This window comes from Ochotona princeps, chromosome 10 (genome assembly GCF_030435755.1).
Source record: "Ochotona princeps isolate mOchPri1 chromosome 10, mOchPri1.hap1, whole genome shotgun sequence".
Classification (NCBI taxonomy): Eukaryota; Metazoa; Chordata; class Mammalia; order Lagomorpha; family Ochotonidae; genus Ochotona; species Ochotona princeps.
In genome coordinates, this window is record NC_080841.1 from 44,983,048 (window position 1) to 45,933,874 (window position 950,827).

At 39.6% G+C, this 950,827-nt stretch overlaps 2 protein-coding genes across 2 annotated transcripts; one reads left to right on the plus strand and one right to left on the minus strand.

Moving 5' to 3' along the window:
- The first annotated feature begins 130,239 nt into the window (after positions 1-130,239).
- On the plus strand, positions 130,240-794,023 carry RYR2 (ryanodine receptor 2). The gene is made up of 105 exons (XM_058669392.1): positions 130,240-130,499; positions 334,946-335,065; positions 378,741-378,849; positions 396,869-396,885; positions 408,213-408,227; positions 411,600-411,674; positions 413,662-413,740; positions 416,500-416,612; positions 420,189-420,288; positions 421,104-421,200; positions 440,968-441,042; positions 446,084-446,240; positions 456,929-457,093; positions 460,441-460,562; positions 472,170-472,353; positions 476,483-476,618; positions 494,858-494,953; positions 505,717-505,835; positions 506,729-506,862; positions 508,238-508,479; positions 511,515-511,707; positions 513,400-513,616; positions 515,326-515,430; positions 519,267-519,370; positions 525,202-525,285; positions 539,895-540,054; positions 541,939-542,086; positions 554,538-554,746; positions 558,497-558,671; positions 571,313-571,521; positions 572,301-572,653; positions 573,243-573,357; positions 574,365-574,525; positions 576,400-576,559; positions 576,907-576,993; positions 581,396-581,622; positions 586,771-587,575; positions 589,408-589,608; positions 593,660-593,765; positions 596,257-596,400; positions 598,065-598,338; positions 600,905-601,019; positions 602,349-602,481; positions 604,136-604,239; positions 608,363-608,498; positions 609,006-609,192; positions 609,908-610,013; positions 613,241-613,361; positions 615,713-615,882; positions 617,038-617,258; positions 618,513-618,603; positions 620,830-620,970; positions 621,725-621,888; positions 624,684-624,762; positions 626,574-626,663; positions 630,220-630,357; positions 643,947-644,024; positions 645,451-645,526; positions 657,659-657,782; positions 658,258-658,373; positions 660,626-660,690; positions 662,514-662,635; positions 668,754-668,803; positions 675,921-675,981; positions 680,287-680,525; positions 681,847-681,928; positions 683,452-683,582; positions 687,530-687,850; positions 689,030-689,270; positions 689,655-689,742; positions 691,360-691,452; positions 694,478-694,648; positions 695,578-695,637; positions 697,126-697,260; positions 700,741-700,775; positions 701,525-701,638; positions 703,723-703,819; positions 706,328-706,431; positions 708,004-708,055; positions 712,190-712,243; positions 726,490-726,589; positions 728,505-728,584; positions 731,775-731,851; positions 733,954-734,027; positions 743,208-743,288; positions 744,084-744,172; positions 745,421-745,549; positions 749,681-749,785; positions 752,348-752,429; positions 753,382-754,679; positions 755,753-755,820; positions 757,685-757,832; positions 761,386-761,472; positions 761,954-762,175; positions 763,541-763,671; positions 765,280-765,322; positions 767,515-767,648; positions 770,070-770,130; positions 772,453-772,599; positions 775,425-775,559; positions 785,784-785,940; positions 788,505-788,569; positions 790,934-791,034; positions 791,887-791,938; positions 792,621-794,023. Exons 1-105 carry the CDS (start codon positions 130,452-130,454, stop codon positions 792,714-792,716), a joined length of 14,907 nt encoding a protein of 4,968 aa, XP_058525375.1. The 5' UTR covers positions 130,240-130,451; the 3' UTR covers positions 792,717-794,023.
- A 39,666-nt stretch (positions 794,024-833,689) lies between these two features.
- On the minus strand, positions 833,690-840,527 carry ZP4 (zona pellucida glycoprotein 4). The gene is made up of 12 exons (XM_004578513.4): positions 840,338-840,527; positions 840,011-840,132; positions 839,814-839,916; positions 838,778-838,930; positions 837,980-838,167; positions 836,661-836,758; positions 835,886-836,016; positions 835,544-835,733; positions 835,319-835,469; positions 834,971-835,049; positions 833,965-834,075; positions 833,690-833,793 (listed from the first exon to the last, which is right to left on the minus strand). Exons 1-12 carry the CDS (start codon positions 840,513-840,515, stop codon positions 833,690-833,692), a joined length of 1,608 nt encoding a protein of 535 aa, XP_004578570.2. The 5' UTR covers positions 840,516-840,527.
- Positions 840,528-950,827: the final 110,300 nt, after the last annotated feature.

Consider the following 950,827-nt stretch of genomic DNA (forward strand, 5'->3'; position numbering starts at 1 on the left):
GTCACATATGTGCGTATGTACAAAGCCGTGCGGTTTACATGGAGTTGCTCCCAGCCCGGGCCCCAAGGCTGTCCTTCCCCCCACCCACGCAGTCCATTCCAGATGCCAATGGTGGGGGCCTCCACCTTGTCAGGGGACAGGCAAGGTGGGCTTCACTCTGCCAGACTTATTTTTATATCCCTCCTTGAGCTGGGGAAAGCGGGGGATGCTGGGATCTTTTTGCCAGACCCCTTTTTATGTCCTTTCACACTGCGGTTGCATTTCTGTTTTCTATGAATGCATTTAATAAAGAGGAGCAGGTGCAGTTCTGTAAAAAAAAAAAAAAAAAAAAAAATTGAGAATGGCCTAATGTGTATAACAATGAAGTTGAAGGAACTTGGGAAATAATCAAGTTTTACTCTAGAATGAATTCCATACTTGTTTATAGAGGTAGGTGTTCTGAGTGCTGGAACAAAATGAAGCCTGGAATTCAACCTGTTCTTGTGTTGACTGATATGACAGTAGCTTAGCAGCTGTGAAGACAAAGCACTAGTACAGTGGTTGTTCATTTGGAGGAAAATGGAATTCCGTTTCTCATCAGCCAATTCTAAATATATTAAGGATTTTAAGTACAAAAGAACAAAATTTGTAAATATTTACCCCCCAAAAAAGATACTTCAGGGCAGGAAAAATCTCTTGGGACACAAAACAGTGATTATAAAAAATTATTGGATCAACTTTTGAATCTAAGTACTTAGTTAAGCAATTAAACAATTTGAGAAGACCTGTTTACAAACAAATATGTAGATATATAGAACTTCTATTTTAAAAATGGATTGAAAACACTTGAATAGGTTTTCTCACATATATTGTATATTCAGGGGTTGTAAACCTGTAGAAATATGCCTCACATTTGATCACAGTGACAGTGTATTATACATCCACAAAACTTATGTATTTTGGACCTGATGGCAGAGATTTGCAGAAACTGATACAGTGTTGTAGGTGTATAAATCACGGCATTAGAAAACTACTGCACCTCAAGCTGGAGTACTTGCATACCTAATGATCTAGCTTCTGACTCCCAGTTGTATTTCCCACAGATTGGCACATTGCCTCCAGTGGGATGTGCATGAATATTGTTAGAATAGATTCATAATGGTTAATACCTGGAAAAAAGTGAAATGTATGTATATACACACGAACAGATAAACATATCAGATATATTAATCTTAAGGGATATTCTGTGTTATAAATTAATGCACTATCCTATATCTCACAAGAATAATAATTCTCTAAAAATATGGGCAAAACCCAAGCTTCAGGAGACTGCATATGGCATGATACTATTTTTATTGAGCTCAAAAACAGGCTAAACCAAAGAATATATTGTCAGTATATTTTTTGTTATAAAGCTATATTGTAAAAGAAAAAATTAATAAATCAATGCTTAGCACAGTTGACTGTGGGAAGAAGATACAGAGGGCACAGAAGAGAACATATTGGTCAATACAAATTATGAGGCATGCTCTTGTTCTTGGGAAGTAGGAATATGGGTATTTATTATGAATTGTAGGTGTTCTATAACACACAGTTTTATATGTGTTAATTGTGGTTACTGCATGTATTAAATGTATTGTAAAAAGTAAAAACAACATGGAACGATAACCTTAAACTTATTGTGACAATTTTGTATATGTGTAAGTCAGATTTTTTTTTTAAATAAATGAAGAACATTTTAGCTAGAGTGAACAGCAGGTACGAAGGCGGTGGGGTGAGAGAGTAGTGCATTTGTGTGCTTGCCAGCGTGCCCAGATACCAGGTTTTTGTGGGTAAGTAGATGGCAGTACCATTTGCCAAGACAGATTAGAGGAGGGGAGAAGAGATGACTTTGGAGAGATCTAATGTGATGGACTGGTTTGTACCTTTGGAATTTCCGTAGAATTGGGAGACTTCAATCTGGAGATGGAGGTCAGGTCATAGATGTAGCTAGGATGGCTTATGGAGCAAATAAGGAGAATTCAGGATGGAACTGTCTAACAGGCTTAGGGAACAGAGAGGAGTATGAGCTAGTGGAGGAGCAGATGTGGCTCAAAGGAAGCCAGGGATAACAACACAATGCCAGGGAAACCAAAGGATCAGACAATTTGACAGCATGTCAGCAGAGCCAAGTGCTTCAAAGAGGTTTGGGAAGGGGATTGCAGAGAGCACTTCTTCTGAGTTAGCCTTGCAAGGATCACCCATGCTTCAGAGGCTCATGGGATCACTGCAGAGTGCAGTGGGTTGAAGATGAGGAAAATCTGTGGGTTCAAGATTGGGAGGGAAGGTAGAATTGAACAGAGCTTAGGATAGGGAAAAGCTTTTAGGCCTAATATAAAGTGCCAGTATTGAGGGCTGCATATAGTGCAGAATTTTTTTAAGAAAATGTTTTTCAGGCCAACTTCTAGAGAAACTAAATTTCATCTGCAGTTACCATCACCTAAAACCTGGAGCTGCTGTTTACCCTAATGTCCTTATGCCTGGAGTAGCTTCATCATGACTGAGCTTGCTGTATAACATCACTGTGCATATCTGAATATGCACATCACTGGCCTCCCCAGAACACAATCCAGTTCCTCATTAGACTGTCAGTTTCGTAAGGGCAGCTTTGGCACCTTAGGTATGCAGTGTTTGTTGGTGGTGGTGGTGTTGTTTTGTTTTGTTTTGTGGTGTCTAAAATAGTGCTTGGTTCATGAGAAGTGCTGTTTGAAGGTTGGCTTGAATGAAGTGTGCATCATCTCAGGGACAGGGCTCAGTACCTCCAGTTTCTGCTTAGGACCTACAGTGTGGTTATTTGTACCATTAAATTTTGTTACCTGACTGGAGGGGAAGCCATGATGGTTCTCTTTGCCCAGGATACTAGGTTATCAAAGCCCTGGAAACGGCCTTGCTGATACTGTCTTGACTACTCCATGAAGATGACACTTGGATGGCCCTGCATGCAAACCACCTCACACCATTGTTGACTTGCTGTGAATCAGCAGTATGTACTGTCGGCTGACAGTACAAAAAAGGTGTATTCACATGCTTTCTGTGTATATATGTTTTTAAAGAATGAGTGCTAATAAAAGCCCTACAAGTTGGAAGGATGTACAAAATGTGAGTGGTTACCTCTGGGGGGTGCAGTTGGGGTATGGGAGTTGGAGGGACTCATAATTTGGGTAGTTCTTTCTACATTGTTTGAGATTTTTTTAAATAAGCACAAATGATTCTACTTTAAAAAAAGATTAACTTGGCAACAGATCTAGCTTGAAATGCATGCTATTTTGAGTCATCTGAGTGAAAAGTTAGGATTTAAAAGAATTAACTCCCTAAACTCAACTTGCATTTCTTAACACTTGGACTATATCTAATTCCATGTATACTCTTCATTCTACTTAATTTGTAAATCATTCTAATTGTGCATGTTATGGGGTGTGTTCAATGTGTGAAGATTTGTTTATTCTGTCTCAAACTTTAATGTTTTTGATGAACACTGAAAGAATTGTACATGTTTATGGAATACAGTGTGGCATTTAATTATATTTTTCCGTACACACAATGTGATGTATGCTGATAAAATCCCTATAATTAACACTTCCCTCTCCTTGTCACAGCTTTCTGATGGGACCTGTGAGCTTCTCTCTTGAATTTGCTCAAAAATATATACATGAGGTAATTATGAGGTACAGTCACCTCATTGCAGTGTGGAACACTAGGAACTCGCTCCTCTCTAAGTCTGTTTTGGCACTGTTATCCAACCTGCCCCTCTCTCTCTTCCCCAGACCCTTCCCATTCTCTAGTGATCTCTGTTTATTTTTTATTTGCCTTTTCACTAAAAAGTTCTTTCTGGGTTTCTTGCACATATCTGTATTGCTGACATGACTATTCTTGTACTTTGGGGACATTAAAACCTAGGTGGTTACTGTGTGACTAAAGAGCGGGTAGCAAATGCAGCCTGAGGGTGCTGGACAATGAAATGACGCAGATCCAGGGACAGCAGGAGATTGTATCATGTTTCTCAGAATGGCATCCAGTTTAAAACTTGGGGGATTCTTGCCAATTTCTGAAATCTTCCATTTAATATTTTTAGATCACAGTTGAATGTGGGTGAATAAGACCATGGAAAGTGAAACCATGGAGAAGAGGGAACTTTTATTTAGCCTACTTTTTGCCTAGGAAGGCGTCTCAGGTTAAAAGATTTTTGAGATCTTGAAGTTAGGTGTTCTTTGAAATGGAAGAAGTAGCAAACAGGATGACTTACAAATAATGTTTATCATAGTCTGTGCCTTACATAACGTGTTTGCAACCTGCTGAGTGTGACACACAACCAAGAAGGAGACTGAGGTTTGATGTAGTCCTGTGTGTTCTCTCAGAAAATCAGACTAGAGAAAATTGACATATTGTTCCAAATTATCTGGAAGAATTTCTGTGTTTACCTACCTGGTCAATTGACATTATTTAATTTATTTCTTTATTTTTGCCTGTTAAAGAGAAAAGATGTAAAATCCAGTTATTTTGGTGGCTGGTGCTTAATATCATTAATTAGAAATATTGTTACCTGATGTAATAGATTTTTGGTTTTTGAAGGTATTATGTTGAGATGAGCATATGAAGAAAAATTTAAAGTATTCCAAGGGAGGATCTTCTTGGTGTTGAGTGCTTGGTTATTTTTAAAATAATAAAGTTTTCTGGGGCTCAGCATGATGATCTAGTGGCTAAATCCTCCCCTTTCATCCACCAGGATCCCATATGGGCACCAGTTTGTGTCCTGGGTGCTCCACTTTCCATCCAACTCCCTCCTATGGTCTGGGAAAGCAGTCAAGGACGACCCAAAACCTTGCTCCCTGTACCCATGTGGGAGATCTGGAAGAAGCTCCTGGTTCCTGGCTTCTGGCTTCAGATTGGCTCAGCTCCGGTTTGCAGCTACTTGGGGAGTGACCCAGTGGATGGAAGATCTTTCTCTCTATATCTCCTTCTCTGTCTTTCCAATAAAAAATAAAATCTCTTAAAAATTAAATAAAATAATGAAACTTTACAGGAAAGGTAATAATTAACTTCAAGCTGTATTTCCTGTTGAAAGTCGGCCTTCTAGTTATCAGGTTTTTTTTCATAATGCTGCTATTGCTAAGTACAAATATGCATTTAAAAAACAATCAAGAAAGCTGACAAGCAGCAAACTTAAGTGACAGTTTGGTTGTAAGCAGAGCCCGGGACCTGTTCTTGGTCTGCAGACTCCCATTTCTCATCTTCAGAGTCATTTAATCTTGAGCAAATTTAGAGATCAAGTGTCAGCCAGTGGATACCACACACACACATACACACACACTTTGTTGAGTTATATGATAGGAATAAAAAAGTAGCTTATAAGTTTATGTAAGTTTTCAAATTTACTGACTAGCCCAACTGTGATATTTTGAGTTCATTCTCAATGTGGAATAGAGATGATTTGGAGTATACTTTTTGTTTTGTAATTAGAAAAAATTATCAGTAAACTGCAAAGAATTTAAAAACCTAATCCTGCTTCACCTATTGTGCATTATTGCCCTCTAGGTCAAATAAATCAAGAGAATGAACTTAGCATTCATTTGTACTACAGTTGTTAAAATTGATCATCAACTGGAGAAAAGAGATGAAAGCCAATTTCTACTTGAAAGTACAGTGTACCATCCTCAGGGAGGAAGGTTAAATGCCATAGTTAGTACTAAAACCAAAGAGCAAGTATTGCAGCTACTTAGTTGAAACTAAAGTATAGGCTGAAAGAGTGAAATCATAGAGGACTGAAAGTCAAGATGTCAACTAGTGCTCCTTAGGACCTCTCCAGGTGTAAAAGATTCCAAGCACTGCAAAATGCAAGGAGACAACCACTTGGAAGGAAATCTGGCCCTCCGTTGGTAGTGGCCTTTCCAAAACTTGCAGTTCAGCAATCAGAGATCTTCATAACAGTGACTCATACATATTGCACTATTCTTGCAATACCTTCTGAATCATCAAAGACTCACTAGCATTCAGTGTAGCTTCAGTACATTTTGTCAAATGAATTGCTGTATTTGAAGGTTAGCCTGCTCCAGTAGAATAAATGTGATCCCTGCCCTTTAAACAATGTGGCTTAAGCAGAATCCTTCCTGCCTCCATCTTGCCAAATAGCAGGAAATCCTTTGCTGCTATCCCCATGTAGCCAGAGAGCCAAGCCTGACATTGTTTAGAGAGAGGGGTGTTGGTTAACATGGTGAATGAAAAGCTGTTGGAGAAGAATGGTTATAAAACGAAGGAGTGTGTCATGACAAGGGTGTCACAAGCCCTGGAAACTGAAGGGGCCACTACATGGCAGGGTTGAGTCACGTAATGCCATTGGCATTTAGGGGGAAGGCAAGTGCTAATTTTGGTCGGTATGTATCAGATTAGTAGGAGTATCTGCCTTAAGACAGCAGAGTAATTACTGGGTTTTACCAAGTGAAAAGTGAGGTTTGGTTTGGGATGTCACCAGTAAGTCTTTACTTAAAAAATGTGGGGTTGATGGGCCTAGGGAAAGTTGAGATTTCTGGATGGGTGGAAGCAAGAATGAATTTTATAAAGAATTTGATAATATGAGTTAGCAAAGATTTGTGAGTATATTTAGGAGTAACAGTAGTGGAGTTGTGACTGCCCTAAAAAATGGGGAGAGAGTGGGAAGGATTGTATCCATGTATTTTCCTACCAGCAGTGTTGGGATGAAGCACAGTTTCTGGTGGGGAGAATAGTATGGGTGCTTATTGCAGTAGGATAGATGTGTTGCTGCCATTGCTTTGGCATTATGAATTACAGGCCATTTCTAAAGGTTCTTTCAGGCAAAGATCTGAAAGATACTGATTTACATATACTTATTAGGGTCACACCAAGATTTATGGCAATAGGGGAGAAATCATGTATATCTAACTTTTTAAAGATTTATTTATGTATTTATTTTGAAAGGTTTACACAGAGAAAAGACAGAGATCCTCCATCCTCTGGTTTATTCATCAAATGGCTATAACAGCTGGAGCTAGGCTGGTTCAAAGCCAGGAGCTTCCTCCACATCTCCCATGTGGGTGCAAGAGGCCCAAGGACCTGAGCCATCCTCCATTGCCTTCCCAGGCCACAAACACGGAGCTGGATTGGAAGTGGGACAGCTGGCACACAAAGTAGCACGTATGTGGGATGTGGGAGCTGCAAGTAGAGGCTTAGCCTATAATGATGCAACCCAAGCCCCTGTACCTCTGTCTTTTAAACTTGTTCTCGTGAGCTCAAGCAGTGATCATGATGCATGAGGAAAGACTGGCTGGGCAAATTGGCTTTGCTCTTGCTTTGGCTTGAGATACTCTAAAGATGAATTATTTGTCATGATGTGGAATTTTGCATTCATTCGTTCTATGGTCACCCTGTGTCAGCATTGAATACACAATGATGGCGATTTCAAATTCCCTTCCCTCTAGGAAAATAATTTCTGCAGTTTGTAGTGATTTGACTAACTTCATTCCTGTGTTGCTCATACTCAAGCCTTTTTTTTTTTTTTCTGTTTTTTTGTTTGTTGATGCATTGATTTTTTTGAGAGGCATAGATCTTTTCTCAACTGGTTCCCTCCCAAGATAGACACAGCAGGCAGAGCTAGACCAGACTGAAAGCAGGAGCAGGAACTCTGGGTCTCCCTTGTGAGTTGCAGTGGCCCAGAGACCAGGGCCATCTCTCACTGGCTTTCCAGGCACATTAACATGGAAGAGGCCCACAAGTGGAGCTGCTGAGACTTGCTCATGTGGGATGCCAGCATTGTGGTAGCTTCATCACACTGTGCCACTCTGCTGGCTCCTGTTCAAGTGTTAAAGTCATCCTCCATTGTGAATTTAAAAGCAAAAGTGACATTTCCTGCTCTCCCATGGATTGCTCTTATTTTAAATGGTATCTTTTTTGAAAGGTGGGAAGAGACCAAGACAGAGCTCCCATCCCCTGGTCCACTACCCAGATAACGGCAGCAGTCAGAATTTGGTCAGGCCAAAGCGGAGAACACACATGTGAATGGCAGTACTTGAATCATAACGTACTGTCTCCTGGAGGACATGTTAGCTGGAAGCTGGAATTGGAAATAGAGCTGAGACTGGAATCCTGACAGTTGATATGGGATGTGGGTGTCTCAAAGGTCTGCTTCCCCATGGATTATTCTGAGGAACAAAGCACTACCTGTGTGTATTTTAGGCCTACTTTCCAAGATTGCTGCTGATTCTAAGTGCAGTTACTACTGTTTAAGAAACTCAACCCTTTGTTTCACTTTATTCACTTAGCACCTCTGGGTTTAGATTTAGTCAAGTAAGCCTGTTTCCCTGTCTTCTTGTTAGCCATGCTTTTTCAGACAGTGTACTGCATGTTGCTGTTGAAAACGTCAGCACAATGTCCTGGTACAAAACTTTCTGAATGTGAATCTTGTTATGGCTCTGACTGCATCAGGTGAAATGTGTGTGTGTATACATGCATATGTGTGGGCCACAAGTACACATGTGTATGTGTGTGCACCCTTCTTTATATCAGAAAGGGACGACAGTCATGAACGTGATGCAGTGTTGCTTATGGAAGAGGTCTAGGAGCAGCTGTCAAGTTTCCTCCTTCCTTATCTCATCTTGACCTTTTTGGGAACAAATGTACCTGATAACTCTCCCTGCAGATTAACAAGCCATGTTTCTGAGCACTATTCACTGATAAACAATCAGCCTTCCAAAAAAAAAAAAAAACCATTTATTTAGCACAAGGCTCTTTTGAGATTAATAGGTATAGCTTGCCTTTCTGCCATTGTTCTAAATCATGAGTCCTTTCTTGGTTCTCCCCTAGTTTTCTTTAAAAAAAAAATTGTGAACATTGGTACAGGTTCCAAGGAATCAGTTATTTCACATGAACCTAAATGTTTAAGGAAGTTTGCAATGCACATTTTTTCAAAGTGATACCTTTTTCTAGTTGTACATATTTATGGAATTCCAATGAGATAAATCAACTCATGTATTCAGTGTGTAAAGATCAAATCAGGTTGGTTAGAATGTTTGTGCCTCTTTGAACATTGTAAAGAACTTTTTTATTTAGAAGGCAAAAGATCAGATCAGGAGACAGATACACAGAGAACTCTGGATTGCTGGTTCACTCCCCAAATACCTGAAACCGATAGGGTGGGGCCAACACCCAAGCCAGGAGTTGGGAACTTAGTCCGGCTTGCCTACGTGAGTGGCAGAAATCCAGTTACTACGGCAGTCACAGCCACCTCCCGTGGTATATATTTAAAGGAAGCTGGAATTGGAAACTGGAGCCAGGTATTGAACCCAGACATTCCAATATGGACAAAGATGTCCTAACTTAGGCTAAAGGCCCACCCAGGAACATTTTCAAAGAATGTTGGCAGATATTTGGTACAATAGTTACATAAGTCACTGCTTGGGATGCCCAATGGCATGTCAGAGTGCCTGGTTGGCATCCCAACTCCTTCTGTTATCATACAACTTCCTGCTAATGTTTTACATTCTGGGGGGGCAACAGATGAAGACTCAAATACTTGGTCCCCGTCTCCCACATGGAAAATTCAGATGGAATTCCAGGCTCCTGGCCTACCCACAGCTCTTGCAGGCATCTGGGGAGTGAAACTAGTGGACAGTCTTTCTCTCTGCCTTTCGAATAAAGCAAAGCTTTAAAAGACGTTTTTGGTTAACTGTAAGATGTATGAATTTATGGACTATAGTGTGATATTTCAGTACCTGTGTGCAACGTGTGCTGATCAAATCAGGATAATTAATGTTTGTCTCCTTGTCACTACTTTGATTGTAATCTTCTAATTCCCTTCTTGTATTTACTCAGAAAACATATAGTTGGCTATTGTGAACAACTTCAGGGCAATTACAGTTAACAGTAACCCCAACTTAATTTTTTTTATTAATTAATTTGCATTATGTGACAGTTTCATAGGCTCTGGGAATCTGGCTCATGCCTCGCTGGGTGGGACACAAAGATTAGTTACTCCTCACCATGGTGTTGAGGATTTTCCTGCACATCCCCCCCCCCCAAAAAAAAATGTTCTGCACCTTAAATGTCGACAAATGTCTTGTTAGAGTTACAAACCAGTCTAGATTATCCTAAAATCTGCCAAGATCAGCAAAATTATACTTCAACACAACAAATGGCTAAATACTAAAATGAAATAGACACGAGACAGCTGAATGGTACCTTATAGCCATTTTAAGGTATATAGCAGCCAGTGCTGTATATAAACTAAAATTGAAATGTCAATGAGCTAATCATAGGTTGTGGTTAGGACCCCAACTTAATTTGAAATACCTTTTATTCTTAGTCATTAACAGCTGTTTATGATGAATAAAATCTGTAGAATTTGATCTTACTGTACCAATCTGCTATGTCTTCCAATGCCTAGAAAAGAGAAATACTTTTAACCACCAAGTCGCTTCCTATAACTGCTATTTCAATCACCCCTTGTTTGTATATCTTGGCCTTTCTTTGGTCACTCCTTTGTTTTTAAGGGTGCTTATTTACTTAACTACTTAACCTGATAAGGAATAGGTACCCTCTCTCGTTATTTTGTAAGATAGTTAAAAGGGCAAGAAGACACTTGTACTTCTTTGTATATATATTTTTTAATTTTAGAGTTTGGAGAAAGCAGACACTTACATGCTTGTTAATTAATAATTTCTCTTAAGTGAAAGTTATATGAGGATACTTGTGGATCAGACACATCTTTTATCTTTTGGGAAAGGTGTATAATTAGCTGTAGTTTATAAGTAGCATTCTGTGTTGTTTCATCTATGCTTCCCTTTGCACCCCGCTGACAGTTACTTCCTGTGGACAGGTTACATGACTTCACCTGTAACTGTTCATGATGCTAGCACTTACCTCATGGGATAGTACAGGAACTCAAATACAACTATCTACAGAAAGCAATGATTGAAAAATCCAAAATGCCTGGCTTAAAAACAAAAAAACTAAAACTTTGTCATCAACTGAAAACCCTTAGGAAGTGCTCATTTTTTTCAGTTCTTCACCAAACCAAGGTTTTATAAAAATAAAATTTAAAAAGTGAATGTAACACCATATCAAAGGTACTTCATACTTATACAATAGTATAAGTCTAATTATGAATGCCAGTGGCACAGGGGAAGTCTAAAGACAGGACTAACTGTGGTGAGATTGGAAATCTCCCAGATGCGGCTGTAAACATTGCCAATGAACTCATCATGGGTATCATCCAGACCACTTGTGCTGCAAATTCAGAGAAGGGGTGTGGTTGGCTTGCCAGCTATCTTATTGTCACCATAGCATCACATATTTTTGTCTGCTAACGTTTTTTTTTTTTTTTTTGTAAAGGAAGCTTTATTTTGACTTTGACTTGGTTCATCCCTGAGCAAAATCTTAAGTGGGCAGCTATTTGTCCATCTATACCTATAGATAGTCCAGTTATAAAACTGACATCTTACAAATGATTTTCTTGGTCATTAGGAGAACTTTACCGGATATGCTGGAGGTTTAGTGGAACCCATTTTAAACCTGAATAAGCACAGCAAATGTGTAAGGTAAGGAAAAGACCATTCGAAAATGTTACATTTTTCAGTGCAGATTTTGTTCATTGGAAAACAAGCTTGTAAACTATATAAAAATTAGTAAAAGAATGTGATTCATAATTCTACAATCTACACTTAGCTAATATTGACATTTTATTTTGTTTCCTTCCATTTTCTTTGCATTTCCATTTAAAAAAAAAGATTAATTAACTTGAAGGGCAGAATTATAGAGAAAGTGGGAGAGAGAGAGAGAGATCTTCCATTTGCTCATTAATTCCTGAAATGACCACAGTAGCTGTGGATGGGTCAGACTGAATCCAGGAGCTTGGAAACTCACCTGGATCTCTCCAGCTGGCCAAATACTTAAGTGGCAGGTGCCCAAATACTTAAGCCATCCTCTGATACTTTCCTAGAAATGTTAACAGAGAGCTGGATCAGAAGTGAAACAGCTGGTATTCAAATCCGCACTCCAGAATGGGATACCATTGTCATAGCAGTGGCTTAACCTACCTGCACCACAACACTGACCCCTATATTTCCCTTTTTCTTTCCTTCTGCCTGCTATGTGGGTAGGTTACTGATGGCCACTGCAGGTATTCATGGCAAAATCCTCAGAACCAGGGTATGTATTATACTACAGAATTAACAGCTGCTGCCTGGAACACTCACATCCAATATCAGAGGACCTGGACTGGAGTCTTTCCTGAACTAGAAGTCCAGTTTCGGGCTATTCATACCATTTAGGCAGCAGATAATAGCTCAAGTACTTGAATCCCTGCTATCCACGTAGGAGGTCCAGATGAAATTCTGGAATACTGGCTTCCACCTGGCCCAGACCCAACTTTTGTGGCATTTTTTTTTCTCTTTATTTTTGATGTTGTTCACATAGTTGACAAGAACACAGGCCCACGAGGACCATCAAATAGGATGGGGAGGATCCTAGTATGAGTGAAGTTGGGTGGGGCAAATACTTCTAATTCTTCCTTTTCTCCTGTATGAGGTTGCAGGGGAAGGGAGGGGGAGGGAGCTGCTCCTAGCCACCAAATTACAACAATACTTGGGGGTAGGGATGTCCACTTGATGTCATCTTAGAAACCCCACTGTGAAAAAGAATATTCTGAGACTGTTACATGAGTGCTTTTGAGAGCTCTGAGATGCTGTTGGAAATCCACCCAAGATCAATTGGCTAGAGTCCACTCTAGTGCCCCACTCATGCACCAGGGAATACTGTCCACTGCACAGGCATCAGCAATCAAGAAGGCCCAATCCTAAAACATGCATTCCATGACTGGATCAAAAATTCTGTGATTCTCCCTGTGGCTGGAGTATTTAGTCCAGTGATCCTGTTGGGGATTCTCCCAAGAAACCTCACCTGGGGTGACCCCAGACATGACTTTTGTGTTTGCTAGCTAGTGCGGGGTCAAGTTTAGTACTTCACCCAGATCAGCCTACACATGTAGCAGTCAATGCAGTTGCATGATCAGTTTCACCCCCTGGCCCCAACTCCCACACAAACTAATGGGTGCTGTGGCCTAATCCAACCCAACAAAACAGAAACCCAGTCCTCATGCACACCAGCAAAAACTGCAACCTAGCCAGGTGACCCCCAATGACCCTCAACAGGCTCATTCTCCAGCCCCAGTTTCTGTGTGTGCTGACATATTCAACAATCTAGTCTGGCCTGTCCTGCTTCCCATCCATCTCTCATATACATCCGTGGGTGCTATAGCTTAGCTCAGCCCAATCCATCCCCATCTCAACCATCTTTGGTTTTAAATTTTTTTTTTTTAACTTTCTGAGAGAGAGAAAGAACAAGAGAAAGCATCTTACATCTTCTGGCTCACTCTAAATGCTCGCAGTAGCCAAAGTTGGATGAGGCAGAAGTCAGGAGCCAAGAACTCTATTGGAGTTTCCCATAAGTGTGGCAGAGGCCCAAGTCCTTGAGTCATTACTTATTGCCTCCAAGGTTTTCATCAGTGAAAAACTAGGATTGGGAGTGGAGCAGGGGCTGGAAGCCAGGCATTCTGATAATGGGATTTGGGCATCTCAAGTAATGTCTTCACTGCTAGGCCCCATCTGAACAGTTTTGTCAGTGGACAATTCTGTGATGTTAAGTATATTCCTAGTGCTGTGCAGCCATCACCACCACCCAGCTTCAGAACTTTTCATCTCTCCCAGGACATTCTCTGCCCTATGAAACACCAACTATCCGTTCTTTCCTCCAGGCTCTGACAACCTCCTTTTTACTTTCTGTTTTTATGAAATTGACCATACAAGGCACTTCATAAATATATTTTAAAAGATTTATTTATTTATTATTGGAAAAAGCAGATAAGGTGTTTCATATAAATAGAATCATACAGTATTTGTCCTTTTGTGCCTTATTTTATTTAGCTGAGTGTCTCCAAGCACCATCCATGTTGTAACATGGGTCAAAATCTTGTTCAATTTTAAGGGTGTGTAGTATATACAGTAGCACATTTTAAAAACGGTTCCTCAGGTTCATGGTATTCCCAGAACAACTAGGAGGATACTTGTGAATTTGAAGAATCACACCCACAGACTTCTTGCTTATTATTAGCAAATAGGTTCCCCCCAGCCAGTATTAGCATGTTAATAACTAAAGATAGTTAATACCTGATTTTCACTTAGATTCTCAAGAGGACGAACTTCCATATGGCAAGAGGACGAACTTCCATATGGAAAAAGGACAGTCTGTTGGAAAGAAAAAGTAATTTGCAAGACCTGGGCTCTGGTGTGTAAGCCAAGGGAGAAGCCTTGGAAGAAAGCAAACCTGCCAAAAACCTTGATCTTGGTGTCCCGTCTCCAGAACTGTGAGACACACATTTCTGTTGAGGCTTCTTAGTCTGTGACATTTCAATATTTCAGCCTCAGTAAACAAATGCACTGGTTTCAGATTGTTGAAGCATAGCTAAATCTTCTTTATCCATATCATATTATTCTGTATAGATTCCCATACATGTTGTTTCATTTATGAACTTTTGTTTTGTTTTGTTTTTTAAAGATTTATTCATTTTATTACAGCTAGATATATACACAGAGGAGGAGAGACAGAGAGGAAGATCTTCCGTCCGATGATTCACTCCCCAAGTGAGCCGCAACGGGCTGGTGCACGCCGATCCGAAGCCGGGAACCTGGAACCTCTTCCAGGTCTCCCACGCGGGTGCAGTGTCCCAATGCATTGGGCCGTCCTCAACTGCTTTCCCAGGCCACAGCAGGGAGCTGGATGGGAAGTGGAGCTGCCGGGACTAGAACCGGCGCCCATATGGGATCCTGGGGCTTTCAAAGCGAGGACTTTAGCTGCTAGGCCACACCGCCGGGCCCCATTTATGAACTTTTTAATATGGACCTCTAAAGCAAATGTAAATTTCATGTTATTACTTTTTTATTATTTTTATTTGGAAGGGAGATTTTTACAGAGAAAGAGAGACAGAGTCAGAGAGGAAGATCTTCCATCTGCTGGGTTACTCCCCCAAAAGACACAAAGACCAGAGCTGAGCCGAACTGAAGCCGGGAGCTTCCCCTGGGTCTCCCACATTGGTGCAGGGTCCCAAGGCTTTGCACTGTCTTCTGCTGCTTTCCCAGGCCACAAGCAGGGAGCTGGATGGGAAGTGGAGCAGCCAGGATATGAACTGGTGCCGATATGGGATCGTGGCACATGCAAGGTAAGGACTTAGCCACTAGGCTACTGTGCCAAGCCTGGGACTAACAGATTTAAAGAGACTTAACAGATAACAATCAGTTACAGCAAATAAATAGCCCTTATTTGCTTGCCAATTCAACACACAAACAAAAGGAAAATTAATTATTCTGTTTTGTGAATTTATCTGTTCTGTCATTTGTTTGTCCACTCTACCCCTGGTAGATTGTTTCCATTTTTCCTTCTAGTGAATATGGTGCTGTGACAGTGCATGTCTCTTGGTGTACACATACAGTGATTTCTGGTGAGTATGTATTCTAAAAATAGTAATGGGATGCATTTCACTTTAGTAGATGTTTTCAAAACCTGCATTCAGTAGTCACTGTGAGTGGTAGCGCTTGCCTCCTGTCTTGCTGTAACTTCATCCCTGTTTGTTCAACAGTTTTTTCTGAAGGCTGGAACCTGTTCTGCCTGTGCAACTGGCCAGGATGAAAATGCTGGAAAGTTACTGCCTATGGGGCTATCTCTTTAACTGTCCTGTGTACAGGGCTTGGTATAAAAATCCCTCAGCACCTGTTTCCCTTTGAAAGGACACATCTCGAGGCGTGTGTTTTACAGTGTCTCTGAGCTCCCGGAGGGAAAAAAGTTCAGTTACTTACAGTGGTCACTTGCTTGATAAGGCACACTGTAATTATTTTTAAGTGCATTTATTTTCATGTGATTGAACGTGAGAGAGTAAGAGAGCGAGAGTGAGCACTTTAATCTGTTGGTTTACTCCCCAAATGCTGGCAATAACCAGAAACCCAGAACTCCATCCAGGTCTCCCATGTGTGTGGCAGGGACCCAAGTACTTGGGCTGCCATCTGCCCTCTCCTAGGGTATAATGCACTTAACTCTTCTCCTTTCCCCTCACCTCCAGTTTTCTCCCTTCTTCACTTCTCACCAGTGTTCCTAGGAGCATATCCCAAGTAATTTACTTGTAACTTAAAACTTTGTCTAATCATCTGCTTTGGGGAAACCAAAATACTGATGTTCCCTATCCTTGACAACATTTGTATTGGTAAATGTTTAAAGGGCCGTTTTGTTGTGTGGGGGTGGTATCATAGCCTAATTTTAATTTGCATTTCCCTGGTGTCCCTTGACTTTAAAAGCCTTTTGTTTTATTATTTAACAGCATTTTCTCTATGTATACAAGTAAAATGATTCTGCAAGTGGTTTTTACTTTTTCTTCTTGCTGTAATCTTTATTGGGATGCTTTGTCATTATTATAGTTATTTTATAAAACAAATTTTGTTTCCTGTTTCATAATTTCTAAAAAGATTTATTCTTTTTAATTGAAATAGTGACAGAGAGATTGAGAGAGAGAAGGAGAAAGATTGAGAGAGAGAGAGAGACAGCAAGAGAGAGACATAAAGAGAGATATCTTCCCTTTGTTGGTTTACTCCCCAAATGGTTATGACAGTTAGATCTAGGTCAATTGGAAGCCAGGAGCCAGGAGCTTTTCTGGGTCTCCTACTTTCCCACTTGGGTTCAGGGACTGAAGGCCATGGGGCATCTTCTGCTGCTTTGCCAGGCCAGAAGCATGGAGCTGGGTTGGAAATGGAGCGGCTTGGTATGAGATGGTGCCCATACGGAATGGTTGCAGGTGAGGTTTAGCCTACTGTGCTGCTGTGCTGGCCACATGTTTTATAATTTCTAAGTCTGACTGGCAGTGTCTAAACTCTGAAGCTTTGCATATTTATGCTCAGAGAATTACTATGGGTAAAGTAGAATTCCCTTTCACCTCACAGGGCTGGGGAGGCCAAAGTTTGGACATCAGAATCCATTCAGGGAGAGGGACTCCAGGCAGTGCTTCAGAATCTCACCTGGGAAACCTGGAAGGATATACTCTGGGTGTACAAGAGGCGGGGAGGAGAGAGAGAAATCTTGAAAGAAGCTTGTGGGGTCAGCACTGTGCTACAGCAGGTCAAGCTGCCACCTGCGACATCGGGATCCCATACAGAAGCTGGGTCTCAGTTCTGCACTTCCATTCCAGCCCCCTGCTAATGGCCTGGGAAAGCTTCAGAGGATGGGCCAAGTATTTAAGTCCTTGTACCTGCATAGGAGGCCCTCATGAGGCTCCTGGCTCCTGGCTTAGGCTTTTTCCAGCCCTATTTCTTGAGGCTGTTTGTTGAGGCCATCTGGGAAGTGAACCCACAGATCAAAGACCTCTGTCGCTGAACTTCCACTTGGGAACAGAGGCCAAGCACTTGGGCCACCCTCAGCTGCTTTCCCAGGCATTACTAACAGAGAACTGGATCAGAAGTGAAGCGGCCAGGGCCTGAACTAGCACAGGCAGTGATTTTGCATATTAGGTCATGATACTATCCACAATCAAAACTTTCGTGGTTGTCTTTTTTTTTTTTTAAGATTTATTTATTCCTATTGGAAAGTCAGATATACAGAGAGGAGGAGAGATAGAGAGGAAGGGCCTAGCGACTCAAGTCCTTGCCTTGCAAGCACCGGGATCCCATGTGGATGCAGGTTCTAATCTCAGTGGTCCCGCTTCCCATCCACCTCCCTGCTTGTGGCCCAGGAAGATAGTTGGGGACAGCCCAAGGCCTAGGGTCCTTGTACCCACGTGGGAGATGTGGAGGATGCTTCAGGCTCCTGGCTTCAGATCAGAGCAGCCGTGGCTATTGTGACTGCTTGGGGAGTGAATCATGGTTGTCTTTTGATGTATATGGATTTTCGCTCACATTATTCTAAGAATATATCCTTAAATGTGTAATAATTTTCAGTTTACTTTGGAGTTTCCAAAGAATGCCTTTTATACATGCTTTCCTACAGAAAGAAACAATGGTTTCAAAATAGGCACACAGAATAAAGGGAGCTCGCTGTTACAAGTGGACATAGTCCTTGGCAAGACCTGAGTTGTGCAGTGTTTCCACATTAAGCCGCTTAGCTGCATTCCTATTTCTGCAGAGCCAGAACAGATCCTGGGGAAGTAATTTTTCTCTTTTTGTAGAAACTTCTTTATCTGGCAGAAAATGATAACTCATCAAACGTGCAACAGAAGGCAACTTCTCAACGCTCAGTCGATTTGATCAACATTAAGCATCCATCAAATGCAAGATCGGGAGTGATAACCTTAAAAAACCCTGCTAGGCAGCTGGTTATTGATCCTGTGTTCCGCCTGATGGATGGAAGTCTAAAGGCTACAGCGATCACTGGGAGCACGGGCCTGGCTGCCAGCCTCCCCTTGCTGGGTTAGGTAGGACCTGTGGCCAGAAGACACTACTGTTTTTGTTTTTTTTTAAAACGAAAAACATGCTTCTTTCCAGACAATTAATCAGAAATTGATTCCAGCTGGAAATGAGCTCGTGCTCATCTTTCTTTGGGATTGTCAAAACAAACAAACACCTCAGAACTATTTACAATAAAACTTAATTACTTATAGTCAAGTTGCTTGAGATCTACTATAAGTGGAATTATTTGCGAGGCAATATTTGAGACATATGCCTAAAAACAAAATGGTTATATTCGCCGTAGGTGCTTGTAGGAAGGGTTTATTTTTAGAGATTAAATTCTTTTCAGGCGGCCTTAGAGGCATTGATTTATGTTAAAATAATAGCTGTACTAATTACCACCAAAGCATTTCAACTCATTAAGTCAGAACCACAAGACCTCTCATTAGCCCACCACATTAATGGTTAAGAACCATGATAGGTGTTGTTAGCTGGCTTACAGTTGGGCTGGCCTTGGACAGGGCCAGAAAGCAAGAGGTCTTTCTGGCAGCAACCTTCTCTCTAACCCTCCCGCACGGTAAATGTTCAGTGCCCTGAGATTTTCTGCCTCAACCCCTATGAAAAGTTCAGTTGGCTGGATGCCACTGGGAAGATCAAGTAAATGAGCTGTGGTTTACTTTGGTATTTGTAGCATCCTGTTGCTGTAATGATTATATTCTGGTTTCTTTCCATACAAAATTATGACTTGTAGTTAATACATTTTATTGACTAAATTGTGTAATTATTGAATGTCAGTGATCAACATTATTTTACCTAACTCAAAGTCATTAAAATTTAGTAAATTAGATGGTAAGAGCCACGTGGACAAAGAGTAGATGGTATTGAAACTGCATCCTGGGGAATCACATAATCTCAGGCACAGTGAATAGGTATGAATGAATGGTGACTGTCTCACAACCGTGAAGGGCACCGCTCAGGCAAGGATTCTGGCCATGGAGGAGAGCAGACTTGAAGATGGGTTTCTAGCTAGCTGCCCCCGGGATCATGTGTTCTCTCAGTGAAGGGGATAATGCTGTGTGACTCTTTGACCTGGATCTACCCCATAGTTGAGAGTTGGCTGGTGCTGGAAATGTCCCAAGGGTGCATCCAAGTTGCTGGATGGAGGTCCCGTGCATTGCATGAGCTCTGGGATTCTGGGGATTGAGTGTTTAGTTACTTTATCAGAACGACAAAAGTAAACTGCCATTATCATCAGCTACTGAGGACTCTGCATTATCAAAGAAGCAACAAGAACATTTTACAACCTGGAGTGAAAATGCTTGTCCCAGCTAGCTGGGACTCTCAAGCACATAAATCAATTCCCATCTTAATTAGTCAGTGTCTGCTCTACACCCTGAGAGTGGGGAACAGAACCGCGTAACCAAAGTTACATAACGAAGTTCCAGCTGCCTTCCAGCACCTTAAAATCCTTGCAGAAATTTTGTCCCAATGATCATTTTTTCCTGTCAGAAACTGTGAACAAACCGATTCAAATAACCAATGAACAAGAAAACATTTCACAAACTCTTCCCACTAAAGGATACAAGTTGGCTGAGTGTTGTGTGTTTACCCTACTTACTGGAAGAGGGAGAAAAACTCACCTGGTGCCATGCAGGTCAGCCAGTGAAGTGTCCATGACATGTGGTATTGTCACAAAACAGCCCAATGAGCTTACAAGGTTGTTGGTGGACAGAAAACTGTTGTCTTTGTTTCTAAGTGAAAGGCTTGCTCTGAAAACAGACAGAAACTTCTTGATCCACTCTTGTTCCTGTCTAACATTGAGAGGGAGGCAGGGAATTAAAGGGATGCCATGAGTAAATCCCCAGGCTTGTGTTAGTGATTAGAAGGGCAGGGTTGGGGAAGAGAATGAGCCTTCTGCCAATCTTTCTAGCTTCCTGTGATGTCATCAGTTGGCAGTGGGGGTGAAGTCTTCCTCAAAGCCGTGTTTAAATAAAATGCTTGAGCCTGGGACAATATAACAAGACCAGAAGATTCTAGGGAGATGGATATGGCAGAATAACTGCATTAACTCTGAGGAATTTTTTTTCGGAGATTTATTTATTTTTATTTGAAAGATAGATTTACAGAAAGGAGAGAGATCGATCTTCCATCCACTGGTGTACTCCCCAGATGGCTGGAGCAGCTGGAGCTGAGTCAGTCTGAAGCCAGGAGCTTCTTCTTGGTCTCTCATGTGGGTGCAAGAGTCCAAGGACTTGAGCCACTTCCTGCTGCTCTCCCAGGCCACAAGGAAAGAGCTGCATTGGAAGTGGAGCAGCTAAGACAGGAACTGATGCCCATGTGGGATGCTAGTGTTAGCAGGCGGGGAATTAGCCTGTTGATCCACCATGTTGGCCCAATTCAAAAGAACATTTAATTTTTAATATTTTTATTACATCAAAAGAGATTTTTTGAAAGCAGCTAGGAGGGTACTGTGGAAGAGTTAGGGGAATTGGAATAGGAACAAACTAATGAGCAAAAATGAATGATGAAGGACAACTAAGAGAAGATATGGAAGAAGACATAATCCTCTTTTCTCACTGCTCCTGGCGGCCACCACCATTTTGTTTGAGGCGTATGGCTCCCAGGCCACCTGGTCCATCAATTGAGACATATATGCAGTTACTCAGGCCCCAGTCCTGGCATTCTGCACACTTCATCCTTCAGTAAATGCAGTTTCCTCTCCCAGAAAGTAGATCCAAAACCCAACTCCATTTCATCCTCTAATGTGCCCCCAACCCCTCAACTGCTGCCACCATTGCCCAGGACCCATCTTCCTGTGTCACTATAATTATCTCCTAGTGGGACTTGCTGACTTGCTGCATCCACACAGCCTATTCTCCAGACAGCATTTAAATGATTTTGTTGCTGCCCTTTAGCTCAAAATGTCTCTGGCCAATCCTGGAGCCCTAGCCCTTTAGGCTTGGCCTCTGGGTGCTTGTTTCTTCTGCTCACATCTCTTAAAGGCTGTCAGCTCGAGCCTCCTGGACTTGCTCTTTCATTCTGCCATCTCAGCACCTTTGAATGTGCTGCTCCTTCTCCTGGATGTTTGTCTGTTAGAGTGTCCTGCAGCTTTTTTCCCAATAAGTCAGGGTTCTCAAGAGAAACAGATATATCTCTCTATATATATCTAATGATGTAGATATGAAGAGATGTAGTCTAAGGAATTGTCCCACTTGATTATGGAGTTGAGAGATCTATAATCCACCGTGTGGAAGCTGGTAGTAGAATCCAGTAGGTCCAAACGCCTAAGACCCAGGAGTACCAAGAACAATGATCAAGTCCCTGCTGGAACCACTGGGCTGAAGAGGAAAGGGGGGAATGCTTTTGCCCTTATCTTTTTGTTCCTTTTAGTCACTCAGGGAATTGGATAGTGTCCTTCATATTGGAGAGGGCAGTCTACTGAGTCCATTGATTCAAGCGTCAGCCTCATCTGCAAGTAACATCTCAGGCTCAGAAGTGCTGTTAAATTTGGGCAGCCTGTGGCATATCAAGCTGACATGTACATTTAATCATCAGGGTGTATAGGCTTAAGTATCTCAGTCTTTATTCTAAGTTCTTTTCTTGCCCCTTCCCCAAGAGATAAGAATTGATAACAGAGGTATAAAATACCATGCACAGTGAGGGAGCAGAATTTGTTCAAAAGAATATGTATTCACGTGTGAGTGGGGGCCACGTGAAGATATTACTGTCCTGAAAGGCCAGAAAGTTGCTTTTGAGCAGAGAGCACAGGAAAAGGAACCATAAACAGGATCCAAAAAGCCCAGGGCAAAAGGAGGATTCCCTGGGGCTGGTATCCTTTGCCTGTAGCACTGGCACCCCCTTATAGGTGCTGGTTCAAGTCCTGCTGCTCCACTTCTGATCCAGCTCCCTGCTAATGTATCTGGAAAAGCAGCAGAGAATGGCTCAGCTGCTTGGCGCCTTCATCTCTGCGGGAGACCCAGCAGAAGCTCTGGGCTCTCACTTTCAGACCAGTCTAGCTCAGGCCATTGCAGCCTTTCGGAGACAGACCAGTGGGTATAAGATTTGAAGATACGTCTCTCTTTCTCTGTCTATCCTTCTCCCTCTGTAACTCAGCCTTTCAAGTAAAAAAAAGTATATATATTTAAAGAAAAAAAGTATATATATTTAAAGAAGGACCATGTTTTTAGTCTCTTACAAAATGGAGTATGGTGCCATAATAGAATTTATAAATGGGATGGAGTTCAGTGTGTGTGAATCTGAGAATTTCTTGGCAACTCCACATGGAGTATAATTTCCACATGATTGGGGACTGTTTTTGTGGTACAGTGGATTAAGCTGCCACCTGCAACTCCACTGCCCGTCTGAATTCTGGTTCAAGTCCCAGTTGCTGCACTTCTGATCCAGCTCCCTGTTAATGCACCTGGGAAAGCAACAGATAATGGCCCAAGGTCCTGGTCCCTGTACTCATGTGGGAGAGCTAGATGAAGATCCAGGACCCTGGCTTCTGTCTGACCCAGGTCCAGCCATTGAAGCCATTTTAGGATTGAATTAGCATATGGAAGATCTCTCTCTTTCTGTTTGTCTCTGTAACTCTGCTTTTCAAGTAAATAAATCTTAAAAGACTAAAATGCTTTCACGTGACCATCAGGGTGTCCTCTCTGTGGTCTGAGACACAGGCACGTATGTCATGGGATCATGGGTGCATTGCATTGACAGGTGAAGGGAGGGAGCCACAATGCAGGGCTGCACAGAAATTCTGAGAAAAATGCTCCAGTTCTATTTAATCCCACCTAATTTCCTGTCTCTTCATATCAACAGCACTTGATGCAGGGCTTTTCTCAAATATCGCCTCTTTACTACCTACTGAACTTCTTTCTTCTGCACACAATCACAGCTTAGGTCTTGAATCTGCTTTCTTTATAACATCACTATCTATATTGCATACTGGTCTATTGTCTGTCTCCCCTACAAATAGAAAGGTCCATGAGCAAGGACTTTGCCTTGTTAAAGGCTATATCTTCTATGCTTAGGAAGTGACCAGCATATACAGTGTTTAGTAATGATTTGTTGAGTGCATGATGTGTGCAGGCTTGCATCCCTTTCCTCCAGTTTTTATACCTGACCCCTACATAGTGCCTAGCATTTGGGGTACTCCAATGTACAAAGAAAGAAAGGCAATTGCCCCCTTAGTGCTCCTTTCATATTCCAGTCACCAAGTTAGTCACCTTTAGCCGTATTACTCCGTGTTTGGATAATGATCATATCAACTGGATGCTTTTGTGTATGTAAAATGGGAATGAATGAGGAGCGTACATTTCTTGGTGATCTTTACAGGAGCAGGTATTTAAAAGTTGTGATTCCCAAGGATACTGAGGATGGTGATCCTTCTGTAAGTCATTTTGCTTGCTTTTGTTACGTGTTTTGAGAACTGTTCGGCTTGTTTACAGTGAGTATTTCGTAGTCAAAAACATACTTCACCTCCTCAGCCAGAAAAACTCCTGTGCTCATGACTTTTCCTCCTACTACTGTAGAAATTTTGTCATTGGACATAGAAAGTGCACCAGTCCCACCCAAGAGTGCCATGATGGAAAAGTCAGCCTTTCCCCATGCAGTGGACCATCAGCTGGCTCCTAGCTCACCCTTCATGGTCCTTCACAGCTTTGCCCACTTCAGTGTCTCTTGACAGCCTTGCACTGACAACCTAAATCATTTAGCCAGAGTTTCTAATGCAGCTGACAGACTAGGAGGTGGCCTTGTATGGTGGCAGGTTTGTCAAGCTGCTGATTTTAATTTGCCCTCCTCTGGCCTGAGAAACTTCATTACCTACAAATAATGACACCAAGAGTGTTTTGGAAATAAATCTATTTACAAAATCACTGGAAGAGTCACTGTGACCAATCAGAAGAGCTTTCTGAGTTGTTCCATTAACATAATGGGTGGAAAATGTTTCCACTTTCATTTTTCCCATGGCCCAAAGTCCTGTGACAGCAAAGCACTTTGTGTATATGCTATAACTGTTAACCATAGAATGTAACTTGGTGCTAAGGAGAAATGAACTTCTGATTGTCCAACCTGGTTTAAAGTTTAGCATGATCTGTTCATGTGCATGTGGCTGAACATGCTTGATCTCTCAGCTGGGTTTTCTTGCCCTACCATCCTCCAGGATGGCACATGGAGCTGCAATGAGGCTTTTGCACATCTCAGGCTGTACAGAAGAGTCGGGTACTCAGCTGTGCTCTGATCATTAGGGGCAATATCTCTTGGCCTGCTTACCCTGTTAGCATTTGCAGGGTCCTGCAGCTGTGTCCCTAGTCAACTGGCCCCTCTAACTCATTAGATTCCAATATGCTGGGACTATAGTCCTTCTGAAGCTACTAGTTTGGGCCTGTGCACCTATCATAGCTTTACAGAATCAATTCATCCCTGTTACTGATGCAATGTGAATAGGTAGGCAGCTAGTTAGAGCCCAGTGAGTTGGAATCCTTAAAAACTCAAAAATGTAATATAGCATTCTTTGTCAGAAACACCCATCCCTTCATGATGCCCCTGGGTCTCATCTGTGATCAAGAAGGGCAAAGTCCACATGGAAGTACAGTAAGATTTCCAACTGGCTTCATGTGTGTTAAGGTACCACCCCCTACCTCATGAAAAAGGCTGCAAATGGGGATGGGAGAGATTCCCCCTTTTTGCCCCAGATCCCATTGGGAGTGCTATTCAAGCTTTCTCTCTCTTCCCGTTTGGGCAACCTTGTGGCAGACTCCTAACTGATATTTCTCCATGGAGAATGGCTCACACTCAACATGTGACTATGTGCTTTCTCACTTTCTGTTAAATAAATTTTGTTCCCACTTGTGCACGTTAGAATGCCTCTGCTTAGAGTTCTTATCTCTGTGTGAGGCAAGAAGCAGAAGTGAAGCTACAGAGCCACACATCACTACTGTAAATGCTATGACCAATTGCCTCTCTGCAGACCCTGTCTGTCACTGGGGTGGGGAGTGGTGGTGTCTTGTGTACACCCTTCTTGAACTGAGGGACTCAGTTGAGCTAAACCACAACCTGCTCTCCTGACCACTCTGTGTGGTCACATTGATTGTGATGTGATGGTGTCCTGTGTTGGAAGCCCATTACTAAATGAAGGAACAAGTAGAGTCAGAAGGAGATTAATTTTTAAAAAATCCTCCTTTTGTCTTTGTAGCAGTTTTCTCTAGCTGCTCATAACAAACACCACAGATTAGGGAACCTGAACAGTAGACATTTATTGTCTTCCAAGTCTGGTGACTGGAAGTATGAGGTCAAGCAAGGTGTTGGCATGGTTGAGTCCAATCTGAGGGTCTTTCCTTGGCTTTGTAGATCTAAATAGAGTGCCCGGTCTGGCTCCACAGTATTGTTCTGTTTGCTTTTCATGAGGACACCAGTTGTATTGGATCATGGCCCATCCTGATGATTTCATTTTAAATTGATTGTATCTTTAAGTCCCTATCTCCAATAAGATTGCATTCTGAGATACCAGGAGTTGAAATTCGACGGATGAGTTCAATTTATATACTTCCCAGAGGCACTCAGCTTGTTGAGTCACCCCACCACACACTTGTCATTTGGGGAGCGCTCAGTAACTAGAGTCATCTACCCTTCCTCACTAATATGCCAGTGAGGAAGAGAGAAAGAGAAAGATAGATATATAGAGAGAGGTGTTTAGAAATCCTTTATTAAAGCTGTGGCCTGGTGCAAATTCTTAGTCCTAGTTGAGGTGTCAAAAGCTGCATATTAAGGAAGTCTGTTTCTTTGCATTTTCCTTGACATTCTTAGTCTTTCCCAAATGATCACCTGCATCCTATAACTGTGCCTGACCCCAGGAAAACTGAAGTTCCTGGACCAGCTAGGAAGAAAGTCATATAATTAGAAAGACAAAGTATAAAACATTGCTACCTTTTAAATTATGACCCTTATCACAATAAATGAATAGGTCAAGTAACAACCTTGGGAGGGGAGAAATAATATTGCTTCCCACTTGCCAGCTAATTTTTTGGCCAAGTATTTACTATGAAGGAGTAAGACACTATCTCAAAATATGCCAAATAGATTTATTGGTTATTTCAAGCTGAAACCCATTGAGGAACTGTAATTGGAGGGAAAGTGATGTAGCTTCTCTTTTCCCATAAGCACCAACCCATAAAGACTCCTCTCGAAGAGGGTTCTTACTACCTCTCTGTCTCTCCTCTCTGTATCTCTGACTTTGCAATGAAAATAAATAAATCTTAAAAAAAAATCATGAGCTGAACCCACAATGTTTTTGTCCTATAATCCCGTCACAAATACTTTCTTCTTTGTCTAAGAATTATAAAAACATCTTGATTGGTCATATGCTCAGACTTCACTTTTTGGTGAAGATCCCTACTTATGTGTCAAATACATAGGACTTGTGTGTTTTCTCTGGTTAGTGATGTGTTGTGATGTAGTCAAAGAGCCTTACGTTAGAGCTCAGGGGAAGGTCGATAGGAGCGCTTACTCCTCTACAGTTAAAATTAATTTACCCAGGTTTACAATCAGATGCATTGCATAGAGATTTGGTGTCCAGATCCGAGAGAGGTAGATATGATATCAGGAAAATTATGGAGTCCAAGGGAGAAAATGATTCAGGAAGAAAGAGAAGTGAGAGTAATGTAAGTCGAATGTTGGAAGCTGGAAGTCTTTACGCACCATTTTCTCCTCTGATTGCCTCTCCTTTCCCAACTGTTTTTTTTTTTTTCAGCTCTTCCTGCTCTGTCTATTAATTTTCTTTCCGCAGAGCTTGTCTTCAGGCCCCAGAACTGCAGAATGAAACTGTTAGTCCTTAATTTACTACATTTGAGTTAAAAGAGCCATTATGCATTGATTCAGAGATCTAACCAACATTTCTGTTGTTTTATGTTTTTAATTTCTTTTAAACATAAAAATGCACCATCAAAAGAAAAATTTTACTTTCTTTCTGCTCTTGAACACCAGTAATCTTTTTCTATAATGCTCTGTTGGATGCACAAAGGTATAAATATTTCTGTGAAACTACATGTGAAGAATGATCAAAATAGAAGTTCATGGAATTCCTTTACCAGCATCACTTTGCAAATGTTTTCTGTGTAACTACTTGATTGACATAATAGTCATTTTTAATATTGGCAAAATGTCACAAAACACTGATGTACTTAATTTTAACCCCCCCCCCTTTTAAAATTGTGGTATATTTAGTATCTAGTCCTTGAAGTAATAACAATTCCTTGAACATCCTAAGCTGTTGTGTGTGTGTGTGTGTGTGTATGTGTGTGTGTATGGTTTCTCCCCAGCTAAATTGATTTCTTGAGATGCCAGGGTCAACGAGTGTAAACACTTCCTGGTTTTGGGGTAGGTATCCTTAACATTGATTTCACAGGGAAATGAATTCTGAGTGCTCTAAACTTCTGCGCTAATGCCATCCATGCAGGTTTTAAAAATCTGGGACTTGACCAAATTTGGGCTGTATGAATTTGCACTTTTGAGCACAGATGCAGCAAATCCGTCGGTCTTCTTGCAACTAGCTTGTTAGCTTGCCAGAACCACTTCATGTGCTGGAGGGGTGGGAGTTCTGTTCCCTTCTGTCCCCTGGGACTTTCTCAGCCTGCAGGAGCCCTGGCCATCGCGCCCAGCTGGACTGGGCTGCACGAGGTGGAGCATGGAAGGAAGGAAGAGATGGTGTCTGTGGCATACTAATGCCTTTCTCCAGAGCGCTACTGTAGGCGGAAGGAGTAGGCCGTGTTGTCAAAGCCTGAGAAACAGCATGTAGCTGCTTCTCGTAGCTCTCCAAGGAGGAGGGAGGCTTCCCGTGGGCTGCCGTCTGTCCTCTTTCAGGTGAAGCTGCAGTTTAAATATCTTGCCAGTAAAGTTCTCGGGGTGAGCAGAGATTTCATTTTCTCACTGGATCCTATTGCCAACCCTTAAATACTTTCAACAGCTGGCAACACTGCCAACAAATGTGTCCAGGGAAATTTGAAAGAGAAGGAAGATGGAATTGCCTCACCTTTTCCTCCTTCTTTCCTTCTTTTTCACATTTCTCTTTATTTTTTTTAAGATTTATTTATTTTTTATTACAAAGTCAGATATACAGAGAGGAGGAAAGACAGAGAGGAAGATCTTCCATCTGATGATTCATTCCCCAAGTGACCGCAATGGCTGGTGCTGCGCCGATCCGAAGCCGGGAACCAGGAACCTCTTCCGGGTCTCCCACGCAGGTGCAGGGTCCCAAGGCTTTGGGTCGTCCTCGTCTGCTTTCCCAGGCCACAAGCAGGGAGCTGGCTGGGAAGTGGAGCTGCCGGGATTAGAACCGGCGCCCATATGGGATCCCGGTGTGTTCAAGGCAAGGACTTTAGCCGCTAGGCCACCACGCCGCCGGGCCCCTCTTACTTTATTTTTTAAAAGCATTTTTAAAAATCCACAACATTTTCCTTTAAGGGAAGAGCCACCTTTATGCTGCACACCCAGAACAAAACGTAAGATGCGCTGGAGAGTTGCGGCCTGCAGCCCCTTCTGCACAGCTGCGTGCTGATGCACACAGCTGCAGCTTCCACCTTGTCTGGTGAAATGAACCTGGCAGCCAGCTTGGAAGCCGGGAGCCAAGGTAGCTGGGAGCTCAGGCTCACAGTGCAAATGCCTGCTAGTTGGCTGGAGAGAGAGAGGGGTTCCTTTGCCTTGGAGTCACAGGTGATGAGGCAGAGTTTTTGTTGATGAGGTGCCCTTGCTTGACCCCAGAAGCTAGATGGGGATAGCTCAAATCCCGAGTGTGGAATATAAACCATATCGAAATGGGGCGATCTCAAGCGCTCAGGGCTGGTTCTCATCTGTGCTCGTCTGGTGTGGTGTCATGCGACTCATTAATCTCATCATCATGTCCTCACAATGAACCCTACGCACAAGCAACCCCATCTTCCCGTCTGCATCAAATCCACAGAACTCACAGGGAGTGCATTCTGAGAAGTATGACTGTGTGCTCCAAAACAGAGAGTGTGCAGTGACTTGGAAACCTGAGAAATCTCTAAGAGAAAGCATAAGGAGGCCTGAACTGCTGGACTTCACAGGACTTTATACTCCCTCCTCCTGCCCCCACTCAAACATGCATGTGTGTCTATAATGGACTAAAGGAAATTTGTCGAAATTAGAATTAAAAGCTCAGTTTATTTTGGTACAAGAAGATTTTGAAATCCATGCCCTTGACATTATTTTCCTTGATACAAATAAGTAATAGACTTGATGGGAAATGGGTACAGTAAGACATGCTTTACCAGCTGCCCAACTTATGCAAGCAGGAGATATCAATAATCAGTGATAGCACTCCCATCACATAAGAAAGCCACAACTTACTGATTGGAATTAGTATATAAACTGGCATCTATTTGTTGGCTTGCATAAAATGACCTCTAAGGCCTCCTTTTGTTTGTTTGAAATATCGGAGCGTGGAATGGGTAACCAGTAGCCCAGCTTCAGTTGCATTCAGAATTAGGAAAGTCCTACATGAAGGCAGGGAGTAATGGGTAAAAAAAAAAAATGACCTTTGTGTTTCGGCATATCTAAAATTGTGGAACAATTCAGTTCAGCTCAGCTAGTATTTGCTACCCATCTACTATGACCACAGCTGTGAAGTGACACCAGAATGCAAAGATAGATGACTTTTCCTGATCTTAAGGAATTAAAAATCAACTAGAGGGAGGAGGCAGAATGATATAAGTATAAATAGCAACAGGAGAAAGATGTGGGAGTCCACACTACTAGAAATAACTTCCTACCCTGTTCTAAATGCTTGGAGCACAAATTCTCATTTTGTCCTTTCAATTAAAGACAGTGAAGGGGGTATTTTTATTATCCTCATTTTTCAAGATGAGGAAATTGAGCCCCTGGGTGGTTGAGAAATGTGCACAAAGTTTCACAACTAATCACTAGCAAAATCAGCACTAGGATTTAGGTGCTCGGTCTCCAGGAAGGGATTCCAGGTAACCTAGGGTCAACTTCACAGTGAGTAGACATCTGACTTGGAAAATGACTGCAGTAGGCATCTAGTAGCATCCAGTACATCTGGTAGCATTGCCAGCATTAGGCTGTGGGCCTTGGGGAGCACGGACAGTATGAAACAAGCTCATGTCCTCTTTGAAATATCCCCTAGGAGGCAGCAGAGTCCCTGGTGCCAGCAGAGGCTCAGTCAATGTTGATTCTATGTGTGGTTGATTGGATGGCCAATCAGGCAAGTGATAACATTGTGGGTGATGAGGTTGGAGGGTAGATTTGGAGATAGATTTCCAGAACTTGTAAGGTGACTGCTGAGTGTCAACTCAGGATTCCCACTCATGTGGAATTCTGAGAGCTGTGATGCCACCAACCTTCCATAAGGATAACTCAAGTTCCAGTGTGAATGACGGGTTAGAGCCGGGAGGCAGGATGAAGGCAAATGTGGGGCAGGAGGCTGGTTTTCTCAGGATGCGGCAGAGACCTTGACCAAGGACAGTGTCTGTGGGAATGAATGTGTGGGTGTGTGAGCAAGCAAGCGTGGATGAGCAAACTGAAGATAGCTCCATAGTTGACAGTCATGGTGATGATGTAGACAAGATACTTAACACACACACACACACACAGAGATAACTGTGCATGCACACACTAAAGCACATGTTTGCACATGCACACATGAACCCAAATTCACACATGCCTCTCTCCTGCTCTGAAATTACTCTTAAAAAATCAGTTGGTGGCTAAAGACAATATGGTTAAAGGGGATGAGATCTGGCTGCACCATCTAGTGACTGATCAGGTTTCCAAACAGGCAGAATTGAGGTGTTCCCCATCCAGCATGAGGGTCAGTGCCTCAGGCTTCACAGCTGCTCATCTTGAGCAGGCCCCCAAAGCACTCAACAAACAACCTGAACCTGGGGTTGTTCAGGGCCAGGAGGCAGTCACCAAAATGCCTCTGTGCAGAGACATGAGTGAAGGAATGAAGTGGTAGCATCTTCCGTGTCAGGGTAGGGGAAAACCCAGTAGTGCACAGCGCAAGGCCATGATTGAGTGAAGAGCTACAGTGGGACCAGGAGCAAGTCCTCATGGGGACTGAGTCCTTCCTGAGGCACAGCCTGCCCACGGGGGTCCAGTCCTGACTCCCTCCATTATTAGCTGTAGGAACCACTTGAGCTCTACTGATTTCTTCCTACCACAGGAATGTTAATGATCATTCCTTTTAGGCTGCTGTGAAGGTCAAAGGAGGTTGTGCAACAAGGCAGTACCTAGTTAGTGCTCAGCAAATATCTGCCATGGCCATCTCGTGATTAGATGCATTCACACTTTGCATGTGTTGACATGGGATACTACTTGAAAGAGTTCCTGGGGAGAAAAAACACAGAATTTTATGTTAGTATATTAAAAAAACGAGATCCACATATAGCTGTTTCATAATGCACATTTTTCCATAAACTTTTCAAAATACCCTCACTGATGACATGCTTTATATTTCAGGCAATTGTGAGGTTGAATGATTTCCCTTCCAGCTTACCATTCCTCATAATAGAGTCTGGCAGGCTTCTTAGAGGCAACGGAGGATTAGTCCAGAAAGAATTCAGGATGTACCCAAGTGTTTCCCAATGAATTTCTTCTTGCTCAGAACAAAACCTGCACCTTGAGAGTGGACACCGGGCATGCACGAAAATGAAATGGTTAACCAGGGAGTCCTCAGGACGGGCAGAGGGACAGTTTTCAAATCACCAGTCCGTTGGAGGTATGTGGCTGTGGACAGCACTAGGGGATCAGCTCAGTGTGAGACCCAGGCCTGCTGCACCACAAGGAAATTTTGCTCATTGCTTCAGGCTGGGAGGTTCTTGATCCATGTGAAACATCGGGGAGGGAGAGGCAGAAGAGGAGGAGAGGGCGAAGAGGAAGAGGTGAGAAGGTGGGTGGGGAGGGGGAAATGGGAGAGACATAGGATACAGGGAGGAGCAGGTTTGTCTGCTCAAACCTTGAAGACCAGCCAGTTCCTGCTGAGACTCTGGGATCTTGACAAAATGGTGGAGAGGATTCAGTCAAAGCTGTGGCGAGGCTGCTGCTAACTGCCATGAGGGCACAAGGCGTTTCACCTGGGGGGCAGGGCTTACTCTGCAGGTCCCTCCTAGCCAGTTTCAGTGAGTTACACCTGGTGAGGGGATTGCTGACTCAGCAAGCCTGGACAAGCTCAAAGATCTCAGCTTCCCTGCGCACCGTCTGCTAGGATTGGCCAGGGCCCTGAGTTCCTGGCTGGCACGGAAGATCCAGCTCATAAGGGCAGCCTCACTACCACTTGGCTTCTAACTTCCTTGGGCCAGTTTTTCTCTGCCCTGACTCTTTGGAGACTGAGCCCTGCTCCTTGCTGGCCTGTGGCCCGTTGGGGCAAAACATTGTGGCTTCTGCTTCCAGCCTTCCCCTTACCTGAGGCCTCCCTGGCAGCTGCCTGCCAGACCCAACCCGATTTCTGTATTGCTGGTGGGCCAACACATGGTGTCTGATCAGGGGCACCCCTTGGATTCAGCGGATGGCAGCTGCTGACCTTGCCTGAGGAGGAGACTACTCAATCAGGTTAGTGTCCTTCCCCTAATTCTGCCTGATTCTTCCCCATCCAGCCTGAGAAATCCTGGTCTGCTCTTTTAAGTTACACACAGAGAAACAGGACGATTCCCTGCAACATACACAGTTGTCCCAACATAGGAAAGTGCTGTGGCCGTCTCACAGCCACACATGTCATTTTGTGGGACAAAAGGAGAAGGCATAGCCCCTGTTTAGAAAGTATTTCATAATTTCAAATTGGACAGAGCAGAACATGAAGGCCAGCACCAGGAGCTTCTCAGGCTGTTCACCCACCAAGGCAGCCTTGGTGGACACAGCAGAGCCAGGGGGAACATGGGCCTAGGGGGAAGACCTCGGCCAGGCCTGGACAGGAGGGAGTCAGGTTTATTCTCAAAGCGTGTTGTGGTGAGGTTATTCAGAGTGGTATGTTGTATGGGTGACTATTCACATAAGTCAGATGATTAAATCACATACTATTCTTTTCATGGTGCAGTGCCCGTCCTAATAAGTGTCTTTTGCTGTTGTCACTCTCTGTATGGGAGAAGCCCTTTAGGAAATGTTACAGTGAACTTGGCCGTCAGGTTTTTGCTGTAGAAAGCAGCTTCTTTTATTCTTAAATAATAGGAGTGAGAGTGATCAGAGGGGTGGCAGGGGACATCTGGGGAATATGGCCAGGTTAAGGGGTGGTCCTTCGGCTATAGCTGGAAGGATATTTGGAATAAATCCTTACATGTGCTTGGGGTTAATCCAGCTTACTTTTGCAGAAAATGAAAGAGAAGGATCCTATTTGTGTATTCCACAAATATTCTTTCCATCTGGACACAGCTTTGTATCAGCTGTTGTGAAGGCTGCAAGAGAACTAAGATGCAATCCTGGCCCCAGACAGTTCTCTCATGGTGGTAGCATCTTGCAGTATAAACCCTTGGGTTCAGAGAGTTAGCACTTTGCATATGGGAAGTCCATATTACAGTGAGGGGTTGATTAGTGGAGAAGCTTGAATGAGATGTACAGCATGAAGCATGGTAAATTCAGGAAGCCGACCGTGTTGTCTTCAGTGGGAGTCCAGGACATTAGGTATGGTCAAGGTTGTGGCGGTGTGACCTTGACCAGTTCACACCGCTTTATGGACACTACCATTCCTCTTTTGTATAGCAGAGACTGTACCTCCCTGAAGCACTGTGGCCAGGATAAAATGCTGTGCGGATTATGACAGACTTTTCAGCGCCTGCAATTCTGTGTGAATATCAGACCTGCCTCCTCTTCTTCTACCTCTTCCCTCCAGTCCAGAACCAATGCACCTATGTGCTCTGCTCCCACAAGGTGCTTTAGGAATCTTCTCCAGAACATTCCCTTCTTGGAAAGTGTCTAATTCCCAGTTCTGCCTTAGATCTGGACTGGTTTGGTAAATACCAGTTCATTGGATAAACTAATTTGCACTAATGAGTGTATCAAGTTTGAGGGGTTACCTACCATAAAAACATTCTAGATTGGGCAATTTGAACAATAGAAGTTGATTTTTCCACATATCCTGGGGAATATGGAAAGTGCCTCTCTTCGACCTGGAGTTGGTCATCTTCTCCCTGTATGTCTGTGTCATGTCTAATCATTTCTTCATAAGATTCTTTGCATTCTTAAAAAGGATGCTGGGAGCTGATATTTGGTGTGATGGTTGAAGATTCCCACGCCGCGTGTTGAAATGCCTGGGTTTGATTTCTGGCTCCACATCCTGACTCCAACTTCCTGCTGGCACAGATGCTGGCAGTGAGTGGTGATGGTGTACATGGTTGCCTTGCTGCCACCCACTTGGAGGCTTGGCTTCCGTTTCTTGGGTACTGTGGCTTCTGCTCCAGCAGAGCAGACCTTTGCATGCCTTTGGAGGCATGAACAAGCAGATGGTGGCATGCTCTCCCTGCTTGTCTGTCTGTCTACCTCTCAAGAAATACACCAATTTAAAAAAATTTGACAGAGAAAATGGTAAAGCAGAAGATGTCTAAATGGAGGATTTAGCATCTCACGGCCAGTTGGCTCTGTGTGTGTATGTGGAGGGGTGGTATTTTTGGCCAGGGAACTTCTTGGCATCCTTCACATACCAACATATAGGCAGCCACCTGCTCTACCCATGAATATGGCTGAGGCTGGATAGATAGAATGCATTTCCATTTTCCTTCTAGATGCTAAAGAAATCAGCCAGTCTCACTTTCCTGCCACTGAGGAGCACCCAGTATTTTTAAATCAGTGCTCAACATGATGACTGCTTTTAGTAGTGCTGGGAGAATTTTACTGTCAGCCTGGCCAACTGTTCAGTCCCCCTGGGAGAAGCATCCTATGGCTCGCAGAAAACAAGCACTCCTAAACTCACCCCACGGCAGGGCATAGCCCTGAAAGGGCTGCCACTTTGTTGAGCCAAGAAGGCTGTCTCTGTTGCAGTGGAGTCGTGGAGAGCGAAACGACTTGCTGTGTTTGTGTGGGAAGACAGAAATGGGCTTTGGAGCTGTCTGTCAACAGAACAGGGCTGCTGCTTCAAGTAACTGGGACCCATTGCTGGGATAAGGAATTTGCTATTGGCAGAAAACAGAGAGCTGATCCCGGCAGGTATCCACTGCTGTCTGGGGTGGGTGTCAGCAACTCCACCTGTCCCCTAAAGGGAGATTGGACTTCTTCAAATGGCACCCATGACTCGTTTTTTGTTCAGAAACCTCTCATCCCCTTACTTATAGGAAAAAGGTCTTGTACGCAGATAACTGGACAACATAGGCATTTGCGTTCAGGCTACCGGGGCTTTTAGAAATACAAATACAAATGTCAAAGACTTTCATCTGGGTAATTGGAGAGGGATGCCCTTTCCCATCTACACACACACATGTTGATAATTTTGTGCTTGCAAGAGATGCCGAGTTCGTGCTTTAAAGGAGGAAAATTGTATAATATTTCACTACGTGCTGTCCTCATTCATAGAAAACAATGCTCCCCATATACCCAGACCCTCATAATCGGGACCATTTTCTTCGTTTACCTCCAGCCCTGCAGCTCCGATCCAAAGGCTGCTGTTTGTTTACACAGACAGCCTGCCAGCAGCCTGCTGGGGATGGCCTGAAATCCAGATCTAGCTGCAAGCTTGCCAGTAGGATTCACTGGCTGAATTCTCCAAGAAGCTTCTCCATCTGCCTCCAGTGGGCTACAGACCACAGAGAGGTGAGGGAGCCTCGCCTCTCCCTGAGGGCAGTGCTTGTCATTCATTTGCTTGAGAAACTGTCATTGCCATGTCAAGCTATCAGCTGTCGGGATCTCTAAAAGGGGAGTTCTTTGGAATAAAGAGGGTTACCTCCATCACAGAGAGGTTAGGGAATAAGAACAGATAGGAGAAGATCCTAAAGGGAAAGTAAGATTCTGCTGCCCAAAAGCAAGATCTCCTGGAGCTGGGAGTGAACCAGGAAGTGGACAGGGAGGAGGGAAATGACGAGGCTGAACAAAGGGGCATGTATCTGCATAGGCTGTGTTATGCTGTGATGACAACCCCAATGTTTTAAAGGTTCAAACCACACAGGCTCATTTCCTGGGCACGCTGATGCACCCTCACGGGTCAGGTGGAAGCGCTGCCCATTACAATCATCCAGGATACAGCTGATGCAGGCTCATCTTCACAGTGGGGCAAGGGGTGAAGAATATATTTTCATTTATATAGAATATCTGCTTTTAAGACACATGTTACTGTTGTATTTCATTGCCAAAGCAAGACACTAAGGCACCCCTAACTTCCAGGACATGGGGAAGTACAATCCTACCGTGAAAATGAGGCCCTGGGTAGCAGTAAGGACCCTCTGCCACTCTGATCAGATTAGAAAGGAGTGGCCTTTGCACAGGGAAATAAACCTGGCAAGGAAGTTTTGTTACCAGGTTCCTACTTCAAAAATTTGGGATTGTTGCATTGGATGTGAATTTAACAGTGTACAACATGGATGCACACTGCTGCAGACACGAAAGTAACCCATTCTCCTCAAGCAATACCTCTTTAAGTATTACTTTTGCCTTGTTCTTTCTCTCATATCCATCTGGGACAGCAGTTACAGATGTTGGAACTTTTACAGCATCCTGCCTTTCTCTGATTTTTGATATTTGTCATCTTCTCTAATTACTTTATCTTGCACATTCCCCCGCCCCAGCTTCTAGTTTACTGTTTCCCTTGTCTATCATTTCTAATTACATCTAGCATATTGTTTTAAAAGATTTATTTATTTTTATTGGAAAGGCAGATATACAGAGAGGAGGAGAGACAGAGAGGATGGTCTTCCGTCCAATGATTCACTCCCCGAGTGACTGAAATGGCTGGAGCTGAGCCAGTCCAAAGTCAAGAGCCAGGAACTTCTTCTGGGTCTCCCACATGGGTGCAGGGTCTCAAGGCTTTGGGCCATCCTCAACTGCTTTGTAGACCACAAGCAGGGAGTTGGATGGGAAGTGAGGCTTCTGGGATTAGAACTGGTGCCCATATGGGATCCCGGCACGTTCAAGGCAAACTTTAGCTGTTATGCTATTGTGCTGGGCCCCATCTAACATATTCTTAATGTCCTCATAATTTTCTTTAAAGGTTTATTTACTGTTACTTGGAAGGGAAAGTTAGAGACAGTAGAAATCTTGCATTCCATGGTTCATCCCCAAATGGCTACAACAGTTGGAGCTGGGACTATCTGGAGCAGGAACTTCCTTCAGGTCTCCCACAGGGATTCAGGGACACAAGGACTTGAGCCATCCTCCGTTTCTTTCCCAGGCCATCAGCAGGGAGCTGGAGCAGAAGAGGAGCTCCCAGGATTTGAACCACTGCTTTTATGGGATACTGGCACACAGGTGGAGGCTTAGGCTGATAGGCCATGATGCTGGCCCCTCATAATGTTTTTTTATACTAGAATTTCTATTTGCTTCACTTCATGTAGTTTGTAAGCATCAATATTTATTTATTTTTATTTGAAAGGCAGAGTTACAGAAGGAACGAGAGACAGAGACAGCTTCCATCCATTAGTTACTCCCCAATTAGCTGTAGCAGTCAGAGCTGAGCAGATCAGAAGCCAGAAGCTTCCTCCAGGTCTCCCACATGGGTGCAGATAAGCCAATGAGCTATCTTCTGCTTTCCTGGGCTACAAGCAAAGAGTTGGATTGGATGTGGAGCATCTGGGACTTGAACCAGCAACAATTTGCATTAGACAGAAGCTTAGCCTACTATACCATGGTGCTTGCTCAAACATAATTCTTTAATATCCTGAAGCATGTTAATCATGGTTGGTTTAGAATTTGTATCTACAATATTGTCTGGACTTGGTGCCTCTGTTTCTGTTGTCTGTTTTTCTCTCTGTTTTTGGCCAGATCTTACATTGTTACATGCCCAAATATAGATTTGCTACATATCACACACACCCTCTCTTTCCCTTCCCTCTCTACCTCTCTCAGCAATTCCAGGTCCCATTAACTAAGTCAAGGATGGAAGTGTTCTCAGGGCAAGCTTTAGAGCCTGTGAAGGCTGGTCACTCACCAGGAACTGCCAGGAACTGCCTTCCTCAGCATCCTTGCAACCCATTGATCTGTGAAGAAATCTGTTCACCTGTTCAGGCTTTCAACTGTCACCTTTAGAATCTGCATTTGCCACTGGGGAGAAGTACTCCCAAATGCCAAGCTCATCTCTGGGATTTTTTTTCTGTCTGAGGTCCATCATTTCTCTCTCAGATTTATTTATTTTTATTGGCAAGTCAGATATACAGAGAAGAGGAGAGACAGAGAGGAAGATCTTCAGTCCCATGATTCACTCCCCAAGTAGCTGCAAAGGCCAGAGCTGGGCCAATCCAAAGCCAGGAGCCCAGAGCCTCCTCTGGGCCTCCCACATGGGTGCAGGGTCCCAAGGCTTTGGTTCATCCTCGACTGCTTTCCCAGGCCACAAGCAGGAAGCTGGATGGGAAGTGGGGCTGCTGGGATTAGAACCAGTGCCCATATGGGATCCGGCGCATGCAAGGCGATGACTTTAGCCACTAGGCTACTGTACCAGACCCTCTCTCTTTTAAAAAAGGGTTTATTTATCTATTTTTGTTGGAAAAGCAGATTTATAGGGAAAAGATTAGATAGAGAGACAGGGATTTTCCATCCATGAATTCTTTCCCCAAATGGCCATAATGGCTGGAGCTTCTTCTGGGTTTCCAATGTTGGTGCAACATCCCAAAGCTTTGTGCCATACTCTACTGATTTCCCAGACCATAAGCAGGGGGCTGGGTCAGAAGTAGAGCAGCTGGGATATGAACTGGCTCCCATATGGGATGCTGGCACTTGTATGTGGAGGATTAGCCAGTTGAGTCATCATTCAGCCCCAGAGATGATATATCTTTATGTTAAAATTCTGTTGAATGGCATTTTTAAAAAAGATTTATTTATTTTTATTGGAAAGGCGGGTATACAGAGAGGAGAGACAGAGAGGAAGATCTTCTGCCCGATGATTAACTCCCCAAGCGGCCACAATGGCTGGAGCAGAGCCAATCCGAAGCCAGGAGTCTCTTCTGGGTCTCCCACGCAGGTGCAGGGTCCCAAGGCTTTGGGTCGCCCTCGACTGCTTTCCCAGGCCACAAGCAGGGAGGTGGATGGGAACCGGGGATGCCAGGATTAGAACCGGCAGCCATATGGGATCCCGGCACGTTCAAGGCGAGGACTTTAGCCACTAGGCCACGCTGCCAGGCCTGAATGGCATTTTTAATACTTGATCCTTCAAGCATATCCCATGTATAGTGAAGACTTCCTGGGCTTCTCTTCTGTATAACATCTAGTTCATTCTATTTCGGGGAATATATGGGGATGCCTTGTGCTGCTCAGCTGTGGGTTTGGTGCCTTTGTTCGGGGCTGTTTAACTATGATGAGACTGTGTGAGCTTGCTGCTGTTTTTTTTCTGGAAAGCTGATCTGGAAGGCTCAGAACCCATCACAGAACATGCATCCCTCATTGGTTGCTTCCTGTGGCTTGTCATCCCAGTGCACCAAGAAAGTATCCCAGCCCTGAGCTCTTTAGCAAGGGAATTCGGTGGCAGAGTTAGTATGCAAGCATTTCTGGGCCCAGCAGACTCTGAACTCTGTCTGTTGGGATCACAGATGGCAGCAAAACATAGAGCTCTCCTGGGAGCCTTCTGAAAAATGAGTCTCAAATAAATGCAGTTGTAGCACAGGAAACACCTGCTACACACATCCTGGGTCCAAGGCAATGAGGTTCTACTTACTTCCTGGCCTGCTGCACGGTTACCTGAAATACCCAGTTTGGGTTCTTTGAATTAGGTTAAAAAGTATCTCATGGGAAAGAGATGGGAAATAAATGAGGTAAAGAGAATTGAAGCAAATCAACAGCAAATTCTCTTGAAACAATCTGACTTCTGATTGACCAAGCTCAAGGTGTGGGAGTCTGGAAGAACACCATCAGCTACTTGTGAGGGTCTAGGGACAAGTGTTGATTCATTCAACACCTTTTGTAGTTGGAAAGGAGGATAGTGCGGGGCTTATTGTATCACTAAGAGAAGATGTAGGTGTGGGCAAGGGTGTGGGCAAAAGTTACATACATTTTGGGTGTAGAATTGGCAGGACATATACGTGGTGGGCAGGGTCAGAGGGAGGAGGAATCAAGAATGTAAGCTGGGCTCTTGGCTTCAGCACCTCCCTGTGTTGAGAGGGAGATCATCAACTGAGGCAGGGAAAGCCAGAGAGGAGCAGGATCGCAGATTAGGAATGCTAGGAGTTCTTTCCTGCATACTTGACCCAAATGGAGAGATAAAGAGGCCTGTTGGGTATACAGATGTTCCTTGACTTACCAAGAAGTTGTATCATGAACCCATCTAAGTAGCAAACACCATAAGTAAAAAATACACTTACCATCCCTAGCCTGTCATACATGCTGTCTTAGCTCACGCTCCACACTGTGGAGTGTGGATTGTTTGATCTCATGGTTGTGGGGTTGACCAAGAGCTTCAAGCTGCTATTGTGGCCCAGCATCCTACACATTGTTAGTCTGGGAAAAGATCAAACTTCAAAATATAGGTGCTACTGAATTTATTATTTTCATAACATGGTAAAATAAAATTTAAAAAAACCTGAAGTTGAATCCTTATAGGTTAGTGACCGTCAGTGGATATCTGGCACTTAGAGGAATGCTCTGGGCTGGAGATAAAAATTAGGGAGTCAACAAGGTAAAAAGGCATTTAAAAATAAGAATTAATGAGCTCATCAGGAAGGGAAGTGAAGTTAGAACTGGAGTGAGAAAGGAGATGCTGTCTCCGGATTAAGGGCTGTGGTCCCTCAGAGTCTTAAATGGGAAGGGAAGCACACAGCAACACCCCGTAGGTCATGTTGAGTATCCCTGTAATAGCTGGGATCAGAACTGCTTTGATATTGCATTTCTTTAGATTTTGGAGTATCTGTGTATACATAATGAGAGTACAGATGTATCTTCAAACGCTGGTTTCATTTCTCTGGGAATTTAACAGTGTGTGTAGGTGTTTGCTTTTCTCCACATCCTCACCAGCACATCTTTTGTTTTTTTGATAACAGCCGGTCTAATGAGTGAGACGCTATCTCGATGTGCTCTGATTTTCATTTCCCTGACAATTAGTGATGTTGATCATTTTTTTCATGTACCTTTTGGTTACTTGGGTGTCTGAACAATGTCTATTTAGATCTACTGCCCGCTTTTAAACTGGAGTTTTTTTGCTATTGAAATGAGATTTTAATATATTCTGCTTATTAATTACTTGTCAGATGTAAACTTGAAAATATTTCCCCCTTTTCTGTAAATTAATCTATTCACGGTGGTGATTATTTCCTTTGCTGCACAAAAGCCCTTCAGTTGGATGAAATCCCATTCCCCACTTTTGCTTTTGTTTCCTGTGTTTCCAATGTGCTGAAGTGTTTTCTGTGTGCTTTGTCTTAGTAGTTTCAAAGGTTTAGGTCTTATATTGGATCTATTTTGAGTTGATTTTTACACAAAATAAATATCCAGTTTTTCCTAGCCCTATTTAATGGATCATACTGTTGTTTTCCCAATGTACTTTCCTAGTATCTTTATTACAGCTCAATCGGCTGTAGATGCCTGGATTTAATCTTAGGATCTTTATTCTATTTCTCTAATGTCTTTTTTTGGTGCCAATTCTCTGTTGTTTTATATGCTATAGCTTTGTAATGTGTTTTAAAGTTAAGTTGTGTAGTCTTCTTGCTTTGTTTTTATTGCTCAAGATTGTCTTGGAAGGCCTGGCACGATGACTCAATGACTAAATCCTTACCTTGAAAGCACAAGGATCCCATATGGGCATTGATTGCTCTCTTGACTACTCCACTTCCCATCCAGCTTTAAAGATTGCCTGGGCTACTCAGGGTGTTTTGTTTTTCCATATGAATTTTAGTAGTTTTTTCTTCTAGTTATATGAAAAATGACATTTTTTTTAGGGATTTAATATGTAAGTATTTTAGGCATTTTGGTGATACTGATTCTTTGAATCCATGAACACCAGTTTATTTCCATTTCTTGTATATTCTTCAATTTCTTTCATCAGTGGCTGATAATTTTCATTGAACAGATCTTTCATCTCTGGCTACATTTATTCCTAGGCATTTTTTGCTAATTATTAGAAATGAGATTGATTTCTTGATTTTTTTTTTCAGATAATTTTCTTCTAGTGTATAACAAACAGTGCTACTGATTTTTGTACATTGACTTTTTATTCTGTAACTTTTCTGGGCTCATTCCATTTTCTTTAAAAATTCCTAGTTTCTTCTGCCCCTTTCACATGTAGGCTAATGTCAAACCAGCTACTCTAACATTCATCTCTCAAGAGCAGTAACCCATATTTTAGAAGTGTACCTTTTATATTTTCTTTAAGTTGGCCTATGGGCATGGAGCTGCTTATGGGCATCCTTCTGTTGCTGTCTGTCCCGTGATAATTAAAGGTGGTCCTGAAAGGATTGTTGAACATAGTCAGGAAGGCTCATCACATTGTCCAGCAAGATAAGCTGCAGGCGCTGCCTCATGGGTATCTGGAGCTGATCAGCCTGTAGTGTGTTAGAGAAAACATGAGAACATTAAAGATGCATGGTCCAAAGAGAAGCAGTAGAATATGGGACTTAGAGACAACAACCAGAATTTCCATGATCCAGTGCTGGACTAGAAATTCCAAATCTGACTGGCTTGGTCCTGGACTTTCTGACCTCTTCCAAGAAATGGTAAATATGACTTTGTAGCTGCTTAGTTAGATCGCCTCCAGTTTTCATGGAGCATGGCACAGAGAACTCCTGGGAAGCAGTTACCCTGCTTTCCTGGCTGTTTGGAAGGGCTGGGCTTAACAGCACTGGTGCAGGGGCCTTAGCCGTCCTTAAATCGAGCAAACTAAGTGATCTGTTATTTTTCCCGAAAGAGGGGGTTCTGTCCATTTACACTTGATATTACTACACTTTAGAGAGTATCTTTGTCCCGTTTAAGAGATTTGTCCTACCTGGCATCATAATAGAGGACAGAGAACTGAACAAATTGATCTACCACTCCAGCCAAGTGTTGGCAGTGAATATCTGGGCAAACAGAGACTATGTCAACCAGTGGATTCTGGAGAGATTCCATCATGCTTGGAATGGCAAGATCAGCAGTAAATCAAAACTTTTGATCTGTCAAAACCTCTTGAGCAGGACCCTCGGAGCATGCCCCACAGTGGGACTCTGGGATGGTATTCAGTGGCTGTCCTCCATCCCAGAGTATGGAAGCAGTTGGGAGGCTGTGGGTGGCTCTTCCCCTTAAATCCCCCCTTCCCCCAGATACAGGAAGGAAAAAAAAAGAGAATGTGGAAATAATGGTCTCACCCACCTTCCTGTAGCTCTTGACCCTTTGTGCCCTAATCACCTATGTAAAAATCATCAAAAATAAAAATAATTATCTAAAAAACAAACAAACAAAAAAAGATTTGTCCTTTAAGTCCTCTTCAGGGGCCTGTCCTAATGGGTAGGAAGGCTGTTTTAAAAAATCCTTACGGCAGCACTGTCCCAGTTAGTTGTGGCTGTATACTTGTTTTCTACTCCATTTAAAGGCAAATATGAACTGATAGGAGACTGTCTAAAGGCTTAATATCATTGGTCAGCTTTTAAGGCCTAGACAGCTGTGTGTGAGGCCTAGAACTGTGGTTTAACCTATAGGTCTATCACTTCACACAGAATATTGGAGAAGACGTTACAGGGGACATGTGAACCTCCTTAGGGAAGGCATCCTGTTGACTCTAATTAGCTATCTGGACTGGAAAACAGTTGGCCTGAAAAGCAAGCAAGCAGAGTAATGGCCACTGTAACTAAAAGAGCATTCATGGCCTACCTGCTGTGTCAACAGGGATCCTAAGCTCTGTCCCCTCTACAGTGAGTGTGGGAGCCAGGGGAGGTGAAGGGCTGTTCCAGCTTATGGACAACAGGTTCCGTGATTCTGATTTATAAGTCCCTCATCTTTTGGGGCAATCTTGTTTCTAGCAGCCAGGTTTTTCTTTTTGCAGAATGGGCAGGGTTGGCTGTGTCATGACAGCTGTCTGCTGCATCCTCTGACCTCTCATACTGAAAACAAAGTGCTCTGTGGATGTGGGCTGGCCTTGCTGGACTCCTTAATGGCAGACAGCCACAAAAGGTGTTGATTCATTGGGCCTGTTGCCTATCCTTAGGTTGCTCCACCTGCCCAGCTCATTTCTCTTGCTCTTGATCTCTGTTAACACAGGCCATAGAGGCCAAGGGGCACTCACTCTGTCCCATCTCATTTTTTGAAGATTCTTTTTAAAAATATCAAGTGCAGCCTGAGGTAGAAATTTATTGTTTAATGTTGCTTTTCTTTTCCTATGCCTATGAGGAGAAATGTGTCCTTCCAGATAAAATCAAATGTGATGACCACCTTACACAATCTGTCTTACAAATATTGGGGTCGTCAATAAAACTTCCCATTTCCCCCCTAATTTGGATTGAAAAGGGGGTTTTGATTATGCACTGTACCCATAGTAGAATGGATCAAGCTGCAAAATCATACTAAAATTTAAGCTCTCATTTTTTTCTCTGGCCATGATTTTTGGTCTTCAGGTTTATAATAAGTCCAGGTAATGCCACAGAAAAAGATTAGTCCAGCTTTTTTAAAAGTCTGGGAATTAAGCCAAGACCAACCATTGAGAATATATCCTGGTAGAGAGTCACATAGGGTAGAACAGATTTCCCACCTGGAAGAGAATGGAGGACACATGGGCAGCAGGGCAGGCCTCCTTGATTGCTTCCCACTCAGTAATAAACCAGTGGCTTTTCCCAGGGCTCTTGGTCTTACCTCGTGCTCACCACATTGCTCAAACTCCATCATCTCTAAGACATTTCCCACAGGCCTTCCCCGCATGTGCCATGGGGAAGAGTCAGCTCTGGTACCTGGTTCCAATGGTGGTGGTTGATTCTGTCACCTCTTCAATATCTGGGAGCTGGGGAGGGTCAAATTGTGGTTAGTTTCTTGAGAATGCTAGCCATGAATCACACAGTTGATACATACTCAGACCTGGTAATGCCTGGATATTTAGTGCTTAACTTGCTTGAACCTCTCAGTCCTTGATTGAAGAATCTGGCCTGCTTGCTGATCCTGCTGGTCTGGGCAGGCAAAAACTGCCCGTTCACCCATTTATTCTTTTTTTTTAAAAAAGATTTATTTATTTTATTACAAAGTCAGATATACAGAGAGGAGGAGAGACAGAGAGGAAGATCTTCCGTCCGATGATTCACTCCCCAAGTGAGCCGCAATAGCCGGTGCTGTGCCGATCCAAAGCCGGGAACCAGGAACCTCTTCCGGGTCTCCCACGCATGGGTGCAGGGTCCCAAAGCATTAGGCCATCCTCGACTGCTTTCCCAGGTCACAAGCAGGGAGCTGGATGGGAAGTGGAGCTGCCGGGATAAGAACCGGCGCCCATATGGGATCCCGGTGCGTTCAAGGTGAGGACTTTAGCTGCTAGGCCACGCCGCCGGTCCCACCCATTTATTCTTGACTTCCTCTTTAGCTGGCAAGGCCACGTGCACATGCATTCAGCATGCCTGCTGTATCCGAATCCCTGATACAGATGTCCTGCTCAGAGATAGATTCTCTATGAGTGCATCACCCCAACTCATACATGGGTGATGATGTCCTCCCAATATCTCAGATAACCCTTAGTGCCTGACACACCAAGTACTTGCAGAGGGTTAGGGGGTTGTAAGATAGAATTGGAGTGCTGTGGGGGAGGGCAGCCAACTTCCTGTCTCAGTCCCAACCTGGTTCTGGTCTGACACTGGGGACAAGGAAGACAGCGTAGAGTCCTCCTACTTGCACCCCTGAAATCATCCAGTCAACAAAATATTCAGGACAAGCTAGCCTGGTAAAAAACCATGGTGGTTGGGTCCGCTCTGGACCCATCTCCCATTAGCAGAAGTTGACACACACACACACACACACACACACCCTTTCCCCACACACAATATCAGACATTTCTAGCAGCACAATGTGGTTTTGGTATCACTTTATACTCCAACAAGGTATCCTCCTCAATAACTCCAACAACTCTGAGCTCTCCAAATTGACAGTCCCACCCTTCAAGAGCTCCAGGATACGCCAACTCAGTTTAGAGATTTGAATCTAAAGATCTGTTCGAGGTTCAAACCATGCAGTCAAAATAAAATAATCCATTTAACTGAGCATTTTAACCAAAACTGTGTGGCCAGATCTAATCAGAGTTAAGGTGATCCATCAAACACTGAAAGCAAGCAGATAATACTAGTTTTTAAGGCTCAGTTCTCCCAAGCAACCAAAACTCAATAGTGACAATAGATAAGCAGGAGAAAGCTGCCCTAAGATGATAGCTGCAGTACACTTGTCCCCCTCCGCACCCCCAGCCCTTGCAGATTTAGTGTTACAGAATAGGGAACTATGCTGGCACACTGGTATGGTTAACACAGAGTTGGCATGAACCAGGCTCAGAATGCCAGTCAGCTGCTGGCTGCTTTTCTCCCAGCAATATAAATACTTGCCTAATACAAGGCAAACCAGGCAGTTGCCCATAGCCTGGGTGGAGAATGCTCTTTAACTGTTTCCTGAAACACATCTGACTGTGATCAATTCTCTTAGTTTCTCTTGTTTCGAAATCTCTTTATCCCTTTATCTTGAGGGATAGATTTTGCTGGATACAGTATTCTTGATTGCCAATATTTTCCTTCAGTACTGTGAATACTTCATGCTATTCCTTCCTGGACTTTAAAGTTTGTGCTGAGAAATCTGGTGAATTTGAACTCCTTTCACAGATTTGAGATTTATATTTAACCTTGGGTAACTTGATTATAATATGTCTTGGGATACACTTGGTTGAGTTAAACCTGACTACTGACCTTGGCATATCTCAATAGTTGCCTCTTTTTCTAGGCTTTGGAAGTTTTCTTTTATTATCCCTTTGAATATGTTTTCCATCCTTTTAGCATTATCAAACCCCAGTAATTTAGATATTTGTTCTTTTGATGATAAACCAAAGTTCCTAGAAGCTTCCTTCCTCATTTTGATTCCTTTTTCTCCTTTGACCATTTATTTCAAATAGCCTGCCTTTAAGCCGCCTAGATCTTTCTCCTGTTGGATGTATAGGTCTACTTATGACACTTCCATCACATTTCCACTTTGCTTATTCTTTTCAGTTAAATGACTTCTGTTTGATTTTTAAAAACTTTTTGTTGTTCGTGATACAGTTCCATAGGCTCAGGGCTTTCCCCTTCTGACCCCCATTCTTTTAAAAAAATTTTAGGATTTTATTTTTAAAATTTTATGGTACAATTGCATATGGTACAATTGCTACCTCTGCCAAATTCCCAATCCCCGACTGATTTTCCCATATTATTAAAATAGAGTAGTCCTTCATAAGCAGTCATATGTCATTTATTCTTTTAAATTTTTTATTTTTGTTTATTTAAAAGGAACAATTACAGAGCATTCACAGTTCCTGGAAGTTTTTTTTATTATTATTACTACATTTCATTTTATGACAAAGCTCATAGGCTCTGGGATTCCCCCAACCCCTCCCCGTACCCTCCTCCCATGGTGGATTTCTCCTCCATGTTGCATTATTACAGTTCAAATCCAATCATAATTCTTTCATTGCAAGCATGTACTTTGCATAGTTACCAGCATCTTATTGTCCAGATAAACTCAACAGTTTCTTGGGAGACCATCTCTGGTCTGAAGGCAAAGCTGGCAGAATATCATCCGAACCAATTAAAAGCCACAACATAACATTAACAACTGTTTACAACCTTATGGAGTTAATTGACATGGTATTGAGTGACCAATATATTAGCAAATGCAAGTTCTTAACCACATCCTGTGATTACTTTATTGACATTTCAATTTTAGTTTATATTCAACTGGCTGCTATACACCTTAAAATGGCTATAGGGTACTATTCGGCTGCCTTGTGTCCATTTTCATTTTTGTATTTAGTAGTTTATAGTGTTGAAGCATAATTTTTACTGAACTTGGTGGATTTTGGGATAGTCCATGTTGGCTAATAACTCTAACAAGGCATATGTCAACAGTTGAGGCGCAGGACAGTTTTAGGAGGGGTGTGCAGAGAAATCTTCAATACCTTAGTGAGGAGTAACTTCTGTTTGTGTCCTACATAGTGAGGTATACGTGAGTCCAGGCTAACCGTTTCTTGTTTGGTACTAAGCTTTCCTTGTTGTTATCAGTCTATCTAATCTAATCTTTTTTTTGGCGGGGGTGGGGGGGTTCCGAAGCGACCCTGATGGTCATTGCAAGAGAGGGTGGGGATCCATAGTTGGAACTAAGTAAGGACCAGAGAAAGCTCCTCTCCCGACTCCCAAAGGAAGTGTACTGTTCTTCTGTTTCTGCGGACTCAGGACTCCTGGCTGTTGTTCCAATGACATTGGCTCCTGCTGGGTAGGATTTGGGCTTCTTGCATCCCATGTGGAAGATCCAAATGGGAGTGGATGACCTCAGAGTTCTCTGCCTCCGTAGGCACTCCAATTCCCCATGGTCTCCTTGGCAGTTGGGATATAGTCCTTGGTGCCAGTACCGATAGTGCTTAGTGGGGATCCAGGAGTTTGCTCCTGGAAGTTTTTTAACTTACTGCTGTACAAGGCCATTTGCACATTGAAGGATTAGTTATTTCTGTTTCTCATGACAGGCATTGATCTGTGACTGGCCCAGAAATCCTGGATGGTCTGTGAGATTTTCCCTGAGCTTACGGACATTTCTGCTATTTCAGACCTGGCTGACTCCAAAGTTGAAGCTGAAGTTTGCCACAAGTCTGCTATTGGTCAGTTACTGTGATTTTTGTTCCAGAGGATCTCCTAGCCCAGATTTGTGTCAAGTCTGCAGGTGATATTGTTCTGAATGAGCACAAGTGTCCCAAAAGGGGTGATTCTCCTTATAAGGCTAGGTCTAGATGCATATTCCTGTGGCTACCAACTCCACTGTGCTGGTCATAGCGCTCACAGCACACTGAGATAAGCACAGTATGGAGATACTACCAGAGCTCATATAACACTTGTCAGCCTGCAGCCCAAGGCCTCTGCACCCAATCACAGGGAAAGCTGACTGGGATGTAAATAGATTCAGTGAGACCACAGAATTCTGCTTGACTCTGGGGCAGACCTGGCAGCTCTGTCTGCCGTCACTGGGCTGAGAATGGGGCCCACTATAGGATAAGCACCTTAGTTTCAACAGCTTGGAGCTGAGTTCCAAGTCACAGTGCTGTTGATCGCTACTGTTTTTCCAAGGTCACAGGAGTGGTGAAACAGGCAGCTCCTTGTCCTCGCAGTCTGTCAATGATTTTGATCCCACCTGCACTATCACCAGATCCTGCTGATTTTCAGGGGTTCCTAGTGGGCCTGCACGAAGCTGGTAGTAATAAATGTTAGGGTAAGTCTGGCTCACAGGATGAAAGTCTGTGCTTGATGCTAGAACATGTTAGGAGCTCTTGTCTGCTTTGGCTTGGAAAAAGAAGCCTTTGGGCGTTCACAGCAGAAGGCCCTGCTCTGAACTCCAAGACAGAATCACAAGCTCAAGTTCTTTTTTTACTTCCCCGTGGCTGGCGTATAACTCTACTGTGTGCTGGGAGTTGGGAGATGAGTAGAGATCATTCCCTGGCCGCCTGGTTAAGGAGAGTCCAAAGACCCGGCTATAGGCTTCTCTGTATCTTTTCTTATTGTTGATTGAAGCAAGGCACCGGTGGTTTTTCACCTGCCTTTCATAGCCCTTGCGAAGGTGCCTTGGTGCCTTGCCTGGTGTGTGGAGAGGCTTGCCAGGGCATTGTACTTGGCCACCAGTTTGCTCTTCCTCTTTGGGCCTGTAGTACATTATGAAGTGTGGACTATTTCACTTGAGGCATCCTGTTGGTGCTCAAAAAGTTTTGTATTTCAAACTACAGATTAGGGATAGTCATCCTGAGTGCTACCTTCTTATTGCACCATAATAAATGACCACAAATATAATGCTTATAGTAACAGTTACTGTCTCAGTTCTGAAGGTCAAAAATCCAAAATCAATCTCTTCGCCTTGGCAGCTGCATTCCTTGGCTCATGGTGGTCTCCTCTATATTCAAAGCCACTAGTGTGTCATCCTGCTTCATTTGTCATGTGTTCTTACCTTCTTATCTAGTCAAATCTCCCTGTGACTTCCTCTTTTAAGGTCTCATGTGATTATACTTATAGCCACCCAGATAATCCAGGATCATCCCTCTATAGCAAGACCCTTAATTTAATCACAACTGCTAAGTCTATTTTATCATGTGAAGCATTAGATTAATGTTTGCTAAAGGACCTAAAAGAAGGCAGAGACTGGTGAGGCCATGTACAAAAAGCAGTGATACCATAAGGTGCAAGGAAGGGCCTGGCGTGATGGCTCACTTGGCTAATCCTCCCCTTGCAAGTGCCACAATCCCATATGGGTTCCAGTTTGTGTCCCTGCTCCTCCTCTTCCCATCCAGCTCCCTGATTGTGGCCTGAGAAAGCAGTAAATGGCCGAAAGCCTTGGGATTCTGCATCCACTTGGGAGACCTAGCAGAGGCTCCTGGCTCCTGGCTTTAGACTGGCTTAGCTCTGGCCAATGTGGCCATTTGGGGAGTGACTTAGGGGATAGAAGATCTTTCTGTCTCTTCTCTCTATAAATCTACCTTTCCAGTAAAAATAAAGCAATCTTTAAAAAACAAAAAGATATAAGGAGTTACTTCTTCTCTGAAATATAATTCGAGTATTTCAGTAATTTCTAGCAATCATTCAGTGAGAAAAAATACTTCTCTGATGCTTAAGTTATAACTATTTTCTCCTTTGTTCATTAATAAAGTTAACTAAGTCACAAAGCATGAAAGATGGATTTAAAAAGTAAGAGCCTTCTCAGATAAATAAAAAATGATTTGGGGGTCTCAGAAACACAGAGGCAGGTGGGACTTGAGGCTGTGGGCTCTAGGACCCAGGCTGTGAGAACTCACTTGGAAGAGAGAGACTTGAGTTCAGTCCCTCACAGAATCAGAAGCTGTGTCCTGTCTTAAGTGGCCTGTACTGCAGGCTGTGTGTTGGGACAAGCTTGTGTGAGCTTCTGGATCGAGCCTCGAGCAATGTGGAGTCTGCAAAGTCACCACCGATAGGAGTTATAGTCACCCATAGAAGCCTTGTTTTGAACTAAGAGCCTGGCAAACCAACGAGGTGCAATTAAAATTCAGAAAGCACAAGAGAAGAAAATTTCTCTCTTCTATTTTTTTCTCTGTATTTTCCCTCTCTGCTCTCCCTTTGCTTCTTTCGCCTATTTTTCCTGCTGAAGATGAGTCTGTATGTTAAAATTCAAACGCACAAAAAAAAAAAAAAACAAGCTTACTGCTGTGATGAAAAATAGTCAAGATATGGCACATAGTAAAACATCTAAAATAATAGCACAATTGCTTAAAGGAACTTTGGTTAAGTGTGTTCAGTTCCTCAGATACAAGAAGTAATCACACTCAAAAAGCCAATCAAAGAAATTACTAACCGAACAGCAAGAGTCAGGAGCACCTGCTCATACCCCGAACCCCAGCCTGCTTGCCTCTGCTCGTCTCTTCCACCAGCCTCTGCCTCCCCGTTAGGAAAAGAGAGGAGGAATCCTGGAATTTGAGTGCCCCTTGAAAGCCCCCTCCCAGTCCTCTTTCCCCATGATGCTCTCCTCCTCCCTGCCAGCTCTGGAGTCCTTCATGTCTTTCCCCTGTGTTGACTGAGTCCCACGAAAGGGCCAGGCACACAGGATGCCCTTCCCTGTAGCTGCTGACACCTCTCACTCCTTGTGCCCTTGCCTTGGTTAATTTTTCACTCTGCAGCACATACCGCCAAGATCTTATGCTTTACTCTGCTTTATTCATACACTTAATGCATATTCTGATTTTACTTCAGGAGAGCAAATGCTTGTGTAGTTGTTACTGAGGAGGCCCCAGAGCCTAGAATTTTGGTTTGCATGTTACAGACACATAATAAATATGAGGGTTTTTTTTTTAAAGTTCATGGAAAATATGTTTTTAAAAAGTCTATACATTTCAAAATATCCATGTACCAGAATAAAGTCTTTTCATTCCATTTCCCCACAAATTATAAAAATAGATCAATTTCATTTATTTTAAAGGTAATGAGACAGAGGGATAGACAGACGGAAGTCGCCCATCTGCTGTTTCGTTCTCCAAATGATTGTAACAGCTATGGCTGGGCCAGTCCAAAATCAGGAGCCAAGAACTAAATCTAAATCTCTGATGCAGGTAGCAGGGATCCAGCTACTTGAGCCATCACTTGCTGTGTCTTTTTTTTAATATATTTTTTATTAAATTTATAGAAAGCTATGGTTCATCTACTCCATGGAATACTACTCAGCTATTAAAAAAAACCAAAATGCAGTTCTTTGTGGCCAAATGGGCCAAACTGGAAACCATAATGCTAAGGGAAATGAACCAATCCCAAAAGGTTAGATACCACATGTTTGCCTTAATTTAAGATGATATGATGTTAAGCATAACATGTTATGTTATGGATGTTATGTCATATGTCGTATATAAACTAAAATTGAACTGTGAATGAGGGGTCATAGAAAGTGGTTAAGAAATTGCATTTATTTTTAACATGTTGACTGCACTTGCTGTGTCTTAAGGTGCACATTGGCAGGAGGGTGAATTAAGAGCAGAGCTGAGAGCCAAACATAGGCACTATAGTAGGGAATGTTGGCATCCCCGTGAGTGTCTTAACTGCTTTGCGAAATGCCTGCAGCTTCTACAAGCTTTTTAAAGTTCTCTTATACTCTTGTTAATGAATTGCAAATGGACAAAGATTTTAAGAAAGATAACAATGAACCAATTAAGTACTACAGACAGAAAAAAATTGTTATTTAAGTGATTAAAATATATATTAGGTAAGTGATAACTGAATATTATTTAACAGAGTTTATTAATTAGGAGAAATTCCCAGAAAATGATCTAGAACACAGCTCATGGATCTTTATAGCTTCATCAACATTATGATAACTAATTTATAGGCTCTAAAATATGCACAGTGGAAGATAGAGGAGAGAATAGAAGGGAGTCAATATTTGGAAGAATTTCCCTAAATGGAAGGTTGACATTGTGTTGGTACTTTTTGTTACTACAACAAAGTACCTGAGGCTGGGTACTATATAAAGAAAAGAAATTTAGTTGGTTTTATAGTTTAAAGGTCTAAAAAAGTATATGGCAAATATGTTCCAAAGAGGGATTCAGGGGCCATGGTTTGTCAGTTACTCAGTTATTTATTGTTTTGTCTACCTTAATAGAATGGATTCCATGTATTTCATATAATACTTTGATGCACACAATGATCATGGTTGGTCTTTCAGAAAAATTTTCTCCTGTAAGAATGAACTCCATGAGACCAGCATTAATCTGTTCTAAGGATAGTGCCCACCTGCTTCTAGTCTCCAGACCCTCTCAAATTGGCACAGTGGGAACCCAGCTTCTATTGTACAGATCTTTGGGAGTCAACCGAAACTGTGTTCAAACCATAGTACACATGAATTCTCAGATCTTCACATTAAAAATATACACCAGGGCTCTAGCAAAATAAACACAAATAAGTCCATCTCTAGACACATTCTTATAAAACTGCAGAGCGTCAAGAACAAGAAAAATCTAAAGGCTACCAAAGAGGAAACACAAGTTTCTGTGAGAAACAATGACAAGGCTGACAGTCCACTTCTGTGAGCAATCAAAGGTGCCAGAAGCCAGGACGAAGGTATAATAACTTAGCAAAGTGGTGAGACAAAATAACTGCAATCTAGAAATCTATACACAATTGGATTCCCATTTAAGAATGGAAAATGTGAGACATTTTTAGAATACACAGGCTAAGACTATCATCTACAAATCTTTGCTGAAGGAGTTGTTACTGATTTTGTTTTACCAAGAAGAAAAAGTAAACTCAGAAGCAAAGTGTAAGAAGACTGGTGAACAATGCTATCAGAAAACTACTGGGGCCCAGCGGCGTGGCCTAGTGGCTAAAGTCCTCGCCTTGAAAGCCCCAGGATCCCATATGGGCGCCGGTTCTAATCCCGGCAGCTCCGCTTCCCATCCAGCTCCCTGCTTGTGGCCTGGGAAAGCAGTCGAGGACGGCCCAATGCATTGGGACACTGCACCCGCGTGGGAGACCCGGAGGAGGTTCCGGGTTCCCGGCTTCGGATCGGTGCGCACCGGCCGTTGCGGCTCACTTGGGGAGTGAATCAATGGACGGAGGATCTTCCTCTCTGTCTCTCCTCCTCTGTGTATATCTGGCTGTAATGAAATGAATAAATCTTTAAAAAAAAAAAAAGAAAACTACTGACCATTCCTAGTAAGAACTAATATTTTGTGTTAAAAGAAGAGTGGAGACAGCTTGACATGGCTATTTGGAGAATTCCTGTTGTTAAAGATATCAGAAATGGGCCAAGCAGGAGCCAGATGTGGATCAATGTTTTCTCACTTCATATCTCTTTCTTTCAGCTTTATTTTGCTTAGACCAATATTTGATGCCATTTTAATGGCATTTGACCAGTGATGGACTGCTCAGACAGTAGTGGTCCCATAAGATTAAAATGGAGTTGAAAATTTTCCATCACATTGGCACGTAATAACTGTGTTAAAGTCATTGTGTGGTGTGTTAACCATATGTCTATGGAGACACCAGTGTGAACAAACCTCCTGCCCTGGCAGTTAAATAAAAAGTGTTACTAACACTATTATATGTAGTTCATAATTCTTGATATGATAAAGACTATGTTGCTTTTCTATGTTTTTACCATGCTTTAATTCTTCATTTTAAAATGTACTCCTTCTATCATAAATGCTTTCTGTGAAGCAGAATGTCATACCGTAGTGGCTTCATGTGTCTCCTGTTTGTGTTTCTTTTTTTTTTTTTTAGAGTTTTTAAAATTATATTTTGACAATCTTTACATAGTTAATTAGGGTAAAAAGATTCAAGAGCTATAGGACAGTGGGGAAGACTATTATTTCCGTATTGTTTCCTTCATGTATCTGAGGTAATGGGGAACATTGAGGGAGAAGCCCCACCCAGGATCCCACCCACCCCAGGTCCCGGATGTGGGACATGTTCCAAGGGTCTTGCTCAAGTGGTTTTGATGAATCGCTGCCAGTCTCTCCACTCCGAGCATGATGAAGTCACTGAATAATCCACTGATTGACATAGTCCATCATAGAGTCTCCATTTGCCCAATATTTCACTGCCAACATATAGCTGAGGTGGTTAATTGATTTGTTCTGTCTTCTGTCTTTTCTTGGTTAGGGTTCTGAGTCCGGCATTTTGATTGCGGAGATCCCCAAAGAAACTTAGTCTGAGGTGTTCCCAGACCAGCTTCTTGTATATACTAGCAAGCACAGGGGCTGGCACAGTCCATTGCCCTGATCAGCTGTTGGTTGCAATTGCTGGGTTGGTTCTGTTTTCAGCCCCAACTTCTACTGGAACCAATGGGTGTTGCAGTCCAGTCTGGTTCTGCCCAGCACACACTCGGCCCTCATATAAACCAGAGGGAGCTGCAGCTTAGTCAGAGCGACCCACAATAACCCCCACCAAGCCCGCCCCCTACCATGGTCTGCCAGCATGTGTAGCAGACTAGTCCAGTCTGTCCCAAATCCCATTTGGCTCTCGTACATGTCAATGGGTAGTGAAGCTTAGTTCCATTTAACCAGCTCAACTATCCAGCCCTCATGGATGTTGTTGAGTGCCTCTCTGTCTAGCCACCCCAGCCCCTGTCCTAGTATTCATGCCCTCCCATGAGAGTGGTAACCCAAGAGGGAGGAGTCCACTATTTCCCTCCCAGGTCTCTCCCACACCTGGACTATGCATTCTCCAGGTGGTTCTGTGGCCTGACCTGACAGAATTAGCCCCTAGTGCCAGCTTCTGCCAGATGATGCTGCAGCCAAGCCCAAATAACCCTCACCCACTCTAATTTTGTTTGCATCAGCAGGAATAATCTGCCCAGCCTGTCCCCTCCCTGATCCAGTTATATGAGGCGCACAGGTGCTGTAGCCCTGCCTAGTCTGGCCTGCCCCCATCCCAGCCTGTGCTCTCCAGTGGGAGCAGCTGCCCAGCAAGGGAACCACCCCACATTCCCCTGCTGGCTCCGCCCCCTCCCTTCCTGGCTCTATCGTGTGCTGGTTGGGTGCTGCAGTCACATCCGGTACAGGTAACCTCACCTTGGCATTCCATAGTGTGCACTGGTTTTTTGTCATGACCGAACCTGGCTCGACCCACACTCTGTTCTGGTGCTCGGACTTCCCAGTGGATGGTGTGAACTGATTCAGCCTGGTCTGCCCCCGACCCATGCCGAATGTGTGCCAGTGGGAAACCTTCCATGGTCTATTCTGGGCTGTTTCCTATCATGCTTCCTGCGCCCACCTTGTGGGTCTGTGTCCTGCCAGAGGAGTTGCCCAGGCTCCTCCATCAAAACCTCTCCCAATGCCAGATTTTGCGCATACCAGGGGGTCCATGGGCCAGCCCTACTCAGTTCACCTCCTGTCCTAGCAGGGACAGTGGCTTTTCCTGACTGGCCTTCAATCCAATCTGGTTCTTGCTGTTGGATGTTTCAGCCCAAACCATGGCTCGTCCATACCCACATACAGCTCACACATGGCCCAGTAGGGGTTGAGACCTAGCCTAGTTCATCCCACATCTACCCTGGTCCTCCAGGACACCAGATGGTGTTGGGGTCTGGCCTGGCCTGGTGCATCCAGTCCCAGTCCACACTTGTACTAAGTGAGACAACCGTTTCCTGATCAGAATGCAGCCCCCATTCCAGCCCACATGCCCCTTGGTGGGAACCTCAACCCAGCTAGGGTGTCCCCTTAGCTCCCCAACTGGGCCTGTTCCCAGCCATAGATCATGAACCTGCCAGTGGTTGCTCTGACTCAGCTTGGTTCAGCCCCTCACCTGTCCCGGCCTCTGCCTTAGACACTGTGGCTTAGTGTCCCTGACTCACACAGACCAGTAGGTGCAAGAGCCTAGCTTGGCATGACCTGTGCTCCATCCTGGTTTCTAGTTTCGCTTGTAGGCTAAGGCTTGCTCAGTCCTTCCCAGCACATCCCGTTCCATTACCAATTCACACATTAGCCAGCTGTTGGAGCTACCTTGCCCAGCCTGTCTGGCCCCCAGGTCTGGACCACATGTTCACAAGTGGGAGCTATGACTCACCAGGGGAGTTTCCCAAGTTCCTCCACTTGATCCACTCCCAGACCCAGTTCTCATTATATGCCATTGGGTTTTGGGCCAGTGCCCAGTGCAGTCTGGCCTTCCATTTGGGTTTGCATGAGCTAGTGGATGTTGTAGCCCTGCCCACCCCACACCCTATTTAGGATGCACATTCAGGTGTTGCTGCCTTGACCAGCCCAGACTGTTGTGGGCTCCTTTACCTGTGGTTGATGGCAAGCTCCTTGGTCACACCTAGCTTAGTCCATCACTACCCCAACTCTTGAGCTAACCAGTGGGGCTAGAATTTCCACAAGGTTTGGTCTACACATCCCCCACAGAAAATACTCCCGGATATGGTTCTCTGGCATGCTGGTTAATGTTGTGACCCTGCCTAATGTGACCCATCTCCTGATCCATCATCATGTCAGGTAATAGGATATGCTGCTAGACAAGCCCCGAGCCTTAGCTTTTGCATGAACTGGTATTTGGTGCTCATGTTAAGTGATTCTTCAAAGGAAGAGTTACTGTCATTGGGAATCTTTAGGACTGATCCACATCCCAGAAGCACAGTGGGTTCAACCTGGAGCTATCTAAGTAGCGATTCAAGGAAACAAAACCTTAGACCTCCCGGCCTGGCGGCCAGCAGGTGGAGCCTGGTGCTAAAGGGCACACTGGCCGCCTGGAGACAGCTCACCAGATGCACGTGGTGGCTGGTGTCTGGGATCTGTGCATGAGACGCCCCGTCCTGAGACCCACCAGCAGCCGAGAGGCTGCAGAAAATTTAAACCCCCAGGCCCAAGGTTGCTCCCCTCCCCAATCCCATCTGTTTGTGTTTCTGTTTTAAGAGTTCCCATGCTATATTGTTTGTACAATAATAAAATCACCTGACATTGCATTTTTCAGAATAATTCCTCCTATTAGCAACATGTGCTAAGATGGCTGTATTACAATGATAGGATCCTTCAAATATATGCTATGTAGAGCTGAACCAGGTAGGAAATAAGACTTCATGTTTTAGAAAAGCTTTCTGTACTTTGCTATTATTCTGAGAGTGGTTGGGTTCATCTGTGTTTTTTCCCTAGAGTTTTTCAGTAATCCAATCTCATATCCCATATGTAATTGTCCAAATCTCTTAAAGGATTCACTTACAGCAGCTACTCTATTTGAACTTCTTGAGAAGTGCCTCCTATAGACATCCAGCTTTTCCAATCTGGATGAATGGATGGTTCCGTTGTCCTCCTGGGATCTCCACTTGTTGTCAGTCTGGGGATTATGTCTGCCCTCTTCTGCCTGTCTCCTGTATTCTTTACTCTGTTTCCTTTACCCTGTTTCTTGGATTACCCCTTTGTGTTTTCCTTTGTATTCTCTTTGTTGGTTTATTGCTTTTGTTTGGATTAAAACTGTCCTTCAGGGGATCTTTTCGAGAAAGACTGTATGGGAGTTTATATCACCACGGTTTAGTTGCTGGAGCTTGATAATGCCTCAACATCTTATGGGCAAACCTCCTACTCACAACCCAAACTACATGTTCAAAATTGTCAAAGATAATTTTAGTTTCCCATAATCTTCTGTTCTTTTTCACATTTCAGCCAACAAATGTGGGTGTGGTACACCTGTAGACACTGTCCCACCTCCTAGATGGAGCAAAGATGCATATTCCACTGCTTTAGTGGAGCTCATGTTTAGATGGAGGGATCAGTGAGCAAATAAAAAAAATACAAATGTAAAATGTAACAATATAAGAAGAGCAAGACTGCCTTAAAGGACTCAGAAGGCTAAGGATTAAATAATTCTATTTTACTTAGGGAGAGACTCTTGGAGGGGGATGACATTTGAGCAGAAGTCTGAAGGCAGACAAGGGATAAGGATAAAGTGAATCTCTGGGCCCGACAAGGTGGCCTAGTGGTTGGGGTCTTCACCTTGCATGTGCAGGATCCCATATGGGCACTGGTTCTTGTCCCGGCAAGCCCTGCTTCCTCCAGCTCCCTTCCTGTGGCCTGGGAAAGCAGTCAAGAATGGTCCAAAGCCTTTGGACCGCACACCCTCATGGGAGACCCGGAAGAAGCTCCTGGCTTTGGGTTGGCCGAGCTCCAGCTGCTGCAGCCACTTGGGGAATGGAACAATGATGGAGGATCTTTCTATCTTTCCTCCCCTCTGTATATCTGACTTTCCAATGAAATAAAAAAATCTTTTAAAAAAGGAATAAAGTGAATCTTCAAGACAGAGGCTCTGAGATTTTAGAAATGATTAGATAGTGTATGTGGAAAGAAGGAATGGCTTAATGCATGTATGCTGGGCAATGGTTTGTGTAAGAATTTGTTCCTGAATTCATGCATACATTCAAACCCAAAGTTATAAGTTAATGTATTAACAGGATGAAAACATAATCCAGTGATGATGTTTAGGAGGTGGGTCAAAAGGAAGATCCTTAGGTCATTTCATCCTTTGTCTCCTGCAGTCCCCATTGCCATGTGCTGTACTCATCAGATGTTAAACCAATGGAGCTGGTCAAGATTGGACATGAGCCTTTAAAGCAACAATCCAAAAGAAAATGCTGCTTGGGCTGCCTGCATCCCGTATCACTGTGCCTAGTTCAAGTCTTGGCTACTCTGCTTCTGATCCAGCTTCCTGCTCATGTGCATCCTGGAGGCAGCAAAGATTACTCAAGTACTTGGCATCCCTGCCACCCAGAGGGAGCACCTGGATGAAGTTCTTAGGCTCCTGGCTTTGGTCTGATCTAGCATCAACTGTGTGGAAGTTTGAAGAGTAAACCAGCAAAAGGAAGCTCCCTTGTCTTTTTTTTTTTTTTGATTGAAAGAAAGCCAGAAAGAAAAGGAAGGAAGGAAGAGAAGAAAGAGAAGGAAGAAAAGAAATAGGACCTGGCATGATGGCTCAGTGACTAAATCTTTGCCTCTCAAGAACCGAGATCCCATGTGGGCACCATTTCATATCCCAGCTATTCCACTTTCCATCCAGCTCCCTGCTTGTGGCCTGGGATGCTGTCAAGGATGGCCCAAAGCCTTGGGACCCTGTATCCGTGTGGGAGACCCGGAAGAAGCTCCTGGCTCCTGGCTTCAGATCAGCTCAGCTCCAACCATTGCACCCACTTGGGGAGTGATCAGATCATCCTCTCTTTCTTTATGTCTTTCTTCTTCTCTGTAAAATCTGCCTTTCCAATAAAAATATTCTTAAAAAGTGAAAATAAATAAAAATTATAAATAAACTTTATTCTTTTCTAAGCTTGTATCAGGTATTTATTGTACTAAAAACTGATTAAGGAATGCTGCTATGACAGAAAAACACAAACTCAGGTAATTTATAAACAACAGAAATGTATCACTCATGGTTCTGAGGGTCGAGAAGTCCTAGATGAAGGCACCATAAAGTTCAGCATCCAGTGAAGGCCGTTCCCTTTAGCAGCATGCCTAGATGCCGTCACATAACGGAACAGTTAGAAGGGACAAAAACGAATGAAAGTTAGTGCAGTCTACCTCTTTTACAAGGACCTGCCTTGTTCAGAAGGCTGGGACTCATCATTGAATCACTATCAGAGAGCATCCCCCAACCCCCGTTTCTTAACACCATCACAATGAAGAATTAAGTTTTCAAGTATGACTTTTTGGGAACATTCAAATCATCGCATTTCACTGTGACTCCAAAAATTCATGTTGCAAAATGCTAATTGCTTCCCAATAGCCCCAGTATCCCAACAGCTTCCAGTATTGACTTTGGGTTGAACAGGCTCTGCATCGTGCCCTATCCACTCATTCCATACTATTTCTTCCCACTTTTAATTCTAAGGGTGTTCATTTATAACAGGAAAATAATAGCAGTTTAGGTCATTTTGTAGGTCACCTGATGGAAAAAGTGACAGTTTGTCACAGAGTAGGACATGTTCTCATCAGCATGGAAGGTCCACTGGAGAGCTCCAGAGAGGGAGAAGGGCTTCTGTTCAAATGATGAATTTTCAATTTAGAAAAGAAAACAAACCAACCAACCTTGTTATCTACGAGAATGGAGAGAATAGCCACTGGGTTCAAGGGGATTAACATGAGAAATGGATTTTCAGCTGAGTTTATTGAAGCTGCTATAAAGGCTGGCCTTAGGTCTGGCTAAGTTGGCATGAAAGATCAGTATCTGGGAAAGAGAATCAGCGTATACATAGCTGGTACCAAATTCTGTGGGATCCCCAGCACCAGGTAGATCAAAGATAGATCGTCAGAATAGTAAAACTGTTTGTGGATTGTTGGACAATAATAAAAAGAGAGGAAGAAACCATAAAAGCTAGTTATAAATTCTAAGTGGTATGTATCATGCTCCCAGAGCTTGGGAAATCTGAATGTTTAAAATGTTTAGTCATCAACACTGAAGAGATCACTGGGGAGAGTGTGGGAGGGAGGGTGATAAATTAATAAACTACGATGTTTCCGCATTGCAGTCCAGGCACCTAAGCTTTTAGTACTCCCTCTGGCCTGTTTTGGAGGGGAAAATGCTAGAAGGGATTATATTGGAGGATTTGGACTCCAGATGAGATGCAGGTGATTTTCCCACATTTGCTTCTAGTCATTCCATCGAGAGCTGCTCCTTTGGGGAAGAGGAGTTGGTCCTGCCTTCTCACCAACAGGTCTTCAGAGAATCGTATCACTTCCCCAAGGACCTGGCAAGGGCAAAGAGACCATGTTCCTGTTGTTCCTACTGTTCTGCTCTCTGGGATCCCAGCAACCATGGAGGAGGACTGAGAACAGGAAGGCAGGAGAAGCTGAGTGTTGACCATCGCTTTGTAGCACCACCACATGAATGGGTATAGATGGAGCCCACAAGAATGAGGGTCTCGGAGAAGCAATGGGCCTATTTTTAAACTTTAGACTTAGTTCTAAGTCCTACTTAGCCTAATTTTCAGTAATTTGATCTCAATGATGTTTTTCGGGGCTGTGGTGGAGCAAACATGGGCTGCCATTTCCTGAAATCATCCCAGAGTTCTTAGGGGTTAAAACATACTTCCCAAGAGTTTTGAAGGAGTACTAGATTAAATTTCTGGGGCTGCTGGGGCAAGTACAAAACACTTGGTATTTAAGGCAGAAATTTCTTCTCTCACAGTTTTTGTATCCAAAAATCCTACATCAGGACCAGGGTACAGCTGCTCTCCCGAAGGCTCCTGGGAGGAATCCTTCATTGCCTCTTTCAGCTCCTGATTGCAGTTGGCAGTCTCTCGCATTTCTGGCATTGTGGCTTTCTCATCTCCTTCTAACTTCACAATGCTCTCTTTGTGTTGTCTTTTCTTTCAGGATAATGGAATAGCCATTAAGGCTTAGGAGGATAATCTTGGGTTATCCATTCATCTCAAGATCTTTAACTATAGACTCCTTTTCCCAAGTAAGGTTAAAATTCACAGATTGCAGAGGGCCTGAGCCAGGGTCCTGACCCCACGATGCCTGGCTAGGGAGGGGCCTGGACCGGGGTGTTGCTCCTGGGTGCCCCTGTGTCCCAAAGGCTGGTGACTTGAACCTTTTAGGAACCCCTACTCCTGTCTAAATTACTCTTGATCTCACTGCTGGCCTTTGGCTTTGGCAAGCAGCCCGCACCTTTTCCTGTTTGCATCACACCCACCAGGATCTCCAGTCTCAGGGACTGGAGCCCATGGGGTTGTGCCCTGGCTTTGGTGCCAGGTTGCCTGTGGTACTTCTCTTTGGGGCCTGTGTCTGCCCATCCATGCCTGGGGCCACTTCCACTCCCCTCAGTAGGGCATGAAATCCTGGAGCAGTGGTTCTGTAATTGACCTTTCAATAGAATCCACTTGAAAAGTTGCAGATTCTTGGTCCCAGGCCCTAGAGGAGGCATTGCCTATACTTGGCAGAAAGCTTTGTCACCTGCTACCTGATCCAACTGCCTGCGTGGACATGGTCCTCACGATCTTCCTGTGTGGCTTGTTTGTTTGTCACCAAGATGCCTGAGGGCAATGACTTCACTAACAAGTTCACGATCTGCACCTATTCTTGCTGCTCCAGGTCAGGGGTGGCCAGAGTACCTGAGCAAGGCTGAAGGCAGTAGAGTGTCCGCAATCTTCTAAGACAAAATCTGTCTGATTCATGCAAATGTCTCACAGAGGGAAGAGCCAGAGGAAGATGACAAGGCTTGGGTCCATACTGTCCTTCTTTTTTTGGTTCTGAGCACTTACTGGACATGTACTTCCAAATGCAGACAATGTATAATTTATAGTTTTCACTGGAGAGCTCCAGAAGTTTCAGGTATCATAGCTGCCCATCATATGTTCCTTGTGGCCTGGCTTTAACGGGTTTGATGCCTTGATTGCCCCATTCACAGATCTGATGGACCCAGTGCCGCGGAGGTGTAGCCTGTTGCCTTCCTCGCTGAGGAGGATCACGGTGGGCATGTTCTTCACCATGTGCTCCACCTTCACCCCCAGAATTCTGGAAAGTAAAAGTCCGGGTCTAGTCAAGGATAAAACTAGGAGCTCCTTTCTGGTCTCCCACTTCAGTGCAGGGACCCAGGACTTTGGGCCACTCTCTGCTGCTTTCCTATCTATAAACACAGAACTGGATTAAAAGTAGAGCAGCTGGGACTAGAACTGGTGCCTAAATGGAATGCTGGTACCACAGGTAGAGGATCAGCATGCTAGACCACCACACTGGTCCCAAGAGTAAGGATATTGTTCTTAATATAAACAAGGTGCTAGGGTCCAGCATAATGGATCAGTGGCTGAATTGTTACCTTACAAGTGCTAGGAGCTTATAAGAATCAAAACAAGAGGTCCAGCACAATAGCCTAGTGGCTAAAGTCCTCGCCTTGCAAGCGTCAGGATCCCATTTAGGCTCTGGTTCTAACCCTGGCCACCCCGTTTTACATTCAGCTCCCTGCTAGCGGTCTGGGAAAGCGATCGAGGATGGCCCAAAGCCTTGGGACCCTGCACCCGCATAGGAGACCTGAAAGAAGCTCCAGGCTCCTGGCTTTGGATCGGCTCAACTTCAGCTGTTGTGGCCACTTGGGAAGCGAACCAGCAGATGGAAGATCTTTTCTGTCTCTCCTCCTCTCTGTACATCTTGACTTTCCAGTAATAAATAAATAAATCTTTAAAAAAATCAAAACAAGACAGAGATTGGAAGTGGAGGGGGAGAAAGGGAGGAATTTGGGGAGGGAGAATATTGTTGTGTTCTTAGAATTGTATCTAGTCTGTTACATGTTAATTTAAAAAATACCAATCACAGCTTCAGGAATTTGACATTGATTGCTTTGCTGAGCTAATTTTTGCCAACCACAAGGATCCTGTGGATTCCAGTGTGCGTTGCTCTTCTAAGATGCAATTCTGTCTCAAAACATGAAAGTCTTCTTCAGAGCTATGGCATTGAGATCTTTTAGGAGGCTTCCAGTTTAGAAGTTAGTATTCTGCCATCCCGATTATTTGCCTCTCCCGAAAGCTCTGTTTCCTCTCCTCCAGTCTCAAAGAAGATCCCTCTGTAGGTCCTAGATGTCTTCATTGCAAACCTGGTGTCCATTCTCTTTCCAGTTTAGTCTTCCCCAAGGAGTGGACTCCCAAGCATGGAGATTCTTGTCTGGGCATGGTTATATGAGAGGTTTACCTGAGTCACCCAAGAAGGATGTAAATTAAGAAACAATCGATGGGGCTGGTATTATGGTGCCAGTTTGACTCCTGGCTGTTCCTCTTCACTTTTAGCTCCTTGTGAATGCGCCTGGAAATGCCGCAGAAGTTGGCCCAAGGGCTTGGGCCCCTGTCCTCGTGTGGGAGTCCCAGAAGAAGTTCTTGGCTCCTGGCTTTGAACCAGCACAGCTCCAGCCATTGTGGACATTTGAGTAAGGAACCTGTGGGTAGAACATTTCTTTCTGTGTGTCTCTAGCTCTATAATTCTGCCTTTCAAATGAAAAAATAATTTTTCATTTGAGAAAAATGAGAAAGGAAACGATAGAAAAATTCTATCATTGAAGGTGCTGGAAACCAAGGTAGCAATCAGCATAGACTAATGGGAACAACGGCAGGAAACTTTTTTTTTATTATTATTATTATTACCCCTTTTGATAAGCATTTTAAGGTCATGTTTTCAGTTTAATCATCCACGCCTCCTATTTTAGTGGACAAAACTAATCTAGAGTGATTAAGTAATTTATTCAAGGTCACCCAGCTAGGAAGTGGCAGATCAAGACTGTCACTCTGACCTGTATAATTCCAGACAGTGTGCTTCTGGACTAAAGCGAGGGAATGCTGCCTTTCTGAGAAAGCCATTTTGTTTAGGGGAAAAAAAAGACTGACCAGACCAAGTATTTTTCTTATTATCTTGATGATATTATCTTGATAAATTCCATCCTTTAATGATGTGTCATTGACACAATTATCCAACATCCCACCAAAGCTCTGGGATTTGGTCATTTGCATCCTGAGCACTTAAGCTCCTTTAGAGACTTGATTAAATCCCCTAAATCACTAGGGATGGTGGAAGCCTGCACAGATAGAGCTTCTGGAGAGAAAAATAAAAGCCAAAACATATGGCTTGGTTACTGTCATTTTTCTTCATCCGAAAGAGAGTATGAGATCCTCCTTACATAAGAATAAATGAATAAATACTAATAAAATAAATCCTAGTTCTTGGGAGATTTCTCATTGCCTTCCCATGGCTAAGGGACTGGAAGATAACTTGGTGGTCTTGTCGCTGGCTGGGACCCTGCCCATGTGCCTGTGGTGGGATATGGGGAGGAAGAAAGGACCATATGAACGCTACTGGCCTGGAGAAGCTGGCTGCTACTATTAGAATCTGTTTCTTTAAAAGTTCCTTCCTTAGTTTCTCCTTTTAGAGTTAAGCATTTTTTATGTATATCTGTGATTTAAGAAGGAATGGAAGAGGCCAAATTTGGGTGTGGTTTAAAACAAGATTCACATATAGGAAAATTACATAAAGAAAGAATCTGGGGTCTAGCTGTTATTTCAGTGGTGTGGTCTTTCTATCGTATGATTGAGTGACTTTCTTTTAAAAGTAAAGCAGAAAATGGGGCTGGCGCTGTGGCCTAGCTAGCTAATCCTCTGCTAATGGTGCTGGCATCCCCTAAGGGTTTTCAATTGTATCCTGGCTGCCCCAATTCAATTTTAGCTCTCGACTTATGTTCTGGGAAGATAGAAGAATATGGTTCAAGTCCTTGGGCCCCTGTACCCACATGATAGACCTAGAAGAAACTTCTGACTCCTGAGTTCAGATCAGCTCAGCTCAGGAAGTTGTAGCCATTTTGGAAGTGAAACAGCGGATGGAAGATGTCTCTCTGCAACTAAAAAAAAAAAAATTAATTAATTAAAAATAAGTCTTAAAAAAAGAGTAAAGCAGAAAATGAACATGATCGTATTGGCTTTATGTTTTAATCAGCAAGGGTGAAACAATTTTCCAATTCACATTTATCTGAAATTTTTTTAATAATACTTTTATACCTTTGGTTATGATTTGTGTCTCCCTCTTCCCCATCACATTTGCATGTTGAAATCCTATCCCCTGAAGTGAACCTATTTATAGACAAGGCCTTTTGGAAGATAAGGTGGAATGAAGTGATAAGAGTGTATCCCTTATATGCTAGGATGGTCTTCCTCCTTATTTATGGAGGTGGAAACACCATACCTTGCTTTGCATTGAGAAGGGCAGGGAGGGGCCTGGCGTGATGGACTAGCAGCTAAAGTCCTCACCTTGAATGTGCTAGGATCTCATATGGGCACCGGTTCTAATCCCAGTGACCCCCCCTGCTTCCCATCCAGCTCCCTGCTTGTGGCCTGGGAAAGCAGTCGAGGACGGCCTAAAGCCTTGGGACCCTGCACGCGCATGAGAGACCTGGAAGAGGCTCTGGGCTCCTGGCTTCAGATTGGCTCAGCTCTGGCCATTGCAGTCACTTGGGGAGTGAATCTTCGGACACAAGATCTTCTTCTCTGTCTCTCCTTCTGTGTGTATATCTGCCTTTCAATAAAAATAAATAAATCTTAAAAGAAAGAAAAAAAAAGAAGGATAGAGGAAAGACTCTAACCGATAGGGTGAGAAAGCAGATGTCCACAAAGCAGCAGAGGCCTTAGTAGGTGCCAGCACTGAGCACCTTGGTCTTGCATCCCACATAACTGCAAAAAGAAGACTGTGTTGGTGAAGCCCCAGTCTGTAATATTTTGTTGTTTCAGTCCAGGCAAACTAATATAGTGGGGTACAACTAAAGTGAAACAAAGCTGTAATAGCTTAATGACTAGACAAAGAGAAAAAGGAAATTAAAGGAGAATGGATAATAACATCCCAATGCTATCTTTGAAAGTGCTATCCCGAATGTGAGTATGCAAAAGTCCGAAACACTATACTGAATACACTGATATTCCTACACTGAATATCTGAAATGGTCTGCACTTGCTCAGTGGTGGGAAGATGACTTTTTTTTTTCTGTTGTTCTTTCCTTGATTAAAAAAATGGACATGTAAATAGCTGAACATTTTAAAATGGACATTTGCAATAGCAAACAAAGAAAAGAAGTAAATCCTGGGCCCGGCAGTGTGGCCTAGTGGCTAAGGTCCTCGCCTTGATCCCATATGGCCGCTGGTTCTAATCCCGGCAGCTCCACTTCCTCTCTAGCTCTCCTCCTCTCAGTATATCTGACTTTGTAATAAAAATAAAATAAATCTTAAAAAAAAAAAAAACAGATCTAAAAGAAAAAAAAAACAAGAAGTAAATCCTGCCTCTTTTTTGTGGGGAGGTGAGGGTGTTTCTTATTCCCTCTCAAAAGTTGCAGACCTGGTCAGGAGAGACCCAGCTCCCCTGTCCAGCTAAGCCCGTGGGGACTAGCTGCTCCCCCTCTCACACCTCACAGGCGGTCTGCGCGCACATCCTGGTTGTGCTCCATTCAGAGATATCACCAGCCTGATCTCTTACTTCCATCAGTGCTTCCTTGCAGTACACAACTTCCAAACCGACCTGTCTGCTTCCTTCCTTGTCCTCTGACTTCCCTGTCCAGACATAATTGGGCAGTCAAAGGGAGGCTTTAAACATGGCAATCACATTGCGTCAGTCTTTTGTTCAGTGTCCTACAATGGTCCTGACCATGACCGACAGGACCCACACATCCACTCTGACTTGATTTCCTCCTCATTCCACCTGCCTCTTCCATGTCTGACCTCCTTGTTGGTCCTTTGAAGCCCCAAGGACGTGCCTGTGTTTGCACTTGTCTTTGTCCAGATAATCACGTGGCTCTGCCCCTTTTTTTGTCTAGGGATTTTTTTTAAGGTTTATTTATTTTTATTGGGAAGGGAGATTTATGGACAGAAGGAAAGACAGAAAGATCTTCCATCCACTGGTTTATCCGCCCCCCCCATGGAGGCAACAGCCAGAGCTCAGCTGATCTGGAGCCAGGAGGTATGAGTTTCTTCCAGGTCTCCCGTGTGGGTGCTGGGTTCCAAGGCTTTGGGCCATCCTCCACTGTTTTCCTAGATATGGGATCCTGGTGCTTACAGGGGGAGAATTACCCTGTTGAGCCATTGCACTGGGCCCCCACCCCTAGGTTGACGTGAGCTACATTGTCATAGTGTAGCTTTCCCTGGACCACCCTACACCAAGCAGGACCTTTGATCTCCCTCTCCCTCTCCCTTTCTGTATTTTTCCCTTTGAAATAGTCAGTCGTCTTGCCTGTGCCTAGCCCAGTGTCTGGCACAGACTGTTGAATGAGTGAAGAACTAATACATTTGTGTTCATTATTCATGCTAAAAATCAATCCAGGTTGTACTGTTAGTTTCTTCAGAGAAATACCAGTATGCAATTATCTCCTATCGTAGGAAGCAGTGACATGAAGTAGTTACTGAGTCATTCAGTCCTGGGCACAACTTCTACCTAAATGACCTAGAAAACTGAGATCAAACTATATTTTGACCCAAATATAATAAGAACTGTTTCAATTTTCTTTCTCATTTTGTCAGTGGCTGCCACGCCCTAGTTTGCTGAGATAAATTAGATTTTCACTGAATGCAGCCATGGATCACTGGCCTAACTAATGATAAGTCAATAAAATTTCCATTGTGCTTCTTTTTTAAAATGAGACCTTAACCTTTACAATTCTACATGTTCTTCAGACCATTGGTTATGTGCACCAAATTCCTTAAACGCAAAGCCTTTGTTTTAAAAGCTAATCTAGTTTATAGAGTAAACATTTTTGCTAAATATCAAGAGTTGCTGGGAGGTTTCTTTATTCTGTGTATATGTGAATTAGCTCTGCCTTCTCCTTTTGAGGGCTTTTTCCTACATTGTGTTTGAAGAGATTGGTCTCATGAACTGAGTTACTATCTCAGTAGCTAGCTTTTTCCACCTCGTACAGTGATGTCCAAGAAAAAAAGAGTTAAAATAACACAAACAAATTGGTGATACAGTCTGTGTTCATATACTGGAAGACTCAATATTGTTGTCTATTCTTCTGAAATTAATTTATGAATCCTTTATAATCCTAAGCAAAATTCCAGTAAGTTATTTCTGTAGATATCAGCGCATGGATTCTAAAATCCATATGGAAATGGGAAAGATTTATAATAGTCAATACAATCCTGAAAAGAAGACAAAATTGTGGAGTTGACATTAACTTTAAAAGTCACTATGCAAAAAGTGTTATGTAGTTGAACAAGTGGACACCTTGGGATTTGTTTATTGTTTACAATCTCTGTATGCCTGAGGAATAGTAGTTTTGCTTTGTTTTTCCTATTTTATTTTAAAGATTTATTTATTTTTATTGAAAGGCAGATATACACACAGAAGGAGAGACAGAGAAGATCTTGCGTCCGAAGATTCACTCCCCAAGTGACTGCAATGGCCAGAGCTGAGCCAATCTGAAGCCAGGAGCCCAGAGCCTCTTCCAGGTCTCTCATGTGGTTGCAGGGTCCCAAAGCTTTGGGTCGTCCTTGACTGCTTTCCCAGGCCACAAGCAGGGAGCTGGATGGGAAGCAGGGGGGGTCACTGGGATTAGAACCGGTGCCCATATGAGATCCTAGCACATTCAAGGTGAGGACTTTAGCTGCTAGTCCATCACGCCGGGCCCTGTTTTTCCTGTTGGCTCTGTGTTGATATCTTTATTTAATGAAGTGTTAAGCCTGTGATTGCAAAGTGAGTGAAAATATGCCATTGCAGAAATTAGGATAAAAAGGAAAGGAGGAGGGAGGTTGGGAAACTGGGCAGGAGGAAGGTAGCATGGGATGAATTGCTGCACTCCTGAATCTGTGTTGTGAAGTAAGTGAAATTTGTTCACTTCTTGTACTAAAAAAGGATACTTTAAACAACAGCAAATAAAAGTTGCTATAAAATTATTCATACAATAATCAAGACAGTGGGATATTGGTGAGAGAGCAAATAGGTCAGTGGAACAGAACAGATGGCTCAGAAATACAATCACACCGATAGTCACCTGCTCTGAAACAAAGGAGCAAGCATGGGGCTGACATTGCAGTGTTAGTCTGCTTCTCATGGCACCAATATTCGAACATCAGTTACTGTCCTGGCTGCTCTCTTTCTAATCCAGTTCCCTGTCAATGCACCTGGGAAAACACTGGTTGGTGGTCCAAATGCTTAGATCTCTGCCACTCACATGGAGTTCTTGGCTCTGTAGCTTTGCCCTAGTCCCAGCCCTGGTCATTGTAGCCATATGAGGAGTGAACCAATTAGAAGGAATATAGTGTACACTCACTCTCCTCTCTTTTTCTGCCTTTCAAATAAATAACAACTTAAAAAAAAAGGAGAGATAGTATTAAAAGATAATACAATGGAGTGGGATAATCTTTTAAATAAATGGTATTGGAATAAGGTATATCTATAAAAAAAAAATTTAAAGAACCCTATACCTAAACAAATAAACCTAAATGAAAAATTGAAAATGTTTTAGCAGAAAACAAAGGAGAAAATCTAGTGATAGATTTGGTGGTGGTTTTTTAGACATATCCAGGACATGATCCAGGGAAGAAAAAAGATAAATTGTATCTATATTTTTTCCCATTTAAACGGTGCTGGGTGTCTGCCTCAGCAGTTAAGAGGCTGGTGTCTCCCAGCAGAATGCCTAGTGCTGTTTCTGTCTCTGGCTCTTGATTTCAGTTTCCTACTAATACAGAACTGGGTGGGGCAACGGTGGTCCCGAAAGTAGCTGCCAATCCACTGGGAGGCCTGGAATGAATTTCTGGCTTCTGACTTTGGCCCCCAAGCTATTACAGGCATTTGGATAGGTGAACCAGTGAATGGGAGCGCTCTCTGGCTCTCAAACAAACACCAAACAATAACACCAAACTTTTGCTCTGAAAAAGACATAGTGAAAAAGATAAAAATGAAGGCCACAGAGTAGGAGAAAATATTTACAAAATATGTTACTAATAAGCTACTATCCCTATTAGATGAATAACTTTCAAACATGATTGCTAAGAAGACATCTGAACGGACACATCCCCCCAAAAAGATACAAAGATGCAAATAGACGCATGAAAAGATGGTCATTATTTTTCCCTAGGTAAGTGCAAATTCAAATAACGACTTTTCCTACTTATTAAAATAGCCACACAAATGGCAGAGGCAAATGCTAATGAGGATGTGGAATATAGGCATCCGTGCACTTTGGAAAGCAGCTGAACAATTTCTTGCAAAGATAAAGATGCTCTTGTCATACAATCCAGAAATTATACTGGTAGGTGTTTACACAAATGATATTGGAAGTTTTGTCTACAGAACACCCCACCTATGAATATTTGCAGAATTGGATTCATAATTACCCAAACTTGGAAGCAACCAAGATGTCCTTCAATGAGTGAATGAATAAACAAACTGTGGTATCTTTATGTAATGGAACAGTACTAAAAAATTGAAACTGGCTACCTATCTAAGAAAAGACAGAGATAATTTTTAAATGTGTAGCACTGAGTGAAAGAAGCCAGCCAGAATAGGTTACATATTATATGGTTCAAATTATAGAACATTCTGGAAAAGGCAAGCTATAGATAGTACATAAAGCTTGTCAGGGTTAAAAGGAGAAGAAGGAGGGTTAAACAAGGGGAGCTCAGGACGTTTGAAGGGCAGTGAAGCTATACTGCAGAACACTAGCGCTGTATACATAAAGCTGCACATTTGTCAAAACCAACGGAACATATTTATAGCACAAAGAGTGAGTCTTACTGTAGGAACATTAAAACTATTTGGGAGGCTCAGGTGTCTCAGGAAGGAATGTGGACTGTGACAAGAGAATCTAGTGTTTTGACAGACAAATGAAAGAACCTCATTGAGAGGTAGAGCGCTGACTCGAGTAACTTTCGAAATCAGTAGCATCTTACATGACTGAGAGCAATAGGAGCTGTTTAAAAGAACTGTGCTCCAGGGGATGAAGTTAGTTCCCACAGAGGCCTTGACGAACCACTCTGATGGCGGTACTATTATATAACAGGACGAAGCGAGTAAATGGATGTCGGATTTCCCACAGTTGGAGTAGATGTGTATAAATAAGCAAAATAGAGAAGGAGAGAAGGAGAGAATGATGCATGTGGTAGAGCATTACAACTGGGGAGACTCAGCATGAGTGAATGATTAAGTTAATTTAGGTGGTTGTAGAGAATGGCATTTCTAGATATGTGCTCATATGTGGGTTAAGCATGTGTGTTTTTTCCCCTTTCAGCTGAGAAATTTCTAAAAGATAACACTCAGCAGTGAGCATACAACCACTCACATCTTGCTTTTCTTCTTTATTTTTTAAAATTTAGTTATTAGAATATTCCCATGTGCTGGTTCACTTCACAGATACCCGTCATGGCTGGTATGATGACAAGGTTGGGGACAGCAGAGCCAGAAGCCAGGAACTCAGTCTGAGTCTCTTACATAGGCAGCTGGGACCCACGAACTGGAGCCATCATGGCTGCCTTAGCAGAGTCTGAAGACAGGAGCCAGAGCTGCACATCTAACTTAGCATTCTCCTGGGGAATGCAGGCATCTTGAACCAATATCTCAATTGCTGGACCGAATCCCAGCCCTGAGATTTTGGTTTCTATTTATCATTTAACAACAACAACAACAACTACAATAATAATAAATCAGAGAACCTTGGAGGGACAACTGATTGTAGAACTGGTACAACTAATAGATGAAAGAAGTCTGGAGCATCTAACAGTTCTAGAAAATAAGGAAGTGCACTAAAGCGAGGGCATCAAAAGAACCTAGGAGCCAACCAAAAGACTTCCCAATGGCCTAATTCTAAATAATTTAATAGACAGTCTCAAGAAAAGGGGCTATAACTCCTCATTCTTTCCTTATAAGTGATGCTTTACATTTTCTCCCAAGGGGGCAGGGTTATGGAAAGTGGGGCAAAATAACTTTCAAGTAGGGAAAACTGACAAATACTTGTTGAGTCCAGTGATCAAGTTTAGCACCAAGAGCAACAAATCACATTGACAATGTGGATTACCGTGTTATGTGTTGAACTGTATTCCTCCCAAGGACATGCAGACCCCTGGCACCTCAGAGTGTGACTATAGGTACAGTTAAATGAAGAAGAAGTCATACTGGAATAAGGTGGGACCTCATGCGGCCTCACTGGTGTCATCATGGAAAGAGGATAGGGTGTGGGAACACATGAGGTGGAGGTGGAGGGTGGCCCACCTGAGGAGGAAGGCAGAAACTGGAATCATGGCACTGGAAGCCGAGGAATGCGTGGAGCTGCCGGATCCTGGAAGAGCCAAGGAAGCATCCACCCCTAGGGGCTTTGGAGAGAGCACAGCTCTGAAAAAAATTCCAATTTGGCACTTTTGGCTTCCAGAATGATGAGAGAAGAAATATGTGTTGTCTCAAGTCGTTCCTGTTTGTAGGACTCTGTTGTAGCAGCCCTAGGAAATGAGAACACCTTGCTATGATATGAAAATGGCACATTTCAAACTTACAATAATAAAAACCTGATTACGAGAAAAAAAAACACCAGACAATGGCAACACATTGTGCAAAAACACCTGAGTAGTACCCCTCACAACAGGGTCATCCAAAACAAGAAACTGAGAAATTGTCACAGCTGGGAGGAACCTAGGAAGACACGATGACTAAACCTAACGTGTTGCCTTAGGGATCCTAGAACGCAAAAAGGACATAAGGTAAAAGCTGAGGAAGTCAGAATCAACTGTGGGTTTTGGTTAATAACAATGTATCAATATTGATTAATTCTAAAAAAAAAATTAATGTTGAAAATAGGAAACTGGAGGAGGGTATGTTGGAAATCTTTGGACTATCTTCTCACATTTTCTACAAATCTGAAAGTGTTCCAAAAATTAAAGTTTCTTTAAAAATGAGCCCAAACTACAGAGAAAATCAGCTGGCTCAGAGAATAGGTTTTGTAACTGGCAGTCAGCCTTTCTTCCTAACCCTCCCGTCAGCACCCTGCTGTTCCTCCCTGCCATTGTCAGCACCCTCCCCCACTTCCATCAGGATCGGCTTCACCCTAAAATTCCATCTGCTCTTCCCAGCAGCAATTCCAGGAATAATCACTCGCCTCTGTTTCCAAAGTCTGAGTTTTTGTGGGTATGGGGTCTCTGGGGCCCTTCTCTTTTTTGTCTTTCTTGATATGTATTTTGACTGTATTGTTTCTGAGAACAATTGCATATTCTGAAAGACAGGATATTTGCACTATAATCAACTATCAAAGAAGACCCAAGAATAACTAGAGATTCTTCCACATCAGCAGGAAAAAGAAAATTTGATAAAGAAAAATGAGCAAGAAACCCCAGACAAGTTCGTTGAAGAGAACAGAAAACACATATAAATAGTAAGCACACCCTCAGGGAACTGTACAGTACACACGTAACTAAATACCACTTTATACTCATGATTAAAAGAGGAAGAAGTCTTTCAATATCAAGTATTAGATGTAAAATGATCAGTGGAATTTTCTATATATTGTCAGTAGGAAATTAAATTAGCACAATTGATTTGGAAAACAATAACAAATTGCCAGTATTCAGGAGGAGGCTTGTATCCCAACTCTGGAGACCCCTGGATCTACAAGAAGGACTATCAGTACGGGCACCAAGGACTAAATTCCAACTGCCGAAGAGACCACTGGGAATTGGAGTGCCTTCGGAGGCCGAGGACTCTGAGGTCACCCACCCCCGTTGGGGTCTACCACATGGGATGGAAGAAGCCCAAATCCTTCCACACAGAATCCAAGGGCGTCAGAACAACAGCTAGGAGTCCTGAGCAGTTCGTAGACACAGAAGAACAGCCAACTCCCTTCGGGACTCAGGAGAGGAGCTTTCTCTGGTCCTTACTTAGTTCCAACTTTGGATCCCCATCCTCTCTGGCAATGACCATCAGGATCGCTCCAGAGCCCCCTCCCCAAAAACAAATAAACAAACAAACAAACACAATCAGAATAGACAGAGAACAATAAGGAAAGCTTAGAACCAGACAGGAAACAGCCAGTGTGGATTCACATATACCTTACTAGGTAGGACACAGAGATTATTATACTCCTCACTGGGGAGTGGAAGAGTTCTCTGCACACCACTCCTAAAACTGTTCTGCACCTCAACTGTTGACATATGCCTTGCTAGAGTTATAAGCTAGTTTAGACTATCCTAAAATCAGCCAGGTTCAGCAGAATTATGTCTCAATGCTATGGACTGCTAAATACTAAAACGAGGATAGACATGAGACAGCTGAATAGTACCCTATAGCCATTTTAAGGTGTATAGAAACTGGTTATATATAAACCAAAACAAAAATGTCAATGAAGTAGTCATAGGATGAGGTTGAGAGCTTGCATCTTGTAATATATTGGTTACTCAATACCATGACAATTAATATCATAATGTTATAAATTGTCGTTGATGTTAAGTTGGGGCTTTTTATTGATCAGGATGATATTCTGCCAGCTCTACCTCCAGACCAGAGATTATCTCCCCAAGAAACCATTGAATGTATCTGGACAATTAGATGCTGGACTCTTTGCTTGGTATATGCTTGCAGTGAAAGACTCTCAACTGAATTTGATTTGTAATACTGCAACAAGGTGGAGGAATCCACCATGGGGGGAGGGGAGAGGGAGGGGTTGGGGGAATCCCAGAGCCTATGAAACTGTGTCACATAATACAATGTAATTTAAAAAACAGAAAAATTGCCAGTATTTTCTGTCCAACTGAGTGTTTGCATATTTATAATTCCATTCCTGCATAAATATTCAAGAAAATGTTTATATATATAAGAATGCTTACAGAATTCTTTAGAACAAACTGGGGAACAAGCAAAAATGGAAAGAACTCAAATGTGCTGTAACAATAGATAAAAAGTTACATATATCCATGTGTGACTAGCTTTTGGTTTCTATAACCAAAAGACCCAAGAGCTGCCACTTATCTCTCAGAGCATTTTATTTAAAAGGGTTGGTTTATTTTTATTTGGAAGGTGGAGTAATAGAAGGTGGAGACCAAGAGAGGTCTTCCATTCACTGGTTCACTCCCCAAATTGCTGCAACTTCCAGAGCTGATCTGATCTGACACCAGGAGCCAGGAATTCTTTCTGCTCTCTCATGTGGGTCCAGGGACCCAAGGATTTGGACCATCCTTATTGCCTTCCCAGGCCATAAGTAGGGAGCTGGATTAGAAGTGGAGCAGCTTGAACTTGAATCAGCACTCTTAAGGGATGCTGGTGCTGTAGGCAGAAACTTAACTTGCTATACTATGGTGCTGGCTCCTTAAGATATATATATATACATATATATATATTTAAGATTAAAAATATTTTAAAGTTAGTGACAGAGTGAGAGGAGTAGGTGATGATGGGGGTTAGGGGGCAGAGAGAGAGAGAGAAAATATGAGAGGCGGACAGATCTATCATTATCTGATCCACTCCCCAAATGGCTGCCATGGCTGGGGCTGGGTCAGGTTGAATCCCGTAGCCAGGGACTCCTCAGGGTTCCCACATGATTGCAGACACCCAAGAGTATGGATCATCTTTCACTGCCTTCCCAAGTGTATTACCAAGGAGCTTGGGGAAACAGCAGCTGGAACCGTTCCTCTGATGTATGGAGTACCCCAGTAACAGATGTGCCAAGCACCTGTCCTAAGAAGTTACTGATGAAGGAAGAGGGATTTATTTTAGTATGTGCTTATGGAGGTTCATAGTTCACGAGCCAGTGGCCCCATTGTGTGTGGTGAAGGTGGGAAATGATGGGATGTGTGCTGTGGAAGGATCACAGAGCCAGCCAGGAAGTAGAGATTAGGCTGAACTTGGCTTTGTAACTACCCTTTTATAAGAACCTTTCCATAAATACGTGCCCCTCTTACAGGCATGCTCCCAGTGACTTGAGGATCTCCCACTAGGCTCACCTCTCAGACACTGTAATTTAATTAAGCAGCTATCCTTTAATGCATCTATCACTAAAATAAATTCAATAATTACTGTCAAAGATGGAGGGCCACATCTTTAATGCATGGGTCTTTGAGGGATAGTAAAATTAATAGCAGTACACAATGGGATTACAATGGAAACAAATTCACTCAATGGAAACAAAACCACCTGTAGCAGCTTGAAAAAATTTTAGCTATGAAATGTTAAATAACAAGAAAAATTAAACAATACATTGATTAGATATGTTTGAGAAAAACCATTAGTTAGACATGTTGAATACAACAAAAAGTGAAACTAAGTGGCTGGCATTGTGGTGTAGTGGGGAAAGTCACCACCTGTAATGCTGGCATCCCAGGTGGGCTTCTGTTCATGTGTCAGCCCCTCTACTTCTAATCCAGTTATCTGTTAATAACCTGGGGAAAGCAGTGCTTGGATCTCTGCTACCGATACGGAAGCCCCGGGTGAAGCTCCTGGCTCCTGGCTTCAGTCTGGCTCAGCTTATCCATTGCACACATCTGGGGAATGAACCAGTCTATGGAAGATGCTCAATCTCTCTCTTCCTCTCCCTTCCCTGTCCCCCTTCTCTTCATTTCTTCCACTCTCCCTCTGTAACGCTGACGTTCAAATAAATACATCTTTAAAAAGACCAACAACCACAATATTGAAGGTATTAATATTCATAAATTAGGTGGGGAATGGATGATAATGAGGTTAGCTTATGCGTTTGCCATGAAATAAAGAATAAGAAAAGCCAGGGAGGGGCTGGGTGAGAAGCAATGATGGACTGAGCGTTATGTGCATTTTAGATCCAAAATTAGTCCATTCCTGCTACTATAAAATATTGTGGATGGATTAACTTATAAATAACACAACTGGTTTGTCAGGGTTTTGGAGTCTGGGAAGTTGATGATCAAGGTACAAGAGGTTCCATGTCTTCTTTGCTTCCAAGATGATCCCTTTTACAGCATCTTCAGTTGGCAGGAGGTGACCAGTGAACACAGTTCTCTGGAGGCAGAAGAAAGAGATGAAAGGGATTAAGTGTAACCTAACCATCCCCAATAGCAGTTATCACAGCAGTGATTATGCTTCAACTTAAATGAGTTATTTTAAAAGACTTACTGATTTATTTGTTGCAGAGGCAGAGAGAGAGGGACAGTTCTTCTATCTCTGTGTATATGCGTTTGTGTGAGAGAGGGAGAGAGTCATACAGAGGCAGAAAAGAGAGGGAGAGAAAGAGAGACTTTTTGATCTGTTTGTTCACTCCCCCAAAGGCTGTAATAGCCAGGATTGAAGCCAGAGGCCAGGAACTGTGTGTTGTTCTCATCCTGGGGTGGCCAGAACCAGTACTTCGACCACCTTCTGCTGCTTTCCCAGGCCAAACAGCAAGGAGTTGCTTTGGAAATGGAGCATCATGGCCTCCAGCCAGCACCCCGGTGTTGTAAGTGGTAGCTTAATATTGCAGTGCCATAGTGCTGGCCCTCAAAATAGGAACATCTGAGGGATTCAGACTGTAATAATAATTTTTGCTGTAAGAAAGACAAACTATTCCTCTGACGATTGGAGTAAGAGTTGCATTTCAAGAAAGCACCAAGGCATTGATCCAGATCACAAGAAGGGCCACAGCCTGCCAGGGACAGAAGCTTTGGGTTCCCCTTTGCTCACCTATGAGGTCCAGCTCTCTGTTCTTTCTCTTCTTCTTTGCAGAACAAGGAGCCCTCCTGGCTAAGCATCCATGATTTGCATAATCCCCACCATTCCTCATTGTTTAATTTCACTTCCCAGTAGCCATTTCTAAATTCATAGGCGATTTAGGGTTTGCCTTAGAGGTCTATTCATTTTTGTAATAATAGGAAACCATCATAAGACAAAGTAGCTGGAAACCAGAAGGCAAGGGAGTATTTCTAACCAAAACTTGTTCAGTTTGATCTTGATCAATTCTGTCACCCTATATTTCTCACTTTTCTGCCTTTAGACATTAGAGTAGCTGATGTAAGCCACAAAATCTTAATAGCAAAATGCACATAAGAGGGATCTGGAGGTTGGTCATTTCAGAGGGGTCAATGCAGTGTTCAGTCATGTTGGGGTCTTGAATCAGTGCTCTCTAATGCTCTTGGCTTTCTCTTTTGAGGTCCACAAGGTGGTTCCTTTGCAGAGCACCAGATCATCACATGAGAAGTGGGAAGAGGACTTTTCAGCATGGAGTACTTTTCCTAGTCTCTGAATAAGATCACATGCTTGCTTCAAAGTAGCACCGAGGTGATGGAAGTTCCATGACTCATTCGCCAGTCACACTCTATCCTGTACCCCTTTGCAAAGCCACCTGCCTCCCAAATGCAGGGATCAGCTAGTGTGGAGGAATAAGCAATGAAGTAGTTATTGGGGGGCACAAGCAGTGGAATCTGTCACCTCATTGCTCTCTGTGCCCTTCAGTGTTGACAGTCAAATGACAATGGCAATGATCTGTGGCTCAAAGCAATATAACAACAGCTATAATGCTGTATAGGGTACAGTTTGTAAAATGTTCACAGCTTTGTTTCATTCTATTCTCATGCAGCCAGGAGAGATGCAAGGGTAGCTATTTTTCTTGATGGAGGAGGAGTGAATGCAGGAAGTGACTCACTCCCTTATCTTGCACCTTTTCAGAGTTGAAAATAGAATGAGGGCTTTAGACATGAATGCCCATTATCTTTTCCACTATCCCTTCTCATGAGCATATTGCAGCCCATGGATGTAGTTGCACACCCTACGTGCTGTGTGAATGTCCTCTGTGGGCCGATGTTCCATGTGCTGCCAGCCATTGTGAAGTGATGGGTGCTATTTAGCTGAGTACAAGCAGCTGTGGTGGGGTGGGCGGAGAAGCAAAATCTTAACACAGACACATTTTGTGCAAACGAAACCATGCCTGAACAGAGGATGATGTCCCACAGCAGAGCAGCAGATGGAGGCTGCAGATGTGTGAAGGCTGCCTCCAGCCCACGTGGAATCCAAGAGCTTCTAACAGCGTCTTGGCTGTCCAACCTTCTGCCAAAATCAGCTCCTGGATGTGATCTGCCTACTAGCTTACTCTTAATGTTTTAAACCAAATAGCAGAAAGGTGATGGCTTTAAGGAAAACCTGGGAAAATACAAACATCAGGGAAATGCATTTAATTGCTTCTTGATGCAGAGGATTGAAGGCAGAGAGAGCTCCCAGGACTTATCAATTGTGATCCTCTTGTCATTGCTTGCCATCTGGTCCCTGAGCCTGGTCTCCACCCCTCACAGTCAGCTGGAAAACTATCTAATAATGTGCTCAGATATTGCTAGTGTTAGTCTATGTTGAAAAACTCATTTTGGGAAACTAGTTAGGAAATACATATCAAGAAGTAAAGAAATCTAGACTCCTTAAGCCTTGAGCTGTACCTTGAGACTTCGTATTTAAGTAAATGACTAAAGTGAGAGGGAACTGCTGTAGGGACAGTGTTGGGTCTTAGTAGGTTGTGCATTATGCAATATTTATTCATGTGAAAGATAGACTAATGAGACAGGGAATGAGAGAGAGAGGAAGGGAGGAAGAAAGGGAAGAAGGAAGGGAGGGAGGGAGAGAAATATCTTCCATTCACTGGTTTACTCCCCAAATGGCTGAAGCCAGCATCCTGGAACTCTAACTAGATTTCCTGCATGGATAGCAGTGACTCAAGTGCTTGAACCATCCTCTGCTGTTTCCCAGGTGTATTAATGTGCTTTAGCAGGGAACTAGATTGTGGAGTATACAGTACTATAACTCTGATATTAGATGGGGCATCCCAATTTGCAACTTAATCCTGGCCATTGCAGTCTTTAGGGGAGTGTACAAACAGATCAAAAAGTCTCTCTCTCTCTCTCTCTCTCTCTCACACACACACACACCCATAGAAGAACCCTCTATTTCCCTTTCCCTAACTCTGCTATTCTGCCTCTGGGGTGGATGTTCAGGAAACAACTTGAACAGTCAACAGCTGTAACAACACGATGTGCCTAGTAAAATCTAAACAGTTTTTTAAGTGGTAATTAGGCTATCAATCATTTAATAAATATTTATTGAATGCACACCATATACCATACCCTGTTATAGATACTGAAACAATAATTTAAATTGACTTGGTTTTAGACCTTGCTCAGTTTATGCTCTGGTATGTATGGTAAAGTAGAGTTGATGTGGCAAGGAAAAAGTTGATTCAGAATTAAGTGAAAGTGCAAAAAAAGAAAAATTGTACTTTTATGACTCTTCCCATGAATGTGCTCAATTTTATGAATAAATATTGGATAGAAATAGGAAAAAATGATGACAGTTGATGGGACGAGATGTTTCTGAGCAACTTTCTTCATGTTATCACTATTCCCATATTTTTAGTGTTCTATTTAAAAACAATGAAAATAGGGAAAATTATCTGATTTTTTAGTGTTCACTCTCCTTTTTCAAAAGAAATGTATTGTTATTCTGCCTTAGAAGCAAAAAAAAAAAAAAAAAAAAAAGCAAAAACCAATGAAAGAGTAGGGAGAAGATGGGAGGGAGGGAAGGAGCAGAGTAAGTTCAGCCTGAGTACTGTTTCCTGGCCCTTCCCTCCCTTTTTAGCCCTGTCTCTGGATTCCAAGCTCAGGAGATTAAAATGAAAGACCTAAGATATTATTTTGATTTATCTAATTTGTTATATAAATAAGAATGTTTATATCATCATCACCGTCATGGACTAGTGAAATCCTGCAAAGCCATGCTCCCTAAACTGTGTATTTGGGGGTATCTGCAGCCAAACAGCCTTGAAGATGTGAGACTAACTCAATACTGCGTCTATTTTTCTGGGTGCTTGTTCACCTACCCCTCTACCCAGACACAGATGACTCTAGGCTGACTTTACCAGTAGTATTTCTTTTTAGAATTAGTAAGAAATCTAGAAGTATTAACAGTAGGTTAGTACTGCTGCAGGTTTCAGGTACTGGGGGTCAAGTGCTGAGGCCAGAGCACTTGGGGTGAGAGATGACAGGACCAAGCCCTTTAGTGCTGTTCTGCTTCTCCCATCTGCTTCCTCTACTCTGTCTCCATAGAATCCACCTGCTGCTCTATGCTCTGCGTCATTTGTCTTTAGGCCTTGCCTGAACTTCTCAGTGGCATGGCCCTGCATTGCTGAACAGCTGCTGCTGCAGAGAAGGCTGCTTTTCTGTGAGCTACAAGATGGTTCCGGCAGGTGGCTGATCATGGATTTTAAGCATGCTGAGTGCTTTAACAAAAGAAGCTAAAAATACAAAATTGTGTGTGTGTGTGAATGATTCTTCTTCGTAATATGACAGGTTAAAAAAAAGGTAACCAATGACACATATTGTTGATTTTGCATCATCATCGTCATCATCACCATCAAAATCATCAAACCTTATTAAGCTTCCTCCATGTGGCTGAGGTTAAGGGCTTGCAGGTTCTAATGAGGTGAAGGTAGGGCTTTTGTTTTCTTCTCTTTGTATTCAGGCTCCAACCTTCCTCTGCCCTTCACCAGCTCTTGCCTACATAGTTTATTAGTTTCTGTGCTAAAGCTTGAACAGCAAATCAATTGAAGGAGAAGGAGAATGTTGTGGTCAGACATAAATGGCTTAACCTGGAAAAGTACACTCCCTTACACCATCTTAAAGACAGGACAGAGCAAGAACTTGAATCTGATCAAGAAAGCCCTTAACCTTGTGAAGTATCACCCTTTACCTTGTGAGGAGATTAAATACAAGTAGAGTGTCTGCTTCCAAAAATCTTCCAGAGACTCCTTCCAATCCAGGATTATGCTAGAGCTGAAAAACACAGCCACATCGCACTTGAAGGAGAACAGGCAGTCATATCTGCTGTAAGTGTGTAGACAGTCAGCCTCAGCAGTAGAAAGCAACCTTGGCCAAGGTCAGGCCTTTACTGAGTGACCCACATCCAGTGACTCGAACCAGACAAAGATACAAAGATACATACTGCATGAATCAATATAGCCTACGATAGTTTCAGAGCTCCCTGTGGGTCATCAAGTTCATTGCTAGCTCACAGCACATTTCAACTCCTCCCTCTGCCTGATCCTTCCTGACATAGTTGTTGATCCAAGGGTACTCCTCAACAGACTACCTAAAAGTCTACTTTCCAAAGGACTCAAGGTACAATAGTTGGTACTAAAATTGGCTCAAAAACTTCAGAGAAAACTTCAGATCACTTAGAGTTTTGAAGCTGAGCCCCTCTAGCTGGCTGAAGCAAGGATCGCATGGATGACTATAAGCAGAATACAGGTGAATAAACCAAATGTGCTTAATCCTTACAACAAATGTACTAGGGCCCTGCTCTTTGGCCTAGTGGCTAAAGTCCTCACTGTGAATGCTCCAGGATCCCATATGGACGCCCATTCTAATCCCAGCCCCCCTGCTTCCCATCCAGCTTCCTGCTTGTGGCCTGGGGAAGCGGTCAAGGATGGCCCAAAGCCTTGGGACCCTGCACCCACATGGGAGACCTGGAAGAGGCTCTGGGCTCCTGGCTTCAAATTGGCTCAGCTCTGGCCATTGTGGTCACTTGGGGAGTGAATCTTCGGATGGAAGATCTTCCTCTCTGTCTTTCCTCCTCTCTGTATATCTGCCTTTCCAATACTAATAAAATAACTCTTTTTAAAAAAGCGAATTTAGTACTAACACATGGTACAGCATAGATGATCCTCGAACAAATTATATGAAGTGAGATAATCTAGTCACAAAGGTTCAGATGTTACATGATTCCATTCATGTAAAATTCCAGGAAAGAAAATCTATAGAGGCAGAAAGATTGGTGGTTGTTGCTTAGGCTGAGGGTGGGGTGGAGTAGAAGAGAAGGGCCATGGCCTCTAACAGCTTTGAAGTTGTTTGTGAGATGTAAATATTTTTAATATGGACTGTGGTGATAGTTTCATGTAAATGTACTAAGCATGTTTGACTCACATCTTTTAAATGTGTGAACTATGTGGTATGTCAGTTCTATCTCTAAAGGTATTTAAATAACTAAAGGGGGAAAAACCTAGATGTAAATACACTATACAACTGGAAATGAAAAAGGAAAGCCTAGTCTTCTGCTAGCGATTGAGGCAAAACTATTACTTTTAGGGTGGTAAGTAGCTATGGGGTAATAGGACTTACAATTCAAAAATCCCAGTTCCAAATATGTCCAAGCAGTTCATGTTGTTCAACTGCTGTCATTGGTTTTCTCTCTTATTTTTCTATTTGTATTTCATTTTAAAAGTCTCTTTTACCTATACTTAGACTGACCTTTTTCTTTTCTTTTTTTTTTTTTTTTGACCTTTCTTAAGCTGTGTCTAACTTGCTAATAAACCCGTCATAGAAATTGGTCATGTCTGAAACTGTGTTTTCACTTCTGGTGTTTCCATTTGACTTTTAAAGAGAGTTTGCATAGTTCTGCTTAAATGTCCAGTCTGTGTATTCATTGATCTATTTTCTCCACCAAGTCATTTAACATATTGAAATGAAAGTCCCTGGTTGATAATGATGATGTCTGAGTTGTCACTGAACATGGTTCTATTGACTGTGCTGTCTCTTGACAGTGACCGTGGGTTGTGTTTTTATTCCATTTTTGTCTTCTTTGTTCTTTAATAATGACCATCTAGAGGCTCCAGAGAACAGCTTACACTTTTCCTTTTCAGTCATCAGTGTGTGAATAGGGTTGACAATGAGTCAGTCTCATCAGTAGTGGGACAAGATTGAGATTTTACCCTTGTTTAGTATTCTCAGGGAACCAGGGGTTTCACATGATTCCAATGGTGGCTGGCAGGGGGATTTTCTCTGTTTTTGCTCCACTTTTCAGCTTTCAACTGTCCGCCTGTTCAGATAGACATTCACTCTCCACACGTTCCCCTTCTCTAAACATAAAGACTTAGAGAAAGAAATCTTCCATCTGTCAGTTTAGTGTAAACGGCCACAAGCCAGGAGCCAGAAATTTCACTGGGCTGCCCAAGTGAATGGCAGGAGCCCAAGCATATGGGAGACTGGTGTCCCAGGCAGTGACATAACCTGCAGCACCACACTGCAGGCCTCCAAAACAAGCATTTAGAAAGGCTTATTACTCAAAGCATAGGTCCTTGTTCTTCCCCTTGCCATATAATCTTTTACCTGAGGGGTAGCAATTAAATTTTTATTCTTTATTTACTTTTGTATCTCTCAAGAACATGTTTTTATTGTTACCTCATGATTTCATTTTTAGTTTTAGACAGTAACAGTTTACTTTCCATTGTGGAAGGTGGGGATTTTTCTTGTTGTATCCCTTTCCTTCATCGTAGCATCTCCCTATTTGAGCTCTTCCACCCCTTAGAATACTCCCCTAATGTTTACATAATCATTTTTGGAATAGTGATGTTTATAATTTACCCTGGCTGTCTAAGCATTATTCAAAGTCAAACCAAAGGGTAGGCTGTAGTTACTTTACTGCTTTCCTTTTCTTTCTTTTCTCCTCTCCTCTCCTCTCCTCTCCTCTCCTCTCTCCTCTCTCCTCTCCCCTCTCCCCTCTCCCCTCTCCCCTCTCCCCTCTCCCCTCTCCCCTCTCCCCTCTCCCCTCTCCCCTCTCCCCTCTCCCCTCTCCTCTCCTCTCTTCCCTCTTCCTTACTTTTCTCTTCTTCAGGGTACAGCAAGGGATTCCTGAAAGTGTCCTCAGTTGGGTTAACTTGGAAAGGGGTACAAGCCTGAGGGCTGAGTGATCATGGTCATTCCAATAAGAGCAGACCAGACCCCTTGTTCTTTGTGGGTTTTTGTTTTTAGAATTTATTTTTTTTACTACTGTAATGAGAACAGATTTTATGCATTCAATAGGTGCCGTTTCAAGAGGACAATCACTTCCTTCGCTCCCTTGCATCCCGACAGTGCCCTTCCCCACCCCCTTTAAACAGTATTTGCAGGCCATAGCCTTTATCCCTCCTCAGACTGAATTGACCAAAAATCATAATATTCAACAAGAAAAAAGCAAAAAGACCACAAGATCACATTTCCACTGAAGTATAAATATGAGCTACAAATGACAGTTGTTTCCCACAGTGGCCATTTCATTCCGACACTTTCTGTGCATGCTCTATATTAGCTGCCAGCATTAACTTCCATGGGAAATTTATATTTTCTGGACAAAATCTTGGTCTTGTTTGCTTGTTTTCTATCACTGTCCAATGTGAATTATCAGTCCAATCTAAATGTGCCAATGTTCCACCTTTTCCTCATTACATTCAGATGCTGCTGGTATCCTACCAATTTTCACTTCTATTTTTTAAAAATAGATTTATTTGTATTTGAAAGGCAAATTTACAGAGAGAAAGAGAGACAGAAAGCTCTTCCATCTGCTGGTTCATTGCACAAATAGTCACAACAGCTGGAGCTGAGCTGAGCCTAAGCCAGGAGCCAGGAAATTCTTCCTGGTCTCCCATTTAGTTGCAGGGTCACAAGGCTGTGGGCTGTCCTCCACTGCTTTCCCAGGCCACAATCAAGGAGCTGCATGGGAAGTGAAGTAGCTGGGACGTGGGATCCTGGCACTTGAAGGAGGAGGATTAGCCAGTTGACCTGTTGCGCCGGCCCCTTCTTAGTGATGTATTCCAGCATGGATGGGCTCCTATTTCAGGAGTCTAATTGATATCTTCCATCTCACTTCTCTAGCAAACTGTTGAATCCCTTCTTCCAAATTGGCCCACATGTTTTCTTTTCTTTTTACATATTTCTTTGCTAGTCGTGTAGTCTAATAGCTCCCTTGGATAACTGGAGTTCCCACGGTTCATGACAGCTACACTTGTAAGACTTTGCACATTGTGATATTGAGATATTTATTTTAACCTGTCATCTGAGGTGTAATTTGACTGGATACAGTGTTCTACATGGGAAATAATAGTCCTTTCTCCATTTTAAGGCAGGTTGACATTGTTTCTTGTTTCTTTTGCCATGTTGGATTTCTGCTTCTTGGGCTTTTCTTGGTATTCTGAAAGTTTATGACAATAGTCTGGGTGCTCACTGCATCGTTTCGAAAGGAAAGTCACATCCCCCAGTTCTAGGAAATGTTGTTTGGTTGACAGCTTCTTCCCTTTTCTCACTTCTTCTGTGAACTCGTCTTTGAGTGTTGGAGCTCTGAAAATAGTTTTCTAGTTTTCTTCTAGTTTTTTTTTTCTGTAAAATTTTTCACTTTTTCATTCACTTTCTGATAGCCTGTCTCACTTTTATTGCTTCAGTTAAATGTCTTTCTATTTAATGTTTTTTAGAATTTTTTTTCTGAATGCTGTTTTTACAAAGAATCCTGTTTATATATATATATATATATATATATATATATATATATATATATATATATATGCAGTATCTTTTCTCTATAATGGTAAAGATTTTTGCGGTTTTCTTCTTTTGTAGCCTTTGTTTCTTCCAAATTTCGTTTGACTATTTGTTCTTTTAACGGACTTCTCTCAAACATCAGTACATTGTGGCTGTGCAGGCTTGAGGGTGGAGTACTAAGAAAGCTAGCAGTTGGGGAGCAAGTGTTTGGTGCAGTGGTTGACACTGCTTGGGACACTTATATTTTGTATTAGCAGAGTGCATGGCTTGAAATCGTGGCTCCTCCTGCGATTTCAGCTTTGGCTAATGCAACCCCAGTGGAGATAGCAAGCAGTGACATAAGTGGTCAGATCCCTGCTGTCCATGTGGGTGATTAGGGTGGAGTTCCTGGTTCCTAATTTTGGCATGGCCCAGCCTGACTTTTGCTGGCACTAGGGGAGTGGTCCAAAAGCTGGAAGATATTCTTTGTCTCTCTGCATTTCAAATGATAAAGCCAGAAGCAGGCTGTTGGCAGCTTCGAATTTATAAGTGGGTTTTATAGGTTTGTGGGATACTCTGCAGATTCTCTGTATTGGAAAAACCCCTATCGGTCGCTCTAAGTCTTATGTTCAAGGGTGATTAAATCCCCCAGAGAAGGAGTTCCTAATCTTTTGCCTGGAGAGATGGAACATTCCACAGTATTCTTTTCTCTTTTTGTCTTTATGATGGTGAGGCAAATTGGGGAAGAGGAAAAGGGACTTCAGCATCTACAAATAGATGTTCAGATAATCTTTTGTTTTTGTAATGATGCTTTCAACCCACCCAAGTACTGGTGCCAGCTCAAAGGCCTTACATATATGTCACACTCACTTTAACACGAGTGCTGCTATCTTCACACATAGTCTTCCTCACCTTTGGAAAAAAAAATCTCATAACGCAGAACTTCACTCGGTGAACTTGAAGCTCCTATGGTTGATGAGATGGCCTGTGCTAGGGAACAAAACGTTAGAAACATCCCAGACCATGTGAAGTGTCTGTGACCCTTCATGTCCTTTCTTGCATTCTGCCTGCTGGGTTCAGTCAAGTCAGCCACACTGGCCACATGACCCTGTGCCCAGGCTCCTTGAATAGAGTCTGAGAGCAGTGGGTGTGTGCTGCTCTGCCTCTCACGTGGGTGACATTGCCACCTGTATCCTCTCTCACCCCCATCAGCTGACAAGACTGTGATGGTGAGCTTTGAAAAGCCCAATTAGAAAGGAATAACTTCTTGTCACCCTGTCATTGAGTCTGGCCTTTGTCCCCCCCGTGCTGTTGACATGTGCTGTATCAGTGTCCTCATTTGCCCCAGGAACTCGAGGTGACTGATACGCCGTTACACTCAGTGACTTCACATCCACGGATGAAGAGACTGGGGCTAGGTGTATTGGATATCCTCTAACACTGGCGTTGACCTTTATTTTTTCCCCAGATTTATTTTATTTATTTGAAAGACTTACAGGGAGAGGGAGGGAGGGAGGGAGGGAGGGAGGGAGGGAGGGAGGGAGGGAAGGAGGGAGAGAGAGAGAGAGAGAGAGAGAGAGAGAGAGAGAGAGAGAGAGAGAGATTGCTTCCCTATCTGCTGGTTCTCTCCCAAAAGAGTCTCAACAGCTGGAGCTAGACTGGTCTGAAACTAGGAGCCAGAGGTTTCTTCTGGGTCTCCCACATGAATATAGGGGTCCAAGCACCTGGGCTATCCTCTGCTGCTTTTCTAGGCACATGAGCATGAGCTGGGTCAGAAGTGTAGCGGCTGAGACTCAAACGAGAACCCATATGGGATTCTAAATCTGAAAAGATAGCTTAACCTGCTATGCCACACTGCTGGCCCCTGGATTGACCTTTCAATCATAAGAAGGCTTTGTGGAGGGCCTGGTGCAATAGCCTAGTGGCTAAATCCTCACCTTGCATTTGCTGGGATCCCATATAGGCAGATGTTGGGATATGGGTCATATCCTAACTGCTCCATTTCCTATCTGGCTCCTTACTTATAGCCTGGGAAAGCAGTAGAGGATGGACCAAAGCCTTGGGACCCTGCACCTGTGTGGGAGACCAGAAAGAAGTTTCTGGCTCCTGGCTTCAGATCGGGTCAGCTCTGGCCTTTGTGGCCACTTGGGGAATGAACTAGTGGATGGAAGATCTTTCTTTCTGTCTTTTCTTCTCTCTGTAATTTACCTTCCCAATAGAAATAATTAATCTTAAAAAAAAGAAAAAGAATGCTTGGTGGGAAGAAATAGTTTCCCCCAAACACTTTCCCTTAAACTCACAATTCTCGAAAGGAAAAAAAAATAATACCAACAGTTAAAGGAAAAAAAATAATACCATCAGTTAAATAAAAACATCATCAATTCCCGTGCAGAAATTTTGAAAAATGGTTTTAAATGTAGGGCTGAATAAGGCTGCCTGGTTCTGGGCTGAGGAAACTCACACGTCTCAGAAGAGCTTTGTCATGATTACCTCATCTGAGAGCCAATTAACCCAGGCAGGTCCTGGATGTGCCTCACTGCCTGGAATGCACAGGAGACTACTGGCTCAGAGTAGGCCTGTAGCCGACTAGCATTCCCAATCAGTGGTTGGACATTGCATAGAATTCTCTTTCATTTTTTGGGCTGTTACAGGGCAGGGAGACATACAGTGTCAGGGCTGGGGTCAGAGGTCAGGAGTCAGGGGTCAGGGCTAAGCCACCAAGGCAATAGGTAAGACTGAACGTGCACTTCTTCTTTGTTCCTACATGCAAGTTCATGTTTAGGGAAAGGGTATTAGCGATTCTCTGCAATACAACCCTCCCTTGACCTTCCTCTACATGGTTTAGGGATGCCAGGGTGATTCCTGATTCTGATTTATGTGACAGGTATTAGCAGGCTAATCACTAAAACTCTACAGCATCAGGGATCTTCCGTGTCTTCCAAATATCCAGTAATTGTAACCACGTCTGGCTGTCCATGCGTAATGCACACTTGGGTTTTTCCTTTTGTAGGGGCAGGAGCTGAGGGCTGTATTGATTTGGTGTGGTCCAAGGAGAAAGGAAGCCCAGGCACTCATATTCTCCTAATTAATTTTTCATGTTCCATGACAGCTGTTTCTTCTCCAACCAGTGAGGCTGAGTAGCAAATTCTGGAAGGCTTTTTAGCCCCTGTTACAAGCAGACTTCTCTGCACATGGTAGCAGAGCCCCAGGGGCTGTCTCAGGAGGGGATACAGGGGATGGAGGTGAGGGGAGAAGAGGATTTGGGCAGTCAGAACTGTTGTCTTTTCCATGAAAGCTACGATTGTTCTTTCCAGTAGGGAAGCATTGGAGGCCAAGGGGGCCCAGTAGCCTCCTCTGAGGAGGAAATGACATCTGTGAACTTGAACCAGTTTCCTTCATTGAAGCAGAGCCTCCGTCTGCCATAAAGTTAACAGTCACTGAAGATAGCAGTGTGCGTCACCATCACCATTTGCTATCAAGGGCCAGTTTTTCTCTTATCAGGCTAGTCCTGAAATCTTGTACCCTCCATGGGACAACGGGGGATGTGGCTGGCATGGGACACACCCTCTTGACACTTTGTCAAAGTCCATTTCACACTTCTGTGGACTTGCTGATCTTAGGTTTCCTTGTGTGTCTTGGTTATTCAGTTTGGCCAGGATCCACAGCGAAGGATCTCAAAAAATAATTGCCTGATGAATGGGGAATAAGAGCAAATTAACAGGAGACTTTTCTTTTTCCTGGATGTCCTAACTATGGCATTGGGACTGAATCATTCCTTATACAAACTGATTGTGTAGTACTGTGGTGTGTGCACATTGACAAAGTGAGTCAGCTGCATGAATGCCTTTCAATGCAGTAAGTGCTCCATGCTTCACTCCCAGACTTCTGAATGTGGCTGAGAAGGGCTCCATTGAATCTCCAAATGATCTCCTCAGAGAGCATCTAGTATGAGTGCAGTTCCCTCATTTTCTCAAAGAAATTTAAGGAATATTAACTGATTTGTCAAGGTTGCCAGTGGAAAGTGCCAGCAGCCGCTTCCTAGGGAGCTTGCCTCCCAGACCTCTCTTCTCAACTCATTAAGCCAACTTCCTGTTTTATTGCTGCTTTTAAGAATAGAAGTGGAACAGAATTTACAGGAGAGACAGTGAAAAACAAGTGTAGCGATGGGTTGTGAAGAGAGTCTCTAGAACGTCTTGCTTCAGAAGGATTTGCATCTCTGTCTTGCCCGTTGGCGATGGAAGACTTTCAGGGCTCATTTTCCTGGACAGGACAAGAGGGGCAGAAGCTGTTTCCCAGAACCTGACCATTTTTCTCTTGTGCCTAAGCTCGGTTTCTTGGTAAGGTTTCTGTGTGTTATGTACCTTTGTTTGCAATGTCCAATTTGAAGCACAGAGGACTTACTAGTCTTTGTTTTCTCCAATCTTGCCCAGGCTGGGTCTTCAGTCTGGCCATTAAGCTGCATCCTGTGTGGCCTTCCCTTCTTCTGGCCGCCCTTGAGGACAATGAACAAGAGATGAGGTGGAGAGAGCCTACCTCCACCCACTGTAAGCAAGTGAGCATGTAGGTTGTCATGGGGCACAGCTCCAGAGAGGGCCATTGTCACTGTGGTCACCATGGCTACAGCCCTGTGGAGGTGTGTCCTAACGTGTTCACAGTACCCCTGAAATCAAGCATCCTGCAACCAAGAACATGCCTTCTTTGAACAGGACCGTAGGCCCCCTTCTGCAGACACCCACTAAATTGCCCTGCTGTTCCTTCCTGTATCAGGGGCTGAAAACATCCCTGGGGACCTGGGTTGGGTCTCCAAGGCTCCCAAATGCTCCTTTCCTCGTAGACACTTGGTGTCCACAAGAATTTGGAGGGGAGCGTCTCAGGGGAGTTGATTGTTTGGCTTGGAAGTGATTGCTCAGGTCAGGATTAAAACTGATATTTGAATCTTTATTACATCCTATTTCACACATGAGGAAAATTTCCACAGAGATGGGCAAGTGCAGATCTTCTCTTTCTATCACACCAGTTTGCTGGACACCTGTCTGGTAGCAGTTGGTCAAGTGTGTTAGTTTTAGTGGGTGCTGCTTTATGGACCCCAAACTTACGTTCTTTGCCTCCCCTAGTGTCCTGTTCCTGGGGGACTTCTCAGGTTTCTCCCACTGTCTTGAGGCTTTTCTCTGTCCCCGGACTTGACCCAGGCCCACCCATCCAGTCAGTAGTTTGGGCAACTTGGGAGAAAGGGATGGGAAGTTGTATGCATTTCTAGGGGGAGGGACCTAGGAAACTCCTGATGCTCCAAAGCGCAATAGTGTCTTTCTCAAACTATCTCGAATTGCATGCCACAGAAGACACAACACATGAGTAGCACTCAAGTGGGGCGGGGGAGCAATGTGGGGTGCCCAAAGGAGGGCTGCTGAACAGGTATTTCTCCTGTGAGCCTGTCAGCCTCTGCTTGCTTCCAGGGACAAGCTGTGTTCCCATGGAAGGGTTGCCGTGGTGGGTGGGGGAAGGTCTCTGATGCCCCTCCTGCTAGAAAAGCAAACGCGACTGAGGAGTGAACAGGGAGGCTGGTTAGCTGCAGGTTGTAAAGTGCTTAGCAGCAAAAACCCAACGACTAACCCTTGTTCTGCTTTTTAATCCCCTGGTACTTTGTAAAGATTTCTCTCTCATATGTAGCTTTGAACTACATACTGTTTTTACAGCATGTCAGGTTAAACTTGTATTCTGAAGAGTACTTCTCAGCGTTTTGAGAGAAATTCTCCTATGTAATTTTATGGCTATGCTTTTTGACAGGATTTTAAGAATACTCAGAAATGAGAAGCATAAAAGAGAGTTACTGTTATGTTATGCTAAATATGAATAAATACACTGCATGGAGCTCATGATTTTGTCAGACTCTCGGGAATCCTTGCTTGTTGTTTTTGGTTGCAGCATAGCTGAAGAACAGCCCTGGAATTATGCAGGAGTGCCTCAGTGTCCCTTGTCTGCTTTATACAATGTTTGATGTCAATTTCTATGTTAATGGAATGCATGGAGACTTTTACTTGATCTTACAATTGAATTTCTGGTAATTAGTGGTTTTTAGTTCAGATATTTGTTTTATGTCTTTTCTATTATGAACATGAATGCTAGAAAACAGAGCACCACATGCTGTATTTCAGATACAGAATACGGACTAGTTCAGCTCCAAAAGTGTTGTCCTACCCACAGCTCTATTTCTAGGCCTGCTTATGATAGATATTCAATTAAGTATTCATTGAAGGAGTAAATAAATGAATGAGTGAATGTGTACAAAGATGTTGCTATCTGAGGACACTTTGGTTTTGGGGGTAAGTGTTTATTATGAAGAAACTGTATGGGTTTCATTGCAAAACATGGGAACAACCTGGATGCCCTTGACAGAGGACTGAATAAAGAAACTGATTCATCTACTCTATGGAATACTACTCAACTATTAAAAAGAATGAAATTCTATCATTTGCAGCCAAATGGAGACTATTATGCTAAGGGAAATGAGCCAATCCCAAAAGGTCAGATATCGTATGTTTGCTTTAATGTAAGATAACTTCCATCAAAAATACACAACAACAAAAGGAGAACATACACACACATGTAATTCCACAACCAAAGGCTATAATGAAGACCAGAATACCAGGAATCAAGCAAAATAAACAGAAGACATCTCTACTAAGGAATGAAGGTAGATTCCCAATGAAATTTGTATATATCCATACAACAAAAAATTATAATCTCTACTACTCATAATGCCAATAACATCATGACCCAAATAGAGAGGAAAAAGTTGGAACAATTTCTCTTCATCTCTGATTTTAAGTGCATGTCCCCTGGTGATGCTCAATGCTAATAGGGCTAGAGATTGTTTTGCTCATCTTCTTATGGAATGTCCCTTTTTTTGTTTCAATTTGCAGTTTTGTGGTGTCAAATCTAATTATTTTTGCTGTGAATTTTACCTTTTCATATTTTCTAATTATTTGTATCTTTTTCAATAAGTTCTGTGATTCATTGATCATCTATAAAAGATGGTTTGATTGCTTGTAAACCCCTGAGATTGTAAATGTCCCTTTCAACACTGTTTTTGCTACATCTCATGGGTTCTTGCTCTAATTGTAATTTCCTCAGTTGCACATGGGTAATGCAGTAGCATCAATTTCAACAAGAAGGTTTTTGATTTTCTTTTCCATCACTGTAGGAACACATTGGTATTTTTGCAGCATGCTCATTAACTTCATGTTGATGAAAATTTGCTCTTTTTCTGCTTATTGTAGACTGTGTTCACTGGCTCTGTGTTTAAGGGGATGTATAATAGAAGTGTAGCAGAGGCTGGTAAGTTCAGAGGTGGAGACAAAGTGCAGTATGTCTCTATGCATCCAGACCAACAATGGACTCCCAGTGAAACAGTTGAAAATATCCAAACAGTAGAATGCTGGACTCCCCGACATTGTCCATGCCAACAATGAGATCAGGAAACACCTGAACAAAAGCATGATGGACTTATGACTGTTCATGAAGGACCATCCATTGTAATAATAGAGGGAAAGTCAGTGAGGGGAGGGAAGAAAATTTGGGGAGGGGGAAGGGAAATCCCAGAGCCTATGGAACTGTATCATAAACCAATAATAAAAATACTTAAAAAAAAGCAACCACCCAAACCTGTATGGATTTCAAGTGATTTTGCGTACTTATCTTTTAACTCCATTTTCCATGAACTTCCTTGTTCTTTTGATTTATTTGTCCATTTGAAAGGCATAGGTCTAGAAAGGGAGACCACAAGCCCCTTTGCTGGGAGTGTATGAGTGACAGTCTGCCATGGACATCAGCGTTTCTGTCCTAGGAACTCTCCCAGACCACCCTTGGGAAGGAGTGATAAGCTGTATTCCACAATCTCTTCATCTTTCTTTTATGCCTAAGCTTTCTCCATGGTTTTGCACTTGAAAGGACTTGGCCTTGATAGGCTCCCTCAGAGCAGCCCGCATCAAAGGGCTTCTTGGAGCTCTTAGTGCATCCCTGTGTGCTCAGCTTTTCCAAAGGCAGAAGGAATGAGAGTGCCTTTAGTACACATTCAGGGTAGGCATGCTTTGGAGGATTATTTGTGATTATTTCCACCATCCTGTAAGGGGATCAGGAAGAGACGTTGTAATTTTCTCCGAAGCTACTCTACAGATTAAAGATTCTTATAGGGCCAGATTTCCTACAGTAAAGTCGGATAATCACTGCTGCAATCACAAGAGTGAATTAGAAAGCTCCTACCCTAAATTACTACCGCTTGCCGTAGATTTGAGGGAATAGCAGTTACTGATTCTGGACTCAGATTTTGCTAGTGGTGATTTGAATAATAAAATGCAATGGAATGAAATTCCCCTTAGGTTGCATTTTTGGGAATTAAGCAACAGGATTTTTCTGTGTTGTTCTTATTTTTAAATCAAAGTAGAACTTAAAAGCAATTATACAAGAGAACGGAAAGATGGAAGCATCTCACTCCTCCCCCTGGACACTCCCAGCATCCCCTGCTGTGGACTGTCACTTTTGACTGCTTGTTCAGTTCTTCTGACATTGATGCTATGACTTTTTAATAAAATGCTCCTGGGCCCAGTACAGTAGCCTAGTGGCTAAAGTCCTTGCCTTGCATGCACCAGGATCCCATATGGGCACTGGTTCTTATCCTAGTGACCCACTTCCCATCCGGCTCCCTGCTGATGGCCTGGGAAAGCAGGAGAGCCCAAAGCCTTGGGATCCTGCATCTGTGTGGGAGACCTGGAAGAAGTTCCTGGCTTCTGGCTTTGGATCAGCGCAGCTCCAGCCATTGTTGTCACTTGGGGAGTGAACCAGCGGACTGAAGATCTTCCACTCTGTCTCCTCTTCTCTGGTTATCTGACTTTCCAATAAAAATAAAACTAAATCTTTAAAATAAAATGCTCCTATCTAGTTTTTTTTTCTATTTTTAACATTTTATTTCCACGCAGCCTCAATTTTACAAAATGAGAATTGGGAGGTAGTAACACAAAGAATCTTGATATACCCCTCAATCCACTTCCCCTATTATTTTGTTTTATGACACAGTTTAATAGGCACTTGGAGTTTCCTCTCCCCTTTCCCAAGTTTCTTCCCCTCCTTACTGATATCCCCTCCAGTTTTACAATGGGTATCTTTCGTGAACTTTCACAAGTCCATCCTGCCGCCACTGAGGTGTCTCCCAACAATACAGGTGTGGACAATGTCAGAGATTTCAACATCCAACTGTTCTAATTATTTTTTTTTAAAGATTTGTTTATTTTTATTGGAAAAGCAGATATATAGAGAGGAGGAGAGACAGAGAAGAAGATCTGTCTGATTATTCACTCCCCAAGCAGCCACAATGGCTGGAGCTGAGCCAATCCGAAGCCTGGAGCCTCTTCCGAGTCTCCCACGTGGGTGCAGGGCTTTGGGCCGTTCTTGACTGTAAAAATTAGTTGACCTTAGTCTTCATAATACATTGTGTCTTATCTTCTCTTATTTCCCACTCTGTTTCCAAATTTGTCATTATTTGGAATTCATCTACAGGTTTACCTTGATAATATTAGTACCCATAAACTTGCCCTTCATGTTTCATCAGCTTTAGACGGGCTCTGTAATCTCCTCATTGTATAATAGGAATCTATCTCCCTGGTCTGCCTCACAACTTCTGCTAGTTATATTGTTAGTTTCACAGGGTTCACTAATGTTTTCTCAGAACTTAGCAAAGTACCAACACATAGTAAGTGCATTACAAATACCGACAAAGGAAATCAAACAATTGTCAAGAGCTATAACATTTAGATATTTTTTTGCAACTGACAACTACATCTTTTGTGCTTATCTTAATTTTTAGAAAGTAAACAAATATTTGCAAAATGACAATATAAATATGATTACAGAAATGAATACTACAATTGAACCCACATATCTTAGAGTAGAATTTTCTGAATGTCAAGGTCAGCTGGGTTTTGTTTTCTTTCAAATTTCTTAGTCTAATTATCTTTCACTGTTGTACTAGCTCTCAAATTTCAGTGGTTTAGCATGAAATATATTATTTTTCACTCAGAACAATCCAGTGCAGATCTGCCAGATTGGTCAGATCTCTAGAGAAGCTCCTTCTCAAGTGGCAACTCAAGGTTCCTAGATTCTTCAGTCTGTGACAATGTCAACCTTTAGGATGAGAGCCCTTCACTTCTAGTTGTATAGAAGAAAGAAAAAGTTTAAGAATGGAATATCATGAAGGATGCTTAATGGATGAGTCTGGAACTGACACAACCAGTTGCTCCCACATTCCTTGGACAGAACTCAGTTATATAGTTCTGTCCCAGTGCAATGGCAGCTAAGGGTGATGATGGTGATCTGTGGTTAGAAAATGTGATTTAACTGTAACCCATAGGAACCCTGCTTGCTGAATGCTAACAATCTCTTCTGTCAACTCTATCATGTTCAAAAGTATAGCGGAACTTAATTCCATATGTGGTGTGTGTGTATGTGCACAAGGGGATGCTATACGGTTGCCCTTTCTATCAGTCACAATTACCGACATGTTTTCCTGTTAGCTGCTCTGCCAACCTGGATGTTAAATGGAAAACAATGCAGAGTGAGTTGTCAGCTTATGGTTGATGGAAATAAGCAATATTCCTCATGGTCAGACATTACTTTTTGAGTCTTTTAAGATTATTATTGTTATTGCTGCTTAACCACATCTATCCTTATGAAAATATTTTCCCCCTTATTTTTGTTTATCTTTTCTTTCTCTCCCCATTTCCTTTTCAGCTTGGTGCCTCTTGGAGTTCCTTATGGGCATCCTCTTCACATTTCACCAATGCAAATTCTGAATTGTAGTTTCCTCTACTCTGTTTTCTTCGGTTGCTATGTCTCTTGCATTGTTCAGTTTCATTTTGAGAAAATCTAATAAAAATTCCTTCCCCTTATGGTTAGCTAACTTTTCCCACTTGTTGCATTGTTTAGAATATTTTGTATATTTTCCCTTCATATCAATTAAATGAAATATGGAGACAGAAGAATAGTAATTGTGTATGTTTTATTTCCAAAATATCTTGAACCTAAAGCAAATAATTCACTTTTAAATGTTGTCTTCTAAAAATTCAGGCATTGATATGTTTGGGCTCTTTATTATGGGTTTTGATGAATTATTCAGCCTTACTCAGGTCCTCACTGGGCAGAGGTTGAAAAGACTCAGGGGAGCAGGAAGTATTGGAAACAATAGGTTGCAATTAATGTGCTACAGGTAAATTGTCATTTGTCTGGAGTGCATGGGACCAGAAATAGTTTAAGATTTTTGGATTCTGGAACATTTACACATATATAATGATACATCTTGGAGATAGGACCAAAATCTGGGCATGAAATTCATTTATGTTTTTATTTGTATGTGCCTGAATGTAATCATAGATAAAATTGCTAGTATTTTTGCATTTTGTCTGTGGCTCTATCTCATGCAATGTGGTATGGAATTTTCCACCTGCAGTGTCATGCTGGTACTCAGAAAATTTTTGGATGTGCAACTTATAGTAAAATAGTGTTGCATTTAGAGTAAAATCAAACACTTTTTAAACATATATTTATTTGTTTTTTTAAAGATTTATTATTATTGGAAAGCTGGATATACAGAGCGGAGGAGAGACAGAAAGGAAGATCTTCCGTCCGATGATTCACTCCCCAAGTGAGCTGCAACGGGCCGGTGCGCGCCGATCCAAAGCCGGGAACCAGGAACCTCTTCCAGGTCTCCCACGCGGGTGCAGGGTCCCAAAGCTTTGGGCCATCCTTGACTGCTTTCCCAGGCCACAAGCAGGGAGCTGGATGGGAAGTGGAGCTGCCGGGATTAGAACCAGCGCCCATATGGGATCCCGGGGCTTTCAAGGCGAGGACTTTAGCCGCTAGGCCACGCCGCCGGGCCCTAAACATATATTTATGTAATGTATGTCACACATATCTTTGAATCTCTGTATATATCTCTCTCTCTCTATATATATATCTATATATTTGCTTATGTATGAGTATTATTTTCTAGCATATTCATTTTTTGGTTTTGGTTTGTTTTGTTAGGCTATCCCCAGCATACTTGAACTAGGTATGCAATCTATAGTGGTTAAGTGAATGAATATGTGACTATCTCACACACACACACGCACGTACACAGTCATTGCCGTTTCTGGCTTACTGTGAAAGAATTACACATAGAGAAACTCTGATCTTTTAGGACTTTTAGCTTTCGATAGACTTTCCTTTTTCTGTCATTGTGTATCTTTAGATATATCTAAACTATTCCCTCCTGTTCCTTGGAAGATTGTCTTAATTTCTAACCTGTTTTATAATCTAAGTTAATTCTTTCCTATATTGTGTTGCTTATTTTCTGTTTTATGAGCAGATTGGAAGGTGAGTTTTAAGGATGTTAATAACTATATTTGGGATACAAAAAGGAATAAAGCACTGAAACTTTGTATAGGTTTTAATGCTTTTGAATCTTCATGGCAGTTTAACAATTATTGTTTAGGAAGAACACAAGCAGCTGTGGAAATTGTGTCATGTCTTTAAAACATAAGAGATCATTACTGGTGTTAGTAATAGCAGTTGGTATGTAACACCCAATATTTGTCAAGTACTACATAATGAGTTTTGTTAATTTGCTGTAAATTATTTCTCTAAGAAATATAAGATTACATCAGAAAGTCTTTCGAGAAATGAATTAAAACATAAATTCATTTTGGTACAAAATATTTGAAATCCATGAGTGGTTTTATGTAGTCTGCCTTTCCATAAACTTGTTTAAGATCTGTTGTATTTGTGACATTGCACTGTTAATCCTTGTAACATTCATGGGCACTAGACATTGTAGATCAGGGGTAACCAACTCTTCCCGTAGTAGCTGATTTGCCATAGAAGGACTAAAAGTTCAGGAAAATGAAGATTATAGTGTAAATATTTTCTATTATGAATTTCTCTGAAAATACTTGAACTTCTGCCCAGTCCATTTTATCAAGCAAATGTGAAATATGTGTTCTGTTATTTTAACTTTTCTTTCAAGATCATTTACTTGAACTGGATTTTTTTTCTTCTTCAGCCAGCAGATCTCAGCCTCTTCTAAGGCACGGCACCCACAATGTTTTTTTTTCTTTTTCTTTTAAAAATTTACTAATTTTTGGACCCAGGATGGTGGCCTAGTGGTTAAACTCCTTGCCTTGCATGTGCTGGGATCCCATATGGGCACCGATTCTAATCCCAATAGCCTTGCTTCCCATCCAGTTCCCTGCTTGTGGCCTGGGAAAGTTGTTGAGGATGGCCCAAAACCTTGGGATCCTGCACCCGCGTGGGAGACCTGCAGGAGGTTCCTGGCTCCTGGCTCCGGATCGGTGCAACTCCGACCATTATGGTTGCTTGGGGAGTAAACCAGTGGAGGGAAGATCTTCCTCTCTGTCTCTCCTCCTTTCTGTAGATCTGACATTTATTTATTTTTATTGCAAAGTCAGATCTACAGAGAGAAGCAGCAGCAGAGAGAAATATTTCCCATCCATTGGTTTACTCCGCAAGTGATTGTAATGGCCGGAGTTGAGCTGATCTGAAGGCAGGAGCCAGGAGCTTCTTTTAGGGTCTCCTACGAGAATTCAGGGTCCCAGGCTTTGGGCCATCGTCAACTGCCTTCCCAAACCACAAACAAGATGCTGAATGGGAAATGGAGCAGTCAGGGCATGAACCGGCACACATATGGGATCCTGGTGCTTGCAGGGGGAGGATTAGCCAGTTGAGCTATTGCATTAGGGCCATCCACAGTGAGTTTTACAGTTAACAGAAGCATAGGACAAACTGAATGCCAGGAGGGGAGCGTGAAAAGTGAAAAGGATAGTACAGTCCTTGAATTCATTCTTAAACTCTGTGACACCAACAGGTTAGACAAATTTCCTTTCTCAGGCTCATACAACTAGACAAAATGTAAAGCTAATTGGAACTGGTGAGGGGAGAGAGCAAAAGTTGGGTCAGTAGGAAGGAGTCAGTGCGATGTTATACCATCTCTTTAGTATTCGTAAGGCCACATGTTGGGATGACCTTTCACTTGCTTACCCACCCACCCCCTTCCCATCACTTCTCTTTATGAAGCCAATGGCAGCCAGTGAAGGCAAGGCATCTGGGAAGGGCTGTTGAGGATGGAGAGATCAGAATTCAGGAAGCAGAGGTGAGAGCGTGGATCTCCCTCCAACTGTTTTCTTTCTCCTCTAAGCTACACTTTCTGGTCCATTTCATTTTCCTAATCTGTCATCCTTTCAAATGCAATCACAGAGATTTTAAAAGATAGCATTACAAATCTACTTAGTAAAAATCAATTTGTCTGTGCAACAAAGATACACATGATAAGCAAGGTGCTTAGTTTCTAGCCATCTGAGGATCTGGGCAGGGAAGGTAGAAATGCTGTAGGAATGCATTGGTGTCTGACATCCATCATGTGGCTATCCTCATTCTGCTGGTAGGCAGTGGATTTAGACAGAACAATCTGGCCTTGCCAATTAAGGCTAGAGAGGCCCTTGTTGGGATTAGGAATCCACAAGGTGAAGAGATAACACTGGAAATAGAAAGTGCTTCCCATGCAGTGACTGTGGCCACAGCCCAGAGAACAGTCAACAACAGATAAAATCACTCCAGTGTTGGCAGTCCAGGGTGATAGTTCTGAAACTAGTATAAATTAGAGCTGGGAAATGATTGTGCATATCTGAAATGGATAATCAATAAATGAAGTTGCATCCAGAAGGACTGCAAGCTGCTAATGAACATATGAAGTAAAAAATTTCTATTTCAGATATGTATTTTAAGTGAATTAAAAGCAACTTTCACTAGAATGTCACAACATCCTTTAATATAAGAGATTGTCCCCACTCTCATGTGGCAAGTCATTAGCCAAGTGCTTCCTCAGGTTCCTGGCAGCATGGACACTCCATTCCCCCACCCACTGAAGTTGTGAACTTGTTCAACTCTGAGTCATGTGAACACTGTATCCCCAATTCCTGGGCATGATTGTCCACTTCTTCCAAGATATCACATTTCTCTTCTCCATTATACTGTTTCTTCAGTCTAGTTCTCTGAGCCCTTATTTTATGTTAGTTATCCAATGCTCCCTTACTGAGACCTTGTTCCAACCCAACTCTTTCTTTTTTCCCAATGTCATTGTCATTCCTGGTGCGCAGGCAGTTTCTGATACACAGCATGAGTGAACTAAACCTTTGGTAAACAAATCCCTCCATGCTGGGCCTCAAGCCCCTTTTGTGCTTCTCTGGTCTGTTTTGGGTGGTGGTACCAAGTGCTAACAGGCATGCTTCTGCCCTCTCACCCAGCATTGCTGTATCTCTTAACCTGAAAAATCCTGCGCGCTTCTCTCTTTTCCCTCTTTTCCCTCTTCTCCATTTTCAGTTTACCTAACAATCCAGGGCCAGCCTAATTTATGCTGTCCATACAGACTTTTCCCTTTTCCTCATTCCTTGGAAGCGTGTGCTTATAGAGGACCTCACTACAACCATCTTTCTGAGCATTGCCGAGCTCTTGGCTTTAATTTAGTGACATCAACTAGATTGTAAACCACATGAGGAATAATATATATGATATATTTATTTAACTTGAAAGGCAGAGGTAGAGAGAAACAGAGGGCGAGAGACAAGGTGAGATCTTCCATCTACTGATTCACTCCTAAAATGAATGCAATGCCCAGAGCTGAGCCATTCCGATCCAAAGCCAGGAGCCAGGAGCTTCTTCCAGGTCTCCCATACTGGGGCAGGAGCCCAAGGACATGGGGTCACTTTCCCAGGCTTTAAGCAGGGAGCAGGGAGCAGAGAGCTGGATTGGGAAGTGGAGTAGCTGGGACTTGAACCAGTACCCATATGGGATACTGGTAGTGTAGGCAGAGCTTGTTATGCTACCTCATTGACCTTGCTCAGCGTATTTTGCAACAAGTAGTTTTTCCAGAGTAACAACACAGGCCCCAAGTTTTCAAGTCTCTTTCCACAAAACCATTGTTTCAGAAGTCCAAGCACATTTGTTCTAATTCTGTAATTGTTTCTATGTTTGTCCAGACAGTATGACAGTTCCATTAGTCAAGGAAGTCACAATCGCATTTCACTGGGAATTAAATGAGTGTGTTTTTAGTTTTTTTGTAACCAATTTGACCACATTTGTAAAACGTTATTATTTGTATTCAAAATCATTTCTTACACAAAGATTTCAATTCTTTTTAAGGGTTGATATATAGAAATAATGCCCTTCTTCCCCTCACTCCCACCATCTGCCAGTTCTGTATTCAAAAACATTTCAATGTTTATACTGTCCACTTTCCAGATACAATCTGGTCTGGCTTTATTTTGTAATTCATGTTTTCATTTTAGTTCATGTGGAATATTTTTTGAATGCTTGTAGAGTTCTATACTTAGCACTTTGGTGTATAAATAGAACACTATCTTAAAAATAATTTTGATTGGGTGATTAATCTAACAGAGGGATGAAACAACTTGTTGCTCACCCATGTTGATTCTGTTGTGTGACAGAGGGAATGGCCAAGGACAGAACACACTCTTCCACACCACGTTGTGATTAGCTGCCCTGCTTATCTTCTGCCCAACTTCCCACCATTGGGTCTGGATCATCTTCTTAAAGTCCAACTAGTTCCTGGTTTCCAACCTAGCCCAACTGAGGTTGAGGCTGTATCCACAGTTGTGCCCCCTCTAAAAAGATGCTGAACTGCTACTGGGAGGTGGGACCTCAGTGAACCCAGGTCTCCTAAGGAGACATGGGCACTTCCTGGTGCGGCTACTCCCCCTGGGCTTGCCATTGCTTCTTCCAGTGCTGGGGAAATGCTATGGGGTGGGATTTGGTTGTGACCTTTTTTCTAAAGTTCTGATCCTTTCAATGCCATGGCCTTTACCTGTGATGAAAATGTCTGGGGCAACAGCAAGAACTGATTCAAGTCTCAGGCTAACAGATGAAAATCATGTACCTTATTAGATAGCCTTAGCTGACAACTGTGTGCTTAAGTTGTTTCTGCCCTTGATGGCCAGAACATGTGCCTCATCTATCCCTGAGACTTTAGTGCCCCTTGGGTGCTGTTCTTTTCCAGGGGAGTCAGGACTGAGAACTGAGCTTCCAAAGCCTCTTGCTGCTCCCAGCCATTGGGTCTCATGCCATATCCCAAGTTATGATAAAGGTGAGAGTGAATTTGTGAGTATTTGCATGACATTTGATACTTGCTTAATGAGTATCAGTGATGTGTCAGCTAATATCTTAAAACTTGTTATGCATTTTTCTCATTTGATTTTCACACCAGAGTAATGAGTAAAGAATTATTCCCTTCTTTGTATAAATGAGGAAATAGGGCCAGTAAGTAGAAGTAAATTGCAAGATATCCTACTAACAGACTAAACTTGGAATTCAAATCACGAATAAGTTGAACTTTCAATTAGTGGGACCTATTTATTGTCAGCATATTTTGGGTTTTTTTTCTGACACCCACCTCTGTCACCTTTTTTTTCCTTCTCTGTCTCTGTCTCTTTGGATGAGGAAGTAACAATGTGTGGCTCACATAAACATAAATTTATTTGTCTCATTTGTGTTTTATCCTTGCTGGGACAGGGTCCAGATCATACTTTAAAAATTTCTATGACTGTGCACATAGTCTGTCCACTGTAGGTAGAGACTGGACCATCCTTCATAAACAAACTAGAAATGATATGACCCAGCTAACATGTCCTGGAATCTAGTACCAGTGGTAAAATCAAGTCCATGGGAGCACATTTGTCATGGTGGACTTGGCAGTGAGCATAGCTGTTCTCTACAAACGGCCGTTCCACCAGCAAGTGCCCTTCATGTGCTGGCGGGATGTCTAGTCCTATATAAACATTTCTTTTTTAGAACCAACTCTTAATTCCTCCATCCCTTGGTTTATCACTAGTTTCTTGAAAAATAATCTGTCTACATTCTCTAGTACCAGAATGATGAGTCAGACCATGGATGCAGTCATTTTTTAGGGTAGTAGCTGGACTCCTGGCCCTCTCCTGTTGGCTCCAGGCCAGCACGCCACTGAGAGGAGCTCCTTCCATCTCCCAAAGCCTGATGCCAGCCCTTCTGCTCCATCCCTCCTGCCTCTCTGGTTTCCAGAGTAACCATAAAAATATTACTCCACATGCTCTAGGAACAAAATGTCAGTGCACTTTACTATTGTTTTAATTTAAAAACTAATGTGTGAAAATAACCCTAGCCTGGAAGAAATTCCCTTTCTGGTAGATGAGTTTCTTTGGAAAGCAGAGATACAGAGTCGGCAGGAAGAAGTCATGCAGGGACAGCACCAATGCCTAGATTTATTAAAAGAGCCTAAAGTCTCACATCTAGTCCAATGGCAAATATCCAATAGATGCTTGTTTAATCAAATAATAAAGAAAAGCATGACAAATTCTGCTGAAAAAATCTCTGTGTATACTTTATGTATGACATATGTACATATCTGTATTACATGTATACAGTATATATGTGTATATATGTATTTACATTAGAACCCTTGATTTTTAGACATTATTATACAGTTAGGATGATGGCAGTAGCTGATTGAATGACATTGACCTTCAAATTTGTGACTACTCAGAATGCATCCTTATTTGCCTATAGGGTCTTTGCAGGCTTACTTTAGTGCAGCTATATCTAGCTTCAGTTCATGACTTCAAGTGACCCCCTACAGGCCATGATTGAGGTCCTTGTCAGAGAAGAGAAGATGTAGAGAGACACAGAGAGGAGATAACTGTGTGATGACCAGGTGAAAAGTGACAGGGGTTAAATCTGTGCTGCCACAATGCTAAAGGACATCAGAAACCTCCAGGAGCTTGAAAAGGAGAGGATGAATCTCCTACAGGCTGTGGAGATAACACGGTCCTGTCAGCTCCTTCATTTCAGACTTCTGGTCTCCACTCGGATTGGTGAGACTAAATTTTTGTCGTTTAACACATCCAGTTTGTGCTGATTTACAGCAGCCCTTGGAAATGAACATAGAATATTGAGAATTAATGCTGATGGCTCTTCATTCAATTAATAACTAAAGGCATATTATGAATTTACAGTTTATGGAGAAGTAGACTTTTTATAAGGATAATGGTAAAAAAGATATTAGCTTTATGGGATAGTCTGAGTAAGTTTCTTTTTCAGCGGCACACTTAAAAAAAAAACACTTTCAGTTGCTCAGTGATACAGTTGTAATAAAAAAACAGTTGAAAGTTTGAACTAAGTAAGAAAGTGGAATTCTTGTTTTTTGTTGAGTTTAATAAATTATTGGTATATCTTAAATTTTTATTTACTTTGAGAGGAAAGGTGGGTGGTAGAGAAGGAGAGAAAAGAGAAGAAGGAGGGGAGAGAATAGGAGAGGAGGGGAAAGGAAGGGAGGAGAGGGGACAGGAGGGGAGGGGACAGGAGGGGAGGGGACAGGAGAGGAGGGGAGAGAAGGGGAGAGGAGGGGAGATACTGCTCCCACCTTTAGATTCATTCCCTACATCTCCTGGTGACTGTTGGCTGGGACTGAGGTTAGGAATGAGGAACTCAATCCAGATTTCTCCCATGGGTATAGGGATCCAACTACTTGAGCAAGAAGATAGAATCAGTAGGAGAGCAGTGATTCAAATACAGGCATTTCGATATGGGATACAGGTATTATAATTGGTAGCTTAAGTGCCATGCCAAATGCCTGACCTGGAATATGACTTTTACTGTGAAAAGGAGTCTTTGGGTTCATAAATTTAATGTTTTAAAAAGTTGAATTGCTCTGCATGAGAAAATGAACAAAATCAAGTTCCTTCAGATATCTTCAAAGGGGAGGTGAGAGGACATGTGCGGAAGCAGAAAATGGTGACGTTAGATTGGTAGGAAATTCTTGGTAGCAATGGATGGCAGAAGGACGTCGAAGTTTTATTGTTTGCACTGATGCTACTGTGTCATTGTTGTCCTCTCTTACTTTTATTTCCCATAAAAGCTTGTCATATTACACTGCCACAGTTGCTAGATGGCTGGGAACACTGGTAACACACCATTTTATTACCCTTGTATTACAATAAATCTTGAAATAAGCAGCCTAAGTTTTACAAATATTTTTCCAAGTTGTATTGACTAGTTTAGGTCTTTTGCGTTTCCATGTGCATTTTAGAATTGGTATGTATGTTTCTCAAATGTTTGTTGAATTTAGGGTTGCATAAAATCTGAAGGTCATTTTGAGTAGAACTGACCTTTTTCCCATTTATTATTATTTTCCATGAAAAAGTTTTATAGATACAGGGATTCCTCTCTTCCTCTCTCCTCAATTTCTCCTCCCCCATTTCCCACTATATTATCACAATGATACAGTCCTTTAGTAACAGTAACTAGTTTAGCTTTCTGCTATTTAAGTGTTTCATGGCATTGTAGGTGTAGGCAAAGATCTAGCATTTAGCATCATGCTGCCTATATGTGTGTGTGTGTGTGTGTGTGTATATATATATATATATATTTAAATATAAGCAATATATATACTGTAAAATATAAACAGTGTATTTAACTGTTTCATTGGGAGTAGAGATGTGTGCTACAGTGTAGCTTAACTTCTAGTTTTGCTAGTCTGCATTAAACAATTCACCTATGAGAATATTTTTACATACTTGATTATCTATGTATGTATTTATTTTGTCCTTTGCATGAGGATTGGCTTATATCAGAGAGAATGTAAGATATTTACCCTTATGGGATTTGCTTATTTCACTAAGCATAAAGGTCTCTAGTTGGAACCATTCAGTTGCAAATGGTAGAACTTCATTCTTTTTAATGACTGTATAATATTCCATGGAGTGCATGCACCACAGTTTCTTTCTCTCTTTTTCTTTTGATGAGTAACTGAGTTGATTCCATATCTTTGCTATTGTGGATTGTGCTGTTATAAGTATAGGGTTGCAGTTCACTTTCTTGTATGCAGATTCCAGTTGCTTCGGATATATTCCCAGGAGTGAGATTAGCAGGGTTTTATGGTAGATCAAGTCTCAGTTGTCTGAACACAATCCACATTGACTTCCCTATTGGCTGCACTAGTCTACACTTCCACCAACAGTGGAATAGAGTATCTTTGCCCCTCACAATCTTGCCAGCAGGTGTTGTTAGTTGATTTCTGTATGTAGGTAAGTCTCACTAGAATCAGGTAAAACCTCAATGTGGTTTTTTTTTTTTTAATTACATTGCATTATGTAACACAGTTTTAGAGGCACTGGGATTCCACCCACCCCTCCCCAAACCCTCCCCCCCCCATGGTGGATTCCTCCACCTTGCTGCATTGCCACAGTTCAAGTTCAGTTGAGATTCTTTCATTGTAAGCATATACCAAGCATAGAGTCTAGCATCTTATTGTCCAGATAAGTTCAACGGCTTCTTGGGGAGACCATCTCTGGTCTGAAGGTAGAGCCAGTAGAGTGTCATCCTGATCAATTAAAAGCTCCAACATAATATCAGCAACAATTTATAACGTTATGAAATTAGTGGACAGAGTATTGAGTAACCAATATGTTAAAAAAAATACAAGTTCTTAACCACATGAGGTTGAGATAATATTACATTTTACAGGTACTATTTTTCATATTGACATCATTTCATCTTAAATTAAGGCAAACATGTGGTATCTAACCTTTTGGGACTGGCTCATTTCCCTTAGCATTATGGTTTCCAGTTGGGTCCATTTGGCCACAAAGAACTGCATTTTGTTTTTTTTTTTAATAGCTGAGTAGTATTCCATGGAGTAGATGAACCACAGATTCCTTGTTTTTTTAAAAGATTTTATTATTATTGGAAAGCCGGATATACAGAGAGGAGGAGAGACAGAGAGGAAGATCTTCCGTCCCATGATTCACTCCCCAAGTGAGCCGCAACGGGCCGGTGCACGCCGATCCGAAGCCGGGAACCTGGAACCTCTTCCAGGTCTCCCACGCAGGTGCAGGGTCCCAATGCCTTGGGCCGTCCTCCACTGCTTTCCCAGGCCACAAGCAGGGAGCTGGATAGGAAGTGGAGCTGCCGGGATTAGAACCGGCGCCCATATGGGATCCCGGGGCGTTCAAGGCGAGGACTTTAGCCGCTAGGCGATGCCGCCGGGCCCAACCACAGATTTCTTATCCAGTCTTCTGCTGATGGTGTTTATTTGCAGTTCTCTAATATCCAGGAAACCTAAATATTTTTTTCATAAGTCAATTAGCTTTTAAATTTGTTCTTTTGAAAAATGTCTGCTCATTTTCCCGCCCATTTCTGAGTAGAGTTCTTTATTTTGCTATTGTTGGGTTTTTGAAGCTCTTTATAGTTTTGGGATATTAGTCTCCTATCTGTTGTGTAGAGCGCAAAATGTTTCTACCATTCCATTGATTGTCTCTTCACTTTGTTGATCATTTTCTTTGCTGTACAAAAATTTCTTAGTTTGATGTCAGACTTCCTTTTTAAGATTTATTTATTCTACTTGAAAGGCAGAATTACGGAGAAAGAGAAAAGGAGAGACTACTAGAGAGAGATCTCCCATCCACTGGTTTATTTCCCAAATGGCCTTAATGGCCAGAGTTGGGCTGATCTGAAGCCAGGAGCCAGGAAATTCTTCCATGTCTCCCATGTGGATGCAGGGTCCCAGGGCTTTGGGCCATTCTCTACTGCTTTCCCAGACAACAGGCCGGGAGCTGGGTGGGAAGTGGACATCCAGGATTCAACGCAGTGCTTATATGGGATCTTGGTGCAGTCAAGGTGAGGACTTTAGCCACTAGGCTACCATGCCAGGACCCCAAAGACTTCTTGTTTAATTGATTGTTCTTAGCCAATTTTCTCCTGCTGATAAAATCATAGACCAGACTGGGTAAATTATAAGGAAAATGGTTTAGGCTGACTTCAATGATTTGCATTTGGTGGTGTTCTTCTTGCTGGCAGGCTGAAGGAAGCATAGGGCAATTTTATGGTGGGAGACAGGGGTCACTCAGGAGACCTAGCCATTCCAACTTCATAGTAAACTCTCCCCCACCCCCCGCATCAATGCATTAATCTACTCAGCCCATGAATACATTGGTCACTTGTGAAGGGAAAGTCCTAATCACCTTTTAAAGATCTCATCTGCTGGGCCCAGCGGTGTGGCCTAGTGGCTAAAGTTCTCGCCTTCAACACCCCAGGATCCCATATGGGCGCTGGTTCTAATCCCGGCAGCTCCACTTCCCATCCAGCTCCCTGCTTGTGGCCTGGGAAAGCAGTGGAGTACGGCCCAAAGCCTTGGGATCCTGCACCTGTGTGGGAGACCCAGAAGAGGTCTTCAGATTGGTGCAACACCAGCCGTTGCGGTCACTTGGGGAGTGAATCATCAGACGGAGGATCTTCCTCTCTGTCTCTCCTCCTCTCTGTATATCTGACTTTGTAATAAAATAAATAAATCTTTAAAAAAAAAAAGATCTCATCTGCTGCCATCTCTTAATATCCCATAATGGGAATTATGTTTCAACATGCATTCCAGAGGAGACAAACCATCTCCAAACTGTAACTGTTATCTAGAAATGCACTTTGTAGTGTGCAAAGGTTTAGGAATGTTGCAGATACTAGTTCTTCTTTCCACTGTGGTCAGAGAACACACTTCATGTGAAGTTAGTACTCTTCCATCTACTACGATGTATTTTATAGCACAGAATGTGGCTCGTCTTTGGTGAATGTTCTGTACTGCACTTGGGAAAATAGTTCCACTGTTGGTGGACACAGTGTTTTGCAAATACGAGTTAGACCAAGTTGTTTGATAGTTACATTCAATTTTTCTACGCTCTTGGAAAATCCTTGCACTTCTTTTGTCAGACAGCAGTGCTGAAATCTCCAACTGTAATTGTTGACTTAATTATTTTTATTCTGTGGTTACAGTTTGCTTTGAAGTTCTGTAACTAGGTACATACACACACTTAATATTGCCTTATTCACTTGATGCAGTTACGTTATGGTATAATCATCTTTATTAGACCGCACTTTATTGTAAATATAGGCAGTTCAAGGTTTTCTAAAATTAGAATTTGCATGGCCTATCTTATTTTATCTTTTTACTTATAATATACCTGTGCTTTTTTTAGTTAAAGTAGATTTTTGAACAAATATCATATAATTAAGTCTTGCTTTAAAAAAATCTGGTGTGACACTTGCCTTTAAATTGAAATTGGTACTATATTTTAGTCAATGTAATTAGTAATGTGGGTTTATATATATGATCTTGTTTGTTTCCTATTAGTCCCATCTTTTCTGTATTCCTAGTTTCCCCTTTTGTGCTTTCTTTGGATCAGTTCTGCGGGGTCTCCCCCACAGATTCCTGTAGTACCCCGTTGCCAGAGGGGATGAGCCTGCTGCCCGCCACCCAGCCTCCCGGCCCGTGAGAGACAGACAGACAGGGGTTCTGTCTGAGCAGTTCCGATTTATTGGGGAAATTCAATTTGTTATATAGGGTAAGGGATAGCTCAAGGCCAGGAATTTTGGGAATTCCAGGAGGGGAGAAACTAGGAGCCAATTACTAAGAGCATGACTGCGGAAGCCACTTCCCATAGGCCAGGGGTAGGTGAGCGAGATGGCCCTGGCCAATCAGTATTTCCTTGGAGCTGTGACTCCTGTCCTGGTTCACGCCCAGGGCTCTGTCCTTGGCCGCCATCTTGCCCACCAGTGACCTGGACTGTTAGTTGCCATCTTGTTGACTTAGTGACCTCTTTGCCCCTGAGCCCCACACAATTCAGCATTTTTTAAATTATATATTATTTCTCTGTTTTTCTGCTTATTAGCAATAAATCTTTGAAAATTATTTTTGTGGCTACTCTAGAATTTAAGATTCATCATTAACTCATAATTTAAACCTTTGCTTTTTTAGTGTAAGGACCTTAAACAATATATTTAATTTCCCCTTCACTTCCAATCTCAAACATTTTATATAACATTATCTCATGTTAGAGACTCCAGGACACGTCATTATTTTGATTTAAATAGTCAGCTAGTATCATGTTAGGAAATTTAAAGATGATAAAAAAAAGGGGGTAGATGCTCCTTATTGCATGAAAAATCAGATCATGTTTAAACATGTTTAAACAAGGAAGCATTGTTTATAACCTTTCAGCAGTTTCCTGCTGCAGTTTGAATTAAATCCAAACTCAACATGTTCCACAGCTGTAAACAAGGGAGGGAATATGTCATCAAGTTTTCAGCACTCAGTCCTGCTGATAAAAAGCCCTCAAGAAATGTTCTCATTATTAATAATTTCCATTTTATGATATCTACTTGACATACTAAGCTGAGCAGCCAATTAATCTAAATGAATGCCTAATGGTAAAAAACTATGAGATGGCAATTTTACTTCTTCTAGGGCAGCCTTCATAACAGAGGAGCTATGTTGATTATCATCTACTGCAATATTAGGTTGATATTAGATGGCTAGAAAGCATAAGTGAATAAGGAAATGAGCAGGTGGTATGGAGCCCTCCTGAGGGTTCTGACATTTGTTTTTTCAGTTTTCTATCTCTCCCCACTTTGCAACAAACCAATACAGCAGCTAGTAAAACTCAATATAACCACATTAGTATGTGAAGTAGAGTCAACTGTATGCCACACGTTTGCCAGCAAGTCTATCCTGATGTGTTCAGCAAGATAAGCATTGAAAGACCCTTTAACAATTTATTCATCCTGAAGGATTTCAAGAAGTTTTTTGAGAGGTATTCACAGCCTGTTTATACCGTTCAAAAAGTTAAGTGACAACATAACTTATCTTCCAATATTAAAGTTTTGTAATTTTATTATTTTAGTGTTACCAAAAATCATTGAATTTTTTTTTCATTTTGTACTTTTCTCAGTTTCACTATATATTTTTTAAGAGTTACTGATCAAAATTGCAGGTACTGTTCCAGGTTAGACATTCACAGGTCAGGTGTGAAACTGGAGTAAGTAAGGAAACGTCAAGAAATAGATGAAAAATTAAGTTAAAATGTTTATTTCTATGGAAAACATTTTGAAATTCACTTATGGTTTTTTCTAAATAAACATTTTCACGTGTTTTTTTGAGGAAACTTTGGCATTTTTGTTTTGAGTCATATCCACCTAATGACAGAAATACATTCTTAGGTGATTTTGTCTCTGTGTGAGCATCATAGAGTGTGTTTACCCAAACAGAGATGGCTGCATCATCACTCGAGGTGGTCCTGTGGGAGGACCATTGTGTATGAGATCTATTGTTGGCCTAATGTTGTTGTGTGGTGTAGGACTGCATTGTAGCTCACTACTAAGTCAGGAAAATGGTAAATCCTTTCATTGAGGTATCCTACTTTTGGCAAGGACCGTTGTGACAGAGCCTCACATCTTATTAGATACTCATTTTGAAATTCACAGACCTCATTTTCCAATGTGTTTCAATTTGGACATCTTTGATTTTAGGACCTGGATTTTTACTACTGGGAAAATCTTCGTATCATGAATTAAATTTGTGAATGTGTTTATTCTGGCTTCCGAATCATGAGTATGTTTAAATGATGTAAGTAAAGTACTGAATTCTTGGAGATCTATCCATCTATCTATCTATCTATTCACATTTATTTCTGTGCCTACTTTATGTAAATATACTTGCTGTCCTAAAACATGATCAAAAGTCCTTTTAAAAATTCAGAATAAAACACATGTACAGAATCATTCTTGTTTCTACATATTTCTGTGCCCGCAAAGAACCCTAGAATGTAAGCTAAGTGTGAATTTCTAGTACAGAAGTTCATGGAAAATGTACATAATTTAAACAATGTGCATGGACTTCAACATATTTTTTTGAAGTTTTAGTTTCTTTAGATTTGAAAGGCAGAGTCACAGAGAGATGGAGACAGAGTGAGGCCGTCCATGTTCTGGTTCACTCCCCAACTGAGCTGAGCTCATCTGGAACCGGGAGCCTGAAACTTCTTCCAGGTGTCTCACATGGGCGCAGGGTTCAAAACCTGGGTCATTTTCCATTGCTTTCCCATGTGGGATGCTAATGCTGCAAGCAGAGGCTTAGAGTGATAAGTCACAGTGCCAGTCTGGGTTTCAAAATATTTTTGTACAAACATAAATCTATACCAACTTATTGTAATGTATCTGAAGACGATCTGCTTTGATATACTAAGAAGGATGAGGTTTCATTTTGAGAAAAACCTGTGTCAGAGCTGTAAGAATTCTGCTGAAATTGCTGAAGGTTAAGCATCCAGCTTGTGAAACCTGAGTGGAAGAATCAATATGAAAAGTTTCAGACTGGCTCGATGGCTCCATGGCTAAATTCTTGCCTCGCAAGTGCCAGAGCCCCATGTGGGCACCAGTTCAAGTCCAGGCTGCTCCACTTCCCATTCAGCTCCCTGCGTATGGCCTGGGAAAGCAGTGGAAGATGGCCCAAGCCTTGATCCCCTGCACCCATATTGGAGACCCAGAAGAAGCTCTTGGCTTCTGGCTCCTGGCTCCAGGTTTCAGGCTTTGGATTAGCTCAACTCCAGTCATTGTGGTCATTTGGGAGTGAACTGCAGATAAAAGATTTTTCTCTCGGTCTCTCCTCTTCTTAAATTCCTTTCCAATAAAAATAAGTAAATCTTTTTTTAAAAATAGGAAAAGTTTCTAGGGGCAAAACTGTAAATAAATCACCAGTTTACACATAGATTGCTAATTTTCAATTGGGGTGATACTGGTATTGATGAAGCCGATAGCAGCTGACCATCCCTATAGAGTGTGAACCAAAAAAAAGGAAAGAAAAATCATTTTGCTGTGCTATAATTGAAGAGGACCAACGAGTTGTAGCCAAAAAAGGCAGCACCTAGAGACATGTCAGTTCACTCAACTTACATGATTCTGGTCAAAGTAAAATTGTAGCATACATTGTGCTGTACAGATGCTAAAGCTATGGCATTCAGATCAGTTGCAGACAAGACCAGGGGTGTCAGTGGCCATTTTAAGCAAGTGCGGGCAATATCCTGAAGCATTTCTTCCAAGAATTGTGGCAAGAGGTGAAGCACGGTTTTGCTTCTACAACCCTGAGAACAAAGAATGATAGGAGAGACAGCTACCAAGAAGCTGATGTGTCCTGCCAAGGCAGAGCAGACCAGTGACGAGCAGATGTCAGGAAGGCAGTCATTTTCATTTCTATTATATTAATGATCAGGGTATTTTGGTGGTTGACTTTCTGAAAGACCCAAAACACAGAATCACCTACTCTCTGCTCGTTGAGAGTGTGAGAAAATTGGCGAATGCTTTAGCAAGAAAAACAGGTGAGGCAGCAGAAGACTCCTCCATTACCACCAGTGTTCTGATCCTTGCTCTCATCAAACAAGGGCAGCTCTAGGAGAGTTTTGGTAGGAAACCATTAGGCACCTGCCTTACAGTTCTGATTTGCCCCACTCTGATTCTTTCGGTGTCCTAGTCTTAAAGAATTATTAAAGGTTACCCATTGTTTTTCTCAGCTAATAATGTAAAAAGGACTGAATTGATGTAGTTAAATTATAATGGCCTAAATGGTTATCCCCACCTCAAAAAACTCTTGTGTTGGTAACTAAAGTTTGTATTTTTAATTTTCATCTTTTAATTCCATGTTTCACGAGTGCTGTGAAGTTTCCTCATATTTATTGAAATCCATTGCTATGGTGAGAGTGTTTATCTTATATTTGACATAGTTTACAGGTTGCAACACTAATTGCCATGGTAATGATGTTGGGGTAAGGTCTTTGGCAAGCATTAGTCTGTTTTCTGTTACTTGCATGCAATGTCTGGGCTGTGCACTTTATGAAGAAAAGAGGTTTGGCAGTTCTGGAGGCCCGAGGCTGAGGGGCTGCTCTGGCGCTGGCCTTCCAGTGCAGGTCCTGAGGGTATGCAGGGCATGCTGTGCTGACAGGCAGTGCGTGCTTCCTCTCCCCCTAACCTCGCCTTCTCCTCCTCTTCCTTTTCTTCTCCTCTGTCTCAAAGCCATCACTATTCAATCACAGGGGCTCCACCTCCACGATCTCATCCAATCTTAAAACCACACCTCTGGACACCATAGGTTAACTTTCTACTCTGTTAGTATCTCACCGCGGGGATTAAATTTCAGCACATGAACTCTTGAGGGGTGCAGTCAAACCATTTTCACATCATAGTGGGAAGTGAACATAGGTGGTGATTTGGGAAGCAGGAAGTTGCTATGAATAAAATCTCAGACACAGAATCTGACAGCATTTTGATTCTAGACTTTCCAGTTGCCAGGACAATTGTTTACAAGTCACCAGGTTAACGCTCCTTCTTTCATGATAGCAGCCTCGAATGACCAGGACATCCATGGTCCCCACCTTTTACTCCCTTTACCACCCATTCATCTGCAATGCGTACAAGTAGGATTTCCTGACTGTTTGCACGTTTGTTCTCTCTCTCCTTCCTTCTTTCTTTCACTCTTCCTTTAGTTTTTACCACCTGCTCCAGTCTTCCAGAAAAATTTGCTGCTACCTAGATACCTAGATTTTTGGTAGAGGATTTGGCCTTTTACATTTGTAATGCACCACTTATTTTTGTCTTGTATTTTCGATTAGGTGCTTTGAGATTTAGAGATTTTCTGCAAGTTACTGCTCTTTTCAAAATACTGCTTTCTTTGTTGTCGAGGCTCTACTCTCTGGCTCGTTCTCTTTCTCAGAAGGTCTCTGTTCTGTGACTACTGTTGCCCAGAGCTGCTTTGCGTCCATTGCTCTTACATGCTTCTAAAGCAGCCCACTATATTTTCTTTCCTTGCAGACTCTAAAATGGCTTGTTTTTACCCCAACCTTCAGCTACGTTTGATTTAGAGGAGGCCTTCTGCCAAACTGTGTGTGGGTTACAAAAGGTTTCCACACCTTCAATGTTAGCTGTCCTGGCTCAGGCTGGAGGCTGAGCTGCTGGGGTTGGTATTACTCCTGCAGGTGCTGTTCTGGCTTGCTCTGGTCCTTTCTCCAGCCCTTCTGACTTGCATGCTGCATAGATCAGTGCTCACACCCTCGACACGCATCGCTGCTGCTTTCTGCAAACAACACTCACCAAACCCACTACACGGCAGTGACTCACTCCTGTGAGCACACCAGGCTGTGCACCAGGCGCAAGAGCTCTAGTGGAATGCCTGGCAGAAGGACGTGCCTGCTGTTTTATAATGATGATGATGTAGCTGGGGCATTTTCAGTGCAATGAAGTAACTCCGCGCAGACTTGGCTTTTGAGGGTCAAAATTGGCCAGGGTATGCCTATTCCAATTATTAGGAGCAAATAAGAAGGTATAGGTTAGGCTTTGCCCTCTCACCCTTGTGCAGTTTCAGTTATCTGCATATGTGTAGTCGGAAACTGTTCATGGAAAATTTCAGAAATAATTCATAACTTTTTGATAGCTTTGAGTATATTGTTACATTTTATGGTTTTTTTTTTAGTAGTACCTTACTGGGCCTAATTTATAAATTAAATTTTATCATAGCTCTATGTGAAACAAATCAGTATATAAAGGACTCGATACTATCTACAATTTCAGGCTTCTCTTGGGAGTGTTGGCTAAGGGAGGCTGCTGGGAAGCTGATGCTATGTGGTAATCACATTGCTCTTCATGCTTTTACACATCTCATGCTCCTCTGGTTCTGCTATGTGATCCATGGTCTGCTTTCCCACTACTGTCTGCTGCCTGGGAGTATGGCAGCCACATCAGCACATTATTGTAAATCAGCAGGCACATCCATCTGCTAATCTTTGCTAATCTTTGGAGTTATATACTTCCTTTGGATTAACGCATTGTGTAAATTAGGAGTCAAGCTCAAGCATTCGTAAAACAGAAGCCTGCCCCACCTGTGCTATATTTTTCTAAATACAATAGAAATTTCATGGGCAGAGGGAGGTGAATGATCCTTGTCAGTGGGGCATTACTGCCAGGCCTCCTATGTGGGTGGCAGGAACATAATTGGGTTCTATGCTGGCAGGGAGCTGGAGCCGGGAGCCACGTGAAGGTACCCTGATGTGGATCATAGGAATCTTTTCTTTTGTTGTTTTGCTTTTTAATTTTTATTCTTCATGATGCAGTTCCATAGGCTCAGGGATTTCCCCTCTCCCCCTTCCCATCTTTCTGACCCCCTTGCCCAGGAACACGGAAATCTTAACTGCTAGGTCAGACGCTCACTCCTTTCTTTTGCTAACATTTATTCGTTTTTTTTAAAAAATGATTTATTTTGAAAGAGATAGGGGGAGACACACAGACACACACACACACACACACACACACAGACTCTTCTATCAGTTGGCTCATTCCCTAGGCTGATGCCAGGATCTAGAAGATTCATCCAGGTCTCTCACATGAGTAGCAGAGGTCCCAACCATTGGGCTGTCTTCTCCATCCTCCCAGACCGTTAGAACAGTGATCTGGAATATGAAGTGGAGTAGCGAGGATAGGAACTCGTACCCATTTGGGACGTCAGCATCAAAGGTGGAGACTTAACCCCTATTCCAGTGGGCTGGCTTCTGTTGTTGTTTATTTCAATGGCAGAGGACTAAAGTATATACTTTTTATTGTCATTTCTATTGGTTGCCTTCTAATGCATGGAAGCTGTCTGGAATGCCTTGAAGAATGTGCACAAGGAAGCTGAAAAAGGAATGAAAACAAGGGGCAGGAACATTGAACCTTCTTATGTATACTCTAGTAAGAAAACATTCCTCAGAAAAAGAGGGAAATGTACAGTGAAACTAATTGAGTAAGCAAAATGCTTTCTGGGACATGGAATATAAAAGGGAATGTGCAAAGAGTGAAAGTGGGGCAGTTGACTGGGAGAAACAAAGGTAGAGTTAGTAGATAAAACGAGAAAAACTAAAGCAAATTTTATAAAAGGAAATAAAAAGTCATGCATGTTTTAGTGATGAGATATTTATAAGACACTTTTCTTGCTTAGATAGACATAAAAATCTGGTTTTTAATGTTATCTTTAGGATAAAGGCGTTTAATTTTAAAAAAGCATTTTTCTATCTTTCCATCTGCCTATCTGTAATGGAACAGCAGCACATGGCTTTGTTTTGGAGATAGACATTGAATTGAAAGTAAAGGAAATACAAAGGGACTAATCAGTCCTACATGCATCCTCAAGTTTTGGTTATTTACCATTTTTAAAAATGACTTATTTGTTTTTATTGGAGAGTCAGATATGCAGAAAGGAGAAGAGACAGAGAGGAAGATCTTTGGTCCGATGATTCACTCCCCAAGAGGCCGCTGATCTGAAGCCAGGAGCCTGGGGCCTCTTCCAGGTCTCCCACACGGGTGCAGGATCCCAAGGCCTTGGGCCGTCCTCGACTGCTTTCCCAGGCCACAAGCAGGGAGCTGGATGGGAAGTGGAGCAGGTGGGATTAGAACCGGTGTCCACATGGGATCCCTGAACATGCAAAGAGAGAACTTTAGCTGTTAGGCTACGTGCCAGGCCTTATTTACCTTTTTTAAAGAAAGGATTTATTTACTCATTTTAAAGTCAGAGTTACAGAGAGAAGGAATGACAGTGAAGGAGGGGTGGTGGAGAGAGAGAGAATCTTCCATCTGTAGGTTCATTCTTCACTCTCCAAATGACTGTAGTGAGTGGGGCTAGTCCCAGCTGAAGCCAAGAGCCAGGGGCTTTTTCTAGGTCTTTCAATGGGTCAGGGGCCATCTTCCACTGCTTTACCAGACACATCAGCAGGAAGCTACATCAGGAGAGAGTAGCACCCAGTGGGATGCGAGCACTGCAGGTGGCAGCTTTATTTACTATGCTACAGCACTGGTTCCCTGTTATTTACCATTTGAAGCAATGAGCTAGGATTTTAAAATTTTCTATTTTTTTTTTTACAGCAGAGATGAAGAGTTTAATATGAGTATTTCCCAAATTCTATAGGTCTGTATTCTACCATTCGAACCCCAGGTTCCTTGTTATTCGTTTTTTTTTTTTTTTTTCATTTTTCCCTGTATCTGGGGTCAGGGAAAAAAACAAGGGAAAAGCCCCACCCAACCTCCCACCCATCCCAGATCCCCAATTAAATTTTCTATTTTAGGGAAACTTGGAGAAGTTTGGATATTATATTTATGAGAAGAACATCTTAGAAGTTTTTAGACTGATAACTTTTGCATCAGGACAGAAACTGAAAGAAAATAATTGTGATATGATTTCATAAATATCCCTGGAAGAGCTGTGGTGGACAGCATGACTTCGTAAAGAATAGGTCCTGTCAGACCATGGCGGAGAGGTCACAGGTGTTAGGTCTCATGACTTCACCAAGGTTTGGATTTCAGTTCAGGAAGCAAATAAATGAGAAAATTTCAGGAAGCAATTACTAGTTAAAAAGGAAATAAATCAAGATAGTGAAGAAGAAGTGATGTGTGGAGGGCTATTGTCTTAGAAATAGTACCGTTGGGGCCTGTTGCAATGGCCTAGCAGCTAGAGTCCTCACCTTAAATGCACTGGGATCCCATATCTAATCCCAGCTGCCCTGGTTCCCATCCAGCTCCCTGCTTATGACCTGGGAAAGCAGTCGAGGATGACCCAAAGCCTTGGGACCCTGCACCCATGCGGGCGACCCGGAAGAAGCTCCTGGCTCCTGGCTTCGGATTAGAGCAGCTCCGGCTGTTGCAGTCACTTGGGGAGTGAATCATCAGACGGAAGATCTTCCTCTCTGTCTCTCTTTCTCTCTGTATATCTGACTTTGCAAAAAAAAAAAATCTTAAAAAAAAAAAAAAGAAATCGTACCTTTGGATAGGATCATTTCAAGGAACTGATCATGTGACAGTCTTGGGAGGGTTTCCCACAGAGAAACACCTGGTGGGTGAACCTGGGGCTGTTTGCTGGATGCAGAGAAGACCACTGGCAGTGAATATTGAGTGAACCAAAGAGACAGTTATGGGAGAATGGCAGTACTTGGAGTGGGGCAAAAAATCCATTTGTATGATAAGCAGCATGGATTTTATCTAAGGCAGAGGGAAGAGGTGCCTTAGACAAAACTGCGGTGGATGAGAGCGAGCAGAGAGGCTGATGAAGCCAAGCAAAGGAGCAGGTGTGGACATGGTCTATAACTTTGGATTGCTGGATATAAACCACTAATATAAAAACCACTAATATCAAATCACAGCTTAGACATGCTGCTTGTTCAGTCTTTGGGACTTCGCTGTGTGAGAGGATTGGGAGGTTCCAGCTCAGCCCCACTCTTTAAAGTCCTCAAGCTTTAAGCTTCACTGTTGGTGTCTGGCGCTCTGTCAAGTCCCATGTGTGCTCTGGATTTTTCTCTCTGTAACATGGGAATCATTGCTTCCCATTTTGTTGCTTTGGGACTTTTGGCTCCAAGGCTGAAGCAGTAATTTTTTCTAAGAGAAAATTTGCCATTTATTGTCTTGTGATACTTATTATTTTAGCTAGAGCTCAGGGCCTGATATATACAATTTTAAAAGTGGGTTTTATCTTGGTAAATTGTTAAAAAAAAAAAAAAAGACTACAGTAAGAAAAGAAAGTTGACAATTTCTAATCAAGACAGTCTGTTAGTTTAGCCAAGGCAAAAAATTCCCATAGGCCCTGAGATCTCACATACAAGAGAGGGGGGTACTTATGGGAATTCTGGATATCTTCTAAATTTCTGGTTCCCCTAAGCACAATATGAAAAAAAAAAGTGCTTTAGTGATAGACCCCGGTAATGTTTTGACTCATCCCAGTTCAAGTGGACTTCCTGGGATGGCACCATCATTCCATGTTTCTTGGGACCATTATTGAGGTCTTTTCCTGTACTTGGGTTGTTCCTATGCTGTTTAATCATAAAGATTATTGCTCTGCCTGGCCCAAACTCCCACCAGTATGGATGATACCATTCCGCTTACAAGTTATTTGATATAACAAGCATCCTTGTTGTGGCCCTCCTCGTGCCCCAACTCTCCATTCTATGTGCTGTCTCCACTGTGTACTCCTGCAAGCTGCACGAACACGCGTTGTCTTGATCTCCCCATTTCCCAAGAAGGGAGGCAGAGACAAATGATTGAAGAATTGGATGAGTGGATGGATGGGATGGATGGATGGATGGGTGGGTGGATTGGCAGAGGGTATAAGTTGTGTAGCCTTTGCGTAAAGCTTCAGAGTTCGGGTTCTTCCCCATTTTCTGCCTCCAGCTGTCATCAGATCACATATATCAAGGAAGGGTGTTTGAGCAAATTCATCCTCTAGGAATGAATTAAGTATCCATTGGTGGCCTAGTACACCTGCTACCTAGAACATCAGTGCAGACTTCTGCCAAATATCATACTACAGGGGCTGATAAATCATAATAACCTTGAGGTTTATAGCTTTTTCCCTCAAACTCATATTCTTTAGTCCTTCACCTATGGAAATTTCATTGCGATCATGACATCCAACAGCAAATTAAAAACATAATTCTGTTGTATCATGACACTGTTACTTTGTTTATATCTTGCTAAGCACTGCAAAAGTCAGTATCAACATCATCCTTCCTGAATTTTAAGCCCTTCTCTTTATTTTAAATATAATATATTTTAAATTTTATGATACAGTTCCATAGGTTCTGGGATTTCCCTACCACCCTCCACAGATCCCCTTCCCCCACTGATTTCCCCCTACATTATTGCAATAGTATAGTTCTTCAAACACAGTCTTAAGTCCATGATTCTGCTATTTAAGTGTATCCTGGCATTGAAAGTATAGAAGCCGTTGAACTTGACTGGACAATAAGATGCTGGACTCTATGTTTGGTATACGCTTGCAATGGGGGAATCTCAACTGAACTTGAGCTGTGGTTATGCAACTAGGTGGAGGAATCCACCATGGTGGGAGGGTTTGGGGAGGGGTGGGGAGAACCCAAGTATCTATGTAATTGTGTCACATAATACAATGTAATTACTGAAGTTAAATAATAAATAATTAAAAAAAAAAGAAAGTATAGATAATGGCAGAGTCCAGCATTCTATTGTCAAGATATATTTAATAGTTTCATTGGGATTTCATCTTCACATTTGGTGTTGAGTATGTGTGCAATTGATTTATTTTCTAGTATTGCTTCTATGGCAGACAAAGGAACCTCTTATGATGAAATCAAATTGGAACTAGAATATGATATGACCTTATAGAAGAAAAACAAAGAAATTCAATATACTGTGTGGGAATACTTAATCCAATATATTGTTTGAGAGTATCCTTTTAGGGAAAAATGGAATTCAATTTTTTGTTTTGGCACAAAAGATTGAAATTCATGTGTGGTTTTTTTTTTGGCAGCATACTTGTTATGAGTTTTTGACAAAGCCTTGTATAAAGACATACGTGTGACAAGAACAGTTGACTAACCTGGAAGATGAAAACAGAGGAGGTTATTATTATCCTAAATTTATAAAAAGAGAAGCAGAAGATTATGTTTTAAGTAACTTTGTAGTAAGTAGCAAAGAAGGAATTGGAGCTGAATTTGTCTTGAAGGTCATAGTTATGACCTCTGCCTTGAACAGATTTCCAGGATATACAGGCAGATGAGGCTGGCTCCATTTGTTTTAGCAAAGGTGAAGAAATTCAAGGTATCTCAGCATCACAGTGAACACATGTAATTCACCAAGTGGGACTTTCTAGGAAGTCTTCAAAGATAAACAAGACTCAGATGGATAGTTTTTTTTTTTTAAAATATCCAGGAATGGGAGATGTAAAGAACATGCAGAATCAGGTTAGATAGATCAGGTTAGTTAGCCGGCTGGCCTAGTTTAATCTAGACTGAGCACCCTGGTCTCTGTTCCTAAAAAAGCAGTGGGTGTTCCCTCTCTGAGTGAACAGAACTGGCACTGTGCTCACTGTCTCCTTGACCTCATCGTCTCCGCTCTCCTGCCCTTTGCTCTGCCCACTGCACTGCCCTGCCCTTCACGCGGTGCTTCAGATGTGCTGTGTCCACAGTCGCCTGTGCACATACCAGTCCATCTGCAAGGAATGCTTTGGTCTCAATTGATGACGGAGTTAATTCCTTTGCTTGATTCCAGCAAATGTTGCCATGTAACTTCATCAGATGCTCTTTTTCATCATTTTACTGACACATTTGTCTCTTTTGTTGCCTTCCACCCCCTTATCTGCTTTATATTTTCTTCCTCATAGCACTCGATGCAGCTGACATATATTGATGTGTATGTCCCCTGCCCCCCGAAAATTCTACATGCGCATAGGGCCTATGTATTATTTACTTGGACAAGGTCTGGTACTTCAGTAAACATTCAGACGAAGGAACAAATAGTGAGAACCAGCTCATTGCCTATGTTATTCTCTGTAAATTTGAAAACATTAGATCACTTGGTCCCATTTTTGGGAAGACAGTATACCCAGAAATATTTTGGGCTACCTTTCTACTGTGAAGACATCAAGGTGGTTAGCACCTTGCAGTTAATGATCTCCACATAGAGGAAGCGTTAGAGAAAGTTGTTTCAAACTACAATTTTCTTAAGAAAAACTGGAAAGCTGTGTGCAAAAATGACAAACTCACAGTTTTTCACCATCAAGCAGAGAGAATCTTAATTATCACCTATGAGGAACAAATGCAGTAAAAAGTGGACATACTGTCTCTAAGTGGTTAGTATATTTGGGGATATTAATTTTAAATGCATTACAACAATCCTAGGCAATTAAGGATAAAGATCCCTGATCTGCAAGAGGGAGTTCCAATTTCTAGGAGAAAGCAAAACTCCAAAAGTGGGCTTTGGTGATGGATATTATGGCACCATGAATTGGCCTGCTGCTTGGGAGAGCTGTGTTCCAGAGTGCCTGGGACTGAACTCTCCCTGCACTCTTTCTAGCTTCTTACTGGTGAGCAGTTTGGGAGACAGCTCAAGCACATGGGTCCCTGCCACTCATATGGGAAACCCTGGCTGTTGGTGGCATTTGGGGAGTGAACCAATTGATGAGAGACATTCTCATTTCTCTTTCTTTCTCTCTCTCCCTCTTTCTCTCTTCATTCAAATAAATGAACCAAAACATCCCCCAATATCCATGTGGTAAAGGATGATTCTTTAAATCAAATAGGCTTTGAGGGATGGTGCAGATTTTGACAGGATTTTGTAGCCCTAGGATCCAAAGAAACAATAAATTTTTAAAAAGGATTGTAAACTATGCATTTTATCTATGGAGTAGAGTAGTAGTTTTCCCTGGAACCAAGATGAGAGAGAACTCAAAAATATAATACTACAAAGATCTGTTGAAGGCTGCGTCATGGGCGCCTCCCATGCCACAATGGAGGGTTTGGCTCTGATTGAAATATCATCCATCAGTGGCTGTGGTTCTTGTCAGGCTGGGAAGTGACAACATGGCAATGTTGTCATATGAGGTTATTATGGTGGGAGTTGGGAAGATGACTCATGTAGTAAAACGATGAGAAACAGGATGATCAGTTTCAATTTTAGTGACAGAATCTGAGGTACAAACATGAACATCAGTGGAATATCTTCTTGCCCTTAAAAAACATTGCTGCTTGGAGGAGAGGAAGATGATCAGCTTTCCGATCTGAACTATGGTGCAATAGAAATAACCAGACTAGCAGGAAGAGCTGTCTTTGGGGACATGCATCTATGCTGAAGACCTACTTGCTAGGCAGTTTCAGTTGAGAAGGCATACCTCCGTGGGAAACCCACATCCCCTCTCAGGAGAAAAGGTGATTGGCAGCTTTCAATCTTGTCCACTTCTCTGGGATGCCCAGGGTTCCTCCTCTGCAGGAGGTAGATGGTGTTTGCTTTTTCTGTGTGTGTAAATTCAGCCCTGATCCTTGAAACTAGAATTCTAGTTGTGGTTTGGATTTCATAATTTTACTATAATTTAAGGAACTGATTGTGAATAACCTTTAAATGTTGAAAAACTGATTTCCACCCAAGAATCTGAACTGTAACGGAAAGTATAAGTTGGGTTGTATTTCTGAGCACTGAGGAATCCCTATCTCTTTCCAGAACTCACTTGGCCTTCCAAGAGCTAGCAGGACCCTGGTTGGGCCTGAAGCCAGAGACAGATCTCTTGGGGCTGCCAGAGCCTTTTATAGTTTAAGCTAGTCTAGACTCTTGTCTGTACTCTATTCTGGGATGGGGGTAGGGAAGTGGCACAAAATAATGACAAATAACTCAAACTTTGAGTCCTCGGACCCCAGCCTCACCACTCAGCAGCTATGTAATCTTGGTTGAATGACTTAATTTTCTTAAGCTGTCATTCTTAAAATGCCCTTTTTTCTAAAATGTCATTGCTGTGAAGGGGCCTGGCACACAGTAAGTACTCAATAAATGGGGCTCATGACCATCATTGTCATTCAAAATGTTATTAATGAGCACTTTGCAACAATACAGACATCTCAGGATCACTGGGGTGAGATCCCCAGGAACTTTCTCCTAGTGCTTGCTTGCAGAACATTAGAATTCTGGTATTTTAATGTATGTTTAATAAAGATACAAAGGCCTGTGTGGTGGCTCAACAGGCCAATTCTCCACCTGTGACACTGGCATCCCATATGGGTGCCAGTTTTTGTCCCAGCTATTCCACTTCCAATCCAACTCTGCTCATGGCCTGGAAAAGGAATGGAGGATGGCCCAAGTCTTTGGGATCCTGCACCCATCTGGGAGACCTGGAAGAGGCTCCTGGCTCCCAGCTTCAGATCAGCTAAGCTCTGGCCATTGCTGCCATTTGGGGAATGAACCTGTGGATGGAAGATCTTCTCTGTCTCTCCTTCTCTATCTGTAAAATCTGCCTTTCAAATAAAAATAAACCTTACAAAAAGATCCAACTCAAATAGAAATTATCAAAAACTGGTGTGTTGAGTTCTGAAGTGTGATAAGGAGAAATGTATAAAGCATTCCGTAGAGAGTGTCTATTTACTTATTTATATTGAAAGGCAGAGGGTAAGAGAGAAGCAGAGAGAGAAGGAGAAGGAGAGATTGAAAGGGAGAAGTAGGAGGAGGAAGGGAGAGGGATCACTCTCCCAACCCACCACCAAGGTGGTGTTGAGGGAAATGAAGCCAGAAGCTGGGCCCACTCATTCCCTGGGTCTATACAGCAAGAAGCTGGAGTCAAGAGCTGCAACCGTGTATCAAGCCCAGGCACTCTGATTTGGGATGCAGGCATCTAAAACAGCATCTTCACTGCTAGGCTAAACTCATTTACCGTAGAAATTTTAAAAAATAGAAATTTGAGTTGATAAGGAATGGGCTGAATTTCAGAATTCCATCCACTGGTTCACCTTCCACATGCCTACAACAGCAGGGAGTGGGCCAGATTGTGGCTGGAAGCCAAAAGCTCCATCTGGGTCTCCATTGAATGGCAAGGACTCAAGTCCATATGTATGACAAGGCTCAAAAAGTCGAGCCACCATCTTCTGCCTACAAGGGTGTACATTAGCAGGAAGTTAGATGGGAAGAAGCCTCGGGACTGGAACCCCAGCACCCAGGGGATGCAAGCACCCTATGCTATGGATTAACTGCTACTGGGCCAAGCATCTTTCCCTTACATCTGTCTAGGATTTATACTTGGAATGTTGCCCAATTTAAGCATCATAAAGAAAGTACTGTGGAATAGGCACAAGATACAAATGCTTTCTTGTCCAACTTATCTCAGAACTCACATTTTCTTAGTGATAGTCAAAGTGGAGATTGGGTGGGTTATTGCCCGGAGAATTGGGAGACGGTTGACATCCTTGGCAAAATGTTCAAATTTCTTTTCTCAGCAAGAATAGTCGGTACCACAGTTTGAATTTAGAGCCATCCAGTGATTCAAACTTCTATTTCCTCATACTTTCTTGCAATTTCTTGTTGCATTAAGGCTTGATTTCTTTTGTGTGTAGGTATTGTAGTTTTTTTTTTTTTAAGATTTAAAAGTTACAGATTGAGGCACAGAGGTGGGAGGGGAGAGACACGAGAGAGGAAGGCGGGAGGGAGAAAAGGAGGGAAGAAGTGCGAGGGCAGGAGGGAGAGAAAAAGAGAGAGGAAGAGAGAGCGCGCTTCCATTAGCCTGGTTCGCTTCCTAATGCTCAGGAATAGGCTAGCCCAGCAGAAGCGGAAAGCCAGGAGCTTCATCTGAGACTTCCGTGTGGGTGCAGGGACCCAAGGACTTGGGCCATCTTCCGCTGCTTTCCTAGGTACGTTAACAGGGAGCTGGATCGGAAGTGGAGCAGCCAGACAGGAACCGTCATGGCCGGCAGTGTCTTAATCCCCTGCCCCAGAATGCCGTCCACAGGCATCTGCATTTCTAGTCCAGACCCAAGCCTCCTGTTTGGCACTGCTTTGTCTGACACAGACGCCCACCAAACATGCTGAATGAATTTGTTAAACTGTTATGCATCCAAACCATGCAGTTTATGTGTATTATCTCTGAAAAGCACGATACACTGAATCGAAACGTTAAAGTATTCCCACTCTGACGGCGAAAGAATTCAAGTTGAAAAGACCGTGCGCTGGATGCCCTTTTACTTGGAAATAGCGCACCAGGTGCGCCCAGTGAAAGGAAATTCTGCGTGGGATCCGAAGAGCTGCAGAAGTTAGTGCTGCAGCCCCGGTTGTTGAGGAAGGAGCTAAATGTGAATCCAAAGCCGCAGGTGCCTGGGCTGAGTGGCCCCAACAAGGCGCAGGTGGAAGGCTTTGCGCTCACCGGCTGCGCGCTGGCCCTTGATACCCAGCACAGCCAGTAAGCGGCGCTGAGCCTCGGGTTTGGCGGCCCGGAGGAGCGGGTTGCAGATTACCTGCAGCACTGGGGAGCGGGCGAGCTCCTCCCCGCCTGCCTGTCCGCCCCCACTTCCCACCCCCCTCCGCGGCACTAACCCGGCTTCACCAGCTCGGCGCACTCGCTCGGAGGTGCCGGGGCCGAGCGCATCGCTGGCTGCAGGCAGCGAGCGCGGCGGGGCTTGCGCGGTCGCCTCCCGGCGGGGCCGCCTTCCTCCCGCACGGTGCGGCGCCGGGAGGCCCCGCGCCTCGGCAGTCCCCGCGCTCCCACGCCGCCTCCTCGGCTTTGCAGGCGGGGAGCTCCTGCCGTTGGGCACCCACCAGCGCAGCCCCTTCCGCCCCCGACTCTCGGCCGCCGCGGGGCTCCGCTAGGCTCAGCAGGAGTCAGCCTCGGCGAGAAGGCGCGGAGCCATGGCTGATGGGGGTGAAGGCGAGGATGAGATCCAGTTCCTGCGAACTGTAAGCGCCGCGCTTCGCCTGTTCTTCCTGGGGAAGGGGACGCCAGGACAGTCACTTGCAGGGTCTGGGCAGAGTGATAGCGGACGGCGGGACGCGCCGGCGGGGTGGGGGTGCTGGCTGGGGGATGCGGTTGGAGCCAGCATCTCCAAGTGTGTGCAGGTGTGCGTGGTGGGCCAGGGGAGGGGAGGGGAGGGACGCGTGTCTGTGCACGCGGGTGGAAAGCCAGGGATCGGAGCGCGGCGAACCGGCGGCAGGCGCCCAGCCTGGATCCCGGGGCACTGGATCCTCGCAGCCTGCTCCGCGGAAGAGCGTGCACCTCCCGGGGGAAGGGTGTAGAGCAGGGCAGCCCTTGGGGCGCGGGGGGCTAGCGGGGACTGGTTGTCACCGGGGATGAGCCCTGCCGCGCCGTTTCTCGAAGACGTCGCTTGGGGTACTTGGCAGAGCGAGCGCGCCTGCCTGCCCAGAGCTGGGGTGGTGGTGGTGGTGGTGGCGGTGGTGGCGGTGGTGGCGGCGGCGGCGGCGGCAGCGGGTGGTGGCAGTGGTGCAGGACCCTGAGATTTCCTCTAAGTCCAGGTGGTGCAAGCGGGTCGGGAGATCGCTGCGGGACCCCCACGGGGCCCTGGTGGAACTGTGGCAGCCCGCAGAGCACGGAACCTAGGAGGAGCGAGTGTGTGTGGTGTGTGTGAGCGCATGAGCGTGCGCGGGTGGGGAGACATCGCGAACGTGTTGTTCTTTAAATACTGGCTTATTGAATTCCGAACGCAGCAAAGTGCGTGTCTGTGTATAAGGGCAGGGTGGCTGCCTGGATTTTCTACCCTGGGTAGGGCAGGGAAGGCTCTACACTAGGACAGTTCTCTCTTCCTAAGTACCTCTTGGCACCGCTTCAGCCTGCCTCTCTCTGATTCGTTCAAACACTGCAGATACTTCCCAGGCGGAGGCTCTGCTCACCTCCAAGCTGGGACTGGGGCGGAAGGAGGGGGTTGTCTCTTGGACGCAAGCAAATAGCCTCAACTTCGCTTTAGGCATAAGCCAGTTAGCCTTGTCACCACTGTCCCCTCCCGGAAGGATATTCCTTCCCGTGCAGGATTCCCACGACCCCCAGGCCCGGGAATGCGGCTCCTTCTGCTATTCTGTCTTGGGTTGCCTCCATACAAATTGGAAACACACTTGGATTTTAAAGTATTATCAGCAGGTTAACTTCTAGGTGTGAAAATAGCCTTGGTGATGTATTCGGGTTCTGACCGAGTAACAGTAATACATCCACACTTGTGAAGGCCCACTCTCTCCTTTGGCTCCTTGTCTTTTGTGTGGGAGAAATAATAATGTGTGCATAAAGAGCCGTGGAAACAAGCACTGAAAAATAAAATCCTGAGTACGCGTATCAGATGGGGCGTGCTCGGAACTGCAGTTTAGGCACTGTTGTTTATGCTGTTGGAGGGAATACTGACCCAAGACCCAGCTTTCAAGAGCTTGTTACTGAATATATTGCTCATGGGTAATATTTTAAACTTGCTAGTCATAGTTTTTTTCCCTAAAAAATTAAAGAACATTTTAGTTCGTTGCTAAATAATTTTTAAATTCAATTTTTTTATCAACCTCCAGGGGGGTTAAAATTAGCTAGGAATCTGGGAAGGCTGTGCACTCCAGGGCTTCCTGGAGGCTCCAGTGTTAAGCCCGGCTCATGGAGGTGGTGTTATCAGAATGCTTAATGGGCACTGAGGTATTGTGCTTGCTGGTGAGGTTTTGCACATATAAAGTCATGTTAACTCTGAGCCACTCGACAGCTGCCTGTCAGCTGGGGCAACACCTTTGATAAGTGGGTCCTGGGGAGAGATCTGGCAGTTCCAGACTGAGATTTTGCTTTTAATAAAACAGCCATAGGTTGTTGCGCTGATGATAAATGACCTTGAAGGAGGTAGCACAGTGAGGCAGGAGAATTTTTTTCTTGTTGTTTTAACATTAGTGTCTGAAAGGAAAACATGACGGGTCTTCAACATTTTATAATTCTACTACGGAAATTCTCAAATCCTTTCCCAGCTCCTCTGCGTGCCACCCTCCACCCTTTCCGTTTTGTTCTCTTAACCTGAGAATGTTGCTGGTTCAAAACGTTAATGGGGTAACAGAATGTAGTTCCCTTTTTACCTAGAGCATTTATTTATTGTGGGCAATCTTGTCAATTTGAGTTGTTCTTGTTTTTAAGCAAATAGTTCAAGAAATATTAAGAGTGTGTACCTCCTGATCAAACAGTCATAAATCAAGGACTTCCTGATGGTAATGAGTGAAGCTGTTGTGTAAGAAAGAGTATCACACGGTATTAAGACATGATGGTTATGAAGTTGACTGCACATTTCCTATGTTCTAATTAGGGTATCCTGATGATTGTGTTTGGTGGATCACTGTCTGCTGGATTGGTATTTAGCACTCCAGCACACTGAGGCCGATTTCTCTCCATTGATCTGAGCTTTTTTCTTTTCTCCTTTTTCTAACATGACTCTGAGATCACTGTCAAGAAAAGTTGAGAAGAAATCATTAATGGACTGTCCCCATGAGTTATGCTTGCTGCTGAAAATCTGAAAATTAACTCTTCATTGATGAAGTGGTTTTGTTACCGTTGGTTGCAGCAGCCCCCTCTTCCTCTGCTCCATCATGCCGTGGCTGCAAGCCTGCCACCTTTCCTTGCAAGTGGTTATGCTGATCAAGAATGATCATGGTTGGGTCGGTGTCTCCCCACCCCCCCGAGCTGGAGACATGCCCACTCCAGTCTGTTGTCTTTAGAGAGACTGAGGCTATGTTTGTGTAAGTACTGGGTATGCTGGGGCATTTGCTTGGTACATCCTCAGCTTATAATGGATTTGTTGACTGTCATATACATTTATGATTTGAAATGTGGTTTTTTTTTTACTTTAAAATCTTAATAACTGGCCTATGTATACTGAATTATAATTTTATATGTAAAAACTTGGGTCTTTTACTGACAGTCTCTCCTATTTCCAAGTGATTTTTGAATTCTATATAAGGTATTCCCTGACCTTAAGAAAGCCAGGATATAAGATGACCTTGGCCAAGGATTCTTTCTTCTGAGTACTTAGCCTTTCATAGATTGGTGCAAGCATGGTTGAATTCCTCTTGGGATGTACCATGTAGTTTTCTATTATGCATGGCTGCAGGCTTAAAGCTTAGTCTTTGCTGTAGAAATTATTGTGATGGGAATGCTTACAGCCTTCCTCTGTACTTCTATTGCAGAACAAACTCCCACTATAAATTTTTTCCCAGTGCTTATACATTTTGCTGTCTGGCAACAAGAAGCATCTTACAAAGTGGTTGTCAATTGAGAGTAATTATAATGAGGAACTGATGCCATCGTACAACACTGTGAGTTAGGATGAGGGGAAATGACCCTCATTTGCAGAGGTACTGGAAGGTTAATGGTACGAAATCAACAGTTCAGCAGTGCAGAATAGGATTAGAATTCCTATCTTATGGGAATAGTATCTTCTTCAGGAGAGAAAGGCTGCTTTCTCCACCTCTCAAGTATTCGTTAGGTGTTCAGAGACCAGGGATCTCAATGTTCTCAGCTGTGGGAATGTCACAGAGTGCAGAAAAGAGGCGTGAGCAGTGTGGTAATGAAGCCGTGAGGAGCTTTAGACAAGTGTACTACACCAGGGTCTTCTCTCAAGAAACTGATAGGAAACCCACCTAGGCTTACATCAGCAAGCTCTTTTCTTACTTAGAAACCTGTGTGCACACATTGGCAGAAAGGGCAAGAACTAAGACATTTGGGGCACTGATGTATTTGGCATTCCTTTCATTTGGATTTTTTGGCTATAGACAAGGGGTTTTTTGTTTGTTTATTATTATTTTTTAATCAAGGCTGAGTTGCTCATGGAAGAATTCCTCAGGGTGACTTGCTTCTGTCAATAGCTTTTGGGGTGAAGAGAAAGAGAAGCTGACACATACATCTATACCCTGAAACTCTGACATTATGAGAAATTTGTTAATTCAGCAAAACATTTGTTGAGCACCTTCTGAATACATGGTATGATATTCATGTTAAGGAAGCATTTGAAATAAGTGCAGACTTGCTTTGCAATTATAATCACACACACAAAGACCTAGAGACTGGCAAGGAACAACTAAAGGGAAAATCATTCTATCTATATCATATATGCTTTATGACTGTCAGCCTGCAGCTCTCTAATGGTGCAGTAAGGAAACTGAAACTTATAACAATAGTGCTATGTCACACTCTGGGTTGTGGCATAGTGTAATGTGAAGTATGTGAAAATCTCTGAAAATTTGCCCCAAAAAGTCATTTGTCAGCACATCATTCTTTGTAGAGTAGGTTTAAGCCCTCTTGTCCTTACTTGGGCTGTCACAAGATGCCCCTTCCAAACCTGTCCTCCTGTCCCTCTTCTTTCTGAAGATAGGGTCCCTCACATGACCTAAGTGCTGATTTAGGATGGAAATTCATCCTCTTTTGTGTTTTTTTTTTTTCCTTCTTTGCTTGTGCTTCCTGGCTTAGCTTGACGCATGCTAATTTCTCCCACCTTAAAACTTGTTTATTTGGCTCTGATACAACTCAACTCCATCACTTCTGGTCTGCACCATAATTTGTAATTACTTAGCATTCCTTCTTAGCATCACTTCCCTGGATGTTTTCAGTGATTTCTTTCCTGCCAAATGTGAGTGTCCTTCTCTGTCCCTGATTCCATAGATCCCTTCTCAAACTCTAAGACTGATTCTCTTTCTCTCTCTCTCTCTCTCTCTTTTAAAATTTCCTTTAAAGATTTTATTTTCATTTGAAAGGGAGATTTTACAGAGAGGAGAGTTAGAGAAGAAGGCTGGTTTGTACCCCAAATGGCCTCAGTTGGAGCTGAGCCAATCTAAAGCCAGGAGTCAGAAGCTTCTTCCCAATCTTCCATATGGATGTAGGGTCCTAAGACTTTGGGCCGTCCTCTGTTGCTTTCCCAGGCTATAATCAGCTGAATGGGGAGTGGAGCAGCCAGGTCATGAACCGGTGCCCATGTGGTATGCCGGTGCCACAGGGCAGAGGATTAGCAGTGCCAGCTTCCTGATCCTCGTTTGAAGCTACTCTGCTTGGCTTTGGAAGCAACCTGTCATATTCTTTCCGGGTTCTTTTTATTCTTTCCTCTCCAAGTCTGTGACTATCCCAACAGATTCTATCATACTTCCTGTTCTGACTTATCTATCCTCAAGGATTCAGCTGTCATAAAATCTGAGATCTTCTGGATAATAGAGTTGAAAACAACTTTCAACTCTGAGAGGCATAAAGGTGAATACAGCTTTATTTTTCTTTTTAAAAATTTTGTACTAATTTTTTTCCAAAAGCAGAGTTGAGAAGAGTGAGGGAGAGGTAGAAAGAGAAAAATTTCAGTTATGGGTTTATTCCTCAAATGCCTGCAGCCGCCAGGCCTTTCAGGCTGAAGCCAGGAGACTGGAACTCCATCTGGGTCTTTCCTGTGAGTGCATGGGCCCAGGGACTTCAAACCATTATCTGCTGCTTTTCCGGGTATATTAGCAAGGAGCTGGATCACAAGTGGAGCTGCTGGGGCTTGAGCTGGTGCCCATGTGGGATGCCTAAGCTTCAGACGCTGGCTTTGTCCACCGTGCCACAATACTGGCCCATGGAAAGGACTTTGCCAAGCTACTGCTTTCTGTAGGGAGACCCCCAGAAGACCCAATGGTCCAGAAACAATGGTTTGTTTGTTTGTTTGTTTCCTCCCTCCCTCCCTCCCTCCCTCCCTCCATCCCTTCCTTTCTTCCTTTCAAGATTTATTTTATTTTCATTGGAAATGCAGGTTTAGAGAGAAGGAGAAACAGAAAAAAAATCCTCTTCTCTGGTTCACTCCCCAAGTGGCACAATGGTCAGAGCTGAGCTGATCTGAAGCTAGGATCCAGGAGCCTCCTCTCTGTCCCCAATGTGGGTGCAGGGTCCCAAGGCCCTGGGCCATCCTCTACTGCCTTTCCAGGCCACAAACAGGAAGCTGGATGGGAATTGGAGCAGCTGGGACATGAACCAGTGCCCACACGGGATCCTAGCACATGCAAGGTGAGGATTCAGCCCATAGGCTATTGTGCCGGGCCCATTGAGTTTTTTAAGTGGCTCTTCTTGCTGCTGGCTGCTGGTTGTGACCTTGCCAGTTCAAGTTCTTGCTTAGAAATACCAGCATGACCCTCACCTTCAGATGACCTGTGTCTGAGGCCACATTCAGCCAGTACCTAACAATGAACTGGGCAACATTTTCATTTCCTTTGTAATATGAAATGCTGTTACACAGATCAGAAGGATTGCCGAAGGTTACATGATAGAATTATAATGAAAAATTTGTTATAATACGTAGCTCATGGTAATTTAGCTATTTATTCTTCTTGCACATTTGTCATCATTTTCCATCACTCAGACCACACCACCGCAATGCTTGTTCCAGTTAGCTTCAACAAGTCAGCAAAATCCTCCCGCCATCTTAATCCTCTTAAACCTGTACTTGCTGTACTTATTCCTGCCACAGCCAGTCTCATTTCTCTACTTGGCTTGTGACCTTCATTAGCTTCCTTTTGATGCCTTGGATAAATTTTCCACCAGCTTTCACACCAGTCAGCTTCAGCTTTGCTTTATCTGTCCCTCTTTTGAGTCATGCAGGTGTTACCACACCTTTGCTCACTTACTTGTGGTTAATGCCCTAGTGGTCCATCAGTAGGTTAGGATGAACTTTGATATCAGCTTGTCATGGCATTTAGCACAATGCTAGCCGTAAGAATCCATCTGAGAGAAGTTTTCTGGAAGGTAGAAGCTTGGGGCAGGAGAAAAGACTGACATCTTCCTCTAAATTCAATGTGAAGACCACTTGAATGCATTCAAATCTAGAGAGAAGAAAAATTTAAAGGGAGATAGGCAGACAGTAGGGACAACAGAGTGGAAGAAGATCTTTGCCTGAGACAGATTAGAAAGACTGGTGGGTGGAATTCTGTTGGCGGATAGGGCAGGAGGGGAAGTGTTGGTTGCCACTGTGGGAGGCCTCAGTGGTTCCTGGACCTGTGGGAGAGGGCATCTGGTCTTGGGCTTGAAAGGGAGATTTGGGAGAGGAAAGTTACAGTTACTGAGGTGAGTGAGCTCAGGAGAGGAAGAGAATAAGTTAAGGATTCCATGACTGAGTGATGACTGCTGCCATTGAGAGTCCTGGGCTCTGAAGAGAATGTGAACTTCATGGGAAAGGCTCCTCTCAGAGCCATGAGATGAGTTCCAGAACCTTGCAGGGACATGCCACTGTGGCACTGTATCCACTTGCTCATGAGGAGATGACTGGTGTGGGGACCCTGCCAATGGAGATTGGGGTAGATGATATTGGGGTTGATGGGGTCGTATAAAAGTTGTTTTGGGAAAGGTGGAATGGCAGCCCCATGGTTATATTGATGATCATGGGTGACTCAGGCTCAAACTCATGTTGGAATAGTGAGCAAAATCTTGCTTTTGGACTGAGGTCCTTAGGAAGTCTCATCCTGGTGGATCACAGATCAGTCAGCCAAATCCTAGTGAACTTGTTTGCCCATCCTCTATGCTGAAGTGCTTCAAAGGCTTCTTGTTACTACTTTCTGGTTGGTGAAGATGTGACCTGTGATTCTAGAGTTTCTTAAAATATCACAGTTGACCTCAGAACCTGATGGAACATGTGCATGATGTGTCACAGATTCTGTGTCCCAATGGAACTTCCATGGTGCTCCTGCTGCAATGAGATGGAAATCCGAAGCTTTCCCTGTTGGCACTCAGGAGGGTCTAGAGACCCTGCCCATGCCACTTGTCACCCAATTAGGGCTTTTCCTCTGAGGAAGGGCAGCAGCACGTGTGCCAAAATAAAACAGCCTTCTCTTTGGTTGACTGAACCAAGGGACCTATGATCTACCTGTTGATGATGAAGATCTGCCAGGTTAGCAAAAGAAAATCTTCAATCTAGTGAGGAAGCCAAGCCATCAGGGCACAGTAAGTCAAACAGTAGCAAGTATTATAGGAACTCAGAGGCTGCAAGGGTCTTGGTGAGTCTTGCTAAGTTGGGGAAGGAATGAACACGTGCTTATTCACCCCGGGCACTTGGTCTGTAGCACACAATGGAGACTCAAGTGTGATCGGTGGGCCAGGGATGCAGGCTCATTCATCCCGTCACTGAAGTGGAAAGAACAACTCCCTGTGGCCATTCAGTTTTTCTACAATGGAAACTGTTCTTGCAAAACTTTAAAATTTGGGGGACTTAAAAACTGGTTTTGCACATTTGTTACAATTCTAATACAATTTTTAATCATTTTCTTCTCAATTTAGAATCTGAATCAAGGTGTTCTTAGGAACCCATGAATTCCTTTTACATTTAATGCATAACAAAATGTAGCAATAATATAGATATTTTAAGGAGTCTGAAAATTGCATGAAATGCACATCTTTCATCTTTAGTGAATACAGTTACTATTAAAATGAATACTAAAAATCACAGGGTGTTTAGGGCCATTAATAGTTGTCCTGTTTCCACACAGATTTATGGTTATTGAACACAAAGCAATGTGACCTAAATTCTTTTAGATGTCACCAGAGTTTGTGTTTATTTGAGAGGCAACATTTTTCCTTTTTTTTTTTTTAAAGATTCACTTTTATTGCAAAGTCAGATGTATAGAGAGGAGGAGAGAGAGGAAGACCTTCCATCTGATGGTTTACTCACCAAGTGGCCACAACAGCCTGAACTGAGCTGATCCAAAGCCAGGAGCCAGGAGTTTCCTCCAGGTCTCCCATGCAGATGCAGGGTCCCAAAGCTTTGTGTTGTCCTTGACTGCTTTCCCAGGCCACAAGTAGGGAGCTGGATGGGAAGTGGGGCTGTTGGGCTTAGAACCAGCACCCATATGGGATCCTGGCACATTCAAGGTGAGGACTTTAGCTGCTTGGATACCATACCAGGCCTGAGAGGCAAAATTTTTATAGAGGGGGTATAGAAATACATGCGCGCACGCACACGCACACACACACACACACACACACACATACCATTGTCCCTTATTCCTTTTACCAAATTTTGACTCTGAGATGAAATGCTTTTCAATTCAGTCATGGTGATGTGAATTGTTGATCTCTGTCACCACGTCGAGATCTTTGGGATTTTGGAGGTAAAGCTTTTTTTTTTTTTAAATCCCTGGCTCCTGAGTTGACTGTAAGAGATGTTGCTTGAATAATGGCAGTGGCCAGAGAGAAACCAGTGGCATCTCCACGTGTAGGGCAAATAACATCCATGTGTTCTTTTGAGGTCATCTGAAGCACTGTGAGGGCACAGCTGAATCGTTCCAGAGGATGGCAGAATCTCCTCTCATCTCAGATGCCTGTCACCCCTGCATGGCGACACTGCTGTGTGGTGGCCCTTGGCCAGCACTGGTTTCTATTTTTGCCAACTGCTGCTGTTAACCATTGTTTTCTCTGGGATAATTTACATGTTTGGTCTAACATATCTTCTCTGAGTACCTTACCTGTATATTTAGTAAAAATTTTACAAATTCCTTAGAGGTAGATACCCAGAATGTATGTCACCAGCGCACTGTTAGACAGGCATGAAGCTAACCCTGGGACCCACACTTGGCCTGAAAGGCTGGCTGCTGTCGCTTTTTGCTGGAGATGGACATGCTTATCACAATGAGGAGGCTTGAGGCCCGACTCCTTTCTTCAGGAAATGTCTTTTGTACTTTCCAAAGATTAAGCTATAGTACCAGTGCCCTGTGGGTTATTCATCACGTAATGGGTCTTGTATTTGATGTTTGCAGAATTGAGTTATTCCTGTGAGAAAATAGTTTGCATAGTAAATATGGCATAGTGTGATAATGTCCTCGATTTATTATGATACTTTAATTCAGGGTGCATGAACTGGGTGGACAGAGCCCCTGTATAGACACTGGAACAAAAGGATCTTACATGTACTGGATGTATAGCAATAGAAAGTTCATGGCTTAGTGAAAACTGTGATCTATGTATATTCAGAGAATAAAGATGAAGAGGTGAAAAACAAATCCATGAGAAGGGATCGATGGCCTACCTCTGCGAGATAGACAGGTCCCATTTTATACATACTGTGAAGATGACATGAAAAGTAGTATCTGAAATCTGAAACAGCATAGACAGCACAGGAACAAAAGTTTTAATGAAATGTCACTTTATTCTCAAGTGCTATAAACTTTATTTTGCAGTTTTTGGAAATTTTGATTAATTTCTTTTTTTGGATTTATTTTTTTTTTATTGGAATGTCAGCTATACAGAGAGAAGAAGAGACAGAGAGGAAGATCTTCCATCCGGAGATTCACTTCCCAAGTGGCCGCAACGGCCAGAGCTGCGCCAATCCAAAGCCAGGAGCCTGGAGCCTCTTCCAGGTCTCCCATGTGGGTGCAGGGTCCCAAGGCTTTGGGCTGACCTCGACTGCTTTCCCAGGCCACAACCAGGAAGCTGGATGGGAAGCAGGGCAGCTGGGATTGGAACTGGTGCCCACATGGGATCCTGGTGCATGCAAGGCAGGGCTTCAGCTGCTAGGCCACCACACTGAATTCCATTTATTATTATTATTTTACGATATAGTTCCATAGGCTCTGGGTTTTCCCTTATCTCTTTCCCTAAATCCCCTCCTCCACACACTGATTTCCCCTGTATGGTAACAATAGTATAGTTCTTCATAAACAGACATAAATCCATCATTGCAGACATGGACAATGGCAGAATCCAGCATCCTATTGTCAAAGATATAGTAAACAGTTTCATTGGGAGTTCATCTTTGATCTGGAAGTAGAGATGCATACTGCATTGTATTCTCACATCTGGATATGGTAGTCTCTATTACGCAGTTACTATACATCTCCTTAAATGAAAAGCCATAAAAAATCAACAGCAGGAAGAATAGAAATTTACAATGCATGCTACTCAATAACGCATTGCTGAAGAAATGGAAAAGAAAATCAAAAACCTTTTTGAAGAAAGTGATGCTACTATATGACCTATGTGTCAGTGAAGATTTTAATATGAGACAACTATTTTGATGGAATGAAAACAAAAACAAAAACATAAAAATCTGTGAGACAGTTTCCGCTGAACTTTGTTGATGAGATGTGTCTCCTCTAAGCAACAAATTGATGGGTTTTGTTTTTTTGATGCAGTCTACTAATCTGTGATGTTCGGTTGATAAGTTCAAGCCATTTACATTCTGGGTTAATATGAATGGGTGGTTATTTGGTCCTGTCATTTTACCAATGGGTTGTTCATTGTTTGATTTAGTCTTCTGTTGTTATTTTTCTGGCATATTCTTCACATTGGCTTTGGTTTTCATGGGCGCTATTCATCTTCTCTGTCAAGAGAACATCTCTACGTGTCATTTGTAGGGTTAAGTCTGGAAGAGGCATATTCTTTGAGCTTTGCTATGGAATAATTTTATTTCATTTTCAAAGACAAAGGAAAAACTGTGCTGGGAATATTATTCTGGGCTGAAAATATCTTTGCTTTTAGAATCTGGAATATGTTGCTCCATTCTCTTCTGGCCTGTAGAATTTCCTGTGAGAGGTCAGCTATGAGTCTGATTACCATTTTTCTATAGGTCAATTAATTTTTTTCACGTGCACATTTAAGGATCTTGTCCTAATGTTCAACCGAAGAGAGTTTGATTATCATGTCGTGGTGAAGATTGCTTTTGGTCAACCCTGTTGGGAGCTCTGTGCCCCTCCTGGATATTTTTTCCCAATTTTTTCCCCAGATTAGGGAAAATTTCCTGTATTATTTCTTTAAGTACATTTTGAAGTCCTGCTTCTCTTTCTGCATCTTCTGAAACTCCCATCACTCTTCTATTTGGCCTTTTAATAGTGTCCTTTAATTCTTGAATACTGTTCTTAGTTTGACTCAGTTCCCCTTCTAGCTTGTTGATTGGTTCCCCATTATGGCAAGAAATATCTTCCAATTCTGAGATTCTTTCTTCTGCCTCATTCATTCTATTGTTGAAGTTTTCCACTGAACTTTTAGTTTGCTCCATTGTGTCCTTCATTTCTATTAATTCTGCTTCATATTGTTTCAGTGTTGCTATTTCATATGTGACATGTTCCTTAAATTCCTTGAACTCCCCTATGTGCATCTTGTTGATAAGAAGTTTTATAACAAGTGCTTTGAATTCTCTATCCCCCCATTTTCTTGATGTATTCCTCATTTAATTCTGAGGTTGGTGAAGTTTTTGCTCCTTTGCAGGGGAATCTTCAGTAATATTCATTGTACCTCTGTTTCTTCTTTTGTTCTTGGTCATTGTACTTCTGGTTATCAGAGTCTTCTCCTTAGGGCAGGTTTTTAAGCTATATCACCCACAGGTCTACGGTTTGATTTTACTTGTTGCATTTGGTACCTGGTTCTTTGTTTCCAGTCTCTTGTGCCACTCCCTCCAGTGAATTTCAGGTCTGGATTCTTGTGTTGTTAGGTTTCCAGCAAGATTTCTATAGCTCCAGCTCCTTGCTTACCATTCTTGACCCCCTGTGATTCCATGCTGTGGCTGCACTGTTGTCTGTGTAACTTTTCTCCCACTTCCGGTTGGAGCAGTTGCCAGGATTAGGGAAACACCGGGCTCCTAAATAACTAGGTTGTTGGTTGTACTGATTTTGCCAGAACCTGTTGGCCATTAGGTCTGAGGGCCACTCATACCTATTTTGACCTATAGGATGTCAATTCAGTTTTGTTTTCCCTGTGGGACCAGTGCAATGCACTGAGGTGGAAGTAAGTTTGCTCCCAGCTCAGTGCATGCACAGCTCACTCTTCTCTGTGCAGGCTTAAAGTTTTTCCACACTGTATAAAATGGCACCTGATGTGCTTCTGGCAGAGTTCGGAATCTGCTGGCTGTTAGGTCTGGGGGTTGCCTGGACCTATTTTGGTTGGAATCTGTAGGATGCCACAATGGGGCAATGCACTGAGCCAGAAATGAGTTCCCTTCCAGCTTGGTGCATGCATAGTCCTGTTCCACAGCCTTTGCCTACCTACACAAAATGTCACCCAGTGCAGCTCTGGTGGGGGTCTGGGCTGTGAAATCAACCCTGTTCCTGCACTGCCTGTTTAAGGTATACTGCTGTTTCTGCTCCTGGTTGAATCAAACACAGCATCAGAATAGAAAGTTCTTTGCCTGAGTTCGCCTCCTGAACTCCTGGTAAATTCCCGATCCCACCTGATTGCTGGTGGAGCTCAGTTTGCTGCTCGCTGACTGTCACTGGGGTATCTGGTTACTGCAACATCACAGTGTTGTCTCTGTTGTTTTACTGTGTTCATGAGTAAACTGTAAAAACAGTATTTTAAAGCTCTGTAAGAGTCATGAACCAATAGGGAAGGACAAAATTTTCTGTCATTCTTTTGGGGAACAACAGTTTATTGAAAGATGCTTGGGGCACTTGAAAAATGTAGCAGGAACACACACACACACACACACACATGCACACTGACTCATACAGGAAATTTACTTTCTGATGCCCTTCTCATTATGTTTTACACTCGCATCTCAGTGCCCTTTGATACTGGACACATTTGACAGTGATGTGTCTCCAAGGACGGTGGCCATGATTGGAAGTTTTGATCAGTGTACAAGTCTAGGCTTGTAGGCTCAGTTAAATGTTTGGAGAACATTTCTTCTTGAGTTACAGGCAGACACAAAGCTGAGAAGAAATGTTTCTGACTGATAACTGTCAGAGATGCTTTAAGGATCCATTTCCATGCCTGTCCTTTTTGTGACAGTGAAGGGGCCATCACTTCAGGAAGATAGGATACCATGAAGTGTAAGTGTTCTGCTTTGGCTATAAAGAACTGCATCACTCTAGGAAAAATCTGCAAAATTGGCCCAACTCGTGTCCTACCATGTCAGAAGAGGCTAGGTCAACTGGTGAAGGAGAGAAGTAGAATTGTGTCTTCACACCTGCCTGCAGCAACACCTCTTTTTGTCTAGCTCATTCTACAATTTTTGTTGGTTGCCTACTGTGTGCCAGGTATTGTGCTGGGGACTAGAACTGAAATATATCTGAGTGAGTTCCTGCCTTCCGAGAGTTCATTCTGTCTCGGGTGAGTGGGATGAGAAAGAAGGACAAATAAAGTATTTTACTACACAGTAGACCTAAGAAGCTGATAGCTGAAAGGACTTTGAGGAGGGATCCCATCTGACAAGCACAATTATCCAGCTTCCCAGGGAAGGCAACGTGTACAGTCATGGATTTTCCAGACTAAAAAAGCAATTTAGGAATCATGACCTAATATTTTACAGTGAAGGAAAATGAAGCAGTTCAGGCAAGATAGTCATGATTCATTTGATTTCCAGAGTAAATCTATAAAGAAGTTAATTACATTTATACAGATTAGGAAAGAGGTGAAATGGCTTGTTCAAGGGCAAGTGAAGAGTAAATGATATTGCTGGCCAGCCTGGGTGTTAAAGAGACCCATTCACTCTCTCCCTCTATCCCTTCCATCGTTCTTCTGAGAGATACAAATTATGGAAGACATGGATGAGATAATTAAGAAATTAATTTTGATTGTCCTGTCTGCCTCCTTCACCAAGTTGGATATTTCTGCCATTCATTTATCTTTGAGCTCTATTGAAACTCTGTTAAGTTGTAGAGAACTAATGGTGCATGGTCCGGGTGAATGGGGTGGTAAGAGGGGGAGAATGTGTTGTAGCGCAGCCTGTGGAGCCTCTGCCCTTGGCACCACATCTCATATGATCACTGTTTCAAGTCCAGGTTCCACTTCTGATCTAGCTGCTTGCTAATGTGCCTGGGAGAGCCTTGGAAGATAGCCCCCAAGTGCTTGGGCCCCAGAACCCATGTGGGAGATTTGAATGGAATTTTCTGCTTGAGGCGTACTCTTGGCCCTGCCCTGGCTATTGTGGCCATCTGGGGAGTGAACAAACAGATGCAAGATCTCTCTCTCTCTCTCTCTCTCTCCTGTTTCTCTCTCTGTAACTTTGCCTTTTAAATAAATAAATCTTCAAAAGAAGAAAACTCATGTAATGACTCTGAACCTCTGATTTGTGATGGCAGAGTGTAAATTGTATCTTATGCAATGCAGTTGAGGACACTGAGCCATTTTGCGCCTATCAAGTACATCCACCTCAGCATTCCCGAGAGCCTTCCATGTTCCTATTTTCTTAGAATTGTCCTTTGGACCTGCTGTGACACTATACTGTTTTTCATGAATGAATGCACTGAAATCCTGGGCATGTATTCGTTTTGTAGTATTTAAGAATCATTTTTAATCTTTTAAAAAAAACTTCTACATGACTAGTGTGCCTTGGACAGTAAACCTGGGGAGGAATTTTGATGAACTAGGGTGAGGAGGGTAGGCTAGGACAGATGAGAAGAAGAATGTTACCAGAAGATATGTTGTTTCATCTGTCTCCCCTGGCCCAGGTGCATTCCCACGCTTCCTGCCCTGCACTGTGGCTGGGAGCCTGGGGCGCTCCACGGGCGCGGCAGCAGTGTATAGTCCCCTTGTATCTCAAGCTGAGAACTGGTAGTAGCTCCCATGTGGTTGTTAGCTAGTGTCTTCCCCTCTCTGCTGGATCCGTCCTGCTTCCAGCCTACTTCTTGGCAAAATGGACTTTTCAGGAGACTTCACTGAAACCCGTGAGGGTGCTGTTTCCTTGGCAGGGTCACAAAAAAGGAGGCAGGAGACACAGAAACATGTTTGTGAGAGAAGACCCTAGAAAGGTTAGGGAGCTTTGTAATCAGTCATAGATTTGTACTTAATTTGTAAGGCAAGAGGGGCCTGTAGACTTATTTTTTCTCGTTCTCCCTCCCAAGGGAGGGAAATAGGTCAGAGCTGTCCATTAGGACGATTAATGTGGCAGCAATTTATAAGATAAATCGGGATATGGAACGATCAGAGAGAGACTGGAGCTAGGAGACGGTCGCCATGGAGTTAGTGCAAGATAATTGAGGCCTCAATTTGGGTGGTAGTTGTAGGAGTGGAAAGGAGGGAAAGAGGTTTAAGAGACACTGGGGGTCAAGTGTTTATGAGATGGTTAACTGATTAAAGATAAGGTGGAGAAGAAAGAAGTGATGAGATGAGGAAATTCAGAGAAAGATGGCGTCATCCATTTGTGAACTGGAAAGTACAGGTTTTAGAGGACAACTCCTTCTGGATATGCTGATTTTGAGAGATGGGTAAGGATTGAATTGTGTGCCCCGCTGGAAGCTATGCTGACCTCCCCACTCTTAGTCCCTGATAATGTGACTTTGTGTGAATAGGAACTCATCAAGTTAAAGCAAGGTCATGAGGATGGCACCTGAGACTGGTACCCTTCCAACAGAAAGTTAGGAAGACACACACAAGCAGGATGCGGTATAGACCTAGGCAGACCTGAGGAGATTAGCACCATGTGGTGACAAGGCCAGGTGCACCCCAGGAAGCTAGGGGAGGAACCACTGGGTCTGAGACCTTGTCCTGGGCTTCTGGTCTTCAGAACTGTGAGATACTTGGTTTCTCCTGTTGGGGGACTTTGTTACAACAGCCTAGGTCACTAACAGCAGGCACAGTGCTGGATCTGTGAGCTGAATGTTCTGGAGAGAGGATGGGTAGATTAGATGACATTGATAGGTTAGTAAAAACATGAGATTGGATGGAAGGAGGCTGTTCAGCCCTCAGAAGTAAAGGCGGAGAGGAAGGTGACCGGGAAGGCCTTGGATGTGACTGTCAGCAATGACTTTGTCTAGGAGGAAGGTGGATGTGGATGTCTGACCGCTGGGGACAGAAGAGAGGGGGCTGCTGTAAATGGAGGCAGAGGACATCTGTGCCCCTTTCTCCTCACACGGTGATGTGAGGAAGAGACAAGGCAGAAACAAGGCGGGGGTGGAGAAAATTATGAATGAGTTCCCTTTTGCCCACAAGAAAGTCCATTATCTAAGGTTGTAGGTGATGAGAGAATATTAATGTAGCAAGGTCTTAGGAAGGAGACAAGGCAGAGAGAGCTCCTCATCCCCCACCACTGCTCCCCCTTTATGGCTGTGATTGGGCACACCTAGAAGTTGATGCAGTTCCTCTCCTTACAGAAACCTTACTGTTTCCTGCTTCACCTAATTTGAGAGCACACAGTGTTTTCACTTGACTTTGGTGTAGCTCTGCATAATTTTGTTTTCTGCTGAGGAACCTTTGGTAAGTAATTAAAATCGGAGCTCTATAAAGCTTCATTGGTTAGGCTGGGTGTGTTTTGTTTGGATGTGGCTGTGCTGGTGATTAAATAATTCAGCTAGATTTGAAGCAAGCACATTTCATGAGGACAAGTGGGAGAAGTTCATAGTACTGGTAGGTTTTTTTTTCCCCTTTTCATAAATGCTGACTTAACGCCCCAACTGGGCTGCATCTCCCAGTGGTTTGTGTGAGGACCAAGTATGAAGTGGGTAGGATCAAGCTGGACTACAACACCCATTGGTTCAAGTGGATGACAGGGCTGGAAACAGAACTGACCCAGCAGTTGCAACGACCAGCATGGGCATAAGCTGATTTGGGCGGCAGACTGTGCTAGACCCTGTACTGGCAAATTCACATAAGAATCAGGTTTGGAATAATCTCAGATTAAGTTTCTTTGGAGATCCCTCCAACTAAACTGCTGATCTCAGAACCCCAACCATGAAGAAACTATGTCAGCCAGTGGATTCTGAATAGGTTTCATCATGATTGGAATGGCGAGATTGGCAGCAATTCAGACCTGTTGAACTATCAAAACTGCTTGAGAAGGACCCTTAGAGCATGCCTCACATTGGGGACCTGGGATGGGTGGGATGCTGGGTGGGGCTTCTCCCTTTATTTCTGCCCTGACCCCAGATACAGGGAAAAAAAATGATGTTAGTGTGGAAACAATGGTATTACCCACTTTCCTGTTGCCCTTGACCCTTTGTACCCTAATCAACTAAGTAAGATCATTTAAAAAATTAATTTAAAAAATTCTGACTCAAAACAGTTGTGGGATGCAAATAGGTACTTGCAAATAACTTTTTGCCAATGGTCAGTCTAGGAAAAGGTAGAAGTGACAGCTCAGATGAGGAAAAATACAAAATGGATCCCCTGATTACCACTGCCCTTGGCTGTTACATTGTGGAAAAAAAATGACTGTGTTGACCAAATTAATTTCAGTAATTTTTCAGAAATATGAAACATTTTATATTTTGAAATATTTCCCCCATTTTTAAAAATATCTTGCAGTATGCTAAGATGCAGTCTATAGCTTGCAAAAATGTGTGTGTGTGTGTGTGTGTGTGTGTATGTAGTTTGTGGGAAAAGTGGAATTAAAACCTGAGTTTATTTTGATGCTAGAAGGTTGAAGTGTGCTTATGTAAGGGATCTTCAAAAAGTTCAAGGAAAATACATGTTATTAAAAAAAAGCTGTGAGGATTTTAATTCTTTTGCAACAGAACACATTTGTCTTTTAACTCCATTTTTATGAGCTTTTCAAATGTCCACATGTAAGCAATTACCAAATATCAATCAAAGTTATATGGTTTGTGGCATATTAAGAATGTCAGCCAGTCATGTGCAGGAGGAAGTGTATTTCTTCTCTGCTTTGTCCAGTATGCCCAAAGCTGCTAGCACAATGCAGGACATGCAGACTCAAAATATGATGGTTGAAGTTGCATTTGGGAGAGGCATTTGGTACTTCAGTACGATGTTATTTGGAATACCACATTCCATCCAGAGTGCCTGTTCAGAGTTGGGCTCCTCAGCTTTTTTTTTTTTAAAGATTTATTTTATTTTTATTGGAAAGTCAGATATACATAGAGAAAGATAGAGAGGAAGATCTTCCATCCGATGATTCACTCCCCAAGTGAGCCGCAACGGCTGGTGCTGCACCAATCTGAAGCCGGGAACCAGGAACCTTTTCCGGGTCTCCCACGCGGGTGCAGAATCCCAAAGCTTTGAGCCATCCTCGACTGCTTTCCCAGGCCACAAGCAGGGAGCTAGATGGGAAGTGGAGCAGGTGGGACTAGAACCGGCGCCCATATAGGATCCTGGGGCGTTCAAGGACTTTAGCTGCTAGACCATTGCGCCGGGCCCCAGGCTCCTCAGCTTTTGCTCCATCTTCATGCTACTGGAAGTGCATCTGGGAGGTAGCAGGTAAGGGTTCAAGCATTTGGGATTTTGTTTCCCATCTGGGAGACCCAGGTTGAGTTCTAGGCTCCTGATTTTTGCCTGGCTGAACCTTGGCTGCTATGGGCATTTGGACAGTAACCAGGAGATAGAAGGTCTCTCTGCCTCTCAAATAAAAATAAAAGTGTAAAGTAAATTTAAAAAGAAAGGTTTTGCTCTTCCAGGTGCCAAAATAAATCTAAGAACAGGCCCAGACTCAAATTTTCTGAACCATGCATGTCTAGTTCTCTTTTTTTTTTTAATGAAATTATTGTTGTGCAAATGTGGTAAGCCAATTTGGGAAATCAAATAGAGGACACACAAAAACTCAGTCCAAGTGATCTGGAGCCTTCTTCCAGCCCACACGTGAGGCTCTGCCATCTTTTTAGCTCTTTATGATGTATGTAGAAACTTTCCAGGAGAAGGGGAGATGAGGTGGCTGCTGACACAAGCACAAATTAGATGGTGGGAAGACTTTGAATTATGCAGTGATGAGAAGCTGCCTATGTACCAGTGGTGGAGTGTTTTCTAGCTTTGTTCCTAGAGAACACAGTTTTGGGAATTTCACATGGCTGGCAGATCAAGAAATATGCATAACACAAGGACTTGAAAGTCACCACAGAATGGGCACCGATTTAATGCTGTCACACACGAGGGATGGAGTGGAGACAGGTTCTCTATTTCTGTCTGAAGATGGGCAGTTGAAGCCCAGAGTTTTTTCGGGGGTTGGAGGTGGGGGATTCTGTATGTAGACAATTTGGATGATGTAATAGGAGACAGAAATGGGCCTTATGAAGTCAGTGTGAATGATCATTGTTTTCTACCATGAAAAATGGAGCAAACGAAAAGTTGACCAAAACTGAACCTGATAAATAAATCTAGGAGAAGGACTCACAGATCTTTGCCTAAGAGAGAAAGTGAATAATGGCACTCGCTTTTGCGTGTTGTTTATGCCAACAGGAGTCAAGAACTCTGCATAATTTAGCAGTACAGCCTCCAAGCAGGGCTCAGATATTGTGGATAAAAGGAGTCTATTTTTAAGATTAGATAAATTCAGCCTATTTTTATGGTCAGGGAAAAGTTATTACTGACGTGTTTTTGATAAAGTTCCTCTATGCTGTATGTATACTGAAATGCAGACAGAAGGCAGTTTTTCATATGGATAAGTTGGAAAGAAGAAAGACTACTGGAGATCATAAGAGGCCAAGACTTTATTTTCATTTACATGTTAATTAGTGACTGTTTAGGCATTCCGTTTTATATAGCTACAAGCTACTGAAGACCCCTAAAAAGGAAAAGGTTGACGTTAGAATTCATTGGGCACCTGATGAGATTTCAAGATCTATATTTAATAAATTCTGCATTCCTCTAGAATCATTCTATCTAGATTTTTCTATTTTATCCAGGGGGAGATAAATGAGGACAGTCAAATACTGGCTGGAAACTGTCCTATTGGCAGAAATAAAAATAAGTTCCCTGAATTTTCATATTTTATTGTTACTACTGATTCTTATTGTGCTTTTGGCCTTTCCTAGTACCTGTACATGTAAGACTTTCTAGTAGATTCCATGGATATAATGATATGTGTAGGATACAGTCATGATTTACAAGGCTATATACATAGTAATCAAATCCAAAATGTCCACAAGATGTTTTTACCAAAGTAATTTATTTGCCCTTTTTATTAAAAAAACATTTATTTATTTTTGTTTAAAATGTAGTTACAGGAGAGAGAAAGAAAGAGATATCTTCCATCGCTGGTTCACTTCCCCAAAGGGTACAATGTCTAGAGCTGGGCTGATCTGACAAGAGCCTGGAGCTTCTTTCAGGCCTCCCACATGGTCCAGGGGTCAAGGACTTTGGTGTCTTGTGCTGCTTTCCAAGGTGATTAACAAGGAGCTGATTGGAAATGAAGCATTTGGGACTCTAACTGGCACCCGTGTCGGAGGCCAGCCCCATAGGTGGAGGCTTAACTTGGAAGAGCCCCTAATTTGCCTTTTGTAGTTTTGTTTTCTCTTAAATATCTTTAAGAGCCATTTAAAAGTTTTAAAATTTAGACCTACATATTGCATGCAGAGAGGACACAGGTCTCAGTACTGCTTGATGAGGTCTTCCAATGTGAATGAACCTGTGTAACTACTCCTCACACCAAATCCTGGAAGCCTGCCTCGTACTTCTGAGGAACAACCATCTTTGCAAAGATAGTCCTTCTGTTGGTTTAGAGAGAATAGATTTGCTCTACATGTTTTTTTAATTTCATGTAAATGAAATCCTATTTTGTGTACTCTTTTGTGTCTGGTTCCCTTAATGTTGTCTATGAGATGCATTTGTATTGTCTCTGATGGTGACTCATTGTTCAAACTCTGTGCCATAATTTATCCATTTTATTGATCAAAACTAGGTTGTTTCTAGTTTTATCTATAGGATTCAAGCTGATCTATTTGTCTTTTCTTGTTCCAGTGCAATAGGTTTTAAATTACTCTAGTTTTACATTGTTTGGCTATGCATTGGTTTTAATTCTCTGATTTTGTTCCAACTCCTCAAAATTGTCTTTGCTAATCTCGGCTCCTTTCATTTCAGTTTAAGTTTTGATATTAACTTATAAATCCCCCCCCCCCCCATTTCACTGGGTTTTAATGGACTTGCATTGATTCTATAGATCCATTAGGGGAAAATCGATATCTTTACAACATAAAATCTTCCAATCCATGAATGTGGTGCATGCTTCTGTTTTTATTTAGTATTCTTATTTTCTCTTACTCATCACTTCTTTCTGTTTGAAAGGATTTATTTTTTGAAGGAGAGAAAGAGAAAGAGGGAAAGAGAGGCAGAGAGAGAAATACTGATCTTCCATCTGCTGGCTTACTGCTTAAATGGTTGCAATAGTTCGGGGCCAGGCTGAAGGCAGGAGCCAGAAATTCCATCCTGTTCTCTCACATGGGTAACAGGAGCCCAAGTATTTAGATCATCCTCCATTGCCTTTCCAAGCACAGTAGTAGGAGGCTCGATCAGAAGCAGAGCAACCAGGACTCTAATTGACAGTCCAGTACAGGCTGCTAGGATTGCAAGGCAGGAATCCTGAACCGAGTGCATCACGATGCTGACACCCTACACTTAGTTTTTTCTGTGAGAGGTTTTGCCTATTTTATGGGTCAGATTTATTCCCAGGTACTTATTTTTTTTAATTAATTGAAGCTGTATCACTTATTTTTTTTGCTAGAATGCAAACATATAATTGGTATTGCATGTTGACCTTGTATTCACTCACTAATTGGGTATGATCTGATATTTTTGTGTATACAATCATGTTTTCTTGCATAATAAACCTTCCTTTGTTTTCCAGTTTTTATTTCTCATTCTTGCCTCTTTGTGCTGCCCAGAATTTCAATAAATGCAGATTGGAAGACATGATAACAAATCTTTAATCCTTCCCATCAGTTTCAAGGAAAACTTCATTAAAATTTCATTAAGTGTGATGTGTGCTCTGGTTGCCAAATTTTCTTTGTTTTTCTTTGTTAGCAACTGAACTCTGCTTAGTGTTGTCCTATACATGAATTAAAAACATATGAGTTTGTATCTCTTATCTTAGTATTTGTTTCATTGATGTGATGGATTAGATATTTGTGTTGATAAACATGCATTCAACACACAAGTCAAGCACATTATATTATATATTGTGTTGAAATCCTCACCCCCAGTGAGGTAGTCCTGGGACATGGGGCCCTTGGGAAACAATAGGGTCCTGAGAGTGGCATCCTCATGAATGCTCCTGCTGCTGTTGCCCAGGTATTCCTCAGAGCTCCCCTCTCCTCCTGCTGCAGTGTGAGGGTGCAGTGACTCAGTGGCCATCTGTAAGCTGGAAGGAGGCCTATGTGAGAATCCTGCCATGCTGATGCTCTGATCTTAGACTTTCCAGCCTTTGAACTCTGAGAAATCAGATTCTGCTGTTCATAAATGCTGAGTTCTGGGGTGCTAAAACAGCCAGACCTGACCAAGACAGTTAGATCTCTGCATTTATTTTGTTTATATTAAGCAAATACTTATAAATAAGCTTCATATTGGTTTGTGATGTATGCATTCCTTCATTACTCTTTAAGTGTTGATACCAGAGGTTATAACTTTCTAGTATCTATCTTAAATGAATATTTTTAATATTTTTGTAAGGCTCTTACTCTACTTTAATTCCATTTATCCTGTCTTAATTTTTTTTGCTGTTGTGGTCATGCATTTTAAATACAAATGCACACGCTCACACACACACACACACACACACACACACACACACACACGTACTTTTCCCCATTAGTTGAGGCTTATTTTACAGATAGCTCTTACTCTTAGGCTTAGCTATATTAAGGTCTTACATGAATACCTAGGGTTTTACAGACTTGTAATGGGTAGAAGAATTGTAATTCAGGATGACATTTCCCAATTTCTAAATTCCGCTTAGGGAAGTTGCATGAAACCTGCCACATCCCATGATTTGGTAGCTTTCCACTGTCTTCAAGTAATCTTGCAGTTCCATCTGGTTTTTATACCTGTACTTGAAGTACAATGGAAAGGTTGGTTCAGTATCAGTTTCTCCATCATAACCAAAACTGAAGTCTTCCAACAGAAATGAACTATTGATACTAAATAAAATTGCTGTGTGTTTTCTTATAGTTTGTTTTCAAACATTTTTATGTAGTAGTAAGTAGAGAGTCCCATGGAGGCTACTGTCTCCAATTTGTTTCCTCATTGGTTGCTCCTTATTTAACATAGCGCCTTATCAAAAACAGAAAGGCGGGCAGGCATTGGGATAGTTGGTAAGGTGCTGATCAGGATGCTCACATTTTACGTGGGAGTGTCTGGTTCTGGATGTGACTGCTCCAGATTCCATCTTCCTGGGAGGAAGCTATGGGTTGGGTACCTGAAGGAGAGAATTTTAGCCTCCAGGAGTTGGCTTGTCCCAACCCTGGGTGTGAACCAGCAGAAGAAAGAGCTCTTGTCTGTTGCTCTTTTTTTCTGTCTCTAGCCTCTCATAGTAACTTTCTTTTTTTGAAGGAGAAAGTTGGTGTTGATATAAAGCATGTGTATAGTTTTCTGTCCCTTTATCTCCTGGAGGTGTACATAATCACCAGCTCCACCAAGGCACAGGACACTTGCTTGCCATAAAGATTCCCTTGTGCTATCCCTTTACAACCACTCCCATCCTTCCCACTCCTGCCATTCCAGACCCCCCAAAATTTAGTTGGTTTTCTGTCTGTCATTTTATCGTTTGGCAATGTTATGTGACTGGAATGATGCAGCATGTGACTTTGAAGATTGGCATGTCCATTCAGCAAAATGCCCTTCCTGTGTTTATGGATGTACTTCATGTTGTTTAAACATTTCCCTACCTTGAAAATAGGATCACCATAATGTGTGTACTTATCAAGTCACAGTGGCATGCTGAGGCTGGTCCATTTCCTGGTGTCTCATTTATCAACAGGCAAAATTTATGTCTTGGCAAAAAATATTAGGTTTGTAGATAATGTACCCTTGGTATGGTGGAAGAGAAGTTGGAATTACTCCATTATGCATGCGATGTTGACACTTTTATTATGGTAGATAAGATTAGTCGTCCATTTGTTCATTACTAGTGTCATCATTTGTGTTAATATATATTGTGTTTCACTCTGAAGCTTTCCATGGTTTTATGGATGTACATTCTCCATTCTAAGACATTTCTTTAAAAAATCTATTTGTTAATTTGATTGCATATGCACTGTATTCTTACTATATTCGTCCTAATTTCCATAAAATTGCATCTGGGAATGGGGAATTTTTTTTTTAAGAAACTCCCTATCCTGTCATCATTGGAGCAAATAAGCAACTGACTTCTTGTTTATCAAAACTCCTTTGTACTTTGAAGTGTGATTTCGTAGGCTCTATTTTCCCTGATTTTAATGTAGAAAATGAAAAATCCTTTTACTGTTTCTGGATCTCCCTGAGCTTTGGCTTTTAACTGACATTTCCTTTGACCTGCTCCTAGGTAAGCTTATTGAGAAAAATATGTATGCAGACGTTGCACTAGGACAAAATTTCCTGTATCTTTTCATGTTTGTTATGATTGTAGCAGAGAAAAGGTAACTCCTTTTTCTGGAAAAAAAAAAAAGGTTACAAAAGTACGAGAAATTGAATCATGAGTGAGGGAAAATTCTCTTTGGGACAAGATGATCTCCAGAATTGCTAATTTTGAGAAATGGAATGAAGGTCTGTTCTCCCTAGGATACATTTTAGGAGCGTAGAGTTGGCGAAGGTATCCTATGCCCCAGAACAATCCATGTCATATATTGCAGTTTATCCAAATTATTCATTATCTGCTGACAAGCTGGCTGTATGTCACAGTAAGAGAAGGCAGGTAAATTAGCAGGAATTAAAGGAATCATAGGGTTAGCAATATAACTTAGAGTTTGATTTTAGTAGGATACTTTTTCAAATGTGTATATATATGTGTGTGTGTGTGTATGTGTATATATATATATATATATATATATATATATATATATATATATTCTGAAACACAGCCTAAATTGGTCAGGGATCTGAATATTTTAAATTTTATATCTAGTAAAATACATTTTATATTTAGTAGTTGATATGCATGATGTTACTAATAAATGGAAAAGTGTGTGTGTGTGTGTGTGTGTGTGTGCACGCAGGAGGATGGTTTGTATCTCTTGCTGCTTGGGAAATGTGATGTTTGCTTTTATCCCCTCTTGTCCTAGTTCTGTCCCTGCTAGCTGCTTCTGTGTTGTGTTGGTTTCTTCATTCTTCTGTAGTTTTACTGCTTAGAAATGCTGCGTTGCTTCCAGTCAGACATTTCCTGAATGTAATAGTCTCTTTTCAGTTTTCTAGAAGGAGAATTAAATTAAAAGCAAATAAGATACTCAATAGAAGGTAAAGTTAACTGCTGATTTAGGCATCTGTACTCACATAAGAAGCCTAAAGGGCCAAGACTGGAGCCCGTGGGCTCCGAGAGCCTAGGATAATCTTGTCAATAGAACTGTGCCCTTAAATGCTGAATAATGATAAAACAGCATGGGATTCATGTTCCTTTTCTAATATTTTTAATTTGAGTGGCAAATAGAGTGAGTGGGAGTATTCCTATCTGGTTCACCCCCAAAATGCCTATGATGGCTGGGAATGGCCAGGTGATGCTAGAAGCTGGAAAACAATCCAAGGTGGCCAGGTGGGTGGCATGAACCCAAAAACTGGAGCCATCACCACTGACTCCCAAGCTCTACCTTCACTGGGAACTGGAGTCAAGAACCATGGCTGGGTACTGAACCCTGATACTCTGATATGGGATGTGGGTATTTTATCCAACATCTTAACTGCTAGGTCAAATGTCTAGCCCACGTCATCTTTTTGTATTTACTGCTCTGTGTTTAAAAGTTTTGAGTTATCTTCAGTAAAAGTTACTCAAGTTTATTATTGTCATTAATGCTAATTTTTAAACACATTTTGTGAGATTTGTAGTACAACATATTGCATTTCCATTTCTCTGTAGGCTTTCATAATGGACTGATTCCTGTCAATTTAAAATAGGGAGCACTTACTGTGGATTATTTTTTTTCCAGTAAAGAATTGTGTTATAGGGCCCAGTGTGGTAGACGAGTGACTAAAGTCCCTGCCTTGCTTGTGCCAGAATCACATATGCATGCCAGTTCTAATCCCAGCTGCCCTGCTTCCCATCCAGCTTCCTGCTTGTGGCCTGGGAAAGCAGTCGAGATCAGCCCAAAGCCTTGGGAGTTTGCACCCACTTGGGAGACCTGGAAGAGGCTTCTGGCTCCTGATGCAGGTCTGGCTGTTGCTGCCACTTGGGGAGTGAATCAATGGATGGAAGATCTTCCTCTCTGTCTCTCCTCCTCTCTGTATATCTGCCTTTCCCGTAAAACTAAATAAATCTTTAAAAAACAATTGTGTTGTAAACCTTTTGACGATCTCAGTTCCACAGAAGATACTGTGGCTTGTTGAAAATAGTAAAGGCTTTGGGATCAGGGATTAATCTGGATTCAACTCTTGGTTTTCCTACTTGGAAAGTTATTTTAACCTTTCCGATTTCCTTCCCTTTTGTGTAAAGTAATATTTACTCCATTGGATAAAGTTCTTCATTTGCTAAGGGTCCATTTCCTCTCGGCTGTTTCTGGAAGATGGAGGAGTATAAAAGGAAGTGATGAGTAAAAGCGTTTAAATAAGGTCATGGGATATATCCTGTGTTTGGGAATTTGGAATGGTGCAAGTGTGTGTGTGTGTGCATATGTGTGCATGTGAATTTGACCAAATTGTTTTCCTAATATCAGTAACCAAGAGCATTTGGGGTGGAATGTCCTGTGACTTTATTTCAGTTGGGGATGAGGTATGAAGACCTGGACTTGTGGGAAGAAGACACGGGGTGGGGCAAAAGAGCTGTGCAAACAGGGGAGCAAAGTCAGTGAGACCCCTGCTGCTGACTGTTAACCTCAGACCTGCTCTGTGCCTCCCTGTAGTATTGTGCTGGAGCTTCCCTAACAAAATACCAGCGACTGGGAGGCTTACACGGCGGCTACTTCTTTTCTTGCAGTTCTGGAGACCTGAAATTAGGGTGTTGCCAAGATTGTTTCCTTGTCTTACAGATAACAATCTCCTGTTTGTCCTCTTGTGAGTTTTCCTGTGTGTGTGTGTGTGTGTGTGTGTGTGTTAATCTCTTCAAAAGACACCAGTGCTATTGGATTATGGTCCACTCTAATGGCCCCATTTTAACTTGATTACCCTTATCTTAAAATAAATCACATTCAGAAGTCCTGGCTGTTAGGGCTTCAGTGTATGGGTTGTGGGGTTTAGTCTAGAATACTTCCCTTCTTAGTCACAAAGAAGTTTTAACCCTTCCATGCTCTCAGCTGGTTCTTTGCTCCACCCAACTCTGTCTCACCTTCATCTTAGCAAAGTGGAAGAAAGGAAAGCTGTTCTCTGATCGGGACCCTGCCACTTTGCGATGTGGGGAGTGTTTGGGCTTTGGAAGGAAAGATCACAGGCATTTTTGTGGTTTGAGTGTAAAATAATCTTGGGTCTTTACTCCCCAGTTGCATGCTTGTTGATAACAGCAGTAAGAAGTATACCATGTGATTGAATAGAACTGATCATAATGGGTAGGTTAATCTACTCGGGGTAGAATTTCTAACTGGAAGAGCCTGAGTCACAGTTCTAGATTGGAGTGCTTTGGCTAGCTGAGACACGGTTTCCTTCTGCAGCTGTGTAGCACGTTGTCATTGAGACCACTGTTGCCAGCCTGCTCATGTGGAAGAGAAGATTCCCCGCAGGAGGGACTGCTTTAGGGAAAGCATTGGAGTTTCCGAATTTCCCCTTTCCCTGGCTAGTTACTATTGCTTCTATAAGGCACCTGGCCATGTTGACCCATTTGTTAAGAGAATAATGCCCTAAGTGGTCTTACCTCACTGACCTCTGTTGCTGACTGTCGTCGTTCATAGTGGCTGTCGCATTTTGTGCTGTTCGTAGATTCACTTCCAGGCCTAGGGCTCACTGTTCACACCACTTTTTCCTTACTGTTGCTTCTGCTGTTTCCTCCTACTGTCCATTTTTCTTTTTTGGTAATCTGGTCCTCTACAGTAATGGGTCATCTGATTGTACAATTTTGAAAAATCAGGGTAGAATGTAAATGATTTTGTTGTAATGGAGAAGTAGAATGCGGGAATATATAATGAGCAATGACTCAATCTTCAAGTACCATTTGTGAGGGTAGATTTATTCTTCTACTGTAGTCACCAAGATACATTTTTATTCTCTTCTTAGCCCACAGAAATGTCACTAAGCAGAAAGCATTGTCTGTATGTTTTGTTAGAAACCAAGTACATGTGAGTTGAACAGATTGGATCTTGCCACATGTTCGCACTGGAAATATTGACAGAACTGATGCCTTCTTTTAGTGTCAGGGTGGCCTGAGTTTCTCTCCCCATATTCATTCTTCCACAGTGGGCTCAGGGGTGTGTGTGTATGTGTATGTTTAATGAGCTGTATTAAAATTTTGAGAAAACTTTCCTTTGTTTTATATACTTTTCATTATTCTCATTATTTAGAATACAGAACACATTCTATACCACTTTGGAGCTGTAATGTTCGCACCTATTGTTTTTCTATACATCTGGGTTAAGTCATTAGTGTATGCTGCATTGATTTGGTCATTGTTAGCATCCACTTAGAACTCTTCCCAATAACACCTAAAATTTCAATATTAAGTTATGGCTATCTTGGCCATTTCTGCCTTTCCCAGGACATTGGAAACTAAAGGGATGGGAAATACAGCACTCTTCCCATTCCAAAGTTGCTTAGGGCTATCCAACCTTAACAATTTTTCTTGCATGCATCCATGCCTATTATGTTTGAACTCATGGATTGGTAACCTTTGGTACATGCACACAATGCATATGCTTTGTCAAGTCATGGTCACCACCATGACCCCTTTGGTGAATCTCAGTGCCTGTTCAGGACACTCAGTAGCTTCAGGGAAGCAAGCACTCATCTTCTTTTCTTCTTGTGCTTTGATTGCAACACTGGACCACACGTTCAAATTCCTTCAATAAATGTGTCAGTGTCTTGGGTGCCTACTGGTAGGCAGGAGCTACAATAAATGCATTCCATGACTTTGTCACCTCAGACTATCCTGTGACTTGGGAGACAAAAATAATAATGATTATAAGCATAAGTAAAAACCATGGTTATTGATGTTATATGTGACTTACTGGAGGTTGCTAATCTGTGACATCATTGTTTCATGATTGAATTCCATTATTTGACAAACGGTTAAATAGGGCTGGCTGGGGCTGACTTGCTGCCTTAGCAGGCTAATCTACCTGCTAGCATGGCTTTCCCATATGGATTCTGGTTCGTGTTCTGGCTACCTCATTTCTAATCCAGCTCCCTGCTTAATGCCTGGGAAAGCAGTAGAGGATGGTCCATATCCTTGGGTCTCTGCACCCATGTGGGAGGCCCAGAAGAAACTCCTGGCTCCCAATTTCAGCTCAGTTCAGCTCAGCTCAGCTCAGCTCAGCTCCTACCAGTGCAGTTGTTTGCAAAGTGAACCAGCAGATGGAAGAACTCTCTCACTGTCTCTCGTTTCTGTGTAAAATGTGCCTTTCCAATAAAAATAAGTATATCTTAAAAAGAAGGATTAAAGGATGGGCTAAAAAATTAGCCTGCATTTGTTGTATGTGATATGGAAAGATTTTTTTTTTCTGTTTTGCGAGGATTGTCTTAGTCTGTTTTGTATCTCTATACCAGAATACCCCCAGACTTTTCCACATATAATTAATAAACATTTATTTTTATAATTAAGAACATTTGTTTTTCTGAAGGCCAGGAAGTCTAAGATGGAGAGAATCTGTCTGTGGATCTTTTTAACTGACATGCCATGGTGAAAGCATTGCATAGGAGAGGGACAATTTACTCTTAGAACAATGCCTCATTCATGATCATGATGGAAATCTATGAGGGTAGAATTCATGATCATTTCTTAAAGGTCTCACTCTCCACATTGTTGCATTAGAGATTAAGGTTCCTACATGTGAACCGTAAGGAATACACTTGAACCATAACAGGGGGTAAGGTAAGTTTTCTACCTAAGAAACTCCTTCCCAGACTAGTTTGATAGTAGGTAGTACTTTCTCATAGCAGTCAGACATACTTAAACTGTCGTATGAAGGACTTAATATATGGCTCATAATATCTTGTTTACAAAAGAAACAGCAGGACAGTATTTTGATAGGCAGCATTTTATTGAATTTCAATTGAGTGCTTCTGTTACTGATAAGGCCAGAATAACCCCTTCTTGCCTGGGTTTCCCCTCTAAGGGGAGAAATATTTTCAGGTCCCAAAAGCAAAGCAAACTCAAGGGAATCCAGGGCAGCCGAGTTTCTCATCCTTAGTTTAAGAACAGCCCAGACTCCTGGAGAGGTGCTTTTTAGCTTTCTGCCCGTTGTTCAACCTTTAAGTATTTCAGACCTCTTAGGAAATCCCTGCTAATTTTATTCATGTTATCTGTTTCCAGCTTAGCCCACTGTTACCTGGGAGTAGAGGTAACTGTGTTCCTTTGTGGATCTTGGACTAGTTTTTCTTTGCTGTGAATGGAGAAGGCTGACACCTGGACAACCCCTTTCATTGTCAGGTGGTTTTTTTTTCTTTTTAAGATTCATTTCCAGCTAACACAGTGTTGTAAGAAATAATCATTTCTTTCTATATGCTGATTTTAAATGCTACATTTTTTTGAGTGCATCTATTATTGGTAATGCCTTTTTGTTCAAGCTAGTAGTAATCCAAATTTGTTCATAAGAAGTATTCAGTAAGAAATAATGAAAGCCTTGGTGATATTAAAGACATAACCAACTGAATTATGCTAAAATACATCTTGTCTGGTTTATGCATGACCTGGAATTTTGTAGCTAACACCCTTCAAGGAATGCAGTGAAATACATACTACTTTAAATAAATGTAATTGCATGTTATCTTATCAAGAAATAAAAAGAAGATGGTATATAAGAAGTAGATTAGAAAAAGAGTGTACAACCTTTTAGTTAATCCCACTGTATTCTACATGGCATTGAATGCATTGTGCAAATAATATAACTTCAGTTGGTAGGACTATATAATGGGTTTTCAAGTAATCACTAATATTTCAGAAGATTCTTCTTAATCATTCTGCAAGGTGAGTTCGTATGGTTAGTGTTGTTGAAAGAATTAGTGTCTCCCAAAGCTATTGGTGTCCTAATCCTGAGGAACTGTAACTATATAAGGCCATGTTAAAACGTGCACTTCAGCTCAGGATCTTGAGATAGGAGATGATCCTGGAATATCTGGGATTGCAAGGATCACCAGATGAGGGCGGAAGGAGGGTCAGAGTCAGAGGATGTGTGATTACGGAAACAGTTTGGCGCAGAGATCTGAGGGCAGGGAGAAAGAGAAATTGATTTGAGGAAGCCACAGTGCTGGAAGAAGGCCATGTGCCAACAGGTTTCCCATAGGGTTTCCACAAGGACTGCAGCCTGGTAATCTCATTTTTGACCTCTGGTTTCCAAACTATAAGAGAATAAAATTGTGTTGTTGTAAGTCATATGTTTGTGGTAATTTGTTATGGTTGCGATGGGAAAGTGATTTGGTTGTCTGTAGAAATACCATGTTTTGGGGCCTGGCAGTGTGGGCTAGCGGCTAAAGTCCTTGCCTTGAAAGCCCCGGGATCCCATATGGGTGCCGGTTCTAATCCCGGAAGCTCCACTTCCCATCCAGCTTCCTGCTTGTGGCCTGGGAAAGCAGTTGAGGACGGCCCAATGCACTGGGACCCTGCACCTGCGTGGGAGACCCGGAAGAGGTTCCAGGTTCCTGGCATCGGATCGGCGCCTATCGGCCCGTTGTGGCTCACTTGGGAAGTGAATCACCGGACGGAAGATCTTCCTCTCTCTCTTCTCCTCTGTGTATATCTGGCTGTAATAAAATGAATAAATCTTTAAAAAAGAAAAAAGAAATATCATGTTTTGATGGACACATGGAGTACAATCCGTTTGAATGGTTTTAAGCTTTGTGTATCTGTGGTTATAGGTGGATGATAGTCCTCCCTGATTACTAAGTGCAGTGCAGTATATCATTTGATTTTTAATCATGAAATTTTTGTTGTTGTAGAAAGCTCATGGGGATTCTTCTTTACTTAGCTAGGAGGAGAGCACAATTTTGAGAAAGAAGGCCAGTGTGAGACTTAAGGCTTCCAGAACTACCATGTCATAGCTACAGTTGACTTGAGAGTATTGTCATGTATACATTACAAAATCTAATCAAAAATCTCAGGAAAGAAACATAGGTATTAATCCCCCAAAATAAAATTTAAAAGTTGATTGTAAAAAAGTTGAAAAACTGATGGTTAATTTGAACATGTATCTTGGAAAATTGATTGAAAGAAATGTGAGATCAAACAGCTGTATTAACCATTAAGGGTCTTTATGAACATGTAGAAAAATAGTAGCTGAAATATGAGCTTCATTAGTGGGAAGGTTGCTTCTGGATTCCAGTGGAAGGATGGAGATGTTCTTTTAGTTCCTGCTCATTAAACTTTGGTCACCGTAGCAAACAAGACATCCCAAGGAGAGTGCTACTCCCAAATCCCTGATCTGAATTACAAACATAGATACATCAGGCCCTATTTTGTAAAGGTTTACTTACTTAACAAAAATTTAGAGATCAGAGGGAGAGATAAGGGTCTTCTATCCCAAAGGGAATGGTTCACCTCTCAAATGGCCATAATATCCAGAACTGGACCTGATATAATATCCAGAACAGGAGCCAGGAGCTTCTTCCAGGTCTTCCACATGAGCTCAGGGTCCAAGCACTTGTGTTATCCTCCATTGTTTTCCCAGGTACATTAGGAGGAAGCTGCGTTGGAAGAGGAGCAGCCAGGACTCCAGCCGTGCTGCGGAGGATGGCTTTACCAAGTGCACCACAGTGCTGGCTTCCCATCAGGCCTCTTTAGGAATTATTTTTCAAATCCTAAGCTATGCCAAGCCCAAACACCTACTTTTTTTTTCTGAGCCCTCATCCTTTAAATTCTTGACATACACTGTCCATTATGGAAGTCCAAGACAAAGCATCGCTAAGCCAAAACCCTGGAAACAGAAAGCACTTTGACATTGGCGTTGTTAGGTAAAAAGATTGGGATATGGGCTGAACAGCAGGCAGTTGACTGAAGATGAGTTGAAAATAGGGTTTTTTTGAAAAATTAAATTTGGCCCATTTCTTTTGCTTAACCTTCTCTCGTCTTGATCCTACATATGAATACAGTTGGAATGGCAGCCACTTGATTAACATACGTTGCAATATGAAGGAAAAGAGTCAACGGAAAAGATGCACTATCAGGTTTTGTTGTATAATATGATGCAGTCCATGCATGTCTGGGCTGATTAAACATGAGAACCATCTAGTGGGGCTGGAGTGTTGCTAAGGCCAAATACAGGAATGTAAAAACAGGTTGAAATACCCTTAGATGGAATCTAAGTGACCATTCTACTGCCTTCCAGACACTGTGTGAATTACTGCTTACTTCCATGGGAGGGAACTGTCTTCTCAGGCCTTACATTCGTCTTTGTCTTTCCATGTGATTCTGCCATTTGAAGTGTTGCTTCATTTGAAACCATGCTATTTAAAAACATATATGAAAGCTCTTTATAGATGCAAAATACTATACACATATGGTAACCTTATGGTTTCAAAATGTAGTTCAAAATTTGCTTTCGAATTTACATTCCCACTAACGGTGTCCGAATTTCTCTTCACCCACAGCCCCACCAACATTTGCTGTCTCTTGTGTTTCTGATAACTGCCACTGTCACTGGGGTGAGATGATATCTCACTGTGGTTTTAATTTGCATTCCCATGATTGTTAGTAATGTGCAGCATTTATTTCACAGTAACTATTTGTATGTCTTCTTTTCAGAAATGTCTGTTCAATATTTTGGCAGTCTTTTAACTGTTATTTTTTGTTTTGCTTTCCTCTTGAGATTTTTGAATTTGTTATATATTCTGAGCATAGATTCCTTGTTGGAGACAAATACTTTCTGTCATTCCACAGATTGTCTCTTTGCTATTTTGATTATTTTCTTAGCCATGCAGAAGCTTTTGAATTTGATATAATTCCATTTGCCTTTTTTGTTGAGGTCTTATTCCAAAAAATCCTTTCCTAGCCTGATGCCTTGAAGTATTTCTCATATTTTCTTCTAGTTTCATAGTTTCAGGTCTTCTACTAAAATCTTTACCCTATTTCGAGTTGAATTTTTTTTTTAAACTGGTGATAGATGTCATTGTAGACAATAGCATGGGAGTTATTAAAAAAAAACTAAAAATAAAGCTACCATGCAATCCAGGAATCCTACTACTGGCTATGTATCCAGCAAAAGGGAAATCATTGTATCCAGGATATGTCCAAACTGCCATGTTTATTGTGGTACTGTTTACAGTGGCCGAGTCTGGAATTGGCATAAGTGATCATCGTTGGTTGAAAGGATAAAGACAATGCAGCATGTTTCTCAGTGAAATGCTCTTTGGCCATAAAAAGTTGAAATTCTCTCAGCTGTGGTGACATCGATGATCCTTGGTGACACTGTGTTAAATGAAAGTCACTAGGCACAGAAAAGCTAATACTGTCCAATTGCATTAATTTGTGAAGTGTAAAAAATTTGTGTCATAGAAATGAAGAGTAGAATATTATCAGAGTTGCCTGAGGGTGAGTAGGGAAAGATTAGACAATAGGTACAAAGTTATAGATAGCAGGAATGAGTTCTAGTGTTGTAATGCACAGTAAGGTGACCATGGCAATAATGTGTCATGCTGGTACATGTAAAAACAGCTAAAGAGGCTATTTTCAATATTGTAACCAAAGAAATGATGATAAATGTAGGAGATAATGGAATGGCCAATTCTTAAATCTGGTCACAACACACATATATGTAGTTATTAAAATTGAAAACAAAGCCCTTGCATCCAGTATGACGTTTCCTGGGTAAATCCCACTGTTGCATGTCGCAACTTCGTCTACCCAGAGTAAGTGGATCCAGGTGTCTGTTGGGTGTTCTGTTGAGGTGCTGTCCTCTGAAAGACTCTGTGATAACTGGGACATTCCATAGGACAGCTTGTCAAGCTACAGACTTTATGCTGCGCTGAAGTCCTGGAAAAGTGGCTACTGCCACTGAGGAATGGAAATTCTAATTGTATTTAATTTTATTTCATTTTAAATTAAATAGTTGAACAAGGATGGTAGCTATGTTTGCCAACACTGTTCTGTAAGATCGTTTTTCTCAAGAGAATGGCTAGCTGATTGGATATGATGCCAAGTTCTTGGAGGAGGAGTTAGAGACTAAAATTTTACAGAAAAAAATGTCCAAATATCAGCGTGGTCTTACATGGAACTGCCTGGTCAGTCAACCAGAAAGATGATGGTGAATAGGGGAGACCAAGGACAGCTTGAGGGGTGGGGTGGAGGCACAAGGATAGGAGAAATAGCCCTGGGGCCTTCTGTAAGGGATTCCAGGCTGGCCCTAGGTTTTGCTTTGCTTCAGCAGTGCCATGAGCTTAGCCTAGTCCTGGGATCGGTGCTGGGAGTAAGGATCATAGGAGGAACAGCGAGTTTTGACAGGCGCACAATCTGAGAGGCTGGAGACATTAGTCGATTATTTTGTTGAGGGAAATTAATGAGGATGTTTTCCTGTAATTGAGATAAGCTATTTCTGGCCTGTGTTTCCTGGAGCTCACCTCACTCTACAGGATCTTGTGTCATCTTTGACAGCCCACGAGAATGGTGGTGCTGGGGTATCGGCTGGGAGCCGTTAGGGGAAGCAGTTCTGGGTATTTGGTGGACAGATCCTGAGCTCTGAACAGAGGCAGTGGGGAGGGCGTGGAAGGTCACCAAGGACAGGCAGGGCAACCTCTGTTTGAAGGGTGCTGTGTGGGCCCAACCCCAACTAGGGGACCCAACATGATTCATTCTTCTATTTCCACCTCTATGCTTTAGCCCAACCAAACCTGGCTACACAGATAAAGTGTATTAGCTAAAGAAAAATCAATGTGCAGCTTAAATGCATTAGGAGAATCTTTGCTATGTACAGAAACCTTGTGGAAAACCTTTTTGTTACTGTGAATAACTGCAACCTAAGTTGTTGGTTCTCATACTCTAGTTGTTAATTTAATTTTCTATTTATTTAATGTGTGAATGCCAGTGTATTTTTAAAAGTGTATTTCGTATGTCACCAACCTATTAAGGATTGCAAACCTGTTAAAAAAATTGCTAAGTGTCTTTGTTTTGGGGAAGAGTCTGGAGGAAAGATGCTGTTTCTTGATACAAACTTTGAACATGACGGTGCTCAATAAATATTGATTGCAGGAAGCGAATTAAGTTTTTTTTCATCAAATTTCCTATGGTTTAACAAATGCATCCTTTCCTTTGCTGTCCAGAAGTCTATTAGCAAATATTCTAAGCTGTCATGTGTCCACTACGTCCTTGTTCTGTGTTACACATGCAGTGCATGGTTTATGTCGTATAAGCTTCCAATAACCTTATGAGGCAAATGTTATCCTGATTGTATTGATGGCACTGCTGAAGTCCAGAGAGGTTAAACAACTTTGTCAGCTTTTGGCTGCAAATAAAAATGTGGAGAGTAAGTCCATTCCTGTTAGCGAGGCTTTTCTGCCGTAAGTATTTTTCTTTGAAGTGTTAGATTGTGAAAGGCAGAGAGTGTGTCAAAGCTCAGACAGATGTTCTCTCTCTCAGTTATATTTGTCTTGCAGAGAGATACAATTTGTAGGTTGTATCCATGTGCCACTTGGAATTGTGTGACACACAGTTGCTTCCTGTGTTTCTAGAACCCGACTCTGGAACTGATGACTGTACGATGGGCATGTGTCCACCAAGGCAGCAGGAGTTGGGCTGTGTGGCATCTTCTCAACAGTGTGGACGTTATGGAGCGGCTGTCCTGTGCGTTCTTCCAAGGGTGTAATTTCCCTGGGATCACGCTCAAAAGCACTCTGAAAAGTGTTACAGGCAATGAAAGGATTCTTTACAGAAAGTTAGTCAACAGCCTCACTGCTAAGCCTTTCTCTCACACACTCCAGGGAAGGGCTGATGAAGGCAACTGCAGGTGACGGTCACTGTGCACCTGTGAAGCTTTTGGAACTGCTAGAAGTTTGCTGTTGCTACAGACTGGGCAGTCCTTCTATGCAAAGGGGACCAATGAGGAAACACAGATGGCTTGTAATAGACTGTCCATGCCATGGCTCAGTGTGGTTCAGGCAGCAACTCAGTAAGACAAGTATGCAAAAAGATATGGCTGTCAGCTGGATATATATTTGTAGTTGACCTTGAAACCTGGGCATTCCAGGCAAGAGGGACAGTATGAGCCCTGAGAAAAATAGATCCATTGGAATCCTACTGGAATAGTTTTCTTTTCTCTCATTGCAGAGGTCTGAGTCTTCAAATAAATTCTTGTGAGGAACGGACTTGTAAACTATCACAAGAAAATGATGAAGTTCATGACCCCTGGGATCCTGAAAATGGTTTTTGTGTTTTCATAGCCTTTCATGTTCTTAGATTTACGAGGAGAAGGAATAAAAACTGGATTTGACAATCTTTTCCTTCAACAGAAGGGACGTGCCTTTTTGTTTATGACATGAGGCAATGCCCTGTTGCAAATACTTTCCACTGAAGAGAGAGAGCCCTTTGCTGCCCGATTGCCAGTCTGGGAAATCTCTTCCTGGGCTTGTTTTGTTTTGGGATTAAATCACATGGAATTCTTTTCTTCAGTTCTTCTCATTGTATGTAACACACTGCCACTTCTGTTCACTCTGCTTTCTTAACTGTGAACTTTTTTTCAGCTTTTTTGTTAAACCAGAAATTCACACTTTTAGTTTGTTGTTCCTATAAAAATAACTTCATTATAGCAATACATTGAGGATGAGAGGACTTGAAATAGAAAGTATGAGGGACCACATTGTTTTTAATTTTGATTTTCTGAAGCAGTATTACCTTTTCGCCAGGCATTTTTTTCCTTGGAGATCTTTTTTTTCCCCCGCAAGTAGTGGAGTCCAAGAATAGAACTGGTTTTGAGCTAATAAATCCACTTTCTGTATCTGTAGCCTGTTTTGAAGAAATAGATACTTAACTATAAAACGAAGGCCAGTCAGGATTTTGCCACTTGGATGGAAGATGAAAATTCCGGAAGAGTACAAACTGAGCTCCCTTGGCACGTATTTGTGTATTTGGAACCTGTCTTCTACGACCTTGTCACTAGAGGGCAGCATTTCATGACCCCCTTTAAATATATGGGAGCATGTTCCAGAAAACCTTTCTCCTAAATTATACTGAACTAAAGACTCCCACCCTGAAGGAATTGGAACTGACTTCCTGTCCCACAACAGGTCTTTGGTCAGTGTAAAGTTCTAAGTGAAAATTCTTCAGTTGCATTTGTGATTTTAGTCTATTTTAGTTTCATCTGTTTGTTCAAAAGCTGGCTAAAATTGGGGTTGACTAATGGCCTTCTTAAAATTGGATTCGTTTTTGCTTGGATGTATGTTTTCTTTTCTTCTCAACTTCTAGATGGCTCATATTCCAACTTGTATGATTCAAGTATTCCAGTGGAGTAAAGGATCCAAACTATGTCCCTTAGGTAGATAAATAAATAGAAAGTAGAATTCTTGAGTGTTGCCAGCCTGACCTTTTCCATCAGCGGTAAACTCTGAAAGTGGTTCAGAGATTTTTAAGGCCTTGAGTTAAAGAGGGAAAAGACTTTGATATTTGAGCGAAGGAATCCATGAGTCTGCGTCTTGTTTGGTTCTTCATTTGGTGTATTAATTTTTAATAAGGAAGTGAACCCCAGATGACAGAACTGATTTTATGTTATTGGGTGACTGTTTAAATCTGTTCCATTGGTTTAAATCAAGTTAAACAAGAAAGAATGATGCTCTGTAAGACTGGCCTTTGGGTATCTGGTATATTTGCAAAGATTTCTACTTAATACCTATTCTATTTGTCAGGCATTTTTATCACACCACCTTTTAGAATAAAGGATCAAGAAAAATAAGACCAAAAGAAAGCATAGGCTGTAATCAAAGCAACTTTTACTTATTTTTTTCAGGGGGTAGCGACAGGGAGGATAAGGATATGGGATTGGTCAGAGACCCTACGTCACCCCTCCTGGGATTTTTTCTTTTTAAAGCCAGCTATAATAATATCCATGTATGTCTACTGCCAATAAGGCATGCTGTTACAGGTCAGCGTCACCCACCAAGATGGAATGAGCTGGAGAGAGACACCAGCCATCCATTGTGTGATCTCTTGGTGAGCAAATACTCCTAATCCTGTTGCCCTTTGTGCTGCAATAGTTTCATTGTTACATATTTGTATTGTAGATAAATACATTAGGTCACAATTTGAATTGCAAATTGAATTTCTTTCTACCCTTTTCTTTATTAAATTGTATGCAGTACAATGTTTATGCTGGAAGTTAAAAAATTAGGATGGACTCTGATGACTTCTTTTACTCCCTGTTCAGTTCCCCAAGGAATGGTAAAAATTCAATTATTCAGGTATGAAAATGGCATTTAAGACCTTGAACATGGAGAGAAGTTGGAAAGTCATTTGTCTCATGAAATTCTTGAGCAAGGAAGAGGCAACAGTGAGTCAGACTGTCATGGCTGATGGATTTTAGTCTTTTTCTAAATTGCAGTTCTATTGAGGTTTAACAAAGAAAGATTGTATACATTCAAAGTGCACAATGTGATATTTTATGTCATCCTAAAATGATTACCACAATCAATTGATAAATCATCATCTCATGGTTACCTTTTGGGGGAGAGGGTTGGTGAGACGTCAGATACTAACTTCTATTGTCTTAGTGAATTGCCAGCATACCATCCAGTGTTATTAGCAAGATGCACATTATTCACAGTAGCCAAGATAGGAAACATCCTAAAGGCCCCAGGACGGGTGAATGGATATGGAAAATGTGGTATATATACACAAATGGAATACTTTCCGGCCCAACAGAGAAAGAAATGCTGTGATTGGTGACAGCGTGGATGAATCTGGAAGACATTATGCTAAGTGAAATAAGTCAGACACAAACAGATACTGCATGAGCATACTTCTGTGGTTTGTGCCTTCTGCAGTTGGCTCCCCATTTCTAAGGGTATTTAGACCCTGAAGTCTTGTGTTAAGCGTTGATCGATTAAGGGTGGAGACATGGCCTAGTCATAACCTCAGGTAAGTGGGGCTGGTGTGAAAAGTCTTTAGGTCCTGGGCACCTTGCCCTAAGCCAGTTCACCAGAGAACATTGGTTATGGAAGCCGAGTTTGGCCTAGCTTGTCTCCGCTTTCTGGTTCACCATGTGTTTGTTCCACCACCCATAACCATGCCCCCTCCCTATTGCCAGCCTCCACCAGATGCCAGCCCAATGGGGCTGACTGGTCCTCAGCTGTGAACCTCCAGAATAAACCTCTTCCAGCTCGGGCCACTCTTCCCAGGTATTTTTGTTAAAGTACAAAAAGCTGATTGAAACAAATGTGGGATCCAAAGATGTCAAACTCCCAGAGGAAAAGAGAATTATGCTTGCCTGAGGCTTACGGGAGGGACAAATGGGATGCCAGGAGGTACAAAGTCATGCAGAGTGCATGTATTCTGGAGACAGAATGGTTTAGTGTTAGGCATGACCATGAGGCTTAGAGCAGACCCTACTGAAATGGGAGAAATTCTATTGCCATGGCACATTGAAACAATCTTTGCTCCAGAGCATGTGTTGTGTGGTCCATCTACAGGTGTATGTAAGAAGCTCTTTGAAAACCATTACTCTCCCCATTGACTTGGGTACCTAACCACGTGTCCACCCCACCCCACTCGGGTAAGTTAGTGGGCTTACCAGTCATTGAACAATGAGGAAGTAGTGTGGACATTAGAAAATATACCTAGGGCCCAGTGGCATGGCCTAATGGCTAAAGTCCTCGCCTTGAACACGCCCAGGATCCCATATGGGCACCGGTTCTAATCCCACCTGCTCCACTTCCCATCCAGCTCTCTGCTTGTGGCCTGGGAAAGCAGTCGAGGATGGCCCAAAGCTTTGGGATTCTGCACCCGCATGGGAGACCTGGAAGAGGTTCCAGGTTCCCGGCATCGGATCGGCGTAGCACTGGCCGTTGCGGCTCACTTGGGAAGTGAATCATCGGATGGAAGATCTTCCTCTCTGTCTCTCCTTCTCTCTGTATATCTGGCTTTCCAATAATAATAAATAAATCTTTTTTTAAAAAAGAAAATGTACCTAAAATGTACTATCTATATCAATGTAGTATTGAGGTCAGTTCAACCCATGTGGTCAGCACAAGCTGGTATTATGCCCAGTTCCTGGGCAGTAGATAGCAAACCAGCTCTGATAGCTTTTTGTTGTTGTTGGTAATATCCTTGGCATTGGTTACAGATGGATTAAAGGAGCAGGCATAGATATGAGGACAAGTGCTTTGTAAATGAAAAAAAGCCTCAAGTAGGTATCAGCAGTGATTCTGACACTGCTTGGAATGCCCACATCTTGTACTGGTTGGAGGCCTAGCTCTGCCTGTGATCCAGCTTCCACCGAAATGTGTGCCCTGGAGGCAGACGGTGGTGGCAGGTGGGTGTCTCGGGTCCCTACCAGTAGTAGTAGTCTATTTTTTTTAAAAAAAATTTTATTTATTTTACCTTGAAAGTCAGAATTAGATAGAGGGAGAAAGACAAAGAAAGATGTTCCATCTGCTGCTTCACTCCCCAAATGGCCACTGCAGCTAGAGATGGACCTATCTGAAGCTGGGAGCCAGGAGTTTCGAGTTTCCCATGGGAATGCCAGGGCCCAAACACTCGGACCATGCTCTGCTGCTTTCCCAGGCTGTCAGCAAGGAGCTAGATCAGAAGTTCAGCAGCCAGGACACAAACCAGTATGCATATGGGATGCTAGCGCCACAGGCATAGGATTAATCTGTTATGCCATTGCGCCAGCTCTAGGTACTATATTTCTCTCTCCGTCTCATACACACACACACAAATATAAATACAAATATATGCCCCCATACATACATATACACACACACACACAGATATTCCACATTTTCTGTTTAAATCATCAGTTGATGGACATTTGGGTTGGTTCCATGTCTTAGCTATTGTGAGTTGAGTTGCTGTAAACATGAAGGTGTAGATCACTCATGTACTAATTCCATTTCATTAGTATAAAACCCCAGGAGTGTAATGTCTGGGTTATATAGTAGACCTATTTTTAGGTTTTCTGAGGACTCTCCAAACTGTCTTCCAAGGATGCTTATACTAGAATACATTCCCACTAGCAGTGAATTAGTGTAACTTTTGAAAAATTTTCTCTTCAGTGTTTGTCTTAATTGCTTGGTTTTCCTACTTTTTGCCTGTAGAATGCTTTATTTAATGGAACATCAGGTCTGTGATTATAAAGTAAATTGAAAATGTTAACACAAAAGTTAAAGTAAAGGAACAAAGTAGGGAAGAGGCAGAGAAAGAAATATTAATGTTAGGATTAGAACTATGAAGTACATGAAATCTATTCTGTTTTTATGAGTTAAAAAGTAAGGAGCCGGAAGATGCTTTGAAATTAGAAAAATGCCCATAAGAAAATATAAGGGTTAAAGAGTTTGAATTTCTTTATTTTGATTGATACTTGGGTTATTTAATCCCTGATGTCTGGGGCTGGGCCTCCAAGGAGTTGCTCATCTAGACCGTGTGTGAGCATTGACTGGGTGAGCCAAATCCAACATAAGAAAGAATGTATGTTCTTGGGAATTCCAAGACATTCTGGTCAGTCACAGATGATTACCTTTTAGATGGGTTTCTAGTGATCTCTGAAAGTATCCTGCTTGCTGTTACCATAGGTTTGTTAGAGAGTTGGTCTTTGCTGTCTGACTTCCTAAGCTCGCAGGTGCTTCTGGTTGGAGCATCAGCCCTGGAGCACATGATGCTTCCTCCCTGGGTCCAGAAGCATCCCATGTGGTCTGGTCTCCCTTTGCATAGCCCTTGCGGCCTATCTCACTGGCAGTTTTCCTTTTCAGCTTGCTGGCGCAGCTGGGATGTCGTACAGGTCCCCAGCTCCAGCCATAAGCTAGTTCACATGCTGGGCTTTCACGAATTCATCCCTTGGGTACCTCTAGGGAAATTACCTTCTAGATGCCAGCCAGTGCCTTTTACAGATTGAAAAAAAAAAAAAAAAGAAAAAACCCTGCAACAATATTTTTTGAACAGATGATGGTAAACAGTTGGATCAGTAATGAGGAGAGAGATATACCCAGGGCTGTGGAATATTACATTATTCAGAAAATATTTCTCACTTGTAAATGTTTCTGTTTTTTCTTTAGTCAAGTAATATTTGTTGGGCACATGCTAGGTTCTGTACCAGTCAATGTAAACACACACACACAAGCATACTCATGGCAAATGCTAGCATGAAAATTCTTGCTTGGAAAAATGTTTTGTTTTCATTCTGTAAGTACATGCTTTCTTAAGAAGCTGACTGATGGTATAAGGCAATATCAATTAAGTGCTAAATGGGGCAGCAGCAATTTTATAAATACCATACAAACCATCATTTGTCCAAAGGCCCAAACAGGTAACCTCCTCTTTATTAGAAAGGCATTGTACCATGACCCAGAAATGTTTTCAGAAATTGTACAGAATAGTCTACTTCTTAGTTTTCATTTACAAGTTTTGAGTCAATCAAGTACTTTATATTTAGTATTCTATCTAAACCAGCATGTTGGGGGAAGAGAAAATGATCATGCATGCAATTATGTTTTCAATCTTGTTTAAAGTATGTGTATTCATAAAAGATGAACTAATTAACATGCAAAATGAATAATGGGTTTTTGGACAGTGAGGTTTAGTGAACTGTATTGTTATTTGTTTATTTAAAAGTTAGAGAGAGAGAGAGAGAATGAATGAATGAAGGAAGGAAGGAGTGATTGAGGGCAAACATCCATCAGTTCACTTACAAGTGGCTGCATGGCTCGGTCTGGTCCAGACTGAGGCCGGGAGCCTTGAGCTACATCTGTATTTTTATGTAGCTGGATGGGTCTGCAGCCTTCCCAGGTACAGTAGCAGGGATCTGGATCAGAAGTTGAGCAGTTTGGACTTGAACCTCTGCTCAATATGGGATGCCAGCATCCAATGTCACAAGCATGAAGGGAACAGGAATGGAGCGTCTGAGTTTACCTGGGGTCAGAGTTTGTTTAGGAAAGAGGTGGTGGTGATGGTGTTCATACTGTTTAGTCTGGAGAGGCTTCCAGGAATGTAAAAATATCTTGCTTTCCCCACCTCACACACACACACACACACACACTTTCTCTCTCTCTCTCTCTCTCTAGTGAGCCTTCTCTTTTTAATACCTTTTCTTTCTAAATATGTATTTGGGAAGGTTACATTTGATGCTTGTTCTTGAAGGTAGCTAAATTACAGGAAGCTGAAAATCAACCAGAAACTGAAATAGTTTCCTTTTTCATTGTTTGAACAGGTAAAGAAAGAAAAATTCTTGCCTTCTTATTGTTATAAAATACACATGTAGAATTCACGCTCATAATGATTCAGTGTTAAGTACATTCATACTGCTGTGCAACAGATATCTAGAACTTTTTCATCTTGGAAACTAGAGCTCTTCCTTGGGAAAAAATAGATGTCTTTCAAGAAACAGGGTTACTTGGTAGAACTGGGATTTACCTTGAAAACCACAGGAGCTTATAGCTGTGACTGTGGATGTCTGGTGTCCTTAGGAGCTGAGAAGCCGTCCAATGGTTCTATCCCAACACACTGGAAATCGCCTTTGGAAACTGCTGAGATACACTGTGATTTTTTCCCCACCCTTTACCTTGGGTATTCAGCATGGGGATCCTGCTTTCCAGATGGGCCCTGTCTGTGGGAAGCAATGGAAGCTAACAACACCTACTTTCCCAGTGCGCTGCTGTGACCACAGGCATTTGACCCTGTGCTGGGAATTTGAACCTACTAGAAGGAAGTGAAGAACAGGGTCCAGGCTGAAGCTAACTCAGGTGCTGGTGCGGGACATCCTGAGTGCTCCTGTGTGTGCCCTGACATGGGGCTCATAAACACCCTTAGGTTCCTGCCCATTTTCTGGACCGCTTCCCAGTCAGTTCTGTGAGGTTCCCCAGTGTTCCAATCCAGTTGGTCTCTGTTGCTTGCTGTCCTTTGTGTGACAATCCTGTTGTTGTCGCTCATGCCTCTGTTAGGTGCCGGCATCCAGACTGCAGTTCCTTGGTAGATTCCTAGTCTCTTGTGGTGAACCCTAAGTTCACTGAGTATACGTTAGTTCAGCTCCTCAACTGAACCGAAGGGGTTCTCCTCTCTTCAGCCTCCTTCCCTCTTATTTCAAGGTACATTCCCATCACCTCCTCATCTGCTGCTTCTCTGTCTCACAAGCTTTGTCCAAATGTTCCATGCGTTTGTCCAGCTTGGTGGTTTGGGAAGTGCTGTTCCCACTTCTTCCTTTCCTTGGTTCTTGTTGTTCTTCAGCCATCCCTCCTCTCTGAGAGCCTCTGTGACTCTCTCAGCTGTTACTTGGCCCTGCTCTGTAGCTGTCCAGAATAGTTGGCCTTCTGATGCTGCATTTCCCTGGACCATGCCTGTCTTGTGGAGTGGGAAGGAGCCTTATATTGATCACATCTCTGAGTGGAATGCCTATATATATGGCAGATTTTCTACACATGTTTATTATTGTAGGACAGACATTCAAGCTGAGTCGTTTGTGCTTGGATGATGATGGCATTGAAGGTTTTGCAACACTCCTCCTTCTCTAGAGCCCGATGCAAAGGTCTTTCATTGCTGCTGGGAATTGTGGCACTCTGGCAGACTGCCTGGGGAGGAATTTCAGCACAGAGATCACTCAAATAAAGGTTGCGATTCACACTTGTGGGTCTACTCTCCTTCTTACATACGATTCTCATTAATGGCATACATGGCTGATTGATGTGGAGCTAAACTCTGAGCTAGCCAACTTCCTTCTTCCCATTGTGTCTGGGGAATGCTCTCATGTTGCATTGCAGGTGCTGTTCTAGGTCCTGAGGTTCCTTGTGGAGCACACTCTGCCCTCATGGAGCTTGGAGTCTGCTGTGGGAGATGAGATAACATAAACATGGAATGTGCATTGTGTTGTCTACTAGAAGGCCGTAAGTATGAGAGGTGGAAAAGGAAAGTGGACCAGGATCAGGGAGTGGAAAGAGGGAGCACGTTGTGACCCTAAGTGTCATCATCAAGCTGCAGCTTGTTTGGGTGATGGCATTTGAGCAGACTGGAAGGGGGCAGGGAAACAGCCACTGTGAAAGCCAAAGGGGGAGTGTGCCTAATGAGTTCCTGGAACCAAGTCAATGCAGAAGGTAAGAAACAGCGAAGGGAAGGTCAGGGGATAGGATGATGTGTACAGCAGCAGATGGAGAGGTCTGAGTGCCATCAAAGGCACTGGACTCCTTGCTGTTAGTCATGGCAGGGTTTGGAGCCAACGAGTCACTTGTGGTTTTCAATGCATTTATTTTAGTTTACACTGAATCATATGATAGAAACTGAGTGACTTCTGTCATTCTGTGATTCATTCTACAAAGGCTGGCAACAGCTGGGACTGGACCAGGCTGAGGCCAGGAGCCAGGAATTTAATCCTGGCTTCCCATGTCAATGGCAGGTACTCAAGTACTTGAGCCATTATGCCCTGACACAGGCAGGAAGCTGGAGTCAGTAGCAGAGTTGATACTTGAACCCAGGAACTGCCATATGGAAACAAGCATCCCAAGTGGCAGCTTGAGCACTGTGTAAAACACTGGCCTTCACGTTTTCTCCTCTCCCCACCATTTTTTTGCTTTAAAAGGACTTGCATGGCTGCTGTGTGGAGAATAGCAGCTGTAGGCAAAGAGTGGGCAGGGAGACTAGTCCTCACTGTGGTGCCAGTCTCTGAAAGGCTGCCAACAGGGTCTGATGTGGCTTGTACCAGGTGGAGGTGGTGTAAAGCAGCAAGGTATGGATCTGTCTTGGATTCAGAGCCAGTGGGATTTCCTCCAGGCTTGGATGTGGCCCATGTGAGAAAGTCAAAGATCTGTCCCAGATTCTGGCAGGTGCAGACCATCTCCCTCCATAAAGATGCAGCAGGCTGGACGGAGTGAGGGTCTAGAGTTCGGTGTTGGGGACACTGACACTTTGGGCATCGGTGTAATCATGTGCAGCTGCTTGGAGGTGGTTTGTGTGAGTTTTGGAGAGTGGCTGATTTGGGAATTTAAACTTGTCTAAAAAATGAAGTTCTCAGTATGACATATTTATATTATGCCTTTACAAAGCATGGTGCCTTACTCCATCTGGGTAGCTGTAACAAGCTTCACAGACTTGTGGCTTATAACTGATGGAAGTATTTGGTTCTGGAGGCTGGGAAGTTCAAGTTCAAGGTCAAGGGACTGGCAGATTCCATGTCTGGCAAGGGCCTGCTTCATGGTTCATGGCACTATCTTGCTCTGTTCTCACACAGTGAGTGGTACAGACAAGCTCTCTGAAGTTTCTTTCATTAGTGCACTCATCCCTTCTATTAAGGCCCTGCTCTCATGAACTAATCAACTCCTGAAGGCCTCACCATCACATCGAGGTTATGATTTTAACACACACATTTGGAGTACAGAAATTTAAAAAAAAAATGGACTGTAGTATATGGGAGGCTTGTTGGGAGTAAGAAATCTAAGGCCATATGGGAAAAAGGTTGAAAGAATAGAGAAGAATAATGTTTACTGCAATAAAATCATCTGAAATAATGTCTTTAACAATGAATACTTTGTCTTACCTCAGAAGTCCTGGTTGCTGTAGCATGAACACACTTATGATAACACCTTGCTGTTAGAATGTGTTACAGGATCTCACTTCCTCCCTATTTAATCAGGGTGCTTGTAGACTTGCTCTATTACAGGCAATGATAGCCAAATGTATCTAATTTTTGGCTCAAAGGTGGTGACTCCTGTTTGTGACAGCTCATCCCTCACTGAGGCCGCTTAGGCCCTTTTGTGTTTGCAGAGAGACTCGGGGCCGTCTGGGCCCTTGCGGTGGAAGATGCGTAGGGAGGCCCTTTTGTGTTTGCAGACTCGGGGCTGTCTGGGCCCTTGCGGTGGAAGATGCTAGGGAGGCCCTGCTGCATGCACAAGTGTTGCGCAGTCTTAGTTCTGCCCAGAAATACTTGATATGAACCAATGGCCCATATGAAAACGGGCCACCCACTTACACAAATGCTCCTTCCTCCTTTCCCAGAGTGATATCTGAACTCTCTTGTTTCTGGGCTTTAACCTTCCTGATCTTTATTTTTCTCTAGGCATTGCTGAAAATCTTCTACTGCTTCACCTCCTGGTAAAAATGTTCTAATATTCAGCCCATGATTTCTTTCGTTTCCTTCTATGCCGGTGATTAAATTTCTATTCTCATCTTCCTCTCCCCTGCTCCCCATCAGAGGTCTCAAATAATTTTATTTACTGACTACTTGAAAAATCTGAAGAGATACAAAAGACCTAAATTTCTTACTGGTGTTGACACTTCTGTGAAAGCTTGTTCACATGTATCTCAGTGTTGCGGGGAAAACAGACAATGCAGTACTAGAATATTCTGTAGTGCCGTGCTGCTCAAATCTAGATAAGAAGGCTTTCCTGGTCCCTTTGTCTAAGCATAAGGCTGTAATTTAAATTTGCTGAACTGGAACCTCCAAAGGTTTTAAAATCTCCACAATCAGATCATTGCTGCTAGAGGGATCTGATGAGGTCATATAAATATATATGTACAGTTCAGGTTCTTGATGAATCGGGAGAAAAACAATGACTAGGATGGATGGGCACGCACAGCGGCTTGACTTGGCTGGAGGATGTTGTGTTAAATCAGCTGGCCTCAAGGGCCTGCTAATTGAATTCCTGGACCGAGGCTGATGGACTGCAGAGGCATTGGCAGGCCCCTCCCTTGGAGCAGGGCCCTGGAGCAGCAGCAGGACCTAGCTTAACAGAGCCCACTTGCAAGCGCAGGAGAGGGCAGAGCTGGGCTGAGCTTAGAAGGGTACCTGGGATTCTCCCAAATCTATCAGAGAAGTTACTTTTCTTTTCTGATAGGCCGTGGAGAAAAAGGGCTCATGAGGCAGGGGTGTGGTTGGGGTGCTGGGGCTGGAAGAATCCTACATCCAAGCAATCAAGAGTGGAAAAGACATCTTCATTGTGTACCTTGGCAAAGCCTACACTGTTATGTGTGATTTTCCGGTGACTGCTAGGCTTCTGCATTTTAGGATATAGGCCCTAGAAGGGCTGACATGTGCATCTGGTAGTGGTTGCATGGGGATCTGCCTCCCTTGTTTATTCCCACAGTAGCCACACTAGGATGCCATAGCTTTTAGGGGTGGGGAACAGTCCACCTATTGGTCACATAAGGCCCATGAATTCATTTGGTCTGGCCCTGCTAAGTCAATCACTGGTGCAATTTGAAATTCAGTAAGTCTATGGCAGACTTATTGTTAAATTGATAATTTGTATGTCTTGCAGATAATGGTAGAAATATGCAAATGACCCTTGGCAGAAAATTGTGCCCAGTGCCTGCATAGACATGAGAAAATGGGCTTAATTCTGAAAGCAGGGCTTGTGGGGTGTGTGTGTGTGTGTGTGTGTGTGTGTGTGTGTGTGTGTATCTGTATCTGTATGTGTATTTGTATGTATTGGATACATTTAACTTCATTTTGGAGTATTTGTCATAGGAGGTTGCAATGAAATATACAGTGAAGTCCTATTGCCCCATGTAATTTATATATTTTTTAACTTGAGAAATATACTTTTAGAAGGCAGAAATAGCATCCTTTTAATAAACTGCCAAAGACTCTGCGGTTAAATTCTGTAAAGGAAAGTTTTTTGAGGGGGCATTGTTTTTTTCCCCCATGTTAGTCATGTGTTTTGGAATATCTGAATGTAATATCTGATTATCCGTGTTTCATATCCCTAAAATCACCATCATGCTGAAATCATTGATTTTTCATATAGACTACTCTGATGGGCCTGGGCAGTGGGAGGCACCTGTGGCCACAGGTCATTTGCACTCAGCATCTCTCTGCAGTGCTCAAGGGCAAGGGTGCAATGTGATTGATTTGGAAAATGTAGAAGGTATTTGCTAGGGTAGGTGAGGGAAATGCAATTAGGTGACTGCCAGCCTGGCTGCTGCTATTTTCCTCTATGAAGAAATGTTACCATGGTGGTTTTAAGCAGTACTTATTGAGTATGCGACTTGAGAGAACTGCCTGAAATAACAGATACCAGAGTTTGGATGACAGGTGCACAACCTGGAAGGAGTAGCTGGGTGTCTTTTTTTCCTTATGTTTTATTTATTTTTATTTTAAAGACAGATTTTACAGAGAGAGGTCTTTCCTCTGTTGGTTCTCACTCCAAATGGCTGCAATAGCTGGAGCTGAGCCAATCCTAAGCCAGGAACCAGGAACTTCTTCCTGGTCTCCCTTGTACTTGTAGGGGCCAGACGTGGGTTATATTCTGCTGCTTTCCCAAGTCATAAACAGGGAGCCGGATTACAATTGGAACAGTCAGGACTTGAACTGGTGCCTGTATGGCATGTTGATGCTGCAGGTAGAGGATTAATATGATATGCTACTGAGCCAACCCTGGCTGCACTCAGTTTACTAAGCTAACAAAGTTTAACTCCCTGGTCCTGCTTTCCAGCAATTGAAATGCCACTATTTCATAATTACCCTTCCAGGATGATAGGGTCTTGGAACTATGTATCTTTATTCCTGACTTTACTCACTGATAATTCTCAAATTAGTGCTTGCATCAGATTCTGCTGGTGGGATTGTTAAAATTGAAAATTTTGGGATAATTGTCAGAGTTTCTGGTTTGACAAAATTTCAAGCTATGCTGCTACTGTTCGTCTAGGGACTGTGTTTTGATAGCTGCTGTTTTAGGCAAAGCTGGGAAATTAATCTCCGGTAGGCACACACCTGCTTCCTTCCTAGGCTGTTTATTCACCTGGCGTTCTGTGTCATCACAACATCATTGCTCCCTTTTAGTGCCATTTCTCTGAAATCTGATGTGCACTACAATGTTCTGTTCAGGTAAGATGTGTTCCAATGAAGATGTCTGGCATCAGTTAACATTTGCATACGTCCAGTATACAAGCCAGTTGCTGCAAAGTGCTTGCATTTGTTGTTTAGTCTTTTTCATGATTTCATGATGTCAGTTTTGAGGTCCTCCTTTATGGAGACTAGAGAGTAAAATAGGGTGAGGCAAATATTGTGATGTAGTAGTTTCAGCTGTCACTTCAGAGCCCACATACTGTATTGGAGTGCTGGCTTCTCTTATTTTGATCCAGCTCGCTGCCAGTGCATTCTGGGAGGCAACGGTAGATGATAGCTCAAGTGCTTGAGCCCTTACCACCCTCTGCAAGACCCCATTGAAGTTCTGGGCCCCTGGCTTCAGCCTGACCCAATTCATTCTGTTTGTAGGCATGTCAGGAGTGAACCAGTGGATAGAACAATGTGCTTTCCCTGTGTGTGCCTCTTTCTCCACTCTGTCCTTTTAAGAAGCAGTTGAAAATAAGTGAATATTCGAATAAGAATAAAATTGAATCAGAAGTGCCATTATCAAGGTCAAATGTGGTTCCAATTCTCAAACATGTAACCTGGAGTGTTGGACCCCTTGGTCTCTCTACAGTTCTGCTCTAGAGTGAGATTAATTGGAGGGAAGACTAGATGTTGATGTCTACTTGGTGAAATATCTGGCACCTCTGTGTTGGGGTACCACAAGAGAAGAAAAAGCAGTTTGGTTAGGGGCTGTTCATTGCAATGTGCTGTTGGGGGTACGAAAGAGATCATTTCACACAAGTCTAGGAAGTATTAAGGAGTCTTCATTAACTAAACTTGTTGATGGTAGTGCCCACTAGAAATTAGCAAATGAAGTCACTGTGACAACCCAGTCTAAATTGGAACCATGAGAGAAACAAATGGTCATTACCATGAAACCTACCCGTTAACTTGAAGACCTATGTCCCAGCTTCACCAACAGTATCAATTATGTAATTATGCAGTGAACAACCTGGGCACACATAGCTGTAAACATTCACCTTTTCTTAGCTTCTCTGTCCATATTCCATTACTGCTAAGCCTCACCTCTCCTGGAACTCTTGAAAGCACACAAATTAGAAATACAAAGTATCTTAGCATTTGCTTCTTCACCAGCTCAACCAAGCAATGAATAGAGGGTGAGGAATACAGATATACAGGGGCTATGCTCAGGGGCTACCTGTCGTTAGAGTCTGTCTGCAGGAAGCCAGAGAACAAGCAGGTACTGGGGAGACAAAGAGTTGGAGTGCAAGTGTGATAGAGGCATGTAACCAAGAGAATGAGCCCCTCCTTACCATGGGCCTTTATGGGAGCTTGCGAGGGGGCTGGTTACACAGAAACATATTATTGCCCCTTCTCAGGTTCCAGGCAATGTTAGGTGAGCCTCATAGTTGGGAACAAAAGATCACATAGGTGAGGGAGGTGTAGTTTTCAAGCTCATGACCCTGAACTAGCTGCCTAAGACCACAACAGTACTCGTTGAGTAGTTCGTAGGGTTGCCTGTTCTGTTTTTTCTAGTATCTCTCCAAAGCAGTAGAGAATGAAGGAGGGCTCATGATGTATTTCTAAGATAAAATTACTCATTGATTTTTTTAAATTCTCCCTTCTGACACCCCAAGGTATTGGTAGACAGCAGAGCACAGGATGATCATAAAGTTGAAGATGTTTAGAATGTGGTCCTGCAGGGAGGTTGTGAAAGAAAACGAAATTGGAGCCATGAGTGTGACACATGCTTTAGAATGGGCAGTGGGGGTCCTGGCTGCTCCATTTCTAATCCAGCTTCCTGCTTGTGGCCTGGGAAAGCAGTTGAGGATAGCCCCAAACCCTGGGACCCTGCATCCATGTGGGAAACCTGGAAGAAGCTCCTGGCTCTTGGCTTTGGATCAGTTTAGTTCTGGCCAATGTGGCTACTTGGGGAATGAACCATCAGATGGAAGATCTTTCTGTCTCTCCTTCTTTCTGTAGATGTGACTTTCCAATAAAAAGAATAATAAAAATGTCTTAAAAAGGTAAGAATGGCAGTGGAAATGGATATGAGAAACAACCCTTTGATTTTTGCTCATTTTTGTCCACCCTGTGAGAATAACAAAGTCTTGAATTTAGAGCCAATTTGTCTGACTCATACTCTCTTTCTGTCCCACATTTTAGCTCCAGTGTAAGAGGTGCAAGTTGTAGTAGGGTTACATCTCTCTGACCTTATAAAATTGGAATAACAACCTGGGATTCCCCTTGTAAAACTAGTGAAACAACCCGGGATTCAGAATCGTAGTAGACTCTGTGAAGCAGGTTCCCCATCTGTGTGGCATCCCCAAGGCAGCTTGACTTCTACCCAGGACCTGTTGGTGGATAGGCACTCAGTCAGTGGGCTAGAGGTGGGTGTGGAGGACCTTAGTCAGTGGTCAGGAGAATTTGAATCTGACAGTCTGTGTACTGCAGGGAGTGAGATACCCTCCCATTGAGGTTTTTTGTCCACCTTTTAGTTCAACTGGCTGCTTTTGATTATATTTTTCATTGAATGCTTTTTTCATCTCTAGCTTAACTCACCCCTTAGGGAAAGAACTCCCCATTAGCTTTTCATTCTAAACTGGAAGATTGAAAAAGAAAAGCTTACCAAAAAAAGCAAAACCAAGCTAGCTATAATGGCTCCCCCCTTCCAGGCAACCTTGGGTTAAATGACTTTAAATGACTTAATGTTTTCTTCCTCTGATACAAGGCTCACCTTTCAAGCCCACATATAGTAATAATTATAGTTTTGTGTTTCTGGGGATTCATGTGTGTTTGATTTATCTCCCCAGGAGGATATAAGCCTCTTGGGACTAGGGACCATGATTCTTCTCTGACATGGAGCTGACTTTTAAAATAACAACTGCATTTCTGGTTCCTATTCAGTTTATACTCCATTGTGTAATTTGCTGTCATTCTTGTGTTTAGCTGATTTATCTTTAATCCTGCATCTTGGTTGTTTGCTTTTTATCCCTAAGTGCCCTACCTTGCAGAACCTCAGCATTATGTAAATATTTATTGAATAAGCTTCAGAGAATCTTACCAAGGGCTAAATTCAATGTGGCCAGCCTTTGCTCCTTGCTCCTTGTGCCATCTAGACACAATACCCAGCAGGAATCCAGGGCAAAACCTTGCTCTTAAGGCACAAATGGTTTGGAAAGTTTGGCTTTTATAAGCTGAGAAAAGAGGCTCTCCCTTTTACCTGGCATAGGATACAGTGGGTCTCCCTGTTCCAGGACTCTGCTGCAGGGGTCTTTGGAGGTCTGATTGGTTTCCACAAGGCAAAATTCTGCACTAATTTTTGCAGCCTACAGCCCCTAGCAGTCCCTGGCTTGGTGTGGGCACTTCAAGACTATGTGTGGAATGGAATTGAGACTGTTTTGAAATAGCATAGAAAATTCACTTAGTATATTCGTGAAAAGAGAGACTTAGCAGCCTCAATTTTACAGGCAAAGGGGGCTGAGAGATCTAGAAACAAGAATTTAGTGGGCTCATACCTCTGGGTGGTAGAGATAATTTGCAATCACATATATTTGAATATCTCTGAATGCATTATTTTTTTAAAAAATCACTTGAGAACAAAGCGGTAGCATTGCTACATTTGATCACTCTTTGTTAAATATTCAAGTGAGGGAAATGAAGAACGCGGTGTGAGCCCTGGCACAGGTGGGACATGTGGTCTGGGCGTGGCAGCTGCTCTGTTTCGCCACTCCAAATATGCGCACAGCATGCTGAGTCGTCTTTTAGCTGTTCTCTCAACTAGTGCTTGGTCAGCCAAGCATTTCCGTATAAAGTGGACTGATACTTTCATCTCACAATGGAGAATGTTTCAGAAATAAAGATGTCCTTTGAAAAATAATAACCCCACATATGTAAAGTAGAAAGTGTGACACTGGAAAGGTGAGAGACTTAGGAAAAATTGGTCTAGATGCTAAAAACTTTTTAATTCTAAGATTTATTTTGTTTACTTATTGAAAGAGAGAGAGAAAGAGAGATCGATCTTCCACCTGCTGGCTCACTCCCCAAATGATCACAATGGCTCAAGAATAGACCAGGCTGAAATTCAGACCCAGGCGCTCCATCTGGGTCTCCCATGTGGGTGACAGGAATCCAGGCACTTGGACCATCTCTGCTACTCTCCCAGCACATTAGGCGGGAGCTGGATTGGAGTGGAGCATCTAGAATGAAATTGGCATTCTGATATGAAATGTCAATGTCACGTGCAGTGCCTTTAGGTTTTGTGCCACAAAACGAGCCATACTAACAATTTTTCATTTTGTTCAGTTTTTCTTACTAAGAAACCCTGTTAAGGTTGATGTCTTGGGTATATATTTTTTCTATAATTTAACCATTCCAAATAGCATTGAACTTGAAGTGTTTGAGTGACAAGACATTCTAAAACATTCAAGTTTTCAAAAGTGGTAAAAGGGAAAGGACATTTTTACCCTCAGCAAGTGACAGTGAGTTGAGGATGTTCTTGTTAGAGAATAGAAAAGTAAATTCATATTATAGGATGACAGCCTTAAATTTGGACACTTCAGATTAAGATACTCTGAGAAACTTGGAAATACATTTAAAAGCTGCTACTTTTCCACTTGTATTGCTCTGGGGAAATCCTTTTAGAAATTTGACTCTTACAGGAGAAAGTCTAGACTGCATAGAACATGGCTCTAGTGAGAAAAAAATAACAGTGGAAGGAGGGGCAGTTAAGCCTAGCGAGTGAAGAAGGTCTGTGCTCTGGACCCAGACTGGCTTCACATCCCAGCTCCATGACCTTGGGGAAGTTGCTCAGCCTGTCTGAGTAGAGGCTGCTTTTCATCTGTAAAATGGGATTGGTGGTGGTCTTTGCCTTGCAGGGTTTTGGGAAGGGATTGAGGAAGTGATGGTAGGTCAAGGCACAGGGTGAGCAGAGCACAGGTGAGGTTGAGTCTGTATGCCATGGAGACACCTGTGTTGTAAGGATTATCCAGGAGAGAGGAGCGATCAGGTAGTCACCACCAGGGGACAGGACTTAGAGCAGCTTCCTGGAGTTGGAGATCCAAGTTCGAGAAGGAGAAGAATCATTTCTCTCCAACCCAAGGCTGCTGTGGTGTGCTCCGCTGCTGAGCTATTCCGGTTCTATGGGAAGCATGGATCTTTGGTGGACAGGGAGGAAAATTCCTCTTTTCTCTGGATCCACAGGAAACTGCAGAGAAAGGTCCCCCACACAAGAAAGCTAGTTCCTGGAAACACCAAAGAATCCCAGCTCAGCTTGACTCCAGAACAAAGCAGTACTCAAGGTGACTTAAAGCAAACAGTGGGAAGTGTTTTGTAAAGCCTTAAAAAAAACCTGTGATAGAAAATTTTCTTTGGGAGGAGGAATGCTGTTGGAAATGAAGCCAATTTTGTGATTATTACTACAAAAGACAAAGGTTCCTTTGCTTGGATTCAAAAAAGAGGAGTGAATTTGCCTGTGAGTCTGGATGAGAAGAAACTCATAGGCCTCAGGCACCTTGGTAGGTGTCATATGTTACTCTTGTCAAGTGTGAAGGTAACTGGTCATGGATGACTTAACTCAGTTCCTTTTTGCCAAGGGATAATGAAATACTGTTCAGAGAGATGAAAATGGGGATAGGAAAGCCAAAGGGATGAATGAGCCAGTTGATTGAGCACATGGCACCCTTTCTCTCTGGTTTTGGAGTTTTATCTCTCAAAAATGAAGAACATTGACTGGAGATGTGGATCTGATGTTCATATTGGGTATTTGTGATTGACAGCTGGAAGTTGCATGCCTTTGAACTCCATGAGCATGTGGCTATAAAGTAGGCTTTTCTAGTTTGGCCTAGTTCCCATCTTATTAGAGTACATTAACCATAAGTTAAACTGAAAAGTGGATTATCTTGGGTGAGGCCCAGCAAGGAGGAGAGTCTGGCTTCATCTCTGGATTAGGATCTAATGGCCATTCCCCAGTAGTTCATGTCTACCTGAGATAAAACTTTGCCTCAAAGTTTTTTTTTCTATTGCTTGTTTTTATTGAAAATGAAGTTTACTCAACACAAAGATTCATGTGATTTTGGTATTAACAAATTGACCTCTTTGATCTTATTGAATCACTGTGTTCCTTTGAATAGCACATTTCTGATATTTTCTCATCCATGGCTAACCAATGGAAGACTGGGAACCCATCAAAAAAAAAAAAAAAAGAAAAGAAACCTAGCAGGTGAATTTAATAGGATCATTTGATCTTAAAACTTGGAGTTATAATATCTGAATCATGTCTTCTATGTAAGAATTGTCATTCTGTTTGAGTTTGTAAGCATTTTTGGTTGATCCTTACAAAATCTTGAAAAGTGTGCAGATATGATTCCCCCCGTTCTGCAGAAGGAAGAGGAAACATAGATTGTCACTTATCCAATGTTCTATGGACTGTTGTTGCTGAAGATAGGAAAGAGAGTTATTGCTGTGCTTTCTTTGTTAGGAACCTACTCTGACAGAAACCGTGGTGAGGATGGAGAGATGCTCAGCTTCTCACAGTCCTTGGCTTCCCACCCGGGGTCACTGTGCTGATGGAGGAGACAGAGGCAGTTGGAAAAATCTGAACTAATAGGATTCTTCAGAGAATTGCCCCCTGGGCTGGGTTTGAAGCTGGGAGCTGGGAACTTAATTCAGGTCTCTCACGTGGGTAGCAAAATTAATAGGTCCAATCACTGCATCTCAGGGTCTACCTCAGCAGGAAACCTGACTTGAACCTGAGGCAGGCATTGAATCCAGTCACACCCACAGGTGACACGGGCATCTTTGTCATCTTAACTGGTGGATAAAAAGTAGGCCAAATACCTGTTCCCTGACACATGATTTTTGATGGCACTATAAAACAGCATAGTGCAATGCAGCTAAGCAGTTCTAAGTATTGGCATTTGAGAAGTTTCTGAAGTGTTCATAATGTGATGAACTTTGTTTTGTGTAGGTGTTCAAAGTTAATCTATACAAGTCAAATTAGTGGATCAATGGGATTGTATCTTTTGATTTTACTTTTCTCCTTGTTAAAAATATTAGTCAGTCAGGTAAATACTTAAAGGAGCCTGGATTATTATTTTTTTCTTTTTAAAATGCAACTTATGTGAAAAAGAATACACAATTATTTTTGTCCAAAAATAACTTGAAATAAAACTGTTGGATTGACATAAGGGTTAATCCTACTGGGGGTGGATGAGTGTGGGTTGATTCGTACTCCCCTTACTTTTTTCTGTGTTGAAACCTTAGTATTCCTATATCTCAGAATGTGAGTGTAGGAGATAGGATCTTTTTAAAGAGCTAAGGAAGGTAAAATGAGGCCATTCTGGCAGGCCCTAGTCCAGTAGGACTAGTGTCCTTATAGGAAGATGAAGAGATGCCAGCAGTGGGCACACACAGAGGATGGCCATCTGCAAGGTAAGGAGGGCCTTTGGAAGTGGCTAACCTTGCCAATACCTTGATCTCACACATGCAACCTCCAGAACCATGAAAAAATAAATTCCTGTAACTTAATTCAGCTACTCTGTAGTATTTTGTGAAGGCAGCCCTGGCGAATGACAGGGGTGGGTAATTGTTAAAAACTGTGGGTGTTTACTTTCTCATTTTGATGCACCTGTGCTAGCATCGCAACACCATGGCTGGGCATGGTTGACTGGGCTGCAGGTGTCTGGAGACAGACGTCCAGGTGCAGTGTCAGATGGGGCTGTCCATGCCCTGTGGTTCCCACCTCCTAGGATGGTCAGCATCTTTGGAAGAACCATATCTCATGAATGGAAGAAAAAGGATTGCTTGGCGTTTTCATCATGGCATGGTTCTGTGTTTGTGTTTTATGTGTGGAAGTCAGGGCCAGAGAAACAGATTGGACCAGAGTGAAGGGCCTGTCTTCTGTTGTGTTCCAGCTCCAGGAAAACCTGGGTGAAAGCTGTTCACCTGGACCATGAGGTTTCGCTATGGGTCCTTCATCTCTCTGTGTCTGACTGTCATTGAGTTCCATCTGCAGATTTACTGAATTCACAGTTTGAGATCTTATTCACAACACATATGCTTTTAACTCATTAATTATTGATCCTAAGTTTTTAGAGTTCAGGAACAGCAGAATTGCCTGTCTCTTAGGGAAAGTAAATGCTTTTTGGTGAAGAGCCTGAATTTTAATTAAGTTTGGTTTACTTGAAAGGCAGAGCAATAAAGGTGCAGGGTGGAAGAGAGACAGAGAGAAGGGCTGTAACATCTCCTAGTTCACTCCTCAAACGACCCCAGTGGTCGGGGATCAGGCTGAATCCACAAACCAGGAGCTCAGTTTTCATCTCCCGCATGCATAGCAGTGTCCCAAGCTCTTGGCCCGTCCTTTGCTGCTTTCCCAGGTGCATGAGCAGGAAGCTAGATCAGAAGCTGTGATTTCAGAACTGAAACTGACATTCCTAAGAGCTTGTTATTAGAAGCAAAAATAACATTATGCTATGTGTATTTTTGCGGTCACTTGATTTGACTCCTGTTTCCTTGCTTTAGGTGATTTATCAACTCCTCAGTTACATTAAGTAAGTGTGCGCTACGTGTTAGCTCCTACTATTACAGTGTTTAGCAATCACATCCAAACGTAGGAATAACAATGGCTGGAAAATGCACTTTGCATTCCTGTGATCCTAAACTGTTACACTCCACTGAAATTTCTGCTAGAAATGTGGTACATTCGAAGAAGCCACATTATCTTTAAAAGATAGTGTTGTTATGAGTCTGAAAAGAGTGTCTGCAGAATATGTCATATGGGCAAAGAATGCTGGATAGTAGTTAAGCAACATGCAAATGTAGGCAGGATAGTGGGTTAGATTTGGGTCTAGCTTCTCCTGTAGGTAGGTTTGCGCCTGATCTCTTAAGTTCATTCAGCTTTAGTTTCCTCACCGGTAAAATACAAGAGTGGCACCTGCTCTGATAGGCTCACTGTGAGGTTCATGACCTTTGAGCAGCCTTGTCGTACTATTGCTACTATTACTATTGTTGTTTTCCCCTCACTTGGTTCTCTAAAATGTGTGATGGCTGATGAGTGGTACGAGCTTGCTGGCCTGAAGTTCTGAGTGCTGTGAGCTCAGTCTGCCTGGTGTGTCTCTGGTCACTGATTGCCAAGCATCTGCTACAGACCTGTGTGACTTCTTTCCTCCTCGTGTCAAGTGCATCCCTCCTGGGGCTCTGGCTGTGTCCAAGAGGGTGACCATCCTAGATGGAAGAAGACATGGCTTCTGGAGGAGGGTAGGAGGAGTGCCAACATCCTGCTACCATCCACAACTGCAGGTTAGACATGTTGTGTTGTGTGTATGTGCCCATTCCAGTGCTTAGTCAAGGAAATCATGGCAGAGAATATTGGTGGTGCATAGATGGCATGGTGCTGACTCAGAAAAGAGAAATATTCCGAAATATTCCACAGAAGGAAGACTAAGCAGTTTGCAAAATGCAGACATGTCAGCCAACACCCTCATTTTTTCAGTTATTATTTAGGTCAAAGAGAAAAATGAAACAGACTTACTTTAGCTCTTAGTAACATGGGCAAGGAAAGCAAGCAAATGATTTTGAGTATCAACTTAGTGTTGAGTACCATGGCTGGAATTTTACAAAAATTATCTTATTCTTATTAGAGTAACCGAAGATAGCTGAATTACTAATTGGCTTCACTTTTCTTTATTAAGGAGAAGGTTGCTTAGAGTGAAGACGTATTGATAAAAGAAGGGAAGCTCAGGAAAAAATAAGGAAACATATGTTCCAAGTGAGTTGATTTTCTGGTCCAGACAAATTTGTTTCTGGGATTTTATTGGAATTTGAAGTGGAGATTGCTGGACCACTGTCATGTGTCCCAGTACCTTAGTGTGAAAAGGGATGTGGCAGTAAAAGAGAACCAAGTTCCTGGAGGCTGGTGTCTTTGGTGACAGCCTCAAGTGATGCTCTGTTTTTATAATCATGTTCTGTGAGAAAATGACACAGTAATCATCAGAGGCTACTATGATGTCACTCTTACACACATGGTGAGTGCCCTCCCTGGGCTTGCAGACAGCATCACACGGTGGCAAGGTTGTGTGAGGCGACAGATATGGGAGATACACACTTAATCATGGTGTATTTGAATGTCTCTCTTGGTGTCCTTGTGAAAATTAAGAAGTCAAATATAGGGAAAAGGATATAGGATGATGGTTTCTGGATATGGCTCATTAGGCTCCATGACTTTTTCATGCATTGAGATTAATACCACCTTTGCAGGAAGCCTGCCTTCCTGCTTTTGGGTTCACCATGTGTATTGGGGCCTTGAGTGAGGACAAAAATGGTGGGCTCCATCAGATGAGTTAAGTGCTGCTGCAGCACGTTGGGATTGCTGGTGGCGGTCAGCAGTGCAGGTAGGAATGCTGAGCACTGAGGGGGCGGTGACTGGGTGGCCAGGCTCACTTCAGTAAAGCACTGGCTGGTTTGAGATGACAAGCATATTCCTAAATAAGGGAAGACTTTGCAGAATTATAATGTTTCCATTTCAAAAGATGAAAAATCAAAAGGGAACATGCACAGAAATACTGGCACATGGAGGATGAATAAAGACAGCTGATGCTGTGATTTTAATTAAAAGATAGGAAAAGTGGTTAGCTGTATTCTTTCAGGCATGCTGCCTGACTTTGGTTCATTATTGTAGAATTGCTTTTTGCAACTGCAGACAAGTTTAAGATGTTTGAAAATGGGTCATCACTAATTCAAGTAAATTTTATTATAAGAATGTATTTTCTCTTAAAAATTTTAAATGAAGAATCTGAGCTAAAATAAAATTTCCATGCACTATAATATGAAGAAATATATCTTCCTTGAATTTATATAATGAACAAGTGTCAATGCTATAATAACTTACTTAATAGTTCTGTTAAGTACAGTATTACAATGTGTGTGCTTTGGCATTGAACCATGTGCTCCTAGTTTCTCCAGTACAGTGTCTTGGCTCCTAATGAGAGCAATAGGTTGCATAGTGATCTAGTGTAAACATATGTGTACACTTTACACAGAACTGAAACAAATTACCACATAGTGCTAGTGCTCTGAATGATACGTTCTGCATTATTTGCACTCTTTAATGTGGAAATACTGATGGAAACCTTCTTTGATTTACCACTCACATTTTTAAAAGTATTTCTCTGACCGACCTTTAATACCTGTTAAATGCTATAAGTGTTTCCTTTCTTCCAAGGAGAAGAAACTGCTTTATGCTGTCACTCCCTAGGTGATGTCAAATGAAATACTTCAGGACAGTGAGGGTTTCCTGTTTTACAGATGGAGCACAAAGTGACAGCAGTTTTGTAAAAATTCACACAGGCTGGTGTCTTGTCACTGGTTTATGAATTATTTTGTGATGGCTTGTGCTGGCTACTAGCCGTTGTAGTCGTCTTGTGTCTAGGAATTAGAACACTTGCTTACACCTATCTTAACCTCTCACTAAGTAAAGTGGTCTTGTCTGTGGAGTTCTCGACCTTTCAGCATCACTTATACCTGCAGAAACAGGAGACTCGATACGTGGGAAGTTTCTATTGCCTCCACCACTAACCACCGCACATTTAGTGTCTTAAAACAGCACAGACTCATTCTCTTATTTTTGTAGTTATGACATCTGAAATGAGACTTGTGGGGATACAGGTAAGGTGCCCCAGGGCTGCTTCTCATTCAGAAGGTTCTAGGAGAGAACCTTCTCTCCCATCCCTCCCAGTTTCTAGGCTGCTGGCTTTTCTGGATCCCATTGCATTGTGAAAGCCAGCCATGGCCCTTCACTTTGTCTTCCACTCTGACTCTTTAGTCTCCTGCTTCATCTGTCTACAAGAGTGTTTCTCCTTTGGCAGGTAGTGTAACACCTTCATATATTCTGGGGATTCTGATGTCGGCATTTTGGGTGTTTATTGTGTTATGTGTCTGTCACGTTCATCCCCTGGGAGCCAACTCTTGCTACTTTCTGTGTTTTTTTTTTTTTTAATTTGGATAACACACATGTATTGACCAATGACAACAGCTTCTCTTCATGCAAAAGGAAAGGTTTTGAAGCGAAATAGTGTTTTTTGAAACATAGAGATTTTCAAATTTGAAAAGACTAGTTATGAAGGCTCCAACTGGGAGAGAACTATGATGGAAGCCAATTCATAGACAGTAAGGTCTCCCCTGCTGGCTGTAGAGTTAACATATGCATTTTGCAGAGAGAAATTTCCTTGGTGTTTGCTAGAAAGAGGAAGAACCTGTGAGAGGCAGGCTGGTGATTGCCTTAGTTACCTTATGTGCTTAGTGGAAGCAGGGGGTTTTCAAGGTGGCTGTGACCAGATCATGGAGGTTTGATGGGCTGGGAGTGGATATAGTCAGGATTTTATGAGAGATTTCCTGCCTGTCACTCATAACTATGGCAGGGAAGTTACCAAATAAAATGATGCCTTCATAGAATGACTGGTTAAAGAGCAACCATGCAGATCTTGTATGTACGGTGCCATTCTTCTTATGTTGAGATTGTACCAGATGAATAACCTTTTAAGGCATTTTATAATGAGAACACTTTCATTTTGGTGAGATCAAAACTTAATTATCGACTGAAGACAAAGGGAATTATAAAGCATTCTGACAACATTGTTCCTGTATTGAATTTCTCAAGTGTGTTTAGGATACTATCAAATTGAATGAAAAATCAGTTTAGACGCTGTTATAAATTAAGGTCCTTTGTACACAGAAAAATAAGTGTGTATCACAAAGGAGTTGTAGTTTTTATTTTGTTACCTATTCTGGCTTTAATTTAGCAACAACAAGAAGACACTTTCGGTAGGGTCCTCTTATCCAAGGGGGGAGGTTCTATGATGTTCTTCAAACCCAGAAATATTGTGAAGGGACTTCAAGAAATTCATGGAAAACTTGAATTAAGATATAATGCTTTTGGCAGAACCCAAGTACCTATGAAACTGTGTCACATAATACAATGTAATTAATGAATTAAAAATAATAAATAATTTAAAAAAAGATATAATGCAAATTTGCCATGAATTTTAAATGATTTTAATTTCTTGAGAAGTGAGCAAGTAAACTCTCCAGATGTCCATAGTTCATGGGACTGGGTCAGGCTAAAGCTGGGAGCTGGGAACTCAGTCAAGGTCTCCTGTGTGTGACTGGAACTCAATTACTTGAACCATCCTCTGCCTCCTAGTGGTACACATTAGCAGGAACTTGACACTGGAGGAAACACCAGGGCTGGAGTCTAGGTAAACAAGAAGTAAATTATATGATCTCAGGTTTAAACTAAAAAAAAAAAAATGCATAAAATGAACATTTTCTAAACTTTCCAGTTAAAACAGAAGGCATGTCAGTTTGGATACATAAATAAATAAAATTCAGCTTATTTTGTTCACAAGAGAGCATTTAAAACATAAAAATGTTGAAAGTAAGAAGCTGGAAGAAATTATATCATGAAAGGAAGATAGTAAACTATATTAATGAGTAAAATAAATTCTAACAGAAATAATTAGCTAAGAGGGACATTTCATAAATGACAGAAGAATAATGGTTATAACTTCTAGAAGATTAATGGTTCAAAATGACAGACTAATGGCTCTAAACTTGTGTGCAGCTAATACAATTGACTTAAATATATAAAACAACAATTTGCAGAACCTTGAAGTAATAGCCAAATCTATAATCATAACTGAATCTAACCTACCCTCTGTTAGTGTTAAAGAAGCAGCAAATACAAGTAATGATAAATTTGAGTATGGGAGACAAATTCCTATGGTTTTTTGGTAGCTAGGCTCTGTCAGAGGGAGAATGCTCATTCTTATTTCTAGTTTAGAAAAAGTAAACTTTAAGTGAATGCTTATTGATATTTATCAAATCTGTCTTTATAATCTAAAAGGATTTTATAATTTTTAATCCTCTTCCTGTTAATATGATAGGTACCAAACTTTCATTCCTAGAATAAACCTACTTCATTTTAAATGTTATGATTTTTGTGTATTGTTGATTTGTATTCACATTCTATTGTTGATTTGTGTTCGTGTTATGTTTAGGTTCATGGATGACGTTAATTTGTAGCTTGTTAGTGTTTCTTGTGTCTGCAGAGTTTGGGGGGGAACATATATTAGGAAAAATGTGCTTATCTTTTTAAGGTTGATCATAGGGTTAGTCACCCAGCAGTCTCACTCCTTGGAAAAGCCCCAGCAGAATTGCTTGTACATGTTCCCAAGAGTCATACCTGAGATATTTATAGCTGCAACATATGGATCCATAAATTGTGGCTTATCTATGCATTAAAATAATGTGTATCAAAGAAAATGCATTGATTATAGGTACAGACAACAAAATAGAACAAAATGTTGATCAAAAGAGTCCAGGCTTAAAGATCGTCCAGTATGTGATTATATTTATTAAAAGTTTAAAAAGGATAACATTTAACTTAGGGTTTAGATGAAAACTTACATGTTAAGACTTTAATAAGTAGCAAGCAAGGAGTGAGAGTGATGATTATCCTTGTAGGAAGCTATAAGGATAAGTTGGACTGTATTTTACTTTTTCACATGGATTGTGACTTTTTTTTTGGTGCATTTCCCTATGTTTTATATTTCACAATAAAGCAAAATGGGGAATTCATTTATTTTATTCCTCTATACTGTACCTGTGCAGGCTTTCATACAGCCAGAGAAAAACATTTTTGTAAGTTCTTACGGTAGCCTGTGAAGCCTGCAAGTATCTGGTTCTCTTACTGTCTCTCTGTCTTTTCCTCTTCCTGGCCTTCCTGGGTCACTCCCCCACTCCAGCAGGCCAGACCTGGATCTGTCCCTGGGACACCCACCATCAGTGTCACCTTAACTTCACAAGGGGCCAGCGGGTGTTGACATTACTTTCTCAGAGAGGCTGCTGTTCATTGCCATGTATGGCCTTCTCCCACATTCTTTTCTGGGCTCCTTCCTCTGCTGATTCTTCTGCTAAGCATCTCGTTATCTAACACATGTTCCTTTTATCTTACTTGGTGTCTGTCTCCCTCAATATCACTACAGTTCCGGGAAAGCAGGGATTTTTTAGGATCATTTAATTCTCTGCAGTACCCCCAAGTCTCTATGCTTGGCATGAGTCCCATGCTTACGGAACGCTGTTGAATGAAAGCATGGATTAGATGGATGAGTCTGCAGTTCCGAGGAGCAGTCTGGGCTGGAGATGGATGAGAGGACAGCTTCAGTGTATTGATGGCATGGCAAGTTGTCCCTCTGAACAGGAGCTCTGAGCAAAAGAAGAGGAACAAGACCTGAGATGAGGTGGAGCTAGCAGACACAGGACTGGAGAAGAAGCAGAAGAACCTGGGATTTGAAAACCACTGCATTCTTTTTGTTGCTGTTTCTGTGAAGGGGGTGGATGTGACCTATGCAAGCCATGCTCCAGGGAGTTTATTCCTAAGCACTTTACACATTGCAACGTGTTAAATGCTACTAAAAACTGCCATGAAGTTTGGGTACAAATATTATCACCTGCATTTCCAAGATTAGCAAACTGAGATGTGGAAAACTGACTTGTCTAACAGCACCCATAAGTAGGGGACCCAGGCTTTGGTAGTCTGTTGCCAGACCTTACGCCTTACCTCTCTGCCACACTACCTCTCAGCTGGGTTCAGTGTAAGCTGATCATTGGGAATGGGTTATCCTTACAGAGCTTGTGGGTGACATTGGAATAGAGTCATGGGAGAAAGGGTGAGGGAGAACTTAAGATTGTATCAGTTTAAGAGAAAATGGAAGGAAAGGAATTCCATGTGGAATTGGAAGAATAAACGGCTTTGCATATGCTGATGAGAGGGAATTAGTTGAGAAGGAACACTGATGATCCAGTAGAGGGGGGAATGCCGTTGTGTAGGAGAAAGAAGGGACCTTGTGATTCTAGCTAGGATTTGACTTTAGCTGGAGCTGAGATAATTATTCATAGCCGCAGGAGAGAAGAGAGAGCAGATGGATACAGATGCAGTAAGGTGGTAGGACCTTGTGATGTTTTCCTCATTGCCCATATTTTCTTGGTGAAATGAGACACATGATTTTCCTCGCAAAGTAAAGATTGGGAAAATGTTGGGTTAAGGAGGTAAGGCAAATGAAATGGTGTAGTGATGATGTGAAAAGTGAACAGGAAAGGTCAAAGGATTCTAGCAGGTCCACTTGGAATTCAGGTAGAGATGGACTTTTGCCCAAGGTAGACTTTTTTGTCAGGTAAATAAATGTATGGGAGAGAAGATAGGGAACTAAGGACATATATGGGTGATGATATGATGGTGGCTATGATTTGAACTTGATAATAAAAGTAAGTGATGACTTCAGGGAAAAGGGAATCAGTTAGGTGAGGGTGGGTTGGTAACAGGATCAGGAATTATAGGACTCCTGGATCAGATAAATCCTGCATATAAGGAGCTAGTTAGAATAAGATGGGATGCTTGGAAGTGAACTTTTAGGAGGGGGTAGAGTTGGTAGGTCTGGGAAGTGACATTGGGATGAGAAGCAGAGGTGGGTTGGAGAAAAGATCACTTGAAGAGAAATGAAGACAATGATTGGCCACCTTGTTGGGTTTAGTCATCCTTGTGATTTAGAATACTGCTTCAGAATGCATTCCCCAGACTGCTTTCATTACTGCAGGTCTCATAGGGGTTTGTAAGTAGTTTGCTTAGTTTCTGATGAAGACCTGGATATTTTGCTTATATCCCATTGGATAGGGAAGTAGGATTGAATTTTCTTAGGAGAGTTGAGAAATCTAATGTCCCCACCATTCAGAAATCCTTTATTATATAAGGCACAGGACGAAAATGTGCAAAGCAGTGTATATTTGAACATTTTCAGTCCTGTGTGTTTAAGATTGGTAAGGTATGTTAAGGAGGCAGTTTGTTGTAGAGAGATGGTAGGGCGTGCAAGGGACAAGTGTTGTGTGAGTGGAGGTCATCCCTTAGGGAAGGGAGAATAAAGCCTGTGTGTCCTATGGGTTGGTTATATTTTTGTTTGCAGATATTAAAAGGAGTTTCCTTGGGTATGAAGCCCTGAGCTCAGTAAGATAGTTTCTGACTGATGATTCACCTGCTGAGCTGACTGAGTCAGCACCTTGGGTACTTGAAGGGCATTGGGCTGCTTCTGAGACTCCATGGTGCAGGAAGTCTATGTATTTCCTTGTACAGGATGTTTCTTTTAAGCCCTGCATCAAGCCATCCAACCCTGCTGCTATTGGTCCTTAAGAACTCCTTTCTAACTAGTGGCCCAAGGAACTGTCAAAGCATTGTGTTGCATAATTCAATTAATCATACAATTACAAACACATAGCTGAAAAAAGTACTGGAAACTGTGATAAGCATTCTGCATTGATTAGCTTCTTTAAGTTACCAAACACTCTGATGGTTGTTATCATCCTTCTAAACATGGAGTAACTGGATCTTAGAACAAGTGAGAGGAATTGATGTGATTCAACTTTGGCTCCTGATTATTTTCTTTTTCAAAGATTTCTTCTGGTTATTAGAAAGAGTTACAGAGAGTCACACACACACACACACAAACACGGAGAAGGTTCTGTCTGCTGGTTCACTTTCCAGATCACTGCAACTGCCCAGGTGGGGCCAGGCAAAACCCAGGAGCCTGGAACTTTGTCCACTTCTCCCATGTACTGGGCAGGATTCAAGTTCCTGTGCCATCTTCCACTGCTTCCCAAGTTGAATTAGCAGGGAGTTGAATTGGGAACAGAGTCGGCAGGACCCCAGTGCTCCTGTGGGATGATAGAATCACATTTTAACCTGCTGCGCCATGCCAGCAACTGCCTGCAGACACTCCCTCAATCACTATGTGATACTGTGGCAGGAAAAATTGAAATGGTGCAGAAACTTGCCAGAACTTGAAAGTGGAATCAGAATACAGAAAACCTAAAGCATAGGGATCACATTTAGTTAACAAATAAGCTGTTTGCAACATATTTAGTATGCAAACCCTTGGTGGTAGATGACTCATGCTTTCAATGCCTTATGTAAGGCTATTCAGTTACACAGTTTATTTTCAGGTATCAGAAAATCTTAGCAACAGCAACCAAGGATGGTGTAGCATCACTTTTCAGTTATCATTATGATATAATACCATTAGACAAGTAAAGAATGTCTCTTTAATGGGGTTTAATGGGGAACAGGGGTTTCTCATGGCTCTCTTGGCTTGCAGATTACATAGTTACACTGTCCAGCATTCCCTGGTTGGTTTTACTATGTGAATTTCAAATTGAGTTTTGATTTATGGCTCATTGAATGATTGTGTTAGATTTGTATTTTGAAGGCCTTTGCTTTTATGCATTGTATCATTATGGATGCAACTACAGTACATTTCCTAGGTTGGATGCAGTCTTTCAAGTGGTGACAGAAAGCCCTGAGACAGGGAAGAGACTGCACCTGGATGTGGGGCATGCACAAGTATTAATCTGTGGCCACTCCTCCCTTTGATTTTAGGGTCCCTGGGGAACTCCAGGATTGCCATGGCTTGATGGACTCAGGTACTGAGGACCCTCCATGTCCTATCTCTGTTGGTGTGGGAAGGACAATCCCCATCCTTTCTTCTGCAGGCTCTTGTGTATTTGCATGGAGGTTCCTCCCTGCTTCTTGGAGGGAGGGAGATAATCAAGAGAACTTATATTCAAGTGCCTGGGGACAGCTGATTATTCTAATGCATCTTTGATGTAGTAATGATGTGGAAGCAATGTTTCGCTACATGCCTAGGGTGGAGTTGCCATGTGGAGGAAAAGGAATATAGAGTATGATTGCTAAATACAGAGATTCTGGGAAAAGTATCCAGTGCAAGGCAGAGTGGCATGCAGAGCCTTTGATGGCTCCTCTGAAAATTCCAGCACCCCTTGCCTGTCATCAGCTGGGCTGGTTAAGAAACATGAATGTTAGACAAAAGGAGTTCTGAGAGCTCTGAGTGACGTGGGGCCAGACTGAATGTTTTCTTCACTTCACTTCATGTGGTATCAGAATCCCCCGAAGCCTGTGCAGAGTACACCATCCTTTTTCAGGCAGGTGCTGGGCCATCTTGGCTCTCTCATACAGTGGTGGTTGTTTAGTATTTGTGCTGAGTGCTCAATGCTTGGAATTTTCTAGGTCAGGTTGTGTGTGGGAGGGATAAATACTGGATGGGGGTAAGGAGAGGGTTTGACTGTTAACACTTCAATTTGAAAGGAAAATTGTGGTTCTTAGCATATGAAGGGTTAGAAACTGATGGTTTAAAAAGGATGCTGAAAAAGATATTCTAGATCCTTCTATCTGGTTGTCCTCCACCATAGTTCATGGGCTGTACTAGGGAACTTGAAAAAGTTTCATTTTCTTCATGAATCACCAAGTAACAAGATTTATGTATGTGTGTGATTCCCCTGTAGCCATTGCTTTTACCTCCTTGAAGGAATGTTTCTTTGCTAGTGGTAGCATTCTGAGCCATGCCTTTGTTTTTAGTAGGCTGACCCCTACTTTTCCAGCTGGAAAATTGCTAGAGAACCAGCACTTGGCTAATAACAGTGCAAATTTAAGGGCATTCAGAGGCTAGTGGGAGATTCCTTTCTGCCACTAATAATTTCCTGGTGGAGAGGAAGAACAGGTGTGACTTTGAAGACTGTGCTTAGTTGAGAATTGAGAAGGATGTTAAGGATTTTATGATATTCCAATACATTTTATTTCCAGTAAATTTGTAGCGAACAGTGTTTATGAGAGGGGAGTCACTTAGAAAATCGGGTTATCTTTGAAAGCGATGCTTTGTTTATTCGGCACAGAATAGATTAGGATATGTACTGTGTTCTCCACTTAAATAAGTATGAAGAATTAAGATAATTCTGTCCTTTTAATTGTCAGCTTTGGTTGGCTTTTAGGCAATTTCTTTTGTTAGGCAAAACCATTAATTAATAAGCAATATATTTTGGCATGGATGCAAATTGCTTTTTGTTACTGAAAAATGTAAAATCTATGCTCTGTATGTTTACACTTCAGCAATAAAGACATGAACTTGTTTAGTAGACTATTATAAGGAAATAGAATACTATAAGCATCACAGAAACCCATAATATGCTGGCTTCCTCTCTCTAATAAATAACCACCTTCCTGACATTCATTTGCTTTGCTTTCTAATTTTATCACTTTTGTATTGAACATATGTTAACATGTATCCCCAAGGTGTTCTGATTAATTTTATTCATTTAATTCTGCCACAGAGAGTTACAGCCTGGAAGACGAGACTGTTTTTGAGGGTCATTTTAAAACAGCAATTTATTTATTTATTTACAAGGCAGGGTTAGGGAAAAAGAGAAAGATAAGGAAAGGAGATTTTCCAAATCTACTGGTTTCTGTCTCAAATGACTGTAGCAGCTCGAAGTGGGCCATGTCAAATCTAGAAGCCAGGAACTTCACCGTGGCATCCCAGTTGGGTGGCAAGAGTCAGGCACTTACGGCATTTTCTGCTGCTCTCCTGGGCACATTAGCAGGGAGCTGGATTAGAAATAGAGCAGATGAGACATGAAATGGTGCTCATATAGAATGCCAGCCTAAATGATGGCGGCTTTGCCTGTGATGCCACATCTGGCTTCCATAATTATTATTTTTTAAAAGTTGGATGCAGTAGCCTAGTGGCTAAAGTCCTCTCTTTGCATGTGCTCGGATCCTATATAGGCACCAGTTCTAATCCCAATGGCCCCGCTTCCCATCTAGCTCCCTGTTTTAGTGGCATGGGAAAGCCACAAAGCCTTGGCGCCCTGCACCTGCATGAAAGACCTGGAAGAAGCTCCTGGTTCCTGCTTTCAGATCAGCTCAGCTCTGGCCATTGTTGCCACTTGAGGAATGAATCAGTACCCGGAAGATCCTCTCTGTCTCTTCTCTGTATATCTGACTTTCCAATAAAAATAAATAAATCTTTTTAAAAAGTTAGATGAGGTGTTTATGTAATTTCAGTCTTATAAAGTCAAATTAATATTTATCTCTTATGTTTGCATTTGTAAAATTTACTCACTATAAAAATCAGCACACTAGCACATTGGCAGTATTTAGTATAACAACATTTGGAGGTCCCCTAATTTGGTTTTAATTTACAGCAGAGGTATATAAATGTTGAAAGTATTAGCCAGGAAGCACATGAAAAGTTGCTCAGATTTGTTAGTTATTAGGGAATGGAAATTAGAACTACAGTGAAATATTACTTCATGTCCACTATGGTGACTCTAATAGTAAAGATAGAAATGTGTGATAGAGGCTGCAGAGAAATCGGGACTCACATACATTGGTAAGGACAGGGTAAGACCGTGCAGCTGCTGTTAAAAAGTCTAGCATTCTTTAACATGGTAAATATACTGGAATCGTACCCCAGCAATTCCACTCCACAGCTTAATGTTACTTCAAAAATTCTGTGGGGAAAGTGGAATTAAAGAATAAGTTTATATTAGTGCAAAAATATTTGAAATTATAATATTAAGTGTCTCTAAATAGTTCCTGGAAAATAAATAAATAAAGAAAGAATATATTTGACTTCTAGAAATTTTGAAAACTTCTTAGAAGTACCTTTGTATATACTCAAAAGAAGTAAGTACATATAACCAAACAAAAATTGTTTATAAGTAAATATTCAGAGAAGCAATATGCTCAATAATCCCAAAGTGGAAACAAGCCATAATGTCTGTCAGCTAAGAAGTGAGTCAGTACAATGTGGCATACCCAAATAATGGAATATTATTTGACCATGTAAAGGAACAACGGACTGATATAACCCACAATGTAGATGGGTCTTTTTTTTTTTTTGAGTAGACAAAAATCATATTTAAGGTTTTGAAGTCTTAGTCACTAGGGTAAATCATACTTAACATGTTAAGGATTAGTAAGAATATTAGAGTACAAAAAAAAGAATATTAGAGTATAATTTGCCAAGAGATAGTATGTTGAGAAGAGACTTTATTGTAGAGTGGCTTAATATTGACTTTTATTTGGATCACAAACTTGGTATGTGGTATAGCCTTTAGCATAATGAAAGCACAGTTAGTTGTAAAATTTTCCTTAAAAAGGTGTCTTTGTTAGCAGGATTGGGAAGAATTTGTGAGCTGGTAGGGTAGGGCACACTTGGGCTGGAAAGGGGCTTGCTGAATTTGGTGTGTAGTCTGTCCTGGTGGGAGTGGTTCCTTTGACCTGGAGAGAGCAGCGTGGGAATGCATTTGCAAGAATCAGTGCCACGGCTTTCCCAGGAGCCCCTGACGTTGAGTAGATAACATAACATCTGCATTCCTGCAGCCAGCAATTCCTGCTGTTGATAGGACGTGTTTCTTCTAATAGCACTTCGCTGTTCTCCCAGCTGTTTTCTTGACTAGTTCACTTGTGACAATTTAAATCCTTTTAAAATTATCTTTTACTACTTTCTTGTCTACTAATAGAATTAGGCATTTCTGAGTTGTCATTTTTGTCTGTTTTCTTCACTTAGAGAATGTGTTCAGCTAGTTCCAGTAAGCATTTCAAATATTATCTTCATCTGTTCTAGTAAGTTCCTTCTGTTACAGCTTTATAATCAATAAATAGAATGTGGACACATGCCTTTTTTCAGAGTTTGTTTTCACTTGACATCTAGAATAACTCCAATTATCATTAGTTTGCATCATAGATAGTATCTCTTAAAACTTAAATTTGGTGTTCATTTTATGCCTAGGTTAGTGGGCTGCAAATGCCCTGTATACCAGTGTGAGGGATATCAATGCCGAAATAAAAAACTTGTGTTTGAAGTCTTTGGGGCCAACCAGAGAATTTTGAAAATATGGATTTCAAATTCCAGGGAACTATGTTATACTAAAAATATTAAATGCCAGAACAGGTCAGGAGGAATTGAGAAACGTTTGTCATTGATTTTAAAAATGGGATTCGAAAGCATTTTTTAGTCTATACCAATAATCAAGTAAACAAGTGAGAATCTGGCTGGTATTGCTGATTTTTGAAAAATTCCCTTATTTCTGTTACAATAGAAGAAAAGGGGTCTGCAGTTCTTCTGGCAACACTGACAGACAGTATCCAAGGAGATAAGATATTATGAGGTTATCAGGGCAGAGGTGTGAGAGACACACAAACCATGTTGTGGACTAGTTTTTTTCATCTTTTCATTTCACTTGAGTCCCTCAAAAATCCATCTTCTCCTCTTGCTTAAATAATAACCATTTATAACTTCCTATTTGAATTTGGAATGGTGCAATTTTGGCTTTCCATTGACAGTAATGTTTTAAAATTTTGTTGAGTGGCTTTTCCAAAGAAAATGACTGCAACCCTTGCGATGAGTAAATAATCTTTGTCTTATATCCTGTATTATTGGAGAAATTAGGAAATTTAAGCAACTTGTTTTTTTATGAAACGGATCACAAACTTCTGCAGGGATGTCTTGAAATAGTGACTTCCTGGATATCCTATGGAAAAAATTAGACACCATTGTTTTTTAGTAGTAAGACACTCCTTTGATTTATACAAATGGGCCTATTTCTACCAAAGAAAGTGCTTTAGTGGGTTTTTTTGATGTGTAAAAAATATTGGTAGCTCAAGTACATACAGTAGGTGTTATTGGTATTTTTTGACGTCTGTCGTGTTGGCAAGCAGTATTTATTGAGCAATGACAGTGTTAAATATTTTCTGTATATTCTTGATCATGATAGCCCTTCTTATTTTCCTCTGTCCATTTCCTCTCCTAGGGTTTAGAAGCTTTCTGTAAGTTTGCAACAGAGATACAAGTCTCAGTAACAAAGTTGGGACAGACACAAGATCTCTCCATTTTCAAAGTCAGTCCTCTTTTTCATTGCTGTTTGCCTCCATTACTGTAAGGGCTGCTTTTTGAGCTGTTGAAATTAAAATGTGTGGTGAGAAAAATAGCATTTAATTTTACGCTGGACCACGCATGGCTTTCAAATAGCCATGTCACAAATGGGTTGAGGCCACAGAATGAAAGATTCTTCGAAGTAGAATATTTGAATTAGAGTAGCACAAGAGTTTTGATTTTTTTCTTAGCATGCTTAGTACTTAACATAATACCTGGTATGTGGGAAGTGCCTAAATATAACTGTCAGAAACTCACCTTGAATTAATTATTGAATTAGTACTTGGGAAAGGCATTAAAAAAAATCTAGCATTTACTGCAGAACTATCTTCTTTATTCTGTGAAAGAAAACATTAGAGGTACAACATTGGCTGATGAAAATACTGAGCCTATCATGGATTTTTTAGCTTCTCAATAATTGATATGAGGAATTAAAAATGCAGAAATGAAGCCTTTGAGTGTTTGATCTGCAAGGTCTTGGAAATCTTCTTGAGTTGGTATCTAAGGAATTAACAGAAAAATCCCACAAATTTTCACTTTGAAGTCTTTAGTTTTACTTTCGATTGTCAGGGATCTGCTTAACTTTGTGCTACAAGAAGAGAATGCCAGTTAACTAACATGACGTTCAAAGGCTTGATTTAGTGTTTTAGTTTTGCTTTGGTAACTTTACTTTTGCTAACTTATTTCCAAACTCAAGGTAATTGTTAAATCTTGCCTTCAATAATAGAAATTACAGGAAAAAGTAGGTTGGGTGGATTGATTTATGTCCACTTATAACTTTTTATGTCCATTTATAACTTTTGATTAATATTATATCTAGGAATAATAATGGTGCCGTTATGAAAATAGTTTTAGGGACTGTTTAATTTTGTGTTTGCATTGCACTGTGCTTGATTTTTCATTTTAAGCTTAGTATCAAGAAATTAGTATTCAGATGCAGTTGTGCAGTTGGCGGAACTGTCTAGAGAGCACATCATACTTCTCCTGAAGGGCATTATTACTTAAAAGCTGGATGTGTGCCTGCTGCAGTAATGGCTATGTCAGAGTGGAATAATTATCCTGACAGAAGCAGCCACCCCAACATTTGGTCTTTTTGACTCTAGACAAAATGACTTCTAGTAGTAACACATTAGACATCCCTCAAATGCTCTTGAACTGGTTACTGATGCTAGTTAGCAATGAATCAAGTGTTTCTTGCTGTAACTGAACTTGGAGAAAGATAGTGATATGACTGTAGAGTTTAGTCAGAAAGGCCTAAGTTCAGGAGCCTGCATTGTAGCGTATTAGGTTAAGCTGCGCTTGCCATGCCAGCATCCCACTTGGGTGCCTGTTTGAGTCTCAACTGCTCTGGTTCTGATTCAACTCTTTGTTGATGCGTCTGGGAAAACAGCAGAAGAATGGCCTAGGTTCTTTGGATATTGCACCCACGTGGGAAACCTGGATTAAGCTTCTGGCTCCTGGCTTTGGCCTGCCTGGCCCAGCCCTGCCATTGAGGCCATCGGGGGAGTAAACCAACAGATAAAAGATCTACACAACCCTATATATATGTATATAAAACTGCTTTTCAAATAAATATTTTAATGTTTAATACATTTTAAATATTTACTATTTAATAAATGAATTTATTAATATAACTGCTTTTCAAATAAATAAATAAGATAAATTAAAAATATTTATTTATTTCTTGCAAAAGAAAGACCTAAGTCCAAATTTTGCTGCTTGAAATGTATATTTTTTTTGAAGAAAAAAAGTTTCTAGTTTTCTTAGCCTAATTCTAAGTGAGATATAAATATTTTACGAGGCTTAAGGTGTATGCTAGAGGATACTTCACTCAATGTTCAAACATTCTAATGATTGCTTTTATTATGTGGAATGATGAAAATACAGATAGAACAAGAAAGTGTCCTGGTATTGTGTATCCTTTCAGAAACGGTGGTGGGTTAAAGGTAGCAGAAATGGGATGAGATGTAGTCCTGGATCTTAGAGTTTTCTTAAGGCCCATAGAACAGCTGCTGTACTGGCTGAGGGGTCAGATTTGTGTTTTAAATCTATGAGCCAGGCTATATATGTAGAGAGAGATTTGGATTGAAAGGAAATAGGAAGAGCAGAAAGCGTGCCCTTGGACGATGGTCTGGACAAGGAACCCATTGAAGTGGAGAGTGGAATTGGGAAAGTGCTGGGGGTGAGAATGACATGTATCATGTATGAGTAGAGTGTTTTTTGTTAAGTACATTATGACTTCATCAATCGCTAACAGCTTACAGAAAAAGAACAAGTTGGAATGAAGTGGGAAAGGAGACAGAATCTTCCCTATGAAATCTAAATGTTGGGCCCGGCGGCGTGGCCTAGCGGCTAAAGTCCTCCCCTTGAAAGCCCCGGGATCCCATATGGGCGCCGGTTCTAATCCCAGCAGCTCCACTTCCCATCCAGCTCCCTGCTTGTGGCCTGGGAAAGCAGTCAAGGACGGCCCAATGCACTGGGACCCTGCACCCGCGTGGGAGACCCGGAGGAGGTACCTGGTTCCTGGCTTCAGATCGGCACAGCACCAGCCGTTGCGGCTCACTTGGGGAGTGAATCATCGGATGGAAGATCTTCCTCTCTGTCTCTCCTCCTCTCTGTATATCCGGCTTTCTAATAATAATAAAAAAAATCCCTAAAAAAAAAGAAATCTAAATATTTCTGGTTGCTTTTTAAAAGTTATGTTGGGCCATTATTGCTTTTCATTCTGACAGCTCAAATGGTGTGATAATCTTTCTATGGAATAAATCTGGTGTGCCGATGCAGTGTGTTTGGAGGAATGAATTTCATGTTGAATCAGCATGGAACAGTTATGGATGGATGGTATAGGGGATGTGTATGCATACATTTTTATGGACTATTGTTTGAAAGTTATGAACCATACGTTCAAGGCCCTTGATAAATATGTTCAGGTTTTTCCAATAAGTTTTTAAATGACCTGCAAAACCATTTAGACTGTGGATAGAAAATAAACATGATACTTCTCTGAATTGTTACAAACATTTCATCTAAATCACCCCAAGGGTATATTTATATTAGAAATAAAAAAGTAGTTTTTACTACTTTTACCAATAGGAAAAGAGTTTTCTAATCTGGAAAAAAATAGTTTAAGATAATATTTCTTTAAAATACTTTTTTAATTTGAAGGGAAGATTTTACATAGAAAGAGAGACAGAGAGAGAGAGGTCTTCCATTTGCTGGTTCATTCCCCAGAAGGCCACAACAGCCTAAACTGAGCCTGTCTAAAGCCAAGAGCTAGGAGCCAGGAGCTTCCTCCAGGTCTCCCACAATGGTGCAGGGGCCGGAGGAGTTAAGCCATCCGCTGCTGCTTTCCTAGGTCATAAGCAAGGAGCTGGATGGGAAGTGGACTCAAAGCAGTGTTCTTGTGGGATGCCAGCTCTGCAGGAGGAGGATTAGCCTGCCAATGATATGTGTTCTTTTTTGTTTGTTTTACAATTTCTTGGGTTGACATCCACCACTTTGAAAAGTTTCTGTTCAAAGGTATTGTAGATTTAAAAAGTGGGTGATTTTGGGAAACAACTTGTTATAAAGTGGTAGATGCAATTTAAGAGGAAGATAAGCAGAATGTATGCAGGATAGCAGGCTCTGGGCTGCATTGTGGGCATCAGAAAGCATTGCTAACATTCCTTGGCAGCAATGAAGAGAAACAATTTCAAGAGGTGGGGATGTGGATTGTGAATTGTGCACTTTTCTATGCAAATGAAATTTCGAGCTTTTCTTCAGTTTAGATTTGTATTTCTGAACACTCCAAGTGGAGGTTGTTTGGCGCTCCATTGCAGTGCGCTGGTGACACAAGTGAGACACCTAGTGTTTGTTTGGTGATCAGAGGATGATTTGTCCTCATTCAGAACTATGGGCAAAGCCCTGGTGCAGGGGCCTTGAGGTCTGCCGACATTTGCATGGATATGGTGAAGAGATTATCTCTTGAAAGGCTCAAGAACTGTTGGTCAGTAACTAGCAGCTTGTTTCCAGTTGGGTGGTTTGTTGAAAAAAGGACTCCTAGCCTGCTTATCTAGCTTTCTTAAAATAATGTAGGGTTTACACTAAAGAATCTCTTCCTTGTTCAAGTTGCAGATGTTCCACTTTCAATACAGGTCCCTGCTAATGTGCCTGGGAAACAACTGAAGAAGTGCCCCTGTACCCACATAGGAGACCCAGATGGAGTTCCAGGTTCCTGTCCTTTGCAGCCATTTGGAAAGTGAACCAGTCCACGGAAGGTCTATCTCCCTGTCTCTTTGAATCTGTCTTTCAAATAAATATATAAAATTTAAAAAGAGAATGGAATTAAAAAGCTATTTTAGTGCAAAGGGTTTTAAATTCTTGCATAATTTAAAAAAATGTGTGTTCATGATTTTTTTGAAGACTGGGAGACACAGAAAAAGAGACAGAGCAAGAGGTATCTCCTATCTGTTCGTTCATTCCCCAGATGCCTGCAATGACTGAGGGTGTGCTCAGGCAAAGCTAAGACTGGGAGCTTGATCCTAGAATCCCTCATAATGAGTGCTGCTGCAGCCCTAATCTGCTGCCGCGCAGGGTCTGTGTTAACTGGAGGCTGGAGTCAAAAGCTGGAGTTAGGACTTGAGCCCAGGTCTTTTGAAGGGATTGAAGCTTCTTAACCAGTATTAACCACTAGGACAATGAGCTTTTGAAGGTCTCTTGTATATATTGATTACATTTTCTGCACCCAGATAACTTTATGTTTTAATTCCGTTTCCCAAGAACTTTTTGCAATACTCTCTGATGTGATGCACTTTGAGAGTTTGGGAGTGTTTTTCATAACCCTCTTGATACGCTATCTCTCTCGGTTCTGGGCCCTTGCCCCCTTGTACTTCGGCTCAACCTCACCCCAATTTTCTCTGGGTAAGTTTTACCCTTTGGGTATCTACACAGACAGGCCACTCTGTTGCAGAGGAGCCTGCAGATTTCCTTCAGGATTGTCTGGGATTTTATGTTCTACAACATCTTATGCCTCCCCTGCTGAAGCCCTGATTATAAGCTTATGAATTTCTCAAAATACATGGGACCCCAACCATATTTAGGATGCATATGGAGATTGGTACACTATAATTTAAATGTAGTTAATACCACTGAATTACACATTGAAGAGAATTAAAATAATAAATTTTATGTTTGTATGCTTTATCATACTAAACAAAGGAAATCTGGAAAATACTCCTATTATACTCTTCAGAAATCATTATACTTTAAATTTTTCAATGCATATTGGCAAATTAAAGAATCTGCAAAGTCTAAAAGAAATCTGTGTTCCCCAAACTATTTATAGATTTTTTAAAAAAGCATAATTACCTATCCATGCCAGCTAATTAATATTCTGTAAGACACTAAGCTGCAATTGTCTGCTTAATTGTGCTTCTACACTGAATGAAAGGGATGGCAGCACTTTGGTAGTTCTATGTGAGAGATCAGAATAAGTCTCCAGTAAATATGTGCTGGGTGAAACAAAGTCAATATAATAATGTGTTGAATGCTGCTGAGTATTGTTGAAGGAATGCAGACTGTGGAGATCAAGGATTAATCTCCAACACTAACACAATTAGCTGTTGGAGTGCTGGTGAGCTGGTGAGCTACTTGAATCCTAACCTTTGAGTTCTACACCTATTAAACGGAAATAAAAGCATCTTCATGAAGTTGTGAGCATTCAAGAGTTGATGTATTTTATGTATGTGGCATGGAAACTACCAAGTAAGTGGTAGTTTCTTTCTACTGCTGTAGAAAATTGAACTATCCTGAAGTACTCATAGATGAAGTTGGATCCAGTGTTGAGGATGAGAGAGCTTCCAGTTGTGGGGATTCAAATGAAATCATCTTATTGTCCTATAAGTTAAAGGACTAGAAGAATTTTCACATAAAGGGAAACACACTGAAGAGAGTATAAGATAAACACCCAGAAATAAGAAATCAGAGTCCATGTAAACTTTGAGAAAAACATAGTGCTCCCTCCTGTTCTTTATCCTTTTCATATACTCTGTCTCCCTGACTTTCAATGATGTCTTTCTTACTAAATCTACATGAATATCTATAAGGATTAGACAGTTTACCCTCTTTCCCCATTCTATTTCTTTCTCCTCCTATTCCTAAAAATGACTGCACTCTGCCTTTCCCGCCTTCAATATAGTTTTTTTTCCAAGTTATTCTGGTATATGTTGCTTTGTCTTGATGAATATTTAAGTTAATGTTCCAGTAGGGCGAGAATCACATTCAAGTTTTTTTTTTTCCTAAAGTACTCAGCATTGTGCATGAAACACAAAAGGTGTGCTGTGAATGAGTGCACAATGAATGAGTGAATGGATGGATGGATCTAGTTCCAGAAACCTGCCTGAGGTTAAGGATGCCCAGTGAGTTTGCCAAGCAGTAGCTCCTATGTTGAAGCAAATACTACCTTCAGTCCTGACGTCATCTGCTCTGACGGGGAGGAGCATGTTCTAACCACAGCACACAGTCGTCAGATGTTTGAGTGTCTGAGAAAAAGTAAGTGAAGAAATGGAAGCTGCTTCAAAGGCAGACCTCTTTGGTCTAGATTGAAGTGTAATCTCAGCAAGTATATCTGGGTGAAGAATAGGTAGGGAATGACACAAGAGAGTTCTGCTAAGTGTGTGTGCACAGTGGCTTCATATCATTTCCCTGATGAGAAATAGACGTACGTGTTTATGGCACTTCTGACTCAACTCATTAAATGATTACTTAAGTGTATCTTTAGCAGTGAAGTGGGAATCAGAGGCATACGAAAAAGTTAGTGTGGATTAACATTGTGGGAAGTTCATCTTACAGGGAAATAAGCATAGAAATCTGACTCATCTTTTAAGGCTACAATCAGTCCCCATTCCCGTGAAATCATTTCCAATGTAAACATGCCTGTTAAATTATTAATGCGAAGTTGAAGCTTAATTTTGGTTCATCTTCTATCATTTATAAATTGATCTTTATTTAGATATGAGTTTTGTTTTCTCCTCCAGTTTGGATATTTTGAAGTCACACATGATGTTTTTTTTAATGGAATAATCGATGAAACGTGTTCATAAAATAACCTTCTGTGATTCCTGAAGTCTAATGATCAGCCCTCTGCAGACACAGATAGTGTCAATAGTGGACTCTTCTGAGGGTCTGACATCGAAGAATGGTTGATGTCTTATAAGGCAGTTTAGGATATAAGAAAGGTTTATGTATATTACCAGAGTATTTTGTTAGGATCTTGTAAGAAGTAAGCAGAAATGATGTATGCTGAAAACAAAAGTTTGCACATTTGAAGACTACATGGTTTTCAATGCTATCAATACAGAAGCACAATTTTACTAGAGTCATTAAATTTTCTTCCTATTTTTTTTAATATTCCTTCTAAATTCTTCACGTGTATTGGTCAATACCAAGTAATTCTCTTTTCTATTGGATTCTCTGAATTTTTAGCATCTTGAAAAATAGTGAATATTTGGGTTTTTTTTCTGTGTCCTTGTTTGGACTTATATGGAACAAATGTCTGTTTTATTTGTTTTGGTTTTGTTTGTAGTAGAAGAGATATGTGAGTGTGTATTCCTAAGGACCTAATTGCTAAATCATTCTGTTGTTAACTGAGTTGCCCATGTTATTAATATCCATTGATGATCTTTAGTTGGTTTTTGTAGTTTGCTGGTGGTGACATTTTACAGATTTCAGGTGATTTTAAAAATTTGGATGTATTTTTCTCCTTGTAAAAACAATCCAAAAGAACCAAGAGGTTAAGAATTGATTGTAAAAATTTATGAAAGCATTATATTATTATTTAATTCTAAGGCTTCACAATATCTGCTTTATTATTTGCACATGAGGAAACATGACAAAGATCTCAAAATAGTTTAATTTACATCCCTATAAGTGAAACCCATGATGTGACTTTGCCTAGTTAGGGTTGTTTTCTTTGTAGGCCTTAGGTGGGGTACATCGAACCTACAGGCTCTATGAGGCTGTGAAATCACTTAACCTGGCTCTGCCAAGGAAAACTGATGACTGGATTCCAAATTTAGTAAATATATTTCAGGCTAATTTTTAAAATGGTAGCTTTGTATGGCCTGAAGGTTGTATTACAAAGATTTAAAAGGCCCTTGGAAGAAGAAAGTTCCCCACTCCTGTCATAAGCACTTCAGGAATCATGTAATTTAAGTCTGTTTAGGATAAAGCTGCAGAGTACATTGAGTGGCATATGCTAGCTGTGTATTCTGATATTTGTGGATCAAGAATAATTTGGGGGCTAGGTATGAAAATGCGGTGTCCAAAAAAGCCATTTGAGCATTTTGAAAATCACATGTGACAAGATGAAGCTGTGATTATAATTTGTACTTAAGACTTTTTGGTTATAGCAAACCGAATAAATTTGAATCACTTTTTTGTAATGAAAATCCCCAAAATTTCACTCACTTTTTTGATATTTAGTACTCGACACTGTGTAAAATATCTTGCTGTTGTGTTCACGGTTTACACAATTTTGATTATCAGAAGAAAAAATGTAGTATCATTAATATTATATTAAAAATAGAGCTTTTACTATTAATTTCTTAAATCAATTATAACAAATACAGTGCATATTAATATAGGTAAACTATTTTATGAAGAGAAGTAGTGAGCATACTATTTTCTGCTTTTGTAAATTTCTAATTCGGGTTTCTGGAATACAACCGATTTTTATATCTGCCTTTGAATGTTATATGCTGTGATTCGGGAAGAGGATTCTTAGCCCCTGGGAGACTCCTTGGAGTCCTTAGCTGTCATACTAAGAACTATAACTCTAATCTGTGAATTGCTGAGTTTTGAAACTCAATTTGACAAAAGTTGTGTGCTTGAAGGTTCCAGGCTCAATATGTCAGTAGAGCATATCAGATTTGATCTGTTTAATTTGATTCGTGTCCATGTAGCCTGTAGTAATATTTGGAATGCTCCTTTTATTCACTAATGTAGTAAAAAAAGGCAGTTGCTGGGTCTCTTAAGTTAGACAAGGAGAGATATAGTAAATAAAGCATAAGGAGCCTTCCTCTGTTATGTAGAGAGGCAGTGTTTCAACAGGACAGTGGTATGTTGGTTGGAAAGTTAAACTGCAACAAATATCTTCTTGTCTAAACACTGGGTTAGGGTTTTCTCCAGGAGTTTAATCTGGATTTTAGAATAGTGTGGCTCTTCAGTAGTCTTTGGAATCCCAAGGGAAAGAGGCCTAAACTCTGGCTTAGAAGGTACTTTCTACAGCTACTTGCTCAGTGGAAATGGCAGTCTCCCTATTACCTACCGGTAGATCCCCTGAGGATCCTCATTACTGAATAGAGACAGAGATTGAGGAAGAGAAGATGCTGAGTTCAGATGGCTTCCTGCTTTAGACGTTAATGTTACTTTGGGGATGCACGATGATCTTTAAATTATCTAACCCCAACCTGTCTGCAGAGTTAACTGCCACTTCTACCACCTTTTTTTAACCCACTCAAGGAATAAGCCACGCCAAATTACTATCCATGGCATTTCCTCACAAGTTCCTGAAAGGTTATAATTTGCAGCAAATCCCCAGGATTTCCGACTCAAGAGCTGTATGTAGGAACACCCTGAGGAATTCTTGCTTTAAGTAGCGATTGGTTTATCAATGTGTCCTGTGGTTGCATTTTTATTGCATTGATGCACATGTTGGTGGCCACATCCTTTTAGGTAAAAGTAATTCCCTTGAAAATGATTTCCTTTACTACTACTTTTTACAAAGTGCTGTTCACTTGAGGACACGCAGTTCTCTACAGCTAGTGGTAGTTGGTTTATTGATCTTTCCTGTAGAGAACTAGAGATGAAAGAGAGAGCAGGAACAGAATCTTTTAGTTCCTGACTCTATTCTCCCACCAAGATTTGTCTGACACTTGAAAGGTTTGGAAAGCAGATGTAAAACATAACCTTGTGAGCCCTTCCATTTGCACACAGACAAGCAACAGGAGGCAAGCTAAGAAGAGCACCTTCTCCAGGGTGCCTGAAGGCTGGCCTGGCTGCTGTGGAGGTTATAATCGACTCTGATTCTGCCTCTTGAAATATTAGAAATTTAATTTCATGAGTGTGCTGGAATTACTGAGACTACTGCTTGACAGTTGGAAAGCTCACAAAAAGCAGGAATAACATCAGAAGGCTGCTTTATTAGTGCACATTGAGAAATGCTACTGGCAGCTGGGCTGGACTTCTCCAGCTATCCAGCCATATGATTGTTGAGCCACATTATTAATTTGGTCATTACTCAGTAAGTCCAGGCTCTTGAGTTCTGGTGTGAACAAAGCAGGCTTTCTAGGATTGACTGGGAGGGATGCAGTGTGCTGGAGACAGGCAGCAGATAAATGAAGGAGGCAGCAATCTCAGATAAAGATGAGTGCTGTGCAGAGCAGAGGCAGGAAGCCTTGGTGGGGGGTAGGCAATGGCTAGATTTCTGTGCTGGTCAGAGCCGAAGGACTCCTGGTGCACTTGGAGTCTGAGACCATCCAAGCTTGATAAAATCTTGGCCATACCTTCAAGTGAGTGGCACAAGAATTGCCCGGCCATTTCCCAATTGGTTGACAGACCCACCAATGAGGAACATCTTCCATGAAGGCTCTTGCCCAGACAAGGAGGGGTCAGGGAACACTTAAAATCCCTAGACCCTTCCAAAAAAAACCTTTGCTGTTTCTCCCTCTTTCCTTTCAAGAGGAGCTCCGACTCCTGGCTCTCTCTTGGGAGGTGATTTCGCTTTTTCTCTTTTTTTCCACATTCACTTGGTCACTTTGCAAATGAAGTACTAAACTATTGTAATAATAGGGGAGAAATAAGTTGTGAGGAGGAAAAAGATGAGGGGGCAGGGAAAATCCCAGAGCCCATGGAATTGTGCTATAAAATTAAAAATAAAATAAAGAAACAAAAAAAGAGCTTCTGTGTCTGCAGTGGCTTTTTATTTCTATACTACGCTGAAGAAAGAACCCACTGAGCTCTTCTGGTATTGGTTGAGGACCCCTACCTTCCTGCCTTTTTGACCAACATAGGCTTTCTTTAGTTATGTTATAAATACAATCCCATTTAGGCTAAAGCTCTCATATCATTGTGTATCTTTGTTTTCAGTTTTGTTTCAGTGGCTTTGATGCAGTCTCCTTTGTCCCCAAATTCACTGGGACTCTCTGTGACTTCTGCCCATAAGCTGTGTACCTGTTATAGGGTAATTATGGTAAATAATCTGGCCCTGGGGTAGGAGTGTATTTTGCATCTGATATGTCGGTGATTTCAGATTTTTTTTATTATTTATTCATTTGTTTTGTTCCTGAAATGAAAGTACAAATGGAGCAGACAGATCAATGAGGTGAAATAGGGCCTGTCCCAGGAATAAATGAAAATCAGTCACATTATAGGAAAAAGATTTCTTTTTAGGGAAAAAAATTCTTAGATATTATCAACAAGTTTGGGAGTAAATTCTTTCTGAACTAATGGAGGTGAAAGTTCTTCAAGCGCATGAAAGCTGCTTCTCTTTTGGCTCACCTCTGAAAGCATTAGAGAAAGATTGGTGAATTACAAGTTGTCAGAGATGTAGAAATGAGTCCTGTCTTGCTTCAGGTGGAGTGAATTCTGAACTGATTGCCCCCCAAATTGAACAATGTTGTTGAGTGGGGTTTAAAGCCTGTAAATTTAAGCTGCTATTTAGAGTGAAAGCTTGTGTGAGACTGATCTTAATGCCCAACTCACCAGAGTGAATGTCCTCTGTCAGACCCTCATTGGTTGTTCATCACCACTCATCTTGTGTTTATAGGAGACAGGTTGCATTAGATTAAATTGAGCCTGAAAACATTTTTAAAATTTAGTTTCTTTTAATGTTATTTACATAGTTGAAAAGGATGTATGCCCATGGGGGCCACTGATTAGGATGGGAAGAGTTGAGATTTGGAAGAAGGAGGGTAGGATGTTTGACCTTTTTTCTTTTTCCTTTTTTCCTGTGTCCCAAGAGAAGGAGGGAGAAGGGGGCCGCTCCTTGCTGCCTCATCACACCAGCACTCAAGGATGGGGGACAGTCCCTTGATGTCATCTTAGAGACTCTGATGTAGGAAAGCACATTCTCAGGGTATTATTTGATTGGTTTTGATGGTTCTGAGACATTGTTGGTGCCATTGCTCCAGGGTTGAGTCCAAGGTCTATTGGTTGACTAAGTCCACCTTTGTGGATCCACACACCCAAACATTTAGTGCCAAAGTTTGGCCAAGAGAGTTGTTTTGCTTTCCATTTTCTGACATGATGTTCAACATCTTCTGCTGGCCCAGATGAGCTGGCTGTCATGACCCCATGTGCATCTGGACATGCCGTTCACTGCTTGGGCACTGGCAGCTTAGAAGGCCTAGTTCTGATACGTGCACTCCAAGGTAGGACCACATATCTTGTGAGTTGGAGACCAGTAGTCTAGTTGGGGAATCCCCCAACCTTGCCAGTGGTGACCCTGGATGTGACTATTGTGGACATCAGCTAGCGCAGTGTCAAGTTCAGTGCGTCATCCACATCAGCCTATGCACATACCTGTGAGTACAGCTGCCTCATGAATTCTGCCCCCAGCCCCATATTGTATGCAAATAGATGGGTGCTGAGGCCCAGCACAGCCTGCCAGAAACTCATCCCTTACACACACCTGTGGGAACTGCAGCCTAGTTAGGATGACCCCCAAAACTCCCCACCAGACCTTCCTCAAGTGCCAGTTTCTGTACATGTCAGCTTGTTCAGTCTACCCCATTCCACATCCCATCCAACTCTTGTACACACCCACTGAATGCTGTAGCTTCACTTAGATGGACCCACCCCCAGACCCATCCGACATGTATGCCAATGGGTGCTGCTGCCTTGACCATCCTGGACCAATCCTGGCTCTCATGTTCACCAGCAGGAGCTGCAGCCTAGCATAGGAATACTCAGTTTCTCTAGTAGTGCCACTTCCAGCCCTGGATCTTGCACTTGCCAAGAGTTACTGTGGTCCAACCCAACATGATTTGCACCCAGTCCTGGCACTTGCCAGTGGACGCTGTAGCAAAGCCTGGCCAGGCGACAATGTGTTCTGGCTCTTGGATGTGTCAGTGACTATGGTGGCCTAGTCCAGCGTGGTCCTCCTCCAAATCCAGCTCACATGTAGGCCAATGGGTGTTGCAACTCTGCCCAGCCCAGTCTGACCTCAGCCCCAGCTCTCATGCTGACCAATCAGAACAGTGACCTAGCAGAGCAGTCTACAAAACTCTCCTACCAGGCTTGCCCCCAGCTCAGGGTCTTGGAATTGCCTGGTGCTGCAGCCCTGTCTGACATGATCTGCTTCACTTTGGCATTCACTGGTGGGTGCTGTATTCTGACCATCCTTAATGTGTCCCTAGTGCCATCTCATGCTGGCAAGTGCTGCAGCCGAACCCAGCCTGGTAAGCCTTCAGCCCCAGCCCTTATGTGAACTGGTGGATGTTGAAGGCCAACTTGGCCTGACTTGTACCTCTGCACAGCTCTCACACGTTGCAGTGGGGCTGCAGACTTGCCCAGCTTGGCCCACCCCCCACACCTGACCCACACGTATGACAATGAGTACTGTCACCTGACCTGGCTCACATTTGCCAATGCAACCTGGGTCCTGACAGGGGAGTTCCCCAAGTTGCCCTGTCAAACCTACTCCCAGTTTGAAGATCTTATGCATACTGGCAGGTTTTGGCCCAGTCTGACATGGCCTGTCTCTAGTCTTGGCATTCACCAGTTGGTACTGTGGGTACTGTGACTTTGCCTGGGAAGTCTGTACCCATTCTGGCTCTCACTAATGGGTTCTATGGTCTAGCTCCACTTGGCCCACCTCCAGGTCCAGTTCCCATGTGGACCAGCTGGTGCTAGAACCTAGTCCAGGCTGTCCCACACCCACTCTGGCTTTCACAAGCACAAATTGGTACTGGAGCCTAGACCAGTCTGGCACAACCCTGGACCCAACCCATAGTCATGCCAAGGGGTGCTATGTTCATGTTTAGCCTGGTCTACCCCCAGCCATGGTTCTTGCACTCACTAGTGGGAACTGCAACTTAGCAGAAAAGTCCCCTAAGTTCCCTTACCAGGCCTGCTTTCAGCCTCAGATCTTGCTCTGAACCAGGCAGTGTCATGGCCCCTCCCCATTCTCAGAACTTGCTTTAGCATGACCTGGTCTGGCCTGCCACCAGTCCCAACTTTTGCTGGTGCTGCTACAAACCCTGCCAGCCTGCCCCCATCCCTGGCTCTCATGTGAACTGATGGATACAGTAGCCTAGCCTGGCATGGCTATACCTTGTCCTGGCTTCCGTGCATGTCAGTGGGTACTGGAGCTTGGCCCAGCCCTGCCTGCACCAATTCTTGAATATACCTGCAGGTGCTGCAACCTGGGCCAGCACATCTTGCTCCCAAACCCAGTTCCCATGAATATTAGTGAGTTCTGTGGTCATGCTAGCTCAGCCCATCACCACCACCAGCTCTTACGCTTAGCAGGGGTTACTGAGTCCCACCAGGGTGAGGCCACAAATCTCCTACAGAGTCATGAGAGACCTGGTTCTCTCATGTTGCAGTTGGTGTCATGACCCAGCCTTGCATGGCTCATCCCCTGCCCTGGCACTCCCTGGTGGGTACTGTGGCCTAGCCCTGCCAGGCAGGGCCCCCATCCCTTAGCTTCATGTGCACCGGCAGGTGGCAGGAGATGCCATCTAGCCCAATCAATGTCTCCCACATGGGCAAGTCCATTGATCTGACCCAGATATCTGCCTGTTTCACCCCTCCAAGCACCAGATCTCAGCCCGCTTGTTTACCTGTGAGTTCGGTGGCCTGGTCCTTAGAAGTTCCAAGAAGTCATTTGATACCTTTTTATGCATTCTCTTTGTGGTCCCCACTCCCACACCTCCTCAAGCCCCCTTCCCTGGGCAATGCACAGCCCCCACACTGGCGAGGCCCCTCAGTATGGTCTTGCCCCCATGTATCTTTAAAAAATCAAAAACCAAAAAAATAAAAATACAGAAGAGAGTGATGCTGGCATACTGGTGTAGTTAACAAACTTGGCCTTAACCAGGCCCAGAATGCCTGCTAGCTATTGGCTGCTTCTCTTCCAGAAGTATAATACTTGCCTAGTTACATGGCAACCCAGGCAGTTGCCTCCTGCTGGGGGAAATTTTAACTTCTTAAAGGTTGATGCCAGCCTTCTGTCCTAGAACATCAGTGGAATATCTTATCTTACCAACTTCCACCTGCTTTCTGACATTGTCAGTAGTCAAAGCACTGGCAATAAAACAGATAATCTCTGCCTAAATGTGTTTGGAGGCACAGGGAGAAGCCAATTAAGCATTTTGTTTTCTGAGGCACATGAAACTTTTGTACACATGAATGGTCCTTTTGAAATTTGTCATTTGCTGCTGTTTAAAACAAAATGTAAACTCAAGTCTGTTAGGATGGGAGCCTGGATCGTAAGTTATTTGACATCGTATGAGAACTTATACTGTAAGGGAGGAATTAATCATATATTGAGAGATGCATAATCATCAGAGTTCACTGTTGGAATGCAGGTGAAATCAAATGTACTGTCTAATTCTTTAGACATGTAATGAGCATTTAAGAAAACAGCACAGTTCTTTGGAATACCTGCATTTCCTGTTGTAGAATAGAGCATTTGCAATGCAAGTTACAAATTGTACTGCAGTGCAGAGGGTCTCATGGCGCTTAGAGCATTTGCTGCCTCGCCTATTGACTAAGCAATGAGAAAATAAAAACGTCAGAATGTCCTTGTTAGGTTCTAGGGTTTCAGGTTCCATCTCTTTACAGAAAGACATAACAGAAAAAATCAGTAGTCACCAGAGAATATGTTTGGTATTAAATTGCACAAGATGAAGTTAAATGCTTTTGTTTGGGTTTGAACAAAAATGTGCTGAAAAATGATAAAGCCACAAACAAGCTAGCAAGTAAAACCAACCTTCTCACTGCAGATTGGTCATTAACACTTAGCATTCTAAGAGCGTCCAAAAATGCGGTAACTAAAGCCTTTTAATTTGATTTCAAAAGCTATGCTTTGTTGAATATTTGATGAAACCGACTGCAGATGTCTGCAGTGGTGTGCCTGGTGAACCCCTGCTGGCAGCTCTAGGAGTCTGTCCTTTTTGGAGATTTCCAGGGGTTTATTGTCTATGGAATGGGACACAAGTATGATTATCACAGCCAGATGAGCAGGCACCAGTAGAATACGTGCACACACAGAGTTCCCTCCCCTTCAGGGAAGAGTGCAGTGATCCTCAGGTCACAGAGGAGTGGCTTCAGGTTTCCTGAAGAAGATAGGTACTGTGGAGTCCTTTGCCTCCAGTGAGGGTTCCTTTGCTGAATGACATCTCCCGCAGTGACGGTGAGGCGTCCTTTTGCCTGCAGTTAAGGTTTTCACTTGTACATCATAGTACCCTTGCCTAGTGAGCACAGAAGTAAGCAATGCAGTCATCCTACAGTGTAGTGTTCTCTAACGTAGGGAGGGATGAGAGCTCATTGATAACACTTTAGAATCTGCAGCATAAAAAAAAAGTTTGCATACAGAAGTCCATTAGGATACCAGGAAGAATCTTTTTTTTTTTTTTAATCACTTAAAATAAAAAAAACTACCCTAAAGTCCTTCTCTGGATATCCATCCAGCCATTGAGAAATGTATTGATTGGGAGACATCTCAGGAATGCTGTGACCTGGGGGTGAGAGGCTTGAGCCTGTGACTGTTGGAAAAGGTCCAGCCTTGCCCACTGTCCACCTCCTAAGGATCAGAGTGGATCGTGTGTGAGGCAGGCAGACTGGCAGCTGCAGGGCAGAGGCCGAATGTTAGTCTCATTTGGAGCCAGAAATGTCCTTCTGAGATTCCTCGGCATTCTCCCTTCAGCGTTAGGAAAGAAAGCCTTGAGCGCAAGCTGAATCTATGGATGAAAGGAGAGACAGGTTTAGGAACTTTATGTTACCGTTTTGGATGCCATATTTTGCTGTGGGTCGAGATGATGGTTGTTAACTTTGATTTATTTGTCTTCTCCTAACTCTGCCCATTAAAGGTAGAGTCTGTGGTTTCATAAGAGGCCAATAATCAAGCTGGTAGATTCCAAGCCTTCTGCTCCTCCACGGTTTTCCTGCTCCAGCCTTTCTCAGAGAGGAACGCCAGTGCTTCCTGACGATGGAGGTGAAAAATATTTGCCCTGTAACACTTGAATTATAGTTGGGCAAAAAAAAAAAAAAAAAAAAAAAGCATTTATTTGTAGGTTTGTGGGGAGGGTGTGGGATAGGGGGAGTAATGTAATTATAACATAATTGAAAATAGCTCACTTATCTCTGTTTTTGCTCGTTTTGTATGCCAGTGTAAAGGTCTCTGCTTTCAGGAGTTAGATGCTATATGCTGATTAGAGACGTAACTTGATGGTCAAAAACAGCTCTGCTATTGTAGGATGTGGATTTGAATGTACTAGGAATATTTAAGTCTGTCCAACTCTTTTCTCTGCATGGGGCTCATACTATTTGAAACAATGTAGTTTTTGGTTTTGTTTTTTTTTATTTGCTTATTTTTTTAGTGAACCCAAAGGGACAGAGTTGATGAATGGCACATTTTTTAATCTTTGGGTCTTCCCTTATCAGAATAGGAAACTTCGAATGCCTTAAATATATCGTGGTGATTTTTTGTTGATAGTGATAAAGTGAGATGTCTGTGATTGCATAAAATATTAAATTGTTATTAAATTTTAGTTAGTGTGAACATGTAGTCATCATTCTCTGAATGTCATCTAATCAGATTCTAATTGACTTTTCCCGCAGACACCATAGGATCATTTTGTTTTTATTTTGTCTTACGGTACAAACGGGCTTCTGCATGAGATTGCCTTGTTATCAGGTGGAATGTGCTGTTCATCTCTCGCTCGAATTTAAAGTTAATATGAATGAAATTTTACTTTTATATATCCAGATGCTTAATGCACTTGAAATATTTTAAGCAAAAATAAATAAATAAATAAATAATAAAACCAAGGCACCAGCACTTGTGCTGTTTGTGTCTAAATAGGGTTTAGTTGTACACCTCACTCCTATATTATCATAATCTAGTCTGTTTGGTAAAAATTTTAATGATCCATGTTATTTAAACTGCAAATTCATACCTTTTATGAACTCTTAAATTTTGTATTTAACAACTCCTCTAAAATGTGCTGTTTATTGATTTAGGTACAGTTTGGACTTTTTTTTTCTCCTTTATTCACTCAGTGCTTACTGTATGAAGTGATTCTTCTGAAGTACTGAGGAGTCACTGTTAAGTGAAATAGACAAATGCCCTTTTTATCTTAAAGCTTAGCTGGGAGGATGGAGTGATTCTGACAATAGGATAAGCACTAAGATAATTGCAGGTGGTATATTGTTTTTGAAGAAAGCACCCCAAGGTGATGATGAAGAAAGCAGCATAGAATTTGGGATTAGCAGGGAGGGTGTTTCAGGTCGGTCCTGTTGTTCTGTTCTGTCATTGTGCCCATTTGGGTTGAGTCACGAATGATGAAAAGCAGCCAACACTGGAAGGATCTACAGGAAGAGCAGGGAAGTGGCAAGTGCCAAGCTCTTAGGCAGCAAGAAGCTTGATGCATTTGACAGCACTGTGAAATAGTGTGTTCCAGTGTGCAAGGTGCAGTGAGGGAAAAGAGTCTGGGTTCAGAATGAGCACTTGGGCTATGACAGTGCTTAGACCAGTAGCTCAGTATTCTTACCCAGGCAATTCAGATAATGATGCTATTGCTAATGGATCAATGGACTCACTGTCTAAAAAAGGATTTTTAAAAATTTATTTAAGTGCCCGGCGGCGTGGCCTAGTGGCTAAAGTCCTCGCCTTGAACGCCCCGGGATCCCATATGGGTGCCAGTTCTAATCCCAGCAGCTCCACTTCCCATCCAACTTCCTGCTTGTGGCCTGGGAAAGCAGTCAAGGACGGCTCAAAGCCTTGGTCTCCCGCGTGGGAGACCCGGAAGAGGTTCCTGCTTCCCGGCTCTGGATCGGCGAAGCACTGGCTTTTGCGGCTCACTTGAGTGAATCATCGGACGGAAGATCTTCCTCTCTGTCTCTCCTCATCTCTGTATATCTGACTTTGTAATAAAAAATAAATAAATCTTTAAAAATTTATTTAAAAGAGTGATGAAGAGAGGGAGAAACAGACAGATCTTCTGTTCCCTGGTTCACCTCCAAAATGGCTGCAAAGTGTTGGGCCAAGCTGAAGCCAGGAACTTCATCTGGATTTCCAACATGGGTGGCAGGGACCCAAACACTCAAGCCATTTCTCACTTTCCCAGGCCATTAGCAAAGAGTCAGATCGAAAGTAGAACAGGTGGATACAAACCAGCACCCATGTGAAATGCCTGCATTGTAGGCGAAGGCTTTACCTGTTTTACCACAACATCAGTGCTACAGTGTATCCATTTTGCAGTGAAAGAAGACAGAAAAAAATTTTGTTATTTATAAGAAGTATGTATTCCATCGTGCCTTACTATGAAGCAAGTCATTTAAAAAAATTAAAAGGAGTATTTATTAAAGTGCTTTATGAGGTCACGAGAAGGCCATTTGGAAGCAAAAGAGGCTATCATCCTACAGATACATATCAAAGGTCTTTCAAAACAGCACTGCAGAGGTACATGTGACTTACGGTGTTGCTTGATGAAGATGAGTTTAGAAGTGATTCTGATAAGCAGACCATGTGTAGGTGTGTGATTCTGATAAGCAGACCATGTGTAGGTGTGGTAGGTTCATGTGGAGGAGTGGCCATGGGTGAAGGAATGATGCAATATTCAATTTGTATGCTAAGTAGGTTTCATTCTTGAGGGGTGCAGAATGGCAAATGAAGAGAGTGAAGTCAGATGGATGGGTATATTTTCTTGAAGACAAAATTCCCCCAGTGGGGATAAAAAGGTTTCTAGAATACTCTGAAGTGTTGATATCATTGTGAACTTTGGTACCTGGTCATGTCCAGGTGAGTGGTACAGACACTGGGTTTTAGGACAGGACTCAGGTAGAGCCCCATGGGAGAAAACACCTAGTTGCCATTAATGTCAGGATCACAACACCTAGGGTGTATTTGCTCCCATGTCCAGAGTCTCACTTTTTTGCCGTGTTAGAAGCCATTGCGCTGAGGGCCCTAGGGAAGTTTTGCCTACTGAAATTTTGGCTGTTAACCTCTTGTACTATCAAAATATTATCACGAATTATCTAGAGACAAATAAGAACCTCTACAATTCCTCTAGAACTTATTATTCAGATCCTGCTTTCATCAGCTTTCTCTAATTATTCAGTGCAGTGGTTTAGAAAAAGGCTGTAATAGATTCATCTGTACTTGCCTCATTGCTTCAGATTTTGATATCACCCAATGAATAATGTGCTTTTACTTCCCAAACAGGTTCAAGATTTTGAAACTCTAGGCAAACATAAACCATTTTGCAGTTATAGTTCCAGTGCTTTTGACTTGTGGGTGTCTATATTTTGCTCCAAAGAGGTTAAAAGTATTTTTTCTTACTGTCAACTTTGTGTTTCTGGACCATGGCCCTGGGTGTTTTCATGCCAGGGCCTGCTTAACAGCAGGTCATTTGGCCCGTGCCCTTAAAAATACACAGACCTTTGAAAAGAGAGTAGCAAATTAATTGGAGTCCCTGGCTTAAATGGTCTCTGTTCTTACTAGTACTATTTGGGCAAAATTAAATCACAATTTAATTCTTTCTATTAGGGAGATCTTATTCCTATTTAACCATAAAGAGTAAATTCAATCAGTAGGCTCTTTTACTAGCATTTTACATTTTGTTTGTTGTGCAGATAAAGCTCATTATGATTCCCAAGCCTGGGTGCAGACAGACAACTTTTTATCATTAACTTAGTTGCCATCAAAGGAACAATGTGCAAACCGATTACCACCTGTGAGAAGCATTATTTAAGGGGTCAGAAGTGAGATCTGAGAAAATTAATGTTGCCTTGCTTGCAGGCCATTGTACAGAGAAACAAAAGAGCCAGTAATTTGAGAACTATTATCTTTAACCTGAGATACAATCCTTTTATTTTACTTTAAAGGGAAAGCTAGTATTCCAATGAGTAGAACACTGCCAGGCAGAGGTGACAAAGTAGAATACTCTCATTAAAAGAGGGAAAATGTGAGGCAAAAAGCAAGAGAATCTTTGCAGAAAGTTACTAGATATTCTTTGGGCCACTATTTGCTTCTGGTGGAGATTTTGTGGGCTTCCCCCAACCCCTACTTCTTGTTAAATTTATTTGAAAAAGTTACAGAGAAAGAGGGGAAGAAGGCAAGGAAAGAGAGAGGGATAAATTCTCCCGTCCACTGGTTTACTTCCTGTAAGGGCATGATGAAGCTGAAGTCAGGAGTCAAGAACATATTCCAGGTCTGCCATGTGAGTGGCAGAGGCCCAAGCACTGGGCTATCTTCTGCTGTTTTCCCCAGACTGTTAGAAGGGAGCTGGATCAGAAGTGGAGCAGTTGAGACGTGAACTTTCACCCATATAGGATTCTGATGTTACAGGTTGGGGTAACATCAACCTGCAATTCGGGATGCTTGCCCCAAGACTTGCTTTTCCCTTCTTTTTTTTTTAAAGATTTATTTTATTTTTGGTGGAATGTCAGATATACAGGGAGGAGGACAGACAGAGAGGAAGATCTTTCATCTGATGATTCACTCCCCAAGTGAGCGCAATGCCTGGTGCTGTGCCGATCTGAAGCCAGGAGCCAAGAGCTTCTTCCAGGTGTCTCACATGGGAGCAGGGTTCCAAAGCCTTGGGCTATCCTCGACTGCTTTCCCAGGCCACAAGCAGGGAGCTGGATGGGAAGCCGGGCTGCCAGAAAACGAACCAGTGCCCATATGGGATCCCGGGGCATGCAAGGCGAGGACTTTAGGCACTAGGCTATCATGCCAGGCCCAATATTTGATTTTCTAGAGGACTCCATGTGCCTAGAATTCAGAAAACATAGAAACTGCCAGCATCACCTACTTAGGAATGTGACTGGTATCTGAAAGAGGTTCCTAAGGTTCTGGTTGTTGGTGGTCATGATTAGGACTCAGACATTCTAATTCCTGAGAGAAAAGTCTTTTACATTATGGGTGCCAGAGGTGCAGAATGCTTTTGGGTTCAAGTCCTCTGCTATGTCAGAGTACTTGGGATATCAAATGTCAAAACCTGCTAGTAGCAGGGTGATAGTGAGAAATATGAGTTACTGCATGGTTGTTGGGCATTGGGGTAAACAGACCATATAATGCCTATGATAACTGTTGTTATTTTGTTGTTGCTACTACTGCTTTTGCTGCTACTGTGGCCTTGCTGGCCTGAATTTTCAGACAAGCAAAAGCTGTGTGGAAAGACTTTTTTGATACCAGATTGTTTAAATATCATAGCTACAACCAACTTGTCTTCCACTTACTGGCTGGGCGCCTCCGTAGAGGGTTACAAACATTTTTGAAAAAGACAAAGGAAGCAGAGGCTCAGTTTCTGTTTGTGTCTTGCTTCCTGGCTAGATGCTTCTACTGGAGTTTGGAACTGAAGCCAACTGGTTTGAGTTCAGGTATATTAACTAGGTGCCTTGGGCAAATGACTTAATGTCTCCAAGCATGTTTTTGTCCATTTTCTGTTGCTATAACCAAACTCCACAGCCTGGGGAAGTTATATAGAGGGTTTTCTTTTTTTTAGCTCATATTTCTAGAAGTCCAAGAGTATGGCTCCAGCATCTGCTAGGCATCTGGTGAGAGCCTCCTGCTGAGTCATGAGGTGACACGGGGCATCCCAGGGCTGCAGAGAGCAAGAACGCTTGAGAGAAATCATTCTTAGTACAAAGCCAGGGCTGCCACAACCTGTTAACCAATGCATCTGTTCATCCACAAGGGCTTTGCCCTCATGATCCAATCATGTCTTAATGGGCCCATCTCCTAATTCCTCACAAATTGGAACTGCATTGCAATGTGAAGTTTGGTGGGACATTCAAACCATAGCACCTGAATTTCTAGTGTGTAAGCTAAAGACAGCAGCAGCATAGAGCTCTTCTCAGAGGTCTGTGGGGAGGGTTACAGGAGATGCGTGGAAAATGTGCAGAAGAGTACCTGCTTGCGCAGTCGGTGCCTGTGGTTCTTCGGCTTGCCCTGAGAAGCACACTCTCGCCTCAGACCCAGGAGAGCTGTACAGGAGGTGGTGGGGCCGCGTGACAGTCTCCCTCCCCTTGGGGTGACTGGTTCATATCTCTGTGAGCTGACTGCACATGAATAGTCTCTTGCATGATTATTTATTTTAAAAGAGAAGTGAAAGGAGAGAGATATCTTTACCATCTGTTTGTTACTTTCCAAATTGCCTGCATTAGACGGGTCAGGGCCAGGCTGGGTCACAGCCTGCTAGTTAATCTAGGTCTTCCACATAGGTGGTAGCATCCCACATGCGCAAACTGTCTCCTGTTGTTTTCTGGGTTATGAAGTAGTATAAAGCTGAGATCAGATGTAGAGTCGGTGCTGGAACCAAGGCAAGTCAGCATGGGGTGTGATATCCCCTAATTAACTCCAAGTGTCAGCTTATGTATGATTATTTTTCTTTGAAAAAAAGTGTCTATTTTCCTTTTAATTGAAAGTGAGGGAGAACTATGGGGAGAGAAGGAGGAAGGAAGGAATAGAGAGAGAGCGAGAGGCAGACACAGAGACAGATGGGGCAGAGAGATGGAGGTTTTTTGGCAGTTATTCAGTCCTCAGATGCCCACACAGCCGGAGTTGTGCCAGGCTGAAGCCAGGAGTCCAGGACTCGGTCTTCTCCCATGCAGGTGGCAGGGACCCAAGTCCGTGAGTCATCATCTGCTGTCTCTCAGGGTGCCTCTGCATGACTGTTAATTGCTCTGTAGGCGTTCGAAAATGGGACAGGAGCACTAACAGAAAATTTGACCTTTCTGGTAAAAGAGTAGCATAATTTATTTAATTTAAAATAGATGATTTCAAAGATATTTGAGTACAGGTGAAGTAGTCAGCATTAGGAAAATTTTTAAAAAAGGTTTATTTTTCTTCCATGTAGTTTAATATATAAGTGGAAGTTATTTAATGAGGCTGGAGGTTGTTGCAGTTTAGTATATCTGTGGGATGACACTTGTCAAGCGTTGTGAGTTTTAATCTTTCCTCAGATCAGTAGGAACATTAAAGAAATAACAAGAATAAATAATAATAATATAAATAATAAAAATAAAGAAATAATAAGAAGCCAGTCATAAAAAGTCAGTTATTATCAACTTGGCTGATAATATATATTTATATATTTATAAATATATATGTTTATATTTATATAATGTATGTATTTATAGATTTATTTATTTTCATTGGAAAGTCAGATTCTCAGAGAGAAGAAGAGGTGGAGACAAAGATCTTCCATCCACTGTTTTACTCCCCAAGTGTCAGCAACGGCCAGAGTTGAGCCAATCCAAAGCCAGGAGCTCCCTCGGGGTCTCCCATATGGGTACCGGGTCTCAAGACCTTGACTGTCCTTGACCGCCTTCCCAGGTCTCAAACAGGAGGCTGGTTGGAAAATGAGGCAGCTAGGACAGGAACCAATGCCTATATGGAAACCCAGCACCTGCAAGGCGAGGATCCCAACCACTAGGCTAGTGCAATGGGCCCTGTTAGTCAGGGATCCTGTTAGTCATTCTTAAACAAGACTCTCTTCACACTAAACTTTAATTTCAAATGCACTTGATGTTTGTCAATGTTGATCTTATGCTTTTAGGTCTCTTCCTTTACCTGTTACCCATCTGCCACCCCCTACCCTGGCCCTGCCCCAACCTCACTTTTTATCTGGTTATACCCTGTTGACCAATTTTACCCTGCTACGCCTTCTCCGGGTAATCTTTGTTGCCCTCACTGCCTCACTAAGGCCCACTCTCTTTTTCCTACCACACCTCCCTGTGATAACACACAGTAACTGTAGCACAGTTGTCTACGTAGTTTTCTGTTTTTCCATTGTACCTAATCTGAGATTTTTCAGTTTCATCCTCCTTTTATTACTCTTACTACTTTTTCAAATCATAGTTGATGCTGTGTAACTGCATTTTAATTCGTCCAAAATATTAAGGAGTCATTCACATTGGAGTTCTTCAGGATGATTGTACAGGATCACTATCAAGGAGTGTTTGTAAAGTATTTTGACGCTAGTGAAGAAAAAGTGATCTATTAGGTCGAATGTGTATTTAAAGAGTCAAGTCACTGAATGCCCTTGTTGTGGCTTAGTAGGTAAAGCAGCATCCCCTATGGGTGCTGTTTCATGTCTCCAGTTCCCTTCTAATTGGAAAAGTAGTGGATGATGGCCCAAGTGTTTGGGGCCCTGCCACCCATGTGGGAGACCTGGATGAAATTCCTGATCTCTAACCTGTGCCTGGTCCCGCCTGGCCATTGTGGCTGGCTGGAGAGTAAACCAGTGGACAGAAAGTGTCTCTGTCTCTAACTCTTTCAGATAAATTAATACTACTTAAAAGAAAAAACGAGTCACTGATTTTGTTTCGTAAATTGATCAGTAAAAGGCTAAAAATATGATATTCACTGAAGTTTCATGTCTGTGATTTTTTAAATGAAAACTTCTCCCCGGGTTTAAGTGTAGAATTATGAGTCATCCTTTATGATTGCAAAGCTTTAGTGTTGTTAATAATGTACAACTTCCAGATGAATCATGCACTTATAAATAGCACTTGAATGTACAAATTTTATAATACCCATAATCTGAAGGCTCATATTTTTGTTTATTTTTAAAATATTATGTCTTATTTACATCACATTTTATAGATATTATATACCATATAATCTCTACAAATCACATCCAATCTGGGTAGTGTCCTTTTAGGGCACTGTAATTACATGCTGTAGTTTCTGAATTTTTTAAATGTATTTTTAAGAAATAACTGCTGTGTCTTTTCCTATGGCATGTCTTAAAATAGCAAAAAATGGGACCTGGCAGGGTGGCTCAGTTTGCTAATTCTCTGCCTTACAAGTGCTGGGATCCTATATGGGTGCAGATTGTGTCCCATTTAACTCTCTTCCCATCCAGCTCCCTGCTTGTGCTCTGGGAAAACAGTTGAGGATGACCCAAAGCCTTGGGACCCTGCGCTTCCTGGAGGAAGCTCCTGGCTCTTAGTTTTGAATCAGCTCAGCTCCATTTGGGGGACTGAACCAGCAAATGGAAGATCTTTGTCTCCTCTTTTGTAAATCTGCCTTTGCAATAAAAATAGGTAAATCTTAAAAAATAGCAGAAATGGTTGCTTTGGAACCTGCTGTGATAGATACCAGGCTTCCGGAAATGTTTTTCCATGCTTGTCCTGCTTTAGCCTTGAGAACATTCAGTATTACTTCAGAGTAATGCTTGATACACCTAAATAATTATTTTTAACTTCTGTCTATGTGTAATCATGTAACTATTTACCCTTGCTTGTATATATAAATATGTACCACTAAGATAGGTATATTCTTAATTGGTTGAATTTCACTAGATAATAGAACAGTTGGTGCAGATTCTTTGGGGTATAAATTATCATAGTTTGAGGTTTTTTTAGGTTTAATTTCATTTACTTGAAAGAATCATGCACACACATACAAAGAGACAGATACTCCATCACTGGTTAACTCCCCAAATGGCTTCCATGGCCAGATCTGAGCTGGTCCAAAGCAAGCAGCCATTAGCTTTCTCTGGGTTTTGTACATGGTTAAAAGGTTCTAAAGACTTGAACCATTCTCGACTGCTTCCCCAGGCCATTAGCAGGGAATAAGATCAGAAGTAGAACAGCCAGGATATGAACCAGCACCCAGATGGAATGCTAGAGCCACAGGTGGAAGTTAAGCCTTCTACACCTCTGCACTGGCCATACCTATAATTTTTTTTTAAGTTTATTTATTTGAAAGGAAAAGTAACGAAGCGAGAGTGTGATAGAATGTGATAGCTCGGTCATATGGTAAATTTGTTTTCAGATCTCTGGGGAATTTCCATACTGTCTTCTATAATGGTTGTAATGGTTTATGTTCCCATCAACAGTCGATTAGGATACTTCCCCCCATATCCTCAGCAGCATTTATTACTATTGTTTTTTGATTTTCAAATAACCATTCTAACTGGAATGAAGTGAAGCCTCATTGTGATGTTTATTTGCATTTTCCTGATGGCTTGTGATCCTGACCATTTTTTCTTCTTTCTGTATTTCTTTCTTTGAAATGCCTGTTCATATCCTTTGCCCATTTGTCAGCTGGATTGTTTGTGTTGTTGCTGTTGGATTTCTTGAGCTCTTAATAGATCCTGCCTTTTAATCCTCCATTAGTTGCATAATTTGAAAAGATTTTTTCCCATTCTGTTGGTTGCATTTTCATTTTGTTGATGGTTTACTGTGCAACACAAAAGCTTCTTAGCTTGATGGCATGAACTTTGGCTTATCCTTCTGGATTTGCTACTACTGTAAAATTAAAAGTCAGCTATGCAGTTTGGGATTACAATATGATTTTACAGCATGGTGGTGACACAGCAAATTTATTCTTAATTTAAAAATTTATTACAGACACTTAAATATTGTTACATGCTAATATTAATTATTAAGCCAATAATAAATTTGAAAGTATGAGTGTAGCCTCCAATTAAAGGAACATGCCTACTTCACTTAGTTCTCTGTAAATAATTTTTGAATCAGAATTCCTTCTTCCCAATTACTAATCCTCCTCTAAATATTCTTTCACTTTTATTCTCCCAGTTTCCAAATACACATCTGAACATATATCTTGCTTTTTTCTGCAGTGTAAAATGAGTTCATATAATATATATTTTTCTGTTGGAACTTGCACTTCTTGTTACATTTCTCAGATTGTTCCACACTGGTTTTTATAGCAAAGGTAATTTATTTTCACAAGTATATACTATACCATCTTGTGAATATACAACAGTTAATGCAAACTGCTTTTCATGAATGTTAGTTTCCTTTTTAAAAATCGATGCCTGTATATGACCAATCTTGTATATGTTTTCTGACATGTGTGTGCAAAGTTTCTCCAGGATTTATACCTTGAAAGAACATCACTGGGTTAGAGGTTAGGACCATAGTCGTGTCTTCAGAGTCACTCCCCAGTGCACAATGACCAGATTTGTGTTGAGCTGCACTAAAACTAAGTGCCAGGAATTTGTACGCATGTGAATACAAGGCTCCAAGCACTTGTGCTAGCCTTTTTTTGCCTTTTCAGGTGCATTTCCAGGGAGCTTGATTGGAAGTAGAACAGCTGGAACTTGAAGTAATGCCTGTATGGGCTGCAGGTGTGGCAACAGCATGTGGAAGGAGTGTGACTAGAACTTGAACTACAGGCTGCAAGAGTGGCAGGAGAGGGCTTTACCTGCTGTGCTACTACACTTGCCCCATTTTAGCTTTCTTTATCAACAGATCATCTTTGCCTGTTGCTACCTTTTGTGTGTGTGTGTTTCTGAGCTCTCTGTGCTGTTAAATCTGCCCTCTAGTATGTCAATACTATTCTGCATATTATAACAGCTATTATGAAAATATGATATTCTCCAAAGAAATCTCCATCCTTTTCCAAGGATGGTAATCTCCATTGTTTTCCAAGAGAGTCTTCATTAGCAAATTTTATCTCCTCAGTGTGACTGGTACAAGAGAGATAGAAATAGGACAGGAATTTCTGTGCTGTTTCTGCACCTCCTTAGAGATGTTTTAAGTACTTTGAGACAGAGTTTTAGAGCTTGTTGGACAAAGATTTATTAACACTACTGTCTACTGATAAGACCAATCATATCATATTCAACCCAGTCTTTTTTCAACTTGAAAATGCAGGAGAAAATGAAGAAGCTGGAATTAGATTCTACCTGCAATTCCCACTGAAAATTGTTTCTAATACTAACAATCTCTTCTGGCGTCCTTGCAATAGTCTCCAGAAAAGCAGGTGTGGGGATAAGGAGGAAGCACAGACTTAACTTTTGTTGGAACCTATGAATACAGTTACTGTCTTATTTTATCTGTCTTTTTTTTTTTTTTTTGCTTCCTAATATCCTTGGGATGGAAGTCTTTTTGTTCCATGACTAATGTCAGATCTGACTCTCCTACCCCATCTGTCTGTGTTTGGAAGACACACTCTGCTCACTGCAGCTTGCCCAGCAACAACTGTGTGTTGCTGATGTTGCACATGACTAATCCCCAGAGGGACATACAGGTGCAGTAAGGACAACCTCTCAGATGAGCGATGACCACTGAGGGTATGTACCTGGCTGATTCCAAGGAATGCTGGCCACACCAGTCATTCTGGTTATCTTTCCAGAGCTCTCTGTAGGGATGGAATATGTTTGATTGGCCACGAAAAGCAAAGAAAGTGCCAGCATTGCAATCTTTGTGAGCTTGGAGGACAAGCAAGACACCAAGGTGACACTGATATTCTGACTAAATTTCAGACCTGTGACACAGCAAGTGATAAGTTTTGACCCTGAGTGTACTGTTGTGGGAGGTTCAGTGTACCAAGCTATGTTGCTGTCATCTACAGTAGGTCACAGACATAAGGACAGCTGAGAGTCTCTAATGGTAAAGTGTGGTTGGGATGGTGACCTGAGTGTGTACACATTAATACCCAGGCCAGGAAAGAGAGCCTCTTGTGGGATTGGCTGGGGAATAGTTTGGTAGAACCCAGTCAGTGTGATGATAAATAGAATTAGAGAGTTCTAAGCAGTTCTATCCCAGGTCTAATCCGTTCCGTTCTTCCTTCTTGGTTGTAGGTCCTGGGCTGTAACGTGTGGCCTGTGTAGCCACCTTCTCCTGATTTTTTGAGCCTTGATTTCCCTCTTGTCTATTCCCTAGTACGTGGCCCTTTGGCCCCATCATTCCCAATACACAACTTTGCTCTATTACCCTTGAAAACTTTCCTGACTGATTTTTTTCACTGGACTGTTTTTCTATGCCTCCAGTTTGGTCAGCTCAGACAATAGTAACGCCAATGAGTAAAAGAAGCCAGATACAGAAACCACAGGTACTCATGTTCTAACTTACACAAATAACCTAAAAAGTTGATTTCATAGAAGTGGAGTGTAGAATGGGCCTGTGTGGTAGCCTAGCAGCTATAAGTCTTCGCCTTAAACGTGCCGAGATCCCATAGGGCACAGGTTCATATCCTGGTGGTTCTACTTCCCATCCAGCTCCCTACTTGTGTCCTGGGAAAGCAGTCAAGGATGACCCAAAGCTTTGGGACCCTGCACCCGTGACCAGCCATTGTGGCCACTTGGGGGAGTGAATCAGCTGACAGAAGATCTTCCTCTATCTTTTCTCCTCTCTGTATAAATCTGACTTTCCAACAAAAATAAATAAATCTTAAAAAAATAAGTGGAGGATAAAAACGAGGTCACTAGGGGCTGGGACAGATGGTAGGAAGAAGGTACCAAGGCAGATTGTATAATCCGAAATGCAGTTAAGTGAGAGGAATAAGTTATAATGTTCTACAGTACAGTAGGTTGACTATGATTTGAATATGATGTGTTATTTATTTTATTAAGAACTAGGAAAGGAGAGCTCAAAGCTTCCCAACACAGAGAAAGAAATAATAACTGTTAAAGGACAGGGGAGTGCCAGATGTCCTGTTTTGGTCATTACATTTTACGTATATGCATCTAATTACATATTCTACTCTGTAAGTAATACAATTATTATATCTAAACTAAAGCAACAGTATTAATGCTAATTGCACAAATAATTCTATAATGATACTTAATTGTATAATTATACCAATATAAATTTTATATTCATATATAATAATTATATACTAATAATTATTTCTGATTAATTCAGCACTCTAAGGTACTTTAGAAAAGGCTGTTTCGGGTTGGCCATTTTGGTACAGTGGTTAAGTTGCTGCTTGGGTTGCCTGCATCCCATATCAGAGTATTTGGTTCTGGTTCTGGCTACTCCATTTGCAGTCTTCTTCCCTGCTAATGTATATCCTGCGCAGTAGCAGGTGATGGTTAGTAGATGGGCCCATGCCACCCACATGGGAGACATGGATTAGATTCTGAGCTTTGGGCTTTGGCCTGGCCTGGCCCAACCCTGGCTGTTGTGGAATTTGGGGTGTGAACTATTGCATAGAAGATCTCTCTCTCTTTCTCTTTCATTCTCTCTATATGTATCTTTTAAAAAACATTTTTATTATTTTCATTTTATTGGAAAGGCAGATAGAGATCTCCTATCCAATAATTCATTTCTCAAATGCTGGCTAAAATCAGGTCTCCTATATGGATGGCAGTGACCCAGACACTGGGCCATTATGTATTGCCTCCTAGGATATATATTAGCAGGAGGCTAAGATGGAGAGTAGAGGCCAAGCATTGGGATGTGGATCTCCCAAGCATCATCTTAACTGCTTCCTCAAAGCCTACCCCACTGTAGACTTTTTTCTACTTTCCTAATCCTTCAGGCAACCCATGAGGGGGTTTCTAATAATGATTATTCCCATTTAAAAACATGAGCAAAGTATGCATGAGTGGAACCAAGATGAGGAACTGCAGAGAGGTCTTTCACATCCAAACATGATGTGTATCATGGCTTAGGAGACAGATAGGCTGATGGTAGAATTGTTTTGGCCGTGTCAGATGAGGTGCCTTGGAAGCTGTGCAAAGCTGGGCTTGCCTTTGAAGTAGAACTGGCTTTTGTGTGACTATAAGCTAGAAAGAAAGCCAAAAAAAGATGCAAAACCAGTCTGCTATGAATTTCAGTGTTTGTGGGAATCCCACCTGTGCCATGGCTGCCAGAGGTAATGACTAATAAATACACTAAATGACTGTGAGAAATATGCAAAAATGACTGCCAAGCAGGGTGTGTGTGTCAGTGGTTAAGAAACTAGATGATACAATTTTATGCAGTTCAAAGGGAAAGATTAATGATGTAGTAATTTTGTTCAAGTCTGTAATTCCTGTAACAGCTGATTTATGTGCTGTTTAACCTAGAAGGACAGAGTCAGAATCTTGCAACAATGCATAGTGATTTACTACTGCTAGAGATCATGAGCATTTAACTGAATTGTAGCCTGATTGTAGGCAGCCATGGTTTTTATAATAAACTTGTTCTCAAAGGTCATTTTTTTAAGATTATGAAATGTTTGGCACATAAAAAGGATGCATGCTCTATACCTATGAATTATGTGGTTTAAGTATCAAATCTGGGTGCAATGTGATGGCTCAATGGCTAAATTCTCACCTGGCAAGTGCCAGGGTCCCATATGGGACCAGTTAGTGACTGGCTGCTCCATTTCTTATCTAGCTCCCCGCTAATGTGCCTGGGAAAGCAGTAAAGAATGACCCAAAATCTTGGGACCCTATCTGGATCTCCACATGACTGACAAGGGTCCAAACATGTGGCTCATCTGATGCTGCTTTGCCATGTGCATTTGCAGTGTGCTAGATAGGAAGTGGAGCAGCCGGGACTTGAACTGGTTCTCCTGTAAGATGCCTACCGACAGGTGGTAGCTTAACACACTTTGCAAGAATGTCCACTCTCATCCTAACTTCTTGAAACATTTACATGTAGCATCTATTTTTCATTAATCTGTTGAAATTATTGGTGGAATTTCAGGGCAGGCCATTTATTAAGAATTTGGTAGAGAAAGTGGAACCAGTGAACAGTGACTAGAACAGATAAGTCCGAGCCAAAGAGTTAGACCAGAAGAGCAGTGCTTAGGGCGAGGTGTATGCACAGTGCACAAAGGAGGCAGTGGCGAGCAGAATCAAATGAAGCCTTATGTAGTTTGTGAAGGACAAGCAATTATTTGAATTTACCAGTTATGAGATCATTACTGACCTTTCAGTAGTAATTTGGAGAAGATACGGGCATGAAGCCATTGAAGTTCTTTAAGAGGAAATCTGTTTGAATGTTTACATGACATGCTCCAGGCAGGAAAAAGAGAATTTCCAGGCAGTGAAGAGAAATGAGTTTAGAGGAGGATTGTTTGAAAGTCACCTTAGGAAGAAAGCAAAATGTTACAGCTGAGATTTAGATTATTCAAGAAACAGGAGAACTGGGTTGTCTTTCAGTGATTTTCCCCAATGTTGACCCCAAACCACATCTCATCCTTCATTCTGTTGACTGAGCATCCTTTGTGAAATCATCAGTGATAGCAGGGCAGGGGTTGAAGACAGGGAGGTCTTCGCTCTGTTGATCCTAGTCAGATGTTCCACAACCCCTGCAGTTCATCTGACAGCTAAAGACGGCTTCATTTGCTGCACATGAATTTCTGGGTGAGCCAGTGGACAGAACTCTGAAACTCCAGGTAGTTAAAGGATAATTCTAAATGTTGTAAGATATTTCAGTTAAATTATACAAGTCATATTTTATGACAAAAATTTCTTTTTTGTTTCTGTGAGTTTTTTCTATTCCATATTTACAGTTTTAAGAACATAATATTTCCAATACTACTCTCTCTCACCTTTCTTCATTATTTTTTATTCATTTTTTATAATGATGAATTTTGGATTGAGTTTGTACTCACAGTGTTAATCTTCCACTAAATCATGAATTCAGTAAGTGGTGGGTAGGAAAGTTACTATTCTTAGACAAGTAATATATATGTTTAGATATGTTTATATATATAGACAAACAACCAAATCTCAACATCACAATTTTATTCATGTACATCACATAATTTTTTGTACTATAAATCAAACCATATATTTGTCTTTTTGAGACTTGATTATTTCACTTAGTATAATAGTCCTCAGTAGCATCATTTTGTTAAAAAACATAGCATTTTGATCTTTTATGGCCAAATAATTTCCCAGTGTACACATATCAGATTCCTTTTTTTGAAATATTTATTTATTTTTATTGTTAAGGCAGATTTACAGAGAGGAGAGACAGAAAGATCTTCCATATGCTGATTCATTTCCTAAGTGGCTGCAAAAGCCAGAGCTGAGCCCATCTGAAGTGAGCCAGGAGCTTCCGCCAGGTCTCCCATGTGGTTGCAGGGTAGCAAGGCTTTGGTCCGTCCTTGCCTGCTTTTCCAGGCCAGAAGCAGAGAGCTGGAAGGTAAGTGGGGCAGCTGGGTCATGAAACCAGTGCCTGTAAGGGATGCTGGTGCATGCAAGGTGAGTTTGTCAGCCATTAGGCTACTGCACCAGGCCCATATACCAGGTTCTTTAATCCAGTCATCTTCTAAGGGATTTCTGGGTTGAATCCATATCATAGCAACTGTGAATTTTGACCTGCTCTAAATACTGGAGTACAGGTAATTTTTAATATGCTGATTTTATTTCATTTGAGTAAATTCCCAGGAGTAGAATGATTGTCAAATGGTAGATATAGTTTCAGATTTTTGAGAAATCCCCATATCATTTTCCGTGATGGCTGTGATAGTTAACTTTCCCACTAAAAATGTATTAGGGTATTTTCTTCCCCCACATCCTTGCCAGTGTTTGCTGCTGTTTTGATTTTTACATGATAGCCATTCAAGTTGGGATGAGGTGTAACTTTATTGTGGTTTTGATTAGCATTTCCCTGATGGTGTTGCCTGAGTGCGAGAGAGATCTCACTGGACCCAAGTGTGGTATGTTTGGAAGAGTTATTTCCCAAGCTTGGTGACAGCAGCTCCCGCCACACTCCAGGAGCCTCTGCGCCCAACTGCCAAAGTCAGGGGCTTTTAAGCTCTCATCCTGCAGTTAGATTGAGAGCCATACAGTACAAACAAGGTTTCAACTAGTCAGAAAGTTACCAGAGCCCAAAGTTTTCCCATAGTTAACTAACCTAACCTAGCACAACAGGAGGCAGGAGGGGCCAGGTGCGTGGAACCTCTGTCAGTTGTGAATGGCGCAGAAGGCAGAAGGGAGGAGTGCAGTGCGAGAGAAGGTAGGAAGGGCCGGTGCAGAAACGCGTTTTCTTTACCCTGTCTGCTGTCAATTAACCTGACAAAGTGGATTTGAGCCATCAGTGTCTGCACCCCATTTACAAGGGCTTAGTGAGCCTGAGCATCTTTTCGTGTGTCTATTGGCCATTTGTATTTCATCCTTTGAAAAATGCCTGTCTAACATTCGTTGCCCAAACTGGGTGGTTTGATTAGTTGTTGTTGAGTTTTTTGAATTGCTTATATATTCTGTATATTAGTACATAACCAGATGTATATTTTACAAACATTTACTTCCATTCTGTTGGTTGCCTTTTATTCTGTTGTGTTTCTTTTGTGTAGAAGGTTCTGGACTTGATGTAATCCCATTTGTTTATTTTTGCCTCCTTTGCTTATGTAATGAGTTTTTTGTTTGCTTGTTTGTTTGTTTTTAGATTTATTTATTTTTATTGGAAAGGTAGATATGTAGAGAGAAGGAAAGACAGAGAAAAAGATTCTCCATCCACTGGTTCATTTCCCAAGTAGCCACAATGGCCAGAGCTGAGGTGATCTGAGCCCAGGAGTCAGGGGCTGAGAGCCCCCTCTTGGTCTCTCACATGGGTGCAGGATCCTAAGTATTTGAGCTGGTTGGGAAGTGGAGCATCCAGGACACAAACCTGCATCCATAAGGAGTCCTGATGCATAGAAGGCAAGGATTTAGCCACTAGGCCATTGCACCAGGCCCATGTGATGAATTCTGATTCAAGAAGTCCTTGCCTAATGCCAATATCTTGCAGTGTTTTCCTCTAGTAATTTGATGGTTTTGGATCTTAGGTTTCGATCCCTGATTCACTGTAAGTTGATTTTTGAATAAAGTATCAAGAAAGGCTCTTGTTTCATACTTCTGCCAGTTTTCCCAGCACCATTTATCCAGATCTTCTAGTTAGTTCTGGATAAAACTTCGCTAATTTTATGGAGAGGTAATGTTGAGTGTGGGCATCTTTGTCTGGTTTCAGATTTTAGTGAAATACTTATGATTTTTTCCCCATTGCCATATATTGTTTTGTGTTTAGGTATATTCCTTCTATATCTGTTGTTCTTAAGGTTTGTAACATGAAAGGGTATTGAATACGATCAAATGCTTTTTTTGCATCTATTGGGCTTTATTTAATTTGTCAATGTGATGTGTCACATTTATTGGTTTATTTATGTTGAACTATTACTACACACCAGAGATAAATCCCACTTGGTATGGGTGAATAGTTTTTTTGATGTGTCATTGAATTTGATTAGCTAGTTTTTGTTGATGGTTTTTGCACCTATCTTCATTAGGGTTATTGGTCTATAGTTCTCTTTCCTTGTATCTTTTTCTGGCTTTGGAATGATTAGAATTTGTAATTATTCATATAGACCCTCATTTTTATAATGTTTCCTATTAACACTAATTTTGCTATATTCTATAAGTTCCAATATGTTGTACTGCCATCTTCATTCATTTCTAGAAATGTTTGGTTTCCCTTTTCATTTTTTCCATCACCCATTGTTCATTCAGAAGCATGTTTTTCAGTCTCCATGTGTTTGCAAATTGCGTTAACCAGTTTGATTCCATTGTGGCCAGAAAAGATGCATGAAGTTATTTTGATTTTTTTAAAAGCATTTTTGTTAATTTAATGGTATTCTACAAATCTCAAATATTAGCTTCAGTTTTTCTAAGATTTTTTTCGGTCTATACTGAGATATTCCTAAATATCTATCTTCAAGTGCAGATATTCTTTTGCTTCAACAAGCCTATTGTTAAGGCTTTCCACTGTATTTTTATTTGACATATTGAATTCTTCATTATTTCAGCTTGATTTTCATCTCACAGATGATTTTCTCTTCATGTTATGTATGGATTGCTTTCTGCTGCTTTGCGTTTTTAAGTAATGTTAAGATCATTCTTTTGGGTTCCTTTTCAGGAATTCATCAATGTTATTGAAATATTGTTTCTTTTTGGAAGTCATATTGCCTTCTTCATTTTTTTTTGCATTTCAGTATTTGATTTGAGGCATCTGTGTACACATTTCTTGGTTTGCTCCTATAAGAGCTTTCATTGTTGAGATATGCCTCTGTGGCTTAGTGGAGTATCAGCTCCCTCAGTGACTGCCCAGAGGTGGGTGCTGGATGTGGCTGGTGATCTCTGGTCAGTGTTTGAGGGTGGGCAAACAGTCCAGGGTGACATTCACTTTGGGTGTGGCACATCTCCTCTGTGATCAGTAGAGGGAGGGTATAGTCATACCAGCTAGTGTTTTTTCACAGCCTCAGGTCCTCTCTGTCCAGGTGAACCAGCTGCCCAGGGTGGGCCACATTGCTTTGCACCCCACCAACTCGTGGGCGTGAACTACACCAAGGATGTATGGGTTTCTTAGTACGAGTGTGGTGGTTTCTGTGATAACCCACCCCAGCACCCAAGGAACTCAGCCGCTAAAGTCAGACCCAGTGGTTGCTCAAAGACTCAGCCATCCCACACACTATTGCAAAGTCGCAGGTTTGCCACAGTCACAGGGCACAGGACTCCCACAGACATAGGGAGCAGGCCTGTGGTGTCCTTGGAGCCAGCTGCCTGCCCGACACAGGTTACTAAGTGCTTGTCCTTGGCAAGCTGAATCACGTGCCTTGGTGGAGTCAGGGAAGGAGAGCAGTGTGCCTTCCTGTCATAGACCCAAGTGTGCACCCCGTCTTCCACCAGCTTTGCAGGTCATGCTCCACATCAGTGCTGAGTGCAGACTTACTCCTTCTGTTCAGTCTCCCAGTCACGCCAGTGCCATAGCAGCCTTCACTTCCTCCCTGTTGGTCTGAGGTGTGGTGAAGGGAGGAAAGCAATTTGTTCTTCCTTTACGGGGTCAGGTAGGTAACCTGTCCCTGATAATGCCTCAGATCCGACTCAAAGTCAGTGAGGAATGTGACATTCTCCCTCAGGCAGTGCCACCCGGCATGGGCCACTGCACGTTCCTCTCGCCTCATTCTGAGAAGATGGTGTCCTCCGCAGTCACCAGCTACAACAGTGTCCAGTAGTCTTCTGCTCCCCGTTGTACGGCTGCACTGTCTCTGCTGCTCCTCGGACTCCGCTTCTCGGTAGACTTGACCTGCAAACTTCTCTCCTGTTTCCTTGGAACATGGCTTCTCCCCTATTCTTCAGGTATCTTCCCATGATCACATCAGTGTGTCTTTTCTTTATTTGGCCATGTGAGATCTGACCTAATCTTTTCTATATCCTTTCCTGCTGTAGGAGGCCTTCTGTATCTCTGTTTCCAGAAGGAACTATCTTGATGGGCAGATGTGACCCTTTGCGTGGGATAGGATGAGTCCCATGCTGTTACAGTGAGCACCTGGGCCTTTTGGTGGTCCTTATGTTCTTGGAAAAAGCCAAGCAGAACTCTGTGTGTCTGAAAGTGTTGATGTAGATATGAAAGGAGGTAGCAAGAGGAAAGAAATCATCTGAAGCATGACTGAATCTCTTCCATCTTGTGAGGTCAGTTCCCGCACATTCTCCCAATTAGGAGATGAAAAACATGTCGATTCAGCTTTATCAGGTCTGCATGCAGTGAGTTTTAAGTTTTCTCAAGTTATGCAATACAATTTGCAAGAAAAGAACTACTTTCCAGGGAGCATAAATAACATTTCTTTAAGTCTAATTAAATTAAGCTTATATGTTTTTCAGGCTTACATCATTTTTTTCTGTTAAATAATAAGCACAGTTATATGGTGCAAAAGGTTCTTGATGTAATTAATGAATAAAAAAAGGTTCTTGGCAGAAAAATGCTCTTTGACAGAAATGAAACTCATATAACCTACTTTTATTTTAAAAATTAGATACTAGTGAACTTAATCTATCACTAGAGTGCTGGTCTTAGTATGATGGTGGACTTATAAATGATCTTGGAGATCTACAGCTTCACATTTGTACCTTAATGTTTTGCATATGGTAGTCTTTATATTTTTCTCTCATGATGTGTTGGTCATTATCTATTTATTTTACTAAAAGTATGTAGATTCTGTTGTGATTGTACTGAAAGTGGAACCAGTTTTTTTCCATTGAGTTATAGGATCTTAGCCCTTTTCTGCAGAGTTTGGTATAAAAGCATCCCCAGCATCACAAGTTTATAGATTTTATTAGATCTTGGCATGAAAAATTACTTTTGTTAGGTTTTTTTTGCTCTAAGTGTGGAAAACAGAACTCTTCATCTCTTAGGATAGTCCATGCCTCCTAAGATTCTGTTTCCACTGGTCGACAGTCCTCAGTTTCCTGTATCTCAGACTCCCTATCTCTCTCTTTTTTTAAAAGGTTTATTTATTTTTATTACAAAGTCAGATATACAGAGAGGAGAGACAGAGAGGGAGATCTTCCATCCGATGATTCACTCCCCAAGCAGCCACAATGGCCAGAGCTGAGCCAATCCTAAGCCAGAAGCCAGGAGCTTCTTCCGGGTCTCCCATGCAGGTGCAGGGTCTCAAGGCTTTGGGCCATCCTCGACTGCTTTCCCAAGCCACAAGCAGGGAGCTGGATGGGAAGTGGAGCTGCCAGGATTAGAACCGGCGCCCATATGGGATCCCGGGGCGTTCAAGGCGAGGACTTTAGCTGCTAGGCCACACCGCGGGGCCCAAGACTCCCTCTCTCTTGATGCTCCTGCTGTCAAATAACAAAGAGCAAAGTTTTGGGCACTTATTGTGGTGGGGATGCAGGTCCAGAGAACACAGGAGTCATGTGCTTAGAACCTCCTGGTTGGGATGGGAAATGATGGTGCTTAGTGGCATTGCTCACTCTGGAAGTGCCGTGCTTCAGGGCTTAGATGGCCTGTGAATCAAGGCATGTGAAGGCTAAGCAAGCATCCACATGGCGGCGCTCTTATGCTGCCTTTGGGCATCTTGGCAGTTTGTGAGACAGTTTCTAGGTTGGTCTATCATGGTCTTCAGTGCATCTTCTTACAAGAGCATCAAGCTCCCTGACATCCCTGGATACAGGAAATTTTCTAGCCAGGATCAGATTGATATAAATCTGTTTCTGAGTCTTAGGCCATTATTCCTGGTTTGCCAGGGATGAAAGAGCTGCAGCTCCAGGCTCTCATGGGTCTGCAACCTAAAGCTGATTTCTCCCTTGGGACTCAAAGCCTTTTTGGAGATGAATGCTTTCAACGGATGGGCTCCTGACTTGCTGGACATTTTAGTTGCGGACTGGGGGACTGTGTTTCTCTCCTATCCCTATGTTCCATTCTCAGAATGATCATGTGCATCAAAGCTTCACTTTTCCCACAGAACTTGTGCCTTCATAAACTGTAACACACGTCTGTTGACTATATTCCCCCCTTTTATACCCTGCTGCTCTACATGGGAGATCCTTTCCAGTAACGAAAGACCTGGAGTCCACACTGGGAGAGTTGTACCAGCATCCAGCTTCAGGTTGATGAAATGAAATCACACATGCACAGCAGAGTTTGAAAGTGATTGGATTCTTTAACAAACAATTTCTAAGGTGTCAGCAGTCTCCATCATTGGGCCAGAGGCCTGCATTTACACTCACATTGTTTCAGCTTTGGTGATCAAGAGTGAGAGGTACATTCTGGATGCTTATTCTGGGCACTCTTGCTAAGTGAACAACAGAAACAGTACAAGACCCACTTGCATAACAGGCCCCAATCACTGTGCCGAAAAGTACAGGCTGTCCTTCCCTTCCTGTCCCCAGAAATCCCATCATCTTGATTTACTGCTGAAAACAGAGAGAAAGGCCTTTAAAAAATAATTATTTGCTTTTCTCTGTGGCTGTAACTGCAGCCAGAGCCTGCAGTAAGTTTTCAGCATCTGGACATATTTGTGTCAAACGGCTGCAGAGCTAATAGGCTGCAGAGGACACAGCTCACATCAAAGGCCTCCAGAGAGCCTTACTCTGCTGCTCACTCCTCCCTCCACTGCGGCATTTTGAGAAGTCACAGGCCCAGGAGATCTTTGGGGTTTTCTCTGACAGGTGACAGGATCCCATGAAAGGGAGCTGAGATCTCTGCCAGTTTCATAAGCAGTGACAGAGGTGACAGCAGCCGGCTTCTGTGCCGGGTTCACAAAGTGAATCAATGGGGTGCTTGGCAAGCCCACCTCCCAAATTCATATATGAGTTGAATAAAAACACAGCAGTAAGAATGTCACATCAACTTTTAAATGCTGACAGTACTGTCTGGACAAAGAGCAGATGACAGAGTCACAGCATTTACTGACTCAGGAAACTTTGGGGATTGTTTGAAGAACTCAAGACCCTCCTCAGATATGTGAGTCACAACAAGGATCTTGTATTCAATCTTTTTAAAGTTGCACTTGGCTGTTTTAAAGAGATTTAATTATTTTTTTTATAGGAATGGTAGAGTTATAGAGAGAAGGAGAGACAGAAGGATCTTCCATCTGCTGGCTTACTCTTCAAATGGCTGAAATGGCTGGAGCTGAGCCAATCCGGAGCCAGGAGCCAAGAGCATCTTCTGGGTCTCCCATGTGGGTGCAGGTTTTCAACATGCCATCCTTTGCTACTTTTCAGGCCATAAGCAGGAAGCTGGAGTGGAAGTGGAGCAGCTGGGACACAAACCGTTTCCGAATGGGATGCTGGTGCTTGGAAGTGGAGGATTACCCTGAATTTGGCTTTTTAGTTGTATTGTCTGCAAAAAAGTCTTCAGTCTCTTTGTTAGTTGTCATGTTGTGGATTTCTAAGTAAACTTTTTTTTTTCAGGCTTTGATTTAATTTTGCCTAAGTCACCAACATTCTGTGATGTAGCTGGCAGTGTTAACCATATTCCACGATGCTCAGTTTGTGAGCACCAAGTATGAGAAAACATGGTTGAAATTCACCTGGCTTCATTGACTGCTGTCCTTAGCAAGGGAGAGTAATGACGTGTTGGCTGTAAATCTGCACAGGAAGTTGAGGAATAAATGTGTCTCCACGGGACGTGCATTTCCCCAATGGTGGATTTCTAGCAGTTGTTTATAAATTTAGACCCAAAAGAAAGGAGAAAAGCGATGAGTTGTTCATGTTGCATAGGTATTACAGGCTGTCTGTCATAAAAGAGGGAAATTGACATAGTGTGCTGCAGTTGTTTTTCTCAAATTAAGCATCGACTTTCTGACTATTCATTTGTTTCATTTGGCCAGAAAGTGATGATATCTGGTTTGATTTCTGGTCTGAGATGTACTAGGGCTGACAACATACAGTTCAACTCTGATCAGCAAGAGCTTAGAGTTCTGTATGACCCTGATACACTTCATATTTTGTATAAAATGAGGATAATTCTTGGCCTAACTGTTGAGATTGTTCAATTAGATAATACTTGCAAATCTGTTAGCCTCAGTGCCTAGTATCTGTGAAGACTAGATGTTAGCAGTTATCACTGAAAAGGAGCTTTTAGGTGAATTCTTAGATTTTGTTTAATGAGTCCATTCACTGAATTATTCTGTAGCCACAGCAGTGACTGTTGTAGTTTTTTCTGTTTTTTTTTTTTTAAAGAGTTTTGATTTTTTAAACTGTTGCTAGAGGGGCTGATGTTGTGGCACAATGGATTGTTATTACCTGTAGCAGTAGCTTTCCATTGGAGTGCTGGTTGAAGTCTTGGCTGCTCCACTTCTTATCCAGATACTACTAATGTACCTGGGAAGGCACAGGGGATGAGCCAAGTCCTTGGGTCCTGGCAGCCACCTGGGAGATCCATAAGAAGCTCTTGGCTCTTGCCTTTGGTTTGACACTGACTATTCTGCCATTAAGGGAGTTAACCAGTGACTGGCAGGCCTCTTTGACTCTTCTTTTTCTCTGTAACTGGGCTTCATAAATTGAAAAAGATAATTGTGAATAGAAAAACACGTAGAATTGAATATGTCACCTTTATAATCTTGAAGTGGACATTTCAAAAGTGTTAATTGTATTGGCACCAGAACCTTTTTGTTTTACAATTCTGTACTCACTAAACACTAATTTCCCCTCTCTTTACTCCTCCTTTCAGCCGTTGAAAGCCACCTCTCTGTTTTCTGTGTCTGTGGTTTTGATTAACTTAGTTATTTTATGTAAGTAGAATTAGGCAATATTTATTTTTAATGGGTATTTGCATTGGATCATGTCCTTAAAGATGATGGACAGTGTAGCATATGACAGAATTTCTTCATCTTTGAGGCTGCATAATGTTTCACCACATGTCTATTTTTGGTTTTGTTGCCTGTACTTAACAGCAGTTAATGCCAAATCCAGGACTTTGAATCTCCGCCCCCCTGTTTCTTCCATTTTTAAATGATTTTATCCTTATAAACCACTTTTAGTCAATTTGAAAATATTTAATATAAGGTTCAAAATTTGTTGTGCATTGTTTTATTTGTGGAAGTTCAGTTTTCCAATAACATTTTGTTGAAGTCACTGTCTTCTCCATTGTGTAGTCTTGGCACTGTTTTTGAAGATTATTTGGTTGTATATGCAAGAGTTTGTATCTGGGCTCTCTTTTCTGTGCCATTGTTCCATGCATATTTTTACATCAGTGGTACATTATCTTGATTACTGTGACTTTGTATTATGTTTTGAAATCACAAAGAATAAAGTCTCTGGCGATGTTCCTTTTTTTAAATCTCATTTGACAATTTGGGGTCTTTTGACAATCTGTATGAATTTTTGATTTTTCAAAAAAAACCTGTCTTTGCAAAAACTATCATTGGGGGCTTGAAAGGTATTTCACTGAGTTTAGAGCACCTTAGATTTTATCAAATTGTTCACCATCTTAAGAAAAGTTATATATATATAATAAAATAATCTGTGTTTCCTAGTATGTGTTCTAATTAAGACAGATGAAAGAACAGCATAATCAAGGCTGTGGTATTTAGACAGATCATTTCTCACTCTAAAAGAATACTTCTGTAACTTTGTATTATACTTGATGGTTAAAATGGTGAGCCTTGGTGATTATTGCTGGCAGATACCTATTTTTTGCTAGTAACCTCTAGTTAACAGTTTAAGATGGCACACAACTAATGGACAGTCTTAAAGAAGAGGAATATGATAGGAATCTTCTATCACTATTCCTATTGGTGTTACTCCTTGCTGAATAATGTTCACATTTTTGACTCAGGTCTTTTGGGTAAGAATACCTGGGTTTTATGTTTTCAAGTTCCTAATTGCCATGGTGATACCTTTCTGAGTTGCTTGCAAAATGACATTGTCTGCAGTGAAGTAGATCTAAAAGGATAAAGAGGCTGACCCTGGATGAGTCAGGTGGCTTATTCAAAGCCTAATAGCTCACAGTAGTGGAACTTCGATTTAACATCATGCCTCATGATACTATATCCTGTGCTCTCTTTTGAGTAAAACCATTTCAGACAGTATTTAGCCCACTGCGCCACAATGCCAGCACATATTTCAAACTGTGTTTAGTAATTTATTAGGAATTCTAAATGCTGTGACATTATAATAAAAAACAAAAGCCATGCGTCAAATTATTGGACTGGCTGATTAGCCTGTGGGCAGTGTCTTTTCATAGGAATCGATAGATCATGGGAGCCATTAATCATCTTAAAATTCAAAAAAGGGAAGAAAGTAAGTAAAGACCATTTAATTTCAGTTAAGGAATTTATAGCATTAAATATCATTAAATGTCATTAAATATCATTAAATATCACTTAGGAAAACCTAACTTCCATGGTTTTTATTTTACTCAAAAGAGCTTCTTCAAATTAACAGCTGGACAGAAAGGCACTCGTATGTTTTATCTGTGATAAAACATTGTCATCTTGGCAATATATGTGGTTAAATTATTTTATATTATTTTAGAATGCAACCATAAGGACACAGATAAAGCAAGTATGTTGTTCAATGTTCTTCAAATCCAAAATCTGTGGGCAGGATGACACCTGTTGGGAGTTTTGTCTAAAAACTTCCTTTTTCTGTATTTTGAAGTGAACAGTGATGAATGTTTTTGACTCACCCTTCTAACTTGTCACAATGATGGTGTTTGTTGGTTACATGAGGAGCTGGGGGAGCTCACGGCAATCCACACATCCGTACCTTTACAATCCCTTGCGCTTGACACGGAGTAATGATTTTGGGGGAAGAAGTTGTTGTAAAAGAAAGATATATTTGGATCTCCTTCATTTGTAATTCCTAATTCTGGATATGAGTCGTAGGTTTCCTGTTAATGTCAAAACTGACAATCCCATATGAAGAGGCATAAATATGTTATTTATAATGTTTTAACATTAGAAAATGATATAGAATTTGGGACTTTTTTGGAGAAGAATGTGTTTATTTCATCTCTTGTCACCTTTTTTTCCCTCTCCCTGAACTCCCAACAGTTCAATAAGATGTCTCTAACGAAGATACAATTGTCTGTCTCATGAGTCAAATACATTCTTCTAACTGCCCTTTCATCTTTAACTTTTCTTTTTCTTCTCAACTTTGAGGAAGCAGAATCTTTTTATGTCTTTGAGCGTTTGCCTTTGATTGGAACAGCTGAAAAGGAATTTTGCTTGGAAATGTCTTTCCCCTGCATTCTCAAATATTTAATGTTTCTTTGAGATGACTACATTTACTTAATTTTTTCTTGACTTCAGTATAATTGCTGACAGAGAGCAGATACAAGTTTAGAGTTCCTTGACGTTTGCTGTCTCCCCTTTCTAATTTTGGACAGTAGCAAGGATGGCTTGGAGGAACCAGAAGTAGAAATCCAGAGAAGGAAAGAGATTTCGTGACCCTCACAGTTCTGTAAAGCATGGTATCAGTATTATAAATGAATTCATCATTTCTCAGTCCGTTGTTTGAACCACACTGTGTATTGTACATGAGCAGGACACTGGAGAATTAGGTCTGTTATTACTGAGTGTTGATGGCAAGTCCAGGAGAGTTTGAGGCAGATGACCAGGTACTTGGCTGGGGTAGGAGGACATCAGTTGGGAACGTCAAGCATGTAGGTGTGATATCAAAGAGCTAAGGAATTCGACACTGGCTGATTACGTAGATTATTGACCACTCGTGTCCACCCTGACCCTGATCAAGGGCAGACCCACACTGTGTTTGGTATCTAAGTAAGGATGAGTGAGCAGGGCCCACAGAACTATTCTTGTTGGAGAGAAGGAGAACAAAGCTTCTTTTAATTCCTCATTGAACCTGAAAGGAGAGCCAGGAGTTTGCAGAAATTTGAGCTGCTGTTTTCCTAGCATCATGTCTTCAATTAAGTGCTACTGAATATTTGTGGGAGGAACACTGGGCTAGAATCCCATTTCCTCTGGGATTTCTCTGAACTCCAGGTGCTGTGAAGATCTTGGTGAGCAGATGGTAAGATGACATTGATTTGAGTGCCTCGTACAGTGCTCAGCACCCAGTAGGGAGTCAGAGAATCTTTATTCACTGTTCTGAGAATAGAAATATTTAGATCTCTCTGAACTCTTTTAGATTTTGCAGTTGTTATTCAAGGTATCGCCATGTATAATGTTTTTTGTAACTATTTTGTCAGAATGTTTCCCCATACTATAAAGGTTGAGCATGCGCACTATATACTCATTGTAAATATAAAACACAGAAATCAAGAAAACCTAGAAAAGTAAATGTCAATTTTACTAAATTTTTTTAGTATAAGATGAAATTTAATTCAGTCAACATATATGTGTGTATTTGTGTATATATACATGTGTATATATGTGTGTGTATACATACATATGTATGTATATGTATCTCAAGCCATCCAAGTGTGTTAATCAAGTACTGTATGATCTAAATGGAGGCAGAAATGCCACAACAAAAGTGTGTGGGATTTCAACTTGTCGATGTACAGGTATGCAGACAAAACATCAACGATGAAATGCATGAGTTAAACTGAACTGCAGACCAGTGTTGAACACTGCTTCTAAGAGCTGAGAATATATAATGTTCTCATCAATATGTAGAACATTATCCAAAATAAACCCTGCATTTGCCACAAACATGCCTCAACAGATTTTTCAGCATTGAACTGATAGATTTTCCCAGACCACAATGAAATAAAATTAGTAATCAACCTGAGGAGCTATGGAAAATAAACCACATGGTCCTGAGAAGTCAGTGGATTCTTTTACCACTCAATACATTGCTGGGAATGCTATCCAGAATAGTTAAAGAAGAGACGGAAATAAGGGTATTTGATGAGAAAATGAGGAAGTCTAACTGTCCTTATTAACAATTCATATGATCTTATCTGTAAAAATGTGTAAATCCCTCCAAAAAATAAAACTGTTAGAAATGATAAATGCGTGGCCAGTGTGGCTGTGCAGCAGGGTAGTGCTCTGTCCTGTGATGCTGTATCCCATATGGGTGCTGGTTTGTGTCCCGGCTGCTACACTTTTGATCCAGATCTCTGTGGTCTGGGAAGACAGTGGAGAACGGCCCAACTTCTCGGGCCCCTGCCCTGACTTGGGAGACCTGGAAGAAGCTCCTGGTTCAAAGCTTCAGCTCAGCTCAGCTCTAGCCAGAGAGGTTCAATCAGCAGATGGAGGACATTCTTCCTCTGTCTCTTCTTCTCTTTCTATAGAATCAACCTTTCAAATGAAAATAAATAAAGCTTTAAAAAGATGATAAATGAATTCAGTAAAAAATGCAGAATATAAATCATCTTAGAACAATATTATTTTAATATCCTAATAAATTGGATGTATAATAAATCATGAAAGCAGTCCCATTTACAACAACAGCTGCAAAAATTGGACAATACCTTGGAATAAATTGAAACAAGAAGGTGGAAGAACTTGAAGAAATCACTAAAAAATGGAAAGCATGATTATGCTAAATATTCCAAATTTGACACCACTTGAGTTTAGTTCCTGATCCTGTTGTTGTATAATCCAGGATTACTATCCAACTCAGTTCATATCTTCACCAAAACATCAGCCAATTGTTCAGATAATGGAGCAAATGAAATATTTAAAAAGTGCTGTACGTAATACCTGGAAAACAATAAATACCCAACTAATATTAAATGCTTATCATTGTTGTGCTACAAGTTTTACAAAGCAAAAATAATCCCTTGGGAAAAGTTATTTACAGCTTATGACTTCAAAGGTCAATTTAGTATCTTTTTCCTGTCAGGTTGTTAAAGTCATTGGGTACTGAAAGGAACCCATGCGTTTCTTTTCTAATCTCAAGAATAACCTTTCGATGATATCATAGCTGTGCTTTCCTTTTTACAAGCAATTATTAATTGCAAATGTCAAATGACAGCTTAAGGAACAACTAAATATTTTATGATCCAAGAATGCTCAATAAAGTGCGCTTTTGGTAGGTTTGTAATGTTCTGATAGCAAAATAGCTTCATAAATATACGAAATATTCATATGGAGACAAAGAAAACTTAAAACATTGAGTTAGATAAGCTGGGTAGTGTAATAACAAAAGCATAAGGCTGTTCCATGGCATAATAGGTTAAGCCTCTGCCCGAGTTGCTGGAATCCCATATGGTTTACAGGGTTCCATGACGTATACTGGCTAATCCACTCTTACTCCAGTTCCATGCTGATGTGCCTGGGAAAACAACAAAAGATGGTCCAGGTCCTCAGACCTCTACCTGGGGATGGGAGACCTGGAAGAACCTGAAGAGTCCTGCTTCAGACTGTCCCAGTTCTGGCAATTATGGCCAGTTAGGGAGTGAACCAGCAGGTGGAAGATTGTTTTCTCTCTCTCTTTTTCTCTGTCTCTCCTTCTCTTTCTGTAAATCTGCCTTTCAAATAAAAAAATAAATCTTAAAAAATACTAGTAACAATAGGAAACATGTTTCTCTGACTTTATAATAATATCACTGCTTCCTTATAGTTGATATTTCTTCTGCTTTTCAAGTATTTTCATGTGCATTGTCATATTTAATTGTCTGCACTATTTTAATACCTAACTAGATTAGAAACAAAATGTATCTCTCCAATCTAAAATTTTTCTTCAAGGTCTTTTAAAAATTGCAGTTTTATTTTAAAATGCACACATATATGTGTGTGTAATATATGTATATGTATATATGAAAAAAATCATGTATTGTAAATGTACAGTTTTAAGAATATAACTTCCCTCTCTCCTTACTTTTTTGTTTTTGTTTGAATTCTTAGGATAACCTCTTCTTTAATCTTTCGCTAAATAAAGACTTCAGTAAGTAGAAAAACCGTGATTTTTTCATGTATATAGACTATGGTTACAACAGTAATCAAATCTCAAGATGTAAATTTTGGTCATATGCATTATTTTTTTTTAATACTCCGTAGATCAGGTACCATAAATCAGAGAAAAGATAATGTTTGTTTTTTTGAGACTGAATCATTTCATTAAGCATTTTGTTTCATGATTGCTTATTGAATCTACCTGGAATTTCTTTTGAGGATTGTTTTATCTTTCAGTAACAGTTTATTGGTACTCATGTTTACCCTGGTTTTTTATACCACCTCTGACATAAGTCAGATTGTCATGCCAAGGAATCTTAAATATGCTATTGGTATTTTAATTAGAATGACACTGAGTTTATGGATCAACAAGGAAATAATTCATAACTATAATATTAAGCCTTTCTTAATAAATGTAGTATATGTATTCAATTGTTGTGGTTGTCAATGATGTATACTGATGAGGTTTTATAGGTAATTATCTTCATAAAATCATAAGTATGTTTTTTATTGGATACACAGATATAGAGAAATATACAGACAGAAGGAGATGAAGAAAGAAGCATCTTCTGTTTGCTGATTCACTCCCCAAGTGGCCACAATGGCCAGAGCTGAGTCGATCTGAAGGCAGAAGCCAGGAGTTCCTATTCCAGGTCTCCCACGCAGGTGCAGGGTCCCAAGGCTTTGGGCCATATTCCATGGCTTTTCTAGGCTAGAAGCAATGAGCTGGATGGGAAGTGTAGCAGCTGGGACATGAACCAGCTCCTATGTGGGATCTCAGTGTTTGCAAGATGGAGGATTTAGACTCTGGACCATTGTGTCAGGGCCTTATAAATATCTTTTGTTACTTATATTCTTATATATACTTCATGTTTTTGTTATAAATGATGTCTTTAAAAATATATTCTGCTTCATCGTGGTATATAGTGATGTGGATTGGCCTTTTTAAAAAAATATGTTGATCTCTCCGCCACCTTTTTGAGTTCTCATCTAAATAATTTGCTCGAAAATAGTACACTAATAATATTGTAGGTAAACGATAGCCTTTCCATCCTAAAAACTTTTGTGTTTGTCTTGTTCCATTATGTTGGCTTAAGTCTTTAATATTGGGCTTAGAAAAAATGGTAAATAAGTTAGTATACGTATAATGTTTGCTATAGGGTTTTTTCCAGATTTAATTTAATTTAATTATTTGTAATTATGTTTATTTTTTGATGATTTTTACAAAGTTGATTAGGGTAATATGGGTCAAGACCTACAGGAAGGTGGGTGAGACCATTATTTTCACATTCTCTTTTTTCCTTCCTATGTCTGGGGGAAGGGGGAGAGACAAGAAGAGAAGCCACACCCAGCCTCCCAAACATCTCTGTACCCTAGGATGTAGGACAGCCTCCCCACAGCATCCCAGGGTCCCCAGTGTGGGGCATGCTCTGAAGGCACTGCTCATGATGTTTCAATAGTTCAGCAGTTCTGGATTAATGCTGATCTCGCCAATCCAAGCATGATGAAATCTCTCCAGACTACACTGGTTAATAAAATCCACCTTAGAGTATCCGTTTGCCCAGATATTCACTGCCAACACTTGGCTGGGGTAATTAATCGATTTGTTCTGTCCTCTGTCCTCTGTTGTGGTACCAGGTGTCCTCTGCAGGCTCCAATGGACTGCCATATTCTCCATGTGCACTTGGATATTGCTGTCCACTGTTCCATCTAAGCCACTGAGGAGGCCCAACCCTGATACATGCACTGCATGGTCAGACCTTGGAACCTGCAGTTTTGTCCATGGTGGTTGTTCTGAGTTCAGCAGTTCAGTTGGGAGGATCCCCAAAGAAACTCCATCTGAGGTGATCCAAGACCTGGTTCTTATGTGTGCTTGCCAATACAGGGTCCAGCAGAGTCCATTGCCCCTATCAACCTATGCATATGCTGGTGGTTGCAGCTGCTGGTTCGGTTCTGTCTCTAGCCTTGTCTTCTACACAAACCAATGGGTTTTGCAGCCCAGTCCAGTCCTGCCCACTGTACACTCGGCCCTCACGCAAACCAGTGGGAACTGCAACCTAGTCAGAGGGACCCACAATAATCCCCACCAGGCCAGCTCCCTGCCCTGGTTCCCAGGCTTACCAGTAAGTACAGCAGACTAGTCCAGTCTGTTCCACATCCCATTCAGCTCTCATGCACGTCAATGGACATTAACCAATCCCCCTATCCAACCTACACACATGCTGGTGGGTGCCACTCTCTATCTAGCCATGCCTGCCCCAGTCCTGGTTCTCATGCTCATGAGTGGAAGTGGCAACCCTGGAGGGAGGTGCCCATTGTGCCCACTCCCACTCCTGGATCTTGCACTCTCCAGGTGGTTTTGCAGTTTAACTTGTTAAAAATTGCCTCCTGTGCCAGCATCTGCCAGCCGATGCTGTGGTAAAGTCCAACCATCCCACACCTGCTCTAGCTTATGCATGCACCAGTAGAAACAGTCAGCCCAGCCTGGCTCTCTCCTGATCTAGATCACATGAGGCCAATAGCTGTTACAGCTCTGCCTGGCCTGGTCTGCCTCTATCCCAGCTCTCACGCTCACCAGTGGGAGTGGTGGTCTAGCAGGAGAGCCCCATGCAGCACCCCCTACGGGGTTCTTGCTATAGGGTTTTGATGCATTTGTTTAATGTTAAAGAAATTCCCACTCATTCCAGTATAACTAATGTGGCTTCTCTTTTCTTCACAAATTGCTGTGCTTTTTTTCTTTTATTGAATTGATCTTAATTTTGTATTTCTTGCTTAACCAAATGTTTCTGAAGTATGTAATCATATAACATTCAGATAGTGAGGCAAAGACTTTCCCAGACAAAAAGAGCTTGGTTATTTTTTATTACAGTGAGGTAAATGAGCCAATATGATTAATTAATTAAGTAAATGAAAATGCATATGTGTAGATACGATGATAGGGACAGAGCACAATGCTGATGAGGGAAGGAAGTTGATGGCATTTTTTAGGAATGAAGGTGATAGGGATTGAATAAGGAAGGAACTTGAAGAAAGGTTGAATGCCTGGCCTTGTAGCTGAGAACATAGGAAGTAAAAAGCATAGCAGTAGTGCATACCAACCTACAAGGACATTTGAAGTCAGACTTATTAGCAGAGTCTTGTTACTGTCATGCATTAGTGTCCCACATTGGAGACTGGTGAGGAGAGCACAGAAATTCAGGTGGTTATATTGCTGTAAGCAAGTGGGTTTGCAAGCTGACTGGAGCATAAAGGCATGGGAATTATGGAAATCCTAAGATAATTAGCTTAAAATTGTAGTTGATCATAAACTGGAGGGGGTTATTGCTTAACAAAAGAAATTAAATAGGAACACTTATGATACACTTGGAAAATGTTTTTGTAATGAGATAATGGGAAAGAAGGTGATTGTGGTCCGACAGAGGAAATTAGAGCATTGTGTTTCAGAGAAAAATTCATTGATGGAATGACAAGTCCAGGTTACAGTCATGCATTTTGGACTTCTTTTTCTTTCTTTCTTTTTTTTTTATAGACTGGTTTCCAAAAAGCATTGTTACTTATGTAGTTCTGTTCAAATTGCCTGGATGGGATTTGATATTCCTGTTCCATCTGTGCTAAACACACTTTTATTACTACAGGACTATCCAGTTAATGTGTTGAGCCTATACATATGTTGAGGTGGATATTGTTTCCTTATACAAGTGTACTACCATAACTTCTCGGCCCTTTGGCAAAGATCAAGTGTGAAGTGTACTACCACTTTTGCCTTTAAGAGGAATTACATTTAATTAATATTTATTAAGTATGTCTGAATATGATATTTGTTGATTTGTGAGTGTGTATGTGTGTTTTTTTACTTGCATTTCTTATTGTGTGTCTGTTTCTTTTTTTAATATTTTATTTATAAGAGAGTTATATAGAGAGGAAAGAAAAGCAGGGATGTGTAAAGGGATCTTTTATCTGCTGGTTCACTTCCCCAACAGCTACAAAGGCCAGGAGTGGGCCAAGCCAAAATCAGGAGTCAAGAGCTTCTTCTGGATCCCTTGATGGCAGGGATCCAAGAACTTGGGCTATCTTCTGCTGCTTTTCCCAGGCCATTAGCAGGTAACAGGATCAGAAGCAGAGCAGGCGCAACTCAAACCAACACCTGTAGGAGGTCTCAGTGTTACACTTGGAGGTTTAAAACACTATGCCACAATACTATCCCTATGTATCATTTCTTGTTTCCTGATTTCAGCCAAGAAGTGAAAATGACTAGATCAAGACGTTCTTGACCTATGTCTGTCATTACCTTACTTACTATAACTAAGAGAGAAATCAATCTGACTTGATGTCTATTTACCTGTTCAGTCTATTAGTGTCACTTTGAGATTCTGATACTGCCCCGCTATCATTCAAGGTTGTGTTTTACTGGCAGAACTTGGTCTTGACAGCCATTTGTGTTTCTCTCTAATGGTTCTGGACAGAGATTTGGTTGGTAGCATCAGATGGTATGCATACTTGTCAGTTTGGACTAAAACAGCACTGTGAGTCTTGCTATGAAATCTTATTTGTGTTTTTCTGGCCATCATAGAGAAAAAAACAGGACTTGGGAAGGATGTCCTTCCCCTAAAAGTTTGCTGCATTACAGATGAAATTACTTGTTCATAGATTCAGTGTTGACAGTAATTTGGGCAAGCCCCTTTCAGTAAGTCAACAGTAACTTCCTCTCTGCCTTCCATTACCTTCAGGAGCAGCATCAGTGTCACTGAGGTTTAAAAGGAGGTCCACCACTCTATGTGGAATTCTCACCAGAAGACAGCTCCTGGTGTTAGGTCAAAAAGATCCCCGAACCACGGACAGACAGGTTCCACAGGCAACAATGCAAAAGCAAAGAAACATTATTGCTAGTTTGAGCTAGGGTCTATGTCTCACCCATGGCAGTGGAGTCTTGACAAGGACCCCGCTTGTCCCTTGCATACTGTTTTAATTCCCTCCTAGTTACGTGTAACATGTCTCCAGCAAGCAGTCCTTATCTTGGTCATGTATAATTCGTACCGGTGTAGGTCACATTCCCTTGCAACCTGTCCCAGTGCAGACCACATTCCATTTGCGGACATGCGGATGCCCCTGAATGGCCCATCTCCAAGGTCGCCCCCCCCCCCCCCGCCCACTCCATCACTCTGAGGAAAATGAAACTTTGAAGTGAAGTGAGACTTAGGGCTACTCCCCAACCTTAGGCCTATCCTGGCGTCTGTCCTGTTCTTTATGCAGCAAAACCAAGCAACAATTACAGAAGCCAAATAGAGCGGTTATGCTAACAGTTAAGAAACTCCCTTATCACTACTTAGCACTCTCGTATTCCTACTACTATTATATGTTTAACTAGTCTCACCTCTAGACAGTAATTTACTATTTATCCCTAATAACGTTTTAACACTACTGTTGTTAAGAGTAAATCCCTGCCACCCAGTCTTGCACCCCCAGCTCCACACTGGAAGCTCGTGATGGCTGATGTCTTATTTTTTCTGACCTGTACGATGAACCTGGCAGCCCTGATGTAAACTAACATTGATCTGTCGGATGATGGACTGAAAGATCAAATATATCCAGAGTTAATTTGATAAGTACCATTTGGTTCTAATTTATTTCATCTTGTTTACTCATTCATTGAATTACCCACCAGAGGAGTTAAAGGTAGGCTCTCACAGATCTGTTGGATTTATTTAGAGAGGACGGTTCCAGATGAATATGTTAAAGTAAAACATTTTTAAAAGAAAAGTTGGACTGATAAGACCAGAATAAAGGAAAATGTTAATGAAGGACCCAGAAATCACTGTTGCTTATTATGAATTGTATAATATGTAAGTTTATGCCAATACCATCAAAGTATTACATTTCCTTATAAATATTGGATGAAAATTTTGAGATAGACATATGTTGAAAAAACAAATCAGACAAATGGGATTATATCGAACTAAAACTTGGTCACAGTAAAGAAAATAATCTGTCAGCTGAAGGCACAACAAACAGAATGGAAGAAAATATTTGCGAACTCTTCATTCATGATTAATATTCATTATGTATAAGCAACTAAAAAATTTAACAGCAAGAAACAATCAACTTAGGAAATGAGCAGTATTGGGCCCAGCAGCGTGGCCTAGCTAAAGTCCTCGCCTTGAACGTGCCTGCATACCATATGGGCACCAGTTCTAATCCCGGTGCTCCCTGCTTGTGGCCTGGGAAAGGCAGTCGAGGACGGCCCAGAGTACTGGGACCCTGCACCCGCATGGGAGACCCAGAAAGAGGTTCCTGGTTCCTGGCTCCGGATCTGTACGGCACCGGCCGTTGCGGCTCACTTGGGGAGTGAATCATCAGACGGAAGATCTTCCTCTGTCTCTCCTCCTCTCTGTATATCTGACTTTATAATAAAAATAAATCTTAAAAAAAAAAAAAAAGAAATGAGCAGTGTCATGTGTAGCTGTAGCTTTCCAACCTTGGCCTTCCCATTACCTGCTTGTTGTCTGGCTGCATACAGACAGACTCTGAGGACAGGAAGTCAAAATGGTAGAATAGGGTAAGGACATGTTTAAACAGAGAGAGAAACATTAGTCAATGTGAAGCAGAGGGGGCACACTCCAGGAAACAGGAGAGGACAGAATGACAGCAGAGGGGTACCTGGAGCCTGACAAACATGGGAAAGCAGCAGACACAACAGTATAGTGTGCGGTGACCAATAACCCAGCGGCATTCAGCCAGTGCTGATCTGAACTGCACCAGTCGCTGGAACTCCACCAGTAAGGTGGGAAGGGGCGTTCACTGGGAGCTCAGGAGGTGAACCCAAAGAACTGCCCATCCTGCTGGTCTGTTTGATTTGATCAGCAGCAGAAACAGAGCAGTTGTTGATTTTGTATTGTGGTTTTTTTCATTTAAGGAGATGTATGGTAACTGTGTAATGGAGAGTATCACATCCAGATTTGGGGATACAATGCAGTATGCCTCTGTACTTCCAGATCAAAGATGGACTCACATTGAAACTGTTTACTACATCTTGACGATAGGATGCTGGACTCTTTGCCATTGTCCATGCCTGCAGCGATGGACATATGACTGTTTATGAAGAACTATACTGTACTAATAATTCAGGGGAACTCAGGGGCTGGGGAGGGAGGGGTTTGGGAAAGGGGGAAGTGAAACCCCAGGGCCTATGGAACTATATCATAAAATGATAATAATATAAAAAAGTTAAAGAAATGAACAGTGGACCAATTTAAATATTTATCTCTCAAGAGAAATGCAAGTGGCCAAAAAATATATGAAAAAGTATTCAACATCACATGCCATTGGAAAAATACAAATCAAAACCACAGTGTGGTATTATTTCCCTCCAGTTAGAATGGCTGTTATTTAAATGACAAAAAGTAACAACATTGTTCATTGTAAGCTCTTCTTTTTTTGTTTTTGAATTATTCATATAAAATGAGCAAATTTTACATATTTCACAGTAGTTTTAAGATTGTAGTGATTTTACCACTCCCCCCTCCTGTGAAATATCTACTGTGTAGGACTTATTCAGTACGGTCTGGCACAATGGCTCAGTGGCTAAATTTTTGTCTTGTATACGCCAGGATCCCATATGGGTACTGGTTTATGTCATGGATTCTCCACTTCTCATATGCCTGCCTGGTTGGTGCCTGGGAAAGCAGTAGAGGATGACCCAAAGCCTTGGGACCCTGCACGCGCATGTGAAACCCAGAAGAAGCTCCTGGCACTTGGCTTCAGTTTGGCTCAGCTCTGGCTGTTGTGGCCACTGGTGGAGTGAATTAACAAGCAGAATGTCTTCCTGTCTCTCCTTTTTCTAAATCTGCCTTTCCAATAAACTAAAATAAATCTTTAAAAAATTAGATAAAGCAACATAATGTAATGTTAGCAACATAAATGCTTTCACCTAATAATTCAATTATTTTTATTTACAAGCTTAGTTGAATATGTAGTCTCCTTAGCTATAATGATAATATAGGAAGTTTTTCATGTATTGAATGATATACTCAAGTGCTGAATCATACCAGTATTCATGCCATAATTAAAATTTTGCATAATATTACTTCAAATAGACATGTATAATTTACAAACCACTTCGCTGCTATGAGGTAGTTAGGTAGTGCCCATTCGTTGGCTGTTGTAAGAAGTGCAGAATCATTTATTCAGAACATTTATTCAAAAGCCTTACCAAATGGGTCAAAGTTCTGCTGTCTGGACACAACTGCTGCTTGTAATGCCAGCATTACATGGAAGTGATGGCTCATGTCCAGGCTGCTGCAGTTTTTATTCAGCTCCCTGCTAATGGCACCTGGGAAAAGCAGCAGAAAATGGCCCAACTGTTCAAGAACCGGCCACCCATGTGGAGACCCAGGTGAGATTACTGGCTTCTGTTGTTAAAACACTTCTCTTATCAGTTTTTCCCTTATTCTCTATAACTCTGACTTCACAAATCAATCAACCAATTAACCAATTAATCTTTTTATTTAATTATTTATTTATTAATCACATTACATTATGTGACACAGTTTCATAGGCTCTGAGATTCCCCCAACCCCGCCCCGTGTCCTCCCCCATGGTGGATTCCTCCACCTTGTTGCAGTATAATAGTTCAAATTCAGTCAAGATTCTTTCATTGCAAGCATATGCCAAGCATAGAATCTAGTATCTTATTGTCCAGATAAATTCAATAGACCAAACAATCTTAAAGGCACCTTTTGATCCACTCTTAGATACTATCTTGAATGGGTATTTTTGTTTTTTGAAGAATCTAAGCGCTTCAAAACCAGTGAAAATGAATTCCATTCAACTGACTGTTATGGGAAATATTGTATTTAAGTAATAATTTCTGTCACTTTACCAGACTGCATATGATGGGTACCATTTTTCTTAAGTTCCCCCAGATGAGCTATAAAATTATCCACTTGCTATAATTTTAATGTACTCAAAATCCAGGTGTTGCAATGTGGTGATTTAGAGATGGGGGACCTGTTGGAAGTGGTTGGATTATGGCTCCTCCCTGGTGTGCAGGATTCAGGCCTTCATCCGAGGGAGCACCCAGTACTCCCCTGGAACTTCCCACCTTCAGTCCTGTGAGGGCGTAGGAAAAAGACATTCACCAGGTACTGGTGCCAGGATTTTGGATTTTCAGTTTCTGTAACTTAGAATAAGCTTCTATTCTTTATAAAATAACCCTTGACAAATATTGTGTTATAGCAGCACAAAATGCACTAAGACATCACTAGTAGGACCCCTCTAAAATTTTCCATTCCTTTCATTTAAAAATTCCATTTTCACATGATTATAACATTGTATTAGCTTATGGGTTCTTTTGTTAGCTTATGTGTTGTTTTGTTTGGTCTTAGGTGGACCCTTGAAGACAGTAGAAGAGTTTCTCATTCCAGAAAGGAAAATTAAGATTAGGATTTGCTCCACATGGTGTTCATGAGGCTCTAGACAATTGTTCTTTTCAGAATGAGGCTCATGTTAGTTTATCCAGTAATAGTTGTGGGAAAAACTCAGGCACTAGGGCACAGCTGCCATGTTGTGAGCAGCTCCAGTTTACTATATGCTAGCTTTATGGATTTCTTTTTGTCTGAGTTGATATAGAAACATGTAGAGTAGCAAATCATTCCAGATTTATCTCTGATAACCACTGAGCTAGAGATAAAAACAGGTGCTGTCCTTTTGAAGTTTGCTGATTCATGGTTTCTTCACAATAGTGACAATTTTGAGTGTACAAGATGTATGTTTCTGGGACTTGCTGAGCGATTTCTTTCTATGTGGGTATATGTGTATGTTTTGTCAGTTAAGCACTGTATGCCCTACTGTATACAATAAGATATTGAGATGCATATGTAATATGATTTCTTTTGAGAACTGCTTGAATAACATAGTAGTTGAAGTAGAAGTGCTGAACAGTTCATATTTCTTTGAATGCTTTATGCGACATTTGGTTGGGAGGACCTGAATTTGGAAATACCATCATCTCAAAGTTCTTTCCAGATTTATTGAGGGATATAATTGGCAAAAAAAATTCATATATTCAAGGAAGCAGGCATTTAGCCTAGTGGTTAATGTGTCTGTGTCTCACATTGGAGAATATCACTGTAGTTCTTGGCTCTGGATCCTAACTCCAGCTTCCTGATAATGCAGACTTTGGGAGCAGCAGTGATAGCCCAAGTAACTGAATGTCTGCCATCCATATGACAGGGTGTCCGGCACCTGCCATATCCCAACCCTGGCCTTGGCAGACAGCTGGGGTGTCAACTTGTAGATATGAATCTTTCCCCTTCCCTTCTCCCCACACCTTTCAAACTAAAAAAATATGTTATATGCATACACATATATATATACACACACATATACAGTGAAGGTGTGTAGCATGTTTTAATATATGTATGCTTACGAAATACTTTTCACAATTAAGCTATTTAACAAATCCTTTGATCATTTTTTACTTTGGGAAAGAGGAATCCAAGTCTTGTGATTATTTGGGGAATGAGTTAGGCTTCTCTCTTTCTCACTCTCTCTGTCTCTCTCTGTCTCTCTCTCTTCCCCCTGTTTTTCTACCCTCTCCATCCCCACTTTAACTTTAGTATTCAAGTAAATAAAATAATGAAAAAATGCTAACAAAGGCAATACAATAGATATGAAACATGCTTAGGACGTCAGAGAGAGTATGTTCTATTTTCTCCCCTAAACCAAACTGGTATATTTTTTTTAATTTTTAATTAATATTTAGCATTATGTGACAGTTTCATAGGCTTTGGGAATCCCCCTCCCCCTCCCCTCCCCCTCCCTCCCCTCCCCCTCCCCTCCCCTCCCCCTCCCCTCCCCTCCCCCTCCTCCCTGGTGGATTCCTCCACCTTGATGCAGCATTACAGTTCAAATTCAATCAAGATTCTTTCCTTGCAAACATATATTAAGCATGGAGTCCAGCTACTTATTGTCCAGATGGGTTGAACAGTTTCTTGGGGAGACCATTTCTGGTCCGAAGTCAGAGCTGGTATAATATCATCACAGTCAATTAAGAGTCCCAATATAACATCAACAGCAATTTGCAATATTATGGAATTGACATAGTTTTGAGTAACCAGTATGTAAAAAAAAACAAAAAAAAAGAAGAACAAAATAACAAAAAACAAGTCCTAACCACAACCTATGATTAGCTCATTGACATCTCAATTTTAGTTTATATACAGGACTGGACCGGCTGCTATATACCTTGAAAAGGCTATAGGGTACCATTCAGCTGTCTCATATCTATTTCATTTTAGTATTTAGCCATTTGTTGTGTTGAAGTATAATTTTGTTGATCTTGGCAGATTTTGGGATAATCTAGACTGGCTTGTAACTCTAACAAGATATTTGTCGACATTTAATGTGCAGAACATTTTTTTTTTGGGGGGGGTGTGCAGGAAAATCCTCAACACCATGGTGAGGAGTGACTAATCTTTGTGTCCCACCCAGCACAAACTGGTATATTTTTGAAAGAGTTATTATTATTTCTTTAATTGGAAAGGCAGATTTACAGAGAAAAGAAGTGGGAGAGAGAGAGAGAAGAGAGATACCTTCCAAACACTGGTTCACACCCACAAAAGGCTGCAATGGCTGGAGCTGAGCCTCTTCTGAGTTTCCCATGTGGGTGTAGGGTCCCAAGACGTTGGGCCATCCTCTGTGCTTCCTAGGCCACAGGAAGGTAACTGGGAGGGAAATGGATCAGCTTGTATATGACCCAGAACCCATGTGGGATGCTGCCATTTACAGGCAGAGGACTGGCCAATTGTGTCATTGTTCTGGTCCCCCAAACTTGTATTTTTAAAAGGAGTATTTAGTTATTTGAAAAGGAGAGAGTGACAGAAGGAGAAAGATCTACTGTTTTTTTGGTTTTCTCTCCAAATGTGTGCTGCAACTGGGACTGGGTTCGGCTGAAGTCATGAATTAGGTTCTAAATTCAGGCCTCTGTTTGGGGAGCTAAGGGGACACCCTAGCTGGGTTGAGGTTCCCACCAAGGAGCGCGTAGGCTGGAATGGGGGCTGCATTCTGATCAGGATACGGTTGTAGTCTCCCTTGGCACAAGTATGGACTGGGACCGGACACACTTAGCCGGGCTAGACTCCAACATCATCCCAAGTCTTTGGGTCGTCCTTAACTGCTTTCGCAGGTCATAGGCAGGGAGCTGGATGGGAAGTGGAGCAGGTGGGACACAAACCTGCGCCCATATGGGATCCTAGTGCATGCAAGGTGAGGACTTTAGCCACTAGGCTATCATGCTGTACCCTGTACAGATTTTTTAATTTGCCTTTTGTGTGTTTTTTTAAAATTTTTGTAGTAATAAATTAACTTGTAGAACATTTGAAAACACAAAATACTTACAGAAAAAAGTAGAAGCTACTTGCTCACCACCAGGAGTCAAACTTCTGTTAATACTGGTTTTTTTCTTCCACGTATATTCGTTTTCCTTTTTTTTTTTTTTTTAACAGAATTGGAATCATGTGGTGTTTGTCTTTTTCTCCAATTTTTATATATGAAGGAAAATGAAATACAAGAAATTTGTTCTCTTTATATTAAAATAAATTTTAAAAATATACTATAAACACACTTTTGACATGCTGTATCACATTCCAGTTAGAGTACATTTGCCTTCTAAAAGCTTGAGGCATCCCTCGAGGACATGAGAGGCCTTTTCTTAGATACTATGTTGCTCTGTGCACTTGTCTTTGAAGAAAAAGAGTAAGACTGCCACAGGCTCTTTGTTTAAGTATCTCTGTAAGCTTTCTTGGGGTCTGGAGCTCAAATTAAGGCTCTAAGTCCTGGCTATTTGCAGATGTCACATTTCTCTTGGTTAGCATGCCTGTCTCTGGAGTGGGCCTTAAACTGGGTTGGGATTTTCTCTTGGTTACCTGATGGAACCTACATTTGTGTTTTGCCTGTCTCTACTGTGATATTCCACCACCCCTATATTCTAAGACACTCTGACTTGCAAGTCTTTGTTTTTCCTGATGATTTTCCTTGATGGCAGGGTTGTCTTGTGTGAACCTCTGCACAGATGTTCTGGTGCTGGTAAGGTGGCTTGTGAATTGGGGAAATTTTCCTATCATTTAGATGAGATCAGGTGCATTCAGGGTGGTACGGCCGTAGACTTTCCTTTAGAAAAGCAGGTGTCAGGGGAAGAAGTTGAAGTAAGGCCAGGGGCCCTGAGGAAGGCTGGGCTGGGTCTTTGCAACTTTTACATGTAGTCATGGGTATTTTTGTTGGAAAATGTAGAAGCATTGAGTTAGAGGTCAGCACAAAAAAGAAGTCTTGTACACATTGGATTGAGGATGAAAATTGGCTTCAGTCAATATCATGTTCCATTTGTGGTTGGGCATAGATACTTACGACACTGCTAGACAGTATTACTATGTAAAGTCGATGGCAGGAATGCACTTGAATGCTTGTCCCTGCTGGAATAGAGGGTAAAATTTGCATTTTAACTATTTCATAGCATCACATGGGTTGAGGCTCAGTTGAGCCTCTGCTCCAAATAATGACATCGCATGATACCATGAGCTCAGGAAGTATCATGCCAACACTTGAATTTGATTATGTTTGCATTTTACAATGATGCGGCTAAAGGTAGTAGGAATTGGTTATGGTTTTGAAGAGAAATCCTTGTTAGCATGTGATTTTGCATTTTCTCCCTGAAGGGTCCTCCTCTTATGACTTTCAGAGTTGGTATTTTTGCTGGTGAAATGATGAAGGTTCAGAAACATAGGTTAATTGGGGTTCTTGTGAGCACAGTGGATTGAAAATTCAGTTTTCTTTAAACATCATCTAGAAGATTTTCTAGCACTGAACCAATTCTCAAAACTAAGCCCTTACATCTTTTTCAGATGGCAATTGCCCCACTGGTGATTTGCTCTTTGCTTTATCCTTTATCCATTTACACAGGCCCACGAACCATGATCACCCCACTTTTAAGAAACATCAACATAACAACAGTGGCATGCTTGATTTACCTGAGAGTCAAAATGCTTTCTTGACATATTGAATAATTGTGGTAGGTGTTTACAGATTATTGTTAGCTACTTACCTCACTCCCTTGATTTCACCCATGATCTATTACGTCAAGTATGGTTGGTAAGTAGGATGCCTATGGAAGGGAAGTGTCACCTTTTGTGCAGGACATACTTAGAATAAAATTGATGATTGCAACAAAGTTAATTAGGTGAGGGGAAATTAAAACAGATAAATAAAATACTTGAAGTCAGATTGGTCCAGAGCAACAAAGACAGTTGCAAATTTTGTGATAATGCCATCTTAAATTCTGTGGAAGATAATAAAACATTTAAACTTTTGTGATCTCTTTTATAGTATTTTGTATGTTTTACTGATACTTAAGAATGATACATTAAGAATGTTCTGTAAGAGTTCAGAAATATGGGGCCCGGCGGTGTGGCCTAGCGGTTACAGTCTTCCCCTTGAACACGCCAGGATCCCATATGGGTGCTGGTTCTAATCCCGGCACCCCTGCTCCCCATCCAGCTCCTTGCTTGTGGCCTGGGAGAGCAGTCAAGGACAGCCCAAAGGTTTGGGACCCTGCACCCCCATGGGAGACCTGGAAGAAGTTCCTGGTTCCTGGCTTCGGATTGGCACAGCACCAGCCATTGTGGTCACTTGGGGAGTGATTCCTTGGGCAGAAGATCTTCCTCTCTGTATATCTGACTTTGTAATAAAAAAAAATAAATCTTAAAAAAAAGAGTTCAGAAATATGAAATTCTGATCTCACAATAACACAAAAAATTTTAGATTACTTTAATCCTGTCATCTGAAGATAGACTCTCAAGCTTTGAGTTTGTATGTGAGCAAACCACATTAATCTTTCTCATTTAAAGCCAAATTATGGACGTGTTCCCTGGCCATCAGTAAATACAATGACCCATTGGCATTTTTAATGGCCTCATGCTGTTCTTCTTATTCCCAATTCATGAATGTTTTCTTTGCTTCCAATGTTTCACCATTATAAATCGTGGTATAGTAAATATCCTTCTATGTGTAAATTTGTGAACTTATTTTCTTAAGAACAAAAATTCTAGAAATAGCATGACTGGATCAAAAGTGAACACATTTTAAATTCTTTTGCAGTGTTTTCCACAAAGGTAATACTGCTGTGGATTCTGAGCCATGAAAATTTATGCTTGTTTCTCGCAGTGTCAGATGCCATTGTGCACTATTATTTTATTTGTATTTGCTATTCTGATAGGTGAAAGAGTATTTTATTGGTTTATTTATGTAGCTTTGTATTTTAGTAATGAAGTTGAACTTTTTCCATATTTTGTACTTCTTTTGTGAGTTTTCTGCTTAATAGCTCTTTGCCTATTTTTCTTGTGGGAACAGTTCTTTCTCTTCTTGATGTGTAAAGGCAGTTTATGTAAGATTATTTATCATTAGTGAATTATATAGTTGCTTTTCCGAGTGTTTAATGGGGCTTGTGATGTAGGACTATTACATTCCTGTGTATTTTTATATCTTTATCTCTTCCTAGCTATACTTCAATGAACTATTTTATATTTTCCACATCTTAAGGATTTAAATCTTCAAACCAACTGAAATTATTCTGGCAAAGCATAAGAGAGAACTTTATAATATCTTTTTCTAAATTGTTGCCAGCTCTTCAGTTTTAACTGCTTTAGTATAAGTGTACCACATATTAATTATTTTCATTATTATTTATTTCATATTTCTTTAATTGCTATAGCTTTATTTTTTACTTTAACACTGTATTTCTTTTTGCATTGTTTGCTTCCTCATGAAGTTTTGTTTAGATGCACTTTAAGAATATTAATTGAATATCTACGAAGTCAGTATGAGAAATAACTTGAAGTTTTATTTTTTTCTCATAACAAAGGCATCTGGGAGTCTAAAATGGAGGTTAGAAAATTTGCAAGGTTTTATGGGTCTTGAGTAAGAGACAGACCATGGTCTAGGGAATGTTTCTTGCCTCAATAAAGTCAACTCGTGGAAAGCAAGGCTTCTTTTGGTTTAAGTCCATTCTTTACCATGAAGAGAAATGGTCACTTCATTTTAATACCTACTTGAGCCACGAATATCAGAGTAAACCAATGTCCACCTGTTTTTTTCTTTCAGAATCATCTGAAAATTTTCTGAGGTGGAAAATCTGTAGTGCTTTTCCTCCTTACTACCGAGGAGTAGGCTGTGGGCCTGGTGGTTAGGGTGCCAGTTGGAATGCCCACTTCCCAGAGTGCCCAGGTTTGAGCTCCAGCTCTGTTCTGATACCAGCTTCCTGCTCGTGGACATCCCGAGAGGCAACAGTGTTGGCTTCAGGAGTTGGATCTCTGCCATCCACAGGAGGCCTAGATTGAGTTCCTTGCTCCTGTCGTCCATCTGGCCCAATCTGGGGAGTAACTGTTGATCTGTTTTGTGTAATTTCTTTGCCTCTGAGATAAAAATAAAAAAATAAGCAAGCAAGCAAGTTGTAGGTGAAAGGGCAGCTTGTCTCCTACATCATGTTTTGGTGACCCTGTTGGATTTGTAACCTCTAATTCAGTGCTTAAGAAAGAATACCACTCTTAGATATTGAATAGTAACTCATTAAAATTAAACTACTATCTCTACTTTTAAGATCTTTCAAGGTCTCCCCAACCCTCTCTCTTGGACCTAGTTTGGGTTATTGGATTTAGTGAGTCCTTTGTTAGGGAGCCTCCTCTACTTCTAATTGGTCTCTCAGAGAGGATTGAACATTTTTTAGCCTTGAAATATCTGTGGTTTTATTTCCACTAACTCCATTAAAAAGACTTCATTAGAAGACAAAGGGTTAGATAAGTCGGTAGCATGGCCTGTTGGCACTCTTTTAAGCAAGACTATGTGGTTTCCATTACAAATTTTTTTTTTTGTTTGGGGGGGGGAATGCAATTCAAACCCAAAGTGGCTTTAGATAGATAAAATAATTACAAATTTTTTTTTCAACTTAACATTTTATCTGTTATTTTTGCAATAGTATATAGTGCCAAATTCTTAATGTTCCACTAAATAAACATTTCAACAAATAAAAAATAAAATTGCCACAATCGAACAGGGAAATATGCAAGAGCACCAAGCACATAAAAAGATATTCCGCTTCACCCGTAAACTTGAAAGCCACAAAAACATGAAGGTTTTACTAGTGTATAATTCCTATCAGTTTGACAAAGATTTAAAACAGAGTTTGACACAAAACTGTATTTGCAACAAAACTGACACAGGTATTTCTTTTCTTGTCTTTCTTTCTCTCTTTCTTTCTTAAGTAATGTTAGTTCATGTAAGAGACAACATGCAATATTTTTCTGTTTCTGGCCTATTTTATTCAATATGCAATCCTCAAGTTCCAACTATTTTGCTGCAAATGACACAACTTAATTCTTTTTGAATAGTTGAATTGTACATTTTAAATTTGGAAAATCAAATAGCTGTGCCAGAGCTCAGCTGTAACCCTGCCATCATTTTGGGCAGTTCTGAAAACCCTAAGTCAGAAGCAGTTGCTATAGAGAACCTGCAGTGCATTTCAGATACAGGCACAAGCATAGAAATGTGGGTTCTGAGCCAGTTAAATATTGATGAGTGCTGGGCTGATTCACTTGATTGTCATCACTTTGTTTTTAGGGGCATACTGCATCTTCTTCTTACCTGAAACAAATTAAGATGCTGTAAATAAGGACTCTTATTCCTCATTTGCTTGTTCTTATACTGCTGAGATCATATGGAAGTATTTGTGTATTCACATTTTCTTTATTATTTCACATTTTTTGCTCTACATTGCTTCTTCCAGGTTGGATTTTTGGATCTCTTATAATCATGGCAAAATAGTAAAATGTTATTATGCACTAATATGCAAAGAATGAAGGAAAGCAAACTAGGATTTGTGAGCCAGTAGATGTAGGATTATTAGTCTTGTAATCTTAGGAAGTTAGTATATTCTCTTCTTTAAGTTGAAGTTTTTCAACAGAATCAAAGCAATTTACGATAAGTTGAAGTTTTCACAGGATGACGTATCCAAATTAATTAAGTTCTTAGAATAAAGTAAGTTAGCATGATAATTATAAAGTTTCCCTAGAAATGTCTAGCAACAAATAGTTTGGGGATTAATAGTGTTTATTGCAATCCTAAATAATGACTTTTTAATATTTTAAATGATTATTTTTTACAGATATATCTATTTTTATTGGAAAGGCAGATCCACAAAATGAGGAGATAGAATAAATTATTAATGTTTTAATAGAACTGTGTATTGAATTGTATAAATTGTCAAAAGTCCTCTATATTTTCACCATATTCTAATTGTTTTGCTATTTTATTGTTACAATGTTTAAAGAGTTAAAACATGGAGCCACTGTAATGTCATTTCATGCCATTATTACCTATACTTCAGTTTTTCCAAGTTAATAAGTCAATATTTGCAAGTGTAGGTCATTATAAATTTATTTAAAGAGAGAATGCATTGCATTAATGTAAATTCTGGGACAACATGGAATAAAAATATTACTCCAGTAAGATGAGATCACATGTCTAGGGCTTCCAACTTAAATTAATTCTGGTTTTAGGAAATATCTCTAATTTATAGGTGAATTTAGGTCCTGCATTAATTCTGAATCTCTATTTACTTAGTCTTTTCACACCTATGCACTTATTTTAAATTAAAAAATTTTAATTTAAAAATTTAGAGAAAATTATTAAAATATTTTAAGAATCGAAGATAAACCTAGAAAAATGAAGATTCTAAACCTTCGTTTTGAGGTTAAATTGATTTTATCTTTCAAAAAATACCATGTGTTCAATAGGTTTTAAATAGGATCATCTTCAATGAATGATAATACAATTGAAAACCCAGTAGGTATTCAAGAAATGTGTAAGTGAAAGGCTGTCCCTCAATCTCTCCACTGGTTCACTCCTCAAGTAGCCACAATTGTGAGAACTGAACTGAGTATAACTCAATTGATCATAGGGCTTTTTGGGAAAACCCTGAATTGTCATTCGGTCGTACCGAGGGCTTTAGGTCATAGTTCAAGGTGCTCATCTGCCCAGCTTTGAATCCTGGCTGGCCAACCACACACAACAGCCTGGGGAGCCTGGGCTTGTTCTTTCTTTGTGCCTCTGTTTTACCCTTTGTCAAATGAGAATAATAATAGCACCAAGTTCACAGTATTGTGAAATACTCCAGCAGACTTGAATGTGTAATATGAATACAGTCAATGCTGTGGCGACGCTAAGAACAGGCATGCACGTTTCAAAGGTGCAGAATAGGCAGGGCACCAAATAGTTGTGTTTCATGGCTAAATGGTAGTGATGACCACTCGACTACCTTTTCCCTGTGCCCATGAGCGAAGAGATCCCAGGCTTTGACTCATGCACATTGAGCAGTGCACTGAGAGCAGAGGTTTTTCTTAGAATTTGTGGTTTGCATCAACAGACTCTCCTGTCTTTGAGTTGCTGTGGCCTTTGGAATGTGAAATGATTGTCAATGGCGACAAGAGAATGAATAGCAAAATTTAAAATCACTTAGTGTCTAACAACCTAGTCACTTGTTAAGCCTCTACTTTGATATGCAGGGTGACTATTCCGTTAACATTCCTGAGCTGTTTAAAAGTCAGCTGGATGCTTTTCAGTGCACATTCATCTTTCAACTCTGCTCTTCCATTCGGGAAATATCAATAGAGTTTAATAATTCCCCTTCCTCTCTGGAAAGATAAATAAGATTATAGATTATTAAGGGCTATTTTTCATTTTGATGGTGGATAAACATTAAGAGGAATCCTTGCTGCAGGGAAATTGTGACTTACTGATTATGATCACAGGATTAATTTGAAACCACTCAAATATTTCAGTGCTCCTAGATGTTTTTTGAGTGCTACTGGCAGTGAGCTGAGGACTACTAATAACTGATTAGTTATTAGGCTTTGAACACCTACTGTGCACCACACAAACTGAATGACTTATATGCCTTTTCTATGATCCTATTGCTAGCTTTTCAGGTTTTTTTTTCCCCACAGTACGCAGAGACTGAACAATTGTCTGGTAATGAAATGTTCCAACTTCTCTTTCTACCATACTTTGCATTTAAGATGTTTTATACAACTCAGTCCTACTTTAACAAATAAACTTTTAGCTTTGTAGAAATCAAGCCTGCCTGGGGTGAATAGTTGACTACAGAGATTTTGGCATTTGAAGTCTGTAGTAAAATACCAGGTGTTGGAGGTCAGGTTAAATTTGGTGTACTGAGTATAGGGGAGTCCTGTGACAAGCCACTGCTTTTTCTTCATCCCAACCTCCAGTATGGAGTTGGCTCCCCTACACCTGTTGAGGTCTTGTGCAGCCAGGCGCTTCGGAGAACTAGCCTGGGAGTCAGGCATGAGGCTGGATTTGGCGCCCTCTAACGGTGAGCATTACATCCATTGGAATGCTCTAAGTGAAAGACTCCTATTTCCAATTGCCTCATGCCCAAAGCCATTTATTAACTCAAGCTTAGAGGTAGAATTGCTTCAGAGGTGGCCAATCTGAATGGTCTATCCCTCTAATCTTTCATATTTCATGTAAATCTGTCTGGTAATTTTTACTAGGGTCTTACAGGTGTCCTTTCCAGATAAGACAATGTCAAGAGAAAAAAGATCATTTCAGAAGAATCACTCTGCCAGAATCATCTTCCCCCCGGAAGACTTCTGCTGGTGTCTCATTAACCAGAGTTTGATCAGATCCCTGAAGTAACCACTAACAAAATAAAAAAAAACCACAGCGTTTATGGTGAGATGGTTTCTCTTGAGGCTCATGGCTGTGTTGGGGGAGGAATGGGCAATGCATAAAAGTGAGATTCTGTTAGAAAGTAGGAGGGAAGCCAAGGGTGTTACACCTTTCATTAATACTTAGTTGCCTGGTGAATAAATGAGGGACCATCACAGTTACATTTCACAATCATCTTGTGAGATAGGCACTCAAGGCCAGCTTCATAACAGATTATTGAGATGTGAAGGAGCAGGAGTTCAGGTGGCACAGTTCAGCCCTCTGCTGTCTTTGGGCAATGAAATTTTATGCAACTTTCGCATGTTCCTTTTCACTTATTAATGCTGTCATGTAATGGATAATATGCTAGAAACTAGATTAGCTGATGTGGCAGCTTACTGAAATTATCCTCTGCAGGCAGTGTTGACATCCCATTTGGGCACCTGTTCCTGTCATGGCTGCTCCATTTCTGATTCAGCACCCTGCTTATAACTTGGGAAAGTGGCAGAGGATGGCCCAAGTCCTTGTGGTTCTATACCCACATGGGAAACCAAGAGGGAACTCCTGGTTCCTGGCTTCAGATTGACTCAGCTCCGGCTATTGTGGCCGTTTGTACAGTGAGCCAGTGGATGGAAGATCTCAATCTCTCTGTAAGAAAAATTTATGCTTCAAATAAAAAATAAAGAACTCTTTAAAAAGAAGTAGGTGAGGAAAACTATTTCAAAACTCTTAAGTATTAGTGTTTTGAACTGTGTCCAAAAAAATCAATTCTGCTGTTGTCTTTTATTGATAAATGTTGCAATATGTTTTCAGCATTGTAACTGGATAGATAAGAGCATATAGAATTATGTTCTTTAAAACCCATTTTAAAAGTCAGATAACAGAGGGAGGAGAAATGGAGAGGAAGATCTCCTGTCCGATAATTCACTGCCCAAGTGGCAGCAACAGTTGGAGCTGAGATGATGCAAAGCCAGGAGATTCTTCTGGGTATCCCATGTGGGTACAGAGCTTTGGGCCATCCTCAACTGCTTTCCCAGGTCACAAGCGTGGAGCTAGATGGGAAGCGGTTCCCATATGGGATCCCAGTGCATTCAAGGTGAGGACTTCATCCACTAGGCTGCTGCACTGGGCCCAAATTTTCTTTTCTATGTTAGAAAATTACTGTGGACCCTGCTAGCTTGGTCCTGGCATAAGTTGTGAGTGTGAGTGTTTTTCTAGTTCGAGGAATGACATCATAATCTTCAGCGAATGTTTAGTGACTTTTTGTTTTGTTTTAGATAATACAGAAAAACTCGGAATGTTAGAGATGCTTTCTTCAAAGCATTTGGTGTGAAGGTCTGTTAACTATTGGAAAATACTATAAGCAGAAGACAGACCACTTAGTATATTCTGGGGATCTGAGCGTGCCTTTATCCTGGGAATATTTCATTTGTGGTATATTTCCTACAGTCTTTGAGAATGTATCACTGTGGAAGCCATGAGCCAATGGACATGTTAGTATGAGCTAAACTGAAGCTCTGAATGTTACAGCTTTCCCAATATGTTTCAACCTTCTGCTGGCTGACCAGCCAGAATGCTGTCTTTTTTTTTTTTTAATTATTTATTATTTAACTTCAGTAATTACATTGTATTATGTGACACAATTACATAGATACTTGGGTTCTCCCCACCCCTCCCCAAACCCTCCCACCATGGTGGATTCCTCCACCTTGTTGCATAACCACAGCTCAAGTTCAGTTGAGATTCCCCCATTGCAAGCGTATACCAAACATAGAGTCCAGCATCTTACTGTCCAGTCAAGTTCAATGGCTTCTTAGGTATACCCTCTCTGGTCTGAAGACAGAGCCAGCAGAGTATCATCCCAGTCAATTGAAAGCTCCAACATACCATCAGCAAAAATTTACATCATTATGGAATTAATTGACATATTAATGAGTAACCAATATGTTAAAAGTAAATGCGAGTTCCCAGCCACCTTCTGTGACCACCTCACCTATACTTCAATTTTAGTTTATACACAACATATAACATTCAAAACATAACATGTTATACATAACATCATATCATCTTAAATTAAGGCAAACGTGGTATTTAACCTTTTGGGATTGGCTCATTTCCCTTAGCATTATGGTTTCCAGTTTGGCCCATTTGGCCACAAAGAACTGCATTTTGTTTTTTTTAATAGCTGAGTAGTATTCCATGGAGTAGATGAACCATAGCTTTCTTATCCAATCCTCTGTTGATGGGCATTTTGGTTGCTTCCATGTTTTTGCAATTACTGATTGTGCTGCTATGAGCATAGGAGTGCATGTTGGTTTCTCATAAAACAAGTGTTCTGGATATATTCCTAGGAGTGCTATTGCTGGATCATACGGTATGTTGAATTTGAGTTGTTTGAATATTCTCCATACTGATTTCCATAGAGGCTGTACCAGCCTGCAGCCCCACCAGCAGTGGAGTAGGGATCCCTTTTCCCCGCAACCTCGCCAACAAGTGTTGTTGGTGCTTTTATTCATGTGGGCCAGTCTTACTGGCGTTAGGTGGTACCTCATTGATGTTTTAATTTGGATTTCCCTTATTGCCAGGGAACTTGAGCATTTTTTCATACGTTTATTTGCCATTTGGGTTTGTTCCTTTGTGAAGTGTTTGCCCATTTCCCGTGCCCATTTCTTGAGTGGCTTGTTTGTTTTGACATTTTGGTTGTTTTGTAGCTCTTTGTATATTCTGGAGATCACCCATTCTGTGGGTTGCCTTTTTACTTTGTTGATTGTTTCTCTAGCTGTACAGAAGCTTCTTAGTTTGATGAGGTCCCAATTGTTTATTTTGGTCTCGATTTCTACTGCATTTGGAGTCTTTTTTAGGAAGTGAGGGCCTACCCCTAAGTGTTCCAGTGTGTTTCCAACATTTTCTTCCAAAAGTTTGAAGGTTTCTGGATGTAGGTTTAGATCTGTTATCCATTTAGATCTGATCTTAGTGTATGGTGAGAGATGTGGATCTATTTTTTTGTTTCTGCAGGCTATCAACCAGTTGTCCCAACAGCATTTATTGAACAGACCTTCCCATTTGCCTGGATTGTCGTTTGTCTTTTTGTCAAAGATTATTTGGCTGTATCTGTGTGGGTTTCCTTCTGGTGTTTCTATTCTGCTCCATTGATCTTCCTCTCTATCTTTGTGCCAGTACCACGCTGTTTTGATAACCACTGCCCTGTCCAGAGAAGAGCCAAGAGACTCAATACAGAGACTGCTAGAACTTGTACGAGAGTTTGGTAGAGTGGCAGGGTACAAAATTAATGAACAAAAATCAACAGCCATAGTGTATGCGAACAGCCCCAAGATGGAAAAAGACTTAACCAGCAAGATACCATTCAAAATAACAGAGAAAAGTATGAAATATCTGGGAATAAATCTAACCAAAAATGTAGGAGACTTATTTGAAGAAAACTACAAACTACTTAAAAAAGAAATTGAACAAGACCTCAAAAGATGGAGTAACATCCCATGCTCCTGGATAGGTAAAATCAATATCATTAAAATGTTTATACTGCCAAAAGCAATATATACATTCAACGCAATCCCAATCAAATTGCCCAAAACATTCTTCATGGAACTGGAAACAATGATCCAAAGGTTCATCTGGAAGCACAAAAAACCACGGATAGCTAGAACTATCCTGAAGAACAGGAAGTTAGCAGGGGGAATCACAGAATGCTGTCTTGTTATTGCCATTCCCTCTTACTCTCTGGTAGCCCACCAGGAAAAAAAATGTCTGCCTTTCCCCACCAGGTTTTCAATTTATATGTAAGGATTTGACAACATCTGCAAGTTTACTGACACAAACTCTATTTTCAGATTTCAGGGCTATTTCCTATTAATATTCTGGAAGTGGCAACATTATCCAACCACATACTTAAATTTCCTTGCATTTTTAAAAGTATTCTGATAGGCTTTGTGATAAGTGATTGCTATTCTGGGAGCGAGTAATTTACAGAGAACAGAGATGTATTCTTACATAGTTCTACAGGAACCAGGAGCTGATAAAAATTTTCTAGCTTTGTTCTGTTATAAAGGAAAGCTAAAGGAAAAAGTTTGCTAAATGCTAGCTGAAGCCTCTATTACCAGGCCCTTAGCTTCTTCATGAAGACGCAGTTTTCATGGATATCTTCTGAACACCCCATATTTTAATACTCTCACTTTAGCAGCATCTGAATTTTGAAGAAGACGCCTTTAATCCATTCTATAAAGTTTAGGCACAAAATCAGGTTTGGTTACTCATAATAAAAAATCTCTGGCAATTTAACTTTATTCTTGAAGTTGATATTTAAGTTATAAGCATATTTAATAAATTAGAATGTAATCTCTTCTAAAAATCACAAAGTTTTCTTTCCCACAGAAATATATGCTTTTTATGTGTGTGATGGAGAGACGTGGTTAGTCCTAGACCATAAAAATACTGGATAAAGAACATGATTCTTTCTGTCAACTGGAAAATTTATAGCCAACCATAAGTTTGGTCTCTCTAATAGCAGGTAGAGTCATGCATAGCAGAAATCTGGAGAGCAGAAATGAAAAATCACTCACATGAAAACAAACTCAAAGGTCATGTTTTCTGTGTGCCGAGAACATACATTTATGGAATTTCCCGTTTTTTGCTTGTGAGGCAAAAAATATTTTCCTAGTGACAGTGTCCATATTGAAGAAACAATTTTCTTGCAAGCTTTTAATTACCATTAGTTTATTATTCTTAGGATCTTGAGGTATGCATGAATTTATAGACTGGAATATAAATTGTCATGGATGAGTTTTTTTAATTATCTGTGGGTTAAGGTAATAGTCATACAAATAACAAATTATGATATTGGTAACTAATATTGATTTAGCTATGTCCAATGTTAAGTTCTTTGTACATGTTCATAATCATGAATTTCTGCTACTATCTTCACTTTATAAGTGAGAAAACAGAGTTCCAGAAAGGTGAAGACATTTACCTTGATTTCCTGTTCAAAAGGCATTACATTGCATTTTTTCCCCCAACTCTTCTTTTTTTTTAATGATATTTACATAGCTGATTGGGTGCGAAGAGCTGAGAGTCATGAAAAAGTGGATGAGACCATTGCTTTCACATCCTCCCCTTTCTTCTGCCTGTATCCAGGCCAAGAGAGAGACGGGGAGCGGGGGTCGGGGGAGAAGACATATCAAGCCTCCCAACTGCCCCAGAACCCAGGGATGTGGAGTGGCCGCCCGGTGTCATTCCAGGGTCCTGGTGTGGAATATGTTCTGAGGGTTCTTCCCTGGTGGTTTCGATAGTTCTGAAGTGTTGTTGATGTTGCCACTCCAAGGATGAGGAAATCCTTTCAAGTTTCATTGGCTGGCACAGTCCACCCTAGAATCTCCGTTCACCCAGATATTTGCTGCCTATGCTTGACTGGGGTAGTTGATCAGTCTGCTCTGCCCTCCTCCCCTGTCATGGCACCAGATGTCCTCTGCAGGCTCCAATGGACTGCCATATCCTCCATGTGCACCTGCTCTTCCTCTACTTGTAACTACTATGCCATGTTTACAGAAGTTCTGATTATTTCAGAACATTTCTTGGTTCTCTGTTGTGTAACCATTTAAACTCAGTTGTCTTTGAGTGCTCTCCTGTGTTGTGGTGTAAAGTTTCTGCAGTAGGCTCAGTTAGCAGCCACATTTTCCTGCCTAGGCTGTGAAGAATGTGGGAAATAAAAGGGCAAGGCAGATGAGAGGTTGTAGCGTGCTGCATATAAAGAGGGTGACCTTTCCTCTTTGTGGGCACCATGCTCCCAAGGGAAAGAAGCAGCAGAGCTAAGTTGAGTGTTTACTTTATTCCCAGTTTACTTGCCAGCTATATGGAGCTTTCTCCTGGGGCTGGTTGATGTGAAGGGACAGAAAGAGGCTGAAAGTGGAGAGTTAGAAGGAATCCTTCAGAATGACTATCACAAGTAGGGAAGATGAGTCTCCTGTCTAAATCAGTGCTATGAATTGGTCAAGTCTGGAATCATTTTTAGTGTTACCATCAGAATAGGGAGAGGTAGGGTTGCTATGATGTTCAGTAATAGTTTGGAGGCATAAGGGTAAAATTGGCATAAATATAATGAGAATACTCCCTAGCATTAAATTGTCACATATTCATCTCTCATTGATTCCTGGAAAATAAAAAAATGTGTTGTTCTGGATGAAGATACTTCTATGTTTCCTTTATATGTCTTTGAAATCCCCCACTCTGTGTTGTATTAATGGAATTGGTCATTTGACCAGTTATTGTGCTTCAAAGGGCTTGTTATCTTGGGGATGCTTTAAAGTAATAATTCTGTGTATTTGGAATAATGTCTCAGTTCTGAAAAAAGTTAAAACAGCTCAGAGAGTAGTATCTGAAGAGAGATTTCTGAGAGCTTCGTATATCATCTGAATCCAACTTGTTCCTGATCGCAGGAACCATTTAAGGATGCCTAAGACCAGGCTGCTATTTTGCTGTGTAGTCAAGAAGTAGTTAGTAGTGACATTCATGGTACAGGATAGTGTAGGAGGTTAAACTTCAATTTCTGAAAGTGTTACCTGAAATGGATTCGGAGAGAGATATCACCTGGTGTTTAGTTACTATCATAGGTAGAAATGAGGAGCCAGTTCGAGAATAACAAAATTCGTATTTCATAGGAAGAATAATTTCTAATGACCTATTGTATAGAAAGGTGGTTTAGTTTAATAAGAATGCATTTTATAGTTGAAAATCAATAACAAATAGATCTTAAATGTTCTGCCTAGCTTAAAAGGGCATCTAAAGTGATCATTATGCTAATCAACTTGGGTTAATAAATTCAAAGGTATCCATATATCAACCTATCATATTGTATGATGTAAATGTAAACAGCTTTTGGCAGTTATGCCTTTGTCAGAAAGCAATCCTGGCCTTTACTAAGGGAATAGATGAGCCTTGGTCTCATAAAACTGCTTTTAAAGATGGGAATTGATACTTCACATGACCCTGTTTACTCATGCTTTAGATAAAGTGAGGTCATTAGGGTCCAGTGCTGTGGAGTAGCAAGCTAAGTCTTGTCCTGTAATGCCAGCATTCCACATGGGTGCTAGTTGGAGTCTTGGTTGCTGTATTTGCTATCCAGCTGCTTACTGGTGGCCTGGGAAAGCAGCAGAGAATGGCCTGGGGGGTTGGGCCCCTGTACCCACATGGGAGAGCTGGAGGGCTTCCAGCACTGCTCCTGGCTCTGACTGTCCCAGCTCTGGCTGTTGTGGACATTTTGTGGAGTGAAGCAGTGGATGGGAGATTTCTCTTGTCTCTGCCTCTCCTTCTTATTCTGTAACTGCCTTTCAAACAACAACAACAACAACAACAACAACAAATAATAATAATAATAATAATAATAATAATAAAATAAGATCGGTAGAATAACCAACATAGCCTCATGATTAAGAGCATGAACACTGAGCTTAGGCCCTGTACTTGCTGTCCTACCTGCACCTTCCTTCTATGCGGGTCTTGAGCCCATTATTGAACCAGTCTGTGTTTCAGCTTTCCCACCTGTAAACTGAAAATAAAAACCTCTCCTCACAGGACAAAAAAAAAAAAAAGAAGAAAAAGAGCCCAGTATAAATGGTATGTACTTATATAGTTCAACATGCAACTAAAATATTATCTGATTTATATTAGCAAATTATCTTCCTTTGAATTGCTATTAAATACCATTTGAAACAGAAGCTTTTAGTGACATGAAGAAAATATGGAAGAGTGTTAATTCCATTTCTTCATGTACATTTTTGAAGCCCCATTGTAGAAAAAAAAATTGATCACTAACACTGCATTTACAACACATTAAAGCTGTATTTATAATAACGTTTAAAAAATTTTTTTTATTACAAAATCAGATATACAGAGAGGAGAGAGGCAGAAGATCTTCTCTCTGTTGATTCACTCCCCAAGTGACCACAACAGCTGGTGCTGCACTGATCCGAAGCCAGGAGCCAGGAGCCTCTTCTGGGTCTCCCACACAGGAGCAGGGTCCCAAGGCTTTGGGCTGTCCTCAACTGCTTTCCCAGGACACAAGCAGGGAGTTGGATGGGAAGCAGGGGTGCTGGGATTAGAATTGGCGCCCATATGGGATTCTGGTACGTGCAAGGCAAGGACTTTAGCCACTAGGCCACGCCGCCGGGCCATATAATGGCTTTATTTAAGCAGGAATAGAGCGACTATTCCACAAATGAAAAATTAAAGTTTCCGTGGTTAATTTTCTCTGAATCGTAACTAATTAATTGGTGATAAGTACGTTTCACACTGTAATGTCTTCCTCAGGAATGGAAAGTTCATGGGTTGTGCTTTGCTGACCTGACTTTGATTAGATTTAATTGTTTGGACCAGAAAAAAATAACCACTCATATATGTCTAAATGAAAGATAAGCGCATTTTCAGTGAGAAATGTTCTGTGTTAGGGGCTTTTGGCATGTTGAGGATGGCGGTTTGATGTCAGTACCTTCGCGCTGTTGGGATTTTATTGTGTTCGCCGCAGTGAGAGGCATCTTCCGGTGCAGCTGGAGCAGCCGGCGCTCTGGAGCTGACTTCCGGCCACCTCAGCGTGGCTTCCGGCGAGCCGCCCGGGGCCTCTAGCCGCAGGCCTTCGGGAAGCTTAGGACGTGGCAGGGCCTGGAGCCTGCTTCCCTGTGCCACACCTCGTGCTGAGTGGAAAGTGCCTGCCTGGGACTTGCGAGAGGCCTTTTGTGCCAGGTAGGACATGTGGAGGGATTCCTGTGAAGATAGGTAGTTTTTCTCAACTCTGGGAAGCGCAGTGAACTGTGCCCTGGAGCGAAGCCTGTGGTGGCCAAAAGGAGAACCATGGCGGGCCCTAAGCACTGGCTCCCCTACCGCTCCCAGACCTCCTCAGAGCAAGGCAGGCAGTGCCCCTGGGGGAAAGCAGCCTTTCCTGCCATCGCGGTTACCTCGCTCGCAGAACAGCCTGGAGAGACAGCCTTCCCTGTCAGTTCTGGCGTTTGCCGGGACTCTGCAACCCTAGGGGTTTCGTAGTGTAAGCTATGGTTAATTTTAAAGTCGAATAAAATATGGAAGTACTGAAATTACCCTACAGGAAACAAATCATAAAATTAATAATAAAAAGAATATTGTTGTAACTTTATAAAATTAAAGAATACAAAGCATAGTAATGAAAAGATTCATAAAAAGCCGCCATCTTTTGTCTTTCAAGAATTACTCAACTGAAAACAAGCCAACAACCAGAGAACACACTGTGATTAAGACAGAGGGAAAATTTAATTGTAGCGATGCATTCAATAGCTTCTAAAATAAATATTACCAGCATTGTCTCTTATTCTTTTGATTTAAACAACGTCATCTTAAATTTCTACTTAATGTATAACCGTTATAGTAGTTTAACATTTGCTATCAAAGTACTTAATAGAAAATTGCTTTATGAAAATGACTATAGCATCTAACCGGAATTTTGAAATGACTAATCAGTTCCCTCAAAATTACACTATTTTTTCTTCAAATTTATTTTTTAGAAGTCTGACTTGCATTTAGACAGTTTTAGTAGTATTTACTTTTTGAAATGATGTTCTTTTTTTTTAGATCTATTTATTTTTTATTGGAAAGGCAGATGTAGAGAGAGGAAAAGAGACAGAGAGGAAGATCTTCTGTCCAATGGTTCACTCCCCAAGTGACCGCAATGGCCAGAGCTGAGCCAATCCGAAGCCAGGAGCCAGGAGCTCTTCCAGGTCTACCACTCGAGTGCAGGGTTCCAAGGCTTTGGGCTGTCCTTGACTGCTTTTCCAGGCCACAAGCAGGAAGCTGGATGAGAATCAGAGTGGCTGGGATTAGACCGGTGCCCATATGGGATCCTGGCGTGTGCAAGGCGAGGACCTTAACCGCTGTGCTATCACGCCAGGCCCAATGATGTTCTCTTTTAAACAAGTGTAGATTTAGTCCTGCTCTTGATAGTTGCCTTAACAGAAGTCAATTGTATACTGAGATGTTTTCATCTTTAATAAGCCCTAGAATCATGACTACTTGTAATTTGCAAAATATTTTTCTTGTATAAGTTAAATGTTGTAATTTTGAGATTTTAGTGTGAGGATTTTGACACTGTTCTGTTCATTAAATTGTTTCTCTAAACAGTTCATGTTAAAGAACTATTTTTTTAATCTTTTTTGTTTTCTGTATATACTTTTAAGATCACTGCATGCCTTTCCAAAGTTGTGGATAATAGTTATTTTTAGAAGAAATTCCTTGACATTTTGTGTTCATGTTCATTAGTAGGTTTCTGGTCTGTGATGGAGGTCTCAACATAGGTACTTTCTTGATTTTTATTTTACCCATATAAATTTCTGTCCAAACCAAAACTTTATAAGAATTTGTATTATGCAGTATGGAGTAATACTTTGTTATGTCCTCCAAAGAGAACATCTCTGTATGTAAAATTTGAAGAATCCACAACCTGCTGGTCTAGACTAGTTGGCTTGAAGGAGGTTTATGTTCACAATCTTGTAGTCATACGTAGCTAAGCACTAATGTGTTGTTTGTCCTTCTTCCCTAGTCCCTCCCACTTAGAGTCTTTCCACATTGCAGCCTGAATCCTATGCAATGAGTGAGGGTAGAGGTGGACAAATCCCTTGTGTCTGCAGGAATCCCATGGCCCTTTCCTGTGAACTGACTTAGCCCTGCAGATGCCGCATATATCTCGGTCTTCCCACCTAGTGTTCTTCCTACTCACCTAGTGTTCTTCCACTTCTTTCTAATGAATGGATTTTAGGTAGAAAATTCCTTACTTTGTGAGCAAAAGCAAGCAGAGGAGGGGAAAAGTTTGGATAATGGAATGATAACAAGTTATGCCTCAGGGTACTCCAACATAGAAGATTTTCCCACTGCATCATAGGTGGGATGTGTAGGGTAAGCCATGCATTACAGTTTCGTCAGTTTTGAGCAGGAGGGTAGGATATAGGAAGAGAGAGCCAGGGAGCCCACAGGTAGAGTCTGAGGAGTGAGGAAACACCAATTTGCAGTTAGGTGGGGCACATTTGTTGAGAAGAAATATCACAAGATAATTCCTATATTTGATGACTATGCTAAATTAGTGTTTTGTATCTATGTTCCAATTCATTTTAATGCCTAAAATGTATTTAATTATACTGAAAGAACACATTACTGAACTGGAACTTAGGTTGTTTTTGGTGGTTTCTAGATAACTTTGCTCCTTCTTTTTGTTTTAGTCTTTAATCTTTAAAAAAATTTATTTATTTTAGAATTTAATTCATTTACTTATTTGAGAGGGAGATAGAAAGAAATCTTGCTCCTGGTTGTTCACTTCCTAGATGCCTAGGAAGATGCCACAGAGAGAAGCCAGGCTGAAGCCAGGAGCAAGGAGCTTCTGGGTCTCTCCACTTGGGTGATAAGTACCCATATATTTGGGCCATCATCTGCGCTTCCCAGGTACAGTAGCAGGAAGCAAATGACAAGTGTGGACTAGCTGTCACTTGAACCTGTCTTCTAATTTTGGATGTGGGTGTCCCAAGTGGTAGCTTAACTTGCAATGCTGCTCCAGATTTTTTTTTTTTTAATTTGCAGCTTACAATTGTGTATAGGTATGGAGTACAGTGTAAGTCTTATATATTTGTATGCATACATATTGCAGTTATTAATTCAGGATATTTAAGTTATCCATTTTCTAACTTCTTTTTAAATTTAGAATATTCTTTTAAGTTCTACCTCTGTTAAGCTCAATTCTAGCAGTTGCATAAAATTGTTTTGTTGGGCCTGGCGCAGAAGTCTACTGGCTAAAGTCCTTGCCTTGCACAAGCTGGGATCTCATATGGGCACCAGCTCATGTCCTGGCAGCCACACTTCCCAGCCAGCTCCCTGCTTGTGGCCTGGGAAAGCAGTCAAGGACAGCCCAAAGCCTTGGGACCCTGCACCCATATGGGAGACTTTCCTGGCTCCTGGCTTTGGATTGGCTCAGCTCTGACCATTGCGGTTGCTTGGAGAATGAATCATTGGATGGAAGATCTTTCTTTCTGTCTCTCCTCCTCTCTGTATATCTGACTTTCAATAAAAAGAAAGAAATATTTTACAAAATTTGTTCTGTCTTTTGGGGGAGAAAAAGGAATACTCTTGAGGTGAATATCGTTTTAGATAGGTAGCTTTTCTATTCTTCATCTTATCCAGCAAGTTTATATTAATTATTGATGGACTCTTTATAGGTAGCCTTTTATACTCTGTTTTCATTGGATGAGTTTATTATGAATATTTATTACATATTTATGTATGCTACAGCACTAGAATTTAGCAGATGCATGGCTCAATATCTTTAAAAACTTTACATGTAGTTCTTCGGTGTGTTCCTTAGCAGTAGTAAATCTTGTATAATTTAATTTAGATATCTTGCAAATGCAACCATCAATTTAAATGTAACTTTCAAACCTTTTATAATGTCATATGTATGTATATGTATGCAGTTAAGAATGTTATCTTTCAAACAGGTTGTATATGCAGTTCAGCCAGAAACAATGGTGAGATCTTAAAGGCTAGTAGACTTCCGCTTTTACTACTTTGTTAGCAATATGGATCACACAGCTTGCTGATTAATTCTGTGTGGTTTTCTGCCTTTGACATAATTACCAGAAAAGTAGCATAAAGTGAAAACTTTTTAAGATGATTTAGTTAGAGGAGATAGGTAGAGAAAGAGAAAGGGAAGACTGAGAGAGAGAGAGAGAAAAAAAAAGAGAGAGACTGATTGATTTTAAGTTGCTGGTTTGCTTCCCAAATGCTCAATAGCTGGAGTTGGTCTAGGTCAGGGCCAGGAGGCAGGGTCTCCATGCAGGTCCTCTATGTGAGTGGCAGGGACCCAAGGACTTGGGCCATTATATGCAGCCTACCAAGGCACACTAACAAAATTCAGATTGGAAGCAAAGTATCTGGGACTGAACCACTCTGATAGAGGATGTAGGTGTCCCAAGTGATGGGCATCCCAAGCAGTGCCTCACCCTGCTAAAATACTTGCCTGCCCCATGAAGAACTTCTAAAAGTTTCTTTTAGAAGAATCTCTATGCCACACTGTCTGATACTTGTGGCAGTAATAGCTCTCTGTTACCACCCACAAGGTTACAGAGCCTTTTCAACCTTTAAGGGGGAGATTCTTTCGTAAAACTAAAATTTTTAACGCTTTTTGTTAACGAGCTACCTCCCATCCTTCAGTGGAAGCTGATTCTACATATTCTAAATCTGTGCTTTTGTTCCCCAATATCACATAACCCAAGCCCTGTCAGCTAGAGGGAAGAAAAATTCTCAATTAAAAACAACAACAAACATTGCTGCTCATTTGCCTATAATTGTTTGTTAGGTTGTACAACTATTTTTGTCTTTGTTATTTGTGTGCGGATATTCTAGGTCAATTGTGTATTAAAATTATTTTAAATCATTGATGAGAAGGAGTGTGTTCTTATTTGGCCAAGGACTAAATTTTTGGTCTCATAAGGTAGTGGGACTTGGTTCTGTGCTAGGGCTGTAAATGTAATACTGTGTTACTGACCTCAAGTGTCCCTCATTGAGTGCACTAGCCAAGGAATATGTTTAACTGATTATTAGAGCTGCCAAAATGTTACTTGTATAACCTGAGGCAACATTAACAAGAGTAAAACCATTTGTTCTTTAAGAATCAAGTTTCAGCGCTACCATTTTGCCTTTTTTTCTACAGAGATTGCTAGATAGTAAGGACACAGAATCATTAGAACCAGATCCAATTTTAGACATGAACCTTCAGATCTTTTCTTGTCACTTCCTAACTCTCCTTTAATGAATTGGACAGATTCACAACATTTTCCAGAAAGATATTTTGGCTGTTAGTAAGTTATGATAGTCAGTTCATTCATGAATTACTTTCCATCGAGATTTATGAAATATGGAAAGTAAGCATCTGAAATACCAGGTGGGAGCTCCTGGAACTGAACTGCTACACCGTTTGGGATGCAGATTTCATAGAGATGACTCAAAGCGCTGTGTTGCAGCTCTGTCCATACGGCTGATGAGAATTTTTGCCATGTATTTGTTGACTGTTTGTTTTTTTTTTTTTTTGGAAAATGTCTGCTTAGATACAGTTCTTTTGGATCTGGCATCTAATCTCTAAGAGCAACCCTGGAAGTGAGATCTGGAATTGGTGTTCAGGTGATGAAATCATATGGACATGTATATTACTTCTGATCTTGCCATTGCCTGTTAGAGCTATATCTTGGTTATTTTTATGGTTTTTGTAAAACAATCCGCTGTTTCTCAGAATAATATCTGCTTCCTGCATATTGCTATTGGTTAATCTGAATTTGTGGCACAGTTCTTTCTTTAGTCATAAGCCAAAATGGTAAATACAGTAAGTGAATCTTATCAGGTTTCTCAAACAACTGGAAAAGTTTGTGTTTTGCTCTTGGAATTCCAATGTTCATTGGCACTACTCAAACAGTTGAGAAAATTTGAAAGATAAGGTCGTATGATCAAAGTATGAAAGGTCTGAGGCTCCTAGTCTTCTATAGGGATTCTTTCTTTCCTCTTTAAAGCTAACAACTTGCTCAAGAAATTATTGTGCAGGCGAAAATGCAGGGCAATCTGTACCTCACGTTTTATAAATGGATGCTGTATAAATGGATGCTTGCTAACTTTTAGGAAATCATGCTTAGGTGTCTTGGGGTAAGAATTTGAAAATCCGCCTTCCTGATGACCAAAGTACATTTATCTCAGTGAGATTCTGAATTATGTAATGAAGATATTGCTCAAACTTCCAGTCTTCTGAGTATTCAGGAAATATGGCACATTCATGAATGTTAACTTCCTCGTTGTCCTCTGCTGCATTACAACATTAAATCAGTGAAAAAAATCTCAGTTAAAATTTGAGTAGCTTTTTCCGCTAAGGACAAGGTAATGGCATTCATTACCCTGATCCAATCAGAAAGAGGAAGCCTGCACCTGCCATGTTAGGGCCTCTTGCTAATTGCTATGTTTGCCTGCTTCCTCTTTGCCCAGAGTGCTGCCTGTGAGACCGTAGATGTGCATCTCTGTGACCCTTTGTTATTTTGGACCCTTTTTATTTCCAGTATTATCTTCCCCTCCCCTTGGAAAAGGCTAGGAAGAATTAGAAATTAAGGAAAAATGAAGATGGGGAAATGTGGGGAGCCATGCAGTTGGGTCGGATGGCATGGGTGTGTGATGAGCACCGCTGCTCGATTAGCAAGGAGTTTCTGGCAGCGAGGCAAGGCCTGGCAGAATGTCTCTGGTAACCTCATTGCTGCCTGACCCCATTGTATGGACACTCAGTCACCTCTCTGATGTTTCATAGAATTCTCTTGAGCGTGGTGTTACTGTTTTTGTGCTAATGTGAAGTGATCCCTGTAACTCAAATTGATCAATCATGTAATGATAAAAACATCTTTAGCGACTGTTGGCAACGCCCGCGTCGCCGCGTACCCCGAGCCGAGCGGAGGGGCTAGGGTTACAGACAGACAACACACAAGACAACACAAGACAACACGCAGTGGGTCACTCTTGTACACAGAATGCCAACTTTATTTGGGGTCCACCTGCATCTTATAGTCTGCTTAGCCCCTCCCAGTATTATCCCAATGTTCAAGCAACACCTAAGCCCCCCTGGGGCATCTTAACAAAAGGGAAGTAAGGAAGAGGGAACTTGCAGTCAAGCCAGGGGCTAAATGCATTAGGCCAAGATTTCCCACTGTGTTACCTCTTAGAAACAAGCTAAGCTGTGGAGTTAACCCTTGGGAGACCGGGGCCCACATGTCACCCTTTTTTTCTTTTTTAATGGACGCCTGTCTTAGGTTGTCCAGCAGTCAGTTGACGCCTTACCCGTCATGGGGAGCACCACCGGGGGCATGTGGGATCCCTGTCTTAGGTTGGTCATCAGCTCTGCCAGATCTTACCCGTCTCTGGCTGCCCATCACAACATGCTCAACCAAACTTGAGTGCTAGGGTTTCCCACAGCTAAAGCCATCACGGTTTGTCAAATGATGACCTGCTCCCGGGCTTGTTGCCTGAATAGGCGGCAGAGAAGAGGAAACAATACTGCAATCATGGCCAAGATCATCAGTCCCAAGGCTACGACTCCGTTCCATTCCTAAAACATCCATGCTGCCAGTCTAATGCCATTAGAACAACTTTCCCTGACATGAGGGGTACCCAGGTCTTAACAATGTACAAGTATAGTTGAAAACACTAACATTTAACAGTCTCATAGTGCTAAGATGTTACATGTATACAAGACAATTTTACCAGGAACCAGAGACCCTAAATGCCTATCATCCCATCTGGCTGTTACATTTCCAAACAGAAAAATGGACCCCAAAAGTTTTTAGGGAAAAGGGGCGGCGTCATCCGTTCTTAACTACTTCCCGCTGAGAGGGGGCGCCTTGGGGAAACAGCAGCAATAGGGGGTCCATGTAGTAGTTCCTGATAGAAGGCAGAAGTCGTCAGGTGTTTGTTGTACATCATGGCACTTGAAAGGCTTCTCTGTTGAAGTCCTGAGTAGTAAGTCCATTTGAATACATTCGAAACTATTCAGCTGAACAGGCTTTGTAGGTCCTGAGAAAACAGAAACAGACATGCCTCTCCAAAAGCTTAATTGTGTATCCATACATTATTCTCAAAAGGAGTTAGCTTAGCAATTCACATTTATGAATATTTTCATCTATAAGCCAATTAAGATAAAGACTACATAGCTTTCCACATAAACATGTACATCAGATAACACATATTATAAAACAAAACCCGCTTTTGTAACAGCCACTTGAGAATTCTTTTAAGTGTGTTAAAGTTACCAATTGTTTAGAATTACATTTTGCTCTTAATAATCTAAATAAACCATACCTATAGTTTACTATTAAACTTTAGCAATGCCCCCATTTTTTTTTTTTTTTTTTTTACAGATCGAATCAGTTGTCTGTCCTACAATTAACTTTACCAACTGAAAGATACATCCTTTGAAGCACATTCTTCTGAGTTTGAGGCTGCTAGGGGCCCATCTAGAACTCCCAAAACCAGAAGAATTAAACCTATTAAATATGCCAAGAGGCCTTAAAATATCTGATCAAAGATTCTTCATTATAATGTCCATCCTTTTAGTCAAACTGATTCGAACAGTAACATATGAAAAACTTCTGTCACTTATAAATGATCACCCAAACATTTCAAAGTAAATACCTAGCAGAAAATACCCTTGAAAACACAGCTCTATAGATCATGAGAATTAAACACAGGAATTAATAAATAAAATCATCTCATAACTTTTTAAGAATTTTAACAAATTCAAAGATTGGAACAGAATAGAGCATACTGAAGCTGGATAGACATTAGATAAAATCACCAATTAAACAGAGACTATCTAAAGTTCAATGCTTCAATTTTTTAACAGCTTTCAAAATTAGAGATATTTTTTATTTTTAGATATTTACTAGCATTTTTATGTATGTGTTGTGCCGGTTTCTGAAATCCCCAGATAATCATCAAGCCTGAAGTCCGTGCTAAGACAAAAAAGTGGTTATTCAAACTAACCTAGATCTCCCAGCCACCTCCCCCAGCCCAGCATGGCTGGGCGGGGGAGGGGCAACCTGCAGGATCCACAAGGCTAGCAAACAGGGAGTGCGCTAGCCAGAGAGAGCACCCGAGAGAAAGAGAGAGCGAGCCCCAGGGCCCAAGCCCCCCAGTTTTTATACATTTGAAGCTATAAAGTATACAGTCATGACCTAGCAGGCTTATATTGGTGGGTTTGAAACTAACAACTTTTAAAAAGTACAAATCGATGAGCTATAGGGTGGTGGATCTTATCAAACACCAGGTATCTCCTTCCTGAGGAGTGGTCTGCCTACGTGACCTGCCAGGTGTCCTGCCCGGTGTCACGTAGACTATCAGGGCTGGAGTTCACACAACCCCCACCCAAGCCATTAAGGCAGAATCACAAAAGGCAGAAAACTTCCAGGTTCTTCATATGCATACTTCAAAAACTTCAAAAACAATGGCTTTAAGCAAATTTCAACCATTTCTCCCAATTCATGGAAACACATTTTAACACAATCCCGCCTAAAAACCAGGAAAGAGAAGTTTTTTCAAGCAACCTTCTAGCTGATTTGGGAATTCACCCCTTTTCAAATGCAGGCAGATAAGAATCACTACAACAGGGACGACAAGATCAAGTTCCCAAATTCTTCAAAGGGCAGACTCCATGTATGCCCCTCCCTTGTTTTATGTATAGCTTGAGGGCCTGGAGGGTCTCCTTAGCTTTTGTTTTGTTGAAGTCAAGAGAGCTGAAAAAAAATTCAATTTGGCTGTTGTCTTGGGAGATTACCTAGGAATTTACCAAAGTTAGTTAACAATTAAAAAGAGATGTTACAACACTGTTGTTTCTCACAAGGAATCAGACTCCAACTCCATTGTCTTAAAAGCAAAATTCAGAAATTATACACATCATGACCAATTTCACTATACAATTTAAAAGAATTTGTTGTTTTCCTGTAAGGCAAAAATCCCACATACTTCCTTATAAGTAAGAACACAAATAATTAACAATCTGGATTAATTTCATGATTAGGAAACATTTTGACCAGTGAGCAAAAGTACTCATCTATTCAATAGCATATATGATGCAACAGATTTAGCATAATTTTATAATATTGAATCCAAGTTATTTTAAATGACAATTACACTATTCAAATTTTTGTCTCAATCTTTGGAAGTTCTAGGGATCCTACTGGAACCCCCAAAGTCATGAGACTAGGTTCAGAACTCTGAAGAATTTAGAGGTCTAAATGAGTAAAACAAAAAGTACTTTGGCATTTAACTGAACATGTACTGTATGTTAGACTTGATCAATGCCAGAACAACACTGTAAGCTGAAGATCAAAAAGCAAGAAAATATCATATGAACCTTTAAATTTGTTAGACCTCCCCAATAAAATTATTTACCTGGAGAGAGAAAGGGGGTCAGTCATGGTCCGTCCCATCTCGTCAGTCAGTCACACACACACCCAATTCAGAACAAAAACAACTTAACAATTCAAGACAAAGATAGAACTGGAGAAATTTTAAAACAAAATCTAGTTTTTGTCCGGACAAAAATAATAGAACACCAACAATACAACTAAACAAACATATGCACAAACACCAAACACATCAGAACAGAGACATGTAACTCTTAAACCTTTTGCTACTTCTAACCTCTTCTTCGACATGCTTTAACCTGGAGATATTTTGTAAAACAAATATATAGGTTCACTTCGTGCTTTAGGTTTAAATTAAGTTACAGAACACGTTTCTTTCTCTTTTTTTTTTCTTTCTTTCTTTCTATTTTTTTTTTTTTTTTTTAACCAACCTTGCTTGAATTGCTTAATTTTCAGGTCATCCTATTCCGACCAACAGCGTTCCCCATATGATGTAAAAGTTCTTCAAGAAAGTGACCAATTTATCCTGGGAGAAGGCTGAACCCATTTTTATCATCCTTTTTGCAGGATAAATTAAACACCAAGACCTAACTATACTTCAAAATAAATCTAAAACCTGACTATACTTCAAAATAAATCTAAACCCTAACTATATTTCAAAATAAAACTAAAACCTGACTTTATATCAAAATAAAACTCCCTCTCCTACCAGTTTAGGAGAGACTTACAATACGTCCCATTTACCTGAATCAGCTGGCCAGCCTCCCGGGACGACCCTTCACCGTATCCTCTCTTTCTCGATCTCGGTGGGAACCTCCATTTGTTGGCAACGCCCGCGTCGCCGCGTACCCCGAGCCGAGCGGAGGGGCTAGGGTTACAGACAGACAACACACAAGACAACACAAGACAACACGCAGTGGGTCACTCTTGTACACAGAATGCCAACTTTATTTGGGGTCCACCTGCATCTTATAGTCTGCTTAGCCCCTCCCAGTATTATCCCAATGTTCAAGCAACACCTAAGCCCCCCTGGGGCATCTTAACAAAAGGGAAGTAAGAAAGAGCAAACTTGCAGTCAAGCCAGGGGCTAAATGCATTAGGCCAAGATTTCCCACTGTGTTACCTCTTAGAAACAAGCTAAGCTGTGGAGTTAACCCTTGGGAGACCGGGGCCCACAAGCGACATAAGGCTATGACACACAGCTAAAAGTATACAATAGTACAATTGAGCCCACAATGTCTCCAAACATCCTGTTATGTGCCCACTTTTGTCCTGAAGTTTGCCCTAGTATAAGTAATGTTTTCCTTAAGAAATGGCTTGATAATATCTTGGAACAGATGGCAATCATGGAGGTACAAAGAGTTTGTTTACCATGCACCTCGGACTGTCACAACACATGATATGATGCATTTTAGTTTCTCACCACAGAAAGCAAAAGTATATGGGACATCTTCTAAAGGGAAACAAAATGGCTTAAAATCTCTGTCTTATATTGGCACTAATATTTAGGGAAAGAAAACAGTTTATAAAGATAAAAGGAAGTTTCTTGCAAAGGCCCTCTGTTTGTGGATTGGCTGAGTTGCCTTGATCCCTTTCACTGCCCTTTAACAAAAGAACAAAAAACAATTGAATCAGCACTACGTGAAGGTGACGGTAATTAATGCATGATTTGATTATAAGATTTAGAAAAAGAATCTATATGCTTTTATAAAATCCTTTCATTTATGATTTTTTAATTCTGCACTCAATATTTTAAGCAATATTAGTTTGTGTTTAGTGAAAATTGATTTTGAGTATAAGTAAACCACTTGTTGCTATGTAACTGCATGTAGTGCCAAACATGGAGTTCCTGGCTTCAGCCAGGTGACTGCAGGTTTCAATGAGTAATGGTTTGTTGATAATGTTTTCTTTAGGATTGTTTTTCTTATTCTCTTAACCATGAAGTAAAAATGAAACAATTGGATATTGTGCAAAAGCTTGTGATGATTTGTGTATAAATAAAGAAGGCAACTTTCTTGAGTTGTCCATTATGAGCATCAAGCCATAGTGGTCCGCGCCTTATCTCTTCTTCTTATCGTCTCGCCAATCCACGCATCCTTTGCAAGCTCTCAGTCAGCCGGAGCTGGTATTTGGCAGGGAAAAGGCAAATGTTTACTACAATTAGAACATCTAGGAAAGATACCAACCTACCATAACGAGATGAACATTGACTTAGCTTAATAAAGACCTTAGACATTTACAAATGTGTCCTGATATTTTGTTTGTAGATAAGGAAATTGAGGTATGAAAGTTCAGTGACTTACCCATGGCTACAGAAATGGTTATTGCTAGAGAAAGGCTCAGGCTCTTAGTATTCAAAATAAATATCAAAAAAGTTCTGATGATAATAGCAAGAGGAAAGAACTGGTTGCTTTAGGCAATTCAAGACAGACTTTTTGACCTGAGAAGGTCTTCATAATAACAAGCAATGTTTTGAGAAATTATGTTGAGGTCGACAATGTAAGACGTCTGAGATACATTGCTTTCCTGAAAGGTGAGAGTGAGACAACTGGTGACTCTATTTGGCTAGTCACACTAGTGTTGTATGTGGGATCTTATGGTTTTCTTTTGGTAGCCTAGCCTTGCCCCACCATGAAGAGCCATTGATAGTTTTTTTTCCACAAACCCAAGATGCCAGACACAGCAAGTGAGCCACATGAGAGGCCTTTATTTCAGTAAGCGTGGTAGCATGGGGTAGAGAGAAGGTGAGAGCAGAGCAGAGAGCAGAGAGAAAGAAGGCGCAGAGAAAGAGCAGAGCAGAGAATAAGAGCAAAGAGACAGAATAGGAGGAAGAAATCAACAGGGAGAGGAATCTTTTTATGGCCTCAGGGCAAGGAGATAGGGAATGTGGGCTTCAGGGACTGGAAGAAGCAGCTGTAGGCAGACACCAGGAATATGCCCCTCAAGGGATTGATGGTGTGCACAGTTTAAACTTGAAGGTCACTAAACTAGATTAGGTAAGTGAGCTTTGAGGGGGTTGAGAGCTAGGAAGTTTACGGTAGTGCTGGGTAACTAGGTATTCTAAAGGACCAAGACTTAGGAGATTTAAGGCAGCACTGAGTTAGCAAGGATTCATGGTGGCACTGAGTCCTAGATGTTGGGGTCAGCCCTCAGAGTCCTTCCTTACATTCCTCCATTTTGTTATATATAAAGAAAAAGGGGCATTGTTCTCCTCTATCACTTCTTCCAGCTCAAATAGGGTACTGGGTCATCTAGGCGATGGTCTCATGGTGGGTTAGGAGAGGCAGATAACCCTATAAGAGGAGCTGGTTAAAGGCTTGATTAGAAATTTTCTGCCTTTGAGCATGGACAATTTTTTGGAAGAAAGATAAGGCAAGGGGCCATGGCAAGTCCCATGAAAAGGAGTGTTAAAGGAGGGAGGAGTTACTTATCAGAAGTCCTTTTGGAAAGTAGCTTGAGTCCTTCCAGAGGCTTGCAGGGATAGGATCTCTGAGGGGGACTTGGTGAAGAGCTTTGGTCTTTGGAGTTGTCAGCGATAGCGGGTAGATCAGCGCATGTACTTGTGACATGTCACATGGCAGGTATTGTCCTTCTGTGCAGACTCAGCCTGGAACACGTTTCTGCATTGGAGTGTCTGCCTGACCTCGGCAGATGGCATTGAGGTTAGTAAGGCTGTCTTCTGTTGTTGGTGGCCAGAGGGAGGCAGGAAGGAGAGAGAGTACCAAAACTCGGCTTGGTGTTTCAAGGTTACCAGGTGTTCCTGGCTTGTGATAAGTTTCCTCATCCTCTGATGCGGTCGACTTCTTCAGGAGTTGCTTCTGCTCAGCCTAACAGCCATGGTAATGTCTTACATTTTCTTTTTGTCTGTAGCCAGTCAGTGTGTTCCTATAAATAAGAGACGTGAAACACACCTTGGGTGTGCAACAGCTTGACTTTATTTTGGATTGGATAAAGAAAAATTCTCTGGCATTATTTCCTAGTATTTGTTTTTTTTTTTTTTTTTTTTTTATGGCATCCTTATTTTTTATGACATAAATTACATAATTATGACATCATGTATAATGTTCATGTTATTTTAAAATATTTTTAGCTGTAGTTTTTAGGTATCTTGTCATTAAGCATTACTTTTTTTTTTTTTTTTTTTTTTTTTTTTTTATTGTTAATTATTTTGCATTATGTGACAGTTTCATAGGCTCTGGGAATCCCCGCCTCCCTCCCCCTCCCCTCCCCCCGGTGGATTCCTCCACCTTGATGCAGTATTACAGTTCAAATTCAATCAAGATTCTTTCATTGCAAACATATACCAAGCATAGAGTCCAGCTACTTATTGTCCAGATTGGTTGAACAGTTTCTTGGGGAGACCTTTTCTGGTCTGAAGTTTGAGCTGGCAGAATATCATCACAGTCAATTAAGAGTCCCAATATAACATCAACAGCAATTTGCAATGTTATGGAATTGACATGGTTTTGAGTAACCAGTGTATTAAAAAGAAAAAAAAAAAAAAAAAAAGGAAAACAAGTCCTAGCCACAACCTATGATTAGCTCATTGACATTTCAATTTAGTTCATATACAGGACCGGCTGCTCTATACCTTAAAATGGCCATAAGGCACCATTCAGCTGTTTCGTGTCCATTTCATCTTAGTATTTAGCCAGTTGTTGTGTTGAAGTAAAATTTTGCTGATCTTGGCAGATTTTAGGATAATCCAGACTGGCTTGTAACTCTAACAAGATATATGTCAACATTTTAGGTGCAGAACATTTTTTTTTTTTTTTTTTTTTGGGGGGGGAGTGTGCAGGAAAATCCTCAGCACCATGGTGAGGAGTAAAACTAATCTTTGTGACCCACCCAGCGAGGCATGAGCCAATCCATGCCAGCTCTTTCCTGTCAGATTTCAAGTTCTACTTTCTGTTGTTTATTTATTTTAGGTTTTTTTTTTTTTTTTTTTAGTTTGTATGATTGTTTGTTTGCTGTGAGGGGTTTTCGAAGCGATCCCGATGGTCATTGTGAGGGAGGGGGGGTCCAGAGGTGGAGCCAGTCTCGGACCAGAGAAAGCTCTCCTCCCTGGTCCGGAAGGACGTTTATTGTTCTTCTGTTTCTGCAGACCACTCAGGGCTTCTGGTTGTCTTTCCGATGACGTTGGTTTCTGCACTGTAGTGTTTGGACTTCTTCCATCCCCTGTGGAAGCTCCGGTTGGGGGTGGGTGACCTCAGAGTACTCGGCCTCCGAGGGCATCCAATTCCCTGTGGCCTCCTTGGCAGTTGGGATATAGTCCTTGTTGCTCGTATTAATAGTTTGTGGTGAAGGTCTGGGAGTCTTCACGGTTGGGATCCAGGGTTAAGCATTACTTTTGAGTTAAAGTAATAAATATATTAATAAACAAATACATTGTTTTGAAAACAAACATGGAAATTGTTTTGAAAACAAACATGGAAATTGCCTATATAGAGAAAATTTTTCAAAATCACTGACATTAAAAGAATGGCAAAGTCATAAATTTCTGGGATGGTAACCACATATGATTTTTTTTTTTTTTTGATTTTTTTTTTTTTTAATTATTTATTATTTAACTTCAGTAATTACATTGTATTATGTGACACAGTTACATAGATACTTGGATTCTCCCCACCCCTCCCCAAACCCTCCCACCATGGTGGATTCCTCCACCTTGTTGCATAACCACAGCTCAAGTTCAGTTGAGATTTCCCCATTGCAAGCGTATACCAAACATAGAGTCCAGTATCTTATTGTCCAGTCAAGTTCAACGGCTTCTTAGGTATACCCTCTCTGGTCTGAAGACAGAGCCAGCAGAGTATCCTCCCAGTCAATTGAAAGCTCCAACATACCATCAGCAAAAATTTACATCATTATGGAATTAATTGACATAGTAATGGGTAACCAATATGTTAAAAGTAAATGCGAGTTCCCAGCCACCTTCTGTGACCACCTCACCTATACTTCAATTTTAGTTTATACACAACATATAACATTCAAAACATAACATGTTATACATAACATCATATCATCTTTTTTTTTTTTTTTTTTGTTAATTATTTTGCATTATGTGACAGTTTCATAGGCTCTGGGAATCCCCCCCTCCCTCCCCCTCCCCTCCCCCCCCTCCCCTCCCCCCGGTGGATTCCTCCACCTTGATGCAGTATTACAGTTCAAATTCAATCAAGATTCTTTCATTGCAAACATATACCAAGCATAGAGTCCAGCTACTTATTGTCCAGATTGGTTGAACAGTTTCTTGGGGAGACCTTTTCTGGTCTGAAGTTTGAGCTGGCAGAATATCATCACAGTCAATTAAGAGTCCCAATATAACATCAACAGCAATTTGCAATGTTATGGAATTGACATGGTTTTGAGTAACCAGTGTATTAAAAAGAAAAAAAAAAAATAAGGAAAACAAGTCCTAGCCACAACCTATGATTAGCTCATTGACATTTCAATTTAGTTCATATACAGGACCGGCTGCTCTATACCTTAAAATGGCCATAAGGCACCATTCAGCTGTTTCGTGTCCATTTCATCTTAGTATTTAGCCAGTTGTTGTGTTGAAGTAAAATTTTGCTGATCTTGGCAGATTTTAGGATAATCCAGACTGGCTTGTAACTCTAACAAGATATATGTCAACATTTTAGGTGCAGAACATTTTTTTTTTTTTTTTTTTTTTTTTTTTTTTGGGGGGGGAGTGTGCAGGAAAATCCTCAGCACCATGGTGAGGAGTAAAACTAATCTTTGTGACCCACCCAGCGAGGCATGAGCCAATCCATGCCAGCTCTTTCCTGTCAGATTTCAAGTTCTACTTTCTGTTGTTTATTTATTTTAGGTTTTTTTTTTTTTTTTTAGTTTGTATGATTGTTTGTTTGCTGTGAGGGGTTTTCGAAGCGATCCCGATGGTCATTGCGAGGGAGGGGGTGTCCAGAGGTGGAGCCAGTCTCGGACCAGAGAAAGCTCTCCTCCCTGGTCCGGAAGGACGTTTATTGTTCTTCTGTTTCTGCAGACCACTCAGGGCTTCTGGTTGTCTTTCCGATGACGTTGGTTTCTGCACTGTAGTGTTTGGACTTCTTCCATCCCCTGTGGAAGCTCCGGTTGGGGGTGGGTGACCTCAGAGTACTCGGCCTCCGAGGGCATCCAATTCCCTGTGGCCTCCTTGGCAGTTGGGATATAGTCCTTGTTGCTCGTATTAATAGTTTGTGGTGAAGGTCTGGGAGTCTTCATGGTTGGGATCCAGGCTTTCTCCTTACCACCTGCTCCACCCTGGAGTGCTCCCCTGCTCCACGCACATGACCTCCTGTTAAGAGGTTGTCAGGATAGCACCCGATTCCCCCCTCATGCATTGGTATAGTAGTTTTATTGTTGTTTAGTGCCACTTTGAGTCTGTTATCTATGAATTACCAGATTTGATCTTGATAGGCTATATTGTACTTTTTTCTCACTCTTTTTATGGTCTTGAAAGATTTCCCTGCACTCCCCCCCATTACAGGTTAACATAGCGTATTGAGGGTATAGTAGGTTTTACAGATTTTCGATGTAGATCTTAAGTATTCTGACATTAATTGTTGGTTTATAGATTATATCGCCTTATCTTATTGCATTGGATACAGGTTATAAGAGATTGCACTAATATTACAATATACAGGTACTATTTTCCAAGTTGTTCTCTTTTCATCTCAGATTAAGGCAAACATGTGGTATTTAACCTTTTGGGATTGGTTCATTTCTCTTAGCATGATGGATTCCAGTCGGGCCCATTTGTCCACAAAGAATTGCATTTCGTTTTTCTTAATAGCTGAGTAGTATTCCATGGAGTAGATGAACCATAACTTTCTTAGCCAGTCTTCCACTGATGGGCATTTTGGCTGCTTCCAGGTTTTTGCGATCGTAGATTGTGCTGCTATGAACATAGGTGTGCATGTTGGTTTCTTGAGTAGAAGATGTTTTGGATATATCCCAAGGAGTGCTATTGCTGGATCATATGGTATGTTGATTTTCAGTTGTTTGAGTATTCGCCAAACTGATTCCCATAGAGGCTGTACAAGTCTACACTCCCACCAGCAGTGGAGAAGGGTTCCCTTTTCCCCACATCCTCGCCAGCAAGTGTTGGTGGTATTATGTATGTGTGCCATCCTTACTGGAGTTAGGTGGTACCTCATTGTTGTCTTCATTTGGATTTCCCTTATTGCCAGGGAACTTGAGCATTTTTTCATATGCTTGTTTGCCATTTGTGTTTGTTCTTTTGTGAAGTGTTTGCCCATTTCCCGTGCCCATTTCTTGAGCAGTTTGTTTGTTCTGGTGTTTTGGTTTCTCTGGAGATCTTTGTATATTCTGGAGATTAGCCCTCTATCACCTATGTCGTGTGCGAAGATCTTCTCCCATTCTGTGGGTTGCCTTTTTACTTTGTTGATTGTTTCTCTAGCTGTACAGAAGCTTTTTAGTTTGATGAGGTCCCAATTGTTTATTTTGGTCTCGATTTCTACTGCATTTGGAGTCTTTTTTAGGAAGTGAGGGCCTACCCCTAAGTGTTGCAGTGTGTTTCCAACATTTTCTTCCAAAAGTTTGAAGGTTTCTGGATGTAGGTTTAGGTCTTTTATCCATTTAGATTCGATCTTGGTGTATGGTGAGAGATGTGGGTCTATCTTTTTGTTTCTGCAGGCTATTAACCAGTTGTCCCAACAGCATTTATTGAACAGACCTTTCCATTTGCTTGGGTTGTTGTCTGTCTTTTTGTCGAAGATTAATTGACTGTATCTGTGTGGGTTTCCATCTGTTGTTTCTATTCTGCTCCACTGATCTTCCTCTCTATCTTTGTGCCAGTACCAGGCTGTTTTGATGACCACTGCCCTATAGTATGTCCATAGATCCGGTACTGTGATTCCCCCTGTTAAGTGCCTGTTCTTCAGAGTGGTTCTGGCTATTCGTGGTTTTTTGTGTTTCCAGATGAATCTGTGTATCATTTTTTCCAGTTCGATGAAGAATGCTGTGGGTAATTTGATTGGGATTGCATTGAATGTATATATTGCTTTTGGTAGTATAGACATTTTGATGATATTAATTTTGCCTATCCAGGAGCATGGGATGTTGTTCCATCTTTCGAGGTCTTGTTCTATTTGATTTTTGAGTGTTTTGTAATTTTCTTCATAAAGGTCATCTACGCTTTTGGTTAAATTTATTCCCAGATATTTCATGCTTTTCTCTGTTATTTTGAATGGTAGCTTGTTGGTTAGATCTTCTTCCATCTTGCGGCCATTTGCATACACCATGGCTGTTGATTTTTGTTCATTTATCTTGTATCCTGCCACTCTGCCAAATTCTCGTATGAGTTCTAGGAGTCTTTGTATTGAGTTTTTTGGTTCTTCTATGTAGAGAATCATGTCGTCTGCGAATAGTGAAAGCTTGACTTCTTCATTTCCAATTTGGATTCCTTTGATTTCTTTGTCTTGTCTTATGGCTTCTGCAAGTACCTCTAGGACTATATTGAATAGCAGTGGTGATAGTGGGCAGCCTTGTCTTGTTCCAGATCTCAGTGGGAAGGGATCCAGTTTTTCTCCATTTAGTATGATGCTGGCATTGGGTTTTTCATATATTGCTTTGATTATGTTGTGGATTGTTCCTTCTATCCCCACCCTGGTTAGGGTTTTTAAAATGAAGGTGTGTTGAATTTTGTCGAAGGCTTTTTCTGCATCTATTGATACTATTATATGGTTTTTGTTTTTCAGTTTTTGGATGTGATGTATCACATTTATGGATTTTCTTATGTTGAACCATCCCTGCATTCCCTGGATGAAACCTACTTGGTCTGGGTGGATGATCTGTCTGATTTTTTTTGTATTCTATTGGCTAGGATTTTGTTGAGAATCTTAGCGTCAACGTTCATCAGGGAGATCGGTCTGTAGTTTTCCTTCTCTGTTAATTCTCTATTCGGTTTGGGGATTAAGGTGATATTGGCTTCATAGAATGAGTTTGGAAGAGTTGCTTCCTTTTCTATTGTTTTGAAGAGCTTGTAAAGGATTGGGGTTAGCTCTGGTTGGAATGTTTTGTAGAATTCTGTGGTAAAACCATCTGGGCCTGGGCTTTTCTTTGTTGGGAGCTCTTTAATCACTGATTCTATCTCTGATTCAGTAATGGGTTTATTCAGGTCTTCTGTTGCTTCTGGGGTGAGTTTTGGTAAGTGGTGGGAGTCTAGGAATCTTTCCATTTCCAAGTGATTATCGAATTTGTTGGCATATAGTTCTTTGTAATAATTTCTAATTATTTCCTTAATGGTAGTAGCGTCTGTTGTTATGTTGCCTTTTTCATCTTTGATATTGCTAATTCTTGCTTTGTCTTGTTTTTTCTTTGTCAATCGGGCCAATGGGGTATCTATTTTGTTTATCCTCTCAAGGAACCAGCTTTTTGATTCATTTATTTTCTGAATGGTTTTTTTAATTTCTTTCTGGTTTAGTTCTTGTCTTGTTTTGATAATTTCTTGTTTCCTCTTGTTTGTGGGGTCTTTCTGCTGTTGCTTTTCCAGTTCCTGGAGGTGTGTCCTTAATTCTTGCATTTGTTGCCTTTCTTGGGCTTTGACGTGCGCGCTTATTGCAATAAACTTACCACGCAACACTGCTTTGGCGGTGTCCCATAAGTTTTGGACTTTTGTATCTGGGTTTTCGTTGATTTCCATAAATTTTTTGATCTCGTCTTTAATTTCTTCTCTAACCCATTGTTCGTTTAATAGCATATTGTTCAGCCTCCAGGAGTTTACATGTTTCCTGGGACATTTTGAGTTGTTGATTTCCAGTTTCACTCCGTGATGGTCTGAGAAGGTACATGGTACGATTCTGATATTTTTGTAATTAGTTAAACTTGCTTTGTGTCCTATTATGTGGTCTATCCTGGAGAAGGTGCCATGCACTGCTGAGAAGAAGGTGTAGTCTGTGGCCTTAGGATGAAATATTCTATAGACGTCTACTAGGTCCAGTTGTTCTATTGTGTGTGTGAGATCTGTGGTTTCTCTGTTGAGCTTTTGCTGCGTTGATCTATCTATTGGTGTTAGTGGGGTGTTCAGGTCTCCCAGAATTATCGTATGTTCATCTATGTCTCCCTTTAAGTCCAAAAGTAGTTGTTTCACGTAGCTGGGTGCATCCGGGCTAGGAGCATAAATGTTAAGAATGGCGATTGGTTCTTGTTGGATCCTCCCTTTCAAGAAGATGTAGCGCCCTTCCCTATCCTTTTTGACATTTGTTACTTTGAAGTCCGTATCATCTGAGAATAGGACTGCCACACCAGCCTTTTTTTCTCGTCCATTGGCATGGAATATTTGTTTCCACCCTTTCACTTTAAGTTTCCTGAAGTTCCTTCTGGTTAGATGTGTTTCTTGCAAGCAGCATATAGTTGGGTCCTGATTTTTAACCCAGTCTGCTAATCGGTGCCTTTTGAGTGATGAATTTAAGCCATTTGTATTGAGGGTTAATATTGAGAAATTATAATTTTGCCGTGACATATGCCTGTGTTTTTGAGGTTGTTGGTAATTGATTGTCGTTTCTGTGGATGGACTTTATTGAGATCTCCCTGATTGCCATCCTTGCTTATGGCTTGCTTCCTTTTTCTCTGGGAGTAGCGCATTTCTAAGGAGATTTTGTAGAGTTGGTTTTGTGTTGGCATATTCTTCTAATTTCTCTTTGCTGTGGAAGTATCTAGTTTCGTTCTCGTATACAAATGAAATCTTTGCTGGGTAGAGTATTCTTGGTTGACAGTTGTTCTCTTTCAGTACTTGAAAGATTTTGTTCCACTCTCTTCTTGCCTGGAGCGTCTGTTCTGAGAAGTCGGCAGTGATTCTGATGGTCCTGCCCCTAAATGTAAGCTTCTCTTTGGTTCGTGCTAACCTTAGGATTCTTTCTTTGTATTCATTGGAGGGTAGCTTGATTACCACGTGTCTTGGGGAGGATCGTTTTGGGTCCACCCTGTGGGGAGTCCTCTGGCCTTCCTGAATTTGGATTGGGTTCATGTTCCAGGTATTTTGGAAGTTCTCCTGCATAATTTCCTCAAGTATTTCCTAGTATTTGTAACTAGATCGCAGTAATAACCTGGACCATTCAGGGTAATTCAAGAGCATCCAGGTAAATTCTACTTCTGTGCTAATAGCACTTTGTCTTGCTTTTCTTTCAAGGAGACACTTCATGTGGTCAGGGTGAGAAGCAGATTTTCTCATAAAATCATGTATATATCATAAACTTAAAGTTGCAATGCAAAGTATCCCCATCCATGGATATGTATTTCTTTCTGTTTTTCCTTTGGAAAATGCTTCGGAACCTATGCAATGCAAATACTAAGCTGTTACGGATCAGCCAACAGTCCACATTTAACCAGGTTTTAATTTTTCCTTTTGTATATTATAATTACCATAATGGCACCAACCTGTTTTTGCAAGATTGCAAAGATATTGAACAATACTTAATATTTAAGAATTCTAAGCAGCAGTGGAGGGAGTTTGAAGAATTTGAATAAGAAACCTTCCTCCTTGAAGTTTTATTATTAGAAAAGATCATTTGGCTTGATCATTGAGATTGCCATTACTGCGTATATATGAGACACATTTTTGCCATGTATATTCTGTTATTTTACGCTGGTTTTAGTGAAAATATTTGCATCTTAGATAGTTCCCAAAGTTTAGAAGCTCTGCAGCTGTGAGGTCATCTTTGCCAATGGGAGCTAGTACTACTAGTTTTGCCAGGAAAATTATCATTATTATGGATATACAGAGTTCATCTCTTGCCAAACTTTTCAATATATGAAATTGTTGCCACAATATCTTAGTAGACTCTCTATTCTGTTTGCAGCACACAGGGTGTTGGAGTGCAGCTTTTTCTAAGCAATATGGGAAATGATATGAGGGAGGTCCAGAGTTGTTCCTGCATTTGCATTTATAGTTCCTTCTCTTCTTACTGATGACCTTGACTGGCTTTGTGTTGCCTGCCACCACAGGTCTCCTGATGTGCCTTTGTCACCATTGCACTCAGGAAACCTTAGTTTTTTAAAAACATATTTATAAGTTTTTTTGTTTTATTATTCTATGATACAGTTTCGTAGGCTCTGGAATTTCTCTTACTGCCTTGCTAAATCCCTGCCAACCCTCCCCTACCACCAATTTCCCTTATATCATTATAATAGTATAGTCCTGCACAACCATTCATAAGTCCATCATTCTGCTATTTAGTATAACCTACATTGTAGGCATGGACAGTGGCAGAGAGTCCAGCATCCTATTGTTGATAGGTTCAACAGTTTCATTGGAAGTCCATCTTTGATTTGGAAGTAGAGATGCACACTGCATTATGTCTTCACATCTCTGTATGATAGTCTCTATTACATAATTACTATATATCCCGGTAAATGAAAATCCATAAAACAAAATGAACAACAGAAAGAAAAATAGAAAATTTGCAACAACGTGAAGTGAAATAACATCTACTGAATGACCGTTTTGTCACTGAAGAAACGAAAAAGCAAGTCAGACCTTCCTGAAGCCAGTGATGCTATTGTGTGACTTATGAGTTAGTGAGGAAATTAATAAGAAAAACAAAAACTTTTTTTGAATGAATGAAAATTAAAAATATCAAAACCTATGAGATGTAGCAAAAATAATATTGAAAGGGCTATTGATCTTGTATTTTGCTTGAAGGTTGCCTTATAGCATAGAGAACATATGATATTTGTCCTTTTGGGATTGACTTGTTTCACTGAATTTAATGGTTGCTGGGACCATTTTGTTGCAAATGGCGGACCTTTTTTTTTTAAGATTTATTTTTATTGGAAAGGCAGATATACAGAGAGAAGGAGATATAGAAAGAAAAATCTTCCAGCTGCTGATACTCTCTCAAAGTGACCACAATGGCTGGAGAAAGAGAGAGGACTAGAGGTAGAAAGAAAATTTCGTATCTACTACTTCACTCCCAAAATATCCACAACAACCATGATTAGGCTGAAGCCAGGAGCCAGAACTCTCCTCTGGTGATAAGGACTCATGTACTTGGACTGTCTTCTGGTTTCCCAGGCACATACGCAGGAACCTAGATCAGGAGCAAAGCAGTCAGGACTCAAACCAGCACTCCAGAGGGGATTCCAGTTATTATCGTGTCTTAACCCATTGGGCCCTAATTCCTGCCCTAGTGTATACCATCTTAGTTGTTAGATTCAAGGATGCTGGCATTTTAGGAATTGGTAAAGTGCTCTGTTTGGAAACATGTGCTGTCTTGTATGACCAGTAACAAATAGAGAAGTCACATAGATTGTTAGACTGTTTCTGGATGTGGCTTGAACTGAGCACTCTTCTCAAGAACAGGTAGCCACCTTGTGTTAGGCTACAAGTTTATGCTAATTGTATGTCGACATCCATGATTAATCTGTGTATGAAGCATTCTTACCTTGAACAAGTGGAAATATGCAAAAAATGCATCTTAGAGCAAGTAAAATATGATATATTCTTACAATTGATTTTAGAAGCTGATGTGCAATAGCTTAGAGTTTAAAGTCCTCTATGGTGAGTCACAAATGAAATTGTATTTCATTTGAAATATAGTTGATCACTATAATTGTGTGTATCTCTAAGTCTGGAGTGAAGAATATCCAGTCAATAGGCCACATTTAAGGCTCTCAAAATCATCTGGTCTGGCCCTGACTAGACAACCACTGGTAGGATTCAAAATTCAATACATTATAGTGGGCTATTATTTGATAGTTTCATGGTGTGAGTTGATAGTTTTGTGTATCCCATGAATGGTATGCTAAACATCTAAATGGCTCTTGGCAGGAAAATGGTTTCCAACCTTTGCAGAAGAGTGTAGTACTAAAATACATCAATAATACTCAATAAGTAATTTTTAAAAATGGGTAGTATATGCAAGGCCATTGTTGTTTTGGTCTATATTTCAATGATTGAACTCTTCAGAACAACAAAAGAAGAAAAGAAAACTTTCTAATAGAAATATTGGACTTCATAGAAAGTTCCATTTCAGTGTTTTCTCATGATGGTAGAATCACAGCTTACTGGTGGTTGGGGAGATGGCTATTCCTTTTGTATGTTGAAAACTGCGTTCTTCAACCATCTGTTAAGTCCGAGTTTTATTTAATTATGCTTAAGTGCATAAGTTTGATCACCTTTCTTGTGTTTTAGAGCACACAAATACATAATCCTCCAGGGAGTTTAAGAACTGAGAAAAACTTTAGAAACATCTGAGATAATGGGTCCCAGCACAGTAGCCTGGTGATTAAAGTAGAGGAGGGCCCAAAGCCTTGGGGCTCTGCACATGGGAGACCCAGAAGAATCTCTGCTCCTGGCTCCTGGTTCTGGATTGGCTCAGCTCTGGCTCTGGGAAATGAACCAGTAGACAGACCATCTTTCCCTCTGTTTTCTTCTTTCTGTAAATCTGACTTTCCAATAATAAATAAATCTTAAAAAGAGATGATATGAGGTTATGTATAACATGTTATGTTATGAATGTTATATGTTGTGTATAAACTAAAATTGAAATGTAAGTGAGGTGGTCACAGAAGGTGGCTAGGAACTCGCATTTACTTTTAACATATTGGTTACTCATTACTATGTCAATTAATTCCATAATGATGTAAATTGTTGCAGATGGTATGTTGGAGCTTTCAATTGACTGGGATGATACTCTGCTGGCTCTGTCTTCAGACCAGAGAGGGTATACCTAAGAAGCCATTGAACTTGACTGGACAGTAAGATGCTGGACTCTATGTTTGGTATACGCTTGCAATGGGGGAATCTCAACTGAACTTGAGCTGTGGTTATGCAACAAGGTGGAGGAATCCACCATGGTGGGAGGGTTTGGGGAGGGGTGGGGAGAACCCAAGTATCTATGTAACTGTGTCACATAATACAATGTAATTAATGAAGTTAAATAATAAATAATTAAAAAAATATCTAAAACATCTTCCTCTTTTTAGCAAACAATAAATTGAGATTTGGAAATGAATGCTGTGTTCTGTGTCAAACTGCTATATTTGTATCTCCTAATTTCTAACCAGGGCAATATTACGGTGAGTGAATATGGAAATTTACAGAAAGGTTAAAGGTGATTGTTTAAAAAAAATTTGTGTCCAATTCAAATAAAATTCTGTTGACTCAGTATACATATTTGAACCATGGAGTATTATGTAATTCAAAACTTAGAAGGGATTTATACCAATTCAAAAAGTTTAATACTCAAAAAATGTATCCTTAATCATATGCATTTTTTGGAATGATACTATGAAGTTAGAAATTGCGAAAATATCTGAATATAACATGAACATTTTTGCAACTGCCAAGAATCCCCTGAATCACTTGTGTATAAAATCTCTCCAGAAATTTCCCAGGAAATTACTTCCTTTCATTGAAAAGGTTATTTGGTTTGAGGTTCTATGAATTTGACAATGTAATGTTGCTAGTGGTAGTAATTTACTTATGTTAATGATAATATTGGCACTTTTGGGGGTATCAGAGTCCTTTTGGATGTATATGCAGAAATCCAGCTAAAACCAGTGTAAGCCAAAATAAAGACCAATAGGTCTATAGGACTTGACTCTTACAAAATGTGAAGTCCAGGGTAAGTCCCAGCTGAAGCATGATTTTGCCCGACATTTCGAATTATGCCATTCCAACTGTTTGTTCATTGTGTTTGGTGTTGGCTTTGTTCCCAGACAATGTTTCCTAATGACATGGAAAGAGTGTCAACAGCACCTCAGGCCCACAGTCTTCTAGCTTTGGAACTGGCAAAGAGAGTGCCTTCTCCTTTGAGGTTCAATTGTACCAGCTTAGATCTCATCTTAGGAAGATGAAATGTGCTATCTAGAGATGCAAAAGCTGTACTGCTAGCCCTGCACAGATCAGAGTATCTCACTAGAAGGGGTGGTGCCCAGTGAGCTGTTCAAACAATAGATGGTTTCTCTTCTTCCACTTAAAAGTTGCTATTCATGTGTGTTCAGGTGCAAGATGCTATTTAGACATCTAGAAAAATAATATGCTTTCCACATTTAGTGGTTCTTGGCTTCCAATCTGATTCCACTGATCCAAATTGAGTCTCCTTGTGTAAAAGGCTCTTAAATTATTTTCCTTTTGTGAAAGCTGAAAAAGATTCATTCTTTGATGTTATTTTTTAAAAAAGATTTATTTCTTTTCTTTAAAATGCATATTTTAGAGAGAAAAAGAGATACCTAGAGAAAGTCTTTCATCCACTGTTTCACTTCCCAGATGGCTGCAATGGTCACAACTGTGTTGATTTTAGGCTGGGAGCCAGGAGACTCTGTCAAGTTTTCCACATGAGTTTGGGGCTTTGGACCATCCTCTACTGCTTTCCCAGGTGACAAGCAGAGAGCTGGATTGGAAGTGGAGCAGCACCCCTGTGCGATGCCCTCACTTACAGACAGGCAATTAGCCAGTTGAGTCATCACACCAGCACTGATTTATCAGTTATTATTAGCTTCTAAAGATTTATTTTTATTTGAAAATCAGGGAGAGGGAGGAAAACAGGGTGAGAGAGAGAGAGAGACAGAGAGACAGAGAGACAGAGAGACAGAGGTGTGGTTTTGTCTGCTTATTCATTCCCCAGGTGGCTGCCAAGGCCAATGCTGGGGCAGCTTGAAGCCAGGAATTTAATCTGAATTTCCTGTGTGGATGGTGGCAACCCAAGTAGTTGTGGCATTTTCTGCTGTCTTTCCCGGGCTATTAGTAGGGAGCTGAATTGAAAGCGGAACAGCTGGAACACAAATAGGCATTCATAGGGTCAGTGCTTTTAAAAGATAACATTTTTGTAAAATGATCAACCTCTTTAGAATGCTCTTTAGTGGTGTTTGAGTACCTCTTTGGAGCTTGGGCAAGGCTTAGTTACCAAGAAGAGCAATTGTGTGAGGCAGTTTCTTTATTGGAGGGGAAACTTCTACCTTTTCATTGGGAAATTTCATTTCCATATCAATATAGAGATGTTAGGGCTGTCTAAGGAAAACCTGGAGCAGGCTTTTGGCTAGTGGTTAATGTGCCTGTTTCTCACATTGGAGTGCTTGAGCCATTCCATTTCCCTGCTAATGCACAACCTGGGAAGCAGCAGGTGTTGGCTCAAGTGGTTGGACCACTCATGTGAGAGACCTGGATTGGGATCCTGACTCCTATTTATAGCCCAACCCAATTCCACCATTATGAATTTTCTTGAAGGGTGTGCCAACAGTGGGAGGGCACGCTCTCTCGCGCACGCTCTCTCTCTGTCTCTCTCATAAACAAATAAAAATTTTAAATGTTTAGAAAGCCATTATTACTAATTAAGACACAGGTTTGATGTAAATGTAGGTATTTTAAGCAGATTGTAAAACTGGGCAGAGAACTTTTTAAAAAATTAAAATGCCAGTGATGATTAGAGAAAATTATTAATTTTGACATAGGTAATTTTTATTCTGTCTCATGATATGACCTAAACAAACTTTTGATTAGTAATTTTTGAGTTTTTCTTCAATTGTAGAAGCAGCCTTACTCTGAAATTGCTCTGTGTTGTGTTTAAATCTGTTTTATTTCTTTCCTCTGTTGCTTTATAAACTTAATCCACAAAAATGCCAGCAGGGGGCCTGGCAGCGTGGCCTAGCGGCTAAAGTCCTCGCCTTGAAAGCCCCGGGATCCCATATGGGCACCGGTTCTAATCCCGGCAGCTCCACTTCCCATCCAGCTCCCTGCTTGTGGCCTGGGAAAGCAGTTGAGGACGGCCCAATGCTTTGGGACCCTGCACCCGCGTGGGAGACCCGGAAGAGGTTCCAGGTTCCTGGCTTCGGATCGGCGCGCACCGGCCCATTGCGGCTCACTTGGGGAGTGAAACATCGGATGGAAGATCTTCCTTTCTGTCTCTCCTCCTCTGTGTATATCTGGCTGTAATAAAATGAATAAATCTTTAAAAAAAATGCCAGCAGAATTATTGAATTATGTAGAGTTTGTTCTTGTTAGGATAGATGTGTTCTTCACCTTTCTTGGATATAGTGGTTTGTTATGAAATAAGCATTTGAATCCTGAAGTAACGTTGGTCATTTTTTAAAAACAATTTTAGTAGTAAGTGAATCTCTTCTTCCATAGTTTTGGATTCATTTGTTAATAGCTTTGGTATGCTATTATATTTGATTTGGTTGTTTTTGGTATTAGAATTTAATATCATGACTTTTTAACTTTTTAACATGGCTTTTTTCTAGTTGACAATTTTTTTTATTAATTACATTTCATTTTGTGACACAGTTTCATAGGCTCTGGGATCCGCCCCCCCAACCCCTCCCTATACCCTTCCCCCATGGTGGATTCCTCCACCTTGTTGCAGTATTACAGTTCAAGATTCTTTCATTGCAAGCATATACCAAGCATAGAGTCCAGCATCTTATTGTCCAGATAAATTCAGCAGTTTCCTGGGGAGACCATCTCTGGTCTGAAGACAGAGCTGGCAGAATATCATCCCGATCAATTAAAAGCCCCAACATAATATCAAAAACAATTTATAACATTATGGAGTTAATTGACATGGTATTGAGTAATCAATATGTTAAAAAATGCAAGTTCTTAACCACATCCTGTGACTACTTCATTGACATTTCAATTTTAGTTTATGTACAATCGGCTTCTATACCCCCTAAAATGGCTATAGGGTGCTGTTCAGCTGTCTCGTGTCTGTTTTCATTTTAGTATTTAGCAGTTTATAGTGTTGAAGCATAATTTTTACTGAACTTGGCAGATTTTAGGATAGTCTACACTGGCTTATAACTCTAACAAGGCATATGTCAGCAGTTGAGGTGCAGAACAGTTTTAGGAGGGGTGTGCAGAGAAATCTTCAATACCTTAGTGAGGAGTAACTAATCTTTGCGTCCTACCTAGTAAGGTACATGTGAATCCACGCTGATCGTTTCCTGTCTGGTTCTAAGCTTTCCTTGCTGTTCTCTGTAGTTGACTATTTTTTTTTTTATGATTACAATATTTAGTAATCACTAACTTAATGTATAAATTGTCACACAATGTTAGAAAATTTGTCAATTTTAGAGGAAGAATAACATTTTAAAAAAGTTTAATGTTTTGAAAGGCATGTATGAGAAAAATAGGAAGGGAAGAAGAGAATGAAGGAAAGAGATGGATATAGGTCTTCCATTGGTGAGCTAACTCCCTACTATCCTACAGCAGCTGAGGTGGACCATTCTGAAGCCAGGGCCTCGATGGAGCTCCGTCTGGGTCTCCCGCGTGGGTGGCAGGTGTTCAAGTACTTTCTATGTCTTCTGCTGCCTCCCAAATGGGTGGACATGGAGGTGTGTTGGAAGCCAGGTGGTGCTTGATGTCAGGCTTTCTGACATGGGATGTAGGCATCCCAAAAGGGCCTAATCAGCTGTACCGCAATGCCTACCCCTGCCCTACTTTTTGGTTCTGTGTTTTATTTTGCAAGTGATTATTGCTCTTAAATTAAAAACACCTTTTTAAATTTGATTGTGTCTGCAACTGACACCAGTATAAGTTCTGCTGTTATTTGCTTCACATTTTAACATGAAAAAGCTTTCAGTGAATCACTGCTTAGCACAAATGGTTGAATGATTTCCTTTCTTAATTATTCTGTGAGATTGCTTAAGATGGGAAACAAAATAGCCCTCCAAATTGCTAAAAAGCCTCCAAAATAAAGAGTTTGGGCCTCTAAAAATTGTTTTATTTAAAATTTGCTTTTTCATATTAACTGTACTTTTCTTATTAGGCTGTCAAGTTTTTAATTACACAGATTTCCATAGCTGGTGTGCCCACTCTTCCTTGCTCCCTGTTAGGGACAAGAGAGGTAGTTACCATAACTGTAGGGGAAGGAAGCTTTAAATACTGAGCCTACTCAGTTGTCATGGACCAGCAAGGGGCTGCTGGGTGGGAGGCTCATTATGTTCAGCTACCACAAGAGACTTTCTCTTTTCCTAGTTGACGAGGAGCAGGGGCTCAGCTGACAGCTTAATAAGCAGCCCCTTGCTGGCCATTGTGCTTCAGTCAGGGATTCAGGGCAGCATGGAAAGAACACACAAAAGAGAAACATTTCGTAGAACAAAGACCACTCCTTCAATGTTCAGGTAGAAGAAAGGTGAAATAGAAACTCTCAGTCAGGAAAGAGACATGAAGGTCACTGCTTTGAGAAGGGAGCTTGCTGCTGAATTTGTTAAAAGAAGCAGAGATCAGGTTATGTTAGCTGGACCTTACAGTTGGCAAGTTACACTGTGACTGACTACCCAGGACAGGCTGGGCAAAAATCAGAGGTTCTATTGGAGCTTATATTTCTGCCTCAAATCATGATGCTTAATGCTATTTGTGGATTCTCTTGGAAAGTAATATCACACAAATAATTTGCAAATATTTGTTAATTTCGAAGAAGAGATACTGTGAAATATTGTGTGCCACTTGCTGTTTGAGCTGTCTTTCCAACACATCTCCAATATGAAGTGTGTTGATACTTCCTTAGTTTTTACCTCTGCTTTGTAATTATTGCAGAAATTCTTAAATTGGAAATTCCTGCTTTTTGTATTGATAGAAAATTGTATTTTCTGCTTACAAAATACTTTTCATCACTAGAAAAGGGCAAAAAATATTATGAATGGGTATTTGTGGTATAGTTTGTGCATCAATGAAGTCGGGAACACAATTTCCATGATAAACAGATTTAAAAAATAGTGTTGTGGGGCCCAGCAGCGTGGCGTAGCGGCTAAAGACCTCGCCTTGAAAGCCCCGGGATCCCACATGGGCGCCGGTTCTAATCCCGGCAGCTCCACTTCCCATCCAGCTCCCTGCTTGTGGCCTGGGAAAGCAGTTGAGGACGGCCCAATGCATTGGGACCCTGCACCCGCGTGGGAGACCCGGAAGAGGTTCCAGGTTCCTGGCTTCAGATTGGCGCGCACCGGCCCATTGCGGCTCACTTGGGGAGTGAATCATCGGATGGAAGATCTTCCTCTCTGTCTCTCCTCCTCTGTGTATATCTGGCTGTAATAAAATGAATAAATCTTTAAAAAAAAAATAGTATTGTGGCTATTGTAATAGAGATTTCTAAAAATATTTGTTTTTTAAAAGATTTATTACCAAGACGGCTAGATATTGGATGTCCTCTCAGACATTTTTTAAATGAAAGATTTGAAAAAAAAAACTTGAATTGAGTGACTTTGATTGAATATTAGATATCATTCAAGCTTGTTAAAAAAAACCAGTTTCCATTTAGTGAAACTTTGATGAGAACATTTTGGAAGATTAGTAGTTTCTTTGCCCAAATCAAGTGTAGTTTTTGTATTACTCTTTTTTTTTTAAAGATTTATTCATTTTATTACAACCAGATATACAGAGAGGAGGAGAGACAGAGAGGAAGATCTTCCGTCCGATGATTCACTCCCCAAGTGAGCCGCAACGGGCCGGTGCCGATCCGAAGCCAGGAACCTGGAACCTCTTCCGGGTCTCCCACGCGAGTACAGTGTCCCAAAGCATTGGGCCGTCCTGGACTGCTTTCCCAGGCCACAAGCAGGGAGCTGGATGGGAAGTGGAGCAGGTGGGATTAGAACCGGCGCCCATATGGGATCCCGGGGCTTTCAAGGGGAGGACTTTAGCCACTAGGCCACGCTGCCGGGCCCTGTATTACTCTTAATGAATGCTTTTTTCCATTTTCCTTTAGGCTTTGTCTAGCTTAATCAGCTGTCTGCTTTTCATGCACTGTATTGATCCTGACTTAGGTCCTGATATGTGATCAGGTCTCAAGATTATTGGTTGCCATGCTGCTGAAACTGCATCTGCCTTTGTTGGTGGCCTCTGTTGCTAGCCTGTGTTATTAGCTATGTGGCATAGCAATAACTAACCATTATGTGATATAGTACATCAAATGTTTTCATGTTTTATTTGCTCTCTCTGTATAATATGGGAAAGAAGTAAGGGTAGTGGTGTGTTTGCTGTCCTGCAACAATGGACTTGGTGCCTGGAGCCTGAAATCACATGCTTGGACTACTGACTGATGGTCAATAGCTAAAGTTTATTAATAGCATCAGACTTTTAAAAGACGGTTGTCACGTATGCATCCAGGGAGGAGGGGCATGAGCCATTTTCATTTCAACAGCAAGGAGCGGTCTCCCAATATATAACTTGTTCCGCTAGCAGGAACTAGCAACTAGTTCCTTTATCTAAACCTATGTACAAGGGAGTTTCCTGTTTATTCATCTGCATATCAACTGCTCCTGGTGCCTTCTGGAGAAATTGCCACTAGCTCTGGTTTTGCATGGCAACAGATTCACAATGTCCTTCTATAGTGGTTATTTAAATGAATAATTGAATCTCATTGAAATGGATTATTTCAGGTTTGGTAAGGTAGGAAGTAACAGTATGTTTTAATTCATGTATCTTGACTTTCATTTCAGGATTATTCCACTATAATACTCGCCTCAAAATGTCCTCATATCCTAAAAAATTGTTAGTTACTTTCAGATGACTCTTGCGCCTTTTCTGAAGTTTTATTGATTTTGTTTTTCATTTGCATTTTTCACCTGACTTGGATTACCAACATTTGTTAAGTATCTGTTATATTCCAGTAATGGTGATAGTCATAGATATGTCAACAACAAGACATGATCCTTTTCCATAAAGAGTGTAGTCTAAGCAAGAAATATCCATAACTAGCACTTGTGATAAATGTGGTGAATTGTTCCTATGGGCAAATCCATCAGTCCACCCAGAATATGCAGAGTAATTTATGCTTTGACTTTGTGGAATGCTTAGATTTGGAAACTATAGTGAGCCCGATTGAATGCCAGCATGTGTAAACTGGATGACAGGTTGGTACTGCTCTAGGTAACTGTTATTTTTAAGAGTCACAGAAAGAGAGAGACAGCAGGATGGCCATGAAAATGGTCTCAGTGCAGTTCCTGCATGTTATCTCTTCTCCCAGAATTATGATCTTTTATTTGTGTAGCACTTTAATATTTTTATATTGTTATTATCAATTTTGCATTTGTTCCCACTCCTCAGTAGTCTCAAAGTACTCAGCTCAGCAACTCTAAATTGCTCACACACTAGTAGTGCATTTTTTCTTCTCTACCCAGGTATTCTTCTACCATTGTCTATCATAATGCTACAGATTTCCTAATATTTTAGAGGTTATAGGTCATCTCTCATTGGAGTAACAGTCATCTAGTGTGTGACAGCTCTAACCTGAAGTGGGTCAAGTTCCCCATTTTCTCCTTCCTCATTCTCAGTTGACAGCTTCTTACTTCACTGAGAACAAGCAACTGGGAGAGAACATCTGCATCCTCCCCCTATCAGGTCAGCCAAACTCAAAGCAGATCCACCATTGCTCCTCCCTGAGGCTACTACTTTCATCTGGGATCCAGAGTAACTTTCCTATCTGTTGCCTGAATCGCTTCTTTTGTCTGTTAGTTGTGTCTTTTCCAGATTATTTCCATCAGCTTATAAACATGTGACAGTATTTCATTATTTCTCAAACACGTTAAGAATGCTTCAGTTGAAACCTAGATATCACTGTGATTTTCTCTGTCACTTCATGTAGACACTTGCTCTTAAAGATCTTCCCTGTATATAGCCTATTTAAAATATGAGTTCCAACCAGTTCTCTGTCACACCTTGCTGTGTTTAATTTTCATTACAACAATTCACTAACAAATGTGTATGGTGGAGAGAGGAGAGAGTGAGAATCTGCCATCTGCTAATTCATTCCCCACAACATCTATGTGACCACAATATCTATGTGTGGGTCAGGCTAGACTTAACTTTACATATTCTCCCCAAATCATCAACCACTTTTCCTTAGTGTTCTCTGTGTCAGTGCCTGGCATCTAGACACTTGTTCAGCCCTAAAATATTGCAATCATTTTTTTCTTTCTGTCTGTCCCAGAGTTGAATCCTGTCAATTCTGCTTTTAAATTACATCCACATTCAGACCGCTTCCTAAAACCTTTAGGGGGAGCCACTCCTTGGTAGCTACCAGCAATTTTTGCTTGGACACTAGTACTAACTTCTCATACTTCCAATATGGCAGCTTTAGTGACACTTTTAGAGTAGGCTCAAGTCTGGCCATTGCTTTGCTCATAGTGTTCCATGGCTTCTATTATAATTGATCAAAACTGCCCTTTCTGGTTCACAGTGTATTTTGAATCTTCTCTGTTAAGTTTACCCTCACATTGCCTCACTTGCCCCACTGCTTCCTGGAGCTTACCAAGGTCTTTCTTACTTTTAGGGACTTTGTGTTTGCTTCATATTCCTCCATGGAATGTTCTGTATGGCCACTGCCAATTTTTCTTAGATCTTGACTCAGACGAATTGTTTCTGACCACACTATAATAGAATCCTTTTCATTGCTGTTGAACCTTTGATCCTGTCTTGCTTGTATTTTTTTGATCTCATTAGCTTAATCATAAATAATTTTTCACTAATTTTGCAACTATTCATTTTTTATTATTGATCTCCTCCTTGTTTGTAAAGTCCATGGGTACAAGAACTTACTGTGTCCTATTCATGTTACATGTTAAATGCATGAGTTTAGTTTTTAGAATATAGGAGTGGGGAAGGAATAATTATTCATTAGAGCTTATAGCCCTTTTCTATATATTTTATAAAAGTAATGGTTTTGATTGATTTGATTGTTTACAACAGTACTCCAATGTAGGATTTCATTTCATTTCTTAGATTAAAAAAAAATGAGTCATAATTTCAGTTGATACTAAAAAGAGAACTAGAGATCTGGGATTCCAAACTTGTGTGTGAACCCTAAAGTAAAATTCCACTTAGTTATTTATTCATTGTGAATTATTGAGTAGTTATATGGTCGATAATTTATTGCAAATTATTATTATGCAATGTATGATTTCCACCCAGTGGATGAAAAAAAAACAAGGGTGAAGTGGTGGGTGAATTGTCTGGGAGTACGCTGCTGGAACCTGTTGCTGGTGTTGGAACAAGAGCTTTGAAAATCTCATTTGCTGATTCAACTTCAATGGGCTGCTTTTGCACAACTGCAGGATTTCTATGATGTAGATTTTGTGAATCTCATTTTTTTCTGAGTAGCTTTCTTATTATATCGCTTCTCGGCCTTTTGGCTAAGATCAAGTGAGTGGGTTTCTTATCCTATGGGCCCCTTAAAAATGGCAAAGGGCCATTTGTGCATTCACTACTAAGCTCTTCAAAATCTAGGTCCTGAAAACCTATACTATGGCTTTCTTCATGTACACGTTAACCTTTGGCTGATCATTATGGCGCATGTATAAACTGAATGGAAATAGCAGTTGAGCTGAAATTTTCTATTTTATTTATACTTCCTTTCTAGTAAGCAAATTTACAGCGTTTAATGAATTTATTGCTCAGTTACAAATTGTTTTTTCAAAAAATATATAAACTCATTCATGGAGTCATTTGCAGTTTAATGAAAAGCTTTTAGCTGAAATATTTGTTGTGCAAGAAAAGTGAAAAATTTACTGAAAGCATGTAAAATCATGGGTGAGGAGTACAGTGATGAGTACATTGGACAGCAATCTTTATTTTAAAGAACTATATTTAAGATTGAGAAGCAAAAATAATTTGAATCTTCCAATTACAGGAATCGATTGGCATTTGAAATGTAATTTCACATTTTTCAAAAGTGAATGTGTGAAACCACAGATAAATGTTATGGCCATGCAAAGAGCTATAAACATTTTAAATAAACATGAAAGTGGGGAGAGATATAGCAAAACATATCCCAGGCACAAGGTTAAAATTACTTCTCGGGGTAACATTACACAATGCTCCATATTTTTATTGACTTTTTTGTGATGTTTTTTCTACTACTATTATTTTTCACATAGTCTTGAAAACTTTGCTTTGTACAGTACTTTAAAGGAAAAATACACTTGCTGAAGGTCACTGTTGCACAGCTCATGTAAAGACAGTGCTCTTAGAAGACTGAAATTACCTTATCCTCAAATAATGTGTTTTTGGATATTCAGATTTAGATCTTAAAAATTGCCTATAAAATTACTTCTCCATCTTTTCCTATATAATAGATGCAGTTTATGTAATGGACTGGTCCTTTCAATATCCTTATGAAGTCTTTTCAATAACTCTTCAGTAAGAATTGGGAGCATTAGCATACCGTGGTTCTCTTCAGAATTTTAACAAGGTTTATCCAACCTTAGTCTGGTAAAGCTCATTGAGAATTCCTGCCACTTGCTCATTGTGGCCTCTGTTACGCTTTAGAGAGGAGGAAGATGACTTTGAACATTTAAAAATATGCATGCAATCCAAACCAATATATTATATATAAAAGCATATTTTTACTTCTGTGTGGGACTTATCAACTCTACATACATACTAAATATTTCAGTATAAAATGAATAAATACATTTAACTTTCCATAGAAGCATCCTATCTTTCTAGCAGTTTGTAGAATATGTATTATTCTGTAGCGCAGTTGTCAGTATGGGCCTTAAGGGGCCAACTTGTCTGACATTTGGTTTGAAAATTTTTTTCAAAGACTTATTTATTTTTTATTGCAAAGTCTGATATACAGAGAGGAGGAGACAGAGAGCAAGATCTCCCGTCCGATGATTCACTCCCCAAGTGACCGCAACGGCCGATCCGAAGCCTGGAACCAGGAACTTCTTCCTGGTCTCCCACGCGGGTGCAGGATCCCAAAGCTTTGGGCCGTCCTTGACTGCTTTCCCAGGCCACAAGCAGGGAGCTGGATGGGAAGTGGAGCAGGTGGGTTTAGAACCAGTGCCCGTATGGGATCCTGGGTGTGCAAGGTGAGAACTTTAGCCTTTAGGCCACGCTGCCAGGCCCTGAAATTTTTAATATTCATACTTGAGCATTAACCAGATATCAGGAAGATGCTGTGGAGTATTGAGTTACTGTGCTTGTCTATCAATTTTAATCTTTTCTGTGCACATAGGAACAGTCATTTTCTTTGGGAGCCATTTGTTTGGTCCTATTCCATTTGTAGGTATAAGAAAGTCAAAAGTACTTTCTTACATGCCACATGTATTATAATGAATTTTAATAGGAATCTTGACATGTGGGACATAATTATTTGTGGGAAATTCTGAACATTCAGAGCTGATGTAGATTTTATTCATGCTGTCTTTCTGGTGGCACAGATACCTTTTGGTTGGTGTTACTGTTTTGTAAATTTAACTGTCATTGTTAATCTTTATCTCACATGAAATGAACTTGAGTTTCAATGTCTGAAATATATCCAGTATCTCTTGGTTTTTTAACTTGTATAATGACTTCTAAAGATCAAATTTAATGTCTAGTTTTCATCATCTGTTTCTGTTGTCATGGTTCCCTATAGATTATAAATCATGGAAGCCATATTAGGCTTTCATTCTCTTTATATTTTTCTTTTTTTTAAGATTTATTTATTTTTATTGCAAACTCAGATATACAGAGATGAGGAGAGACAGAGAAATATCTTCCGTCTGATGATTCACTCCCCAAGTGCCCACAACGGCAACCTGAAGCCAGGAGTTTTTTTCAGGTCTCCCACATGGGAGCAGGGTCCCAAGGCTTTGGGCCGTCCTGGACTGCTTTCCCATGCCACAAGCAGGGAGCTGGATGGGAAGTGGAGCTGCCCGGATTAGAACCGGTGCCCATATGGGATCCCGGGGTGTTCAAAAGGAAGACTTTAACCACTAGGCTATGGAACCAGGCCCCTTTATATTTTTCTAGTCCCAATTTTTCCATTTACCATTGCTTTGGAAGAATTGCAGAAACTTACTTGTTTTCAAGGATTTATAACATAGTAACAAAAAGAATGTCCTTTGCCTTATGGTTACTGGGAATCATTTGTTTTCTGCTTAGTACATATTTTCTATCACTAACTCTAATATGTATTAAAATTTGCAATTTTCTATCACTAACTTTGAGAGGTTTTCATGGTAGTAGTTTATCTCATTTTTCACATAATTTGGTATGAAATTTCACTGGAGTAAGGATGAGATATATCAGATCATGATGCTGAAATGGATTTTTTTCATGTGATCTATGGGTATTTTAGTCTGGACATACCTCAGCAATTTCTTGGTTGATACTGAACAGATAATAAGATTGTATCTGCACCGATAACTTGTTTATGATATTCTAGTTGTATTATTTCCCATACCAACCTGTGTACTGTGTATGAGTATTAATATGTTAACTTTTTCCTTGGTGATTTAGAAGTCCTAATATTCAGTAGGCCAGCATGTAGTGGGAGGGAGAAATCAACCATGTGGGTTGAAATTCATTCCCTGATAGTTTGTATCATTAAATTTTTGTGGTGGTAATATTTATCAGACTAAGTTTTCATTGGCTTTTGCTGTTTGCCAGCTCCCTGCACAGTTCCTCCCTTCTTTCGTGCACCTGGGAAGGGTCTTCCTTGGATTTTTCTGCTTCCTTGCATTTTGTGCTTATTGCTTTGTGTTTCTGACTTCTGAAGTTACATGGAAATTTGGGAAAGCAGTGTTTGAAGAAAGACACTCTCCTGAGTTCTATGTCAGCGACTGTTTTATCAAGCATTTTGATGAATTTCAAAGGGTATGCAGATAGTGATAACATTCGTTACTTCTATGATTATCCAGACAATAAAGTTTCCCTTTAGTCTTTTTCCATTTCTAAAATGCAAATTAAAAGATTGCTTTCTTGTATCCTGTCTGTGCTAACCTCTCTACTTTGGTTTTCTCTGTGCTTCTCTAAAAATCCGTTGAGTAGCATTGCTTTGCATTGGGCATTCTTGGCATAAACATTAATTATTGACTAAATTTCAGTCACCTATCAAAGATGTACCCATCCTCCTTTTCATGTCATCCACTGATAGTTACTCCTCATTTAAAAAGTTCTGCTTTCGATTTTTGTATGAGTTTGTTTTTCATTTGTTTCATTGTCATTGAACAACCAGTTTGTAATAAGTCTAAGTTAGCAGTAGTTGTACAATCAGATAAAAATAAGTTAGAATATTGTACACTATCTTTCAATTCAGTGATTTTTGTGTCATTGTAGATAGCACTTTATCCTAGGCATTTGAAGCTTTTGCAGTTCAATAGACCTAGATTCAGTTTCAATTCAACCACTCATCAACTGTGTAACGATGTATGAGTTATTTTTTCTTCATTTGAAAGTGACAGTAACAGCAACAATAATATTTAACTCATGGAACTCTGTTTTTCTTTATCCAGATTGTCCATTCTGTACATGTTTTTCCATACAGTGAGTACCTAAGGCTCTTTTTGATATTTTTTTTTTCTAGATAATTCTGAGAAGTATATTTCACGTTAAAATTTCCATTTTTAAGTTTTGCAAAAAAACCTTATACATTTACATTTTGCTAGAGAGTTAAATATGATAATGAACAGTGCATGTACCTTAAATTTAGGTTATTTTTATTTTGCATTTGTTTTAATTTCATATTCACTTAAGTCACAGAGCATGGATTATTTGGGATGCACTACTGTAATTATTACAGAAATACTGTTTGAGTGGAATGAATCAGTGAAAATAAATCCTTGCCTCAAAGATCTACTCTAAAAATTTCTATTAAAGAAGAACACATCATTTGAAGAGAAAACTCCTCACGCATATATAGGTCTATACTATTGATTTATAGTTAGAGAAGCAATCACCAGTCAGCTTAGAAGTATTAAAATGTGAATTATACGATGGCATCATTTTTCCCAAGAAACTTCTGTGTTTCCTTTTTTTTTTTTCAAAGATCTAGAGCTTGAGATTGAACACAGGTACTATGATGTGGGATGTTGGCACCTTAAGTGGTACATCAAGTGCCTGCCCCTCTTTGTGGTATTTAAGAAAGGCAATCAAGGCTTTCTTTGTTAATGTTCTAGTCTTATTTTTCACTCAGTTGGCAGGAACATAAAAATTTGAGTTTCTAAAAGATTGCTGATGGTGCATGAGGAGACCAACAGAGTCAGATTGTATGTCATTCTGTTGATGGCAGTCATACTGTTAAGGAGTGGTAAGGTGCTTACTTAGAGTTTACTGGTGCAGTAAATTTGCTCAGTGTGGATGGATTTCCTGATTTCTTGTATGAGAGAAGAAAATGTAAAGTTCCTTTCTGTTAGAAGTGTTTATTTCTACTAAACTCTAATGGAGAGGCATTGATGAAATGTTTATATATTCAAAGACAACATTCCGTCTTTACCTTATGCTTGACCAACTGCCACCTTTGACTATTAGGAATTAAGAGGCCTGATGTCTCAATACTGTCTGATATTTGGATATTTGTGTCATGTTCCTCTTCAACCTATATTATCTAGGCCCATTGTTAATGCCTATAGTCCCTTACATGTCATTTTGTGTATAAACTTTTGTGTGAGAGTCATCAGCACAGAGCAAAAGATTACTTCTGTAGATCTATTATTTTATGAGTTAAAAGATACCATTCATCAGCTTTACATAAAACTACACATACAGCGTGGACAGGTGTGTCTGGTAATTAAATATCTTCTAGTTCCTACTATTAAAACAAAATGGAGATATGAGGCAGTAAATGTGTGAAAGATAAGTTTAATTACTTTCCTTGAATATACACAGGGAAGGAATTATCTTCTCTGCCCTTTTCACAGTGTCATAAAGTATGAGTGCTGAAAAGGATCTTGGAGAATATTCAGTTCATCTATCAGGAGGGAATTGAGGGTTAGAAACTCATATCACTGCAAAAAAACATTGCTAAGCAGAACAAATTTTTGCCAAAATTTCTATTATGTAACAATGCAGTGATTCTAGATCATTCTCAGATAGCAAATGTACATTATAATTAGTGACCAGTCGTATCAGTTCTTACTCTGTTAGTGATTGACCACTGAAAACTTGCTTATTTCATCATAAATGACAAAATATACAATGCCTGAATGCATGGAACATTTTTATAAGCTGAAGAATGGAAACTGGACAACACAGAGGACAGTGGGTTAAAAGTGATAATATTGGAAATGAACATCCAGTTGAACATAAAAGGAGCAGAAAAATATCTGGATGTGGATTGTGGACAATCCAGCTCTTTGAAAAACTCCAGATATGCAGGCCGAGGAATTTAGTGAATGTGAGTGTGTCAACATAAATTAGAAAGATGGTTTTGAAAAAAGAATGAAGGTGTCATGCAAGAAGTCCTATCTTGTATAAAACTTCACAGTAAGGGAATTTTGAGAGATAGCTAGTCATCATATTGGAAGCACAGTGCTGAAGCTGGCCCAGACATAGAAGGACTGTGACTATTCACCAGGGTGTAGAACTGATATTCATTTTAAGTGTTAAATTCTATGAAATGAGGAGTCAGATATTGCACAAACTATCCTTCACAGTGTTTGAAAAAGAAAAAAAATTGCTTGAGTTTTCAACATTGGCGTTATTTTAAATTATACATAGTGTTACTATTCATTTTTTTCCTGCACCTTAATAAATTATAATAAGACTTTTTAATGTGTAGACGAAAGTGTCATGGACAAATAATAAATATAATTTTCTCAAAGATTGCCCAAACCAATCACATTGAAAGTCCTGTTGAAACTGAAGGCTGGGGCCCAGTGTGGTAACTGAGCGGCTAAAGTCCTCGCCTTGCATGCGCCAGGATCCCATATAGGCGCTAGTTGTAATCCTGGTAGCCCTGCTTCCCACCCAGCTCCCAGGTTGTGTCCTGGGAAAAGCAGTTGAGGATGGCCCAAAGCTGTGGGACCCTGCACCCACGTGAGAGACCTGGAAGAGGCTCCAGGTTCCTGGCTTCAGATCAGATCAGCTCCTGCCATTGTGGCCATTTGGGGAGTAAATCTTTGAATGGCAGCTCTTCCTTTCTGTCTCTCCTCTTCTCTGTAAATCTGACTTTCCAATAAAAATAAATAAAACTTTAAAAAATATTTGAAAAACCTGAAGGCTGTATATATTTCTAAATGAATGAATATGATTGAATGAAAGTCACAAATATAAGATTTTTAAAAAATTATCTTTTCTAATTTGGTCTCTTATTTATGGTAAGAAAGAAACATTGTAGATAAGATTTTATCTAGAGATGTGCCAGAAAAGTTGAAAATAATTATGAATATATGAAATAAACTTTTGAGTACCTATCATCGTGCTTATTAGTACTTAATAAATTACATCACAGGAGGAGTCCTTGAAAAACTTGATGGAAAATGTGTGTTATGAAGAAGCTATGCATGAATTTCAATTTTTTTTGTCCTAAACTAAATTTCCCTTTGATTTCACTTTTTCACAACTCTTTGAAGTACCCTGTGTGCCAGAATTTGGTCAGTTTTTTCCACCTCTACGGCTGTAACCATGGCCACTTTCTCTCTGAATTGGTGGACTAACCCCCGTAGGTCGCTTTACTCAGTGGCTTCTCATCTTCTCAGGTAAAAGCCGGTGGTTTTGCAGTGACTTCAAGGCTTTTCATGAGCTGGTTCCACAAAAGCAGACCTCATCCTGTACTGTCTCATTGAGTTTCAGATCCAAGGACCTTTTCTGCCAGTATCTTGGCTGTACTAAGGCATTATCTCTCCAGCCCCCTCCTACACACCTAATGGGCTTTTACTGGACTTCCTTCTTTTGCCTTGGAACTTCTCCAGTCGTGTGGCTAGTTTTCCTTTCCTTCTTCAGTTGTCACCCCCGCATGAGGCCTTGACAATTCTATTAAAAACTTCCTCCTCACTCAGTTTAGCTCTTGATCTTCTTACACTGTTGTTTTATTTTACATAGAACTTTCACTTTCCAAGATCATTTACAGACTGATTATGCTTTTGTATATTGGCACTTTCCATGCCATAATGTGAGCCTAATAAGTTCAGTGATCTTTGATTTGCCTGTTGTTTTATCTCAGTTACTTAGAACATTTCCTAGCACATGTTGCTTCCTTAGTATCTGTGAAATGATTACTGAATATTTGAAAGGAACTATTGATGCTGTTTCAGAATTATTTTCCTTGCTGTGCTGTTTAAGCAGACTTGACAGCACTTGTTAGAGAAATCATGCCTTATTTAGTTATCACAAAATTGCCTGAGTATTTTAGTTCTAGGCTTTCCCTCCACAGATATTACATAGCTGTTCTAAAAAGTTAGAAATGCTACAAGAAGTATGTAAGAGAATTCAGTAAAAAGAAATCAAACCCCATATACACACTTCATTAAACATTAATTATTTACATTGATGTAAAACAGATGATAATATGACCACTATTAATTTTAACCAAATGATTTTTTTCCAACTAAAGGATTTCTTTACGTTTGACTTGTTATTTCATGGAATTTAATGTGACTTCCTGGATAGGTTAGTCACAGCATTAGGCACATGTGGTAAGCTTTTTGAGCTGAAGCTAATTGTGAAAAATTTCAGAAACTGTAACTCTGGAAGAGGAACAATTACAGAAATTCTATGAAGACTTTGGAGCACAAACCTAGTAAGCTCTTGCATGTACCTGTCAGGATGTGAGGCATTTTCTAATGAGAGTTACTATTTCTTGAGTTTTGAAAAGTATATGATTACTTAGATTATGCATGAGAAGAATATTTTAAGAGCTTTATTATGTTTAGATGCAAATAGGGTAAATTAAGACACTGTATTATTGAGTGATCCAATTGAATTGTGTGATAATGCCACACACTCTATGGTACACAGCTATAATATAAAGGATTAGTAATTTTCCTCCTATATTGTTCTATTTCCTGGCTTCATAAAAGCAGGGAATCTGGCCCTGTGTGATGGCCCAGTAGCTTAATCCTTACCTTGTGCGCACCAGGATCCCGGCTGCTCCATTTCCCATCCAGCTCCCTGTTTGTGGCCTAGGAAGGCAGTCGAGAATGGCCAAAGCCTTGGGACCCTGTATGCATGTGGGAAACCAGTAGCAGGGAATGGGGGGAATCCTTGCTACTGGCTTTGGATTGGCTGAGCTTTGGCTATTGTGGCCACTTGGGGAGTGAACCAGCAGACAGAAGACTTTTCTCTGTATTTTCTTCTATTTGTAGATCTGCCTTTGCAATAAAAATAGAAAAAAAGATAAAAAACCAAATCACTTATTAGGGTCTTACAAACTATCTTTAGTTGGAAATTAAATACCACCTTAGCTTACCTTTTCTAAAAATGTATACCATGTATTAACATACCATCAAATATTTCTCACACTAGAAGGTGAATTGTGATGAGCAGTCGTTTAGAGTACATTCTGTTTGCCAGGAGTAATGTTAGTCATTGGAGATATTGGTGAACAGGACAGATCTCATCTGCTCACACAGCTCCTAATTACCATGGTACATATGCAAATTATAAAAGAAATTTGGGCTATTACATTGTAAAGAAGTGGTTTATACCCACAAGTAACAATAGTTTATGGAATTTTTTCCCTTGCTGTTTAATATAAATTAGGGAATGATTTGCAAATGAAGAGGGGGAAGATAAAAAATAAAATGTTTAGGGCTGTTCTGAAATGCATCAAGATGTTAGTACTGAAGGAACTGTCTTTTGTTTCATATTTATTTGTTACACTGGAAAGGCAGAAATTTCTGTAAAGTCACCTCCATGCATGAATAGAATGTGATTAGAGGTCATTTATTTATCCATGCATTCATTCAACAGATAAGCTTTGGCCTTTTTCCTGTGAGCTAACATTCTTGCTGGCCTTGATGTTATGTATTGAAAATCTTTTCCCTGATAGAACTTGTGTGAGAGAGGCTCATATCATTAAAAAAATGCTGTGGCTCTACTCTTTTACCAGCTTGTGGATATTCCACAGTATTACGCTGTAGACTTTGATTTGCTTTCTTGTCACCTCCAACAGTAATCTCCCAAGTTGTCACTTACATTCTTGTGAGGTTTTCTGTTATTGCTCCTTTATTGTTGAAACCAGCGTTTTGTCTTGGTCAGTTTATGACTCCAAGCTGGTTCTGAATGAACATCTTATGCTACCTTCTTTGCTAAGGGCTTTATCTGCATTAAAAATGAATTTTTCATTTGTCAAATTCTTTCTTTTGGTTAGGAATGTAAAATTACCTCATATTGAGTTTTTCTCTTGAACTGTAGTGTTCGAGGGGGACAATCCCATAAAATAGCAGTGCTAATTTAGCAATATTAAGTTACTATAAAACATGGTTGTTGTGTGTTTTTATTCATTCAACTGCCATTAACTGAGTGCCTCTTTTAATTTTTGACAGTTCTAAGAAATATCAGGCTCAGTTTAATAATCAAACTTTAATTATTACTCACATGTATATATAATGACAACTAAACAAACTAAAAAATGCCATGCTATAAGAACATAAAACAAGAAATAGAGGAAACCATTTGGGTCAGGTTAGATTTAGATTTAATTGAATGCAAATGTTAAAAGGGAAGGAGAAAGGGGTTTAATAAAATACAGAAGCCCTATAGGAGGTTTGTTGGGCATATATTAGTGCCAGACCATGCAGTGCAGATCATGTTGGCTTAAGAATCTTTTTGGATCATTGTTAGAACAGTAGGAAACCATTGATATGTTTTAAGTCAAGGAACATTGTAATCAATTTGATGGCGTAACCTCAAGATGGAGCACCATGGGAAAGAAATTTGTAGTATGGAAAAATATTCTGCATACTTTTAAAAAAAAAAGATTTATTTTTATGTATCTGAAAGGCAGAGTGTGAGAAAAAGAGATTACTCACTTCCTGGCTCATTTACCAAATGGCTACTACACCCAAGGCTAGACCAGGCCAAAGACAGGAGTTGGTCTCCTGTATGGGTGGGTGGTAGGCATCTGGGTAGTTTGACTATCCTCTACTGCTTTCCCAGGTACATTAACAGAGAGCTAGTTTGGAAGAGGATTCGCCAGGGAATGGAACTGGTGCTCCAGTGTGGGATACCAGTATTGTAGGGAGCAACTTAAACTATAGCCCCACCATTCTGGCCCCAACTTAAAGATATCTAAATAAAATTTGGGTTTCAAATATATCTAAATGAGAGATTATGGTAGCTTGCACTAAGCTAATAGGAATTTGATGCATTTGAGCGGAGAGCATCAACAGGGCTTGGTGATTATAAGCTGAAGACCACCCTTATTTAAGGTGTATCATTTACCTAATTGTGAGGTTTCTTCTAAGATTTCTTTTTCATGTAGCATATTTAATCCAAAATTTATATAATGAAAGATCAGTGATTTTGTTTCTGATCATCCTGTTACACAAAATGGGAAATAGTTTCCAGGAATAGCATGATATTAGCATCATGTTTTGCTCCCTCTCTATTATGGTTAATTACTTAAGGTTTAGAAAACTATAGGGGCTGGCTCAGTGGGATAAGTGGGCTAATCCTCCGCCTGCAAGCATCTGTGTCCCATTTGAACTGGGAAAACAGTGGGAAATTGCTGAAAGCCTTGGGCCCCTGCATCCATGGGGCAGCTGGAAAGAAGGTCCTGGCTCCCAGAACTGCGTCAGCTCAATTCTGGCCATGTGGGGAGTAAACCAGTGGTTGGAAGACCTCTGTCTCTGTGTCTCTCCTTTTCTCTCTGAAAAATCTGCCTTTCAACTAAAAAAACTTGTTTTTTCAAATAAAACTTATAAAAATTAAGTAACTACTTCGCCATGCAATGTTAAGGCATTCCATGAAGGGAAATTTGTGTGAGTTGATCTGATAAATTTTATAGGTTTATTTAATACTCATTGCTTTCCTTACATAATTGGAATATACTGCATATTGATTGGAATCTTCACATGAGCTCTAAGGATTGATTTGGCCATAGTTCACAGACTTCTTTTAACATTTGGCTATTGTTGACTGTCTCTGAACTCCTGGAGTATTCATGCATCCCAGAGACCCTGTCGTCTCCGAGACTCATTCTGGGTCCTAGCTCTGCAGAGAATGGCTCTTGTCCTTGACAGCTTTTTAGAAATGTAGGCTCAGCCTCTCCTAAGAAGTGTAGAAAGGAGTCTGCATTTTAGCATGATCAATGGGTGGTACTGGGATGTTTATTAATGGCTTGAGAAGTACTTTTATAGGTAGTAATCATTGAATTTCCAGAAGGTCTGTGCAATTAAGGACTTATATTCAGGTAAATTAAGCTTAATAATCAACTTCTGGAAATATGTCTGTTAAGTCTTTGTAATTTATAAGGTATTTTGTGTTCGTGCCTTGTTCATCTGAACATGTGTGAATAATCTTTTTTATAGGCATGAGGTGAATATTAGGTAAATTAGTACTGGGATAGGCATATACTACAAGGACTTCAAACAGTTTATTGGAGGTGGAATTAAAAGACAAGGTTATTTAGGTGCTTTCTTTTGGAAATTCATGTATAGATTTTCCATAATTTGTATTTTCCAAGAATTTTTTAATGCCCCACACATACTTTTGGTATAATGTATGCCTTTTCTTCTCTTCAGGCTTGCTCTTGTTTGTCCCAAAAGGTTTTGGTTTGTTTTCTGTATCTACCAAACCTTTTTGTCTTCTCTTGCTCTTGTTCCCAAAGTGTCTTTACTCTACACAGTGAGCCCTGAGTTACATGTAAATACTCTGCAGTTGTATATAAGAAACTTGAGTATACACGAATTTGGTTATCTGAGAGGAGGGAGTTCTTAGAACTACTGTGTTGTGGATAATGAGGAATGAATGTATATAAATTGTTTAATGGTATTTACATAGCCATCAGCATCCAAGAAGCCTATTTAATGACTTTTTTTAAATGAACAATTAAATGTTCATGGGAAATTATCAAGCACCTGGAGGGGCAATTGGGAAGTGGTTGTTAAAAATCAGACGTGACTCCTGCATAGTGTGGTAATCCAGCCATGAAATATTTCTACTTTTACATAGGAAGGAAAGGCAAATACATAGTGTTCTAAACATGTTAAATTTAAAGTGGTATTGTGTTTGCCAATTAATACAGCTTGAGTTAGCCAGATACTGCTTGTGTCCTGCTTTTGAAGATCAGTCACATCCAGTTACCTTTATTTCCCATTCCTCCTGCTTGCAGGACCTCTAGGATGCACCTGTTTGTACTTTTTAAAGCTGCGTCTTTTTGAAAGAGTTGTTGAATATATTCATTATTTTACCACTCTGTTTTACAATTTTCTGATGCTTTGAGACTGAAATATCTAAATATAAGTGGTTAGACTTTCGATGCATTTGAAACTTATTAAATTGAGATGCTGTATTTAAAAATGGTAACTATTATTGCTTTTAAAAATACTGATTCTACTTTTCTTTTGTATAGTACTTCCTGTAACCTTTAATTAATTGATCAGATTCCAATGCTTGATTTCATTGAACAAGCAAATGGCCTCTATAGGCATTTTAAAAATTATTTTTAAATAAATAAGTAACTTACTAAATACATAAATATTTTATTTGTAAGTAAGAGAAGGAGAAGGGTGAGAGTTTCCGTCCACTGGTTCACTCTCTAGGTGGCTGCGATGGCTAGTTTGGGGATGTGCTGAAGCCAAAAGCCAGGAGCTTCATCTGAATCTTCCAGATGGATGGCAGGAACTCGAATGTTTGCGCTATGTTCTGCTGCTTTCCTGGGACCAATAGTGGGAATTGGAAGTAGAGCAGTGAGGAAATGAACTGATACTCCTACAGGGTACCAGCGTCGCAGATGACAGCTTTGCTTGCTATCTACGATGCTGGTCCCTGTAATTAGCCAAAATGTGGTTGAATTAAAAATGATTCTGTCAGCTAATTTTAATACAGAGGTTTTGCTTTTGACCTATTTTCCTGTGTTTTGGAATCATAAGTGTGCCTGCTATCAGAATTTGTTCCACTCTTGATGCTATTTGATGTCTTTGGAATGTATTACACACTTTCTTGGTTATCTGATGATTAAAGTGGAATGTGAGAGTGCCAGCATCAGAAGCTTGTGTTTGACTGTTATTCATGCTGGTGTGCCTGGTGATCAGTAATAACTTTTAGAAACTGTTCATTGCCTTGAGTGGCCATAGCCCTTCCTGTGTCTCCCACAGGATTGTTTTTTCTTTTGCAAATGAAATGTGCTACAGAATTAATTATTTTTAGATTTCATTTTCTTTGTAGTACTGGTCCTCCTTTTGGTTCAGACTTTTAAAGTGTGGCTAAAGTCATGTTTTTCTAAATGTGATTTGACAGCAAATCTCACTTTCTTTTTCTCCCTCTTTTAGGATGATGAAGTCGTTCTGCAGTGCACTGCAACCATCCACAAAGAACAGCAGAAGTTATGCTTGGCAGCAGAAGGGTTTGGCAACAGACTTTGTTTCTTGGAGTCCACTTCCAATTCCAAGGTGGGATACTCAATATTTACTCATTATTTATTAATGCTCTGTTATTTTCTGTGGAACATATCATATAGAAACTTAATAGGGGTAGGAAAAATATTTTCACTCTTACATTAAGAAAAATTGTGATCGAGCCTTTTGGCATTCAGAGATATAGAATACCACTGTTGCAAAAATAGATAAAGCTCTTGTCCAGTGATGTTTGTAGTCTAGTGGAAAAGGAAACAAGTCAATAAGTAGGTTAATTTCTGAACTTGTAAGAAAAGCAGAGCAAACAGTTACGAGGGACAGAATTATCTTCCCTCAATACCATTTGAAAAAAGATATTTCTGAGGCAGTGATATTTCAGCAGATGCAATCAAGTGAGGGAATGTTCAGTGCTAAGTTCTTGAACATTCCGCAAAGAGGATTCAGGTGATACAAGGAGTTGAGTTAGGAATGCTTACACAGTATTTAAAAAGAGCAAGCAAGAAGGCCTCTAAAACTGCCATAACATGAATGAAGTGACTGGAAATGGGAGGTAAGTTGTTAAAGTGACCAGTAACTGTTGTTCTCTTGGTTCTGTAACAGCTGATTTACAATATTAAAAATTGATACCCCTGATTCTATCATAGGTGCTTCATGTAAAAGCCAAGCACTGAAATAAGATTTGGGCATCCATATAAATTGTTTAATTCCCACTAGGGATAATTGACTACTTAGTGACTTGAGGATCTGGTGAAATTGACATTTTATCCATTTTTGTTTTTATGCTCTCATATTTTTCTAATTAATCTGAAAATTTGCATATGAAAAGCCAAGCTTGTTTAAGCATCAGATTAGGAATAAAATTAAAGTTCAGTAGACCAATGTAAGTTGTTTTTCAGTTCTTACAATATGGTCTTTTTCTTTTTGCAACCCACATTGCTAGGGGATCCCTCATGACGTCAGTTTGACCTCTACCTCCTCTGACTTTGTTCATTCTGTCTTGCGTATGCTTCCTGTATTGTTGTGCCTGGTGATATCCTACATGGCTCAGTCAGTCTTCTTATTTTTTTCTAAATGCCCTAGGTTCTCCTTGCTGTGGTTGTTAAGTACTTTGTTTATCTGGGCTTCTGTTATGTGGCTGGATGGGATTAATTCTGGAATAAATATCTGCACTTCCTTCTCATGCTAAATGCATGTGCATATATGTCTCCAGGTACAAATGCCAACCTCTGAATGCCCTGAGGTGTAGAGGTGTCTCATTTATTTTATTTTTCAGTCTCAAAGCACAATATCTTAAACTACTAAAATTTAATGGATTGTTTTAAAAGAAAAAAATAGTCTTAGGCTAATCACATTTGAAAAGATGGATTTTTCAGTTTCCTGTAGTAATAAAGAGTTAATGCTCATGCTCTCCAGTTCTTCTTTAAAATGATAACTTCAGGTGTAGCTGGCATGATATGGGCATATCTGGATTTGACTTTCATTTGTAGAAAATAGGGTATGGTTTTTTTATTCTCAAATCGGTGTCTTCTGTGTTTATCATAAAGATAGGGAGAACAGAACCATTGCTGGCCACAAGTAGTCACACACTTTAAATTTTATATGTGCTTCTGGAAGTGATCCCAGAAGATCTTAAGCTGCAAAACCTTTTAATGAAAAGTGGGATTTGTTTTTTGAAAGGCTGTGTTTCTTATTCCTAAGAAATCTATTCAGGTGATCTCTGTGTCAAAGAGAATAGTTCATAATTTAAGCATAGATTTTGCCAGAAAATAAAAGCATTTGCATCTTGACAGCATGATTTAATCAGCGATTTCTGTTTCATAATTATCAATACTTACTGCATACTCTTAGGTGAATGGGTTTTAATTTTAGTCTCTATGTCTTACAACTGAGAAGTTGAGTTTTTGATTTTTAGGATTTTCAAGCAGATTTGCCTTGTTACAAAAATGTATTTAGGCACAAATGATATTATCAGAGAGGCGTATTCTTTTTAATTATTTGAGTTACCACAGGAAAACAGACAATATGATGATGGTGAAGCTCTAAAACCATAGAAACTGAAGTATCCAAAACAGCAAAACAGAACCAAAAATCCTAGGTGAAAGTTGATTCTACTAAGGGTAGTAAGTGTAGAGGAGAAAGTGGAATATATTGTCTTGTTTCTGAAAACTTGCAACAAGTCAGTAATCCCTGAAGGCATCATGGGCAAATGGGGAGAGATCAACCTCCCCCAGGAGGAAGTACAAGATGCAGGCGAGGATGGGATTTTACCAATGCAACTTTCCTTCTGTGCGCTTTTATAACTAATCAAATGAGGTCTCCATCCCAGACAGAGTCTTCTTTTTTTTTTATTAAAACACCTTTATTTGCTTTAAAAACATAAGACTTCTTGTTGATGATGTAGTCCAGATTGAGCAGGATCAGTAGGGGCAACTAATAGAGATGGAGCAGACAGAAGGAGAGGAAAAAGTGGAACCAGTAAATCTCCTGCAAAGAGAAGCCATACTTCCCAAGAATAGAAAAAATCCAGAGTTGACAAAGGTGTGCTTGCTTTTCTTAGAACCATAACTGCCTGTAGCATTATAATTTTAATATATAAATAATTATTTATAATCATACAATTTATTCATGTGATATAATGTTAGATGTGTATGCAAAAAAAGAGTGGGTAAGGAGCAGAATGACTTCTATAGGTAATAAAATACTACCAAATAAACAGACCCAACAAATTTTACTTTACATTTTTAAATGCACTGAGATTCAGAAAAATAGCAGACTTTTTACTTGAAAAATATATATTAGAAACTCAAATAATATGAGTGCAGAAGAGACTTCCAAAGAGAGCTGAAAGAGGATGAGAGGAAATGAAAAGTTAAAGTAATTTTAGAAATAGTGACTGAGTTAGAAGGAACCTAGAGCAAATCAACCCACAGGGCAATGTCTTCAGAGAAATAGAAGATGGAAGAATGAATTCATTGAAAAATCCAAAGAGGATTAAATAAGAGTTGAAAAATGCGTGGGAGATGTTGAATATTAGAGAAAAGAAGAAAGACAAAATACTTGTATTAGAAAGCCTCAGAAAGAAATTAAATAGAAAGCAACAGAAGGGCACATTTTCCTCTCTTCCTCCATCAGCTCTCTTCTCAAGTTTCTTCTGTACTTATTTTTGAGTTTATAATGTATACTATTCTTGTAGAGAATCTGTTATTTTTATGAAAATTTTAATTCATTTAAAAGCATTAAGTAAAGGTGTTGAGTCTGTTTATCTGGTAGATTTTACCATGTGACTCAGCTATCCCACTTCTGAAAATATATCTAGAGGAAGTGAAAGTGACAGGCAACCCAATATTCATAGCAGCATAATACACCATAGCAAAGACAAGGAAACAGCCCATTGGAAGAACAATGGGTAAAGAAACAGATACATATACTCCGTGGAATACTACTCTGCCATTGAAAAGGATTGTAGCATTTGCAACAAAATGGTCTGCACTAGAGACCTTTAAGCCCAGTGAGATAGGCTGATACAAAAAGGAAAAATATTATATGCTGTCTCTGGTTCAAGGCAAACTCAATGCAAAATATTAAGATAAATAAATATATAGCTAAACATGTTAATGCACATATTCTCACACATGAATTGTGAAATGGAGACTAGCGTACCAGGAAGTGAAGATACATTGCTTATGCATCGCTACCCCTGAATAAAAGCAGGACTATCAATAAAAAAGCTTAAATTGGGCCCAGTGTGGTAGCCTAGAGATTAAAGACCTCACCTTGTATACGCCAGAATCCCATATGGGTGCCAGTTCTAATCCTGGCAGCCCCATTTCCCATCCAGCTTCCTGCTTGTGGTCTGGGAAAGCAGTCAAGGACAGCCCAAAGCCTTGGGACCCTGCACCCATGTGGGAGACCTGGAAGAAGCTCCTGGCTTTGGATTGGCACAGCTCTGGCCATTGCAGTCACTTGGGGAGTGAATCAATGGATGGAAGATCTTATTCTCTGTTTCTCCCCCTCTCTGTAAATCTGGCTTTCCAATAAAAGTAAATCTTTAATAAAAAAACTTAAATATCCTGATAATAGGGTAATAGTCTATCTACCATGTCTATACCTAGAGTGCCGTGATACACTCAGTAGCAGAATGTTGGACTTAATGACTGTTACTGAAGTACTATCTATTGTAATAATAAGGGGGAAAACAGTAGTGGTGGTGGGAAGTGCTAGGGGGTAGAAAGGGGAATCTGTGCGTATGCAACCGAAACACACACACACACACACACACACACACACACTAAAACTATAGTTCAGTTATACTATCCGTAAACTCAATACTGGAAAGTCATCATGCATAGCTAGCCTCCTAGTACAATAAACTTCCTAATCACTTAGGAAGAAACTCTGATTGGGGTAGGAGTGACTAGACAAAACAGCACCTGCCAGTATGTGTGTGGGCTGGATAATAGGGCAGGTTGGGTTGCACTAGGCTTCAGTGCCCACTGACATGTGCAAGGGCTGAATGGGATGTGGGATAGCCTGAACAAATGTGAGGTACATACTGGCAAACATGGGAACCAGGGTAGAGGCAGGCCTGGTGGGGGTAATGGGGAGTCGTCCCAACTAGGCTGCAGCTCCTACTGGTTTACGTGAGGATTGAGTATGTACTGTTGGTTCATTTGAAGATAGGGCTGGAAACAGTACTGACCCAGCAATTGCAACCACTCTGACTGGGGTGACAGACTGTGCCGGACCCTGTACTGGCAAGCACACACAAAAATCAGGTTTGGGATTACCTCAAGTGATGTTTCTTTGAGATCCCTCCAGCTGAACTGCTGATCTCAGAACCCCAATCATGAAGAGACTATGTCAGCCAGTGGATTCTGAATAGATTTCATCATGCTTGGAGTGGCCAGATTGACAGCAATTCAGAACTGTTGAACTATCAAAACTGCTTGAGCAGGACCCTCAGAGCATGCCCCACGCCGGGGACCTGGGATGGGTGGGATGCTGGGTGGGGTTTTTCCCTTTATCTCTTCCCTTACCCTGGATACAGAAAAAAATATTAATGTGGAAACAATGGTCTCACCAACTATCCTGTAGCCCTTGACCCTTTGTGCCCTAATCAACTATGTAAAGATTGCCAAAATAAAAGAATTAAAAAAAATGTTGAGGGGAAAAATTCTTCAGATCTTGGCAAAGAGACTAAATCACTTTTAAGACAAAGTAAATAAAATTGTTGTAAGACATTACATGAACAATGCTTCCTGCAAGTAAGAGAGTGTGTGTGTGTGTGTGTGTGTGTGTGTGTAACCAAGCTCAGGGGAAGAAAATGGGAGTCACAGAATATGAATCCAGCCAAACTTACTTTTCAATGTAAAGATCCCTAAGAGTGTAGAAAAATGTAGAAAATGGAGAGCTGAGTTTTGTGAACATTTCCCTTGGGAATGTGCTGCAGACAGAGCACAGTAGATGCTGGGCAGGGCATGGTGAGCTTTCCGTGCAGATGCACTAGAGGAACTGAGACTCAGCACTGATTGCCATGGAGCTACTGGTGTGGAAGGTCTCTAGTCTCTGAAAAGGTGTCCTTAATGTGGCAGCAAATAAGTGGGAGAAGATGGTGAATGTATACAAACTATATTCAACTTTCTAATTGTCTTATAGATATTGTCTTTAAGTGGTTAATACAGCAAGCTGGGAAAGAAGGGGCAAGCAATACATTTAAATCATTTTCAATATAGATCTTCAAGACAGTTAATAAAGAATAAACAAAGGAGGAACTTAGGGGGCTAGCATTTTAGCTTGTGAAGTCAGCAACCCATATTGAGGACCATATCTCTGCTGTTCCTTGCCTGGGTGTTTCACTTCTGATCCAGTTCATTTGCTAATGGCCTGAGGAAGCTGTGAAAGATTGCTCAAATGCTTGGGAACCCTTATCACCCATGTGAGACATGAAGAAGAAATTCTTGGCTACTGGCTTCGAGGTGGTTCCACCCTGGCTATTGTAGCCACGTAGGGAGAGAAGCAGCAGATGGAAGATCCCCTCTCTCTCCCTCCCTCTCTCCCTGTGCTTCTGACTTTCAAATAAATCTTCTGCTTCTTTTTTTTAAGTACATAAGGATATAATTTACGTACGTGAGTATAAGAGTAACCCAGACTTCTTAAAGAAGACATCTATATCTGTCATATAAACACATACATATTTACCGATGAGGAATCTTCAAAAGTTCATGGAAAGTGTTTATTGTCATTTATGCCCTTGTCCAGCCTGTTTGAAATTCCCTTGTTATATGTCTGTCTTTCTGTTTGTTTTTCTTTCTTTCTGTCTTGATTTCAGATCTTGACTGCAGTTACTACAAATGCACATTCTGGCAAGTAACAGTGTTGGATTACTGCCACTCACTTTGGAGACCTAGGTTGTTTCCTGAGCTCCAAGCTCTTGTCTGCATTTGGGGAGTGAACCAGTGGAATGGACGCTGTCAGCTTTTTAAAGAATGAATGCATAAACTAAATGAATAAATGAACAAATAAATAAAATTTGTTCTTTTAAAAAATTAAAGGAATTGGCCAAACCACCGATTAATCTAATTAGCTCTAAAGACAGAAAACATAAATCATCAAATATTTTTGTGTAAATTTAAGTGGGATAATAATTATAAAATAGGAAATTTAGGCATAGTAGTTTTTTTACCTTACATATGCAGTAAACTTAAAAATCTTCACAATATATCATTTCTTAATAGATTTATGGGAAAGACACTTACAGAGAGAAGCAGAAACAGAGATATAGAGTGGCTGCAAAGGCTAGAGCTGAGCTGATTTCAATTGGCACCATATGGGATGCCAGCATTTAGTCAGAAGATTGGCCAGTTGAGTCATTGTACCGGCCCATAAATCCTTTTCTTGAAAAAGCAAACTTAGTATCTAAAAAGTCCAAACAGGCAATTAACTTGAGATAAATGAAGTAGTGAAGATATCACAATAATACATGTACTATGGTCAGTAGCTTGCTTATAAGTTTACTTATTTGAAAGTCAAAAGTTCAGAGAGGGAAAAGAGAGGAAGGAAACTAGAGAGATACAGATCTTTCATCTGCTGTTTCACTTCCCAGAGGCCATAGTGGTCAGCGCAGGCCAGCCTGAAGCCAGGATCCAGGAGCTTCATTTGGGTTCCTCAAATGGGTAACAAGGGCCGAAACAGGACATCTTCTGCTTTTCCCAGGCCACTAGTAGGGAGCTGATTTGGAAGTATAGCAGCTGAAACACAAACTGGCACTCATATAGGATGCTATGCCAAAGTGTTGATCTAAGATAATTACTTCTTAACTGTGTTATTTAAATTATTCAGAAGCATGACGAAGCAAATTTTTTAAATGAATTTTTAAATTAACTAACATGAGCCACACTATTTAGGAAACACTTGTACAGTAGAAAATTTAGTTTGTTACTAAAATCTAAAGTAAAATATTTTTTGAAAGAAACCAAAGTCTCATTAAAGCTTCATTGAAACCAGTGAGGTTTATTCCAAAAATCCAAAAGCAGTCCAGTGCCATGTATCTATTAATGTAATTCTTCATATTTGCAGAAAAAATATAAAAAATTCTCTGGATATTTCAATGCATAAGTAAAAGACACTTTAAAATGTAAATTAGAAATTGATGTCTCCTGAACATCATTTTATAACCACTTGTATTTGTGTGCATGTGCGTATTCATACACACACACACACACACACACACACACTCTCTCTCTCTCTCTCTCTCTCTCTCTCTCTCTCTCTCTCTCTCTGTGAAAATCAGTCCTAATTGAAAGGGAATAATAGCAGGTACACTGTCCTGGCCATTCCACTGCTGATTCAGCTCCTAGCTTATGGCCTGCAAAGTAGCAGAGGATGGTTTCACTCCTTGGCTCCTGGTTCAGATCAGCTCAGTGCCAGCTGGTGCCCATTTGGGGACTAAACCCGTGGATGGAAAATCTTTCTGTTCCTGCCTCTCCGTAATTCTGCCTTTCAAATAAAGTAAGTTTTTTTTAAAAAGGTTTTTTTTTCTGTCCAACACTTTACTTCGATGATTCTGTTGCTAATACTTGTCTGTGTTCACAGTATATATAATACGACATTGCTGATTTTCATCCATCTCCAGGAAGTTGAGTCTTGAATGTAGAACAATATGAAAACCTCTTTCCTTTTCTTCCAGTTTCTGTGTCATTATTTTAATTGAAAGTATTTCTTCCAATAGTGGAAAATGATAGAGTAATATTTTTTCGGTGACTTCTCATTTCAGAATATTATCTGCCACCATGAATAATGCATTAGGATATTAATGATGCATAATAGTTGTGATATTCCAGATGAATTGCTCTTATTCAAGTGAGAAATTTTGAATAATAAACCTGTCAGTATAAGATAAATGCTAGATGCTGTAAGTACAATTCACTTAATACAAAGTTTATGAAATATCTTAAACAATAGATACTCTCCCTTAACACCTTCCCTTAAAATTAATTGCAGTAACGAAGTATAATGATATGAAAACAAGTGCGGTGATGTTGTTTTGCTGATGTTTATTCCCTGAATTTACAGACTTTGCAAAACTTTGTGCAGAAGGGAAGCAAGGAAAGACCAAGGTAGTTGGGAAAGACTAGAAATGATTAGAAACCATGTTTATTTGTCAAAATCTGTGTTCTAGCAAGATACAAAGAGAAGAAAAGAGAGAAATATATGGAAAGGCATAAATGCTTGCACCTGCACACATTCACAAACACAGATTGAAAGAGAGAGCGCTCCTATCCACTGATTCACTACCTAATTGTTTCCAGTGTCTGGTGGCTGGGTGGAACCAGGGGTTGTAGGGAGCAATGTGGTCCCCAGTGTGAGGGGGAGGATTTCTTAGTATTTGGGCTGTCACCTCTGCCTCATGAGCTCTGCACTGGTGGGATGCTGGAATAAGGAGCCAGAGCCAGGAATCAAAACCCAGCACTCCAAGGTGGGACCCAGGCATCTTAACTCATAGGTTGTGACCTTCCTGTGCCAGTGTTTTAAACGTAAACAGAAGTAGATAGTAGGCATGGCAGAGATACCACAGTGAATAGCGAATGTGTAGTGTGTATAGAACAGATAAGTGTATTCTTGTGAGAAAGCATGTTTCTGTTTGTCAGGTTATTTTAAAATACAGTTTTAATTTTCATGCAGTTAATTCTTCTTAGCATTAAAATATTCAATATTGTTGCTACCCTGTTGGGAAAGGGTGGTGATACAAATGGACAAATGTGATATAATTACTGCTCTGAACATAGGGAGCAAGTTATGGAATATTTGATTAATACAAAATGAATACATTGCTTTATGAGCTAAAGATTCATTTTAGTAGTGTTTAAAAGATCTTAGAGAGTCTTTGTTGTGGCCAAAGATAAACTCCTTATTTCCATTATGTTTCTTTTGAGAAAATTAAATGAAAAAATTCCAGAAAGCAGTTAAGTCTGAGGCTTAAAATCTGATCTGTAATCTGAAGGAGAACTCTCTGAGTTACGGGGCTAATGGAAACATTTGGACAGAATCCTACCTGGAGTTTTCCTCTTGAACATACAGGTTCACCTCAAATACTGTTAGAAGATTGGCAGACACTTTGTCCACTTATCCTGACTATCTCAGGGAAGGAATGTGCGCTAACCACGGAGGGGAATTGGCATCTTTAGTCTATGATATATCCCGTTAGATGTTTTGGTTGTGAGTAAACAGGAAGTTAGTGATGATGTTTTCTGTCTGGAAAACCCTCTCACGCTCTTCACCTAAAGGAAGCCTAGTAGTAGTAGTTTAGGAAGTTGTCCTTTTCCCACCCCTTCCTTTCTTTTCTTGGATTTGTAGCTCTTCCCTCACTTCTTCCCACCCTTTCCTTCCTTTTCTTGGATTTGTAACACACTATCCTCTTTGAAAATATAACTCACTCTCTTTCCCTCCCACTTCCTCTCTCTTGCTCCCTCTTGCTTTCCCTTCTTCCTTTTTCTGTCTTGCTTTTTGTCTCTTTTGTCCTTCCTTTCCCTACCATTTTTCAATGTAAATGAATTCCTTCTTCTCATATGCTACTTGCTCTAAGTTATATTTCCTTTGTGTTTTATTTTTGTTTTTCTCTAATTGTAACCACTGATGGACAGAGGCAGCCGCTCATTAATCTGGTAGGTGAGGTACAGAACACATTTTTCTACGAAAGTAGATGCTCAATAAATGCTTGTTTAACTGTTTTTCCTTTTTTGGCTAATGGCTTAATACTGATATTTCTAGTTTTGTGGTTTACCAGTTCCTTTGGCTTTTTTTCTTTAAAGATTTTTCTTCTTTTTATTGGAAAGTCAGATATGCAAAGAGGAGGAGAAAGAGAGAGGAAAATCTTCCATTTGTTGATTTATTCCCCAGGTGGCCGCAATGGCCAGAGCTGCACCAATCTGAAGCTAGGAGCCAGGAGCCTCTTCTGGTTCTCCCACATGGTGCAGGGTCCCAAGAGTTTGTGCTATCCTTGACTGCTTTCCCAGGCCACATGCAGGGAGCTGGATGGGAAGCGAGGCTGCCGGGATTAGAACCGGTGCCCATATGGGATCCCAGCATGTGCAGGGTGAGGACTTCGGCTTCTAGGCTGCTGCACTTTGGCCGTTTAATATCCTGATGTGCTTATATGAAGACTGCATGGACTTTGTTATTATACTTGAAGAAATTAATTTAATGTTGTAAATTATGTTAGTGTAAATATTCATTTTGTAACTATAGTGCTGATTAATGATATATAGATGATTATGGATTCATCTCGTTCATTAGCAAGAATGTTTACCTTCCTAATTTATCTGAAAGTAAAGCTGCGATGATATGCTTATTCCTGATTCAGAAGTTCTAATGCTTGGCAGCAATTATTAAAATGTTTAAGTAATTGTTGACAAAGCTGATGCAAAATAAAATGTTAATTTTTTTGCTATCATAAATTCCTAGTACCGTGACATAAAAATATTTTACGTGCACACATTGTTTTCAATTAAATGATCAATAAATATAAATTAAATCTCAATGCAAAATGGTAGAGTCACTTAGGAGACATTTTGATTATTTCTTCTAGAATCAAACATATACTTATACTACCACATAACATTCTACTCTTATTTAGTAATCTAGCAGCTGTTTACCAGTTTTTTTCCCCAATATTTATGTACCTGTGAGAGTACTTCAAAACATTAATGGAAAGTAGAATTAAAAGATAAGCCTATTTTGGTGTAAAATATTTGAAATCCATGTGCAGTATTTACATAATATACATTTTTCATAACATTTTTTTAAGAATCCTCGTATGGTTGGAGGAATTTTGCTAAGTATAGCCTGAAACTAGAAATAATCCAAATTTCCACTTACTGATCATGGGTTTTAAAGAATAACAAAAAATGATGGATTGTTTAATGATAGCAGTAATGTTGGTGTCAATTCAAAATCATTAAATAAAAGTGACAAAAGCAAGATACCAAAGAATACACACTGAGTAATTCCATTTGTATGAAATTGTGAAAACACAAAGTTACAGTGACAAAAAGCAGATGAGGAGTTGATAAGGCTTGTGGAAAATAGGTGGAGATTTGCTGTAGAAATTTGAGGATGTTTTCATTTCATAGAATCGGTCACAGTGTTTCATGTTGTGATTATGCTGGTGATTCAACAATTATAGGAAACCCATCAAGTTATATATTTATATATTTATATAAGTGGTAGCTTTTATTGCATCTAAGCTGTATCTCAATAAAGCTGATTTGAAAAAATCTAAAAAGACACACATTAAAATATGTATTTTAGAACATTAAAAATTTTGCAATCAGCAAACACCACAATAAATAAGAAAACAGCCACAGAATAACTCTACCAGTGCAAATTAGTATAAATATTATGGAGGGGTTTGTGGATATTTCTTAAAGATCAGTTAGTATATGATCTAGCTATCCAATTTCTGTGTATCTATAGCTTAACAAGATAAAATAAGTATATAAAATAAATTATTCTTTACAGCACTGATAATTAAGGTATGAAATCAATCTATATGTCAAATGATGAATAAAAGAGAAAGAAAATATGGTCTATATACACACAATCATTCTGCCACAAAAAATGAAATTCTGACTTTGCAACAAAAAGTATAGAACTTGGGCCCGGCAGCGTGGCCTAACGGCTAAAGTCCTCGCCTTGAACGCGCCAGGATCCCATATGGGCGCCGGTTCTAATCCCGGCAGCTCCACTTCCCATCCAGCTCCCTGCTTGTGGCCTGGGAAAGCAGTGGAGGACGGCCCAATACCTTGGGACCCTGCACCCATGTGGGAGACCTGGAAGAGGTTCCTGGTTCCTGGCTTCGGATCGGCGCAGCACCAGCCGTTGCAGCTCACCTGGGGAGTGAATCATCGGATAGAAGATCTTCCTTTCTGTCTCTCCTCATCTCTGTATATCCGGCTTTCCAATAAAAATGAATAAAATCTTTAAAAAAAAGTATAGAACTTGAGATCATGATGTTATGTGAAATAAGGCAGGCAGAGATACCATATATTCTTCCTCATATGAGGCTTTTGAAGTTAGAATAATAATTACTGAAGGGAGTGGTTTGAGGACAGAAGAAGCTATAAAAACACAACTGATAAATGGGGAAATTCTAGGGTTCTATAGTACAGGGGAAAAAATCTATAGTTCACACTAATGTATCAGATATTCTGTGGGAAAAACTGGAAGAGAGGAAGTGGCAGGCTCCATGGCTGGAGGAAGACACACAGATATCCCCAAATACTAACTGCACGAACACCAGCAGATGCTGGTGAGGCTGGGGAGTAAAGGAGCTCTCATTCATCGCTGATGGAACATTAATGGAATGGCTGTGAGATGATAACATGACAGCTTCTTTTCTGACTCACTAGGCTTTCACCATATAATCCTGTAATCTCATTCCCTGGTGTTTACGCAGACATGTCATAAATTTAGGATTTTGTTTTGACAAAAAAGTGTACATGAATGTTTATAGCAGTTTTATTCATAACTGTGAAAACTTGGAAGCAAGCAAGATGTCCTTCAGAAGGTGAACAGACAAACTGTGGGACTTCCAGCCTGTGGACTTTTCATTCAGTGCTGAAAAGAAATGAGTCATGAAAATGAAGAATCCTTAAATGCATATTGCTAGATGAGAGAGGCTTAGGTTGCTGAGTCAAAAAATATTATAAAATGAATTCTGAAGCCAATTTTGTGTGTAGTGGGTTAAACTGCTGTCTGATATTTTGGCATCCAAAGGATCACTGATTCAAATCTTTGCTTTGGTTCCGGCTTCTTTTTAATGTGTTGGGGAGAACACAGAAGGGTCTGCCACCCATGTGGGGTACCCTGGTGGAGTTCCATCCTCCTGACTTCAGCCTGGCCTACACCTGACCTTGGAGGCATTTGGCAAGTGAACCAGGGGATGGAAGATCTCTCTGTCTCTCCCTTCCTCATTGTAGCTCTGCCTTTTACATAAACAAATAAATCTAAAAGTCTTTTTATTCGAATTGCAAGCCAACAAACAGAAGATTTCTAAATATGTTCATTAATAAAGAAATTCATAATTAAATTATCATGTGGTCAGCAATGTTATACTGCTCAAGGTAGAACTACAAGTATACATCTCAGCAGGATTCAAAACATACAGTTCAAAAATTAAAAAACAAATTGCATATGGACTGCTCTAGTATAAAACCATTTATATTATGTTAAATATGAAGTTAATTGTGCATAAACTGTTAAAATATAAAGTCATATTGCAAAACTCCACCACATTGCACAATAGTGATCAAACTAAATTCAGAATTGGTTACCATTTATTATAAGAACAGGCAGAATTAAAGTATTTTTGGATAACTAGGCGGATTCCATTGTAGATATAATATGAATATTATGGAGTGTGAATATGAATATATGGAACATGAATGTTGTAAAATTTCGCATAGTTTGTATTCATGAACGGCTCAGAAATTACTTAGTTAGAAAAATGGTGTTTGGTTTATAAGAACTTTTTTTGAAAATATACTTGTTGTACTTGAAAGATTTACACGGAAAGAGAGGACAAGAGACAGTGGAAGAGATCTGCCATCTGCTGGTTCACTCACCGAATGGCCACAGCAGCTAGAGCTGAGCCAATCCAAAGCCTGGAGCAAGTAGCTTCTTCTGGGACACCCACATGGGTGCAGGAGCCAGAGGTCTTGGGCTGTGCTCTATTGCTTTCCCTGGCCATTATGAGTTGAGTTAGATTGGAAGTGGAAGAGCTGAGACTTGAACTAGCACCCATATGGGATGCCAATGCTGGAGGCCATGGATTGCTGGCCCATAAAGTATTTTCAAATTAAGGAGTAAATACATTAATAATTAAGTTTTGATGCTGTGAATGCTATTTTTTTCTTATTAGAGTTACACTTTCAAAGTTATACACTAAAACCTGTAGAATAAATTGTCCTAGAACTATATTGTAATTCATGTTTTAGTGTTGGGGTGGAATAATCTGCTTACTGAATAGGAATGTAGAAATAGAGAGGAACTAACTTTATTTGCCTTAAAGATCAATACTGCAGTTACGGTCTGATTTCATAAACCACTAGACTTTTAGTTATCAGCTTCAATTTGCATAATATCAGTGGTCAAAGTCATGGTTCCAGTGTTCCAAAGGAGGAAAAAAAAAACAAAAACCTAAATCTTTTCTCTCTGCTGTCATATATCACTTGACACATATTTCTGATATCAGATATATGGAGTTTTTTTTCCCCCACATACTAAGCAATTCTTAAGCATACTTAATGGGTGTCTTATGATTTAAATCAGTTTGGATACTCCACCTGGCTGTAGCATTAGATTCCACCTGTTCATCATCCAGTCTGACAACTCTGCTCCCCATTTTTTTTAAAGATTTATTTATTTTTTATTACAAAGTCAGATATACAGAGAGGAGGAGAGACAGAGGGGAAGATCTTCCATCCGATGTTTCACTCCCCAAGTGACCACAATGGCCAGTGCGCTCCGATCTGAAGCTGGGAACCAGGAACCTCTTCCGGGTCTCCCACGTAGGTGCAGGGTCCCAAAGCTTTGGGCCATCCTTGACTGCTTTCCCAGGCCACAAGCAGGGAGCTGGATGGGAAATGGGGCTGCCGGGATTAGAACCGGTGCCCATATGGGATCCTGGCGCGTTCAAGGCAAGGACCTTAGCGGCTAGGCCATGGCACCAGGCCCTCTGCTCCCCATTTCAGATTCCTGTCACCCATACAGTTATCTACTGCTCATAAACTAATAGTTCATATCATTCTCCCCATTCTAGAGTGATCCAAAGTATTCAGGAATGCCACTTACCCAAAGGTACTAATTTAGTATGAAACAAAGATGCAGGTCAAAAGTATAAGGGTAGGAGAAAATTTGAAGTAGGAAGGTATAACCCTGAGTGGAGAGAGTGACAGGAGAAAAGTGGGTTCTGTGTAGAGCTGGAGCAGGAAGGTCACCAAACTAAGTGAGTAGTGCTCACAGGAGGCCTGTGGAGAGAAAGTGAAGCTGTGTGGACAAGAAGAAACTGGTAAAAATGCGCAGTGTTGCAGCTCAAATCCAGGAGGAAGGTGAGCAAAACTGAACTGCTCAAGGTACCCCAACCTACAGGCACCAGCCTTGTGGGTTTGGAGCCAGCACAAAGGGAACCAGAGCAGGCAGACTTCCACAGGATTCCCAAAGAGATGTGCATGGCAAAAAGCCAAAGGACCAAGTGCTGACCCCAACACGTGTGAAAGGAGGCAAAACTGAGTGGGATTCCATGGACTTCCAATTGCCCCCAGTTTGGCACAGTCACACATTTGGGGACCAGGTCATTGGGGCATGAGCCAACTGAGGGAGGGACTCAGGAAATGAAAGTGGAGTTTACTCTATACTCAGAAGGTCCACACGCTAAATCCCTTGGGAGATAAAAGGACCACCTGAGAGAGGGATGCTGGAACCTAGAGGGGCAGAGACTGGATCTAGATCAGCTACTTAGGGGCCCGGTGGCGTGGCCTAGCGGCTAAAGTCCTCGCCTTGAAAGCCCCGGAATCCCATATGGGCGCCGGTACCAATCCCAGCAGCTCCACTTCCCATCCAGCTCCCTGCTTGTGGCCTGGGAAAGCAGTCAAGGATGGCCCAAAGCTTTGGGACCCTGCACCCACGTGGGAGACCCGGAAGAGGTTCCTGGTTCCCGGCATCAGATTGGGGCATACCGGCCTGTTGCGGCTCACTTGGGGAGTGAATCATCGGATGGAAGATCTTCCTCTCTGTCTCTCCTCTCTCTGTATATCTGGCTTTCCAATAATAATAAAATCTTAAAAAAAAAAAAAAGATCAGCTACTTGGATCTGGGTAAGTAAGCCAGAACTAAATGCCACATGAGTTTATATAGATGGACATTGCGACCCTATTGTGTGGATTTCCACACCCAGAGCACAAGTAAGATAGGAGGGAGGAGTGAAGGCTGCCTAGGTAAAGACAAGGGAGCAAGCAACAGTGCATGAACCAGTGGTGAGTGAGGTAGAACAGTTTGAAAGCATGCTCTGTATCTTCATTGCAATGATGTCAGCCTGGAGGCACCAGTGTAACAAGTTCATAAACTGCAGAATCCTTTCTTCTTGTCCTAACTCTCCTGACTGTTTGATTCTTGAGCATTTCCCCCAGTTACTGAGGGGGTAATCCTCCCTCTGTGGACATGTTCCACAGTTTATATACATTTTATTTGTCTCTTGACCAAAATTTAAAAGATGCTGTGAATACCATTTTGAATTGTGTAAATATAAGGAAAAAAAGGTAAAAAGAAGGGTGCTCTGGTGAGGACACTAGGGGAGGGAGTCAGAGAATAGTGAGTGATGGTGGGTTGACGAGAGGTTTGGTGCACCTGCGGGAGAGGTTGGAAGGAGCAAGACCATTGACCTGCTTGAGGCTTTGCAATGCTGCAGAACATGAATGTGGTGAGACAGAGTGAAGCACATTTTATTAGGTGTGCAGTGGTTGTGCAGCAGAGGCCTTTGCCATTAGGTAGCAGTAAACAAAGGAAAGTTTGCTTTGAAGTCCAGGGAAACCCTGCCTGGAAAAAAAGGCAGAGGGACATACTGTTGCTTCTATTTTCGAATTGTCTTCCCAATCTTCTGAAGAGGACTTGAGGTAAGCCAGGCATGACTCATTTGTCTCCAAGAGCAATAGTTACACAATCACCAACTAGGGCACAGCAAGAGAAGATCAAATGGCAATACATCAGTTTAAACTTGTGGCAGTAACCTGCCTGACTGTAGGCACCAATGAAATCATGAGTGAAAGAGAAGGTAGGCAGATGAAAGAATGGATACAACCTGGAGGCACCCAGGGTTGAGGGAGACTGACTTTGGGATCTGAAGCAGGACCAAAGCATGGGAGCTTGAGGCTGAAGCCTCTTCAAGTGACCAACATAAATGCCCCAACATCATCCCAGAATGAGAATGAATAGGAAATTGGGTATAGAGTGGGAACAGTAAAATCTTCCCCCAAATCTGGAAGCAACACAATTTAAAGACAGAGTCTGGATGAAGAGAAATCCTGAAGGTCTGAAAGACAGTAGGCAGGAGGAATGGAAGAACCATAAGCAGTGCAAATGAGGAAACAGTGTTTTCCTGAAAAGTAAGCAAAAGACCATCTCAGTCTTAGAGTTGCAGGATGGAAAGATTGAGGATCTCTTGGACAGGGCATTAAAAATGATAAAATCCTTCAGAGACAGTGAGAAACAAAGGCAAGAATTTAATGAATATATAACAAAGGAGATACAAGCTGTAAAACAGAATCACATTGCAATACTTGAACTGAAGAATACAATAGAGCAAATTGAAAAATCAGCAGAATGCTCAGCAATAGAATGAGGTGAAAGAAGATTCTAGAACTAGAAAGGACTTAATTTAACAACACACAAAAGATCAGAAAGAACTGAATCAAGCTAAGAAAACTATTCAAAAGTTGAATGATACCATCTAAAGATCAAGTATAAAGGTGATGGACTAGAAAGAGAAGCAGGAAGGAATGATGTATTCAATGAAACTATAAAAGAGTTTCCCAAACATTGGGAGCATAAAGCGAAGCCAAATAGCAGGAGATCAGAGAGCCCAAACAGATTCAATCATAAACAATTCTCACCTCAGCACATCATTATTAAGCTCGTTTTGGTTGAACATAAAGAAATGTTGATAAAACAGACATATAAGAAGGATCACGTAATATAGAAGGGAACACCAATCAGACTCACTGGTAATTTCTCTGAGGAGACCATTCACGGAGAAGAGAATGGAGTGACAAATTCTGGAACCATAAACTGAAAACCAATTAAAAAAATCCCTGTCAAGAGAGAATAACGTATCAAATAGAGCTCTCCTTTATATTTGGAAATGAAAATACTCCCAAAGCAAGCAGAAGCTGAAAGATTTTTACTGCTACCAGATCAGCCCTACAGACGTCACTCAAAAATGTGCTGAAGACAGAAAAATATGAAAACAGCCACACCCAACAATGGAAAAGGGGCAGATTTACCCAGTAAGTCCACAGAAGAAACCAGAGTGAAGCAATGAGAAACCCAATACAAAAATAACAGGACTAAATTGCTACCTGAACACAAAATAGCTTGAACTCATCAATCAGAAGATACAGATTGGTGGATTGGATAAAAAACCAGGACCCATCTTTTGCCTAGAAGAGACACATCTCTCCACCAGAGATACATGAAAGTTGGAAGTGAAATGATGAAAAAGGATATATTATAATAATGTAGTGGAAAACTGAGCTGATGTGACAATTCTAGTATCAGATGATGTAAACTTCAATGTGAAAATCATTTAAAGAGATTAAGCTGGACACCATGTAATCATAAAGGGATCCATCGTGCAAGAAGAAATAATGATTATAAATGTATACACACCAAGTGCAAGGGCACCTATCTACATGAAACAACTGTTGACAGAAGTCAGGGGAGCTATAGACCCCAATACAGAAATAGTGGAGGACCTTGAAACTACATTAATATCAATGGACAGATAGATGAGACAGAAACTCAGCAAGAAAGTGAAATATGTCACTTAGACCATACAAATGGACCTAAAGTATATCTACAGAACCTTGCATCCAACAGATACTGAATGTACCCTTTTTTTTTTTACAAGTGTACATGGAACCTTCTCCAGGACTGATCACTTTATAGGTCAGAAAACAAGCCTCAGCAATTTCTTTTTAAAAATCAAAATGATGCCATGTATCTTTTCAGGCTACTATGGAGTGATACTGGAGACCAATAAGTCAAAATATTCTATAAATATGCAAAAACTTGCAGATAATATGCAAATATGTGACTAAATGAACAATGGATCAGAGAAGTCAGAGAAGAAATTAAAAAAAAAATCCTTGAAATGAATGAAGGCCTCAGTACAACATTTCAAGATCTGTGGGATGCAGCCAAAGGCAATGCTAAGAGGGAAGTTTATTGCAGTTAGTGCAGATGTTGGGAAACAAGAAAGACACCAGGTAAATGGGCTAACCATACTCTTGAACTAGTTAGAAAAAAAAAATAATTCCAAGACTAACAGAAAAATGAGATAATCAAAATAAGGGAGAAAATAAGTAAAATAGAGACCAAGGTAATAATACACAGAATCAATTATTCAGAGTTTGTTCTCTGAGAAAATAAATGGGCGAGATATCTCACTAGCCCAACTAATTGAAATAAAAGGTAAAGCCTGGTGCACTTTCTCAGCTGGCTAATCCTCCATGTCCAAGCACTAGCATCCCATATAGATGCTGGTTCATGTCCCAGCTGCTCTGGTTCCCAAACAGCTACCTACTTGTGGCCTGGGAAAGCATTGGAGGGTGGTACAAAGCCTTGGGACCCTGCACCCCTGATTGAGACCCAGAAGAAGCTCCTGGCTCCTGGCTTTCGATCAACACAGCTCAGTCTATTGCAGCCATTTGGGGAGTGAATCAGCAAATGGAAGATGTTTCCCTTTGTCTCTCCTTCTTTTTGTAAATCTGCGTTTCCAAAAAAGATAATTTTTTTTTTTAAAAAGGGAAAGGACTTGAAACAATAGAATCAGATATAAAAAAGGAAACCTAACAGCCAATACCTCAGACATACACAGAATAATCAATGCAGTAATCAGTGCAAGTAACTGTATGCCCACAAAGCAGAAAACCTTGAAGAATGGATAGATTGCTGAACACATAGCAGTTACCAAACTTGAATCATGAGGTAATGGAAAATCTAAATAAACCTCTGACCAGGATGGACATCAAATCAGTAATTAAATCCCCCCCACAATAAAGAAAAGCCCAGTACCAAATTGCTTTACTGTGGATTCTATCACACATTCCCAGAACAATGTACTCCAGTTCTCCACAATCTATTAAAAAAAAACCAAAAAAACAGAATGGAAGTCAATCATTTTAAACTCCTTCTGTGAAGCCAACATCATCAGTTACTCCAGTCAAGTGTTGAATGGAAGACCTTTATCTTTCTGTGTTTGCCTCACTTCCTGCCTCTCTGCCTTTCATTGAAATACTTAAGTAAAAATAATATAGTGGTTTTGGAAATTATTTAACAGCTGTATGGTTTTGGAAAAATTGGCATCTAAAAGGAGAAAGACAGTTGCCAATAAATGGTAAAATATTGTGTATACTATATGTAATATAGTCATTTTTTTCTGTGAAAGAAGAGGAAAGAAATAAAAGAAAAGTCTGCTAGAGAAATGCTTGAGAGGAGAAAGAATGCCTTGTAAAAGAAAAAGAGAAGAAAAAAGAAGACAAAATCATGAGACTGATCCAAGCTGGATGTAATCTTTGATAACAAACTGCAGGAGCAGATAAAACATATGTACCCATCTATGTTTAACATTGGATAACGACTTCTGTAAAAGTTAAAATCACTGCCTGCCGTTTTTCTAATATGGTTGAAGTAAAGCAGCTGCCCTCAAATAGCAACAATATGGTAGGCTTTGAAGTTTCTTAGTTTAAGAAAAGTATTCTGGAACTCAAGGGGAGAATCCCACTGTGACAACGTATCCCTAATCTCCTGTGAATGTTGAAATATAAAATCAGTGATTGGCTTCTTTTAAAAGGCCATGTTCTCTATTTAGGATTTCTTCTTCTCCTTCCTTCTTCCTCCTTCCTCCTTCTTCTTTCTTCTTTCTTCTTTCCTATTTCTCCTTCTCCTTCTTCTGTTACAGTGATCCTAGTGATGCATGGAAATCATTTGTTTCTTCAGGAACAAGTTATACTATTTCCTTAATTAGCCAGATTATTCATTGAGGCCAATTATTCATTCATTTCTTGGCCACAAGCACACATTGTAATTTACCAACTCTATAACAAGTTGGATGCAGGCACTGTACTTGGTACTGATGTGAAAAGAGGTAGAAGGTACAGTTCCTAAACTCAGAAAGGCAGAATTTCATCTAAGGGTGCTGATTTTCCAAGGAAGACCTTCAAATCCTTTCCCATCTCCATTCGTTCAGAATTATGAAATTCTAGTCTGGATCTAAATCTGATATCCCTGTGAGTTTAGTTACATTGCTGTCTAATAGAAAGGTTTACACTTTTTTTAAAAGGTTTATTTTTGTTACAAAGTCAGATATACAGAGAGGAGGAGAGACAGAGAGGAAGATCTTCCATCCAATGATCCACTCCCCAAGTGACTGCAACGGTCGGGCTGCGCCGATCTGAAGCCAGGAACCAGGAACCTCCTGTAGGTCTGCCATGCAGGTGCAGGGTCCCAAAGCTTTGGGCTGTCCTTGACTGCTCTCCCAGGCCACAAGCAGGGAGCTGGATGGGAAGTGGAGCTGCCGGGATTAGAACTGGCACCCATATGGGATCCCTGCACGCCCTAGGCGAGGGAGGACTTTAGCCACTAGGCCACGGTGCCGGGCCTGAAAGGTTTACACTTTGACAGGTTCCGCTGACTTTTTATAGTGGGTTGTGAATGTTTAATGTCTTGCTGTGGGCTTTTAGGAGAATGCATTTTCATAGCACATGTGGTGCCCATTATACTTTGAACCAAACTAATGTGTTTTAATTATGCCAAGAACTGTGGATCCCAGAGCCTGTGAGACATTCATAATGTGTTTTAAATTGCTAGGATGGAAAGCACAATTCACAGGTTTAACATGGAATGATGTTTAAGAAATAATTTCCTTTGGTAAGATTCTACTTGCCATTTTAATTTCTCAAATTGAAGAACACCGTTTAGTTATTCCTATCTACACCATAAAGGAAACAAAATGCTGAACTTGAGTTTAGGAAGTCCAAATTTGAGGCCAACATTCTTCCTTTCAGTGTAAAACTAAGTGAACTTGTGAACTTGTTCCCTGATCTTCAGCACTTCATTTGCCTTGGTTGGGATGTAGGAGAGAGTGATAATTTGGGGATTTTATTAGGGGTTATTTAAAGAATCAAACAAGATGGTTTTTGGACAAGTAATAATAATCTGAGAGAATTCTTGCGTGTTTGGAGAGACAGAAATTTACATTTTAATTGTCATAACTTGAAAGTTTGACTGCTTAGTTGGGAATCTGGTTAATTTTTTTAACTTTTTTTTAGTGTTATGGATTTCTACAATTCATATCATATTAACTTGGCTAGGTTGGGAGTAGGTTTTTTTTTTTTTTTTGGTAAAAAATTTACTTCTTTATTTGAAAAGTAGAATGACAGAGAAAAAGAGAGGAAGAGACAAAGAGATCGTTGATTTGCTGACTCAGTCCCCAGAGAGCTGCCAGAGTCAGGATTGGACCAAGCAGAAGGCTGGAACGTATTTTTGCATCAGGTTTTTCACAAATAGGTACAGGGACTCAGGTAGCTGTATCATTTGCTGCTTTCCCAGGTGGATTAGCAGGGAGCTTGATTGGAAGCAGAGCCTTGGGACTTGAAGTGACCCTAAATGGGATGTTATTTGCAGTTACTGGTTTAACCCATTGGATCCACACTGGTTTCTGTTGTGTTTCCTTTTGTCATCTAATTGCCATGGGAGTATATGTGGGCGTTTTCTGGCTCTTTATTCTAAAAATGGATAAGGAACAAACAAGGTACTAAGTAATGCTCTGCCCCACTGGTAAACTTTTCACTGATCATCTCTGTTTTCTGACTTTCATGAGTTGCTTGTGCTCCACAAAAAATAATTAATCTTCAATATTGTTAGACTAAGGGTGTTTTTCCAAATTTTGCTGTTATTACTCTACAGTTTATCATCAGATATAGCTGTTTACAGTAATAACAGGGTTTTAGTTAGGGCAAACTAGAGCACCTGTGACTTTTCCACACTGAATTTTTTTATTAACATTTGCTTTCATTTTATTTATAATAGAGAGAGAGTGTGTGTACTTTTATTCATTCTATGGTTTACTCACCAAATAGTCAAAGCAGTTTAGATTGGGCCAGGTTGAAGTCAGGAGTTAAGAACTTAACCCATGTGTCCTGTGTGGGTGGCAGAGACCTTAGTATACATCATTATCTACTGCCTTCCATGATGTACATTGAAAAGAAACTAGGTTGGAAGAAAAGAAATTAGGTTGAAAGTAGAAAGGCCAGAATTTGAATGAAACACTGTGATATAAGATGTAGCCTCTCCTGGAGTTTTAACTCTGTGCCAGATACCTAACTTTCCATGTTTTAAATAAGTCTGTCGAAGGAAACATCATGATGTCATAGGAATCTGTTAAGTTTTCCAGTAGCCAGACCAATGTGTAACCAAGTATTTGAAGTGAATTTACTGGAAGAACAGTTCCTGACTCATACTAAGCATTCCTTAATTGTGAAAGTGTACTGGTAAGACCTTCCATATCCTAAGAGCAGAGGAAAGCAATTTGCAATGCATAGTTTCACGAATTATGAACCCAAGGTTTTATGTGTATGCAAACTTTGAAGTAATGTGTCAAGTGTGATGTACCTTTAAACACTGAGAAATAAAATCTAATAATTAATTGGTAGATTTTGAAAATCATAATCTCATAATTCTACCTGAAAATGGAAAAAGTACTTACACTATTCTTTATGCTCACCTGGGATCTTCCTCAGTTATAAACACCTCAAATCTGTAGATTTCATGTTCCAAGTAATTAGTGTTAGAATATGCAACTACTTGGGACCAGCTTTGTGGTGTACTGGGCTAAACTGTCACTTGCAACAAGGGAATCTCATTTTAGAGTGTCAGTTCAGGTCTCTGCTTCCAATACAGCTCTCTACTAACTTGCCCAGAAAGGCAGCAGAAGGTGGTGCAATGGTTGGGTCATTGCTATGTAATGAGGAAAGCTGGATGGGGTTCAAGGCTCCTAGTTTCTGCTTGGTCCAACCCTGGCTGTTATGGTGCTTTGGGGAGTGAGCCAGTGGATGCAAGTTCTCTCTCTAAATCTACAACTGACTTTCAAATAAATAAAATAAATTTTAGAAAAGACTCTGTAGCGTCTGATATTTTCATGGAGGTTATAAATATTGTCTGTAGTTTACTATTTAAGGTAGTGGAGAAAGGAAAGTTGTGATGAACGTATTGCAGGAACTTCATTTGGTGTGGATGGTAAAAAGTATTATCAATCACTGTCTTAAAGAATTTACAACTCTTACAGTCAGAGATTTTTAAGAAATTGGTATATGTTTAAGCAGTTAAATAATTTACTTTCCTGAGAACAAAGCCTTCTGTTATAAGTAGAAATTTTTGTTAAAGTTTTTCTTTTGAGAGTATTGAGCAACTAGTAAAATTGATAAAACACAGGCCAGTCTGATGACCTTTTTTTCTTCTTGACGGCAGAAGAAAAAAGCAATCTAATAATTACTTTAGGTTTGTAGTCTTTCGAAAGATAAAATGTGGTGATAAAACCAGTATAAAAACTACTATTGAGGCCCATACATCTTAGTGAAGATCACAGCTATAGTATCATTTTCTAATTGTTGCTAGCTAACAGTCACAAAATTCTTTGAAGCAGCTCTCTGCACAGAAAATTCTGACTCATACCACTTGAATCGATTAACAGTTTAATTGAAATGTGACTGCGATAAACATTTTTTTGTATGTGTTTTGACTTAATTCTTGAGATTTAGAGTGATACGGTAATTACTAGTTTACCTGTAAAGATATCAAACCTCAAGTTTGTTTTCAAAACCTTTTTTATTTTATTGACTTATAAATGTATCAAACACTGGTTTAAAAATTAGAAACTTTGCTTGTCTAAATTGTCTGTACCACCAGCTTACTAGAGTAACATATTTTTAGTAAACATACCAATGTGACGTAGTTAAATTTAAAAAAGTACAAAAAGCGAAAAAATGGGTAAATTAAGAAATAAATAGTAATCTAATAAAATAATGTTTTAGCAGAACTCTAGGAAGTTGGAGCAATTGTTAAAGTTACGGATTCTGAAAGTCTTACTGTATTTACTCTTTCAAACCGTTCCTAGAATAAGTTACTTGTTTTGGTTAGCAAGTGTGTCTGTTGGTTAGCAGGTTGTTCCTGTCTTTACAGAGAGACTAACTGTAGCCTTCAGAATTTGTCTATGTTTTATTTGGATAGTTACAGGTCTATAGAAATAATAGGAAACCTGTTTGTCTCAGAGTTAAGTCTAAAATTATCAGGATTGTAAAATACAGAATACTGGCAGTTAAAAATCTCAGCTCTATCATTTATATATTTATTTGTTTTCTAAGTTTTGCTATTATAAGCAACAGTATGTACAAATATCTCTGGGCACTGCTCAGTATTCCCTTAGAATAAATGCCTAAATATGGAGTTTGTATTAAAGGCATGTACTTTTTAGGGCCCTTGATATTTATTGCTGTATTTTCTTCCAAAATGGTTTTTAGTGTTTTGAGCTGTATTGCTGTGCATCTATTTTTCCATCTATTTTTCTACACGGAGTCTTATCAGAAGAATGTTGCAAATCTGAAAAACAAACATTTGGAACAATCCTATTTCATTGCTTAATGGTGAGGCTGGCCATTTCTTACGCTTAATGTGAATTACTGTGTATATTATTTATTCATGTTTCTGTTAGAATATTCATCTTTTTGACATGTAACTATCATTTACATGCACATTCACAACCCCTTCTCCATCTACATAAATTTATCAATTAAAAATACACTTAAAAATGCAAATATATATTTAGTAAAAACTATAGATTTTTAAATTTCTGCATTTTAGAAAGATCATTCTCATTCCATAACTATAAAAATATCCACTAGCGTTTTCTTCTAGTCCTCTCAGTACTTTTTTATAATCTTAATCTTTATGGAATTATTTTTTATATAAGACATTGCATTTTTAACAAATGATGTTTTATCTAATGCAAAATTCAGAAACTGGAATGATCTTCCTCACATCTGTATTAAAGTTCTAAAGGATATAATTATTAGTAATTTATTTGAAAAATTATGCTTATGTTACCTGAAAACTTTATAAATTACAAAATTAAATATATATATGAATATACAAATCTTACAGGTTAGTTTTCTTTGCAACCCCATTGAGCCTAGGGGTTTTCTACAGTTTTAACATATGCCTCAGTGATAATTCAAAAGCATTTGTGTGTACTTATATGTTTATTATATTGCTTGAGCATGCCAACTCAAGAGGCCAAATCCAACTAAATATTCATAATTATCAGATAATTCAGTAATTTGAACCAACACAGCTGCTAAAATTTTACCCTTTTGTGTAAGTCTTCTCTGAAGGGTGAGAAATTTGTGTAAGTTAAGATGCAGTCTTAACAGTATTATGTGAAAGAGATCCAAATAACCTTATTGTGACTCCATATTCCCATCTAATGACCCAGTGTGCAAAGGAATTATATCTGGGCCTTATGATTATAAGCAGTAGGCACAAGTTGACTACATGCATAGGTCAGTCCTTTTAAAAATGTCATCTTCTCTTGCTTGATAGTATTCATTGCTTTCCTTGGAAGGCATTCATTTCTAAGGAGGACAAACTGGAGGAGATTTCAGGAAACATGGAGTTGCATCCAAGTCCATCCCATTTTGGGCAAGTCCCTTCATCTTCATGTTTGTTTTTACCTCTGGAAGGCCAATAATAATTTTGTTACCTCATATGTTGTAAAGTACATTGAATGTACATAAAGTGATTCACAAATGAACTGTTTTAAGAAAGAGGCAAACCATGGATGATTCTGAATCCCTGTGCATATCTCAGTGCCCAGAATATACACTTGTGCTGCTAATTTCAAGACAAACTTACAGATGTTGTCGTGCAGCCTTATGCTCACTTAAGTTATTATTTTACACCATTTTGCATTTCTTGATGTGTAGAGCTTCATATCAAATTTTTTAAATGAAAAGATTTATTTATTTACATATAGATATAACCAAAAGGAGAATATTTTTATCTATTAAAGATCCATGTATTTTTTGTAAATGTAATTATGAGACTGAAGCCTTTAGCATACTGTCAAAAGAGACTCAGTTTTTAAAACTGAAATGTCAATCAAGTAGTCACAGGATGTGGTTAAGAACTTGCATTTTTTTAACATTGGTTACTCAGTACCATGTCAATTAATTCCATAATGTTGTAAATCGTTGTTGATGTTGTGTTGGAGCTTTTAATTGATTGGGATGATATTCTGCCAGCTCTGCTTTTAGACAAGAGATGGTCTCCCCAAGAAACTGTTGAATTTATCTGGACAATAAGATGCTGGACTCTATGCTTGGTATATGCTTGCAATGAAAGAATCTTGACTGGATTTGAACTGTAATACTGCAACAAGGTGGAGGAATCCACCATGGGGGGAGGTGTTGGGGGAATCCCAGAGCCTATGAAACTGTGTCACATAATGCAATGTAATTAATAATAATTTAAAAAAGAGACTCAGGTTTATAATTTTTTGTGGTACATTTCAAAATATAAATTTTAATACCTAGAAATTTTCAAAACATGAAGTTTTTCTGTCAATCAATATGAAAATGAAAACCACAGAGAAAGCATGAGATGCATGTGGTATGACGTATGATCCACTGTAATATAAAAACCATTATTAGTTGGAGAATTAATTATCCATCAGATTCTAAAATGGAGAAACAAAAATATGAGCAGGATGAAGTGTCATCTTATAAATTGATATTGTCATTTTTGATGAGAACATCATGTAATAGGAATTTTAATCCACCTGGCATAGAAAAAATGGTATAATTATTTAGAAATCTTGAAGGTAAACATACACTGTAGATTTTCACTCTTAAGTATGCAATCTAACTAAATTTTTGCACATGTGTACAGGAAAACATGTAAGGATATTTGGTGAAGTATTGTTAGAAAGAAAAATAATTAAAAATGGGTATAAACTGAGAAAAGGAATTGATTTATAGACTTACCTTGGATACATCTTTAGCAGTCAAATGGATTTAACTACAGAAGTGTACCTCAGCCTAGATGAGTCTCAAAAACACAAAACTCTACCGTGAAAAATTACAGAAGAATGTATCTTTTGTGTTTCCAGTTATATCAAAATGAAATACCAAAAATATAAATGAAGTATGTTGAAGCTATACTTAAATATGTAGTATAATTCGTAAGGAAAGCAAGGATAGGTTTGGGGAAACACAGAAAACTTGGTTATTGTTCATAATGTGTTTTTCTAAACATGGTTCATGGATTCATTTTATTTGAAATGTGTATTTTTTCATATACAGGTTTTTGATAATATCTTTCTAAAGAAGGGCTAAAAAGATGTTGGGACTAAAAATATAAATGTTGACCTATCACCTAAAGAAAATGTTAGCAATAAGTGAAGAAAATTGTCTTTACTCTACTCTGCTGTACTAGTAAGCAGAACAAGTATGTGAACAAGTAAATAAATGATTCACAAAGTGAATTGAGAAAGTTAAAATATTTTCTAAGACTAGGTTAATGAGTAGTTACATGGTATCTGATAAAATCAATTTTATTACTTTTAGTCATTTGTGATTATGTTTACTATGCTAAAGATCAATCCAATGAAGTCTTGTATTTAATCCCCAAATTTTAACATGTCTTAAGTTAATTTATGACTATTGAACATCATTACATTACACAATTTTTTAAATAAAGCCTCCGATTGTTCAGTGACTTACTAATTAAAGGCAATAGTATGGCTCTGTTTTAAAATAATTGTGTATAAAAATTCTATGAACTGTTCTATTGTTTAAACATTTTGTAGTAGCAAGTTTGCATTTTATACATCCTAAAATTTTCAGGACATTTAAATGAATTGCTTTCCAAATTAATGAGAATGAAGAAAAACACTCATTGTTATTCTCTTGGTTACATGTGATATGACTGACATTTCAGTAATTTAAATAATTCTTTTGTGTAATAAACAGCTCTCCATAAAACCAGCATGAAAAAGTCATGCTGGTTTGCATAATTTAAATTGTATTTATGGTATTACACACTGCAGAAAGAGATATGTCAAAGAGGGACTAAAATGAACTGATAGAAATTTTAGAATTATTTTTACCACTTCTGCTGGTATCTTCTTGAGGAAATTGGGGCCTTGGCAATTAAATAATTGAATAAGCGTTAGTCCCTTCCATGGTGGAATCAAGCTTTATTGGACCTTCTGAGTTTTGCTACGTCATTTCTGCTCTTTCTATTCTAATAAAATGACTTATCATAATACAAATATATAGTCTAATCAGTGGAAAGATGATTAGCCCTGTGAATTACAAATTTATAGCTAAATGCTTTCAATTTGTCTGTAAGAAAATGTTAATAGTTAAATGAATCATATTTAACTTTTTTCTGTATTGTAGGTCCCTTATAAGATAGTAATTACATCTGTTTTAAAAATGGCCCAAAACATCCAAATCTATTAGGAAGTTGTATATGAATTTACATTATTTTGATTATATATCTTATCCTAGGGATCCTTGTGTCTTGAGCTATAAACTCATGTGGAAGTGAGGTCATAGAGGTTGTAAAATATTTGAGAATTAAACTTTATATGTATACACATGAGGCAGAGGGAAGCAGAGGGAGGCAGAATGTAAACTGCTATCAATTGGCTCACTACTCAGACTCCACAATGACTGGGAGGCTGAAATTAGGAGCAAGGAACTCAAGCCAGGTTTCACACATGGGTGTCAAAGACCCTAGTATTGCTTGTCTCTCAGAATCTGGATTCATAGGAAGCTGTAGCCAGAAGCCAAAACTTGGGATTCAATCAATCCAGGCACTACAGTGTGCAATGTCGGTGACCTAACCTGGTGTTTTAGCCACCAGACCAAATGCTAGTCCCCATAATAAACCTTTAAAATCTGTGTTCCATGTCATGGTTCCTAGGTTTAGCAGTCATGTAAGGAGGACTTTGATATAGTGGTTAGGCCATTGATTAGGGTGCGTGTGCATGCCCTCCGTTTAAGTGAATGAGTTCAGGTCCCCCCTCTGGCTCCTGCTTCTAGCCTCCTGTGTGGGAGGGCCTGAGATAACTAGTTGTATGTCTGCCACCCATGAGGTAGATCTGGATTGGGTTACTGACTTCTGTCCTTGACCTTGTCCAGTCCACTTTTAAGGGCATTTGTAGTGTGAACCAGCAGATGGGAGCTCGGTCTGTCATTGTCTCTGTCCTTTTTTCTCTGCCTCTCAGAAAAAATGATACATAACTTGGATTGCATTAACAATGCAAGCAAAATGTCATTTGTCCTTTTAAGAATATAAGAAAGCACAATTTATAGAAAATACTGTAATCTTAGTTTTAATGTTTTATAATATGAGTTTGCAGGTATTGAAGCACCAACCTGTGGTTATAATAATTGGTTGTTCATTTTTTGCAAATGTGCATTTGAGATATTTGCTTATGGAATATGTGTTGATTGGGTCAGTCCTAAAGATACTATGTTCTAATCCCAAGAATCTGTGAATGTTGCAGTATGTGACTAAAGGGATTTGGGAGATAATAATAAATTAAGGATTTAGAGATGATGGCATTTTCCTGAATTTTCTGAGTATACTAGAAATGTCACTGCAGGTAGTCTTGTAAGATGATAGGGAGAGGTTTGACTACAGAATAGGTGTCATATGATGGCTGAAGTAGAGATAAATGATGGGATTTCATGAAGGAGGAGTGGGCCACAAGCCAATCTGCAAGCAGCAAAAAGACAAACAGATTGTCTCCTGAGAACTTCCAAAAAGAATCAACGTTGCTCTGATCTTAACTTCAGTCCAATGAAACTGCAGTCAGACTGTAGATATCTGGAACTAATAGGCAATAAATTTTAAGTCACTGGATTCATGGTGATTTGTTATAGCAGCATTATAATACTGGATGTGTAGTGAATAAGATTTGTTGACAGTCTTTACTCCTATTTCTGACACAGAAAAACGCTCTTGTCAGACATTACTACAATTAACCTAATATATTATGTGCCACCATTTAAATATTTAGGTTGGAGAGCCTATAACATTTTTAATGACATTTGCATATATCATTTTATCACAGACCTCACTTGACTTCAAATCCCTGTTAATTTTTCCTTTTTCTTCTTTACATAGTTTATATAGTTTATATATATAGACATATATATGTTTATTCATTCATTCTTTAGCTATTTACCTTCTAATTGTCAGTTTCTATGGATGTCAAGCCCAGATAACAATATTCTAGTTAAATAAAAATTTAACAAGTTCTTTTGAAATACTGTATGAATAACTTAGTAGGAAAATTAAATTTAGAAAGATGACTACTCAACAAACATATTTTATGTTTCCCTGATCCTGGCTGAAAGAATAAAAAGTGATACATGTTTTATGTTTCATTGTGTGTTTTCAAAGGCAAAAATACTTTCATGCATCTTGATTAGTCAGCCTTGAAAATAAAGCTTTATTGAAGAAGATGATGAGGTTTTATATTCGTTAAAATTTGTCTGTTTAGGGCCCTGTGCAATAGCCAAGTGGTTAATCCTCACCTTGGATGCACTGGTATCCCATATGGGCACTGGGCTGTGTCCTGGCTGCTCAGTTTCCCATCCAGCACCCTGCTTGTGGCCTGGGAAAGCAGTCGAGGACAGCCCAAAGCCTGGGACCCTGTACCTCTGTGGGAGACCTGGAAGAAGTTCTTGACTTCCTGACTTTGAATTAGCTCAGCTCCAGCTATGGAGGCCACTTGGGGATGAATCAACAGACGGAAGATCTTTATCTCTGTTTCTCCTCCTCTCTATAAATCTGCCTTTCCAATAAAATAATAAATCTTTTTAAAAATGTGTGTATTTAAAGGTCTAAAATTACAGAGGCAGAATAGGACATTAGCCTTTCAAGTGCTCAAGTTACTAATCTGGATTTGAATATGCTGTGGCAAAGACATTTTTGGTTTTATTGAATATGTTTACATTTAGTATGAATTGTTCAAGTTAGTATTGTAGGCAAATTATAACCTGAAAAAATGCATTGATTTCATTCTTACAGAACATTAAAGTAAACAAAAATGATGTACCTATGCTGTCAAGGGCAACGCAGTGCATGCATTGAATGAGTGATGTGTTCTTGCTAAGTAGGCCTTCTGGTTGCTCTGTCTCCAACACAAAGCCATTCCCACATCCTAGTGCTAGTACAGTAGTCTGAGTGTTAACCAGGTCCTTCCTGCTAAGTTGGGTATGTTTCTGGATCAAATGTTAGTAGAAACTAGAGTTATCCTTGTAAAAGGCATAAAGAAAACCAGCAAGTCTGAGTGAAAGATTGGAAAATATGAGGGAACCATTTACTTCAGAAAAACAGAAACAAAAATGCTTTTCTGAATGGATGGTTGCTATTGCTTAAGAATCACATGTACTTTGAACAGTGTATGTGGAAAGAAAGAGTGAATGTTACCACGAAAGAGCTTGTTAAGGTCAAAGTAGGTTAGCCATCAGTGGCTAGGGATTGGTCTTTCCAACTTGGGAGTCTTTACAAAGAGATATGCCTCATGATAAAACAAGAAGGATTTAAAAAAAATTTCTTTAGTTTTTTTTTTTTCAGTGTACCTCATCCTTTTGTAAATTCTAGTAATTGATTTCTTATTAAGTATTCATGAATTTATCTTGGTTTTTTAGGATAGACCCTCTTTGTACTTTTTGTCCTATGTTGTTTCTTAATAGCTATTAAAAACAAGACAATTAGTTCCATATTGTTTCCTTAATATATCTGATGTAAAAGGGGATTTTAAGGGAGAAGCCCCACCCAGTCTCCCACCCACCCCAGGTCCCGGATGTGGGGCATGCTATTTGTCTTGCCCATCTTCCAGTAGCGCCTGAACCTTTTTACCCTAATTATGTCAAGATTATCAGAAAAAATAAAAAATTAAATTAAATTAAAAAATAGCTATTAAAACCAGCTTAGGTACTCCTTTCAGTATCTAAGCATCCCGTTTGAACAATAAAATACATGATTGTGTGAAAAACAAAGTAAAGATGAAGAGTCTTGGGAAGTCCCTGATTTCTACTGTTGCTAACACTTCACTTGTCTTTGTACTCTGGTGAAAGGGGCTGCAGTTGGTTTTTCCAGCAGATAAGGTGTGTCTCATAAAGACACATTTCAACAAACATTAGAAACTCACTAGACTGTTCATTCTTCAGCCAAACAGGGGTTCAGTATAACCTGTAGTATAATGTGGATGACATTACTATAAACTGGGACTGGCTTGGAGAAAATAAAGATGGTTATTTTATAGGGGATTCTCTAATTAAATCTTGTCATTATGATGAAAGCTATTATAGTATTTTGTGAATAAAGTGCTTGCAAGAATGTAATTTAACCGCGAAAGAATTTGGGTCCTTTTCAGACATATTGGATCTTTCAGATTAGCTAGCCACATGTGAATGGATTCTTTTCTTATATTCCTGAGTTTAATTTCTAACCAGACTTTAACTCCAAGCTCCTGTGTAGATGTGATTCTACAGTGGAATATCCTGAAATAAAACTGCACAAGAAAAATTTATCTTTAAAACTTTTAAAAAAGATTATTTATTTGAAAGGCGTAGTTAGGAGAGACAGGGAGAGATGGAGAGAGGTGGAAGAAGTGGGAAAGGGAACAGAGAGAGCACGAAAGGGGCGGGTTGGAGAGAGAGTGTGTGTGTTAGAGGTTTCCATAAGTTAGACAGGGCTGAAGCCAGGAACCAGGAGTCAGGTGTCATGAGCTTCTTCTGGTTCTTTCACATTGGTTCAGGGGCTCAAACACTTGAACTGTACTCCACTGTTTTCTTGGTGTATTAGCAGGGAGCTGGATTGGAAGGGGAGCAGCCTGGATTCCAACCAGTGCCCATATGGGATGCTGGTGCCACAGTCAATGGTTTAACCCACTGTACCACAGTAATAGTTACTAAAATTAAAAAAAAAAAAAAAAAAAAGCTTGCCTTTATTTACTAGAAAAGCAAATAAGGGTAAGGTAGAGTGAGGAGAAGAAAGAGGGAAAAGAGGATGGGAAAAAGAAAGCAGAGAGGAGAGAGTCTTTCATCTATTGACCATTCAACGAAAAGCTAGGGTTGGGCCAGACTGAACTCAGGAACCAAGAACTTAATTTGAATCTCCCATGTAGATGGCAAGGATCCAAGTACTTGGGCCACCACTTCCTTCCTTCCAGAATATACATGAACAGGAAGTTGGAATTAGAAGCATATTCATAATTGATTGCCCCTGGTAGTGTGTTCTCTGCTGTACTAAATGATCAACTCTCCTTTTGTTTGTTTTTACAAAAAAAAAAAAATATTTAGGGCCTGGTACAGTGGCCCAGTGGCTAAATCCGTACCTTGCATGTGCTGGGATTCCATATAGACAGTGGTTCAGGTTCTGCTGCTTCACTTCCCATCCAGCTCCATGCTTATGGCCTGAGAAAGCAGTAGAGGATGGCCCAAAGCCTTGGGACCCTGCACTTGTGTGGGAGACCCAGAGAAAGCTCTAGCCTCCTGGATTTGGATTGGCTCAGCTCCAGCCATTGTGGGCACTTGGGGAGTGAATCATCGGATAGAAGATCTTTCTCTCTTTCTCTTTGTAAATCTGAGTTTTCAAGAAAAATAAATTTAAAAGTATTTATTTGAAAAACAGAGTGGTTAGTTAATGAATCTTCCATTGCTGGTTCACTCCCCTAGAGGGCCACAACAGCCAGGTTCATGTAAACTTAAACTAGAAGTTTGGAACTCCATCCTGATTTCCCATGTTAGTGATATGGGCCCTAGTTTTTTAGCCATCCTCCACTATTGCCTCAGGCTCATTTGTAAGGGGTTGGTTGGGAAATAGAGCCCCCAGGACTTAAGCTGGTATTCTGCCAAGGGATTCTGGCTTTGCAAGCAGTGGCACAGACATGTCCTAAGGTTAGTCCCTCCAAAAGTCTGATTTTCTTTAAGGTTTATTTCATGAACACACTGTTTTTTCAATATCAGTTTAAATAAAAAAATTTTAGAGCATTCTCAAAATACTATAGATATTGTTATTTTAACATGTTTAAATAACATGTTAAAAAGTTAGTATTTTTAAGTAATTCTGACATCTTTAAAGTTAGCAGTGTTAAGTAATTTAAAATATTTCATAGGGAATTTTTGTAAATATTTTCTCAATGGTCATTTTGTGAAGGTGAATGTGTCGTATCACAAAAATTATGTTTGTTTAAAGAACTTTGACCATGAAGTAAAGGAATCCATGAAGGATATTCGGCAAACACAAAATGAGTAGGGTGCTGTGGAAGGTGACAAAGTTTACCTGGGTTTAAAGTATTGTGAAAGGTAGATGACGATTAAATATATGTGATGTAATGTGATTGGAATCATCAGAATGTTTTCATGGATGAGGTAGCATTTGAACTTTGAGTTCAGGGATGTGTGCAAACTGGAAAAAGGAGAAAGGTTGCAAAAGAAAATGTATAAAGTGAAATAAAATTTTTCTTAAAATCAGTACATATAGTTATAGGTGGGCAAATTAGATTGAAACCAAAATACAGGTACCGGGTAGAGATAATACTTAGGTTTGTAGACAGTGTTTTTTTTTTCCCACAAGTCTGTGATAAATCTGGGGTGATACTGTGCTTTTAATTTGGTAATCATAAGGGGAATGAACTGGATATGTAAAGACAGGGATTAGAGAGAAGTTATCCAGGAAGTTATGGGAGACATTCAGGGGGTAGGTATTATGGTATGGCTGGTTAAGTTGTTGCTTGGGACACCCATATTTTGTATTGGTGGGCTTGTTCAAGTTCTGTCTACTCTGTTTCTGGCTCAGTTCTCTGTTAATACATCTTGGAAAGCAGCGGATGATGGCTCAAGTGCCTGAGCTCCTTCCACCATGTGGGAGGGTTTGGTGGAGTTCTTGGCTCCTGGTTTGGGCTTGACGTAGCCCTTGGCATGCTGTTGTGAGCATTTGGGGAGTGAATCAGTCAGTGGAATCTATCTTTATCAAGTAGATGAAAATAAATAGACTTTACAAAAATTAGGTTCAGATGTGAGGATTAAGAATGTTCACTAGTAAAATAAAAATAACAGGTTCAAAATTGTATTTTTCCTTTGTTTCACATATGTGTATTACAGCTGAGTTTTAGGGCATCGATGATTCATTTGAAATACAAATGTGAGTAGATTGTTGATGCTTCACAACATTTCTTGCCTTACATTTCCTTTTTAACATTCACCTGTAATAGCTGCTTTCTCCATCTGTCATGATACAATAAATCTCGTCTTTTATAGGAGTTTTGAAATAAATTCTTCTCCACTTCTTTAACTAAAGGTTTTGACATGAATATCCCTGGTAATATCACCTCCAGAGGTTCTACCATTTGATTTCCCTGATAAACCAATAGCTTTGAAAACCTGGGGTCAAGTTCTCCTGTTAGGATTACTTTCCTCATTGCTTGCTGCTTCTTGCTTTCTCCTTTTCTTGTAAATACTCTCCCCCTCAATCCCACTGTCTTCACTGGTTTCTTAATGTCCAGTTTCCCCAAGGTCAGTGTGAGGCTGTCTTTTCTATCAAGTTTGTCCTTGTGATCGTTTCCTCCTCTTTCACTCAAAACAGCATCTATTTCAGAGATTTTTTTTTTTGATGAAGTGTCAATCAGTTTCTAACTGTAGACTAAAAACAGACATGTAGTAATACTTTAACTAGTAGTGGTCATTTTAATTATCTCAGGGTGTGGATGTTCAGATCTTTCCCTCATGGACATATGTGCATCTGTATGGCTCACCTGGCATATCCTATGAAGTTCAACCAATGTCCAAACTTAGGGTGCCCTTGATGAAATGTTTTACCATCTGTCTCCTTAGATCTGTTTCCTTTCCTGTGTTCCTTACCCTGGCGAATGGCAGCATTGTTTGTATGGGAGTTCAGGTGTAAAACTGTTCATCTCCAGTTTCTAGTGGTGCAGTTAGTTCTCAAATTCAGTTTTCCCTCTCCTGTATGACTGTCACTTTTGCCATGGTTTAGGTTCTCCTAGACTTGATTACATTTGATTTTTTTAAAGATTTGTTTTTATTGGAAAAGCAGATATACAGAGAGGAGGACAGACAGAGAGAAAGATCTTCTGCCTGATGATTCACTCTCCAAGTGAGCGCAACGGCCAGTACTGCCCCGATCTGAAATGATCCGAAACTGGAAGCCAGGATCTCCTCTGGGTCTCCCACGCTGGCACAGGGTCCCAAGGCGTTGGGCTGTCCTCGACTGCTTTCTCAGGCCACAGGCAGGGAGCTGGATGGGAAGAGGGGCCGCCAGGATTAGAACTGGCGCCCACATGAGATCCTGGCGTGTGCAAGGCGAGGACTTTAACCACTAGGCTATTGCACCGGGTCCATGTTTGATTTTTAAAACTACTCACTGCACCTGGCGCAGTAGCTTAGTGGCTGAAAGTCCTTCACTTGCTTGCTCTGGGAGCCCATTTGGGCACTGATTCTTATTCCAGCTGCTCCACTTCCCTTCCAGCTCCTGGCTTGTGGCCTGGGAAAGCAACATCATATAGCTTGACATTTTTGTGACTTTCAGTGTGTGTATATTTGTGTGAGTATGGGTGCTTATTCTTTCCCAGCAGGCTCATTGTCACATTTAGGTTTATTTGTCAATCATAAGCTCTAGCACAAATAATGAGGAAGACAGAAAGAAAATAGCTGAGAGCCAAACTAAGAGGACCTTGAACATGGCATTGTGGTGTTATCTTTGGGCCAAGCAGGTGTGCCTCTTAGTACTTTCTGGCTTGGGCATGGCGTTACATTTTTTTAAACTCATATTTGTAAAGTAGCTTAATAATATTTAGCTTGTAAGGTTGCGATAAGAATTAGCAATTAGCACAAAGAGGGCACATAAAAGTGACATAGCTGTTATTCACATTATTGTTTCTGTCATTTTTCTCTATATTCTTGAAACTGCATGGAATATCATTGTTAGTGTAATTGCTAGCAGGAAGTTCAAGGTATTAAAAGTCTCAGTCTGACTCCACTTGAAGTTTCTAGTTCCTTAGTTTCTAAGTGATTTTCCTGAATAGATTCTACCTTGATTTGTTCAGACTGATACTTATTAATTGATTTATCTTCTGCTTTTTAAAATTAATTTAGATGAAATTAATCTAGCACATTTTCACAAAACAAGACACCTGCAAAGAGTGACATGGTTGGTACTTGTATGGTTACACCTGAACAAACCTGTGCTCTATAGTTAACTAAAATGGAAGAAATCGTATTACTGACCAAATGATTTCCTCTGGAAACCCCAATTCTTTTCCTTTCTCAACTTTAAGTGAAACTCCAGACAGGTCACAATTTGTTGGTTATCCTCAGCCTATGTTTATGTGAGTTACTCTCGCTTCCTTAAGCAGAGTAAGAAACAAGGACTGTGGCTCTCATGACCTCTCATGACAAAGTTTATCTACAAATAATTAGGTTTATCTGATGACGGTGACTCTGTTTTAAAACCCAGATCTCCCTTTCAGACTATGAGCCTGTGAGTGGATTACACCTAAACTTCCATTTCACAAAATTCTGGAGGCAACACTCTTGATCATCAGAATTTTCAGTGGAGACACTACTGACTTCATTCAGATCTGCAATCACAGGGATCTTTTGAGAGCAAAACTGATAATCTCATTGATTCTCATACTCAGCAGATATTTGGGACACACGTTTTTGTCTTATTGTATCTTGGGATAACAGTGCTTATTACTACATATTGCGAATGCATGCATACATATACACACAAAGGTTTATCAGAATGCTTGTGAAAAATGGAATTAGGGGCTGGCATTGTGACTAAACAGGCTAATCATTCACCTGCTAGTGCTGGCATCTCATATGAGAGCCAGTTTTCATACTTGCTGTTTTACTTTCCGTACAGCTCCCTGCTATGGCCTGGGAAAGCAGTGGAGGATGAACCAATTCCTTGGGCTCTGCACCCATGTGGGAGACTCAGAGATGCTTGGCTCAGCTCTGACCATTGCGGCCGTTGGGGGAGTAAAACAGTGGTTGAAAAATCTCTCTCTCTCTCTCTCTGTCTACTCTTTTTTTTTTCTATAAATATGCCTTCCAAATAAAAGTAATATTTTTTTAAATGACATTTCCAGAAATGATTTGAGGGAGTTAGTTAAAAAAGAAAAATGAGATTAAAATGTGTTTGTTTTGGTGCAAAAATATTTTAAATCCATGAATGGGTTTTTAATAAAATACATTTTCTGTGAAGTTTTAAACTGCTCTTTTATGACTACAGTAGACCAAATATTTACATTAATTATTTTGTTTGGTTTATTTGTCCATTTATCATTATAAGTAAGTCTCCAGAAAGTTCATGAAACATATATATTAAGAAAAAAATAACTACATATAGATTCCAAACTTTTTTTGTAGTGAAACAAACTTATAAATTTCATTTTATACATGCTATTTGGAGTGTTTTCTTGTTTACTCAAATAACACCAAACTTTTAATTTACTTGTGAAGCTACAAACATTTAAGTGGATTGTTGTGACATGGAGTCCATTTCCTGGAAGATCATACATACAAACTTATAGAAAACTAGAAATTATATTTTAAATGCCACCTACATAAGCAGGCATCTACCTACCATCTGGAGAGTTAATATGAAGACCTTTTTGTAGCTATTGACGTTGATCTTTACTATCTTGAAAAATGGAGTGGAAATTGGTCTGCCCTAAAAGGTTAGCTTTACTTAATTCCAAGGGAGAAGGCTACGTCAGTTGAACTGTTAGTTTGCGTATGTGGCTTTTAAGCTACCTGTATTTTGTCACAAAGTTCAATTCACAGCAAAAGTATATTCCCCAGATTTCTTTGATTGTATTATTTTCAAGATACCATGTAACTGTATGCTCATCAGTTATGCCTCCTACTCAAAATGTGTGTGAACAAATGTGCCCTGAGCTCTTTGGCGAATCTAAGTGAGAAAGGCATGGCGTGGAGCATCAAACTAGTATACTGTTAGCTTTAAATTTGAACATTTGAATATTAGAATTTGAAATATTTGAACTATTAAATAGAATGTCATATCCACCTAATATTATGTTTGAGGACTGGTATACAAAACATGGATTCTGGAGAGCAAACTGAACACAGAAAAAACCATATGTGTATCTGTTAAGTCACAGAAGAATTTCATTGTTAGTTGCTAAATTGGCACAGCTGTGGGTCATTGAGGTGGTGATGTATTGCTAATTACCATGCATTTAAACCTGCTAATATATATTCTCCCACCTGGACCCTAATAGTGATAAGAATGCCAAGTGCAGTGGCTTGAGTTTTTCTGAAAATTCAAAGCATTTAGGCCTGGGGAAACCCAGACATAATCTTCATCTGCTTGGAATATATGGTTAGCTTGTCTTTCATAAAGCTAGTCCAAGAAAGTTAGAAAAGATATTTCTTGTTAAAGTCAACAAAGTGTGATGAAGGAAACACAACAGGGCAAGAAAAACTACCCAGAACTATGAATATCCGTGTAAAGGTGTGAAGCTCTAGGCATCACATATTTAGTCTGGGAATATGGTAAAAATTTTATGATTAGAGTTTTGAAAAAATATGAAGGGAAAAAAGAAACTAAGATTTTCCTCAACATCTTGGTTAATATCTCCTTTTCACAATATTTCACATAAGTCAACAAGATACAGTGCCATCGTTTTGTTGTCATTCGAGAATTTGTAAACATTTTGAAATGATATTATTACCATCTGGTAGGTGAAATTTTGCCTGGTTTATGTCACCAGTTGGTAGATTAACAACAAGCAACTTCATCTTTTGGAGAAGACTTTAGTTTGATGTCCCTATACTCTGGAGAGAAGTTGACCCTCAGTAGTTAACACTGCTTTGCCAAAGGTCGCTTAACGGATGGGAGGCTGAGCAGAAACAAACCTGCCTCAAATTCAGACAATCTGCTGAGTCTTCAGCTGTACTGTCTTCACATTTCTTGGTGTGAGAGTAGACTTTCTCTTAATTTATTTTTCTTTGAACCTAAGCTTTCAATCTGAGACAATTTTCATTCACTGTACAAGAATTTTCTAGTTTATGATGCATTGATTTTCTTGCTTGAATTTCAGAATAATTCTGTTACATGGGTATTTTTCCACTTCCTAAGTGGATAAGATCAGACCTGTCAGACTTGACTTCTGATTACTGTTTGGTGCTGGGCCCTATTCCATGTGATGCCAAACTATCAAAATGTAATACATTATTAATTCTCAAAATATGTGTTGCAATACTTTTGAGCAAAGTTGAAAGACAATGTTGTAAAGTTGTTAACCTTTCATCATAGAAACCAAGGAATATCAGAAGAAAACAAAAAGTTAAGAAACCTATGCCTTTAGAGCACTATCTATATCTTTATTAGTTTGCTTAATTTATCAAAACAGGTGAATCCATAGTTTGAAGTCAGGTCTTCGAACATTGAGCACTTTCCTTGTCTAACTCATTATCTTAGGTTGGTAGTGGTTGTTGGTAGTAAACTAAATGGATGTGTGTGTAGCTGAACACTTGACTCAATCTAACAGTTAAGTAACAACATGGTTGCATCTATTCTGCATAAGGAAGATACATGTTTGCTCATAGATGGTGAAATCCATGATATATTAGTAACTTAAAGATTGTAAATTGTGCAGAGTTCTATATGTTTCTGTATGAACATAGCAAAAAGACCTGACAAGATGCACACCCAAAATCCAAGAATGGATACTTCTGGGAAGAAGAGAAAATGAAAGGAGGTTTTCAGTTTTTCCATGCTGTCTGACTTCTCTTCAAGGAGAAAGCAGCCAGGGATGTCCCAAAGCCTAGGGACCCTACACCCAAATGGGAGGCCAGAAAGAGGCTCTGAGCTCCTGGCTTTGGATCAGTGTAGCTCCGGCCATTGTGGCCACTTGAGGAGTTAACCACCAGATGGAAGATCTTCCTCTCTGTCTCTCCTCCTCTGTGTATATCTGACTTTCCAATAAAAATAAAATAAATCTTTTAAAATGAGCAAAGACATAAGGATGTTAATGTGGATTTTACACAGTGATAACCAGAGGGATGGTTTAATGTGGCTTGTGTTGTATGAACTACTGGTTTTAGTTCAGTTAAGGTAATGACATGTTTCAGTGGGTTTCTAAGTGAGTTAGGTGATTAAGTGAAAGCCAAATGGTTTGATAGATACCTCAGCGGGATACCTAATTGATTTTCCATAGCCTCTCTAGTGCCAGGAATCCAGAGGCTGCTTTGTGATTGTACTTGGGGGAATTTTCCCTGCAAAGGTTATTTAGGGAGAACAGTTTGAATTTATTATTTTTTAAAGTGCACAATTAGTGCTGTTAGCTTGAAGGTTGTTACCTGTGCCAAAGTACACATATCCTGATGAAATTGATTTTGTCTCCATATTAAAGAGCATTAATGGGGCTGGTGATGTGGCTCAACTTCTTAAGCCATGGTTTGGGAATTGTGCATCCCTGGTTGTATTACCTGGTTGAAATTCTCATTAGTCTACACTTCTGATCCAGCTTTCTGGTAACGCTTCTGGGAGCAGCGAATGATGACCTAACAGGAGTGGCCAACATCAGCCCATAGGTGGGCCATAAAAAGGCTTGAGAAATTATTTGGTCTGGGTCTGCCAACGCAAGCACAATTGGCATTTGAAACTCAGTAAACCTAAAAAAGACTGATTTTTACGTTGGGAATTTTCTGTGGCCAGCGCATGATATTTTAAATATTCACATAGCCCTTGGCCAGTAAAAGCTTCCACACTCTTAGAAGTACGTAGGTCCCAGTTCAATTGTATTTGCTCAACCTCATGATTAATTTGAGGTATGTATTTGTTTTCTGTTCTTTATTTTTTTTTTAGTATGATGCTTGGTAGGTTCAAAATGTATAATTAACAGTCAGAAAGACCTAAATTTGATCTTGTTCTGAAAATTTCATACTCCTGGGAGTTGGTATAAGCAATCTAACTTCTGTATTTTCCTGTCTACACCACGACAGTAGTAATCCTTATCTGGTACAACAAGGATGTTTCCTGAAGGTACTTGGTACATTGCATCTAAGTAAGCATTTGATACATGGCAGCTTGTGTGTGTGTGTGTGTGTGTGTGTATTTGTGTGTGTGTGTATGTGTGTGTGTGAAACATGTTAAACGTGAATAGTCATGGCAGTGTTTCCTGATGATTTGGGAACTCTTAGTAGAGGGATGGCAAGTATTCTTTCTCTGTGAAAGACATTGGAGTCAGCTATAGCAAACCAGGTCTGTGTGCACTGTGCTGCTGCTCATGACTGTCCTTCTTCCCATGCAGAATGTCCCTCCAGACCTCTCCATCTGTACCTTTGTGCTGGAACAGTCTCTCTCGGTCCGGGCCCTGCAGGAGATGCTGGCTAACACAGTGGAGAAATCAGAAGGGGCAAGTACTCAGTTTTTGCTGACTTGCAGGATTTGAGGAACTGAGATGCTGTCTGTATAATTTCTTTGTCCAGTACTGGAGATGTGCTTTTTCTAAAATGTCAATGTCTTTTACTTTTGATTTTCATAGGTTTGATTTTCTGTCTGATCCAGCAGGCTGGAGTGTCTTGCATATTTTAAAGAAATCAATTGATTAATAAAAATACACAGCTCAGTGTGACTGTTTTCCTTAGCCTCATGCTTACATCAGTGGTTTCTAAAAGAAGTTTTCGTTGGACATTTGCTTGTTTCTCTCCATATTCAGAACTGCTGTCATTATTGTTTTAACCAAATGTTTTATGCATGGCTATTATCATTAACTTTTATTTCATTTTTAAATGCCTTTACCATGTGAGTGTGTCCTAAGCTTCTTATGGTTAATAGAATTTCATGGCACTGTTGCATATTTTAGGTAAGAAACTGGGATGATCCAGCTTTAGTCAGCTGTAATTTCACAAACAGCTAATCATTTCCTTTTGACAATTGAAATTCTTATTCTGTCCCTTAATGCAAATATTTTTCTTTGAAAAATCTGTTTGGCTATGTTAAATATTTTCCATGAAGCTTGCCTTGGTTGGTTTTTGAGGTATCATCCATTCTTAAATAATTTTTTTAAAGATTACAATAAGGTGTAGGCTAAGTGGTCATATGTTTTGATACTTTCTTTTTTATTCTGATAACTATAGTATAAGGTTTAATAAGCTGTATTAGTTCTAGAGGTCACACAGAAAAATTTATTTTACTATTATTAATCTATGTATTGCCGTTGCTTTTTAAATCATTGATATGATTGGAAAAAATGATAAGATTGAAAAGTGAAAACCCCTAGCTTCATAACAGTGGGTGGTCCATCATGATGTACCGTTGTTCGCCTCACCCTTGCAGTTTTTAGTTTTAGAGTTATGGAGCTTATAATTTAAATTTTTATGATTTCGTTCTAAATTGTACTGTTCTCATGGAAATTGGGGGAAGGGGAACCCCAGACTATGCAGAATGTACAATAAAATTCAAAATTTAAAGTAAAATTAAAACAGAAACAAAAACAAAAAATGGTACCATTCTCTTAAATGTATGTTGAGGAACTTTAGTGATTTTTGACATTAGACTAAATACTTAGTGTACAAAAACTGCACACATATTGTGTGTATTTAAATTTTCATGTTGACTTTGGTTACACTGAAGTTTGAAATTAGTGAACTAAAACATATGAAGTTTCCTTTAAATTTTTCTGTTCTGTCTTCATCACTTTTAGGATAGGCTTAATTTAAGGATTTAGAATTATCTCAATTCACAGGTTTCATCTTTTCTGATTTTTAACATCCCTAAAGCTTATAAAATTTGAAAAATAAGCCCCTTTTTACAAAAAGATCATTTTTATTTTGTGTAAAAATCTAGAAAAACATATATTTATTTCACTTGTTTTGCTAGTAACCAACTTAGGACTAAATCGCCATAAATTAAATTTTAATGTTACTAAGCTGCTTTGTCTAAATTTAAAAACTTTGGAAAGGTCTTTTATCTTCCCCAAATCTTCGGGTTGGTCTCAGGAAACTAAATATTTTGTGTGTAGAAGAAGGTTTTTTTTTTTTTTTTTTTTATTGGAAGGGCAGATTTTTACATACAGAAGGAGAGACAAGAGAAAGATCTTCCATTCACTCCCCAAATGGCTGCATTGACCTAAGCTGAGTTGATATGAAACTAGGAGCCAGGCACTTCCTCTAGATTTCCCACATGGGTATAGGATCCTAAGGCTTTGGCCCATATTTTGTTGCCTTCCCAGACCAAAAGCAGGAAACTGGATGAGAAGAGGATCAGGTGGGACATGAACCTGCATCCCTATGGGATGCTGATGCTAGTAAATGAAGAATTAGCCAATTCAGCTATTACACCAGCTCCAGAAGAAATAATTTAAAATACTTTTTAAAGCTGTTAAGTAGAATTTGTGGCTGTCCCTCTCACAATAATTTCATTTGAATAAAGTGATTTTTAAAAATTGTTTTCCATCTGTAAAGTTTCTGTCAAAGATGAAATGAAATTTATGTGATATGTAGATTACTGCTTTTGAAGCCCAGTGTAGTAAAATACACATTATTTGGGAAATATTTTTTTGAGAAAAATCTGCCTTATGAAAAAAATATACTTAGGAAACTGATAGTCACTTTTGGCTACAAGTGGCTTTTCTGAATAAAGTACTGAAAATTAAGGGCTCTTCTATTTTAGGGAAGTACAACCATTTCTCTCTAAACTACTGAATAGCTTTTATTATAGTTGAGAATGCTACAAAACAAATTTGATAATAGCCTGTTTGGTGTAGGTCCCAAATGATACGAGTGACTTTTAGCCATGCATGATGTTACAGAACATTCTGGTTGCTGATCCCTACAGTGTGAAAGTGAGGGGTATCCTGGTGTGCTCAGTATTAGGGAGTAACTGGGGGGGGGATAAATTGTGTTTCCTAAGGGGGAAAGATATTTTTTACTGTAACAATCATTTTAGTCTCAGAAGCGTGTTCATTGGGTGCTGCTGTCCCTTCTAGCCAAATAAGCCTTTTGGATTCCAGAGGTATCATTTCATAACTTCTGTCTTGGTGTCTTAGGATATCTCTTCTACATTCATCATGGAATTTTTAGAGTGAACTCTTTTGTCAAGCTAATTGTTATATCTAATTTAATAAATTATATTTAATAGGTTTATTTACAAAAAGATCCATGGTTGTTAATGTGGATTGTGCTATAATACCATTTGTCATGTTTTTTTTTCTCCTTGCAAATTAACAGTACATCAAAAAGAACTTTATGTATCATTTGACTGGCCCCTCCGTTTTTTTTTTTTTTTTTTTTTCATAACCAACCTTATTTACAAAGCCTTGTTTTCTTTCTGGATTCTTTTTTATTCTAAGTTAAATTGAATAATACTGATACTATTTAATGTCTAAAAGGCTGTAATAAGCACGGGGCAAGACAAACATACTGATGATGCTAGGGTACAGTTTTTTGTTTTGAACCACGCCCTAACTTTTTATGGTTAAACACCATTTTACTTGTACTCTTAGAACTGTGACTAAATGCATGGTGTTCATGAAAATAAAGAAAAACCTATTAGGAAATTCCTGTCACTTGTAATGAAGCAAATCATGGGAATATTGATAGCAGAAGGAGAGAACTGTGCCTAATTTAGAAAGTTTTGGCTGTCTAAAGAGTCAATTATTATGACTACTACTAAAACTGATACTTTAGTGGCACCAGAAGCATTCTGGAAGATCTTATCTAAATGGGTATTTCTGAAATGTCTGTTTAATCTAGAAAGTGTGATAAGACAGAGATTTGGATCATAAAAGTTACATATGTAAATTCCGTTGAATCTCATGGAGCTTTTATTCTTACCAAAATCCCATCTACAGTCACTAGGCCAAGAACTGCCCAGGCTTGCTGCAGTAGGCACTTGCAGCAGCTTTAGGACCTTGAGGAGGGAGATGATGGACTTGGAAAAAGAGGAGGAGAAGACTGTTGGCCCACTTCTGTTTGGGCTTCTCTGGATGCACACACTGCTTCTGTTGTGCCTTTGCTCCTCCCCTGGGTTCTGAGGAGGTGCTATATCTCTTACTCCTCAGCTTTATTTTACATTCTAATGATAAAGCCTTGGATTAAAAACTGGCCTTTTTTGTATTAGAAAATTGCTGGAAATTACCAGCTGTGCCATCTATTAGTTATGTTGCTTGGGGAAGGTTAGTACTTGCTTTTTAGTTTATATAAAGGGAACTAATTTAATATATTTCATACACACAATTTTAAGAGTATAATACTTCCCACGCTACCTTTTCTCCCTTCTTTACTTCACCCTCCCTTCTGCTTCATTTTTATTCTTTAAAGTCTTAGAGTGACATTGAATGTACTGTGTAATCACAAGCTGAATTCTCCACTAAGGAGTTCAACAAGTACTAAATAGGAAAACTACTGTTTGTCAAGAGTATAGACAACACTTATTAACAGTAAATCTCAGAATGTCAATTTTACTTGTATACATTTTAAAAATATTTGTTTATTATTTCTTGAAAGAGCTTACAGAGAAACATGGGGAGAGGCAGAAAAATTTTCCATCCACTGATGCACTATCTAAATGGCCACATGGGCAGAGTTGGGTCAGTCCAAAGCCAGGAGTTAGGAATTTCCTCAGCATTTCCTACGTGAGTGCAGGAATGCAAGGCCCTGGGCCATCCTCGCATGTTTTCCCAAGCCATTAAGAGGGAGCCGGCTTGAAAGTGTAGCAGCCAGACTTGAACTGACATTTAATTGGGATGCTGGTGTGGCAGGCAGAGAATTACCCTTTTATGCCATCCCTCAGATTCTTACATATTTTGTACTCTGTATATTAGGTATATATAAATCAGAGAAAAATATTTGTCTTTTTGGAACTGGCTTTCTTCACTAAGCATAGTGGTCTCTGCTTACATTGTGTGTGTGTGTTTGTGTGTGTGTGTGTAAGGCAGCATTCAGTGATGGTGTCTGTAGAGTGTTTAGCACAATGTCATTGTATCTTTCACAGTGACTTTTATTACTTTCATTATTGTTTTTCTTATTCATTTCCTTATGTTTGTGGTCTCACTTGGTGTACTGTTAGTAATTCCTGATGGTCCTGTCAGCTTCTTTCCTATGCTGAGACTTGGGTAAATCATGTCTACCTTCCTCTTGCTGCTGCCCCAATATCCCAACTGATCCTGGCACATGGGGCATGGCTCGTTTAGTGATGATTAAATTTGCTGTACTGAAGACTTAATGATAGCATTTTCAAATTGCAGATCATTGTTTCATATTTGATATTTTTAATAAATTTATACTAACCACTTTTTATATGCGTTAACTCATAGGACACTCATGAACACTTTTCTCACTCAAAAATTTTCTTTCTTTATTTACTTATTTGAGAGAGAGAGAGAAAGAACAAGTGAGTCCCATCCAAACACTGAGTCACTCCCTAAATGCATGTGAACATATAGGATCAAAGCCCAAATGCAGGATGCAATCCAGATTTTTCACATGGGTGGCAGGAATCCAATTATTTTAGCAACTGCCTCCCAGAAGGAAGTTGGTATCAGGATTGAACTGAGGTTTTCTACTATGGAACATAAATTTATTAACTATGAGGCTAACCACCTACCCCCAACTTAATTTTTTGACATCCCATTTAGGTTTTTTTTTTAAGATCCATTCATTCATTTTCATTGGAAAGGCAGAGCTACAGACAAAAGGAGTTTCAGACTCCATCTGCTGGTTCACTACCTAAATGACTGCAATGTCCAGGGCTGAGTAGATCCAAAGCCAGGAGCCAGGAGCCTTTTCCAGGTCTCCCATGTGGATGCAGGGTCCCAAGGCTTTGGGCTGTCCTATACTGCCTTCTCAGGCCACAAGCAGGAAGCTGGATGGGAAGTGGAGCAACGTGGGCGTGAACCTACACCCACATGGGATGCTGGCGCTTGCAGGTGGAGTAGTTAGCTAATTAAACCATCACACCAGCCCCTGTCAAATTTAATTTTAAGGATTCTGTTTCATATGCATTCAGATCTGTAGTGAGAGATGACGTGACATAGTGAGATGAGCTTTGTTTTTCAGGTTCATGACATTAAAATTTTCTGATAATATAAAGTTGATAGATTTTGATGATTATCATTTGTTTAAAAGGCATTGCTTTTATTTAATGCCATGCATGAGATTTATAGCTTGTAATATTCTACTTAGAAAAGTATATTCTAAAAATGCAACATTTTCCTTTCTGCATTCTGGTTTTGTTGTTTCTGGGAGAATTGTAGGACCTGGTCTCTTTTCTCCTTAACTTAGGGTCACAGAGCATTGAAACTTGAACTTGCAAAAGCAAAATTAACCAGGTTTGCCCATCATTACATTCTGTGTTTTGATGCTGAAATGAGTTGAAATTTATGCTGTGTGATGGTGACTGGTGTTATTCAATCGTTTCAACATATGATACTTCTCGTTACTATGGATATTGGTAGTTTTCTCTAAGTTATGACTGATACTTTAAAATTGGTAACAACTGAATAAATCATGTGTATTCTGAAATATTGAAAACTGCATTAATTTAGCTCCAGTTACTTCTTTGAATCAAATGTTTTGAATATATATACATTTAGTTTATATATTTATCATATGTAATTTATGAGCAGTGAAAGTTTTGTCTTTCGAAAGCTTTGTAGGTTTTGCCATCAATTACTCTGTGGCTGCAAAGATAAAGATAGTACAATCTAATTATGTGTATCCTAGAAGCAGTGATAGTATGAGAGCACATAGAAAGAATTGGGCATGTCTGACTTGTCATTCCTTTGAATTTTTTGGACTTTATAGAATAATTTACACATTAATAATAAGTATTAAAACTACTAAATATCTTTTCATCTGTTTTCTAAGTAACCACTGGATCTCATTATGGTGTTATTGAGAATTTTAATAAAAGGTAACACAGGAAAACCATGAATAACATATCTAATGTTACTGAAATGATTGTTTTGCTTCAGTTTACTAAAATGGTTTATTATTTTGTGTGAAACTGTAAGAAATTTCCTATTCTAATATGTTCTTTATTCTAATTAAAAGTATAAAAGTCTACAATAACTTAGTAATTAGTAGAGCTATACATCATACAGTTTTATGAATAAGGGAGATTTAGAATGTGCAGCATTCATACATTTGCATGATTTTTCTAAAACCCCTGCCTATTTAAGGCATGTGTTCTGTCAGTGTTAAAAATATACATTAGGAAGCAACTAACCAAATTTACTGGTGAATACAACTTCTAAAATATGGTTTTAGATATCAGCATAATGGATGAGTTTTTAAAATGTGTTTATTGAACATTGACACACCAGTATTAGACAACTATTTGCATCAGAGAGCATTTATTATGAGGTTTGAGACCTAGGATGCATCGCCTGGTTATTAAGGGCAGCGATTCTAGAGAACACACCATGAGTTCAGTTCCTGGTAATGTAAGACAAGTTTCTTAACCTTTCTGTGCCTTAGTTTTCTAATATACAAATAAGAAAAAACAGTTATACCTCCCTCATAGAGGTGTTGTGGGCAATAATTTGAGTGTACAGAATAATACCAGTGCACAGGAATCACAGTGGGTATACTGCCTTCATCTTCATGACTGCTGCACTGATTATACTTCACTATACTCGCTAATTTTACTCATGCTTCAGCAAGGTGCCTGCCTGGAATATTGTAGGAACTCAGTAAATTACATTTTAACATATCCCCATTTGTTTATTTTTTGATTAATGCTATTGTTAAAAGTAATTAGAGACTGCCAACCATGCAATCTGAAGATAAGCTTACATTTCAGTGAAACCTTAAATTCCTGTTATTTGAACATATAAAAATAAACATATAAAAATAAACATATAAAAATAAACAGTAATACAGAACAGTACAAGATAAAATACTCTCCTCATGATCTTTTCCCATAAGATAACTACAACTAAAGGCTGGTTTATGATCATCTAGATCATTATGCATAAATACGTTTTATGTAAATGTTATCATATTATATGCTGCTAGTGTGCCTGGGAGGCACAGATGATGTCCAAACACTTGAGTCCCTTCCATAGTTGTGGAAGACCCTGGTGAAGTTCCTGGCTCCTGGCTTCAGAATTGCCTTACTGTGGTATTGGGGATAACTGGGGAGTGAACCAGTAGACGGAAGCCCTCCTGTCTCTCTGTCTCTGTCTGCCACCCTCTGTTACTTTGACTTTCAAATAAACGTAATAAATTTAAAAAATATTGATACCAAACCTCAAAAAAGGAAGGGAGGATTCTGGTTCAGTTGACCATAGCTCTAGCTCACGTTTCTGGAGTCGTCTTTGTTCTCTTCCTGTCTGGCTTTGTTCATTCATAGGCTGGAAGTCTGCATTATTGCAGGATGACTGTAGCAATTTCAGGGATGGTATCTAAATTCAAGATTGTCTATAGTAGTGAAAACCAGTTAACTTTTTATGTCAGAGAGAGGCATCTCTACCACCAGAAACTCTCTGGTAAGCTTGCCCTCTTGGCATTGTCACATATCCACCCTGGCAAGAGAAAACTGGGTTAGCACAAGTAACTTTTACCATAGGGATGGGGAGAGAGAAAGATACTTCTAAAAGTTAATATCTTAATAAATGTTGAAAAAATTAATAATTTTCATGTGGAAAATAACATGAGTATATGCCTCATAGAGATTATAATGCCTTTGTTGACTGTAATAGTATGAAATGGATGCTAATGCACCGCCAAAAATGCCTAATAAATCTGCCAGTTGTCATTGTTAAAAAAAAAAAAGTTAATATCTCTCTGGGCCCGGCGGCATGGCCTAGTGGCTAAAGTCCTCATCTTGAATGCGCCGGGATCCCATATGGATGCCGATTCTAATCCCGGCAGCTCCACTTCCCATCCAGCTCCCTGCTTGTGGCCTGGGAAAGCAGTGGAGGACGACCCAAGGCTTTGGGACCCTGCACCTGCGTGGGAGACCTGGAAAAGGTTCCTGATTCCCGGCTTCGGATCAGCGCAGCACCAGCCATTGCGGCTTACTTGGGGAGTTAATCATTGGACGGAAGATCTTGCTCTCTGTCTCTCCTCCTCCATATATATTTACACAGCATTTATTCTATAAAAGTATGTAAGATTGCTTTGTGAATTCTAGGGGTGGGATACTAGGATAAGTAAGAAATACGTACTTGCACTTGAGATGCTTTGCAATCTAATAATAAAGAGAGCTGAAAATAAATAATTGTAACTAAGGGTAACACATGGTTTACTAATATTTGAATTTGTTTGAAAGGTAGAGTTACAGAGAGGGAGGGAAAGAGAGCTTTTTCATACAGTAGTTCATTCCCCAAATGGATGCAGGTGCTGTGCTGGGCTGAATCCAGGAGTCTGGGACTCCACGTCGGCCATGTGGATAGCAGGGACTCAGATATTCAAGGGACATGTCTGAAAAAGCATAAAAGTCCTGCTTCAGGAATAAGGTTATAATGCCAATAAATTGGCCGATTTAGTAATTAATATGCTGTTTCTCTAGCTTTTTTATTGAAAGCTGCTGTACATAACTATGTATCTGCCCTTATGTGAAAAACAAGTCAACATGTGTCTGATCATAATCCCCTAAAGGACTGATAGCCAAAAATGTTCACTGAGTAAATTTATCACTCCTGTGAGCATGGCAGTATGTCTGTAGTTGAAATATACATCTTCGATTTGTAGATATCTTCTATAACCATCTTTCTGTTTTTGGAATGGTAACTTTCCACTCAAAAACTGAAGAGTACTTATTTCTGTGCATTTGAGTGGTTTGGTTTCCAGGGACTGTAGCATCAAACTCAATAATCAGCACAGTGTGTTCAGCATGTAATTTAATCACAGAGGCACAGTTAAGCATTGTTTTATATTACGAATCTTAAATATATAGATTAGTCTTTGATTAGTGTCATTTAATTTGGATATCTCCCTCATTTTTTGTTTATAGTAGGAAAAATATTTTTCATGTGTAAATATTTCGTAGCAAATGGCTTATACTGTAAATGTCTGCTGATATTGTTCCATGGTTCACCGATAATTTAAAAGTTTTTCATTACCTCCTGAGTCAGTGTTTTCTAAATATTTTTTCTTTTATAAGTTTTTTTTAAAGCAAATATTTTAGTTTACTTTGATGATATACTTATTACCTCTGAAACACACTGTGTCCCTGATTTGTTTGTTCCTGTCGAGTATAAAAGCAAAGGGTATTGAGATTTTCCTCTGCTGTGCTCAGTTCCAATCTCACTTATGCTTTGAAGAGGGCATTTAATGCATAAGTATTAGATATGCAGTAAATACTGGAGGGCAATGAGCATTTACAGGCCAAATATCGAGGAGCTAACAATTTGCCAAAAATTATGTTTCTGCTAGTGTAGTAACAATTTTGGATGTATGAAGAGATTTTGACCTGCTCAATAGCTCTCTTAACTGTGCCTGTCTGTTGTTGGAGAAATACAATGTTTCTGGAAAGGGAATTAATAGATTTTTAATATGAGATCACCATGCAACTTTTGTTTATTTTGCACAGTTCATGCTAATAGCTGTTGTCACAGCATGCTGTTGTCACAGCATACTGGAAGAGAAATTGGATGGTCTTTTCCAAACATGGTGGCTTTGGGAATCCACTTTACAGATCCGCTTCATAGAAAAAAGAGACAATGTGCACATATACATAGTTCCAGATCAGAAGATTTTAAAGAAGTTCAAGCAATTTCTTTGATTTAGTTACACATTCTAGAAGCTGCCTTTTTTGCAAACAGGTAATCTTGGAACTGCTAAACAAAGAGCAGTGGAAACTTTTAAGTTGAGGTTTAGAGACCAAATGGACATATCAGATATACTGAGGGTAGTATTGATTATGCAACCAGTCTCTCTTTATGTTGCTTCCAAGATAATGGTGAGAACATGAGCTCAAAGATTGTGTAGAGATTTTCTGTAGCTTTTTGCTGAGTATGGAGGTTTTAAACTGTCCTTCAGCCATTGACAAATGTAAAGGTTGGTGTACCATCTATGTGCAGAATGGCCTTGATATTGGGATACTAGGATAAGTAAGAAATGTATATTTGGGCCCCATGCCTTGCACGCGCTGGGATCCCATATATATCTCTCCCCTCCTTTTGGTAGATTTCTCTTTCCATTAATAATAATAAAGTCATAATCCAAAAAATAATAAATCATAAAAAGAGAAATTATTGCATTATCTGGCTAAAAAGAGATAAGTATCTCAAATTTTACTTACCAATGAAATTTGTTAGTGCAAAGATAGAGCCAATTGAAAGGTAAATAGCAGCAGAGACAATAGAACTATAGGTAACTAATGAAGACCCCACGCTTCATAAACTGCAGTTAATTGCATTTGTTTACTCTGAAGATACAACATGAATAACTGTGCTCCAAGCTCTGCATAACACAAATGGTAAGAGTAAGCCTGAGGCATTAGGGATGCGTCTTCCAAGATAGGACAGAAAAGGAATGCATGTGATAATGGCAGAAAGGATTCTGTAGTCTTATGTGCTTTAAAATACCTCAGGTTGAGGCCTAGTGAATGTGTACTTTATTATCTGTAAGCATATGTAAAAGCAATAAGAAAAGAGAAATAAGTGAAAGTGAATTTTCATTAATGCAACTAGTAATTTTGGAAAGAAAAACAGCTTTGACAGTACTTAACACAAATTACAATAGTAGGTTCTCAAGAAATTTTTTTTTCCAGTTTCAATGGATTAACTCATTGATTATGAAAATATAATAAAATATAATTTAGGTGAATGTTGGTGTTCCAACAAAAGTATGTATTAAGGATTTTATATAGTTCTTTTCTAAGTAAATTACTAATACCAACAAGTCATTATGTCAGATCTACGATCGGGGGAGAAGGATACCTGTAACCGCAAAGACAGCAGGTTTAGTTAAGAATGTTTTAGTTTACTTTGTTTTTAGAATGCTTCAGAGGTGTGTGATGCTCTACTGTACTACTCACTGGACCGTTTCTGGACTATGTTCCAGTAAGAGCAGGAACATACAGCAGTATTTCACAGCTTTATATCCACCCCTCTTTTGTGCTGTTATTATTACACATTAAGTATTACTGTGATTATTTTATGTACTTGGTGTTCATTTAAAATTTAGACATGTGTTTATTGTTAGTCATCATTTCTTCCTGCAGCTATTATTTTTCTCAGTGTTTTACTTCTCTTCTTTCTAAACAATTGTTTGTTCTACTTCTACATTATTTTAAATTTTGTTTGCCTGAAAATATCTTTATTTTACCTTACTTCAATTTTTTTTTTAACAGGTTCAGTATACATTGCAGCCAAGGGCTTCAAGCTCTGGGAAATAAAGAGCCCCAACAATCAAGCAAAATGACCATAGTTTAGTAAAAATAAAGGCAGGCATTATAAACAATAACAAATGGAAAAATGAGTAATTAACACACATTCAGTAAATTGCGAAGTCATTATAGATCAGTAAAACTACAGTTATATAATATTCCTAAACATTATTTTGACAAATACGTAACACAGTGTGACAAAACTGTATTTGCAGCAGTGCTGATGCATATGAGCATATCTTTCTTACTTTGTTTTTGTTTTTCCATTTTTGTTTTAAATTTAGTTCCAGTATGTAAGGAAGAACTTGTCTCTCTCTGTATTGATTTGGTAGGGAATTCAGAGTAGGGAATTCTTATTTATCTCCACAGAATTTAAGGTTCCGCATCTTGATCTTCTGCCTGTATTCTTTCTGTTGTCTAGGCAATTGTTCATGTTACTGTAGTTTTTCATTTTCCCCCCTGAAATCCTATTTGAAAGCTGAGTGTTAAGGTGAGGATTCAGTTGTCCTCTGGGTCATTTGATTTCCTGATACGTAAAATTTTCAAGGGTTGCAGCTGAGATCCTGTTTCTGAAAAAGAGTACTGAAATGCATTTTGTTCTATCTGTAGCTCAAGATTAAACTTCACAAGATATTGGTAGTATTGTTTCATGTAATCTGAATGCAGTTATGTTTTACACTCTGAAGTCTTTCAACTGCTTCCCTGCTAAGTTACTTAGTTCATTCTCTAGTACCATGGAAGAGGAAAATAACTTGAACAGTAAACCTTCTCAGGGCATGAGACTTTCTTCTTTCTCTCCTTTACCTTTAGTTCTATCCTCAAGTTCTGGTTGAGCTATGCTTGTTTGCCCCCAGCTACCTGAGAGTAGGCAAAGTTTTGTAGGTTTTTTTTTTTTCCTTGCTTATTCTTTTGTCTAGCTCAATACCCCAAAAATGCCCCCACAGGGAAAATGTTAGGTTGAGCTAGTACCCTTCTCTTGTCTTGGGATATCAGTCTCTTCAACCTACCCACATCTAAGGTTTTTAATGATTTTGTATGTATTATCGGCACATAGTGTGGAAATAGTCTGGCGAGTAGTATAGTACACCATTACACACTTCTGAGTCATTTTAAAAAATGTGCAGGCTGTTACATAGAAAATTGAAAAGCATTTGGGGGGAATATCTCATGTTCCTATATTGGGAACACGAGAAATAAAGAAGGTCAATGTTAGCAAATGGAATGTGGAAAAGAAAAGAAGAAATGGCATATTTGCCTACTGATTATCAAAACTTGTCTTAAATTTAAAACTTAAAATAGTCCCATATTAGCACAGAATAGAAAAATTGGCCAAAATGAAATAGTTTTAGCTATGCATTTGTCTTTTTATGTATTGGTAGATGAAAATGCAAGTGTCGTGTACAAGGTATTCCCTTTTTTTTTTTTTATTTGAATGATTCTTTCCCATTGCTGGGGTGATGGAGTCAAGGGAAGGGAAAATTTTTGACTCCCTCTATTATCACACACACAAAATCAAGTTTTTTAGAAAATAATGTAGGAAAGTCTTCATAAAAAACATACCTCAACATGAAAGAAAGTTTGACAACTGTACTACAATTAAGATTTTTCATCAGGGTGCTCAAAAGGCAGGACACAGACTGGGGACAAATGGATACAGGTAGATAGGAGGTATACAGGTGTAGATATGCATTCAGATATATATGTAGATATAGATATACATACACACAAGACCTTGTTTGGAGAACTCCCATGAATCAGGTAGAAAATTGGCAGTCTTAAAGAAAAGACTGTTTAATACTTGATCAAATACTTGATGATATTACAGATTCTAATGTCCAAAAATATGTGAAAATTTGTTTCATCACATAGACATTAGAGAAATGCAGACTAATAGTGCAGTGTGGTATTATTTTATCTATACTATAATAGCTAAATTAAGAAGACTATACTCTATTAAAAATAATATACTGTTTATGTGAGGTTATAAAGCAAGTGAAATGTATGCACTGTTGAGAATGTAAATTTATATAATCATTTTGGAAACTGCTTGGCAACATGTAATACAACTAAACATGTATAAATCCCTTTAAGTTACATTCCTGTTATATGTCCCAAGGAAATATGTTCATATATTCAACAAAAAGAATAGAAGAATGCTTAATCACAGAATTGTTTGAAATAGCTCCAAATTAAAATGAACTCAAGTGTTCATGGATAAATTGTGATAGTTTCATACATTGTAATATTGTAAATTTTGAAAATGAGTTAGTTGCAAAGGCATTCACACAACATAATGAATTTACAAATTCAATGTCAGTTGTGGTGGCTAAATAAAAAAGAATGCAAACTCTTCTTTTCAAATAAAAAAAAAGCGAAAGTAATCAGTAGTGATAGCATTAATACTTACCTTGGAGAAGGGGTTATACTGCTGCTGAGTTTGTTTACCTAGTAAGGTTTTAGTAAGCTTCATATTTGTGACTTTTTAGTTTCATGTGTCTGTATTAAAGTATAATTTCTAAATTATAACTGAATGAACTTTAAAAAAATCTAAATGGTTTCAGTATATTTTGATGCCTAGAATTCAGGAAATCTTCAGGATTTTCTTCCCTGATTTTAGCAATCCATGTTTGATGGAGAATTATTTATAGGGTGGAGTTTTTTCATGTTTGTTTTTCACTGTTCTCTAATTAATTGCTTCAGAAAATTAAACAGCAGCATAATGGGCATAGATGCACATTAAATATTTTGGTAACTTGTACAATACTATTAAAATTTAAATTTGTGTTGGGGTTCTTATTGTAATGTAATTATGTAGAAGTGTGTCTATACACAAAACTAGGCATGTGGTTAAAACAACTGAAATTAAATAATGTTTGATGTTGTAATCATCTCTAGGTGTAAATTGCACTGTTTTCTTATTTTGATGTTACTTTGAGAAATTCCAAACAAAATGCAAGTTGAAAACTTGAAGCAAAAGAGAATAGGATAATGTGTGCTATATTTGTTGTGTATTAAAGAACCCAATTTCAGGTTCCAGCCACATCATTTAGTGTGATATTTTATTGTTGTGGAAGATTCATAATGTCTTTATATTATTAATTACTTCATATATAAAACACAGTCACTAAGATTTCATGGAAATGCGTGATTCAAAGCCTGACACATAGTATTTAATGGTCTTCATTTGCAGGGTTTAAATTATCCAGTCAATTGCAGTGTGAAAATATTACATGGGAAATTAAGGCAGTAAACAGTTTATGTGTTTTAAGTCGTACCTTGCTCTGAGGTAGTGTGATGAAGGCTTGCACCACCCTACTTGAAATAACCCTTTGTTCAGTGTATCCACATTGTATAAACCAATACCCCTTTAGTCATTTAATAGCCACCTTGGTTATCAAATCGATTGTATCTGTATGGTGCTTGTGTTCAAGTGATTTTTTGTTTTTACTTAACAGCTCCAATGCATAAAGTTAGTGGTGTAGAGATTTCCTGGCAATAAAATAACAGGGACTGATGAACTCTTGCAGGGCATATAGGAAATTAAAAACAAAATGCAAAACAAAATAAAACTCCAAATAAAACAGAAGGCATAGTATATCTAGGAATTGGTATTATCCACAGTTCCCAAGGGCATTTGCCTGGGGTCTTAGAATGAATTCTCCTCAATCATAAGCGAACTCTTACAACTCTTTGATATATGATATAGTTTGTATTTAATTATAATAGAACTTGCCATCTTTAGCAGTAAAATAGTATGACACAATCCAGAAAAAGCAGCCAAATTCTTTTTTCCTTAAGGTTATGGAATAGTTTGTATTTTTGTGTTCCATGTGTGTAGTTGATATATGGATACGAAAAACAGAGATAATACATGAATTGTCCACCTTTCACCAGTTACAATTTAAAGTTAATTGGCTTTGAACTGGGATCTTAATGTATGTACTCTCTGCTAAATAAAATTGACATTTAAATGACTATTTCTTCCTTTAAATGAAATCATACGTTTGAAAAAAGATTATTTTCATTCATGTTAATGTGATAGAATATTTGATATGATTTTCCATGAATATTAAAATATTTTTCTTAAAATAGTCAAATCAGTATATTTCTTAAAATTCCTATGTATTGGATAATATATTATTAAAATATTGTCATGTATTTTACAGATTTTGTGATTGTATAAATTCTAATAATGGGCAAGTTGATTGTGAATTTTTTATTCTTCTTCCTTGGTTAGTTCTATATATTATTCCCTTTTTCAGATTTCCAAGAAATGATTTGTGTTAACCTGAGAGACATGTCATGAAATCAGTCTGCATTGCTTATGCCTAAGTGCAACTTTATTGTATGTTTGTCTGTTAACACCGTGGGTCATTTGTCTTGTCCTGTGTGTCCAGCTGGTAATTCATTTCCAGTACGTGCTGTTGCTAAACCTTTCTTTGGATATTTTAATATTCCGTCTGAAACATTATTGCCACTAATTCTATTTAAGAATCTGTGCTTCTCTTATGTAATATAGCTCATTGAATAGCTTCTCTTGCTGATAATATTAACTAACGTTTGATTACAGATTCTTTCTTTTGGAAAAATCCCATCATGCTTGGTTTGTGTGTCTGTGTGGGTATTGCCAATACGATGCTGATATGATTTCTTTGATAAATTGTTATCACTAAAATATGATACATACTGTTTTCCTGATAATGAAAATGAAGCTGTTTAATATTTTTTGAATTATTTTTCTTAGAACAAAACGAATATTAAAATTTGTCCTTTGGGGGAAATAAATTATATGATAATTGTACTGTTTTGAACAAGTTGTTATTGTTTCCTTTTGTCCCAGGATCTAAAGGAATTGGATTCATTGCTGGAGTAATTTAATATATAGAATCAGGACTTTTAAAAAAGCAGAATATCCTGATAACTTATAATGAAAACCAGACAGTTCTATATGGTATTCTTTCTTAAAATAGAAATATGTTGTTTTTCAAATACAGATGCAGGGGGAGGTTTAGAAGAAGTTTTTATGAATATAAAATAATTTTTAAAAAGCCAAAGTATTCTCTATAAGTAACTTCTTCAATTTCACTATCTATGTACTACTCCCATATAAAATTCCAAATACATATTTAGACTTATTATGTTTTTAATGTCATGGTCAAATTATTATTCTGTATGCATATACTTTGTATACATTTCTTCTGAAATTATGCTTCCTAAGGAGTTATTTCCACTTATTTCACTTAAGTGTTGACCAAAATTTCCACCTCAGTAGCATTAGATTTATACTTGATTAAGGAACTTTCTAAAGAAAAAAGTACAAATACACTTAAAAGAATAAAGATCATGGGCATGCTTCAGTTATAACAGGATGAAAATCACACATGCATAGTAAAAGGGTGCAATAAATATACTGATCTTTGATACTGAGTATGTTCTTCACTATTGAGCTTTTTATTCTGATCCATTTGCTCTAAAACCTGGGATGTTGTGAAAGACAGAGTGTGTTCACATATGGTTTTCAGTTATCTTTATAGTATAATGGCAATTACAATTGTTTCTTCTTAAAGAGTCATATAATAATGAACCAACATTCATTCATCAATAAATACAACTTTATGAATAATTTAATTTCCACATAATTTCTGAATTATTTGGCAAGGCATGTCCTTTTTAAATTAGGAAACTTACTTAATGTTAGGAATATTAGGAGATGAGAAATTTTACTTTAAATATCATGAGCAAAATTAAAATTGGAATTTGTTTTTTAAAATGGACATAGCTAGAGAATTTTAAACATATTATATTTGGGAATTAGGTAAATGGTCAGTTTTAGTTTCAAAAATTTCAGATTATTCATATACCTACTGTATTTTTAGTCTAATGCCATTTGAAATGTTGATTGCTAAATTTATTTATTGTCTGATGATATTGAATTTGCTTAATTGAAATTTAAATACTTTTTTATATTTTATTATTTGAAATAATTTTGATGCAGGGACCACTTTTTAAATTAATTTAAGTGACAGAGATTGAAGCATTGGTAGTTATTTGTTTGTTTGTTTGTTATTTATTTTGGCTTTTTCTTTCCACAGCAAGTTGATGTGGAAAAATGGGTATGTGTTTCCATGCATTTACAATGAAACCTTTATCTAAAAGTGCATGTTTGCCGTTGCCTCTAATCTTTTTATTTTGCTTCCTGATGTGGCTTGTACAATTTGTATTCAAACTAACTGCTCTGTTGTAATGAAATATATTACAGGCCTCTAACTAGACTTCTATGTTTTTGTTTTTGCTTCATCTATAATTGAACATACTAAAATATTCTCCATCCATATAGTTTTAATATAATTGGCTTTGAAACGATGATATGCTTTGGATCAATGGTAACATGATGATTATGATGGTGATGGTGATGATGATGATGTTGATGTTGTATCTTTTACCACAAAGTCATGAAAGTTTAATCTCATAATCCCATTGGTTAGCCTTCAACTTTTGTTATAGAAAAAGGCAGTTAAAAAGTGAAGGTGAATCACTAGCTGTGTCATGTGGAAACATGTAATTACAAGGTGAAGTTTAAAGGCTAACCTTGTCACAAGTTGTGTACAGGTATTATTACAGCATTGAAAGTAATACTGCTACTTTTGGTTTCAGTTTCTCCATCTGTTAGGAAAAAGAAAAAACAAAGACAGAAAAAGTAGAAACAAAGAGGGAGGGATTCCTTTTTCTATTCTCAATATGCTGAGATTCTGAATGGCAATTAGTTTCTCCCCAGTATTAGTGTCTACAAAACAGTAGGGTTATCATTGTCTTACTGTTGCATTTTTACTTAATCTGTGATTTAATGTGGTAAATCTAAGTTTATGTACCTAATGGCTTCATTTTATCTTCCATATTTTTTTCTGGACTTGGAATCCAGGTGTCTAGGTACAGGCTTTTGGGAATTGTGCTTGCTTTTTTTCTGTATTTAAAAAATTATTATAATTTTATTTTGATGATCTTTACATAATTGATTCGGGCACAAAGGGTTAAGGGCTACAGGAAAGTGGGTAAGACCATTATTTCCACATTCTCTCTCTCTCTCTCTTTCTGTGTCTAGGGGAAAAGGGAAAATAAAGGGAGAAGCCCCACCCAGCCTTCCACCCATCCTAGGGTCTCTGATGTGGGGCATTCTCCGAGGGCATTGCTCAAGTGATTTCGATAGTTGAAAAATTTTGAATTGCTGCCGGTCTCACCATTCTAAGCACGATTAAATCTCTTCAGAATCCACTGACTGACATAGTCCACCTTAGAGTCTGTTTGCCCAGGTTTTCACTGCCAACATGTAACTGGTGTAGTTATTCAATTTGTTCTGTCCTCCCTCCTCTGTTGTGGTTCTAGGTATACTCTGCAGGCTCCAGTGGACTGCCATATTCTCCATGTACACCTGGATATGCTGTCCACTGCTCTGAGCCAGCCAGGAGGCTCAGCTTTTGACACGTGGACTCCGTTGTCGGACCATGGAACCTGCAATTCTCTGCGTGGTTGGGGTTCTGAGTCTGGCAGTTTGATTTGGGGGATCCCCAAAGAAACTTCATCTGAAGTGATCCAAGACCAGATTCTTACGTGTGTTTGCCAGTACAGGGTCTGGCACAGTCCATTGCCTCTATCAGCCTATGCATATGCTGGTGGTTGTAACTGCTGGGTCAGTTAGGCCTCCAATCTTGTCTTCTACACAAACCAATGGATGTTGGAGCCCATCCCAATCCTTCCAAATGCACACTCGGCCCTCACGCAAACCAGTGGGAGCTGCAGTCTCAGTGGGTGACTCCCAAAATAACCCTCATCAGGCCAGCTCCCTGCCCTGGTTCCCATTCCTGCCAGTATGTACAGCAGACTGGTCCAGTTTGTTCCACATCCCATTTAGCTCTCATACATGTCAGTGGGCATTGAAGCCTAGTTCAATCCAGCCAGCTCCACTATCCAGACCACACATGTGTGGGTGGGTGCCCTTCTGTCTAGCCATGCCAGCTGCAGTCCTGGTTCTCATGCTCACCATGGGGAGTGGTAACCCAAGAGGGAAGTGCTCAGTCTTTCTCTACTGAGCCCACTCCCACTACTGGATCATGCACTCTCCAGGTGCTTCTGCAGTTTAACTTGACATAATTTGCCCCCCATAGCAGCATCTGCTAGCTGATGCTGTGGCAAAGCCCAACCAACCCACACCCACTCTGACCTATGTTTGCACCTGTAGGAACAGTCAACCCAGCCCGGCTTTTCCCTGATATAGCTCACATGAGGACAACAGGTGTTGTAGCACTTCTCCACTTGGACTGCCTCCATCCAAACTCACAGTCACCAGTGGGAGTGGTGATCCACCAGGGGAACCCTACATTGCCCCCTTAATGGGTCACTGCTCCTTTGGTTCTCACATGTGCTAGTTGTGTTTTGCAGCCCTGTCTGACATGGCCTGCTTTGCCTCAGCATTTGCCAGTGGGTGCTCTAGCTTGGTCATGTCTGGCCCACCCACAATTCCAACTCATGTTGGTGGGGGCTACAGCCTAGCCCAGTCCAGCTGGCATCCAGTCCTGGTTCTTATATGAACTGGTTGGTATTTCAGCCTGACCCACACTCTATTCTTATGCTCATATTTGCTAGGGGGTGATGTGAACTGGCTTAGGTCTGCCCCCGACTTGCACCAAATGTATGCTGGTGGGTTCCATTCCCTGGCCTGACCTGGGCTGCTCCCTATCATGGTTCTTGCGCTCACCTGCAGGGACTGTGTCTTGCCAGAGGAGTTTCTCAGTCTCCTCCATCAGAACCTCTCCCAGTGCCAGAGCTCACACAAACCAGTAAGTCCATGGGCAGACCTATTTATTCCACCTCCTGTCCTAGCAGGAACAGTGACATTTCGTGATTGACTTGCAACCCATTCTGGTTGTTGCTCTTGGATGTTTCAGCCCAGCCAAGCCTGGTCCATACCCAGACTCAGCTTACACATGGGTCAGTAGGGGCAGAGATCTAGTCTAGCCCGACATATACCTACCCTGGTCCTCATGAGCACCAGTTGTTGCTGGAGTTTAGCCCAGTCTGATGCACCCAACCCCAGTCCACACTTGTGCCAAGGGGCATAGCAGCCATATCCATATCAGAACTCAGCTTCCACTCCGGTCCCTGCATTCACCAGTGAGAACTGCAACTCAGCCAGGGTGTCCACTTAACTTCCCAACCAGACCTGCTCCTAGCCGTAGATCCTCCATGTGCCAGTAGTTGCTCTGACCCAGCTTGGCATAATTCCTCACGTTTCATGACGTTTTCCTTTTAATGCTGAGGCCTGGCCTGACTCTGCCAACCCCCAGTCCTGACTTGGTGGTGAGTACTGGAACCTGGCCCTGTTCAGTCTGCTCCCATCCCTGGCTCATGCAAACCAGTTAGTGTAACACCCTAGCTCGGCATAATCTTTGCTCCAGCTTGGTTTCTGCTCTTGCTGGTGAGATAAAGTTTGCTCAGCCCTGCCTGGTCTGCCCCCTTTCAGAACCAATCCAACAGTTGGAACTATTTTGCTCAGCTTGCCCAATCCCAGGCCTGGACCATGTGATTACCAGCAGGAAATATGACCCACTTGGGGAATTTCCCACATTCCCCCAGTTGGCTCACTCCCAGACCCAGGTCTCGTACATGTCAGTGGGTGTTAGGCCCTTGCCCGGCATAGCTTGCCCCTCTATTTTGGCCTTGTATGAGCCAGTGAAGATTGTGATCCAGCCCACTCCATACCCTGTTTTCGGATGCATAAGCGGGTGCTGCAGCCTGAATCTGCCCAGACTGTTCTCGGTCCCTGACCTTTTTGTGTTGATCACATCATAGTGACTTTTGACATGTTCTACTTTATTTTATTCCTGGGGATAATTTACATTCTTCCTGTACCTCTTTCCAGCAAAGCCATTTCAATTTTTATACAGTAATCAATTTTGAAATTTCGTATTTTCCTCTGTGCCAGTAATTAAACTTGTGATTCCTGATTCACTTTTGTTTTTTGAGTTGGCAATGGAAGACTCTTCGTTCTGAGGAACAAGATTTTCACCTCTGTCTCCACTCCCCTAATTTCAAGATCCCCAAACATATCCCTTTGTATTCTGTCGTCTTAGCATTGTTTTGCTTCCATTGAAATGTTTCTGTGCTGTATTTAGCTTGATTCTTGACCAACCATTCAAGCTGCTTTTGATTCTTTAGGAAATAAAGAGAATACATACTTTCACTGTATGTGAAAAACATTCCCCTTTGCTGCTGTGTATATTTGGTTGCTCCTGCTCTGTTGCATTGTTACTTTTCTCATTGTTACTTTCATAATAATTACACACCTGGAACTTATTTTTTATTTATTGCAAATACTTGAAGTTTGCTCTTTAGTATTGAGTATTTTAGAAATATAATGGAGTTGAAGATCATAACCCTATTTTGCCAGTGACTAAATGTATGGATTTTTGTGCGCTCTTTATGAGCCGTAATCTCCTCGCTCATTGGGTTAAAATTTGACTGTTCCTTTACTGTTTTTAAATATTTTTCTCTGATTAATAGTAATTAAATATTTTTCTCTGAGAGGCATGAAGAGGAAAATAGAGATTGACAAGGGTAGGCAACACACACACACACACACACACAGTGTTGTCATCTGCTGGTTTAATTCTCAAGTGACCAGACTGGGTTGGACTTAGGCTAAAGCCAGGTGCTGGAACTCAGCCTGAATCTCCTACACATGTAGCAGGCACTGTGTCACCATCTCGAGTGTGGCAGGGTGAACATTTAACAGGAAGTTGTAATCAGGAGTAAAGTCAAGACACAAATCCAAGCTCTCCAATATGGGCTGTGGACATCTCAACATAGTGTTTTAGCTTCTAAAAGAAAACTCATCTTTTAGACATGATTATTCTGAATGGTAAAACATATTGATGCTGAAAATGTGTTCATTTAGATACCATATAAAGAAAAATAAATGCTGGATTTACTTTAGGACACTGATAGGTGGTACATCTTTATATCCTACTGTTATGTCTTAAAATTTTTTATTTGAAAATTTATTTTTCATATGAGTTGCAGAGACAGGGAGAAACAGAGAGGGAACCTTTTCCTCATAGACTCATTTGCCTAAATGGCTTCAACCATTCCTGCTGCAGAATGGAAGCCAGGAGCTTCTTTTGGGTCTCTCATGTTGGGCAGGGTCTGAAGGACTTGAGCCATCTTCTGATGGAGCATTAGCAGGGAGCTGGATCAGAAGTGGAGCAGCTGGGACTCAAACTTGTGCCATATGGGATGCATACATCGCCGGCAGCCAGTTTACCTGCCACACCACAATGTTGGTCATGTGAATTTTATTATTTTTTAAAATATGTTTGTTTTATTTGAAAGGCAGATTTACGAGCAGAGAGGCAAAGGTCTTCCATCTACTGGAAACAGTCCCCCAATGGCCGCAATGATCAGGGGTCAACAGATTTGAAGCCAGAAGCTAGAGAGCTGCCTCCAGATCTCCCACATGAGTGCTGGGGCTCAAGGACTTGAGCCATCTACTGGTGCTTTCCTACGCCTTAAGCAGGGACCTAAGAAGTAGAGCAGCTAGGACTAGAACCAGTGCTCATGTGGTTACTGGCACTGAAGACAGGGTTCGTTTTTTGAACCATCATTCTTACTCTAAGGCCTCATGAATTTTAAATTTGAGCTCTTTCTATTTGTTTTTGGAGACCTATACAATTAAAATTTTTTTTATGATTAGAAATCCATGTTCTGTAATATATAAATCATGAAAAGCAATACAAACTTACATAATCCTCTGCTCACTTACATAATTATTCAAACCCTTGTAAAGGGCTTATTCTCTGTCCCTTAGGTTAAATTAAAATGAATCCCATGACCTCTAATATTCAGAGTGAAGCACCCTGCAGTCACATCAAGTCATATCAAGTCTCATTTCATTAATTAAAATGCCCTATCTTGTGTAATAATATGGCACTAAGAATTTAAATCAAATTAATATCTGGGTTAGCTGAGACTGCTTCCACAAATGGACCTGGAGGGAGTGCCTGTGAGAAGAGACTTTACTTTTCACCCTGCTAGATTCTTAATGCCCATATCCATGTCTGAAGCTTTGGCATGATCAGGAGTTATTGGAAGAAGGAAAAGGGCAGAATTGGTGGGAAGTATCTTTTTTTTAAATCATAGCTTGTAAATTTTGCCACTTGTTTAAAGTTGACTTTTCTGGGCCCGGCGGCGTGGCCTAGTGGCTAAAGTCCTCGCCTTGAACGCCCCGGGATCCCATATGGGCGCCGGTTCTAATCCCGGCAGCTCCACTTCCCATCCAGCTCCCTGCTTGTGGCCTGGGAAAGCAGTTGAGGACGGCCCAATGCATTGGGACCCTGCACCTGCGTGGGAGACCCGGAAGAGGTTCCAGGTTCCCGGCATCGGATCGGCGCGCACCGGCCCGTTGCAGCTCACTTGGGGAGTGAATCATTGGACGGAAGATCTTCCTCTCTGTCTCTCCTCCTCTCTGTATATCTGGCTGTAATAAAAAAAATGAATAAATCTTAAAAAAACAATAAAGTTGACTTTTCTGGGAACATTTGACAGGTGTCTCTGTTGGGGGGCTCGTAATACCTGAAATCTCTGACCTGTGGCTCTCTTGGTGTAGCTCAGTAAATCAGTACCAGCTGATCAATGGGAGCTTCTCCAACCTGGGATCTGTTAACATTTACAGTATTCCCAGCCAGGCTGTGTCCAGTATATCCTTGTGCTTATTGATGTCACAACCCCTTCTCAGTTGCAGCCCCAGAGTATACAGCCAGCCTCTTGCCTCCCAGTCTCTGTGCATGGTCAGGCTCAAGTCTGTTCTATCCCACCTCCTGTGAACAGGTATTCCCGAAGACATTGTAGTCAGGCTTGAGGCAAGGCCCATCTTGGTGGTGGTGGTGGTGGTGGTGGTGCAGGACCCTGAGTCTACCAGCATCTCTCTGATATATTACCTCTTTGTTTCCCACCCCACCAAAAGCTGGCAAATGGGTTGTGATCTAGGGGCAGTACTTAGATTGGCAACCAGTGTTTTGGCCTAGGTGGGAAATTCTTGTGATTTCAGATTACTGTAGTACCTGCCATTGTTCTGTTCTGACACAAGTATACCATTTAGTTGTATATTTTACTTTCTTGTTTAGAGTACACCTGACTGTCCCAGATTAACACCTTCAGGGTTTAATAAAGTTAATGTTATTTTTATAATACTGGATTACATAATTCTATATAGCCTCATCAAAGGTCAGTTTTTCCCCTTTATTTTTCCCTTCCTTCAGTCATTTCTCTTAATCAGTGTCTGTTCAAGCATATGTGTGCCTTTTCAAACATAAGCCCTCTGAGTTATCAAATGCTGCTTTCTATCTTAAAAAACAAACAAATAAACAAAACCAGAACAGTATATCTGAGTCCTGGCTTTAAAAAGATAGTTAGCTTTTTTCCCATCTCCTTTACTCCCAGTCCTTTTCTAAACTGAAGTGATGATATTCAGCATGCAGGCCTAGGATAGGAGGCCATGAGTGGGGACAAGACAAGATGGAACATATTATGACATTGTATTGGAGGACTGACTGTAGACCAGATATGGCTTGAATTTACACTTCCTTTTTGTTTTTTTTTTTTGAAAAGTGTTTCAAAGGTGTTTTAACTATTAAAACACATAATAGTGTCACGTGGTCCTAACTCAATAGTCATTAAAAAAAAAGGTTTTCACACATGACTATTGTTATGTGAGGGCCTGTAAAATGGTTTCATGTTAACAAGTTTTACTCATGTCTGAAATTGTCTGAAAAATGTCTATAGAATATTTTGTATCATGCCATAGAAGATCTTTATATGTGTGTGGTGATCTGAATTCAGGGAAATCTTTATATATCTCTAGATTGTTGTTATCCATATATCCTGTGTAAAGGTCAATATGTTTTTGCTACAGAAAACTTCTTCAGTGAGTAAAGCTGGGAAGAGAAGAAAATCCGAGATAATTCATCTGCTTCCTATTTTGTATATTTATGCAACTCTTTGACTTACCCGCATGTATCACAGAGATAAAAATGTTAATAATTATTCTAGTTTTCCGAAATTATTTCCATTTATTCTTATAATGAACTGGATAAATATATGCATGCACATATATATACACACATTTATATGCCAAATTTACTGTTTCCTAAATAGTGGTTGACTGAAGAGGACAATAGTTGCTGCAGATCTTTTGAAAGTATATATTCTTTTCAAACTTTTGTAGCAATGCAGATCATCAACATGAAAGACATATGAGCTTTTGTTTCTCTGGGATACATCATTTTATAGTAACAGTTTTTCCATTGACTGAAAGTCACATTGCTTTCAGACCAAGAGTTAGCATGTATGTCATGTAAATGTGGTCCAGACATATTTTCATCAACAGAACCCTAGAAAGTTAACTATTTTTGTAGGTTATTTTCCTATAAGAGCATTAGTTGAGGTTTTTTTTCATAATTATGTATCCACATATGGTATTTGATAGCATGTATTTGACATACTCATATGTTGGGACTTGGAATTGTTAATGTTGCACTTCTTTTGTCTCCTAAAAAAATATGGAAAAAATCTTTAATGAAATGTAGGCACTGATAAATCCAAGTCTTTAGTGGTAGTGTTTCAACATAACCAAGTTCTTCCAGTATTTTCTTATTAAAAAAGGAAAAGTTTGTCAGAGAACTAGGGAGAATCCTGACTTTTTAATACATAGAACAGTTAGCCAAGAAGAAAAAACTTAAATTCGCTTGGATAGTTTGTGGTAGTGTATGACATATTTCCTCTTTACTAGTAATTTTATGCTGTAAGTGTCCTGAGCCTTAATTTTGCCCTACTTTCTCAGATTGTCATTTTTTTTTAATGACAAGTGCTGCCTGACCTCCACCCCCATGGTTGTTGCCCTGTTTCTAGTTTCTTACCTATATAATACTTTTAGGAAGATATTTCCATATAAGTTATAATATGTGCTGATATAAAAGTATTGATTTAAAATCAGTTTTCACTTTTATGAAATTTAAATATAAATAAAAAAACAGGGTCAAACTGAGTTTTAATTATGGTAGATGAGCTTTTGCTACACTGTCTGAATTGTGATTTCTCTCTGCATCAGTAACAAATGGAATACAATTATACATTCTCTTGATGTCCGGTGTTTGTTTATACATTTGAAAATTAAGTGCTACTCTTTGTTTTCTGCTTATAATGATGTGTAATTGCTAAGAAAATCTCTTTGGTCTTACAGATTTACTCTGTATCCAATGAATGATGCCTAAGGACCAAAAGCTGTTTTGCTCCCTTTGGCTCTCAAGAGTGACATATTTGTGCTGAAATTTAATCATAGTGTTTTATTTTCCTGATAATGTAACATATATATAGCTATACTCGCCAGCTCTTGTGGATGTCTGGATCTTTATCCAACATATCATTCTGAAGTAATCAAATCAAAACTGGGATTGAATTACTGCCACTTCCAGTTTTACCGAAAAGGACTGAAATTTTCCTTTGTGTTTCTTATCATCATCTCATGATGATCATTCAAAAAAAAAATAAGGCAGGTCATAATCAATGCTGTATTCTTACGCCATAATCGCCCTTATAATTATTTCTCATTCTGTTTTAGCTTATAGTTTCATGACTAAAATAATCTTTTAAAAATTTTTGTAAGCATAAATATGATTTTTCTATGCCTTCAATTTTTATCTTATGTATGCATTTATCCTTTTATAGCTTGTTATCAATTTTTAAAGGAGCAGCAGTTACTCTTTTTCTGTTTGTTGATTTTTCATCACACGTCTGCAGTGCTCCCATTTATATTAAAATTACATATCCATCATTTATTTTTTATGGAATTTGTTTTCTTCTTTGCCCTTGTATGGTCCTTTCGCAGTATCTGTTAATACAACATTGCTGGTTAATGTCTAGCGTGTAAGTCAATAAATCATTGGTACATAAAACTGATGTCAGTAATGCTGGAAATAATCTTTCGTATTCTTAATTTTTTGAAAATTATATGTGTCCATTTCATATGCAGTTCCTTCTCATTGTATAGATGAACATTTTCACCTTTGATTATTGTGCAGTTTTTAGGAATTCTGGATAAGAGGTTTTTCTATCTCTATTGATCATTTTTTTCTACCTACTACAATTTTAAAATCTTAGCTATCTCTCAGAATCAAGCTGAGAACCCTTTTTTCTTAAGTTTCCAAAGCTAGGTAACTTAGAAATAAAGTGCCATAGAAAAAGGATCTAGGCAATGTCCCATAGCAAAAGGATGTACTTTAGTGTTTCTTTGAGTTAAGGTTGAAAGTTATTTTTGTAATTCCTCATTAGCTAATATATCCATCATTAATGGACCACGTGTGGCCTTGTGCTTGGTTAGTTTCACCTCAAAAAATAGCTTCCTGATGTTGCTATTAATAAAACCTATAAGATATAATTAATTATCCAGCTATATTTTATAAAACAAGAATGACATGATTATTTCCATTACAAATTATAATCTTAAAAATAAAAATTTAGTCTAAACAAAATTTTTATTTAGTAATATGCAAATTGGTGAGTCAGTATTTTTCAGAGCAACAACTATTTTATTTAGAAATATTTATATCCAAAAACTTTTGTTGATTTCTTCAAATATGAATATGCAAATTTTTCTCTACAAAACTTAAACATGATTCTAACAAGTAAATTACTCCAGGTTAGAACTTTGGCATTATATCTCCTATTTCTTTAAAAATCTGTAATCTCTACTAAGAGTGAGAAATCAAATGAATGTTAAAGGCCTAAATAAAAATGAAGGGTAGATATCATGATTTCTAGAAGAAATAAAGCTATTCTGATGTAATTCATGAGAGGAGACTGTCATGTTAAAAGAAAATGAGCCGTGTCTTCATTATTTTTTTGAAATTTATCTCTCACAAAATTTAATGTCTTTGGAATTGTTTGTTGTTTTTTGCATGAAATATGAGTAATACTTTGCTGCATACTAGTTGGAAGTCCATTTTACCTGTTTCTAATTCACTACTTTTACTAAAATTAATCACTTTTTATAGTGTTGCATTTTAATTATAAAGATGAAAGTTTTTTGTAAGCATTATCTGCAGATAACTTTAAGATAATACCTTTTCTCTTGGCTGGATATGTTGCAGATTAATTCACACATTAAAATATAGTGGCATGTTTGCACAGAAAGAGGACAAACTAAGAATGTTTTTAAATGAGTTTTGCTTGCTACGGCCTTTCTCTAGCATGTAGTTGATACTAAGTTTGTTGGGACACAGTGAGTGTTATGTTTGTTGTTCACATATTCCATTTAGAATAATGGAGTCTAAATTTTTAAGTGTCTGAAATGATTAATGTTTAATATCTTTTTTCTCTTTTCCTTATGCTCCTACAGAAATTTATGATGAAGGTAAGACATTGGGTCCTCTGTTATAATAATGTAGTGCTCTTTTTCTTAGCTTGATTATACTTTCTTAATTTTTTTAATTCATGGAGGTTTCCTTCACTTATAAACCTTTTAGAGGTTAAACTCTGAAATTCTTAAATTTAAATATAGCAACCACATTTTAAAAATCTATCAGGATGCCATTATATTAGCCATCAGTAAGAATTTCTGCTACTAGAATATTTTTATGGATTTCTAATTTAGATTATTCACTGTAAGGATTATAGCATGTGTGTATATGTTTATGGAGTCTTGTATAAATGTAATAGGAAATTCTTACACTTGGAAATCTGAAGATCAACCTATTCTCACTTCTCAATGAAATAGAAAAATAAAATGATTGTGAAGAGAAACAAAAAATAAACATATGGTTATATCATTGTAGACATATATGCAGAAGGATTTCAAGGGTAGAAATCCTGGTTATTTTGGGATATGTGTGGTAGAAAATTTTTGCTTCATTTTTTCTTGCTTAATTTGAGAATACCATGTTTGTCACTTCATCCTTACTCCAATTCCCTAACTTATTTCATGTCCACTTCTTGGGGAATGGTAAGTTGAATATTTAACTGAAACAGATTATCCTAGGCTCTTTGGCAAGTGAATATTCATGTGAAGATCAATAAGAAAGTTAGTGTTACAGTAGATTCAATTTAAACCAGGTGATAAGCTGACAGCATTTTAATTAGGGTGTAATTTCTTCTTGCTGGGAGTCCATACTATCAGTGGTTGATTTTCACACCTACATTGGGTGGTCAGGTTGTGTTGGAATTTGATTAGGAGGAAGGCACATGCATGCAATTATAGTGATTGAAACCACTTAAAAGGAAAAGAATGGTCATTTGCTTTGAATTTAATCCCCAAAAAGGGATAAACCTTTTAGAAACAAAACTGGATACTTTCGGATTGTAGGAACATATTTCTGCTTCCCAAAAGTAAACAGTGATGAGTTACTGCTGTTTTAGTCTCATCTGTTGTTTCTCCAGAGACTTTTGTTAGGACACCATCACAAGTGAGCCCACATTTGGCGTCAGGTGGTTGTCTGGACCCGTGTTATCCTGGCTTTGCCAGGTGTCTGTATTTCGTACTGAATTCTTCTACTTGTTCTGAGACCTGCTGTGTGACTTGTTAGTTAAAGCTGGTGGAGTGCTGGAGGCTCTGCTGCTTCTTGGGACGTGCATATAGGTGGAGGCACCAGCCTCTTACCTCCTGTGCTGCTCCTGAGCATAATGTGCTGTTCACATTTCCCTTGGCAAATCATTCTCAGGAGATAATAAGGTTTGTGCACATAGGAGTTTTTTTCTCCCTGTACCAACTAACTGCAGCTTTCCAAGTATTACTACGGAAAAGATAAACTTACAAGCTTTTTGGCTGATGTATGTGAGCACTTGGGAAGAAGTTATGTTACTCTAATTATCTTGTGGTTTGTAAGTTTTAGTAGTCGGGATGTGGTTTAGTAATGCCTGAATTAGTAAGCCCCTTTTTAATATTTCATTGTATTAATATCTAAACTAGTATGTTATAGTAGGCAGAGGAAATCCTCTTGCAGAGGATGACTGATTAAAATTAAAAACAACTCAGAACAACTGTAATATCCTGTTTTGACTAGTATGCAATTTATGCATGGAAAGGTTAGAAAAAAAAGAAATGTTTAATTATTTAGATGATATGTGGTTAATAAATGCCTTCAACCAATAATAGGACTTATTAATAGGAAACTATATATTATAAACATATTTAAAGAATGCAGAGTACAAGGAAACCAAATAAGATTTAACCAGTCTGTAATTTCCTCTTTAGTTGATCTCCTTTATTGCTTTCATAAATTTATGTTTTGTAGTTTCTGCCCTAAGTCAACATAAAAATATAAATATGTATTTAAATGAAATCTTTTTCTTTTTTTTATTATTTTTATTTCATTGATTACATTGTATTATGTGACACAGTTTCATAGGTACTTGGGTTCTCCCCACCCCTCCCCAAACCCTCCCACCATGGTGGATTCCTCCACCTTGTTGCATAACCACAGCTCAAGTTCAGTTGAGATTCCCCCATTGCAAGCATGTACCAAACATAGAGTCCAGCATCTCATTGTCCAGTCAAGTTCAATGGCTTCTTAGGTATACCCTTTCTGGTCTGAAGACAGAGCCAGCAGAGTATCATCCCAGTCAATTGAAAGCTGTAATGGTGAGCACTCTGGACTCTGAAATCTTTTTCTTATAAAATAGATTCTGTAATGGGCATTTTTTTTTTCAAATCTTGGAAACCTTAGAAGTGTGGAAATTCTTACTAGTATTACCTTAAAATAATATTAAAGAATTAAAAGGAGATTTGCTTAAAATATATAGAGGAGTGTTGCTTGGATTTTGTTGGAAGATTTGATCTTTCAAAATCCACTCATATGTGTTTATTTTTACACTATTACATAATATTCTTCCTCTTGAAAAAACTACAGAAAAAAATGTATAAGTTATTCTTGGCCATAGTAAGTCAAAGAGAAAATCTGGTGGGGGTTTTTTTGTCCTTTTTTTTTTGTAATTTAATTTCTGTAAGAATTATTATTTGACAAATAGATGGCAGAAAGGGAAAGACACAAAACAGGCACACGAAAAGAGTGAGAGAGGAAATACATGAACCTTCTGCTTCACTCCCCTAAAGGCCAGGACTGCTTAGGCTGATGCCAGGAGCCCAGAATTCAGAGCAGCATCAGCAACACCTGGGAATTTCTGAAATGAGACTGGCCTTTAAATTTCTCACACGTGTTGGCACATAGTCTTAGTGCTGAGACCCACCCAGGAATCTGTGTTTCAGCAAACATGTTCTCCAGGTGATTCACAGCAATGCCACAATTTAAGAAACACTCCTCTGTTTCCTAGAAGGAAATTGTTCAGAGTGAGAAGTCTTTAAGAGATTATATATCAGGTATGTATTTTAGAAAGATTGAGTTACTGAACCATCATGAACTTAGTTGCTGTTGTTGCCTGGCATTTAGATAGACAATATAGTGGTGGCCAAGGTACCATGCTTCTTATACTTAGGGACCATTACATAACAGGAACCTAGGTAATAGCTATGTAAACTATAATAAATTACTATGGATTATGGTAATTCTTCACTGAAACCCTTCTTCAAGAATTGGATTAAATGCTAACCCTACATTTGAGTTGTTCTTGACTGGTTCTAATTTAAGTATTTCCACAGTATTTTATTCTGATGTGGCTATTAATTCATCCTTTGGCACTTAACTTTCCTTGAATGTTAAAAAGAATGATATTAACTTTGTTAAGTATTCTTTTTGTGTGTTTTTGTCCTCTTCCTCTTTCTCTTTTAATTCAGACTGCTCAAGGTGGTGGCCATCGAACACTCCTTTATGGACATGCCATACTGCTGCGTCATTCCTACAGTGGCATGGTAAATAGACATGTTTATTTATTTTATTTGATTCTGCTTGTTCATTTGGGGATGCGTAATCGAGAATTATTGGTAATATTTAAACAGTGGTATTCATGATTTTGTTGTATGTAATCTCTGAAATCTTCGTACCTGATTTATTTATATTTTTTTCATTTATAAGTACTGTGAAACAGATGATTAAGGCCCTGCAGTTCTACCATTGTATGAATGTGACCCCTATAGTTACGATTTTACTATTGGTAGAGATTTAGAAGTATAAGAAACAAATATTTCTCTTATCTGATTCTGTTTTAAATAGTTATCTTATTGGAGACTTCAAATGTCCTTATTATCATATAAGATTAAAGGAGAATCTACCTGTGAGCTCTCATGTCAATCTTATTCACTTAGTTCTTTTGTTTCCTAAGTAGGTATCTTTTTTTTTTTACAGCAATTGTTTCTTCTTTTTTTTTTTTTTTTTAAAGATTTATTTTATTTTCATTACAAAGTCAGATATACTGAGAGGAGGAGAGATAGAGAGGAAGTGGAGCTGCCGGGATTAGAACCAGCGGCCATATGGGATCAAGGCGAGAACCTTAGCCACTAGGCCACGCTGCCAAGCCCGCAATTGTTTCTTCTTATGCTTGTTACCCATTGGGTTCCTTTCTGGCTCCAATTTCTCATTTTTTATTTCCTATGTATTAAATCAACATATATCTGTGTTTTTAATAAATATTAAAAGTTAATGAAGATACACCTTTCTTTCAATTTCATTTTCCATACCCTTTGAAGTATCATATTCTGCAAATACTTTGTATTACATCTTTGTTAGACCTTTATTGAATTATAAGAGATTATTAAAAAGTATCCTTCTGAAATCAGTAATACAATTTCCATTAGTGTGCTGCATCACATGAATAGGTCAGATAACAAACATTCTGAAGAATATCTTTAATAAAGTTGAGCATCCATTCCTAATAAAAAGTAAGCATTGATGAGGATTTCCTCAATGATAAATAATATCAATATGAAATCTATAGCCAACATCATAACTGTGAAATATTAAAGTCATTCTTAATGAAATTAAAATAATAAACAAAAAATAAAGATGTATTTTACCTGCATTCTCACACTTAAGGAAACCCACCTACCTGGATGGGCCCTGTTTGTAGTAGTAATTCTTTTCAGTCTTTGCATTGATTGTTCAATAATTCTGAGGGGTTACTATGGTTTGGCTTATTAAATTCTCAGTATTGTCCCTTGTACCCCTAACAAGACTCCTGTTGTTACCAACAGTACACCTGCTTACCGTAAGTTATTAAGTGTTTTAGCTCCCATCACATTCATCTTTGTGTCCTTCTCCTTGTAACACGTAAGAATTTTGAAGCTGTTGTGAGGGTCAGGGAGTTGGCCTGAAGAATGATCTTAAACTTTAACTTGGTGAAAATACAGTTAGGGAAACCTAAGATCAGATTTCCCTTAGAAAATGGCTGTCTGAAAGTTGGGTCACTGTTAGGATAAGATACACACGGTTATGCAATAGGATAAAGTTTGTAGGGCAACATTCTGCATACCAGCATCAATTTAGGATGAGTTCAAATGAGTCAGGTTTTAAAATGCAAATAAAAGTGTAAGATAAAAGTGAATCATTTGTACAATTTTGCTTTGGAATAAAGATTCCTCCCGTTGTCCTTTTACTGATAATTGTGAATATTACATGAAATGGGAGATGTATAAACACATCCCCACTTTTTTGTTTTCTTATACTGACAGCACATTCCCTCAGTCTTTCAAGAGAGGAAATAACCCATTTCCTTTCTACTTTTGTTTGTATTGCATGCTGGGTGTAAGTACTGTTTTGTGGCACAAGTACTTAAAAGCCTAGACTTTGCATGGAATTTACAGTTTTAGAAAAGTTGACTCAACAGAGATAGAAGGTTACCAAATAACATGTCAGAGTAAGGATGATGTGCCTATACAGTCTTACTGGTTTTTTTTTTCCAAGTATTTGTGCTGCCTCTCCACTTCTCGGTCTTCCACTGACAAACTGGCTTTTGATGTTGGCTTGCAAGAGGACACTACAGGTAAGCATTGTGTGCAAATGAAGCTATGTTTAGAGACTGCTGGCCAGGGTATGGACTAGAAAAAGTCATGTGAGAATTGATGGTTCGAGATGCATCACATAATCAGGAACAAAAGAATGACTTTCTAATTAAAGTTTTTAATATCATGAGAAAGCTTGTATTATCCCTGGTTGTTCCCCCCAAATTAGTTGGATGTTGGATATTCATACTAGACTTGATAGAAAATTATCTCTTATAATTTTCTTGGCATTAATCATCTTAACACACATTGGTTAATTTATTGAATGTTATTGCATATCTTCCATATTAAAATACAGCATATTCAGTGTCAGTTTTCACAGAAAAGGATAATGAATGAAAATCTTGTGGCCTGTGTTGTGGTGCATGGGGTTAAGCTGCCACCTGTGATGCCACATGGGTGATAGTCTGAATTCCAAATGTGTTTCCAATCCAGTTCCCTGCTAATTCAGCTGGGAGAGCAGCAGAGGATGGCTCAAGTGCTTGGGCCGCTGTGCTTGGGAAACCAGGTTGGAGTTCCTGACTCCTAGCTTTGGCCTGGTCAGGCCCCAGTGTTGCCGCCATTTGGGGAGTGAAGCAGCAGATTCATGATCTGTCTCCCTATGTTTTCTCTTCTCTGTAATTCTGCCTTTCAAATAGGTAAAATAATTTTTTAAAAAAGCAAAGAATATGAGAATCTCTTCATTTTTTCAGATGACAGGGTATTATGCTACCTATTTATCCCGATAGAAATTACATTAGAATAAACTCATCTTTAGATTCTGTTTTTCCATGATATTTCATATTAGAAAATTCTTCTGGAGAGTCAAAAAAGGAAATCCTTGTATTTGGGTTACTGTTCTCAGTGATCTGAAAATTTTACATTACATTTGTTTCTTTATACCTCTGTAGTACTTGCTCATTTTTATCTTTTACAGTGAACATCTATGGACTTGTTAAAAAAAAAAAAGAAAAATAGTTTAGTAGAAAAAGCAATGGAAGCAAACAGTCCAACTGTTAAGTTGTTCTTTTCAAGGGAAAGTTCAAGTTACCACTTCATCCCTCCATCATTTCTTTAAAATACCCCCTAAAATGAATTTAAAAAAACTTATGATTTTCTCTACATTTTTCACAAATGAATCGTTAACATTAAAGCTGAATTTACCAGCCCAGCTATTTGTTTTCCCAGAAAAGCACCTCATTTTGCCTAAGAAATTCCTGGCATTCCAGGTATCATCAAAAGGAATATTTTATTTGGATTTTTATTTTATTTTAAAGAGACTATATTATTTCTCTATTTTTGGTATTGTAATTTTAGCATATTTCAACACAGTTAAATGAAAAACTTCATGTTTTTTCCTTCAAAAAAATCTGATGTCATCTAGAATTTTTTTCTTGCCTTGTAATTATGTAATAGTGAAGTCAGTCACTTTACGTTGTGATCTCCTTCTTCTCTGTTTTTCATAACTCCTTAGTTACTATGAATTACTGAATTATTAATTATGTTTATGATGCATTGTCTGCCTTCCTTAATCAGAGTTAGACTTATAGGGGAGATGCTTTTTTTCTTCTTTGTTCAGTGCCATATCCACAACTGCTGAGACATCATTAAAAAAAGTTATTATATTGCTTGAATGAAAGACTAAAAAATTTCTCCAACTCTGAAAATGTATTTTGAGTGGGTGAAGTGACACTCGAGTTAAGACAGATTGTGGTTTATGTTAGACATACCGTTCATAATAATGCTGAAGAAGTATTATTTGATAATAAGTTTACTCATTCATGCACTTGATTGAGTACTTAAAACATGCTAGAAAGATCTGTGAAAACCCCAGTAAACAAAATATATGTGTCCCTGCTGTTACGAAATTTACATTTTGGCACTGTGTAGTTAAGAGAAATGGGTTATGGAAAAAAAATAAAGCAGAGTAAAGGGAGAGAATGATAACTATTTTATAACAAATGTTATGAAAGCACTACCTTTAGTGTTTGAACTAAAAAATTATTTAGCTTTTTAAAGTAAGGGGGAACAAATTGAAATATGAGTGTGTAAGCATTTGCCATAGTTAATGGGGCTAAAGAATGAGGAATGTACTCATGCCTCATAAGAATTATGCTTGACTTGATGTAATGTATGTACAGTCTTTTCATACTCTATCCTGTGGTAAAATTTTCTTAAATTTTGCACTTAGGTTAATAGAAGCTATATATTTTGCAATAACACAACAAGGCAAATGGGACAAGATGAGTAAGATTTTTAGGTGACAGTACTTTTATGTCCTTTTTTCAATGGGAATCCCAAGTCTACTGAGATTCTCTCTCTCTCTTTTTGTTAAAAATAGATACTGTGTAGATGTCAAATCACAAAACCTCAAATGTGTTTTGAAATTAAGTGGCAACAAACTGGCTGTTTTCCCAGAGAGCAATAGTAACAGTGAAAAAAGCATGTGATTTGTATAAAGAACGCATCAAATCAGATTGGGGAATTTGATCTTTGCTAGTATAAACAAAGTAATTCTTACTGGCAGAAAAAGGTACTAGCCTTTCTGAGCACTTAGACACAAGACTATGAGGAGAAACCTTGCAGTTCATTATGTGTTATATTATGCTGACTTGGCTTAACTTTTCTGATTTTATGGTCTAAGATTAATCTGCATGAAACCTTAAGGTTTTGAAAATTATGTGAGTGGAGTTACTGCAAAGGACACTAGATTTTAAAGGAAGATGTGTTTCTCTGAGTTCCTTATCCTACCACTGTGCAGGTGAGGCTTGCTGGTGGACAATACATCCTGCTTCGAAGCAGCGCTCAGAGGGAGAGAAAGTGCGAGTTGGAGATGACCTCATTTTAGTCAGCGTGTCCTCTGAAAGGTATCTGGTAAGTGTGTAAAGTACAGTCATGGATTTGCAATATGATAAATGACAGGCCAATAAAATGATCTGTTTAGGGTTATATTACAACTGATTTAGGAAAACAGTTTATAAGCAACTGTGCATCTCTATTTGAGTTACATAAAAATAAGTCTGTGTTAGTAGGAAGTTAATGTGACAGGACAGTAAATGTAGCTTCCTGGGTCTGTGGAGTTGAGCTTTCTTAATGTCCTTGATGTGAATGTTCATGATATTGAGAGTGCTTATTGATGGTTGTATTAATAGAATGTAAATTTGATTTAATTACAAAATCAAAATTCTGTGGTTTTTATTTTGTGCCCCATGAAAAGGCTAAATTAATAATCTTGTTGATTACCTATTTTGATATTTAGGAAAGCAAATTAATGTGAGAGATAGTACCATGTTAAAAAATGCGACAAAATAAAAAATAGTTTGAGGCTGTCATTGCAGAGTTTCAAAGGATATAGGATAGAAGTGGGAGATTGAAGAAGCTCTTTCATTTGTCATTATTGATATTTTTATTTTGGTTATGAGGCCAGCTTATTTATGGGTTGTGGTTTTACTTACAGACTAGTCACATTTGGAAATTTGCAGAAAATTAAAATCTAATACTTTGTCAACTTTGAAATAAAGTATTTTAAAGTAATAAAAAAACTGGGAATTGTAATCTTTACATAAATAGCCACATAAAAATTTCTAGACATCAAAGTGAATGATCAGAAACCAACGACATAGCACATGAATCAGACACTGGAAAATATGAAGTGTTAGCATTTTATTAGGTGGAAATATGTGCATGTGTTCTTTGTTGAGCTGATGCATTTTGATCAGATGTACATTTTAAATTATTGTTGTACTTGCAAACCAATACTTAGTACACTTTTCAGTATGTAAACTGGACAAATTTTATTTTGATCTTGGTATAAGCTGTTCACTTTTTTTGTTTGTGTTGTACAACTTGTGCTTTCAACTCTGTAGCACAGTTTATTTGACAAAAGGACATCTCTGTGCACTGAAGGAGAAAACAATTTGGAACCTCACAGGAGCCCATGTTTTTAATATTGATTCTGTCACTAACTACCGAAGCAAGTCATGTAATTCTTTGGGCTTTGGTTTCCTCGTTTGTAAATCAATGTTGATGCTAATAATCAGATATAGCGTCAAGTTTGCTGTGAGGAAACAATGACATAATGAATTTTGATATGCTTTGGATTAAAAAGCACTATATATAGTATTTTCATTGCTATTAACTAAGGTTAGCAAATAATTTCCTAGGTATATTTTAGTTAAAGTTCTCTTTCTTGATAACATTAAAAATCGTAATAAAAGATTTATTTAGTGTAAAGGCAGAGTTAGAGAGGGAGAGCGAGAGAGAAAGAGATCTTCCCTCTGCTAGTTTGCTCCCTAAGTGACCACAATGACCAGGACTAGTCAGACTTACACTAGGAGCCAAGAGCTTCTTCTGAGTCTCCCCTGTGGGCGCAGGGGTCCAAGTATTTGAGCTATCTGCCACTTCTTTCCCAGGTGCATCAGCAGGGAGCTGGATTGGAAGTGGAGCAGTAGGGACCTTAGCTAGTGCCCATATGGGATGCCAGCATTGGAAGCTGAGGCTTTCTATACTGTGCCACAAGGCTAACCCCCTTGTAATCTTTTTATAAAACTGTGAAACAGCCGATGAGTTTGTTACAGTTTTACTTTACTTTGGTAATTAAATTAATGATTTTACTGTCGATCTCTGTTAACCTAGCATGTAGCAGAAACAAGAAGACCCAGAACACATTATACTTGATTTTGGTCCTTACATTAGTGAAAAAGCAAACCAAATGCATGTAGAACTGTGTGAAATATACTGTGACAAAATAAATAAATGTTACTGCGTAGGTTAGAAATGATAAAGGAGGTTCTTTTCAATGTAAAGATGGTTCATGTTTTATATTTTTATTTGAGAAGGAAGGAGTGGGAATTAAAGGGTAAAAAAGATAGATCGATATACTTATAGCTGTTGATTCATTACCCTACATGCCTGCAACAGCCAGGGCTGTGCTAAGGCAAGAACTGGGACCGCAGGCCACATCTCCAGCATGAAGGAGAGGAACATAATCCCTTAAGCCTGCTGAAGGCTGTATTAGCAGGAAGCTGAAGTCAGGAGCTGGAACTGGCAGTTAAACTCATGTTTTATATGTAGCATGTGGTATACTAATTGGCATCTAAACCACAAGGTAAGATATCTACCCAGGGATGGTTGGTTGTGGTCTCAGATTTCCACTGGAGTTTATTAGTAGTGGGGACAGAGAGTATGGTGCTGATGATCCAAGGATTTCTATGGCTGAATCAGTTAAAAAGATCTGGAGATAAAAGTAAATATAAATCTTAAAAAAACCTAGAGAAATTGAAATAGCAAGCAGTAAATTAGTAAAAGGATTTTGAAATAGAGGCAGTTAGAATATGTCATACATTATCACATACTAAATCTTGAGTAAAGTTGAGTTTCATATGTATTCATTCATTAGTATAAAACCTGGTAACTAATGGGCCTGGGTAACTCTCCTTGCCTCTGGAAACTGTTTCTTCATCTGCAGCTTGCATCAAGAAATTAATTCACATGGGTGTTTGGGGGCTTTTAATATCTTTTTCTTATTTTCAGTTCAATTAAAAGGCAGACACACAGAGAATGTGACACACACATACACCTACACACACACACACACACACACACACATCTCTTGTAGTGTTCAGTGGATTAAGCTCCTCTGGAGGACTAATTGGCACCATCTCTTCTAGAAGATGTGTCGTGGTGGAGGAGGTTGCTGTGTACAGCTTTACCTAACATCACAGCTCCTGCCTCAGCTACTTGTGCTTGATGCTGGGATATGATTTTGAAGGAATAAAGGCACTTATCTGTAAATATAATTGTGAATTATTTACCTGGAGAATACCTTTCCTCAGTTTTGCTGTTTTATGTTCTAATGTGAAAGGATACCTTTACCTTTTCAGAACTGTACAAAAGTGAAGACCCCGTATTGATGAGTAAACATGACAATTGCTGTGCTTATGATTTTATTTTTTTATTCAGATTTGGTAACTCATAGTTCAATATTCTGCAGGAAGCAAGTTGTATGATTTTAGTACATTTCTATATTTAGATGGAAAACATGAAATTTCTATCATTTCCAGAAAATTAATAGCTTACTTATAGATAACCATTAAACGCATTGCCATCTAATGCAAGTAACAGTTCCTAAAGGATTTCATAAAGTACATTGGTCAAATATATTTCCCCTGTGTCACTGTAGAAAAACTATCACAGTGATATTTATTTGTACATTTTCTGATTACTGGCTTAAATTAGTAACTCAAAATGAAGCTTCAAACCTGAAGTCAGATAGGAACTCTTACTGTTTATTGCCACCAGCCTTCAATTTTTGAGTGGCAGAGTTGTAATAGATGTTCTCTTTGCATAGACATATTCAAATCTATAGTGCAGAGCTTGAGTTGCCAGAAGCCCTTACTTATTAAAACTAACTAGAGCCTGAAGCAATGCCTCCTTTTCCTCCTGATACAGCACCTGTCTTATGGTAACGGCAGCTTGCATGTGGATGCTGCCTTCCAGCAGACACTGTGGAGTGTGGCGCCAATCAGCTCAGGAAGTGAAGCCGCCCAAGGTAAAAACTCCACTTCAATTAGAGCGCTCATCCTTGATGCATGTGGTTGTGATAATGAGCTGATTGGTCATTAGTGCTGTCTTGTGTCAAAATAGTCTGTCATGCATACACACAACACTTGAGAATCTTGTTTAAATTGCTGTTTAGAAGTGAAGATTTATTTTTATGCAGTTGCAAGCTTTAGCTTCGTTGTGGAGCTGCATGTACTAGTTTTCCAAGAGTTATTTTTTCCAATTCTGTGTCTTCAGGGTATTGCTCAGGATAATGTCAACACTGCTTTTTTTTTTCAAGGGTCGTGCCTAGATCACACTCATTTTTATTCAGCAGATTTTCCTGGGGAAATGTCTGTGTTTGTTTTGCTGCTATTGCTATTGTTATTTTTTTGATGTAGGTTCAGATCTGATAAATACATATTTATATGTTCAATGTGGCTGTGGCCATGTGTTCTAATGGGACTCTTCCTAACTGGGGCACTCTTAAAGGGCTGTTGATACCATCCATCTCTTTGACCTTAGCCAGGTTCTTAAGCCTCTCTAGCTGTTTGTCTGTGAAAGTAGAAGATTGGGGGCCGGCGGCGTGGCCTAGTGGCTAAGGTCCTCGCCTTGAATGTGCCGGGATCCCATATGGCCTCTGGTTCTAATCCCGGCAGCTCCACTTCCTGTCTATCTCTCCTCCTCTCAGTATATCTGACTTTGTAATAAAAATAAAATAAATCTTTAAAAAAAAAAAAAAGTAGAAGATTGGATCAGATAAAATGTCCAGCTCTCATCATCAGACCATGATTGTCCAAACATTAATGGCCTTTAATCCTACAGGGTATCTCATTGGTGGTGATGTCCTCAGGTTGTTGCATGGACACATGGATGAATGTCTCACTGTCCCCTCAGGAGAACATGGCGAAGAGCAACGAAGGTTGGTACTTGTGCCCATGACACCAAATGTTGCTTCTTTTGTTTTTGCCTTCATTTACTTTTTCTCAGTTGACAATATGTCTGTTTAGGCTGTTCCCATTAGCATAAGGGAAAGTGGACCACTGTCTTTCACTCTTTCACTGATCATGGTTCAGGAAAAACTGGCAGGTTTGGGAATGAACTAGATGTGTGAGGAAATATATCAAATGCAAAGCAACTTGATGTTTCTGGTGTGGGTAAGACATATAGTACTCATGATTGCAGAAGATAGAGCGTCTTTCAAGTGAAGGATGGAATTCAGCTTTGGACACAGGTGAGTACAGAGGCTCTGTGGGCCATCAAGGATGAAATTGGGCTATGTGAGTCTTTAACTTAGAAAAGCCTTGGGTTGAATGTGAATCACAAATGAATGTGGAGTAGTTGGAAGAAGGAACATCTATCATATGTTGTCTCATATGAAGAGGGGAAAGCTGTAAATAGGGAAATGGAGTATCATCTTGGGCCGTGCCTTGCTATAGGAAGGCTGGGAAAGTGTAGAAATAGACCAACCAGACAGAAAGGTGAGGATGGACCCTGGATATGTAAAGAAAGAAAAGAGTCGGGTGAATGAATGGTAGCTGGAGAACCAGGGAAGTTCATCATAGAAAAGAAAGGAGTACTGGGGAGTTGTTGTGTTAAAAATCATGATATGTCCATGGCCTGGGGTCAGGGTGTGTGTAGTAGGTTGGTTCTACTTAGGTCTCTGCATCCCATATGGAGTCTCTGAGACCAAGTCCTGTCTCAACTTAAGGTGCAGCTTACTGATAATACACCTAGGATGTAGTGGATAATGGCACAAGTTCCTGGGCTCCTGCCACCAACTTGGGAGACCTCAATGGATTTCCTGGCTCCTGGCTTCAGCATGGCCCCACCCTGGTTATCCCAAACCTTTGGGGAGCAATCTAGTGTATGGAAAATCTAGCTCTGTCTCTTTGTGGTTCTACCTTTCTGTTTATCTCTTTGTCGTTTAAAGACAAATAAATATATAAATAAATAAATAATAAAAAAATTTAAGCTATGATGTATTCTCATGGAGTTATAAGCTATTGGTTGAGGCAGCATCTGTTGGTCCCCAGCCCCTTTTTAATTATTATTTTATGCTACAGTTTCTTAGGTTCTGGGATTTCCCTTATCCACTACTTCATGTCCTCTCCCTCCCACACACACACACTGATTTCCCTTATATTATTACAATAGTATAGTTCTTCATAAACTGTATGAAGACTATCACTATAGTCATGGACAATGGCAGAGATTCCAGCATCTTATTGTCAAGATATATTTAATAGTTTTATTGGGAGTCCATCTTTTATCTGGAAATGCAGAGGCGTAATGCATTGTATCCTCACATCTGGATATGATAGTCTGCATTGCAAAGTACTGTACATCCCCTTAAAGAAAAGCCACAAAACAAAATCAACAACAGGAAAAAAACTAGAAATTTACAATGTCATGAAGTTGAATAACATTTTACTGAATGACTAAAGTGTTACTGATGAAGAAGAAAACCAAGAACCTTCTTGAAGAAAATGATGCTACTGTATGACTTACGAGTCAGTGAAGAATTTAATATGAGAAAAAAACTGTTTTGAAGAAATTAAACTAAAAGCAAAAACATCAAAATCCATGAGATAGTATTTCCCCTGATGTGTGTTGGTGAGATGTGTCTGTTGTAGGCAAAAAATAGATGGGTTTTATTTTTTAATCTAGTTTACCAGTCTATGTTTGATTGATGAGTTTAAGCCATTTACATTCAGGGTTAATATAAATAGGTGGTAATTTGGTCCTATTTATTTTAGCAATGGGTTGTTCATTGATTTAGTCTTCTGTTATTTTACTGAGATGTTCTTCGCAGTTGCCTTTGGTTTTGGTGGGCACTATTCCTTTTCTTTGTCAAGAGAACATCTTTAAGTATCATTTGTAGGGCAGGTTTGGAAGAGGCATATTCTTTTAACTTTTCTTTACTGTGGAAGAATTTTACATTTTCAAAGACAAAGAAAACTTTGCTCTGTATACGTTATTCTGAACTGACAATTTTTTTTTTTTAATTTTTGCTTGTAGGATCTGGAAATATGTTGCTCCATTCTCTTCTGGTCTGTAGAGTTTCCTGTGAGAGGTCAGCTATGAGTCTGATCGCCATTCCTGTGTATGTCAGTTGATTTTTTTCATGTGCACGTTTAAGGATCTTTTCTTAAATTCAACTGAAGAGAGCTTGATTATCATATGTCTTGGTGAAGATCACTTTTGGTCAACCCTGTTGGGGTTCTGTTCCCCTCCTGGATGTCGTTTCCCAATTCTTTCTCTAGATTAGGGAAGTTTTCCATTATTATTTCATTAAATACATTTTTAAAACCAGCTTCTCTTTCTGCACCTTCTGGAACTTCCATAACTCTTATATTTTGCCTTTTAATAGAGTCCCTGGATTCTTGAATATTGTTTTAGCTTGACTCTGCTCTGCTTCCAGGTTTTTAATTGTTTCCCCATTGTGGCAAGAAATATCTTCCAATTCTGAGATTCTTTCTTCTGCCTCATTCATTCTTTTGAGATTTTTCCACTGAATTTTCAATTTACTCCATTGTGTCCTTTGTTTCTATTAATTCTGCTTGATTTTGTTTCAGTGTTGCTATTTCCAGTGTGAGATATTCCTTGAATTCCTCTATGTGCTTCTCATTATTGCTAAGAAGCTTTATAACAAGTGTTTTGAATTGTTATCTCCCATTTCCTTGATTTATTCCTTTTTTGACTGAGATTGGCAAATGGGAGTCTTCAGTAATATTCATTGTACCTCTATTTCTTCTTTTGCTGTTGATCATTGTACTTCTGGTTAGCAAATTCTTCTCCTTGGGACAGGTTTCTGAGCTGTGTCTCCCACAGGTCTATAATTCAATTTTCTTTATCATGTTTGGTTCTTGTTTTTTTTTGTTTGTTTGTTTGTAGTCACTTATGCCACTCCCTCTAGCGAGTTTCAGGTCTGGATACATGTGTTAGGCTTCCACCATGGGTTTTGTAGTCCCTGCTCCTGGGTCACCACTCTTTACGTCCTATGACTTTGTTCTGTAGCTACTCTGTTGTTAGTACAAATTTTCTCCCACTTCCAGTTTGAGCAGTTCCCAGGATTAGGGACATACCAATTGTCTTAAATAACTAGGTTGTTGGTGGTGCTGATCTTGTTGGAATCTGTTGGCGAATAGGTGTGAAAGTGACTTGGACCTATTTACACCCTTAGGATGTTGAGGGACCCATGCAATGCACTGAGCTGGACGTGAGTTCATTCCCAGCTCAGTGCATGCATACTCACTGTTGTCCCTCCAATCTCAGCCTCTGCCATACTGTACAAACTGATGCCAGGTATGCCACTGATGGAGTTCTGGATCTGCTGGCTGTTAAGTGTGTTGGTTATTCAGATGTATTTCAGTTGGAACCTGTAGGATACCACATTAGTGCAATGCACTGAACAAGAAATGAGTTTGTTCCAAGTTCAGTACATACTTAGTCTAGTCCCACAGCCTTTTCCTTCCCATACAAAATAATGCTGAATGCAGCTTTGGGGGAGGGGTCTGTGCTGTTAAATCCACCATGTTCCTGTATCACCTGCTTGGAGTCTGCTGCTCTGTCTCTGCTCCTGGTCGAATTAAACAGATCAGCAGGATGAGCAGTTCTTTGCCTGGGTTTACCTTCTGGGCTCCCAGTGAACTCCCCTTCCAACCTGGCTTCTGTGGTAACTCCAACTGCCAGTGGAGCATAGAATGCTGCTTGCTGACTGCCACTGGGGTTATCTGGTCACTGCAACACCACACCATTGTCTCTGCTGCTTTTTCCTTCAGTCTTCAGATGCTCCTCTGCCATTATTCTGCCGTCTCTTATTTCCTGGATGTGCCTCTCTGCTTCACCCTGGCAAAAGATTCTCTATTTAAATATGTCCATATCCTATTCTGCCATCTTGATTCCAGCAGAATCTATTGTAACTATACTCCTGGATTTCCTAAATGGAGGCGTCGGATCAAGAGATTCTTAGATACCTTCTTGTTTTTTCTCACAGATTTCAGAATTTTTTGGTTAAGTAAATGGACCCCAGAGTTAGATCTGGGTAAGGGTCTTGGCTTTGTTTCTTGTGTAACTTGTGCAAGTGGCTTAACTTATTTCAGTGCAAGTTTATCCACTCTGTATAATGCAGTTTGTTTTATCTATGGGTATATGAGGCTTGCATTAGGAAATGCACAAAAATATTTAATGTGTAGTTTGTTACTGCAGAGATAAACTAGCAAAAATTTCAGAGCTATTTTATAGTGCTATGAACTCACTGTCCTACTGCATGCATGTTTAAACCTGCCCTTCTTCTCAAAATGTATTTCTGATTTCATGTTGGTAATTTTCTGTCAGTATAACCTCAGCATGTCTTTAGATCAGTAGATTATGATTCTTTCTAGGTTTTCATGGCAATATGAATAAATTGTGTGTATCCTGTTTAAAAAATAATATAGTTGTGAAGTAGAGGGACAGAGAGTAAGAAAGAGAACCCATCTGCTGGCTCAGGTCCACCATGATTATGACTGTGCCAGGCCAAAATCAGGGTCTGTTTCTCATGTGGATGGCAGGGACCCAAGTTTGTGAGCCTTCACCTGCTGCCTCCTAGGATCTATGTTAGCAGCAATCTGGAAGCAGGAGTAGAGTAGGAACTTGAACCCAGGCCAGGGTCTTAAACATAAGCCAAATTCCCACTCCTGTTTGCACCTCTTTTCATAGCATGGTTAGCATGAGTGAAGCTAAAGTCGAGGTCTCTGTGATCATGCTTTGAGGGATAAAATCCATCAGAAGTGGACAGCATGGAGCCTAGAGCTGTTGCTTAACAAAGAATTGTGTTCATCTTGATTATATAGTGGGATTGAACAACTATTTAATATGCCAATAAAAATTCCTAAATTGTAAATTTATAAGAAAGTTTACTATTCAAATTTTATTACTATCATTTTTTGAATGCTTTAACATGCTTATTTGCTCTCATTATGAGCCATTGCCAGTGTCTCAGGAACTGGGGAAGCAAAGAACAGCTTGGCCTTGAGGCAGTTTTTCTTGAATTGATATAATCTGCCCTGGGGGAGAGATGCATATTGATGTTCTAAAATGAATATGCTGATTAATTAAGATAAGAAGAAATAGTTTGACTATTGGACAGGAATTTGAAAACTGGAGAAATTCTAAGAAAAATATATGAATTTGTTTTACCGCTTATCCCATTGTTACAGTTTATTTGAAAGGAAGAATGATAGAGCAAAAGGCTCAGATGGCTGCAATAGCCAGGGCTGAGCCAGGCTGAAACCAGGAGGCAGGGATCAGTAACTCCCTCTGGGTCTCCCACATGGTTATTAGGAACATGGCTTCCCAGTCATTACCATGGAGCTGGGTTGGAAATAGTGTAGTCATCACTTGAACTGGTATTCTGATAAGGGGTGTGGGAGTCCCAGCAGCCATTTAAGCTGTTTAAGCCACTTAAGCTGTTGGACTAAAATACTTGCTACCATGAACATCTGGGACTAGAACAATTTATTTGTCTCAATTTATAAAACACATCTAACTTTCTCTAGTGACATCTCATTTGTTTGATAAATTTGTCAAAATGAATGAATCAAGACCAATTTTCCCTACTTACCCTAAGTCTATATCTTTCACCCTTGTCAGCTATAATAATCAGTATTTCTTCACTCATTCTTTTTCTTATGCTTCCATATATGAGGGAGACTATGTGGTATTTGTCTTTCTGTATCAGGGTTATTTCAGTTACAAAGTTTTACTCAAGGTCCACTCATTTTGCTACAAACAAATGATTTAATTTCTTTTTTATCACTTAATAGTGTTCTATAGAATTTATATTATACATTTTCATTATCTGTTCATCTGATGATAAATATCTTGGCTACATAATTTGGCTATTGGGAAGCAATGCTGCAATGAATGTGGTGCTATAAACATGGCACAACGACTCCAAATTTTTGAATATATACCCAATACTGGGATTCTTGGTCTGTGGGAATTTCTAGTTTTGTTAAAATTGTTATTATTTTCCATGATACAGTTTTATATGCATAGGAGTTCCTCATTCCCCTCTCTCTCTTCCTGTTTTCCCCTGTCACCATTTTCCCCCTTATTATCACAATAGTAAAACTCCTTATAAAAGTTTTAAATTTAGTTTTTTGCCATTTAAGTGTACTGTGGCATGGTGGGTATAGACAAAGATAAAAGAGCTAGTATCATTCTGTAAGGATGTATTTAAATGTTTCATTGGGAGTCCTACTTTTATTTGGAAATAGAGATGCCTACTGCAATATATCCTAACTCCCTGTTATGCTAGTCTCCATTATATAGTTTATCTGTGAGAATATATGTATATATTCAATTATCTGTATGTATTTATATATTTATCCTTTTGAGACTGGCCCGTTTCACAAGCATAGTCATCTCCAGTTAGGACCATTTTGTTGCAAATGGTATGACTTCATTCTTTTTATGGCTGAGTAATATTCCATATAGTCAATGTACTATAGTTTCTTTATCCATTCATCTGTTAATGAGCATCTGAGTTGTTTTCATGTCTTCTTTGCACACTACACAACAGATAGGGGACTAATATCCACACGAAGAGCTTCAGAAATTCAACAATATTAAAAGAATTAACCCTGGTAAGAAATGGGTGAAGGATATAAGCAGACATTTTTCAGAAGAACGAATTGAGATGGCTAACAGACACGTGAAAAAAAAAATGCTCCAGCTCCTTGCCTATTAGGGAAATACAAAAACCACACTGAGGCTCCACCTGACTGCAGTGAGAATGGTCTGCATAGAGAAAGCAATCAACAGCACCCTCTGGTGAAGATGTGGGAAAAAGACACCCTCCTCTACTGTTCGTGGGAGTGAAGTTAGTACAGCCACCATGAAGGTCAGTATAGGGTGTGCTCAGACAGCTAATAAGTGATCTACCCTATGGCTCAGCTATTCCACTCCTGGGAAAATGTCCAAATGAAATGAAATCTATATATGAAAGCAACCTACAACTTTATAGCAGCACAATTCGAAATGGCTAATTTTCTGTAATTTTTAATGATATTTCTGTACTTTTTTTCTCAGTGGTTGCAATAACGTACATTCCTACCAATACTTTGTAACAGTTCCCCTTTCTCTACATCCTTACCAGCATTTTTCATTTTATTGTCATGACAGAGAGAGAGAGAGAGAGAGAAAGGTTTTCATCCACTGGTTCACTTCCCATTTTGGCCACAATTGTCAGGCTGGGCGTGGATAGGAGCCACAAGCTTCACCTGGGTCTCTCATGTGAGTGCAAGGGTGCAAGTAGCTGGGCCATCCACTGCTTTCTTAGGTACATTAGCAGGGAATTGGATCCTATGTAGAATAGCCAGTCCTCAAACCAGCACCCTTAAGGGTTACTTGCATTGCAGGCAGCAGATCTACCTGCTATGCCAGACCACCAACCCCATAATTTGTTGCCTTTTAGGCATAGGCTTTCTATCGGGTGAAGTGATATCTTATTGTCTTTAAAAAGTGTCTCTGTATTTTTCAAGGGAAGATACATAGCTCTAGAACTAGTCATATAGTTAGTTGTGAGCAGTCAGGTGAAAGGGAGGTATGCCTTAAATGTTAACTATAATATTGTGATTTTGTCAAATAGTGAAGTAGAAGAGGCTAAAGAGAAACAGATTGTTGGCAGTAGGTTATACAGTGTGATGTGCTATTTTTATTTGAAAATACGAAGGACTCCAAAAGTTTATAGAAAAATGGAATAGAAATACGTTTATTTTGGCACCACAAATGCAAAATTCATGCATAATTTTTTTCGCAACATGTATTTTCTAAGAGCTTTTTGAATATCCTTATTTTACTCTGATTCTGGAGGCTTTAAATTTGATTACCAAATACTGTTTCATGCATGAAATATTGTATGTGGGAGAATATTTTATGTTTTAAATTGTATGTCTGGATTGTATCTCATTATTTCTGCCCATTTTTATGTGACTGTAATAAAATACTAACTAAAGAATGTTTCTTATGCATAGATATACTGATGCATGAGTTAAATCAGTACTGTGTAAATTAAAGTTATAAAGTTAATGAATTTTATAAGAACACAATATGAATTATTGGTGATTGTTTTGGTAGCCAAGATTAGGGAAAAACATTGTTTCAAAACCAATGTTTGTATTTAGAAATGGATTTAATATACAGGGTTTTCATTCATTCAATAAAAATTTTTACATGGCTATCAAGTTCTGGGAGTGAGATACATTCGACTAGAAAAACACATGAAATGCCTCCTTTCAAGACCTTTATGTTCTAATAGGAACATATGACAAACAAAAATTTATTAATAAGGGCCCGGCGGCATGGCCTAGCGGCTAAAGTCCTCGCCTTGAACGCCCCAGGATCCCATATGGGTGCTGGTTCTAATCCCGGCAGCTCCACTTCCCATCTAGCTCCCTGCTTGTGGCCTGGGAAAGCAGTCAAGGACGGCCCAAAGCCTTGGGACCCTGCACCCGTGTGGGAGACCTGGAAGAGGTTCCTGGTTCCCGGCATCGGGTCGGCGCACCGGCCCGTTGCGGCTCACTTGGGGAGTGAATCATCGGACGGAAAATCTTCCTCTCTGTCTCTCCTCCTCTCTCTGTATATCTGACTTTGTAATAAAAATAAATCTTTAAAAAAATTTATTAATAAATACACATTGGTACCATTTGCAGAAATAAAATACAGTAAGTGATAAAAGCTGCAGAGAAAATAAGACAGAATTTTCATGTTGTGAGAGAGAGGGAGAAATTGTTCTGCTTTTATCATATTAGATATCACTCTTGGAGTATAGTTGAACTATCTTGTTACTTTCAAATTAAAGACAATTAAATCATACTTTGACAGCATCTAGAAGTGACTGGATTTGCCTTCCAGAATATGATTCAGCAGAACAAAGGTCCATCATGTGCGTGCATGACAATGTTTTCTCCATGCCCCCTTAATGTTGCAACGATTAATAAAGTTTAGTTGTAAATAATTGACAAGACATCCAATGACTTTGATATAACAGTCTCTTAGTTTGGCTTTGGAAGACATGCATGCTTTGTATCCATGTACACAGCTTTATGACTAATGTCTTTTTAAGTAATTTGTGCCCTTTAGGCCTCTACTTACCAGGGATCTTTTTAGGGCTGCTCTGTTGTATTCTGAAATCATCAAAGATGAAGACTTCTATAAATGCTTTTCTTAATTTCCTCTTCCTTCATGTCCTGTGTCTTGGTATGGGATGAGTTTGCCAAACCCTTTTAATGGAGGAGTCAGTCTTAAAGGAGAGGTGTTTTCTGTTGTTTGCCTTTTCTCCCTTTAATAGGTTCACTTTTCCCCCCAAACTTGAAACTCCCCACTGTTTGGAAGGAATGCAGGGCACTTGATTCAGTACAGGAGCCTGGCTTGGTCTAGTCACACTTTCAAGGCATGACTGGGAAGAACGACCACTTTCAAAAGTAGACTTTTACCACAAAGGTTCAAAACATTCTTGAGAATTTTAGCCATGGTATTTCAATAAAAATTCAAATTATATATTTTATGCACTATTTTAAAGATTTATTTTTATTGGAAAGACAAATGTACGGAGAGAAGGAGAGGCAGAAAAATCTTTCATTTGCTGGTTCACTCACCAGATGACTCCATTGGCGGGAGCTGAGCTGATCCAAAGCAGAAACCAGCAACCTCTTCCAGATCTGCCGTGAAGGTGCTTTGGCCCATCCTCCCCTGCTTTCCCAGGCTGTAAGCAGAGAGCTGTATAGGAAGTGGAGCAGCTGGGATATGAACCAGTGCCCAGATGGAGTGCTGGCACTTGCAGGTAGGGGACTTAGCCATTGAGCAGTCATACCAGTCCCTTGATGCACTTATCTTAAGTGGCTTGGAAAAGAGACAGTAGATTAGAGATCAGGAAAAATAAGAAATGTCCCAATTTTCCAATGAAGATTTAAAAGCATTACTTATCCACATTTGGCTTATTAACTTAGCATACATAATATCTTTGTTAAAAAAAAAGCCTCTTCTCATTAATATCCAAATGGTTTTACAGTCACATTGTTTCAGTATGGGCTGAAATGTAAAAGTGAATGTATGTCTTGCATTGTTTTTCTGCACTAGTGCTGTTTACTTGATTGTTTACTTGATTGTTCATTTGGAGTGTGAGTTTATTATTTTTAAATCCCTGCTGATTCATTCTCATTCCATTTAGGTGTGTCATCTCAAAATATACCTATTTTCTCTTGTGCAGAAACTTGAATGGAACTATTGTTGTACACTCAACCTCTGTATGAATATGCAGTACTTCTTGAAATGCTGGTTAGGCGTCAGCTTTATTTCTCTTATACTGTGGGAGGACCCCAACAAGCTGCCTGATTACCTGCCTATGGTTCTGCTACTCAGCCAAACATTCCCCTACATCTGATAAATATTAGAAAGAGAAATTCAGTGATAATGTGTACATTGAGACATGTAAGATTTCACTTTAAAATAACTATAATTCTGAGCCTACTTTTTAATAACACTACCTTGATTCCTTTAATGTTTATGGAAAGGCTTGTAACCTGGAAATTTGGATATGTGTTAGGCTATTTTCAAGTTTTGTTTGTTTATTCATTCATATATTTGACAGAATCACAGAGAAAGGGAGAGACAGTTAAAGGGAGGGAGACAGAACTGGAGTTACTTTCTTTCATCTGCTGATTCACTCTCCAGGTGGCCCCCAAGGCTCAGGCCAAAAGCTGCGGCTAGGAGGAGTTTAATCCAGGTCTCCCACATGGATGGTACAGGGCCAAACCTTTAGCCAGTCATTCACTTCTTTTTCCCAGGCCATTACAGGGAACTGGATCAAAAGTGGAGCAGCTGGGACTTGGTCTGGCCATTAAATGGAATGCCGAAAGTAACTTTACCCACTATACTGCAATGCAGGCCCTGTATGCTGAGTTGAATAAAAGAAAAAGAATGTGACCTGGCCACTATCTTAAGGAACTAGGTCTTTAAGATCTCAACAATGTTGTATATTAGATAAAGTGAATATTTATCTGATTTAGAGAATGCATTTACAGCCTTTTTAAAATTTAGATTATAGAAAAATATAATTTACGATTTTACTGTTTGAAGAAAATCATGCAAAACAGGGGTCATTTTTGACCTTTGATTTTGAAATCGCAGTTGCGTTCCCATTAGTTAATTTGTTTAAACTTGCCTTTTGATCCCAACTGTACATGTGAAATTGTGGAGTCAGATTTCAAAACATTCAGAGACAGAAAATCAGTATCTGATTATACATTCAAACAGTTGATGCCAGAATTAAAGTCTTACCTTCCTTACGTAAGTGATATTTATTCCACAACATCATTTCTCCTCTGTGTTGGTGTGCTTGTTCTCCTCTATTCAATTTTTAACCATGGTTGTGCCATTCATTCGCATATCTATAAACAAATCACATGTATGTGTATGTGTAGTATTTGTGAAAGAAATGGGGATAAAAGAATCATTCACTTTACTGTGGAGTTATCTGAGGAAAATAATAGGGATCCTGAATTGAGGACTAATTGTTGACTTCGAGTTTGAAGTCTCCTGTAGATATTTCTGGCAGTTGTGAAGAATTATTATTTACTAAAGCAGCATGCCTACCTGATTGAATGAAAAACTATTTTGTGGACTATGATTTGAAATCCTCAGCTAAATTTTCTGTGTTGGAGTGGCTTCACTTTGACTCCGTAGTACCTGAACCTATGGCAGGAATTTTAACTTTGAACAAAGAGTTTTAAATAAAACAAAACATATTTTGGGCTGTGAGCATCTTTGCAGATCTGTTTTATGCTACAGACTTTTCCTATGAAATTTACATACTTGCAAACATGCCAAATTTTTTATGTTATTTTATCTCCCAATGTTTTCTATTCTCATTTAAAAAGTCCAAAAGCTCTTATATTTTGCCTCAGCGGTGTTTGGAGACTTGGTAGAAAGTTGAAGTTTTCTATAAGGCATTGCTCTCCCTGTTAGTCCTTAGAGACTAAATCCAAGGAGGTTGTTGGGTTTAAGTCTTTGACAAAAAAGGGAGGCAGATTGCCTATGGCAGAAAAAGAAAAGATGAAATTTTCCTCAGACTTTAAAGACTTGAAGCAATTGTATATCCAGATACTCCCACAAAAGAACCTTAAGCTGAATTTCACATTTTATAAAAAAAGTAATTTAAAATGGATTATGGACTTAAATATAAAACATATAAGACATGTACTTTTTGGAAAACAAACAAGAACAATTTTCAGGCAAAAAATAAATCTTTGAGATCATATAGTTCTTCAATTCAACATTAAAACCATGTTCACTGAGACTGACACCTAGTGACTAAAGTCCTTACCTTGCATGCACCCAGATCCCATATGGGTGCTGGTTGGTGTTCCAGTTGCAATACTTCCCTTCCAGCTCCCTGCTTGTGGCCTGAGAAAGCAGTCAGGAATGACTTAAAGCTTTGGAACCCTGTACCCATGTGGGTGGGAGACAGCTCAGCTTCGGCCATTGTGGCCACTATGGGAGTGAACCAGCGGACAGAAGATCTTTCTCTCTGTCTCTCCTCTCTGTAAATCTGACTTTCCAATAAAAATAACTAAATCTTTTTTTAAAAAATGTTTACTAAAGAAAACTGATGAAAAATTTTTTGATCAAAATGAGAAATTTTGCTCTTTAGGAATCCTCTTGAAAGGGATAAAAGGAACAACAGACTACACTAGGAGAAGATCTTGAAAATCATATCTGAAAAAAACTAATGTTTAAAATGTAGAAAGTATTCTCCAAGCTCAACATTAAAATACACATAATTCAACTAGAAGCTAGTGAGACATGAACAGCCATTCACCAAAGAGGACACACAAAGTGTTATGTGAGCATGTAGAAAGATGTTCAGTATCGTTGCCCATCATGTAAATGAAATTAAGACTATAATCAATATCACTACATACTTTATCACAATGACAAAATGTTGAAAACTGAATTGTGTTAATAAGGAAATGGATCACTCATTTGTTGCCCATAAAATATTAGTGACAATAGAAAACATTTTGCTACTCTTCTAAAACAAGGCATGCACTATCATGTGACCCACAAATTACTATTCTGGGCATATGATTTAAGGAGATGAAAACTATTCATACCTTAGTATGAATACAGACCATAAATAACCAGGGTAGAGTAAGATTTTTTCAAATAGCTGATACCTGGGATCTATCTAGATATCCATAGTACAGGTTTTTACTCAGCGATAACAAGGAATGGCTTCCAAAATGTAAAGAAAGCTTCATCAGGAAATATGCTGATAAACAGCATCAATCTGAAAAGGTTGCTTTTGTTAGAGTGTTGGTATAATGTTAGTATGTTAGAATGTTAAGAATGTTAGCGTTAGGCGATATTAGGCCCTTTGGGGTGAGAAGTCACTACTTCGCTAGGTCAGGAGGTGCCTGAACTGTGGGAAAACTCCACTTTAGTGATAAATCTGTCTCCTTTGTTTCTTTGTAACCTTATCTATCAACTAACCCAGGTGCAGGAAGGCAGGAGACTGGAGGATCCATAAAGATAAGGGTGCCAGGATGGGATAAGCTGTAAATAATAAGTGTGGGAACCGAAAGCAATAATTGTGGGAACGTAAATAATGAGTGTGAGAACGGAATAGACTGCTTGCACCCAGGAGCCACATAAGTCTAAATTTGTTACTTTTGAGTTGACTTTGATATATGTTACAGCCAAAATGGGGTATATAATCTCCAGCCTTATGTTAAGTCGGGGTCCGATCCACTTGGCTTGTGTGCTCCAAGTACGATCTGACCCCAGCATGCTGGCACGATAAACTCTGTTTGCTTTTTGCATTACCAGCCAGGCTCTTTGTTGTTTTCTGGGGGTTGACTAGCTCGCACCCTAACGTCCGGGTGAGGGGGCCTCTAGCCCAGACTCTAACACTTTTGCTGTATGGTTTCATTTTTACAATGTTTTTGAAATGATAAAACTTTAAAGGACAAAGTAGAGGTTGTTTAAAAGGTCAGTATTGGGGATCCTTATAGTTTAGGGTGTAGCTTGTGATGGTAAAATCAGACACTTAGCAAGATAAAATTGATGAAACTTAATACACACATGCATTTTGAAAGTTACAATTAATTTGGAAGTTATAGAAGGAGAAATCTTCCAGCCAGTGGTTTACTCCCTAAATTGGCCAAGCTTTAGCCAGGATTCCAGAGCTTCAGCCAGGTCTCTGATGTAGTGGCAGGGGCCCATGTGCCTGGGCCCTGCTCTGCTGTTCCCAGAAAGATTAGCAGGAAGTCAGGTATGAAGTGGGGCTGCCAACACTTAGTCATTGCTCTGACATGGGATGCTAGCTTAAAGGTCTGTGCAATATAACATGGACTCCCAGATTTTACTTTGTGTATGATGAAAATGAGGCATAAAGAAATCCAGCTACTTGCACAGGTAAACATGAGAAAGTGTCATCTTCAGAAAGGTGATCAAATGTGAAAATAATTGCTGACTTAGTCCCCTGGGAAGAACTGTGAGCTCATAACTTATGCACCTGGAACAGGACCCTGTGACAGGGCTCACATGAGGAAAAACATTTATTTGAAGAGGTCAGGGGTTTCTTTACAGTGTCAGATCATGCTCCAACCAGCAGAGCCAGTAATGTGGACACAGAGAGGGTCTGGGGATGAGGCCTTAACAGGAGACCAGTGATGGTGGAAGTCTCTCTGAAGCCTCCCTTTATTACTCCTTATATACTCTTTCCCCCAAGCCCTTTAACCAAACAATAAGATGCCAGTGAGTCCCATTAGACCAGGTGCTTTTAGCTGCAAGCCCATTTCCTGTAGTGCTCTGTTTAAGGAGTGCTAATCAACTCCTTAGCCCACAACAGGTCCCCCTTTTTTGTTTTAAAGCAGACTTGACTGCGCCTGTCTTAGGTTGACGCTCAGGTTATCAGCTTTACCTGTCATTGGGAATCTCCATAGCATGACGGAGCCCCTGTCTTAGGTTGGTCAGTGCCTGGTCCATCTTACCTGTCACTGGCTGCCATTCAACGCGTTGTCCGCTGCAGGTGCACAAACCATACTTGGGGAGGCTAGTAACCCTGTACCATGGCTAGGAGTATATTTAACATGGTAGCGATAAGCAGACAGCAGTTGCTGGGCTTGGGAAAACATAGCACTATACAGGTGAAACATACATAAAGGCATATGATGGGGAACAAGAGGCCCTGACCATAGGAGTATCTTTAGCTCGGTAGCAATGAGCAGACAGCGGTTCCTGGGCTTGGGAAACATTTTGCACTTGCATAGGTGTTACACACAAAAAGGCATATGATGGGGAACAAGAGGCCTAGACCAAATCTCACAGCATCTGCTGTTCCTCTGCCAGTAAGTCAACCCACAGTTACAGCATAAGCATAAGCATGCCCACCCACTCATGTTCAGGAGTGAAGTCCTGTTGTTCCATAACTCTGGCAGTCTGTTCCGCAACCTTGTTCACTGTCACCACGGTAGCTGGTGGTGGCGGTTGCTGACGTACTGGCTACAATGGTCATCGTTATGCCAAAGTCTCTTTTCAGCTTATCAGGCCAACAGAGGACTCTCTGTCAGTCCCAGCAGGCACAGGCAGGATTCAGAGCAGCTGCAGGATAACAGCAGTATCTCAATTGCCATTCTTGCACGCTGTCAGGGTACACTGGAACTCGGTGTCATTCACTTCAGAGGCATTTCCTGTATGTAAGAGAGAAACGTGGGGATAACACAGGCAGACAGGGGTTTAAAATTCAAGGAGCTAAGGTTCACCCATGTGAGCAAGTCCTAAAGTCCAGAGGAATGATTGAACTAATAATTTCCATACCTTAGCCCACAACAAGATCATTTGTTAAGAATATACCTGCGATTGTGTAGTAAATTCCATTAATAAAAAATTCCATTAATCAAAATTGTGTATCCTATAAAAATTTATTATGAATATATACTGAACTGCTAGGCCACAAAGAGCTGTCAGGATTTGTGCTTTTGTAAATGTGCTAATACTAATCTTTTTTTGAGCCTTGGACCCTGAAGATGAACCAATTTAGCTGTCAGAGTACCTACTTTTTTTTTAACCAAGAAATAAGTGATTTAACAATTGAGATACAGTTTAAATTGTGTTTTATAGCTCTCAAATGCAGAATTAGCCAACTGCACTTATTGTAATGAGCATTATTATAATAGTTATGAGTAGTGGAACTGATGATTTACTGGGATGAATTTGTACTTAGGAGAAACTTAGAGGGTCCCTTGAGGCAATTTTATGTGGTCAGTTTGAAATATGAATTTGTTAATGAAATGTGTTTTACATGAGGGGATAATGTGCTCTGCAGACATAACAGAGCTAGAAGCCTGCAGTTTTTCTAAGTGCTATTGAACAATCTCATTTTGCTAGTCACTCCATGTACATACTAGTTCTTAAATATCATAGTCAATGAAATTATAGTGAGCTTGATTTTTTCTGATTTATAAGGTAGGTTCTTTTTTTTTTTAAGAAAATGTGATTTAAATATACTATCAGTGTTCAGTTAGTTTAACTTTTTTTCCTCAGTAGCTTATAACACTCATTTAAGAAATACTCTTTGAGAGAGATTCCCGAGTGACCCAAGTTACATGTACATTTATTTATTTTCATATCCATACTTTTCCTTGAGTTTTAGTACCATTGCCTTCATTTGCATTAAAACTCCTGTGATCATTGGCTCAAAAGATATTGTTATCTTAAAGATCATCATTCAGTTATATGACTTATCTTAGATTTATTTATTCAAAAGGCAGAGAGATAGAAAGAGACATATATGCTTTTCATGTACTGATTCACTCCTCAAATGCCCAGATTATCCAGAGCTGTGCAAAACCAGGTCTCTGTGTGAGTGACAGGAATGGCAATATTAGAGCAACAATTGCTGTCTCACAGGATGTGTATTTTCAGGGTTCTGAAGTCTGTAACAGAGCTAGGGACTTGGATCGAAGTATTCTTATGTGAGATGTGTATATTCCTCGTAGTGTCAGCCTGCCTTTAGTTGTATAAATTTAAGGATAGTAGTATCATTTGGTAAACGTGTTGGACTTTAAAATAGTTGTCTTGCTGGATTCTTGAGGTGCAATATAGGAGAGCAGTGTAATTCCTTAGAAGAGTTTTATTCCTCCAAGTGAATTGGCTTCTAAATAAGTCTGAGTATGACTAGTGTCTTTTATGTGGACTGAGATTCATACTGGTAATAGATTTTGACTCTGTGTTGCCAATTTTTATTCTGAAACAGGCCACAATGATTTGATAAGTAGCCATTGTCATACTGTATATGCTATGTATTTATTTGGGAGAACCTCAAAATAATAGTGTAGATGCTGGAATCATCACCAACTAATTAAAACAAGTCATTAGATCCTGCATCTAGCGATGAAACATTGAAAAATAGTGAAAGAAAAAAATCCAAAGCATAAGTCTATTCAGGATAAAGCTAAAAATGTTATAGTTAGGAAGGAGGGGCGAACTTACTTACTGACTTTATATTTAGGTTTTAACATTTTAACTAAAAATACATTTTAAAAACTACAAGTTATGAATGAAAAATCTGAATGCTGATTTTTCATACATTGAAATATAAATATATTAAAATCTACAAATATGTTACAATTATAATGTAAGAGCCAAATACAATTTAAAAGATACATGTCATGAAACAGTAAAATAGTTAAATAATTCTTCATATACTGAATTATAAATACATAAAAATATGTAAACATTCATGATATTTATTATAAAAGCTGTTTTTTTAAAGCATGGATTGGAAATGCTGGGTTATAAACAGAGAGAGAGAGAGATCTTCCATTTGTAGATTCATTCAAAGAGCTACACCAGCCAGAGCTGGACCAGGATGAACCAGGAGCCTGGAACTCCATTCAAATCTCCCTTAGGAGCAAGGGACCCTAAGACTTCAGTCATCTGCTGATTTCCTAAGGCACGCATAAGGATCTGGATAGGAAGTTGCGCTTTGAACTGACACTCTTATTGGATGCCCACGTTGCAGGCAGCAGCTTCAACTTGTGTGTCACAACACAAGCCCCCCATTTTATTTTTAAGCTTAAATTTTCTATCATTTCTCTTTTGTAATTGATAATTTAATGTTTATTGTTCAAGAACAATCTTCATATTTAAGTACATTTCTTCCTATATTCATTTATATAAAAGACTTCTAAATGATTTATGGTACAGTAAAAGTGTATCATTTATATTCCTGCACCATATTTTAAAAAGATAATTGTTTATTTGAAAGGCATAATGACAGAGAGCGAGAGAGGCACAAAGAGATATCTTCTATCCCCTGCTTTACTCCCCAAATACATCTGCAATAGCTGGGGCTGGACCAAGCCAAGGTCAGGAGTCTAGAACTCCATCTGGGATTTTTCATGTAGGTGGCAGGAACCCAAACACTTGGGAATATCATCTCACAGGCATATTAAAATCTAACTGGATGAGGAGTACCAAAGTTTGTGTTTGAACCAGATACTCTGGCATTGAATGTGGCCGTCCCAGGTGGTGGGGTTGTATGTTCCTATGTTGATCAACATGTATGATGTTGGCTGTTTGTTTGGAGCTTGCTTTTAATATTCTACTTTTGTGTATATTTGAAAAGTTCTATAGTAATAATAGAATAAGAAGAAACATCTAAGTAATAGGAGAAAAGGAAGATGAAAGTAGTATCAGAAATCTATCAAGACAGTTTCCACAATGTTAAAAAAGGAAAGTGTGTCATTTGACATTTGACATTTGATTTGGTAACAGGAAGGTCATTTGATGACCATAACAAAATGTGATTCATTGTAGAAGTGGGTCTGGAAGCACTATTTAAGTGCTGTGAGAAGTGATGAATAGTGATAGTGAGTTAGTAAAAGGGAAAGAAGGCAGGACAGACTTGTGTATGTTCAAATGCTAAGATGGATCCACCAAGAAACAGTGAACACTCTGGAAAGAAACAGAACATGTTTGTATGCTTCAGTTTACTTAAAACATTCTCAAATCATTGAAATAAATTTGTGTGATATCTAGAAATGCATAGTAAGTTCTAATATGAAAAATTTAAAATTTGGCCTATTTAGAATATATCCAAAGAAATTCATCTGTTATGACTTTTGCGTTGATGTTTATGTTTTGGTATGTTGTAGATTTTAAACTACAAATTGCTGTACTAAAGAACTGTTCTTGTGTTTCTTTAGTATGTTATAAATATCTAAAGCAAAATCTAGAGTCACAGATAATTTTATCTGTTTTGAATTAAAAATGTATTTTATTATGCTGAAAGTTGATAACTACTTTCACAGACCTAAGTTAGGTGGGTAAGGCTGAAATCAGTTCTTTGGTAGGGAGGAGATGAGGAGAGACAGACATAGGGAGAATGAATGGGATTAGAGGGAGAAAATGGTAAGAAGAGGATAGGCATAAACCAAGTTTTATTCATGATGTACTTAAGCTTATTGTTAGTACTATTTTGGTTGTTTTGGGCTATATTGTTTCCTGCCAAAAAGGTTTGATTTACTTATCCAGAGGCTTTCCTATTTGATTTTTATCTTTTGCATAGCTTGAAATAGTCTAGAGAATGAAACAGATTAATCTCAAAACTGGCCTGTTTTGTTTGTTTGAACAGAACTGTTCATTATGAAGGTGGTGCTGTATCTGTTCACGCACGGTCACTTTGGAGACTAGAGACTCTCAGGGTTGCGTAAGTACAACTTCTAAATACAGCCTACAGCTTCTTGTGTACACATACCTGTGGCAGAGTGATCATGACCTTTGCTTCTGTGTGAGATGACTATGTTAACAACTAGGGCAAACAAATGAACATTCAATAGTCATAGTTTTTTTCCCTTTTCCTCTCCTCTGCTTAGATTTATCTTGGATCACCAGATGGTAAATCCGAGAACATGCAGCAGAGTTGTGCAGTTTCCTTTTGCCTGTAGCCTCATCTGTTTTTGTACTGTCGTTATATTCAGTATCATACAAAACCTGCTGAAGAGTGCTGTGAGAACATGGTGATGTAAGGCTTATAAACAGGACACATGTTTAAAAGCTTGTCACACATTTTAGGGTTTAACGTTGTAACGGTGACTTTAAAATGGAACTTGAATATGAAGGATAGGATAAGAAATCATTAATGGCATTCACTGTCTTCACCTACAAATAATTTGATAATGGAATAAGAAATGTAGGCTTTAATAAGAGACACTGCATGTTCATTATAACGAAAGACCATAGCACTGTATATACTTGCATTTTTTTTTTTTGGTGAAATACACAAACTGTAGAGATTGCCTTCCGATTTCCTTAGAGAAATGCAGAATTTTTTCTAACATTATTATTTTTTTTGAATTTGTATCAACCTTGGTTTTATTTGAAAAAATTATAAATGAAAAATAATATTTTGATTTGGATTTTTAAAAATTCTCTTATTTCTACTAGGTAGGTTTTTTTAAATTTTTTTTTTATTTTATTAATTACATTGTACCATGTGACACAGTCCCATAGGTACTGGGATTCTCCCCACCCCTCCCCAAACCCTCCCACCATGGTGGATTCCTCCACCTTGTTGCATAACCACAGTTCAAGTTCAGTTGAGATTCCCCCATTGCAAGCATGTACCAAACATAGAGTCCAGCATCTCATTGTCCAGTCAAGTTCAATGGCTTCTTAGGTAGACCCTCTCTGGTTTGAAGACAGAGCCAACATACCATCAGCAAAAACTTACACCATTATGGAATTAATTGACATAGTAATAATGAGTAACCAATATGTTAAAAGTAAATGCGAGTTCTTAGCCACATTCTGTGACCACCTCATTGACATTTCAATTTTAGTTTATACACAACATATATTATTTTTGAACTATTTTAACAATAATTAAAATTTCTGTCAGGGTTTTTTTCTTATTGGTAATTATCTAAAAAGCAGTATTTTCTTTTTTTTTTTTTTTTTTTTTTATTATTACTGAAAAGTCGGATATACAGAGAGGAGGAGAGACAGAGAGGAAGATCTTCCATCCGATGTTTCACTCCCCAAGTGAGCCGCAACAGGCCGGTACGCACCAAACCGAAGCCGCGACCAGGAACCTCTTCCAGGTCTCCCACGCGGGTGCAGGGTCCCAAAGCTTTGGGCCGTCCTCTCCTGCTTTCCCAGGCCACAAGCAGGGAGTTGGATGGGAAGTGGAGCTGCCGGGATTAGAACCAGCGCCCATATGGGATCCTGGGGCTTTCAAGGCGAGGACTTTAGCCGCTAGACCACGCCGCCAGGCCCAAAAAGCAGTATTTTCAATGTGTTTTTTTCCCTATTCTCTTATACTTTGAAGACATTGATTTAGGATTGTAGGCTACATGGGTTGAAGTGGAAACTGTCCTCCTGAAATAGCTGTATTTATAGACTTTTATTCAAGATGATTGCCTATATAATGAGTAAAATTAGTACCCTTGTTGGTTTTGCTAACATATCATGTGAAAATAATTTGGGAAGACTTTGTACTTCCTTATTATCAAGTTGACAGATAAATTCTTCACTGTCACTTTAAATAGATGGATAGACTATGGTTTTCAGTGCATTATAAATGAGCTGATTAAGCTTTATCTGAAACACTTAGAACCAAAATATCAGTGCTTTTAAGATTTTTTAAGTATTTGAGAAAACATGCCCAGTTTTATATCTAATTCGAAAATATGAAAACTGAAATGCTTCAGTAACAAACTTTTTGATATCGTATCATTTAATGAAATTTACTTTTGTTGCTTTTATAAAACAGATTGTGTTTTAAAGATGCGTGAATATGCCTGTCCTTCATGACTGTGGGTTTAAGAAAATGAATTCTGGGCATTTTTTAAAAGTATTTCAATTGATAGTTTTAATGTAGAGTTACATTTATTAGAAAATACTTTTCTTACTTAACCCCAGTGAGAAGTTATAAGAATACTAAAAATGGGTTATCTTGTAGTTCCTGCAATAGGAGCTTCATTATATTCTATGTCATTTAAATTCTGCTTCTTCGAATAACAAATCAACAAAATTGAAGGTTAACACATATACCACAAAGAATGACCCAGTATCCTCCATTCCATTTGAAATCATTTCAAGTAAATTTAGGCAAACAATGTGAGTCACCATTTGGAAAAATAGGTAAATAGTTCCTTCCTTACATAAAGGAAATGAATATTAATTGCATTTCATGGTTTTTACAAATAATACATTTAAGTTTATCATAGGAGAATTTTGAAAAGCTTGCTTTTTACCAAACCCAAGTGGCATTGCCATGCTGTTGTTAGCAGACATGTGTTTTAATGATAATGTGTTATTATTAGGGTTCATCATCATATTTTTCATTAATTTAGTTGGAGGATTTTTCATTAAATTTTGTTTTTAGAATTAGAGAAGGAAAGACAGAAAGATATTCCATCTACTCGTTCACTATCCAAGTTGTCTCAGTGGCCAGAGCTAAGTCAATCCAAGTCTGGGAGCCCAGGGCTTGTTTTGTGTCTCCTGTGTAAACACAGGGATCCAAGGATTTGGCCATCCTGCAGTGCTTTCCCAGGCCATTAGCAGGAAGCTGGATCGAAAGTGAAATAAACACCACATGGGATGTGATGTTTAAAGGTATATATAATTTAAAGGTATATATAATTAAAGATACTATATATATAATTAAATTAAATTAAATATATAATTAAAGATACTAATTCTAGTATCATATTAAAATCTAAGGCAAACAATACTAAAGTGATTTATTGTTTGTTAAAACCAGTATTTAAGTTTTCTTGGTTTCTATACTACAAAAAATGAGTTAATTGATAATAAAATAAATTTGGTAAATAGTAAGAACAGTTTGATTTATTACTTTTGGATAAAAATCTTCTACTTTGTCTTTAGAAGTTATACTGTGTTTCTTTGTTTTATTTTCTGTTTGCTGTTAACATGTGAAACTTTACAATATGTACTCTTTTTAGAACATATCACGTTTTCTCTGAAAAATGCTCCTCTTTCTTGACTTATTTTTTAATATCAGATTTGACATCACTGTTGTCCTTTTAAATTAATTTTCATTGCAAACTTCCCACCTATGTATTCTTATTTTTTTCTGAATGATTTTATTTTAAGCATGCAAACTAACATTGCAGAGTTCCGTTAAGGCAGCAGGTCATGCCTACTGGAATTGCCGTCATTGCACTTTGTTTGAGAACACAGTTCCTGTATGCAATACTCCCATTTAACAAAGAACTCTGTGCAACCCAAGAACAGCCTGTTTGATTTTTCTTTTCTGAAAGTCATTCTTAAGAGCAGATTTTTAATGATCATAGCTTCGGTTTTTATCCTTTCTTGGCAACCTTATTGCATAATATACTACATTTTTTTCCTGTTGACATTTAAAATTTTTTTGTTTATAGGTTTTTAATAGTATCATTGTTGTACAATTTAAAACACAGGGATAAATTTCTTTTGAGAAGTCAATGTGTTTTAAATATATATTTCAGTTACATACATGCACGTAATTTGTTGTATTAGTCATTGACCATATTACTATTTAAATCCCTACAAATATACCCAAAGTTTTTAACTAGTAAGTTCTAAATTACTGTTTCAAGTTGTACTTTTTATATCTGTAACTAATGATTACAGATTGACTTGAAACAGAATGTCCTAGTTATCTTTGCATAGATTAGTCTGTAGTGTGAATGGTATTGCATTTAAAATGAGAAGACCTTGAGTTTGATTCAGTTCTGTTTATCTTTGGTTGCGTCACATGAGGTATTATTGAATTATTCTGAATGATCATTTTTCAGATTATTCAGTGAAGTTTATATCACCAACATGATAAGGTTTTTGATGCCATCAAATAAGACCACGTGTGCACAACACCGTTTTCTTTGCCTGGCTCAGACATTTAATTGTTACTTTTAAGAGTATGTGTGTTGTTTTGACTAGGCCACTGCAACAACCAGTTCTTGTGTAGGCTAATATTGGTAATGGACTGAGTGGGAACCTGTACTGGCTGGCACAAATAGGAGTCAGGTCTAGAGTCAATTCAGATAAGGTTTCTTTGTGGAGTTCCCCCAACTGGACAGCTGAACTCAAAACTCATGGGGAAAATCACAGAATCTGTGGTCTGATCATACAGTGCATGTGTCAGAACTGGGACTCCTCAGTTGCTGAAGACTGTAGAACATCTAAGATGCATATGGGAGACACGACACATCATTAAGGCTGGAGAGAACATCTAGTATCATGGAGGGCAGAACAAATTGGGCAACTCTCCCAGTTCAGCTTTGATAGCAAGTATCTGAGTGGAGACTGTAAGGTGAATTATGTTAGCTAATGGAATTTGGAAGGATTTCCACAACCTTGGAGCAACAAAGTCAACAACATCTCAGAACTATCAAAATCACTTCATCAGTACTTCAGTACAACAGGAACCCCGCGATGATATTGAGTAGCTGTCCCCCATGCCTGGGTACTGATGTGGTTAGGCTGCTGGGAGCAGCTCTCTCCCTTTCTTTCCCCTCTTTCTCTAGATAGAGGAAGACAATCAATCAATAAAAGGAAGCAGTTGTTTCCTCTATTTTCCCCCATTTCCTTGACCCTTCCCACTCTAATCAGTGGTCAACATGAGCATATATCCTTGTTACCTATGTAAACATCATCAAAAATAAAATAGATGTAATACTATAAAAGGAATGTGCTTATTGTTAAATTAAGTCCAATTATTTTTTTCTTTTTAATTTCTTTTTTAGGTGGAGTGGAAGCCATATAAGATGGGGCCAGCCATTCCGACTACGCCATGTCACAACAGGAAAATATTTGAGTCTCATGGAAGACAAAAACCTTCTACTTATGGACAAAGAAAAAGCTGATGTAAAATCAACAGCATTTATATTCCGATCTTCCAAGGTAAGTAGTGAAACATCAGTTTGGGTTCGCTGTAATGGTATCAGTATTACATTTCCTTTGAGATTAGAAATAAACAAATGATTTCCACATGATACGGGAATTTTTGAATTCCCAGTTCACTTCCATTCATTGCTTTCTGGTGAGATGAGTTTCCTCAACCAGTGTAACCTGCCCTGGCATTTCACTTGTCCTGTGGTAGTTCTACATCCAGCTCCTCTCTGTTTTGTTAGATATTAGCAGTACTTTTGTTACAGACTTGTGATGCTGAATATAGCGTTACAGAGATAAAGCATATTTGAATCTTTTCTCGCAGACATTGTTGTACATACCCTTTCACCCACAGATTTTTCTCAGCTCCAATGAACCATTTATTATAGTTATGTATTTCTATATTTAAAAGAGTGAAGATTGTGGAACTTGGGTGTAATGATAGACATGGTGTTCAACTGCTGACTTACATCTTAGGCATACTTGTAAGCTCCAATTAAAAAAGGCATACCTTTGATGTGCTTTTCCAAGCTTAGTTGTAATAATTGGTATATACACCTTCAGAATACCTTGTAGAGCTCATTTTTTAAAAATGTGTTTTTCACTAGTGAGAACTCTAGGGATTTAATCTTTCAGTTTTATTTGAGTTCAGTCTGGATATATGACAGCAGTGTTAATTAGTGAGAAAAGGATATAATTTCTATCTATAATATTCAAAGCAAGATCAAATTTGGCTTAGGAGGTCTGTAACACCATACCTCTTTTCTATTTTTTTGTTTTTAACATTTTGGATTAGATTTTGCAGTTTGCTTTTTTCCATAAAATTGTAAAGTAGGTAAAATTTCCTGAAGTTTTATTAAAATCTGTCATTTCCTTTTAAGAAGATCAGTTTTCTATATGATTAATCGAGTTTTATTGACCTTAAAATGGTATTCTGTCACTCATTGGACTGGCAAATAATCACAGATATTTGTTGAACTTCAGCTATTTTTCACAAAACTCATATGTTCATAGGTATTAGACATTGCCAGCTATGTGGTATCTGCATAAATGCTCATGGTTCAGACTTTTGCATCAAGTGAAGCAAATAGCATCAATTATTCTAGTGATAAACATGAGTTTTTCAAACTGTTCATAATTTATTTCATATAAACTATATAGAAATAGGAAAACATGTCATTTAGACAAATAATTATAACAAACATGAGAGTTTGGTCAGCTATGGCCATTTAAAATTCTTTTAGTCTTCTAATGCCATATTATTTCTTCTGATTTTTGAAAATAGTTTATATTTTTTCAAAGAACACAGAAAAATGTGTAGGAATAAGAAATCTATTTGCAAAATATCAATATTTTGTTGGATTTTCATCAGGATCTTTTTACTATGTAAATAAAATGTATTTACATTTGTATGTTCAGTGTAGCTTTGTATCTGGCTATTTCTTTGACAATGTATAATAGATATTTTTCCATCATGTATATGATGGTGTCATGTATCACTAAAAGTGTGCAGTGTTATTTATTTGAATTTTACCCTTTATGGTGCATTTTGGTTGTTTTTATTTTTAAATGAAGAGAGAGTGAATGATGGGGGTGGGGATTTCCTCAGTCTTCTGGTTCACTTATCAAATTGCTACAGCGACCAGTGTTGGACCAGGGCAAAGCCAGGAACCAGAAGCTTCTTCTAGTCTGCCATGTAGGTGCAGGCACTAAGCACATCTTCCACTGCTTTCCCAGGTGCAATAACAAGAAGCTGGGTCAGAAGTGGAGCAGCTGGGATGTAAGCATGTCCCCATATGGGACGCTAGCATTACAAGCAGTGGCTTAACTCAACATGCTACAATGTCAGATCATAGGTTGTTCTTTAGTTATATAATTATATGTGTTAATATTTATGTATGTCTGTATACATATAAAAACAAACTATTATAAATGTTGATGAAATCAAAATAGTATGTCCTGGATGCCTTTCTCTCTCAGTGCCTGCTCTGGAGTACACAGAATAGTGAAAGAAATCCCTGACTGAATCTATGAATTAACTGGAAATGCCCAGGAAAGACAACCAGTGTAGGCTTTTAGTCTCTGTGGGGGAACCACACAAAGCTTGTGATATGCAATGTATAAGCTTGTGAGGATTTCCGTGCAGATATTTGCTCTGTGAGAGAGACTCCCCAGACGGTTGCTTTAGTGTACCTCCCAGTGGAGGTTGGTAGGGGTCACATTGGTTCTGCATCTATAGTTGGAAAGACCAGTTGATCTCATTGTGAAACTATCTATTGCCTAGAGACTTCTTCTTTAGGCCTGACTAAGCAGAAAGATGAGAATTTGCTAGTTTGTCCATCTATAGCACCTCAGTCCGGAAAAAAAAAAAACAAAACTCAATTCACAAAAGAAGCAGCGGCCATCTGCAGATAGAATCCCTTTTCAAGTAGAAAAGCCGGTGCCTATAATAATGGTGTTCAATTTTCTGACAGTGAGGTAGAAAAATGAAAAGAAACAGCTTACTACCAAAATGTTTTCTAAAATAAATCCCAAAGAAATAAAAAAAAATCTGAACATGTATTTCTCAATGGAAAGCATTGCACAGATTTTGCAAATAGTGTAATAAAAGAAGCAACTGTGTTAACCTACATCAAAGTAAGATGCTTCTGCACAGCAAGGGAAATGATCAACAAAGTAAAGAAGCAACCGACAGAATGGGAGAAAATCTTTGCACACTACACAACTGAAAGAGGACTAGCATCCAAGAGTTACAAAGAGCTTCAGAAACCAATGACAGCAAAACAAATGACCCTGTGAAGAAATGGGTAAAGGAAATGAACAAACAGTTGGGATGTAGTCCTCGGTGCTCGTACTGATAGTCCTTGATGAAGATCTGGAAGTCTTCAGGGTTGGGATACAAGCCTCCTCCTGTCCCGCTGCTCCACTCTGGGGTCCCCCTAAATGTTAAGGAACCAGAGGACAAGAGGATGTCTCCCAGCAGTCCCTTTTCTCCCCTCCCCCAACCACTGGATAATGACAGTGTAAATGGGTAAAGGGCACTTCTCTTCCCCTTGATCTTCCAGCATGTCAGAGGTTGTGTTCCTCACACAGGGCTTGAACCTGTGTCTCAGGTCTTGGGCACGTAGGCTCTAAGCCCCACGTACCAGGTAGCAGCCAGAAACCTGGGGGCGATTGCCCATATATCTGTCTACTGTTTTTTTTTTAGATTTTATTCATTTTATTACAGCCAGATATACAGAGAGGAGGAGAGACAGAGAGGAAGATCTTCCATCCGATGATTCACTCCCCAAGTGAGCTGCAACGGCCGGTGCGCCGACCCAATGCCGGGAACCTGGAACCTCTTCTGGGTCTCCCACACGTGGGTGCAGTGTCCCAATGCATTGGGCCATCCTCAACTGCTTTCCCAGGCCACAAGCAGGGAGTTGGATGGGAAGTGGAGCTGCCGGGATTAGAACTGGCGCCCATATGGGATCCTGGGGCTTTCAAGGCGAGGACTTTAGCCGCTAGGCCACGCCGCCGGGCCCATGTCTACTGTTTTTATATTTAAAAAATCAAAAATACAAAACCCTCATGTATACAGATACATACTTGTGAATAATTAGAGGATAATTAATACTACTGATTATTATGTGTAGAATAGCCCGCTATGGTTCAAACAAAGCTTGATGAAATCAAGATCTACTCATGTTGTAAGGTAGTCTTCATAGTGAAAACATTTCAAAGAAAATCATGTGCATGGCCTCATTCATCCTGTTATTAAGTATCACAGTTGGTCATGGTCCTGTGTTCTCAAACATTCGGTTCATTTAAATGTGTCTTTGTTGCTTTTTGTTTTTCTCTGAGTGTTGAAAAATGCATGCTGCACAATTATATACTTCTGTTCCAATATTTTTATTTATGAGAATGATCACAGAATCTGGAAGACAAAGACTTTTTAATGCATTTTAGGTCTAAGGTATTTTTCTCTTTTTTTAAAAAGATTTATTTATTTTTATTGCAAAGTCAGATATACAGAGAGGAGGAGAGACAGAGAGGAAGATCTTTCATCCAATGATTCACTCCCCAAGTGAGCACAACTACCGGTGCTGCGCCGACCCAATGCCGGGAACCAGGAACCTCTTCCGGGTCTCCCACGCGGGTGCAGGATCCCAAAGCCTTGGGCTGTCCTCGACTGCTTTCCCAGGCCACAAGCAGGGAGCTGGATGGGAAGTGGAGCTGCCGGGATTAGAACCGGCGCCCATATGGGATCCTGGGGCTTTCAAGGCAAGGACTTTAGCCACTAGGCCACGCCGCCAAGCCCTAAGGTATTTTTCATGTATGCAGTTAGTAAACACTATTGGTTGACCTAACTACAGTGAAGCAGATCAAGTTTTCAGTATTCACAAAATGTAATACTGTTTTAGAGAATTTAAAAATACCTGATCTCTCTGTAAGTCTGGCTTTTCAATAAAGTAGATAAATCTTCAAAAAAAAAATACTAATTTTTATATTGGTGTAGAGAGAGAGAGGGTCTTAGAAATTCTGAAGTAAAAGCCAAATCTTGTCAGCTCTTGAATTTACATATCTCTTAAGTGTGTAAGACCTCTTGAAATTCTAAGTAAAGTCTAAGCTCTGTTCAAATCCTTAAGGTAATTTTAATGTAAGATTTATGAGTAAATATGCCTTTAAAAGTCCTGTGTTGATTAAAAAGACCATTTCGCTTGAATTTTATTGGTGTATCTTTGGCAGTGATATCAGGGAATGCTTGGATGAGCAGGCTCAAGTTCAGGAGTTGATAAAAAAAATCAGTAGTTGCTGATAATCCTGTATATACTAAGATGAAACAAAACAAAAAGAAAGAAGTTTTATAAATGTAGATTTCTCAGATTGTTTTCACATTCTATGCTTCAAGACCTTCGCCCATCACTTTCTTATGTTTTGAAATCAGTTTCAACTATTAGGTTGGCCTTACCAATCCTATATTTATTATCCTTTCAAAATGTAATTTTTTGGCTTGCATTGCCTCTAAAATGTTCCCCAGTGTTTTGTTTCCTATGGTTCACTCTCTCACATGTGCAGTAACGTCTTTTGCTACTGAAACAATGGAATTACGACCTGAAATAAAGGCTCTCAGTGAGATTACAAGAGTGATGAAGTGAATGTCAAAATAGCATAAACCAATTTTACGATGAAGTTTTTTTTTTTAAAGATTTATTCATTTTATTACAGCCAGATATACAGAGAGGAGGAGAGACAGAGAGGAAGATCTTCCATCCGATGATTCACTCCCCAAGTGAGCTGCAACGGGCCGGTGCTGCGCCGATCTGAAGCCGGGAACCTGGAACCTCTTCTGGGTCTCCCATGCGGGTGCAGTGTCCCAATGCATTGGGCCGTCCTCGACTGCTTTCCCAGGCCACAAGCAGGGAGCTGGATGGGAGGTGGAGCTGCCGGGATTAGAACCGGCGCCCACATGGGATCCTGGGGCTTTCAAGGCGAGGACCTCAGCCGCTAGGCCATGCTGCCGGGCCCGATGAAGTTTTTTTTTAAAGATTTATTTATTTTTATTGGAAAGCCAGATATACAGAGAGGAAGATCTTCTGTCTGATGGTTCTCTCCCCAAGGGGCCACATCTGACTGGAGCTGATCCACGAACTCAGAGTTTCTTCTGTGTCTTCCACGCCGGTGCAGGGTCCTAAGGGCTTTGGGCTGTCCTTGACTGCTTTCTCAGGCCACAAGCAGGGAGCTGGATGGGAAGCAGGGCATCTGGGATTAGAACCAGCGCCCATATGGGAATCTGGTGCATTCAAGGCAAGGACTTTGGCCTATAGGCCACTGCACAGGCCCCTGAAGTTTTTAGCATATTATGTTTATTGGGGTTATTTACTTATTTTGTACAGAAAATGTTGAAGAATTTTAAGTTTCCTAATGAAAATAAGAGTAATAGTGTATAATTGATGATTTTGCAGATGATATCTGAGTACATCTCATGTACTATATCATTTAATACTTGTACAACCTTATCAACTTTACAGGGTATTTTTACATTTTTATTATGCAGCAGTGGAAACTGAGGATTAGAAAAGTTATTTAACAGATCCAGCCTTTGAACCTAAATAGGAAAAATAAGACCTTCTTTGGTAAGCTTCAGTTCTAATGGCAATGAAGACATATATTGCTCACCTGAGATCATCTGTTGTAGTTGTTCAGTAATTACATGATTAATATTTTAAGAAGTAAAATATTGTATCTTGCTTCCATTCAGAATTAAGTTGAAAATTAATGTTTGCAGTAAAGTTCTTTCAAAGGGTGTTGGTAACAATACAGAATGATGCATTTTATAAAAACAGAAATTAATGGTAGGAATTGCTTTTATGCTGATTTTTATAAACATTTTAGTTTAATTATTTTATTTATTTGAAAGCCAGAGAGAGAGAGATCATGATAGATAGGAAAATAGAAAGAAAGGTAGGTAAGTAGGTAAGAGGAGGGGAGGCAAGGTCAGAGATCTTTCATCTGCTATTTCATTCCTCCGATGCCTGCAGTAGCTGCTCCTGCTAAGCCTGTGTGTGTGTGTGTGTGTGTGTGTGTGTGTGTATGGAAAATTAAAAGTTTGCATTTGTTCACAGAAAAATGCAATTTGGGGAAAAATAAATTGCCTTATCACTGTAATTACATCTTTACTAGGAAATTTACCATATTTTAATTTTAATTTTCAATTAGTCTTTAAAAGACTCAACATGAATTATTAATATGATTTTAAGAACATTATGATATTTTCTTCTAATGGCAGTATGCATGAACATGACCTCAAGGGAGCAATCTGTGGTTAATAAAAGATTTCTCAGAGTTCAACCAAAAAAACCAAACCCTGTTAGAGATAGATCTGTGTTAAAGGATTTATTATAGAGGTTTGCTTTATGAATTTGGGAGGGTCAAGTGAGCCTAAAGATGTGGAGTGCCAAGGATGATTCTGAGCAGGCCAGACTTCTTGGCTTTGGGCTGCGTTTGTTATCCACAGGGAGTTAGGAAGATAAGATCACAGGCAGGAGGAAGCCCCAGGGATATCGGTAAATATGATCAATTTTCTGGTAAAATGTAACTAAAGTGATATAGATAGATTTTATGTATAAATACTTAAAAATTTTATAAATATATTTTATAAATAAAGCAGTATATATAAAAGTAATAGTCTCTTGCTCAGGGGTAACCTTAATCATTTAAAAAGGGCTCACTTGTCTGTTGCTTCCCAACCTGGGTAATATCCCAGTTGATTTAATCAAAGGCAATTAATAGGGTCTTAATTGTATTTGCAAAATCCTTGCCATATAGTAACCTAATTATACTCTTGCTGACCCTGTCCATTCTCAAGGGGAGGTGAATGTGCGGGGTGTTTAGGCTGTGCCTAAGGCTCTGGGACTTTGTTTCTCTCTTGCTAATGGGTTTCCCAAAAATGCTGCCCACGTGAGAAACTCTTTTAGAACCTTTCTCTTCACAAATTCATTCACTGCAGTGTCTGCATGTGAGATTTCTGACAACAGGAATATAGAAAGCAATTCGCTTTTTGCATCTCTGTCCTAACTGGACTAACCTTGGCTTTCTCTGTCAGCTTCAGTAATCTCTGTGGTGTTACACTGTCACTGTTTCACAATAAAGGCACTACAAAGGAGCACATGTTTGGAAAAAAATTCTTACGAATTTTTAGTTTTTCTTAACTTTATAATGTACCTTAAGTTGATTAAGCTGTTACACCATATATAAGGCCTGATGCTGTTGCATAGCAAGGTTAAAGCTCTGTCACTCTAACATCCCATATGGTCCCTGTTTGATGTCCTGGCTGTTGCACTTCTGACCCAGCTCCCCGATTACGTCCTTGGGACAGCAGCAGAATATGGCCCAGTTGTTTGTGCCCCTTTACCAATGCAGGAGCTGTGGAAGAAGCTCCTGGCGTGAGATTGACCAAGCTCTAACTATTGAGGCCATTTGGAGCATGAACTCTGAATTGGAACATCTCCTTTTCTGTTCTCTCTCTGTAATTTTGCCTTTAAAGTAAGAAAAATAAACCAGTCTTTAAAAAGAGAAAAAAGCCACAAACTATCTTCCAAGGATGAAAGCCTTTATAATCTTCCAATTAGTCATGTGAAACAATAATTTTGATAGATTTTTAAATCATTTAAATTAATGCTAGAAGAATTTATCTTAACTACTTGGTCCCTATAGTTAGAATATAATCCTGTATGTGCCAGTGCGGTGGTATGACAGGTTAATCCTTTGCTTGCCAAAACTAGCATCCTATATGGGCAGCAGTTTCTGTCCTAACTGCTCCACTTTTAAACCAGCTTCCTGCTTATGATCTGGGAAAGTAGCACCCACATGGGAGACCTGGAAGAAGCTCCTGGCTCCCATCTTTGGAACAGCGCAGCTCTGGCTATTGTAGCCATTTGGGGAATGAGCCAATGGATGGAAGATCTGTCTTTTCTTCTCTCTGTAGCTCTGACTTTCCAAATAAACTAAATATGAAAAAGAAACAAACAGAAAGGAATTCAATCCTATGGGGCTAGCTTTGCTTTCCTGATGAGTCTTATTTGTCGTATCCGATGCCTATATGGCATTTAAAAAGGCTATTTCAGATGGTTTTGTCTTCACATTGAAATCAGTTCGGTGTACTTAATATCATACTGCCACTTAAGAAGTTTTAGATCAATCTGTTTTACTTCTGGAACCATTTTAATATCTACTTGAAAATTAGATTCTTCAAGAACTAGAAAAAGAAAATTGGTTTTTGTTTAGCCTTTTTAGTGTGGCTCTTATTTACTTGTTTCTTCATATCTCCTTATTTTCAATGTTATTTGGGATATTAGAAATGACATAGGAAGTTCTGAATTTTATTTATTTTTTTCTTTGCAAGAATGACCTTGGTTTGCAGGGAGAAAACCTTTTTGGATGGAAACTTTAGTTTCAGTGCCATTGTCACTGACCCATTGCTTTAATTTCTACTCCTTTCATTTTCAGTTATACTAGGCTTCCCTTTAGTATGCCTGCTCTTGTGGGCAGCAAGAATTTGTACAAATTCTAAAAGATTTTTTGTTATCTTTTTAGTCAAGGATTTGTTGAGCCCATCTAATTTTCTGATTGCTAGTGAGTACTGAAGTATATCCTCTGATACTACAAGCACATGGGGCAGCAGCTTTCTTTAGCCTAAATTGCAGATAGGGCTTTACCTGAAGCAAAAGGTACTGAGTTAACAAGTCTGGCCAGTGTGCTATTTGCGTTTCTAGAGAAATCTATCCAATTTTTCCCAGTATATGGTCCCTTACAAGTGCTTTTAAGTTAATTTTATAAGTTTTCCCCCCAAAATTTATAATGTGAGGGTTTGTCTAATAGCTAAATTGTTCCATCATTTCTTAAAGGAGACTATCTCAAAAACAAACACAAAATTAGAAAGTGATGTCTCATCTAAAGATAACTCCTTTAGATATATGAATGTAGTTAACAGGTATTACTGCTTATCTAATCTGGGTACTTTATTTCTACTTAGGCAATTGTCTTAAATGCTTTTATTGTATGTCACTGCTGGATTGTGCTATGCTTATATTTGTTGTTTTAAAAGCTACTGCATCATTTTCATCTGAATTTTTCTAAGTTTGTGGTATAGAAAATGACAGTAAATATAAGAGGCAAAAAGTATGAATCGTTTTTGGTGTTTCAGCTACTGATCACACTACCTTTTCCCATTGCACCATGCAAGTTCCTACATGACTGAAGGAAGTATTAAACATAGTCATCTTGAAATATCACGATTAGATGTTAAATCTAGAGAATGATGTGAACCTGTTAAAAAAATAAGCAAAACACAGCTTTACAAATAATAAATATGTGACTTGTCCAGTGCAGTCCACAAGCCTATAAATGGACTACAAACCAATTTCCTTGGATTAAAAAAACTTTTAGAAGTTACTTGTTTTATTCTGAATAGATAATTACCTTGTGATATTTTCTCCAGAATTTAATTTTTCTACTGATAGGGCTTGTATAAGTAGGTTAGGAGTTTTAACTTATTTTATAGAATGAAATTATGATGGTTTATTAACTTATTTAGAGTAGCTTTTCAACATTTGCATAATGGTTATTTTAATAAGAGCTTGGTTGGTAATTGTACATTTTCTTCCATGGCCTTGACCTTTGTGTATTAAAAATTTCAGCTATTTTTAATTTAATTTTGATTGATAGAGTATTCATAATCATTGTAGGTATATTCACGAATTTTTGTATAATCATAACTAATTTCAAACAAGAGTCAATCAAAGATGAAAGAAATTTTGGGTAAATTTAACAAGGAAATGAGTGCAAGGAAGGAAATTACAAGAAATCACAAAAAGGAAATGTATAATACTTTCTTTGCTGTTGTTTTAAGGACTGTACAAAATTTGAAGATGTGAAAAGTTCCTGAAGATCAGAGTTAAACATGGGAGGAAACATACTAAAGGAGCTTATTGGAGAAGGAAGTATAAATAAATGGGAAGTGAGGGAAATATTTATTGTATTTGGGGACTCATACAGTAGATGGAGATTTGCTTAGGAATCTCTGATTTTCAGATCTCTGAAATTCAAATTGGAAATTACAGTTCCAGATGCTGAATTAAAGTTTTGGTTAAAAAGTTAAAGCTCATAGTTTGTAATATTTTTAAAATATTTGCTGACTTTTTTCTCTCTGTGCTTAGGAAAAATTGGATGTAGGAGTGAGAAAAGAAATTGATGGCATGGGAACATCTGAAATAAAATATGGTGACTCCATATGCTACATACAACATGTAGATACAGGCCTGTGGCTCACTTACCAGTCTGTGGATGTGAAATCAGTGAGAATGGGATCTATACAACGTAAGGTAAGTTTATATCAAACACAGTTTACATGACAATTTATTCGTTTTATGTGAATAAAAAATGTTATCACAAGACAAAACAAGGTAGTTAACCTGTTCAGCCACCCGCTGAAGATCTCTGTAAGGTGACCTATTTCTAGACAATAAGTCATTGATGTATAGTGTTATGGCATTCATGTATATAAATATTAATTGACTAAATGTACTTGCTTTTGGATTCTGGCTTAGTGAGCCTAGTTTACATTATCCTTTATGATACTCTAAGCCCTTTATTGACATTCCTCTGCCTAGAAGACAAGCATAAGTTCCATTCCCTCATTCCTTTGTCAGTTGTGTTTAACAGCACACCCTATCAGTCCCTCTGAATGCCATTGTACCTTTCTGTGCCTCAGTCTTGACTGCTTATTTTGTTTGAAATGCTTTTTAAAACGTTTTGCCCACCCAACTCCTTTCTTTCGGGTTAAATTTAAAGACTACCTTAGAAGTTCTTCTTGACTATCTCAGCTTATTTGCCACACCTTTCTTTGTATACTCATAAAATATGTATATAACTTCCTGAATTTTATATATACTCTGTTATTTTCTAGCGTATGTCTTTTTTTTTTTTTTAATTTCATTTTATGACACAGTTTCATAGGCTCTGGGATTCCCCCAACTCCTCCCCATGCCCTTCCCCCATGGTGGATTCCTCCACCTTGTTGCAGTGGTATAGTTCAAATGCAGTCACGATTCCTTCATTGCAAGCATGTACCATGCGTAGAGTCTAGCATCTTATTTTCCAGATAAATTCAGTGGTTTCTTGGGGAGACCATCTCTGGTCTGAAAGCAGAGTTCTAGCCTATGTCTTAATGGTGAGTTCCTAAGGGCATAAATGGCAGTAGATTGCTCATATTTTTGTATACAACTTGCAGCACAGTGCACAAAACTACATAACAAGACATTATTTCTGGAAATGTGAGACTTGGAAAGGAAGGCTTTAGTGAGGCAGAAATTGAATTTTCAAAATATGAATCAAAAAGCTTTATGCACAGCTAGTATAGATTACTCACTATTACTGTGATCTGTTTAAAATGGGTGGTGTTGATTTCAGTGACCTTGGAGACTGATGTTTGTTAATGGGGTTTGGCTGTAAGAATCGCTGTAGCATCTTCCTCAGAGAGCTGGGTGAGAATCTCAGATATTATTCTTTCCAGAGTCATATCATCTTTATAATGAGAAAATCAGTTGTAAAGGTCTTTGATATAAGTATGTAAAATTCAGTATACAATTATTCGGATGTATTCCTTAGTTTCTACAACTGAACCTGGTTGATATAAAATTATTATAGAAAAATCAAATATGAAGTAAATGAAATGAGAGAGAAAAAAACACCAGGAGCCCCTGTGTGTCCATCTTCCATTTTCAGCATTACAATTCTTTCTTACTGTTGTTTCTGTTATGTTTGTGTCCACTTATCATGCCCCAGTAGATGATTAAGATTATCATAAGAACTTGGAGATATCATTGAATTGTGGAAACTTAACCGTAGGGTTCCGCCAATAACTACACTATATTTTTATCTCCATTTTTAATTTTCCAATTCCGACAGAATATTGCCTGGTATTTCTTCCTGGGTTAATCAAGCTTCCTTTTCCCCAGGGACAATGTTCTCAATGATCTTTTCCCTCCAAAGATTAATTTTTGTGATGTCATATCTCATATTAGTGAAATCATACAGCTTGGCTTCTTTTACTCAGCAAACTGTTCGTGACCTTTGTCTCTTTTGTTTTGTGTTCAGGTTGAAATTCTGAAGCTGTTTTGTTTTCAGGTCCCCAGAGGCCAAAGATCTAGAGATAAAACAAAGTTCAGCTCAGCGCATTTGAAGGGCCAGAGATGAAAAAACCTTGTGGCTTTCTGGATTTCATTTCCTATAATCTGAGGACTGGTGTTAGTATCTAGCTTTGGCTGGAACCATTGTAGCCACTCCATGTTTCTCCGGTGGAAACTCGTTTTTTTTTTTTTTTTAAGGTCTGGAGTTGGAATTGAATTGGTGCAGTAAGCTCTTGCTAATCATTTCTCCAGCTGCATTAACATTGCACAGTTACGAGTCTTGGAGAACTACATTGACATTTGCAAAGTGAAGGGCTGATGTAGTGAACTTTGTGCCAAAATAGGTTCATTCCGTTTTTTTTTTTTTTTTTTTTAAGATTTATTTTATTTATTTCGAAAGCAGAATTATACAGAGAGGGCAGGAAAGACAGAGCACATAAATGAATATGAGAAGGATTTTCCATCTAGTGGTTCGTCACCCAGATAGTTATAAAGGCTAAAACTGGCTGATCAGAAGCGAGGAGCTAGAAGCCAGGAGTTTGTTACAGGTCTCCTACATGCGTGCAGGGGATCAAGCTCTTGGGCCCTCCTCCATTGCTTTCCCAAGCACATAACCAGTCTGCTGGATCAGAAGCTGGAGCAGCCAGGGCTCAACAAGTACCCATGAGGTTTGCAGTCATTGCAGGCACAACAGCCTTACTTGCTATGCTGTAGTGACTTAATTCACAGTGTAAACTCAGCTTCACAGTAGTATATTATTCTTTTAAAAGAATGTCATTATATTGTAGTGGTTTAAGCCACTCCCTGTGATGGTAACATCCTATATAGGTGTCTGTTGAGATACTATTGCTCCAGTTCAATCCAACTCTGTGCTGGTGTACCTGGGAAGACAGCAGAAGTTAGCCTAAGTGCAGGTCCCCTGTACCCATGTGGGAGACCTGCAGGAAGCCCCTGCCTTCAGACTTCAGCCTGGTCCAGCCCTGGCCATTGTAGCCGTGTGGTTAATAAACCAGTTGCTTTCTTTCTCTCCCTTTCAAGTAAATAAGTATGGAAATATTTATGCTTTGTTGCTTCACTTTCAAGAGAGTTAAAATACAAAGTGTGATAAAAATATAAAAAGAATTAGAATATAAAATATAATGAAAGGATAATCAATACATGCACTCTTTAGAATGTAAGCATCATTTAGAGACATTGTTTAGTGCTATGCCAGTGGTCTACCTGTGTAATGTTTGCTTTACTTCCTTTTTCACAGTTTGCTTTGATGTGTCTATACTTCAGGTTTCTGTTTTGCTAACCTCAATACAATTTATTGAATCATCTTTTAAAACTGCAACAAAATGGATATATTGAATACATGGTTTATATAGGCACTTGTGCCTATATAAAATTTTATCTAAATGCAACAAGTTTACAATCCCTTTTGCCTTTTTTTGGATTCAGTTTGCTGTTATCTCTCATCTTTAGGAATGCACTGCTTCTTTACTCTGATTTGGAAAAGAGATGTTGGAACTAATGACCTTTTTCCTGTCTCTGAACAGGCTATTATGCACCATGAAGGGCACATGGACGATGGTTTAAATTTATCTAGATCTCAGCATGAAGAATCACGCACAGCGCGAGTTATCCGGAGCACAGTCTTCCTTTTCAATAGATTTATAAGGTACTTTTGCTTTTGTTGTGGTGGTTTGAGATTTTATTTTTATTTCCTTATTTGATTTACTGACAGACATTTCTAAAATACGGCATGGTCATGAGACTTTGGTTGTTTGGCAGAACATACTAATAAAGGTATACTTAAACAATTTTATGTCTTTTAAATGAACTTCTAAAAAGAGATTGTGCTTTTAGAAATTGTGTAGCTTTTAACAGTTAAGCACAGATCAGTATTATTCTAAAGCATGTCCATGTGTCGGACCTATCTAATTTCCCTTTACAATGCAGGTAGTAGTTGTTGAAAATTGTTCATTTTCAAATTTCATTGAAGCAATAAAATGATTCTACTTTATAATGGAAATATTGATATACTGACAAACTGAATTACACTTGTTAGTATATTTTTGGTAATATAATTTCTGATGATTGCAACTTTAGCTTTTGCAGTTGTGATGGGGAAAATTTATTTTTTATTTTTTTTAATTATTCATTATTTTTAATTCATTAATTACATTGTATTCATTGTTTCCCTTTTTATTTGGTATCATTTCTGTTAGACCTTTATAAACTTGGTTATGTTACAAATATTAATTTCCTGGCATCATAAATAAATTTTAAGTATTTTTGCCAACTTAGTGGCTTTTGAAAAGAATTTTAAAGCACTTTTTATGTTAGTTATATCCTGAAACTTTTTGGTTCTCCAACATGAAAGGAGACGCTTGCCACTCATGATTATGTTATCATCCACTTCATATTTCCTGCTTCTTTTATAAACCATCCCACTGTATTGTGTATGTGATGTTACCACCATTTCCTAAACATTTATTCCATTATTTGCTCCACCTATGTTTTCTGGTATTAATACAGCCACCTAGCTATTCTTTGACACTAATCTCATTTTTCTATCTGAATTCTTTTCATTTTAGTCTATTTGTGGGCTTAGGTTATACTAGGCGATACATAGCTTCAAATAGATCATGCTAGGCAATATGTAGTGTTCTTAATTTCCATTTATGGAATATAGACTTGGATCTTGGTTTTTATTTAATTTGAGAAGTATTTGCAATTCTGTTGTTCATTTTCATGAATACAATAGGCTTAATTTCATTAATACTTAAGCTTAATTTTTTTTTGTTTTGTAGCAGAGTATTTCACAAAGTTAAAGGGAAATGGAATTGAAAGAATAATTTATTTTGATAAAAAACTTACAATCTGTATTTAGGTTTTTTTCACTATACTTGTTTTCACGAACTCTGAAAATCTTTATTATTTGACTCAGTTACTTCTTGCTCATATTCCCCCTTTCAGATTGTGTGTTTTGTATGGTTTCACAATCTCCTTTGTTGGCTTCTTAGCTCTAACTGTACATCTTTATTTCCGTGGTTGTTTGATGCTTGAAGCATCCATCTTAACTGTTTATCACTTGGTTAGTATAAGAACATTGATGTAGTCTATTTCCCTTCCAATGTTTACTGTTTTATAATGTATTTTCCTTATCTAGATTTTGTGAACTCCATTTTCCATTTTAATCATTTATATATAAACACCCAGTTGATTTGGAAAAAAATTTTAAAGTAATAAGCACATCTAAAATACCCATAATTAGCAATTTGAGTACTCACTTATTCTTTTCATGGATTCGTATTTCTTTGGGAAATCCTTTTCTTCAGCTAGAAGGATTTCTTTTAGCCTTTCTTATAAAGAAATTCCTAGTGGTAGTAATTCTCTCAGGTCTGTATGTCTGAAAAATACTACTGTTTTGCCTTCATTTGAAGTGATTTTTTCACTGGGTAGCAAATCAAGATTGATAGTTTGGAGTGTTGATGTTTCTCCTGATTGGTGATTATGTTTTATGCTTCTTTACATATATAGTTGACAACAATGTCATTTTCTTGGGCAATGGAAAAATTCTGCAGGAAAGTTAAGTTACTTTGGTATAATTCTTTTAGGGTCCAACCTTAAGCATTTTTGTTTGTTTATTTTTGATAGGCAGAACCGTGTTTAATCTGTGGCTAATTCTTGTCCACTTTTGAGGCAAGATCCTCTGTGTGTTCTAACCAATGCTAAGTGAATTATGAGATTCTCACACTGGCTAGTGGAGACAGGCACTATTTCAGTTCCTCTTCAAGGACCAATGATTATTTCTCTAATCTTAGAAGAGTTTCTTTTCCGTCCTTCTGATAGCTTTCTCATGTGATGTGTTAGCTATCCTTCGACTGCATGTTTGAGGGGATCTTGTTTAGATTTCCTGGATTCTCCATCAGGTGACTTTTTCTTTCTGGTGCTGTGTCTGTAAATTCAAGTTTCCTTGATCTGCTGATTTGTTTATCAATGTCTCTTCAACTCAGGGAGTTCTCCATATGGTATCAGCCTTGCATTCTCAGCTTCTCTCAGCTTCTCTGTGAGCTGCACATTCTTCAAGGTAGTAAACTTGGGAAGCTCCAGAGACACCTGGTGTCTCCTCTTCAGGAGTGCCGATTCTTTTCCCTTGATATTCATTATCCTGTAAGAAATGTGCTGTGTTATGTTTATGCTGTTGAAGTTGCCTGTTTTTGTTGTTGCTGTTGTCTCATAAGCAAGAGGTAGACATGTCCTTGTCAATTTATTTTGCCAAAAAGCAGCTGAAATTTAACTGAAATCTAACATATCCAGTACTTATTTAGGTGAGTGTAACATCTCTCTGCTAATTCTGTATTGAGGTATTTCTCTTTTAGATTTCATTGCACTATCAATCCATCAGACATACTCCATTTTTTTCCTGAGCTATCAAAATTCTACTTTTTAAGTGTCTTAGTTCCCTGTAACCTCCTTAGCAAAATCATGGATGAGCAACAAAAAACCCTCTTTCTTTCTCTCATATTTAACTGACCAGATCGTATTTTTTAAATTAAAATTTTAGTTTTATTTCCTTGTTTCTTTTTTGTTTTATTTCCTTTTTTCTTTTTTTGTGGTTATTAACCTTAGTTGTCTTTATAATCATATACATAAAACACGGACGTTAGTTAAATGGTCATATCCTACTAGAAGTCCTGCATTTGTGTTATTTTTTAATATATTCAGAAACTTTTTAGTGAAGCTAAAAGTTTTATTAATAATTATACATATTTACAGATTTGATTGTGGCATTTCCTTAGACATATACAGGCATATTGATCAAAACAGAGTAATCAACTTGTACCTTCTTTTGACTTTAAAAAAGCTTGTGGATTCTTTCTTCTATTTGATATATTCAGGTTATTGTGAACTTTAGTTTCCCCACAGTGCTGTGTAACACCAGAAACTCATTCCCTTCAATCAAACTCTGGTTTTAAACCTATACTCAAACTCCCTCTGTTGCCCAAACCCTCTTAATCACTATTTTGTGTCCATATAATTTTTGTTTAATTCAGAAACTTTGAACAATATTTATACTTAATAATGTGGAAAGTGTATTATTTTAAGTAAAATATTTCGTTTCTGTTATATTCTAAAAAATATCAGAAGTCTTTAAAATCTCAGTAGTTATACACGACTTGCAACGGAGTTTTTTCAGACTATAATATTAGTATCCATTTAATTTGTGCACATTTGCAAAATATGTAGACTGATTTAAAAATCCTGTATTTGTTATGATGCTGAGGTTCTGTTTTAAAAATTTATTAGAATATGTTCTTTTTTTTTTTGAGGATTTATTTATTTTCATTGGAAAGGCAGATGTACAGAGAGGAGGAGAGACAGAGAAGATCTTCCGTCCGATGATTCACTCCCCAAGTGACCACAGTGGCCAGTGTTGCGCCGATCTGAAGGCAGGAGCCAGGAACTTCTTTCCAGATCTCCCACGCGGGAGCAGGGTCCCAATGCTTTGGGCCGTCCTCAACTGCTTTACCAGGCTACAAGCAGGGAGCTGAATGGGAAGTGGGGCCACCGGGATTAGAACCAGCGCCCATATGGGATCCTGGCGCATTCAAGGCAAGGACTTTAGCTACAACTATAGCACCAGGCCCTAGAATGTATTCTTATGTGAAAAAAATAAGTAACCTGGGGCCCAGCACAGTAGCCTAGTGTTTAAAGTCCTCACCTTCAATGCCCCGGGATCCCATATGGGTGCCAGTTCTAATCATGGCAGCTCTGCTTCTCATCCAGCTCCTTGCTTGTGGCCTGGGAAAGGAGTTGAGGATGGCCCAAAGCCTTGGGACCCTGCACCCACATAGAAGACCTGCAGGAAACTTCTGCCTCCTTGCTTTGGATTGGCTCCTCTCTGGCCATTGTGGCCAGTTGAGGAGTGAATCTGTGGACGGAAGATTTTCCTCTCTGTCTCTCCTCCTTTCTGTATATTTGACTTTCCAATATAATTAATAAATAAACAAATAAAAAATAATCAGAAAAAATCTATTCAGACTTCTCTTTTTTACCTCTTAGAATATAAATCAAGATCTTTTCACTTTTTCTCATTTGTGTTTTTCTTTTGTGCTTTCACATCTGTAATTCCTCTGTTCCCTTGCTCCCAGGCAAAAGTGATGCAGGTAGAACTGGTATGCTCAGGTTTGTAAGCAAGCAGGGAGTCCTGTCCTCTTATGTGAATACATACAGGAAAATACAACAAACAGTGCACAAAAAGGTGGAAATAAAACATGAAAATGAAATGCATTTAGTCCATCTGCAAGGAGCTTAAGAGTCCTGGGAATTTAACCATGTAATGCAGTCTTTATGTCACATGATTACCTAAAAAGAAGATGAGTGCACTTTGAATATTTGTTTTTATGATTAGTAAGCAAGAAGAAGTCAAAGGGAGCCCAATCGGGACTAGAAAGTAAATGCTGAATGATTTCCCATGAAATATCTCAAACAACTTGCCATTGTTTGATGAAAATGAGCAGCTGCTTTGTTGTACAGAAGGGTTCTTTTGAAAGTCTTCCCAGGTCCTTTTTCTGCTGAGCCAGTGGCTCACTGCCTCTAACCCTTTCTTTTTTTTCCATTTTTTAATTTTATTTTTGACAAGCTTTACATAATTAATTAGGGAACAAACGTTCAAGGGCTACAGGAAAGTGGGTAAGACTATCATTTCCACATTTTTTTTCCTATTATGGGGTAAAGGGGAAGTTCAAGGGAGAAGCCCCACCCAGTCTTCCACCCATCCCAGGTCCCCGATGTGGGCCATGCTCCGAGGGTCTTGCTCAAGTGGTTTTGATAGTTGAACAGTTATGAATTGCTGCCAGTCTTGCCACTCTAAGCACGATCAGGTCGCTGCAGAATCCACTGGTTGACATTGTGTGCACTGTTTTTCACTGCCAACATATGGCTGGGATAGTTAATTGATTTGTTTTGTCCTCTGTCTTTTCATGGTTAGGAATCTGAGTCTGGCAGTTTGTTTGCGGGAATCCCTAAAAGAAACTTTGTCTGAGGTGTTCTCTGATCAGATTCTTGCATGTACTAGCAAGTATAGGGCCCGGTACAGTCCATTGCCCTGAGCTGGTGGTTGCAATTGCTGGGTTGGTTCTGTTTCCAGCCCTGTCTTCCACTGCAACCAATGGCTGTTGCAGTCCAGCCTGATTCTGCCCAGCACACACCTGGCCCTCACATAGACCAGTGGGAGCTGAAACCTAGTCAGAGCGACCCACAATAACCCCCACCAGCCCCACCCCCTTTCCTGGGTCCATGCTTGCCAATATGTGCAGCAGACTAGTACAGTCTGTCCCACATCCCATTCAGCTCTCATACATGTCAATGGGCATTGAAGCCTAATTCAACCCAACCAGCTCCACTATCCAGCCCATACACATGCTGATGGGTTCCCTTCTGTCTAGCAACCCCTGCCTCTGTCCTGGTTTTCCTGCCATCCAGTAGGAGTGGTAACCCAAGAGGGAGGAGTCCACTATTTCCCTTCTAGGCCACTCCCACTCCCGGATTATGCACTCTCCAGGTTGTTCTGCAATTTAACTTGACAGAATTAGCCCCAGCTTCTGCCAGCTGATGCTGCTACAAAGCCCGAACAACCCTCACCCACTCTATTTTATGCTTGCACCAGGAGGAACGATCATCCCAGCCTGGCTTTTCCCTGATCTAGTCCTCATGAGGCCCACAGGTGCTGTAGCCTTGCCTAGTCTGGTCTGCCCCCATCCCAGCTCATGCTCTTCAGTGGGAGTAGCTGTCCAGCAGGGGAGCCCCTCCATATTCCCCCTGCCGGCTCGACCCCCTCCCTCCCTGGTTTTCACATGTGCTGTTGGGTGCTACGGCCACATCCAGTACAGGTCACCTCACCTTGGCATTCCGTAATGTGCACTGGTTTTTGTCACAGCCGAACCTGGCTCAACTCACACTCTGCTCTGGTGCTTGGTTTCACCAGCTGCTCATGTGAACTGGTTCAGCCTGGTCTGCCCCTGACCCATGCCAATGTGTACCAGTGGGATACTTTCCATGGCCTGTCCTGGGCTGTTTCCTATCATGCTTCTTGTGCTTACCCACAGGGACTGTGTCCCACCAGAGGAGCTGCCCAGGCTCCTCCATCAGAACCTCTCCCAATTTCAGATTTTGCGCATACCATGAGCCAGTCCTACTTAGTCCACCTCCTGTCCTAGTAGGAACAATGACCTTTCCTGACTGGCCTTCAACCCAATCTGGTTCTTACTGTTGGATTTTCAGCCCAGTCATGGCTCGTCCATACTCACATACAGCTCACACATGGCTCAGTAGGAGCTGAGACCTAGCCTAGTCCGTCCCACATCTACCCTGGTCCTCCAGAGCACAAGACGATGCTGGAGTCTAGCCCAGCTAAGTGTGTCCAGTCCCAGTCCATACTTGTGCCAAGGGAGACTACAACTGTATCCTGATCAGAATGCAGCCCCCATTCCAGCCCACGCGCCCTTTGGTGGGAACTACAACCCAGCTAGAGTGTCCCATTAGCTCCCCAACTGGGCCTGTTCCCAGCCATAGATCACACGCATGCCAGTGGTTGCTCTGACTCAGCTTGGCAAAGCCCCTCACCTGTCCTGGTCTCTGCCTTAGATGCTGTGGCTTAGTGTCCCTGGCTCATGCAGACCAGTAAGTACAAGAGCCTAGCTCGGCATGACCTGTGCTCCATCCTGACCTCTAATTTTGCTTGTTAGCTAAGGTTTGCTCAGTTCTGCCCGGTCCATCCTACTCCACTACCAACTCACACATTAGCCAGCCATTGGAGCTACCTTGCCCAGCTTGTCCGACCCCCAGGTCTGGACCATGTATTCACCAGCGGGAGCTATGACCCGCCAGGGGAGTTTCCCAAGTTCCTCCACTTGACCAAACCCCAGACCCAATTTTCATACATGCCAATGGGTTTTAGGCCAGTGCCCAGCATAGTGTATCCTTCCATTTGGCCTTGTATGAGCTGGTGAACGTGGCAGCCCGTCCCACCCCACACCCTATTCAGGATCACATTCAGGTGTTGCTGCCTTGACCAGTCCAGACTGTTACAGGTTCCTTTACCCATGAGTGATGGCAGGCTCTTTGGTCCATCACTGCCCCAATTCTTGAGCTAACCAATGGGGCTGGTATTTCCACAGGGTTTGGCCCACACATCCCCCACAGAATCTTCCCACGGATATGGTTCTCACATGTGATAGTTAATGTCATGGTCCTGCCTAATGTGACCTGTCTCCTGATCCATCATTATGTCAGGTAATAGGATATGGTCCTGCTAGACAAACCCCGAGCCTTAGCTTTTGCATGGACTGGTGTTTGGTATTCAGGATTGTTCAGTGATTACAAGTTCTACACAGGATTTAAAGGAGTTCGGTATATCAGTCTTATCCAAAAAGATCACCTGGTACCTCTCCTCCAACCTACCAGGTCTCATTACTCTCACTTACCTTGAAAGAAAAAGTTACTCTGTCATTGGGACTCTATAGAATTGATTCACATCCCAGAAGCACAGTGGGCTCAACATGGAGCTACCTAAGCAGCAGTTCAAAGTCCCAGAACCCCAGAGCTCACCATTGGGCAGCCAGCAAGCAGAGCCTGGTGCCAAATGGCGAGCTGGCCCCCTGAGGACAGCTCACAGCGTGTACGTGGTGGCTGGGGAATCAGGGCTCTGAGCATGGAGACGATCCTGGCCTGGCATCCACCACCAGCCAACAGGCTTCTGGAAGTTTTAATCTCCAGACTCTAAGTTCGCCCCTTCCCCAATCCCGTCCTCCACACAATGATGGTGGCGGGTGGAATCCCCTGGGCCCACCCTGCTCTCTGAACTTCCCCCTTGAAGGGAGCAGTCTCTGGAGTTCAGGCAGGCCCAGAGACAGGTCACCTCGTGTACGCGGTGACTGGAATAGGTGCTTGGAGCATGGAGATGGCCCCAGCCTGGCACCTACCAGCAGCCAGCAGGCTGCCTGAAGTTTCAACCCCCAGACCCCAAGGTCGCCCCTCCCCAGTCCCATCCACCTTGCAATGATGGCAGTGGGTGGGACCCCGGGCCCACCCAGTTCTCCAGACTTCCCCCTTCGGTGTACTCATCAAACCCTTTCTTAATAAGCAGACGCTGTTATTCTTTTACTCTCTAGAAAATCAACTAGCAAAATGCCTGTAGCCTCCCCAAGACCTGTTGTCATGACTTTTGTTCTTGACCAGTCTACTTTCGCTATGACTGGGCCGATTCTACTTCTTGAGAGCCATTGCTTCAATGAAAGCAGCTATTTCCACTAAGCATCACAATGTTGATTATTCCTCCCAAGATTTACCGTCAATTAGATGTTTATTCTTGTTAGATGTGTGTTCGGTTTTAACAGATTTCATGTTTCTCTGGTTGAGCCTCTTTTCAAACTACTGTCTTTTTCTTTTTTTTTTTTTTCAGTGCCTCAATCTAGACTGTGATCAGATGTGCTAGAATAAACTAGTACAAGTTTATTTTCGTGCAAACATTTTTGAAACCCATGTACAATCTTTAAATAATATGCATTTTCTATGAAATCTTTTAGAATCGTGTGCTTGGGTGGAGGGAGGCGTGGGAGAGTTTTCCTCCTAGATATGCTAATAAATATATTCCTGAAGTAGATGAGAGTAAAGAGCAATCTGTTGGCTATGCAGTAATATGATTTATTTTTTAAATTATGTTTTTAAATTTTGATGAGATTTATACCTTTAGTTTTTGTTCTAAAGTATGATTATGTCACTTTTGGCATTCTGAACTTTTTTCCTAATATTTTGATCCTGTGTAAAATAACAATGCCTGTTTTTTAATATTTGACCGAAACTCTAGCATAATTAAATACTTTCAAAATTTCTGTGACGTATGTTGTGACAGCTCATCACTTAGGAAATAATTGAATTGTTACATTTCTGAAGACTAAAGTGTTTAGTTTAGCTTAATAATCTAACAGTTGCCTTCCTTGTTGTTTTTCCTTATACATTTGAAGATGTAGTTGTATTTGAATCAGTTTTGAATTATGTTCAGTTTAGTGTGATGAAAATTGAGGTTGAGTTTTTTATGCATGATTTAGCTAGATTTAACCTATGGTAATGCTTATAAAAGAATTGTATATGCATTTTATTTCATTAGTTTATTTATTGTTTAAGATTTATTTTTTATTGGAAAGTTAGATATACAGAGAGAAACAGAGAGGAAGATCTTCTGTTCATTGATTCACTCCCCAAGCAGCCACCACAGCCGGAGCTGAGCCAATCCAAAGCCAGGAGCCTGGAGCCTCTTCCGGATCTCCTACACGGGTGTAGGATCCATAGGTTTTGGTCATCCTCATCTGCTTTCCTAGGCCACAACCATAGAGCTGAATGGGAAGCAGAGCTGCTGGGATTAGAACTGAAGCCCACAGGGATCCTGGCATGTGCAAGGCATGGACTTTAGCTGCTAGGCTATCATGCTGGTCCTAATGAATTTTATTTTTAAATTAAGGTAATTTTTTTTGAAAATTCATTGTTGTATTTTTGACAGATTAATGCAGGGAATGAATGGATTTGGATATTAGTGATAAGAAGTTGGAGTTGAAAAACATAATAATTCACACGGTATTACTATTTTTTTCTGATTAAAGCTAAATATTCCAAGACTATGAATATGTTTTCTGTAAATGATAGTGTATTTTTAAACTCTTTGTAGGAAAGATTTTATTTTTATTTGAATGGCAGAATTTACAGATTGAGAACAAGAGGAGGGGAGAGACAGAGACAGAGAGAGAAGCTCCCGTTTTCTGGTTCACTCTCATTGGCCACAACTGCCAGAGCTTAGCTGACCCAGAGCTAGGTCTTCTGGCTGGTCTTCTCCCTGGTCTACCGTGTGTGTCTAAGGTCCTAAATATTTGGGCCATCCTCTGTTGCTTTCTCAAGCCATTAACAGAGAGCTGAACTGGAAGTGGAACTCACATGGTGGAGGATTAGCCTGTTGAGCCACCATAACAAACCAAAGTTAATGCATTTTTAAAATAATGTTTTAGCATTTTAAATTTCAAATTCGAGATAAATCACATTCAGTCTTTTAAAAACTTTTTTTTTTTATTCTGATCTATTTGAATATCATAGTGACATAGGAAGGGAAAGATGGACACGGAGATTCTCCATCAAATGGTTCATTCTCCAAATGCCTACAACATCTGGGTCTGGAGACTCAGTCTGCATCCCACACGTGGGTGGCAGGTGGCCCAGTATCTGCATCATCATCTTTTGCATCCTTTGTTGTGCACCAGCAGAATTGGGAAAAAAATCAAATCAGGACCCTATGACGTGGGCATTTCAAGTGGTATCTTGACCACTATGCCAAATATCCATGCTCAACTCTTTCATTATCTTTTGAAATTTAAGTTAAAATATGTCACATAATTATTTGTGGATGTAAAAAGTAGGGGTAGAACTGTAATTTCCCCATTGAATTTTTTCATAACTAATACTGTTACTATCTAAACTAGGGGAGAAGTATTTTCTGTCTGGTGTGTTTTTTTTTTTTTTTTGTAAATAAGCTTCTTGTTTTTGGAATAATTTTGATTTGTGAACATCACACACATTTTCGGACACTTTCACAAATAAGAGTTTTATTGCTGAGCATCTCAGTAAACCTAGCATGCTAGTACATTTACATCCACAATATTTTCCCTTGAAGCCTGGAAAACACATCATTATGTATTAATTTCTTAATGCATGTCTTTGAGATAATAGAACATCTTAAAATATTTTGTTGTATAGTTACTAACCAACTGTCATGGTAATATCATTGCAGGATTTGTTTTTAACTGTCAAGAGTTAAAGGGAATGGTAAGCTAGTGTCACTGATAGCAAAATTTAAGAAACCTCTTTCAGCAAGCAAACTGTAAGCAAATGTCAGATTGTAAATCTGGAAAAATGCAGCTGAAATCTGAAAATGTACATTGCTTGAGATTGAAAAGCAATTGGTTCCTAAGTAAGCTTTTGTTTGTATTGGCATTGATTCTTTTAGTCTCCTAGTTTTTTTCTACATGGATGGCTCCAGATAATGATTTTTATAGCACAACATTATATACACATCACAACATACATATGTCTGGAATAAATGTATTTTATTATTGCTTCCTGAGGAAAAGCCAGAATGTTTTATATGTTCCATTTACAGTGAAATCATCCCTAAATGTAAAAACTGATAAAATTGTGAATCATATATATAAAAGAACTGTTTCTGCTTTTTATTTAGGGGCCTTGATGCTCTCAGCAAGAAAGTAAAGGCTTCCTCAGTGGATTTGCCCATTGAGTCAGTGAGTCTGAGTTTGCAGGACCTGATCGGCTACTTCCACCCACCAGATGAGCACTTGGAGCATGAGGACAAACAGAACCGACTGAGAGCTCTGAAGAACCGACAGAACCTCTTCCAGGAAGAGGTAAGGCTGCCAGTGCTGCTTTCTTTTCTGCTGTTCTCAGGGGAAACAGCTTCTTCATGGAGCAATTTCTGCATCTATTGGACAGCCTTATGGTGTCAGGCATAGGGTAGCAGGTGTGTTACAAATAGGGGAAATACACCTTGTAGGAATATGAAGATTAGTCTTATTTCTCTGTCAATAATGATCATCTTAAAAGATAAAACATCTTCCTTTTTCATGTGTATGTCTGCTCAGCCGTCATGTGGTCATTTCTCAGTGCTAGAGTTGGCTTCTTGGTGATTACATAAATACAGAACATTAAAGTACTTAAATTAATAACAGTTTTTAAACATCAGGATTTCCAGACTACTCAGTAGGTTCTTGGAAGATTTCTGGAGATTTCTTAGGATCCTAAGGGAACTTGGTGTAGAGGGTGGAAAATGCCTTGGACAGAGCACTCTGGAAATTGCTCTAGCTGGCCTTGGTGGATGGAAAAACCCACCCGGACATGCCTGGGTGCGGGGCCTGCTTCCTTCTGGGGTGAGTACGCCGAGGGGGGAGGCCTCCGTGACTGGGCATGTCCGGGGCCCACCCGCCACCCTCATTGGGTGGTGAACGGGATTGGGGAGGGGCGCAACCTCGGGCCTGCAGGATTACACCTCCGGCTGCCAGAGGCGAGCCGAGGGCTGCGGGAGAGGACGTCTAGCTCGGATCCCGAACTCAGTCCGCCATGTGCCCATGGCTCATGGCGGGCTGGGCCCGGGCGGCCAGTGCGCCATTTGGCGCCAGGCTGTGCCTGCTGGCCGCCCTGCCGGGGATCTCTGGGGTATTGGACGTCTGAATCGCTGCTGAGATAGCTCTAGAGTGACCCCACTGTTTCTGGGATCTGAGTCAATCCTAAAGATTCCCAATACCAGCAACTCTTCCTTTGAAGAACTTCCAATCCCTTAATAATGCTGAGCTTTGAACACCTATCAAGTAAAAGATAAGCTCCGGCTTGTCTAGCAGGCTGGCACCTAATGGTCCTTGGAGCAACCACGTGCAGGTGCGTGATTTACGGCTAGGAACGGTCCCAATCTGGGATGCCACAGCTGGGATGAGGTTCCCACCAAGGGGTGTATGTGCTGGAATGGGGGCTGCGTTCTATCTAGAAAACAGTTGCAGTCACCCAAAGCACTAGTGTGGGCTGGGATTGGATGCACCAGGCCGGTTCAGATTCCAGCACCATCTGGTGTTATGGAGAAACAGGGTAGATGTGGGACTGACTAGGCTGGGTCTCAATCCCCTTATGAGCCATGTGTGAGCTGTATGTGGGTATGGACGAGCCATGGCTGGGCTGAAACATCCAACAACAAGAGTCAGAATGGGGTGAAAGCCAGCCAGGAAAAGCCACTGTTCCTGCTAGGACAGGAGGTGAACTGAGTAGGGTTGGCTCAAGAACCCCCTGGCAAGCGCAAAATCTGGCATTGGGAGGGGTTCTGATGGAGGAGCCTGGGCAACTCCTCTGGCAGGACACAGTCCCTGCAGGTAAGCGCGAGAAGCATGATTGGAAACAGCCCAGAATAGGCCATGGAAAGTTTCCCACTGGCATGCAATCGGCATGGGTCAGGAGCAGACCAGGCTGAATCAGTTCATGTCATCCTCTGGCAAATCCGATCACCAGAACAAAGTGTGGAATGGGCCGGGTTCGGTTGCGACAAAACCAGTACACATTATGGAACGCCAGGGCGTGGTTGCCTGTGCTGGATATGAATGCAGCACCCATCCAGCACACGTGAGATCCAGGAAGGGAGGGGCAGAACTGGCGGGGGGGTTAAGGGGCTGGCCCCCTCGCTGGACAGCCACTCCCACTGGAGAGCGTGGGCTGGGATAGAGACAGACACGACTAAGCAAGGCTACAACACCTGTGCGCTGCATGTGGACTAGATCAGGGCCACAGCTTCAGCTGGCAGAAGCTGGCACTGGGGACTAATTCTGTCGAGTCAAATCACAGGACCACCTAAAGAGTGCATAAACCGGGACAGAGACCTGGGAGGGAAAAAGTGGGTTCCCCCTTCTTGGGTCACTATTCCCGTGGGAGGGCATGAAAACTAGGACGGGGGCTGGGATGGCTAGATAGAGAGGCACTCAACAACATCTGTGAGGGCTGGATGGTTGAGTTGGTTAGACAGAACTAAGCTTTAATACCCACTGACAAGTACCAGAGCCAAATGGGATGGGGGACAGATTGGTCTTCTGCTACACATACTGGCAAACCAGGATAGGGGGTGGTCTGGTGGGGGTTATTGTGGGTCGCCCCAACTAGGCTGCAGCTCCCACTGGTTGATGTAAGGGCCGAACCAGACTGGACTGCAACACCCATTGGTTCCAGTGCAACTCGGGACTGAAAACAGAACCAACCCAGCAATTGCAACCACCAGCTGATCAGGGTGATGGACTGTGCCGGGCCCTGTGCTTGCTAGAACACACAAGAAACTAATCTGGGAATACCTCAAAGTTTCTTTGGAGATCTCCCCACTTGAACTGCTGGACTCAGAATTCTAACCAAGAAAAGACAGAAGACAGAATAGGACAATCATTCATCTCAGCTACATGTTGGCAGCGAAATATGGGACAAATGGAGACTTCATGATGGACCATATCAATCAGTGGACCACCTCATTGAGCGAAACTGGCAGTGAGTCATAACTGGAGAACTACTAACTCCACTCGAGCACACATCTCAGAGCATGCCCCACATCCGGGACTTGGGGTGGGCGGGAAACCAGGTGGGGCTTCTCCCTCAATATCCCCCTTTACCTCAGATACATGATGGAAACAATATGGACATAATAGCATTGCCCACCTCCCTATCCCCCTGAACCTTTTTTTTTCTTTTTCTTGTTTTTCCTTCAACTATAGTTAACTATGTAAAGATTGTCAACAACAATACAATAAAATGGATAAAAAAAAAAAAAGAAAAACCCACCCTTTCCTTTAGCTTGTGTTACATATTCATGCTTGATGTTACTTCGCTCCAGCTTTCAGTGCTAAGATGAGCTGGCATGACACACTTTTTAAATTGTATTTTTATTGGAAAGCCAGATATACCGAAAGGAAGATCTTCCGTCTGCTGGTTCATTCCTTAAGTGGCCACAATGGCTGGAGCTGAGCTAATCCGAAGCCAGGAGCCAGGGGCTTCTTCTGGGTCTCCCACACAGGTGCAGGGTCCCAAGGATTTGGACTGTCATTGACTGCTTTCGCAGGCCACAAGCAAGGAGCTGGATGGGAAGCAGGGTAGCCGGGATGAGACAGGTGCCCAGTTGGGATTCTGGTGCATGCAAGGCAAGGACTTTAGCTACAAGGTCCATGTATCACAGTTTTTAAACTGAATAAGAGAAAGACCAAATGCCATGTCTAGTGTCCGAACGCTGTTATTGGAGCTAGGTTGTGAAGTCAAGTGTTTGTGAAACTCTGCTGGTTGATGGGAAGTGTATCAGGCTAGCTCAGTGAGAGCTGCAGCTCTTTTTCAGTGTTCCTTATATGGAGAATAATGATTTTTTTTTCTGAGGGCAAGAATCTTTGTCGAAGTGTCTAAGGAAGAGATTACTGAGCATTGATGGATTCTTATAATCTCTAAATGTTTATTCTGGTGCTAAAGCTATTTTCTAATATCTTTGAAATTGACATTAATGTTTGGAAGAGATTTTTATCATGTATTTAAGATAAATGACCTTTCCAGAAACCACAGTGACATGAAAACCAAGGAACTGTCTACATAAACCAGTAATAATGACAACATGCTTGTAAGCTTAGCAATCAATGAAGGTGTGCTATTATGCTTATGTCACACAAACAGTAAATACCACACATAACTGTTTCAGTTAGTCTAGGAGGAAGTTTTGCAGATTTAAGTGTTAAGTACATGTTTTATGTTATTGTGCTGTTTGAGAATAGCACTCAGTTCTTAAAATTAATTTGAATTATTTGAAGATCACTTCATTTCACATGCATGCAAATATATTTCTTCTTGTTTTTTGAATGACTTATTTTGATTGTGATTAACAGACTTGCTTTATGTCAGATTTATTGTTCCAATCAGTCTGGTATTTGTTGCCTGTGAGTAGAAATGAAATTCTGATGGTGATTTTTTTCTTTTGAACCTTGCCAGGGAATGATCAACCTTGTGCTTGAGTGTATAGACCGATTACATGTCTACAGCAGTGCAGCTCACTTTGCTGATGTTGCTGGAAGAGAGGCGGGAGAGTCCTGGAAATCCATTCTGAACTCTCTGTATGAGTTGTTAGGTAAGAACTACGTTTGGACTTTCAAGGCATTGGAGGCTGACATATTTAATGTGATCTCATATCAGGTATAGTAATTTTAAAACATGCCTTTTAACACTTAAAATTTTAAATTTTGTTGGATTAGATTCAGTGATGTTCAGTGGCTAAGCCCATCCATAAGTGAGGAAGTTAGCCAGGACAGTGCATTTGTCTTTGGTTAAAGAGAAGCAGTAGATTTTTTTTTTGGTTGCATTTAGAGTATAGTTTTGGCATTTTGAGGGGAGTCTGTATGGAGTTGTGTTTGCTGTCTTGGAGTGATGGACTTTGTGCACCGAGCCACTACTTATACACATGGTTATTGACTATCAGTCAGTAGTTCAAAGTTTATTAACAGCAAAGGACTTTTAAAGACTGAGGTTCACATAGGCATAAAGAAGAAGGGTTTGAGGCAGGATGTGGTTTGCATGTTAACAGCAAGAGGGGTTTTACTAGTAAACAACATGTTGTAAGGGGCGCCTCTGTTGGATCTGTCATTTAAATATGAGGATTAGGGAGTACCTGGCCTGTGTGTTTCCATACCAACTGCTCCTGAGGTGTTCTCAACAGAATTGCAGCTGGCTGTGGCTTTACACTGGCAGGGCTTCCCATTGCACTCTCTTAATCAGTTGTCTTCCCATAGATGTATGTTTAGTATTTTCTTTTGAATTCTAGAGTTAATCCTACAAAGGTCTCTCTTCTTATAATCCCATCACATCAAGGACCTGCTTCTGTTTCCTTTGTTTCTAACATCTACATTTGGCAACTTCTAGATATGCCTGACATTTTAGTAAGCAATGCACAAAAATGGTTTACTCTGAATTCCTGTTGGCTCTGTGCAGATTTAGTTCTTTGATATTTTGGTCTGAACTGTTTTACTTGCCTCTCTTTGTCTCTTGTCAAGAACTGTAAAGGATATGAAGTTTTCCCAGTTGCATCCTAAGAAGTTAGACTACGGTTTGGGCAAAGTGGTACAGTTCGTTACTAATACGACGACTGTGGCCAGAGTATGAGCATTATTATAAAAATTCCATTTTCTGGTCCCGAGTTTTCACAGGACAATGTGAAAGGAATAAATAATAACTGCACAGAGTGGATTGTGTTACAGAGAAGAAATCCTGAATGTCAAGGTTCCATATTGGTTATAATGTGCTATAAGCCTGCTTGTCCTTTGCTCTCTATAGAGAACACGGTCTCTTTCCAGGGCTGCTTGCTGCATATATCTTTGAGAAGATAATCCTGAACAAATGCTTCAATGCCTTATTACAAAAGCAACCATGGGTAGGAGCCTTTTTCTCCTCTCTAGCCCTCACCTCCAAAGTCTGTTTTATCTAGTGTGTTACAGATAATTTTCACTTTCTTTTGTTTAGATAATTATCCTATTTTCTTATCTTTCTAGAAACCAAAATTCACTGTGCTTCTCCGGGTATGTGAGGCCCAACCTAACCGTTCCAGCTGTGTGTGTTTCCACTATTTACTCCTCCACTTTGAACCGTATGATAACTTCTTGAACTTCACATCTCTATTGATTTCTTAGGCTCATCTTTTCTGAAATTCATATATATCCTGCAAGATTTCATTCATATGTTTCTATCTGCTGGTTGCTCTTCAGATTCTTTCCAATTCTTAAGCACAATCTTACCTTCTTTCTCTGCTTTCTTGGCACTTAGTGTTTGCTTGCATCAGTAGCATTTATCTCCTGTCTTGTTTTTGTGGTGGATTTCAAGAAAGAGAACAGTGAGTTTCTGATTTTTATAGCTCTGTTACTTAACTTAATGTCTGGTACCCAGTAGATAATCAATGGATATGTACTGATTAAATGGCTGAATCCTGGCAGAAATTACTCATCTGCATAAAAGAGAGCATGTATTTTAATGAAGAATGAAATGTAGTCAAATATTTGATTATTTTTTGTACTATAATAGAACTTTAGTAATTTTTTACAGTCATATTATTTAGAAAATAAGCCTTTGTGTCTGCTAGTTTTTGATATGCTTCAATTAGATGAGCTATTGTGCTATTTAAATACATGCTATTTTGGTGTTTTAGCCCAAAGGTTAGCATTTCTGTAAATAGCACAAGGAATATTGAGACCAAATGGGAACCTAGACTTATTATTTTTGTCTACAACAATCGTCAGAGTAGGGATTTTGTGCTGCTAGAATTGTAAAGCTTCTGTTTCATTGTAAGTGTGGGTGCTATAGCACTGGATTTATGAACCTAGTGGAGATTGAAGTAAGAATTTTTTTAACACCACACTGTAACTGCTTCACTTGATATTTTAACATGAATTTCTTGGATAAATTATGTGACTAAAATAGGAGGGTCATCTCCATGTGTTTCAGCATAGAATGGATAATGTACAGAGAATTTTATGGTTGATGAATCTGGGTAATATGCATGTTATATTTTCCCATCATAATGTCTCCATTTGTTGTTTCCTTCCGTATGTCATGTACTCAGATATATATGGCAATAAATATTAGCAGACAGAATTATGAGCATCATCTTTTTTTACAAAAGAAGAAAAATTTCATTCCAGCAAAGTTGACATTTAAACTTTATCTTTCTGAACCACTTCTCCCTCAAGCTTGTATACTCTATGAATTCGCAGAGTTACTTGGGCATTTAATTTATTTTAGAGCTTACTGAATCAGCATTAAAGCACTTCTACAAAATGCTGGAGGCTTGGTGAATGTTAGCACAACTCCTCACCATAATTAGTTTTGTGGTTTGACTTTACTTCAGTATAGTTGGAAATGTGATTTTAAGATGGGTAACCTATTTAAATAGAAAGTTAAATCCTCATTGCAGGTGGGGAGATGTTTCCACTGGGATGTTTTCAGTTGGAGATAATGAAATACTTACATTCAAAGTGGCTTCAATAGCAAAGGGAGTTTGCAGCCTCACAGGACTGGTTGCAAGTGGTCCGATAACTTGTCCATGTTCCCAGAAACAATTTCTGTATGTCTCCACTCTTCCTTACTTAGGGTCAGCTTCTTCCAAAGCTGGCTTCCCTTTATGTCACCAGCTGGTTTCTCTCACTTTCTAGTACTGACAGAGAAGTGAAGTTATTTTGCTGCTAAAAGTTATCTTCCAGAAATAGAACATACTATTTCTCTAAATGCCCCATCAGACCACCCCTCACTTCTCATTAGCTCAAACCATGGCTAATGATATTACCAATCCAGTCATTCTGACAAGGGAAGGGAAGTTTACCTACATTGGCTTTGAATGATTGGAAGCCTGTTCCTGAAATTGGAATCAAGCCCTCACCCAAGCTGTTATCCAGAGAGTATGACAGGAGCTGTTGTGGATGAAGCTCAGGTGGCTATTACAAATGCTAATTCAGTGTCCATGAACCAGATTCTAATTGGAGTGCTTTTACCAACGGCTAGCAACATGCTTCAGCTAGCAAGGCAGTTAATATACGTTTGTTGAATCATTTAGGAAATACTTTGCAGAGACCTCCCACCAATATCTGTAGTTCACTTGTCCAAACCCAGCCTGATCACCCTTCTGTGAGGTTCTTTTTCCTGCAAAACAGAATCATAACCTTTGATCTAAAGGCCACAACCCATGAGAAAATGACACTCTCAGTGTCTGTCATGGTCTCTTTTTTTTTAAATTTTTTTTTTTTTTTAAGATTTTATTATTATTAGAAAGCCGGATATACAGAGAGGAGGAGAGAGACAGAGAGGAGGATCTTCCATCCGATGTTTCACTCCCCAAGTGAGCCGCAACGGGCCGATGCGCGCCGATCCGATGCCGGGAACCTGGAACCTCTTCCAGGTCTCCCACGCGGGTGCAGGATCCCAAAGCTTTGGGCCGTCCTCAACTGCTTTCCCAGGCCACAGGCAGGGAGCTGGATGGGAAGTGGAGCTGCCGGGATTAGAACCGGCGCCCATATGGGATCCTGGCGCGTTCAAGGCGAGGACTTTAGCCGCTAGGCCACGCCGCCGGGCCCCTGTCATGGTCTCTTAATCCCAGCTCTGTCACTAGGGTGACTTTGGCTACACAACATAATTGGTGCTATTTTCTCAGCTACCAAGTGGAAGAAGTAAAAATGCTATTTTAAGGCTATTATCCCATTGTTTGAGTTTTATCTGTGGCATTAAAAAAATTACAGGCACGGAAAAAGTGATACCTGTTTTTATCACAAATGTTATCTATAAGTTGGCAATAACTTCAGTCAGTTATGTGGCTTAAATTTGGCAATAAACATCAGGTACTTAACATGGCATTTAATTACTCTTACTTTCATTATTTCTGTTTCATTTGTGCAGTTATTGTTAATATCCTTTTCCTGTTGACAAAATAAGATTGTATTCTCTAGTTTCCGCTTCAAGTATTTTTTTTTTTCTTTTATAAAGGAGCTCCACTTAGGACCTTTTGAAATGATATGGTGCATTCTGGGAAAGCTTATTATAAAGATACAGGAACATGATTATTATAGATGCACAGTAGCTCTTGATTTCCTCATCAGAAAATAGAGGAAAAAAATTCTGTAGTTCTTTGCAGCCAGAAGATGTTGCAGCCTATTATTCTACCCATTTTCTGATTGCAGTATTACTACTTATATCTGAGTCCTTAACAGCTTGTAGGTAAGACTCGTGTTCACTTACTGCAGTTGATCCTCTGTAGCTGTCAGTTCCATATCTACAGATTATTATCACCATATATTGAAAGCATTAAAAAATGCATCTACTCTAGGCCTGGCATGATGGTCTCATGGCTGGATCCTCACCTTGCGACCACCAGGATCTCTTATGGGCACTGGTTTGTGTCCTGGTAGTTCTACTCCTCGTCTGACTTCCTGCCTGGCTCCCTTCATCCTCCCCCTGTTAGTTGAAGCATGCTGCTAGCTACTGGATAAAAGCATTACAGTTAGAATCTGTCTCATGGACTCTGAATTAGCATTTGTGACAGCCACCTGACCTTCACCTGCAGCAGCTCCTGAGATACTCTCTGGAGGACTGCCGAAGGCCCTAGGACCCTGCTCTATTGTGGGAGACCCTGCGAAGGCTTCTGGCTCTATGTATATGGGCACTGGTTTGTGTCCTGGCTGATCCACTTCTCATCTGACTCTGTACTTGTGGCCTGGGAAAGCAATGGAAGATGGCCCAAGGACCTGACCTTGCTCCATTGTGGGAGACCCCAGGGAAGTTCCTGGCTCCTGATCAGCTCAGCCCTTGCTGTTGTGGCCACTTGGGGCTTGAACAAGTGGATGGAAGATCTTTCTCTCTTTTTCTCCTTCTCTCCGTATATCAGCTTTTCCATTAAAAATAAACATATCTTTTATTAAAAAGAGATTGAATTGTAGAAGTATTTATCTGACTATAAAAGATATTTACTGTAAAATTACTTAGGAATAGCATGAAATTGGAAACAATTATCCTATCAATAGGGCATTGGTTACATGAACTAAAGAATACTCATGTAGTGTAATGTATATAACCATCATGTGTTGGAAAATTATATGAAACAAAGAGACTAGATTTCTGCTGTTTATAGTATGGTAATATGTAGTGAGATATGAAGAGAAAATAAATCAAAACATCATGTATTCAGTAAGATTACAACTGTGTAGAATTAAAATTGTGTATATAAATGTATATTTTTATACATGTATCAGGAAAGTTTTAGATGGCCACTTCTAGGAAGAGGGATGTTGAACTTTTAGTTTTCATTTCCTATGCATTCTGTTATATCCTATTCTATCAAGAAGCATTGTTTTTTTAAATTATTTTTATTATATTTTTGACAATTTTTACATAGTTAATTAGGGTAAAAAGGTTCAAGGGCTATAGGAAAGTGGGTAAGACTATTATTTCCATATTGTTTCCTTCATATATCTGAGGTAAAGGGGGATATTGAGGGAGAAACCCCACCCAGTCTCCCACCTCCTCAGTCCCCTGATGTGGGGCATGCTCTCAGATACTTGCTCAAGTGGTTTTGATAGTTCACCAGTTATGAATCGCTGCTGGTCTTGCCACTCCAGGCACGATGAGGTCATTGAAGAATCCACTGATTGACATAGTCCATCATAAAGTCTCCATTTGCCCAGTGAAGCATTGATTTTATATTTAAGTTTTTTTAGCATATTGGCCAATGTTAGACAATTGATGGTGAAGTGGGGAAAAACAATACATTAATTGTAGCTTCATAAAAAAAGATTAGAATAGTTACATACAAGTATGAAAAGGAGAATCCAGTTATATTCATATGCAATATATTTTTTTTTGTTTGTTTTTTTTTTAATTATTTATTATTTAACTTCAGTAATTACATTGTATTATGTGACACAGTTACATAGATACTTGGGTTCTCCCCACCCCTCCCCAAACCCTCCCACCATGGTGGATTCCTCCACCTTATTGCATAACCACAGCTCAAGTTCAGTTGAGATTTCCCCATTGCAAGCGTATACCAAACATAGAGTCCAGCATCTTATTGTCCCGTCAAGTTCAACGGTTTCTTAGGTATACCCTCTCTGGTCTGAAGACAGAGCCAGCAGAGTATCATCCCAGTCAATTGAAAGCTCCAACATACCATCAGCAAAAATTTACATCATTATGGAATTAATTGACATAGTAATGAGTAACCAATATGTTAAAAGTAAATGCGGGTTCCCAGCCACCTTCTGTGACCACCTCACCTATACTTCAATTTTAGTTTATACACAACATATAACATTCAAAACATAACATGTTATACATAACATGTTAAACATAACATGTTATACATAACATGTTAAACATAACATGTTATACATAACATCATATCATGAGCCAATCCCAAAAGGTTAAATACCACATGTTTGCCTTAATTTAAGATGATATGATGTTATGTATAACATGTTATGTTTTGAATGTTATATGTTGCAATATATTTTTAATTCTGTGTTGGGATTTAGATAGAATTATAATTGTTACTGCTTTAAAACATTTATTTACTTATTTAAAAAATCAGTCACAAGAGAGATAGAGATTGATTGATTGATTCATTGATTTCCCACCCCCTGGTTTATTCTTCTGATGTCTGTGATGATCAGGGCTTGGCCATGCCAAATTCAGAAGCCTCTTCTGGGTTTCTCACCTTGGTGGCACTTCAGCTGTCTTTTGTTGCTTTCTCATGCCGAGAGCAGGGAGCAGGAGTGCAAGTCCAGCCAACTGGAACTTGAACTGGCATCCATTTGGGATGCTGGCATCATGGGTGGCAGCTTTAGTTGCTATGCCACAATGCTGATCCTGCTGATCCTAAATTGTTTTTTTTTAAATATATTCATTTGATGTCTTTTAACATTCTGTTTTTATTTAAAAAAATGATCTCATAGCCAGAGAAAATTTTGTAAAATGATTTCAAGTTTTGACATGTAAAAGAAGAAATACCTGCTGAAAATAATTTTTGCTGAATTTAGTATAATCATAATGCAGGTAGCCTTGCATATAAAGATTTGAAATGAGAAATATCAGCCCTAAAGCAATACGTAGAGTCTGATGACATGCTTTTACTTCATTGTCCTGCCTTACTTAGTTGCCAAGCTTTTATCAACTCCAAATTCTTTAAGCTTCCACCTTGTGATTTTGAATCCCCTCTTGGGGTTTTCTGTAAACTAAGAGGCCCATTCTTTTGCTTTCTCTTTTTTCTATGGTGCCTCCACTTAGCATGGAGGGAAAAAGAAGAATGTGGAAATGATAATTTATAACAATTTTAGCATATGACATGGATATATGGAATATGTGCTTTAGGTGGAGATGACAAAAGCAAATTTATGAGCAACCATCTGCAAGACCTTAGGATGTTGTAGACAGTGTTGTTCCATGCATCTTTCCTGACATCCACACAGTTAACTGCGGGAGGCTTCTAAGCCAGGATGGCTTTCTAAATGTATGTGAGGAATGGAGCTTTGAGAAGCTGTGAATGCTTATTTTCTGAAGATTCAAATTATGAAAGAATGTTGCTCCTCTTTTCAGATGGCAAAAGTGGCCAGGTTCTCAATCCTTGCAGACTTGGAAAGGATATAGCAATTAGAGTTTTTTTTTTTTAATATCTGCAGATTATTGTTCCCAGTATTTCAGGGAGACTGGTTTTCCTAAATGGCATAAAACACAGGAAAGGCCAGTTACGGCAGGAAATAAGTACCTGGACTAGACACATGCCCAACTCAGATGTTATTCCATCATCTGGTCATGCAGATAGTCCTCATGTTCTTCTCCAGGAAATCTTGGGAAGGCACTTTACAGACAAGATGTTATTAGTTTCCTTTTTGGTAGTAGTCTTATCTCTATCAAATGACAGTGGCAGCCATTAACATATTTAATATGGAGATTCATTTTATAGTTTGATGAGATGCCTTTTTTCTAAATAGGAGTTTGTGCTATCAGGATTCAATCCTTGTTATTCCTTCCAGAAAGGCAATTCAAACAAGATGTGTTTGGGGAGGAGTAGCACAGTATGTATGTGAGAACAGACTTGGAAATTGAACTGATGGTCTTCCTCCAGTCGAAATTTCTCTTAAGAAGACTAGATGATCACCACCATGCTGCAGTTTCTCTTTTCCTTTACAACAAAACTTCTGTTTGTCTCTGAGTCAGGTTAAGAAGAAGGGAGAAAGTTTGTACAGTTTTTCCTTGGCTGTTTGGTTGCAGGCCCTCTGACTCTGGTCAGAAAATGAAGGTTGGCATTCCTGGATTTGGCAGGTGACTGTTGCAGTTTGAGTTCCTATTTCATATAGTTCCTGTGGCAGGGCAGTGTTTATTCTGTAAGACTCTGTTCATTGCTTTTCTTTGTGTGCAAACTCCTTTCCTGGAAGTCTTCCGACCTATTCCGATGGCTCTTTAATGGACCCCCAGTGACACTCTGACGACCACTTTCATGAGAGATATTCAAGCATCCTTAGGAAATACAGTCTTATGGGCTGAGGCAGGCAAAGCAGTCAGTTAGTCTTTGCTCTCACCTTGGAAGCTTTCTAGGCAGAAGTCATCAAACTACAAATTTATAGGGTCATCCAGCTACAGGGAGAATTCCTGTTCTGCTCCAAGAAGTTTCTATAACGTTAGTTTCTTAATTTCCTCAGCAACATTTGTGCCCATATGTATTTGAGTGTGTAGTTTTCAAGGCTAGGATCGTCTTCATTTTAATCAAGAAGTTCTAAAAAGCAATTTTGATTTCAATTTTATCACCCCCTCATGTTCCATGCTGTTTTGAGCATCATGAAAGTATTGGAAGTCTCTGAGTGTCAAGTCCAAGAGGAAAAGGCATTTGATTTCTGCTTTGACTCCAGTGCCTAGGAGAGGACCTGGCACAAAGCGGGTAATCAATATTTGTTGTGCAAATTCAAGTGAGGGAGTTTTCTTGGGAGATTTTAAACCCTCCATCCATTTATAATTGATTGTATGAGTGTTTTAGGGAAGGCCAGTCAAGCATGAAGATACAGGATATTATAATATAGATGATCCTCAATTTATAATAGGGTAATATCTGGAATCACTTATCCTAAGTTAAAGATGCAATAAGTAAAAATGCATTTAATATATCTAATATACTGAATTATACTGAATTCAGCACATTGTAGAATTTCATTGTGACTAATGGGTAGTTGTCCAACATTCAAAGCACAATTTTAACTGAATGCATATTGCTTTTGCAGTACTATAAAATGAAAATATCATTAGATCAGGTCATTATGATTCTGTGTCTATCTATGACATGAATTGCAGAATAGAGCATTTTTTTTTAAAGATTTATTTATTTTATTACAAAGTCAGATATACAGAGAGGAGAGAGAGAGAGGAAGATCTTCCATCCGATGTTTCACTCCCCAAGTGAGCCGCAACGGGCCGGTGCTGCGCCGATCCGATGCCTGGAACCAGGAACCTCTTCCAGGTCTCCCACGCGGGTGTAGGGTCCCAAGGTATTGGCCATCCTCAACTGCTTTCCCAGGCCACAAGCAAGGAGCTGAATGGGAAGTGGAGCTGCCGGGATTAGAACCGGCGCCCATATGGGATCCTGGCAGGTTCAAGGCGAGGACTTTAGCCGCTAGGCCACGCCGCCGGGCCCAGAATAGAGCATTTTTTTGCCACAATATTTTTAAAGGAATTGTTACTATTACCTACATTATATATGCTGATTGAATAGAAGTTTGGAGGTTTAGCTAATTATTGGCATTGATCAAATGAGTTCAATGTATTGGCACATCGTTTTTAAGAACTTCATTCAAAATGTTTTTATTGTACATGGAATGTACTATGATTGTTCAATTACTGATATTATTATGTAGAAGTCTGGGAGCTAAGAAGTAAGATCTCTATTTCATGTGCTGTGGAAAGGCATAACATGAGAAAACCTCAGATTCAAAAGAGCCTAAAATACAACAGAAAGACCTATAAGCCATAGTACTATATTTACATTTTTCAAGTTTTCTTCACATTAGCTATAGTGCCTGATGCATTTAAAATAAAAAAATTTAAATATACAAGGGACAGGTGATATACAGAAGAGAGGGGGGAGTGAGGATGATAGAGTATGCAAGTGAAAGTGAGAGAGAAATTGATTGATTGTCCATCCATTGATTCCACCATAATGAAGCTTGAATGTCTGACATCAGGACCCAGGAAGTAAATCTGAATCTCCCATGTGGATAGAAAGACCCCAATCACTCATGGGCTATCTTCGCTGCTTTTCTTGGCCATTGGCAAGGAGCTAAATGGGAAGTAGAGCAGCCAGAAACTAGCCAGTGCCCATGTGGGATGCCAAGATTGTAGGCTGCTGCTTAAACCACTATGGCATAATACCAAATTAATAGATTTTTTTATTTACAAAAATTACAGAAAATTGGAAAGTAGAAATGACTCTCAGACCTCACCATCCACTTTAATGAATAAAATTCTAAAAGATATTGTTTCAGAGGTATATTACATTTTGCAGATGGCAAACCTTTTGCACACTCATATGCACACATGCATGATTGATCTTTGTGTATGTTGGTGTACATGTGTGTACCTCTGAGGCATTAGCTCTATCTTTCTTGCCTTGATGATTAGTTTGGTCAAAATTATAGACTTATAAATTATGTAGTTGAAAGGTTTTCTTTACATGTCTGTATCTTTTCTAAGTTAGTTTGGATACCTGTTTTTCCCATAAGATTTTTCATTGTCATCTCTTGTTACTCAATGAGATTGTGTAATAACTTGGTTACAAATTAACTCTTCACAGATTGTATTCAAAATTATTTTATTGCATATAAACTTGTTACGAGAATTTGTGATTTTTTTAAAAAAAATAGCCCTATCTTTGGTGGGTAAATAGGGTCACTGTGATGAGTATCACAGAGCATGCCCTTTCCTTTTCTCCTGAGTTTCTTCTTTCAGTCTCTTGTGGTGGGAGAGGAAGTTCCCCACTTTGACCTAGGGAAGGCAGTTCTACATGTCGAAGTGTTCTTCAAGGGCTCACTTCTCCATGGCCTTCGGCTAGATGTATTTCTTAAAACGGTAGTGCTCATTGTCTAGTAGATATTTTAATTAAAAAAAAGGAAAGGAAGGAAAGAGAGGGGAAATATGGCCATCATCTTAAAATATTACATGTAAAATACACAAAATTTGTTGTCTCTATAATAATAAAAATTTTCAAAAATAAAGGCTTCTCAGTCAAAAGTGGTATAGAAATATAAAGTCAGAATAAGTTTCATTGCTGCAGATGGATCTCAGTCTTAAAGATGGAGATTAACATTCATTGGAAATCTCCTAACAGGAAGAAGAGATACAGAAAAATGTATTCTTCAGAGATGCTGTCCGCCTTTCCATCCTTTTTTTATGTATGTCAGTTTGTTCCTTCTAGTTGCAACAAACTGTGATAATTCCTAGTTACGTCTCTTCATGTTCCATGGGACATTTGTAGGAAAACTGATGTGCTCTTAATGTCTTCATTACGTAGGTGAAAACATTCGGTTTGAGAGATATGAAATAATTTAGTCCCATGACTAATTAAAAGTCATGAGTATTAGTACTCAAATGAACTGACTATGCATTGATACCCTTCATTCTTTTTTTAACTGCTCAGCCATATTTTATTTTATTTTTTTAACTTCTATAAAAATTTTATTTTTGATAATTTTTACATATTTGATATTTTGATAATTTTTATCTATTTGATTAGGGTGCAAAGGGGCAAGAGCTAGATGGAAAGTGTTGGGGGTAAAGCTATTGTTTTGACATTGTGTTTTTTCTTTTCTGTATCTGGAGGGGAGAGAGGAGAATAAAGGGGAGAAACCACACCCTGCCTCCCAACCATCCCAAGGTCCCCGATGTGGGGCATGCACCGAGGGCACTGCTCTAGTGGTTTTGATAGCTCAACAGTTCTGTATTGCTGCCAATCATGCCACTCTAATCACAATGAAATCTCTCCAGGTACAACTGGCTGACATAGTCCAGCTTAGAGTCTCTCTTTGCCCATGTATTCACTTCCAACTCTTTGCTGGGGGGTTGATCGATTTGTTCTGTCTTCTGTCCTCTGTTTTGGTACTAGGTGTCCTCTGCAGACTCCAGTATACTGCCATATCCCTGCAGCCCCCTACTGGGTTTGCCCACTCTCCCCAGGGTTTCACATGTGTTGGTTATATGCTGCGGCCCAGTTCAGACTGGGCTGCCTCACCTCAGCATTTGTCAGTGGGTGCTGTAGCCTGTCTCATTCCAGGCCACTCTCAGTTCCAACTCAAGCTGGTGAGGACTATAGTGTAGCCAGCCCAGCCAGCCCCCAATCCTGGCCCTAATGTGAACTGGCTGGCATTGTGCCCCAACCTAGCATGATCCACACACCATTCTGGCATTTGGGTTTGCTAGCAGGTGATATGATCTGGCCCAGTCTGGCTTGCCCCAGTCCTGAGCCAAAGGTAAGCCTATGGATACGATAACTGGGCCTGGTCTTGGCTGCTTCCTTTCTTGGTTTTTGCACTCACCTGCAGGGACTGTGCCGCAGTAGAGGAGTTGCCCAAGCTCCTCCATCAGAACCTCTCTCAGTGCCAGATCTCACGCACACTGGTAGGTCCATGGACGAGGCCTACTTATTCTACCTCCTGTTCTAGCAGAAACAATGGCCTTTCCTGACCTGCCCTCACCAATTCCAGTTCTTACTGTTAGTTGCTACAGCCCAGCCAAGCCTGATCCATACCCAGACACAGCTCACATAGCGCCGGCAGGGACAGAGACCTAGCCTAGCCCATTCTGCACCCATCCTGGTTCTCATGAGCTCCAATTGGTGCTAGAGTCTAGCCTAGTCTTGCACACCCCAGACCCAGTCCTGACTTGTGCCAAGGGACACTGCAGCCATGCCCAGACTAGACATCAGGCTTCACTCTGGCCTTCGCATCCGCCAGTGGTACCCACAACCCAGCAGGGCATTCCCTTAGCTCCCCAATGAGGCCTTATCCCAGCCATCTTGTACATGCCAGTGGTTGCTGTGACCCAGCTTGGTATAGCCCCTCCTCTGTCTTGGTCTTTGCCTTCATATGCTGCAGCCTGACCTGGCCCAGCCAGCTGCCAGTCCCAACTCCCGCTAGAGGGTGCTGTAACCTGGCACTGCTCAGTCTGCTCTCATCACTGGCACATGCAAACCAGTAGGTATAGCAGCCTCGCCTGGCGTGACCTGCACTCCATCCTGGTTTCTGCACTTGCCAGTGGGCTTTGGTTTGCTTGGCCCCTTTCAAAACCAACTCACACTTGCCGAGGGATAGGGCTACCCTGCCCAGCCTGCCCAACCTGCCCAACACCCAGGCCTGGACAATGTGCTCATCAGTGGGAGCTGTGACCCACTAGGGGAGTTTTCCAGGTTTCCCCGCTCGGGGCACTCCTTGACTCAGATCTCATGCATGCCAGCACGTGCTTGGCCCTTACCCGACATGTTCTGCCCCCTTCATCCTGGCCTTTGTATGAACTGGTGCAGCCTGGCATGCCCTGCCTCACATTCTGTCTTAGGGTGTTCGTGTAGATGCTGCATCTTGGACCTACCCCACTTATTCCAAGCCCCAGCTGTGAGCATCGGTGAGCCCCATGGTCATGCCTAGCTCAGCCCATCACTATCCCAACTCTCAAGCTAACCATCTGGACTAGTAGTTTCATTGGTTTGGGCCCACATATCCGCCATAGAATTCAACCCCAGACCTGGTTCTCTTGTGTGGTGGTTGGTGTCATGGCCCAGTCTAATGTGACCCATCCTCTGATCCAACGCTCACTGTCAGGTACAGGGATCCAGCCCTGCCAGACAGGCCCCCAGCCATAGCTTTGTGTGCAATGGCATGTGTTAGTCAGCCATGTTCCATGCTAACAAGCCCAGCCCAGGACTTCCATGTGGACTTGTACAATCTGACGCATAAAGATCTTCAGGTATGTCCCCTCCAAACCACCAAGTCTCAGTCCCCTTGCTTACCTTCAAGTCTAGTGGTCCTGTTATTGAGTGTCTCTCAGGATTCATTCCTCAACTACATGTACAGTGGCCTTATCCATGGATGTCCCTAGGCAGAAATTCCATACCCTCAAGACCTCAGAGCTCACTGCCGGTTGGCCAGCGGCAAAGCCCACAAGCCCAGGTCCCTCCCCTCACCTAGAAGTGGTGGAGGGGAGTTAGGATCCCCATCAGGCAGTTTGGGCTAGCATGGTTACCCCCAGCCACAGCCACGTGTCTGGGGGATACAGTTGCCCATGCTGCTGCTCAGACTTACCTGGACTCCCGTTACCCTTCTTCTTTCTTACTTCCCAGTGTGAAATGTCATCTTCTGAAGCTACATTCTGGTGAGCAATGTTTCTTTTCAGTTCCCACTGATAAATTTTTCTCTTTTAATGTCATGCTTTGTTTTTGTTTTTGGTGTGTGTGATTCATTGCAGGTGATTCCCTTGCATTGTGAAGATGATTTATTCTTTCGTTTATACTTTATTATTAATGTTATTTGCAGTTGAGAAGGATGTATGCCTATGTGGGCCTCTGATTAAGGTGTGGAGGGTCAAGTTATGGGGGAAGGAGTGTGGGACAGATGTTTCAATTTTTTTCTTTATCTGGTGTTATCTGGCAGGGGGAAAGGAAGGGGCGACTTTTTGTTGCCAAACTGCATCAACACCTGGGTATGGGGCATGGTCATTTGATGTCATTTTAGAGACTCTGATGTGGAGAAGAATGTTTCAAGGGGGCTACTTAAATGGTTTTGACAGTTCTGAGACATTTCTGTAATGTCTCTTGGTCGACAAGGTCCACCTTAGTGCATCCACAGACCCAGACACTTGCTGCAAAGCTTGCCCAGGAGAGTTGTCCAACCTCTTCTGCTTTCCATCCTCTGATGTAGCACTTGACATACTCTGTTGGCTTTGAAAAGCTTCCTCTCATTCCCCCATGTGTGTCTGGACATAACTCCACTGCACAGGCATCAGCAACTGAGGAGACCCAGCCCTGATATATGCACTCCAAGTTCAGACTACATATCCTGTGATTTTTTTTTTTTTTCAGTACAGCGATCTAGTTTGGTTACCCAAGAAACATGGCCTGGGGTAAGCCCAGACCTGACTATTGCATGCTCCAGCTAGTGTGGGTCTTGTTCAGTCCATCACACACATTAGTCTACATGCATACCAGTGAATGCAGTACGGTGAGTTCTACCCCCAGCTCCATTCCCATACAAACTCGTAGGTACTGCAGCCTAGCCTAACTCAGCCCACCACAAACCCAGCAAGCCCTTGCGTACACTAGTGGGACCTGCAGTGCAAATGTATGCTGATGGGTGCTGTTACCTTGTCCAGCTTGGTCCATCCCCAGCCCTGGCTGTCATGATCATCGGGGGAACTGCAGCTCAGCAGAAGAGTGCCCACAGTTCCCCTATTAGGCCAACTCCCAATCCTGGATTTTGTTTTTGCCAGGGAATACTGATGTATAACCTGACATGATTTGCACGTGGCCCCAGCACTAGCAAGCGGTTGCTATGGCAAAGCATGGCTGACCCACAATTTTTGTGGCTCTTGCGTGTGCCAGTGATGTGGTAGCTTAAGCTAGCCTGACCCTCTCCCAAACCAGTTCACGTGCAGGCCAATGGGTGTTATAGACTTACCTAGCTGGATCCACACCTGATCCCAGCTCTTAACGTCAGCAGTGAGAACAGTAACCTAGCAGGGAGTTCTTGATGTTCTCCTGCCAGGCACACCCTCAGGCCCATGTTTTGTGCATGTGTTGGTGGGTGCTGCAGCCCGATCTGACAGGGCCTACTTCACCTTGGCAATTGCCAGCAGGTGCTGTAGCCTGGCCTACCCCAAGTCCCAGCTTATACTGGCGGTTTCTGCAGCCTAATCTAGCCCCATCAATCCCCAGTCCCAGCCTTTATGTGAACTGGTGGCCACAAGCCCATTCTAGTTCTTGCATCTATCAGCAGGTGCTGTGAACTGGCGCATTCCACCCCACCTCCAGACCCTGCCCACATATATGTCCCAGCCTTGGCTCTGACACTCCCCAGCTAGAGCTGTGACCTAACAGGCGAGTTCAAGTTCCCATGTCAAATCAGCTCCCAGCCCTGGATCTCATGCACACTGGTGGGTGCCCAGTCCGGTCTGACAAGGCCTGCCTCCTGTCCCAGCATTCACTGGCAGGCATTGCATCCCTGTGCAACTGGCTCATTCTCATTCTGACTCACCAGTGAATGCTGCAGTCCAGCCCTTCCTGTACCACACCCAAACCCGGCTCTCATGTAGACAGACTTACAGGTTTCACAACCTAGCCAATCCCATCCTGTAGCCACTCTGGTGTTTGCAAGCACTGGCAGGTGCTAGGGCCTAGCCAGTATACCCTGCTCCTGGACCCAGCCCATACACATGTTGAGGGATGCTATAGCTATGTTCACTCCAGTCTGCCCCCAGTCCTGGCTCTTGCACTAACCAGTGGAAACTGCAGCCTAACCAAGGAGTCTCCTTAGTTCTTATGCCAGTCCCACTCCCAGCCCAGATCTTGATGGCTGTCTTGGCACTTGTCAACAAATGTTGCAGTGTTGCCAAGCCCAGCCCAGCCCAGCCCACCCCTAATCCCAACTCTTGCAGGCAGGTGTGGCCTAGCCCTGCCAACTTGCCTTCATCCATGCTCTCACATAAACCCAGTGATGAATTAGTCTTGCCTGGCGCAGCCCACACTTTGTCCTGGCTCCCACATGTACCAGTGGATGCTAAGGCTTGGGCTGCCTCAGCCCAGCCTACCCTATAAGCCAGCCCACAAATATGCTGACAGGTGGTACCTGGCTTGCCTCACCCCCAGCCCTGGCTCTTGTACTCACCAGTAGGAGCTTCAGCCTAGTAGGGGACTTCCCCAAGTTCTCCGACTTGAAGCACAAGATCTCACACTTACAGGTATGTTCTAGACCCCTGCCTGTTATAGTACAAACCCAGTCTTGGCCTTTGCATATGCTGTTGGGTTCTGTGGCTCTGCCTGCCCCGGGCCCAATTCTCCCATATATCTGTGGGTACTGTAACCTGGGCCAGCCTCGTCTGCTCCCAACCCTATTTCCCATGAGTGTCATTGATTTTGATTGTCACACCTAGCTTGGCCCATCAGCATCCCTGGCTCTCATGCAAACTAGTGAGTACTACAGACTCATAGGGCTGGGCTCATATATCCCATACAGAATCTGCCTCCACACCTGGTTCTCTCACATGCAGTTTCAGGCTGATATCATATCCCAGCTTTGTATGGCCCATCCACTGGCCCAGCAGCTCATTGGTGGATACTGTGGCCTATCCCTGCCAGGCAGGCCCCCCAGCTCTAGCTTTAGTGTGCACTGGTACATAACAGGTGATGCCACCTATCCTAGCCCAGATCTCCCACATGGGTAGGTACACGATCTGACATAGACATGCCGTCTGGTTTCCTCTCTCTAAACCACCTGGTCTCAACTTCCCTGGGACTCCCCAACTTCCTCCCACATATCTTCATATCTTAAGAAAAAAAAGAATGGACAAGTATACTGGCATACTGGTAGAATTAACACAAATTTAGCATTAACCAGGCCCAGAATATTGGCTGCTAGCCATTGGCTACTTGTCTCCCAGGAGTGTAACATTTATTTGCCTAAGTACAAGGCAGCCTAGGCAGTTGCCTGCAGTTGGGGAGGTGATTTGTTCTTGATGTAACATTTTAGGACTCCTTTTAGCTTACTTTGATTTTTGAAACAGAAAATGACATAAGTATGGAAATCTCTTCATCTTTTGCAGCGGCTCTAATTAGAGGGAATCGTAAAAACTGTGCTCAGTTTTCTGGCTCCCTTGACTGGCTGATCAGCAGATTGGAAAGACTGGAAGCTTCTTCAGGTATGATTCCGAGTGTTCTCCTTGATTGTGTTTACTATTGCTGTCTTCAAAACTTAAAAATTCTATGTTCACTGTAACATAAGTCATTTCCTTTTAGTATGTCCATTATTTTTATTAAGTGATAAAATTGCTGATTTTTTTTTACTTTTTTTTATTATTTATTATTTTTAATTCATTAATTACATTGTATTATGTGACACAGTTTCATAGGTACTTGGGTTCTCCCCACCCCTCCCCAAGCCCTCCCACCATGGTGGATTCCTCCACCTTGTTGCATAACCACAGTTCAAGTTCAGTTGAGATTCCCCCATTGCAAGCATATACCAAACATAGAGTCCAGCATCTTATTGTCCAGTCAAGTTCAACGGCTTCTATAGGTATACCCTCTCTGGTCTGAAGACAGAGCCAGCAGAGTATCATCCCAGTCAATTAAAAGCTCCAACATACCATCAGCAAAAATTTACACCATTGTGGAATTAATTGACATAGTAATAATGAGTAACCAGTATGTTAAAAGTAAATGCGAGTTCTTAACCACCTTCTGTGACCACCTCATTGACATTTCAATTTTAGTTTATACACAACATATAACATACATAACATGTTATACATAACATCATATCATCTTAAATTAAGGCAAACATGTGGTATTTAACCTTTTGGGATTGGCTCATTTCCCTTAGCAAATTGCTGATATTTTAAATAGCTATGTCTGAGTAGCAATTTGAGGGACAAATCCTGTCCATTTTTTTAAAAAAGCAAGTGATGTTGTGAAGTCCTGAAAGACTTTAGAGCCAGAATTCTAATTTTTTTTTTCTAATCTGTTACTTCTAATGTACAAGCAAAAGTTTGGTTTGGGATCATTTTTTTCCTTCTGTTAAACTAATATTTCAATGGGTTTAGAAAATTCATTTTCTGAATCATATGACACAATATTTTGTTAAGAGGATCTTGGTAAAAATAATAACTGATCTGTATAAAAAGAAAATAATTACGATAGTCAGCCTGATCATATATATCTCTGACAAATACTAGTATATGTAGGTTTTATTTTGGTATCCCAGGCTATCATGAATTTTTCAGCAGAATTCACTGCCTCTGTGAAGCCCATTCTGAATCTATTGCCCCTCCATCTGTTTGCACAGTATTTCTTTAACTGGTGTCCTGTAGCGCTAATATTTTCTTAGTCCCCTATGGTGATAATATACTATATGAAGGTAGGTAAGTAAGTGTGTTAATCTTTGCTATTTCTGGGTCTGTAATCCCATTTGGTATCTAGTAGGTATTTAACAGTGTTTGTTAAATCAATGAGTAAAATATTTAATTCACCTTTGAAAATACCATATACCATTCACAATTAATTCCTTAATTTTTGCCTGATAAAAATGCACACACAAGGATAGGTATGTGGAACTGAATGAAGAGAGACATGGTTATGGTTGGAGAAGGTGATTTTAAATCACTGAACAGATTTCTGGATTTCAGATAAAAAAGGAGAGAAATTGAGTCACAAAATGCTGCCATATTGTGTTGATGACAAAATTAAGGTAGATAAAAAAAATGCCAGATTATTGGGTGGCAAAGTTAAGAGATAGAAATAAAACTGTATCAAATATACAACTTATGAGATTAGAAAATTAAAGACATCACAACATGAATGTATCATTCACTCATTGCAGAATTTATCAGATAAAACATTGAATAAGTTATACTAAGAAATGATTAAATTGGCAGTAACAGATTGGTGGTATGGGTTAAGAAAGTGGATAAATTGCTGAATCAAAGTGATCAGAATCATAGCCTTGGGCAAATTAAAGGTATAGTGCTGCATTTTCATGACCCTTGTAAGTATCCAGGAAGAGGGAGATTCAGGGCTGCAATAGAAGCCAATTATGTCAAAGAGAAAAATATACATATCAGTGAAAAATTCACAGCAAAGTGGCCAAAAAAGGAAAATGAGAAAGAACAGTCAAGTACAGTCAACTATTTGTGTATCGTTGGCTGATAGGTAAATTATAGGTATAATTCCATTGGATGCAAATCATTATTTGTAATTTCCCTACCTTCTCAGCCCAATCAAGCCATGGATTTTGGGCAGTTCTACCTAAAACATTAGCGCTGTGCTGAGAGATGGCGTCATGTTTAGTAACAGGAGCTGTAAAAAGGGTTTAATCTAATATTCTCACCTGCAAGGAAAGGAAATTAAGGCACATAATATTTAAATGAGTGATTTGAGATTCTATTGTTATTATGGTTATTATTGTTATTATGGTTACCGCCAAGCTTCCTAGCATCAGGTTTAAAACATATTCACTACAACTTGTAGTCTGTTGTTCTTGAAGTATCTACATTTTGCTAAGAATTTTCTTTACTGTAATTATGTTTGTGAGGTTAATGAATTGCTTTTTCCCAAGGGGAAGGAGAGAGTCACTTAGTCTTTAGAGACAGACATTATAAACTTGCACAGGTATATGTGTATAATTTATTTCAGTCAGTGCTGTATTATTTACTGAGTGCATACCTATTTATCATTTGACTTTCTCTCCATAATAATTGGGCATTGCTGAACACAAACTCTTGAGTTTGTCAGTTTGTGAGCTGCAGATTCAAACTAGAAAATCCTTGAATGGAACAGGGAAGAGTGGAGCGAGTTTAGCTTGTTGGAACTAGAACCTTCTAATCTTTGTTACCTTGGCAGGTCTCTAGAGTTATCGTGTGTGCGTGTGCGTGTGCGTGTGTGTGTGTGTGTGTGTGTGTTTATTTATCTTTCTCTCCTTTTCTGGCAGTTTGAGTTGTAGATTAATTTGAAACAGATGGTCTGCCTTTGCTGAAAGGCAAAAACTGTCCTGAATTTTTAGAAACAAAATATTAGACAGGTAGTGATAATGTTTAAATTGTTAACTTACAACAGTATTTTCAAATGCACTATAGATAATTCACTCCACTACTTTTTACAGCCTGCCAATAAAACTGAACCATGGAGAGTGTGATAATTAAAATAATTACCTCTAAATGTAAATGGCCCTTAGATCTCTAATATTATTTCAAAGAAACAGTAGCTTGACATTTTAAAATTTATTTTCAAGCATATTTCATATATTGCATCCCAGCTCTAGTTATTTTGTTGCTCATAGTAAGCTATAAAGGAAGCCATGAATAAGGAATATAAAAATATTTGGAAACAGAAAACTGAATGACAGATCTTGGGTATGTGTTTTTACCACAAATCAGTAAGGAAGTTGAAAGATCAGGTGACATATGATTTAGTCAAACTGATCCTGAGAATTTACCCATAGTAAATGAAGTCAAGATGGAACAGAGTCCTCAGTACTGCCATATTTGTAGTAAGTCAATTCACAATATGTGTATAACATGGACTCAAACACCCATGAACAGCTGACTGGATAAAGAAAAGGTGGTTTATATACATCAAGAATTACTCAGCACTGGAAAAAAAAGAAAGAAAAAAAGCCCCAAGATCCTTTGTTTTGTATCAAAATTGATTCAGCTGGAAATCATCATGCTTAGTGAAACAAGCCCAGTTCCAAAAAGACTATCATGTTTGATGTGTGGTAACTAACGTACAAAGTATAACAAAGTTTTTTTTTAAAGATTTATTTATTTTATTACAAAGTCAGATATACAGAGAGGAGGAGAGACAGAGAGGAAGATCTTCCATCCGATGATTCACTCCCCAAGTGAGCCGCAACGGGCCATTCTTGTTGTGAAATTTTCTTAGGAATAACATTGTCAAGTAATTGCATTATGTCAGTTAAATCTACTTTAAAGTTAGGTGTGTTGTGCCCTAACCTGAGTACAGTGATCCATAGCCTGTCTGGAACTTTAGTTCAGTTCATGAGCACTTCCTTGTAGTGTGAATACTTTATTTCAGTTTCCTAACTATGGAAATCTTATGTTTGTATTATCAAGGCAAGTTGAATATATAGGCATTGACTGCAGGGTCTAAATGATGCTGTAAAAGCAATCTTGACAGATATTAATCAATACCTTTGAAATCCAATAAAGTGTCTGCTCTGGAGAAAGACAGTTACAACTCATTGTGCTTTGTGAAGTAGGTCGAGATGGCCTGTTTATGGCTGAGCCCTTCCCACGTTCTTGGCTGTCTGCATTATTTCATCATCAAAAGACCTCATCTATGTAAAGACTGACTCATTCGAAATGACAGTTTTGACAGTTGGTTTCCCAGTGATTCTCCTGTTGCTACCTTTTCTGTCTACTATATCTGGGCGATGAGAGTACTTGTAGATTACGATATGGATTCTGGAGCTGGAAAGACAGATTCCACATGCAGTTCTATGTTTTATAGTCACACAATCTTGAATGAGTCATTTAGCATTGTAGGACCTCATATTTTATATTTGAATGGGGGAGGTTGTGTTAGTACCTGCCTCAGAGGATTTTAAGTAAATACTACAGATGTTTTAATTAAATGAATAAAATATCACCGTATGAACCTAGCACCATTATATTTTTCAATTAACTGGAGTTAACTACATGATTATTGGTTTATTAAAAGCACAGCTTTCCATGTTAAAACTGTTGGAATCTTGTATGGAAAAATTCAGATGGGAAAATATAATGAAAGTAGTAGTGACCTCACCAGTTGCAAGACACTGTTCTAAGCACTTCAAATCTAGTAACTCCATTTCCATATCAACTTTGTGAAGTGAGTATTATTAGCATGTTCATTAACAGGTCACTGAGGCAAAATAAAGTTGTTTTTACATGATTACAAAGCGTTCAAACTTCTTTCACAGACTTAAACCCTGACTTGCTGGGTCTAAGTTTCATGCTCTTTCCCTTCTTAGAGTGGGAAATGAATGAGCATGTCTGTTGTATTTTTCTAATGTGTCCAGTGAGTATAATAATCCCCAAATGAAAAGACAGTTGCTGTTAACATTGCTTCATAAAATTGCAGAGAGAGTACTTGCCTTCTGGTATTACTACTTTGTGGCCTCTCATGATCTGTTTTCTTAAGGTGTAATATGCAGTGCAGGTTTAGTAGTAAATGATTTAAAGCATTACTCTTTACTACATCTTAAAGCATTTTACTAACTTCATGGTATTCTTAGCTCTGTAGTTATCTGCTTAGGTTTCTAAACTGCATCTACCTTGAAATTTATTTTCAAGTTGTTCTCTAGCCGATAAATACACTCTGTCTCAAAATCACATACTATTGTAAATGTGATTTGCCATCTAAAATGGTGGTTTTTGCTCATATGTTATATAGCTTTTGTCTGGCCCTCCATTTACATCTGCTAAGTACCAAAATTAGGTTATTCTGTATGTGTTTATTTACTCTTTGTGTGGTGAGTTGGAGTGGTACCCATGATTTGTGTCATAATTTAAGAAAGTTTTTGAAATTGATGTAAAGCTCAGACAGGTGCTAGAATCAGTTTGTGTTTCTGTCGTCAAACAGCAGTTCTCAGTGAATACAAGTGTTTGCTGTGTTGTTATGATTTTTTTGAAGAATTCATTGATCCTCATTTATCTTGCTTCAAGAGTTCATCTTAAAGTTGCTCACATGTGAGAGGATTGAGGGGGTTTGAATGTTAGTATCCAAATACACACAAGAAATGAGTTTATAATGGCTTCGAGCACATTGGGGTGACTAAAGTTCATGACAGTTTATTATGCATTTATAAAGAACTACAGTAAAGCAATTAGAAGGTTGCAAACACAAAGGAATGACAAAGGAATTCATCATTACATATTGTATACATGTACTGAATTACATTACACTGTACTAAGTAAGTGAAGATGTGTCATCATTATATGTCAATTTAAAGGAAGATTCACAAAAATACATATTTTTAAAATATTTCTTTAGTAATTTGGAAATCAATGATTTATATCCGCTAATATTATTCTTATTTTATGGATTTGTTTATTTTTATTTCAAAGTCAGAGAGAGAGAGGAAAAACAGAAAGCTTTTCCATCTATTGACCCCTACCCAAGTGTCTGCTTATACTGCTTATACCTAGTGCCTAGCACAGTGAATAGCCTGTTTCATAAAAAAATGAATACATGAATGAAAACAACAAAAATAAACATGCAAAAAAGAAATCAAGGCCCCCAAATTATGAGAGTCAGTAGCAAGATGTCTTCAAATATGTGGCTTATTGGATGTCATTCAACTCCTGGTTAGCTTTTGAAGGTTAAGTCTGTGCAGACAAGTGTTTGCATAGGGTTCAATTTCCAGCATGGTTATTTAACTGCTGTATCATGAGCTGCCTTTAACTGACATCCCCCCCCCCCTTTTTTAACTGTCCTTTAAGTTCCTGAGTGTGTCTTTCTTTCCTAGATCATGGCTCATGAAATTTAAGGCGGCAAACTTTTAGAAGCATGATTAAGCCTGAATAGTGTGATATAATTACATGGTTCATCTTATGTATTATTTTAACTTATTTACCCTCTGAAACTTTGACACATACTCATCTTGTTTTCTGTTAAAAATATTCCAGATCCATCTTTTAAAATTTATTGTGCTAATACATCCATGATTTTCATATTTTCATGTAGAGATAAGAATGTGTTACTGTTTTACATCATTATTTCTCCTTTTCCTCAATTTACAAAATTGCTAAACCCAGCCACTTTTTCTTTCCTTCTCAGCTTTATATGAGCTCAGGATTTAATGTGCTTATTTTCTTCTTGAGTCTTAAACCATCATAAAATAAAGAAAATTTGATGTATGTATAATAACGTGTTTTTCTAGTTTGACATGAGATCACTATCTGGAGATTGTTATTTTTAAGTTCTTAAGTATTTGAACGTTAATTACAAATTGATCCCTTTTTATTTATCTCTTTGTATGTGTGTGGAAAGTATAGTTAGGGTAAGCTTTGTTAATGTCACAAATTATCCCTATTTCAGAGAGAAGGCCACAGCCACCTCTTTCTTTTCTCTATCAAAAAAAAAATTGAAAAGTACTTTAGCATTTATCATATACTGATATTCAACTAGTGTTTTTATTTCAAACTCATCATCTTTTTAAGAAATTAAAAATATATTATTTCATTAGTTCAATTTATGAGAGCAAAGCTTCACTTACAACTTGGAAAAATATGGCCTGTATTTGTGCCATTATAGTACGTCCTGGGTATATCCACATTGCTTGAGTTGAACACATTTCCTCACTTTTCCTGATAGAGGTGCCTCCCCTAAAAAGGTGTTAACTTAGAAGCAAGGTACAATATACATGAGGTAGCACTCATCAACAGTTACACTTGAAGCAGCGGAGTAAAATGACAGAAACATGCCTTCATAGGATCTTCAAATGTCTAGGCCCAGCCACACATTGCTGCTCTTATGAGTAACTCAGACTCCTTTCCTTATGGTTTCACCTTTGTTATATAACTAGAACAAACTTCCAAAGTACTTTGGATCTTTTGCAAATATGGACTGGCCAGACTATGTCTTCTGTTATTTCTAATTGCAACTACTTCATTCCCATGGTTGTTTGTCCCTCATGGTGTTAATACCATGAGAGGAGTACACATATCAATATTTTTAAAATTTAATTTTATTGGAAAGCCAGATATACAGAGTAGGAGAGACTGAGAGGAAGATCTTCTGTCCGCTGATTCACTCCTCAAGTGGCCGCAATGGCCAGAGCTGAGCTGATCCAAATCCAGGAGCCAGGAGCTTCTTCTGGGTCTCCCACACAGGTGCAAGTTTCCAAGGTTTTGGGACATCCTCAACTGCTTACCCAGGCCACAAGCAGGGAGCTGGATGGGAAGCAGGACCACTGGAACACAAACCAGTGCCCATATGGGATCCTGGTGCATGCAAGGCACGGACTTTAGCTGCTAGGCTACTGCACCAAGCCCAGAATCACATATTCTTAAAATGTGTATATTATACAAAGCGATTTAAGTGGTTTACAGATGCAGTTAAGTACCTGTTAAACTTCCAATGACATTTTGAAAAACCTTGTGGAAATTCCTTTAAAAACTAAAAATAGAATACCATGTCAGCTAGTAGTCCCGCTACTGGAGACACACACAAGTGAAAACAATCAGTCTTTCAAAGAGATATTCACACTCCTTTTTTTAAAAAAAAATTGCTGCATTATTCACAATAGCCAAGAAAAGTGAAATGAACTAAGTTTGCATATGCTGTTGATTGGTAAAAGAAAATATGGTACACATAAGCAATCACAAAAAGGATTGAATTTTGTCACTTATCATTTGCAACAACATTGTGCTTACTTAAGCTGGTTAAGTACAGGAAGACACATATTACATGACTATACTCGTCTGTGTAGTCTGAACAAAAAAGATAATGTTGAAATTAAGTCTAATGGTATTTATCAGCTTCTGGGAAGAGAAGGAAAAAGAATATTGATTAATGTGTACCTTATTGAACCTTGGTGGGCATAAGAAATTCTGGATTCTATTGTAGAGTGGGGTGATTATAGATAATGATAACATATTGTCTATTTCTCTAAATAAATGACCTAGAAGATAGGATTTTGAATATTTCCACCATAAAGAAATGCTATGTGTGTTATGAAATTTATTTAACCTAATTTGACACTACTAATCTTTACATGCCTGGAAACTTCCCTTAGTTTCCCATTAATAGGCAAAAAATATTTTGTCTGCTAAAATTAAAAAAGAGAGAGAAGAAACAGGTCATCAGGCACCAGCCCTATGAATGGATTAAGGTTTATTTCTTATGACTGGGGTAGTATTCATGGTAGTAAATGAATTACTGTTGTCATGGGACTGAATTAGTTACTCTAAAATGGATTGTGGTAATTCAAGGTAAAGCTGCCCAATCTTGGACTTCCAGCCTCCAGAACACAGAACTTAAACAGCCAGTTTTCATTTACAGATGACCCAGTTTCAGGTGTTCTGATACAGCAGCAGAAAATGACCTAACCAGCATGCTTTTAATTTATGACATATCTCCATTTCTAAAACCTAGTCTCATATGTTTTCTGGTATATTCAAGTTTACATGTACTGTGAAACTTCATCAGTATTTCTTTATCAAGAGAATTATAATTTATTTTTCTTCATTTTCTACTTTTTGGACTTTTTATACTTTATTGTTTTAATTTAGTTTGATCTTATTTGAAAGGTAGGAACAAAGAGAGGGATCTTCTGTCTGTGAGTTAACTCCCCAAATGCTTGCAATAGATACGTTAGGAGCAGGAAGCCTGTAATCAGAAACTCAGTCTGGGTTTTCCATATGGTGACAGGACCAAGTCCTTGTGCTGTCATCTGTTGACTTTGCAGAGGTGCAAATCAGCGGGAGGATAGCTCAGAGACAGAGGAGCCAGGACTAGATGAAGCACTGTGACATCAAACGTGGGGTTCCCAAAGTGGCAACCAAACTCACTGTGTCACAGTGTCTGCCCCTAAACTTTGACTTTTAAATGTAATAGGTTATTGGGGAATAACAGCTTATTTTCAACACCAGTAAAAATCAACTTAAAATCTATAATACCTTTTAACTAAATGTATTTCCATATTTTTAGCATATTAAGTCATTAGTGAAGAGATTGGTATTCACAGGCTTGATATCTGTATTGGCTTGGGTGTTGATCAATTAAAGATGTAACAATCCACAATGATTTCTGTATTCTACCTTTATAAACCTAACCCTTATATTTATTACATAAGAAAGGGAATTGTATTTGAGATGTGGGAACTTTTCTACAGTGGTCCTATAGGACTATTTGCAATGCTTTCTGAGAGAGAGAGACAGACAGAGATCACATTTTCTGTAGTTGAGTCTAATCCTTATATAAGATCTACCATCTCATTATTGATGATGCTGGCTTGTTAAAAAAATGAATGCAGACATACACATTGATTATTTTGTGTATTTCTCTTGTTTGGTAAAGTAAGAAATTTTTCTATTTAATGGGAACAGAGTAGTTTCCATGGTGTAAGGCACATTTTGTAGAAGCTGTTTTCAGTACCTGTAGGGAGCGGCCGCAAGATGGCGGCTGGCCAAGTTCCAGGAGGCAGGATTTGTCCCGCCAGAGGCAGGCAGGAAGTCACAAGGATAGGCTAATCCTCCCCCGCTGCAATTGCTGGCCTATCAGATAGTGCCCCGTGGACCACAGGGAGAAGTGGTTGGTGGAGAACTGAATATAAGCAGCCTGCTTTCAGCAATTAATCTTTTTGGTTCGTCTCGCACCTTCTTGTTCTGCTCATTTCCTTGCCTCCCCTTTTCGTTGGTTCGTTTGTGTGTGTGTTCAGTGTGTGTGTGCCAGTTAAAGTGGCAGTTCCTGTTTTTTCAAGGCCCTTGAAATCCCTCGTCATTTTAGTGTCGCTGCAAGTACCAATAACTGATCTCAATCAATCCAATATAATGATCCCAGCTTACCCATTTTCTCCCCTACTCTGTGTACATTTGACCCTCCAGGTGTGCCTTTCATTTGAGACTTCTCTCTTGCGTACACTGTCCTTCCTGTCCTGGAAAGACTGACAGTGGTAGTGCATGCATTCTCCAGGGGCCCACCCTGCTGTTGCTGTCCTTTGTGCCTACCTCAGAGAGAACAAACACTGTGTCAGCTGCTTTGGCCTTTTTCTCCCTCATTTGTAATTTTATTGTTGTTGATAGTGAGGTCTTTCCTAAACAACATGCCACAGTGCTGATGACAAGTATATTGAGCACAAAATACTTATGTGTTGAACTGAATGAACGCAGCATATGGAAAAAAAGGAAGACATTGGGCACTATAGACTATTCAAATCATTTTTATGCTGTTTTGTCCTTAGGTATTCTTGAAGTTTTACATTGTGTGTTAGTGGAAAGTCCAGAAGCTCTAAATATTATTAAAGAAGGACATATAAAATCCATTATCTCACTTTTAGACAAGCATGGAAGAAACCACAAGGTAAGTGAGCAACTTTATTTCCATTAATGAATTCTGGGATCATGTATATATATGGGGGCCCAAACACCTGGGCCATCTGCTGTTTTCCCAGGATGCACAGCAGATGGGACTCAAACTAGTACCCTATTGCTGGTGGCAATATATGTGGTGTTTTCACCCATTGTGCTACAACCCTGGCTCTTAAGATATTTTTTTTTTGCACTGGAGCCCAGCGCAGTAACCTAGTGACTAAACTGCTTGCCTTGCATGTACCAGGATCCCAAATGGGCACTGGTTTGTGTTCCAGTGGTCCTGCTTCCCATCCAGCTCCCTGCTTGTGGCCTGGGTAAGCAGTTGAGGACGTCCCAAAACCTTGGAAACTTGCACCTGTGTGGGAGACCCAGAAGAAGCTCCTGGCTTCAGATCAGTGCAGCTCTGGCTGTTGCAGTCACTTGGGAAATGGATCAGTGCACGGAAGATCATCCTCTCTGTCTCCTTCTCCTCTCTGTATATCTAACTTTTCAATTAAAAAAAAAGCAAGTTTTTGTAAAAACTGTTTTGCACCAAAATAAGCTTATCTTTTAATTCTTTCTACAAGTTTTATAGTGCCCTTACATTCTTTAAATGAAATATCTTTTTTAAAAAGTGTCACATTTTTGTGTGTCTTGCATCTCTTGATTATAATTAAGTAATACTGTTTATTGTTCATTCATATTGTAAGTGGTAATGTGAACAACTCCCGACTTGTGCACAAAGGAAAGTGGGCGAGTTGGTGGTAGGACACATGCTGTAGTGTTTTAAATGCCTGGTTCAGATGTGGCTGCGGGAGATGCTCTTGCTTTGTGAGAAGTTCTCTGGAGACTTGATTATGAAATGGAAAATTAGAACCATCTGAAAGCAGCTTCTGTTTCCAGGTCCTGGATGTCTTGTGCTCCCTCTGTGTTTGCCATGGGGTTGCAGTCCGTTCTAACCAGCATCTCATTTGTGACAATCTCCTTCCAGGAAGAGATCTGTTGTTGCAGACACGTCTTGTAAACCATGTCAGCAGGTAAATTCAGAGAGTGTCAATTAGTAGGGAATGTCACAAAATAATTCACATTCTATATTTGATGCTATAACAGCACATGTTCTCTGTATCTTTTCTGTGTTTCCACAGTGAGTAAGAATAGTGTTTTTTTGCCAAGCAAACTGAGATAATAAGAAATAACTAAGCATTATGGGGATTTTATCACAAGCACTGTGTTAGAGTTTTCCCATTTAAATGTAGATTGTTGTCATTGGCTTCCTTGAGAGCAGGCTAAGGATTGTGCAGTAATATAGTTTTACATGCATGTAACTTCATACTGAGACTGATTTTCACAGTCCTCCTGAAAAGTCCAAAGGTGAGGTGACCGAGGCCCCACGGAAGACCACCAGAGAAAGGAGATGAACAGGAATCAACCAAGCTTATATACAGGTTGATAAATAGGAAAACCAGAGCATTAGTAACAGTAACCTGATTGGTAACCCCAACTCCATAGCCACCAGTCAACTTAAAGGTCAGTTTAGGTACAATCCCCTCATGATGGGATCGATCTGTAAGCCTGACCTGACCACAGTGGTCCCTAACTGGTTCCCTCATTTCTCCACTGCAAGGTGGGGACCTTCCAAGCAGAGGAAAATAGAACATGTACATCTGTTCTAGGGGCACCTGTCAGCCATCAGGTCAAAGCTGGGTCTCATTTTGCCAAGCCCCCTGCTGGTTTCCCAGGGGCACAGTGTATTGTGCCCTCCTGACCTCCAGTGTAGGCCAGGAAGGCCCAAATCACAGATAGTTATCCACAATATACATAGATTGAGTTATTTCTGATACCTTCACTATAATCTCTAGTATTACCTTAGGGTGTTAAGTTCTCCCATAAATATAAAGTTAAAACCAACTTGCTAAACATTCTGTTCACAGAGAGACATTGAGAATGACCAGCCAGATACTAACCTTGGTTCTTTTGCAAACAACATGGTTTGCTTCCATGTCATATCCCATGTGACAAAGAAACTTGAAAATTGTTACCTGTCCTGGATTAGTAATATCTTCATCAATTTCAAAGTGTCATTTTGTGATTTAAATTTGGTTTAAGATACAAAGTATGCTGTTGAACAGTCAATGGAATAAAAAACCAAGAAGCAAAAATAGCAGTTGGATCCTTAAGTGTCACTTTCAGGTTATCCAAAGGCAAACACTGTTTATTAGACAGTGTGAACTCAAGACTGATCATCATCATGTACTACCTCAGATATTGGTTTGTTAATTTGTAGTATTAAAGAAAGTATGTATTTAATATGTGATGTCTCGGAAAAGCAAGGTTAATATTCAAAGTAATGAAATATGATGGAAACAGTGAAAGGTTTGAATTTTGTCCTATGTGATTCCCATTTCTTTAAAGCATGAGACCAAATATCTTTCTGGGCGTCAGCGAAGGATCTGCTCAATATAAGAAGTGGTACTACGAACTCATGGTGGACCACACGGAGCCGTTTGTGACAGCAGAGGCCACACACCTGCGAGTGGGCTGGGCCTCCACTGAAGGGTACTCTCCCTACCCTGGAGGGGGCGAAGAATGGGGTGGAAATGGTGTTGGAGATGACCTCTTCTCCTATGGATTCGATGGCCTTCACCTCTGGTCAGGTAAGTCTTATCTGCTCTTTCACAGTGTCCTAGGAGGAGATCTTTTGCCCTCTGTGTATTTCCAAAAGTTTTTGGTGCTACTTCCATCAAGGGAATTTGTTACTTAGAAATGTAACCCAGAGATGATGAAAAAGGGGATTGAGTAAAAACAGGATTCCAACAGGGGAAAAATATACAAGTACGAGAGATTTTCCAAATGAACTGTGTTCCTGTGAACACTGAATTTTCATAGACAACAGACTCAAAGCGGCACTACACAATAGCAAAACTACTATACCAATGCATGAGGGGGGAACCGGCTGCGATCCTGACAACCTCTTAACAGGAGGTCATGTGCGTGGAGCAGGGGGGCACTCCAGGGTGGAGCAGGTGGTAAGGAGGAAGCTTGGATCCCAACCATGAAGACTCCCAGACCTTCACCACAAACTATTAATACAAGCAGCAAGGACTACATCCCAACTGCCTAGGAGACCACAGGGAATTGGATGCCCTCGGAGGCCGAGTACCCTGAGGTCACCCACCCTCAACCGGAGCTTCCACAGGGGATGGAAGAAGTCCAAACACTACCGTGCAGAGGCCAACGTCATCGGAAAGACAACCAGAAGCCCTGAGCGGTTCGCAGAAACAGAAGAACAATAAACGTCCTTCGGGACCAGGGAGGAGAGCTTTCTTTGGTCTGAACCTGGCTCCACCTCTGGACCCCCACCCTCTCTCGCAATGACCATCGGGATCGCTCTGAAAACCCCTCATAGCAAACAAACAATCATACAAACTAAAAAAACCTAAAATAAATAGACAAACAACAAAAAGTAGAGCCTGGAATCTGACAGGAAAGAGCTGGCGTGGATCTGCTCATGCCTCGCTGGGTGGGACACAAAGATTAGTCACTCCTCACCATGGTGTTGGGGATTTCCCTGCACACCCCCCAAAAAAACGAACAAACAAACAAAAAAATGTTCAACACCTTAATTGTCGACAAATGTCTTGTTAGAGTTACAAGTCAGTCTAGATTACCCTAAAATCTGCCAAGATCAGCAAAATTATACTTCAACACAACAAATGGCTAAATACTAAAATGAAATAGACACGAGACAGCTGAATGGTACCTTATAGCCATTTTAAGGTATATAGCAGTCGGTTCTGTATATAAAACTAAAACTGAAATGTCAATGGGCTAATCATAGGTTGTGGTTAAGAACTTGCTTTTTTTTGTTGTTGTTGTTTTGTTTTGTAACACACTGGTTACTCACAACCATGTCAATTCCATAACGTTGCAAATTGCTGTTGATGTTATGTCGGGACTCTTGGTTGAATGGGATGATATTCTGCCAGCTCTAACAACGGACCAGAAATGGTCTCCCCAAGAGACTGTTCAACCCATCTGGACAATAAATAGCTGGACTTTATGCTTGGTATATGTTTGCAAAGAAAGAATCTTGATTGAATTTGAACTGTAGTGCTGCATCGGGGTCAAGGAAGCTACCAGGGGGGAGGCGTGTGGGGGGGGATTCCCACAGCCTATGAAGCTGTAACATGGTGCAAAATAATTAATAAAAAAAAAAAAAGAAAGGAAGTACAATTCCAGTACATGAAAGAACTACAAAATCATTTTGTGTTTTCTACTTACTGCAATTGATTTGCCCATATGATTTAACTCCCACTGTGAAAAGAACTATAAACAGCAAAATAATCAGAAGAGACTTGAGCATCCTGCTACATACTATAATCGGCAATCTGTAATGTATGTTGTGAGTAGCCAGTTCATAATCAGCTGACACTTTAAGATCTGTAGAATGGCCTCAAAGTCGATATATACTTCGTTTCTCCCGCAACCAGTTCTTGGGTTTGATGATTACTGTGTATTAAAAAATAATTTTCTTTTCTTAAAGTGGTGTAGTTTGGTTTACTCTTTTTAAAAATTTAGCTTATGACTATGTAAATGTCCGTAAGTGTTAGAATTCTGGTTTCTTTTGACATATGCTTGTGTTCATAAAGCTGTATTTATCATAGAGTCCTAGTATTCTAAGGTATATGTTGTAAAATATTTAGTATAGAGAAATTTGCCTTGAAATTTGGATTTTGCCTCTTACAGATTGTAAGTGACATTTATGAATAACTTATAAGCAAATAAATTGTATAAAACTAATTCTAAAATAAATTGAACTAAATCTAAGAATTTATGATAATGAGCTTATAAGCTGAGTATTCATAATTATGTAAATAATGCTGATTTTTTTCTCTACCAATAGATCAATTGTTTATAAGAGAGGAAACTGTATTTTGAAGGTACCTGCTGAGTATTTTTCATTGCTGCTGGGAAATGCTGTTAGAGTTGTTGTGGTAGTGTGGAATACCTTGTACATGTGACTGTGTATTATTAGACTCTAGTCACATGTCTTGTTTCCATATAATATCCTATTGGCCGAAAGAGAAAAGCACTAACTTTAGAAGATCTATTAGTCATTACATAAGGCTAATGTCTGTTTAGTACTATGCTCTATGTATAAATGTTTGGATATTTTCATCCTTTCTCTTATTCCTATTATTTATCTTCAGGAAGTAAATCACATATGGATGAATCAAACGTTAGCTTTATTTTTAATTACGGTGACAAAAGACAAAAACAGAAATAGAGAATAGCCAAAAACAAAAAACAAATAAAAAATCCCGCAAAAAACCCTAAGAAGTACAGCTTTAAGTCAATGGCAGACCAATAAGTTATCTGTTCAATGTCTGATTTTTTCCTATAGATTTTCCTCAGTCATAAATGTATTACCTGCTGTGAAATAATTTCTTCCTCAAATACCATACGTTTACATGCAGAAATGTCTGCATATTGGAAGTCCTGTTTTTGAAAACCAAGCAAAATTTTAAACGTGAAGTTTAATATATAGTACTGATTTACATTTAAGATTAATTCTGTTCTGTTGTTTTCATTAGTTTGTCACTGCCTATTCAGTTTTGTAATGTTGGATTTGAAGGTGATTTTCTGAGATAAAAATACATGACCTTTCTTAATGTATTTTCCCCACTAGGTTGTATTGCACGTACTGTAAGCTCACCAAACCAGCATCTACTGAGAACAGATGATGTCATCAGTTGCTGTTTAGATCTAAGTGCCCCAAGCATCTCTTTCCGAATTAATGGGCAGCCTGTTCAGGGAATGTTTGAGAATTTCAACATCGATGGCCTCTTTTTCCCAGTTGTTAGTTTCTCTGCGGGAATAAAGTTAGTATGTGCATGTTTTCTGGTCTGTTTCCCTTCTCACTTACCAGACTTCTGCAGAGGACTGCTCTGCTGTCATCCCACTTCCCTAGCTTTGGATTTCCCTCCTGAGCATCTTCTGCAGGACATCTTGCCTGTACCTTCAAGACAGAGATAAGGCCCACACAGGAGAGTGATCTTGGAGGCCACAATGCTCTCCCTGCATACTCTGTCCTTAGATGTGGGCAGCCTGGTAATATTCCCTTAAACCGATGCTTTGAATTATTCACTAAGATGAAATGAGAAATATTGTTTTTAAAAATATCACTTATTTTCTTTTTTCTTGTGTTTCCTGAAATTTTTCTACCACAGTCCTCTACCTGCCTCCAGATTCCCTCATTTCTATAGAAATTACATGGTCCCTTGTTGATTGGTTCCGGTGATTCCCTTATTCCTACTATTTATTTGTTCTGACTATTTTGCTTAAAAAATGTCCTTCTAGGAGTACTTCTGAGTTATTATTTTTTAAAAAGATTTATTTATTTTTATTACAAAGTCAGATATACAGAGAGGAGGGACAGAGAGGAAGATCTTCCGTCCGATAATTCACTCCCCAAGTGACCGCAATGGCCAGTGCTCGCCAATCCGAAGCCGTGAACCTGGAACCTCTTCCAGGTCTCCCACACGGGTGCAGGGTCCCAAGGCTTTAGGCCGTCCTCAACTGCCTTCACAGGCCACAAGCAGGGAGCTGCAATGGAAGTGGAGCTGCCGGGACTAGAACCGGCGCCCACATGGGATCCTGGGACGTTCAAGGCGAGTACTTTAGCCACTAGGCCACGCCACCGGGCCCATACTTCTGAGTTGTGAAAACACCATATTGAAGAAGGGACAGAGTAATTACGAAATATTAATTATCTGTGTACTGTTACATTTTCTTGTGCATTTATACAATGTTTCTGTTTTTCTGTAAAGTTTTTAGAATGCTACTGAGAGTTTCTTTCCTCACTTTTTATTATTTTATTTTTACTTTATTTTACTTACTTATATTTAGCCTGCTGCTGAAATGTACATGAGATAAAAAATTACTAGGAAGTGACAGTTTGTTCATGTGAAGCCTAAGAAATTTAAATAGAAGTGTTTAATTGAGCTAAGAATGAACTATTTAAATAAATATTAAGTATACAATGTTTTAGTATTTTGTTTTTTATTCTTACTGAAATTGTATTGGCCCTTTTCAGCAACTGAAAGTGACACACATAACACTTTTAAGGGATTTTGTGAAGAAGTTGAGCATTGGAAAGTGCTTTTCCTCACTTCCAGTGTGTCAGTATAATTTTATGTTCGATTATAATGTACAAAGCAAGTGTTCTCTTCATCTGATAATTCCTTGAGTATCTCAGTACTTTCATAAACTGTTCCATTGGATTTATGCCTCATTCACTGAGGAATACAATCTGTGTGCCTTACATTGAAGTCCCTGCTCAGTCATTAGCATAATTCAGGTTTTCTCTTTTGATCAATATGATGTCCTCATATTTTATATTTTATAATCAGAGGGTAGTATGTTTCAAGGTGATTACATGATAAGTAATACTTAGAGGAAAATGTGGCTTCTGATAAAGCTAATTTTGTACTAATGATGTTTTCTGAATGTTTTATTGATCAGAAAATCTATGTGCATCAGAGATCATTGACTCTTACACATATCCTTTGTAGGGTGCGCTTTCTACTTGGCGGACGACATGGAGAGTTCAAATTTCTGCCTCCGCCTGGGTATGCTCCCTGTTACGAAGCGGTTCTGCCAAAAGAAAAGTTGAAAGTGGAACACAGCCGAGAATACAAGCAAGAAAGAAGTTACACACGAGATCTGCTGGGCCCCACTGTTTCTTTGACACAAGCTGCCTTCACGCCGATCCCGGTGGATACCAGCCAGGTACCAAGAGCGACTCATGGCAACTGTCCTTTTTGTGTCATCCTCACATGTAGGACTCTTGGGGTTGGACTGCTATCCCAGAGATGCAAACAGCTACTTGTGTGTGGTTGTAAGTGGAAATTAGTTTTATAAAATTATCCTCCTTTTTAATATGCCCATGGTCTGTTTCTCCATCCTGCTCCACCTTTTTAGAAGAGTCGTCCCAACTCACTAAATTGGTTACATAATACACATATGTGTTTCGACCTAAAGTTTTGAAAACACTGCTGCGTAGTGTCTTTGAAATTTTATTCAATGGTATCCTGGAATTGGCAACAAATTAAATATTTCTTTATTTTCATGGTGAATAGCTTCAGTGAAATTGGTTATGTGTTTAATCAGTTTTTGAAAATCAGAGTCTTGGGCCCAGCATAATGGCCTAGTGGCTAAAGTCCTTGCCTTGAATGTGCCAGGATCCCATGTGGGCACCGGTTCTGATCCCTGCAGCTCCACTTCCCATCCAGCTCCCTGCCTGTGGCCTGTGAAGGCAGTCGAGTATGGCCCAAAGCCTTGGGACCCTGCACCCGTGTGGGAGACCTGGAAGAGGTTCCAGGTTCCCGGCATCGGATCGGCTCAGCAGCGGCTGTTGTGGTCACTTGGGAAGTGAATTATCAGAGGGAAGATCTTCCTGTCTCTCCTCCTCTATGTATATCTGACTTTGCCATAAAAATTTTTAAAAATCTTAAAAAAAAAGAAAAAGTCTTATATCTAAAGTCTGAAATTATCAGGTTACAAAAGCCTCAGATGTTTAGCCACAAATTGTTTGGCTCCTGAAGTCATATTGCTTGTTTCTTTGTGTTGCTTTTTATTTTGCACAGTTAAAATAAACATGAAAGGTTTATTAATGGCTAACATTCAGTTTGATTTGTTGATCAAAGCTGGCAGTACCTAAGTACAGTAGGAAACATTTGTAGGATAGAAATCAACAGGTAGATTTTAGATTATGTGGTGGTAGCACATGGAGGGTTCTCTCAGATAAAGATAATATCTGCTGTGTCTTGGGAAGGAAGTCATGACAGCTACCTCTTCATGAAAACACTCCCTCATCACTTGGTGTCGTATTTGTTCTCCTGCAGTATTTGTTGAAGGACAGTTTGTAAGCTCATGTGAAAAATGTGGCCTCAAGATGTGAATAACAAGCCCCACAACTTGTAAACCAATTTGTGTTTCCTTCCTTTTAGTGGAAAAATATAATGATTATTGTATTTGTATCGTTTATTTAGTCAGCACTAAAAATAACAGAACAGTTAAGGAAAAACATAAATCCTTCCACCAGACATTTTTATGCTTCAGGAGTCAATGGATCATAATTAGACAGTGAAATGCCTTGGCCCTGCCCTGTGGATACTGGCCAGGTTGGGTCAAAGTCTCTGGGTGAATTTTCTTTTTGAATGGGGCACACTTTGCTAATCTTCCCATATCCCTGCATTATTTCCACTTGTCCCCACTAACAGTGCATTCTCTTTGTTAATAAATATACTTGGATAGGTAAGATGTCAAGAAAATGACAAAGTTTATCTAATGAATGTCATGAGATGATTGTATATTCCATTTCCATGGCTTATAAGACAAATTGTAGGTTGTTTTGATTCATAGTGAGGATAGTTGGCACCAATTTGTATTGCATTGGTTTCTGATGTGTGTTTTCTTTTTCTCTTTATAAATTTTAGATTGTGTTGCCTCCTCATCTAGAGAGGATAAGAGAAAAACTGGCAGAGAATATCCATGAACTTTGGGTCATGAATAAAATTGAACTTGGCTGGCAGTATGGTCCGGTAAATAATTTTGAAATTTGTTTTCGTATTGTGTTAATACATCTTTGTGAAGACGTAAGTTTATCTTCCCATTCCTGCTGTAGTGACATAAATCGATCAGATTGATTTTTTTTCTCTACACATTAGTTTTAATGCAGCTTTTCCTCACTTAAGTGACTGACATCATTGGCCAATCCTTTGAAGAATGGCTTAGGAGCTGAGACAATTGAAAAGGTGTGAGTCTTCATGCTGAAAGTTATATTTTCAAATTATGGTTACCATAGATAGTAGTTTACGAGCCACTTTGTACCATAAATCAGTGAAATTAAAAGTGAAGACTGAAATGAAAAGAAACATGACAGTTTACTTTTGTCTCTGTGATGTTTCTGTTAGCCCTGATTTATGTAGCGGCAACAAAATTTTAAACAGAAGTTCACATTTGGAAGACAAGCTGGGAAATAATAATTACATGTTTTCACATGATTTAATTGCTAAATGTCTCAGTTTACAATTTGTCGATAAAACTATGTTTCATAGAAACCAATATTCTATGTAATCTTAGTATATAATATCCTTACTTTTGGTAAGACTATGGTAGTACTTTATTTGTGTAATATTATTATTGTAAGTACCCCAAAAGTTTGTGGTACTTTCTTATACCTGAATGATATAAAACTTAATGTACTCATACTAGTTGTAGGTTTTGCCTTGAGCTCTGAGTCAAGGACATTGTTGTTCGTGTTTGTAGTCATATAATATGATAACCTATGCTACTTGAATGTTATATACATAATAAGCACACACACTCATACACATGCAGTAGTGTGGAATGCCACTTAGCCATAAAAGAGTATAATCCTGTCATTTACAGCAAAATGAATGGGACTAGAGAGCTTCAAGTTACGTGAAGTTAGGCACAGAAAGAAAAAACCTTGTTACCCTGTGCATGTGTGATTATTAAAAAAAAAAGCCCTCAGTCTAAACACAGATTGTTGATTGCTAGAAGCAGGTAAAGTTTGGAGGGGTAAGGAAAGGTTGCATAAAAAAACATATGGGGAAGTTTTGTATGGTTTATTAAATGTGACAAATAAGGTAATTTAAAAAGTTATAGTTTGCATTCTCATATCACTCTCATATATTGATTATTAGGTTAAATTGCAATTTTAATGCATGGAGTTATTAGTTTAGTTTAGTGTGTGGAGTTAAGGTTGTTTTCAATCTTACTGATGGTGGTAGCTGGAATTTCTGGTGATGCTGTTGTATGCCTTAACAGAGGTCAGTGGCTAGGAAGTGGCAGCTAAGGACTGGAGATGCAGGCTGCCAGCTTTTAGTTTCGAACTCCTTCTCACTGTAAAATTTGCTGAAGCATAGCCAGAAAGTAGGTTTCTTTCATTAATTAAATAGTGGTCAAACATTTACTATTATTAGAAAGCACTTATTAATAAGCAGTTTTCTGCTATGCTCTCTGACTCTTCAAAGTTGAGGAAATGTAAAGATGTTAAATAAAAGATTGACATGAAAATCAGGAAGAAAGGTGCTAGAATATGTATACAGTTAATTGCTGGATAAATTATAGACAGATTTACCATGTTCCAAGATGAAGGAAAGATGAGTGTATGCTAGGAAGATGTAAAAAGAATTTGTTTAAGTAAACAACTAACACACCAGCAAACTCCATATGCTAGCAACAGCTATTTTATTCAGATTGTGCTCAATCAAGATAATCTCTATTACAAGCAACTGAGAATCACTGAAATGCGTAGGTTTTGCAGTAAAGTCTCAGTTACACTTTGTCTGTAAGGTCTGACAAACATGTAAAATGTAATGATTAACCATTCATGGACTTAAATTCAACTCAGACTATTAGCATATATAATATTCCTGCTGTGTTAAAAGAACTATGAGTTTTCATATACTGAAAGAGAGCCCCGTACTTCCAGGCTGTCTTGGCCAGTTTCCTCAAAATGTCCTTTTCTCGTACCCCAGGACCAGGGAGGAGAGCTTTCTCTGGTCCTAGCCTGGTTCCGGCTCTGGACCCCCACTCTCCCTCGCAATGACCATCGGGATCGCTCTGAAAACCCCTCATAGCAAACAAACAATCATACAAACTAAAAAAAAAACCCTAAAATAAATAGACAAACAACAAAAAGTAGAGCTTGGAATCTGACAGGAAAGAGCTGGCGTGGATCTGCTCATGCCTCGCTGGGTGGGACACAAAGATTAGTCACTCCTCACCATGGTGTTGAGGGTTTTCCTGCACACCCCCCCAAAACAAACAAACAAGAAATGTTCTGCACCTTAATTGTCGACAAATGTCTTGTTAGAGTTACAAGCCAGTCTAGATTATCCTAAAATCTGCCAAGATCAGCAAATCATACTTCAGCACAACAAATGGCTAAATACTAAAACGAAATAGACACGAGACAGCTTAATAGTACCCTATAGCCATTTTAAGGTATATAGCAGCCGGTCCTGGATATAGACTAAAATTGAAATGTCAATGAGCTAATCATAGGATGTGGTTAAGAACTTGCATTTTTTTTAACATACTGGTTACTCAAAACCATGTCAATTCCATAATGTTGCAAATTGCTGTTGATGTTATATTGGGACTCTTAATTGACTGGGATGATATTCTACCAGCTTTAACTTCAGACCAGAAATAGTCTCCCCAAGAAACTGTTCAACCCATCTGGACAATAAGTAGCTGGACTCTATGCTTGGTATATGTTTGCAAAGAATCTTGATTGAATTTAAACTGTAATACTGCAACAAGGTGGAGGAATCCAGCAGGGGGGAAGGGTGTGGGGAGGGGTGGGGGGATTCCCAGAGCCTATGAAACTGTCACATAATGCAAAATAATTAATAAAAAAAATGTCCTTTTCTTAGACTGCTGACCTTTGTATTCCTTCATGGGAGAGACTGAGCCTTCAGTCTGCTTCTCAATAATTATTTGCTGGTAAATTGAAACAGTTCTCTTCTCAAGGCTCATCTGGGCGAGCAGAGCTCTGGCACCATATCAGCAGATTAGAAATTGGGGAGAGTCACAAAGTTACAAAAGAATAAGTTTGTTCTTCATTTGAATAGATGACTTTCATCTTGCTTCCTTTATGGAAAATATTTATATTGGGTTATCTGATTTCATGGATAATGGAGTGAGTTATAAAAGCAGAAGTTAACTCACAGGGGGGTGAGTTTTTGTCAGTCACTTAAGTCATTAATATCTTTAGCACAATGCAGAAATATGAATATACATTAAAACTGAATTTCTACCGTACACTTTTTATACAAAATTTATTTCAATTTATAAAATAACCAGATTAGATCTCATGACTTAGGTATTTGGAATCCATGCAATTAAAGAAATCCACCCCTCCCCACAGCAAAGAAAAGCAAAGCAAGAAACCCAGATCCATTTTTCTTTGATCTTTCCTTCGAGTTCAGTTGTAGACAGTAACCAAACAAAGAGATGAAATTGTCTGTAGGTATTATGGGAGCAAAATTTACTTTAAAAAAGGAAGGTGGGTAGACGGACAAACATTAGAAAGGTGGGCAAAGTGAACTTCATTGAATGAAACTCATCTACACAAGTGCTAGATGAGCTGAGTGAGCAGACATGTTGCTATGTTAGCTAGGGCTGTGACGGAGAAGGCTGAGGAGTGCCCACCAGAAGAGAACAGGGAGTATACAGATGGCAGCTTTTCCCACTGAAATCACCACAACAGCCTTGCTGGGCTCACATCCAGCTTTTCCTTCTTAGTTTCTGCCTCCATTTGCTTTGCACTGCACAATTGGCTTAAGGTTGCTGCAGTCTGATGTAGGAGAATGTTAAATGCCAATTTCTTGTTTTGGTTCAGGTTAGAGATGACAATAAGAGACAACACCCATGTCTGGTGGAGTTCTGCAAGTTACCTGAACAGGAACGCAATTATAATTTACAAATGTCGCTTGAGACCTTAAAGTAAGTTTCTTCACATTTTCTACTTGACAGTTTGTTACCTGAAATAAACTAAGACTGATGTTATACTTTAATTCAGGTGTGATATCGTTTTAATTTCATCTAAACTTTCCATAATACTAACTGTACTGATTTAGAATCTGTCTGGAATTGGATTTTGTCTCTGTGTGTACGTCAACTTTTTCAGAAAGTTATCCTATTGGCATTTATGGATATTGCAAAGTGTTAATGATCTGTGGTCCAGCATAATCCTGTTCAAGTTGAGATCTGTGGACTAGAAGCTAGGGCCAATCACAGTTGTTATTTTTTGTCATATAAAAGTCAAAGATAGCAAATGTTTAGAAACACTTGTACTGATTTTAGTATATAGATTGCTGTCTGTCAAAGTTATTAAATTTTTAAAATGTAGGCTAATCTACTTACATCTCTTCATTTTGAAAATATATCTAATAAATTTTTTAGAAAGTCATGATATTCTGGACAGTAAATGAAAATTAGACCTTTACCAATGACAGTTTGAGAAGCACTCATGTATTTATACAATTCTGAATTGAAAATTTAAAATAAGGTTGTTTTTATTGATGGACTTTTAAGAATTTATTTTGTTAATGTGTTCCACAAATCTCTAAAATTAGATGGAGTTATTTATACTTGTCCCATTTATTTAACGATTGCGCTCTGTTCAGGAAATAATGCTGTGGATCACGTATCTGAACAGTGTACTATTGAAAAGCTACTATGGACCATTTTATATAATCTTATACAGAGAAATGCTTTTCACTGGGAGTTTTTTCTGATCCTTTTATTTCTTGAATTTACCATTTTACCGTTAAAGATGAAAGACTAATACTGGGACAGAAATAAAGGAAGGAATGCATTTTCAAATTTTGGTTTAGAAAGCTTCAGAAAATATTTTTGGAAATACTGCAACTTTATGTTTGTTACTTTTCAATCCTTATATAACTGAATTTATTCAAATAGATAACTTACATTAATACAGTTTTACAGTAGGTATGAAAAAATACCTTTGTCCACTTTTTTAAGACTAGGGAGTTACTTCCCTTGAAGCCATTTTACTAAGGATCCAGATTATAAAACTTAAAAGTTGTTTCACATTTTAGTTTGATCGCAATTATCTATTCTCAAAAATGCATATTAACTATCATAGAAGTCTACAAATAGGGCAAGAAGAAGTTACGTTTTACTAATAACTGAAAAATAAGGTCATAGGCAAATGACAGATAGAAGTGATTAGGTGTATAGGTACATTCTCACTGATGAGGGGCGTAACAGAGACTAACATGCGGGAAAGTAGTTACATTGTGGTATGTGTTTCTACTCCAACCTTAAAGCAGGACTCTCACTTTGAAACATGTTAAATGTACTTATATTACATGATATTAGATTTTCTACCTTATGCCTACCTTGTCATGATAGATTTTATAGCAGAAAGTTAATCTTGTAACTGTTTTAAGGGACTATATTATGATAATTTGGGGAATAATAACAGATACTGGAAGGGAGGAAGAGGAGGTGAGGGGAAAAACACCCGTACCTACAGAACAGTATTGTGGTATAAATGAGTATATTTAAAAATAAGGTAGTATGTATAAATCAAGTAAATTTGAGGTTTGCTTGTAATAGTGTATAGTCATTGTCATGATCTGGGTACTTGCTCAAGGATACTTCAAAAATTCTATGGGAAAACTAAATTAAAAGATGTTTATTTTGCTACAAAAGTTTTGAAAATGTGCAAATTTTCCTAATTTTAATATTGCCACAAACTTTCTGAAGTATCCATAAACATGAACTTGTTTTTTTAATTCTTACTTCCTACAAACTTTTTAAAATGCCCTGGTGTTTAGTCCCATCTTTCTTTGTGATCCTGAGGCTTGTACATTTGACTTAGTAATTCAAAGCATTCATTTCCCTATCATTTATAACAGAATGCTTTATTGAAAGATTGTAGTTTAATATAACTTCATTAAATTTGTTGTATATCTCATCATTGTAGTCATTGAGAGTGAGGCCAGCTGTTGTGAAGACTACTTCCTAAACTTTAGCAACTCCTGTATGCACTTGTTATATTGATTCTTGACTGTGCATATGATCCAGGCTCATTCCTAACAGCTGCTGGTTTGACTAATCATCAGATTGCGTATATCATGTGATGAATGCTAATGACGTTTTCTGTGAGCTAATTTTGCAGGCATAGGGCTTCCTGTCTGTCCCCCTCACACCTCCCCCATTTCCTCTGTGTTCATTTGTTTTCATGGCAGGTAAGAGCACAGCCACTGAGGTTGCTTGGTCCAGTTCGGAGGATTTGTTCTACCCAAACAATTTTGCTGGGTGACCCAGCATTTCAAAACCTAGGTTTACTTCTGATTGGTAAAACGGGAATCAAAATGTGTCTACTTCATGAAATTTTGGATGGGACTAAATGGTAGAACATTGATCAAGTGTATAGCACCATATGTCTAATAGAGGAACTGTATGTAGTATTTAATGTTGTATAACTAGTATTTATTTGTATTTGTCCTTGCTACATCGAGGGGAGGAGGCAGGAGAGATGGACTACTCCCAGCCTCTGATCTGTTGAATCATACCTATAATGTTCAGGTCTTCACCAAGCTGAAGCTAAGGGTCAGGAACTAAATTTGATTCTGCAAGATAGAGGGCAGAGACGCAACTGCTTGGCTGGTTATCTGCTACCTACTGCGGTCTACAACAAAGGGAGTTATAGTTGAGCGAGGAACCAGCAGTCAAATCTGTGCAATCCAGTGTGCAGTGCAAATATCTCAGCAAGCATCTGACTTACTATACCAAATGCCCACCCCTGGTTATGTCATAATATATTCACAACTTTAGCATTATATCCTAAGAGTTGCCAACTAACAAGCAAACAAGAAATTAAACCATATTATCTCTTTTTTCATTAGTGGTGACTCATGTGAGTATGAGTTTTTGATGCTCTCTTTGTGAGTTTTCTATCACCTTATTTTAGACTTGGATTGTCATCTGTTAATTGTACAGTACTGCACAATTGTGGTACCCTCTTTGAAAACAGCACAGCTTTTGTTGGAGTATGCCTGCCAAATGGTCCCAAATACACTGATCTTGATAAATTTTCATTTCTGCTTGAATGTTCATGCCATACAATATTTTTCAAGTTCCGGATAATAATTTCTGTATACATTATATATTATAAATTAATGTTACAATGATGTTTGCTTGATGTGGAATATATTTATATATAATATTTCTATATAAATTAGCAAAAAATATAGACTTCAATCTTTTTTATTTTGGCCAAATATTTTATCTTGAAATTAGTTTTTGAAAATAATTGTGTGTTTGTATGCAGATGACAGTTTCTTAAGAACTTACTACGATATGGGTTTTACAAAAGCTATCAGGGATTGCACAGTTGTGCTGTATGAAAATATTTCTGTTTTTTCAATAAACTCTTTGAAGTCTCCTCATTCGGTGGGAGGATGGGGAGGAATAGGAGCACAGAGGTACAAAACTAAAGAGAAAAGTAATAGATAGGAAAGGCATATTTTTTTTTGTCTAAAATAGCAGTTTTTTTTCCTGCCTCAGTATTATTTTTTTGTCTCGTATTGGTGACAGTCATTTTAATTTCTACTTACTATAAATCCTGTTAAGTTCTATCCTGATCACCTTCTCATTGTGCAAACTCTTTGGAGGTATTCTCTTCATGCTCAGCACATAGGTGTGGACAGCTCTGCAATGTACACCACCCTTACAGACATCCTCTCTGAGTAATGGAAATGTATTTCCTGCCCCTCAGCTGAACACAACAGAAACGCCTGGGCTTGTCACCTCATCTGCTCTATGAATATAAGCTTACTCTGCACAAGTCAGGACTCAATGGTCCCTTTGCGTCTGTCTGCATACAGCCATTGCCAAGTCTTCTCAAGCATAGTTCCAGTTTGCCTGTTTACTCTGTTTTCACGAAGCTGTCCAGATCCATCACTTAGACTACCATAGTGGTCGCCTAGCTAATCTTCCCACTTGCTCTCTTCATTTTGCACATAGCAGCCCATATTTACACCCACACAAGCACACACACACTGACAGAAACACCAGTTCATTTGTGTGTTGCTTAAACAATTCAATACGTTCTCATTTCACTTGACTAGGATTGCACATCATCTTGAGGGACTGCAGGGACTTGAAATATCCCATTTTTCATCATGACTTATGCTATTGTTTTTGCTTGTTTCTTATATTTCGGTGTCTGTGGTCTCTGTGCTCCAATAAATAAAAGTTTGTATTGGCTCATCTGTTCTCTTTTCTTTGTCTTACTTTCAATGGATTCTTTCCTATGTATCATTCAAGTAGTCCCTATTCCTCTATAATAATTAGTACACCAGTGGTTCCTCCTCTCTTGTAATACCTTACAGATTTTTATAGTTATCACTAAAAATCATAAAAATATTCCATTGTGAGGTTATTTGATATTTATGTTTCAACTAGATAATAATGAAGGAGGGCAAGAACTTTGATTTCATTTAATGCTTTTTTTTTAGGAAAAGAGATTTAATTTTTAGAGCAGTGTTAGGTTTTCAACAAAAACTAAAAGGAAAATACAGAGATTTTAAAAAAAAAATACGCTGTTCTCACTTGTAAAGCATCATTGTTAATATCCTCTACAAGAGGGGTAACATTTGTTAAAATTGATGAACTAATGTTGATGCATCATAACCACCCAATGTCCATAACATGATTTGTTTTAACCCAACAATAGTGCTAACATGGTATCCAGTACTTGATGTTTTCTCAAATGCTAAATTGCTTGGATATTGAAAATGTACCTCAAGATTTGTAACTATAATTTGCTATGACAATAATTGTTGAACTATATAAGGATGACAGGTATTGCCAGTTTTTATAGATAATCTTGGGAAGACACACTGTAATTTGAATATTTCTGTTTCAAACAAGATTTATGTATTAATTTATTTGGAAATAAGAGAGGGAAAATGGAATTGAAAGAGGGAGATGAAGATGGAGAGGGAATAGGAGAAAAGGAACAAGAAGGAAGAAGGGAGGGAGAAAGACCGATAGAAATCTTCCCTCCCCAGATGGCTGAAATGGCTGGAGCTTCACACAAGTGTCCTGTGTTGTTAGTAGGAGCTCATGCATAGGCTGTCTTACTGCTTTGCCTAAGTGCATTAGCAGGAATCTAAATTAAAATTGGGACAGCCAGAACTCAACCTGGCATCCATATGGGATGCTGACGTTGAAAGTGGTATGATAAATCACTATGCCACAAAGCAGGCCCTGTGCTCTTTCTTGATAGATGTGCACTTAAACAACCTGAATTTAAGATAAATTTTGATGTTATCATCAGTTTTGAGTTTTACCATACCTAGATTTTACATCCCTCATTTTTTTGTATCACTGCTCTCAACACATTGTATTGTATTTATTGTATTCAGCACAGACTCTGCCACTTGGTGACACTGAACAGATTTCTGTTTTGTTTATTGATGAAGAAATGAAAGGATGGTGGAGTCTGTTTTCTCTAGATATTATGACAAGAAGTCTGTCCTGTATTCATTTTTGAGAGTCAAAATTCTGTCCTTTATTGACCAACCAATCCAAATGTAATTGGCACATTCTTCTTTAGGTAATAAAGATAGTGGATAATCTATCCAGGTAGATAGATTTGGTACATAATATATGTATTAGATATATGTAGTTATCATTTTATAACGGCCTGTAACTGACAATAACCTTGAAGACCATGAGCAGACAGTTGGTTAAAAATTGGCTTATTGCATCTTATCTTTGTTTTTTTTTTCCAGGACTTTGTTGGCCCTAGGATGTCATGTGGGTATATCAGATGAACATGCTGAAGAAAAGGTGAAAAAAATGAAGCTGCCTAAAAAGTAAGTTAAATAACTAAGCTATATTGAATAACCTGTGTACTGATTTGTTGCACCTACATGACTTGATTGATGCACAGATGCTGTGGTTATACTTAAGCTATGATATTCAGATTAAAAAACTCAGCCAATGGTTCAGATAACAGCTAACATACCCACATATCAGATCACTGTGCTTGATTTCAATGCAAGACTCCAGTTTCCTGCCAGTGTAGACCCTGGGAGTCCTTGATGTCTCCCATAATTGAATCCCTGTTGCACACACAGTATAGAAGACTGGATTGAGTTCCTGGTTCTGGGCTTCAGCGCCAGCCCAGCTACAGTAATAAGATGAATTTGTGGTAGTGAACAAGTAAAATGGAGATCTTTGTCTATTTGTCTATTGGCCTGCCTCATCTAGTCTGTCCCTGTTTATAAAATGAGAATTTTTAAACCCCGAATTAAAATTGATTGAATTAAGCTGGGGACCCCATTATGTCTCTGGTGAAACAGTAGTCTATCACTTTGCCTGAAGAATAAACAGTGTGGAATGTATTTGATAGTTCATTATAAAAAGTGTGAGGTTTTTACGTGTGTTTGTGTGTGTGTGTGTGTGTGAGCATGTACCTATGTTTCTGATTGTATATAGCTTTCCACTTTCTGCTCCCCAAAACAAAAGCAAAACTTGTAATTTTGGGGCTTTTTATAAATAAAACATATTTCAGGAATAATTATAAAATCATCTTGTTATTACCATTTTAAGATTTTAAGATGGTAGATATATGCTATATTAGTGATTTTTTCCTACTATACTATGATCTAGACCTGTGATTATCATTGCCTTCTAAAAATCTCAGTTTTCTTATTTGTTAATGGGCATTAAGAAAATAAAATGTTTCTGTACAGCAAAGGTAATAGTAAAGTAAAGAAGCAACCTGAAGAATGGGAGAAAATGTTTGCAAATTATATGCCTGGTAAGATCATTATAAGGAAATATAAGGAGCTGAAAAATATCAAAAACAACAAAAGAAGCAGTTAAGAAATTGGATCCCTTATGTACAAGTGACAGATATATGAAAAAATTCTCAGGATCATTACCCATCATGGAAGTATAAATAAAAATGACAGTAAATTTTCACCTCACTTCAGTTACAACTGGTTATCATTTAAAAATGAAAAAAAAAAGCTGGTGAGGTTATGGGGGAGAGGCAATCTAATACACTCTTGCTGGGGATGTAAACTAGTACAGCCGTAATGAAAGAGAGTGTGGAAATTCTTGAGGAGTCTACAGATAGATGTATCGTATGACCCAGCCATCCCATTCCTGGGAATTTATTCAGAAGTAATGAAATCACGATATGAAGCAGCTGCCTGTACTCACATGTTTATAGCAGCTCAACTCATAGTAACTAACATGATATCAATCTACATGTCCCTTAATAATTAGTGGATAAAGAAATTTTGGTATACATACATGGATGGAATACTACTCGGCCATAAAAGAGAATGCAAAGATCATTATGCTTAGGGAAATAATCCAGCCACAGAAAGATAAATATATAATTCTTCTGGTTCGTGGTAACTGATACACAGAGTACAAAAGCACAGTACATATGAGTGAAATTGACCTTTTGAGATTTGATTATAGTCCTTATCTGTATTCCTCAAGAACAGTGATTTATCTTCTTACTACTTGTTGAATTCTTGCTTTAGTGGTGGTGGTAGTGGTGGTGATAGTAAACCTTGTGAGTATAATGTAAATTGAAAGCATGCCATTGCATATACTAAAAATCATAAAGGGAAAAGAGGTAGGAATGAAGGTGCTAGGGAAGATCGTGTGGGAATTCTCTTCTTCAGACTGTCAAATATTTGACAGTTCCCTTTACATAAACAGAAAAAAATAGAAGAATACCTAGTTCATAGGAAAAGTTTAGGATTAAGTGTTCAATAATTTACTATTTTCCATGTTAGTATCATTTACTAATTTATTTTAATGTTAAGTATTCACATTGCTTTCCTGAAGACCATGGATTGTAAATAACAGGTTCAGAGATGTTAATGATATCATGGAGCTAAACTAAGTAGCAACCACATAATCTCTGTTACACACCTCATATTATCCCCAGTAATCATAAAACCCAAGTAGCAATCATGTGCTGGCCAGGAAAATGTGTATTTTACAAAGCCTTCTAGTTGGATAGTCTATGAACATTTTTACTTAAACGCTCCATAAGAGACTTACTAGAAGTTATGTTTTTAACTTTTATATTCTAAACTATTTTCTTTAAAATTTTAAACAGTTACAAAGGATTGTGATTTTATGTGACATTTTACAAATTGCATATTTCCCTGGAGTTGTACTGTATCTAATGAAAACAGATTCACAGCGTCCCCTGATCATCTGTTTAAAAGTAGTGGGAAAACATTGATATTGGAGAATTTTACATGATTTTTTTAATTAATTACATTGCATTATGTGACACAGTTTTATAGGTAGTGGGATTTCCCCCCATCCCTCCCCAAATCCTCCCCCCCCATGGTGGATTCCTCTACCTTGCTGCATTGCCACAGTTCAAGTTCAGTTGAGATTCTTTCATTGCAAACATATACCAAGCACATGATTTTATTGTTATCCTTTGTGTTTCTGAACTATTTCACTTACAATATATCCTGCTGGTAAACAATATTTCTGTGCTTGGCAGTTTTTGGTTAATCATCCTATCATAGTTTGTAAATCATATATTTATTTAATTATAGTCTTAAATCCTTTTATTCTGTATGATTATAGTTTAATGTAAACTTTATAGTTTAAATGTTTTCAAGTTATTTTTTTCAGTGTTTAAGTTTCAAAAAAGCTATTGAAGTGAATTTTGAAGACAATTTAAGAACACACACACACACACACACATATATATATATATATATTTATATTTAAAATTTATTTGGAAGGCAAATTTACAGAGAGAAGTGAGAGAAGTATCTCCATCCATTGAAAGCGTGTCATTGGAAATGGCCGCAGTGGCCAGAGCTGAGCTGATCCAAAGCTGGGAGCCAGGAGCTTTTTCCCGATCACCCACATAGGTGCAGGTCCCCAAGGCTTTGGGCCATTCTCTGTTGCTTTCCAAGGCCATAAGTAGGGAGCTGGGTTGGAAACGGAGCGGTTGGGATATGAATGGGCATACATGTGGGATCCAGGCAGTTAAAGTGGAGAATTAGCGTGTTGGACCTTGGCTCCTGCCCCAAATTAAAGACAATTTTAGATAAAGATTAATATAAAGAGAAAATTTTGTTAGAAAAAACTCATGGTATGGAATGTTCAGCTATTCTTTTCCCATTTGTGAAACATAATCCTGGATAGATATTATTTACTGATGGAAAAAGAAGAGTTTGTGGGATTAGTTACATTTTTTTCTACCATAAATTTTGTTTTGAAATAATCATTTGGTTTAGTGAATCAAAAGTTATACTAGTTTATCAGAAACAATGTTGTATGATATTTTAGTACACAAGTCAGTCATATTCATGTTCAATTTTTAAAATGTGTTTATTTTTTAATATATATATTTTATTAATTATATTGCATTATGTGACACAGTTTCATAGGCTCTGGAATTCCCCCAACCACCTAATTTGCAAGCAATTTTTTTCTCATTAAAACCATCTATTTTCTTGGATTTTAAACAGCTATACCAACAAAGTCATTATTAAGACTTAAAAATGAAAACTTCAAGAGTATTCCCAAGTTTTGATACTTTTTTTGTGTAAGCTAGAACTGTCTCAGAATAATAAATTCCCGATTATTGTAATGAAATTTGAAAAGAGGAGATGGCATACGTAATTTTTCATGAAGACTGGTTTCAGAATGGAATGGTTTCAAAAGGAATTTTCTATGACATGTAAGAGATGCATGGATGTGTCTGTAGAGAAGAAATTGGAGGAAATGAATTTTAAAGGAGAGAGGTGGTGATTAAAGAGCAAGATTTCCTACCACTTCTGTCTTTGTGTCCCTGTCCCCTGTCACTCTGCTTTTCAAATAAATAAAAATAACTCTAAAAAAATATATGAATGAAAAATTGTGTTAAAACAGTTGACTTTTTCTGTGAGGATGAAACAGTGTAATTGTAAAGAAAAGGCAACTTTGTACACTCTAAGTATAATGCATACCTCTCACAGCCCATATATTTTAAATGTGTCAATATGCAGTGTTCTTATTTTATCCAGTTGGCCGCCTGAATTTCACATTTAAACCCCTGGAGACCTTGTAGCCAGAAGGCATTGTGATAGTAAGAGCTCAATTTTAAACTGTTTAGTATGAACTCAATTACCAGTATTTTCTGTGTTTGCACTTACATCTAAGTCTTGGTGTCATTATCATGTTTCTGAAGCGATCCTTCCTCGTTGTCTTTAAAATTGTTGTCTCTTTGAAATTCTACTTGCTTCCATTCTGTTTTGCTGTTTTTCCACCTACTTTTAAGACCTACATCTTGTGCCATACTATTTTTTAAATTGTTCATTTTTAAGATTTATTTAATTTTTATTTGAAAGGCAGAGTTACACAGAGAGAAGGAGACACAGAGAAAGAGCTCTTCCATCTGCTGGTTCACTCCCCAAAAAAGCTACAATGGCCAGAGCTGAGCCTGTCCGAAGCCAGGAGCCAGGAATTTCCCCTTGGTTTCCTACATGGGTGCAGGGACCCAAGGACTTGAGCTATCTTCTGCTGATTCCCAGTCCATAAACAGGGACCAGAATTGGAAGTGGGTCATCTTGGACTAGAAACAGTGTCCAAATGAGGGTACCAGCACTGGGGGCTGAAGCTTAGACTATTACAGCACTGCACCAACCCCAGCTTGATTACATGTTAGTTTATTTATTACCTGATTCCTTGGTAAAACACAATTTCCATAAAATAGAAATTTTAGGAGCTGATGTGGTGATGCAGCAAGCTAATTCTCCACCCTGTGGCTCTGGCATCCTCTATGCGCTCTGGTTCAAGTCCTGGCTGTTCTACTGATGATCTAGCTATAGCTTTCTGCTTAGGGCCTGGAAGAGCAGCGGAGGATTCCCTTGTTGTCCTGCATCCATGGGAGACCCGGGGAACGCTCCTTACTCCCAGTTTCAGAACAAATCAGTTCTGGCCTTTGTGGCTGTTTGGGGAATGAACCAGCAGGTGGAAGACTTTTTCACTCCATTTCTTCTTCTCTGTAAAAGTCTGCTTTCATGTCCCGTATTATTCAGTGATACATAATGTGTTCCTAGAATAGGACCTGAAAACATTCTGCTTTTGGTGAATTTGAATTCAGGGTTTATACCCGTCTTATTTCCAGGATTGCCTCCGTTTTTCATGCTTGGTCATTTGCTTTTGCCAACCTTTTTTCGAGTTGAATTCATGCATGGCTGTGGACATCTTTTGCATGCATGCTGTCTTACTGCTGTTAGGTGATGAGTCCATATGTCAGGTGCTTTCCTCATCTGTCCTAGAGATGGATCTCCTTTGTGCCTTATCCAGAATGCCATAGGGAAGGGTGGTCACCTAGAGTGTTTCCTTTTGTTGCTCGGGGATTCCAGTCCACTACTGGAGGGAGAAGCAGTGGTTTGCTAGACTTGTTTTGCTGTCAAGTCTGTTCCCTCTAATTTTTTGATGCAAGTGTTTGGGCACATGTAATGATGGGAGTTGACCATTTTCCAGGGCACAAAACAATGCTCACCTTTGATATGGAATCTTTTACTTTGGTCCCCACTTGGATGGGCAATGGGGAATGGTTTGCTCACTTTCAATTCCTTCCTGCTCTGGGCTCTCAAATTGTTAGCCTGAGTAAGACTGGAGACCCTGGATAAATCTTTCCATCCCAAAATGTAAGACCTTAATGAATGGAGAAATTGGTTTTGTTTTGTTTGTTTGTTTTTTGTTCTATTTTTTTAAAACACAAAGCCCTTCTCTAAATATTATGGCTGCTGCACTAAGTTCCAAAAGGTATTTTTCAAAATCCAGATCAAGAAATTAATTATTTTTTGAGAAGCCCCTCTCTTGAAATGACCCTTTGTGGTGGGTATTGAAAAACCCTCATGGTATTGGTTCAAAGAAAATGACTGGGAAGAACTCAAAGTGAAAGGAAGCAGAGGGCAGAGCACAGGGCACATTGTTCTATTACCTTTCCATTGAAAAAGAAATAAGAAGTGAACTACTTAAAGGGCTAGATCTCCTGTCTATTCCTTTTATGATTTTAACATCAAAAAACATTTCCTTTGTATTTATTTTCTCGAGAATAGCTTTTGAATGTTTTATATGTACTTTGAAAATGTCAGCCCAGTATTCATTTCTTGTAGATTACTTCTGGTACAACTTGTTCTTAGTATCTCTGGTGTGCGTTCATCTGAGATTTTCCCATTTTGTTCCAAGGTACTCTAAGCGCTAATTTGGTTTTGAAATATGCAGCTGAGATCCACTAAACCTGGACAGAATTTTTTCATGTTTACCATATATATTTCATGGAATAATGACTTCCAAGCTTCATTTAATTCAATTCATGCTTAACAAGCAAGTTTTAGGTGTGAGCATGGTTAGACAAAAGAAATAACCTTGCTAAGGTGTTTTGGGTACTTTGCCATATTTTTGCTGCATCACTTTATTACCCCTTTAGTGAGATTACACTGAGTACTGATTTTGAAAGCATATTTACAATACCTGCTTAGGAAAATGTGGATCAATGAGAATGAAACAGAAAGGTGATTTTCTTCTCAGTGTGGCAGTTCATCAGTGGAATGCCAAGTGCTAATAGTTTGTTGTTGTTGTTTTTATCTTTTGTTACTGATGCAAATCAAACCGGTGGTCTGCCAGATTTTATTGCTTGGTTGGTTGTTGTTTTGTTGTTTTTCCAGGGGCATTTAAAATAAGAAATTTTACTATAGGGAAATCTAGACCATTTAGGTAATGTATTACTCTGTTTCTTTTTAAAAATTATTTTATTAGATTATGTGCTTGCCAAAAAAGATGGTAATGGCAAATATTTTTGATATTTTGAATGTGAGCAGTTAAATGCATTTAATCCCACATGTAGTTCTTATAAAGTGGTTCAATAGGATGATTGATGGCACAGAGACATTTTATATTAAAATAGAGGGGGAAAAGCTGTACATATTAATCAGATATAATGGAGTAGAAAGAGAGATCAGAAACAGTTGTCTGGCTGGCGGATTTATCCCAGGCAGTTTAAGAAGATGAAATCTTACTGTATCCTACATAATAAATGTTTTAATTTAAGCTATTAATATTTTATCTTGATACAGGAGTATCAGTCATATGTTCTCTGTTTTGAGTTGTAAAATTTTACTCTTTAAAAAAAGATGTATTTATTTGATAAGACAGGGTTATAGAGAGAGAAGAAAAGAGCTTAGTATTCCATCTGCTGGTTTGCTCTGCAAATGGCCACAGGGGCTCTGGCTGTGCCAGTCCAAAGTGAGGAGCTGGAAGCTTCTTACGGGTCTCTCAACAGGAAAGTGCCCCAGGAGAAAGATGGTGCAGTGCATGCTGGAGCCCAAAGCCTTGTCTGATTGGAAGTGAGGAAGTGAGGAAACTGAGACCTGACTCAGCACCCATATTGGGTGCCACTTCTGCAGATGGCAGCTTACCATACAATACCACAGTGCTGGACCATGAAATTTTGCTTTCCAAGAACCTTATGGGAATCTTTGCTTTATACCCTTTAAATTTCTACTAATTGGTTCAAAACTAATTTTGAATTTGCAATATTCGTGTTAGTCATGTGTTCTTCAAAGCTCTGTTTCAGGTTTTTTTTCTAAGAGCAAGAATAAAATAATTTATAATACAATTAATTCACCTTTTAGTATCTTATTTTCAAATGTATTAATGGAGTGAAATAGGTACTGTTTGCCATGGGAAATTTATTTATTTAAAAAATAATTTGTTTTCTCATAATGACTTGATTCTTATTTCCTTTGTCAAGATGTACCACAAATCAAAACATATTTTTCCAAATTGTTTTTGATATCATTAACTTATACATTCACAATGTCATCATTTTTATTGAAAACAGTTGGGCAGAGTCTAAGAATATTTTTTTTTCCTGTTAATGTTTGTTTGTATATTTATTTATTTATTGGAAAGGCAGATTTACAGAAAGAGAGATAAAGATCTCCCATTCACTGGTTCACTCCCCAAATGGTCACAGTGGTCAGAGCGGAGCTGATCTGAATGAAGCCAGGAGCCAAAGCTGCTTCTGGCTCTCCCATGTGGTGTAGGGTCCTAAGGCTTTGGGACATCCTCTACTGCTTTCCCAGCTACAAGCAAAGAGCTGGAACAGAAGTGGAGCAGCCAGGATGCTGCTGCTTGCAGGTAAAGAATTAGCTAGTTGAGCCTTCACGCTGGATATTAATTTCAAAGATACTTTTATTTATTTTACTGTATGAGATAATGTACAGTGTAGAGAGGCAGAAATAAGATTCAGCTGAAGTGGTAGTTGGCAGCTTTAATTTGGATAGGATTTTAGCCTTTTAGAACCATTTTAAGATGCAAATCCTTTCCTGCACAGAATTATACAGAGCTGCAGTGAAATAAATTCTTTAGTCTGCATTTGAAAATGAATGCCAGCTAGTTATTGTGCTACTTCAAATGAACAGATATATTCACCTTACCTTGAGTTTTCATTCAGATCACAGATTGAAAGCATTTTTTTTAATCTATTTTATTGTATTGTTGTTGACAATCTTTACATAGTTAATTACGGTTAAAGAACAAAAAAAAAAGGTTCGGGGGCATAGGGAAGTGGGTAATACTATTATGTCCATATTGTTTCCATCATGTATCTTTGGTAAAGGGGGATATTGAGGGAGAAGCTCCACCCGTTTACCCACCCACCCCAAATCCCGGATGTGGGGCATGCTCTGAGATATTTGCTCAAGTGGTTTTAATAGTTCTCCAGTTATGCATCGCTGCCAGTTTCGCTCAATGAGGTCGTCCACTGATTGATATGGTCCATCATAAAGTCTCTGTTCGCCCCATATTTCGCTGCCAACATATAGCTGAGATGAATGATTGACCTGTTCTGTCTTCTGTCTTTTCTTGGTTAGAGTTCTGAGTCCAGCAGTTCAAGTGGGGAGATCTCCAAAGAAACTTTGAGGTATTACCAGACTAGTTTCTTGTGTGTTCTAGCAAGCATAGGGCCCGGCACAGTCCATCACCCCGATCAGCTGGTGGTTGCAATTGCTGGGTTGGTTCTGGTTTTAGTCCCGAGTTGCACTGGAACCAATGGGTGTTGCAGTCTAGTCTGGTTCAGCCCTTACATCAACCAATGGGAGCTGCAACCTAGTCAGGGCGACCCACAATAACCCCCACCAAGCCCGCCCCCTACCCTGGTTTGCCAGTATGTGTAGCAGAAGACCAGTCTGTCCCCCATCCCATTTGGCTCTGGTACTTGTCAGTGGGTATTAAAGCTTAGTTCTGTCTAACCAACTCAACCATCCAGCCCTCACAGATGTTGTTGAGTGCCTCTCTATCTAGCCATCCCAGCCCCCGTCCTAGTTTTCATGCCCTCCCATGGGAATAGTGACCCAAGAAGGGGGAACCCACTTTTTCCCTCCCAGGTCTCTGTCCCAGTTTATGCACTCTTTAGGTGGTTCTGTGATTTGACTTGACAGGATTAGTCCCAAGTGCCAGCTTCTGCCAGCTGATGCTGATGCTGCCCAAACAACCCTCACCCACTCTAATTTATGCTTGCACCCACAGGAATAATCCGCCCAGCCTGGCTTTTCCCTGATCTAGTCCACATGCAGCTCACAGGTGTTGTAGCCTTGCTTAGTCTGGTCTGTCTATCCCAGCCCACACTCTCCAGTGGGAGTAGCTGTCCAGCGAGGGGACCAGCCCCTTGATCCCCCTGCCAGTTCTGCCCCTCCCTTCCTGGATCTCGCGTGTGCTGGTTGGGTGCTACATTCATATCCAGTACAGGCAACCACGCCCTGGCATTCCATACTGTGTACTGGTTTTGTCGCGACCAAACCCAGCTCATCCCACACTCTGTTCTGGTGATGGGATTTGCCAGTGGGTGACATGAACTGATTCAGCCTGGTCTGCTCCTGACCCATGCTGAATGTGTGCCAGTGGGAAACTTTCCAAGGCCTATTCTGGGCTGTTTCCTATCATGCTTCTTGCACTTACCTGCAGGGACTGTGTCCTGCCAGAGGAGTTGCCCAGGCTTCTCCATCAGAACCCCTCCCAATGCCAGATTTTGCGCATGCCAGGGGGTCCTTGAGCCAACCCTACTCAGTTCACCTCCTGTCCTAGCAGGAACAGTGGCTTTTCCTGGCTGGCTTTCACCCCATTCTGGTTGTTGTTGTTGGATGTTTCAGCCCGGCCATGGCTCGTCCATACCCACGTACAGCTCACACATTTCTCAGTGGGGGATTGAGACCCAGCCTAGTCAGTCCCACATCTACCCTGGTTCTCCATGACACCAGATAGTGTTGGGATCTGAACCGGCCTGGTGCATCCAATCCCAGCCCACACTAGTGCCTCGGGTGACTACAACTGTTTCCTAGATAGAACGCAGCCCCCATTCCAGCACAAGTGCCCCTTGGTGGGAAACTCAACCCTGTTAGGGTATCCAACTAGGGGGACTTGTATTTCCACAGGGTTGGGCCCACAGAACCCCATAGAGTCTACCCCCAGACCAAGTTCTCTCGCGTGCTGGATACAGTCTTGACCCTGCCAAATGTGACCACTCCACCACTCCACCAAACAGTTGGGTAATGGTACCCATCACTGCCAAAGAGGCCCCCATCCATAGTATTGGTGTGGGCTGATGTGTGAACGATCAGTGATGTTCTAGGCAAACAAGCCATTTCTGTATTCCGAATTGGGTTGGTGTATCTGACTAACCGTAATTGTCTCCTGGGTACTTCCCTCCAAACCACCAGGTCTCAGTCCCCACGCATGCCTAAAACTTCCATGACCCTGTCACTGGGAATCACCCAAGATTCACTACTCACCTACACTAAAATTGGACTTAGTCATGGGTGTCCCCAGGCAGCAAACATATCTTAAAAAACCCCAGAGCAGGCTGCCGGGCGGCCAGCAGGCAAAGCCTGGCACCACATGGTGCACTGGCCACCCTGGGGGAGGCCAAGGACTCGTTCACTGCCTTGCGGCAGTGTCTTTGGCGTGAGCCCCCAGCCTTGGGTCCGACCCGGCAGGGGCACCCCCCACAGCCACCACACTGTGAGGAGCGGCACTTGCCCCCAAACCCAAGGCCCGAACCCCTCCCAAACTCACCTAGCCGCAAGATATTAGCAGCTGGGCGGAGCTAGGAATTTTAACCCAGTTCCCAAGTTCCCTCATGGTGCACTTACCCTGAGGAAAGAGCTCTCTTGGGTCCTGGGGGAGGCCGAGGACTCGTTCACTGCCTTGCAGCAGTGTCTTTGGCGTGAGCCCCCAGCATTGGGTCCGACCCAGCAGGGGCACCCCCCACAGCCGCCACACTGTGAGGAGCGGCACTTGCCCCCAAACCCAAGGCCCGAACCCTGAAAGCAATTCTTAAACCATCTTCACGGGAAATAGGAAACTTGGAAAATAAAAAAATGCTTTTGACATTTCAAGGGTCACAATTTAGTGGGACTTGATTGTAATTTCCTCTTTTTAAAAGATTTACTTAGTTTTATTGGAAAGTCAGATTTACAGAGAGAAGGAAAGACAAAAATCATCCACTGGTTCACCTCCTAAGTGGAAGCAACAGCCAGAACCTAGCTAATCCAAAGCCAGAAGCTTCCTCTAGGTCTCCTAAGTGCGTGCAGGGTCCCAAGGCTTTGGGCCATCCTTGACTGCTCTCCCAGGCCACAAGCAGGGAGCTGGAAGGGAAGTGGAGCAGCATGGATGCAAATTGGCACCCATATGGGATCCAGGAAAGGACTTTAGCCATTAGGCTATTGTGCGGATTGTAATTTCTGACTTGGAAGCTCTTCCTTCACAACGTTCTCTTTGCAAATGCACCTCCTCAGACCAAGGTATTACTGGCAAATCAATCATTAGAGCCCTTTGACTGAAAGGATCTTTGTCTTTGAAATTGCTTCTATTCTACATTAAGGTGGCATTAGCTCTACACAATGATGCATCCATTAATATGAAATCCTTATCTTTTGTGACACCCAGTTGGCATGAAGGCCATGGAAGTGAATGAAGAGTGTTTTATGCTGTTATATGTTGAGTGATTCTGTTATCAGGGAGAGTGAAGAGAAGAGATGGGGAAGTGCTAAAGCCTAGGCTATTTATTCCACGGCTCCTGAGGCTGCTTCCAGCAGAATGTTTTACTTGGAAATTTACCTGCTTTAGATCACCTCCTAGTTCATATAATGTATTGCAACAGCTTTCTTGAAGACAGTATTATCAACTGAGAACATGTAAATGTGGCTCTGACTGCAGTTTAGAGATCTGTCTGTGTAACAGCAAAAGGTTACACTATATAATGATTTGTATGAGTGTGAAAAAAACTCCATGTGAGTTCTCATACAAATTAAAAAGAATATGGTAAACTATTCATTTATGCAAAGTTCTACTTTAAAATGGAACACAGTTTCATGCCTATAAATTTAGCTTGTGAATGTAAATCATGACAGCCATGATTGCCATGTTTACCAGATGTATGTAATCCAATTTTTTAAAAAAGTGTAGATAAATTATTTTTGTAATGACACAAGAGTAACTAGGTCAAAACTAACTTTATTCAACTTAAACTTTATTTCTTGCTATTTCATATACATTAACTCAGACCACACATTTTACTGAGTACCTGACAGGTACTGGAACTAGAACTAGAACTGGTTGTGGGGATCCCAGCAAACAGAGTGGAAGAACTCTAATTCTTAAGGATCTTCTGTTGTAATGGTGTCAGACACAGACCAGAATACCATTAAGAAATATGATTAGAGCTTTTTAAAGGCTATTTTCTTGAACATTCAGAGAACTAATTTGTAAACTGTATTGTTTTATTTTTTAGGAAATACTTATTTTAGAGGCAGGCAGAGAAAGAGGGCTCTTCTGTAGGCTGACTCCCTCTCCAAATGGCTGCAATAGACAGGAGTGGGCCAGACTGAAAATAGCACCCAGGAACTCTGTCCTGGTCTCTCATGTGCGTGGCAGGAACCTAAGTATTGAGGCCTTCATCCACTGTTGTCCCAGATGCGTCAGCAGGGAGCTAGATTGGGAGTGGAGCTAGAAATCGAACTGTAGTCTGAAACAGGTTACCAATACTATAAGCAGCAGTTTATCCTGCTACACTATAAACTGGCTTCTTAGCATCTTTTTATGATAAATTTTCTTCCTCTTATTTTTCCTGAAAGATGGATCTTTGAAATGAACATGTGTATTTATTTATATTAGTGAGATAAATTAATGTTTTGATTCTATATCAAAAGACTGCTGTTTGCTGGGAACTGTTTTAAATATAAGAAAAACAGATCAAAACTAATTTCATACCTCACACTGTAATTGACTGCTGGGGTTAGAGCATGGCAGAAGAATAAAATAGACCTTGTGTTGATATTAGTCGCCAGGTAGAATGAGACAGCTGTTTGTGTGTCTGTGTGAAACTGGGCAGTACTATGTACATGCATGTTGAAATTTTAGTAGTTTCAATTATATATTGAAATATAACATTTTCTATTTTATATGGTTTCCAAAAGATCAAAGCACATACCTGTTTTTGTACCTTCTTCCTCTAGCTTAGAGTGTGGAATTGGGCTCTGGTAAGAGTTCTTTGAACTCCAGAGAAATGATGTGTAATCATGTTTTAGATGATTACCTAGCTGAGATTTTTCTCTACTTCCTAGCTTTTATCTTGTTTCGAGACTCCCTAAAAATTTACCAGTAGAAGGGGGTGGTACCATGGCTCTAAATGCTGATCGTGCTCCTTGAAGTGCTAGCATTCCATATGGGTATTGGTTTGTGTCATGGCTGCTCTATATGTGATCTAGCTCTCTGTGAGTGGCTTGGGAAAGCCGTGGAGGATGGCCCAAATCCTCGGGACCCTGCACCCACATGGGAGACCTGGAGGAAGCTGCTGATTTGGATCAGCTGAGCTCTGGCAATTGAAGCCATTTGGGGAGTGAAACAGTAAATGGGGGATCTTCATCTATCCTTCTCTCTGTAAATCTGCCTTTGTAATAAAAAAATAAATCCTTAAAACACAAGAAATAGCAACAGGAAAGTGAATTATAAGTGCATTAAAATCTCCTTATAGAAAAAAGAATAGAGAATATCTGTGGGGGTACACTGATCAAAGAGTATTCTATTAATTTAACCTTTAAAAGTTGAGGATAATACAGAAAGGAATGGTTTAGTGGAAAACCAGTATTTTAAATAAACCTTAACTATTTGGAACATGCCATAATGGGTCTTTCAGAGATACGCTAATTTTTTTTTTTTTTGGTGTAAATGTGGGCACATAAAGGTCAAATGGCTTTTTCACTTAATTTAATAGTTAAAGGGAAAGGATCCCAGGCTTGCTGAGTGGTTCTCCCCCAATGTTACCACTGTGGTTTATGAACAATTGGAATCAAGTGGTGTCTTGAGTAAGGTGTCCTAGGGACTCTTAACATAAATTTGGTTTTATCTGTTTGTCTTTGCATTGTAGTTACCAGCTGACAAGTGGATATAAACCTGCCCCAATGGACTTGAGCTTTATAAAACTTACCCCATCTCAAGAAGCAATGGTGGATAAGCTGGCAGAAAATGCTCACAATGTGTGGGCCCGGGATCGAATCCGGCAAGGCTGGACGTATGGGATCCAACAGGTACATGGGATTCTCAGCACGATTGACTTAAACTGGAATTGACAAAGTGTGCATGAATGTAGATTAAATAATGACCTTTTAAATATAACATTTATATATGTTTTAACCTTGCACATTTTCTCTAAAATACCTATTTAGTACTACATTTAGTAATTAGATGACTTCTGCTCTGGGTCTTACAATGGAAGACACATATCAGATACATACAGTTATGTTACAATAGTCGTTTTTTAAAAAATACATTTATTTATTTCAAATAGTTACAGAGAGTGAGGGAGAGAAAGAGAGAGATAAAGAGAGAGAGAGATTTCCTCCACTGGATCTTTCCCATGATGACCAAAATGGCCAAGGCTGTTAGTCTGAAGCCAGGAGCCACAGTTTCATTCAGGTCTCCCATGTAGGTGGCAATGGCTTGAACACTTATGCCATCTTCTGCTGCTTCTCTCAGACCATTGGCAAAGAGCACCTGGCACCCACGTGGAATATGCTGACACTGCAGGTGAAGGTTGTGTCTGAGCTTAAAGAAGCTCTCACATGAACCATTTCTCCATCCCTTCTTTCAGTTCCCTTCTCTTCTTTCCCCATTGATACAGCACATTCGCTGTGTTATTAGAAAAGGCGTTGTCTTTGATTTTTCATCTGCTTTTCAAAAACTAAAACCGCCAAGAGCAGAAGTTTGCTTGAGTTTCATCTTCTGTGCTATCTGTGGGTGCAGAACCCACAGGAAGCTCCTATAAAACAAGTATATTGTCAGGACATCATCTCTGCAGAGTGGATGCAGGAGAGGCTTCCATTTCCACAGCGGAAACCATGAGGGACGGCAGCTATGTTGAAAGGGAGGGGGCACTGGATAGAGTATTGGGAAGCTGCTTTAGCAGTACGAGTTCTGTTTGCTTCTGCTTGTTTGTTTTGTGGTGACTTTGGAATGGAGCCACCTGAAAAGCAATCCAGTGATTTTTGACTCCAGGAGTCAGTAGATGTTCTGGTATTCAGAATAGTTGTACAGTAGAAGTGCGGGAGTGACGAAGCAATCAGACACAGAACAGTTTTCCTTGCTCCTGTCTGCCAAAGCAGCTGCTGTGACTACCGTAGCTTCTGTTTTGTTGTATGTTTGTTGAGATAGTGTGGTTATGCCTTCATTTTCCCATGGTGTACTTTTATGTTAAGAATTGATTATGCTTCTTGAGGCTTGGACACTCTAGAAGCACTGCAGAAGAGTGTCAATAAATGCATGGGGAGAAGTGGTTTCATAAGTGCTGGTACCCTAATGACGATGCAGTTATGTCCATTCCACAATTTCCTGAAAGTTTCCTACTGTATCTAAAATTAGGGATCATTTTACCCAGATTGAAAGACATTCTGTCCTTTCTCTTTGTCAACAACGTTTTAACACTATTTAAAATCAGAGCCTCTCTTACAATAGATGAGTTATGAATTTTATAACCTCACTGTTTAGGCTTCATTAGTTGAGGAAGTAAATTGAATGTGTGTTCCCAATGCTTATTCAGGGACATGTAATGACTGTCCACTGAGCTTTCTCTGAAGACAAGAAAACAACTTTATTCTGTCTGTTGACCCAAGATCATTGAGAAGTAAGCAGTACGGGCTTACCAGTGAACTATACTAGATAATAAATGTTCTCTCAATTAGCTCATTGCCTTTAGACCATAGGAGATAGAAGACAGAGCTCATTTTAGCTAGTTTTTCTGTTTGGTGAACTTTTATATTGGTAGTGTACTGGTAGCTTCTGCAACTTAAGAAGGAGGAGGACAAATGGAACAGACATCTTCATCCTTGGAAGCTTTCCATGGTGATGTCTTTGGTAGTTGCTGCATTTCCTAAGGCTGCTTGCTTTGGCAACTCCTTGCCTTTGTTCCCCCTTAGGATGTGAAGAACAGAAGAAACCCTCGCCTGGTTCCTTATGCTCTCCTAGATGACCGGACCAAAAAGTCAAACAAGGACAGTCTCCGTGAGGCTGTGCGCACGCTGCTGGGCTACGGCTACAACCTAGAGGCTCCAGATCAAGATCATGGTATTTGGTTTTACTTTGTTCTCCTACAGTTGTAAGTCATCTGATGCTGCTTTGAAGCCAAAGAAATGAGTGAAAAGGGAATGCAAGGCGAAGTCCTCTCATTTAAGTGTCTGAGTTAGACTGGTAGTTTAGAGTATGTGTTGTTGTTTTCCATGGATAGGATGCTTCAGTCTCACAGGTGTTCTACAGTAGAGCAGAAGGGGTTTCCTTCCCCAAAGGGTCTGAAATGAAGAGTTTCCTTCTTGTAGACACTAGTCTCCTTCTCCACTCTGCTGGTCCTTCTACTGAAGAATTGGTTCATCCACTAGTTTAATCAGCTAATGTTTTTCCAAACACCACCTGCATTATACTCATATAAACAATAGGTAATGAGCCAATGTGATATTTTGATCTCAGGAAAACAAATTAGAATAAACACTAAGTAATTGTTTTTAAAAGGTTTTATAAAGAATGCTTTTCTTTTAAATGATGACTTTTAGGAATATTGTTTAAATTGATTGACTCTCATCCTGTGCTCCTGCAGTGTAGTTAGTACGAACATCTGTATTTCCAAATGGATGAAAACAAACTGAGGACTATGTGTTTCATTGTGATTCTTATATCTATTTTTGAGATAAGTTTAAAAGAAACCTATTCTAAAAAAATCTATTCTAAATATCCTCTAATAAGTAGCATTTTCAGTATGGTATTTGTCATATGACAGTTGCAAATATATATTAGATTTAATATTTATGGAGTACCTATATGTGTAACAGATATTTCTAAGACCTTTATTGTTTTGTCCTCATGGTAACTTTATGAGGATGCCTGTGTTTAGGAAACAGATTCAGGGATTTCTATTTTCCTGTGTACTCAGGGGTGCATGCAGGATCCTAACCTCAGACATTCTGACAGATATTAGACTTAATGTTTGTAGTACATTTGAAAGACAGAGAAATAGATACAGAGAGTTCCTGTCCAGCAGGTCACTACCAGGTGCCCACAGCAGCTGGCGCATGGCGAGGTCAAAGCCGAGAGGCACGACACACAGTCCAGTCTCCACTGACCTGAGCCATGACCACCATGTCCCAGGATCTGCATTGGCACAAATTTGGAGTGAAACGCTAGGACTTGAACGCAGATACTATGATATGGAAGTGAGGTCTTATTTCTATGTAAAACTCACTCCCATTTATTTTTTGAGTTAAATATGTAATTATTATCTTGAAGATTCTACTTGTAACTGAATCCTTATATTTACTACAGGTAAAATTAATTAACTCAGTAGAATTTGTGATTGCAATATAGTACCTTGTTTATCTTGAAGTGAGCTTTATAACATCAGGTATGTAATTGTACTCCATTGAAGAAGGAGCTGCTAGGTTTGCGAAATATCACTGGGATTCCTGGTGCAAAGAAGGCGTCTGCACCAGGAATGATGTGGAAAATAAGGAATTTAGTCAAGAAGTAACAACACAAAAAATTTCTACCACAGTCTGGTGTAATAAAAGCCCTCAGAATTAAATGGTTCCTTTTAAAATATGTTTTCCATTTGAGTTATAATTTATATTTGATAAAATGCATGAATCTTACACATTCAGTTTTGATGACATATGGCAATTATATACACATTCACAGACACATACAAAACACCACACATAGCATCTCCAAGTTTCCTTCTGTTTCATGAAGTTTCTTTGCTGCTTCTTATTCTTTGTATAAATGTTATCATTGCAATATGTATTTTTTTATCTGGCTTTCTTTTTGCAACATATTTGCAACATAGTATTTGTGATATACATGTCTTCATGTATATAGCAAAATTTATTGCTCCATGGCATTCCTTTGTGTTATTATTTGACAATTTGTTTATCCATTTTCTTAATTCTCTTTGGTGAACATTTGGATTGTCTTTAGTGTTTCAGTATTAGCAATAAGGCTGCTATGAACATTTATATGCAAGTCTTTATGTAGACATTATTTTCATTTCCTTGGAATAAATCTCTAGGAGCATAACAGCTGGCTGTATTTAATGTTTATGTTTGTCTTTCTGTTGGATGCTGTATTTTCAGTGTACTGACTGTATTAAATGCTACAAACATTCTTCTCCCAGATTGCAAGTTGCTGTTTCATTTTTTTAACGAGGTCTCTCAAAGAGCAAATATTCTTAATTTTCCAGTCTACATGTAATTTTTTACAGTCTGTAAATTTTAAGAAATACAGTCATATGCAGAAATATGAATATATTATGAAGTCTAATTTTTACATTTGCATTTAAGTCTATGATCCAATTTGAGTTAATTTTGTTTCTATGTATGGTTAGCATTACAGCCATTTTTTTTTGGACAGTTGGCTATCCAGCTGTCCCAGCCCCATTTGTTGGAACAATCATCATTTCCAAATTAAAATGCCATAGCATCTTTGTCAATATGAGTGGGCTCACTTTTGAATATCTTTTATTACTCTTCATATCTATCCTTAAGTTGATTTCTTCCCATTTTTAATCATTTCATAATAATCTTGAAATCAGATGTGGTCGGTCTTATTTATATTTTGTTCTGTGAAGGAGCCGTTGCTTTTTCCTTTGTGTCTCCATGTAGACATTCAACATCTTCGTACATCTATACAGTGTGCATCTCTCCTGAGTTAAAGTAGGACTCTCAATGACGCTTATAAATATGCTTTTACATTATAATACTAGGTTTTCTATGTTTTTCTATACTTACCATGTCAGGATACATTTGAATATCAGAAAATTAGGCTGTGCTACACTATTATAATAACATGGAGACAAATGGTGGGATGGAAAGATATTTAAGGAGGAAGGGGGAGGGAATGAATCCCTAAGCCTATAAAACTGTATCAAGGAAAATAATTAACAAATTTTTAAAATACAGTAGATCTTTAAAAACCTTACAGATTAGCTGTCTTATGTATCATCTGATTTATCTTATGTTTTTAAAATTAGTATAAATAAAATTAATTTTCATTAATTTTTTCTAATAATTCTTTGCAAATGTTATGTAATTAATGTTTATATTAATCTTACAGTCTTTAATCTTACTCAGTCTGATTATCCATTCTGATTAGTTTTTATAAATTCCATAGGATTTTCTATGCATAATCATATCACTTTCTCTTCCACAATCGTTATGCCTGTTTCACTTCTCGATTTATTGAATTGATAATGTGTTTAGAGCAATGTGAGTGGACTGGTGAGAGAGATTGTTATCCTGCCTGTCTCTAACCTTCAAAGGTCAAATTTTTATTTTTACTTATTATGCTTTCTGTTTTACTTTCTACACTTCTTGTTTACTTGTTATACTGCTTGTTTTACTTCTTTAACTATCTTAAAAATGAAAAAAAAAGATGGAGAGAGGGAAGAAATATCATTATAGTAATAGAATTGCGCCCACAACTGTATTAAATATCTTAGCAACTAAAAATAAAAAAAAATAAAGAGGCACGATTGCTAACGTTTCACCATCAAGAATGGTGTGAGCTGCAGGGTTTCTGGTAGATGTACTTTATTGCATTCAGCTTGCTTTTTACTCCTGGTTTGATGGGAGTTCACATCATGAATTGGGTTTTGAAGCTTGACAGATATGCTTATTTTATCCTTATGTTTTATTGATATAATGAATTACATCATTTTTTTATTTAAGCTTAGTTTGCAAATAATCATAATGAATTATTTATTCGTATGCATCCCCATATTCTAGCTGATAATATTTTACCTAGGATCTTTGCATCTGTGTTGATAAGCAATTCTGCTATATAATTTTTCCCTTTCAGTAGTTCTATGAAATTTTATTATCAAGATAATTCTTGCCTCATAAGAAAAATTAGAGATTTTTCCCTCCTCTCTTTTCTGGAAGAATTTTTATTGGTTTTACATTATTTTTTTCCTTAAAGTTTTGATAGAATGTATCATCAAGATTCTATGGTCCTGTAGTTTTATCCTTAAAGAAGATGTTATTAATTCAATTTATTTAATAGCTAGAGAACGAGTTGAATTGTCTGTTTTTTCTTGTGTCAGTTTTGGTATATTGTGTTTCATAAGAAATTAATGGATTTTCAGTAAGTAGCTACATTTTTTTGGCTTTAAATCTTTCAGATATTTTCTTAAAGTGTTTTTAATGTCTGTGCGTACTGATACTCCCTTTTCATCCTGTTTTTGATTGCTTGTATTTTTGCTCAATTTATCTTAATGTATTTTCTTAAAAAACAGTTGATTTTGTAAACATTTATAGAACCAACTGATCTTTAATGTACTTTTTTGTTTAAACTTTGAAATGTTTATTTAATTTGCTGATCATGGATCATAATGAGTAAATAATATAATTATGAAATTATATTTCATACTTCCATTTCTTTGGTAAAGCGTAAGACTAATATGGCATTATAACATTTATAGTATTCTTATGTAATTCCTACTGTTATGCAACTACCCTGCTAGGTAAATGAAGGGCATAGTACTTAGAGAGTTCTTTTACTTCCCTTTGGCTTTATCAGTGTTTTTAAAAAGATTTATTTATCTTTGGGCCCAGCACAATAGTGTATGATTAAAGTCCTCTCCTTGCACACACCATATGGACGCCGCTTGTAATCCCAGTACCCCTGCTTTCCATTCAGCTCCCTGCTTGTGACCTGGGAAAGCAGTCGAGGACAGCCCAAAGCCTTGGGACCCTGCACCCATGTGGGAGACCTGGAAGAACTCCTGGCTCCTGGCTTTGGATTGGCTCAGCTCCAGCCATTGAGGCCTCTTGGGGAGTGAACCATCAGACGGAAGATCTTCATCTCTGTCTCTCCTCCTCTCTGTATATCTGACTTTGCAACAAAAATAAATAAATCTTTAAGAAAAAGATTTACTTTTCTTTGTTTGAAAGACACAGAGAGGCAGGTTTGGGCAAAGACAGAGATCTTCCATGCACTGATTCACTCCCCAGATGGTTACATTGATCAGGGCTGGGCCAGACCAAAACCCAAGGCAGGAGCTTCTTTTGGCTTTTCCATGTGGGTTCAGGGACCCAAGGACTTGGCCATCTTCTGCTGATTTGCCAGGTAGATTCCCAGAGAGTTCGATTGGAAGTTGGACAGCCAGACATGAACCAATGCCCTTATGGGATGCTGGCATTGCAGGTGACAACTTTTGCCTGCTATGTCACAATGTAGACCCCAGTTTATGTATCCCTAGAGGATATTAGTAGGTGGTGAATTTTTTTCTATAGAAAAATGTTGTAATGAAATATTGAGAAAAGGAAGCCTTCCTTGGTTTTATATTCAGATGCATTAACCAATTCATAGCTTTTATTCTTTTTTTAAATGACATTACAATTTTAGGTGTCTAGAGTTTTAATGAATATATAGTCATCTCTTCTGTCTTTATTCCCACACAGTCTCATTTCAGACATTTTGTAAATTAGTTATTTTATATTTAGGAATTTTCAAAATATTTTTCCTGGTAATCATAGAAGAAAAAATGGAGTGCTTTGTCAGTCAGTATTGCTCTGTTCTAAAGTTATTGATAAAATAAATGGTAAAATAAGAGAAATGAGGAAAGGAATCACTCAGACTAAGTATTAATGACATCTTTTATGTGAGCTCACGTCCTTAAGGAAGAAGTTAAATAAGATTAATACCCAAGAGTACACTTTATCCTTTAGATAGAAATGTGCAATATGTGCTAGGAAAACACAAATAATGGTTCTAGTTTGAAGATATTATTACTCACTTAGAGGCATAGATTATTTATTCATGTTTGGTACAATCTTTTTTTGGTTTTTTGGTTTTTTTTTAAAGATTTATTCTTTGAATGGAAAGGCAGATATACAGAGGGAAGGAGACACGGAAAGATGTTCCATCTGCTGGTTCACTCCCCAAGTGGCTGCAATGGCCATGATGGATGGAAAATTTCTGTAGCTCCTTCTTCCTCTTTAATTTTGCTTTTCGGGTAAATAAATAAATCTTTAAAATTTTTTATAAAATCCACATTACATTTCATTTTGCTTTCTTATTTGAAATACTCCTCATCTACTTGTTTATAACACATGGATATTGGACATCTATTATGACTAATTCTGGAGAATGGAAGGATGAATAAGCTGATTTTGCTCTTAACTAGATCTTGGTGAATATGGGGAAAAATAGACTAAATTGTCAACAGCACCACATGGTTCAAGTGTTATACCCGTCTCACAGCTCAAACAACTTATTTTCTGATGAGAAGGGAGTAATTGTACAAGTACTACCAGCCTCAAAGTTTTAAAGCAAGAGCTTCATGTGCGGTAACAGCTGACAATAGCAATGTAATTATGGCAACAGTGTGAAGGAACAGGTTGGAGAGGCTGGGTACTTCAACATAGACCAGTTGGGCGGCTTGGGGGAAAAGGTCATTTTGTTTTCGAGCTTGGATGGTAGAAATAGAGATTAAATAATAGATGCAAGACATTTTATTATAGAATGCAAAATTAATCTGTTACCATTAAGATGAGATTGAGAACATTAATCTAAAATGTGCTGTGATATTATTGACATTTTAAAAAAGTTATGTGTATAAAATGCTTTATAAAATTGAGTCTGTATAATTAATCAGGTTTATAATTTATTTCTCATTAGCCTAATGGCTACATATTCCAGATTAAATGTGAAATTATTTCAGTTGTAATATTTGTAGTGTTTCAACAATACTTTAAAAACATTCGTAAGATAGAATTGTAATTTTTAAAGGTTTTATTAATAGGATTAAATTTTAAAGCATTTGATAAATATGTGTAATTGATTCGAGGTAGATGCAAAATTTTAGAGACAAACCAATTTTCCTTTATAGCTTATAACAGGATTTTAATACACATTTATGACATGACTGCCCTCTAGTGGTATAGGGCTTATAGCTGTAGTTTTAAGAATAGTTGGCACTGTAGTTACAGTTTTTGTACTTACCACGTCTGCCGTCCTGTGTTTATTAGAACGATGATTTCTGGGAACACAGTCTTTTAAAATTTTTTTAAATTTATTTTTATTGGAAAGGCAGATCTACAAAAAGAAGGAAAAACGGACATCCACTGGGTTACTCCCCAAGTGGCCACAAGGGGGCCAGAGCTGAGCCAGTCTGCAGTAAGGAGTCAGGAACTTCTTCCAGGTCACCCACATTGGTGCAAGGCCCCAGAACTTTTTTTTTTTGAGGAACAATGTCCTATCAGGTTTCATGATATGTGAAGTCATTGTCTGTTAGGAAGGAACTTGTCCTCAGTGCTGCAAGCTGAAGGCATAGGAAAAAAAACACCCCTTTAAAGTTTATATTTCCTCAAAAAAACAGCTATTAACTGCTGACTATTTCCCTAAAACATGCTTATATCCTTCCCTAAACCAATCGAAGAGACACAAAGAAGAACTACAAGCTACCCTAACATTTCAAGAAAACTCTCAGGAAAAGAAAATGTTTCCGTGGAGCTGTGCTGATCTGTAAGCATGCTAATGTGTAGTTTGGGTCTCTAGTCCCTGGTGAAGTTACTATTTGAGAATATAACATCTTCTCCTCCTTATCCCCTCATTTTTACCTCCTTTGGAAAGAGCAGTTCCTCCAGGCTTCTGATTTTACTGTAAGGATAGCCACTGGACTGCTAAGTGGAGCACCTATTGGGATGCATATTCTGCCTCCCTGAGTGCCGGTTTTACCTGAATTCTAAAAGGGAAGTTCCTTTGATCTTGGAGGGCAAAATAGGGTAAAGACATGTATGAAAGATGGAGAACCATTAGCCAGTGAAGCAGAAAGCGCACATTGCAGGAAATAGGAGAGGACAAAAGGACAGCAGAGGGGTACCTAGAGATTGATGGATGCAAAAAAATAGTAGACACAACCGTGTAGTGTTGCAGTGGCTGATACCCAAAAGGCATTCAGCAAGTGACAATCTGAATTGCACCAGCAGCCGGAATTCCACCATCAACAAGGTGGGAAGGGGCGTTCACTGGGAGCTCAGGAGGTGAACCCAGAGAAAGAATTGCATGTCCTGCTGGTCTGTTTGATTTGACCAGGAGCAGAGATAGTGTGGCAGGTCCCAGAAGGGCCATGTGGGAACAGGGTGGATTTCATATCCCTGTCTGCCCCCTAGAGCTGAATCAGGTACCATTTTGTTTAAGGAGGCAAAGGCTAGGCAAAGGACTGAGCATGCACATGAGTTGGGAGTGAACTGATTCTGGCTCAGTGAACTGCAGCAAAGTGGCATTCTACAGGTTCCACCCAAGACAGGTCTGGGTAACCCTCACACCTGAGAGCCAGGAGAACTCTAGTAGTGGTACATAAGGTGCAATTTTGTATGGTGTGGCAAAGGCTTTAAGACTGCAGGGGACAACAGTGAGCTGTGAATACGCTGAGCTGAGAGTGAACTCACTGAGCTCAGTGCATTGCACTGGTGCCACATCAAAAATAATACTGAATTTGGCATTGTATGGGTTGAAATAGGTCTGTGTGTCCCTCAGACTTAACAGCCAACAGGTTCTGTCAAGATCAACTCCACCAGCAACCTCACTGTTTAGGACACCTGGTATCTCCCTAATCCTGGGACCTACTCCCACCAGAAGTAGGAGAAAGGTTGCATCCTCAGCGTGGTATTACAGCAAGTGGAGAGTGATGAGCCAGGAGCTGGGGTTACAGAGACCATGGTGGAAATCTAACATAAGAACCCAGACCTGGAACTCTCTGGAGGGAGTGGCACAAGTGACTGCAAACAAAGAGCCTTGTACCAACCACAATAAGTAAAATCAAATTGTAGACCTGTGGGTGACACAGTTTAGAAACCTGCTCCAAGGAGAAGACTCTGCTAACCAGAAGTACAATGATCAAGAGAAAAAGAAGAGCCAAAGGCACGATGAATATTACTGAAAACTCCCCTACAAAGGATCAGAAGCCTTTGCCAACCTCAGAGTTAACTGAGGAAGACCTTGAGAAAATGGAGCAAAACAGATTCAAAGCACTTGTCATAAAGTTTCTTATCAACAACAAGAAGCATGTAATGCAGTAGTTCAAGGAATTTAAGGAATATGTCACACAGGAAATGAATCAAATAAAAACTGACATCAGAAATTAAGAATACAGTGGAGCAAATTGAAGGTACAGTGGAGAGTCTCCAAAATAGAATGCAGGAGGCAAAAGAAAGAATCTCAGAATTAGAAGATATTTCCTGTCACCAGGGGAAAACAATCAAAAAACTGGAAGCAGAGCTGGGTCTAGGGTTAAAAAAAAGTATTCAAGAACTGAAAGACACTATTAAAAGGCCAAATATAAGACTTATGGGAGTCTGAGAAGGTACAGAAAGAGAAGCTAGGTTAGGATACATGTCTTCCTGAGACTCTTAGGGTTTACAGCAATTGATAAAGTATAATTGTTTTAGAAAACCTAACATATTTCTGTTCCCTTCTAGATGCAAAACTGTAGCATTTTGAAAAGTCAAACGAGTTTAATAATTATAAGTTAAAATTCTGTATGATCCCTCAAAATATTTTTTCTTGGGTCCAACATGGTAGCCTAGTGGCTAATGTCCTCATCTTGCAACTGCCAGGATCCCAAATGGGTGCCAGTTTGTGTTCCAGTGGCCCCGCTTCTCATCCAGCTTCCTACTTGTAGCCTGGGAAAGCAGTTGAGGGTGGCCTAAAGCCTTGGGACGCTGCAAAAGTGCGGGGGGACTGGAAGAGGCTCTTAGCTTTGGAACGGCTCAGCTCCCGCTGATGCAGCCACTTGGGGAATGAAAATCTTTCTCTCTTTCTCTCTGTAGATCTGCCTTTCCAATTAAAAAAAAATTCAGAATTGTCAATGTTAGTCATAGTGTAATTCCGTAGGAACTCCAAAGTCAGCTTACATTTGCCTGTCCTGTGATGGGTTTATGCCCCAATGCTACATGCTAATCCTTTCTTTGTTTCAGTTGTAATTTTTATAATTGCTACCACCATTATTAAAAAGAATTAATGATGATTTTACTGGCCTTGTTTATATCTAAACTCAAATTGTTACATGGGATGAGCTTGCTGTTTATGGTATTTATTGATAAGCTTTGCAATTCATCTGGATTATTGCTGTAGTTCTTCATATGGTTCTGCCAAATCAATGGTTAGAATGTTGTTACACTTTTATAAAAGCCTTCCCAATTCATCAGACAGAAGCAAAGGAGAACTGATAGTTAGCCAGTATCTGTTAACTCAGTGCCTGTTCCTGGAAGCAGACAGGAACGTAAGTGATGCTAGCATTACAAGAGTCCTGCTAGCTGATGCTTACTAGTGGTGTATGTTAGTGGTATGTTAGCAGGGTCACTGAAGTGTCCTCCTCTAAGTCATGCAGGTTTTTAGCTGAGATAATATATCAGTTCAGGTGGCCCTTGTCTCTGTCTCATAGTGTCTGAAGGGTTTTCCTTGTGGTCATTCTGGCTCAGGATTCCTCTAAGAAGTTTGCCCTCTAGTGCCCAATCTCAGTCACTTCAAATTTCAAATTTGCATTTTTTTTCTTTAATATTCATTTATTCATTAATTACATTGCATTACATGACTGGGATTCCCCCCCCTTCACCCCAAACCCTTCCCCCATCATGAATTCCTTCACCTTGATGCATAACCACAGCTCAAGTTCCGTTGAGATTCCCTAATTAAAAGTTTACACCATACAGAGTCCAGCATCCCACTTGTCCAGTTCAAGTTCAACGGCCTCTTAGGGAGGCCCTCTCAGGTTTGTAGGCAGAGCCAGCAGAGCGTCACCTCGATCAATGAGAAGCTCCAACATATCATCAGCAACAGTCCAGGTATGATGAGGCTGGTGCAGAGTCCACTGATTGACATAGTCCGTCTTAGGGTTTCCCCTTGTCCAGTTTTCCGCTGCAAGCATAAAGCTGAGGTGGTTGATTCATCTACTCCATTTTCCATCTTTTTTTGATTAATGCTTTGATTCCTCCATTTTGTTCAGGGGAATCCCCCTAAAAAAAACTTTGAGGCATTCCCAGTCCAGGCTCCTACATGTACTACTAGTAAGCACAGTGCCCGCCACCGTCCATCACTCCGATCAGCTGATGGTTTTAACCCCTGGGTTGGTTCTCTTCTGAGCCCCGACCTCTATTGGAACCAATGAGTATCGCATCTCTCCCCGGCTCTGCCCATCACACTCTCGTCCCTCACTTAAACCAGTGCGTGGCCTAGTGGCTAAGGTCCTCAAATTTGCATTTCTTAATTTTTTTCTTAATTTCTATTATGTTCACCCCCTTCATCAGAGATCAGAAACCCTTAAAGAATGCCTAATATTGGACCCAAACCTCTAAGACTGTGAACTAAACACATCTTTTTTGTTTGTAAGTTAGATGCCTCTTCAGTTTTTGTCAAAAATGTTTTCCTCCTTATACCCACATTGGTTTTGATTTTGAACTCTGGCCCCCGTTATTCACTCCCTGCCATTGTCCAGTTTTTTACAAACAGATTTGTAAGCATAGCAGATCACACTGAAGATGTGATAGGATTCAGAATGTCTGCGTTAGGATGATGAATGCCTTCGCCGCCCTCAGAGAAGCTGCTGTTCTTGCCATGCTCTGGTGGCTCCTCCAGCTCCCCACATAGAGCACACGCACCTGGCTGCTGCTTCCTCCTCTCTTACCCACAAGTGACTGTTCCATCTTCATGCAGAGCAGTGGAGATCTTTTTTATTGCCATCTTTTCAGCTATGCCTGCAAGCTTATCTGGTCTTCTATTGCCATATCAGGTTGTTTTGGATTTTTTTCCCCTCAGGATCGCATTTCCCCCTTGAGAAGGAGCTAACTGTGGAGACATGGCCTACACCAGCAGCATTACTGATATTTAACACCCAGGCTCTCCAGGGCAATTCTTGAGCTTTCCACCTTGCCAAGCTGATTTCTACTAACGGGTTGATCATGGATACAAAAACATATAGTGAGAAGTGAAACAAGATAAAAATGGAAGGTTATTACTATCACGAATGCAAGTTTAATTACTAAAGTTAAATGAAATCCTCCTGCTATGCTTTGAATATGATTTGGCTGTCAAACTCATGTAGGACTTTAAGCTCCAAAGTCATATGTTAATGATCCTAAGATAGTAGAAACTTAAGTCATTTATGGTGTCTAATTCATTATGGTGCCATACTTCATTTATGGTGATCAGCAGAAGGGGGTTCTCACTTCCTTGGGCCTTGCCCTCTTGGAAAGAAGAAAGGGTTGTTGGAAAAGATGGGGTTTGGTCCAGCTTCTCTCTGTTCCTGGGTCTACCATCTTCATTAGAAGTCAAACAAACCCTTAAGGGCTGCCTAATCTTGGACCCAAACCTCCAATAGTATGACCTAACTAAATCTTTTTTTTTTTTTTTTTTTTTTTTTGGTAAGCTACGTGCCTCTGGAATTTTGTTGTAGTATTTAACAAATGGCTAATATACATCCCTGATTTCTGATTTCCTATTTAGTGACTACCAGAATCTCTTTTAAAATTTACAGCTGCCAGGGCCGAGGTGTGCAGTGGTACAGGGGAACGGTTCCGCATCTTCCGTGCAGAGAAGACCTATGCAGTGAAGGCAGGGCGGTGGTATTTTGAATTTGAGGCTGTCACTGCTGGAGACATGAGAGTCGGCTGGAGCAGGCCAGGCTGTCAGCCAGATCAGGAGCTTGGCTCTGATGAACGTGCCTTTGCTTTTGATGGTTTCAAGGTGAGTCGACTTCATTGGGTCTTGCATTTTATAGTCCCTGTGTTCCAGGTGCCATGCTGCCAGCACTAGGTGTTATGTTATGTTATGTTATGTTATGTTATGTTATGTTATTTATTTATTTATTTATTTTTGGTGGTAAAATAAGCAGCACTTGAATCAGTACATGGAAACATAGTTCATAGGAAAAAATGTTCTAGAAGTTTCCAAGTCTTTTTTCTTATGCCATGAGTTCTATGAAATTTACCAAATAATCTGTTTTTCTTCTGTGCTTGTCAAAATGATTAATCAGCTTTGTCTATTAAATGTGTTAAACGTATACAAAGAAAAATGCTTAAACTTAAGGAAAACAAAGGAATTCCATATAAGGAAATTGTCCTTGGAAGTTAATTTTATGTATAAGCTTTAATAGAATAGTTAAGGGTAAGATGTTTCTAATCACAGTTTTCATTTTCAACAGCATCAGTTTCATTTTTTTTGAGCAACACTTGTCATCCATGTCATTCATTCAATTATTCATTCATGATACAGTTCCATATGCATAGGAATTCCTGCTTCCACTCCTTTTACCTGCCCCTTGGTTTCCCCCGATATTATTACATTACATAGTCTTTCAGCAACAGTAACAAGTCCAACACTCTGCTATTTAAGTGTATTATGACTATGCGTGGCTTATAACTGGCAGTTTAAGGTATTTGAAGGAATAAACCAGTGGTTGGGTACAATTTGTGTTTGTGTGTGGCTCAAACTAATTACTTGGGGTTTTAAATTTTTTAAGATTTACTGATTTTTATTGGAAAGTCAGATATATAGAGAGGAGGAGATACAGAAAGATCTTTTGTCCAATGAGTTACTCCCCAATTGGCCACAATGGCCAGAGTTGAGCTGACCTGAAGCCAGAAGCCAGGAACTTGTTCTGGATCTCCCACGCAAGTGTGAGGTCCCAAGGCTTTGGGCCATCCTCGACTGACTTCCCAGGGCACAAGCAGGGAGCTGGATGGGAAGCAGGGCTGCCGGGATACGAACCAGTACCCATATGAGATCCCAGAGTGTGCAAGGTGAGAACTTTAACCACTAGGCTACCACGCCAGGCCATAATTACTTGTTTTTAAAATGTAGCTTTAGCTTTGTTTTTCCAGAGAATCAGATTTAATGAAATACGGTAGGTGCTAGCTACCGCTAAGAAGTTAAAAATCCTCTTTGTGCGAGTCAAACTTGCAGTGTGCAAGCAAGATCACGCCAGAGAAATCTAGGATATGTTAAGGAGTCTTTATTAACCAAGCTTTATGATAACAGGGCGTGCTAGGATTAGGAAATGACAAGTACATGTGGCAGTCCAGTCTGAATCAAAGCGCTGAGAGGAACAAATGGTCATTACCCTGAAACCCACCCATTAAACTGAAGACCTATGTCCCAGCTTCCCCAGTAATGTAAGTTACCCTAAGAGTCATATAGTGACCAAACTGGGAACACTTCCAAAGCTGTAAACATTTACCTTTTCCTGGCTGCTCTGTCCATATTTCATTACTGCTAGGTCTCACTTCTCCTGGAACTCTTGAGAAGTGCACAAATTAGAAATACAAAGCATCTGAGCATTGACGTCATCACTGATTCACCTAAGCAGTGAACAGAGAATTAGGAATACAGACATACAGGGGCCATGCTCAGGAGCTAACTGTCCTCAGAGTCTGTCTACAGGAAGCCTTAGAGCAAGCAGGTACTGGGGAGGTCAAGAGTTGGAGTGCAAGAGCTGTGGAAGCATGTAACCAAGAGAGCTAGCCTCTCCCTATCAAGGACCTTTATGGGGTCTTGCAAAAGGAGTGGTAATGCAACAGTGCAATACCGCCCCCTCAGGTGATGATACATGGGCAGAACATCCATGTCGGGTGGTGTATGTGTGGTGGGGGCAGCTTCCAAGCTCGTGACTCTGAACTAGCTGCCTATCCCACAACAAGAGCTGAGGCAAGGGAGGGACCTCAATTTAGGGATAGGCGAAGGTGGGTGGTTAGTAGGTTCTGGTTTTTATGCCCTTTGATGTTTGATTTAGTTATTATTTTTTTAAAGTTACTATGGGGATGGCATGGTTGTACACAGGCTAATCTACTACCTTCACCACTGGCATCCTTCTGGCAGTCCATGTCCCCGCTGCTGATCCAGCTCCCTGCTTATGGCCTGGGAAAGCACTGTGGGAGAAGTGGAAGTGAACCAGCGATGGTAGATCTCGGTGTCTTTCCTTTCAAATCTGCCTTTCAAATAAAAAAAGTAAATCAATGAGAAGGATTCTATCATCAACTTCAGTGGTGATGATATACAATTACATACCGGTTCACAATGAAGGGGATTCTTACATATAATGTTAAAATAATTATAATTACTATGGCTACTTCTGTGTCTATAAACTACTAGAATAGGGACTAGCATTGTGGCACAATACATAAAACTGCTGCTTGCGGGCCTGGCAGCGTGGCCTAGTGGCTAAAGTCCTCGCCTTGAAAGCCCCGGGATCCCATATGGGCACTGGTTCTAGTCCTGGCGGCTCCACTTCCATTCCAGCTCCCAGCTTGTGGCCTGGGAAAGCAGTCGAGGACGGCCCAATGCATTGGGACCCTGTACCCGCGTGGGAGACCCGGAAGAGGTTCCTGGTTCCCGGCATCGGATCAGCGCGCATCGGCCCATTGCAGCTCACTTGGGGAGTGAAACATCGGACGGAGGATCTTCCTCTCTGTCTCTCCTCCTCTCTGTATATCTGACTTTGTAATAAAAAATAAATAAATCTTTAAAAAAAAACTGCTGCTTGTAATGTTGGAATCCTAAATACATGCCAATTTGAGTCTCTGCTGCTCCACTTCTGATCTAATTCCCTGCTAGAGGCCTGGGAAAAGCAGCTGAAGATGGCACAAGTAATTGGGTCTGCGCTACCCATGTAGGAGACCTATATAAAGTCCCTGGCTCCTGGATTCTGCCTGGCCCGGTCCTAGCTTGTCTAGAAACTAAATCAATGGATAGAAAATTCTCTGTCTCTATCTTTCTCTTTCTCTCCCTCTCTCTACAACTCTTTTAAGTAAATTTTAAAAAATCTTAAAATTAATTAGTAGGATATGCTATAGATCTGAAAGTTTTATCAAAATTGTATTTCAAGTATAGTTAGGAAATGTTACTAATGTATACATGTAAAAGAGTTTCTATCTATACACAATGTTGGCTTGTTATTTTAGTGTATTTCTTCAGAATATTTTTAGGTTTGGTTTGAAGCTTTTTTGGTTTTAGTACATAACTACAGTGCTAGTGGCACTGGTCTCACAGAATGGGATTTTATTTTGAAATAGATGGAACTTCAATTGTTTTTTTTAATGAGAAATTCCAAGATCATATTTCCTTGCAGTGGGAATCAAGAAAAATGACCCTGATCCTGGGAAGCATTCATTTTAGTAGGAGAAAAAAATTCTAAAATAATGTAGGTTTTCTTTTAATACAAAGAATGCGTGGGTTCAGTTTTTTGGATAGGCTCTCAAAGTTATTAAATAGCATTTGGAATTTTTCAAGAATCTGTACTTTTTGGTGTTAATATGAGATTTAGGATTCCCAGATATCTGCATACTGCCTAGCATACACCAGCGGAGTGAAATGTTAATGCGAGTTGATTCTACCATTGCTTTGATGATGAGTTGCAGTACTGAAGAGGGCAGGATAGGGGTAGCAGTGCTGTTTCCTGAGTTCCTGTGTGACCAGACACTCCTCTCCTCTCCTCTGCAGGCCCAGCGGTGGCACCAGGGCAATGAGCACTATGGGCGCTCATGGCAAGCAGGTGATGTTGTAGGGTGTATGGTTGACATGAATGAACACACCATGATGTTCACACTAAATGGAGAAATCCTTCTGGATGATTCAGGTTCTGAATTGGCCTTTAAGGACTTCGATATTGGTGATGGTGAGTATCCTGGCTTTTGTGTTGCTGTTTCATGTGCAGCCTAATGAAGCTGTTGGTTTTCTGCCATCCTGGCCAGCCATCTTTCCTTGACAATGAGTGAACTGATGGTTTATGGCCATGAAAAGCACGGGTGCCGTTTGAGTTAAGGTGCCTTAGGAATTACTGTAACAGAAATGCTAGCTGTACCACATAGCTAACATTTCAGTGACATGGAAAAGACTTTTATGAGGGAAACAACAAAATAAATAGAATCGTTTCCCCACATCATTTTTTTTTGTAGACCTTTGTTGTTTAATCAGCTGTTGATAGCCTCTTTCTGTAATTTATTTCATAAGAATGAAATGAGAATCTATTTTAAGAATTTCTGCTGGATGCAGAGAGGATAAAAATGAATAAAACAGCACCCTGTCTTTGTGGAGATGACAGTTTGCTGTTCAGTGGATAAATCCTAAAGAAATGCAGGCCCTTCCAGGAAGCACTGGGACTCTGAGATGAACCTGGAGCCAAGTTTAGAAGGAAAGGTGGAAAGTGTTGGTGAGGAAAGAGAACATGTCTGTTCTTCATAGCTGCACTTGTAAGTGTCGAGGCCGTTGGGCATGAAAGGTTATTTACATGTGAATCTGTTTAAATTATATAATGTTGAAAACTGAGTTTCTTAGTTTTACCACCGCCTTAGATGCATTTAGAAAACACTGGTGGATATGGTGGTGTCCCTGCCGGACAGCGCAGAGCCGGGAAGTTTCTACCACCACAGAAGGTTCTCTTGGACAGTGTCTCTCTGGAGAATATCGGCAAGATGGTGTTCAGTTTTTCTATAAGTATCTCAATTCAGTTTGAGCCTAACACATTTTTTCTAAATGAACTTATATCCTGTTGTATCTGTGCATATATGAATATAAAATACATATACATACTTTTGGCTTGAAAATTTACCACAATCAGTATTTTAATATTCTTAAACCCATCACCAAACTTTAAACATTAGCTCTTTATTTGCATTAAGTTATGTATTCATTCACCTAGCAAGCTTTTGAGTAAATACAAGCAGCATTTTCCAAAAGCCATATTTGTAGATATAATAGAAATTGCTCACTTTCATACTTTAATTTCTGTTTCAGAGACATAGTCCCTGAGCAGTGAGACCATCACTTTAATTCTGCAATACCCTTGTCTATCTGAGGTTGCCTTTAGTGGTAAAGAAGTATCAGGGGAAAGTGGGAAGTAGAGTTTTCCCAGTGTTACCCATCTGTTCCAGCCTCTACTGTGGAGATGATCTGGGGTTTAATTATTTAAGTTAGTTTTATTGAAAAGTATTTGAGTACCATGATTTCCTTCTTTGGTATTTAAAAAAAAACTTTTTATTTATTATTTAAAAGATTTTTGTCTGATCATGTTTAGTTCTCTATAATTAAAATAATTAATTATTTTTAATCTGTTTTTTTGTAGGTACAATTCTAAGAATAAAATAATACTCCCTTTCTCCTTCCCTTTCTTTCTTACCGTCTTTCTGTTTTTAGTTTTGGAGGTATCATATTTTAAATCTATATTCTAGTAAAAAAAACTTAATGTTTCACCGAACAAGATATTTTTCTCTAGTAAAAAACAAAAAAAATCTCAGTTTGGTGGGAACATAGGCAATGACTGTAAGCAGTCATTGGTGAGAAAATGACCATTTCATTCTTATATAGTAATTTTCAAAACTTGAGATAAGTATTTTAATACAAGGGAAAGAGAACAGTAGCATGATAAAGCTTGGTAAACAGCAAAATAATCATATTCAAAAGGTAAACCCTTCTTTTTAAAATTTTGTAATTTACGTAAAGGGAAAACATTCATGTATTTTGTATATGCAGTTTTAAGAGGGTGAAGGCATGTCCCTCTGTACAGCTCTTCCCACCCTTCCTTCTTCATTCATACATTGCCTCTCGTTTATTTTAAACATTTTCTTTTAATTTTTACGATATGTTTTCAATTTTCTTTATAATTGTAAGCTTATCTCTGTGCTAAAGAATACAACATGTAGTAAGTAGAAAAACCACCACCCCTCCAAAACATAGACAAATGTTATAGGTAATTAATCTTAAAATGACATTTAGGCTTATATTACATTCTTGTACTCTGCCTATTGCTACTACAAATCATATGGTATCTGTCTTTTGGGAACTGACTTATTTCAATAAATATAAGTTTCAGTTGTGTCCATTTTGTTCTAAAACACAGGGTTTTGTTCTTTGTTAAAGCTGAATACTATCCCATCATGTATATATTTCACAGTGTACCAAATGTCCCAGCCATTCTACTCCTGAGAATATAGTTTAAGGAAAGGAAATCAGCCCAGGGAAGAATTTCTGTACCCCCATATTTATAACAGCTCAACTCACAATAGGTAAGAAGAAATGGGAAATCAACCTAGATTTTCATCTAGCTGAGGGCTGGAAGTTAAAAACCTCTAAATGCTGCCTGCAGGAGCTGAGAACAGCCCTTGGACCACAGGGACCAGACGCTGCCAGCAAGCAGGGAGAACAGAACCTCAGATAAATGTCTGCCTTTAGCCAAAACTTCAGTCTCAGCCTCATGAGTCTGGGCAGAGAACATAGCCATGCCATATCTGGACTCCTATGAAATTATAAGTGCATATTGCTTTGAAGTATTAAGTTTATATTGGTCAGTTCCACAGCATTAGTAATGTAATACATTAACCAAGCAGCTGCTTACAGATTCAACTGAGCCTTCAGATGTGTGAGGTCAGCAGAGGCCGTCCTTGGTGCCATTCTCTACTCTGCAGGACAGAGAACAAGAACCCTGGCTTGCCAACAGAGAAGCCTCAAGAATTCCTGCTCAGCAGGAGTCCTTTTAAATGTGTGTGTAATTCTCCAAGTCCAGATGCAGAACAGTTCACCAGCCATTCCTCATCATGTTGTGTTGTGTAATAATGCAGCTGACATTGCAGCTCCACAGAGGTTTAGTATTCCATCAAGCAAGGAAAGTGCTCTGTACCAGGAGCATGGCAGAAGTCTCCTGATTTGCCCATAGTCTGGTCTGTTTTGAAAAAATCAGAGATTACTTGGCATCAAGTGCTGAGACTGTAACTATTTTTAGTAGTATTTTGTGTAGTGATAGTGATTCTCACCTCATCATGTTAGTTATGGGACAAAGTACTAGAAATGTTATCTGTATAGGACCCAGCATTGATTACTAAAAAGCAAGCAAACAAGCAAAAAGCAGTTTTGCATTCTAAATACCATTCTCTAACGCATGGATTGCTTTCTTTGGGTCTATTCTCTGCAATATGGACACAATGTATTTCTTAAAACATGTTCATATAGTAGATTTCGAGAGTCAAGATTGTTATTTCAGTAGGAAATTATTCCATGTATGTATTCTTGAGTCTTCAAATTACATTTCATATATAGTGATATTTATTGCACTAATATTATGTCAGTAAATAGTTACTAAGTTTTCCTAATTTTAAGGGATTCCCTTCTCAGCTAGTTCTTCAGTTTGTTTTCCTGCTCTGCTAAAGCTCCCTCTCTGCTGTCACTGTAAACTCCAGGTTCTTTCCTAAATAAACTGTAATCATTATTAATATAGCTTAAAATCCAGTATAAGAAAAGCCAAAGTAAACCAGAAAAATAGAACTAAAAAATAATAAAGCCAAAAAAAAAGAAAGATGAAAACATGCTGAGGCTCTCTCATTTGCTAAGCATGCTGATGTCATTGAAAAACAATACATGGAGTTTTCTTTGATAGGAAACTTCTGCTCCACACTTACCTGCAAAATGTTTTGCAATATGAGCCAACTTTTACTACTGTGGAGATGAGTGCATGTCTCACTGTGCTGGTACTTGGCATTTCCTGATGTGTACAAAATTCCTACTGTTTTTACTGAAAAAAAGAGAAGTTGGAATAATTTGAAAGGAATATTAAATAAAATTTAACATAAAATTAAATGCAAATTCTTGCTCAACTGTTGCTTGAGGGTTTCGAGGGACTCAATGCATTTTCAGGAGAGACATGTCTGCTGAAGTCCAGTCGAATGCAAAGCAGACCCATTCCACAGTTGGAGACTGAATTGTGACCCCGAATCACTAAGTTGAAACTCTAACCCTAAATATGACTGTATTTGGAATTAAGGTTTTTAAGTAGGTATTAGATTTAATTCTGTGATGTGGGTGGATTCCTAAACTGATAAGACACCAGGGATATTTGTACACACAGTGTGGATACAGCCCAAGGCTTTCACCTGTGTGCCCAGGAGACAGAGCTCAGGACTTACTGATGTTGATCTTTGGACTTCCAGCCTCTAGATCATGAGGAATAAAATGATATTTTAGCTGCCCAGTGTAGAATGTTTTTTAATAGAGTTTTTTTCTATTTTTTTTTTAATCAGAAGACTGACAAAACTTCTGCTTTGTTCGAAACCCAAAATTTGAAAGGGTACTCTTAAAAATACATTTTTTCTGCTTCATTTAAAAAATAAATAAATAACTTAATGGGTGTATAATACATACAGCACAAATATTCAATTCCTAATTAAAATCAGTACTCTACACTATTCAGAAATGAAGCACATGCCAGCATGTAGCACAGCGGGTTAAGCTATCACATGTGACACCACCAGTGTATAAAATTTTATTATGGCAACCCTGGCCAATCAATATATCACCCCTTATACACTTAACGTCCTTTGCTAATCTAATAATATTCTCAATTTACTCTTAGAGGAAGGGGTTCTTTTTACCAGTAGTTTGTATAGCTGTTTATATCCTTAATTTAAACTAAGTAAATGGGAAGTTTAAAATCTTGCCATGGGGTTGGTGTTTCGGTGTGGTACATTAAGTCACTGCATGGTTCAGTCCTGCATAGCTTGCTTCCAGTCCAGCTTCTTGGAAGTATATGGGAAAGCATCAGATGGTGCCTCAAATACTCGAATACTTGAGTACTTGAGTCCCTACAACCCCCCTGGGAGACATGAATGGAATTTTAGGGTCTGTCTTCACCCTCTCTAGATCCTAGCTATTGTAGGTTTTGGGGAAGCGAAACAGCAGATAGGACATCTCCTCCCTTCCTCCACTCCTCTTTTCTCCTCTCTCCTCCCCTCTCCTCCCCTCCTCTTCTCTGCTCTCTCCTCCCTCCCTTCTCTGTCACTCTCCTCTCTTCTCTCTCTCTCTCTCACAGACACACACAGATACACACAGACACACACCCCTCTCTGCCTTTCAGATAAACAAATATTAAAATAAAAAACCTTGCCACATGATGTATGGTAAAAAAATATCCATTTTACCGTTATGTTATGTGTACCTCTCCTGCAGTAAGTGACTCAGTCCACTGGAGTCCTGAACATCTTGTCAACTGTTCAGTGTGTCCCCAAAGATCCTATGTTCAAATCCCACCCCTATTTCTGATTACAGCTTCTTGCTAATGTGTATTAGCAAGATAGCAGTGAAACGGCAATTAATTAGGTTCCTACCATTCAAATGGGAAAGCTAGATTAAGTTCGTGACTTTTAGCTTTGGTTCCAGCTGTGGCCTGTTGCAAGTGTTGGAGGAATAAGCCAGCCGATAGAAACTATCTGTCTCTCCCTGACTCTAGAAATAAACACACACTATAACTAATTCAAAATGATCTGTTCCTGGCTCTTGCAGTTCTAAAAAATTATCCAAATCTAAGGCAATCATTTTTGGGATTGTTTTACCTTTTTAGTGCTTTTTTATTATTTGTTTTCCTAGAAAGACAAACATAAAGACTCTATCTAGTAGTTCACTCCCCAAATACCTGCAGCAGGCAGGCTGGAATGCCTAAACCTAGGATCAGGAAACTCCATCCAGCTCTGCCATGTGAATGTTTGAGAATCCAATTGCTTCAGGCAACTAACTGCCAGAGCGTGCATTGGCAGAAATCTGAAATTGTAACCAGGCATTGAATCCAGGCATTTCAGAGTGGATGGGGACATTTTAACCAGCATCTAAACTTTTAGATCAAATCCCTACTCTATCAGAATTCCTGATTCATCTAGCTGTAGACACTAGCCAAATGATTTAACACACTAGTTGCTTCCTCATCTGTAAAAATTGGAAATTTAACATTAAATAATAAATGAGAAAGTTGATATAAATTATCTGGCATCTGTTGGGTTACAGTCACACATTACTCTATCTTCTGGCCAAAATATTCCATTTACATTAGTATAATATTGACTATTATTATATGCTCTTTAGCCATTAGTTTGTATTATTCACATGGATTCCTATCTATTTTGGAAGTGTTCATGTCTGAGATAATATGTTCTTAGGAAAGGTGGTATGCTTATGGTCTACTTTACATTGTTTGTTGTATCCCCAATCACAAATTTCATGTGTGTACATTGCCCCCATACCCTTGTGACTGGCAGCTCCTTGGTTGGAGTTGGGTAGCTATCTCCTATCTTTCTGCTTGGGAGCAGAGAGGCTCATCAACAGAGAAAGTTAAAATTTACTGAAGCCATCTGTCTTGCTGGAGGAAGCAGCTAGGCCATAAGTTGTACCTACTGTTCTAGCAGATTTACAATAGTTAGAATGGATCTGGCGTAGACTCAAGTAACTGATTGGGCTCATCTGCACTAATTTAAGATTCACTGCCAGGAAGAAAACTTTGTTTAGATAGTGTCAGACTCTGTTATTTCCAGGGAGTCAATTAAGGTAACTGGGATGGAAGGTTGAGAACATAGAGAACAGGAAGGTGAAACCAAATTTTACATTTGCTAGAGGTCTGTGTGTATGTATGTTTTTTGATGGTATACATTACATATGCTGGATATATGCACATGTTTAATTTGGATAAAATAGTCATGTATTTTGCCTACCTCCTACTGGAAAATAATTTGAATTTGATTATAATATTTTACTATGGCATAATGATTAAGAATGATATATTTATCAACCCATCTTGTTCAATTTATGCCAAACTTTTTGTCATTTCTGGACATTATAGTGTATATGTTGGTCATTTGTCATTTCTGGACACCATGTCATATATGTAAAGGGAATTGCTTCTTTTTATCTGTGTTTTATGCAAAAAGACAAGCTGCAGAATGTCAGGGTCCCTCCTTTGTTCTGTTCATGGCCATATCTTCACTGTGTACCTGGCACATGGTGGGTGTTGATCAAGTATCACGGAATGAGCACATCTAACACTATAAGGGAAAGATGGAGAGCAGTAACTTAGAGCAAGCATTGACAAACTGAGACCTGAGGGCCAACTCTAGCACAACCACATGATATTTTAAATCAAGTTTTGTTGGACCACAGCCATACTCATTTGTTTAGCTGCTTTTGCATTACAAGAGTTAAGTGGTTGCACCAAGGACTACATGGTCCCCAAATCTTGAAATCCGTAATATATGGTGATTTGCCAAAAATTGCTGAAACCTGTCTTAAAGCATGGATGTTGAAATGTACCAGACTTGAGTTCCTTTCCTAGCTATGGGTGTAAGTGATTAAAGCAAGGATTTTGCTTGTGTCATATGGAAATGGGTAGTAATTATGATTCATGAATCATTGAATTGTTTTGAGAGTTTACCAAGATGAAATATGAGGTGGACACGCTGAGTATGGCATGGGAGTAACAAGTTTTATAGCACAGTCTGTTGAGCTACCATTCCATTTGGGATTGCCAAGTTTGAGTCCTGGATGTTCTGCTTCCAGTATAACCCCCCTGCTAATATGTCTGTGAAGCAGTGGCTCCAGCACTTTTAATTATGGTTCCCCATGTGGGAGACCTGAATGCAGTTTCTGGCTCCTAATGTTAGCTCTGCCCTGCCATGGCACTGAATAGAAGTTCTCCAGCTCATGAGAAGGATCCATTACATGAGACAGAGTTCTGAACCCAGAATAGGCAAGTCTGTGCCCCTATCAGTAGGACATAACTACTGAATATGTGACAGACCTGCACCTTTCAGGAGCCATTAGTTTAAAAGTTGACTATTTCTAAGTGTGGAATGAAATGGAGCAGGTGGTTAGGTAGGTTATGGTCATGAGCTGGAAACCACACTGAGCCTGCTCTTTGTAAATCCCACCTGCATTTCAATCAGATGACCAATTCCCCTAAGCTGTACTTCAGCTCCCTGGGCACCAGGAGCAGTATAATGAATCCTGTTGCCTTCCCAAAGTCAGGTAAAGAGTGGCGAACCTGAGGGACACACTCTCTTCTTGTGGACATACAATGGGAGTCAGAAATATTTCCCTTTCTCTCATATTCCCCCACCCCTGAACATACCCTGCATGTATCTATGATCTCCTCATCTTTTAAATAGACTTGGAAAGAAATGTGTATCAACATATGGGAGGCCCAGAATAAGTACCTGGCTCCTAGGAATTTGGGAATAATCAGTGAAAGAAATATGCCTGTCACTGTTTCTGTGTCTTTCAAGAAAAATAACTTATCTTAAATAATACCCATATATATTAGTTTAATAGGGACTACACCAAAAAAAGATATCATGTACCACTATAATTTTGCAGAATGAAGTGTATGTATTTGTGTATCATAAAAGTAATATTATTTTACACTTGGGAGAATACATAATGAAAATGTTAAAATTTATCTATATTAAAATTTATATACATTCTCACAGATATTCGCAGAGAGCAACTTTTCTCCCCCTTAAGGAAATAAGGTGATGTTATAAAAATAATTTTTCCTACCCACCCTTTTAAAGACTTTTACTTAGAGGCAGAGTTAGATAGATGGGGGAGGCCTTCTGTCTTCTGGTTCATTCTCCAAATGATGGCAAGGGTCAGGGCTGGGCTAGGCTGAAGCCAGATGTTCTTCCACATCTCTCACCTGGCTATAGGGGCCTAAGCACTTGGGCCATCTCCACTGCCTTCCCAAGCACTTTAGCAGGGAGCAAAATTGAAAGTGGAACAGCCAGGTTTGGAATAGGCTCCCATTTGGAATGTCAGCAGTGCAGGCAGTAGCTTAAGGAGCTAAGCCACAGCATCAGCCCTTCCCCCTTTTCATTTAGTGTTAGAAGTTTTATCTAAAGGTGTAAGAACATTTTATTCTTTGATATTATTTAATTTATTTCAAAGGTAGAGTTACATAGAGACAGGAAAGACAGAAATCTTCCAATTGCTGAATCATTCCCCACATGGCTGCAAGATCCAGGGCTAGTGTTGGTGGAAGCCAGGAACCAGAGCTTCATCCGGGCCTCCCACATGGGTGCAGGGAGCAAATACTTGTTCTGTCCTCCACTACTTTTCATGGTGTGTTAGTATGGAGCTAGATCAGAGTGGAGTAGTGAGGATATGAGTAAGTGTCCATATGGGATGGCAGTGCTGCAGGTGGAGGCTTAAACTCCTAGCCCACAACACTGACCCCAATTTTTGAATATTTTAAAAACACTTTTTGAACATTTTATTTGGACAAAATCTAGTCTTTTAGAATAGTGCAGGAATATTTCAATATCACTGTTAGGCCCTTCTCAGAATCATCTATTGTCCTCATTTTACCATGTTAGTTCTCTCTATATTATATTCTAAAAACCCCTGAAGATTATTTTTTATGGCTGCATGTATGTAATCTTGTGTGAGTGTTATAGCTAGCCTTTTTTAAAATTAAGGATGGGTTAAAATTTTTGACATTATTTATTTATTTATTTTGCATTTTTAATTTAGTCAGCATCCATTCTTGACAGTATGTAAATAGTATCTTGTGTTAAAATTTATGGGTAAGTGTTACCAAAGAAAGGGTAAAACTTTAAAGCGCTTAAATAACTTTCCGAAGGCCAAGTAGCTGGTAAATTGTAGAACTAAGACTGGAGTCAAGCTATTGGATTCCAAATTTCTGTTTGTAGTCACTTTGTTAGTATTGCATATCATCTTAGGTGGAAACTCCATTGCAAAACTGCCCCATCTCTTGCCGCTGTATCTTCTCTGTTCCTAGCTTCCCATCTGCCTAGATGGGAAACCAGTTCTCTTGGTATTGCTACTTTGTCTTTCTTCCCATTCTTAAACTATCAAGGCATGTTTGTTAAGCATGTTTTATTATTAGTTTCTGGTACATATAAATATAATATTTATATGTTATAAATATCTATAAATATTTACAGAATATTTATAGCCACTCTGTATATATTTATACGATAAACAAACAAATGGCTGAAAGTTTCTCGGTGCTTATTAATAAATTGTTCTGTATAGTTCTAATTCAGTTCAAATACTGGGATTTCCTATCCTGAACTCCCCACACACTAAATTTCAGTGTTAGGGCCTGATAAATATGCTGTTTGGGCCATTTTATATTCACATCATTCATGTGCATTTCTTGACTGAATTTTTAAATTGAATGTATTATTTTCATAATAAAACACAAAATGTGTTGAATTAAGAAAAAGAAGTGTTAAAAAAAGTACCACTTTGATTTTTTTTTTTTTTTGGTGAAAGTACAGTGTTTATTCCATCTTTGTTACATCAACTACTATTTACAGTGAAAACTTTCACATATATTAGTGAACCTTTGGAAACATTTTTAAAGCAAATAGTAACCATGTGATGGAAAATAACTATGCTTATTATAAAAAATAATATTCTGGAATTATAAGCATAGCTATAGTAAATAGCATAGAATTTTGCATGCTACTAGACTTCTACAGAAAAACTCAGATTAAGATATAAAATACTCAAAGGTTTATTGTGCAGATATAATTGTCCAGCCACGTCAGTTAAAGGCTGGGAACTACATCTACAAATATAGTGATTAGAATAATAGATGTTTCAACTGTAGTGATGTGCTTCTGTCTTGGTATCCTCCCTTGGTTATCTCAAATGAATGCTAGATTTGGCAGTTTGTGTTAATGTAGTGCAACCTGTCTCAGATCTTTTGTATTTATTCACTTTTTTTATTCCTTTGGGAACAGTTATTTAAAACAGCTTTACTTGACTGCTGTTCTAGGAGCTGGCACAGCTGCAAAAAACAGGTGCAATTTCTGTAATTTTAACTAGAAACACATCATTCGCGCTTCCATGAACACAGCTGCATGTGTTTCTTCTTCCTGGGTGGAACCATTTGAAAATATATTGATGAATACAAACTGAAATTGTTCTGAATTATGTATTATATATGTATATATATAATATATGTATATATGTATTATATATATATATAATCATTTTGTGATATATCAAGGTCACATAGTATTTTCACTTCCACTAATGCCAACATGGAAAAATGGTAGAAGTCACTGAGATTTTTGTGAAAACTGTTTTTTTATTCTTAAGTGTCACTACTTTTTTGATCTACAAATTAGGTCAGCTAATTCTGACTTGTACTCTCACATTCAAATATTTACTATGTATGTTAAGGTGTCTACTTAGTACTTACACATTTGAGTAAGGTATTATAGAAAGAAATGGAAATAGTCTGTACCATTTCTGTACCCCCCCATATCAATCAGATCATCCCTTTGTCAAGAATCATCATTTCATAACCTTGGCAACTGATTGATTACAAAGAAAACCAAGAAACAATTTACAGGATTTATACAGGAATGCTTCAGAAAAGCTTGTGGTAAATGGGATTACAAATAAATTTGTTGGACCTGGCACAATGGTCTAGTGACTAAATCCTCCCCTTGCAAGAGATGGGATCTGTTATGGTCGCCAGTTTACATCCTGGCTGCTCCACTTCTAGTCCATCACCCTACTTGTGGCCTGAGAAAACAATAGAGGATGGCCCAAAGCCTTGGGACCCTGCACTCATGTGGGTAATCTGGAAGAGGCTCCTGGTTCCTTGTTTCAGATTGGCTCAGCTCTAGCCTTTGCAGCCACTTCGGTAGCAAATCAGGATATGGAAGATCTTTCTATCTCTCCTTCTCTCTGTAAATATGCCTTTCTAATAAAAATAAATCTATCATCGATTAGATTAGCTTCTGAGATATTTTATTGATTTTTGTTGTATTGCTCGCTGTTGTCACAAAATCATGTATAGACATACATGTATACTATATATTTTGTGTGTTTATATTTTTTCCTATAGTTAAATATGTCTTATTCTATAACAAAAGGGAGGCAAAATTCTCTTCAGACAGCAGGCCTTGGATGGAAATCTTTTAAGTGTTTGCCTCCAGTTATTCTTACTTTGAGCTATGGATCAAGAAAGCCATTGCTCAACCTCTATTAATACTTGAGAGTGCCATCTATTACAGCCTTCATCTAGTGCTTGGGAGGCTCTTTAGCCAGATGGAAGAACAAGGCAGGAGCAAGCACAGTACTCAATGCTTAGTTAATCCTCACTTACCCTTTCTGAGAGAATGACCTGCAGGCCTGAGTAGAGTCTGCAAGGCCAAAGTCACCTAGCATTGGTGCTTCTAGGGTTCTTGTAGTGACCAGGGCCACTTATCAGTTACGTCATTTTACAGAAGTTCAGATAAGACATAGGAATTTCACAGAGCTTACAACTAGTAAATTATGATGCCACAATCAAATGCTGATCTTCTTGCTTTTACATTTTATTTAATGCTAGGGCTCTTTTTTTTTTTGCACTGTAGCTTTCATGTTAAGATGATGGCCTTCACATACAGTCCTGGAGCAGTAAGTTTGATAATTCTCAACAAGATTTCCTATTAGTAAGACTGAAGGCTTTGATTCTCTTTTTCTTCCCAGGATTTATACCTGTCTGTAGCCTTGGTGTGGCTCAAGTGGGCAGGATGAACTTTGGAAAGGATGTCAGTACATTGAAATATTTCACCATCTGTGGCTTACAAGAGGGCTATGAGCCATTCGCTGTTAATACAAACAGGGATATAACTATGTGGTTAAGCAAGAGACTGCCTCAATTTCTGCAAGTTCCGTCAAACCATGAACATATAGAGGTTTGTTTTTTTCTTTCAAAATTAAGCCATTTTCAAAAACCAGTAGTGTAATAACTTTATACATGAGCACACTTATTGGAAGAATTATTTGTAGTTTATTTGAAGTGGTGACCTTGATTTGATGGCAACAAAATCTCAACAAAAAATTCACTGCTTAAATTAGATGTTTGAACTGTAATGTGTTGGACTGATGGAAAGAATCCTTTCTTTTTATTGATAGGTAAAGTAGACTGAATCTGAATTTATACAAATTTAAGTTTCCCAAATCATTTTTAGCAATAGGGGAACTCCATAAAAATAATGGTTTCTGGTGTCCAGAGGGAATTAATTCCAGCATACCCCACTGCCTACTTGCCATCCAAAAATCTCTGTATGAAATTGCATAGAATTTACCAGGGCGTTTATATGTAAAATCAATGCAGCTCCTCTTTTATATTTTACATCATTTTTAGATTATCAGTAATAATTAAATCTAGGTATATATTTATTTTTCTGTGTTGTTCAGAAAGTTGTGACCCGAAAAGTGCATTGTCTGTACAGACGCTATTTTTTTTTCAATTTCGTTTTTTTTATCACTGTTGGTTGAATATGTGGATGAGGAGCCCATGCAGATAAGAGAATGACTGTGTGGGTATATCCAAGACACTCAGTATGACACAAAGTGATGTCATATGTAACCTATTTGGGGGATTCTAAAATCTGACAGGCAGTGGTCATCTGTAGAATCAGGAGATTGATAAAGGTGAGGAGAATGTGAACTGTTGTTCTCTGTTTGCTAGGTGACCAGAATAGATGGTACCATAGACAGTTCTCCATGTTTGAAGGTCACTCAGAAGTCTTTTGGTTCTCAGAACAGCAACACTGATATCATGTTTTATCGTCTGAGCATGCCCATCGAGTGTGCAGAGGTCTTCTCCAAGACGGTGCCTGGAGGGCTGCCTGGTGCTGGCCTCTTTGGGCCCAAGAATGACCTGGAAGATTATGATGCAGATTCTGACTTTGAGGTTTTGATGAAGACAGCTCATGGCCATCTGGTACCTGATCGTGTTGACAAAGACAAAGATGCTACAAAGCCGGAGTTTAATAACCACAAAGATTATGCTCAGGAAAAGCCTTCTCGTCTGAAGCAAAGGTTATTCATAGACATAGCATGTTTTAAGTATGTAATTGTTACATAAAGAGAATTACCATACAAACTAAAGGTTGATTTGTTTCTCCTTTTATTTTTTATTTGTGCAGAGGTTCTAAGAGTGAAAGTAAAGCAATCCATTGATTATCTGATTTGTTAGTGCAGCTATAATATATCCCTAATTAGTCTTTCAAATGTGTATACGCACATTTAGATTGAAACTTCAGGAGTGTTCTCTGTTAACTAGTATTTTGTATGGTCAAGAATGCACATTGTTTCATCAAATCCTTTCTGGGACTGTGTTAGGGTTTCTCATTTTTGGTAGTGTCTGTGCTTTGGGTCAGATAATTCTTTGTTGGAACTTCAAGCTTTGAAGGCTGTTTAGCCACATCCTTGATCTCTAACAGTAGGACAGCATGCACCCCTGCTTGTGACAATGAGAAAGAGTTCTGGATTTCCCACTCCTGCATCCCAAGGAGTAATGTCATCCTAGTTCAAAACAAAACAAAAAGCTTGAATGATTATGTACTAATATTTGATGTGGCCAGAACATTGTAATGTTATTTATTCCTAATCTTCTAATATATTTCAGATTTTTACTTCGAAGGACAAAGCCAGATTATAGCACGAGTCATTCAGCAAGACTCACAGAAGACGTGCTTGCTGATGACCGAGATGACTATGATTTCTTGATGCAAACATCCACGGTAGGAGGATGTAGCTTTTTCTGTTTATTTGTGCTTGCCAAAAAAAATCACGCTTTATCACATCATCACCCAAGAAATAATTACTCATATATGTTTTTAGATATGTTCTTTGGAACTGAAAGCGTGACAGAAAATATTTGTATATTAAGAGGCATATTTTGCAAAACCAGCAAATTGGCAAAAATGTTTTTAGTGAAGCCCGTGTTCTTAATTTCTTGATTTTGCTATCATGTTTCTGACAAAATTTTATTTATCTTTAATTTTATTTTTCAATACATATGATTTCCTTTGTCTTACTAAGTTATCTAAAAGAAGGTCATTTAGCATATGTAATAAGGATTAAACTTTATCCCATTTTCAAAAGTACTTCCTCACTTTAAAAACCTCTCCTCTATTTTCAGAACATTTTTAAATGTCAATTGGAACAAAAAGAGTAGTGAAATCCATAGTACAGAGCACCTGTATTCACCTGTATTTGAGTTTGACGTTCTCATGTTAAATTTAAACTATTTGGAAGTTATTTTAAAGTCTCAGAATATTTTTAGTCAGAGATAGGAAAGGCAAGCATAAGCAGAGAAGCAGATGACAGGTGTAAAACTGGAGTATAGATGTTGTCCTTACACAAACTTGAAGAAGTTGAAGTCAGCTTGCTTAAAGGATTAATAAGTTTATGCTACACATAAATTGTACATATTCACACATTAATGCGAATGTATGTGCCTATTCACTGGAGTATAAGATGCCTCAAATCATCTAGCATGTTTACCTAGAGTCTTCTATTATTTTAATTCAAAATCTCTGATACTATGTTTTTTTTTTTCATTTTAAAATGTCACTCTTGGAGTGCGTTAAATCAGCTAGATAAATTATTTCAATTCAGGCAGAGGATTTTCAAAAATAAATATTTTCTTAAAATTTTCAAAAACTCAGATAACAGTTATTGCAAATCAAAATTTTGCTTCATGTTGTTTTATGTTGCCAACATTTGGTTTCATTCTATCTGACAGTACTATTATTCAGTGAGAATATTTCCTGGACAAGAACCTGCTAATGTCTGGGTGGGCTGGATTACATCAGATTTCCATCAGTATGACACAGGCTTCGACTTGGATAGAGTTCGTACAGTAACAGTAACTCTAGGAGATGAAAAAGGAAAAGTACATGAAAGGTTGGTTTTCTTCAATTTTTTTATATGAATGACAATAAAAAAACAATTTGTAAACCTAGATATTTTTTCCATGTATTTTTTGTCCAGGCTGTTTCTGTTTATGGGAACAAAATAATCAAGTCATTATGACAGTTGCTTTTTTTATTATGATGCTTACCAGTAAAGTATCTAAATATATTAAACAGCAAACAAATAAAAACGCAAACAAGCAACAAAACAAAAACCTACCCAACTATGCAGTAAGAGCATTGTGTCCTTTTGTGGATAAAACTATAGTTCAGAAGCCAACACTCCTCACAACCTGGGTTACAGTACTTAGCCTATATTCTAAGAATGAGAACGGGGTGGTTGTGAGGTGTGATATGTATATGTGGTGTGATATGTATCTTGGGAACTGACTTGTGGTGGGGAGTCAATCCAGCATTATTTCCTGTTAGCATTTGTGTCTTCTTAAATAAACTCTGTGACTTATGCGTGAAGACAGTGTGGGTTGTCAGTTTAGACCAGGGGAACACATGTGAACTCAGACTGAGGTGCAGTGGGTTCTTTCCTCAGCTTTGCCATTGACTCGCTGTGTGACTCTGGGTAAGTCAGTTAAACTTTCTGTGCCATCCTTTTTCCATTTGTAAAATGAAACAAACTCAAACCAAGCATTCAAAACAGTGAAGAAGGCTATCTTCCTTGCAGAATAAGCCAAGAGAAGATCTGACCATTCGCTTCTCTCTTTTGTGCCCATGCATCCTCTCTGATCTGCTGTGACAGGTCTCACCTGAAGTCTTCCGTAGTGTTGCTTTTCTTCTCTACCTGCATTGTCATAGCTGGTGTCTGGGAAGCTAACTCTGCTGACCTCAGGCCAAAATACGTTTTGTTGTGATGGGCCTGATACTTGAGGCAGAGGTCTAGCAAAAATCCTGACTAGAGAACATAGCCCAAAACCACATGTCTCCAGAATGTTCTTGGGGGACAGAGTTTGATTTCCAGAGATGGCAACCAAATAAAATATAGGGATGGGATAGCAGTTGAATGATTTTGGTGTATGCAATAGAAAAGGAAGGGTTGTTGAATCTGTATAAATAATGCATAGAAATGTAGACTATAGTTTATTATTCAGAAATTGACTTTATCCAAGCCTTCTTTTTCTTGTATTTTATTTTATTTTTCCTTTTCCCCATGCTTGCCTGCCTTTGGCTTTTTTTGCTGGTCTTGTTAATGTGTTCACTATATAATGGCAGAAGAAGGGAATGGAGATGCAGCTCAGATTGCTTAAGTTTGTTACCATCTCTAGTAAAGCTTTTGGGGAAAGTGAGAATCATGTGAGGGTGGGGATTAAGATGACTGATTTTGTGCACATCCTATTGAAGTCAGTCTCCTATAACAGATCATCAGAATTGCCTGTAAAGGGGCAGAATTATACCCAAATTTTGAATGTATTGAATCACTGATGTCTCATGTGAAATTTGTCCAAAGATGTTTATAGTGTTTAGAAATAAGTGACAATTATATTAATACAAGTGGTTAAAATAAACAGGCTAAAAATGACAAATTTGATAAATAGTTAAGCTTTTTTGAACCTCAGAAAACAGTGCAGTTTGGTTTGAGTTTTTGAAGAGAAGGTGCAGGTCAGTTCTAACTTAGCTCAGAAATGTTGACCTGTCCCCAAAAGGTGTGAAATTTGGAGATATTTAAGACCTGATTCAAAATGACCACTGCAATCAAAGGAGTTTTGCTCAGAATCACAGAATTGGGCCCATTGTGCACCTATCCCATTACAGCATGAGCTTGTTGCTTGCGCAGCATAATTTAGGTTTAGTTTCACATGCCTTCTCCTCTACCTGTGGTTGTACAAAGATAAAAAATGTTCTTTTGAAATTCAGCATAAAACGCAGCAACTGCTATATGGTGTGTGCCGGCGAGAGCATGAGCCCTGGGCAAGGACGCAACAATAATGGGCTGGAAATCGGCTGTGTGGTGGACGCTGCCAGTGGGCTGCTCACATTTATTGCCAATGGGAAGGAACTGAGCACATACTATCAGGTATGGATTTGGGTGCCGATGGCTTTATGCTTCCACAGAGCAAAACCTTTTTTTATTTTTCCAATAAGGGGAAACAGCTGTTTTAAGATCAAAAGCAATTTACAAATGAATATAAAAGGTAATAAAAAGGAGCTAATTATGGTTCCCTGTTTCTGTTAAATAATGACAGTGCCATGAGCACTGTAAACAAGCAGTGCTTTCCTCCAAAAAATGTTCACACAGTAATGAGATACTCTAATTGCTGAAAGTGAATGGCTGTATGAGAAAGTCTCTGATCATTTACAAAAGAAAATCTTTCCTTTTTCTTCTTTCTTATTGATTTTACAAGTGAATGCATTTTTTTTAAGGTGGAGCCAAGCACAAAATTATTTCCTGCAGTTTTTGCACAAGCTACAAGTCCTAATGTTTTCCAGTTTGAATTGGGAAGAATAAAGGTATGAAAGATTCATTCCTGGTATTGTGTTAGTCATATCTCTGTTAGGACATAGCATCTGCCTCTTATTTAACTAATTCATGTTTTAGTACTACTCTAATGGATCAAGTGAATCATTTCTTTGCAAGAACTATAGTCAAACTTGAAAAAAGCCCCTTCATGTCATTAGGGGAACATAATTAGAACATAAATATTTTATTCAATAAAAATAGATCTGTGTAGAACAAAAGTGGCAAATTGTTTGCAGTGCAATAATCAGTAGATTCTAAAAGGAACTAGTAAATGGACTGAATTATCTGAAACCATGCCACCTAACTAGTGGCATTGGGGATGTAAATGAAAGAGCAACTGGGAGGAATCAGGCTAATCAATTATAGGTAAAGGAGATGTGACCATTATGTTGATTACTATTAAATAAGAGCTATGGGAGAAGATTTAGCAGAAGAAGACATTTGTGGTAGAGAACAAGGGGAAGCAAAAATATGCGAGAGTGGCCCGGCACAGCAGCCTTAACAGCTGAAGTCCTTGCCTTGCCTGCACCAGGATCCCATATGGGAGCCTATTCTAATCCTGGCAGCCCTACTTCCCATCCAGCTCCCTGCTTGTGGCTTGGGAAAGCAGTCAAGGATGGCCCAAAGCCCTGAGACCCTGCACCTGCTTGGGAAACCTGGAAGAAGCTCTTGCCTCCTGGCTTTGGATTGGCTGAGCTCCAGCCATTATGGCCAATTGGGGAGTGAATCAGCAGATGGAAGATCTTCCCTTCTGCCTCTTCTCCTCTCTGACTTTCCAATGAAAATAAATAAATCCTTAAAAACAAAGATGTCATAGTGAATGTCCTGAGGTGGGTAATTTAATGTGACAGTAACACAGGATGTTGTCCAGGATATGGCTGGAGATTTGTATAGATAAAAGACTTTCATAATTGTAAATTCCTTATGTATCATTCAATAAGTTAACACCTGTTATACAGACAGGGACAAGTCATTGGAAATTGGAAATGAAGGACTCAGACCCATGAAATTTGTTTTGGAAAAATATGCTGGAAATGGGGATGGAGTTAGAAAAGAGTGAGATAGGCATTGTCTATTAGGAAAAATTTGACAGTGTCTATGTGGGACAGTCTGACAACAGCTGTTAAAAATTATAATGAAGAGGAACTAATGATTACAGATGTTTTTACAGAGGAATTACTAAATTTTATTTTTTCTTTCTTTTAAAAATTTAATTCTTAATTTTTTAAAGATTTGTTTATTTTTATTGATAAGGCAGATTTATGAAGAGAAGGAAAGATAGAAAGATCTTCCATTTGCTGGTTTACTCCCCGAAAGGCTGCAGTAGCCAGAGCTTAGCCGATCTGAAGTCAGGAGCTTCTTCCAGGTCTCTTCCAGGTTCCAACACTTTGGGACATCCTCTGCTGCTTTCCCAGGCTACAGGCAGGGAACTAGATGGGAAGTGGAGAAGTCAGAATATGAACTGTTGCCCATATGGGATCCTAGTGCTTGAAAGGGGAGGATTAGCCAAGTGAATCATTGTATCAGGTCTTAGTTAATTTTATTTTTAATACTGTTTTATTAGTTGAGAGGGATACGCACTCATGTGGGTCTCCGATTAAGGAAGGGAGGAGGGTCCAGGTATGGAGGCAGGTGGGTGGGATAGACATTTTAATTTGTTTTCTCCTGTGTCCAGAGAAGGAAGGGGAGGGAGCCACTCCTTACTATCAAACTACATCTGTACCCAAGGATAACAGAGCTTTTGATGACATCTTAGAGATCCCAATATGGGGAAGAGTATGAGGATTTTTAGTGTTTTTGAGTTCTGAGATGTTGTTGGCTTTGTTGTACCATGATTGAGAAGAATCTTTCCAAGGTCTGTTGGTTGACCAAGTCCACATCAATGCATCCATAAACAGACTCTTGCTGCAAAGCTTGGCCAGGAGAGTTGTCCAAGTTGTTCTGGTTTCTATCCTCTGACGTTGTAGTTGACGTCTTCTGCTAGCATAGAACAGAGCTCAGTGTGGAGTTCCCCATGTGCATCTGGGCATCCTGTCCACTGCACAGGTCCACTCCAAGGTTGTACCACATCTCTTATGATTTTCCCTGTGACTGAGGTTTAAGTCCAGCCATCTAGTTGGGGAGGCCCCTAAGAAACATCCTGGAGTGACCTCAGACTTGATTTTTGTATGCACCAGGCAGAGTCTGGTTTGGTCTGTCACTTACACAGCCAACATGCATACCAGTCGATGTGGCTGCATGATCAGTTCTGCCCCTAGCCCCATTTCCTACAGGAACTGATGGGTGATTCAGCCCATCCAAGCCCAGACCTCCATAGGTCTCATCTTCATGCATACTAGTGGGTGCCACAGCCTAGTCAGGCTGATCCCTGATAACGTCCACTAGGCCCACCTCCATCCTTGGATCTTGCACGTGCTAGTGGCTACTGCATTACAGCCTGATGCAACTTGCAGCCAGTCCTGGCATTTGCCAGTGGGTGCTGCAGCCTACCCTGGCTGACCCATACCCATTCTGGCTCTCTTTCCTGCCAGTGGGTGTGGCAGCCTAGCTTAGCCTTGCCTTGCCTGCTCCCAGATGGGCCCACCCCCAGTGCCAACTCTCATGCTCACCAGTGGAAGCAACAGCGAGGAAGGGATTCCCTGAAGTTTCCACACTAGAACTGCTCCCATCCCCAGATCTTGTGCCTACCAGTGGATGCTTCAGCCCATTCTGAGATGATTCAACCCCAGTCTTGGTGTTTACCAACAGGTACCATAGTCTGAGTGAGCTTGGCCCACCCCCAGTCCCAGCTTTGTTGGCAGGTTCATCAGTGTAAAGCAGCCTAGTGTACCCCCAGCGCCCAGGTGAAGTGGTGAGTTGTGTGCTCCAGTGCAGCCTCGCCTGCATCCCATCCTGGCTCTTGTTCATTCCAGTGAGTGCTGTGGACTTGCCCAGACCAGCCTGTCCCAGACATGGTTCACACATATGCTGGCGGATGCTGCGACCCAGCCTGGCCTGGTCTGTCCTGCCCCCAGCCCTGGCGAAGGCTCACCAGTAGGCATTGCAGCCTAGCAGGGGAGTCCTCAGTGTTTTCTGTTAGTTCTTCTCCCAGTGCTGAATATTCTCAGTGCCCCCTAGCTCTAGCTTTTGCATGTACCATCAAGTCACAGGTGATGCTATTTTGCTCAACCCTTGTCTCCCACGTTGGGGATGCCTTGTCCTGACCCAGACTTGCCCTCCAGTTCCCCTTCTTTAAGCTGTTTCATCTCAGCTCCCTCGTCTACCTGCTAATGCAGTGGCCTAGTCCATGGAAGACCCCAAAAGTCTTTCCTCCATTGTTAAGCATGCCCTTAGTTGCTCCCACTCCAATACATCCCAGCCTCCCATCCCAGGGCATGCAGTACCCTGACTGGGAGCCTGGGTGGCGTATTCCAGTCTTATGTTCCCCACCTTCCCAACTTATTCTTTTTAAAGAAAGGATAGTAGTTGTGCTGGCACACTAGTAGTTAGCACAAAGCCAGCATTAACCAAGCCCAGAGTGCCCAGTAGTGTCATATTTACCTAGCACAGATTTACTAGTATTTTCGGTTCTTTATTTATAAGTACTCAATAAGAACGAAGAGCTAAGAACTAATTCAGAAGTCTTTATTATGGACAACTCAAAGTCACTATTCAACCCCTAGAAGAGCTTGTTGGAATTCAGAGGTGACATTTAACTTAATTTTTCAGTTGTGAAGTTGAGGTACCAGGAGCACAATAGCCTGTCTTTGTAGGTTGGCTCAGTAGACCTTGGACATACCTGTTACTTATGGTGTGTGAGCTTAGTCTTTGCCTTTATAAAATGGAACTTTAAAAAAGTGGTTTTCTTACTCTGAGATTAAACAGAAGAAATAAAAGATGGCTGGAGATGCATAAAGTGGGTGGATAATAAATGAATTATGTTACTTAATGCTTAATTGATTGTATTGGTAATTGGGCTTATCTATTTAGATATCTTTGATGTACAGGAAGTGGCTTAAGCTTGTGGGGTATGACAGAAAAAGAGCCAGTGGGTGTAAAAACATGTCCAACAGGCTCAGCAGTAGAAATTTCTAAAGATTTCCCAGGTTTTCCTGGTGCTGCAGCCTGTAAAGAAATATGAAAGATGTATGGTTTTGCTCAAATCTATTTACATTTCACATGTTCCACAGGGTATATGGAAACATCCTCAGACCAAAACTAGTTACTTACACAGAAGTTTCAGGTGTTTTTTTCTTTTAGGAGATTTTCAACCCAGTTTCTATAATCTGTTGTATTACTTTAACCCATAGAATGTCTTATTTCTGCGATCTCCGTCCATGAATTATAGACCTTAATCTATGAACCTCAAGAGATGTTACAACGTTTTGGCTTGTTTGTTTTCTCATCCCCTAGAATGTGATGCCTCTCTCAGCGGGATTATTCAAGAGTGAACACAAAAACCCCGTACCTCAGTGTCCCCCCCGTCTGCACGTGCAATTTCTGTCACATGTCCTCTGGAGCAGAATGCCCAACCAGTTTTTGAAGGTAGATGTTTCTCGAATAAGCGAACGCCAAGGTTGGCTGGTGCAGTGCTTGGATCCTCTGCAGTTCATGTCCCTTCACATCCCTGAGGAGAACAGGTCAGCCAACCCTCTGCACCCTTGAACAAATGCCTATTTGGTACAGTTACAGTTTGACTGCTCTTGTTAGGGTGCAGTGGTAGTGCTAGAGAAGCAAAATGAGGGTTAGAAAGATCTCATTTCTTTTTGCAGTGGGCTCATGATTCTATGTATTCCAAGTTTAAATTATTTATCAACCAATTTATTGTAGGAAAGAAATTATTACATTGCAGTTGAAGATGCCATGTGATATCAGATGGTATCCTTATTCACTTTTTAACGTAGAGTAACCACAGAAAATAAAAATAGTAAGGCAAGAGTAACTGCAGTCTGTGTAATGTAATATAAACCCATCAATATAAAGAATGGACTTGTAGCAATCACTTATTTCAGTGCTCTGTTTTACAGATTTGAAAACCCTGAGACTAAGAGGCATTAAGAAAGAAAACTCAAAATATCACATGTTCTTTTGGGTACAAGTATGTTTGTGCTTGAGGCAGTAATAATAATTCCCTGAAGCAAGTAAATATTCAAAGCTAACTCTACAATTTACAGATCTTCAATTTGATAGCTAATTAAGTTGTCGTTTTTCAGTTACAACACCTAGTTTAAGAAACTAAGTTTCTAAGTTTTAGGTGAAGATTTTTGACTTCAAATGCCAGAAAAAAATTATTCACAAACGTAGTGAACATGATTTTTCCAAAATATGTGGAACACGAATGAAAAAGTTTCATTTGAATGATTATAAAAATAAGGGTGGTAAAATAACCAAACCAGGGCTAAGATTGCCATCACTCTTTGCACTTGCCAGTTTGATTTCTAGCAAAGAAAACCTGATGAGTTTAAAAAACCCACAGACTAAAAGAGGAGCACAAACAATAGTTGAAATTAATTGTTTCTGCATGTTTCAATAACATAGCAAATCATTAGTACTTCAAATTTACCAGGATGCTAGATACATGCCAGTGCTTTGTTTCTTCTTAATATATATTGTGGTTTAAAATTTAATTTTCTGTATTTAACAAAGAGATAATTTCCCTCCTCAGCTGGATAATAAGCCTTCTAAAGGCAGGAATTGTGACTGTATCGCTTAGCATCTTATGAGCAGTGAACAGTACTTAATATCAGTACAGCTGAGGAATATATTAATGATACTGAAATATGGACAGAATTTCTCTGCTGGGTTGTTATTAACCTTTCATGGCAATTAAAAACAATAGCCTCAAAATGTCACAGGTTATCAAACACATGTTTACTTCTTGCTGGGGTCTTATGAATTACATATGTTTGACAGTTCTGGTCCAGGCTGGGTACAATAAGCATGTAACTTATTTGTCTTTTCAGCCTCAGGACTCAAGTTGATAGAGCAGGCCAGTCTTGGACATGAAGTCTTTTTTAAAATATTTTATTCAATTTTTTTTAAGATTTTATTATTATTGGAAAGCCGGATATACAGAGAGGAGGAGAGACAGAGAGGAAGATCTTCCATCCGATGTTTCACTCCCCAAGTGAGCCGCAACGGGCCGGTATGCGCCAATCCGAAGCCGGGACCAGGAACGTCTTCCAGGTCTCCCACACGGGTGCAGGGTCCCAAAGCTTTGGGCTGTCCTCAACTGCTTTCCCAGGCCACAAGCAGGGAGCTGGATGGGAAGTGGAGCTGCCGGGATTAGAACCGGCGCCCATATGGGATCCCGGGGCTTTCAAGGCGAGGACTTTAGCCGCTAGGCCACACTGCACCGGGCCCGTATTCAGTTTTTTTTTTATCAGAAAGTCAGATCTACAGAGAGGAGGAGAGGCAGAAAGGAAGATCTTCCCTCTGATGATTCACTTCTTAAGTGGCCACAATGGCCAGAGCTGAGCTGATCCAAAGCCAGGAGCCTGGAGCCTCTTCCAGGTCTCCCACATGGGTGCAGGGTCCCAAGGCCTTGGGCCGTCCTCGACTGCTTTCCCAGGCCACAAGCAGATTACTGCATGGGAAGAAGGGCCACTGGGATTAGAACTGGTGTCCACATGAGATCCTGGCACATGTGAGGTGAGGACTTTAGCCACTAGGCTACTGTGCTGGGCCCGACATGAAGCCTTCATAGCTGTGGAAAGATCTGCACCAGGGCCAAGAAAATTTCCAAGCCACTCAGAGTTCTGGCCAATACTATGTTCACTAATTAAATAACTAATAACTTTTTATTGGCTATAACAAGTTAATGCACAGGCCCAAATTAAGTAGGGTGAATAATGTTATTCCATCTGCAGAAAAGGAAGAGAAGAACATTTGAGAGCACTGATATATTTGACAGTGTAAGAGAGACAATGGGAGTTTTACATTGGATTGCTATTATATAAAACAGTGAGTTGTTCCTTACACTGAGTTTAAGCCATAGCAAGTATAAGCAATTCTGTAAAGAGTTAGTGCGAGAAAACAAGCTAAGTTAGTACCATAATCTACTTTGATTTTTCCTAATTTAAGTTTGAATATTGTAAGTGGTAAAGGCAGCATATCCTCCAGTCTTCTTTCCTTCATCCATCCTTCAAGTATGCAATTGTGCACCTTATTCTGATCCTGAGTTGAAAGTGCTGAACAAAGCAGCAATTACCCTTATCTATTTTGTGGTTGATAGGTAAAAGAGATATTTAAGAACAGAATATAATGTACTGAAATGTATTACAGGTAGTAGGTAGCAAGAATTAACTGATTGTACATATCAGCAACTTTCAGACTATAACATTGTTAATATGTTATTTCTAGCAAGCTATCTTGAGAGAAATTATGCAATTGATTAAATTGTTTTCTTCAGTAAGAATCTGGAGTTCTCTATTGCTGTGAAGAACAAAGTCTGTGAATTTTGATTACCATCCAAGTAGAGCAGTGGCATTAGAGTTCTCATGGGAGCTGGGCTAAGGCATGGGAATCGCCACCCACTTCAGTTTATGCGTGGGTTTATTACTTTACAAGGACTGGGTATTAGAAATTATGCCCAGTATTGAGTGATATTCTGGAGGCTCATGTGGTACATGGTGTAAATAATCTTTTGACTTTGCTTTGTAGTATTTGAAGTTTTCTGTAAGTTGGGAACTGAAGCTGGAGTGATTTGATCAAGTCATAGTGATTAGTAACAAGATGCCTATGATTAGAATGCTTATATATTATATGTAGACATGGGTAAAACTAAGGCGAGTGATACAAAATGATGTTGAATAATAAATCTTTATTCAATCCTGATGCGTATCAAGCACTGTTTCATGTGTAGGTGAAAAAGGAATAGTAGTACACAACATATTAAAATAAGCATGTGGAGTGAGTGGTTCGTATTTGTCTCTGTAAGTGACTTATTCTCACAAAAAACCACCTTAGCTAAATTGGTTAGCATAATATAGACATTTTAGTAGTAATCCATTATAACATGTATATTGATTAATTTCATGTTAATCCTTTAACATACATGGAGTGTCTTTGGATATCTAAAGTGGATTAATCTGCTCAGGATCCCAATACTAAAATGAGTGAATGCTAAAGTCCCTTGCATAAAATATCAGTAGTTTGCTTATAACCTGTGAACACCTTCTGCATATTTTAGATCATCTCTGTGTTACTCTTAATACATTGTAGAACCATGTGTTGTGTAGATAGTTATTTTATAGTATCATCTAGGGAAAAAGAAAAATTTCTGTAGATGTTCAGAACACACATTTGAAAAAAAATCATTATTTGAAAGGCAGAATTATCGAAAGAAAGAGGGAGGGAATGAGGGAGGGAAAGAGAGAAGAAAGAAGGGAGGGAAAGAAAGAGAAAAATTTTCTTATCTGCTGCCTCATTCCCTGAATGGCCACAACTGCTTGGACTTGATCAGACTGAAGCAGCTGCCCAGGACTTTATTGCAGTGTCTCACATGGAGGTGGGGACCCAAACACTCCAGCTACTTCTGCATCTTTCCCGAACACCTTGGCAGTGAACTGGATTAGAAGTGGAACAGGCTCAGCTCCAAGTGGGGTTTGTCTAGAATGCCAGCATTGTGTGAGCTTATCCCACTGCTCTGCAATGCTGCTCCAAATGTAATTTTTTAAAGAGTGTTTTCAATATGCCACTTGGAAGCTATAGATATGCAGGACTAGTTTTAGATGTAAATACTTGCTTTAGTGGAAGAAAGTATTGTCTCACCAAAGACATCAGTCCTCATAAATGATTGCCTCGTTTAATTATGCAGTTACTGAGTTTCTGCTTTTAATGCTATTGTATCATCCAGGAACAATCCTTGTAATTTTAATAGTTTTGAAAACATTACCACACCTAAAGAAACTATGTGTCCTAAAGCAAATGACTGCTTTAGCTGCTCCAGTCATGGTTCTGAGTGTGTGCGTATTTATTTTATGTATGAAAGAGACATGATAAATGGTAGAAGTATAATGATCTGAACTGCATAAATGATCTGATCACAGTATAAATTCTTACTTCAATACAAACTGAAGGGATGCTTTTCTTTTTCTGACTAGAAAATGTTATTATTAATGTTCATATGATGAGTTGCACATACTTGGTTGGAAATACAGACACCTCTGACAGGAGCTGCTGGCTCTCTGAGGGTTGCAAAAGTGGATAATATGTTAGAGGACTCAGTACTCTTTTCACTGACTTCTGATTAGTCTAATACCCCAATCATACAAGAGAGACAGGGCATCATAGCCTGAGGAAAATATTTCTGATTTCTTGGTTAGTTGCAAAATGAAATTTTAGGAGAGGAAAGAAAAAAAGCGTGGGACATGGGGTCAATATCATTATATTCATAGAACTGCAAAAATATAAAACAGATGGAAAAAAAATAGAAAGTGAAATTTATTATTTTCCAAAGAGTGTTCAAATTCTAGAAAGAGGAAAGTCCAAGGCTTAGGTTAAATTGGTCCTCTTTATTTAAAATGGTTCCCTTATCCTTGATACAATGGAGAATGACGGAACCAGTGGTTGGAAGCATTAAATATAAAATTTTGCATGGAAGAGAACTTGTGAAACATCTAGAAGTGGTTAAAACAATACAACCATTAAACACATCATAGGAAATTCAAAGAAGGTAGTATTTGTGTCCGTAATTGTTTAAAACTTATGATATACATAATTTCTCTATTATTTGGTATTTTCAATGTTCATATGTAATCTTGCTATCTCTGTCCTTCCTTATACAGATCTGTTGACATATTAGAGTTGACAGAGCAGGAGGAGTTGCTGAAATTTCATTATCACACACTCCGGCTCTATTCAGCTGTCTGTGCCCTTGGCAATCACCGGGTGGCCCATGCCCTGTGCAGCCATGTGGACGAACCTCAGCTGCTCTATGCTATCGAAAATAAGTACATGCCTGGTTTGCTGCGCACTGGCTACTATGACCTGCTCATTGACATCCACCTCAGCTCCTATGCCACTGCCAGGCTCATGATGAACAATGAGTTCATCGTTCCCATGACTGAGGAGACAAAGAGTATCACCCTTTTCCCTGATGAGAACAAAAAGCATGGCCTCCCAGGAATTGGCCTAAGCACTTCCCTCAGGCCACGGATGCAATTTTCCTCCCCTAGTTTTGTAAGCATTAATAATGAATGCTACCAGTACAGTCCAGAGTTTCCACTGGACATCTTGAAGGCCAAAACTATCCAGATGCTAACAGAAGCTGTTAAAGAGGGCAGTCTGCATGCCCGGGATCCAGTTGGGGGAACCACGGAATTCCTCTTTGTGCCTCTCATCAAGCTTTTTTATACACTGCTCATCATGGGCATCTTCCACAACGAGGACCTGAAGCACATCTTGCAGTTGATTGAGCCTAGTGTCTTTAAGGATGCTGCCACTCCAGAGGAGGAGGGTGATGCCCCGGAGGAAGAGTCCAGTGTGGAAGACTCAAAGCTAGAAGGAACAGGTGAAGAGGAAGCCAAAGGGGGTAAGAGACCCAAGGAAGGCCTGCTCCAAATGAAACTGCCAGAGCCTGTAAAATTGCAGGTAATCAGACAGAAAATGTTGCATCAGTTTCAGAATTGCTAGATATTAAGATATTGAAATGTAGCTTCCATATCCTCTTTCATTATTCCTCCTCCATCTGCTTCTCTCTTTCTCTTTCTGTCTCTTTCTCTGTGTAGCTTATTCTCTGTGTGACACCTTATTCTTTTCCTGCTCAGGTACTATCAATTTTCTTGTTTTTGCTGTTGTTTCTGTAGATGCATTTTATGTAAACTGTGCTGAGATGTTTGAAATACAACAAATACTTTTGTTCTTTATTTTTTACCTCCACTGTACCACTTGTTCAACACAGATGCCCTCATTCTCATATTTTAGTGTATCACTTCCCCATGACATGTTTCTAAGGTTGCAAAAGCAAAAGCATTGCTTGTCTTTGTGCTCATCCAAATGTTTGAAGGATCCTTTCTCAATCTCTGTGATACAGTAGATTGAATATGATGTTTGCAAATTTGTACTCTTCATTTCCACATTCATTAAACTCTTAACCATGTTTTTGTGCGAAGACAGGGAAGTAATCGTGTGGCTCCAGATGTCACAGTCTGCAGAAATGTGCACTTATTCACGTGTTTTTGTTAAAACACCTTATTGCTAATGTTATTGAATGCTAGGAAGGAAAAACAAATGAACTAGAAGAAAGAAACTTTCTCGGTAGGGGAAAGATGGAATTAAATTAATTAAGTGGAATTAAAATTTAAAATATCATAGCAAGTAGGGTACACCTTCCTTCCAAGTACCCAAGTTTGAGTTTCTGTATCCGGGTCATCTTCCTGATAATACATATCCTGGGATGCAGCAGGTGGTAGCTCATGTGCTTGGCTGGGGTGGGGGGAGCACTGTCACCCCCACAGGTGATCAGATCAGAATAATGGCTCCTGATTCCCTTCTGGCAAAGCCACAGCTGTTGAGGAATTTTGGAAATCAAACTAATTAATGGAAGAGCTCTGTCTCTTCCACATCATAGCACACCACCACACCTCAGCCTACCCCACCCTGCTTTTCAAATAAGTGAGTAAAAAATGTTTTTAAAAGAAGAAATTGATTTTATTGGTTTTTATTGATATTTATTTTGGCACAACTTTTTTGAATTCCAGTCATAGTTTTTTTTCATGCCATGTTTTGAGGACCTCACATAACGTTTTAAAAGTTCTCTTTGTTTCTACCTTGTTTTGATACCACAGTTGTTATTCAGTATGTATAAATGCTTTTAAACTTGGCAAAGCATTCTTTCATAGGCCTGTTTCTATCAAAGTATTATGTCAGTTAAAAATCCTTTTTGATTTATGATAATAATATTCTCAACTAACTGTTAAATGAATGTGTTCATCACTTATCTAACTTACATGGAGAGTCTGAACCTCTTGAATTGATGCAGTAACTCAGTGATAGCATTAAGAGTACTAGTATTTCTGTCTACATCTTGGTATTTTCTTCCTCCAGGTACCATTCTGTAATCCAGTTAAACTCATTTTGAGAAAAGAGTATTCTGGACTGTTATTAATAGCGAAATGTCTTCACACACACACACAAAAAAACCTCTCTAGCTGTATTCTCATTATATATCTTACTAGCTATGAAACTTCCTGCAAGTAAGTCCTGGGAAGTCAAGTGTCTATCGAAACAACACATGTTTGCCATTTTTGGCTTAGCCAAATTATGTTCCATCTGCTGGGATGGAATTGTCTACACAAAATCAAGATTCTGTTTATATGGGAGAATAGGCAACTAGGCACCTTTACAGCAGGTTGTGATTTGATGTGCATTAACTACCAAAGGGTTGTGGAATTAAAATCAGTATTTTAAAATCCTTTTCCTAGATGTGCCTATTGCTTCAATACCTCTGTGACTGCCAGGTCCGACACCGGATAGAAGCCATTGTAGCCTTTTCAGATGACTTTGTAGCTAAGCTCCAAGATAATCAACGCTTCCGATATAATGAAGTTATGCAAGCCTTAAACATGTCAGCTGCACTCACAGCCAGGAAAACAAAGGAATTTAGATCACCACCTCAGGAACAGGTAAGAGAATGAAATGAAAATTCTTTTTGACTTTGTTTATTCAGCATCTGTAAATCACAAAATTACATGTTACACATTTTTGTTTTATTGCATTTAGCTAATTTGATTTGGTTGATATTTTTAGTTTTATCTGAAGAGTATGTTTGCTTGATTTAAAAAAAGAGAGGGAGACTTGTTAAAATATCAAGGCTATTTCAGACTCTGTGAGAAGGCCATTGTACTGGAGTCTGGAGTTCTGCAAGAAGGAATAGTGTCCAGACAAAGATCAGTTTTCTTTGATTGTCATAATATTGCCCCCTCTATGAGGACTTCTTGAAGCCTGGGACTGAATTCTGTAGGCCTTCTCTTTGGTTCTTAGAAGGAAAAACAAAACTCTGTTACCTTGCTTGCTAAATATTGATCACACTGTGGTTCTTGGTTCCCTTGCTCACCTCCAAATCTAAGTCTTTTTAGGATATAGAAGAGGCAAGAGCACAAGTCTGAGTCACAGAACAAACTAATTTAATTAGACAGATTTTCTGGAATCTACTTTGGGATGGGACTTCTAATGTGGAAATTATCAGGATGCAGGGATGATGGTAACAGAAATTCAAAGGTGTCATCTTCAGTGTCTCACCATTTTCCTCTACTTCCAAGTTAGTTCAGAGTGAAGGCATATTAAGGACTAACAGGGGATTTACTGAAAGTACTTAGGAATGAATTGCATAATTTGTTATTTTTCACCATATTCTTTGTGGGAAGATATATGGAATTTTCTTATTGCCATAAACACCATTTGTTGAACAGAGAACAAGTCCAAATTTCACCTGATTAACTCAGTCAGTTAAGCTACTTTTGGGAGACTTCTTCTTCTAGAGGGATAGAGTGCCTGTGCTTTTCCCTATTTTTCCTTCTAAGTACAACTAAATCCCTGAAAAGTTTGCATAAGACATCAGAAGACTCTGCAAGACAGAAGAAAGGAGACTGGCATTGGAACTTGGGACCCCAGAAACAACATGGTGATGAGTTCCCTGGATTTTCTTTTTGCCTCATCTGTCACAGTCATGGAGCTACAGAAGTCGACAACTAGGAAATACCAACATTTATATACAAGAAAAAACCCAGTAAAACCCTGCTCTTTCTAGCCAAAGGACCAGGAAAAGGGCAGCTTGGCAAGACCAAAAGCTTTTAGAAAATGATGGTACTGTTTCAGCAAAAACGTATGAAACGATCCCCCAAAACAAAAAAAGCAATAGTAACAAAACACCGTGCCTTACCCTCACTAGCAAAGCCTGAGTTGGGAGCCTTGATTTCAGCATCACCAGGCTGTAAATAGTTGTATCAGCAGAGGAGGGAGCTGAGACATTGTTCCTTGCTGATCAGCACAAAGATCTGCCTCTTCTGAGTATCAGTAAAGTCCATGCAAGGAGAAGGAACTTTCAGCAAGAGTCCTATCGTTGTAAGTCTTGTGGGGAACTGAGGCTTCCAACTTTGCCCAGCAATCAGGCAGAGATTTCAGTTTAGAGCCTGGGCCCATGTCCTAAAGTCCAAACTGTTCATATCTTAATTTAAACCATTTATCAAACCAAGAAGAGGAAAAACTTCAATGAAGAAAACTAAAAAAAATGTACATCAACACTAATATCTCATTGTCAGAGATTTGAAGCATCTGTCATTAAATTGATTCAAAATGGAAAAGATACAGAACCTCTGCAAATAAGCAAAAGATGTAAAGGAGAACTTAATGAGAATTTTAGATCTGAAAATCAAATTAGCAGATTAAAATTTTAATTCACCCTGATGCAGGGTGGAGGTGGCAGAAGAAAGAATCGTGAACTGAAGAGAGAAGTGTAGGAACAACTTTGTCTAAGGAAGAAGACAAACAGGCTGAACAAAGAAGCAGAATCATAGGACCAACATGAGTATAGACAACTGTTGAACATCTCTAATGCTGAAGTCCAAAAAGATGTGAGGAAGAGGGAAACTGAAAATGTAAGTAACTGAAGAAATAATAGCTAACCAAGTTCAGCAAAAGAAAATGTGAAAGAAGATATACAAGACATATCATAGTCAAATTTCTGACCATCAAAGCCAAGAAACGTTTGAAGAGTTGTATCTTATGAATATGGGTGAAGTGATTTGAGTGACAGCCAATTTCCCATCAGAATTTCATGGAAAACAGAAGGAAATCACATTGTATTTTTCATCGAATGAAAGAAAAGAACTTCAGAGTTCTACAGGGGAAACAACTTCGGGAAAGAAGGGGAAAACAGGATGTTTTCAAATGAATGGATGTTATGGGAATTCAGCTGCAGCACACTTATCAAAATTGCTAAGAGAAGATGTATAGATTGAGAGAAAATGGAAGACAGATGGAGGAAATGTGGAAAATTAGAAGGGAATAACAGTGGGGAGTGTTAAACTGTGGGTAAATACAATGCTTTTTAATTTTTCCTCTGGAGATTTCCAAGTTATGTTTGACGGTTGAAGCAAAAATTTGCCTGATATGGGTCTTTGTGTATCAGAACTATAGAAGAAATATTTTAAAATGATATTATAAATAGAAGAATAAATAAATATAAAGGGAAGTAAAATTTACACCATGCTGGTAAAAGTCAATACTAGTAAACTCTGTGTTTGTGTGTGTGTGCGTATGTGTGTGTAGAGTATGTTTAATATGTAAGCAATTTCAGGTAATATTTAGAGCAGCCACAGAGAAAAAAAAAATAAATTGGAAAATGTCGTGGACAATCTAAATAGAATGCTCAAAATTTTCAAGTGGGAAAAAATAAATCAGAGAGCAAGTGAAAAGCAAGTAAAATGGTGATCTTAAGCAACATGAATAGTTACATTAGTATAAATTAAGATGCCAGCTAGAAGAAATTGGTAGAGTGTGCTTAAAGAACTTATCCCAACTATATGTTGTCTATAAGAAACTCACTTCAACTAAAATACTGATTGACAATGAAAGGATAATAAAAAATGTATTATGAAGAAATTGCTTAGTTGTAGTTTAGCAATATTTTGTTATTTTAAGAGAGAGAGAGAGAAGAGAGAGAGAGACTCTGTATCTTTATTTATTCCCGCCAAACCCACCAGCAGTGGGAACTGGGGCAGCCTGAAGGGAGAAGCCAGGTCCATCTGAGTCTCCTATATGGCTGACAGATCCAAAGCCTGTGAGTGTCATCTGCTGCCCCCAGGATGTGTTAGCAGGGAGCTGAATCAGAAGCAAAGGAGGAGCGATCCCAAGCACTAGCATAACACTTTGTGCCGCAGCACCCACCTAAGGAGAAATTTCGCATGAGTGACTTTGTCATATAAAGTAGACTTACAGTGGAGAAAATCACTAAAGAGACATTATGTGATGATAACTGGCCATTGATCAGAAAGACAGATACGTCTGTACTGATTAGTAGAGCATGAAAATGTGGGAAGCCCTAACTAATAGCTATGAAGGGATAAAAAAAAACACACACACACTTACCATTGGAGACTTCAACTGCCCTATAGTTCTAATTGGAAGAATATATATCTAGGCACAAAACTCAGTAAAAAATAGGAAAACTCAGCCCTATCATCAGCTTTGAGGTGAAGAAATTACTGGATATTGTTATTGTTTTGATCTTGATATGCTGGTTTTAATATTGTACAACTGTGGATTTTTCTTTTTTATTTGTAGCTGTGTCCTCACAAAGAATTTTAAAATGTAGAGTATAGGTAATTGTTAGAAGTAGAAATCTAAGAGAAGTCTAATAAAGTATTCTAAAAATAGTATTTAGATCACTTAGGTAATTCTAAAAGTGTATGAGTCTAATGTATTTTGGAATTGAGAAGGAAAAATCAATGTTACATGACTATTTTTCAGTCTGTGAAACTTGTATGGCTAGTTATTGTGTGGCAGTAGTTGTGTTAAGTGATAGACAATGCTTTGCTGCTAATTGAGCAATAAGTTATGAGTATTCAAAAGCAGATTTTGAGCATCTTTACTTTTATGATTCATGCTGTGCTATTTGTGAATTAACCTTTTCTTTCTCCCTCATTCTTCCTCTTTCTTGTTTCTTCAATTTTTCAGATAAATATGCTTCTCAATTTTAAAGATGACAAAAGTGAATGTCCATGTCCTGAAGAAATTCGTGACCAACTCTTAGATTTCCATGAAGATTTAATGACACATTGTGGTAAGGTGTTTGGCAGTTATAACTCTTATTCGATATATTTTAAAATCTACATTTACTGCTACAAAATTATATATATGCTCACAAATATACACAATATCTGCCATAAGAAATTTGTTATGGAAAAAGATTTGCCTCTGTGGTAGGTCAAGAGAAATAACAGGCAATAAAATGAAGAAGGTGACTGAAGTTCTTTCTCTATTTTGCTTAATAGTAGAGATCTGGGTAGGGTAGGGAAATGTACATGTGAGGTCACATGATTCTGGTAAAGAGGTTGAAAATTAGGTTGGCATAGCTATTGATACAAAATTTCAGCTATGCAGAGGGAATCAGTGTTAGAGATCTGCTACACCAACTGGGCCCATAATCACATTATTGTGATGTGAATCTTTAAGAGTAGATCTTATGTTAAGCATTGTTGTAACACAAAAAGAAAAGCATCAAAGAAGCACCTCTGTTTCTCAATTGAGGTGATAAATGCACTATATGCAGCATTTTTTATTTATCAATTGTACCTCAGTAGTACTTTACTGAAGGAACAAAATAATTTAGTCACAAATAGTCACAAAAAGGGACCACTTTTTAAGATTGCTGTAGAAAATTCGGCGTATATGTTTTAAAAGTAATGAATGACTAGGGAAATCTTGCACTGAAGCATGCATTAGTTACTCAAACCTAGAGACGATAATGTTCTGTCCCTTTGACCTAAGAACTTGAAAGATGAAATTAATTGAGTATTCTTGATATTAGAACTTTTTCTTTAGGGAATGTTTTAGATAAGTTCTGAGATTCAGTGAAAAAAAATAAACTAGCTCTGTTTTAAGTGGTATGTGTGAGAGTTTATGGATAATGAATTTTATGAAACAACTATTCACGGTTGTCTAAAATATTTTTGCTAAAAGCTAAAGTTTCTTGCTATGTTTAAGGAGAGTCTCATTTGAGGCATTAGGATAGATTTTTTAAAAATTGAAGAAAAGCCTTTATCACAGTAGAATGGTTCACACTAAAGCAAAAACAACAAATTCATGGTGATGTTTGAATGGAAGGTTCTTGAAATAATTTATACTCTTTGAAGTTTATGGGAACAATGCCATGAAGAAATCTCCCAGTTTGTTCCCCGCTGCTCTCCATGCAGGAAGAAAAAAAATTGAAAGCGATTGTCTCACCCACCTTCCCCCATGCCTTGGCCCTGCCCACCCAAGTCAGTAGTCCACAGGGATATACCTCCTTCTCAATTATGTAAATATCATAAAAAAATAAAATAAATTTACTATTAAGACAAAGAAGAAAAAGAAATGAATCAATGTGAGCCCAGTGCGATAGCTCAATGGTTAGATCATCACCTTGAATGTACTGGGATCCCATATGGGTGCTGGCTCATGTCCTGGCTGCTGTACTTTCTATATAGCTCCCTGCTTGTGGCCTGGGAAGCAGGGGAGGATGGCTCAAAACCTTGGGACCTCACACTTGTGTGGGAGACCTGTATGATGCTCTTGGCTCCTGGCTTTGAATCAGTTCAGCTCCGGCTGTTGTGGCCACTTGGGAAGTAAACCAGTGGATCTTTCTCTCTGTATCTCCTTCTCTCTGCAAATCCACATTTCTAATAAAGTAATAAATCTTTTAAAAAGAGAAATGGATAGATACTTTTTGGAGGGATAAGTTGATAATGAACATGAAGCCCACAGCCACCAACCATCCATATCAATTTGTAAGCGAAAAGTAATCTTTCAATGCCAGTATTGAAGACCACCAAACATTAACAGCAGAACCAATAGACAGTACCATAGACATTTCAATTGGTTCAGCACAATTCTGACTAAAAAATTAAGTGAAACAAAGTTTCTGTTCAGTGAATTCTAGAACTGTTGCAGCCAGATCAGCTACATTAAGAACAGAGTTTTAGAGTCTTTCAAACAATGGGATAAAGACGCTGGAGTATTGCTTTGGAGAGCTGTAATATGTAGATGAATGTGGCTTTAATAGTATGAGCCTGAAGACAAAGTAGTGGCTACCAAGAGGTGAAAGTAATCCACTCCAGGCAAGAGTGGACTGTTCACTTATGGACCTTTTCAGAAACATGAGAGGAGGATAAAGAGGCAGGGGTGGCCGGTTAGACAAGGCAAGGCTGCAGTTCTCGATAGATGATATGCAAGTAGAAATGCCAAAGTGTCAGGGCAAATAACAGATTTTTTTTCCTACTCTAAGAGTCTCTTTGGTCTGTGCTTGGTTTTTCTATTTTTTTTCCTGGTTGTTAATAGCACTGGAGACATTGAAACAGGGAAAAAGAAAAAGGAGAAAAAGAGGCTGAGAAGTGCATCTTACATTATTCATGGTAGTACTCACGACGTCTTGACTTAGTGCCGTGAAATGGTTTAGATGTTCCCCAAAAACAGGGATGGAAAAAGTTGCAGGACCTTAAAGTTGTTTTCCCCAATATATATATTTTTAAGATGAAATTTCTTGTTATGCTTACTCTGTCTTTATTTCACACTAGGAATTGAGTTGGATGAAGATGGGTCTCTGGATGGAAACAATGATTTAACAATTAGAGGACGTCTGCTTTCGTTGGTAGAAAAGGTGACTTACCTGAAGAAGAAACAAACGGAAAAACCAGTTGAAAGTGACTCCAAGAAGTCCTGTAAGCAGTGTGAAAGTGCACCAGCAAAATAATCCGACAGCTGCCATTTAATCACCCCTTGAACAAGAAGTGTACTTGGATGAACCTGTCAAGGATACTACTGAGTGCAAATTTCAGGAGATAGATTCTTAAGTAGATGCTGCTAACTCCCAGAAGTAAACAGCAGCATCTAGCAATGTTTTAAGTAATGTGTTGAAAAATAGCAGCAAAGAAAAGTAGATGGGCTTCCTAGAGAAATAAAAATGTAGTTATTTGACAGAAACTATACAGAGAAAAGATAAAGGAAGTGATATACCTTGTACATGAGAATATTATGTGAGCAGGTTTTAAATATGATTGAATCAAATGACTCCTTAAAATAAACAGATAATGGATCAAAGAATCTAGGTTCTAAAGTATTTTCTCAGTGTTAGGTATTTCTGGTACATCTGATCCTGTTGAACTAAGGGTATTGACTGCTATACCTTGAAATCAGATAAGCACTCTTGGGCATTCAGTCTCTTGAATAAACACACTATCTGAAGTAATCCAGAAGGGGACTGAGAGATCTAGCGTAGTTATTACCTCACTTGCACGACTTCATTGATTTTAAGAGGCATTGCTAGTATGTTAAGGGCTTTTATGACAAAAAAAAATAGTTACTAGAACTTTCACAGTCCTTTTGATATTATAACTTCCAGTGCAAAACCTTTATCTGTGCAGTTATTTCTAAATTGATTTTTGCCAAGTTGTAGTCAAATGAGTCAGTTTGTCTTGAAAGATCAGAGTTCACAGTTTATTCTGAATCACTTTCTGTTATTAAGAAGTTCATGTCTTAACCTATTAAAAGTGACAGCAGAGCATTGAGAAATATGTAGATAAATTGGTATTTTATCTACATGTTTTGTTTGGTTAAATTGGTAGCTTTGTTTTGACTTGGATGATACATAGTATAAAAATTTGCCTTGAAAGTTTCTAAAGTATTGATGATAGAAATTATATCTGTATATAGTATATCAGCCCTTCTTTGCTTTTGATAAATTTGCTATTTGGAGAGGTTTGGAAATTTATATTGCTTTTACATAAAACATTGCACATTATGTTTTAAACCACCTTCTATTTGTGAAATAACATATTATTTTAATCAAACCGTACAACTGAAATCTTTGGAGGACAGGTAGGTATATGACTATAGATACATGGATAACTCAGTGTGGTCACTGTTACAAATGTCTCAAGTCAGGAGACTATTAACTGAACAGGCCACTCTTTGAGTTTCTGTGACATAACTTCACAAGGATATGTGGAAGTAGAGCTATGGGAAGAAAAATAATGGAACAAAGGAAGTGAAAGTAGTAGAACATCTCATGTTAATTGTCATAATTTTAGGTATGTCAAGTGCAAATCTGAAATAGTTGTTACTTTGAAATAGCCAATTTAAGGTAAAATGGTTTTAGAGATGATTTATACATTTTTTTCTTACATGACCACAAGTGTTCTTTATCAAAGTATGGTTAATATTCAAATGAAGTTGATTTTCTGCCTGAAATACAGCTAACCACATCAATTCTGCTACAAATACAGAGAAGCGTTTGGGACCATGGAGTGTATAGACATGACATATTTAAGTGATGTGTCTTTTCTTTTTAATTGCCTTTTAAAAACTATCCACATTCACTTTGCAGCCACTCTTCAGCAGTTGATTTCTGAGACCATGGTTCGATGGGCTCAAGAGTCTGTCATAGAGGACCCTGAGTTGGTGAGAGCCATGTTTGTGCTACTTCATCGGCAGTATGATGGCATTGGGGGTCTGGTCCGGGCTCTTCCAAAGACCTATACTATTAATGGTGTCTCTGTGGAGGATACCATCAACCTGCTGGCATCTCTTGGTCAAATTCGCTCTCTGCTGAGTGTAAGAATGGGCAAAGAAGAAGAGAAGCTTATGATCCGTGGATTGGGGTAAATTATCTGTCTATTAGCAACCTGTGTACTATAAATTCTTTTTAGTTTTTGAGAGTGCAGTAGGTATGTTAATGCTGATATACTTTCTGGAGTATATTGCTATTAAATAGACTTTTTTCTCTAGAAATTGTTTTTAAGCTAAATAAGAAAATTGATCAATAACATAAGGTGATTTATTTCTCAGTTCATCACTATCACTAAGGTGGAATGAAACATAGCCATTATCTTAAAGAATCTTTAAATCTCTCAGTAATGTGTAGTCATACAACAGCATCAGACAATATAATCACATTAAAATCTAGTAAATGGAGGGAAAGCATCATCAGGAGAAAATGGTCAAGAACTTGCCTGTATCTGCCAAACTTTGGGAAAGGAAGGAGAAAGTGATGCCTCTTTGGAGGATCCAATGTCAAAGACTCTTTCTTCTATGTGATTTTGAATTACAGGTCATATTTCAAATGGAAGAGTGAGGACAAAGTGTTGCAGAGCATTTAATTACGTCCTCTCATTGAACAACCTTATGAAGTTTTGATTTTAAAGGATATTCTGTAAGGAATAAAGATATTCCAGAGGGAAAAGATTCCTGTATGAGTTTCACTGCATAAACTAGTGTTTTCTATATGTGTAATTCAATCATTGTTAAGTTTTTCTAGCTTGGGATTATGAAATAAAATCAAGATAGAAAAATGTAGAAGTGATGTTCACTAGAAAAATGAAGATAACTTGGTAGGTAGAGTTTACAAATTGAAGAAAAAACGTTATTAGGATTAAAAACAGCTAATGTAATTATATAAATCAGGCACGAGAGCATGTAATAAAAGTTGTTGTATTAATAACACAGCACAAATAAGCCCTAAAAGTGATCAAATAAATCCAGTTCATTGATTGAGAGTAAAACTAATGAAATTGAGGAAAACTTCCTTTTTGGACAGAGCTAAAATCCTGAGGAAAAAGGCAAGAATATAAATGTACAGTTTGTTTGCTTTGCTTATATGTTTGAACTCAGATAGTAATAGCAATCATGAACTTTTGAAGTGTGTAAAGTTATAAAATTCTGCCATATGAATAAGTTCTAAGCTTATGATAATATTTTCATTTGACCTAAAGAAAGAGAAAACAAAAGCCTATTTGAAGAAAGGAAGTATTATCTTTATTTATAAATATGTGAGCATGGGTCTTGCTGAGTACGAATACTTAACTTAAAGCAGTATATTATAAGAAATCATTATAACCAACTAGAAAATTAAAACTCATTCAGGGAATAGAGATAATTTTCTTCTTTTGTAAACTCACAATAGTAATTTTGAATCATTAACAAATGAATCACTCATTAGTGACCAGACTCAAAATGATATGAGATTTTAGTATTATAAATATTTTATACAGAGGAATTGCTTAGTACACGCCAGCCTATCTACTGAGTGGTTGAAGCATAAATACATTTTCTTTAAAAGTAAAAACAAAGTTTCCAAATTAAAGTAACTCCATTCAAAAAGATTTTTATTAAATTTAAATCTGTGAATTGCAAGTTGAAAGTTTGTTGCCAAGTCTGATACGTCCTGTTTGAAAAAGAAAAGGTGCCTTTGTTCACCCTGCAGGAAATAAGAGACTTTTGTTGGTACTTGGCTCCAAAGTTTTTTCATTTGTGCTGTTATAAAACTTTCATGTTATTAAACTTTCATGAGATAGTGCAAGTGACTAAAATTTTATGACTAAATGTGAGCGATTCAATTAGGACATCAGGTCTGAGCAGAAGATTTCCAGTTTTCTCGTAGGTTGTGTATTATTTTCTTGGTATTCCTCTGACAAAATTTCTTATACCAAAGATAGCACTGATTTGATTTATTTAAAAATAAAAGTCAGCAGGAATCTATTTGGAGTGACAAATGCATCTTACTGAATATTCTTAGAAATATTTTGATACATTACAATTATACAGTGATGATCTGAAGCATTTAAGTTACTATCCACTGTTTCCTTAAATTGAATGTACGTTTTAATGAATTGAATTATTTGAACTTGGACTTAACGCATAGTTGTTTTATGTTGGAGAATATGTATACTTTAAAGCATTTCCACAGAAGAAGAATATAATAGGAAATTCCACTACAGCACATTTTCATATATGTATTTGGCACAAGAAAAGTTTAAAAACACTATATTCATGTGTAAAAAGCAGGGAAATACTTCATACAGGAATTTGTATATAATATGATATAACACTGCTTCATATTTGTATACTAAATAATTGGAACATATGGTTTCATAGCCATAAAATTAGGACAGGTTGTCCAAAATATATTTCATATGGACAAGCTTTATATGTTTCAGTACAGCTGTTGTAACTGAAAAGAACAGATGACTTGTGTACCATTTTTGGTAGACTTATCTGTATTTATGAGGAAAACCCAATTACATTCATTAATTAACATTTGGGACTTGACTATTGGGACTTAGTCATATTTCTGTATTTGTAAAAAGAGTTGTGAAAATCTCAAGAAGACTTATGGACCTGATTATCTGAGCTGTGTGCTTACTCCTGCCCCTCCATTGTCCTTTCTAGGGACATCATGAATAATAAAGTGTTTTACCAGCACCCCAACCTCATGAGGGCACTGGGGATGCACGAGACAGTGATGGAGGTGATGGTGAATGTACTTGGTGGTGGTGAGTCCAAGGTAAAGGAACATTTTTGATTCTTGGGATCCCATGTGCTGTAACCCTCTCAGTTGTTTGGATGGCAGGCAGATGAAAGTCTCTTGAACCCTCTTATGAGGACTCTTTTTTTTAAAGCACATGTTTTGAAAGAAAGCACCTGGACCTCAAAACTTGAGAGTTTGATGCAGTACTAGTTGTGTCCTTTATTGATATTGGAATAAGTTTATATGCTATGCTATGTAAATTTTTGTCTCTAAAATTACTCTTACTTAAGGACTAGTTAGAGACTTTGAAAGTCAAGCCTTTCCTAACATTTTTAAATTTTGTTGCTATCATACTACATGTCCATAACAAAAGTGTGTTCCAGACCCATCTATCCATGTTGATTCAGATGACAATGGATTCCACCAAATTTGTGCTATTTACCAAGATTTACTTGCAGTGCTTGGAGATGTGTTTATTAGGGCTCGAGAGTGCACTTTTAAGTGACAGTAACTTAAAGTTCTTGAAAATGAAATTAGTAGAATCAAACATTCATATAAATCACCACCATTTAATAAACTGATAATGAAAATATCTTTCTGCATTTTAAGAAATATTTTTACAATGTGAAGCTATATTTCCAATGTTCAATCTGTCTACAATATATACTCCTAGAAACATTAATAATATATTCTGCTAAGGAGGGACAATTGGGAGCTCAGTGTATTGCGAGAAGATGTGGGCTCTGAGGAAGGTGTGGTCACTGGAGCACACCTAACAGTCATTCCAGTCAGGGTACCTGTCTCACCAGGCAAGAGGTGTGTGCATCAGAGACTGTGTATCCCTGGGATCTCTGTAATAATGAGGAAATTGAGGGGAAGAAGACTCTTTTATTTGGGTCCAGTTATTGAACCGTGAATTTCTCAGAAATTACCTCAATAAGTTTCCTGCCTTCTTACCTACTATAGGTACTGTTTGTTGTTCATATTATCCCCATTTTATAGGACAGAATTAAACAGGATGCACAATTTCCAAAGAAAGCCCATCTAGGAGTGTTATGAGTTGCAACTGAGTGTGCCTGCTTTATTCTTGAGGCTCATGACATTGTTTTTAGTATAAAGCTATAAAGTAATTGCAGAGTCAACTCTATTATGATAGCTAGATTTTCGAGTTAGTGCTAGACTCGATTCCTCAAGTAGATGAAAGACTAGGTGAGTGGTTTCTTACACATCTGAAAGCTGTTGAACATCTGAGATTTGGCTTGCACGGGGACACATGGACAGAAAATGTGATTGAGATTGTAACTTGTAAACTCAATTTTATAAACACTGTTTGGTATCAATATCTAACCAGAGCTTTTCACATAGGAAATCACCTTTCCAAAGATGGTAGCAAACTGTTGCCGTTTTCTGTGTTACTTCTGTCGTATAAGTAGGCAGAATCAAAAAGCCATGTTTGATCACCTGAGTTATTTACTGGAGAACAGCAGTGTTGGTCTAGGTAAGTAAACTTATGACTTGCATTTCATTGTTAAGATAAAAGTAGTGCACATTACTATATTGAACAATAAACTTTATGTTAAGTGGAAAAGGACCTGATAGGCATTCCTCAGAAGAAAATGTAAAAATGGTGGATAAATGAGAACATGTTTAATATCACTAATCCTCAGGAAAATGAAAATCAAAGCCACAATGAGATATTATGTCACTATAATTAGAATGGTAATTTTAAAAATATGTAGGGGTGAATATTTTGCCTAGTGACTAGGCTAGCAGTTGGAATATGCACAGGGACACCTACATCCCATGTCAGAGTGTTAGTTTGAATCCTAGCTTCATCCTGATTCCAGTCTCAGTAACACATCACCATAGAGACAGCAGGTAATGGCGCAAGCATGTGGGTCTCTATCACCAAAATCAGAGACTGAGGTTGGTTTTCCAATTCCTAGATTTGGTCTGCCCACCTTTCAAAGGATTAAAGATAAATGCTGGCAAGGATGTGGAGAAAAAGGAACATTTGTAAATTACTGATGATGCAAGTTATTAGATCCATATTACAAAACCAGTATACACATGCCTCAAGAAATAAAAAAAAAAAATAGGCCTTTGAGTAGTGGTGCACTGGGGTTAAGTTATTGTCTGTGATGATAACAACCCATACTAGAAGAATTGGTTCAAATTCTGTCTGCTCTGCCCCTTGCTAATGGGTTTTGAAGAATAGCAGAAGATGGCCCCAGTGCTTGGGCCCCAGTGTTTGGGCTCCAGGCCTCCAGATGGAGTTCAGTGCTCATGGTGGATCAAAGTGTCTCTGTCTCTCTCTCTCTCTGTCTCTCTCTCTTTCTCTTTCTCTCTGCCTTTGAAATAAGTCTTTAAAAACTTAAATTTAGAAATGTCATATTGCCCCTATGTTCTACTACTAGATAAATGCCGAAGAAATATTCTGTACTCCCATATTCATTTCATCTTTATTCACAGCCACTGAGATATAGAATAAGCCTAAATGTCTGTTACCAATGGTAGAGCAAATAAAGAAAATGGTGTGTATTCATGTACGGTGAAGTACTATTCACTCTTTTAGAAGAAAGAAAACACATTATTGGTGACAACATGGATGAACCTGAAGGACATAATTCTATGTGAAGAAGCCAGGCACAGAAAGACAAAAACTTGTATTTTCAGTTAAGAGTAGGATCCATAAGGTTGATCTCACAGAAACAAATATCAGATTGGTAATTATAGTGAGAGGATGCAGGAAGAGTGGTCGGGAAAAAGTTGGTCACAGTACACAAAATTTTTGTTACATGGGAGGAGTAAGTTTAAGATATCTATTATACAACATGATTATTATAGCTCACAGTAGGATATAATACTCTTAGAAATCACTGAGAGTAAGTATGTGTGATAAGGTGCGTTAAATGGCTCAATTGATCCAGGCCACAATGTATGTATATTTCCAGTGATCATGTTGTATACATATCACACCTATATTACATAAATAATTATATAAAATAAATTGTTTAAAATATGTTAAATGTTTATGCAAATAATTTAGATTAGTACAGTATTATAGCATTTAGAAATTACACTTGAATTAGCGTATTTTTAATGGTTGTAGTGTACTCCAGATTTAATTTCATCTTTATTTGGATTAACAGCCTCACCTGCCATGAGAGGTTCCACACCACTGGATGTGGCAGCAGCCTCAGTTATGGATAATAATGAGTTAGCCTTAGCTTTGCGTGAACCAGATCTGGAAAAGGTAAGTTAACTTCCTTCCCTGTTGGTTTTTATGAATTATACTGGTCATAGTTTTTTTACTCAAGATTTTAAAAAAACTAATATGTTGTAGGTATAGTATAGCATATTATAATAATTGGTTATATATCATATTGTATACTACATTATACATAATTATATGGTATATTATAATAAGAATTTATAAAGAGGAAGGCATTTGAATTAAAGTATATCTCAGTACCCAAGTATTTTTTTATATATGTAAGTAATTTTTACATATGACCAGCATGGACTCACTTCAACAATATTTAATTTTATAAATTTATATCAGGTGATCAAGTTTTATTTTATTTATATATACAGATTTAGGAGCATGTTCAAACTTCCCATACTACCCTCCTTTGGCCCATGAGCCTACCTACCCTCCTCCTTCCTTTGTTATATTTCTTTAATTTTTACATTGGCATATTTTCCATGATATTTATTGTTGCTTTTGCTTTACTCAGGCATCTTTGATTTCTTAAAATATTGCTTTAACACATGAAGCATATAATTCCTATCATAGTATTCCAGTCAGGGCATTGGCAGTATACTGAGACCTGTTACTCTCCTATGCTATGCCACACGTATGTTGGCAAGTTAACAGAGAAATGTTCCCCATAGTGTAGCAGTTTACTAATTATTCCAAGTATCCTGACTGCTGCCCTGTCCTCTGAGAGTCTGGTCTTCTTAGAAATGATCATGTTAGTTCTCTGTCCAGGATTCTTCAGAGGCTTCCTGTCTCATTCCTAGTAAATATAAAGGGATTGGCAACAGCCCCTTCAAAACCTAATCCCCCAAGTTTGATACTTCACTTTGCTTTGTGCCTCTGCCACTGGCGGTGTGCTTTGTCCCTCGGCCTTTGCACCTATTGGTCTGCAAATGCTAATCCCTGATATCCTTTAATATTCTTTGCAGAATCTGGAAAGCCATGGCTTCAGAGTGACTTTCTGGAGCAGCACTTCTCATTCCATTGCATTTAAAATTGGTTATAAAGGATTCATCCTTTTCCCAGATTCCTAAAGCTCTATGTTTTCTGATACTGCTTCATTTTCGATATTTGGAAAACTATGTATCTGTGTTATGTGCATAAATACGTTTTGACTTATATCTATAAGTGCTTGTTTAAAATATATGTGGTTTTAACTTATTTATGTTTAAAATAGTTATGTTTTACTAAAGGGTGTACATATATATTTTTAAACCTGCTCCCTGCCATAATGTGACGTGCATGAGATGAGTGTTCTGTCTCCTGTTGACTGCTCTGTCCTAGTCTTAGAGAATGGCATCAGTAGTGGCCAGACAATATAGAGCTGCTGAACACATGGAAGAGGAAGTGCTTCCCACAAAGCTTCTCACATGCCAGCCCTAAATCATGTAACTTTGTTTTCCTATCTCACAAGACTTTCTTCTCATACAATTTTAAGAATGTTTTTTATCCACATACCCATCAAAATGGCTAATATTTAAAAGGTAGGAAATACCAAATCTTGAGGAAGATGTGGGAAAAACTGGGACTCTGATCTACTACTATTGGATGAACTGTGGTAGAGTCTTTTTGGAAAATGATTTAACATTTTCTAGCAAGAGAAACTTGTACTTATCAAAAACTGTGTATCATGGATTTCTGTCCTAGGAGTTTTCTCAATAGGAAAAAGTGTCCATTAAGGCTTGAATATCAGTGTTTACAGCCCTGGTATTGGTTATAGCCAGAAACTATACATAGCAAAACTATTAATAGCAAGTCAAATATTTACCAAATATAAGTTAATTAGTTAAACTTTGGTACTCCATGTACAAGGGAATGTAAGATGACATTCACAATGAATCTCAAAATTATTATGCTGAGTGAAATATGTCAGGCACCAAAAGCTATCTGCTGTTTGATTACATGTGTATATGTTCTAGAAAGTATAAGCTAATTTGTAGAGATAAAAAGCAAATTATGTTACAGTTAGTGAGTGAGGTCACGGGGAGGTCTGACATTTGATGAGAAGTCATGTCTCGATGTGTTATGCTTTCAAACATGTCTGAATCTCTCCAAACTCATCATTTTTATACTTAATTAAATGACTTCAATATATATCAATGATATCTCAATATAGTTGGTATCAAATATGGCTATTCACACTAATTTCTTTCAAACAACTGATTTCACTTGAGTTGGATACAGTTGTTTACTAAGTTAATTCTTTTTTAATTTTTAAATTTATTTTATTTTAAAAAATAATGATTACATGGTTACTCAGGGTGGGATTGATCAAGGTTTAGGGAATATTGGGTAAATTCGTTACTTCCAAATTTGCCATTTCTTGTTGTTCCTGGGGGAAGGGGAGAAATAAAGGGGAAAATCACGCATGACTTTCCACACATCCCAGTACCCAAGGATGAGTAACCGCCACCTCATATCAACCCAGAATCTCAATGTGTACATATTCCAAGGGTTCTGTCCAAGTGGCTTGGATAGTTCTGAAGTGCTGATTTCACCGATCCAAGGATGGTGTCACCCTCCCAGTGCCCATTGGCTCCATTCACCAAGATTATTTGCTGTCTCCGTTTGTTTGCAGTTGTTGTCCAGTTGGTTCTGTTCTTCGGCTACAGCACCAAATGTGTTGCATTCATCTTGTTTTACATCAGAGCCTGTGTACATTGATCCACATTTTTCATTAAGTAGGGCATGTTCTTGCAGGTGAGCCCAAGAAGCTGGACCAGGCGTCCCAAGCATCCCAAGCATCTCAGGATCCCCTCACCCCTGGGTTTCACGAACCCAACACCCAGCTATTATGCAGGCCCTGAGACCTGGATCAGGAGGCCCAGGCCCCGCCAGATTCCCCACCCTAGGGTTCACAGAGCCAACATCCACCTAGAAGGTGAGCCCTAGGAACTGGGCCAAGTGACCCACATCCCCAGATCCCCCTGTCCCTGGGGGTCAGGAACCCATCCCCCACCACCCATGTGAACCCCATGACCTGAGACAATCTCTGGGATTCATGTACCTGGCCCCTGTTTGGCCCAGGCAGGCATGACTCCAGCTCCTGTTGGTGGGTACTGCAACCTATCTCAGCTCAGTCTAATTGCTGTCCCCATCCTGATATGAATTGGCTGGTGTTGTGGCCCGATCTGACTCCTCCTGCCCCCTGAGCTGATTCTCAGATATGCCAGTGGGTGTTATGTGCTGGCCCAGACTGGCTCATCCCCAGACCTGATCCACATGTATGCCAGCAGGTACTGTAACCTGTCATGGTCTGGGTTGCTTCTTGCCTTGCTTCTTTGGCTCTTCTGCAGGGTCTATGTCCCAATGAAGGAGCTTCCCAAGTTCCTCCATTGAGTCTTCTCCCAGTGGCAGTTCTTGTGCACACCAGTGAGTCATAGACCTGGACTGATTTTGTCCACCTCCTGTCCTGGTGAGAACAGTGGCCTTGCTCAACCTACCGTACCCATTTTGGTCCTTGTTGTTGGTTGTTGTAGCTCAGCGTTACCTGGTATGCACCCAGACACAGCTTTCATGTGGCTCAGTGGGAGTCAAGACCTGGTTTTTAACAGTCTTACTAACATTGATAATTATTTCTTTTGGGATATCTTTGAAAACTAAACTACTTATGAAATATCATAAGAAACCAATGCCCATCTAATACAAAACGGGTTAAGAGGTACAGCTAAGGAGAAAATTTTGAGTTTGGTAATAATGAAAAAAAATGGCATTTGGGTTTAGAAAGAATTGATTATCATAGATATTTGCCATAATGATTACAAAGCTGCTTGGAATGACAGCATCCCACAAGAGAATTCCTGTACTTAAGTTCCAGTTTTGCTTCTGATTCAGCTGTCTCTTAATGCACATCATCTAGAAAAACTGGGTTAAGCTCCTAGCTCTCATCTTCAACTGACAGAATGGATGTTGCAGTCATTTGGGGAGTGAACTAGCAGATTGGAGCTGTCTGTCTGTCTCTGTGTATCATTTTCTTTCAGATAAGTGAAATAAAATAAAATTTGAAAGTAACTTAAAAGTACTTTTTTAAAAGTGAGCACTTGAGAATACCATTAATAAAAGTGTCTAGCCGTTTTTCTTGTGAAGGATAACACTTTGCTTCTGATCTTGTTTCTAGGTAGTTCGTTATTTGGCTGGTTGTGGACTGCAAAGTTGTCAGATGTTGGTGTCGAAAGGTTATCCCGATATTGGGTGGAATCCAGTTGAAGGAGAAAGATATCTTGATTTTCTTAGATTTGCTGTCTTCTGTAATGGTAGGACTTGATTGAGATCTTTTCTGGTCAATAGTAAAACTGTATCAAACAGGTGCATGTCATAAGGATCTGGCCTAACATTTTCATGAAGGAAATTAATAACAGTAAAGAAATTTCATATTTTGGAAATGAGAATTTTATATAACCGTGGTCTGTTATACATTTTTGATGTTGCTTTTATTTAAAATCTCTAGATACTTAAATTGCCAGGACTTTTAACAGTTGGATTCTAATAATAGTTAAGATTGTGACATCTTTTTCCATAACAAATAATGATGAAATCACATAGGCCTACAAAATACTTTGCTTTACTTAGAAAATTATAAGTACCAGGAAAAATGACTCACTGTATCTTGTCTGCATGGTACTTACTCATGTTAAATTTTGTTCTGCTATCTTTTTGTGTTTTAAATTTTTATCTTAAATAGGAAACAATTGTGACATTATTTGCCCAGTATTTCTGTGTAGTTATTTTTTTTTTTTTTTATCTTCCCCATTTGACTTTAGGAGAAAGTGTGGAAGAAAATGCGAATGTTGTGGTTAGATTGCTCATTCGGAGACCTGAGTGTTTTGGTCCTGCTCTGAGAGGGGAAGGTGGTAATGGTCTCCTTGCAGTCATGGAAGAAGCCATCAAAATAGCCGAGGATCCTTCTCGAGATGGTCCCTCGCCAACTAGTGGCTCCAGTAAAACGCTGTAAGTCTAATCCATGTCCCCAAAAGTAATTATGCTCTCTGACTTGAAAGTCTACAGAACATACTTTCATTGTGTTAATCACAGTGTAACTTCTAGTACTAAACTTGGAAGGAATTGGTGGATGAAATTTGTTGCAGGGATAGGCCAAATGAAGCATATGAACTAAGGAAGATCATATGGTTTCATTAGAGAAACCTTCAGGTTGAGGGAGAAAAGGCGTGTTATGTTTTTCCCCAGTAAAATTGAGGCTTAATGGGTTGCCAAATGACTGTAGGTAAACCTTTGGATTGGTTGGGATTTTGAAGAGGAGGTAGTTAGAATGAATTTTGGGGAAAATAGATATAAAAGAGCTATGACAAGAGAATGGGGTACTAGATTATTGTGGTGTTAAATTCTAGAAGAGAACATGTCATGCTGAGAGGTAAAATCCTTGATAGCATAATAGAAAAATAGTCACTACCTTATGCTTCCATATTGCTTACATTGTTAATTGATTCCATTAATACACATAAGGCAAATATTTTAATCTGAGGAAATCAGTGTCATCTTTAGGACATCTTTCAGCAAAACTGCTGGCTCTGTTGGGAAGCATTTGTAATGGCTTGTTGGGAGCAAGTTTTCAAACAAATTGTCTCAGTGGTATCAGAGAAATATTTCATGAATTTGAAATGTCAATTATCATTGGTTCATGTTTCTTTTGGAAAATCTACAAAAGTGACACAGAAGAGGACGAAGATGACACCATCCACATGGGGAATGCCATCATGACCTTTTATGCTGCGTTGATTGATCTTTTAGGACGTTGTGCTCCTGAAATGCATGTGAGTGCCTGGGGAACTCAGTAGCAACAATCTTGATTTATCTGTCTCTGGTAAGACATCCAGAACTGGCAGGAATGACAATGGCACCCAAAACCAATAATCTTCATGCTCCATTAAAAATAATAGCTGCAGCCCAATTGCTGAACAAATGTTTGTTTATTTGGTTATATCTTATTGGTTGTGAAATTTGTAATAGGATTTTAGTACAAGTCATTAATAGACTACTTAGTTACTCAAATAACCATAAAACTCACATAGCCTCCTCACATTTTAATAAGAAAAGAATATATCTTCCCAACACAGTTTCTTCTTTATGGATGCAGAATGAAGCCACCCCCAGCAAGAGTCATTTCCTTGGTACAGTACGGAGCTACTTACATGCTACTTTGTGGTTTATGGGAAAATGGGAAGGTGAGGAGGTAGTGAGAAGTTAAGACCCTATAAGCTTCATGAAGTGGAATTAAGATAATGTTGATACAAAAATTGAAGTTAATGTATGTGTGTGTGTACTATCAAAAAATCAAAGGTTTTCAAATTTTACGTTTTATACCAAAATGAATATCACTTTAATTCAGTTTTATAAAAGCATTTTTGGGAAATTTATTTTTATTAGTGAGTCAGATATGGAGTTGAGGAGAGACAGAGAGGAAGATCTTCCATCCAATGAATCACTCCCCAAGTGCTTGCAAATGAACAGAGCTGTGCTGATCCTAAGATAGCAGCCAGGAACTTCTTCTGGGTTTCCTACTCAGGTGCAGGGTCCCAAGGCTTTGGACCATCCTCAGCTACTTTCCCAGGATACAGGCAAGGAGCTGGATTGGAAGTGGGACTTTCGGGACATGAACTGGCATCCATATAGAATCCTCATGTGTGCAAGGCAAGGACTTTTAAAAAGCTATCATGCTGGCCCTTCAAAAACTTTTGAAGTGCTCTATTTTCTATTTTATTTTAATCATTTCTATTTCTTTTTATTTCTTAAGTTTTAAAAATACTAACCGATAGCCTGTAAATGTGAAACATTAGCTTCGTAACCTGCTAATGTGAAACAACTTGGTGTTTAAAACTCATTGACTGATTTGGCTGACACCTGCTGGCTGTTAGATTTGTATATGTCTTGATAATAGGGTGCTGGACTGTTGGCCATTGTCTGTACCAATAGTGTCAGGACAAACTTACAGCAGAATGATGGATTTATGACTGCTTATGAAGTACTGTACTATTGTAATAATATGGGGGAAGTAAGTTGGGAAGGAGGGAATTTGGAGAGGGGGCAGAAGAAATTCCAGAGCCTATGAAACTATACCATGAAATTAAAAATCAAATAGAAGGAATAAACAAAAAAAAGAAAAACAACCAAAACCAAAAATGTTGACTAATGCTAGGATTAAGATCAGCAGGTTCAGCTTCTAACCTGGAATAAGCATCATCTGGAGGCATTTATTATAAAGCACCCTTATCCATATTCTTTCATATTTTTTATTTAAAAAATTATTTGAGGAAAGGCTGGTATTACGATATAGTGGTTTACATCACCACCTACAATACTAGCATTCCTTATGGGTACAGTTCAAGTCCTTCCTCCTGCTCTTGCAGTCCAGTTCCCTGGTAACAATCCTGGGAAAAGCAGTTGAAAATGCCCCAAGTGCTTGGGTTCCTGCTACCCATGTTAGAGACCTGGATGAAGCTCCTGGCTTCACCCTTGCTCATTCCTGACACTGCAGTGATCTAAGGAGTGAACCAGCAGATGGAAGACCTCTTGCTAACTCTCACTCATTTACTCATTCTCAATCTCTCTTCCCATCTCATGCCTTCCCTCTATAGTTCTAACATTCAAATAAACAAATTAGTCTTGAAAGTGGATTTCAGGGGGAGGGAGACAGAAACAGAGACAGAAAGATTCACAGAGACAGAAAGAGATGATTCCTATCCATTGGTTTACTCTTCTAATGCCCACGGTGGCTGGGGCCTGGGCCCTTCTTTAGCTAGAAGTTGAGAAGTCAGTCCAAGTCTATCCCATGGAGGACTGGAACGCAAGACTTGCACCATCAGCTGCTGCCTCCAGGGGTATGCGTTTGGAGGATGCTGAAGTCAGAAGCAGAGTCCACACTTGAACCTAAGTATTCCAGTATGAAATACTGAATACTAGAATTTCAACTGCCAAGCCAAATACCCACCTGTTTCTTTTCTTTTCTTTTTTTCTTCTATCTTTCTGTAACTTTTGTAGGTTAAACCTTCTTGGCATATTCTTTTGTTTGAACAGAAAGGAACCACAGGACAAAGAAATGTTAGAAAAACCCAGAGTCCAATTTTTTGTTAAAACTTGTAGTTGCTGCTAATGACATTTTTCCTCTAAATGAATGGAGACAATTTACTGAATATCTGAATAGTGAATATGATTATAAACAAAAAATGTAATGCTCACAATTATGTTATTTTTCTTCTCCATTTCAGTGAAAAGATCAAAGAAACTAAGAGAAAAAGCATGCTAATAAACAGAAGCATTTATTGCTGTTGGCATGTCTATGTTAAATATGGAAAAGAAATCTTATTTAATAAGTCATTCAGCATGGCACTTCTGGCATTTTTCATCTTTGTAACTACTGTGTGTCAGAAACCAAGCTGAGAGAAACAACGCCCATGTGGGCTCTCAGAGGCAGCAGTCTAACAGGGGGCTCCCTGGAACTCTTGCTGCTTACAGACCCATAGTCATCCTGTGTGCTTCTGTAGTCAGTGGTGACCCAAGGAACGGATAGGATCTATGTTCATGAGTTCCTACACAGTGTGCACCAATTCCTGATGATAATCCGGGCAGAGTATAAATGAATGCTTCATTCATCAACACAAAGCAACAAACGAACTAAATCAAGTACTTGTGGGTTTTCAATGTCTGGAGATAATTTTTTCCTTTGCATTACTGCTTTTGTTATGGGTACATATCTAATTGTAATTTGAAGTAGCAATTAAGCATTCATTAGCTTACATTTTCAATGGATTTAGTACCCCAGTGTCTATAAAATTTATTCTAACAGAAAGTCCAACTGGCTGAGATAGTAGTTTACATAGTTTGGCTAAGTTACTGTTGATGGAAATTTGTATATACCTGTGAATTTGTATGTGAATTTCTGAGAGATCTAGCTTAGATTCCCTGACTTCAAACTTCCTATGTAGAACTATAAAATTGATTTCACAAAATGTTCTAATATTCATTTATTTTTCTTCCTGTGTAGTTGATTCATGCTGGTAAGGGAGAAGCTATCAGAATCAGGTCTATTTTGAGATCCTTAATTCCATTGGGAGATTTGGTGGGAGTGATCAGCATTGCTTTTCAGATGCCAACGATAGCCAAAGGTAAAGTGAGCTCACGTTCTGCATGATTCATTAGAAAATTAGAAGACAACAAGTTTTAAACCCTGGTAATTGGTGTTCAATACCAACCTACTACAGAGTTAAACCACTTACGTTTCTTTAAAGAAATAACTCCAAATAAAATAAAATATTTTACATTCTTATTGTTCTTTAGAGGTTTATTTGCTTTGAAGGCAAAGAGGAAGAGAGAAATCTTTTATCTACCTATTCACTCTGCAGATGGCCTCAAAAGCCAGGTCTGGCTGAGGCCTGGATCCAGGAATTCCATCATGGTCTCCCACTTGGATGGCAGGAGCTCAAGTCCTTGGACCACTTTATACTCACTTTTCAGACAGAGTATCAAGGAGGAAGATTAATAGCCAAGCAGTCAGAACTCAAAGCCATGGTCCCAGCATGGTGTAACACTTCAAGTGGTGACTTTAACTTATTGTGCCATTTATCTACTGAGGTTTTAATATTCTATTACATGATATCTCCAGTAGTTTCTAGAGAGGAGAAAAGATTACTGCATATTCTTATCTCCTGCCCTTGCGTGTGCTTCTTGTTCTACATTCTCTTTTTTTTTCTTAAACTCTATCCTTAATTTATATATTCGATGATTTTCATTGTCTTTTTATAATAATGTTATTCTTTTCAAACTGGTGTACATGGCTTCTGACTTAAAGATTTAAATCCCATGTATGCTACAAGAAGTAATCTTTTCTAGATTAAAGAGAAAATGCAAAAGATAAAATTATTTAGGAATACTAAAGGAAGATATTACATCCCAAGTTATGCTGTTTACTCTTTTGATTCTACTTCTTTTTCAGTTTTTCTTACTTCACTGGATCTTTAATATTTAAGTCACTTTATGTAAATGTCTAACTTTAGAATAAGAGCAAATAGGAAGTATATGATATAGCCCTTGCCTGTCATTAATGATGCCTTATTTTGTTAAGGCAAGCTGTAACTCTTCACATTTAGAGTGACATGATCAGTCTCTACTTAGAGGCATTTTACGCTGTCTGCCAGCTCTGTTTTGAGACAGACAAGTCTCATGTGTGCCAACCTTGTAAATGCAAATATGGAGTGACAACAACTGCCATAGTAATTAAAGCTTCATCATAAAGCAAAATTGGAACTTAAAAAAAATCTTCTCTTTCTTTGACTTCCTTATTTGTGTCCTCCCCCCCCCCGCCCTTGTGTGTCTGCAGGTCATGTTGTCTGCCTTCTTCATGTACTTATATAAATTCTGTTTTCCTTCCCTTACCTTTTGTTTTCATAAATTCATACTCCCAGGGATCAGAGTAGTACTAGTGACATATAGATTAGGAAATGGGAAAGTCTTAAATTGTGGGAAAAGATTGGTTAAAAGAAAGAACCAAGAACATGGGCTGTAAAAATGCTCAGAATTCACATTAAAACCTTCACATCCCACCTCGTTTCCTGCTTTGTTGTGCTCTAATAATATTTTTCTATGACTTATTTCCCAAAACTAAGCAATATATTGCCTAATAGTAAGGATTATAGTCTCAACATCTCAATGATTATCACTCTGAAAAGAACAAAGTCCAGTTTTAATGTATCATTCATTTGTCCTTGGTTAATTGCTCATTTTCTCTCTTACTACTTTTCTTTCACAGATAATAGAAACCCACTTGTTTTTATTTTATGATTATTGTGCATTAACTGCAAAATTTAAATTGTCACCATTTCTTTAATCCAGTGACAAGTCAGATAATTATATAAGCCCTACTAATTAGTAGTAACAGTGGTTAATATGTGTTATTTAGCATGTGAACTTTGCCTCTATCAATTGATAGTGTTGTGTCTTCTCTCAGTATTAGTTATGGTCTTATTACATTTCTTTTATCATGTTTATTCTTGAGCTTGAGTGTACCTAGAATAATGAGAGAGGGATTTGGTAAGAAAACTAGAGGGACGATCCCATAGTCCTGCGGCTTTTGGCCAGGCAGGCTCAGATTGCCAGTCTGAGGTAGTCACACATGTGGTACCTGAATTTTATTAATGTTTAAAAAGGGACTTGCCCCAAAAAGAGGGAAAACTGTAGTTTACATTTGATATGATGCTCACTTTTAATTTAAGAGGACTAAATTTAGAATACCTTTTGGTTTCTTTCCCAGTGTCTCAGCAGCTGACACACATAGTGTGGAATCCAAATTATACTGAAGTGATTTTGGATTTAAATTGTGTGGCCATTTTTCCTGTTGAACCCAAAACACCCATTCATTGATAACTTTATGGAAAACATAAGCAAGGCTGCAGAGAAGCCATGTGATCCCTGAGCGTTAGGCCTGACTATTGACAACAGCATATCACCTTCTCTCTTTTAGATGGGAATGTGGTGGAACCTGACATGTCTGCGGGGTTTTGCCCAGATCACAAGGCAGCCATGGTTTTATTCCTTGACAGGGTCTATGGAATTGAGGTGCAAGATTTCCTCCTTCATCTTCTCGAGGTTGGCTTTTTGCCCGATCTGCGAGCTGCAGCCTCTTTAGATACGGTAGGATGTGAACAACTAACTTCCTCTTTTTTCTAGTACGATATCCTTTCACATGTGTAATGTTTTTTTGCATACGTACACTTACGATAGTCTCTAATGTATGTTCACTTGTTATCAAAATGTGTTGAGTACCTGTTAAATTTTCATGTGTAAGTAGTGGATAAGCAGAAGATGAAATAGACTATCTACTCAAGGAATTCACTGAATAATGTAACTGACAAAGCCAAGTCATGATCACATTCAAATAGGGTGCTTTAGAAATTCATTTAACACTCATTTTGGAGGTCACAGCGACTCTGGTTCATTTTTGGTTAGTGTTACACCACATATTGACCTGCATGGTTATGCTTTTCAATGAAAGGAATTAAGATTTTAAGGAAATGTAGTGGACCACGTTGAATCATGCCAACAGTATCACTCTGGTTTCATCATCTGTTAAGGTACAGATTAATTAGAATCTATCCTGCATGTTAGTCTCTCCCTATGGAGAATATTCCATTAAAACAGTGTAAAAGATTATTTTGTTTGAGAAATTGTAGAACAGACTGAAATTCTAAATGTTACTATATTAGTTACAATATTACATTTTAAACATTAAATTTTCTGATTAACTGGCTGTTTTGTTGCAGTTGACTAAAATTTTTCATGAAATTTGTGTTTTCATATGAAATGGTGAACCAGAATAATACAGTTGATAACAGTAATACGTTCAGCATTTGGTTATTAATGCTGATGAACATGAGCAAAAATACAGATAATATTACCAAATGGAATTCACAATGGATTTATGAATATGAGGTATATATGAGAATAAACCTCTGTCTCCCATGCCAGCAATGGAAAGGAGTTATATCTTTGATGTCTTTAGTATCTTCGTCTTACGTAGACCCTACCAATGATATTTCGTGATAGAACCTGAACTAATTGGGCTTCTAAAGTAAACAGCATTCTGTTTGTTTTTGTTTATTCGTGAACAATTTGTAATTATAAATGCTTTTAGTAGTGAAGATCATACTAATCACATTTAAAGATATATTTTTTCATTTTCAACCTAATGACATCTTCTAGATACTGAGATTGCATATAAACTGGCTCATTCCTTCGGATGTTTTCTGCTACCAACCACAAATGACTTTCTATTCAATTTCTTTTTAGGCTGCTTTGAGTGCTACAGACATGGCATTGGCCCTCAATCGGTACCTTTGCACAGCTGTCCTGCCTTTGTTAACAAGATGTGCTCCTCTTTTTGCTGGCACAGAGCACCATGCTTCCCTCATTGATTCACTACTTCATACTGTGTATAGACTTTCTAAGGGCTGCTCACTTACCAAAGCTCAACGGGATTCCATAGAAGTTTGTTTACTCTCTATTTGTGGGTAGGTAGACAGCTACCTCTATGCCAATATTTTTTCTTCCTTAAAAAAAAATTACTAAGTGTCCCTTGAAAATTTACCAAATTGGAAAGCAATTTCTGTAACAAAAAGATTATTTCATTTTATATAGTTTTTTGAGGTGAAGTATGAGTGAAGGACCCTTGCTCCTGGTCAAGTTCAGCACTATTCCTCCAGACCTCCCTAGGGGTTATAGGTAGTGGATGTAGTTTCTGTTGAATTAATAAAATATTATTCTAGGTGTTCTGGGGGGAATGTGTCAGAAGTACTTTTGCTACTTCAGTAAAGAATTAGAATATTATCCTCTTAGACTGAGTGTGATTGTTTTAATCTTCTTCCATAAGAAAAAAAGACCTTAAACATGTGTTTAAGCAGCTGTATTATTAAAAATTTCTTGCATATAGCAATGAAGATATTTGCTTAATTCATCCATTATCCATTACCTATGAGTAAAAGTCTAGAAATGTTTTAATATGAAAACCACTATCATATCTGCCCCTACTGAAGTCCTTACAGTGAAGGTGACCATTTTCTGGAGCCCCTGGAAATGTGATTATTCGTTTCACGTGGTCAGGTAACCCTGAGAGGTGAAGGACTGGAGCATGCAGGACTTTTCATGGGGTGAAGGAAGGTTTTCAGTGTCTGCAGTGGAGTGTATGGGTTGAGGACTGAGATAGGACTGAGCGCAGTGTGCAGAAAAGAATGTAGTTCAACGATATGCTTGACCTAAAATAATGTGAAATGGAATCAGACACCAATATCCAGATTTTCTAAGTATTAACTGAGGTGAAATGCTTGTTGTTTCCTTACATAATAGTTGTTCACTGTGTATTCTTTTTTCTGCCTTCTTCTCTAGCAAAATGATTGTCTCAATGTTTTTTCCCTGTTTCTTGTTTCTATGCACCCTCTTCTTTCTGGTTCTGATTATCTGCTAGATTGGGAAAGGAAGCATTTACTCCAATTGATGAAGAAAGCGAAGGGTCTGAAGCTTTTAGTGTTGAGAAGGGAAGGCACAAAGAGGAATATGTAGCGATTATGGGGTATCTTCACATTTCAGGGATTTGTAGGGAAATGTAACGTACCAAATCTAGTGTGGACTAACCAATCGTAGAATTAGCTAGAATCATCTGAGCAGAACCATAAGCAAGGATTCTTGGCTATGTAATTAGAATTGTCTACTAGTCAATTGTCTAGTCAACTGAGACACATATATTCATTAATAAAATGTTATTCCAACAGCCAGTTGAGGCCTTCTATGATGCAACACTTACTCAGAAGATTAGTATTTGATGTCCCTTTATTAAATGAACATGCAAAGATGCCCCTTAAGGTAAGATTAGGAAATGTTTATGGTTACTTAATTACTGTTTCTTTTGACTTTGTTTCCTGAAGCAACTTTCATATCTCTTCTATAAATTATATTTGGACTTTAATAATAGAATTTTCACAATTATTAAAATGGATATATAAGTTGTTAACATGTGTACATCAATCTGAAATAAACAAGTAATGATGATTATAAAGTTCCAAAGATCGATTTCCATGAAAATAAGTTGGAAATAAAATGGACCACTAAGTAAAGAGATTGTCGAACTAGAAAGTGTCCATAGGCCAGGCCTAAAATGTTACTAGCAACCTCAAGGGATAATGAACAAGCTGTAAAAATATTTTCTAAGTTGGTAATGAAATAGCAGTTTTCAAATACCATTTCACAGGGATAAAAACTAAACTCTTCATATATGCAGTTATAGGTTATCCCATACTATGATAAACTCACTGGTATTTTCTCTGCTTAAACTGTTAAGCCTCATTGTTTCTTTTTTTTTTGGCTAAGACTTATTTAGTGGAAAAGCAGATTTTACAGAGAGAAGGAGAGACAGAAAGAAAGATCTTTCATCCACTGGTTCACTTCCCCTGTAGCCACAATGGCCAGAGCTGAGCTGATTTGAAGCCAGAAGCCAGAAGCCAGGAGCTTCTTCTGGGTCTTTCACACAGGTGCAGGGTCCCAAGGCTTTGGGTCCCATGGCTTTCCCAGGTCACAAGCAGGTGTCTGTATGGGAATCCAGTGCATGCAAGGCAAGGATTTAGTCACTAGGCTATCACACCTGGCCCAAGTCTCATTGTTTCTTACTAAATTGGGAAAAAGTTCCTTTCATTTATTGTGTTAATCCAGATCCAGTAATCTAGCCAACACAACAAGTTTATCAGGCAAAATAATGGATTTTTTTTAATTTAAAAGACACCTGCAAAATAATGTCATCTTTTTTTAATATGTGTAGCAAAAACCTTTTAATAGTGTAAATACTTAGATGTTGAAGCAAGTTAAATCTCATATTTCATCTTTCTTTGAATTAATATATTCTGTGTATTTGTGTGTATGTTTATATGTGTCTGCATTTTGTAAATAAAAGGATGACTAAAAAGGAAGCACTGATAATAAAAGATGGCAATTAGCTTTAATAGCAATAGTCATTGGCAATTTGTCTTCTCGGTATGCAAAAGCATTCAAATAGTTGTGGTTAATCTTTATTGGTAATTGTACTAGTTTGTCAAATACAAGTAAAGGAATTATCTAACAAACTGGTGAATAAGTGAAAGATTGTATCATTTTCTTTGAACTTCTAATTTAATATTGTACAAGCAAAATATACATAGATGAAAACTTAGTAAGGTTTGAACCCATTCAGCAAAGAAATAGACAAGGCCTGGCGTGATAGTGTAGAGGTTAAAGCCCTTGCCTTGAATGCCTGGAATCCCATATGGGTGCCGGTTCTAATTCTGGCAGCCCAGCTTCCCATCCAGCTCCCTACTTGTGGCCTGGGAAGGCAGTCGAGGATGGCCCAAAGCTTTGGCACCCTGCACCCACATGGGAGACCCAGAAGAGCTCCTGGCTCCTGGCTTTGGATCGGTGCACTACTGGCCATTGTGGCCCCTTGGGGAGTGAATCATCAGACAGAAGATCTTCCTCTCTGTCTCTCCTCCTCTCTGTATATCCACCTTTCCAATAAAAATAAATACATCTTTTTTAAAAAAAGGAAATAGATACAAACAATTTATGTAAGTATAGCCGACTTGAAATTTTAAAGATAGAAGGAAAATTTTGGCAAATCATAAAAGAATGAGGGATAAAATATAGGCCAGAAGAGAGGAAAAATAATCATAGATGTTGGTTTTTTTATTGGGCCACTACATCACCTTGACATCAATCCCTTGATTTTCTATGGATTCCAGGAGGTCACAGTTCATAAAATTGTGAGTTATCAACAGTCAGGAGAGCACATCTAGTTTGTATCATATCTAAAAAATTGGTAGAGAATACTGTCCAAGATACATTTTTTAAACCTGGGTATTGACTCAAAATGTAACAATATTAAATTTTAAATGTGGGTAGTATAAAAAGGAAATAGTATTCTCTGAGATAATTTCTATGGAATTGAGCAGTTTTTTAGTTCACAGTTGACCTTATCACATAACATCTGGTGCTGGATGAGGGGAAATCTGAAAAATAGGAAAGATATCTTGCATTCCCTGCTCTGATCATTGTTTTCCCACATAGCTGCTGACAAATCATTATGAAAGATGTTGGAAATATTACTGCCTGCCTGGAGGATGGGGAAACTTTGGTGCTGCCTCAGAAGAAGAGCTGCATTTATCAAGAAAGTTGTTCTGGGGCATTTTTGATGCCCTGTCTCAAAAGGTAATTTAATGTTTTGTGGATATATTTGTTTTGACAGACCAATAAGAAACCACACATTATTGATTTCTCCTTTTTCAACTAGCAGATATTGAGAATATGGCTTATATTGATTTTTTTCTACTCATTATGGTAGCACTTATTTCAGAATTTAGCATAACTCTGTATGTCAGGAAACTGCCTCTTAGTTGACCAGATTCTGGTGCATTTGTACTTCAGATGTTGAACATTCAACTCTGTCTCTTGTTGCCTCTCCAGGCAATCTTACAAATCCAAAGAAAAAACATCAAATATTAAAATATAAAAATGTAAAACCTTATCAAATCACAGTATTCCAGTGGCCTGCTGAATTACATCTCCTGTCTTACTTGGGGATTTCCCTCCCTACTGTTCACTGATGCATTATATAGTAGACTTTTTTTTTTCTAGTCACCGTATTTATAATGAATATTTTTGGTATTTTCAGATGACTGAAAGACTGATTTCAGAGAAAATCAGAATGCATTTTGTATGCTCATTATTAATTAAAATCACTTAAAATTCTCAGACTTTGAAGATTAGAGTAATGTTATCAGTAGTTACTAAAAGATGATGGAAAGTTCACTTGTAAATGATTCCTAGAGAATTATCAGGCAGTCAGTTAGCCCAGGGTAATTCAGATTTTCTCCAACAACATTGTAGCAGCCACAGTAGTCATACTGAATATATTTGCTCTGTGATGATATGGTACTTTCTTATCCCCTATTTTGTTCCCCAGAAATATGAACAAGAACTTTTCAAACTGGCACTGCCTTGCCTGAGTGCCGTTGCGGGAGCTTTGCCTCCAGACTACATGGAATCAAATTATGTCAGTATGATGGAAAAACAGTCATCAATGGATTCTGAAGGGAACTTTAACCCACAACCTGTTGATACCTCAAAGTATGGACTCTTTCTATTGCAGCAGATTTTTATTGTAAATGATGTGTGAAGTCTGAAATTGAATAAGGTACTAAAGTGAACTTTATCTAATACATGCCCCCTTTCAATTAGTATCCTTTCAATAGGGGTCCCTTGGACTTATGAAGCAATAGCAAAGTGACAGTATCAGAACTAGATAAACTGTACCTTCTAGGGTACTCAACATAGTTAGGATTGTCTGTATAGAACTACAGTGTAATATTTGTAATAATGAGAATGAAGTAAGTATAAGTTATATTTTAGCTGAAAATTTATCCGAAAGGTTTATTAATAACTACAGTCAACCTTTGTATGGCATGTTTCTCTTAGACGAGCCCAGCAAGCAGTGCCATTCTGTCCCTGATTGGCAGGGAGTAATTTATTCATCACTGCCTCTCAGCAGGGCTCAGGGTTCACAGCTGAGGCTCAGCATCATTGAGCACAGCGTGAGACTGAAAGAACTATCCAATGAGAGTTTTTATGGAAAGTTTAGTGCACAGTTAGAATGCAGTTTGACAACCTTAACCAAACATGAACAACATTGTTTAATGTTATGGAGCTTCTGACATGTACTTAGTGCATAAATTTTTCTGTAGTAGGATGTGTGGATACTTCAGGTGTTCAAAGTCTCAGCATTTTGTTGTTGTTACTGTCTTTAAGTAGGACCATGGTTCCCTATTTGCAAGGAAAGCTGCCTCTTCATGCCACGCTTATCGATTCCAATGGAGACTCAGCCAGATGAGTTTTAGCAAGGTAGTCACTTCATAGTTATTACCCACAGCTTCTGAATTTGCTTGGGAGTTCAGATTTATGGCTTCCAGGTGGCCCCCAGCTGGTTTAGTGTGAAAAAGACAATCAAAGTTTCAGCCCAAGTGATATGCCATTAGTTTGATAATGCCTTAAATGTGCATGTTTGGTATTTGGTGACAGTCCTGTGAAAAAAGACTCTACCCCCCATTATTTGGCTTATGTGATTGATCCTTGTATCTCTTCCAAAGTAAGTAAAAAAAAATATATCACATGTTCACATTCCTACATGGGTAAGTGTATGATTCACTAACATGTACTATAATCTAAAATTTTTAAAGAGTAATGTCACAGTGTTGGTGTTCATTAATCAAATTCAATTAATTAGTAAGTATTGGGCATGTATGTTAATTTACCTATAATTGCCCCTTTTTGGGACTTCTTAGCAAATTTGGATTTTCGTGGAGATACCAAAAATCTCGTTATGACTGATTTCTCTTTTTAATTTATTGTATCTTATGTGTGTCTATGTCATATAGTTCAGTTACTAGCTGATAAGTTTGCTGGACAAGAACAGGAAATCATCACATACTAGGTTTTATTCAAAATTATAGTCTCAGGTGATTGCATTAGTGGGCTATATTAACTAATTAATAGAATCATATGTATGTTTAACATTTAATTCAGGTATGAATTTAATGCTCCTAAGTCATACATTCCTCATCAGATTTGGTCATCCTTGCCTGTACTTGACATCCATTCAAAGGACTGAATATGAATTTTAAAATGAAAGGAATCAAGAATAAATTATGTCAGAATTCTAAAGCATGGAGACCCAGCATTTAGCCTAGAGGCTGATATTCTTTTGTGCCATACCACACATACAGGTTTAGTCCTTGGCACTGGCTCCTGACTCTAGCTTCCTGTTAATGGAGACGCTGGGAAGCAGTGGTGAGGGTGCCAGTAACTGGGTTCCTGCCACCCAGTGGGAAGCTGGATTACCTTTCTGCTGCCAGCTTTGCTTAGGAACACCCACAAATGTTGCAGACATTTGAGCAGCCAATGAGAAGAGGGGAGCTGCTTATCTCTTTCGCTCTTTCTCTTTCTGTTTCCCTCTCAGACAAATATATATATATATTTTTTTTAATTTTTTTCCTAGTCCTAAGGGTGAGTGTGACTTAGTGGTTAAGATATTGCTTAATTTCTCATGTTTGAGTACATAGGTTTAAGCCCCAACTCCACTTTAAATCCAGCTTCCTGCTAAAGTACCCTCTGGGAACCAGCAGCTGGTGGTCTGAGTGCTTGGATCCCTGCCACCAGCATTGTTGTGGCCTGGCCACAGCCCTTTCAGATATTTGGGAGTAGACCAACAGATTGAAAGTCACTGTCTCTTTTTCTCTCACACTGCCTCATGTTTCTGCCTTTTAAGTAAAAACATAATTGATTACAAATCATGATTTAGTTACTTTTCTGTAAACTAGATATTTGAGGCTAAATATAGTCATTCAATATATAGGATATTGCTAAAGTTACTAACATCGCTAGTTAGATATAATTCAAGGATAGTGCATTTTAGAAATGTGACAGTTTGGAATATCAGCTGCCTTTGATTACATGTAGTTGTTGCACAGGGATTTAAGCAAAAAAGAGAATAGCTTCAAAGAACGTAGGAGAGAATTGTACTCTTATGCTTGTTGAGTCTCAGCATATCTTGATTTAAGGTTTGTTTTCTTTTGGATACAGTCTATTTTCTTCACCTTGAATATATGTTAGTTATAACTGCTACACATTTGATTGTATGTAATTTGTTATATTAACACATAATAAAATACGAATCAATGCAAGATGAACAAAAAATTTATTTGCTTTTTATGTTTCTGAAAATATCAAAAAGTTGTTATTTTGCTAATACTTTCTGTAAGTCTATGCATAGAGTGGGATATACCCATCAGTAAGCTGTGAATTCAACTTTGATTCAGTTTCTTGTAAACTGCTTGAAAATGAAGCCTTTTTTTGTTTATTTTTCCCAGTATTACAATTCCTGAGAAGTTGGAATATTTCATTAACAAATATGCAGAACATTCCCACGACAAGTGGTCAATGGATAAGGTAAAAACTAGTAGTACCTTTTAGCTCAATACTGTTAATGCAGTCATTAGTAATAACCAGTCAGATATTTTTATCATTATTTTCTTATTTTAAAATGAAAGCTATACTAAATTAAAGAGCTTTAATTACAGCTTGTTAATACGCTTATCTAGCTTTGCCATTAACACAAGTATTGTTCATATATGATTATTTGTTTTCATAAAGGGCACAACATTAGAGATTCAAAAGATCTGTTAAACTTTAAGTACAGTTTCTACACACCTACTGTTCATAGAGATGAAGTACAGCAATCAACAAAAGTTTCAGGAGGAGAAATTCAAATTTGGAATTTACATGTTAATACAACTTTTGCGTGTAGTTTTATATTAAGTCAGTATCTTTTCAATTTTTAGAATAAGCTTTTGCAACATTGTGTGTTTGTCCCTTATACTTTTACCACCAAGTCAGTCTATAGTTCCCTAAAAATAACTTGTATAGGTAAGTTGTTATATTTTATTTGTGTTTTCAAATTAAGCAACCCAAGTGAGAAAGCCAAGGCAGCTCCATCTGTGAGATAATCCCAACAAATGAGGAGATTTTATGAAAGAAACAGTATGCCTGAGTGTTGTCATTTAAGTTAAGCCTCGTTTAAACTAAGTGGAGCTGGTGCAAAAATTGAAATACACGTAGTGAATTGATGAAGTGAAAAATCAAATGGTAAAGTTTCCTATGTGTGCTTGTTCAGTTTCACATGTTGCTCTGGCCAGCCAGTTCCAAATTCCCTCTGAGAAATCCCTTTGCATTTGTGTTAGGTTCCAGTGTGATTCCAAAGGAGAGAAAGAAAGAGGCTTTAGTTTACTGGAAGGATTGTGTTAGGGAGGGGAGAGACCCTCATGGACCACTCCCTGGAGGGAGAGGGTTCGGGACCGCTTCCACATGGCAGGGGAACTGCATGAGAGAAATGGCCACCTGGGATAAAAAGCACTGGGCTTTTCTAATCTTAAGTGTGGGAAATGGGAGAAGGCAACAACTCCTTGTTTTGCACATGTTTGTGACCTGTATGTTCCTCCTGGTGGGTGCTGACCTGCACAGACAGGTTGGGGTGAGTTGGCACTGCAGAATTTCCTGGATGGGAGTGTTGGCTTAACTTCTGCCCAGTTTAACAGTTTTGGAATATGCACATGTGTCTCTTTGTTCAGTGCTTAAATGAGGGACCAGAGAACCTAGTGTGAGTTTGTTTTATATAAAGACTCCAGTAAGTACTGAGTAAGTGAAGTTGGTGATATGGAGGAATGTTACAGGGACATTACAGCTATTCCTGACTGCTTTCCTAGACACCACAGACAGACATGAAATGATATATGCAAGTTAAAATATACAGATGATCAGTTAATGTGGCACAAAGTTTTGAGAGATAATTGCATATTCTCAAGAATAGGCAAAGAAGATAACAGAGTTCACAAATTCATCGGAGATATTTATTTTAGTATCCTAATTTCATAAACACTGTCCCAGGTAGGGTCCCAAGCTATGTCAACATTAGTGTCATTGTCACCACATATTCCCCCAGCCTGCTTGTGAGGGAGAATTTATGAATATAATCACATATCTGAGTCTGTAAGGAAGACAGGGAAAATGATTTATTCTGGATAATTACTGACAGTAATATTGGCCAATATTATGGGTTTTATGTTGGCCTATGCAGAGTAGAAATTGTAACATTTCATTGTAGTTGGTTTTAAGTTTATGTAACCAAACATACACTTAAACACATGTACACCTATAACACTGTCTAAAATGAGTACGCATTAAATATTTTCATTTTTTTATAGTTGGCAAATGGGTGGATTTATGGAGAAATATATTCAGACTCTTCCAAAGTTCAACCTCTAATGAAGCCATATAAACTATTATCTGAAAAGGTGAGAGGTTGTGTTCTGTTTTGCTCTCTATGGTTTTAATACTTTAGAAGATATTTTTCTTTTTTTCTGTTTTCTAGTTAAAATATCTTGTATGTTTAATATTTTTGTTTTAGTCAAAGATCCTTTTTATTTTCCTATCTTGTTCCTATTCTGTTCAATTTTTATCAGTATTTCGTTATTCTTATCTCAGTATTTTTCTCTGCCATTTTAATTCTTAGTTGTCTCTAAGAATTTCAAAAAATGTTACTATGCTTCAATTTCTTTTTTAAAAATTTTATTACTGATAATGTTTACATAGTTGATCAAGGTGGAAAGGGTTGAGGATCACAGGGTAGTGGGTGAGACCCTTGTTTACACATTTCCTTCTTCCCGTATACGGGAAGAGAGAAATACAAGAACGGAAACCATGCCCAGCCACCCTACCAACACATTACCCTTGGAATGGGCAACTGCCACCTGATGTCATTCCAGGTTCCACATTGTGGAGCATTTCCTGAGGGTTCTGTTCAAGTGTTTTCAGTAGTTCTGAGATGTTGCTGATAGCACTGCTCCATGGATGAGGAAATGTTTCTGAGGTTGATTGATGGTCATAGTCCACCTCTGAGTCTCCATTGACCCAGAAATTTGCTGCCAAGTTTCACTGGGGTAATTGATCAGTTTTTTTCTGCCTCCATTCTCTGCAAACCAGTGGGGGCTGTGGCCCAGCCCAGCCCTGCTCAACACACGCTCAGCCCTCACGTACCACAGGGGGAGCTGCAGCCCAGTTAGAGTGACTCTTAATAACCCCACTGGACCGACTTCCCAGTTCTGGTTTCTGTGCCTGTCAACATGTGCAGTGTTGCCCCATATCCCATTGGGCTCTCATATACACCATCGGGAATTGAAGCCTAACTCAACCCCAACTGACTCCACCATACAGCATGCACTCATGCCAGTGGGTGCTACCGCCTGTCTGACCAGGCCTGCCCCAGTCCTGGTTCTCATGCTCACCAGTGAGAGTTGCAGCCCATCAGAAAGGAACCCATAACCCCTATCCTGGTCCCGTCCCCCCCCCCCCCAGATATCACACTCTGCAGGTGGTTTTACAGTCTAGCTTGGCAGGACTTGCCTCCAGGGCTAGCACTAGCCAGTGATGCTGTAGCAAATCCCAACCTGCCTGCCCTTACTCTGGCTCATGCCTGTACCAGTGGATACAATTGGCTACTCCAGCCTGGCTCTCCCCGTAACCTGGTTCACATGTTGGCCAACAGGTGTTATAACCCTGCCCAGCCGTTCTGCCCTCATTTCCAGCTCCCATGCTCGCCAGCATGAGTGGTGATCCAGCATTGAAGTCCATACTACACCCCTACCAGGTTCAACCCTCCGACCTGTTCTCATGTCTGCTGGTGGGTGCTGTGACCCATTTTGGCATAGCCCCTCTCACCTTGGCATTTGCCGGCTGGTGCTATAGTCTGGCCTGGCCTGGTCCGTTCCCATTCCAGCTTACACTGGTTGGAGCTACCATCCAACCTGGCACAGTCAGCCCCTATTCCAGTCCTAATGTGAACTGGCTGGTGATGCAGCTGGACCCAGCCTGTCCTGCACCCCATCCTGATTCTCAGATCTGTTAGTGGGTGTGATGAACTGTCCCAGCTTGACCCTCCCCCTACCTGAGCCAGACCTATGCCGACAGGTATTGTAATCTGGTCCACTCTGAGCTGCTCCTTGTTTTGGTTCCTGGACTCACCTGCAGGGACTGTGCCCTGACACAGGAATTCCCCAACATCCTCTGTTGGGTCTCCTCTCAGTGGCAGGTCTCATGTACATTGGTGGGTCTCTGGTCTGGGCTGTTAGTCCACCCCTGTCCTGTCAGGAACATTAGCCTTGCCCAACTGGCCCACACCCTATCTAATTCTTACTGTTAGGTGTTATGGCACAGCTGCACCTGGTCCATGCCCTGACACAGCTCTCATGTGGCCCAGTGGGAGCGGAATCATAGCCCAACCTGTTCCACACTCACTCTAGCTCTCAAGAGCACCAGTGGATGCTGGGATATAGCTCAGTCGGGCACATCCCAGAGCCTGTCCATGCCCATGCCGAGGGACACTGCAGCCATATCCATCCTAGAACACCCTCATCCTGGCTCTAATGCTCACCAATGGGAACCACAACCTTCCTAGTTCCTCCACCAGACCCACTCCCAGACTCATAGCTCACCCAAGCCAGTGGGTGCTAGTCTGTTACCGGTCATATGCTACCCACTCTATCCTGCATATATTTGACCGGTGGATGTTGTGGCCGAGCCCACCCCGCACCATATATTCTTGGGTGCATCTGCGGGAGTTGTCAACCCAGCCTGTACTCAATCCCAGTACCCATAAGTATTGGGGGATTCCATGGTCATACCTAATTCGGCTTGTCACCATCCCCAGCTCCAAACAAACCAGTTGAAATTACAGATCAAAGGGGTGGGCCCACATATCCACCACAGAATCTGTGTGCTGCTTAGTGCCATGGCCCAGTCTAGCTTTGCCCATCCCCCGTTTCAATTCTCATTGGCAAGTACTTTAATCTAGCCCTGCCAGGTAGGCCCCCAGCCCTAGCTTCAGTGTGCCCTAGTGAGTAGTTCTCAACATTGATCAATACTACCTACCCCAGTTCTGCTGTCCCTCTAGGCCTGCTGTGTTGGTCTGAACCTAAAGGTTCCACCTTTAAGATCCCTCCACTGCATGGCCTGGGTGTAGCCCACAGGCCACCCAGACCGAGCCCTGCTGCCATTTAGCTCAGAGCTGGGACTATTTATAATTCCTGCAGCTTCAAGCTGCCGGCAGGCCAGTCAGCTCAGACCTAAATCCAGACTCAAGCCCTGCCCCTGGGGGAAACCAGTCCACCTGGCTCTGAGCACAAGGAGAGCCAATGGGTCCTGGCCTCTCTCCAGACCCAGGCCATACCCAGGGACAGTCATACCCACCAGCTCCAAGTCTGTGGCTGGTTGAGAGGCCCGGGCCTCCTGGCAAAACTCTACAATTGAGGAGCTCAGAGCCCTGGCCAGCCAGCACCCTCTGCCTCTGAGCAACTGGCAGGCTAATAGGTTCAGTCAATTTTTATGTTTAAGTTTTGATGTATTTTACTTTTGGAGAAAGATGAATATCTTAAAAAATAAAGTTACAGGACTTTCTGAAGTGGTCCTTTTAGAGGAAGGGTTATTTTATCCTTATTCATATAATAGGAAAATATTCTAGGGTATATTATTTAATCTGTCAAAATACTAATTGTATTTCTCTTTTGTGGTTTCTACCTAAGGTATTAGAAAAAGAAAATAAGTTAATCTTTTTTTTGTAATTAGCCGAGATCTCTCTTTTAGCACTATTCATCAGATTAAATCTCAGCTTGCATTCTGCTTATTTTAGAATTCTCATTTATTTTCTGATTTTGAAATAAACTGTGCTACTAAAACTTTCAAAAGTGAAGGCAATCGTTTTCAGAACAGAGTTTTCAAGTATTTTTACTTTTCACTTTAAGTTAATAAAATCCTCATTTTTAAAATTTGTTTCTTTTGTTTGTTTTTCCTGCGTAGGAAAAAGAAATTTATCGTTGGCCAATCAAAGAATCTCTCAAAACTATGCTGGCTTGGGGTTGGAGAATTGAAAGAACCCGGGAAGGAGACAGCATGGCCCTGTATAACCGGACTCGTCGTATTTCTCAGACAAGCCAGGTTCGAATCCTGGGGATGAGATCGGCTATATATGTAAAACTTTATAGTAATCTTAATACTTAAGTATCAAAATTTTCAATATGAATACTATAAAAATTCTAAGATTAACAAAACCTGGAAAGGGAAAAAGCAACTGATTTTTTTTCTTTTTTTTTCCCTCTCTCTTTTTTTTTTTTTTTTTTTTTTGTAGTTTGAAGTGAGGTTAAATCATAATTAAGGCAGCAGAATTTGTATGTACTCTTTTAACCTTTCCTGGCTAGGAACGATAGGAATACGCAAACTGTAAGATCCTGACGTTTAACTCACGAAGGCTGTCAAATGTATTCGTGTGACACGTGGAGGTTGTGGATAGAATTTCTCTTCGTTATTTTTGGTCAGAATAGAGTGTTGGTCCTTGGGTGGTCAGACTGTGGTGATGCAGATCTGCAGCCTGTGTGGTTGTCCCACACATGTGTTGTTGCATATTTGAACAGTTGCAAAAGCAGGAAGTTCGTAGTCAGCATGTATAGTGGTGGTGGGCCATGTCAAGGATGTCAGACACTTAGTGAGACCGTTGCTTTAGGTCTTCAAACTCAAAATAGCAAGTTAAGCACACACCTGATCTGAAGCAGCTCAAGTTCAAGGTGAGAGCCAAGCACCAACTGCAAGATTATGTGAGCTGTTAATTCCTTTTCTTCTAGGAGCTAATGGTGTCATTATCCATTTTCTGATTCTTCAGACCACTGTATATTTAGTTTATACAAAGTATTGTTTATTACCATTATTTAAATAGTTTGTTTTAAAATATTTTTAAATTTGTTTGAAAGGCAGTGTGATAGAGGGAAGGGGAGGGAGAAAGAGTTGCAAGTGGCTACATCTACTAGGGCTGAGCCAAGTCAAAAGGAGCCAGGAGCTTCAGCTGTGTCTCCCACATGAATAGAAGTGGCTCACATTTTGGGGCCATCTTTTGTTGCCATTTTTGAGATACTAGCAGGGATCTGGATCAGAAATGGAATAGCCAGGATGTGAACTAGGGCATAAAATGGCCATCATGCCACAATGCCAGATCTTACATAGTTATCTCTTTATAAAAAAAATAGATGAACAAAGGTTCTCTCTCTAGCTCTGGCTTTAAAGTTATATGTATATATTATCTATATATAAATATTTATTTATGTTTTTTAATGAGAGGTGGAACAACAGAGGCAGACATACAGACAGATGCAGTTTCTCTTTGTTGGGTCACTCTCCAAATGCCAGTAATGGCCTAGTGTAGCAGAAAGCCAGAAACTTACTCCATGTCTCCCATTTGGGTAACAAAGACCCTATTAACTTGAGCTGCTGCCTTCCATGGTCTCCATCCACAGAAAACTGGAATTGGGAGCTGGAGGCAGGAACTGAACCATCACTGTAACATGAGATGCAGGCATATTCATCGGTGTCCTAAATGGTAGGCCCAATGCTTACCTTCCAGGTTTTCTTTTTGAATAAAGTAAATAAGGTACTAAAGTATGTGCTTCATTTACTTCATATATGAAATGTACTTTGTATTAATTAAGTTCTAACTTGGGTGTATTTTGCTTAATTTCTATTTGGTGTAAATCATGTGAATTGAAGGTTTAAAATGATACTTCTTGTTAGTATATGTAACATCTCTAGGTAGATTAGTTTTAGTTTAATATGTTTAAAAACATGGAGTATGAGCTGCATTCTTGGAAATAGGAATACAGGATAGCAAGATCTGATTTCAGTCCTGAAGACTCACAATATGGTTTTCCAGACGGTCAGCTTAAACCTACTAATACATAGTAAAATAAAGCTGTGAGTAGTGGTATACCCAAGGTACTACATATTATAAGCAAGTGAATAATCTTTATATTTTTCTGCTAAGTGGATAGTAAACAAGAAGGTTACCACATAATGGAGGTAACTTTGTGTCTGAACGTAAAGAATAAGGTAGATTTTCCCATCACCCTGAATATAAAAATGTTCATAATTCTTTTATGTTAAATGTCATTTCTTTTTCCCCCTCTTAATTTTCATGAAACACTAGTCTCTCAATAGATTTTGTGAACCCATGAAACTATTTGTCATGTGCTAGGGATTTTTAAAGTGACATATATGATTGCTGATAGTTTTTTTAAAAATCCTTCATGTGATTTTTAAAGGTAAGGTGATGCTCTTGCCAGAGGCAGAGTGTAGATTAAGAAGAGCTGTGTGCAGGTGTGTATCTGGGTGGGTGGGTAGGGGTATTCTGTAGTTACATGATTTTGATTTAAATCTTGGGCTGCTACTTTTCGACAAATTTGCCTGTGGGTTCCTGATCACTCTTTGTCTTAGTGAGTACTAACGCATTATTACTACTGTGAAATAAGTATTTAAGTTCCAGAGCACATTCCATTAATGGTAAATAAATAAGTATATGTACATTTTTAGTATTTTGGCCCACAAGTAGTAAGATAAAATAACTCATTCAGTTTCAAAATGATGAGTAAAGTGTAGCAAACACTACAAGTCTATTTATAACCATTAATATTATTTTCATGCAAAAGCTCTTTAAGCATAAACCAGTATTACTATATTAAAAAGATAATGACTCACCTTATAGTATTAGCTTATTTTTAAGCTATCATCTAGCTTCTTAATTTCTCATGTGATTATTAGTGACATTTTTTTCTATTATACCATAAGCTCTTCTGCTTTTTACATCAATTTGCAACGAGGAATATAAATGGGTGAGTATAAATCACCTGTGGTCAGCTGGGACTCAGTACCACCTCTGGGAGGCCAAAGTGGCTGTGTTTAACTCCTGTTCAGCAACTGACAGAGCCAGCATAGATTGAAATTCTTGTACCACCAATGACAAACTCGCAAGAAAATCATTAGGCAAACAAGTTAACAAAAGTCGCTATTAAGAGCATCTGCTTTTAAAGAACATTCTGAGGATTTTGTGTTATAATACTAATAAATTATTTAAACATATGATTGGCCGTTTTTCAATATTTTTTAAAAATGAAGAAAAAAATGTGTTTCTTACATTTTTTTAAATAATTTTTTTTTTTGATGTTGTTTATGAAGTTGAGAAGGATGCAAGCCCATGTGGACTACTGACTAGTGGGGGAGGGTCGAAGTGTGGGGTAAAGTAGGTGAGACAATTATTTCAATTTTTTTTGTTTTGTTTTGTTTTTCTTCCTGCATCTCAGACAGGAGTGGAGAAGTTGGGAGAAGGAGAAAGGGCTGCTGCCAGCAGTCCAACCACATTAGCAGCCAGGGATGGAGGATGGCTATTTTGATGTTATCCTATAATCCCCGATATGGAGCATGTTCTGAGGGGATTGCTTAAAAGTGGCTTTGGTAGTTCTGAGATGCTGCCGATTTTGTCGCTCCAAAATTGAGAAAATTCCTCCAATGTCCAATGACTGACTTAGTCCATCTTAGAGTCTCTACTTACCCAGATACTTGATGTCAAAACTTGGCCAGGAGATTGGTCCAGTGTGTTCTGTTCTCCATCCTCAAGCATGTTACTATGAGTCCCCTGCAGGCCCCAGTGGACTGTCATGTCTCCCATGTGCATCTGGGTATGCCATCTACTGCACAGACTTGAATAACTGAGAAGGTCTAGTTCCAATACAATCACCCCATTGGCAAACCACAGATCCTGCGATTTTCCGTCTGGTTGGAGTTTTGAGTCTAGTGGCCCTGCTTGACTTGGCCTACCTTCTGTCCCAGCATTCACGGACAGGTGCATTGGCCTTGCCCAACCAGCCCACCCCCATCTGGCTCTTACCAGTGGGTGTTACAGCCCAGCCCCACTTGGTCCACTCCCAGACCCAGCATTCTTGCCGTTCAGTAGATGCTGTGTATCACGGCCTAGTATAGCATGTCCTAAACCAGCAGCAGCAGCAGAGGCTGGAGCCTAGTCCAGTCTGGTATACTCCAAGTCCCAGCCCACACCCATGGCAAGGGATGCTATAGCCATGTCCAGCCCAGTTCATGGCCCCAATTCCAGCTCTCACACTCACCAGTGGAAACTACAACACTGTAATCAGGCCTGCTCCCAGCCACAGATCTTGCACATGCCAGTGGTTGCTCTGACTCAGACCAGCATGGCACTCCCCCTTTTTTGGCCATCAGATACTGCAGTGTGACCTGCCTGGTCTGCCCCTAGTTCCAACTCTTGCTGGTAGATCCTATAGCCTAGGCCTGCTCAGTCTGTCCTCAACCCTAGCTCTCATGCAAACAAGCAGGTGCAAAAGCCTAATGCAGCATGGTCTGCACCCCATCCTGGTTCCCACACGTGCCAGTCTGTGCTATGACTTGCTCTCCTAAGAGTGGTCCTCCTCCCATCTCTGGAGAGTGGTTAGCTTCACCATGCTGCATATGCCCCTGGTCCCTGAGTCCCATCCCAGACCCAAGGTACTGCACCTGAGAGTGGAGGTGCCCTAGCAGAGCATTAGAGAAGGGAAAAGGAATGGCAGGGTGACCCCAACTCCATAGAGGACAGAGATGGGAAGGAAGTCCAGCCCCCTGATGAAAACTGCTCTCCAGCTCCCCACACTGCCCCTCTTTGACCTTTTCTGGTCCCTCCTACCCCCAGCCAGCTTACATACATGCTGACAAGTAGAGCAGCCCTGCCTGGTGCTGCCCACATCCAGCTCCTACTCCTGTGCTCACCATCGGGAGTTACAGTCTACCAGGAGTGTTCCCCAAGTTCCCCAACAAGACTCACTCCCAGCCCCAGATCTCACAAGTATCAGTAGGTGCTAGGGCACTGCCTAGTATAGTCCACCCCCCTGCCAGTCTTGACTTTTGTATGAGGTGGTGCATCCTGTGTCTTGGCCCATCCCTACACCCAATTCTTGAGTGCACCTGCAGGTGCTATTGCTTGGACCAACTGGATACTTTGAACTCTATTCCCTTGAGTGTTGGTGAGCTCCGTAGTCATGCCTAACTCAGCCATCATCACCTCCAGCTCTTGTGCAAACCAGCAAGTATTGCAGCCCCATAGAATGAACCTGTAAATTCCCCACAGAATCTGCCCCAAGACCAGATTCTCTCACTTGTGGTTTAGTGCCATGGCCCAGGTTAAATAGCCCACCCCCTCCCACAACACTGTGGCCTACTCCTGCCAAGCAGACTCCCAGCCGCAGTGTTTGTGTGCCCCAGTGGGCTGTGATCAATGTCAGCTAGCCCAGCCCAGGTCTCTTGAGTGGGCAGGTGTCCTGGTTTGATCCAGACATGTCTTTCTGCTTACTCCCCTCCAAATCACCCAGTTTCAGCCCCTCTCACCCCCATTTATCTGCAATTGCAGTATCTTGGTACATTCAAGTCCTCCAGAAGTCATTCTTCACCAGTAATGTACTTTCTCAGTAGTCCCCCAACCCATATATCCCCAAACTACCCTCCCAGGACAATTCACTACTGAGCTGATCTGAAACCAGGATCCAGGTGCTTCGTCAAGTCTCCCACACAGGTGCAGGGTCCCAAGGTTTTGGGTCATCCTCTGCTGCTTTCCTAGGCCACAGGAAGGGAACTGGGAGGGAAGTGGAACAGACAGGACACAAACCAGCACACATACAGGATCCTAGGATGTGCAGTGCAGGGATTTAGTCCAGTTACAATTGTAAGAAGCCGTAATTCCTTCCCTTCTTTACTCCCTCCCTTCCTCACTTTCCCTCTTATATCCTTTTAACTCTCTTTAAGTTTTACAATAACCTAATTTTGATTTGCTTTATAATCACAGGTTTAATATAGTACTAACCATATTATTCAAAAATTAGAACATAAAAAGCCACTTTCCACAGGAGTATAAAGAACTGAAAACAGTAATCAAATCATAAAGTGTTACCTTCATTCATTTGTTTTGTTGTATTCTATTTTAATTAACACATACCAGAGAAAACATATTTCTTTTTTTAATTGACTCAGTTTCCATAAGCATAAGCATATTGTATCCAGTTGCATTCATTTTATTGCAAGAGATAGGATTATTTGATGGAAGACTAGTATCCCATTGGGTGGATATACGAAGTTTTCTTTATCAGGTCAGAAGTTGATGACATACAGGTTGATTCCATATCTTAGATATTGTATTTTGTGCTTCAGTAAACAGGAGGGCACAGATAACTCTTTCATTTGCTCTTTTCATTTACTTTGCACAAGTACCCCGGAATGGGATGTCTGGGTAGACATTTTAAAATCTGAGGAATCCCATGCTGTCTTCCATAATGATTATACCAGTCCACAGTCCTGCCACCAGTGTGTTAGGGTGCCTTTTTTCCCCCACATTCTTGCCAAAATTTATTAATCTTAATCCCTTTTCATTGTTGGATGGTCTTTATTACCTTATTCATTTCCATCCTACTTATTGGACAGTTTAATTTTTCTGTCTGAATTTTGGTAAAACATATATGTCCAAAAATCTGCCTATCCTAGATTTTCTGATTTGTTGTCAGAAGTATATTTGTAATATTACTAGTGAATATTCCATGCACTGATAAAAAGAATGTGTGTTCTCTGGTTGTAAAATAAAATGTTCTGTTGCTATCAGTTATATCATTTTTGGTAGATTGTAGGGATTAGCTCTGTGTTGTTGAGTTTTTGCCTTATTGACAAGTTTGTTGTTAAAATGGGATGTTGATTGTATTTTTTTCATATATTTGCCTTTAAATCCATCAACATTTGTTTTGGATAAATGAGTCCTTTAGCATTGGGTACATATGCATTTACTCTAGGCTCATATTCTTGTTGAATTGATCACTTAATCATTTTCTATAGAGTTTATGTGTCTCTTTTATTAACTTTTGTCTTAACTCTATATTTTCTGATATTAAGATACCTACTGGTAATTTTTTTGTTTGTATGGAATATCTTTTTCCATCATTTTTCTTTAAGTCTGTTTCTCTCTGAAGTCTGTTTTCTTATTTTCCCTTTGAATATTTTATTTTACTTGAAAGTTGGAATTACAAAGAGAGGGATGAGTGCAGAAAGAGACTGCGACATCTTCCATTTGCTTATTCACTCACCAGACAGCCACATCAAATAAAACTGGGTCTATCTGAAAATAGGAGCTTGAGCTTCTCCTGGGTGTACGCTGTAGATGCAGGAGCCCAAGAATCTGGGCCATTTTTGCTGCTTTCCCATGCCATTAGCAGGGAGCTGAATCAAAAGTGAAACAGCTAGGATGTGAAACATTTCCCATGTGGGATTTTACCACCACAAGCAGAGTATTAGCATATTGTGCCACTGTACTACTATACCAGTGTATGTATAGATGGGCATCGGTTTTTAATGCATTCAGCTTCTCCGTGACTTTTAATTAGATATTTTGGTTCATTTGCATTCAAGGTTATTACTGATAGCTAATGACTCAGTGTTTCCAGTTTTTCATAAATGTTCCTGTTTTTAAATTAGAGTTTCCATTGTACTATTTTAAGATATCTTCTGTCTTCACATTCTTTCATGGTACTAGTTGTCTTTTCTATAGCTCTTATAATAATTTTTATGTGGAAAAACAGCATTGTTAATGTTTCTTGTTTATCACAAACAGTACAGGAAGACATGAGTTCTGATTTTAGGAAGTTTCCTACTAATACAAGGTTTTAAATTTGCATTTGGAAGGTAAACATAATAGTATGATTAATGACAGTAATATATACAATTTAGCTGGAAAAAGTTAAATGGGTAAGTTCTGTCTCTGTTCTTGATGGTGATCACTAACACGAACATGAAAGTAACTTTTTCCTTTTTCTTTTCTTTTTTTTTAAATTTCAGAAACATTCCAGAGGTCTCAATGATGCTTATTTATCCTCAAATTCTAAGTTCTTAATCTTGGAACTGTTTTTCTATATTATACATGTAGGAAACAGCTGTTTAAACAATGAAAAATAAGCTGATAACATGGAAGGGAAAGGGAGATAGTCATGAAAGTTTTAGATAATGTTTCCAATTTGGAACATAATTGTGGGGTAGATTTTATTCATTCATTTCTTGAATAGGTAACTATTGAGCACCTATTATGTTTCAAGCTTTATTGTAAGCTTCTCAAACAGATCAGTGAACAAAAGAAAGAAAAAAATCTCTGCTTTCACAGAGCTCATATTCTCATGTGGGAAATGCATAAGAAGGTTAATTATGTAATTTGTTAAAATATAAATTTTATGGATAAAAAACTCAGGATGGAAATGTCAGTTGGACATATAGGCAAAAAAGGGTTAGAAGGTGAGTTTCTATTTTAGTAGGAATTCAGGGTGAATCTCCTTGAGAAGATAAATTTAATAAAGATCTCAAAAAGGGAGGAAGTTATCCAATTTGGAGGAAAAATGTTTCAGGCATTGCATGGGTGCGAAGGTGGACATGTGGCCTGATGTGTATGTGAGGGAGATTTGGGAGCCAGTGAGGTGCTATGGGAGGCCAGTGATATGGTTGGGGCCACTCCTATGGAGGTGGCTATGGTTTTTACTCTCACTATAACTTTAGCTAATACATGAGGCTAATGCTAAAGCCTCATGTATGGTGAATATTACAACCAACATGAAATTTTATCAGGTCTGGTCAATGTTCTGACTGTCCCTGAAAAAAATACTTGCTTGCATTCTACAAACTGGTTTCAAAAATTTAACCTTAACCTAAATTGTATCTATATGAAGAATTTAGGCTAACTTTATATTAAATACTGGGAAATATATTTTTAAAACAAATCCATCTCTAAATGTTGGTTCTATTTTATTCATTTATTTCTATAAATTTATGAAGACTCCAATACTGTTTTTCATGAACTTAAAGATACAAGTTTGTCCTAGTTTACTGTCTATAAGGAACCTTTTGTAATCCTAGAATTGATTAATATTTTCCTGGGAATACTAAAATTAATAGAACTCAGCCCATACAACAAAGTTTTACTGTACCATGGGAGTGAAAAGAATCAGCACTCAACTAATAAGAGAAAAATAGGGGATAACATAATTCTTTTTCCTTTTTTTGGACTTAGGTTTTTAAAAATATTTAATTATTTTTATTTTTGGTGATTTTTATATAGTTGATTAGGGCGATTAGTGTCAAGGGCTACAGGAAGGTTGGTGAGATCACAATTTCCACATTCTTTTTTCCTTCCTGTATCTGGGGGAAGGAAGGAGTCAAGGAGAAAAGTCACACCCAGCCTCCCAAATGTCTCTGCACCCTGGGATAGAGAGAAGCCACCTGACACCACCCTAGGGTCCCCTATGTGGGGCATGCTCTGACAGTCCTGCTCATGAGGTTTTGATAGTTCAACAATTCCAAATTACAGCCAGTCTCACTTATCCATGCATGATGAAGTCTATCTAAGATCCATTGATTGACACACTCTACATTAGAGTCTCTGCCCAGGTGACTCACTGCCAAATCTTGGTTGGGGTAGTTGATCGACTTGTTCTGTCCTCTGTCCCCTGGTGATAACATAATTCATAATTAGAGTGGGAAATAAGGTAGAGAATGTTGAAATGGAACCAGCAACACAGACTTTAGAGCCAGACAAAAAAATAAAAATGGAAGCATGTTATATATGTATTTGATTTAGAGACAGTAAAAATGGAAGGAAATATATGTGTTGTAGACATGTTTTTGGAATAGAAGAATTATATGACTTTTGGATACATGAGCGAGAATCAGACTCATGGAAATGCATTTTTAGACAAAGCATGCATTCATTTTGTTTAAAAATTTTTTTGTCATTGCTGTCCTTTTCCATGATGAAATTTTATAGGTGTAAGAATTCCACCATTCTTTCCCCTTTCTTTATCCCCTCCCACCATTTTACCCCGTATTACTAGTGTAATCCTTTAGGAAAGAGTTAACATGCTTATCATTCTGCTATTTCGTTGTAGCTTGTCATTGTAGGTGTAGGCAAAGGTAGAATATCTTGTATCATAATGTCAAAGTATGTTTAACTGTTTCATTGGAAGTTCTCCATTTATTTGAGAGTGTAGATGCATACTGCACTGTTTTCACTTCTTGATATGATACACTCTAATATACATTTTACCTATGAGAGTAAATGTATGTTTTTGTTTAACTGTCTTTCTATTTATCTTGTGTTTTGCATAAATGTTTGTTTATATCAGAGAGAAAATGTGATATTTGTCCATTTGTGGACCGGCTTACTTCATATTGGTCTCCAGTTGGGACCTTTTGTTGCAAATGATAGAAATTTGGTTTTTGTTTCTTTGTTTGTTTTTAAAACTTTGTTTATTTTTATTGCAAAGTCAGATTTACAGAGAGGAAAGAGAACAAGATCTTCCTTCCACTGATCACCTCCCCAAGTGGCTGCAATGGCGCAGGAAAACTGATCTGAAGCTGGGAGCCAGGAGCTTCTTCCAGGTCTCCCATGGAGGAGCAGGAACCTCAGACCTTGGTCTGTCCTAGCCCGCTTTCTCAGGCTGCAGTCAGGGAGCTGGATGGGAAGTAGAGCAGCTGGGACACGAACCAGCACCCATGTGCAATCCCGGCGCATGCAAGGAAAGGACTTTGGCTACTAGGTTACCGCATCATGCCATAATTTTGTTCTTTTTAATGGCTGTGTAATATTCAATAGAGTCAATGTCCCACAGTTTCTGTACTCATTCCTCTTTCAACAGGCTTCTGGGTTGTTTTCATGTCTTTGCTTTTGTGGATTCTGCTTGTGGTAGATATATGAAAAAGTGCTTAGCTACCTAGCTATTAGGGAAATGTGGAAGAAAAACAGATTGAGATTTCACCTAACTCCAGTGAGAGTGGACTATAAACAGAAACATCTATGGAGAAATGACTGCTGACTTGGATGTGAAGAAAAATGTACCCTATTCCGCTGTTGGTGGGAATGTAGACTAAATCCGCCATTGTGGAAGTCTATATGGAGGGTGCTCAGACAACTGAAAATGGATCTACCATATGACCCAACTATCCCACTGTTGGGAATATATCCAAATGAAGTGAAATCCACGTACAAGAAACTGGGCCCAGCACGATAGCTAGTGGTTAAAGTCCTCACCTTGCACGCCTGGGATCACATATGGGCACCAATTCTAATCCCGGCTGCCCTGCTTCCCATCCAGCTCCCTGCTTGTGGCCTGGGAAGGAAGCCAAGGATGGCCCAAAGCCTTGGGACCCTGCATCCACGTGGAAGACCCGGGAGAGCTCCGGGCTTCTGGTTTCGGATCAGCACACTATGGGCCGTTGCGGTCACTTGGGAAGTGAACCATTGGATGAAAGATCTTCCTCTCTGTCTCTCCTCCTCTCTGTATATCTGCCTTTCAATAAAAATAAATAAATCTTAAAAAAAATGAAAAATAGAAACTGACCAGGATTTTATTTGGGGGCACAAAAAATAAATTTATCTTTTAATTTCATTTTCTTAGAGACTTGGTTTAGGAAGTAACTTTGTATGAAAATGGAACAGGAGAAGTAGTCAGATATGTTTGCCATGGATTCTGCCTTGGTTAGGTGCAGTGAAGACCATGTGAGTCCTTGGGGATAGCAAAAAGAGAATAACAAACTTGATTTATGTATAGTAGTCACAACTATGACTCCCTAGCATGACCAGCCTGTAATTATGATAACTCTATATGAGGAGTGTGGTTGTGTTGGTAGTTGTGGTGATAGCATAATAGTAGCATTTTTAAGCATTTGCCAAAATGAGCCATTTGTGTATGGCAAGCACTGTTAGGCACTATACTCAGGGGTGTGTGTGTGTATGTTTTGCATCATTGCCTGTCAGCATAGATCATATTTATGGGAAGCTAAATTGTGTACTTATTTTAGCACCATTTAACAAGTAGTTCAACAATATCTTGAACATGGCAAATGACTTGCCTCAAGCCACACCAGTTGTGCGAGGTAAAGCACTAACCATCTACAACTATACCCCAGGACTTTAGCTGCCTATAGAGTAGGACAAAGGCATTAATGGAGAACTGGGGGTGTGAATAGTGTAATGAATAATTTTGGAAATAAAAAGAAATGAATTTAACTTGAGTAATGCTGATTAAACAGGTCTTCCTTTCTTTCATGTAAGTAAAAATGTGGTAATCAGCTAGAGGTGATAATAATGGGGTTTAGCTTGAAAACCAAACAGGATTAAGTGACAATGCTGCTATAGGGAGGATACAATTCAAGTAGAATTACATATATTTTTTTATGAACAGAAATGATTATATTGTGATGCTTCACTAGATAACTGAAGTTTTAGGGATTTTTAACAATTCAGGATTAGCTTTAAACTCACATTTAATGTTTACAATTGAAATTTACTGTTTTCTGTCAAATAATAAATACCACTGTGGTAAACTTACAACTGGAGTAGGAATATATTTTAAAGAAGTTCAAAGCTTGCTTAGGATAGAAAACCAAACAAGATATTAACATGATATTTGTAAGAATGTATAAAGTATATTTCATTGTTAGATGACTCGGAGCTTTGGAAAAGGCACAGAATTTGGCATTCAATCATTAGAGAGACCTCAGTTGAGTATCACTCATGGGTTCACCTTAGCCTTTCTTTTATGAGCAGAGATGGAATTTGTAGTATATACTTTTTAAAAATTTATATACCTATTTCTAATAAGAGAATATATGCAAATATAAAATGCATCAAAATATAATTTTAGATTTCTTAGAAGGAACCTAAGTTTATTCCTAAAGTCCACTTTCACATACCATATACGATGTTGAGGATAGTAGTGAAACTTTGTTAAAATTGATGAAATGACATTTCATTATGAAAAAGTCAAAATTTGAAAATTGCAACAATTGGGATCATCAGGGATTTGTTGTTTAACTCGAGGCTGTGCTTTTACAATTGAATAATTGTTTATATTTTATCCTAATATTTGGATACATTTGTGAACATCAACTATTGTGATTAATTTTGTTTAAATGAGAAAAGTAAATGTATCATTGTTGGTGGTTAGGATTTATAAGAAATTCAGAGATATCGTAGTGCAGGGGCCAATACTGTGACGTAGAGAAATTGGGTCAGTTTGGGTGAGAGTGTCAGTTTGAGTTCTGTCTACTGTATGCTTCCCATCCACCTTCTCACTAATGCTCTTGCAAACGCAGCTGGTAATGACTTACCCTGCCGTCCACGTGGGAGGCCTGTGTGGAGTTCCTGTCACCTGGCTTCATCCGCAGCCAGGTCCACCCCTGACTCGCAGCCATTTTGGGAGTGATCCAGACCTTTGATTTCTGTCTTTCTGTCTCACTCTCTCTTCCCTCCCCCAACTTCATTACTTTCTCTCCTCTCTTTCTCTGTTACTCAGCTTTTCAAACAAACAAATCTTAATTTAAAAATACAGTAGTCCTTTGCCTAAGGTTTCAGAATTTTGGATTCACTGTGCAATTTTTTTATTTTGATTAACTTAGCCTTTGGAATGTCAAATCTAAAATGGTAGGAATATATTATTGAGTTATACAATTGTCAGACACCCCAATATTGTTTAATTTGCTTGATATGTTTGCAAAAGCACTTTGTGTAGACATGAAAGTTTTGTCTGAAGAAGGATTGAGAAATTCATTTGCTTTTCATTTTTAAGCATCATTAAAGTCTTTTACCATAAGGTTTTAATGAGTCACCTTTTGTCTTTACAAAAATGTTGTAGGTATCTGTTGACGCTGCCCACGGTTATAGCCCTCGAGCCATTGATATGAGCAATGTTACACTATCAAGAGATCTGCATGTAAGTACTAGTAAGTTATAAGAATGCTCTCCAAATTTTATTTTGAAAAGCCACACCAAATACTTTCTTACATGTGTTTCTCAGCATAACTTGATTGCATGTGGTGATTGATCCATGGAACTTAAGTTTTCAGTACTATGAAAGATGATTTGTTAATTGCCATGTAACTGTAGTTAAATAAATTATTAAATGAAAAATTCCAGAAATAAACATTCTATACATTTTACATCATACATGCTTCTGAGTACATGTGATGAAATCTGTTGTTCCATTCTGTCCCAAGAGGATGTGAATCATCCCTTTGTCTAGTACACTGAGTCTGTACACACCGGTAGTCACTTAGTAGTCAGCTTGACTGTGGTAATATTTCAGTGGTTTCATTCTAGTATCCTTTATTCTAACAATTAATGGAACCCAAGTATTAATTGTGATGCAAAAAAGGCACCAGGACCTAAAAGTGGGAAGAAGAATAGATAACATCTAGTACAATGTGCAATAATTGCAGGCCATATGAGAATATCCGTCATTTATACAAGATCATGTATTTATCCAAATGTACTTAAAGGACACTGTCATTATCATTTGAAGAGTATGTATTTGAAATTGTTTATGAGGGACATAGGTGGCATTTTTCTAGCTCTCTTCTTAGTCTGCAGTGTTCTCTCAGTAAAGAACCGCCTGTGATATGACTGATTTGAATTAAAAATGCATTTCCAGGGAACATAACATAATAGGTCAATATGAAAACAAGTAATGATATCAACATTGTTAGTAGTAGTCTAAGAGAAAGCAGAGTAAAAATTTCGATTTTATGTACCATTAAAATTTTTCCTTGACCTTTGGCTGCTTTTCCCTTTGCTGTTTTTCCTGAATGAAAATGGTATAGTGAATTTGGAAAACAGAAGCATAAAGAATCCTAGTGATAATCTTGTCAAAATCCAAAGGCCACAGACAGGGTAATATGGCTTCTGAAAGGTCTTTGTTCCAATTCAGAGAGATAATGTTACCTAATTCAAATTTTTGACTACCCATCTAATTTTCTTTGCATTCAGATTTAATGAGGTCTAGGTCATCTTTTAAGACTTCAGAAACAAAAATAAGCAATCATAAACAAACACTTTTGTTAAAATCCGTAGCTATTTTGAATTTTACTATTGAATTAGTAAAGCTTGTATCTTTAAACATTATAAATATCAGTGAGTATTCATATAAGTTGTTTCTATTTTATCAGTATATATATATTCACAAAACATTAGGATTCCCTGAAATTAAGATTTCTAGTAAGACAATGAAATTTATCCTTTAAATTCATTTTATATTTAATACTATGATTTACTCATTTAAGGCATATTTTGATGTTACATACTCAAAATCAGAGTTGTCTTTTTAGATATAACTTAGCTCTTAAATATTTTGTTCATTTAAGGCTATGGCAGAAATGATGGCTGAAAACTATCATAATATATGGGCAAAGAAAAAGAAACTGGAGTTGGAGTCCAAAGGTAATGTTTTACAAGAACTTTATTTTTAAGAAAATCAAAGTTCAGTAGCATTAGTATACAATATGCACAACAGTCTTTTCCTGTTAGAACTCATTGTGCCTTTATTGGATTGCTCCAGATGTGCTTAATAGAGTCAAGATGGCAGGTATATAATTTTCTGTCAATCCTGTATCCAAGAATTTCAGGGATTCTCTTTGAGCCGTTTTTATGTATCTGTGGTGTTCTGCCAGTTGTTTAGTCCTACCTCTCTGAGTCTTCTATCCAACTTACTACTCTTGACCCTTTCTGTTTCATATTTCAGTATTTCCTTTCATTTAGTCACATTATGTGACTCATCTGTTGCTGCCTGCCTTTTGTCCTCCTTTTTTTTCCACATGCTGGATTACCTAAACATTGGTTAATTATTTCTCAACTATTTTTTATGTGTGCATCAATATTTTTCCACTTTAATGAATCCTACACTGATGATGTCTTTCATTGTTATATTTCTAGTATTAGTTCATGCACCTTTTTTTTTACATTCACATTTTTTTTGTATTAACTAATTAATTTATTTTTTTAAATTCATTAATTACATTGTATTATGTAACACAGCTTCATAGGTACTGGGATTCTCCCCACCCCTCCACAAACCCTCCCACCATGGTGGATTCCTCCACCTTGTTGCATAACCACAGTTCAAGTTCAGTTGAGATTCCCCCATTGCAAGCGTATACCAAACCTAGAGTCCAACATCTTATTGTCCAGTCAAGTTCAACGGCTTCTTAGGTATACCCTCTCTGGTCTGAAGACAGAGCCAGCAGAGTATCATCCCGATCAATTAAAAGCTCCAACATACCATCAGCAAAAATTTACATCATTATGGAATTAATTGACATAGTAATGAGTAACCAATATGTTAAAAGTAAATGCGAGTTCTTAACCACCTGCTGTGACCACCTCATTGACATTTCAATTTTAGTTTATACACAACATATAACATACATAACATAACATGTTATACATAACATCATATCATCTTAAATTAAGGCAAACATGTGGTATTTAATCTTTTGGGATTGGCTCATTTCCCTTAGCATTATGGTTTCCAGTTTGGTCCATTTGGCCACAAAGAACTGCATTTTGTTTTTTTTAATAGCTGAGTAGTATTCCATGGAGTAGATGAACCATAGCTTTCTTATCCAATCCTCTGTTGATGGGCATTTTGGCTGCTTCCATGTTTTTGCAATTACTGATTGTGCTGCTATGAACATAGGAGTGCATGTTGGTTTCTCATAAAATAAGCGTTCTGGATATATTCCTAGGAGTGCTATTGCTGGATCATACGGTATGTTGATTTTGAGTTGTTTGAATGTTCTCCATACTGATTTCCATAGAGGCTGTACCAGCCTGCAGCCCCACCAGCAGTGGAGTAGGGTTCCCTTTTCCCCACAACCTCGTCAACAAGTGTTGTTGGTGCTTTTATTCATGTGGGCCAGTCTTACTGGCATTAGGTGGTACCTCATTGATGTTTTAATTTGGATTTCCCTTATTGCCAGGGAACTTGAGCATTTTTTCATATGTTTATTTGCCATTTGGGTTTGTTCCTTTCTGAAGTGTTTGCCCATTTCCCGTGCCCATTTCTTGAGTGGCTTGTTTGTTTTGACATTTTAGTTGTTTTGTAGCTCTTTGTATATTCTGGAGATTAGCCCTCTATCACCTACATAGAGCACGAAGATCTTCTCCCATTCTGTGGGTTGCTTTTTTACTTTGTTGATTATTTCCCTTGCTGTACAGAAGCTTCTTAGTTTGATGAGGTCCCATTCGTTTATTCTGGTCTTGATTTCTATTGCCTTTGGTGTCCTTTTTAGGAAGTAGGGACCTACCCCTAAGTCTTGCAGAGTATTTCCAACATTTTCTTCCAAAAGTTTGAAGGTTTCTGGATGTAGGTTTAGATCTGTTATCCCTTTAGGTTTGATCTTAGTGTATGGTGAGAGATGTGGGTCTATCTTTTTGTTTCTGCAGGCTATTAACCAGTTGTCTCAACAGCATTTATTGAACAGACCTTCCCATTTGCCTGGATTATCGTTTGTCTTTTTGTCAAAGATTATTTGGCTGTATCTGTGTGGGTTCCCTTCTGGTGTTTCTATTCTGCTGCATCGATGTTCCTCTCTATCTTTGTGCCAGTACCAGGCAGTTTTGATAACCACTGCCCTATAGTATGTCCAGAGGTCTGGGACTGTGATTCCCCCTGCTAACTTCCTGTTCTTCAGGATGGTTCTAGCTATCCGTGGTTTTTTGTGTTTCCAGATGAACCTTTGAATCATTGTTTCCAGTTCCATGAAGAATGTTTTGGGCAATTTGATTGGGATTGCGTTGAATGTATATATTGCTTTTGGCAGTATAGACATTTTAATGATATTGATTTTACCTATCCAGCAGCATGGGATATTACTCCATCTTTTGAGGTCTTGTTCAATTTCTCTTTTAAGTAGTTTGTAGTTTTCTTCAAATAGGTCTCCTACATTTTTGGTTAGATTTATTCCCAGATATTTCATACTTTTCTCTGTTATTTTGAATGGTATCTTGCTGGTTAAATCTTTTTCCAACTTGGGGCTGTTTGCATACACTATGGCTGTTGATTTTTGTTCATTAATTTTGTATCCTGCCACTCTACCAAACTCTAGTATAAGTTCTAGCAGTCTCTGTATTGAGTCTCTTGGCTCTTCTACATAAAGAATCATATCATCTGCGTATAGTGAGAGCTTTACTTCTTCGTTTCCCATTTGGATTCCTCTGATTTCTTTTTCTTGTCTTACGGCCTCAGTGAGTACCTCTAGAACTATGTTGAATAGTAGTGGAGAAAGTGGACATCCCTGTCTTGTTCCAGATCTCAGTGGGAAGGGTTCCAGTTTTTCTCCATTCAGTATGATGCTGGCGTTGGGTTTTTCATATATGGCTTTTATTATATTGTGGATTTTTCCATCTATGCCTACCTTGGTTAGGGCTTTTAGCAGGAAGTGGTGTTGGATTTTGTCAAAAGCTTTTTCTGCATCTATTGATACTACCATGTGATTCTTGTTTTCAGTTTTTGGATGTGGTGTATCACATTTATGGATTTCTGAATGTTGAACCATCCCTGCATTCCAGGGATGAATCCTACTTGATCTGGATGAATGATCTGTCGGATGTGTTTTTGAATTCTGTTGGCTAGGATTTTGTTGAGAATCTTAGCATCAATGTTCATCAAAGAGATAGGTCTGTAGTTTTCCTTCTCTGTTGGTGCTCTGTCTGGTTTTGGGATTAAGGTAATGTTGGCTTCATAAAATGAGTTTGGAAGGGTTGCTTCTTTTTCTATTGTTTTGAAGAGTTCGTAGAGGATTGGGGTTAGTTCTGTTTGGAATGTTTTGTAGAATTCTGTAGTGAAGCCGTCTGGGCCTGAGCTTTTCTTTGTTGGGAGGTCTTTAATCACTGATTCAATCTCTGCTTCAGTTATGGGTTTGTTCAGGTTGTTTGTTGCCTGTGGGCTAAGTTTTGGCAGGTGGTAGAAGTCTAAGAACTTTTCCATTTCTTGGTGGTCTTCTCTTTTGTTGGAGTACAGTGCTTTGTAGTAATTTCTAATTATGTCCTTAATGGTTGTGGTATCTGTTGTTATGCTGCCTTTTTCATCTTTGATGCTGTTAATTCTTGCTTTCTCTTGTTTTTTCTTTGTCACTCGGGCCAGTGGGGTGTCTATTTTGTTTGTCTTCTCAAAAAACCAGCTTTTTGATTCATTGATTTTGTGTATAGTTTTTTTTATTTCTATCTGGTTGATTTCCTCCCTTGTTTTGATGATTTCTTGTTTTGTATTGTGTGGGGGGCTCTTCTGCTGTTGTTTTTCCAATTCCTGGAGGTGTGTGTTTAGTTCCTGTATTTGGCGCCTCTCTTGGGCCTTGACATGAGCTCCAATTGCGATGAGTTTACCCTGTAGCACTGCTTTGGCAGTGTCCCACAAATTTTGGAATGTTGTGTCAGAGTTGTCATTGGTTTCCATAAATTTTTTGATCTCATCTTTAATTTCTTCTCTGATCCATTGTTCGTTTAATAGCATACTGTTCAGCCTCCAAGAGTTTCTGTATTTCCTGGGGCATTTTGAATTGCTGATTTCCAATTTCATTCCGTGGTGGTCTGAGAGGGTACATGGTATGATTCCTATCTTTTTGAAGTTATTTAGATTTGCTTTGTGTCCTATCATGTGGTCGATCCTGGAGAAGGTGCCATGCACTGCTGAAAAAAATGTATAATCTGTGGCCTTAGGATAAAAAGTTCTATAAATGTCTACCAAGTCCAGTTGTTCTATTGTTTGTATGAGCTCTGTTGTTTCTTTGTAGAGTTTTTGTTTTGTTGATCTGTCTATTGTTGTTAGTGGGGTGTTAAGATCACCCACTATTATTATGTGCATATCTATGTCTCCCCTTAAGTCTGTAAGTAATTGTTTCACGTAGCTAGGTGCGTTTGAATTTGGTGCATATATGTTCACAATGGTAGTTACTTCCTGATGGATCAGTCCCTTCACCAATATGTAGTGTCCTTCCCTGTGCTTTTGATGTGTGTCAGATTGAAGTCCACATCATCTGAAATTAGGACAGGTACCCCAGCCTTTTTTTTCTCATCCATTGGCATGAAATATCTTTTTCCAACCCTTCACTTTCAGTTTATTAGAGTCTTTTCTGGTTAGATGTGTCTCTTGTAGGCAACAGATAGTTGGGTCCTATTTGATAATCCATTCTTTTAATCTGTGCCTTTTGATTGGTAAGTTCAGGCCATTTGTGTTAAGAGTTAAAATTGAGAGGTTGTGCTTTTGCCCTGCCATACTTGTTTTTTTGGTTGTTGATATCTGTGTAATTTCCCCTCCTTGTGTGGACTTTAGTGGGGAGACCTTCCTGTTTGCCATCTTTGCTTATGATTCGCCTCCTTTTTTTCTGGATTTAGTGCTTTTCTAAGGAGATTTTCTAGAGCTGATTTTGTGCTGGCATATTCTTCTAATTTCTCTTTGCTATGAAAGTATCTGATTTCGTTCTCAAATACGAATGAGATCTTTGCTGGGTACAATATTCTTGGTTGACAGTTGTTCTGATTCAGGATTTGGAAGATCTTTGTCCATTCTCTTCTTGCTTGTAAGGTCTCTTCAGAGAAGTCAGCAGTGATTCTGATTGGTTTTCCCCTATATGTGATCTTTTCTCTGCTTCGTACTTGTCTCAGAATTCTTTCTTTGTCTTCGTTGGAGTGGAATTTGAGCACCATATGTCTGGGTGAAGATCGCTTTGGGTCATATCTGCTGGGAGTCCTCTTATCATCCTGGATTTGGGCTGTGTTCATGTTCCAAGTGTTTTGGAAGTTTTCCTGTATAATTTCGTCGAGCACCATTTGCATTCCTCACTTTTCCGCTCCTTTAGGAAGGCCAATAATCCTAATATTCGATTTTCTGAAGTTGTCTTTCATTTCTTGTATGGTCTTATTGGCTTTGTTCAGACTTGTCTCCAGCTGTTTAATGAGCTGGGTATATTCATTTTGTGTGTCTTCCGTTTCAGAGATCCTCTCTTCTACTGTATTTATTCTGTTGGTTAGGCTCTCAATTTTGTGCTCTAAGTCAAGGATTTTACTTTTCATTTGTAGTATTTCTGTGACTATGTGGTTCTTGAATTCCTTGAAGTCCTCCCAATTCTTCTCATTGTCTCTGACAGATTTTAACATTATTTTTTTGAATTCCTTGTCTGGTAGATCTTCCTTGTCTTCATCTCGCATCTCCGAAATAGACATTGGCTTTCGATCCTTTATTGGTGGGGTGTTGGCACTCTCATCTGGATCATTACCTTTTCTGGTATTTCTTCCCATTTTATTAGTGTTTCTTTTTTGAGAGACCTAGGCACCAGCGTGCTGAGGGGTCTCCAAGCGCTATCCCACAGAGATCGGAGACTGCAGGCGTGGAGTAGCAGGGTGCGGGAATTTTAAAGGCACTTTTGGTGTGTTTCCAGTACACTGGACCTCAGGGCGCCACTTCCAAGGCCCAGCGGATTCAAAACACACTCTCAGCTCGTCTCCTACACATATGCAACCACAGGGCGTGGGGGAATGAAGGCACTCTCTGTGCGCGCCCCCTGTGCGCGGGATCACAGGGCATGGAGGATTCTAGGTGCTTTCTCGGTGTGTCCGCAGTGCCAGGGACTTCAGGGCGTGGAGGTTCCAGGTGCTCTCTGGGAACGCCTCCTGCACGTGGGTCCGCAGTGCCCTCCTAGTGCGTCTCCCAAGCACGGGACTGTAGGGCATGGGGTGTTCCAGGTGCTCTCTGGAAGTGCCTGCTGCGCAGGTCCGCCCACCCCAGCAGCGTGGGACCGCCCACCCCAGCGCTTGCAGGGGACTGCCCACCCCAGCACTCGCAGGGGACCGCCCAGCCCGGAGGCGCGCCTGGGTCTGCAAAGCCCAGAGGCGTGCTCGGGTTCCTGTGGGTCAGCACCGCCCAGATCTGTGCCAGTTCGCAAGGCACAGGGGAGTATTCAGTGTGCCTTTTGCCTTTCTCCTCAGTGCACAGGACCGCTGTGCGTCACCTCCAAGACACAGTTTTGGCAGTTTCAAGGCACTTGCCCTGTGTCACCAGACGCTGGAATCTCCGGGGGTGGGGGGAGAAGGGTGGGGAGATGAGCACCAAGGATGTTCAGGCTCTGTGCGTGCCCCTGGAGGGCCAACTCCAGGAGCCTCCAACCCACCGCTGACCCCAACCAGCTCACTGAAACCTCAGGTTCTTGCAGTCTGCCTCTGCCTCTGGTGAGGACCATCGCTGGGGGTGTGTCTCCTGGTGACTGTGGTGGGTGCGGGTCCTGTCGACTGTGGTGAGTGCGGGTCCTGGCAACTGGGGAGGGTGCGGGTCCTGGCGGGTGCTGGTGACTGTGGCAGGTACGGATCCTGATGACTGCGGGTCCTGGTGCTTGTGGCAGGTGTGGGTCCTGAGGACTGCAGGTTGACTGCAGCTCCCAGCGTCTGTACTCAAACATGACTCAGCAGGTCAGGAGCGGAAAGCCATCTTCCCTGTCTTTTGTTTTGTTTTGTTTTTTCCTGGTTGCTCTTCCGAGTTGTGTGGATTTTTTTGGCTCCACGCTGTCCAGGGAACTTCACGTTCTTCTCTTTGCAGCTCTGTGCTGCTCCACTTACGCTTTTGTCGTGTTCTAGCCCTCTCTGTCTGTGAGCTCCCTCACAGCCATCCTCCTATGTCGGCCATCTTGCGAGTCTCGTGCACATTTTTTATTGTGCACTGCCGGAGTCCAGCTCCAGCCGAGAGTTCGGAGCTCAGGAAGGGTGCGTGGCGTCGGCGATAAAGAAAGACACAGACACTCTTACTTGGTGGCTTCTTGCTATATGCTTTATTCTCCAAAAGAAGCTGTCCTTTTTATTTACTTAGACACATCACTAGCCTCTGCACAAACGTTTGATTTTTTATCTTTAACTTTAGAACTAAGACAGCATACACAGATGTTCAATTAATTTTTACTTCATGGTCAACCAGGTGCTCTTAAAGATAATTCTGTAAGTTACTATAATCAGTTTCTTTAAAGCAAACCATTATTCATTCTTCAGAAGTAGCCATTAGGTGACAGCCAGAACTCCAAGGCCGAGGCACATATGGTTACCTACTAATCAGTAAAACATTCCTACCTACTACATTTTATTTTCACAACTTATCTATCACATAATGGGAAAGATACATCAAAAGAAAAAGAACATAAGGATCTAAGGCAAAAAGTTCCAAACGTTAAATCCCCCTACAACTGCAAACCCTACAACCCCATAAACAATTAAACAATAATCCAAAGTATATCTCTGTGATGTTAGTAGAATTGCCCTATATTTCCTCTAGTTAAAAAATTATAAAAACGGCTAAAACAGCTGCATTTTCTGTGCTCTAAAAGTTGCAAGGACAGGCTAACCTTTAAGGTCACAGTAACTATATTTTTTTGCCCTAGCAGTTTCCACTCATACTCCCATCAATTCTGTTAGTTTGTAAAATTCTTATTAAGCCATTTCCCAGAAGGCATGCTATATGTCTGGGCCAGATTTCAGGACAATGGGTAGGTACACAACAAGGTGTCCAGAAATGGCATGGGTTTAAATTGTACTCCTGTGCGCAGTCAAAGGCCCACTCACCAAGACATTATCAGTAACATTAACTCTCAAGCTCATATTACTTGCCAAAGCCATCTCACAGGGGCAAACAATGCCTCAATAGATTACAGGATTTTTAGCGGGGTGCTTGAGTGTCCATGGCAAAGAGTGGTGAGACTGCATCAAGGTGGTCAGAGAGAAATCCGCCGGGCCCTGCCAAACAGCTGGAAGCTCCCCCGGGCCCTGCCATGCAGGGGAACTGTTCTCTTTACACCTTCGTGCCATCTACACCTACTACCCGGTCCCCTGCAGTGCACATACTTCCTTATTCATTGATGTCCTACAATGATAATTTTCCTTCTCCAAAGGAAATTTGTATGAATTTTTTTTCAAATTCAAGAATCAAACTTCATTTCTTTTGTAATCATTGTTGTATAGTTCTGGAAATAAACAAAAAAATCTTCCATTTCTTATTTATTGGAAGAGATAAAAATATAGAGGAAGAGGATCTTGAAACTTGGGGAGTATTAGTGAAAGGTAGAACTTCTGCTGTGGTAAGCATAGTACGTGACAACAGAATAGTATATTCCAGAATTCCCTATTCTCAAATGCAGCTTGGGGCTGTTTGCCTGTGGAAAACCACTCTGTAACACACTGATGAATGATCAGTGTGTTGACTGGATGATAGGTGCACACTTGTATGGATGTATAAGTGGATATATAATGAATCATTACATTCTGCTTAGTGAAATTTTTAAAGGAGTCTTGTATTTATGGTTGGTAAATAAAGTGATATTTTATATGAACAGATTATATAAAAGAATCTGTCCATTCAGTCTTCATGGCTGGGTTAAAATTTGACTTAGTCACTATCATTCTACAGCCCTTTTATTAAAGTATGGTAAGAAATCATCCTCATCCTGATTCTAAATTTCCATACAAACAATTTTTTTGTTTTAAGGCTTATCACTCATAAAAGAAGCATCCATAACTCTAAATCTAGTTTATATTGATCTGGATACATACTGTAGAGCTGGGAAACAGACACTGTTGCAGAAGACAAAATGGGTGAGATGGGTAGAATTAATCCTCACCATGTTCAAGTCTTCAAGCCTCCTTATTCTACACATCATCTCCTTTGAAAAGGAAATGAGATGCTTAGGATCTGAACTGAAGACTAGCTTGGAAGGTATTAAAATAAAAACAGTTCTGGATTCTGGATTTTAGGTTATTGAGACGAAAAAACAGGAAGTATTATAGGAAAAGAAGATAGGGTTGAGACTGTGGTCAAGTTCAGAACAGAAACTCCTTGTGTAGGATAAATTTAAAAAGTTTATGGTACTCATCTGAGTTTAAAGTATGTACCTCCCATGTCTAGTTCAATGTATGTCTTCTAAATTGAAAAGAGTCTTAGAGTTAGAAGTTACTATGTGTTCCAGATTGTAGGTCTGTCTCTTTCTCTTACTGTCTCTTGATCATTCATGTTACTCTCCATTCTTCTTTCTCTCCCCACTCTGGTTTCCAGAGTAACAATTGGTATCTGACTCCAAAATCATTTACAAGTTAAATTTCCAAATTAATTCATTTCTCTGGAAATAATGAAAAAATAGACTGCAGAACAGTTAATAACTGATTATGTGAGTGTGATGGAATTTTTTCCTATGAAGTGTTCTGCTAAATTACGTGTTTGACTGCATTCAAATTTTGATACTGTTAAACTTGTTAACATGCTGCATATCCTTCTTGCTAGTCACAAACACTTGTTCATATTCTGCTATGCCTGGTATAATACTACTATACTTGGACCATACTGTGAAAGAACTTGATATTTGTTAGTGTGGTTGTTCTTCACTATTCCCTTGTGTTTGTGGTGGGATGGTATCACCTAATGGTCATAAATTTCAGTTGATTTTCATCTTAGTATGGATGGCACTTAGTTGAAGTAAGCCTCAGGAAAGTAGCAATTTCTCCTTTATGATAGTTTTAGTACTCCCTGGCCAAACTATACTGGAAATGAATTTACTAGGTCATATGTTATTATCATAATTCAAACAAAATAATTATTCTCACTTTTTTCTTTGTGAAATTCCTTTAATACTTGTTTTATGGCAGTTTAGCATGGGATGTAGTATATTAATTTTATAATGTACTTTAGATGTGTTGTCCACTGTGCTATTCAATTGTTGCTGTGTTACTAGCATTGATTGTATTAAATCTTTACATCTGAATATAGCAGTATATCTTAAATGTTCTTGTATTTTTAACAAAATAATTGCAAAAATGTTTTACAAAATCTGTAATTTTTTAAAATTTTACTTCTTTTTATTATAATCATTTTATGAGACAGTTCCATAGGCCCTTGGATTTTCCTTATCCCCTTCCAATTCCCTCCCCCTTCACTGAGTTCCCCTATATCATTATTATAGTATAGTTTTTCATACATAGTCATATGTCCATTATTGTGGGCATGGACAATGGCAGAGAGTCCAGCATTCTATTGTCAAGATATAGTAAACAGTTTCATTGGGAGCCCATCTTTGTCTGGAAGTAGAGATGCATACTGCATTGTATCCTCACATCTGGATATGATAGTCTCCATTACACAATTACTATACATCCTCTGAAATGAAAAGCCACAAAACAGAATCAACAACAGGAAGAAAAAAAGAAATTAACAACACCATGAAGTTAAAAAACATGCCACTGAATGACTAATGTGTCGCTGAAGAAATGAAAAGGAAAGGCAACCCCCTTTTGTGTTTGTTATGTCATGATCCTCCTTAATGCTGTTGTGAAAATATTCAGTTTGTTAATTTCTCACTTACATGATACATGGTAGTGATATATTAGCAATATACTTTGTTTTCTTGAAAATAATGTAGTGTCTGGTGGTTGTTAATTTTCATTTAAGTTTTCCCTCATAGAATTGGATTTTATTTTTGTTACTTCTTCTGTATTAGATAAAATGTATCATTTTATATATGAGTTTCTTCATTAATTTTTAATTTATCTTTTTGAAGATTTATTTGTTTTTATTTGAAAGGCAGATTTTACAGAGAAAATGATAGAACATCTTCTAACCATTGTTTGACTCCTCAAGTGAAAGCAACAGCCATAGCTAAGCTGATCTGAATCTGGGAGCAGGGATTCTCTTCTGGCTCTCCCACAGGGGTGCAGGATGCAGGCTTTCCCAGGCAGTCAGCAGGGAGGTGGAACAGGACGTGGCACGGCCAGAACAGGAAGAGGGTGCCAGTGTCAGAGAGGATTACCTTACTGCACCACCACGCTGGCCCCAATGTTTTCAACTGGAATAACTTCCACAATTTTGAAATTTGTAGCTCAACTGTCCACATATTTTTTGAAAACCCCAATATTTTTCACCTGAATAGGCATACTAGAAACTTAGTATGCCTGTTTAGAGTCATTTGACAAAATGTTTTACTCAATAAACTAAGAACATGATAATAAAGACTGATGAAATTTTTACATATGTAGATCAGTTTTGCATATTCAAAAGTAACGTAAAGAATATAATCTGTGATTTGGGAACTGTAATATAAATTCCAAATTTAAAACTTTTTTCTGCTCTCTGTAAAGAAAATGAAGCATATGTAACTCCTGAAGTAATTTTACAAGACTGATTTGTGTGTTTTTAACATCTACTGCTGTACTATACATTCAGAATTCAGCTGAATAGAGAAGATAACTCCGTTAGTGTATTTTCTAGGTCATTGCAGGTGTTTTTTTTGCTGGAATTTGCAAGTACCTGTATTTTTATGCTTTAATTGCCTGTTAGAGGGCATTTACACAGCCCTTATTTGAACAGATTTCTCTGATTTTTTTGAACCTTTAAACACTGGAGAGCAAAGAATTTTATATAAGTCTTATATGTTTTATGTATTATTAAAGAATATTAGAGGCAATGGAGTTTGCTTCAATTCTTCAATTAACGAGTACTTTGTGTCCTATGAGATTTTGTTCACATCATTACACTGTATTCTTGTTTTGACATTCCCTTAGGTGGTGGAAACCATCCCCTGCTGGTGCCCTATGATACACTGACAGCCAAAGAAAAAGCCAAGGATAGGGAAAAAGCACAGGACATCCTCAAGTTCTTGCAGATCAATGGATATGCTGTTTCCAGGTAAAGGTGCACCTAAAGCTACAGATTTTTCTCAGCACAGTGATTCAGTATCCCTATCAGAGTTAAACCTGAAAATGTATTTATTGATCTTTGCTCTCTAGAGCTGCTGCTTGGTATGTTTAAAATACACACTTGTTGAAAACATTAATATTTGTAGCTATTTTCTTCATAACTGACCTGCTTTTGCTTCCATCAGTCACTTATGGAACATGCCTATACAAAAAAATCACAACCTGTTTTGTAAAGATGGCATTTTAATGAAACAGCTATGAGTTATTCATTAGGATTTTTATCAAATGCAAAATATTACTTGTACAGTAAATCTAATTTTTTGTAAGGATATTATATAGCCTGTGTGTATGTATGTATGTATATATTCACACAATACATATATGTATATAAATATATTACAGAATTTTATCTTATAAGAGACTTTGTATGAATCAATTTTCATATTTAATTTTTGGTGTTCTAGAGGCTTCAAAGACCTAGAATTGGACACGCCTTCTATTGAGAAGCGATTTGCCTATAGTTTCCTCCAACAGCTTATCCGCTATGTGGATGAAGCTCACCAGTACATCCTGGAGTTTGGTGAGTACTCAGATTAAACACCATTAGCCTAGTTCTAGTGTTGTTCTTAGTGATCACAGTGTGAATATAAAACAGAACAGACTTGCAGAGCTGTTCCCTAATGTTATAATCTGTGCATCCTGAGCCCAACAACCAACAAACAAGTTCTTAATGAATGGGTAATGTTTGACAACTCCTAAAGTAATCTAATATATGTAATTCTTTTTTTATATAATATGTTCTGGTGCTTTTTCATTTTGAGAAATATATTAGAAGGAGATCAAAATGTTGAGATAGAGTTAAGTCATTCCCATAAAATTAAATTGCATAACTTCTAAAACCTTCAAGATTCCCAAATTTCTAAACACTGTGGAAGTTTCAAAGTAGCTTTGAAAGGATTGACTTACCTGCAGTGTGGGATACTTGGTTATGCTTCTGGAGTTTCGGAGCGTAATGAAAGATTCCCTTCCCATCTATCTGATGAGTGCCTTCAACCAGGCAAAATTCTCCCACTCACGTTTCATTCTTTCCTTCAAGCAAAGTCTCATAAAGAGGATCCTGGAAAGAAAGTAGGCTACAGAGAGAAGCCTGACCACTTAGCGTTTTCTCCAGTTCCTGATTGTCTGCATGTCCCCTTTTCAAATGGCTATGACAGGGAAAAAATCTAAGAACTCTATGGAAGGAATAGGTAAAATGGGAGTTCAGTGCCTTTGTTACGTTGTTCTATCTCATTATTTTCTCAAAATTTTGATTAGCAAGTAATACTTGTACCTTTTTGAGAAGTACAGTACAATATTTCAACTCAGGTGTAAAAGGCATCAATTAAATCAAGCAGTTGGCATTTTCAGTACTTTATCTTTTATTTACATGTGGGGCATACCAACTAGATTCTTGTTCTTTTTACTGCAGAGTTAATGAAATAAAGGACAGTATAGCAGTTTTATATTTTATCCTTTATTGGCTTTGCAGAACGTGTTTTAATATCTATCTTTTAATCTTTGCTGATTGCAGTAGTAAGAATGTATGTGTCTTTGCCTATTTTCTGGTCATACCACATCGTTTTGCCAGTTTGCATCTGAACATGCTTGTTAAACTATATAGAGAAATAAGGATAGTTCCTAATTCCTTGACATGCTGTCAGATTTGGTTTTTACAAAATTTTATGCTGAAGTACTTTATATGAAAAAGTCAATTCTGTGGATCCAGCTGTTTTATATAATGTGCTTGAAAGAAATTTAATCCCAAAGAAAAATGAAATCTGCAGTCTTAAAAAGCTATCATTTTCCCTTAATTGTTTACAAAGACTGTGTTGTTCTGGTATTATAAAAGATTACTCAGCTCCCCTCCCCCGACGTTATTCTGAATTTGTCAATAACTTGAAGATACCTATTCCCAATTATTTTAATTTATATTTCCAAAACACATTGCTAAAGAAAGTCAGATTCATTTGAGTAAAATAAGGAAGCTGTGCTTACAATATATTTTACCAAAATCTTTGACCAGTTCTGAATGTTTTAGTTGTCCAATATGTAACGCCTATCATCGTGGTTATTATAGTTTATTATAACCTACCCTGACTAGATGGAGCCTCTTATATAATTTATGAAAGGCTCTCTCCTGCGCGTAATGTATTAGGTCAGTCTGTTCTTAACCTTGAATCGATTTCTAAAAAAAAGGTTTTTTTTCATTGCTATGGAAATTTTCTTTGATATAGGTTAAATACTATTTTTTTAATGTGATGCTAATTTTCTAACCTAATATTCAAATTGTTTTGTTCGTCCGTGTTGCATTCCCTGGATTTCTGTACTTTTTCAGATGCTTCATTAAAAACAGAAAGCTTTTCTTTTCAGCCGCACCAAGAAATAACCATTTTGTTAGAGCACAGAGTTAAAAATCCAGTCAGTAATGTTTCTTCAGTTTACACTGAGTTTTCACTCTGGTGAATTTCTTTTCTGAAAGACTATAGAATAGCAGGCTTTTTGCTTTTTTGTTGTTGTTGTTGTTTTTTGCACATTTCAATTAGGAGACAGGTTTCAAATTTTGTTTTTACTCATAACTACAGACATGGACTAATATAGCTTTTTAATTTGGGTTTGAGTATTTTTTAACATTGTAAAAATTTGGGTGAATTTAGCCTTTATAATTTTGAGTAGCTATTATATTCAGGTAAATGGGATAATTCATTTCGCAGTGCATTCTAACTTTGCATTTTGAATGACTATCTTGTAATGCTTGCAGTGCAACATGTGCCTAAAAACTCTTCGTATCTACAGATGGTGGCAGCAGAAGCAAAGGAGAACATTTCCCTTATGAACAAGAAATCAAGTTCTTTGCAAAAGTACAGTATACAGTCTGTCTTGTTTTTGCTTCAGTATGCTTCAAGATCTCTTCATTAGTTCATTACCTCTTTTCTGATCTACAAATATGAATTTTACAGCAAGGGAAGAGTCTGTGGCATCAACATAACTGCATGTGGCATGAATTTTCTACCACAACACTAGGTCACATGTCACTTCACATTTTTCAAAGGAATCAGTTCACATTTAAACTTCTGTATCTTTGTCCTTTTCATATGCATGGAAGAAAAATATCTTCCTTAGCATTTGAATATAGTTATGACTTAACATTTTTAGTTAAGCATTTCTTTTATAAAGAAGAAAAAGCCTGAGTTAACTTATAAATGCATGCATTATAAGAACCTATAGAATAGAATCTTCAATTATAAATCTTTAGTCCAACTCATTTCATAGATGAAGAAGCTAATAAAGTTCCAAGGTGATAAATTGTCCATGTGAAAAATATAAACCATTTTTTATTATTCATTTAATTTACTGAGAATTTTCTGGAGTTTTTGACATTACTGGAATATTTGTCACTTCCTTTCAGTCAAAATAGAAGGAGACAGAGTCACAATCTATGTTGAGTTCATGCTACATTATGAAGCTATTGTAAAACCTAATCAATGCACTCAGTCTCCTTTTGCAGTGTTTGGATTTATTGCTCATTATAAATCATTTCCACTAACATAAATTTTTATAGGCTATACAATAGCCTGTTCTTTGAATGACTAATATTTGACTTCTATTGTGATTGTTCCATTTATTGTAGCTGAGATTTCTCTTTTCTTTCCAATAAATGCTACATCTGATTTTGTCACAGTCATCCAAAGATGTGAAGTTTTTCCTGAGGTGCAGTGTTAAGGATTGATCATATATCAGGAAAATCATATTGAGAGAGATGAATTCCATTATCCATTTTGTTCATTCTGTCAACAAATATATGTCTGGTACTTTTCCAACATATTTCCAAGCACTGGACAAATTAGAGCAAATAGGGGAAAGGGCTACTGTGAAAAATAAACCTAGAAAATATTTTTTCTTAATTTTACAGGATTTTAGGGAGAGATGCAATAGTACAAAATGACACATTTAAGGGAAAAAGGCCAGTGATGTTGTGAGACAGAAGTTATGGACTCAATGTAAAGGCTAATCTGATGAAGTGCTGCTGAGCTGAGGTCTGCACAAGTGGAGTTTTAGGGCATACAGTGTTGAAGAACATTCCAAAGTAAATGGCGTATGCAAAGTCAGGTGACATGAGACAGCAGTCAGGAGAAAAATTTGCCCAGAGTCAGGAGGATCACATGCATACAGGAACGAGTATAGAAAGACTGCATAAAAAAGAACATTGTTTAGTAAGACATTGTGACTGACTGTGTCACTGTTTATGTCTCTATTTGATGAGAAAGAAGCAGGGACGATAGTGGTTATGATAGTAAATGAAGTGACACTACATTTGATGCAATACAATAATAGAGACTCAGTATGTGGTAGTCATGCATGATTTTTGAAGCTTTTGGGGCATTGAGAATTATATAATATGAAAATAATATATGAGAAAATACTGGAAATTTTTAGACTAATGCCAAACTCTTGAAAATTTTCTCTGTTCCTTATAATCAAATTTCAACTACACTCTGTGTATTCCTGCAAACAGTAGAGGAAGTAGAGTGATTTTTAAGATCACATACTCAAATGGTGCTGCCTTGCATGGTATTGGGGATGCCTTTTGCATGTTAACTAATCTCTGACTGTTTTGAAACCTCAGCTGTCATCTTCCAAAAAGTACCGCTGTGTAGATCTGTTTTCTTTTCCTTTCTTTCAGGTTGTTCTACCTTTAATTGATCAGTATTTCAAAAACCATCGTTTATACTTCTTATCTGCGGCAAGCAGACCTCTCTGCTCAGGAGGGCATGCATCAAACAAGGAGAAGGAAATGGTGACTAGGTAAACAGCTACCAAAATAAAGCGTGCCGCTTGAGTTAGGCAAATATGAATTTGGAAATAAGAGCTTCAGGATGTTGAATTGGGAACATACTGAGAATGTGCAGCCATCTGCCTTAGTCCTGTTCTATCAGAACTAAACACTAGAATATGATTTTTAGATTCAGATATGTGTTCTCGATGTTGGAGTTTTTCATATATGGCTGCTTAATGTAGTGCTAAATGGAAGAAATAAAATGAATCCTCAGAATCCACAATTAGAAGCAAGAGGTGCAGTACTATATCAGTATTTTGAGAAGTTCGTTTGTTTGCTTGTTTGTTTTAAACATTAGCTTCCTGAAACATTTCTGCAGACCTACTATTTTATCAGCCTTTATTTTCAATAGGGCAAAAATCTCACTTATACAATTTATTTTAAATGTGTTTTAAAATCAGGGCCAATCTTGAAAGAAAATTAAGTAAAATACAGATTTTTTTTCTGAAAAGTTTTCCTCATGTCCATTAAACCAGCACTTTAGAATTCCTTCTCGTTTATGTTTAAACTCTAGTATTTGTGATAGACTTATTTGTGATTTTGGGGGTGGATCAAGTCTGTTTAATCAAAATTCCACTGAAATTTAGTGCACATGAGAATTAATTTGCAAGCAAGTCTACTTTAAAAAATTAGATTGTTCAAAAATCCGCAGTAAGCTTTTAGTTTGCATCTGAACAGAAGTCAAAGAGAGTAAATTTTCTTTAAAGCAGAATACTTGAGAAAACACAAGCTTCCCTTGGACTTGGCCTCCATATTATGTTGAATGGCAGTGTAATATTAAACCATAGAACAGAGTGATTTTAGGCAGAATACAGACTACTTTGTATTATGTTGTACTGGGGAATGCACCTAGAATGAACTTCCTATCTCATATCTCTAATTTATTGTCTGTTTAACTAACTAGTCAGTGGTCACTAATGTGACATAGAAATACAGCAGCAGTTAAAAATATCCTTGAAGCTCCTAAATTATAATCTTCCCACATGGTTGTTAAAATTGAATATAGTGAAAATAGTAGAGAGATTCCATCCTACTGACACACTGTTTCCATGAATTGTCAGCAGACAGTGCTACTTTCCAAGGTGTGAATTTCACCCTTCACACCCTGCCGTCTTCCTGTGGAAGGAGAGCTGCAGATTCTTCCTTGTTTCATAACACCACTAATCCGCTTCTTTGGGCCACTGTCCCTGCCAGCAGGCAAAAATGTAGCTAGAAAACCCTGCTTGCCAGTCAACCTGTTCACATCTTGAAACTGAAGACTCTGTCAGATCTCATACTCACATCCAAATAGCCTATTGTAACCAAAACAATTTTCAGGGGATATTGTCAGTTCAGATACCACTCAATTTAATAGATTAAGAGAAAATTCAAGAATAAGAAATGGGGAAAAATACAACTAAATTGATGTAAAATCTGCTTTTATCTCCCTCTCCTGTCCTATGTTTTATTGTCTCAACTCAGTTTGAGTCTGACTCTCAGAGGTGTTCACTGACGATAGAGTTTTAGTGTGTTAATCATATCTCACTCAAGCTGGAGTTTTAGCTCATTGTCCTTTACCAACACTGTTTCCTTGTAGAGTAAATCAGAAAACATCCTGGTCCAGTGCTAGCCTGAACTGGTATACCTTGGGGACCTTACATTATCCTAGCATACCTTTCTCTCATTGGCACAGAATATTTTTAATAATTTCATTTTTTACTTTTGCTTCACCTAAAGGAAAGAAGGTTGGTACCATCTGGTCAGTAGCTAGTCATGTGCTGTGGACCACTGACATTAGCATTTGCAAAAGAATATGTGCCATTTACATTTACAACACATAGAACTGAGGTACGAAATAGAAGTTACTTGTTCTGTTTCGACATATCAATGCCAAGCATAGGGCTTCAACCTCAAAAAGTTAATAGATGAGAAAATAAGTTAAATAGAAGGTAAATCATGGAATATGTATTCTTAGGAAAATCATTCCAATAAAAAATGAAAATACATATTTATATAACTCTTTTAAAAAGTACCTAGTTTTTTGGTTTCTTGTTAATAAAGAGAACTTGATATTGAAAGAAAGTACACTTAATATTAATGGCTGTTCTTTTGGTAGTATATTGTGTACTATTTTTATTACTGTTACATATTTTTCAAGTTTTTAAAGTAATGCTAATGTGTTTTAAAGCAACAAATAGCATCAATAAGAAAAAACAACTATTTCATTTAAAAGAATTGAATCACTGCAATATGTAAATGTCTAATAGTGATTTTTTGTGTTAAGTAAACTAAAGTGAAAACAGTAGATAAAATGGTAAGATCAAATAGATAAAATCTAGTAAAATGGGTAAAATTTGGCCCTGATACTATGAGCAAGCAAGATTACTCTTATAAACATGACGAAAACTGCAATGGTAGTTTTAATTTTTATGGAACAATTATAAGCAGCAGTAGTTCGATGGATCTAAATTGGCTTCTTCACAATTAGACAAGAGATCCTGTTATTGAGCATCTACTGTGTCTTTCATCATCAATGTTGTCGATAAAGATGATTTGGTTTCAGCATTCCAGAGATGTCTCTGGGAGGTAGTTCAATCTAGGACTGTGACTCAGTCTCTTAACAGCAGAAAATCAAGTGGTACTTTGGGATTCAACGTGAAGCAAGGCTACATCAGTTGAGTGTGGAGGAGCTAAAGAATTATGCAGGTCATGTCACTCAAAGTTGATCTTTCAGAATTTGTAGTTTAGAAATTGAGATTATTTTCTAGCTGTAAATAACAAAAATAGTGTAGAATCTGATATTTTGGGAGAATGCAGGTTATACCAATTATGAAGGTTATTAAATTTCAGAAAAAGAAATATTGCTTCTTTTAAGAAGTTCCTAAAAGAATTTATTGTATTTTACCTAATTCATTGCCACAAAGAAGTCACTGAAGCTTTTTTTTTTTTTAAGAACGAAAAGACCAATGTATTCCTAAAAAGAACAATCTGAAAGAGGGTTGATACAAACAGAAGAGCAGGGGCTTTAAAACAATGCAGGCCATGACAAGGGCAGTGCTGCTTCTGTACCATGGTGGTGCCCCCTGATTCCTCCACAAATGTTTTCTAAATGGCTGTCACCAGCACTGTGCTATATGATGTTTGAGGATAAATGTACATATAGAGCAACACACTTCCTAACTTGAAGATAAGCTTCAAAGTTAAGCTAAGTAAACACATAAAAAGAGAGCTAACTGTACAAACAATTTTTAGGAGTATAATAGAGATAAAACAGTCCTCAGAACATTGTGTGATGGAGAGGACCTGGTTGTGACAAGCATAGGAGAGAGACTGTGGACATGACTTGATAGTAATATGGCAGGTAGAAACATGAAAGTCTGTGAGTGATAAACCTGGGAGTTGGTGGAATATCGTTAGTGTCGCTAACAAAGACAGCAGATCTTAGAAAAAGAACTCATTTTCAAAAATAGATGTTATGTTTGATTAGGTACTTGCTGAAGGAAAAAATGCAATTCATTCAGCTGGAGATAAGCAGAAAAGTTGTACATATGCATTTGGTGCAAATGGAGAGACACTTGAAAGAAGCAAGCTTTCAGTGCGCATGTCTTACTCAGTTACAGAAGCAAATGAAAATGAAGGAATGGGGAGAAGAAAAAAAGACTGAAGACAAACATTTGGAGAGTTATACGTGGAGGGTTCTCAGAAGTGGGTCTCTGAAAAACGTGGAGAATGACCAATTAAACAGAGGATGTAAAAAATATTGCCAGAAAAAAAATCCAAAAAGGATACAGAGTTCAGATTTAATTATTTCGCCATGCCAAGTACAGTAGAGGCCATTCCAAGAAATAGATGGAAAAATAAAGGATATTAGATTTGCTGATTATGGCCTTTGGGTAAACTTCAAGGGAATATTTCAGTCCAAAGCAATGAGTAAATGCTGAAGTATAGAATATTTTATAGCTAACAGACTATTGATAATTATCAGAAGCAGAGAAACAAGCTAATCATCTTATGGAAAGTGCTGTTAAGGAACGTATCACCTGAAGTTCATGTCCCATACAGAAAGTACATTCTAGAAGTGGATGATATAATAGGGAAAAGATAAACAATTTTTCCTTTTTTTAAAAAAAAACCACATATAGCACATGTGGAAGGAAGGAGAATAAATTGTAAATAAAATGTTTCTCTCCAATGTATTCTCATCCTTTATATTCAATCTCATGAAACAGGATACATACAATTTTGTTTATTTGTTTATTTAATTCCTATTTACCGTTATAGGAAAACATGCTAGGTTTGAATGAACTAGATTAAACTATAAACCCTAACAATGTAAACTCAGTCTCATCAAGAATACCTCAGAATGTTTCACTCAGAATAATCACAAATGATAAGTGAAAATATCATTTAGGTATATTGGAGTAGGGATATTTAAGGTGTAGACAGTTCTAAAAGTAATCACTATTGGAAGAGACAGGCACGTGTTGAGTTTGCATGCACAGCACTCATCCTAGACCCTCAGCATAGGAGAGCACCTAGAGAGAACTGCTCTCGTTTTATTGCTGTGATCTTTAAATTACAGCACAAAAAGAAATTGTGCAAACCAGCATTTAATGTGGAATCTTACACCTAATGGTCATCCACCTGTTGTTTTAAAAACTTCCTCTGATAAGTGATTTCCCAAATCACTAATTCACTGCTTGTAAATGAACATCTTGAATAAACTTCAGAATGCCCTGTGAAATGCATTTTAATCTAAGTTTATCAGTAAGTTTATCTGCGTTGTATCTAAATTGAAACATCATGGCCAAAAGTTAGTGTACGACAGTTGAACCTTACAAATGCAGTCCTCTGTCCCGTTTTCTTTTCATCCTGCCTTGGATTGGCCAGCTTCATTTTCCATGGCTAGTCTCTACTCCTAATCCTGCTTTGAGTTGGCCAGCTGATACTGCTGAGGATGGATGAGCATTGCAGTGAGGACAAAGCTGCTCTAATTAGTATGGAAATCAAGCTGAGATTGTATAGAATTATGCAAATGAATCCTCAAGGTTAGAGTTCCAGGGTGTGCTGGATGTGCATTGCTGATTGATATTCCCAGATAGTTTGGAAGACTGTGAGTAGATGTGAAAATTACATCAGTTGTTGTCTAGATTACATGAGGTCACAGATGCTTGCAGGAGAGGACTCCTTTCAGCTTCTCCTGGGAGTACTTAAGAAGTACTGGGTGTCAGGAAATGCTAGTTCGAATACACACAGTCAGGGCTGAATCCTGAGGGACAGAGGGTGGAGTAACAAGAGAGGAAAGGATATTCTCAAAAAGCAGGACCTGAAAGGGACCCACTGGACCGAGGCTTGCTCAGGATGAGGCAGTGGCAGGAAGCTCTGAGGTTCAGAAGTCAGTCTGAGAGTCGCTGGGTACCAGGGCTGACATGCTGAATACTGAAGGGAAGCACTGGTGTTGGACTCTCCTGTTGCCAAAGGCCATGGGAGGTCTAAAGACTCACGAATGTGCTCACTTCACTCATTAGCATTAAGAGCTATTAAGTAATCACATCTGGGATGTTTTTTCTGGGAGTGGTTATCAGTTCACACTCTATTTCTGTGTCACTGTGTTTGAAAGTTGGGAAAAGTGTAAGTTTCAAATAAAACATGAAAAACTTGAAGTAATATTTTAAACCTGAAGCACCACACCTATGTTGTTTAAAAATGTCCATAATATAGAATTTTGGTGGTACATTTTGGTAGATAATATTAAACTTACTCCTTGTATGTTTGTGTTTTTAGGTAGTTATAGCTTTATGGGATTCATATAGATTGCTTTTGTATTAATTAGCTTTGCTTTCAATTTTTTTATTTCTTATAATATGTGCTTTTTTAACCATGTTTGTTAAAAATATGCACTCAGACTCTTTCTTTAATACCTTTTCTCCACATTCTGCTCAGAAATTGATTCTTTCTGCGTGACATCATGTTGCTTTTTCTGGCTCATATATCAGCTGTTTTTTTTTCTTTTTTTCTTCTTTTTGATTTTTTTTTTTAATTTCCCCTTGTCTTTTCCACCTTCCCCTTCCCCTTCCCTTTTCTCTTTTGTTTTTCTTTTGTCTTCAGCCTATTCTGCAAACTTGGAGTTCTTGTCAGGCATAGGATTTCACTATTTGGTAAGGAGACCCTTGAAAAAATACGAGCATGGCCATCACTTGGTTTTCTTTGCCATTTTTGCACTGTGTTGTGAGCTGCTACGTTGCATGAACGCATGTTTGCATGGCTGCATGCATGGTTTTTGTAGGCCAAGATAAGGTCCTTGAGATTGTTTAAAAGTACCATTTATTGGTTGTGAAATTGAAGACTGTCCAAAGTGTTATTGAAAATCGAAAGGTTGTTTAGCTAAGACTAAATGAGAAAAAATGGCAAGTTCTATTCATATTTTATTTCAGGGATATAACAAAAATAGGCCCTTGGACTTTCGTTTGATTATCTGCAATAGATTAATTCATGAGGTGTTATAAATCAACATTTTAAACTGCGCTCACTGTTTTTAGTGCTCTTGACTACTAATTTGCATGTGTACTGCATTCTAAATACTGGAGCCTCATCGTGGACATATTGAAGCCCAGGAGCTTCACTTGGCAAAAATTGATTTTCCACCACTACTCATTCCAGAGTCCATTTCTGTTTGTCATTGGAGTTCACATAATTTAAATTCATGTTCCTGAGCAACTGCTTCCAAACAGCCATGCATGGTGGACACTGTTTTGGCAGATTTCCCCACTCTGGTAACTTTGGAGTCTGTGGCAACTGGCAAAATCTTTTATGCTTTGCTGCATATGATTTTACCAATTGCCACAACAAATTTAAGCCCCTTTCTCTATAGATTTCGAGACAGAATTGGGATAATTTTAGGAATAACATGTCTTCACTGTCTGGAGAGAGAGATTACGAGTTCAGATCTATTGAGAAGGAAAACTAAAAATTGGAAAACTTAGTCATTTCTAAGAAAACCATACTAAATAAAATGAGAAATCAAAATAACATACAACTTCTTTATATGGTTATGGTTGTGTTTGGTTTCCAGTATCAATATGTCCAATATTTGCTACTCTTACATTTCATAGTTAAAATTTTATTTTATATATAAATTGCCTGTGGTTATATATTAATATCTCAGCTATTTAAAGTCATGAAGCAATTACCTTCATAATATTTTCCAGTTGACTTATTTTTATTTAGCTTTTCAGCGGATCAAATGTTGTATGAAAACAGGATTTTCACATACTCTTTAACTTTCTCAGAGTAAAAATCCATTCAGATATTCCCTAGTTGTCTTCAGATTGCCTTGTAGTTATATGTAACTCTAATGCAGAGTTATTTCTCAGTTGGCAGTTTTTCATTTTTAACAATGACTGATATTATTTTTTGTTGTGCTATGTATAGCTTTCTACTTATAGTGTATTCTCATATCTGTGTTAAATGTTTAAGTATTTCAGATAAATACAGTAATCTGTACAAATCTCAAGAACAATTTTGAAAATTTTTAGGTAAAAAATTAGAAATTTTGTGTTCAGGTTAAAACTTAGAGCTTTTCCAGCATACCAGAAGTCTTCTCTTTGCCATTTCCCAGATTTTAATTGTCTCTGAACAAACTCTGTGTAGACTGTGTTACGGTAGATTAATATTGCCTCTCTTGAGGTCATGTTTTTCCTTTGAAATGCCATTTAATGACTTATTAATTGAGGGTAAATATGTGATGTGGCTTTTAGTGGAAAACAACTGGGCTTTAATATTTAACCCCATGTCTCCAAAATTTTAATATTCCACATATATTTTTTAATACTGTACTTTTTAGATGTGATTGAATTTATTTTAACAGCAGTCTTTTGGAGACCTCTGTGAATTTTTAAGTGTATTTTTGTACATCCTTTATATTACTAATGTGTCTTTCGTTATTATTACTTAAAATTTTCTTTGGTATTTGTTAGACTGTTAGAGGCTGGATCGAGAGTATTGTACTGTAGACTGTAAATTGGATGACTTAATGGCTCGACATGCATCTATTCTTTGTCTGTTGTGAGTGAAACCTTCTCTTGGGATGTAAGGATTCAGTAGTGACCATCTCTTTCTCTGTTCATGACTACACTGAGGCTTGTCTGTAACTATTCTTTGTGACTCTTTCTGCCTCTCTATACTGTGTTCACAGTGTTCATCTCCTTCCTAAGCATCATTGTCGCCTATCATACAATTGCAGAAATATTGGCAAAGATAAGCATTATTCTGTATTTAAAATGAAGCAGTAGCTAGAATGAAAACATTCAAAATTAGCATTCCTAATTTAAGCCAGGACATAAATGTTAATGCTATGTTTCGTATAATTTTATGAACCAAAACAAGTGAAGTAACATAGTGGACCGTAAGAATTATCAATTCTTCCTGTATAGTAAATTTGTAAATTGTTCGATACTTTTGACATCTCTTCTATAAACCATTCAAGTATTTAAATGGCTGTTGTGTGATATCAGAACATTTGATAAAATGAATATATGTGTGTATTTTCCCAAATAAGATTCAGATTGTACTTGTGTATTTTTAAAGGCACACAAAATGAGAGGAGAGTCATTTCAGAAACTCTGAGTAGGCTGGTGGTTGTGGCACAGCAAGTAAAGCCACCGCCTGCAATACCAGAGTCCCAGATGAATGTTGGCTCAGGTCATGGCTGCACCATTTCAAATCCAGCTCTCTGCTAATGGCCAGGGAAAGCTGAGGAGGATAACCCAAGTGTCTGGGCCCCTGTAGCCATGTGGGAGACCCAGGAGAGGTTCCTGGCTTCATCCTGGCCTAAATAAACTCAGCCATTGAGGCCATTGAGCAATAAACCTGCTCCCTTTGTCTTCCTCCTTACCCCAGACACACACACATATATATGGAAACAATGGTGTTACCCACTTTCCTGTAACCCTTTACCCTTTGTGCCCTAATCAACTATGTAAAGATTATCAAAATAAAAGAAAAAAATTAAAAGCCTATGAATAGAAAATCTCTCTCTCCCATAGCTGTCTTTCAAATAAATAAATAACTAAATCATAAAGAGAAACTGTGAAGATACTGAACATCTGAGCATTTGACATGCCACTGCTTTGAGAGTTTAATGGCCCAATGTCTGCAATTTTTTGATGATAATTTTTATTCATAATTGGAAAATCATTAGGGTATTTTTCTCAGTTAAAAATTATGTAATTCTATGGCAGCATACATGACAAAAACAAGTGATCTACTTTTAACTTACTGTGTGTACTTTAAAAGCATATATTTCTTACAAAGCAACACATTCAGAAATATTGAAATCAGACATACATAACAAAAGGAATTTCAGCAGATAGTATAGAAGCAATGTAGATGCATTTTTTGAAATAAACATACTGTTATGGGAGAGTTTACTTAAGAACAAATGAGTAGAATGTGTAATTGTCCAAACGTGTTCTCAGTTTAATTGATACATGTTACCAGAATTAAGGAACCAATATTTTTTTTCTTTTGTCAGTATCTCAGACTTCAAAATTAGTTGTTACTGTCACGCTTCAATTTCTGTCTCTCAATAAATTTTGAGACAAATTTATCTTTTAGTATAGTTTTATTTCACATTATTAATAAAAACTCTGCCAGGATTAATCACCTATTAAAAGAAGAATAAAATGAGTCGTTACTTCAAGGTCTATGTAGAAAACTAGAGAAGAATAAATACTAGAATAACTGTTATTTCTTTTTGCAAAGGATACAGTCAACATGCTGAGACTTCCTAGATAATATGATATCCAGGGAAGGTGGTTTATGATACACACAATTAGAGACGGCACTGAGAATCATTGAGCAATATAAATTTTGTATTAAAACCACAGAGAATAACTTGGAATTAAAGTGCGCAAAGCTTTATTGGCATTATTTATATATGCATTTAATTTTATTTTATTGTTTTTGCTCCTTAAAGAATTGAGAGTTTTTATGAAGTTATTTAATATTCAGTGCTTTCTGGAGTTCCTGGAATAACGTGTAAGATATGACCTTAATTATATATCTCTTTGCTCACATGCACACAACAAGCACCATTCCAAGCACACCATCTTAGACAAGCTAATGATTCCAGAGTTCCTTTTTGACTGCTTAGATAGGAGACTAGCTGTAATTTAGGATGAAGGAGGTATGCAGGATGCTGATAGGAGTTGAAAAGTATTACATTTTCAATTTTTATACTATGCAGAGCAGTTGAACAATTACAAAGTTCAATACATGAAAATCCAATCACCCCTCTGTTTTCATCCTCTTGCTATACTTTATTAGCCTTTGCTGTTCTTCCTGGTAGCACAACTGACTTCTTATTCTGGTGATCTGGATAACTGTTTTTTATATAAATGCTTTGTTGTATGTTGTATTCCAAGGCTAACAGTTCTTTTAGTACTGTTATACATGCTGATAGGATCACTGCTTTTTCTTGTTCTGAAAATCAAAGTGTTAAGTCAGTTTATACTCTGCTGCATTCCTTCAAGTCCCTTTACAACCTTATTTACTTTAAGGTGTTTCCATGTGAAATTCTTCTGTATTTAATAAAGGATATGCCAAATGTAAGTATAAATGTAGTTAATAGTTTACAGCAGTGATGACAGAATTCTCAGATTGCCACAAAAGCTTTTTCCTATGCTGCTTATACCCCACAATCTTTCCACAAATCTTTAATCAAGAGTCTCTTGTATGTCAGACACTATTCTAGGTTCAGGGAACACAAAGAAGAGAACCCTCAGCTCTTGAGTTTATATGAGTGGAGGTTTGATAAAACTCTGTTCCAGTTAGGAAAAAGGGCACAGATAAACTCAGTGTGAAGTACAAACACTGGGGATCCACAGCTCAGCAAGGAAAGAAGCAGAAAAAGAATCGTATGTGGGCTCGGAAGAGAATGAGGGACTCTGCTCTCAGTGTTGCATAGTGTCCTAAGGTTCTGAAAGATCCCTGCCTTCCAAGTCTGGTTTCTCTCATTTTCTGTTCTGCTTTCTCAGTTTATATTACATCAAACACTGGGGAGCATGGAACCTTTTCCATACACAGTCATCTCTGTAATTCCATTCAGAGCCATGATTTAAAAAATGATCCGTATTGTAGGAGGCACACTTGTGAAACTCTAGCTCAGATCTTTTCCCTGTGCTGCAGGTTTTGATATCCATGACCTATTTTGCATCTAACTAAATCACTGATGAAGCCCTCACACTTAAGGTATCTGAAGTATGGAATGCAGGCTTTGCCCCCACATTCCCCTAGTGTTTATTTTTTATCCTGGTGTTCTCCCCAGACCATTAAATGATAACACCATTCACCCAGTTACTCAGGCAAAATACACGTTTGATCCCTAAGTTAATCTTAAAATATGCATTGATGTTTTCATGGGTAATAGCCTAATGAGAATCCCCCATCATCAAACAGATCTGGTTTTGTAATAAGCTTACTGGCTTCTACTCTTGCCTTTCAATGTTTTTTGTTGGGAATTGATACATTTCCAGTATGAGTAGCATTGTACCCAAACTGCTCAAAACTAAAGAACACCATCCTGTTGCTCTTTAAAATATCTGTAATGTTTGAACTGAAATCTCTGGATCCTGGTCTCTCTGTACCTTTGTAACTAAAATGTTTTTTCCCCCTTTCATGTCCCAACTTGGCTGATTTCACCCCTTACCTGGACCTTAGGTTTTTTTTCTGCCTCAGACCTTTCTTCAGTCGGTTCCATATGTCTCCCAGATACTTGTATTTCCTTTATACCATTTCCTTTTTAAAATTTTTTAAAAATTTCCTTTATAACATTAGAATCTGTGCTCAGATACCACCGGAGGGCTGACTCATGGACCCTAACTGTATTTTTTCAGTTTCAATGTTTATAACCTGTTCTCAGTTGACCCTGGTATTATATTACATGCTAATCTTTTCCTCCTTATTGGTTCACTTTCTGTATCCACTATTAGTATATACTATGAGATCTCTGAAAATTTGAGCATCTAGCATTTAATATGTATTCTTTATTGAATGAATATTTGAGTGAATAATACTTGGAGTATGCAGTAGGTACCCTGGCACTAGCATCTGCCAGCAGTCGGGCAATAAGTTATGGCTTTCTGCCCACTTTGTTTTCATGACTGCTAGATATTCTAACATATGAAGTACGAGATGAATGAAACATTTGTTTTCAAGACACTCATAGTCTCAGTAATAATACCTTAGTTTCAAATTTTGAATCAGGTTGATAAACTGTGCATGTTCTAAGGCAAATATTAATTTCCATGTATTTTTAAGTAGTTAAAGGTATTTCTTGTGTGAAGAATGTCACATATTCCTATGTTATAAAGATCAGTAGTCAAATAGCGGATGCCAGCCTTAGTTTCCAATGTTTTTTGTGTATGTGAGTCTGTGTGTGTGTGTGTGTGTGTGTTTGGTTAAAATATAGAGTGAGTCACTGATAACATTACTCTACATTTCAAATATAAAATTGCTACTTCAGATTCATCATTTTTTTGTGCTTTTCTGTATCACTATCACAAAGCAGAAAAATATATCAATCATATTTCCGTACTTTCTGATAAAACATGCCAATCAAAATGAATGAATTTCTTATTACTTTCAATAATAGTTACTTGTGTTTCAAATCTCATATGGGACTATTATTTGACTTCACCAGCCTCTGATATTTACTTAAATGATGATTTGGTACTTCTTTTTTCCCCAAACACCTATAGCAATTTTAATGCAAGTGAAATTCAGACAGTTTAATTCATCTCAGTGCAGTTGAATACAATAAGAATAGATCTTTGATGTAACTAAAAATGAAATAAATGTATTAGGCTTTTAGTGCACTGCTTCTATTAGATTTATAGACTACCCATTTTATGGAGAATATGCACTGATTTAGGAAGTATTTGTAGGGTTTGTTTTTAAATCGTCATGAGCTAGTATGCAAAGGGAGTATATTGAGAGAATTCAGTTAAACCTGTTTGAGTCTGATGCCATGCTTTTGAATGCTTCTTGAGCATGTCAGCTATTTGATGAGACATGCATTATTGCTTTTCTACTTACATTTGCATAACCACTTTTAAGCAAAATAAATTGCATGATATTAAACTTGATTATTAAATCTCTTTAAATGAGTTCCTGCTGAATTGCCATTGGCTAATTTTTAGAACACATGTATTAATTTTTAAAAAGACATTGAAAAATTTACAAGGTGATTAATAGAGCATTTTGTTTCCTCTTTAGGGAATGATGCAACATCGATTGTCAACTGTCTTCACATTTTGGGTCAGACTTTGGATGCAAGGTAACTGGATTAACATAATTTAAATGGCTAAATATTAACATTTTATATAAGCTCTCATATGTTAAGCTCATAGATCTTAATTTTGTTTGAGATTATAATACAAACTTCAGTGCAGGGAAAAATAAACTTTTGAAAATGAATATTACATTTATAATTTATTTTGTGGAGAATCAAGATGGCGGAATAGGGTAAGGACGTGTTTAAACAGACGGAGAAACATTTAACCAGGATGAAGCAGAGAGGACACATTCCAGGAAATAGAAGCGGACAGAACAGTAGAGGGGTACCTGGAGACTGTCAGACACAGGAATGCAGTGAAAACAATGGTGTGGTGTGGCAGTGACTGATAATCCAGCGGCTGAACTCCACCAGCAGCCAGAATTCCAGCAGCAACCAGGAGGGAGGGGACTTTCCCTGGGAGCTTGGCAGGTGAATCCAGACAAAGAACTGTCCATCCTGCTAGTCGGTTTGATTTGACCAGGATCAGAGACTGAGCGGCAGATCCCAGATGGGTAGTGCAAGAACAGGGTGGATTTCACAGCCCAGTCAGCCCCCTAGAGCCGAATTGGGCACCATTTTGCGTAAGGAGGCAAAGACAAGGGAAAAGACTGAGCATAAATTTAGTTGGGAGTGAACTCATTTTTGACTCAGTGAACTGCAGCAATGCAGCATTTTACAGATTCCACCCAAGATGGTCTGGGTAGCCCTCAGATCTGACAGCCAGCAGATCAAGAAGTCTAGTAGGAGAATGTCAGGTGCCATTTTGTACGGTGTGGAAAAAGTTTTAGGACTGCAGGGGACAACAGTGAACTGCGCATGTGCTGAGCTTGTAAGAACTCACTGAGTTCAGTTGATTGCACTGGTCCCACAGAAAAATAATACCAACTGTGGCATCATACAGGTCAAAATAGGTCCATGTGGCACCCAGACCTAACGGCTAACAAGTACCAGCAAGATCAGCACCACCAACAATCTAACTATATAGGACACCTGGTGTCTTCTTAATCCTGGGACCTGCTCCAACTGGAAGTGGGAGAAAGGTTGAAGAGACAACAGTGCAACCACAGCACGATAGCACAGGAGGTGGAGAGTCAACCATGGTGGAAATCTAACATAAGAACCAGACCTGGAACTTGCTGGAGGGAATGGCACAATTGGCTGCAAACAAAGAGCCGTGTACTAATGGCAGTAAGTAAAATCAAACTGTAGACCTGTGGGTGACACAGCTTAGAAACCTGCCTAAGGAGAAGAATCTGATAACCAGAAGTACAATGATCAAGAGCAAAAGAAGAGACAAAGGCAAAATAAATATTACTGAAAACTCCCCTGCAAAGGAGCAAAACTGAGGAAGACATCAAGAAAATGGGGGACACAGAATTCAGAAAACTCATTTTAAAGCTTCTGATCAACAATGAGAAGCACATACAAGAGTTTAAAAATTTAAGGAATATGTTACACAAGAAATAGCAATAAAGCAAATCAAGGCTGATATATCAGAAATTAAAAACACAATAGAGCAAATTAAAAGTACAGAGAAGAGTCTCCAAAATAGAATGAATCAAGCAGAAGAAAGAATCTCAGAATTGGAAGATATTTCCTGTCACTAGGGGGAAGCAAACAAAAAGCTGGAAGCAGAGCTGGGTTAGGCCAAAAAAAGTATTCAAGGATTGAAAGACACTATTAAAAGGCCAAATATAAAAGTTATAGGAGTCCCAGAAGGTACAGAAAGAGTAACTGGTTTTACAGATATATTTCTAATCTAGAGAATGAATTGGGAAACAACATCCAGGAGGGACACAGAAGTCCCAGCAGGGTTGATCAAAAGCCATCTTTACCAGAACACATGATCATCAAGCTCTCTTCAGCTGAACATAAGAAAAAGACCATTAAATGTGCACGTGAAAAAAAATCAACTGGCATATTAAGGAATGCCAATTAAACTCACAGGCAACTCTACAGTCAAGAAGAGAATGGAGTGACATATTCTAGATTCTAAAAGAAAACAATTGTCGTCCTAGGATAACATATCCAACAAAGCTTTCTTTTTTCTTTGAAAATGAAATAAAATTCTTCCACAGTAAAGAAAAGTTAAAAGAATTTGCCTCTTCCAAACCTGCCCTGCATATGATACTTCAAGATATTCTCTTGACGGAGAAGAGGAGTAGCACCAAACAGAACCAAAGGCAAATGTGAAGAACATCCCAGTAAAATGACAACAGAAGACTAAACCAATGAACAACCCTATTGCTAAAATGACAGGACCAAATTACCACCTATACATATTAACCCTGAAAGCAATTGGCTTAAGCTCAATCGAATGTCACAGTTTAGTAGGCTGGATTAAAAAACAAAACCCATCTATTTGTTGTCTAGAAGAGATACATTTTGCCAAGAAAAATCAGCAGAAACTGTATCACATGGATTTTGATGTTTTTGTTAGTTTCATCTCTTCAAAACACTTTTTTGTGATTAAATTCTTCAATGACTCATAGATCATACAGTCGCATCATTTACTTCAAGACAGTTCTTGATTTTGTTTTTCATTAATTCAGCGACACATTAATCATTCAGTAGCATGTTACATAACTTCATGGTGTTGTTAATTTCTTTTTTCTTTCTGATGTTGGTTTTTCATTTCAGGGGATGTACAATAGCTGTGTAATGGAGACTGTCATATCTAGTAACACGTTATTCAACTTCATGGCATTGTAAACTTCTATTTTTCTTCCTGTTGTTGATTTTGTATTGTGACTTTTCATTTGAGGGGATATACAGTAACTGTGAAATGGAGACTAACATATCCAGATGTGAGGATACAATGTAGTGTGCATCTCTACTTCCAGACACAGATGGACTCCCAATGAAACTGTTAAATATATCTTGACAATAGGATGCTGGCTCTCTGACATTGTTCATGCCCACAGTGATGGACATATGACTGTGTATGAACAACTATACATTAGTAATGATATAGAGGAACTGGGTGGGGGGAGGAATTTAGGAGGGGATAAGAGAAATCCCATGAGCCTATGTAACTGTATCATAAAATGATAATAATAATGCAGAAAAAATTTTTAAATTGTTTTGTAAAAATGCATAGGTTATTTTAATTTCTAAGTAGCTAGTGATGCAAAAATATTAATTTGTAACTACATCAAATGAAGGAGAATTGGGAAAATTGCCCACTCTACAGGTTTTATGCATTTCCAGATATAGGAGATGTCCTCAAATTCATCATAATATTTAGCTTTATAGGATTAATGAACGTTTCACTTTCATTTTTTAATCTTTTATAATATAGTTCTTTAGGCTCTGGGATTTCCCCTATTCCCCCAAATTCCCTTCCCACCGCCAACTTCCATTATTACTACAATACATAGTTCTTCTTGAAAAGTCATAAGTCCATCATTTGGCCTTTGTATACCTTTGACATTGGAGGTATGGACAGTGGCAGAGAATCCAGCATCCTATTGTCAAAATATATTTCACTTTCATTTTATAAATGAGAAAGGAATGTTTGTGAATGCAAGATAAGTTAATTTGCAGACTAATTCCCATGTCTGCTTTGTCTTATTAATAACCTGATTAGAAAGTCATCTTCCCAAATTAAAATCAATTTATTTAAGACAGTTGATTTATGCCATTAATTCATATATTTAGTTCATGTAGCATCCAGGATAAATCTAAATAAAATTCATGAATGTCTACTAAAAGAAATATTCTGTGATTCACTTTTATTATACCTTCTTGTGTGTAAGATTTTATTTATGGTACATTATGAAATAAATGAAAATAGACACTGTAGTATACTTCTTTTTCCTATCAAAAATAAATTATAATGTTAGGGTATCACTTCTCAACCAAGTTCAGCCATCACTGAGTTTAGAAAGACTAACTTGCCACTCTCTAAACCCCAAAATGTTTGTGGAATGTAATACAGGACACTGGCATTAAATATTTCTTTGATATTTGCTGCCTCAGGAAATATTCTCCTTTTTGTTGGAGTTGGGATTAACTAAACTGGTGCAGGAGCCTTAATTTGTTGTAAAGTAGATTTTCTCAAAATTCGTAAGTACAGATAGAAAACAAGGCATTAGCACAGGTTTGTACTTCAAGGTCCTGGTTAAGTTGGTTATGAATGCACTCGAGAAAGCAGTTTACCAGGCAATATTCTTGTAGCTACAAGTCTGTCTTTAAAAAGCATTTCAGACTGTATTTAAAACATTTAGTTAACTGGATGGATACCATGCCAAAGAAATAAACATAATATGATACGGTGTTTTCTTTGTATTTCATCTGCCCTAGGACTGTGATGAAGACAGGCATGGAGAGTGTGAAAAGTGCACTCAGAGCCTTTCTGGACAACGCCGCAGAGGATCTGGAGAAGACAATGGAGAACCTGAAGCAGGGCCAGTTCACCCACACCCGGAACCAACCCAGAGGGGTCACTCAGATCATCAATTACACCACAGTGGCCCTGTTGCCGATGCTTTCATCACTGTTTGAACATATTGGCCAGCATCAGTTTGGAGAAGATCTAATATGTATGTAAATCTAGCATTTGGAATTCCTTACTTGGCCTAGTACAGTCAGAATTGTTAAAGCTAAATCTAAGTTATGCACACACTGCTTGTACATGAAAATGATTTTTTGTTTTGTTTTGTTTTGTTTTTAAGCAGAACATTATAGGTTGACACTGAAATTGTAGAAGTCATTCTTATATAGAATGATGGTTGAACTGCGTGGGTTCAGAGAGAGGACCAGGGAGGTGTTGGTTATGGACTGTAACTTCTACATTGTTGAAGTACAGATCCCAACCCGTAGTACCTCTTCTGTCAGTTTTCTAATGCAGTTGAACCAAATGATATGCAACATAAAATGTGTCCATATTGGTTCTAAGTCAGTGCACATTGTTTCCATAGTATGTAACTGCTGAGTCTGCATCTCAACAATTGCCTTTTAGGATGGCTCAGTAGCATGTGGTTTTAGGCTTCAGTCAGTTTTCATATGATGAAACTGGAATTCTGTTTCTTAAAAATATCCACTGAATGCCAGATATTGAATGGGGACAGTATCACAGGAGCTGTCCTAACTTCCTGCTCTCCTATTAAATCAAGCTTTTATCACATTTTACATTGCCTGAGTGATGGGCAGGCCTCTGTAAAAGCCACTGTAAAATTCTGTAAATGTCACAACTACCAGTTGCCGAATTTTTATTTTCAGCAGATGAACATTTCTTTCAGTGCAGTGTGCACATGGAAAAAGGTCTGTAAGCAAGGATTATTTCTTCATTCAAATCATGGCACATCCATTAGGAAATAGTAGCAGAGTTAGATTTAAAAATTCAGAGTTCTTAAATTTCCTTGTAGTTTAAACACATCATAGAAGAAAATAGATTATCAATAAATCTTTCATTTTTAAAATTGGAAACTTTGAGTGACCTACTTTTTCTGGCAATGGCAGGTCATTTAAACATTAAGTAATAGGCTACTTACTCAGGATTCCCATTCAACAGTTATGGTGAAAGAGGGAATCCTTGCATGCCTGCAGACAAGCAGTCAAAAACTACCTGTGTTCATACACTTCTTGAGATTATCTAGGATAACTTTCATTGTTCCTTATAGAGGAAAATTACAAAATTGTATCTGAGAATGTTCTGAATAGTGGTAGTGCACGTTTTAGAACAGTTCCAATTCTGTAGAATAAAGGATTTTGAGAATAGTGTTTTATGTGTGCATCATAATTTACTTGTTCCTCTTTTGTCAAAATATTAAGTAATTATGATGCATTTGGTATGATCTTTTGATTTTAGACTAAGCTTTCTCTCTGTTTCTTTTCAAGCGAGATTCTCTCTTTTTTTTCCAGTGGAAGATGTGCAAGTGTCCTGTTACAGAATCCTGACCAGCCTTTATGCTTTGGGAACCAGCAAGAGTATTTATGTGGAGAGGTAAAGTTTGTAAAGCTTACCATTGTATAAATACCTGTTTCAAGTTGTAACTATTTATTTATATAGTAATTTTTCATATTTATAAAATAAACCAAATTGAGGTATTAAATTCCTTAGAAGTAATTAGATATTATTTAAGCTAAATAAAAATTGAAATAATAAAGACAATTGAGTTACACAAAAGAATAAAGCAATGATGGCAAAAATTTTAACTATAAGCTTAATCTTACAAAAGAATCTGCTAGTATAACATGTCAATATAAATTAAAAACACAAACTAAGAATTAATACAAGCATTGATTTTTTAAAAAATAAAAGTGAAGTTTTAGGAGAGAATGATTAACCATGTGAAAGGATATGGATAGGTAAAATAAGAAACGGTGTCCCACTCAATAAAAATTAAAGCTCTCGGGCAACTTCATAAAGAAGATTCTATGTACTAGAGAAGAAGGCCAGGGAAGTTCTGAAAAGAGGTTGGGCTAAATCAAAGACACACTAATAGAATATTTAATAGCAAATAAATGTTAATTCTTGATGACTTGTTCTATAATTAATTAAACATTCTCAGACAAAATGTCTGTAATGCAGTTTGACGAAGTGGCTCAGTTCGTTTCAGAGAAGAAATCCCTAATCTGCTCAAGTATACACCTGAGAGGCAAATAGTTCCATCCTTTTACCCACGGGAAAAGCTAGCTTGGGTTCCAGGTTCTGACCTGTCTGTCTGTCTCATTGTTACTGATATATAGTTCTGTCTTTTAAATGAGCTGAAAATAAATTTTAAAAAATTTTAATTTCATGGCACAAGAAAGTAAGAGTTATTTTAAAACAAATACATTTATATACAATAATCTAAAAAGTCAATGTCGTGTAAAATAACCTTGTATTCTCTATTTAATAAACAAATTAATGTACAAAGAAGACTTTTGATTAAGCACATAGCAATGGAAGAGAAGGATTAGTGTCATTGGCAGGAAAAGCCTTGAGCCTGTTCTAGGTCAGCTGATCATATTGATATTTCTTAAATGCGCCTTCATAAATTTAACTGTTTTGTTATTGTCTTATCACTGTATATGTCTTAGCACTTTATAGCACTTTGATGCTAATTTTATATGGTATATTTTCAGAAAATGATGTACTAGTGTTAATGCTTTTTCTTGAGAGTTTTTTATTTATTTATTTTTAGTTTGTTGTCATTCCACTTATTAACAAAACAGGAGGCTGCGTTAAGATAAGGGGAAATGGAAAACAAATTTTGAAAAAGTACAAACTTGTAGGAAAACTAAGAAGATTTTCTTATTTGTATCTGAAGTAGTATAAATTTTTTTTGTTAACTGGTTATTTGGATTATAATGTCATTGATTGTGCTATTGACTGAATTTGACATTTTTTGCAATTAGACATTTTATTTGGGAATAATTTTATTAGCAGTTATTGTCCTTTTAGATGATAGAGCTGCTAATTTTAATATAACTTCTTTGGTTACTTATTTGGGAGGAAAAAATAGATTATTTTTCTACTTACAGGCAACGTTCAGCATTAGGAGAATGCCTCGCTGCCTTTGCTGGTGCCTTTCCTGTAGCCTTTTTGGAAACTCATCTTGACAAACATAATATTTATTCTATCTACAATACTAAGTCTTCCCGTGAGAGAGCAGGTAATGTAGAAGCATGTGCAGTGTGCAACATATGAAGTTAAGGTTCAGTGGTGTATAGAAATATGTTCAAAAGCTGTTCCTAGTAGCAGCAATGCTTTTTATTCTAAAGGGTAATTATTTGGTATTATATTTTGTGTGGAGGAAGGAAATTATATTCTATTCTCTTAATATTTCTGGATGAGAATTTGTTTAGTTTCTCGGTTAAGAGAGACTAGCGAACAGTATCAAAAATGAAAAAACTGCTCAGCAAATATGGAGAAAATACCACCCTGATTTCCGATCCCATTATCTCTTAAAGTCAGCAAGATTAAGGTACTCTTTTTTATTATGTTGGTGGTTTTGGATGCTTTATTATTCTTTGTTAACCAGATGAGTGTGCTTTACTGTTGGCAACGCCCGCGTCGCCACGTACCCCGAGCCGAGTGGAGGGACTAGGGTTACACAAAAGACAATACGCAGGGCCAACACAAGACAACACGCAGTACACAGAATGCCGATCGATGATAGATTGATTTTTATTGAAACTCCAGGCTTTCTTTTATACTCTGCCTAGCTCCTCCCAGTGTTTATCCAGTCCTCAAGTGGCCACCCTAAATCCTTCGAGTTCCTCCCAGTAGTGGCCACCCTAAATCCCTTGAGTTCCTCCCAGTGTTTATCCAATCCTCTAGTGGCCACCCTAAATCCCTTGAGTTCCTCCCAGTGTTTATCCAATCCTCTAGTGGCCACCCTAAATCCCTTGAGTTCCTCCCCATGTTTATCCAATCCCTTGGCAGATAACTTGACAAACAGGAAGCAGGAACTTGCAGTTAAGCCAGTGGCTAGATGTATCAGGCCAAAATTGCCAATCCTGTTATGCTCTGAGAAACAAGCTAAGCTGTGGAGTTAATCCTTGGGAGACCGGGGCCTGCACTTTACTAGAACAGTTTTATTTGATGTGCTATTCAGTTTGCTTTGGTTTTTATCATTTAGCAAACTTAAAAATATATAAACCTAAAACAGGTTAGTAATTCAAACTTGCAGCTTTCCCTAGCATGAACATTCCTAATATATACGTGTGTGTATATACATTGGATGTCTTTGTATTCATAATCATGCCTAGTGTTACAAGCAAATTGGAAAGTTCTGATTCTTTTAGGAGTAGAAGGTTCATTGCTTCGCAATCTGGATTATGAAAGCTTTTAGAGCTATTGCTGGTAATTTTATTGACTGAATATTGAAAACATGCTAGAATTATAATTTGAATTGAGTTAACAGATAAACTGGATGTGTCTCATTGTTATGACCAATACTTTAAAGTAATCAAAGTTTAGTCCTAGGAGCATGCAGTTTTACAAATGCCCATTGGTTGAAATTTTTTTCCTTTTTTTGTTTTTTCTAAGTTTGATAAAATGTATTGAAACTTATTTTCCAGTGGCACAGCGTGTTCTTAAAACTTGAACAAGGAGTATTTTTGCTTCTTGTATATACACATCCCTGTTAATGGAGTTATTTCTCAGAATAACTTATGTTTTTATATGAGCTACTGGTGATATAGACTTTAATATAATATTTATCAAGTAAAGATTTTTGGGCCCGGCAGCGTGGCCTAGCAGCTAAAGTCCTCGCCTTGAACACCCGGGGATCCCATATGGACGCCGGTTCAAATCCCGGCAGCTCCACTTCCCATCCAGCTCCCTGTTTGTGGCCTGGGAAAGCAGGAGAGGATGGCCCAAAGCTTTGGGACCCTGCACCCGTGTGGGAGACCCGGAAGAGGTTCCTGGTTCCCGGCTTCAGATTGGCGCACACCGGCCTGTTGCAGCTCACTTGGGGAGTGAAACATCAGATGGAAGATCTTCCTCTCTGTCTCTCCTCCTCTCTGTATATCCGGCTTTCCAATAATAATAAATCTTAAAAAAAAAGATTTTTAGTAGATTTGATAATTTAATTTACCTGTTTTGTAATTCTGAGTTAATATATCAGATGAAGCCAAAGAAAATCATGTTGAATGTGGTTTAGCAATATGTATAATTTGTTATTCATAATAACATGAATTGGACAAATTACAACTATTTTCATAATATATTTGCAAGCATTTACTCAAAATTGTGAATTATTAATCTCGTATGTAAACATATAAAAACTTGTCTGACTAAATAAGGCTTTTTGATTGGTTAAAACATGTCCTATACTTCAAGAATCAGGCAGATTTACACATTATAGATAAGAAAATATAGAAAGCAGATAATTTGCTTTCTTGTTTTTCAAAAATACATAATTTTCACAAGGTAATGGAATTAAATGTAATAAGCTCATTCACTTTAGAGTCATTGTCCAGTAAATAATATCGTGACTTGTCCTCTGCTGAGTGAAGGAGATATAACACAGAAATAAACAAGAGTTGATTATTTTCCCAAAAGAGTTCTTGCTGTTGCAATGGATGGAGGAGAATAGATAAACATAGGTAATAAAATTCAGAATAAATCCCTCTGAGGACACAGAAAAGCAATATGATCTGAGGACATTTGAAAAGACTTGACAAAGATGAGGGTAAATCTTACATTACTGAATGAAACTTTATTGTATTAGGAGAATCTTCAAGTATTTTGAAATAGTTGGAAATACTTCCAAGAGAGAAAAGAGCAAGTGAGGAGAGAAGACCAGGAGGAGGGGATGCAGGCTTTATTAGTTGGAAAGGTATAGGGACCATGACAGTGCCGAGTGGGCGATTTTTCTGGCTTCAGACATGGAGTAATATGAAAATATTTTGTTTTAAAATTATCCTGAAAGTGCTAAAAAAGACTAAATTGTTGTGAATCATTAACTTAAAATGGTTATGTTAATTCAGAGCCAAGATAACAGAGTGAGACCCCCTTGTGTACAGTAAATACCATGTAGAGATTTGGCTTTGATTTGTCCTAAAGGTAAACTTATGTCAGGTGGGGATGAGGCAGCATGATATCTTAGACATTCTCACAGCTTTCTAGTCTGGGTCACTGAGTAGATAATCTTGTCCTTACTCAGTACATACTGAAAAAGTAGCTTGGAAAAGTATACATATGGATCTGTTAAATTCTAGTGTCTTTTGAAAAAGTCAGAATTGGCCAGTTTTTTTTATTATTTTATTTTTAATGTTGTTTACGTAGCTGAGAAGCATATATGCTCATGTGGGCCACTGATTAGGGTAAGGAAGGTTGAGGTATGGAGGAAGGAGAAAAGGCAAATGTTTCCAATTTTTTTCCCCCTGTATTTGCAGAAGAGGTGGGCAGAAAAGGTGGGGGATGCTCCTTGCTGTCAAACAACTTCAGCACCCAGGGATAGGGGATGGTCATTTGATGTTATCCTAGAGACCCTGATGTGGAGAAGAATGTTCTGAGGGTGATACTTGCGTGATTTTGGTAGTTCTGAGACATGTTGTTTTCACTGATCCAAGGTTGAGAAAAATTTTCCAAGGTATAATGGTTTGCAAAGTCCATCTTAGTTCATCCGCACAGACACTTGCTAGAACAAAAGAGTTGTGCAGCTTGTTCTGCTTTCATTCCTGTGGTGAGGCAGCTGATGTCCCCTGCTGCGCTAGATGAGCTTGCTGTCACGTCCTCTGTGTGCATCCTGGGCATGCTGTCCACTGCACAGACTCAGCAACTGAGGAGGTCTAGTCCTAATATAGGTACTCCAAGGTCATACCACAAATCTTGTGATTTTCCCTGTGGCCAGAGTTTGAGTACAGTAGACTAGTGGGAAAGACCCCCCAAAATCTGTGGCCTGGAGTAACCCCAGGCATGACTATTGTGTGTACTGTCGGGAAAAAACACTTTTGGATAATTGTGAGGAAAGAGAAGGAAGTTAAAGGAATGCTGGAGCTTGCTGAGTTTTCAAAATCAGTTTTTTTTTTTTTTAAACAGTGGAAATAACCTGTATCATATCATAGTAGTACTTTAAATAATGATATTATTTTGTGTATTATTTTTCAGCTCTTAATTTACCAACTAATGTAGAAGATGTGTGTTCAAATATACCATCCCTGGAGAAACTCATGGAAGAGATTGTGGAGTTGGCTGAGTCTGGCATCCGCTACAATCAAATGCCACATGTGATGGAAGTCATTCTGCCCATGCTGTGTAGCTACATGTCCCGTTGGTGGGAGCAGGGTCCTGAGAGCAATCCCGGCAGGGCTGGGATGTGCTGCACAGCCCTCAACTCAGAGCACATGAACACACTGCTAGGCAATATCCTGAAAATCATTTATAATAATTTGGGGATTGATGAGGGAGCCTGGATGAAGCGATTGGCAGGTAAGAATTGAAAAATGAACCCTGTAAATGCATTGTATTTCCAAAAATTCAGAAGACTCAACAGACTACACTTATTGTATCATAACATCTGTTAATACTGTTTTTTTGCTGAAAATATTAGCTATCTATATGTCATGTTATTCTTTCAAAAATACAGGTATCATCAGTATACAGTAGCTTTCCTTGTCATTTAATTTCTATTTTAAGTAAATTTTTCCTGACCTTACCATGTCTATAAGATTAATCAATATACAAAATAAATAATTGTTCATGAAAATCAGTAAGCAGTGGTTCTATAAACAGGCAAAAATTAAACTGAAATTTCAAACACTCATAGCAGTTCTATGAGGAACTGTGGGATTGATCAAAAGATGATTCAGATATTTATGTTTGAGTTTGCTTATCATTGTTTTCTATACTGAAAATAATGAAATCTATCCAAAAAATAGACCATAGTGCTGTACCATCTTTAAACACAGCAGTGTTGTGTTCCTTGAAAAAAATTTGCTTACTTTGGAAGATGAAAAAAAAATTCATGAATTCAGAATAATATGAATGTTTGTGAATTTGTCTATTTCTGAAACTCCAAAGCAGTACACAGTGTCTTAGTATTTTGGATTGGTAAATATGGTTGATTTGAACTTTTCATTCTATGCATTTCTCCTTGTTCAGGAAGAAAAATTCTTTTAAAAATGACCTATTCATGTTTAGAGATTTACGAATAACTGTGGCTATTATTAAATGAGTGGAATATCAGATATAATCTTCCAATTTAATTAGGCCAAAAATGTGGAACCTTAAAACGAGATAACTATAGTCTCATTAAGCAGTGGATATTTCTCACTTATTAAAGGGTTAAGGGAACCATTTCTGTTTAGGAATTACTTCTTTGTGTGAGACAATTGATTTCCAAAATAAATTACAGTCTTTTTGTTTCTATTCTAAAGCTGTTTTCAAACATAGTAAGCACATAAAATTCAATTCAATAATCATTACAGAACAGCAACTATGCAGTTAGATTTTGGGCAAGAAAGATGACTAAGGAATGGGCTCTGTTCTTAAGGAAGACTTATGTTGGTGGGGCGGGTGCCTTGAATTTGGTTTAATTGTAATTGTACCATATCCTCATTTTAATGAATGTTTATACTAAGCAGAATGCTAATGTCTGTCTTCAAACAGTGTTTTCCCAGCCTATTATAAATAAAGTGAAACCTCAGCTCTTGAAAACCCATTTTTTGCCCCTAATGGAGAAACTCAAGAAAAAGGCAGCCATGGTGGTATCTGAGGAAGACCACTTGAAAGCTGAGGCCAGGGGGGATATGTCGGAGGCTGAGCTGCTCATTCTAGATGAGTTCACCACCCTGGCCAGAGATCTCTACGCTTTCTATCCTCTCCTAATTAGATTTGTAGACTATAACAGGTACAGTTTTTACAAGTTGCTAATAATCTTTCTAATTCACTCACAGCCTTTCTTGGCTCATAGGTTCCTATTGGATGGTCTCAGTCACCAACTACTTGACCATGAGCTTGTTGATGGTTATAATAATGTAGCTACCTGTTTGTAGATGAGCTAATTTTCATTGAGCATCTGAAAGTTAAAATTGGAAATCTCATTCTGAAAGAGTCTGCCCTTTGCTAATAAATGCTGGCAGTTTAATTGTTAGGCTGTTTTAATTTTTAAATTTTTCTGTACACGAACCATGATGAGCTCTGTGATAAACAAGTGTAACTTTGGGAGGGTAATTTTCTTTAAATTAACTTTAAAACATAATCAAGGATGCATTTTATTTATTATGTGATCCAGGGCCAAGTGGCTGAAGGAACCCACCCCTGAAGCAGAGGAGTTATTCCGCATGGTGGCCGAAGTATTTATCTACTGGTCAAAATCCCATGTAAGGAGGAGACTATTGACACTGTGTTTGTTTATTATTAAATGTTAACCAGTCCCTTCAGTAAACCTCTGTGACAGTTTTTTTTTCAAATGCATCTACTAGATTTAACAATGGAGAGAGGGAAAGAGAAAGAGAATTAATAGGTTCCACTACAAAATTTGAGGGAATTTTGAGTTTTGTGGTTTGTCTTTAAGACATCACAGAGATGTTTTAATTGTACTGCATAAATATTTTTATAGATTGCCACTAAATCTTAGAATAACATTAGCTTTGCATAGAGATGTTCCGTTTTTATTCACTAGCTTTCCCTGTCAAGATCATATTTAGTATTACAGAAAATTAGGAATCCTACATGAGTTAGAATTCTGTGCTGCTTTGTAAGGGAAGACTGAAAAAGTTAGACTAGAAACCTCAGCCTCAGTTCCATCCTGTGAGGTATCTTCTCAGTTTACTTCAGTACATTGTTGTAAAAACCAAATTGCTTTGAATAAACAACAGTTTTTAAACATTCATATTTAATGCTTATAAAATGTTAAATACTATTTATTTCCTACATAGTAGTCTGTCAGTATCAAACTTTATTTAAAGATATACGTAAAAAGTCTTAATAAAACAGAAAAGAATATATGAGATGATGGTCTTTTCACATGCTAATGTGTAGTTTACATTGACATTATCATGGAAAATTATTTTTGAGTTGTTGTTTCACTAGATAAAAACATATGATTTCTTATCCTAAGTAGCTCACATAGATTATTTAAGACCTCGGAAAGAAACTTTAAAATCCAGAAGAAATCAGTTTTTACCTGCCAAAGAGTATGGATTAATTTGTGACTTTTTACTTTGTATTTTCTGTTCTATTACTCTATTGAATGTCCAGTAAGATATCACTTAGATGAACTTAGAAAAAGTATGTAGTTTCCATGAAGAATTGAGGATCCTTAGCTTCTTGAAATATAAAAATACCCAAAAAGCATCTATAAATGTATACATAAGGCAAAACTTTGAAGAAGAATACTTTTTTGAATTAGCAGATTTTTAGATAAATGCCTAATTGTACTTCCAGGAATTGAAAAATAATCTATACTGTAAAATGCACAAAATTTAGTTATCTCATGAATAAAATAATTTAAAAATGAAATATCTGGTGGTATGCTTTTGAAACTCACGCGGATATAATCAAAATACAGTTCTATTAATATGTGTTGCATTCATGCGCTCGTATTTGCCATCCTTTTGTATGTCTCCAAATTAAAAGTGACAAAGAGGATATTGTGCTATTTTAAAAGGACGTATATCTGGCAGATTGGCAGATACATCATAGTTCTGTGTGTCCTCAAAAAGTACATGTTCATTTTAGGAAACAGTGGGTTTTGTGCCAGCTAACATGTTAACATGTGACCTGGTAAAATAAATTCTCACGTCTGGGAAATACATATTCATGTGTAGTTATAGAGCTGCCATCCATAGCCTAGCTCCCGCATTAGATACTCAATGAGTATTTCTACCATTTTTTCGTAAGTGTGTGTGTGAGTGTGTGTACATACAGCAAATCAGCGTTGTAGACATGTTTCTAATCTATGTGGTTTTAACTAAGATTTCTTTTGCTACTTGCAGAATTTCAAAAGAGAAGAGCAAAACTTTGTTGTACAGAATGAAATCAACAATATGTCTTTCCTTATTACTGACACAAAGTCAAAGATGTCAAAGGTAATATTGTATTTCACTATTGTCTCATGGATTGATTTTTTTTACAGTTTTGAAGGCTTACAATTATAGCCTGCGGTTTTATTATACTGATTCAAATATCTAAATATTTAAAACACAACTACTTCCCGGGATGTTGGGCTTGGTAAGACACATAGATGTGAGAATGACTAAAATAAAGGAAGGAGTATTTTGTATTTATTTTTTTGCAAAGATTCCTAGAAATAGGGCAGCCAAAGAGAAGAACCATGTTGGGAAGCACCAGAATCAGGGAAGTGTCAGAGAATCCAGGGAATTTTGTTTTAGTTTCTATGGATGGACCCAAATGGAGAAGACCACTTTAGAACTGGCGAATCAGGATATGTCAGATAGGCTCTGGGGTGTAGCACTGTCTTTCCTGGTTTCCTACTACCTAACCCTGAGACAGGGCTGGTGACTAGTGACAAAAGGAGGTAGTTGGAGATGTGGGCCCTGGATTTATTGAGGGGTACCTTCATCGCTAATTGCCCAGCCCTAAGAGGGGCAGTTTCCAGGATAGGCAAGGCCCCAAATGCTGAGGCATCGGAATGAAAACATGATTAATACTCATGGGCCTGACACAATGGCTAGTCCTGTACCTTGGGATCCCAAATGGGTGCCAGTTCATGTCCCATCTGTTTACTTCCCATCCAACTTCCTGCTATGGCCTGGGAGAGCAGTGGAGGAAGCCCCCAAGCCTTGGGACCCTGCACCTATGTGGGAGTGTTGAAAGAAGTTCCTGGTTCCTGGCTTTGAGTTTGCTCAGCTTTGGCAGTTGTGGCCATTTGGGAAGTGAACCAGCAGATGGAAGATCTTTCTGTCTGTCTCTCCTTCACTCTATAAATCTGCCTTTCCAATAAAAAAAATTCACATATTCATATATCAGGCACAAAATGCATACATGCCATACTTTCCAAATTATCAGTTAAAACTAGTTAATGTTATATATTTATCAGAAGTGAGTATGTATATAATTATAAATCTCCAAAGTAGCTGAGGGCCTGGTACAATGGCTCAATGACTAAATCCACCAGGATCCCATATTGGCACAGGTTTGTGTCCCAGCTGTTCCGCTTTCCATCCAGCTCCCTGCTTGTGGCCTGGGAAAGCAGTAGAGTATGGCCCAAAGCCTTGGGACCCTGCACCCATGAGGGAGACCTGAAAGAATCTCCTGTTCTTGATTTCAGATTGGCCTGACTCTGGCCATTGAGACCTTTTGGGGAGTGAACCAGCAGATGGAAGTTCTTTCTCTGCTTCTCCTTTTCTCCGTAAATCTGATCTGCCTTTACAATAAAAATAAATAAATCTTTAAAAAACTTTTAAAAAATTGGCTGCATTAACAACCGTGTGAATGAATTTCAGGTTTTCATGTCTGAGGTCGCAAATATACTTCCAGAGTTTTTGTTTTCTGTGTCACTCATGTTGGAGTGGAGATTGTTTGTTGGAGAGGAGATTGTTTTCCAAGAACTTTAAAATGTATGCCTGTATATTATGAATTATTGCTAAATAAGAGAAATAAATTTACCTTGTTTGATAGCACACAAAATGTTCTGCCTACTGAGCAAAGTTACAGAATAGTATGTTACTCTAGGCAAGGAAACTAGCTTTTACCAAACAATCTGTGCTCTGGAATAAAACATGAAAGATGATGATTTTTCTCTCCCAGCACCAATAAAAAGTCTGAAGAATTAGTAGATTCTATACTAATAGTTCACATTTCACAGAATTTTCAACTGAAAATTATGAGTCAGTTTTTCTGCTTAGCATGTATCATTTTAGGTCAATGTTGGCAAGAACATAAAGAAGATCAACAACTCATTTGAGAGGATGAGAATGACTTTAAACATCCTCATAGTCCATTAAAGGTTTCAGGGCATTGGGCTCTGTCCCTACACATTCCCTAATCTCTCTTTTATGTACCATTCACACCTGATGTTTTCTGATATACTACACTCTTTATCAACTACTGTAAGACATTTATAAACAGACAAAATACTCGGAAAGACACACTGAACAAACAAACAAAACTAACACATACAAATTTGTATGGGGATATTTGATTGTAAGTTTAATTTCTTTGTACTAACTGATTTCATCCAAAGATGTTCAAAAGTGTGTCAACTTCTCTTAGTTAACACATTTTCTGTAGGGTGGGGAAACAATATTATTGTTTAAAGATAAACGGGAATTTGTTTTTCTGGTGTTTCTTACAACTGAGCAATTGGCCTTTGGCATAAAGTTTACTTATTCATAGTATAAGACAGTTTAAATATTTATAAATATCAAACCAGGTTTAATTCTTTCTGTTTAAACAACCAGAAAAATCAAACAAACTTTATTAAGTTAAAATTAAGGAAGTGGCAGGCATTGGGCTTAGCAACTAAGACTGAGGAGGATATCCAGATCTCATACTGTAGCATCTGCATTCAGTTCCCAGGTCTGCCTCCTGATTTGAGCTTTGTGCCAACTCAGATGATGAGAGAAGGCAATGATGGCTCCTGTAATTGAATTTCATCACGCACTGGGAATCCAGGACTGATTTTACAGTTCTTGGCTTATAGACATTTAGGAAATGGAAGCTATCTTTTGTCTGTTTATCCTGACTCTAACATAAAGAAATATTGTTTCCAAAATTAAGGAACTCCACAACTCTGATACAAATCAGAATTTTGCTGTATTGAGCAATGTTTTACTAAAACTAAAATGCTAGTAGCAGATGGAGGTTGATGATTTCTTAAGTAATTGTATCATTTTAGTTACATTTCCTTTTGAACAAAGACTCATTTCAAATTACTGATCATGATTTTGACAGTTGAACAGTTTAATAGTACAAATTAATGTTATTTTTTCTGATAACCCTGTTCAGACTAACCTCTTAACACTCGATAAATATATATACAAATATCCATGCAATTAGTGCATCCCCTTGGAATATAAGCATTCTTACTGCTTCTTAATCGGAATGTGAGAAAAGCAGGCAAAGATTCCATCCTCTCCCTTGGTTCCTCAGGCAGCTGTTTCTGACCAGGAAAGGAAGAAAATGAAGCGCAAAGGAGATCGGTATTCTATGCAGACCTCTCTCATTGTAGCTGCACTGAAGCGATTACTGCCCATTGGGCTGAACATCTGCGCCCCTGGGGACCAGGAACTCATTGCCCTGGCCAAAAATCGATTTAGTCTGGTAAGTTTGCCTTGTATCACAGTCGTAGGGATGCCTCAACCTCCAGCATTTGCATTCCTTTGTCTCCCTGCTCTAGGTCAATATTTCCTGAAGACCCAAATGCAGAGATTGCCTCCATTTTTTTTAAAGGACATTTTTATCCCGAAGTCATGTTAGTCACCTCCAGGGCATATACAAGAACCAAACAGAAAAGTCACAAATATATCTCTAGTAGTGGGGGAAATGAATTTTTATGAGCTCCCACTTGAAATTTGTGATGAGAAATATATCCAAATGTATGAATGAGAGTTTTTCAGTATTAGAAGCAAAGTAGTTATAAAAGGTGTTGATTTCTCACATCAACAGCTCCTTTGCCTGCAAGCATGAGGAGTTGGCTTTTGAAGATTCGTTTATATGCTCTGTGTTTCCTCTTCATAGCTATGCAAAGGAGGATGAGAGCCTTCAAAAATACATGTTGAGGTGACTGTTTTCTGTTTATATCTATTGGAGGACATCTTCCTCCTATCCTCATTTCCAGAGTCTCTGAAGCACCTCTCAGTGTATCCCGATTTTAGCATGATAAAATGAGTGAATTGGGAGGAGGTTTTGGCTGTTCTCTCATTTTTCACTCTCAGGTGTAGTCCTCTTGTTACTTTAAGACCATAGAATTCATTGCTAACGGCTAAATAACTTTGTGGGTATTTAGATAACCTTGAATAACAATCGTGGTAAAGCTTCCAACCTCCGTGTTATGAATTGGAAACATAATTCTGTGGAGTCTTAATGCTATTATTGTGCAGTTCGAATAGGTAATTATCTTGGGTCAGGTTGGTCTGTCTTTTAATAGTGATGTTTGACCAATGTAGCATTTCAGAATTGTATTTTTCAGTTGACTGCCAAATATTGATGCATTGTAAGACTCCTTTCAGGTAACATATATCTCTTGACAGAAAGACACTGAGGATGAAGTACGAGATATAATCCGCAGTAACATTCATTTACAAGGGAAGGTAAGAAAAAAATGATTCTGGAACATACTTGTTATCTAAAATCTAACCTCTCTCTAGAGTAATATTATACGTCTCGCTACTTCAAGAGTTAAGATCATTGAAAACATTCTAGTCCTTACTTTAAAATCCTTTGTGATCAAATACTCTAAAGATACTGTGAAGGCAAAAATCAATATATTTTACTTAGAAATTGACAAATTTGAAAACAATATGTCATTGACTGAAATCAATAGCACTTATATGCTTTGTACATCTGAATTTGATTGAGTGTGCAGTGAATGGATTGAATGTGCAGTGACTCGAAGGGTTTATGCAAATCTCAAAAAAAATGGTAAAGTAAGAGTGGTTAAGCTGTGGAGCAGAAAGAAATTCTTCCTCTGTATTCTGCAGATCACTTTTGGGAGGACTGGGGAGAATTTAGGATATATTCACACTGGGGAATGAGAAAAAGGAAACAGAAAATGAAATATTTATTGTCAGTATTTCTGTTTCACTGCTAAAGAAATGAGAAATAGAAATAAAGAGGTAGTAAATATACATATTCCTTTTGTCATTGAATTCTTTATTTTCTAATGCTAAAAGTTTGGTATATAAAGGTTAAAATACTTACAAGCAGAATTATTTTATTCCTAGTTCCATCTTAGTTGTTAAATAAGATGTTTATTAAATAGAAGGAAGAATACAAATCAGATAAAAGCTTATATGAAAATTTTTATTTAATCATAGGAAACATGTTTATAAGTCACTCATGCAAAACTCTGTCTCTAGATGAAAATTATTTTTAAAATTTCAATCTTGGTTTCCCAGGTTTCCAATTCTGAATTCTTAGATGTTGTCTGTTTATTAATAACTGGGATGAGGATAAACTATATTTTGGTTTTTATTTGTATTTCTCTAATGGTTAATGGTTCTGAGCATTTTTTCATGTCCATTGTCCATTTGAATTTCATCCTTGGAAAAAATTTATTCATTTCCTTTGCCTATTTCTTAACTGGATTGTTTTGTGCTTGTTGAGTTTCTTAAGCTCTTAATAGATCTTGGATATTAATCCTTTATTAGTTGCTTGGTTTGCATATATTTTCTCCCACTTTGTTAGTTGGCTCTTCACTTTGGTAAAGGTTTCCTTTGCAGTGCAGAAGCTTCTTAACTTGATGTCTTTAGGTACTAGCATATAAGCATGTGAAATGATTGCTATAGCTAACCTGATTAATTAACATATCCCTCTCCTGACATAGGTGCTATTTGCATGTGAGTATGTGTTAAGAGCACTTGAAATCTGCTTTCTTACCAGATTTCTAGAACTCACTGCAGTATTAACTATAGTCATTGTGCTGTGGGTTAAGCCACTAAACATGATCACTCTCCTTAATTGTACTTTATCACATGGTCTCAGTACTGTAGTGTGCTCAATACGTAATTGCAGATAGAACCTCTACCCTCTTTAGAATGTAACTTTGCATTTCATGTACTTTTTTCCTTTTTCTGCAGTTGGAGGATCCTGCTATTAGATGGCAAATGGCTTTGTATAAAGACTTACCCAACAGGACTGAGGGTACCACTGATCCAGAGAAGACAGTGGAGCGAGTTTTGGATATAGCCAATGTGCTGTTTCATCTGGAACAGGTCAGACTCTGTATTGATTCACTCATTTTTGTCCCACTTGTATACATACATTTTTTTAAGACCAAGTACATTGATTTCTTAACTATCACCCAAAATATATATTTAGTATATTTATTATTAAAAATATATGCCATGGGAAGCTTGGCACCTATTAAATACAGTTCCCAAGAATGCAGTTTTTGTGGTAGCATATGCTTTATCTTGTGTCTTCAAGGCATTTCTTTTATTGTAATATTCAAAAATATTTCTGAAATTAAATAACTAGGCTTATAAACTTAATTCTGAACTGTTCTAACAACAACAAAAACCATAAATTCAAGTGTACTGTGCTTACCTAGTTGTTATTACTCTTTGTGACAACGTATTTGAACTTATTTTTCTCTAGTTGAATTGAGGTTTATTTTGAGTTAATTTTCACTGAGATCAAAAATAAATTCCATTTAGAGAGAATATCAGTACATTGATATTAAAACCATGTAACTTTTTATGTTTCCAGTCATAACCTATTTTTCATCATAAAGCTCACAGTATAGTTGAATTTCATATGCCTTTGACTATAAAGTTTCAAATAACATTTTACATTATTATCATCAGTCATCAAATATAATTGATATAAAGGTTGTTCTCTGAATTGTCCATTATATTTGATATAAAGGTTGTTCTCTGAATTATCCATTATATTTGTAACACAGCAATAAATTCACATCAGAGGAGGTATCTTAGAGTGAACCCCACTGTGTGATCTGGTACTGGACTTTTATAGCAGTAGCTTCCTGATAGTTTCTATAACACAGGAAAAAAATTATACCTAATATAAAATAATGAAATTGTTCTGTATCATCTCAGGAACTTTGCCATATAATGTTTTGAGGAATTGTTTGAGCCTCCTACATCAGTTTTTGAACATTTCAACATAGCAGTAATAAATATTGGGGCCTGGTGCGGTGGCATAGTGGCTGAAGTCCTTGCCTTCCATACCAGTATCCCATATGGGCACCGGTTCATGTTCTGGCTGCTCCATTTTCTTTGTAGCTCCTAGCTTGTGGCCTAGGAAAGCACTGGAGGACAGCAGAAAGCCGTGGGACCCTGTACTCACATGGGAGATCCAGAAAAGGCTCCTGGCTTCTGGCTCCTGGCTTCAGGTCAGCTCAGCTCTGGCCATCATGGCTTCTGGGGGAGTGAACCAGCAGATGAAAGATCTTTCTCTCTATCTGTCCTTCACTCTGCAAATCTGACTTTCCAATGAAGATAAATAAGTCTAATAAATAAATAAATAAATAAATAAAAGAATAAATATTTTTCTTTGACTCCTATTTTATCTTCTCTTGAACTCATACTGCTTGCCCTGAGCAGTTAAATAATGCAAGGATATAATATAATGTAATATTACTTTTATTTGCTTCTTGCTTATTTAGAGACTTAAGTTCCAATTACATGCAATTTGTCATTATGATTGATGGAATTAAATTAATTAGTATCCTCTCAAAGCACATGTTTTAGAACTTAATATTTTCCTTTGAATGATTAGCGTTATCTTAACCAATGAAAAAGCTCAAGGTAATGAAGTTTTAAGTTATTACAAAGTTATAGAAATGTGTTTATTATATAATTGTAAAGAACATTATTAAATGTTAATTAAAACAGCTAGTGGAGAACTATTTCTGACAGCATTATTTTACCTTAAATTTTTTAATCCTGTTAGGTTTCTAAGACATATCTGGCTTTTTGTGAATTAACTTTAGATAAATTAGTGTAACTTAGTAAAATCTTTATTATATTTTATTTTAAACATATACTAAACATATCCAATCATGGGAAATGATAGCATTTCTTTTTTTAAAAGATTTATTTATTTGAAAGACAAAGTTACCAAGTGGGAGACACAAAGAGAGAGTCCTCCATCCTCTGGTTCACTCCCCAAATAACTGCAGTGGCCAGGGTTGGGCCAGGTGGAAGACATGGGACAGAGGTTTCATCTGGATCTTCCCTGGAGTACATGCAGGTACCTAGGCACTTGGTTCACATCCTCCACTGGTTTTCTCAGGCACATTAGCTGGTAGCTGGATCAGAAGTGGAGTAGGTGGGACTTGAACTGGCACCCATTTAGTGACAGCCTGTACACCACAGTGTCAGCCGCTAAAATGATGACATTTCTAAAATGAAATTCACTTTACTAAGTATCTGTTCATGCCTTGAACATTCATTGAATGCTCTGTGTGATGGCAGTGTTACACTCAATAATGGTGATGGAGGCTGTTTCCTAGTTCATGTTCATTAAAGAATATAGACACAGACCAATGTAAACAATTAAACATGTATTATAATAAAAACTGTGCTGAAGAGGGTAAAAAATTACCCCCAAAATAATCTCGTTAGGAAGTAGATAATCCTTGTCTAATCTTGCAGAGGTAGAAATTGTCTAGGAAACTCTATAGGAATCAGATTTTAGTTAACCAAATATGTAGTTAGTTCAAAGAGTTCAAACAAATCAGAATTAAAAGATTATTTTGATGCAAAAGGATTCAATTCATGCATAGCTTTATCACAATAACCATTTCTCTGAACTTTTGAAGTGTTCTCATGTTCAAAAGGCTAATAGGACGACAAATTAGATTATCATGAGGAGATTGATTGAGTAGAAAGAAATTGTCCCCTGTTATTAATGAAAATTAATTTGCAAAGGATATTTTAACATTAATGTTAATGTAAAAATCAATACATTTACAGGGATTGCTTGTTTATTTATCTTCCATATTAATGACCTTTGCAGACATATCTTTTATGTTGTACACCTGATAATTTTTCTTATGATGGTAGGTTACTTTTTAATTCCTTAATACTCAGTGTCTGGCTAAACTAATAAATCAGCACTTCAAGACTTTTAGATTTGTCAAGATACACCTTAGTAGTCAACTTTGAATCACAAATCTTAAGTTACACCTTATTTGATTTATAGCAAAGTCCAGTGTTTAAGAGCTTTTCTTATTTAATAAAATACTCTGCCAAATGATAGACTTTATAATAGTAGTCTTTATTTTTCAAGGTCACTATATCATCAATGCCTCATGTTTGTTGACCCTCACCAAAACTGGGCAAAGTGCAGTGTATCCGTTAAGAAGCAGTGTTGAGTACAAGTGAACAGCACTGCCCTTGATTCTGTTTTCACTTACTGCATTAAAGTTCAGCAATTTCTTATTTAACTTATTCATCAATATACAACTCAAGTAGCTAATTGTCAGTGTTTCTTGAACATATGGAAAAAATAGAGGTCATAGAAACAAATGCCTTCCAATTAAATAAACTGCTTTAATTGCTTAAATGGATATTGCCTGAAAAGAATTTTAAGCCACTGTTGTGTAAATAAATATTCTTAATGCTTTAATGGAGGCATTATTAAATTTTAACCCTTTATTAAAAAGGATAACACATTCAGTTTTACTTTTTTTTCCTTGCCTAACAAAACATTTTTATTTCTTCCAGAAATCTAAATTTATTGGCCGGAGATTTTACAATCTGGGAAGTACAGTGTTCAATTGCCTAGACATTACTAATTAATTCATAATTACATATCTAGATTTTTCTTGCTAATACTTACAATTAATCCTTTTTTCCTCTTGGAGCTCCAATAACCATTAGTTAAATAAATAGCCTGCTTGCATCATTTACTGTAACTTGAATTTTCTTTTGTCCCATCTAACAAAATGAATACATATGTTAACCTTCTTACAAAATTATATCCCTTTACTCACTCCTGATATTGTGTTTTCACAAAGCCTTGTTATCTTATATTAAGGAACAATAGATTTTAATTTTTCTAGAATTTTAATGTTCTCTTTTTTAAAAGTGCCTCTGTAGCTCTTAGGATAAAATTAGTTACAGTGGCTAAGTAAATTAAACTTAAGCTACTTTTTGTGGGCAAAAAAAAAAAAAAAAAAAACAGATTTTACAGCCATAAAGAAAATGAAGAATAGAATAAATGATTTGTCATGGGTTCCTTTATAATTCCTTGATTTTTAGAAATGACATAGCTTCTGAAGTACTGATTATTGGGAAAATATTGTGCTTTTTCTAAGAAATTCATGTTGCATTTGAAACTGTCTCAAATGTAGCATTGAGTAACTTTTAGGATTTGGAATTTTCCATCATAATTTTAAATTCCTTTTGGACTTGGAATTCCAATGTAGGATATTTATAATAACTCAGTACACTGGCTTTGAGGGTGGTTTGAGGTTTCCGTGTGTATTTATTTCTTTCTTCTGCCTTAGGTGGAACATCCTCAGCGGTCTAAAAAGGCTGTGTGGCACAAGCTACTCTCTAAGCAAAGGAAAAGGGCGGTGGTGGCCTGCTTCCGAATGGCTCCCTTGTATAATCTACCAAGGTCAGAATTTTTTAGTGTTTAATGGTTATTTTTCCCTAATGAGTGATAGTGAGTCTGCCTTTATATTAGCAAAATCAGGAGGGGAGCAATTTACAGGGTTTTTTTAATGTAAAGCTTACACTTTCTAATATTTTCAGACTCTGTGGTCTATAACGTAGTTGCTGTTTGACCTTCCTATACTGAGAAATGCCTCTCTGAATCCTGACCTCTTAGCTTCTTGACTATATGAGATTGGCCCAATTAATTATGTGACCTTGTTACTGTTTCTACAACTGCATCATGTTTGAGCATGCCTCATGCATTTATTATTATTATTTATTGGGTTGATATATGCAGACAGCTTAGAAGTGAGCTTGTCACAATAGATGTTACTCATTATTATTTTTGTAATTATTGCTGCTTGATGCAAAGTGCTGATGTAGTATAAAGAGCTGATATGATCAGAATTGACAGTCCCATTAATCTTCTGTTGGAGGTATAATAGATAATACTTAATGTGGCATCCTCTGATACACTTGAAGATTGTTGGTAATGTTAGGATACCAATTTCAGCCTTCTTGCAGTTCTCCAGGAAAACATGCTCTATTCTGCTCTGAATCTCATACAAGTGACAGCATCCCTAGATTTGGTAAACAGAACTCAACTCATGTACTTCTCTAACTTTGCAACTTCCTGTTGTTTCCAGGACAGATTGCATATATCTACTGTGCTACAGGGTTGGAGCAATTTGTCTGATTCAAGATCCTTTAAAGTTTTGTTCTTTTTTTGTATCTAAACATCTTTAATACTGGTTAAGCCTAAAATATATGAGCTTGTTTCTCAAATCATGTGCTACATCTGAATTCTCTGACTCAATTATGGGATCAAATAAAATATTAATCTTGAAGTTATATTTTCATTTATTTTCTGCTCATCACTACATGGTCACTACACAAATTTCCTCAGTTGTTCTTTGAAGTAATTTAAATCACCACCTTTCCTTTATTGCCACCTGGTCAAGTCATTTGTTGCCTCCCTCATATCAAGTAGATGCCACCAGATTCAGAGCAGTTTCTAAGATACCACGCTCTTTCCACCTCTCCTACATCTCATTTTAAAAATCATATCCCTTACTCCAGTGCTTCTTCCTCCACATATTTTTTAAAAAGCACTTATGTATCTGTGCCGTATCTTCCTGAATGAGAATTTTTGTGAGGATTAGCTTGTGTTCAGGTTACATGCTACATAGGTGATTCTGATGCACCAGTGAGCGTGGGAGCATCCCCCAGCCTCCCTCTCGTACCAAAAGAATTAGTGTTGATCTCCAGCATTGCCAGCTGTGTTGCAAATTCTCTTTCCCAATTCTCAAGACACTTCATACACCGATCTTGCTAGCATGTCTCATGACTGTTAGCCTGCTTTTGCTATCCTTGAGCTCAGCATTTAATCCAACAGTAGCACCACCTCATTCTATCACTTTTGAATTTCTTATGGTGCTTCCTTATGGTTATGATCTGTTATCCTTTATTATGTGTAAATCTTTTCCACATTCTTCATTTCATGTTGCTTCTTCTAGAATTCAGTGGTTTTATTTCATAGGTGGCCATTAATCATCATTAATGCAGGACTTAAACTCTTCTCATACACTCCCATAAGTTCGCTTAATACATTTCAATTTGGAATATATAGTATTTGATTTAACTTCAATACTGACTAATAGCTCTGCTGAAACATGTGCCTTATCAAGAGCTTACTATATAAAAATAGTTACCATATAAAAATATATACCCAATGTACTTTACATTATTTATCTCACAAAACTGAACTGTAAGTGATATTATCTTTCTTTGGCAAATCAAAATGGTGAAAGTAGGGGAATTTGAATAACTTGATCAATGTCACAAAGCATAGAAATGCCTGAGCCAGAATTTCAATCCAAATCAGTATGTGTTCCAAGATACCTTGCTCTGTTATCTTCAAAGGGTCGATGAAAGCTAGGAGGTTGAATTTTATTTTAAAGTTCACTGCACAGTCTATTAATAAAGTAATATTGAATACCTTTATGATTAAGAAAACCTTCATTTGAAATTTTGCTTGTATTTTAGGCATCGAGCTGTCAATCTCTTCCTTCAGGGATATGAAAAGTCTTGGATTGAAACAGAAGAACATTACTTTGAAGATAAACTGATAGAAGATTTAGCAGTATGTTTTTAATGGAATTATAAGTTTAAAGAGGGTTTGAACTTGATGGAATATGGTTGGTGTAAGCAGTTGTTATTTAACAAAAAAAAATGTGATACATTAATTTTAAACCTCAGTGGATACTGCTCTCAGCGCCTATGAAAAATGCACTATTATAACCAAGAAATCTCACCAAAATTAAGAATTCAGCATTGAAAATGAATAATACAAATAAGCATTATTAATAAACATCATTTAGTCATCTTTTCAAAACGCAGACCCAGGATAAACTATAAAAAGCTGAACTGTAAGGAATGTATCCACCAAGCATGCTGTCAAAAGTTGTTAGGCTGTAAAAGTAAACAGAGAAGGGCCCGGCGGCGTGGCCTAGCGGCTAAAGTCCTCGCCTTGAAAGCCCCGGGATCCCATATGGGCGCCGGTTCTAATCCCGGCAGCTCCACTTCCCATCCAGCTCCCTGCTTGTGGCCTGGGAAAGCAGTCGAGGACGGCCCAAAGCTTTGGGACCCTGCACCCGTGTGGGAGACCCGGAAGAGGTTCCTGGTTCCCGGCTTCGGATCGGCGCGCATCGGCCCGTTGCAGCTCACTTGGGGAGTGAATCATCGGACGGAAGATCTTCCTCTCTGTCTCTCCTCCTCTGTGTATATCTGACTGTAATAAAATGAATAAATCTTTAAAAAAAAAAGAAAAAAAAGTAAACAGAGAAGTTGGTGATGCACTAGGCACAGACAGAGAGTCCTGGGTGATGAGATGGAAGACAAGCATAATTTCCATTTGACAATGTTAACCGAGAGGCTTGCCTCACTCATAGTTATGTACACAGGAGTCAGAACTGTCATGTTTTGAATTTGTGCATTTATTAAATCTTCTTAACATTTCACAAGCATACAGTCCCACAATTTTTGCAAACTAATAAGACAAAAGCTTCATGATTCCCAGTTGAAGTATTACTTATGTAACAGTTATTTTTAACTCAGTAATTACCAGGAAATAAGTGATTAAAGTAATTTAATTTTTGAAAGAATAAGCCTTTTTTACCCACCTATTTTTTAAGTGAGTTGAGTTTGTCTTAAGACTTCAAGCAGTTGTAGAATATTTGAGTATCTTGTGGAAATTTTCCCAGTACACACAATAGCAAGCCTAAAATACAGAAAAGAGCAGCGCTATTCAAATAAGGTAAAAATTTCAGATGCAAAAATGAAGTTACAAAATCATTAACCAAAAAGTCAGCAGTAGTAAATTCTGTTTAATCATCTTTCTTACTGCTAAAGTTCTGCCTAATAGTAAAACAAAAAAATAAATAAAAGTTTTGAAGTAGCTGAAAATGTAAAGAATTTAGTTCTTTTTTTTTTTTTTTAAATTATTTATTATTTAACTTCAGTAATTACATTGTATTATGTGACACAGTTACATAGATACTTGGGTTCTCCCCACCCCTCCCCAAACCCTCCCACCATGGTGGATTCCTCCACCTTATTGCATAACCACAGCTCAAGTTCAGTTGAGATTTCCCCATTGCAAGCGTATACCAAACATAGAGTCCAGCATCTTATTGTCCCGTCAAGTTCAACGGTTTCTTAGGTATACCCTCTCTGGTCTGATGACAGAGCCAGCAGAGTATCATCCCAGTCAATTGAAAGCTCCAACATACCATCAGCAAAAATTTACATCATTATGGAATTAATTGACATAGTAATGAGTAACCAATATGTTAAAAGTAAATGCGGGTTAACATTGTTTACCTAACATTATTTGAGTAACCAATAAAAATGTTTCATTTGACAACCAGTTTTCACTGCTATTTGAGTATATTTTTATACTTGAGATGAATTAGTATTTTGCTGGAAATTAAATGAAGTCTTCCTGAAGCTGAAATTTGTGTAGGAAATGCACTATGTTAGTTAGAAATTGCTTAGAAGAATAATCATCAGAACTTTTAAATTAATAAGGTGTACCTGCCATACCATTTGTCGGTTAGATTACTGAGTATCTCTGTATTAAATTGTCAATGTAATGAATATATACCACATTATATTGCATTTATTGTGTTTTATATATGCCTTGTATACATATACAACACATATGCATACATACATGCATTCATAAGCTTATATGTGTACTTTTCATGTACAAATATGCTTCCAAAAGTTTGTAGAAAAATAGCATCCAGAGATAAATATACTTTGATACAATGCCGAAGAATTTTAAAATCCACACCTTTTTTTTTCATAGCAGATTTTTTTTCATTACTGTCCTGTGATTTTTTTTTACATGGCTTTCAGAATTTTTGCACCAAAATAAAGATGTTTTAATTCCATTTTCTATAAAATTTTGGTGTATCTTCCAATATTCATAAAATGCATACGCATATGCACACACACACATATACACATCTATGGTGTGTGTCACTAGAAGAAACTTCTATTCTATGTGAGTCTCTTACATTTCTTTTGCATTTGAGTGAGCATTTCTTTTAAAAGTGAAATTCTGTCATTTTTATGTTTATTGTAGAAACCTGGGGCTGAACCGGCGGAGGAAGATGAAGTCGCTAAGAGAGTGGATCCTCTCCACCAGCTGATTCTTCTGTTCAGTCGAACAGCTTTAACGGAAAAATGGTATGGTTGGGAGGGTTCTTTCAGATATAGAATGAACAAATAAAGAAAGCCCTGTTTGTTTATTGTGTGTGTCATACGTTCATGTGTCAGTTTCATCTTTTTGTTGTTAGGAAAGTTATTCAAAGATATAGCCAGTTTGACATACACCGGAAGACCAACCACTCATTCAGTTTCAGAATTTAATGCTTACCTATGAATTCTAATTTTCCTCATCAAGTTTGTAATTAGCTGATTTAGTTTATTGTGATTCTTCTTATAAATGTTTGTGGTGTGTGTGTGTGTGTATGCAACACGTGTGCATGTGTGCATGTGATTGTTTGCTGCAAACAGCCTTTGTAAACAAAACAAAACAAAAAAAGCAAAGCAAATTCCAGCGCCCAAAATACATGGAGAACAATGATGAATCAACACTTTTTTAGGTAGACTGTGTCTCCATTGTGCAGGGGATCTTAGAAGCCCTTTAAGGGTTGGATGAGCCATTCCGACAACTCAGAAGTATGTTTGAAGCCTATTTTAAGGACATTTCCCATTTGACATGTCTTTGGCATTCACTCATACAAATCCACCACAGCTACGAAAAGCAAATATCTGTGGAGTTAAATGAGATGTACAGTTGTAGGCCCCCAAATCAAAGTGTTCTTATCTTTTGCTCATTATAGAGGGTACTCCATTGATTGGCTGTATAGCTAGGTTTGTGCAAAGGTTGCCGAACTTTTATCTACTTTCCTGTTCCAGAGAACCTGGGAGATAATTTTCCCACAGAACCTGGGGGATAATTTAATTATCCAGCCATCTCCCCTTGGGTCTTTTCAAAAGTCCTGAGGAGTTCGCTGGACCTCTTTGCATGCCATGTTAATGTGCATTTCTCCTCCCAGCCAATGTGATCCATCCTCTCTCTCACTATTTCTCTCTCTCTCTTGTTATTTCCTAATTAACAAAACCATCTCATCCCTAAGCATAGAGCAGCTCTGTGTCTGGCATTGTCAGGTAATGAGGTATTTCTCATAAGTGGATTTTTCTCGTGGCTAAAATTTAGCACTGCTAAAATAATTGTGCAGATGTAGGATTTTTTAATAGAAATCTTCTTTCGTGTATTAGTGGTTTCTAACCTTAAAAGAAGCCAATAAACATTTTAACCATTATTGATTTTTAAGAATCATCATCATAGTAAAAAAGAATCAACATTATGAACATCTTACTTTTATAGTAAACATTGTAATTTTATTAGTGATTTCATTAAAAAACAAATATCACATCTACTGTCAAATCTCCTTCTTCATTTAAATTTTGTGGTTTGAAGAAAATGAAAACTATTACAATTATGTATCACTTAATAGATCATGTGTTATTATTTTAATAATACTTGATACCCTGGTCTATAAGATAAGGTTAGGACAGATAGGAATTCTGAATCTTCTATTTCTAATTCTAAGATATTTAGTATTTTGAATTGCTTAACTTTTGTGTTTATGTAATTTTAAAAAGATGTACTTATTAGAAAAAATAAAGATAATTTTATACATACAGCTGGTCTTCTACTTAAACACTAATTTTTTTTCTTGTCTTCCATAGCAAACTAGAGGAAGATTTTTTATATATGGCTTATGCAGATATTATGGCAAAGGTAAATAAGTTCCCTCTCAATTTAATGTTTAATAAGGAAAAATCACTTTCATTTGACAAAGGATAAGGGTCTGCGTTTCGTAAGTAAAATATATTACTAAATCTTAGAAACATAAGCAGCATTAGTCTCAACTAATCAGTTGCATGAGATCTCTGCTCTAACTTTTTTAGCAGGTGACCACTGATTGCTGTATCATTTTATCTTTGAGGTACTGACTGATCTTGAAAGCATTTATTCAGCGAAGTTACTGAGCAGTAAGCTGTTGAGGATAACATGTAGAAGAAAAAAAGCTACATATATTGCACCTTGGAGTTTATTATCTCATGAGGAAACTAAAATGACAAAAAAGATTGTCAAAATTCTGATAATTTCCTTGGTAGGGAAAGTATTACGAGTGTTGGGAACATACTACATGGCGTAATAGTAATGCCTGGTCTAAGAAATCCTTGACTGTTGAATGATGTGTTGACCAGGAAAAATGGTGATAGCTAGTGTTTATTAAATATTCACTTTATTTCCTCTTCCCAATAAAAGCAAGATAGAAGAGGGGAGGGGTATCAACGAGAACTTGAAATTTTGCTGAAACATCTGACTTGGGTACATGAAATGACAGTGGGGAGAACTAGAATAATTACAGATCTAGAATGCAAAGAGAAAACAAGCTAAATATTGAATGAATTGAAATGCCTTGGAGGCATGCAAATGGAGGTGCTGTACCTGCACTTGGGTACTGAACCAAGAGATGATTTCTAGACATTCATGTCTGGCATTCAGTATCTTGGGGAAAGCATCTACCTGCCAATTTGAGATTGATCATCATATGATGATAACTAAATACAGACATTACCCAGGAAGAGAGCAGGGCAGAGCTAGGGCTGAGAATACAGACACATTTAAAAAATGGAAGAAAATGTACGCACCAAACTTGCTGGTGAGGAGGAGGTGAGCATTTGACATAGTGACTAACACTCAACTGGGCTGCCCATATTGTACATCAGAGATCTGGGGTCTAGTCCCAGCTTTGCTTCTGATCCCAGCTTTCTGCTAACTCATACCTTTGAACCAGTGGTAATATGGCTCAAGTGTTTGTCTTCTGGCTACCCACTTAGACAGCCAACATTGAGTTTCTGGCTTCTGACTTTGGCTCTGTACACACAGTACTAGCTTGTTGCAGACATTTGTGGAGTGAATCAGCAGATAGGATAGTGTCTCGCTCTCGCTGTTATTCTCTCTCTCTTTGTTTCCTTGTATTTTCCTCTTATTACTTCTTGCTCTTTCCCTCCCTTTCTTACTCTCTCCTCCACTCTGATCTATAGGAATAAATACTTAGTCAACTAAATCATATTGTTATAAAGGTCGGGCTTACAGATTTCCCCAAATTTGCTATATGTACATCATGTAAGCATGATGATACCAGGTTCAGAGGTATGTGGCAGATGCAGTGTTGGTTTGTATGGTAAGTGCTGATTCATGGAAATTTTTCACAGTGCAGATTATGAGGAAAAAGTGCAAGGTGATGAATATCCACCTGAAATTGTGAGATATGGGAAATAGCTTTGTTTGCATGTTTTTTTTTAATTTTTATTTATTTTTTTATTAATTATTTTGCATTATGTTACAGTTTCATAGGCTCTGGGAATCCCCCCCCACGCCCCTCCCCCCTGGTGGCTTCCTCCACCTTGATGCAGTATTACAGTTCAAATTCGATCAAGATTCTTTCCTTGTAAACATATACCAAGTATAAAGTCCAGCTATTTATTGTCCAGATGGGTTGAACAGTCTCTTGGGAAGACCATTTCTGGTCCGTTGTTAGAGCTGGCAGAATATCATCCCGTTCAACCAAGAGTCCCGACATAACATCAACAGCAATTTGCAACATTATGGAATTAACATGGTTGTGAGTAACCAGTGTGTTACAAAAAAAAAAAAAAAAAGGAAGGCAAGTTCTTAACCACAATCTATGATTAGCCCATTGACATTTCAGTTTTAGTTTTATATACAGAACCGACTGCTATATACCTTAAAATGGCTATAGGGTACCATTCAGCTGTCTAGTGTCTGTTTCATTTTAGTATTTAGCCATTTGTTGTGTTGAAGTATAATTTTGCTGATCTTGGCAGATTTTAGGGTAATCTAGACTGACTTGTAACTGTAACAAGACATTTGTCGACAATTAAGGTGCTGAACATTTTTTTTGTTTGTTTGTTTTTGGGGGTGTGTGCAGGGAAATCCCCAACACCATGGTGAGGAGTGACTAATCTTTGTGTCCCACCCAGCGAGGCATGAGCCAATCCACGCCAGCTCTTTCCTGCATGGTTTTTAAAACTGAGCACACTTATATCCTGTTTGCCAGGAGACTATCAAATGAACAAGGGTTATTTAGTTTGCTTATCTTTATGGCCCACTGATTTCATAATATTTTTTAAAAAGTCCTTAGACTTGGCTAGAAAAGCAGGATCTCAATTTTGACCCCAGACCATCAGAGTCAGTATTTACATCTCTACAGACACATTTAAAGCTAGAGTAGTAAGATGCTCATGTCAGAGAATTTCCCATGCATGGAGTTAATGTCCTGTTGTCACATGGTTCTAGTCTCCTCTTGGCCACTGTGGCTTGGTTTCTCAGATGTCTCTTCTCTGTCATTCTTGCTGAATTGTTTCACCCTAGTTCAGTGGCACTTCCAATGGAAGTAATGTAACCATAAGAAGCTACTTGGAGTAATGTCATTATATGATAAATATTAATAATATTTCATCTGATATCCTGGCTAAGGGAATGATTTTTTGTACTCTTCCTTCGCTTACCAATTTTCTTGAAATACTTACAATACTTGTCCATTTATGTCTAGTGTTCCATTCTTTATTGGTTGAAACAATAAAATTCTAGGGTTATTAGGAAATTTCTTTGTCTTGTAAATCACTCATTACACCTCTGGTAATGATTTAAATCCATACTAAAGAGTTTCTGGTTTTGCTTCTCAGTCGGCCTGCAGTCACTTCAAAAATATATGAAATATACCTCTTTTGCATAGTAAAATTCCTAGCTAAAGTGCCCTGTCTACTGCTTTTATGTATTCCCACAGTCAGTTTTGAGGTTTATTGTGAATATCCAAGTCCTCTTGTGGGCATTTCTGTAACTACTTGATGTGCAATTGTAGTAGCTCCTGGGATCTTCCCTAGAACCTGGGCACTCTTTCTGTTACTGTTAGCATAAGATAAAGAAACTGAGACAAGAAGAGGTGAAGGAATTTGCCCAAACCTCAACAGCTCATAACTGATAGTATCCAGATTTGAACCAGTCATTCGGCCTCTCTGCACCACTTTCCTAACCAGCATACTCCTGTGCTTCTTTAGCAAGAAAGTTTCAGTTTGTGAATTAAGTAAGAATATATGTATGGCTTAGTTTTTTTTAGCCTTTGGGGGAAAACAACCTTAAAATAACGAGATAGTTATATCATTCTCGTGTATAAAGAGTGATTAAGTAACAAAATTTCATTTACTTTCTTTGAGCCAAAATCAATAAAAATTAACTTAAAATTAGGGTTGCAATAATCACTTTATCTAACATCCCTGTTTTCTTAGTTTTAAATAATGAATATTGTATGGTATGATACATTTGAATAGCAGAATGTTGGAGTTGAGACTGTTGCTTAAGGACCATACTGTAATAATAAGGCTGCAGGGGGGAGGAGAGGAGAAGGAGAAAGGAGGAAGGTTGCCTAGAGGGGGGCATCCCTGTACCTATAAAACTGTTATGCATAATAATTTTTAAAAATTAAAATGAGTACTATATAATTGTTTATTGTAAGATCAATATTGAAAAAAGAAAATATTGATCTTTTTTAAATTTTAGTTTAGTTAGAAGAAGGCAAATGAATGCATAGGTAGTATATAGATTTTGACATGGACTTTGTAATTAGCTCTTTTATGCACAAAACTGGTTACTTAGCATTTTAATTTCATAGAAGTATTAAAGAGACTTTTGGGTCACATTTAATTTTATATCATTTAAGTAGGATATCTAACATATGTATATGAGAATGTCAATGGTAGAATATAATGATTTTATTTTCCATATTAAATAATTATTCTGTGCTTTCTCAATATATTCCTCTTTTTTTTTTACATGCATCAGAGTTGTCATGATGAAGAAGATGATGACGGTGAAGAAGAAGTGAAGAGTTTTGAAGTAAGACCAGTCTCTCTAGACATGTTCTGTTTTGAAACATTGTTTCATAGCTTATAATTGACATTTATGTTTCTTGCTTCATGGCTTATTGCAGCTTATTGTGTCAAGGATCTGCATGCCAGAGCTGGATGGACAAACCTCAGTCCTCAGATCAAGGAACATAGGGTAGTTAAGTAGTGAAATGCAGCCCATATGTTCAGAATGAGTGTTCCGGAGATCTCTCCGAGATGAGACTGCTTCAAAATGTGCTCATCTCAGTGATGTGTTCTGAAATTCCCAATAGACAATGGGAGGAAAATATTTGTTGAAGAACAACATGGCATCAAGTTTTGAATTAAACCTTTGGCTTAATATTTTGTTCTGAATTGAAGTCTTTAAAGATTTGGCCTCTTTTGACTTCTGCCCCAATAGGTCACTCATTCCATGTACATATGTAGATGGTGGCACACAATTCAGTTTGCTTGCATGAGGTAGGAGTGCGTATATTATCAGAACTGTATTCTGCTTTATCATTATTTCCTGAATGATCTTAGTCTTCAAATTTCTTATGCAATTTGAAATTTTGCTAATGTTAATTAGCAAAAGGAAAGAGTATTATTACCTCCCTTGGCTTATACTATTCTTTTTTGCTTTCTGTGAAAAAAAAAATTGTGCTATTATCATTTTTTTGTTTTATTTTCTTTTATTTTTTCCTTGGAATTTTCAAAAGGAAGTTGAACTGAGTGCAAGGAAATAGAAATTAGATTTTTTTCCTATTAATTTACATGTCTGGACTTTGAGTTAGAGTCTGGAATTCCAGCAATGAGTCTTTAATTTTTGGTGGACCCACTGAAGAGTATAGATGAGGAAGGAACTTAAAGCAGTTAATTTGCTTCCAAGAAAAATTTGTATGAGCATCTCTGTAGCATTGAAGTCAATGTGTGAAATATATGTTCAGATACTTTGAAGATAACTCATAAGTATTGCTGGCTGAGAAAAACGTCATGGAATTCATTTCCTGTGTGACACTATATTCTGATGTATGTGTGACCTGTTCTCTAATCTGTCTTTATTGGTAAGAAACAGAGTTAATTAGAATGAGCTGTGAGCAGCAATTAATTTTGTTTTTCTGAAGTGCACACCGTTTATGGTCTATTGGTTGTCTTCAGAGCAGTTGTTTATTGCTATTTTGCTTCTTGTCCTCATCCTTCCTTAAGGTCACAGGATCCCAACGCAGCAAGGTAAAACTATGTATGTGTGTATTTGTCTGGGTCTCAGTTTCGGTTTCTTGTGACATTTACCTTTGTTAGACCCAACATCTTGGATTCTTTTATTTACAAAGTTCTTGAAAATCCTTCTACAAGTTCTTAGCTTCAGCATAATTAATCTCTTCAATACCTTTCCTTGGCATGAGTGTCTTCTTGTAATTTAAATGCTTCACAATTTATTGTCTTTCATATTACTTTTAAGCTACACACGGTGCTGGGATAAAAGAGTGAAGCCCTTTTGTTGTCAAAAAGCATTTAGTCAGGTGTTTTTTCAGTGCAACCACAGCCTACATTTTTCTTGATATTGTTTAATACCAGTCTTCTTAGTTGAAAACACAGGATAACCAGTATCCCTAGTGAGATTGGAAGACAGTCTGTTTTTTCCATTGTGCTCATAGCACCTTCAAACAGTAACCAGAGGTTATATTCTGTGGTTGCAGTATTGATTATGCCATTTCATTGCCAGGAAGAACTAGACAATCTTTTATGTCTATTATTTTAAATATTTTATCTGGAGAATTTGTCAAAAATAAGTATTTGCTCTAGAATTATGTATATTTAACTTTGATATGGATCTTCATGTTTTAATGAGGTCATTTAAGTGAAAATTTATTATAAATATCACAGGTTGAAAATAATGATTATAGTTTGAAACAAACTTTTGAGATTGTTAGTGTAAGTTATTATACTTTACCTTCTTCAGGAAAAAAATGAAATATTTTTCTTAAATGTGTTTAGGCTTACACAAAGCATAACAAGAAACTGTAAATTATAAATAACTGTTACATTTGGAGGAATACATTGTTCCCATAACATCATGATCCTGTAATTATTGAATTTGAGGTCATGGACACTCTGTAAGATATATCTCTGATGGTTAATGATATACATGATGTACAATGGGCATGATGGTAATATACTATGCTCTTAATAAATACATAATGAGTATAGTAATTGTAGATTGTGATTTTTTTATCACTAATCATCTCAGAAGTTCTCTAAATTGCTGAGAGATGTAAATGTGAAAGTGTCTACTAACATCAACCAAAAATTTGATTTACTGTTTATATGGAAGATCCTTTCCAAAGTATATTCATGACTGTGCAGGGAGAATAGATAAAGTAGATGAGGTGCTCTTGTCAAGAAAAGCATTTGCCATTGAAAGAGGGATGCAGTTTTAGGGAGATTCCAAAGCATAGCTAATTCAGTTGATATGATCAAACTGAGTGACATAAGATAAGTTTCTTATTCAGAAATAAAATCTGGGAATGGTGAGCAGTGGTGTCATGTGATGGTTCAGGCTGGGCCACTGAAAAGAAATCAAGTGAGGCATAAGACCTAATAAAAAAGGACTTCCCGTGGGTGTAGAACAGCAACATGTTGACATGATGGTGAAACTTGGAAATTCCAAAATGGAGGACATATGTCAACAGCTGTTCTTGTCCTGGCACTGGACAAGATTTTACAGTTGCTCATAATTGCTGTGTAATCAAAAGGGAAGCTAGTAGATCAAATTGGAAATGTTTGCTTCTTAACCGGTTGTCTCACTGCTCTCCATGTGACTTAGTGTTATAAATTATGTATACCTAGTTTATGTATCACACTACTTCTTGAAGAATTGTTCTATAAACAGCATGAAATCTCAGAAAGTTGAAAAATACTGTTGCCTAAACTCAATCACTGTTGAAGATACACTTCTCTGAGGCTATTGATGTGATACCAATGAAACTACTCAAAAAATTTTTAGTAATCAACCAGACTTTATATTAAAATACCCATCTAGCATAGTTAGATAGAAGCGAAATTCTGTATGGAAAGTATAAAAATCTGAAAGTTTATTTGACTATTTCAATGCTTCCTATACCCAGTTATGTTAAATGAGTTGATGAATGCCTAGATTATCTGCTAATCAAATTTTAGTAAACAGATTGTTTATTAATTGTGCTACAATTTCTGCTTAAATTCTTATAAAGTGTTAAAAAAGATACTGAGGAAAAGACAAAATCATATATAAGAAAAGTAATACCATAAGGAAAAATTCATAAGTAATGTAGTAGAGTCCAAGAAATATACGAAATAGCAAATTTGAACCAAAATAAGAAGTCTTCTGTGCTTGTATCATAGATATTTTGTTGCTGTGAAATCTTTTCTTATTTAATTTGATTCTTTACTTGCCTACTTTGTAATATAGAAAGATGTATTTTCCAAGAGCTATTTATACATATTCATTTATTCCTAGTTAGTAGCTGTGTTGTATATTTAATAACTTCATAAATTGAATTACTTCAACATTCATAAAAAATCTGATAAAGTAGCCAACATTAAGTGAAAAGGAAGAAATCTTTTAACAGCTACTTGAAAAATAATTGTTGCAGTTGAATATTTTATTTACCTTTAAACTTCGATGAAACAAGATAAAAATAAGTGTTTCAAGTCAGGTAAAACTTTTATCAGTATGCTAGTTTTACCTTATATATGTAGACAAACAACTCTGGGACCATAAGCATTTTTGACATATAACTTACCCTATATTTTGGAATATTTTTGATACGGTTGCTTCTTCTGTTGTCCTTATTTTAAAAAGCTAAGGGTATGGCATTACAATGACAAAATGAACATTTTTGTGGAAGAGTAAAGGGTGATAAAATATATGGTACTTCCCGAGAGACCTAAATTAATGATGTAAGAGCTTTGGTAAGTGAGAGAAATGGAGTGTTAACTTATTTTCCAGACCATTGTTCTCCAATAAAGATCCTTCGGCAGAGGCCCAGTTCCTAACTCACAGATGAATTCCCTCATGCATGTGGGAGCTCTTATCATTCTGTACATTTGACTAAGCAGAACTCCTTTGGTAGTAAAGTCAGCATTATATAACAGAAACTTAGAGGACTAACATATTTTCTTCCAGGTTGGCCTCTAGGATAATTAAAATGACCTAACTGATGAAGTATTCAGACCAATACCAAACTCATACATTAAAGTATGCACTAATAAACATGGAAGGATCAAGTTATAATTTAAATTTAAAATTTCACAAAGAATGATATTACATAACGCTGTCCCAATGATTAAAGAACTCTCATCTAGCCCTTCCAATGATCTAGTTTTGAAGAATTCTGTGTTTGGTAATGTGGCAAGAATGAATTGGTTATATATAAACAACTCCCCATAGCTACATAATTTGAACTTTGAATAGGTTTATTTAGTACTGTTGATTGTAACACAGTGTTTTAAATGAATAGAGCTAATGAATCTTTGCAAAGAAAATCTGAGATGAGTAAAACAGAATAAATAGCTGCAATGCAAAATATTAAAACAATTATTTTTTTATGAAGTAAATGTAAAAATATTTAATTCCTCTTGTAAAAGCTATATGGTTTCCCAAGTATGGACTGAGGCATTTAGTTTGCTTGTTATACAGATGAATCCTAGATGAGATTCAATTCAAATAGTAGGTGGATTTAAGAGACCAATCTTAAAAGTGAGTTTTTATATATGAAATTATTGATCTCAAGTTATTTTGTGGAGAATTCAGTTCAAAAGATGGCAGCAATCTCGTTTCTTGTCTCACATGAAAGAATTTCCATGCGGACAACTTCAGTGTGCAAAGCAAGGGTTTTTTTTAGAAAGAATGAGAAAGATGTCTCCTGCCATAGTGACAGGAAGGGGCTACAAAAGAGGAAAGATTCAAGGAAATGGTGCAAGTGGTATCTTTTATGATACCATCTCAAGGGAGGGAGGGAAAAATGAACCACAGAAAGGACAGGGAAAAAAGAAAAACATAACTTCTTGTGTAAGATAGAGGAAATGGTAGAGAACCTATAAATAACACACTGATTCCTTCTCGTTTCTTACTCCGTTTTATAGAAAATCTGATGTGAAACAACAGGTTTTCATGTGAGGAGTCAGATGGACCAATAGGCAGTTAGGGTCTCTGGTTCCTTGTGAAGTTACCTCTTAAAATGTAAAATCATGCTTCTCTCCATTCTTACCTTTCCAAGAGCATGTTCTCCTGTGCTTCATCTCCCATTCTCCTTACAGGAGAATGAAGAGACAGAATCAGAATATCAATTCCCATCACTTGTTGTCATGACAGAAGCAAGATGACATGGCCTATAAATTTTTTTATTAATTATTTTGCATTATGTGACAGTTTCATAGGCTCTGGGATTCCCCCCCCCATCCCTCCCCATGCCCCTCCCCCTCAGTAGACCCCCACCCCCACCCCGTTGCAGCATTACAGTTCAAATTCAATCAAAATTCTTCCCTTGCAAACAGATGCCAAGCACATAGTCCAGCTGCTCATTGTCCAGATGGATTGAATAGCTTCTTGGGGAGACTATTTAGCTGCGATCAACCCCTAGTGGTTTTAATATTTCTCTAGTTATGAATCACTGCCAGTCTCGCCACTCCCAGCTCGATGAGGTCGTTGCAGAGTTCACTGGTTGACACTGTCCATCATAGAGTCTTCATTCACCCAGTTTTCGCTGCCACCATATATCTGAGATGGTTGATTGACCCGTTCTGTCCTCTGTCTTTTCTTGGCTAGGGTTCTGAGTCCAGCTGGTCATCGCCACGATCAGCTTGTAGGTGCAATTCCTGGGCTGGTTTGTTTTCGGACTGGAGTTGCTCTGGAACCAGTGGGTGTTGCAGACTAGGTTGGTTCTGCCTAGCACGTACTCAGCACTTGCGTCAACCAGTGGGGGCTGCAGCCTAGTCAGGGCGACCCACAATAACCCCCACTAGGCCCGCCCCCTATCCTGGTTTGCCTGTGTGTATAGCAGACTAGTCCAGTCTGTCCACATCCCATTTAGCTCTTGTATTTGTCCCGACACAGCCTATAAATTAGGACTCATTTTAATACCAACTTCAGGGCATAGCTATAAAGATTAGTTAATATAATATACAAGATGCTCAGAACATTGTTTAACACATAACTGGTTATTTATAAGCGTTTTCCATTGTTATAGCATGTGCTCATTTTCAATTTCCGTATTATCAAAGTAGCAGACAAATGGAGAGAGATTTTTAAAAGGTAATGAATTTGTTCAGGAATGATAGTCTTAGTCGGAATATACGTGATACAGTAATCTATGTATGTATTCCAGGAGACAAAAGGGGGCAAGACATTGCTGATGAAATGTGGGTTACAGCCAATTTCCCACCCTGGGAAATTTCCACATACCACTTTCCCCAGGGTGGGAAATTGGGTGTGCCTTCTCCCTTAATACCCCCCTTTAAACATGAAGGAAACAATATGGAAATAATAGTCTTACCCACTTTCCTATAGCCCTTGAACCTTTTTAACCCTAATTAACTATGTAAAGATTGTCCAAAATATAATAAAAAATAAATAAATATGAAAAAAAAAAGAAATGTGGGTTACGTAGGTTGTATTAAGAACCAGAGACCCTAACTGCCTACTTATCCTGGCCGACTCCTTACACATCTGTAACTACAAGGATCACTGACAAGGATGTAATCAGTCCAGGGCAGATTTTTGCAGATGTATTTTCTATGTAAGGCTGTGTTGGTCTTTGTGCCAAGTTGTAGTTCTTGTAGGATCTTTGGGATAGTTCTTATTGTCAGAGAAACATGCAGTAGATCCTGTGCTTCATAGTTCATTAACTATTTTTTTATGCTGGTATTTGGCACAAATGGTTACATTTTGATTCTCACGATTTTCACACTGTGGGGTTAAAAAAAAAAAAAAAAAAAAAACTAGCCAAGGAAATGCATAGAGAAACCTTTATAGTGTGGTGAGCTCAGAACTGCTCGTGCAGTGCAGGAGGCCTGGGTTTCCACCTGCCTACTGTGTGGGCCTTACCAAGCCCTAGTCAGCCACTCTGCATCTTAGCTTTTTCTTCTTTGAAGGAGAACCATACATCCTCAGCAGTCAAATACACCTTTAGAAATTGTGTGGGCTGAACTTTGTGCTTTATCTCTCTTTCAGTTATCAAGACAATTTAGCATTTCTAAGTGGATGAATTGCTGATAAATCATGGGTGTGTTCACTACATTTTCTGACCTTTTGTGAAATATTAAAAGAGAACCAATTCCATGATTTTTAGAATAAAATGTTAGTATGAAAATGTTTTATTGAAAGAAGTATCTAATTTCTGCACATACCTATGTATCTCTGCTTTTTTCTAGTTTGTACATAATGTAGTTAGATAAAGAAAGAAGTGTTGAGGGGCTCACAGTTGAGTTGTCCAGGAAGGAGATTCATGCAGAGCACGTGTGATAGTGTCTTGCCAGGTTGCTGCAGATTGTCAGTGTGTTTGAAGCCAAACTCCTAGGAGCCAGTTTGAAACGGCATACATTCATCAGTTTATTATGTCAATAAAATAATCTATTTGTTCAGAACGATGAAACAAGAATTCATGAGGTTAAAATGCAAGAGCTTTTTTTTTGTGAAACAGGTATGTGATATAGGAAGCATGCCCTCAACAACTGAGTCAAAGTAATTATTTGAGAATTTACAGAACAAAGTCCAGCTTCACAGATATCACATGAAGATGGCAATGCATTGGTTCAGAACCAACTTCTGGAAGGAGAGAAGGAAGGAATGTGTAATAGTCTACAGAAAAATCTACATTTCCAGATAAACCGTGTTCCAGTGGAACAGCGGAGCCATATACAGCGCTGGATATACAACTGCCCCTCAGAATTGATCTCTGAAGTGAGACTAATAAATATGCATGAAAAGTGAGAATTACAGGTACAAGAATAATTAAAATTTGAGTATTCAGTATCCAAATAATGAATTCTTATCGATCATCCCCTAATGACAGTTGTCCCAATGCCTCGCTTCTCACAAATTAATATAACCTTCCACAACTTTCATGATCTAAACAAAGCGCCATAGTGTTACTGGTCATCAGTTACCTTGTTATTCTGCCTTTGTTAGAAAGTAACACTAGAGAATGGCCTGAGTCACACTTGCTTTCTGAATTCAAGGCAGCATCCAAGGTTTTTAAGGTTTAACAAATTAATGGATAAATGAAGATGGTTTAAAATTGGAATTATGCTCAGGATAACCCATGTTGTCTCCAGTACATCAGTTTAACTTTACTAATATTATAACCTCTAGATTATAGCTACTCATCTGTCCTCACGTTGGTTATGCTTTGGTAACAATAGAATTTTCAGTAGAATGGTAAACAGATTGTCTCTTGGACACTGATAGACAACTATTTCAGATCACCTGAATTTTTTTTTTTTCTTCTTCTTCTTCTTTTTTTTTTTTTTTTTTTTTTAGCAAAGTTCTGCATTAATTCTAAAAATGTTGAATTTAGAGGAAACAATTTTGCTCCCCAAATGCAAGTGTACATGATATTGGACAGGAATGAATCATGAAATCACATTACATAATAACATCTACACATCAGAGCCATTGAAATATTAGCATAAGTAAATGTTTCTAATTAGTGTTTTCTTTCTCTGATTTTTTGGTAAGTTTGATCTCATTTTTAAAAATTTCCTTTGAATAAAGACATGGACTATTCTCTGTTAGATTATTTGAAACTACTCATCCTTTTGATAAATAAAAGTGTGGAAGATATTTTACTGTTTCACAGCTTAGTAATAAAAACAATGGATAATAAGGAAAGATGCTGACAAAAATGTCATGAAATAAAATCCAAATTATGATTTTTTGTGTATATTAGATTAAACATCTTCAACCATGTACTGAATGGACATTTTATCCTGTTGTGGTTCTATGGCTCCTTAAAAAACTGACATCTGTAATAGTTCAGATTAATTGTGACCCATACCACAAAATGTCATGTTATTTAGCACTTTTGTTCATTTATTATGTGTTTAGTGAATAAATATTATGAGTAGGAAACTAAACAATTTATGGATACTGGTGTGTGGCTACATCAAAGAAACAGCTATGACTCCTGTTCAAATGAGTCTGTTCTGGGAATCTCCAAATATTTATTGTATTAAGCCTATCAAGTCCATGTATTTAGTACTTTAAATATGTAATGTCTTTTTTAAAAAGTGGGAACTATCCATTATATAAGTTATATTTTAAAGATTTTCCTGCAGTGTGATTCAACTGTATATAAACATAGCTATTCTAATTTCAGCATCTGAAATACATTGTAAGGTGTATTTAAAAATATGACTCTTAGGCATCCTTTTTTTTTTGTTTGTTTAGTTTGAATTTGTCAGTTCAGGTTTTGAACAAAACTAGAACACTTTCACTCCTTTTCATTCTTTGTATCCATAGTCATCCAGGTGAACCATCTGTCGTTCTGTTAGAGTCCGGGCCAAAGCCCCTGGACGTCAGGATGCGAGCTAGTCAACCCCTAGAGAATGACAAAGAGTCTCGCTGGTAATGCAAACAGCAAATAGAGGTTTTTGTGCCAGCATGCTGAGGTCAGACCGCACTTGGGGCACGCAGGCCAGCCAAGCAGGGCAGTCGGACCCCAAACAAGCAGAAGCTTCTATAGGCCCTTTTGGGCTGGGAAATACAGCAAAAGTAGCACCTTAGACATATGGTCTTCATACTCAGGCAGCCTGTTCTGTTCCCATACCCATTATCTGTATGGCTCATCCCATCCTCACACCCTTATCTTTCTCCTGGTTCCTGGGACTGGAGAAGAATTGTGCCCTTGCCTTCACAAAGTTGCAAGGCAGCAAAGAACGGATTTATTGCTAAAGTGGAATCCTCCCAAAGTCCAGGCACCTCCTGGCCCAGCAAAGCAGCAGTTTTTCAGTACAAAGGAATCTCACATTGCCCAACAATAACATTTTACCCACACTCTAACAGTTCAATCTTATTCTTCTTGTAATATTGATATTTAATATTTAATATATTTATTATTTTTAGGTTCTACATGCACTCAAGAAGCAGTTAATATTTCAGGTTGACTTACAATATTATTAATATGGGGAGTTTTTAAAAAGAGTTCAGTTACTATGGATTTCTCATGTTTGGAACTTGCTTTTACAGGCAGTTAATGAGAAAGGCATGAAAATATTTCAGCAGTGGTTTAAATCTTAGAAATACAAAGAAAAAAATAAAAGCTGGGTTCATTGCCATGGCACACAGACTATGGAACTGGAAACCCCAGCCCCATGCTACCTCAGATGTCCATGTAACTGAGCAAAATCCTTTGGAAAATCTGTAAATTTCTTTTTCTTTTTTAAGATTTATTTATTGAAAAATCAGATATACAGAGAGGAGATACAGTGAGGAAGATCTTTCATCCAGTGATTCACTCCCCCAGTGCCTGCAAACAGACAGAGCTGCGCCCATCCTAAGCCAGGAGCCAGGAGCTTCTTCTGGGCCTCCCACATGGGTGCAGGGTCCCAAGGCCTTGTTCCATCCTCCACTGTTTTCCCAGGCCACAAGCAGGGAGCTGGATGGGAAGCAGGGCCACCAAGATTAGAACTGTCACCCCGAAGGGATCCCGGTGCGTTCAAGGCAAGAATTTTAGCCACTAGGCCACATTGCTGGGCCCAAAAATTGTGAATTTCTTTGCTGTCATCAGAGTGTCACAGTTTAAAGAATCCTCTCTGGCCTTATCTACTTTTCTCCTAATCAAGTTAAAAGCATGAGGAGATTTTACACAAAATGGAGGAATGCTAGCAATTTTGTTACAAACTTAGATCATACAAAAAGCGAAAACCAGTGCTAAATGCTCATGTACAATGGAGATGATTGACTCATTGGTATGATGTAGGAACACACATCCATCTTATTAGAATGACAACTGATAATTTCTTAGTTCTTCTTCACAATCAGAACCTTTTGACTAAAGAAAAATCCTAATAGTGGAGCTGCCTTTTTTATTTCTATCAACCTTTCTTTAAACCCTGGATTAATTTAGAATCCAAAATGTAGACTGAAAAGTAAGAACTAGTGTTTACTTAAGTTTCCTAGATGTAAAATCTAGGATAAGGAAGGGAACCCTAACTTTAAAAAAGTGTTTTCAATAAGCTAGTTCCCTGTGTGAGATAATCTATAAAGATCTATATCTGGTTTGCTTAGAAAAGCTACTGTGTGATCAATTTGAATTGAAACAAAGCTTTATAGTTTCTCACACAACCCAATGCTTTCTTAATTGGAATACTTCTAGTGTAGCTTCAAGGTTTTATTGTTTTCTGTTCTGGTAAAATTTGCCAGTAACTCAGTTAAATTTTATACTTCAAAGCAGTTATCCAATGACAAAGCTTTGGAAAGAAGCAATGTCAGATATTATGGGTATTAACATAATAGTGTTAAGGAGAGTTTGCTGCTAATTTCACTGTGTGGAGATATGAGAGCCTGACTTGATCTCTGTCGAGGTTTTTTGTTTTGTTTTACTTTGCTTTTGTTTTGTTGCTTTCTACAGTTGATCAAACCTCAAAACCCAAGAAGCGACTTTTTTAATCGGGTATTTTCCTTACCTTTTTTTTTTTTTTTTTTTTAAATCCATGGTGCAGATGTATAAGCATAGGGAATTAGCTCTCTCCTTTTTATGTAATTTTTATTGATTTCTGGATTAGCATATCTTTTTGTCTTAGTGCTTTTTAAAGAGTCTCATCATTTTCTATTATTAAAATTTAGATGTCATAGAAGAAAAATGAGAGTGATTTTTGTCCAGAAAGTTATTTTATTTATTTGTTTATTTGAAAGGCAGAGTGAAAGGGAAAGAGACAGAGAAGAGGTGTATGAGCAAGAGAGAGTGAGAGAGATGGTTTCCATTTGCTTATTTACTGTTCAAATAGTTTGCAACCCAACGCTGAGCCAGTCTGAAACTTGAAGCCAAGAAATTCATCAAGGATGTATGGGGTAGTAGGAACTCAAGTATTTGAACCAACATATACAACTTTTGAGGTGGATTAGCAGGGGGTCTGAATTGAAAATAGAGTACCAGAGACTCAAAATAGCACTTGATACAGGGCACAGGTGTCCCAAGCTCAGTTAACTTGCTGGGCCTCAACACCTGACTCCAGGCTGTTTGTTTTTGAAGAAGTATTTTGATACTGCATTTCTTGATACTTCTCAAGTTCAGGTATCATGCATAAATTTCAATTACCAAAGAGCATCCTAGAAGCTTAAAGTCTATTGTTAGAATTGTTCCAACAAATCTTTAAACTCACCTACCTACTTTCAGAGCACAAATGTCAAATGGTTTTTGTTGAGGTTTTCTTGAAAGTGTGTAGTTGCTGCCATCTTCCATCTTGTGTAGTCTCCTGGTCTTCGCACGCTGTATTGAGCTGGTAGAAAAATTATTCTGATTTCCTTGTCTCTTTAGTTGACAAAAATCACAGGGCAACTCTTGTAAGCTGTTAATTTCTTCTCATTTTCTTATTGAAAAAAAAAAAAGAACAAAAACTCAACAAAAGAAGTTGATTTAGCTGTTATCCGGAAGTTCCAAATATAGCGCTGTCAGTGTGAGTAAAGTAAAAGATTGTTGGGTCTAAAAGGAAGAATGAAATGTTACTCATCTATTTTCAAGACACCTGAAGAGCAGATGAAAGGGTCTTCTTTTGGTTTTTCTGGAACTGTGTTGTAATGACAATATGGTTTTGTGTGTCTGTGTGGTTTTGTTTTCGTTTTGTTTCTGACTTCCCAGGAAGAGGTTTAAACATGAAGGCAAACCTTTGAGATGTTAGCATGGCTACATACAAAGCAAAGCTGCCTCTTTTTTTTCTTTTCTCTGCTTCCATTTAGGCCTATCACATAATTTAAGAAAAAAAATAAAATTTAACCAACAGGAGTTTTAACTATAGTGTGAAAAAAAAAAACCCTGATCAATTTTGTTTTCGCAGCACGATATTATCAAAGATTTAAGAAACAAATTTGCCAGCCTCGGCGAGAACTCTCTGGTAACAGCATAAATGTCTGTGTTGGTTGCTTTTGATTTAAAGGTTTCTTTTTTCATTTGTTTGAGCCCATTTCTTTCCCCCTTCCTTTTAGTTTACTTTATTTTTCATATTCTGTAACTAGCAAGCCTTCATTTTTTAAACCTCTTCCATCTTCCAGTGTCTATTTTTTTGTACTTTGGATGGAAAGTTTATGGCAGCAAAGCTGTCTCTCTGGCTACCTCTGCTGCAGCTCTTCCTGCTCTTGGGTCATATATGTTTTGGCCGTTGTGTTTGTGGACATGATACTAATTAACTGTTTCATGTCCCATTGACTAAGCTTCTCTACCACGCCATTTGATGGACTCGCTGTCACAGGGCTCTATGCAACTCTCATTCTGCAACTTATACTGCTTAGTTCCGTCTCAATTTTTCCAGCGAACTGGATTGCTCAAGTGAATGAATGGTCATACCAGTCTTGAACTTGCTGTGCCTTTATATTTTATTCTTACTGTCTTCTTTTTTTTTTTTTATTTTTAGTGATAGCTTAAATGAAACGGAATAAATTCCAGCCATTGCTCTAGCAGCACCATGCAGTATCGTTTGTTACCACCAGAGATTACAAAATATAAAGGCACATTGCATCTCTGATTCTTTGGGGCCGACTGGGGAGATTCCTATCATAAGCCACAATATAGTTGGAGCCTAACTTATATCCATATCAGCTTTCAATTTTGCTTAAACCCTAAGATGTCTCAGTTAATTTCTTTTTTTTCTGTGATTCAGTGATAACTTGCAACTCGAGCCATTTGCTGAGCAGTATCAAGTTATGGCCATGACATGGGTGATGATCAAAAATGTGACAAAGTTATGCATAAAAGTGTACATGAGAAAGTGCACATATCGATGATGAAGTACAAAACCGTGATACAGGCTTTGGACTACTCAAATAACAAATTGAGAAAAATCCATCCTGATAAACAAGTACCAAAAGTATATCAAGAAAAATATGAAGGGAAAAACCCAGAGCTGAAAAATGTTGTTATTGGTTTAATAATACTGTTGGTGATGAAATGGTACATAATGTTGTCATAGAGCCCAATACATGAAGAGATGACTCAGACTATGGTCTATAGAACAGTTTGGTGGTTAATGATAGCCTTAATATAAATGGTTGGGATTTGTGTTCAGGAAAAAGAAATGGAAAAGCAAAAGTTGCTGTACCAGCAAGCCAGATTGCATGACCGCGGGGCCGCTGAGATGGTGCTGCAGACCATCAGTGCCAGCAAAGGTGAGCCGCAGTGCGTGGGCTTCCCCTCCCTGCTCCCCACTACTCATGTCATCCCTTCTGACTCATTCTGCTTAGGCCCTAAGTTTTGTTTACACTGCCCCCAATGTTCATTCCAAACACTAGCTCTCATCATGTACCCACACTCTAGATTTGCTTTTTTTAAGACTCTTACCAAAGCAGATTTATTTCTGTTCTGGAAACTATGTAATGATCAAAATCGAGCAGACTGATTATATCAAGCACAGACAGGCAAGTTTTTGAGAGTAAGTAGTTTCAACTTTGTGTGTCATGAAACTTCAGTCTACCGTGGTAGCATTTAACAGACAGAGACCCAGGCCCAGCATGGTGGCCTGGCGGCTAATGTCCTTACCTTGAACCTGCCAGGATCCCATATGGGCACCGGTTCTAACCCCAGTGGCCTCACTTCCCATCCAGCTCCCTGCTTGTGGTCTGTGAAGGCAGTCGAGGACAGCCCAATGCATTGGGACTCTGCATCTGCATGGGAGACCTGGAGGAGGTTCCTGGCTGCTGGCTTAGGATGGGCACAGCACCAGCCGTCGTGGTCACTTGGGGAATGTTTCTTCAGGCAGAAGGTCTTCCTCTCTGTCTTTCCTCTTCTCTGTATATCTAACTTTGTAATAAAAATAAACCTTAAAAAAGAGAGAGAGAGACAGAGACCCAAGGTAAACAAACAGCGTGACAATATTTAACCCTTAGCCCAGAATTTGCTGATCCTGGGTTGGAATGTTTAGATACTAAAAATGTAAACAAAATACTTTTGAACATCTCAGGAGCCTCCAATTTCAAGATAAGTGCCACATTATATTTTTTAGCATGACAAATGAGTTTCTCAATTTTGAAACATTTTTTAGTACAATTTTCAATGTAATGGGAAAAGTAATAGTGATTCACTGTTATGAAGCACCCCTGTCTCTAAATTATGGGAATTATTTCTAAGTAAAAAAAAATAACATAGAAATAGCATGTGCTAAATGATGGACAATCATTTGGGTTTTAAAACTTTACCATTTCTTGAGTATGCAAGACTTTGAAATAGTCATCTTGGTAAAGCTGAGACTATAAAAATGTTCAGAAAAAAAGTAATGAAGTAAAAATAATAAAAGCCATTGTATCACAATATTCTTGAAATAAGAGGAAAATGGAATTTCCTTAAAGTTTCAGTGACTTGTATTTATTTTTATCGTAGTTTTATTTTTCATAAAATCTATTGATGTTTGAAAATCAGGGTTAACAGAGAGAGTGGTAGAGTCTAGAAGATCTTTCATCTGTTGATTCACTCCCCCAATGGCCACAACAGGCTGGACCAGTTTGAGACAGCAGCTTCATCTGTGTGTTCCACGTGGTTATAGGGGCCAGCCCAAGTGCTTTCCCAGGCACATTAATAGCAAACTGGATTGGAAGAAGAGTAGCATGAATTAGCACACAAATGGGATGCTAGTATTTCAGCTGACAATTTTAACCCATTATATCACAACACCAACCTCGTGTTTAGATATTATGCTAATAAACATGAATAGTTTTGATTCTTAATGATTTTAGATCTCAGTATTTCAATGCAGTGTATTTGTTCTGCCTGTCTCTATCATACAGATTTTAAAAATATTGATGGTAAAATAAGGATTAAAGTTGTTTTAATGCCAGATGCTTTGAAAAGTTGATGGAAAATATATATCATGAAGAAACTACTCCTGGATTTCCAGATTCTTAGATATCAAAACAAACCTCTTTTAATTTCATTTTTCCATGAACTTTTTTGAAGTACCCTGTTATTTTCAGTAAATAAGTCAATCTGTCTTCCTTGAACATTAAACAGACCCACAGAACATAAGGTAAAATAGGTTAGTGGAGCAGGTGAAATGATATAAGCAATACTGGTTTTTAAAATATTTTTCAGGTGAAACTGGACCAATGGTAGCTGCTACTTTGAAGCTTGGAATTGCTGTATTAAATGGTGGGAACTCAACAGTACAGCAGGTAAGATTTTTTAGCAATCCATGTATGTACTTTTCAGACAAATGGATCATACAGTAAAAGAACTATTTGTCATGGAAATTCTCATTTTCTACGTAAATGCCACTATTTGTCAGAATACACAAGAGATAGCACAGGAATAAAAATTTTTTTTCAAAGGATTACAGATCTGAAGATAAAATAGTGGCAAATACCCAGAAATGTTAGTCTAGGTATGGCTTTTCACCATGACAAATGGATGTTTGCATTGAAGAATGAGCCACTTGTGAACTGTCCTTACACAAAGCTGTGGGTATGTGCTCTTGGCACCTTGCAGTTGTAACCAGATCATTCTGTTGCTATAGTATGTACTCAATGTAAAGGAAAAATATAAAGCATAGGTAATTTCGCCAAAATACGCATTAAAAATATTCTCATTTGCATTAGGTTTTACTTCAGAAGACCTGCATTGCATCACACACACACACACACACACACACGTATATCTTACAGATATGTTAAGAATAATTGGATTGGAAGGAACCTGCAAAGATCATGTGTGTGTGCTAGTTATAATTACTTGTTCCGTATATGGATCTTTTCTCTTACATTTTAAGTATATATTATCTCACCTCCCTTCAACTCTTCAAACTACATTACTTTATTTTATATACCTGTAAGTTACCATGACTGCCTCCCTAAGATGGCTATGGGCTTTGGTGCATCTATGTATGTGTGTATATGTGTATGTTCCTGTGTATAAATACATGCATATGTACAAACATTGTGTTTGTGTTTACCTGTGTGTACAAGAACATATATGCATCTGCTGTATATGTGCAGGGAATCCTTTACATATTTATTTTATATAACCTTTGTCTGTGATTTGTGAAAGAATTACTGCTAAAATTGAGGTTATGTACCTGCTTAGTGTTTACACAGCACTTACATAGCAAGTATGCTTTACTTGAGCTTTGGAGGAATCTCAGGATTTAAGCCTGCCAGCAGGCTCTGAGGTCACCAAGGATGAGGCAAAGTTGTTCTTTTGGCCATAAGAAAAAACAGAAACAAGCTGGTGAGGAATGTCCATTTATTCAGAATTAATTCTAGGATTATAAAGGTTCAAGAAGAGGATGGCAGGAGGGCATCTTCTGGCAGGACCCCACCCACCAAAGACACTGTAATTGGCTCAAAGACATGTCTATTTCCCTTGACCTTCCAGTCATGTACCATGTGTAAGCCTGGGAGTTGTGACTTGTGCCATGGGCAGGTAAGCTCTAAGCCACACCCATGGGTAGCAGACCGACTCGGGGGCGATTGCTCACAAAGGAAAGCAGGATTTTTGCTTTGTGGTTATGTACTTGCTTACTCTTTACACAGCACTTACATAGCAAGTATGCTCTACTTGAGCTGTGGAGGAAAGCAGGATCTTTGCTTTTGTTAAGCATTTGAGTATGCCTTCTACATCTTGTATGTACTATGGTCTTTCACTTAACACTGGAGCTTCTTTCTAATAAGCTAATTGTAAGTTTGAAGTAAGGATATTTATTATAACTTGAAACATATTTTAGCAGCATAGTTTTTATGTAATTAGATGTTTCACTTATGATAAACTTCTTAATACTGGGCTGACACCATGGCTCAGAAACCTAATTCTCAACCTTCAAGCACCAGCATCCCATTTGGAAATTCATATCCTGTATGCTCCACTTTCAATCCAGCTCCCTGCTTGTGGCCTGGAAAAGTGTGGAGGATTGCCTTAATCTTTGGGACCCTGTTCCCATGAGGGAGACCTGGAAGAAGCTTCTGGCTCCTGGTTTTGGATGGGCTCAGCCCTGGCTATTGTGGCCCTTCGGAGAGTGAACCAGCAGATAGAAGTTCTCTCTGTCTCTCCTTTTCTCTGGAAATCTGCTTTTCCAATAAAAATAAATACCCCCCCCCAAAAATAGAAAAAATAATTCTCAATACTCAACTGGTTATTAAGTTATAAATATACACACATTTATGATTGTATAATACCAATATTGCATCTAACCTTCTGGACCTCCTAACAGAAACATGGTACACAATAGATTATTGGTTGTCTCCTTCCCCACTTCCAGCTGCACATTGCCAGTCTGTTAGAGTATCAAAATTCAAAGTTTGCTTTTTTTATGCATCACTTTCACACTTCCATAAAAAGCATGAGTTGAGCCATCATGAGTCAGGGATCTACTGTACTTTTATTTGAAATGTCCAAGACTTTTATCTAAGTGAGAAAAAGCTATTTCATTCTGTGTGGTGTAATATGCTAAGAGAGAGCAATGTATTGCTTTAACATGTTTTACATTTATGTTTAATCTATGTTTTAGACACAGATTCTGGACATTGTTCTGAATACAGAAGAGAAAATTCTAATACTTTAATGATTGCTACCCTGATTTAGATTTATAGACTATAGGAAGCTGATTTAATGACTATAGTGTTAGTATATAGTAGTTACAACCCTAATATTGTGATGCCAATTTTGGAACTCACTTTTGTATGAGAAGCTGTCAGCAGCAGATAGATCTGCTCTCTGCTCTACTTACACTGAACTTTTGAATCTTGAAGTACTTGAAGAGTGGCAGGAAGAGATTTAAAATTGATGTTTGCTCCTGATATTTGTCGCTGTCCTGCAGCAATGGACTTGGTGCACGGAGCTGATAAGAACACGTGTGGACTCTGACTGATGGTCGAAAGTCTGGCAATCAGAGTTTATACACTGAGGGTCTTATGGGATAAGAGAGCAAGTATTGAGCTTATCAACAAAACCCATCAACTGTTTCTGTACTTTTGTTTGTTCTTATACAAATGATTTACAATCAGTTATACAAAAGGTATCCATTAGATTGTTCTTATACAAAGATTATAAAATCAATTGTAATCCTCTGCTCACTGACCTTCCAGGGTCATAATGTCCTTTTACAATATTTATGGTGCTATTGGTGTAGGTGAAGCAAATCCCTTGTTCCACACCATGATTCTGTATTACTGAATACAGAATTATACAAATCCTGTTTTAATAAGTTTCTTACTATTTTATGGTAAAGATAACATTAATATGAGTTGTTTGTATCATTCTGATCGTTCTTTCACAATTGAAAGCATGTTTTTGATTGTTACAGTTAGCAAATATATGTATATATATATGGATATGGATGTGTATTTAATGGCCACTGGTTTCTTTCTATAGAAAATGCTTGACTACCTCAAGGAGAAAAAGGATGTGGGTTTCTTTCAGAGCCTGGCTGGACTCATGCAGTCATGCAGGTAGGAATGCGCATGCGTTGTTTTGGTTCTATGTGGCTTCCATCTGCTGCTTAACTACCTAAATGCCTCCCCACATAAGTCCCAGGCTAGGCCAGGGGTCAAAACCAGAAGCCAGAATACAATCCAGGTCCTGTAATGGTAGCAGGGACCCCTGTTTCTTAAGTCCCTGGTGCTGCATTGCAGGATCTGCATTAGCAGGCAATTGGAGTCAAGTTCTGGAGCTGTGGATAGAGCTCTGATATAGACTACGGACACCCCAACTGGTGTCTTAACTAAATCTATCCCAGTGGTTCTGTTTTTTTTGTTTGTTTGTTTGTTTTTTGAAATTTTTGATCTACTGTGTTGCAGATATTATTTTTCCATATGATGGCATTAGGATATAAGTAAATACTCAACTATCAACTTCTTCAATGTTAATAAACTTTTAGAATAGAATAGTCTTCCTGGGACAGAAATTTGGCTTAGCCGTTAGTCTTTCTTTGTCACAAAGTTAACATTCCTGGTTTCAATTTGTTGCTCACTTCCTTGTTAACTGCAGCTTTGTGCTAATACAACGCTGGAAGGCAGTATGGCAGCTCTAGTAGCTGGGTTGCTACCATACACCTGGATAACCAGCACTGAGTTTCTGCCTCTGATTTCATGCTCTACCCTGGTTACAGACATTTGGGGAGAGAACTAACAGTTTGCTTATATGTATTCTTTCTCTCTTTCTGAGGCTCTCTTTTTCGTCTCCTCTCAAAACATGTATTTTCCTGTTTAACAACCTGTAATTTAAATATAAAAGTTCAATACAGGCCACTGATGGGGCTTGAAATCTATTGTTTATTTAAAGACAAGATGGAAAAAAGCAACAAAATGATCTCTCTGTTTTTTAGAAATTCTCAAGGAAGGGACCGATTATGAACCCATGAAAAATCCATTTAATCATACCCATTCACTCCCTGTACCTACTCATTCCACAATTTAATTACATATTTGTGAATGCAAAGTTACAGTCAAACTTTTCTATTTAAATATTTAGTGCTAAAGTTTGCTTCCTGTAATGTCAAGTCCATCTTGAAACTACCACAATATTTTTTTTTCTTTTTAAAGCAATGGGAGAAGTTATTTGTAGAAAGCAGTACTTGGCCTCCATGTACATCTCTCAGAAATATCATAGACCTTGAAGGGCCTAGATTCTCTTAGAATAATGAGCATAGAAGCACGAATGCCAAAGTTGAAGACAAAAATTACAACTATTTTTTATTCATAGCAAAATTTTTAAAAAGTGGTATACTGTGGAAGTTTAGTAACACAGGTACACTCCAATAACCTGAGTAATGTTATACTGCTAAAAAATGAATACCAAAAAAATAAAACATTAAGAAGGGAAAAAGAGCTCTTCTCTGGTTTCAGGCACTGTATTACATGATTTTACCTTCCCACATAGACCTTTTCTAAGTATTTAATCACTAAACTTCTGGCAGACGTGAAAAGATAGCTTTCTACTGAAATGGAAGAATTTAAAACATCAGTGTCTAAACAAGACACAACCAAACTATAATTGAAGTGTCGATATCACATCAAATAGTAAGCTTTTTTATTAGAGTCTGCATACTCTTCTGTTTACAAAAATAGTCTTCCCTGTACCTACATAAGGATTTTGGTGAATTCAAGTATATTCTGCTTAATTGAAAATACTGAAAAACAAACAAACAACAAACAAAAAACCCCTCTGTTTTGTTTGGGAGCCAGTAGGATAGTTCTCATTTTATAAAGTGTTAGCAAATTTTTTGTTTCCCACCCCCCATATTGTGATAATCATTTCCTTTTTTAACCTGATTTAAATTTAGACAACATGGCAGATACTTAACATGATAGACTGTTTTAGCTACAACAACATTATTACTTTTATTCTGTGTCTACTAACTTCACGATATGCTTCCTGGGTTGAAACCTGTGAGTGCTAGAATGTTACTGTACAAATGTGACTGGTAAGCATTGAATTGGGGCTTGTTTCCAGGATATGTTAACATTTGGTTGACACTCTTTTGTGCATTTGCTCTCCTGACCAAATATGATGTTCTATTAGTCCTCTAAATATTGTTCTCTTGTTACTTTAGTGTACTTGACCTAAATGCATTTGAACGACAAAACAAGGCTGAAGGACTTGGAATGGTGACAGAGGAAGGATCAGGTACTAATCTCTTCATTAAAAGAATCATCTATCCCTCTTCTTCCCTGAAATGAATCAATTATAAATTACTTTGCAAGCAGAGGCACAGGGTTATTTCAGAAGTATCATATGACTCATTGGAAATTTAGGAATTGATACACACGATCATACCCCAAAATGACCTTCCACCTAAGTCATTAAATGCTTTTTGTCTATCCTAATATCAATTGCCTTTCCCTTAGTTGGTTTTTACTAAGGAGTAAAAGTGTAATAGGAATGAAGATACCTTATCAGAGAATTACTTTTAAAGAATAAAGCACATGCAAGGAGCAATTAAGAAAATAGAGTTCTTTAGTCACTTTTACAGACTTTTTTTTTTAAACAAACTTTTGGATTCTCAGATTCTGTCTCCTAAGGGCAGTAATTCTTTCAGGCCCTTTAGGTCCTTTAGAACAGTTATCCCTCTCTGTCTCTCACTTGTTTGTACGTCTTTACAAGTCCAGATTGTTTAGTAAAATAAGATACAGTAAGCTTCGTGTTTAAATAATTCTGATTACTGGATTTGCATGTGCCCCAGATATTAAAATGTGAAATCATAGAATTTTTCTGTCTGCTAATATGTGTGGGTATAAACTAGAAAGGGTAGCATACAATGTACTTAAAAATAAAAAAACCAGTGCTGCCCATTCATTTTAGAATTGTTTATTTAGTTAAAAAATATTTTTAGTTTAATTTGTTTTGTTGTTTATGTCTGTTTTCTTTCTTTTTTTTTCCCATTAGAACTACTTCAGTTTTAGTAAGGCCTTTTTGTTTATTTGCATTTGTTTGGCCTGGTTATTTTAGTTTTTATCTTATAAATGTTAGTTTTAGAACGTTGGGACTTTTATGACACTAATCTTACATCAAAAAAATTCTTCACATTTGTCATTTGTAGTCTATATAAATAAATGTGGTATATATATACCATAGATATATAAAACATTACCTTTTTTGCTTCTTTAAATAGATAATACTTAACTAATCTCTTTATATATGTATATTTTGTTCTCAAGAATAGGAAAAAAACATACAATTTTTGCTGTATCTTAATCATTTATACACAGTTCAATAGTTGTAGAGCTAAGCGGCACTTCTATTATTTTCCAGTTAACACTCAAATGTTTAGATCTAGTAATTTGATATAAATCTTATGGTTACTCAGTTATCTGCCTTTAAGAAATGTTACTGGCATCATTAGAAACTTTGGTTTTCTGGCCTGTAGATCTCACAATCCATTTAAAAAACTCAGTCACTGCCCACCTCAGAACACAGTGCTTGCCTAGCCCTCGTATCTCTTGGAATTTCTTGGCCTTTGGTCAGATGAAAATACCCCAAGCGTGAATGAATTCTTTCCAAAGTCTAACTTTCCTGTTTCGGAATTAGAAATCAAATTTTTCTTCCACTGTTATTACCTAATATTTCAACATTTCCCAGCAGAATTCCATTGATCATTCTTAATCACTGACAACAAGTCCTACAAAGAAACAACAATCACACACGTGTATTTGTACAGCTTCTTATCCTTTGTCAGCCAGGTGTAGATGATAATAATCTTTTGGAGTCCCCGAAAGAAATAACTAAGACTAACCATTTAAGACTTATTTACATCCTTCTAGATAGATTGGCTTAATTTGTGAATTCTTTTTCAACATAAAAAATGATATTTGCCCAAATTGATTAACACATTTTGTATTTATTTCATTATAAACTGCAAAAGAAAATCTCAACTTCTTTCTTTTTCCCTATTTCCTTTTCTTTCGACTACTGTAAATATATTATCTTTCCTTCCTCAGTCATCACTCATGAGCGTGGTAATTATTAAGAATGAGCTGCCTCTTATTTATTTGCTCTTTTTTTTTTTGTTAGCTTTGTGTAGCGACTTTATAGTAATAGTTTATGTGCATTTTCCTTTTATAGATATTTTATTTATTAAATAGACTTTCATTTCTGTCATTATGCATCCTGCTATTAAAAAAAATCACACACCTAGCTTTTCTCCATTTTTTTTCTTACTTTGTATGAGGATGTACGGTTATAAATCTACTAGTTATCAAGGGCCAACAGGCATTACTTTGTTTATGTATTTATTTTGTTGTATGTCTTTCTTTAAAAGTATGTTCTGGTGATCCTACTCTTTGTGATGTGGTGTGAATGAATGACTGTTAGAATGTGTGTTCTCATCTCCCTGTGGCATTCTTGTCTTGAACACACTGTGGCTTTATGGCTGCACTTACTGGTGCACAGGAAATCAGTGACTGAGTGAAAGATGACCAGGAGAAGTAGTTTCTCAGTGTGCTCTTCCAGTTGCCTACCAAGTATTGGGATTTCTACGGGGTTTTTCTTAACTTCTTTGGAAATATAACAAACTATAATTCTTTTAAAAATTTTTCAGTATTCATACTGAATTCAAGGAACATTAAGAGAGAGCAACAATTTATTTTTCAAATGGATAGAATTGAAACTCTGGCATTAACATTTCAAATTAGCCTTTAAAGGAATAACCAAAAAGTGATGACATTTTTGAACAGCACTTGATACAAGAGTGCTTTTCATGGAAAACTAAATTAAAGCACAGTTTTTTCAGGGAGGATTATTCAAGAATTGGAGTCTGAGAATTTTTTTCATAACGCATATTTTTCATGAATCTTGTGGAGATTACTCATATGTCTACTGGGAATGGATTCCAAAATTATTTTGTGTCAACATAAACATCTTTTTAATTTAGTTTTATACAAACACTTGGCCAGACCCTGTATGTTAATGCAGCTGTCTAGATTAAAATGTATACTTTCTGATTATATACTATTACCTAATCAAGAAGTCTATTATAAGAACATTATCAGTAATGTTTCCCAGAACTATACAGACTTTCCTTTGGCCAAGTAATTTTTTTTAGGAATTTACTTAAGAAGACATTCTTTTCTTTTAGATTCCATAAAAAGTTAAAAGCTTACACCTGCCTGGGAAAAAGCCATCCCTGTTGGAAAACAGAAAAGAATGAAAAACTGAGATTTATATTTGATGTCGTTGAGGCCCAGATAGCATTGAAGGTAGTGCTAGTAAAAATAGTCTGCCAAATCTAATGTTTCTTTGTTTAGAAACATCAATGTTTATTTGTTTGTCTTTATTGGCCTAAATCTAAATTATACCATGTGCACGAATTAATAACCCTTGAGAGTAGTTTCGATCCCATTTTAAAGCTAAGGAACAAGAGACAGAATTGTTACTTGCTTGCCCAGGGCTCTCATGACTAATTGACAGGGTGAAGATGGAAATACAAGCATCGTGCCTCTCATGTTTAATTCAGAGACGCCATGATCCAAAATATTTCCCCCTGATATTCTCAAAGTTTTCATGATTTTGTGTCCACAATTGCAGCTAGTTATTTTTTGTCATTTACTGTAGCTTGCTCTATCTAGAATATCAACCTATTGTCAAGTAGTTCGTGTTGAAGTCTCAAAATTTGTTGAAGTTTTCTTGGTTATTCCTTTTGTGGTATCAAGATGCCACTAGGAACTATATATTTTTGAAGGTTTGTATATACAATTTTCAGACTATTTATGACATTCTTATTCTATTGCCTTTAGTATCATTTAACCTTGCCCTGTCATTATTAAATTTCCCCTATTTTTGTAAGTTTGGCCCTCTCACTCATTTAAAATAAAAGCAAAAAAAGTCTTAAGCAAATATGTTTGGTGGATTTGTGATGTGCTCAATGTTGTCCTTTTTTGTATATTTTATATTCACATTTGTTTGTTTAGTTAATAGTGAAGTTCAAAAGGAACACCTTTATATGAATATTTAAAATTTCATCCCATCCTTAGATTTTAATTTTTTTAGCAGAATCATTTAATTGCATTATAAACTCATTATAAATTTGAAAATGCAGTTTTCCTTACCTCAAATTTTCTGAAATATAGCAGGAGATACTGTATTTTATTTTTGTTTATTGTATAGTGGTCTTACAGGTAATGTGAAATTTTACAGGTAATGTGAAAATTTGAAGTTGATCTGATTTCTTAGAAATGTTTTGATTTTTAAAACCTATACCAAAATATTAACTACCAAATTTCCATTTGTGGGTGATAATATGTTGAACTAATGTCCTTATGAATATATTTATGGTAACCTCATCAAATTTCAGTGAAATTAAAGTAATAAGGATTCATTGTGTAACACATTAAATGAAGAAATAAAATTCATATTTAAGAATTAGATACTCTAATGTTTCTTTTTACTTGTTTTTACCACTTAGTATTGGTATTGTCTGCCTCTCACCAATAGTTTTCACAATATTTTCAGAAATGTAGTTTAGTATTCTGCCCACATTGTTCAGCCATTCCTGTGAGTAAACCTCTTCTGTGACGTTGGCTAATGACCTCTAATGACATGCAAAGAACTTTTTTAACATGTGTGCATTACATTTTGAAGCACTCATTTAAAATGAAGTGGTTGCTATGTTCTGGTGGTGTTCTAGTTACTGGAGATGATTCAGGGACTTAGTATTGTATAGATAAAGCTTGAAAGCAGGTAACATCACAACAAAGTTGGGGTTGTTGGAAGTTGATCAGATTATTATGAGAGACCCCAAAAGACATGTATTCTTCTTTCAAGGAGTTTGCCTCCCATTTTTCCTCCAAGGTCAAGGAGAGCCATTTAAGTAATTTTGTGTATCATGTTAAATGGCTCACCTGGAATAAAATTTGAACATTAATGTTAAGGCTATGCTTCAAGTGGAATGTACTATCATATAGGTAACAAATTATTCATTGCTGATTAATGCTGCTCTCCTACAGATTGAGACATAAAATTATGAATGTAACCAGTATTGATTCATTTGTGAGAGTGGGGAGCTCTGAGGTGATACAGGATATACTGATAAACTTTAGGGAATTCTTGAGGGTAGAATACTCTTGATTGTAGTTAAAGAAATTCATCTGTTTATTGGAAGAGTATTATAATTGGATTGGTAATTTTGAAAAGTAACTGAAGGAGCAATGATTAAGAAATGGAATGGGAAATGGGAAGATGGGAGACTCAGCTAGGACAATGGGAAGTTCAATGGGAAGGCAGGAAGTTCTGTTAGGATACTGATGGAGTAAATGGAGGAAGGACCATAAGGATTTCAACAAGAGAAATGTGAGCTGAGAGGCAGAGGCTCAAACTACAAGAAAAATAATCTGCAAATCACATTTAAAAGCTAGATTTTTCTCCCCAACCACTTTAATTTATTTAAGTACTGGAAAGCACTGTAGTTCTATTATCCCTGGTACATGCTTCATGTGTTCACATAGCGCTCGTTTTGATCAGTTGGGATCTGAGAATAGGAAGACATGTAAGGATGGAGGTTAATTAAACCAAGGATGGTGAATTTAATTTCTACATCACACATCTAGAAATAGTTTTCCTTAAATCCTAAAGTTCATGAAAGCAAAGTATGAATTCATAAATAAAATGCAGTATGTGTCATAATTGTTAAAGATTTTATTAGATACTTAGGTTAATTTTATGAAGTTTAGAAAGTGTAGCATGTAGCATTCACTGGCATTTCTTGTTTTACTGCGTGTTTCTTCCATTGGACTGCAAACTTCTGTTGGAGCCTGGGCACCTCATATGCACCTGGAAGAGTGCAAACATTTAATTCATTTTTGCTGGTTTGTCCAAGTCAATCTTTAATTAGTTAATATCTATATGATAATCATTAGTTAATTTGCTTTTTATTTACTGATCCACAAAAATGGGATTATATTTGACAATTTATAAAATTATTATAAAGCTGAAATGAAATCCTGAGATAATATTGTTGACATAATACTTGGCATGTTATAATCATTAATTTTTGTCAAATTTTTATGCAATTGAGCATTGATAATGAGTTACTAACATGTAATAAAATTCTTGCTAGTTAAAAATACCTTCACCATTATTGCTTCATTTTTTGCCATTATGGAAAATAGTGTCTCATAAGGATCAGCAGAGTGATTTTTTCTCTGTGAGTTGATACTTTTGAATTACATTGGGTAATAGATGATAGGGACTCATTTGATTTGGCTCGTATTATATTTCAGACTAATCCCACTTTTATATTAAATTATGAGTATAATAGATGACCTTGTAACAAAGGAGATGCTAGTTTTGGGGAGTCTACCCTACATTAGGTATTTAACATGCAGGCTAGTTATTGCTTTTAATTATTGCATTAATTTTTGTGTTAATCATTACTGGAAATTATTAATAATTATGAACAATTACACCAAAATTTATCTGGAAAATAGGCTAAAAAGTTTGAGGGATGTCCATGAGTATTTCACAGTTTCACTAGACAGACAAACACACAGGCACTCACACACCACACACAGACACACGAGGCTGTCTTATTTAAGCACATACATTTGTAAGTTTTTAATTAATTGGATAAACTAATTGCGAATAACATGGTGGCTATTAAACTGTGTTGACTTTATTAGCTCTTTAAAATACAATTACTTAGGCCTAAAGACCTTTCTTTGCACATGTGGGGATCAAATATGGGCACCAGGTCTAATCTTAACAACCCCACTTCCTATACAGCTCTCTGCTTGTGGCCTGGGAAAGCAGTCAAGGCCAGTCCAAAGCCTTGGGACCTCAAAGAGGCTTCTGGCTCCTCGCTTTGGATTGGCTCAGCTTCAGCTGCTGCAGCCACTTGGGGAGTGAATCATCGGATGGATAATCTTCCTCTCTGTCTCTTCTCCTCTCTGCATATCTGACTTTCCAATAAAAATAAAATAAATCCAAAAAAAGTCTTAAAATACAATTACCCTCTTGCCCTTAGCTTAAATAAATAAGTTATTCCTAGTGTTATTTCTAAGTGAAAATGTCAAATTTTGAAATCACATTGATCCCCTAGAATTAAGGTGGCTTTCAGAAAATCTAAATATGAATACATCTAAATAAATATAAATACAAATAACTGCATTCATTAGCTAGTCATATTGTTTATATCCCTATTAATAAGTCCCTTATTAAAAAATGCCCTTCACTATAGTTACATTGAATTTTCATGCAGTCATTACAAGTAATATCTGAAGAGTACAAGAGCACTTTCAACTATCTGTAACTTCATTTCATTATTAATCTTAGTTTTCATCACACAATGAAATTTGTTTTGCAGATATCACAGTCCAGACTGTGATCCTGTACCTCTTGCAGACATAAAGCCATCATCCATCTCTGTTACTGTTTCACTTAACTTGCAGCATGGGAAATGGCAGCATTTTAATTTGATAGTAATGTATTCATTAAGCAATAGCACCCAGGTTGTGCCTGACATCACCTGGTAGCAAGTGGAAACCCAGCCAGCCTCCCACCGTCTCCTGTCCCGCTCTCTGTTCTGCTGTGTGCAGTGTGTCTTTACCTAAGTGACATTATATGTATGTTCTTGGGTTTATAGTCAAGAAATTCTGTGCATGCCAACAACCAGTAAAAAAAAATTGTTATAAATCATGTGCTTTGTGCAGAACATTTTTTAGGTGCACAGCCAGATTGCATATTTATTTCAGTGTCAACATTTTTTATTGCCTTCCAGCAAAAACTACTTACTTCACCTTGGATGTGTGAGCATTGACAGTGTATACATGTTATATTGGTTTGGTTTTCTGCAAAACAAAGATATTTTAGATTGACTCACAGTGAACAAAATCAATAAATATCAGCAAGTCATATTTTTATATAAATATTTTTTAAAGCTCTTCTGATTAAAGTGACTAATGACAATGACATTTAGTGGCATCAGTGAAGAATTTATTAGCCTAAATTGTTCTCCCTTTCTTACCTATCTTGTCATGAGCTTTATCACCAAGAAATGGATCTATCAACCATTTATGGAGACATTGTGCACCTACCACATCTGTTTTGTGTATTTGGTGATTTTAGTTGCATCACCAATGATCATATCTTGTGGGCTAACAGGGAAATGAGTGAAATGATTTGATGTACTTTTTCTAATGTTTATATTAGTTTTCAAAATGGTTTTGCTTCCTAACCCTACCATTACATGAAGCCTGTCACTTTGAAAGTCACAGACTGCGGACTGGTAAGTCCATCAGCTCTCTGTCATTATGAACGTTCATACTTTAAGTTCAACACATGTTCATCATATAGTTCTCATTCTTGGCCCAAGTACTTCCAGTCTGTGAAAAAGTTTTAAAATTACATAAGTACATTCATTCACTAGTCAGTTTTTTTTGTCATTTTTCTTGCCAAACGAGATTAGCAGACACTCGTAATGTTCACCTTTTCTTTTCACTGATGCTTCATGTTTTTAAAATCAAGTTTCATTTGTGTGGTGCTGTTATGTGTGTGTTTCTTTCCTTGTGTTTTTGCTTTCAAAGTGACTTGTGATTCAGTAAAAATACAAGTAAACATCATTGCTCCTGTGTAGTTTTAGATTTTGATGATGAAGAGTGACTTCCTGGAGTAAGGAATGTCCCCTTTTCATGTTTTTGCTTTTGATCAGAGTCAGTTCTCACAGCAGGAGCTGCCAGTCTTTGTCTTGATTTGTTACTTGGAGTGAAGACTCTTCTAGAGATCCCTTTCTTCTGAAAGTAATGTTCCAGTCACTCTTTTCTCTGTGTTTTTTCCCTATAGACAAGCTTGTGAGAGTTAATTTAAATGAATTCCGAAATATTTTCTTGTGACTCAGAATTTTCAAAAAAATCATTCAGTTATTTAAGTATAATAAAAAAAATCATGGTCCTGTTTTCTGGATACATTAAATACTTTCCACTGAATAATGTAATCATGCTTCCAGGGACAAAGCCAATCTAACTTTACCATTTGTAAGAGAAACAGAGATCATATAAATTATATGATCTTCAAAAGCAGGAAATAAAAAAACAAAGTTTAAACCTCCAGGTTATCTTGTAAAATGTTGCCAAGCCCATGCTGCTGTTAACAGAGAAATATCTCAGTTTTAAGGTTTAAATGTTCTTTTCTTACAAAGAAAATGTGTATCTATCTGTCAAGCGCATGATCTGACAAGCTTCAGATAGAAAAATGGCTATGACTTGTGACTGGGGTTTATAACAATGCTAGACCAACATGCAAGTTGTTTGCAGGTGGGAGTCAAGGCAGGGGACAGGCCAAGGTTGTTGGTGCTATTTCATCCCTTTGGACTTCCCACAGGCGAAAAGGTTCTGCAGGACGATGAGTTCACCTGTGATCTCTTCCGATTTTTGCAACTACTTTGTGAGGGACACAACTCAGGTTTGTGTTGAGCATTTTTGATCAATAATAACAAAACTCTGTTAATTCCCATTATGCTCTTGAATCCACTAGTAGTTCATGAGCATTAATCTCTATGACTTGAGTACTATGACATTCTCTGTATTGCTTTGTGCTTTCATAGGCCTTGAATAGACATTTCATTGATACCTATCAATTGTGTTTATGCTAGAGGCAATAGGTGGTAGGAAACAGAAGATACACATACGTAGCTTTCTATAATTGTTTTGTCTTCTGTACTGCATTTCTGCCTTAGTAATGTTAGTGAATTATTTATTACAATGAGTTTCTATGAGCCTTTTATATTTCTTGCTCTTTACCAAACTGGTGGGCCCGTAAGGGCAGAAGTCACATTTAATTTTATTTTTGTTTCTCTGGTGCTTCCCTCCGGAGAATTATTATTATTGAGGAAGTATTATTATTATTGAGGAATAAATAAGTACTGAGTAAACAATTTCATTATTGTACCCTCAAGGGTGGAAATCCGTTTCATTTATTCACATGCTGAAACTCTAGATAGTTTGGGAAAGTGAAACAAGTGTTAGCTACATTGCAGGCAAAAATTCATTATTATTCGATTGCTGTAGTAGATATGTCACCTACTTTTTATGAAAAGTGTGCGCTACTTTATATTAAAACTAACAGGTAAAACACTGCCTTTACCCTTGATATTACTGTAGACTAAGTCACATCATCATTTGCCTACATAATTAATTGCATAACATCACATTTTAAACTTTTAAATGATCTTTAATAACTTTTTGTTATCTTCTGTAGATTTTCAAAATTATCTGAGAACTCAGACTGGTAATAATACAACTGTCAACATTATCATCTCTACCGTAGATTACCTATTGCGAGTTCAGGTGTGTTGCCTTACATATTAATAAGAAAACTTGAAAAGATTGATTAATTGGGTTAATGTGCTAGAGTTGTTAAATTGACGTGTTTCAGAATGCTGTCTCTGACCCCCGTCCCATTACCCTACATTGTGCTTTATTTGTTCCTATAAATTGAAGTGTTCTTCCTTTATTTTTTAGCTTGATGCTATTTTTCGATTCAGTTTCGTTTTGTAAAACACTTTTATATTCTGTTCCTAGAGCTGATAGATAAATTCTGGAAACTTATTTGAGATATTTTTAAGAATAAGCAAGAAAGGCTTTTCAATGGTTACTGTACATTAAATTTGATAACTCAAAGTTAGGGTTTTTTTTTCAACTATTCTAACATTTGCACTAATTTTAATATTCAGCTTAATACTTTAGATTAAAAATCTGCCTGATATCACAATCATATTTAACATCTCAAACTGAATAATAAGAATTTTATTGAATTTTTATGTTTTCCACTTTCTTTGAGGAATCAGACAATGTCATAGAAACTAAAAATTCAAACTTTCTCATTGTTTTTCTCAATTTATGAGTATATAGAAACACACTTTAATTTAAAACTTCTAAATCCAACAGCATTGCTGAAATTTTTATGGATTTTGTCATGTCTCAAAACAGAAATTTTTACATTCTGAGCTAAATCATATTTTGTATTTAACAACTAGAGCTCCGACACACAGTATAAGTCACTTTTGAGATATCTTGTTCTTGAAGATCAATCTTAATTTTGACATTTGTTATAATAATTATTTATAAATTATGCAGTTAATTTTCTCAGGGACAGCTACAACAGCAAGGAACACGTTCACAGTCTCACTGAAGAAATAGTGGTTTTGTTGGAATAAAGGATCTATGACCCCCACAATACTGTTCGATGAATTGTGCAATTTTCTGTGCTCACATACTAAATATTGTCGAACTCCACCTAATGCATAAATCTACATTAATTAATGAATTCTGTTTTTAAAGTTCAAGTGATTAGAGACAAAATGATTTTTAAGTTTAAAATGTTGCTTTTTGTCGTCTCTGGTGGTTAATTATGTCTATGGAGAAGGTTGCCGTATTGTATACTTAAGAGCATAAATTTTAGCATGGGATTATCTTCAGAGATATTTTTGCTTACTTCCATATTTGTTATTTAAGTTACTCTTATTGTATATAATCCAAGACTGGTAATCTCAATGATAACTTTATAATATAGTTATTAGCATATCTGTTTTCCAGGAATCAATTAGTGACTTCTATTGGTATTACTCTGGGAAAGATGTTATTGATGAACAAGGGCAACGAAATTTCTCCAAAGCTATCCAGGTGGCAAAACAAGTCTTTAACACTCTTACTGAGTATATTCAGGTATGTGTGTTTAAGCATTTCTATGTTTGAAGAAATGTAAAGAAGAATAAACTTGTTGGCATTGAACTCTAAAATAAAATGTCAAGTGTTCAAATTGTCTGTAACTCTTACGACCCCTTTTGTAGCTTCTCTGCCATTGACCATTATCAAACATTGCATTTCATATGGATTTATGTACAATGGAATTGCTATAGCATTTGGTCAAATGAGATATTCATGACTCTTTAGATGTATAAACCTTGATATTGTATGTTCAGCTTCTGGTAGATTAGTAAACAGTTAATATATCTTAAGAGAAGAAAGAGATGAGTCAAGGGGGGGAGAGGAGGTGGGACATAAAACCACTGTTTAATTAGGTCAAAATGAGGGAAGTTTCATAGAAATGTAATAAGAGAACAATGCTCAGAAACCTAATGTGTATGTTTGTGTGTGCCTTTTGTGTGTATGTGTGTGTATACTAGGTGAAATTAAATGCCATGGGGAATATATTCTGCACCCTTATATTAATTTGTTTCATATTTTTAGGCTCAACTTCAGATAATAACCTCAAGTTTTTAAAAGATTTTTGTAAGATCTCATCTTTACCTCCATATCCAGCAACTTTGCTATTTCCTAACAGCCTAGTCAGTAATTTTTCCTACCCGTCCTACTTGTTGTGCCCTGTGCAAAGGATACAACAAATGAATACTTAGAGTTTTGTTATTATTAGAGCAGATGTAATCTTGTGGGAAGGGGGAGCAAAGGAAAAGTTAAGTAATTGAGGCAGATGGTATCCCCAGAGCCTGCAAAGTGATAGGTATTAGACTTGAATGTCTCATGGTCAAGGGAAGCTAATAAAGTGTAAGTGCCGCAGAGACAGATGGAATGACTGCTCAGGACTCATTCTCTTTTCTTTAAACAGCACCTATAAAAGATATCACCTTTAATATTTTGTTTCTTGTTGGAAGAAAAGAACTTTATTTCAGCATTTTATATTGAAAAGTTACATTTGATAATTCTAATACATTTTCTTTAAAATCAAAACTGAAAAACTAAGTCAAATTCCTATATTCTTGGACTCATAATTCCATAACTGATGATTCATAACTCCCAACCATGGGGAGAGTAGCAGGACCTGTGTTCTGACAATGGAGTGCATGTGTCAAAACTGGGCCTTCTCCGTGTCAGAGCAATGGACAGCATACACAGAAGTACGTGGATGATATGGTAGACCATTTGAGCCTGCAGAGGACAGTTGGTACCATAGCAGAGGAAGGAGGGCAGAACAAATTAGTCAACTACCCCAGTGAAGCGTGATAGCAAGTTTCTGGGCAAACAGAGACTCAGAGGTGGACTGTATCAGTCAATGGACTTTGTAATGATATCCACATCATTAAATCTGTGAGATCAACAGCATTTCAGAACTATTGAAACAACTTGAGCAGAGCCCTTGGAGCATGCTCAACACTGGGAATATTGGGTTACTGAGGAATATTGGTTGGGAGGCTGGGTGTGGCTTCTCTACTTATCTCTTCCTTTTCCCCAGATACAGAAAGAAGGAAAAGAAACTGTGGAAACAATGGTCTCACCTACTTTCCCTGATCTAGGACCCTTTCCACTCTAATCAACTATGAAAACGTCAAAAATAAAATTAAAAAAAAAAAAGATCCTGTGGATCGGTTGACCCATGGAGTAATATTACCCTTTCAAACCACTTTTTGAGTGAAAAGACTGGGGAGAATGTTGGTGGGTAGGGATGGCAGACAGGGGTGGCTCCTTCCTGAATAGATCATAAAGAACATACATGTTCCTATGTCAACCAGGATCCATCACACTTGGTATGAACAGACCTTGTTGGAACCAGCTTCAAGAGACAGAATCAAGCTGTCTTAATGATTTTCCTGAAGCCCCTTGTCTCATTGCTCACCGCTGCGTTAGGGCTAGAAGAGATGGTACATTGAAAGTTCTCTCCAAAGTCTCTTCTTCATCTTCAACCTCATTGCATCCTAAGAGTGAAAAGATCTATTTTTATTCATACGTTTTACAATTCTGAGACTAGTGCTTGGCTTTTGTAGTCAGGGTAAACTCTAAATTTAACAGAGTTCTTTAGCTTTAGAATTTCGTACAAACCCAAGATGAAACAGCTCCATTTCATCATCTTGCCACTACGTTTAATGTGGCCATTTCTTCCAATCACTTGTTAAAAAGTAAAATCTGGAATGTTTTGATATGCGTTCCTATTTAAATTTTCTGTGAGTCTTTTGACTAAAGGAATGAATGATTTTGAAGTGAGGGACTATATATACTGTGTTTATTGCAACATAAAACGTCCACAATTTATTTTTATGGTTAATGTGATTTTGTTTACAGAGCCAAATGTTTACCGATTTGTTTTGTTTGTTTTTGGGGGAGAAAAATACAAATCCTCTCCATAAAGAAATTCTTCAGCACACACTGTCTAGTGGCAAGTAAAGATCACTAGAGATGTGTAAGCTAAGCAAGCAGAGTTAAGCTTCTTAAAACAAAACTCACCTGTGTTAATATTGTAATGGCTTTATTTCAGCATTGTCCTATACATGAACCAGGCAGCACTGGAATGCTGGTGGTTCAGCCTCGCATTGAGAGAGCATGGAAAGTGAACATTTTAAGGAATTCCTGGAGGCAGGACAAAGGGAAAAAATGTTTAAGTTGAAAGTTGCTAATTAATTAGGAATTCTGTGTTTTTTTAGCTGATTTAATTTACATGAAGTGAACAAATTTCACTTATTTCACAATACGGATTTAGGGGCATAGTGATACTTCCCACTCTACCCTCTTCCTGCCCACATTCCCTGACCTAGTTGTCAGTTTCTGATTGATAAGTTCTCCAGTTGTAAATTGCTTGTCAATTTCTGATTGGGTACAATTAAATTTACACTGGGGAGCCCAGCGTGGTAGCCTAGCAGCTGAAGTCCTTGCCTTGAATAAGCCGGGATCCCATGTGGGTGCCATTTCTAATCCTGGAAGCCCCACTTTCCATCCAGCTCCCTGCTTTGAGGACGGCCCTAAGTGTTGGGACCCTGCACCCATGTGGGAGACCCGGAGAAGCTCCTGTTTTTGGATCAGCTCAGTTCTTCTGTCCATTACAGCCACTTGGGGGAGTGAATCAACAGAAGGAAGATCTCTGTCTCTCTCCTCCTCTTTGTACATCTGACTTTCCAATAAAAATAAATAAATATTTAAAAAAATTTACATTTGGGTGGCTGCCTCTTTGGCTTAATTTTATGGGAACCCAAAATGCCAGAATTATTTTGACTGAATGACCTCCCAAAATATGATTTTGCCAGGTTCCATTAGGTTTAGATTTCAGAATGATTAAATTAATGATCAAGTATTAATCTTTAACAAATATCAGTACGAACACTGATTCTACCTGTTAAAAATGCACATTCGTTATACTGGAATACCTGAGTTTGAGACCCAACTGTGGCTCCAGCTCCTGCTCATTTGACGCTGAGAGACAATGGTAATAGCTGAAGTAATTGGGTGTTTGCTACTCATACATTCCCTGGCTCGTGGCTTTAATCCAACCCATCCCAAGCTGTGGTGGGCATTTGAGAAATGAACCAGTGGAGAGGTGTACCTTCTCCCTCTCCTATCAAGTAAATATTTAAAAATTAGTGTTTATACTATAAGTAAATAACTGTACAATTAAGAGCATGTTGAAAAGGATTGAAGTCTATTGCATTATCTAGGTTACTATTCAAAATAAGGATTTTTTACCACTCATCCTAAATATATTCTTATACTTTTCTTTTTTCAGCACAAGGTAGTGACTACAAATTGATTTAACAGCCAAAATACCTGGACCTATCCTTTTCCTCTACATGAAAGCAATTAGAATCACACAAAATATGAGGTTGTTCACTGTTGTGTATGTTACTGTTGTATCATTTATTCAGAAATGGAAGATAAAAATCCTTGAAAATGCTTTCTGAGTTCTAGTAAATGTTCTAAGAACATGTGAAACTCTTATGGGGCATTTTCATTACTTTATATTTTTATTTCATTTTGGATTATTTTCAGATAACATGCTGGCTCTAAGATATGCAAACACTAATTTATTGTATTTATGATTGTTTTGATGAAGTTGTTTTTTCTCTTGTGCCCCAGGGACCTTGTACTGGCAATCAGCAGAGTCTGGCCCACAGCAGGCTCTGGGATGCAGTGGTGGGTTTTCTTCACGTGTTTGCCCACATGCAGATGAAGCTGTCACAGGTAAATGAGCTTTCTGCCACTGCTGTTCTAACCAACAAACTTGACACTGAAATCACCAACAAATTAATGATGCTATCTTAAATTTGGGCAGAGCCTTTGGTTTGTTTTGTTCTACATTGATAGTAATATTTAATTTAGACATTTGTATAAGCTGAGAATAGAGGCTCCTTATTCAAATTTGAGAAGACAGAATATTAAGGAGTAGAATAAAGGAGAAAGGAAACAGTGGATCTGGTACACATTGTACATGGCACAGTCCTTGTATGCGCACTTCCTTGTACTGTTCCCTGGTACGTGCTTCCCTATTATGGATGATTGCAAATGGATTTGTAGCCTATTAAAATTCTCTTGTTAAAGAGAGACAGTTCTTATAAGATTATCAATACACATCTTTTCCCAGGACATGGCACTCTAGGAGGTTTAACTTCATGAGAGTTAAACAGCGAATAATACCTATAAAGAAAAGCAAATAAGGGATCAGTACATTTTCCAACATTTTAATGTTAATTTGGAGGTGCCTATTGAAAATGTCATATTATTTTCTCACTTCTACATGCATTTAGCTTGTAACTAAATGATAAATGAATAGAAAAGGCTTTCAGTAAAAACTGAGTGAATGTATCCCATTTGATATGCTGAATTTTAATGGTTTATTTGAGATCTGACATGGCTATCAGGACATATGAATTAGAGCAGTTGAGTTTCAGTATGCTTAGGCCAGTTATGTCAGCTAACTGGCGATTTTAGAAGTTGGGGGTCTGTCCTTCCCCCAGAGACTGGGTAGCAGCGACCCTCTCCTTAGATGTATCTGCAACAGGAACCTTTTGATCATCCTTTAATTTTGCTAGAGTAGAACTTTAAATGGAACCAGGGTCATCCCAGGGGATATATTTCTGTACAGTTGGAGCTGTGTTTGTCCAGTTCTTAGAGGTCAAGATTGAAGCCTGCTCTGGAGTGCTCGGAGGATCCATAATGGAGATAGACCATGGAGAGGATGTGTGTCATTATCTGGTTCTTGGTGACTTCAGCCAAATATGGAAATCTCATGATTCTACACTAATGACATTTAAAAATCATGTTGAAATTTATTTTCACTTGTTGGAAGGCAGAGTTTTGGAGAGAGAATTTTCCATCTCTTGGTTTACTCCCTATATTTCTCTAGTAGCCAGTGTTGGGCTAAGCCAGAGGTAGAACCCTGGAGCTCCATCTGGATCTACCACATGAGTTCAGTGGCCCAAGCACTTGAGCCATCTTCTGCTGCTTTACTAGGCGCCTAGTATCAGAAGCGGAGCAGTGGGTACTTGAACCAGTGCTCAATTGGAATGCCAGCATCACAGGGGGCAGCTCAACACACAGCAAAGCAGTGCTGATTATTTTTAGTAATTCAAGGAAATCAACATGAACAAAATTTGTAAACTCACAGCAGTGTTCTCATTCTGATATATTTACATCATATTATTGACACTTTTTGGTATATCTAGCCATTGTTTGTGGTTATGGCTATTTAGAAAATAAACAGCCCTATCTTTCCAACAGTATCTACATTTCATATATGTATATGTGTGTGTGTATATATATATATATATATATATATATATATATATATATTTGAATGAATAGGTGATACTTTACATAATGATTTTTGGGTAGAAAATGTAAGTGAAAAAAATTGGTATTGAAGTTATAACACTGCATGTTAAGCCATCACCTGTGATAGCAGCATCCCGTAAAGGAGCCAGTTCATGTCCCTTCTTCTCCACTTCTGATCCAGCTTCCTGATAATATCCTGGGAAAAGTACCAGAGGATGGCCAAGTATTTGGGCTCCTGCCATTGAATGGGAGACCAGGAGGAAACTTCTAGATTTAGTCTTACCTAGACCTGGGGGTAAAGCATCTGATGGATGATCTGTATAGCTCTGTCTGTGTAGCTCTTGTAAGTAAATAAATAAATCTCTTAAAAATGAAAATTTGATGACAAGTTGTTTTATAAATATAGAGATTTTCTATAAGCCTATAGGGTATAAGCATAGAAATGTTTAAACACAGCCCATCTACATAAAATATGAATTTTGTGGCAAAAAATAAAAAGTATAAAAATCTGTATAAATGTTAATGAAGAAAGAATGGAAAATTGATGACTTTAATTGATAAGCTATGTTGAATACTGTGAGTGTAGGTGGTACCTGTTTACATTGTGTTTGGATTTTGTAAGGTAAGTTTCTCTCATGTCTATCTCTTCAAGCATTACTTGTTTTAAAGAGGACAGGAATGCAGTCTTTTCAAGCAAACGAAAGACACCCCATGGAAGGCATGCTGGAGTTTTTCCTGACACTGAGAACCCACAATTGCTGGTGTTCATATTCTTGTTAGACATACTGTTCTTACAAATGTGAACATGAGTTGGAAACAGTAAGATGTGCTCTTTAATTCTGAAGTATCCCCCTTTAGATATGGAAAGCTTTAAAGTGCTTGCTATTGGCTTATCATCTTTTTGAGCATAAATATGACCTTTCTGCATGTTTTTTCCATTTTTTCTTAAAGGCAGTATGTTAATTTTTTCAGGATTCCAGTCAAATTGAGCTCTTAAAAGAGTTAATGGATCTTCAGAAGGATATGGTGGTCATGCTGCTGTCCATGTTAGAAGGTAGTTTTTTCTTTTACTTGAGGATCATTGTGCACATGCTTATCAAATCAGTGTATAGAGCTGAGAATGAAATTATAATTCTAAAATATGATGATTAGCTTGAATACATTACAGCTGTATTCTTTTTCTCACCAACTTGAGATCACATGTCTACAAAATGCTTTATAACACAAAGTAAAACAGTAAACCAAAAAGAGTGCATAGGAACAAGTATGGACTCTGCTTAGGGAAAGCATACACGAGGAAGCAAGGAAGAGTAAACATGAAACCCGTGGGGATTAGAGCTATGTAACTGGGCTGCATGCACTCCATTCTCAACCAATTAAAGGAGCTAAGAAATTTGCACAAATCTTGTAGCTTCTCTGTACCACAGTGGATATAGAAACTTCATAAAAGTGTACTTCTCAGTCATTTGCTGTCATGGAATTGTTTTTGAAATCCTTGTATAAACATTTAATAATCGTGTCACAATGGACCAGTAGGTAACTGTAGAAATCTTCCCTTTGCTCACATGTAAAATTGGAATTTATAAAATGCACCAGCCTTGTAAACATATTCACATTAAATCAGATATTATCTATGATAGTGACTTCTCAAGTGCGAAGATTTATACAGATGTACACTTTGACTGTTAAAATGGGTCAGGATTCTCTAGCTGTTTATCTACTCTTTTATCTGAACATGTTGTTTGATTACTTTGAAGAAAAAAAAGTCAGTGTTTATTCAAATGCTGTTTTATATGTGTCATGTTACTTTGTAGAGTTTTGCATTCTTTCATATAAGTTTTTGAATAAAAAACCTACAAATAATTAAACAACGTTTCACAAGATTGGACATAAAAAAACCTCAATTCCAGTGTTATGAAAGATCTATACTGTTACATATGTATATGTATGTATTTGTTTTGTTAGGAAAGTTCATTTTGAAAAATGTGCCATTGCTTTACCACCAGGTAATGTTGTTAATGGGACAATTGGCAAACAGATGGTTGATATGCTTGTGGAGTCTTCCAATAATGTGGAGATGATACTCAAATTCTTTGACATGTTCTTAAAACTGAAGGATTTGACCTCTTCTGATACATTTAAAGAATATGACCCTGATGGCAAGGGAATCATTTCCAAGAGGGACTTCCACAAAGCCATGGAGAGTCATAAGCACTACACACAATCTGAAACAGAGTTTCTGTTGTCCTGTGCGGAGACAGATGAGAATGAAACCCTGGACTATGAGGAGTTTGTCAAAAGGTTCCATGAACCTGCCAAGGATATCGGCTTCAATGTTGCTGTCCTCCTGACCAACCTCTCGGAACACATGCCTAATGACACTCGGTTACAGACTTTCCTGGAACTGGCAGAGAGTGTACTGAACTATTTCCAGCCCTTTCTGGGTCGCATCGAGATCATGGGAAGTGCTAAACGCATAGAGAGGGTTTATTTTGAAATCAGTGAGTCCAGCCGAACCCAGTGGGAAAAGCCTCAGGTCAAAGAGTCAAAAAGACAGTTCATATTTGATGTGGTCAATGAAGGAGGAGAAAAAGAGAAGATGGAACTCTTTGTTAACTTCTGTGAAGACACGATATTTGAAATGCAGCTGGCGGCTCAGATATCAGAGTCTGATTTGAACGAGAGGTCAGCGAATAAAGAAGAAAGTGAGAAAGAGAGACCTGAAGAGCAGGGGCCCAGAATGGGCTTCTTTTCCATTCTGACGGTCAGATCGGCACTGTTTGCTCTCAGGTACAACATCTTAACCCTCATGCGAATGCTCAGTCTAAAGAGCTTAAAAAAACAGATGAAAAAGATGAAAAAGATGACCATGAAGGACATGGTCACAGCCTTCTTTTCATCCTATTGGAGTATTTTTATGACCCTCTTGCACTTTGTGACCAGCGTTTTCAGGGGCTTTTTCCGCATTGTGTGTAGCCTGCTGCTGGGGGGAAGCCTCGTGGAAGGTGCTAAAAAGATCAAAGTTGCAGAACTCTTAGCCAACATGCCCGACCCCACTCAGGATGAGGTGAGAGGAGATGGAGAGGAGGGAGAGAGGAAGCCCGTGGAGAGCAGCCTGCCCTCTGAAGACCTGACAGACCTAAAGGAGCTGACTGAGGAGAGCGACCTTCTGTCAGACATATTTGGTTTGGATCTGAAGAGAGAAGGTGGACAGTACAAACTCATTCCTCACAATCCCAACGCTGGCCTTAGTGATCTAATGAGCAACCCAGTCCCCATTCCTGAGGTACAAGAAAAGCTTCAGGTAACTCACCTCTCAGTCACAGCGGTTCTGTCTCAGGGCTTGAGGTGGTACAGTAAGTAAATCAGTGAGACCAGAGGTCAGGCTAATGTTAGACGGGTGTCAAATGTTAGAATTTCTATGGAGAAATGGCTTTTGGGAATACAGATCAGACCTTCCAATTATATACAAGTTGTTAAATTGCCCTAAGGTATTAAAGGGTAGGTTTAAGTACTTGATCACATTTGGCAGTTGCTGTGCGTGCAACATTTTTAGGGAAATAAAAGCCAAGCTGTGGTTACTACTTTCATATGTCTTTAATTTGTTCATTAGAAAGAGCTAATGTATGTGAAGGAACTCAGATACTTATTAAGTGGTAAATACAGTAGGCAGCACAGAATACAGCTTATATGTGTTGAGCAAATGGAAATGCTAATATGGTTTATGTTACAAAGTCCTAAGGATTGTTCATCTTATATTGTATGGAATTTTTTTCAACCTTCTAACTGTGTGAGAGTGATGTGTATTTAGTAGAATTTTGAATCTGGATCTTCTCCCAGGCTAGTGTTGTACATCAAAATCCTGATATGAGACTGGGCAGGCGCTGCAGCTTTTGGTGTGCCCTGGGCTCCAGGGGTGAACGACTCTGCGCACCCTATGTTGCTAAGTTAGGCTGTCTGGTCAGTTGGGCATGCTTATACTAAATACATTTGCAACTCATGAAATTTGCATCCTTTGGGGAAGCAGTATCATAGTAAGTCAAGCAGCATCTGTACTAGGTGTAGATGAGAATTGATCTGCTCTTGAGGAGAAATAAGATTTGAGGAGATGGACCAAGTAAAGAAGAATATTTCTGAAATGAGTAAAGGAACCCAGAAAGTTCTGCGCCCACTGCTGATACAGTAACTAAGTGTGCAGAGACGAGAAGTATGTTTGGGCAAGTACTGTGTAAAACCTGCATGGTGCTTTTCTATCAGTATAAATGGGACATGTCCTATTTAGATAGGTTAGAGTTGGGCCCGTGGTCACTTGGAGCTCTAAACCCATTCAATGGTGACAGGTAATCCTGCTTTTCCCCCTTGTTTGACTCATTCAAGGAACAGAAGGCGAAAGAAGAAGAAAAGGAAGAAAAAGAGGAGACCAAATCAGAACCTGAAAAGGCCGAGTACGTATTTCTGCAAACGTTGTTTGGCTGTCTCTTTCCCTGTACTCCATGTCCAGAAGCTGAGGTGGAGATTGTCATGCTGCAGTCTGTGACCTCGATGGAGAGGTGCTGGTGGCAAACACCTGTCTGTTTCAGGTGCCACAGCTGCCACTTCTGTTGTCACCTCCACATCTTAGCAGGATTTCATTTATGAGGTTGTCTGTCAAGCAGCAGTTTTCTGCACAGTGCTCTTCACAGTGTGACTAACTCCTGAAATTCTTTCTTAAACATCATACTTGCTTTTTTTGTTCTTTTAAAGAATGGAGGAAGCAAACATTCTAAATGCAGTTGTTCTGGCATAGATTCCTGTGATGTGATACCCCATAAAGCTTAATTCCAAAGCATGACAATCACCTGAAGGGTTTGTTAAAACACACCGATTCCTGGAACTCACCCCAGAGTGTCTGACTCAGTTGCTATGGTGAGAGGTCCAGGAAAGTTGAGCTTTATCAATTCTGCTGGTGCTCTGGAGCACAAATATAATTGTAGGAATGAAGAATTCAGATCTGAATATCAAGAAACTCAGTCATAACGATGGCTCTGGGTTAACCATTGAGACCTGTATAATTTTCCACATTTATATAACTTTACGTGTATATTTTGAAAAAAATTGAGACAGAAATAAACTTAGAACCTGTAGTGCTATTTTCACTTTGCATTTTATTTTTCTTTTTTCTATTTTCTTTGGCCTGTTTTCATTTCTAATTTCTTTGATATTAGCACAATTCATTGTCATAGTTCTTGCTTTGTTGAATCTTTGCAGACATGGTCGTGTGAGTGATTTGTAGGGTAGAAGAGCAGGCATTTTTTTTAAAAGATTTATTCATTTTATTACAGCCAGATATACAGAGAGGAGGAGAGACAGAGAGGAAGATCTTCTGTCCGATGATTCACTCCCCAAGTGAGCCTCAACGGGCCGGTGCTGTGCCGATCCGAAGCCGGGAACCTGGAACCTCTTCCGGGTCTCCCACGCGGGTGCAGGGTCCCAATGCATTGGGCCGTCCTTGACTGCTTTCCCAGGCCACAAGCAGGGAGCTGGATGGGAAGTAGAGCTGCCGGGTTTAGAACCGGTGCCCATATGGGATCCCGGGGCTTTCAAGGCGAGGACTTTAGCTGCTAGGCCACGCCGCCGGGCCCAGAGCAGGCATTTGTAACGGAACAACAGGAGTTTCAGTGTCACATCTTTAATGTTAAAAATAAATTTAGATATACCTCAATGTGTTAGAAATGAATATAAACATTTTTATATGTATGTATGGTACATATGACTTCATTTTCATAAAGCATTGATATAACAATATAGCACCTATGTTTAATTAATGACATGGTATATAGAGTTAATGGAGTTAACTAATGTTATTCATGTGTGAATGTATTAGTATATGGACACTCTATATATGTGAAAAGCCATGTACAGTCTTCTGAGTTTTAAATCTTAATGCCTAAAAATTTTAAAAATTAACCATTGAAATCAGAATATAAATGTTATGTTGGGAAATGATAACAAAGAAAGTCTTTGTTTTCTTTTCTAATGAGATATTATTGCTTGACTGGAAATAAATCTGTTACATGTAAAAATCTTTACAAGACCTAAGTTTCCTACTAGATTCGAAATTCACAGATTTGTCATCTACAGAGAGTCATGACAAACAGGAAATCCTACTCCTTATTCTAAAATTCAAAACATTACTATTAAAAAAGAAATTAATTTTTTTAAAAGTAACATTGCTTTCTAAAATGTTTTTCCACTTGCATCATTTCACCCAATGCCTGTTTAGTTCTTCAGTTTCCAAGTAGCATATATGTCATTCGCTTCTCTTCACAGGGGAGAAGATGGAGAAAAAGAAGAGAAAGCAAAGGAGGACAAGGGTAAACAGAAGTTGAGGCAGCTTCACACACATAGGTATGGAGAGCCAGAAGTCCCAGAGTCAGCATTCTGGAAGAAAATCACAGCATATCAACAGAAACTTCTGGTAAGATGTTGTTACTGATATACTATGAGACCCCAACAGTTCAGGCTCAGTGAATACGCTCGGACCATTACCTAGCAGAGAACCTATTAGGTCCGGTAAGTGCACTCATTCTCTGGTATTGGAAGGCATTGTTTCCAGGAGCCCCATGAACATCACAATCTGTGATTGCTCAAGTCAAGCTGAGTGATGTCATATTTATATATAACTCAAACACATCCTCCTGTTACTTTAAATCATCTCTACATTACTTAAAATACCTAGTGCTATAGAAACAGTTGCGGTGCAGTGTTTATGGAGAAATGCAGGGAAGGAAGTCTGTACATGTTCAGTAAACTGTCATTTAAAAGATGTATTTCTGATCCACAGTTGGTTGGACGTGGAAGGCCAAGTGTATGTTTTCTCTCTGCACATTAGCATTCATTTTAACCATGATTGTATTTGTTCCTTTTCTCTCCATTCTCAAACCCATGACCTCTACCTACATTGACACTGCCTAAAGTCCTTTAATTTAATAATTTCCAATATAGTGTTTCTAATGTTTGTTTACAAGACTTTGCAGGCATTTAAGCAAATCTGTTTTGACATTCTTGCTGTATTATGTTAAAGCAAATCAAGGCTCCCAGGAATTATATCTCAGTAATTTCCATAACTGGAAAACCAGTATTTCTATAACATTAACACTTTATTGAAAATTCAATCATTGACTCCTTGCCAACTTTCCATGAATGGTTATATTATTTATGTAGGGATATGTAAAAGAAAAGTGGATGAATTCAAGGGAAGAGTCAGTTTTTATGTAGTAACCATTTATTTTGCATAAAAATTTCCCCCAAATTAGTAAAACATGTACTTTCTATTTGGAAAATAAAAAGTAAGGAACTACAACTATTCTAATAATGACATTGGAATTTTTGAAACTTGCTATAGAAAGGCCTTTGGTAACTCTGTTATATATATATACCACATATTAATATATAAAAACCATATTCTAGCAATTTTAAAGAAAAAGAAGGAAAAGAAGGATAGGAGAAGAGTCTTTCTACAGATAAATAGTATCAGATCTATCTACACATTCAGGAACAGATCCCTCATGAGAGAAGCTGTTTTAAAGACAAAGTCCTGTTTATTGTTTTGCATCACTTGAGAGATCAAGATAGAGAATTAGAAATTCTGTTACTATAGAACTTAAGCTATCAACAAATGGATTGTGCCTGATAGTTGTGCATTCAATATATTTATCCAAAAACGTGTTCATATATACCTCCATAGGCATTACATGTTTTTGTAGTTTATATAAATATATATTCATCAGTACAGTTTCATTTATACTTTCTTAATCCATGTTGTAGTTTCCCCATTTTGTTTAGCATACACGGTGCACTAAACAGAAGCATTTTGTGTGTAACCCCAGGTAATTGTTAGTTTGATATGCTGTCATTGTTTCCATGGCTGCAGGGGTGGCTCTATTATAGATGGTTAGGAGTTGCATGAGCTCCACAACACCCTGCAATAGCCCTGGTGGATTCCTGAAGCATACGTTTAACTGCAAGCCAAGTAATTGAGGGTTTTTTTCCCCATCCCTGTCTTGGGATTCTTTTTAGTCTCTGCACTTCTCCATTTTCCTCTTTTCTCTGCAATCTGACCTCTTCGTTCAGTAGTTCACCTGCACATGGTAAATCATAGTCCTGTCAGGCCACCACATGTCTGTCCCTCATGTCCCTGTGAACTTCTGACTCAGATGACTGGGATTACCTCAGGGCGCTTCAGCCTCTGTGATCTAGTTCCACCTTTTGCAAAGAAACAATGTGGGTGAACTGGTATGGGTGAGCTGGCCTGTACTGTCCCAGTAATTTGAGGCAGTAAGATCAGAGTCCTGTGTGAGGGAAATGACGTCATCCGAGACGGAGCATGTACAGGAAGTAAGGTGAGGTGTTACCATTTTAATATGGGTTTATGATACTTAAGCCCCTTGCATATCTGTTGCTGAGTTAATATTATAATAAATACTCAATTTCTTCTATAGTCTCTTTTCCTAAATTAACTTCCAAGTTATTGTGCTTTTTTATTCTAGCTCAGTAATTGTACCAACTAGATCCTAAAATCCAGAAGTTGTCCTCTTTGATTCCTGTGCCCTTCTCCCACATGAAATACATCTCAACAATAGTTCTTAGCTCTTCCTTTTAGTGTTTACTGTCTCCACAGCTACCACCAGTCTACAATGTTACCTTCAACATCACCTCTTCCTACAGTCCCCGAAGAACTGTCTAACTGGCCCCTTTGCTTCCCATTCTTGCCCCTTATTTTATAGTTTTTATGTATCAGCTGTGATAATCTTTCTACAACACAATGAAATCTTCCAAATGGCTCCAGTCCCCCCTAGAATAATTAATAATTCTATTATGGAATATGTGTTATGTGAAATTATTATCAAAATAAGATTAGTAGCTATGGTTCCCTGTATGAACTCATTGGATCTGCACAGCAAACCTGTGAGATAGACTCTTGCTTTGCTCCACTTTACAGATGAGAAAAGTGATGCTGAAGTGGAGACCAAGTCATTTGTCCAATTTGCCCAACTGGAAAGTGGTGGGGACAGGGCCTCGTAATCAGGCAATGTGACCCAATGAGTCATTCACATTAAAAGACAATGTAGACTTTGGTCAGGAGCCCCCAAAGCCTTGCCCCCTACTTACCTGTCTCAGCTCGTCCCCTGCTGCACTCCTATCTCCTTCATGCTGCTCCTTGCATACACCAGCATCCTTTTAACCCAGGACCTCTGCCCTTGCTGCTCCTCTCTCCCATTTACTCTTCTCCCAACTGTTCCTTGACTTGCTTCCCTCCTGTATTCAGGCATTTGCTCAGATGTCACCTCCTGAGACAAATCTTCACAGACTGCTTATTGAACGTAGTATCCCCTTTACCTAAGCCTCTTAACCTGATGTAAATTTCGTTTGTAACAATTTAACAGTCCCTGAGGCCCAGCAGCATGGCCTAGCAGCTTAAGTCCTCGCCTTGAATGTGCCAGGATCCCCATATGGGTACCGGTTCTAATCCCGGCAGCTCCACTTCCCATCCAGCTCCCTGCTTGTGGACTGGGAAAGCAGTGGAGGATGGCCCAAAGCCTTGGGACCCTGCACCTACGTGGCAGACCCGGAAGAAGTTTCAGGTTCCCGGTTTCGGATTGGCGCAGCACTGGCCATCGCACTCACTTGGGGAGTGAATCACCGGATGGAAGATCTTCCTCTCTGTCTCTCCTCTCTGTAATAAAAATAAATAAATCTTTTAAAAAAACCAATTTAACAGTCCCTGGAACAATGCTCTATTTTGTTTTGTTTTGTTTTTAAATATGTGTATGCTTCTTAATCTTTGTCCCCTCTGTGATGTGAAAAATTTTCTCCTTCCCTGTTATTTCTCTAGCAGCCAGGAATGGTTCCCAAAATATAATAGGCTTTCAGTAACTAGTTGGGGTAAACAAATGGATGTTTTATTTAAACTGTCTGTAAATTTCATGGCGCTTGATTCAGTGACCTTTCCAAAATTTTTTCACCTTCAGAACTATTTTGCTCGCAACTTTTACAACATGAGAATGTTAGCCTTATTTGTCGCATTTGCCATCAATTTCATCTTGCTCTTTTATAAGGTATGTGCCTCTTAGTGTCCTAATAGCCAGTTTACAGCTATAAGTAGTCTGAAATTAATGTAAATTGCCTTCTAGTGAGCACCTCTAAATCTTATACCTGAAATCTAAAGACATCATTGTTATGTAGAAAAGCAAAATAGACTTGTTTCTGAGATAAATGCCCCAGCTAAAGACTGGTTGACTGACAGATGGTTTATTCAGTGTCTTTCATCAAATTTGGTCAAATATCTTACTTGTTCCTGCTGCTAGGAATGGCATGCTTGTATTCAGTGAAATCTTTTTGATAGTTTGAGAAGACAGCTTAGCCATCTAATTTTTATCTGCATGTGTTGGAATCCTCCTAACTGTTGGTTGGATTAGGATGCATTTTTAAACATGTATTCATTATTTGTTTTTAGTTTCTGGAAAGCAAAAGACTGTGTTGTTTGTGATGATTATCTAATTGCAAAGAACTCACTATACTTTAAATGATTTGCATCAGGTCTCCACTTCTTCTGTGGTTGAAGGAAAGGAGCTTCCGACTCGAAGTTCAAGTGAAAATGCCAAAGTTACTGCCAGCATGGACAGCAGCTCAGATAGGATCATCGCTGTTCACTATGTCCTGGAGGAGAGCAGTGGCTACATGGAGCCCACCTTGCGTATCTTAGCTATTCTCCACACTGTCATTTCTTTCTTCTGCATCATTGGCTACTATTGCTTGAAAGTAAGCTAGTAACACTTCGAGGATACCAATGTATGCGTGTGTGTGTGTGTGCATGTGTGTATATGTGTAGGGTCTTCAGTTTGAACTGCCAAGGATACCAATTCTGAAGTGGCAATTACATATACAAGGTTTATTTGACAATGTTCCAGGAACACACACAGCAGAAGAGGTAGTTACAGGCTTCCGTCTCTGAAGCTGAGATGTCCCTTGTAGGTTATTGTGGCCTACAGCAAGATATCCTGTCTTTTGTATGTTTACATTAGGATACCAGCTGCCCTAGAAAAGAGATGAGATTATAGTGTGCTTTGACATATTGCTAATTATGCACATGGTGGACAATCGTGCCTATATGGATAAAATAATCCCACCAACCCACTGTTTCATTGTGATGTGGGATATTGTTATATGTGTAGTATGTTAGAACTTAAAGAAATGCCTGTAAGTCTTTTTGATTGTTCTGTTATTAGGTAGTTATTGCCATCCTTGGTAGAAATGCCTCATGATTATCATGCTTCACCCAGAAGAGAATGTATCTTTATCCCTCAAGCTCTATCAAAGCAACAGTATACTTTGGTGAATAAAGCTCAAGATCCGCTCCCTGACTGCTCGGAGCTGCACCTGAGTTGTGCAAGCTCCTTTGTATTTCTCTATCAAAACACATTTTCAGTGTAATGCTGGTATGTTACTGTCTTCTGCCTCTGCTTGTGATGCTACAAGGAGACTGAACAATCTGGGTTCTGTATAGAAGTCTAGAATATAATTTTTTCTTCAGAAACTTTTTCTATTCTTTCCCCTCCTTTGCTTTTGTGAGAGTGAGGAATATCTTGCGTCTGTCTTACACCCGTGTCTGAGTAAAAACTGTTCATATGAATAGAAAATTAATGTGTTAGATGGTTTTGGCAACCTGGCCAAGATTTTTGCTGATGTTGAAATTAAAGTTCTCAAGAGCTAAGCAAGGGATTATCAATGAGATTTTTCAAATAAAACTGTAGATCTATTACTAGGAAGCAGTTTGGATTATTAAAGTTGTTAAATTGTGTTACATCTGTCCAGATTGGGATATGTATCTGTGAAAGAGACTGTCTTATCATATTTTCTGTTTGTAGGATTATTTCATTATAGTGTTGTCTGTGAACCATTATTTAAGAAACAGGCAAAATATAGTATCCTTATATTTTCTGTGTATTTTAAATAAATCTTTTAGTGTTTCTTTTCGTCTAAATACAACTAATTCATTTTCACTAAGTCTTATCTTTGAATGCATGGGAAATATTTCTTTGCAAAGGCTGTTTTTTCAAAGCTAGTAACCATAGGAGATACCAGCAATTCTAAGCTAATTTTGGTATGTTTATTTTGCACCTGTAGGTTCCCTTGGTAATTTTTAAGCGAGAAAAGGAAGTGGCACGAAAATTGGAATTTGATGGGCTTTATATCACAGAGCAGCCTTCAGAAGACGATATTAAAGGCCAGTGGGATAGACTCGTAATCAACACACAGTGAGTAAAGAGCTGTATGAGACATTTCTGTGCTCAGAAATTTGAAGACGTAAAAATACTTTACTGAAGTTTCTGCAGCTTTGTCAAAAGTCTAGCAGAGTGAATAATAGCTATATATTCAGAGCAAAAATTCAAAAGACCAAGCACTGTCAGTGTCATTGTGGCTGCCCTCAATTTTAATCAAAAATGGCCTGCTGGAACTTCACATCCCTTACCTAGTGCTCAGGGAACTGTATAGCAGGAGGCTTACAGCCTGCAGAGCCGGGTGAGCTCATCCTACAACTGAGGAAGCCAAAACTACTCATCAAGGAAAGAGCTGTAGCATTGAAGGAAGAAAAATATTAATTCCATACTTTTAATGTTTCTGAGTTAGAAAATTTCAGCAGGTACCATCAGGTTGTCTGGCATAAAACCAGCTAGATGTTAAGATATACATTGTAGGGTAGAGAAACACTTTTTCAGTCGAGTAATTATTTAGCCTTGTGAGGAAAAGATTTACATTATTAGCTGCTATTCCAAATTTAAATCCTTCGCAAAAGTATACTTTTTAACAATAATAAGAATTACTGGTAGAATGCATATTTTTTAATGATTTATTTATTTATTTATTTGAAAGGGAGGAGGAAAAGTGAGAGTGAGGGAGTGAGACTAATTTCCATTTACTGCTTTACTCCTCAAATGCCTACAACAGCCGTACTCGACCTGGCTAAAGCCGAGAGCTCCATCTGAGTCTCCCATGTGGGAGTTCACTGTAAATGTTAAAGGATTTAACAGTTATACTCATGATACTGAATGTAATAAGGTCAGTCCCTTGAAGTAACCTCTATATCATAGGCAAGGTGCCAAAATGATGGTTTTGTGCCATGCTCAAAGTTTCTTGCAGATGGGAATGAGACTTTTCTTTCCTTCACAGGAAAATGATGGGTTTCCAGATATTTTAATTTTTTGAAGTAGTAGACAGACCTGCATATTAGTGCATTACAAACATAAAAAGTAGCAACACGGGCCAGGCATGGTAGCCTAGTGGCTAAAGTCCTCGCCTTGCTTGTGCTGGGATCCCATATGGGGGCCAGTTTGTGTCCTGGGTGCTCCACTTTCCTTCCAGCTTCCTGCTTGTGGCCTGGGAAAGCAGTGGAGGACAGTCCAAAGCCTTGGGACCCTGTATCTACATGGGAGACCCAGGGGAGGCTCCTGTCTTCTGGCTTTGGATCAGCTCAGCTCTGGCCATTACAGCCACTTGGGGAGTGAACCAGCAGATGGAAGATCTTTCTCTCTGTGTCTCCTTGTCTCTGCAAATCTGACTTTCCAATAAAAATAAATGAATATTAAAAAAAATAACACTACTTTAAATAATTGTGCTTTCATTATTATCATATAAATCCCTAATCTTTTCTTTGACATGTTTACATGTGAATATGCCTATGTATTGAAATTTGAAACGTTCATAACTCTATGAAATGGAAAAATTATGGAAAGTTAATTCATTATTATATGTTTGGTAACATGTATGTATATATATTATTTTAATTATTCTTTATTTCCCTTTGGGATGTGATTGTATCATTTTGAAGAATAATGTTTTATATCTACACTTCTATTATCTTTTAGGTCATTCCCCAACAATTATTGGGACAAATTTGTTAAAAGAAAGGTAATACTTCTTGGATGGAATAGATTCTTCATTTTTTTTTCTAAGATGCAATTCAGATATGAATTTGCTTTGGTCATAAAATGAGGTTTTGAGATGTGTTTGTGTAATGTCACTGCAAAAGGACAACAGAGTTTAATAGAATTTCAGGACAAACACATTGAAAAATTCACCACATGCAGAAACACTGAAGTTGAGAGTGTATATCTTTATATCTTTATAACTGTATCTTTATAATAAAGATATAACTATAGAATAAATATATGTTATAAAATGTATGTTATATAATTTATATAATAAAGATATATATAGTTGAAAACATTAATTTTATGTGTTTTTAAAATCAGTGAATCTATTTGAGAGTCATAGAAAGTTGTCATTCACTGTTTACTCCCCAGATGCCAGCAACAACTGAGGCTCAACTCAGTTACCAGTTTGAATTAAGGTATCCTGCAAGGTGGCAGGGAACCCGTTCCTCATGCTGTCTGCTGGCTGTGAACATCTGTTTTTGTGTAAAGCTGGAATCAGGAGCCAGAGCCAGGATAGAACCCAGGCACTCACACATGGGATGCACGTGTTGGGTCACTAGGCCAAATGGCCTCTCCCAAAGGAGGAAATAGAGAAAAGGCAGTGGCATTTCAACCTATGCTGGCGTTCCTGTTTAGGTTACCAAAGTAGCTTCCTGGGGAGTCTTGGTGAAAACACAGTCTTTTGACAGCCCATAAAGAAATAAGCTTTTTCTACCATGAGAAAAATGCATAGTTAATTATTTTAATTGATCTAAATAGTAAAATCTTCCATTACACTCTTATGTTTTAACTGACTTCATTGCATGCATTCAAGAAAAGCCTATTTCTCTTTCTGCTGTTTGTTTTTTCTCTTACATATTTATTTTTTTCCAATCTAAACTTTCTTCTCCATTCTCTTTTTTTCTGCCCCATCTGTCCTCTTGCCTCATCCCTTGCTTTCTTGCTCTCTTTCCTTTTAATTCTCATCCTGTTTTTCTTTTGTTACCTTTCCTGGTCCTTCTTCCTTATTTGGCATGTTACTCTCAGGGTTCCTGAAGTTTATCATGAGAGGAGCCATCTCAGTTAGACATACTGAGCTGCAGGCTGCACTTTGGGCCACTTGTAACCTGAAAAGTAGAAGGTCTAAAACCTGAAAAGTAGAAAGGTCAGGGAAATATGACACCAGGAAAGAAGGGAAATGTCACATAAGAGGCTGCTAAGAAATAATTCCAATGATGGACATGCCAACTAAAATGAGGGCATTGAGACAGGGATGAATGCTGACAAGTTGGCAAGACCCGGTGTTGATTGAAGTTCTGTGCTCAGAATTAAGAGATCTGAAGTAAAAAGATGGAGGACTGTGGCTACAGAGTTATATGGTTGAAATCAAGACTATGGAAGAAATGTCATTCCTGTGATATCTTGCCTTGTGACAGAAGATACTTGGCTGGGAAGATAGGCATTGTTGAATATTTCCTGACCTCTTGCTAGTTTTAGAAATCTTGGACAGATTACCTTGGATTTTCTAAGACAGTTTCTTTATGGAAGCAGTTAATATGAATTGTGCATAATTTATGATAGCCACATAAAGTAAAACATAGTTCCTGGCACAACAACTGATTTCCATAGTCACTTTCTATTTCTTCCAACGTATTCTTGTGCCTTAGTTTGTATGTTTCTTCTGCTTTTGTCTTCTGAATGAGAAAACTTGTTGTTTAGTTATTATTTAAAATACCAAGGTGGGCATTGCACTCAGTGGTAAATACATCATTTAGGAAACCTACATCCCATATGGGAGAACCTGAATTAAGATTCTGATGCCACTCTCAATTCCAACTTTGTTCTGATGTACACACTGTACACACTGAAAGCTAGTAGGTGAAGACCCCAGTACCTGTGTTCCTGCCACCTGGAGACAGTCATGGACTGAATTCAAGACTCCTCGCTTAATTCTGGTCCTGATTTCTATATTCTCCCTGTCTTTCTAACCTTCAAATAAGATGGATCTGAAGCAATGTGGTAGCAGAAGATGAACTGTAAGTTAGATTTGTGAGAGACCTTTATGTAGATATATAGTAAATGTAAAAATAATTGGAGATCTGCTTATAATAGCTAGAAACGTATCACTACAGAAGTTATGTCACTTTGTGGTTGAAGACAACAAAATTCTCTTCCCCTGACTTCCAGGTTATGGATAAATATGGAGAATTCTATGGCCGTGATAGAATCAGTGAGTTGCTTGGTATGGACAAAGCAGCACTGGATTTCAGTGATGCCAGAGAAAAGAAGAAACCAAAGAAAGACAGTTCTTTATCAGCTGTGTGAGTATTACATGTGCTCAGTGCTACAAATTTGACTTGGAAGGAGAAAGAGCTATGAATTTCTGAACTTTCTAGTGCAGCAATGTTCTTTCCTTCAGAATTTGAGGAATAAGAAGATGAGGAAAATAGAAAATATATATAGAAGACATGGAAGGCTTATTTCCACTCTGGTGTGGGAGATGTGGAGTGGCTGTTTTATTTTCTCTACTCCTGCTTGAAGATGCCATTTTGTTACTTACAAAGAACAAGAGAAAAGAAAGAATATTATCATTCTTTAATTTAATTTGCCTTTTCTGTCCTTAAGTGTTTTCTTAGGTCAAAGTAAAGCACATGCAAAAATCACAATTTAACTATTTTCCGAAACTCCTTATTTGAAAAGATGTTAATTTTCTTAAGCTTTATAAAAGGAAACTATGTAGTACTCTTACGAATGTTCAAAGTTGGTATCCAGTTAACGTAACTACTATGTTGTTTTAAGTAGTAGAACTTTAGTAGCCAGAAATATTTGACAGTCACATTATTTCTTGGAAAATTTAATTTAAAGATAAATACTGTTCGTAGTACTTAGAAGGAATAGTGTTGCTAGAACTAGAATGAAATAAATAATTTAGTTAGATTGAATTGACCTGTGATCAAATCTAACAAGTAGCTGCATGCATTTCTGGAGTAGAGCTAAAGCACCTGTGCTTTGGAAAAATGTAGTTTCTTGTTGTCCCCACTCAGTGGTCTGGGAAGAAAGTTATAGTTACTTTCCCATAAAAACATGTCAGTCTTTTCTTCTTTGTGTATTTATGGTCTCAGTCAATTAAGAATGCTAATATTACTTTGAAAATGCACATATTTGTGATTGTGTAGTACAGTGCTATTTTATCCTAGGTAAATATGTTGGCCAAACGCCAAGGGTATCTTTATTCATGTATCTCGTTGGTTATGACCTTTTTTCTGTTGAATGCCCATTGCAGGAAGAGTGCATAAAGAAACTGTTTATCCATATAATATGTGATTTTTAAAACTCTTTGTACAAATTGTTATTCTCAGTTCCTTTTCCACAAGCATTTTGAGTACATTCACGTTACTTCAGGTTCTTCAGTATCAACTACCTGCAAAGGTCATACTGCCTGCCTGAAAGGCTGACGAAAGCATCGCCACTTCTAGCTCACAAGTCACGTTCCGCATAGTCTGCAAAAATGAGGAGCAATAAGTTTCATTTTAGTATGAAAATAAAATCAATTCAACACATATTGATTAAGATACATTTTATAATTTATGAAAGATAGTGTACTTGCCACAAAACAGTTACAGGCTGGTAGGAGATAGTGTGAACGGATTACACTCTCTTACCGTTTCAACTACAAGCCCATCTGGGAAATGGTGGTGAAGAGATGTGTCTACGAAATGTCATGAGAACCAAAGGGAAAGATTAAATTCTAGCCTAGATCTAAAAGAGAATAGAGATGAGTTTTCTGAAAGCAAGGGGAAGCAAAAAATGAGAAAGCACTTTTGTTTCTGAAATGAATGTAACTACAAAATCAATATAGACAGGTATGCAAGTCTTCATTATTATTTAAGCCGGAGAATTATTCTTTTGGAAGGCAGTTATAAACGTATCATCATGAAAGTTAGCAAAGTTTGATGCAAATATACTGATTAATTTAGGACAGTTTTCAGAAATAAATGCGATACACATAGTGATTTTAGCTTCTACATAACGTAGGAAGGGAAAAATGAAAGTGAAAGGACTTAGATGACAAATGACAAAAGTGACTGTGTTTTACAAAATCCCTCTAAAGAAGCATCCCAAAACTCTGGAAAATATTGTCAGAGCAAGCTGTCAATTTTCTCCTCTGGCACTTGCTGTAAAGCCAATGCACATGCACAAGAAGTCGGTAATCCCAGATTGCAGGACTCTGGGTCTGGCCAGCTCGGTGAAGAAAGGGCTGGTGCAAGAGGCTCATTCTAGAAGCCAGCAATCTGGGGGAGGGAAACCTGCTTCAAAATGCTTTTCCTATTTTGTTAATAAACAAGAACATTTGAAAAAATGGCTGAGAGTTGGATTGAGGCTAGGGAAGATAATGAGTTTAGTTGATTTTCAGTATCAGCGTGACTCTTCAAAGAGAGTGATCATTCTTCCTGGTTGTCCTTCTACTCTAGACATTTACCTGGAATCAGTACCTGGTATTATTAAATAATATTCATCCATAAAATTAAATAAAAATTCTGATTATTCACAAAGTCAGCAGTTAGCTTCTATCAATCAGAATCTGTAAAGGGAAAAGAATAGGTATTCTCTTAAAGTTACAGATCTAGTCTCCTGGGACGCTCTCCAGTCTTATTCCATAGGAAATTTCTGCCAGCAGGCTGTGTCTAATGTATGAATCTTTGATGTTTGTATGTCTACAAGTTCTTCTTTTGTTTTTCCAGATTGAACTCTATTGATGTGAAATATCAGATATGGAAACTAGGAGTTGTTTTCACTGACAATGTAAGTCTACTTTATTAACAAAAAAGAAAATGCACTTGACTTAGACGAATCTATCGGTAGACAGATTGTTAAGAAGAAGGCTACTTACACACCAGTTCATTTAAAACACAGCTTATTTGAGATAGGCCGTGGAGGGATAAGATTAAGCAGGCGATTCCTCATTTCATTTCTTTCAAAAGCTGAAAGATTAAATAAAAATGTTTACACAAGGACAAGAAACTGAGATGCAAAATGATGTGTAGTAAGCCTATTTTAAAGATATCTACTGGACATAATTCTGAGCCATTAGGAGGGCTTTTTAAGATAGAGCTCTGGGCTCAAAGCCGGGTGAGGCAGGTGGGAGACCAAGAGAGTGGAAGTTGGGTAGGGTCAGAGGCCATTAAATAGAACGGGACTCAAGTTCACTGTAAATTCAGTGTGAAACCTAAAGAGTGAAATCCTGAGAGAGCTGGCAGTTTTAATTAATATGAGAAGTCTTCAAAAAGTTTGTGAAAATGCATATTATAGAAAGTACGCATGGATTTCAAATATTTTGTGTGGAAATAATCTTATATTTTAGTTCTATTTTCCATAAACTTTTTGAAGCACCATGGCATATGGATATATACTTGGAATCTTTGTTTATTTTGTAGAGAACATTTGGTTAAAAAAAACTAATCGAGAAAAAGAAAACAATTTTCTGTTGTTTTTTTGAGAAAAATATCTTTAAACGTTATTTTGAATTTCTTAAACCTCTATGAACTTTGAAGTGTGTTTCTACAGTTAATTTTCCATCTGACAGTGGAAACAGTTCGATGAACACAAAGGAAACAACTTCAGCAGTGGCTCCTGTTGCTTGTTCCCTTTCTAGTAACCAATCCTTGTTGGCTCTTCCTGCTAAGGACAGCTGTGTATGCCACCTTCCTTACATGGTCCACTCATGCCCAGCTCAGCCTTCCATTATATTCACCTGGCTATGCACTTTTCCTATCTTGTGGAGAGTTTGGGCAGAGATACAATCTCAAGTAAATCTGAAGAGACAGCTTCAAACATCTTTCCTGTACCGTAAGAGGCTTTCATCCACCTGCAGTTTAGTGGCTTCTGTTTGGCCAATCGTCTCTCAACAAGTATTCAGAAAATTCTAAACCAGATAAAATATAGGCTTCCTGTTAGAGTTGAAGATGTATATGACCAAAACCAAATAATTTTAGTGTAACTGTACCCCATGCAGTAGCTGAGACATTTTAATGCTACAGATTAGTGTGTGTGTGTGTGTGTGTGTGTGTGTACGTGCGCGCACACATGCACATCTTGCCTAGGTAAAGCCTGTGTGTGGAATCCATCAGTTCACTCTTGCCGCAGCTGTTACTTACATACTTGATCATATTAGGCTCGTGAACATGTCCCTTTTCTTTAGCTTTTATGTTTCTTAACACCTTGCTCAATGCCATGATCTTAATGTTCCATGGCAAATTTATATACTTCTCCTTCACTAGTCCCCACTGAATCCCATCTCATGTCCAAGAGAGAGGGAACGTTGATTTGTTCTTTGACTGTAAAATCAGGGTTCTCAATCCAGCCATTTCCTCCCCAGGAAACCTTTGTCAGTATCTAATGAGTTCTTTTGTTATGGGCAGCACAAGGCAGTGCTGTTTGTAGCTGACAGATGCTGCTGAACACCCTACTGTGTGCAGCATGCCACCTCAAGAAAGAACTGTCAGGTCTACAGTATCAGTAGTTCCAAGGTTGAGAAATTCTTTCAAGTTGAAGTCAGTAATTTTTCTCTATGAAAGAGAAATATGATTTTCCCCCAAAGCATATTTCAGTTTTTGGGTTGGGAACTAGGTCATGTACGTAAGTAGAGTCACTCAGTTGCTAGTTCTTGAACACCTTTACTGCCCTTCTCACTCTTCACAGTCCGGCAACACTCAGCTAGATGTGATGCCGTGTCTGGTTCTGTTCATCTGGGCCGTTTTCTCTGTGTTTTTATCATCTGTCTTCTGTTCCTTCATACTGATGGAACATATCCCTGCGGAAGACTTGATTATATGCAAAAACCTGCTTTTTATAAAGTTTTTTGTTACCCTGATCTATGTTGTACATGCATCTGCCTTGGATCATCTAGCACTGTAGTTGTGAAGTCACATTAAATCTTTAAGAACAAATTAAACAGGTGTGTTTGAAGGACAGGTGGATACACATCCCAATTAGATGTATACATTTATGGTCTAAGGTGATGAGATAGATGGAGAAGTTGTGATAGAGTTGAGCCAGAGTAATTTTTATTATAGTCATGTGTTCCAATATCTAATGTGCTTTTCAAACCTGGTTTTGTCTCCATAGTCCTTCCTCTACCTTGCCTGGTATATGACCATGTCCATTCTTGGACATTATAACAACTTTTTTTTTGCTGCTCATCTTCTTGACATTGCTATGGGATTCAAAACATTGAGAACCATCTTGTCATCAGTAACTCACAATGGCAAACAGGTAAACATTTATCTTTTTCCCCCAGAATGGAAACTATTAAGAACAAATACAGCCAACATAAATAAAATCAACACTCAAACATCAATGTACAGTTTTCAAGATTCTATTTGAAAGAGAAGTCCACACCTCATTTCTTCTAAGCCGGAGATGAGTAGTTTTAGTGTAACCTGAAGTTCAAGCCTTGGATTAGCGAAAAAAAACTAAGTGACCTTGCATAAATTCATTAAGGTTTCTAAATCTCAATTTCTGTAATTCTTGAAATGAAAAGATAAGAAAAGTAATTATTGTATTTTTATGAAAAAATAGTAACCCCTGGCAAAAGTTAGATACTCAGGAAACCAGTCATCATATCATTCCTGGACTGGTGCTTTCTTCATTTGGTATAACGTGAAGCCAAAATAAGTTGTAGCAGCCTGAATCAGTGTTATACAAGTATTGCTAGTAAACTGTAATATGCTATAATCCATTAATCTAATTTTAAGTATTAAATATGTTTATTTTTAAAGGCAGACTTACACAGACAGGAAGAATCAGAGAACAAAGAGGGAGGAAGAATAAGAGACTCTTTCATGCAATTGTTCATTCCCCAAGTGGACAGCAGTCATAGCTGGGTCAGTCTAAAGCCAGGAGCCAAAAGCATCTTCCAGATCTCCCACATGGGAACAGGAACCCAAGCACTTGGGTCATACCCTGCTGCTTCCCCTAGTGTGTTAGCGGGGAGTTGGGTCAGAAGAGGAGCAGCTAGGAATCAAGCCAGTTCCCTTATGGGATGCCAGTGTTGCAGATAGAGGGTTTACTAGGGATGCCACAGTCCTGGCATCCAATTTAATGCAGTAGTGTAAAACTGATTGTCAATATACTCTTTTCTCCACTTTCAAATAGATGGAATAAGTAAAATGCTTCATATTTGACTAGGTAATACTGACTTGAAAGAAAATTATCTAGGTCTAGATAATCAACTTACATCTGACAGAGCTTTGTTATAATATTAAAAATTTTTGTTTGCTATGAAACATGTTGCAGAAACATCATTTATCAATTCATTTGCAATTTTTTCAAATGACCACTGAGTAGTAACACATCTTACTAGTTATGTGGATGAACAAAGACCTTCTCTTCTAGAGTCTTTCAATCCAACAGATATAACATCACTCCAGAAAGCTTGAATGGTGTCCATAGTAAAATTCACATTGTGGTAACTGATGTTTTCCAAATTCTGGCACATGGCTCCTACATATGTCACTCTAGGTTCTGAACGTGACTGTGATGTGCATGGCAAGCTGTATGTCCAATGACAGAACTCTTCTATACTCACTTGTCAGTTGGCCAGTAGCTTGAACTCCTGGCATATGTAAAGCAGTGAGAGGCTGAATCTGTTGTATGATTCTGTATATTGTGCGATTCTGTGACTACTTTTAATTCATTTCTGAGCTTCTCTGATATTTTTCAAAGTATGGAGTGTTGTAGCACTTAAATATACAGACATTTACACTGGCATTGCACCTGATTTATATAAATTAATTAATCCGTTAGAGATCACATGTTTCTCTAGAAAAGCATGAAGTTACTTATAAAGATTTGATCAGTAGACACATTTGTAGTCAAGGACAATGCATTTTAATATGTTTAGAATGTGATATAATCAGAAATATATTTCAGCAACTTAGTGGTTACATATTTCACATGTAATATAGAGTATATCAAATGTAGAGGCTCCTCAAAAAAAGTTTGTTAATAGAGTAAAAAAGATGACATTATTTTGGTAAAATTTTTGAAATCCATGTGTATAAAAAGTCTTCAAAATGTTATGGAAATGATTTTATAAAAAAATCTGTGCGTGGATTTCAAGTGTTTCTTTCACCTAAAAGTGTTTCTTTATTTTATTAGGTATGAATTTTAAAGTATCCCATATATCTATATAAAATAATACGTAAATTGAAATTAAAATAATTATATAAAGGTGAATAAAATCGTGTAATGATGCACTGAGAAAATAAGCCTTCAGTAATGTTAGTGGTCAACAGTTTGGTTGGTGCTTTACATTTTGATTGTTGCTTTTTGTGAACAGAGAAAGTCTTCTCAAATTTATGTTTAAAAATATTTAGATTATATGTATACAAGTCGTATTTTTCAGGTTTCAGAAGTAATATAAGCTTTTGTTATAGGATGTGATTAAAAAGGAAAAATAATTGATTTTTGCTATCCTAAAATCAGATAGGTTTTATAATGAAGGTAATTTATTTACAAAAAGCAAAAGTCGTGGTTTGACATTTGGACCGACACGGACGGCACTGATGGGGAGGCTTGCACTTCACTCCACGATGCCCGGGCTTTAGCCCTGGTGCACTGGAGTTACAACTTTTTGATAATAAACACATTGTATCTCTTCCCCTTTCTCAGTGCCTCCAAAATAAATAAGTAGACAAATAAATGATTACTTTTTAAAACATAAGTAATTCATGTAGTATCAACCATTTAAATATTCAGGTAATAAAAAATGAACATTCTGGGTGATTTGTTTCGTTTGCATGTGAGGCTTCACTGCAGTTCATTCATATTCTAGATACTCTGCACTTGCTTGTGAATTAAGTGGGAAAGTTTTTCAGGAAATAGTCTGAAAACTTGATAAATAGAAAATTAAAATACATTTGTCCACTAGGTGGCCTGTAACAGTGGATGTTAGTGAGGTTATATAACCCGTTAACTTCTAGTAAATAAATGCATCATTGTTGTTCATGGCCTACATCCTCCCACACGAATGTCAAGTGTCTCAGTCATATGCCCTGTATTTTTAATCACTTGTTCAATGTCACATTGCCTTTCAGCTTGTATTAACAGTTGGCTTATTAGCTGTTGTTGTGTACCTGTATACGGTAGTGGCATTCAATTTTTTCCGAAAATTCTACAACAAAAGTGAAGATGGTGATACACCGGACATGAAATGTGATGATATGCTCACAGTAAGTTTATAAACTTTAATCTCATATGAATACAAAAAATTGAACTACTTCATCAATTAAATATTTGTGTATTTACTCTTTTAAAGTTCAAAATGGAAAACAAAGTGTATATAATAGAAAGTAGAATGACTTTAAAATGAATAACATCCATTTAGAGCAAAATATGAAGCATCATTTCTGTTGATTTTCTACATTGCTGTGCAGTCTGAAATGAAAATTCTTGAGTAACAGAACTAGAAGTAACATCATCACTTGAGCCCATTGTTTATGTATTCCCGGGTGAAAGGTTAAATAATCCTGGAGAACATTTTGCTCTCCTTTTCAGAATCAACAGATAGTAAAGTTTTCGTGTTGCTTTATATGACTGTTGTACTAAGTGATTCCCTGATATTGACAAATCAGAAATTACCATGCATCAGGTCTTACGTTAGGAAGGGGAACATGAGATACAGTTCATTCACACTGTCACGGAAAGAGATGTATCCTTCAATGAGTTCCTAACTGGAGTACCGACACAGTTGTGCTTGAGATGGAAGTGGAGAGGGAGGCATAAAGACAGTAAAATTACTCAAGAAGTAGATAAGCCCCTCAGTGAATGAGGACAGAGAACTACTGATATTATAAAGACTACTGCAAATGACAGAGCAAAGGGACAGGATATGGTCTTGAAAAAGATGCAAAGTAAAAATAAAATAAAATCCTCAAGTATAAATGACAGAATAACATAGGCCCTCATAAAATCCTTATAGTATCAATAAGAAAAATAGACAGTAAAGAACTAGGCAAATTACATAACCAGATAATTGTTAAAATAAATTCAGTAGGGTTGTGAATGGGAAAAGATGCTCAGTCTCTGTTTGAATGGGAAAAATGCACATCAAAACAATGGCAGACCACTGTTTTTTTTGCCTATACATTTGCAAGCTATTGAATTTTCACACCTACAGTTGATGAATTGATGAGAAAAATAATTTCATGACTCAGTTTGGAAATTTGAGTTGACCCAAAAACTTTAGAGAAATCCTAAAAAAATCAAAATTTTAAGTGCAAGACTCCTTCAAAAATATTTGAAAATGTAATGAATACCTTCAAGTACAAAAGCTTTGAAATCTGTACTTTTTTCATGATTTGCATTTTCTGTGAGCTTCTTTATAGACATTTCATATGCATATGCTTTGCGCTGTCGGTTACCTGCCAGCAGTTTACCTGAAAGTTTGCTCACAAATGTGCTTCTGTATGTTCAAGGACATTAGCAGCATGCACAATTGTAAATCATCTAAATGAGCATAAAATGCATACATGTACTGACAGATAAGGGTATCTATATTTGCTAATAGGGAAGGAGACATATTCCATTTAAGTGAGGAAGAGAAGAGTATCCCGAGTAGTATTAGGATAGGGTTCTAATACCCTAAGGTTGTACTCACACATACACTAGAATGCATATTTTAGATAAAGTACATACATTTTTTTCTGGCGGTATTCAAAAATAGGAAACTGGTAAAAAATACTCATATAGGCAGTCAGCACAGTATGAGGGAGAACGGAAGCATATGCTTTGCATTATATATAATTCTCTCCTGTTTGAATTCATTTTTACCAAATGTGTATTATATCTTTTGGTTTTAAAATTCTAAAATTGTTTCTTTCCACCAAGTTATGAAAGGAAGTTTAATTCAGTTCTTCCAAGAATTATCCTAGCCACATGTTGGGACTCCTTCTTGGCAGGGTAGGATAAAGACATCGCACAGAGTTTATGCCTCCTAGTGTCAGCCCTGGGGTGGTGAACGGAACAGTGACTCAAGTCACCTGTGCTTAATTCACTGCTTACCTGTACTTCCACCATTTCCAACCCAAGGCTTCCTTATGTATGTGAAAAAGCCCCCCCCCCCCCCAAAAAAAAAGAAAGAAAAAAGTTCTTGGTTAGGTGTCGAGCCTGGAGGGCAGCAGGCTGTGTTCCATATCCGAGTATCTGGGTTTGGGTTTGTGATCCATCCGCCTATGGCATCTTGGGTTAACAGCTTCCTGCTAAAACTTCCAGCTTCCTGCTAAGGCAGATTCTGGGATGCATCAGTGACCCATGTGGGTAACCAGCATTGAGTCCCTAGCTCTCTGATTGTGTGTGAATGTCTGTCTCTGCCTTTCTAATGAATAAATAAATATGCACATATTTTAAAAATAAGTATATGTTTATCATAAGTGATCATCAACATACATTTGCTAATCTTCAATCTCTTTTTAAACAAATATCCTATGTTTAATCAGTAATTTAAAGATACTCTAAAAATTATGATTTTTCCAGTTTTCATGATTCATATTCTTGATTCAGGTTTTCTCTTCTGTATGTTTTTAAGGAAACAAAAAAATCTCAAAGCAGTAATGAACTGTGGTTTGTTTAAAATTTGAAGATACACAATAGTCTGTCAACATGAAAATGAATACTCCCCATTTTCCTGGGTCACAGTAACAACTTTGAAGGCCTAGAACGAAGGGGTGCCTTAGGAGGAGAGTATGGGGCCAAAACCTCTTCATCCCCACGTTACACCTGCTTGAGAGCAGGAAAAATCGTGTTACTGTGCGGAAAGCACTCACAGTGTTCAACGATTCCATGCCATTAAAATCATCCAGAACGTACATTGTGATTCCCTGGGAGTGGAGACCATGGTGAAAGCGGAATGTGATGATTATGATAAGTCATGTGAACTGAACTCCTCAGATGGAAGAAAACACTGACCAAGTTACAAATTCATAATCTTATTACCAAGAAGTAATTAGCAGTTACTGTAATTGGTGTTAACCCAAGTATCATCTAACACGCTTGATAAACATTAGTCCATTTCATCTGACTACTCTGGGCTCTGGCAGGTGCTATCATCCTGATTTTATGACAAGGACTCTGAGCATCTGAACAACTTCTCACAGGTCACACTATTCAAATGAAGTCATACTTTTGTCAGTGCTTTCTGCTGTGCCAACTCAGTTAATACCTCCAGTGACTCTCATGCTATTTGAGTAGTGATCTTTGGGCGTCACGGCCTTTGCGGAGGTTAAGGTTTGAGCATGGCCCCTGAGAAAAGCTTGCAGGGTTATTATCTGATCAGCATTCCTACTGCATGCTGGATGTGTAATGATGGATTCTCAGCTTTTTTGCTAAGATCTAATGTAAGATGTTTAATGATACAGAACTTTTGAAGTAATGGATTCTTAAAATACCAAAATTTTAAAAGTTACTTTTAATGGCAGTGGTCAGGGAAATAAAAATGACTTGCTAATGAAACATCAAGTGAGTACCAAAAGAGTTGAAGATATCAGGGTGAACATAGACCAAAATATTTTTGAGTAACACCTCAAACCCCTCATCCTCAATTGGCATGACTGAAGCACAAGATTTATTCTTTGATCCTCTTGTCTGATTCACTGCTTGGCAAATAAACCACATGCCTTGTGTGGAGGCACTTTTGCTTGCTTTTGCATAGCGCCCTGGATTGGCCTCTGCTCCAGCTGCCTCCTTGTAGTTGGGTCTCCAATCCTTTCATTCCCTATTTTTTCTTGCACAGTAGAGGAAAATAATTTTATGAATTTTTGTTGCTTTTCTTGCACCTGTAGTAAAACTGGATTCCATGCACTAAGAGACTGGTCCCTATAAATAACCCGTCAGTAAAATGCACTTGCATGTGAGGGTTTGCCACCCCTCCCCACTTCCCGAAATTGCCTTCCCCCTCGTATCCCCATCCCATGACCAATGCTGAGGACTTGTCAGTGGTTCTTCATCTCTCGGGTGTGTTAGCCTTAGTATTGCCCTTGCTGCATCCTTGAGAATGAGGTCAGGGGAGTCCTCAGGGTACAAGGCAGATGTGACAACATACTAACAGCAGACAACATTCCTACTTGTACTCCTGGGAAGTTTATTTATATCCCAAGAAAAATACCCCACAGTGCTTCTCAATCTCAAAATCTACCAGCCTCAGGGCAGAAAGCTGACTTTGGTTCTGCACTTGCAGAGAACACTTGGGGAATTGTTCTAGACGGGATGAGGGAAGGTTGGTTTGGGTAGTGGGTCAGTATGCAATGCTAGGGCTCCCTCTTGTGTCATAGTGAGACCCCCACAACATGCTAATCAAGCCTCTCTTGTAGTCAATCTGACTATGTTAAAGGTTTATTTTTACTCGTTGTATCCTTAGATGACTATATCTTTTTTCACAAAATTATTAAAAAGTTTATTTATAATTGAAATCATTCAACAAAAAAGTGAAATGTGTTGCCTGAAAAGGGGAACTGAACTGTTGTCCAGAATGTTGTCAGGACATTGGCTGCCTCACTCGTTAAAGCTGCCTCGGCACAGTTCCAGACGCTATTCAAACGCTCTTTACTTTTGCAAAGTCTATGCCCTTTCCTTATTTTCTTGCATTGTTAAGGGGAAAATTTGTGCTACTCTTTGTGCAATTGCTGTGTATGTTGAGTCACTATTGTTATGCCAGCCAGATGCAAAGGTACATGATTATATCTTATGTTAGTCTCTTTATGCATTTTCATTGATTTTCTTAATCTTTAGGAAGACAACTGCTATTATGTGGTTAATCATGCCTGATTTCATGGGCCATGGTCCAAAAAACAAGATTTGTCCTATTTTAGGGTAAATAAATTGAACTTTTTATGTTCTAAGCTATGAGATTCTCTTCAGATTGAGGGATTTCTGTATTTTTGGGTGACACTGGGTATTTCCAGCTCTGTTGTAAGTTTTTATAGCTCTTTTCTGTTACTATTATTGATTACCTGATGCTAGATAATGTGTAAACAAAAGAGGCTTTTTTGGGTATCTGGAAGCTTCATGATGCTAGATAACAACATGGTAAAGAAGTGGAAAGAGAAGCAGATAGATGCAAATGAAGCCCAAGCTTGGCCGACCTGGCATCATTTCCTGACAGCCTGCTGTCACAAGAACTGACCTGGTGTCATAAAAACTGTATTAATTCCCTTTCCATAACCCAGTCTCTTAAGACTTCTTCCATCTCATTATTGCCACACTAGTGATGAATCTTACAGCATGTGAACTTTTAAGGAAAATTCAATACAAAGCATAGCGTTGTATGTAGCAGTAAACCTGTCTTGCCTGTCACTGGGATGAGGTTGGGGCATTGTAACTGCATAGCTTAGCTTGTGCCTTGCGGCAAGAGAAGACTAAGTTCTAAGACACTAGCCATATGGCAACTCCTGGCTCATTACAAATAGCTGCTACTGGTTGGTTGAAGCAGAGAACAGTTAGCTGCTTTGTACAAGGTCATACCCAGCTGATTGTCCTTGAAACCTCCATATAGGAGACCCATTACAGAGGGTAACTTACAGTCTCAGGGCCCCCCTTCTTAATTTGCTTCCTGCCATTGCTTGTCTGGTGGCTTTTCTCAATAGAAGAACATAAATAGTGTAGCTGATCAGTTGCAGTGGTGATCTTTTGAAGCAGATACCTTTATAAACCAGTAAGTGAAAAAGAAATAGGAAATGTCTAGGTTTCATTTTATTAACTTAGTTCTCAAAAGATATTCCTTTCTTTTTAGCCTTTCCTTTTTTCAAAGTGCAGCCTTTATTCCTCTTGAAATAAGCTTTCTCTCTTATGTCATGTTTTTCCATCAGCTGCTTCCCAAGTTTCCAGGCCTTTTGCCCAGGACTGAAGGGATGCATAGGAATAGCAGTCTTGCATCTTCCACAGTTTACAGCAGGTGGTGCTGTAGCTACAGTTTTGAATACTCCACAGGGATTTTTTTTTTTTAATTATGGTGTTTTGAGCCTGAAATTGATTAAACCATCAGTATTCCAAAACAATTTGAGCCTTCTCTCCAAGAATGTAGGAAAGGAAAGTTAGAAATGGTGAAGTTTAGGGTAGAAACAATGTTTGTATCCAGGTAACTAAGGAGACTAACTTGACATATTTAAGGACACTTGTCTCAAAGGAGAGGAATCCCTGGGGCAGGTTTGTTTTATTGTTAGATTAACAACATAAATTTTTAATACCAACTAATTTTGCTGTTTTCTCTCAACTAAACCTATTGGCTCTTATTACATCCTCCTAACAGTGACCTGTAAATTTATTTAGACAATAACTAAGTACTCTCCTTCCCAAACTCTTCTGCATAATAACAATAATAACATTCAAGAGTCTACTAAAGATACTTGGCATTTGGATTATGGCTTCTGTTTTGTAGACTTATGAAAATTTTTCTAGTTAACTTTCAAATCTCCCTATAACCTTTTCAGGTCAAAGAAATACCATCTTTGAAATAATCAGGGTAAATACTTTACAAATCAAAAACTGAGCCGCAAGAGCTTATTGTCATAATTCATCTTACGAAATCTACTAAATGTATCTTGTGTTAGTTTCCTACATGTTTACATTTGTACAAATGTCAATAATAAGGAAACATGTTAAAATAATAGAGCATTTAATTACATTCATTTCCCATCAACCTATCAAAACAAGGTAACAGTGATTGTATTGGCCATTTCCACTAGCTGACTGGAGCTTCTTCACTAATGGCTCCCATGGTTTCCCTGACATCATTTTTCTTGCCAGATTTAATTTATTTTCAGCCTGAAAATCACCTCTTCTATTTGTAATTATATATATGTATATACATAATTATATATATATACATGTGTGTGTGTGTGTGTGTGTATATATATATATAAAGTTTATGACACAGTTTCATAGGCTCTGGGGTTCCCCCAGTCCCTCCCCGAACCCTCCCCCCCATATTGGATTCCTCCATGTTGTCACAGTAGTACAGTTCATAACCAGACATGATTCCTTTATTGTGGGCATGGACCATGCAGAGAGTCCAGCTTCTTATTGTCCAGATAAATTCAAAAGTTTCATTGGGAGACCTTTGTAATTTTTTAACATCTGATTCCATTTTTACCACACTTAGCTTCTTAATTATAATGTGTTCTGTATGCTGCAGTTTTAGGTATCTGTTGAAGAGTGTCTAGAACCTTTGCGTACAGTATTCTTAGCCTCTTGTGTGGATTCTCACCAGCAACAGCCCACCCCACCAGGCAGGTGGTCAGTGGTCTTCTTTGCCAAGCCCGCCATATCCACAGCGCTGGGGCCGATTTTATCAATTCACAGATCGGTGGGGTCACCTGCAGCTGCTGAATTGAGAAGCTGCAAGGAAGACACTGAGGCCTGTATATTTCTGGGAAAGAAAAAAAAAACTTTTCTGAGTAATTGAGAAGACAGTATGCTTCTAAGGGAAGTTTGTTACCAAGGTCATTATTTTAAATAGTTTTAATTGTCCTCATTTATTTTATTCTATTTCCCCAATATATAGCCTCTGTCTTTTTTTATTTTTCTTTCATCTCTGTGTTTATCCTTTCTACCTTTTTTTTAAGCCAAAGTGGAACTCTTTTAAGGATTTTCAGCGTTTCACTAGAAACTGGCCCTGCAGTGTTTCCTAAAGGCACCAGAAGCGATGACCAGCCTAGAGTGGGTGTAGGATCAGGAGGAGCAGCCACAGACTATCACCCATTAACAGTTCATATGTAGCTTCCTGATACTCTTCTGTTATTCCAGAGAAGGAACACATGATGGCTCAAGCACTTGAGTCGGCACCACTCTATGGAAGCCATAAGTTGAGTCCCAGGCTCCTGGCTTTGGCTTGCTGCAGGCCTGGTGCATGTGGTGTGGAGAGCGAACCTTTCTTGTCTCTCCATCTCTGTCATTCTGTTTTTCAAAGAAGCAAATAATTCTTTTTTTTTTAAGAGTTTGTATTACAGGTCAACCGATTCTCTTGTCTAGAGAAAAACCCTGTGTAGGAAGACAATGTATAATTCAGAAATCTAGGTCAGAGCCATCCAGGCCCTCAGAGATTCTCTTTAAGAAGCTATCTTCAAAATTATACTTGCAAAGAGAAATACAGTGAGTGGAGTCCAGGCTGTGTGAACATCCAGAAGATTGGGATTAGTTAGGTTTAGACAGCAGCAGCCAAATCAGGTGCTCTCAGCTGACAGGCTCTTCTGACCTCTGGCAGAGACCCCTTTCTGGGGTCCAGAGCAGTCCCTTGATGAACAGTGGCAACACTGATTCCATGGTGTTCATTTTTTTAATGCATGTCCATCTGACAAAACACTTACCAATGATACATTCTCTATCTGATTCTGTTAGTTAAATTGCAGGCATCTGGTCTTCTACATCTGTTAGATCCACGAGCTCTTGATCCCATGCTTGAGCCAGGGGCTTTTTGGTATTGCTTGCAGACTGCCCTTGATCTACACTGAGCTTTTTAGATGTGTCAGAGATGTTGACGTCTCTGGGTTAAGGCAGTGACATCTACGAAAAAAACTGCCTCATTCCTGATTCTTTGTGCAAATGGTTTCTGAGGATGCATCATAGGCCACACACATAGGGTAATAAAGCAAATGAGCAAAGTATTTTTTGTTATAATGTAGTCCATTATAGGGACTATAATGTAGGATGAGTTAGACAATAACAAAGATGTTACATATCCAAGTGTTAAATTAAGGAGTAAGTTCCAGGCTGGATATATTAATATCTGTGATAATTGGCAGAGAAATGAGAATTGAATCCATGAAATTGATAAAACTAACCCAAGAGAGTTTCCTAGAAGTTTTTTTTTCCTTCTTTTTTTTTTTTTTAAAGATTTATTCATTTTATTACAGTCAGATATACACAGAGGAGGAGAGACAGAGAGGAAGATCTTCCGTTCGATGATTCACTCCCCAAGTGAGCCGCAACGGGCCGGTGCGTGCCGATCCGAAGCCGGGAACCTGGAACCTCTTCCGGGTCTCCCACGCGGGTGCAGGGTCCCAAAGCATTGGGCCGTCCTCAACTGCTTCCCCAGGCCACAAGCAGGGAGCTGGATGGGAAGTGGAGCTGCCGGGATTAGAACCGGCGCCCATATGGGATCCCGGGGCTTTCAAGGCGAGGACTTTAGCCGCTAGGCCACGCCGCCGGGCCCTCCTTCTTTTTTTTTTAAGGACCAGTTACAAAAAGGCAGGAAGGTGAGGAGGAACTGGGACAGGGTGGCAAGAAGGAAGGTTAGAAACAGAAAAAAGAACCAGGGAAGTGTGTTGTCTTACCAAATAGAGAGCCGTTCCAGCACCTTGGTCTAATTTAGTGCATAGGCAGCAAATTAATAAGTTTTGAACAGGGGCCGGAATTTGTGACATAGCGGGTTAAGACACACCTATATGGCATCTGTTGCTCCAGTTCCAACCCAACTCCCTGCTATTGGGCCAAGTGCTCAGGTAGAAGGTGGCCCAAGTGCTTGGGCCCAAGTGCTCAGGCCTCTGCACCTCTGTGAGAAACCCAGAGTTACTGGCTCCCAGCTTTGACCTGACTCAGTCCTGGCATTTTCAACCATTTTGCAATGAATTAGAAGATGGATTTCTCTTCTCCCTCTGTCTCTTTCTGTAACACTGCCCTTAAATTTAAAAAAAGGAAAAATAGGCTTTGAGCTGGTAGGTGACACATCAATGGAGTAATTAAGTCAATCTGAAACACTGCAGGAAGGCTTTGTGGAGAAGGGGTTATTGATACAAGCCCAGAGGAGGAGTAGAAGGGGAATAAGCATGGAGAAGCATATGTCAAAATAAGGAGAATGTGTAAACATTTTCAAAATTTAGGGGGATGTACAAATATCAAGAGTAGCTTATTTGAAGTAGGAAAACATAGAGTTATGGAAGATCGGGAGCAATTAACAAACCGGAAGGGCCGAATGTGCGCATTTAGTAAATTTGTGAGCATGAAATCGGGAGTTTAAACTTAGCTGAATTAATTTGATGGTTCTCCAGCCTAGTTTTTAAGGTGCCATCTTGTTTGTTTAGTAGACGTTTACTTTCCCTTTGCTGTGTCTATTATGCTCAAAATAATCAGACAATGCAATTAACAACAGCTTTGTGCTGCTTAACGTGATCATAACATGATTACCGTATTAAGTCAGATGTGTTTCACAATCCAGTCTTGAAATAGTTTCATTTTCTCTAAGATAAGACAGAGGTATTAATCAGAGTATGCTGAATATAGTCCTATTTAAAAGGCATGAAAAACCCAAGGTCCTGTATCATAATTACAAATATTCAAACAGAAAGAGAATGCAAAGATGCTCATATTTTTTAGAGTGAGGGTGCAGAACTAGACACAATCTTAGATTTGTTGAGTATGAAAATGAGGACTGTCTCTCTAAGGAATGGTACCATATTTCTCTTTTCCAGTGCTATATGTTCCACATGTATGTTGGCGTACGTGCTGGAGGAGGTATTGGTGATGAAATTGAAGACCCAGCAGGGGATGAATATGAGATCTACCGGATCATATTTGACATCACTTTTTTCTTCTTTGTCATTGTCATCCTCCTAGCCATAATACAGGGTAAGCATCCTCATAGAAACTCAGCAAAACCTAGGAATTGACCTACTGTGCTAAAGCTAATATTCAGATAAGGTAAGAATGTCAGTTATTTTCTGGAAAAGCTAAATAATAGTCTTTCTTCCTTTTAGAATCTGTAGAGAAAAAAGCAATGAAGTACACAATTTTGACATGAAATGAAGATGTATACTATTTTCTTTTGTCACATTTCACAAACCGGGATGGGCAGAGCCCTTCATTTGAATGTCAGACTTGCCATTTGCTAACTTTAAGTGTTTTGAGAGTATGTAGTACTGCTGAATTCAGTCTGTTATATGAAAAAATGTCAATGTTTTTTGTAAAATATTTATTTGTTTGAAAGTAAGACGTGACAGAGATTGAGGGAGGAAGAGAAAGAAACAAACAGACAGACATGGAGGCCTTTCATCCACGGGTTTACTCTTTTACTTTAAGATTTATTTATTTTTATTAGAATGGCAGATCCAAAGAGAAAAGGACATACAAAGAGAAATATATTCCATCTGCTGTTCACTCTCCCAAGTGGCTGCAATGACCGGAACTGAGCCAATCTGAAGCCAGGAGGCAGGAGCTTCTTCTGGGTCTCTCAAGCCTTACAGGGTCCCAAGGCCTGGGCCATCCTCCATTGCCATCCCAGGCCACAAGCATAGAGTTGAATGGCAGATGGAGCAGTTGAGACATGAGCTGGTGTTCATGTGGGATCCCAGCACATTCAAGGCGAGGATTTAGTCCCTGGATCACTGTGCTGCACCCTGGTTTACTCTTTTAATAACTGAAATGACCAAGTCTCTGCCAGGCAAAGATAAAAAACTATAATTCCATTTCATTCTCCCACATTGTTTTTAGGGGTTCAAGACATGGGCTGTATTCCACTGCCCTTCCCAGGAGAATATCAGGGAGCTGGATTAGAAGCAAGGTAGCTAGAGGTTGAGGCAACTCTCTAATATTAAATGCAAGTAGTCCAAGCAGTGAGTTTACCTGCTGGACCACAATTCTGGCCCAAGGTCCCCTGGTATTTGAGAGGCAAAATGAAGTGAAACACTGGGACCAACATTGTGGAAAGGTATGTTAAGCCACCATCTGTGACACTGCCATCCCATATGGCCCCTAATTCCACATCAGATGCTTCACTTCTGATCTGGCTCCCTGCTCATGTTCCTGCAAAAACAGTGGGAAATGATCCAAGTTCTTGGGCCTTGCACTCACTTGGGAGACCCAGATGGAGCTCTGTGCTCTTGACTGCAACTTGAAGCCATCACTGCAGCCATTTTTTAGGTGAACCAATAGGCACACACTCTCCCTCCCTCCCTCCCTCTTTCTCCCTCACTCCCTCTCTCCCTCTCTCTTTCTTCCTGCCTCTCCCCTCTACTTTTGCCACTTAAATAACTACATCTTTAAAAAAGAAAGTGATTTATATTCAAGTACCCAGTAAGTGACTCATGGAGCTCTAATGAGTGAGCTGCAGTGTATGGGCATGGGGATTTACTTGCTGGAGCCTTTCAACATTATGATGTGAACAGTGTTGTTACTCATGAGTCATATTTGAAGTGTGAAGTAACTAAGCCATATTACATCTGAGCATCTTGGCCAAAGTGCACAGCTACAGTCTGGGCTGGAATTGTATCCACTCTGGTTCATTCCGGATCTAAAGCCCCCACATGCAACCACAGGGTCCTAGTCACCCGCTAGCTCTCCATTTTACTCCAGGGACACTGAAAGTATGTTCATGTCTGTCTCAGAAAAATCACTGATGTTGTCTTTTTTTCTGCTTCTATACATTTATTCTGACTTGAATTAAATGTCTAGAAATGTGACATTATTTGTTAACTTTCAGAGGCATAGAACAGCCTTTTTTTTTTTTCAGGGAAGTACAGGAAAAAGTTTAAAGGAGCCACAATCCACTTGTTATGTCTTCACTGAGTATAACAATGATGTGCTTTATAAGAGGGCAAAGTCGTAAAAAACTAGGAAGAAAATGTGAAGCCAGTGAGTCACAGGAAGAAAGAGTTTGAGTAAAGAAACATGATTCAGCTAATTTCTAATTGCAATATTGGTAAACATCTTGGAGAATTTGATAATGAAGAACTTGTGCAGAAAGTTTTCAGAGGCAAATTCTCATACCTAGTGTGATTTGACATGTGATATATTTGGTTCCCATATTAATACTCAATACCTTTATTAGTCGAATTTTCTGTGCTTTACAACCTTGCAAATTCCAGCATGAAGTTGAAAGTAGCAGTTATCTGTGTAGGCCGAACTATCTAATGAAGCTTGTCACTTCAGTTTACAATGTTTCGTTTTATTTATGTATTTTTCCCTGTGAGGGTATACCCTGATAATTACACATCTGCTTTGCCCCATGAGATGAAATGCCATGCGTTGCTGGGAACATCAGGTGTGAGCTCACACTTTGACCATGTTCCCAGGATAGGTTGACCAAATTGGTTGTATGTTTTCTCTTTTCCTGCAAGGATTAGCCAAAGGACTATGAATTCCATTTTCATTCTTCTGTTTGCTGAAGACTCAGTTATGCTTTTCTTTACCATTAGGTTTAATTATTGACGCTTTTGGAGAACTCAGAGACCAACAGGAGCAAGTCAAAGAAGACATGGAGGTGAGGCTCAGTTCAGGACCCCAAACTGCCTCGTGCTGTCTTAGACACTTGTCTTTTTCACTACTTTTGTCAAGAGAATCATGGATGTGGGAGAAAGAAAAAGTATGAAGTGTGGATTATTTTCTGGACATCAGTTTTCCAGCCGGTACCTGTGATTGAGCAATGTGCCAGGCTGGAACGTAATAAACCCCAACTGCATACACATGCAGGAAGGCAGCACCATCCTACCACTCAAGAAGTCAGAGACCATCATTGGAGACCATATCAGATTAGTAAATAGATGGTTACAGATAGTGTCATGAGCCGTTTATGTGCAATAACCTTGAGTGCTGAGGTCTACAAGTTGGTGTCTTGTTCCTGGATGACCAGAGAACTTCCTGGGAAAAGTCTGAAGGTTCCATAGCTGTGGGTTTGAAAGGGAAAGAACAGAACCTGGGACAACCTCCTGGTCCCCTACTTACTCCTCCGTGCACCTCTCCAGGACACTCAATATCGGTTGTGCTAGAATATTGTCGTTTGAACCTATATACTGAGACTCTGGTTTTAGGGAATTTGATATGCAAGTTTCTTCCTGTAAACATCAGTACTTCCAGATGAAACAGTATTATTAGAGGCTGTGCTGCAGAAGAGGGCCAGCAGATAAAGAACTTAATAACTCATTTGTGAAATTGACAGTTTAATCATGGGCCGCAGGAAACAGGAAAAGGGCTTTAAGCAAAATAGCTAGATGATTGAATTTGCATTGTAAAAACATAACTGTAGTATAAAGTATAGGAGATGAACTACAGACTGGTGAGACCGGGGGCGAGGAAAGAGGACTGCCAGACGGGAAGTGATAAAGCTTTTGCTAAAGGAGAGGAACTGAGGATTCACGCACTACATGGACTTAACCCACACTTAGACTTGGAATGAGAAGAAATTGGGCACTGGTCAACTGCATAAGAGGGGAGATACCAAGCTTCAGTCATGAGACCCTGCTTGGACAGTGCATTTTGCTGATCTAGGTAACCTGGAGGGACATTAGATTTATGGATACCACTTAGCTTTGCTGTATCTGCTTAGCTTAAGAGACATCCATTGCAATAGTAGAGACCTAGTTGTCCTCCCATTTGCTGAATGTGGCGTACCTGCTATCAGCAATTGTTGATTAAGAAGGAAGGAAGAATTTTATGTTATCTTGATTCTAGGCCCTTCAGAGCAAGATGGGCATCTGAATCACATGAGGACAATAACTATTGAATGAACTTGAGCCAATACATAATGAAATTTTAAAGATTTCGTTGATGGGCAGAATGTCGGATACAGAGAATATTAGAGACAGAATGAAGGGTGTATGGTGAGGAGAGAGAGAGAGAGAGAATGGTAAAGCTAGGGAAAGCTAGAAAGAGAACATGCACTCTTTCATCCACTCTGCTGGCCCATGCTTCAAAGGCCTGTAGTGTGTGGGTCTGCAGCAGAGCCAAAGCTAGGAAGCAGGAGCTCCATCCAAGTCTCTCGGGTGGGTGGGAGACAGGACCTGAGCCATCACCTGCTGCCTCTCAGAGTAAACATGAGCAGCAAGCTGGAATTGGAAGCAGGGACAGGACTCGAATCTAGGTACCCCTGTATGGAATGTGGATGTCCCAAATGGCATATTAACTACTACACTAAGCAACCCACTCATACCTGTGATACTGTAATAATGAAATAGGAGGCTCTGTGGACCAGGCCTGCAGATGGCGGACATGAACTGCTACTGCTCCACAGGCTGCTTAAAGAAAGGTACGACCCAGAGGAGGGGGAGACAAAAGACCAGGTACCTAGTTCCTAGACTTGAAGTCAGTTTCAGTATCTGTCCACTGGTTAATCTTGTGTCTAGCAAGGTTGTGACACATGGCAGACTGTCACAGAATCATTGATGGGGCGCCTTGTAGCTTCATGTTTGATTTGGCTCTGCCCAAAAGGAATTTTTTTGTTCCTTTTTCTTCTTGGTTGTCAGATGTTGTTCAGGTAGGTACCAAGTTTGCAATTTCCTCTTACGATATGATTAGTCTTGCCTAGATAACTTGTGTTAGTTTGTGAACAAGAGTGATCTCTAAGCCTGGACATCATTTTCACTCAGACTGGACTTACAACCATCATTATCCCATCCTCTTTCTTCATCAGTCATTTGTTTCTGCTGGTATCTACACAATTTCACACTGAGGTACAGTTACCATTGTCTTTACGTCTATATATTCATGGATTTAGCACAACTTGCAAAGTGTAAGTTACAGTGATCTCTGACATATGTTAAGATAACTATACCTAAAAGCTGAGTTGTGCTTTCCCTTTGTCTTGCATTTTCAACTCTCTAACATCAGCGTATTTTCCTTTGTCTTCTAGACCAAATGCTTCATCTGTGGAATAGGCAATGATTACTTTGACACAGTGCCACATGGCTTTGAAACTCACACCTTACAGGAGCACAACTTGGCCAATTATCTGTAAGTGCCCGTCTCAAACTTCTGCTCCTCTGTAGTCACCAGTTCCCTCACCTGTGGAAGTGCAAGAAGACAGAGAAAAACTGTGGTTCCTTTGCAATTGCTGGGGATGCTTGCAGACCACTGTAGAGCAACAACTTTTCTGCTGGAGTGGGTTGACTTAAGAAGTGGAATTGCAGGCTTTCACGTTAACAGTTCTTTCTGGAAGGCAAGATGGGTTGATGGAAGTGCTGGAGCGCAGGCTCCCGGGGAGTCTTGCATATGTTTTTGATTTGGAATGGGAGTCCACCAGCTGCTGGCGAGAGATATGGGAAGCTCCATTTTCTTTACTGCAGACTTACAGATGTCTTAAGGCATTTTTGGAAACACAGTTTAAAGTTATTTTAAAAATATGTGGGAATGGGGTCATCACTTGGAACTAGGCAAAATGTAGTTTGGTAAAAATGCCATTTTTACTCAATTTCTGACTTAGTTTTAATGTCAAAAGAAGAGATACAGAATATCATTATATGAAAGTAAATGGTTTCATTATGCACAATTGAACTGTAAGAACTTCTCATTAAGCAAGTCTTCAGTTGAAATTCATCAGCGTTGATTTGATTCTGACAAAAATGTCTTTATTACCTAAAGTTAAAATGACTGTAGGGTAAAATTATACATAAGATCAAAAAATTTAAGTAAAACATATTTTTACCACTTTCTGGTAAATTTTGATTAATTTTCAAAAAGCATTATTTGTGATTTTTTTGTGCTTGTGATAATTTAATGTGACATTAATATGTATAAATATTTCATATCTGTTTACACTGATATCTTCATGTGCTCCATTGCTCATCAAACTTTCTGCATTTGTAGGTTTTTTCTGATGTATCTCATAAACAAAGATGAAACAGAACACACAGGGCAGGTAAGTAAACAGAGACTAAATTCCATCCCCTGAAAAAGAGGGAGTAGAGACCCTCACATGTATCAGAAGTTATATCATAAGCAGGGTCGGGGAGATACTTTCAGATAGCTATCATGGCATCCTCATACAAAATGCCTGTTATCTTGGATGATGTGGAAAAGATCATCTTTGATAAAACGGTAAAATTCTAATTTTACATAAAAAATAAGCTTTGTCACTTGAAATACTAGATGTGGGTTTTGAATATCCTATTACAAAAACATATTTAATATAGTTAATTATAATACCCTTCATCGGTTAATCAAAGGGCAGGTGATTTCAGATGAACTTCAGTCAGTGGCATTAAGATCTGTTAAAAATGACTGAAGGTTAAATAGCTAAAGTCTTTAAGATATTTGAAAGTCTGTAAGTTTGTATCACAAATTGTTAATAGCTTGAATTTAAATATAATTACTAATATTTTAAGATGCCTTCAAAATCACACCTCAGATGCATTTTTTAATTATTATAATGTAGTCAGGATGAAGATTGATTCGTTTACAAAAATAAATGTGGTCTTGTGTATTCCGTTTGGAACTATATAAATAAATGGGAACTCCTCCAGTTACATTAAGTAGCATATAGTTTGTGTTAGTGCAGAATTGTTTTGGAAAACACTGTTGCATCTTTTTCATTTTTCCAGGAATCTTATGTGTGGAAGATGTATCAAGAAAGGTGCTGGGAATTCTTCCCAGCAGGGGATTGCTTCCGGAAGCAGTATGAAGACCAGCTCAATTAAACTGAGACACCCCTCCCCTGCCCTGAACCTTTACAACCAACCCAGCCCTCTCTGTCTTGTCCTCCCACCCCTTCCTGTGTGTTCTGCCTGGTGAGTTCCCAGGTTGCCAGGCGGTGTGTGCTTTGGGGGGGCACCGTGGCTGTTTCTGGAGACTTGACTTTTGCCCCCCAACCCCATATATTTTCTTTGAGAATAAAGACTGAAGAATTATTTAAATTCACACACAGAGAAAACAGAAACTCTGGAAAGGAAATCATTCTGGACGCTATCATAACACACACGCAAACTTTGTTCTAAGACTCCTGGAAGTCTCCTTGAGTTATGGGGCCCTCACAGCAAAGCGTGGCAGCCACACTCACCCGGCCTCTTCATTTCACCATCCTGGAAGGAGCCGTCTCATGGTCACAGAGCACTTGTAGCACTTACCAGATTGCTGTGGACACCAGTTTCGGAGGGAAATAGTGCCTTACTATATGTGGGTTGAGCTATGCAGAAGATATGTGCATGAAAAAACATCTTTATTTTCTTTATGTCAACCATTTTTTCTTTCTTAGTTCCATTGATTTTGTGAGTTTTTTCCCCCCTTTCTTAGATGGGGGATGGTAAGAAAAGTTTGTTCACATCTTTTAAAGAATACGGGTGGGTGTCTCAGGATGGAGGGAGGCTCTTCTCATTCTTCACATTCACCCTCCCCGTGCGCTCCTGATCTTATTTTGGTAATGTTCTGATGCAACAGTGCAACTTTATGAAATCTCTGTATGAAAACACGACTGCAAAAAAATGCACTTTCAAATGAAATAACTCATTGCATGTTTATTATGCAAGTTTAAATGATCAAGAAAACCTTCAGAAGCAAATTGATCAACATGAGAGAACTTTCATGATAATTATATTCATAGTAATAAAAGTGTCGTGGGCTTAATTGTATATTTGGAGCCAGTGTCATCCACCAACAATGTGATATGTTATGAACTTGACAGTAGTTTTGGGTTTCTCTGTCTTTCAGCCACTTGTGATCAGTTGTTGATTAAGGACTTCTTGTCAGGCCATTTTTTTAATATCAAAGCTGAAGCAATATCCATTCAGGGATTTCATCAGTTGCATCACAAAACATGGATAAGAATATAAATCACTCCATATTGTCCATTTTGAGTCTTTTAAATGTAATGCTAACCTTTACAATTAAAAAGACAGATTCAGAATGGAAGCAATGTCATTTTGCAAACATTGGAGCTCTTTTATTACAAGTCTGCTTGTTAATTTTAGAATTGTAAAACTGCTCTGATTAAACTATTTAACTAACTTTCTCATCCTCTTTTGTCTATTTCGTGTATGACTGGGCCTCCTTGTAGATTAAGGTGGGAGCTTTTAACTTGAGGTGGGCAGAGGATGTTTTCCAACACTGCACTGGGACTTTTGACAGTTGTTTCTCTGTTCTTTTGTAGCATAGCAAGTTTTCTGTAGTGGTGATTACAAGACCTTATGGTCATCTGGTGTTTGGTGCACCCCCATCATTTCTCTATCTTGAGGTCATCCAGACCTCTTGGAAATCTCTAATCTCTCTCTCTCTCTCTCTCTCTCTCTCTCTCTCTCTTTCACACACACACACACACACACACACACACACAAATCAGTGTTCCTCAAATTGTTTAATTTGTATATACTCTTATTTTCAAGTGCTCTTCCTTAGGATAAATTATTTCATATAATAATAGGGATGTATTTTTGTCTTCATAGGAAATAAAATTGGTACATTAATAAGCAATATATTAAAAACTCATATATGAATTGAACATCTGCCGTGTGCCAAGAGTAGTGGTGGGTACTAGTGACACTTCATCTGTCATTTTACAACTATCCAGCATAGTATACACGTTCTTTGATCCATTCCTTTGTTTGATTTTTGTTGTCACTTTTATTTGGGAAAAATGATCTGGCTCTGTTATGGAAATTCCCAAGCCTGTTCCAGCAGATGATCTTGTGCCCAGAGGACTCTGAATGAAATCAGTCAAGGCAGCTGCATAAAACATCAAAGAGCACCTGGACCCTTTGCCATGAAACTCTACAGAGGAAGCATTGTTTGGAGAAGATTACATCTTTTTCTGGGATGTAAAGTCCACTACCAGAGTGAAGTCTTATAATGTCTAAGAGTTGACACAAATACAGTACAGGTGAGATGTGAGTAACTAAGTTGGTAGTTGCCCTCAGATTTTACAAGCTCCTGTCTATTCTCCTGATTGATTTCTCTCAACTCCCAGAAGCTAGGACACCACCTAAGTATTAGACATGGAGTAGAAGTTGGGTACAGTTTGGGGAAAGGAAACTTTCATTGGCCAGTGTACGCTTTGCATACATATCGGGAGTGAAGGCAGATCAAAGCAGCAGAATGGACTTGAGACAGCTTCAACTCTCCCACTTGTCACTGGCTTTATCTTCTCAGTGCCTCCAAAGGGAAGAGGGAGGTAACCTCTCCTTTTCAAGGAATCTTCACTGACACGTATCAACACAGGGCTACCTGACCCAAGCAGAAGAAACTTAATCCTTTTAGAGATGTTGTGCCAACATTCGAACAATCACAAAGGCTAGAATAACCCCTGTGTATCCACTTCAATGCTTACAGGCATCATTCTGCTCTTCCCATTCAATTGATTCCTCTACTTCTTAGACACATCGTTGAACCTACCCCATACAACAAGGTTAAATCCAAAATTTAATTTGATGTTTTCCAACTAAACTTCGCTTGTGTCGAAAGAGTTCTCATAGACATTATTTTTCATGTGCAGGAAATCTTTGTTTTCAGCCCCCCCCAAAACTAATTTATTTCAAAGACATTCTGTAATGAGCATGCTTTATACCTGATTGTTAAAAATTGTGTCTAAAAAAAATTAAGTTCTTCACTGTCTTGCTTAACTGGGGAAATGTTCATATTTGTTTTAAACTGCACATTGTAGGTGAATATGCCAACAGGCCCTCATTTCTGTTAAGGTCATTGGGTGATTATTTCATTTACCCTGGACACAGATAAAAAGAACTTTTTAGAAATATGTTTATCACATAGATTCAGGCATGGAATGCATGTAAATTTGACATGGAAATACTTAGGAAAATATTCCCAGATTATTTCTTCAACAGCTATTGTATTTTGAAAAGAATTCCCTCACCATTACCTTGCTCAAGAAATTTTTGCACATCACTCTGAGATAGCTATATGAGATGCTTCTCTTAATACAAGCACAGGGGTGATGGCATGTGGGTTTATAGTCACCATATATATGTTAACAGGACAGAGGCCTGTATCAGCATCTAAAATGATATTCAAACTTAATGGTATTGCCACTATGGATAAAAAGCATGTGGCTCTATAAATCCTTTAAATTTCATGTTTCTGAAATGACAGGTTGTTTTGTTTTTGTTTTTGTTTTAGTATATAAAGTCATAACTCATTACAGAACAATGTGAAATGGTAGCTCTAAATTCCTCAGAAACACAACATTTAAGGACTTCTAGAATGTTAGAGCTGAAAGGAATTTAAGCCGTTACATTTCAAATGAAGCGATTCAGGTAGGTTAAACAATTTGACAATAATTACAAAAATGATTAGTCGCAAAGCTGAAGTTTTTTCAAAGAGGTCAGGTTTCCTGTTATTTTTTCTATTATATGCAGAATATTGAAAAATAACAGTCTACTCATCAGTTAACCGAAATGGTACAAGAAAGCAGATAGAAAATTTTTGATGGAATGCCATTGGTGTTCACTACAAACGTACTGTTTCTATGATAGATTTCTGTGAGTTGACTAATTGAATAATTGGTTTCAAAATACACCATTGAACATAGCCATTTCTGAATCAGGAAGCCAATGTTAGCCTAAGACAATAAGGAAAACATCTAAAAGGATCTAGTTGTGCTGTAATATTCATGATAATTACAAAAATGAGTTAATATTTTCTTATTTAAAAAACCTGAGTAGTATTAATGAGAGGATCCAAGCATTATACTTACTGTGCTGATAGCCTGGAAGAAAAACTTTTACTCTGTGTTGTTCTGTTCAGTTCAGTTCATAAAGGTCTGAAAATTAAATTGTCAACTGATAGGTTAACGAAAGAAAAGATTCTTATTTAAGTATGTGGCTGGGAATTTATGGAAAACTTTTGACACACAGAGTGTAAGAATCTTAAATTTATATTACATCTTAATAGGGAAAGAGGTAAATCAAAGGGGACACTTGTGGGAGAACAAATTACTTCTGTGAAGGTGAAAGAAAAGGGCATGTAAGGACCAGTGACTTTCTGGAAAAATAAATGTATCCTTAGGAGAACAGATCAAAGGGCTTTCCAGCATTGACTGGGTGTGGTGCTGGCTCCTGTCTCCGAAAAGAGATTAGAGTTGTTCTCAGGAAAGGGATTTATAATGACTAAATTCTCTGGGGAGGCTCTACTTTAAGTCAGATAAAGGATTTAATGAACTCAAATGCCTTCAGCTCAAAATAATTTTCATGGCATAGTAGCATATTCTAAACCCCTTCACTCAACTCCTACATACCCATAATGTGTTCTGACTCCTTCTAAACATCATTAATTTCATGCTTATTTTCTTCCAAGAAACCTATCAACATTGTATACTGTCTTTATGAAGCATTGGTAAGTAGGCCTTCAAAATTTTGTTTGTAGAGAAAATAATTCACTTGGTATAGGCCTGGTTAACACTACTAGCTATTACAAACTGTAATGTTCCCAGTGTAAAAACTGTTTTATCAACATGTAATCAGAAGCTCTAGAGTTCATTTAAGCGCCAACAAGCCTGTATATTATTAGACATTGTAATCTCGATGACCTACAGTTTTGAACCTCATGTGAGTTACATTAGCTGTACCTCAGATTTCATATGTAAATTCAGAACTATATGCAAAAGCAGATACAATATCAAGAATGAGAGTCATGGATGGCTATGAGAGATTGTACTATTGCAAGAAAGGCGGAATTGGGAATGTCTGTTTAAGCTTTTAATACTATGATATAAGCTCTTCTTGCAACACAGTATAAAACTAAATGGAATAAAACCCTGGACAAGTTCTGATAACTTCATAAAATTCATATTTACAACTGTTAGTTTATTCTTCACATACCTTATACATGAGGAAGTAAAACAAACGCTGGAAATACCTCTTACCAGTAAGGTAAATTGATGGAAACTCACCATGTCTTTTAAGGAATATAAATCATGAAATAATTGTTACATATAAAAATATCATGAGAGCCATGTCGCAGAATTAATTGAATCTAAATATTACACTTAGAAAAATAAATACTCTGCATTGCATAAGTGACATAATAACATGAATGTGACTGTTTCCTGTTTATCCTGAGTAGTGCCATTATGACGTATTATTTTTGTCTGGGTTCTCTTGACACAGACTAATGTAAGGGTTGATGTTATAATTATTTCTTATTGGGGATAGCAGGACTGCAATTTGAGGAAAAGTTTAGGGAGGAAGAGTGGGCATCAACACAAATGAATGCACTTAGCACTTATGGGCTGGTACTGCTCCACTCAAGAAGAGAAAACCTCAAGGCAGGTGTTGGCAACGCCCGCGTCGCCGCGTACCCCGAGCCGAGCGGAGGGGCTAGGGTTACAGACAGACAACACATAAGACAACACAAGACAACACGCAGTGGGTCACTCTTGTACACAGAATGCCAACTTTATTTGGGGTCCGCCTGCATCTTATAGTCTGCTTAGCCCCTCCCAGTATTATCCCAGTGTTCAAGCAACACCTTAGCCCCCCTGAGGGCATCTTAACAAAAGGCAAGTAAGGAAGAGCGAACTTGCAGTCAAGCCAGGGGCTAAATGCATTAGGCCAAGATTTCCCACTGTGTTACCTCTTAGAAACAAGCTAAGCTGTGGAGTTAACCCTTGGGAGACTGGGGCCTACAGGCAGGTGAGTTCAAACAACATGCTAGACTTCACAAGTCATTCTGTACAGAGAAAATCGCTTTCAAGTAACTTATGGAAGGAAGAAAGGCTAAAAATGAATCTCTTTATTTCCGTTCTCTGGTTTCCCATTGGTCAGACATGACCACAAACATGCATGTCCTGTGCCTGCTAACAGAATCATCTGGATCTTGAGTACTTTCTAGACACTTATCTGTATCCTGAGAGGTTTGTTGTTCCCCAGTTTGAAAGTGGCAGGAAGAGCTGGAAACCCCCTGGGCAGTCAGCCTGGATGTACTAGATTGAGAGAAGACACAATGGGAGGGTGACTCAGTGTACCAAAACCAACAGATTGGTGAGTTACCAGCAGCAGAAACTGAGGTCTTGGAAAAAAGTTGTTTGGTGCAGAAAGCCAAGGGACAGTCAGAGTGGCTGGTGGCTCAAGAAATGGGTGGCACCAAAGCAATCTGAGGAGGCTTGAAAGGTTCATGTTGCCATACCATTTGTCTTTCCTATTCTGTTTGAAATAGTTAACAATATAAAGTGAATCACATGGGAAATGTAGATTCTAAGCTTGGGGAATACAACATAAGTCCACCAGACCACAGAAAGAACAAAATATTCTTAGCATTTACTCTACTCCCACTTTCCTCAACAAATAGAGTGGCAGAGTTAGTTAGATAAAAACCATAGATGAGTTACGTATCAAATTTGAAAAATACAAATTCCAAAATATGTCATAAAAGTATATTTATTTTTACTCTTAGAAATTATAATGGCTTGTTCTAACTTCTTCCCAGAAGTTACCCAATTGGCTAGGCAACTATAGGAGGTATAGTAAGAAGTATTTAAATAGAAACCACATGAAAAATTTCCAGTATTCCAGGAAGACATTTTTGGTTTGTATAGGACATATAAATCATCTGAGAATTTATGATTAATACAGACTCCTAAGCCTTGTACCAAAATATTCTGATTTTGAAATGTAAATGAAGTCAGAGAGTCTACATTTTAAATAAATATACTATACTCCACTAATGTACGAAGTTTTCATATAAGTGGTTGAAAAACTGTAGTTGAAGGAAACATTGCATTAGTGGGTCTGTGACTCAAGAAAGGATTATTGAATTGAGTCTGTGGCTCACTTCACTAAGTCTGCATTGTAACTCTGGGGCCATTACACTGAGAGATTATGGCTATGTGATGTGATGTCTGTACGGTGTATTGGCCTTTGGCAGGTAGCTTGGGAGTCAGGTGACCTGAATTCCAACCCCATTTATAACTTATACCAGCAATACATCTTTGGTAAATTTATTTAACCTGTATCAATAAATTCATTTAACTAAATTACATTTGAATTAGCTTATCTGATACCTAATAAACAGAATTCTGAAGATTAGATGTGAAAAGAAATTGGGATGAGGGTATTGTGCCTGGCTGAGCAGTGGCATAGTAGTTTAACTGTCAAATTTCAGAGCTGGTACCCTATATGGGCGTCAGTTTGAGTCCTAGCTACTCCACTTCTGATCTACCTAAGTCCATGGGCCCCTAAACCTATGTGGATATATGGAAAAAGTCCAGGTTTCTGGCTTCAGACTGACATAGCTCTAGCCATTGTGGCCTTGTGGGGAGTGAACCAGACATGAAAGATAATATCTCTCAGTCTCTCTTGTTCTCTATCTCACCTTCTCTCTCTGTAAATCTGCCTTTCAAATAAAAATAAATAAATCTTGTAAAAATGATGTATTATGTAAAAATATTTTAATTAAAAAATAGGGGCTGCAATTTGTGTTCTATTGAGTTGACCCTATCTACCCAGAAATGAGCTTGAGGCAGACTCTTGGAAGCTTGGAGTCTTTATTCACCTGTGGGTGGACTGTCCCGTACCACTACACGTGGAATAGGGGAGTAGCTCTGATCAGCCATGTTCAGGGGTTTTTAAGAAACAATAATCCAGTCAACTAAGAGAGCATTGGTGTGTGATAGTAATCATTCAATCAACTAATCTCACAAGAGTGCACAATACAAATTATCCAATCAACTGTAGTGGTGTGGAACACAGAAACCAAATTAGTTCATTCAACCAGTCAGACTTACATCAGTACACAGTACAAATTATCCAATAAACTATAGTGGTATGGAACATGGATACCCAATCAGGTTAAGCATTGTACACTCTATCTTATACAGTAAGTAAGAGCCTCATTCCATGTAGTAGCAACCAAGAAAGAGCCACATTCCAACTAGTGGGAACAAGAGAACCAGGAAAACAGGTTCTTGTTTTTACAGACCAAAACAAGATCTTATTTCAAAATGAGCTATTCCCTTGGGTTAAGTCCTCCCCTTTTGGGGCATTCTAAAAACACAAGGTTATGTCAAAGATCAGGTTATGGGCATGTCCCAGAAATCTTTCAGAAGACCTAGCCTTACTGTCTCTATTTTCTATTCTCTGGGCTGTCACCGTGTAGTAGTTGGGATGCTTCTGTGTCCTGTCTGAATGCCTGGAGTTGAGTTCTCACTGTACTCCCTGATCCCAACTTTTGCTGATATACAACTCTAGGAAGCAGCAGGTAGTGGGTTAAGTACTTAGCTTCAGCCTCCCATGTAGGTGATCTGGATTGAGTTCTAGTCTCCTGGTGTTGGAGTAAGTTGGCTTTGGCTATTGGGATTTTAGGGGAGTAAACCATTGGAAAACCAATTTATTGCTCTCTTTACAGCTTTCAAATATGTGAAATCAGAAAGTTTTTAACAAAGTAAAATTCTTCCAAGTATCAAAATGTGAATTTATTGGAGTTAACATTTCTAAAGGTAATTTTTTTCTAGGACTGTGAAGAAAACTGTTTCCACAACATATTAATAAATGTAAAACATCTTTAACCTCTAGAGAAGTGTATGATTAGGCAAAGCTTAAGTAATACAGTTTGAAATTGTGATGGGTTATTTTGCTTCTATCTTATTCTCTGTGGCTGTAAGAGACAATGTCAAGAGTTTGTGTTTATCATGTATTGGGGTGGGAAAATTTCTGCTGTGGGCCTTTTGTATGATTCATGAGCCATATAACTTTATTAGCTTAAATGTTATCTTGTGGTGCTAGTGTTGTGGCATGTCAGGTTAAGCTACCACCTGCAACATCAGTATTTCGTATGAATCCTTTTTCAAGTCACAGCAACTCTACTACTTTATGTTTTTGTCTTTCTTATTTATTTATTTTATTTTATGAGACAGTTTCATAGGCTCTGGGATTTCCTTTACCTTCTCTCCAGGTCCCTTTCCCCACTGATTCCCCCCATATTATTACAGTAGTATAGTCCTTCATAAACAGTCCTAAGTCCATCATTCTGTTCTTCATGTGATTCTTGACATTATAGGTATGGATAATGGCAGATAGTCCACCATCCTATTGTTAAGATACATTTAACAGTTTCATTAAGTGCCCATCTTTTATTCTGGAATAGACATGTATATTACAATGTGTCTTCACATCTGGACATGATAGTGCCTATTACACAGTTACTATACATCCTGTTAAACGAAAAGCCATAAAACAAAATCAACAATAGGAAAAAAAATAGGAACTTTTCAACAACATGAAGTTATATAACATGCTACTGAATGATCAATATGTTACTAAAGAAATTAAAAAGAAAATTAAAGGTCTTGAAGCAAACAACACTACTATATGACCTATGAGTCAGTGAAGAAATTAATAAGAAAAAAACTGTTTTTATGAAATGAAAATAAAAAGAATATCAAAAGCCATGAGATAAAACAAAAACAGTATTGAAAAGACTAGTGATCTTATGTTTTGTATGAAGATTGCCTTTTATCAGAGAGTACATACGATATTTGTTCTTTTGAGATTGACTTATTTCACTGAGCATAATGATCTCTGGTCGGGATCATTTGGTTGCAAATGGTGGGATTTCGTTCTTTTTAATGGCTGAGTAGTATTCCATGGAGTGAATGTACCACAGTTTCTTTATCCACTTCTCTTCTGATGGGTGTTTGAGCTGTTTCCATGTCTTTTCTATTGTAGATTACTCACTTGACTTCGGATACAGATCCCTGCTAATGTGCCTGGAAAATCGTAGATGATAGCTCAATACCTGGGACCACAGTTAAAAGGACTCTGCAACTTATTAGTGTTAGTTCCTTGTTACCTTTTTATGAAAGAAAATAAAAAAATTGAACATATCAAAATCATCAGGATGAAGCTAAAGCAGAAGACTGAGGTAAATTTATAGTATAGAATAAATAATAGATGTATCAGAAACTATATAGCAATTCATTTGATAGCCTAGAGTTTTTCTAAATCAAAATGAACATATTTTTAAACCCCTCCACCCAACTGACAAAATTACTTAAAAGTATACGTTTCCCCTATAAAATTAATTGAATCTTTGCTTTAGAAACATTCCCTCAAGGATCATTTTGACTAGTTAATTTCATTAAACTTGATTCCCTTCCTAACGATTTCAGTAGTCTTTGATTCTCCTTCCAGTTCCGTTGCATAAGAAGAGCCTTCTGCATTTCAAATAGGGTGAGAAGTGAAATAATCCTTTCCTTGACTTTGGGATTGTTGCAGGGGTAAGCAATTGCCTTCAGATGGTCCCTAGGAAGTAAGTTTCAGGTGGTTTGTGATTGTTACAGAATGTGACATCATCCACCCTTCTGGCACCTTGGACAGTCATTTCGGGATCATGAGATAAAGAAGTGTGAGAATGGTGTTGACAGGTAGAAAAGCAGAAAAGGGAACCACCAAGAAACAACTACCATTTTGATATCAACTGCATGGTCCTCGGAAGTCTGCCATGCATCTTTTAATACACAGCAATGTTTTCATTTTGTTTAAGCTCAGACTGAGAGTTCTGCTACTCAAAATAAGAAGTTTCTGAATAGATTGTATTTAGAGTTGTACATTTAATTACTAGAACTTCAAAATGTGTTTTAGTATGTAATAAAAGAAGCCCTCCACCATCCCTTCTCAGCCTTCAAAAGTACTCTTGCCTTTTCTAATGCTCTAATTCTTTCCAGACCAGTCATCTGATCGAGTTCCAAAATATTTTCATTACATTGAGGTGGTGTTAAGAATGATGAATAAATTTTATTGAATTAATATCTATAATTTGCTGATGTAGACACATGGTTAATTTCCAGTTTATTCATATTGTTTGTTATACCAGAATACCACAACTTTGTAAATTAAAGAAAAAATTGACCTTTTCTGGGACTCCATATTTTGCAAGTCTGAAATGAGGGTGTTGCCAGCTCTGGCTCCTCTGACAGCATGTGAGTAGAGGTGAGGTGTCTATTTCATGCCTCTCTCATCTTTATCCTGGTGGTTTGGATCTCAGCCTTCTTCTTCACTCAGCATTCTCTGTGTGTGTGTGTGTGTGTGTGTGTGTCCTTGTGTCCATATTACCCCCTTGCACCCATTACAAAAACAGCACTAACCAAATGAGATCATATTCAGACATCCTGTTAACTAGCCTCTGAGGCTGGAAGAACACGGTTCAACCTCTGACAGTCCTGAGAACACTGTGTCTCTTCATAGTGATATGTGTTCCTCAACAGAGTGCTCAAAGATCTATGGTGTTGGTAAATTCTGTGTAAGAAATTAGAATTTCAGTGTTTGATTCTAGACTCAGTAATAGTCCATTTTTACTCACTGCTTGGTGCTTTCTGAACAATGACAGAGGCAGCACTATCCTGTTTAAATTAGGGAGATATTGCCAGGAGTCGCAGAAATCAATATGGTTAGAGTAAAAGTACCAGAAAGAAGAGAGCTGTAGATAGTAAGAGGCAGGAGTGCCTATAGATGAGCAGGGACTGAGGCCAGGAAGAGGCAGCTAAAAGAATTTTCCCTTGATCAGGGAGAAGAGGGATGAGTCAGAAGAAGATGTAGAGAGGATATATAAAGGACCTGAATCACAGTTACTGGCTTTAGGGAACAAAGCAGCAAGCCATGAGACAGGGAGCGCAGGCCTCAGAATCTGAATATGACCCTGGCCACAGCCAGGGAGGGAACCTTTGTCCTATAGCTAACCGGAAGTAGCTACATTCTGCTAAGGACCTGAATGAGCTGGCCATGTGCTTACCCTGAATTCTCCCCCGAAAGGGAACACGGTCCTCTGACATTGTGAGTATAACCTTATAGACTCAAACCATAGGATCACTGGGCCAAAACTTTTGACCTATCAAAACGTGAGATAATCACTATTGCTTTGATATGCAAAATTTGTGGTGAATTTTATGAGAGCAGCAGAAAACTTGTGCTAATAGAAGGACAATAATAAAACACAGTGTCTGAGATGAAAAATATGAGATAGAATCAATATAAGTTTAGACTGAAGAAAGAGAACTAGTGTGTTTGAAAAAAATGGCAAGTAAAAAGAACACACATGTGTATGTGCAGCACACAATCACAATTATTTAAATAGATGTAGAAAAAATTTTAACAAAAACCAATAGCTTTTCATAAAAAGAGCTAGAGAAGAACTTCCTCACCTGGTGACAGCATCTGTGAAAATTGTCAATTAACATCATAATTATTTGTAAAATTATTTTCTTATTAATATAAGGAACAAAACAAAATATCTGTTCTCTGTTCAGCTTTGCACTAGATTTCCTATCCAGGGAAATAAGCCAAGGAAAATAAATTTTAAAATACATATTGTAAAGAAAGATAGGAAATAAATTTTTAACATAGATTTACATCTATCTATTTTTATAGAATAATGCATTCACATCAATGTCTTTATTCCATGAAACTCATTCTGATTTTTTGGAACCCTGTATCTTTGTAATTCCCTTCTCCATCATGTAACTAGTCTTCCATAGCTTCAAATCTTTTGTCTTTTGACTATTCCTTTCTTTCTTAACAAATCATAAAGAGTTTTTGTGTGGATTGTAGTGTTTGCTACGTGTGACCATATGCCTGTGAAGGAAACCAGAAATCCCACTAGCATATATTGTATACATATGCATATGTACACTAAAGGTGCATGCAATAATTTTCACAAGTATATTATCCATAACTATATACTGTAAGAAAATGTCTTTCAACATTTTTAAAGATTTATTTATTTATTTAAAGAACAAATTTACAGAGGTCAAGAGAAACGGAAATTGTCTATCTGCTATTTAGCTCCCCAAATATTGGCAATAGCTAGGGCTCATCCAGACTGAAATAGTCAGCAGATCTTTGGGATCTCCCATAGAAAAAAAGCCATCTTCTGCTTTTCCAGGCATATTAGCAGGTAGCTGCATTGTAAGTGGAGAAGGCAGGGGTTCAAACTGGTGCCCATATGTGATGCTAGCACTTCAACTTAATGTGATGCACCACAGCCCCAGTCCCAGCAACTTAATAAATACGCAAGTTACATTTTTAGATGTTACAGCCATATAATAAAAGAACTAATATAGAAAAAAAATACAGATGGATTTCACAGTAAAAGAACTTTAACATGCACAAATTTTATATGATTTCTAATAGAATCATGCTCTATAAGTCACACTTGATTAAAATGAAGGGTTTGTGATGGGAAGTGGGTATTGCTTGGCCTTTGAAATGTTAGTAGTGTCACACTGTGATAGCCCAGACAATACAAAATGGCAGCAAGTTAAGTCTAGGTCTTCTGAAACATTTCTGGTACATACACATAACCTCACCTTTGACATGACCTTAGGTTTTTGGAAAGCCCCCAAAGGGGAGTGAGAGTATTTATCACAAGACATTCCAGGATGAAATCCTGCTTTTCTACTATTGGTCAGGCAGTAAGCTGATTGACCCAAATGGGATAGACTTGTTTGCCTGGTCCTGTTGTCTGCTGCTAGGTGGGCTGTGACTCCTACTGATTGGATAGTTTAAAGTGCATGATGTTTAAACTGGTGTCTGTGTTCCACACCATCACATCACTACAGTTGGTTCGATAATTTGTGTTGTGCACTGATGTAATCTTGTTTGATTGAATGATTTGTTTCATTTGCCAGTACTCTTAGAATCCCTGAATACTGTCTCTTCTACATGTGGTGGAATGGGACAGTCTACCAGGAGGTGCTGGCTGGTGAATAAAGACTCCTGAGCTTCGAAGAGTCTGTCTTACTAAGTTTTGGGGATAGATTTGGTCAGCTTGCAACAACACTTGTTAATCTGTGTGGGTATTCTATACTTGCATATCATTTTGTGATTATGTAGCCATACAATTACCTGTGTTAGACTTAAACAACAGAAACTTAATCCCAAGAGTTGTTTTTTGTTTCACTTCCTGTTTTTTGTTTCCCCTGAAAAGGAAAACAGTAATTTCCTTGTGCTGAAATTTTTGTTTAAAACAAAATGCTGCTTTTTTTCTTACTAGAAAGTGAACATTTGGGGGTGAACTTGCTGCCTTACTCTGCTTCGATTCAGTAGTGTTTAAACTTATTTTCAAGAAGTTAGATGCTTGATATATGTTCATTTAAATCTGTATTATGAGTGGAATTTCAAGTTTTATCCTATAAAAATATCTTCTGACTGACTGACATTGGTCTTTTGGCACTCTTGCAGAGCCTCCATCAGCTTGGCCTCAGTTTTATCTGCTTTTGGCTGGAGAGTAAATCCTCAGGGTCTGGGAATTTTTTTCCTTGTGAAGTAACCACACAAGCTGGGTCAAGAGACTGGTGGAACTCTCCCTGGTGCTGAAATTTTTTATGCCTTGGAGGCTTTGCAACCTAATTAACACCACTGGAGGAGGAGGAAGAGAGCCAGGGAAAAGAAATTGAGCAGAGTTAAAGATCTGCAGATAGCGTTAGCACTGAGTTCCAAGTTGGATGTCTCCCTGGAGATCCCTAATGGAGAAGAGGAGCAGTGAGCTGCTGTAGTGCAGTCTTGTGGAGCCTGTTTGATGCTACCCTTAGTTTGTTCTGGTCCTAATACAATCACATGACAACCACATTTCAACAGCTGAGGCAACTTGACTAATTGAAAGTGATACATAAATGCATACATAAATGAATTTGAAACACTTAACATGTCGAATTTTGATTTTTTTCTTTACTCCCATTTAAAAACTTTTTTTATAGAACCTTTACTCTGAATTTTTGTATGCATTTTCTTTTGGTAATTTTTTATGCTAACATAACCTACTGTGATGACTAGATGTTGTGAGTTTCAGTTATTTATTTTCTTGAAAAACGGATGAGTTAGGGAAGGAGGGCAGGGGTGAGGAAAGAGACTGAGAGGCAGAGAGGGAGAGAGAATATTCCATCTGATGGTTTACTTCCCACAGAGCCCCAAGGTTCAGCACTGGGACAGGTAGAACCCAGGAACCAGTAGTTTCCTCTGGGGTTCCCAGATGCATGCAGCAGCCCAAGTTTGTGCTGCTTTCCCAGGTGTGTTAGCAGGGAGGAACATAGGAAGTAGAGCATTCAGGACTCAAATCAGTGTCAATATGGGATGCCACAGTCACAGGCAACAGCTTAACCCGATGCACCACAGTACAGGGCTCTCGGTCACAATTATTTCATAAAGTTGAATTTTTGAAGCTACTTTTAAAATGTGAATTTCCATTGATTTTTAAAACATATCTTGAATTGGCTTGGAAAATGAGGGAAGAAATAAATTTATATCTTATCTACTCTCTGCATATACTTTAAAATTATTATAGTAGATATTACCAATCATTAGCAAAGAATGAATGCGACTTATCCTTTTGGCTGCTAAATGTTAAGAAAACTCATATTTTAGTTGTCACTAGCAGTAAGCATTAGAACAGAGATTAAAAATTTGCATTCTAGGAAAAAATGAAAGGAAAAAGCATGGACAAGACTAATCATATAACTAGATAGCACAGGAAGCAAGCATAGAATGTAAACTGTGGAGGCAGGATGCACAAAGTCCTGGTATTAAGAAACAAAAGCAATTTGGAAACTGTGTTAGAGGCTGCAAGCAATATATTTACAGAAAGTTATACTAAAGGCATATTTGTAAGAATGAGAATTTAACTGCAAGTTATGCATGTATTTGGTTATAACTTAATGAAAATGATTAAGGATAAGATAAAAGAGACTTGAATTTATTTCCCCGATTCAATAATGATTTGAAAGTTTAACTTTGCAGTTCCGGAAGAGATGATATAGCAAAAAGTTCAGGCTTAGCTTTGGACTAGCAAGAAAAAGAATAGGAGGAGGGGGAATATGCTCATAAAGCATCCACCAGCATTTAATAAATGTGACCAACTTTCTTCTTCAAATTCTCACAAGGGGAAATTTAAAAATTAATAATCTGCTATGAGCAGTTATGTATGCTTTTCATATAATTGAGTTGAATGTCTTCAGAGAAGACAAATGCAAATCAAATGGAAGAGAAACTTGAATAAGGGGACACAAGTAAAGACTTTAAAGCTTGCCAGCTTCTAGTAAGCCAATCTAATGGAAAATTCACAGAAAATAACCATAAACTTTCTCTTTTTGTACCTAAATGCTTCACAATTTATTACAATTCTGTGGTAAAATATTGCTGTAATGTAATTGCAATCTCTGACTAAACTATACTTTGTTCTTCTTTCAACTATGGAATATGTAAGAACATTAGAAGAATCAATGCATTTAATTCACTGTAAAGTATGTAACTGCATATAGAAAACTGAATACTATAATAAATACTAAAATTGACTGAGCATTGTTCAGGTAGAGTAATTTTGAATACTTTATTTCACTTAATTTCTTTGCAGAGTAAGGAGATATCATTGTCCTTTTTTTGTTTTGATTAAAGATTTATTTATTTTTTATTGGAAAGTTAGATTTACAGAGAGAAGAGACATCTGCTGGTTCACTCCCTAAGTGGCCATAACAACTGAAGCTGAGCTGATCCAAAGCCAGGAGCCAAGAGCTTTTTCCAGGTCTCCCACGTGGGTGTAAGGTTCCCAAGGATTTGGACCATCTTCTATTGCTCTCCCAGGCCAGCAGCAAGGCGCTGTAATGGACGTGAGGCAGCGCGGGTACAAACGGTGCCCATATGGGATCCTGGCACACGCAAGCCTAGGACTTTAGCCACTAGGCTACCATGCTAGGTCCTGTGATTTTCTTTTCTGATTTTAGTGCTTTCCCCAGCGTCTTTTCTTCAACCCATCCCTACGCGCTTCACTGAAATGTCCTGGCAGCGTGAATCCGTTTCCTGCAGCCTGCCAGCTAGTTCACTTAAATTGCCCTTTCCCTTGATTAAAAACTTCATAGAAAAACACTATCCTTTTTTTGGCATTCTGAATTAACTGTTGTATATCTAAGGAAACATGTCTTTTTGGTAACAGTGGCATTTCAAATTTTTTTGTTTGTTTGTTGAGAATTTTGGCTAGGGGTGCATTAGGCCTGTGATTACATAATAAGCTGAAAGTATGTTTTTGCAAAACTTAAAAAAAATGAAAGAAGGGAATTGAGAAAGGCAGGAAAGGAGGAAAAGCTTTTCTTCTTAGAATCATACCTATTAGATACATGAAATATATTCTCCTAAAAATAATAAAACCAAAAAGCATTTGTATGTTAAAAATAAATAGAATGTTTCCTCCAGAAATTGCATTGTAATTCAGAGTTTCAGACTTAAGTGGAATCTTTTAAGGTTAACAATCACTATGCCATCCTGATATTATGTGTTTTCCTAAAACATCTTCAGAAATAAAGATGAAAATTACCACACATCTATAGTCTGTGTGCGAGGCAGCTCACTTTTCTGTAGGTTTTCAGAGAGGCTCTCTGTAAGAAAATGCAGTGTTCTCTTATCAGCTTAGGTGGTGAAGATCATGTTTGCTCTCCAGATTTGAATATAAACCTCCTCTTGTCAGCTACTATTGGTCTTATTTTTAACCAGAGTCAAGTAATTGATTTCCGAGGACACCCTTTACATTACACACTTGCTGTCTTGATGTACTTTCTCCTTGCTCTTTAAATACTTGATTAGCCACCAAGTGATACGTATAAAATGAACTCCCTGCCCTCAAGAATTTTGTACTTTTAAATCTAGATTCTAAAATTACTTTTCTTACAGCAAAAAGGATGAAAACATTCCATTTTCATTGCATTCAAGTCATTTAAAAGCTTTCAACAATTCACTGTGTTACTGCGGTAAATTGTTTTCTCAAATATTGGCTATAGTGTAAGAAGTATTTCTCCTTTGTCTTTGTCATGCAGAGTTTGAAGTCACGCATATCTCTGCTCTAAAGGGTAATTTGTAGGCTCTGGCAGAAGCCTTTTGGACATTTGCTTCTATAGGACTGTAACAAAATGAGTATGTGGCCCTATTAAGTCTCCTGTGCTTTATAAGTAAGACATCTCATCACTATATGAATTAATATTTGGTACCCATTCCTCACAAACCAGTACACCTCTTAAATGTATTCTGTTGTTTCTGAAAGCAGTTTCAAATTATTTTGGAGAAAGTTGTTCTTTGCATTTGAGCATTTTTTTCCATCTTGGTACACAATTTATACCCCATTCTGGATTCCATAGTATTGTGACCCATGGTATTATTGCCCAATATCCATAGTAACTTGGCAATGTGCTTTTGCACCAACTCTCTCACCTTTCTTGTTTCTGTCCTTGTGGTCCTTTTGTCCATGAGATAAGGATTTCCTACCATGCTACATAGCTGCACAGAAGGCTTTGTCTCAAGCTCTGCCTTCAGTGGAGTGCAGACTAAGGTGTAAATGGTGGAACCAGTTGAAGAAATGCTCAGTTTGACTAACTCTGTGATTTCAAACTGTCTTGCTACAATTTTTCTCCTTTGCATGGGAAGTAGTGGGCGAGACTGCAACAGGTATACATGTAGAAACACAGGAATTCCAAGAACCACCAATCTACATGTAAGTTTCAGCAAAACAAAAGATTTATGAAACTAATTACACTATAATGAAGGAAAGCAAATCTGTAATTAGTATTAAATCTTGGCGGGGGGAGAAGCAGAGTGGTGAATTACTTTAGCAAATGTGTATTTAATAACTTAGCAAGATAAAGTAACTAGGCACAGTCTACTGAAATATGGGTTGAAGGAAGGGTGGAAAGACTGTTAGGACTGTGAGATCAAAGTATTTTATAAAGTAATTTATAAAGTAATTTATAAAGTAATTATGTCCCAGGTAATGGTGTTGTCCATTTTATAAAAAATGTTTTTCTGTGACTAAACCCTGGAGAAACTGGGTATAGGTGACTTTAGGGAGAAGTTGGCTGTAAGTGATGCAGTGTTGGATTTGGGAATGGATACTCAGCAAGAGCTAGGCTTGTTCCTTGGGAATTTTCTCACCAGGAAAATAAGATAAGCAACAAAGAGGAGGGTACTGTGTCAAGCTCTCTCCAGATGTCCTTGTCTTCAGTTAACCTCACAATGGCCTTTAGATGTTGGCATCCTTCATTCATCTCATATAGAGACTAAAAGGGGTGTTTAGGTTGACTATTTGTTTGAAACTTCAGTTCAGCTCAGTTTTGTACCTGTGGGACAAGTGGTCATGTGTTTCTGTCTTTCAGCATGTTTTTACCCAGGGCTGGGCAAAGGAAGGCCACAGTTTTCAACCACTACTTAGGATTGACTGAACATGTTCAATCCTAGGCTGAAGTGCTGACATGAGCATGCAGCAGCCCAGTCTCATGTCAGCCAGAAAGTCACATAGCTGATGATCTCTTAGTGTCCTTCACCACTGAGTATCTGCATCCAGCCTTTGTTCTCTAGTTGGTTCCCAGTGTGAAAGATACAGAGATGCTATTTATTGAGCTTCCTCAGGTTAACAATCAGCTGCTGTGTAATGGAACTCAGTTAAGTGTTGAAGATTCAGAGTTTGAAACTTCCTTAAATCCAAAGACCGTATTCCAGTCATTTTGTAAGAGGGGTTGACCGAGTGTGTGTGGCTGTCTCCTACATCTCGAGTCAGGTGATCGCAGTAGTCTGCTGATGGTCATGAGGCAACATAATCCTGAAGTCCCCTACCTGCAGCCCCACGTCATTCAATCTGAAGGGATCAAAATAGATACCTTGAGATCAGATGCCCTCTGCTTTCGTTCCTTAAAAACCCACCTTGCCTGTCCCGCATGGCCATACACTTGGGTCTGTCCTTGGTTGTGTGCCTGAACTGCTATCTGATTCTTAAACACTTTGTTTGCTAATGTTACACTGTGGTTGTGTGACAAGAGAGTACCAAGAACACCTTTAAGAATTTCTGGAAGTTGGAGTCTGGGAAGTAGTGGGTCCCCTAATCAGAACTGAAGATTTCCATTGAGCATCAGATTAAGTCTAACTTGGTCTAATTGTCTGTGGCAGTTTTTCTTATTAATGTTCACATTGTTGTGCATCGTTGTGTTGTTTATATCCTTTGTGTTTCCTCCTAGCTGAGATTATTTCGGTAATAGATTGTTTTAATGATACCATGCTCTACTAATATAATATAGTGATATTGTTTTTAACAGAGAATTGTGACTTTAATATGTAAGACTATATATCATATAGTGATAAAGGAGTTTTTAAATTAAAATAATTTTTTTAAAGATTTATTCATTTTATTACAGCCAGATATGCACAGAGGAGGAGAGACAGAGAGGAAGATCCTCCATCCGATGATTCACTCCCCAAGTGAGCTGCAACGGGCCGATGCGCGCCGATCCAAAGCCGGGAACCTGGAACCTCTTCCAGGTCTCCCACGCGGGTGCAGGATCCCAATGCATTGGGCCGTCCTCCACTGCTTTCGCAGGCCACAAGCAGGGAGCTGGATGGGAAGTGGAGCTTCCGGGATTAGAACCGGCGCCCATATGGGATCCCGGGGCTTTCAAGGTGAGGACTTTAGCCGCTAGGCCACGCTGCCGGGCCCAAATTAAAATAATTTTTAAAATATCCTGTTTACTTCCTGTCTTATGCAGATTTGATGAGTCTTTCAGGTTTGTTTGATTTAAGCTCAGTTATAAGAATTTTATAAATTCTGTCTAGAGTTTGCTGCTTAAAATATTTATGGGGAAATGTTAATGATCTTGTATAATCATAAAGACGCAGAAAAGCCTGTGAGATTCTTTTTAAAAGTTATTTACTTGAGAGGCAGTGAGAGAGAAAGGGCATTCCTATTCGCACACAGGTTCACTCCCTAAGTACCTGTCATGGCCAAGGCTGGGTCAGTGCCAGAACCAGGAGCCAGGAATGTGGTCCAGGTCTCCAACAGAAATGGCAGAAATGCAAATACTTGACTCACTGTTCTGCTTCCTCTTGTGTCTGCATTAGTAAGACAGTAGAATCAGGAACAGGAGCAGCCAAGACCTGAACCCAGTCACTGCAACATGGGACACAAGCATTTTAACTAGCACCTTAACCACTAAACCAAATAATACTAATACATTTCATTAAGAAAATATTCTTTTTTACAACTTCCCTACTTTGGATAGTTCAGAATTTCACTTCCAATTAATGTTTGCTGTTATAAAAGGCCCATAGGAAAGATCATTTGAAATCAGAAATAAGTGGCTCTAACTCCAACCTTGCCCTGGGTAACCTTGTGGCTTTAGATACTTTCATTATTCTTGAGACTGGTTTTTGGCCTAAAAAATGGGTATTGGTTGTTTTGAATATTGATGGTTTTGAATATTGTTTGCTGTGAATATTAAGTAAGTATTGCACATGAGACACAAGTATAATGTTTGGTAACTAGTGTATATTTAAAAGATTTATTTTTAGTTGAAAGACAGATTTTATAGAGAGAGGAGGAGAAACAGAGAGAGGTCCTCCTTTTGTTGATTGACCACACACCCCCACAAACGGCTGTAACAGCTGGAGCTGAGTCAGTCTGAAACTAGCAGATAGATGGCTCCAGGTCTTCCATGTGGGTACCGGGGCCCAAGGACTTGAGCCATCATGTGCCACTTTCACAGTCTATAAGCAGGGAGCTGGGTGAGAAGTGGAGTAGCCATGATACAAACAGATGCCTATATGAGACACCAGATACCATACTTAGAGTATTAGTCCAATATGCCCATCTAGTATGTATTTAATAACAGTATTTCTTTCTATGACTCTTTCGTAAGAAATGAAAACATCAATAAATTATGTGGCTTCTGACAGGCATAAGTTAGCAGAGAACTGCAGATCACTAAGGGAATAAAAATACTTTGCTTTATCAAAGCACTGACATTTTACAAAACAAACTGTGAAATTTTAGTTAATGTTTTTTATCTGGTATATGAAATATTTGAATCTTCTGAAGAGATATGCATTTGAATGGGTTGCTCTCATAGGTCAGTCCAAATATGAACTCCTCAATATACAGAGGAGTTACTTGTTTAGATGGAATTAGTACCCTCATTTCCACTGTGAAAGATCCTTGTATGCACACAAGTTCATGTTTACCATTAATTCATTCCCTTGAGTCTGGATCTATTCAATCACCCTTATTCTAAAAAAAATTCACTTATTAGAAAGGCAGTGAGGCAGATAGACACACACATGCAAAGAAATAGAGAGCAAGAGCAAGCAAGCCTAGAGAGATCTCCCATCCACCTGTTCAATCTACAAATCCTAGCAGCATTTGGGGCTGGACCAGGCTGGAGGAAGGAGTCAGAAATGCCATTTGGGTTTCTCTTGTTGAGTGGCAAGGCATCATGTATTTGAGCCATCATCATTGTGTGTGTTATCCAGAAGTCAGATGAGAAATGGAGTAACCAGGACTAAAACCAGGCACTGCAACATAGGATATGAGCATCCCAAGTGACAGCTGCTGTTCTAAACACTCACTCTTACACTTTTTAAAGAAAAGATTTATTTATATTATTTTGAAAGTCAGGGGGTGGGGGCGAGAGAGAGAGAGAGAGAAATCTTCCACCTACTGATAATTCCCCGGTTGGCTGTGATGGCCGGCAGGCAGTAGGCCAGCTGAAGGTAGGAGTTTCATTTGGGTCTCTTGTGGGTAGCAGGGCCCAAATGCTTGACTTATTTTGCACTCCTGTTCTCAGGTCATTATCAGGGAATTGAATTGGAAGTGGAGCTGCTGAGACTTGAACTTACAACCTGAGCAACTCATGACTTTACTCAGTACACTGCAATGCCGACCTCTCTGAGGTGGCTTCTTGAAGTCCCTCCTGGGCTTTGTAGAACAGCTTGGCCTTGAGAAGCTTCCCCACTTTCCCATTTCTCAGAGAACTTAGAGGGCTGTTGATAGGTTATAAATGCTCAAACAAGTTGTTTGTGTAATTTTGATGAAAGACTGCTTATTATACACTTGGAACTCAATCAATACTGGTGAGCATTCTCTTTGAGGCATCCACACATTCACCAAGTGAAGCATTCTGAAGCACCTGCTGTCTCAAGAGCCATGTGAGGAGACAAAATCAAGATTGTCAGTAACCTTTCTGTGGGTGGTTCCTATCCTGTTAGGTAGATAACTGGTGTGGGAGAAATGCTATAATGGAGGTATAACAAGCATTCAGTCATTAATTACTAGTCAGACCTGTGCTAGAACCAGGTGGAAGAGGTAGTAAGGAAACACTCTGGTCTCTGTCCTTGTCTGTCTGTATGCCTTGTGTCGGAGTCATTGGCCCTGCTGGCATTCTGCTTTCTCTCTCCCTCTTACTTGTGGAGATGGATTTAACCAGAGGAATCAGAGACAGCAGTTTAAAATAGGATGGTGAATGAAATAAGCATTTGCCCCACAGGATCTTAACCAGGAATAAAGGATTTTATTCTTATCTCTTTGTACCAGATCCTGCCTCAAGGAATCTGAAACAACTTGCTTTTGAATCCTGTGTGTTCTTTTGGTAATTTGAAGTTTGTTTGTTGTTCCTTTGTTTTATAGTGGGGTGGGGGAAACTTATGTAAATTGGTCTCAGTCCCGTAAGGAAGATTTATGGGTCACTCAAGAGCAATCTTTATTCTCTGTTGAAAATTGGTACTGAAACATTTTTGCCTTCAGCTAACCTGTATCCTGCCAGGAGCCCTGACTGAGGGAGACTCATACACCCTGTCCTGAATGGGACTCCTGAGAGTTCTCCCCTTGTATGGGATTCCACCTGTAGGAATCTGTGTTGGCCCCTTGATTTGGGATGATTTCAGTTCCCTGGGAGCAAAGGTGCAGGCTTCAAGGGAAACCCCTGCTTCTAAGTGAGTCTGCTAATTAGCATAAGGTCTGTTTTGATTCACTGTGTTTTGAACCCCGTGAAACTCGTGTTGAAGCTTGGTCTCCAAAATGATGATGCCATTAAGAAGAGGTGATTAAGTTGTAAAGAGGAATGAATGGTTTCCTCCCAGGCTGCAGTGGTTGCTTCTGGAGAAGGGTGGCTATCAATGTGAGCTCACCTTCCAGGCTTCACTCTCTTGCTTGTACTCTCAGTTATCTGCATCTTGTCCTCAGGTGAGCTTGACTGCCACACTGGACTCAGCCAAGGGACCCTTGCAAGGTTAGTGCCAGGCTGCTTGTATTTTTAAGCTATCAGAGTGTTGAGCCCAATAAACTTCTAGTCTCTCACGAACAGGAATAAACGTGTGTGTGTGTGTGTGTGTGTGTGTGTGTGTGTGTGTGTGTTGAGGAACCTCAGTGTTTTCTGCTTTTGTGGTTTCTGCCTTGCTTGCTTGGCTGGGGGGCTGTGTGAGCTCCAGGACTGACAGCCTACATGACACCTGACAGGTCACGTAGGCAGAGCACTCTTCAGGAAGGAGGCCCCTGGTGTACTTCTTAGGTAAGACTTGCTCACTGCCCCACAGCCCTCCGGTTTGTACTGTTTGAAAGTTGCTTACTTCAAACCCACCAGCAGAAGCCTGTCAACTTGCTCTTTTTAAACGTTAACATTAAACTGACCAATCATGACTGTGGAATTGTATGAAATTGGCCTGAAGTGTATAAAAACCTTGTGTTGTCCAACCTCGGGGATCTCTCTTTCCCTCAGTTGCTGGGCTGGGTGACAGCTGGGAGCCCAGGCCAGCCTGAGTAAACTACCCTAATGCATTTGCATCAACTTCAGACTCCTGATGATTTATGGGGACCTCAAAATCTGGGTACAACTGTGTGTGTGTGTGTGTGTGTATGTGAGAGAGAGAGAGAGAGAGGAATAGAGGGGTTGTAGTGAAACTCAGACAGAAATAAAACCCAAGTTTGGGGGATTGGGTTAGAAAGCACTTTGACTCCTTTCACATTCCTGTTTGGGTTTGGTTTTGACTTTGCTTGTTTTTTAATATCCTTTGAAGCCTTCACCCAAATTTCTCATATATTTTATTCATATGCTTTGGGTTTTTTTTTGAAAAATTGTTGCTGGGAATTTGAAGCAAAACACAACAGCAAACTTGATTCTTATACAAACAGATTTTCATGTGGAGCATCTCAGTGTGCAAAGAGATTGATTTAAGAGAGAGGTTTCCTGTCATAGTGACAGAAGGAAGTTGTAATGGTGGAAAGACCCAGGAAAATGGTGGAAGTTGAGTCATTTAAGCACCACCTCGGGGAGGGAGACTACTGAATCAAAGGGTACAGAAAGGAACTCATTCACAATGGGTGGTGACCCTATCTAGTTCTTCCCTCAGAACAAAAAGGCAATCAGAAGGGGGAGACTGGCAGTCCCCTCACCCATTCTAATGCGCTAGGAAGAATGTGCCCTTGCAAGGGTAAAATGAGACAGAGGCAATATTTTATATTTTCAAAAAGTAACTTCACCAGGGAACACAGACCCTAACTACCTATTAGCCTATCTGACTGGGCCAAATTGAAAATATATATGCCATTTGACCCAATAATTCTACATAGAGGAATTTATCTCAAGGAATAATGGGAAAAGTATGTAAAAGTGTGTGTGGAAGGGTCTTCATGCCTAAATTGTTCATAATACTTTAACAATGGTCATGGAAGAAAAGTTTACCAAAAAAAAAAAGTTTCAGCTAATGGAACAGCAAGTAGCTGCTAGGATAGATGTGTATATTTATCTTAAAGTATTTCTTCATGAATGGTGTGTTAAAATCACCCCTTCCTGTCAATCACAAAGTCTTTGCTATTTGCTGGAATGATGATCAAAAATAGAGTACATTGGCAAAACCAGTGGTATGGATCTAGGTAACATTTGAAATAATCCCTAGCTTGGACTGAAAAGTCATCAGAGAACTTAGCAGGTTTTGTAGCCCAGAGTCTTTGGGATAATGTCTGTGTCTAAATTAACACTGATACCTATTTTTAAACAGTACTCTACTACTGTTCATTATCTGTCACAATGGTGGGTTGGAAGTTGAGACAGATTGCTGCAGAAATGGCTTGTATCTGTCCCACAGTGTCTGGAACCTGAGAAGACTCAAGCTGCCGCTAGAGTCATCTGAGCCATTGTCCCTCTGGGTGTTTGGGTGATGCTGACCATGTGCTAGGAAACTAGCTGCACCTCTAAGCCAAGTAACCCCACATGGTCTTCTCTTCAGGGCACAGGGATCCTCTGAGCTTGGTTATGTCTCAGGAGAAGGTATGTTGCCTGAGACAGAGGCAGAGAGATGCACAGACAGACGCTACCACCTATATGTCACCTGGTCTCAGCATTCACATCCCGTCACTTGCAGCGTGCTCCCTTGGGTAGGGGTTGTTCACTAGATTTGCCCCACATTCAGGAGAAAGGATTAAGACTCCAAAGAACTTGCAGGTATTTAAAATCACCACAATTCCTGATTAAAAAATCAGAGAACACTGGAAATTTCTTGTTGAAAGAAAAATACATGTATAAAAAGTTCAGAAGAGTTTATACCAAAGACTAGTATTTACTGGCTTCTTATATTCTGTGTTTTCCGAAACATTCAATGCAACTATTTGATGGTAATTGAAGACAACAAGTGATTTCTGTTTAAGACTATGAATATGTGAGCATGCTTGCTGTGAAAAACCAAAATAATGTAGAGAAAAGAGTGAGAAAAGAAAACCCTCATTTCTGTATTGATTTAGAGACACCACTCTTTATAGATACCGAATTCATTGATGCAGGTTTATTTTTTTTAATTCTGTCAATTTGTCTGTCTCACTGAGAACACTTTCCACAACGCTCTCCAAGCTATGGATTTATTTCATGCATTTGCTGAACACGTTTGACTGTTGACTCTAACATCCATGTTTCTTCTACTTCACCTGTCCTCCATTCTCTCCTTTCAAGCTCTCAGCCCCTAGGATGCCCTTCCTCCTTCTATTCATTCACCAAGTTTGCTGATATCCTCATCCCTCACCCCAAAATCTTTCTGTGTGACTATAATCAGTATTTCCGACGATATCCATTTCTTAACGAAAATTACAGTAAGTTTCTATTTTCTACACTGTGTGTTCTGATCTCTTCACTACCTCCCACACACTCTGCGTGCTTGACACAGAAAGAATGTTCACAAGAAGAAAAAATCTTGAATAGAGTTTGTCTTTAGTTCTATGAAATTTCTCTTATTCCTGTCTAGAAGAATTTGATGGGTAAGAATCCAAACCATTTGAGTCAACTTCTCATGATAAACTCAATGGAGACCACTAGGCAGATAAGTAAGGATGAATGTACATTTACTTTTTTGGTAATTATTTTATCTTTTATAGAATACAGCATGCCTAACATATTGTTTCTAATCTCCAGATCTGTATATTTAGCTTCATGGGTTAGAGATACTTTGAAACTTTATTAATGCTATTTGCTAAGAATTGAATAGGATTTCACTCACCAAAGTCTTGCAGTTTTAATCTAAGAGTATTATCTTAATGATGAGTTGATGAATGCCAAACGTTGATGGATTAGGGTAAAGTCCTATTCTGGTGTCTGGCTAATGACCCCAATGGGAGTTCTTAGGGACACTGGAGACTTGCCCTTGGAAGAAAATTCTTCACTGAATGTTGGCTCAATATGAGACATGTATGAACTAACCGTTCTCTTTGCATTTTCTTTTTTTTTTTTCTCTTATGACCTTGTTAATTTTTTTTAATTATTTATTATTTAACTTCATTAATTACATTGTATTATGTGACACAGTTACATAGATACTTGGGTTCTCCCCACCCCTCCCCAAACCCTCCCACCATGGTGGATTCCTCCACCTTGTTGCATAACCACAGCTCAAGTTCAGTTGAGATTTCCCCATTGCAAGCGTATACCAAACATAGAGTCCAGTATCTTATTGTCCCGTCAAGTTCAACGGCTTCTTAGATATACCCTCTCTGGTCTGAAGACAGAGCTAGCAGAGTATCATCCCAGTCAATTGAAAGCTCCAACATACCATCAGCAAAAATTTACATCATTATGGAATTAATTGACATAGTAATGAGTAACCAATATGTTAAAAGTAAATGCGAGTTCCCAGCCACCTTCTGTGACCACCTCACCTATACTTCAATTTTAGTTTATACACAACATTTAACATTCAAAACATAACAAAACTCTTTGCATTTTCAAGCCATCATCCTTCTATATCCTCTAGCCTCACCAGAAGCCTGAATCAATGGATCCTTTGATCTTGGACTATGAGCCTCTAAAACTATAAGCTCAGATAAACTTTCCTCTTAAGTAGCTATTCTCAGATATGTTCCTAAAGCAATTAAAAGTTAATGAGTAAAGAAGATTTGTGTTATGCTCCTAGGCAGCTAGTTCAGGGTCACAAGCTTAAAGTCACATGTTCTCGACTTATGTGGTCCTTTCTGTCCACCTGTGATGCTCATCTATCATCACCTGGAACCTGAGAGGGTATTGCGTTGCAGCATAACCACTCTCCTTGAAAACCCCCATAAAGTCCCATGATAGGGAGGGGCTCTTCCTCCTGTTCACATACTTTTATGTCTCTTGCACTCCAACTCTTAGCTTCCCCAGTACCTGCTTGCTTTCTGGTTTCCTGCGGACAGACTCCAAGGACAGGTAGCCCCTGACCATGGCCCCTGTATATCTGTATTCCTCACCTTCTGTTCACTGCTTGAGTGGGTCCGTGAAGATTGGAATACTAAGATGCATTGTATTTCTATTTTGTGTACTTTCAAGAGTTCCAGAAGTGAGACCTAGCAGTAATGGAATGTGGGTAGAGAAGCCAGGAAGAAGTGAATGTTTCTGGCTTTGTGTGTCCAGGTTGTCTGTTGCATGTCTCTCAGGATAATTTATATTGTTGGCAAAGCTGGAACATAGGTCTTCAGTTTAATGGATGGGTTTCAGGGTAATGACCGTTTGTTTCTCTCAGGGTTTTGATTCTGATTGGATTGCCACTAGTCATTTGCTAATTTCTAGTGGATTCTGTTACCACCAAGCTTGGTTAATAATGACTTCTTAATACATCCTAGACTTGCCTGGCATGATCTCTCTCTCACACCCTGCAATATGGGTACCAGAGAAAAAGGCTCATTGCTGTTAGCTCTATCTGAGATGTAGAGAAGTCTTTTAGATTAGCTTATCAGGGAAGGTTGAATGAGTTCATGGATTAAGCTAGACAAACTTGTATTCCTGTCAGGATATTATGGGTCATTGTGATGAGGGATCAGAAGACCAGAATGCTGGTGCTACTCTGTGCAGCAAAATTCAAGCTAATGCTATTCAGAAGGAACTTGGACATCTGTTGGGAATGTGACGAAAGGCCAGGCTTCTACATGACAGCCAAGATCATGGCTTTTGTGTGTGTGTGTGTGTGTGTGTGTGTGTGTGTGTTCCTATGCTTTGAATTTGTGTGAGGCTATGAGATAGAGAACTGGTTTGTTTGATAAAAGAAATTTTAAGGCAGCAAATTGTTCAGGCTATCACATGGATGTTATTGGCTGCTGTTAGTAAAGTGGAAAAACGAGGCAAACAGTTGAGAAACAGAAAGATTCAAAAAAATTTTCTAACTTGGAGAAAAGAAAACTATTCAGGACAGAAAGTAAGGCAGAGAAATCACTTGCTAAACGGATTAGTGCAAGTAAAGGAAACCATGTGCGAATGGGTGAGACGATGAAGAGAGGTATTGGTGAGACCTTTGAGGTACACTCCCATCATTGTTCCACCAGAAGCCTAGATGTGCAAGTTGCCTACAGGAGGAATATTTTCAGGAAAGACTCGCTTCTCCAGCAAGGGCAATTCTCGCTTGTGGTTTGCTATGACTAGGTGGACCTCCTGCTGTTGACAGGTCTTGGCATTATCCCCATTCAGTGGTTCTACAGGCCTGCAGAATGCAAGAATTATGGGATCATGGCGCTTCCGCGGAAATTCCAAAGAAGAACCTGGAGAGCTAGGTGGAGCTGTGCTGCAGAGTTGGAGGTGCCTAAGGAAGCTGTTAGAGTGGAGCTGCAGAGGAGACCCGAGAGGTAGAGGGACCAGCAAGGTGACCTATGCTCTGCGAAGACTAAGAAGTGTTAGCAGGCAGTTAGGCCTCTTTGAATGAGAAATTGGATGTTTGCACTCTGTTGATTAGGCCAAAGATGTTACCCCCCAAAATGAAGCAATCAGTATAGGGGACAGAATGTTGTCCATAGCCATCGGTAACCATATGAGAATTGAGGCTCTGGAAATATACCAGAATGTGCCATGAAGAAGCATGTCTCGGCTACTTGGCAACTAATCATGTTGGCATAATGCATCTAAATTGGTCAGGTCAGCAATATTTCTCAACTGTCACATCTCCCAGGTGGTCATTATAGTACTGTTTAAGGTGGTTACAAAGCATGACCACTAAGCAAGAGACAGAAACAAACCAAGCAGATCCCTGACATGTTTAAACTATGTAGAAGAATAATATTTTTGACTTTTAAATTAACATTAGATTGAGTTCAGATCTGGGGACTTTGGGGAGTAGAATGAGTGTTACACATAGCAAAGATATAAACCTTAGGAAGCCTTTTGTGGAATGATATGGGCTGAACAAGATTTGGCTCCCCAAACTCATAGAGATATTGAAATCTAAAAGTCTTATTTTAATGCTTACCAGTATAAAACTAGTACATTGGGACCAGTACTGTGGTGCAGTAGGTTAAAGTATGGCCATTTAAGGAGTGAATCAGCCCATGAAAGATTTTCTCTCTGTTTAAAGATTTATCTATTCTTTATTTGAAAGTCAGATACACTGAGAGGAAGAGAGACAGAGAAGGATCTTCCCTTCACTAATTCATTACCTAAGTGGCCACAATGACTGGAGCTAAGCCATTCTGCAGCCAGGAACCCAGAACTTCTTCTGAGTTTCTCACACAGGTGCAGGTCCCATGGCTTTGGGCTGTTTTTGACTACCTTCCTAGGCCACAAGAAGAGAACTGGATGGGAAGCAGGGCTGCCGGGATTAGAACTGGCACCGATATGGGATCCCAGCATGTGCAAGGTTAGGACATTGGCAGCTAGGCTACCACACCGAGCTCTTCTCTCTCTCATTCTTTTCTTACTTTTTCTTTCTCTAGTTTTCTCCCTGTTCTTCAAATAATAAATAAATACATATAATTTTAAAAAATTAAAGCAATTTGGTCAATACATTAAATCACAAGCTTGATCTTATTATGGTGTCTGAAGACAAGGCCTTCAGAAATGATTTGATTGGATTAGATGTGGGAGCTCCCCATGTCTTCCTCGTTATACATAGTTGGATTTCTTTTTTTTTTTTTGATGTAATTATTTTATTGCAAAGTCAGATATACAGAGAAGAGGAGAGACAGAAAGATCTTCTGTCCGCTGATTCACTCCTTAAGCAGCTGCAACGGGTGGAGCTAAGCTGATCCGAAGCCAGGAACCCGGAGCTTCTTCTGTGTCTCCCACACGGGTGCAGGGTCCCAAGGCTTTGGGTCATCCTTGACTGCTTTCCCAGGCCACAAGCAGGGAGCTGGATGGGAAGCAGTGCTGCCAGGATTAGAACCGGTGCCCATATGGGATTGAGGCGCATTCAAGGCAAGGACTTTAATCGCCAGACCATCGCGCCAGGCCCCACATCTGCAGCTTTCTGAAGAACAAAGTAGGAAACCCAGGAATTTGTCAAATGGAACACTGTCATTTGACATCTCCAAATTAAAGTAGAGAAAAGAAGAAGAAATGCGAGAAGAGGGAAGAATGGAAGTACACATTGCATTGGAATGGATGTGATCTTTGGAATCTGAAAGATTCAAATCCAAATCTGGATGATTGACAGGACCCAACAGCTCTTGGTTTCTTGGCTTCCTGCACTCTACAGGAGGCGGAAGGCAGCAGAAGCAAGATATTGAGATCTGGAGTGGAGATACATGGTGTAGGGGAAATACATGGCACATCCTGCAAGCGTTCAGGCTTGCATTGTTTCTGTGTTTCTCGGGCTCTGAGAAGCCGAATGGTGTTGCAGAAGCATGACTACATTCATTTCTTCATTCAGCAGGATTCAGTTCTTCTATGTAGCAGTGACAATATGAACCTCGGACAACTCTCATTGTTCAAATTTGGGAATAATCATAACACCGAATGCAATAATCTATTAGAATTGCTTACAGGGTGTCTGGCATGTTATATGGTCTAGAAAATGTGAACTTATTATTTTACAGTGTCTCATCGTTCATTTCAGGGGTTAAAATATGGAAGTTAATGGCCTTTTAACACCATCTGCTTTTATAGAATAACCCTTCACTTAGATGAATTTCCCAGGCTAGATTACAATTAAATATGCATATCATTTTGGTTTTAATTTTATCTAGTACACTAATGCAAAATAAATATTTGTCACAATCATATTTTAAACAATTCTGCTTGTATGTTCTGCCCATTTTTCCATCAACTACATCTTATAGTCTTTTTATTACACTTCACTGGGGGAGTACGTCGTTGTGCTACTATGTTTTAGTTATTCAAAGTTTTGTGTTTTATTTTGTAAACAGTTTCTAAAGTAACAAATTTTTAAAAAAAATAAAGGTCAAAATGCTAGTTTAGGGAATCTTACAATGTAAAAGTAATTAGGGGACATAGGGGAAAGGCTTACTCACAGGAACCACAGAACATCCATCAGTTGGCCCCAAACCAAGGGCACTGAGTCACCAGAGGGGTGTGTCCTGCCTCCAATGTCATCTTACGGAAGTCACTGCAGTGCACTCCAATAGATGTGCTAAGATTGTCTGCATGGTAATTGAGAAAAGGATTGACTCATGGAATTTAAATGTGACTTTGACAGAGAGCTGTCTGCCTGGCATTTCATTATGAATGGGCTGATTTATCAGGGCTTTCCCATCACCTTTCTGTAGCTTCCTGTCAACAACAAATGCCGAGAACAGCAAGATTTCAGCACACACTGTTGAAGGACACAGCCAGAGAGCATGCAGGCTGTAACCAAAGCCTGAGACGAACAGAGCACTTCCTGTAGGTGCGCAGAAGCATCCTTCACCCCGAGTGAGGCCTTCACCCCCATGCTTACTCCACAGGGCTCAGCAAGAACTCCAGCACACCAGTGATCTTTGCCCATCGTCCGCAGCAAGCCCAACACATCTTGTGGAAAAGGTTTTCCCTTACTTTATTTTTGAAAACAAAAAAAGCTGTGGGGTAGAAATTACTGCCCATGGGTTTATCATTTTCAGCCAATGTGTACTTATTTTATGGCGGATGCAGGCCTTTTAAACAATGAGCACACTTCAAAAAGCCTATGGGAAAATGCACTTAAAAGTTTATTTGGTACAAAAAATTTTAAGTCAATTTATAATTTTTTCAAAATACTTTTTTCATAAATTTTTGAAGATCTTCTCATATGCATATCTTCCAAAATTGTTTTGAGACAAAATAAACTGTAATATTTTTATTTTCCCACACATTTTGAGTAAATATTTATTTATATATTTGAAAGAGAAAAAGTAAAATAGATCTTACATCTGACAGTTCGTTCCTTAACTGCCTGTGGGAATAGGCAGGACGAAGGGCTAAGCCAGTATAAATGCAGGAGCCTGGAATTCCTTATGGGTCTCTCATGTAGGTGGTAGGAACTCCTGTACCTGGGCCACCATCTGCTGCCTCCCAAGTGTGTTTGCTCAAAGCTTGATCAGAGAAGCGATGCTGCAGCCCAGGCACTCTGATATGGGATATAATCTGCTTACCCTGTGTAGCGTAACACCTGACTCTTCCATGAACGTCTTGAAGCACCCTTACATTTCCAGAAAAAAGTAAAAGTGACACCTGTGTTTGGAGAAGGTGTTGTGGATTCCCATAGAAGAGACAGGGCATACACAACGAAGCTTGTTTACCGACTGACATACAAGGGATTGTGGACAACAGTTCCTTTGAGCGAGAAGGACTGGGAACAAGGAATGGAAAGTGGTTTTTCCTTTTTCTTCTTTTTTTAAGATTTATTTATTTTATTGTAAAGTCAGATCAACAGAGAGAAGAGACAGAGAGAAAGAACTTCCATCTGTTGGTACACTCCCCAAGTGGGTGCAACAGTTGGAACTGAGCTGATGCAAAGCCAGGTGCCAGGAGTTTGTTCCAGGTCTCCTGTGTGGGTGCAGGGTCCCAAGGCTTTGGGCCATCCTGCACTGCTTCCCCAGACTACCAGAAGGGAGCTGGAAGGGAGTGGAACAGCCGGGATATGAACTGGCGCCCATAAGGCATTGCAGCACATGCAAGGCAAGGACTTCAGCCACTAGGCTACTGCTTCAGGCCCAGGAAGTGATTTTTCTATCTGAGTTTTTTCTCTCTATGGTTTAATTATTTTTTGCCACCTTTAATTACACCTACTTATGTTTATAGGCAGGATTCTGGATCCTTTTTATTCCCTTCAAATATTTGTTGCATTTTAAAATAGCTTATGGTTATTCAGTCATGAGACAGAAAAACAATAACTATTGGCAGACATATGGGGAAATTAGAACCTTCATGTATACCCATTGGGAATGTGGAATAGTGGAGGTATATTGTGAAACTTTCAGTGAATGTCTCAAAATGCTTAATCTAGAATTATCACAGGATTTAGAAATTCTATTTCTAGAGATATAGCCAGGGGAAATAAAAACATATTCGTGAAATGTACACATGAATGATTATATAGCAGCAGCATTCCCAGTTGCTTATACATGGAAAGAACCCAAGTGTCCATCAGCTGCTCAATGGATAAACATAATCAAACAATGGAACAGAACATGATGGAGTAATGATATCTACTGAAATATGAACGAATCTTGAAGACCTGGTGCCATGAGAAAATAAGAAGTAATGAAAGGCCGTTTTCAGTGTGATTTCATTCATATTAAATGTCCAGAACACGCAAGCTGCAGAGGTTGATAACGGTTCCAGATTGGCAGGCAGGAAAGAAAAGGGAATGGTGAGGGATTTCTAATGGTTACTGGATTTATTCTGGCAAAGTGATGGTTATACAACACTAGGGATACACTAAAATCCATCGACTTGCCTTCTTAAATCATGCCTTATATGAAATATTTGAATTATATTTTGATAAAATGTTTAATCATTTACAAACAGATCTTAGCCTTCTACACAGAGGAGAGTGGACTAGCTGATGTTGAATTGTTGTGTTTCTGTGTGGCATTTTAGTTTTAAATGTGGCCAAGTAGTCTTCCTCTGTGGGAGAAATGAGTTGAGGGTGTTTTACTAGGGAATCTGAAATCTCAGGGTTTTCAGCTTGTGAAAAGATGAAGACAACTAAATTGTGTCAGAAGTACCACGTTTTGTAATCATGAAAGGTCTTTCATTCCTGCAAGCCAAGTAGTATCACATGGAAGACACGAGGGTTGACGAAGCCAAGAAAAGGCCAAGGTCAGAGGCAGGGGAACACTTCTGCCCTAAACTGCCCTTTTGGGCAGAAACCACTTCAGTAGGGAACAAATGTTCTGGTTAAAATTCAGCTGTTCTCTGGGAACTTTCCGCACCCCTTCAAATCTTATTAAATGATGTCATGTTGTGTTGTGATTCATTCATCCATTGTTCCCTGAGCTACTGCTCTGAGCCAAGGCCTTTGCCCTGGACAAGGACAGAGACATTCTAGAAGGGAGGACTGACTTTGGCAAGATGTGGGGAACACACTTCACTGGAAAAGTGCCTGTTCCGGAGAGTCAGTTCTCCCCACGATGGTCTGGTCCCTCTCAGGGCTACTTCCTGGCTGCATGTATTCCCACTAGAGGACAGTGTTGCCGGGAGCTTGTCTCTTAGGCTCAATATTAAAAAAGATAAAAATTGCATGGATCTATGTGTGATGTTCTGAAACATGCACAAGCGGGTTTCACATATTTTGTGTGGAAAAGTTTTACTTCCACTAATTTTTTTAAGATTTAATTGATTTTTATTGGAAAGGCAGATCTGATTTACAGAGAGAAGGAGAGACAGAGAGAAAGATCTTCGGTCCATTGGTTCATTCCCCAAGTGGCTGCAATGGCTGGAGTTGAGTTGATCTGAAGGCAGAAGCTAAGAGCTTCTGGATCTCCCGCATGGATGCAGGGTCCCAAGGCTTGGACCATCTTCTACTATTTTCCCAAGCCACAAGCAAGGAGATGAATGAGAAATGGAACAGCCAGAGCATGAAATGGTATCCATGTGGGACCCTGGTGCTTGCAAGGTGAGGAATTAGCCATTGAGCCATCACACTGGACCCATAAGAATTTTTTGATTCCTCAAACATATGGTGGCATGGCTAAATCAAGACAATTAGCATATTCACTATCTCATGTATTTGTCTTGTTGCACATGTGGAAGAATATTTAATATGTGTTTTCTTAGCAGGTATTTAAGTTTCCAACACATTGTTAGAAAATACAGTTGCTGTGCTATGTTATTGATGTCATGAACTTTATTCCATGCTGAAAGTTGTGAATAACATTTCTCTCAATCGGTCTCCCTTGATGCAGAAGTTGAAAATGAATATTCTAGGTATTGCTGACAAATCAAAAATTCCATTGTTTTGCGACTGAGCTTATATACTAATGAAGGGATAAATTAATTGACCAGACTTAAGGAAGTACTTGGTTAAGCATGAAGTTAGAAATATTATAACTCACTCCTGACCAGTATTCATATTAAAAACCATTATCTCTTAGATAGAACCCATTATATCAGTGTCATTGCAACATATCCCTTGTGTTAGCACTGCAAATATTTAAAGATTTATTTGAAAGGCAGTTATAGAGAGAAAAGGAAACAGAGACCTCCCAACTGCTGATTCACTCCCCAAATGGTGGCATTGGCCGTGTCTGGCAATGCTGAAACTAGGAAAATGGAACTGCACGCATGTGTTTTATATGGGTGTAGGAACACAGCACTTGGACTATCTTCTGTTGCTTTCCTAGGCACAAAATCAAGGAGCTTGGGAGGAAGTGGAGCAACCAGGGCTTGAATCAAACTCTTGGTGATGCTGTCATTCGTGGCTTACCAGGCTGATCCATAATGTTGACCTCACCTCTACAATCTTTTTATAGGTGGCCCCTGACTCCTTAACTGCTTTGATTGAAATGAGAAATTTCCCTTGATTTGACCATTGTTAGTCACCTGCTTAAGAGCATGGAGTGTTGCCTAATGGCAATATTGGTAGTTCCTTTCATGTCACCAAAGGCAGAAGATAGTGTTTCCTGTAGAAAGTGGGAAGATATTCCCCCTTTGACTTTTTACCTTTTTATCAACATTTGTTCACTCCCCACTGTCTAGCTCCATCTGTGCTGCTCTGATGCTTTAAAACCAACTTGTCCAGATTTCTTTCTGCTCTTAACATACCATCCATAAGGGTCATCCATGTTACTGCAAGTGACAGGGTTCCCTTTTGGTAAGGGTTAATCAGTTGTGTGCATTTCATGTATTCCACATTTTGACTATTGTGAATAATGTAGCAAATAATGTTGGGCATTCAGGCTTTTAAAATTTTTTCCCTTTTAGTTGTATCTCCAGCTGTGGGATAGCAGAATCATGCAGTCGTATGTTTAGTTAAGTTTGTGGGAAACCTTCACGCTGTCTTCCTTAATGGCTAGATTTATGTTGTCACTTGATGTAAATTCCTTTGTCTCCACCTTGTTGCCTATACTTATTATGTCTTTTTGTTGCAAGACATTCTAGCAAACCTGAGGCCTCATTTTAGTTTTATTTTGTATTTACCTGATGATCTGTTAATCATTTGCGTATCTTGAGAAATGTCTACTTTTGTACCATTTTGAAAAGATTGTTTTCTTGCTGTTGTGTTTTGAACATTAATCCCTTTTGAGATGTGTAGTTTATAGGTATTTTCCCATGCCATTGGCAGCCTCTTCATTATTTCATAGCTCACTCACTTGAGGGTCCATTAGAGTGAAGCAGCAGCATCCTCCTAAACTTACAGGGCATGACAGGTCAGTCTTGAAGGATCTGCAGTTACACAGTTGCCTAGTGTCTGAAGCCAATGTGATTAGACAGAACAGAACAGAAAGATGTGTGCTGTCAGTTGCATAGATCAGACCTGACCTAGGTCCAGTTTATATCCTCCTTTGGCTTGACTCCAACAGCTGCCTATTTTGCAGGGGTGTGGGATAACTTGAACTCTCTGTGCAGGTAGGATGTAGGGCATGTGATACACTGAGAGCTAGCGTCCCTGGTTAGAATGGAAAACTGTTGCTGTATAAATTCTTTATCCAAGGCATGCAAATAAGTTAACCTTTTGACTTGGAACAATTATTCTTTAGCCACAGGAAAGAAAATGACCATTTACATATGTCTTTCACTATTGTTATGGGATAGGGAAGAGTTGGGGTGGCAGTTAGTCTTGTGAGAAATTCCTGGAGAAATACTCAGAGTATGGGCAGCTTTAGGAATCAGATGTCTGGGGATGTTAGTGATTTAAAAAGAAACTACGTATTAATAAGCTGCTCAAATTAATGGTCCCAACCTATATTTCTCTTTGAATCAGAGATTCAACTTTCTCCAGAATAATGTTGGCCATAGTTTATTCAATGCATAGGTATACTGTAACAATTTTCTCTTGACAAAAAGATTATTTTCTTTGTGGATCAGCCTCAACTTGAATATTCGATGGTTAGGACACCAGGAACATTATAGGGATAGATATAACATCGATAGGCTGTTACTCCTATAATAAGCTCAAGAGGTCTCATATTAGAAAACAGTGTGGGAAATGTACTTAGCTGTTTGGATGCTCACAGGTTGTTGATGCAATAGATTCTAAGTAAAGAGTTAAGAACAAGGATTATTTTCTCAACTTGCTCCAGGAATATATTCATCCCCAAACACTCACAAAAGGGGAACAAATTGAAATAAAAAACCTGCATGTTAGGTATTATAGTAGACTAGCCTTCCTCTCAGAAATCCTGATTTATCAAAGCAATTTCATGTAGAAAATGCTACCTGTGTGCTTTCGAAGCAAAGGGAAGGCAAGCTAAGGCAGAGCTTTATTAATTTCTCTGACTTTAATGATCAAAGCATGCCTTCTCAATTTCACTAAACTCAACTTTGTTAACTGGCATTTATGTGATTTAAGTGTTGGGACAACTCTGTTTTTTGCATTACTTGCAATGCATAGCACAATGCCTCTGTACATTGAATACACGTGTGAGGTGCTTACCTTCACAGTCATGCTGTGCCAGTTCCTAGTCCGATACTTGCAATGAGCATTTGAAATGTTAGGATAAAAACTATGTAATGGAACTCAAAATTGATCTATTCAGTTATTTTCAATCAGGGCCATGAATCTCTTTTCCAGACTGAATGGTATTTGATGTGTATATTCATAGCAAGTTTTCATTTTCATGTTGTACTGTCAGACATTAAATGAGGACACACGATATTGAAACATTTCTGGTGTAAGTTAACATGAATTTCATTTATTTGGTTATCAAAGTGAATTATAAAGTGTCCAACTTACTAATTGCTGCCAAAGATCTTTATTCTCCCCTGTAAAGCTAGTTTTCAGTGTAGAAAAATAGCCCTTTGCCTCTAGCTCAACTCTTTCTCCAAGAATTGGGCAGCCCAGTCTAATAACCTCTTGTCAAGCCAAGTCCGTATCTACCACTACACCCTGGTTTTTGTAAAGCTGAGACATTGGAGTGTATGCCTTGGGTGGGCAGGGTTGTAGTATAGTAGGTAAAAGCCACTGCCAGAACTGCTAATCTCCCTTATCAGTAGTAAATCCTGGCTGCTCCACTTCCAGGCCAGCTTTAATGGCTTGGGAAAAGCGAAGATGGCAAAAGTTGGAGGGCTAGAGGGAGGCCCTGGGTTTTGTGTGCTCTAGCCCTGTTTTCATCAGTTGATAAATGAATTATTCATACATGGAAGATCTATGTCTCCCCTAAGTATGTAAATATCTTCAAGTGAAAATGTTCTAGTGTTAGCAAAAAAAGAGGTATAGCTGAGTGGCACTAGGCAAAGTACTTTAGTGGTCCGGATAAGCAACGTTGTTACCAGATTAGATGATCAGTAGGCTAGGCTGTGTCAGAACCAAGCATCCAGCCTAGTCACGAAAGCATGCAACGTTCTGGTCTGTTGTGTAACAGCAGTATTCATCCTGTACATTCAACAGTTTGAAACCAGGCTGGCTTGTCTACAAAACAGCTGTGCACCAAAAGCTGCATCTTTTACTTTGCTGAAATGTCACAGAACTATTGAGACAAACGGGGAAACTTATGTAATCAGGGTTTGCTTGCAATCTTCAGTGTAGGAGTAGGGAATATGGCATCAGCTACCGGAGTTCCTTGAAATGGACCTTTACCTTGAGTCCCAGTGGTTATGCAACACCCCTCCCCATTTTTCCCCGGTAGTCTTCAGTGTGTCTAAACTAGGGGACTACAATGTTTGAGCTAAAAACCAAGCCACTTCTGATGAATTGGTTAAGTAAAGATAGCCTCATTACTGGATACTTTGTAGTTTTTCATATCTGAAAATGATCTCAGTCTTGGAGATTCTTAGAAGTACCAGTTTCAGTCTTGATCATGATCAGCCTCCGAGGCAGTAGGCAGGGGTCTTAGGGTGTGAGTGGTCTAAGGATATTAATGAGTAGGTACACACTCATCTTACCTCCCTTCACTCTACAACCTGAAAGATCTTTGTCCCCTACTGCCCTTCATTTACTGACCTCTCACATTTTATAGTCTTGTATCACCCAATTGGAAACATGAGCTGCAAAGTGCATTTAAGTTATGGCCTGCAACTGTAACTAACTAACCTTAAAGTCAAATGAGAAACCCAAACTCATATTCGTATACTTTGGTTTTATTGTTACTTTATTTTCGTGATTTATCTTCGTGTCTTGATAGCCAAGTAGGACACTAGTAAGGCACCGATGACCAAGGTCCCAGAAAGGCCTGCCACCCACAGAACTTCAGGCTGTACAGCAGCACCTGAAAGATGGAAACAAGTTCATGTACACAAAAAGTTTGTTCCTGAACACTAGAGTTCATCATGCTAGTCACTTTCTTCTGCAGAAGATGCAAGTGGGCATAGCCAATAGGGCTAAGGAAATAGCTACCTGAACCACCCATCAGTCACGAGCTAGGGAAGTGGGAGGATACCTGAGTATTTATGGAGCTTTTCTGAAGCATCTGTAGTAGCTTGAAGTAGAATCATGGGGCCTTGGCTAGAAATGCTAGCAGTACTGTTTTCAAAATAGACTGAGCTTCTTCCTGTTGGAGAAATTGAAGCTACTTATTTGTTTGAAAACAAGCAGAAGTACGAGTTTTAGTCCAAAGTCAAAGTTCATACATAAACTACTGCTACATGCTTTATGAAAGCTTTATTAGTCTTAATGCTAAGTTACATCATGCATTCCTGGGGCAGTTACCTCAGTTCACTGCAAGTTTAGACATGTTGTATAACAGGTTGTTCTATGGAAGTGTGTCTTAAAATACTGTTTGGAAATACTCAAGGTAAGTATTCTTTGTGACCTGAACAAAAATGTTAAAACAACTTTTTATCAGACTTCTATGCATTTGAGAGTGTCAAGATCTTTGAACAGTTTAATATGACCTGATATCTGCCCAAGGAGGAACAATACCCAACTCTAATGATCTGTGATTTTATGTTGTTTTCCAGCTAACTAGCATTTTGTGACTATTAGAAGCTATTTAAAGCTTCAAAGGTCATGCATTCCAGTATTTAGGAGGTTGAGAAAGGAGTAGTTGACCAGGTGGAAATACATATGCTGTTATGGCAATGGCTTTGGCCATCTTCCAAACAAGCCATGTCAATCATTCTACCTGGAAAACCTTAGGCCATTTTGCCAGGCTGGCCTGTAAGCAGCTATATACATGGAGTTAGCTAGATGGTTGAACTGAACCTCATGTTGTTAGTCATCTGTTTTGATCCTAGTTTTTGTCAGCTCATTTGGAAAGCAAGGACAAAGGTGTCCTGCAACTTAAGAATTCTAGGTCTTTAGGGACTGAAGGCCTAAGTTGCTACTGGTCTCTGCTGTAAGTACTTGTAGCTCAGTAAGATGAGTTTGAAGTCATTGACTAGAGGCTACAGATTTTAGTAGTACTCAAGTCTGTCAGCTGTAGCCTAAGGAGCTTAGATACTTACGGCTGTCAACAGGACAAGTTACCATACATGCTGGTGTCCCAACAGGCTGGCAGACGGACACACTGCAGTGCAGGTAGACCTGGGAATATAAAGAATTAGGATCATGTTGTAAAACCAGCATGTCACAAGTCCCAAGACCTATGTCTCCTCAGAATAGACTGTTCAGTAATTCTTGGTTATCCTAGATGCTGCAACACCTTGGCTAGAGTCTGGGAAGCAGATGTGAATGGTGTCATTAGGATTTATGATCATTCATAGGTCACTTCAGCTAGCCATAAGGGATTGCCTTAGCTCAATAGTGAATGTAGTTCAGACCTCCTATGAGAGACATGGAAGGAAATATCATACCGGTCCCTTTAGAGCTTCCTTTGCCACAGTGGAGTCCACGAAGCTGAAGGTGGAAATGCTGAAGCGTTGGTGATGAGAGGGGAACGGCAGACCCATGGCTTTCTGTACTGGGATCAGTTGGGTCCGGTAGTTGTCTCCAGTGTAGGGACATCTAAGCAAGGAGACTGGACAATCAGGATGGGCTTATAGGACAGTCTGGGCATGGTGAATGGAAGGACTACTTACCCCTTTACCAGTATAGGCCACTGTGGTTGATGCACAGGGTTGATCCTGGGTGTGGCCCAACACTGATGTAGACGTAGCCCCAGGTAGGGGTCTGTTCTGTGAAGGATGGCAACATCCACATAAATAGGCTCCCGAAGTAGCTTCACCACTGGGTAGTCACCAGCCATGTAGTAGGAGCCATAGTCTTTATCTGCAAGTGGCCAGAATAGAGAATTAAACTGAGTTAAGCAGCCAGGGAAAATCAATCTGTCACATCCCTATCTCTGAAAGCACCTTGTTCCTAAGTTAGTCTTCATGACCTTGGAGAGTAGCAAGATTTAGCGGGTAGCCAGACGGCCTTACCTTTGGCTATTTGAAGGACCACTGTGAGGGGACCAGACTGGGTCTCAGGAAGGGGTGGTGGAAGGGTCAACACCTGCATATCTACTGGAAGTTCATTGCTGCTTATGGAGTAGCTGCAACTGACCCGGAGCCTGCAGAAGAACAAGCTATTAGGCTGGCAAAGCTTGGGTTTGTTGGCTGGCCCAAAGGAAGGAATCTGTAGCTCCGTCTTATTTTCTCACATGGGTTCAGGGACAAGCATTTGGGTCATTCTTTTGCTTTTCAGATGAACCATTAGAGCTGTATCATAGTTGGAGCATCCATAACTTGATCTGGCACTCACTTGGGATGCTGGAGTGGGAAGCACTGGTTTAACCTGCTGTGCAACACTGACCCCAGAGCAATATTAAGTATAGTTCCTTCAGAAAGGAATACATTGGGTTCATTGCAGCAGTCTAGTGGCTTAAATCCTCACCTTGCATGTGCTGCAATCTCATATGGGCACCAGCTTGTGTCCTGGCAGCCCTGCTTCCCACTCAGCTCCCTGCTTGCAGCCTGGGAAAGCAAGCAAGGATGGCCCAAAGCCTTGGGACCCTGCATCCATGTAGGAGACCCAGAGGCTCCTGGCTCCTGATAAGCTCATCTCCAGCCATTGTGGCCACTTGGGCAGTGAACCAGCAGACCTAAGTTCTGGCTCTCCTCCTGCATTTATCCAACTTTCCAATAGAAGTAAATGATCTTAAGGAAATAAAGGAAGACGTTCTGGCCAAATATGATCTGGTTGGTAAGGTTTTACCTGAAGATGCTGTCCCGGGTGATGGAGCCACGGCTCCAAGTTCTCACATCCCTTGTGGCAAGCAGCTCATTTTCGTATGTTGCTTGGCCTCCAGTGATCTGCAAGGGCAGCAAGAAAAAGTTTTGTTCCTGTTGGCCAGGTCCTTTGATGTAGTGCTGAATGCTGCCTCAATGTAGGTTACATTTTATGGACCATGAGCAATGGCTACCAGCATATGTTGAGTAGCCCAGGAAGGTGTCACTTTGCCTCGTTTCAGAATATAAAGTGGCATGGGACTTTATAATTCCCATAGGCATTCCACGAAGTAGAATGTACTGATATATTTTTTTAATTATTTATTATTTAACTTCATTAATTACATTGTATTATGTGACACAGTTACATAGATACTTGGGTTCTCCCTCCCCAAACCCTCCCACCATGGTGGATTCCTCCACCTTGTTGCATAACCACAGCTCAAGTTCAGTTGAGATTCCCCCATTGCAAGCGTATACCAAACACAGAGTCCAGCATCTTATTGTCCAGTCAAGTTCAACGGCTTCTTAGGTATACCCTCTCTGGTCTGAAGACAGAGCTAGCAGAGTATCATCCCAGTCAATTGAAAGCTCCAACATACCATCAGCAAAAATTTACATCATTATGGAATTAATTGACATAGTAATGAGTAACCAATATGTTAAAAGTAAATGCGAGTTCCCAGCCACCTTCTGTGACCACTTCACCTACACTTCAATTTTAGTTTATACACAACATATAACATTCAAAACATAACATGTTATACATAACCCTGAATGCGCCCGATCTCATCTGATCTTGGAAGCTAAGCAGGGTCGGGCCTGGTTAGTACTTGGATGGGAGACTGATATTTTGTAGTGTTGTGAAGTGACAGCCCCATGGTGTGAAGGGAACTCTAATGTTCTTTCAGTATCTATGAAGGAGACTTTGGCTTCTCTCAAACTACAGGTTCTTTCACCCTCAAGAAGCCGCAATCAGTTTTACCCACCTGGGGCAGGCATCATTGTGTAACCCCTGCCTGTGACCTTAGCATCCCACAAGCTCCAGTCTGCATGCTGGCTGCTCTGTTTAAGTTCCCTGATAATGGCATGGAAGGCAGGTGCTACAGGAAGACACCTGGAGGCAGCTCCAGGCCAGACTTCATCCTGGCCCAACTGCCATATGGTCAACGGGCTCATGGAAGATGTATTTCTCCAACACATGCTAAGTAAATTTTCACCGTCAAGGTGTTTCAACTCTCCATTATTCACCAAGCCATTTCCACTAGGGTTTCAAAAAACAAAGCCCTAGCCCCCTCCTCTTACCTGGCTTGTGGTGCCACAGGCAGTAAATGGAAATCTGAACAAGACAAACGCAGGTGTTGCTATCACGGGATCACAGCTGCTGTCATTCCCTGAGGCCAGGTGCACTGAATCCAAGCGCAGAGGAGGCGAGGACACATTTCGGGACACAGCAATTGAGAAGTGGCCCTCCTGGGTACAGTGTGAGGTCACTGAAACACCAATACGCTGCATTGAACACCTTAGCTCCCCACTACTGAGCCAGCAGGAACCAAGTGTTGGCTTCATTACTTGACTCTAGTTACTTTCAGCCAACGACCTTGGTCCAAGGCCAGCTGAGGTTCTTGGTAGTTCCTGGGTTTGGTCTGATCTGTCATTTGCTGCGGGATCTTAGTCAAGGTCTTTAGCAGCCTTTAGCTTCCTTTGTAAAACTGACATAGTAGCACTTGACTTAATCTTTAAATTCTGAGGAGCAGAGTTGTATGTATACCTGCTGAATGAGGACTTTTTAAATTCAGGAAGCCTTGGAGCAAGGTTTGGGGTACACAGCTTTAACAAGGTTCTCTAAGTACTCTCAGACTGTCGGCAAGGTAATTCTTTGGAAGAGATTCAGTGAAGTATCTGAACACAAGACTTAAGTGCATTACCATGCACTCAGTGTTTATCTCGTGTATTCTAGAACAGGTGACCGAAGGCTACAGACAGCACTGTACCTTGAATACAAGTGCTTTTGTGACTTGGTTTTTATGGTCAGCCTGAAATGTCTGCTGTGTGTTCAAACTTTTAGATTTCTCTCAGCTGTTTTCAGACATGGTAATTCACCTGTGTTTCCATAGTAACAGGAATCTCCATCTTCGGAGCTGTAACAGCAACCCAGTTCCTCACAGTCTCTTTGGGAGACAGGGGAAGCAGCGCATGGTAACCGGTCCTGCAGAGCGATGGAGTCACACAGTCCCACACCTGGAGCATCGAGGCCTAGATGTGGAAGAGGGAAGAGTAAGTCAAGATGGGTCACAGGAATGTTGGCTTTTACCACCACAAACATTGCTACAGAGTTAGTGTTCAAATCCCTGGAGGTGCAGATGGCTACAGTAAGAAGATCCTTGCATAGGTAAGTCAGCATTGCATCACCTTGCCACGGTCCCCTGGAGTAGATTTTTTTAGAGGAGATTTCTAGTATAATTGGAAAGAGTGAGCTCCTTACTCTTTCATGTTACAGTCTTGTTTTTTGCAGGTCATACTCATTCTGAGAAGTTCAGTTCCCCCTCAGTGTTACAATTGGGATCTGGTTTAGTAGCTGCGATGTGTGGCCTGTGAATGCTCATTTTATTCGAACTGCCCATGCCAACAACACTTAAAATAGCAAAGTAAGTGAGAAGAATTGCCAGTTTTGTTTCAGTTATTTTAGCTGAAAAGTAGGATTGTACAAGACACTTTTTCTGGAACGCAGGCAAGTCTTTAGTGTTCCCAGCTGGGAGGATAGGAAACTTGAGTCCTATCTTAATGCATACATGGCTCATCCCAGGTAGGTTTTCAATTATCCTTACTAGCATCAGCTTCTGCCCTAAAGGCAAGAGGTCTACCATTCCTTGGTGAGGAGCCCTTGGACAGTCTGTGCCAGGGGACAGCTGTAGTACTTAACCACATCATGGTTCGGCCACATAGCACATGAAGGCCTTCCCACAGTACCTTGGCATTGAGTAACTACGCAAGTGGGCATCATCGTGATAACCCATGGAGGAAGATGTTGGGAGCAGAGAACCATTTTGCCCCTGTTACTCAGAGCAGTTAGGGGAGGCCTATGTCCTCCTCTAGGTCAATGACTCCTGACCAGAACCCAAACACTCTCAGCCGGTACCTGGAAGATCCACAGGGCACCTCAGCAGCTGCTTCTTTGTAGGCAGGCCATGTCCAACTGTGTTCACCTGTTCAACTCCAACCAGCATAACATGGTAGAAGCCCTGTGTGAACAGATTCTAGAAACTCAGTTTGGGTGGTGGCATAGCAGGGTGGGTGGAGGCAATCCCAGTGGCCCCAACAGCTGGTCCTACTCACCAAATTAGTGGCATAGCAGCTACTGTAGTTTACTTCCAACACCATGGAGTAGTCGGGACCTTCTCCTAGCCAGGTGCCACAGTCAGAGTCGTTCTGCAGCGTGTGCAGTAGCCCTTCCTTGTCTGCACACAAAGCGGGAGGTGAGAAGCAGACACAGTGAGCTTTCACCGAGTGCTACAGGGAAAGAACAGCTGACCACAGGACAGCTGCATGCTTTTGAACTTGAAAGCAAATGTCACGAGTGACTTTGTGTTCTGCCTAGAGACACCACAGAACATATTAAAGGAGATATTTCGTTGGCTGACTGAGGCCAGTTGTCCAACTTACCCCAGACTACTAATGCAGGGAAAGATCCTGTCTCCTGGCTCCCGAAATGCATAGTGAAGTGAAAGCCGCTGGGTCCACAGTGGAGCACGCCAAGATCACCTGGCGCCTCAAGGTCAGGCTGTTTGTTCATAGCCAGCGATACTAGGAAACAGAGCAAGATGTAACAAAGCAGCCGCATGATGCTCCCAGGAGTCACTGCTGGCCACGGACACTCCCAGCCACCCGCTCAGAGCCAGAATACCTCCTTATAAAGGGAAGACTGAGATCCAGGTGTGCAACTTTGTTACCTCCGGGTGGAATAAAGATGGCTGTTTTAGCTTCATTTGCTTTGAGGCATGGACTGCACCTGCTCCACATTATATCACCATCCAGGTTTCCAGAGCCTAGGAAACACATGATGGTTTTTAGGGTAAAAAAAAAAAAAAAGTCATCTCAGGTTTGCTCAGTTAAGGCTTTTTCCACCAGTGTTTTGAGTTCAGACAGCTTCCTGCTAGATGTCTGGGTGTTTGTGTTATTGTCCTCGTCCAGTCCTCAAGCTATGAAGTTAGGATGAGTCATTGCTCTTTAGAATCTGATTTCAAGCATCTGTGGAATGGGAATAATGTTTCCTGGCAATGGGCTTTTGAGGAGAGATTCTGTATTAAACTCCTGGCACAGTCCTTGGCCCAGCTGTCACTGCTCAGCTGCCTTTATTGGGAGACAGTTAAGACCTATAAGGACTCATGTCACATTTTCCACTCCCTCAAAGTATTCATGAGAAGTCGCTGCACAGTTGGAGTCTGGTTTAAAATCCCAGAAACACTTGAACTGGGTTCCTATGGATAGTTAATTTAAAGCTTTTCTTTGGTCCTAAGAGAGAACCCCATGATAGCAGTCTTGATAAATTCCAAACCTTTTAGTGCCATAGTTTTCCTGCTGGTGTTCCCCAAGGGATCTGTGAGGAAATGTAGATTGGTTTAAAAAAAAAAAAACCTTAAATTCATTTTGCCTCTTACAGCTGTTTCTAAATCTTGTATTTATCTATGTTTCAAACATATTTTCATGAAAATGTTGTAGTTCTCGTCTGTGGTTTTGGTCACTGTGGGTGGAATGTCAGACCGGGTTATAGGAAGGTACTTTAAAAAGTCTATGGAAAAAAGAAATTAAGTTTCGTTTTGCTGAAAAAAAATTTGAAATCCATTCATGAAATTTTCATAATATACATTTTTATGAACTCGTTGAAGATCTCATACATGTAGTAATTTCTATTTTTTTTTTTTTGCACAAAACTAAGCTTGCATTTCAATGCCATTCCATTTAACTTTTTAATTTAAGCCTCATAGATTCTGAGAGATTTAAGGATGAATGACCCTCTCCCTCACTGGCAAGTTGACAGCATAGAAGCTGGCATCTGGTAAACCGCACACCATCTCCACAGATTGTATTGTTAGTGCTGAAGCCGTTACGTATCGCTGTCTAATCATTATGTAAAGACTTCTAGGTCTCTGAAATTCACAGTGTTCATTCTCCCGTTACGGAAACTGTGCCTCCTAATTGGAAGGTGAGGTGCAGTGTCAACCAGACCCTAAGAAATTCACTCCATGTATAAAAACAGTAACCAAAATTACTAACCCCCCAATATTTTTGGAGGAGACTATTGGTGTGTGTACTACTTTGTAATTAAAGAGTAGTGAGGGAGCAGTCAGCTATTGTCAGCATGTGGTGGAAATTAGCACACTTATCATTTGCAGGATGATGTTAAATCGAATTTCCTGTAAGTACTTAAGGTGGCTTTCCTTTAAACAAGAAACAGTGGGAGGTAATTTGGACTCAGATAAAAGGTGAGGCGTTTCAGCCCAGTCCTGCAGTTTCGTTTCCTGTCTCTGCCCGTGGTCGTAAGGCCCTTCTTTCAACACCCTCCGTGCTAACCTCCTAGCTACTCATGCTGCCACCTTGAGTCACTGTTTCCTTTGCGACCAAAACTGCTAGCATCAGGAAATCCTCCTTTCCTTACACCAGCAGAAGGATGCCCAGCTGAATAACGCCTTGGACTTCTTGCCGCGGAAGAATGGATGAAGAAACAGGTAGGAGAGTTGCCAAAGAAAGGCAACAGAACTAAACTTAGACTGAGGGGTGGGAGTGTCCAGATATGGTTCACTTGAGTTTGCTGGCTCACACAGAGGAACTGTAGAATTGCATGGCTTTCCGCTAATCTCCTCTACTCTTAATTCTGCGTGCCTACTCATGGGTGAGTCACACTCCATCTCGAGTGGTAGGTCATGTCTTTGCTGATGATACGAAGTGCTGGGTACCATGAAATAATTCTGTCACCAAACCTATAATTGTCATGGGTCTTAAACTTTTAAAATATTGTCAGGAAAGGGAAAATGCGTTGTTCACTTCAAATCACTTGCAACTTTTTATATGTGACAAACTGCTTTTCAAAATGACTGTATTATTTGTGCTAGCTAGTGGTGAATAAGGGCAGAAAGGGCAGGATTGACTGCAGATAGGACTAGCAGGTGCCACTGCACTGTTGATTGACCTTTCATTGCAGTGTGGATGGTAGCATCTAGTACTAGATGTGTCTTCAAGAGAACGCTGCGTACAGTTGGGGGGGAGGGAGGGAGGGCAGAACCTGTTGTAATGCGTAGCATTTGCTCAAAATTGCCAAATCTTACCCTGCAATGGTGATTTGAGAATGAGGGCCATTCCCCTAATTAGAGGAGTCTCTTAACAGGATGAAGAAAACCTGTTACTTAATAGAACATGCCAATAGTGTGTCTTGTGTAAATTTAAGCTTGGATATAGGTGGATAATTAGGTATTACCACTGACTGGGCGAGTCAGAATAACACACGTGTATTGACTCAGAGTTCTGGAGGCAGCGAGTTTGAGAGTCGTGTGTCGGCAGGATCGCATTCTGCGGAAACACGGAGGGGAGAATCCACCCATGCCTGTAACTTATGATGGCTGCCAGCACTTCGTGTTCTGTACTGGCCATTCGCATCCTCTCTCCTCACACCAGCTTTCCCTGGAATGTGTGACCGCATCATCCTGCCTCTGTGAGTGTTTTTGTGCTAAAATTTACTTATTTTTTAATATTAAAACAACTTCTCTTAAAATAATACAGATCCTAAAGGGGTGACTTTAACCTTGTATCTGAGAAGATCGTAATTTCAAATAAGGACATTCTGAGGTACTGAGAGCTGGCACTTTAGCATGTCTGCTGGGGAGGAGAGAAGTCAGCCTTTCACACTTTTTACCCTGTAAAACTGCATTGGCACCAAAGGCATCTTTCTTAAAGCTCCACAATCATCTGTAAAGTTTATTTTGAACATCTCCAACCCTGCCTCAACTAGCAGGACTTTGTAAATCCATGCTTTAGAGTGAAGGGGTTAATTATTTTATCTACCAGCTGTGGTGTTGGTGCTGATTGCTCTTTCAGTCTACCAAGGAGACAAACTGGTAGTCTAGGATAGTTCAAGGGTAGAACATTCAGGAAGAAAACGGTAGGGGAATGGAATCCGTTGTCATTCTGGCCCCTATCCTGTGCTTGATAACCATTACCATTGCTCTCAGTTGGCTTAAATTGATTCAGCAACGACCTCATCCAGCTTTTCCAAGTATGTGTTTATGAGAGTGGTTTCTTGTGGATGGGGAGCCCACATTTTAGCTCTTTTCTCCCATTTGCTAATTTTGTGTTGGAGCAGAATTTCTTGTAATCTTGTACCTGGATAAGCAGCAGTAATTTGCCTTGGAGTTTAGAACTCCGAACTCAGAGTTCACTCCAAACCTACAAAATGAGAAACTCGCAGAAACCCAGCACAGTGGTTAAAGTGGTCTGCTGGGAGTTCTGGACACGCAGCAGCTTCACAACTACCACGTGGGACCATAGCTTTTCAGGTGATATATTCACAATTTTACTTAAAATGCTTTTCTTTAAAAATTAAGATTTATTTTTATTTGGAAATCCTATTTTTACAAAAGCAGAGGCAGAGCCAGAGAGGTGTTCCATCCACTAGTTTATTCCCCAAATGGCCACAGTGGCCAGAGCTGAGCTGATCCAAAGCTGGGAGCCAGGAGCTTCCTTCCAGTTCCCAGTATCCCACGGACTTAATTACTTTCTGAAAAGAGTTCAATGCAAGTGTTAACACCTCCAGAAATCCTTTCTATATTACTGATCAGCGTTGCCTGAAGGGCTGTGCTTTCTGAGTACTTGCGTGCCTTCCACTGTAGCCTTTGCTCAGGTCATCTTGCTTAGGTTCCCTGTAACCAAGTTGCTTTGAGTTCAGGATCTGTCCCTTCTAACGTAGTGTTTCAATGCAGTAAGACCTCACTAACGTACTCCTGGAAATGTGGGTAATGTCCTGGGAATTTAGCTTACCCCCTTGAAGAAACGTCTTCAGTCCCCACTGATTCTTGCCTTGTATCTGACACCCACAGGCACCAGGTTTCTTGGCCTTGAGTTAAACTGAATCTGTTCTAAACCCCAGAAGTGCAACTAGAGAAGTAATTTTTCCAAATCACATCTATTGACTTACAAAGATACATTCTGAGGATGAATATCTGAAACTGTTCATTTTCTCAACAGATCTGTTATAAAATTGTGTTAAGATATTTGTATACAGCCTAGACGCAAGTTATGCAGTATTGTCAATGCTTTGTATATAAATGCCATTTATTCCACTATGTGTACCTGGATGAATAACTGATACTCAGTACACCTCTACTCTGGGTCAAGTATTTTCAAGGAGAGCTTAATTCTCTCCTATCCTGAATCTTTTTTTTTTTTTCCCGGCCTCACTTTCTGTCTTCACTAATGCCTAATGTCTTGGCAGACACACTGTTCCCCATGCTATGCTACCCTGGGGGATTTAACAGTAAATAGAAGAGTAATACTTATGTAAGAATTAATCACACATGGATTCCCTGTGTCTGACATCTAATGGTAGGTTCTTTTTTTTTAAAAAAGATTTTATTATTGGAAAGCCGGATATACAGAGAGGAGGAGAGACAGAGAGGAAGATCTTCCATCCGATGATTCACTCCCTAAGTGAGTCGCAGTGGGCCGGTGCGCGCCAATCCAAAGCCGGGAACCTGGAACCTCTTCCAGGTTTCCCACGTGGGTGCAGGGTCCCAAAGCTTTGGGCCGTCCTCGACTGCTTTCCCAGGCCACAAGCAGGGAGCTGGATGGGAAATGGAGCTGCCGGGATTAGAACCGGCGCCGTAGGTTCTTGTTTGTTGATGAAACTAGGAAGTCCTGAGTAGAATCTCAAACCTGTATGCAATTCACTTAAGAGCAGGCAGCAGCTTGTGTTTTATCTGTGGATGTGATTTGGGGGCTATCATTTTTGATTGTTGAATTTTCAGGGAAGCTCACCAATATTCTCCATTTCAAATCATTTTGCTTTTTCCTTTTCTTTAGTCTGGCAGAAAGGTTACACGCACAGTAAAGTCCACGAGTACTCAAAGGTGTTATTAATTTAAGTTTCAAAGCTCTGCTTATGTTGAGCCACGTTAAATACTGTAATGACAAAATATAAACCAGAGTGCCTCTAAATTCAGCAGACGGCAACCAACAACTATGTTTTGAGGGAGAATTTGTGACTTGGGAGACATAAGTTCAAAATCTGGGGCATTCTTGTTAAGACTGTCTTCTGGAAGTTAGCGATGACCCCCATGTAGTCTGAGTGGGGAATGCAGCGTCCTCCTCTCCCCTGCAATGCCAGGCCATTGCTCACAGTTATGCAGAGCTGATGGAAATGGCTGCAAGGACAAATTTGTATAACAGCTGGAGAAAAAATGATTGCAGCCTTTAGATGCAAATTGGCTGCGGCATTGAATAATGAGTGACTCCAATCTGTGTAAGAGACTAGGGTCATGCTTGTTACAGTCCTGAGCAGTGACACTGCAGAGAGCTAGATGTTGGCAAGGATTTATCGCAGGGTATATTAAAAATGCCATTAGTGAGAAATTAATATTACAAAACATTTTAGAAGGGCCTAAGCAATCATCTTGCTTTAATAATAGAGGACAGATCTCATAAATACTTTTTTTTTTCCCTCAAGCAGAAAATGAGAAACATGCCAGGATTATCTGATTTAGCCTTTCTTTCCAAATACCGAACTGAAACTGTTGATCATTTTATTTCTTTCTTTTTAAATCAATTCAGTTGAAATGTGCCAAGCCATGTGTGTTCCCTCATTTAAGGACAGAGAACTCCTGTACTTAGGAGGTAAAGGAATTGGTCCTTGTTGGTTCAAAATTGTAAACTCAGAAATGCGTTCTTAAGAATCTCAATAAATGCTGAGCTATGTTTTCTATCATCTTCTCCCATGCTTTCTTAAAGGAAGTGAGAGGCTCTCATGCCTGTTGTTTAATAGCAAAGGCCCTAGTGGTTGAGGGATGCTCCTGGCACCTCCACAATTAGTTGCTAGAAAAACATTTTCATCACCTTTTGTCAAACTTCTTGTAGCATAAATAATATATTATGTCATAATTGTGCTGGAAATTAAAGGAGTGATAATAAACCCCAAATTAACTGTCTACATTTCTAAACAGTAAAAAACATTATTAGAGTGAAGTAGTTTTGGATATTTTTAAGATTTATTTGCTTTTTTGGAAAGTCAGATATACAGAGAGGTGAGAGACAGAGGAAGATCGTCTGTCGGCTGATTCACTCTCCAAGTGGCTGCAATGGCTGGAGCTAAGCCAATTCGAAGCCAGAATCCTGGAGCCTCTTCCTGGTCTCCCATGTGGGGAAGGGTCCCAAGGCTTTTGGGCTGTCCTCAACTGCTTTTCCGTGCTTTAAGCAGGGAGCTGGGTGGGAAGCTGGATGGGGCCACTGGGATACTAACCAGTGCCCATATGGGATCCTTTTTTTTTTTTTTTAAAGATTTGTTAATTCTTTATTACAAAGTCAGATATACACAGAGGAGGAGAGACAGAGAGGAAGATCTTCCGTCCGATGATTCACTCCCCAACTGAGCTGCAACGGCCCGTGCGCGCCGATCCGAAGCCGGGAACCAGGAACCTCTTCCAGGTCTCCCACGCAGGTGCAGCTTCCCAAGGCTTTGGGCCGTCCTCGACTGTTTTCCCAGGCCACAAGCAGGGAGCTGGATGGGAAGTGGAGCTGCTGGGATTAGAACCGGCGCCCATATGGGGTCCCGGGGCTTTCAAGGCGAGGACTTTAGCCACTAGGCCATGCCGCCGGGCCCCCATATGGGATCCTGACACATGCAACATGAGGACTGAAGCCACTAAGCTACTGCGCTGGGGCCCTGAAGATTTATTTTTTGTTAAGGAAATACAAGATCACTATTTCTATGCCTGGTATTTGGGGGGTGGTGTTTGAAGGAATAATTAGGATAAGAAACCAGGACTTTTGACTATATACAGTTGGGATTTAAGATATTGATACATGACAAGGCAAAGAGTGATAAAATAAAGAAATAAAAACCCAAGCCCCAATATAAGACATTATATAATCAAATGACAGAATAGCCGGTATGGATGGCAGGAAAGGACTTGGACTTAAGAGAAGGCCAGCAGCATTACAGTTTAGACTGCCCATAGTACAGTTGGACTTTGTTGTTGATTGCGTGGGAAGGGATAGGTGGTGTGGAAAAGAGACCATCCTAGATTGATGATAAATTACTAATGAAAATTAAGTGACTGAAGACATGAGGAAGCATTTAGAATAAGGAACCATCCAGAAACAAAGGGTAAATCATGCCCTCCTGCCCTGTGCTCAGATAGGAGTGTGATGAGTGATGTAGTTTGTTTCTTGGCTGTGTCTAGCACTGGGTGTGGAGAGTAGAGATGAATAATTCTGATCTCAAGTCATACCTTGACCTGGGGTCAAGTACTCCCTAGATCTCATCTAAAGGACTTTTTCAAATGTGCTTCTTGAAGCTGTATACTCCGGTGGGGTTGGCACAATGAATTTTTCCCTATGCAGTTATTATACTTGGGTCCATGCTTGCCAAGCTACATGAAGCATCTGGATTTTATAGGAGTATGGAGAGACACCAATAACTTAGAAATGGGGCTACTGTTGTAACACAAGGAAGTCAGTTGTGAGGTGGAATTAAATATAATTGACATGAAAACTCAAAACCCTGTCTCGGATGAAGTTTTCTGACCTCACATTTAATCGACCTATCAGTACCTTTCCCTTAAGCTTCAAGAAATTCATCTGGGTCAGAAATTCAAAAATCTTACCCGAAACGGTCAGGTTCACTGCTCATGATCTCTCCCCAGCCCCCTCAACAACCCCATCTGGAATGTTATTCTCTGCTGTTCAATGATGTGGCAAATTGCTATTTCCATAACTGAACAGAAAAAAAATAAACTTGTTCTTGATTTATGCACTGCATTTTCATCCTCTGGGGCATATGTAATTGAACAATAGTTTGCAATGAAAGAGAAAGCATCCAAAGTCATATGGTTTAATGAAACCAATGAGTTGAATGTTACTTGGATGACTTTGGAAAAAACTAATTTAACAAACATTTGTTTTCAAGCAGAATTTCAGTATGTTTGTATAGAAGTGACTTCTTCAATGATAGGATTCAGGGTTAGTGAGTATTTGCTAATGAAATCTGGCATTAAAGGGCTTTCCACTAGAATGTCCCAAAGACAATACATAGCCATTCCAACAGTTGTCCTTCCTGGGAAGCAAAACTGCCTCCTCTGTACTGAGGAGACCTGAGTCCTAGTTTCAGCTTTGACAAAGATGTATTGTTGACTCATCCTTGGATTTCACTGCCTGGGGCTGATCTGTAGAAGTTCTCTAATGTGTCACTGGATGGGTCACAGGCTCATTATGTGACTGCACATTTGCGTCTGAGTTTCAGGTTTCTTAGTAGTAAAAACAAAAAAGCAAAATCAGTATTTTTGGTTGTCTTTAAAATTCCCTTTCTAAAATATCCCATAGCACAAATCTTGCAAGATTTCAGCTTATTTATCATTTTGCTTCATTCTGATAAGTTAGCTACAGCCTGAGACAAATTGAAAAATATTCCTGCTGGTTTGGCTCATGATGAAGCCTCTTTAGCAACTACCTATATAGTTAGGTGACTTAATCAAGTATATCATCCCAATGAAATGAAATATCTTTTTAAAAATAAATACTACTTGTTGAAATTCATGAGGCAGGACACATGGCTGCCATTTATTCAGCTTTATTTATAATTAAAATCTTGCACAAGTGGGTTGTCTTTCTATTATGATTTATCCATTAACATAAATATTTTGTGTGACCTAAGGACTAAGGTAATCCATACCAGATCTGATAGTGAATGGTGGTGTTGGGTTGAGTATGGGTAAATGCTATGGCGTACCCCGCTGCATCTGTTATTGTGTCCAACTGAAAGGATGTCCAAAAATTTTCTTAATCTTCCAAAAGAGTTTCCCTTTTTTGAATGGTGAATATTAATCTCCCTGGAATTGTTGGCGGGTCTCCAGGAGAAAGGCAAGTGCTCCTGATGGGTAGGGTTAGACAATAACCGTGCTGTACAGAGAAGGTAATAGAGTGAAGTCTGTTTCATGTATTTCAAAAGGAAGGATGGCAAACCTGACACACGGGCAGGTCTGAGTGTTGAAAACCCTCTGAGCACCAGGAGTCTACACATGAAAAACAAGTTGGTTCCCTGGGAAGTGGTTATAGATGGTGGTGAAAACATAACAGCCCCTTGTTATGCAGCTTTGGGTGCAGATTATTTTAGCAGCAAGGTGGTGGGTGGCTGAGGTGTAGAGGAAAGATGACCTCTTCAAGTGATAGTCTCAGTAGACTCTGCTGTATGTGTAAGTGCAGATATTCCTTGAGCAGGGATAGGGGCCACATGGGACAGCCAGCTCTAGCTCTGGCTCTGCTCCAGTGAAAATCTGTCTTCCTTGTCCTCCTTTACTTGTGGATTATTAAAGCTCTTGGACAATTTGGTGGGTCATAGTTCTCTGGGAAGTAGATAATAGGCTTCCTGCTAATGATTCACATCAGGGCTTGAACCGTTTAGTGAAAAGTAATTAAAAAGTGACTCATGAATACTTGAGTTAATGGAACAATTCACATTGTTTTAACAATTGATAGAGAAGCAGGAAATTCTTTTCATTTTACTTGAATGTGAGATACAAAGAGATGGACGGATGGAAATTTTTCATCTGTTACTTGCTCTGCATATGCCTACCACAGCAGAGGGCTGTCTGCTGCCTCCAGGGATGTGCCTTAGCAGGAAACCAGACTGGAAGCAGAATCTTGCACTCCACTGGGAGATGTGAGCATTGCAAGCAGCATTGTAGCTACTGCTACCAAGGCCTACCTTGGAATCCTTTTCATTAGTTTCTAGCTTCTGCTGTCTTCTTCCTTGCTGAGGGGACATTTCAACTAGAGAGGGTATGTAGAAGACAGAGGTGTGTCTGAGTAGCGAGTTCATTAGCAATGGGTAAAGGTATATTTACAACTTGATTCCACATACAGTTGTATTACGGCAATTGGAGAAACAAAAATAAAAAAACCTTCAGCTCTAAGGAAATACTGCTACAAAGATGAAATACCCCATATGGGTTTAATTTCCTTCACCCTTACCTAGTACCCCCACACTCTTTGGGTGCTGGCTCTCCACGGGGTTCTGTCTTTACCCCTGCTTATCTTTTTTTATATTTTTATTAATATTTTGCATTATGTGACAGTTTCATAGGCTCTAGGAATCTCCCCACCCCTGCCCCTCCCCTCCCCCCGGTGGATTCCTCCACCTTGATGCAGCATTACAGTTCAAATTCAATCAAGATTACCCCTGCTTATCTTGCTGAAGTTGTTTCTAAACCCTAGGATCATGTTCTATCAGTGATTAAGTATGAAGTTGATGAACAACAGAAAGTCAGCTTAACAAAAGTTTATTTAAAAGTAACTGGAAATGCTCGTTAATCATGAGGGGAATGGAAAATTCCAAGGCAAGTTGCTATGGTTTTTATATGGGAGGATATAAAATGGATTGCAGCACGTCCTTCCGTTGCTCTGATGTCAGGAGTTCTGTTAATTTTTGCATATTTTTTGGAAAGTAGTTGGTGGCTGTTATGTCAGATGTAACCATTTCCATACATCTGTGCACTTTTACATTAAAGTCTAGCTCTGGAAGTTCTGGAAGGAATCTGTTTTGTTCCTAGCCATCAATCTTTTCGTTCTTTTCCATTCCCTCACATGCATCTACTTCCTAGGGAATAATTACAAATGAATTGATAACAGTTAACATTAGCTGGACCAAGAATAAATCTGGGTCTTGAACTCTGGGCTAATGCTACCACTGAAGTTGATGTTCTACATCTTACACCTTCCTTTCCAGATCCTAACTAACTCCATTCTCATTCTGGTAAGACCACGTGGTCTCCTAACTTGAATGAGTCACAAATCCTTTGCCTCTAATTCCAAGCATTCATCCAATAGGAGTAGATAAAACACTGTGAGCCAGACGCTTGGGGATACAATTTTGAATAAAATATGGATATTTTTGATTGTGCTTAAAAAGTCTCTTAGGACAGACAAATCAACTACACAAAAAGGCTTGTGAATACTATCATAACTTCAGTGAATGAATAATAGGAAAATCTGTGCAAAGCATATATGATGTGACTGGAGTTGGGAGAGATGAGGATGCTATGATCTGGTTTCAGCCAGGTCACACTGAGCCCTGTGGACCATGTGAAGCTCTTTATTCCTTATCTAGAGAGTACAAAGTGAAACTAAGGGTGGAAAATGTTGTTTTGAGAATAATTCAACTATTACAGAAGTCTTGTAGATAAAGGCTTTTTTTTTCATTGTCAAACACTTTTTGTTGAACTGTTTGAAGTATCTTCATTTACAACACCAAAATAGTTTTTCTTAGAGTCAGCACCGTGGTGTAACAGAGCTACCGCCTGCGCTGCCAACATCCCATGTGAGTGCTGGTTCAAGTCACGATTCCTCATCTTCCACTTCAGTTTCATGCTGATGCACCTGCCAAGGCATAGGGGATAGGCTGAGTGCTTGGGCCGCTACCACCCATGTGGGAGAACAGGGTCCTAGAGGTTCTCCCAGGTTTTGGCTGGACCTAGTCATGGCGGTTCTGGCCGTTGTTGGAGTGAATTGGCAGATGGAGTCTCAATCTCTACTTGTAACACTGCCTTTCAAATCTTTGGGAAATTTGCATTTTTTTCTGTCTAATTTGGTAAAAGGTTGTAGGTCACATAAAAGAAGACAGTTTGGGGAGGTGAGGAAATGAAAACGGTGACTAAAAAAACGAGTGGTTGTTTTGGGATTAGAACCGGCGCCCATATGTTATCCTGGCATGTTCATGGCAAGGACTTTTAGTCGCTAGGCCATGCTGCCGGGCCTGGAGAGCAGGAATTGAAGGAATGGTGTTAATAATAACGTGATTAAGTAGGGAAAATAAGAAAAGTACGCCCCCAAATTTTTCATGTGGCATGAATAGTCCTGAACAACCAGGAGACAATGGGTCTTTCAAGCTGAGGGGTAGACCATGAAAAAGGGGCTCCTTATATTTTAGCTCCAGTTGGTGTGTAGGTTTGATCTAAGGAAGCAGCGGTGCCCTGTTCCTTTCTGCTCTTTGAAGTAGGATGTGAGATGATTCATCTGCTGACAGAACATGGGTATCGGGCTGTATTGAGTCCGAAGTGAATTCCACTGGCATCCTTCATGTACAAGTAGCCAGGGAAGTAATTCAGAACACACAGTGAACCTGAGTTTAGTCAGGCACATGGGAAATTAGAATAGAGACAATGCAAGATTCTTGTTTTGAGAAACTCATAGGGGCAACACTCACGTGGGGTTTTGTTGTTGTTGTTTACTCCAAACATTTGCTAGCCTGTAATCTGTTACTGTGAACAAAGAGTACATTCATGTCTAACAGGGAAAAGCTAGAACTCCCTCAAGGGTCGTTAATATTTTGTAAAGCTCAAAAAGGTTTGGGGATGAGCATTAAGGTTCGTGATTAAGACACTAAACAACCCATGCTCTACTGCAGGATAGTTGGGTTTGATGCCCATCTCCAGCCCCTAAATCCAGTTTGTTATGTAGGCCCTGCGAAGCATCAGTTGGGCTCAGTTAACTGCGTTGCTCTCCCTTCTTGAATGACTGCATTGCCTTTTGGTTCTTGGCCTACACCCAGGGACCCAGCTCAAGCTGTTGTAAGCTTTTGTGGAGGAAATTAATGATTGGGGTTGGGGTGTCCTAGAGTGTGTAATTCTCTTTAAGAAGTCAGATTTTGAAAATAATGACAAAGATGTGAAGTTGTTTCTGTTATGGAATGGTAATCTAAATATGCCTGTATATATTTCATTTTTAAAGATGTGTTTATAAAGGGCAGATTTACAGAGAAGGAGAGAAAGATCTTTCATCTGTTTCACTTCCCAAATGGCCACAATGGTCAGGACTGAGCTGCTCTGAAGCCAATATCCTCTTCCAGGTCTCCTAATGTGGATGTGCAGGGTCCCAAGGACTTGAGCCCTCCTCTGCTGCTTTCCTAGGCCACAAGCAGGGAACTGGATGGGAAGTGCAGTAGCCATGACATGAACCGAGGTTCATACGGGATCCAAGCATGTGAAGGTGGAGGATTAGCCTGTTAAGCCATAGTGCCAGTCCCCACATATTTCACTTTTATGCTTAAGCATAGTGTCTGTTACTGTCAACAATAAACTTTTAAAAATTGAATTAGAATTAAGTTCAGAAATTAAGAATATGAGTGAACTTTATGATGAATAAATGTAACTTGTTCTAAGAGTTTCCTTAAAGCCACATCTTTAAATGTGTAAGGAAAAGTAATGAAGTATAAGCATTGCTTTAGTGTTTGGAGGAAAAGTAGTGAGTTGAGATGTTCACTGAATAAGGAGAAGGTATCCCAGAAAGGTTAGTTTTTCTTTGACCCTAAATTTAATGAAGCAGGAATTACATCACAATGTTTTTCCTGTCTCAATAATTACCATCCATGTAGAATACAAATAAATTTTTAATCTTCAAAGTCCTATTGCTCATTTGCCCCAATGCAAATGCCTTCAAGTTAAGTTAGAAGTTAAACTCTTTTGTTAAGTTTTTCCAAAGCAATGCCAGCTCCAAATTACTTTCAGGCCATAAAATATTTCTGAAGATTTTCCAGTTATCTTGCTGACACCCGAGAGCCAAACTTCACTGTATCTTTTTAAGAAAGGATTTTATTAAGTGCTGTCCACAGACGTGTATGTGAACTTGTCTTAACTGTGGTAGTAGAAGCTCATTTAATATGGAGAAGAGGAAGTATAAATTTTTCTATTTGGACCACATTAAATGAATGCTGAAAATAAGTGACAGTGTAATGTTTTTGAGCACTCAAAATTGTCAGCATGCACAAGATTACTTGTTCATAGCCACTAAAATTTTATTGAATATATTATATTTTGGCCACTGTACTGATAACTCCAGAGAGAAAAAGATAATTCATAGTTTGCCTTAAATTGGAATGACTTGTAAAAAAAGGATAAGTTGACAAATCTTTTAAATTCAGAAAGATAGAAAATTATATCATCTCAACGTGCATTTAATTTTTTAAGACACTGCATTATAAATGGAATGTCTCGCCCTGACCCCTGTCTATCTACTGACTTAAATTCCCAGATGTCCTTAACAACTGAGGCCAGTCCAGGTTGAAGTGCAATGGCTGACGACAGGCAGCATTCCACTACTGGATACAGCATTGGCTGATATTCGGTATTAGATACAGGTATCTAATGTGGTGGTTTAAACCCCCATGCCAAAACTCCAACTCCTTATGCCAATATCTTTAGGTTTACTTGACCATGGTATACATTATCACTATCACATATATTACACTGTACAATCCCGGTGCACTTTTGCAATCCTAAGAGGATACAACTGAGGATGCATCAAAAGAAGAGACACATGGTATCCAGAAGGACCCCAAATGCGAAGTTTTTGCACACTGTCCCATGGAAGTAGATACATTACTTCCCCTGCATGTGACTAAGTATGGGATACTGTAAACCAAGGTGCTCTCCTGAACTCAGCACCCCTAGTGTTGACTGGGGTTTCATAAGTGGGTATGAGTAACTGAATGCTTGGTCCGGTGACCTAAACCTCCATCCTTCTCAACACATCTCCTGGATCCTCTTTGATGTCAGATGGATGTTGAATGATTCAAGGCTATGCTTAATCTTTCTGGCGTGGCTGGCCCCCACTCAGAGTCATCTTGGTTTTCTGTTTATCAGGACCTACCATAAATAGCAAAGATGCTTTTGTCATTCAGGTTATTCTAAATGTTTGGATACTTTATTCCAGTAAATGGGATAAAGAACAGCCAGATTATTTTATGAACTATTATTACACTTCATGAAAGAATGATTAGAAGGTGCAATATTTTCCATGTCCTGCTTCTATCTTTGGTGGCGACTAACATTTGAACTTTTAATTTCAGAGATCGTAATATTAATTATAACAACTTTCTTCAGTTCTAATACATTTTCATTGACATATTTTTCTTGCTCATTTGCTTCTACTCTGAGAAGGAAATTGTAGTTTCTGAGCGTATCCAATAATGTTAGCTGTGGTTCTATGGATTCTGAATTCGTTTTCTCTTGTTCCCCATCAGATTTGCTTTTATGAAGGCTTGATAACCTTTGAATATGAGCTCTTAGTTCCTTCTTGTGGGGGTCTCGAGGGCTAACACTGGGGATTCTTTACTTCAGGGAGGTTTTACTATGGTATGTGCTGGGGTTGCTGCTAACCTGGGACTACTTCTATTGCTTCCATGAGGTCTCTTTTAGGAAGTTTCAGATTTAGCATTCGTTGCTTGATTTAGGCCTTAAAACTTGGGCCAGTTATGGGAGACTTGGTGGATATTTGGGAAGGCAAAGCCAGAATAAATATGTGCCTAGAAAAGGTTTTCACTCTGTCTCCCAACCTCCCTGTGTGTGAAATACTTCTTTGTTTTTAAATTTCCGCTTTCTGGCATAGAACTTCTTGGAAGAAGTTACACCTACTTTGTCTAGTGCTGGGCAGGGATTCTTCGTACTGATAAGCCAGAAGCTGGAAGACCATCAGCCTTTGCCCCCCCTGACAATTTCACCATTTGTTTGGAGAAAACGTAAATAATTGTGCTAGTTTTTTAAATGACTGCCATCTTGTAGTGTTAGAAGTATTATGAAATTAACACAAGAAGTATGGACCAAATCATTTTCTTAAAAATCTGCTTCCGGAGAAATTCACTGATAGCTGTGCAAAGTAAAGGGTTTGAGAAGGGTAGAAATCACCTTGCCCACTGAACTGTGGCAAGAAGTCTGAGCACATTGGTGATAAGAGGCTGACGGACAGGACAGTCACTGCACATCAGCGGGTCCAGTTGTGTTGTATGCTGATTCTATGTAAAACTGAAAACTTTGAAATCTATGGAATATAAATGTATATATAGCATAGGCCATAGGGTGGTGGTGGTGTGACATTGATTTAGTATCACTGAGTTGGGCTCGAATTGCTTCATCATCCTCTGACTCGCTTGGTTTATTCCCACATGGCCACAATCACCAGTGCCAGGCGAGGCTGAATCCAGGAGCCTGGGATTCCATCTGGGTCATCTGCCTGCATTGCAGGGTCCCAGGCACTTGGGCAATCATCTGTTGCTTTCTCTGGTGTAGATTAGCAGGAAGCTGGATTGGAAGTGAAGCAGCTGAGAGTAGAACCCATGCTCCTTTGGGATGCCAGGTTAACAGGCAGTACCTTAACCTGATGCCTTACAATGCTGGCTGTAGCAACTAGGTCTTTTAAAAGTGAATGCAGTTATCACCGAATAGCTATTATTTTTCAAATCAGTGAAGTAGCAAATCTAAAAGGCTTTTGAAAGATAATTTTTTTTCTGTTCATTGGGAAAATTCCATGTCTAGATACCTTAACATTTTGAATTTCTTGCATTTGCATGGTTAAAGTTTATCTTCCAAACACAAACAGTACTGTCAACTTTTGCCCAAATACAAGGAATAGGCAAGTGCCTGGAGAATACACAAGAAAACCTATGCATGGAATTCAGAATGACTTGTGCCAAAATACTTACCTTTCATTCCATTTTTCATGAAGTTTTTGACTCACTGATCTATTTCTTCAGCCCCTACAGCCCCTAGGTGTTGATGGAGGTCAGTTTGAAAGACAGTGGCAATGGAGTGTGAGGGTAGGGAGGCAGAGTTGTGGATTTTAACACAGTTGGGCATCAGCCTGGCTTCACTGACGTGTCTTAATTCTGGATGTAGACATCCTCAATCCAGATTCACAGGTTTGAAATCAGTTTCAGCTCCTTTTGATAAGTAGACTTCTGTGTCATCCCACACTTTTCATTTATGTAGGTTTACTTTTGTTAATCAGAATCTTGTAGAGAATTTTCTGAAGAGTAAAGTGGGGATTGGGCATACGAAGCGACGTGATTCAAACAGCAAAGTTCAGTGTCCAGTTCTTCCTTGTTTCCTTCCTGTTGTGTGGTTTCTCAGGCATACTGAGATAGTGGAAAACCTTAACCTACAACTCGATCTTCTCTACCAAGGACATGGAAACTGAGCCCCCAATACACAGAATGTCCATTTTCAGATGCCTAACAAAAACTCAATTGGAAACAATGGAACAACCTTCATGGTCTTAGTTTTCCCAGATAAACTTTTCTTAAGCAATTAACATTTTCAAAAGAGTGATTCTTAAATGAGAGCTTCAGGTAGACTGGACATGTCCTCATTGAATTCAGCAGAGAAGTGCTAGCGTGAAACAGAAAGGTCAGAAGGTTTCTGTTGTAAACAGAACATATTTGAGTAGCTTCTCTCTAGGAGTTCATTCTTGGGATCATTTTACATAGACAGGCCTGAGAGATTTCCCAATGCAAAAACCCTTTCCTGTAGAGTGCAGCAGTTGTTTCAAGTCTGGTAGAAAAGCACCTGAAAGAGTTTCCGAAACCTGCTTAACTCACTATCAAATTTGTTGAGTGATAACAATTGACCTTGTTAATTCAGGACTAGTAGTACAAGCTCTTCAGAGTGCTGGGGAAGGAAAAAAAAATGGGCGTGTAATAAAAAGAAGGAAATAAAAAGTATGGGCTGTAACTACATTCAAGTGCTAAGGCTTTTACTGACACCAATTATCAGCACGTCTCTTAATGTTGGAAAGCAAATGGCTATTTTGAACATACCAGGAAGTCATTTCTTACAACTGTGAAATCTTTCTTACGACATTAGCAACACAAATCAAAATGAAACTGGACAACACAACACCGCATAACCCGGAATAGAATAATGCAGCCCAAAATAACACAACACAGTACAATACAGAAAGCTGTTTTCTCAATTTTAAGAACATTGTTCAGCCTAAAATACAGATTGCCAAATCCATTAACCCACTCAAGAGGAGATGGGAAACCGGGCTGTATGTGGGGTGTATGTGTAAGACCAATAGAACTCAAATGTGAATCAGTTCTTTGAAAGGGAATGGAATTGATCAGTATAGTCCTAGCAAATCTTTTTTTCAGAAATATTCAAGCTAGCAATGGAAAACAAAATGTTACTCTCTGTGTACAAATAAGACTTATGCAAGAGGAATTATCATTGGCTCTGTAGATTCAGACTTCAGGGATGTTGCAGGAAGCAGAGAGTGAGGTTGGGTGCTGCTCACCACTGCCTGTTCTAACAGCAGAGAGCCCAGGCAGCTGTTCATGTGCTGAGTTCTGCAGGCAAGCAACAGGGATTCAGTCTTACCAACTCTGTGGGTTGGCACAAGTTGTCTGCTCTTTCTGAATCCAAGTTGGTCTCATCTTAAAAACAAATAGGAGTGGGGCTTTGCACAGTGATTGCCCAATCACTTGTCATGTGCATGTCCCATATCGGAATGTCTGAGTTCCTGTTCCAGGTTCCTGCTGGTGTGCACCAAGAAGGAAGCAGGTGGTACCTCAGACAACAGGGCTGACCTTGGGATGGTGGTCTGGGGGACCTGACTTAAGCTCTGGACTCTGAATCCATTGTTTCAGGCATTTGAAGAGTGAATTAATGATTGGAAGATCAGTCGTCTTTTCAAATAAATGAAACTAAAATTTTTGGCATTACAAATAAAAAGGTCAATTTAAAATAAAGATCAAATAGTACATACTTCAGACACTTAAGATGCCTTGTTAATAATTTAATGCTTTATCTGTTCATCTTGATAGTCTCTTTATATGTGAGTGTGGAGGCAAAAGTGTAGGTAGTATGTAAAGATCTTTCTAGCTAATAATGAGTTGGTGAATAGATGCTCATTCCAGTCTGTTCTGGCCACAAGATGTTTGTGGACAAATGTCATGCAGCATTATCTTAAGCTGGTTATAATTTCCCATAGGAACGTTATTATAATTTAATTTCACAAACATGAAATATACAGCACTGTACCAGGTGCTACAAAGTTACAATGAAGAATGTCTCCTAGCTCTTTGCATCAAATGAGAAGTCCAGAAATTAGCAACCCTAATACAAGAAAGATGTTGGCAAGTGACTTCAAGTTAGCCACTGGTTGACATAGTCCATTTTGGAGTCTCCATTTGCCCAGATTTTCACTGCTAGCACTTGGCTGGGGTAGTTGATTGATTTGTTCTGTCCTCCATCCTCTGTTGTGGTACCAGGTGTCCTCTGCAGGCTCCAATGGACTGCCATATCATCCATGTGCATCTGGATATGCTGTCCACTGCTCTGTCTAAGCACCTGCATTCACCAATGGAAGCCACAACCCAGCTGGGGTGTCCCCTTACCTTCCCAACCAGGCATATTCCCAGCCATAAATCCCGCACATGCCAGTGGTTGCTCTGACCTAGCTTGGCATAGCCCCTCACCTGTCTTGGCCTTTGCCTTAGATGCTGTAGCCTGGCCTAACTTGGCCTGCTGCCAGGTTTGACTATCGCTGTGCAGTCTGCTCCCATACCCGGCTCATGCAAACCAGTAGGTGTTAACAGCCTAGCCTGCCGTGACCTTTGTGCCAGCCTGGTTTCTACACTTGCCAGTGAGCTAAACTTTGCTCGGCTCTGCTCGGTCCACCCTCTTCCAAAACCAACCCACACACTAGTCAACAGTTGGGGCTTCTTTGCCTAGCTTGCCTGACCCCCAGGCCTGGACCATAGATGGAGGTCTTGGCTCCTGGCTTCAGGTCAGTCCAGTTGTGCTCATTGCAGCCATCTGGGGCCTGATGCAGTGAAAAATCACTCTTTTTGACTCTCCTCTGGCGCTCTGTCCTTCTGCCTTTCAAATAACTTATCATCTGATAATAATCTATCATCCTTCTCGATCTATTACTTAGTTTTTTTTCATTCTACTCAGTCTTTCAGAGCATTGTTGAATACCAGTGAGAGCTGAGTGCTTTTGCCTTGTTCTTGATCTTTGATGCAAAGCACTGTTTCTTGCCATTAAGCATGATGTTAGTTGTAGCTTTTCTGCAGGTGGTTTTTATTAAGCTGTAGAAATTCTCCACCATTCCTCCTTTCATACAATGGTATAGGTTTTTGTCAGATGTATTTTACGCATCTATTGATCTTACATTGTAAATATTCTTGGCGCATTGATGCCATGAATTAATTGAAATACATTTGGCCATGGTATCTAACTGTTTTTGTGGAATTCTGCTTGATGAATTTCCTGTTTTTGCATCTATGGTCATATGAATATTGATCTGTAATTACCCTTTCTTATAATATGTTTGGCTTTTGATATTTGGAAATAGCTGACCTAGTTCAGTTCTGCCCCCATTTTCCATTTAAGGTTGTGGGTAATAGGTATAATTCCCAAAATAATTGGAAGGATTCACCAAGGAAACTCCATTTTCCTGTTTCTATTTTGGAGGGTTGTTCATTCTTGATTCAATTTGTTGGATAGGTTGATTGGCATTATATATTCCTGTTTAAATTTCTATAATGTCAGAGAATTGCTTCATTCCATTTAGGATGTAAAAATTGTAGGTATAGTTATTTATAATGTTCCTTAAAAAAACCCCTTTTTGTGTCCATGAGATCACTATTGATGGTACTCCTATATTTTATAATAGAGTACATATTAGAATATGAAAACACGAACTTGTGAGCAAGAGGGCCTTCTGTTTTAAACAATATCTTTCAATTAATAAGTCTCTATTTAGAATTTTTAATAAGCCAGCACTACTATAAGCATGATAGCATACCAAGGCAACTCTCCTTACTATGCAACTTCATTTTGGGGGAGAATGGAAACAGTAAAGAATTTGTATATATTGAATAAACAAAATCTAGCATAATTGATAGGTTCACCATATTTCCCATTCCATGTTAAACTTTCCAGGCTAAACTTTCCAAACATCTCAAACCTAGGAATCATATGATGTATGCAGTATTAACCATCTCAAACAGATAGTACAAACTCAGAAAATGAGCGTGACTCTTAAGTATCACAATCACTAATTAGAAAAGGCACAATTTTAGCAGTATTTAATCAGAATTTGTCTGTAAGATCTGATGCTTGGATTTATTATCCAGATGTTAACATTGGATGCTTCAAATAAGAAAATGTTTTCCTGAGACAGGCCTCTTCACATTTCTGTACAAATTAGAAATTCTAAAATAGAATTTTCAAGCAGAAAATACTTTGAACTTTTCAAGAAGCTTTAATTTTGTCTAATAAGATAGGAATTGATTAGATCTATTATTTAGAATGAGAGCACTGGGAGTGCTCTCAGTAAATCCTTTGAAATTGATGCAAAGATGTGCTCTAATCTGACAGGGATCATCAATTTGTTACATCATTCCAACATTCTCTGTTATTTTCTGTGACATTTCCCAAATTGTCTAGAGAATTCAAGCTGTTGGAACAACTTCTTTTATCATTTATCTCCAGAGGGCCATCAAGCTGAGAATTACATAATTTGTTTGGAATCTAAGTTGCGTTTGTCAAAGATGGACCTTTGGAAGATGATATTGTTGTCTATTCTTTGGTTAAGATTAACAGTTGCTGGGTGATGTTAATATTACTAAAAGCCGCCAGCTTAGTGCCAAGCTTTTGTTCAAGGAAAATAGATGAAAGTCAACAATTGGTTTACAAATGTAGAAATTCCCTTTTAATTTCAAAACTCAGTCTGTTAACATCCATTACTAATGTACTTAGTCATTGTATCTTTGTAATTCTATGTGATTTCATAGTTGTATCTTCAAAGCATCCGGAGACACTTAGTTTTGAAAACACTGTGTTTTAAGTATCTTCCGTCTGTTTCCAAGGAATGATATCCTCTAAGATGTTTCTCTTTTCATGGTATTGATTGTTCATTAGATAAAATAATATCACTGCCAAAGAATACTCAAGCATAGCAAACAACATCCCGAAAACTTACAATAATCTCAGCAAATACACCATAGCTTGATTAAGCCACACTACAATGGTGACTGGCACTAGACTTAATATTCTACTGAGGGAATCCTATCCGTTTCTAGAGACTTATGAAGAGTTGTATAACATGCTACGCAGTGTTGTAAAACATGGGGGTTGTACTGTTTGCATGGCTTTGTGAAACCTAGCAAAGCATAATTACTTGTTTCTCAAATGCTTGTGCCTCAGATTCTTACTGTATCTTTCTTACAGTTCTTAAACTTTATTTTTCTGAAAATAAAACATGATGCCAGAACAAGCATCTGTGTGAGTTCTGTGCCTTAAAGTGAAGTAATAATATCTGATAGCAGATTGTGTTCTTAGCTGACATCTGGAAAACCACTTTCTTACTTCATTATGGAAGCAATGCCTTAGGAAAACAGTGTGATATTAGACATATGGGGACAATCTCAGTGTGCCAAGTACAATTTCTATCGTCATAGGTAAGTGATTGGACCTTACTTAACCTGAGATTCCTCACTATAAGTGGAGTTGATAAGATCACTCATAGCAGACATGCAGGAAATAGTCAATAAAAAGCAGAGCTTATTATTGATAGTAATTTGCTACAAATTGAAAGGATTGTTTATATTCCAGCAGTAAATTACAGTAAATTTGGTTTCTCCAGTATCACTTAGTAGGCTGGATAATGACTGTGACCGTCTGTATTAATTCTGAAAGTTATATGACTCAGCATTCTTCATTTAAAGGATATCATGAAATAGCTAATATTTAGAAGACCAGTTTGATATTGTAATTGACTCCAGAAGATACTTTTAGTGACTTACAATTGTAAGTAAAAGCAGTTAAACCTTTTGAAACCCAGGAATATACTTGCAGAACCCTTAAGAAATTTTCCTTCACTGGCTTGGGAAAGAGACATGCCAAACTCGGTTGCTTTTAGGCAGGCAATTTAAGCTAAAAGAATGTGATTTCTCCAAAGGAATTGTGCTCAGAACAAATAATCTGTACTCATACAAAGAGTGCCAAGAGATTCATTTTAGAAATTGTTTTGGGGAGTTGAGTGAAGTGAGTTGAGATTAGGAAGTGGGGATCTGAATTTTGTGGTCTTTTCTTACACCCTTTAAGGTGCTAAGTAAACACAGATTGGGAAAACCTCATCATTCACCCAGGGCCTGTTTCATTCCACGGAAGCTTAACAGGTGCACTTCAAGGAATCTTGCCTCTAGTTTCCTTTGCACTGATTCATGCTTTTGGTATTTCTAAAAGCATTTGTCCTAGTACTTTTCTTCTCTAGAATCAGTTTATATTCATACAGATGTTACAATCTGGAACATGTTATTTGCTCTTTGATTCTTAAGAGTCATTTATGACTAAGGCATTACTGTAAAGATATCTAACAATTTTTTTGAAGAATTATTTATTAGAAAGTCAGACTTTACAGAGGATAGAGAAACAGAAATGTCTTCTGTCCACTGGTTCACTTTCCAAGTGGCTGCAATGGTCAGAGCTGAGCCTATTAGAAGCTAGGTGCCAGGAGCTTCTTCCGGGTCTCCCACATGGGTACAAGGTTCCAAGGCTTTGGGCCGTCCTCGACTGCTTTTCCAGGCCACAGCAGGGAGCTGGAAGGGAAGTAGAGCAGCCCGGAATCAACCTGCATCCATATGGGATCCCTATGCATGCAATACAAGGACTTTAGCCACTAGGCTACCGTGCAGGCTGGCAACATGAGTTTTAAGAAAGAACTTGATCACTTACCTAAGCAAATTATCAACCCCATGTAAGCCTTTAGGACACTTATTTATTCTGAAGAGTTAGAGAAAGGGAGAGGCAGAGATAGGGAGACACAGGAAGAGGGGAGAGGCAGTGAGAGTTTTCTGTCTCTGGCTAACTGCCCAAATGCCTGCAGGCAATGGCCAAGGCTGCGTTAGGCTGAAGCCAGGAGCCAGGAAGTTCATCCAGATCTAACTTTGGTAGTAGAGATCCAAGCACTTGGGGATCTGCTGCTGCTGCTTTTCCCAGGCCATGACCAGGGAGTTGAATCTGAACTCGACAGCAAGTAATCAAACCAACACTACTAAGGGAGTCTAGTGTTACTGGCAGCAGCTTTGCCGGCAATGTCACAATGCCTCTCTCCATGTCTTCTGATTTTGCATAAACAATACTGAAATTTGTGGAATTAGAATTTAAATGCTAAAACTGTGGTCACTACTTATCCAGAAAAATGTCTATTCCTTAACTCAACGTTAGGAGATAGAATAGCAGCTTAAATAAAGATAAAGGTCAAAGTAAAACCGAGGTAGAGGCCGGTGTCCATTGTTAGATATGGGTGTTGGGTATCATGTATTGCCCCAAGAGCTGCAGTTCAGATAAGCAGGACCGGGCTCCTGCTCTGGAATGGAACAGAATCTTCAAAAAGATGATAGGAAGGTGCAAGGTACCAATTTCAGCTTCAGCATGCCATTTTTTTCATGGTTTCCCCAAGGAAAAGAAAGCTTAGTTGGACAAGACAGGTGATCGTGTGACAGGATTGAAACTGGTACTAACAGTAAGCATTAAATAAATGAGACAATAAGGGCTATATAACTGTCCAACTCCACCTAATTAAAGAAATATGAATCCCAGGCTGTGAGTGCCTGAGAAAATAAGGGCTTACTTAGTTCTTCAAGAATGGTGCATATCTTTATTGAACAGTGAGAGGGAGAAAAAGAGGAATGGAGGAAGAGAAGTGGGGGGGGGGAGGAGATTGAAAAGAGAATCAACTTCCAGCAACGGATAATGGCTGAAGGGGAGATTTCAGAGGTACCAAATCTGGCTAAAGACCAAGGATATTGAATAACAAACTTAGGTGTGGTCCTGAGATGCTGTGAAGCAAACCAGCTGCAGGTGCCTGTTGGGACAGCTGGTTGCTCATGTTCACAGGAAACAGAGGCTTTGAAAGGTTGCCAGAGATGAGCTTTGGGGTGTTATTGCCCAGAGAAGTAGTGATTTTAAGAGTAGAAAGTTCAGGTCTTCATTACCAGATTCAGTCTTATACTCTAAGTGGAAGAACCATTATGGTAATTGATGTGTGTTTGATACGCTAGAATAGCAGTGGGTTTTTAGGAGTGTGTAAGTGTATAAAATAATTCCAAACGAAAAAGGAAAATGTTCTGAGTGAGGTTGGAGTGGAGCTGGGTGCTGATTACTTGCCCCAAAATCAATTTTCCTCATCCTAAGTAGAAAGAGAAACTTAGTTTCCCAATGGACACAGATCCACCCGGTGAATTTTCATTTGTCAGTCTTCTTGCAGTTGGATGTCACACATGTCTGAGTTCTGTCCAGTGAGGTGTAAAAAAAAAATACATACAAATATCCAAAAAGGGATAGGATCGCTCCTGGCGTACAGTGGCTATGTGATGGTAGGGACTCCCTCTGCCACCCCAGATCATGGAATATTGCTTAACGTGGCATATCCAGGGATTCAGACAGAAATAGGAAGCCAGAAGCCGCTCTCTGGTCACTTCCTAGGGATGCCACAGCAGCCCTGGATCCCTAATTCAGGATTTTTTTTTAATGAAGAAAGAGATAGGCTCTTCCTTTGTTTGGGAGCACCCTTACTTGGGATTTTTGTCTGGATCAAGAAACAGAAGTGTAACTAACAGGATGGATAACAGAAGAGAAGGTAGATGCAAAAAATAATAAGTTGAGAAGGGGCAGGTTGTTACAGCTACCACCTGCTATGCTACTAAGGCCTCCTTGAGATATCAACGTACTGGCAAAAAGATGGATTTACAGTCATGCCCCTACAACCGTAGGCAGTTTGTTAACCTCCTGATGGTTGAATATATCCTGGCAGTGGTCATCCATGTACTTGATTTTTCTTCACCCCGCCCCAACCCAAGTACTTTGTCTGCTCCAGGGACTTTTCATGCAGTCTTGCCATTTTTTATTTTAATGCTTGGAGTTCTCCAGATTTCCAGAAGCACCTGTGCCCCTGCCATCTTGGCCCAGATCTAGTTAAGTCAAACACAGCAAGTGATGTGGTACATTTCAGTATTTTTATATTACGATCACAGCGATGCCTCTAGCAAAAAGAACGGTTACAAAACACTTGCTAATGGTTTTCTACTTAGCTCCTGACAAAACGTGGATGATAAATGGCAGTGTATTGTATGAATTTTTATGTAGATTTTAGATAGAAATGGTCAGAGAGGAGGTGTTGTCAACAGCATGAAACATTTGAGCCACTGAGCAAAGGAACAAGTGTTTGCATAAGGGTGGAGGAAGGTGGTTTCTCTGTCAACAAATGAAGTTAAACTGCAAGAAGATCCTGCTGTTTTACTTAGATATGTTAGGTTGTAAAGTGATATTTGCATGCAGGCATCTAGGATAAATTGTAAAATAATGTAAGCATCGAAATAGACCACCAGTGGCGACCTTGTCTGTATTTGACTATCTGTAATCATAAAACAGCTCATTGCCTTTTTTTTTCTAGATCAGAATGCTAAACTGTTCTGTTTAGACTGAAGTCTGTAACAAAAATCAAAGAAGAGATTCATCCAGACATATTTTACAAATTTTATCTTTTTCCAGTGCTCATCAAAGCACAGTGAGGGGGCTCTTAGCTCCATTGCACAAAGGAGACACAGTCCAGTGGAGATAGTTTAGAGAGTGACTGAGGAACAGGGGCGAGATCAGACCAAATCTCGCACTTAGCACTTAGACTCCTTTTCCTGCATGCCATGTATAGTTTGCCTCCAGAGCCTTGGAAGGTGACACAGCTGCGCAAGTGTTCTTGACACCTCACAGAGGAGGAGATGCTGATGTAATGACCTGCTGTTATGTTGTCACACACTCACATTACCACATTGGGAAATGGAAAGAACACACCAAGAGCATGGGAAGCAGGGGATAAATGAACACTGAAGGGTTGCCAAAAGGGCCTGTGGTGCTGCCTCATTGGGTGATCAGTGAATCCCAGGCACTTGGTGTTTTCCTGTAGATTGCTGAACATGTGTAACTGTCCTCAGAGGTCCTGAAAAGGCTACTCCTGGACATGCACAGTTTTTGCATGTGAACTGGGAAGCAGAAGATTTCTGTTGGTATAATTTAATTTTCTTCTCTGCTTTCTATAAACTAATGAAAAAAAAAAACCTTCAAAACTTGAACATACAGACTACTTAAAATGTTTTTTAATCCATGTTGTACTTAAAATATAAGCTAACTGCCCAAAGCAGCAGGGAACACCAGCCGGCTAAGAATAGCCCCTCCTTACTTCATCTTCACCCATTTTCCCCAGGTAGAAGGTGGAGGAGGACTGCTTGCGTATTGTGTGGGTGTGACAATATGTGGACAGATTCTAGGTGATAAAACATACTGAGATTAAAAAGAGTTATAATAACTCTTAGGTCATTCATTGTAAAACAAAAAATTATTCCAGAAATGCCCTTCATGTACAATAAATTATTTGTTCCACAGGGTGAAAAATTACATAAAGAATACACATGTTAATATTTTACAGCAATGTATTTTAATGCAAGAAAAACACTTGTTCACATATTTAGGAAAAATTTGAAATTTTGTGAACTCAGCCTTGATGAAAGTGATTCTTTCTTTCTTGCCAAAAATGGTACCACAGATATTTTAGTTAATCTGGGGCTGGCTTAGATATCTTTACATGCAGCCTGTTTTCTGCATAGTAGTACAATGATTCAACTTTAGAACAGTTTTGCAAATTGCTCTTGTGCCAGAAAGAATCGAAGCAAACACTGTCTAATTCCTCAGGATTTTATTTTTGTTGTTGTTGGGTTGAATGAAGGGGTGGGGTGGGGAGGATTCCTGCCACGTGCTGGTAGGATAGGGTGGGTTTTGTATTTTCACATGTGCACTGCAAACAGCTAATACAAGTCTAGGTCAGAAATGAAGTGGAAGATAACTTTCAAAATTTGTTGTTCTGGGGATTATTTAATTACGTATTTTATGTATACAGGTTTGTGCACGTAATTCTTCCCTTCCATCTCTCTCCCCTCCCTCAGCCCAACCTCCTTCCTTTCTTATGTTTCCTTTAATTTTGCAATAATGTAGTTCTAATTTACTATCACTAGTCTAATCCTCATTAAATAAATTGTTCAAGAAGTGGTCAGTAGAAAGAGCAGTGACCTTCAGGACTGTGGACAAGGACTACAAATGTAACAGTCTCCAGATGTTAAATTCACTAATTTTTATTGCACTGTTACCACAAAGCAGAGAAAACATACATCTTTTTTTGGACTCATTTAATTCCTATACATAATGATCTCCAATTGCCTCTGTGTTGCTGCACAAGACAGGGCTTCTTTATGTTTTATGGCTGAGTAGTAATATATCATGTATATATCAGTTGCTTTGTTCGGTCATCAGCTGATGGACTTCTGTGTTGATTCTGTACCTTAGCAAAGGTGAACTGACCTGCTATAAACATACAGGGGGTGGAGGTAACTTCATCAACTGACTTCTTTTAGATTAATTCCCAGGAATAGATTGGCTCATGTGGTAGATCTATTTCCAGATTTCTGAGGAATCTTCATAATGTCCTCCTTAATGATTACATTAGTTCATATTCCAACCAGCTCTGCAATAGGGTACCTTTTCCCCGACATCCTCACTAGCATTCATTTTGAGTTCTGTATGATTGTTGGTCTAACTGGGCTGAGGTGTAACCTCATTATGCATTTCCCTGATGGCTTGTGACACAGAGCATTTTTGTATGTGTCTGTTGGCCTTCAAAATTGCTTGATCATTCTCTTCCTGTTTAACTGGATTATTTTTGTTGCTCAAGTTTCCCCTATCTTCTGCTCTAGTAATTTGATAGTATCAGGTTGTAGTTGAATTGCTTGAGCTGCTTACATATTCTGGGTATTAGCCCTTTATTGCTTATATAGCTTACAATAATTATCTCCCATCCTGTAGGTTGTGTCTTCACTTTGTTTCCTTTGCTGTGTAGAAGCTTGTTAGCTTAATAATGCAAGTGAGATTGTATCATTTCCTGTGCTTCTGGGACCTTACCTAAGAAGTCTTTGCTTAGGCCATATACTGTTTCCTCTAGTAATTCAATGAGTTCAGATCTTCAGTTTGATCCATTTTGAGTTGCTATTGTATAGAGTATTAGGTAGGGATCTTATTTAATACTCGGCACATGGAAATGTAGTTTTCTCAGTACCGTTTGTTATTTATCCAGGGATGGATTTTTACCTCCTGTGTCTAAGATTAGTTTGTTGTAAATGTAAACTTGTGGGTTAGTTTCTGGGGTAGAAACTTGGGTTAAGAGACCTAAACCAAGTTTGGTAAGATCAAAACCCTTTCAATACTGTTTTTGCTGCATCTCACGGGTTTTGATATTTTTGCTTTTATTTTTATTTCTTCAAAATAGGTTCTTTTCTCTTACTAAATTTTCCACTAATAGGTCACACAGTAGCATCATTTTCTCCAAGGTCTTTTAATTTTCTTTTTCACTGGTAATTCAGTAGCATGTTATTTAACTTCATAGCATTATAAATTTTTAAACTTCCTGTTGTTGATTTTATTTTATGGCTTTTCATTTAAGGGAATCTATAGTATCTTCATAATAGACTATCATATCCAGATAGGAAGATACAATGCAGCATATAACCTTGCTTCCAAATCAAATATGGACTTTCAACGAAACTGTTAAATATATTTTGACAACAGGATTCTGGACTCTCTGCCATTGTCTGTACCCACAATATCAGGATATACTTAGGTAGCAGAAAGATGAACTTAGGACTGCTTATGAAGGAATATACTATCGTAATATAAGGGAAATCAGTGGGACGGGGTGGGAATTTGGAGAGGGGATAAGGGAAATCCCAGAGCCTATGTAATTGTATCATAAAATGAGAAATAAAATTAAAGGAGAAACATTTCTCAAGTGATACAGCTATCTATTTGTGTGTGGTGCCATGCTATTTTGAATATTACTGGTGGAATAGTTCTTGAATCTGGTATTGTGATATTATCATTCTTTTTTTTTTTTGAAGATTGTGTTAGTTTATTCAGTGTCTATTGAGGTTTTTTTTTTTGTTCTATTGTGTTTATTTTTTTCTGTTTTAATTCTTTCTTACTCCTACTAATTTGGGGCTTGACTTGTTGTTCTTGGTCCTTGAGATGGCCTGGTGCATCATTGATGTGATGCCTTTCCAATCTCTATATACTTTCTTTTAAAAACTCTTTTACTGTATGTATCTCGCAAACTTTGATAAACTGAACTGCAACTTTGTTCCCAAGAATCATTTGATTTTATTTTTCCTTTCTTCTGCAATCCACTGTTCATTCAGGAACAGGTTATTCAGTCTCTATGTGTATCCATTTTATTGAATTTCATTTATTGTTTAGCTTTGGTTCATTGTGGTCAGAAAAGACATGGTACAATTTCATTTTTAAAAAATTAAAGCTTATTTTATGGTCTAATCTACAGAATGTTCTGTGCACTGATAAATAATTTATGATCTGCAACTGGCATGGAATGTTTGGTAGAGATTAGATTCATTTGGTCAATGAACTTACATTAAAACTGTTTCTTGATTTTTTTTTTTATTTGCTTAATTTGAACATCAATGTGCTAAAGTCCCCATTGTTGCTGTATTAGAACCTGTGTTTCCCTTTAGTATTTGTTTTAAATAGCTTGGTACCCTAGCTTTAGATGCATATACATTTGCCATAGTTACCTCTCTGTTTAACTGATCCTTTCATTACATAATTCAGTGAGTCCCTTCACTCTTTGTCTTAAAGTCTATTTTGTCTGATGTTAGAATGTTTAATCCTGCTCACTTTTTTATTCCCATCTGAGTATTTTTATCCTTTATTCTTTCAATTCAATCTGTATATATGTATGCTGCAAAGGTGTATTTCTTGTAGACAGCAAATAGATGGGTCTGGTTCATTTACTCAGCCAATCTTTATCTTTTTTTAAAAAATGTTTACTTATTTTTATTGCTAAGTCAGATATAGAGAGGAGGAAGGGCAGAGGAAGATGTTCCCTCCAATGATTTACTCCCCAAGTGACTGCAATGGCCAACCCGAGCTGATCCAAAAGTCAGGAGCCTGGAGCTTCCTCCAAGTCTCCCATACGGGTGCAGGGTCCCAAGGCTTTGGGCCGTCCTCGACTGCTTTCTCAGGCCACAAGCAGGGAGCTGAATGGTAAGTGGGGCTGCTGGGATTAGAACCGGTGCCCATGTGGAAGCCTGGCACGTGCAAGCAAGGACTTCAGCTGTTAGGCCACCACGCCAGGCCCCAGTCTTAATTTCTTATTTGGAGAATTTAGACCATTTACATTAAAGGCTATCATTAATCAGTAATACTTGGGGTCCTGCCATTTTACATGAATATTCTTGTTTATTTTAAATCTACTTTGTAATTTTAGTTTTCTGCTTCCATGTTCTATTGTGATGTTGGTGATCATTCTTTGATTCTGTGTTAGTACAACCTTACGAATCACATGTAAGGCTGGCCAGGTGGTGACAAGTTCTGAGTTTGTTTAGTATGCTAGGTAGACAGCATTTTTTGTTTTAAGGCTTAGACTATGTTTCCTCATTGTTTCCTAGCCTGTAGGGATTGGAATGAAAATTCTGTCAATCTAATTGGAGTGCCTCTAAAGGTAACATGTTTCTCTCTTGCTGGTTCTTGGGTCTCTTTACATTTTATTTTTGAAGTTTGACTGTAATTGGTTCGGGTGAAGATCTTTCTGATCCTGTCTATTAGGGATTCTATGTGTTTCCTGTACATAGAGATTCATTTATATCACTGAATTAATACTGTCACTGTAAGTCTTCTAAGCTATTCTGTTTGTCCATACTTGTAGGAAATCCTAAATATATGTGTTTTGTGGTTTGACACTGGCTTATTCTATTTTTTCTTTTTGTTACCTAAGATAGCTCTAAAGATGCTCCTTCCTTTGCTTCACTGAATCTGTTACTAGGATTTCCCATTATGTCTTTATTTGACTTATTGATTTCTTCTTAGTATTTCAGTTAGATTTTTCTTTAAAGTCTATGTCCTGGCAGAGTTTTTGTGCATGTCATTTACAGTAATCATATAACTAACTACTCATGATGATCCCACAGTACATAATCAACCCAATTGGGCACACACATCTCTCATGGATCTACGTGTTCCATGTTGTGAGTCTGAACTTCTCCACAATTACTCTCTCCAGCACTGAGGTAGTTAAACTTATGGAAGTGGACCCAGTGATTGCCTAAAGGCCCAGTCACACCTCACAGTCCCAGAATTTCCACAGTCTATATAGGACATAGTTTTCCAAATTCACAAAGTTCAGTGGATCCATTCCCCGGGCTACAAGCCTCTCCATTCCCGAAGACAGGTGTCCCATTTCTGGAGCCAGCTGCTGGGTGACAGAGTACCCTCCCACCTCCTTCCCCCCAGTTCTTAGTTCTCCAAGCTGGACTCCAAGGCAGAAGAGATCATGGATTTCTCAGACAAAATCCTCTAGTATTTCCTGCTGCACAGTGTCTTCTATTGCTGTAGGCTTATCCCTAAAAACTTTGCTCCAAATGTCTCCAGGGATGTGCTTTGTCCTGTTTTTCTGATAAGTTCCCGTGGTCAAAATTACCTTACTTTCCTATTCAACTAAATCAGAGACCCCAGATTTTGGCTTATCAGAGGCAACAACAACAAAAAAATTTAAATTGGGACCTGATTAAGCAAAAAATTGCTGGTTTTAGATGATGTATTAGCAAAGGTAGATTTTAAGCAGATTCAATTTAGATTATTGAGATTGTGTAAGATTTACAGTTTGAATATGCACCATCCTGTCATTAGAATGTATAAAGGGACTGATTCTTGCAAAGACTGGACCAGGGCTATGGTAAAGCGTGTTTTAAGTAGCTAATGAGATGCATCTACCTGAGCAAGCTTTTAAAGTTAGAAAGCAGTCAAGTAGACACCAAACTTGTATTGATTATATTAATTCTTCTCTTAGCACCTAGTTCCTGTTAATTCTAGGCAGTTCTGGCCAAAATCCATGTAATCTATTTTATTTTTACCAAAGAGTACAATCCACATTTATTATGCAAATTGCTCCAAGAATCCGTGAAATGCTCTAAAAGAAACCTCTACAGCTTAGGAGTTTAGGAAATGGTGAGCCTTGCATTTCCTGCTGAGATTCCACAAATTCTCTGAGCAATCTTGATGAAAAAAGTTTTACCAGGAATTTCCCAAGAAAACACTTCATAAAAATCTCTCTGATAATTGCACACAGCTTTTAGAAACATGGAAATGGAATGCGACTGTGGCACTGAGGGCTCTTGGGAGGGTTCACCAGCTGTGTCGGGAAAGCTGTGCTGGGAATTGGCTCAGGCAGACCTTGGCATGTCAATGTCCCAGCAGCTTGAGTTCAGCTTGAAGTTTGCTGTTTGTCACTGCTACTGTTTGCTAATTAGTTTAAAAAAAAAAAAACTGATTGGGGCCCAGCACATTAGCCTAGTGGCTAAATTCCTTTCATTGCTTGTGTAGGGATTCCATATGGATGCAGGTTCTAATCTGGGCTGCTGCGCTTCCCATCCAGCTCCCTGCTTGTGGCCTGGGAAAGCAGTTGAGGATGGCCCAAAGCCTTGGGACCCTGCACCTGCATGGGAGACCTGGAAAAAGTTCCTGGATGCTGCTTTTAGATAGGCACTGAAGAACCTGGAACTTTTCTGCCTTTTGTGATTCCGCCTTAATGGCTTGGCCGGGGGCTGTGTGAACTCCAGTCCTGATAGCCTACGTGACACCCAGCAGGACATGTGGCAGGTCATGTAGGCAGACACTCCTCAGGAAGGAGGTACCTGGTGTTTGATATGATCCACCGCCCAATAGCTGATCGATTGGTACTTTTTGAAGGTTGCCTGTTTCAAACCCACCAACAGAAGCCTGCTAGATCATGATTGTATAACTAATAGCCTGAAATGTATAAAAACTGGGGGACTTGGGCTCTCAGTCTCTCTCCGGGGCTGGCACGCTCCTTGTTTGCTAGCCCTGCGGATCCTGCAGCGGCTGCCCCTCCCCCGCCCAGCCATGCTGGGCTGGGAGAGGTGGCTGGGAGGTGACTGAGAGACCTGAATAAACCACCTTAATGTCTTAGCTCCGACTTGAGACTTGATTATCTGGGGATTTCAAAAACCGGCACAACAGGCACAGCTCTAGCCATTGTAGCAGCTTGGAGTGAATCCACGGATGGAAGATTGTTTTTAAAAAAATTTATTTATTTCTATTGGAAAAGTGGATATTCAGAAAGGAAAAGAGAGGAAGATCTTTCATCTGATTGGCTCAGTTCCAGCCGCTTGCGGAATGAACAATCTGAAGCCAGGAGCCTCCTCCAGGTCTCCCATGTGGGTGCAAGGTCCCAAAGGCTTTGGGCTGTCCTTGACTGCTTTCCCAGGCCACAAGCAGGGAGCTGGATAAGTGGGGCCGCTGGGATTAGAACCGGCACTCATATGGGATCCCGATGCGTTCAGGGAGAGGACTTTAACTGCTACACTATCGCGCCGGTCCCGGATGGAAGATTTTTATCTCTGCCTCTCCTCCTCTTTGTATTTCTGACTTTGCAATAATAAAAATAAATAAATCTTAAAGACTTATTTTTATTGGAAAGGCAGATTTACAAAGAGAAGGATAGACAGAATTTTCATCTGCTGGATCATTCTCCAAGAGTGTCCCTCTCAAAACAGCCGGAGCTGAACTAATTCAAAGCTGGGTGCCGGCTCTGAGTCTCCCATGTAGGTACAGGGTCCCAAGGACTTGTACCATCTTCTGCTGGTTTCCTGGGCCACGAGCATAGTGTCTTTAAATTCTTAAATACTTTTTCTTGGCCTAATCCAGCTCTGCTTCTAGCTGTTTGTTTGCTTCCCCCTGAAAACAGGAAATACCTTCCAATTCTGAGATTCTTTCTTCTGCTTGCTTCATTTTATTTTGGAGACCTTCTGCTGTACTTTTAATTTGCTCTACTGTGTAAATTTCTGATAGATCAGCCTTGATTTGCATTATTGCTGCTATTGCTTGTGTAACATATTCCTTAAATTCTTTCAACTCTTGTATGTGCTTCTCATTGTTGATCAGAAGCTTTAAAATAAGTTTTCTGAATTCTGTGTCTCCCATTTTCTCAATGTCTTCCTCAGTGAACTCTGAGGTTGGCATAGGGTTTTGCTCCTTTGCAGGGGAGTTTTCGGTAATATTTATTTTGCCTTTGTCTCTTCTTTTGCTCTTGGTCATTGTACTTTTTGTTAGCAGAGTCTTCTTGTGGCAGGTTTCTAAGATGTGTCACCCATAGGACTACAGTTTGATTTTACTTATTGCAGTTGGTACACAGCTTTTTGCTTGCAGCCACTTGAGCCACTTCCTCCAGCAAGTTCCAGGTCTGGGTTCTTATGTTAGATTTCCACAAAGAACTCCGTAGCCCCAACTCCTGGCTCACCACTCTCCATCTCCTGTGATACTGTGCTGAGGTTGCACCGTTTTCTGCACAAACTTTCTCCCACTTCCAGTTGTAGCAGGTCCCAGGATTAGGAAGACACCAGGTGTCCTATATAGTTAGGTTGTTGGTGGTGCTGATTTTGCCAGAACCTGTTGGACGTTAGGTCTGGGTAACACATGGACCTATTTTGATCCGTATGATGCCTCAGTCGGTATTATTTTCCTGCAGGACCAGTGCAATCCACGGAACTCAGTGAGTTCGGGAGCTCAACACATGCGCAGTTCACTGTTGTCCCCTGCAGTCCTAAAGCATTTGCCACAGTGTACAAAATGGTGCCTGATGTACACTACTAGAGTTCCTGATCTGCTGGCCATCAGTTCTGAGGGCTACCCAGACCTGTCTTGGGTGGAACCTGGAGAATGCCACGTTGATGCAGTTCACTGAGTCAAAAATGAGTTCACTCCCAGCTCAGCGTATGCTCAGTCCTTTCCCTTGCCTTTGCCTCCTTACGCAAAATGGTGCCCAGTTGTTGGAATAGTCTTCCTTGCAAGGTGGAAGAATACTTCTGTGTAGTCTCTCAGCATTCTATTCTTTAAAACTTTCATGTTCACACTCCTAGTAACCATCTGACTTGCTCTTTTCCTGGAAGTGGTTTCACCTTTGCTGACATTTCTTCAGCTCTGGTCAGTGGTAATTATTGCCACCCTGGAACTACTGCTTTTTAATCAATTATCAAACGAAGTTCTACTTCATATCAAAGGAGGAATACTGTGTCTTCTCACTTCTATGTTCTTATTCCAATTCCTTGCTGCCTATGTCTTCAACTCAGAAGAGACCATCAAATTTGATTTTGATGCAATTTGAACAGCTAACATCTAGCTGAGAGCATGGGGGTTTCTTGACATTAGAGGGGACAGCAGTGAGAATATTGCACTTGGAAGTCATTTGGGCTGAAAGATGGAGGACTGGCAGTCCTGTTTGTCTTACGAAACTGGATACAACATTACAGTCGGGAATCGGCATGTAAGGAAACTGCAGGGTTCCCCACCAGAAAAATGAAACAGGGAGTCAGGAAAGCAGGAAAACAGAAGAATGGAAGTTAGGAAACGGAAGTCTTCAAGTCGGTACTATCCATCTCTATGAAGTTGTGGGATGGGCATATTCTTTGCTTCCAAGGGTTGGGTTGAGGATCTTGGGGGTTCAGGGCCTAGCAGAATTCTCAGTTTTCAGTCTAATATCATCTGAGGGCAGGAGGCAAGCAATACACCAAATGGCCCGTGTCCCCTGTGCTCTGTGGTACAGTGCTGTTGCTGATGAGAAAGCTGAACAAAATGCCCAATTGTGGAACCTTGACATGCTTCATTTATGACAATGTGATTCAGTTCATGTTTTATTTTACATTTCTAAGATTTTGTTATCTAAGCTAAATGTAGTTTCAAATTAGATAAGCAATCTAATGGTGGAAGTTCTCGTTTATATACTGTTTTCTTGAATACCTTTTAATTAAATAACAAAGTTGTAAAATTGCATTTTAATTAAAAAAAATAGCAAATGTTTAGGAATGCTATCCAGGCATCCTGTGCCATGTCTCAATACTAAATCGTCACCTTGCATACACCAGAATCCCATATGGGAGATCATTTGTATTCTGGCTGCTCCACTTCCCCTTCCAGCTCTCTGCCTTACGACCTGGGATAGCAGTAGAGGAAGGCCCAAACACTTGGGACCCTGAACCTGCATAGCAGACCCAGAAGAAGCTCCTGACTACAAAGTGGCTCGGCTCTGGTAATTACAGCCATTTAGAGAGTGAACCAGCAGATGGAATTTGTCTCTCCTTTCTATAAATGATATGCCTTTCCAATAAAAATAAAATCTAAAAAAGTGCTATCCAATCAAAATTAAAGAAAGCTACAAATATAAGCCATATACATCTTAAAATTTTCTAGTACCCACATTACAAAATATAAAAAGGTGAAATTTCCATTTTTCCCCATGGTACGATTTAAACAGAGGTCCAGCCTTCCCCTATTCCTTCCTCTCCATAATTTTCCATTGTTTGTCCTCAAGTTATCACAACAGCATATTCACTCAATTCACATTAATAGGCCTAACTCCTTGATGTATAAATGTAGCATTACCTGGAAAGTATAAAAAGGAAGAAAGCATAGTATTGTAATGAAGAAGTAGAAGTATCAATGGAAATATTACTATTGGGAGTAAAAATGCATGCTGTATATATCCATCACTTCCCAGTGTACTAACATCCCTTGTATATTTGTGTGTGTGTATCAGTATTTTATGTATTAGTTGTCCTATATAAGAACACATGATGTGTCCTTTTGGGACTGATTTATTGGTGAATTTAACAATATATTGACACAATGTTCATGAGTTTTCAACATAGAATTAACCAGAAGATTGATGCACTTCCCTTCTCTTTTCAAGCAATTGTTTTATATATTTACATATTAAAAATGACTTACTTATTGGAAAGAATTTCAGAGACAGATATATTCCCTGATTCACTGCCCAGATGGCCACAAAGGTTGTGTCTGGCCCAGGCCAAAGCCAGGAGCCTGGAACTCCATCCAGTCCTCTTTTGTGTACCTAGGCTATCGTACACTTTCACAGGTGGATTAGCAGGGAGCCAGATGAGAAGCACAGCAGCTGGGACACAAGCCAGTCCTCAGATGGAGTGCTAGCATCACTGCTGTGGCACAGTAGAGTCCCAATCTATTCTGTGTTTTAAAGTCACAGCACATTATCCTTTCATTTTTCACATTTCAGGTACTTGTAATTCACAAGTCTTCCATCCACTAGTTCACTCTCCAAACAGCTACAACAGCCATAGCTGATCTGATCTGAAGAGGCTTCTTTCTGGGTCTCCCACATGGATGCAGGGTTCCCAAGGCTCTGGGCCATCTTTCACTGCTTTCCTAGATCACAAGGAGGGAGCTGGACTGGAAGTAGAGCAGCCAGGACTTGAACCAGTGCTCCTGTGGGATGCTGTCACTTGTGGGAGGATCAGTCAGCCACCCATTTTCCGGCCCCAGGTGTCTACATTTTTGAATTGTGGTTTATATTAATGAATTGGAATCCTGTACGATGTAGTCATCTCTGGATGTCAGTGTATTTCATGTGTTACATTTTCTTACCTTCCACAAAACCTTTATTTTGTCCTAAATTATAGAGGCTTTGCAAAGCCTGAGTAATGTTTCCCATACAAATTTGCTTCTCTGCTAAGTTTTCTTGCTGAGATTTCTTAGAAGGCAAAAGACAGCCCAAGAACAGCTGCTTAAGCCATTTCTCATTTTACCTGCTTCAATTACAAATCATTTTATTTCCTGAAGCCACAATGAGTCCTTGAACTTTGTAGTTTTTAATCAGAAGATTCATTATTTCAGAAACATGCCTAGGTTTATGATGAAAAGAAGTCAGCGTGCACACTTCTCATTTATTCTCCAAGAACCCAGCGGTAGGCAGTGAGAATCCGTCAGAGGTTTGCTGTTTTCAACAAATGTGGAGACAGACATTGTGAGTTCTGTAGCTGTTACAGAAATTCTAGGTTAAATGAATTTATGCATTAAACATTTCTTATGTACAGAGGGATTCCAGGGGAACTTTGGAACTCTACTGTTTGAACAATTCCTTTCTTGAAGACAGTTGCTTTCAGTTTACAATATCAGTGTCCATTTTACCTCCAGACCCAAGTGGACACAACATAACCTAAAGTGGAGTGTCATAACATATATATACCTCATGTTATACACTTAGTATTTTCTCTTTTGCTAAAGGCTCATTTGAAAATGATCAAGTCTTTTCGCAATACACTAAACAATTGTGGTTTGTAATCTGAGAATGCCATGCTGGTGAAATATTTAGGGATAATTCCAGATGTATGTACAATTGATAGGTGATTTTGAAGGAAATTTTTTTTTTAATTTGAAGAAGGAAGCAAAGGAGATCTCCCCTTGCTGTTTTATTCTTTAAATGCTAATGACCGCCATGGTCCCAGGTGAGGTTGAAACCCAACGATCACAGGACATCACTCAAGGTCTCTCCCTTGGTGGGAGGAATCCAACTGCTGGAGCTATTAGCAGCTGTTTCCCTGAGCGCACGTTATTACCAAGAAGCTAGGATGGGGAGCAGAGCCACAATGAGTCTTTGAATTCATTTTGTGCCCAACAATTCTAGGTGGGCATTCCCAAGTTGGAAGGCTACAGAAAAGAGAAATGTAGGTTAAATTTACCATTAGTTGAGAGGAAAAGGAGCATGATGACTTCCACAGGAGATAAATTTCAACAGGACATTAGGAGAGAGAGCCAAGCTGAGAATGTTGTGTGATAAAACCTTTAGCAGGGTTACAGATTTTAGTTATCAGTAGCATTACAAGAAAAGTTCCCATGGTAGATACCTGTCTCAGATCATGTCAGTATGCGATAATCCATACAACTAAAAATTGTAATGTTTAAAATTGTGATCTTTGACATACAACTGAGGAGAAAATACCTAACAATATATATAATGTATAATGTGGTCATGGTTTTTAGAAAGTGTCCTTGTGTATATCAACACAAGTATGCATATTCAAACGTGACAATGCTTCAGAACATGGAAAATTGTAATTAAATGAAGTTTATTGTGGCATGCATTTTAAAAAGTTTTTTTTGAAAATCCTTTGTGCACATGTGTGTATGTACGTGTGTGTGCACATGCACTTGTGTGAGATTGATAAATGTTTTTTTTCTACCACCTTTATGGGAAAACTAAAATTTACACGTTTAAATATTACTCTAAGAAGCATTTACATATTACTCAAATGCTGTTACTAAGCTGTTAGCGCTGTGTGCCACTAAATTAGAATACAAAGTAATAAAAAGCTAAATTTTACACTTGGTGCTGCTGATCTGCCTTTAGCAGAGAATGCACAGGACGCGGTGGAATAGGCCGCATTCTAGTTGTAGCTCTGCATCTAATTTGTCATGGATGGGCATTTTATCTTTAGGCATGAGTTTGGATAACATAAAGTAGAACAAATGGAGTCAAATCTTGACCCTTGCCTTTTTGGTAACACACTTAATGGCTCTTACATGATTGTGAGCTCAAAGGATCCAATTTGTATAAATCAATACAGATCACTGATTTCATTTTTGCTTACATTACTGTTGGAATCTGGGAAGGTTGTGTAGTAGGACCGCTCTATACATGTGATAAGGGGCTAGACAAAGTGATTATCCACAAGTAGGCTAAGCTGAATTTTAACAAAAGTAATCTAATTCCCCTATATGTTTATATGCTACATGATATACCATTTGTTCTACATGATTGGCATAGTCAGCAACTGATAATACTCTTAGATCCCTCAGTAGATAGTAACATTTTAGCATGGCTGTTTGAAACAATGCAAGTTAAGGCCTCTATTAAAATCACTTGGCTGTGATCTGACAGTATCTATCCAAGAAATCTTTTTAGGGTGTGTGGTTGATAGAAAGCACCGTATTGATTCTTGGAGTGAGTTAGAGGTTACCATGTGGAGTTGTATGTGGAAATCAGATAACATGCTGATTCTGTGAGCAGATAACAGCTACTGATTTCCAGGGATTGTGTCAGTGTGAACAACTGCCGCTTCACTTGGACTACTTCAGGAAAGAGGCTTTTTTATAAAAAAGATTTATTTTTTTATTGGAAAGGTGAGGACCTTAGCTGCTAGGCTACTGCAGCGGAAACAGGAAAGAGGTGGTTTGTAATTTACACACCTCCTCAGGCTGCCTTAGGACACCAGGGCTGTGTGAATGTTGTAACCCTGAGTTCCTTCGGTGCCACACATCTCCATGTGATGTTACCCAATGTCATCAACCCTATGTTGTTGCTATGTTTAGGACAGTGTCTGGTGTCATGCTTTGCATGGACTTAAAATTCCAGTAAGAAGCTGCTGGAGACTGGCATTTGGCAAAAGGGTTAAGGCATCACTTGGGGTGCCTGCTTGCATTTTATAGAATATCTGGGGTTCAAATCTCTGCTTCATGCCTAATTCCACCAGGCTAACAATGGGCTTCCTGTGAGGCTGTGGATGATGGCTCCAGCCATGTGGTCCCTGCCTCCACAGGGGCGATCTGGAGCTTCTGGCTGTAGTTAGGCCCTGCTGCAGCTTATGCAGGTATTCAGGGATATGAACCAGAGAATGAGAGATGTCTTTGTGTCTGGTTTTCTCTCTCATTTTATTCATCAGGGAAACAGATCAAGTGGTCATGGAAAATGGAATTAAAAGATAAGGTTGGTTTAAAACCAAGTGGTTGTAGCTACTTTGCTTTGCGTGAGGTTCCTCTTGGAGCAGGAATCTGAGCTAAGCTGCAGCCTCTTTCCAGTTCCCATGACCTGGCTTCATTTCCACAGTGAATGGCGTGGCATTACTCTTCCTTTTTGAACTCAGAGAGATTTACTAGCTTACCTTCTCACTTTGGGAGACTGTAACAAAAATGCATTTAAAGTAAAAGTAAGAATTAGAATTCAAATGTTAATAGGATGGTAGGATGCTAAGACAATAAGGATTATTTCCTTCACTGTCAGGTTCTAAACCACATCAACATCTAATACTTTAGCTAGAGAGCTTCCTGACCCCAAAATACACAAACATCATAGCAATTGTTGCCTACAATTCTCAGACCTCGGGAACCTTCTGAAGGTGAAATGCATTTGGTGTATGTCTGCTGAACCCACTCAGACACCCTTGTTGAAATTTTATTGTTACTGCTATTTTTAACATTGTAGGCTATTTGCATGTTGCATTAGAATGCTCCTCCAGAAAAGGTTATTGGTCCTAGAGAGTCCTGAACCATCAGGATAGGGAATACATGTGAGAATCCAGCCCCAGATCTGTGGAAATCCCTTTCCTTTTCGGAATTTCTGTCTACTGTCTTAATTTTGGCTCTTGGTGACTGATTTCCTGGATGGAGGCAGTTGTACTCAGGGTGTTGATTATACTAGGCGAACAGTAACAGAACACTATTGCCTTTTTCCTGCTTTTAGTGAGTAGATCCTTCTCTACCTCCATAATCTCTATTTTCCCTAAGCCTTCTTTATTTTGTATTTCATTATTTTTCATGATACCTTTCCAACGGCACAGGAGATTCCCCTCGCCCCACAGTTTTTCCATCCCACTGTTTTTCTCAAATTACAATAACATAACCCTTAGCCATCCAATGACCCAATGAAATTGTTAAATATTGTCGTTATTTTCCATGATCTGGTTTGGTAGGCATAAGGATTCCTCCTTCCACCTTTTCCTCCTTCCCTATTCTCATCCCCAACCTTTTTCCCCCTGTAATTACAATAAGATAGTCCTTCAGTGACAGTCACAAGTCTAACATTCTGTTACTTAAGTGAGGCTTAGCTCTTTGGCTCAGTGGTGAAATCCTCATGCAAGCTCCAGGATCCCATATAGACCCCAGTTTGTGTCCCGGCTGTTCCACTTCCCATCCAGCTCTCTGCTGGTGGCCTGGGAAAGCAGTGGAGGATAGCCTTGTGACCCTGTACTTGTATTGCAAATCCAGAAGAAGCTCCTGGTTCCTGGCTTCAGATTGACTCAGTTCTGGCTGCTCTGGACATTTGGAGAGTGAATCAGTAGATGGAGGATCTTTATCTCTCTCCTTCACTTTGTAAATCTGATGTACCTTTCCAATAATAAATACATCTTTGGAGAAAAACAGGCAATGGTATAAAATCTAGGATCATATTGTCAGGAATACTTCAGTTTCATTTGGAATCTCCCGGTTTTGGGGACTAGTGACACATACTGGAAAATATGTTCACTTCCCAATATGCTAGTCTGTATCATACAGGGCATCTATGAGAATACATGTATATGCGTATTTACTTATATCTATTTATCTTGTATGATACATGAAGGTTGCCTTATCAGATGTAAAATATTCTTTTGGGATTGGCTTATTTCATGGAGCATAATGGTCTCCAAGTGAGACCATTTTGTTGTGAATGGTTCTTTTTAATGGCTGAGTAATATTTCATGGAGTAAATGCATCACCATTTCTTAAACCATTCCTCCTTCAAAGGGCATCTGAGTTATTTTCATGTCTTAGTTATTGTGTGTTATGCTGCTGTAAAAACAGGTTTACAGGTCACTTTCTCATAAGCAAATTTCTTTTCTTTTGGATCTGTTCCCAGGAGTGGGATAGCTGGGTCATATGGCGGACTAATTTTCAGTTGTCTGAGCATTCTGTTGGCTTCCATAGTGGTTGGACTAGCTTACACTCTTGTCAGCAGTGGAGTAGGGTACACTTTTCCCCACATACATGCCAGGAGTTGTTAATAGATTTCTGAATGTAGGTCAATCTCAGTAGTTATGTGGAACTCAATTTGATTTTTATTTGTATTTCTCTAATAGTGAGGGAACCTGAACATTTTTTTCATGTCTATTAGTCATTTGAATTTTTCTTATGAAAAATGCTTGCTCATTTACCTTTTCTTTCTTAACAGGGTTTTTAGTTTTGTTGAGTTTCTGAAGCAGTTTAAATTCCGTATATTAGTCCCCTGTCTGTTGTATAGTGTGCAAAGATCTCCCATTCTATCTGTTGCTTCTTCACTTTGCAGGTTATTTCCTTTGCTGTACAAAAGCTTCTTAGTTTGATGTAGTTCAGTTTGTTTATTTTGGATTTGGCTGCCTGTGTTTTTGGTGGCTTTTTAGAAGTATTTTCAATATCTATATCCTGTGCAGTGCTTCCTATCTTTTCCTCTAATAGTTTGATGGTTTCTAGGTGCAGATTTAGGTCTTTGATCCATTTAGAGCTGATTTTTGTACAGTGTTTCTGGTTGGGGTGGTCTTTGTTCTATAGGCTGCTATCCAATTGTCAAATAGCATTTGCGGAAGAGACCAGCCTTTTTCCCTGGGTTATCTTCAGTTCTCATCTCGAAGATGAGTTGGCTGTGTGTGGGCTCACTTGTAGGGTTTATGTTTCCACTGACTTTGTACTGTATAATACTATTTTGATTACCACTGCCCTGTCACATGTCTTGGGAATTTATTCTTTTTCTGAGAAGTATGTTGGTAAATTTCTCCATTTCATGTCTTCATCTATTTGTTTAATAACTTGTAATTTTCATCATGGAGGTCATCCATGTCTGGTTATGTTTATTCTGAGGTATTTTAGCTGCTTTTATGCTATGTTAAAGAGGACTGTGCTTACTAGTTCTTTGTCAGCGGTGGAGTTGTCTGTGTATTCTAGGGCCATTGATCTAGGTTCATTTAATTTGTGCCCTCTACATGGTTGACATGAGTTCCAATAGTTTCTTCATTGAATCTTTTGGTTCTTCTATGTATAGAATCATGTTATCTGTGAACAGGGATACTTCAATCCTCATTTCCTATTTGAATTCCTTTGATTTCTGACTCTTGACTAATAGCTCTATGCCTTCATAAAGACATTTTAGTTTCATATCCTTAAATACTACATTTCAAGTTTAGGTTGAACAAAAGTCTCTTGTATGAAGAGGAAAGATTAACAATGGGCATTCTTTTTTCTCAGGTTTTACGTATTGTAAAATTATAGTCAGAAGACTTGGAATAAGATAAACCAGAGCCTTAAATTTCAGACAGAATTAATTTTAAAATGTAATCTCATTATGTGTAAGTTGTATGATCTTCCATAACATTATAGAATTTCTGTCTCTTCATATGATATTGGAAGACTAAAAATAATAGATGTTAAAAGGCACACAATAGTCAGTACACAATAGCCTTTTTTCCTTATTAAAATCTTAGGGCAATTCACTGAAGCTTGGGGAAAAGAACTCATTAATTCATTTATTCATTAATTCTGCACACAGGCTCTGAATACTAATTGCATTAGGTGCTAAAGAGGAATTTAAAAGTTATGTTCCATATTGTCAAAGAAATTGCAAGTTGGGAACATATTTACAAGCAACTAATCTTACTTAGGGTGTGATGCTCCTCAGAAGTTCACAGAAGTAAATCCTTTCTCTTTGGGGCAATCCTTACTACATTGTGTAGCTGGGCTTTATTGCATTTCATTTCAAACATCTAGGATGGGAAAAGGCATTTGCAAATCTGTAATGTCAGAGTATAGAAGGACTGAAGTCAAAATGGCTGCCTTATGCCAATTAATTCGGTTGTTCTAACTAAAGCAAATAGTTAATTAAGAAAGTCAAGTGGCTGGTTTAGTTTCATCACTTGTAGAACTAAATGATGGTTAAATAAATTTTGCTGTTATCTTGAAAGCCAATGGGCAGAAGCCAAAATTGGTTGAATAACCAGGAGTGATTTGATTTACATTCTTCCAGTTAGAAAAAAAATCCACTGGGTTAGTGTTGTGGGCTGGCGGGTCAAGCCTCTATTTCTGGCATGCTGTATTGAAAGACTAGTTTGAATCCTGGCTGCTCTGTTCTGATCCAATCCCATGCTAATATACCTGGTAGAGTGTTGGAAGATGGCTTAAATCCTTGTCCTGTTGCTGTCGCCATGGAATTACAAGCTCCTGGTTTCAGCCTGGCCCAGTCCTGGATGCTGTAGCTATCTGGGGAGCAAAGCAGGCAGTGGAAGATCTATTTGCCTTCCTTTCTCACATTCTTCCTTTCCTGCTCTTTTCCCATCCTCTCTCCCATTCCTGTCTTTATCCCTGTTTCAATCAGATACATGTTTTAAAGTAAATCCTTTTCTTCAAAGATCTGTCTTACAGGCATTTAAATAAAAATTAAAAAATAATTTAAACCTTAGTGTTTCCTGTTTGTAGTTTTATGAATCTAACTTCAAGAAATTAACTTTCAAAGCCAATGATATACATTAATTTGAAACATATTGCCAATATATATTTCCTGTAAAACTCGTGTGAATTTTCACATGCCAGCAGGCCTAATTTGTATTATTTGCTGCATTTGAGATGAGAAAATTGTATTAAACCCCTCAAGAGCTGTCCTAGGTAACATGAAGTTTAAAATGTCTATGAAAATTAAGAGGTGGTTTGATTTTTCATTGTGATAATACAAAAATATATGGTCTCTCAAAAAAAAAGCCCTAATTTTGTTAGCTTTGAGTTCATTCGCAGAGAAATTGTGAATGATGCCTAGAACTTTTTGAAATTTTGTAAAGTATCAACATTTTCCCCCCAAACATTTGACTTTCCTCTTTAATGCATTTATTTGAAAGGCAGATGTCAGAGACAAATTCTGAAATGCCTGCAACAGCCAGGCTTAAAGCAGGAACTTAGAACTCCATCTAGATCTGCCTTATCGCAAACACATCATCATCTTGTACACTCAAGGCTGGACTGGAATCAGAGTATCTGGTGCTCCCAACAGGCCTGTGGCATGGGGGCTGAGACTCCCAGGCAGTGGGAGGCTCAACCTGCTGCATCCCAACACCCTCTATATTATTCTAGCCTTAAAATGAAACTTTTGAAATAGCAAGGTGATTCATATATGTGGAGCCATAGTATTAATGTAACTGATTATCACTTTTGTCCTTGAGTGAAGAGGGATTGAGGGTGATGATTCCAGAGACTGGCTAGGGCCCGACGCAGTGGCCTAGCAGCTAACGTCCTTGTCTTGATTGCACTGGGATCCCATTTGAGCACCAGTTGTAATCCTGGGGGCCCTGCTTCCCATCCAACTCCCTGCTTGTGGCCTGAGAAGGCAGTGGAGGACAGCCCAAAGCCTTGGGACCCTGTACCTGTGTGGGAGACTCGGCAGAAACTCCTGCTTCGGATCAGCTCAGCTCTGGCCGTTGCAGTCACTTAGAGTGAATCATTGGATGCTCTTTTCTCTCTCTCTCTGTTTCTCTCCTCCCCTCTCTCTCTGTATATCTGACTTTGCAATAAAAATAACATCTTTAAAAAATGTGGTTGTTGAAAAAATTGAAGCACACATGCACACACAGCGAGAGGGAGAAAGTCTGTGTGTCATCATGGGTTGCCTCCCGTTAAGTTGGAATAGAGTAGAACCAAGCCTGAACCCTACACCCACACCCTCACATGTGAAAAGTGGATGTTCCAAACCACAGTTTAACCACTGCACCAAAGCCTTGCCCCATTGCCATTTTGAGTGCTGGGACAGACATCCTACCTGTGGCCTGTCCTTGACTTCCTACTACACTATGCAGTTTTTCTTCACTTGCTGGCCTGCAGGGTAGAGTTTCAGAGTTACCTTGTAAGGGATTATGCAGTTCTGTGATGTTTTTACCCAGGACACTTCCTCCCCACTCAGAAAACGGAATACTTCACAATCTAGGAAAACACATAATTTTCTCTAAGAAAAGGACAAAACTTCTATACTTGGCAAGAGAAGGCCATTTAAGCATTTCAAGGGAGCTTTCCTGATGAGGCCAGTTTGAAGGGAGGGCATTTACACTAAATGCAAACAGTTGACAGTGCCCCTAAGCAAGATAGATATCTCCCACTGTTACTGCTGTCACTGCTGTTGAACAAAGGCTCCTCTCCTCTCCATCCATCTTGCTTGTTTAATCAAAAAGATATAATGCCTAGGTAGTACACAAGAGAAATAATCCTGCCCCATGGGGAACTAACTCCAACTAAAACCTTCCTAGAGCTGTGAAATGTTGTGTTTTTCCCTTTTTTTTTTTAACATGATGAATCTTCATTTTATGAAAAAATGGAATTAAAGGAATAAATTATTGGAGGGGGGAAGATTCTGAAATGCCTAACCAGTTTTCTCACGATGCCTGTTTTCTACAAACTTTTGGAGTGTAAATGTAATACTCCAAACATACATTTTCATAGCAAAGCATGTGGCTCCTTGTTGCCAGCTGAACTAAAGTGGTTCTTTATTTGTCATCCAAGAATCCATCATGATTTGCACACAAGCCACCTCTTCAGCTTGAGCACTTTCTATTTTTTTTAAAACTATTCCCTCAAGGGGTTCTGTCAAAATGGGAAAACTTCACACCAACAAGATGCAGGATTTTCTGGTTCTGGTTCTCTCACTAGTGTTTTCTGATTCTCTATGTTCTCAAGCTAAACTTTTGGCAGATCTCTAAGATTGATACACATAGGGTGTATTGTCACAGAAACAATTGGGTGTCCCCAGGTTTAACTGGCCATCTTGGTGATATTCGGAGCTTTCAGATTGGCCATGGCTAAGTGCTGTGAGTGAATCCTGCTCCCAAATGGAGCCAGTCTGATATTTATCAGTGAGAGACTAGAACCTGAACAAAGGAACTGGAGTGCATCTCTTGGCTTATACTTTATTCATGAAGTCTTTTTTTTTTTTTTACAAATATCTTTTCAGTGAGCAGGGACTATATTTTATTAATTATTCAAAATTTCTGTGTGGCTCCTAGCATACTATCCTGAATGTATCTGTCCAGACCAATGTTACTGTATTTAATAGGGTGCTTTAAAGTTTTTTGAAACTGTAGTAGGCTAGGAGTTTCCCATTAAATCAGAGCTATTTCTGTTATAAGAAGTTAAATGGAATCTGCAAAATTATGGTGACAGAAGTTCGGACTCTTAAGTTGCTTGCTGTGTATTATTTTTAAATACGTAACAGGCATTAAGAATTTTTCCTAATACAGAAAGTAATATAGTCATCTCTAATCTAGCAGGGCCACATGCTAAGAAATGCGTCATAAGGGAATTTTCATCATTGTATAAGTACAGAATGTACTAGCATATAACTTAGGCTTTTTGTCTTGTTGGCTGAGTTACCTGAGAGGAGACTTTGTGGGAAAGAAAAGGTGTGTGTTGCCTTGCAGTTTGAAGAACACAGCACTGGGCAACTACACTGGCTGGTGGAACTTACTCAAGGCGGTTATAGAGGAGTGCTGGCTCAGTAAGCCAGGAGCAGAGAGACAGTGTGCTAGGCTGAGATCAGACTGAAATGACAATCAGTCGTCCCTCCAGAACCACCCTCTAATAGCATAACCCCAGTGCTCTCAACACTTCAGATGGCCCACCTCCTACATGCCTCAAGGACACTAGGTCACCAACCATTACAACTTCAGAGTTTAAAAATCTGCCTGGCTTTGAGGAACAGGTACTGCTGTACCCATAACATCTACTTGGTATAAATCAGTCACTTCACATGGCCTCCTGAGGCAGGTCAGATAAACAGTAACACGAAAGATTGAGACTATTGTTCATAGAAGACAGTATGGTGTTTGATGAATACAGCACAGTGTAAAATAACAATGGAGCAGGTATTCAGCACAGAAGTTTAATGTGTCATTTCGGACGTCCATGTTCCACACTGGATGTCCAGTTTCGGGTCTGAGCTTTGTTCCTGTTACCAGCTTCTGCCAGTGAGCACCCTGGGAGGCGGAATGACATGATTCCAGAGCTTTGGTCCTTGACATCCATGTGGGATGCCCAGGTTGAGTTCTTAGTTGGGTAGTAAACCAAGAGATGGGAGAGCTCCCTCTTGATCTTCTGTTTCTTAAATACAGAATAATGGCATTTTGTTTTCATGATTAAGTATTATAAACTGTACTTACACATAACTGTAATGTGCTATATTTTTATATACCCAATAGTACAGATTTATTTTCACCAGCATCACAATGAACACATTTATTTTATTACATATTTGCTATGACTCGCATGTGACATTTACTTTCATTATAATCTCACAGAACTGTCATGTGCATTTGTCCTGTCCAAAACATTATGATACATTGCATGATCACCTATATGGGTATTCTGTATATTTCAGGGAATGTGTATTATGTGTATTATCTCTATTTCTACTCTGGTTTAGAACTATTGCTGTATTCATTGTAATTTGTGCATTTCATGCTGAGCTTATCCCTGAATTAATGACATGATACTCGGTGCAATCTCTGTAGAATGTTTTTGAAAGTCATCGAGAAATATCATTTAGTTTCTTCCACTGTAAGAACTGTCTCATAATTAGTTAAAACCATCTTTTCTGTTACCCACCCACAGTCCTTTCTCAGGTTCTCTCCACTTGACTCATTTTCTGCAAACCAAAACCCACTGTCCTGTCGCCTTATTGGAGTGTTGGATCATGCAAGCAATATTTGTTTACGAACTTATAAACACATATACAGAATGTTCAGTGATATAGAATGGTCTAGAGGGTAGACTCTGGATATCTGAGTCCAAATTCTTACAGCCAATCCCTTCCAAATTCAGCATGAATCAGAATTATAAGCTCGGTAATGGTCACACAGCCTAGCAAATTTTTGGTTTCTCTTCCATGACTTAGAGACCATGATAACCTAAACTCTCTCATAGGATCTTGTAGCAGAAAACAAGATAAAGATTGTGCAGAGGATTTTATAACTGTTGAAATACTTTGTCAATCAGAGTTCATTTACATGTTGAGTAAAGTGATGATGTCATTGCAACAGCAGCAGAAACAATATAGAAAAAACATAGAATTAAAATTCAAGACTTTATAAAGTGAAAATACGCATGTATTGCAGTAGAGTACATTTTTGTAATCAGTGTTCGTGTAGAGAAGGAACAACGTATGTTTATAAACTCCCTGATGAGTCTTTAGAGAAAACTGGGGAAACTAAGTCACCTGTTACGATACAGGGCTGATCAGAGCCATGGTCGTGGGAGAAAGGCTCTCATTTGCTTCAGAGAGGAAGAATGGCTGACGATAGAGAAAGATAAAGGATGTGACGATGAACCCAGAAAATTGCAGAAAACAGTTTTTATATTGTCCTTAGAATCTCCACATCATCAGCACACCCCAGAGCTTTCCTGGGGAACTGGTACAGTTGAGCACAGCCAGGGAATTCAGGGAAGTGCTGGTGGAGGGTCGGCTCCTAGCAGTCACTATGATAGTGTAGTTCAAGTCAATATCCATCAACTTTCTTCAGGGCAGCTAACATTCGGCTTACTTTATGAACCAAGCATGCCGTTTGCACACTAACACTGACTTCCAATTCTCTGAATAATACTAAAATTACTGTATTTTTCCCCTTCCCTTGGTTCATGGTTAGCCAATGCACAAGTTCTGGAAGCCTTTTTTATATAACTGTCATCAACAGTTGCACGAATCAGTCATATCTATCCCTGCCATTTTTAACCAATTTAAATTGGCTTCAGGAGAGCCTGGGCTACATTTAACATCCAGAATTATTCAATACAGCCCAATGGTTATTTTGCTAGTCGTACTCCAGCTATTTCAAAAACGTTGCTACTTCACACAGAAATATAGATACCCTGTGCAATATTTGTTTAGGGCAGCATTCTCATTTTAATGAGTAGCTATTGGATTTGCCTCCAGGGTAAGTTTTTGTTTTGTTTGCACTTGCTACTAAGAAAAATGAGGTTAAGGGTGATTAATGATGGAGTTTCAATGTCTTGAGGTAAAACAGTAGAACAATCTGACTTCAGCACAGGAGTTTAGTGTTTCCTGTTTTTTGTTTGTTTGCTTGTTTTGTAGATTCTCAACAGCTTGGCATTGACTAGCTTTGGAATGATTTTATTTTGAAGCAGAAGCTAGCTTTTTTTGAAAAAAAAAAAAAGTCAACCAATTTTGAAAGAGTGAGGGAGAGAGAGGAAATGGAGCGAGTATGCAAAGGAGTGTCTTCCATTTGCTGGCTTATTCTCCACATGCCTGCCAGGGTGCTGAGCCCAGCAGCCACACCTGCTGCCATCTGGTGTGGCACTAGTGGAAAGCAGAATCTGAAGGTGAACAACTGCCAAACACCTGCCCCTGTCTGCACTTGTTTGTTCTGGTAGCAGATGCTCAAGTCTGCTAATGGGAATTTGTTGACTAGTTCTACCTTAGACTTTTCAGTAGGGAAAGGATTAGGAGACTCTGGGGCAGTGAGCTCACAGTGTTTGTCCCATTATTTCACCACCACAGTCTAAAGGAGTGTGTTATGCACTGAGTAGCCAATTCTTGCCTTGTCTGCTAATCATCTTGCATAATATCTCCAAAGCAATGTGTCACTGACATGTTAAGGACCCTTCTACATCTTGTTATTTGAAAAATAGAAAAGGGTCCAAGTGTTAATTACAATTGAGTCTAAATTCCTTTTCCAGGCCCCTTGTGTTTTACCTAGAGAAGCATTTAAGTATGGGCACAAATACAGTGCACGAAGTAATGAGTTTATTTAAAAGGTGAGGAGATGTGTGCACGCGCGTGCGCGCACACACACACACACACACACACACGAGGAATCGAATATCCCAGGAAGGGAAAAGAATGAGTGGAGCCACCTTGTCTGTGGGGGAGAGAATTCCTCTTGGTTACCTGGTTCTTGCAAAGGTGGAGTGAGAGTGGTATGTATGGTACCTATCTTAGGTCCCAGGGGAAGGGAGATGCTCCTAAGAAGGGTTATTTGACAGCTAGGTGGACAGAATTATATAGAGCAGGGGAGGTGTGGCTTCCAGTTTGAGGAACTAATCTAGCTATCTTATCGCATGTCAGTTCTCCTGTAAGCATATTCTGGAAAGTGATTCTGGTTAATATGGATCAATTTTTTTATTCATGATTGGTTTATAATTCTCTATTTTCTAAATTTATACTCAGTCAGTTATACTATAACTTGAAGTGTTTAAAAGTGTTTTAGCACAATGGGTTAATCCCATGTCTGAATCCCATTTTCAAGTGCTGTTTGAATCCTGAATATTCTGCTTCTGATCTAGCACCCCGGGAGTAAGAAAATAGGGGTCCAAGCAATGGAAACACCATCTTTATGTGGGAGATCCTGCCGGAGTCCTCTCAGCCTGGCTTTGGCCAGGCCCCTCACTTGCTCTTTTAGATATTGGGCTATGAACGAGCAGATGGAAGATCTTCCTCTAGCCTCTTGCCTTTCTATTTTTAAAGATTTATTTATTTGAAATTGGAGTGACATAGAAAGGTAGAGATCCTCACTTGCTGGTTTATTCCCCAAATGGCCACAAGAGCCAGGACTGGGCCAGGCTGAAGTCATTATCATGGAGTGCTGCTATTCAGAGCTCTCTCATGGGTGGCATGATCCCAAGCACATAGGCCAACTGTTGCTGCTGTTCTGGGCACATTTTCTAGAAGTAGAGCAGCCAAGACTTGAACTAGCACCCATTGGTGATATTGGCATCATAGGCAGTTGCTTAACTTGCTCTCCTATAAAGCCAGCCCACTTTTGCCTTTCAAATAGATGAAGGTAAATGTTTTCCTACAGAAATGGAATGGAATGCACAGAATAGTTTCTTTTCTTTCTTTTTTTTTTTTTTTTCAAGGAGCAAATTAGTAAGAACACCAAGTAGGATAAGGATAGGAAGTATACAGAGTCAAAACCCCACATTGACAAGCAGCCTCAAGGCAAGACCTGATGGCATGGGAAATGCAATGAAATTCCTGGATTTCATAGTATCAGAGGCAGAGGAAGTTCCGTAATTTTGAAAATTCACGGAACAAATATTTAGCGGTGACACAGGCAGCCAGATGAGCAGCTGGAGAGGGCAAAACAGAAGTTTCTGAGAACTCTGGTTTGCTGAAATGGAGGCAGTCACCTGCACACTGACAAACACATGCTGCGTTACCGGCTCGCTGTAGCTGGATGGATTTTTCCAGGGTTTTTTAATCTGTTCCATTCTCTACATATCCATTTCCATGATACTACTAGAAATTTTTGATCCCAACAACCTTGAAGTATGTCTTGAAATCTGGAATGATGATGCCTGACTTTATATTAAGAATGTTTTTTCTAAAAATCTTGGATCTTTTGTATTTCTATATGAATTTTAGGGTTTTTTTCCCCCTAGGCCTAGGAAGAATATCTTTGGTATTTCAATTGAGGTTGCATTGAGTTTGGGATTTACTTTGGGTAATGTAAATATTTAAGTGACATTAATCATCTAATCTTTGAACATGGAATATTCATTTTTTGGTGTCTGCTGTTTTTCTTTTAAGATATATTTATTTTCATTGAAAAGAAAGATATACAGAGAGGAGGAGAGGAAGATTTTCTGTCCACTGGTTCACTCCCTAAGCGGCTGCAATAGGCCAGAGCTGAGCCGATCTGAAGCCAGGAGCCAGGAACTTCCTCCAGGTCTCCCACACAGGTGCAGGGTCCCATGGCTCTGGGCAGTCCACTACTGCTTTCCCAGGCCACAAGCAGAGAGCTGGATGGGAAGCAGGGCTGCTGGGATTAGAACTGGCACTTATATAGGATCCTGGTGCTTGCAAGGCGAGGACTTTAGCTGTTAGGCTACCACACCAGACCCGTCTTCTACGTTTTTGTTCAACGTTTTATGATTTTCTTTGTCGAGATCTTCAACATCCTTTAAGTTTTTTTTTTTACCAGATATTTAAATTTTTAGTAGCTATTTTGAAAGAAACTACTCTTCCAAATTCTCAGGCAGAGGATTGTTGATGTTTAAGAATGCTATTAAGCTTCTTGTATTGATGCTTGTTATACTGCGACATCGCTGAATTCACTAATGTCTTGATAGAGTATACTGGTTCTCCTATACAAACATTCATGCTGTCTTAAAACAGGGATAACTTGTTTTCCTCTTTTCCAATTTGTGTCTCATTTCTTCTTCTTGCCTAATGGCCCTGGCTAAGACCTACAAAGACATTTAATACGGTGACAGTGGATATTATTGTTTGGTTCTTGATCTTAGTCCAAATGCCGGTATTTCCCTGTTGAATGTGATGCTACCTGTGGGTTCCTCAAATGCTGGCTTAATTTGTGTTGGTATGTTCCTCTTATACCAATTCTTGCCATGAAGGGATGGTACATTTTTATTCAATTCTTTTTCTGTGTCAAATGATTTTTTAATTTTGTTATAATGTTTTACATTCATTGATTTGCAGATGTTAAAATGTTCCTACATGCTTGGAATAAATCCTAAGTGGTTTGGATGAATATTTTTCTGTTGTAGTATGGGATTTGGTATGTTGATATTTCTTGGTTTGGGCATCTATTCTCCTCAGGGCTATTGGTCTATAGTTCTGTGTTTTGTTCTTGTCCATTTCTCTGGCTTTCAAATTAAGCTAATGTTTTCTTCACAGATGAGTTTGGAAATTTCCTTGCTTTAAATTGTTTTGAATAGTTAAGAGGAAGTTGTGTGTGTTCTGATAGAATTCAGCAGTGAAACCTGGTCCTTGATTACCTGTGTTGGGAGGTTCTTTATTATCAATTCAATCTTGTCTTGATTATTGCTCTAATATGGTTTTTGGTGTTTTTTAATTTTGGCAAATTGTGTCTTCATAAATCTGTTTTCTGTTTTTCAAGTAGTTGGCATGTAACTATTTTGTAATCCCCAATTTTTTTGTTTCTATGGTATCAATTATATTTCTTTTCTGTATTTTTTTGAATCTTCACTTTTTTTTTGGTTAATCTGGCCAGTCATGTATGAATGTTATTTTTTCCAAAATTGAGTTCCTTATTTCACCACTCTTTTGTATAACTTTCCTAGGCGTCTTCTCTTTTTATTTTGTTCCTTCCATTAATTCATAGGTTTGGTTCTCACTACTCAATATTCTTGAGATAACATTTCATGTCATTTATTTGATACCTTTGCAAAGTTTTTATGTAAGGAGTTACTCATAAATGTCCCTTGTTTTTTTTATTTTTAAGAAGATTTATTTCTTTGAACATTAGAGTACAAAAAGAGAAGTTGATATACAGGAAAGAGTTCTTTGACCTGCTGGGTCACCCATCAGAGAGTAGCAATGGCTGTGACTGGACCAGGCCAAATCCAGGGAGTTCAGAGCTACTTCTAGGTCTTCCATCCAGGAAGCAGAGCCCTGAGCACTTGGCTTGTCTCTGTTTACAAGATTATTAACAGGGAGCTTGATAGGAATTGGCACAATCAGGATGTGAACTTGTGCCCATGTGGTACGCAGCATCACAGATGCTGGCTTTCCCTGTTCTGCCATAATACCACAGAGAAAGATCTTCTATCTGCTGTTTCACTCCCCAAATGGCTGCAATGACTGGAGGTGAGCTGATTTGAAGCTGGGAGCCAGGAGCCTCCTCTAGGTCTCCACAGGGGTGTAGGGTCCCATGGCTTTCCCAGGCCAGAGGCACGGAGCTAGATCAGAACTGGAGCAGTCAGTTTTATAACTTAGTATGTGGTCTATACTGTAAAATGCTTCATGTACTATGAAAAAGAATGTGTATTCTGGAGCCATTAGACTAATACTCTGTAAATACTGATTAGGTCCATTTGATCTGTAATGTACTGTAGCTCTGTTCTTTCTTTGGTATTTTGTCTGGCTGATCTATACCATGAAAATAGTGTGCTGAAGTTTCCCAGGTTTTTGTATTGAAAGCTAAGTCTCCTTGCAGGTCCAATACCATTTGTTTTAAAAAACTGGGTAACTGGCCACTTTTTAAAATTGATCCCATAATCATTTTTATCTGATGACCCTCCTTGTTTCTTTCAACTGTTTTTGTCTTAAAATGTCCTTCCTGATAGGACAGTAGATACTCATGAACTTTTTTTCCATTGGACTGGCATGTATTTTGTATCATTTCATTCTAAGCAGGTGTGCATCTTGACAGGTGAAGTGTGTGTGTTATGGTCAGTAAATAAGTGGATCTTGATTGTTAATGCATTAACAAAGGGATTAACTGGAAGTAATAATAAACAGAATTCTCCATTAATTGGAGAATTTAGGCCACTTTTTTAAGATTTATTTTTATTTTTATTATAAAGTCAGATACACAGAGAGGGGAAGAGACAGATCTTCCGTCCAATGATTCACTCCCCAAGTGACTGCAACAGCCGGTGCTGAGCCAATCCAAAGCCGGGAGCCAGGAGCTCTTCCAGGTCTGCCACTTGGTGCAGAGTCCCAAGGTCCTGGGCCGTCGTTGACTGCTTTCCTAGGCCACAAGCAGGGAGCTGGATGGAAAGCAGAACGGCTGGGATTAGAACCAGAGCCCATCTGGGATCCTGGCACGTTCATGGCGAGGACATTAGCTACTAGGCCACCGCACCAGGCCCTAGGCCACTTACTTTCAAGTGTATTATTGATAAATAATGAGTTAATTCAGCTATTTTCCAAAAATTCCTAATGTTTTGATTTTCCTTTGTTTTTATACCAGGGATTTTTCTGCCTTCATTTTCTTTCATCATGTTGATTGTTCTTGTTTCTGTGTGGAGAACATTCTTAAGTATCATATGTATGGTTGGTTGGGTGCCCAAAAATTCTTTCACTTTGTTCTTGGTTTGGAAGGTCTTTATTTCAGTTTCTGTTATGAATGGGAGCTTCCCTGTGTAAAGGACTCAGGGTTGGCAGGTTTATTATTATTATTGTTATTATTTCAGGACTTGCATTATCTCTGTATTCTCCAGTAACCTATACAATTTCCGTTAAGAAATCTTAAGATTTTTATGACTCTTATTTTTAATATATGCTGAACACATTTCATGGAGTTCAGAGCATACATGTAAGAGCATAGTGGTATTTCCCACCCAACCTTTCCTCCTGCCTGCACTGTTCACACTTTCCCTACCACAAGATGGTTAAGGTGATGAAAGTGCTAATTACTCTAATTTAATCTCTACATATAATATAGTTTAGAATATTTACATGACTATCTTAATACTCCACATTCTGGTTTGCATTTGCTATTATCCCAATGAGTAAGGAGAGATAATGGCCAAGTCCAGAATCAACAGGGAAAACCAAAAAGAGAACAAATAGGTCATAGTAAGGAAAGACTGGGAAAATGAATGTCAACATCATTTTGTGTACTCAGACAGGAAGTTTTAGAACTCAAGTTTATTAAGTAAAAAAATTTATGCTAATCTATTACCTATTTTTATAAACTTAGAAAATCAGCTAGTATGTCAGACTTCTCAATTGCAGAATTACTCTTTCCTTGTCGCTACTCTAATCTTTGGGATTTGTCCTTACAGGCTGCCCATTCTCAAAGACAAGGGAATTGAGCTCCATGATTTTGGGATCAGTTTCTGTGTGCACACAGGCATGACCTTCTTTAAGAAACTCTGCCTTCCAAATACATAAATTTTAAAACAAGTAACTGTTCCTCCTTAGTTTTCTAAGATTTTAATAATGTCTGTTTCATTGATATTATTTTTTTTTTTACTTTGTTTTATTTGAGCTAATCTTGTATATCTTTTACTTTGAAACATTCTATGTGGTTATTGAAAAGTTCAAGCGAGGTCTTCTGTCATTTGGGTTATTCTCCAAGTGGCTTTGACAATGGATAGCTAGGGTTCAAGAATTTTATCTGCGTCACCGACATTGCTTGTGGGGGCCCAGGCACTTTGACCATCTTCTTCCTTTCCAGGTACAGTAGAAAGAAGCTAGATTGAGATTGTAACAATCTGGACTTGACCCAGACTGCACACGGAATGTTGGCAGACATCATCTTAGCATGCTACACCATGATCCTGGCCCCCTTTTAACATATTTTAAAAGAAGCCACTTTAAAGAAATTACATGCGAAATTTTATTGTGTGGCATTTTGTATTTCCTTCTTTTTATTATCACTTCTATGTTCTTTTAACTTAGTTTTTATGGCTTTTTTGAGTTATTGGTGTTTTTTTCTGACTTCGTTTTTAATATATTAATTAAATTGCAACTTTTTCATTAAGCTTGAGTTAGTATTATCATTTAGTCAAATAGTTCTACTTTTAATAGTAAATTTTCCATCAACCTTTGGAAAATTTGAGATCATAAGTCTCTATATGGAGATTTTATGCAGTTTGTTATTGATTTATGCCCTATTCCACTGTGGTTAAATATAGTTGAATTTTCAACACTACATTTTCTGATTCTTGCTCCAGTCCTAGTTTATTGGCTAATGTTAGCTAATAATCAATGTATAGTTTAAAAAGAAGGTGCATTTGATAGCTACCCAATGTGTATATGCATTAGTAAAGTCACATGTATTAGCTGTACTATTCTAATACTGTTTTTGTTTATTTTAATATTTAATATCTCTAAATATGAATGTGTCTACTTCTCTTTTAATTTTTGTTATGTTTCACTTGGTATATTTTAGGCTATGTTAAACATAACCAATTTTCAGGTTATTCTAACTAACCTTTAGAATTAAGCCCTCACTATAAAGAGTGTGTGTGTGTGTGTGTGTGTGTATTTTGTTTGTGTTTTTGTTTGTTCTGTTTTCCTGAAAGGGTAACAGGGAGGAAACTGAGAGCTCCTCCATCTCTAACCTCATTCCTGAATAGTCAAACCCTCAGAGCTGGGCCCGGCCACCGTGGGAGCCAGGAGCTGCATTTGGGTTTCCTGCATGGAAGCAGGGGCCCAGGTGTCTTGGCCACCCAACTGCTGCTTCTCAGGAACCTTGGTAGGAAGCTGCAATAGAAGTAGTGCAGCTAAGACTTAACAAATTTCTTCCATGTGGGAGACCAGCATTGCAAGCCATGCCACAATGCCCAGTCCTGTTAGATACTATATGAATATTGGTGGTGGTACTTCTCTTAAATTCTAGTGATTTAATATTGGCCAAGATACATTGTGACTGCCAAAAGAATCATGTGTGTGTGTGTGTGTGTGTGTATTTCTAAGCTTTCATTTAAACATGTAGTATTCTAAAAATCCCAACAACTTTTAAAAACCCCAGCAACTATTATATAATTGGAGTACTTATAGTACTAGTATTTGATAAAGTATTGGTGTATTTAGGCTTTTATGTATATTACTAGTCTGTTTTTGCATTTGTTTTGCTTACATTTTCTTTATTTCTCAGAATTTTAAAAAGACTTATAAAATAGTTCTAAAAATCCCATTTCCCTTTATTTCACTTTATAATTGCATGTTTTAATCATATTTCTAATATTACTACCAAAATTAAAACACACATCTGCTCAAGAAGTGTCAATCCTAGTATGGACTGTTAGTAACCTGCTAATAGTGAGTGGCCATTCAACTTACTGTTCAGATATTCACTAAAAACGGCACTGTGCCATCTTAAGTGTGAAGGAGGACACTATATTCATGTTCACACAGCAGGTTTAAATAAGGCCTGCCCCCAGTCAACACTTTCTTGTTATTCTGTGAGTAAGGTGCTGGCTAATAGATAACCACATAAAAATCCTTGACCACATGTTTTAATGAAGACGTGTTTCCAGGGACTGTTATTTGACCTAGCGGTTAACCCATCAGTTAAGACAACCAGATCCCCCACTTTTGGTGCCTAAATTAAATTTTTGACCTGCCTTTTGTTTAAAAATTTGCCGAGCTGATCCAAAGCCAGGAGCCAGGCGTTTCTTCTGGGTCTCCCATGTGGACAGAGTCCCAAGGCTTTGGGCCATCCTCTGACTGTTTTCCCAGGCCACAAGCAGGGAACTGGAAGGGAAATGGAGCAGTCGGAATATAAACCAGCATCTATATGGGATCCTGGTGCGTGCAAGGTGAGGAGTTTTGCCACTAGGCTACCATGCCGGGTCCACTGACTGGCTTTTGACTCCAATGTCCTATTAATGCAGACAGCTGGAGGCTGCGAGGTAACGTGGTGGTCCGGTAATTGGGGTCCTGCCACCTGGGTAGAAACGCAGGCTTGAGATTCCAGTTCCTGGGTTTTTACTGGCCTAGACCCCAAATGGTAAATATTTGTGGGAGTAAAATAGCTAACTGGATCAAAGCTCTCTTTTCTTCTCTCATTATCGTTCTCTAAATCTATCTGCTTCTCGGCATTTCAGGTCAATAAATGCAAGTTTTAAGGAGGTAATTAAAGATGCTGTAGAGTCAGATTTATACTTGTAACACTAATATGGATTTACAATTTTGACTGTTTCTGACAACCTCAGAAAACAGAAGTGGTAGTGAAGGTATGGTAGAACCACAGACAGCGGAGGAGGAAAAATCAGGGAAGAGGAAACCCCCACACCATGAGTAGGGAACATGTCCTAACACAGATGAGAATGTTTGTAATATAGGAAGGTTTTATCTGGAAGGAGCACTGAGGGAGAAAGTTCTAGGTTGCTACTTGGATGAGGGAGAAGAGGGCTGGGAAATAAGGTCAGGGTTCTTGGGGAGGAAAGCATAAGTGGGAATCAGAACTCTGTGAACCCCCCACCTGCTGCCCACCTAAGGACCAGGTGTGCCCGTGGCTGGGCAGCACGCACTGTAGGAAGGCCATGCACGCTTCTTGGAGCCACCGTCGTCTTTCTCCTAAGTCATTATTAGAGCTTTACTTAGTGATCTCTTTTATCCATGACTTTGAGAATGTCAAATAAATACTCCCAATTGTAAAAACTCTGATATGCCTCAAGAAAGTATGATCAGTGTTGACTGTAAACAGATTGGCAAGAAAGCCCTGAGCAATGCTGATACTTCTTTCAGGGTTGTGAGTGCACACTGAACATTTTTGAACATTTTTCGTTTTCCATATGTTCATACTGAAGAATTCACTACGGCAGCACTTTAAGTTTTAGTAAAGTTCTGACCAGGCCGTTTAGGTCAGGTAAAATTCACATGATTGATGTACTTCTAGTCCATGCTCTCCCCCATCATCCAGAAGGCCCAGGACATCAATCCAGCCACATATTGAATTATTTGACAATTTGCTTTGGGGAAAATCTGTTAGAGTACCAGTACCCAAAACCTTGGCCTTTCTTCTCTACCCCCTGCCCACCACTACAATTCTTTTGTCAAAGAAAACATGGATAAAAGAACCATGACTCTGAGATAGCTCTTTAGGGATGTCTCTGTGGCTGCTTTGATTCAAATCAATTGGTCATGTCACCTGAAGCCAGACATGGAAGAGTGAGGGCAGTGGGTTATTCTGTTTACCAGTCATGGTGTTTACTTTGATCTCGGGAAAGTTTTAGTGAGAGAGGTCTAAGATTCTTTCCATTCAGGCAAAAGCATTCCAGTTTTGTTTTATCTGCATTAAAATCACAGACATATTTCTCTCAGAAGTTTTGCCTTGCACAAAGAAAGGAAGAGATCCCAATTATTTCCCTTTCTCTCTGGCATTGGTCTTGACAAGTGGCTGATGTCATGGAGCGGGTGGGAGGCAGGGGAGAAATCGGAGGGCAGATGGTCTATCACAGGATATGGATGTCACACTAAAAATGGAAAAGCAGAGTTTCTTATGACACCATTAATTCTTCGACAGCTACCATAAGCCTCAGCATTGGCAGCTGTGGACGTCCCCATGAAGCTGTCATGTGAGCAGCTGTTACCCAGAACGCCCAACTGTCATGCTTTCTCTTCCCTGATGGGGACATACTGAGATCTATTCAGTAACCTCTGGTTCGTAGGAACTGGTGTCCTTTTTCACCTTAGAAACTAAGCCCTCCCATAAGACCTCTCGGTTGTAAAAACAAGGCCTTGCTATATATGACACAGGCTAAGCAAATTCCAAAGCTCACTGCTTCGTTCAGTAATTCTTTTGTAACTGATACAATGATATGCTGCGTGTATGTATGTGTTTATGCTGTGACTTCAGACAGTAAGTGCACATTCATAAACTGTTCCTTGGAGGAAGGACAATTTGAAGTACACAAAACGCATACATACACACAGAGAACTTGAATTCTGTTTTAAATTAGTTCCCTGTGGTCAGCTTTATGACACACTATCAATATTTGTGACAATATTTCATATAAAGCAATTTTTTATAGTTGTAGAAAATTTAACTGTAATCTTTAACAGTTCTTAATGATCATTTACTTTATCTGTATCTGGGTAAATAGTTAAGTAAATGTGCTATAAACTATGTGTGTGTTAGATAAAATTCCATGCATATTAAGAGACCATTTGATAGGGCACTGGGCATGGAGGAGCTGAGTGGCCTAGGGTAGGTAAGGAAATGAGCTGAGCCATGTGCCAAGATTCCTCATGATGAGATACTCATCTTTGTAGTTGATAGTTTGGGTGGTAAGGAGCTGGAATACACAGCCAAAAGCTTTTTTTAGGACCTTGCCAAACGTATTAAAGAATACATGTGGGGATTCTTACGTTTGAAAGCTAGATGCTCAAATTTAGCAAAACAGAAGCATTGGAGAGGGGAAAACCACATTGTGGCACTAAGAGTTCAGAGTATAGAGCAGAAACCAGAGTGAACCATGTATTGTTAACTTGCAGTACTATGCTTGGAATGGCAGGGAGTTCTAGTTCACTCTCTTGTTTTTATCAAATGTCAACTCCCAAGCTTCAATCAGTAACTGCCCCCATGATGGTTGATCCATCACTACATGGAGCTGTTCGGCTGTCACTGGAATTCCTCCAGCTTCTTCAGTGCTCTGCCTCTTTGTGCTCAGCAAAGTCAAATGCCATTCTCCTTGTTGATTTTCTGAAACAATAGACTCTGCCACAAATCAGTGCACCTGCAGCCTGCCCCAGGAATCGACCCCTGTAGAGAAGTTACGTGGAAAACCTCCATCTTCTGCCAGACTGCAGTCCCCTGTGGTCCACTCAGTGGTTGGCCATCCAACGGGACGAGAGGGATGGGCAGGAGGCTACAGCAGCTCTTTTCTCTGATCACTTCCCCTGCTAGGGAAGACAGAACAGCCTGCTAAGGGCTCTGTGCATGTTTCCTCCTCCAAGGCGTTTAGAATTTTTGCCTCTGGGGCATATCAATCAGGATCTTCTTGATACCAGTATGTGGATTTTTGACCGTTCCAGAGTCTGAAAGGAACCTAGGTTTCTTGGCAGCTATTTTCTGGTATTTACCAAGTCCTGTGTCTGGACTCCTTTTGGTCTTGTCCTGGTGTAATCCACCCTACACTTCTCTTTCCCATCTATTGCCACTATTGCATGAATGGATTTTGCAATTCTATTGTTTTGTGAATTGGTTATTATTTTTGGTTTTCTGTACAGCATGCCCATCATTCTGAGGGTACAGAATAGCAGCTATTCCAAATCACTCCCTGTATGAGTATCACCATCTTGCTGCTTATAACTCAAGTTTTGATTTGTCTTGCTCTGTTGCCAAAATAATACATACACACATGTGAATTAACAATCTAATGAACTAAATGAAATGAGCCTGAAGAGATGGAAGTTGGAAAGACCTTACAGGCCTTTTTTTTTGGGTGTGGGGGGTGGTTGAGAAGTGGATTTCTTTCTTCTCCTTTTGGGGATAAAGCTTCTAAACTAGTATGTTCAAGTTCCCTAGCTGTGGGAGGTACCAGCTCTGCACAAGTGCCACTCCAACAAGGGATGCTTGGAAAACCTGAAGTTCAGCTCTAGTGGGTGGAAATACACTGTTCGCCATTGCTGCATCTGCCTACCACTTCAGAGGATTAGTGAGTGATGCAAATAGGAATTGAAAGATTAAATTCATTACAGCCAGTATGCCTTTAATTCGTGCTTTCCTGTCATTTTAAGAGAAACATGTATGTGAATGTTTGGTTGGTGGGACAGATACCACATCACTTGTACAGCTTAACTAAATCAATTAAATGTGAGATTTCTCCTAAAAAAACATTCGGAATGTTAACATTTCAGTGCTGTTAGAATTAGGAACATTTCGTTACAAATCGAATCTCTGACAAGCATTGATGAAATGGTGAAGTTAATGCAGTCACCTATTTGTGTGGTGAACAACCACATCACAAGGAGATACAGCTAGATATTCCAGTATATTAAGCCTGAGGTTTGAACAGCACTAGGGTATTCAGTGACTTATTTTTTGCTTCTGTTTCCATTTGCTCAATTCTTTATTTATAGAAGATTTGTTCAGTTTTATTTGACAGGTGGTGGTACAGAGCGGGGTGGGTGGTGGGGAGAGAGAGAGTTAGCTTCCATCTGCTAGTGGCCGCAACAGCCAGGACTGGGTCAGGCAGGAAGCAGGGGACTGGTACTCCAGCTGGGTCTTGCATGTGGCTGGTAGGGGCCTGAGTACTCTGGCCATCCTTCACTGCTTTGATGCTGCTATTCAGAGAACAGGATCAGAAGTGGAACGGAAGGGACTGGAACTGACACTTCGATGGAAAGCTTGCTATGCAGAGGCTTAACTCTGTGTCACAAGGTTAGCTTTTTCTTAATACTTGCTTTTTATTGTATTTTCAATTTTTTATTTTTTAAAATGAAGTTTTAAGATCATTTTTCATGATAGTTTTTAAGGTGCAAGGATTCTTCCCTTCCCCTCTTCGCTCTCTGATTTCCACCCCCATTCCCTGCCCCCCCATATTATCACAGTAGTGCAGTTCCCTAGTAGCAGTGGTTTTAATCTTCTGTTATTTAAGTGTATCATGCATGGTAAGCATATGTAATCTGGTATCATACATGTTGCCCTGCAAGTCCTGCGCCACATCTACTTTGTAGTGTGCTAGTCTGCATTTTGTGGGTTACGTATAAGAATGCATGTATATACTTCTGTTTGACAGGTAGACGGAGGGAAACAAGAGTGAGTAAGCTCTCATTTGATGGTTCAGTTTTCATGCCCACGATGAGCTGCATTGGGCTACACTGAAGTCGGGGGTTTAGAACTCAATCCACCATGGTGGTCAGGACCCAAGTACTTGAGGCACTGCCTGCTGCCCCCAAGGGTGCATATGTTAGCGGGAAGGTAGAATCAAAAACAGAAGCAAAACTCAGGTCACAACAGTATGGAATGCAATCATCCCAAGGGATGTCATGCCTGACACTTGGTTTTTTTTTTTTAAGACTTAGCCGGAAAGTCACTTTCTGCATTTGTTTTGGAGTGTGGCAGCAATGATTTGTGCTGCTCACATGTGATAGTTCTTACTGTAGGGGCAGGTGATCCTGAATTGAAAAGTCCAAGTGGATAGATTACATTGATCCCAATGTCCAAAATATGTAACTATGGACTGATTGGCAACTGGCTGATGAGTTAGCTACCTCTGGGGTGCAATTTGGTCCATGAATCTACTCTTGAACCAATGGATGTGGCAGAGGGGTCAGAATGAGCATGGACTACAAAGCTATGACAACTGAAGTTGATGCAGAAGTTTTGTTCAGAAGGCTGCACGGGCTGACTGTGATAAATTCTTGCTCTGGTCTCGGTGTTAGAAGTATTAGAGATACATTTCGCATGAAAGGTATAGTAGCATTTAAACTTCTTGTGCTTCATCAGGTTAATACAGACTCATACAATTTTACTTTTACAAAATTTAACACTACAGTAGAATTTAGGGTTTTTTTTTTCTTTCTGAAGATCTATTTGACATAGTTGGAAGGTTTTCTCTGGCCCTCTAATTCAAGCTTTGGCAATGATGCAAATTGGACTGAAATTTTTCTGTGGAATTAAAATTATTAAGCTTTCCATTTCATCCTTTGAAAGATGTGTAAAGAGTAATACTTTTATGATTAGAAGAAATCTCATGAGAGACAACTTTCTAGATGTGAAGAGAAACATGACTGCAGGGGATAGAAAGTCCTCAGTTTGCTAAGGAGGACTTGAGAAAAAGTGCTGATTGCGTGTTGCAGTGGGGTGCAGGAACACAGAGGGTGAGGCACAGCTAGAGCAAGGGTTATTTACAGTACCTGTGGTATCAGGCCTAGGCCCAACCCTGGCAGCTATAAGCAGTGGATGTAAAGTTGAAAGAGAAAGGATTAAATCACAATACTCTTATCTACTTTAAATGTGTTCATTTCTCATGAAGAGATACTTGTCAAGTGTTCATTAAGTGTTCATTAAGAACACGTTGTAGGGCTCGGCAGCGTGGCCTAGTGGCTAAGGTCCTCGCCTTGATCCCATATGGCTGCTGGTTCTAATCCTGGCAGCTCCACTTCCTCTCTGTCTCTGCTCCTCTCAGTATATCTGACTTTGTAATAAAAATAAATCTAAAAAAAAAAAAGAACACGTTGTATACCTCATAAAGAAACAAAAGAAAAAATTGTAAATATCAAATTATCAGAACTGAGATCCTAAGACATAAGAAAAACACAGGAAACATAAAAACAAGCAAAAAACCCATAAGAAGCAGTTCAGTTCAATCTGCCTACTTGTCCGTTTTACTTCTGTGAGGTTTGAATATCCTCACCTCTTGTGTCCCTGACTTGACCTGACTATGCACCGGCATTTTCACTCATCAGGGACAAATACTACCTTTATAATGGAGAAATACAGTAAATACCATCTTAACTGAATGAAATGTTTATCACCAAGAATAAATTATATTCCACCTGGCCTAACGCTCTGAGAGGGACATAATACCATCTTACATATTAATTTTGTCAAAATGTTTAAACTGTATTAACTGATGAGAAATTATACAGAAAAATCTACATAGTGAAACATTGTTCCAAAGAACAAAATGTTGTTTCATGAAAGATTAAAGAAAAAAAAAAAGTAGACAGTAACTGACTGTGGGAACTCTTGCAATGCATGGCCAATATTTGTTCCTGGGTTGAAAATCTCCCAATTAATAAAATATCCTCTTAGGGGTGACTAAGGAAATATCAAAAAGGTTAAACATCTGATACTATTTTCTGAATTTTAAGTTTCTTTAGAATAGCTGTAATCTTCCAGTGGTATGCGAGTATCAAACAAGCTCAAGATTGTGAATGTAAATGAGTTACATTCAGTTCATCGATAAAGGCCAACACGCGGTGTGTGTGCCTCTCCGAGGCGGGTGGGGTGGGGAGGATGGAGGAGAAGGAGAAATAATGGAGGAAAAAAGAGGAAAGCCTGTCTGCCAAAGTGGTAAGCAGTAGTGAATCTTAGTGTAAGCTCTACGGATGCTCATTCTCCATCCTTCCAACTATTTTTGTCAGTTTGACATTTTTCAAGATAAAATTTTGAGGACAAAAAGTAGAGAGTGATATTGTAAGAAGAATTTTCATTTAAAAAGGTATAAGTTGGGACAGAATGTAAGCACAGAAATATACTTTCCAAAGTTGTCTGACCTAGAGTTGGCAGAAAGGAGGAAAGGGTAGCAGTGAATGTATAACAAGTCACGTATTACAGGCCATGTGGGAGAGAAGAATCGGGAGGATACAACACAACTTGGTGAGAAAGAGTGCTTTTGCATACAGAAAAAACCCCTTACTTTTAAGGAAACACGCTCAGGTGCTTGAATTTATAAAAATAATCCAAGATCAACATTTATGTGTGACATTCAGGTGGTAGGATGAGAAACAGTGAAAATGTATCTTTCCTATTTTCTTAGTATCTCACAAAAGCAGAGGAATATGTCTATATAAGTTTCAGGAAAATTAATGTTATCAAAAAAAATGGAATAGAGTTGCTATGTTAGTTGATCTCTGCCAATAATGCCAAAATAAGTTTTTGGCATGTATGTCATATAGCATATTGAAAAAATGGCAGTTCACAAAATAAGAAATCAAAAACGGTGAAGAGAGATGGAAATAATAAAATTGGGTAAATTAGATTACATGCAGTTTTCAATGAGAAGACCTGACATGACAGTTGATATGTGCAGAAGCAAACCTGTAGCCTCTCTGCTCTGGGTCTAGTAATAGGAAAAATACATCCATCATATTTTTTTTTTCGTCCATCATATTTCTAACAAAAAAATAAGGGTAGTAAGCTGAATTCTTGGAGGATTGATTAATCAATTGCATTTTGCTGATGAGGGGTTTGACTATTATAATGAAATTTTACTTAGATTACTTCCCTGAGGTGAGGGGTACATTTCAGATTTAAAGAACTTTTAATTGCTTTGTCACTGATTTAGACATTCCTTAAAACCAAGCACATCATCTGGTTATATTATCTATCCTGTATATACTTCACCCATGGAAAATTCAGCAGCTCATGGGATAAAAATGTTGTGATAACATCTTAGAATGACTAATGAGCAGTCAAAATTGGTGTTGATACTGCCTCACTATAGCTCTTTGGATATGTAGCAATCAGTATTCCTAGGATACTTATATTGGTAGATAAAAAGTACTTGCATATTGAATTCCCAACAAGCATATGATTTTGCCCTTGAGGTGCCAGTAATTATCCTTTCCCTAGGGCTTTCTGCCAGGTGCAGTGGTTATAGAGCCAGTAGAAACTGTCATTGTCACAGGTTGGCTTATTTATACGTGAACTCTGGATAGTGTGGAGTAGAATATGTAAAATCTTCCTAGAGTATATGAGAATAGCCCAACCAATGAACTGTATCTTACCCTCTTATTATAAAAGGAGCTAAAGATTTGGCCATAAGACCTAGTTATTACAACAAGTTAAACTATGTAAGATGGTCATAGGTATCATGGTGCGGTGGGTTTGGCAGTTGCTTTATCTACCCACATTCCAAATTGAATGCTGACATCTGTGCTTAGGATGCCATGTCCTGCTAATGCATCCAAGGAGGTGGCAGGTGATGGTTCAAGTACGTCATCCCCTGCTTCCTGCTTATAGGAGACCCAGATGAAGTTCCAAGCTTCTGTGTTTAGAGTGGTCTTTTTCTCTTGTCAATTGTACAGAGACAACCACTTTCATGTTTTCTTAGCCGAGTTCTAGTGATTACTTTCAGAACCCTAATGATATTATCCATTTAGATATCTACTCATTTTTAACACTCTGTAGATTATTCTACAAGACTGATTACTGTCTTCTGTTACTAGTTTTGTTACTATTTGTTGTATAGTTAGGTTTCTTACTCATACCATGGAACAGCAGCAGTATTTTCTTGCCTACCCACACACTAGTTGGGGGGATTACCTGTGATAACCTGCATTAGCATGTGGCACAATGCCCAGTGTGGGCTTTAAGTGTTAGTGGCTATGCATGCTCAGCTTGCTTGTCCTAAGCTCCATCTGCACCCTGCTCTTCGCCTCTCTGCAGACTGGGTTTTGATAGGGTTAGGACAGTGGGGGGCACTTGTGTGAAGTTACAGGATGGGAGTATTTGTTTCAATATCCATTCTGGTGAAAGGGGCCAGCCCTTGGGGCAGAATCTGAGATAGTTTTGTTTTAACTTGATTGCTAGACGTTTCTAATTCTGGGGTGCAGTCATCTGGGTTGTCCAGTTTTTTTGAAAAAAAGGCTTTATCAGTAAAGCTGAAATGTTACTGTATTTACCAGACTGACTTCCTCACAATTGTCTGACTCTGAGTTTCATGATCATGTACAACCACCTTTGTTGAATGGTGCTGATGCTGCTCCTGATGATCCCACTTCGGAGGGAGCACAGGACTAGCAGCAGCCGGACTGTGTCCACTCCATAGCTCCTTGCTGGAAAGTACATGCTAAAAAAAATCACAGGTGTTTCTCTTTGCCACAACCACACACATCTTTTTGCATGCTGTCCATTTCTACACTAGACAGTCTTGGAATTCACTGTTCCTAGGCCAATACAAACCTCTGCTCACTAGTTTTATGGTCTAACCCTCCCCACAATACCTTTTTTAGCACCAAGCAGTGCCCACCTATACCATACAACAAAAGGCAGGAATATTGGGACTGAGCAGAGGCAATTCCAGCAGACACTCCCATCCAGTAATGTTTGGAATGTTGAGTCACCCTGACCTCCTCTGCGCAGAGGGTCAACACCCACCATGATGTGCAAACTGGGGAGTGGCTGCCTCCTCCCATCCCTTACACCTGAGATGTGGAAAAGCCCAGCATTTATGCCCTGGGCAGCCATTTCCCCCACAGGATCACCTACCATGTGGAAGTGGTCCCAGGCTGTCTTCCAGTAGGGAGCAGTTCATCAGATGAATAAAACATTTGATCTAAACTAATAGATTCTTTGTTACATTCATGTCGCTTTTATCCTCTACTAGTGGGCTGCTACTCTTTCGCCCTGGAGGCATCCCTGCTGGTTGTCCTTGACTGCCAATGGTTAATGTCCTGTGCTTTTCCTGGTGTGTGGTGTGGTTTTGTGGCTCAAAAAGTGAACAGCTCCTACCCGTCTTTCACTTCTAATAGAATCATCAGTTGGCTGTAGAGACAAGTGGGCATGTGTGCATGGCACAGTGACAGGCAGGCTTCATTTCAGGTTAAGGAGCCGGCAGGTTAAAAAGCAGAGAAGAGGGGCCTGGTGCGGCGGCCTAGTAGCTAAAGTCCTCCCCTTGAACATGTGGGGATCCCATATGGGCGCCGGTTCTAATCCCAGCAGCCCTGCTTCCCATCCTGCTCCTTATTTGTGGTCTGGGAAAGCAGTTGAGGACGGCCCAAAGCCTTGGGACCCTGTTGCTTCAGAAAGCAGCTTCACAGGACCTAACTCTGCCGAGTCCGCTCTTCCCATGTGGTTTGTGCAATGGAAGTGGATCTGGTTTCTCTACTGGCCAATTGGAAGACCATTCCACAGAATTAACTGCAATTGCACAGCTTGCTTCCTCCCCTTCTTTCCATCCTCACCTCCATACCTGGGGATTCAGAGTTAGAGGATTCTGTAGGGCCCTCCAATACACTATTATCTGCATCCTTACATTTCTGAGAAATTCAATAGTAAAATTATCTTACCTACTATATCTCTGTAATTTGCATCGGCAAATTACAAATGTGTTTTGGTTTTGTTCTTCCATTTCAAAGGACGTAGTCTGGCTGCTTCTAGTCTCCTCAAGAGGGATGGATGCCATACGCATGCTCAGGATTCTGTTCTGAAATATGGGGACAATCACAATAGTTTCTAAAATGGTCCAGGACTGTACTACATGTTAGATCAAGAAGTGATTATTTTCATTGTTACATATTTAGAATAGTTAATGTTTCTCACTACAGTGATGACAGCAAAAGCATTACACAAATTGATTTTCATTATGATAACTATTATCAATCATAATGGCTGTTCACAGATGTTCTAGATACCTTGGTTCTCTTCTTGAAGGTGGGACTGAATGTTCCTACCTACATTTGAACTTCAGGGTGCTTGTGGGATGCTAACCAATGCAATTGATTGGAACATGGCTCTGCTTATGTGCAAATGGGAGCTTTCAAAGATGAGCATTTTCATCTGGTAACCACTGTATTTTTTTTTTTAATTAAGCAGTTACATGATACGACGTAGTTCTATAGCCTCTGGGATTCCTCCTTCCCCCTCCACAGTTTGCCTCTGTCTGTATTACTATGCTAGTATAGTCCTTCCAGAGCAGTTGTATGTCTGTCATTCTGCTATGTAAGTGAATCTGATATGTGACCACAGTATTTTAAGATGCTGCTTCTGGATTAGTTTGGATCCAGGAAATACAATTAGATCAAACTGATCTATGGTGATGTGTGGGGTGGAAAAAGTAGAAATTTGTGGTTACAAGTTCTTGAATTATGGGGACATTTAGAACTCTGTATTCTAAATAATGTGTGTTCCATCAAATCCTTCCTTCCTGTGTCCATCCTGCCTCCTTTGCTTAAATGACCTTCCTCAGCCTCACTTAAAAACTGTATGGGGGATGTTGCAGCACAGTGGATTAGGCTGCTTTCTGCCTACTCTGGCTTGAGTCCCAGATGCTCCACATCTAGTTCACTTCTTTGCTGATACACCTAGGAAAGTTGTTCTGAGTTGTTGGGCCCCTGAACTGAGAGAGAGGATGAGATTCCAGGCTCCTGGCTTCTGCCTGTCCCGTTCCAGCTGTTTTGGCCATTCAAGGAGTGACCAGCAGATGGACCATTGAACTCTGTAGTTTTCCCTAAAATACTTTTTTAAAAGATTTATTTTTATTGCAAAGTCAGATATACAGAGAGGAGGAGACAGAGGAAAATCTTCCGTCTGATGTTTCACTCCCCAAGTGACCTCAATGGCCAGAGCTGAGCTGATCTGAAGCCAGGAGCTTCTTCTGGGTCTCCCACGTGGATGCAGGGTCCGAAGGCTTTGGGCCATCCTCGACTGCTTTCCCAGGCCACAAGCAGGGAGCTGGATGGGAAGTGGGCAGCTGGGATTAGAACCGGTGCCCATATGGGATCCCGGTGCTTTCAAGATGAGGACTTTGGCTACTAGGCTGCCACACTAGGCCCTAAAATAAATATTTTTAAAAAATATATTTAAAATGCTTAAATATATGTGAGAGACAGAAAAAGGTTGATGGCAAAGTGCTGTAATCTGCTGATTGCTCAAATACCTGCATCAGCTAGGACTAGTCCAGGCCAAAGCTAAGAGCTGTGAATTCAATGCTGGTTTCACACCTAGGTGGCAGGGCCCAATCAGTAAATTATCACCTACTGCCTATGGGAACACATAAGCAGGTGCTGACATCAGCTGCGCAGTTGGGGCTTGAAGCGGGACACAGGTTTCCCAACTGCCCTATCTGCGGGACTGGCCTCCCACCCACTCAACTTCTTTTTCATAATCTTACCTCTTTGTTAATTTCTTGGATTCAAGACACTGGCTTTGTTAGCCATTCTGCTTTATAGGTTTCATATCGGGTTTTAGATATTAGCATGACTAAAATGCTTCTGATTTTTAGCAATTTAAACAATGACATCATTTAAAGAGCTTTTTTGAGAAACTTTTATAACAGAAAAAAAAATTAGACTTCTGAAATCATAGCATCTAACTGCTGGACCTACTAACAGATCCGTGGTATTTATGTATGTCTAGATGTCTCTTAAACTTCATTTTGTCTTAAATAGGTTAAGATCATTGAAGTTATTGACGACTTGGTACATTATGTGCCTTTTTTATTTCCATTGTGGAAAACATCTCCATTCACAGTCTATGCTGTCCACCTCAACAGACTCTAAACTCAAACATAAGTAGCAGGCTGTATTGGATCTTGTCCTACAATCTCATTTCTTCCCAATAAACCAGGGCACGTCATGTTCACAGAATGTTTGAGAACAGGGTCTGTGTGCTGAGATGTCTGTGTGTACTCCGAGATGAGAATTATCTGGCCGTTTGATACAGGGCTGTCTGTTATTTCATCTAAGTAGGTGCTTAATGAGGCAAGAGAAACTTGCTATTTTACCTACCAAGAAAGATCGAGCCAGAAAGCATACACTGACACTCTGCTCCAGAATCCAGCTGGGTCTGCTTGCCCTGCTATTCAAGCCATCAGTGGCAGAGGAAGGATCTGATGGAGAGTGATTGGTTGTAGCCTGCATGCAGTTCAGCCTGGGTGTGCAGTAACGCTGTCGCTCTATTTCCTGAGTCTTGAGCCCTGTAGGGTAGATATCTGAAACGGTTGACAATTTCAGTGGCTCCTTCACTGTGAGCCATAACATCTAATCTTTGTCACATGAAATCACTGAAAACTGCCCGATTTTCAGAAAACTTTTACTTAGGATTTTAGTGTGCCAATCATTAGCCTGTCTATGACAAACTGTGGCATGAACGGATTGCAAGATTGAGGCTACTGGAGATTCTACCCAAGGCTTTGCTTGTTTCTTGTTTCCTGACCACAACACTTTAAAGGCCCAAAGCCCCATTTCTCAATTTCTTGTTTGCCAAGCTTTGGCAACACAAACCAACTCTGTATTACACGTGTGTGTCTCTTTATTTCTGCATTTTAACTTTGTTTTTTCTCATTCTCCGGAGAAGCCTTCTTCGCATCATAACGTTTAGCTTGCTGTACTCCTCATGTCCTTTGTTTTGACATAAATACTAATATTTGGCAGGTCTGTTTCTGTAAATTACTTCTATTAAATAGTGTATACTGATGAAATTAGACATATTTCTAAGTATGTGTGTTGATATATTACACAAATACTCCAAAAATGTGTATTACATGTTAGCAGATTTTTGTTTTAATCAGGAAAAATGAGACATGCCTTGGAAATTTATGGAAAGACCAAAACATTGGCTCTTAATTTTAGTGTATAAAACATAATTCCACAAAATTAAGTGGACTATTTCTAATTCAATATAACTAGAGTCACCTGGGAAAATGAATTGCCCACAGGATAATGACTAAAAGATGCTCACTTGCCATTTTTTTGTTGAACCTCCAGATCACCTTGGTATTTGGGTTGGCTGATTTTGTGTGCCAACTTATGCCTGGGTATATTCACTCAAACATTATTCAGGATATTTCTGTGAGTGTATTTTTAGAAGCCATTAACATTTGAATCAGTAGATGAGTATAGCAGATGATTCTTCCTTATGTGAATGGGACTCCTACAGTGAGTAGAAGGCCAAACTGAAAAGACTGGTTTTCCATAGATGAGGTACTTACTTCCATGTTAATGGTCTTTGAACTGGGAACATTAGTTTTTCTCTTGGCTTTGGACTTGAAGTGAAATACTAACTGTATTGGTCTCCAGCTTGATGTCCCACCCTGCTTATACTGGGACTTCAAAGGTTCCATAATAAATATTTTTATTACCTGATTCATTAGCCTGCACACATAAAGTCTTCAAAAAGCTCATGAAAATGCATACAAATAAAAAAATCATACATGGGTTACAAGATCTTTTTGCACCAAAATCAACTTATACTGTAATCCTATTTTTCCATGAAAATGTTAAAGCAACAAGATGTGTGTGTGTAAACCTAAAACCTAGCTTCCTGTTGTTTGTTTCTCCTGAGAATATGGGTGGAGTTGGACATTTAATTCTGTTTCTGCTAAGTAAAATGTACTTTTTCTGCCTAATACTCCATTAAGGAAATGACTTGAATATTAATAAACAAAATTGACACATTTATAATTTGAAATAATTTATTTATTCATACCTATAAATTCCTCAAGGCAACTCAAATCAGTAGTCATTTTTTGAGTGTCAGGATTACAGGAAGACGGGAGACGCAGAAAGTTTCCATTTGCTGATTAACTCTCCAAATGGCCGCAGTGGCCATAGCCAGGCCAGTCCCCCCGCAGGAGCCAGGAGCCTCCTCCGGGTCTCCCACGGGGGTGCAGGGCCCCAGACGATGGCTCCGTCATCTGTTGATTTCCCAGACACACCATCAGGGAGCTTAACTAGAAATGAAACGGCCGCTCAAATCAACATTTTGAGGTGATAATCACAACATTGCTTAAATAATATGTTAAAATATAGTGGTCTCTATTTTTAAATATTTTTCTATGTTTCAATACATTCATATGTTTGTATACTGTCCAATCAGGAAAATATATCTGGATCCTCAGTGGTTAATTTTTTTTTTAAGATTTATTTTTATTACAAAGTCAGATATACAGAGAGGAGGAGAGACAGAGGAAGATCTTCCGTCCAATGATGCACTTCCCCAGTGATCGCAACGGCCAGAGCTGTGCTGATCCAAACCCAGGAGCCAGGAACTTCCTTCGGATCTCGCACACGGGTGCAGGGTCCCAAGGCTTTGGGCCGTCCTCCACTGCTTTCCCAGGTCACAAGCAGGGAGCTGGATGGGAAGTGAGGCAGCTGGGATTAGAACTGGCACCCATATGGGATCGCTACACATGCAATGAAAGGAATTTCGCCACTAGGCCACCACGCCGGGCCCTTCAGTGATTACTTTTTTAATGGTGAAAACATTCAAAATACGTTCTTCTAACTGCTTTTTTGGGGGGTGGGATTCACAATATATTAAATGTACTTAGCATTATGCAACAGAAAGTAGAATTTCTTACTCCTATCTACTCATAAATTAATTTCTGCTAAATAATCTTCACCCATCCCTACTTCTATCTGAAAAATCACTGTCTTCTGAATTTGTGAATATCAACTTTAAGATTCTGTAGGAGTGAGAACAGTGGTACTAGTCTTCCTATGTGCTTGGTTAATTTGATTCAACTCGATGTCCAGTTGCATCTGTGGTGTTGCAAATGACAAGATTTCTTTACTGAAGTAGTTTATTTGAAATACATAGATACATATATAGATGTGTTGACTGATTGGTGTTCATGTGTTGGCACAATTCCCAAAAACTTGCAACACTGAGGCTAGGCCAGGTCAAAGCTAGCAATCTAGAACTAAATCTGGGCTTCCCATGTGGGAGGCAGAAATGCAATTACTTGCGCTATCCCTCAATTGCCTCATGAGATGAATGTTAGAAGTTTGATTGAAAGTGGAGCCAGAGCTTCTAGGTACTGTCATGTAGGACACTGATGTCCTAAGCAGTGATTGAAGCATTGCACCAAGATTGCTTTTGATTTCATTCTTGTTATTACTGAGTATCATTTCATCATGTGTATGTACCAAATGTTCCTTCTCCATATACCAGTTAATAAACATTCAGGTTTATTAATTCTTACATAATAAAAATGCTTCAATTGCTTATATGCTGCTATAACTATGGTGTCTGATGTTCCTTTTCCCAGTTTAATTGCTCCTGAATATATGTACAATATTGAGATTGCTGAGTCACACAGTAGTTCTGTTTTTAGTTTTTAAGAAAATATTTAATGTTTACAAAGTTTCAGAGGGGGGAGACACAGTGAGATACAGAGATGGGGAGAGAGATTTTACTTTCACTGGTTCACTCCTCAATGGCCACAATTGTTACATTTGAAAGTGGGCATCCTTACGCTTTTTTTTTTTAAGATTATTTTTATTGGAAAGGTAGATTTACAAAAAGAGACAGAAAGATCTTTCATCCACTGGTTCACTCCCCAAGTGGCCACACTAGCCAGCACTGAGCTGAACCAAAACCAGGAGTCAGGAACTTCTCCTGGGTCTCTCACGCAGCTGCAGGGTCCTAAGGCTGTGGGCCCTGCTCTACTGCTTTCCCAGGCCACCATCAAGAAGTAGGAAGGGAATTGGTGACCAGGGATACAAACCGGCACCCATATGGGATCCCAGCACGTGCAAGGCGAGGACTTTAAGCACTACACTATCGCGCCGGGCCCTGTGTGTTTACTCTTTACATCCTGTCCCAAAGGACCTGTATGTTTTCTTCATTCCTGTTTCTTTTCGCTGGGTCCTCTCAGGCAGACTGTCTACAAGCTCACTGCTTCTATCATTGCTACTCATATCTTCCATTGTATTTTCATTTAAGTAAAGTGTTTCTGTTTGATGCTTCGATTTTAAAATAGTGAAAGTAATTTTATCAGTGTATTACATATGTGCTTTTGGGCTCTGTTCAGGTTCTTTAGATATTGTTTTTAATTCTTCATGAGGATTTTTGAACATCCACACCTAACCAGTTGGTTTCTTGCACTATTTTGTGCATTCTGTCAGGTTTTGATTCTCATTAAACTCTTCCTGCTTATTTGCATGTGACACCATCCGTATATTGAAGGCTTAGGTATTTTTCCAGTTTTATCACTTGTTTCTTTGTGGCAGTCCTTTGAGAATCTCCAAGAAATCTGCTATTTTCTCTAAGTCTGTGGGCGCTTTAACTTTATTAACAATAGATACCTTGTTCAATCCAGCATTAAAATGTTCTCATTGTAAAAGTCTCAGGGATGCCCAAAAGAGTAGAACAGTAATAAGTCTGCACTTGGTGAATACTTTTGGATGCATTGTGTCTGAAGAAGGGCATTCCATTCCTGCACGCCTCCTTCGGGGGTGGAGGTAGGCCTTGCCACAATGCTGGATTGTGCTTTGAGTTCACAGTCTGCCAAGAACAGAGCTGTGTGTGATGGAACTGACATGGACACCCTTAAGGTGAATGTCTGGTATTTCGGGGAAATTGCCATCATGGGTGCTGCAGACAGCTAAACATGGCTCTATGTGTGACCAGCTGGGATGACAGCCCTCCCCCTGCCTGTGAGACAGGTGCTCAACGTCTGTCCAGAGACAGTGGCTTCAGACACTCTTAGGATTTGCCCAGCCTTGAGTTCTACCAACTTGGATGTGAATTTCAAGGTCCAGTCCTGTAATTTATTTTCTGAAGAAAGAATGATAAAGAGATCAGATGGGCCACACCTGAATCTCACAGTGTCTAATTCCTGGGAAGTGTTGGACACATGCCAGGCCCATATGAGGCTGGTAGTGACGCACACCTCAACAGGCTGTCCCAAGGTGCTTTATGCCAGGACATTTCTGGAGACCATCTGTGAACCGTGGCTTGGAGGCGGAGGACTGTGGGCTTTATTAGTTGTTACATCTTGTGTCCCTTATCTGCTCCAGTATCCAGAGGCTAGTATCTTGCTCTGCTAGTTTTCAGAGGTTGGAAGAGGAGTGGTTAAGGCATTCTTGTAGTAGATGATTAGAAAGGGTGTGAACGCTAGGTCTGCAATTGTTTAGTATAGGGACAAGAGCTGTTGTGGCCATTTCAACTATAGCAAGTCTGGGCCTAGAAATCAAGTATAAGGCATCAATTTATTTCCTATTCATTCAGTCACGTGGGGTGGGGGCAAAGTGTCCTTGTACTGCATTACTTGAAGCTGAAGTAAGGATGACATGGACAAAACTCTCCTTCTTGCTTTCTTCAAGGTATTGTTTCTTCTTATACCCAAACCAGACACTCCAGTGATTCGCATGGCTGTATTCAGTTCTTGTGAAGGTGCCTTGGTATAGGAATAGCTGCTCAGAGGAATGTTTCTGTGGGGAAATGATTAGCAGACATACCTGCTCTGTTCCCATCTTTCTTTACCTTCCTGTCTTTTAGTAATTAAGATGGTTATTGAATAAAACAATAGATGGGTAGAGTATGGATTTAAATTCTAGGCAGTGTATCATATCTAAGTAGCAGAGAATATAGTCATCAATGAAAATCTTACTGTCATAATCATTTGACATTGGAAGCTGCCCAAGGGAGAACAGTCATTGCCAAAAAATGCAGTGAAAGGTGTGCAGAATTGTACTGAGTTGTAAATACTCTTACATAGAAGCAGTAGGCTTTTTTTCCATGTTAGGATGAAAATTCAGGCTCTGTTAGACACCAATGAAAGCTCATGGCCACAAACATGAAGGGGAGGAAATGAAAAACAAAAGAGAAAGGACTAACTGCCTGCAGTATTTTATTGACAGCTTACTTAATATGTTGCATTTATAAATTATTAATCTGCTACAGATTCGCTCATCACAGACTACTACTGACTGCCCCAAGGTTATGTCATGATAGACATCATGTGAATATATTGAATGAATATACTATACTCTGAGTTTCAGCTGATATTACTTGTCAGATAATATTAAGCCTGTAATAATTTTCAAAATTAGTATGCTAGTAGAAATGATGCCATGAAACATAGCATGAGTTTTATAACCAGAAGTCTAATGAGGCACTGCAGTATGGTTGTATTGTATTAGAGACATTTTCAGCTTCCCAAGCCCACTCGCCACTCTAATCCTGGAAAGCAGGCTAACGCCCCACCTGTCACATAGCAGTCTGTCTCTGTAATTTTGATGAATTCTGAAAGACTTGGTTGTTGGATCAGAAAAATGCAGGTTTTTGAGTTACAAAATAAAAGTTGTGATTATCTTCCTGTGGATTTTTATACATATTCCAATCCTATTAGTATAATCCTCCTATCCTGAAAGTATTAAATGAGATGTCAGGTGATTTGAGAATTATATTTCTTATCACTACGATTGCCCAGAGTCAAGATAAAATAGGACAAAAGTTAGATCTGAAATTCAGGTAATCAAGGAAGATACATTTAATGTAAGTATACTATGGATATTTGTAATAATTATTTTTATTTTAAATCCAAATAAAGTCTCGTAAGATTTGTTTTGCTATAACTAAGTGCTTCTGGAAAAAAAAATAGAAATCATGTAGACCCATTCATTTTTGTTAGGAGAAAACCTAGAGAGATGATTTGTGCTGGTAAACGGAGGAGTAAGAAGCAGCAAGGTATGCTGCTCCTGGCGGCTGGGCCTCAGCTGTGAGCTTTGGAGGCTATCTGGCCAGATGGCCAGGAAATGGTGTCCAGGATGATGCAGCAATGGACAAGGGAAGTCAGGAAAGGCAAATTGCAATAATAACACATTAAATCCATAATAAAGAATATGCATATGGCAGGAGGAAAGTGTGCCCTAGGGAATCAGGGCAGGCCAAACTCTGCCTGAGCCATATGCCATTATCTAGAATGGAAAGCAGCACTTGAGAGAGTTGGAGAAAAGTATGATTCCAGGATCAGAGCTCCGAGATTCATGCCTTAAATTTTTTTTGACCATCGCTGCCTCTCATTGTATGGGTATGTAATGAAATACGTGCTGCCAATTGTATAAGGGACGAATAAGTTAACTATATAGTGAACTGCAAGGATTATGATTTTCTCCACTGCTTCTCACACTGATTAATGAGAAAAGTATTATAGTATTTATCAGGTTTATATTCTGAGGATACAAGAATAACTATGAAATGATTCATGATTTGACACTTTTCCATTAGTAAACAAAATGATATGTTCCGTCCAAAACTAGAATTATTACCATGAAACACTTTGATTCCCTTTCTTTAAAGCTGCTTTTGTAGGCAAAATCAGTACTTCACTTTCTTCTCTGCCACATAACAAAATGCCTCATAATTGGCTCATTTACTTATCAATTCAAGTATTTTATACTCATCAAATTTGTATTCCTACATTTGAGGCATTTAGCTTTTTTGTGCCATTGTAAGAGATTTTTTCTTTTGCTATCAAAAACCTCCAAATAATAGACTCAAGTTGCCTGTATTGACATTCATCTTTCTTAAAATATATATTTGTACTTTATTCACGATGCTCATTTATATTCAAGCAAGAGTGATACATTCTTTTAAAATAATCACGGTAATGCAAACAGCTACTAGAAGCGAATTTCTTCTAGGAAAGCAAGGCTCTATTGTTTTCTCAATTCCTCTTCTGCTGAACAAGGTCCAAAAGATGTTGAAAGTGAGATCCATTCATTTGTTCCAGTGGGATGGTGGAAGAAAATGACCTGGCTGAGAAATATAGAATGGAAAAATTGAAAGATTACCAAAACTTGGCTGTATTTCTTATTTTAAGGGTATAACATAACTGCTTTTTATCCTTGCTATTCGTTTTGGTAGTTAAATGACTTTCTGATTCAAACGCAGATTTCTAATTTCTGCGATGCCTTGTGTTTATATGTTGCTAACAGTTGAGGTAAGAGATTACAGCATCCATCCGTATATGTTATTTGCTGGAGGAAATATTTGCGTTACGTAGAAGTTGATAAGTTTAAATGTTAGTGAATGTTGACTCGGTTAAAACAAAAGGTGCTGTATCCCATTCGGGGTCCCAGGCCCACACATCATGGTAACTTCATTGTGTTGCACCAACACTGCCTATGCAGATGAAACTTGGTCTATTCTTTTCGTAAGCATTCAAGTGCGAGAAGGTAACGCAGTGAACTGCTTCAACCAACAGTTTATGGGTGAATAGTTTATAGTTTAACAGTTTATAATTATGAGTAGCCATGTGCTAACTATTAGAAATGTTCTCCTGGTTAAGGAATGTATATTCTAGAAGGAGATGGAAAGACAAGAAAGAAATGAGTAAGTGCTCAGTTTGTGGTTTAGAAAGGACTGGTACATGGTATGAACTAACCAAAGAAATACAGAATAATAGGAACAGATTTTTCTTGGAGATGTGACTAGGAAATAGTTCTTGGAAGAAAGAACAAATAAACTGAACTATTAGCAGATCAGAAGAAGATGTAACTTGTTTCCTGGGGCAGAAAGCATTTGGAGTCTTAACTGAGACTGAACTGTATTGCTGAAAAAGCAATATCCTTAGAAAATAACACGATAAAAAGCATTTAAGTTTCTTCGGAACCTATTGTTACAATGCTCCTGAAAGTTAAGCAAATTGGAGGATAACTAGACGTATTCCTTGTACACATCTAGGCCAGTCGACGTGAGAACTGCCCTCTGTTAAATCTTCTGTAGGATCAGATGGTGTTCCACCTATCCATTCCCTTGCATTATGCTGACAACCATAAATTCTTTGTTTTAAAATCAGTTCTATTTTTGAAAATATTGACTTGTTTTCATTGATTTAAAAAGAGATAATGACAGAGATCCCATCTTCTGTTTTTTTTTTTCTCCAAAAATTGCTGAGCTAGTGCCAGGCCGAAGCTTTTATACAGGAACCTCACTCTGGATGTCCCTTGTGGGTGGTCGGAACCCACCTGCTTGAGTCAAGACCCTTACTGCCTTTGCAGGATGCACATGAATGAGAATCTGAAATCAGAAGTAGAGCCTGAGCGAGAACTTGGCTACTCTAACACAGGGTGTGAAATCCCTTAAGCTGTGCCAAATTCTTTCCTCCAAATTATTACTCTTGCTTAGTCAACATGTAATTGTACATACTGATCAGCAATCCCACTATTGAGTATATGTCCAGTTATATAGAAATAACACTTCCATGTTTACTGCCACGCTACTCAAAATAGACAAAATATAGAATTAACCAAGGTGCCCATTAACAAATGAATAGATGAAGAAAATGAAGGACATCTTCACAATGAACAATTATTTGCTCTCCCTTGATTTGTTAAAAAAAGACGGGATTGGAACATGGTAGTTTAGAAAAATAAACACACAGAAGAGAACCTTTTTCAGATACAGAAGTTAACTTTTGACATGAAAGCAGATCAATAATTACTGGAGACTGGAAGATCTTGGAGGGTGAAGAGAGGGCGTTTGTATAATAGGTACCAAATCAGTTATATAGATAAAACAAGTCCCTGGTGTTACATAGTAGAATTGAGTGATTACAGTTCATGAAAATTTATAACATATTTTCTGAGCAAATAGGAGGCAGACTCCAGGTTCTCATCATGAAGTAACTGAAGAAGGAAAAATGTTACTTACTTTGAGTTGTTGCAAACTACATATGTGTATTACGGTGCTTCAGTGTGATCCATAAAAATGTATTACTGTTAATAAGTTTGCTTTAAAAAGTGAAAACATTTTCAGAAATATGTGTACTTGTGAAGTGCAGTGATACTTCAATACATACATTGAAATATAAATTACTTTAACTGCAATTATCCCACTGTGCTATAGGACACCAGAACTTAATGATTTCATGTTTGAATCTAATCTCTTCCTTACCACAGTTTTCCTTTCCTCTGTTAATCTCTGTTCTATTCTCCATGTCCATGTAACCAACCATTTTTAGGTTACACATGTGACAAAGATCATACAGTGCCTAACTTATTTTACTTAACATAATGTCCTCCAACTCCATTTGTTTCACTAAGTGACAATATTTCCTTGGGTAAATACACCACAATTTCTTTATACCACATCAGATTTGTATAGGTGATCCCATAATGTAAGTGAGAGATCTATATTTTAGGTTGTGAAGCTCACAACTAGATGGTGCCAAATAGAACATTCTATTTTACCCGAAAGAAAAAAAGTTTAAATAAGTTTAGGATGATATTAGAATCTGAAGCTAGCCAGCGAGTACATCTCAAGGATCTCTGCAGACCTTTGGGATCCACAGGGTCATTCTTATGAATGGTGTGACATGTTATAGTAAAGACAAGTACTACTTGTTCACATGAGGCAAAGATGATACAAGAACAGGAGTTGAGTGCCAGTACATCCTGCAGTTGTGGGCTGGAGCCTTAATTGAACCACATCTAAAACTTGGGCTACTACTATTGTTTCCAGTTACTGATCTGTGGGCTGGGCCAGTAATTTTTACTTATTAATTCAATTAACTTTGGATTTGTAACTAAAATCTCTTCTTTGTGTATGGTCAGGCTCCCTGTGTAGGTTCATAGTCATTTTCAATTGACTTTGCCTTTGGTTAACGCCTCATCCTCTGCAGGTTTGTATTATCTTTCTTTCCCCTTTCCTGTGAAGCTTATCAGACCCTCATTTCACAAGGACTGCAAACCCAGGCAGCAGCATTTCCCAGTCAGTACAGGCCAAAGCACATGGGATGACATGGGTCTTAAGTTGTATGTTCTTCAGTATCATTAACATTGTGGCTGGTAGCTACAAATGATTAAAAATGTGTCTAATAATAAAAAAAAATTGAAATACCAATCAGTAAATACAATGTGATACAAGGGCTTCCATCCTTGAAGAATCTGCCATAGAAATGAGCTAGAAATAGTTCCTGTTAGCATTCCTAGAGGCTAAATGTCAATGGCAGGGTGGTGAGGAGTCGGTCCAGGTGGGTACGCAGAGGGTAAGGCGTGCCAAGGAGTTTGTATCATCCTGTCAGCAAGGCAGTGTTCTCAGGGAATTCCAAACAAGGGAGTGAGTGATCAGAATTGCATTTTACAAAGATCAACCTTACAGCAGTGTGGAGAGGGCTGCTAGGAAAAGAGTACCAGAAAAATACTGTTTTAGGATGCTATCATGGCAATAGCAGAAAGTGTGTTACCTTGGGCTTACATGTGATAAAAAATAAGTAAATCATGTTTTTTTCTTAAACATTTAGAGGATCTGAGGGGTTGAATTTCACCTAAAGATAATAGGTTATCATGATACCCTCTCAGAACCTGAATTGAGTGAATGAATGTGTTCTAGTACATACATTACAACGGAAATAGAACTCACAGTAAGAAGGCGATTGATGTTTGGTGGGGAAATGCTAATTTGAACTTTGGACATGTGGATCTTTGATACCATTCAAATTAATGCAAAACTTCAAAATTTGCAAAGAGTGCTTGGGTTGAGATAAAAAATCAGGTCTGGCCTAGGAGATAAGTAGTAGAATGTACAAAAAAGGGATTCTTCACAACCATCACAAAATAGATGAACTAAGGATATATTTCTTGGAAACAATATGATTACAGAGAGAACAATCTGCAAAGAAAAGGCAGAGAAGGACAAGTGAGTTGGGAGGGACTCTAGAACCTTGCGGCAGCAATTGGAGGAAAGGAAAGACACCACCACCTCTATGTAAGTATAAAACTGTTACGTTCACTATTGTCTTTGATATATGGAATGTGACCTCTCATACATCAAAATTACATTGTTTTACAACATGCATCTCCAAAATGCTGAGTAGGTGGCCTGGAATGGGCATCTAGATCTGAGTTTCTCAACTTTTCAGATGTAGATGTGCATGTTAGTATGACTGTCTTCCAAACACCTGAGCTCTGACGAAATATAAACTGAAACCAGGCTTTTAAGGCATCAATAAATGCTCTTTAAGGCAAAATATTTTTAGAGGTTTATTTATTTGAAAATGTTAAGATAGATTGCCTACCTACTGGTTGACTCCCAAAATGACTACAATGGGCAGTGTTGGGCCAGGTCAAAGTAAGAAATATGGAACTAGTTCAAGGTCTGTCAAGTGCATGCTAAGGGCCCAAGTGCTTCAGACATCTGCTATTTTGCAGGTGCATTAAAAGGTCCTGGATTCAGTCTAACACTCTCCCAAATGAGCTATTCTGGCTACACTAAGTGTTAATTTCTTTTCCTGATGTTGATTTTGTTTTGTGGCTTTTAATTTAATGGGGTGTATAATAGCTGTGTGATGGAGACTGTCCTATCTAGTAACATGTTATTTAACTTCATGGCATTGTGAATTTCTATTTGTCTTTCTATTGTTGATTTTGTATTGTGACTTTTCATTTGAAGGGATGTGCAGTAGCTGTGAAATGGAGACTAACATATCCAGATGTGAGGATACAAAGCAGTATGCATTTCTACTTCCTGACAAAGATGGACTTAAAATGAAACTGCTTACTATATCTTGACAATAGGATGTTGGAGTCTGCCACTGTCCATGCCTGCAATGATGGACATCTGACTGTGTATGAAGAACTATATTTTAGTAATGATATAGAGAAATTTGGTGGGGGGTGGATAGGGGTTGGGATAAGGGAAATACCAGGAGCCTGTGGAACTGTATCATAAACTGAAAATAATAATCAAATGTAAAATGTAGGTAAAAAAGGTCCTGGATTGTAAGTGGAGCATCTGGAACTCAAAGCACCCCTCATATAGGATGCTAGCTTAACTTGTTTTCTCACGGTGCCAGCCCCGTTTAATCCCACTGTAGAAAACTATGAAAGAAAGACCAACATAGATATCAGTTCTGGAATCCTATTGAAAAGTTAATACATCTTGGGGAAAGGGGTTAATTTTCTGAACAATTGTTTATGTATTTTTAATGATTGGTTTGATCTGAAAGTGAGAATGTGAAGAAAAAAGGATCACTTCCTAGGATCTGGTTTGGGCAGATGGCTGTATGGAAAAGGTCCAAAAATACCCATCTGTGTTGACAATTACACTTAAAAAAGGAAATGTGAGATCCAGTTACTCCAGCCAAATCAGTGGAACTTGAAATGTACACAAATTTTTAAGTGAGAAATCTTTGAAATCATTTTAAAAAAATAAAGTGATGGCTGAGGCCATTGCTTTGTGTTATGAAGTTAAGTTGCTGCTTTTCAATGCCAGCGTTCCACATAGGTGCCAGCTCCATTTCCAGATACTCCACTTCCAATCTAGTTGCCTGTTAATGCACCTGGGAAGGCAGCAGAAGGCCAAGTTCTTGGGCATCTACACATGTGGGAAATCCAGGGGAAAGCTCTGACTCTTGGCTTGCTCTGGTTCAGCCCTGCCTATTGTGGCCATTTGGGGAATAAGAATCAGTGGATGGTTAAAGAAATAAGGGATGGGCATTGTGACACAGTAGGTTAGTGTATTGGATTTGGGAATGGTGGTTTGATTCCTGAATCTTCCACTCCTCCACTTCCTGATAGTGTGGCTAGGAGGACAGCAGACAATTGCCCAACTGCTTGGGCTCCTGTCGCATATGTGGGAGACATGGCTGGGGTGCCTTAAACCTAGTTTTATCTGACCCAAACCTGGCTGGTGCATGAGCAAAAGGAGTTATGTATCTTGCTCTATGTGCACTACTCTTTCTGTGTCACTCTGCTCTTCAAAGAGATGACTCTTTTAAAAACCAAAAGAAGCTATTGGGTGATCAGCTGCTATAATGTAAGTAATGACATGTGGAAGCTTCATTGGACTAGGATCCAAACTGCTTGTATTATCACAACATGCCAGTTCTTAACACGTGTCTGGATTATAAAGCACTCAACAAACATAATTTTGTTTTAGTTTACTTTGAGAGACAGAGATAAACAAAGTGGAAACGCAAGAGGGACTGACAAAGGAAGAGTATCTTTAAACTGTTTTTTTTTTTTTAATTGTCTGGGTTAGATGAAATCAGGAGCTAGGAAACCAGTCCGTGTCTCTTACATTGGTGGCAGGCACCCAAGTGCTTGATTAATGACCTGCTGCCTCCGAGGGTGAGCAGTAACAGCACATTGGCTCCAAAACAGAGGAGCTGGGAAAGGCACTCAGAAACGGAATGTCACCATCCCAAGGAATGACTTACAGGCTGTGCTATATGCCTAGCCAAAGTATGGATTTAATAAATAAGTAGCGATTCAAACCTATTATTGTTCAAGTACATGTCTACCACACACCAATCCTTTGACAGTGAAACTAATTTAGCCACTCAATTTCCATAGGAGCTTGTTCTAAGCTTTCATAGTTCAGTATGGAATCTGACTCCTGGAACATAAGCCTTCAAATAATGCAGAGGCAAACTGGCATTGCCAGTCAGCAAAGCTTAAACTGTGGCTCCTCACAAATTCCTCTTCCAAAGCCCTTCATGGGGTCTTCCAAATGAGCAGCATGATCCTAAGTTCTTGAAATATTTGAGAAAATAGTCATTACACGTTTTGAAGGATTTCCTTGATTTGCCAGACATTGTTAGTATATGGAAAAATGACACAAATACTTGGATATTGATTTGTGTATTCTGTGACTCGTAGCAAATAACAGTATTTTGGAAGAATATTTAGGGACCCTAATGTGTAGGAGTGTGTAAATCATGAGAGCAAGCTGACTTTTCTGACTTTGTTGCCTTTTGACTTACCCAATTGCTGACTGGACGTTTCACTATTCTGTTGGGTAGAAATAGTGGCATAGGACTATCCTTTCTTCCTCCTGACTCTGGAAGGAGAACTTTTGACCAGTGAGTGTTCAGTCAGCTGTGGACTTGCATATTCTTCTGTATGTAAATTGTTATGAGGATTTATCATGATAGTTTCTAATATTTTGCCAGATGACTTTTCTGTTCCTCTTGGGTAGATAGGTAGTTGAGTCCTTTGTCCTTAATGTGTGGTGTCTACTGGTTTGTATGCTACGTTTTTTTATCCCACTTGATCATTTTCATGTGTTGAGTTCATTTTGCAACAATTCTGAGGAGTTTTAGAACTGGGGATATATTGGACTGTAGTGTCTGTTGCTTTTGGTGTCCTGGCCTGGTTTCAGCACTATGTTAGTGTTGGCATCATTTTCTCATCTTTGTTACTTTGGAAAGCTTGTGAAGTATTCATATTAGCACTTCGGAATTCAGCAGGGAGGTCATGCAGTCGTGGGCTTTTCTTTGAGGAGATATTTTGATCACTGATTTGATCTTCTGACTCATTTTGATCTATCTGAATTTTCTATTTTTCAAATCAAGTTCTCACATCAGATAATGAAATAGACTAGTTTATTGAATGCAAAGTTAGAAAGCCTAATACTGCATTATGATATTATTACATTTATAACTCAATACTATGCATTTTGGAAAAAAATCTTGCTAAAAGTCTATAAATATCTTTGGTGGGTCTCAGAAGGGGGCATCTCATGCCTGGATCTCAGACAACAGCCACCATGTGCATGTGGTGAGCTGTCTCCGGGCCTGCCTGGGCTCTGGCGGCTGCTCCCTTCTTGGTTAGTACACTGAGAGGGGAAGTCTCCGTGACTGGGTAGGTCTGGGGCCCACCAACTGCCCTCATTGGGCGGTGAATGGGATTGCAGGGAGGCGCAACCTTGGGCCTGGGAGTTTAAACTCCCAGCAGCCTCCTGACGGCTGGTGGGTCTCAGGACGGGGCATCTCATGCCTGGACCTCTGGGGTTTTGGTTCTTTGAATCGCTGCTTGGGTAGCTCCAGGTTGAACCCACTATGCTTATAGGACATGAATCTATCCTAAAGACAGTAACTCTTCCTTTGTAGAACCTGTAATCACTGAACAATGCTGACCTCCAAATACTAGCCCATGCGAAAGCTATGGCTCGGGGCTTGTCCTTCAGAATCATATCCTGTTACCGGACATGATGATGGATCAGGAGACAGGTCACATTCACCAGCTCATACAAGGCCAAATGGAAGGTCAGACCTCACCGGAACCTGGCTTAAACACAATGGCATGTATGAGAACTGGGTCGGGGAGTGGATTAAGTGGAGGAACTTGGGAAACTCTCCTGGGGAGTCATAGCTCCCACTGGTGAACATGTGGTCCAGACCTGGGGGTCAGACGAGCTGGGCAAAGTAGCTCCAACAGCTGGCTAATGTGTCAACTGGTAATGGAACACAGTGGTCCAAGCAGGACTAAGCAAACCTTAGCCCACAAGCGAAACTAGAGACCAGGATGGAGCACAGGTCATGCTGAGCTAGGCTCTTGCACCTACTGGTCTGTGTGAGCCAGGAACGCTAAGCCACAGTGTCTAAGGCAGAGGTTGGGACAGGTGAGGGGCTTTGCCAAGCTGAGTCAGAGCAACCACTGGCATGTGCATGATCTATGGTGGGAACAAGCCTGGTTGGGGAGCTAGGGGGACAACCCTAGCTGGGTTGAGGTTCCCACCAAGGGGCACGTGGGCTGGAATGGGGGCTGCGTTCTGATCAGGAAACAATGGTAGTCTCCCTTGGCACAAGTGTGGACTGGGATTGGATGCACCGAGTCGGGCCAGACTCTAACACCCTCTGGTGTCCTGTAGGACCATGGTAGATGTGGGATGGACTAGGCTAGGTCTCAACCCCTACTGAGCCATGTGTGAGCCATATGTGGGTATGGACGAGCCATGGCTGGGCTGAAACATCCAACAGCAAGGACCAGTTTGGCTTGAAGGCCAGTCAGGACAAGCCACTGTTCCTGCTAGGACAGGAGGTGAACTGAGTAGGGCTGGCTTATGGACCCACTGGTATGCGCAAAATCTGGCACTGGGAGAGGTTCTGATGGAGGAACCTGGGCAAATTCTCTGGCAGGAAACAGACCCAGCAGGTAAGCGCAAGAAACATGATAGGAAACAGCCCAGAACAGGCCATGGAAAGTTACCCACTGGCATACACTTGGCATGGGTCTGGGGCAGACCAGGCTGAATCAGTTCACGTCATCTACTGGCAAATCCAAGCACCAGAAAAGTGTGGGTCGAGCCAGATTTGGTCGCAACAAAAGTAGTGCACAATATGGAATGCCGAGGTGACGTTGCCTGTACTGGATGGGACCGCCATGCCCAACCAGCACGCGTGAGAACCAGGAATGGAGAGGGCGGAGCCAGCTGGGAATAGGGGTGGTTCCCTTGCTGGGTAGCTACTCCCACTGGAGAGCATGAGCAGGGATGGGGGCAGACAAGACTAAGTAGGGCTACAGCACCTGTGCGCATCATGTGGACTAGATCAGGGAAAAGCCAGGCTGGGCAGATTATTCCTACTGGTGCAAAGAAAATTAGAGTGGGTGAGGGTTGTTTGGGCTTAGCCACAGCATCAGCTGGCAGAAGCTGGCACTGAGGGCTAATTCTGTGAAGTCAAACCACAGAAATACCTGGAGAGTGCACAATCCGGGAGTGGGAGAGGCCTGGGAGAGAAATAGTGGGCTGCTCCATCTTGGGTTACACTTCCACCAGAGGACATGAAAACTAGGACAGGGGCAGGGGTGCCTAGACAAACACCCAGCAGCATCTGTGTGGGCACCATAGCAGAACTGGTTCGAGGAAACTAAGCTTTAATACACACTGACATGTATGAGAACTGAATGGGGTGTGGGACAGAATGGACTACTGCTACACATACGGGAAAAGCAGGGTAGGGGGTGGGCCTGGTGAGGGTTATTGTGGGTTGCTCCAATTAGGCTGCAGCTTGTGCTAGTTTATGTGAGTGCTGAGTATGTGCTGGGCAGAACCATTGATTCCAGTGGAAGTCGGGAATGAAAACAGAACCAACGCAGCAATTGCAACCACAAGTTGATCAGGGCGATGGACTGTGCCAGGCCCTATACTTGATAGTACATGCAAGAATCTGATCAGAGAACACCTCAAATTTTCTCAGATCTGCCTAATCGAAATGGTAGACTCAGAACCCTAAAAGAAAATACAGAATAGAGAACAGGTCAATTCACCAAATTAGCTATGTTGGCAGCAAAGTACGGGGCAAAGAGATTCTATGCTGGAGTACGTCAAACAGTGGACTGTTCAAAGAAGTCATAGTGGTTGGAGTGGGCACAATGACAGCGCTTCATAAATGGTGAAAGCTGCACGCCGTAGAGAAAGAACGTCGGAGCATGTGGTACGTACAGGGTGTGGGAGTGTGCGGAATTGGGTGTGCCTTGAGGGGCGGGGGGGGGGGGGGGCGAGAGAGAGCAAGGCAAGGCAAGGCAAGGCAAGGCAAGGCAAGGCAAGGCAAGGCAAGGCAAGCAGGCAAGGCAAGGCAAGGCAAGGCAAGCAAGGCAAGGCAAGGCAAGGCAAGGCAAGGGCCAAGGCAAGGCAAGGCAAGGCAAGGCAAGGCAAGAGGCAAGGCAAGGCAAGGCAAGGCAAGGCAAGGCAAGGCAAGGCAAGGCAAGGCAAGCAAGGCAAGGCAAGGCAAGGCAAGGCAAGGCAAGGCAAGGCAAGGCAAGGCAAGGCAAGGCAAGGCAAGGCAAGGCAAGGCAAGGCAAGGCAAGGCAAGCAAGGCAAGGCAAGGCAAGGCAAGGCAAGGCAAGGCAGGCAAGGCAAGGCAAGGCAAGGCAAGGCAAGGCAAGGCAAGGCAAGGCAAGGCAAGGCAAGGCAAGGCAAGGCAAGGCAAGGCAAGGCAAGGCAAGCAAGGCAAGGCAAGGCAAGGCAAGGCAAGGCAAGGCAAGGCAAGGCAAGGCAAGGCAAGGCAAGGCAAGGCAAGGAGCAAGGCAAGGCAAGGCAAGGCAAGGCAAGGCAAGGCAAGGCAAGGCAAGGCAAGGCAAGCAAGGCAAGGCAAGGCAAGGCAAGGCAAGGCAAGGCAAGGCAAGGCAAGGCAAGGCAAGGCAAGGCAAGGCAAGGCAAGGCAAGGCAAGGCAAGGCAAGGCAAGGCAAGGCAAGGCAAGCAAGGCAAGGCAAGGCAAGGCAAGGCAAGGCAAGGCAAGGCAAGGCAAGGCAAGGCAAGCAAGGCAAGGCAAGGCAAGGCAAGGCAAGGCAAGGCAGCAAGGCAAGGCAAGGCAAGGCAAGCAAGGCAAGGCAAGGCAAGGCAAGGCAAGGCAAGGCAAGGCAAGGCAAGGCAAGGCAAGGCAAGGCAAGGCAAGGCAAGGCAAGGCAAGGCAAGGGCAAGGCAAGGCAAGGCAAGGCAAGGCAAGGCAAGGCAAGGCAAGGCAAGGCAAGGCAGCAAGGCAGCAAGGCAAGGCAAGGCAAGGCAAGGCAAGGCAAGGCAAGGCAGGCAAGGCAAGGCAAGGCAAGGCAAGGCAAGGCAAGGCAAGGCAAGGCAAGGCAAGGCAAGCAAGGCAAGGCAAGGCAAGGCAAGGCAAGGCAAGGCAAGCAAGGCAAGGCAAGGCAAGGCAAGGCAAGGCAGCAAGGCAAGGCAAGGCAAGGCAAGGCAAGGCAAGGCAAGGCAAGGCAAGGCAAGGCAAGGCAAGGCAAGCAAGGCAAGGCAAGGCAAGGCAAGGCAAGGCAAGGCAAGGCAAGGCAAGGCAAGGCAAGGCAAGGCAAGGCAAGGCAAGGCAAGGCAAGGCAAGGCAAGGCAAGGCAAGGCAAGGCAAGGCAAGGCAAGGCAAGGCAAGCAAGGCAAGGCAAGGCAAGGCAAGGCAAGGCAAGCAAGGCAAGGCAAGGCAAGGCAAGGCAAGGCAAGGCAAGGCAAGGCAAGGCAAGGCAAGCAAGGCAAGGCAAGGCAAGGCAAGGCAAGGCAAGGCAAGGCAAGGCAAGGCAAGGCAAGGCAAGGCAAGCAAGGCAAGGCAAGGCAAGGCAAGGCAAGGCAAGGCAAGGCAAGGCAAGGCAAGGCAAGGCAAGGCAAGGCAAGGCAAGGCAAGGCAAGGCAAGGCAAGGCAAGGCAAGGCAAGGCAAGGCAAGGCAAGGCAAGGCAAGGCAAGGCAAGGCAAGGCAAGGCAAGGCAAGGCAAGGCAAGGCAGGCAAGGCAAGCAAGGCAAGGCAAGGCAAGGCAAGGCAAAGGCAAGGCAAGGCAAGGCAAGGCAAGGCAAGGCAAGGCAAGGCAAGGCAAGGCAAGGCAAGGCAAGGCAAGGCAAGGCAAGGCAAGGCAAGGCAAGGCAAGGCAAGGCAAGGCAAGGCAAGGCAAGGCAAGGCAAGGCAAGGCAAGGCAAGGCAAGGCAAGGCAAGGCAAGGCAAGGCAAGGCAAGGCAAGGCAAGGCAAGGCAAGCAAGGCAAGGCAAGGCAGGCAAGGCAAGGCAAGGCAAGGCAAGGCAAGGCAAGGCAAGGCAAGGCAAGGCAAGGCAAGGCAAGGCAAGGCAAGGCAAGGCAAGGCAAGGCAAGGCAAGGCAAGGCAAGGCAAGGCAAGGCAAGGCAAGGCAAGGCAAGGCAAGGCAAGGCAAGGCAAGGCAAGGCAAGGCAAGGCAAGGCAAGGCAAGGCAAGGCAAGGCAAGGCAAGGCAAGGCAAGGCAAGGCAAGGCAAGGCAAGGCAAGGCAAGCAAGGCAGCAAGGCAAGGCAAGGCAAGGCAAGGCAAGGCAAGGCAAGGCAAGGCAAGGCAAGGCAAGGCAAGGCAAGGCAAGGCAAGGCAAGGCAAGGCAAGGCAAGGCAAGGCAAGGCAAGGCAAGGCAAGGCAAGGCAAGGCAAGCAAGGCAAGGCAAGGCAAGGCAAGGCAAGGGCAAGGCAAGGCAAGGCAAGGCAAGGCAAGGCAAGGCAAGGCAAGGCAAGGCAAGGCAAGGCAAGCAAGGCAAGGCAAGGCAAGGCAAGGCAAGGCAAGGCAAGGCAAGGCAAGGCAAGGCAAGGCAAGGCAAGGCAAGGCAAGGCAAGGCAAGGCAAGGCAAGGCAAGGCAAGGCAAGGCAAGGCAAGGCAAGGCAAGGCAAGGCAAGGCAAGGCAAGGCAAGGCAAGGCAAGGCAAGGCAAGGCAAGGCAAGGCAAGGCAAGGCAAGGCAAGGCAAGGCAAGGCAAGGCAAGGCAAGGCAAGGCAAGGCAAGGCAAGGCAAGGCAAGGCAGCAAGGCAAGGCAAGGCAAGGCAAGGCAAGGCAAGGCAAGGCAAGGCAAGGCAAGGCAAGGCAAGGCAAGGCAAGGCAAGGCAAGGCAAGGCAAGGCAAGCAAGGCAAGGCAAGGCAAGGCAAGGCAAGGCAAGGCAAGGCAAGGCAAGGCAAGGCAAGGCAAGGCAAGGCAAGGCAAGGCAAGGCAAGGCAAGGCAAGGCAAGGCAAGGCAAGGCAAGGCAAGGCAAGGCAAGGCAAGGCAAGGCAAGGCAAGGCAAGGCAAGGCAAGGCAAGGCAAGGCAAGGCAAGGCAAGGCAAGGCAAGGCAAGGCAAGGCAAGGCAAGGCAAGGCAAGGCAAGGCAAGGCAAGGCAAGGCAAGGCAAGGCAAGGCAAGGCAAGGCAAGGCAAGGCAAGGCAAGGCAAGGCAAGGCAAGGCAAGGCAAGGCAAGGCAAGGCAAGGCAAGGCAAGGCAAGGCAAGGCAAGGCAAGGCAAGGCAAGGCAAGGCAAGGCAAGGCAAGGCAAGGCAAGGCAAGGCAAGGCAAGGCAAGGCAAGGCAAGGCAAGGCAAGGCAAGGCAAGGCAAGGCAAGGCAAGGCAAGGCAAGGCAAGGCAAGGCAAGGCAAGGCAAGGCAAGGCAAGGCAAGGCAAGGCAAGGCAAGGCAAGGCAAGGCAAGGCAAGGCAAGGCAAGGCAAGGCAAGGCAAGGCAAGGCAAGGCAAGGCAAGGCAAGGCAAGGCAAGGCAAGGCAAGGCAAGGCAAGGCAAGGCAAGGCAAGGCAAGGCAAGGCAAGGCAAGGCAAGGCAAGGCAAGGCAAGGCAAGGCAAGGCAAGGCAAGGCAAGGCAAGGCAAGGCAAGGCAAGGCAAGGCAAGGCAAGGCAAGGCAAGGCAAGGCAAGGCAAGGCAAGGCAAGGCAAGGCAAGGCAAGGCAAGGCAAGGCAAGGCAAGGCAAGGCAAGGCAAGGCAAGGCAAGGCAAGGCAAGGCAAGGCAAGGCAAGGCAAGGCAAGGCAAGGCAAGGCAAGGCAAGGCAAGGCAAGGCAAGGCAAGGCAAGGCAAGGCAAGGCAAGGCAAGGCAAGGCAAGGCAAGGCAAGGCAAGGCAAGGCAAGGCAAGGCAAGGCAAGGCAAGGCAAGGCAAGGCAAGGCAAGGCAAGGCAAGGCAAGGCAAGGCAAGGCAAGGCAAGGCAAGGCAAGGCAAGGCAAGGCAAGGCAAGGCAAGGCAAGGCAAGGCAAGGCAAGGCAAGGCAAGGCAAGGCAAGGCAAGGCAAGGCAAGGCAAGGCAAGGCAAGGCAAGGCAAGGCAAGGCAAGGCAAGGCAAGGCAAGGCAAGGCAAGGCAAGGCAAGGCAAGGCAAGGCAAGGCAAGGCAAGGCAAGGCAAGGCAAGGCAAGGCAAGGCAAGGCAAGGCAAGGCAAGGCAAGGCAAGGCAAGGCAAGGCAAGGCAAGGCAAGGCAAGGCAAGGCAAGGCAAGGCAAGGCAAGGCAAGGCAAGGCAAGGCAAGGCAAGGCAAGGCAAGGCAAGGCAAGGCAAGGCAAGGCAAGGCAAGGCAAGGCAAGGCAAGGCAAGGCAAGGCAAGGCAAGGCAAGGCAAGGCAAGGCAAGGCAAGGCAAGGCAAGGCAAGGCAAGGCAAGGCAAGGCAAGGCAAGGCAAGGCAAGGCAAGGCAAGGCAAGGCAAGGCAAGGCAAGGCAAGGCAAGGCAAGGCAAGGCAAGGCAAGGCAAGGCAAGGCAAGGCAAGGCAAGGCAAGGCAAGGCAAGGCAAGGCAAGGCAAGGCAAGGCAAGGCAAGGCAAGGCAAGGCAAGGCAAGGCAAGGCAAGGCAAGGCAAGGCAAGGCAAGGCAAGGCAAGGCAAGGCAAGGCAAGGCAAGGCAAGGCAAGGCAAGGCAAGGCAAGGCAAGGCAAGGCAAGGCAAGGCAAGGCAAGGCAAGGCAAGGCAAGGCAAGGCAAGGCAAGGCAAGGCAAGGCAAGGCAAGGCAAGGCAAGGCAAGGCAAGGCAAGGCAAGGCAAGGCAAGGCAAGGCAAGGCAAGGCAAGGCAAGGCAAGGCAAGGCAAGGCAAGGCAAGGCAAGGCAAGGCAAGGCAAGGCAAGGCAAGGCAAGGCAAGGCAAGGCAAGGCAAGGCAAGGCAAGGCAAGGCAAGGCAAGGCAAGGCAAGGCAAGGCAAGGCAAGGCAAGGCAAGGCAAGGCAAGGCAAGGCAAGGCAAGGCAAGGCAAGGCAAGGCAAGGCAAGGCAAGGCAAGGCAAGGCAAGGCAAGGCAAGGCAAGGCAAGGCAAGGCAAGGCAAGGCAAGGCAAGGCAAGGCAAGGCAAGGCAAGGCAAGGCAAGGCAAGGCAAGGCAAGGCAAGGCAAGGCAAGCAAGGCAAGGCAAGGCAAGGCAAGGCAAGGCAAGGCAAGGCAAGGCAAGGCAAGGCAAGGCAAGGCAAGGCAAGGCAAGGCAAGGCAAGGCAAGGCAAGGCAAGGCAAGGCAAGGCAAGGCAAGGCAAGGCAAGGCAAGGCAAGGCAAGGCAAGGCAAGGCAAGGCAAGGCAAGGCAAGGCAAGGCAAGGCAAGGCAAGGCAAGGCAAGGCAAGGCAAGGCAAGGCAAGGCAAGGCAAGGCAAGGCAAGGCAAGGCAAGGCAAGGCAAGGCAAGGCAAGGCAAGGCAAGGCAAGGCAAGGCAAGGCAAGGCAAGGCAAGGCAAGGCAAGGCAAGGCAAGGCAAGGCAAGGCAAGGCAAGGCAAGGCAAGGCAAGGCAAGGCAAGGCAAGGCAAGGCAAGGCAAGGCAAGGCAAGGCAAGGCAAGGCAAGGCAAGGCAAGGCAAGGCAAGGCAAGGCAAGGCAAGGCAAGGCAAGGCAAGGCAAGGCAAGGCAAGGCAAGGCAAGGCAAGGCAAGGCAAGGCAAGGCAAGGCAAGGCAAGGCAAGGCAAGGCAAGGCAAGGCAAGGCAAGGCAAGGCAAGGCAAGGCAAGGCAAGGCAAGGCAAGGCAAGGCAAGGCAAGGCAAGGCAAGGCAAGGCAAGGCAAGGCAAGGCAAGGCAAGGCAAGGCAAGGCAAGGCAAGGCAAGGCAAGGCAAGGCAAGGCAAGGCAAGGCAAGGCAAGGCAAGGCAAGGCAAGGCAAGGCAAGGCAAGGCAAGGCAAGGCAAGGCAAGGCAAGGCAAGGCAAGGCAAGGCAAGGCAAGGCAAGGCAAGGCAAGGCAAGGCAAGGCAAGGCAAGGCAAGGCAAGGCAAGGCAAGGCAAGGCAAGGCAAGGCAAGGCAAGGCAAGGCAAGGCAAGGCAAGGCAAGGCAAGGCAAGGCAAGGCAAGGCAAGGCAAGGCAAGGCAAGGCAAGGCAAGGCAAGGCAAGGCAAGGCAAGGCAAGGCAAGGCAAGGCAAGGCAAGGCAAGGCAAGGCAAGGCAAGGCAAGGCAAGGCAAGGCAAGGCAAGGCAAGGCAAGGCAAGGCAAGGCAAGGCAAGGCAAGGCAAGGCAAGGCAAGGCAAGGCAAGGCAAGGCAAGGCAAGGCAAGGCAAGGCAAGGCAAGGCAAGGCAAGGCAAGGCAAGGCAAGGCAAGGCAAGGCAAGGCAAGGCAAGGCAAGGCAAGGCAAGGCAAGGCAAGGCAAGGCAAGGCAAGGCAAGGCAAGGCAAGGCAAGGCAAGGCAAGGCAAGGCAAGGCAAGGCAAGGCAAGGCAAGGCAAGGCAAGGCAAGGCAAGGCAAGGCAAGGCAAGGCAAGGCAAGGCAAGGCAAGGCAAGGCAAGGCAAGGCAAGGCAAGGCAAGGCAAGGCAAGGCAAGGCAAGGCAAGGCAAGGCAAGGCAAGGCAAGGCAAGGCAAGGCAAGGCAAGGCAAGGCAAGGCAAGGCAAGGCAAGGCAAGGCAAGGCAAGGCAAGGCAAGGCAAGGCAAGGCAAGGCAAGGCAAGGCAAGGCAAGGCAAGGCAAGGCAAGGCAAGGCAAGGCAAGGCAAGGCAAGGCAAGGCAAGGCAAGGCAAGGCAAGGCAAGGCAAGGCAAGGCAAGGCAAGGCAAGGCAAGGCAAGGCAAGGCAAGGCAAGGCAAGGCAAGGCAAGGCAAGGCAAGGCAAGGCAAGGCAAGGCAAGGCAAGGCAAGGCAAGGCAAGGCAAGGCAAGGCAAGGCAAGGCAAGGCAAGGCAAGGCAAGGCAAGGCAAGGCAAGGCAAGGCAAGGCAAGGCAAGGCAAGGCAAGGCAAGGCAAGGCAAGGCAAGGCAAGGCAAGGCAAGGCAAGGCAAGGCAAGGCAAGGCAAGGCAAGGCAAGGCAAGGCAAGGCAAGGCAAGGCAAGGCAAGGCAAGGCAAGGCAAGGCAAGGCAAGGCAAGGCAAGGCAAGGCAAGGCAAGGCAAGGCAAGGCAAGGCAAGGCAAGGCAAGGCAAGGCAAGGCAAGGCAAGGCAAGGCAAGGCAAGGCAAGGCAAGGCAAGGCAAGGCAAGGCAAGGCAAGGCAAGGCAAGGCAAGGCAAGGCAAGGCAAGGCAAGGCAAGGCAAGGCAAGGCAAGGCAAGGCAAGGCAAGGCAAGGCAAGGCAAGGCAAGGCAAGGCAAGGCAAGGCAAGGCAAGGCAAGGCAAGGCAAGGCAAGGCAAGGCAAGGCAAGGCAAGGCAAGGCAAGGCAAGGCAAGGCAAGGCAAGGCAAGGCAAGGCAAGGCAAGGCAAGGCAAGGCAAGGCAAGGCAAGGCAAGGCAAGGCAAGGCAAGGCAAGGCAAGGCAAGGCAAGGCAAGGCAAGGCAAGGCAAGGCAAGGCAAGGCAAGGCAAGGCAAGGCAAGGCAAGGCAAGGCAAGGCAAGGCAAGGCAAGGCAAGGCAAGGCAAGGCAAGGCAAGGCAAGGCAAGGCAAGGCAAGGCAAGGCAAGGCAAGGCAAGGCAAGGCAAGGCAAGGCAAGGCAAGGCAAGGCAAGGCAAGGCAAGGCAAGGCAAGGCAAGGCAAGGCAAGGCAAGGCAAGGCAAGGCAAGGCAAGGCAAGGCAAGGCAAGGCAAGGCAAGGCAAGGCAAGGCAAGGCAAGGCAAGGCAAGGCAAGGCAAGGCAAGGCAAGGCAAGGCAAGGCAAGGCAAGGCAAGGCAAGGCAAGGCAAGGCAAGGCAAGGCAAGGCAAGGCAAGGCAAGGCAAGGCAAGGCAAGGCAAGGCAAGGCAAGGCAAGGCAAGGCAAGGCAAGGCAAGGCAAGGCAAGGCAAGGCAAGGCAAGGCAAGGCAAGGCAAGGCAAGGCAAGGCAAGGCAAGGCAAGGCAAGGCAAGGCAAGGCAAGGCAAGGCAAGGCAAGGCAAGGCAAGGCAAGGCAAGGCAAGGCAAGGCAAGGCAAGGCAAGGCAAGGCAAGGCAAGGCAAGGCAAGGCAAGGCAAGGCAAGGCAAGGCAAGGCAAGGCAAGGCAAGGCAAGGCAAGGCAAGGCAAGGCAAGGCAAGGCAAGGCAAGGCAAGGCAAGGCAAGGCAAGGCAAGGCAAGGCAAGGCAAGGCAAGGCAAGGCAAGGCAAGGCAAGGCAAGGCAAGGCAAGGCAAGGCAAGGCAAGGCAAGGCAAGGCAAGGCAAGGCAAGGCAAGGCAAGGCAAGGCAAGGCAAGGCAAGGCAAGGCAAGGCAAGGCAAGGCAAGGCAAGGCAAGGCAAGGCAAGGCAAGGCAAGGCAAGGCAAGGCAAGGCAAGGCAAGGCAAGGCAAGGCAAGGCAAGGCAAGGCAAGGCAAGGCAAGGCAAGGCAAGGCAAGGCAAGGCAAGGCAAGGCAAGGCAAGGCAAGGCAAGGCAAGGCAAGGCAAGGCAAGGCAAGGCAAGGCAAGGCAAGGCAAGGCAAGGCAAGGCAAGGCAAGGCAAGGCAAGGCAAGGCAAGGCAAGGCAAGGCAAGGCAAGGCAAGGCAAGGCAAGGCAAGGCAAGGCAAGGCAAGGCAAGGCAAGGCAAGGCAAGGCAAGGCAAGGCAAGGCAAGGCAAGGCAAGGCAAGGCAAGGCAAGGCAAGGCAAGGCAAGGCAAGGCAAGGCAAGGCAAGGCAAGGCAAGGCAAGGCAAGGCAAGGCAAGGCAAGGCAAGGCAAGGCAAGGCAAGGCAAGGCAAGGCAAGGCAAGGCAAGGCAAGGCAAGGCAAGGCAAGGCAAGGCAAGGCAAGGCAAGGCAAGGCAAGGCAAGGCAAGGCAAGGCAAGGCAAGGCAAGGCAAGGCAAGGCAAGGCAAGGCAAGGCAAGGCAAGGCAAGGCAAGGCAAGGCAAGGCAAGGCAAGGCAAGGCAAGGCAAGGCAAGGCAAGGCAAGGCAAGGCAAGGCAAGGCAAGGCAAGGCAAGGCAAGGCAAGGCAAGGCAAGGCAAGGCAAGGCAAGGCAAGGCAAGGCAAGGCAAGGCAAGGCAAGGCAAGGCAAGGCAAGGCAAGGCAAGGCAAGGCAAGGCAAGGCAAGGCAAGGCAAGGCAAGGCAAGGCAAGGCAAGGCAAGGCAAGGCAAGGCAAGGCAAGGCAAGGCAAGGCAAGGCAAGGCAAGGCAAGGCAAGGCAAGGCAAGGCAAGGCAAGGCAAGGCAAGGCAAGGCAAGGCAAGGCAAGGCAAGGCAAGGCAAGGCAAGGCAAGGCAAGGCAAGGCAAGGCAAGGCAAGGCAAGGCAAGGCAAGGCAAGGCAAGGCAAGGCAAGGCAAGGCAAGGCAAGGCAAGGCAAGGCAAGGCAAGGCAAGGCAAGGCAAGGCAAGGCAAGGCAAGGCAAGGCAAGGCAAGGCAAGGCAAGGCAAGGCAAGGCAAGGCAAGGCAAGGCAAGGCAAGGCAAGGCAAGGCAAGGCAAGGCAAGGCAAGGCAAGGCAAGGCAAGGCAAGGCAAGGCAAGGCAAGGCAAGGCAAGGCAAGGCAAGGCAAGGCAAGGCAAGGCAAGGCAAGGCAAGGCAAGGCAAGGCAAGGCAAGGCAAGGCAAGGCAAGGCAAGGCAAGGCAAGGCAAGGCAAGGCAAGGCAAGGCAAGGCAAGGCAAGGCAAGGCAAGGCAAGGCAAGGCAAGGCAAGGCAAGGCAAGGCAAGGCAAGGCAAGGCAAGGCAAGGCAAGGCAAGGCAAGGCAAGGCAAGGCAAGGCAAGGCAAGGCAAGGCAAGGCAAGGCAAGGCAAGGCAAGGCAAGGCAAGGCAAGGCAAGGCAAGGCAAGGCAAGGCAAGGCAAGGCAAGGCAAGGCAAGGCAAGGCAAGGCAAGGCAAGGCAAGGCAAGGCAAGGCAAGGCAAGGCAAGGCAAGGCAAGGCAAGGCAAGGCAAGGCAAGGCAAGGCAAGGCAAGGCAAGGCAAGGCAAGGCAAGGCAAGGCAAGGCAAGGCAAGGCAAGGCAAGGCAAGGCAAGGCAAGGCAAGGCAAGGCAAGGCAAGGCAAGGCAAGGCAAGGCAAGGCAAGGCAAGGCAAGGCAAGGCAAGGCAAGGCAAGGCAAGGCAAGGCAAGGCAAGGCAAGGCAAGGCAAGGCAAGGCAAGGCAAGGCAAGGCAAGGCAAGGCAAGGCAAGGCAAGGCAAGGCAAGGCAAGGCAAGGCAAGGCAAGGCAAGGCAAGGCAAGGCAAGGCAAGGCAAGGCAAGGCAAGGCAAGGCAAGGCAAGGCAAGGCAAGGCAAGGCAAGGCAAGGCAAGGCAAGGCAAGGCAAGGCAAGGCAAGGCAAGGCAAGGCAAGGCAAGGCAAGGCAAGGCAAGGCAAGGCAAGGCAAGGCAAGGCAAGGCAAGGCAAGGCAAGGCAAGGCAAGGCAAGGCAAGGCAAGGCAAGGCAAGGCAAGGCAAGGCAAGGCAAGGCAAGGCAAGGCAAGGCAAGGCAAGGCAAGGCAAGGCAAGGCAAGGCAAGGCAAGGCAAGGCAAGGCAAGGCAAGGCAAGGCAAGGCAAGGCAAGGCAAGGCAAGGCAAGGCAAGGCAAGGCAAGGCAAGGCAAGGCAAGGCAAGGCAAGGCAAGGCAAGGCAAGGCAAGGCAAGGCAAGGCAAGGCAAGGCAAGGCAAGGCAAGGCAAGGCAAGGCAAGGCAAGGCAAGGCAAGGCAAGGCAAGGCAAGGCAAGGCAAGGCAAGGCAAGGCAAGGCAAGGCAAGGCAAGGCAAGGCAAGGCAAGGCAAGGCAAGGCAAGGCAAGGCAAGGCAAGGCAAGGCAAGGCAAGGCAAGGCAAGGCAAGGCAAGGCAAGGCAAGGCAAGGCAAGGCAAGGCAAGGCAAGGCAAGGCAAGGCAAGGCAAGGCAAGGCAAGGCAAGGCAAGGCAAGGCAAGGCAAGGCAAGGCAAGGCAAGGCAAGGCAAGGCAAGGCAAGGCAAGGCAAGGCAAGGCAAGGCAAGGCAAGGCAAGGCAAGGCAAGGCAAGGCAAGGCAAGGCAAGGCAAGGCAAGGCAAGGCAAGGCAAGGCAAGGCAAGGCAAGGCAAGGCAAGGCAAGGCAAGGCAAGGCAAGGCAAGGCAAGGCAAGGCAAGGCAAGGCAAGGCAAGGCAAGGCAAGGCAAGGCAAGGCAAGGCAAGGCAAGGCAAGGCAAGGCAAGGCAAGGCAAGGCAAGGCAAGGCAAGGCAAGGCAAGGCAAGGCAAGGCAAGGCAAGGCAAGGCAAGGCAAGGCAAGGCAAGGCAAGGCAAGGCAAGGCAAGGCAAGGCAAGGCAAGGCAAGGCAAGGCAAGGCAAGGCAAGGCAAGGCAAGGCAAGGCAAGGCAAGGCAAGGCAAGGCAAGGCAAGGCAAGGCAAGGCAAGGCAAGGCAAGGCAAGGCAAGGCAAGGCAAGGCAAGGCAAGGCAAGGCAAGGCAAGGCAAGGCAAGGCAAGGCAAGGCAAGGCAAGGCAAGGCAAGGCAAGGCAAGGCAAGGCAAGGCAAGGCAAGGCAAGGCAAGGCAAGGCAAGGCAAGGCAAGGCAAGGCAAGGCAAGGCAAGGCAAGGCAAGGCAAGGCAAGGCAAGGCAAGGCAAGGCAAGGCAAGGCAAGGCAAGGCAAGGCAAGGCAAGGCAAGGCAAGGCAAGGCAAGGCAAGGCAAGGCAAGGCAAGGCAAGGCAAGGCAAGGCAAGGCAAGGCAAGGCAAGGCAAGGCAAGGCAAGGCAAGGCAAGGCAAGGCAAGGCAAGGCAAGGCAAGGCAAGGCAAGGCAAGGCAAGGCAAGGCAAGGCAAGGCAAGGCAAGGCAAGGCAAGGCAAGGCAAGGCAAGGCAAGGCAAGGCAAGGCAAGGCAAGGCAAGGCAAGGCAAGGCAAGGCAAGGCAAGGCAAGGCAAGGCAAGGCAAGGCAAGGCAAGGCAAGGCAAGGCAAGGCAAGGCAAGGCAAGGCAAGGCAAGGCAAGGCAAGGCAAGGCAAGGCAAGGCAAGGCAAGGCAAGGCAAGGCAAGGCAAGGCAAGGCAAGGCAAGGCAAGGCAAGGCAAGGCAAGGCAAGGCAAGGCAAGGCAAGGCAAGGCAAGGCAAGGCAAGGCAAGGCAAGGCAAGGCAAGGCAAGGCAAGGCAAGGCAAGGCAAGGCAAGGCAAGGCAAGGCAAGGCAAGGCAAGGCAAGGCAAGGCAAGGCAAGGCAAGGCAAGGCAAGGCAAGGCAAGGCAAGGCAAGGCAAGGCAAGGCAAGGCAAGGCAAGGCAAGGCAAGGCAAGGCAAGGCAAGGCAAGGCAAGGCAAGGCAAGGCAAGGCAAGGCAAGGCAAGGCAAGGCAAGGCAAGGCAAGGCAAGGCAAGGCAAGGCAAGGCAAGGCAAGGCAAGGCAAGGCAAGGCAAGGCAAGGCAAGGCAAGGCAAGGCAAGGCAAGGCAAGGCAAGGCAAGGCAAGGCACAAGGCAAGGCAAGGCAAGGCAAGGCAAGGCAAGGCAAGGCAAGGCAAGGCAAGGCAAGGCAAGGCAAGGCAAGGCAAGGCAAGGCAAGGCAAGGCAAGGCAAGGCAAGGCAAGGCAAGGCAAGGCAAGGCAAGGCAAGGCAAGGCAAGGCAAGGCAAGGCAAGGCAAGGCAAGGCAAGGCAAGGCAAGGCAAGGCAAGGCAAGGCAAGGCAAGGCAAGGCAAGGCAAGGCAAGGCAAGGCAAGGCAAGGCAAGGCAAGGCAAGGCAAGGCAAGGCAAGGCAAGGCAAGGCAAGGCAAGGCAAGGCAAGGCAAGGCAAGGCAAGGCAAGGCAAGGCAAGGCAAGGCAAGGCAAGGCAAGGCAAGGCAAGGCAAGGCAAGGCAAGGCAAGGCAAGGCAAGGCAAGGCAAGGCAAGGCAAGGCAAGGCAAGGCAAGGCAAGGCAAGGCAAGGCAAGGCAAGGCAAGGCAAGGCAAGGCAAGGCAAGGCAAGGCAAGGCAAGGCAAGGCAAGGCAAGGCAAGGCAAGGCAAGGCAAGGCAAGGCAAGGCAAGGCAAGGCAAGGCAAGGCAAGGCAAGGCAAGGCAAGGCAAGGCAAGGCAAGGCAAGGCAAGGCAAGGCAAGGCAAGGCAAGGCAAGGCAAGGCAAGGCAAGGCAAGGCAAGGCAAGGCAAGGCAAGGCAAGGCAAGGCAAGGCAAGGCAAGGCAAGGCAAGGCAAGGCAAGGCAAGGCAAGGCAAGGCAAGGCAAGGCAAGGCAAGGCAAGGCAAGGCAAGGCAAGGCAAGGCAAGGCAAGGCAAGGCAAGGCAAGGCAAGGCAAGGCAAGGCAAGGCAAGGCAAGGCAAGGCAAGGCAAGGCAAGGCAAGGCAAGGCAAGGCAAGGCAAGGCAAGGCAAGGCAAGGCAAGGCAAGGCAAGGCAAGGCAAGGCAAGGCAAGGCAAGGCAAGGCAAGGCAAGGCAAGGCAAGGCAAGGCAAGGCAAGGCAAGGCAAGGCAAGGCAAGGCAAGGCAAGGCAAGGCAAGGCAAGGCAAGGCAAGGCAAGGCAAGGCAAGGCAAGGCAAGGCAAGGCAAGGCAAGGCAAGGCAAGGCAAGGCAAGGCAAGGCAAGGCAAGGCAAGGCAAGGCAAGGCAAGGCAAGGCAAGGCAAGGCAAGGCAAGGCAAGGCAAGGCAAGGCAAGGCAAGGCAAGGCAAGGCAAGGCAAGGCAAGGCAAGGCAAGGCAAGGCAAGGCAAGGCAAGGCAAGGCAAGGCAAGGCAAGGCAAGGCAAGGCAAGGCAAGGCAAGGCAAGGCAAGGCAAGGCAAGGCAAGGCAAGGCAAGGCAAGGCAAGGCAAGGCAAGGCAAGGCAAGGCAAGGCAAGGCAAGGCAAGGCAAGGCAAGGCAAGGCAAGGCAAGGCAAGGCAAGGCAAGGCAAGGCAAGGCAAGGCAAGGCAAGGCAAGGCAAGGCAAGGCAAGGCAAGGCAAGGCAAGGCAAGGCAAGGCAAGGCAAGGCAAGGCAAGGCAAGGCAAGGCAAGGCAAGGCAAGGCAAGGCAAGGCAAGGCAAGGCAAGGCAAGGCAAGGCAAGGCAAGGCAAGGCAAGGCAAGGCAAGGCAAGGCAAGGCAAGGCAAGGCAAGGCAAGGCAAGGCAAGGCAAGGCAAGGCAAGGCAAGGCAAGGCAAGGCAAGGCAAGGCAAGGCAAGGCAAGGCAAGGCAAGGCAAGGCAAGGCAAGGCAAGGCAAGGCAAGGCAAGGCAAGGCAAGGCAAGGCAAGGCAAGGCAAGGCAAGGCAAGGCAAGGCAAGGCAAGGCAAGGCAAGGCAAGGCAAGGCAAGGCAAGGCAAGGCAAGGCAAGGCAAGGCAAGGCAAGGCAAGGCAAGGCAAGGCAAGGCAAGGCAAGGCAAGGCAAGGCAAGGCAAGGCAAGGCAAGGCAAGGCAAGGCAAGGCAAGGCAAGGCAAGGCAAGGCAAGGCAAGGCAAGGCAAGGCAAGGCAAGGCAAGGCAAGGCAAGGCAAGGCAAGGCAAGGCAAGGCAAGGCAAGGCAAGGCAAGGCAAGGCAAGGCAAGGCAAGGCAAGGCAAGGCAAGGCAAGGCAAGGCAAGGCAAGGCAAGGCAAGGCAAGGCAAGGCAAGGCAAGGCAAGGCAAGGCAAGGCAAGGCAAGGCAAGGCAAGGCAAGGCAAGGCAAGGCAAGGCAAGGCAAGGCAAGGCAAGGCAAGGCAAGGCAAGGCAAGGCAAGGCAAGGCAAGGCAAGGCAAGGCAAGGCAAGGCAAGGCAAGGCAAGGCAAGGCAAGGCAAGGCAAGGCAAGGCAAGGCAAGGCAAGGCAAGGCAAGGCAAGGCAAGGCAAGGCAAGGCAAGGCAAGGCAAGGCAAGGCAAGGCAAGGCAAGGCAAGGCAAGGCAAGGCAAGGCAAGGCAAGGCAAGGCAAGGCAAGGCAAGGCAAGGCAAGGCAAGGCAAGGCAAGGCAAGGCAAGGCAAGGCAAGGCAAGGCAAGGCAAGGCAAGGCAAGGCAAGGCAAGGCAAGGCAAGGCAAGGCAAGGCAAGGCAAGGCAAGGCAAGGCAAGGCAAGGCAAGGCAAGGCAAGGCAAGGCAAGGCAAGGCAAGGCAAGGCAAGGCAAGGCAAGGCAAGGCAAGGCAAGGCAAGGCAAGGCAAGGCAAGGCAAGGCAAGGCAAGGCAAGGCAAGGCAAGGCAAGGCAAGGCAAGGCAAGGCAAGGCAAGGCAAGGCAAGGCAAGGCAAGGCAAGGCAAGGCAAGGCAAGGCAAGGCAAGGCAAGGCAAGGCAAGGCAAGGCAAGGCAAGGCAAGGCAAGGCAAGGCAAGGCAAGGCAAGGCAAGGCAAGGCAAGGCAAGGCAAGGCAAGGCAAGGCAAGGCAAGGCAAGGCAAGGCAAGGCAAGGCAAGGCAAGGCAAGGCAAGGCAAGGCAAGGCAAGGCAAGGCAAGGCAAGGCAAGGCAAGGCAAGGCAAGGCAAGGCAAGGCAAGGCAAGGCAAGGCAAGGCAAGGCAAGGCAAGGCAAGGCAAGGCAAGGCAAGGCAAGGCAAGGCAAGGCAAGGCAAGGCAAGGCAAGGCAAGGCAAGGCAAGGCAAGGCAAGGCAAGGCAAGGCAAGGCAAGGCAAGGCAAGGCAAGGCAAGGCAAGGCAAGGCAAGGCAAGGCAAGGCAAGGCAAGGCAAGGCAAGGCAAGGCAAGGCAAGGCAAGGCAAGGCAAGGCAAGGCAAGGCAAGGCAAGGCAAGGCAAGGCAAGGCAAGGCAAGGCAAGGCAAGGCAAGGCAAGGCAAGGCAAGGCAAGGCAAGGCAAGGCAAGGCAAGGCAAGGCAAGGCAAGGCAAGGCAAGGCAAGGCAAGGCAAGGCAAGGCAAGGCAAGGCAAGGCAAGGCAAGGCAAGGCAAGGCAAGGCAAGGCAAGGCAAGGCAAGGCAAGGCAAGGCAAGGCAAGGCAAGGCAAGGCAAGGCAAGGCAAGGCAAGGCAAGGCAAGGCAAGGCAAGGCAAGGCAAGGCAAGGCAAGGCAAGGCAAGGCAAGGCAAGGCAAGGCAAGGCAAGGCAAGGCAAGGCAAGGCAAGGCAAGGCAAGGCAAGGCAAGGCAAGGCAAGGCAAGGCAAGGCAAGGCAAGGCAAGGCAAGGCAAGGCAAGGCAAGGCAAGGCAAGGCAAGGCAAGGCAAGGCAAGGCAAGGCAAGGCAAGGCAAGGCAAGGCAAGGCAAGGCAAGGCAAGGCAAGGCAAGGCAAGGCAAGGCAAGGCAAGGCAAGGCAAGGCAAGGCAAGGCAAGGCAAGGCAAGGCAAGGCAAGGCAAGGCAAGGCAAGGCAAGGCAAGGCAAGGCAAGGCAAGGCAAGGCAAGGCAAGGCAAGGCAAGGCAAGGCAAGGCAAGGCAAGGCAAGGCAAGGCAAGGCAAGGCAAGGCAAGGCAAGGCAAGGCAAGGCAAGGCAAGGCAAGGCAAGGCAAGGCAAGGCAAGGCAAGGCAAGGCAAGGCAAGGCAAGGCAAGGCAAGGCAAGGCAAGGCAAGGCAAGGCAAGGCAAGGCAAGGCAAGGCAAGGCAAGGCAAGGCAAGGCAAGGCAAGGCAAGGCAAGGCAAGGCAAGGCAAGGCAAGGCAAGGCAAGGCAAGGCAAGGCAAGGCAAGGCAAGGCAAGGCAAGGCAAGGCAAGGCAAGGCAAGGCAAGGCAAGGCAAGGCAAGGCAAGGCAAGGCAAGGCAAGGCAAGGCAAGGCAAGGCAAGGCAAGGCAAGGCAAGGCAAGGCAAGGCAAGGCAAGGCAAGGCAAGGCAAGGCAAGGCAAGGCAAGGCAAGGCAAGGCAAGGCAAGGCAAGGCAAGGCAAGGCAAGGCAAGGCAAGGCAAGGCAAGGCAAGGCAAGGCAAGGCAAGGCAAGGCAAGGCAAGGCAAGGCAAGGCAAGGCAAGGCAAGGCAAGGCAAGGCAAGGCAAGGCAAGGCAAGGCAAGGCAAGGCAAGGCAAGGCAAGGCAAGGCAAGGCAAGGCAAGGCAAGGCAAGGCAAGGCAAGGCAAGGCAAGGCAAGGCAAGGCAAGGCAAGGCAAGGCAAGGCAAGGCAAGGCAAGGCAAGGCAAGGCAAGGCAAGGCAAGGCAAGGCAAGGCAAGGCAAGGCAAGGCAAGGCAAGGCAAGGCAAGGCAAGGCAAGGCAAGGCAAGGCAAGGCAAGGCAAGGCAAGGCAAGGCAAGGCAAGGCAAGGCAAGGCAAGGCAAGGCAAGGCAAGGCAAGGCAAGGCAAGGCAAGGCAAGGCAAGGCAAGGCAAGGCAAGGCAAGGCAAGGCAAGGCAAGGCAAGGCAAGGCAAGGCAAGGCAAGGCAAGGCAAGGCAAGGCAAGGCAAGGCAAGGCAAGGCAAGGCAAGGCAAGGCAAGGCAAGGCAAGGCAAGGCAAGGCAAGGCAAGGCAAGGCAAGGCAAGGCAAGGCAAGGCAAGGCAAGGCAAGGCAAGGCAAGGCAAGGCAAGGCAAGGCAAGGCAAGGCAAGGCAAGGCAAGGCAAGGCAAGGCAAGGCAAGGCAAGGCAAGGCAAGGCAAGGCAAGGCAAGGCAAGGCAAGGCAAGGCAAGGCAAGGCAAGGCAAGGCAAGGCAAGGCAAGGCAAGGCAAGGCAAGGCAAGGCAAGGCAAGGCAAGGCAAGGCAAGGCAAGGCAAGGCAAGGCAAGGCAAGGCAAGGCAAGGCAAGGCAAGGCAAGGCAAGGCAAGGCAAGGCAAGGCAAGGCAAGGCAAGGCAAGGCAAGGCAAGGCAAGGCAAGGCAAGGCAAGGCAAGGCAAGGCAAGGCAAGGCAAGGCAAGGCAAGGCAAGGCAAGGCAAGGCAAGGCAAGGCAAGGCAAGGCAAGGCAAGGCAAGGCAAGGCAAGGCAAGGCAAGGCAAGGCAAGGCAAGGCAAGGCAAGGCAAGGCAAGGCAAGGCAAGGCAAGGCAAGGCAAGGCAAGGCAAGGCAAGGCAAGGCAAGGCAAGGCAAGGCAAGGCAAGGCAAGGCAAGGCAAGGCAAGGCAAGGCAAGGCAAGGCAAGGCAAGGCAAGGCAAGGCAAGGCAAGGCAAGGCAAGGCAAGGCAAGGCAAGGCAAGGCA

Bases quoted from the DNA above. Each gene is read 5' to 3' on its own strand.
- RYR2 (XM_058669392.1), top strand. From the start codon at position 130,452: ATGGCTGATGGGGGTGAAGGCGAGGATGAGATCCAGTTCCTGCGAACT. The intron at 701,639-703,722 runs GTCAGAATTTTT...CTTGTATTTTAG, and splicing joins CCCTTGTATAATCTACCAAG to GCATCGAGCTGTCAATCTCT. The intron at 734,028-743,207 runs GTACTAATCTCT...GACTTCCCACAG, and splicing joins GGTGACAGAGGAAGGATCAG to GCGAAAAGGTTCTGCAGGAC.
- ZP4 (XM_004578513.4), bottom strand. From the start codon at position 840,515: ATGCGGCTGCTTTGTTACATCTTGCTCTGTTTCCTAGTATCGCTGGCT. The intron at 838,168-838,777 runs GTGAATTACCAT...TTGGTGTTTCAG, and splicing joins CTGTTACTATGGAAACACAG to TGACCTCACACTGTACCCAG. The intron at 836,017-836,660 runs GTAAAACCTTAC...GTTCTTCTGCAG, and splicing joins ACCCGGGACAGCATCTTCAG to GCTCCGGGTCAGTTGCAGCT.